The sequence below is a fragment of the Pelophylax lessonae genome (assembly GCF_965119305.1).
Source record: "Pelophylax lessonae genome assembly, chromosome: 4".
Taxonomy (NCBI): Eukaryota; Metazoa; Chordata; class Amphibia; order Anura; family Ranidae; genus Pelophylax; species Pelophylax lessonae.
Genome location: NC_138771.1, coordinates 613,273,496 through 614,308,495, shown reverse-complemented (window position 1 = coordinate 614,308,495; position 1,035,000 = coordinate 613,273,496). Strand labels below are relative to the sequence as shown.

The following is a 1,035,000-nucleotide window of genomic DNA, read 5'->3' as shown; positions in this document are numbered from 1 at the left end:
GCTATCTGCTTCCATAACTTCGGTATTTATTGTCAAAGTAGCGACGTAAATACACGATGGGCGGTCCGGAAGTGAATGGACTCCTTGTGATTCTCTGTCCAGCAGGTAGATCTGTATGAAGTTGTTTTCACATAATAAATGTATTATATTTTATATATTTTCCTTATTTGGATTATGGAGCCCCTTCAACTGATGCTTTATGAATAAAGGATATCAAAGGGATTGTAAATAACAAACATCTCTATACTTACATGCTCTGTGCAATGGAATTGCACTGGAGTGGCCCCAAACCTCCTCTTCTCGTGTCTCCCTCCTCCCTGTCCAGTGCCCCCATGGGAAGCCGCTTCCCATGCTCACTTCCAAGTCCCGCTGCTGCATCCACTGACACAGACAACAGGAGGCGGCCCCACCCCCGCCCCCTCATCACTGGCTTTGATTGACAGCACTGGGAGCCAATGACTTTCGGTGTCCCAGCAAAGCTAGTGAGACACGGAATTGAGGGGAGATAAGAGCTGTAGATGTGCACAGCGCTGGATCGAATGAGAGCTCAAGTAGATATGGAGAGGGGGGCAAAATTTGATGCCTACATTTTTTCTTTCCATCTTAACCGCTTGCTTACCCCCCCCCCCCCCCAGGTCAGTTTTCAGCTTTCAGTGCTCTCACACTTTGAATGACAATTGTGCGGTCATGCGACACTGTACCCATATGACATTTATATACATTTTTTCACACAAATTGAGCTTTTATTTTGGTGATATTTTATTTTTTTAAAATTTTTGCTAAACAAAACAAAAAAGACCAAAAATTTTGAAAAGAAAAGTTTATATTTTGTTATAAAATTTTGCAAACAGGTAATTTTTCTCCTTTACTGATGTGCACTCATAGGCTGCACTGATGGACACTGATGGGCACTGTTGAGAAGGCATTGGTAGGCACTTATCAGGAGGCACTGATGAGGCTGCACTGATGGGTGGCACTGGTAGGCAGCACTGATAAGTGGCACTGATGATGAGGCACTGATTGGCATTGATTGGAAGCACTGATGGGCACTGATAGGTGGCACTAGTGGGCACTGATTAGCAGTACTGATAGGCACTAATAATCAGCACTCGAGGGCACTGATTAGCACTGGTGGGCAGTAAGGGTAGCGATGTCCCTCTAACAGAAACCAGTTAATGGCTTTCTGCTTTTCTTCATGGTAACTGCGTGAGAGGAAGGCCTGCTGTGATTGGCCTTTTACCCTGATCTGTGATCAGCCAAGAATGGGAGGACGCCCATGTATGCCCTCCCGGCATTTTAAGGTTGCGATGTAGCCATCTTTTGGCTATAGCGTGGGCACTAAGTGGTTATTGAAAGGAATGTAAAAAATTGTTTAGGCTTTAGAACCACTTTAAAGCTCAATTTAGGTCTCACTCTTTAATCTCTTCAGATTCCTGTATCCAACATATGATTTTTAACTGCTTTTGGTTTGCAAATGCAGCATCTTTATCTCTCTGTGAAAATGCCACTTCCTCCCCTCACACTGAAGTGCTCTATGTGGCAGAGTACTAGCCACACCCCCAAGCATCCACAAACAGACTTATATTGCAAAGATGGGGAGGGGGCACATTTGACCTGGGCTATCAAAATTCAGAGAGCACTGGGTTTAACTCTGGTATCCTTTGGACTGCACAGTCATACATAGGCAGTTAGGCACCCTGCAAAACTGCTGTAACAAGAAATTTTACATAGGTCTGGGAAAATTAGGAATGTCCTTACATGATCTTTATGAATGTATATCTAGTTCTATTACCTAAAATGTATCTTTAGGAAGACCTGCATTAAGAGAAACTGATGATATTGACCCATCCTTCTGAAAATGTTAACTGCCTGGCTGTGGTACTGGTGCCTGACCTCAAGTAGCTTACAATCTAAGGTTTAAATCCCACATATGCATACTAGGTCAGCTTAGACGGAGCCAATTAACCTGCCAGCATGTCTTTGGAGGATGAACATGCAAACTCTATGCAGATAGTGTGTCCTGGTTGGGATCTGAACTGAGGAACCCAGTGCTGAAAGGTAGGAGTGCTAACCCCTATGCCACTTTACTACCAGAGCATGAGATGGAATAAATTAAAGTAGATGTGTTAAATTTGAAGCTTGGCTATCTTGCAAGATTGGTAGTGGTTTTTCTATAATGGATCTCAGCCACTCAGAGAACACAAAGTGGGTGGGGGATGTCCCACAGAAGTGGGACTCACCCAGCTTGAGGTATTTTGCATGACCAGAAGGGACCAAGCACCCAATGATCAATCCTAAAGTCCATATATCCTTTAGTAAGCTAATGTAGTTAATGTGCGGGGGGCATCAGGTCTGATACTGGTTGTTATAGTTCTATTGTGGACTGCAGTTTACCCTCCTGGACAGAGATCTCAGAAAGGGAAAAATTAGCAGCTGTGTGGAACTCAATGACTGCGTTGCTGATGTCCACTTTTGAATTGATCATTTGGCGCTTGGTTCTCTCAATGTGGGTTCTGCTATAATGATTTACAGAGATTTATACTTATATCTGACCATATGACACCAACAAAAACTCTCCCAAACACAAACTGTGGAGCAAAGAACCCTGTTTATTGTTGTAGTAAATCAGTCTATTTTTACAATGGACATAAAAGAACATTGGTGAAGTGTGGTTTAATTAGGACAGCCTTGAAATTGCAGCTCCTCTGAAAAGTTGGTAAGTTCTTCACACAGTTGTTCATACTCGGCATCTTGACACTGCCTAGCACCTGGCCACATCTCGATCCAAGTATCCTTGGTCACCATGTAGGAGTACCTGGAGGGAGATAATGGAGGTTAAGCTTAATGGAGGTTAAGCTTTAAGTATAGCTAAAAGCAAAACAGTTTTTAATATTTTGTATAGAGTGGAGAGGGATTAGAACACCTTTCAGGTTTTTATTGCTGTCTATGTCAACGTGAATTCACCCCCTCTTTTTGTCCTGCTTACCATTATCATCAAACGCAAAAGACATTCCTAAACTGAGTTGTCACAAGAAAATCTTTCAATGGGGCACTGGTTTCATGACCCTGTTGACAACCAGGAATTCCCTCTCACTTATTGTTTTGGCTATTGGACAGGAAGTGAAGAGAAATCTTTCCAATGGGGAATAGATTGCAAAAAAAAAAAAAAAACCTGACAGGGGTATGTAACCATCCCTTACTATATGCATATAGTAATATAATAATATGATAACAATGACTTTTTGGAACCCCAAAGAAATTCTCAAATTCATTGGTCACCAAACTAGTGGCCCCTTTCTGGTCTTTTTCTGGCTCTTTGGGCACTGTTCATTCCACTGTTACAAGACAGTATTTCTTCCACTGACACCAATGATGGGGAACTATTCCTCTAACTAATACCAATGATGGGACACTATTTCTCCCAAAAATAAAAATGATGGCTCACTATTCCTCTCACCAATACAAATGATGGCTCACTATTCCTCCCACCAATACAAATTATGGCTCACTATTGCTCCAACTAATACCATTTATGTGGTGCTATTCCTTCCACTGGTACCAATGATGGGGTGCTATTTCTTTCACTAATGCCAAGAATGGGGCACTTTTCCTCCCACTAACACCAGTGATGGGGCACTATTCTTCCCAGTAATGCAAATGGTGGGCACTATTCCTCCCACTGATACCAATGATGGGGCACTATTCTTCCCAGTAATGCAAATGATGGGCACTATTCCTCCCACTAATACCAATGATGGGGCACTATTCCTCCCACTAATACCAATGATGGGGCACTATTCTTCCCACTAATACCAATGATGGGGCACTATTCCTCCCACTAGTACCAATGATGGGGCACTAATTCTCCCACTAATACTAATGATACTAATGATGAGGCACTATTCTTCCAACGAATACCAATAATGGGGAACTAGCCTTCCAACTTATACCAGTGATGGAACACTCTTACTAGCCCACCTCTCGACTCATTTACATTTTGAGATCATTCCACATTATTAAGTCCAGCATTTGTTTCTCTCCATCATTCACCAGGGCCTAATAAAGAGGCCCATTAGCCCCCCAAAAAAGGTTGCTGTGAGAATAAATTCTGGACATAATGGGGTTTATTTATAAAACACTATGGACAAATGTCACACACATTTATGCAGGCTGGATGAATGCTCCCTGTTTTTCAGTAATAGATTATTTACTAATTACTATGATCCATCTAATGGCCACAATGTGTGTTCTTTTATGTAATTTTCCTGTTGCACTGAACTGCACCAGGTTAATATTGTTCAGTAGTATGCTTGCATTGGGTGGAGGTTTTACAAATTGTTTGCTATGTGATTTTGTTTTCCTCTCTGTCACCCTCTCCAGTTTGGTGCTAATTAGTTCAGTCCCATCTAGACCTTTCTCAATTCTTCCATGCTCCTTCAGTCAGTGTTAGTTATATGCAGAGGCAAGGTTTAGGAAATCCATCATCTTCTTACTCTTCAAAAGATTCTAAAAACATCCTCTGTACTGCAATTAGCTGAAGTAAAATTATGTTGGATTCAACTTCTGTGTCTTATTGAAGATACGATGGTGCCAGTTCAGTGGGTGACTGCACTGCCAGACAGACTGAGTCTAAGGAGGTATGTCAATGCATAAAGTGGCATTTGAAACAGAACAATGCAGTATAGTTGTTTCTTTAAAAAATATCTCAAGGATAAAATACAGTATGCCATATTTTGGTCACTAGATGGAGCTGACAATCAAAGGACTTAATCTTTTACAGAAAATATGTGGAACATTTGTCCAGCCTGCACAAATGTGTATGGCATTCGTTCAATGAATGTTTTTTTAAATAAGACCCCATTGTGTCTTTCTTTCCTCACAAAAAAAAAAGTTGGCAGGGGTTCTAGTCTGTTAAAAATGAATTTTTAATAACAGGGGTTTTACTCCTTCCAAATCCATCCAATACTATAAAAAGAGGTTTTGGCTTGACATACACTTAAATATACCTTTCCTGTCACTTACCCAGAGCCCAGGTTCCACAGATCTTTGGCAACTCCCCACACCACATAATCTTGGCCAACCACCAGATTTAGAGCTTTGTGGCACTTTGCATGGCTAATAAAATTGCGTTTATCATCTTTCTGAACCACATCCGTTCCTGGTGATCGAAAAATAAATACATATCAAATCCTAGTCCATGTATACAACCATAACTTTTTAAAGTATAAGCAAACCTGGCCACTAAAATCTCATAAAAGCTTAACCATGTTAGTGTCTTTTCAAAAGTATTCTCTACCATTCTGTACTTAAGTTCCTGTGAGCCAGACATTACGGGGCCAGAAAATAATTGATAATCGTCCATGACAGGTGTGAGGGATTAGCTCGGTGGTAGGCGTATGGGTGACCCCTTTGGGGGTGCGTTTTCACAGAGAGATAGCCGATTAGAGGTTGAAAACAAGACTGATTTATTCATGCAATTTACTTTTCACAATTGCAAGCATCAAAACAGCCAAAATAAAATAAAAGACAAAATAAATCCTTGCCTCTGTGGGCGGCTACCTTCTCACGCTGGAACCTACCTAAGAAGTCTTTCCAACCTACTGTTGGGCCGACACTGCTGATCCTACAGCAGACACTCAAATGTCCATTTGTTTGCTTTTCACACAGCACAAACATTGTCCATTGAACATGTCCCTTTGTTTCTTTCACATCAACACATGTTCATTTATAACAGGATCCTTTACTCTTCAGATTCTTCACATTGAACACAGTTCATTTAACAGGTCCCTTTACTCTTCACACTCTTCACATGGAACACTTTGTCTTCTCACCTTTGAGACGTCTTCACTCGTGGTTACCCTCCTTAGCTTCACATCGCTTTAGGGGGTCTTCTCCCATGCTCACCAGCTTGTCGGGAGGCACACATCCGACTGTCCCCCTCTCCCAGCCCACACGGCGACAGGCGGCAGCAGTCCTTCTCCCATGCCCACACGGCGTCGGGAGGTACACGTATGTCTGTCCTCCTCTCCCAGCCTACACGGCGACAGGAGGCAGCACTCAATAGATTTTCTCTGGACAAATTATAGAGGCCTTGATCTCCTCATTCTGAACAGCTGAATGGTTTTCAACTTCCTGCTGGCTCTTTTTGCAGCCAACACCCTATAGTATCAGTGAATTTTTCAAAGCAGGTGGGAATGTATCTCCTTCCTGTGACTACATTCCCAGATTTACCTGACTTCCTGTCACATACCCCCCCCTCTTGTTTCAACCCTAGGGTTGGGACACATATTTCCAGGCACGCATGTGTCAGGCACTGCTGACTCACTGATAAGCCTCCTATTATCCTCAAGCTTCCGGATGAAACTGTTTGTCATCTTCACTGACAGATTTCTCATAAATGCCACACAGTTTGTCTCTCATCTCATATACACATTCTTCAACTGCATTTTTGGCATAATTTTGCTCCTTCTCGTTTCTGTCATCTTCATTGACAGCTTTCTCATAAATGTCAGACGGCTTGTCCCTCATAACCGTCTGTCCAATCCACCATGGAGGACCGTGATCCATAGGCAACTCAATTGGGCTAGTCTTAATGTCTTCAACATTCTTAAGACGCCTCTCTCTGCAATCCATAAATGTTTTCCACAAAACTTTGAGAACCTTTGCTTCACTAAGGTTTGTTCCAAGTAGGGACTCTTGACATCCCTCTGTGACTTGAGTTGCCTCTCCATACAGCTGTACACAATCATTGACTTTTTGTTGTAAAAGGGAATGATCTTCCTTCTTGAGCTTTGCTTGCTCTAAGATGCTGTGCAGAGGATTTTCCAATTGAGACAACAGGCTGTCACACATTTCTTCAAAGTGACCCCTGTTCCTTTTCCCAGAGACATCAATATCATTCACCAAACATTTCATATTCATAGGCAGATCTGAAGCATTTGCACTCATCAACTTCTTAAACTTTTCGCCCTCCTGAGCGAGTCGCAGTAAAGGCCTACTATTTGATTTGATATTCAGTTTATATTTCTTGCCAAACTCTTCACAGAAGTAGCCAACCAGAACATCATCAACTTTCCTTCCACCAACATAGGGGTTAAAGGCAACAACACAGTTGAACCCAGCGATCTGGGTGGTATCCATTATAGACCTCCTCTCTGCATCAGTGAAGAAGCATGGAACTGCAACACATTCTTTTACAGGTTTCTTCAATGCACTTTCTGCTGAACTATTTGACCGCTCAAGGTCACCTAGTTCTTTTTCTCTATCTGAATTCCACATGGAATGCATCTCAAGATCACGATCAAACTTCTGCCACCCGTCTTTCACCAGTTCCATTTTGGAAACACTCCCTGAAAGGCACTTATTCATTTGCTTCACGTTTTCACCAACAGCCTTAGTTTTCCCCACTAGGTTTTCAGCCTGAACTGAGAAATCATCACATTTCTTACTCAGCTCCTTTGTTTGCTGAAGTTCTAATGATACATTTTCCAATGCTTGAAGTTTTTGAAGGAACGGTTTATTCCAAAGGGGTGATTCAAGCCACATGTCATCACATTTCTGAGGCTCACTCAGGACAGACCCCAAAACACTGATCCTTTTAAAAACTGCATCAGGCACACTATCCCCTCTTTGGGACAGATCCTCTGTTGCCTGGAATTCCTCTTCCAGTTCCTGCAACGGAATCTTCATCTCTTCTACTTGCTGTTCTAAGACTCGCTTAGACTTTTCTAGCTCCTGAACGCTTTTCACAACATCATCCTTGGAGCGGACCAAATCTTCCATTTCTGTACACAGCTGTTGGTTAACTCTTTCTAGTTCAGCCTTACACTCTAGAGCTTCCTCCAAAGAGCGAGCCAAGAACAGGGCTTTGCTCTCGTTATCACGCACCTCCGTTTCTGCACGTGCGCGTTCTTCTGCATATTTTGCAGACACAGTCTTCTCTTCACCAAGCATCTGATCAAACTTCTTTTTCACATCTTCAACACACTGTAATGAACCAACGCTTTCTTCCATGCGTTTTTTCATATCCGCTATCTGAGCTTGCAATGTTGCGACTTGCTCTGATAGGTTTTTCTTTGCTTCCGCCTCCTCTTTTAATTGTTCCAGGAAGCCATTTTTCTCATCTTCCATTTGTTTGAGCTTTGTGCTAAAACTCAGCCTTTGACACCTCTCTTCCTGTAAGAGTTCCTGCGTGTCTTGCAGCTGCGATTCCAAGATAGAAAAATCTTCCGCAATTTCTCTAGATTTGCTGTCTGCTTGAGAAAGCTGATTTGTGACACTGTCCAACTCAACCTGCAATCGGGTTGCCTTCTCTGACAGCTTAGCACACACTCGGTCACCTTCTGACACCTTGACTTGCGATTCCAGAAGCTGTGCCTCTACTTTTTTTCTCTTGTGTTCAGAATCTCCTTTTCCCTGCATAAGAGCCTTCACCTCATTGGCTAGCATCTGGGAATAAGAATGTAATTCTGCCACACAGGCTTCTTTCTCCTTTAACTGCTGCTGGAAACGTTGGGCTTCACCTTTCCAACTTTCACAGTCTGCACGTAATTCATCTACCACATTGCTCAAAGTGGTGAGCTCATACACAGTACTCAGTAATTTAGCCTCTCTTTCACTTTTCTCGTTGTCGCTGAGAGACAATGTCGTTTTCAGAGCGACATTCTGTTCCTGCGACTCCTGCAGGTCTATTTTTGTAACTTCCAAACACTGAAGACTTTTTTCCAGCTGATTACGCAACTCCAACATTTCACACATACTTTGCTTCTGCAAAGTCTGAATTTCAATTTCCTTTTCCATGAGGATGGTATCTTTCTCCTTTATAGTGTCTTGACATTTTTGCAACTCGACCAAAAGAAGAGCAGTGGATTCTTCCCACTGTAACACATGAGACTTGAGTAGTTCATTCATTTCCTGCAAGTTTCTATGCTCCATTTTAAGCAATTCCAAGGCTTGTTCCTTTTCTTCCATTTTCCGTTGCAAGGCATCCAACTCAGCCCTGCACACATACTCGGTTTCTTCCAAACCGATGGCCTCCATTGGCTGCTGGCGTCTCTGTTTCCAGCCTGCCATGCTCTCTTGATGAGCCTTTTGTAGAGCTGCAAAGCTCCGTTGTTTCAGCATCTCCCCCATTTTGGGTTTACTTTTCATCTGAGCACACTGCGTCTCCATAGCAGTTTCATCAGTGTTGCTAGGGACAACACCCTTCCTCTTTAGTAGACTCTCTTTAGGCATGGATGGGGCTGGTTCAGACGGTAGCATCCCCTCCATCCATAGAATCCGGTCTCTCATTTCATCTATCTTTGCATTCTTCAGGCGTTTTGAACGCCCCATCTTCAATAACTCCACAAACAAATTTTTCACAGTCCAGCAAAAAATTTTCAGACCACTGTCTCTTTAACACATGTAGTTTTTCTCTCTCTTGCAAGATCTCTTTTCCTGCACACACAGTTTGTGCAGTCACTTGCACCAGACACAACAAAGTTCATCAAATAATTTTGAGACCGCTGTCTCTTTAAAACACTTTTTTTTTTTTTCTGTCAGGATCTTCTCTCCTGCACACATAGATTGTGCAATCTCATGCACCAGATAAAGTTCATCAAACATTTGCACTTCCTTGCAGGGATCTCTGCTTATGCCCACTGCATACCTCCACCATATGTGAGGGATTAGCTCGGTGGTAGGCGTATGGGTGACCCCTTTGGGGGTGCGTTTTCACAGAGAGATAGCCGATTAGAGGTTGAAAACAAGACTGATTTATTCATGCAATTTACTTTTCACAATTGCAAGCATCAAAACAGCCAAAATAAAATAAAAGACAAAATAAATCCTTGCCTCTGTGGGCGGCTACCTTCTCACGCTGGAACCTACCTAAGAAGTCTTTCCAACCTACTGTTGGGCCGACACTGCTGATCCTACAGCAGACACTCAAATGTCCATTTGTTTGCTTTTCACACAGCACAAACATTGTCCATTGAACATGTCCCTTTGTTTCTTTCACATCAACACATGTTCATTTATAACAGGATCCTTTACTCTTCAGATTCTTCACATTGAACACAGTTCATTTAACAGGTCCCTTTACTCTTCACACTCTTCACATGGAACACTTTGTCTTCTCACCTTTGAGACGTCTTCACTCGTGGTTACCCTCCTTAGCTTCACATCGCTTTAGGGGGTCTTCTCCCATGCTCACCAGCTTGTCGGGAGGCACACATCCGACTGTCCCCCTCTCCCAGCCCACACGGCGACAGGCGGCAGCAGTCCTTCTCCCATGCCCACACGGCGTCGGGAGGTACACGTATGTCTGTCCTCCTCTCCCAGCCTACACGGCGACAGGAGGCAGCACTCAATAGATTTTCTCTGGACAAATTATAGAGGCCTTGATCTCCTCATTCTGAACAGCTGAATGGTTTTCAACTTCCTGCTGGCTCTTTTTGCAGCCAACACCCTATAGTATCAGTGAATTTTTCAAAGCAGGTGGGAATGTATCTCCTTCCTGTGACTACATTCCCAGATTTACCTGACTTCCTGTCACACAGGTCATTCCTTTATCTCGCCCTCTAATTTAAAGACTCAGTCTTTAGATATGCAATGAAGGGGATCGTCGGTTCAGGAATGGGCAGTTTGCCCAGCAGCTGACTTAGCATGATTAATCCCCCCCCAGAGAGGAGGGCTATGGAGAGGCTGGGTTATGCTCAATATAGGGGCTTAATTATGCTAAGCTAGGCGAGGAGGAAGTTGTCCAATCCTGAACGAGATACGCCCAGAGGGAGGAGAAGAGTAAGATAGCTGAACCAATCAGAATAGCCCTATACAAGTCTATGCAATATGGTTCTATATTAGTGAAGGTGGAAAGAGAGAGATCGCTCTCTTGCAAGCAGACTAGGATGAAGCTACTGGGGATGGTAAATATAGACTATACCTCTCACACTTAGAATGTATACATGCTTTTTCTCTTTAGTGTTTGAATACACACTATAGGCACCATGCCTGAAGTGAAAAGGTAACTTAACTCCATGCGCAATACGTACATGGTATTGTAAATAGGGCTATTGTGGGTAATTTGTAAGTAACATTGAAAGCCAGGGGATCTGTACTAACAATGTGTTGTAAATACTGTTTAGTGTGTAATTTGTATATATATTATGTAACCCTTTCAATAAATGTGTATTGCTGATTGAACTACCTCTTTTGTGTAAAGATCTCTCAGGATCTAGATGTGTATAGGTGCATGCTACTACAATGATTGGGGTGTATGCACATGTACACATAACAAAAGGCAACAGACATGACCTATTTGTTTTGCCTCATTACAATGTCCGGGGGGGGGGGGGGATGGGACTTTCCTGTGCCCATTGCCAGTTGGTGAGAGGAGTTAAAAGCATGCCTCAACCTCCTACTCAACTTAGTGGCTATTGTACTGTTAGGCCTAAGACTACAACTGTTAATTTATGGTCACTATGTACAGAAGTACTTATTTCATTCATTACCTGGTTTAATGACAAGTGTAATGGTCATCACATAGGTAAAGTAATTGCTTTCCTCCTTGATTTCACTGAGTGTTGTCTTGTATACTGGTAACACAAAAACATTAGTAATTTAAAGTATCTTACATCCCCTTTTGATACATTTGACATTTTAAAGGGTAACCAAAGTAATATAACCATCCTTTGTGCCCATTCATTGTAATGGTCATACATGAATTCTCATCTGGCCAGGATTCTGGTATTGCATTTCCTTTTGCTGTAGTTCAGCTCTTTTTACCAATTTATTTAATTTGCCAGGCACTGCTGGAAAATGCTTAGCTACCACTTTTTTTTTAGTACAGTCATCTCTCTAATGTAAGACCATTTAGCCAACAGGTGTTAATGTCCCTTGACTTGGTTGTGCAGTTGGCTCCATGTCGGGCCGATTTATTGACCACTGATAAGTATCTGCTCGATAGGCAGTTGACAACCCCTGTATGATTAACCAGAAGGTGCAAAATGAGTAGACCACCAATTATCATCCCATACTCCTCCTGGTCCAAATTTCCATACCCCACAACCAGATTAAATGACTGTCCCTTTACAAATACCGAATGAAGTGCACCCTGCTTTATGCCACCTTTTGGAGAATTTAGAAAAAAACATGGCTGGCCAACACTAGCTCTGACAAGTGATAATATTCGTCTGATCATGTACAACTGTGCTCTGTGATCAGCTCTAATATGGCTGTTGGCATGTGATCAGTGCAATTCACCCACACTCCTCTGCTTTGCAAACATTCTGAAATTATATCATGCAGCGATTCGTCACAAGACATCTTGAGCATCTAGGGACATTGTTCTTTTAATTAAAATTCCAATTTACTGAAGCATACACTGGTTTATTGGAAACCAAGTAAAGACTCGGTTCAATGGCACACAAAGTCCAGTCTAAGAGATCTATTAAACAAAGTTTATACAGAACTTTCACCAAAGATTTACCAATTAGAAAATTAGGAATTCAGAATACCATTCAATACCCAATCCCTGTCAATTTAGTATCATTAACACTGGCTACCATTAGCAACGGCTTGAGGATCTAAGGAAAAGTATTTATGTTCCTTGACTTGGTTATGCAGTTGGATCCCTGTTGAGCCAATTTATTGACCACTAGCCAATAACTGCTAAGAGGGCAGTTGATAACCCCTGTTGAACCTTTAGGATTGGCCAGAAGGTGCACAATGGGTAGACCTTTTTTTTCACCCCATACTCCTCCTGGTTCAAATTTTCATACCCCACAACCAGATTAAATGACTGTCCCCTTACATATATAGCTAATGAAGTGCTACCTGCTTTATGCCACTTTTTAAAAAAATTAGAAAAAAGCATGGCTGGCCAGCTCTAGCTCAAAATCCAACTGCTGTTTTTCTCCTGATCATGTACAACTGGGCTCTGTGAGATTCCTCACAAGACATCTAAAGCATCTAGGGGCATTGTTCTTTTAGTGAAAATTCCAACAAGTATATTTTTACTGAGGCATACACTGGTTCATTGGAATCCAAGTAGAGACTCAGGGTTAAGTGGTATACAAAGTCCAATTTAAGGGGTCTATTAAACAGTTTTCACCAAGGAATAGCAGAACTATCACGCAAGATTAAATTAGAAAAGTAGTAGTTCAGAATACTCTCTAATGCCTGATCCCTGTCAATGCAGAGTAGTTAACAATGGCTACCATTAGCGAGGGCTTGAAGATCTGGGGAAAGGTATAAAAATTGGTCGCAGGCGTTCAAGCAAACCCTCAACCCTTACTACTACTACTAATCTGATGACTTCTACAAAATGTGCATGCAAATCATGGCCAACCAGGCACAACCTCCCTCATCCATGATATGGAAAGTCATTATGTTCCTGTGACAAAATTACACAAACCGAAACCTGCAGGTCTGTGAAGGTTCTTATATATCCAGGTCATGGTATAATTAGTCACAATCAGTTGGACTTGTTCTATAAATATTCAACATTACAGAACAAGTTAAATTAAATGTAACTATCTAAGACTAAAAGCCAAAACCAGAAGGCACCTCCTTCTCCTCCTCTTAAAGTCTTTAAAGTCCGCTTCTGACTTCTCCAGAATATCCTCTGGGAGTGCACATTGACAGACCACAACCGTTTAGACTCCTAAACTTCATTTCCTGTTCTAGTGACTACTGTGTATACCCCCCAGAGGCACAGAGAAGTACTACAACAGTAGAAATTTACAATTTGTCCACAATGTTGAACTGGCCATACACCAGTAGAATTTAATTTGGAATTTCATACAGAAATTCTGAAAAAACGGTGAGATGGTTATAGTGTCCTGTTGGGTCCCATGTTCTATTCCATAGAAGCCATGGTTTCAATACAATGCATTGTTAATGCCCACATAGCCTGAAACCGTTGTATGCAGTTTATAATAAATGGGTCTGTAATAGGTTAAATTTGAACTGTATACTTTCTGCATACGTTTGAACCGTAGCATTCTGGATGTACATCCAGCTAGAGGGATGCAAAGGAATCCTTTGTATGGTTCTACCCATTGTCCTGAAATGAGGAATAATTCTCTTATTTTTGGTATATGGGATGGAAGGAGACATGCAAATATTTTCTGTTTTAAGAAGGCTTTACTGTCCTATTTAAAAGCCCTTACAATTTCATCCAGACCTGCTTTTTCAATAGAAATCCAGATTTATTAGAAAGGTTTATTTTGTGCCTAAAACATGTGCAATGCAATATGTGTATTTTTTTTCTCAATGAAAATCACATTCTTAAGCCCCGTACACACGCACAGATTGTTGGCCGTAAATTGTCGGCCAACGTCCGATCTGTCGATTGTAGGCTTGTTAGTATGATGCTTCCGACAACCAACTGCGAATTTTGGGCCGAAAAAAATCTGGTGTGCATGCTATAAAATTTTTGTTGGCCAACAAAGAACGGCCGATTGTTCCTCAGTCAGTACAGATTTCGGCAGACAAAAATCAGACGAGCAAGACTGGGCATGCTCAGAGAAGAAAAAACACACGGAAAGTCAACCATCACATGACATCACTTCTGAAGTTGGTTTTTGTTGGCCAACAAAAGTCCAGTGCAAGTCTAGAGCACATTTCAACCAACAAACACTGGACAAAAGACGGCCGGTCGGTTGGCCAACAATCTGTGCGTATGTATGGGGCTTTAGTTAGAATTTTGTTTGTTCAAGAAAAAACTTCTATCCTGATCCTTTGAATTTGCTCATCAGAACATTCAAAAGCGAACGTCAATTTGACACCACTAACCATTAGAAAAATCCAACAACCGTTATCAAAATAAACATTTTTGGGTGAAATTTTGCTGGAGTGTGGCCACCTTTAGTGTTTGCATTCAGTTTTAAGTTGCTAAATTAAATATAATAACAGTGAGTTACCATAATCCACACCGACGTCACACGCTTCTCTAAATCGTACATTTGCGTCCACCTCCTCTAACTGTTGCTGCAGGAAGCAATTTTCTGCAAAATAAAAGGTAAGTGATATTATATTTTGTTAGTATTTATTTTTAAGATATATGTACTGTATGTATAGAACAATGGACACAGTGGGGGGATTTACTAAAACAGGAGCACTCAGAAGCTAATTGGCTACCATGCACAGCTACACCAGATTGTAACATCAACTGGTTCAATTAAGCTTTGCCAATAAAACCTGGAAGCTCATTGGTTTCTATGCAGAGCTGCACCAGATTTTGTACCATGCAGTGTTAGTAAATGAACCCCACTGTTACAGAATTAGTATGGATATGAAGTAGGGAAATACATAGAAAAAAATACAGATATAACATAGATCAAAGCTGAGCTCCCAAAATATTTTTTAACCCCCAAAGTGCATTTAGCAAAATGATGTATTGTTTAAAAAAATCCACACATTGATTTTTTTTTAATACTTTATTTTTCAAGCCTGAGGTGCAGTGCGGTGCACAAATACTAATTAAAAAGTAAGGAAAGGGATGGTCAGCACTCAGGATGACATCCAAAAAAGTATTCCTTTATTGAAAAGACATGTATAATGCTGTAAAAACAGCCTACGTGTTTCAGACGTTAGTCCTTAGTCATTACAAAAAGTGAACAAAAAAAGTGCATGTTGTGAACAAACACAAAAAATTTCACTTGGAGTGTCCCCTCATGAAGAGAAAGGACCCTTCCCTGACCCCACCAATTCCTGATGGGGGGGTAAGGCAGATTTAGGAAATAATTATTAGAGAGAGCACTAGATCTCCTTTTCCTCCTTTTTTTTATATGGCGCTGACTGAGTACATGGAATAGGAAGCCAGCATATTGATTAACCCTTGCAGTGCCCTAAGAGTATCTCAAGACTTGGTGGAGTGAGCCTGCCTTTTTCCTTAACCTCCCTGGTGGTATTCCCGAGTGTGGCTTGGGGTGAAATTTCAGTGCCATTAGCGGTAACCCCGAGCCACACTCGGGGTATGGCCAGGGAGCATCGCTGGATCCTGAAAGAGAGGGTACTCACCTTGTCCCTGGGATCCAGCGATGTATCCCGGCAGTGTGCAGCGGCCGGATCTTCCGCCTGATTCTCTGTGCCCCGGGTTCCGTCTCCTGCGACGTGACGCTCGCAGGGGGGTGGAACCGGCAGCAAATTCAAAAAGTTATAAACACAAACACACTGATATATTGTAATCCTATTGGATTACATTACTAAAATAAAATAAGTTGACCTTAGCTTGCCCCCCAGTGCTTTCTCCATTGCCCTTCCTGCATTTTTCCTGTACTTTGTGTCTGTAAATTGCAGAGCGACCATGGCATCAAAAAAGCGCGCCGCCACCTCAAAAGCGGTATATGACCTGCTGGAAAACAGCGACAGTGATACAGAATCGCTTGCAGAATGGAGTGACAGCGAATCGTGGGGAAGTTCGTCATCGGACGCAGAAATCTATTTTAGCGATGATCCTGCGACTGTCCCCAGTGATGTGCGGATTTGGTGCTCGATTGACTGCGGTACGGAGCACGTAGCGCCCCCAAGGTTCCTGTTTACTGGAGCACCTGGTATCAAAGCGGATGTTGAGGATGACAACCCCTTGGCATACCTCCAACTCTTTTTGACCGATGAGGTTATTAAAAAGAATAATTCTTCTGCAGGGTGGGAAAACCCGTGCAGAAGTGGTATTGGACCACCAACAAATTACTGGCCACTCCTTTTTTTGGCACGGTCATGTAGGAATACAAATTTTCGCTCATTATGAAATATTTGCACATTGAAAATAATGATGAATTTGACGAGACTTCTCATCCAGCTCCAAAACTCAAAAAGATTTGGGACATTTATCTAATTATTCTAAAAAAATTTCAGCAGTCCAATGTACCAGATAGAGACATTTGTATCGATGAAAGTCTAATGCCCTACAAAGGAAAACTCAGCTGGATACAGTATATAGCGTCAAAGAGAGCACAATTTGGAATAAAGTCATTCATGCTATGTGAATCCAGCACTGGTTACATATGGAATTCGGTCCTTTATACTGGGAAAGGAACCAAATTCAATGAAAGGTTCAGCAGTTATGGAATGGCAACCGCTCCGGTTCTTACGTTGATTGAGCCATTGCTGAATCAAGGGGTACTGTGTAACCACAGTCAAATTTTACACATCTCCAGAACTCTATGAATTCCTTCTTCAAAACAAGACGGATGCGTATGGGACCGTTAGAGCTGACCGGCATGACATGCCGCCAACCTTTGCCAAAAAAAAGCTCAAGGCAGGAGAAATAGTTGCCTGGCAGAAAGGAAAAATGATGGCACTGAGATGGCGAGACAAAAAAGATGTGTGCCTGATGAGTACCATTCACAACACCTCTACTCTCATGGTACACACAAAAGGTGGAAAAGATGTAATGAAACCACAACTGGTGATGGATTACAACAAATCATGGGAGGTGTGGACAGAGCTGACCAGGCCATGACTTTTTATCCGGCAATGCGGAAACAACAAAAAAAAATTACAAAAAAATCTTCAGGCATCTTCTTGAACAATGTTTGTGGAACGCATTTATTCTACTAAAAAACAAGAGTGACAGGCCTGTGGTTCATGCAGATTTTGTTTGGAAAATTGCCAAACTGTTATTTCTCAGGCACCAAACACCAACGGCTGTAAGTAGATCCGGACGCCGTGCTGCTGGTGTTGTGAACCCCGAATGCCTGACCGGTCGTCACTTTATGGACCACATTCCACCAACGGAAAAGAAGTCCTCACCCACAAGGATTTGTGTGGTTTGCTGTTCCAAACATGATGACACTGGAAGGAAAATCCATAAAGAAACGTGGTACCACTGCCCTGATTATGACGTTGGACTTTGTGCTGTACCCTGTTTTAAAATTTTCCATACCCGGGACGTTTACTGAAGCAATATGACTACTAATATTGCATCCTTGTTTGGCCCAAAAAAATTTCAGTGTTTTTGATTATGTTATTTACTATAATTTATTGAATAAAAAGTGTTATTATTATATTATTATTTGTTATTATTTATAGTTATTTATTATATTATAATTTATGATTTTGTGTTTCAAACTTTATCATAACCGGGATGTTATAAAGAAGAATGCACAGTAAAAAAAAATCATATGTAAATAGTTGGTTTGGGCTGCTCATCTTTAAGAATTACATGCAAAATAATGGTACAGCTTTCAGCACCTAAAATCTGAAATAATCATACCACCAGGGAGGTTAAAGAGGAAGTAAACTCAACATTTTTTTTCTTTCCCCCCCCCCCCCCCCCTGCAAAGTAAATGCGTAATGTGCTAGTATGCAACTTTAAAATTTAAAAAAAAAACCTGTAAACACTATTGGCTGTAATGCCATTGCACATATTACCTGAATATATTACTAACATTAAATATTAGGGAAAAAAATTGGAAAAGCCTTTTTCTTAATATTTTTTTTTCTTTCAGCAGCTTAGTAGATGCCCCTTTTCTTATTTGGTAGCGCACAGTTATTTTTGACATTGAATTTCAATTTTGTTTTAGTCATAGTCTTTTGACTATTTTATTCATCTGAATTGTTTTAGTTTTAGTCGTATTTTAGTCAACTAAAATAGTGTTAACCACTTAAGCCCCGGAAGATTTTACCCCCTTCCTGACCAGGGTTTTTTTTGTGATTTTTTTTTTTACTGCGTGATTTTAACGGACAATTGCGCGGTCGTGCGACGCTGTACCTAAACGAATTTCACTTCCTTTTTTTCCCACAAACAGAGCTTTCTTTTGGTGGTATTTGATCACCTGTGCAATTTTTTGATCATGCGCTATAAACAAAAAAAGAGCGTAAATTTTGCAAAAATAACAATATTTTTCACTTTTTTTTATATGAAATTCCCCCCCAAAAAAATGTAAAAATCTAAATTTTTTAACATTTTCGGCCAATTTGTTTTATGCTACATATGTTTGGTAAAAACATTTGCAAAAAGCGTATTTTGATTGGTTTGCGCAAAAGTTATCGTGTTTACTAACAAAGGGAAAGATTTTTGTCATTTTTGGTGTTTTTTTTTTTTTAACGAGTAATGGCGGCGATCTGCGATTTTTTTTTGCGGTAATGGACATTGTGGCAGACAGATCGGACCCTTGACTGACATTTTTGACACTTTTGGGGGTACCAGTGACATTACTGCAGTAATCAGTGCTATACATATGCACTGTTACTGTAAAAATGACACTGGCAGGGAAGGGGTTAACTGTATTGGACAGGGAGGGGTTAAGTGTGTCCTAGGGGCGTGTTTCTAACTGTAGTGGGACAGGTCTCCTATTGTAAAAACAGAGACCAACGGTTCTACATAGTAGAACCGTCTGAGCTCCATTTTTACACAGGGGAGAATGACAGGCGGCTTTGTTTACATAAGCCGCCCACCTTTCTCCCGCTCTACCGATGATCGTAGTGTGACACTCCTCTGTGAACGAGCCGAGGCGGTATTGGCTCAAAACCCGGTGACAGGCTAGCGACGTAGATCTACGTCACTCTGCCTGGCAGGGGCTGACTGCCGCAGTAAATATACTGTGCGCAGTCGGCAACCGGTTAATTTAGAAAAAAAAAAAAAAAAGTTTTGTCAACAAAATTAACCTTAACCATAAAGTGAGCTGTTTACACAACTTTACTATATGTGATAGTCCCACCAATACTCTAAGCCAGACTTTCTCAGCCTCTGAACCCAAGAGGAACCCTTAATATAGTTTTCAGGTCTCAGAGAACCCCTTAAAAAATTCAGTTTGTTGGAGTCATTGGGAAATGCCCCCTACATTGATGAACAGTGATAAAAATTCCCCCCTTACATTGGAGGTCAGGATGTCACTGCTACAGACAGTTAAAAAAATTATTGGCATCATGTCCCTGGCTCTACCAACTGCAATACTATGCATCTATCATATGAGAGGTCAGTAAGCCATAGCTCAGATAACCTCTAGCAACTTTTGAAAGAACCTAAGGTTCTGATTAATCTGGGTTTAGAATGGCTGCTCTATTCTTATAAACCCAGGAATTATTTTTCAGCAGGAACAAGGGGGAATGCAGTTCTGATATCTCCAGCGCTGAACTCATGTAATGGCAAGGGTATGCTGGGGGTCTGTGTGCTGGGGTGTGCTGGAGGGTCTAGTAGTGATGGAGGGGATCTGTTTCCACGTGGGGAATCTATTGTTAATGTGGGGGTTTATGTTGCTGGGGGGGGATTGTTGCTGGGAGGAATCTACTGTTAAGGGAGAGGTCTATTAATGCTGGCTGCTGAGAGATCTGTTTTTGCTGCTGGGGGACTATTGTTGCTGAGGTAGATCTATTGATCTACTGATCCACTTAGCACCACAAAGTGATACTTGCCAATTTATTCTCTAAAAGAGGTGGTAATGAGAGGTGCTTAGAGGGTGGATCCAGGGGCCATTGCTTGGAGGTGAGTAGCAGGTGGAGACAAGGGGTGACTTAGATGGGGGGAGTTCCTGCACCTATTCTCTGAGAAAAAAATGCCCCGAATAAACCCTATTATGATTTGCACTACTTGTGCCTAGAAATAGGTTGACCATACACGCCTGGATATTGGCAAGCAATTTAGCATAACTTCTGGTAGTTTTCCTCTGCAACTCAACTCAGCTCAATTATCTATTTCTGCTTTCCCTCTAAAAACAACATTGCTTTTCCTGTACATCTGCCATATCTGTAAAATATCTAATAGAAGCATAGATGATGCAGTGGAGAGGAACCAGCCCATGATGTTTTTGCAAGAAAAGCATTGAGCATTTTTAATAGAAAATTAATCCTTTAGTACGGCTAGAAATTGTTTTTCCTTATCTTTATCTTAACACAGGATTCGGTACCTCAACTAACGTCGGTACCCAAAAACACATGACTGACCAGTAATCATCATCCTACAATCTTTACCTTCAGCACAGCGGCACACCTCTCCTTGACAGATCCTGCCCAGAAGTTTACTGTTCTCGTCCACATGGTAGAATTTGGTACAACGGTTTTCTATTGGAAAATAGGTAAAAAAAATATTAGTAGTATATTGTACATCCAGTTGGAAGCCAGGCTGGTCTCATTAAGAATCATGCCAAATGGAAGTCAGTTACAACTCCACAAATACTGATTTGTTCCATATTGGTGGTCTAGAAAGTATTGTAATTTGAGAATCAAAAGGGCAACCAATGGCATTTTTGTAAGGTTATCACCAGTGGCAGTTAATGTATTTTTTCATTCCTTTTTCAGAAGGTAGCACACACCTTAGAGATTGCTAACCCTTTTGGTGCTCAGAGGTTAAACCAAGTCTTTTCTCAATGTCCTCAATCTGCACATATAAGTTTAAAAAAGCTCTTTTATTAAGAGCAGCTTAGAAGCTGACAGCAAAGATAAATGAAAGCTCCTTCAATCCATGAGCAACGTTACAAACCAAAATCAGGTCCAAGCTTGGAGCAGAAAATGTTGACTTACCATAAAATCCTTTTCTCTGAAGTTCATTAACAGACACAGCTCCATATTCTTCTTGACCATTGGGTTATGCTGCCCCCTACAGGAGTAGGACCCTAGGCAGGAAAAACCTTTACCATGCCTATGGGGCAGTCCCTGCAGGCATACACCCACTCACTCCGCTATAGGATTCAGTTTTGTTGCAAGCAGTGTTTAGAAGAAAAAACCCATCCCACTCAGAAATAGAGGGGTGGGTGCTGTGTCTGTCAATGAACTTCAGAGAAAAGGATTATACGGTAAGTCAAAAATCCAGTTTTCTCTATCGATCATTGATAGACGCAGCTCCATATTCTTCTTGACCATTGGGACGTCCCAAAGCAGTATTTGCATGAGGGGTGGGAAAACAACGCAGAAAAGAACGTAATTCCCCAAAGGCTAAAATTAGCCAACCAGTGAACATGGAGCTCAACCAGAAACAACTGGAGCTCACCTAGAAAACATGCACCCTCAAAGAGAATATTTTCTCTTTTTAAATAGCAGCCTGCAAAACCTTGAGGCTAAAAGAAGCATCCAAGGATGCCAACACATTTACTTTGTAGAATTTTGTGAACAGACAACCAAGTTGCTGCCTTGCAAACTTGCATTACTGATGCCTGATGGCCCAAGAGGTACTCGGCGCCCTAGTAGAATGCGCCTCCACAGGGAAAGGTGGAACCTAACCCTTCAGTGAATAAGCCTGTACCACTGTCTGCCTGATCCATCTGGATATGGTCGCAGCCAATCCCTTTTGAGGTCCTTCTGTGAGAACAAAAAGTCTGATTTCCTGAAAGATTCAGTAGCCGCCAGGTAAACCCTAATTGCCCGAACCACATCCAAAGAATGCAAGGCAATTTCCTTGGGATGCATGGGCTTAGGACAGAGTGAAGGCAGCACAATGTCTTCATTCAAATGGAAATCAGAAACCACCTTAGGAAGAAAATGACTGATTAGGTCAAAGTACCACCTTATCTCTGTGGACCAACAGATAAGGTGAACAGCAGGATAGAGCCGCCAATTCAGATACTCTGCGAGCAGAGGTAATAGCCACCAAAATGGCTAGCTTCTGTGACAGTGTAAGCCGAGGAATCCCCCTAATGTTTCCAAAGGGAGGTTTTTGAAGGACAGACAGTACCAGCTTAAGATCCCACGGAGGAAACGGGGGATCGTATCGGAGGAGCCATATGGCGAACCCCTTGAATAAAAGTGCAAATCAAAGAATGCGTAGCTAAAGGGCGTTGGAAAAATACAGCCAAAGCCGACACTTGGCCTTTAATAGTACCCAAGGCCAACCGCTGTTCTTTGGAGAAAGGTCAAAATCCTAGCCACCGAAAAAAGGAGAGGATGCATCTTCAGCGATTTGCACCATGAGATGTATGATTTCGGGGTACGATGATAGATCTTCCTGGGGGTAGATTTTCTAGCGGTCAACAGCGTATGAATCACTGAGTCAGAAAGACACCTGTCCTTCAATACCTGTCTTTCAACAGCCACACTGTTAAAGCCAGTGACTATAAAGCAGCGTGTAAGATTGTCCCTTGGGACAGCAGATCTTCCCTGAGAGGAAGTCTCCAAGGAGCATCCGTGACCAACCTTACCAGATCTGCGTACCAAGACCGGTGGGGCCAGTATGGGGCCACCAGAATGACCGGAATCCCTTCCACCTCAATTCTGCGCAGAAGCCTTGGCAGAAGTTTCAATGTAGGGAACATATAGATCAGCCGATACTGACCCCAAGGAGCCACCAGTGCATCTGTGGCGTCGGCCAGAGGATCCGGAGACCTGGCCACAAACCTCTGTTCCCTCTTGTTGAGTCGAGAGGCTAACAGGTCGACTTTGGGTGTCCCCCACCAGACACAGCAGGTGAAATGCCTCTGGGTGCAGGGTCCATTCCCCCTGATCCAACACCTGATGACTCAGATAATCCGCCTGCCAGTTCTCCACTCCTGGGATATGCACGGCGGAAAGGGCTGGAACAAAATGTTCTGCCCATTTCAGGATCTTAGCCACCTCCCGGCCCCCAAGATACTCTTGGTGCCCCCTTGATGATTGATGTAAGCCACGGCCGTGGCATTGTCCAACTGAATCTGAACTGGACAACCCTGCAAACAATTTGTCCAGGGACTCAGGCAAAGCTTTATCGCTCCAGAATATTGATCGGTGGTCCAGGACCCCTGGACACGCAGCTTCCCAAGCACTCCTCCCCAGCCGGATAGGCTGGCATCTGTGGTTACCATGGTCCAATACAATAGGAGGACCAACAAGCAAAGTCACCACAGAAGAACACTCCGAATTATAGTGTCCAAGGATTCTGGATCATTGTTCCACTTGACAAGAATTTCCCTTTGTAAGGGTCTCATGTGAAACTGAGCAAACGAAACCGCCTCGAAAGTTGACACTATCAGACCTAAGGCACGGATGGATGCAAGTCCGCAGAGAGGACAGGTTTCTGGATTAAAACAAATAGCCCTCTGCAACTTTTGAAGCTTTTCCGGGTGAAGAAAGACCCAGATAATCCAGTTTTGAAGATGGTACCAGAGCAGATTTTTTTAAATTGATAATGTGAAAAAAATTCCGCGCAAAGTGGATAAATTAATTAAAAAACTAGTTGGCTGCGGCCTACCCCAAAATATAGTGTAAAACTATATCTAAGTATTGGAAAGTGGTAGGGTATGTTGGCGCTGCCAGTAAGGATGAGTATTTGGGAGAGACAATGATCCTTATAGACACCAAGCAAATATAGTATTACACCACACTTAAGCCACAAATAATACTTTGTAAGTGCTTAACAGTTATAGATAGTTTATGCTGTACCAATAAATAAATTAAAAATGCGTACATAAATTGGTGTAGACTACTGATAGAAAGTTAAATGTAAAACTTAATGTGACTAAAAGCAATATCTTAAAATCAGTAGATAAGGTGCAAATATTTTCCTGTGATCAAACGTGATGTATCTTGAGGTATAAAAATTAAAAGTGACTGGTGTAATAAATATTTCAAACACTAGGTGGCAGTGATAGTGTTATATAAATATAGGTATCCAGGTGAAAATTATAGTAATATATATAAATAGTGGATTGTGCCAAGTGAACAGATATCTTTAAATCACTGATAGGAGTATCTCAAAAAGTTCCCAGTGTTGATATAAATAAGTGATATCTAATAAATAAATAAAAAAATGGAAAATGAACACAAACTAGTCCGTAATAAATGCTTGGTGGAAAAAAGTCCAAAAATGTAATATATGTAATAAATATCAAAAAGTGCAGCAATGGTGCAAAGCAAAGTGCCAAAAAGTCTTTTAGAGGAGAGGGGTAAGTCCCAGTGATGGATTCAAGTTGTGGGTTCTGGGTGAGGAAATTCCGTGCTCCCCTCTCAATACAGCCCGCACTCACCAGAGAGCGGCACCCCTACAGGGGTAACCAGCATTGGATTTTTAGGGGTAACCCCTCGGTAGACCTCGGTGGGGCTCTCCAGTCCTCCTGGGGTTAATCTTACTTCCTCCCTCCAGTAATTAGGTAAACAAGCGGTAAACAGTAAGGGGTGTCAGGGGCAGCTCTCCAAATGTTGAAAACGGTATCCGATGGTATATGGATAAAAGACACTAATATAGTGATGTACCGTTTAACCACCTCAATACTGGGCACTTAAACCCCCTTCCTTCCCAGACCAATTTTCAGCTTTTAGCGCTGTTGCATTTTGAATGACAATTGCGCGGTCATGCAACACTGTACCTAAACAAAATTTATGTAATTTTTTCCCCACAAATAGAGCTTTCTTTTGGTGGTATTTGATCACAGCCAGGTTTTTTCTTTTTTGGTGCACAAATAAAAAAAGACCGAAAAGTTTGAAAAAAAAAAAAGTTTTTTTGTTTAGGTTATAAAATTTTGTAAATAGATAAGTTTTTTTCCTGCACTGATGACGCCGCACTGATGAGGAGACACTGATGGGGTGGCACTGATGGGGTGGCACTGATATGCAGCACTGATGGGCACTGATAGGTAGCACTGATATGCAGCACTGATGGGCACTGATATGTGGCACTGATAGATAGCACTGATATGCAGCATTGGTGGGCACTGATAGGCAGCGCTGATGGGCACTGATAGGCAGCACTGATGGGCACTGATAGGCAGCACTGATGGGCACTGATCGGCAGCACTGATGGGCACTGATGGACACTGATAGGCGGCACTGATGGGCACTGATGGGTGGCACTGATGGGCGGCACTGATCGGCACTGATGGGGGGCACTGATGGGCACTGATAGGCAGCACTGGTGGGCAATAATGGGCACTGGTGGGCAGCACTGATAGATGGCATTGGTGGGCAGCACTGATAGGGGGGCACCACTGGCAGGCTCTCTGAGCCCTGTTTGCCATCCCTGGTGGTCATGGGTGGGCATCCCTGGTGGTCATGGGGGGGCATCCCTGGTGGCTCTAGTGGCATCCCCTCCCCCCAGGGCTGCACTGGTAATCAATCATCTGATTACCAGCACAGACCCCCCTGTGATCAGTGAGTAATTAGAAATACTCACTGATCACCCCGGCTGCAGAATCGATCCTCTGCTCTTCTCCTCACTGACAGGATCTGTCAGAAGGAGAAGAGATCGAAGCCGTTACAACGGCTGTATTGACATTACATGACGGCTGTGATTGGTCACAGCCGTCATGTGATCAGGAGGGCCAATCACAGGGCCCTCCTGCCGAGTCTTGTTGCTCTGTGTCCTAGGGACACAGGCACATCGAGATCGCGCCGCTGCGCGTGCCCGCGGCGGCGCAATCTCTCTCCTTCTGAAGGACGTTCCGGAACGTCCATTCAGAAGGACGAGACTCCCACCCGGCCGTATATGTACTATGGCCCGGGTGGGAGGTGGTTAAATTAATACAGTTTATTGACAAGTATTAAAACGTACTCACATTTAAAAGCATATAATAGGATCCGTAAGGTGAGTAGGGACCGCAAATCCCTCGCTTAGCGGTCCTTCCGGGACGCCGTGCGCCTCACCAGCCGGATGTGCGTTTCACAGGGCGGAACTGATGTGCCTACGCTCTACACGTTTCCTCATCTAGCTGACGTCATCAGGAGCAGCGCTGCTATTATATGATTTTAAATGTGAGTACATTTTAATACTTGTCAATAAACTGTATTCATTTAAACGGTACATCACTATACTAGTGTCTTTTATCCATATACCATCGGATACCGTTTTCAACATTTGGAGAGCTGCCCCTGACACCCCTTACTGTTTACCGCTTGTTTACCTAATTACTGGAGGAAGTAAGACTAACCCCAGGAGGACTGGAGAGCCCCACTGAGGTCTACCGAGGGGTTACCCCTAAAAATCCAATCCCTGTAGGGGTGCCGGTCTCTGGTGAGTGCGGGCTGTATTGAGAGGGGAGCACGGAATTTCCTCACCGAGCACCCACAATTTGAATCCATCACTGGGACTTACCCCTCTCCTCTAAAAGACTTTTTGGCACTTTGCATTGCACTATTGCTGCACTTTTTGATATTTATTACATATATTACATTTTTGGACTTTTTTCCACCAAGCATTTATTACAGACTATTTTGTGTTCATTTTCCATTTTTTAATTTGTTTATTAGATATCACTTATTCATATCAACACTGGGAACTTTTTGAGATACTCCTATCAGTGATTTAAAGATATCTGTTCACTTGGCACAATCCACTATTTATATATATATTACTATAATTTTCACCTGGATACCTATATTTATATAACACTATCACTGCCACCTAGTGTTTGAAATATTTATTACACCAGTCACTTTTAATTTTTATACCTCAAGATACATCACGTTTGATCACAGGAAAATATTTGCACCTTATCTACTGATTTTAAGATATTGCTTTTAGTCACATTAAGTTTTACATTTCACTTTCTATCAGTAGTCTACACCAATTTATGTATGCATTTTTAATTTATTTATTGGTACAGCATGAACTATCTATAACTGTTAAGCACTTACAAAGTATTATTTGTGGCTTAAAGCGGTTGTAAACTCAATAAAAAAAAAAATAAAAAAAAAAAACCTGCAAGACAAAGGCATAATGAGCAGCAGCTTTAGAAATACATGGGTATGCTCCCCCAAATTTTTGCCTGTTTATTATGTATTCGGTCTGACCAGACTATCGAGGTTGAGCAACCCTCCCCACCCCCCCACACACACCTGTACTCAATCAGTGTCCACCATCAAGTGGATATAGGAGGAGTCCCCTGTAGTGCATTTGCACATCCTTCCCAGCAAGGAGTATTATCTCCAAGGGTTAGAAAGGCTGGATTCATCTCTTTTTCATGGATAGTGTAGGACCCACTGATAATGGGGTACTTTGATGCAGTAGTGGCCTTGAGCACGATATGGCCATATGGTGGGACCAAACCCCCATTTTTATTTATGGATTGTCTTCAGATTTGGTAGTTATTTCTTTTGCATTTGCGCGCTATTCTTTTTTAATATACATGTCTTTTGGTTCATAGCTGCAGCAGCTTTAGAAATACATGGGTATGCTCCCCCAAATTTTTGCCTGTTTATTATGTATTCGGTCTGACCAGACTATCGAGGTTGAGCAACCCTCCCCACCCCCCCACACACACCTGTACTCAATCAGTGTCCACCATCAAGTGGATATAGGAGGAGTCCCCTGTAGTGCATTTGCACATCCTTCTCAGCAAGGAGTATTATCTCCAAGGGTTAGAAAGGCTGAATTCATCTCTTTTTCATGGATAGTGTAGGACCCACTGATAATGGGGTACTTTGACGCAGTAGTGGGCTTGAGCACGATATGGCCATATGGTGGGACCAAACCCCCATTTTTATTTATGGATTGTCTTCAGATTTGGTAGTTATTTCTTTTGCATTTGCGCGCTATTCTTTTTTAATATACATGTCTTTTGGTTCATAGCTGCAGCAGCTTTAGAAATACATGGGTATGCTCCCCCAAATTTTTGCCTGTTTATAATGAGCTAGTATGCATCGCATACTAGCTCATTATGTGTAACTTACCTTAGAACGAAGCCCCGACACGGACCCCCGGACATCGCTGCGGGCGCTGCCATGGTCCCTCGTCGTCTCTTCCGGGTTCGGCGGCTCCGGCGCGCTGATTGGCCGGAAGAGACGGCTCCGGCGCGATGATTGGCCGGAGCCGCGATGACGTCACTCCCGCGCATGCGCGCGGGAGTGATTTTTCCGGCAAGCTCCCGGCAACTTAATTGAAGGTCCCCCCGACCTTCAGAGCGCATGCGCCGCTCGCGCGAGCGGCTGCATGCACTGTAAATATCTCCTAAACCGTGCCGGTTTAGGAGATATTATTTGTACCTACAGGTAAGCCTTATTATAGGCTTACCTGTAGGTAAAAGTGTCAAAAAGCGGGATACTACCGCTTTAAGTGTGGTGTAATACTATATTTGCTTGGTGTCTATAAGGATCATTGTCTCTCCCATATACTCATCCTTACTGGCAGCGCCAACATACCCTACCACTTTCCAATTATTTAAATTGATGTTCCAACCAAACTCTTGCAGAGCCCATACAGTAATTGCCAAGTCACCCAACAAGACTGAATGGGAGTCTGCTCTTAAGAGGAGAGCGTCCAGGTACCCCAGTACCGCTATCCCCCGTTGTCGTAGTAATGCCAATACCGGAGCCAACGCTTTGGTGAAGACCCTGGGAGTGGAAGCGAGACCAAAGGTATCGCCACAAATTGATCATGTTCCTCTCCTACAGTGAAGCAAAGAAAACACTGGTGTCCAGTGTAATTAGGGATGTGTAGATATGCATCCTTGATATCAATGGAGGCGAAAATCTCCTTGGTGTAGGGACACCACTACTGCGTGCGAATGGACTCCAATCGAGACCTTCTGTACCCGCACAAGGCGGTTCAGAGCCTTGAGGCCCAGGATTGGATGCACTTTGCCTTCTTTCCTGGGAACAGTGAACAGGTTTAAATAGAAACCCTGAAAGTGTTCCCGAGAGGGAACCAGCACAATCACCCCTTGCGACAGCAGATCTTGCACCGCCTCTCGTAGATCCCTTACCTGATCTAGAAATAGGCGTAGATTGTACGGGAAGAATCTGTCCGACGGTTGAGACCTGAATTCGATCTTGTAACCCGATCTGATCAGTTCATGGACCCATTTGTCGTGAATCAAGGAGGTCCATGGTTCCGGAAAGAAGCAAAGACATCCCCCCCACCCCAGTTACGGGTGAGGGGCCGGGCGTCCTTTCATGCAGACAGAGATTTGTCTGTAGATCTGGATTGGCCTGCTTTCGGCTTACCCGACCATGTCTTCTTGGAACCTCAAGAAGATCTAAATGGCTTAAATCCTGCCGGAGGCACGAAAGGGCCTCCTGTGGGCTGTAAAATAAGGCCCCCATCTATTACGTAGTGACTTGCCCTTGGAAGATTGAGGAAGAAGAGTACTCTTCCCACCTGTAAGACCCTTGATCAGTTCATCCAATGAGGATCCAAACAAGCGGTCCCCTATAAAGGGGAGCTCTGATAGAGCCTTTTTTGAAGCCTGATCCACAGACCAGCTTTCTAGCCACACCATGCATCTAATAGCTACACCCACCGCGGATACCCTGGCTACAAGAGGGGCCACATCTAGCGATGCATCACATATAAATAGAGGGAGGAATCCTGGAGGAAGCAGTTCTGTTTCTAAGTCACTTTTTAGTAACTTTGCCCACTCCGTTATGGTATGGGACACCAGAGTGATCACGAAGATCGGTTTAAGTATTAAGCCCGCTATCACATGTACAGTAAGTGGTGGGACAGAGACTCAATCCTTCTATCCACAGGGTCTGTAAAGACCGGGGACTCCTCCACCGGGACCACGGTAGATTATGTTCAGCCTTCGGTGGAACTGTTTATTTTGCAGATACCGCGTCCACAAAAGGATAGCGCCTCTTAAAATGCTTTGGTACCACTGACATCTGTTTGAGGCACCCCCATTGGTTAGAGATCATTTTGTCAAAAAGTTCCCTAACAAGGGAAAACCTTGACCGACTTCTGGGATTTGGGAGTGCCAAATGACACCTGCATCCCTGACCCTGCAGAATCATCCGCCATTTTTGTAAATTTCCCACACTGACACTATAAGTGCCTCCACCAGCGTGCTTTTCCACGTGGCTGCAGATGAGGATATGTCATCCTCGCCATTAGGGTTGAGCGGACACCTAGATGTCCGTGTTCGACGGGTTCGGCCGAACTTTAAAAAAAAGTCCGGGTCCGTGTCCCGGACTTTTACCGAACTTTTCCCGGACACCGAACCCCATTGAAGTCAATGGGGACCCGAACTTTAAGGCACTAAAATGGCTCTAAAACACCAAAGGAAAGGGCTAGAGTGCTGCAAATGGCAGCAAAACGTAATTAAGAGCATGGCAAGTGCTCTGCAAACAAATGTGGATAGGGAAATAACTTAAAACAACAAAAAAAAACAGAAAAATAAAACAATGTTCTTCTTCATCTCTGAAGGACGAGGCCCATATGGAGTAGGAGGGAGGTTGAGGTGGTGGTGGATGTGGCGGTGACATAGGCGTGCGCACAGGGTGTGCTGGGTGTGCCTGGGCACACCCTAATCACCTAGGGCACATAGCATTGCCAGTGAGGAGATGGGAAAGATCTCCCTGGGACCTGCTCTGCTCTATTTCTCCTTGCCTACAGGTACATGGCCCCGATACATTACTCTCCCTGCTGGCAAACACATGCATGTGTATTTCAACTTTGGGGTGCACACCTTAATGCAATAGGCTGCGCACACCTATGGGCGGTGTAGGTGGAAGCGGCGGTGGAGGAGGACCAGGGCCGGATTAACAGCATCATGGGCTTGGTGCTGAGGATTTTGAAGGGCCTTAAGGGCCGTGCCTTGCCATGCACCCAGAGGAGGAAGGGTGCAGCCATGCATGCCTAATTCAACATGGGATGCTGTCTCTGAAGCCCATAAACACATCCATGCATCGCCAACTGTCCCTCCTTGTCCGGCCTTCACGCTGTGTGGGGAGGTTCTGAGGGTGCTGCCTGGGGAAGCGAGCATAGAAGCCAGACTTCTGTGTTTACAAGTGACAGAAGAGCGGTAACAGTGAATATGGCCAAATCGGGGCCTATATAAAAAGGTAGGGGCCTGGAGCTGCAGCTCCAATAGCCCCTACATTAATCTGGCCCTGAGGAGGAGGACGAGGTAGCCAACACTGCTTCTTTTCAAAAATTTTAAATGAGGGTACACCCCAAAAGAGTGAGAAAGAGCAAAAATGGAACAATGGGTGGGTAAGGTCGGTATCCATTGCTATTCTGCATAAGGTACGGAAAAGTCCCGTGGGATCCATGCCTGGTTCATTTTAATGAACGTGAGCTTGTCCACATTGTCTCTGGACAGGCGGCTGCGCTTGTCTGTTATAACGCCCCCAGCCGTGCTAAATACCCGTTCAGATAATACACTGGCTGCAGGGCACGCCAGCACCTCCAAGGCGTAAAGGGCAAGCTCAGGCCATGTGCCCAATTTGGAGACCCAGAAGTTGAAGGGGGCAGACCCGTCATTCACTACATGTAGGCGTGTGCACACATACTGCTCCACCATGTTGGTAAAATGCTGCCTCCTGCTAAGACGTTCCATCTGAGCTGCTGGTGCTGCTGTTTGTTGTGGCGTGCTGACAAAGCTTTTCCACATTTCGGCCATGCTAACCCTGCCTTCTGAGGTGCTGGCGGTGCCCTGGTTGCGTTGGCGACCTCCTCCTCCTCCTCCTCTGCCTTGTGCTTCCACTGTGGCCCCGCTGTCAGATGGGAATGCCAGCAGCATGGCGTCTACCAGCGTGCGCTTGTACTCGCGCATCTTGCGATCGCGCTCCAGTGAGTGAATTAAGGACGGTACGTTGTCCTTGTAACGGGGATCCAGCAGCGTGGCCACCCAGTAATCAGCACAAGTTAGAATGTGGGCAACTCGGCGGTCGTTGTGGAGACACTGCAGCATGTAATCGCTCATGTGTGCCAGGCTGCCCAGAGGCAACGAAAGGCTGTCCTCTGTGGGAGGTGTATCGTCCGTGTCCTCTGTATCCCCCCAGCCACGCACCAGTGATGGCCATGAGCTGGCCTGGGTGCCACCCTGCTGTGAACATGGTTCCATCTCCTCCTCCAGCTCCTCCTCCTCCTCATCCTCCTCATCCTCCAGAACTGTGCCCCTGCTGGACAATTGCGTCCCTGGCGTTTGCGTGTGCAGGAACCCACCCTCGGAGCCCCTTGCGAATGACTGCCCTGAAAGCCTTGGAAATGTTACCTCTTCATCCTCCTCCTCCTCCTCATCCTGTGCCACATCCTCTTCCATCATCGCCCGAATTGTTTTTTCAAGGAGGCATAGAAGTGGGATAGTTAAGCTGAGAACGGCGTCATTGCCACTGGCCATGTTGGTGGAGTACTCAAAACAGCGCAACAAGGCACACAGGTCTCGCATGGAGGCCCAGTTATTGGTGGTGAAGTGGTGCTGTTCCGCAGAGCGACTCACGCGTGCGTGCTGCAGCTGAAACTCCACTATGGCCTGCTGCTGCTCGCACAGTCTTTCCAGCATGTGCAAGGTGGAGTTCCACCTTGTGGGCACGTCACATATGAGGCGGTGAGCGGGAAGGCCGAAGTTACGCTGCAGCGCTGCCAGGCGAGCAGCAGCAGGGTGAGAACGCCGAAAGTGCGCACAAACGGCCCGCACTTTCTGCAGCAGCTCTGACATATCGGGGTAGTTTTTAAGGAACCTCTGCACCACCAAATTCAGCACATGCGCCAGGCAAGGGATGTGCGTCAAACCGGCTAGGCCCAGAGCTGCTATGAGATTTCGCCCGTTATCGCACACCACCAGGCCGGGCTTGAGGCTCGCTGGCAGCAACCACTCATTTGTCTGCTGTTCCATGCTCCTCCACAACTCCTGCGCGGTGTGTGGTTTGTCCCCCAAACAGGCAAGTTGTAAAACTGCCTGCTGTCGTTTACCCCTGGCCGTGCTGAAGTTGGTGGTGAAGGTGTTACGCTGTCCGGATGAGGAGGCGGTAGAGGATGAGGAAGCGGAGTAGGAGGAGTTAGGAACAGGAGGCAAACTGAAGCGCCCTGCAATCCTCGGTGGTGGAAGGACATGCGCCAAATTGCTATCCGCCTCAGGCCCATCCGCCACTGCATTTACCCAGTGTGCCGTTAGGGAGATATAACGCCCCTGACCGTGCTTACTGGTCCACGTATCCGTAGTTAGGTGGACCTTGGCACAGATGGCGTTGCGCAGTGCACACCTGATATTTTCCCCCACTTGGTTGTACAGGGAAGGGATGGCTTGCCTGGAAAAGTAGTGGCGGCTGGGCACGACGTACTGTGGGACAGCCACCGACATAAGGTTTTTAAAACTGTGCGTCTCCACCAGACGGAATGACAGCATTTCAAAGGCCAATAATTTTGAAATGCTGGCATTCAGGGCCAGGGATCGCGGGTGGGTAGGGGGGTACTTCCTCTTCCTCTCAAGTGTTTGGGAGATGGAAAGCTGAACGCTTCCACGGGACATTGTGGAGATGGTTGTTGGTGACCCAGGTGGTGGTGTTGCTGACAGATCGTCTGTTTGCGGGGTGGCAGGTGCCGGTATCACTACAGATGTGGCTGGAGCGGCCGAGACTGCAGCAGAAGAGGAAGCAGGATGAGCCAGAGACGTTTCTTGGTTTTGAAGGTGTGTACTCCACTGCAGCTCGTGCTTTGCACTTAGATGCCTGATCATGCAGGTTGTGCTCAGGTTGAGAAGGTTTATGCCTCGCTTCAAGCTCTGATTGCACAGGGTGCAAACCACTCGTGTCCTGTCATCAGCACATTTTCTAAAGAACTTCCACGCTAGAGAACTCCTTTGAGCTGACTTTGGTGCGCTCGTTCCCTTGCTGCGTTGGGCAGTAGCGGGCGTAGTGTCTAGGGCACGGCCGCTCCGCTTCTGCACCCTGCTCCCTCTTCTGCTGTGCTGGTGGCTCTGTGCGACCACCGCCTCTTCCTCCAAACTACTCAGGTCACCTGCATGACGTTCATTCCATGTGGGGTCGAGGACCTCATCGTCCTCCACATCATCTTCCACCCAGTCTTCACCCCTGCCCTCCTTGTCGGTCTCCACAATGCTGAACGCCGCAGCAGTTGGCACCTGCGTTTCGTCATCATTGGAGACGTGCTGCAATGATCCTTGCATGTACTCATCTTGAGAAATAAGTGGTTGGGCATCGCTGCACTCAATCTCTTCCACTTCTGGGGCAGGGCTAGGTGGATGGCCCTGGGAAACCCTGCTGACAGAGTCCTCAAAAAGAATAAGAGACTGCTGTATGGCTTGGGGCTCAGACTGCTGGCCTGATTTGCAAGGGGGTGAGGTGAAAGACGGTTGGACATTGGCTGCAGGTGCCAACTCTGACCTTTCTGCAGTAGACTGGGTGGGAGACAATGTGAAGGAACTGGAGGCACTGTCAGCAGCAAACCAATCTACTATCGCCTCAACTTGTTCTGGCCTCATCACTTCTAGGGGCGTTTGATGCCCTACCAAATACTGATGCAGGTTCTGTCGCCTACTCACACTTGAGGAAGGTGTTTCACTTGTGCGTGTAGCTGGCACAGATCGACCACGTCCTCTCCTTGCAACAGGAGCTCTACCAGCAGCACCACGACCCAGGCCACGGCCCTTATTTGACGGTCTCCTCATATTTCTGTAATTTAAGATCTTGCCCTAGAAAGGTTTTTATTGAATAGCGGAATAGGAAATATGATCCAAAAAAGTGTATGTATCTCGCACGTACAAAACCACACTAGGCCCCAATTACTATTGTTTCTACCCCTAAAAGGATGGATGAGGAGTAGGAGGAGTATGGAACAGACAGCACCCTCAAATCTTCAGAAGTATGAGATGAACCCCAAAAACTTGGAAAGGTGGATCTCACACGTACCGACACAGACTATCCCGCAATTCAATTGATCCTCAAAGGTTTTTATTGAATAGCGGAATAGGAAATATGATCAAAAAAAGTGTATGTATCTCGCACGTACACAACCACACTAGGCCCCAATTACTATTGTTTGTACCCCTAAAAGGATGGATGAGGAGTAGGAGGAGGAGTATGGAACAGGCAGCACCCTCAAATCTTCAGAAGTATGAGATGAACCCCAAAAACTTGGAAAGGTGGATCTCACACGTACCGACACAGACTATCCCGCAATTCAATTGATCCTCAAAGGTTTTTATTGAATAGCGGAATAGGAAATATGATCAAAAAAAGTGTATGTATCTCGCACGTACACAACCACACTAGGCCCCAATTACTATTGTTTGTACCCCTAAAAGGATGGTTGAGCAGTAGGAGCAGGAGTATGGAACAGGCAGCACCCTCAAATCTTCAGAAGTATGAGATGAACCCCAACAACTTGGAAAGGTGGATCTCACACGTACCGACACAGACTATCTCGCAATTGAATTGATCCCCAAAGGTTTTAATTGAATAGCGTAATAGAAAATATGATCAAAAAGAAAGTGTATGTATCTCGCACGTACACCACCACACTAGGCCCCAACTACTATTGTTTGTACCCCTAAAAGGATGGTTGAGCAGTAGGAGGAGGAGTATGGAACAGGCAGCACCCTCAAATCTTCAGAAGTATGAGATGAACCCCAAAAACTTGGAAAGGTGGATCTCTCTCACACGTACCAACACAGACTATCCCCCAATTTAACTGATCCCCAAAGGTTTTTGATTAAATAGCGGAATAGAAAATATGATCCAAAAAAAGTGTATGTATATCACACGTACACAACCACACTAGGCCCCAATTACTATTGTTTGTACCCCTAAAAGGCTAGATGAGGAGTAGGGGGGGTATGGAACAGGCAGCACCCTCAAACCTTCAGAAGTATGAGATGAACCCCAACAACTTGGAAAGGTGGATCTCTCTCACACGTACCAACACAGACTATCCCCCAATTTAACTGATCCCCAAAGGTTTTTGATTAAATAGCGGAATAGAAAATATGATCCAAAAAAAGTGTATGTATATCACACGTACACAACCACACTAGGCCCCAATTACTATTGTTTGTACCCCTAAAAGGCTAGGAGTAGGGGGAGTATGGAACAGGCAGCACCCTCAAACCTTCAGAAGTATGAGATGAACCCCAACAACTTGGAAAGGTGGATCTCTCTCACACGTACCAACACAGACTATCCCCCAATTTAACTGATCCCCAAAGGTTTTTGATTAAATAGCGGAATAGAAAATATGATCCAAAAAAAGTGTATGTATATCACACGTACACAACCACACTAGGCCCCAATTACTATTGTTTGTACCCCTAAAAGGCTAGATGAGGAGTAGGGGGGGTATGGAACAGGCAGCACCCTCAAACCTTCAGAAGTATGAGATGAACCCCAACAACTTGGAAAGGTGGATCTCTCTCACACGTACCAACACAGACTATCCCCCAATTTAACTGATCCCCAAAGGTTTTTGATTAAATAGCGGAATAGAAAATATGATCCAAAAAAAGTGTATGTATATCACACGTACACAACCACACTGGGCCCCAATTACTATTGTTTGTACCCCTAAAAGGCTAGATGAGGAGTAGGGGGAGTATGGAACAGGCAGCACCCTCAAACCTTCAGAAGTATGAGATGAACCCCAACAACTTGGAAAGGTGGATCTCTCTCACACGTACCAACACAGACTATCCCCCAATTTAACTGATCCCCAAAGGTTTTTGATTAAATAGCGGAATAGAAAATATGATCCAAAAAAAGTGTATGTATATCACACGTACACAACCACACTAGGCCCCAATTACTATTGTTTGTACCCCTAAAAGGCTAGATGAGGAGTAGGGGGGGTATGGAACAGGCAGCACCCTCAAATCTTCAGAAGTATGAGATGAACCCCAAAAACTTGGAAAGGTGGATCTCTCTCACACGTACCAACACAGACTATCCCCCAATTTAACTGATCCCCAAAGGTTTTTGATTAAATAGCGGAATAGAAAATATGATCCAAAAAAAGTGTATGTATATCACACGTACACAACCACACTAGGCCCCAATTACTATTGTTTGTACCCCTAAAAGGCTAGATGAGGAGTAGGGGGGGTATGGAACAGGCAGCACCCTCAAACCTTCAGAAGTATGAGATGAACCCCAACAACTTGGAAAGGTGGATCTCTCTCACACGTACCAACACAGACTATCCCCCAATTTAACTGATCCCCAAAGGTTTTTGATTAAATAGCGGAATAGAAAATATGATCCAAAAAAAGTGTATGTATATCACACGTACACAACCACACTGGGCCCCAATTACTATTGTTTGTACCCCTAAAAGGCTAGATGAGGAGTAGGGGGAGTATGGAACAGGCAGCACCCTCAAACCTTCAGAAGTATGAGATGAACCCCAACAACTTGGAAAGGTGGATCTCTCTCACACGTACCAACACAGACTATCCCCCAATTTAACTGATCCCCAAAGGTTTTTGATTAAATAGCGGAATAGAAAATATGATCCAAAAAAAGTGTATGTATATCACACGTACACAACCACACTAGGCCCCAATTACTATTGTTTGTACCCCTAAAAGGCTAGATGAGGAGTAGGGGGGGTATGGAACAGGCAGCACCCTCAAATCTTCAGAAGTATGAGATGAACCCCAAAAACTTGGAAAGGTGGATCTCTCTCACACGTACCAACACAGACTATCCCCCAATTTAACTGATCCCCAAAGGTTTTTGATTAAATAGCGGAATAGAAAATATGATCCAAAAAAAGTGTATGTATATCACACGTACACAACCACACTAGGCCCCAATTACTATTGTTTGTACCCCTAAAAGGCTAGATGAGGAGTAGGGGGGATATGGAACAGGCAGCACCCTCAAACCTTCAGAAGTATGAGATGAACCCCAAAAACTTGGAAAGGTGGATCTCTCTCACACGTACCAACACAGACTATCCCCCAATTTAACTGATCCCCAAAGGTTTTTGATTAAATAGCGGAATAGAAAATATGATCCAAAAAAAGTGTATGTATATCACACGTACACAACCACACTAGGCCCCAATTACTATTGTTTGTACCCCTAAAAGGCTAGATGAGGAGTAGGGGGGGTATGGAACAGGCAGCACCCTCAAACCTTCAGAAGTATGAGATGAACCCCAACAACTTGGAAAGGTGGATCTCTCTCACACGTACCAACACAGACTATCCCCCAATTTAACTGATCCCCAAAGGTTTTTGATTAAATAGCGGAATAGAAAATATGATCCAAAAAAAGTGTATGTATATCACACGTACACAACCACACTAGGCCCCAATTACTATTGTTTGTACCCCTAAAAGGCTAGGAGTAGGGGGAGTATGGAACAGGCAGCACCCTCAAACCTTCAGAAGTATGAGATGAACCCCAACAACTTGGAAAGGTGGATCTCTCTCACACGTACCAACACAGACTATCCCCCAATTTAACTGATCCCCAAAGGTTTTTGATTAAATAGCGGAATAGAAAATATGATCCAAAAAAAGTGTATGTATATCACACGTACACAACCACACTAGGCCCCAATTACTATTGTTTGTACCCCTAAAAGGCTAGATGAGGAGTAGGGGGGGTATGGAACAGGCAGCACCCTCAAACCTTCAGAAGTATGAGATGAACCCCAACAACTTGGAAAGGTGGATCTCTCTCACACGTACCAGCACAGACTATCCCCCAATTTAACTGATCCCCAAAGGTTTTTGATTAAATAGCGGAATAGAAAATATGATCCAAAAAAAGTGTATGTATATCACACGTACACAACCACACTAGGCCCCAATTACTATTGTTTGTACCCCTAAAAGGCTAGATGAGGAGTAGGGGGGGTATGGAACAGGCAGCACCCTCAAACCTTCAGAAGTATGAGATGAACCCCAACAACTTGGAAAGGTGGATCTCTCTCACACGTACCAACACAGACTATCCCCCAATTTAACTGATCCCCAAAGGTTTTTGATTAAATAGCGGAATAGAAAATATGATCCAAAAAAAGTGTATGTATATCACACGTACACAACCACACTAGGCCCCAATTACTATTGTTTGTACCCCTAAAAGGCTAGGAGTAGGGGGAGTATGGAACAGGCAGCACCCTCAAACCTTCAGAAGTATGAGATGAACCCCAACAACTTGGAAAGGTGGATCTCTCTCACACGTACCAACACAGACTATCCCCCAATTTAACTGATCCCCAAAGGTTTTTGATTAAATAGCGGAATAGAAAATATGATCCAAAAAAAGTGTATGTATATCACACGTACACAACCACACTAGGCCCCAATTACTATTGTTTGTACCCCTAAAAGGCTAGATGAGGAGTAGGGGGAGTATGGAACAGGCAGCACCCTCAAATCTTCAGAAGTATGAGATTGTGTTCACTGTACCCCACAAAGATTGAGTTCACTGCACCCCACAATGATTGTGTTCACTGCACCCCACAAAGATTGTGTTCACTGCACCTCACAAAGATTGTGTTCACTGTACCCCCCAAAGATTGTGTTCACTGCACCCCACAAAGATTCTGTTCACTGTACCCCACAAAGATTGTGTTCACTGCACCCTAAAAGGATGTTGTTCACTGCACCCCACAAAGATTGTGTTCACTGCACCCTAAAAGGATGTTGTTCACTGCACCCCAAAAAGATTGTGTTCACTGTACCCCCCCAAAGATTGTGTTCACTGCACCCCACAAAGATTGTGTTCACTGCACCCCAAAAAGATTGTGTTCACTGTACCCCCCAAAGATTGTGTTCACTGCACCCCAAAAAGATTGTGTTCACTGTACCCCCCAAAGATTGTGTTCACTGCACCCCACAAAGATTCTGTTCACTGTACCCCACAAAGATTGTGTTCACTGCACCCCAAAAAGATTGTGTTCACTGTACCCCCCCAAAGATTGTGTTCACTGCACCCCACAAAGATTCTGTTCACTGCACCCCACAAAGGATTTTGTTCACTGCACCCCAAAAAGATTGTGTTCACTGCACCCCAAAAAGGATTTTGATCACCGCACCCCAAAAAGGATGTTGTTCACTGCACCCCAAAAATGATTTTGTTCACTCCACCCCAAAAAGATTGTGTTCACTGCACCCCACAAAGATTGTGTTCACTGCACCCCAAAAAGATTGTGTTCACTGTACCCCCCAAAGATTGTGTTCACTGCACCCCACAAAGATTCTGTTCACTGTACCCCACAAAGATTGTGTTCACTGCACCCCAAAAAGATTGTGTTCACTGCACCCCAAAAAGGATGTTGTTCACTGCACCCCAAAAAGGATGTTGTTCACTCCACCCCAAAAAGATTGTGTTCACTGCACCCCACAAAGATTGTGTTCACTGCACCCCAAAAAGATTGTGTTCACTGCACCCCAAAAATGATTTTGTTCACTGCACCCCAAAAAGGATTTTGTTCACTGCACCCCAAAAAGGATGTTGTTCACTCCACCCCAAAAAGATTGTGTTCACTGCACCCCAAAAAGATTGTGTTCACTGCACCCCACAAAGGATTTTGTTCACTGCACCCCAAAAAGATTGTGTTCACTGCACCCCAAAAAGGATGTTGTTCACTGCACCCCAAAAAGGATTTTGTTCACTGCACCCCAAAAAGATTGTGTTCACTGCACCCCACAAAGGATTTTGTTCACTGCACCCCACAAAGATTGTGTTCACTGCACACCAAAAAGGATTGTGTTCACTGCACCCCAAAAAGATTTTGTTCACTGCACCCCAAAAAGATTGTGTTCACTGCAGCCCAAAAAGATTGTGTTCACTGCAGCCCAAAAAGATTGTGTTCACTGCAGCCCAAAAAGATTGTGTTCACTGCAGCCCAAAAAGATTGTGTTCACTGCAGCTCACACACAGAAAAATGGATGTGGATCACTGACACCTGCCTATCTCCAATCCCACACCACACAGCAATATCGATTGTAGTTTGTAGAACACAGTTTCCCTAAAATTCAGCAGACTCTGTCCCTAACAGGATTGAGAAGAGATCGTAGATCAGGATTGAGTGCAGATTCACCCCACCCCCCACACAGCAATATCGATTGTAGTTTGTAGAAGACACTGACCCTATAATTCAGCAGACTCTATCCCTAAAATGCCTACAACTCGCCCTGCCTAAACACTCCGACCTGATTCTGTTCACTGCACCCCACAAAGGATTTTGTTCACTGCACCCCAAAAAGATTGTGTTCACTGCACCCCAAAAAGGATTTTGATCACCGCACCCCAAAAAGGATGTTGTTCACTGCACCCCAAAAATGATTTTGTTCACGCCACCCCAAAAAGATTGTGTTCACTGCACCCCACAAAGATTGTGTTCACTGCACCCCAAAAAGATTGTGTTCACTGTACCCCCCAAAGATTGTGTTCACTGCACCCCACAAAGATTCTGTTCACTGTACCCCACAAAGATTGTGTTCACTGCACCCCAAAAAGATTGTGTTCACTGCACCCCAAAAAGGATGTTGTTCACTGCACCCCAAAAAGGATGTTGTTCACTCCACCCCAAAAAGATTGTGTTCACTGCACCCCACAAAGATTGTGTTCACTGCACCCCAAAAAGATTGTGTTCACTGCACCCCAAAAATGATTTTGTTCACTGCACCCCAAAAAGGATTTTGTTCACTGCACCCCAAAAAGGATGTTGTTCACTCCACCCCAAAAAGATTGTGTTCACTGCACCCCAAAAAGATTGTGTTCACTGCACCCCACAAAGGATTTTGTTCACTGCACCCCAAAAAGATTGTGTTCACTGCACCCCAAAAAGGATGTTGTTCACTGCACCCCAAAAAGGATTTTGTTCACTGCACCCCAAAAAGATTGTGTTCACTGCACCCCACAAAGGATTTTGTTCACTGCACCCCACAAAGATTGTGTTCACTGCACACCAAAAAGGATTGTGTTCACTGCACCCCAAAAAGATTTTGTTCACTGCACCCCAAAAAGATTGTGTTCACTGCAGCCCAAAAAGATTGTGTTCACTGCAGCCCAAAAAGATTGTGTTCACTGCAGCCCAAAAAGATTGTGTTCACTGCAGCCCAAAAAGATTGTGTTCACTGCAGCTCACACACAGAAAAATGGATGTGGATCACTGACACCTGCCTATCTCCAATCCCACACCACACAGCAATATCGATTGTAGTTTGTAGAACACAGTTTCCCTAAAATTCAGCAGACTCTGTCCCTAACAGGATTGAGAAGAGATCGTAGATCAGGATTGAGTGCAGATTCACCCCACCCCCCACACAGCAATATCGATTGTAGTTTGTAGAAGACACTGACCCTATAATTCAGCAGACTCTATCCCTAAAATGCCTACAACTCGCCCTGCCTAAACACTCCGACCTGTCCCTCAATTCTATCCGGACACAAATGGTTTTTTCCTGCCTATCTTTCCCTAATCAGCAGCCAGCACATTGATGTGTGCTCTGTCCCTTAGCTAAGCAGCAGAATGACGCTGCTGCGGCGGCTGCCTCGAACTTATAAAGACTTGGTCACATGCTTCAGACGGCCAATCACAGCTACTAAGACATTTGCAGGCATGGCTGGGATGGCTTAAGGCACACCAGTTAAACGATTGTTGATTGGCTGTTGAAAGCCCGCCATGAAAAGAGCGCCAAAGCATGCAAAACCCGGAAATAAAACGACCGAACACGGATTTTTACCCGAACATACAGTAAAGTGTCCGTGTCCGTGTTCGGGTAAAAAAAATCCAATTATTCGGTACGAACACGAATAATACAGTCCGTGTTCGCTCAACACTACTCGCCATTCAAGTGCGATGACGTAGAATCCTCAGGTTGACATGCATCCGTGGTGGTCTATATCTACCTCAGAATCTGAGGAAACAGGAGAGGCAGGGGAGGGCATAGGGCACTTTTTACTAGTGGTATTTTTTAAATCGAATCCACTTGACACCAGGTTTTCCAAAACCGCCATTAAGGCAGACAGGGGTTGCGACCTGGAGGTCCCCACAACCGCAAGGAGGGGATCTGTAGGTGAAATTTGTTTCTGGGACTCCATTTGAACCCTGGAATAGTGCAGTGTCACTTTAAGAGAACTGCAAAAAACAGACCCACACCACTGCACCAGCGGTACTACAAGTCCCAGCCACCAGCACTGCAGATAGCAGGGTGAGAGAGAGAGACAGATCTACAGGGACCCCAATAGACATACCATCATTTGAATTGGAGGAGAACAGGATCGGTCTGCTGTGCAGAGAAAACGATCTTCACAGGAAGAGGAAGTACCTGGGTCATCACTATTGTAAAGGCCTAGCTGCTCCCTTCTGTCCAGCGTTCACGGACGCCGAGAAAATGGCCGCCCAATGCATTCCTATGCGGAAACCACAAAAACATGGCCACCTGTGCATTTCAATGGGAACTTCTGCAAAATGAGGCTGAACGATTCTACAGTAAAATGGCGTCCCCCTCGGTGCGCTATATGGTCTCCAGGACCCCCTAAGAGGTCCAAATGATTAGTGGCATTGGGGGGCCCCCAGCAAGAACCCCCACCAGGATTAACCCCCCCCCCCAGCGGATCTGCTATAGCGGCATCAGCACGTCCATCCCCGAGGACCCCGTCACTGACTGAGGTAGGGACCTCTATGATGGTGGGGAGGGAGGCCTTGGGGGAATGGGCACATACCAAGATGCGAAGGGGAATGAGGGCTACCCGACAGTCCGACCTTCCCAGGGAGGGGCCCACGTTCGCCTTGAGACCACCAGAGCTATGGGGGGACACTACTCACCATACCAACGATATCGGGTGGGCGCCACTCTGGACAGACTACCTGTCCACTCAGGGTGGGGGTGCTGACGGCCAAGGAGTACTCTGCAATTCAGGCCGAACCAGGTCGTGTGCATCCCGGCAATGTGTTTCACTCGCGGGCCAGCCCCCCTCCATTGGGGCTCTGTCGTGGTGAGACCTAGCATTGGGCTATAACCTGCACATGCTTGCTGGCCAGGCTGGGAGACCTTAAGGATCTAGGATATCCAGTCCCAAACCCAGTCCGGCTGTTGATTGTAGTTCTCTCAGGAACATAACTAGCTAAAGAATTACATTTTTAACAAAGGTTCCCTTTAAAATAAAAAAGACAAGCTAAGACCGAAGTCCCAGCCAGGAACTAGGTCCTACTCCTAAACTAGGCAGAAACAAACTGGATACTATAGCAGAGTGAGTGGGTGTATCCCTGCAGGGACTGCCCCATAGGCGTGGTAAAGATTTTGCTTGCCTAGTGTCCTACTCTTGTAGGGGGCAGCATAACCCAATTGTCAAGAAGAATATGGAGCTGCGTCTGTCAATGAACTATAGAGAAATGTACGCTATTTTATACTTTTCTACTTATAAGAAACATAGAAGAGTCACAGCAGAAAAAAGACCAAGTGGTCCATCCAGTCTTCCCCAATTGCTTTTACATTAAAGTATAGTTAAAGACAAACCTTTTTTATTTGTGAAGAAGGATTCAAATGTCTGTCAGGTTTTTATTGCTGTCTTTGCCCCTGGTAGGGAGATTTCCCCTTCGTATTTGTCCTCTTTACCATTATCATTGAAAGTGAAAGTAACCCCCCCAAAAGTAATAGAAGGGAGATTTTCCAAAACTAGTTCTGGTGAACTGGGGGTCCCTAAGAAATTACCTTAATTTGTAGAGATGTTCTTACTTCCTGTTTTGGTTATAGAACAGGAAATGAAGGTAAATCTCCCCAATGGGACACAGATGTCAGAAAATAAACTGATAGGGGTTATAACCCTTCCTAACTCTATTCAACATGAAAAAAATAAGTTCTACCTATAGTTTCACTTTTAATATGTATATATTTTTTTAACTTTTCTGTCGGAATTTATATCTATGTTTACCATAAACATGTACAGTATTATGTTTGTAGGTATGCAGATAAAAATATATACAGTACTTGAAAAATAAAATGATATATTTATGTTTATAATTATATTTAAAAAAATGTAAATATATATATATATATATATACACATACATACATACATACATACACACACACAGTATCTCACAAAACAAAAGTGAGAACAACTCACATTTTTGTAAATATTTTATTATATCTTCATGTGACAACACTGAAGAAATTACACTTTGCTACAATGTAAAATAGTGAGTGTACAGCTTGTAGAATGTATAAATTTGCTGTCCCCTCAAAATAATTCAACACACAACCATTAATGTCTAAACGGCCCCCTAAGTGAAAATGTCCAAATTGAGCCCAAACTGTCAATATTGTGTGTGTCCAGTGTCCACCATTTTTTTCCAGCACTGCCTTAACCATCTTGGGCATGGAGTTATCCAGAGTTTCACAGGTTGCCACTGGAGTCCTCTTCCATTCCTCCATGACGACATCACAGAGCTGGTGGATGTTAGACACCTTGCACTCCTCCACCTTCCATTTGAAGATGCCCCACAGATGCTCAATAGGGTTTAGGTCTGGAGACATGTTTGGCCAGTCCATCACCTTTACCCTCAGCTTAGTTAGCAAGGCGGTGGTCATCACCATATTGGAATACTACCCTATGGCCCAGTCTCTGAAGGTAGAAGATCATGCTCTGCTTTAGTATGTCACACTACATGTTGGCATTCATGGTTCCCTCAATGAACTGTAGCTCCCCAGTGCCGGCAGCACGCATCTCTCTCTCTCTCTCTCTCTCATATATATAGATATATATGTGTGTGTGTGTGTGTGTACACCTCACATTTTTGTAAATATTTTATTATATCTTTTCATGTGACAACACGGAAGATATGACACTTTGCTACAATGTAAAGTAGTGAGTGTACAGCTTGTATAACAGTGTACATTTGCTATCCCCTCAATATAACTCAACACAGCTATTAATGTCTAAACCGCTGGCAACAAAAAAGTGAGTATACCCCTAAGTGCAAATGTCCAAATTGGGCCCAACTAGCCATTTTCCCTCCCCTTTCCTAGGCTATAACAAGATTGCCAAGACCCAGAAATTGAGCTGCAGCACGGTGACCAAGACCATACAGTGGTTTTACAGGACAAGTTCCACTCAGAACAGGCCTCCCCATAGTCAACCAAAGAAGTTGAGTGCACATGCTCAGCGTCATTTCAAGAGGTTGTTTTTGGGAAGTAGACGTATGAGTGCTGCCAGCATTGCTGCAGAGGTTGAAGGGATGGGGGGTCAGCCTGTCAGTGCTCAGACCATGCATCAAATTGGTCTGCATGACTCGTCACAGAAACAAGCCTCTTCTAAAAATGATGCACAAGAAAGCCCGCAAACAGTTTGCTGAAGACAAGCAGACTGAGGACATGGATTACTGCAACCACCTCCTGTGGTCTGATGAGACCAAATTAAACCTATTTGGATAAGATGGTGTCAAGTGTGTGTGGCGGTAACCAGGTGAGGAGTACAAAGACAAGAGTGTCTTGCCTACAGTCAAGCATGGTGGTGGGAGTGTCATGGTCTGGGGCTGTATGAATGCTGCCGGCACTGGGGAGCTACAGTTCATTGAGGGAACCATGAATGCCAAAATGTCCTGTGACATACTGAGGCAGAGCATGATCCCCTCTCTTTGTATACTGGGCTGCAGGGCAGTATTCCAACATAACGACCACAAAAACACCTCCATGATGACCGATGCCTTGCTAAAGAAGCTGAGGGTAAAGGTGATGGACTGGCCAAGCATGTCTCCAGACCTAAACCATATTGAGCATCTGTGGGGTATCCTTAAATGGAAGGTGGAGGAGTGCAAGGTCTCTAACATCCACCAGCCCTGTGATGTCATCATGGAGGAGTGGAAGAGGACTCCAGTGGCAACATGTGAAGCTCACACAGTTTTATTTATTTAGTTTATTTTTTTCCACAAAAAACAAAAGCAAGGTACAGCAGTAGTGAGATTTAGTAAAGCTCTTACCTGGTGAGTAATAGTCATAGACAGTGACAGATGCAGGTTGGATGAGACCTACTTTAAAGTACTGGTGAAGATTAAACTTCAGACACTCGTCCTCAGTGTGAGATATCTGTGTACAATGAAAGAAAAAGTTCAACGTTAAAGTGTATCTCAAACAAATTATTATTATTATTATTTTTTTTTAATAGAACAGGGAATTCCAATTCAAGATCAGCTCAAATAAAATATATATTCTGCTAGCAATAAAAGGATAAACTTCCCTCTCACTTCAAAATAATAATCAAATTGCAGCGCTAATAAAATAAAATTAAATTAGCCAGATAATAAAATATGGCATCAATCCAAAAGTCCAGCAGAGCTACTTAGTCTTAAGAATGAAAGAAAAATTTGTGAAAATAACACAAAAGTAGCCAGGATTCAATGAAAGTACCTGTATACCTTTCCTGATAAGTGGGAGGGGGGAAGGCAAAGTTCATAGGTGTTTCTTCCAAAAACCGTTACATGAAAATAAGCATGAAAAAAATGGAATAAGAGTATTCTGGTGTGGTATGTCATTAATCCATTGCATTGTGCGAGGTGCACCCGTGATGGTTAACACAAACTTGTAGTGCTCTACTCCTTCAGCCCACATACAATGCAAACTCACCAGATATTTCTTTGTTAAACTCCTATTATCCACACACTGGATATCCTCCAATGGTGTCTCCACCCCAGGGTTCCCAGTCTTAGTATGGTGGAAGGACAGATTAACACATTCTCTGTATCACATCCACATAGATTGGGCAAAGTAACCAGCCTCGTTCAAGTAGAAGGGATTATTCCCCACTCTTTCATCTGCGATTTCTGAATGGCCCAGTATTCTGGCCAACTCGCCAAAATCTCCAACCACGTCACTTCCGGTGACTGTCCAGCAGCAATAATTGGAGATTTTGAAGAGTTGCTGTTTTCACAGAACACCGTCAGCCTATACACTCTGGTACACGACATGTATACTTTTTTGACAGAACGCCGGGTAAGTAGAAAAAAAGTTGTCGCTGCCTTTGAGGCGGCCATGTTTTTGGTTAATAATGCTGCTGTACAGTCACCCGAAGGGACTGTCAAGGTCTCACCTTGCCTTCCTGTCGGCAGCCATCTTGGACATGTGCAGACTGCTGTCTCTTATAAACTCCGTTTGCATCATCACTTGTCTGCTGCCTGGGCGTCGCTCAGTGATGATGCTGCACACCTGACTATATATATCACCTGATGGCTTTCAGACCTTGTCCTTGCGTTTGTGCTCCAAGGTGCATCACTGCTAACAGTCCTCTGGTCTCTGTGGTTTCTCCGTGCATGACTTGGCTTGGCTGACGACCTTCCTGGCTCTTGATTCTGCATCGGCAGGCAACCCCGCATCGGTTGATGACCCGGCTTCGGCAGACTTCACACTCCTGGACTCGATCTCGGCTTGGATGACTACCCGTTCCTGGACTCTATCCCGGCTTGGATGGCTACCTACTTCTGAACTTGACCCCGGCTGTTCTTGATTTTGCTTCTCTCTCTTGCTGTTCGATTATTATTGTTGCAATATTAAACTGCTTTATTTTTACTTGCATCTTCCTGTGGTCTGGTTTCCTGACACCCTGACAGTACGCAAGCGCCATTAATTCTGACTATGCAGGTTCTCCTTTGCTTCCCATGCTGGTTTCCAGGCTTTATCAACAAGATCACTTTAGGGTCAGTTCGCTCAGGCGTTTCAGACATTGCTTGCACACAGAGCACACCTTGCTCCTGGTGCTGCTGGTGGTTCCTCCTGTTGTTGCACCCGCTGCTGCTCCTGTTGCTGCTTCTGCAGCTGAAGTCACTGTTACCAGAGGGGTGACTGGTTCAGCCCCCCTCCCACAGTGCTATGGGGGTGAACCGAGTCAGTGTCGTGGCTTCCTATACCAAGTAGGCATTTATTTTGAGATGGTTCCTCAGGTTTTTCCCTCTGACAGGTCCAAGGTGGGCTTCCTAATCTCGTTGCTCTCAGACAAGGCCTTGGCCTGGGCGAATCCCTTATGGGAGAATGATAATTCTGTGATTCTTGATTACCCAAGTTTTGTTGCCTCCTTTCGTAGGGTATTCAATGTGCCTGCTCGCTCTGCTTCTGCTGCTAAGCTGCTCCTGTCCATTCAACAGGGTATTTGAACCGTTGCTGAGTATCCCATCGAATTTCGTACCCTGGCAGCAGAGGTGGGCTGGAATAATGAGGCTCTGGTGGCGGTCTTCTCTCATGGTCTCCCTGATGCATTAAAGGATGAGATTGCGGCCAAGGATCTCCCTGAAGAGTTCAAGGCTCTCATTTACTTCAGGCTTTATTGATCAGGCTCCCTGAGCCTGATCAATATCAGGCTCAGGGAGAGACCATCGTTTAAGGAGCGCTTGCAAAGGCCTCCTACCAGATTGGCTCCTACGTTTTCTTTCCCACCGATTCCTCCCTCACCTCCCACGCCTTCTGGGGATGGTGCGTCTGGCTGTGAACCTATGCAGCTAGAGTTCACTTGCCTTTCTGAGGCTGAGCGGGCCTTTAGGAGGAGGGAGGGTCGGTGTCTGTATTGCGGCCTTGGTGGACATTTCCTGAAATTTTGTCCTACCCGTCCAGGAAACGCTTGCACCTGAGATCTTGTCAGTGGCAGATCTTAGGTGGAATTTCCTTGTCCCTGGTTTCCCATGAGGATAAACCGCTAACCACAGTTGTCATCTCCTCGGCAGCAGGCTCGGTGGTTACCCAGTCATTGGTAGACTCTGGTGCTGGCGGTTACTTTATTGACAGTACGTTTGCTGCTGCGAATTCCATACCCTTGCAGTCCCGTGTTTCTCCACTGGTCATCGAGGTGATTAATAGCAGACCCCTGTAACCAGCACTGGTTACCCACAAGACTGTTCCAGTTGACATGGCGATAGGGTCTGTTCGCAGGGAGTCAGCCTGTTTCCAGGTTATATCGTCCCCACACTACTCTGTTGTTTTAGGGAACCCTTGGCTTCAGAAACATAATCCGACCTTTGATTGGCAGTCAGTTGAGATACTCTCTTGGTTTCCACAGTGTGGCGCTGTTTGAATCTATGGGCCTGTTCAGGTACTTTGTACCTCCTCGGATTCAGTATTGCCTACTGAATATCATAAGTCTCAAGATGTATTTGACAAGGTGGGCGCTGATACTTTTCCTCTCCTCATCGTCCGTACGATTGTGCCATAGACTTGCAACCTAGTGCCGTTACCCCTCGTGGCAGGGTTTATCCTGTCTCGGTTGCGTAAAATAAGGCCATGGAGGAGTTCGTGGTGGATGCCCTTGCCCAAGGGCACGTTCACAAGTCCACTTTTCCAGTGGGTGCTGGATTTTTCTTCTTAAAGAAGAAGGGGGGTGAGTTGAGATCTTGCATTGATTTTAGGGGTCTCAATCGCATCACGATCAAGAATGCATACCCCATACCGTTGATTACTGAATTGTTCGACCGTCTTTACCAAGCTTGACCTAGGGGCCGCGTTAAACCTCCTAAGGATCAAGGAGGGCGATGAGTGGAAAACTGTGTTGCAACAGTTACGCGAGAATGGGCTTTTCTTTAAGCTAGAGAAATGTGAATTCTACCTGTCTCAGGTTGCCTTCTTGGGCTACATCATTTCTGCTGAGGGGTTCTCTATGGACCCTCAGAAGGTTTCGGCTGTTCTACAGTGGCCTCTCCCTAGTGGTCTCCGTTCCATTCAGCGTTTCCTTGGTTTTGCCAACTACTATCGGAAATAGATCAGGAACTTTTCCTCTGTGGCCAAACCTATCTCAGATCTGACCAAGAGGGGCAGCAATCCCCAAAATTGGACGCCTGCTGCTATCCAAGCTTTTGAGACCCTCAAGTCTGCTTTCACTTTGGTTCCCATTCTGTCTCATGCCAATCCTAGTTTGCCCATTGTCCTAGAGGTGGATGAGTCTGAGACGGGAGTAGGCGCCTTCCTGTTTCAGCGTGGGACACCTGATGGACCCTTACTTCCTTGTGGGTTCTACTCTGGGAAGCTGACTCCAGCTGAATGCAACTACAAGATTGGAGACAGAGAGCTCTTGGCCATTATCCTGGCTCTCAAAGAGTGCAGACACTTGCTCGAAGGTTCTGTGGTTCCAGTTCTCATTCTCACCGATCATAATAATCTGACCTATCTCTCTGAGGCCAAGAGGCTCACACCCCGTCAGGCCAGATGGGCCTCATCCTTGTCTCATTTTAATTATGTGGTCTCCTATTTGCCCGGCTCCAAGAATGTTAAAGCTGATGCATTGTCTCGCCAGTATTCCAAGTTGTCCAGGGAGGACTCCGTGCCGACACCAGCCATACCTTCAGATCATATCCTGGCTGCCATCCGCACCAACTTAACCTCTCCTCTTGGGGAAACGATCTTGGCTGCCCAACCTGTTGCTCCCACTGAGAGACCTGCTGGCAAATGTTTTGCACCTGAGGGGTTGCGCACGTACCACAATTCCAAGACTGCCGGTCATCCTGGTAAGAACCAGATGTCCTGGGCTATTTCCTGTCAATTCTGGTGGCCATCTCTCCCCACTGATGTTGCTGCGTATGTGGCTTCTTGTTCAGTCTGTGCCCAGAACAAATCTCCACGGCACCTTCCCTTGGGCCTACTGCATCCCATTCCCAATGTGGAGCATCCCTGTTCTCACCTGGCCATGGATTTTATTGTGGAACTTCCTTCGTCTCGAGGTTACACGGTTATCCTCATGGTTGTCCACCGGTTTTCCAAAATGTGCCACTGTGTTCCTTTTAAGCGTCTGTCTACCACTCAGGAGCTTGCCTTAGTGTTTGCCAGAGAGGTTTCCGCTTACACGGGTTGCCTAAGGAGATTGTCTTGGACCGTGGGAGTCAGTTTGTCTCTAGGTTCTGGCATGCCTTTTGCTCCCAGTTGGGTATTCGACTCCACTGCTATATCTCTGACCAGGACAATTGGGTTGATCTGCTACCCTGGGCAGAGTTTATCAGGAACTCTGCCGTCAACTCATCCTCCAGAATGTCTCCATTCATGGCCAATTATGAGTTCCAACCGGCTGTATTGCCCGAGTCATTCTCGATACAGGACATTCCGGCTGTGGAGGATCACCTTCGTGCCCTCCGTTCCTCTTGGGTGCAGATATAAGGGTCTTTACGGGTGTCTGCACAGCACAGCATCAGAAGCTCCAGGCAGACTGGAGACGTTTATGTGCTCATTCGTACCAGGTCAGGGAGAGGGTGTGGTGGTCGGCCTGTAATCTTAACCTCAAGGTACCCACTTCTCCTTCGTAAGGTAAACCCGATGACCTATGCCCTTGATCTTCCTCCTGGCATGCATATCTCCAATGTCTTTCATGTTTCACTTTTGAAGCCACTGGTTTTAAATCGCTATACTTCTTCACTTTCTTGCCCTCGTCCCATTCCTGTGGGCAATCATGAGGAGTTAGCAACATCTTGGATTCTCGTCTGTTCCGAGGTCAGGTTCAATACCTGATTCACTGGAAGAGTTATGGTCCTGAGGAGCGCTCCTGGGTTCCCTCCACTGATGTTCATGCTCCTGCCCTTCTCCGTGCTTTCCATGCTCACTTTCCTCAGAAACCGTTTTTTAATCCGTGGAGGAGGGGCCTTTGAGGGGAGGGTACTGTCAAGGTCCTGTCAAGGTCTTTTGGTACCTTTGATAACGTCTTCTTGGACGAAACGCCGTCAGGTCGCGGCGTGCTGACGTCATCCCGGAAGTTATCCTAGGAACGGATGTGCTTTGCCGTCCGGCCGGCGGCCTTCCATCCCACACGATTTTATCGACTTTGTTTGTAAGTGTATTTCCTTTATCCAATAAATTTGTCCAGACTTTATTACACTATTGGGGCTTTTTTCTCTTTTACTCCGGCTGGTGCTAATACTCTGGCACTGAGTTACAGTGATTATTATTGATGCCGTTGGTCATGAAGTTACACCTGTGAAGGGAATGCGATAAAGGGATCATACTGCACAGATTATTTTTCTTCTGGTAAGAGGCTTGCAGTGCCACCTGAGTGATTCTTTTGGCTCATTGGTTCTCTTGGATTCACCTTGTTTGCATTTTATTTTTTAACTTCGGTAAGAGGCTTTGCAATTGGTGGAGGTTCCTTCCTCTATTTCTCACTCCCTGTTACTTGGTTTCACTGATCACTATTTTTTCCATTTGGTGAGCTGCTGCACAATTGTTAAGGGATTTCCCTTGGTGGTGGAACTTATGATTTGATCATTACTTGTACGGTATCACACTATGCAAGTTTTTCTTCTTTTTTATGTACAACACTAACACCATTCGTTGAGGACTCTGATCACTCCAATCTTCCAGATCTGTGACTGCACCTTGGCTCATGAATCTTGCTGATTTTTAATGGCTATTTGGTAAGCGCATTTCCTAAAGAGACTGTGGAGTTACTCTTTGTTTCCAACGTCGTTCAACTTGATATTTGGGACATTCATTTGTTTGGACATTTATTTGTTTTACCCACATCACGCAGCGCGACTTATTTTTCTATATGTTATTTAGGGTGTGGTCGCACTTGAAGTCGCTGCTTTTCTGATTTTTTGTTCACCTTAGCGCAGTTATTTTCCTTTATAATTACTGTCAAGGTCTTACCTTACCTTCCTGTCAGCAGCCATCTTGGACATGTGCAGACTGCTGTCTGTTATAAACTCTGTTTGCATCATCACTTGTCTGCTGCCAGGGCGTCGCTCAGTGATTATGTTGCACACCTGACTATATATATATATATATATATATATATATATATATATATATAATCACCTGATGGCTGGCCAAACTTCCGAGTGCTGTGGCGTGATCTCCAGGAAGTGGGGACAGGTACCTGTCAAAAACAGGTACCCGCTCCGCCCCGAAAGGGCACCTTAGGGGGGAGGAGTCAGATAAGCGGAGCTCCCACTTTTGGGTGGAACTCCCCTTTAAGAACTAGTTTAAGATCACACGCATATGTAAAAATATAAAGCATGTATTTTATTATATTATAATCTTTTATTTATTATATATATGCCGATACAAAAACAAACATATATACATTAACCAGTTCTGGACTGCCCTTGCAAATATACTGCAGGCAGAAAGGCCCTCCTGCGCAAAATGACATACAGGTATGTCATTTCGTGCACTGGGTCTAGGACCAGGTTGTTTGAGAGAGAGGCAGAACAGCGGTCTGCCTATGTAAAGAAGGCAGACTGCCGTTCTGTGAGGGGAAGATGAGATCCTGCTTTTCAGGAACACAGATCTCTGTCTTCCCCAGTCAAAGCACCTCCCCCACACAGTAAGTACTCCCGGGAACACATTTAACCCTTTGAACGCCTCTGATGTTAACCCCTTCCCTGCCAGTGTCATTAGTACAGTGAAAGTGCAAATCAATATCTGGGAAATACAGTCAATGATGAAAGTTCATGCACTGTGCCCGTGTGACTTCTAAAGATAGCAGTCCAAATAGGTCAGAATCCTTAAGCGATCACCACACAGGACCCTTCACCTCACCACAGTGCTCACCCCTAAGGTAATAGACTCACCAGATGAAAGGTCAATACAAGCCCAAATACCATGCCGCTCGCCAGCTGATAATGGACCATCCGACCTCCACTAAACCCTGAAAGGGGAACCGGCCTCCACCAGAATAGATCCTGATTAGTCTCGGACAACCTGACGACCGTTATGTGGGGTGATCTCATATGGGGCCAATCGATAAAAGGCAGTGCATGTAAACATAATAAGGTCTCATAGTGCAGTATTGTTAAATGAAACCTCTTTATTTCCCAAATAAAACATACCCCTGTAGCAATTGCACTTACAAAGACAAATTAAAAAGCAAGCATTATAAGCATGTAGAGGGTCAACCTGCGTGTTGCAGCCGGTCCCCATGCTGTCTGTTCGCCGCTTGGTACCTTAGCTAAAACGAACATCCGGGTCCGGCGTCTGGCGTAGGCGTACCTCGCGACCATGCTCTGACGCGTTTCGTCAGCAAGTGACTTCAACAGAGGGCGTGGCCACGCGGGGACGGTCACTGCTATTTAGCTATTCAGGAATGGGCGGTGCCGCTGATTGGCCGGATGACGCGGATGTCCCGCTACCATCCATACTTCCGCCCAAACCACGTATGCCTTCATTTGTGAATGACTTCCGCCCTTACTTGGCCTCACCGCCATCTCCAGTCTTATCCAATTGCCTCCTCCGGCATCACACCAGACAGAGATACGGGGCAATCGAACCTTCGGATCATAGGCGGATCATGCAGCCAGTACATATAGTACATGTACGACCTCACACATGCGACATTACCTTAGTGATATGCTAAAACCAATAAAATGGCAGCACAAAAACATACAAAAACTCTGCATATATAAAACTTACTAATACATTAATATATATAATGGAACACGGGTTACATTAAAAGCCCGAGATATAGAGCAATATATTAATCATTATCAATAAATCAAAACCTGCAATAACAATAAAAATATTAATAGTTACTAATAAAACAATTAATGTCGAGATCAACATTTAACCCCTTAGGACATAGAGAATTGGTCAGAAAAATCCAATGTGTTTCTCGCTTGGACAGTTCTCTTACCCTGTTTGATCCCCTCCAAACCGGGTCTACATGTTCAATGCCCCAAAATTTAAGATTGGAGGGGTCCTGATTGTGGTATTTTTTCAAGTGCAAAGAGACATTATGATCCTTGAATCCCTTTCTAATGTTAGCGATGTGTTCAGATATTCTGATCGCAATCGTTCTTTTTGTTCTGCCAATATAGATGAGCCCACATGGGCATTCCATGCCATATACAACATGGGTGGTGTGGCATGTAATTAAATCTTTGATCTCAAAAGATTCACCGTTAGCAGAAGAACAAAAAGACGAAAACCCTTGCAGATGGGTCCGCACCTGTCTACACGACTTACACCGACGACAGGCGTAAAACCCAGTTCTGTTATCCCAGAACATAGTGGGTTTGGTGGGGGGATCCAGAACTTTACATACCAATTGATCTCCAAAAGTGGGTGCTTTTTTGTATATGAATGTAGGCCTTGATGGAATGCTGTTACCTAGAATTCTGTCAAGACACAGCACACCCCAATGTCTCCTGATGATATCCTCCACCTCTTTATTTTGAGAGTTGTACTGTGTTAGGAAACTCCACTCATGTTTATTATCCATTGGTCGTCTGGATTCAGCCAAACTGTCAGAGAAACCTTCAGCTGCAGACTGGTCATCACATGACAAGCACCACATGACTTCCACATGACTTCCTGGCTGCCTATAAAAGCTGAGCAAGTGCTCAGAGGAATTGCTGGTTTGTCTTTCAGCTTCCTGTACCTGAGTTCCTGTTTCCTGTGTGATCGTTTACCTGCTGTGACCCGGATTGACCCTGACCTGCTCTGCTCTTCTCCTGGACCCGACCTTGGCTTGTTTTACGGACTTTGCTTTTGCTTACCTGTGTTTGACCCTCTGCCTGCGACCCGGATTTACCTTCAGTCTCCTGTGCCTTGACCCTCTGCTTGTGACCAAGTCTTGTCTCCTATCTCCAGTGCCTTGACCCTCAGCCTGTGACCTGGATTGTCTGCTTACCTGTGTTTGACCCTCAGCCTGCTCCGGACTTTTACTGCTGGATCCTGATCAGTCTCTGCTCCAGCTCTACAGGACCTCCACGCAAGCTCTACCCTGCCTGCTGGTAGCTTGTGCCTCTTTGTGCCATCCACCCTCTGTATCACCTCCAGAGGGGCGGAGTGCGCTTAGTCGCAACAGCGAACCGCTCTCGGCATCTCGGCCTCGGTGAGTACCTCTATTCTGATAGTACAAACCAGCCATGTCAGAGGCCGACAGAGCGCGTTCTCCTCTTGAGATCCTGTGCCAGCAGGTCACAACCCTCACTGATGCAGTCCAGAAACTGCAGGAAGGCTATGCCCAGATTGACGGTCGTCTCCAGCAACTTTCAGGGTCATCTGCATCAACAGCCGCAGCCCCTGCGCCCACCAGCGGAGCCTCCTCTTCTCAAGTTGCATCAAGCCCCACAGTGATCATGGCTACCCCTGAGCCCAGGGTTCCCACACCGGAGCGTTTTTCAGGCGATCGCAAAAAGTTCCGGGCCTTCAAAAATGCATGCTCCTTGTACTTAGCCCTTCAGCCCAGGACTTTTTCATCCGAAGTAGTTAAGGTGGGATTTGTCATCTCCCTGTTGACCGAAGAGCCACAGGCCTGGGCCCACAGCCTGATGGAACAGAGGAGCTCTCTTCTGAACTCTTTGGACCTTTTCTTTGAAAGTATGTCTCAACTATATGATGACCCCCAACGCACCGCTACTGCAGAAGCCGTGCTACACTCCCTGTCCCAAGGAAAGAGACCAGTGGAGGACTACACTGCTGAATTTCGAAAATGGTCAGCTGACACAGGGTGGAACGAACCCGCTCTTAAATACCAGTACCGCCAGGGGCTGTCAGAAGCTTTGAAAGACGAGTTGGCCAGGATTGAAACCCCTGCCACTTTGGAGGATTTAATCCAATCCGCTACCAAGCTAGACAGGCGCATGCGCGAGCGGCGCTCTGAGCGCTCTCAGGGTCCCCGACCTAGTTGGATGCTCCCTAAACCTTCTCCCGTTCACCCATCCTTTCCAGTGACTCCTGTCACCTCTGCTCCAGAGGCTGAGCCCATGCAGCTTGGATTGGTCCGTGCTCCTCTTACCCCTGAAGAGAAACAACGACGGCGACAGGCCAATCTCTGTCTGTACTGTGGGGGAACTGGACATTTTCTGCGTACTTGCCCCGTGAGACCCAGTAAGTCACGCTCGCAGTTTTTTATGAACTTTCAGAACCCTGGTTTATCCCAGACTTATGTCACCCTCTCTGTCTCCTTACAGCTAATGGAAAAGGAAGTTCATCTACCAGCAATTATTGATTCCGGAGCCTGTAGTTGTTTTCTAGACACTTCACTGGCCCAAAAACTGCACATTCCCCTGCAAACCAAAGAACAAGGCCTCCAAGTCTACCTGGCTGATGGGTCTCTCCCTCGCTCTGGATTTGTCACACAACAGACAAGGCCCATCCTTGTCACCACGGACTCCGGCCACCAGGAGCTTCTAAGCTTTGACATCATCTTCTCCCCCATGTTCCCCATCATTTTGGGGCTCCCCTGGCTACAGGCACATGAACCTGACATCAATTGGAACAAGAAGAAAGTCTCCTTTTCCTCTCCCTACTGTTCCCAGCATTGCCTTCCTCCAGCTCCAGCCGCCTGTTTAACTGTAGCACCTACACCTGACAATCTCCAGCACGTCCCTCCGGTATATCTTGAATTTAGAGATGTCTTCGATAAACAAAAAGCTGATTGCCTACCACCTCATCGGTCTTACGACTGCCCCATTGATTTGCTACCTGGTTCTGAAATACCCTTTGGCCGTATCTTTCCACTATCGGAGACTGAACTAGCGGCTCTTAAAACGTATATTGATGAGAACTTGGATAAGGGTTTCATTCGTCCATCATCTTCACCGGCCGGAGCCGGCATCTTCTTTGTGGAAAAGAAAGATGGTTCCCTAAGACCATGCATAGACTATAGAGAACTGAACAAAATAACGATAAAAAATCGCTATCCTCTTCCACTTATCCCAGAGTTGTTTCAGCGTTTCCGTTCTGCCCGAATCTTCTCCAAGTTGGATCTGCGAGGTGCCTATAACCTCATCCGAATCAGGCCTGGAGACGAATGGAAGACTGCCTTCAGGTCCAGGTTTGGACATTATGAATATTTGGTAATGCCCTTTGGGTTGTGTAACGCCCCGGCCACATTTCAGCACCTGGTAAACGACATCTTTCGAGAATATCTGGACAATTTCCTAGTTGTTTACCTGGACGACATTCTTATTTTTTCTGCCACCATTGAGCTACACCGGGTTCATGTAAAGACAGTCCTTGCAATTCTCAGGAGACACAAATTGTACCTTAAAGCAGAGAAATGCGAATTCGAAAAATCTGTTGTGCAATTCCTAGGCTTTATCATTTCTACCAACGGGGTCGCAATGGATCCACAGAAGGTCAAGGCAATTCAGGAGTGGCCGGCTCCAGTAGACAAAAAGGGGGTACAGCGGTTTATCGGATTCGCTAATTTTTACCGGAGGTTTATCGTTGGCTTCTCATCCATTGTTGCACCCATCACCCAACTAACCCGCCAACATAGTCGTTTTCAGTGGTCCCAAGAGGCCCAGGAAGCTTTTACCAAGCTCAAAGCCCTGTTCACCTCTGCACCAATCCTACGGCATCCGGATCCAGCCCTGCCATTTGTGTTGGAGGTAGACGCCTCGGAAACCGCCACTGGAGCCATCCTCTCCCAGAGACAGGGCCCCAAGGCTCTCCTCCATCCTGTAGCTTTTGCATCTCGGAAACTAAGTTCCCCGGAAAGGAATTATGATGTGGGAGACCGGGAGCTGTTGGCCATCAAGTTCGCTCTGGAGGAGTGGAGATATCTGTTGGAGGGTGCTTCCCATTCCATCATGATCTTCACCGATCATAAAAACCTAGAATACCTCAGGACAGCCAAACGCTTAAGACCCAGGCAAGCCCGGTGGGCCCTCTTCTTTTCTAGGTTCAACTTTCATATCTCTTATAGACCTGGCCTCAAGAATGGGAAAGCAGACGCACTCTCCCGGATGTTCCCTGAATCTCCCCAGTCAACGGAACCTAGCACCATCTTATCTCCACAAAACTTCCTTCTGCTCACAGACACTGATCTTATGACCACCATCAAGTTGGCATCCAGCCATTGTACTGACCCAGAAATATCCTCCTTGGAGAAACGAGATGACTTGTTCTGGTCCCAAGGAAGAATTTTTGTCCCACCGGAGGCTAGACCCATTACGTTAAAGTTGCTTCACGACCATAAACTGGCTGGTCACTTTGGGACTCAAAAGACTTTGGAATTGGTTGCCCGTTCTTTTTGGTGGCCTGGTTGGAGGCAGGACTGTAAAGAGTATGTCCTCTCTTGTATTTCTTGCCAGCGCAGTAAAGTGGCTAACACCAAATCTTGGGGATTACTTAGACCTTTACCCATTCCAGAACGCCCATGGGCTGAAGTTTCTATGGACTTCATTGTTGATCTTCCTCCCTCGGAAGGTTTCACCTCCATTCTGGTTGTGGTCGACCGCCTTTCCAAAATGGCACACTTCTTGCCCATGGTGGGCACCCCCTCTGCTTTGGAGACAGCTAACATTTTTATCAAAGAAATAATAAGGCTACATGGAGTACCCGACAGTGTTGTTTCTGACAGAGGGGTTCAGTTCACCTCCAAATTTTGGAAAGAACTTTGTAAAGCACTACAAATAAAGGTCTGTCTCTCCTCTGCGTATCATCCTCAAAGCAATGGCCAGACAGAGAGAACGAACCAAACTCTGGAGCAGTATCTCCGCTGTTTCTCTTCTGGCTCTCAGGATGACTGGTCCTCTCTGCTACCCTACGCGGAGTTTGCGTATAATAATTCAGTTCATTCAGCCACCAACCAAACGCCCTTCTGGTCTAACTTTGGGTTTCACCCTTCTTTCCTTCCAAACGCTACCCCTGAATTATCTGTTCCTGCTGTCCAAGATCGCATAGCCTCCATCCAACAGAACTTTCAAAGGATTCAGGAAACCATGCAAAAGGCCCAGGATGACTATAAGAAGTACTACAACAGGGGAAGGAAGGAGAACCCGGTTTTCAAGGTCGGTGAGGAAGTTTGGTTATCTTCAGCTAACCTCAAATTACCTTTTCCCTCACGGAAGTTGGGCCCAAAGTTCATAGGGCCGTTCAAAATCAAGAGGATGGTTAACCCTGTGGCCTTTGAATTGGCCTTACCCAGCTCTTACAGGATTCATTCTGTCTTTCATGCATCCTTACTAAAACCAGTGATTCCTAGCCCCTTCCCGGGAAGAGAGGAGCCGCCTCCTCCACCGGTCCAGGTGGATGGAGAAAATGAATTTGAGGTTGAAGCCATACTGAACTGCAGGAAGAGGGGTAGACTTCTCCAATACCTAATCAAGTGGAAGGGGTACCCACCTGAAAACAACTCTTGGGAACCCTCAAGAAACATACACGCCCCTCGCTTGATCCGAGCTTTTCATGTGAATCACCCGGAGTTGATGTCCAGTTTGGGCGTCCAGAGGCCGCCCCTCGGGGGGGGGCACTGTCAGAGAAACCTTCAGCTGCAGACTGGTCATCACATGACAAGCACCACATGACTTCCACATGACTTCCTGGCTGCCTATAAAAGCTGAGCAAGTGCTCAGAGGAATTGCTGGTTTGTCTTTCAGCTTCCTGTACCTGAGTTCCTGTTTCCTGTGTGATCGTTTACCTGCTGTGACCCGGATTGACCCTGACCTGCTCTGCTCTTCTCCTGGACCCGACCTTGGCTTGTTTTACGGACTTTGCTTTTGCTTACCTGTGTTTGACCCTCTGCCTGCGACCCGGATTTACCTTCAGTCTCCTGTGCCTTGACCCTCTGCTTGTGACCAAGTCTTGTCTCCTATCTCCAGTGCCTTGACCCTCAGCCTGTGACCTGGATTGTCTGCTTACCTGTGTTTGACCCTCAGCCTGCTCCGGACTTTTACTGCTGGATCCTGATCAGTCTCTGCTCCAGCTCTACAGGACCTCCACGCAAGCTCTACCCTGCCTGCTGGTAGCTTGTGCCTCTTTGTGCCATCCACCCTCTGTATCACCTCCAGAGGGGCGGAGTGCGCTTAGTCGCAACAGCGAACCGCTCTCGGCATCTCGGCCTCGGTGAGTACCTCTATTCTGATACAAACACTCCTGCTGAGAATATCCAGAAACCTCTGAGATATTGCTATCCAGTACCTGACCATCATAACCCTTCTCAAGGAAACGTTGACGGAGTACCTGGGATTGGGTCATAAAGTCAGTATCTAAAGTGCAATTTTTCCTGACTCGTAAAAATTGCCCCTTTGGAATGTTTTGTAACCAGCGATGATGGTGACCGCTATGGATGGGGAGGTACCCATTGCGGTCAGTGGGCTTGAAATACACTCTAGTTTCCAAAGCTCCATTTCTCAACATCACCTCCACATCCAAATAGTGGATTGACTCATGACTCCAACTAAACTCCAATTTGATATTATTAATGTTGGAGTTTAGTGAATCAGCAAAATCCCTCAAACTGTTTTAGGAGCCCTCCCATATAAAAAATAGGTCATCTATATACCTTTTGTATAGTTTTAACTCATCCTTACATTGGGCATAGATGAACCGATCCTCCCATTCCCCCATGAATAAATTGGCCAGGCTGGGAGCAAACTTGGCTCCCATAGCCACGCCGCGTTTTTGGCTATAAAAAGTGCCATTAAACCAAAAATAGTTGTGCGCTAAACAAAATTCAAGAGCACACTTAAGAAATCTTTTCTGGGGTTCAGGGAGGTCGGTTCTTCTACAAAAAGCCCAATTAAGGGCTAGGAGGGCATCCTCATGCTGAATCACAGTGTACAACGAGGACACATCAGCAGTTACCAAAAATACCTCCTTATCTGGGGATATCTGGACCTCTTTCAAAGAACACAGAAAGTCCTTCGTATCCTTTAAATAGGACCTTAAACTCACTACGCTGGTCTGCAGAAAGAAGTCCAGGTACTCTCCCAGTCTAGCGGTAACTGAATTTATCCCATTAACTATGGGTCTGGCAGGAGGATTTTGTACATCTTTGTGTATTTTCGGAAGTGTATATATCGTGGGGATCTGATTGTAACTGGGCATAAGGTATCTCTGTTCTTTATCAGAGAGCAACCGTTGATGCATTTTTGTGTCCTTTTGTGTTTCTGTAACCATGTGGCTAATAGAGGATGCCTCTATCCTGGAAGCTAAACCTAATTATATCTTCCATTGTCTCCAGGATAGAGGTCGCAGTGAAAACTAGTTTTAGCTGCAGAGAGAGGGGGGGGATTGTTTCCAGCAGCCCCCTCCTGAGGAATGTCTACTGATTTAAACTGAGTGCTTTTGTCTAGAGTGGGGGATGCTCTGCTTCTGGGAGTCTGTAATGTGATACATGTCTGTTTGTGTTACAGTCTTCCATTTGGTCCCCTAGGGGAGTGTCCACCAGGTGGGAGACCTGCATAAATACAGGGGCAGGTAGCCCTCAATAAATATACCACTGCTTGACCTTCCACACGGAGCTTTGTCTCATTCTTGGGGGAATTCACTGTATGCTGCTGGAGACTGATTGCTAGGAGTGTAAGCTGATGAATGCTTCTCCTGTTCGTCTGCTAGCAGCTATTTGTGAGGTTCCAGGTTGGAGTGCTATTTTGTATCCAGTTCGGGAGTTTGATGTCCTGCAAGTAGCCTAAACAGGTTTTAACCCCTTCTCTGCTGAAACGGTCCATTACATTTGGTGGCAGCGGCGGGATCGTTCCTACGGCCAGAAGGACAGCTACAGGAGACACCATTGCTCTGGATTTTACAATTGAGGGCAACGCATGTCCCAGTACAGCGACCCTGACAGCACCAGCATGGAACCAGCAGTGGAGTTCGATGAGGGTGCCATGGATGACCGAGATGCAGTCCGTAAAGGCATCTGGTACCAGGCACTGGGCATTGTGGAGTACCAGCGGGGTGAGAGACTCCCCAAGGAAGACCAGCGGTTGCAGAAGCGAGTAGCCCTGCGGATGCCCTTCCTGGGGGAGCAGCCCCGGGAGGAATGGGTAAAAGAATTGGAGCTCCGGGTATGGCAGGAGATGTGGCTGGAGGATGCCTACCAGGCGCTGTGGTGGTGTGTTGCACAGTACCTGCCCTGGACAGCCGAGCATGACAAGCCAGAGGGAGAGGAGTTTGATGGTCCTGGCTTGTTATGGGAGTCTTTTTCAGAGCTGGAATTTGGGAGCCCTACACAAGCCCAGTTCAGTGATCTCTTGGAGTGGAGGGAGAGCAGGTATGACTGGGACGACGCTCACGAAATTGAGCAAGACCTGGTTCACCTGGTGACCCGGGAGATGGAGCTAGAACAGGGCTACCAGCAGCTGTTCCAATACTATGAGAAGGCTCAGCAGGAGAGCAGCAGGACAGACCCAGAGCCAGACCCATTCAGAGGGGACGAGATGGTAAAGTTTTACTGGGAAGAACCCCAGGTGGCCGGTAGAGATGGGACCGAGGTCTCTCCACCGGTCCTGCAGGGAATTGGGAGCCCAGTCTCCATTCCCCAGCGGCAGTGTAAAGTGCAGGGAGAGGAGAGCAGCGTCCTCCCTCCCCAGCGGCAGGCTGAGTTACAGGGGGCAGAGGTAGTTGTTCCTGCCCCCCAGCAGCAGAGTGATATGCCAGGAAGGCAGTGTGAAGTGCAGGGAGAGGAGAGCAGTGTCCTCCCTCCCCAGTGGCAGCGTGATTTGTTGGGAATTGGGAGCCCAGTCTCCATCCCACAGCAGCAGAGTGTCCTGCAGGAAACAGAGAGCCTAGTCTCCTTTCCCCAGCAACAGGACACTGTATTGGGAGCAGAGACAGTCGGTCTCCCTCCCCAGGGGCTAGAAGTATATTTGGGAGAGGAGCTTGTTACCCCCTCTCCCCATGGACAGTTTGATTTGTTGGGAATTGGGAGCCCAGTCTCCATCCCACAGCAGCAGCTTAACGTACCAGGGGGAGACAGTAAGCCCCCCAACAGTGCAGATGGGACCGTGGTCTCTGCACTCACAGCACAGGGGGTAGGGACAGTCGGTCCTGACCCCCAGCAACAGGGCTGTTTAGCCAAAGGGAAGACAGTCGGTCTTCCCCCACAGCAGCATGGTGGTATATCTAAAGGGGAGACAGGCGGTCTCCCCCTCCAACAACCCGTCTCCAACCAGGCTACTTCTGTGGTAGCGCTGGCACCAGGGCAGAGTACCGCTGGTCTCTGCCCACTCAGCAACCCACCAAGGCAGTCTGCCAGTCTCCCACACAGCCAAGGTGAGGCACCTGGACATGGACAAATTTCTCTTCTACCCAGGTGTAGTAACCAGTTCTTTTGGGTGGGCTGTTTCTGTTTTGTGGGTGGGCTGCTGGACTAACAAGGGCACTGACCGGCAGAAGGTCAGATACCCTGTTAATCTGTTTGGAAAAGGGGAGAAATGTGACGAGACCAATCTCGCCACTGGGCGTTGGAGAAGCCTGGTTGCTCGCCTCCTGCAATGTGACTATGGACCCTCTCATCAGCCCATGCTAAACGTAAACCCCATGGCGATTGGACTGTGTCTGTGGCATCCGAGCGCTGTTTGGATATGTTGAGCGCTCAGATCCAGGCTATCTGGGGATGGGTTGAATATGGGGTTCTGTTCAGTAGATTGGGAGTTATGCATTTTTGTGTCCTTTTGTGTTTCTGTAACCATGTGGCTAATGGAGGATGCCTCTATCCTGGAAGCTAAACCTAATTATATCTTCCATTGTCTCCAGGATAGAGGTCGCAGTGAAAACTAGTTTTAGCTGCAGAGAGAGGGGGGGGGATTGTTTCCAGCAGCCCCCTCCTGAGGAATGTCTACTGATTTAAACTTAGTGCTTTTGTCTAGAGTGGGGGATGCTCTGCTTCTGGGAGTCTGTAATGTGATACATGTCTGTTTGTGTTACAGTCTTCCATTTGGTCCCCTAGGGGAGTGTCCACCAGGTGGGAGACCTGCATAAATACAGGGGCAGGTAGCCCTCAATAAATATACCACTGCTTGACCTTCCAAACGGAGCTTTGTCTCGTTCTTGGGGGGATTCACTGTATGCTGCTGGAGACTGATTGCTAGGAGTGTAAGCTGACGAATGCTTCTCCTGTTCGTCTGCTAGCAGCTATTCGTGAGGTTCCAGGTTGGAGTGCTATTTTGTATCCAGTTCGGGAGTTTGATGTCCTGCAAGTAGCTGTGCCTGTCTCTCAGAAAGGGGCATATCGCCTAAACGGATTTTAACCCCTTGTCTGCTGAAACGGTCCGTTACACGGTTCATCTATGCCCAATGTAAGGATGAGTTAAAGCTATACAAAAGGTATATAGATGACCTATTTTTTATATGGGAGGGCTCCGAAAACAGTTTGAGGGATTTTGCTGATTCACTGAGACATTGGGGTGTGCTGTGTCTTGACAGAATTCTAGGTAACAGCATTCCATCAAGGCCTACATTCATATACAAAAAAGCACCCACTTTTGGAGATCAATTGGTATGTAAAGTTCTGGATCCCCCCACCAAACCCACTATGTTCTGGGATAACAGAACTGGGTTTTACGCCTGTCGTCGGTGTAAGTCGTGTAGACAGGTGCGGACCCATCTGCAAGGGTTTTCATCTTTTTGTTCTTCTGCTAACGGCGAATCTTTTGAGATCAAAGATTTAATTACATGCCACACCACCCATGTTGTATATGGCATGGAATGCCCATGTGGGCTCATCTATATTGGCAGAACAAAAAGAACGATTGCGATCAGAATATCTGAACACATCGCTAACATTAGAAAGGGATTCAAGGATCATAATGTCTCCTTGCACTTTAAAAAATACCACAATCAGGACCCCTCTAATCTTAAATTTTTGGGCATTGAACATGTAGACCCGGTTTGGAGGGGATCAAACAGGGAACTGTCCAAGCGAGAAACACATTGGATTTTTCTGACCAATTCTCTATGTCCTAAGGGGTTAAATGTTGATCTCGACATTAATTGTTTTATTAGTAACTATTAATATTTTTATCGTTATTGCTGGTTTTGATTTATTGATAATGATTAATATATTGCTCTATATCTCGGGCTTTTAATGTAACCTATGTTCCATTATATATATTAATGTATTAGTAAGTTTTATATATGCAGAGTTTTTGTATGTTTTTGTGCTGCCATTTTATTGGTTTTAGCATATCACTAAGGTAATGTCGCATGTGTAAGGTCGTACATGTACTATATGTACTGGCTGCATGATCCGCCTATGATCCGAAGGTTCGATTGCCCCGTATCTCTGTCTGGTGTGATGCCGGAGGAGGCAATTGGATAAGACTGGAGATGGCGGTGAGGCCAAGTAAGGGCGGAAGTCATTCACACATGAAGGCATACGTGGTTTGGGCGGAAGTATGGATAGTAGCGGGACATCCGCGTCATCCGGCCAATCAGCGGCACTGCCCATTCCTGAATAGCTAAATAGCAGTGACCGTCCCCGCGTGGCCACGCCCTCTGTTGAAGTCACTTGCTGACGAAACGCGTCAGGGCGTGGTCACGCGGTCACGAGGTACGCCTACGCCAGGCGCCGGACCCGGATGTTTTTTTTAGCTAAGGTACCAAGCGGCGAACAGACAGCACGGGGACCGGCTGCAACACGCAGGTTGACCCTCTACATGCTTATAATGCTTGCTTTTTAATTTGTCTTTGTAAGTGCAATTGCTACAGAGGTATGTTTTATTTGGGAAATAAAGAGGTTTCATTTAACAATACTGCACTATGAGACCTTATTATTTTTACATGCACTGCCTTTTATCGATTGGCCCCATATGAGATCACCCCACATAACGGTCGTCAGGTTGTCCGAGACTAATCAGGATCTATTCTGGTGGAGGCCGGTTCCCCTTTCAGGGTTTAGTGGAGGTCGGATGGTCCATTATCAACTGGCGAGCGGCATGGTGTTTGGGCTTGTATTGACCTTTCATCTGTTGAGTCTATTACCTTAGGGGTGAGCACCGTGGTGAGGTGAAGGGTCCTGTGTGGTGATCGCTTAAGGACTCTGACCTATTTGGACTGCTATCTTTAGAAGTCACACGGGCACAGTGCATGAACTTTCATCATTGACTGTATTTCCCAGATATTGATTTGCACTCAAGAATCTAGCGCTGCTTGTGCGTCATTCTTTTTACTGTTTATCATCGCAATTACTGTATGCACCTTTGTTTATGTGGTTTATTGTTATAGCAGCAGCTTGCACTTTAATGTCTTTTATGTGTCATTTTAATGATATTTATTGATTAAGCGCCGGGTGAGCAAGTTTTGTCAGTCCCGTTTTATTCTTGCTCCCTTTTATATAGTACAGTGAAAGTGCCTTTTTTTGTACCACTGATCACTGTATTAGTGTCGCTAGTCCCCAAAAAGTGTCACTTAGTCCTGCTAAAAATCACTGATCACCACCATTACTAGTAAAAAAAAAAAATTCCATAAATCTATCATAGTTTGTAGACGCAATAACTTTTGCGCAAACCAATCAATATACGCTTATTGGGATCTCTTTTATCAAAAACATATAGCAGAATACATATTGGCCAAAACTGATGTAAGAAATTTTAATTTTTACATTTTTTTATTGGATGTGTTTTATAGCAGAAAGTTAAAAAATATTTTTTTTTTTTTTCAAAATTGTCGGCCATTTTTTGTTTACAGCGCAAAAAAATAAAAACAACAGAGGTGATCAAATACAATCAAAAGAAAGCTCTAGTTGTGGGAAAAAAGGACATCAAATTTATTTGGGCATAGGGTTGCACGACCGCGCAATTGTCAGTTAAAGTAACGCAGTGCCGTATGGGAAAAGATGGCCTGGTCATGAAGGGAGGGTAATCCTTCCAGGGCTGAAGTGGTTAAAAGACACTAGCAGTAGCCACAGCACATATACAGAAAAATGTGAAATATAATCTTACACACATCCCTGTTAGGGATGATCAAACTTTTCAAAAGATCGGTTCGACCAGAACATCCGAACTTCCCGAAAGTTCGGCCCGGATTTCAGAACCCCATTGAAATCAATGGGACCCGAACTTCGGTAATCAAAAAACACCATTTTGAAGCCCTAAAACCCAATAAATGCCCCTAAAAAGTGCCTAGGGTTCTGGGTCATGCCCCAGGGACTACCAATCACACAAAAAAAGTTCTTAAAAATTGTCATTTTTGATAAAGAGCCAATTATTGAAAAAATTATTGAAAAAAAAAAAAAAAAAGATTTCTTTGGATTTAGTGTCTGGGGGGGGGGGGGGGTCTAAAAAGTGTACCTGTGAAGTTTCAGCTCTGTAGCATGTCCAGAACCAGAAAAAAAAAGTTAGATTGTATTAGAATTGCAATAGAACAGGATAGTGGCTCCGCTATTTTCACACCTTGCCGGTTTTGTAGCAGGCGTTTTTTTGGGCATTTTTTGGGGGTCTTTGGAGGCAGGCATAACATCAGAACTTCTGTGTAGGGGTATATATACACACACACACATGTATGTATAGATACACATACACATATATAGGTGTGAAAGTAGTAGAAACCTATGCTTGCGCTAATTAAATAATTAACAGGCATATGTCTCCGCTCCTATCACACCTAAATATGTGTATGTGTATAAATACATATAAGTGTGTGTGTATATATATCCTTATACAGAATTTCAGATGTTTTGCCTGCCTCCAAAGACCCCCAAAAAATGCCCAAAAAAAACGCCTGCTGCAAAAACACACCTGGGCGTTTTTGTAGCTGGCGTTTTTTTGGGCATTTTTTGGGCGTCTTTGGAGGCAGGCATAACATCAGAACTTCTGTGTAGGGGTATATATACACACACACATGTATGTATATTCACACATACACATATATAGGGGTGAAAGTAGCAGAAACCTATGCTTGCGCTGTTATGCCTGCCTCAAAAGACCCCCAAAAAATGCCCCAAAAAAAACGCCTGCAACAACACACCTGGGCGTTTGTTTTTTTTGGCGCAGGCTTTTTTTTTGGGCATTTTTGGGGGTCTTTGGAGGCAGGCAAAACATCTGAAATTCTGTATAGGGGTATATATACACACACACTTATATGTATTTAATACACATACACATATATAGGTGTTATAGCAGAGAAGCCATATGGGTGTTAATTATTTCATTAGCGCAAGCATAGGTTTCTGCTACTTTCACACCTATATATGTGTATGTGTATATATACATACATGTGTGTGTGTGTATATATACCCCTACACAGAAGTTCAGATGTCATGCCTGACTCCAAACATGTCCTCAAAAAAGCCCTATAAACGCCTGCAACAAAAAGCCGGGTGACAGGGGCGAAGCCACTATCCGGTTCTATTAGTGTTCTAAGAGAAACAATCTTTTCTCTATAGCGGTCACCCTGACATGGAAGGGTTTTGTCACCCTGCCATAGCAGTCAGAGTCAGTTAACCCTACACTACACTACGGTCCCCTTACACTTAACACTTTCCCTACAGAAACTAGATTATTAAATCTAACTATAGTGGAAAATAGTACCCTAACTACACTAGATATCCCTTTCCTCACACTAATAATTGCTAAATGACACTTTGAAGCAGAAGTAACAGAACTGCTTCCACTCTCTTCCACAGCCCTGTATTAAAATGGTAGAGATTTGGCGGGGCTATCTTATCCACTTCCCGCCCGCCCTATAGGCAATTGACGGCGGGAATGTGGTTGTATTATCCTGACCGGATGTCATATGACGGCGGCAGGATAATACAGCTCTGGGCGCCCCCCGGGGGCGCGCAGAGCGGCGATCGGTGATGCGAGGTGTCAGCCTGACACCCTGCATCTCTGATCTTGGTAAAGAGACTACTGACGTAGGTTTTTACCATGTGATCAGCTGTGTCCAATCACGGCTGGTCACATAGTAAATAGGAAGAGCCGTTGATCGGCTTTCCTTAGTACGTGCCTGACAGGCACGAGTAAAAGAGCGCCGATCATCGGCTCCCCTGACAGGGGGGGGGTCGGCACTGGTAATCAGATCATTGATTAACAGTGCAGACCCTCGGGGGGTGCCACTAGAACCACCAGGGATGCCCACTATGACCCCAGGGATGCCCACTATGACCCCAGGGATGCCCACTATGACCCCAGGGATGCCCACTATGACCCCAGGGATGCCCACTATAGCCACCAGGGATGGCAATCAGGGCTCAGGGAGCCCCCCCATTGCCCTCCCCATCAGTGCTGCCCGCCAGTGCCCTCCCTATCAGTGCTGCCCACAAGTGCCCATCATTGCCATTTTTCAGTGTCGCCCACCAGTGCCCATTATTGCCCACCAGTGCCGCCTATCAGTGCCCATTAGTGCCCATCAGTGCCGCCCATCAGTGTCGATCAGTGCCGCCCATCAGTGCCCATTAGTGCCGCCCATCAGTGCCACCTATCAGTGCCCGTCAGTGCCACATATCAGTGCCCATCAATGCCGCCTATCAGTGCCTAGCAGTGCCGCCTATCAGTGCCTAGCAGTGCTGCCTATCAGTGCCCACCAATGCTGCGTATCTGTGCTACCTATCAGTGCCACGTATCAGTGCCGCCTATCAGTGCCGCCTATCAGTGCCACCCCATCAGTGCCACCCCATCAGTGCCTCCTCATCAGTGCCTGTCAGTGCAGTCTCATCAGTGCTCATCAGTGCAGGAAAAAACATATTTATTTACAAAATTGTATAACAAACAAAAAAACTTTTTTTTTTTTTCAAACTTTTGGGGTTTTTTTTTTTCAAACTTTTGGGGTTTTTTTTATTTGTTTAGCAAAAATGAAAAAATCCAGAGGTGATCAAATACCACCAAAAGAAAGCTCTATTTGTGGGGGTAAAATGACATAAATTTGGTGTAGGTACAGTGTTGCATGACCGCGCAATTGTCATTCAAAATGCAACAGCGCTAAAAGGGGAAAATTGGCCTGGGCAGGAAGGGAGGAAAGTGCCCTGTATTGAAGTGGTTAAATACTGGGGGGCGTTTTCACTTATAATTGGCCTCTGGACCCCCTAGTCACTCCAATCACATTCACTGCCCCCCTCAATTGGCTTTTACTGATGGTTCTGATCCAATCATGGGCTTTTAAAGCCCAGTTCCTGTCCCATTGCATTTTGGTCGGTTCTGGTTGCCGAATTCCAAACTTTTTCAGCAAAGAGTTTGGAATTCGGCCGAACCGATGGTCGACTCGAACCATTCGATCATCCCTAATCCCTGTATGCAGGTGTCCTAAATTTCAGAGGGTTCCCTTGTATTGCATGGTATTCAAACTCTCTCGCCATATTATATTGTGCGACAAAGAAGAATTCCTCAACACATTTTGCACAGATATTGAATTTTTTTTTAGATTCTTATGTCATGGAACAAAATTGTGTTTTGAATGTCAGAGTAGGGATGAAGAACCACTCCCCACAAGTGCAACGATTACAGCATGCAAATAAGGTTTTAGAATTACCAACTTTCCTAAATTGGTGCCAACCATCAGAATGACATCTATAATTGTCACAATGGTGTATTTTAGAGTATGTTCTCATAGACCCTTACCTTGTCAATGTAGAGGACAAGTGTGCTCTGGTCAAAGGCTCCCTTGTTGATCTCAAAGTTCGAGATGTATCTGTCCACTCCTTTTTTAAGCTGTGAGAAATTGGAAGAGTTAAAGTTGATAAATAATAATATTACTATGACAATCAATACGTAGAAATATGTACTCTTAAAGGATTAGTTCACCATTAGAAAAAAATTATAAATGCACATTTTTTTGCAGGTTAAAAAAAAATGGTCATTAATATTTTTTTTTTCTAAGGAGCCTGTAGAGAATTGCAACCATGATCTGCAGATCGTGGGTGTAGTGCCAGGCTCCTGCAGATTCTTAAGATGGTTGTCTGCCCGTGCCTCATACAGGCACTTAGGATACTTTCCATATCCTAAGACAATACAAGCAAGTGGATCCTGAAGAAGTAACTTGAATGTGAAATACATCGATCCACTATCACTTCTGAATAATGTATTTGATATATATATTGACTTGATGACTCCTTAGGATATAGCCTTTTATTTGTCTTGTATTATAATGTACAAATTAGGTTGTATTCTATTTGAATGAATATTCGTTTTGTGGCACATATGAAAAATCCCCAAATTCCGGTCCTCATAAGGGTCGTTTGGAAGCTTTTTCTTATACGTATATATTGTTGTCACTTGGGGGATGATGCCTTGTTTCTGTTTACAGAGGATTTACACTTTCATATTTACAATACATAGGTATAAGGCATCCCTTGGCATAGGATCAAGGGGTGAAGTATAGAGCCTCCCTCACTTTCTTGGCCAATCACTGTTGGGACCACTGTGAGCCCTATTACCGCACCCTTGGATTGTAAAGATCGAGGGCACAAAGGTTCTTCTTATGGATCTGCTCTACTTACTACTTAATTACGGCATAACAGTACACGACTGAAAGACCAAAAGCCTTCAGGGTGGTATTGATATTTGTAAGATTGGCTTTTAGGTCTGAGAGCTTACCTTATTCAGGTCATTCGTATCTGCACCAAAGCCAGTCATCATTGATATTTGCATAATCGACATGCCAGAGTCCTGAGACTTAAGGTATCTGCAAAGAAACAACAATGACTTGAGTGCATTTATTTATGTGCCTTGCCAAATAATGTTGAACAATGAGTAAACTAAAAGAAACCACACATACTGTGCATCAGAGGCGTAACTAGAACCTTCAGGGCCCCGATGCAAGAAACCATTAAGGGCCCCCCCCGGACCCCTGGCTGGGGCCCTTCCCTTCAAGCCTGGGGCTCTTCCCACTGATCCTGGGGCCCTTTACTCTTGTTTTAGGACGCTTTGCACAACTTCCTGCCATCTTGTGGCCTCCCCACGGTAGTGGAATGCCAAAGCCCAGTCGCAACTGTGACCTTTGCGATCCTAGCAGTTCACCCACTGGTGTCAGTAGTTTTTTTTGGCATTTTAATTGTACTATTTTTTATAATTTTATTTTATGTTTTTACAATGTCACTGGCTATGACTCTGTCCATTCAGAAAAAGAAGGAGCTGGTAAATTACATATTTACCGACCCTTTCCTGGTTCTCTAATTGTGACACATCCCCTGCAGCAGCCGACAGGAGAGGGAAGAGGGGGCAGCACAGTAGGGGGGGGGGCAGGGGAGCACACAGGGGCCCAGAAACAGCAGAACACAAGTGAACTGGATAGGAGTAGTGGTAGGGGCAGCATAAAGAGGAACCAATCTCCTTCATTTTCCTCCTACAGCTACAGGAGGAAAAAGGAGGGCAGTGATTTCTCTACATGCTGCCCCTGGCCCCCCTCCTATCCAGGTGTACAGGGGAGCTGCACGGGCCCCCTGGAGCATGGGGCCCGGTTGCAATCGCAACCCCTGCAACCCCTGTAGTTACACCCCTGCTGTGCATCTATATCTATATACAGTACACACACATGCTGTTCTTCTTGCTGGAGAGAAAGCTGTACCCGAGGACCTGCAGTGAAAAGATCTCCCTGCTTGTTTTTTATTTTCTTTGTGGCTATGTGATTCCTACACCTCTTTTCCTGCTTCTTGCATATTCCCCCCACTCCTCAGGGGGCAGCTTTGATAAAGCTAGCATAGGCCTGTCTCTGCCAAGATGATGGTCACCACACAAAAAAACAGTGAAGAACAAGGCATAGCAATTTGGTAATGAGAAAAAACAGCCGCTACAGGAAGACCACAGTAAATAATTAGTTCTTTGCCCTCTGCTTGCCCTTTTTATGGGCTCAGCTTCCACAGTTCGGGTTAATGTTCTTTTTGAAGCCTAACTCATGTCATACATCCCAGAAGTCTTTGTGTTCCCTTTTTTTCATCTGGAGATGGGGAGGAGGGGTTTTCTCAGCAAAGCACACCCTCCTGCATGCATGCCTGATCTAAGGGCAGATGGATTCCAGGAAGTAAATGCTACATGAATCATCTCCTCTTACTTAAGATGGCTGTGACTATAAATGCTAGGTGGTGCTTTTCAAAGTGATTTATCAACAAAATAAAGCATGGAATTATGGATGGATGGAGGAGTTTGCTTTGAATATTGAAAATGAATTAAATCGTGTTTTTAGTTTGTGGTGCTCAGATACAGTTCCACTTTAATTTGTAGTCAACTATGATTCCGTAAAACTGAAAGAACTAAAAGCATATTCCTGTGTCCCAGAACATGGGGTGCAGGTTTATCCTAATACCAATCCAGGGGGTTAGTAAATGGTAAAGAGGAAAGTATTGCAGGTACTCCCGACCAGCCTAGGTGAATAAACGATAAAAAGTGGCCTCACCCTACATATATCCACCAAACCACACACCCTGATGCATTTATTCACCTGAGCTGGTTGTAGCGATCCTTTCCTCTTTACACCCGCCACCCCTCCCAAATCTTATACCCTGCTAATGCAATTGGACCGTGTTCTGCTCAGCGGGGATCGATCCGCAGATGCCCCTTGAGCCGGCGGATGACAGCTCCATCTCCGCTCTGTGTGTGCGGAGAGGGAGGTGTCAGAGCCCCGCTGCTCTCTATGGGGAATCAAATGAGACTGGACCACCTGTCCGCTCTCATCCGATCCCATCCGATCCGATCCCCTGGACGGATGGAAAATAGGGTTTCCATCCGTCCAGATTTCACGGACAGGATCGGATGCGGATGGCAGCGGGTGTCAGCGGACATATCACCGCTGACATCCGCTGCCCCATAGGGATACATGGAGGATCCAATTAGGTCCACCTAAAAAACTGACAGGCGGATCTGATCGGATCCCCCGTGTGAAAGCACCTTTTCTTGATTATTACAAAGCTGGGAATAATCATGTGATTGTAAAGATAGGAGCTTCCTGCTTAGCAATCAGTAATAAGGCACAGCAATTAGAAAGTATGTGCAACCCAAAGAGTGAAAGTGAGTTTAAATACAAATAAGAGTTTGTTGCTGCATGATATTTTGCTACAGCAGTTTATGCAACACTATATTTATTACCTGCCCGCCCCCAGACTGTGATTGGACAGTGAAGGAGAAGAACATTAATGGTCCCTTCTCTCTTTCACTCCTTTTATCAGCATTTTCCCTGAGAACTCATGTGCAGGCACACCATATTGGCTGCTATCGCTGCTGTACAGGAGATGACAAAACCTGAAATTTGTACATTATATCTGCATAGCACTTAAATGTAAGTGAAAAAAAAAGTGTAATATATATATATATATTAAAATAAATGGAGCAATGAGACTAAAGACATCTTGGGGCTGATTTGTTTTTATCCTTGTTTATCTCTTTATTGAGTGACTTACCTGGTGCAAATGGTGAGTGAGACAGTAGAAAGGGTGCCCTCCGGTCCCTTAGCTGTACAGAAAAGATAACAAATAACCCTTTTTTAAAAAAAAATACATGAACTGAGTTAAAGTAAACCTGCAATACCAGGATAACCCGGAGGCTGCTCTTGCTGACTGTTTCTTTTGAAAAATAATAAATGACTGATCCAAGTATACAACGAAGGACTTCTGACTTTTTCCTGTTCCAAGTCAATGTTTCAGAAGCTACAGGTGCCAAAGGATCAGAACAACACACAGGTAACTAGCATTCCGTTCATGGGCTGCCTAAGGGCAGCAGCCCCTCCAGCTTTGGAACCATTCTGGAGAAGAAAGAACCCAGCTTTTCAGTGCTTTAGACTATTTATCACTTTTCCACCCCCCTACTGGATACTTCTCTCCAGAGATTAGCATGATACATATTCAGGCTGGCCATTTGCATCTCTCTCCTTAAGCTCTGGAAGCTTCTCCCGGGGGCAAGAGGAAGCAATCAAACTCTCAGCCTGTGAAACCCTGAACAGATGAGGACAAACAATCACTGCTCCCTTGAATACAGAAAGAGCCAAAAACTAAAATGTGCCTAGCATCCTACACTAGGATGGTGCGGCTACATCCATCCTAATGCTATTCTATGCTATGCAATATGGAATATACCATCCAGTTGTACATTTCTGCAAAGGACTGCAGACTACTAACAATAATAAAGCTGGCCATAGATGGATCGAATCTCAGCCAGTTCAACAGGGACCAGTCAAGATTCGATCAATCTATGGGCAGGATAATTGTACCCAAGTCAATCCTTTGATCGCCACACAAAAGGTATCACCTGATTTTTTTACTTTTGTAGAGTAGAGAAAGGTTTAGAACCCATGTTGGATTACCATTTCTGTCCGCATCCTTCTGGCAAATTTTCTTTCACTTCCTGTCTGTCAGCAGGACAGGAAGTGAGGGTAAATCTCTCTAACATAGTCCTACATAGCAGTAAAACCCAAAATGAGTTCTAATCCTTCCCTACTCTAAAAATAGAGAAGAGATTTCTTGCTTGACATACACTTTATTATGATACAAAATGCAACTACAATGTGACATACAGCAACAAATATTACCAGAGATGTATAGTAACTAAGTAGAACTACTTCACTACTGTACTTAAGTACCGAAAGACGGTATCTGTACTTTCCTAGAGTAGAATTTTTTTCTCCTACTTCCACTTTTACTTCACTACATTTTTTCAATGATTTCAATACTTCTACTCCGATATTTTGTTTTGTGCTGCATAGTTACTCGTTACAATTATAAAAATTACCACTGCCAGAACAGTAGATGGCAGGTTTCATGAAGCTCAAAACATGTGTATTATCAGCGCATCCGAAAATAAAAGCTACCGTATGTATAAATAAAAGCTGCATTTGAAATAATAAAAAACAATATGATGTTCAAACTTTTGACTTCTTTCTTTAATAACTACATAACACAGTACTTGTACTTTTACTTTCAGTACTTGAGTAGCAATTTTTTTTTCAAAACTACTGGTACTTTTACTTTCAGTACTTGAGTAGCAAAGTTTTTTAAAAAAAACACTTGCAATACTTAAGTACAAAAAATGTTTAATACTTTAGTACTTCTACTCAAGTCACTTTTTGATCGAGCACTTCCACTTCTACTCAAGTCACTTTTTGATCGAGCACTTGTACTTTTACTCAAGTATGGGTTTAGAGTACTTTATACAACTCTGAATACTACTAATTAAATTAGAGAATAATAACTGGGTTATTAAAAATATTTTTTATTGCCCATTTAAGAAAAATACATACCTAAAGGTTCATCTTGGACTGTCAAAGACAGATCAAAATTATTACATTGTCTCTCTTTCTCCGTCTCAATAGCATAATACACAGAAAAAACCTGTTCAGAAAAGGGATATAAATAACAATTATCTCATTATGCGCCATCTACCCATGGGGTATCATATATTTTTGTATTTAATATATTTCATTGAAGCTAAACTCCAGGAAATATACTGTATTTTAGGGGATGGCAGCCCACTTTTAATAAATAAAGGCAAAGTTCACATTAGTTGCCCATGCAGGAGTTTCTTTCACACAAAATCCAAACCATGAAAATGCTGGGCCACCTAGCTCGCTTCATGGCAGCACCGCCTCACCTCTTACCAGTCCCTCTGACTTTGTTGTCCAGCACTCCATGATTGCTTTGGCTCTCTTAGCCTTTAGTGGCAGTGTCCTCATGCATGGCCCACTCCTGGACTATGGATTAGGGTTCTCCTGGCATACCAATAGGAGACGACATGATTCCTGGAATGAGACCTCCCATGTCCTGGCTGCTAGCTGGGGCACCTCTGACCCCTCTGTGAGACCCTCTGTCTCTTGGCTTCTGTCTGGGGCCCTCTGACCCCTCAATAAAATACTCTGTCTCCTGGCTGGGGCACCTCTATCCCCTTGATGGGACCCTCTGTCTCTTGACTTCTGGTTGGGGCCCTCTGACCCCTCAATGAGACCCTCTGCCTCTTGACTTCTGGCTGGGGCCCTCTGACCCCTCGATGAGACCCTCTGTCTCTTGGCTTTTTGATAGTGTTTCCACCTCATCCCTTTAAACCAGGACACATATTAATTTCACAGGTTCTGTGGCTGATTAAGGTGGTAATTTAACTCAATTAGTGCCTCATGTGCATTATATTAGCCTCAGAACCTGTGTAATTAATATGTGTCCTGGTTTAACCCTACTTCTGGTTGGGGCACCTCTGACCCCTTGATGAGACCCTCTGTCTTTTGGCTTCTGGCTGGGGGCACCTATATCCCCTGGGTGAGACCCTTTGTCTTGTGGCTTCTGGCTGGGACCTCCTGACCCCTGGGAGAGACCTTCTGTCTCTCACACTGGGATCGGACTGGAAGCTCTGAGCTATCCTCAGACCTGAGTATACAGTCAGGTCCATAAATATTGGGACATCGACACAATTCTAATCTTTTTGGCTCTATACACCACACCACCACAATGGATTTGAAATGAAACAAACAAGATGTACTTTAACTGCAGACTTTCAGCTTTAATTTGAGGGTATTTGATTTGGTCCCTGCTGCAGGCTGAGGTCACTTCCTGTTTTTCTCTCCATGCTGCTTTTCTCTCCATGCTGCTTTTCTCTCCATGCTGCTGGAAGAATCAGGAGGACGGTTTGTCTGAGGTGGTACAGAACTTAGGGTCTCTGCGGGTGGATGGCGGCGCGTGCACAACGCGAGGCCCAGCGTCTCTCCAGTTTTTGCGATTTAGTAGCAATCTCTCAATCAACAGCAAGTTTATTCACGCAGAACAGGCTTGCACACATCTTATAAAGCCGACAAGCATTACTAGATATCGGCAATATTCACAGATACAGACTTTCAATGGACTTTGATCTCCCTCGGGAAATCGCCCGAACACCGCGGACCGCTGATCTAGCTTGGCTGACAGCGCCGGCGGCGAGACCGAAAACAAAGGAGGGGGAAGCGAGGCGGCATCAGGGTTAAGCTAAGGCTAAACCCGCATCAACCATCGATTCCTAGCGTCTTCCTTGCCAATGTACGGTCTCTTGTTAATAAAATGGATGAGTTGCTGCTCCGGATATCATCACACAAACGGATTAAGGACTGTAATGTCATGATTTTTACTGAAACATGGCTCAACAACAACATTCCCAGCAGCGCCATTGAGCTCGGGGGTCGCAGTGTTTATCGGGCGGACAGGATGGCAGAGGACTCTGGTAAGTGCAGAGGTGGAGGTCTGTGCGTTTATATTAACAACTCATGGTGCACGGACTCTACTGTTACTGAGAGTTATTGCTCTGTCCATTTAGAGTATTTGATGATTAAGTGCAGACCCTTTTACTTACCGAGAGAATTCTCAGCCATTGTTGTGACTGCAGTGTACATTCCACCGGATGCTAATGCTAAGCTAGCTATGGAGGAACTGCATGTAGCTATCAGCAAACAGCAGTCTGCACATCCCGAAGGAGCCATCATTGTTGCTGGAGATTTCAACCACTCCAACCTGAAATCTGTTCTACCAAAATTTCACCGCAATGTCTCCTGCTCTACCAGAGGGGACAAAACACTGGACCAGGTTTACACAAACATACCTGGGGCATACACAGCCATTCCCCTCCCCCACTTGGGTCAGTCTGATCATCTCTCTTTGTTCATGCTACCCAAATACACACCATTGATCAAACGTGTGAAACCAGCTCTGCGGACAGTAAAGGTATGGCCAGAGGGGGCCATTTCTTCTCTACAACAACAGTTTCAGGATACTGACTGGAACATGTTTGCCTCACAGGCCACACTGGACTCTTACACAGACATGGACACTTACACATGATCTGTTTTGGACCATATTAACATGTGTATTGACAATGTCACTACCGTCAAACACGTGAAATGGTTTCCCAACCAGAAGCCGTGGATGAACTCTGAAGTCCGTCTCCTGTTGAAAGCAAGAGATGCTGCCTTTAAATCTGGCAGTGCAGAGGACTATAACAGAGCCAGGTCCAACCTGAAAAGGGGCATCAGGAAAGCAAAGCTCACATTCAAACTACACATAGAAGAGCACTTCCACAACTCTGACCCCAGACGCATGTGGAAAGGCATCCAGTCAATCACAGACTACAAACCTACAGCTCAACCAATCAGCAGTGCCTTCCAACCGAACTAACTTAATCATTTTTTTGCTCGTTTTGACCAATGCACAGGACATTTTACACCAACCACGGACTCTGCTACTGTTTACAGCTCACTTTCACTCTCAACAACGGACGTCTATTCAGTGTTTAGCAGAGTGGATGCACGTAAGGCAGCTGGCCCGGATGGCATACCGGGACGTGTTCTCAGAGCATGCGCTGGACAACTGGCACAGGTTTTTACTGACATTTTCAACCTGTCACTGGCCCAAGCCACAGTATCAACATGCCTGAAGACCACTTCTATCATACCAGTGCCCAAGCACTCAGCTGCTGAATTCCTGAATGACTTTCGCCCAGTTGCACTCACCCCCATTGCTATGAAATGCTTTGAGAAGCTGGTCCTGAATCACCTCACTGCGGGTCTACCACCTACACTGGACCCACACCAGTATGCCTATCGTCCGAACAGGTCAACTGAGGATGCAGTTTCTACAGCTCTTCATTCTGCTCTCACCCACCTGGATAAGAGTAACACATACGTCAGAATGCTGTTCATTGACTTTAGCTCTGCATTCAATACAGTCCTCCCCACTGTATTGATCACTAAGCTCAGTGAACTGGGTATCTGCACCCCCATTTGCAGATGGATTCTGGACTTTCTCACCAACAGACCTCAATCTGTTAGGTTGGGAAACCAGGTATCCTCAACCCTCATTCTGAACACTGGCATACCACAGGGCTGTGTTCTGAGCCCACTGCTCTACTCCCTGTTCACCCACGATTGTGCTCCTCTGTATAAATCCAACATCTTTATCAAGTATGCAGATGACACCACCGTGGTCGGCCAGATTGAAAACAATGACGAATCGGCCTACAGGGAAGAGATTCGTAATCTGGCAGTATGGTGTGCCACCAACAACCTGACTCTCAATGCCACAAAGACCAAAGAGCTTATTGTGGACTTCCGGAAATCCAACAGCGGGAGACATCTACCAGTCAACATCAATGGAACCGAGGTAGAGCGAGTCTCCAGCTTTAAGTTCCTGGGAGTTCACATCTCTGAGGATCTGTCCTGGCAGCAGAACACGGCAGCTCTGGTAAAAAAAGCACAACAACGCCTGTACTTCTTGAGATGTCTCAAGAAATCTCATCTGTCCCCGGGGATTTTAACGAGCTTCTATCGCTGCATCATTGAGAGCATCCTTACCTACTCCATCACTGTATGGTACGGAGGCTCCACTGTGTGTGAACGTAAAGCGTTGCAAAGGGTGGTCAAAACCGCTCAACGCATCACTGGCACCCAACTACCTGCCATTGAGCACCTTCACCACAGTAGATGTCTGCGCAGAGCTCACAACATCATCAAGGACCCTTCGCATCCCAGTCATAAACTGTTTAACCTCCTTTCATCACGAAGGAGATACAGAAACTTGCGCACCAGAACCAGCAGGTTAAGGGACAGCTTTTTTCCATCCACTATCATACTACTGAACTCAACACTACACCGTTAATCACTACAAAACAAACACAAACAAAAGACTGTATATAACCTCTGTACTATACGTGTACATACTACATAGTATATCTTTTTTCACTCCTCAGTACATCTGCACTATTTATATTTGTATGTATCTTTATCATTACGGTACATTCTGCCCAACATTTCACACTCATCTGTGTATATAATGTGTGTGTATGTATTTGTATATGTATGTATATACAGTGGGTACGGAAAGTATTCAGACCCCCTTAAATTTTTCACTCTTTGTTATATTGCAGCCATTTGCTAAAATCATTTAAGTTCATTCTTCTTCCTCATGAATGTACACATAGCACCCCATACTGACAGAAAAACACAGAATTGTTGACATTGTTGCAGATTTATTAAAAAAGAAAAACTGAAATATCACATGGTCCTAAGTATTCAGACCCTTTGCTGTGACACTCATATATTTAACTCAGGTGCTTTCCATTTCTTCTGATCATCCTTGAGATGGTTCTACACCTTCATTTGAGTCCAGCTGTGTTTGATTATACTGATTGGACTTGATTAGGAAAGCCACACACCTGTCTATATAAGACCTTCCAGATCACAATGCATGTCAGAGCAAATGAGAATCATGAGGTCAAAGGAACTGCCTGAAGAGCTAAGAGACAGAATTGTGGCAAGGCACAGATCTGGCCAAGGTTACAAAAAGATTTTTGCTGCACTTAAGGTTCCTAAGAGCACAGTGGCCTCCATAATCCTCAAATGGAAGACGTTTGGGACGACCAGAACCCTTCCTAGAGCTGGCCGTCCGGCCAAACTGAGCTATCGAGGGAGAAGAGCCTTGGTGAGAGAGGTAAAGAAGAACCCAAAGATCACTGTGGCTGAGCTCCAGAGATTCAGTCAGGAGATGGGAGAAAGTTGTAGAAAGTCAACCATCACTGCAGCCCTCCACCAGTCAGGGCTTTATGGCAGAGTGGCCCAATGGAAGCCTCTCCTCAGTGTAAGACACATGAAAGCCTGCATGGAGTTTGCTAAAAAACACCTGAAGGACTCCAAGATGGTGAGAAATAAGATTCTCTGGTCTGATGAGACCAAAATAGAACTTTTTGGCCTTAATTCTAAGCGGTATGTGTGGAGAAAACCAGGCACTGCTCATCACCTGTCCAATACAGTCCCAACAGTGAAGCATGGTGGTGGCAGCATCATGCTGTGGGGGTGTTTTTCAGCTGCAGGGACAGGACGACTGGTTGCAATCGAGGGAAAGATGAATGCGGCCAAGTACAGGGATATCCTGGACAAAAACCTTCTCCAGAGTGCTCTGGACCTCAGACTGGGCCGAAGGTTTACCTTCCAACAAGACAATAACCCTAAGCACACAGCTAAAATAACGAAGGAGTGGCTTCACAACAACTCCGTGACTGTTCTTGAATGACCCAGCCAGAGCCCTGACTTAAACCCAATTGAGCATCTCTGGAGAGACCTAAAAATGGCTGTCCACCAACGTTTACCATCCAACCTGACAGAACTGGAGAGGATCTGCAAGGAGGAATGGCAGAGGATCCCCAAATCCAGGTGTGAAAGACTTGTTGCATCTTTCCCAAAAAGACTCCTGGCTGTATTAGATCAAAAGGGGGCTTCTACTAAATACTGAGCAAAGGGTCTGAATACTTAGGACCATGTGATATTTCAGTTTTTCTTTTTTAATAAATCTGCAACAATGTCAACAATTCTGTGTTTTTCTGTCAGTATGGGGTGCTATGTGTACATTCATGAGGAAGAAGAATGAACCTAAATGATTTTAGCAAATGGCTGCAATATAACAAAGAGTGAAAAATTTAAGGGGGTCTGAATACTTTCTGTACCCACTGTATATGTGTATATATATATGTATATATATATATATGTATATATAATGTATATATATTTTTTAATTTGTAAATATGCTAGATGGTTATCTGCACTCTTGCACGACTGCTACATTTGCATTTCTGGTAGATGCTAAATGGCATTTCGTTGCTGTGTACCCGTACTATGCAATGACAATAAAGTTGTATCTATCTATCTATCTATCTATCTATCTATCTATCTATCTATCTATCTATCTATCTATCTATCTATCTATCTATCTATCTATCTATCTATCTATCTATCTATCTATCTATCTATCTATCTATCTATCTATCTATCTATCTATCTATCTATCTATCTATCTATCTATCTATCTATCTATCTATCTATCTATCTATCTATCTACATCCAAATCAGGTGAAGGGTGTAGGAATTACAACAGCTTGTATATGTGCCTCCCACTTTTTAAGGGACCAAAAGTAATGGGACAGATTAACAATCATAAATCAAACGTTCACTTTTTAATACTTGGTTGCAAATCCTTTGCAGTCAATTACAGCCTGAAGTCTGGAACGCATAGACATCACCAGACGCTGGGTTTCATCCCTGGTGATGCTCTGCCAGGCCTCTACTGCAACTGTCTTCAGTTCCTGCTTGTTCTTGGGGCATTTTCCCTTCAGTTTTGTCTTCAGCAAGTGAAATGCATGCTTAATCGGATTCAGGTCAGGTGATTGACTTGGCCATTGCATAACATTCCACTTCTTTCCCTTAAACTCTTTGGTTGCTTTCGCAGTATGCTTTGGGTCATTGTCCATCTGCACTATGAAGTGTCGCCCAATGAGTTCTGAAGCATTTGGCTGAATATGAGCAGATAATATTGCCTGAAACACTTCAGAATTCATCCTGCTGCTTTTGTCAGCAGTCACAGCATCAATAAATAGAAGAGAACCAGCTCCATTGGCAGCCATACATGCCCACGCCATGACACTACCACCACCATGCTTCACTGATGAGGTGGTATGCTTTGGATCATGAGCAGTTCCTTTCCTTCTCCATACTCTTCTTTTCCCATCACTCTGGTACAAGTTGATCTTGGTCTCATCTGTCCATAGGATGTTCCAGAACTGTGAAGGCTTTTTTAGATGTTGTTTGGCAAACTCTAATCTGGCCTTCCTGTTTTTGAGGCTCAGCAATGGTTTACATCTTGTGGTGAACCCTCTGTATTCACTCTGGTGAAGTCTTCTCTTGATTGTTGACTTTGACACACATACACCTACCTCCTGGAGAGTGTTCTTGATCTGGCCAACTGTTGTGAAGGGTGTTTTCTTCACCAGGGAAAGAATTCTTCGGTCATCCACCGCAGTTGTTTTCCGTGGTCTTCCGGGTCTTTTGGTGTCGCTGAGCTCACTAGCTCGGTGCGTTCTTTCTTTTTAAAGATGTTCCAAACAGTTGACTTGGCCACACCTAATGTTTTTGCTCTCTCTCTGATGGGTTTGTTTTGTTTTTTCAGCCTAATGATGGCTTGCTTCACTGATAATGACAGCTCTTTGGATCTCATATTGAGAGTTGACAGCAACAGATTCCAAATGCAAATAGCACACTTGAAATGAACTCTGGACCTTTTATCTGCTCCTTGTAAATGGGATAATGAGGAAATAACACACACCTAGCCATGGAACAGCTGAGCAGCCAATTGTCCCATTATTTTTGGTCCCTTTTTGGTCCCTTAAAAAGTGGGAGGCACATATACAAACTGTTGTAATTCCTACACCTTTCACCTGATTTTGATGTAAATACCCTCAAATTAAATCTGAAAGTCTGCAGTTAAAGCACATCTTGTTTGTTTCATTTCAAATCCACTGTGGTGGTGTATAGAGCCAAAAAGATTAGAATTGTGTCGATGTCCCAATATTTATGGATCTGACTGTATAAACAACCCTGCACACCTGTGTACTCACAGAGATTGCAGGCACCTGGTAAACTCCTGACACAGGATTGAAAATTCCAATCCAGAACTACAGAATCCAGAGAAAGTCATAAAATCAGATTTCTCCAAAAAAAAAAAAACAACTGTAGCGCATTTTGGCCACTAGATAGAGCTGATGATACAGGAGTTAATCTATTCATAAACATACAGTGAAATTTAGTTCAGCTTGCATGAATGTTTCTGAAATTCTGATATGTTTTATAAATGGACCTTTTTCTGTCCTAGGGACATTTGTGTCTTTTGTATCTGTCTGAACTTCAGCTTTAAGAGTCATTATGCTAAAAATATTTCATCGTGTAAATTGAAAACGGCTGTAGTATCTAAGAGTGTTTACAGCATAGGTTTCCATGTAATAAGAGTAAAGTAATTTCTAATTAAAAGCTTTAATAAACCCAAAAACCGAAAATTCTTAAATTGTAGGCTATCAATTATAAGATGTGGTGGATGAAATATTTTTCTCTTTTTAGCCTTTGTTTTCCTTACACCTGGTGATCCAGCCAGTAAGTCTGATATTTTTCAGATTCCTGTGCTGCCCAGCAAAAGTGGTAGTTAGAGGGTTGAGACAAACCATTTAAAATGTCCAGGGGTGCTTACAATGGTCAGCTTTTATTAAATTATATAAAACCTTTAAGGCTATAATCCCATGGTTTATGCAACAGGACATCAGAAATCCCTGACCTATCCTTTGTTAAACTGTTTTCATGGTTATGAGATCTCAAGAGTACGTTCTCTCAATGCCTTTCTTGTCATGTGGAGTTACCATCACTCTCTAAATGTTTCAATACCTTCCAATGTGTAACTCTCTCTTCACATTTTATTAAGCTGTGCATCCTCCTTTTGGAGAAACACTCTTCTTTACTTTTTATGCTTTGTAATGTACTCAATACTTTGTTTAAAAATCACAATACAAATTGATAGAAAGTAAAACCTTTATTACAAAAGAAAAAAAAAACAGTTGGTGTAACTGCTTAGAAATTGTTAGCTGCAGTGCAGCTATAATTTGTTAGTCCATCTAAATCCATCAAAATCTGCTAGTGGATTAAGGACTACCCTATCTCCAGATTGACAATGCTGCTGTCCAAGGGTTTCTCCGTTTCGCCTTCATCCAGAGTGGAGACACCATGAGAAAGGTAAAAATAACCTTAAAAACATATGCAGCATCACATCTAAGAGTTGGAAGCTGCAATATACTAAATTTTTGGTTTCATATGACTTATGACTTTAAAGTGTATGTAAACCCCAAAAGAAAAAAATGTAATATTTTGCAGCTTACCAATTCTTAGATGTGGTGGCTGCATTATTTTCCTTTGTTTAGTTTCTTTCCAGCCAATAACACACCTCCTGTCTAAAGGCCCGTACACACGTAGCGATTGTCGGCCGTAAATATTCGGCCACCGTCCGATCGGCCGATTGTCGGCTTGTTAGTATGATGCTTCCGACAACCGACTGCGACTTTTCGGCCGAACAGAATCTGGTGTGCATGCTTTAAAATTTTTGTTGGCCAACACCAGAACGGCCGTTTGTTCCTCAGTCAGTACAGAATTCGGCCGACAAACAGCAGATGAGCAAGACTGGGCATGCTCAGAGAAGAAAAAACACACGGAAAGTTAACCATCACATGACATCACTTCTGCAGTTGGCTGTTGTTGGCCGACAAAATTCGTGTGCAGTTTTTAGCACTTTTCAACCTACAGGACAGCACCGGACAAAAGACGGCCGATTGTTCGGCCGACAATCGGTACGTGTGTACGGGGCTTAAGGGCGGCTACTCTTATTCCTCCGCTGTGTCTTAATCTTAGGAGGAGCAAAGTATCAAACCTTGGACAGCAGCACTCTCAACCTGTAAAGAAGGTTGTGTTCAATGGACTAATTTAGATTGACTTTACATAAGTGAATAACAAATAAAAGCATGGCACTTACAGCATCAGTTTCTTTTACTAGGAAAAACAGCCTTAAAAAAGAAACTAATGTGGCCACTACATTTAAGGATTGGCAGGCTGTATAAAATGTTTGCTTTTGCAGCTTAAGTTCATTACATGAATTAACTACATACAGGAAAATACTTTTATGATAATGGGCCTTGAATATTACTCAAGTTATTGACCACTTACCGACAAAGACCCTTGCCCTTTTCCTGTTGCAGTGACTACAAAGTCTCCACCCATCTGAGTCTGTAACAAAATAAATTTCCGTCAATTAGAAGAATTCAGAGAAATGTGTCTACAAAGCTTGGTATTTTTAGCCAAAAGTTGTTATATTTGTGCATTCACATTTGTGCATTGCAATAATGGTACATAGAGTCAATATTTTTAGCAGAGACCCTAGAGAAAAAAATGACGGTCACTGCAATTTTTTATGTCACATGGTATTTGAATGGTGGTTTAAACGCTGTTGTGGACACAACCTACGTATCAGTTCGCTTCTGCATGCCGAGACGGGGGCACTTTTTTTTATTTATTTATTTATTTATTTATTTTTTTACACTTTCCCTTAAAAAAAAAAAAAACATTTGATCACTTTTATTCCTATAACAAGGATTGTACACATCCCTTGTGTAGCACCCTCCTAGGTAGGTGCTAGGAAAAGCATATATGTGGCCCTGTCTGCTTATCAGGGGAGCTGGATTCAGTTAGTGAGGCTGTCATGTGTTTCCAGGTGTGGTCTGTTGAGTCTGGGGAGTCTCCCCACTGTGTCCAATGAGGGCTCTTGTTAGACAGTGGAGGAAACCTGGCAAATAGCGCACCAGGGCTTATAGCTGTCTCAGTGGGAAGAGTTTGCCACAATGCACCCTAGGATTAGATATAAGCCTGAGGGGAGCATGTGACAGGGCATCTTTGGCGGGAAGCAGAGTCCCAGGAGGAGGCAATCTGAGTGTTGCTGACCGAATGTTGCTGACCGAGTGGAGCTGCTGGGCAGAAGTTTCCAGGAAAAACAGTGTAGTGAGTACTCAAAACTGCCCAGGGGTCTGCTTAGGAGAGGGGGCCACTCCAGAAGGTCAAAGGGATCCAGGAGCCAGCTAGCCAGTAGAGGCTTAGGAAAAGGGGTGCCAGTGTCTAAGCCCTGAAGATAATTTAGAGAAAAGGGGGCACCGGTGTGGGCCCTGAAGTGTTTAGCAGTGCAGCAGAGTATACATGTAGCTACCTCAGCAAGGAGTGCTTAAGGGAGCTCAAAGAGGACTTCTTTAGTCAGAAAGTAGTCACAACTCAGTTCAGCATTAACAGGAATCCGGCCAGCATTAACCAGCGTCAAGCCAGCGTTGATAGGCATTCAGCCATCGTCAAAAAAAAAAATAGTGTTTTTCATGTGTCCCCACCAAATTTTGCATAGTTCAGTTCAAGGAGTATTCCACTCATCCCTTCTCCTATCCAAGTTACAAAATAAATACATAAACCCAAAGATACTGTACTGGTCATTGCCTCAGTGCTCACACTTGGAGAAACATGCTTAAATGTGCTGTTGTTGCTAGCGGTAACCCAGGGGGACCCAAATCCAGCAAAATGGCTGGGAATTGTGCTACACTTGTAATAGAAATAGGGCATGACAGGTCCTCTTTACAGCAAGTTATAGACTTCAGGACTCTCCTCTAGGCTGACATGTGCAGATCAGAAAAAAAAAAAGATCTTGGCTTCCCAGCCAAAAAAATGGCAGTGTTTACATCTGCCGGGCTGGAAGTGATGTCATTACATCGCACCCAGCCTCTGAAGGTCATAGAGCTGACTGGGGACCATCAGGTCCTTGGTCAGCTCTATGGTAAATTGCTGATTCATTCTACGACACACCAATCACATGGGCAATCCAGTAGAAGCAATGGAGGGCGGCGGGAGGAGGGGGGGGGGGAGTCCCCTCCCGCCATCTATAAAACAATCAAGTGGCTGAACAGCGGCTATGATTGTTTTTACTGTGCAGGAAATCACCAGCAGAAAAAAAAGATATCTGAATGATACCTGCAGCTGCACCCATCATTCAGATAACTCCACTGAAAGCCCAGGACGTCATATGACGGCGTGTGGTATGGAAGTGGTTAATAATAACAAACCAGTACAAATTACATTACAACATACTGTATAATATAAAAATAATTAACAGGGAAGGAGGTCTTTGGCACAAAATCAGTCCTACAATATGCAACAGCTCAAGGACCTCTTACTGAAAATCTCATCAGTCCCATAGCAATATAACCCCAAAGGGACCATGACGACTGCCAACAGTCGACTGCACCTAAGACCTTTTACGGCCCAACTCCCTGGATGACTGGTGTTCTCTGGATCACAAACTAGCTCCAGCTTCAGTATGAATCCCACTTATGTAGAATAAAACAGGCAGTGTTTGCAAAAGCTTTATTGTACTGAACGAAAAGGAATGAATAAGCACACCTGTTAGTGTGTGAAACATGTCTACCTGTACACTGTTGTAACACTTAGGATGTTCGGCTAATAAACCAAATCTGGATGCAGCTTGGAGTGTGGCCAATTCTTTCTTATTATTGTATGCGGAGGCGAGCCGAGAAGGGCACCTGTTAGCATCATTAGGCTTCCTTTTTCTCACCTGGAGCAGCAAGTCTTTCTTTTCTTGGATACTGAACGAAAACAGAAGAAGCCCTTCCTGGGACCCCTTGCTTTGGAGCACTTCACCCAGAACTGGGCATAATCATAGTGCACCCAGAACTGGGCATAATCATAGTGTCTCCATGCCATGAGAAGTGCCCCGTTTTTTAAAATCAACCTGCTGATTTTATGATTGCCAAAGACTCCATACCCATCAGTGAGCCAGACTCCAACCTTGAGTGAGCACTGCCTCATGTTATATGTTACACCCAAAATATGGTAAATAAGGTGGAGTTAGCCTATAGCTACCTCAGGGGCTAGTTTAGTTTTTTAAAGCTCAACTGAACTTTCAGTTTAAATCAGCAAAGCACATTTCGAGTTTATCAAATGTCTTGTGTGGAGGCTCTCTGTGTGTAGGCAGTGTTCTCTCTGCAGAGGTCACACATGTCCCCTGCTACGTCAAAGCTAGAGTCTTTCAACCTGCAGGGAGCACAAGCTTTGCTGATTAAAGAACTAAGGTCCAACTTCTTATCCTACAGCTCAGGTCCTCCTCAATGAACTCCCATGAAGTGATGTCTTATTTTACAAATGTTGGAGCCAGACAAAGACCTTTGTTCCCTGTGTGGGGGCAGTGGTGTCTCTGTGGAGCTCAGACACGCCTCCAATCAACTAGGAGGTCAGACACACCCCCTGCCAATCACCAGGGAGCACAAGCTTTGCTGATTGCAGAGCTACAGGTTTAACTTCCTATCCTACAGATCAGGCTCTCTTTAAAAAAACGTATAAAGTGTTATGTTACAAATGTTGGAGCCAGAGAAAGACCCTTGCTCTCTGTGTGGGTGCAGTGGTCTCTCTGCAGAGCTCAGACACGCCCCCTGCTAAGACTTCTCCAATAAACAGGGAGCACAAGTTTAGTAATTGTAGAATTACAGGTCCAACTTCCTATCCTACAGTTTAGGTCTTCTTGATGAATTCTCTTAAAGTATTAAATCACAAAATGTTGGAGCCAGAGTAAGACCCTTGATCTCAGTGTGAAGGCCGTAGTCTCTATAAGGAGGTCAGACACACCACCTGCTTGACTTAGAACCAGAGCTCACCAATCAGCATGGATCCTACAGTTCAAATCCTCTTCAATGAACTCTTGTAAAGTGATATCTTACATCAAAGATATTGAAACCAGAAAAAGACCCTTACTCTCTGTGTGGAGGCAGTCTCTCTGCAGAGGTTGGACTCACCCCCAACTTAGTCATAGCCAGACATCTTCAATCAGCAGGGAGCACCAGCTTTGCTAATTGCAGAGCTACAGGTCAAACTTGCAATACTATAGTTTAGGTGCTATTTATTGGACTCTCATAAAGTGTTATCTTTTATCACCTACCAATGTAGAAGCCCTTATAATTGTTTTCTTATTACTATATAACTATAGTATTCAGTATATAGTAATTACTATATAACACCATTCCATTGCTGCTCAGCAATCTTAACTTTCAATCTCTTCTATGAATATGAATATTGTCAATATGTAATTCTTAATACCTGCTTGGGCCAGCACTACCATGTATTCAGCCCTCACCTGATCTGAGCGGGCATTCAAAGCATTCAGGTTGTTCAGACGAATTTTTGTGCCTGCTGATCTACCAGGGAGTTTAAAGGAGACATCCATTTCCAGTTGTTTGCGTGTTGGTGCTGGAGCGTCCTGGTAGTGTTGAGCGATGGCCTGGAAAATCATGATTGTACTCTACAATGGAAACATAAAAAGTCATTGCAAAAGCAAATAGCAATTCATGGGTCAATGGGCTGGTGGTATCGGTATATTGTGTTGCCTAAAGTTTTCAAGTTTTCCAGTTTTTCATTAAACAGCAAAAAAAACTCCCCAACAGCCCAATGTTCCTCAAAAGCCTATAATATCTAAGTGTATGTAAACCCTAACAATGAACCTCTCTTATTTGCTCCCTTTTGATCTGTTTGATAAATGAAGAAAACACCTGCTGATCCTGCCAGTAACCCAGTGAGCTGCTAATTTCCTATGCTCTTTACAGTATTACCTCAAACTGTGTCATCAGCCCTGCGCAGTTCATCTCTGTACACTATAGAACACTAACCCCTTGTATTATGAGGATGAGGGAAGGAGGAGATGTTCTGCCATCCTAACACACTTTCTGTCCTAAATTCAGAATTCTGCTCCCTCGTAGATACAGTACAGTGAGCGTTGTCACCCTACAACAGAAGTGTGCTACTGGCAGGATCACTGGGTGAAATGAAGATAAAAAAAAGACAGAAAACGGAAGCTAATGTAGCCATCACATATTATACCTGCAGGTAATTACATTGTTTTGTTCTTGGGATTAGATTCACTTTAAACGTTTGAGACAGCTATTGGTAAAGACCTAAAAAATGGAGTGAAATGGATACCAGAGGTCATGTAAGCCTAGATGCCCTGACACAATTTTGTATTGTCAGCATGCATCAGGCAATCTGACAATGACTCTGTGACCACCAATTAGCCTACTGAACCCATTGTACGTTATTTTTAAAGGAGAAGTTTGGAGTATTTAAAACCACTTGCAGACCTCCGCACGACTATTTACTGCGGCAGTCAGCCCCTTACAGGCAAAGCGACGTAGGACTACGTCGCTAGCCTGTGAGGCTCCAGGGAGCAGGCGCGCGCACGGCCGGAGGCACACTCCCGCTCGGTCACGGACCCCCCCGCGCGTGTGTCCGCCGGGCACTCGCGATCGTCCGTTACAGCGGGAGAAAGGCAGGTGGCTAATGTAAACAAAGCCGCCTGTCATTCTCCCCTGTGTAAGAATGGAGATCATACGGTTCTGCTATGTAGGACCGTTGATCTCTGTTCTTAAACCTCAAGCCACATCCAATCACAGTTAGAAGCACGCCCCTAGGGACACACTTAACCCCTTCCTCTCAAAAAAAAAGTTAACCCCTTCACTGCCAGTGTCATTTTTACAGTAACAGTGCATATGTATAGCACTGATTACTGTAGTAATGTTACTGGTAACCCCAAAAGTGTAAAAATGTCAGTCAAGGGTCCGATCTGTCCGCTGCAATGTCGCAGTCCCGCAAAAAAAAAAAACGCAGATCGCAGCCATTACTCGTTAAAAAAAAAAACAACAAAAATGACAAAAATCTTGATTTGATTGATTTGATTTTTACATTTTTTTTTGGCAATTTCATATAAAAAAATGTGAAAAAATATTGTTATTTTTGCAAAATTGACGCTGTTTTTTTGTTTATAGTGCATGATCAAAAAATCACACAGGTGATCAAATACCACCAAAAGAAAGCTCTGTTTGTGGGAAAAAAATGACGTCAAATTAGTTTAGGTACAGCGTCGCACGACCGTGCAATTGTCTGTTAAAGCCACACAGTGCCGAATCGAAAAATAGGCCCTGGTCAGGAAGGGGGTAAAATCTTCTGGGGCTTAAGTGGTTAAAAAAAATAAAAAAAAATAAAAAAAAAAAAAATATATATATATATATATATATATATATATATATATATATATATATATATAATATACAATATATATACAGTATACACATATGTATCTATACTCATCTCTTTGCTGCAGCACTGGTGTCATGCTGCAGCTGTTCCCATTGGTTCTAAGCCTGAGAACTGAGCACACACATGACCACTCAGTTCTTGGTCTTTTGTCTTGGTGTGGAAAGTTGTGAATGTCAGTCACCTCTTTCCACTCTGCCCCTCCAGCTCACTGGAGCACCGGGCTGGAGAGAGGTCAGGTACACCTGTCTTTGGCTCTCAGCCACGTGCTGCAAGCTGGAGCTAGCTGTCAATCAGGCAGCTGGATGGATCCTGACAATACGATAAAGATTATTCCAGAGCCTGGAACTACTGTGTTATCAGCTGGCAGTGGATTTTAGCCTGCTATAAGCTGACTTATAAGCAAAGGTAAGTGCACTCCTGTGACACAAAAGAGAAGTATGACCAAAAAAACGTTGGCCATACTTCTCTTTAAGGAGAAATAAGGCTTTTTAGGGTACACTATTCTATTAAATACCCTCAGATTTTTCAAAAACGTATATGGCAATAAATGGACAAATATGTGAATAAAAACCATCTTATTGAAACTTTGAGCTTTTTTTTTTTTTAACACTGCACTTGTTTTTGTTAAAAATTGTATTGATTTCTGTTCACATGGCGGGTGCACACATAGGGCTGTCTATTCGCACGGGCACCCCTGGGCAGTGCCCAAGGGCCCCAGGTGCATAGGGGGCCCCTGCAGTTCCCTTCCCCCAGCAGTGGGAATCGCATGTGGATAGAGCAGGTGATCAGTGAAGCAGGTGGTGGAAAAAACTGAAATCAATCTTTTGTGGCTCCCCCTGCATTGACTGTGTTGATGGGGAAATCAAGTGATGCAAAGAAAATTGCATCATCTTAGGCTATATGGGATTACCATTAGCGGCCCATACCTGTGTTGATCCATAAACTTCACCATGGAATCTCTGCTCTATGAGCCATCTCAGTACTGGTGCAGCTTTGTCAAACTCTTTCATACTGACAAGAGCGAGGAGTGCATAGGATGTATCCTCCAGTGATAGGTGGTGGGAGCCAGGTTCCTCCCAGTGATCATTATCTAGAAGAGAGATTTTGTGATAATTAGGCATGAGCAAGAATAAGTTAAAGTGCATCTCCAGAAATAGTGGATTCCTCTTACCTTGACCTCCTGGGCTGTTTTCTGCTCATGGGCTTTCCATTGATTTTTTGGGATTATACATAAGATTCAGTGCTTATTAGCATCTTTTTTGCTTCTTAGGAAGCATTTTTTATAGGATTTGGAAGGCAGTGTTTAAGCTGTGAATTGGATTCTATGCAGTGACATACTATTTGCAAGCTACACATTTTCAAACAGTGGCTGTTATTTAATGGGGCTGCAAATGTGGCTTCTCACCAAAGGAACACTCATAATTTTCATAATATGTAATGTCACTGTCTGCAGAGATACTGTACAGTACTACAGAAGTTGATCAGATATTCTAGAATTGCAACTAGGTGTGGTTGGAGAAAGAAGACATACAGCAGAACAGTTGGGGCCCGGGGACATGTTTCATGAGGCTGTTAGAGATCACCGTCATTACAGCCCATTTAGGAATCAGCCCTTTAAGAATCAATGCTGTTGCACTTTACCTACTCCTACTGCTGACTGCTGGTATGTACAAAGTGCAGCACATGTGGCCCTGAAGTCACAGACTGGGCATCAAGATCTTGAAGAAAATCTTCAGGGCTCATTAATACATGTGGATATCAATGCCGCCTCTCTGAAACCCCACTCAACCACCTGCTTTGACCTCCCGGTCACCCATTTGAATGAGCTCTTATTGAGAGGTTTATGAAGGCTGCCATTGCTGACCACCTTCTGAAAAAAAAAAAAAAAACCTAAAGACTTGAAAAGCTGAAACTGACTCACTATATGCATCAATGTATATCAACGTATATCATCAAAGTGCATCGTATCAATGTATATTATCAAAGTACATCGTATCAATGTATATCATCAAAGTGCATCATTTTTATAAACATTTTAATGAGACCTAATGCAGCCTTTCATTTCATTATAATCCATCACTAATCTCACCAAAAAACTTTTTTTTTTATAGAGCGGAATGTATACTTATTTCCTGATAGTGTCATCAGGACAGGAAGTTAGAGAAAAACTCCAAAAAGGACACAGGGAGTAAATAAAAACCCCTTTTTAGGGGGGAAAGGATCCAACAGCTTAATATTACAGTCCTTGTCTCCTATATTTCCTTCCTTGGAAATGAGAAGAAATCTAACCAATGAGGCCTCAGACAGCAATACAAAACTGACAAGAAGATACTGAAAAGTTTCTACTAGATCTTGAATACTGTACCACTTATCAATATAGGTATTTATTAGTGCCTAGCCTAATCTGTGATCTTATCTTATAATCATGAATACTTTACTTGTAGATGCAGACATGAGTCTATTGATGTTCACCAGCTTTCCAGCTCTGGCCAGGGCATAAGAAGTGATGGCGATCGAATATGGTTTTCTGATATTTGGATACTGTTGCACAATGTAGCTTATAGCTTTGTTGATGCTGTATCATAGGTTCTGCAGAACAAAATAATACAGCATAGATTGATATCAGGCTTATTAGCAAAGTAGTGATTGCCTTTGAAAGTAATAAAGTACTTTCAAAGTACAAATGTTATTATAAGATAGACAGTATGATGATGGGATATATGTAGCACCACCCCCGCAGGAGCTGCTGATTAGATTATTGGGTCTACGTCCTGCCTACCAACCCCTGGAATTGGCTCGAACCCTCCCTAGGCACAACTGACACAAAATGGGACTATAATACCAAATGGCTACAGGAGAACACAATTCAGGATATATCACCCCAATAAGTAATAATAACTTGTTACCTTTCTCCAGCCGCAGTCCCACTGGGTGACACAAAGTGCAACACACAGACTTTTGCTTAACCAAAGTAGCTTTACTGAGAATTAAAGTACAAGTTGACTCCAAAAGACATCACAAGAGTCAACTAAGAAAGATAAAGTTAGTGTCACAATAATAAACAATATGATTAAGATAGCTATATTTGTATACTTATGCAACTAAAAAATAACTCATAAGCTTTCTTTTACCCAATTCAGACTACACTTTACAAGCGTCTAGTCTCTTGTATCAGGTAGGCAAAACCTATTGGAATCCCACACACAGTTCCTTCCTTTTGGTTTGGAATCTTCGCTAGCAATCGTTGGTGCACAAGCTATTTGTAATCCAAAAGTAAGGATAAATAGTCAAAAAGGGTGAGAAAAAAAAGGTTACAATCACCCGCAATGTTACTGCATAATTGGGTATATGAATCTTCTTAGTGGTGCATTTATAGGCCCCTGACACCTTATGTACTTGGGTTTAAATGCTTAGTCTCCTGGAAGGTGCACTAGGCCGCTGAGTGTACTGTGTACTATCTGATGTATAGTTAGCACCGGCTAAAGTTACTTTCTTCCAAGCGAGAATCAGATTTTGGGCATGTGCCCTGCTCACCAAACAGCCTCTTTCTTCAGGAGCACTCCGCCTCCGATTTCTGTCACCAGCCGCGCTCGTGGTTAGATGTGGGCGACACCAGTCTCTGCAGAGCATCGATGGGTTCTCTGGGAAGGCTCCTTTACTGAAGATGAAACGCTTCCACTCAGTCACTTCAGGCCCAGGCTTCAGGCCTAGTCCACAGCATCAGCCCACAGCACTTGCTTCCTTCTAGGTGTTTTGTGAGGAGACAAGAGAGAGAGCCTGGCTCCTCCCTTCCTTTATAAAGCCTCCCCCAGAAGGCTGCACAGTGAGGCAGTGCACTCTGGTATCACAACTGCAGCGTGGATAATGTAGTCTTTAGTCTCCCAGAGATTGCAGAGCCTGCAGTATAACCTCAGCACCACTAGAGGGGGCCGAGTTCCTGAAAATATCCAGCAGCAGTCTTTTACAACTTGTATAAGGGGAAACCTCGCTACACAGAAGTTTTATCCAGAGAGCTGTAATGAAAGTAACCATTTGAAAGAGAAATGTAAATGATTAATGCAATAATTAGGAAGTTTTGAACAAGGAAAAATGTTTTCTAGCAAAAGTTGCCGAGTAACCATCAGTGGAAAATTAAAAAAAAAAAATAAATAAAAGTGTAACAGTTCATGTCATGACAGGAACACATCAGTAAATAAACAGGAGAGTTCCAAAAGGTCATGGTGTCCATGCAAAAGGGCAATGCTTTTTAGTCCTGCATTAAACATGATGTAATTATTCATAGACCCAGATATGACTCCCAGTCTGATGGTTATGACCCAGACAGGGGGGGGGGGAGTCAGGCAGAGAGTCCATATCCTACCCCAGCCATCTTCTAAATATAGGAGGGCAGAAATTGGGCAGCCATGCATAAATAGGTATGAGTCATATCAGGTCACTGCAAAAAGACTAGCACCCCTAAAAAGACACCATACACAGAATATTAAAAGTTTTTAAAAAGAGTACTGTCCAATTTTTGTTAATAAAGGGTCCATAAACATTATTGATCATCTTGAGGCCTATAAAAACAGCCTTCCTGTGTTGTGCCTCAAGGATGTCATTTATAATCCAGCCCATACAAAAAGGTTACCGCTGCTAGAGCTGTTATCTACAATTTAAAATGTACACAGCACCAAAGCCCCATTGAATTTTTGCTGTACTCAAAAGTGCCTAACACCCTTCAATGAAGGAGCCTGAGTACAACCACCTGGAATTTAAATCTCTGTTCTTTGATGCATTGCCCCTGCACATAAGTTTGGCAAAGAAGCAAGATATGCCACCTAGGTCCCAAGGGGAACACCAGATACCTTAAGGAGGACACCGGACATCCCATCATCAAGGGGGGGGCACCCACAAATAAATAGGGATTTGCCCCATCTTAGGGCTCCCCAAAATCCTTGGGAAGTTCGAGTGACATTAAGGCCCAGACCTCACGCCAGAACAGAGTAACTGGTTCTGATAGGGATCTGTCTCATCTGTCTGATCCCGAGAGATATAGGCACCGCAGGAGGCGGAGCCAAAAATCCAATTCTGTAAAGGTTTTCAGCTGAGTAGAAGCCAAATTGATCAGCTGATCACTTGGTTCACTCGGGGCACTGCAGCCCAGAATTAAAACAAGCCCTCTTTAGGAACAAATCCTGTGGCCAGCCAAAGGCCACAAAATCCTTAAATGCCCAAGTGGCAGGAATCAGAGGCATACACTAAATGGAGTCATAGGAAACAAAGGTTCTAACACCATTTTATTCCCAGGTCACAGCATTGAGGATCCTGAAATCCCTGTCAGGGGATCTTGGTTGTTAGATACTAACTACCCTCCTATTTTTCAGTGGTCACTTCATCCCTCTGACTCAAACAGGTCGCTTAAAGCGGACACATTTTGAAAAATTACCAATGACGGTAATAACAAGGAGGATCAAACCCTAATGACGTAATGAAGTCAAGAGGTTAAAGGTTGTATACGGTAACCAAGAAGGAATCCTCAATGTCAGGTAGTTTGTTGCCTGCAATAAATTGCATTGATGCCCCAAAGGGGGAGATATTATATTTTTCCTCCAAAGTAGTAGGTAAATTATAACAAAATATTAGATCATTGTATAATTGTTCAATGCTGGCATCCATGGCGATAAATACATCACCATGTTAATAAGCCCCAGAAGTCAGTCGCCCCTAGGAAAGGTCGCATATATAGTTTCACCTTCCGTGGAGGTCAGATAAATTGACTGATCACACAGTGGATTAAAGGAGAACTCTGAGAAAGCTTAGGGTACTGCGCATTGAAATGTCAATTGATAAGAATGTATATTCATACTGTATGTTTCATCCAATAGGAAGAGATTAACTTTCCATGCCAGGTCGTTGATTGGTACAGACGATGATGTTTGCCAAAAACACAGCGATCGGATGGGTCATCTCTCCTTAAAGCCCAGCTCAGGACGGAACCCCTCATTGAATCTGGTCCTTCTTCAGGAATCAAGCTGCGAGACGCCCCAGATTCTTGTTGATGGAGAGGAAGATTTGTTTCTACAGATCTTTGTGCATTTGATCCGAGGAAATCCATTGAGAGGAATCGCCCTACCTCCTGTTTTCAATTGAAGGAGATGTGAGAATGGTGCATTGCATATGTGAGCAAAACTCAGTCTAGGTGTATGACACTCTAGACCATGCTGAAACCATTCATTATCCAACCAACATCCAAGGTTGAACGTCCAAACAGATTTCTCGGATTCCTGATTGCCAACATTGTTTTAATGCGCTTTGAATGGTAGTTGCCAATGCCATTGCAGCAGTTAATTTCTGTCTCCATCAAGACTTTGCAAACTGGGGATGTAGATTTCAAGGAACATTTGAGTTTCTTTACCAGGAGATCGAGATTCAAAAAGACTAACAAGGAACAGTTTGTGACATAGCTAACACTAGCAAAGTCACTATGAACTGACATTTTGAACTGATGATTTTTTTTCTTTTCTCATTTTTACCGCCTTACTTAAAAGTTATGAACAATTCCCAATATGAACTATTCTTTTATAAAAAAAGAGGACAAGACATTTTATTTTCTTTTGCTACTCCTTCTAAAAGCTTTCTTTCCAGATATGGCTAGGTTGCTCACTTGCCTACTGGGAAGAAAGGGGGGGGGGATATGTCGGGATTATTGGGGGTGATTAATATATTAATAGGAAAAAAATGGATTTAAAAAGCCATGTATATTCCATATTATGCATATAAGATTCTGAATGGTGCAGCGTCCATTTTGTTCCAGGTGAATGAAAGCTCATATATGTTCATTTTCAAAATGTCTCTTACAAGCTTACAAGAGAGAGTAAAATTTCAACAGAGGTCTTTGTATTCCTTTTATCATAAATAAGGTAATACATTGACATCTCATCAGATAAGGGACAATTAGCGAGACGCCATACTAGTCACTGATTTTAGCCAGGCGTTAGTCTGTCTGTATTTAACAATAGTGTATTCATTAAGTTCATTTGAAATATAAATGTTAAAGATACATTCTTATGTGTGAGAAGATATTAGCAATAATTATGTCATTATATTATGTAAGGCATATACATATATATTTAGAAATTGTTTGTCTACCATATGTTGGGTTTATATTTTTGCTAAATAACAAATCTTACTTAGGTAAAAGTAATTCCACTTAAATTACTTCATTTTAAAGCATGTGGTAGGAGTGTTTATATAAGAATTGCTTTGGACTAGGCTAAGTGTTCAAGGTATTGTAAATATTACAGGCCAGACAAAATGTCTGACAACATGTGGCATGGTCAAATAATTAATGGATCTTCACTAGCCAAGAGGTCAAAGATCATCAGATAAGAATATATTCTAATTACTTTAAACACTGAATTTAATAAACGGTACCATACTGCCCCCTTTTCGAGATGCTAATAAATGCAGTCTTGGGCTAATTCAGATATTTCCCATATAGAAATATTATATTGTATTAAAAATAATTATTATTGAAATGGTTTACCAGATCCAATAATTGCCAGAGAATGATGGAGAATAGATGGACATTTATGTATGTACTGGGAGTATGGACAAAGTTTTATGTTGTGCTTTTATAGTTACTCTTAAATATAGAGAAATTATCCTTTAATTTTATTATACAAAGTATTGAATTATCAGGAGAGGTGTGTCTATGACCTCACTAGTTAAGGTATAGAATATCCCAACCAATGGGGATAATGTTTCATCCCTCTGGGTTTAACTTATGGTAATTTTTATAGCCCTTTGCTCATACCATATAAAAAAAGAACCCAAATATGAGATAGGACACATCATCACTACTGACAACACACCTTACACTTACATCACACACACACTACTACATCCATCTATATACTCACCCAGACATACTCCATCTTGCTCCATCATTCATCTGAAACTTGGAGGGAAGCCACCATCTTAAGAAAGGCATCTATCTTAGGACTCTGGTAACGACTATTTGAAGCTAGCAGCCATCTTAAGTGTGGTAAATATAATCTTGCTATGTTATTTGATTTTATTCAATATTGTTTATTTCCTTCCTTATATGATTTATATTGCATATTTAAGGGTAATAAGATTACAATCCCAGCCGTATAAAGCATGGTAGATTTTTCTATAAAAAGCGGATTTTTGTTTTTATACATTTTTATTAATATCAGATTTAGTGCATTATTTGCACTTTTAAGTCTTCCGTTATGCATGGCTTATTCTCGCTCCACCTGCAGTGGAACAACTTTCGGAAATTGTGGTCTGTTTATATAGAAAACTTACTTATGGTTTATGCTATACCTGGAGAAATGGTAATCTTGCTTTCATTTTGCTTTCACTTTGTTTCAGTGTTTCAGTTTCACTTTCATTATTGAGCTAAACATCACATTGCATTGAAGTTAGTATTTTCTGTAGAAGTTATCTTTTTGTGTCATTTCTTGTTTGATCATATATTGTGATTACATGTCTTGTGAAAAAATATTTTATACTAGACATTAAGCCCGTTAAATTAACGGGCGCTAGAACATATGTGGTCAAACATTTGTAAAAACAGAGTTGTTCCAGTTAAGCGAGAGCCTCTGTCAGCTCTGCGTCCCTGTTGCCCTAGCAACGTCGGGGACATGCGCAGAGCTGACTGAGCGGCTCTCGCTTATCTCGTTCTTTTTTTCTAACGCGAGAGCCGCATGACGTAGTCAGCTCTGTGCATAGCGTCCCTGTTGCCCTAGCAACATCGGGGACACGTGCAAAGCTGACCGAGCGGCTCTCGCGTGACATCGCTCGCCCGCCGCCACTTGTAACGGCCGCTGCCGCTTAGCAGTAAGTCCACGCGAGCGCGCACCCGCCGCATGCCCGCGCACACCCGCCGCTTCATCAGTTTCGCCCGGTGTCGTGTCGGATAATGCCTCCCGTCGAAGAATACATCCGATGGACTGACGTCACTCCAGCTGACTGCTCGGTTCAGCTGTGCTGGCAGTGATGACACTGTCATGCACAGTTTGTCAGATGCACTATCCGACGGTAGATAGAGAGCGGAGGGGAGAGAATCTATTGTCAGATTCTGCCTCGCTCTCTGTTCTATCTATGGGGATGGATTGGATTACAGAGTATTCATTCTTATATGAGAAATGGCGGAATATTGTCTGATTAGACAACACAAACACAGCTCTTATCAGGGCACATTAAAGGGGAGGTAGAGGTAGGTGGCAGAGGTAGGTGATGGTAGAGGTAGGTAATGGTAGAGGTAGGTGATAGAGGTAGGTGGCAGAGGTAGGTGATGGTAGAGGTAGGTGGTAGAGGTAGGTGGCAGAGGGAGGTAGGTGATGGTAGAGGTAGGTGGCCTAGATAGGTGATGGTAGATGTAGGTGGCAGAGGGAGGTAGGTGATGGTAGAGGTAGGTGGCCGAGGTAGGTGATTGTAGAGGTAGGTGGCAGAGGGAGGTAGGTGATGGTAGAGGTAGGTGGCCGAGGTAGGTGATGGTAGAGGTAGGTGGCAGAGGTAGGTGATGGTAGAGGCAGGTAGGTGTCAGTGGGGTACGGTGTCCTGAGTAATGATCGCTATGCCGGTGTCCTGTCGGATAATGCCTCCCTGCCTCTTCTCAGTCAGCTGTTCTTCCTGCCGAAAAATGCATCTGACGGACTGCGCACGCGCAATAATGACGTCAACCCCAGCTGAGCGGAGCAGTCAGCTGGAGGTGCGTCATTTACCGCGCATGCGCAGTCCGTCAGATGCATTTTTCCACGGTAGGGGTTATCCCACAGGCCTCTTCCTTCTATACCTTCTTCTCCGCCACTGAGGTGGAGTACTTCTCCTTCCCCAGCTGGATGATAGAGTAGGCGTCAGCCAATCCTGAGGAGGATGCTGAAAGGTGGGCGGGGACCGCTCCTGTACACGCCCACCCAGCGCCGGCCACCCGCCGAAGTCTCTGCATCCCAACGGCTGTCCGTGGGGCACATGCGCAGTAGCGCAATCCCATGGACACAGGGACTGGAGTGGACGCAGAAAAACTTGTATTTTATTAATATAGATTCAGATTGTTCTATGTGTTTGAGCCTCCCATGCAGCTTTCCATACACATATGCTTAGGCTGGTTTCACACTGCTAGGAGTACAGGGGATGGGGATGACATCAGAGGAGGTGGGGGGATACGGATGACATCAGTGGAGGTGGGGGGATAGTGAGGACATCAATGGAGGTGGTGATGGAGGGATAGGGATTACATCAGTGGCAGTGGTGATGGAGGGATAGGGATGAAATCAGAGGAGGTGGGGGGATAGGGATGACATCAGTGGAGGTGGGGGGATAGTGAGGACATCAATGGAGGTAGTGATGGAGGGATAGGAATGACATCAGTGGCAGTAGTGATGGAGGGATAGGAATGACATCAGTGGCAGTGGTGATGGAGGGATAGGGATGACATCAGTGGCAGTGGTGATGGAGGGATAGGGATGACATCAGTGGCAGTGGTGATGAAGGGATAGGGATGACATGAGTGACAGTGGTGATGGTGGCATAGGGATGACATCAGTGGCAGTGGTGATGGTGGCATAGGGATGACATCAGTGGCAGTGGTGATGGTGGCATAGGGATGACATCAGTGGCAGTGGTGATGGAGGGATAGGGATGACATCAGTGGCAGTGGTGATGGTGGGATAGGGATGACATGAATGGCAGTGGTGATTGAGGGATAGGAATGACATCAGTGGCAGTGGTGATGAAGGGATAGGGATGACATCAGTGGCAGTGGTGATGAAGGGATAGGGATGACATCAGTGGCAGTGGTGATGAAGGCATAGGGATGACATCAGTGGCAGTGGTGATGAAGGCATAGGGATGACATCAGTGGCGGTGGTGATGAAGGGATAGGGATGACATGAGTGGCAGTGGTGATGGTGGCATAGGGATGACATGAGTGGCAGTGGTGATGGAGGGATAGGGATGACAATTAGTGGCAGTGGTGATGAAGGGATAGGGATGACATCAGTGGCAGTGGTGATGGAGGGATAGGGATGACATCAGTGGCAGTGGTGATGAAGGGATAGGAATGACATCAGTCCACTGCCACTAATGTAATCCCTATCCCTCCACCACCACCACTGATGATATCCCTATCCCCACCACTACTGTGCCTGATGGGGGGGGGGGGAATCAGTCAGAGGAAGATGTGGTTGGGGGGGTGAGATCAGTGACATAGGAATGGTGGTGGGATTAGTGACAGAGGGATAGTGGTGGGGGGATGGGATCAGTGACATAGGGATGATTTTTATGTACAATTTAGGAGACTCTGGGGAAATATCTGAGGTCACTTTAGATCACAGGGAGTTACCAGTCTCCCTCTCTTCTGCAGAGTGGCTATGTACTGAACACAGATATGCTCCCTACACATAGCACTATGTCCATTTTAGGGAACAGACACAGGAAACAGGTTACTATGCCCTTTACCATGTCTCCTCTCCTGAAATAACACAGTGGCATGTGTGAAGTCTATAGCTGTGTTCGTGCAGGGATAGCTGGACATGAGAAGTTTTCACTACACTCCTCTCTTTCCTGTCAACCAGTTCACTCCTCACTCCTCGCATCAGCTGGAGGAGAAGCTGACAGCCCCCCAAGTGAGGAGAAGGGGGGGGGGGATTTGGAGGACACAGGAACATCATACCCACTGGAGGAGGTGTTAGAATCTTGCACATAACAGCCAGGGAAACATCGTCCAGCTGCTGGGAGGTGAGGATACTTCACTGCTTGTGTCATGCGGTCTCTGCTTCCGGATTTTAGCTGGGGAGTGGGGACATGCTGCCATGGAAAAAGAAGCAGGTGAAGAGCAGCTCGCTAGATAGCAGCTTGGGTGCGCCCCTCTTCACTAAGAAGGGTCACATGTCCAAGAGAGGGAGGGACAGAAAGAGGGGCTGGATTGTGGAGCCGAATCCACCCCTGTAAACTAAACAGAGAGAGAACCGTTAGAAGCTGTTTGACTGTCCAAAACCCTCTACTGTAGAGCTGCACATTTAATGTAACGGCTGTCTGTGGCGCACATGCGCAGTAGCGATATTCCACGGACACAGGGACGGACGCAGGGACACAGGGCTTTTATTAATATAGATATATTCCTTACTGTAGACTGTATTCACTGAGATTGGTATATGCTTTTAAAAAGAAATTAATCAATTAAAAATAATTCACTACATATTGATTTGTGGAAATAGGTGAAGATTCTCCTTTCTCACAGATCTTTGCTTATTGACATAAATAGACACTGTTATATTCAGAGCAGTATAAATATTCTGAGATAATGAAGTACGAGCGCGAGATATTATTATTAAATATTCTTACAACATATACAGTATATATATATATATATATATATATATATATTTTTTTTTTTTTTTTCACGTGAACTTCCTAATGCCTGTCTATTCTGCTTACTATCCTTCCTTTCAAAAGTTTTCTGGGTTATCCAACCACTTGTCTAGTCACCCAACGTTCAATCAATTTTCTGTTATACGTGTCCATCTGGCCATCCACCCACCCATCCAACATCCACCCATCTGTCTCTATATTTTAATCTATCTGCTCTATAGCCATCTAATAGTCCGCCTATCCATCACTCTGTCATCCAATTTTCTTTTACTCTGTCTATGAATCCATCCACAAATCAGTCCTTAGATACATCAATGTATCCTCCTTTTCACCCAGCTATCTGTCTCTATCTATCAGTCCAACTGCCTGTGTATCCATCTATTTGCCCATATGTCTAATAATAAGTCCAACTGCCTTTATATCCATCTATTTGCCCATCCATTCCTCCAACTGCCCATATATACTACCATTTGCTGCCCATCCATCCCACTATTTATACTTCCCAATCCAGACTTTCCTCCAACTGTCCACCTTCCCTTACAGTTTATCTAAAACCAAAATTATTTTATAGTTTTGGATTGAGATGGGAATGGTTCAAACCACTGCAAGGTTTTTTTTGCTGTCTTCGCTGGGGAGATTTGCTCTCTCTTGATTTGTGCTTGTGACTATTGTCACCGGCTCTGAAAGTGAGAGAAAATTACAAAAATCTGTATTCACACCAGAAGAAAGAATAGGGACACTTGTTCCAGTGACGAATGTCTAAGAGAGGATGTCCCCTAACTCCCTGTTGTGTCTCAAGACAAGAAGTAAAGACAATTCTTCCCCAAAAGGGCAAAGACACCAACAAAATGCTAATGAGTTTTGCCCATTCCTTAGGCTATCCAAAACAAAAGTTTAGACACGCTTGTCCACGTGCAATCAGATATTGATCCCTCAGTTCTGCATCAGTGAAATAATTACATAGATGTGGATTTACAGTGGCAATACAAAGTGAATGGGGTAAGGAATGGGACAGTCAAGAGATCATTCAACTACTTACATTAACATATCCAGTACAGGTTTTCTCACTTTCCAGCATAGCAATAAGTACAAATGCGGTGAGAGTAGAGTCTAGTTCAACAGCTCCTGTTGTAATTCCACCCTATACAAAAGAAACACATGAATATTGAAAGTAGAGACTTTGTAGCTATAAGTGCTATCTGTACATACCATTTGCCAGCTTTTTCTGGCAAGTCGGTGGGCAGGCATTGGGATTGACAGTGGATTTACAACAAGAGCCTTTTTTGGGAATTTTTCTTTGTTAAAGGACTTGTCAAACATTGCGGTTACTTTATTTCTAGGATACATATATTTATTTTTTTCGTGAATACGTATGGGTACTTTGTAACCTATACTCATTAACCACTTGCCGACTGCTCACATTGCTGCTACTGCAGTAGAGCGGCTCAGCTGGGTCTGGCGGCGTAGACCTACGTCGCACGCATTCACGGCTCGCAGGGCGCGCTCCCGCGTGCCACCAGATTTTTGGTCTGGATCTGGTGATCGGTTCTGGCCAATGGCATCATGTCCCCAGCCTGTGTAATGTAAACACAGGCAAGGGAAGTGATGTAATTTTCCCTCCTGGAGCCCTTTCGGTTCCAGGAGAAGGAGAGACATCTAAAACGTGAGTTCCATCAACAGCACACTAACACCACCTCACACTTTGACCCCTTGATCACCCCTGATCACCCCCCATACCCCTGACAGTGTACACTATATACAGTGGTATACAGATCTTTTACTGATCACTGTATTTTGTGTCACTTGTGACCCTAAATCGTGTTTGCGCTAGGCCCAAATAGGTTTAGGGCACCCGCCATCTATCCCCTAATAAAGTTTTAACCCCTTGATCACCCCCAGTTAACCCCTTCACTCCCTATCACACTGTGCACTAATATATACAGTATATCAGCTAACTACTGATCACTGTATTAGTGACACTTGTGACCCCAGTTTGCGCTTGCGCTAGGCCCAAATAGGTTTAGGCCACCCGCCATACATCCCCTAAAAAGGTTTAACCCCTTGATCTACCCCAGTTAACCCCTTCACTGCCCTGTCACAGTGTTCACTATAGACAGTGATTACCGATCACTGTATTAGTGTCACGGGTGACGCTAGTTAGTGTCAGGGTCCCGCCACACCACCGTTATTTAGCGTCAGTTAGAGTCAATTACACTAACACACACACACATGCACCTCCATTACTAGTATAGTGTTTGAACAGATCAATATCTGATCTGATCAGAACTATACTAGCGTCTCCATAGTTTAGTGTTCCCAAAACGCGGTGTTTGCACAATCAGCACTGATGTCCTGCCAGCACCTGCGTTTAGCCCCTCCGCCCAGCCCACCCTACCCAGGCAAGTGCAGTAATCAATAGATTACTGTCACTTCCAAAAAACACAAATCACACAAAACTTCTGCGTTAGCAGAGTCAGGCCTGATCTCTGCTAGCACTAGCGTTTTTTTTTGTAGGGACCAAATAGTCCTTGACGACCAAGTGCTTTTTTTACCTGTTAGTCACACTACTGTCCTTTAAATTTAGTTGCTAAAATGTCCAAACGGTGGTACAGTAGTGCAGAGGCCTACAGTATACTGACCATGTCAGATGAGAGCGATGGGGAAGCCTCACTGGCAGAATCAGGGTCAGTATACAAACCTTTAGAGAACAGCAGATTCCTGACAGATAGCTCCGATGATGGATGGGTCTCTGCTAAGGTCAGGTTTACCCGACCTCATTCTGGAGTTGCTGAGATGCAAGAACCGGATGTTTCTCGTATGCAGCAGAGTGCCAGTACTAGTGCCGCTCACACTTTTCGTGATCTGGCAAGCTGGAGCGGCATAGTACACCCTGGACCTAGACATACCAGCACTGCAGTAAGACTTGGTGACATGGCGAGTCCCATAAGTATAGTTGAAGCTGGTGCAGTGGCTAGCACGAGTAGTGGCCCGCAGCCACCACGTATTCGAAGACAGGCCTGTAGAGCCCATAGTGCACTCCCTGAAGCGCTGGCATATCCTTATTGGCAGCCCACAGATTCTACAGCGCCCGTACTTCCCCCATTCACTGCCCAACCCGGAATTCGAGTGGAAACAGCTGGTTTTAATCTCCTTAATTTTTTTGAGTTGTTTTTCACTGAAGATCTTTATAGATCTATTGTGGATCAAAGTAATTTGTATGCTAGCCAATTTATCACCGCCAATCCAAATTCGCCCCTTGCCAGAGAATTTGGCTGGAAACCTATAACGGTTTCCAAATTTAAGATCTTTCTGGGCCTATCCTTCAACATGGGCATTACAAAAAAGAGTGAATTGCGGTTATATTGGTCCACTGACCCAATTCACCAAATGCGCGTGTTCTCTGCTGCTATGTCCAGGGTTCGATACGAACAAATATTTTGGTTCATGCATTTCAACGACAATAAACTCTGTCGTCCTCAGGAAGACCCTGAATATGACCGGCTCCACAAAATTCGGTCCCTCGTAGACCACTTCAATCAGCGGTTTGCAGCCTTGTTTACCCCCGAACAAGATGTCTACGTCGACGAGTCCCTGATTAAGTTTACTGGCCGCCTTGCTATCAAACAGTATCTCCCCAGCATCTCCCCAGCAAGCGTGCCAGATACGGGGTCAAGCTTTATAAGCTGTGTGACAGGGCCACAGGCTATATAGTTAGTTTCCGTGGGAAAAGATAGCACTGTGGAGCCCCTCCCAACTGCCCAGACTACACAGGGAGCAGCGGCAAGAGAGTTTGGGACTTGGTGTCACCCTTATTTGGCAAGGGGTACCACTTGTACGTGGACAATTTTAATTTGAGCGTGCCACTTTTTAGACACCTCTTTCAATTACAAATTGGCGCATGTGGCACCATGCGATCTAATCGCTGGGGCTTCCCCCAGTGGCTAGCAAATGCCCCACTGAGTCCGGAGGAGAGAGCCTGCTTGAGGTGCGATGAATTGCTTGCAGTGAAGTGGAGGGACAAACTGAATATTTTCGTTCTGCCTCCATTCACCCAGACACGGCAGTCGAAATTACTACGGTCACTGGTGGAGTTGTTGAGAAGCCCCTCTGTGTCCACGACTATAACCGTAAAATGGGAGAGGTGGACTTCAACGACCAGATGATGGGACCGTACTTAATTGCCCGTAAGGGCAGACGCTGGTACAAAAAAGTGTCTGTATACTTATTTCAATTGGCTATTTACAACACTTTTGTCTTATACAAAGCGTCTGCCGGAACATTATCCTTCCTACACTACCAAGAAGAGATAATCAGAGCCCTTCTGTTTCCAGCAGGTGCTCCTGCCCAACTTCCCCAACCAGATGCAGTGAGCTGGCTGCATAAGAGGCATTTTCCGGAATTCCTGCCCAGTACCCCTACCCAAAGATACCCCCAAAAAATATGCCGTGCCTGCAGCAAGCCGGATTTAGGCGTGACATCCGTAATTATTGTCCCGACTGTCCTGACCGACCTGGTCTTTGCCACCGTGACTGTTTCCGTCGCTACCACAAACTAGTGGATTATTAGCGTAGGGTACAGCATGGCACAGTTTAGGGCACACTTACACAGGGTCTCAAAAGATGTTCGATAGCTATCATCATTTTGTGAGACCCTAACCTGGAACTTTAACGTGAAGAAAAAAAAAAGTGAAAAAAAATACAAGAAAAACATAAAAAACAAAATAAAAATTACAAAAAAAAACATAAAATAAAAAAGCCAAAATAGTTGTCGTCTGAGTTATTTTTCTGTTCTTACTCTGCTCTTCTACTTATGCTCTTCCTAATTTTATTGTTTTTCATTGGTACTTTTCAGGTACCAATGTAATGTTTTATGTTTACTGATTTTATATATTCTGACACAAACAGCATTTGCGCTCAGGATATATGGATACTTCTGATGGCAGCAGCTATGGTAGGTTGATTTCACCACTGCAGTTAAAATACCTTTAGGTATACGTGGAATTTTGTCATGTATATCCGCCATTAAGAAGTGGATTTGGATGTTTGGGCGTTTAATGGTGCGTATACTACACAATTTTCCTGCGGAGATTTCTGTTCTATTTTTTTCGTTCAGCCCACAGGCTGCATGAAAAAAAAAAACCCTACACTATATGCCAAACAAGGACCAGCAATGTACTGGTACATTGCTGGACTTTGAGTGGTTATACCAGGATGATGCCTGCAGATTTAGGCATCATCTTGGTATCATTTTTTACAGCCAGCGGTCAGCTTACATGTAAAAGCAATCCTAGCGGATAATTGGCCGCTAGACTGCTTTTACAAGCAGTGGGAGGGGACTCCCCCCCCTCCCGCCGCCTTCTGCCACCTTCCGCGGTTTTTCTCAGGCTCTCCTGTCCCACCGGTTAACCCGAGAGTGCAGCCGGTGGTTCAGTTATATAACCATAGAGCTGATTGGAGACGAGAAGGGCTCCAATCATCTCTATCGCCTAAGATACCGGAAGCTACGAGCATTTCATGACTTCTGTTTTGCCAGAAATAAACAGCGCCATTGGGAAATTGGGAAAGCATTTTATCACACCAATTTTGGTGTGGTCAGATGCGTTAAGGTCAGAGTAGAGAACTAGAGTCTAAAAGACCCCAATTTTTTTTTAACAAAGAGTACCTGTCACTACAAATTGCTATCATAGGGGATATTTAAATTCACTGTGATAACAATAAAAAGTATTACAAAAAAAAAAATGAAAGGAAAGGTGTCAAAATAACATAAAAAAGCAAAATAAATAATAAAAAAAAAATTCAAGCCCCCCCCCGTCCCCCTGTGCTTGGGCGCACGCAAGCGTTGGTCTAGTGTCATATGTAAACCGCAATTGCAGCATGCATGTGAGGTATTACCGCGAATGCCAGTTCGAGTGCAGTAATTCTTGCAGTAGACCTCCTCTGTAAGTCCAAAGTGGTAACCTGTAACTTCTTCAGATCCACGCTATAAACGAAGTACGGCAACGGCGCGGACTCTAATTTCCGTCTTTATACAGCCTCCCAGAGACAGGCTCCCCGCACGCTCCCGCGAGCGCGCAGCGGGGAAAATCTGTGTTGGCCGTGTCCCTTGGACACAGCCAATCACAGATCGTGGTAAATGGCAAATCACAGCGGCCATTTACCACGTGATCGGACCATGCAATGAGAGATGATCTCAAATGTAAACATATGAGATCATCTCTCATCGCCAGCGCTCCTTCCTCACACAGAGACTGCAGTGTGAGGAAGGAGCAGAGCCGATCAGCCGTCGGGGACAAAGAAAAATTTAATCAGGGCACTGATCACCAGTGCCCTGATTACACAAGGTACACAAAATACACAAAGTGCCCACCATCAGTGCCCACAGTGCCCGCCATCAGTGCCCCCCATCAGTGCCCACAATCAGTGCCCATAGTTCTGCCAGTCAGTGCCCATCAGTGCCTTCTCATCTAGGCACTGATGAGCACTGACTGGCAGCACTATGGGCACTGAGTGTGGGCACTGATGGTGCTGCCCATCAGTGCTCATCAGTGCTGCCCATCAGTGCTCATCAGTGCCACCCATCAGTGTCCATCAGTGCCATCCGCCAGTGCCCATCAGTGCCACCCATCAGTGCCGCCCGTCAGTGCTGCCTCTCAGTGCCCAGCAGTGCCACCTCTCAGTGCCGAGCAGTGCCACCTATCAGTGCTCATCAGTGCCGCCTATCAGTGCTCATCGGTGCCTCCTATCAGTGCCGTCTATCAGTGCTCATCAGTGCGGCATAGTAGTACCTCCTCATCAGTGCCACCTCATCAGTGCCCATAAGTGCCACCTCATCAGTGCCCATAAGTGCCACCTCATCAGTGCCCATCAGTGCAGCCTATCAGTGCCCATCAGTGCCGCCTCATCAGCGCACATCAGTGAAGGAGAAACATTTATTTTCAAAATTTACTCGCAGAAAATAAGAAAAACTTTTTTTTTTTTCAAAATTTTCTATCTTTTTTTTTTTTTTGTAAAAAATAAAAAACCCAGAGATGATTAAATACCACCAAAAGAAAGCTCTATTTGTGTGAAAAAAATGATAAAAATTTCATATGGGTTCAGTGTAGCATGACCGCGCAATTGTCATTCAAAGTGTGAGAGCGCTGAAAGCTAAAAATTGGTCTGGATGGGAAGGGGGTTTAAGTGCACAGTAGGCAAGTGGTTAAAGGCTTTTAAAAATGTATGTAGTTTGTTGCCGCTGCACGGGCGTGTGCAATTTTTAAAGCATGTCATGTTTGGTGTCTATGTACTCGGCATAAGATCATCTTTTAAATTTTACAAAACAATTCAGAATTATATAGTGTATTTCTGCATTAAATATAAAAAAGTGTTTTTTTTCTGCAAAAATTGAGTTTGGAAAATCTGTGCCCAAATACCGTATGACAAAAAAAAAAATGCAACATCCACCATTTTGTTTTGTATAGCCTCTGCTTTAAAAAAATATATAATGTTTGGGGGTTCAAAGTAATTTTCTAGTAAAAAAAAAATATATTTTTTCATGTAAACAAAAAGTCACAGAAAGGCTTGGTCTTCAAGCGGTTAGAAGAGTGGGTGATGTGTGGCTAAGATTGAGCATAAATTGCCAGGACAGTTCAAACACCCCCCAAATGACCCTTTTTTGGAAATTAGACACCCAAAGCTATTTGCTGAGAGGCATGGTGAGTCCATGGAGTATTTTATATTTTGCCCTAAGTTTCAGGAAAATTACAATTTTTTTTTTTTTCTACACAAAGTTGTCACTAAATATTGCTCACGCATGCCATGGGTAAATGTGAAATGACACCCCAAAATACATTCTGCTGCTTCTCTTGAGTACAAGGATACCACATGTGTGAAACTTTTTGGGAGTCTAGCTGTGTACGGGACCCCGAAAGCTAATCACCACCTTCAGGTTTTCTAATGGCATAAATTGCTTATTTTACTTCCTCACTACCTGTCACAGTTTCAGAGGCCCTGAAATTTAAAGATAGCACAGACCCCCCCCCCCCCCAAATGACTCCATTTTGCAAAGTAGATACTCCAAGCTATTTGCTGAGAGGCATGGCGAGTCCATAGAATATTTTATATTTTGCCACAAGTTTCGGGAAAATTATTATTATTAATATTTTTATTTTTTTTTTTACACAAAGTTGTCAGTAAATTATATATTGCTCACATGTGCCATGGGTACAGTGGTGGTCGAAGTTTGGGCACCCCAGGTAAAAATTTGAATTAATGTGCATAAAGAAGCCAAGGAAAGATGGAAAAATCTACAAAAGGCATCAAATTACAGATTAGACATTCTTATAATATGCCAACAAAAGTTAGATTTTATTTCCATCATTGACACTTTCAAAATTACATAAACAAAAAAAATGGCACCTGCAAAAGTTTGGGCACCCTGCAGAATTTATAGCATGCACTGCCCCCTTTGCGAGGCCTGCCAGTGCCATGGATTGTTCTCAATCATCGTCTGGAAAGAGCAGGTGATATCAATCTCAAAGGTTTTAAATGCCCAGACTCATCTGACCTTGCCCCAACAATCAGCACCATGGGATCTTCTAAGCAGTTGTCTAGAAAACTGAAACTGAAAATAGTTGACGCTCGCAAAGCTGGAGAAGGCTATAAGAAGATAGCAAAGCGTTTTCAGATGTCAATATCCTCTGTTTGGAATGTAATTAAGAAATGGCAGTCATCAGGAACAGTGTAAGTTAAAGCAAGATCTGGAAGACCAAGAAAAATATCAGACAGAACAGCTCGCAGGATTGTGAGAAAAACAATTCAAAACCCACGTTTGACTGCATGATCCCTCCAGAAAGATCTGGCAGACACTAGAGTTGTGGTACACTTTTCCACTATAAAGAGATACTTGTACAAATATGGTCTTCATGGAAGAGTCATTAGAAGAAAACCTCTTCTACGTCCTCACCACAAAAATCAGCGTTTGAACTTTGCAAATGAACATATAGACAAGCCTGATGCATTTTGGAAACGCAAAGTTCTGTGGACCGATGAGGACCGATGAGGTTAAAATTAAAATTTTTGGCCGGAATGAGCAAAGGTACATTTGGAGAAGAAGGGGCACAGAATTTAATGAAAAGAACCTCTGTCCAACTGTTAAGCATGGGGGTGGATCAATCATGCTTTGGGGTTGTATTGTAGCCAGAGGCACAGGAACATCTCACGAGTAGAAGGAAAAATAGATTCAATAAAATTTCAGCAAATTTTGGATGGTAGCTAGATGCCATCTGTGAAAAAGCTGAAGTTAAAGAGAGGATGGCTTCTACAAATGGATAATGATCCTAAACACACCTCGAAATCCACGGGGGATTACATCAAGAGGCGTAAACTGAAGGTTTTGCCATGGCCTTCACAATCTCCTAAAATAATTGATGGTGCGCTATATCAAAAATTATAAAGTGTGTATTCCAATCAATACAAACACAATTCCAAATATAAACAAAATATATATACAGAAATAGTGAAGAAAAGTCCCACGACACGACTGTGTCAATAGTGAGACCACCAACAGTGATAGTGACAAGTGACAGTGTCTGCTGTACAATACAAATCAAAATGTAAATAAACGGTGTATAAGTCCCAACACAATTGTATCAATGGTGAAACCACCAACAATGGTGAGGTGCTGACAGGTGATGGTTAATTCGCTTTGTGAATTGAAGTTCCCTCCACCTGCTGGAAAGCCTCCTTACCGGACGGAATAGGGTAAGTGCTTTTCTCTAGTGAAAATGAACAATCCTGGTGCCCAAACTGAACAAAGTGCTCCCCGCCGTGCATTCACAAGGGCCCGTCAGGCCTCTTACCAGATCAAATGGGTATATCAAGCACTGCACACTGCCCTCAGGTTCAACCGATATTGGTAGCCACAATGGATGTAGAAGTCCTATGTCACTCCACTGTTCACATTCGGGTAGGTTTCTGTGTTCAGATAGTACTCATGGCCACTTGTTATGGGTGATTATGAGGATCATTTCGCTCCAGCATTAACATGTAAAAGAATAACTGGGTGTACCATAATGGCACGAGTCCTTGGAGCGATGACCAATATCTGGAGGTACCAAGATGGCACAGGGTGCCTGGACCATGGACCAATACCTGGGTGTAATGCTGGAGCGAAATGATCCTCATAATCACCCATAACAAGTGGCCATGAGTACTATCTGAACACAGAAACCTACCCGAATGTGAACAGTGGAGTGACATAGGACTTCTACATCCATTGTGGCTACCAATATCGGTTGAACCTGAGGGCAGTGTGCAGTGCTTGATATACCCATTTGATCTGGTAAGAGGCCTGACGGGCCCTTGTGAATGCACGGCGGGGAGCACTTTGTTCAGTTTGGGCACCAGGATTGTTCATTTTCACTAGAGAAAAGCACTTACCCTATTCCGTCCGGTAAGGAGGCTTTCCAGCAGGTGGAGGGAACTTCAATTCACAAAGCGAATTAACCATCACCTGTCAGCACCTCACCATTGTTGGTGGTTTCACCATTGATACAATTGTGTTGGGACTTATACACCATTTATTTACATTTTGATTTGTATTGTACAGCAGACACTGTCACTTGTCACTATCACTGTTGGTGGTCTCACTATTGACACAGTCGTGTCGTGGGACTTTTCTTCACTATTTCTGTATATATATTTTGTTTATATTTGGAATTGTGTTTGTATTGATTGGAATACACACTTTATAATTTTTGATATAGCGCACCATCAATTATTTTATCACATATTTTTTTATCTGGTAGCAGCATATCACAGACCAGCGCACTTTACTTTTTCACTTCACAATCTCCTGACCTCAACATAATTGAAAATCTATGGATAGACCTTAAAAGAGCAGTGTGTGACAGACAGCCCAGAAATCTCAAAGAACTGGAAGACTTTGTAAGGAAGAATGGGCAAAGATACCTCAAATAAGAATTGAAAGGCTCTTGGCTGGCTACAAATAGCGTTTACAAGCTGTGATACTTGCCAAAGGGGGCAGTACAAGATATTAACTCTGCAGGGTGCCCAAACTTTTGCAGACGCCATTTTCTTGTTTTCTGTTATTTTGAAAGTGTAAATGATGGAAATAAAATCTAACTTTTGTTGACATATTATAAGAATGTCTAATCTGTAATTTGATGCCTTTTGGAGATTTTTCCATCTTTCCTTGGCTTCTTTATGCACATTAATACAAATTTTTACCTGGGGTGCCCAACTTTTCGATCCCCACTGTATATGTGAAATGACACCCCAAAATACTATTTTCCAAAAAGTGGTAATTGGGGGGGGGGGGATTTTTACTGCCCTGCCATTTTAGTACTTCAACTACTGAGATAGGCAGTCAGAAATTAAAGCTGCGTAAATTCCAGTATTTACCCCATAGTTTGTAGACGCCAAAACTTTCACGCAAACCAATAAAAATATGCTCATTGAGAATGTTTTGTCAAAGACATGTAGCTAAATACATTTTGGTCTAATTATATGACAAAAATTGAATATATTGGATATTTTTTAACTGTCAAAGTAGAAAATGTAAATTTTTTGCAAATTTTTTTCTTTTTTTATTAATATTGCAAAAAATAAAAAGCACAGAGGTGATCGAATACCGCCAAAAGAAAGCTCTGTTTTTGGGACGCAAATTTCGTTTGGGTACAGCATTGCATGACCGGGCAATTGTCAGTTAAAGTCAAGCAGTGCCAAGTTGAAAAAAGTGGCCTGGACGTTAAGCAGGAAAATCCTCTGGTCTTAAAGTGGTTAACATAGGAGGGCTGGTATCTAGGTGCCCCCTTATTGTTTTAGGAGGCTTTCAGATTCCAATAAGACCCTCACAAACACAGGGCCAGGGTTGTGGGAAATAGGCCCTTGTCATCAACGTGCAGAGTAGATGCTTTGCCTGGGGGCTCCCCTTGGTAAGGCATTCCCATATTGAGGGAGCATGCTTGTTCCCCCCCTCCCCCCTTCCTGACCAGCCAAGCTGTGTGCTCGGAATAAGGATATGGATTTTTAGGAATTTTAAAATCGGTATTAGACCCAAAAAATATGCTATGGATTTCCTGGGGGACCTTTTGCATTTTTTTCTCTAAGAATTGTAGATTCGAAGAAATACAAATACAGTGGCTAAAAAGTCTGTATTTTTCATGCAACAAAGATTTAGACTAGCATGCTTTTAAAATGTACAGAAGCTGCCAGCAACTTATTCATTTGTGCAGACACAATTTTAGTAGCAGTTTGGTAAACAGAAGATAAAAGTCATATCTACAGTATCAAGCATTATATCTATTATTTACATACCACCATCCACTGCTGGTATACTGGGTAATTTTCCTCAAACATGCCATCTGGTTTCTGCTTCTCCAATAAAAGCCATTTCACAGAGTCGCATAGTACATGTCTGTCAATGTTGATTAAGTCTTGAGCTAGGGCAAACACTTTCACAACATAGGCAGTGAGCCTGTGGAAGGTAAGTCATAATAAAACTAGTAAGTTAGAGAGTGCCAGAGGATTTATATCATAAAGGATGGAGTCCCATAAAGTAGATGATATAAGCACATGTGGAGTCACATTAGGCAGGGGAGGAGACAGAATAAATTCAAGTGGGATCATATTAAGCAGAGGAGGGAATAAATAAGCACAGATGGAGTCATATTAGGCAGGGAAGGAGAAAAATAAACACAAATGCAGTCATATTAAGCAAGGGAGGAGAAAAATATGATATGTACAATTGGAGTCATTAGGCAAGGAGGGAGCACAAATGGAGCCATATCAAGTAGAGGAGGAGATAAATATGTACAAGTTGAGTTATATTACCCAGGGGAGGAGACTAAAAATAATTTAAAAAAAGCAGGGGAGGAGACAGAATAGGCACAAGTGGAGTCATTAAGCAGGGGAGGAGATACATAAACATGTGGAATCATATTAGGCAAAGGAGGAGGTAAAATAGGCCCAGGATGAAATGAGCAGCATGTGGAAAATTAAGAACCTAATTTGGGTTTTTATTGTTGTTTGAGACCTTTTAGTTCCCAGAACAGGAATTTGACATTTTTTTCCTTCTCTTTGCATAGGCTATCTACAGCCCAGTGATGATATCACAGCTGTAACATACTTTTAAAAGTAATATCTAGGTTTGCAAATGCATTTAATGCACACGCAGTAAATTTATATTCTTTTGGGCTATTGAAGAATATTTTTTACATATTTTTTTTGTGTCAGGAGTCCACCCTAAAAATATATATTCCAAAACATTTTATAAATGTATTAAAGGTGTGTTTATTTTTTATTTTTTAGGAGCTATATCTTCCACTAAGGTATTCTGAGCACGGAAGAGTGTTATATTTTTGCTCAGATTATGTGAAAGATTCTTTATATAATACATTTTAAATCACTCTTAAAACATCCATAAGGATATATATTTTTAGGATTAAATGAATAATAAAATATATACGGTGAGGTGGGATTAGTGTCCTGATGTGAAAGTTAGATTGATACATTGAAAGGGTGGTCACTATAAATGTATTTCATGCACAGGTTTGTGCAGATTTTCTTTTATATTTATGGTAATTGAGTTTTGTTGTTTCATATGCGCATTTTGTGCACTATCAATAGTGAAAATTTATAAAAGGTACAGTAGATCTAAAATATCTGTGTGTGCAAAAGGCCTTTTGAGAATATTCTTATTTCAGGCAATATAAACTTGATAGGTGTTCTAACTCTTTTACCTTTTGTTTCGTATCATGTTTAAAAATAAAAAAAAAGATGGATTTCAAACCTAGAATAAATGTACATAATGCAGAAGCACAGAAAGCTGTTTCTATTACCATGTGCTTGATGGTGTATAACTCCAGATACTGTAGGAAGCATCTGCTTTGCGGTATCTCAACTGATTTGTTAAACCTGTTTTCCAAAATAGAAATTCATAAATGCACTTACGGTATTCAACTAAGCATGATCTCTAGGATATTGCATTTTAAACAAAAAGCAGAAAGATGAGGTCAAGTTTTCAAGCAATGGTAAATGGGAGGATATCTCATGCAAGACCCTGAACATATTACTAATAGTGACAATAAAGTGTGTGCCGTGTCAAAAAAACAACACTGTGTCTGCTGCCCGAAATCCCAAGAAGTGTCGTCAGCTCTGCCTGAGTTCTTCTCTGCTGGATTACAGAACCCCTTTCTGTCTGTCTGCACATGCATACATTGATTTCTTTCACAGCAAAACATTGTTGCTCCCTTAAATCCCATGAGCCTGCTACCACACTATGTGTAGGGAAAAGGTGGTTTGGTGTTAAACTTAGGTAAATAAAGTCCTTTAACCACTTTAAGACCGGAAGGATTTGCCCCCTTAATGACCAGGCCCTACTTTGCGATTCGGCACTGCGTTATTTTAACGGACAATTGTGCGGTTGTGCGATGCTGTACCCAAATATATACCCGTATTTTGATTGGTTTGCGCAAAAGTTATCATGACTACTAACTACGGGAAAGATTTATGTCGTTTTTATTTATTTATTTATTTATTTTTACTAGTAATGGCGGCGATCTGCGATTTTATGCGGGACTGCGACATTGCGGCAGACAGATCGGACCCCTAACTGACATTTTTGACACTTTTGGGGGTACCAGTGACATTACTACAGTAATCAGTGCTAAAAATATGTACTGTTAGTGTAATAATGACAATGGCAGGGAAGGGGTTAACAGTATAGGTAATCAAGGGGTTAAATGTGACCCTAGGGGAGTGATTCTAACTCTGGAGCATGGCTTCTGAGATGACCATAGAGACATGTGGTCCTATATAGAAGGATCTATGTGATCATTTTAGGGAGAAGGACGGTCGGCTGTGTTTACAACAGCTGACTGTCCATCTCCCTCAGCGGGGAGTGATCGCGGGTGTCAGGCGGCAATCGGAGCCGCCTGACACACGCATCAGCTTCCCTGCTGATGATTGGGGGTGGGAGCGTGGCGCCTGGCGGCACGCGCTTGCCCCCTAGCTGCCACCAGGCGACCAACGTACCGATACGTGGTTTGCCTGTAGGAGCCACTCTGCCGCCGTATATATATAGTAAGCGGTCGGCAAGTGGTTAAAGCTGGCTATTGATGAGTAGATGAACAGGTCCTCCATCCACATAAGGATAGCGGAATCCCCCCTGTGCGCCAGACAATGTTTTCTGATAGTAGGACCCAGTAATGCTGAATTACCCAGATCAGCTCTGTGAGTCCATAGGCACACACAGCATGGCTTGCCCCACCCCCTCTACCCCCACACTCACAATGGGTCCTGCTGCTGTCTCTGTGCCTGTGAGAGAGAGCAGCGATGCTCTACACAGGCACAGCGTTGGTTCGAAAGAGGGGGAAGGTAAGTATTTGGTGGAGGGGGGCAAGGCTGGGGGAGCGGATACTGGATTTTTTTACCTTAATGCATAGAATGCTTAAAAGGTAATTAACCTTAAGCTTTTAGAACTACTTTAGGTCTATCATCCAGCCTAGTGAAAGTTAATGGCCAAGATAAAGAAAGTATGTGATTGCTTACTCAGTTTCCCTCCCCTACGATCATAGAAGAAAAAACTGGAAGAAATGTCCCTCTGGAGGGACTCACCTTCTCTATTTCTCCTGTGACCATTGTTACTGGGACAGTGATGGGAAATCCTAAATGTTATACTTTATAGTTTCCAATGGGGACACCTTTTCTTCTTCTTCTTTTGGTTTGTCTAATAAATTTTATTGCTTTTTTTTTTTTTTTTTTTTGGGGGGGGGGGTATATATAAAATGTATTTTATTTAAAAAAAATTAAAAACATGTTAGACTTACCTGCGCTGTGGAATGGTTTTGCACAGAGCAATCCAGATCCTCCTTTTTTCCAGTCCCATGCCTGCGCTCCTGGCCCCTCCCTCCTGCAGAGTGCCCCCACAGCAAGCAGCTTGCTATAGGGTGAGCCAAGCCGAGCCACTGCTCTGTGTGCCTATTCAGATACAGACCCATGGCTCGGTCCCACCTCCTCTCTCCTCATTGGCTCACTGACTTTGAATGACAGAAGTGGGGGGTCAATGACGCCCACTGCTGTGTCTTAGCCAACCAGGAGGGAGAGTCCCGGACAGCTTTTGATGTCATGTATTTAAAGATGGCTGCCACATACCCATTTGACCATGTGGTTGTGGGGGGAAGTGCAACCGTGTGTTGATGACCTCACTCACAGAATGACCTGTGAGTGGTCAAGAGGAATGATTACATCCTGTGGGTGGTCTCTGGTATACAGGACTATAAAAAGAGTCCATAGCATGAGGAATAGTCTGTTTTTGGAGCTGTAGAAAGACCAAGCATGCAGCCAGGAATCCCTATTGTCCTGTTCCTCCAGCTATTCAGTGTAAGCTGTTGACATTCAACTACCAGAGCTAAGTATTATTTGATATTTTGGGATATTGGGAATAGGAGTGTATGTTTAACCACTTGCCTACCGCCCTCCGCCTTTTTACCGCGGCAGGGCGGCTCGGCTGCATCCAGTCACGTAGTACTATGTGACTGGAGTGCATGTGGTTTAGACACAGCGGGAGGTGGGCCGTGGGAGGAGCGGTGGCGATTGCCGCTGCCCTCCCGCGATCATCCGAGAAACTGAAAGAAGACCCGCCTGCTTATGTAAACAAAGCAGGCGGATCTTCGGTCAGACAGGCAGGGAGAAATCAGCAGTTTCAGCTACGCTGAAACTGCGATCTCTCTGTGTCTGTCACAGAACTCCCCCCCCCCACACACACACAAACACACCAACAAACACACACACACACAGTCAGTAAGCATGTTAGGCATACATTTAACCCTTTGATCACCCCCAGTATTAACCCTTTCCCTGCCAGTGTCATTTATACAGTAACAGTGCATATTACTTAGCACTGATTACTGTAGTAATGTCACTGGTCCCAAAAAAAGTGTCAAAAATGTCAGTTAGGGGTCCGATCTGTCCACTGCAATGTCGCAATCCTGCTAAAAATCGCAGATCGCCGCCATTACTAATAAAAAATAAATAAAAAGTCCAAAAATCGATCCCGTAGTTTGTAAACGCTATAACTTTTGCGCTAACCAATTAAAATACGCTTTTTGGGATTTTTTTTACCAAACATTTTTAGCAGAATACAAATTGGCCTAAACTGATAAAAAAAAAAAAAAAAATTACATTTTTTTATTGGGAATGTTTTATAGCAGAAGGTAAAAAATATGGCGTTTTTTTTCAAAATTGACGCTCTTTTTTTGTTTATAGCGCAAAATCTAAAGATTGCACAGGTGATCAAATAGACCAAAAGAAAGCTATATTTGTGGGAAAAAAAGGACATTAATTGTATTTGGGTACAGTGTCACATGTACATTGTATTTGGGTACAGTGTCACAGCACGCAATTTTCCGTTAAATTAATGCAGTGGCGAATCACAAAAAATAGCCTGGTTATTAAGGGGGGTAAAACCTTCCAGGGCTGAAGTGGTTAAGTCATAGTATTTTGTGTAATATTTATGTTAACTTTCATGTGCAAGAAACTTTATGCATTTTGAGGTCCAGTAAATTTTGGTTTTATGCGTTTTATCAAAACTTCTCTTGGTGTGTCCCCTCCATGTACAGCAAGAGCTGCTTCTCCCCTCATAGATCTCCATAGCCACATAGATTCAGTTGCTGTCCAGGATGCCTTCATTATAAATTTTGTTGTTCCCACCTTTGATGTACTGTCTGTGACAGTTTAAGGCAAATTACTCCCTAAAGGAATCATTCTCAACTTGGGTTCCTCCAGAAGTCGCTAAGGGTTCCTTTGATAAAGCTGTGGCCTTGTCCTTTTCCAACTTAGTTGGCTTTAGTGGCAGCTTTGAGGCATGGCTACTTGGTTATGGGGTGCTGTATGCTTCTCAGGAATTAAAGTCGCACTTAGATCAAAGGGCGTGTACATGTGCATGTGGACATATAATGATGCATTTTATGGGGGGTCCACTGTTGACTGTGTCCACTATAGCCTATATATATATAAAAAATAGTACAGGCATTTATTTCTTACCATTACGGATGTGCTCAATGGCCTCTGCTCTGCGATGTATGCCTATGTATTCCCACTGTTTGGTAGAATCCAGATAATGAGCAGCAATTACAGTGGGAGTCATCCTCGCCATGTTTTGTTCTCCACAACCCCCGGGAGCTGAGATCAAGTGATTCAGATTGTCTCCATCAATGGCTCTCTCCACCAGCTGACTAACTGGTGTCCCTGGGAAATGCAAAGAGTTGAGTTAAAACTGATCTCCGGGCATGTGCCTGTGCCCCTCAAATGAATGCTAGATTTAAAAAAAGCTACCTGGGGAAAGAAAGAGTTAGATTTACCTCTTGTGCACCACTGTCAGCGCTGAATTAGAATTGTAACAAGTTCCAGCACTCCTGTGAACCATGAGAGCACAAAAACTATAGGACCCACTGCCATCCTCATCTGACCCTCACAGTTCTCTGGGAGCTATCAGCCCCCAACCAGCCAATTATTCCAATGGCCAATAAATAAATTACTGCTTCCTCCAAGCTCTTCATCAACATGTACCAAAGCACAGAATGTGAGTCTCCCTTGAACTAAAGAGCTGAGCAGTGTATGTACACTAAGGGACCAATTTATAACAGAGAGTGAATACTGCTGCCCACTCTCTATTCAACTTTACAGTATTACTCAACACTTTGGCTGCAATTTACAGCCTATTCATAAAATACAGGGTCAGTTATGTTAAGCCTATGGTTCTTCATGGAGGTCTTAACACTGCAGAGAGAACTCTGTCATTGGAGGAGAGATGGCCATGTGACTGGCAGGTCATGTGATGAGGCTCTCCCTTTGTCCCTTAGATCCCTAAGGGCATAACGCCAAGCAACCACAATTTAGGCAGTGTGTCCTCAGGCAGTCCAAAGCATAAAAACAGAAGCACACTGACACAGGGCTACTGAACATCATGGCAGTGTTAGCTGGCCCAATAGAGCATGCAATAACCCCCCTATAAATGTCCAGAGAACAGGCCATGTAATATAATCAATGGCTACTAATGTATTCATCATGCTTAACTCAGTATTATGAAACACTATTATTCAAAAAAGTGACATTTGGTGGGTTATTGGGTTACAAAATCTAGTAATAACAGTGTTAAGTAAGCAAACAGCTACTACCTATAAGCTATCATTTGTAAAGAGGAAAATACATTTTCTAAATTTTTAAAGAGGATTCCTTCAATAGTGTTTTATTTAGAGCGACTTTGACAAGGGTCACATTGTATTGGTTAGATGACTGGGTAATAGTTACTCCAAAACTGCAGTGGGAACTTGTGGGATGTTCCCAGGCTGCAGTGGTCAAAAATTATATAAGGAAGGAAAACCAGCGAACTGGCATAGAGTCTTAGACAACCAAGGCTCATTGATGCACATGGGGAGCAAAGGCTGGCCCGTTTATTTTGATCCAATCAAAGAGCAACTGTAGCTCAAATGACTGAAAAACATAATGTTGGTTAAGATAAATATGTTTTAGATTACACAGTGCATCACACTATGTTCGCATGGGTCTGCGTAGGTGCCCATGCTGACCTGTGTCCACCCAAAAGTGCCTACAATGGGCATGTGAGCATCACAACTAGACCACTTTGAAAGCACAAAGGTGGCCTGGTCTAATGAATTGTGTTTTCTTTTATATCATGTGGATTGCCAGGTGTGTGTGCAAGGTCTACCTGGGGAAGAGATGGCACCAGGGTGTAGTATGGGAAAAACACAAGCCAGTGGGGGCTACACGAATCTCCTACTGATGACTTGCCTTCAGATGTTCAGTGGAGTCCATGCCTCGACAGGTTGGGGCTGTTTAGGTGGCACAAGGAGGACCTATTCAAAATTAGGTGGGGGATTATAGAAATATGGCTGATTGGTGTATATTATTACACAGCCTGCCCACACTCTGTGAGAAAGGAGTTCTGGGGGCATGTCCTCATCACCGATATACTTGCAACATATTTGTACCAGTCTATAGAGATGTCGTGAACATAAAATTTTATGTTCGCAAACAGCGAACGCGAACTTCCGCAAATGTTCGCGAACCGGGCGAACTGCCATAGACTTCAATAGGCAGGCGAATTTTAAAACCCACAGGGACTCTTTCTGGCCACAATAGTGATGGAAAAGTTGTTTCAAGGGGACTAACACCTGGACTGTGGCATGCCGGAGGGGGATCCATGGCAAAACTCCCATGGAAAATTACGTAGTTGACGCAGAGTCGGGTTTTAATCCATAAAGGGCATAAATCACCTAACATTCCTAAATTGTTTGGAATACCGTGCTTTAAAACATCCAGTGTGTGAATACGATCAGGTATGATGTTGTGTTGATCAGGTAGTGTAAGGGTTACGCCCGCTTCACAGTGACAGACCAAACTCTGACAGACCAAACTCCCCGTTTAACGCACCGCAAACAACCGCAAACAGTCAATTTGCAGTGGGCACAGTACAGTCTGTGGGCATGACACTCACTGGCAGGCAACTGCAATTATATTACAGAGGAAAAATTAAATTACTTTTTTATCTGCAAGGTGCTGTGCCACCCTATATGAGTGGTGGGCAGTGGGCACAGTGCAGTCTGTGGGCCTGACACTCACTGGCAGGCAACTGCAATTATATTACAGAGGAAAAATGAAATTACTTTTTTATCTGCAAGGTGCCGTGCCACCCTATATGAGTGGTGGGCAGTGGGCACAGTACGGTCTGTGGACCTGACACTCACTGGCAGGCAACTGCAATTATATTACAGAGGTAAAATGAAATTATTTTTTTATCTGCAAGGTGCCGTGCCACCCTATATGAGTGGTGGGCAGTGGGCACAGTACAGTCTGTGGACCTGACACTCATTGGCAGGCAACTGCAATTATATTACAGAGGAAAAATTACATGAATTTTTTATCTGCAAGGTTCTGTGCCACCCTATATGAGTGGTGGGCAGTGGGCAGTGGGCATAGTACAGTCTGTGGACCTGACACTCACTGGCAGGCAACTGCAATTATATTACAGAGGAAAAATTACATTAATTTTTTATCTGCAAGGTGCTGTGCCACCCTATATGAGTGGCGGGCAGTGGGCACAGTAAGGTCTGTGGGCCTGACACTCACTGACAGGCAACTGCAATTATATTACAGAGAAAAAATGAAGTTACTTTTTTATCTGCAAGGTGCTGTGCCACCCTAAATGAGTGGTGGGCAGTGGGCACAGTACAGTCTGTGGACCTGACACTCATTGGCAGGCAACTGCAATTATATTACAGGAGGAAAAATTAAACACATTTTTTATCTGCAAGGTGCTGTACCACCCTATATGAGTGGTGGGCATTGGCAGTGGGCACAGTTCAGTCAGTGGGCCTGACACACACTGGCAGGCAACTGCAATTATATTAAAGGGTAAAAATTAAATTACTTTTTAATCTGCATGGTACTGTGCCACCTGATACGAGTGGTGTGCACACAGTACAGTCTGTATATATATATATATATATATATATATATAGAAAAAATAAATAAAAGCAGACTGATATACCAGCCCTAAAAAGGGCTTTTTGGGGTGCTGTCAGGATGCTGTCCTTACAGCAGGAGTGGACACAGAAAACTGGCCTAGCTAATGATTTCCCTATTAATTCAGCAGCAGCAGCACTCTCCCTGCTCTAACTCTGCAGCTTCAGAATGAATCTAAGATGGATGCTGTTCTTGCTTTTTTATAGGATGTGGGAGGGTCTGGGAGGGAGGGTATGCTGATTGGCTGGAATGTGCCTGCTGACTGTGAGGTACAGGGTCAAAGTTTGCTCAATGATGATGTATAGGGGGCGGACCGAACATCGCATATGTTCGCCCGCCGAGGCAAACGCGAACAAGCGATGTTCGCCGGGAACTGTTCGCCGGCGAATAGTTCAGGACATCTCTACCAGTCTATGGAACAGTGTCCATACCGCCCACACTTAGGACTACCACCTTCTAGGCAGGCCCACCCAGATCACATCTCATTTCTGGAGTGCCTTTCTAGGTGCCATGCCCCTAATTTTAGGGTGCTTGTCTGCTTGAACCATGATCATTTCCTCATTTAATACACTTCTATGAGTTGATACACATGCTTAGAAACTCAAATAATGGTGATGCTTTGATTTTGGGATGTAGACCAGGACACAGCATCATCAGGACAAAGCAACTTTAAAAAAGAGAATGGAAGCGCCCTCTAATACATTTCACCCCCTTATGGGCTTAGTCATAGAAGAGTCTCGTCAGGACCAGGGCTTTTACACCTTCCAAACTGCATCAACTAGTGGGTGTGGTCAAATTTTAATAACAATGGAAGGGTCTTAAAGTGGCAATAAATACCAGGAGTGCTTTATGTACAGAGTTTATGTGCAGAGTTTGTTCAGGGGTGCTCCATGTGCAGAGTTCAGGGGTGCGCTACATACTAAAGCCCCGTACACACGATAAGAAATTCAGAAGGGAAAATTTGTCCGACAACCGATCTGCCGATTTTCGGATTGTTAGTATGGTGCTTTCGACAGCCGACTCTGACTTTTCGGCTGACAAAATCCTGATGTGCAGGCTATAAAATTTTTGTCCTCCGTCAACACAAGTCCTATTTCCATCTCATTAGTACAGATTTCGACAGGGAAAAATCTTATGAGCAAGACTAGGCATGCTCAGAGAGAAAGAACACATACAAAGCAATCCAACACATGACATCATGAAGTAGAATTCTGTCGTACGGGAAAATTCGTGTGCAGTTTAGAGCACATTCCAACCAACAGACACGCACTCTGGACAAAAGACCGACGACCGGTCAGCGGAAATTCGTTGCGTGTTTACGAGGCTTTAGTGCAGAGCTCAGCCTTCTTCCACAGCTGCTTACCTCTGCATCCACATCTCACTTTCACCCCTCTTCTTCTTCTCTAATACCTCTCCACACACTGTGGGTGGCTCTGCCACTCACACTCAGGGAGATCATCCAGTAGTCCGCATCCATATCCCCACTGCACCCTGGGCACCTGCATCTCCCTTGTCCCCATCCTGCAATCAGTGGGAGCCACTCAGGAGATCAGATCTATGGAAGTCATTGGGTGACAAGCTGTCACTTGTTAATAGAGAAGCCAGACTTCTGTGTTTACAAGTGATATTCATGAGCAGGGAGCCAAGGACCTGAATCAAAGGTGGTGGAACTGAGTTCCACCAAGTTCGAGCTGAAAAAAAGCCCTGATCAGGACAAAGCACTTAGATGCCCCAGCAAATCTGGTGGGGCAGTTGAAATCTATGCAATAAGAACTGAGCTACTAGTCGCTGTCTCTGCAAAATCAAAATATTGCTCCAACAGAACTTACCTTGGACTGTTACGATAGTTTCAATTTGTGTATTAGGAACAACATTTTTGATATCCGCTGTTTTGATCAGCTGCTCCTGTACTCCAGCTGCAGAATGAAATATTAATGGACCAACATTAACCAATAAATCTTTTCACAACATTTTCTAAATAGAGAGACCCTGAAGACTAAAATGGTGACCACAATTTGTTTATCTAACATAATATTTGTGCTACTGTTTATCAAATCTATATTTTTCAAAAAACATGCTCAAATTCATTTTACCACACACAAACACGATATAGTACCCATTTTAGAAAAAAAAAAAAATGATATATATAAAAAAAGATGAGGTTTCATCTAGTAAATAGACACTAAATATGTCAAGCCTCAAAACTGCATGCTCTTGTGAAACGGCAAAAACAATGGTATCCAAAACTGTACACAAGGGACAGTAGATGGCACTTGTCCACAGTGGCATTGTAGTTGGAGAGAATGCAAAGAGGAACATGGTTCCACTATGGTTTCCTGGGTCACTGAGGAAGCTATCTGATTGGATGCTGCCACCTCATGTGATTCTAGCAGCCATCTTGGGTCAGGTCGAGCCTATATAAGGCCCTGGCTCCCAGACTTAGCACACATTTGCAAGTAGGGACAGGTACCCTGTCTGTTATGAACAGAACTAGCGGCAGCGAAAGGTTCTTGACGTGGAGGGAAAGTGTAGAGTTTGCAACTTCTCTGAACATCTTCCTGCTTGAGCACAAGACCACCAGGCAGCATTCTGCCCCTCCTAACAGGTGCTGTCCGTTCAGCTGAAACTTGTTCTCTATATGCTGTTGGGACCTGTGAATGTTCTCTGTTGGACTGTCTTCCCCCAGGGTTTTTGGTTGAACTGTCTTTGCAATACTTTAATACAAGCTCTTTACATCACACTTGGACTGTGTGTGTTATTGCCACCACACCACGCCCTACTTACAACCCTAGATTTAAGGGGCCGTATACACACTACTGTGTTTTGGTAACATGTGTGTTACTGCAATGCATGTTACATGCATTATTGCATTGTGTTGCAATTCATTTTGAATGTCACTCCAACGTAGGGCAATGTGCTACTGTTTTAGCTCATTGCAACACACTGTAATATGTTGCAATACAAAAAACAGGCCTTTTACAATTGTTATCACGTTAGGGTGCATTGGAAGCACATTTTGAATAAGCTGCCCAATACAATGTGCTGTAATATACCGCAAAAACAAAACTTCAGCCATGCTTTTTATGTCTGTTTCCCCATGGAGAAACGTTATTTCCCTTCTTTTCACTGAAATGCAAAGGATGCAGTATCTCTCTCTCTCTAGGGCTCCATTCAAACCTGGACATTCTTGGATTGCAGGCAGAATCACCTGATTCTGCCTGCAATTCCAGAATTGTGTAAAATACGGGACGCGTTTGCAATGCTATTATTCCTAATAATACCTCAAATTGCGATGGTTGTCACTTGATAAATCGTGCTGCAGTTGTGGCAAACCACATCACGGAAGCTTGTTGCCCAAAATGTTGCAGGAGCTTGTTTTGGACAACAAGCTTCCCCTCATGCAGTTTGCCGTGATTGCAGCACAATCTATCGTGCAAAAACCTCTGCAAAATCGCACCTCAATTGGGGTGCCGTTGCTATGCAAATGCATCCCGCGTTTTGCTGAGATTCTGAAATTGAGGGCAAATTTTGCCTGATTTTGCCCACAATTCCAGAATTCCCAGGTGTCAATAGAGCCTAAAAAGCAAACATGACAGAACAATGGCCGATTTAATTCCAATGGTATCCAGTTTTTGGTAGACGTCCTGTACTATAAATGGCAATAAACATAGAAGTAACATATTGTATCCAAAGAGTGGACATTTACAGACCTCTTCCTCTTCCCTCGGGATCTAAAACAACATTTGTTAAGGTCTGCACAACCCGTTTACCTTCCGGCTGAAAAAAAAAAAACACATGAAAAGCATGATTTCTTATCTTTCAAAAGTTAAAGTGTATGTAAACCCTAATAATTAACTTCTCCTATTTGTTCCCTTTTGGTCTGCTAAGGGACTGCCAGATATTCACTGTTCGGGTCCCCCTGAATTACCAGCACACAGTCATGACAGACAAAGTTCTTAATTTTCCTCTTCAGCTTGCTCCAATAATCAGTCCAGGGGAATTGGGTTGTTTTTGTATTTTATTGTAAAATGGGGATAAGAGAAGGAAATAGTGGGATACTCTGTTTAACTATGCACAATGTTGAGGACTCCTATCTTTTGAAACAGCCAGGCTGTTGATTCACCCTGCCACTATATTATATATTAAATAATAAAATTATATTATTGATTAGATTATAATTCATGCGTTTGTGTTTCAAATTTATCACATCTGGGATGTCTACTAGACTCTTGTTTTGGTCAGGTTTAAGTCAGTAATTACTAAGAATTGTAGGCCTATAATACATAACGGCAAATTTCCATGAAAAGAATTGTACCGCTTTTGGTATGTAATTCCTGACAGAATCATACCGCGAGGGAGGTTAAGAGTTCCCTTAACTGGAACTAAGGGGACAAGCCCAACCCCTCAAAAACAACCCCACATCATAATCCCCCTCCAAGTGATTTGGACCAGTGCACAAAGCAAGGTCCATAAAGACATGGATGAGCGAGTTTGGAGTGGAGGAACTTGAATGGCCTGCACAGAGTCCTGACCCCAACCTGATAGAACATCTTTGAGATTAATTAGAGCGTAGACTGCGAGCCAGGCCTTATCCAATATCAGTGCCTGACCTCACAAATGCACTTCTGGAAGAATGGTCAAAGATTCCCATAGACACACTCCTAAACCTTGTGGACAGCCTTCCCAGAAGAGTTGAAGCTGCTATAGCTGCAAAGGGTGGGCCAACTCAATATTGAACCCTACGGACTAAGAATTGGGATGCCATTAAATGCATGTAAAGGCAGGCGTCCCAATACTTTTGTCAATATAATGTATATCTGTGTCCCTGTAGAAGAAATGTCCCATCACTTCATGTTTTTCTCCTCAACAGAGACCCAGAAGGCAGCATAAACCTGACAGATGCTCTAACAATCTTTTTGTACTCACCACAACCTTCAGCTTCTTTCTCACACCATCTGAGACAGCCTGTCCAGCTGCTTTCACTTCAATGTCGTGATAGCCCAAAGTCAGAGGAACAATGATAAAAGGTATGGCCAGAGACGAGGCAGCCTTTACAGTCACAAATTGGCGATATTTACTCTTGGCAGTAGAGAGACTGCAGAAATGTTCATTGTAAGTCCACTCCACACGTACCTAAACCAGACAAAAAATATATACAAATACAAAAATTACATGAGTTTAAAGCTGAAGTAGAATCTGCTTAAGGTTTATCCTTTCCAACCACCTTATCAACATGCTAATGACATTATTAAAAAAAAAAAAAAAAAAAAACTTGCTGTTTTCATTAATAAATATGTAAACCCAAAATTTTATATTCCTGCTATGTGCCTGATGTACCATGTACTTGCGTGACACTAAGCATGATGGCACAGCCTGGTGCTCTAGCTGTGCTGAGAACTCAGCCTTGTCCTGACATGCCCCACCCCCCGCCCCTGCACATCATTTACTGGGAAGACCAGGGTGCTGTTGTTCACCCCCAGCTCTCTGAATCACTTATGCAGCTGAGAACAGAGGGTATATGATCACTTAAAAAAAAAAAAAAAAAGGGGGAAAAAGGATATTTATAATTTATTTTATATCTATACAAAGATGTTTTGCCTTTCATTTCTATTTTAATCTGCATGGGTTGTTTTACAAGTAGAGGGTTTACATAGACTTTAAATACCTTGTTTTCCACCCAGTGATGTAATTACTGTGTCTCTGAGCTTCTCTATAAAATGCAGAGAGATTATGGCTAGTGGGAAGGTCTGTACTGTATATATAGCTTCTTGAATACAGAAGACCTCCCTAGGTAATGCCCACTTGTGATGCCGAGTCTCTATGATTGACAAAACTGAAATCCAATGAATGAAAGTGGCAAGTCAGAAACAGACTGGTGAAGAGGGGCTAGATGATGAAACTGAAGAACTGTGTGAAGGCGCCTGGTATGTAATAAATATGATCAGTTGCCTGCTGCCCCTTTAAGTGTGCAATATACACAAATGTGACAAACTTAAATAGAGAAAGGATGGCGCAACTCCTAAATAACCAATATGGAATCAATAATGAATATATCAGAACAGATACAGATTTTTTTTAAACGGATATCTTACATGGTATCAAAAAAATTAATTTTTATATCTAATAGAAGAAAATAGTACATATATGAATAGTGAATGCTAGCAAAATCACGTGATAGTGAATAGTGAATCAAATAATTCAAAAATAGTGAATCAATATTAAATATTATGCTTCCTTCTAATGCACAGTGTAATAAGCTCACAGTGTACAGTGAAAAAAGAGTAAGTCATTTCAGTACAGAAGAGGAACCTTTGAAAACGTCTTCTAGGACGAAACGTCGTTAGGTCACGGCGTGCTGACGTCATCACTGGAAGCGTTCCAAGCGAGCGGATGTGCCTTGCCATCCGGCCGGCGGCTTTTCATGCTCTTTTGCTTTTAACAGAATGTAAGTGTGTTTCCTTTATTTAATAAACCAATGGTTACGATTTTACACTATTGGCGTTTTTCTTTATATTTGGGATTGGTTTGTCCATCTACTGAGATTATTGGCTCATCCTTTGGGATCATCCTCAACCCTGACCCTGCTGTGTGAGTTATCTATCGGTGGTGAATGTCGGTGGATTGGATCTGTTTGATACCATACATTGCGCAATTACTATCTGAGTCCAGTAAGGGGCCCATATTGTCAGTGTTGGTGGTCCTGGTACATTTGGGATTTTTCTCTATCTCCCTATATCCATCCTCAATCTGGTAAAGCGGCTTTCATATTGGTGGTGGTCTTCTTCCATTTTCAATATCATCTGTCTTTGTGATCACTCATTTGGGGAGTGTTATATGCCTGCACAATATTTTCTTTTGGTAAGCAGCCCCACATCTGGTGACGGATTATACACCTCCTGCATGGTGTAATTTAGGGTGTTTAAGGAATAATTATCGTTATGGTATTATGCTATGGCGTTTTCTTTTTTTCCATGATTTTATGACCTTATTCTTGGGAGTTCATCATATGTGTCTTCTACAATCAAGTTCACTCCTTCATGATTTATCGCTGCAATCATTTATTGTTTGTCTGGTAACCACATCACCTAAAAGTTTTCGGATCCTTAAGTGTGGATTTTATTAGTCACATCAATTTGAAGATTATCTGTTTTTCACTAGGACTTTTTTGCACTGGGACTTGATTCATTTATTTATTTTTTGTTTTGGTTTTGGACATTGATTTGTTCACTTTCATTCAGCGCGACTTATTTTATATATAGTACAGAAGAGGAGCCTTTACAAGCTGGGCTGGCGATCAGCTTTAATATGAACTTTGAGAACAACTGTGCACATTTTCTTAAAATTTTGTACGTTTATAAAAGTATAGGGATCTACATATAAGGAAAACTTGCTGTGCAAGTGTCTAAAACACTCGGATAGCCTTCTCAACCCCCATAATCTGCCTGATACTTGTATTTCCATGATTATCTGTTCCATCTAGTGGCCACCATGCAGAAAAATACAGCATTACGGCCCCTGGATGGAGCTGAAGACCATAGAAAATAAATGTGTTCGGCATATTATGGGGGTTATTTGTGGTGGCTGTGCAAATGCAAGAGACATCCACACAGTATTTTTTTTAATAGACCCCTATATGTTTATAAATTTACAAACGTAGTTTGTCGGAACCAATTTAAAGTGACACTAATCTCTGGTTTATATATTATTTGTTAGAGATCACAGCTGGCCATACTATATACTAGCCCAGGAGTCTTCAAACTATGGCCCTCTAGTTGTTCAGGAACTACAATTCCCATCATGCCTAGTCATGTCTCTGAATGTCAGAGTTTTACAATGTCTCATGGGATGTGTAGTTCTGCAACAGCTGCAGGGCCATAGTTTGAGGATCCCTGTACTAGCCTTTCCCAACCTTTTAACCCCAGAGGAACCCCTAAAGCAAATTTCATGAATCAAGTAACCCTTACTAAAGCCAATTCATTGAGAGTCCATGGGAAAAATGTCTGTTATATTGGTGGTTAGTAGGAAGAATGCAACCCTTATGGCCCGTACACACTTGACGAAAATCGAGCGAAATATCCTCCGATTTTTCTCTCTCTTGCTCAGCGGTCATAACCGTTTTTAGTTGACAGTGCATAAATGTTCACGAAATTTCTCGTCCGATTTTTTTTTTTTGGAACATTTGTTCCTAGACTTCCGGGTTGCCAGCAACTTCAGATCATGCGCAGTCTTTCGTATCCGATTTTTCGCGGATGTGCTGCATACACATTAAACGAAAATTGGTCGTCTGTGGACGGACTTTTTAAAATGTTGGTGTTTGTCCCTCCGTTTTTTTTTTTGTTGAAAATGTCGGCATCGGCTGCTGAAAGTTGTGTAGACACTAGCCGAAAATCGTACGATTTTACTTCGGATGGGAATTTTTGGCAGATTTTCTACTAGTGTGTACCCCACTTTAACCACTTCAGCCCTGGAAGATTTTACTCCCTTTCTGACCAGGCCCTATTTTGCGATTTCTTCACTGCGTTATTTTAACGGACAATTGTGCGGTCGTGCGACGCTGTACCCAAACAAAATTTACGTCCTTTTTTCCCCACAAATAGAGCTTTCTTTTGGCGGTATTTGATCACCTGTGCGATATTTATTTTTTGGGCTATAAACAAAAAAAGAGCGACAATTTTGAAAACAAAAAATATTTTTCACATTCTTTTATATGACATTCTCAAAAAAAAAAAAAAAATTAAAAATTGACATTTTTTAACATTTTAGGCCAATTTGTTTTCTGCTACAAATTTTTGGTAAAAAAAATAAATTAAAAAAATCGCATTTGATTGTGTATTTTGATTGGTTTGAGCAAACGTTATTGTGTCTACTAACTACGGGAAAGATTTATGTAATTTTTATTGTTTTTATATTTTAATTTTACTAGTAATGGCGGTGATCTGTGATTTTTTGCAGAACTGCGGCATTGAGGCGGACAGATCGGACCCCTGACTGACATTTTTGCCACTTTTGGGGGGACCAGTGACATTACTACAGTAATCAGTGCTAAAAATATGCTCTGTTACTGTAATAATGACACTGGCAGGGAAGGGGTTAATATTGTTGGTGATCAAGGGGTTAAATGTAAGCCTAGGGGAGTAATTCTAACTGTGGGGGGGGGGGGCTTGTGAGATGATCACAGAGACATGCGATCCTCTATAGCAGGATCACATGGTCTCTGATCATCTGAGGGAGAAGGACAGACAGCTGTGTTTACATCAACCGTCTGTCCTTCTCTGTCAGCGGGGAGAGATTGAGGGTGTCAGGCGGCAATCGGAGCCACCTGACACACGCACTGGCTTCCCAGCTGACGAGCGGGGGCGAGAATGTGCTGGCGGTGGCGCGCGCTCGCCCCCTAGACTCCCCAAAGCGAGCGCCATACATGTACGGCGATTTGCCTGTAGGAGCCAGCCTGCCGCAGTACATCTGGGGCGGCTGGTCGGAAAGCGGTTAAAGTGGCGGTCAGAATTCCACCATTACGGACAGCCAAAAAGATACATTGGTGTCATGCTGTTGGCTTTGTCAAGTGGTATTGGCCCAGGAACTATGCAGACACCAACAGATGGGAGGTCTATCATCTACAGCTCAAGGAATCTCTAGCAACCTTTAGAGGAACCCCGATTGAAAATAGTTGCTGTATACAATCTGATTGTACAATCTTTTTTACCCACTTCAGCCCCGGAAGGTTTTGCCTGCCTTACTTTAACAGGCAATTGCACAGACGTGCGACGCTGTACCCAAATCAAATTGATGTCTTTTTTTTCCCACAAATAAAGCTTTCTTTTGGTGAAATTTGATCACCTCTGCGATTTTTATTTTTTGCGCTATAAACATAAAAAGAGCGACAATTCTGAAAAAAAAATAGATTTTTCACTTTCTGCTATATAAAACATCCCCCCCCCCCCCCCAAAAAAAAAAGAAGTAAAATTCTAATTTTTTCATCATTTTAAGCCAATTTGTATTCTGCTACATATTTTTGGTTAAAAAAAAAAAAAATCCCAATAAGCGTATTTTGATTGGTTTGCGCAAATGTTATTGCGTTTACAAACTAGGGGAAAGATTTATGCCATTTTTGTTTAATTATTTATTGTTTTACTAGTAATGGCGGCGATCTGTGATTTTTAGTGGGACTGCGACTTTGCGGCGGTCAGATCGGACCCCTAACTGACAATTTTGGGGGGACCAGTGACATTACTACAGTAATTAGTGCTAAAAAAAAAAAAAAAACACTGTTACTGTAATAGAGACAATGGCAGGGAAGGGGTTAACCCAGGGGTGATCAAAGGGTTAAGTGTGCTCTTAGGGGGTGTTTTCTAACTGTGAGGGGGGTGGGCTTGTGGAATCAACACAGAGACCTGTGTTCCTAAATAGAAGGATCACAGGCGCTCTGTGTTGATTCCAGAGAGAACAAAGATCTGCTGTGTTTACAACAGCACAAGTACGGCGATGTGCGCAGCCGAGCAAGCCTGCCGCAATTTATATATATATATATATATATATATATATATATATATATATATGCACGGCGGGCTGTCAGCAAGTAGTTAAAGTAATCAAAGCCATCAATAAAACCTAAATACCTAATTCAGTTAGTATTAAATCAGACAGACCCTTGCACTATATACTACTTAGTTCAAGGTGGATATAATATGGCACAATAAGATTGTATAGTGTATGGTCAACCATCTTTAAAATTGTATTAGTAAAATCATACAAATACTAATATGTTCAAGTTATTCATTATTTCATGTTATCACTTGGGCTTAGCTTGCAAGAAATGTGTACTAGTAAACTGATTCACTTACTTTGAGATCACTGTTGCCATAGTTGTAGAGAATAGCTCTTATCTCAACTTGTTCATTCCTTATCACAGCATATGGAAGTCGGAGGTCAATGAAGAAGGTTAGCTGGACCTGGATATCATGTGGCTTAGATATACAGATTCCTGCCAATGAAAATGCAGAAAAGCAAAACATAAATAATCATCATTCTAAATAAAAAAACCTCCTACATGAGAAAAAAAAAACATCTCCATAGTAAATCGCACCCATTCTACATGTAAAAACACCATCCCATCCTAAATCACACTGATTTTACATAAGCAAACACCATCCCTATCCATAAGAACACCCGTCCTACATGAGGAAGCACCATCCTCACCCCAAATTAAACCTATTCCACATGAAAAAACACCATCTTATCCTAAATCACACCACCTCACCCTAAATCACACCATCTCATCCTAAATCACACCATCTCATCTTAAATCCCACCATCCAATCCTAAATCCCACCATCTCATCCTAAATCCCACCATCTCATCCTAAATCCCACCATCCCATCCTAAATCCCTCCATTCCATCCTAAATCACACCATCTCATCCTAAATCCCACCATCTCATCCTAAGTCCCACCATCTCATCCTAAATCCCACCATTCCATCCTAAATCCCACCATCTCATCCTAAATCCCACCATCTCATCCTAAATCCCACCATCCCATCCTAAATCCCACCATCCCATCCTAAATCCCACCATCTCACCCTTAATCACACCATCTCATCCTAAATCCCACCATCCCATCCTAAATCCCACCATCTCATCCTAAATCCCACCATCTCATCCTAAATCACACCATCTCACATGTAAAAACACCATCTCATCTAATTCATCTAATTCACACCATGCTACACAAGGAAACCTCATCCCATCCTAAATCACACCTATTCTACATTAGTAGACACCATCATTTTTTTATTTATAGAGAGGTTATTAGTTTTCCAATAAACAAAATACAAACATTTACTTCCATAAATCCTCCCCCATTTCCCCTGTCCCACTTGCGTCTTAATCTCTTGCAAGTTCCTTCTTCCTCTATTCCTTCCCTCTGTTTTGTTTCAAATTTCCCTTGATTCAAAAATTTTAATTGTACTTAAATTCTATCTAACCAGATGTTTATAAATTTTCCTATTTACTTTTTTCCCATAGTAATACAGTTCTTCCATATTATAAATAATAAATAAATAATAATTATAATAATAAATAATATTTTTAACCCAATCTCCCAACGTTGGACTCTCTGGTACTTGCCAGAATTTTGGAATTAGAGATTTTGCTGCATTTATTAGATGTGATGTCACCTTTTTATATTGCTTAATTGTCAGTTTAGTATTATGGAATAGATAGGTTTCAGGATTTTTTGTCATCTCTACTCCTCTTATTCCCTGGATTCTTGTATCTTTGAGAATTCTCACCATATTTGTGCCATTGTTCAAATTACCCAACATCCTCTCCAACAAAATGATTTTTCTGATATGTGCTTTAGCAGGTGTTATATACCATCTTGATAGACATTTATAGTTCATTTCTCTCGTATTTACATCTATTGTTGTCCCGTCTTCTAATTTCAATATTTTCTCTTTTTCTTGTTTGCTCAAGTCTGCATCAAGCTCTGCCTCCCATTTACCCAGATAGGTTTCAGGTTCCGCGATCCTGGTAAGAGTCGTATATACCTGGAAAATGCAGTGCCTTGGCGCAGACGGTGAGCTGAGCATTTTTTCAAATGGTAATACATTTTCGCCTGATTTTATTGGGTGAGGTAGTTTCTTTATAAAGTGCTCTATTTGGTGATTCCTTATTTCATTAATCAGCAATAATTCTCTTTTTTGTCTTAATTCCTGTAGTGTACATATCTCTCTTTTTTCATAATATCTTTTTATTGTGCGTTCTTATCCTTTATCCAACTCCCAAACAGTGTTTTATTCCCTGGTAAAAAATAAATAAAAAATCTGTCCCTATATCTATACTGTTTCTAATAGTTGCAAGTAGAAGTTCCAGCAATAGTGCAAAAAATAAGGGAGAGAAGGGGCACCCCTGTCTAGTTTCATTATTCAATTCGAAGGACTGAGATAGAATTCCATTTATCTTAATTGCTGCTGTTGGGTACTTCTAGAATGTTTTAATCCACTGGATCATTCTTGGGCCCATCCCTTTTACCTCCAGTGTCGCTAACATGAAACCTCAGTCCACCCTGCCATATACTTTTTCAGCATCTACTGACAGAAGCAGGGCTGGGGGCCCCTCTTTAAGTACTTTTTTGTAAGAGTAACAATGTTCTCAGTTCATTGTCTCTCCCTTCTCTCCCAGGGATGAATTCAACTTGATCTTTATGAATCCATTCCAGCAATAATGCTTTCAGTCTGATAGCTAGTATTTTGGCATATAATTTTTGTATCAACATTTAACAGTGATATAGGTCTGTAGCTAGAGCATTACGTTATGTCCTTCTCTTCTTTTTGTATTACTGTAATATAGGCCAACAATGATTCCTTTCTCATTTTACTTCCTTACCCCATAGAGTTCCAATATGAACATAGCTTTGGTACCAATAGTGGTTTAAATTTTTTTTATAATAGATAGCAGAGAAACCATCTGGTCCTGGGCTTTTCCTCATAGCTGTATCTCTTAGTTAGTTAAAAATGTCTTCCTGCATTACGGGACTTTCTAGTTCTAACACTTTTTCCTTTCTTACTTTAGGCAGTTTGTCTTCTTTTAAGCAAGTTAGTATTCTTTTCTTCCTTTCTAGTTCTTTTATTGGTTCATCCAATGGTCCTACTGTAGATGATGTTTTATAGAACATTTGAAATACTTCTTCTTTTTTGTGTTGTTGAATATACTAATTCCCCTGAGCGGTTTTCCATTTTTTCTATGAAGCCTATTGACTTCTTCTTTAGTACGTTTGCTAGATATTTTCCCGGTTTGGTGATATCTTTCTTTACTTACTTTATTAAAGATTCGGCTTGTTTCCTGTTTTCTTAACATATTTAACTAATCTCTTTTTAATACTAACAGATGTTGTATATCTTTTTCCTTTCCTTTTTTATGTCTTTGTTCCAATTCATATAATTCCTTTAATATTTGGTTTATCCTATTCAGTCTTTTGTTTTTCTGAGTCCCTATTGATATCAGAATACCCCTGATGTAGGCTTTATGAGCTTCCCATACCGTGGCTTTTGTTACTTCTTGTGTCTTATTTATCAGGAACTAATGTTCTATTTCTTTCTTTATTTTCCCTTCCGACTCCTGATCTTGTATTAGTATCTCATGTATTCTCCAATTATTTGTCTTATTCTGTTCCTCTGTCATCCTAATTTCTGTTATTACTGGTGCATGGTCAGACATTGTTATTACTTCAATAGATGTTTTACCTACAATGTCTAGTAATCTATGTTCTACCAATATATAATCTAGTCTTGAATATATCCCATGTACAAAGGAGAAAAATGTATAATCCCTTACATTTGGGTGTTGGATTCTCCAAACATCTATTAATTGATATTGGTATAATGTTTTTTTCAGTAACTTGAGTTGATACACTTCTCTCCTCCGGGCACGCCTCGATACATCAAGCCGTGGATCCATTGAGAAATTGAAATCTCCTGCCACTATCTCTTTACCTACTTTAATTTCCATAAGTTCTCTCAAAATCTGCTTTAAGTAATATAGTGGGTTCTTATTGGGGCAGTATATATTTGCCAACATATACTCTTCACCACATAATTCTCTCTTCAAAAACATGTATCTACCCTCTGGACTTGTCCTCCTCTCCCTTTCTTGAAACCTTATGTCTTTTGCAAATCCTATTGCCACTCCCTTTGTTCTTTTTGTTGTTGAATCTCCATAGTACCATATTGGATATTTTTTTGAGTAGAATTTAACCCTTGAGTCATGTGATATATGTCTTTCTTGTAAAAAAAACAAACTATGCTAGCGGAGTAATGCTGGATTTCTTTAAGGATTTTATGTCTTTTTACCGGAGCATTTAAATCATTCACATTATACGTTAAAAGTTTAATCTTGTTCATATTGAATATCTATTCCCTTTTATCTCCTCTTCTCCCCTCCTCCCCTTACGCGGAGGCCTCACAGGAATACTGAAAGGTATGTCTAAGTTATAGGTCGCGGGGGGGGGGGGGGATGTAGACAGATCAGCAAGAGACAACAAATCGACAGATAAAAAAGAAAATACATGCATTGAGATCCATATTGGGAAAATTACCCTCCCTCCCTCCCCCTCCCCTTCTCTCCCTCTCCCCTCCCCTTCCTATTTTCCTTTCTCTTATCACCTAGAGGTTTGTGGCTATATTCTGGCCTTGGAATCTATGGGAGTCAGAGACTTCCTTCCTCTCCCATTGGTTCCTTTCCCCTGGGGTAAGGCTCTGATCACATACACCAGCTTCTTCCTTATTATAGGAATTTTGGCCCAGTAGCATATCAGGGTACCGAGTGTCCTGTCAATTTTCTTTCTCTATTGCTTCATTTCTTCCCCTCTTCTCTGCCTACTTTATCTACATTTATCTATGCCTGATCTCACCTCCACACCATTCTATTCAAAATAAAACCATGCCAAATGAGGAAACACTAGGGATGGACAAATGGTTCGACCCGAACATGGCTGTTCACCTATTCGACGAACACTCAAAATCAGGGTGTTCGACTGTTTGTTCAGCCTGCAGAATGACCACAATGCACTGTGCCGCCGCACAGTGCATTGGAAGCCCTCATTGGCTGAAGCAATGAAAGCTTTGCCCAATCAGGGCCCAGAGCACTGTCAGAGCCATGATTGGAGAAAATAATGACGACTCTATTCAATCATGGCTCATTGTTTTTTAGTTCTGCCCCACGCGATAAAAGTATTCTTTCAATAGCGGCCATTTGTAGCGCGATATCGGCGTGGAGAGAGATAGAACAGGGCTCTGTTCAGTGCTAATAGAGAGTTAGTGTGCTATAGTGTACTATTCTGATTATATTGTCAGTGTAGAATATCAGTTTAGAGTGATAGTTAAGTCAGTGTGAGTGTAGTGACCATTCATTTTTACTTTAGTGTCATTTTAGTGTGAATCTAGTGATAGTTCAGTTAGTGTGAGTGTAGTGAATAGCTAAATCTGTCTTCTTGTCCACATCTATCCCTGTTATAGCCTCAGCATCAGGCATGGAGTAGTCAGCTGGGTTATTTGAACACAGCTTCAGCCACTTTCTCCTTGAATATGCACAGCCATTACTTTATTCAGATGTTGGTTGGGGAAGGTAGGAACATAAGCCTACAGAGAGGGGAGAATACTGGTACACAAATTGGCAGTCATGTTCCTCCAGGCACAGCGCACTGCCAAGTTGTCTCCAGTGGTAATGAGGATGGAGGAGATGATGATGATGAGGTCATTGACGCGATTTGGGTGTTGGATAGAGCAGAGGAGGTAAGTGAGGATGAGGCACAACCCCAACGAGGCAGTCATCATGGAAGATTAGAGAGCAGCCACCCTTTTCTATCACATTGTGGATCTGTTATCTCCCGGCCCACTTCCAACAGATCAGCGCTCTGGGCCTTTTTGAGCACATGTGCAGCCGATGACACTGTTGCAATTTGCAAACTTTGTCTCACACACATCAAACGTGACAAAAACACCAGCCATTTGTGTAACACATGCATGACTAGGCATTTAACCTCTCACCACTCAGTTCATTGGCAAAAGCACCTGAAAGCTACACAAAACAAACAATTCTGTTCCTCCTCCTTCACCTCAGTCTGCCCCCGCTATACCTCATGACCTCCTAGCAGCCTCCACTGGCAGGGATGATGGCATAGCGCAGGGTATGCAAGATGCTTGCAGCACATCTGCCAGTAGCAAACCACCAGCTGTAGACTATAGCCAGCACATTTCTCTGCCCCATCTGCTGCAGCAAGAAAAAAAAATACAGTTACTGACACCCACATGCCCAGCGTCTAAATGCAAGCTTGTCAAAGCTGCTGGCTTTACAACTTCTGCCTTTCCGTCTGGTGGATTCTGCCCCCTTCTCACAATGGCAGGTTCCTAGTAGTGATGAGCAAAACACTCCCCGGTTTGGTTCACACCAGAACACCGCAAACAGAGGAAAAGTTTGTTCGAACAAATGAACCTGATCGAAGTCAATTGGACTCGAACCTCGAAAATCAAAAGGCCTAATTTGGAAGGCTTAAATGCAAGTTATTGCCCCAAAATAGCGTATGGGGGTCTGGGTGCTGCCCTGGGAAACATGTAGCAATGAAAAAAAAAGTTTTTAAAAACTATTGTTTTTAAAGGAGCAGTGATTTACTGATTTTAATGAGGCTTAAAGTGAAACTATAAAAATGAAAAATTCCTTCAAATATCGTACCTGGGGGGGGTCCCTTGAATGTGCCTGTAAAGTAGTGTATCTCTATGATGTATGTAGCCTGCTGCAGCAATACTGACATTTCTAAAGCAAAAAATGTGATCTACAAATATGCATACAAATTTCAAATCAAATGTACTTGTCATACAGGTGCAGAAAAATTGGGCCTTGGTTGTTGGTGGTGCCTGAACACCGCAACCCCTCGCAGTTACTTTTGCTGGGCAAAGGAATGGGACCTGCTGGTAAGAATTCCATACAAATTTGAAATTGCATGTACTATACAGGTGCCAGAAATTGGGCCTTTGCTGTTGGTGGTGCCTGAACATCGTAACCAAGCCCTCGCAGTTACTCTTGCTGGGTGCAGGAATGGGACCTTCTGGTAAGAATATCATATAAATTTGAAATTGCATGTACTATACAGGTGCCAAAAATTGGGCCTTTGCTGTTGGTGGTGCCTGAACACTGTAACCAAACCCTTACAGTTAACTCTTGCTGGGTGCAGGAACGGGACCCGTTGGTAAGAATTCCCTACAAATTTGAAATTGCATGTACTTGTCATACAGGTGAAAAAATATTGGGCCTTTGGTGTTGGTGGTGCCTGAACACCGTAACCCCTCACAGTTAGCAGGGCATAGGGACAGGGCCTGCTGTTGAAAATTACATACGACATTTAAATTGCATGCACCTGTCATGCAAGTGCAGAAAAATTAGGCCTTGGGGGTTGGTAGTGACCTAAACCAAAAACATTGTTGGAAGCTAGCAGAATTTAGGTAGAGGAATAGGATAGGCAGCATATGCAGTCTTCAAGGGATGGCAGACCCCTAGCAAATTTAATTTGTTACATCAGCATCAGGGGCTTAATAGCTCTTGTTGATTCAGGACTGGTTAATTTTGATAAAAGTCAGCTGGTCAACAGAGTCTGTGGACAGACGCACTCTTTTGTCCGTCACAGAACCTCCAGCATCACTGAACGTCCGTTCGGAAAGCATGCTGGAAGCCGGACAGGCCAGTAGCTCCATTGCATATTGAGCAAGTTCTGGCCAGTGGTCCATTCTCAAGACCCAGTAACCCAGTGGATGCTCAGCTGGAAAGGTCTCCAAGTCTGGCGCCTAGATAATCATGCACCATATGATGGAGACGCTGCTGATGGCTGCTTGAACCTAACAGCCCTGAGCGCTGCTGAGGACTAAAGAACTGTTTTAAGGTATCGGTCAGCCGGCTGCCTTGTCCACCGCTCCTCCTTTGGCTGAACAATGCCTCAGAAACACGTCTAGAGAATGTTAACCTCTTAGTGTCTGGAAAGGTGGTACACAAATTTTTTTCAAGGCCTCTTTAAGATGTTTCATCCTCTGCTCCCTCTGCAAAGGCAGGATAAGCTCTGCAACTTTACCCTTGTAACGTGGATCAAGAAGGCTTACCAACCAGTAATTATCCCTCTCCTTGATAGCATGAATCCTCGGGTCCTTTTGCAGGCTTTGGAGAATCAGGGAACCCATGCAAAGGAAGTTGGAGGAGGCATGAGTTTCTGAGTCCTCTGGGTCAGTAAGGATGACATTGTAAGCAGGAGAAACCTCTCCCCAACCACGTACAACTCCTGGGGTTTCTGGGGAATCAAAACCATCCCTTGAAGACGGCTGTATGCTATCCTATACATCCATGCTGCCGAAATCCTCCTCCTCCTCTTTCTCCTGTGTGTTTTGCAGCCCTGCAGGAATGATATCTGCATAACGGGGGCCTTGTGAGGAAAGGAAGTCCTCCTCTTCCTCCCGCTGTTCTGCCTCAAGTGCCCTGTCCATGATTCTACGCAGCGTGTGCTCCAGCAGGTAGACTAGAGGGATAGTGTCACTGATGCATGCATCGTCCCGGCTCACCATGCTTGTGGCCTCCTCAAATGGTGACAGAACGATGCATGCATCCTTTATCAAAAGCCACTAGCGTGGCAAAAAAAAGCCAAGCTCCCTTGAGCCTGTCCTTGTGCCATACTCACACAGGTACTCATTGATGGCCCTCTGCTGCGTGTTCAGCTGCTGCAGCATTGCCAACGTTGAGTTCCACCTGGTGGGCATGTCACAAATGAGGCGGTTAGTGGGCAGGTTAATGTCCCGTTGAATGTCAGATAAGCGAGCACTGGCATTGTACGTATGGCGGAAATGGCCACAGACTTTTCTGGCCTGCCTCGGGAGTTCTTGGAAGCCCAGGCATCTGCTCAATAAACGCTGCAACACCAGATTCAGAACATGTGCCAAGTATTGAACATGTGTCAAGTGTCCCTGTTGGAGGGCGGAGAGAAGGATGGTGCCATTGTCGCATACAACTATTCCTGGCTTAAGCTGCCATGGCGTCAACCATCTCTGAGCCTGCCCCTGCAGAGCTGACAGAATCTCTGCACCGGTGTGACTCCTATCCCCTAGACAGACCAACTGAAGCACGGCATGGCATCTTTTAGCCTGACTGCCTGCATAGCCCTTGAACGCTTAGGGAGCACTGCTGCTTCATAGGAAAATTGAGCAGAAGAGGACATGGAGGAGGTGGTGGAGTATCCAGATGTGGCAGAACCAGCACCAGGTTTTTGGAGGCGTGGTGGCAAAACGAGCTGCAACATTGAACCTTGTCCTGCATCCTTCCCTGCTGCCAGCAGAGTTACCCAGTGCGCCGTGAAAAAAATGTAACATCCCTGTCCATACCTGCTGGACCAAGAGTCAGCAGTAATGTGCGCCTTCCTGCTGACCTCTCTGTCCAAGGAGGCCAAAACACTACCTTCCGCATGATGGTAGAGAGCCGAAATGCCTTTTTGGGACCTGCCACTGTGGGGCAGCACATTCCACAAATTCGCGAAAGGGGGCAAAGTCTACCAGATGAAAAGGCAGCAATTATAATGCTAGCAATTTGGCCAAGCTAGCATTAAGACGCTAAGCATGTGGATGGCTGGGACAGTGTTTCTTTCTACGGTTCAGCAACTGGGGTAGTGAAATTTGCCTGCTGCTCAAATCAAGCGGTGGTGTACTGCGAGCAGATTGGGTGCAAATCTCTGTGGCACTCATTGCTATACCATCATCCCTTTCAATGCTGGTATTTGAGAAGGTATGAGGTATAGTAGGGTTAGAGATCACAGATGAGGAGCAAGTGATGTATGCTTGTTTTGATCTGGTGCCTCTTTCAGGTACTGTTGCCAACGGACTGCATGGCAGGTCATCATATGTCTTGTCAAGCATGTGGTGCCCAAGTGGCTGGTTCTGGCCACACTTGATCTGCTTCAGACAGATGTTGCAAACAGCAATGCTGCAATCTACTGCACAGGTGCTGAAAAAAGCCCACACTAATGAACTTTTGGGAGTCCAGGGGGAGTTTGCAGCACCCTGCACCTGTGGAGCTCTGTGCTGTGATGCATTAGGTTGGCTACTACTATGGCGACCCCTGGAGCACATCCTGCCTCGTTGGAGTTGTTCCCCCCCTCCTCCATCCTGTCAGGCAACCAAGTACAGTCAGTGACCTCATCATCCCCTTTCTCCTCATCGTTGGAGAAAACTAGGCAATATGCATCAGCTGTGGCAACATGACTGCTGGTTTCTTGTCACCCCCTCTCACTAGGCTTACGTTATTTCCTTCATCAACCTGGGAACCAACATCACAGCTTTCAAATTGCTGCGCATCCTCCAGCAGCATGTCACTGACACTATGATCGAATAGTTCAGGTGACTCCTCAGTGAATGATGGTGGGGCGACAGAAGGAGTAGCTGTGGAGAAGGATCCTGTGAAATGGGCCGCTTTGGCAGCTTCGGTGGAAGGTAAACTACCTTGAGCGTGGGTGTCAGAGGACAAGGAGGATGAGGATGGCTTATTGATCCACTCCACCAACTCTTCCACATGTTGTGGCGGAATAACACAGGCAGCACCTGAAATAAAGGACGGGCGTGCCCCTCCTGCAGAGGATGCACTATGTCGACTGTGACCACCACTTTTCACAATGGACACAGAGGCTGCTTGCCCTCTTTCCATGGCCTGTGAGCGTCTGCCTCTCCTTGTTTGTTTGTTTCAGAAATGACATGATGTTGATCTCTATCAACATGTCTGCCTCTCCTTGTCGGCCTTTCAGACATGATGTTGATAGAGATCAATATAGGGTATATCAACTGACCGATAGATACTCAATGACCTGATATGATGTATTCAATAGCCCTATATATAGAGATGTGATGGGAATAGGGTATACGCAAGTGACCGATTAAAATACTCTATCACCTAATATGATGTAATCAATAGCCCTATATATAGGTAAAGATGTGGTGGGTATAGGGTGTATGCAAGTGACCGATTAAAATACTGTAACTATCACCTGATATGATGTAATCATGTAATCATGAATGTAATCATTTGATTGGCCAAAGCATGAGGTCAGGGTGCATGCTTTGGCCAATCACATAACGTGCTGCACGTGCCGCGTGCGCGCAGTGCATTATGGGATCTTTGAATTTCCCATGAAGAAGCACATTTGTTCGTCATTCGACGAACGATCAATGTTTGAGTCTAACTTAGCTTCGACTCGAACTCAAAGCTCATCCCTAGTTCCTAGTCTCTATTCTCAAGTAATGCCATTCCAGCTCTGTAGCAGCACATGGAAGGCAATGTTGTGGCATTGTTGGGTAAGGCAGTTAGCCGCAAAGTCCACATTACTGCTAACACGTGGTCCAGCAAGATTCATCAGCTCTTCCCCCTCCTTCTCCATGCCCTCCTCAGCTGAATTGTCCTACGAACCACAAGTACCCCCAAGCGTTCAAGGGGCTTTTCAATGAATCAGGCTAAAAGGTGCCATGAAGTGTCTCAGTTGGTGTGTCTAGGGGACAGGAAACACACCTGAGCAGAAATTCTTGCAGCTCTGTAGGGGCAGGCCCAGAGGTGGTTCATGCTATGCCAGCTGGCACCAGGAATGGTGGTGTGCAATAATGGTACAAACCTCCTGTCCCCCCTTAGACAGGGTAAGTTGACACATGTGCCATGCCTGGCACATATCCCCAGTTTGGTGGTGCCATATTTCTTAAGTAGGTACCCAGGGTTGGAAGATCTGCTAAAGCAGGCCAGAAGAGTCTTAACCACTTCAGGTGATCATACACAGACAGTGCTCGGTTGGCTGAAATTTAGAGGGAATTCCACCTCCCCGTAAACTGTCTGATTTGTGACATGCCCACCAGGTGGAACTCCAGTTTGCCAATGTTTCAGTGGCTGCACATGCAGCAGAGGGCCGTCAATGAGTACCTGCGTGAGTATGGCACAACAACAGGCTCAGGCTGGCTCTGCTTTTTTTCCCCACGTTAATGGCTGCTGATGAAGGATGCATGCACTGTAATGTCACCATCTGAAGGGGGCCACAAGGATGGTTAACCATGACAATACATGCATCAGTGACACAATCCCTGTTGTGTTTCTGCTTGAGAAAACTCTGAGTGGTATTATGGACAGGGCACTAAAAGCAGAGCAGCGGGAGGAGGAGAAGAACCTCCTTTCCTCTCAAGGACCTCTTTATTCGGTCCTTGAGAGGAGGACCTCCTTTTCTCTCAAGGACCGCTTTATGCAGACACGCCACAGAAAACACAAGAGGAGAGGGAGGAAGAGGAGGATTATGGCAGTTTTTGAGGCATTAATGCAGGGGAAGACATATGTCAAACCCTAAGAGATGGTTTTCTCTCCCCAGAAACCTTGGGAGTAGTGCGTGGCTGGGAGGAGGCAGTTTCAAATACTGTAATCCTCAGTGACCACGAGGAGTCTGCTTCTTATGCCTCTGCAAACTTGCAGTGCATGGGCTCCCTCATGGTTCAAAGCCTGCAAAAGCACCCAAGAATATGTGGCATCAAGGAGAAGGATCACTATTGGTTGGTAACTCTCCTTGTCCACCTTTGGGAAGTCTCAGAACTCATCCCATCCCCCACAGAGGAAGCAGAAGATTAAATCTCTGGAGGACACCTTCAAGAGGAGATTATCTAATGCTTTTCCCGACTCTGGAAGGTTACAATGTCATGGAAAACTTAGTTTTGAGGCTTTTGTTGATCAAGAGAGGAGCGGTGGAGAAGGGGGCTGTCTAAGTGATGCATTGCACAATTTTTTTAGTCCTCACCGCCCAGGGCTCTCAGCTTTCTCATCCCATTGGCAGCGTCTGCATCATATGGTGGACGATTATCTAGGGGTGAAAACAGAGATGGAGAGCTTTCTAGTTGACGATCCACTGGGTTACTGGGTCATGAGAATAGCCCATTGACCAAAACTTGCCCAGTATGCAATTGAGCTGCTGGGCTGCCCTGCATCCAGCATGCTTTCTGAATGAGCATGCAGTGATGCTGGAGGTTTTGCTACTGATAATAGAAAGCATCTGTCCACAGACTCCCTGGACCATCTGACATTTATAAAAATGAATCAGTCCTGGATTACCAGCAGCTATGAAGCCCCTGATTCTGAAGATTATGTGTTTTTAGGATGTGGAGTCTCTGCAAGAATTTTAGGCTGCCTAGCATCGTGGGTGTTGATTTTGTCTGAAATATTTTTTGGATGTAAGTTTCATGGGCACAATTAACATCCGGTGCATATCATTTCAGTTTTTGACAGCAAGGCAATTCTTGCTTTCATCAAGAGTACCTCTATAGGGGTATGGTGTGAACGCATCTCCAACACCCAAAGACCAATTTTTCTGCACATGTTACTTCATCTGAAGTCTGCCGAAGAGACACCAGAATTTATCCAAAAAATCGTTCCCAGTGCACTACATTGTGGCCTCATCATACAGACCTGCTTCGCAAGCCATTGCTTACAAAATAAAGAAAACTTGCAGGGACAATGTCATTATTTTGGCTTTATAAATGCAATTATTGCTGCAGCAGCTTCTATACACAGTACAAATATGCCACTTTACAGGTAGACTAAGGGGACCCCACAGGCACTATATTGAAAGGCAATTTTAATTTGGATTATTATTTCTCATTTTTAGAACACACAAAAAAATCCTAGAGCTGTAAACTGGATAATCAGAAAACCCAAACACCTGTGGTGTCAAGCTGAATGGGATAGACGACCATATATAAAGGTGCCAGTTAGTCCATGTCAGGGGTGCAGCTGTCCCATGCTCCGATCCAGCTGAGAAAAGTACAAAAACACAACAAATGGATGGGAATGCAAGAGCTCCCCACAACAAGTGCAAGTTGGCACAAAAGTCACAAATAAAATGCCTCAATAATAAAAAGTGTCATTTAATGTATGCCAAGTTTTACATTAAATTAGACTTTTTATCATTGAGGCATTTTATTTGTGAGTTTTGTGCCAACTTACACTTGTTGTGGGGAGCGCTTGCATTCCCATCCATTTGTTGTATTTCTAATTTTTATGCTTTCATGCATTTTTATGCTTTTATGCATCAGTAAATCACTGCTCATTAAAAAATGACGTTTTGTACAAACTGTTTTTCATTGATACATGTCCCCAGGGCAGTACCCGGACCCCCATAACAAATGCATGCCAAATTACTTGCATATAAGCCTTCAAAATGAGCACTTGATTTTTACAGTTCGTGCCCCATAGACTTTAACGGGATTCATTATTCGGTTCTGAATTTTTGCGATGTTCAAAAGTTCTGGTTCCCAATCCTAGGAAACGCCATCTTAATCCTAAATCACACCCATCCTACATGAGGAAACACCATCTCAATCCTAAATCACACCTATCTTGCGTAGGAAAACACCATCCCATCCTAAATCACACCTATCCTACATATGGAAACACCATTTCGTATCCGAAATACATGAGGAAATGCCATCCAAATCCTAAATCACACCTATCCTACATGAGAAATCACTAAATGATTCTAAATTAAACCCATACAACATGAGAATACACCATATCAACCCAAAATCACATCCATCCTTTATGAGGTAACACCAACCTATTCTAAATCACACAATTTTACATAAGGAAACACTATCTCATCCTAAATCACACCACCCTCAATGGGGGAACAACATCTCCATGCTAAATCTCATCCATCTTACATTAAAAAAAAACCATCCCATTCTAAATCTCACCCTCCTACATGTTAAAACACCATCCATCCTAAATCACACCTACTTTACATGAGGAAACACCATCCTTCCTAAATCACACCCATCCTACACGAGAAAACATAATTTCCATCCTAGATCACATGCATCTTAAATGAAGAAAAACAATCCCATCCTAAATCATACCCATCCTACATGAGAAAAAACTATCACCATTCTAAATCACATCCATCTTACGTGAAGAAAAACAATTCCCATGTAAAAACACCATTCCCATCCAAAAATTACACCCATTCCAAAAAAAAAAAAAACACTATCCACCCTAAATCACACCTGTTCTACATAAGAAAACACCATCCCATGCTAAATTAGGCCTATTCTACATAGGGAAACATCATCTCCATCCTAAATCACAAGCATCTTGTAGAAGAAACACCATTTCATCCTTAATCACACCCTCCTACATAAGGAAACACCATCTCATCCTAAATCACACCCAACCAACATGAGGAAACACCATTATATTCTAAATTACACCCATCCTATATGAGGAAACACCTTACCGTCCTAAATCTCACTATCCTCCATAAAGATATTCCATTCCCATTCTACATCACACCCATCCTTGATGAGGAAACATCTTCTTCATCCTAAATCATACCCATCCTACATGAGGAAACACCATGCTTAAAAGTAGTGGGTTGATATATGGGTTGTTTTGGCCCCCTTATCCATTTATTATTCCTCCTCCTCTAGAAATGTGTTATTGTCTGCATACACTGTGACAACTGTTATTAGAAGCCAGGTGCCAGGGATTATGTAACTTCTGTGTACACGTGTAGGAATTACATCATCAGTGGCCACCCAATGGATGAATGGGACAATGACAGACCCGGAAGAAGCAGAGGAAAATATGGTGGCTGCCATAGGCAGACTTAGAGTAGGGCACATGTATAAGGGAAATGTGCCATATTGTGCAAGTTAGATATGTGCACAACCGAAAAATGGGTTTCGTTTCATTTTGGATTTGTCCATTAAGTTAATAATTTTGTTTTATCATATTCGTTAGAATGATTCGTTTTCAGAACAATTTAATATATTTGGATATATTTCATATATTTGCTTTTTCCAAATTAATTCAAATTCATCAAATTCTAATTTATTTGAAATTCAAATTTGGGAAGATGGCTATATTTGTTCTCTTTTATTCAATTTGATTCTATTCTATTTTTTCTATTCTTTTATTTTCCATTCTATTTTACGCTATTCTGTTCTATTCTTTCATTTTCTATTCTATGATATTCTATTTTTTTCTATTCTATTACTTTTATTTATTTTTTATTCTATTCTATGTCATTCTAGTTGTTTGTACTCTATTCTTTTATTTTCATTTTATTTTTCAAATATTTTATTGTGATTTTAACATACTTTTATTTTATATTTTATTTTATTCTATTCTATTCTTTTCTATTCTATTTGTATTTTCTATTCTTTTCTTTTCTATTTAAATTCTTGAAATCCTGCAAGCTGCCTAATTCCCTGTTCAGCTGCTGGCAATGGCCACAATCCCAAATCTGTGCTAGAGTTATTCACTTTATAATAAATTGCCGCGCTATTAGTGCCCAACCAAACATATTTCAAACATATAAACCACAAGTGTATACTATATTGAGTTGAGAATGATCATATCCAAAAATAAATCAAACTCATAGACCTAAAATATTGTGCAAAATTAAAATAGTGAATCAAACATAGACGTCCTAATTAATTAAATACAAAAATTGTCAATTGACAATGACAAAAATATAATGGCATATAGATCTATAGTTTGTGTGATATTTATAGCTAGTGCAATCACTACACACACACACATAAATCAAAAATAGTCCATGCTTGTGAATTAATCTATCAAGAGAACTTCATGTGATGATTAAAAAAAACATATTTAAGGGCACCAGGAATCAGCCTGGAGCTGAGGAATAGAGAGTGTCTGAAGGCTGTTTGCTTAGACAGAAGGAATAATCCCAGGAACGGAATATACTGCTTTGCTTATATTAGCTTGGTGCACTGGAAGCACCATTAAGAGTGAGTACCCTGAGCTTGGCTTTGTTAACAAATTAAAAGGGAATAAGCACCATTGGCCTCTTTTTATATTTTGTACACATGTTATCTGGACTGTCATAACCCCTATTGGATGTAGCCATAAAAAGCAATTTTTGATCCTACTTAATTGAGGTGGTTGCACCACCTCAAGTGAGATTATTTCTGATGGGGGGGCACCTTGAGGAGACGCACTGGTTTCATGCACGGAAAAGAAGCTGCACTTAAATATGTTTTTTGAATCATCATGTGGAGTTCTCTCAATAGTTTAATTCACAAGCATGGACTATTTTTGATTATGTATGTGTGGTGATTGCACTAGCTATAAATATCGCACAAACTATATATATATATATATATATATATATATATATGTCATTATATTTTTGTCATTGTGCACAATTTTTGTATTTAATTAATTAAAAAAGAATAGCGCAACCAGGCAAAAGAAATGACTATCAAATATGGAGACAATCCATAAATAAAAATGGGGATTTAGTCCCACCATATGGCCATATCGTGCTCAAGCCCACCACTGCGTCAAAGTACCCCATTATCAGCATCCCACCCCCCACACACACCTGTACTCTATCAGAGTCCACCATCAAGTAGATATAGGAGGAGTCCTTTGTAGTGCATTAGCACATCTATCCCTGCTGTCTCCAAGGGTTAGAGAGGCTGGATTCACCCCTTTTTTATGGATAGTGTAGGACCCACTGATAATGGGGTACTTTGACGCAGTGGTGGGCTTGAGCACGATATGGCCATATGGTGGGACTAAATCCCCATTTTTATTTATGGATTGTCTCCATATTTGATAGTCATTTCTTTTTCATGGTTGCGCTATTCTTTTTTAATATACATGTTGCTTGGTCCATAGCTGCACCGGCTTTAGATATACATGTTCAGGGTTTGCTCCCCCAATTTTTTGCTTGTTTATTTAATTAATTGGCTTTTCTTTTCTATTCTTCTGTAGCCCTACTCCCATGGGAGTGGCTGAATGTGGGTAGCCCAGGGTTACCGCTAGCAACAACAGTACCTTCAGACATGTTTTCAAGTGTGAGCACCTCAGACAAGAACCAGTCCAGTTTCTTTGGTTTTTAGGGTTTATTTGATAACTTGGATGGGAGAAGTGGGACACTCCAACAACTGAACTATGCACAATTAGGCAGGGACACTGAAAGATACTGCTTGGCGCTATTTATCGCTTCTCTGACGCTGGTTAACACTTCACTGATACTGGTTAACGCTGACTGATACTGGCCTTAAGCAAGGCCAGTTACTGGAACTTCACCTCTGACTGTAGAAAAAGTCCCTTTAAGCTCCCCAAGATACTCCTTCCTGAGGTAGCTGATTTTAAAGCAAACTGTAATGCTGAACACTTCAGGGCCCTTCCTAGTGCCCACTTTTACTCCCCAAGCTTCAGGATTTAACTACTTGGCACACCCTTTACTGTGCACTCCTGGTTAGCTGGCTCCTGAATCCCCTTTGACCTCTCTGGAGTGGTCCCCTTTCCTAGGCAGACCCCTGGGCAGATCTCGAGTACTTACAACACTGTTTTTCCTGAAGATCTCTGCCCAGCAGCTGCACTCGGTCAGCAACTCTGGATCCCTTTGCAGCCCAGCTCAACCTCCGGTCCCTAGGCCGACTGCCTGGACCACCTTCACACTTTACAGGAAGGAGATACAGCTGTCACCTCCTCCTGGGACTGATGCTCCCGCCATAAGACACTCTGTCACATGCTCTCTACAGATTTATTTCAAATCCCAGGGTGCACTGCGGCAAACCCTGCCCACTGGCACAGTCATAAACCCTGGTGTGCTATTGGCTAGGTTTCCTCCACTTCATGATCCCTCGTTGGATACAGTGGGGAGACTCCCCAGACTCAACAGGCCACACCTGGAGGCATGTGACAGATTAGCTAACAGATCAGGCCCCCCTGATAAGCAGACAGGGCCACATATATGCTTTGTCCTAGCACCTTCCTAGGAGGGTGCTACACTTAGCTTTTCTATTCATTTCTTTTTTTATTCTATTCTATAAAGCAGCCTTAGTAGGAATCATCATCTTATTTCACTCTTTATACCTCATTCGTTATACCTTACTGTATTTATTGCAATATGTTTGCATTTTGAATTTAAATACATTTTCAAATTCATATTCAAACTCATTTTCAAATTTGGACAATTTGTTTCATTATAATTTGTTTTGAACTAATGGAAATACATTACTATTGTGATTTAGAAATGTGGATACATCCATGGTTCTGAATAATGGAAATTTTTTCTGAATTTTGATTTGTAAAGAAACAAATTGCGCATGTCTAGTGCAAGTATATCCTACAGGGATTTGCATATTATTATTTGCATATTATGACTAGGGATGATCGAACTTTTGAAAAGTTCGACCAGAACACCCGAACTTCCCAAAAGTTCGGCCCGGATTTCAGAACCCCATTGAAATCAATGGGACCCGAACAAAACACAATTTTGAAGCCCTACAACCCAATAAATGCCCCTAAAAAGTGCCTAGGGTTCTGGGTCATGCCCCAGGGACTATTAATCACACAAAAAAAAAAATTGACATTTTTGATAGAGAGCCAATTATTGAAAAAAAAAAAAAAAAGAGAGATTTTTTTGATTTTGATTTAGGGTCTGGGGGGTCTAAAAAGTGTACCTGTGAAGTTTCAGCTCTGTAGCATGTCCAGAACCATAAAAAAAAAAAAAAAATTGTTTGTATTATGTCACTTATAGAACAGGGATATGGCTTCGCTATTTTCACACCTTGCCGGTTTTGTAGCAAGCGTTTTTTTGGGCATTTTTTGGGGGTTATTGGAGGCAGGTATAACATTAGAACTTCTGTGTAGGGGTATATATACACACACACTTATATGCATATATACCCATACACATATATATAGATGTGAAAGTAGCAGAACACTATACTTGCGCTAATGAAATAATTAACACCAATATGGTTACGCTCCTATCACACCTATATATGTGTATGTGTAAAATACATATAAGTGTGTGTGTATATATATACCCCTATACAGAAGTTCAGATGTTTTACCTGCCTCCAAAGAACCCAAAAAAATGCCCAAAAAAACGCCAGCGCCAAAAAAAAACCACCCAGGTGTGTTTTTGCAGCAGGCGTTTTTTTGGGGTCTTTGGAGGCAGGCAAAACATCTGAACTTCTGTATAGGGGTATATATACACACACAGTTATATGTGTTTTACACATACACATATATAGGTGTGATAGGAGCGTAACCATATTGGTGTTAATTATTTCATTAGCGCAAGTATAGTGTTCTGCTACTTTCACACCTATATATGTGTATGTGTATATATACCCTTATACAGAAGTTCAGATGTTTTGCCTGCCTCCAAAAAAATGCCCAAAAAAACGCCTGCGCCAGAAAAAAAAAAACGCCCAGGTGTGTTATTGCAGGGTTTTTTTTGGGCATTTTTTGGGGTTCTTTGGAGGCAGGCATGATATCTGAACTTCTGTATAAGGGTATATATACACACACACTTATATGTATATATACCCATACACATATATAGGTGTGAAAGTAACAGAACACTATACTTGCGCTAATGAAATAATTAACACCAATATGGTTACGCTCCTATCACACCTATATATGTGTATGTGTAAAATACATATAAGTGTGTGTGTATATATACCCCTATACAGAAGTTCAGATGTTTTGCCTGCCTCCAAAGACCCCAAAAAAATGCCCAAAAAACGCCTGCTGCAAAAACACACCTGGGCGTTTTTTTTTGGCGCTGGCGTTTTTTTGGGCATTTTTTTGGGTTCTTTGGAGGCAGGCAAAACATCTGAACTTCTGTATAGGGGTATATATATACACACACACACTTATATGTATTTTACACATACACATATATAGGTGTGATAGGAGCGTAACCATATTGATGTTAATTATTTAATTAGCGCAAGTATAGTTTTCTGCTCCTTTCACACCTATATATGTGCAGGTGTATATATACAGACATGTGTGTGTATATATACCCCAATACACAAGTTTAGATGTCGTGCCTGACTCCAAACTTGTCCTCAAAAAATCCCTATAAACGCCTGCAGCCAAAAAGCAGGCTGACTGGCGAGAAGCCATATTAGTGCTCTGAAAGTGACCTAGGAGAAACAATGTTTTCTCTATAGCGGTCACCCTGATATGGAAGCGTTTGGTCACCATGCCATAGCAGTCAGTGTCAGTTCACCTTACACTACATTACGGTCACCCTGGTACTTAACACTTTCCCTACAGAAACTAAATTTTTGCATCTAACTAAAGTGGAAAATAGCACCCTAACTACACTAGATATCCCTTTCCTCACACTAATAAATTCTAAATGACACTTTTAAAGTAAAATGAACAGAACTGCTTCCACTCTCTTCCATGTCCCTGTATTACAATGCTAGGAATTTGGCGGGGGCTATCTTATATACTGGGGGGCGTATTCACTAATGATTGGCCTAGGGAACCCTAGTCACTCCAATCACATTCCTAGCATTCTCCTGCCCCCTCAATTGGCTTTTACTAATGGTTCTGGTCCAATCACAGGCTTTTAAAGCCCAGTTCCTGTCCCATTGCATTTTGGTCGGTTCTGGTTGCCGAATTCCGAACTTTTTCAGCAAAAAGTTCTAAATTCGGCCGAACCTCGAACAGTCAATGTTCGGGTCGAACCGATGGTCGACCCAAACCGTTCGATCATCCCTAATTATGACAACCCCCAGTACACAGGGGAGGAAATAAGGTTGGATATTTAACTTCTAAGTATGAATAATTAGTCGACAAACTCATGTTGGATCCAGAGTCTAGGTCACAGTTCCGTTCTTCTCAATAATAAGGAAATGGACAGTATATAATATTGAAATGTGTCCCACAAAGTTTACATTTTAGGATTTATTTTAAGTGTTTTCTAAATGAATTTATTTTTTTTTTTATTCAACATTTTTCTTTTTGTTTGGTTGTGCCCTTCAGCATCAGGCATTAGAAGTTATTTCTTTCTTTTGAAAATCCAACTTGATGCTGAAGGCATACAGCTGGAGTCACCATTGGTACTAGCTAGACAGTTTTAGATGTAAGGGTGATAGCTTTTGAGCATGGAAGCAATTTCTTGTTTTACATCTTCAACATTATTTTAAAAAGTGTACATGGGAAAGGTGTGGTAATGCTAATACAGCTTCTATCTGGGATATAAAGGCTTACCTTTGTTTTCAGACAAACTCACAGCCAAAACCTCCCATGTAGTAATTGAATCTTTTAAGAAAAGGCTGAGACTCTTAGTTGAAATCCTGTTTTAGAAGAAACATTTGTTTAGAAAAGAACACAGCTTAACAAGTGGAGAAACCCAACAATAATATCAATGAACTTTTGATATTTGGATATTTGATCCATTAAATAAACAATTCATTTTTTTTTTATCTCAAGCAATGTTATCAGCCCTGCCAAGTTCACCTCTGAACTGCAGAACCCTCTCTTCCCCATCTTTTTTTTTTTTTTTTGCCTTTTTTTCTTTGTTTTTGTGATCCTGGAACTAATAATCATCCTGTCCTATGGTGACAGCTCTCACTCACCCTCCTATATTTATGGGGGAGTAGAGTTGTCGCCGTAAAGGGAAAACGTGTTAAGACTTCATTACACCTTTCTCTCCTCTTTTCTTCATAGCAAGTGGTCCTGTAGTGCAAAATGAGACTTGGGCAGCACTTGTAACACTGATAGCTGATAACAGTGAGCACAAGCAGGGCTGGAAAGGCACATGACAGGGTGGGCTGGGAGGTAGGAAAGGGGTTAGGATGAAATGTGTGGGGAATAATTAAAGGATATGACTTAAGGAGCAGTGAGGAGGTGGTCATAACTTAGGCAGACTTTGAGGAGGAACAAACAGCAAGGCAAGCAATCTGACCCACCTGCCCACCTTCTTGCTAACAGTGTGGATATGATTTGAAGTGCATTTGTTTGAGGAATTGAGGTATAGGAAGAGATTGGCAGGCTTGTGGTGCATGTTGTAATTTTGTCACAGCATTGTTGGGCCCCTGATATTGCTGGTTGTGAATGGCTGGTAGCTGATACAGGCTTACAATGGAACATATAGAATACCCACTGCGACCTTAAAGAGCTTGAGACCATCAGCCAAGCACATTGGTAAAATCAAACAGCTTTTTTTTTTCCAAAAACAGCTGAAAAGAAAAAATAGCTTACTGTAACTTCAGCAAACAAAATAGCATATTCTTTGTTGGTACTACAAAATGAAGATATGGCTTATCGCCACATAAACCTTGTCCCATGCAGGGTTAAAGTCCCCAAATGCTATAAGGGTCCCAAAGGCCAAGTCACCAGCAGCTTAGCTGTCTTAGTTACAAGCAATCCACCGCTCTTGCTCCTAAGTGTGGACAGCTTCACACTCCCTCACAAACAGGTGCCAGCTGTTTCCGGTTTCTTTTCTGGACTCAAATGCAGATGGGATAACCTATCTTTGGAGATTCGTTCCTACCCCAAAGGTCTCTCCAAACCTTCAAATTCCAGGTTTATAATGAGGACTTACCAACCCATAGAGTACTGAAAAACAGTTGTCTCCATCCAGACTATCCTGGAACTTCTCATCATGCATGGATGAGAACCCTTGAGTCATGACCTGGATCACCTGCTGGTGGCACTGTGGTACTCCGGGAGGAGAGTTTTAATTCCAGTGTCTCCCAGCAGCTATCAGACCCCAGTAATCAGTTTCCACATGATGCTGGCTTCTGGGAAGGTATTAAGGTACTCCCTTTTAAGTGCCTTTTGTCCACCCACTGATGGACACTGGAATTTCAACACCCTGAGTGCTCAACAAGGTCTTCAAGAGGGGCATGGCTTCTGCATGGCGGCAAGCAGAGAAAGCTTAGAAAGGGCTCCGGTGGCTTCTCGGCAATCTAACCTCTGGCGAAGCCTTTAAAGATCCTTAACCCACGCCCCTTGTCGGGCAAACGCTCTGGGACCAGCTCCGCTTCTAAAAAGGCTGCTTCCAGCTCCATCAAGCGGTTCCTTTTGGGGGGTAGTACGGGCTCCCATGCACGCGGCAGCAGGGCCGAAACCTCGGAGTCGGGTAGAGCATCCCCCACACACACTGCCTCACCGCGGGAGTGCTCCCCTTCATCATCCTATTTCTCCGACCATATGGATGACCCACCTTCACCCACGACATCTGACATGTCCTCTTTGCTGCATAGACTGAAGCAAGAGATTGGGGGCTTGTTCCTCAATTTGGAGCGCTCCCTGAAGAAGGAGATAACAGCGGTCCTCTCCGATATGACCCACTTGCTGAGCAGGGTGGAGGACACAGAGCAGCGACAGGACTCACAGGAAGGTGCCATTAAAGAGCTGCAAGAGAAGGTGACGCAGTTGGCTGTGGCACACCGCATGGCCCTGTACAAGCTTGAAGATCTCGAAAACCACAATCGGCGGAACAACCTACGCATACGGGGGCTCCCTGAGGCAACTAGGGATGACGATCTTGAAGCTACAGTGAGAGGTATCTTTAATTCTGTACTGGGGAGGCAACCCACAGATCCCCTGTGTTTTGATCGCACACACCGTGCCCTTCGGTCCCGCAATCTTTCTACGGAGTTACTGTGGGATGTTATTTGTAGACTGCATTATTTTGAAGAAAAGAATGCCATCATGATTAAGCTCCGTGGCACTCAAGTGATCGACTTTGACGGGAACTCTCTCAGCATATTCCCAGGTCTCTCCAAGGAGACCTTGGAACGCCGTCGGGCATTGAAATCTCTCCTGGAACAACTGAGAGCAGACAGCTCTACTTACAGGTTGGGCTTCCCGTCATGTCTCAGCCACTAAGAATGGGCATTCTGCTACCCTTAGTTTCACTGAGGATCTCCCCTCCTTTTTGCAAGAAATGGGGCTTCCACCTCTAGATTTTCCGGGCTGGCATGATTGCATCCCCACCTTTTCTTTTGTCCCAGAATCATCTTGGCGCAAAACGCCCTCCAAGAAGAGGCGCATATCTGCACCTTTCTCTTCTCATAAGTCCGGGGCTACTCCTTCGTGACTGACAATTTCCTGATTCAGAGCGCGGTCCTTTTATGCTCCCTGGTATAGTGTTTATCTAATTCTTTGGGGGTCTTATGTTGGAAAGACCAAAAGGGCCTTTTCCTGTCGCATTCAGGACCACCTTTATTACCTCAACATTGGCCTCGTATACACCCTCATCTGTAAACATGTGGGCTTCAACCAAGGCTTTGACCCCTATACCATCCAATTTTCAGTCTTGGAAACTATCAAACAAAACCCTAGGGGCAGGAATTTTGATAATTATATATTAAAAAATGAAACCAAATGGATTTATCAATTGAAAGCTACACAACCTCCTGGCTTGAACACAGCTCTATCTTTCAAGCCATTTTTGGAACAGGCCGGTCTTTATTTAATTTATCTTGTGACATCCCCCCCTTTGTCCCTCCCTTTTTTCTCCCCCCATTTTCTAATTTATTTAATATATTTTTTTTACCCCCCCCCCCCCCAGGCACTTATCGCATATTTTTGAATATGCGGCTGTTTTTGTTGTTTTTTTACACAAAAATACATATGTTACTTATCTGTCATCTTTTTGTATATTATCATTTTAAATGATAAATTGACTTGTTCTATTAATGTATAAGATCTTATCATGTAAGTTGAAATTATGCTATACTGTAAGGCATCATGCTGATTAAGTTGCCTTTTCTCTTTGGCGAACCTGGGGTGCGGGCAGTGCTACATACCCCGTCATGGTGCGCACTCGGGCGCCAAGCTGGGGTAGGGAGGGTCTATTCCATCTTACTCTCCTTGTTCCCCTGTGTCTGCCTGCTTTTGGGGCGGACTACTTTGCGGGTTCGTTCCAGCGTGTGGCCGCTTTGTTTGCGGTCCACGCTGGTTACGATCCGCAAGATGGCGTCCGCACCGGAAGTGACATTTGGAGGCCGGCTTTTGGCCGCGTCACTTCCGGTGGGACCGGCCTACATATAGGTCTGCGGTGGAGCAGGAAGCCGGACATGGCTCCCTCTGCACGCCAGACCACGGGATAGGAATCTTCACATTTTAATCCGGGGAATGCTCTTCTTATCATCGATGGGTAGATTATTTGACATTGTGTTTGCAACTTAAATATACACTATTTCCTACTCCCACCTTGTCTGTCTTTAATATACCTGGCACTCTCAAGTAAGCATTCACATTCGGGCACCTGTTGCATGCCTTTTTATCTTTGGATTTTTATATTTTATGTTTCATCTGTCTTTCAGCTGTGATCATTATGCTGGGGGGATGATCTACTGCCCCCTTGCATTCCTTCCACAGTAGATCTCTTTTGGGAATTATCCATCTCTTCCTCTCTATATAACAAAAAGTGCAGCGCTGCAAATATGGATTATGAAGATGATATCGAGGAGAGCAGTCCACAGGTGCAAATTATGATGAAGCATGCACAAGATATAAACATTCAGTGCTCTTCAATGTGCTGATAATCCTCCACCAAGTCTCATTAGCCTCTCACCTCACACTTAGCCCCTTTGTTTTCCTATGGACCTGTGACCCGCTTTATGGACCTGTAATCTGTTACCTGTGAGCCTTATTTTCTGATGAAGAGGAATACTGATCTGATCTATATTGGTGATATCCTTGGAGAAAGTTTATGTCTGGTGACACAGGGGCTAAGTGTGAGGTGAGAGGCTAATGAGACTGGGTGGAGGATTACCAGCACATTGAAGAGCACTGAATGTTTATATCTTGTGCATGCTTCACCATAATTTGCACCTGTGGACTGCTTTCCTCGATATCATCTTCATAATCCATATTTGACAGCGCTGCACTTTTTGTTATATATTTGTTATTGGGACTTTTGGTTTATTGATCCTTTAGTGCATAGCAGCTTTCTATTATTATTTTATACAGTTGCGCTGAATTTATTATTATTATTTATCTCTTCCTCTCTACCTTTTGTTGGGGCTAGCATGTTACATGGATTTTCTCTTTGGTGATGGCTTACACTATCTTCGAGTGCCCAGAGTATTAACAACAACATTAATTGGTTGGAGCACAATTGTTTTCCCCTATTCCCCTTATTTTGTACCTTATATGCAAGTATATTTGCCATAATCTTCCTATCTCTTGGACTTGGATACTCCACCCACTGACTATAGTCCCGGTCCAGTGCCCACCGAATATTTGAGTATCCCGGTTTCTGCCGGACTGGCTAGTCTGGTTTTCACCGGGCCAGCTCCTAGGCTGTGCCCCTACACCATGGGATGTAATCTCTTTCAGCAGGTGTCATAACATTTATGATATGGTAAGCATTGCATGTTGGTTTGTTTGCAGGAACACTGGATGTATATATGGGGGTTGGTTTTGTTGTACTTAGCAGTTTCTGTATGTACATATGACTCTCCCATGTTCCTTGTGTTTCTGTAATTATTTATATTTTACCATCTAGAAGCAGTAACATGATAACAAGCATCTGGTTCCTGAAGAAGCCACTTTATGAGGATTTATGCCTCAGTGAAACAAGTAGGCCCCCTGCAATTCACACTGCTGTTTATTTGTCTAAGACTATATGACATGTGGTTCTTTGTTAACTAAATTTTTTTAACATGTATGTTTATGTACTCTAAATAAAGCTTTTCTAATTTTTTATTTATGTCGTTTTCTATTTTTCTATACCTCTACAGACCATATCACAGCCCTTGAAAATCCCAAACACTTAGCAGGGGGTAAGTCTGGTATCCCTCCGGTCCCTGGATTGGGTTATCACCAAGACTACCCCTGACTGATTTTATTTATATTTAAAGTCCCCTAATGGTTCTGTTGTCCACTCCTCCCCTTTGATTTCCTACGCATTTTGTAAATTTTACAACAAGTTATATCATGTAGAAGGGGACCTCTGTCACCTTTCCCCCTGTGAGAAACGCAAACGCAATTGGGCCTATCTCACGCAAGCTAAACTTCCTAAACTTTCCAAGCGCTCTTTAAGAAAATTGGAGGAAGATTTCTTGATAGAAGTGTTCCAACAGGCCTTGAAAACTACGCCTGTAAGCAAGGTTCCGGGCCCCAACCGGTATACGGTAGCTTATTACAAGACGTTTGGTGATGTTTTCCTACCCCATTTAACCTCCTATGCAAACTCCATCTCTAAGTTAACGAGCTTCTGCCCTGAGTCCCTTTCCACTCATATAGCCGTGCTACCCAAACCGGGCAAGAACCCTACTGATTGTGGCAGTTACCGCCCCATATTCCTCTTGAGCGTAGACCTTAAATTATATTCCAAAATCTTGGCTAATAGACTTCTACCCCTCATTCCTACTTGGATCTCCACAGACCAGACGGGCTTTATTCCAGGGAGAGAGGCATGGGACAACTCCCTTCACTCCTTCTCCCTGATCCACTTCGTCCACACACACTCCCAGCCCACCCTGTTTTTGTCAACTGATGCTGAGAAAGTGTTTGACAGGGTGGACTGGGACTACCTGCTGACCACCTTGCGGTTGTTTGGCCTTGGCCCGAAGGCCCTGCAACGCATTGAGTCTTTATATTCTCACCCTTCTGCGCAGGTACGCATTAACGGCATATTGAGTACTCCCTTTACGCTACACAATGGCACGCGGCAGGGGTGCCCTTTGTCCCCCCTGCTGTTTGCCATCTCCCTTGAACCATTTCTAGCCAAAATTAGATGGGCTCGTGATATCCATGGTATTACAGTGGGTATTCTGCCTACGCGGATGACATTGTTTTTTATTCAGCAACCCCGCATTTCCCTTCCTAACCTCATGAAGGCCTTTGATGACTTTCGCCAGCTCTCGAATTTTAAAAGTCCGAGATATTAAATATCCATCTTCCCCACTCACTGGTTGATTCCCTTTCTCCACACTTCCCTTTCCACTGGTGTTCTGACAAATTAAAATACCTGGGCATTTATCTTACTCCCCATTTGTGTTCCCTCTTTTACCATAATTATCTTCCTCTGTTGAACATGGTCAAATCCGACCTCTGTAAATGGTCCTGGTTAGGCAGGATCAACATTGTAAAGATTAATATTTTGCCCTGTATCCTTTTCGTTTTCCAAATGTTGCCACTGGGTGTTCCTATAGGTCTCTTTTTTTTGTTGCAAACCTTAATATCTGCTTATGTATGGCAGGGTAGGCAGCCCAGAATTGCTAGAGTGACGCTTTATCACTCAAAGCGTTCTGGGGGGCTTGCAGTCCCTAATGTTAAGGATTACTTCCTTGCGATTCTGCTGACTCGAGTAGCCGATTGCAAGTACTCTATTGACTCCAAATTGTGGGTGTAGCTTGAAGGAGATCTCTGTAGAGCTGACCTCACTGTGGTCCCCTGGATCCCTCGCTCCGCTAGACCTCTTTCTTTTTTTGCTTCCCCTTTGACGACTTCCACTTTAGCGGTATGGGACAAGCTTCACAAAAAGTTTTCCTGGGACTTTAATTCTCCCCTCATGCCCCTATTACAACATAACTATTTTGTTCCTGGATCAATGGATGCTGGTTTTAGGCTCTGGTCCCCCAAGGGCCCCCTTCTATTGCACCATGTTGAACACTTCAATGCTCCAAAACCTTTGCAACTCATACTTGGGTCGAAACCTGTTACTACTATGGACCGCTGGAGATACAGACAGCTGCTTACATTTCTCCGCTCTTTGCTACACCCTCTGCGGGACCTCATGGCACTAACTCTAATCAAAGCTATGTTTCATCCCCGGAATCCTCCTCTTCATCCTACATCACAGTTCTATAAAGCACTCATTTCACTACAAGGACAACCTCATCCGGACTTTCTATGGAAATGGGAGTCGGATCTCGGCTCCCAGATTTCAGATGCCCAAAAGGACAAAGTTCTTGCCTTAGCCAACATTTAGTCTATTTCCACTAAAGTGGCTGAATCCAATTACAAACTGCTGTCTCCATGGTACAACACTCCACTGAAATTGCACAAAATGTCTCCCTCCAGCTCCCGTTGTGTTGGAGGAGTTGTGGACACCGCATCTCATGCGCACATTTGGTGGAAATGCCCCTTGATATGGCCATTTTGGTTGGAAGTTCTAAGCATCATAAAAGATATCACAGGAGAGGCCCTCCCTCTGGACCCCTGGACTGTCTTGTTACACTGCACTGCTCAACCACTGTCTCGTTACAAACGCTCACTCATGCCTCACCTGCTAAACACGGCTAAGGCCCTCATACCTGCCTTCTGGGGCAAACCTACCGTTCCTACAATTAAACAGTGGCTACAGAAGGTGGAAAATACTTGTCAATTGGAAGGACTCTCTTTCATATCCCATGACCAATTGGACCGCTTCCTCACTATTTGGTACCCCTGGACTATATTCAAAACTACCCCTGTGTATATTACCGCTCTTGTTGCGGATCCTACTGGGTCCTCACCTCATTACACTGTCTAAGTTCTCCGTGTTTGATGCATGTTATATTGACCTGCTTGTCATATTTTATTGGTGCCCCCCTCCTTCCTTCTTTTTGCATTTTGTTTGTCATCTTGTCACCCGTGGCCTACAAACTCTCCCCCTCCCTTTATTCCTTGTCCTCTCCCTCTTTCTCCCCTATCCCCTTCTTCTCTCTTGACTATGTCTCTTACTTCTTGTTTTTCCTTTCCTTGGTCTATTGTCCTCTCTTTGTCTCCCCGTACTTTTCATGAGGAATACTGTTTCGGATTGTAACCTTGCCTCTCATGCTGACCATGGTTTCCAGTTTGATTCTTACTCTTCAGTACGTTACACTGTTTGATATGGGGCCATCCCCCTCTATGACATTGTTCCTTTTGTTATTTTGTGTTTCGTTTCACTGTACGCATTTTGTCTTGTTATTTTTGTTTCAATAAACATATATTAAACAAAAAACAAAAAAAAAAAGTATTCAAAAAATCCCCCTTATAGTGACCACACCCCAATAGTGGGGAAATATACCTGCCATCCAGAGACCCATTCCTGGCATCCAAAACAACAAATTGGGTGGCGTTTTCAAGGATCTCTTCTCAAAGAGATACTGTCCAAGAAAAGGCTTTAATGCAAATAAGAAAAGTTCTTTGTTAGGCTTTACTTTAACCTTTTTTCTTGCTAACATGTTAAATGCAAGTATAAGTCAATGCTTTACTAAGTACTTACAACCATTCGATATACCAGCCTTATAAATATATACCAAGGACCTTCACTCACCCTTTAGCATCTGGTGCTTCATTCATTGTCTCTACCTTCCAGAAAAAGCTTTCTACAAATTCTGTCCTGGAGATTATGTCAGCATCATCAATGTAATCAAGGTCTGCATCACCTAAAAAAATAAAAAAGATTTTACAACTATTTTTATCAGTTACTTATTATAGGGATGGATAACCCTACTATCTGGTGCAAGCTTTACAAATATCTAAAGGTGAAACAAGACATTACTATCACTTTAATAAGCAGATGGTGCTGCCAATCTGGTCTGGGGGTCGCTGTCCCACATCTTCTGGCATTGATGTTTATGACCTTGCTGGTTTACCAGATTGCATCTCTCCTTTGTGACCGTATATATCTGAATCTTTTAATGTTACCATGTTTGTCTGTTCAGGCACCCTGTGTTCATGTCTTTTTATCTGTGTCTTTATGCCTGTAGACATTTTTTTTTATTACATGGCCCCCCTGCTTTGTGCACAGTGACATAATTTGTAATAGTATTTTTGAATATGCCCTTGTAATCTCTGTACCACCTGCTATATTTACTGCTTGCTTTGATGTACGTGAAATGTTCTATATATGGAAATGACCTGTTTGACTTAAAGTGTCACTAAACCCACATCATAAAAAAAAAAAAAAACTATCAATAAATGGTGTAATAAAAAAAATATCTAAGGTGAGTCCACTAGGAACTGCATCACCAACATACTGGTGTCACTACTCTTTTTCTTTAGTGAAAGCTGTATGACCGTATAAGTAAAAAGCCTAAAATAAATTAAAGGTAACCAGCGCATATAGTGATTGGCAAGCCAGAATATATTAATTGTTTGGTTTTGGGTTTAATACTACCTTTGGGAGGGGGAGGGGGTGGTATTAACCTCCCTGGCGGTATGATTCTTTCCGATTTTAGGTGCTGAAAGCTGTACCATTATTTTGCATGTAATTCTTAAGAACGAGCAGCCCAAACCAACTATTTACATATGATTTTGTTTTTTTTTTTTACTGTGCGTTCTTCTTTATAACATCTCGGGTATAATAAAGTTTGAAACACTAAAATATAAATTATAATATAATAAGTAACTATAAATAAGTTAAAGTATGTATGTGTATATATATATATATATATATATATATATATATCTATAAACACATACACACACACACACACATATATATATATATATATATATATATATATATATATATATATATATATATATATATATATATATATATATATATGTACAGTAAAACTGCAGGAAAGGGCACTGGGGGGCAAACTAAAGTGAATTTATTTTATTTTGTAATGTATCAGTGTGTTTGGTGTGTTTTACTGTTTGAATTTGCCGCCGGTTCCACCCCCCTGCGAGCGTCGGGGCACAGAGCATCAGGAGGAAGATCCGGCTGCGGCACACTGCCGGGATACATCGCTGGATCCCGGGGACAAGGTGAGTACCCTCACTTACAGGATCCAGCGATCTTCCTAGCGGTACCCCGAGTGTGGCTCGGGGGTTACTGCTTTTGGCACTGAAATTTAACCCCGAGCCACACTCGGGAATACCGCTAGGGAGGTTAATGTGGCTCAACCGCACGTTTTTACTACCCCAACTGCATGTCTAAACGGCCCTTACTCATCTGAGAGGCAGATCTTGCACATTGCTCAAGGAATCACTAGCAAACTTTGAAAGAACCCTAGAGTTTAACAAAACCCTGGTAGAGAAAGGCTGACAGTTAATATCAACTGAATGTATTTTCAGCAGTGCTGATATCATGTGTACCCAGAGAAGCTGCCTCTTCCTCTGTCAGCTGTAGGCCTATAGTGCCTAATGGTAAATCCAGCTTTCAAGAAAAATAAGCCAGAAGGTTTAGTTCAGGTTTTGGCTGTTACAATCAGGACCAGAGATATCATTTTCTTGAGGTTACAGACAGCGTTTAGACATAGTGAAAGATTAAATACTGCCTAACTTCATCCAAAATAGAGAAAAATATATATTTTGGGTTCCACTTCCTCATTTCATAGTATAATTTCTACACTTTAAATAATTGTAGCACTACTCCCTTGGGAACTGCTGATTACAGGTTCCCCTGAGTTACCATTAGCAACAGCATGACAGTTTGACATTTTCCCAAATGTTTTAGCTCAGTCAGGAAACAGTCCAGTAGCTTTGATTTTTGTGTTTTTATTTGGAACTTGGATATGAGAAGGGAATGAGTGGGATACTCCAAAACGCTGAATAACGCTAGTCTCAGCTAGGCCGCTGCTTCACTTTGCCCTTAGCTGTGAATTATAAGCGAATGAGCTTTCTGAGGTAATCTGTACTGTACTGCTAAACAACTTCAGGGTCCTTCCTGGCACCCCCTTTGTTCCTATTCTTTAGGGTCAACTACACAGCACCCCCTTTCCTGTTACACTCCCTGTGATCTGGCTCCTTGATCCTCTGACTTCTCTGGAGTGGTCCCCTCTCTTAGGCAGACCTTTAGGCAAAACTCCTGGTACTCATCATACTTTTCCCAAAAGTCTCTTCCAGCAGCTCCACTTGTCAGCGCTCTGGATCCTCTGCAGCTCAGCTCCACACACTTGGTTGACAAGGCTGACCGCCTGAACCCCCTTCCTCACACCTGCAGGAGGAGAGACAGCCGTCCACCTCCTCCTGGGACTTTGCTCCCGCCAAAAGACACCCTGCCTCATGCGCTCCCCGCTTTTATCACCAATCCCATGATGCACCTCTCCAGGTGCTAACCCATTGGGACAGTTACAAAAGCTTGTGTATCATTTGTCAGGTTTCCTCCACTGTCCAACAGGCCTCCCTATTGGACAGAGTGGGGACACTCCCTCAGACCAGATGAATACACACTGAGCACAGAGAGCAGGCCTAACTAAAGATCAGGTTCCCCTGATAAGCAGCAGGAGCATTAGATGCCTTTGCCTGACACCTATGTAGGAGGGTGCTACATAATTAAAACTCAATTGGCGCCACATTAAAAACCAGTAAATCAGAGAGATGTACTGATAGCTTATTTTTATAGATTCACCTTTGCTTTTCTGTTGCACAATGTGTCTAAATATGACTGTGTAATTCAAGAGGGAGCAGAGAGTGGACATGTTGTCCACTGCACTTTAACTGACTAAGTCAGACACGCCCCCCTAAAAAAGACTATTATGAGGGGTGTGGCCATTACTCAGTTATGCCAGCAGAAAGCAACAGAGTAAGAAAGCAGAAAGCAGCCATTCTTAACCAAGGTTCTGTGGAACCCTAGGGTTCCTCCTAAGGTTACTAGGGGTTCTTTTGCTGTTGCTGATTGCCCTTCCATCTGATGAGGCCTGCATATTTTCAGGGCCAATGCTACTTGGAAAAACCAACAGCATGACCCAATTATCTTTTTAGCTGAAATTAAGGGTGGCGTTTTGACCACCACTGTAAAATCTGCATTCTTCCTGACTCCCAATGTAAGGGGCATTTTCCCCACTGACTCCAGATAAATTGGTTTATAAGCAGGAGATCACCAAGACCTGAAAATTATTTCAAGGGTCCCCCTGGAGTGTAAAGGTTGAGAGAGGCTGATTTATACTAACAAAATAAAAAATCAGTTAAAAGTGATACCATGCAGTGATACAGAAAACATTTTTTTTATAAATGAGTCTTCTAGGACTTAGGGCTTTGATGAGAGATAAGAAAACACTACAGGTATATGTGCCCAAGTAAAATTTCATGAATCAGGTTTACATCCACTTTAACCCATGAAAATGAGAAAACCTTGAGGTGACAAGGAGATACTGCGGGGGACAGCTCCAGATTGAAGATAGTGTTTTTTTAAATGTTTTATTTGAGGAAAATGGAAAAAAGGTTTATCTCACTGGTATTGATGTATTGATGTTGATGTAAAGTTTCAGGCAGCTTCTATACTCCAGGAGATCACAACAGTTTCCTCAGCTTGTAGTGTAATCTAACAAAAATTGAAAGTGAAGCACCACACCACTGCTCAGAGGTCCAGATATAAAAAAAAAACTTTATACCGTAAATAGTCAGGGGGACAATCCAAAAAAGGTAGCCAAAGCTTTTGGGGGTCCAAGATTGCCCCTTTTATTGAGGCTTGATTGACAACACACAAGCTGCTGAAAGCCTATGCTTATAATTCACTAGAAAAAAATGCCATTGTAGGTTCAATTCCCTTCTAGTGTGTTTGCACTGTTAGCAATCAAGCTCTGAAGAAAAGGCATTCTTGGACCCCCCATTGACTACCTTTCTTGGATTGTACCTCTTACTTTTATCAGAATGAATTTGTATGTGGCCCCCTTAACATAGGTATGGCACTTTCATTTAAATTGTTTTTTTTTTTTTTACAACTGTTAAGGAAGCATTTTATTGGAAAAACAAAAAAATCCCCAGAATTTGGGTTTACATTTAGCTCCAATTTTTTGGCATTTTTTAGATAATTTCTGAGAAAAAAAAAAAAACACACCTGAAATATATACGTGTAACTCCGCTCAGCTAGTTTTTTGCAGCAGGTACTCCTGCGAAAAACAATAGCTAGGAATCTAATCTCCAGGCTATGACCAGCCCCCAGCCTGCCAATTTTACAATAAAGAAGCAGAAAAACACTAATGAGATTGTTAATGTAATTTTCTGTTTTGTAAGCATGTTCACCCTTAGACTGTATGTGTACAAAAAAAAAATAATAATAAGATTGGGGTGCTACAAGGGGAGGGCAAAAACAAAGTTGACCATCCTGATCCTGTGCCAATAGGCTTTAGAACTGCTTTTCTTCCCATACAAGTCAGTGTGAATGCAAAAACAGGTCTAAGTAGCTTGATGCCTGGAAGGAGGTAACTGAAAGTGCACATGCCGGTCGAATTGGAGCTGAAAGCACATGAAAGGTACCTGCATTTCCCTGTCAACACAAGTCCTAATACAGAACTGAAAGGGTCACCTCAAAAGCCACACATCCCTTATTGGAGGGCCCAATCTGAAGATTCAATCAGACAAAGGTAGCTGTAAAGCACAGAGCCTCTGCTGTGCCATTTAGCTAACTCCTAGTGCTTTGGTAATACTTTGCCATGTTTTTTTTTTTTTCCCAAACTAATTTTATAGAAGCAAATAAGATTTAACAACAAATGTAGATAATACATTGTACAGAGCATTAAAACAGGTAAGAAAGGCACATGCGTGGTGGCTCCCTGAATGGCGGCTTAGTCAGGGAGCTCCGTCCCGCTCCAACGCATTAGACAGCCCACTGCGCTCACCAGCACTTCACCACCTCCCCCGGATACCGATCAACACCTGGTCACCTGGTGCTCTCCACGGGACCCCCAATGCTCGGCTCTCAGGTCTGTAGGGACCTCTCACGGCAATTGAATTCTGTGGCCTCTAACCCTTGCAGCCCTAAGATGGCGGCCGCATCTCCTCACAGCACCCGATGAAGGGGAGGATATTGCTGACGCTCCAACACACATTCCGCAACAAAGGTCAGTCTCCCACAGCCCAGCTACTCCCCTGGAACTGCCACAAATCCTGTCTTCAGCCTCCACAGTCTCTCTCCTGGAGAGAACGATTGATGAATTAACACAGTCCCTGGCTGCGGCCTACCCGGACCTCCCGAGCCGGTCACAGGGCTCCCTGTCCTTCCCTAATCCTAACCAGCAGGATTTTTCTTATCTCATGGCTACTTTTTCTCAGATGCTATTTAAGGGCCTGGCACAGACTGCTTCTCAGATCACTTCTGCCATTCACAATGATCTCCAGAACCTGGGTTCCAGACTTGAAGCTATTGAACTTAAAACAGACCAAACTGTTCTTAAGGTTAACCAAAACTCTGCCAGAATGCAAGATTTACATGACCAACTTGACACTGCTCTGTCTAAAATCGATGAGCTTGAGAATAGATCCAGAAGATATAATTTTAGAATCAGAGGATTGCTTGAAAGTATTAAAGACATTGACGAGGTTGTTACCACATTCATCCAGGACTTGATTCCTGACATACCACCTCACTGCCTTGAACTAGATAGAGCTCATAGGGCCCTCAGAGCCCTCCTTCCTGATGGTTCTCCAAGGGACATTATTGTGAAACCGCACTTCTACAAAGTCAGGAAGTTCTCTAGACACTCCGAGCAACTATCTATCCAAGGCCACCCAATTCAAATCTTCACAGATCTATCGCCCACTACTATTCAGAAACGGCGGGCTCTTAAGCCCTACAACAAAAAGCGATTAAGTATTGGTGGTCCTTTCCTTTTCGCCTCACCTTTCTTCATCAGCACAAAACCTGTAGCTTCTCGGCTCTCCCAGACGGGGAACAGCTCCTCTTGAAACTTGGACTCATCTCCCAAGAATCTACCTCCTCCGCTCTGAACAGACGCTCTGGATCCTCCAAACGCCCCTCTCCTCAGAGCCCCCTAGTTCCAGCTTGGCAGAAGCAACACTTCAAATGGGCCAAAGACGCAAGACCACCCTAAGAAACTTCACGACCTGGCTGGTGTTCCACTATTTTCAGCAGGACTCACTCCTGTTTGATGGCCTGTGAGGGTCCGACCCCACTGTTGCAAAACTACATCGTTCCCCTTTGAGGTATTTTTAGTTCACGTGTGTTGGACATTACCTTTTAAATTTTTCTCCAGTTTGAAGCCTTTTGATACTTCTTTGCGGGTTATACACCCTTTTCCTTTTTTTGCAGCTTTTTGGTGGCACCTTTCACTTTTTCTTTGCTGGGGTGTCTAGTCAAAGCGGGATCTCTGCTGCACCTCGCTACCTCTCTGCATGGGAATTTTTCCCACACGTGGACTGGGGCTGATGCCTTTGCTCCTCGCAGGCATCTCTGGGTTTCAGGATTAGTTAGGGTCTGGCCTACCTTACCTGTATTGGGTTGGGATTTCTTGGTACAGTTATTATTTGCATGTACTCATGTATATGTGGCTCTCCTTTCTTGTCCTTTTTCTTTTTCTTGTTTCTCCCCCTTCTGCTTCCCCCCCCCCCCTCTGGTCACCAGCGGGTCCCCTTATCTCTTCACGACAGGATTTACACCTTTTAGGGCCTGCTCCCAGTTTAAGCTTTGTCTCCTACCTTGAGCTGCACAGGACTCATCAATATGCTCCACCTCCAGCACTCCACGTTCTGCTGACTCGATGAACCCCCGGATACCTCTTCCTGTTCTTGGAAGATTTCTTCTCACAATGTCCAAGGGATTAATTCCCCGACTAAGAGACGTAAGCTTTTCAATTCATATAACTCTCACCACATTGATATTGCATTCACAAAAGAGACTCATTTCCTGGCTTCTTATAGACCTTTGGTGTTTGTCCACCCCAAATACCCACAATTTTATTTGGCGAATGCCACTGATAAAACCAAGGGTGTTGCAATTTTTTTCGCACGCCATGTCCAATTCAATCTCAAATGGAAGTTAGAGGATCAGGAGGGTAGGTTTTTACTTCTGATAGGCTCCATGGGAGGGACCACATACTCCCTCCTCTCCTATTATGCCCCAAATAAACGCCAGGATCTTTTTTTCCACCATCGAGCCACACGTCATTACCCAGGCTGAAGGTATATTAATAATGGGGGGGGATTCTAATATAGCCCTAGATCAAGGTCTGGAAAAATTGCGTCTGGATAACCCTTCTTTGTGCCGCCCTCCCAAGCAGAGCACCCAGATTGCCAAGTTGCTCTTCTCGGCAGGGCTAGTAGATATGTGGAGGGAACTTAACCCCAGTGCCAAAGACTATACACACTTCTCGGCCCCACATAATATCTTATCGAGGATAGATCACATCTTTGTTTATACTAAGACCATCCCTCACACGGTAAAGTCTTTTATCAGGGACTCCCCTATTTCTGACCATGCCATGGTTATCCTATTACTAAATTGCACCCAAGCTCATGACGGCACATTCCGGTGGCGTCATAATGAAGCTCTTTTGAGCGATCCAGTATAATGCAATATCTTGTCCAAAGAACTTGAGGAATACTTCTCTTCCAATGTTACTCCAGAGGTCTCCCCTGAAACCATTTGGGCAGCACACAAGGCGGTGATCAGGGGGAAGATAATTCAAACCACCTCCAATCTTAAATGCCGGGCTGATCTCCTCAAATTGAAATCAGACTTTCTTGCGCTTAGTAAAGCCCACAAACAGGACCCTACCCCGACGCAGGGAACACTATCCCAAAATCCACAACAGGCATTGCAGTCATTTCATTCCTTTTATTCAAAATTGTATGATTTTCAGTCTCCCTCCCCCTCCCGGGAAGCACAGTCCTTTCTGGATGACTTACCACTTCCACGCCTTAGTCGAGAACATAGGGAAATACTAGAGGACCCCCATCTCAGAATTAGAAATCTTGAATGTGATCAAGGCTTTAAAGACAGGGTCTGTTCCCGGACCAGATGGGTTCTCCTCAATCTATTACAAAACTTTCGGGCCTACTTTAGCTCCCCATCTGAGTAAGTTTTATAATGCTCTGCAAAAAGGAGAGTCTGTTGACAGGACTTTGAACTTGGCATACATTTCGGTCATCCCTAAACCGGTAAAAGACCACAGCGATATTTGCAATTATAGACCCATATCTCACAATAACGTAGACTTAAAAATATTGTCCTCTCCAACAGAATCTCCCCCTTCATTAGTGCTTATGTTCATAAAGATCAAATCGAGATTCATCCCAGGGAGGCAGGGCTCCGACCAAATTAGGAGAGCTATGGATCTAATTTCTCTGACCAACTCCAGGTGGGATGGCAGCTCTCCCCAAGAGACTTTACTTCTTTCCCTCGATTTACATAAAGCATTTGACTCAATCTCATAGCCTTACCTTTTCGAGACCATCCAGAGGTGGGGTTTTGGCACTAAATTCCTCAACATTTTAAAAGCCCTCTATTCATCACCATCAGCCCACATCCGCATTTTAGGTCACTACTCCGACTCTATTCCTATTAAGAGGGGCACCAGACAAGGTTGCCCCCTCTCTCCTCTTATATTTGCAATCGCCATTGAATCCTTAGCGATAGCGATTTGCCACCACCCAGACATCCGCGGTGTTCATTGTGGTCCAATGGAACACAAATGTGCACTCTTCGTGGACGGTGTATTGCTTTTCTCAACTTCCCTGATCATTTTGATCCCTAACGTTATGCACATACAACATACTTTGCAAATTTTCTCTTGCCTCTGGCCATCACGGTGAATTTATCCAAATCCATGGCACTTAACATATCCGTCCCAACGCCCTCCCTCGAGGCCTTGAAACCCTCTTTCCCATTTGTGAGGTGTAAGTCCTCGATCCCTTATTTAGGAGTACATCTTACCCCATCAATCGACACCCTATACCAGGCCAATTATTCTCCCTTAAATAAAAAATTGAAAGCCGATCTGTCCAGCTGGGATCATCACAATCTCTCCTGGCTGGGTAGAATAAACTCCATCAAAATAACTCTCCTTTCTGAGGATTTTATATTTTTTTCGATCACTACCCATCCCCCTCAATAAAAGCCATATAACTTTACAATCCAGTATAGTAAAATTTGTTTGGGGAAAAAAGGGTTACCTTTGCTCGTGGTCAGTCTTATTTAGACAGAATGCAGGGCGGATTGGCCTTACCCAATTTTTGGAAATATTACCAGGCAGCTCAACTGGCCCAGTTTTCTATGATTTACACTCGCGGTCCTAAATCTGACTGGATTAAAATTTAGAGGCAGGCGATCCCCCACTATACACTGGATTATGTCGCCTGGTGCCCACCTAAGCTTCAACCAGCGATCTTAGCACCCACCCTTTCGCACTCAATCAAATTATGTAGACAGCTCTATCAACTCCCCACACTGGTCTCGACTATGAAGCCGTTAAATCACCTGTTTCATCACCCCCTATTCTTACCCGGGCATGACATAAAGGCATTTCAATGGTGGACGAACAAAGGTCTATATCTCATAGGGCACTTCCTGTCACCCTCCGGCCCCCTCTCTCTCTCCCATTGCATTAACAAACTTAGATACCGGCTTTGAAAAAATTCTGGTTCATTCAAATTTCCCACTTCCTGCATACAATGTGGTCAGACAACCGTGTACCTTCGACTTTGACACCATACGAAAGGTGGTGTTCTGAGTCCGCAGAACTAAGGGGGGCATATCAAATATTTATAATGCTCTAATGGAACCCTCAGATATAACTCCTTATGCTCTCAAATGGGAGCATGATTTACAGTCGGATTACTCATCGGACGTTTGGCATCGCATTTTCCACAGATCATTCAAGGGCATAATAAACACATTTCAATCATTGAAATGAACCTTAAAATTCTGACCCAATGGTATTTAGTACCAGCCCATCTGGCGCTCATGTTCCCTAACACCTCCCCATTGTGTTTCAGGGGGTGTGAACACCAGGGCTCTTTCCTTCATACCTGGTGGTCATGCCCCAAAATCCAATCATTTTGGAAGAAATTTTTCCACTTGCTTCGGCTGGTTACGAGCCTCCAGATTCCTCAGACGCCTCAAATGGTCTTCCTGCATGATTTTTCCACACAAATATTCCAAATACCTGTCAGCGCTAGTGTTCTTTATGCTCCTGGGAGCGAAGCTCACTCTGGCCAAAGCTTGGAAACAGCCTTCAGTCTCTCTGAATTCTGCCAAATGGAAGATTTCTTGGATAATGACTCAGGAAAAGATAGTAGCTGTCTTACAGGACTGGGTGGCAAAGTTTGAAGCTATTTGGGACCCCTGGGTGCAATATCTACACGTTCCACTGTGATCCTCCATAGAACGCTACTCCTGAATCTCCCCCGGTGACTTTCCCCTTCTTCCTTTCCCCCTTTACCCTACCTTCTTTCTCTCCTTTTCTCTATGGTTTCCTCTTCCCCATTATCTGTTCCCTTCTTTTATCTTGGCCACCTTTTGCAGGTTGGGGCATCCCCTACTCCTTCATGTGGAGCCTACTTCCCACTCGCATATTTTCTTATATGCACAGGGCCTTCTTTCCTGATGGAGCTCTGTCACTGTTTGGTGAGCAGCCAGGTCCCCAAATGTGTTGCAACCCTCATGGGTGCTTGGGGCCAGGGTTCCACTCGCCAGCCTAACTTTTTTACTTCCACCTCCTGAAATTGGTTTTCTCGGCTCCTGGGAGGACCTGGAGATGTTTCATCTTTACAAATGACCTCTTTGTAATTTGAAAAATTATTGAGCCACATGTTTAGCTAGTGCTTTTCAATGGCAAGTGCATTTTCTTCTTTGTTCCTCAAAGTTGTTTCGCATTGCTTATGTTCAAATAATGCTCTATTACCATATTTTTTGTTGTCAGTAATGACTGTTTGTAATTCCTTTATCTTCTTCAATAAAATATTTGAAAGTTAAAACACGTAAGACATGAGGAGTAAATGCTCCTTTGGCAAAAAGCCTTAGTGGATGATTGAGCGCTCTCTCAGTGGAAGTCCGTAATGATGAAACGCATCAGTGGGTGAGTGCGCGGACGCCATAGTTACATCAGATGGCACGCCAAGCCGTGCCACAAGCTCCGGACGCTACGGTACCTAGCCTCATGGGCAGCGGCGGTGGATGTACAGCATGTCCCATGCGTTTGCTGTGCCTCCATTACATGCACTTTTGTAAGTAGGGTTTTGATGGGAACGGGGCACATTTGTTTTATCTATGTGATATCCAATAAATTGTACGGTATGTGTCCCCGCTCTATTCTTATGTGTTCCATGACACGGCACTTGTGAGTGGAATGTAGATGGAGGTTGGATTAAGATTGGAACCACAGTGCAACTGACTTGATGCCCATGGAAAGAGGATCTTTCTAAGAGTTACATGCGTGCATTTTACAACAGTCTGGTGAGTGCCCAATTTGATGGGGAGCACTTCTTGGTGGTGGTGATTTAAGAAGAGGTTTCTGGGAATCCTTCACACCCTCCCTCCTGTTGGTTGTGCATCCAGACTGGACTGTGTACTTTCTATATTTTTGGGACTTTCATATCTTGCAAGCGGTCCTTTTACATTGGTCCATTATAAGCAGTTTTATTTGATGTGCTTAATATAGCGCTGCTAGTGTTATAGATTTATTCAATCTTAAGAGTGACTCTAATGCACCTTTTGGTATATATGATTTGATTAATAGCAGCAGCTGTCACCTGTTAAGAGGCAGTTTTAACACAATTTAATATTACTATCATTTAGCGCTGGGCGAGTAAGATTTGTGGTCCTTTGTGCTGAGTGTTTTCTTGCTCCATTTGCATTATTTTGTCTATATGTTGAAACCAGTCTGATATGGATGGAATTTTGGGGGTGCCCCATAGTTTAGGTATGCAGAGTTTAGCTGCGTTGATTAGCATCATTGCTAAGGACTTGAAGTATGATGTAGTGGAGGAGTCGTGGTGGTGGAGTTGGAGCTGTACAGGTGTGAAGGCCAATGAGAGGGCAGTTATTTTCTGGGTGAGTTTGTAAACTGTGTTCCATAAGGGTAGAATAGATGGGAATTACCCCCATATGTGCAGGAGGTTGGCTTTACTGTGTTGGCATCTCCAGCATGTGCAAGATATGGAGGCGTTCTACTTGTGTAGAATGGCAGGGGTGCGGTACCATCGAGAAAGTAATTTATAATTATTCTCTTGTACAGAGACATTAATTGAGTCTTTGTGCATGTGGCGAAATATATGTTCCCAGTTTTTGTGAGAAAGATCCTCGTGAAGGTCTCGGGCCCAAGCCTTGCATATCTTCCCGTCGCCCGCTTGAGTGTTATTCCAAAGCATGTGATATATAGTCGAGATAATGTGTCTTTGGGGAGATTGGGACGTACAAACTTTCTCAAATGTGTGAGGGCTTTGGATAGGTCAATTGCGCGTTGGATCTTATTAATGTAGTGTTTGATTTGCAGGTAGTCTAAAAATGTTAGGCGGGGGTTGGCCCCTAATGCGTTCAAACTTTCAAATGGTTTAAGTTTACCTCTGAGGAGGAGGTGGTGTAGTCATATACCAGTAGCGGGTTGTTTAGATGAGAGTGGATGGGGTGGGAGTCCTGGAGGGAAATCTGGATTCATAGCTAGTGGAGTCATTAAGCTCGGGGTAGAAGAGATGGTGAGCTTACGACAAGTTTCGAAGAAGCAGGAAAGGGAGGCTCCTATTAGGGGTTGCTCCGTTAAGTCTTTAGGGAGAAGGTTTAGTTGAATCCATGGTGTACAGCATAGTGGGTGTTTGGAAAATAAATTCTCTAGGCTTACCCAGTCCTTTGTGGATAGTGGATATTCCAATCCACAATACATTGCAAGTGACAGGCCCAGTAATAGTAGAGTATATCGGGCAGGCCAATCCCTCCCAAACTTTTGGGTTTTATGAGTTGGGCATGGCTCAGTCTGGGGCGCTTATGGTTCCACAGGAAGGAACAAGTTCTTCTCAAAGAGTGGAAAAAGGCCTTTGGTAATTGAATGGGTAGTGTCTGGAGGAGGTAGAGTATGCGAGGTAAGATGTTCATTTTAATAATTGCCGCCCTGTTGAACCATGAGAATTGTGATTTGTTCCATTTGTTAAGGTCTTCCGTAATGTTTTTAAGAAGAGGCTGGTATTTGATGGAGTCTTTGTCATGTTTTTAATGGTTTATTTGCAAGACAAAAAATTTATACATAGAGTAAAAGAAAAAAAATACAGAACATCAGTTTAAAAATATACAAAGCAATTAAAGCAGTGTATACCCCGCTTTGCTATTTTTACCTACAGGTAATCCTATATTAAGGCCTACCTGTAGGTAAAATGAATACCTCCTAATGGTGCACCATTTTGGAGAAAATCACCCTGCATTCAGCGGCATCAGCGGCGTTTGCGCTCTAAAGGTCCGGCATACAATGCCGGACATTCAGAGCTTCTTGCCGTAACCACTGGCTTCTGCGCACGTATGCACGTCATTGCGGCTCCGGCAACTTACAGCGCCAGAGCCTGTGATCCCGGAAGAAAAGATGGGTAAAGATGTCATCCCCCTCAGTAGTGAGTGGGCACTGCTGAAAGGGCTTTGTTCTAAGGTGAGTATTTCCTAATGTGCAAGTATGTGATGTATACTAGCACATTATGCCATTGTCTTACAGGTTTTTTTTTCCAGCGGTTTGCTACTGCTTTAAAATAAACCTGACAAAAAAACAAGTTTTACCTTTAGAGTTCTTTGTTTGAATTAATAATGCTGTGTCACGTCGTCTACGCTTTAATCTTCCTTGGCACAAAGGTTCTGTTAGGGAAAAGAAAATTAGGTAAAAATGTTAACAAAACGACACAGGTTTCACTTCCTCTGACTGATTCTTTATCATATATTGTATCACTTTGCAAATCCCCTTATTGCCGGTATCCCTGCTAGCTGTAACTCTCAGATACAGTGGCTGTATAAATGATGGTTAGGGGGACCCCTACCTGTCTCCACCCATTTAAATCCATGCGGGTAGCTTGCATCTCAAAAAATGCACTAATATTAATTTAGAAAACACATATTCTAAACAGGCACAACCCCAGTCATATAGAGGTCATAGATTTACTCTTGTAATCATCCGTTGGGGGTTTGGAAATGTCCATACCAATACAAAGTATTTTGCTGCACACCAGTTTGTACTTTGGTGGCACTGTAGAAAATTTTAGAAAGCACCACGCGAGCTGTATTCGTACTAAAAATTTGTTTCTGGCAAATTTTACAATAATAACTAAAAATGTGTATTTACTGGTACATAGTTACATATAGTTACATAGTTAGTCTGGTTGAAAAAATACACAAGTCCATCTAGTTTAACCAATAAAAGGGGGATCAGACCATCCCATATACACAATCCTATACCCACAGTTGATCCAAAGGAAGGCAAAGCATGAACCAATTTGATCCAGCAGGTGAAAAAATTCCTTTCTGATCCCCGAGAGGCATTCAGATATTCCCTGGTTCAACTTTACCTATAAATGTTAGTATCCAGTAAAATTATGTACATTTAGGAAAGAATCGAGGCCTTCTTTAGAGCCATATACTGAGCTGGACAGAACCAACTCTTCTACTTTTGCACAGCTCTTACTGTGAAGAAGCCTTTCTGTATTTGAAGATTAAATCTCTTTTCCTTCATACATAAAGAGTGCCCCCTTGTCCTCTGTGATGACCTTAAAGTGAATAACTCAACACCAAGTTCACTATATGGACCCCTTATGTATTTATACATGTTTATCATATCCCCTCTTAATCTCCTAAACCCAAGAGAGAATAAATTCAGTTCCTCTTATCTTTCCTCATAGCTGAGCTCCTCCATGCCTCTTATCAGTTTGGTTACTCTTCTCTGCACTTTCACCAGTTCCCCAATATCATTTTTGAGGACTGCTGCCCAAAACTGTACTGCATATTCCAGACGAGGTCTTACTAATGATTTGTACACGGGCAAAATTATCTCTCTCTCTCTCTCTCTCTCTGGAGTCCATACCTCTTTTAATAAGAAAGGATTTAGCTTGCTCGAAAACCGCAGCTTGGCATTGCATGCTATTATTAAGATTACCAAAACACCCAGATCCTTTTCCACCATTAATTCTCCCTGTCGTTCTCCCCCTAGTTTGTTTGATGCATGCATATACTTACCCCCAAGTGCATAACTTTACATTTATAATTAAACCTCATCTGCCACATACAAAAGTTGCCCAATTGAACAGTGCATTGAGGTTGGCTAGTAAGTTGGAGACATCCCGTAAGGACGTTATTGCATAGCTTGGTTTCATCTGCAAAGACTGAAATGGTACCTTTAATCCCAGACCCTATCATTTATAAATATAAGAAAAAGTAAAAGGTACCAACATTGAACCTTGGGGTACACCGCTTAAAAACTTAGACCAATGGGAGTAAGAATCATCACCAGTGGCAGCCGGTGCGTTGGGCGTGCAGGGGCGCCGCCCCTCCATCCATGCATCTGGCCCCCTAATCTGCACGGACTCATGGAGCTCAATGTTTTTTTTGTTTCTGAGTCACCTGATTAGAGCCAGAGGCTCTAATAGGCTTCAGAAAAGGGAGGACCCGGGGCCCACCCATTGTGTGAAAATAGCGAATGAAAATTCGCTATTGTCACTCGGATCCTCCTCCTGGCCAATCAGGAAGTGGGTCCGATACCCGCTTCCTGATTGGCCGAAAGGCAAAAAACCATGCCATTGGCCGAGGAGGAGGCGGGAGGACTCAAGGAGATGCCGGGGGACTGAGGAGAAGCCGCCGCTGCATCAGGTAAGTGCACTGGGGGGGCGGGCACACTACGCTACACTGGTCACTCTGCATTGAAAAGGGGCACGGTGATCTCTCTACATTGAATGGGGGCACACAGATCTCTCTGCATTGAAGCTGGCACGCTGATCTCTCTGCATTAAAAGGGGGCACGCTGATCTCTCTGTATTGAAAGGGGGCACGCTGATCTCTCTGTATTGAAAGGGGGCTCGCTGATCTCTCTGTATTGAAAGGGGGCACGCTGATCTCTCTGCATTGAAAGGGGGCACACTGATCTCTCTGCATTGAAAGGGGGCACGCTGATCTCTCTGCATTGAAAGGTGGCACACTGATCTCTCTGCATTGAAAGGGGGCACACTGGTCTCTCTGCATTAAAAGGGGGTACACTGATCTCTCTGCATTGAAAGGGGACACACTGATCTCTCTGCATTGAAAGGGGGCACACTGATCTCTCTGCATTTAAAGGGGGCACGCTGGTCACTCTGCATTGAAAGGGGGCTCACTATACCTTGATTACTGAAGGCCCCTTTCACACTTTTGTGACCTCAAAGTCACGCAATTTTTTACAGCGTTTTTTGCCACAAAGCAATGCCTATTAAATTTTTCTGTTTGCGCCCCCCAAAAAATGTTGAGCACCAGCCGCCGCTAATCATCACCCACTACTCTCTGAATTCAGTCTTTTAGGAAGTTTTGTATTCATTTACAAACTGATCTTTCCAGGCCTGTAGACTTTATATTACACATTAGTGGTGTGTGCGGAACTGTTTAAAATGCTTTTGCAAAATCCAAGTATACCACATCCACAGCCACCCCGCTGTCCAAGGTTTTACTTACCTCCTCATTAAAAGAAATCAGATTTGTCTGACAGCTTCTGTCTTTCATGAATCCATGCTGTCTGTTGCCTAAGATATTTTTTCCAGCAAGAACTCATCTATAGTATGTGGTCTTCTATTAAACTCTCCAGTATCTTCCCAACTATAGAAGTTTAACTAACTGGTCTAGTTACTTGGTAAATAATTTTATCCCTTTTAAATATAGACACCACATTGACCTTACGCCAATCCAGTGGTTCTATTCCAGTCATTAAAGAGTCCCTAAAATTTAGAAACAATGGCTTTGAAATGACAGAGCTCAATTCTTTTAGGATCTGTGGGTGTATGCCATCTGGTCAAGGTGCTTTATCCACCTTCATTCTGTCTAAATATTTCTGGATCATATCAATTTTGAGCCATTGTGGATCATTTGGGGCTGTGTCAATATCATCCTCATTATGGACATGGGCTTTCCCATACTCCTTTGTATACACAGAGCTAAAAAAAAGATTTCATACATTTGCCTTCTCTTTGTCACCAGTCACCCAATCTAGATTATTTTGTGAAGGGCCTACATGCTCAGACCTGATCTTTTTACTATTAATATATTTGAAGACTTTTTTAGGGTTTGTCCTACTATCTTTTGCAATCTGTCATTTGTTTTCACTTTTTGCGGCCTTGCTTTTTACATTCTGCTATATTCTTTGTAACATTTAAACAATGATAGTGTTTCTTCATTTTCATACTTTTTTAAAAGCTCTTTTCTTAATATTTATAGCTTTTTTTAACTTTGTTCATAAGCCACATAGGTTTTAGAACCTTTTAAACATTTTGCCCATGGGAATATACTTTGCAGTGAGTTCCCATACAGTTTTTTTTTTTTTTAAGAATTGCCATTTCTGTTCTGTCTTCATCAATGGCATCATTCTCTCCAAGTCTAAGTCTTAGGGAGCAGCCCTCATCCTTGGAAATGTTGCCCTCCTAAAGTTAAGTGGTTTTGTATTTCCCATATATGCTTGTTGCTTACAGCTAACATTAAATGAAATCATGTTATGGCCACTGCTACCCAGATCTTCTGTTATATGAAAATTAGTAATAAGCTCTGCATAGTTTGAAATTGAGATTACCAGATCCAGCAGAGCATCATTCCTAGTTTGGACCTCTATGAACTGTACCCTAAAATGGTAATCGTTATTGTAATAGGTAATAATCTTGTAATAGGTTTATAAATGTTTGCCCTTTAACTGTTACAGTGCCATTACTCTAGTCAATTTCCGGGTAGTTAAAAATCCCCTTTATTTTCACTGTCCATGCCCTTGCAGCCCTCTCTATCTGTGAAAAGAGTCTCCGCCTCCTAATTAACTCTGGGCAGTCTATAACAAACTCCAATGATAACCTATGCACACCCATGTGCAATTCCACCTATAATGCTTCAGCCTCATCACACTCTCCATCAAGTAGGTCCTCTTTCACTCTTGCTTTGAGATCACTTCTCACAGAGACAGACACCATCACCTTTCCACTTTACCCTGTCTTCCCGAAAAAAAGCATATCAAGGATTATTAATAGCCCATTAATGTAAAGAATGAAGCCAAGATTAAGCAATACCAAATAAATCATAGTTCCCCCCCCTGCAACAGAGCTTCTAACCCACCTATTTTTCTTGGCAGACTTCTGGCATTGGTGAAAAAACACTTGAATTCATTACCACTGTCACATTGTTATTGGTACAGATAGCAGAAGAAAGAATTTGAATGCATTTTTAGTTGCTTTGGAGCCTTAAAGCAGAACTTGAACTATTCCAAGTATGGCATTTTTTACATTGGTCCAGCTTGGACCAATGTAAGTATACATTTACCATACCTGTGAGATCTCTCCAGAAGCTGAAATCACTGTAGTAGACACCACTATTCCAGTGATTCCCCACTAGCATCTTTGGGTCCCTGCTACATTGTGATGTCACTGACCTCTAAAGCATTCTCTAAATGGTGCCGTCCCAAGCGGCTGACCTTTTAAACTTTTTTTTTTTTACATTTTATCAGTTCTTCCTGCTTTCCATGCATAGGTAATTGATGTAATTCATCCTATGAGTCTTCAGGAGAGGGACAGGAGCTTACTCAGCTAAGCACACCCTCCCACCTGCATGCCTGTGCTAAGGGCAGATAGATTCCAGTAAGTAAATGCTACATGAATCATCTGCCCTTATTCAAGAGAGCCACATCCAAAAATGCTAGGGGGGGGGGGGTTCACTGATTTCTTAGCAAAATAAAGCATGGAGACATGGATGAATGGCGGAGATTGCTCTGAATAGTAAAAATGAATTGAAAAGCATTTTTGGTTTAGAGCTCAGATGCAGTGAAGTTCCACTTTAGGTTAGCTATTAGCTTGTATCAGAGCAAGGGTATGTTGTAGTTTGAAAATAATCAAATAATGCATTAGCGTCACCTGATCTTTTAGTTGTGGAACCATGGAAACTGTTGCTTAATGCCAATCCAGCATCATAAAACACTCCTGCAGCATCAGCACCACCTCCTGCAGTGCAGCCAGTGTCATATTTCTCCACTGAATCCCATACCTAAAACTGAAGAGACAAAATTAGTTTTCATTAACATTTGGATGAGCATTATCAAAATCGAAATCAATATCAACAAGTCTGTCACTATTGCTCCGATCATTTAATCATCAGTATGGTTTCTTTCATCAATATCATCAATAGTTTACTCATTCTCAAAGACATTGTTTTTGCCTTAATTATCACAACTTTTCTTCATCACCGTTGACATCCTCTTTAACCATCTTCATTATCAAAAGCATTAACATCCACATGCTTATAATCATACTCTCCTAACCACCCTTGGCAGGCATGAGCCTTTTGTAACTTTTTATATGGATCGTATTGCATTGTAAACCTTGCTTGCCATCATTATGACCTTTATCATCATCATTTCATTACACCCATCGTTATCTAATTCTCCATCATAAATAGGGATGATCGAACTTTTCAAAAGTTCGGTTCGACCAGAACACCAGAACTTTCAGAAAGTTCGGCCCGGATTTCAGAACCCCATTGAAATCAATGGGACCCGAACTTCAGTAATCAAAAAAACTTGACTTTGGATTTAGTGTCTGGGGGGTCTAACAAGTGTACCTGTGAAGTTTCAGCTCTGTAGCATGTCCAGAACCAGAAAAAAAAAAGATTGTTTGTATTAGGTCACTTATAGAACAGGGATATGGCTCCTCTATTTTCACACCTTGCCGGTTTTGTAGCAAGCGTTTTTTTGGGCATTTTTTGGGGGTTATTGGAGGCAGGCATAACATCAGAACTTCTGTGTAGGGGTATATATACTCACACGTATATGTATATATACACCTACACATATATAGGTGTGAAAATAGCATAACACTATGCTTGCGCTAATGAAATAATTAACAGGCATATGGCTCCGCTCCTTTCACACCTATATGTGTGTATGTGTATAAATACATATAAGTGTGTGTGTATATATACCCCTATACAGAAGTTCAGATGTTTTGCCTGACTCCAAAGACCCACAAAAAATGCCAAAAAAATGCCTGCGCCAAAAAAAAAAACACCCAGGTGTGTTATTGCAGTCTTTTTTTTGGGGGCATTTTTTTGGGGTCTTTGGAGTCAGGCAAAACATCTGAACTTGTGTATAGGGGTATATATACCCATACACATATATAGGTGTGAAAGTAGCAGAGCCATATGCCTGTCAATTATTTCATTAGCGCAAGCATAGTGTTTTGCTATTTTCGTTCTGCTATTTTCACACCTATATATGTGTATATAGACATACATGTGTGTGTATATATACCCCTATACACAAGTTCAGATGTCATGCCTGACTCCAAAGACCACAAAAAAATGCCCAAAAAAAAGCCTGCAGTAACACACCTGGGCGTTTTTTTGGCGCAGGCGTTTTTTTTGGGCATTTTTTGTGGTCTTTGGAGTCAGGCATGACATCTGAACTTGTGTATAGGGGTATATATACACACACATGTATGTCTATATACACATACACATATATAGGTGTGAAAATAGCAGAACACTATGCTTGTACTAATGAAATAATTAACAGGCATATGGCTCCTCTACTTTCACACCTATATATGTGTATACATACATGTGTGTGTATATATACCCTGTGAGGGGACTAGCTCGGTGGTGAGTGTGGATGACCCCTTGGGGGGGTTAGTTACACAGGGAGATAGCCGAGAAGTGGTTGCAAACAACAGTTTGGTTTATTCATGCAATTTTCTTCACCAGACTGAAAGCGTCAAAAACGTCCAAAATAAAATAAAACACAAAATAAATCCTTGCCACTGTGGGCGGCTACCTTCTCACATACAGGAACCTACCTACGGAGTCTGTCTCCAACCTACTGTTGGGCAAACTTTGCTGATCCTACAGCAGACACTCAATAGTCCATGTTTTTTCTTCACACAACAAATGTCCATTGATCATGTCCCTTTTGCTCTTCACATTGAACATGTCCCTTTGCTTGTCTCTTCACATAGCAAACAGTTCATTTATTTCTTCCACATAGAAATAGTTCATTTTCTCACCTTGAGAAGTCTTCACACTTTTTTACCCTCCTCAGCGCACATCGCTCCAGGAGGTCTTCTCCCATGCTCACACAGCGTCAGGAGGCACACCTCTGACTGTCCTCCTCTCCCCAGCTTCACACAGCATCGGGAGGCAGCAATTCTTCTCCCATGCTTCACACAGCATTGGGAGGCACACATCTGACTTTCCTCCTCTCCTCAGCTTCACACAGCGTCAGGAGGCAGCAATTCTTCTCCCATGCTTCACACAGCATCGGGAGGCACACATCTGACTGTCCTCCTCTCCCCAGCTTCACACAGCGTCAGGAGGCAGCAATCCATAGACTTCCTTTGGACAAATTATAGAGGCCTTAACTTCCTCATTCTGAACAGCTGAATGGTTTTCAACTTCTTTACACCTTCCTGCTGCCTTTGCAGCCGACACCCTATAGTAATTGGTGAATTTTCTAAACCAGGTGTAAATGTATCTCTTGTCTGTGACTACATCCACAGATTTACCTGACTTCCTGTCACATACCCCCCCCCTCTTGTTTCAACCCTAGGGTTGGGACACAGTTTTCCAGGCACGCACGTGTCAGGCACTTCTCTTGACTCTCACTGATAAGCCTCCTAGTATCTTCCCAAATAATGTTCAGTCCATTCGACTCTCTGTCTGCTTCAGCTGCCAGAGATACATCCTTCTGAGCAATCTGCTTTGCTTTTTCATTCAGCCACTGTCTTTCATGCTGATATGAATTTATTTCCCTCCCCGGTTCATTAACAACTGCTAACCTTTGTTGAAATGCTTGTAGGGGTGGCTCTTTCTTTAAGTCTGTTAGCTTGTCTATATACACTTGTTTTGGCTGATCCTCTCCATCTTCATATAGCCAATTCTCTGTATCTTCAAGCTTCAGGATGAAACTGTTTCTGTCATCTTCATTGACAGATTTCTCCTAAATGCCACACAGTTTGTCTCTTATCTCATATACACATTCTTCAACTGCATTTTTGGCATCATTTCGCTCCTTCTCAAGTTTGTCCTGCATAACCGTCTGTCCTATCCACCATGGAGGACCGTGATCCATAGGCAACTCAATTGTGCTAGTCTTAATGTCTTCAACATTCTTGAGCTTAGCTTGCTCTCTGCAATCAATAAATGATTTCCACAAAAACTTGAGAACCTCTGCTTCACTTGGCTTTGTTCCAAGAAATGTCTGTACTTTATCAACTTTCCTTCCACCATCATATGGGTCAAAGGCAGTAGCTTCATTAATTAGCCGTAGACAGTTGAACCCAGCGATCTGGGTGGTATCCATTACAGACCTCCTCTCTGCATCAGTGAAGAAGCATGGAACTGCAACACAGTCTATTACAGGTTTCTTCAATGCACTGCATTACTTTTCCCTTGTAGCTCCTCTTCTTTATCTGAACTCCACATGGAATGTATCCCAAGATCACGATCAAACTTCTGCCACCTGTCTTTCACCAGTTCCATCTTGGAAACACTCCCTGAAAGGCACTTATTCATTTGCTTCACGTTTTCACCAACAGCCTTAGTTTTCTCCACTAGGTGGTGTTTGCTTTTTTCTCCAAGCTTTATAACACTTGCTTTAGTTTTCTCCACTAGGTTTTCAGCCTGAACTGAGAAATCATCACATTTCTTACACAACTCCTTTGTTTGCTAAAGTTCTAATGATACATTTTCCAGTGCTTGAAGTTTTTGAAGGAACGGTTTATTCCAAAGGGGTGATTCAAGCAACATGTCATCAAATTTCTGATGCTCACTCAGGACAGACCCCAAAACACTGATCCTTTTATAAACTGCATCAGGCACACTATCCCTTCTTTGGGACAGATCCTCTGTTGCCTATAATTCCTCTTCAAGTTCCTGCAACGGAATCTTCATCTCTTCTACTTGCTGTTCTAAGGCTCGCTTAGACTCTTCTAGCTCCTGAACGCTTTTCCCAACATCATCCTTGGAGCTGACCAAATCTTCCATTTCTGTACACAGCTGTTTGTTAACTCTTTCTAGTTCAACCTTACACTCTAGAGCTTCCTCCAAGGAGCGAGCCAAGAACAGGGCTTTGCTCTCTTTATCACGCACCTCCGCTTCTGCACGGTCGTGTTCTTCTGCATATTTTGCAGACACAGTCTTCTCCTCACCAAGCATCTGATCCAACTTCTTTTTCACATTTTCAACATTCTCTAATGAACCAACGCTTTCTTCCATGCATTTTTTTATATCCAGGATTTGAGCTTGCAGTGTTACGACTTGCTCTGATAGATTTTTCTTGGCTTCCTCCTCCTCTTTTAATTGTTCCAGGAAGCCATTTTTCTCATCTTCCATTTGTTTGAGCTTTGTGATAAAACTCAGCCTTTGACACCTCTCTTCCTGTAAGAGTTCCTGAGTGTCTTGCAGCTGCGATTCCACGATAGAGAAATCTTTGGCAATTTCTCTAGATTTGCTGTCTGCTTGAGAAAGCTGATTTGTAACATTGTCCAACTCAACCTGCAGTCGGTTTACCTTCTCTGACAGCTTAGCACACAATTGGTCACCTTCTGACACTTTGACTTGTGATTCCTGCAGCTGTGCCTCTACTTTTTTTCTCTTGTGTTCAGAATCTCCTTTTCCCTGCATAAGAGCCCTCACCTCATTGGCTAGTTTCTGGGAATGAGACTGTAATTCTGCCACACAGGCTTCTTTCTCCTTTAACTGCTGCTGGACACGTTGGGCTTCATCTTTCCAACTTTCACTGTCCGTACGCAATTCATCTACCACATTGCTCAAAGTGGTGAGCTCATACACAGTACTCAGTAATTTAGCCTCTCTCGCATTTTTCTCCTTGTCGCTGAGAGACAATGTCGTTTTCAGAGCGACATTCTGTTCCTGCGCCTCCTGCAGGTCTATTTTTGTAGCTTCCAAAGACTGAAGACTTTTTCCCAGCTGATTACGCAACTCCAACATTTCACCCATACTTTGCTTCTGCAAAGTCTGAATTTCAATTTCCTTTTCCATGAGGATGGCATCTTTCTCCATTATAGTCTCTCTACGTTTGTGCAACTCGGAAAAAAGAAGAGCAGTGGATTCTTCCCACTGTAACACCTGAGCCTGCATGTTTCTATGCTCTATCCTAAGCAACTCCAGGGCGTGTTCCTTTTCTTCCATTTTCCATTGCAAGGCATCCAGCTCAGCCCTGCACACATACTCAGTTTCCTCCAAACCGATTGCCTCCGTTTGCTGCTGGCGTCTCTGTTTCCAGCCTGCCATGCTCTCTTGGTGAGCCTGTTATTGAGCTGAAAAGCTCAGCTGAAAATCCGCATTTGCCTCAGTGTTGCTAGGGACAACAACCTTTCTCTTTAGCAGATTCTGTTCAGGCATGGATGGGGCTCGTTCAGGCGGTAACATCCCCTCCATCCATAGAATCCGGTCTCTCATTTCAGCTATCTTTGCATCTTTCAGGCGTTTTGACCGCCCCATCTTCAATTACTCCACAATACATTTTTCACAGTCCAGCAAAAAACTTTGAGACCACTGTCTCTTTAAAGACAGTAGCTTTTCTCTCTCTTGCAGGATCTCCTTTCCTGCAGACACAGTTTGTGCAGTCTCATGCACCAGACACAACAAAGTCCATCAAAAATTTTGAGACCACTGTCTCTTTAAAACAAGTATTTTTTTTTTCTTTCAGGATCTCCTCTCCTGCACACACAGATTGTGCAATCTCATGCACCAGACAAAGTTCATAGAACATATGCACTTCTTTGCAGGGATCTCTGCTTCTGCCCACTGCATACCTCCACCATATGTGAGATTGATTAGCTCGGTGGTGAGTGTGAATGACCCCTTGGGGGGGTTAGTTACACAGGGAGATAGCCGAGAAGTGGTTGCAAACAACAGTTTGGTTTATTCATGCAATTTTCTTCACCAGACCGCAAGCGTCAAAAACATCCAAAATAAAATAAAGACAAAATAAATCCTTGCCACTGTGGGCGGCCACCTTCTCACATACAGGAACCTACCTACGGAGTCTGTCTCCAACCTACTGTTGGGCAAACTTTGCTGATCCTACAGCAGACACTCAATAGTCCATGTTTTTTCTTCACACAACAAATGTCCATTGATCATGTCCCTTTTCCTCTTCACATTGAAAATGTCCTTTTGCTTGTCTCTTCACATAGCAAACAGTTCATTTATTTCTTCCACATAGAAATAGTTCATTTTCTCACCTTGAGAAGTCTTCACACTTTTTTACCCTCCTCAGCGCACATCGCTCCAGGAGGTCTTCTCCCATGCTCACACAGTGTCAGGAGGCACACATCTGACTGTCCTCCTCTCCCCAGCTTCACACAGCGTCAGGAGGCAGCAATTCTTCTCCCATGCTTCACACAGCATCGGGAGGCACACATCTGACTGTCCTCCTCTCCCCAGCTTCACACAGCGTCAGGAGGCAGCAATCCATAGACTTCCTTTGGACGAATTATAGAGGCCTTAACTTCCTCATTCCGAACAGCTGAATGGTTTTCAACTTCTTTACACCTTCCTGCTGCCTTTGCAGCCGACACCCTATAGTAATTGGTGAATTTTCTAAACCAGGTGGAAATGTATCTCCTGTCTGTGACTACATCCACAGATTTACCTGACTTCCTGTCACAACCCCTATACACAAGTTCAGATGTTTTGCCTGACTCCAAAGACCTCAAAAAAATGCCCCCAAAAAAAGCCTGCAATAACACACCTGGGCGTTTTTTTTTTTTTTTTGGCGCAGGCGTTTTTTTGGGCATTTTTTGTGGGTCTTTGGAGTCAGGCAAAACATCTGAACTTGTGTATAGGCCGCAGTGTTAATTTTGGCAGCAAATTTCAACTTAGTTTTAGTCTTAGTCTTAGGACTAAAATGGCATTTTAGTTTTAGTCCCATTTTAGTCTTCTGCAAGTGTTTTAGTTTTAGTCGTATTTAGTCGACTAAAACGTCCTACATTTTAGTCGACTAAAACGTCCTACATTTTAGTCGACTAAAAAGTCCTACATTTTAGTCGACTAAAACGTCCTACATTTTAGTCGACTAAAACGTCCTACATTTTAGTCGACTAAAACGTCCTACATTTTAGTCGACTAAAACTCATTTTAGTCATCTATAATCGAATGGGTGTAGTTCAGTTGTAATTTGTAATGCATTTCTCTACAATTTCCAAACTCATTATATACTACTGCTGGTCCTGGAGTGAAAAATCTAATATGTTATTTTTAATGGTATTAAGCTTTGAGCATGTACCTGTGTTAATTTTGGCAGCAAATTTCGATTTAGTTTTAGTTATAGTCTTTTGACTAAAATGCCATTTTAGTTTTAGTCGTATTTTAGTCTTAAGACTAAAATTCCATTTTAGTTTTAGTCGTATTTTAGTCTCCTGAATTGTTTTAGTTTTAGTCGTATTTTAGTCGATTAAAATTGTGTTAATTTAGTCGACGAAAACGTTTTAGTCGTTTTTAGTCGACTAAATTAACACTGGTATAGGGGTATATATATACACACACACTTATATGTATTATACACATACACACATATAGGTGTGAAAGGAGCGGAGCCATATGCCTGTTAATTATTTCATTAGCGCAAACATAGTGTTCTGCTATTTTCACACCTATATATGTGTAGGTGTATATATACATACATGTGTGTGTATATATACCCCTATACACAAGTTCAGATGTCATGCCTGACTCCAAACTTGTCCTCAAAAAAGCCCTATAAATGCCTGCAGCAAAAAGCAGGCTGACAGGGGAGAAGCCATATCACTGCTCTGAAAGTCACATAAGAGAAAACGATCTTTTCTCTATAGCGGTCACCCTGAAATGGAAGGGTTTTGTCACCCTGCCATAGCAGTCAGAGTCAGTTAACCCTACACTACACTACGGTCCCCTTACACTTAACACTTTCCCTACAGAAACTTGATTTTTGAAGCTAACTAAAGTGGAAAATAGCACCCTAACTACACTAGATATCCCTTTCCTCACACTAATAATTGCTAAATGACACTTTGAAGCAGAAGTAACAGAACTGCTTCCACTCTCTTCCATGTCCCTGTATTAAAATGGTAGAAATTTGGCGGGGGCTATTTTATATACTGGGGGGCGTATTCACTAATGATTGGCCTCTGGACCCCCTAGTCACTCCAATCACATTCCTAGCATTCTCCTGCCCCCTCAATTGGCTTTTACTGATGGTTCTGGTCCAATCACGGGCTTTTGAAGCCCATTTCCTGGCCCATTGTATTTTGGTCGGTTCTGGTTGCCGAATTCCGAACTTTTTCAGCAAAAAGTTCTAAATTCGGCCGAACCTCGAACAGTCAATGTTCGATCATCCCTAATCATAAACATCACTTTCATCATCACCCTCTTCATCACCACCAGCATTACACCATTTTGTAGCTTCAACTATTATCCTCATACTCTTCCTCATCAGCAGTATCACCAACAGTTGCCTCTCCATTATCATCACCTTCATCACAACCCTCTTCCCTATCACTAACACCAGGGCTTTTTTTCTCAGACAATAGGTGCAGGAACTCCCCTTTCCGAGTCACCCCTTGTCTCTGCCCCCTTCCCACCTCCTGCACCATTCCTTGGTTCCACCCCCTACCCACCTCCCAAGTACTGCTCCTTTTAGAGAATACAGAACCATATAACAATTGTGGTACTACATAATTTGTATGGAATTTGTTATTAATAAGAAGAAAAACAACACATACAGCCAGCAACAATAGCCCCCCCCAGCAACAATGAACCACCTGGAATGAAATACCCCCTTCCCCAGCAACAAAAGATCCCCAGCAGCAACAATGTATCACTGGCAACAAAATACCCCCTCCCCTAGCAACAATAGACCCCCAGCAGCAACAACAGATTTTCCTGCAGCTAGCATCACTAGATCCCTTCCAGCAACAACTGACCCCCAGCAACATAGGACCCCCCAGCAACAGTAGATCCAACAACAACAATAGACCTCCTAAGCAACACTACACACCCCTCCCCACCACACAAAAGTAGATCCCCTCCAGCAGCAATAGATCCCCCCAGAAGATAGCATCAATAGACCTTGAACCCCTTACCATTACATACAGTCAGTGCTGGAGGTGCCGGAACTGCGTTCCCCCCGCGTTCCCGCTGAAAAAAAGCCCTGACTAACACCATTATCATCAAACACTCATCATCCTCATCACCTTCATAATCACTTGGTCTTTATCACTACCCCTGCCACCATCATAAAACTGTTCATCAGTATCAACACTATTACCTTCATCACCTTCACCATTAAAATATAATAGTTTTGAGAGAGTAGAGAGGGATTAGAAAACCTGTCTGTGCCCCCATTAGGGAGATTTACCCTCTATATTTACTGTTATTATTAAAAGTGAAAGTAAAAGAAAATCCCAAGTTTTAGGTTGGCTTAGAACACTTAAAGAGGGGAAATCTTCCAATGGGACACCAAATTTCCCCAATCATCCTTACCAGCAGCATCACTGTCTTTATTATCACAATTGCCCCTATCAAACTTCTCATCATCCCTACCATCATCATCACCCTCATCCTCCTCACTGCTAGGGATGATCGAACGGTTCGGGTCCACCATCGGTTCGGCCCGAACATTGGGTGTTCGAAGTTCGGCCGAATTTAGAACTTTTTGCCCAAAAAGTTCGGAATTCGGCAACCAGAACCGCCCAAAATGCAATGCTTCAGGAAATGGGCTTTAAAAGCCCGTGATTGGACCAGAACCATTAGCAAAAGCCAATTGAGGGGGCAGGAGAATGCTAGGAATGTGATTGGAGTGACTAGGGGGTCCCTAGAAATCATTAGTGAATACGCCCCCCAGTATATAAGATCGCCCCCGCCATATTCCCAGCATTGTTATACTGGACATGGAAGAGAGTGGAAGCAGTTCTGTTAATTTTACTTTAAAAGTGTCATTTAGCTATTTTTAGTGTGAGGAAAGGGATATCTAGTGTAGTTAGAGTGCTCCTTTACACTTAAGTCAGCTTCAAAAATTTAGTTTCTGTAGGGAAAGTGTTAAGTGTCAGGGGACCGTAGTGTAGTGTAGGGTTAACTGGCAGTGACTGCTATGGCAGGGTGACAAAACCCCTCCATAGCAGAGTGACCGCTATAGAGAAATGATCATTTCTCTGAATAGCTTCGGGACACCATTATGGCTTCTCACCAGCCTAGCATTTTTTATGCTGCAGGGGCTGCCACTGCCAGTGCTTTTTTGAGGACATGTTTGATGTCAGACATGACATCTGAACATGTGTATAGGGGGTATATATAGACATATATAGGTGTGATAGTAGCAGAAATAAATGCTTGCGCTAATGAAATCATTTACAGTAATATATTTCTGCTACTATCACACCTATATATGTCTAGGGGTATATATTCAGACATATATGCCTATATATACCCCCTATACACATGTTCAGATGTTTTGCCTGCCTCAAAAGAACCCCAAAAAATGCCAAAAAAACGCTAGCGTCAAAAAAAAAAATGCCCAGGTGTGTTTTTGCTGGCATTTTTTGGGGGGTTTTGGAGGCAGGCAAAACATCTGAACTTGTGCACAGTGCCACTATACACAAGTTCAGATGTTTTTTCTGACTGCAAAGAACCCAAAAAAATGCCTGCTTTGAAACCGGCAAGGTGTTACAGCAGCGAAGCCATATTCCTGTGCTCAAAGTTTTCTAATACAAACAATCCTTTTTTTTTCTGGTTCTGGACATGCTACAGAGCTGAAACTTCACAGGTACACCTTTTAGACCCCCCAGACACAAAATCACACAAAAAAAGTTCTTAAGAATTGTCATTTTTGATAAAAAAGCCAATTATTGAAAAATTAAAAAAAATAAAATAAAAAAAAAAAAGAGATTTTTTGATTTTTACTTTGGATTTAGTATCTGGGGGGTCTAAAAAGTGTACATGTGAAGTTTCAGCTCTGTAGCATGTCCAGAACCCCCCAAAAATTAGCATTTTCTTATAATTTTTATTAGAACAGGAATACGGCTTCTCTACGGCGGCGCTTTTTCTTGTATTTATCGGGCATTTTTGGAGGCAGGCATGACTTTTTTTGGATTTAGTGTCTGGGGGGTCTAAAAAGTGTACCTGTGAAGTTTCAGCTCTGTAGCATGTCCAGAACCAGAAAAAAGATCATTTTTCAGTAGAGCAGGGATGGTGGGACCCCTCTTTTACACTTATATGATCTTTTTTGGGGGTTCTGGACATGCTACAGAGCTGAAACTTCACAGGTACACCTTTTAGACCCCCCAGACACAAAATCACACAAAAAAAGTTCTTAAAAATTGTCATTTTTGATAAAAAAGCCAATTATTGAAAAAAAAATAAAATAAAAAAAAAAGAGATTTTTTGATTTTTAGGTTTGATTTTTGGATTTCAGATCTGGGGGGTCTAAAAAGTGTACATGTGAAGTTTCAGCTCTGTAGCATGTCCAGAACCATATGTCCAGAACCATAAAAAAAAAGATCGTTTGTATTAGAAAACTTTAAGCACAGGAATATGGCTTCTCTGCTGTAACACCTTGCCGGTTTAATAGAAGGCATTTTTTTGGGTTCTTTGCAGTCAGGAAAAACATCTGAACTTGTGTATAGTGGTACTGTGCACAAGTTCTGATGTTGTGCCTGCCTCCAAAACCCCCCAAAAAATGCCAGCAAAAACACACCTGGGCATTTTTTTTTTTTTGACGCTAGCGTTTTTTTTGGCATTTTTTGGGGTTCTTTTGAGGCAGGCAAAACATCTGAACATGTGTATAGTGGTGTATATACACACATACATATATTTATATACACACCTAGACATATATAGGTGTGATAGTAGCAGAAATATATTAGTGTTAATTATTTCATTAGCGCAAGCATATATTTCTGCTACTATCACACCTATATATGTCTAGGTGTGTATATAAATATATGTATGTGTGTATATATACCACTATACCCAAGTTCAGATGTTTTGCCTGCCTCAAAAGAACCCCAAAAAATGCCAAAAAAACGCTAGCGTCAAAAAAAAAATGCCCAGGTGTGTTTTTGCTGGCATTTTTTGGGGGGTTTTGGAGGCAGGCAAAACATCAGAACTTGTGTATAGTGGTATATATACACACATACATATATTTATATACACACCTAGACATATATAGGTGTGATAGTAGCAGAAATATATTACTGTAAATGATTTCATTAGCGCAAGCATATATTTCTGCTACTATCACACCTATATATGTCTAGGTGTGTATATAAATATATGTATGTGTGTATATATACCACTATACACAAGTTCAGATGTTTTGCCTGCCTCAAAAGAACCCCAAAAAATGCCAAAAAAAACGCTAGCGTCAAAAAAAAAATGCCCAGGTGTGTTTTTGCTGGCTTTTTTTGGGGGGTTTTGGAGGCAGGCAAAACATCAGAACTTGTGCACAGTACCACTATACACAAGTTCAGATGATTTTCCTGACTGCAAAGAACCCAAAAAAATGCCTTCTATTAAACCGGCAAGGTGTTACAGCAGAGAAGCCATATTCCTGTGCTTAAAGTTTTCTAATACAAACAATCTTTTTTTTTATGGTTCTGGACATGCTACAGAGCTGAAACTTCACATGTACACCTTTTAGACCCCCCAGATACTAAATCCAAAAATCAAAAAATCTCTTTTTTTTTTTTTATTTTATTTTTTTTTTTAATATTTCAATAATTGGCTTTTTTATCAAAAATGACAATTTTTAAGAACTTTTTTTGTGTGATTTTGTGTCTGGGGGGGTCTAAAAGGTGTACCTGTGAAGTTTCAGCTCTGTAGCATGTCCAGAACCCCAAACAAAAGATCATATAAGTGTAAAAGAGGGGTCCCACCATCCCTGCTCTACTGAAAAATTATCTTTTTTCTGGTTCTGGACATGCTACAGAGCTGAAACTTCACAGGTACACTTTTTAGACCCCCCCAGACACTAAATCCAAAAAAAGTCATGCCTGCCTCCAAAAATGCCCGATAAATGCAAGAAAAAACGCCGTAGAGAAGCCGTATTCCTGTTCTAATAAAAATTATAATAAAATGCTAATTTTTGGGGGGTTCTGGACATACTACAGAGCTGAAACTTCACATGTACACTTGTTAGACCCCCCAGATACTAAATCCAAAGTAAAAATCAAAAAATCTCTTTTTTTTTATTTTATTTTTTTTTTTAATTTTTCAATAATTGGCTTTTTTTTTATCAAAAATGACAATTTTTAAGAACTTTTTTTGTGTGATTTTGTGTCTGGGGGGTCTAAAAGGTGTACCTGTGAAGTTTCAGCTCTGTAGCATGTCCAGAACCAGAAAAAAAGATCATATAGGTGTTAAAGTTAAAGGAGGCTCCCGAACCACATCCCTGTTCTACTGAAAATGTATCTTTTTTTTTTCATGGTTCTGGACATGCTACAGAGCTGAAACTTCACATGCACACATTTTAGACCCCCCAGATACTAAATCCAAAGTAAAAATCAAAAAATCTCTTTTTTTTTTAATTTTTCAATAATTGGCTTTTTTTATCAAAAATGACAATTTTTAAGAACTTTTTTTTGTGTGATTAATAGTTAATGGGGCATGACCCAGAACCCTAGGCACTTTTTAGGGGCATTTATTGGGTTTTGGGGCTTCAAAATGGTGTTTTTTGATTACCGAAGTTCGGGTCCCATTGATTTCAATGGGGTTCTGAAATCCGGGCCGAACTTTCGGGAAGTTCGGATGTTCTGGCCGAACCGAACTTTTCAAAAGTTCGATCACACTTAATCACTGCCCCATCAAACTCTTCATCAGAACCATCAGTCGGTGAGCCATGACTTTTGGCTGCCTTTCCCCAGAAAATACACTATCCCAAAAGTCTTTATTGCCCCAATCACCAGTTTTAAAATGAACCATAATTAGTCTTCAACAAGTTTCTCTTCCTTATCATCATCATCACCTTTTTCTTGTCTTCATTTGTTAATTGTTATCAGCGTCATTACATCTACCACCACAAGGTCCTCATCATCATCACAAGTATAAGCACTTTGATTCATTATCCCCATCATAACCACCATTTTAGTTGGATAAAGATCTCAGATCTTAATTATATTCTTCACAATCTCTAATTTATATTTTGATTATCATAACAAATACAATTGCCTATTAACATCAGCTTACCTTGGTCTGGGATATCTTATATTTGCTATTTAACACGTAAACTCCTTTATCCACAGCTACCAGTCCCACACTGGCCTTGTGGTCAGCTTTCAGTCTAAGTTTCATAGCAGCTCCAGGTTGTTGAACCGCATTGTCCCGATCTTTTTCACCTGACACTGTCAGCTGTGAGACATAAGCCACGTTTTATTCGTATTGCAAAACATTTAACAAAAGTGCCCTGTTATCACACAATCATCAATATGGTAAAGTAGATATAAGACATAATCATATGACATTTAGTTTGCTAAAGCACTGTGTATCATTAGGAAATGGTATAATAAAACAAACCTTAGTGCTGGGCTAAATAATATTATAAAACAATCAAAAATTAATAAACAACAGCTGCCAAAACCTCAATTGTGACAAGTGTGTGCTATATTATAGATAACATGTAAATTATTAATGCTTGTGATATAATCAGATGCTTCTTTAAAAACATAAAGTCCACAACTATGCAAATTTTATGTACATATATTGTGAGGATCATCACAATTTATTTACATAAAATTTGCAAAGTTGTGGACTTTATGTATTTAACCTCCCTGGCGGTATCCCCGAGCGTGACTCGGGGTGGATTTTTTAGACTAGGATCGGTATCCCCAAGTCACGCTCGGGGTAGATGTGCAGAGCGCACAGCGGTGTCTCTTACCTTCTCCTGGCAATCCAGCGATGATCTCTCATTGCTGTGACTGCCAGCCGAGAGTCCCGCTGCTCGTCCGTCGGTGTGATGACTTCCTAGTTCCGTTCCCTGCAGCAGCAATGCTGCATGGGAGCGGAACTGTGAGGGAAATTCAAACGTTGCACAAAACACAAACACATAACACATTTATATATATATATATATATATATATATATATATATATATATATATATATATATATACACACACATATATATATATAATATATAAATCATGAATTATAATCTAATCAATAATATAATTTTATTATATATATTATATAATAAAATTATATTATTGATTAGATTATAATTCATGCGTTTGTGTTTCAAATTTATCACATCTGGGATTTCTACTAGACTCTTGTTTTGGTCAGGTTTAAGTCAGTAATTACTAAGAATTGTAGGCCTATAATACATAACGCCAAATTTCCATGAAAAAAATTGTACCGCTTTTGGTACATAATTCCTGACATAATCATACTGCCAGGGAGGTTAAAGAAGCATCTGATTATATCACAAGTATTAAGAATTCACATGTAATCTATAGTATAGCACACACTTGTCACAACTGAGGTTTTAGCAGTTGTTGTTTAATAATTTTTGATTGTTTATTTGATATTATTTAGCGCAGCACTAAGGTCGTTTTTTATGGCACTATACACTTTAGTATGAGATGGTGATCAGTGCTTGCAGCTGGCTTGATTGAATTAGTATTGGTCATAGTAGCTCCCAGGATCCTTTGATATTTGCATTAGGAAATGTTATGTTTTCTTAAATTAAAATACTATTTGCACTATTTAAACACAATTTTTTTGACACGGCTATTTGCTTCTCAGTGCTGCTGATCTCCACCAGCCTCTTCCAGACACATTGGGGATGATTTACTAAAGACAAAGCTGCTACAGAGCTTAGTAAATGGAGTAAAGCTTCACTTTGAAAAGAATACCCATTTTTGCTTGCACATGATTGGATAATAGAAGTCAGCAGAGCATCTGCTAATTTACTAAGCTGTGGAGTAACTGCTCTTGCGGAATGCAACTGCTCTTTGCAAAGTGCACAGTCTATTCGTCTTTAGCAAATCAACCCCATTCTGTCTACATGCCTTTGCTCTGGACCAGCTTCCTGATAGTGGCAAAAGTGGACCAACTGTATAATGTGTGATAACATGGCTGTCTATAGTCTCCACAGGTGCTGCATATGATGGAAGAGTGTAACAAAAGGAAATTGCACATATGAATATTCAACAAATATTTCTGGACTGAAATGAGTTAAAAAAGATAAAGCTGATAGGAAAACATTGGGACCTTCAGTGCTAATGCTTTCATTAATCTCTTCAAATCAGGTTATACATTTTTTATAGATCATATAAATCTTTTTGTTAGTATCTTAAAATAAAACTCAAGAATATTTTGTCAGATTGTAACATTTTGGTGGATTTTGCCAACCAGCCTCTGTGTGCTCTAAATTTGGCTTAGTCCCCTACTGGCACAGTAGAGTTTGCAAGAGGTAGGATTTTATGAAAATATTCCTCCAATACAACCTTCAAGTGGTTGCAAACCTGTAAACCATAAAATATGATGGAAGCATATTTATAGTGTGTACTTGTCTCAATCAAGAACATTAAGAGTCACTTCTGTCTGCTGCCTCGTTCTTCTTCTATAAACATGAGTCACTGATGAGCTTTCCTGACAAGAGAAAAATGGTGACAGATGAGGGCACAGCCTGTGATTGACAGCCTTAGCTCTGTATCTGTGTGCTGTATGGGGGGATCCCTTCCCTCCAATCAGCTCTCAGAGCTCTTATCACTCATGTAACTTCAGCTCCCTGCCCCTGCCCCTGCCTTTCAGAGCTGAGAGATCCTGTGTAACTTTGCACTTTGAATGGATGCTGAAGATAAACAGGTACACCTTATGTAAGATGAGTTGTTTCATCTCTGTGTAGCACCCTCCAAGCTGGGTGCTAGGTAAATTATAGTGGGGCCTTGGCTGCTTATCAGCAGGGCCATATTATTCAGCTAGGCTGACATGTGCTCTCAGGTGTGCTTGTTGTGTTGGGGAGTCTTCTCACTGTATCTCAATGGGGCTCTCATTGGGCAGTGTAGGAAACCTGACCAATAGCACACCAGGGCTTGTATCTATCCCAGAAGGGCAGATTTTGCCACACAGCATTCTAGGAGAGGGTACAAGTCTGTGAGGGGCACATGCCAGATTGTCTTTGGCGGGAAGCAGAGTCCTAGGAGGGAGGTGACAGTTGCCTCTCCTCCTGTCTAGAGGAATCAGGTATCCCAGGCGGCTTGCCTGAGGGGATACAGGGCTGAGGTGAGCTGCAGAGAGGGATCCAATACGCTGAGGACCAGTGGAGCTGAGGGGGACGAGTTTCAGTAAAGCATTCTGAGTCGTACTGCAAACTGCCCCTGGGGTCTGCCTAGGAGAGGGGACCACTCTGGAGAAGCTCAGAGGGATCCAGGAGCTAGCTAGCCAGGCAGCGGTGACAGTAAAGGGGGTGCCAGAGTTAACCCTGAAGAGTAAAGGGGGAGCCAGTGTTGTAGCAGTATTTGCAGTAGAATAAATGTGCCAAAAAACAGTGCTTGCAGTGGTATAAATAACAAGAATTATGTAGGTATGAATGACATAAGTTCATATAAAATAGTAACCATAAGGTACAATAGTGCTGAATACAAACTGGATCATAAAATGTGGGTGCATAAAGTGCAATAGTGCTTGATCCAAAATTAATTTAGGAATAAATCTAATAATAATATACAGTAAAAGCAAAGTGCTCAATATATGTACTAAAGTGCAAAACGTGACAATGATAAATGTCCACAATATGACAATTCAAATTATAAAAAAGTCCCATGCCAAGTGCAGCCATGCTCAATAAAGTGCTGATGCCAAAAAAAGTGCTATCAGAGCCAAAGGGTTAATGAGCCTTAGAAATGAATGGACCAATAAATCTCCAACACAATAAATCCCTCTCCAGAGTCACCCAAGGGATCAATGGGTCAAAAGAGCCTCAGGGATGAATGGACCAATAGATCTCCAACACTGTAAATCCCCCTCCGGTGTCACTCAATGGAAGGAATAAGCTGACATAGTGAAACCCGTAAAATAGCTTTATTTAATATAGGGTTAAATAGGAGATAAAAGGCATATAAAAGACAAAGAATCCACATCAAAGGCGATCACAGCTTCTTCAAGGAATGCAGCCGGCATGCGTTCAACGGAGTACAGGAGGTGATGTCGTGTGATTTGCCGTTTGCCGGAAGTGCGTGGACACGTTTCGCCCGCCTACAAGGGGGCGTTTTCAAAGACATCACTTCCGCTCATGGCCATGTAATTTATACCGCTCCCAGGGATACCATGGTTACTGGAGCGCCAATAGAATTGTAAATCTGATTAAGAGTTACATCACTTCCTGTTTGCAATAACATGCGTGTACCCAAAGGTAAAAACAGGAAGCACAAGACATATATATATATATATATATATATATATATATATATATATATATATATATGGGACCAATTACATAGAATATCTATGATTATATTGCACAAATGAATTAATTTCAAAAAGCCTCATGACATATATGATATGCATGATAATTAAAATGACATCATATTATCTAATAACATGAATAAAATGTGAAAAAAGAGGAAATTGGGAAAAACAAAACAAACAAAAAAGGGAAGGAAATAAATAAAATGAAGTGGAAAGAAGGAAATAAAAAATGAAAAAATAACATTGAAAAAAATTAAAATAAATGAAAAATGAAAAATAAAATAAAAAAATACAATTAAAAATAAAAATGAAAATAAATATATAAATAAAAAATGTAAAAAACATACATAAAAAAAATGTTAAATTATATATAGATACGTGAAAAAAGTAAGAAACAAAAGATGTGCTCCCGTGTAATAAAATTACCAGTTGGAGAGAAAACAGTTCAAATTCAAATCGATGTTGAGACCCAGAGGGTGGAGAGTCCCCAAACGATGTATCCACTGGGTCTCATTTTGTGAAATAGATTTTTTCAGATTCCCTCTCCTCCAATGAGCCTCCACTCTGTCAATGCCACAGAATGTCAAACCACTAGGATCACAATCATGTGCCAATCTAAAATGATTTGACAAACTGATAGCGGAACCCTTTTTTTATGTTGGTCACATGTTCTCTCAGTCTTATTCTTAGTTCTCTGGTGGTCCTACCTACATATTGGAGTCCACATAGACATAAAAGTAGTTATGTGATATGTGTCGACCCACATGTGATAAACGTATTAATGGTATATTTCCTACCATAAGCATGTGAACTAAAATCTGTTATTTTTCTTTTGCAATGTTTGGATGTTCTACATATCATGCACTTGCCACAACTGAAAAAACCAACCTGATCTAAAAATGTACATGTCTTAAAGGGAGGATTGATGACATTATATGCCAACTTCATTCTTAATGTTTTTTGTTTGGTATAAATAAACTTTGGTTTAACTGGTAAAATAGTGTTTAAAACTTCATCTTTTAAAAGCAATGACCAATGTTTTCTTATTATTTGCTCCAACTGTTTGTACTGCCGTGTAAAACGTGTCATAAAAGCTAGGCCGTAATCACTCACATTGGTATATTTATCTTTGAACAAACTCCTTTCTCTCAGTTTTGCCTATGACTTCCTTGGTATTCAACAACTCTTTAGATTTAAAGGCCTTTTTCTTTAAACCTCTCAATTAGCATGTTGGCTTGTTGATTGTAGTCATTATCCAGATTGCAATTCCTCCTCACTCTTAACATTTGACTTTTTGGGACAGAACTCAACCACTTGGGGTGGTAGCAACTTCCCATCAGAAGGTATCCATTTCTGTCTACATCCTTAAAATGAGTGCGGGTAAATAACTTTCCGTCATGTTTAAATATTGTCAAATCAAGAAAGTTGATGGATGTAGATTCTATCATTTCTGAAAAAGAGATACCATATTGGTTTTCACTAATATAGGTCAAGAATCTGGCAAGGGAGTCTTGTGAGCCCCTCCATACGATGATAATGTCATCTATATACCTACGGTATATTCTGAGTTGGGCGGGTCTATTGGCAAAAATGGCTTCATCCTCCCATTTGTTCATCAAAATATTGGCTATGGACGGAGCATATTTAGCCCCCATGGCCACTCCCATTTTCTGCCTATAAAACTTCTTCTCATGCCAGAAAAAGTTATGGCTCATGGCGAGGTCTAATGCCTGTAAAAGGAATTCTGTTTTCTTTTTATCTCAGTGGTGTCCAGAGCCCATTTTGCTGCTTCTAGAGCATGGTGTTGCTGAATATTTGTATAGAGTGAATTCACATCTATGCTCACCAATACGTCATCATCTCTCACATCCACGTCACTTAGCATTGCCATAAGATGCTTACTATCTTCCAAATAGGAATGCCCCTGTTGTGCTAAAGGCTGAAAGAAGCAGTCTAAATATTCACCTAACCTGGAAAACAAAGAATCCACCCCACTTATTATAGGTCTCCCAGGGGGGTTGTTTTTATGCTTATGGATTTTAGGCAATTGATAAATAACCGAGAACCTAGGCGCATCCGGTAGTAAGTATGTGCTTTCCTTCTTATTTAATATTTCAACTTTAGTTGCTCTCTTTACCAATTTAGGGAGTTTGGCCTTGTATTTGTTGATAGGATTCCCCTTTAGTTCTTCATATGTATTTCTATCGTTAACCAGTCTGTCAAGCTCTTCTAAATAATCTTTTTTGTTTAAAACAACAAGTCCTCCCCTCCCCTTATCAGCAGATCTGATAACAATATTTCTCTTTTTTTCAAGCTGTTTCAGACCCCTATCTATATCTTCTTTCTTCCGGGATGGTTGAACCTTCATCTTTTCTAAGTCAATTTTCCACTAGTGTTTTGAAAACTTCCACAAACTGATTGTTAGTTGGCTTCGGATTAAATATCGAATGGTTGCGTAATTGTGTATGTGCATATCCCTCCAATTCTGGCTGTTTATTCTTCTGATTTTTTGCAAAATGTTAATCATTAATTTTTCTTATAAATCTCTGTAAGTCGATAAACGTGTGAAATTTGTTTAGGTTTTTATGTGGTGCAAACTTCAAACCCAATGCCAATGCTCTAAGCTCATCTTCAGAAAAAGTGGTATTGCTTAAATTAAAAATTCCTTCAGTTAAGTCTCTCTTTTTCTTTTTTCCTCTTCCCTCCTCTGCATTCCCATAGGGACCATGGTGAATGGGTGTGTGGGATATGGGGGTGCTGGGGAACGGATGCTCCCTTTCTATAGAGGAGGGATGGAAATTCCTTCTTGTGTTCTTAGGTCCTCTTGCCACTTGTATACTCTATTAGTTTTGTAATCATTAGAGTCCCTCAAATATTTCTTCATTTTTTTCTTCTGTGTTTCTTTGTCCACTTTGTCTGTAAACTCTTGAAGTTGTTTTATTTTATCTTTAAATTCAGTATTGTCATCTAAATTAACAAATTTGGCTTTAATGGCATTGATGTTGGCCTCCAATATTTTAATTTTATTTTCTAGATTTAAGTAATTCCAGTCACTTTTTCTCCATGTGTTTAAAGAATAAAAACCAATCTTCTTCAAATGCCTTATCAACAAGGCCCTTATTAGGGGCTACGTCCCATCTAAGCCGTCTGGGGGTCATTCCATCCTTAACATATTTGTTCAGGGTGAAAATATCCCACCAGGCCCTAATTTGTTTGTCTAAAAGACCCCTGAGCTGTTTGAAATCTTGATTTAAACTGAATCCTACATTAGTTTGTGAAAATAAATCATCTGCATTTAAATTTCTATTACTCAAAGTTGAAAATGTCCATAGTTGCTGGGTGCGGTTCCCAAGGGAACAAAAATAAATTACAAAAATTATAACCCGCGCTCGGAACTATAAAATCAAATGTGATAATATATGTGTTTGCAGCTGCTGCTCACTAAGTAAAAACTTAGAAAAACCATGGGGGTATCACAGTGGAGGTTTCAGAAGAGGTAGAGGACATTATCAGGGCCTCTATTACAGCAACAATTATTATAGGGAGGATTTTCAGAGGAAAAGATCTGGCAGACCCCCGTGGAGGGGACGAGGGGGACCCAATTTCAGAGGGAGAGGAGCCAACTATTACCAACAGGACAGGAGTGAAGATTGGAGACCATGGTACTCCATGGGACCACCTTAAATACAACAGGGGGAAGTAGAAATAGAAAGACAAGAGCATGCAGAGGAGGGAAGAGGAAAAAGGAAAAGAGAGACTTAACTAAAGTAATTTTTAATTTAAGTGATACCACTTTTTCTGAAGATGAGCTTAGAGTATTGGCATTGGGTTTGAAGTTTGCACCAGATAAAAACCTAAACAAATTTGACAAGTTTATTGACTTACATAAATTTATAAGAAAAATTAATATTAAGAAACATTTTGCAAAAATTTAGAAGAATAAACAGCCAGAATTGGAGGGATATGCACATACACAATTACGCAACCATTCGATATTTAATCCGAAGCCAACAATCAGTTTGTGGAAGTTTTCAAAACACTAGTGGAAAATGACTTAGAAAAGATGAAGGTTCAACCATCCCAGAAGAAAGAAGATATAGATAGGGGTCTGAAACAGCTTGAAAAAAAGAAAAATATTGTTATCAGATCTGCTGATAAGGGGGGGGACTTGTTGTTTTAAACAAAAAAGATTATTTAGAAGAGCTTGACAGACTGATTAATGATAGAAATACCTATGAAGAACTAAAGGGGAATCCTACCAACAAATACAAGGCCAAACTCACTAAATTGGTAAAGAGAGCAACAAAAGATGAAATATTAAATAAGAAGGAAAGCACATACTTACTACTGGATGTGCCTAGGGTCCCGGTTATTTATCAATTGCCTAAAATCCATATGGATAAAAACAAACCCCCTGGGAGACCTATAATAAGTGGGGTGGATTCTTTCTTTTCCAGGTTAGGTGAATATTTAGACTGCTTCTTTCAGCCTTTAGCATAACAGGGACATTCCTATTTGAAAGATAGTAAGCATCTTAAGGCAATGCTAAGTGAAGTGGATGTGAGAGATGATGACATATTGGTGAGCATAGATGTGAATTCACTCTATACAAATATTCAGCAACACCATGCTCTAGAAGCAGCAAAATTGGCTCTGGACACCACTGAGATAAAAAGAAAACAGAATTCCTTTTACAGGCATTAGACCTCGCAATGAGCCATAACTTTTTTTGGCATGAGAAGAAGTTTTATAGGCGGAAAAAGAAAGTGGCCATGGGGGCTAAATATGCTCCGTCAATAGCCAATATTTTGATGAACAAATGGGAGGATGAAGCCATTTTTGCCAATAGACCCGCCCAACTCAGAATATACCGTAGGTATATAGATGACATTATCATCGTATGGAGGGACTTACAAGACTCCCTTGCCAGATTATTGACCTATATTAGTGAAAACCAATATGGTATCTCTTTTTCAGAAACGATAGAATCTACATCCATCAACTTTCTTGATTTGACGATATTTAAACATGATGAAAAGTTATTTACCCGCGCTCATTTTAAGGATGTAGACAGAAATGGATACATTCTGATGGGAAGTTGCCACCACCCCAAGTGGTTGAGTTCTGTCCCAAAAAGTCAAATGTTAAGAGTGAGGAGGAATTGCAATCTGGATAATGACTACAATCAACAAGCCAACATACTAATCAAGAGGTTTAAAGAAAAGGACTTTAAATCTAAAGAGTTATTGAATACCAAGGAAGTCATAGGCAAAACTGAGAGAAAGAGTTTGTTCAAAGAAAACAATACCAATGTGAGTGATTACGGCCTAGCTTTTATGACAGGTTTTACACAGCAGTACAAACAGTTGGAGCCAATAATAAGAAAACATTGGTCATTGCTTTTAAAAGATGAAGTTTTAAACACTATTTTACCAGTTAAACCAAAGTTTATTTATACCAAACCGAAAACATTAAGAATGAAGTTGGCACATAATGTCATCAATCCTCCCTTTAAGACATGTACATTTTTAGATTAGGTTGGTTTTTTCAGTTGTGGCAAGTGCATGATATGTAGAACATCCAAACATTGCAAAAGAAAAATAGCAAATTTTAGTTCACATGCTTATGGTAGGAAATATACCATTAATAAGTTTACCACATGTGGGTCGACACATATCACATAACTACTTTTATGTCTATGTGGACTCCAATATGTAGGTAGGACCACCAGAGAACTAAGAATAAGACTGAGAGAACATGTGACCAACATAAAAAAAAGGGTTCCGCTATCAGTTTGTCAAATCATTTTAGATTGGCACATGATTGTGATCCTAGTGGTTTGACATTCTGTGGCATTGACAGAGTGGAGGCTCATTGGAGGAGAGGGAATCTGAAAAAATCTATTTCACAAAATGAGACCCAGTGGATACATCGTTTGGGGACTCTCCACCCTCTGGGTCTCAACATCAATTTGGATTTGAACTGTTTTCTCTCCAACTGGTAATTTTTTCTCCCGTATCTATATATCATTTATCATATTTTTTAATATATTTTTTTATATTTTATATTCATTTTTTATTTATATATTTTTCTTTTTCCATTTCTTTATTTATTTATTTTTATTTTATTTTTAATTTCATTTTTATTTTCATTTTATTTTTTTCATTTTTTTCATTGTTATTTTTTTCATTTTTTATTTCCTTCTTTCCCCTTCATTTATTTACTTCTTTCCTTCCCTTTTTTGTCTATTTTGTTTTTCCCCATTTCCTCTTTTTTCACATTTTATTCATGTTATTAGATAATATTATGTCATTTTAATTATCATGCATATCATATATGTCATGGGGCTTTATGAAATTAATTTGTTTGAACAATATAATCATAGATATGTCATGTTGATTTTAAGTTGTCCCCTTAATATAAATATAGTCTTGCACTTCCCGTATTTTACAAATATATATAAATATAATGTATAAATATAGTCTTGCGTTTCCCGTATTTATTGTAAACAGGAAGTGAGGTAATCAATAATATGCAAAATTATCCAGCCCCCTTAAGTTAATATTTTGTAGTGCCACCTTTTGCTTGCGATTACAGCTGTAAGTCGCTTGGGGTATGTCTCTATCAGTTTTCAGTTCTTTCCAATGGTCCATTCATTTCTAAGGCTCATTAACCCATTGGTTCTGGTGAGTGGATTCCCTTAAGGGATTTTAGGCACCTTCCACTGTGTGGAGCACCATAGCACTTTTTTGGCATCAGCACTTTATTGAGCATGGCTGCACTTGGCATCGGACTATTTATATAATTTGAATTGTCATATTGTGGACATTTATCATTGTCAGGTTTTGCACTTTAGTACATATATTGAGCACTTTGCTTTTACTGTATATTATTATTAGATTTATTCCTAAATTAATTTTGTATCAAGCACTATTGCACTTTATGCACCCATATTTTATGATCCAGTTTGTATTCAGCACTATTGCACCTTATGGTTAATATTTTATATGAATTTATGTCATTCATATCTACACAATTCTTGTTATTTATACCATTGCAAGCACTGTTTTTTGGCACATTTATTTTTCTAAGTTTTTACTTAGTGAGCAGCAGCTGCAAACACATATTATCACATTTGATTTTATAGTTCCGAGCGTGGGTTATAATTTTTGTAATTCATTATTTGCAGTTGGCTACCTCAGTCAGGGAGGACTGAAGGGAGCAGCAAAGAAGGACTTTGAGCTAGCCGGAGTGTCAGAAGTCAGTTTCAGTTCAGTGACAGCAAGTCAGTGTTATCAAGCGCCAGTAAGTGTTGGTCGGCATTCAGCCACTGTCAAGTCAGCGCTAGAAGGCATTTTTCTCAAGTGTCCCATTCTTGTAACTAGTTGAGCCAGAGGAGTATCCCACTCATTCCCTTCTCCCATCCAAGTTCCTAAAATAAAACTAAAAACCAAAGATGCCGGACTGGTCATTGTCTCAGTATTCATACTTGGGCAACACGCTTAAATGTGCTGTTGGTGTTAACGGTAACCATGGCAGACCCACTACAGGCTCAATGCCTGGAAAACATGCTATATCTGTGTATCACCCGAGGCCATTCACTTCACTGGGTATATGTAAGGGTTTACAACCACTTTAAGTTTTTTATGTTCCAAAAAGTTAAATTGTAAAAACAAAGTAAAAATAAATAAATAAAATGTAAAAAATAAAAAAATAGCATCAAATAATTAAAAAAAAATGTAAAAAAGTATATATAAGTGGGCTCATTCACACAGGTATCTTGCGCATACAGTGTGAATGAGCGGTTTGTTTAAAATACTTATTTGTTTTAATATAAAAATTGTTTGTTTTGAATTTTATTTATTAACCATAAAAAACAACCCTCCAAAATTCTCAGAACCAGGCCCATGATACTCCTAATCCGCCCCTGGGGTGAACTTTATAATGAGCAGCTCATGTATAGTCTAAAATGGCAGCTGCATATGACTAAACCTGCCCTATGTGACCACAAAGGCTGTAATTAATCACTTGCCGACCGGTCACGTTGACTCTACTACAAAGTGGCTCGATATTGTCCAGCGACGTAGGTCTACGTCGCTGGACTCCTCCACTTGTGGGCGGCACTTGCCTAAAATCCATATGGATAAAAACAAACCCCCTGGGAGACCTATAATAAGTGGGGTGGATTCTTTGTTTTCCAGGTTAGGTGAATATTTAGACTGCTTCTTTCAGCCTTTAGCATAACAGGGACATTCCTATTTGAAAGATAGTAAGCATCTTATGGCAATGCTAAGTGAAGTGGATGTGAGAGATGATGACATCCGATCTGTCCGCCGCAATGTTGCAGTCCCGCAAAAAAAAAACGCAGATCGCCACCATTACTAGTTAAAAAAAATAAACAATAAAAATTACATAAATTTCCCGTAGTTAGTAGCTGCGATAACTTATTGCGATTTTTTTTACCAAAAATATGTAGCAGAAAAAAAATTGGCCTAAAATGTTAAAACATTTTGATTTTTACATTTTTTTTGGGGGGGGGGGGGGAATTTCATATAAAAAAAATGTGAAAAATATTGTTATTTTTTCAAAATTGTCGCTCTTTTTTTGTTTATAGCGCAAAAAGTAAAAAACCGCACAGGGGATCAAATACCACCAAAAGAAAGCTCTATTTGTGGGAGAAAAAAAGGATATAAATTTAATTTGGGTATAGCATCGCACAACCGCGCAATTGTCCGTTAAAGTAACGCAGTGCCGAATCGCAAAATATGGCCTGGTCAGGAATGGGGTAAAATCTTCCGGTCTTAAAGCGGTTAAAAATACTCTCATTGAGAATTTTTTCGTCAAAGACATGTAGCTAAATACATTTTGGCCTAAATATATGACAAAATTTTAATATATTGGATGTTTTTTAACTGTCAAAGTAGAAAAATATTGTTATTTTTTCAAAATTGTCGAATTTTTTTATTAATATCGCAAAAAATGAAAATCGCACAGGTGATCAAATACCACCAAAAGAAAGCTCTGTTTGTGGGAAAAAAAGGACGTAAATTTCGTTTTGGTACGATATTGCATGACCGGGCAATTGTCAGTTAAATTTGCACAGTGCCGAATCGCAAAAAGTGGCCTGGACGTAGGACAGCAAAATCCTCCGGTGGTAAAGTGGTTAATGATTTGATCACCTAGAATTCTAGATTAGTGTACCTTGCTCTATATATGCCGCTATTTTATAAGTCCCCAAAATTGCATATAGTGATGTATTTTAATAACTGCTAGTTATGATATACACCGATCAGTCATAACAGTACAATCAATGACAGTTAAAAGTCAATAACATTGATTATCTTGTCACAATGGCAACAACGCCTGTGACAAATTCTGGTTGTTCTTACTTCTGCCACTTTAAGAATCTGTTGCTATGGCTGTAACAGATTTACAGTTTGCAGATTAAAAAAAACGGCGTTTATTTAGACCAACCCTGAGCTGACGTACAAAGAAACACCAGTGCTCAGAGTAGGGCAAGTCTGTGCTGGGCAGTTATCATAATTGTTACAGTTTCTCACATAAGGTTCTGTTCTTGGCCCCTCTTAGTTGTCCATCGGGAAATTCTCCAGTCAAAAGCTGATTGTAAACAAAAAGGGTCAGGGATACTGGCTAACGTTATTACCCAAGTATGTCAATGCCCATATTTGGCCAAAGACAAGTCACAGGGGAGCTGGACCTGAAAGGGAGCTAGTCTCAGAGTTCCCCATCAAGCTCCAAGCACCCAACCCCACAGATCCAGAACCGCACCTGCTGTGCACAGTGGCTGGGGAGGGATCTCAAAAATGCTGAGCTGCATAAGGATGGAGTGTCTGGTATGACACTTCAGTCTCAGCACCACCACCACTGAACACAGATTCCTGTGCCTGTTCTCAACTGGTACAGGATTCTGTGACAAAACCAATATTTTGGTGTGGAGGTTCAAAACAATTCCAAAGTGTGTCTAGGAATTCCCCCAATGTCTTTATAGAGCTGGCTTTGTGCACGGAAAGGACTTCCCCTAAACTGTCCCCACAACTTTACAATGGTCTAAAATGATCTTGTATGCTGTAAAGTTAACACTAGGAACACTTCAACCTGGAAATTTTAATGGGTTTCCTCATACTTTTGGCCATATAGGACAAGATTAGGGGTTGGACTGACATTTGGAGTTGGGGTTAGCATTGGGTTTAGGGCTAAACTTGGGTTTAGATAGACAAATATATATTGGCAACAAAATGTGCAAATTGTTAATGCTTAAAAATGTGCGTTTTGGGACCCTGGTGAAAAGCAACACACCAAATTTTCAAAGCAGGAGAATTATTTTTTTAATAAGTTCCAAGTTGCTGGAATGATTTGATGATCTGCTGATATCACAAATGGTGGTGCCAAATCAATATGATCTCTAATTGCTTCCTAGGACATTCTTACCGTTCCCATGCAGGTATCTGCTACATCTATCCAGACAGAGTCAGCCACGACCTCACGGCCTGCTCCAGTAGAGACCACATAATAGGCCAATATGCGGAAGGATGGGATGAACTCTGGTGTTATTGGCAGCAGCAGAGACACAATGGTTTGGCCTTGTAACCTCTGTTGTCTTCCAGTTCTCATTATTCTACCTTTGTTTAGTATCTGCAGGATGAAAAAAAAAAATACATAAGTATGTTTTTATTCGAATTCAAAATAACAATTTGGAAACCAAATTCAAGATCACAAATTAGTATGCTTAGAACCAATATTTTTGTAGGCTAGCACTACATAAGATGAGGAAAAAGAGCTTTTGGAAGAATTCCAGCTTGGACAGCCCTGATCCTTTGACAATCAATTCATAAGTTGAAGAAACGTTTCTTTAAGGAGAGGCAGCAACCTTGCCACTGTCTAGTTTGCCTTTAAGAAAATTCAAGACACTTTCTGTGGCACTTTTGCCAAAGACAAGCTGGTCAGAGGTGGAGAGGTTAACCAACGGTATTACTGAAATACTTCTAATTGTGTGTTGGATTTGTCAGCACTAAAACTGATATTCAGTTATGGACATTGGTAGACTGGATCAGTGAAATGCCAAATGTACAATGTCACCTCCAAAATGTTAACATCTATTCCCCTCCTCCTTCAACAAAATTGTCTTACGCGTACACAAAAGTGACTTTCACTTCCCTTATTACTTTCTGTGCAATATAAAATATCTGTTAAAATAAATCAGAAGCAACAAGAGGGGAACCTGGGGATACAAACAACCACCAATAACCTCCAAAAACTGAACTAGTCATTACCAACCATCCAACCCTCTTGTTGCACAAAAATCAATGCAGCAACATGTAACCCTGTATTTTCAAAATCGATACAGGAATCTAAAAGAAGACCTTTGTGCAGATAAAAGATGATAAGCAACTAGCAAAACTGAAAAGCTGTTACCTAAAGATGTCTGTACATACAGTAAACGTGTAGAGCACCTTAGGATCTCTTAAACCTAGGGCACCCACTATTCCAATAGCGACGTCAGCTACTAAAGCACACTTAGGCTCTCTCCTCTAACAGTTGGACTTCACTGTTGGTCGTGAGACTTAAAGTTTTAGATTCTGAACAGTATTGAGGTGAAGGCTGTAGGTGCCTAACCCTTCCTCACTCTACTAAACTTTTTTTTTTTTTGTCTCATCCTGTATCCCATTGGTGAAATTTCCCCTTACTTCCTGTTCTTTCTGACACCCATCAACTACACAGAAAGTGAAAGAGTGCAGGCAACAAATAAACTTGACTGAGGGTCTACTGCTGTCACAATGTACAGCAAAGTTATACATTTATAAAGAGCTCCATCCTTTATCATTAAAAGTCAGTCCTTAAGGTCCAGTGCATTGACTTTGCCTAGGATGATGTCATCATTCTGCTGCAGGGAGGCGGAAGCATTTCCTCAGTCATGCCTCAGAGATCAGACTGTATTTTGTACCAAGTTGTAAGGTGGAAGTGTGCAGCAGGGGCTGATCTGTGTGATCTCTGAGCTAGTGTCTCAGTCCAGAAAGTAGATGTTGACATCCATACCTAGTTTATACTTGCATTGAAAAAGAATGGTTGAGGAGCATTTTCAAAGCTCACCTACCACCCATTTCTGCAACTGTCACAGAGTGACCTGACAGCCCTGTACACACAGGGGCAGTTTGCCATTTTTTATTGTTGCACAGTGGCAAAAATGTTACTCCCTGTCACGTTTGGGGGGGGGGGGGCATTAAAGCCACCAAATGTGACCCATTCAAGTGAATAGAGCTGCTCTGCAACTGCATGCTAAACAATAGGCGTGTGGTTGAGGCCCTCTGCACCCATTCAAATACTCAATTTGGCTGTCAAAAAAACACAGGCATTACAGAGGCAGCAGTATTGCCTTCTAAATGCCTGCTATCCCTACTGTACAGGCCTCTGAAAAGTGATCACCATCTTTTCAGAGACTGAGGCAAGCGTAAACAAACCCCTGATGATGCCTGAGCTAAGATGGCTCTGTCCTTCTGTAGAGAGGAAGCAAATACTTGGAAGAGTTACAGTTACAGATAATTAACATGCATGTCCATCACATGAAACATGACTCTTTGGGAGTAGGGTTTGTCTACATGTGCTTTAAGAAGGCACATCTGTACCTTTCATAGCAGTTTAAATATTATACATGACACAGATGATATTAAAAGGATCCTTACTATGTAATTAAATTGGGATATCTGGTTCTGAACTCCTGGGTCATTGTTCCGTATAATGAAGTTGATAGCAGCATTTTCACCAATTTTCAGTTCTCCGCTGCCAACACTGAGATGCAGAAAATTACCACCACGTGGTCGGTATGCAGTGGCAATCATGGAAGAACTTGCTTGTAGGGTAGGCAGTAGTTCTGGATTATCTGTTCTTACCTTACAATTGAAAAAAAAAAAACAATCAAGACACAACTATAAAGAACAGACAAGGATTCCAAACAACATAAAAAGTCACAGATTAAAGAGGAAGTAAACCCTCCTCAGGAAGTTGTACCTATAGGTAAGCCTATGATAAGGCTTACCTATAGGTACTGTAAATATCTCCTAAACATGTTCGGTTTAGGAGATATTTACCTTTAATGCAGCCAGTGACGTCACTGGCGCATGCGCTCTGAAGGAACGGCTGATCGTGCCGTTCCTTCAGAGCCCCGTGCCGTGACCGTCGGCTCCTGCGCGCGTGCGCAGGAGTGACGTCACCGCGGCTCCGGCCAATCCGATGGCTGGATGCCGCGATCCCGGAAGACGGGCGACTGAACATGTCGCTCGTCATACAGGTAAGAGAGCGGCACGGCGGGGGCTCGTTCTAAGGTAAGTATTTCATAATGAGCTAGTATGCGATGCATACTAGCTCATTATGTCTTTCTCTTGCAGGTTGTAAAAGAAAAAAAAAAAATTTTAACGAGTTTACAACCTCTTTAAGGCTCCATGTACACGGGACGTTGTTAAAAGTCCCTTTGAATGCTGGAATTTTTAGGACGTTTGAAACGTCCATTCGGTCGCGTTTGTAGCCGCGTTTAGCGAGCGTTTGCGGGCGTTTGCGGGCGTTTGCGTTTAGAACCGTTCCTAGAGGTCAAAAAAATGATTCCCCTTTAAAATGGAAAACCGCGAATGCCAAACGCGGGTCATCGCGTTCGGTCGCGTTCGGTCGCGTTCGGACGCGTTCGGTTGCGTTCTAAAAACAGTCCCTGAACGCAACTGCCCGCAAACGACCGCAAACGACCTGGTGTACATGGACAGATAAGATAAAATGTAGGTGGGTTCAGGGGCTTCTAAAAAAAACGCCCAACTGCTCCTAAACGGCCATTTCCAGCTTCCCGTGTACATGGAGCCTAACAGGAAAAACCAATATGGCCAAATCGTTTTTTTTTTTTTCTTTGCTTTCTATGGGGGTCAACTCACTAAGAGTTAAATAATGGCAAATAAAATGTAGTAGAATACCCAATGTAGTAAATCAGTTGTGAAAGTTCAATTCACTAAGAATTTACTGTTAAATACCGAATGCGGCATTTGTTTGATTTAGCGGTAATTACTGCATTATCTAATGCAGGAATTTACGGCATTGAGCTGGTTGCTATGAAACGGACGGGATTTGTCAAAAAACAGCCTGGGGGTCAGTGATAATATTTTGAATGTTCGCTTCACCATATGAAATTGTTTTCACTGCAATGTTATTTGCATGGCCACGTATTATATCACATACGTCACGGTTGTAACAAATGTTATCGAAGTGCAATATTTGCATGTAGTTTGAGTGGTCAGTTATGTGTGTTTGCACCTAATATTATCACTTTGGTTTTTGTGATTTTTATCGCAAAAAATGTATTTTCCTGTCTGTCTCCATGGCAGCCTACGTGTGGGTTAACCCCGCCTCCACTCCAAGGGTATAGGACCCCCCTCCCATAAATTTCAGCTCTCAGGTACAGCAGGTGTTCATTTTTTGTCCTCCTCCAAGGACCTACACTTCTGATGTCTTACTACGTCCAGCTTACCTTAGGATACTTTGGATGGTGTCTGCATGTCCAGAGCCCAGCCACGGGCGGGTGAGTGACATTTAAAATCCCCTGCTCTCTGCGGTTGACTGAAGCTTGATTGGCATTCTCTGACATGGGTCTGAAGATTCGCATTGCTTCCCTTCATGGCAGCGGTATTTGTTATTTATGTACACTTTGTTTGTCTCTTTTTCTATCACTGTACAATTTGTTTGTTTGGCCCAATGGCGCTGGAACGCTTCCTGCGTTCCAGCAAACCCTTCCTGCGTTCCAACAAACCCTTCCTCTTCCTCCTCTGCTTCTAGCGTCCAATCGGTAGACGCTTCGTGGTCCCGCGCATGCGCAGTGCGCCGCGAGCGAAGTCGAGGCTTGGTTCGCACATGCGCATTAGCGATCGCGGCCGCATCACCGCTGACGTCATTCCGGCGGGAGATTTAAACAGCTGACGATTCCCCTGTACTTTGGGAATGTACTGTGGGCGTTGCGGCAGCTTCCCAGTGTCTCTGGATTCCTTGCTACAGGTATGTGCAATGGAGACTTGACTGCAGAGGGGGGGGGGGCGGAGGGTTGTCACCTCACAATGTATCACTGACATGGTGTCTGATATGTATTACCTTTCTTTATCAGTCTGGTTGTTTGGCCTGAAGTATGGATCCTGCGTCACCGCCCTCCTGTGGCCAGCCCTCTCACAACAGGTGGGTGCTGGCATTTTTCAGAGGGGGGGGCGGGGAGGGCTTGCTGGTCCCTAGGTCATGGCTAAATCCAGTGTCTCCCCGATTTTCTCTTTTTTCCATCAGCTCTCCCAGGCCTGATTTACCACAAGAAAGAGACCCTGTCAGACCTCGTGGGAGTTCATCCTCCAGATCTAAACGCCGTGAATCTCCATCAGGGAGTAGGCAACAAGGGAGACGCTCCAATTCCTCCCCCAGACACCATACACGATACCAGAGTCACCGCACACACCAGAGAGCCTGTTGGGGTTGTGGGGCGCATGTCCCGGAGGACAAGTCCCTATGTGAGCCATGTTTTGCTCATGCAGCCGGTGAGAGGGGGCAAAAGGATCAAAGATTGGAATCTCTAGTGAAGAGAATAGTACAACAGTCCCTGAAAGAATGGGGTACAGTCCCACCACTTGGTCCCACCACATCCAGTTCTCCAGGGGAAGTGCAGGAAGATCAAGGCCCCTCTCAACCGAGTATTACTTCTGCAAAGTCATCTGACAGTGATTCGGAAGAAGAAGGGGCTGTAGGCGGCTTTGAGTTCGCCCTAGTTTCACCCCTGATCAGAGCCATTAAAGAAGCTCTCAGATGGGAGGATCCTGTGTCTCCTCAAAAAAAAGCAGCGGAAGTTCTTCAAGCACCTTGGTAAGGAGCGTATCAACTTCCCTTCCCTCTCTGAATTACAAGAGGTGATTACTGAAGAATGGAGTAAAGGGGATAGTAAGTCTTCCTTATCCTCCAAACTTGGGAAATTATATCCCTTTAAACCTGAAGATGTCGCCCGTCTGGAATCTGCTCCTCTTGTGGATGCGGCAGTTACAAGATTAGCAAAGCATGTCACTTTGCCACTAGATGACGCGGTCTCTTTCAAAGACCCTTTGGATAGGAAGATAGATCTGGACCTAAAGAGGATCTTTGTGACGGCCGGCGCGGCCTGCAAACCTGTGATGGCATTAGCAACAATGTCTAAAGCCATGGAAGTCTGGGTTTCCGATATAGAATCCAAACTTGGAAGTCTCTCGGAAGAAGCCGTAGAAAGTTCCCCTATTCACGAACTCAAGCTGGCTTCAGTGTTTTTAGGAGAAGCATCTATTGATGTTCTGCGTCTTCTGTCCAGATCGATGCTATCCTCAGTAACAGCAAAGAGGGCCTTGTGGCTTCGCCCGTGGATTGCAGATCCAGCTTCTAAACAGGCATGGTGTAAGATCCCTTTTGAGGGTACTTCCCTTTTTGGAAACAAACTAGACAGCGCCATTGCCAAGGCTACTGGCGGAAAGTCAGGTTTCCTCCCGCAAGACAGACGACTATTTGGTCAGAAGAAGCCTCAACCTAGGAGGCAATACACGGAGAGATCAAGAGATGCACGCTCTTACAAGCCTAATAGAGATTTCCGAAGAAACTGGAGAGGTGGTCAATCCTCTACTCGGAGGTCATCAAAAAATCCAGCGCCTGCTGGACAAGATTCCACTAAATCTTTTTGAGATTGGGCCCGTCCAGGCATGTCAGGTGGGGGCACGTCTTCTCCATTTTCAGCATGTCTGGGCGGCCTCAATCACGGACTTTTGGACCGTCAGGACGGTCTCTACAGGCCACAGATGGTCATTTCTGGCAGATCCAGTTCCAAGATTCATCTCAACTCATTTACCCTGTCTAGAAGAGAGAAGAGAAGTCTTGCTCGCCTATGTAGACGCTTTGGTGGCTCAAGGAGCGGTAGCTCCGGTTCCGGAACAAGAAAAATTTCAAGGGGTTTACTCACCCCTCTTCTTAGTCCAGAAGAAGAACGGGGCCTGGAGACCTGTTATAGATCTCACATACCTGAACAAGTTCATAAAGAACGAAAAATTCAAGATGGAAACACTCTCAACTATTCAAAGGGCAGTACTGCCGGGAGATTGGCTCGCCTCAATAGATTTAAAGGATGCGTATTTTCATGTACCTGTGGCAACCGACTTCCACAAATATCTTCGCTTCTGTGTTCGGAATCAGCATCTGCAATTCATTTGCCTACCCTTCGGCCTGTCTACCTCACCCAGAGTATTCACCAAAGTTCTTCTAGCAGTGGTAGCCTTCATAAGATTGAAAGGTATACGTCTACATCATTACTTAGACGATCTTCTGCTTCTGTCTCAAGAAAAGGATCAGTTATTGGCACACAGAGATCAGGTCATATCGACCCTCAAAGAGTTTGGCTGGCTGCTAAACCTACAAAAGAGTCAGCTGGAGCCTACTCAGCGCCTAGTCTATCTTGGGGCGCAATTCGACACCGTCGAGAATTCAATCTCTCTCCCATTAGAGAAGATACCGGTAGTGAGGGAGAGAATCCTTCCGGCTCTTTCCTCTCCTCGGCTGAAAGCCTCTCAGTGCCTCAAAATCATTGGCACCATGGTGTCCACGGCTCCAATGGTCAAATGGGCTCTCTGGCATATGAGGCCCTTCCAAAAAGGGTTCCTACAACAATGGAACACAGAAGAGAAAGATCAGTACATTCATATCTCCTCCAGCATGAGATACAGTCTTCTTTGGTGGCTGCAACGCAGGAATCTGCTCAACTGTCATTCTCTGGTTCCAGTCTCATGGACTATAATCACAACAGACGCCAGCAACTCAGGTTGGGGGGCTCATTGTCTGACAGAGATGACACAGGGGAGATGGTCTTTTCAGAGACACACTCCAGTCTCCAATATACTGGAACTCCGAGCAGCCTACCAGGGTCTTCGATCTTTCCAACACCTGCTAGAGGGGAAATCTGTAATGATTCGGATGGACAACACCACGGCAGTGTCTTATGTGAAGAGACAAGGTGGGACACGGAGTCTCTCTCTGCTACGAGAATTAGACCCGATCATGTCCTGGGCCCAGACTCACCTAGTAAACATCTCGGCAGTTTACATCCCAGGTTCACAGAATGTTCAAGCGGATTTTCTGTCCAGGGTCCAGTTGAACCACAACGAATGGTCGCTCCATGTGGAGTCGTTCAAATGGATTCTGTCGTTGGGAGTATCTCCCGAAGTCGATCTGTTCGCCTCCCCTTGCAACCACAAGTTGGGGAAGTATGTCACGAGGGGCAAGTGTCCTCAAGCTTACGGGACAGATGCACTAACCGACAGGTGGGAGTTCAGCAGGGCTTATGCCTTTCCTCCAGTACCCATCATTCTCAAATTCCTGCAAAGACTTCAAGCGGAAGATGTGGAGATAGTGATGGTGGCGCCTTTCTGGCCGAACAGGCCATGGTTTCCGCTACTCCTACAACTGAGTTACCGGGACCCGGTCCCTCTTCCCCTCAGACCAGACTTGCTTCTTCAGGGAACATCAGTGCACCCCTGTCCTGCAATTCTCCGGTTGACGGTCTGGTTCTTGAGAGGGAAAGGTTGGAATCGCTCGGCTGCCCATCTACAGCCATTTCCACCTTGATGAATGCTAGACGACCAAGTACTAATAAAGTATACTGTAGAATCTGGGCAAGATTCATGGAGTCTGCATATCCTGAAGGTATGTCTTCCTCAGTCCCTGGGATTCAAGAAATACTAAGTTTTCTTCAGGCTGGTCTGGATATGCCCCTTTCAGTGGCAACTCTTAGAGTTCAAGTTTCGGCCTTATCGGCCTTCTCCGGGGTCATGTGGGCCCAACACCCACTAATCCAACAATTTTTCAAAGGAGCAATCAGGCTCAATCCTCAGAGAAGACCTAGGTTCCCGAAATGGGATCTACCTCTTGTCCTAAATGCCCTCTCCAAATCGGGCATAGATTCCTCTTCTTCTATCAAGGACCTGACCATCCGAACTGTCTTCCTGGTAGCCATTACCTCGGCTAAAAGGGTCTCTGAATTAAGTTCTCTCGGATGTAAAGAACCATTCTTGACTTTTTTTCCGGATCGGGTAGTACTGATACCCAGGCTGAATTCAAATCCGAAAGTCACCTCAGTGTTTCACCAGAATCAGGAGATTGTCCTGCCTACTTTCCGTTCATCTAATGAGTCCAATCCTCATCCGTTGGATGTAGGAGAATCCTTAAAAGCCTATCTTCAAGCAACTGCACCATTCAGGCAGTCTGACAACCTCTTTGTCCTGTTCTGGGGAAAGAACAGAGGTAAACCTGCTTCATCTAGGACTATCGCTTCATGGATAGTGGCAGCTATCCAACAGGCCTATAGAGCTGAGGGGCTGGCTCCTCCGGAGGCGGTGACGGCGCACTCTACAAGGAGTATCTCTACTTCCTGGGCGGCTTCGCGGCACGTGGCTCCAGATGTGATTTGCAGAGCGGCTTCGTGGTCATCAGTCAATACTTTTATGACCCACTATTGTGTAGAGCCTGCTTCTCTGTCCTCAGTTAATTTTGGTTTGACTGTTTTGTCTGCAAATAGCATGAATTAAAATTTTCTTTGCTAAAGCATTCCCACCCGTGTGGAGTGAGCTAGTTATTTCCCACACGTAGGCTGCCATGGAGACAGACAGGAAAACGGAAAATTCCTATCATACTTACCGTAATTTTCCTTTCCTGATAGTCTCCATGGCAGCCGGAGTACCCACCCTCTCGTCTTGGATTCGGCTAAGATATGGAACACCTGCTGTACCTGAGAGCTGAAATTTATGGGAGGGGGGTCCTATACCCTTGGAGTGGAGGCGGGGTTAACCCACACGTAGGCTGCCATGGAGACTATCAGGAAAGGAAAATTACGGTAAGTATGATAGGAATTTTCCGTTTTTTTTTATTTGTTCTTTTTAAGATAGCGCCCCAGTTCTTTTCACTTCCCTCAATTCTATCTCCCGATATTCAGGGAGTTCATGGTGCAGCAATCTTTAAGATTGGCTAGTGCATCCTTAATTTTTTCTTTTTTGTACTTTGACAAATAGGACTTAATTTACCACATGCGATAATTTATGAAAATTAGGAACATGGTACCTTTATCGCATGTGGTAAACGTTAGTGAATCGACCCCTATGTCTCATTGGAATGATTTTTTTTTCCAATAGGAAGGATTTTTCTCCTGTTCTAAAGACACAACCGGAAGTAAAATGAAACCTCCAAAAAGAGAAATCTCCTATCAATTTACAATTTACATTAGAACAGGTATCCCTATTGGAAGATTTCCCTTAACCTAATTTTCCAAGCAGGGCCATCTGATTCCTCCTGTATTGATTGGTATTGTAACATTTCAGCGATACACACATCTGCTGTATTTAGCGACAACTTTGGGTCACATAGCAGTGTGCGTCTTGCAGGTGATTTTCACATCGCACAGTTGATAAAGCCTCAGTGACAACTATACATAAATTAAAATTCATCACAAAAAAAACAGATTATTTTTCTTAGAATTTCAGTAGCGCAGGGATGGTTTTACCCTCCTTTTATAAAGTGCAAATAAATAAAGTGCATGAATTGCATAAATAACCCAAAAACATCCAACTAAGCAAGAACAGAGTCCTTCAAAAGTCTTTGCTTATGTAGTTCCAGAGCTGGTGGTAGTGACATTGTACGGTTCCTATAACTGACACCAATGACCCTGCATTAAAAGCACTGTGTATTGCTCTGGCACTACATAAACAAAGATGTTTGAAGGACTCTGTTCTTGCTTAGTTGGATGTTTTGGATTATTTATGCATTTTATGCACTTTATTTATTTGCACTTTATGAAAGGAGGGTAACACCATCCATGCGCTACTGAAATTCTAAGAAAAATAATCCGTTTTTTTTTGTGATGAATTTTAATTTATGTATAATTGTCACCAGTGTTGGTAGTAACTGCGTTTAAGTAAACGGCGTTACTTAACGCAGTTACTTTTCAGGGTAACGAGTAACCTATCAGATTACTCATCCTCTCCCTGTAACGCCGTTGTCGCTACTTTCGGCTGCGTTACTGCAATCACATCTACTGCCACTAGATGGAAGTAGATGTAATTGTATTCCCCCTCTCCTCTATGACCGCTGTCCGCGGTACTGGAGAGAGAAGAGGAGGAGACTGTCGAGTGAGTCACACTCACGATCGTCTCGGACAGCACAGCGCGCCATAGAGCACAGGGCAGGGCATAGAGTCCGGCGGGCGGCGGATCGGCGACCCGACCCAGCCAAGCAAGCATTGCCAATTAATAACTTTTGCCAGCCTGGGCTGTATTATATTTATAAAACAAGATAAACAACATAGTCCAGGACCAGGACTCCACCCACCCACAGGGCAGCAAGAAGTCCACCACCACGACTCCACCAATGCACACAGCCCAGAAGAGGAGAGGAGAGAGGCACAGACAGGCAGGCCTGAGGCCTGGAGGAGGACGGAGCCAGAGGCACCCGGACAACAATGTGCCAGTGCCTGCCAGGCCACACCACCACCAGCAAGCACAGCAGGTACCAAAAAAAAAAAAAAAACTCACAGACTCAGTCAGTCACAGACAGTCAGGACCCCCACCAGCCACCACCCACCACCAGTGTGCCACAGACACCACCACCAGCAGCCAGCCAGTCCAGAGACAGCAGCAGCCAGCAGGTACCAAAAAAAAAAAAGTTACTTAAGTCAGGTCAGGAGGACTCAGACCCCCACCACCAGTGTGCCACGTCACCACCAGTGTGCCACGTCACCACCATTGTGCCATACCACCACCAGTGTGCCACGTCACCACCAGTGTGCCACGCCACCACCATTGTGCCACGCCACCACCAGTGTGCCACGCCACCACCATTGTGCCAAGCCACCACCAGTGTGCCATGCCACCACCAGTGTGCCACGCCACCACCATTGTACCATTACTTTGCTGAGTAACTAATTACTTTTTAAATGTGGTAACTGAGTCAGTAACTCAATTACTTTTTGGGAGAAGTAATTTGTAACTGTAACTAATTACTTTTTTAAACTAAGATGAGCAACACTGGTTGTCACTGAGGCTTTATCAACTATGCAATGTGAAAATCAGCTGCAAAACGCACACTGCTATGCTACCCAAAGTTGTCGCTAAATAAAGCAGATGTGTGTGACGCAGAGTAGCAAAGCCTTTTGCCGTGCACTTAAAGCCTCAGTGACAAGTTAACGCCTGTTCTTGTTGTAAGCATTAAGTCCACTGCAAAAAGCGTCACACACATCTGCTTTATTAGGAGCAAAAGAAATGCGCGGTTAAGCAAAAAAGTCATTTGTGAAGGTTTGGCATGCTATAATTCTGGTTCTGGACATGCTACAGAGCTGAAACTTCATAGGTACACTTGTTATACCCCCCATACACTAAATCCAAAGAAATCTATTTTTTTTTTCAATAATTTTTTCAATAATTGGCTCTCTATCAAAAATGACAATTTTTAAGAACTTTTTTTTTGCCTGATTCATAGTCCCTGGGGCATGACCCAGAACCCTAGGCACTTTTTAGGGGCATTTATTAGGTTTTAGGGCTTCACAATTGTGTTTTTTGATTCCCGAAGTTCGGGTCCCATTGATTTCAATGGGGTTCGGGAATCCGAACCGAACTTTCGGGAAATTCAGGTGTTCTGGTCGAATCGAACTTTTCAAAAGTTCGATTATCCCTACTTGTCAGCCCCCATGTTGTAAAACGCTGCGCAACCTGTTGGCACTATATAAATCCTGTATAATATTAACAATTTTCTGATGACAAAATGCTGGATATTCCTGGTGCCCTGATTCTGTCCTGGTGATAGTTCTTAGAAGTACAAATTGAGTGATTCTCTCTGACAGCAATAAACTTATGAAAGAGGTTTCATTCTTTCTTTCTCCACTCTATCCAAGACTTACAAATGTTTTTGGTTAGAGTTCTACTTTTAAATATTGCTTAGAGAATCTTTGTTTTAAGTAATAAGAAATATTATATTCATTTTATTATTAGTATTATAAATATTATATTCATTTTATATTGGTTCTGTAAAAAATATTCCCAGCAATCGTGTAGCTTTTCCATCAACAGGTTTTTAGTTTCTTGGGCAGAGTGCCCAAGAACAATGGCTCATCCTCTTACAGTTGCAGAATCCTCAAGCTTACTATCACTTTATCACTTCAGGTCTATGAAATTTAAAGCCCATAGATGTGATATGACAATCACCCAATTTGGCCATTTTTGGCTGGATCAGATGTCTACAAAACAAGTACATAACCAGTGCATGATTATACTGGGGAGAAAACCTGATCCAGTATATTGTTTGCCAAGCAATGTGGTCAGCATCTGGGGGCACAACTTTGCTTCTTCTGTCTTATATCTTCATAGCAACAAACATGACACTCGGGAGGCCAAATGTTGACTTAGAGTGTCTGTCTACCCAAAATTGACAATGGACACCTCTACTAAGCAGGATTATTGTACAATGATGTCTAAATTCTAAGCTAGTGCTCAATGTAATTATAAGCTAGTGCTTACAATGTTTCTTGATCTGCTAGTACGTTAGAGATATACTGGAGGTACAGTGAGGGAAAAAACTATTTGATCTCATGCTGATTTTGTATGTTTGCCCACTGACAAAAAAATGATCAGTCTATAATTTTAATGGTAGGCTTATTTTAACAGTGAGAAACAGAATAACAACAAAAATATCCAAAAGAATTACATTAAGGTGCTGGAGTGATCTAGACCTTAATCCCATAGAAAATATGTGGAGGGAGTTGAAGGTTTGAGTTACCGTCAGCCTCAAAACCCTAATGACTTGGAGAGGATCTGCAAAGAGGAGTGGGACAAAATCCCTCCCGAGATGTGGCCAACAACCAGAAACATCTGACCTCTGTGCAAAAAAGGGGTTTTGCCACCAACTACTAAGTCATTTTTTGCAAAGGTGTTGAATACTTATTTCACTCATTAGCAGGCAGATCAATTGAGAACTTTTTTTGAAATGCGTTTTTCTGCATATTTTTGTTGTTATTCTGTCTCTCATTGTTAGAATAAACCTACCCTTAAAATGATAGACTAACCTTTTCTTTGTCAGTGGTCAAACGTACAAAATCAGCAGGGGAATTGAAATATTTTTTTCCCTCACTGTAAACTCTTAAACTCAGATAAAAGCAAATTAAACTGTGTTGGACTCATAAATGGGATCTTAGGATACACCAGTTAGCCCAGCCTCAAAGTGTACATATTATTTTAGTTTATATGGTCTACACTTTTACTTTTCTCATGAGTTGGTAGTCCCAGAACACCAGCCTTGCAGTAACAACATGATTTAAGAAATAGGATGGTTGTGCGCTCTTTGAATAAGGCTGAAACATTTCTGGATAGATGGTTTGGGTCTACTGTGTGCAATCTGAAGTGTAACCATTGTTAATCCTGATAGTATAAGCACTCCAGTAAGCAAGTTAATGGTTTTCCTAAAGGATGGTAATTGAAAAACAGATCCCAGTGGGTGTTAATCTAAGCATTTTATATATTTTTTAATTCCATAATTCCATACTTGTCTACATTATTGTGTTCTGAAACTACTAAAAAAGATCCACACAATTGTATAAAAAATATAATTGTTACCGTTATTCTAAATGATCCTATATCTGGACGGGTATTGATGGTCAGCCGGACAGTTCCATCACTCAGTGTAACCCCTCTCACTGACCCTGGGTCTGCCACCACAGGGACAAGGTGTGCTGGAGTGCCATCTGGATTGGTGACAAACACCTAGAAAAGATGACAGATATACTGAAACCCAACAGTCTTATTACAGATCTTTCTACACAAACAATCTCTAATATTTACCCAGCCATGAGCAAGTACACCATGCCATCACCTTTTGGTAGCTATAAATATTCTTTAGTTCACAAATGCCAGAGCACTGAGGTTTAACTAAAGAAACAGTACAGCAGAGTAACTTGCTTTGCTATAATGGTTTGAGATCAATTTAGTTTTAGTTGTTTTTTCTATAGAGCAGGGGTGTCAAACTCAATTTCATCACGGGCCGCATCAGCATTATGGTTGCCCTCAAAGGACTGGTTATATCTGTAAGATTAGATGTCCAGAGCACGCCACGCCCTCTTACACCCTTACATGAGATGTCAAAAGCCCCTCCCCCCACCATCAGAACTTAAGATTCATCAACTCTTCCTTACATCACAATTCACCCCCCTACCTTGTGCTACTGCCAGGAAGAAGAAGAAGGTGGATCTGGGAAGAAAAAAATGCAGGGTCTGGGGGAGGACCAGAGGAGGGCTGGAGTCAGCTTACAGAGTCTGCTGAATGCTGAGACCAGGGGAGGCAGAGACAAGGTGGTTTTGCGGCTGCACAGAGAGGTGCAGGATCTGTAGGAAGAGTTCTGCCCTCCTCTCTGCTGCAGACTGCTGAGAAAAAGGGGGGGCAAAGACAAGCCTTTCTGCAGGAGCACAGAGAAGCGCAGGATTTGGCAAAGGAGTTCTGTCCTCTGCTGCCGGCTACTGAGACAAAGTGGAGGCAGATACAAGGGGGTACTGCAGCTGCGGGAGAGGTGCGAGGGCCACATGAAATGGCCCGGAGGCCCGCATTCGGCCCGCAGGCCTTGTGTTTGACATCTGTGCTTTAGAGAGTTTATACATTTTCAAATGTTGGTTTCTATTTTTTGGTAGCTACTGTATATACAATCTTTAACAAATAAACTGTAATACAGGACAAAGGCTTGCCAGAGCACTATGATTTAGCTAAAGAGACAATTCAGCAGAGTAGCTTGCTTTTCAGCTCCCCTTATATGAATGAAACATACATTAATTTTCAATATACAATAAACTTCCACTATATTGTCTTACCATTAGATCCATAGGCATTCCAGGTTTGAAAAATTTGGAAGTTTTGGTGAAGAGAACTTTGTACGGGGAGTTCACCATATAGATATCATTAAGTTCACTTTCTACCATATCACTGCCTGCAAATAAAAACACACAATTGATGCTAAAATAAATTAGCTACATTGGAAATTAGGCAAAATTAATATAAGCAAATAGCTTCTTCAAAAGTAAAAAGGGGATTTCTAGGTACATTACAGACTTTGAAGTAAATGCCCAATCCACTCTCTTTGTAATAGATCACATGGCCTTTAACAAACCAGAATACCTACCAATGGGCAGTAACATTGTGCCATTTACCCAGAAAGTATAAACTGTAAAAATTGTGGTTGATGATACAAAATCTGTCAAACACACACCCAGTGCTGGTGGTCACTGTAAAGTAATAAGTACCCTCTTCAGATACTTATGTGCAACACAATAAAGGTGCAACATTAAATCTATAAATATATGAAAAACAATGAATAAATATATATCTCTGATCAGCAGCAGCTGTATATAAACAATAGTTATAGGTAAGGTGCAGTTAGTACTGTGTCAATACACAAGACGAATCACACTCAGCAGCGCTATACCCAAAGCAATCCACTCTGAGTATCTAAAAAATGTTAAAAGTATTAAAATTAAACAGCCATCATATGAATGCAAGCGTCCAAGTGATATACACAAAACAGTCTCTATTGATCCCCAGTGCAGTCTTAACTAGCAGAGTAACATGGAGTCCATGATCACAGATCGAATGTATTGTGGTACTTTAATCAAATTGGAAAAGGATGGATCCACCACCACACCTCCAGTGCTCCCCTCCAGATTTAACACTCACCAGATCAACAAAGATCAAAAGCCTCTATATCACTGCCTCTCGGTTGTCTCTCCAAACCTCTGGTTTATAAGATAACGATCACTGCACGCTGTAGCTTCCTGTTTCCTTTGCTCAGACTCTCCAATAGCATGTGATCCAATTGACAGCTCAGCACCCGAAAGCTCCGCAGTTCGCTGAAGATGAACCCGCTCGGCCGCCGTAACCCGGAAGTCAGCCTCTCTCCGTCACATGACGCCAGCGGAACAGGAGGACGTTTGCGGTGACGTAGTATGTGTCAGCTGTCAGTGGTGGGGGAGAGCCCTATGAAGGGAGACGTGGGGGGGAGGTCACAGTTACTGCTATGCTGAAGAGGGAAGGACCTCCCCCCCACATCTCCCTTCATAGGGCTCTCCCCCACCACTGACAGCTGACACATACTACGTCACCGCAAACGTCTTCCTATTCCGCTGGCATCATGTGACGGAGAGAGGCTGACTTCTGGGTTACGGCGACCGAGTGGGTTCATCTTCAGCGAACTGTGGAGCTTTCAGGTGCTGAGCTGTCAATTGGATCACATTTTATTGGAGAGTCTGAGCAAAGGAAACAGGAAGCTACAGCGTGCAGTGATCGTTATCTTATAAACCAGAGGTTTGGAGAGACAACCGAGAGGCAGTGATATAGAGGCTTTTGATCTTTGTTGATCTGGTGAGTGTTAAATCTGGAGGGGAGCACTGGAGGTGTGGTGGTGGATCCATCCTTTTCCAATTTGATTGAAGTACCACAATACATTCGATCTGTGATCATGGACTCCATGTTACTCTGCTAGTTAAGACTGCACTGGGGATCAATAGAGACTGTTTTGTGTATATCACTTGGACGCTTGCATTCATATGATGGCTGTTTAATTTTAATACTTTTAACATTTTTTAGATACTCAGAGTGGACTGCTTTGGGTATAGCACTGCTGAGTGTGATTCGTCTTGTGTATTGACACAGTACTAACTGCACCTTACTTATTTACCCAGAAAGCCTTTGTTTTTGTAGAGGTTTATACACATACTCCAGGAGGAATTGCCTTACGCCTCTTTTTATATGTCAGTGATGTCACTTTACTTGCCAACTACAGTATACAGTATTAGTGATGTCGCGAACCTAAAATTCGCGGTTCGCGAACGGCGAACGCGAACATCGGCAAATGTTCGCGAACCGGCGAACCGGGCGAACCGCCATAGACTTCAATAGGCAGGCGAATTTTAAAACACACAGGGACTCTTTCTGGCCACAATAGTGATGGAAAAGTTGTTTCAAGGGGACTAACACCTGGACTGTGGCATGCCGGAGAGGGATCACGCAAAAAAAAGTTCTTAAAAATTATAATTTTTTGATAGAGAGCCAATTATTGGAAAAATTAAAAAAAAATAAAAATAAAAAATTTCTTTGGATTTAGCATCTGGGGGGTCTAAAAAGTGTACCTGTGAAGTTTCAGCTCTGTAGCATGTCCAGAACCCCTAAAAAACAGCATTTTTCTTATATTTTCAGGAATATGGCTTCTCTGCGGCTGGCTTTTTCTCTTGCAGGCATTTAGCGGGCATTTTTTTAGGCAGGCATGTCATTTTTTGTATTTAGTGTCTGGGGGGGTCTAAAAAGTGTACCTGTCAAGTTTCAGCTCTGTAGCATGTCCAGAACCCCTAAAAAACAGCATTTTTCTTATATTTTCAGGAATACGGCTTCTCTGCGGCTGGCTTTTTCTCTTGCAGGCATTTATCGGGCATTTTTTTAGGCAGGCATGTCATTTTTTGTATTTAGTGTCTGGGGGGTCTAAAAAGTGTACCTGTCAAGTTTCAGCTCTGTAGCATGTCCAGAACCCCTAAAAAACAGCATTTTTCTTATATTTTCAGGAATACGGCTTCTCTGCGGCTGTCTTTTTCTCTTGCAGGCATTTATCTGGCATTTTTTTAGGCAGGCATGTCATTTTTTGTATTTAGTGTCTGGGGGGTCACAAAAGTGTACCTGTCAAGTTTCAGCTCTGTAGCATGTCCAGAACCCCTAAAAAACAGCATTTTCTTATATTTTCAGGAATACGGCTTCTCTGCGGCTGTCTTTTTCTCTTGCAGGCATTTATCGGGCATTTTTTTAGGCAGGCATGTCATTTTTTGTATTTAGTGTCTGGGGGGTCACAAAAGTGTACCTGTCAAGTTTCAGCTCTGTAGCATGTCCAGAACCCCTAAAAAACAGCATTTTTCTTATATTTTCAGGAATACGGCTTCTCTGCGGCTGTCTTTTTCTCTTGCAGGCATTTATCGGGCATTTTTTTAGGCAGGCATGTCATTTTTTGTATTTAGTGTCTGGGGGGTCACAAAAGTGTACCTGTCAAGTTTCAGATCTGTAGCATGTCCAGAACCCCTAAAAAACAGCATTTTTCTTATATTTTCAGGAATACGGCTTCTCTGCGGCTGTCTTTTTCTCTTGCAGGCATTTATCGGGCATTTTTTTAGGCAGGCATGTCATTTTTTGTATTTAGTGTCTGGGGGGTCACAAAAGTGTACCTGTCAAGTTTCAGCTCTGTAGCATGTCCAGAACCCCTAAAAAACAGCATTTTTCTTATATTTTCAGGAATACGGCTTCTCTGCGGCTGTCTTTTTCTCTTGCAGGCATTTATCGGGCATTTTTTTAGGCAGGCATGTCATTTTTTGTATTTAGTGTCTGGGGGGTCACAAAAGTGTACCTGTCAAGTTTCAGATCTGTAGCATGTCCAGAACCCCTAAAAAACAGCATTTTTCTTATATTTTCAGGAATACGGCTTCTCTGCGGCTGTCTTTTTCTCTTGCAGGCATTTATCGGGCATTTTTTTAGGCAGGCATGTCATTTTTTGTATTTAGTGTCTGGGGGGTCTAAAAAGTGTACCTGTCAAGTTTCAGCTCTGTAGTATGTCCACAACCCAAAAAAAACAGCATTTTTCTTATGATTTTTAGTAGAAAACTAATGCAGTGTCTTTCCAGCTGTCTTTTTTTCTTTCTGGCAAGCTGAAATATGATATGCCAAGGCAAACATGCCTATCAGTTGAGCTATGACACAGACAACACTGCACACATGGGGAAATATGTAAAACAAAAAACAGGAAAAGGAAATTAGGTGACGGTAACAAAACATGATATTGTGATTGGCCAAATAAAAAGTCACCTCGCGATGAGGTCGCGCCAAAGTCGCGCTAAGTCGCGCCAAAGTCGCACTGGAAGCGACGCTACTTTAGTGGTAGCGGCAGTGTAAACCAGCACTAAAACATCCAGTGTGTGAATACGATCAGGTATGATGTTTTATCGGTCAAGTAGTGTAAGGGTTACGCCCGTTGCCCGCTTCACAGTGACAGACCAAACTCTGACAGACCAAACTCCCCGTTTAACAGTCAGTCAGTCCATTTGCACAACCGCAAACTCCCAATTTGCACAAGGTTGGATACCAAGCTAGCCATGTCCCGTTCCTTGTCCTCACTGACATCATTGAAGGTCTCTTCCTCCACCCAGCCACATACAACACCAAGGGTCCCCGAAAGGTGAGAACAAGCCCCCTGGGACGCCTGCTGTGGCTGGTATTCCACCTCCTCAAAGCCACCTTCCTCCTCTGACTTCTCTTCTTCAGACTCCTCTCTCTGCGTTGCCACAGGTCCAGCAATTGACAACGACAAGGCTGCTTCTGGTGGTGATGAGGACCACAACTCTTCCTCTTCATGCTCATCTACAGCCTGATCCAGTACTCTTCGCAGGGCACGCTCCAGAAAAAATGCATATGGGATGAGGTCGATGATGTTGCCTTGGGTTCGACTGACCACCAGGGTTGTCATCTCCGCAAAAGGACGCATGAGCCTACAGCCATTGTTCATGAGCATTCAGTAACGCGGCCAAAAAATACCCAGCTCCGCAGAAAGAATGAAAGAAAATGAATGTTTTTTTTTATGAAAAATTATCCTGCGGATCGCTTTTGGTCTGTACACAATGAAGCAACGACCTTATCATCTGGGGTGTGCCAACACAATCCTAGAGGTGATCGCTTCATTGTGATACGCAAGCCCCTTCACCACGACAAGGTAACGATCACGAAGGGGAATTGACACATGTATGTGCCTTTTTTTTTGTTTTTTGTTTTTTTGCAGCCACAGTGTAGCACCAGAGGCCAGAAAAATTAGGCATGTACACATGCATGAAAAAGTAGGTATTGTTGCAGCCGCTGCTGTAGCAGCGGCCTGAAAAATTGAGGTTTTAAGGCAGAAAGTGCACTAAAACATTGCTGCTTGAACCGTAGTTGGTGGCGGAGACGTCACGTAAGTCATCCGGCATGCAGAGAATGATTATATACAGCAGCGTGTGGACCATTTTTAGGCCAAGGCATCTCAGTCATCACCAGGCCTTTTTTAGTCAAATGCATCCCCCACTGTCAGTCCCTTCGGGATCCATGCCTCATTCATCTTAATAAACGTGAGGTAATCAAGACTTTTTTGACCTAGGCGACTTCTCTTCTCAGTGACAATACCTCCTGCTGCGCTGAAGGTCCTTTCTGACAGCACACTTGAAGCGGGGCAGGCCAGAAGTTCAATGGCAAACTGGGATAGCTCAGGCCACAGGTCAAGCCTGCACACCCAGTAGTCAAGGGGTTCATCGCTCCTCAGAGTGTCGATATCTGCAGTTAAGGCAAGGTAGTCTGCTACCTGTCGGTCGAGTCGTTCTCTGAGGGTGGACCCCGAAGGGCTGTGGCGATGCATAGGACTAAAAAAGCTCCGCATGTCCTCCATCAACAAGACGTCTGTAAAGCGTCCTGTCCTTGCCGGCGTGGTTGTGGTGGTAGGAGGAGGATTACTTTCACCTCTTCCCCTGTTGGATTCCCGTTGTGCTGTGACATCACCCTTATACGCTGTGTAGAGCATAGTTTTTAACTTATTTTGTAGCTGCTGCATCCTTTGCGACTGCCGGTAATTGGGTAACATGTCACAGACTTTCTGCTTATACCGGGGGTCTAGTAGCGTGGCCACCCAGTACAGGTCGTTCTCCTTCAGCCTTTTTATACGAGGGTCTCTCAACAGGCATGACAGCATGAAAGACCCCATTTGCACAAGGTTGGATGCCGAGCTACTCATGTCCAATTCCTCGTCCTCACTGATGTCATTGAAGGTGTGTTCTTCCCCCCAGCCACGTACAACACCACGGGTACCAGATAGGTGACAACGAGCACCCTGGGATGCCTGCTGTGGTTGGTGTTCCTCCTCCTCAAAGCCACATTCCTCCTCTGACTCCTCTTCCTCACACTCCTCTTCCAGTGTTGCCGCAGGTCCAGCAATCGATGGTAAGGCTGTTTCTGGTGGTGGTGATGGTGACCACAACTCTTCCTCTTCCTCTTCACGCTCATCTACGGCCTGATCCAGCACTCTTCGCAGGGCACGCTCCAGGAAAAAAACATATGGGATGATGTCGCTGATGGTGCCTTCAGTGCGACTCACTAGGTTTGTCACCTCCTCAAAAGGACGCATGAGCCTACAGGCATTGCGCATGAGCGTCCAGTAGCGTGGCAAAAAAATACCCAGCTCCGCAGAGGCTGTCCTAGCACCCCGGTCATACAAATACTCGTTGACCGCTTTTTCTTGTTGGAGCAGGCGGTCGAACATTAGCAGTGTTGAATTCCAACGTGTCGGGCTGTCGCAAATCAAGCGCCTCACTGGCATGTTGTTTCGCCGCTGAATATCTGCAAAGTGCGCCATGGCCGTGTAGGAACGCCTGAAATGGCCACACACCTTCCTGGCCTGCTTGAGGACGTCCTGTAAGCCTGGGTACTTCTGCACAAAACGTTGCACAATCAGATTCAACACATGTGCCATGCACGGCACATGTGTCAACTTGCCCAAATTCAATGCCGCCAACAAATTGCTCCCGTTGTCACACACCACTTTGCCGATCTCCAGTTGGTGCGGGGTCAGCCACTGATCCACCTGTGCATTCAGGGCGGACAGTAGTGCTGGTCCGGTGTGACTCTCTGCTTTCAGGCAAGTCAACCCCAAGACAGCGTGACACTGTCGTATCCGGCATGTGGAATAGCCCCTGGGGAGCTGGGGGGGTGCAGTTGGTGTGGAGCAAGACGCAACAGCAGAAGAGGACTCAGCCGAGGAGGTTAGCAAAGAGGATGGAGTAGGAGGAGTAGAGGAGGTGGCAGCAGGCCTGCCTGCAAGTCGTGGCGGTGTCACCAACTCCTCTGCAGCAGAGCCACGCATTCCATGCTTGGCAGCCGCCAGCAGGTTTACCCAATGCGCAGTGTACGTTATATACCTGCCCTGACCGTGCTTTGCAGACCAGCTATCAGTGGTCAGATGGACCCTTGCCCCAACACTGTGTGCCAGACGTGACATGATTTCTTTTTCCACAATAGAGTACAGGTTGGGGATTGCCTTTTGTGAAAAATCATTTCGGCCGGGTACCTTCCACTGCGGTGTCCCAATAGCGACAAATTTTTTGAAGGCCTCAGACTCCACCAGCTTGTATGGTAAAAGCTGGCGGGCTAAGAGTTCCGACAAGCCAGCTGTCAGACGCCGGGCAAGGGGGTGACTCTGCGAGATTGGCTTTTTGCACTCAAACATTTCCTTCACAGACACCTGACTGTGGGCAGGTGACGAGCAGGAACTGCTGAAGGTGAGAGGCGGAGGGGCGGGTTGTTGATAGGGGGCATGGAGGACAGCAGTGGTTGACGTGGCTGAAGATGCTGGACCAGGAGGAGGATGGTGGCTTTCAGTTTGTGTGCTGCTTTTACTCATGTGTTGATCCCATAGGCGTTTGTGATGTGAGATCATGTGCCTTCGCAAAGCAGTTGTACCTAGGTGGGTGTTGGACTTCCCACGACTCAGTTTCTTTTGGCACAGGTTACAAATGGCATCGCTGATATCAGAGGCAGACACACAAAAAAAATGCCACACTGCTGAGCTTTGCAAGGACGGCATTCTGGTGGTGGCAACAGCTTGCGTTGATTGGCGTGCTGTCTGGCTGACCCCGGGTGCCGAATCTACATGCTGTCTGACTGCGCCACTAGCTCCTTGCAATGACCTCCTCCCCCTGCTTCCAACTCGTCTCCTCCTCCTCTCTGTCTCCCCATCTGAACTTTCCCCCTCTTCTTCTGCTCTTCGAGCAGGCACCCAGGTGACATCCACAGACACATCGTCATCATCAGCCGCTTCACTTGACAACTCAGCAAAGGCAGCAGCAGCAGGTACAACATCATCATCATCACAATGTACGTCCATGTGTATAATGCTGCCTGACTGAGACATATCCCCGTTATCTACATCCTCTGGCACTAATAGTTGCGCATCACTTATTTCTTCAAACTGATGTGAAAATAACTCCTCTGACGGATCAAGTGAAGCGGCTGTGGTGCTAGTGTTGGTGGTGGTGCCGGCGGGCTGGCGAGTGGTAAATTGAGAGGTGCCCGAAGCTGAGCTGGAGGAGGATGGTGCATTAGGGTTCCGAGCGGAAGCTGTAGACGATTGGGTGTCCTGTGTAAGCCAGTCAACTATGGCCTCAGAATTTTTTGAGTTCAGGGTCTGTGGTGGCCTCTGAACACTGGGCATTATTCTAGGGCCTAAGGAAATCACAGCACCACGACCACGACGGCCCTTGCGGGGTGGCCTGCCTCTGCCTGTCATTTTTTTTTTAATGTGTTGTTACTGTTGTACTATGAGTGCAAGCTGCTGTGCCACCTTATATATCAGTGGTGGGTGGGCAGTGGCACAGTACACTCTCTGTGGACCTGACAGCAGTCACTGGCACCCAGGCAACTGCAATTTAAAAAAAATATATATTTTTTTTTACTTTGCAAGCTGCTGTGCCACCTTATATATCAGTGGTGGGTGGGCAGTGGCACAGTACACTCTCTGTGGACCTGACAGCAGTCACTGGCACCCAGACAACTGCAATTTAAAAAATATATATATATTTTTTTACTTTGCAAGCTGCTGTGCCACCTTATATATCAGTGGTGGGTGGGCAGTGGCACAGTACACTCTCTGTGGACCTGACAGCAGTCACTGGCACCCAGGCAACTGCAATTTAAAAAAATATATATATATTTTTTACTTTGCAAGCTGCTGTGCCGCCTTATATATCAGTGGTGGGTGGGTGGGCAGTGGCACAGTACACTCTCTGTGGACCTGACAGCAGTCACTGGCACCCAGGCAACTGCAATTTAAAAAAATATATATATATTTTTTACTTTGCAAGCTGCTGTGCCACCTTATATATCAGTGGTGGGTGGGCAGTGGCACAGTACACTCTCTGTGGACCTGACAGCAGTCACTGGCACCCAGGCAACTGCAATTTAAAAAAATATATATTTTTTTTTTACTTTGCAAGCTGCTGTGCCACCTTATATATCAGTGGTGGGTGGGCACACAGTGGCACTGCAGTGGGCACAGTACACTCTGTGGACCTGACAGTCACTGGCAGCCCAGGCAACTGCAATAATAAAAAATATATTTTTTTTCAATTTATTGCAACAAGATGCTGTGCCAACGTATATATATCAGTGGTGGGCAGTGCACTGCAGTGGGTACAGTGCACTCTGTGGACCTGACACAGCACTCACTGCAATTATGACAGAGAAAAAAAAAATATTTTTTAAAATGCCAGGTACTGTGCCTGTGCCACCCGAAATGAGTGTGGTGTGCACACAGTACAGTCTGTGGTAGGTCTGTGGCCTCTCACACACAGCGGGCAGGCAACTGCAGTGTACAATAGATATATATATATATATATATATATATATAAAGAAAAAAATCTATTACCTTACCAGCCCTTGAAAGGGCTTTTGGGGACACTATATATATATATATATATATGTATATATATATAAATAAAAAAATCCTCAATTACCAGCCCTTAAAAGGGCTTTTGGGGACACTAGATAGATATAGATATATATATATATGAAGAAACAACTCAATTACCAGCCCTTAAAAGGGCTTTTGGGGACGCTAGGTATATATATATATATATATATTAAAAAAAAAAAAAAAACACAAATACCAGCCCTTAGAAGGGCTTTTTGGGGTGCTGATATTACAGCAGTAGTGGACCAAGAACACTGCAAGACCAGGAACACTGACTAACTGTCCCTAGCTTAACAGCAGCAGCAGCAGCAGCAGCTCTCTCCCTATTCTCACTACACACACTGCTTCAGAATGATCTAAGATGGATGCTGCCCTTGCTTATTTATAGGAGGTGGGAGGGTGTGGGAGGGAGGTACGCTGATTGGCTGGAAATGTGTCTGCTGACTGTAAAGTTCAGGGTCAAAGTTTGCCTCAATGATGTCTTATGGGGGGCGGACCGAACATCGCATATGTTCGCCGGCAGCGGCGAACGCGAACATGCTAAGTTCGCCGGGAACTGTTCGCCGGCGAACAGTTCTATACATCTCTATACAGTATATCTGCCTGCTTTACTAATGAGATTCAGAAAGCAGAAACAGTAATGTACATGGGTTTGCATGCTAGTCTTAAAGAAACTTTGTCATCAACGTAAAAAAAAAAATGCAGATAATAGCATAAAATATCACATGTTTTAAATTCCTAATTGCAGTATTTTTTCTTTCCAGAATTTTTATTAATTTGTTTAGTTCTGTAGCACAGCCACGGTTCCTTCTCTGTCCTGCCTCGTTATTGCCCTCTTTCCTTCTGGGAGTGCCTAATTACCGTCTGTGCTGGCCCAGCTCCTTTCCCCCCTCTCCTCACCTCCCTACATAACCTTTTATGTAGCTGCTAGATGAGTGAATGGGAATACCATAGCATGTACCTTAAATAACAGCTCTGAGTTTGCTGGGGCTGCTGACATCACATCCAAGATAGAGGCACACAGCAGTAGTCCCAGGCCTTTTGGGTGTTTACACAAGAGAGACTTTTACAGGTAAATAACATGCATAAAATATGTTAAATTCACATATGAGAAAACGGTTGCTGAAATGAATGGTGTGGCAAAAGGGTCCCTTTAAAAATAAATTACTTTTAAATAATTAATAGATGAGGAAATTTGCCTACAGCCAACCGTGTAAAAAATGGCAATTCCCCTTTTGTTTATGTACTTAATGTTTCCCTAGTGGTAAAAATGTTTACGCGGCTGGGTTGCAGGCGGAGGATCCAATCTTCCTCATTTCTCAGCATGGGCTTGGGACCAGCAATGGCAGAGCAATGGTTATACCCACTGCCCTATACAAAAACTTGGAAGATCACAAGGAAAATTTCCCAAAAACTGAATTCACTTCACCCGAGATGACAAGATGACATCACAGAGACTGAATCTCAATGTCATATGCAGAAGCTAGAAGAAATTGTCACCAATCAGAGTCTACGGCTGGCCCGACATATTCTGCACCTACCCAACCACCACATATCCAAAATCCTAATGTGCTTGATGTCACCACCTAGAAGAAGGAAGAAACAAGGAAGGCAACCTACAAGCTGTTGGCCCACCTATAAAACAGACCTGAAAGCCATCAAGGTGCCATGGGACAAGGCTGAATTGGCCACCACTGACAGAATCGATGGAAAGCACTCACTGCCCAATGTGCCAAATTGCATACATCTACGAAGTACTTCACTAAGTCTTCTCGTTTCAGAGAAGCAGAGCCTTCACCATCCTGTATCTGAAATTAGACCACCCCAAGTAAATTTGTGTTCAGGCAATTGTAACAAATATAATTTACCAATTTATCTGAAAATAAGCAATTCATGAACAAGATAAGGCACACTTGAGATGTGAAAAGGATTTCTCCTGTCTTAATTCTATTAACCTACCCATTCAGGACAAACTTACAGTCTTTCTAAAGATACTCACCTCTCCAGTCCTCCCCCGACGCTCGTTCCTCTGTCATAATAGGTACTAAAATCCTCAGTGGTGTCAGCTAGTGTTGGATGTTAAGGGTAGTGGCGTCATGTCATCTCTTCCCCCTTCCCCCGTTCATATGAAAGTGCCCAGAGCTTAGAGATTAGAGATTGGCTGCTAGACCTGAGCACTATCCCATTGGAGGAGACACATGTTCCCCCATACATAAGAGCACCAGGTATTATGTCCAGCTGCACAGGAGTGTCGGGAAAGCTCTGGCAAGGGGAGTATCAGTGGTTTAGGTCCCTACAAGACACAGCAGAGCTTATTACTGGTGGGGGGTTTTGCAGGGGAAGAGGCAATTTTTGCTAGCGGTGGAAGATTTTAACTGGTAGGTGGTTTTGCTGGAGGTCAAAATAAAGGCAGGGATTTTTTCCTGGGTGGAGGGGGGAGGAGTTATTCCATATATTGTTACATTTGACTGTTTGTTGTCTGCATATTGTCATGATTACCCATTTATTGCCTGCCTATTTTCGCAATTGTTTGTATATTGTCAAAATTGCCAGTTTGTTGCCCTCTATAGTAGTTATGATTGCCTGTTGGTTTACTCATATAGTCACAGTTGCCCATTAGTTGCCTACATATTGTCATGCTTGGGCATTTTTTCCTTTTTGCCTGAGTATTGTAATAAATGCCTATTTGCTGTGAATGTTGTAAAAGTTGATTAATCATTGCCTTTGTATTGCATAATCTTGCCCATTTGGGAACCATATATTGTCAGCATTGCAATTTCTTGCCTAAGTATTGTGAAGACACTGCTGTTTAGGGGGTCATATTACTTTAAATGTAGTCCCCTCTAGGCCTGCCATAATTGAAGCACGCCACTATTATATATATTTTTAGGGATGAACTTTCAGTTTAGTCTGATCACAGTTTCAGGATGAGCTTTGCTTGTTCAGGCTTTCTTCCAAATGCCAAATATTTTGCTCATTTGGCGGGAGCCGAATATCATATAAAATGGCCCCTTTTCTTTTGCTACTATATATGACAGCTTCCTGTCAATGGTTGTTAAGGGAGCAGTGGGTGCTGGCACCCACCACATCCTTAGCAACTGATGATGTCCCCTGGCCCCAGTGATTTGCTGGCTGTGAATTCTTTCTAAAGCAGCCTGAGTAGAAATGCCTGTCCCCTGCCAGCAGCTGCAGAGTGGGGCTCTTGCTCTCTGTAGAGAAGCTGTGATCTTTAGCAAAGGTTCTACATGCCCCCGCAGAGACTAGAGCCAGAGCTCTAAATTCAGCAGGAATATATATGTATATATATATATATATATATATATATATGTATTTTTTTTTTCCATGGAATTTATTTAGCTCATTGCGCTAAGCATTACCTTAGATGTTATCAGAGCTATTTGCATAACTCAGTAAAGGCAGTGTTGGATCTCTGCATTGAGACCACTGCTTCTGATAGAGAGCAAAACTCCCACACTTCAATTGCTGGTGGGAAACAGGCTTTTCAACGTAGGCTGTGGCTGCTTTAAAAGAATAATTAACTCTAAAGGTAAGATTTGATAGGCATTTTATATGCATATTTTTGGGACACTCTATGTGGCCATAATCTTATAAATGAAGGAAGTGTTGCATTGAGAAAATACATCAGATGTGAATGTGTGAGTAAACGCTGATACAAAATACCATCACCGTTTATAAGATTATGTCTGCATAAAGCCATTTACCTGTAAGGCAGGCTGTTTGTAGCCCCCACTGCTTTGCAGGTGTGGGAAAGCCCCAGAAAATTACTCTAGGCATAAGAATTCTTTATTTTGATGTATGTGGAATATATATATATATATATATATATATATATATATATATATATATATATACATATACATATACATACACATACACACACACATACACATACATACAGTATATTTATTTATTTATTACGTGGAATTTGTTTAGCTGATTGAGATTGAAGATTCAATTGGGCTTTAACAGAATGAGAATCAATACCTCAATCCTTCTTAGGGTATTTGATAGGCTTTTCTTTTCACCCTCTCTCGACACCGAGAACAGTACATAGGCCATACCATACAAAGGCTTCCCATAGAGATAACTAATAAAAGAAAGAAAAATAATTATATATTTGGGAATAGAAAGTTACTGTATAGATATCACAGATCACTAGAACATACAGACATAATACATAGCCTGCATTTATACTCACTTTGCTTGGATCTCAATTCTGAACTCTCGATCCTTGATGTAGTAAAATTTTTGCTCTGCAATTATTTTCACCTCAAAACTGGGTAGAACTGCAATAACAAATAAAGAATATCTCATATTGACCCCCTGTGCATTTATTCCATTTATAGAGATGGCCCAAGAAAGTAAGTGAGGGTAAGAGCCGGTTCACACTGCCGCGACCATAAGTTGCCCCATGTCGGAGCGACTTTTTACCGCGATTTTATCGCGACTTTACCACGACGTTACCGCGACTTCAGCGCAATTTGTGAATTATTCTGCGCGACTTATATGACAGACAACTTTGTATTTGGCCAATCAGAATATGATGTGTTGTGACCTAATTCCCCTTTTCTGTTTTTTTTTACTCTTTTCCTCATTGCCCACCAGTGCCACGTATGTGTCCACCAGTGCCACTGCCCACCAGTGCCACGTATCAGTGTCCACCAGTGCCACTGCCCACCAGTGTCACGTATGTGTCTACCAGTGCCACTGCCCACCAGTGCCACGTATCAGTGTCCACCAGTGCCACTGCCCACCAGTGCCACGTATGTGTCCACCAGTGCCACTGCCCACCAGTGCCACGAATCAGTGTCCACCAGTGCCACATATCAGTGCCACAAATCAGTGTCCACCAGTGCCACGTATCAGTGCCACGAATCAGTGTCCACCAGTGCCACTTATCAGTGCCACGAATCAGTGTCCACCAGTGCCACATATCAGTGCCACGTATCAGTGTCCACCAGTGCCACGTATCAGTGCCACGAATCAGTGTCCACCAGTGCCACTCACACAGACCAAGCAGAGATAATGGAATATATATACCATTACATATATATATATATATATATATATATATATATATATATATATATATATATATATATATATATATATATATATATATATATATATATATATATATATATATATATATATACCATATAGGCATGGCTGCAATGTGGGGAATGCCTGGCTAATCTCTTTCTTCTTCCTGGAAAGTCTGATAACAAGTCACTTCAATTAAGATAAGGAGGCGACTCCCATTGAAATATATGGGACAAGTCGGATCACAAGTCGCCTCAAAGTAGTACAGGACCCTTTTCTGAAGTCGGAGAGACTTCAGTAGTGCCAATTAAGACGGCTCTCATTGATTAACATTGCTTTTGTTATGTCAAGCGACTTGGGGCGACTTGAGGGCACACAAGTCGCCTCACAAGTCGCGCTAGTGTGAAAGGGGGTCTAAACCTCCCCAACAGGGGTCCTATGCAACATTATACCTAAACACACTTTATCATTTTTCCCTAACTTTAGCAATTAGGAAAAAATGAAAGCAAAAAAAAAAAAAAAAGTATCTCCTGAAACTAAAACTTAGGGAGGCTTCATAATTCCCGAGCTGCTCTTTGGCCACATGATGGGTGCAGTGCACCCAAGGTTTTGGTGCGGGTTAGCTGTGCTTTGCCATAGACTTCTATTATATGCGGCAGTTTTAGTGCTGCCTGTCCTGCATGCAGGGCACAGCGGGGCAGTGTGAGGTTGCCCTTATAAACATAAAATAACGTTTATTTTCTTTATATTGCCACCATTATAGAAAGACATGCTAAAAACTTACAGATATACAAAGAATATATTTTCATATTCTAAATTACGTTTTTCCTGAAAGTAATTTTCACATTATTGCTGGGAAATATCATTGAGGATCAGAATGAAGACCACATTGGAAATAATCTAATCTAAAGGGTACCTTTTTAGAAACCATACACACACACATACACTGTATTACCAAAAGTATTGGGACGTCTGCCTTTACACACACATACATTTTAATGGCATCCCAGTCTTAAGCCTCGTACACACTCACCGATTGTTGACCGTGGATTTTCGGCCAACGTCCGATCGGCCCATTGTCGGCTTGTTAGTATGATGATTCCGACAACCAACTGCGACTTTTCGGCCGAACAAAATCTGGTGTGCATGCTATAAAATTTTTGTTGGCCGTCACCACAACGGCCGATTTTCCGTCAGTCAGTACAGATTTCGGCAGACAAACATCAGATGAGCAAGACTGGGCATGCTCAGAGAAGAAAAAAACACACAGAAAGTAAACCAGCACATAACATCACTTCTGAAGTTGGTTGTTGTTGGCCGAGAAAATTTGTGTGCACTCTAGAGCACATTTTAACCAACACAACAACACTGGACAAAAGTCGGAAGATCGGTCGGCCAACAATCGGTGCGTGTGTACGAGGCTTTAGTCCGTAGGGTTCAATATATTGCTGGCCCATCCTTTGCAGCTATAACAGCTTTAACTCTTCTGGGAAGGCTGTCCACAAGGTTTAGGAGTGTGTCTATGGGAATGTTTGACCATTCTTCCAGAAGCGCATTTGTGAAGTCAGGCACTGATGTTGGACAAGAAGGCTTGGCTTGCAGTCTCCGCATTAATTCATCCCAAAGGTGTTCTATCAGATTGAGGTCAGGACTCTGTGCAGGCCAGTCAATTTCCTTCACTTCAAACTCACTCATCCATGTCTTTATGGACCTTACTTTGTACACTGGTGCGCAGTCATGTTGGAACAGGAAGAAACCATCCCCAAACTGTTCCCACAAAGTTAGGAGCATGAAATTGTCCAAAATGTCTTGGTATGCTGACATCTTAAGAGTTCCCTTCACTGGGAGTAAGGGGTCAAGCCCAACCCCTGAAAAACAACCCCACACCCTAATTCCCACCCCCCCCCAAATGATTTGGACCAGTGCACAAAGGTCCATAAAGACATAGATGAGTGAGTTTCGGGTGGAGGATCTTGATTGGCCTGCTCAGAGTCCTGACCTCAACCCGATAGAACAAGTTTGGGATGAATTAGAGCAGAGACTGCATGTCAGGCCTTCTCGTCCATATCAGTGCCTGACCTCACGAATGCACTTCTGGATGAATGGTCAAACATTCCCATAGACACACTCCTAAACCTTGTGGACAGCCTTCCCAAAAGAGTTAAAGCTGTTATAGCTGCAAAGGGTGGGCCAACTCAATATTGAACCCTATGGACTAAGACTGGGATGCCATTAAAGTTTGTGTGTGTAAAGGCAGGTATACCAATTTTCTGGGTAATATAGTGTATATTGTATATCCAAAAGTGCTGCACCTCTTCAATGCTTAGTAGCAGTGTATTTATTTCAATAATATCCATCCCCGTGGTATTTTTATTTTCTTTGTAATTTTTTTTTGTGAATGAGTGACAGTGGTCACCAAGATAAATAAAGATGGTAAATGTACTGTAGCACCACCCCCGCAGGAGCTGCTGATTATATTATTGGGTCTACACCCTGCCTAACAACCCAATCAAATTGGCTCGATCCCTCCTCAGGCACAACTGACCCAGAATAGGACTGGACTATCAAATGGATACACAGATTGGAATACAATACTTCACTATGCAACAATACCTTGTTACCTTCTTGAATGGTAGTCCTTCTGGGTGACACAATGGAACAACGCACAGGATTGTAATTAACCAAACTTAGTTTACTATATATCAAATTGAATAGGGGAGATACAATACAAGTCCATAAAAGGTTATTTAAAACAGCTTTAAAAAGGTAAAAGAATACCCCCACACTCCTCCTGCATTAAGGCTAGACACAGTACCAGGTAGGTGGGCCTATCTGAGTCCCTCCCCCAGAGTTCTCTTCTTTCTTGTTGATCTTCGCTAGCAAGGTTATTGAATAGAGCTCATTTGTAATCCAGATTAGGAATAAAGATCAAGAGAGAGAAAACAAGGAGCTGTTAGTTGTCACCGCAGGGTGTCTGCGTAACTGAGCAATAACTTCTGCGAGAGAGATAAGCCTCTGGCGACTCCTTTACAGACCTTATTGTTTGTCTATGAGTCTCCTGAGAGAGTATGGTGATAAACCCCGGGGTTTTATCACCTCCTGCTGCGCTACCGCTATCTGTAGATAAAACTGTCTCTTCAGCAGATAAAGTCAGTTATTGGGCATGTGCCCTCTCACCAACAGAAGTTTCTCCTTCGCGCGCTTCCACTGCGGTCTCAGTCCTTTGGCTATATGCCAGCCGCGCGGGGTCCTTCTGGCGGATGACTTCCGGTCTCGGCAAACAGCAGTATGACCTCCAGGAATGTGCCTCGTGCTTGAGATGGGACGGTTCCACGTCGTCCCTCCAGGCTAAAAGGCTCTGGCCCAATATCCAGTGTCAGTCCTTCACTCTCGCTCGCTGGTTCCTCAGAGTCCAGCGCAGAAAGGCCCCCCTTCGCGCGCTTCTCTCTCCTTTAAATAACCTCCCCCATAGTGCCGTGCGGTGCAGCCGTGCACCCTGGATCTTGCAAAGCAGCCTGGGAGATGTAGTTTCTTCATCTTGTGAAAAGGAAGTCACAGCCCGAGAAATTCCATGCAGCTACCACTAGAGGGAGCCTAGTTCCTTCCCACATATCAAACAGTGTCTTTAGGCATGTTTAACCCCGCTACACACTCCCCCCACTTGAGAAACTTTGGTCCCCAAAGAGGTCAACAGTATGTACCCTAGTGCATAGGTTGGCATTATACAACAAAAACATTAACATTTTGCTGAAATAAGTCAATCTGAATACATCCAATTTTGTATTCTAATAGCAGTGCAACAGTAAAACGATAAAGTGCAATTAATAAGCAAATAAGTGATTTCTACAGTGTTAATATAGTGCTGATTTCTAGTGCTTTTATATAGTGCTCCTTTAAAAAGCACATGTGCCTTTGCAATTTCTTAAACACTTACATCTTAAAGTTTGTGTTGAAAAAAAACATCAAAAGGTGAGAAAGAGAAAAAAACATATAGTGAGGTCAGAGCAACAAAATGTGCGCAAACATTAACTCACAAAGTAAACCAAATTGTGAACATCAAAAACTGTGCTTATTATAATGGCCAAACCCAATATCCTTATGTACAAACTTAAATGCAAACGTTTTCTACTTCAATACTTTGTTCTCATGATCTCTCACAGACCCCCCAAAACTTGGGTGGCTTGTACAGTTGTGCCTGGGGGTGAGCTAGGGTTGTCCCCCACCAAATCTACAGTGGAGGAACTAGGCTGGTCAGGAGACCTTTTGGAGATAAAAACAGCTTCTTCCGAACATTCACCCAATTGATCATAGGTCAGTCTCTTAGGTGGGTGAATGACTCTCCTTTCCCTCTGTTCCCGTGGAGGCATGCTCTCAGAGGTACTAGGATCAGGCACTTCTGAGGATTCTTCCATGTCCCCCTCCTCATGTTCCAACACAGAGGCACCTGATGGTTCAAGAGAGGTCAGTTCTTCTTCAGAGAAGGGTGCAACCTCCTCCTCAGGATCTTCATCCTCAGCTGCTTCTTCTGGAAGCATATGAAAGGGTATGAATTCAGGGGCTTCTGCCCGAAGGGCTCCTCTATCAGCCAAGTCAGACGAAGACAGGGAGGCAGGTGTGGGTTCTGGCAACTGAGATGACCACAACCAGTCGGGTACCTCCTCTTCATCTTCCAAATCTTCAGATGGAGAACTTCCCTCTCCCTCATCTGGGAGCATCATCTGAGATCTGGTAACTGGTCTGGACCGGCGAGAAGTCGAAGGGGCCGCTGACAAGTCTTCCACAGGGGGCATACGAACCGCTTCAGAGAGAGGCAGCAAATGGTTCCGATGCCAAGCCTTCAATGGACCCACACTTCCCTCAGGCCGAATTTGGTACACAGGAAGGTTTGGCAGTTGCTTACAGATAACATAAGGTTGGGACTTCCAGCGGTCTGCCAACTTGTGTTTTCCCGGGACACCCAAGTTTCTCAACAAAACCCTGTCCCCTGGTTGCAGGTCATGGATCCGAACTTTTAGGTCGAAATTTTTTTTATTCCGCAGTCCACGTTGATCAGATGTGGCCTGAGCCTTGTCATAGGCCGCTTTCAGACTCTTCCGCAGTCGGTCCACATATCCTCTATGCGATGCTGAAGAGGTATGATCAGGCGAAATGCCAAAGGCCAAATCCACTGGCAACCGAGCCTCCCTTCCAAACATCAGCCGATAAGGGGAATATCCAGTAGCATCACTGACAGTGCTGTTGTAGGCATGCACAATGGCAGCTACGTGCCTGCCCCAATGCTGTTTCTTCTCTGAGCTCAAAGTCCCCAACATATCCAAAAGAGTCCTGTTAAATCGTTCAGGCTGGGCATCCCCCTGTGGATGGTAGGGAGTGGTTCTAGTCTTTTGAATGCCTAACATATCTAACAGTCTCTTGATCAGTCTGCTTTCAAAGTCCCTTCCCTGATCAGAATGGAGGCGCTGTGGTAACCCATAATGTACAAAGAACTTCTCTACAAGAACTTTGGCTACCGTTGAGGCCTTCTGATCCCTTGTTGGGAATGCTTGAGCATATCTGGTAAAATGGTCTGTTACCACAAGGACATTCCCCTGGCCACTCAGATCAGGCTCTAAGCAAAGGAAATCAATGCACACCAGCTCCATGGGTCCCTGACTTTGTAGATGGCCCATTGGGGCTGCTTGACGTGGCAGAGTCTTCCTCTGTATACACCGGACACAAGAATGACAGTATCCTTCAACTTCGGCCCTCATACAAGGCCAGTAGAACCTGTCCCTGACAAGCTGAAAGGTTCTTTCGGGCCCCAGATGGCCATGATTATCATGAAGAGCGGCCAGAACTCCCTCTCTGTATTTAGCTGGTAAGAACAGTTGCCACTTCTCCTCTAGATCTTCAGATGGACCTCTCCGGTAGGCCACTCCTTCTCTGATCTGTAACCGGGTCCACTCTCTATGCAACAGACGGGCCCCCTGAGGGGAGTCAGTTAGAAGCAACTCAGGGCTCTGGATCTCCAGGGCTTCCAAGAGAAGTTTTCCCAAAGGGTCTTCCAACTGCTCCTTCCGCAAGTCCCTTTTGGACAGCCGGGGCAAACCCTCCCCTTCAACTTGGGTCACCTGGCAGTAGCATTTGGGTACTCCGATAGCCGAAACCCCAATCTCTTCTGCTCTTGACCCTCCTCGGGATCGAAATTCAGTTCCCTGATATAGGGCACGCACCCCTTCTGGAGCCAAATGAGTCCATTCTTCCGCAGGTTCCTGTGGAACATGCAACCTTCTGGATAGGGCATCTGCATCCCTATTTCCGATTCCTGGCCGATACTTCAGGCTAAAATTGAAGCTAGAGAGGGCAGCCAACCATCGATGTCCTGTTGCATCCAGCTTGGCCGTAGTCAACAGATAGGTGAGGGGATTATTATCTGTCTTGACAATGAATTCAGCTCCGTACAGGTAGTCTTTCAATTTGTCAACCACTGCCCACTTCAAGGCCAAGAATTCAAGTTTGTGAGTAGGATAATTCCTTTCAGCAGGCAGTAGGCTTCTGCTCACATAGGCAACAGGTCGCAGATGACCCTCATGCTCCTGATAAAGTACCCCCCCCAGCCCATCTCGGCTGGCATCAACATGCAGTTCATATGGTTTTGTGGGGTCTGCATAGGCCAACACAGGGGCAGTGGTTAGGGTTTCCTTCAGCTGGACAAAGGCCCCTTCGCATTCCGGGGTCCACTGATCCTGGATGGATTCCTTAGCCTTCCGGGGGCCTATGGTGGACTTCGCCGGCTTTACCAACTCAGGGACATCATCTTCTTCATTCTTCAGGAGCTCATTTAGGGGTCGGGCAATCTGGGCGAACCCCTCCACAAACCTCCTGTAATAGGAGCAAAAGCCCAAGAATGACCGGAGTTCGGTCACATTTGTGGGTCTCGGCCAGGAAGCAACAGCATCCAGCTTGTCCGGGTCAGTGGCCACCCCTTCTTCAGACACGATATGGCCCAGGTAATGGACCGAGGACTGATAGAATTGGCACTTCTCAGGAGAAAGTTTCAGACCTTCTTCATGTAGCCTCTTCAAGACCTTTTCCAACCTCTCCTCATGTTCTTCTAAAGTTCTGCCAAACACGATAACATCATCCAAGTATACCAGTACCTCTATCAAATTCATATCTCCAACGGTCCTCTCCATCAGCCTTTGGAAGGTAGCAGGGGCCCCGGACAACCCCTGAGGCATGCGATTGAACTCAAAGAACCCCACAGGGGTGATGAAGGCTGTTTTCTCCCGATCTTCAGGGTGCATGGGGATCTGATAATACCCACTCTTTAAGTCCATCACACTGAACCACTTCGCCCCTGACAGACTCTGTAGGGCATCTTCGATTCGAGGAGTGGTATACTGGTCTGGGATGGTTCTTCTGTTCAGCGTTCGGTAGTCGATACAAAGCCTCAAAGATCCATTTTTCTTCCGGACTACCACTATCGGGGAAGCATACGGGCTCCTGGATTCTCGGATAATCCCGATCTTTTTGAGCTCTGCCAGCTGTTGACGTAGATCTTCTAAGTCACCTAAGGGGACTCGCCGGACTCTCTCCCTGAAAGGCTTGTCCTCACTCAGGCGGATCTTATGAGTGGCGCTCCTGGCACATCCCACGTCAAACTCGTCCTTAGAGAATATTTCCCTCCATCGAGCAAGTTGTGCCTTGGCCCTCTTCACCCATTCCGGCGGGAGGGCAGCGTTTCCAGAGCAAAGCTCCTCTATAACCGCTTCACCCTGTTCCTTTTCTTTGAAATCAATGGGGGCAACTGGGGTAGCCGGGTTGACTTGGCCCAGGAGCACTCTGGCCGGTACCTTCACTGGTGTAATAGAGGTGTTTCTGACACTCACTAAAACCCTTCCACGGTTTTCCTGTAACACCTTCAAAGGGATCACCTCAGGGATCACTTCTATCCCTCTCTGTCTCTCCTTTTGACCTGATTCAAAGATAATGAAGGGACCCGGCTGTTGCCATGTGAGTTTAACAGAAGCCTTAAAACAGGCCACCTCTCCTGGCTGTAAGACCTTTTCTGCTCTATCCAGCTTCCAGAGTCGTCCAACTCCTTCTGCGGGGGTCTCTTGCTCCAACACTAATCGTTGGTAGGCCTGCCGTAGCATGGGATGGATCCTTGGCGCCTGAGCATCTTGTCCCTGGACCAGTTGTATCAGAAGGCGCCTTACCAGGTCAGTGTTTGTTCCTACGATGAGAGAGCTTTTGTTGGCCCCTGGTGGACGAGGACAGACCACCGCTAAGGTGTCGAAGGTTTCCGCTTCACCAGCCACTGATGGATCAAAGGTCAACTTGATTGGCAGATACCCGTCATAGGGAAAACTTTGGGTCCCAATACCCCATATCTCCAGATCTTCCAACTTCTGCAAAGGTAGATGGGTAAGATATTTATCATAGAAGTCTCTATACAAAAGAGTCACCTGGGCCCCTGTGTCAAGGAGGGCTCTTGTGTAAATTCCTTCCACCTGAACCGAGACCACTGGGGAGGGCCCGACCAAGTTAGTTGGGAATTCTCTTGATGTAGCCTTGTTATCTGATTCAGTTCTCTGTACCCTGGCCCTCTTCTCCTTTTTCTTCCTTGATCTAGGCCCCCGCCGAATCCGGTGTGCATTGACTTTCCTTCCCTCAGTAACCCGGAGTCTAGAACTGGGGGTGTTATATTTGGGTCTGACCCCCTGACTCAGTTTACCTGATCCTGCACCACTTCTGGAGTCCCTTAAGACTGGCGGACACCCGGTTGACTCCTTCACCGGTGTCCTCTGAAGTTTCCCGCTGGCTCGCGAGGTTTCGCGGCAGCATTTCCTGAGCTGGGACATACCCTTCTAACATGCCCAACTCCCCCGCAGTTGAAACAAGTTAACAATCTTGCAGGCCGTGGCTCTGGATCTGTGCTGAGACTAACAGGTTCATCTGGCCTCTCCGATATACTCCCCTTGGGTAGAGTGGATACCTGACCAGTCAGGATGGACACCATTTCTATCAACTGAGACACTTGGGTCTTTAGGAGTTCAACTTGAGAGTCACCCTCTTCCACACTTATCACTCCAACCCGGGCAGTTGAGTCAAACTGCCGACTTTTCTTCTTGTTGTCCAACATGACCTCTTCCTCTCTGACCATTCGAATCAGATCGGGGTATTCTAGAATGCCGCCATCTCGACGAGTTCGTAACAGTATGGCAATGGGATCTAAAGGTTGAGCCCCTTTCAGAACCTGTCGTGCACGAGTCTCATCTATTTTCCGGGGGTCTATTCCTTTCTTTAACAGAATCTGGTGGATAATCCTATCCAGACGTTTAATGAATTCGGACAACTTCTCCCCCTCTTCTTGATAACAGTGGTCCAACTGGTAGAGAAGTTCAGCCGCGTTCTCCGTCCGACCAAACACATCTTGCAGAATGTCCAAATAATCCTGTGCAGTGCAGTTCTTCTTGCTAAGCTTTAGATTACGTACAGCCTCTAATGCAGGTCCCCTTAAACTCTCTGTGATCCTCTGCTTCTTGTGCTGTTCTGGTACCTCCCATTCCTCCAAAGCCTGAGTGGCGGTATCTAGCCACTCTTCGAACCCATCTTCTGCTGAAGGCACAGGCTGTTTCCCAGAGAATGTCCGGAGCTTCCTATATCCAGTCATCAGATAGCTCGAGGAGTCCCTGCTACATTTTGCCACAATCTCCCCAAGAACAGCACACAGTTCTGAGCTAAAAGTCGACAAAGGTGATGACTCAGGATGCCCTTCTTGGACACCTTTTTCTTGGCTGGATACCCCAGGGGTGGTGGATGAGGGACCCGCAGTAGGAACTCCTGGATGTATCAGGAAAAGTTCTGTTTGGTCAATAGTTTTTACACTGTTTCCATTGAAATAATCAGGGACCCCTTTCCTCCACTCACACAGTGCATACGTGTGTGGGGCAGTGGTGTCAGTTTTTATGTCAATCACCCAGAATTTCCTGTCTGTGGATAGTGCCCTTAAAACAGGGAGGAGCTTTTCTTCAGTCCAGGCTTCTCCCTTGATTTCAACCACCAGGCCATTTTCCACTATGACATTCTCTTCCTTGCACCACTCAGCAGCAGCGACAGGATCCATTTCTGCGTGGGAGGGGATTCTGGGGCTGAGAGGGTTGTGTTGCAGGACTGTAGAAATCCCGGACGAGCCCCCACGTGTAGCACCACCCCCGCAGGAGCTGCTGATTATATTATTGGGTCTACACCCTGCCTAACAACCCAATCAAATTGGCTCGATCCCTCCTCAGGCACAACTGACCCAGAATAGGACTGGACTATCAAATGGATACACAGATTGGAATACAATACTTCACTATGCAACAATACCTTGTTACCTTCTTGAATGGTAGTCCTTCTGGGTGACACAATGGAACAACGCACAGGATTGTAATTAACCAAACTTAGTTTACTATATATCAAATTGAATAGGGGAGATACAATACAAGTCCATAAAAGGTTATTTAAAACAGCTTTAAAAAGGTAAAAGAATACCCCCACACTCCTCCTGCATTAAGGCTAGACACAGTACCAGGTAGGTGGGCCTATCTGAGTCCCTCCCCCAGAGTTCTCTTCTTTCTTGTTGATCTTCGCTAGCAAGGTTATTGAATAGAGCTCATTTGTAATCCAGATTAGGAATAAAGATCAAGAGAGAGAAAACAAGGAGCTGTTAGTTGTCACCGCAGGGTGTCTGCGTAACTGAGCAATAACTTCTGCGAGAGAGATAAGCCTCTGGCGACTCCTTTACAGACCTTATTGTTTGTCTATGAGTCTCCTGAGAGAGTATGGTGATAAACCCCGGGGTTTTATCACCTCCTGCTGCGCTACCGCTATCTGTAGATAAAACTGTCTCTTCAGCAGATAAAGTCAGTTATTGGGCATGTGCCCTCTCACCAACAGAAGTTTCTCCTTCGCGCGCTTCCACTGCGGTCTCAGTCCTTTGGCTATATGCCAGCCGCGCGGGGTCCTTCTGGCGGATGACTTCCGGTCTCGGCAAACAGCAGTATGACCTCCAGGAATGTGCCTCGTGCTTGAGATGGGACGGTTCCACGTCGTCCCTCCAGGCTAAAAGGCTCTGGCCCAATATCCAGTGTCAGTCCTTCACTCTCGCTCGCTGGTTCCTCAGAGTCCAGCGCAGAAAGGCCCCCCTTCGCGCGCTTCTCTCTCCTTTAAATAACCTCCCCCATAGTGCCGTGCGGTGCAGCCGTGCACCCTGGATCTTGCAAAGCAGCCTGGGAGATGTAGTTTCTTCATCTTGTGAAAAGGAAGTCACAGCCCGGGAAATTCCATGCAGCTACCACTAGAGGGAGCATAGTTCCTTCCCACATATCAAACAGTGTCTTTAGGCATGTTTAACCCCGCTACAGTACCTACTGAAAACACAAGAGTGCAATAAAAAAAACCCAACAGTTGTTCAGATCCTTCCCTATTCTATCCAAAATAAAAGACAAAAAGATGAACTCTACATACACTTTACTCCCTAAATCTCAATTGAAACATTAACTCCCCCTGCCAATGCTGGAGAGATCAAAACATTATGATGCAATCTGGAATGTTGCTGATTTGCCACTCTGACTGACAAGCTATGCTACTAACCTCTAAAAAAATGTTTTGTTTCTCATTTTATTTTTATCCTGATCAATAAAAATGAAGATAATTAATAAAATGTATAAAATATATGATCTTACCATATTCTTTCACTTCAAAATTTGTACTGAAGTTATGTATAAGGGTGTCTTCAAACTTTGCAGCCACGGTCCAAACTCCGAAACTGAAAAGCATAAGGGAAATGACTGAGGGGTTGATCTACTAAAACTGGAGAGTGCAAAATCTGGTGCAGCTCTGCATAGAAACCAATCAGCTTCCAGGTTTTTTTTTTTTTGCCAAAGTTTAAGTGTCGGTTCACACTGGAGCGACACGACTTCGGGCGACTAAAGCCCCGTACACACGCACAGATTGTTGGCCGTAAATTGTTGGCCAACGTCCGATCTGCCGATTGTAGGCTTGTTAGTATGATGCTTCTGACAACCAACTGCGAATTTCCGGCCGAAAAAAAATCTGGTGTGCATGCTATAAAACTTTTGTTGGCCAACAAAAAACAGCCGATTGTTCCTCAGTCAGTACAGATTTTGGCAGACAAAAATCAGATGAGCAAGACTGGGCATGCTCAGAGAAGAAAAAACACACGGAAAGTCAACCAGCACATGACATCACTTCTGAAGTTGGTTTTTGTTGGCCAACAAAAGTCCAGTGCAAGTCTAGAGCACATTTGAACCAACAAACAAACACTGGACAAAAGTTGGCCGATCAGTTGGCCAACAATCTGTGCGTGTGTACGGGGCTTTATGCCGTCGCCCGTGCACCGCAACTTCGGCGCGGCTTGCAACGACTTCACATAATGGAAGTCAATGCAAGTCCCTCCGACTTTGCAAAAAAAAAGGTGCAGGAACCTTTTTCTAAGTCGGAGCTACTTGAGTCGCTCCTATTAGAACGGTTCCAATTGCACAGCACGGTCTGCTACTTGTCAGTAGGGATGATCGAACGGTTCGGGTCGACCATCGGTTCGACCCGAACATTGGATGTTCGATATTCGGCCGAATACCGAACTTTTTACGGCAAAAGTTCGGTATTCGGCCACCAGAACCGCCCAAAATGCACTGGGACAGGAACTGGGCTTTAAAAGCCCGTGATTGGCCCAGAAACGTCTGCAAAAGCCAATGAGGGGGCAGGAGTCTCCTAGGAACGTGATTGGAGTGACTACGGGGACCAGAGGCCAATCAGGAGTGAATACGCCCCACACTATATAAGATGGCCCCGCCTAACCCCTAGCACAGTTATCCAGAGCCTGTTGAAGAGAGTTGAAGCAGTTCTGTCTGACTCCTGCTTGCTACACTACATTTCCTATATATCGAGTGGTTCTAAAGCTCCATATAGCAGAATTGTATTTAGCTTACAGCCAGTGTAGTTAGATACAGCGATTGTGCTGGTTCTTAGAGTTAAAAAAAAAAAAAAAAAAAAACTTAAGGGACAGTGTCAGTCTTCTGCTGTATGGAGCTTTCTATTTAGTGGAAAGGGATATCTAGTGTAGTTAGGGAACTTTGTACTACATTAGTTAGATTTGAAAATTTAGTTTCTGTAGGGAAAGTGTGAGGGTTCTGTTTAGTGAGCACGTGGCACAGTGCTGCTCTATCACAGCAGGTATACGTGCTTGCTAGGCAGCAAAATACAGTGACAACTTAACGCCTGTTGTTCAAAGCGTTAGGTGCACTGTACAAAAGCCTTTGCAACTGTGCGTGACACGCAACTGCTGTGCTGTGTCCAGCGACAACTGTGGGTCGCATAGCAGTGTGCGTTTTTCACCGCACACAGTTGCCAACGCATCAGTGACAACCTAACGCCTGTTGTTCAAAGCGTTAGGTCCACTGTGCAAAAGGCTTTGCTACTGTGCGTGACACATCTGCTGTGCTGTATCCAGCGACAACTGTGGGTCGCATAGCAGTGTGCGTTTTTCACCGCACACAGTTGCCAACGCATCAGTGACAACTTAACGCCGGGAGAGCAGACGGCCCGCTCCATCTAAGGCCGCACCTGTTGTCTCCCAGGCCAGGCCTGATGCTCAGTCTTTGATAGAATCAGATGTTGGGTCTGAGGTTGAGGAGGAGGCAGAGCAAACAAGAGGGGAGAGCAGACGGCCCGCTCCATCTAAGGCCGCACCTGTTGTCTCCCAGGCCAGGCCTGATGCTCAGTCTTTGATGGAGTCAGATGTTGGGTCTGAGGTTGAGGAGGAGGCAGAGCAAGCAAGAGGGGAGAGCAGACGGCCTACTCCATCTAAGGCCGCACCTGTTGTCTCCCGGGCCACTATACACACCTCATCTTGCTGGGCCTTTTTTGAGACATCCCATGCAGATAAAACAGTTGCGATCTGCAAGATTTGTAAGAAGGGTATAAAACGTGGCAAAAATGTCAACCACCTGGGTACAAGCTGCCTAAACAGGCATTTGACAACCCACCACTCGGCCCGTTGGCAGGAGCATTTAAAGAACCCACAAAAGGGCCAAAGATTGGTCAGTCGGCCTCCTAGTTCTCCTCGCGCTCTTCCTCATGCTCCATCTGCTCCACCTGCTCCACCTGCACATCAGTCTGTTCCTGGCCCTGCTATAGTCACTCGTCACCTGTTGGCAGCCTCCACTGGCAGGGATGATGATATAGCAGGCAGTGTCGCATCTACCTCCAGCACACCACCAGCTGTATCATCTAGACGCCAAATTTCGATTCCACACATGCTGGAACGAAAAAAAATGTATACTCCCCGCCACCCACATGCCCAGCGTCTAAACAGTAGTTTGGCTAAACTACTGGCTCTGCAACTATTACCATTTAACCTGGTAGAGTCTGCTCCCTTCCGTGACTTCGCAAAATGTGCAGTTCCACAGTGGCAGGTGCCAAGTCGGCATTACTTTTCCCGTAAGGCCCTGCCATCCCTATACCAACATGTGGAAGGCAATGTAGTGTCGTCCCTGGCCAAGTCAGTCAGCCGTAAGATACACTTGACGGCTGACACTTGGTCAAGCAAACATGGGCAGGGACGGTACATTTCTGTCACTGCTCACTGGGTGACACTGCTTGCCAGTGGAAGGGATTGTAGCCAGGGCTCGGTGCTGCAGCCAGTGTTGCCCCCACGTCTGCAAACAGCTGGTGGTGTCGCTGATCCGGGTAGATCGATCACTTCTACCCCCTCCTGCTCCTCCTCCTCTACCTCCTCCATGCCCTCCTCTGCAGAATGGTCCTTTGAATATGATGAGGTACCACGTAAACGTTCAAAGGGCTATTCTATGTCTCAGGCCAAAAGGTGTCACGCAGTGCTGCAGCTTGTGTGTCTAGGGGACAGGCAGCACACTGCCCCTCAGATTCTTGGGGCTCTGCAGGCACAGGCCCAGAGGTGGTTGACACCACGCCAGCTGCAGCCAGGGATGGTGGTTACTGATAATGGGTCAAACCTCCTGGCCGCCCTTCGTCAGGGAAAGTTAACCCATGTGCCATGCCTGGCGCATGTCCTGAATCTCGTGGTACAGCGGTTTTTGAACTCGTACCCGGGAATGCAGGATGTGCTAAGGATGGCAAGAAGGGTGTGCAGTCACTTCAGGCGGTCGTACAGTGCCACTGCACGTTTGGCCGAAGTGCAGCGCGAGTTTCACCTGCCGGTACACCGCCTCATCTGTGACATGCCCACCCGCTGGAACTCCACCTTGGCTATGCTGCAGCGCCTGTACACGCAGCAGAGGGCCCTCAATGAATACCTATGCGAGTACGGCACCAGCACTGGCTCTGCGCGCCTGGGCTTCTTTTCACCACGGCAGTGGCTTTTGATTAAGGATGCATGCGCTCACCATCAGTGACACCCTACCGGTACTGTTTTTGTTGGAGCACACTCTGCGTGGCATTATGGACAGGGCACTGGAGGCAGAGCAGCAGGAGGAAGAGGAGGACTTCCTTGCCTCTCAAGGCCCCCTTTATCCTGAGAATCCTGACCCCATTATGCCTAGCTCCCAGAGGCCCGAGCAGGATCCAGGGGTGGAAGAGGAGGAGGAGGACGATTCTGCGGGAACTTTTGCAGGGTTTGAGGAGGAGGAGGAGGAAGACATGCGGCAATCTGCAAGGCCTAGTTTGACTCCCTCGGGACACTTTGGAGTAGTACGTGGCTGGGAGGAGGAGGAGCCCGTTGAAGATAATGTCGTTATGAGTGACCCCGAGGAGTCAGCTTCTCAGGCCTTCGCTAATTTGCGACGCATGGGAAACATCATGCTCCAGAGCCTGCGAAAGGACCCCAGAATCAAGGCCATTAAAGAGACTAACCACTATTGGTTGGCCACCCTACTTGACCCCCGGTACAAGTGTAAAGTCTCGGAGCTTTTCCCATCCACCCATAGAGTCCACAGGATCAAATCCCTTGAGGACAGTCTCAAGAGGAATCTGGTGAACATGTTCCCCGACTCCCGTAGGGTGCAGGGGCGGGGACAACCTACCATGGATTCTACTGGTGGTCACGAGAGGAGCGTTGGAGAAGGCGTGCGGTTGACGGATGCCTTTCGGTCTTTTTTTAGTCCTCACCGCCCAGGCCTCTCAGCTGCCACATCGCATCGACACCGTCTGCATCACATGGTGGACGATTACGTGAGGGCACAAAGTGACACAGAGGGCTTTTCATGTGACGAATCCGATCCACTGGCATACTGGGTCTTAAGATTAGACCACTGGCCAGAACTGGCCCAGTATGCCATGGAGTTGTTGGCCTGCCCTGCTTCCAGTGTCCTATCGGAACGGGCATTCAGCGCAGCAGGAGGATTTGTCACAGACCATCGAACTAGACTCTCCACCGACTCAGTCGACCGTTTGACATTCATTAAGATGAATCAGTCGTGGATATCAAGCTTTGATGCACCTGATGCAGACCTTGTAGACTAGGCTATCGTTGTGATGTGGCAGTTGAGCCTCAGTTTAAGCCTGGACCATGGTGCCACCCTCAAACCCTCCTCTCATTCTCTTTACGTTCACAGAACCTCATTTTGGTTATGACAAAAACGACAATGTTTGCGCACCTGTTCCACAGGTGCACACCTTTACAATTTTTGGGCCTCCTTCAACACCAGCTCTTTGGGGTTAAGGTGGGGAGGCTATGCTAAAACAAAAACGACAATGTTTGAACACCTGTTCCACAGGTGCACACCTTTACAATTTTTGGGCCTCCTTCAACACCAGCTCTTTGGGGTTAAGGTGGGGAGGCTATGCTAAAACAAAAACGACAATGTTTGCGCACCTGTTCCACAGGTGCACACCTTTACAATTTTTGGGCCTCCTTCAACACCAGCTCTTTGGGGTTAAGGTGGGGAGGCTATGCTAAAACAAAAACGACAATGTTTGCGCACCTGTTCCACAGGTGCACACCTTTACAATTTTTGGGCCTCCTTCAACACCAGCTCTTTGGGGTTAAGGTGGGGAGGCTATGCTAAAACAAAAACGACAATGTTTGCGCACCTGTTCCACAGGTGCACACCTTTACAATTTTTGGGCCTCCTTCAACACCAGCTCTTTGGGGTTAAGGTGGGGAGGCTATGCTAAAACAAAAACGACAATGTTTGCGCACCTGTTCCACAGGTGCACACCTTTACAATTTTTGGGCCTCCTTCAACACCAGCTCTTTGGGGTTAAGGTGGGGAGGCTATGCTAAAACAAAAACTACAATGTTTGCGCACCTGTTCCACAGGTGCACACCTTTACAATTTTTGGGCCTCCTTCAACGCCAGCTCTTTGGGGTTAAGGTGGGGAGGCTATGCTAAAACAAAAACTACAATGTTTGCGCACCTGTTCCACAGGTGCACACCTTTACAATTTTTGGGCCTCCTTCAACACCAGCTCTTTGGGGTTAAGGTGGGGAGGCTATGCTAAACAAAAACTACCATGTTTGCGAACCTGTTCCACAGGTGCACACCTTTACAATTTTTGGGCCTCCTTCAAAGCCAGCTCTTTGGGGTTATGGTGGGGAGGCTCCGCCAACACCAAAACTACCATGTTTGCGCACCTGTTCCACAGGTGCACACCTTCATAATTTTTACGCCTTCTTCAACACCAGCTCTTTGGGCTTACAGTGGTATGGCTCCGCCAACACCCAAACAACAATTTTTGCGCACCTGTCACACAGATGCATATCATTGTAATTTTTTTCCTTACAAAGGCAATTATTGCTTTCATTACCAGCACTTTCATAGGGATATAGTGTCAAGGCATCGTCCGCACCACCAAATGCCCAATTTTTAAGCATCCTTTACTTCTATTCAAAGTCACGAGACAACAGTATTCATCCAAAACATCTCTAATCTTGTTCACTCTGCACTACATTGTGGCCCCTACCCCTAACCCTCAATGTATCCGTGCATATATGTCTGTTTCTTGTGAGATTTCAAGTTAAAGTGCACCAAACACCATTTTACATGAAATAAAGTGCAATTACATACATCTTTGGACTTCTTGAAACATTTGGTAATAAAAGCCCCATTGTGGAAATACACCCGTTAATTATATGCACATTTAAAGAGACAGCACCTTTTTCCAAAAAAACCTCTAATCTTGTTCCCAGTGCACTGCATTATGTCCCCATCATACACATTGGCTGAGCCGTTGATTAGGAGCAAAAGAAAGGTGCGGTTAAGCAAAAAAGTCATTTTTGAAGGTTTGGTATGCTGTAATTCTGGTTCTGGACATGCTACAGAGCTGAAACTTCACAGGTACACCTTTTAGAACCCCCAGACACTAAATCCAAAGAAATCTCTTTTTTTTTTTTTTTTTTTTTTTTAATTTTTTCAATAATTGGCTATCTATCAAAAACGACAATTTTTAAGAACTTTTTTTTGTGTGATTAATAGTCCCTGGGGCATGACCCAGAACCCTAGGCACTTTTTAGGGGCATTTATTGGGTTTTAGGGCTTAAAAATGGTGTTTTTTGATTACAGAAGTTCGGTCCCATTGATTTCAATGGGGTTCTGAAATCCGAACCAAACTTTCGTAGAGTTCGGGTGTTCTGGTCGAACCGAACTTTTCAAAAGTTCGATCATCCCTACTTGTCAGGCGACCAAGTCGCCTGACAAGTCGGAACAGTGTGAACCGGCTCTAACTGAACAAGCTGAAGTTAGAAACTGATTGTCTACAATGCACAGCTATTCCAGATTTTGCACGCTCCAGTTTTCGTAATTAAACCCCAGTATGTCAAGTTATCGGTGACTTACACATTACTACCTGATTAACTTTTCCAGGAAGACAGAATATGAGGGGCATTGATATATAAATGTTCACAATGTTTAGGATTCCATATTTATATTTATATTACTTAGGCCCCATTGACACTAAGGCCCCTTTCACACAGGGAGTCAGTTCAGATCCGCCAGTCAGTTTTTTTTGGCGGATCTGAACGGTGACCCCATGCATCTCTATGGGGCATCAGATGTCAGTGGAGACATGTCCACTGACATCTGATCCGTCAAAACAGGACGGATGGAAACCCTATTTTCCATCCATCTGGCAGATCAGATCAGATGTGAATGGACAGATGGTCCGTTCCCATCCGATTCCCCTAACAAAATGCAAGTGCAAATACATTGACAAAATTTCTTAAAGCCACAAAAAATACGTAAATATTTTTTAAATAAAAATTATATATATATATACACACATACTTAAAAAATCCCAATTTATATAAAATTCATGTAGAAAAAAAATGTTGAAAGAAATTAAAAAGCAGTCAGTGATATAAAGTCCCAAAATCAATATGTGATTCACTCGATGCTCTATTCACTGTGTTCACTCGTGAGAAAGACACCCGATTATTCTTCCCAAATTAAATCACCAGATATGGAGCTGGTAGAGTTATGAACCAGCAATCTCGCTTTAACTAGTATATATATTTCCCAGCAGCTTGGTACAAAATTCACCAATGGATTTCCCCACTTTTATCCATAGATATATTATCTCAGAGCCGGTGTATAAGGTAGGATTCATGAGAAAAAATAAGAAGGGAACCCATAGCGTAATTCTGTAAAAAAATGGTTTATTAAAACATAATGAAGTACACTCATATTCCTGTGTGTCTGCCCGACACTGGGATGGCTTGCGTGTCTATCTCTCCCTCCGGCTCCAGCTGCGAGTCCGGAATGTAGGCAAAACTATGTTGCGGTGTCTGTCCGCGCCCTGGCCCCACCCTACTAGTTCTTTTTTCTCATGAATCCTACCTTATAAACCTCTGAGATATAATATCTATGGATAAAAGTGGCAAAATCCATTTGAATTTTATACAAATTGAATTTTTTTAAGCATAATATATATATATATATATATCTCTTTTTTTTTTTAAAGAAATATTTACGTATTTTTTGTGGCTTTAGGAAATGTTATCAATGTATTTGCACTTGCACTTTTTTATACAGTCTATATTACACCTAAGTTTTTTTATCTATCATGATGTTTATGTATATATGAATTGCGATTAAATATTAGTAGAGTTTTTTTTATATATTCACATTTATTTATCCACACTGTTTAGTCAAACTTGAGAGGGATATAAACGTGCGCTGATTATTTACGATTTTTTTCAAATTTTCGCATGTGCATGAAACACACAAAAACAGTTTGCTGTACTTATGATGCAATTTGTTGTTAGTGGAGCTCCAGAGGAACCAAGCAAGAAGTGTGATCTCGTGTGTGCGTTTACTGCTTATACCCAGAAGGGCCACTGGAAAGATCTCAGGTCTTCCTTACCTATTCAGAGGCAGCCAGCTTTCAGGGTTCTAGGAAACCAGACCACATGAAAATGCAAGTAAAATAAAGCAATTTATTAATGTAACAATAATAATTGCCCAGCAAGAGAGGATCGAAATCAAGAACAGCCGGAGCAAGTTCGGAAGCGGGTAGTCATCCAAGGTGGGATCGAGTCCAGGAAAGGGTAATCATCCAAGCCGAGATCGAGTCCAGAAGCTGGTAGTCTGCTGAAGCCAGGTCATCAACCGATGCGAGGTTGTCTGCCGATGCAGATTCAAGAGCCAGGAAGGTCGTCAGCCAAGTCATGCACAGAGAAAGCGCAGCAACCAGAGGAATGCTAGCAGTGATGCACCTTGGAACACAAATGCAAGGGCAAGGTCTGAAAGCCATCAGGTGATATATATATAGTCAGGTGTGCAACATCATCACTGAGTGACGCCCAGGCAGCAGACAAGTGATGATGCAAACAGAGTTTATAAGAGACAGCAGTCTGCACATGTCCAAGATGGCTGCCAACAAGAAGGCAAGGTAAGACCTTGACACCAGCCCAGGTACCAACTCCAGAACACGCCAACAAAGCTCAAGCTCTGTCTTTGGGTGTATTTTTGAAGATTTCTTGCAGTACTTGAACACAGGCAGGTAGAGGGATGGGGGCGCAAGATACTCCAAAGTGCATGCAGACATTAGAAGACAGATTCTTAAGCAAAGTCCTTCAGCAGAGGCCTTAAGTAATGTTGGAGGTGGGGGAGCCACCTTTGGGGTCTAAACCTCAAAGCACAGGCACACCTGAAGCTCTAGGCAAACGGTCCTACTCACAATGTCCAGAGACAACTCTCCAACCAAATTCTGTGCAACACTCTTCAGTGAAAGGGGTTCTTCTTCAGGTATCTTTCAGTCCAGGTTCCTCCACGTCCTCAGCCAAGCACAAGCTGGGGCCTGATAACAACAGCCCTTCAATAACTCAGGCTGTCTACCAAGGGCAGAAGCCCCAGGAAAAAGAGGAAGCTCTGAGCAGACCCTCAATACCATTTTTTTCTCCCCAGCCGCTATTCTGGGCCAGCCTCTTAGGCATTGTCTGAGGTCCGATAAATATTCATTACCCCAGTGGCTGATCCTCCTACTCTTTTTCTGCAAAATTCTTCCAGAGGCAGGCAGGAGCAATCAGCCACCAGGATAAGGGATACCTGACTAGATCTAGAAATGAAATTGCTGCTCAGCTGAGTACAGCAGAGCAAACAACAAAATGTATCCAGCCTTAGGCAGGGCGCTACAATAAAAAATGTGCAAGGGCATGTGGAACTAAAAGTGCAAAAGGTAAACTCAAAAAGGTACCTGAGCTTCTTTACCACATAAGTAGCACTCAGGGCACTCTGTTCAAATGAGTGGGCTGTTCTACTTGGGCATATGTGTAACACCTGATGTCACATTAAAAGCTGACCTACAGCCTTTCCTTCAGCCTTGCACCATTGTACACGTTTGTCTACTGTACTAAAATAGCTTATTCTGACTTCATTGCACACTGTGAGCTTCTCACAATGTGCTTTAGAAGTCAGAAAGAGCCGCCTCATTTTCTGGCTGAGAACATCCCTTTCCTCTCCATCCTGATTGCCCTGGTCCACATGAAGTCTCAGCATCGTATGTGGGTGTGTCCTAGGGAGCTGATATGCTTTTTCAGGAAGTTATGTACAGCTCCTAAAGAGACTTAGGGATGACATCACCGGAGTCATGATTCAGCTTTTAAATGAATGAAACGCATTGAGAGATTGCTTGCATATTGGAGGGATTTACGTTTGTGCCAAATGACTTAATAAACTATCTTGAGGGTTCTATGTGGAGAGAGGTTCCTGTTTCTCTATGGGGTGTTTGTTTAAACTTTTATAGTTGCCTAATGGGGAGGACATGGATGAGGGAGCTACTTTGAACAAGCGGGGGAACGGATAAAAGTGGATTGGGGCTGCTTAGATCCATCCGTATTTGGACTGCAGATTAGAAAAATAAGGTCTACTGCCCTTCTAGACAGCTGTGTATATCCCAGGACTGGATGGACAGAAATACAGATCCTTTGGCAGGTAAAAAAGTTCATTTATATCTGTGTATTTATCGGTTCGTGAGGAGTTCAGCTTTAACTTAGCACATTTAAGGTGGCCCATTTATTTGTAAATGTAGTTGCCCATGTGTAATATTAAACTGTATATTTTATTCACCATTGCTTTCAGGACACTTTGTTGGTAAACATCTAAAATTCTCACCTTGCAAGTTCAGTTAGTTTGTAACTGGTGGAGATGATTCCGTTTGTGGTAGTTTGCCGCAGGGTATCTCTTTTTACAACCACGTTATCTGGAGTCTGCGAAGGGAGAAGAACATCAATATTAAACAGAGAAATCCAAAAAGACTGTATAAATGTATATGGTTCTCATCATCAAACATGTCAAAAGTAGGGATGAGCTTCTAGTTCGAGTTGAAGCTAAGTTCGACTTGAACATCGGTCGTTCGATCATTCATCGAATGACAAACAAATGTGCTTCTTCGTGGGGAATTTGAGATTCCTATAATGCACTGTACATGCGCCGCATGTGCAGCACATTATGTGATTGGCCAAAGCATGCACCCTGACCTCATGCTTTGGCCAATCAAATGATCCCTTCCATGATTGGACTAAAGGCAGGCTGCCTTTAGCCAATCATGGCTCAGGGGCCAAGTACACACCCCACACTACATAAAGGCTGCCCGCGCAGCTGCAGCGTGTAGTGTGATTGTGTGGGTGAGGAGACAGGGAGAGGGACACGTGTGAGGCAGGGCAAGAGTAGCTTTTTTTGGAGTTTGTCAGACAGTGCAGAAAGAAATTCCTAGCATTGTAAGGATGGCCAGGAACGTGGACAGGGACATTACACTGGGTAATTCTGCTGGCAGCTGGGAAGGATGCAGGACAGGGTTCGGTGTTGCAGCTTGTTTTGCCACCATGCCTCCAAAAAGCTGGTGCTGGTTCTGCCACATCTGGCTACTCCACCACCTCCTCCTCCTCCACCTCCATTTCCTCTTCTGCTCAATTGTCCTCTGAAGCGGCAGTGCTCCCTAAGCGTTCAAGCGGCTATTCAAGCAGTCAGGCTAAAAGATGCCATGCTGTGCTTCAGTTGGTCTGTCTAGGGGATAGAAGTCACAACGATGCAGAGATTCCATGAGCTCTGCAGGGGCAGGCTCAGAGATGGTTGACGCCACGACAGCTTGAGCCAGGAATGGCTGTATGCGACAATGGCACCAACCTTCTACGACAGGGACACTTGACACATGTTCCATGCTTGGCACATGTTCTGAATCAGGTGGTGCAGCATTTCTTGAGCAGATACCCGGGCTTCCAAGATCTCCTGAGTCAGGCCAGAAAAGTCTGTGGCCATTTCCGATGTTCATTCAATGCCAGTGCTCGCTTATCTGACATTCAAGGGGATTTCAACCTGCCCACCAACCGCCTCATTTGTGACATGCCCACCAGGTGGAACTCATCGTTGGCAATGTTGCAGCGGCTGCACATGCAGCAGAGGGCCATCAATGAATACCTGTGCGAGTATGGCACAAGGAGAAGGTCAGCTTTTTTTCCCCACGCCAGTGGATTTTGATTAAGGATGCATGCATCGTCCTGTCACCATTTGAGGAGGCCACAAGGATGATGAGCCGGGACGATGCATGCATCAGTGACACTATCCCACTAGTCTACCTGCTGGAGCACACGCTGCGTGGAATCATGGAAAGGGGACTTGAGGCAGAAAAGCATCAGGGAGAGGAGAACTTCCTTTCCTCACAAGGCCCCCTTTATACAGATATCATTCCTGCAGGGCCACAAAACACACAGTAGGAAAAGGAGGAGGAGGAGGAGGATTACGGCAGCATGGATGTAGAGGATAGCATTCATAAAGCAGTCTTCAAGGGATGGTTTTGATTCCCTCGAAACCCCAGGAGTTGTACGTGGTTGGGTAGAGGTTGCTCCTGCTGACAATGTCATCCTTAGTGACCCAGAGGACTCAGAAACTCATGCCTCCTCCAACTTACAGTATCTCACAAAAGTGAGTACACCCCTCACATTTTTGTAAATATTTTATTATCTCTTCATGTGACAACACTGAAGAAATTACACTTTGCTACAATGTAAAGTAGTGAGTGTACAGCTTATATAACAGTGTAAATTTACTTGCTGTTCCCTCAAAATAACTCAACACACAGCCATTAATGTCTAAACCGCTGGCAACAAAAGTGAGAACACCCCTAAGTAAAAAAGTCCAAATTGGAGCCAATTAGACATTTTCCTCCCCGGTGTCATGTGACTTGTTAGTGTTAAAAGGTTTCAGGTGTGAATGGGGAGCAGGTGTGTTAAATTTGGTGTTATCGCTCTCACTCTCTCTCATGCTGGTCACTGGAAGTTCAACATGGCACCACATGGCAAAGAACTCTCTGGGGATCTGAAAAAAAATAATTGTTGCTCTACATAAAGATGGCCTAGGCTATAAGAAGATTGTCAAGACCCTGAAACTTAGCTGCAGAGTGGTAGCCAAGACCATACAGAGGTTTAGCAGGACTGGTTCCACTCAGAACAGGCATCGCCATGGTTGACCAAAGAAGTTGAGTGCACATGCTCAGCGTCATATCCAGAGGTTGTCTTTGGGAAATAGACGTATGAGTGCTGCCAGCATTGCTGCAGAGGTTGAAGGGGTGGGGGTCAGCCTGTCAGTGCTCAGACCATACGCTGCACACTGCATCAAATTGGTCTGCATGACTGTCATCCCAGAAGGAAGCCTCTTCTAAAAATGATGCACAGGAAAGCCTGCAAACAGTTTGCTGAACACAAGCAGACTAAGGACATGGATTACTGGAACCATGTCCTGTGGTCTGATGAGACCAAGATAAACTTGTTTGGTTCAGATGGTGTCAAGCTCGTGTGGCGGCAAACAGGTGAGGAGTGCAAAGACAAGTGTGTCTCTCCTACAGTCATGCATGGTGGTGGGAGTGTCATGGTCCAGGACTGCATGAGTGCTGCTGGCACTGGGGAGCTACAGTTCATTGAGGGAACCATGACTGCCAACATGTACAGTGACATACTAAAGCAGAACATGATCCCCTCTCTTCAGAGACTGGGACACAGGGCAGTTTTCCAACATGATAACGACTCCAAACACACCTCCAAGACGACCACTGCCTTGCTAAAGAAGCTGAGGGTAAAGGTGATGGACTGGCGAAGCAGGTCTCCAGACCTAAACCCTATTGAGCATCTGTGGGGCATCCTCAAACGAAAGGGGGAAGAGCGCAAGATCTCTAACATCCACCAGCACTGTGATGTCATCATGGAGGAGAAGAAGAAGACTCCAGTGGCAACCTGTGAAGCTCTGGTGAACTCTATGCCCAAGAGATTTAAGTCAGTGCTGGAAAATAATGGTGGAAACACAAAATATTAACACTTTGGGCCCAGTTTGGACATTTTAACTTAGGGGTGTACTCACTTTTTTGCCAGCGGTTTAGACATTAATGGCTGTGTGTTGAGTTATTTTGAGGGGACAGCAAATATACACTGTTATACAAGCTGTACACTCACTACTTGTAGCAAAGTGTAATTTGTTCAGTGTTGTCACATGAAAAGGTATAATAAAATATTTACAAAAATATCAGGGGTGTACTCACTTTTGTGAGATACTGTACGTTGCATGGGCTCCCTGATTCTGCAAAGCCTGCAAAAGGACCAGAGGATTTGTACTATCAAGGAGAGGGATAATTACTGGTTGGCAACCCTTCTTGATTCACTTTACTAGGGTAAAGTTGCAGAGCTCATCCTGCCTTGGCAGAGGGAGCAGGGGATGAAACATCTTGAGGAGGCTTTAAAAAAAAATGTGTGTACCACCTTTCCAGACACATTGTTTCTGAGGCATCGTTCAGCCAAAGGAGGAGCGGTGGAGAAGGCGGCTGGCTGACTGATGCCTTTAAAACAGTTCTTTTGTCCTCAGCAGCACCCAGGGCTGTTAGGTTTAAGCAACCATCACCACGGTCTCCATCATATGGTGCATAATTATCTATGTTCAAGAGCAGACTTGGAGACCTTTCCAGCTGAGCATCCACTGGGTTAAAGGGGCTTGAGGATGGACCACTGGCCAGAACTTGCTCAATATGCAATAGAGCTACTGGCCTGTCCTGCTTCCAGCGTGCTTTCCAAATGGACGTTCAGTGCTGCTGGAGGTTTTGTGATGGACAAAAGAGTGCGTCTGTCCACAGACTCTGTTGACCAGATGACTTTTATCAAAATGAACAAGTCCTGGATCAATAAGAGCTATCAATCCCCTGATGCTGATGTAACTGATTAAATTTGCTAGGGGTCTGCCCTCCCTTGAAGACTGCATATGCTGCCTATCCTATTCCTCTACCTTGATTCTGCTAGCTTCCAACAATGTTTTTAGTTTAGGTCACTACCATCCCCCAAGGCCCAGTTTTTCTGCACTTGTATGACAGGTGCATACAATTTAAATGTTGTATGTCATTTTTAACAGCAGGACCTGTCCCTGTGCCCTGCTAACTGTGAGGGATTACGGTGTTCAGGCACCAGCAACACCAAAGGCCCAGTTTTGGCACCTGTATAGCACATGTAATTTCACATTTGTATGGAATTCTTACCAGCAAGTCCCGTTCCTGCACCCAGCAAGAGTAACTGCGAGGGCTTGGTTACGGTGTTCAGGCACCACCAGCAGCAAAGGCCCAATTTGTGGCACCTGTATAGCACATGCAATTTCAAATTTGTATGGAATTCTTACCAGCAGGTCCCATTCCCATGCCCAGCAAGAGTAACTGCGAGGCGTTGCGGTGTTCAGGCACCACCAACAACCAAGGCCCAATTTCAGTTTCAGTTCCTGCCGATACTAACCTTCCAGGTCCCAATCACTCCAGCCAGTTTACATAGCCACCACCCAACCTTGGCCAGGTCAGATGACAGCACATCTGTTCACTGATAAGAACACATACAACACTTGATCTTTGCCAATTTCAAATTTGTATGGAATTTTTACCAGCAGGGCCCGTTCCTGCACCCAACAAGTGTAACTGCGAGGAGTTGCGGTGTTCAGGCTCCACCAACATCCAAGGCACAATTTTTCTGCACCTCTATGACAAGTGACAAGTACGTGTGATTTCAAATTTGTATGGAATTCTTACCAGCAGGTCCCATTCCTGCGCCCAGCAAGAGTAACTGTGCAAGGGGTTACGGTGTTAAGGAACCAACAACAACCAAGGCCAAATTTTTCTGCACCTGTATGACAAGTACATGCGATTTGAAATCTGTATGTATATTTGTATATGACATTTTTTTGCTTTAGAAATGCCATTGTAGTCAATGGAGAACATTCAGAACAAGGTCATGTTACCAGTGGGGTACCTCAGGGATCTGTACTGGGACCAATTTTGTTTAATATCTTCATAAGTGATATTGCAAAAGGCCTCGATGGTAAGCTTTGTCTTTTTGCTGATGACACAAAGATATGTAACAGGGTTGATGTTCCTGGAGGGAAATGCCTAATGGAAAAGGATTTATGAAAACTAGAAGAATGGTCAGAACTCTGGCAACTGAAATTTAATGTGGATAAGTGCAAGATAATGCACCTGGGGCGTAAAAACCCAAGGGCAGAATATAGAATATTTGACACAGTCCTGACCTCAGTATCTGAGGAAAGGGATTTAGGAGTAATTATTTCAGAAGACTTAAAGGTGGGAGGACAATGTAATAGAGCAGCACGAAATGCCAGCAGAATGCTTGGATGTATAGGGAGAGGTATAAGCAGTAGAAAGAGAGAAGTGCTTATGCCGCTGTACAGAACACTGGTGAGACCTCACTTGGAGTATTGTGCGCAGTACTGGAGGCCATATCTCCAGAAGGATATAGATACTCTAGAGAGAGTTCAGAGAAGAGCTACTAAACTAGTACATGGATTGCAGGAAAAAACTTACCAGGAAAGGTTAAAGGACCTTAACATGTATAGCTTGGAAGAAAGAAGAGACAGAGGGGATATGATAGAAACTTTTAAATACATAAAGGGAATCAACTCGGTAAAGGAGGAGAGCATATTTAAAAGAAGAAAAACTACCACAAGAGGACACCGTTTTAAACTAGAGGGGCAAAGGTTTAAAAGTAATATGAGGAAGTATTACTTTACTGAGAGAGTAGTGGATGCATGGAATAACCTTCCTGCAGAAGTGGTAGCTGCAAATACAGTGAAGGAGTTTAAGCATGCATGGGATAGGCATAAGGCTATCCTTCATTTAAGATAGGGCCAGGGACTATTCATAGGATTCAGATATATTGGGCAGACTAGATGGGCCAAATGGTTCTTATCTGCCGACACATTCTATGTTTCTATGTTTAAAGTCAGGACTATGTGCAGGCCAGTCAAGTTCCTCCACCCCAAACTCGCTCATCCATGTCTTTATGGACCTTGCTTTGTGCACTGCTCCAAATCTGGTAGAGGGGGGGATTATGGGGTGGGGTTGTTTTTCAGGGGTTGGATTTGGCCCCTTATTTCCAGTGAAGGGAACTCTTAAGGCATCAGCATACCAAGACATTTTGGACAATTTCTTGCTTCCAACTTTGTGGGAACAGTTTGGGAATTGCCCCTTCCTATTCCAACATGAATGTGCACAAAGCAAGCTCCATTAAGACATGGATGAGTGAGTTTGGGGTGGAGGAACTTGGCTGGCCTGCAAAGAGCCCTGACCTCAACTCGATGGAACACCTTTGGGATGAATTAGAGCGGAGACTGTGAGCTAGGCCTCCTTGTCCAACATCAGTGCCTGACCTCACAAATGCGCTTCTGGAAGAAAGGTCAAATATTCCCATAGGCACTTTCCTAAACCTTGTGGACAGCCTTCCCAGAAGGGTTGAAGCTGTTATAGCTGCTAAGGGTGGGCCAACTCAATATTGAACCCTAAAGACTACGACTGAAATGCTATTAAGGTTCATGTGCGTGTAAAGGTAGGCGTCCCAATACTTCTGACAATATAGTTTATAAGACGGTAGCAAAGAGGGTACGCTTTAACGCCAACACACTGCACATATGTATCAATGGGCGGCAGAGCTTTCTGTGCTGAGAACACACTCACCGAATGTTCCCAGCACAGAGATTGAGCTGTCAAACACAGCTCTCAATGCCTACTAAAGATTGGGAGCCAGCAGGACCGCCTCCCAATCATGTGGCCATTGTGTCAATAGCAATGGTCTCATGATTGGCTGATCCTTTCTGCCTCCCTGGTGTACAGACCCTAATAAAGGGAAGTCAGGGCTGGGTGGGAAAGGGTTAAAAAGGCCCATTAGTACTGCATGTGAACAAATCTTCCTTTCGGCCTTCCTCTTTTTTTTATTGAAATCATTTTTTGTACTTTTTTTAAATGCATTTATTTATTGACTTTTGTTAAAAAAAAAAAAAAAAAGTGTAAAATCCCACATTACATAGTTGGTAAGGCTGAATAAACACATACAGTCAGGTCCATAAATATTGGGACATTGACACAATTCTAATCTTTTTGGCTCTATACACCACCACAATGGATTTGAAATGAAACAAACAAGATGTACTTTAACTGCAGATTTCAGCTTTAATTTGAGGGTATTTACATCCAAATCAGGTGAAAGGTGTAGGAATTACAACAGTTTGTATATGTGCCTCCCACTTATTAAGGGACCAAAAGAAACGGGACAGATTAACAATCATAAATCAAACTTTCACTTTTTCATACTTGGTTGCAAATCCTTTGCAGTCAATTACAGCCTGAAATCTGGAACGCATAGACATCACCAGACGCTGGGTTTCATCCCTGGTGATGCTCTGCCAGGCCTCTACTGCAACTGTCTTCAGTTCCTGCTTGTTCTTGGGGCATTTTCCCTTCAGTTTTGTCTTCAGCAAGTGAAATGCATGCTCAATCTGATTCAGGTCAGGTGATTGACTTGGCCATTGCATAACATTCCACTTCTTTCCCTTTAAAAAGTCTTTGGTTGCTTTCGCAGTATGCTTCGGGTCATTGTCCATCTGCACTGTGAAGCGCCGTCCAATGAGTTCTGAAGCATTTGGCTGAATATGAGCAGATAATATTGCCCGAAACACTTCAGAATTCGTCCTGCTGCTTTTGTCAGCAGTCGCATCATCAATAAATACAAGAGAACCAGTTCCATTGGCAGCCATTCATGCCCACGCCATGACACTACCACCACCATGCTTCACTGATGAGGTGGTATGCTTTGGATCATGAGTAGATAGAAGTTAGACAACCGCACTCCAACTTGAAAGTAAAGATGAATAAAATGTCCCCTGTCTCTGATTTTTGTTATTATGGATTTTTGGAATCTTCAATAAACAGATTTAATTCATTTTTACTTTCAAGTCGGAGTGCGGTTGTCTAACTTCTATCTACACAGCTGCCGGGATTGCGGATCTAACTAGCACCCTACTTAAATGTTTGGACATTCACACACCAGAGCGGTTTTCTCCTTTTGTGCATCTCATTTGGATCATGAGCAGTTCCTTTCCTTCTCCATACTCTTCTCTTCCCATCACTCTGGTATAAGTTGATCTTGGTCTCATCTGTCCATAGGATATTGTTCCAGAACTGTGAAGGCTTTTTTAGATGTTGTTTGGCAAACTCTAATTTGGCCTTCCTGTTTTTGAGGCTCACACACATACACCTACCTCCTGGAGAATGTTCTTGATCTGGCCAACTGTTGTGAAGGGTGTTTTCTTCACCAGGGAAAGAATTATTCGGTCATCCACCACAGTTGTTTTCCGTGGTCTTCCGGGTCTTTTGGTGTTGCTGAGCTCACCGGTGCGTTCTTTCTTTTTAAGGATGTTCCAAACAATTGATTTGGCCACACCTAATGTCTTTGCTATCTCTCTGATGGGTTTGTTTTGTTTTTTCAGCCTAATGATGGCTTGCTTCACTGATAGTGACAGCTCTTTGGATCTCATATTGAGAGTTTACAGCAACAGATTCCAAATGCAAATAGCACACTTGAAATTAACTCTGGACCTTTTATCTGCTCCTTGTGAATGGGATCATGAGGGAATAACACACACCTGGCCATGGAAAAGCTGAGCAGCCAATTGTCCCATTACTTTTGGTCCCTTAAAAAGTGGGAGGCACATATACAAACTGTTGTAACTTCTACACCTTTCACCTGATTTGGATGTAAATACCCTCAAATTAAAGCTGAAAGTCTGCAGTTAAAGCACATCTTGTTTGTTTCATTTCAAATCCATTGTGGTGGTGTATAGAGCCAAAAAGATTAGAATTGTGTTGATGTCCCAATATTTATGGACCTGACTGTAGGTCCATCCAGTTCCATCTATATTTGTATGTGTGTACACACACATGCCACTATGGATTCTCATATACCTGTATATTTTGGTCACAGAAAAACTCATGTAAGATCCGAGGTCTAATAGACCCCAGATTTCCCCATGTAGAGTACTTGTCCTGCCTAATTCTATCACAAGGGATGAACAACATCCCTTTTGATAGCAATAAGCACAAAAACAAAAAAAAAAAAAAAAAAATTAAATAGATGGTGTAAAAAAAAAATAATAAAAAAGATAAAATAATAAAAAAAAATTAAAGCGCCGCATTTTTCAATGTTCACGTGCAAATGCAAATGCGTACATCAGTCCCACACGTATATGTGAGCAGCGATCACATCACCCATGTGAGGTATCCCTGCAAATTTCAGAATGAGAGTAATAATTCTAGCAATAGATCCCCTGTGTAATAGTATAATGGTAACCTGCAAAGACTTTTAAAGCATTGCCTATGGAGATTTTTAAGTATGTGGCCATAAACAAGAGGGTATTATAATGTGCTTGTGTGCACAAAAATTCATTAAAGCGTATTTCTTCCAAAAAATGTTGAAAAAAAACACTGCGCAAATATCAAGTGACATAAAAAATAAGGTGTATTTCATTTTATGTTTAAGTGGCTACCTAGCTCCAGGTACCTTGTACAAAATAAAGAAATAATAAAATATAACTTAACCACTTCAGCTCTGGAAGATTCTACCCTCTTCATGACCAGGCCATTTTTTGCTATTCAGCACTGCACTCATTTAACTGCCGATTGCGTGGTCATGCAATGCTGTACACAAATTAAATTTATATATATATATATTTTTTTTTATATACAAATAGAGTTTTCATTTGGTGGTATTTGATCACCACTGGGTTTTATATATTTTGCAAAATAAAAGCGAAAATTTTGAAAAAAAATAAAAAAACAATATTTTTTACTTTCTGCTATGAAGCATATCCAATATTTTTTTTTTTTTTTTAAATCTAATTTCTTCATACATTTTTGTCAAAATTTATTCTGCTTCATGTTTTTATTAAAAAAGTGTATATTGATTGTTTGCGTAAAAGTCATAGAATCTATAAACTGGTGTATAAATTGGAATTTAAATTTTTTAATTTTTGAATTCTAATAATGGCAGTGATCAAGGGCTTATAAGGGGACTGCGATACTGCGGCGGACAATCTGATACTAACTGCCACTGAAATCACAGGTGTCATTATTACAGTGATCAGTGCTAAAAATATGCACTGTCACTGTATTAATGACACTGACTGGGAAGGGGTTCAAATCTAGGGAGGTCTAGGGGTTAAATATGTGCCTAACAATTGGTAATGCGGGGAAAGTGTGCTGCTTTTTACTAATGATCTCTCAGTTTCCCATCCCTTTGCAGGGACGAGAAACTGACAGATTGCTCCCTGTGTACAGAGACCTGTGTTGAATTTCAACTATGAACTCTCAGCTGTGAATGTACCGGAGAAGCCTCTGGTCACTTTTAGAGGTGTTCCTCCGGCTAGGCTGCAGATAGCCCCAAATATTGTTAATGACCTGGAAAAAATCTCCTTCTTTGCCCAACTAAAAGGTTTCTACCCATGTAGAAGAGGTGCTGTATGCTCTGTTAACGTCCTTAGAAACAGGAAATACACTACTTTCCAATCAAATATTACCTCAAAAGTTTATGAAATTGACGAGCTTTTGACATGTACCACCAAGAACGTGGTTTATGTCATCACGTGCCCTTGCGGCCTACATTACATTGGTCGCACTGTGCGTGCTTTTCATGTACGTATGAAAGAGCACATTGCAAACATTAGGAAGGGCTTTCCGAAGCACAATCTCTCAAAACACTACGATCAGTGCCATGGGAGGGACCCGGCTGGAACCTCTTCCATGGCCATTGAGCAGTATTGTCCGCATTGGAGGGGAGATAATATTAGGAGAAGTATTTCCCGCTTGGAAACTAAATGGATATATCAGTTTAAATCATATCGGCCCTTTGGCCTAAATGTTGATTGGGATGTTAATTCCTTTATTAATAATAGCTGATTTGCCTATATGTGAAGTTCTGTGGTGGTGTGGTTTTTGTTTTCCTGGCAAAAAATTTTTTATTTAATATTATATTTCATATGTGTGGCAAATTTATAATTTGTCATCATCACTTTTTAGTATCTTTTTAATATTCTTCTTTTGTAATATTCTCATTATTATGTACGCTTGGGCTTACATTAACCAGGAAGGGGTTAACACATGTCATTATATGATGTGCCCTTCATTGCAAACATCTGTAATATGGTATTTTTTTAGTTATGGTATTGATTGATGACCTTTAATATTTAAGGGGCTGCATATAATGTCCGTTTCACTGTTGGAGGGACTGGAACGCACCCTAGGTTCCTTTGATTCCATTCGTGGAACGCAGTGTTGCTGCTTCCGGGTCCGCTGTTTACAGTCAGTGGAATGCATATGGTGTCCTTTTGGAACGCAGTGACGTGGCTTCCGGTTTGCCGCTCGGAAAGTGACGACTTCCGGTCCCAAACCGTGAACAGAGTGGGTGTTTTTAACAGGGCTCCCAACCCAGTGCCACCTCATTTTTTAATTTAAACACTTGGGACTGTTTTATACTGTTTTATAGATGCCCTGATATATCTTATTTGAAGTTTTTTGTAAAAAGTTTCCTGACCTATGACCTCCACCCATTTCCGGCCCTAGCCTTTATATACATTGGGCCTGCGTCGTGTGGCCACACCCCTGATGATGTCAGTTATGACGAAATGCATCGGGAGGAGCTGAGCCACACAACACTGGTGCTGAGTGCCACAGGAGGTCGGCCATTTTCCTGGTTGGAAACATATCCACATCACATCCCATGTTTTTATGCTCTGTTTATTCTGAGAAAATGTGAGTACCTTGTGTGCAGCTTTTTGGTGTTTCAATAAATGGTTTAAAGAATGTCTGCGCAATGATAGTTTTTTTATTTTCTCCTGGAACATACCTTGAGGTTTGGGCTGATGTGATTGATATCAGTGAGATCCACCGATTGAACGTCTGGCTTATGCTAATTTGAAGGCTTTGTTACCCACATAAATCTGGTAAGAGGCTGTCCATGTGACTTCTCTTGGTGGTGGACCTATTGGAACTTTCTCACAGTGTCTAATTATCTCGCGGGAGGAATACTTCTGCAGCACTGTTTCTTTGAGCGCTGCTTTTCATGTGAACATTGACTGGGACTTGCTGACAGCCTATCGCTGTGTACAATCACAGAGGGAGCTGGCCGAAGCGCTTGTGTGCCCGCCCTGAACCCGGAGGTAGGCAGCAACGTACCAGTATATCGCTTTGCCTGTAGCAGCCGCCCCTCCGCAGTACGATATGAAGTGGTTAAAGAAATGTATATATTAATAAACGAATGACATGCTAGGGGATACATTTTTATAAGATAACAAATGCAGGATTCAGTATGGACAAAGGGGAAGGGACCTACCAGGACTTCTATGACTATCGGCTTGTTTATAGGCTTCAGGTCTGGGGTCATGCTGTAGATTCGGTAGAGAACTGAATACAAAGAGAAAAGTACATGTTATAAAGTGGGTACCACATTTGGATACTATATGGTGTAATTTAGGGACACCCCCCCCCCCATGGTACAATAATAGTCGTTACTAATAATAATAGTTATAGCTAAGTAGCTTAAAGTGTATCTAAAGAACAAAAATATAATATATCACAACTCATCAGTCCTTAGATGTGGTGGCTGCATTATTTTCTTTTTTTTTTTAATGTGGTAATCCTGCCAGTGACATGCTTCTTGCCCTAGGGCAGTGATGGCAAACCTTGGTAACCCAGATGTTTTGGAACTACATTTCCCATGATGCTCAAACTACACTGCAGAGTGCACAAGCATCATGGAAAATGTAGTTCCACAACATCTGGGGTGCCAAAGTTCACCATCACTGCCCAAGGGTGACAATACTCACTCACTGTAATCTATTAAATGTCCCCAGGACAAAAAGTGTGTGAAGACTACAGGATTCCTCCCCGTCCCCTCATCTTCTTAACATGTTTAGTAATTTAGTGCAACATTGTCAACACAGTACAGGAAGTTACAAGCTCACTGGATTTCTGGCAGAATCAACTGATATTTTTTGCACTTATCAAAAAGAAAGCCTCCCTTCATTTACGAACCTTTGGAACAAATTCCCTTGCAAAGTGCACAGTCTATTTGCCTTTAGTAAATTAACCCCATTGCGTTTACTGACTGAATATTTTTTAAACTTTTTAACTTACATTAGCACACTAGCATACATACTGTAGATTAGGGATGATCGAACGGTTCGGGTCGACCATCGGTTTGGCCCGAACATTGGGTGTTCGAGGTTCTGCCGAATTTAGAACTTTTTGCCCAAAAAGTTCGGAATTCGGCAACCAGAACCGACCAAAATGCAATGGTTCAGGAAATGGGCTTTAAAAGCCTGTGATTGGACCAGAACCATTAGCAAAAGCCAATTGAGGGGGCAGGAGAATGCTAGGAATGTGATTGGAGTGACTAGGGGGTCCCTAGACCAATCATTAGTGAATACACCCCCTAGTATATAAGATAGCCCCCGCCAAATTCCTAGCATTGTTATACTGGGACATGGAAGAGAATGGAAGCAGTTATGTTAAATTTACTTTAAAAGTGTCATTTAGCATTTATTAGTGTGAGGAAAGGGATATCTAGTGTAGTTAGAGTGCTCCTTTACACTTTAGTTAGCTTCAAAAATTTAGTTTCTGTAGGGAAAGTGTGAAGTGTCAGGGTGACCGTAATGTAGTGTAGGGTGAACTGACAGTGACTGCTATGGCAGGGTGACCAAACCCTTCCATATCAGGGTGACCGCTATAGAGAAAAGCTAGTTTCTCTCAAGTCACTTTTGCTGCAGTAATATGGCTTCGCCACCGCCAGCATTCTTTTTGGCTGCAGGCGTTGCTAGTGATTTTTTGAGCACATGTTTGGAGTCAGACATGACATCTGAACATGTGTATAGGGGGTATATATACACATCCATGTCTGTATATATACACCTAGACATATATAGGTGTGAAAGGAGCAGAAAAAACTACTTGCACTAATGAAATAATTAACACCGATATAGTTACGTTCCTATCACACCTATATATGTCTAGGTGTGTATATACATATAAGTATGTGTGTATATACACCACTATACACAAGTTCAGATGTTTTGCCTGCCTCCAAAGAACCCAAAAAAATGCCCAAAAAAACGCTAGTGTAAAAAAAAAAAAAAACGCCCATGTGTGTTGTTGCAGGCATTTTTTGGGGGTTTTTGGAGGCAGGCAAAACATCTGAACTTGTGTATACGGGTATATATACCACTATACACAAGTTCAGATGTTTTGCCTGCCTCTAAAGAACCCAAACAAATGCCCAAAAAACCGCCTGCTACTAAACTGGCAAGGTGTGAAAAGAGCGAAGCCATATTACAGATCTATAATTGCACTAATACAAATTATCTTTTTTTTTATGGTTCTGAACATGCTACAGAGCTGAAACTTCACAGGTACACCTTTTAGACCACCCAGACACAAAATCACACAAAAAAAGTTCTTAAGAATTGTCATTTTTGATAGAGAGCCAATTATTGAAAAAATTAAAAAAAAAATTTGGATTTGGATTTAGTATCGGGGGGGGGGGGGGGTGGGTCTAAAAGCTGTACCTGTGAAGTTTCAGCTCTGTAGCATGTCCAGAACCAGGAAAAAAATATATTTTTTCCGTAGAGCAGGGATGGTGGGACCCTCCTTTTACACCTATATGATCTTTTTTTGGGGTTCTGGACATGCTACAGAGCTGAAACTTCACAGGTACACTTTTTAGACCCCCCAGACACAAAATCAAAAAAAAAAGTGTGCCAATTATTGAAAATAAAAATGATAAAAAAAAATTTCTTTGGATTTAGTGTCTGGGGGGTCTAAAAGGTGTACATTTGAAGTTTCAGCTCTGTAGCATATCCAGAACCATAAAAAAAGATTGTTTGTATTAGTGCAATTATAGATCTGTAATATGGCTTCGCTCTTTTCACACCTTGTTGGTTTAGTAGCAAGCGTTTTTTGGGGCATTTTTTGGGTTCTTTGGAGTCAGGAAAAACATCTGAACTTGTGAATAGTGGTATATATACCACTATACACAAGTTCAGATGTTTTGCCTGCCTCCAAAGAACCCAAAAAAATGCCCAAAAAAATGCCAGCGTCAAAAAAAAAAAAAAAAAACGCCCAGGTGTGTTGTTGCAGGCATTTTTTTGGGGTTTTTGGAGGCAGGCAAAACATCTGAACTTGTGTATACGGGTATATATACACACATACTTATATGTATATACACACCTAGACATATGTAGGTGTGATAGTAGCAGAAATATATGCTTGCGCTAATGAAATCATTTACACTAATATAGTTACGCTCCTATAACACCTATATATGTCTAAGTGTAAAATACATATAAGTATGTGTGTCTACACAAGTTCAGATGTTTTGCCTGCCTCCAAAACCCCCCCAAAAATGCCTGCAACACCACACCTGGGTGTTTTTTTGGGCATTTTTTTGGGTTCTTTGGAGGCAGGCAAAACATCTGAACTTGTGAATAGTGGTATATATACCACTATTCACAAGTTCAGATGTTTTTCCTGACTCCAAAGAACCTAAAAAATGCCCAAAAAAACGCTTGCTACTAAACCGGCAATGTGTGAAAAGCGAGAAGCCAACAACCTGTGTTCTAAGTGACAAAATACAAACAATCTTTTTTTTTTTTTCTGGTTCTGGACATGCTACAGAGCTGAAACTTCACAGGTACACTTTTTAGACCCCCCAGATACTAAATCCAAAGATTTTTTTTTTTTTTTTTAAATAATTGTCTCTCTATCAAAAATGACAATTTTTAAGAACTTTATTTTGTGTGATTTTGTGTTTGGGGGGTCTAAAAGGTGTACCTGTGAAGTTTCAGCTCTGTAGCTGTTTTTTTTTTATTTTTTTTATTTATTTTTTTGATTTTTTTCAATAATTGTCTCTCTATCAAAAATCTATCAAAAATGACAATTTTTTGGGGAATTTTTTTGGGTTCTTTAGAGGCAGGCAAAACATCTGAACTTGTGTATAGTGGTATATATACCCGTATACACAAGTTCAGATGTTTTTCCTGCCTCAAAAGAACCCAAAAAATGCCCAAAAAAACGCCTGCTATTAAACCGGCAAGGTGTGAAAAGCGAGAAGCCACTATCCTGTGCTGTAAGTGTTCAAATACAAACAATCTTTTTTTTTTATGGTTCTGGACATGCTACAGAGCTGAAACTTCACGGGTACACTTTTTAGACCCCCCAGATACTAAAATCTTTTTTCTTTTTTTTTTTTTTTTTCTATAATTGTCTCTCTATCAAAAATTACAATTTTTAAGAACTTTTTTTTTTGTGATTAATAGTCCCTGGGGCATGACCCAGAACCCTAGGCACTTTTTAGGGGCATTTATTTGGTTTTGGGGCTTCAAAATTGTGTTTTTTGATTACCGAAGTTCGGGTCCCATTGATTTCAATGGGGTTCTGAAATCCGGGCCGAACTTTCGGGAAGTTCGGATGTTCTGGCCGAACTGAACTTTTGAAAAGTTTGATCATCCCTACTGTAGATAATAGTTTTAGATTGCATTTGAGTTACACATTACTTGTTGTTGTTTTAAAACTCAAATTTCTAGGCTTTAGACACTTGCCTAATAATGTGTTTTTTGGAAAAATTATCTATAAGGATTGAGAATCAACAAATAAAACATTTAATTTTTTAACAGCTCAGATGACTTGGCAAATGATTATTTAAAGGTCAAGACTGCTCTTTGCACTGCATTAGAGGTGTCAAGAGCTACCATGGTCCCCAAGACAGATGTCCTTTCTGGGTCCCAATAACTCCTCTGCACAGTGGTGTAACTAGAACCTTTGGGGCCTTGGTGCAAGAAACCATGAAGGGCTCCCCGGCCCTTCCCTTCAAGGCTGGGGCTCTTCCCACTGATCCCGGGGCCCTTTACTTTCATTGCGGGACCCTTTCACAAGTTCTGCAGTGGGCTTCCTTCCTGCCATCTTGGGGCCTCCCCGCTGTGGTGAATGCCAGGGCTCGGTCGCAAGTGTGACCTTTGTGATCCTGGAAGTTCACCCACTGGTGTCAGTAGTTTTTATTTTTTGGTATTTTAATCATATTATTTTTTTATCATTTTATTTTATTGTTTTACATTGTCACTGACTATGACTCTGTCCATTCAGAAAAGGAAGGAGCTGGTAAATTACTTATTTACCGACCCCTTCCTGGTTCTCTATTGTGACACATCCCCTTCAGCAGCCCGCAGGAGAGGGAAGGGAGCAGGGAGGGAAGGGAGCGGGGGGGGGGGGGAGCAGCACAGTGGGGGGGGCAGGGGAGAACACAGGGGCCCAGAGACAGCAGAACACAAGTGAACTGGATAGGAGGAGTGGCAGGGGCAGCATACAGAAAAAACAATCTCCTCCATTTCCCTCCAGCTACAGGAGGAAAAAGGAGGACAGTGATTTCTCTACATGCTGCCCCCACCCCCCCTCCTATCCAGGTGAACAGGGGAGCCACACAGGCCCCCGGGAGCATGGGGCCCGGTTGCAATTGCAACCCCTGCAACCCCTGTAGTTACGCCCCTGTGTCTGCATTCTTTTAGAACTAAATTTGGATCTTAAGCCAACACCTTTTAAGTTTGGAAAGAGTATGGAAGAATTACAGTATATTGCTGTCTATGTTCCTGTTGGGTTTATTTTTCCCATACTTTCTGTGTGGTAGCCAGGGCAGTAAGTCAGGAACAATCTCATCATTGAGAACACAAAGATTCTTACCCATGGCAACTGTTTAAAAAAGTAAATTATAAAACAAAAAAAATCCCTTTAATCTTTACACTAATACCCCATAACAGTAAACCTCGCTGTAACCCCAACTTCCAAACTAACTCTCCCTGTAATTAGAGCCCTAGGCCTTTCTGTAACCCCCACCCTAACCATTTCTATACCCAGCCTCTCTCAACCTTTTTAATATGGAAAAACCCCTGAAGTAACTTTCTGATCTTAGGGATCTTAGAACTTTCTAGTCTAGAGCTCATGGCACAATAGTGCAAAGGTCACTGGAAAGGATGCGCCTCACCATCATATTTGGTTGTTGGGAAGATAGTTAAAAAAATCAATGCTGCCAGTGGTTACTTATCTAGGAGGCAGAAATCGCTCATTGCTCAAGAAATCTGTGCAAACTCTGGAAAAACCCTTGTTAAAAAATGACGCTTTAACCCCAGTAATAATCTTCCCTGTAACCCTTAAACCTCTGTATGAACTTTCCTGCTGTCTGAGGCTTCATTAGGGAGAGTTCCCCCATCTTTGTTGTCACCTGTATCGGAATAGAGGTGAAATCTCAGGGACACAGACATCAATAAGAACATTTAAAAAAAAAAAAAAAAACACTTATGCCCCCCCTCCAAACCATTGGGCATCCCCTTTAGGAATACCACTATAATTTCTTTCTCTTGCTTTTGTCATACTTTGTGATCCTGGGGTGTAGATAGGTTTGTCGGTCTGTATGAAGATATATCCACTTTGATAGGACACCAGAACAATTTTTTCCAAGTTGCAGGGGCCAGAACGCACAATGACAAAGACAAACTGCTTCTTTTCTAGGTCTTTTTCCAGGTTAGTTGATGGAACCTAGGGAGAATTTAAACACAGCTGCATGAGGTCAAGAAACAGAACAATAAAACTTGATAACACAGATAAGTCTTTGCAAGATATCTCACATCGCAGCCGTTGTTTAATCACTGATATTTTTATAGTTTCAAAACAAACTATCTCCATCCCTTAATTTTGTGGAATTCAAATCAATACTTCAGGGCACATTTGTAAATGAAAAATTATTTGCGATCCTAGAGGACAACCATGAAACATTTCTCTTGATATGGCAGCCCTGGCTCGAATATCTACCTCCCTTGTGGTACACCTCTTGGTTCAGGAACTCAGGGGAGCCCTCTACCTTGCTACCCTTTCTTTGGGGACACCTTTGAGTGACTTATGTGGTTCCTTCTCCCCTCTTCTCTACCTTTTCCTTTTTCTCCCTTTTTCTTTCTTCTTTTTCACTTCCCTCCCCTCACCCTTCTTTACAGTTTCTTTGAATATTTTCTCTTCTCTTAGCACCTAGCTGCGACCTCTCCTATCCATTGGCTTTATCTTTAAGCCATTGGCTTTAGGTACAGGAGGTCCAATGTGTTATCCATGAGGGCATACAGGATGACATTATGTGATTACCTTCTTTTTGTATTATTTTGTTCCTTCACATGGATGTTCCTCCAATGGGTCTTTTCCATGACATTTGGGTGTTCATTCTGTGCATGTATTTATTTTGCTATACCTTGATGTATTTCGTAATGCCCCTGCCTGGGCTTGTCACTTTTGATTTTTTTGTAATTGCTCAGTTACTCTGCCACTATTTTTATGCACTTGTTATGTATGAATGTGATTTTCTGTGACAATAATGCTTTTGGTACTAGAAATAGGACAATGATAAGATCATTCACTCCAAACTGTGTATACTGTGTATACAGTATATCAGTATAACCCTGGACAACTGCTTGAAAGCAATTCCTTATCTGCCCGTTACTAAAGTAAACCTTGTTGTTCACATGCAGGACAAAGCAACAAGTTCCTTTTATTGGTTGTCTCACTAGCTGCTTATTCTCAATTTTCCTTCACTCTCGTGAAGCTCCATTCAGCCACCAGTAGAAAAGTATACACTTCTAGGTACTTCTAGGTATGGGAGAGCATGTGACTTAAGCTGGAAACACACTATACAACTTTTGTGGTCAGATTTCCTTCAGATTTACCTTCAACTATGTAGTGCAAGGGCCTGCCAGATTGCATATAAATTAAAAGTGTTTAGATTTGACCTCATATTATATGGTTTTGGTAAATCTAAAGGAAAAAAATCTAAAGACAATTGTATAGTGTGTATGGCCCATTACTCTACTAAAGGGCCATACACACTATAAGATTTTCTGAAGACTTTTTCCTTCACATTTACCTTATTTATGTAGTTCAAGGGCCTGCCAGATTGCATACAAATTGAAAGTGTTTAGGTTTGACCTCATATTATATGGTTTTGGTAAATCTAAAGGAAAAAGTCTTCAGAAAATCTTATAGTGTGTATGGCCCATTACTCTCACATGACAGCACTGGTGCTTTGAGATTGGCTATTCGGACATTTAGAACTATTACATGAAGCTGGCAAGAGAGTCCGTGAAAGCTTTAAGTAGTGCTTCCTCTCTTTACTCCAGGCATTCAAACAGAAAAGCAGGGGGAGTGGAAGGAAGGTCGGTATATCTTTCTGGTTGGGCAAAGCAATGTATTCATTAAATTGCCCCTGCTGCTTACATTTGCCTTTAATTCACTCTTTGCCTACCCTTTCCCCTGCCAGAGCAGAGCCCTGTGTAATCTTAAAGCCAGTCCAATCAGTGTTAACAGCTGGCTAAGCCACTCTCCAACCCGCCCACAATATACAGTGCTGGTAATTGGCTTATGCATTCTCCTCACCTTGGGAGGAAGGGATGCGAACCCCCCCCCCATAAACAGTTTAGAACCCCTGTCAGGTTTTATTGCTGCCTGTGCACCCATTTGGGAGATTCGCCCCCTCTATTTGTCCTGTTTAATCCGCAAATTTTGGGTTGACTTCTGAGCAGTAATAGAGGGGACACTAGTTTTAGTGACCCCCGGGGCAACCAGGGATTTCTCCTGACTTCCTGTTTTGGCTATGAGATAGGAAGTGAAGGAAAATCTCTCCAGTGAGACACATATGGCAAAAAAAAAAAAAAAAAACTGACAGGGTTATAACCCTCCCTTTATCTACCAAAATGAAAAAGTTATGCCTTAAGATCTGCTATAATACGAAATTGATAATGTGTGTGAACAAGCATTATACAGTTAATGGCACTGGACCAGAAATAAGAGAAGCTCTAATGGTTTAGTTCAATTTAGCTTGTTGGGTTTCTACATTTTTTAACTGATTTTATAGGTCTTCACATGGCACTTGTGTTAGAGAGCACTATGGGCTTTCTAAAAAGATAGCACAACAGAAGCTGTTTGTTTGCAGTATCTCTATCTGATTGAATCTCCTTATGGCTGTTTGTGAACTGGCAGGAAGGGGAAGGTAAGGACTGATTTGACTCAAGTGTGTGTTTGTGTGTGTCTGTGTGTGTTTTTGTGTTTTAGGCCCCTTTCACACATGCGGACCGTTCAGATCCGCCTGTTAGTTTTTCAGGCGGATCTGAACGGATGCCCCATGCATCCCTATGGGGCAGCGGATGTCAGCGGAGACATCTCCGCTGACACCCTCTGTCATCCGATCCGATCCTGTCCGTCAAATCCAGATGGATGGAAACCCTGTTTTCCATCCGTCTGGCGGATCGGATGAAAACGGACAGGCGGCCCGTTCTCATCCGATTCCCCCATAGAGGACAGAGGAGACCTGACAGCTCTGTCTCCACACACAGAGCGGAGATGGAGCTGCCATCTGCCTGCTCAGTGGGGGATCGGCGGATCGGTCCCCGTTGAGAAAAACAGAGTCCACCGATGGAGCAGACAGTGTGAAAGGGGCCTTAGTGTCAGGGTTGCCAACCATCAGTAAATTTACAGGCAGTTTGGAAAAATCAGTGATTTCTACAACTATCAGTACATATCAGGGGCTTATAATTTGTCATGCTGAGTTGACTTTGTTTTAGTTTAAAGCCCCTTTCACACAGGCGGTGCGCCCGACGGACTCCGTTTTTCTCAGCGGGGATCGATCCGCTTCTGTCTCTGTTTACTTTGCAGAGACAAAGCTGTCAGATCCACGCTCTCCTCTATGGGAGATCAGTTTTCATCTGATCGGATCCTCCAGACGGATGGAAAATAGGATTTCCATCCGTCCAGATTTCATGTACAGGATCGGATCGGATAGCAGCGGGTGTCAGCAGAGATGTCCCTCCGCTGACATCTGGCGCTCCATAGGGCTGCATGGAGCATCCGATCAGGTCCGCCTGAAAAACCGACAGGTGGACCAGATCGGAAAGCCCGTGTGAAAGGGGCCTTAATCAGGCAAATTACTTGTTATGGGTATTGTTAATGTTTCCATATTGTGTTTATACTGTTTAAATATTGATTGTCCTAATTTTCAATAGGAGTTCTGTTGTTTTTCAGGTTGGCAGTAAAAAATGTGCTCTGTTTGTAAATTTCCCATCTTTTGTCAGTAAAAAAAGGTTGCATTTTAGCCTGAACTACTGAGCTTTGTAAAAGCCAGGCTAATTTTCAACAAAGAAAAAAAAATTAAAAAGAAGTCTGGTGCTTCACCTGCTGGCAGAAAATGCTAAATATATTAACTGACTTAAAGGCTAAGTTCAATTTTTTGTAAAAAAAAATAAATAAAAATAATTGTAATAAATGCACATCTTTTTGCAGGTAAAACAAAATGCATTTATAATTTTTCATTGCATCCTGTAAGCATTGCACCCACAATCAACAGAAATGAGACAGCGGGTGCAGGGAGAGGATCCCCCAAACACTGTCACAGAGCGGAGAGCTCTGGTAGCGGAAAGTGGGTGGCTAGGAACGTGTAACATGTTACACCCTAAATATGGGTGTAACATGCTTCTAAAGTGGACTTTAAAACATTGCCAGATTTCTGCCATTGTCCGTTTTCACTGAAATATGCACACCATCACTTCATTTAGTGCATTTGGATACAGCATATGTTATTTACTATATAATCAAAGTATGTGCACACCTCAGCATCACACCTGTATGTGTGTGTTGGAAAACCCATTCCAAAACCATGAGTATTAATATGGAGTTGGCAACTTTTTGTGGATGTAACAGCCTCCACTCTTCTGGGAAGTATCTACACAAGAGTTTAGAAGGACCGTGTGGGAATTTGTGTCCAATTGGTTTTCTATCATTCTAAGCTGTCACTGAAATATGCCAACCATCACTTTATTTAGTGCATCTGGATACTATATAACCAAAGTATGTGCACACCTCAACATCCCATCTGTATAAGTGTGTTTGGAAAACCCATTCCAAAACAATGGGCATTGTTATGGGGTTGGCACACTTTTGTGGATGTAACAGCCTTCACACTTCTGGGAAGGATTTACTCAAGAGTAGGATTGAGTGAACCCGAACTGTAAAGTTCGGGTTCGTACCGGACTTTAGGGTTTTTGGTACCCGGACCCGAACCCGAACATCTTACTGTATGTTCGTTAATGAGTTTGGTGTTCGGCAATTTAATGGCATGTTAAAAAAAGATGCAGGGCAGCCAATCCACAAGCGTTTAACTGGTATGACCTTAGAAGCCATCACAACCATGCCTACTAATGGCATGGCTGTGATTGGCAAGTGCAGCATGTGACCCAGCCTCTATATAAGCTGGAGTCACATAGTGCCGCACATCACTCTCCTCTATCTAGTGTAGGGCAAGGCTGCGGCTGCTGCTTTTGAGGGAGAGAATAGGAGGAGGACAGAATCTTTATTCTTTAATCAGAACTTCAACTCAGTGATAGACATCGATTTTGTTGTGTACTAGGGAAAGGCTGTGGCTGCTGCTTTGAGGGAGAGAATAGGAGGAGGACTGAATCTTTATTCTTTAATCAGAACTCACAGCGATCTACATAGATTTTGTTGTGTGGGTGCAGTGCTATAATTTTCTAGGTTTTTTAAAAAAACACCCTTTTTGGGCTAAAATAAATCCACAATTTTATAGCCCTTGCTTGCTGCATCTGTACGTGTAGAATTCAAGCTGCTGTCATATTGTGTTAGTAAAAAAACACCCTTTTTGGGCAAAATACACAACATACTGTTGTTCAATTCTGCTATTCAAAAAACACACATTTAAGGCAAAAAAAAAAAAAAAGTTGCAGCGTTTTGTGGCCTAGTCTGTATCTGTACGTGTGAGATACACCCATTTAGGGCAAGATCCTAAATTTGAGAAATATGAGGAGTACGTCAAATAAGGGCCGTGGCCCCGGTCGTGGTGCTGCTGGTGGAGCTCCTGTTGCAAGGAGAGGACATGGTCGATCTGTGCCAGCTACACGCACAAGTGAAACACCTTCCTCAGGTGCGAGTAGGCGACATAACCTGTAGCAGTATTTGGTCGGGCCTAATGCGGCTCTACGAATGTTGAGGCCAGAACAATTACAGGCGATAGTAGATTGGGTTGCTGACAGTGCCTCCAGTGCCATCACATTGTCTCCCACCCAGTCTCCTGCTGAAAGATCAGAGTTGGCACCTGCAGCCGATGTCCATCAGTCTTTCACCTCACCCCCTTGCAAATCAGCCAAGCAGTCTGAGCCCCAAGTCATGCAGCAGTCTCTGCTTCTTTTTGATGACTCTGCTAGCATGGTTTCCCAGGGCCATCCACCAAGCCCTGCCCCAGAAGTGGAAGAGATTGAGTGCACCGATGCCCAACCACTTATGTTTGAAGATGAGTACATGGGAGGACCATCGCAGCACAACTCGGATGATGACGAAACACAGGGGCCAACTGCTGCGGCTTTCGGAAGTGTGCAGACCGACAAGGAGGGCAGGAGTGAAGATTGGGTGGAAGATGATGTGGAGGACGATGAGGTCCTCGACCCCACATGGAAACAACGTCAAGCAGTGACCTGTGTGGTTCGGAGGAAGAGGCGGTGGTCGAACAGATCCAAAAGCACAGCAGAAAAGGGAGCAGGGTGCAAAAGTGGAGCGGCTGACCCCTAGACAGTACACCTGCTACTGCCCAACCCAGCAAGGGACCGAGCACACCAAAGCCATGCTCCAAGGAGTTCCCCAGCGTGGCGTTCTTCAGACAATGTGCTGATGACAAGACAAGAGTGGTTTGCACGCTGTGAAATCAGAGCCTGAAGCGAGGCATAAACGTTCTCAACCTGAGCACAACCTGCATGACCAGACATCTAAGTGCAAAGCACAAGCTTCAGTGGAGTAGACACCTCAAAAACCAAGAAAGGTCTCTGGCTCCTCCTGCTCCCTCTTCTGCTGCAGTCTCGGCCTCTTTATCCACCTCTGTAGTGACAGTGGCACCTGCCACCCCGCAAACAGAGGGTCAGCCAGTAACACCACCACCTGGGTCACCAACCATTTCCACAATGTACCATGGAAGCGTTCAGCTCTCTATCTCCCAAACACTGGAGCGGAAGAGGAAGTACCCCCCTACCCACCCGTGATCCCTGGCCCTGAATGCCAGCATTTCAAAATTCCTAGCCTTTCAAATGCTGTCATTCCATCTGGTGGAGACCCAGAGTTTTAAAAGCCTTATGGCGATGGCTGTCCCACAGTACGTCGTGCCCAGCTGCCACTACTTTTCCAGGCGAGCCATCCCTTCCCTGCACAACCAAGTGGGGTGTGCACTGCGCAATGCCATCTGTGGCAAGGTCTACCTAACTACGGATACGTGGACCAGTAAGCACGGTCAGGGATGTCATATCTCCCTAACAGCACACTGGGTAAATGCAGTGGCGGTTGGGCCTGAGGCGGATAGCAGTTTCACGCATGTCCTTCCACCACAGAGGATCGCAGGGCACTTCAGTTTTCCTCCTGTTGCTAACTCCTCCTACTCCGCTTCCTCATCCTCTACCACCTCCTCATCCAGTCAGCATAACACCTTCACCACCAACTTCAGCACAGCCAGGGGTAAACGACAGCAGGCAGTTTTAAAACTTGCCTGTTTGGGGGAAAAACCCCACACCACGCAGGCGTTGTGAAGGGGCATTGAACAACAGACCGATGAGTGGTTGGTGCCAGTGAGCCTCAAGACCGGCCTGCTGGTGTGCGATAATGGGTGAAATCTCGTAGCAGCTCTGGGCATAGCCGGTTTGACGCACATCCCTTGCCTGGCGCATGTGCTGAATGTGGTGGTGCAGAGGTTCCTTAAAAATTACCCCGATATGTCAGAGCTGCTGCAGAAAGTGCGGGCCATCTGTGCGCACTTTCGGCGTTCTCACCCTGCTGCTGCTCGCCTGTCAGCGCTGCAGCATAACTTCGGCCTTACCGTTCACCGCCTCATATGTGATGTGCCCACAAGGTTGATCTCCTCCTTGCACATGCTGGCCAGACTGTGCGAGCAGCAGCAGGCGATAGTGGAGTTTCAGCTGCAGCACGCACGCGTGAGTCACTCTGCGGAACAGCACCACTTCACCACAAATAACTGGGCCTCAATGCGAGACCTGTGTGCCTTGTTGTGCTGTTTCAAGTACTCCACCAACATGGTCAGTGCCGATGATGCCGTTCTCAGCGTTACTATCCCACTTCTATGCCTCCTTAAAGAAACGATTCGGGAGATGATGGAAGAGGATGTGGACCAGGAGGAGGAGGAAGAGGGGTAATTTCCAAGGCTTTCAGTGCAGTCATTCACAAGTGGCTCCGAGGGTGGGTTCCTGCACCCACAAACGCCAGGTACACAATTGTCCAGCAAGGGCATAGTTCTGGAGGATGCCGAGGTGGAGGATGAGAAGGAGGAGATGGAGGAGGAGATGGAACCATGTTCACAGCAGGGTGGCACCCAGGCCAGCTCATGGCCATCACTGGTGCGTGGCTGGGGGGATACAGAGGACACAGACAATACACCTCCCACAGAGGACAGCTTTAGTTGCCTCTGGGCAGCCTGGCACACATGAGCGATTACATGCTGCAGTGTCTCCGTAACGACTGCCGAGTTTCCCACATTATAACTTGTGATGATTACTGGGTGGCCACGCTGCTAGATCTACGTCACAAGGACAACGTACCATCCTTAATTCCCTCACTGGAGCGTGATCGTAAGATGCGTGAGTACAAGCGCACGCTGGTAGATGCACTGCTGGTGGCATTCCCACCTGACAGTGGGAGCACAGTGGAAGCACAAGGCGAAGGCAGAGGAGGAGGAAGAGGTAGTTAATGCAGCCGGGGCACCGCCAGCACCTCAGAAGGCAGGGTTAGCATGGCCGAAATGTGGAAAAGCTTTGTCAACACGCCGCAACAACCAGCACCACCAGCTGATTGTCACGGAACCATGAACCAGACGTACAACAACAGATAAGTGAAAAAGAAGGCTTTATTGAAAATCAAGCTGTAAAGCAAAAGTCCAAACGGAAGGTGAAACCGAAGCAGAGTCCTTGCGAAGCCAGAGGACAGGAACCAGGAGGGTGGTCAGACGAAGCCGGGATCAGGAACCAGCAGGGTAGTCAGACGAAGCCAGGATCAGGAACCAGCAGGGTAGTCAGACGAAGCCAGGATCAGGAACCAGCAGGGTAGTCAGACGAAGCCAGGATCAGGAACCAGCAGGGTAGTCAGACGAAGCCAGGATCAGGAACCAGAAGCAGCAGCAGTCTTAGAAGCATGTGAACACAGGAGGACCAAGCAAGGAACTGAAGCCACAGACCTCCTATATATATGAGCTAGGCATCCAGCTCCTCCCAGTGGGAAGGAGGAGCCGCAGGGTGGGAGGCTACAAGAAACCCAGAAACCAAGATGGCCGCCAGCACATGTCAAACGAAGGAGAACAGCAAGAAGGTAGGACCATGACACTGATATGGAACGTCTTAGCAGAAGGCAGCATTTCACCAACATGGTGGAGCAGTATGTGTGCACACGCCTAGACGTACTGAATGACGGGTCTGCCCCCTTCAACTTCTGGGTCTCCAAATAGGGCATATGGCCTGAGCTTGCCCTTTACGCCTTGGAGGTGCTGGCCTGCCCTGCAGCCAGTGTATTAGCTGAACGTGTATTTAGCACGGCAGGGGGCTTTATCACAGACAAGCGCAGCCGCCTGTACAGAGCCAATGTAGACAAGCTCACGTTCATTAAAATGAACCAGGATGCATCCCACAGGACTTGTCTGTACCTTGTGCAGAATAGACATGTATACCGGCCTTACCCAGCTATTGTTGTATTTTTAAACTTTCTCACTCTTTTGGGGTGTACCCTAATTTAAAAAAAAATAAAATGAAAAACAAAAACCAGTGTTGGCTACCTCGTCCTCCTCCACCGCCGCCGCTTTCACCTACTCTGCCACATCCACCGCCACGTCAACCTCCTACTCCATATGGACCTACATCAAGATTATTATTTTTTATTTTTAAGAATTTTATGTTATTTTAAGTTATTTCCCTATCCAAATTTGTGTGCAGAACACTTACCATACTCTTAACAACAATTTGCAGCCCTCTAGCCCTTTCCATTACTTTTTTAGAGCCATTTTTGTGCTCAAAAGTTAGGGTCCCCATTTTCAATATGGTTTAGGTTCGGGGTCAAGTTTGGGTTAAGTTCGGGTGCCGAACTCAAACTTTTTTACAAAGTTCGGCCGAACCCGAAGATCCAGGTGTTCGCTCAACTCTACTCAAGAGTTTATAAGGGCCGTGTGGGAATGTGTGTCCATTTATCAAAAAAAAAAAAAAAAGAAAAACATTTGTGAGGTCAGGTACTGATGATGGACAAGAATACCTGGCTCCTAACTGGCAACTCAATTCATTCCCACAGGTGTTCAGTAGGGTTGAGATCAGGACACTGTGTAAACCACTCAAGTTCCTTCACACCAATCTGTTTTTTTATGGAGCTGGCTTTGTACACATGGGTACAATAATACTGGAACAATTGAAGACCTTCACCAAACTGTTTCACACAGGGTTGAAAGTGTACAACTGTCTAAAATGTCTTTGAATGCTGTAGTATGAACAGTACCCATCATTGGAAACACCTGAAGTCAGCCATTTGGAGGGGTGTCTGTTTAGTATAGTATCATACATCATATAACTAAGAAAGCACTCACCAAGAATTTGGATGTTCCAAGAAAGCCATTGCTACTGTTGACAGAGATGCTGCCCTGAGCAATAATGAATTTCTTCATGGGAAAATCCTGGACTAGAATATTGCCATCCAATGCAGTGCCATGTCCATCTACTAAGAACGTCTCCTCGCTGTCCGCCCGCAATACATTGGAGGTAATCAGGGTACACCTGGCAGAGTAAACAAAAAAAAATGCATGATGTAAATCAGCGAGCTTGTTATCTGTACTTAACCTCTTCGTATCCAGGCCAATTCTGGCACTTAGGGGACACTTATTTACTAAAGCTGGAGAGTGCAAAATTAGTCACAATTCTGCATAGAAAGAAGCAATCAGCTTCCAGGTTGTATTGCCAAAGCTTAATTGAAGAAGCTGAGATTAGAAGCTGATTGGTATCTATGCATAAATGTGACTAATTTTGCCCTCTCTAGCTTTAGTATAAAAAAAAAAAAAAAAAACCCTAGCTCCTACATGTAAAAATATATATATATTTTTTTTTGCTAGAAATTTACTTAGAACCACCAAACATATATATATATATATATATATATATATATATATATATATATATATATATATATATATATATTCTTTTTTTTTTTTTTTTAGAAACCCTATAGAATAAAATGGTGGGTGTTTCAATTTTTTTTGTAACATGGTATTTGCACAGAGGTTTTTCAAATGCAATTTTTGGGGAAAAAATACACATTGATGAATTAAAAAAAAAAAACAGTAAAGTTAGCACAATTTATTGTATAATCTGGAAGATAATAGAAAAGTGGTTGCCAAACCTAGGCCAAGCAAACACTCGTCCAGCGCTCAAATTTTGGTCGATAAGACCAGTAAAATGGTTTTACAATGTTGTGAATAATAATGATAATAAGAACAGAATAAATAATAAATAAAATGGATTACAATGAATTGAATTATAGCAGCCGCTGTGAACTGCAAATACTAAAACAAAGTGTGACAGTCTTAGCATATAAATATGTATATAAACTCAGTCCAACTCAGCAGCGCTAAAACACTATTCAGTGCATTTTAAAACAATATTCACCCACAATATTCATATGCAGGATGATATACACAAGGCAATCACCTAATATGTACACACATGCTAGAATCGCATAGTACACTGTACACTCAATAGAGTCTCTAACAAAGTGCAAGTGTCCTTATTAGTACAGGTGATAGATATTATTCCACGGTATTCCAATACGTATACCGCTCCCCACGGCTGTAGACTGTGAGATCCGGATCAGGAGGCTGAGCGTCTAGGTCGCCATGGAGACCGCATGCTCACACCCTGACGTACGTTTCGTCTACTCGGACTTCTACGGAGGGCGCGGGCACACGTGTTGGATCATTACAATCCCGGTCCGCCCCTTAGCCCTCCCATTTCCAAGAAACAGGTGGTATGTTTTATATTGCTAAAAAGCCGATATGTAAGGCATCAATACACCCAGATACATTATCCTTGGGGCTTCCCAGAGAGATTTATACATTTTATTCCAATGTGCTATATATACACACGTTATGCTAATCCCCTAAAACAAGGGATTCGGAATTGTTCAATTAGCTCACGGGTGACATCTACAGGCCAAACCAAAAATATCTGATCAGTGAGACACAAAATAAATTACATTATAAATATTCCTAACAACAGTTAGTAGTACAACATGACCATTACATGCAATTAAACTCTTATTAAAATAATCCCTTACATTTAAAAGAATGCACATTAATGTGCCAATCTAAACATATTCACTGCAATGACAGTCCTGAAGGTAATTTTTTTTTATGCATGTACAAATCAGTGCTTGAGTCATATCCGTACATGTCAACACAAGCATCTATGACAATGTTATAAATAATGTTAACATGCAGAGATGCACCTATATGGACATAAAAAAACAAACATAAATATATCTAAAATGTCACTATTACAGGGCCACTATCAAAATACTGCTCCAATGTCAGAGATCCCATACTCAAAATAGATTAAATCTAATAATTACTTAGAAAACAATTATGGTCCAAATCCATCTTGAGTCCATTAGGCGTGAGTGCATTAGTCATATAAATCCACTGTGTCGCTTTTTTCGATAGGTCCCTAACCCTATTGGATCCTCTCCAGGAAGAAGGCATTTTCTCAATGCCCCAAAATTTCAACCCAGAAGGATCCCTCCAATGTTTTTCCCTGAAATGTAGGGGCACACTATGCTCTTTGAAACCATTCTTGATCTTGTAAATGTGTTCTGATTTAAGTTTACCCAGAGTTCTTTTGGTATGGCCTATATAAATTAAGCCGCATGGGCATTCCAGTCCATAAACGACATGTGTGGATGCACACGATATAAATTGTTTGATCTCAAAAACCTTCCCATTGGCATTTGACATAAATGCTGTTAATCCTCTAAAATGGGTATTCACCTGACGGCAGGCTTTGCATCTCTTACAGGAGAAAAAACCTGTTCTGTTCCAAAACAATTTTGGTATTTTCGTGGGTCCAAAACTTTTCTAACTATTTGGTCCCCAATGGTGGGAGCCTTTCTGTATATGTAGACAGGGCTCTCAGGTAAAGCATCAACCAGAACTGTCCATCTTTAAAACATTCCAATATTTTGAAATCAGGTCTTCAATTTGTTTATATATATCTATATATATATATATATATATATATATATATATATATATATATATATATATATATATATATATACTGTATATAAAAATATGTATATATATACGTCACTTTGGCCAGGAGGGGCTGACCGCCGCTGTAAATAGTCGTGCGGCGGTCGGCAAGGGGTTAACAGAGCTATTTGTGTCTGGCAATCTGTCCCTGATGCGCACAGCCAACCTTTCCCTATGCTGACAAAAAGCAGAATGTAAAATAGCTGCCTGCTCTGGTCTATTTATAAGGTAGGGGGCATGTCCATGTGCTGAAATGTTTCAATTGGCTGTCCCGTTCCACCTGACGGCTGTGTCATGGGTCAAAGTTCTCCCCAATGTAAACTAATATGGCTGACGTGAACAACGCCATGTTTTTGCAAAATTGGCAGGTAGCGAACAAGCAAAATTTGCTGCGAAGCGACCGCCGGGCGAACCGCAAGGCCATCTCGAGTTCCGACACTCCCTGTCCACTAACCGTTAAGGACAGGGCGCCAGATCAAGCCCTCAACACCTTCAACCTCTTCTTTTGGGAAAGAGATGGGTGGGTAGTGAGAACAGGCAGGGGAAACGCTCAGCACCGCCAATTATTGCTTGTTGCAGCCTCGGCCACCACAAGAGGGGGCCAGTTCCCCCGATCTAAACGTCTCGATTCAGCAGGCCACAAAGCGGCGGCCTCAATTCCCGGCCAGCGCGGGGGGCCACATAGGGACAAGACACCTGCCCCAGTGTAGCCCAGGCACCAGGCCACTAATTCTGGTCGCCAATGCGACCTGGCACCAAGCTCTGCCCTAGGTGATAGCATAGAACAGGCAATAGGCCTTCTTCAAGGAAAAATCAGAAGTCTATTATTACAAAAAAGCTGAAAAACCACCTATGTGAAAGCATAGTGCAGGCAACAGGTCCTCTTCAAGGAGACATCAGGGGTCTATTAATACAAAGTGGCTGACAGCCCCCTAGGTGATAGCACAATACAGGCAACGAGTACTCATAAAGGAGACATAAGGGGTCTATTAATTCAAAGAGGCTGAAAGCCCCCTAGGTGATAGCACAATGCAGGCAACAGGTACTCTTCAAGGAGGCATCAGGGGTCTATTAATACATAGAGGCTGACAGCTCCCTAGGTGATAGCATAATACAGGCAACAGGTACTCATAAAGGAGACATCAGGGATCTATTAATACAAAGAGGCTGATAGATCCCTAGGTGATAGCATAGCACAAGCAGCAGGTAGTCCTCAACGAGACATCAGAGGTCTATTAGACCCCCTAATGTCACCCCTGCACCCTGCTGAAGTTGCGCAAGCTGCTTCCATATGAAGATTCACCAAGGTTCGACAGCTCTGAACCCAGAGTGCTGAACACTTCCAAGTTCATAGTACTCAGCAAAGATTGCAAATTGAAATCCATTATTCTCCCTAAGCTGTCCAATCTGGCACCCACCACAGAGATACTGGGTGCACAGGAGGGACAGGTAGGCCTCCTATGGTGGGGGGAACAATACAGGTAACACATTTCAACAGACAAAGAAGTGATTGGGTGACGTTACAGAAAGTGGTAAGCTTAGTATAAAGATGTAAACAAACTCTTGGCAGCTATGGCGGCTGTGAGTTTGTTTACATGTCGATGCTGCCACAAAATTGTTGCAATGGTGGCAGCGAATGGAGTGAAAAGAAATAGCTTCTATGAGATCGGCATGGAGTTTGCATAGCCTTTTTTGGCAGGTAAAACAGCCTGTGTATGTACAGTACTAAGCTGTTAGGACTTCAGATTGAAATGTGGATATAAATGAGCTAAAAAAAAGCAAGCTTTGGCTTTAATCCTTCCAGATGCTGATGTTGATGGTAAAAAAAAAAATAAAATAATAATCCTATACAAGCAGAAAATCTTGGCAAATCATTTATTTATTTAGAAAAAGTTTCCCTACTCCCGTTACATAACCGCCATGTGAAAATTTTCGCCATGTGATCTTGCACAGGGTCTATCGATCACTTTACACGCAGTTTGTTTCAATTATACAGTACATGTTTGGGAGTACTGTCCAAATCTAGGCCAAATTCAAGCTTTTTGCAACAGCTTTCGACATGCTTGGCAGACATTTTTTGCGCAAAAGTTATAGCATCTACAAACTATGGTATATATATTGGAATTGTTATTTATTTATTTTTTACTAGTAATGGTTACGATCAGTGACTTAGTCCCCGTTCACACTGGGGCGATCTGTGAGGCGACCTGGTCGCCTCACAGGTCGCCTTCCATAGAGAAGCTGCGGACCCGTTCTAATAGGAGCGACACAAGTCGCTCTGACTTAGAAAAAGGGTCCGGAGCTTCTATGGGGCGACCCGGAGCGACCGTCATAGACTTCAATGTTATGAAGTCCGTGCCGGCCGCTCCGAGGTCGCGGCGCGCTGCTCGCACCATGACCTCGGAGGTCGCCCCGGGAAGTCGGATCGCCCCAGTGTGAACGGGGCCTTATAGCTCAACTGTGATATTTCAGCAGACTGTCGGACACTAACTGAAACATTTGACAATTGCAGGAAACAGTGACACTAATAAAGAGATCAGTGCTAAAAATATGCACTGCCACTGTAATAATGACGATGGCTGGGAAGGGGTTAACATCAGGGGTGATTAAAGGTTAAATGTGTGCTTATCCAGTGTTTTGGTGTACTGTGTTAGGTGCTTTCACTAAAGGGCCATACACACTATAAGATTTTCTGAAGACTTTTTCCTTCAGATTTACCTTTTCTATGTAGTACAAGGGCCTGCCAGATTGCATACAAATTGAAAGTGTTTAGGTTTGACCTTATATTATATGGTTTTGGTAAGTCTAAAGGAAAAAGTCTTCAGAAAATCTTATAGTGTGTATGGCCCATTAGGCAATGCATTACTTCCCCACTGACAGGACAGGGCTCTGCCTTGTTTACATAGGCAGGGCTCTGTTCTGTGTAAATTCAAGAGGATCAGTGGGGGCCGGCGGTAATTAATTGGCCGACATTCAGTAATTGACATCTGCTGTGCTTAATCACAGCACGGCAAGGCAGCAGCAGGCGTGTGTGCGCGCCCCCTACCCGGACGTGTCAGATTACATAACTAGAATGTAATCTGGCGCAGCCGAGCCACCTTGTCGCTGTATATCAGTATACTTGGGAAATGCCAGTTTCTATTTATTTCCTGTGACTGTCAGCTCCATCTAGTTGCCAAAGTGGGGTATTTTACTGTAATTTTGAAATCCAGGAATATACGGCATTATGGCCACTAGATGGAGCTGATGAGCACAGGAAATAAATAGAAAATGAACCACTAAGCCTATTTCTGACACATGATGTTTACAAGTAGAGTTGGGCGGACACCTGGATGTCCGTGTTCGGCGGGTTCGGCCGAACTTTAGAAAAAAGTCCGGGTCCGTGTCCCGGACTTTTGCCGAACTTTTCCCAGACACCGAACCCCATTGAAGTCAATGGGGACCCGAACTTTCAGGCACTAAAATGGCTCTAAAACACCAATGGAAAGGGCTAGACTGCTGCAAATGGCAGCAAAACGTAGTTAAGAGCATGGCAAGTGCTCTGCAAACAAATGTGGATAGGGAAATAACTTAAAACAACAAAAAAAACCAGAAAAATAAAACAATGTTCTTCATCTCTGAAGGACTAGGCCCATATGGAGTAGGAGGGAGGTTGAGGTGGTGGTAGATGTGGCGGTCTCATAGGCGTGCGCACAGGGTGTGCCGGGTGTACCTGGGCACACCCTAATCACCTAGGGCACATAGCATTATCGCTCTGTTTGCCAGTGAGGAGATGGGAAAGATCTCCCTCGGACCTGCTCTGCTCTATTTCACTTTGCCAGCAGGGAGAGTAATGCATCGGGGCCATGTACATGTAGGCAAACACATGCATGTGTATTCAAACTTTGGGGTGCACACCCTAATGCAATAGGCTGCGCACACCTATGGGCGGTGTAGGTGGAAGCGGCGGTGGAGGAGGACCAGGGCCGGATTAAGAGCATCATGGGCTTGGTGCTGAGGATTTTGAAGGGCCTTAAGGGCCGTGCCTTGGCATGCACCCAGAGGAGGAAGGGTGCAGCCATGCATACCTAATTCAACATGGGATGCTGTCTCTGAAGCCCATAAACACATCCATGCATCGGCAACTGTCCCTCCTTGTCCAGCCTTCGTGCTGTGTGGGGAGGTTCTGAGGGAGCTGCCTGGGGAAGCGAGCATAGAAGCCAGACTTCTGTGTTTACAAGTGAGAGAAGAGCAGTAACAGTGAATATGGCCAACCCGGGGCCTATATAAAGGTAGGGGCCTGGAGCTGCAGCTCCAATAACCCCTACGTTAATCTGGCCCTGAGGAGGATGAGGTAGCCAACACTGCTTCTTTTCACAAATTTTAAATGAGGGTACACCCCAAAAGAGTGAGAAAGAGCAAAAATGGAACAATGGCTGGGTAAGGTCGGTATCCATCGCTATTCTGCACAAGGTACGGAAAAGTCCCGTGGGATCCATGCCTGGTTCATTTTAATGAACGTGAGCTTGTCCACATTGTCTCTGGACAGGCGGCTGCGCTTGTCTGTGATAACGCCCCCAGCCGTGCTAAATACCAGTTCAGATAATACACTGGCTGCAGGGCACGCCAGCAACTCCAAGGCGTAAAGGGCAAGCTCAGGCCATGTGCCCAACTTGGAGACCCAAAAGTTGAAGGGGGCAGACCCCTCATTCAGTACGTCTAGGCGTGTGCACACATACTGCTCCACCATGTTGGTGAAATGCTGCCTCCTGCTAAGACGTTCCATATGAGCTGCTGGTGCTGCTGTTTGTTGTGGCGTGCTGACAAAGCTTTTCCACATTTCGGCCACGCTAACCCTGCCTTCTGAGGTGCTGGTGGTGCCCTGGTTGCGTTGGCGACCTCTTCCTCCTCCTCCTCCTCTCCTCCTCTGCCTTGTGCTTCCACTGTGGCCCCGCTGTCAGGTGGGAATGCCAGCAGCATCGCGTCTACCAGCGTGCGCTTGTACTCGCGCATCTTGCGATCGCGCTCCAGTGAGTGAATTAAGGACGGTACCTTGTCCTTGTAACGGGGATCCAGCAGCGTGGCCACCCAGTAATCAGCACAAGTTAGAATGTGGGAAACTCGGCGGTCGTTGTGGAGACACTGCAGCATGTAATCGCTCATGTGTGCCAGGCTGCCCAGAGGCAACGAAAGGCTGTCCTCTGTGGGAGGTGTATCGTCCGTGTCCTCTGTATCCCCCCAGCCACGCACCAGTGATGGCCATGAGCTGGCCTGGGTGCCACCCTGCTGTGAACATGGTTCCATCTCCTCCTCCAGCTCCTCCTCCTCCTCATCCTCCAGAACTGTGCCCCTGCTGGACAATTGTGTCCCTGGCGTTTGTGTGTGCAGGAACCCACCCTCGGAGCCCCTTGCGAATGACTGCCCTGAAAGCCTTGGAAATGTTACCTCTTCATCCTCCTCCTCCTCCTCCTCCTCCTCCTTTGCCACATCCTCTTCCATCATCGCCCGAATTGTTTTTTCAAGGAGGCATAGAAAGGGGATAGTTAAGCTGAGAACGGCGTCATCGGCACTGGCCATGTTGGTGGAGTACTCAAAACAGCGCAACAAGGCACACAGGTCTCGCATGGAGGCCCAGTTATTGGTGGTGAAGTGGTGCTGTTCCGCAGAGCGACTCACGCGTGCGTGCTGCAGCTGAAACTCCACTATGGCCTGCTGCTGCTCGCACAGTCTTTCCAGCATGTGCAAGGTGGAGTTCCACCTTGTGGGCACGTCACATATGAGGCGGTGAGCGGGAAGGCCGAAGTTACGCTGCAGCGCTGACAGGCGAGCAGCAGCAGGGTGAGAACGCCGAAAGTGCGCACAGACGGTCCGCACTTTCTGCAGCAGCTCTGACATATCGGGGTAGTTTTTAAGGAACCTCTGCACCACCAAATTCAGCACATGCGCCAGGCAAGGGATGTGCATCAAACCGGCTAGGCCCAGAGCTGCTATGAGATTTCGCCCGTTAACGCACACCACCAGGCCGGGCTTGAGGCTCGCTGGTAGCAACCACTCATTTGTCTGCTGTTCCATGCTCCTCCACAACTCCTGCGCGGTGTGTGGTTTTTCCCCCAAACAGGCAAGTTTTAAAACTGCCTGCTGTCGTTTACCCCTGGCCGTGCTGAAGTTGGTGGTAAAGGTGTTACGCTGTCCGGATGAGGAGGCGGTAGAGGATGAGGAAGCGGAGTAGGAGGAGTTAGGAACAGGAGGCAAACTGAAGCGCCCTGCAATTCTCGGTGGTGGAAGGACATGCGCCAAATTGCTATCCGCCTCAGGCCCATCCGCCACTGCATTTACCCAGTGTGCCGTTAGGGAGATATAACGCCCCTGACTGTGCTTACTGGTCCACGTATCGGTAGTTAGGTGGACCTAGCCACAGATGGCGTTGCGCAGTGCACACCTGATTTTTTCCCCCACTTGGTTGTGCAGGGAAGGGATGGCTTGCCTGGAAAAGTAGTGGCGGCTGGGCACGACGTACTGTGGGACAGCCACCGACATAAGGTTTTTAAAACTGTGCGTCTCCACCAGACGGAATGACAGCATTTCAAACGCCAAGAATTTTGAAATGCTGGCATTCAGGGCCAGGGATCGCGGGTGGGTAGGGGGGTACTTCCTTTTCCTCTCAAGTGTTTGGAAGATGGAAAGCTGAACGCTTCCACGGGACATTGTGGAGATGGTTGGTGACCCAGGTGGTGGTGTTGCTGACAGATCGTCTGTTTGCAGGGTGGCAGGTGCCGGTATTACTACAGATGTGGCTGGAGCGGCCGAGACTGCAGCAGAAGAGGAAGCAGGATGAGCCAGAGACGTTTCTTGGTTTTGATGGTGTTTATTCCACTGCAGCTCGTGCTTTGCACTTAGATGCCTGATCATGCAGGTTGTGCTCAGGTTGAGAAGGTTTATGCCTTGTTTCAGGCTCTGATTGCACAGGGTGCAAACCACTCGTGTCCTGTGATCAGCACATTTTCTAAAGAACTTCCACGCTAGAGAACTCCTTTAAGCTGGCTTTGCTGCGCTCGTTCCCTTGCTGCGTTGGGCAGTAGCGGGCGTAGTGTCTAGGGCACGGCCGCTCCGCTTCTGCACCCTGCTCCCTCTTCTGCTGTGCTGGTGGCTCTGTGCGACCACCGCCTCTTCCTCCAAACTACTCAGGTCACCTGCATGATGTTCATTCCATGTGGGGTCGAGGACCTCATCGTCCTCCACATCATCTTCCACCCAGTCTTCACCCCTGCCCTCCTTGTCGGTCTCCACAATTCTGAACGCCGCAGCATTTGGCACCTGCGTTTTGTCATCATCGGAGACGTGCTGCGATGGTCCTTGCATGTACTCATCTTGAGAAATAAGTGGTTGGGCATCGCTGCACTCAATCTCTTCCACTTCTGGGGCAGGGCTAGGTGGATGGCCCTGGGAAACCCTGCTGACAGAGTCCTCAAAAAGAAGAAGAGACTGCTGTATGGATTGGGGCTCAGACTGCTTGCCTGATTTGCAAGGGGGTGAGGTGAAAGACGGTTGGACATTGGCTGCAGGTGCCAACTCAGACCTTTCTGCAGTAGACTGGGTGGGAGACAATGTGAAGGAACTGGAGGCACTGTCAGCAACCCAATCTACTATTGCCTGTACTTCTTCAGGCCTCATCACGTCTAGAGGCACATTATGCCCTACCAAATACTGCTGCAGGTTCTGTCGCCTACTCACACTTGTGGAAGGTGTTTCACTTGTGCGTGTAGCTGGCACAGATCGACCACGTCCTCTCCTTGCAACAGGAGCTCTACCAGCAGCACCCCGACCCAGGCCACGGCCCCTATTTGACGGTCTCCTCATATTTCTGTAATTTATGATCTTGCCCTAGAAAGGTGTTTATTGAATAGCGGAACAAAACAACAACAGTATCGCACGGGTGTATCTGACAGTCAAATATGCAAACTATGCCGCAATTTAATGTTTTTTACCCCAAAAGGGTGTATATTGAATAGCGGAATAGGAAAAATGTTATAATACGGTGTATCTCACGCGTACAAACACAGACTAGGCCCCGATTACAATTTTTTGTACCCTAAAGGCAGGATGAGGAAGAGGAGTAGGAGGAGTTGGGAACAGGAGGCAACCTGAAGCGCCCTGCAATCCTCGGCGGTAGAAGGAGATGCGCCAAACAAATTTAAAAGGTGTATCTCACATGTACCGATACAGACTATCCAGCAATTTAATTTTTTACACTCAAACAGGGTGTATATTGCATAGCGGAATAGGACAAATTTTACAAAACGGTGTATCTCACACGTACAAACACAAACTAGGCCCCGATTACAATTTTTTGTACCCTAAAGGCAGGATGAGGAAGAGGAGTAGGAGGAGTTGGGAACAGGAGCCAAACTGAAGCGCTCTGCAATCCTCGGCGGTAGAAGGAGATGCGCCAAACAAATTTAAAAAGGTGTATCTCACATGTACCGGTACAGACTATCCCGCAATTTAATTTTTTGCACTCAAACAGGGTGTATATTGAATAGCGGAATAGGACAAATTTTACAAATCGGTGTATCTCACATGTACAAACACAATCTAGGCCCCGATTACAATTTTTTGTACCCTAAAGGCAGGATGAGGAGTAGGAGGAGTTCGAGGTAGGCAGGCAGGAGGCAGACTGAAGCACCCTCAAATCCTCGGCAGTATGAGATGCGCCCCAAAAATTGGAAAGGTGTATCTCACGCGTACCGACACAGACTATCCCGCAATTTAATTGTTTATACCCAAAGGTTTTTATTGAATAGCGGAATAGGAAATATGATCAAAAAAAGTGTATGTATCTCACACGTACAGAAGCACACTAGGCCCCAATTACTATTGTTTGTACCCCTAAAGGCAGGATGAGGAGTAGGAGGAGTTTGGAACAGGCAGCACCCTCAAATCTTCAGAAGTATGAGATGAACCCCAAATACTTGGAAAAGTGGATCTCACACGTACCAACACAGACTATCCCGCAATTTAATTGATCCCCAAAGGTTTTAATTGAATAGCGGAATAGGAAATATGATCAAAAAAAGTGTATGTATCTCACACGTACAGAAGCACACTAGGCCCCAATTACTATTGTTTGTACCCCTAAAGGCAGGATGAGGAGTAGGAGGAGTTTGGAACAGGCAGCACCCTCAAATCTTCAGAAGTATGAGATGAACCCCAAAAACTTGGAAGGGTGGATCTCACACGTACCAACACAGACTATCCCGCAATTTAATTGATCCCCAAAGGTTTTTATTGAATAGCGGAATAGGAAATATGATCAAAAAAAGTGTATGTATCTCACACGTACAGAAGCACACTAGGCCCCAATTACTATTGTTTGTACCCCTAAAGGCAGGATGAGGAGTAGGAGGAGTTTGGAACAGGCAGCACCCTCAAATCTTCAGAAGTATGAGATGAACCCCAAAAACTTGGAAAGGTGGATCTCACACGTACCAACACAGACTATCCCGCAATTTAATTGATCCCCAAAGGTTTTTATTGAATAGCGGAATAGGAAATATGATCAAAAAAAGTGTATGTATCTCACACGTACAGAAGCACACTAGGCCCCAATTACTATTGTTTGTACCCCTAAAGGCAGGATGAGGAGTAGGAGGAGTTTGGAACAGGCAGCACCCTCAAATCTTCAGAAGTATGAGATGAACCCCAAAAACTTGGAAGGGTGGATCTCACACGTACCAACACAGACTATCCCGCAATTTAATTGATCCCCAAAGGTTTTTATTGAATAGTGGAATAGGAAATATGATCAAAAAAAGTGTATGTATCTCACACGTAGAAAACCACACTAGGCCCCAATTACTATTGTTTGTACCCCTAAAAGGCTGGATGAGGAGTAGGAGGAGTATGGAACAGGCAGCACCCTCAAATCTTCAGAAGTATGAGATGAACCCCAAAAACTTGAAAGGTGGATCTCACACGTACCAACACAGACTATCCCGCAATTTAATTGATCCCCAAAGGTTTTTATTAAATAGCGGAATAGGAAATATGATCAAAAAAAGTGGATGTATCTCACACGTACAAAACCACACTAGGCCCCAATTACTATTGTTTGTACCCCTAAAAGGCTGGATGAGGAGTAGGAGGAGTTTGGAACAGGCAGCACCCTCAAATCTTCAGAAGTATGAGATGAACCCCAAAAACCCCAAATATCATTCAGCTCTGCTGCAGGCCACAATTTAATTTTTTTTAACCCAAGGCTGTATATTGAATAGTGGAATAGAAAAAAAGTGTATGATTTTTGAAACCACTCAATAATAGCACATGTGAACTGAACACAGCAGTGTATGATCAGTCAGCACAGCACAGCTGAAGGAAAAATGCTGCACACAGTGACTGATAGAAAAATACTTTTCTCCCTCCTCCTCAGTGGGCAAAAAAGATTGTGTTCACTGCACCCCAAAAAGATTGTGTTCACTGCACCCCAAAAAGATTGTGTTCACTGCACCCCACACACAGCAAAATGGATGTGGACCACTGACACCTGCCTATCTCATATCCCACCCCACACAGCAATATCGATTGTAGTTTGTAGAACACACTGTCTGACCCTAAAAATCAGCAGACTCTCTCCCTAAAAGGATTGATAAGATGATGATCGTAGATCGGGTGACTGCAAACCCCACCCCACACAGCAATATCGATTGTAGTTTGTAGAACACACTGACCCTAAAAATCAGCAGACCTTCTCCCTAAAAGGATTGATAAGATGATGATCGTAGATCGGGTGACTGCAAACCCCACCCCACACAGCAATATCGATTGTAGTTTTTAGAACACACTGACCCTAAAAATCAGCAGACTCTCTCCCTAAAAGGATTGATAAGATGATGATCGTAGATCGGGTGACTGCAAACCCCACCCCACACAGCAATATTGATTGTAGTTTGTAGAACACACTGACCCTAAAAATCAGCAGCAGCCTCGCCCTAAAATGCCTACAACTCGCCCTGCCTAACACACTCCGACCTGTCCCTCAATTCTATCCGGACACACACCGACCCTAAAAATCAGCAGCAGCCTCGCCCTAAAATGCCTACAACTCGCCCTGCCTAAACACACTCCGACCTGTCCCTCAATTCTATCCGGACACACACTGACCCTAAAAATCAGCAGCAGCCTCGCCCTAAAATGCCTACAACTCGCCCTGCCTAACACACTCCGACCTGTCCCTCAATTCTATGCGGACACAAATGAGTTTTGCCTGCCTGTCTGTCCCTAATCAGCAGCCAGCACGTATGTGTGCTCTGTCCCTGAACTAGTACACAGCAGAATGACACCGCAGCGGCGCTGCCTCGAACTTATAAAGACTTGGTCACATGCTTCAGACGGCCAATCACAGCTACTAATACATTTGTAGGCATGGCTGGGATGGCTTAGGCACACCAGTTAAACGCTTGTTGATTGGCTGTTGAAAGCCCGCCATGAAAAGCGCACCAATGCATGCAAAACCCGGAAATAAAATGACCGAACACGGATTTTTACCCGAACATACAGTAAAGTTTTCGGGTCCGTGTTCGGGTAACAAAAATCCAATTATTCGGTACGAACACGAATAATACAGTCCGTGTTCGCTCAACCCTATTTACAAGTTAAAATCAGTATTTTTTTACTAGAAAATTACTTACAACCCCCAAACATTATATATATATATATTTTTTAGCAAAGACTCTGGAGAAAAAAAATGGCGGTCATTGCACAATATTTTGTCACGTGGTATTTGTGCAGCGGTCTTTCAAACTCAATTTTTTGGGAAAAAATACACTTGACTGAATCTGATAAAAAAACTAAACAGTAAAGTTAGCCCAATTTTTATGTATATTGTGAAAGATGATGTGGCGCGACTTATGTATGCATTTTCTTTGGTGCGCGAGCTCACAGGGACGGTGGCGCTTTACTTTTTTTTTTCCTATTTATTTTATTTTTATTTATTTTTTTATCACTTTTCCTTTTTTTTTTTTTTAAATCTGATAACTTTTATTGCTGTCACAAACATTGTAAACTTGTGACAGTAATGGAGGGATCTGAGGTCTAAAAGACCCCAAATCTCTGCATTTAAAAATATTCAAAACTTTGAAATCGGCATTTTGAATCCTGTCACTTTTTTTAAAATTGGCGCCGTTGGCATTTGAGTAAACCGAAAGTTACTTCATGACGACGCTTCCGGGTTACTTAATTGGAGACCCAATCAAAGCTGAATCCAGCTTAGTTCAGGACTCAACAGTCGGTCTGGTTGCTTGGGTCTCCCGGTGGGACAGGGGACCCGGGCAGAGCGGCAGAAGGCGGCAGGAGATGTCCCTTCCTGCTACCTGTGATAACGGCCAAGCGACTGCAGTTGTTATTAGTGATCGTCCGATATTGTTTTCTCATTGCCGATATCAATATTTTGGTCATTGCGTATCGGTATCGGCCGATATGGGCCGATATTTTCGTACATTTTTTTTTTACTTCACAGGTACTCTTGTGGAGGGATCTGGGGGGCTAAAAGACCCCAAATCCCTCCTGTGTACTTAACTACTTCCGGCCCGCGCTATAGCCGAAAGACGGCTACAGCGTAGGCTCTAATTTCCGGGAGGCCGTCTTTAAACGGCCTCCCAGTGACAGGCTTCTGTGTCGGCCGTGTCCCTTGGACACAGCCAATCACAGATCGTGGTGAATGGCCAATCACAGTGGCCATTCACCTCGTGATCGGACCGTGCAATGAGAGATGATCTCATATGTAAACATATGAGATCATCTCTCATCGCCAGCTCTCCTTCCTCACACAGAGACTGCAGTGTGAGAAAGAGGAGAGCCGAAGGGGACACAGAGGAATGTAATCAGGGCACCGATCACCTCCTATCAGTGCTCATCAATGCCGCCTATCAGTGCCACCTATCAGTGCTCATCAGTGCGGCATATTAATACCTCCTCATCAGTGCCACCTCATCAGTGCCCATAAGTGCCACCTCATCAGTGCCCATCAGTGCCGCCTCATCAGCGCACATCAGTGAAGGAGAAAAATGTATTTATTTTCTAAATTTACTTACAGAAAATAAGAAAAACTTTTTTTTTCAGAATTTTCTGTCTTTTTTCTTTTTTTTTTGTAAGAAATAAAAAACCCAGAGGTTATTAAATACCACCAAAAGAAAGCTCTATTTGTGTGAAAAAAATGATACAAATTTCATATGGGTACAGTGTAGCATGACCGCGCAATTGTCATTCAAAGCGTGAGAGCGCTGAAAGCTGAAAATTGGCCTGGGCAGGAAGGGGGTAAAAGTGCCCGGTAGGCAAGTGGTTAAAATAATTCAAAACACCAAGTTTGGCTGTTTTAAATGCTGTAATTTCTTTGAATCTGGTGCCAGTACCCAGAAGTGATATCATGACATAATTTCCGTGTTTTGCATGGGTCTTCGCGGCAGTGCAGGCTGGTTGTCTGGGTTCTCTCGGTGGGGCGAGCCGCGGAAGGCTGCGGGAGGGGGGACGTCCCCTCCCGCTCCTTGTAATGACAGCCGAGCTGCTTCTCAGCCACATCGGTTGTTATTACAAGACAGCCGACTGTCGGCTATGGACGCTGGTACCGGGGTGATACCTCTAGCCTCAGGCATCACTCCGGTACAAGCACTTTCCCGAAATATCGGCAATATCCGTAACCTCAGGGGCCGATTCCGATGTATCGGGGAAAGTGCATATCGGCCCTCGATATATATCGGCTTTGCCAATAATCGGTCGATCTTTAGTTGATATCATTAGAAAGCCGATTGACGACTTTAAAAAAATGGTACCGGGTTTGATGCCTGCAGCTGCATATCGCCCCGGTACAACCACTTCTTCAAGCCTATGTACAGGTACGTCGGTTTGCCGGAAGTGGTATTTCACGCATATTAGATACATTAAGGGCATTATTCGCAATGTCTGTTCTAAATCTAAGACATTTGCACATTTGTATGTTACTGTACAGTAAACACAGTCATTTTGCCATATATTATATCTACATATGAATGCTACTGTGACAGGAAGTCAGGTAAATCTGTGAGTGTTGTCACAGATCGGAGATACAATTCACCAATTACTATAGGGTGTCGGCTGCAGAAGCCATAAGAAATATCTAAAGACGCTGAACAGACTTCAGCTGTTCAGAATGAGGGAGTTAAGGCTTCTATAATTGTCCAAAGGAAGTCTGAGGATTGCTGCCTCTGGAAGCTGTCTCCTGAAGCCATGTGGGCTGGGAGAAGGAGGACAGTCAGACGTGTGCCTCCCGACAGGCTGTGTGGGCCTGGGAGAAGACCCCCCGGAGTGATGTGTGCCAGGGAGGGTAACCAAGTGTGAAGACGTCTCAAAGGTGAGAAGACGAACTGTTTCTGTGTGAAAGAAATAAAGGACTGTTTTGCCCTGTGCAGAGATTATAAATGGACTATTGAGTGTCCGCTGTAGGACAAGAAAGTCTGCCCAACAGTAGGTTGGAGACAGACTCTTAGGCAGGTTCCAGAGTGAGAAGGTAGCCGCCCACAGAGGCAAGGATTTATTTTCTGTTTTATTTTATTTTGAATGTTTTTGCTGCATACAGTCTGGTGACGAAAACACCATTAATAAACCAAACTGTTGTTTGCAAGCACTTTTGGGCTATCTCTCTGGGAAAACGCACCCCCCAAGGGGTCATCTACGCCTACCACCGAGCTAATCCCTTACACTACCTATTCAATTTGTGTCTTTTATTCATTATGTCTCAGTAAGTCTAAATTACTTGGTGATTAGAGACGAGCTCAGAGTTCACTCCGAATAGAAGTTCCGACCAACCTTTAGCTGTTGGGCTTTTAACAATGCAACCAAAACCATTACAGTGCAATGCACCCAAAATGTGCAATAAAAGAACTATGGAAAAAAACTTTTTTATTTTTCATTGTGGACAGAGTAAGCGAGGGTTATATCCCCCGTCAGATTTTTTGTTTTTTTTGCCATCTGTGTTCCATTGTGGAGATTTCCCTTCAGTTTCTTTCCCATAGTCAAACAGGAAGTGAGAGGTGATCCCTGCAAATTGAGGGAATTTCTTGGGGACCCCCAGATTACCAGAACTAGTGTCCCCATTGGAAGATTTCCCCTCAATTACTTTTTTTGGGGACAACCCAAAGTTTGGATTTTTCTTTTAATTTCACTTTCTATGATAATGGTAAACAGGACAAATAGAGAGGATGAAACTCCTTAACCGCTTAAGGACCGTCCACTACAGTTTTACTGCGGCAGGCAGCCCTCCTGCGTTAACCGACGTAGTACTACACACCTGGTGCTAGGGGGCGAGCGCCGCCGGCCACCCGCAATCGCTCCCCACTGAGAGAGAACGACAGGCAGCTGTTGTAAACACAGCAGACCGTTCTCTCTGGAATGATCACAGAGCGCCTGTGTTCCTTCTATATAGGATCACAGGTCTGTATGATCATTTCAAAAGCCCCTCCCTCACAGTTAGAAACACTCCCCTAGACTTACATTTAACCCCTTGATCACCCACTAGGTTAACCCCTTTCCTGCCAATGTCATTATTACAGTAACAGTGCCTATTTTTAGCACTGATTACTGTAGTAATGTTACGGGTTCCCCCCAAAAGTGTCAAAAATGTCAGTTAGGGGTCCGAACTGTCTGCCGCAATGTCGCAGTCGTGATAAAAATCGCAGATCGCCGCCATTTCTAGTAAAAAAAAAAAAAATAATAAAAATGGCATAAATCTTTCCCCTAGCTTGTAGACGCAATAACTTTTGCGCAAACCAATCAAAATACGCTTATTGCTAATTTTTTTACCAAAAATATGTAGCAGAATACAAATTGGCCTAAAATAATGAAAAAATTTGATTTTTAATTATTATTTTTTTGGGGAATGTTATATAGGAGAAAGAGAAAAATATTGTTTTTTTTTTTTTTTTTTCAGAATTGTCGCTCTTTTTGTTTATAGCACAAAAAAAAAAATTGCACAGATGATCAAATACCTCCAAAAGAAATCTCTATTTTTGATAAAAAAGGACATCAATTTTATTTGGGTACATTGTCGCACGACCGCGAAATTGTCCGTTAACCACTTGCCGACCGCCGCAAGTAGATTTACTGCGGCGGTCAGCCCCTGCCAGGCAGAGTGACGTTAATTAACGTCACTAGCCTGGGAGGGTCTGGGGAGCGAGCGCGCACCCGCGGAGGCGCGCTCCCGCGCGGTCACTGACCCCCCCGCACGAGTGACCAGCGGACCCGATGTCCGCCGGTCACTCGGCGATCGTCGGGCGAGAGGGAGAATGTCAGGCAGCTTGTGTAAACAAGCCACCTGTCATTCTCCTCGGTGTAAAGACACTGATCACACGGATCTACTATGTAGATCCGTTGATCAGTGTCCTTACAGCTCAAGCCACAGCCAATCACAGTAGAAAGCACGCCCCTAGGGACACACACAGCCCCTCCCTCCCAAATAAAGTTAACCCCTTCACTACCAGTGTATTTTTACAGTAACAGTGCATATGTATAGCACTGATTACTGTAGAAATGTCACTGGTAACCCCAAAAGTGTCAAAAATGTCAGTCAAGGGTCCGATCTGTCCACCGCAATGTCGCAGTACCGCAAAAAAAATTGCAGATCGCCGCCATTACGCGTTAAAAAAAAAAACAACAAAAATGACAAAAATCTTTACCTTTGTTAGTTAACGCGATAACTTTTGCGCAAACCAATAAAAATACGCTTTTTGCGATTTTTTTTTACCAAACATAGGTAGGATAAAACAAATTGGCCGAAAATGTTAAAAAATTTTGATTTTTACATTTTTTTTGGGGGGAATTTCATATAAACAAATGTGAAAAATATTGCTATTTTTGCAAAATTGTCGCTCTTTTTTTGTTTATAGCGCGTGATCAAAAAATCGCACAGGTGATCAAATACCACCAAAAGAAAGCTCTGTTTGTGGGAAAAAAAGGACGTCAAATTAGTTTAGGTACAGCGTTGCACGACCGCGCAATTGTCCGTTAAAGTCACGCAGTGCCGAATCGCAAAATACCCCCTGGTCTTTTAGCAGGAAAATCCTCCGGGGCTTAAGTGGTTAAAATAACGCAGTGCTGAATCGCAAAAAATGGCCTGGTCATTAAGGGGGCAAATCCTTCCAGTCCAGAAGTGGTTAACGGGGGGCACAAAAAAAAACAAAAACTGACAGATGTTCTTTTACCTCTCTACTCAATCCAAAACTAAAAAAAAGTTCTGCCTTTAGTTATACTATAGGTTGATATGCTATTAATACATGCTATAGGTGTGTTAAAGGCTGCTTTAAAATTCAATGCCTGGGTGAAAGAACCCTTAGAGTAGATTTTTCTTTTTTTTTTTATCTGTCTCTGAGAGAAGAGCCTTGTTTAGAGACTTGTAAGGGACTTGTAAGAGACTTGTGCACTACTTTGAAGAGACTTAAGTGATAGGTAACTTTGTCTGTGGGGAATGCCTGGCTAATCTTTTTCTTCTTCCTGGAAAGTCTGATAACAAGTCCCTTGAAATAAGATAAGGATCCAACTTAGAGGCAACTCCCATTGAAGATGTGCACAAGTCGGATAGAGGTTGCCTTAAAGTAGTACAGGAACCTTTTCTAAAGTCGGAGTGACTTCAGTAGTGCATATTAAGACGGCTCTTATTCATTTACATTGAATTTGTGATGACAAGAGACTTGGGGCGACTTGAGGGCACACAAGTCATGTCCCAAGTTGGAGTAGTGTGAACTGGCTCTCAAAGTCACGCTAAAGTCGCTCCTTCATGGGGCAACTTTCTGGTCATGGTAGTGTGAACCGGTGTTCCGTGAGAATTACCTACCCGTGAGAAAAACCTACCCCTCGTCACTTCCGGTTCACGGCACTGTATGTAATGCAGCGGTTACATTAAAACAACTGTGCTGCAATACGAGTCATCTGCGCTCCTGTCCCTGTCACTTCCCTGCTCTCGGCTAGTAAATATAAAAGCGGCGGCGGGTGTATGAAAACATAAATCATGGAGCCGAGAGCCGCTTTTATATTTACTAGCCAAGATCAGGGAAGTGACAGGGACAGGAGCGGAGATGACTCATGCTGCAGCACAGCTGTTTTATGTAACCGCCGCGTGGGTAGCTTTTGTTCACGGTACACCGTGATATTTTCATACTAGTGCGCATGCGCACTAGTCAGCTCCTAAGTTGTTCCATTAGGTATCCGGGGCTGTGAGCATGCGCACTGCTGCGCTGCTCAGCTGTTCCTGGCCGGAAGTGACGAGGGTAGGTTTTTCTCACGGGGTAGGTAATTCTCACGTTAAACCGGCTCTAATAACTGCCTGTGAAGTCCTAACCGTATCTGATCAAAAGTAGCAATACAAAACCATAATAATAATACAAAACCAAAATAAGATTAAAAAAAAAAATCACAGACATCGCAACAATGAATCAATTTTCTTCTATTGATATGGACAAAGTAGCTGCTGAGTTGTGTGTTATAGTCATCATCACATTATATAACTTGATCCATTCAGGATAACAGCTGAATGCATGCAGGTTTATCAGACAAGCAGGCATCTCTCCAACAATGAACTCAACATAAACAATTACCATTATACAGTCATGTTATACAAAGTGGAGAGACAAATAATGTCTGTGTCCACAGAAAATGATTATGTTAGTAATTTACACCTGTAGTCTTTTTTTTATTTTTTTTTATAATCCATTAAATCTACTAGTTCTTATAGAAAACCAGTGCATCAGGGGACAGTGGGAAGAACGCCCCTTACATTGGTGGTCAGTGGTAAGAATGCTCCTTACATTGGAGGTCAGTGGAAAGAATGTCCCTTTCATTGGTGGTCAGTGGAAAAAATGTCCCTTACATTGGTGGTCAGTGGGAAGAATGTCCCTACATTGGTGGTGAGTGAGAAGAATGCCCCTAATATTGGTGATCAGTGGGAAGAATACCCCTTACATTAATGGTCAGTGGGAAGAATGCCCCTTACATTGGTGGTCAGTGGGAAGAAAGTCCCTTACATTAATGGTTGGTCAGTGTGAAGAACACCCCTTACATTAGTGATCAGTGGGAAGAATGTCCCTTACATTGATGGTCAGTGGAAAGAATGCCCCCTTACATTGGTAAGGAGGATAGCACTCCACTGCCTTTTGATTCAGGTATTCAAGCAGGTTAGAATATCTCCCTATGCAAAAACTATCTCAGTCAACCACCACAAAGCTGGTTATTTAGCCTTCTAGCCTCAGAAGTTTACCAATAACCACAAGCTATTTCCAAAATCAAATCAATCCATCAAAGGCCATCTTACAGATACATTAATTATCTGCTAAGATTTTAGGTTACTACTATGGCTAAGCCTATCCACAACTTTCATCTACCATTCAGGAGGTCATACTTACGATTGTGCATAGGTGGACCCGGCCAGGAGACTCAGCAGTAGGAGACACAAAGCTCTGAACCCCATGATGCCACCAGGGGTATGAGAAGCCTCTGAGAGGAGGGTTTTTAAAGGGACACTGGAGGAGGGCTTGAGCCCTGTCCAAATAATTCCCTTTAATTAGTAACTGAAGCTGCTGGGGAGCACTTGCCAGCAGGTGGTGCTGTGGAGCAGAGCGCGGGATCAGAGGCTGTCAGGGCGTGCAGGAGAGAGGAGTGTGTGTGGAGTGTGTGCGTGACCGACCGCGTGTGAGTAACCCCCCCCCAGGAGAGCAGCGGCGGGGAGCGGCGCTCGAACCCCGACACCCCCCCCCCAGAAGCGAGCGGCGAGCTGGTCGGTAACCCCCCCCCTCTTGTTGCGGGTGGCGAGCGGAACAGTAAACCCCCCCCCTTTTTGCGGCGGGCGGCGAGTGGTGCAGACCCCCCCCCCCAGACAGAGAGGGAGCAGAGGAGACTAGCGAGCAAAAGCTGACCGGAAAGTGACAGAGGGAGGCGGGTGCAGAGCGGAGACTGACCGTCTGAGGGGAAAAAAAAAAAAAAACAGCCAGGAACTGCTAGAGTCAGACTTAAAGGGACATACACTAGGTAAGTAAGAAAGTAAGACTGGTGACTGAGATTGTACACTGACTGAGGGTGTAGTGTAGTACCTGAGTATCTGGGAGTACCTGAGTATCTGGGAGTACCTGAGTACCTGTGAGTATCTGTGAGTACCTGTGAGTATCTGTGAGTACCTGTGAGTACCTGTGAGTATCTGTGAGTACCTGAGTATCTGTGAGTATCTGTGAGTATCTGTGAGTACCTGTGAGTATCTGTGAGTACCTGTGAGTATCTGTGAGTATCTGTGAGTACCTGTGAGTATCTGTGAGTACCTGTGAGTATCTGTGAGTACCTGAGTATCTGTGAGTATCTGTGAGTACCTGAGTACCTGTGAGTACCTGAGTATCTGTGAGTACCTGAGTATCTGTGAGTACCTGTTGCTACCTGAGTGTCTGGGAGTACCTATCACTACCTGAGTGTTTTGCGTCTGACCGGGCTGTGCGACTGAGCGTTGTGCGTCTGACCGGGCGGTGCGACTGAGCGTTGTGCATCTGACCGGGCGGTGCGACTGAGCGTTGTGCATCTGACCGGGCGGTGCGACTCAGTGTTGTGCGTCTGACCGGGCTGTGCGACTCAGTGTTTTGCGTCTGACCGGGCTGTGCGACTGAGCGTTGTGCGTCTGACCGGGCTGTGCGACTGAGCGTTGTGCGTCTGACCGGGCTGTGCGACTGAGCGTTGTGCGTCTGACCGGGCTGTGCGACTGAGCGTTGTGCGTCTGACCGGGCTGTGCGACTGAGCGTTGTGCGTCTGACCGGGCTGTGCGACTGAGCGTTGTGCGTCTGACCGGGCTGTGCGACTGAGCGTTGTGCGTCTGACCGGGCTGTGCGACTGAGCGTTGTGCATCTGACCGGGCGGTGCGACTGAGCGTTGTGCATCTGACCGGGCGGTGCGACTCAGTGTTGTGCGTCTGACCGGGCTGTGCGACTCAGTGTTTTGCGTCTGACCGGGCTGTGCGACTGAGCGTTGTGCGTCTGACCGGGCGGTGCGACTGAATGTTTTGCGTCTGACCGGGCTGTGCGACTGAGCGTTGTGCGTCTGACCGGGCTGTGCGACTGAGCGTTGTGCGTCTGACCGGGCTGTGCGACTGAGCGTTGTGCGTCTGACCGGGCTGTGCGACTGAGCGTTGTGCGTCTGACCGGGCTGTGCGACTGAGCGTTGTGCGTCTGACCGGGCTGTGCGACTGAGCGTTGTGCGTCTGACCGGGCTGTGCGACTGAGCGTTGTGCGTCTGACCGGGCTGTGCGACTGAGCGTTGTGCGTCTGACCGGGCTGTGCGACTGAGCGTTGTGCGTCTGACCGGGCTGTGCGACTGAGTGTTGTGCGTCTGACCGGGCTGTGCGACTGAGTGTTGTGCGTCTGACCGGGCGGTGCGACTGAGTGTTGTGCGTCTGACCGGGCTGTGCGACTCAGTGTTGTGCGTCTGACCGGGCTGTGCGACTCAGTGTTGTGCGTCTGACCGGGCTGTGCGACTCAGTGTTGTGCGTCTGACCGGGCTGTGCGACTCAGTGTTGTGCGTCTGACCGGGCTGTGCGACTCAGTGTTGTGCATCTGACCGGGCTGTGCGACTTGGTGTTGTGCGTGAGGGTGAGAAGGTAGCGTTAGGAAGCCAGGAAATAGCCACATAGGATAGTCTTAAATCGCTGAATCCCCATTAGATTAGATTAGTAGGTACAATGCCCGGCGGGTGTGGAGATGCGACTCGGTGTACATCTTGTGATATGTATGGGTTCCTCGGTCATGCGATCGAGGGCGAATACAAATGCGCAAAATGTGAGCACGTTGCTTCCCTGGAAGCTCAGGTCCTGAATCTAGGGAAGCAGCTGGCAACACTGAGACGAATGTCCATACCGGAGGAGAGCCAGGATTGTACCAATCAGGTGCAGACAGGGGCCTGCACAGAGGTGGGCGGAGTATCGGAGGTGCAGGCATCAGAGCAGAGTAGAGGGGTGACAGTTAGGAGGGGTAGAAGGGGACAAGTCAAGGAGGCTGATCCTGGGCTGGAGCACCCCAATAGATACGCCCCGTTGTGTGATGTTGGGGAAACCAGTCAGGGACCAGCATTGCTGGAGCAGAGCGACGCCCCTAGCTGCCAGGGGACGAACTCCTCCAGTGAGGCCGGGAGAAAGGGAAAGGAAAGACAGGTGCTGGTGGTAGGGGACTCAATTATTAGAAGGAAAGATAGTGTAATCTGTGACAAAGACCGTGTGCGCCGAACAGTCTGTTGTTTGCCGGGCGCTCGGGTTCGGCACATTGCGGATCGGATGGACAGATTATTGGGTGGGGCTGGGGAAGACCCAGCTGTCATGGTACATGTGGGTACCAATGACATAGGCAGAGGAAGATGGAGAGTCCTAAACGATTTCAGGGACTTAGGCGCTAAGTTGAGGACTAGGACCTCCAAGGTAGTATTTTCCGAAATACTACCTGTACCTCGAGCCACACCAGAGAGGCAGCGGGAGATTAGGGAAGTTAACGAGTGGCTGAGGAGCTGGTGTAGTAAGGAGGGTTTCGGGTTCCTGGAGAACTGGGCCGACTTCTCAGTCGGTCACCGGCTCTTTGGTAGGGACGGATTGCACCTAAATGGGGTGGGTGCAGCCGTACTGGGTGAGAGGATGGCCAAAAAGTTAGAGGGGCTTTTAAACTAGGGAATGGGGGGGAGGGTACAGATGTAGAATTAGCCAGTGGAAAGCAAGTTTCAGAGGGCAGAAATGGGGGCATTAGCGGTAGGGTGTTCGGAGCCCCTATACCCAGGGTGGGTACGGGGAAAAATCAAGAGAGCAGCCTAAAAACATCAAAATTACGAGGCTTATATACCAATGCCAGAAGCCTGGCCAACAAGATGGGAGAGCTGGAGCTGCTGATGTTTGAGGAGGACTTAGATTTTGTGGGGATAACTGAGACTTGGTTTGACAGCTCTCATGACTGGATGGCGACCATTCAGGGGTATTCCCTTTATCGCAGAGATAGAGAGGGTAAAAAAGGGGGAGGGGTATGTTTGTATATTAAGAACAGTATACAGGTAAATATGAGGGATGATATTAATAATGGAGCTATGGACGAGGCAGAATCCCTATGGGTAGAGCTTCAAAGGAAAGGCACGGTGGGGAAGGTAATATTGGGCGTATGCTATAGGCCCCCAAACCAGAGGGAGGAGGGTGAGGTGGACCTCATGTTACAGATAGGATTGGCAGCAAGGATGGGAAATGTCATTATAATGGGGGACTTTAATTATCCTGATATAGACTGGGCAGAAGGAACCGCGCATTCAGCCAAGGCTCGGCAGTTCCTAAATGTTTTGCAGGACAATTTCATGGGTCAGATGGTGAATGCACCGACAAGAAACAATGCGGTACTTGACCTACTGATTACCAACAATACAGACCTGCTCACGGATATAGAAATACGGGACAACTTAGGGAACAGTGACCATAGGTCAATTGGTTTAAGTATTAATTACAGTAATAGGAAACACAAGGGTAATATAAGGACACTGAATTTCAAAAGAGCCAATTTCCCTAAACTGCGCTCGCTGCTAGAAAATATCAAATGGGATAGAACCCTGGGAACAAAGAACACGGAGGAAAAATGGGAGTGCTTCAAGAGCATACTTAACAAGGGGGTGGGCCAGTGCATTCCACAGGGAAATAAATTTAAAAGATCAAAACTAAACCCTGGGTGGCTAAACTCCAACATAAAAATGTATATTAGAGCTAAAGAAAAGGCCTTCAAAAAATACAAGACTGAGGGGTCATTGGCAGCATTTAAGCACTACAAAGAGTGTAATAAGAAATGTAAAGATGAAATCAGGGTGGCTAAAATAGAACACGAGAGACATATAGCGGAGGAGAGTAAAAAGAACCCCAAGAAATTCTTTAAGTATATAAACAGTAAGAAAGCGAGGCCAGAACACATTGGCCCCATAAAAGATGATAAAGGAAAAATGGCCACAGAGGACAGAGAAAAGGCGGAAGTGTTAAATAATTTCTTTTCTTCAGTCTTCACAAAGGAATCGGGGGGCTACACGAACCCCGCTTGTAAGGGCGAACTAAATAATACACCTCAGGAAGTGCCGCCATGGCTAACAGAGGATAGACTTAGAGCTAAACTAGAGAAACTTAACATAAATAAATCCCCAGGACCGGATGGCTTGCACCCAAGGGTTCTAAATGAGCTCAGTCAGGTGATTGCCAGACCATTATTCTTGATCTTTAAGGATAGTTTACAGACAGGTATGGTGCCAGCTGATTGGAAAAAAGCCAACGTGGTACCAATATTTAAAAAGGGGCCGAGATATATCCCGGGTAACTATAGGCCGGTCAGCCTAACATCAGTAGTCTGCAAAATTTTGGAGGGGATGATAAGGGACCACATACAAGACTTTAGTAATGAAAACGGTATTATAAGTAGTAATCAGCATGGATTCATGAAAAATCGTTCATGCCAAACCAATCTATTAACCTTCTACGATGAAGTGAGCTGCCACTTAGATAAAGGAAAGCCTGTGGATGTGGTGTATCTGGACTTTGCAAAGGCCTTTGACACCGTTCCCCACAAACGCTTACTGTACAAACTAAGGAAGGTAGGTATGGACCATAAGGTGAGTACCTGGATAGAGAACTGGCTCCAGGGGAGAGTACAGAGGGTGGTGATTAATGGGGAGTACTCGGATTGGGCGGGTGTGGAAAGTGGGGTCCCCCAGGGTTCTGTCCTGGGACCAATCCTGTTTAATTTATTCATAAATGATCTAGAGGAGGGGATATCTAGTACAATCTCAGTATTTGCAGATGATACTAAATTAGGCATGCCAATATCTTCTATGCAGGATGTGGAAATCTTGCAAGCAGACCTGAACAAAATAACGGGGTGGGCAACTACATGGCAGATGAGATTTAATGTAGAAAAATGTAAAGTAATGCACTTGGGGGCCAGAAACCAGAAAGCAAGCTACTCACTAGGGGGGGAACCTCTGGGTGAGTCTAGGATGGAAAGGGACCTGGGGGTACTGGTAGACAACAGGCTTGGAAGTGGCATGCAATGCCAAGCCGCTGCAAGCAAAGCCAACAGAATACTGGGTTGTATAAAAAAGGGGATTCACTCCAGAAATAAAGAGATTATTCTTCCACTCTACAAGACTCTGGTCCGGCCACATCTGGAGTATGCTGTCCAGTTCTGGGCACCGGTCCTCAGGAAGGATGTGCTGGAACTGGAGAAAGTCCAGAGAAGGGCAACAAAAATAATTAGGGGAATGGAGGACATCGGCTATGAGGAAAGACTACAAGCACTGAACCTATTCTCTCTGGAGAAGAGACGCTTCAGGGGGGATATGATATCAATGTACAAATACTGTACTGGCGACCCTAGCATAAGGAACAAACTATTTAGAGTAAGGGAATACAATAAGACACGCGGCCACTCACTAAAACTAGAGGAAAGGCGGTTTAACCTTAAAGTGCGTAAGGGGTTCTTCACTGTAAGAGCGGTAAGGATGTGGAATTCTCTTCCGCAAGCAGTCGTATCAGCGGGGAGCATTGATAGTTTCAAAAAACTATTAGATGGGCACCTTAAAGACCACAACATACAGGGGTATACAATGTACGGTTAAAAGCAAACACACACACATAGGTTGAACTGGATGGACTTGTGTCTTTTTTCAGCCTCACTAACTATGTAACTATGTAACTATGAAGAGACATCCGTGAGGTTTGGTGACATATAGGCAAACAAAGCCAGCTTTCACATGAAAGAGTGTTGCACAACACTAGAACAGCAGGGGTCCTGAACCCAAAGTATTCTCCGCTCTGTATTGAGAGCTCATTCACATTATTAACATAATTTATAAAGCAGTGAAACTGACATTCACTAACCATTCACTGCAGCTAATCTTCCTGTTGCATGTATTTTAAATAACAATGATCGATTCACCACCAGTAAATGTTTAGTAAAAGTTACATTCACTGCTTTATAAATAAACCACCTATGAGTAATTAAAAAAAAAAAAAAAACATAAGTACACAAATAGTGCCAACAATTTATGTAACACTTTAAATACATTACATTCACATCAGTCCCTGTCCTTAGCCATTTGCTGCCCATGCCAATTCTGACATTTCTCTCATACATATGTAGCAGATTTTCAGGCATTGTGCTAGATGTGGGTCTGCCAAGGGAACCGCTAGTAACTAGGGTTGAGCGAACCCGGACTGTATTGTTCCGGATCGTACCGGACTTTTGGGTGTTCGGTACCCGGACCCAAACATTTTACTGTATATTCGGGATACAGTCCGTTGTTTGGGATTTTTATTTCATGTTTTGGCGCAGTTTTAATGTTTTGGTGTGGTTTTAATGGCGCGGCTTCAACAGCTGCAGGGCAGCCAATCAACAAGCGTTTAACTAGTGTGCCCTTAGAAGCCATCACAGACATGCCTACTAATGGCATGGCTGTGATTGGCCAGTGCAGCATGTGACCCAGCCTCTATATAAGCTGGAGTCACATAGCACCGCACGTCACTCTTCTCTACTGTAACTACTGTAGGGAGAGGTTCCTGATGCTGCTGAGGGAGAGATAGGAGATTATTGTAGGGGCAGACTGGAGATTGCTTTCAGGGAAACAATAGGAAGAATCTTCTTTAATCAGACAGCAATCTACATCGATCTTATTGTGTGGGGGTTCAGTGCACAATCTTTTTGCCCTGACCTGAGCCCAGTGAGGAGGAGGGAGAAAAAAAAACTTTTATTAGTCTGTTAGGTGGCCGGCGTGCGGCATGTAGCAGCCATGTAATGCATATGTGTCTGCTTAATATGGATTTAACAAAAAAAAAAATTTTTCCTTCATATTTTACAGTGACATACAGTGTTTAGACACTGCTGTTCTAATCTGCTATTCAAAAATCAACAATTTAAGGGAAAAATAAACATTTTTCATTCATATGTTACTGTGGAATACACCCTTTGGATACTGTTGTTCTATTCCGCTATTCAATAAACACTCATTTAGGAAAAAAAAAAAAATTGCGGCCTAGTCTGCATATTTTACTGTGAGATACACCCGTTGCATACTGTTCTATTCCACTTTTCAATAAAAACCCATTTAGGGAAAAAAAAATTGCGGCCTAGTCTGCATATTTTACTGTGAGATACACCCGTTGGATACTAGTGTTCTATTCCGCTTTTCAATAAAAACCCATTTAGGGAAAAAAAAAATTGCGGCCTAGTCTGCATATTTTACTGTGAGATACACCCGTTGGATACTGTTTTTCTATTCTGCTATTCAATAAACACCCATTTAGGGGAAAAATATTAAATTGCGGCCTAGTCAGTGTCTGTACGTGTGAGATACACCCTTTGGATACCGTTGTTCTATTCTGCTATTCAATAAACACCCATTTAGGGGAAAGAAAGATATTAAATTGTGGCCAAGTCTCTATCTGTACGTGTGAGATACACCATTTGGATACTGTTGTTCTATTCTGCTATTCAATAAACACCCATTTAGGGGAAAATGAATAATTTTGCAGCGTTTGCTGACTATGTTACTGTGAGATACACCCTTTAAATTTGTTTGGCGCATCTCCTTCCCCCACCGAGGATTGCAGGACGCTTCAGTTTGACTCCTGTTGCTAACTCCTCCTACTCCACTTCCTCATCCTCATCCACTACCGGCTCCGCATCCGGAGCAGTGATCATTTCCAAGGCTTTCAGGGCAGTCATTCACAAGTGGCTCCAAGGGTGGGTTCCTGCACCCACAAACGCCGGGTACAAAATTGTACAGCAAGGGCACAATTCTGGAGGATGACGAGGTGGAGGATGAGGAGGAGGAACCATGTTCACAGCAGGGTGGCACCCAGATAACTGATAACAACAGATACTACACTTGATCTTTGCCAAAAGGTCGAGAAGAGATGCTGGTGGCATTCCCACTTGACAGCAGGGACACAGTGGAAGCACAAGGCGAAGGCAGAGGAGGAGGAGGTCGCCAACGCAGCCATGGCACCGCCAGCACCTCAGAAGGCAGGATTAGCATAAATGAAATGTGGAAAAGCTTTGTTGGCATGCCACAACAACCAGGACCACCAGCTGTTTTTTTTTTTTTAGCCCGTGGTGTGTGAACAAACTCAGACTATCACCCGGTGGGTGCATTAAAAAGTGCACACCAAAAAAGTGAAACCCAAAAAGTGCACAGGGTGTACACATGGTAACTGACCCTGATCCCCCAGGGTGCAAGGCTCCTGACAGGGACTGGGGTACTTACACTGGCTAACCTGGCCAAAACCAGGCAGCCCCGTTCTTTATGAGGTCTGCTGAAACAGACCATCCCAAGTACTAGGTGGGGCTCTCCTGAAGAGAGACCCCATGAAAGAGGGCGAACGAAGCCAGAAGGCCATCTCCACCCCCTCCCGAGACTTTCAGGGACAGGCCCAAGGATCTATATCCTACTAATCATGCTGTGCAAAATAAAGTGTACCGCCACAATAAAAAACACAAAACATGAGACACACAACACATAAAAGTGGGGAAAGGGATAGTGAAGAAGAAGTGCAAGGTTAGTGCCACATTGCAATACTATGGCAGGCCCTTCGGCCAGGAATAAAAAATTCCTTTGGTCCTGACTCCTGACCAAAAGTCCCGGCCCTAGAGGCAGGTGTGAAAAACGTGTGTAGGAAATGCAGTGTCCTTTGTACCATACTCATAGTATTGCCATCCACCGTGAATTATGGCACCCCTGGACTGCCACTCCAGGGGCACATTCACCACAGGCTTTTCAGAATCCCGGTCCCTGGCAAGACCAGTGCAGCCCCGTCCCTAGCAGAAAGCCTCAGAACTTAGACAGCTTTGGGAGAGCCCGGTCCACAACCAGGGACACATACCTTTTCCAAGGCCAGACTCAACCCAGAAGGGGGAAAAAAGCCCCCCCGCCGCCATCACCGTTCCTTACCATATACCATATACAGTTCCTTACCGTTCCTTACGTACTATACACGTACTGAATGACGGGTCTGCCCCCTTCAACTTCTGGGTCTCCAAATTGGGCACATGGCCTGAGCTTGCCCTTTACGCCTTGGAGGTGCCAGCCTGCCCTGCAGCCAGTGTATTACCTGAACGTGTATTTAGCACGGCTGGTGGCGTCATCACAGACAAGCGCAGCCGCCTGTCCAGAGCCAATGTGGACAAGCTCACGTTCATTAAAATGAACCAGGCATGGATCCCACAGGACTTAAACCGTACCTTGTGCAGAATAGACATGTATACCGGCCTTACCCAGCCATTGTTGTATTTTTGATCTTTCTCACTCTTTTGGGGTGTACCCTAATTTAAAAAGAAATCTAAAATTAAAAACAAAAACCAGTGTTGGCTACCTCGTCTTCCTCCACCGCCGCTTCCACCTACACCGCCATATCCACTGCCACCTCAACCTCCTACTCCATATGGGCCTCGTCCTCCTAGATCAAGATGATTCATTTTTATTTTACAGTTTTTTATGTTATTTTAAGTTATTTCCCTATCCACATTTGTTTGCAGAGCACTTGCCGTGCTCTTAAGAAGATTTTGCTGCCATTTGCAGCCCTCTAGCCCTTTCCATGTTTTTTTTAGAACCATTTTAGTGCTCAAAAGTTTGGGTCACCATTGACTTAAATGGGGTTCAAGATCGGGGTAAAGTTCGGGTCACGAACCCGGACTTTTTTTTTCAAGTTCGGCTGAACCCGCCGAACCCAGGTGTTCGCTCAACTCAACTACTAGTAACAACAGCACATTTAAGCATGTTCTCCAAGTGTGAGCACTGAGACAAGAAACAGTCCAGCATCTTTGGGTTTTGTATTTATTTAGGAACTTGGATGGGAGAAGGGAATGAGTGGGATACTCCTCTGGCTCGACTATACACTGTAGTGGGACAACTGAGAAAAATGCGTCTTGATGCTGACTTGACGCCGACTTAATGCCAATCAACGCCAGTTGGCGCTTATTAGTGCTGACTTGCTGTCCTCTTAACTCTGTACTGACTTTGACACTTCCCCAGTCCTTGCTGGCTAAGGGAGCTACTTGAATTACTGCTGCAGCTCTTAACACTTCAGGGCCCGCACACACTGGCACCTTCTTTACTCCTATACTTCTCTTCAGGGCTTAGACACTGGCACCCCCTTTTTAAGTTTCCTCCTGGTTAGCTGGCTCCTGGATCCCTCTGACCTTCCTGGTAGAGATGAACGAACATCGGCCGGGGCGGTTCGCTAACGTCAGCCGCAAATTTTCTCAAAAGTCCGCGAACCTCAAGTTCGCGGCGGGCCCCATTGACTTTAATGGGAGGCGAACTTTAAAAACCTTTAGGTCATATTTGCAGCCACAAAATACTTTAATAGCTGTGCACAAATAGTCCCAGCACATGGACAATGTCATAACAGAAGTATTGCAATTGTAAACGTTGGCCTAATTTATTTATTTTTTTTACAGCAAAAAATATATATATTTTTTTCCATAAATCAGCCAGAACTGACAGCAGCCGGTAAAAACATGTCAAATACATACAGTGCATTACGAAAGTATTCGGCCCCCTTGAACTTTTCGACCTTTTGCCACATTTCAGGCTTCAAACAAAGATATAAAACTGTAATTTTTTTTTTGAAGAATCAACAACAAGTGGGACACAATCATCAAGTGGAACACAATTTATTGGATGTTTCAAACTTTTTTAACAAATAAAAAACTGAAAAATTGGGCGTGCAAAATTATTCAGCCCCCTTACTTTCAGTGCAGCAAACTCTCTCCAGAAGTTCAGTGAGGATCTCTGAATGATTCAATGTTGACCTAAATGACTAATGATGATAAATAGAATCCACCAGTGTGTAATCAAGTCTCCGTATGAATGCACCTGCACTGTGATAGTCTCAGAGGTCTGTTTAAAGCGCTGAGAGCATCATGAAGAACAAGGAACACACCAGGCAGGTCCGAGATACTGTTGTGGAGAAGTTTAAAGCTGGATTTGGATACAAAAAGATTTCCCAAGCTTTAAACATCCCAAGGAGCACTGTGCAAGTGATAATATTGATATGGAAGGAGTATCAGACCACTGCAAATCTACGAAGACCTGGCCGTCCCTCTAAACTTTCAGCTCATACAAGGAGAAGACTGATCAGAGATGCAGCCAAGAGGCCCATGAACACTCTGGATGAACTGCAGATATCTACAGCTGAGGTGGGAGACTCTGTCCATAGGACAACAATCAGTCGTATACTGCACAAATCTGGCCTTTATGGAAGAGTGGCAAGAAGAAAGCCATTTCTTAAAGATATCCATAAAATGTGTAGTTTAAAGTTTGCCACAAGCCACTTGGGAGACACACCAAATATGTGGAAGAAGTTGCTCTGGTCAGATGAAACCAAAATCAAACTTTTTGGCAATAATGCAAAACGTTATGTTTGGCGTAAAAGCAACACAGCTCATCACCCTGAACACACCATCCCCACTGTCAAACATGGTGGTGGCAGCATCATGGTTTGGGCCTGCTTTTCTTCAGCAGGGACAGGGAAGATGGTTAAAATTGATGGGAAGATGGATGGAGCCAAATACAGGACCATTCTGAAAGAAAACCTAATGGAGTCTGCAAAAGACCTGAGACTGGGACGAAGATTTGTCTTCCAACAAGACAATGATCCAAAACATAATGCAAAATCTACAATGGAATGGTTCACAAATAAACATATCCAGGTGTTAGAATAGCCAAGTCAAAGTCCAGACCTGAAGCCAATCGAGAATCTGTGGAAAGAACTGAAAACTGCTGTTCACAAACGCTCTCCATCGAACCTTACTGAGCTCGAGCTGTTTTGCAAGGAGGAATGGGCAAAAATTTCAGTCTCTCGATGTGCAAAACTGATAGAGACATACCCTAAGCGACTTACAGCTTTAATCGCAGCAAAATGTGGCGCTACAAAGTATTAACTTAAGGGGGCTGAATAATTTTGCACGCCCAATTTTTTGTTTTTTATTTGTTAAAGTTTGAAATATCCAATAAATTTCGTTCCACTTCATGATTGTGTCCCACTTGCTGTTGATTCTTCAAAAAAAAATTACAGTTTTATATCTTTGTTTGAAGCCTGAAATGTGGCAAAAGGTCGAAAAGTTCAAGGGGGCCGAATACTTTCGCAATGCACTGTATAAGGTCAATTCACACATCTGTAAAATCGGTCCACATCCATTCCACAATTTGGTGGAACCTTTGCAGACCCATTGATTTTCAATTCCAGTCTGAAAAATTAGGCATTCACAGGATACAGAAGTAAGTGTCGGCCAGTATTGGCCCCAGAAATTAGCCCACATGGGTTTACCTAACAGCTAAGAACATAGTATTCTGTGGCTGGAGGTACATTAGGCATTCACAGTATACAGAAGTAAGTGTCGACCTGTATAGGCCCCAAAAATTAGCCCACATGGGTTTACCTGACAGGTAAGAACGTAGTCTTTGGTGGCTGGAGGTACATTAGGCATTCACAGAAAAAATAATTGTCGGCCCTGAAAGGCCCCAAAAATTTGTAATTCAATGGACATGAAATGCCTTTTATGCCTGTAGCAGAGTAGCAGTATGATCCACAATATCTCCACTGGTAGTCAGGCACAGCATACAATAATCCTGGTAGCGTATAATATTCCCAATAGTGTTGAGCGAACACGGACTGTATTATTCGTGTTCGTACCGAATAATTGGATTTTTTTTACCCGAACACGGACACGGACACTTTACTGTATGTTCGGGTAAAAATCCGTGTTCGGTCGTTTTATTTCCGGGTTTTGCATGCTTTGGCGCTCTTTTCATGGCGGGCTTTCAACAGCCAATCAACAATCGTTTAACTGGTGTGCCTTAAGCCATCCCAGCCATGCCTGCAAATGTCTTAGTAGCTGTGATTGGCCGTCTGAAGCATGTGACCAAGTCTTTATAAGTTCGAGGCAGCCGCCGCAGCAGCGTCATTCTGCTGCTTAGCTAAGGGACAGAGCACACATCAATGTGCTGGCTGCTGATTAGGGAAAGATAGGCAGGAAAAAACCATTTGTGTCCGGATAGAATTGAGGGACAGGTCGGAGTGTTTAGGCAGGGCGAGTTGTAGGCATTTTAGGGATAGAGTCTGCTGAATTATAGGGTCAGTGTCTTCTACAAACTACAATCGATATTGCTGTGTGGGGGGTGGGGTGAATCTGCACTCAATCCTGATCTACGATCTCTTCTCAATCCTGTTAGGGACAGAGTCTGCTGAATTTTAGGGAAACTGTGTTCTACAAACTACAATCGATATTGCTGTGTGGTGTGGGATTGGAGATAGGCAGGTGTCAGTGATCCACATCCATTTTTCTGTGTGTGAGCTGCAGTGAACACAATCTTTTTGGGCTGCAGTGAACACAATCTTTTTGGGCTGCAGTGAACACAATCTTTTTGGGGTGCAGTGAACAAAATCTTTTTGGGGTGCAGTGAACACAATCCTTTTTGGTGTGCAGTGAACACAATCTTTGTGGGGTGCAGTGAACAAAATCCTTTGTGGGGTGCAGTGAACACAATCTTTTTGGGGTGCAGTGAACAAAATCCTTTTTGGGGTGCAGTGAACAACATCCTTTTTGGGGTGCAGTGAACACAATCTTTTTGGGGTGCAGTGAACAAAATCCTTTGTGGGGTGCAGTGAACACAATCTTTTTGGGGTGCAGTGAACACAATCTTTTTGGGGTGGAGTGAACAACATCCTTTTTGGGGTGCAGTGAACAAAATCCTTTTTGGGGTGCAGTGAACAAAATCATTTTTGGGGTGCAGTGAACACAATCTTTTTGGGGTGCAGTGAACACAATCTTTGTGGGGTGCAGTGAACACAATCTTTTTGGGGTGGAGTGAACAACATCCTTTTTGGGGTGCAGTGAACAACATCCTTTTTGGGGTGCAGTGAACACAATCTTTTTGGGGTGCAGTGAACACAATCTTTGTGGGGTACAGTGAACAGAATCTTTGTGGGGTGCAGTGAACACAATCTTTGGGGGGTACAGTGAACACAATCTTTTTGGGGTGCAGTGAACACAATCTTTGTGGGGTGCAGTGAACACAATCTTTTTGGGGTGGAGTGAACAAAATCATTTTTGGGGTGCAGTGAACAACATCCTTTTTGGGGTGCAGTGATCAAAATCCTTTTTGGGGTGCAGTGAACACAATCTTTTTGGGGTGCAGTGAACAAAATCCTTTGTGGGGTGCAGTGAACAGAATCTTTGTGGGGTGCAGTGAACACAATCTTTGGGGGGGTACAGTGAACACAATCTTTTTGGGGTGCAGTGAACACAATCTTTGTGGGGTACAGTGAACAGAATCTTTGTGGGGTGCAGTGAACACAATCTTTGGGGGGTACAGTGAACACAATCTTTTTGGGGTGCAGTGAACACAATCTTTGGGGGGTACAGTGAACACAATCTTTTTGGGGTGCAGTGAACACAATCTTTGTGGGGTGCAGTGAACACAATCTTTGGGGGGGTACAGTGAACACAATCTTTTTGGGGTGCAGTGAACAACATCCTTTTAGGGTGCAGTGAACACAATCTTTGTGGGGTGCAGTGAACAACATCCTTTTAGGGTGCAGTGAACACAATCTTTGTGGGGTACAGTGAACAGAATCTTTGTGGGGTGCAGTGAACACAATCTTTGGGGGGTACAGTGAACACAATCTTTGTGAGGTGCAGTGAACACAATCTTTGTGGGGTGCAGTGAACACAATCATTGTGGGGTGCAGTGAACTCAATCTTTGTGGGGTACAGTGAACACAATCTCATACTTCTGAAGATTTGAGGGTGCTGCCTGTTCCATACTCCCCCTACTCCTCATCTAGCCTTTTAGGGGTACAAACAATAGTAATTGGGGCCTAGTGTGGTTGTGTACGTGTGATATACATACACTTTTTTTGGATCATATTTTCTATTCCGCTATTTAATCAAAAACCTTTGGGGATCAGTTAAATTGGGGGATAGTCTGTGTTGGTACGTGTGAGAGAGATCCACCTTTCCAAGTTGTTGGGGTTCATCTCATACTTCTGAAGGTTTGAGGGTGCTGCCTGTTCCATACTCCCCCTACTCCTAGCCTTTTAGGGGTACAAACAATAGTAATTGGGGCCTAGTGTGGTTGTGTACGTGTGATATACATACACTTTTTTTGGATCATATTTTCTATTCCGCTATTTAATCAAAAACCTTTGGGGATCAGTTAAATTGGGGGATAGTCTGTGTTGGTACGTGTGAGAGAGATCCACCTTTCCAAGTTGTTGGGGTTCATCTCATACTTCTGAAGGTTTGAGGGTGCTGCCTGTTCCATACCCCCCCTACTCCTCATCTAGCCTTTTAGGGGTACAAACAATAGTAATTGGGGCCTAGTGTGGTTGTGTACGTGTGATATACATACACTTTTTTTGGATCATATTTTCTATTCCGCTATTTAATCAAAAACCTTTGGGGATCAGTTAAATTGGGGGATAGTCTGTGTTGGTACGTGTGAGAGAGATCCACCTTTCCAAGTTGTTGGGGTTCATCTCATACTTCTGAAGGTTTGAGGGTGCTGCCTGTTCCATACCCCCCCTACTCCTCATCTAGCCTTTTAGGGGTACAAACAATAGTAATTGGGGCCTAGTGTGGTTGTGTACGTGTGATATACATACACTTTTTTTGGATCATATTTTCTATTCCGCTATTTAATCAAAAACCTTTGGGGATCAGTTAAATTGGGGGATAGTCTGTGTTGGTACGTGTGAGAGAGATCCACCTTTCCAAGTTGTTGGGGTTCATCTCATACTTCTGAAGGTTTGAGGGTGCTGCCTGTTCCATACCCCCCCTACTCCTCATCTAGCCTTTTAGGGGTACAAACAATAGTAATTGGGGCCTAGTGTGGTTGTGTACGTGTGATATACATACACTTTTTTTGGATCATATTTTCTATTCCGCTATTTAATCAAAAACCTTTGGGGATCAGTTAAATTGGGGGATAGTCTGTGTTGGTACGTGTGAGAGAGATCCACCTTTCCAAGTTGTTGGGGTTCATCTCATACTTCTGAAGGTTTGAGGGTGCTGCCTGTTCCATACTCCCCCTACTCCTAGCCTTTTAGGGGTACAAACAATAGTAATTGGGGCCTAGTGTGGTTGTGTACGTGTGATATACATACACTTTTTTTGGATCATATTTTCTATTCCGCTATTTAATCAAAAACCTTTGGGGATCAGTTAAATTGGGGGATAGTCTGTGTTGGTACGTGTGAGAGAGATCCACCTTTCCAAGTTGTTGGGGTTCATCTCATACTTCTGAAGGTTTGAGGGTGCTGCCTGTTCCATACCCCCCCTACTCCTCATCTAGCCTTTTAGGGGTACAAACAATAGTAATTGGGGCCTAGTGTGGTTGTGTACGTGTGATATACATACACTTTTTTTGGATCATATTTTCTATTCCGCTATTTAATCAAAAACCTTTGGGGATCAGTTAAATTGGGGGATAGTCTGTGTTGGTACGTGTGAGAGAGATCCACCTTTCCAAGTTGTTGGGGTTCATCTCATACTTCTGAAGGTTTGAGGGTGCTGCCTGTTCCATACTCCCCCTACTCCTCATCTAGCCTTTTAGGGGTACAAACAATAGTAATTGGGGCCCAGTGTGGTTGTGTACGTGTGATATACATACACTTTTTTTGGATCATATTTTCTATTCCGCTATTTAATCAAAAACCTTTGGGGATCAGTTAAATTGGGGGATAGTCTGTGTTGGTACGTGTGAGAGAGATCCACCTTTCCAAGTTGTTGGGGTTCATCTCATACTTCTGAAGGTTTGAGGGTGCTGCCTGTTCCATACTCCCCCTACTCCTCATCTAGCCTTTTAGGGGTACAAACAATAGTAATTGGGGCCTAGTGTGGTTGTGTACGTGTGATATACATACACTTTTTTTGGATCATATTTTCTATTCCGCTATTTAATCAAAAACCTTTGGGGATCAGTTAAATTGGGGGATAGTCTGTGTTGGTACGTGTGAGAGAGATCCACCTTTCCAAGTTGTTGGGGTTCATCTCATACTTCTGAAGGTTTGAGGGTGCTGCCTGTTCCATACTCCCCCTACTCCTCATCTAGCCTTTTAGGGGTACAAACAATAGTAATTGGGGCCCAGTGTGGTTGTGTACGTGTGATATACATACACTTTTTTTGGATCATATTTTCTATTCCGCTATTTAATCAAAAACCTTTGGGGATCAGTTAAATTGGGGGATAGTCTGTGTTGGTACGTGTGAGAGAGATCCACCTTTCCAAGTTGTTGGGGTTCATCTCATACTTCTGAAGGTTTGAGGGTGCTGCCTGTTCCATACTCCCCCTACTCCTCATCTAGCCTTTTAGGGGTACAAACAATAGTAATTGGGGCCCAGTGTGGTTGTGTACGTGTGATATACATACACTTTTTTTGGATCATATTTTCTATTCCGCTATTTAATCAAAAACCTTTGGGGATCAGTTAAATTGGGGGATAGTCTGTGTTGGTACGTGTGAGAGAGATCCACCTTTCCAAGTTGTTGGGGTTCATCTCATACTTCTGAAGGTTTGAGGGTGCTGCCTGTTCCATACTCCCCCTACTCCTAGCCTTTTAGGGGTACAAACAATAGTAATTGGGGCCTAGTGTGGTTGTGTACGTGTGATATACATACACTTTTTTTGGATCATATTTTCTATTCCGCTATTTAATCAAAAACCTTTGGGGATCAGTTAAATTGGGGGATAGTCTGTGTTGGTACGTGTGAGAGAGATCCACCTTTCCAAGTTGTTGGGGTTCATCTCATACTTCTGAAGGTTTGAGGGTGCTGCCTGTTCCATACTCCCCCTACTCCTCATCTAGCCTTTTAGGGGTACAAACAATAGTAATTGGGGCCTAGTGTGGTTGTGTACGTGTGATATACATACACTTTTTTTGGATCATATTTTCTATTCCGCTATTTAATCAAAAACCTTTGGGGATCAGTTAAATTGGGGGATAGTCTGTGTTGGTACGTGTGAGAGAGATCCACCTTTCCAAGTTGTTGGGGTTCATCTCATACTTCTGAAGGTTTGAGGGTGCTGCCTGTTCCATACTCCCCCTACTCCTCATCTAGCCTTTTAGGGGTACAAACAATAGTAATTGGGGCCCAGTGTGGTTGTGTACGTGTGATATACATACACTTTTTTTGGATCATATTTTCTATTCCGCTATTTAATCAAAAACCTTTGGGGATCAGTTAAATTGGGGGATAGTCTGTGTTGGTACGTGTGAGAGAGATCCACCTTTCCAAGTTGTTGGGGTTCATCTCATACTTCTGAAGGTTTGAGGGTGCTGCCTGTTCCATACTCCCCCTACTCCTCATCTAGCCTTTTAGGGGTACAAACAATAGTAATTGGGGCCCAGTGTGGTTGTGTACGTGTGATATACATACACTTTTTTTGGATCATATTTTCTATTCCGCTATTTAATCAAAAACCTTTGGGGATCAGTTAAATTGGGGGATAGTCTGTGTTGGTACGTGTGAGAGAGATCCACCTTTCCAAGTTGTTGGGGTTCATCTCATACTTCTGAAGGTTTGAGGGTGCTGCCTGTTCCATACTCCCCCTACTCCTAGCCTTTTAGGGGTACAAACAATAGTAATTGGGGCCTAGTGTGGTTGTGTACGTGTGATATACATACACTTTTTTTGGATCATATTTTCTATTCCGCTATTTAATCAAAAACCTTTGGGGATCAGTTAAATTGGGGGATAGTCTGTGTTGGTACGTGTGAGAGAGATCCACCTTTCCAAGTTGTTGGGGTTCATCTCATACTTCTGAAGGTTTGAGGGTGCTGCCTGTTCCATACTCCCCCTACTCCTCATCTAGCCTTTTAGGGGTACAAACAATAGTAATTGGGGCCCAGTGTGGTTGTGTACGTGTGATATACATACACTTTTTTTGGATCATATTTTCTATTCCGCTATTTAATCAAAAACCTTTGGGGATCAGTTAAATTGGGGGATAGTCTGTGTTGGTACGTGTGAGAGAGATCCACCTTTCCAAGTTGTTGGGGTTCATCTCATACTTCTGAAGGTTTGAGGGTGCTGCCTGTTCCATACTCCCCCTACTCCTCATCTAGCCTTTTAGGGGTACAAACAATAGTAATTGGGGCCCAGTGTGGTTGTGTACGTGTGATATACATACACTTTTTTTGGATCATATTTTCTATTCCGCTATTTAATCAAAAACCTTTGGGGATCAGTTAAATTGGGGGATAGTCTGTGTTGGTACGTGTGAGAGAGATCCACCTTTCCAAGTTGTTGGGGTTCATCTCATACTTCTGAAGGTTTGAGGGTGCTGCCTGTTCCATACTCCCCCTACTCCTAGCCTATTAGGGGTACAAACAATAGTAATTGGGGCCTAGTGTGGTTGTGTACGTGTGATATACATACACTTTTTTTGGATCATATTTTCTATTCCGCTATTTAATCAAAAACCTTTGGGGATCAGTTAAATTGGGGGATAGTCTGTGTTGGTACGTGTGAGAGAGATCCACCTTTCCAAGTTGTTGGGGTTCATCTCATACTTCTGAAGGTTTGAGGGTGCTGCCTGTTCCATACTCCCCCTACTCCTCATCTAGCCTTTTAGGGGTACAAACAATAGTAATTGGGGCCCAGTGTGGTTGTGTACGTGTGATATACATACACTTTTTTTGGATCATATTTTCTATTCCGCTATTTAATCAAAAACCTTTGGGGATCAGTTAAATTGGGGGATAGTCTGTGTTGGTACGTGTGAGAGAGATCCACCTTTCCAAGTTGTTGGGGTTCATCTCATACTTCTGAAGGTTTGAGGGTGCTGCCTGTTCCATACTCCCCCTACTCCTAGCCTTTTAGGGGTACAAACAATAGTAATTGGGGCCTAGTGTGGTTGTGTACGTGTGATATACATACACTTTTTTTGGATCATATTTTCTATTCCGCTATTTAATCAAAAACCTTTGGGGATCAGTTAAATTGGGGGATAGTCTGTGTTGGTACGTGTGAGAGAGATCCACCTTTCCAAGTTGTTGGGGTTCATCTCATACTTCTGAAGGTTTGAGGGTGCTGCCTGTTCCATACTCCCCCTACTCCTCATCTAGCCTTTTAGGGGTACAAACAATAGTAATTGGGGCCCAGTGTGGTTGTGTACGTGTGATATACATACACTTTTTTTGGATCATATTTTCTATTCCGCTATTTAATCAAAAACCTTTGGGGATCAGTTAAATTGGGGGATAGTCTGTGTTGGTACGTGTGAGAGAGATCCACCTTTCCAAGTTTTTGGGGTTCATCTCATACTTCTGAAGATTTGAGGGTGCTGCCTGTTCCATACTCCTCCTCCTACTGCTCAACCATCCTTTTAGGGGTACAAACAATAGTAGTTGGGGCCTAGTGTGGTGGTGTACGTGCGAGATACATACACTTTCTTTTTGATCATATTTTCTATTCCGCTATTCAATTAAAACCTTTGGGGATCAATTCAATTGCGAGATAGTCTGTGTCGGTACGTGTGAGATCCACCTTTCCAAGTTGTTGGGGTTCATCTCATACTTCTGAAGATTTGAGGGTGCTGCCTGTTCCATACTCCTGCTCCTACTGCTCAACCATCCTTTTAGGGGTACAAACAATAGTAATTGGGGCCTAGTGTGGTTGTGTACGTGCGAGATACATACACTTTTTTTGATCATATTTCCTATTCCGCTATTCAATAAAAACCTTTGAGGATCAATTGAATTGCGGGATAGTCTGTGTCGGTACGTGTGAGATCCACCTTTCCAAGTTTTTGGGGTTCATCTCATACTTCTGAAGATTTGAGGGTGCTGCCTGTTCCATACTCCTCCTCCTACTCCTCATCCATCCTTTTAGGGGTACAAACAATAGTAATTGGGGCCTAGTGTGGTTGTGTACGTGCGAGATACATACACTTTTTTTGATCATATTTCCTATTCCGCTATTCAATAAAAACCTTTGAGGATCAATTGAATTGCGGGATAGTCTGTGTCGGTACGTGTGAGATCCACCTTTCCAAGTTTTTGGGGTTCATCTCATACTTCTGAAGATTTGAGGGTGCTGTCTGTTCCATACTCCTCCTACTCCTCATCCATCCTTTTAGGGGTAGAAACAATAGTAATTGGGGCCTAGTGTGGTTTTGTACGTGCGAGATACATACACTTTTTTGGATCATATTTCCTATTCCACTATTCAATAAAAACCTTTCTAGGGCAAGATCTTAAATTACAGAAATATGAGGAGACCGTCAAATAAGGGCCGTGGCCTGGGTCGTGGTGCTGCTGGTAGAGCTCCTGTTGCAAGGAGAGGACGTGGTCGATCTGTGCCAGCTACACGCACAAGTGAAACACCTTCCTCAAGTGTGAGTAGGCGACAGAACCTGCATCAGTATTTGGTAGGGCATCAAACGCCCCTAGAAGTGATGAGGCCAGAACAAGTTGAGGCGATAGTAGATTGGTTTGCTGCTGACAGTGCCTCCAGTTCCTTCACATTGTCTCCCACCCAGTCTACTGCAGAAAGGTCAGAGTTGGCACCTGCAGCCAATGTCCAACCGTCTTTCACCTCACCCCCTTGCAAATCAGGCCAGCAGTCTGAGCCCCAAGCCATACAGCAGTCTCTTATTCTTTTTGAGGACTCTGTCAGCAGGGTTTCCCAGGGCCATCCACCTAGCCCTGCCCCAGAAGTGGAAGAGATTGAGTGCAGCGATGCCCAACCACTTATTTCTCAAGATGAGTACATGCAAGGATCATCGCAGCACGTCTCCGATGATGACGAAACGCAGGTGCCAACTGCTGCGGCGTTCAGCATTGTGGAGACCGACAAGGAGGGCAGGGGTGAAGACTGGGTGGAAGATGATGTGGAGGACGATGAGGTCCTCGACCCCACATGGAATGAACGTCATGCAGGTGACCTGAGTAGTTTGGAGGAAGAGGCGGTGGTCGCACAGAGCCACCAGCACAGCAGAAGAGGGAGCAGGGTGCAGAAGCGGAGCGGCCGTGCCCTAGACACTACGCCCGCTACTGCCCAACGCAGCAAGGGAACGAGCGCACCAAAGTCAGCTCAAAGGAGTTCTCTAGCGTGGAAGTTCTTTAGAAAATGTGCTGATGACAGGACACGAGTGGTTTGCACCCTGTGCAATCAGAGCTTGAAGCGAGGCATAAACCTTCTCAACCTGAGCACAACCTGCATGATCAGGCATCTAAGTGCAAAGCACGAGCTGCAGTGGAGTACACACCTTCAAAACCAAGAAACGTCTCTGGCTCATCCTGCTTCCTCTTCTGCTGCAGTCTCGGCCGCTCCAGCCACATCTGTAGTGATACCGGCACCTGCCACCCCGCAAACAGACGATCTGTCAGCAACACCACCACCTGGGTCACCAACAACCATCTCCACAATGTCCCGTGGAAGCGTTCAGCTTTCCATCTCCCAAACACTTGAGAGGAAGAGGAAGTACCCCCCTACCCACCCGCGATCCCTGGCCCTGAATGCCAGCATTTCAAAATTATTGGCCTTTGAAATGCTGTCATTCCGTCTGGTGGAGACGCACAGTTTTAAAAACCTTATGTCGGTGGCTGTCCCACAGTACGTCGTGCCCAGCCGCCACTACTTTTCCAGGCAAGCCATCCCTTCCCTGCACAACCAAGTGGGGGAAAATATCAGGTGTGCACTGCGCAACGCCATCTGTGCCAAGGTCCACCTAACTACGGATACGTGGACCAGTAAGCACGGTCAGGGGCGTTATATCTCCCTAACGGCACACTGGGTAAATGCAGTGGCGGATGGGCCTGAGGCGGATAGCAATTTGGCGCATGTCCTTCCACCACCGAGGATTGCAGGGCGCTTCAGTTTGCCTCCTGTTCCTAACTCCTCCTACTCCGCTTCCTCATCCTCTACCGCCTCCTCATCCGGACAGCGTAACACCTTCACCACCAACTTCAGCACGGCCAGGGGTAAACGACAGCAGGCAGTTTTACAACTTGCCTGTTTGGGGGACAAACCACACACCGCGCAGGAGTTGTGGAGGAGCATGGAACAGCAGACAAATGAGTGGTTGCTGCCAGCGAGCCTCAAGCCCGGCCTGGTGGTGTGCGATAACGGGCGAAATCTCATAGCAGCTCTGGGCCTAGCCGGTTTGACGCACATCCCTTGCCTGGCGCATGTGCTGAATTTGGTGGTGCAGAGGTTCCTTAAAAACTACCCCGATATGTCAGAGCTGCTGCAGAAAGTGCGGGCCGTTTGTGCGCACTTTCGGCGTTCTCATCCTGCTGCTGCTCGCCTGGCAGCGCTGCAGCGTAACTTCGGCCTTCCCGCTCACCGCCTCATATGTGACGTGCCCACAAGGTGGAACTCCACCTTGCACATGCTGGAAAGACTGTGCGAGCAGCAGCAGGCCATAGTGGAGTTTCAGCTGCAGCACGCACGCGTGAGTCGCTCTGCGGAACAGCACCACTTCACCACCAATAACTGGGCCTCCATGCGAGACCTGTGTGCCTTGTTGCGCTGTTTTGAGTACTCCACCAACATGGCCAGTGGCAATGACGCCGTTCTCAGCTTAACTATCCCACTTCTATGCCTCCTTGAAAAAACAATTCGGGCGATGATGGAAGAGGATGTGGCACAGGATGAGGAGGAGGAGGAGGATGAAGAGGTAACATTTCCAAGGCTTTCAGGGCAGTCATTCGCAAGGGGCTCCGAGGGTGGGTTCCTGCACACGCAAACGCCAGGGACGCAATTGTCCAGCAGGGGCACAGTTCTGGAGGATGAGGAGGATGAGGAGGAGGAGGAGCTGGAGGAGGAGATGGAACCATGTTCACAGCAGGGTGGCACCCAGGCCAGCTCATGGCCATCACTGGTGCGTGGCTGGGGGGATACAGAGGACACGGACGATACACCTCCCACAGAGGACAGCCTTTCGTTGCCTCTGGGCAGCCTGGCACACATGAGCGATTACATGCTGCAGTGTCTCCACAACGACCGCCGAGTTGCCCACATTCTAACTTGTGCTGATTACTGGGTGGCCACGCTGCTGGATCCCCGTTACAAGGACAACGTACCGTCCTTAATTCACTCACTGGAGCGCGATCGCAAGATGCGCGAGTACAAGCGCACGCTGGTAGACGCCATGCTGCTGGCATTCCCATCTGACAGCGGGGCCACAGTGGAAGCACAAGGCAGAGGAGGAGGAGGAGGAGGTCGCCAACGCAACCAGGGCACCGCCAGCACCTCAGAAGGCAGGGTTAGCATGGCCGAAATGTGGAAAAGCTTTGTCAGCACGCCACAACAAACAGCAGCACCAGCAGCTCAGATGGAACGTCTTAGCAGGAGGCAGCATTTTACCAACATGGTGGAGCAGTATGTGTGCACACGCCTACATGTAGTGAATGACGGGTCTGCCCCCTTCAACTTCTGGGTCTCCAAATTGGGCACATGGCCTGAGCTTGCCCTTTACGCCTTGGAGGTGCTGGCGTGCCCTGCAGCCAGTGTATTATCTGAACGGGTATTTAGCACGGCTGGGGGCGTTATAACAGACAAGCGCAGCCGCCTGTCCAGAGACAATGTGGACAAGCTCACGTTCATTAAAATGAACCAGGCATGGATCCCACGGGACTTTTCCGTACCTTATGCAGAATAGCAATGGATACCGACCTTACCCACCCATTGTTCCATTTTTGCTCTTTCTCACTCTTTTGGGGTGTACCCTCATTTAAAATTTTTGAAAAGAAGCAGTGTTGGCTACCTCGTCCTCCTCCTCAGGGCCAGATTAATGTAGGGGCTATTGGAGCTGCAGCTCCAGGCCCCTACCTTTTATATAGGCCCCGGGTTGGCCATATTCACTGTTACCGCTCTTCTGTCACTTGTAAACACAGAAGTCTGGCTTCTATGCTCGCTTCCCCAGGCAGCACCCTCAGAACCTCCCCACACAGCGTGAAGGCCGGACAAGGAGGGACAGTTGGCGATGCATGGATGTGTTTATGGGCTTCAGAGACAGCATCCCATGTTGAATTAGGCATGCATGGCTGCACCCTTCCTCCTCTGGGTGCATGGCAAGGCACGGCCCTTAAGGCCCTTCAAAATCCTCAGCACCAAGCCCATGATGCTGTTAATCCGGCCCTGGTCCTCCTCCACCGCCGCTTCCACCTACACCGCCCATAGGTGTGCGCAGCCTATTGCATTAAGGTGTGCACCCCAAAGTTGAAATACACATGCATGTGTTTGCCAGCAGGGAGAGTAATGTATCGGGGCCATGTACCTGTAGGCAAGGAGAAATAGAGCAGAGCAGGTCCCAGGGAGATCTTTCCCATCTCCTCACTGGCAATGCTATGTGCCCTAGGTGATTAGGGTGTGCCCAGGCACACCCAGCACACCCTGTGCGCACGCCTATGTCACCGCCACATCCACCACCACCTCAACCTCCCTCCTACTCCATATGGGCCTCGTCCTTCAGAGATGAAGAAGAACATTGTTTTATTTTTCAGTTTTTTTTTGTTGTTTTAAGTTATTTCCCTATCCACATTTGTTTGCAGAGCACTTGCCATGCTCTTAATTACGTTTTGCTGCCATTTGCAGCACTCTAGCCCTTTCCTTTGGTGTTTTAGAGCCATTTTAGTGCCTTAAAGTTCGGGTCCCCATTGACTTCAATGGGGTTCGGTGTCCGGGAAAAGTTCGGTAAAAGTCCGGGACACGGACCCGGACTTTTTTTTAAAGTTCGGCCGAACCCGTCGAACACGGACATCTAGGTGTCCGCTCAACCCTAATTCCCAACCCTCCAATAACCAGACGACACATGGCTTGGAGGTCAAAACTAGAATGCCTTGTTTATTGAAAAACACAGGGATCTACACTCTGCCACAACCCCTCCCTCTTCGAGACATTCCACACACAAAGCTGAACATCCCATAATAACCTTACTCTGCCAGACAGAAACAATAGGACAATAGAAGGCAGGTATTTAACAATAACAAACCCCCACCCATCTCCTGAGGGACACTGCTCAGGCATATGATAGTCCCAAGTGAAAGAGTTCTCACTCTCTCCACACAAACCACACTACAAACACTTGGTTCTTAAAGGTATACACATGCAATAAACATAATGCATACATGAAGGACAATATACAGTGGCTGTGTTTGCCACAATGCTCCCCCAGAACCAAGCCGGCATACACAGTCTGATCCATAACGGATCGGCTTGGGGATGTCCGGGGAGTACTCACAGATCATTTTTCCAGTACAGTTTGTCGCGATAACCCGTCAGCATGGCCATTCTGTTTTCCGGGGTGGTAGTGAATAGTGAAGTCATAAGGTTGTAACGCCAAACTCCAGTGCAACAACCGGGCATTGTTCCCTGCCACACGGTTTAGTCATACCGACGGGTTGTGATCCGTGAACTGTTGTCCATACAAGTAGGGCTGAAGCTTCATTCCCTGGGGAGGAGCTCTCTGCTCAAGTAGGTTACGGGTTGTTCTCTGCCATCTTCTCCAACCGGGCTCAATACTGTTCTTAAGCCAAACATTGAAGCGTCTGGACCTCAGAAGGCCATTAGGTCTCCGGGATATTGGCCTGGGATCTGGACTGGCAGGATTGCTGAGGGCAACCGACCTAGATCGTTCCCTAGTAAGATGTCGGTGGTGAGCTCCCGTATCAACCCCACATCAATCAGACCTGACCCGGCACCCCAATTCAAGTGGACCCTCGCAGTGGGTAGTCGGTGTACTGCTCCCCATGCCATCCGTACCACTGCTGAGCTTCCGGTTCGGCGGCATCTGGAACCAGGTGTCGCTTGACCAAGGTGAAAGTGGCTCCCGTGTCTCGGAGACCTTGAGCGGGCATTCCATTTAACTGGACCGATTGTAGATGATGCTGTTGGTTCTCCGTAGCGGCTTTCACCGGGTTAGCTTCATGAAGGGTACCCCATTGCTCCTCGGTGTGTTTGAACCTGGGTACGACTGGGGAAACCTCTGTGGGATAGTAGGGGACCATAGTCCGTGCTGAAGGGGGTGACCCTGGTCGGATCCATGCAGCTTGGTTCCTGCTCTGGGTACAGTCTCGTCGATAGTGCCCAAACTGCTTGCACCTGTGGCATTGTACCCCACTGCGGCACGGGTATCTGGGTGTCTGGTGTTTGGAGGAGTTTCGCCCCATTTGTGGTAGTAGTGGTCCTGTGGTGCGAGCCTGCTGCCGGGTAACAACCGAATAAGCTTTGTGGATGGTAGATTGGGGAACAAAAGCTGAAGTCAGCTCCCCCAGGTCGTTGCCCAAAATAACGTCTGCGGGTAAATCCTGCATCATGCCCACCTCCACATTCCCTGACCCAGCTCCCCAATTCAGGTTTACTTTCGCAGTGGGAACTTTGAAAATGGCTCCCCCCGCTACTCGCACAGCTACAGAATCCCCAGTGAGTTGTCTGAATGCAATAAGGTGATTCCGGACCAACGTGATGGTAGCCCCAGAGTCACGTAACCCTTCTAGTTGTCTCCCCTCCAGGTGAACAGCTTGTCGGTGGTTTTGTCGATTGTCTGATGCCGCTTGGATGGGGTTAACCTCGTGTAGGGTGCCCAGGGGTTCCTCCATTTGTATTGGTGTGGAGGGTTGTAATGCAGGGGCTGCTTGGTAACAGTGTACAGAGGCTCGAGGTGCTGGTGTGTAGCCCTGATTCGGCCAGGGCTGACGAGGCCGATTCCGGGGACAGTCTTTCTGTATGTGCCCCATTTGGTTGCAGAGATGGCACCGAGTATGGGCTCGTGGTTGGTACCTGGGGTACTGACTGTTACCTCCTCCTAAACGTGGGTGTGCTGGTTCGGTGACTGCTGGTCGGTGATAGGGTTGCTGGGCAACTACCCTAGGTGGTGGTCGTTGTTCCCATCTAGTGTCTTGGTGCTCATCTGCTAATTTAGCAGCCTCTGGAAGGGTGCAAGGTTTACGGTCCCTTACCCAGAGCTGCATTTCTTGAGGTAGTCTCCGGAAAAACTGCTCCAACAATAATAATTGCAAAACATCCTCTCGTGAAGTGGCTTGTGCTGCATCTAACCATCCGGTGGCCACCCTGTGCAAACGATGGGCAAACTCAGTGTGGGAATCTTGGGCCCACTTTTTAAGATCCCGGAATTGGAGTCGGTATGCCTCGGAGGTGATGGCATACCTGGTCAAAATCGCCTGCTTAACTTTCTGGTAGTCCCGGATGTTGGCATTAGGGACTGCCCGATACGCATCGGCCGCCCGGCCAGACAATTTCCCAGCCAATATCTGTACCTGATCCTCTGGGTCAATGTTATGTAACTGGCACAGCCTCTCGAAGTCTTGCAAATACCCATCTATTTCTCCCTCCGTGTCCGTGAAGTTTTTAAATGCCTGGTACGGTATTTTGGGTTTACCTTGCGGCATGCTGAGTGGAGTTGGGTGTACTTGGAGAGGTTGTGGCTGGGGCCCCCTTATGGCCATGATGTATTCATGTACGTCCGCTGCGACCCGTTCATGGGTTTCCAATGATGGGGTACTTGGATACAACGCTATCCTGCTGCGAAATTCCAGTTCAAATTCTCGGTCTGTTTCTGGCCTTGCATCCATGGCTGCTCTGTCTTCTTCCATGAGTTCTTCGATCAGTGTTGCCTTGGTTTTGTTGATGGCTATCTTGCCTCTTGCCTCCAGCAATGCTTTCAATGTCTGCCGCTTTAGCCGTGTATAATCTGTTCCCATTCACCAGCCTTTCGTGTAGTTTTACGTACTGCCGAACTCCGGTTTCATCTGAATGGTTTCTTTTTCTCTTTGTTTGCATGAATACTGCTGAACGCTGCTTTGCTGTGTGGATAAAGATCCCGTCGCTTGCTACCAATTGTATCGGAGTAGCAGTATGATCCACGATATCTCCACTGGTAGTCAGGCATAGCATACAATAATCCTGGTAGCGTATAATATTAATTACAGAGTGCGCTAAAAAATTATGGAACACAAATATTCACAAAAATGGTGATTGCTGATATTCAGCTAAACACAAAGTCTATATTCTAAATGATGAGACTGTGCAAAAGTCTTGAAAATCCAAAGAATATAGTGAGGTTGGGGAGTGATGAAGGATAAGGGTAACCTCTTCCCAAACGGTGATCCAGACAGTGCTCAAATGTACACGTGATGCACCCGGTGTTAAGAAGGGACTCTTACCAGATGATGGAGAGATGCAAACATATAGTGTATAACCCTGGAGTCCGTTAGGTCAGCTTGTAGGAGAGAATTCACAATAGGAATAAAGCGACCATCTGCTTCCAAAGTGTAGGGATCTAGAGGCTTCCACTCAAGGGGATATCGCCACCAAGAACATACCCAAGGAAGAGAAGGGGACTATAGTGCATTACCTCACTTTATTGAACCAATAAGAAAGAGTAACACTTACATTGTCAGGAGAAAAAACAGCATATGTAAAATTTTGGATCGAGGACCTCTGCAGTAGTCCGGGATCATAGGCAACACGGCTAGCTCCCCCCGACGCGTTTCCACTAACAAGTCGGCTTCTGGGACTGGAGCTGTAGCCGTGCTGCTCGCATCTCTCATGTAAATAGTGTGGCTGATGGACACTTCCGGTGCGGCCGTGGCGAGGACCCGGAAGTGTTGTGACGCACTTCCGGTTCAAATGTTAGCCAATCACGGTATGTTAAGATGAAGACCCGGAAGTTCTAAAAAGCGCTTCCGGAGGCTTCTGCGGCCAATCACGTCGGATGTCAACAAAACTCATCATCCATAACACCGAAGTATAAATAACATAACTGTTCTTATCGGTGCCAAGAATATTGGAATTGTATATGAAGGCAAGCAATTCCATCTGTCTATATAATTATCAAAAAGGAATCTATTATAAATAAAAGGCAGACAGAATTCTCTTATTAGAAGTATATGACAGATGAGTTATATTAAAAAGGGTTTAAAATTAACACATAAATTCCCTAAATTACCACAAATTTGGTCTAAGGACCCGGAAGTGGTTTTAATAATTGTGGCTAATACGTGGACCATTTCCTCCAACCTCTGGTACAACAAACCCCTGCGTACTTGAAAGATACGTCCCAATGCATCCAGGAACTTACAAACCTGGACGTAGAAGGTGAGGTATTGATGGTTACAGCGGATGTTTCATCCCTGTATACCATCATACCTCACCAGATGGGATATGAGGCAGTCAGCACTTTTTTGGAAAGCAATTACGACCTCCCACTCAAACAAAAAATATTCATTCTTGAGTTATTACAATTCGGAATGGAGCATAATTATTTTTTCTACGGTGGGAATTTTTACTTACAACAGACTGGCGTGGCAATGGGAGCCAAATTTGCTCCCAGCCTTGCCAATCTGTTTATGGCACTCTGGGAGGACCGCAATATTTATGCCGCTAGAGAACCCAACATCTTTCTATGGAGAAGATACATAGATGATGTTTTATTGCTGTGGAAAGGTGACATCTCTTCTCTTCAATTATTTATGGATAGACTGAACTGCAATGATTGGGGCATTCGCCTCACTTACCAGTTCAGTGAAACATCCATAAATTTCCTAGATCTGGTTATATACAGGATGGGAAGTAAATTTGGCACGAGAACCTTCTTTAAACCCACGGACAAGAATGGGTTCATCTCCCTAGATAGCTGCCATCACCCTAACTGGCTAACCTCGGTCCCCATCAGCCAATTTAGGAGGATACGTCGTAATTGCACTGACTCACAAGATTTTGAGGTGCAAAGTAAAATATTGAAGGATAGATTTGTGGAAAAGGGGTTTAAAGAGGAAATTCTGGAACAAAACATCCTTCAAGTTAAAAATGTACCTCAAAAAGAGTTAGTGGTGCCCAAACCCAAACCAGAAAGTGCCTTTTCTAAGTTTGAATATGCCTTTATCACTTCATTTTCAACTGGCTATAGGTGGGTCAATCACACCTTCAGGAAGTATTGGCATATACTAAAAGGAGACAAAATACTAGGACCAACACTTCCTGAGAGACCCCCTATTATTTTTAGGAGGACTAAGAATTTGAAGGACATTATTGCCCCTACTCCAGTAGAGAAACCCACCATCCCGAAAATGTTTTCTAATATGAAAGGTTTCTTTCCCTGTAAGAAATGTCGGGTTTGCAAAGAGTTGAATACACAGAGAACTCAGTCCTTCAACTCTACTGTTACCAAGAAAAAATATGACATCCAAAACTTTACCACTTGCCATCACAAAGGGGCGGTATATCTCCTAACGTGCGGATGTGGATTACAATATGTTGGGAGAACGATCAGGACCCCCAGTATCAGAATAGGTGAACATCTCACCAATATACAAATAGGTTTCCCTGGTCATAGTCTCTCTTCCCATCATGATAAGTGTCACAATAGAAGCTACTCAAATTTGAAAGCTGTTGTGATTGAGTGCTATTCCCCACATTGGAGGGGGAGTGACATGAAGAGATCTATTTCCAGGAGAGAGACGTTTTGGATTCATGAACTAAAATGCTATCAGCCATGGGGTATGAATGTGGAATGGGACATTAATGCCCACATCAATAATGAATAACCACACACCCACATAGGATAATAACATTCTAAGTTTCTTCTGGTCTACCTTTCCCTTCCCGCCCTGCTTTATTACCTTCCTTTATTTTCTCTTATATGTTTGAAATAAGAGTTTACATTAAGTTTTTTAATGTCATGTTTTTATTAGCATTTAGGCCATATACGTTTATATAAATGTGAAATTGGCGGATGGAGACTTTTGGTGCCACACACCCCAAAAAAAAAATTACACAACGTTTGATGACCCTAGATGTTTTTTAAAAATAAATTTTAAAAATAAATTTTTTAAAAAATTATATTATATATTTTTTATATATTTTTCACATATTTTTATATAGTAAATGTTTTAGCCACAATTATTAAAACCACTTCCGGGTCCTTAGACCAAATTTGTGGTAATTTAGGGAATTTATGTGTTAATTTTAAACCCTTTTTAATATAACTCATCTGTCATATACTTCTAATAAGAGAATTCTGTCTGCCTTTTATTTATAATAGATTCCTTTTTGATAATTATATAGACAGATGGAATTGCTTGCCTTCATATACAATTCCAATATTCTTGGCACCGATAAGAACAGTTATGTTATTTATACTTCGGTGTTATGGATGATGAGTTTTGTTGACATCCGACGTGATTGGCCGCAGAAGCCTCCGGAAGCGCTTTTTAGAACTTCCGGGTCTTCATCTTAACATACCGTGATTGGCTAACATTTGAACCGGAAGTGCTACACGGCTACAGCTCCAGTCCCAGAAGCCGACTTGTTAGTGGAAACGCGTCGGGGGGAGCTAGCCGTGTTGCCTATGATCCCGGACTACTGCAGAGGTCCTCGATCCAAAATTTTACATATGCTGTTTTTTCTCCTGACAATGTAAGTGTTACTCTTTCTTATTGGTTCAATAAAGTGAGGTAATGCACTATAGTCCCCTTCTCTTCCTTGGGTATGTTCTTGGTGGCGATATCCCCTTGAGTGGAAGCCTCTAGATCCCTACACTTTGGAAGCAGATGGTCGCTTTATTCCTATTGTGAATTCTCTCCTACAAGCTGACCTAACGGACTCCAGGGTTATACACTATATGTTTGCATCTCTCCATCATCTGGTAAGAGTCCCTTCTTAACACCGGGTGCATCACGTGTACATTTGAGCACTGTCTGGATCACCGTTTGGGAAGAGGTTACCCTTATCCTTCATCACTCCCCAACCTCACTATATTCTTTGGATTTTCAAGACTTTTGCACAGTCTCATCATTTAGAATATAGACTTTGTGTTTAGCTGAATATCAGCAATCACCATTTTTGTGAATATTTGTGTTCCATAATTTTTTAGCGCACTCTGTAATTGATGTTTTTCATTTGTTACAACCCCTCACATATTTATAATTTTTCAGTGCTGCTTTTTTTCACTCCTTTTTCTCATTAAAGGTTCGCGCACCTATTTCTCTTTTCACCATTGATTATACACCTTCACAGGTTAGCTGCGTCCTTTTGGAAATGGATATTTTTGAATATCACAGTTCCCGTAAACTAGCAGTGGATGATGTATTCATTAGGAATAAAACTGAATCCACTGATCTCAGAGGAATATTCATGCGACTAAAAAATGTAATGGTGGCAGAATTACATGCCGCATGGGATATAGTCTTCCTAGAGAAATATATAGATGAAAAAATGGTTCCCCGTAGCCTCAGGTGGAACATTACTCCCGATCAAGGGGACACAGAGCTTCTTGAGTGGAGTCAGTTCTTCAATGGAGCAGGCATTAGCCTACTAAGTTTCCTTGTTGATAGAAAAAGGAGGAAAACCATTAGACTCAACAAGGAGATTTTAGAAATTAAGGAGAAGCTGACACCATTCAAAGAAGAAGAGGCCTACAAAATTTACACTAAAGAACTTAGAGAGATCCTCACCATGGAGGAGGAGGAACAAAAAATAAAGAAAAGAAAAAAGTACTTTCGGGATGTGGAAGATTACAACTCCACCCGTGTGTTCAAATGGCAATTGAACACTGGGGAGAAATTTGGCTCCACCTCTGGCGGTTCAGCTAATCCCGAGGTTACTGGTACCAATTCCAAAGAGACACAGGAAATTATGAGTTCCAATAACCAAAAACTCCCTTCTATGGGAGACGCGGTACCCTCCACGTCTGGAGCCCATTACTCCAAATTCAAACCTCTAAAAGAGTCTGCTCCCTCAAAAGGGAAGGGAAACAGTGTCAAAGGGTCCAAACACCCTCAAGTAAAAAACTTAAGGTGGGAAGAGGAAGGTCATAAACCCATTAGACATCATGCCTCACCCTCTCTTAAATCACCCAGGAGATCCTCCCTGGACTATGAAGGAAACTATCCTGGACCTTCATATCAAGATCCAAGACAGCTAGTGTCTCATAACAGATATGAATCTTTGCAAGATGACACTGAAGAGAGTGAAGACGATGAGTATGAACCTCCAAATAATTACCAAAAAAATACCCCCATTAGCCAGAAACCGAGGGGTTTTTTAGGGAAGGGCCACAACAAAGGCAAAAGAAAAAAACGAGGGGGTGCAGAGGAGGTGACTCCCGGAAAAAGAAAAAGATGAAAGGGCAGGGCATCTTTAATTTAAGTGGAATCACGCTAACAGACTCTGAACAACGTACCCTCGATAAAGGCCTAAAATATGCACCAAAGAAAGGTATCAACAAATTTGACACATTTATTGATGTGCACAAATTTGTCAGAAAACTCAATGTGAAGAGACATTTTCTATCAAATGCTAGGGAAAGGAATTATACCAGCTATCAAGTCTCTCCATACACCCATACCAAACTTAAAAATGCCTCACTTTTCAACCCTTCAGGTGTAAAAAGTAGCAACATCACGGTATTTAAAGACCTTGTTCTGAAAGACCTAGATGAAGCCAAATTTCACCATCACCGTCAGAAGGATTTAATGACAGGAGTTAAGTCACTGTGTGAACGGAAAGACTTAATTATCCGCCCTGCTGACAAAGGAGGCGGAGTTGTACTGCTTAAGAAAGAGGATTATATAGAAGAAATGGATCGCTTGCTGTCTGACAGCGACACATATCGGATCCTTCCCAATGATCCAACCTATTCATACAAGAGACAACTAGAGCGGTTGATATTGAGGGGTCACCAAGAGGGCATTCTCAATGACAAAGAGAAAGAACATCTTGTTCCTTTAGCCCCGAGAATCCCACTTATTTATTATTTACCTAAGGTCCACAAAAGTTTAATCAAACCTCCGGGCCGTCCAATAATAAGCGGGATAGATTCGGTGACCTCCCGAATAGGAAAATACGTGGACCATTTCCTCCAACCTCTGGTACAACAAACCCCTGCGTACTTGAAAGATACGTCCCAATGCATCCAGGAACTTACAAACCTGGACGTAGAAGGTGAGGTATTGATGGTTACAGCGGATGTTTCATCCCTGTATACCATCATACCTCACCAGATGGGATATGAGGCAGTCAGCACTTTTTTGGAAAGCAATTACGACCTCCCACTCAAACAAAAAATATTCATTCTTGAGTTATTACAATTCGGAATGGAGCATAATTATTTTTTCTACGGTGGGAATTTTTACTTACAACAGACTGGCGTGGCAATGGGAGCCAAATTTGCTCCCAGCCTTGCCAATCTGTTTATGGCACTCTGGGAGGACCGCAATATTTATGCCGCTAGAGAACCCAACATCTTTCTATGGAGAAGATACATAGATGATGTTTTATTGCTGTGGAAAGGTGACATCTCTTCTCTTCAATTATTTATGGATAGACTGAACTGCAATGATTGGGGCATTCGCCTCACTTACCAGTTCAGTGAAACATCCATAAATTTCCTAGATCTGGTTATATACAGGATGGGAAGTAAATTTGGCACGAGAACCTTCTTTAAACCCACGGACAAGAATGGGTTCATCTCCCTAGATAGCTGCCATCACCCTAACTGGCTAACCTCGGTCCCCATCAGCCAATTTAGGAGGATACGTCGTAATTGCACTGACTCACAAGATTTTGAGGTGCAAAGTAAAATATTGAAGGATAGATTTGTGGAAAAGGGGTTTAAAGAGGAAATTCTGGAACAAAACATCCTTCAAGTTAAAAATGTACCTCAAAAAGAGTTAGTGGTGCCCAAACCCAAACCAGAAAGTGCCTTTTCTAAGTTTGAATATGCCTTTATCACTTCATTTTCAACTGGCTATAGGTGGGTCAATCACACCTTCAGGAAGTATTGGCATATACTAAAAGGAGACAAAATACTAGGACCAACACTTCCTGAGAGACCCCCTATTATTTTTAGGAGGACTAAGAATTTGAAGGACATTATTGCCCCTACTCCAGTAGAGAAACCCACCATCCCGAAAATGTTTTCTAATATGAAAGGTTTCTTTCCCTGTAAGAAATGTCGGGTTTGCAAAGAGTTGAATACACAGAGAACTCAGTCCTTCAACTCTACTGTTACCAAGAAAAAATATGACATCCAAAACTTTACCACTTGCCATCACAAAGGGGCGGTATATCTCCTAACGTGCGGATGTGGATTACAATATGTTGGGAGAACGATCAGGACCCCCAGTATCAGAATAGGTGAACATCTCACCAATATACAAATAGGTTTCCCTGGTCATAGTCTCTCTTCCCATCATGATAAGTGTCACAATAGAAGCTACTCAAATTTGAAAGCTGTTGTGATTGAGTGCTATTCCCCACATTGGAGGGGGAGTGACATGAAGAGATCTATTTCCAGGAGAGAGACGTTTTGGATTCATGAACTAAAATGCTATCAGCCATGGGGTATGAATGTGGAATGGGACATTAATGCCCACATCAATAATGAATAACCACACACCCACATAGGATAATAACATTCTAAGTTTCTTCTGGTCTACCTTTCCCTTCCCGCCCTGCTTTATTACCTTCCTTTATTTTCTCTTATATGTTTGAAATAAGAGTTTACATTAAGTTTTTTAATGTCATGTTTTTATTAGCATTTAGGCCATATACGTTTATATAAATGTGAAATTGGCGGATGGAGACTTTTGGTGCCACACACCCCAAAAAAAAAATTACACAACGTTTGATGACCCTAGATGTTTTTTAAAAATAAATTTTAAAAATAAATTTTTTAAAAAATTATATTATATATTTTTTATATATTTTTCACATATTTTTATATAGTAAATGTTTTAGCCACAATTATTAAAACCACTTCCGGGTCCTTAGACCAAATTTGTGGTAATTTAGGGAATTTATGTGTTAATTTTAAACCCTTTTTAATATAACTCATCTGTCATATACTTCTAATAAGAGAATTCTGTCTGCCTTTTATTTATAATAGATTCCTTTTTGATAATTATATAGACAGATGGAATTGCTTGCCTTCATATACAATTCCAATATTCTTGGCACCGATAAGAACAGTTATGTTATTTATACTTCGGTGTTATGGATGATGAGTTTTGTTGACATCCGACGTGATTGGCCGCAGAAGCCTCCGGAAGCGCTTTTTAGAACTTCCGGGTCTTCATCTTAACATACCGTGATTGGCTAACATTTGAACCGGAAGTGCGTCACAACACTTCCGGGTCCTCGCCACGGCCGCACCGGAAGTGTCCATCAGCCACACTATTTACATGAGAGATGCGAGCAGCACGGCTACAGCTCCAGTCCCAGAAGCCGACTTGTTAGTGGAAACGCGTCGGGGGGAGCTAGCCGTGTTGCCTATGATCCCGGACTACTGCAGAGGTCCTCGATCCAAAATTTTACATATGCTGTTTTTTCTCCTGACAATGTAAGTGTTACTCTTTCTTATTGGTTCAATAAAGTGAGGTAATGCACTATAGTCCCCTTCTCTTCCTTGGGTATGTTCTTGGTGGCGATATCCCCTTGAGTGGAAGCCTCTAGATCCCTACACTTTGGAAGCAGATGGTCGCTTTATTCCTATTGTGAATTCTCTCCTACAAGCTGACCTAACGGACTCCAGGGTTATACACTATATGTTTGCATCTCTCCATCATCTGGTAAGAGTCCCTTCTTAACACCGGGTGCATCACGTGTACATTTGAGCACTGTCTGGATCACCGTTTGGGAAGAGGTTACCCTTATCCTTCATCACTCCCCAACCTCACTATATTCTTTGGATTTTCAAGACTTTTGCACAGTCTCATCATTTAGAATATAGACTTTGTGTTTAGCTGAATATCAGCAATCACCATTTTTGTGAATATTTGTGTTCCATAATTTTTTAGCGCACTCTGTAATTGATGTTTTTCATTTGTTACAACCCCTCACATATTTATAATTTTTCAGTGCTGCTTTTTTTCACTCCTTTTTCTCATTAAAGGTTCGCGCACCTATTTCTCTTTTCACCATAGCGTATAATATTCCCAACCCTCCAATTACCAGACGACACATGGCTTGGAGGTCAAAACTAGAATGCCTTGTTTATTGAAAAACACAGGGATCTACACTCTGCCACAACCCCTCCCTCTTCAAGACATTCCACACACAAAGCTGAACATCCCATAATAACCTTACTCTGCCAGACAGAAACAATAGGACAATAGAAGGCAGGTATTTAACAATAACAAACCCCCACCCATCTCCTGAGGGACACTGCTCAGACATATGATAGTCCCAAGTGAAAGAGTTCTCACTCTCTCCACACAAACCACACTACAAACACTTGGTTCTTAAAGGTATACACATGCAATAAACATAATGAATACACAAAGGACAATATACAGTGGCTGTGTTTGCGAAGCCAAGGACCAGGAATTGCTGTGGGTGGATGCCGGTCTGGCGGATATTTGTGGCCTGGCATGAGGAATTTCAATGAAACATGGTCTACTGGTCACATGTGTTGAATTTCTCAGAGATCCATGCCTCATTCATTTTTATAAATGTGAGATAGTCTACATTGTCATGAGCTAGGCGAGTGCGCTTATCGGTCACGATCCCCCCTGCTGCGCTGAACGTCCTTTCAGACAGGACACTGGACGGGGGGCAAGCCAACATTTCCATTGCAAATTGTGCAAGCTCTGGCCAGAGGTCAAGCCTGCCCACCAAGTAGTCCAGGGGTTCATCACTCCTCAGAGCATCCACATCGGCCATTAACCCGGTGTAGTCGGACACCTGTTGGTCTAGGAGTTCCTTGTTGCTGGATCCGAAGTACAGCTGTCGATAGTTCGGCTGAAAGAAGGACCTCATATCTGAAGTGACCTCTGTGATTGTGGCAACATTTCCACCATTTTATGTTTGTACCGGGGGTCTAAGTATGTTGCCACCCAGTACTGGTCCTTGGCCTTTATGCATTTTATACGGGGGTCCCCTGGCGGTTTAGTGGCCTGGTTCCAGCTCATCATCCAGGATAATGTCATCCTCGTTCTCCTTCCCCCACCTACGGATAACACCAGGGATCCCAGAAAGGTTTAAAGCATGCTCTTCTTGCTCCTCCTCATTCCCCCCTGTAGGCGCTGCACTATTTTTATTTGTAAATTAAGCAGGGCAATAACTTCTACACAGGATGTGGAAACCTTACAAGAAGACCTAAACAAAATATTGGGGTGGGCATCTACATGGCAATTGAGGTTTGGCAAGTTACTCACTAGGGGGAGAGCCTTTGGGGGGAATCTAATATGGAAAAGGACCTGGGGGTCCTAATGGATGACAAGCTCAGCAATGGCATGCAATGCCAAGTTGCTGCAAGTAAAGCCAACAGAATACTGGCATGTATAAAATAGGGGATTTACTCCACAGATAAAACAATATTTCTCCCAACCCTAAAACATATTTTGTGGGAGTGCCCTCCCATTCTTGCTTTATGGGAGTGTAGCACTATTTAGATCACTCTTGGCGGCTACTGGGGTATGATGACGCCACCTGTGTAGTATTTAGGAGCAGAGTATATAATCTGTGTGATCAGGACAGGATTTATAGTAAGCGCCAGTGCCTCCACTCAATCAGGGCTTGTGATTAGCAAGTGAAATCCCAATTGAGAAAACAAATCCATATAGACAGTAATCCACACAGCAGAGTGTTTAAATGTCCATGTATTGAAGAAATAACATTCAGTAAGCCATACAACATAAGATATTTTCCTCAGGAACATGAAATCATCAGCTGTGTCTCTGTGTGTCTCAGTGAGGGGATGTTACAGCACTTACAGTCTCTGTTCTCCAGCAAGAAAATGTCTGTGTCTCCTCATGTCTCTCTTTTCTCCAGTCTTACCCAGCAATCCTTGCTCTGCCCTTTTTGATGACCTCATCCTTCTTGCAAAGAGAGAAAGATAGCCAGCAGCCATATTGAAAAAGGGCAAAAACAAACACTGCATAACAGGAATACACAATTGAAAGATGGGCAAAGAAATTATCACATCACTACATTAGGAAGTGTTTGCGCTGATATCCAAACTTATTCAGACACCGATACCGCCATCCCCTGCCCTAGCTTTGCTACACTTGTCTATTGATCGAATCCCTCTAGCACTGCGGAAACTAGTAATTAACATACTATTAGCCACCAAAATTAATATCACTAGACGTTGGAAAGATATCCACCCGCCTTCCCTAGTTGAGGTGATACATACCACACAACTGCATAAAACGTTTGAACTCCTAATGGCCCCTTCCCATGAACGGTACCAAAAAGAGCTAACGTGGTGGAGTCCGTGGACACAATGGTACTCTATAGCTCCAGCCCCATGATTGTATAATCTGTAGATGATACTAAGATGTGTTACTAGAGGGCACCAGAGTTACATATATCATGATTGTAGATTTCATTCCTGCTGATGCTGTTAAAGGGAATGTCTCTTCCTTGTTTCATCCTTGTTTTTGAATGCATAGTTATGTATCATGCCTACATGCTTGCCTTATTTCCCCTTCCTGTTACCCTGTTTGTTTGACAAAATGCAATAAAAACCATTTGAAAGAAAACAATATTTCTCCCACTCTACAAGACTCTGGTCTGGCCGCATCTCCAGTATGCCACCCAGTTCTTGGCACCAAGAAGGATGTGCTGGAACTGGAGAGAGTCCAGAGAAAGGCAACAAAGCAAATAAAGGGATTGGAGGATCTAAGCTATGAGGAAAGACAACAAGCATTGAACTTATTCACTCTGGAGAAGAGACGCTTGAGAGGGGATATGATATCAATGTAGAAATGTACTGGCGACCCTAGCATTGGGAACAAACTATTCAGGAAAAGGGAAGATAAAAGGTCTCACGGCCATTCACTAAAATTAGAAGAAAAGTGGTTTAACCTTAAATTGCGTAAAGGGTTCTATACTGTCAGCGGTAAGGATGTGGAATTCTCTTCCACAAACAGTGGTGTCAGCGGAAAGCATCGATAGTTTAAAAAACCATTGGATGGGCACCTTAATGACCACAACATACAGGGGTATACAATGTACTATTGACATAAACACTTATACACACACTCATCATAGGTTGAACATACACACATATATAAATGCACATATGCACACACATATAAACACACACATACATGCACACACATATAAACACACACATACATGCACACATACATGCACACACATATATAAATGCACATACAAACAGAAAGCCTTTTAAAAAATATCACATTAGTGTACCTTAACTTTCTGCTGGGTATTGCACTGTAGGGGGAGGCAGAGAGCACAGCATACATGCATGTGCTTTCTCTTTCTTAGGTGTGACCAGCTCCCACAGTGCTGATTTACAGTTCGGCTGAGGATCGGGGAGCTTGGTCTCAGCCACCCTTGCCACTCCTCCTATCTATGCATACAGGGCGCCCGCACAGGCCTGTGTTTTGATTTATCTGGATCGGATGAGTGACTCAGGAAGGCTGGTATGACTCAAGGGCAGCATCTCTAAGACCTTTCCCCTACTTCTAGAAACTTTCTAGAAAAATTCTAGAAGAATGAGAGTAAAGGTGAGGTGAGTAAAGATGAAGACGGAGTGTTAGGCTGTGGATGGCCCAGGAGTAGTGCCCCCTAGTCTGGAGTCTGGGGGGGGGGTGACCCTGGGCCTGAGCTTGGTTGTGGAAGGACCCCATCTTTATGGTGCATAAAGGTGTCCTGTCTAAAGGCACGGAAGCAAATGGAAGACAGCAGGAGAACACTGCCAGGCAAATCTCCAGGAAAGAAGACAGCCAAAGGGGCTGATGAGTGTTGTAATCAAGAGGACTTAGAGGCATGCCTGAGGGGACTGGGTGAGAGTCTAGGATTGATGTAGAGTAAGTCTGGAAGGACTGTGGAGTTTTAGCCAGGAGGGTTAGTGAAAGGGGCAGCTGCAGCAAGGTGGGTTGACAGTGCCTGAAGAGATGGTACTGGGATCAGTAGCCACAGTATCTGCCCGTAAATGCCGGTTGCTACAGATCTAACCAAGCTTTTGTTAGATCATCGAACAGTGCTGGTTAGTCCTGGGAGTTGTAGTTCTACAAGCAAGATTGTGCTGGAGGTAGGAGAAGAGTATATACAGGCTGTATATAGTTGTGTCCCTGAAGAGTTTGCCATTACCTTGATCAAGTGGGCATCCCATAATTCCATCAACCCTCTCCAAGTTCAATACCCCTGAAAAAAATACAGAAACAAAGCTGCAAGGACTGATTATTGTCTCCAGCATGTGTGGAAGACCGCGCAGGGTGCGAGATACCCTTATTCACCAATGGCTTCTTGGGGGGGGGGGGGTAGCACTACATCAATTTTTACAAAGGGGGAATTACCATCACTTTAGGGGCCCATTCACATGGGGGACATACATGTGTGTCCTGTGAAAGACCGGCAATTACCACCACAGGGATGCACAGGTGTTGTGCCATCTCAGTGCCGACATCCTATTGATTTCTATTGGAACATGTGCCTGTACAGGCACAGCCGCTGTGTCCTAATATGACATGCGGGTCCCCAAATGCACCCTGTATGCATTCAGGGACCAGCATCCGTATGTCATATCAGGACACAGTGCCCGTGCAGCCGCATGTCCCATATAATTAAATGGGGATGCACACAACACCTGTGCATTCCCATGACAGATGGTCTTGCATGGGATACGCATGTCTGCTCTCCGTGTAAATGGACCCTAATGCTGTGTTTCATTTTGCAATGAAATGCTTATCTTTGCCAGTACTCAATACACCGTCCTCCCCCCTCTATTCTGCAGATGGCAGGACCTACCAAGCATTGGGTTCACGGCCCTGGAAACTCATAAATGAGCACTCTGTCTTGTCCCCTACCCACAGCTCAGCATACTCTCATGATTTTCCAGAGCCCAGCATCCAACGTTGGGTTTGGCCTGCAATCTGCAGGCTGGAAAGTGGAGGACAATGTAATGAGCATCTGAAAAAGTAAGCATTTATTTACAAAACACAGAATGTTAATGTTTTGAGGGGCATACAGAGGTTTTCTGGCAAAATAAAAAAGGTGATCTAAACCCTTTAAAAAAAAAAGACAAGACTATGAATTGGGACACATGATAAGGGCCAGAAAGCTGAGACCAATTCATTTCCAGCGAGGTCAGACTAACAAGGTCGATCAACAAAAGATCTCATATCTTTGTTCACCTAAACTTACAACAAACAACATTCTTTGTAATGAGTAACAAGAGTTTGGTAATGTATACAATCTGATTTCACTGGAAAAGAGCACCATGGCACAATAGTAAAGCTGGCCATAGGTGGATGGAATTTCAACTAAAATCTTAAACGAAAAGTTTAGTCAAATAAATGAGAAAATTCTCAGAACATTCAAATGTCAGTGAAAGGTTTTGTTTAAAGTGTATGTGTGCTAGTGCGCTCAAAAATATTTAGGATGAAAAGGACATATAATTATATACAATCTTGAATGAAAAAAGTTTGATTGTAAAAGATCTGTGTAACCATATGCAATTAACAAAAGAAAAAGAAAAAATGCATAGTGCTAAAGTGCATAACAGTGGTAGCTCAGTGACAACAGTGATGACAGTTGTATGAAAATGCATGTATCAAAAACACAATAGGATTCATTCCGCCTACCATGTACCTACCGTGCGTGATGCTTAAAGGTGCACTCAAAACGAAAGTCTCTGAGTCCTTAATATATTGAATTATATAACAACACGGATATATAGATGTTGAATGGATTGACACCGCATGTGGTATTCAGTACTGCATGCAAACCCCAGGTGTCCACACACACAAGTCAGACGGCAGCTTACCAGAAAGAGGCGTTGAAATTAGCATATTTATCAAAAGCCCTTTAGGATAAATTGGCCCCAAAGTATGGGAAGTAGTGATGGACGAACATCGGCCAGGGCGGTTCGCGATCGTTAGCCGCAAACTTTCTCAAATGTCTGCGAACTGCAAGTTTGCGGCGGGCCCCATTGACTTTAATGGGAGGTGAACTTTAAAAACCTTTAGGTCATATTTGCAGCCACAAAAGACTTACTAGCTGTGCACAAATAGTCCCACCACATGGACAATGTCATAACAGAAGTATTGCAATTGGAAAAGTTGCCGTAAAAAGTATTATTTTTTTTTTTTTTTACAGCCAAAAATGTTTTTTTTTCCAAAACCAGAACTGACAGCAGCCGGTAAATACATGTCAAATACATATAGGGTCCATTCACACATCTGTAAAATGGGTCCACGTCCATTCCACAATTTGGCGGAACGTTTACAGACCCATTGATTTTCAATTCCAGTCTGAAAAATTAGGCATGCACAGGATAAAGAAGTAAGTGTCGTCCGTGAAAAGCCCCAACAATTAGCCCACATGGGTTTACTTGACAGCTAAGAACGTTGTATTATGTGGCTGAAGGTAAATTAGGCATTCACAGGATACATAAGTAAGTGTCGGCCAGTATAGGCCCCAAAAATTAGCTCACATGGGTTTACCTGACAGCTAGGAACATTGTATTCTGTGGCTGAAGGTACATTAGGCATTCACAGGATAAATAAGTAAGTGTCGGCCATGAAAGGTCCCAAAAATTAGTCCACATGGGTTTACCTGAAAGCTAAGAACATTGTATTCTGTGGCTGAAGGTACATTAGGCATTCACAGGATAAATAAGTAAGTGTCGGCCATGAAAAACCCCAAAAATTAGCCCACATGGGTTTAACTGAAAGCTAAGAAAGCTGTATTCTGTGGCTGAAGGTACATTAGGCATTCACAGGATACAGAAGTAAGTGTCGGCCATAAAAGGCCCCAAAAATTAGCCCACATGGGTTTACCTGACAGCTAAGAATGCTGTATTCTGTGGCTGAAGGTACATTAGGCATTCACAGGATACAGAAGTAAGTGTCGGCCATAAAAGGCCCCAAAAATTAGCCCACATGGGTTTACCTGACAGCTAAGAAAGCTGTATTCTGTATCTGAAGGTACATTAGGCATTCACAGGATACAGAAGTAAGTGTTGGCCAGTATTGGCTCCAATAATTAGCCCACATGGGTTTACCTGACAGCTAAGAACATAGTATTCTGTGGCTGGAGGTACATTAGGCATTCACAGTATACAGAAGTAAGTGTCGGCCTGTATAGGCCCCAAAAATTAGCCCACATGGGTTTACCTGACAGGTAAGAGCGTAGTATTTGGTGGCTGGAGGTACATTAGGCATTCACAGAAAAAATAATTGTCGACCCTGAAAGGCCCCAAAAATTGCCATTCAATGGACATGAAATGCCTTTTATGCCGCTGTATGTAGCGAAGCCAAGGACCAGGAATTGCTGTGGGTGGATGGCGGTCTGGCGGATATTTGTGGCCTGGCATGAGGAATTTCAATGAAACATGGTCTACTGGTCACATGTGTTGAATTCCTCAGAGATCCATGCCTCATTCCTTTTTATAAATGTGAGGTAGTCTACGCTGTCATGAGCTAGGCGAGTGTGCTTATCGGTCACGATCCCCCCTGCTGCGCTGAACGTCCTTTCGGACAGGACACTGGACGGGGGCAAGCCAACATTTCCATTGCAAATTGTGCAAGCTCTGGCCAGAGGTCAAGCCTGCCCACCATGTATTCCAGGGGTTCATCACTCCTCAGAGCGTCCACATCGGCCGTTAACACGATGTAGTCGGACACCTGTCAGTCTAGGCGTTCCTTGTTGCTGGATCCGGAGTACAGCTGTCGATGGTTTGGCTGAAAGAAGGATCTCATATCTGAAGTGACCAAGACTAGGGATGATCGAACAGTTCGGGTCGACCATCGGTTCGACCCGAACATTGGGTGTTCAAGGTTCGGCCGAATTTAGAACTTTTTGCTGAAAAAGTTCGGAATTCGGCAACCAGAACCGACCAAAATGCAATGGTTCAGGAAATGGGCTTTAAATGATGATTGGACCAGAACCATTAGCAAAAGCCAATTGAGGGGGCAGGAGAATGCTAGGAATGTCATTGGAGTGACTAGGGGGTCCATAGTCCAATCATTAGTGAATACGCCCCCCAGTACATAAGATAGCCCCCGCCAAATTCCTAGCATTGTTATACAGGGATATGGAAGAGAGTGGAAGCAGTTCTGTTAATTTTACTTTAAAAGTGTCATTTAGCATTTATTAGTGTGAGGAAAGGGATATCTAGTGTAGTTAGAGTGCTCTTTTACACTTTAGTTAGCTTCAAAAATGTAGTTTCTGTAGGGAAAGTGTGAAGTGTCAGGGTGACCGTAATGTAGTGTAGGGTTAACTGACTGCTATGGCAGGGTGACCAAACCCTTCCATATCAGGGTGACCGTAATGTAGTGTAGGGTAAACTGACAGTGACTGCTATGGCAGGGTGACCGCTATAGAGAAAAGCTAGTTTCTCTCAAGTCACTTTCGCTGCAGTAATATGGCTTCGCCCCTGTCAGCTTGCTTTTTGGCTGCAGGCGTCTCTAGTGATTTTTTGAGCACATGTTTGGAGTCAGGCATGATATCTGAACATGTGTATAGGGGGTATATATACACACCCATGTATGTATATATACACCTGCACATATATAGGTGTGAAAGAAGCAGAAAACACTACTTGCGCTAATGAAATAATTAACACCAATATAGTTACGCTCCTATCACACCTATATATGTCTAGGTGTATATATACATATAAGTATGTTTGTATATATACCACTATACACAAGTTCAGATGTTTTGCCTGCCTCCAAAGAACCCAAAAAAATGCCCAAAAAAATGCTAGCGTCATAAAAAAAAGCCCAGGTGTGTTGTTGCAGGCATTTTTTGGGGGTTTTGGAGGCGGGCAAAACATCTGAACTTGTGTATAGTGGTATATATACACACATACTTATATGTATTTTACACTTAGACATATATAGGTGTTATAGGAGCAGGGCCATATTAGTGTTAATTATTTCATTAGCGCAAGCATATATTTCTGCTACTATCACACCTATATATGTCTAGGTGTATATATACATATAAGTATGTGTGTATATATACCCGTATACACAAGTTAAGATGTTTTGCCTGCCTCCAAAGAACCAAAAAAAATGCCCAAAAAAACACTAGCGTCAAAAAAAAAAACGCCCAGGTGTGTTGTTGCAGGCATTTTTTGGAGGCAGGCAAAACATCTGAACTTGTGTATACGGGTATATATACACACATACTTATATGTATATATACACCAATTTTTAAGAACTTTTTTTGTGTGATTAATAGTCCCTGGGGTATGACCCAGAACCCTAGGCACTTTTTAGGGGCATTTATTGGGTTTTAGGGCTTCAAAATGGTGTTTTTTGATTACCGAATTTCGGGTCCCATTGATTTCAATGGGGTTCTGAAATCCAGGCCGAACTTTCGGGAAGTTTGGATGTTCTGGCCGAACCGAACTTTTGAAAAGTTCGATCATCCCTAACATCTTCAAACCGCCCTCTTCTTGCAGGCGCTGTTGGATTGCTACCTGCAACTGTCTCTCTGTGACTGGAAATTCCTCTGCCAGCGCACGCAAAAGCAGAATGCAGCATTTCCCGCAGCAAGGCCTGCAAGCGCTGCATTCTGACCGCCCTCTGTGATTGTGGTAACATTTCCGCCATTTTATGTTTGTATCAGAGGTCTAAGTATGTTACCACCCAGTACTGGTCCTGGGCCTTTATGCATTTTATACGGGGGTCCTCCTTAAAACACTGGAGCATGAAGGCCCCCATTCGCACTAAACTGGAAGCGGTGTAGTGGCCTGCTTCCAGCTCATCATCCAGGATAATGTCGTCCTCGTTCTCTTCCCCCCATCCACGGATAACACCAGGGATCTCAGAAAGGTTTAAAGCATGCTCTTCTTGCTCCTCCTCATCCCCCCAGCACCATCCTCCTCTGACTCCTCTTCAGACTCCTGCTGTTGATTTGTCTCAGATGGAGTAGCACCCACTGAGAATTCATCCAACATTACGACTTCCTCATCTACCTGCTCCTGCTCCTCGACGGCTTGATCAATGACACAGCGCAATGCACGCTCCAGAAATAAGGCGTAAGGTATGATGTCACTTATGGCACCCTGGCCGTGACTGACTAGTTTGGTGATCTCATCGAATGGCCGCAGAAGTCTGCATGCATCCCGCATGAGCAGCCACTGGCGAGGTGAAAAAAACCCAAGCTCCCTAGAACCTGTCCTGCCGCAGAGTTCGTACAGCTAGTCGTTAACTGCACGTTTCTGCTGGAGCAGCCTATCAAGCATATGCAATGTTGAGTTCCATCGCGTCGGGCAGTCACAAATAAGACACCTGACGGGCAGGTTGTGTCGCCGCTGAATGTCAGCAAGGCGAGCCATGGCTGTGTAAGATCTTCTGAAATGGCCCAAGATTTTCCTGGCCTGCCGAAAGACGTCATGGACCCCAGGGTATTCGGCAACGAATCACTGCACCACCAAATTCAGGACGTGTGCCATGCATGGCACGTGTGTTATTTTGCCCTGTTTCAGCGCGCTCAGCAGATTGGCACCGTTGTCGCACACCACTTTACCAACTGTCAAATTCAGCGGTGTCAGCCACTGATCTGCCTGTGAATGCAAAGCTGAAAGGAGTGCAGGACCAGTGTGGCTCTTGGCTTCCAGGCACAATAGAAGCAGCACAGCATGGCAACGTCTCACCTGGCATGTGGAATAGGTTCTGGGGATCTTGGGCGGCGCAGCGGAAGAGACGGTAGCAGCGGAAAAGGAGGAGTCAGCCGAGGAGGAGAGGGAGGATGCAGGAAGAGGAGGAGGAGGAGGAGAAGAAGAGGCAGGCCTGCATGCAATCCATGGCGGTACAACCAAATCTACACGGGTGCTACGGGTTACATGCTTGACGGCCATCAGAAGGTTCACCCAGTGGGCAGCAAAAGTGATATACCTTCCCTGCCCATGTTTGCTAGACCATGTGTCTGTAGTCAGATGTATCTTGGCACCAATACTGTGTGCCAGAGATATATTCACTTGCCGCTGAACATGGCCATACAGCTCTGGAATGCCCTTCTGCAAGAAATATTTCCTGCCTGGGATCTTCCATTGTGGTGTTCCAATGGCTACAAATTTATGAAAGGCCTCTGAGTCCACCAGTTTATATGGCAGTAGTTCAAACAAGCCAGCAGTCAAACGTTGGGCAAGAGGGTTATCGGGCGTCATCATTTTTTTCCGCTCCAACATTTGGGCCACAGAAGCCTGCCTTTTTCCAGAACAATGTGACGATGGCATCATGGAAGGTGGAGTGGAGGACAAATCTGAGGACAGAGGAGAAGGAGAAGAGGCTGGACGGTGAGAGCCTGGAGTGTGGCTTTGTGGGTTCTGATGGTGTTGCTCCCACTGAGCTCGGTGATGGGAGTTCAGGTGCCTTCTTAAGGCGGTTGTCCCGAGGTGAGTGTTGGGCTTACCGCAACTTATGCGTTGACTGCAAAGGCTGCAGATGGCAACACTGTTGTCAGCAACGGACACATTAAAAAAAGCCCACACTGCGGAGCCATGTGCCGACGTCCTGGGAGCGCCAAATGTGACTTACATGGTTGATGGCTCGCTCCTGATACATTTGCAGTCTGCTTTGTACCTCTTGTGCAATGCAAGTTCTGCCTGCCTCTCCTCCCTATCTGCCGGTCCATCTCTCCCTCTGAACTCCCCTCCTCTTCCTCTCTTGTGGACACCCACGTGACATCCATAGACACGTCATCATCCATGTCACCTTCCCCACCACTAACAATCGAGATCTCGGAGTAGGCAGCAACAGCGGGGACCAACCTCCTTGGGCTGATCTGGGTACTGTCGTCAGACTGCTGAGTGGCGGCTGTTGCTACCTCCTCTTCCTGATCTGATGCCAACAATGGCTGCGCATCGCAAATGTCTTGTGATTGATCGGAAAATAATTCCAGAGACTCAAGCGGAGGGTATGTGGTGGTGGTGGTGGTGTTTGCTGTGGTGTCTTTGGGGCTGCACACAGCAGAGAGTGAAGAGGGTGCAGATAGAGAATATGAGGAGGGTGCAGAATAGGAAGGCAGAGTGAGCCACTAAACCAAGTCTGGTGCATCCTTTGACGTAATCGAACTTCACACTTTGGCTCCGGCCTACTGCTCCTGCCCTACCCCTACCACCCCTGAGTAAGTGTCTGCCTCTTCCTCTGCCTGTCATGTTTTTAAATTACCCTGTGACAAAAGTCTCTAGAGAATCGCAGTATATCTGGAAAAAGGTATATAACACCCCGCTTTAATCTGTGGTATTGGGGGGCCATTTGTTTATCACACCAGTTCTACAAATAATTGGCCAATAACTGTTGTCACTGTGTGTAACACAGTTAACACAGCAAAAGAGGCCAAATTTTTGCAGGACTAAAATACACTCTTAGAAAAGTACAATGTTAAATGACACCCCACTTCAATATGTGGTATTGGGGGGGCACTGGTTTATCACACCAGTTGTTCAAAGAATTGGCCAGTGAGTTTGGCACTGTGTGTATCAGAATTAACACAGCAAAAGAGGCAATATTGTTGCAGGACACAAATACACTTATGAAAGTATACTCAGATAACACCCCACTTCAATCTGTGGTATTGGGGGGATACAGGTTTATTACACCAGTTATACAAATAATTGGCCAGTAACTGTTGTCACTGTGTGTAGCAGAGTTAACACAGCAACAGAGGCCAAATGTTTGCAGGACTAAAATACACTCTTAGAAAAGTATAATGTTAAATGACACCCCACTTTAATATGTGGTATTGGGGGGGCCACTGGTTTATCACACCAGTTGTTCAAAAAATTGGCCAGTGAGTTTGGCACTGAGTGTATCAGACTGAACGCAGCAAAAGAGGCAATATTGTTGCAGGACACAAATACACTTGTAAAAGTATACTCAGATAACACCCCACTTCAATATGTGGTATTGGGGGGCCACTGGTCTATCACACCAGTTGTTCAAAAAATTGGCCAGGGAGTTTGGCACTGTGTGTATCAGACTGAACGCAGCAAAAGAGGCAATATTGTTGCAGGACACAAATACACTTGTAAAAGTATACTCAGATAACACCCCACTTCAATATGTGGTATTGGGGGACCACTGGTCTATCACACCAGTTGTTCAAAAAATTGGCCAGGGAGTTTGGCACTGTGTGTATCAGACTGAATGCAGCAAAAGAGGCAATATTGTTGCAGGACACAAATACACTTGTAAAAGTATACTCAAATAACACCCCACTTCAATATGTGGTATTGGGGGGCCACTGGTCTATCACACCAGTTATAATACATTAAAAGTGCTTTTGTCACTGTTTGTAGTATTGCTGCAGCAACGCTCAGTCACCACACCTGTCACAATGCTGCACAGTGCATAATAATACTACTAATCCACTATAATATGCTTTCTACAAAGTATATTATGCCGTGGATTACCCCCCCCCATATAGTGCACTGCACAGCAATACCAATAAAATTGCAGCCCTTTAAATGACTTTTGTGGATATTAACAGAGCGATTTGTGTCACTGCTGCCAATCTCTAACTGCCCCTAAAGCACGGACTGGATACCTGTCCCTAACCTGAAAAGAGACTGGACCTATACCGAAATACCAGCCCTGAAATGGACTTTTGTGGACATTAACATAGTGATTTGTGTGACTGCTGCCAATCTCTAACTGCCCCTAAAGCACCGAATGGATACCTGCCCCTAACCTGAAAAGATACTGTAGTAGACCTATACCAAAATGCCAGCCCTGAAAAGGACTTTTGTGGATCTTAACAGAGCTATTTGTGCCTGGCAATCTCTCCCTGATGCATACAACAGACCTCTCCCTACGCTGACAAAAAGCAGAATGTGAAATGGCCGCCGGCTCTGGTCTATTTATAGGGTAGGGGGCATGTCCATGTGCTGAAATGTTTCAATTGGCTGTCCCGTTCCACCTGACGGCTGTGTCATTGGTCAAAGTTCACCCCAATGTAAACTAATATGGCCGCCACAAACAACGCCATGTGTTCGCAAATTTGGCGGGTAGCGAACATGCAAAATTTGCCGCGAACCGACCCGGGCGAACCGCAAGGCCATCTCTACTTCCTGGAGTGGTATCCTATCCTAGGCAGACCCCGGGGCAGTTTACAGTACTGAAGACTCTTTCCTGAAAATTCCGGCCCCCAACAGCCCCGCACGGTCCTCAGCACACTGGATCCCTCTCTGCAGCTCAGCTCAACCTTCTGTCCTCTAGGCCGACCGCCTGTGACACCTTCCCTCACACAGCCATCATCCCCCTTCTGGGACTCTGCTTCCCACCAAAGACGCCCTGTCATGTGCTCCCCTCAGACTTAAATCCCATCCCAGGATGCATTGCCGCATATTCTGCCCTCTCTGGGATAGATACAAGCCCTGGTGTGCTATTGGTCAGGTTTCCTCCACTGCCCAATGAGAACCCTCATTGGATACAGTGGGGAGACTCCCCAACTCAACAGTCACACCTGAGAGCACATGACAGCCTGATTAAATAATTGGACCCTGCTGACAAGCAGACAAGGTCTCCTCCTGGTAGAAAATTACTTAGAACCCCCAATTAGTATATAATATTTACTGGAAGCAGAGGCCCTGGAAAAAAAAGGCGAAAAAAAAAATGGCGGTTGCTGCAATTTTTTATTGCTGCAAGATATTTTAAGCAAATTTTAGTACAATATAAAACCCATTTTTTTTTGGTAAAATATAAAAAATGAGCCAAATAAATAGATACCAAACATGCCGCGATTTACAATTTTCGCACACCTGTGAAATGGAGACAATCTATCATGCCTAAAAAACTCCATAGGTCACGGTTTAAAAGCCTTTAAAGTTTAGAGTTACATGTGAGCTCTGGCCCTAGAATTATTGCTCTCACTCTGATGTTCATTACCTCACTTGTGTGGTGCAAACATTGTTTACATATGCATGCGGACCTACGTGTGTGTTCGCATTTGCGTGTGAGCATCGAGGGATGGGGGTGCTTTAAAATATATATTTTTTATTATTTATTTAATTTTTCTTTCACCATTTGTCTTTATTTTATTTTTTTTTATATATAATTTGACTCTATTGTATTACAGGAGATGAACAAGACCCCTTTGTGATAGCTGTGGCAGTGACAGGTACTCTTTATTGAGAGATCTGGGATCTGTTAGATCCCGATCCATCCTCTGCCCTCCAAAGCATCTGATCAAACTGAAATTGGTTTAATCAGATGCTTGCCTGGCCTATTCTGGTCGGTAAAAAAGAACCAAAACCAGAGGTGAAGAAGTATTTGCAGACTTGTATAAAGTACTCGAAATTTCTACTTGAGTAAAAGTACAAGTGCTCGATCAAAAAATTACTTGAGTAGAAGTGGAAGTGCTCGCAGAAAAAGTTACTTAAGTAGAAGTACTAAAGTATTCAACATTTTTTTTACTTAAGTATTGCAAGTAGTTTTTTCAAAAAATTTGCTACTTAAGTACTAAAAGTAAAAAGTACCAGTAGTTTTGAAAAAAAATTTCTACTCAAGTACTGAAAGTAGAAGTACAAGTACTGTGTTATGTAGTTATTAAAGAAATAAGTCAAAAGTTTGAACATCATATTGTTTTTATTATTTCAAATGATTTATTCAAATGATTAACCTGTGTTTGTTAGTAGTTTCTTGATGCACTTTAAGCGCTGTAGCACCATTTATTTGTTTGTTTCATATTTTCTTTTTATTGGAAAGATTTGGTATAGCAGCTTTTATTATACACAGCCTTTATTTTCGTATGCGCTGATTTACAAATGACATTATACACATTTTTTTGAGCTTTATGCAACCTGCCATCTACTGTTCTGGCAGTGGTAATTTTTTCAAAAGTAACGAGTAACTATGCAGCACAAAAAAAAAATACTTGAGTAGAAGTATCGAAATCATCGAAAAAATGTAGTGAAGTAAAAGTAGAAGTAGGAGAAAAAAATTCTACTCTAGGAAAGTACAGATACCACATTTCGGTACTTAAGTACAGTACTTAAAGCGGAGTTCCAGCCATTTACTCACCTGTCCAACGGTCCAGCGATGCGGCCGCCGGAAGCCTCGATCCTCTCCCTCGGCGCCGGCATCACTGCTGTGGGCACCCGGCTGTTACAGTTTGCGGCTTCACAGCCGGGTACCCACTGCGCATGCGCGAGTCGCGCTGCGCGCCGTGATTGGCCGGCAATCTTCTGGGACCTCTGACGTGTCCCAGAAGATTGCAGGGAGGGAGGGGGAGAGGAGAACTTCCGCTCAGGGCGCCGCGGCGCTCCGAGCAGAAGTGGGAGCGGGTACCTGTAAAAACTAGGTACCCGCTCCCCCCCCCAAAAAATGACATGCCAAATGTGGCATGTCGGGGGGTCAGGACTCCCTAAAGCGGAAGTTCCACTTTTGGGTGGAACTCCGCTTTAAGTAGTTCTACTTCGTTACTATACATCTCTGAGTATTTGTCGCTTCTGGCTTCATTCATGGCAGAGGAAGGGAGGGAATCTTGCAGCGGTCCTGTGGTCCCCAATGGCACAGGAGAGCATGGCAATGGCGGCAGGAGGCAGCCGCCCCTGTAAAAGTTATTGGATAGCTGTAGAGCTGCTCAGATCACTTTTACATGAAAAAACATTGCTGGCTCTAAAAAATGACACCAGGATCATGGCTGAAGCTGCAGCTTGGCATAAACAATTCCATCCCAGGCCATATATACTGTATATCTGAAAAGTCTAGAAGCAAGATTACAATCAAAGGGTTCTCGGTTTGAATCCCAACCAGGACACTACCTACATGGAGTCTGCATATTCTCCTTGTGCTTGGAGGGGTTTCTATGCTCTATTTACCTCTTATTCAGTATCTGAGGGCCCCAATAATTTTTAAAGGGGGCTTCCAGATTCTGAAAAGCCCCCCCACAAACCTGCAAAACCACCAGGTCAAGGTTAGAGGGAGAACGCCCCTTGTGAGGGCATGTGGTTTGGTTTGGTTCAGAACCAGACCCCTATCTTAACATGCAGACTCGCAGGCCAGTAAAGGGGAGGGCAACAAGCGTGCACCCTTCCTTTTCTGGCCTGACAGGCTACATGCTTGGATAAGGGTCTTGCATGGATTTTGAGGGGTGGGAACTGGCACTTTTTTGAGTGAGCGTTTCCCCTAAAAATCCTTACTGGACCTGGAGGGTATTCTGTGTAATTTGAGGGAACCCACAGAATTTGTTTTTTATTTTTAGTAGAGGTAACAGTTGACATACATATCAGACCTTCATCAAGAATAAGGATCTGGTATGTGTTTTTAGGGGGAACCTCCTTTTTTTTTTTGTTATGTGGGGGAATTTTATTTGAACCAGATGGCTTTTTCAGGGCTGGTTTACAGCATAAAAGGTACGGTAGAGTTTAGTAGCATTTGCAAGATATGTGGGGGGCCATTAGGAATGAATGGCACCCTTTGCATCTATAGGAGGCAGTGCTTTCCCATGTAGTGTGGCTGCACCTCAAATTATGTGAACCAGCCCTCATCCTCACTAAATATGTAACTATACCAGACTCTCATTTGGAATAAGCCCCCGTTCACACTAAGGCGACCTGTGAGGCGACCTGGTCACCTCACAGGTCGCCACAGGTCGCCTTCCATAGGGAAGCTGCGGACCCGTTCTAATAGGAGCGACACAAGTCGCTCCGACTTAGAAAAAGGGTCCGGAGCTTCTTTGGGGCGACCAGGAGGCGACCGCCATAGACTTCAATGTTATGAAGTCCGTGGCGGCCGCTCCGAGGTCGCGGTGCGAAGTAGCGTCGCCCCTATGTGAACGGGGCCTTAGGGTCTGGTATAGATGACGGTACTCCCTGGCTGTTTTTTTACAAACAGAAGGAAGCAGCTGGGAGCTGTCAGTTATCAACAATTTACTGCTGGCAGGCAGCAGGTGCAGGCACCACGACGTACTCGTGGACATGTAGGCATGAATGGCTTACATTTATGACAGTTTTGCTTACTATTGTGATGCTGTGATTGACCCACAGCTATCCCATGGTACCTGGGCCAATCACAGCACACTGTAACATGTAAATAGCTGTAGCCAATCACAGATCACAATAGTAGTCAAGCTGAAGCTAAAGCTATTGTTGATGGAGACCAGGGCCTCTTTCCAACAACAGTGGGCTGTGGTTGTGGGGGTCTGCAGGTGGGGGGGATCTGGGGGCTCCCTTGTTAGGTCTGGAAGGGGGCCTCCATATTCAGATTCCCCCTATGTGAATGAGTTTGGGGTACATAGTAAACCTACCCATTCACCAAAAATTTTTTAAAAGTGAATAAAAACACAACACGAGTTTTTGACAAGTCCTTTATTAAAAAAATAAAAATAAAAAACAATGTCCCTCAGTGTAGATCCATCGTCAACCACAATGGCTGCAGCACTGCTCGACCCGAATAAAAAAATATAAGAAAACCTCCAGTCTCGCCGAATGCTCCCTACCGACTGCCTGCTCCTCCGTCTGACATTTCTTATATAGGTGGGGATCCTGATAAGCCCCCTGCCCGCAGACCCCCACAACTACAGCCTAGGGTTGTGGGGAAGAGGCCCATGTCCCCATCAAAATAGGGACAAGGTGATTTGGGGTGGGGGAGAACCCCCCCTGCCTCAAAGCCCCACCCCATGTTGAGGGCAGGTGGCCTGTTATGGTTCAGGAGGGGGCATTCACTCAATGCATCCCTTTTCTGGCCGGCCGGGCTGCTTGCTTGGACAAGAGTCTAGTATGAGTTTTGGGGGGACCCCACACTGTTTTTTTTTAATTTTGGTGTTGCATTCTCTTTAAAATCCATATCAGACCCAAAGGGCCTGGTATGGATTTGGGGGGGGGGGGGGGAACCCACACTGTTTTTTTTTTTCCGGAATTTTCTATTGCTGGCATTCTTTTGTTTACATTTCAGCTTTCAGCATTGAAGCCCTCTGATAGCTGATGAGTCATCGGTTGTTAAGGAGGCGGCAGCTGTATTCCTGGCCCACTGCTTAACAACCAGCTATTCTTCACACAGAATTCGAATCAGTCATTCATTTTTCAACCGATCTGAATTTGAATCATTCAGAAAATTTGTAATTCGTTAGAAAACGAATAAAGGAAACAAAATGAAATGAATTCTGAAACAAATCAACAAAACGAAATCAGTGACATAACAACTAAAACTAAATTAAAAAATGTTTCCGTTCTGCAAATGTCTAATTGGAACTATGTATGGGCAGGCTGAATGTACCCAAGTTGATCGATCAATCAATTTTACATTTGATTATAGCTAGTGGCTGGTATAAGCCGGTAGCAGTAGTCATTGTAATTTCCAGGCAAAGAAGGCTTTCCCTGCCCCCTCGTTGGGAGAATAAAATAGTGGGAGAATACAATGGATTCTCCTGTCAACACTGTCAGCCTATGGTTGCAGGAAAGAAATTTGGTATGTCTATAGTCAGCTTTATTCTCAACCTGGATTCCTTGGAACCTTAGGATTCCTCCACAGGTTGTTAGGGGTTCCTTGAATAGTAGCTATCCACACCCTGTTTCTTCTTTGTTCCCTCAGTTAGTGTTAGTACTTTGCATAGCAACAGCTTAGGAAAGTCATTGTTTTCTTGCGCTTCAAATGACTGGAAAAACATCCTTTGTACTGCAATTAGCTGCAGTGAAATTGCATTGGATTCAACTTCTGTGTCTTACGCCTGGTACACACTATTATATTTGTTTCCCTTCAACCCATCAACCCAGCACGCTGAACGTAAAAAATTGGAGAAGCTCGGGAGGGGCCAGTGTACTAACTATGCAATGTTAGTACAGCGATTTCCCTGCTGATCTATTGTGTTCTGACAGGGGGGCTGCCAAATCTGATGGGATGCAGGACTCTCCCTCCCGATTGGCTGAGACACACAGGAAGCTCTATTGACTCCCACTGCGGTAAATCAAAGTCAGTGAGCCAATGACACAGGAGAGGGGTGGGGCCGAGCCACGGCTTTGTGTCTAAATAGACCCACAAAGCAGTGGCTTGGCTTGGGTGCCCCCATAGCAAGCTGCTTGCTGTAGGGGGACTCGGTAGGAAAGAGGGTACAGGAGTGCCGGCGGAGGACCTGAGAAGAGGAGGATCTGGGCTGTTCTGTGCAAAACCATTTCACAGAGCAGCTAAGTATAACATGTTTGTTATGTTTATCTCAAACAAGTCAGCAGGTGACCATCCTGTCCAGATAGAATGGGTCTAAGGAGGTATATCAATGCACAAAGCAGCATTTAAAACAGAGCAACATGCAGTATCCGACATTTAAGGAACTGAAGGCCTGGTGAAGTTAAATTAATTTACCAATTAATTACTAATTGTATCAGTGCTCCATCCAAAAGGGAAAGCTCTGCTTGTTTGCCTCCTCCACCCCTCATTTGGCACCTTTCGGGGGGAGGAAGGAGCAGGTACCTGGTTTTTAAAGGTACCCACTCCCACTTCCTGGTGACTTTGCCATGGTGAAGTCACCCCAAAGTTTGGCCCCCCTCCTACTTCCCTTGCCACCGGGCCACATCATGTCAGTTACAAAAAACATTCCCGCTGTGAAGAACACAAAGGCATCACACATTGGATTTGAAAAGTATAAAAAGAAAAGAACTTCAGTTTACATGTATACTACTGCATATCTGGCTTACAACATTTATCTGGGACCCATTGAGGGTGGCCATAGTAGATCCTGGTTTCTAGAATCTCATGTTGAGTGCATCACAGGGACCTCCACATGGGTCTTGGAGTGCAGGAGGTAGCCAAATTGAGGCATTGGAATGTGCTACTTCCTTAAAAGGGGCAGACCACCATTGTGGCTGGATATATGGGGCCTTGTTTTGATTCTAGGTTGCTCAACTGATGAAGAAGCCAATCATTTGTCCTTTAGCAAAGTGACATGGAGTGGGTGGGTGAAGAATTACTGTATGTAGACTGCCCATACACACGATCACAGTCACTCTTTGCCAAGATAAACCAGTCTATGGGTGTTCTTTTTGTTGATTCTATTTCTGGAGTAACTGGGATAGGGTTGAGGGAATTGAGTGGGATACTCCAAAAACGAGAACTATGTACAGGTTGAGGACAGTAAACGCCTTTTTGAAAAGCTAAACAGAAGTCCTTGCAATAGCAAACTGTGGACTTGATTTTGTAGTAGAAGCAGTTAAAAGCAGGTTTTTTTTCTTTAGAGCAACTAAAGTCCCTTCACAAAGAACTAGATAGACTAAGCTCTTCAGGGTAACAGCCAATGTTCCCTTTGGTCAAACACACAGCTGACTTTCTCAAATGAGAGGGATGACACCAACCCAAAAGTCTCTAAGATCTCTTACAGTAGTCTGTACAAATGTCTAGGGAAAGTTGATTGCCTCCTTCCAACATCCATGCAGCATCTTTCTCCTGTAACACCAGACTAGATCTTCATATGACAGTCCTTCAATAAACTCACTGTAGCTTCAGCATCCAGGCCCTAGGTCTTCCACCTGAGGTCTCACGAACAGCAAGCCCATGTCAGTGCTGCCCATGAGGGCAGCAAGCCCTTCAGGCTGGACTTTCCCTCTGCAGGCAAAGACCCAGCAGCTCTGTGTCTCAGAGTATTTATACAGACTCCCAGCAGCCTTCAGGGCCATCCTCCTTGGAATTGGCCCAGACTGTATAAATAGTCATGCTGCTAATTGCATTGCTTCACATCCATGTTCAAGAGAGTTTTCCAGGTCCCTGGAAAGCACAGGAAACAGTTAAAACAGCAGCTAAAATACAGAGCAGACCTAACTATTCACATGCAGCTGGACTGATTATAGTGTACACAACTTTACCCAACACAACAATTATAGCCAGAATGGTTACAGTGAGACAAGCTAAATGTACATAGCAAACAAAAATACAGCTTTACTGAACACAGTGAGCCAGCATTAAATCTAACTAATCCTTTCTGATAGGGTGCTACATCCCCCCTCCCCCCCCTGCCAAAACAGACCATGTCCTCCTCATCGGCCTGAGCTTAAGGCTCCTAACATAAAAACTGCTTACAAAAAGCTAAGTGGAGTATCCTACAAAGTTGGAGGGGGAAAGGAAGGTTAACGATTAACAAATGCCATGTTCCATTCCACATATATTGGCAATAAAGAGTTTATCTACAATAAAAATTGGCAGTAGAAAAATATTTTTTAGCACAAAATATATACACATTATATACAGCCTATCTGGTAGCGCCCTACCAACACACGTGATACTAGCAAATCAGTTTAAGCCTACGAATTACTTACAAATGCATCCCCCGCTAAAAATAGATGGGGGAAGGGGTGACCTAACAAATAAATATATATATATATATATATATATATATATATATATATATATATATATATATATATATATATATATATATATATATATATATATATTTCATATATATATATATATATATATATATATATATATATATATATATATATATTTCTTATCCATTCTTATCCTAATTGCTATCCAATCACACACAAGTATTAACAGTTATAGGTTAGTACAGCTGCCAAAGTTCATCAGATTTCACCTGAGGGGTAACCCTCCAAAAGCTCACAATATTAAACATAACATTCCCAACCATAGATGTTTTATCTAAGCGTATTACTAATGCAGGTGTGCTGTGCACAATCAACTTCTACTTCGATGGCAAACAGAGAGGAGAGAATGCCAGGATTTGTAATGGTTTTGAGCCAATTTTTCATAAAGCATTCAGGCTCCCTGCTTTCTGACCCCTCAGGAAAGCCAATAAAACATAAATTATTCAGACAGAGGTCACTCAATTTGGAGGTGTGATCCGCTAAATGTTGTTGAGCAGTGCAGACCTCAGCATGTAAAGGGTTAAGTGCGTCTTCCACATAAATAATGCACTGCGCATTGTGGACATTCTAGTGCAGATTTTTTGTATATCATGGCTTAGGATGGAGAGATCCACCTTCACAGTCTAGCTGTGCAGTTAAGGCAGCTTGGGAAGTTTAAATAGCTTCTATAATGTACTTTAGGCCCCTTTCACACTTGTGCGACCTAAAAGTTGTGCGACTCTTGAAGCAATGCCTGTGTAATCTTGAGGTATATGGATAGAGTTGAGCGAACACCTGGATGTCTGGGTTCGGCGGATTTGACCGAATTTGAAAAAAAAGTCCGGGTTCGTGAACCGGACTTAACCCGAACTTTAAACCCGATCCCGAACCCCATTGAAGTCAATGGAGACCCAAACTTTTGAGCACTAAAATGCCTCTAAAACAAACATGGAAAGGGCTAGAGGGCTGCAAATGGCAGCAAACTCATCTTAAGAGCATGGCAAGTGCTCTGCAAACAAATGTGGATAGGGAAATAACTTAAAATAACATAAAAAACTGAAAAATAAAAAATAATCATCTTGAATGATGTAGGAGGAGGACGAGGCCCATATGGAGTAGGAGGTTGAGGTGGCGGAGGATATGGCGGTGTAGGTGGAAGCGGCTGTGGAGGAGGAAGAGGTAGCCAACACTGGTTTTTGTTTTTAATTTTATTTCTTTTTAAATTAGGGTACACCCCAAAAAGAGTGAGAAAGATCAAAAATACAACAATGGCTGGGTAAGGCCGGTATACATGTCTATTCTGCACAAGGTACGGACAAGTCCTGTGGGATCCATGCCTGGTTCATTTTAATGAACGTGAGCTTGTGCACATTGGCCCTGGACAGGCGGCTGCGCTTGTCTGTGATAAAGCCCCCTGCTGTGCTAAATACACGTTCAGATAATACACTGGCTGCAGGGCAGGCTGGCACCTCCAAGGCGTAAAGGGCAAGCTCAGGCCATCTGCCCAATTTGGAGAGCCAGAAGTTGAAGGGGGCAGACCCGTCATTCAGTACGTCTAGGCGTGTGCACACATACTGCTCCACCATGTTAGTGCTGGGTCGTGGTGCTGCTGGTGGAGCTCCTGTTGCAAGGAAAGGACGTGGTCGATCTGTGCCAGCTACACACACAAGTGAAACACCTTTCTCAGCTGCGAGTAGGCGACAGAACCTTACAACAGTATTTGGCAGGGCCTAATGCGCCTCTACAAATGTTGAGGCCAGAACAAGTACAGGCGATAGTAGATTGGGTTGCTGACAGTGCCTCTAGTTCCTTCACATTGTCTCCCACCCAGTATTCTGCTGAAAGGTCAGAGTTGGCACCTGCAGCCGATGGCCATCAATCTTTCACATCACCCTCTTGCAAATCAGCCAAGCAGTCTGGGCCCCAAGTCATGCAGCAGTCTCTTCTTCTTTTTGATGACTCTGTTAGCATGGTTTCCCAGGGCCATCCACCTAGCCCTGCCCCACAAGTGGAAGAGATTGAGTGCACCGATGCCCAACCACTTATGTCTCAAGATGAGTACATGGGAGGACCATCGCAGCACGTCTCGGATGATGACGAAACACAGGTGCCAACTGCTGCAGAATTCTGAATTGTGGAGACAGACAAGGGTTGCAGGGGTGAAGACTGCATGGAAGATGATGTGGAGGATGATGAGGTCCTCGACCCCACATGGAATGAACGTCATGCAGGTGACCTGAGTGGTTTGGAGGAAGAGGCGGTGGTCGCACAGAGCCACCAGCACAGCAGTAAAGGGAGCAGGGTGCAAAAGCGGAGCAGCCGTGCCCTAGACACTATGCCTGCTACTGCCCAATGCAGCAAGGGACCGAGCACACCAAAGCCAGCTCAAAGGAGTTCCCTAGCATGGCAGTTCTTCCAACAATGTGCTGATGACAGGACACAAGTGGTTTGCACGCTGTGCAATCAGAGCCTGAAGCGAGGCATAAACCTTCTCAACCTGAGCACAACCTGCAAGACCAGGCATCTAAGTGCAAAGCACGAGCTGCAGTGGAGTAGACACCTCAAAAACCAAGAAAGGTCTCTGGCTCCTCCTGCTTCCTCTTCTGCTGCAGTCTCGGCCTCTTCATCCACCTCTGTAGTGAGACCGGCACCTGCCACCCCGCAAACAGAGGATCTGCCAGCAACACCACTACCTGGGTCACCAACAACCATCTCCACAATGTCCCATGGAAGCGTTCAGCCTTCTTTCTCCCAAACACTGGAGCGGAAGAGGAAGTACCCCCCTACACACCCGCGATCCCTGGCCCTGAATGCCAGCATTTCAAAATTCCTGGCCTTTGAAATGCTGTCATTCCGTCTGGTGAAGACGCAGAGTTTTAAAAGCCTTATAGCGGTGGCTGTCCCATAGTACGTCGTGCCCAGCCGCCACTACTTTTCCAGGCAAGCCATCCCTTCCCTGCATAACCAAGTGGGTGACAAAATCAGGTGTGCGCTGCGCAACGCCATCTGTGGCAAGGTCCACCTAACTACGGATACGTGGACCAGTAAGCATGGTCAGGGATGTTATATCTCCCTAACAGCACACTGGGTAAATGCAGTGGCGGCTGGGCCAGAGGCGGATAGCAGTTTGGTGCATGTCCTTCCACCACCGAGGATTGCAGTGCGCTTCAGTTTGCCTCCTGTTCCTAACTCCTCCTACTCCGCTTCCTCATCCTCTACTACCTCCTCATCCAGTCAGCGTAACACCTTCACCACCAACTTCAGCACAGCCAGGGGTAAACGACAGCAGGCAGTTTTAAAACTTGCCTGTTTGGGGGAAAAACCCCACACCGCGCAGGAGTTGTGGAGGGGCATTCAACAGCAGACCGATGAGTGGTTGGTGCCAGTGAGCCTCAAGCCCGGCCTAGTTGTGTGTGATAATGGGCGAAATCTCGTAGCAGCTCTGGACCTAGCCGGTTTTACATACATCCCTTGCCTGGCGTATGTGCTGAATTTGGTGGTGCAGAGGTTCCTTAGAAATTACCCCGATATGTCAGAGCTGCTGCAGAAAGTGTGGGCCGTCTGTGCGCACTTTCGGCGTTCTCACCCTGCTGCTGCTCGCCTGTCAGCGCTGCAGTGTAACTTTGGCCTTCCCACTCACCGCCTCATATGTGACGTGCCCACAAGGTGGAACTCCACCTTGCACATGCTGGCCAGACTGTACGAGCAGCAGCAGGCCATAGTGGAGTTTCAGCTGCAGCACGCACACGTGAGTCGCTCTGCGGAACAGCACCACTTCCCCACTAGTAACTGGGCATCCATGCGAGACCTGTGTGCCTTGTTGTGCTGTAACATATGCAGACTAGGCCGCAATGTAATATTTTTTCCCTAAATGGGTGTCTATTGAATAGCGGAATAGAACAACAGTATCCAAAGGGTGTATCTCACACGTACAGATACAGACTAGGCCGCAATTTAATATTTTTTCCCTAAATGGGTGTTTACTGAATAGCGTAATAGAACAACAGTATAGAAAGGGTGTATCTCACAGTAAAATATGCAGACTAGGCCGCAATTTATTTTTTTCCCCTCTAAATGGGTTTGTACTGCAAAGCGGAATACAACAGTATGCAATGGATGTATCTCACTGTAACATATGCAGACAGGGCCGCAATTAACTTTTTATCCCCTAAATGGGTTTTTATTGCAACGCGCAACACAACAGTATGCAATGGGTGTATCTCATTGTAACATATGCAGACAGGGCCGCAATTAACTTTTTTCCCCTAAATGGGTTTTTATTGCAATGCGCAACACAACATTATGCAATGGGTGTATCTCACTGTAACATATGCAGCCTAGGCTGCAATTAACTTTTTTTCCCCCTAAATGGGTTTTTATTGCAAAGCGGAATACAACAAGAGTATGCAATGGGTGTATCGCACTGTAACATATGAAAGAAAATCTGAAAAATAATTGTCCCCTTAATTGGTGCTTGTTGAATAGCAGATTTGAAATGCAGTGTCTAAACGCTGTAAGTCACAGTAAAATATGAAGGAAATTTTTTTTTTCTTTTTTAAATGCAGATTAAGCAGACACATATGCACTGAGCTTGCAGGAAATGGCACACCGCACGCCTAACAGGTTGGATACTGTTGGTATTCTATTCCGCTATTGAATAAAAAAAAAAAACCTATTTGAATGAAAAGCGGAAAATATTTTTTTTCCCTAAATACTGAAAAATAATTATTTTCCCCTTACATTGGTGCTTTTTGAAGAGCAGGTTAGAAAAGCAGTGTCTGTCTAAAGACTGTATGTCAAAGTTTTTTTTTTTTTAAACATTTTATTGAAAATTTTTATAGGCATACAGGTAAGGTCACATTGAATGCGCAAATTTAGAGAAAACCAAAATGCAGTTTAACCACTTGCCTACAGTGCACTTTCACCCCCTTCCTGCCCAGACCGATTTTCAGCTTTCAGCGCTCTCACACTTTGACTGAGAATTACTCAGTCATGCAACACTGTACCCATACAAAAATTGTGTCTTTTTTTCACACAAATAGAGCTTTCTTTTGATGGTATTTGATCAATACTGGGTTTTTTATTTTTTGTGCTATAAATAAAAAAAGACTGAAAATATCGCGAAAAAACACATTTTTCTTTGTTTCTGTCATAAAATTTTGCAAATTCGTAATTTTTCTTCACAAATTTTGGCCAAAATTTATACTGCTACTTATCTTTGGTAAAAAAAACCCAAGTAAGTGTATATTATTTGGTCTTTGTGAAAGTTATAGAGTCCACAAGCTATGGTGCGAATCATTGAAAATTGATCACACTTGATCACACCTGATGTACTGAAGGCCTATCTCATTTCTTGAGACACTAAAAAGTCAGGAAAGTACAAACACCCCCCAAATGACCCCTTTTTGGAAAGTAGACATTCCAAGGTATTTAATAAGGGGCATGGTGAGTTTTTTGAAGTTGTAATTTTTTCCCACAATGCTTTGCAAAATGAAGATTTTTTATTTTTTATTTTATTTTTTTTACAAATTGCCATATTAACAGGTTATTTCTCCCACAGAGCACATGTATACTTGCAACTACACCCCAAAACACATTCTACTACTCCTCCTGAGTATGGCGATACCACATGTGTGAGACTTTTTCACAGCCTGGCCACATACAGAGGCCTAACATCCAAGTAGCAGCGTCCGGCATTCTAGGAGCACAAATTACACATATAATTTCCTGACAACCTATCGCACTTTTGAAGGCCCTGGAGCACCAGGACAATGGAAACCCCCATAAAATGACCCCATTTTGGAAAGCCAACAGCCCAACGTATAATTTTTGAGGCATAATGAGTCTTTTGAATATGTCATTTTTTTCAACAAGTTTTTGGAAAATGTGGAAAGAAAATGAAAACACATTTTTTTTACACAAAGCTGTCCATTTATGCAATATTTCTAACACATAGCATGTACATAGCAAAAATTGCACCCCAAAATACATTCTGCTATTCCTCCTGAATATGGCGATACCACATGTGTAACACTTTTTCACAGCCTGGCCACATACATAGGCCTAACATCCAAGTAGCGCTTAACACAAAGTTGTCCATTTATCCACTTTAAGACTGGGCCTATTTTTGACACTTGGTGTTTACAAGCTAAAATCATTTTTTTTGCTAGAAAACTACTTGGAACCCCCAAAAATTATATATATTTTTTTAGCAGAGACCCTAGAGAATAAAATGGAGATCATTGCAATATTTTTTATCACACCATATTTGCGCAGCAGTCTTCCAAATGCGATTTTTTTGAAAAAAATTCACTTTTTTGAACTAAAAAATAAGAAAACAGTAAATTTAGCCCATTTTTTTTCCATAATGTGAAAGATAATGTTACGCCGAGTAATTAGATACCCAACATGTCAGGCTTCAAAATTGTGCATGCTCACAGAATGGCGCCAAACATTGGTACTTAAAAATCCCCATAGGCAACATTTTAAAAATTTCTGCAGGTTACTAGCTTAGAGTTACAGAGGAGGTCTAGCGCTCAAATTATTGCTCTCGCTCTAACGATCGCGGCGATACCTCACATGTATGGTTTGAACACCGTTTACATATGTGGGCGGGACTTGCGTATGTGTTTGCTTCTGCGCGCGAGCTAACGGGGACAGGGCGCTTTAATTTTTTTTTCCTATTTATTTTATTTATTATTTTTTTATTTTTACACAGTTTAAAAAAAAAAAAATGTTTTGATCATTTTTATTCCTATTACAAGGAATGTAAACATCCCTTGTAATAGAAATAGGCATGACAGGTCCTCTTTATTGTGAGATCTGGGGTCAAAAAGACCTCACACCTCACAACTACACTAAAAAAAAAAAAAAAAAAATTGTTGAAAGAGGAAAAAAAAAAAAGAAAAAAAAAAAGCGGCTCTTTAAACCGGTTGCTAGGCAACGTCTTTTGACGTAGCTCTGGTCCTCCAAGACCATAGAGTCGAGTGAGGGCCATCTTGCCCTCACTCGACTTCCTGTCTCTGAGGATCCGGGACCGGATAGTTTTCCCCGCTGCCGGCGGGTCTGGTAAGCTGGGAAAACGTCTGGGACGCGGCAGGAGGGGGGGGGCACCTCTTCCCCTGCACCGTAAGGGTAATTCCGCGGCAAATCTGCCACTGGAACCACCCTTATCTGAAAGCCAACCGCCCGCCGTTTCAAAAAATACTGGGGTTATGGGGGCTATCTGCTGCCATAACTCCAGTATTTAGCTTTTAATGGCCGACGCATATAGTCGTTAGGCAGTCAGTAAGTGATTGCATGTATATGGCAAACAGGTGACGATGACTGATGGGGTGACAGGTGATGATGACTGATGAGGTGACAGGTGATGATTGATGAGGTGACAGGTGACGATGATTGATGAGGTGACACGTGACGATGATTGATGGGGTGACAGATGACAATCACTGACGGGGTGACATGTGACGATGATTGATGGGGTGACAAGTGACGATCACTGATGGGGTGTCAAGTGACGATGATTGATGGGGTGACAAGTGACGATCACTGATGGGGTGACAAGTGACGATGATTGATAGGGTGACAGATGACGATGACTGATGGGGTGACAGGTGAAGGTGACTGATGGGGTGACAGGTGACGGTGATTGATGGGGTGACAAGTGACGGGCGATGGTCACTGATGGGTGACAGGTGACAGGTGATGGTGCACAGCGGTACTGATGGCAGTCTCTGGTGACCGGTGAACTTTACGCTACGTTCACATGTGAGCGTAGCGATCCAGAAATCATTGCAAATCGCGGGGCGCCTGTGCGTTGCCCGTGATTTGCAATAGCACCCCAAACGCTGTGCGATGTTGCTGCGATTTCCTCCTGCCGAATCGAGGTAACATCACGCAAACAATGCATGACGCCCCAAAGAGGCTCTTGTACCTTTTTTGGGTGTCATGCGATGTTTGCGCGATGTTACCGCGATTCAGCAGGCGGAAATGGCGGCAACATCGCACAGCGTTTGGGGTGCTATTGCAAAAAACGGGCAACGCACAAGCGTCCCGCAATTTGCAACGATTTCCGGATCGTGGGCAGAATCGCGGTGATTCTGCCCGCGATCGTTACGCTCACATGTGAATGTTATGGGTGTCAATTTCTGGGCACTGATGAGATGACTGTTGGGTGACAGGTGACATGGGGGGGGGGGGGGGGCTGAGGACTGTGTGGGGACATTTATTTCTGTGATTTTACTGTGATTTTACTTTTGCAGGTGTACAGAGCAGTAACTCACTATTTCTAGCTCTTCTCTCCTCATACTGGAAACTGTATGAGGGAAGAAGAGCTAGTAACAGTGAGTTACTGCTCTTTGTTTACATTTTGTGATCGGCTGTGAATGGATTCACAGCCGATCACGTAGTAAACAGTCACTGTCAGTGACTGTTTACTACTGCCGGTGACAGCTGTGTTCCTACGGAACACAGTGCCACCGACATGACCGCGCTGCGTGCTCCCGATCGCGCATGCGCGGTCATCTCCCGGGCGCCTCCATTGTGATCGGCTGTGTCATTGGAACACAGCCGATCACGTGGGAAACAGCCACGCCCATTGGCTGTTTCCCCCCTGCCGGTGACGGGGGGTGTCCCGGGGACACCCCGACACCGGCAGTGCAGGGCGGCGCGCACGCGATTGCGCGCCTGCCCTGTTTCCTGGGATCACGTCATATGACGTCTTCCCAGGATAATGGTCACACCGCTCCGCCGTCAATTGACGGCGGGCGGGCGGCAAGTAGTTAAACAAACCTCAGTAGTTGTAGCAATAACACGTGACAAGCGGGACATAGTCAACAACAAAGAACATATTGAAACGTATAAAAGAGAAGAGGCACATGAGCTAGTCCAGAAAGTCAAGGCAATATGAGCAATAGGGAAAGCGTTTGAGTAACAAGAAGGGTTCGGACTGATAGGGAATGCACGCCCTGAAGGCGAAAGGCACTGTGGGATCCCTTGGCTGTATGAGAGAGAAATGTGGTCCATGCGATGGAAACTTAGGAGGCCCCTGGGTACACGAACGGGGGGGGCAGACACCCCCAAGGGGAACACACTGTGTCCGCATTCCCCGAACGTGCGCCTGAGGGGGGCTGTGAGAGGACCATGCTTGGAGATAGAGGGAACATGGGGATCAAGCAGAAGGGAATGTTGGAGAGGGCGGATAATTGGTAGGTGCATGTGGACTATTAGGTCGTCCACAATATTTTAGTGGATGGGGGGAGAGATAAGAGGGTAGAACAAAAGGGGTGGGAGTTTGGCAACGAGACAGGAACAGGAGGGGTGATCAAGGAGGAGAGAAGAAAGCCGGGTGAAGGAGAAAAGAAAGAGGGGGAGAAAAAAAAAGGGGGGGGAGGCATAAAAATGGAAGAACCCGTCGCATCTACGACTGAAAGAGGGAGAAAGCTACCAGTTAGCCTGCCGCGCCTAGTAGTTTACTATATTCGGAGGAGAAGGAGAAGTGTAGCCAAGTGACCCAGGTGGTGTAAAATTTGTCAGGGGAGTCGTGGGCTTGATGGGTCAGGTCTTCCATCTCCGCTATCCTACCCACTCTGCGGAGCCAGTCCGCTACAGTGGGAGGATGGGGCGACAACCAGCGACATGTAACGCACATTCTCGCTGCGTTGATGAGATGGAGAGTCAATGGTTTCTTGTATGCTTTTTGTGGGGTGGGTGTATGGTGGAGGAGGTACTGAGCCGGGGAAAAGGCTGGGGAGTAGGTGGTGATGTGTTTAATAAGAGAGTGGACCTCCTGCCAGAAGAGTTTTATAAGAGGGCAGTCACACCAGATGTGAAGCAGAGTACCGGTCTTAGTGTTGCACCTCCAGCACATAGGAGACGTGTCCGACGAAAATTTGTGCAAAATATCAGGGGTCCTGTACCATTTAGAGAAAATTTTAAAACCACTTTCTTGCACATACTAATTCCTGGAGCCATTGTGCATGTGGGTGAAGATGTATGTCAAAGTTAAATATGAAGGAAATTTTTTTTTTCTTTTTTAAATGAAGGTCAAGCAGACACATATGCACTGAGCTTGCATTAAATGTGCAGCACAGCACGCCTAACAGACTGATAAAAAAAAATGTAAAATGTTCGGGTTTGGGTCCGGGTACCGAATACCCAAAAGTCCGGTACGAACCCAAACAATACAGTCCGGGTTCGCTCAACCCTATCTATGGACCTCAAGTCGCATCAAAGTCATACCAAAGTAGTGCAGCGACTACTTTGAAGTCACTGCAATTTGAAGTCACACAGATATAATAGGATACAAATTGTAATGCGAGTTTGCAGTCCCAAGTCGCAGGACAAGTTGCACAATGGTGAAGAGGCCATGAATTTAACTCAGCTTCTTCATGCAAAGCAGCAGAGGCAGGGACATTGCAGCCTGAGAATCAGTGAGAGAGCATGCAGCAGCATGGTCACCCTCCTCATTTGCCCACTCCCCCCTCTCGCTGGCAGGGCCTGGGAAATCAGCAACCTCCTGTTCCATGAGTTAGATGCATAGTTGGAGAGAGGGGGCCAAGAAAATGTCTAATGGTAGTGCTAGGAGAAATGCCTTTGGGAGCAAAGCTGGCTCTGGAGGACTGTTTAGAAGCAGTAGGGAGAGACACACTCATTACTGCCTTCTTCTCTCTCTGTGGCAGGGCATTAGGAGCATCTTTAGAGCTGTTTGGGTGCATGGTGCCCGATTTTGACCATCACTCTGGGAACAGGAGGGTTACAGGGAGCTGTAGGTGGTGAAAGCACCAATCTGGAGCCTGCTGTGCCATCAGGATCAAAGTAAAGAGCAGCAGCGCTGTTGAATTTCAGAAAGGAAGCTACGCACATGCCATGCCCCACCCGATCAGCATTAAGCTGAGCTTTCAGGGGCACTCTCCAAGGTACATTTAGGGCTTTGGTCTTCAGGGATAGGATAACTGTATCACATTGTTCAGGGTTAAAGAGGTTTTAAAGGCTTAATTTTTTTCCCCTAAATTAATAAACATGTTATACTTACCTGCTCTGTTTAGTGGTATTGCACAGAGGGGCCTTGATCTCCGTCATCTGGGGTTACCTGCCAGTGCTTTCAGCTCCTTATTCTCCCCATAGCAAGCTGTGTGCTTCAGGGGCACAAATGCGGGCGTGCTCCCAAGACCTGCTGCGTGCATCCATAGACACACAGCGCTGCTCGGCCCCGCCCTCCTGCTCCCTGCTCACATTATTTAATTGACAGCAACAGGAGCCAACGCTGTCCCTGTGTCCTGTGAGAAGAGGAACAGCATTGCTGTAGATGGGCAAAGCGCTGGATTGATTTAAGACTCGGGGAAGGTATGAGGAGGTGAGGGGGCAATACTTTTACCGAGACATTTTTTACCTTAATGCAGGGAATGCATTAAGGTAAAAATGTCTTGCCTTTAGAACAACTTTAAGGTGAGGTAATTGTACTTTTGTTGGGAGCCATCTGGAGGGTCCGTAGAGGGGCACTGGCTCAGTAATCCAAAGATATACAAACTATTCTGGGTCAGTCGATCTTAAAGCATATATTTAACCATTTCATAATGTAGATGTGGGCATAATGTGGATGGTAGGTCATATTGGTGTACAATGAAAACCTGTGGCTTTGTGTAACTATAAGGCCCATTTCACACAGGGAGTCCATCAGGCGGACTCCGTTTTTCTCAGCGTGGGATCGATCCGCCGATCCCCTGCTGAGCAGATGGATGGCAGCTGTGTCTCTGCGCTGTGTGCGGAGACACAGCTGTCAGGTCCCGCTGTTCTCTATGGGGGAAATGGATGGAAAAGGACCATCTGTCCATTCTCATCCGATCTCATCCGATCCGCCAGATTTGACGGATCGGATCGGATGTCAGCGAACATTTCTCTGCTGACATCCGATGCACATAGAGATGCATGGGGTGTCGATTCAGATCCGCCAAAAAAAAACTGACAGGCGGATCTGAACAGTCCACCTGTGTGAAAGGGGCCTAAGGATATCATGAACAATGTAAGCTGCCTGTAGAGTCTAGTAAAAAACCTGCTCCAAAGAAACAGCTAGAAAGCCATTACTTATGATGATGGACATTGAGGAACACAGAGGGACACACTCATATCATCCACATTATGCCCACCCTCCATTTGTTTCCCGATGGGCCCTTCAGCTCCCGGGCCAGATGTGCTTCGTCTCCATATTACATGTCAGCTTTTGGTGCTTTGGCTTAGCCGATTTGCAAATTGTATACGCATCCACTCCTGCAGAAGTGAGCAGTAGCTCACAAAACGCATTGAGCTTTAAAGATGCCTGTGTATTATGCTGTATCCAACTGTGCTTGATGCATCAATGTTTCCATGTATTTATCAAATCGGTTTCACATTTATATCAATTCATTTTCTGTATAATGATTTTTATTTACTTTATTAATAATTTACTAAATTTAGAAACCATGTTTACTTCATATACATTTATTGCTCTTATGTGTTCTGCTCATTTAATATCCCAGGGCAAAATCTTGCTTTGTTGTATGTATCTATGAGGATGGAGGTGTATCACTGGTCGCACCAGAGCACTTTTTGTAAATTAGTACCTTGCTGCTTGGCTGTTGGCTGTCTGACTGTTGCTGACCTTGGCCTGTATCCAAAAGCTGTCCCTGTAGATGTCAGATGGCAGTTGTTCAGTCATTAACAATTATCAGAAAGATTGTTCTACAAAACTGTGCATTTGTTTTGGATGCATTTTCAAGCAATGATGGAGGGGGGAGCTCTTGAGCACAGGCTTATCTTAGTAGAGATCAATACTCATTAGTTGGGAAGTATATTTGCCTAAGAAAGAGAGTGTCATGGAAAAATGGGACAGAGGTCAAGATTTTTGGGAACCTGATTGTAGTGCACAAATCAGATATTGGAATTTTTATCTTCCAGCAATTGAAGGACTTTCAAAGGTTAAGCCTACTTAAGTGTTTAATGGAGGTCAGGAACATCATTTTGAAACCTTTCTTTGCATTATATTGTCAATAAGCTGTGTTGGGTATTTAAGATTTTAGAAGCAAGAGCAAAGAGTATCAAATGTTTCACAGCATGCTGCTTGTTAATTATCTGTCCCAAAAAAGGTTCCAGTCCTAATCCCCTATCTAGCTGGCACAATTGAGTTTTTTTCCAGAATTGTGGAGACCTGCATGACACATACTGCACTTTGGGATATCTTGGAAATTGTGAGATACTGCAAACCAGTTAGGCTAGGTTCACATCTGTGTATTTTTTTTTGTGAATTTTCTGAAATGTAGAAATGCAGGGCAAATCTATTTAACACTTCAAAATTGTTAATCCTCTAAGGCGATTGTATAGGCAATCCTAAAACTAAGAGAAACTATAATGATTTAAAATATAATACATTTTATTTATACAAAAAACATAAAAGGAGACTGCAAAAGTCTAAGATAATTGGACGTAGACTATAGAAAGCCATATAGGACATTGTACAACAATTACATCAAGCTAAAAACATAGACCTAAAACTTGAAATGTGGTGATTCCAGTTATTAATTGTTGCCATCCATGTCGTATGATTGTCGTTGATGCTGAAGTAACACTGGAATTCCAATACGTTTAAACAAATGAATTAATGTTTTTTTCAAGAAATAATTCACCACTCTGCAAGTACAACAGTCATAGTAAAGTAGTTAAGTTTCTTTGTCATTTGTATTGTGACATCCTATTCACACATAAGAAACACATTTGTAACTTCCAAAGAGATTGATAAAATATTATGCAGTGTTATCCCATAACCACCAGGGTGCATCACATCCCTCTCCTCATCAGTTTGTACAAGGACTTTGGAAAATGATTTGTAAAATACTTTTTTTTTTCCAGTGAAGTACCACTGTAAAGAATTACCAAATAATAAATTGAAACTTGCTGGCTCCCGTCTGGTGGTTGTCCAACATATTATTCCCTTTATACATGACGGGACAAAGCACTTTACTGTGAGGTTTGTTGCCCAAAGATACGGAGCCGGTTCATGCTTGGTAAGGGGGGGTCCCTATGATAAGTCCCTGTTCAAGAAGAGGGGGAAGTGAAGACATACGTCTGCTGGGTTGATGCTCATTTCTAATATCTGTGGATGCAGAGAGGAATGGTGTCTCCCATGGCCCCCAGTGTCTTCTTGTAGGCCTTGCGCATGTGCGGGTTCATGCCGCGCGATCGCCTCACTCGTCACGATCGAAAGGCCCACCCTGATGCAAGTGCGCACGCGCTGACGTGGTCGATTGCACGCGCACACCTCCGGACGCCTTTGCCTGGCAGATGAAGAGCGTTAACAACACAACCGCCGCTGACACAGGAAGTGATGGCCAAGTATCCAGAGCGTTGTCTGGGACTCTACTGGGCCACTTGGTGTTAGATGGGCCTCCGAGTGGCCTGATTGCGCCAATATGTTGGGCTTTCCTGTGCCGGGTACACCACTGAAATAAAAGGAAGGGAATAGCAAATGCACTCCCACGTTTTCGAATCACCACAGCATTTACAAGTAGTGATGGACGACCATGGGCCGGGGCGGTTCACGAACGTCAGCCGCAAATTTTCTCAAAAGTCTGCGAACCGCGAGTTTGCGGCGGGTCCCATTGACTTTAATGGAAGGCGAACTTTAAAAACCTTTAGGTCATGTCTGCAGCCACAAAAGACTTACTAGCTGTGCACAAATAGTCCCAGCACATGTACAATATCATAACAGAAGTATTGCAATTGGAAAAGTTGCCCTAAATTTATTTATTTTTTTTAACAGCAAATTTTTTTTTTTTCATAAATCAGCCAGGACTGACAGCAGCCAGTAAATACATGTCAAATACATATAGGGTCCATTCACACATCTGTAAAATGGGTCCGCATCCATTCCACAATTTGGCCGAATGTTTACAGACCCATTGATTTTCAATTCCAGTCTGAAAAATTAGGCATTCACAGGATAAAGAAGTAAGTGTCGGCCATGAAAGGCCCCAAAATTTAGCCCACATGCGTTTACCTGACAGCTAAGAAAGTAGTATTTGATGGCTGGAGGTACATTAGGCATTCACAGGATACAGAAGTAAGTGTCGGCCAGTATAGGCCCCAAAAATTAGACCACATGGGTTTACCTGACAGCTAAGAACATTGTATTCTGTGGCTGAAGGTACATTAGGCATTCACAGGATAAATAAGTAAGTGTCAGCCATGAAAGGCCCCAAAAATTAGCCCACATGGGTTTACCTGACAGCTAAGAATGTTGTATTCTGTGGCTGGAGGTACATTAGGCATTCTCAAGATACAGAAGTAAGTGTCGCCCATTCCAGGCCCCAACAATTGGACCACATGGGTTTACCTGAGAGCAAAGAACGTAGTATTTGGTGGCTGAAGGTACATTAGGCATTCACAGGATAAAGAAGTAAGTGTCGGCCAGTATAGGCCCCAAAAATTAGCCCACATGGGTTTACCTGACAGTTAAGAACGTAGTATTTGGTGGCTGGAGGTACATTAGGCATTCACAGGATAAAGAAGTAAGTGTCGGCCAGTATAGGCCCCAAAAATTAGCCCACATGGGTTTACCTGACAGCCGAGAACGTAGTATTTGGTGGCTGGAGGGAGGTTCATTAGGCATTCACAGGATACAGAAATAAGTGTCGGCCTGTATAGGCCCCAAAAATTAGCCCACAGGGGTTTACCTGACAGCAAAGAACGTAGTATTTGATGGCTGGAGGTACAATAGGCATTCACAGGTGACAGAAGTACTGTAAGTGTCGGCCAGTATTGGCCCTAAAAATTAGCCCACATGGGTTTACCTGACAGCTAAGAATGTAGTATTTGGTGGCTGGAGGTACATTAGGCATTCACAGGATACAGAAGTAAGTGTCGGCCAGTATAGACCCCAAAAATTAGCCCACATGGGTTTACCTGACAGCCGAGAACGTAGTATTTGGTGGCTGGAGGGAGGTTCATTAGGCATTCACAGGATACAGAAATAAGTGTCGGCCTGTATAGGCCCCAAAAATTAGCCCACAGGGGTTTACCTGACAGCAAAGAACGTAGTATTTGATGGCTGGAGGTACAATAGGCATTAACAGGTGACAGAAGTACTGTAAGTGTCGGCCAGTATTGGCCCTAAAAATTAGCCCACATGGGTTTACCTGACAGCTAAGAATGTAGTATTTGGTGGCTGGAGGTACATTAGGCATTCACAGGATACAGAAGTAAGTGTCGGCCAGTATAGACCCCAAAAATTAGACCACATTGGTTTACCTGACAGCTAAGAACATAGTATTTGGTGGCTGGAGGTACATTAGGCATTCACAGGATAAAGAAGTAAGTGTCGGCCAGTATAGGCCCCAATAATTAGCCCACATGGGTTTACCTGAAAGCTATGAACGTAGTATTTGGTGGCTGAAGGGAGGTACATTAGGCATTCACAGGATACAGAAGTAAGTGTCAGCCTGTATAGGCCCCAAAAATTAGCCCAGATGGGTTTACCTGACAGCTAAGAACGTAGTATTCTGTGGCTGGAGGTTCATTAGGCATTCACAGGATAAAGAAGTAAGTGTCGGCCAGTATAGGCCCCAAAAATTAGACCACATGGGTTTACCTGACAGCTAAGAACGTAGTATTTGGTGGCTGAAGGTACATTAGGCATTCACAGGTAACAGAAGTAAGTGTCGGCCAGTATAGGCCCCAAAAATTAGCCCACAGAAAAAATAATTGTCGGCCCTAAAAGGCCGCAAAAATCGGGCTTTCAGTAGACATGAAATGCCTTTTATGCCACTGTATTTAGCGAAGACAAGGACCAAGAATTGTTGTGGGTGGATGGCGGTCTGACGGATATTTGTCTCCTGGCATGAGGAATTTCAATGAAACATGGTCTACTGGTCACATGTGTTGAATTCCTCAAAGATCCATGCCTCATTAATTTTTATAAATGTGAGGTAGTGTTGAGCGAACACGGACTGTATTATTCGTGTTCGTACCGAATAATTGGATTTTTTGTACCCGAACACGGACACGGACACTTTACTGTATGTTCGGGTAAAAATCCGTGTTCGGTCGTTTTATTTCCGGGTTTTGCATGCTTTGGCGCTCTTTTCATGGCGGGCTTTCAACAGCCAATCAACAATCGTTTAACTGGTGTGCCTTAAGCCATCCCAGCCATGCCTGCAAATGTCTCAGTAGCTGTGATTGGCCGTCTGAAGCATGTGACCAAGTCTTTATAAGTTCGAGGCAGCCGCAGCGGCGTCATTATGCTGCTTAGATTCAGGGACAGAGCACACATCAACGTGCTGGCTGCTGATTAGGGAAAGATAGGCAGGAAAAAACCATTTGTGTCCGGATAGAATTGAGGGACAGGTCGGAGTGTTTAGGCAGGGCGAGTTGTAGGCATTTTAGGGATAGAGTCTGCTGAATTATATAGGGTCAGTGTCTTCTACAAACTACAATCGATATTGCTGTGTGGGGGGTGGGGTCTGCACTCAATCCTGATCTACGATCTCTTCTCAATCCTGTTAGGGACAGAGTCTGCTGAATTTTAGGGAAACTGTGTTCTACAAACTACAATCGATATTGCTGTGTGGTGTGGGATTGGAGATAGGCAGGTGTCAGTGATCCACATCCATTTTTCTGTGTGTGAGCTGCAGTGAACACAATCTTTTTGGGCTGCAGTGAACACAATCTTTTTGGGCTGCAGTGAACACAATCTTTTTGGGCTGCAGTGAACACAATCTTTTTGGGCTGCAGTGAACACAATCTTTTTGGGGTGCAGTGAACAAAATCTTTTTGGGGTGCAGTGAACACAATCCTTTTTGGTGTGCAGTGAACACAATCTTTGTGGGGTGCAGTGAACAAAATCCTTTGTGGGGTGCAGTGAACACAATCTTTTTGGGGTGCAGTGAACAAAATCCTTTTTGGGGTGCAGTGAACAACATCCTTTTTGGGGTGCAGTGAACACAATCTTTTTGGGGTGCAGTGAACAAAATCCTTTGTGGGGTGCAGTGAACACAATCTTTTTGGGGTGCAGTGAACACAATCTTTTTGGGGTGGAGTGAACAACATCCTTTTTGGGGTGCAGTGAACAAAATCCTTTTTGGGGTGCAGTGAACAAAATCATTTTTGGGGTGCAGTGAACACAATCTTTTTGGGGTGCAGTGAACACAATCTTTGTGGGGTGCAGTGAACACAATCTTTGGGGGGTACAGTGAACACAATCTTTGTGAGGTGCAGTGAACACAATCTTTGTGGGGTGCAGTGAACACAATCATTGTGGGGTGCAGTGAACTCAATCTTTGTGGGGTACAGTGAACACAATCTCATACTGAAGGTTTGAGGGTGCTGCCTGTTCCATACTCCCCCTACTCCTCATCTAGCCTTTTAGGGGTACAAACAATAGTAATTGGGGCCTAGTGTGGTTGTGTACGTGTGATATACATACACTTTTTTGGGATCATATTTTCTATTCCGCTATTTAATCAAAAACCTTTGGGGATCAGTTAAATTGGGGGATAGTCTGTGTTGGTACGTGTGAGAGAGATCCACCTTTCCAAGTTGTTGGGGTTCATCTCATACTTCTGAAGGTTTGAGGGTGCTGCCTGTTCCATACTCCCCCTACTCCTAGCCTTTTAGGGGTACAAACAATAGTAATTGGGGCCTAGTGTGGTTGTGTACGTGTGATATACATACACTTTTTTGGGATCATATTTTCTATTCCGCTATTTAATCAAAAACCTTTGGGGATCAGTTAAATTGGGGGATAGTCTGTGTTGGTACGTGTGAGAGAGATCCACCTTTCCAAGTTGTTGGGGTTCATCTCATACTTCTGAAGGTTTGAGGGTGCTGCCTGTTCCATACTCCCCCTACTCCTAGCCTTTTAGGGGTACAAACAATAGTAATTGGGGCCTAGTGTGGTTGTGTACGTGTGATATACATACACTTTTTTGGGATCATATTTTCTATTCCGCTATTTAATCAAAAACCTCTGGGGATCAGTTAAATTGGGGGATAGTCTGTGTTGGTACGTGTGAGAGAGATCCACCTTTCCAAGTTGTTGGGGTTCATCTCATACTTCTGAAGGTTTGAGGGTGCTGCCTGTTCCATACTCCCCCTACTCCTAGCCTTTTAGGGGTACAAACAATAGTAATTGGGGCCTAGTGTGGTTGTGTACGTGTGATATACATACACTTTTTTGGGATCATATTTTCTATTCCGCTATTTAATCAAAAACCTCTGGGGATCAGTTAAATTGGGGGATAGTCTGTGTTGGTACGTGTGAGAGAGATCCACCTTTCCAAGTTGTTGGGGTTCATCTCATACTTCTGAAGGTTTGAGGGTGCTGCCTGTTCCATACTCCCCCTACTCCTAGCCTTTTAGGGGTACAAACAATAGTAATTGGGGCCTAGTGTGGTTGTGTACGTGTGATATACATACACTTTTTTGGGATCATATTTTCTATTCCGCTATTTAATCAAAAACCTTTGGGGATCAGTTAAATTGGGGGATAGTCTGTGTTGGTACGTGTGAGAGAGATCCACCTTTCCAAGATGTTGGGGTTCATCTCATACTTCTGAAGGTTTGAGGGTGCTGCCTGTTCCATACTCCCCCTACTCCTAGCCTTTTAGGGGTACAAACAATAGTAATTGGGGCTTAGTGTGGTTGTGTACGTGCGAGATACATACACTTTTTTTGATCATATTTCCTATTCCGCTATTCAATAAAAACCTTTGAGGATCAATTGAATTGCGGGATAGTCTGTGTCGGTACGTGTGAGAGAGATCCACCTTTCCAAGTTGTTGGGGTTCATCTCATACTTCTGAAGGTTTGAGGGTGCTGCCTGTTCCATACTCCCCCTACTCCTAGCATTTAGGGGTACAAACAATAGTAATTGGGGCCTAGTGTGGTTGTGTACGTGTGATATACATACACTTTTTTGGGATCATATTTTCTATTCCGCTATTTAATCAAAAACCTCTGGGGATCAGTTAAATTGGGGGATAGTCTGTGTTGGTACGTGTGAGAGAGATCCACCTTTCCAAGTTGTTGGGGTTCATCTCATACTTCTGAAGGTTTGAGGGTGCTGCCTGTTCCATACTCCCCCTACTCCTAGCCTTTTAGGGGTACAAACAATAGTAATTGGGGCCTAGTGTGGTTGTGTACGTGTGATATACATACACTTTTTTGGGATCATATTTTCTATTCCGCTATTTAATCAAAAACCTTTGGGGATCAGTTAAATTGGGGGATAGTCTGTGTTGGTACGTGTGAGAGAGATCCACCTTTCCAAGTTGTTGGGGTTCATCTCATACTTCTGAAGGTTTGAGGGTGCTGCCTGTTCCATACTCCCCCTACTCCTAGCCTTTTAGGGGTACAAACAATAGTAATTGGGGCCTAGTGTGGTTGTGTACGTGTGATATACATACACTTTTTTGGGATCATATTTTCTATTCCGCTATTTAATCAAAAACCTCTGGGGATCAGTTAAATTGGGGGATAGTCTGTGTTGGTACGTGTGAGAGAGATCCACCTTTCCAAGTTGTTGGGGTTCATCTCATACTTCTGAAGGTTTGAGGGTGCTGCCTGTTCCATACTCCCCCTACTCCTAGCCTTTTAGGGGTACAAACAATAGTAATTGGGGCCTAGTGTGGTTGTGTACGTGTGATATACATACACTTTTTTGGGATCATATTTTCTATTCCGCTATTTAATCAAAAACCTTTGGGGATCAGTTAAATTGGGGGATAGTCTGTGTTGGTACGTGTGAGAGAGATCCACCTTTCCAAGTTGTTGGGGTTCATCTCATACTTCTGAAGGTTTGAGGGTGCTGCCTGTTCCATACTCCCCCTACTCCTAGCCTTTTAGGGGTACAAACAATAGTAATTGGGGCCTAGTGTGGTTGTGTACGTGTGATATACATACACTTTTTTGGGATCATATTTTCTATTCCGCTATTTAATCAAAAACCTTTGGGGATCAGTTAAATTGGGGGATAGTCTGTGTTGGTACGTGTGAGAGAGATCCACCTTTCCAAGTTGTTGGGGTTCATCTCATACTTCTGAAGGTTTGAGGGTGCTGCCTGTTCCATACTCCCCCTACTCCTAGCCTTTTAGGGGTACAAACAATAGTAATTGGGGCCTAGTGTGGTTGTGTACGTGTGATATACATACACTTTTTTGGGATCATATTTTCTATTCCGCTATTTAATCAAAAACCTTTGGGGATCAGTTAAATTGGGGGATAGTCTGTGTTGGTACGTGTGAGAGAGATCCACCTTTCCAAGTTGTTGGGGTTCATCTCATACTTCTGAAGGTTTGAGGGTGCTGCCTGTTCCATACTCCCCCTACTCCTAGCCTTTTAGGGGTACAAACAATAGTAATTGGGGCCTAGTGTGGTTGTGTACGTGTGATATACATACACTTTTTTGGGATCATATTTTTTATTCCGCTATTTAATCAAAAACCTCTGGGGATCAGTTAAATTGGGGGATAGTCTGTGTTGGTACGTGTGAGAGAGATCCACCTTTCCAAGTTGTTGGGGTTCATCTCATACTTCTGAAGGTTTGAGGGTGCTGCCTGTTCCATACTCCCCCTACTCCTAGCCTTTTAGGGGTACAAACAATAGTAATTGGGGCCTAGTGTGGTTGTGTACGTGTGATATACATACACTTTTTTGGGATCATATTTTCTATTCCGCTATTTAATCAAAAACCTCTGGGGATCAGTTAAATTGGGGGATAGTCTGTGTTGGTACGTGTGAGAGAGATCCACCTTTCCAAGTTGTTGGGGTTCATCTCATACTTCTGAAGGTTTGAGGGTGCTGCCTGTTCCATACTCCCCCTACTCCTAGCCTTTTAGGGGTACAAACAATAGTAATTGGGGCCTAGTGTGGTTGTGTACGTGTGATATACATACACTTTTTTGGGATCATATTTTCTATTCCGCTATTTAATCAAAAACCTTTGGGGATCAGTTAAATTGGGGGATAGTCTGTGTTGGTACGTGTGAGAGAGATCCACCTTTCCAAGTTGTTGGGGTTCATCTCATACTTCTGAAGGTTTGAGGGTGCTGCCTGTTCCATACTCCCCCTACTCCTAGCCTTTTAGGGGTACAAACAATAGTAATTGGGGCCTAGTGTGGTTGTGTACGTGCGAGATACATACACTTTTTTTGATCATATTTCCTATTCCGCTATTCAATAAAAACCTTTGAGGATCAATTGAATTGCGGGATAGTCTGTGTCGGTACGTGTGAGAGAAATCCACCTTTCCAAGTTGTTGGGGTTCATCTCATACTTCTGAAGGTTTGAGGGTGCTGCCTGTTCCATACCCCCCCTACTCCTCATCTAGCCTTTTAGGGGTACAAACAATAGTAATTGGGGCCTAGTGTGGTTGTGTACGTGCGAGATACATACACTTTTTTTGATCATATTTCCTATTCCGCTATTCAATAAAAACCTTTGAGGATCAATTGAATTGCGGGATAGTCTGTGTCGGTACGTGTGAGAGAGATCCACCTTTCCAAGTTGTTGGGGTTCATCTCATACTTCTGAAGGTTTGAGGGTGCTGCCTGTTCCATACCCCCCCTACTCCTCATCTAGCCTTTTAGGGGTACAAACAATAGTAATTGGGGCCTAGTGTGGTTGTGTACGTGCGAGATACATACACTTTTTTTGATCATATTTCCTATTCCGCTATTCAATAAAAACCTTTGAGGATCAATTGAATTGCGGGATAGTCTGTGTCGGTACGTGTGAGAGAGATCCACCTTTCCAAGTTGTTGGGGTTCATCTCATACTTCTGAAGGTTTGAGGGTGCTGCCTGTTCCATACCCCCCCTACTCCTCATCTAGCCTTTTAGGGGTACAAACAATAGTAATTGGGGCCTAGTGTGGTTGTGTACGTGCGAGATACATACACTTTTTTTGATCATATTTCCTATTCCGCTATTCAATAAAAACCTTTGAGGATCAATTGAATTGCGGGATAGTCTGTGTCGGTACGTGTGAGAGAGATCCACCTTTCCAAGTTGTTGGGGTTCATCTCATACTTCTGAAGGTTTGAGGGTGCTGCCTGTTCCATACTCCCCCTACTCCTCATCTAGCCTTTTAGGGGTACAAACAATAGTAATTGGGGCCTAGTGTGGTTGTGTACGTGTGATATACATACACTTTTTTTGGATCATATTTTCTATTCCGCTATTCAATAAAAACCTTTCTAGGGCAAGATCTTAAATTACAGAAATATGAGGAGACCGTCAAATAAGGGCCGTGGCCTGGGTCGTGGTGCTGCTGGTAGAGCTCCTGTTGCAAGGAGAGGACATGGTCGATCTGTGCCAGCTACACGCACAAGTGAAACACCTTCCTCAAGTGTGAGTAGGCGACAGAACCTGCATCAGTATTTGGTAGGGCATCAAACGCCCCTAGAAGTGATGAGGCCAGAACAAGTTGAGGCGATAGTAGATTGGTTTGCTGCTGACAGTGCCTCCAGTTCCTTCACATTGTCTCCCACCCAGTCTACTGCAGAAAGGTCAGAGTTGGCACCTGCAGCCAATGTCCAACCGTCTTTCACCTCACCCCCTTGCAAATCAGGCCAGCAGTCTGAGCCCCAAGCCATACAGCAGTCTCTTATTCTTTTTGAGGACTCTGTCAGCAGGGTTTCCCAGGGCCATCCACCTAGCCCTGCCCCAGAAGTGGAAGAGATTGAGTGCAGCGATGCCCAACCACTTATTTCTCAAGATGAGTACATGCAAGGATCATCGCAGCACGTCTCCGATGATGACGAAACGCAGGTGCCAACTGCTGCGGCGTTCAGCATTGTGGAGACCGACAAGGAGGGCAGGGGTGAAGACTGGGTGGAAGATGATGTGGAGGACGATGAGGTCCTCGACCCCACATGGAATGAACGTCATGCAGGTGAACTGAGTAGTTTGGAGGAAGAGGCGGTGGTCGCACAGAGCCACCAGCACAGCAGAAGAGGGAGCAGGGTGCAGAAGCGGAGCGGCCGTGCCCTAGACACTACGCCCGCTACTGCCCAACGCAGCAAGGGAACGAGCGCACCAAAGTCAGCTCAAAGGAGTTCTCTAGCGTGGAAGTTCTTTAGAAAATGTGCTGATGACAGGACACGAGTGGTTTGCACCCTGTGCAATCAGAGCTTGAAGCGAGGCATGAACCTTCTCAACCTGAGCACAACCTGCATGATCAGGCATCTAAGTGCAAAGCACGAGCTGCAGTGGAGTACACACCTTCAAAACCAAGAAACGTCTCTGGCTCATCCTGCTTCCTCTTCTGCTGCAGTCTCGGCCGCTCCAGCCACATCTGTAGTGATACCGGCACCTGCCACCCCGCAAACAGACGATCTGTCAGCAACACCACCACCTGGGTCACCAACAACCATCTCCACAATGTCCCGTGGAAGCGTTCAGCTTTCCATCTCCCAAACACTTGAGAGGAAGAGGAAGTACCCCCCTACCCACCCGCGATCCCTGGCCCTGAATGCCAGCATTTCAAAATTATTGGCCTTTGAAATGCTGTCATTCCGTCTGGTGGAGACGCACAGTTTTAAAAACCTTATGTCGGTGGCTGTCCCACAGTACGTCGTGCCCAGCCGCCACTACTTTTCCAGGCAAGCCATCCCTTCCCTGCACAACCAAGTGGGGGAAAAAATCAGGTGTGCACTGCGCAACGCCATCTGTGCCAAGGTCCACCTAACTACGGATACGTGGACCAGTAAGCACGGTCAGGGGCGTTATATCTCCCTAACGGCACACTGGGTAAATGCAGTGGCGGATGGGCCTGAGGCGGATAGCAATTTGGCGCATGTCCTTCCACCACCGAGGATTGCAGGGCGCTTCAGTTTGCCTCCTGTTCCTAACTCCTCCTACTCCGCTTCCTCATCCTCTACCGCCTCCTCATCCGGACAGCGTAACACCTTCACCACCAACTTCAGCACGGCCAGGGGTAAACGACAGCAGGCAGTTTTACAACTTGCCTGTTTGGGGGACAAACCACACACCGCGCAGGAGTTGTGGAGGAGCATGGAACAGCAGACAAATGAGTGGTTGCTGCCAGCGAGCCTCAAGCCCGGCCTGGTGGTGTGCGATAACGGGCGAAATCTCATAGCAGCTCTGGGCCTAGCCGGTTTGACGCACATCCCTTGCCTGGCGCATGTGCTGAATTTGGTGGTGCAGAGGTTCCTTAAAAACTACCCCGATATGTCAGAGCTGCTGCAGAAAGTGCGGGCCGTTTGTGCGCACTTTCGGCGTTCTCACCCTGCTGCTGCTCGCCTGGCAGCGCTGCAGCGTAACTTCGGCCTTCCCGCTCACCGCCTCATATGTGACGTGCCCACAAGGTGGAACTCCACCTTGCACATGCTGGAAAGACTGTGCAAGCAGCAGCAGGCCATAGTGGAGTTTCAGCTGCAGCACGCACGCGTGAGTCGCTCTGCGGAACAGCACCACTTCACCACCAATAACTGGGCCTCCATGCGAGACCTGTGTGCCTTGTTGCGCTGTTTTGAGTACTCCACCAACATGGCCAGTGGCAATGACGCCGTTCTCAGCTTAACTATCCCACTTCTATGCCTCCTTGAAAAAACAATTCGGGCGATGATGGAAGAGGATGTGGCACAGGATGAGGAGGAGGAGGAGGATGAAGAGGTAACATTTCCAAGGCTTTCAGGGCAGTCATTCGCAAGGGGCTCCGAGGGTGGGTTCCTGCACACGCAAACGCCAGGGACGCAATTGTCCAGCAGGGGCACAGTTCTGGAGGATGAGGAGGAGGAGGAGCTGGAGGAGGAGATGGAACCATGTTCACAGCAGGGTGGCACCCAGGCCAGCTCATGGCCATCACTGGTGCGTGGCTGGGGGGATACAGAGGACACGGACCATACACCTCCCACAGAGGACAGCCTTTCGTTGCCTCTGGGCAGCCTGGCACACATGAGCGATTACATGCTGCAGTGTCTCCACAACGACCGCCGAGTTGCCCACATTCTAACTTGTGCTGATTACTGGGTGGCCACGCTGCTGGATCCCCGTTACAAGGACAACGTACCGTCCTTAATTCACTCACTGGAGCGCGATCGCAAGATGCGCGAGTACAAGCGCACGCTGGTAGACGCCATGCTGCTGGCATTCCCATCTGACAGCGGGGCCACAGTGGAAGCACAAGGCAGAGGAGGAGGAGGAGGAGGTCGCCAACGCAACCAGGGCACCGCCAGCACCTCAGAAGGCAGGGTTAGCATGGCCGAAATGTGGAAAAGCTTTGTCAGCACGCCACAACAAACAGCAGCACCAGCAGCTCAGATGGAACGTCTTAGCAGGAGGCAGCATTTTACCAACATGGTGGAGCAGTATGTGTGCACACGCCTACATGTAGTGAATGACGGGTCTGCCCCCTTCAACTTCTGGGTCTCCAAATTGGGCACATGGCCTGAGCTTGCCCTTTACGCCTTGGAGGTGCTGGCGTGCCCTGCAGCCAGTGTATTATCTGAACGGGTATTTAGCACGGCTGGGGGCGTTATAACAGACAAGCGCAGCCGCCTGTCCAGAGACAATGTGGACAAGCTCACGTTCATTAAAATGAACCAGGCATGGATCCCACGGGACTTTTCCGTACCTTATGCAGAATAGCAATGGATACCGACCTTACCCACCCATTGTTCCATTTTTGCTCTTTCTCACTCTTTTGGGGTGTACCCTCATTTAAAATTTGTGAAAAGAAGCAGTGTTGGCTACCTCGTCCTCCTCCTCAGGGCCAGATTAATGTAGGGGCTATTGGAGCTGCAGCTCCAGGCCCCTACCTTTTATATAGGCCCCGGGTTGGCCATATTCACTGTTACCGCTCTTCTGTCACTTGTAAACACAGAAGTCTGGCTTCTATGCTCGCTTCCCCAGGCAGCACCCTCAGAACCTCCCCACACAGCGTGAAGGCCGGACAAGGAGGGACAGTTGGCGATGCATGGATGTGTTTATGGGCTTCAGAGACAGCATCCCATGTTGAATTAGGCATGCATGGCTGCACCCTTCCTCCTCTGGGTGCATGGCAAGGCACGGCCCTAAGGCCCTTCAAAATCCTCAGCACCAAGCCCATGATGCTGTTAATCCGGCCCTGGTCCTCCTCCACCGCCGCTTCCACCTACACCGCCCATAGGTGTGCGCAGCCTATTGCATTAAGGTGTGCACCCCAAAGTTGAAATACACATGCATGTGTTTGCCAGCAGGGAGAGTAATGTATCGGGGCCATGTACCTGTAGGCAAGGAGAAATAGAGCAGAGCAGGTCCCAGGGAGATCTTTCCCATCTCCTCACTGGCAATGCTATGTGCCCTAGGTGATTAGGGTGTGCCCAGGCACACCCAGCACACCCTGTGCGCACGCCTATGTCACCGCCACATCCACCACCACCTCAACCTCCCTCCTACTCCATATGGGCCTCGTCCTTCAGAGATGAAGAAGAACATTGTTTTATTTTTCTGTTTTTTTTTGTTGTTTTAAGTTATTTCCCTATCCACATTTGTTTGCAGAGCACTTGCCATGCTCTTAATTACGTTTTGCTGCCATTTGCAGCACTCTAGCCCTTTCCTTTGGTGTTTTAGAGCCATTTTAGTGCCTTAAAGTTCGGGTCCCCATTGACTTCAATGGGGTTCGGTGTCCGGGAAAAGTTCGGTAAAAGTCCGGGACACGGACCCGGACTTTTTTTTAAAGTTCGGCCGAACCCGTCGAACACGGACATCTAGGTGTCCGCTCAACCCTAGTCCAGAGGTAAATTACCCCGTGGGTGAAAAGGAACTGCTCGCTATAAAATTGGCTCTGGAGAATTGGCGACATCTACTCGAAGGCACCCGATTACCAATACTTATATACACGGACAATAAAAATGTTCAATATCTTCAGACTAACAAAACTCTCTCTCACCGACAGGTACGATGGTCACTATTCTTTCTAAGGTTTAACTTCCTAGTGACCTACACACCTGCAGATAAGAACAAAAAGGCGGATGCACTATCACGACTAACTGAAGAAAACTACTTCGAAATCCCTTCCGTTCCTATAATACCTCACAAGCGTATTATTGGAGTTGTCCGTTCTTTGAAGGAAGAGGTTTTGCATGGTATAAGTTTGGATTCACCCCCACCACAACTAAATACTGATGCAGAAGGCTTCCTCTACTACAACGACAAACTTTACATACCACCTACCATGCGCACCAAGATCTTGGAATTATCGCATGATGTGCCTATGGCAGGACATATGGGTATGACAAAGACTCTTAATCTGATTACCAGGCAATTCTGGTGGCCTGACATGAAAACATCTATAGAAAAATTCGTCTCTTCATGCAATGTCTGTGCCAGGTCCAAAATTGACACTACGAGACCATCCGGTCTACTATGCAGTCTACCAATACCCCAAACTCCATGGGAAGTTGTGTCCTTGGACTTTATAGTAGAACTACCCCCTTCCAAAGGATTTAATACCATCTTGGTGTCAATGGACCATCTGACAAAAATGGCACATTTCATTGCTATTCGCAGACTACCTTCGTCCAAACAAACGGCAGAACTCCTGATGAAACATGTCTTTAAGTTACATGGTATCCCAAAAACTCTTCTGTCTGACCGTGGATCACAATTTATTTCCAAGTTCTGGCAAGAACTATGTCACATACTACGAATTGAGCGGAAGCTCACTTCTCCTTACCATCCGCAGACCAACGGACAGACTGAAAGAGTCAACCAATGCATCGAGCAATATTTACGTTGTTACACTTCTTACCAACAGGATGATTGGGTGGATCTTCTCCCTCTGGCAGAATTTGCCTACAACAACGCAACCCACAGTACGACCAAGCAGAGTACGTTCTACTTGAACTATGGGTTTCATCCCTCTATTCTTCCACCACGCATCCTTCCTTCAAATAACCCAGTAGCCTCAGACTATCTTACCCAAATAAAGGACTCTCTGGGTTTGCTTAATACTACCATTGCACACGCTCATAGTCAACAAAAGAAGTACTATGATCTTCGCAGAAGACCTTCTCCTCAGTATGCTATCGGGGACCTCGTTTGGCTCTCAAAAAAAAATGTAAGACTGAAAATCCCTAGCAAAAAGCTTGGACCTCTGTTCTTGGGACCTTTCCCAATCAAGAAACTTATTGGAAAAGCTGCAGTACAGCTTACATTGCCAATAGAACTCAAAATACATCCCATTTTCCATGTGTCGCTACTGAAGCCCCATGTTCCTGACCAAGGAATAAGGCCTACTATCCCACTTCCTCCTCCTGTACAAGTTGAAGGTGGAGAAGAATATGAGATAAAAGAGATTCTGGATTCTCGTATCCACAGAAGAAGACTTCAATACTTAGTTCGATGAAAGAACTATGGGCCCCAAGACGACACCTGGCTAAACACCTCTGACATACATGCCCCTAGATTAATCCGCAATTTTCATGCGAAGTACCCAGACAAACCAGCTCCAGAGGCCTTCAGGAGCCGGCCTTAAGGGGGGGGGGTACTGTAATGTTCTGGTACCTTTGGTTACCCTAATTCCTCTTTTCCTAAGTGTATGCGCCCCACCATTCTCTTTTGGTAAGGTGCGCATACACCTTTAAGACTGATGCTGTCATCACTGAGCGCCGCTGGTGCGGCTCTTTCAACCTCCGGCGGTCTCACTCACATGTTCGTTCAACGCCGCATAATCTGCCTTGAAGCTCTCATGCTTGCAAGCATACCTCGCTGTCGGAACCACGCTGCTGATCCCTGTATCCCGCTACCGGATCATCCGCTCTTGCCGAACCTCTCCTCTGCTACATTGCTACTAGTGATAAGTACCCCACAGGGGAAACCTCTATAGCCTTCATACTAAAGCTTACACTATCTAGCTCTGCATACTAAGGACTATTACTACATCTGCATTATCTAAGATTGCTAGCTCTTGAGCCTACTACCATCTGCTCTTGCACTGGGTTGGTCTCTCCTGTATGTTCACCTGCTACTCTATCATCTGCTACCATACATGATTGCTAACCTATCTGCATCCCATCTGCTACTATCTTACTTTCAAGAACATTCCTCTCAAGTGTCTGTCATCTACCATCTCTACCCAACCTGTCTCTTCAGCCTATCATCACTATATTACTATATACATAAGTCACTCTAGGAACATCTTATTGAGTGTGTGTATTTACTTGCTGAATTGAGATCATCCACACATGATGAGTCTTGGGAGTTGGGATTGGTGTCTCAGCGTTTCTCTACATGACTACTGAAGTGGAATATTTCTGCAGCTGTAAATCCACATTATACATAAAACACAGGAGCGTTACACTCTCCCGGTCTCTCCGTTCTGCTTACAGCGACGTGGGTAAGCTACACCAGTCCACATACCACCCTACTCACCTCTGCACACCTCCTTCTAGCCATGGGGAAGCGGAAAAACCACGGGGGGCACCGCAAATTGACAGACTTTTTTACATCCACGAGCACACGTTGCTCACAAGATGGCGCTGAAACCTGTACACAGCGGGACGGCGCCCGAGAGACAGGCACACGTCAGAAGTCAGCGGGCTCTGCCTCTTCTAGCTGCAGCAGTAGATCATCTCTCAGTGTCTCATCATCTCACAGCCCGAGCAAAACGGCTCCTAAACGCTCCACTGAACATCAGTGTGTGAGTGACCAACAGATAGGAGACAGCTCTCACAATAGTACACTGGACTTCTGCGAACACATTAGAGACTTTCCCTCTAGTGATGGACAAACATCGGCCGGGGCGGTTCGCGAACGCCAGCCGCAAATTTTCTCAAAAGTCCGCGAACCGCGAGTTCGCGGCGGGCCCCCTTTACTTTAATGGGAGGCGAACTTTAAAAACCTTTAGGTCATATTTGCAGCCACAAAAGACGTACTAGCTGTGCACAAATAGTCCCAGCACATGGACAATGTCATAACAGAAACATTGCAATTGAAAAGCCCTAAATGTTTTTTTTTGTTTTTTTGTTTTTTTACAGCAAAAAATATATATTTTTTTTTCATAAATCAGCCAGAACTAACAGCAGCCGGTAAATACATTGTCTAATACATATAGGGTCCATTCACACATCTGTAAAATGGGTCCGCATCCATTCCACAATTTGGCGGAACCTTTACAGACCCATTGTTTTTCATTTCCAGTCTGAAAAATGAGGCATTCACAGGATAAAGAAGTAAGTGTCGGCCATTCCAGGCCCCAAAAATTAACCCACATGCGTTTATCTGACAGCTAAGAACGTAGTATTCTGTGGCTGAAGGTACATTAGGCATTCACAGGTAAAAGAAGTAAGTGTCCGCCATAAAAGGCACCAAAAAATAGCCCACATGGGTTTACCTGACAGCTAAGAATGTAGTATTCTGTGGCTGAAGGTACATTAGGCATTCATAGGATACATAAGTAAGTAACGCCGATTCCAGGGACCAAACATTAGCCCACATGGGTTTAACTGACAGCTAAGTACGTAGTATTCTGTGGCTAAAGGTACATTAGGCATTCACACAGTATACAGAAGTAAGTGTCGGCCTGTATAGGCTGCAAAAATTAGCTCACATGGTTTGAACTGACAGCAAAAAACGTGGTTTTTGATGGCTAGAGGTATGGTAGGTGTTCACAGTACACAAAACCGTAAGTGTCGGCCTGTATAGGCTCCAAAAATTATCTCACATGGTTTGAACTGACAGCAAAAAACTTAGTTTTTGATGGCTAGAGGTCTGGTAGGCATTCACAGTACACAGACCCGTAAGTGTCGGCCTGTATAGGATCCAAAAATTAGCTCACATGGTTTGAACTGACAGCAAAGAACTTGTTATTTGGTGGCTGGAGGTACATTAGGCATTCACGGAAAAAATAATTGTCGGCCCTGAAAGGCCCCAAAAATGTGTCATTCAATGGACATGAAATGCCTTTTATGCCGCTGTATTTAGCGAAGCCAAGGACCATGAATTGTTGTGGGTGGAGGAATTTCGATGAAACCTGGTCTACTGGTCACATGTGTTGAATTCCTCAGAGATCCATGCCTCATTCATTTTTATAAATGTGAGGTTGTCTACACTGTCATGAGATAGGCGAGTGCGCTTATCGGCCACGATCCACCCTGCTGCGTTGAACGTCCTTTCGGACAGGACACTGGATGGGGGCAAGCCAACATTTCCATTGCAAATTGTGCAAGCTCTGGCCAGAGGTCAAGCCTGCCCACCCCGTAGTCCAGGGGTTCATCACTCCTCAGAGCATCCACTTCGGCCGTTAACCTGATGTAGTCGGACACCTGTTGGTCTAGGCATTCCCTCGTGCTGGATCCGGAGTACAGCTGTCGATGGTTCGACTGAAAGAAGGATCTCATATCTGAAGTGACCAAGACATCTTCCAACCGCCCTCTTCTTGCAGGCGCTGTTGGATTGATACCCGCAGCTGTCTCTCTGTGACTGGAAATTCCTCTGCCAGCGCACGGAAAAGCAGAATGCAGCATTTCCCGCAGCAAGGCCTGGAAGTTATGCATTCTCACCCCCCTGTGATTGTGGTAACATTTCCGCCATTTTGTGTTTGTACCGGGGTCTAACTACGTTGCCACCCGGTACATGGTCCTTGGCCTTTATGCATTTTATACGGGGGTCCCCCTTAAAACACTGCAGCATGTAGGCCCCCATTCCCACTAAACTGGAAGCGGTATAGTGGCCTGCTACCAGCTCATCATCCAGGATAATGTCGTCCTCTTTCTCCTCCCCCCATCCACGGATAACACCAGGGATCCCAGAAAGGTGTAAAGCATGCTCTTCTTGCTCCTCCTCATCCCCCCAGCACCATCCTCCTCCTCTGACTCCTCTTCAGACTCCTGTTGTTGATTTGTCTCAGATGGAGTAGCACCCACTGGGAATTCATTCAACATTGCGACTTCCTGATCTTCCTGCTCCTGCTCCTCGACAGCTTGATCAATGACACGACGCAATGCACCCTCCAGAAAGAAGGCGTAAGGTATGATGTCACTTATGGCGCCCTGGCCGTGACTGACCAGTTTGGTGATCTCATCGAATGGCCGCAGAACTCTGCATGCGTCCCGCATGAGCAGCCGCTGGCGAGGTGAAAAAAACCCAAGCTCCCCAGAACCTGTCCTCCCGCCGAGTTCGAACAGGTAGTCGTTAACTGCACGTTTCTGCTGGAGCAGCCTATCGAGCATATGCAACGTTCCATTGCGTCGGGCAGTCACAAATAAGACGCCTGAGGGGCAGGTTGTGTCGCCACTGAATCTCAGCAAGGCGGGCCATGGTTGTGTAAGACCTTTGTAAATGGCCTGAGATTTTCCTGGCCTGCCGCAAGACGTCCTGGACCCCAGGGTATTTGCCAACGAATCGCTGCACCACCAAGTTCAGGACGTGTGCCATTCATGTCGTGTGTTATTTTGCCCTGTTTCAGCGCGCTCAGCAGATTGGCACCGTTGTCGCACACGACTTTACCAACTGACAAATTAAGCGGTGTCAGTCACTGATCTGCCTGTGAACGCAAAGCTGAAAGGAGTGTAGGACCAGTGTGGCTCTTGGCTTCCAGGCACAACAGACACAGCACCGCATGGCAACGTCTCACTTGGCATATGGAATAGGTTCTGGGGATCTTGGGCGGCGCAGGAGAAGAGACGGTAGCAGCGGAAGAGGAGGAGTCAGCCAAGGAGGAGAGGGAGGATGGAGGAGGAGGAGAAGAAGAGGCAGGCCTGCTTGCAATCCGTGGCGGTGCAACTAAATCGACACGGGTGCCACGGATTGCATGCTTAACGGCCGTCAGAAGGTTCACCCAGTGGGCAGTAAAAGTGATATACCTTCCCTGCCCATGTTTGCTAGACCATGTGTCTGTGTAGATAATACCCTGTTTCAATCTGTGGTATTGGGGGGCCACAGGTTTATCACACCAGTTCTACAAATAATTGGCCACTATCTGTTGTCAATGTGTGTAACACAGTTAACACAGCAAAATAGGCCAAATTTTTGCAGGACTAAAATACAATCTTAGAAAAGTATACTGTTAAATAACACTCCTCTTCAATATGTGCTATTGGGGGGCCACTGGTCTATCACACCAGTTGTTCAAAAAATTGGCCAGTGAGTTTGGCACTGTTTGTATCAGACTTCACTCAGCAAAAGAGGCAATATTGTTGCAGGACACAAATACACTTGTAAAAGTATACTCAGATAACACCCCACTTCAATATGTGGTATTGGGGGGGGCCACTGGTTTATCACACCAGTTGTACAAAAAATTGGCCAGTGAGTTTGGCATTGGCACTGTGTCTATCAGACTTCACTCAGCAAAAGAGGCAATATTGTTGCAGGACACAAATACACTTATGAAAGTATACTCAGATAACACCCCACTTCAATATGTGGCATTGGGGGGCCACTGGTTTATCACACCAGTTGTTCAAAAAATTGGCCAGTGAGTTTGGCACTGTTTGTATCAGACTTCACTCAGCAAAAGAGGCAATATTGTTGCAGGACACAAATACCTTGTAAAAGTATACTCAGATAACACCCCACTTCAATATGTGGTATTGGGGGCCACTGGTTTATCACACCAGTTGTTCAAAAAATTGCCCAGTGAATTTGGCACTTTGTGTATCAGACTTCACTCAGCAAAAGTGGCAATATTGTTGCAGGACACAAATTGACTTGTAAAAGTATAGGCTCCAAAAATTATCTCACATGGTGAGTATATGATGGCTAGAGGTACAGTAGGTGTTCACAGTATACACAAGTTGGTGGCGGGCTGCATAGGCCGCAAAAATGAGCTCACATAGGTTGAACTGACAGTACAGAACATAGTATATGATGGCTAGAGGTACAGTAGGCGATCACAGTATACACAAGTAGGTGGTGGGCTGTTTAGGCCACAAAAATGAGCTCACATGGGTTGAACTGACAGCAAAGAACGTAGTATACAATGGCTAGAGGTACAGTAGGCGTTCACAGTACACAGAACAGTAAGTGTCGGCCTGTATATGTCGCTGTATTTAGCGAAGCCAAGGTCCAGGAATTGTTGTGGGTGGATGGTGGTCTGGCGGATATCTGTGACCTGGCATGAGGAATTTCGATGAAACCTGGTCTATTGGTCACGTGTTGAATTCCTCAGAGATCCATGCCTCATTCATTTTTATAAATGTGATGTAGTACTAGTCTACACTGTCATGAGCTAGGCGAGTGCGCTTATTGGTCACGATTCCCCCTGCTGCGCCGAACGTCCTTTCAGACCGGACACAGGACGGGGGGCAAGCCAACAGTTCCATTGCAAATTGTTCAAGCTCTGGCCAGAGGTCAAGCCTGCCCACCCAGTAGTCCAGGGGTTCATCGCTCCTCAGAGCGTCCACATCGGCCATTAACCTGATGTAGTCGGACACCTGACGGAGACCTTTTTTTACGCTCCAACATTTCAGCCACAGAAGCCTGCCTTTTTCCAGAAAAACGTGACGACGGCTTCATGGAAGGTGGAGTGTTGGACAACTGTGAGGAGACAGGAGAAGGAGAAGGGCGAGGAGAAGAAGAGGCTGGACGGTGAGAGCATGGATTGTGGCTTTGGGGGTTCTGACAGTTTTGCTCCCACTGGGCTTGGTGATGGGATTTCAGGTGCCTTCTTAAGGCGGTTGTCCCTAGGTGAGTGTTGGGCTTACCGCGACTTATGCGTTGACTGCAAAGGCTGCAGATGGCAACACTGGTGTCAGCAACGGACACATTAATAAAAGCCCACACTGCGGAGCCATGTGCCGGCGTCCTGGCAGCGCTAGACGTGACTGTACATGGTTGATGGCTCGCTCCTGATGCATTTGCAGTCTGCTTTGTACCTCTTGTGCAATGCGAGTTCTGCCTGCCTCTCCTCCCTCTTTGGCGGTCCGTCAGTCCGCCAGTTCTACAAATAATTGGCCAGTAACTGTTGTCACTGTGTGTAGCAGAGTTAACACAGCAAAAGAGGCCAAATGTTTGCAGGACTAAATTACAATCTTAGAAAAGTATACTGTTAAATAACACCTCGATTCAATATGTGGCATTGGGGGGGGGGGGCACAGGTTTATTACCCCAGTTCTACAAATAATTGGCCAGTAACTGTGTGTAGCACTGTTAACACAGTGAGAGGCCACATTTTTGCAGGACTAAAATACACTCTTAGAAAATTATACTGTTAAATAACACCCCACGTCAATATGTGGCATTGGGGGGGGGGGGGGGGAGCATTGGTGTAGCACACCAGTTCAAAAAAATTGGCCAGTGAGTTTGGCGCTGTGTGTACCAGACTTCACTCAGCAAACTAGGCAATATTGTTGCATGACACAAATACACTTGAAAAAGTTTACTCAGATAACACCCCACTTTAATATGTGGTATTGGGGGGGGGAGCATTGGTGTAGCACACCAGTTCAAAAAATTGGCCAGTGAGTTAGGCGCTGTGTGTACCAGACTTCACTCAGCAAACTAGGCAATATTGTTGCATGACACAAATACACTTGAAAAAGCTTACTTAGAGAACACCCCACTTCAATATGTGGCATTGGAGGGGAACATTGGTGTAGCACACCAGTTCAAAAAATTGGCCAGTGAGTTTGGCGCTGTGTGTACTAGACTTCAATCAGCAAACTAGGCAATATTGTTGCATGACACAAATACACTTGAAAAAAGTTTACTCAGATAACACCCCACTTCAATATGTGGCATGGGGGTGGGGGGGCAATTGGTCTATCACACCAGTTATAATACATTATAAGTGCTAGTGTCACTGTGTGTAGTGTTGCTGCAGAAACGCTCAGTCTCACCACCACACCTGTCACAATGCTGCACAGTGCACAATAATAGTACAAATCCACTATAATATGCTTTCTACAAAGTATATTATACTGTGGATTACCCCCCTCCCCCCCCCCCTTTTTAGTGCACTGCACAGCAATACCAAAAAATTTGCAGCCCTTTACATGACTTTTGTGGACATTAACAGAGCGATTTCTGTGTGACTGCAGCCGATATCTAACTTCCCCTAAAGCAACCACAGGATACCTCTCCCTATAGTAAAGAGACTGTAATAGACCCTAAAATGACATTGGAGCATTTTAAATGACTTTGGTGGACATTGACAGAGCGATTTGTGTGTGGCTGCAGCCGATCTCTAACTGCCCCTAAAGCAACCAGGATACCTCTCCCTAAGCTCAAAAGATACTAGTAGACCTATACTGAAAAATACCAGCCCTGAAAAGGACTTTTGTGGATCTTCACAACGCTATAGGTGTCTAGCAAACTCTCCCTGACGAGCACAGCAGACCTCTCCCTACACTGGCAGAAAGCGGAATGTGAAATGGCCGCCAGATCGGGTCTATTTATAGGGTAGGGGGATTGTCCATGTGCTGGAATGTTTCAATTGGCTGTCCCGTTCCACCTGACGGCTGTGTCACGGGTCAAAGTTCTCCCCAATGTAAACAAATTTGGCCACCGCAAACGACACCATGTGTTCGCAAATTTGGCGGGTAGCGAACAAGCAAAATTTGCCCCGATCCGACCGCCGGGCGAACTGCAAGGCCATCTCTATTTCCCACTTCTGCACAACCCCTTAATGATATAACCATGAAGGAGATGTTACTTTCTCTTAACGGCTCGCTTCATAGGGATCTTATGGAATGTGTTAGTAGCATCAAATCAGATATCAACCATTTAGGAGATCGGGTTGATCAAAATGAAACAAAAATGGCAGACTTTGCTATGGCGCACAATGAGCTGGCTGAAGCGCACAATAGTAAGGATGATGATATTGAGGCCCTCAAAGGCAAGATTGTGGATCTGGAGGACAGGGCCCGAAGAAATAATGTTAAGTTGCGTGGGGTGCCAGGAGCGTTCTCCCCTTCAGAACTGTGTGCCTATATCCAAACCCTCATACTGGCTTTACTGCCTGCGCCGGTAACAGAAGTGACTGTCGATAGGGCCCATCGTCTACCAAAGCCGCAACATCTCCCTGAAAAAGTGCCGCGAGACGTCATCGCTCATATTCACTTTTTCCACGTGAAAGATGACCTTATGCGCTTTGCAAGAAAACACTCTCTACTGCCAGAACCATATAATGGAATCTCTATTTATGCTGACCTGTCTCAGTACACTATGAATGCCCGCAAGAAGCTGGTGTCTCTGATTAACTGCTTAGGAACAACCAGATGGCCTACTCCTGGGGATACCCTACTAAACTGCTCATCTCGTGGGATGGTCGCACACATGTGATCCGCACAGTTGAGGATGGATTTCATCTCGCTCAACAATGGGGTATGCTCCCTGAATCAGCCGCATCTCCGCAATAATCTAGTTCACCTGCTCGCCTAGACCTGGAATGGAGACAAGTTAAAAACAAATGATTTTGTTCAATCGTGCCCGTATAGTTTTTGTGGTGCCTTACAGCTATGTGCTCCCATGACTCCGAACATTGCTGGTGAAAGGGAGACGACTGGGAAGCTGGCGCTGTTACCCCCTTATCCACTCCCTGCGCACTAAGTCGCATGATGGGGTCTTCCCCATGCCTCTTTCTATCTGTTATGTGTTTTTTCTATGCTTTTTGTTTTATTTCTTATTGTTTTAGCCTCCTTGCTTGCAACTACTTCTCTGGATACTGTGTGGATCTGGCTTACTGAAATCTCACTCGAAAGGGAAGACTGAATTTGGGTAACCCGTGGAGGAAAATGCTGTTTTATCCTGGAGCAGGTACTATTTGCACCTTCACCTATGCTTCCCATTATTCATATCTACTGTATGGCCTGACTTTAACCCTTAAGAATGACGATTAAATTTGTCACCATAAATGCCCACGGATTAAACAGTCCATTTAAAAGAAGGACTCTTTGGAGAGAGGCTCGCTCCCTTAAAGAGGAGGTCATCTGTGTGCAAGAGACTCACTTTGCGAACTCTAAACAGCCCAAATGCTCTGACACTCTCTACCCATATGTGTATTTCTCTTCTGGTCCGACCAAGACCAGGGTGTACTAACTGCTATTAAGAACTCAGTAGCCTTTAAACTCCATGAATGTATATCAGATGAGGCAGGCCGCTATCTAATATTGGTCTGCAAAATCAACAATGTCACATATACTATTGTGAACCTGTGTGCACCGAATAGAGGTCAGATTAAGTTTTTGTGTTCTTTGAAAAAGAAGGTAGATAGGGTAAAGAAAGGTCTTACTCTTTATTGTGGAGACTTTAACTGTACTGTTGACACTACGCTTGATTGTTCACCACCCCAGAAGCATGCACGAGCCTCGTTACAGAGGTTCTTGCATTTCCCTGATTTATATGATCTGTGGCATTGTATCAACTCTACGGAAAGGGATTTCACATACTTCTCAGCCCCTCACCATTCATACTCCAGGATAGACCTTTTTGTTTCTGACCTGACTCTTTTACGCACAGTTGAATCTGTAAAAATCCACTCCATCTCCTGGTCTGACCATGCCCCGGTCTCTGTGGTGATCTCTGAGCCAATTATGACCACTCCTACTCACTTATGGCGCAATAATATGTCTTTGCTTCGGGATCAATACCACGGAGAGCAGTTGCGTGGTCAGCTTGTAGAATTTTTCCACACTAATGATAGCCCAGAAACAGATGTCTTTACTATATGGTGCGTCCATAAAGCATATTCTAGGGGCCTTCTCTTACAGCTGGCTTACAGGGTTCAAAAAGAGAAGCCCTCAGCATTGACAGCTCTGATGGTGAATAGAGTTGAGCGGACACCTGGATGTCCGTGTTCGGTGGGTTTGGCCGAACTTTAAAAAAAAGTCCGGGTCCGTGTCCCGGACTTTTGCCGAACTTTTCCCGGACACCGAACCCCATTGAAGTCAATGGGGACCCGAACTTTAAGGCACTAAAATGGCTCTAAAACACCAATGGAAAGGGCTAGAGTGCTGCAAATGGCAGCAAAACGTAGTTAAGAGCATGGCAAGTGCTCTGCAAACAAATGTGGATAGGGAAATAACTTAAAACAACAAAAAAAAAACCAGAAAAATAAAACAATGTTCTTCATCTCTGAAGGACGAGGCCCATATGGAGTAGGAGGGAGGTTGAGGTGGTGGTGGATGTGGCGGTGTCATAGGCATGCGCACAGGGTGTGCCGGGTGTACCTGGGCACACCCTAATCACCTAGGGCACATAGCATTATCGCTCTGTTTGCCAGTGAGGAGATGGGAAAGATCTCCCTCGGACCTGCTCTGCTCTATTTCACTTTGCCAGCAGGGAGAGTAATGTATCGGGGTCATGTACATGTAGGCAAACACATGCATGTGTATTTAAACTTTGGGGTGCACACCCTAATGCAATAGGCTGCGCACACCTATGGGCGGTGTAGGTGGAAGCGGCGGTGGAGGAGGACCAGGGCCGGATTAAGAGCATCATGGGCTTGGTATGCACCCAGAGGAGGAAGGGTGCAGCCATGCATGCCTAATTCCACATGGGATGCTGTCTCTGAAGCCCATAAACACATCCATGCATCGGCAACTGTCCTTCTTTGTCCGGCCTTCATGCTGTGTGGGGAGGTTCTGAGGGAGCTGCCTGGTGAAGCGAGCATAGAAGCCAGACTTCTGTGTTTACAAGTGACAGAAGAGCGGTAACAGTGAATATGGCCAACCTGGGGCCTATATAAAGGTAGGGGCCTGGAGCTGCAGCTCCAATAGCCCCTACGTTAATCTGACCCTGAGGAGGACGAGGTAGCCAACACTGCTTCTTTTCACAAATTTTAAATGAGGGTACACCCCAAAAGAGTGAGAAAGAGCAAAAATGGAACAATGGCTGGGTAAGGTCGGTATCCATCGCTATTCTGCACAAGGTATGGAAAAGTCCCGTGGGATCCATGCCTGGTTCATTTTAATGAACGTGAGCTTGTCCACATTGTCTCTGGACAGGCGGCTGCGCTTGTCTGTGATAACGGCCCCAGCTGTGCTAAATACCCGTTCAGATAATACACTGGCTGCAGGGCACGCCAGCACCTCCAAGGCGTAAAGGGCAAGCTCAGGCCATGTGCCCAACTTGGGACCCAGAAGTTGAAGGGGGCAGACCCCTGATTCAGTACGTCTAGGCGCGTGCACACATACTGCTCTACCATGTTGGTGAAATGCTGCCTCCTGCTAAGACTTTCCATATGAGCTGCTGGTGCTGCTGTTTGTTGTGGCGTGCTGACAAAGCTTTTCCACATTTCGGCCATGCTAACCCTGCCTTCTGAGGTGCTGGCGGTGCCCTGGTTGCGTTGGCGACCTCTTCCTCCTCCTCCTCCTCTGCCTTGTGCTTCCACTGTGGCCACGCTGTCAGGTGGGAATGCCAGCAGCATGGCGTCTACCAGCGTGCGCTTGTACTCGCGCATCTTGCGATCGCGCTCCAGTGAGTGAATTAAGGACGGTACGTTGTCCTTGTAACGGGGATCCAGCAGCGTGGCCACCCAGTAATCAGCACAAGTTAGAATGTGGGCAACTCGGCGGTCGTTGTGGAGACACTGCAGCATGTAATCGCTCATGTGTGCCAGGCTGCCCAGAGGCAACGAAAGGCTGTCCTCTGTGGGAGGTGTATCGTCCGTGTCCTCTGTATCCCCCCAGCCACGCACCAGTGATGGCCATGAGCTGGCCTGGGTGCCACCCTGCTGTGAACATGCTTCCATCTCCTCCTCCAGCTCCTCCTCCTCATCCTCCAGAACTGTGCCCCTGCTGGACAATTGTGTCCCTGGCGTTTGTGTGTGCAGGAACCCACCCTCGGAGCCCCTTGCGAATGACTGCCCTGAAAGCCTTGGAAATGTTACCTCTTCATCCTCCTCCTCCTCCTCCTCATCCTGTGCCACATCCTCTTCCATCATCACTCAAATTGTTTTTTCAAGGAGGCATAGAAGTGGGATAGTTAAGCTGAGAACGGCGTCATCGGCACTGGCCATGTTGGTGGAGTACTCAAAACAGCGCAACAAGGCACACAGGTCTCGCATGGAGGCCCAGTTATTGGTGGTGAAGTGGTGCTGTTCCGCAGAGCGACTCATACGTGCGTGCTGCAGCTGAAACTCCACTATGGCCTGCTGCTGCTCGCACAGTCTTTGCAGCATGTGCAAGGTGGAGTTCCACCTTGTGGGCACGTCACATATGAGGCGGTGAGCGGGAAGGCCGAAGTTACGCTGCAGCGCTGACAGGTGAGCAGCAGCAGGGTAAGAACGCCGAAAGTGCGCACAGACGGCCCGCACTTTCTGCAGCAGCTCTGAGATATCGGGGTAGTTTTTAAGGAACCTCTGCACCACCAAATTCAGCACATGTGCCAGGCAAGGGATGTGCATCAAACCGGCTAGGCCCAGAGCTGCTATGAGATTTCGCCCGTTATCGCACACCACCAGGCCGGGCTTGAGGCTCGCTGGCAGCAACCACTCATTTGTCTGCTGTTCCATGCTCCTCCACAACTCCTGCATGGTGTGGGGTTTGTCCCCCAAACAGGCAAGTTTTAAAACTGCCTGCTGTCGTTTACCCCTGGCCGTGCTGAAGTTGGTGATGAAGGTGTTACGCTGTCCGGATGAGGAGGCGGTAGAGGATGAGGAAGCGGAGTAGGAGGAGTTAGGAACTGGAGGCAAACTGAAGCGCCCTGCAATCCTCGGTGGTGGAAGGACATGCGCCAAATTGCTATCCGCCTCAGGCCCATCCGCCACTGCATTTACCCAGTGAGCGTTTAGGGAGATATAACGCCCCTGACCGTGCTTACTGGTCCACGTATCGGTAGTTAGGTGGTCCTTGCCAGAGATGGCGTTGCGCAGTGCTGTAATGTTCTGGTACCTTTGGTTACCCTAATTCCTCTTTTCCTAAGTGTATGCGCCCCACCATTCTCTTTTGGTAAGGTACGCATACACCTTTAAGACTGACGCTGTCATCACTGAGCGCCGCTGGAGCGGCTATTTCAACCTCCGGCGGTCTCACTCACATGTTCGTTCAACGCCGCATAATCTGCCTTAAGGCTCTCATGCTTGCAAGCATACCTCGCTGTCGGAACCACGCTGCTGATCCCTGTATCCCGCTACCGGATCATCCGCTCTTGCCGAACCTCTCCTCTGCTACATTGCTACTAGTGATAAGTACCCCACAGGGGAAACCTCTATAGTCTTCATACTAAAGCTTACACTATCTAGCTCTGCATACTAAGGACTATTACTACATCTGCATTATCTAAGATTGCTAGCTCTTGAGCCTACTACCATCTGCTCTTGCACTGGGTTGGTCTCTCCTGTATGTTCACCTGCTACTCTATCATCTGCTACCATACATGATTGCTAACCTATCTGCATCCCATCTGCTACTATCTTACTTTCAAGAACATTCCTTTCAAGTGTCTGTCATCTACCATCTCTACCCAACCTGTCTCTTCAGCCTATCACCACTATATTACTATATACATAAGTCACTCTAGGAACATCTTATTGAGTGTGTATATCTACTTGCTGAATTGATCTTATCCACACATGATGAGTCTTGGGAGTTGGGATTGGTGTCTCAGCGTTTCTCTACATGACTACTGAAGTGGAATATTTCTGCAGCTGTAAATCCACATTATACATAAAACGCAGGAGCGTTACAGATTGAACGAACCTCAAATGGATTCAGCAGAAATAACCACTCAGGTGACACAATTAAAACAGCAAGTAACTGGGTTAATACACGCACTTGCTGAATTAAGAGAAGAAAATCAGGCTCTGACGCAGCAGGTAATTAGACTGACACAACTTACCACTGCTCAGTCCCCTGAACCCAAAATAAATCCTCCTTTGGTATTTACAGGCGATCGCAAAAAATTTAGCGAATTTAAAAACGCATGTGAGTTACTTTTCTTGCTAAAACCCCGTACCTACCTTACTGATCACATTAAGGTTTGTACTATTATTTCTTACCTAACAGGCGATCCTCGGGCCTGGGCAGACTCTCTTTTTGAGAAAAGCGATCAGCTTCTCAACTCCTATGCCTTGTTTCTAGCAGAACTTACTAGCCTATATGATGATCCCAATAGGCAGAGTACTGCCGATCTTCAATTAAGGTCCTTGAAACAAGGTAGGAGACCTGTGGAAGACTTTGTCGCAGAATTCAAGAGATGGACCCTTGATTCAGAATGGAATGATGCATCTCTGAAAACCCAATTTAGGCTTGGCCTATCAGAGGCCGTTAAAGACGAGCTCGCCCGAGCGGATCTTTTAAAAACCCTGGATGCATTGATACAACTCAGTATCACCATAGATAGAAGACTACGAGAAAGAAAGGCTGAAAAAATGGGAATGCCATTATCCAGTTCTTCTCGGATTTCGGCCGTTGACCCCACTCCTATGGAGGTAGGAACCATACGCCCACCTCTATCAACTATGGAAAAAGCCAGAAGACGATCTGGTAATCTCTGCTTGTACTGTGCATCCCCGGATCACAAGATAAACGTCTGTCCCCTAGTCTACAAAAAGAAGGGTGAGTGTTCACATGTCCTCCTAGGGGGATTGACAACTTCAATTACTAACCCTTACCTTTTTGTTTGCTTAACATTACAGTGGGACCAGAACAGGATTACTACTAAGGCCATGATTGACACAGGATCTTGTGGAAATTATATTGACATACGTTTTGCTGCTTTAAATAAAGTCCCTATTATTTCTAAACCTAAACCTGTCTCAGTGAGTTTTATTAACGGTGTTCCTTTATCCTCTGGTCCGATCACTGATCAGACACAGGCACTCCTAGTCACTACTAACGGGTCTCATATGGAGACCACTACCTTCGATCTAATACCTTCACCCCACTTTACCATTGTTTTGGGATTTCCCTGGTTACACACACATCAACCAACCATAGATTGGAAGGAACGGACCCTGGCCTTCCTCTCTTGCTATTGCGAGGGTACGTGTAACCTCCCTTCTTTCGGGAAGATCCTGTCTGTGGTGACAGATGAGATTGCACCTCTATGTTATCAGGATCTCTCTGAGGTTTTTCTTGAGAAAAATGCTCAAGCACTACCTCCCCATCGAGACTATGATTGTAGTATTGATCTACTCCCAAATAGCAAATTGCCGTTCGGTCATGTTTATCCTCTTTCGCAGGATGAACTTTCCCATCTCAAAGACTATTTGGATGAGAATTTGAAAAAAGGTTTTATTAGACCTTCCACTTCTTCCACAGCAGCAGGACTCTTTTTTGTCCGCAATAAGGACTCAAGTCTCAGGCCTATCATCGACTATAGGCAATTGAATGCTATTACAATAAAAGATCGCTATCCTCTACCGCTTATCCCTGAGCTCATTGAGCAGGTGCGTGGAGCTACCTATTTTTCAAAATTGGACCTGAAAGGAGCACACAATCTCATTCGAATCCGTGATGGACACGAGTGGAAGACTGCATTCAGAACCAGATACGGATTGTTCGAATATCTTGTAATGCCATTCGGGCTATGCAACGCCCCTGCAGCCTTTCAACGATTTATAAACGATATTTTCAGAGACTTACTAGATGTCTGTGTTGTGGTATATCTGGACGATATACTTATATATTCACTATCCTTGTCTGAACACATAAGACATGTAAGACTAGTATTATCGAGATTGCTTGCACACAACCTATACGTGAAACTGAAAAAATGCTTGTTTCATAAAGCAGAAGTACTGTTTCTAGGCTACATCATATCCAAATCAGGAATCAAGATGGACATGAGTAAGATATCCTGCATTCAGGATTGGCCTACACCAACCACACGCAAGGCGCTACAGCGATTCCTTGGATTTTCAAATTTCTACAGGAAGTTCATCAGAAACTTCTCTGCCATTGTGAGACCCCTCACACAGCTCACTAGCATTAAAAGACCATTCAAATGGTCAGATGAAGCAAATAAAGCTTTTCACCTGTTAAAGACAAGGTTTACTTCTGCTCCCATACTACGCCAGACCCATCCCTCCAATACATTCTGGAAGTAGATGCGTCAAACATGGCAGTAGGAGCAATACTCTCCCAACGACCAACTCACACTTCACCACTTCATCCAGTCGCCTTCTTTTCTAAATCCTTAAGCAGTCCAGAGGTAAATTACCCCGTGGGTGAAAAGGAACTGCTTGCTATAAAATTGGCTCTGGAGAATTAGCGACATCTACTCGAAGGCACCCGATTACCAATACTTATATACACGGACCATAAAAATCTTCAATATCTTCAGACTAACAAAACTCTCTCTCACCGACAGATACGATGGTCACTATTCTTTCTTTTTTTTTTTTTTTTTGTCTAAAAACGTTTATTGAAAATGTTTCGGTACAAAACATACAATGCATAATACAACATCGATACATCATATATATATATAGTTTTGTAGTATACATATAAAAATATAAATCCAAAATAATAAAAAAATAAATGTTCTCTTCTTCTTTTAAGAAATACCAACTGTAATATCCTCATTAATAGCAAGATATTTAACCATATCAATAACAATAGGATTCAGTAATGTACAAATGGTTTATTGAGGTAAAGGTTAATGCAGACATATATTATTAGGGATTGACTGGAGGTACATCGATTTGTGAGGCTTTGTACGTGAGCCAAGGGTTCCATTTTAGGTCATATATGTGTTTGGTGTTAGTAATGGAGTGTTGTAAATACTCCATATGTCTTATTTCCTCAATTCTACTAAGAACCTGTGGTAAGGGGACAAAATCTTTTTTCCATTGTAGAGCGATTGTCCAGTGAGTAGCTACACAGATCGTGTGGACCAGTTTTTGGAATTGGGGGGATGTATCGTGTATGCTCTGGAACAATATGCAGTGGAAGTGTGTCAGTTCAAGACTCTTACCGGCCATCTTGTCAACAATCTTGAACAGTTCAGACCATATTTGTTTGACCCTGTCACACTCCCAGAATATATGTAAGAGTGTTCCAAGGTTTGAACAACCACGAAAACATAGAGGGGAGGTGTCTGTAAAGAATAAATTTAATTGGACTGGCGTGTAGTACCACCTGGTGAATATCTTAACTGCTGTCTCTCTGATAGAAAGGGATCTGGTGCATTTGCGCAAGTTTGACCACATTTGATTCCATTCACCTACCGAGTACACCGTATCAAGGTCCGTCTCCCACTTCATCATATATGATAATTTAACATCTAAGCGTTGAGAGTTAAGATCACTGTATATGATAGAGATTAGACCTCTGCCCCCAGTTGTCGTAGAGCAGATATGTTCGAAGAGTGTTACCTGAGAGCCGGAGGGTTTAGGTAGAAATGATTCAAAGAATTGTCTAATTCGTAGATAGTTTGATTTCTCAGAGTCTGGCATGTTATATGAGTTAGAAAAATGGGTAAAAGGAAGAAATACTCCTCCATGATAGAAATCTGAAAGTTTAATCAGACTTCTATCTATCCATTGTGAAAAATCCGAAGGGGAGACAAAAGCTTCCACAAATCTGGAGTCTCCTAGGAATGAGGCTCCCGGGGGAGGGTTGGAGATCAGAGATCCCTCCTTTTTAAACTTATTCCAAAGTTTTAAGGAGTCTGAAACTATAGTATTTCGCGGAGCAATCCGACTCACCCAATTACCCGTGGACCACAGTATACTCGGGAGATGAAAGGGGGCTACTGACTGCTCCTCAAATCTAATCCAAGGGGCAGTAGGAGAATGGATATTCCATTGGGTTAACTGGGATAATCTGCATGAGACATAATAGTTAGGGATGATCGAACTTTTGAAAAGTTCGGTTCGACCAGAACACCCGAACTTCACGAAAGTTCGGTTCGGATTTCAGAACCCCATTGAAATCAATGGGACCCGAACTTCTGTAATCAAAAAACACCATTTTTAAGCCCTAAAACCCAATAAATGCCCCTAAAAAGTGCCTAGGGTTCTGGGTCATGCCCCAGGGACTATTAATCACACAAAAAAAAGTTCTTAAAAATTGTCGTTTTTGATAGATAGCCAATTATTGAAAAAATTAAAAAAAAAAAAAAAAAAGAGATTTCTTTGGATTTAGTGTCTGGGGGGTCTAAAAGGTGTACCTGTGAAGTTTCAGCTCTGTAGCATGTCCAGAACCAGAATTACAGCATACCAAACCTTCAAAAATGACTTTTTTGCTTAACCGCACCTTTCTTTTGCTCCTAATCAACGGCTCAGCCAATGTGTATGATGGGGACATAATGCAGTGCACTGGGAACAAGATTAGAGGTTTTTTTGGAAAAAGGTGCTGTCTCTTTAAATGTGCATATAATTAACGGGTGTATTTCCACAATGGGGCTTTTATTACCAAATGTTTCAAGAAGTCCAAAGATGTATGTAATTGCACTTTATTTCATGTAAAATGGTGTTTGGTGCACTTTAACTTGAAATCTCACAAGAAACAGACATATATGCACGGATACATTGAGGGTTAGGGGTAGGGGCCACAATGTAGTGCAGAGTGAACAAGATTAGAGATGTTTTGGATGAATACTGTTGTCTCTTGACTTTGAATAGAAGTAAAGGATGCTTAAAAATTGGGCATTTGGTGGTGCGGACGATGCCTTGACACCATATCCCTATGAAAGTGCTGGTAATGAAAGCAATAATTGCCTTTGTAAGGAAAAAAATTACAATGATATGCATCTGTGTGACAGGTGCGCAAAAATTGTTGTTTGGGTGTTGGCGGAGCCATACCACTGTAAGCCCAAAGAGCTGGTGTTGAAGAAGGCGTAAAAATTATGAAGGTGTGCACCTGTGGAACAGGTGCGCAAACATGGTAGTTTTGGTGTTGGCGGAGCCTCCCCACCATAACCCCAAAGAGCTGGCTTTGAAGGAGGCCCAAAAATTGTAAAGGTGTGCACCTGTGGAACAGGTTCGCAAACATGGTAGTTTTTGTTTAGCATAGCCTCCCCACCTTAACCCCAAAGAGCTGGTGTTGAAGGAGGCCCAAAAATTGTAAAGGTGTGCACCTGTGGAACAGGTGCGCAAACATTGTAGTTTTTGTTTTAGCATAGCCTCCCCACCTTAACCCCAAAGAGCTGGTGTTGAAGGAGGCCCAAAAATTGTAAAGGTGTGCACCTGTGGAACAGGTGCGCAAACATTGTCGTTTTTGTTTTAGCATAGCCTCCCCACCTTAACCCCAAAGAGCTGGTGTTGAAGGAGGCCCAAAAATTGTAAAGGTGTGCACCTGTGGAACAGGTTCGCAAACATGGTAGTTTTTGTTTAGCATAGCCTCCCCACCTTAACCCCAAAGAGCTGGTGTTGAAGGAGGCCCAAAAATTGTAAAGGTGTGCACCTGTGGAACAGGTTCGCAAACATTGTAGTTTTTGTTTTAGCATAGCCTCCCCACCTTAACCCCAAAGAGCTGGCGTTGAAGGAGGCCCAAAAATTGTAAAGGTGTGCACCTGTGGAACAGGTGCGCAAACATTGTAGTTTTTGTTTTAGCATAGCCTCCCCACCTTAACCCCAAAGAGCTGGTGTTGAAGGAGGCCCAAAAATTGTAAAGGTGTGCACCTGTGGAACAGGTTCGCAAACATGGTAGTTTTTGTTTAGCATAGCCTCCCCACCTTAACCCCAAAGAGCTGGTGTTGAAGGAGGCCCAAAAATTGTAAAGGTGTGCACCTGTGGAACAGGTTCGCAAACATTGTAGTTTTTGTTTTAGCATAGCCTCCCCACCTTAACCCCAAAGAGCTGGCGTTGAAGGAGGCCCAAAAATTGTAAAGGTGTGCACCTGTGGAACAGGTGCGCAAACATTGTAGTTTTTGTTTTAGCATAGCCTCCCCACCTTAACCCCAAAGAGCTGGTGTTGAAGGAGGCCCAAAAATTGTAAAGGTGTGCACCTGTGGAACAGGTTCGCAAACATGGTAGTTTTTGTTTAGCATAGCCTCCCCACCTTAACCCCAAAGAGCTGGTGTTGAAGGAGGCCCAAAAATTGTAAAGGTGTGCACCTGTGGAACAGGTGCGCAAACATTGTCGTTTTTGTTTTAGCATAGCCTCCCCACCTTAACCCCAAAGAGCTGGCGTTGAAGGAGGCCCAAAAATTGTAAAGGTGTGCACCTGTGGAACAGGTGCGCAAACATTGTAGTTTTTGTTTTAGCATAGCCTCCCCACCTTAACCCCAAAGAGCTGGTGTTGAAGGAGGCCCAAAAATTGTAAAGGTGTGCACCTGTGGAACAGGTGCGCAAACATTGTCGTTTTTGTTTTAGCATAGCCTCCCCACCTTAACCCCAAAGAGCTGGTGTTGAAGGAGGCCTAAAAATTGTAAAGGTGTGCACCTGTGGAACAGGTGCGCAAACATTGTCGTTTTTGTCATAACCAAAATGAGGTTCTGTGAACGTAAAGAGAATGAGAGGAGGGTTTGAGGGTGGCACCATGGTCCAGGCTTAAACTGAGGCTCAACTGCCACATCACAACGATAGCCTAGTCTACAAGGTCTGCATCAGGTGCATCAAAGCTTGATATCCACGACTGATTCATCTTAATGAATGTCAAACGGTCGACTGAGTCGGTGGAGAGTCTAGTTCGATGGTCTGTGACGAATCCTCCTGCTGCGCTGAATGCCCGTTCCGATAGGACACTGGAAGCAGGGCAGGCCAACAACTCCATGGCATACTGGGCCAGTTCTGGCCAGTGGTCTAATCTTAAGACCCAGTATGCCAGTGGATCGGATTCGTCACATGAAAAGCCCTCTGTGTCACTTTGTGCCCTCACGTAATCGTCCACCATGTGATGCAGACGGTGTCGATGCGATGTGGCAGCTGAGAGGCCTGGGCGGTGAGGACTAAAAAAAGACCGAAAGGCATCCGTCAACCGCACGCCTTCTCCAACGCTCCTCTCGTGACCACCAGTAGAATCCATGGTAGGTTGTCCCCGCCCCTGCACCCTACGGGAGTCGGGGAACATGTTCACCAGATTCCTCTTGAGACTGTCCTCAAGGGATTTGATCCTGTGGACTCTATGGGTGGATGGGAAAAGCTCCGAGACTTTACACTTGTACCGGGGGTCAAGTAGGGTGGCCAACCAATAGTGGTTAGTCTCTTTAATGGCCTTGATTCTGGGGTCCTTTCGCAGGCTCTGGAGCATGATGTTTCCCATGCGTCGCAAATTAGCGAAGGCCTGAGAAGCTGACTCCTCGGGGTCACTCATAACGACATTATCTTCAACGGGCTCCTCCTCCTCCCAGCCACGTACTACTCCAAAGTGTCCCGAGGGAGTCAAACTAGGCCTTGCAGATTGCCGCATGTCTTCCTCCTCCTCCTCCTCAAACCCTGCAAAAGTTCCCGCAGAATCGTCCTCCTCCTCCTCTTCCACCCCTGGATCCTGCTCGGGCCTCTGAGAGCTAGGCATAATGGGGTCAGGATTCTCAGGATAAAGGGGGCCTTGAGAGGCAAGGAAGTCCTCCTCTTCCTCCTGCTGCTCTGCCTCCAGTGCCCTGTCCATAATGCCACGCAGAGTGTGCTCCAACAAAAACAGTACCGGTAGGGTGTCACTGATGCATGCGCTGTCCCGGCTGACCATCCTTGTGGCCTCCTCAAATGGCGAGAGGACAGCGCATGCATCCTTAATCAAAAGCCACTGCCGTGGTGAAAAGAAGCCCAGGCGCGCAGAGCCAGTGCTGGTGCCGTACTCTCATAGGTATTCATTGAGGGCCCTCTGCTGCGTGTACAGGCGCTGCAGCATAGCCAAGGTGGAGTTCCAGCGGGTGGGCATGTCACAGATGAGGCGGTGTACCGGCAGGTGAAACTCGCGCTGCACTTCGGCCAAACGTGCAGTGGCACTGTACGACCGCCTGAAGTGACTGCACACCCTTCTTGCCATCCTTAGCACATCCTGCATTCCCGGGTACGAGTTCAAAAACCGCTGTACCACGAGATTCAGGACATGCGCCAGGCATGGCACATGGGTTAACTTTCCCTGACGAAGGGCGGCCAGGAGGTTTGACCCATTATCAGTAACCACCATCCCTGGCTGCAGCTGGCGTGGTGTCAACCACCTCTGGGCCTGTGCCTGCAGAGCCCCAAGAATCTGAGGGGCAGTGTGCTGCCTGTCCCCTAGACACACAAGCTGCAGCACTGCGTGACACCTTTTGGCCTGAGACATAGAATAGCCCTTTGAACGTTTACGTGGTATCTCATCATATTCAAAGGACCATTCTGCAGAGGAGGGCATGGAGGAGGTAGAGGAGGAGGAGCAGGAGGGGGTAGAAGTGATCGATCTACCCGGATCAGCGACACCACCAGCTGTTTGCAGACGTGGGGGCAACACTGGCTGCAGCACCGAGCCCTGGCTACAATCCCTTCCACTGGCAAGCAGTGTCACCCAGTGAGCAGTGACAGAAATGTACCGTCCCTGCCCATGTTTGCTTGACCAAGTGTCAGCCGTCAAGTGTATCTTACGGCTGACTGACTTGGCCAGGGATGACACTACATTGCCTTCCACATGTTGGTATAGGGATGGCAGGGCCTTACGGGAAAAGTAATGCCGACTTGGCACCTGCCACTGTGGAACTGCACATTTTGCGAAGTCACGGAAGGGAGCAGACTCTACCAGGTTAAATGGTAATAGTTGCAGAGCCAGTAGTTTAGCCAAACTACTGTTTAGACGCTGGGCATGTGGGTGGCGGGGAGTATACATTTTTTTTCGTTCCAGCATGTGTGGAATCGAAATTTGGCGTCTAGATGATACAGCTGGTGGTGTGCTGGAGGTAGATGCGACACTGCCTGCTATATCATCATCCCTGCCAGTGGAGGCTGCCAACAGGTGACGAGTGACTATAGCAGGGCCAGGAACAGACTGATGTGCAGGTGGAGCAGGTGGAGCAGATGGAGCATGAGGAGGAGCGCGAGGAGAACTAGGAGGCCGACCGACCAATCTTTGGCCCTTTTGTGGGTTCTTTAAATGCTCCTGCCAACGGGCCGAGTGGTGGGTTGTCAAATGCCTGTTTAGGCAGCTTGTACCCAGGTGGTTGACATTTTTGCCACGTTTTATACCCTTCTTACAAATCTTGCAGATCGCAACTGTTTTATCTGCATGGGATGTCTCAAAAAAGGCCCAGCAAGATGAGGTGTGTATAGTGGCCCGGGAGACAACAGGTGCGGCCTTAGATGGAGTAGGCCATCTGCTCTCCCCTCTTGCTTGCTCTGCCTCCTCCTCAACCTCAGACCCAACATCTGACTCCATCAAAGACTGAGCATCAGGCCTGGCCTGGGAGACAACAGGTGCGGCCTTAGATGGAGCGGGCCGTCTGCTCTCCCCTCTTGTTTGCTCTGCCTCCTCCTCAACCTCAGACCCAACATCTGATTCTATCAAAGACTGAGCATCAGGCCTGGCCTGGGAGACAACAGGTGCGGCCTTAGATGGAGCGGGCCGTCTGCTCTCCCCTCTTGTTTGCTCTGCCTCCTCCTCAACCTCAGACCCAACATCTGATTCTATCAAAGACTGAGCATCAGGCCTGGCCTGGGAGACAACAGGTGCGGCCTTAGATGGAGCGGGCCGTCTGCTCTCCCCTCTTGTTTGCTCTGCCTCCTCCTCAACCTCAGACCCAACATCTGACTCCATCAAAGACTGAGCATCAGGCCTGGCCTGGGAGACAACAGGTGCGGCCTTAGATGGAGCGGGCCGTCTGCTCTCCCCTCTTGTTTGCTCTGCCTCCTCCTCAACCTCAGACCCAACATCTGATTCTATCAAAGACTGAGCATCAGGCCTGGCCTGGGAGACAACAGGTGCGGCCTTAGATGGAGCGGGCCGTCTGCTCTCCCCTCTTGTTTGCTCTGCCTCCTCCTCAAACTCAGACCCAACATCAGACTCCATAAAGGACTGAGCATCAGGCTGGAGTAGATGGCCGACACTGTGGTCAAACAGCTCAGCTGACTCCTCTGCCATGTCTGAAATTGGGTCTAAGGGAGGACATGAGGTGGACATGGACTCATCTGTATTTGTTCTGACAACTGCAGAAGACTGACCACTTTTCTCTGCCTGGGTCACTGTAGTTGCAGATGATGCCGATGATGAGGGTTTGTTCATATAGTCCACCTCCTCCTGTACATACTGTGGACGTATAGCTTGGCCACTGCCGGAAAACAATCCAAATGGTGGCCTGGCTGAGGACTGACCACCACGTCCACCCCTGCCTCTAGACACCCTAGAAGCTGTGCCCCTTTCCGCAGCAGGGCCACGTATGCCTTTTCTTGGTCTACCAGGCATATTTCTCAATGATGCGTTGGCAACTGTGTGCGGTGAAAAACGCACACTGCTATGCGACCCACAGTTGTCGCTGGATACAGCACAGCAGTTGCGGTTCACGCACAGTAGCAAAGCCTTTTGCACAGTGGACCTAACGCTTTGAACAACAGGCGTTAGGTTGTCACTGATGCGTTGGCAACTGTGTGCGGTGAAAAACGCACACTGCTATGCGACCCACAGTTGTCGCTGGATACAGCACAGCAGTTGCGTGTCACGCACAGTTGCAAAGGCTTTTGTACAGTGCACCTAACGCTTTGAACAACAGGCGTTAAGTTGTCACTGATGCGTTGGCAACTGTGTGCGGTGAAAAACGCACACTGCTATGCGACCCACAGTTGTCGCTGGATACAGCACAGCAGTTGCGGTTCACACACAGTAGCAAAGCCTTTTGCACAGTGGACCTAACGCTTTGAACAACAGGCGTTAGGTTGTCACTGATGCGTTGGCAACTGTGTGCGGTGAAAAACGCACACTGCTATGCGACCCACAGTTGTCGCTGGATACAGCACAGCAGTTGCGTGTCACGCACAGTTGCAAAGGCTTTTGTACAGTGCACCTAACGCTTTGAACAACAGGCGTTAAGTTGTCACTGTATTTTGCTGCCTAGCAAGCACGTATACCTGCTGTGATACAGCAGCACTGTGCCACGTGCTCACTAAACAGAACCCTCACACTTTCCCTACAGAAACGAAATTTTCAAATCTAACTAATGTAGTACAAAGTTCCCTAACTACACTAGATATCCCTTTCCACTAAATAGAAAGCTCCATACAGCAGAAGACTGACACTGTCCCTTAAGTTTTTTTTTTTTTTTTTTTAACTCTAAGAACCAGCACAATCGCTGTATCTAACTACACTGGCTGTAGGCTAAATACAATTCTGCTATATGGAGCTTTAGAACCACTCGATATGTAGGAAATGTAGTGTAGCAAGCAGGAGTCAGACAGAACTGCTTCAACTCTCTTCAACAGGCTCTGGATAACTGTGCTAGGGGTTAGGCGGGGCCATCTTATATAGTGTGGGGCGTATTCACTCCTGATTGGCCTCTGGTCCCCGTAGTCACTCCAATCACGTTCCTAGGAGACTCCTGCCCCCTCATTGGCTTTTGCAGACGTTTCTGGGCCAATCACGGGCTTTTAAAGCCCAGTTCCTGTCCCAGTGCATTTTGGGCGGTTCTGGTGGCCGAATACCGAACTTTTGCCGCAAAAAGTTCGGTATTCGGCCGAATATCGAACATCCAATGTTCGGGTCGAACCGATGGTCGACCCGAACCGTTCGATCATCCCTAATAATAGTACCACAGCTGCGGGAGGCCCAGGCCTCCCAACCTGTGAGATCGATAGAGTATGGCTTTATTATATCTAGGCCTCCTGTTGTTCCAGACAAACTTATTTATGATTGATTGGATCTTAGAGACGTAACCCTTCGAAAGGGCAATTGGAAGAGATCTAAACAGGTAAAGGATTTTAGGGAGTATGGTCATTTTAATGGCGGTAATTTTTCCAAGGAAGGAAAGGGAGTATGAGGACCACATTTGTAAGGTGCTTCGGATTTTGTTTATTAATGGGGGAAAGTTGCGTTGAAAAAGAGAATCGTAAGTTCTAGTTAGTTGAATTCCTAGGTAAAGAATTGAGTCAGAGGGCCACGTAAATGGGAACTGATTTCTCAGAGATTCCACCTCCAACTGTGTAAAGTTGATCGGGAGGGCCGTTGATTTAGATATGTTAATGTGAAGACCTGAGAGGGCGTCAAATGAGTTAAGTAATTGTAGCAAGTTCGGGATCGATGTGCAGGGGTTTGAAAGAAATAGAAGGGTGTCATCTGTATATAGGTTAAGTTTGAATGTTTCATTTCCTTTGTCGTATCCCATAATGTTTGGGTTTTGTAAAATAGCGATCGAGAGGGGTTCTAATGCTAGGGCAAATAAAAGGGGGGAGAGGGGGCAACCCTGTCTGGTTCCCCTGCCCAGTGGGAAGAAGTCAGAGTTACAACCAGGGATTCTAACTCTAGTCTTGGGGTTGTGATACAGTGCCGAGAATCCATTAACAAACTCACCGTCAAAACCAAATTTGGACAATACCAATTGCAAAAATTGCCATGAGACACTATCAAATGCCTTGTGAATATCCAAGCCCAAAAGAAGTAGTTTTTTGTTGAATAATTTTGCGTCCTGGATAATGTTACATGCTAACCTTATGTTATCAGTGATCTGTCTATCTGGTATAAAGCCTGTTTGATAGGGTGAGATTAGGGTGGTGATGATGGGTGATAGTCTATTAGACAATATTTTGCTGAATAATTTGAGGTCATTATTTATGACTGATATTGGTCTGTAATTTTGTGGGTTGGAGAGATCTTTGTTGGGTTTTGGTATTAATGACACATTGGCTAGAAGCATTTCATCAGGGAATTTGCCTCCTTGTAATACAAAATTAAATAAACTAGTGAGTTTAGGGGCAAGAATTGTGGCAAATTTTTTATAGTATATGGCGGTATAACCATCTGGGCCTGGAGCTGAGGAGTTTTTAAGACTTTTAATGACCTGTAATATTTCTTCAGTCGTAATGGGAGTGTTTAATTTAGTAATCTGTGCAGGAGTTAATTGTGGTATTGGCAAGGAGTCCAACCAGTTTTGAGTAATGTGTGATGAAGCTTCTGTAGGAGGGAAGAGTAGGTTTGAGTAAAAATCCTCAAATATCTTCACCATTTCCCTAGGATGTGTTGTAGTTCGACCAGAGGGGGTGTTTAGTTTGTATATATGGGGAGGTTTGATTGCCTGATTCAGCTTCCTGGCAAACATGGTGGAGGCTGTGTTACCGTGGAGGAGAAATCTGGCTCTGGAATATCTCAATGATTTTTCAGCGTTATAGGATAGTATATTGTTAAGTTCTTTCCGTTTCTCATCAATTTTTAATCTGATTTCGTTATCGAGAAGGGTATTTGGGTTCTTATGTAGTTTATCGAGTTCTATATAGAGAGCATGAATAGTTTGGGTGCGAATTTTGTTTTGGGCAACTGCTTTAGTGATCAGATTGCCTCGCATATAGGCTTTGTGTGTGATCCATGTGTTAGCAATAGAGGTGTCCTGATCTTGATTAAGGAGAAAGAATTCGCTCAGTGCTGCCATTAAGTCCTGTTCCACCACCACATCTGAAATCAGAGATTCGTTTAATCTCCACGAATATGGAGTTAGAGATAGGCCTATGAATTTTGTTACGAAGGAGACAATGTGGTGGTCTGACCATACACAATGACATATTTCAGCAGAGAGCGAATTCGCTAAGATAATCGGCGAGCAAAAAATATAATCAATTCTGGCTGATGTGTTGTGAGGGTTAGAAAAGAATGTGAATTCCTTAGCTCCTACGTTAAGCGCGCGCCAGGTATCTATCAATTGGAGCTCCTGAATTTTCCTAGTAATTGATTTCGGGAAAGTTTTGGCTGAGGAAGTTGGATTACTTCTGTCCATAGCAGGGTGTGCCACCATGTTGAAATCTCCACCCAAAATTGTGTGTGAGGAGTGATATTTCTCTAGTGTTGTAAAAAATTCGTGGAAAAATTGTGTGGAAGAACCGTTTGGTGCATACACATTTGCAATTGTTAGTTCTTTCCCCACGATTCTTCCTTTCAGAATAATATACCTACTATCTGGATCCTTATATAAATCCTGTACTTCAAAGGGGAATGATTTGTGAATAAAGATAGCTACTCCCCTGCTTTTGGAGGAATATAATGTGTAATAGGCTTGATTGTAGGCCTTGTGAAAGTACTTGGGGTGACTAGACTCTGCAAAGTGAGTCTCTTGGACCAATATAATTTTAGCGCCCAACCTTTTATAGTTGTGAAAGGCTTTACTTCTCTTAATGGGTGTGTTAAATCCCTGCACATTATGGGAAATACATTTAATGTTCATTTTGTACTACAAGAACAGTTAGTCTGAAACGGATTGTCAGGGATTAAAATTAGATCGCTCTTGGTGAACCGTGAGGGGTCAGGAGGACTATGCATTAACCGGGAGTAATGTATGTAATAGAGTTCTGAAATAGGTACAAAAAGGAGAATAAAATATTGTTGGTAAAGTAGAGAATTTTGCCGTACGGATGACGGCTGTGAAGCAAAAACGAAGAAAAAACTTGTCAATTTCAAAAAAATGTTATAACATAAATATTTGAACATTCTTTTAACCTTGGATCAGATTACCTATAGGTAACTGAAGATAAAGAAAAAATAACCGGAGAGGGGTCCTCTCCTAAAACAGCTCCCGTGAAGCCACCAGCCAAATATTAGCCAGCTGACCCCACGTGAGCTGAGTGGGGGGAACATGACCGTAAATTTGTTTTAACTCTGAAACTTTGTAATACGCACAATGAAAACATTGCATTAACAACCTCACAAATGCAACTTCAAAATACATAAAGTTTTGTGATTATGAATGTAGTCTCTCACAAAATCCACACACAAAGAGGCGAGAGAAGAAAAAAAAAAAAAAAAATTGGCAAGGGGAAGATTACCACAGTTCCAACTTCAGACATAAGATGTCAGTGTAGTAGCACTGTCATGGTTTCCCTTACCACCCGCGCCCAACATCAACGTCCAACATAGGCAATCTTGGTAGGGATCCATGTGCTTATTCCCGGATGGACAGTCACATCTTGTTTCTTGATATCTGTATGGGAAGACAAACAAAAAAAAAAAAAAATTATACTAAGGGAGGTCGTATTAAAAGTGCATCTGGGAGAGAAAAATCAAAAAAAAAAAAAGAATTTTTAAGGCCTCGGCTTGTGAAGAGAGTAAGCGTTAATATATTTTGAGATGCTCAACCAATTTCGTTCCTGAATCTGCGACGACCTCTTCTGGAAGCTGGAGTTTGCCACAAGGGAGAGAGCCTCGGTGAGGCGGGAGGCTGTGGGATCGTAGAGGGGTCCAACAAACCCAACTTGACTAAAATTTCTTGGCCTTCTGGTACGTTTGTGGCGATGTACGTGGAGCCGTTATGAGGGATGATGAGTTTAAAGGGGAACCCCCAGCGGTATCTCAGGTGTGTGGATTGCAGGACAGATGTGATGTCCTTCATTTCACGTCTTCTCTCCAGGGTGGCCTGTGATATATCCGGATAAATCTGGAGACGATGCCCGTCGATCATAATATTCTGCGAATTCCTGGCAGCTCTCAAGATTTCTTCTTTAACCAGAAAATCTTTCATGCAGAGAACTATGTCTCTGGGTGGTTTGTCTGCAGGAGGTTTAGGGCGAAGAGCACGATGAATGCGGTCGCAGATGAAGTGTTTATCGTCGTGTTCGGGTAGCAAAGACTTGAAAAGTCTGTTGACTGTAGGGATCAGCTCTGTATAGGACTCAGGGATACCTCTTAACCTCAAGTTATTTCTTCTATTTCTGTTATCGAGGTCTTCAACCTGGGACTGGAGATGAGTAAAAGCGGAGTTTAATGCTTCATGATCCCTACTGAGCTCTTTGTACGCGAGACACAGTTCATCATGTTTCGTTTCTAGCCTGTCGGTTCTGCCACCTAAGGCTGCTATCTCCTGAGAAAGTGTCGTGGCGGTTTTATCCAGTTCTGTTTTGAACTTAGAGGCCAGTTTATTGTACATAGCTTCTAAACTGATGTCCAAGTCCATTTTAGTGAGAGATACATTTTGATTATTGGAAGATACATTTTGTTGCGAGGGATTTTGCTGTGAAGACATGACGGTATTGTCCTTCATTATGGAGGGACTGTCAGAAATGACCTGGGGCCTACCGCAGCTCTCCCTTGTTCTCAGCAGATAATGTGTTAGGGATGTCTTGGGTGATTTGCGATTTTTTTTACGATTGGAAGACATGCAAGATGTCTGCGATTTGCAGGGGGTTATAGATATGAGTGTCAAAAAGTATACTTATGGCCCCTGAGGTTGATGGTTACAATTCACCACATAGAATTGTGCGTTTACGTGAACATATTTTTCCCCGCCACTCCTGCGCCCTTTAAGTTAGTGTCACATATCAGCTGGATCCAGTTGTTTTGTTGGTGTATAGGAGAGTTATCTGATGCTGTATTGTATAAAGTATACAGAGCCACTAGACTTTAGAACACAAACTGGTGCACCAAGTCTGAATAGGGAGAAATCTATGGTGCAATACTCTGCAGGTGGTTAGAGCCAAATAAGTCCGGATATACGACTGTCTCTAGAATATTCCCAACTTCCGTATGACTAAAAACTTGTGATAGTGGATTCTAGTGCCTGTGGGGCAAAAATATGACCATAGAGTTTGGTGGGAACTGTATGTGAGATATAGCACTATGGGGCTATGATGATAGGGAGGCAGCAGATGATCTCTCCCTATTATTCTCCTCTCCTCTCACATCCACCACCCTTCGGCCAGAGAGGAAGGAAACCGCAGGCTCAAGTTGCAAGGCACCTCAGGTAGGGAGTAGGTGCCCCAACAATGCAGCTGGGCGATGTGCCCTGATGCGTCCGCGATCGTGCGGCACCGGTGGGCGGGAGGGATTCCAAATTTAGGCCGCGGCTTCGGCCTGTAAAGGGCCTCGAGTAGGCCGCACTTCCCCGGGGTGCCCAGGCCCACTGCACAGTCCCAGGAAACCCGTCTGGATCAGGCCCGGTGGAGGGATTGGCGTTCGTTATGCCCCAGATTGTTATAATTTACAGGTGGGTGAACCGGCGTGAGCAAGATGGCGGGCGGTCACGGGTGGAGGGAGAAGCGCTGGCCGCCCGCTGACACCTGAGTGATCCGCTTTATGTTGCAGTATGTGGGGAGGGTATGGAGGGCGTACCGGTGAGGGATTCACCACGCCTACTTGGCTCCCGATGCTTGAAGCAGCCCGCAGGAAAGTCCGGTGGTTGTGGAGGCCTGGTGTGGCCTGTGTAGGCCGCGTCCGGAGTTTCCCTCAGATGGCCAAACTACAGCCCTGCAGGGTATCAGCGGGTATTCCTCCTGTCCCCTGAAGTGTTTTTCGGGGTTGGATGTTCCACAATCCAGCGGAGCGCGATGGATTTAAAAGGCTTGTCTTGGAGCTCCGGAATTTTGCGTCCTGCTCGGTTAACGATCGGCCACGCCCCAACTATTCTTTCTAAGGTTTAACTTCCTAGTGACCTACACACCTGCAGATAAGAACAAAAAGGCGGATGCACTATCACGACTAACTGAAGAAAACTACTTCGAAATCCCTTCCGTTCCTATAATACCTCACAAACGTATTATTGGAGTTGTCCGTTCTTTGAAGGAAGAGGTTTTTCATGGTATAAGTTTGGATTCACCCCCACCACAACTAAATACTGATGCAGAAGGCTTCCTCTACTACAACGACAAACTTTACATACCACCTACCATGCGCACCAAGATCTTGGAATTATCGCATGATGTGCCTATGGCAGGACATATGGGTATGACAAAGACTCTTAATCTGATTACCAGGCAATTCTGGTGGCCTGACATGAAACATCTATACAAAAATTCGTCTCTTCATGCAATGTCTGTGCCAGGTCCAAAATTGACACTACGAGACCATCCGGTCTACTATGCAGTCTACCAATACCCCAAACTCCATGTTGTGTCCTTGGACTTTATAGTAGAACTACCCCCTTCCAAAGGATTTAATACCATCTTGGTGTCAGTGGACCATCTGACAAAAATGGCACATTTCATTGCTATTCGCAGACTACCTTCGTCCAAACAAACGGCAGAACTCCTGATGAAACATGTCTTTAAGTTACATGGTATCCCAAAAACTCTTCTGTCTGACCGTGGATCACAATTTATTTCCAAGTTCTGGCAAGAACTATGTCACATACTACGAATTGAGCGGAAGCTCACTTCTCCTTACCATCCGCAGACCAACGGACAGACTGAAAGAGTCAACCAATGCATCGAGCAATATTTACGTTGTTACACTTCTTACCAACAGGATGATTGGGTGGATCTTCTCCCTCTGGCAGAATTTGCCTACAACAACGCAACCCACAGTACGACCAAGCAGAGTCCGTTCTACTTGAACTATGGGTTTCATCCCTCTATTCTTCCACCATGCATCCTTCCTTCAAATAACCCAGTAGCCTCAGACTATCTTACCCAAATAAAGGACTCTCTGGGTTTGCTTAATACTACCATTGCACATGCTCATAGTCAACAAAAGAAGTACTATGATCTTCGCAGAAGACCTTCTCCTCAGTATGCTATTGGGGACCTCGTTTGGCTCTCAACAAAAAATTTAAGACTGAAAATCCCTAGCAAAAAGCTTGGACCTCTGTTCTTGGGACCTTTCCCAATCAAGAAACTTATTGGAAAAGCTGCAGTACAGCTTACATTGCCAATAGACCTCAAAATACATCCCATTTTCCATGTGTCGCTACTGAAACCCCATCTTCCTGACCAAGGAATAAGGCCTACTATCCCACTTCCTCCTCCTGTACAAGTTGAAGGTGGAGAAGAATATGAGATAAAAGAGATTCTGGATTCTCGTATCCACAGAAGAAGACTTCAATACTTAGTTCGATGGAAGAACTATGGGCCCCAAGACGACACCTGGCTAAACACCTCTGACATACATGCCCCTAGATTAATCCGCAATTTTCATGCGAAGTACCCAGACAAACCAGCTCCAGAGGCCTTCAGGAGCCGGCCTTAAGGGGGGGGGGTACTGTAATGTTCTGGTACCTTTGGTTACCCTAATTCCTCTTTTCCTAAGTGTATTCGCCCCACCATTCTCTTTTGGTAAGGTGTGCATACACCTTTAAGACTGATGCTGTCATCACTGAGCACCGCTGGAGCGGCTATTTCAACCTCCGGCGGTCTCACTCACATGTTCGTTCAACGCCGCATAATCTGCCTTGAAGCTCTCATGCTTGCAAGCATACCTCGCTGTCGGAACCACGCTGCTGATCCCTGTATCCCGATACCGGATCATCCGCTCTTGCCGAACCTCTCCTCTGCTACATTGCTACTAGTGATAAGTACCCCACAGGGGAAACCTCTATAGTCTTCATACTAAAGCTTACACTATCTAGCTCTGCATACTAAGGACTATTACTACATCTGCATTATCTAAGATTGCTAGCTCTTGAGCCTACTACCATCTGCTCTTGCACTGGGTTGGTCTCTCCTGTATGTTCACCTGCTACTCTATCATCTGCTACCATACATGATTGCTAACCTATCTGCATCCCATCTGCTACTATCTTACTTTCAAGAACATTCCTTTCAAGTGTCTGTCATCTACCATCTCTACCCAACCTGTCTCTTCAGCCTATCACCACTATATTACTATATACATAAGTCACTCTAGGAACATCTTATTGAGTGTGTGTATCTACTTGCTGAATTGAGATTATCCACACATGATGAGTCTTGGGAGTTGGGATTGGTGTCTCAGCGTTTCTCTACATGACTACTGAAGTGGAATATTTCTGCAGCTGTAAATCCACATTATACATAAAACGCAGGAGCGTTACAAGTGCACACCTGATTTTTTCCCCCACTTGGTTGTGCAGGGAAGGGATGGCTTGCCTGGAAATGTAGTGGCGGCTGGGCACGACGTACTGTGGGACAGCCACCGACATAAGGTTTTTAAAACTGTGCGTCTCCACCAGACGGAATGACAGCATTTAATAGGCCAAGAATTTTGAAATGCTGGCATTCAGGGCCAGGGATCGCGGGTGGGAAGGGGGGTACTTCCTCTTCCTCTCAAGTGTTTGGGAGATGGAAAGCTGAACACTTCCATGGGACATTGTGGAGATGGTTGGTGACCCAGGTGGTGGTGTTGCTGACAGATCCTCTGTTTGCGGGGTGGCAGGTGCCGGTATCACTACAGATGTGGCTGGAGCGGCCGAGACTGCAGCAGAAGAGGAAGCAGGATGAGTCAGAGACGTTTCTTGGTTTTGAAGGTGTCTACTCCACTGCAACTCGTGCTTTGCACTTAGATGCCTGATCATGCAGGTTGTGCTCAGGTTGAGAAGGTTTACGCCTCGCTTCAGGCTCTGATTGCACAGGGTGCAAACCACTCGTGTCCTGTCATCAGCACATTTTCTGAAGAACTTCCACGCTAGAGAACTCCTTTGAGCTGACTTTGGTGCGCTCGTTCCCTTGCTGCGTTGGGCAGTAGCGGGCGTAGTGTCTAGAGCATGGCCGCTCCGCTTCTGCACCCTGCTCCCTCTTCTGCTGTGCTGGTGGCTCTGTGCGACCACCGCCTCTTCCTCCAAACTACTCAGGTCACCTGCATGACGTTCATTCCATGTGGGGTCGAGGACCTCATCGTCCTCCACATCATCTTCCACCCAGTCTTCACCCCTGCCCTCCTCGTCGGTCTCCACAATTCTGAACGCCACAGCAGTTGGCACCTGCGTTTCGTCATCATCGGAGACATGCTGCGATGGTCCTTGCATGTACTCATCTTGAGAAATAAGTGGTTGGGCGTCGCTGCACTCAATCTCTTCAACTTCTGGGGCAGAGCTAGGTGGATGGCCCTGGGAAACCCTGCTGACAGAGTCCTCAAAAAGAAGAAGAGACTGCTGTATGGATTGGGGCTCAGACTGCTTGCCTGATTTCCAAGGGGGTGAGGTGAAAGACGGTTGGACATTGGCTGCAGGTGCCAACTCTGACCTTTCTGCAGTAGACTGGGTGGGAGACAATGTGAAGGAACTGGAGGCACTGTCAGCAACCCAATCTACTATCGCCTGTACTTCTTCAGGCCTCATCACGTCTAGAGGCGCATTATGCCCTACCAAATACTGCTTCAGGTTCTGTCGCCTACTCACACTTGTGGAAGGTGTTTCACTTGTGCGTGTAGCTGGCACAGATCGACCACGTCCTCTCCTTGCAACAGGAGCTCTACCAGCAGCACCACGACCCAGGCCACGGCCCCTATTTGGCGGTCTCCTCATATTTCTGTAATTTATGATCTTGCCCTAGAAAGGTGTTTATTGAATAGCGGAACAAAACAACAACAATATCGCACGGGTGTATCTGACAGTGAAATATGCAAACTATGCCGCAATTTAATGTTTTTTACCCCAAAAGGGTGTATATTGAATAGCGGAATAGGAAAAGGATAAAAAAACGGTGTATCTCACACGTACAAACACAGACTAGGCCCCGATTAAAATTTTTTGTACCCTAAAGGGAGGATGAGGAAGAGGAGTAGGAGGAGTTGGGAACAGGAGGCAAACTGAAGCGCCCTGCAATCCTTGGCGGTGGAAGGAGATGCGCCAAACAAATTTTAAAGGTGTATCTCACATGTACCGATACAGACTATGCCATAATTTAATTTTCTTACACTCCAAAAGGGTGTATATTGAATAGCGGAATAGGAAAAATGTTATAATACGGTGTATCTCACACGTACAAACACCAACTAGACCCCGATTACAATTTTTTGTACCCTAAAGGCAGGATGAGGAAGAGGAGTAGGAGGAGTTGGGAACAGGAGGCAAACTGAAGCACCCTGCAATCCTCGGCGGTAGAAGGAGATGCGCCAAACAAATTTAAAAAGGTGTATCTCACATGTACCGATACAGACTATCCCACAATTTAATTTTTTACACTCAAACAGGGTGTATATTGAATAGCGGAATAGGACAAATTTTACAAAACGGTGTATCTCACACGTACAAACACAACCTAGGCCCGATTACAATTTTTTGTACCCTAAAGGCAGGATGAGGAGTAGGAGGAGTTCGGAACAGGCAGGAGGTAGACTGAAGCACCCTCAAATCCTCGGCAGTATGAAATGCGCCCCAAAAATTGGAAAGGTGTATCTCACACGTACTGACATAGACTATCCCGCAATTTAATTGTTTATACCCAAAGGTTTTTATTAAATAGCGGAACAGGAAATATGATCAAAAAAAGTGTATGTATCTCACACGTACAGAAGCACACTAGGCCCCAATTACTATTGTTTGTACCCCTAAAAGGCTGAATGAGGAGTAGGAGGAGTATGGAAAAGGCAGCACCCTCAAATCTTCAGAAGTATGAGATGAACCCCAAAAACTTGGAAAGGTGGATCTCACACCTACCAACACAGACTATCCCGCAATTTAATTGATCCCCAAAGGTTTTTATTGAATAGCGGAATAGGAAATATGATCAAAAAAGTGTATGTATCTCACACGTACAAAACCACACTAGGCCCCAATTACTATTGTTTGTACCCCTAAAAGGCTGAATGAGGAGTAGGAGTATGGAACAGGCAGCACCCTCAAATCTTCAGAAGTATGAGATGAACTCCAAAAACTTGGAAAGGTGGATCTCACACGTACCAACACAAACTATCCCGCAATTTAATTGATCCCCAAAGGTTTTTATTGAATAGCGGAATAGGAAATATGATCAAAAAAAGTGTATGTATCTCACACGTACAGAAGCACACTAGGCCCCAATTACTATTGTTTGTACCCCTAAAAGGCTGAATGAAGAGTAGGAGGAGTATGGAACAGGCAGCACCCTCAAATCTTCAGAAGTATGAGATGAACCCCAAAAACTTGGAAAGGTGGATCTCACACATACCAACACAAACTATCCCGCAATTTAATTGATCCCCAAAGGTTTTTATTGAATAGCAGAATAGGAAATATGATCAAAAAAAGTGTATGTATCTCACACGTACAGAAGCACACTAGGTCCCAATTACTATTGTTTGTACCCCTAAAAAGCTGAATGAGGAGTAGGAGGAGTATGGAACAGGCAGCACCCTCAAATCTTCAGAAGTATGAGATGAACCCCAAAAACCCCAAATATCATTCAGCTCTGCTGCAGGCCACAATTAATTTTTTTTTTAACCTAAGGCTGTATATTGAATAGTGGAATAGAAAAAAAGTGTATGATTTCTGAAACCACTCAATATTAGCACATGTGAACTGAACACAGCAGTGTATCATCAGTCACTCAGCACAGCACAGCTGAAGGAAAAATGCTGCACACAGTGCCTGATAGAAAAATACTTTTCTCCCTCCTCCTCAGTGGGCAAAAAAGATTGTGTTCACTGCACCCCAAAAAGATTGTGTTCACTGTACCCCAAAAAGATTGTGTTCACTGCACCCCAAAAAGATTGTGTTTACTGCAGCCCAAAAAGATTGTGTTCACTGCTGCCCACACACTGCAAAATGGATGTGGACCACTGACACCTGCCTATCTCCTATCCCACACCACACAGCAATATCAATTGTAGTTTGTAGAACACACTGACCCTAAAAATCAGCAGACTCTCTCCCTAAAAGGATTGCTAAGATCATAGATCGGTCACTGCAAACCCACCCCACACAGCAATATTGATTGTAGTTTGTAGAACACACTGACCCTAAAAATCAGCAGACTCTCTCCCTAAAAGGATTGATGAGATCGTAGATCGGTCACTGCAAACCCCACCCCACACAGCAATATCGATTGTAGTTTGCAGAACACACTGACCCTAAAAATCAGCAGACTCTCTCCCTAAAAGGATTGCTAAGATCGTAGATCGGTCACTGCAAACCCCACCCCACACAACAATAGCGATTGTAGTTTGTAGAACACACTGAACACACTTACCAGTCTGGTAAGCTTACTACGGGTATATTGAGAGTGGCACAGAAAGCCCTCATGTTGTCTGGAGACCGGAGGAGTGCAGTGGTTGAGAGGTGGCTGAGAGGCAGAAGGGACATTTCCACCGGTAGGTGATGCCTTTTGTACGTAGGAGCTCCAGTAGTGGTCGCACATCTCACCATTTTTGGAGAGTTATGGGTGAAAGGTCTTGAAGTTGTTTTAAGTCAGATCCTTGAAAGAGCAGCTCCCTGCTGTCTCTCATATTTCTCAAAATGTCCTCATTGATTTTATAATTGGTGAGACAGCATACCACATCTCTCGGCAGATCCATGTCCCTGCCTTTAGGCCTGAGGGCTCTATGAAGCCTTTCAAATTCTATAGCAGTGTCTGGTGGTCTGCCCAATAAGTCATTAAATACATCAATGGTGGTTTGTGGAAGCTGATTTCCGTCAATGGATTTGGGGTGCCCCTAACCCGGAGGTTGTGTCTGCGTCCCCGGTTGTCAAGATCCTCCAGATGTCTCTGCATATCCCTGAGTTGGGATGAGTGAGTCTCTGTGGTTCTCTGTGTAATATGCAGCTCTGCCTCATGGCATGCTGATGCCCTTTTCTAAGTCTTCCATGCGCACCGCCATTATATGTATGTCCTGCCGCAGATCTTCTATGGCGGCTGCTAGGGTGTCTTTGATATCCCATGTGACTGAGCGGAGTACCCCCAGTGTCAGTGGTTGGTCGTTCGGCTGGTCAGGGAGCTCCTGTGAGTTGCCGGAGGTAGAAGGGCTGCGGCTGGAGGGTCTGGTGATGGGAGGCAAGGCCAGAACAGAGGTCCGGCGTCTCCAAAGATTGTGCCCTGAATAGATCCGGGATGCAGTGGCTAGTTTGGGATCCATGTTCCCTGGGCGATCGGGAGCTGGATTGAGCGGGGTTCCCAGATGATTTCCCCATGTTTGCGCAGGTTTTGAGCTCCTATCGACAGTTAGCTGGACAGAAGCGGGAGAGAGCAGAGAGTTCAGGCGGCCATCACCAGCACACTGCAAGCCACGCCCATCTGCAAATTTTTAGCGTACGCAGCTCACTAAAAGTCAAGTAGATAATGCCAGGGATTTTAACCCATGTTTGACAGTGCTAATAGTTAGAAGTGCTAACCACTAAACCATTGAGCTGAGCACAATTATGCTTAGAATATTAGGTAGCCCCATGCTTGATTAATTGACATAAATCTCAGAAATATATATTATGCTAACATGCATGATCAGTGTAAAAGTGCACTCACTGCTAGTTAGCAGCACTTAGGTCAGAAGTTCAAATCCCAACCATGCTACCAGTCACCTAAATGTAGTTCTGGCAAATCTGTAATCGTAGGAACGATTGCACAGATGCAAAAAAAAAAAAACACACTGCAACATGTTCAATACTGTCTGAACAAATTTTTTTAAGTTGAGCATATACTTCACTTTCAAATTTAAGCCTAATGGAGATGATGCCATGTTTGGGATTTGAACCCATGATGAGAGTACTTATAGGTAGGAGTGCTAACCATTAAGCTATTGGGATCAGCACACTTACATTTAGAATATGCAGTAGTCCTATGAGTCACGAATGAGCACAGCTCAAGAGATTTTATATTCTCCTCAAATACAAAATCATTGCTCAATTAACAAACCTAATGGGATGTGACTTTTCTTGCAGATAATTATATTCTTAGCATTTGATGTTCGAGTTATATCCCTATTATATATATGTCCAAAGTTTGGAATGTCTCGTTCATATTTGAGGAGAATGTTGAGTTAGATTTATATAGGTTCATTTTGGCATTGTGGTACTACTTTATATTCCACAGATTACTGTACTCAGCATAGCAGCTTACTAGTTTGCAACTTACCCAGCAACACCCAGGTCTTGGGTTCAAATCACAATCATGACATTACATGAATGAAATTTCAATAAAACACTTTTTTAGGGAAGCGAAAACTAGTCAGCTATGCATTTCACAAATAGCACAATTTGAGTTTCTAGTTTATGGAAGAGGGAATACTTATTTGGAGCTGCATTAGTTAAGATCTTACAATGGATAAAGAAGTTTCTTCACACAAATCAAATATGGTCTGGTATTTAAACGGGAAATTTCCTTATCCAAAAATCTCAATTATGTTGTCTAAGGACGTGTCTCTTGAGAATTGAAATGGAATTAAAGTATTGTTTAGCCATGTTCTCCTCTTACAGTGTTTGCCTACATGTAAAGTTAAAGGCACTGGCATTGGCAGCTTATGTCTGTGAAGTAGAATAAAGAGATGACATACTTAGTCAGTTGCAAACACTCGTCTTTATTTTGGAGGTTTTGAGGGAGGCAGCAAGGTCACGTTTACAGTGTCAAGTCCCTGCTCTTCACAAGCCATTGATAAACATGTGGGACTCTGAGATCTGGTGCAGGTTCTTTCCCAAACGACAAGCAATTCTTCACCTCTACCAGCAGCATACAGGAAAGGCATGGCCAGGTTGCTGTTCAGCTTCCAAGCTGTCCCTGATTACGGATGAGCTTCGAGTTCGAGTTGAGGCTAAGTTTGACTCGAACATCGCTAATTATATAGTTCGTCGAATGACGAACAAATGTGCTTCTTCGCGGGCAATTCGAGTTTCCCATAATGCACTGCATGCTGCGCGTTATGTGATAGGCCAAAGCAAGCACCCTGACCTCATGCTTTGGCCAATCAAATGAATTCTGCCATGATTGGACTAAAGGAAGGCTGCCTTTAGCCAATCATGGCTGAAGGGCCAAGTACACGCCCCACACTACATAAAGGCTGCTTGCGCAGTCGCAGCGTGTAGTGTGATTGTGCGGGCGAGGAAAAAGGGAGAGGAACACATTTGGGACAGGAAGAGAGTACCTTTTTTCTAAGCTTATCAGACAGTGGAGAGAGACATTCCTAGCAGTGTAGGGAGGACCACGTACGTGTTTCAGGCAGGGAGAGAATCATTTATTTACAGTTTGTCAGACAGTGCAGTGACAGTGATTCATTCCTAGCAGTGTAGGGAGGACCAGGTACGTGTTTCAGGCAGGGAGAGAATCAATTATTTGCAGTTTGTCAGACAGTGCAGTGACAGTGATTCATACCTAGCAGGGAGGGAGAGAGATTTCTGATCTATAGGGCTATCGATTACATCACATCAGTGAGAGTATTGGTAGTAATCGCTCACTTGCGTACATCTATAAGCAACACAGCTCACCTATAGGGCTATCGATTACATCACATCAGTGAGAGTATTGGTAATTAGTGATGAGCCGAACACCCCCCGGTTGAGTTCGCACCAGAACACAGCGAACAGAGGAAAAGTTTGTTCGAACAAATGAACCCCATTGAAGTCTATGGGACTCTAACCTCGAAAATCAAACGGCCTCGTTGTGAAGGCTTAAATGCAAATTATTGTTCCAAAAAAGTGTATGGGGGTCCGGGTCCTAGCAATGAAAAATAAGTTTTTAAAAACAATGGTTTTTAAAGGAGCACTGATTTACTGATTTTAATGAGGCTTAAAGTGAAACTATAAAAATGAAAAATTCCTTTAAATATCGTGCCTGGGGGGTCCCCTGAATGTGCCTATAAAGTAATGCATCTCTACGATGTATGTAGCCTGCTGCAGCAATACTGACATTTCTAAAGCAAAAAAATGTCATATACAAATATACATACAAATTTCAAATTGCATGTACTTGTCATACAGGTGCCAAAAATTGGGCCTTTGCTGTTGGTGGTGCCTGAACACCGTAACCAAGCCCTCGCAGTTACTCTTGCTGGGTCCAGGAACGGGACCTGCTGGTAAGAATTCCATACAAATTTGAAATTGCATGTGCTATACAAGTGCCAAAAATTGGGCCTTTGCCATATGTGGTGCCTGAACACCGTAGCCAATGCCTCGCAGTTACTCTGGCTGGGTGCAGGAACGGGACCTGCTGGTAAGAATTCCATACAAATTTGAAATTGCATGTGCTATACAAGTGCCAAAAATTGGGCCTTTGCCATATGTGGTGCCTGAACACTGTAGCCAATGCCTCACAGTTACTCTTGCTGGGTGCAGGAACGGGACCTGCTGGTAAGAATTGCATACAAATTTGAAATTGCATGTGCTATACAAGTGCCAAAAATTGGTCCTTTGCCATAGATGGTGTCTGAACACTGTAACCAAAGCCTTGCAGTTACTCTTGCTGGGTGCAGGAACGGGACCTGCTGGTAAGAATTTCATGCAAATTTGAAATTGCATGTACTACACAGGTGCCAAAAATTGGGCATTTGCTGTTGGTGGTGCCTCAACACCATAACCCCTTACAGTTAGCAGAGCACAGGGGCAGGGCCTGCTGTTAAAAAGGACATACAACATTTCAATTGTATGCACCTGTCATACGAGTGCAGAAAAATTAGGCCTTGGGGGTTGGTAGTAACCTAAACCAAAAACATTGTTGGAAGCAAGCAGAAAAAAGGTAGAGGAATAGGATAGGCAGCATATGCAGTCTTCAAGGGGTGGCAGACCCCTAGCAAATTTAATCAGTTACATCAGCATCAGGGGCCTGATAGCTCTTGTTGATTCAGGACTGGATCATTTTGATAAAAGTCAGCTAGTCAACAGAGTCTGTAGACAGACGCACTCTTCTGTCCGTCACAAAACCTCCAGCAGCACTGAACGTCCATTCAGAAAGCACGCTGCAGGACAGGCCAGTAGCTCCATTGCATATTTAGCAAGTTCTGGCCAGTGGTCCATCCTTAAGACCCAGTAAGCCAGTGGATGCTCAACTGGAAAGGTCTCCAAGTCTGCTCTTGCGCCTAGATAATCATACACCATATGATGGAGACTCTGGCGATGATTGCTAGCCCTGGGTGCCTCTGAGGACAAAATAACTGTTTAAAGGCATCGGTCAGCCGGCCGCCTTCTCCACCACTCCTCCTTTGGCAGAACGATGCCTCAGAAACCACGTCCAGAGAATGTTGACCTCCCAGTGTCTGGAAAGGCGGTACCCCAATTTTTTTTCAAGGCCTCCTCAAGATGTTTCATCTTCTGCTCCCTCTTCGAAGGCAGGATGAACTCTACAACTTTACCCTTGTAACGTTGATCAAGAAGGGTTGCCAACCAGTAGTTATCCCTCTCCTTGATAGCACAAATCCTTGTGTCCTTCCGCAGGCTTTGGAGAATCAGGGAGCCCATGCAATCCAAGTTTGAGGAGGCATGAGGTTCTGAGTCCTCTGGGTCACTAAGGATGACATTGTCAGCAGGAGCAACCTCTCCCCAACCACGTATAGCTCCTGTGGATTCTGGGGAATCAAAACCATCCCTTGAAGACTGCTGTATGCTATCCTCTTCCTCTACATACATGCTGCCAAAATCCTCTTCCTTCTCCTCTTCCTCCTGTGTGTTTTGTAGCCCTGCAGGAATGATATCTGCATAAAGGGGACCTTGTGAGGAAAGGAAGTCCTCCTCTTCCACCCGCTGCTCTGCCTCAAGTGCCCTGTCCAGGTGTGTGCTCCAGCAGGTAGACTAGTGGGATAGTGTCACTGATGCATGCATCGTCCCGGCTCACCATCCTTGTGGCCTCCTCAAATGGTGACAGGATGATGCATGCATCCTTAATCATAAGCCACTGGCATGGCAAAAAAAAGCCAAGCTCCCCTAACCCTGTCCTTGTGCCATACTCACACAGCTACTCATTGATGGCCCTCTGCTGCATGTGCAGCCACTGCAGCATTGCCAACGTTGAGTTCCACCTGGTGGGCATGTCACAAATGAGGTGGTTGGTGGGCAGGTTGAATTCCCGTTGAATTTCAGATAAGCGAGCACTGGCTTTGAATGAACAGTGGAATCGGCCACAGAATTTCCTGGCCTGCCTCAGGAGATCTTGGAAGCCCGGGTATCTGCTCAAGTAACGCTGCATCACCAGATTCAGAACATGTGCCAAGCATGGAACATGTGTCAAGTGTCCCTGTTGGAGGGCGGAGGTTGGTGCCATTGTCGCATACAACCATTCCTGGCTCAAGCTGTCCTGGCTTCAACCATCTCTGAGCCTGCCCCTGCAGAGCTGACAGAATCTCTACACCGGTGTGACTCCTATCCCCTAGACAGACCAACTGAAGCACAGCACGGCATCTTTTAGCCTGACTGCTTGTGTAGCCCCTTGAATGCTTAGGGAGCACTGCTTCTGCAGAGGAGAATTGAGAAGAAGAGGACATGGAGTAGGAGAAGGGGGAGGAGGAGGAGGTGGTGGAGTAGCCAGATGTGGCAGAACCAGCCCCAGCTTTTTGGAGGCGTGGTGGCAAAACAAGCTGCAACACTGAACCATGTCCTGCATCCTTCCCAGCTGCCAGCAGAGTTTCCCATGGTGCCGTGAAAGAAATGTAACATCCCTGTCCATGCCTGCTGGACCAAGAGTCAGCAGTAATGTGCACCTTCCTGCTGACCGCTTTGTCCAATGAGGCCAAAACACTACCTTCCACATGAAGGTAGAGAGCCGGAATGGCCTTACTTGAAAAGAAATGCCTTTTTGGGACCTGCCACTGCGGTGCAGCACATTCCACAAATTCACAAAAGGGAGCTGATTCTACCAGATGAAAAGGCAGCAACGGTAATGCTAGCAATTTGGCCAAGCTAGCATTAAGACGCTGAGCATGTGGATGGCTGGGACAGTATTTCTTTCTACGGTTCAAATACTGGGGTCATGAAATTCACCTGCTGCTCACATCAAGCGGTGGTGTACTGCTAGCAGATTGGGTGCAAGTCTCTGTGCCACTCATTGCTATACCATCATCCCTCTCAATGCTGGTATTTGAGAAGGCATGAGGTATAGTAGGGTTAGAGATCGCAGATGAGGAGCAAAGTGATGTATGATGTATGCTTGTTTTGATCTGCTGCCTCTTTAAGGTGCTGTTGCCAACGGACTGCATGGCAGGTCATCATATGCCTTGTCAAGCATGTGGTGCCCAAGCGGCTGGTTTTCTGGCCACGCTTGATCCACTTTAGACAGATGTTGCAAACAGCAATGCTGCGGTCTACTGCACAGATGCTGAAAAAAGCCCACACTAATGAACTTTTTGGAGTCTACGGGGATTTTGCAGCACCCTGCACCTGTGGAGCTCTGTGCTGTGATGCATATGGCTGCTATGGCGGCCCCTGGAGCACATCCTGCCTCGTTGGAGTTGTGCGTCCTCCTCATCCTCCCCCTTCTCCTCCTCCTCCACTAGCCTATCAGGCACCCAAGTACAGTCAGTGACCTCATCATCCCCTCCCTCCTCGTCACTGAAGCAAATTTGGCAATATGCTTCAGCTGTGGCAACATGACTGCTGGAACCAACATCACAGCTTTCAAATTGGTGTGCATCCTCCAGGAGCATGTCACTGACACTATGATCGAACAGTTCAGGTGACTCCTCCGTGCATGATGGTGGGGCGACTGCAGGAGTAGCTGTGTAGAAAGAGCCTGTGGAATGGGCAGCTTTGGCAGCTGCGGTGGAAGGAAAACTACTGGGGGCGTGGGTGTCAGAGAAAGAGGAGGATGAGGATGGCTTATTGATCCACTCCATCAACTCTTCCACATGATGTGGCTGAATAGCACAGGCAGCACCAAAAATAAAGGACAGGCGTGCCTCGCTTGCAGAGGATGCACTATGTCGACTGTGACCACCACTTTTCACAATGGACACAGAGGCTGCTTGCCCTTTTTTGTGGCCTGTGACCATCGGCCTCTCCTTGTCAGCCTTTCAGACATGATGTTGATACAGATCGTATACAGATCGTATACGCAACTGACCAATAAATACTCAATGACCTATAATCAAAGATATCTCACCCTACCTGACACACGTTCCTGGCCCTCAAAACACTGCTAGCAATGAATCACTCACTGGCGCTGCACTGTCAGATATGATGTAATCAAAGATATCTCACCCTGCCTGACACACGTTCCCGGCCCTCAAAACACTGCTAGCAATGAATCACTTACTGGCACTGCACTGTCTGATATGATGTAATTGAAGATATCTCACCCTGCCCTGCCTGACACATGTTCTGGCCCTCAAAACACTGCTAGCAATGGATCACTCACTGCAGGGGTGGCCCAAGAAATTGTGCTGCCAAAAAAATAAAATTATAAATCTTGCCCACTAAAATGCCCCCATATCCATTATGTTATGTCATAATATTTAAAACTAAAATTACACTTTTTAGGAAATCAGATTTACATGCAACAGCACCTTGTCTATATGCAACATTATATGGCCTACCATTATGTTAAATTCCAAATCACGAACTCCCTATCACAGACCCCTCTCCATCACAGAACCCCAAATCACAGACCATTCCATCACATCCCCTGTGGATTCCCACTCCAGGAGTCCCAGGGTCTCTCAGCCTCCCATGTCACTCACTGCTGCCAGCCCTGGTACCTGGACATATGACAGGACAGAGCGGTCCCCTGCACTTGTTCTGGGCAGCCTGGGCCAATTCTCTCCCCTGTCCTTCCCACTGTAGATGGAGCTGTCAGCGGCGTTTCCCGGCTCCCCACACCCTGCAGGGCTCCTCCAGCTTCTCCCCCTTTACTGTACCGGGTCTGAATGCAGGTTAAAAAATAACTGGGCAGACCCGGCAGAGAGGCTGTGTGAGCAGTCTGCTGTGCGCTGCAGTAAGTGTTTCACTGTCCCAACCCAAGCTAACTAGAGAAGTCAGTGGGACCCCTTGCCCTTGAAGCCGTGTGCACCGCACACACGAGTTATATGCTACTTCTTCTTGGGCGTCAATTTGCCACCCCTCTTAAAGTGCCGCCTGGGTCCAATGGACCCAGTGGGACCCATGGTAGGGCCGGCCCTGACTCATTGGTGCTGCACTGTCTGATATGATGTAATCAAAGATATCTCGCTCTGCCTGACACACGTTTTGGCCCTCAAAACACTGCTAGTAATGAATCACTCACTGGGGCTGCACTGTCTGATATGATGTAATCAAAGATATCTCACCCTGCCTGACATACGTTCTGGCCCTCAAAACACTGCTAGCAATAAATCACTCACTGGCGCTGCACTGTCTGTTATGATGTAATCAAAGATATCTCAGCCTGCCTGACACACATTCTGGGCCTCAAAACACTGCTAGCAATCAATCACTCACTGACGCTGCACTGTCTGATATGATGTGTAGCAATATTTCCAGGCATTATGCCTGATATGGGTCTGCCACAGTTACCGGTAATACTTCCAACACATTTAAGTTGAAAACCCAAGTGTGAGAGTTGAGACAATGACCATTCCGGCATCTTTGGTTTGTTTTATTTATTTTATAAAGGAGATAGGAGAAGGGAATGAGTGGGATACTCCTCTGGCTCAACTAGGTTCAATTGGAACACTTTGCAGAAAAATGCCTATTAGCACTGTCTTGACGCCAGTTGAATGCTGATGCTGACCAATGCTTTCTGGCGCTCAAAGATACTGTTTTGCTGAACTGTGCTATAACTTCAACTTTAACACTCTGGTTAACTCAGAAGACCCAGGACTGTAGTACATTTGACTCCTGATACTATGTTTAGCTCAAAAGTCCAGTGAACAGCTCCCTCCAGCCCTCCACTGGCAGAGGTAGCTCCTTGTAACTCTTTGTGCTGCTGCAACTCTTAACACTGTACACTGCACACTGTATACACTAACTCTTCAGGGCCCAACTGCTGGCACCCCCTTTACACTTCAGGGTCCTCTGAGTAGGCACCCCCTCTAACACTAGCTGGCTCCTGGATCCCTGGGACCTTCACTGGAGTGGTCCCCTCTACGCTAGGCAGACCCCCAGGGGCAGTTCACAGTACTCACAAACTTGGAATGCTTTCCTGGAACTGAACCCCTCTTTTTCCACTGGTCCTTGGCACACCAGATCCTCTCTGCAGCTCAGCTCAGCTCAGCTCTCTCTGTACTCTCAGGCAGCCACCCGAGACACCCGATCCTTCTGACAGGAGGACAGACATCAGTACTCTCCCTCCTGGGACTCTGCTTCCCACCAAAGATGCTGCGTCATGTGTTCCCCTCAAACTTATACCCACTCCCAGAATCCTCTGCGTCAGAATCTGCCTACTGGGGTAGATACAGACCTGAATGTGTCTCTGATTGGGTTTCTTCCACTGCCCAATGATAATCCTCTCATGGAGCCAGTGGGGAGACTCCCCTCTCAGCAGACAGCTCACATGACAGCCTAGCTGAAAATCATGGCCTTGCTGTTAGGCAGCCAAGGCCCACTATACTTTTACCTAGCACCTAGCTTGTAGGGTGCTACATTCACCCCACACCAAACTGAGTCAGGTCCCTCTGACTCTGAGGCAGCCGCCTCCTGTCAAAAACACTGGCCAAAAACTCTGGAGTATCCCACAAACCTGGAAAGGGGGAGAAGGGAAAAACGAATGTACAAATAAATTACGGTGGAAAAATATAGCTTTACATACTATGCTGTACAAATATACAAACATTTTAAGGTGCATGAGAACTGATGCACCCCCCCACCAAACAAACTCACTTGGTGGAGATTTCACAGCAAAACACAATGTACATTTCCTGACTGACTGTCTCTAAGATGATCCCACCTGTAGAGAAAAATGGAAGCAAAAGTTAGTCAACTGCATACACGTAGGAAAATACAAGACTAACTACCTTGACAGTTGAGTGGAAAGACCCTCCTTTTAACTCTAAGGGTGACCTTTCCACTCCCTTTCCACTCCCTTTCCTGACTAACTCTGCTGTCCAGTGTCTTGACTCGCCGGGTCCACTCCTTAGCAGGTAGAAGTCAGCACCCTATCACTGGCTAACTATGAGTCCTTTGATGAAGTGAAACACAGTGCCCTCATGCTGTCTTTCAAAGTACTTCTTGAAGGAAACAGGCAAGTCACAGTGCTTTATGACCTGCAGTCCTGCTGAGTCAGGGAAGTAACACAGGGGTCCTTTTAGGGCACCCCCCACCAGAGTTCCTGGATACGCTTGAATCTGCAACAAACAATATCTTCACCTTGTCAGAACTGTGGAAGATTTCCCACACAGTTATTTGTAATCTACAGAGACCCTGGCCCGATGGCCCAAGGGATCTAACATAGTAACATTCCTTCCAAGACCCTGGTCTGATGGCCCAATTGTTCTTTATTGAATTTGAACACTTTCAACAAACATGTAAATTCAGCATTATATTTTCAAAGTTCCTTGGTCAGTTGTGATGGCCAGCCGGGACAACACAGTTTTTTTTTCTTTTGAAATCTTTAGATGAATCACTTGCTTCCCTTAGACATAATAATCAGGGTGAGGGACCCGGACATAAGTACCTTGCTCGTTCTTGACTCTGATCGACCAGGCCTGACCTGATCCATCCAGGCGACGGACCTCCACTCTGTCTATGTAATGGAGCGCCCAAAGTTCGACTGAGCTTTCACACTGTTCAATTTCTCTTCTGGTGAGTCCCTGTATGGCTTGGGGACAAACAGGTAATCCAAGATCATTTCATCTCACCAAAAATCTCTGAACTTTTCTACGAGCAACATCACCTCTCTGGGTGCATACGGGTAATCATATCCATATTCGAGTGCCACCTTTTTCTGTAGCCACCTTTGCATTCTGGACAGCCGGGGGAGAGTCCTCCTGTTACCCCTCCCCTGTCGAGAAAATGGAGTGGACACCTGCTGTATCATACTCTTATAGGCCGCGTTCTGGTCTCTTGCTCGGGCAATGTTTCCTGGAGGGGTGAGGTCTGGGATCCTTTCAACATAAGCGTCACAGAACCCCAGTTTCTGAGCTAAGTCCCCTCTCTCCATGGCTTCTTTGGTCTCTTTGTCAACAGTCACTGCCACATCAGGACCTGGGGAGCTGCTCCCAGCTTCTGACCCCCAGTAACACTCTGTTTCATCTGTGGATACCCAATCATCGATCCCCTCTTCTATTGATCTGTATTTGTACTGAAAATATGGGGACCCGATGGGTACAGGGCATGCTTCTTCCTCCCCACTAGTGCTGGTGGGTGAGGCTTGAGTAATTGCAGGCTTTTCAGGCTGCCGAATGCTAATAGGGGCGGATCCTGCCATTGCTGCTGAGGTAGATACATCCTCCGGCCACCCTCCGGTCACCGGTGCTGGCATGAATCCCTTCCCAAGGGAGCTCTGCGACCGAGTCCCCCTTTCACATATTGAAGGCCCACTGACTGCTGGCAAGGCCTCTAACTGCATCATTAGATGCAACATGCCCCTCCCACCTCTGCGGAGGAACTTGGATTCAGTCCCAGTCACCTCCGGAGTAAGGCCTGATTCCCATGCAACTTATAGCTTTTTGAGTTGGCCCTCGCTCTTTTCTGCCCGGAGCAGCAGATAACCACACTGCCCACACTGGACCCATGCTTGCACTCTTAACGTGACAGTGGCACTCTGAGGACATACCTCTCCTAGTAACTGGCCGCCTCCCATGTACAGCGCAAGTCCGCCGTCCTGCTCCATCCGGATACCGGTGTCCCAGACTAGGGACGGATCGGGCTGGTGGATCTGCTCCCGGTTTTGCCTGGCAGAGTCTTCACCCATGGTGGCAGTGATAGCGGGTAAACTCTTTGGCTCTCTTACGAACGCCATGCTCCTCTCTCCTACATGTGTCTCCCGCACAGCCATACCCAAAGGAGGGGATATTAATAGGGTCCCCTTGGTCACTCCTGATTGGATGGATGTTCCTGCTGTCTCCACCCATTCACCATATTGGGCGATGACTCCTCCTGCTAGGCAGGTCTGCATGTGGCGCGCTTTCCCGCGCAGTGCTGTAACTCTTCCCCTGCCATGCTCTTCTACTTTAGCCCACAGGGAAGTGGCTGCTAAGTGGATCATGTCACTTGCCAGACATTCATCCACTCTTCTCAATTGCATTAGGGCCACAACTGCACTTTCCTTCACTGAAGCCAGCTGTCCCTCCTTGCTTGGCAAGAGTAGTATTCTACTGTCGGTTGCACGGTCGATAGTCCTTTTTCTAGCCATACATGTGCAATTCTGATCTTCCATACTGTTTCTGAGGCTAACCCCACTACCCCTCTTGGCATGGCCAACTACGATCCTCACAGTATCGGTGCAATTACTATACAGAATAAATGTCCTGCTGTCAAATGCACGGTCAACATCAGTCCACATAGCATGCACATACACCCGGCCCCTGGCACCTCTCTTCCCGTGCCCCTGGCCTCCATCTTCACCGTCTCCACTGGGACCACCGGCGTCCTCTTCCCTGCCCCCACTGGGACCCCTGATGCCATCTTCACCATCCCCACGGGACCTCTTCCTGTTAAGCAGTTGCAGCATTCATGCACTTTCACACTTTTTCCCCCTGCTCTCCATGTTCTGAGTACATTTCATAGTCCATATCAAAGGTTCTCATCAGGTGGCAGGCTTTCCTTGAGCATTTGGGTTGCCACAAGCAACCATCCATATGTACTTCTAGCTTCATCCCACTCTCCCTGCCTCCTGCAGATCCGGTCTCACACTTGGCTTGATACCTGAATAACAGTTCTGGGCACAAAAATTTACTTTTCCCGACTTTTTCTTCTGCCGTTGCAAGGGGCAACCGGCCCAGTAAACAATGGCAAAATCCTGAACGAGCCCCCAAATGTAGCAATATTTCCAGGCATTGTGCCTGATGTGGGTCTGCCATGGTTACCGGTAACACTTCCAACACATTTAAGTTGAAAACCCAAGTGTGAGAGTTGAGGCAATGACCATTCCGGCATCTTTGGTTTGTTTTGTTTATTTTATAAAGGGGATGGGAGAAGGTAATGAGTGGGATACTCCTCTGGCTCAACTAAGTTCAAATGGGACACTTTGCAGAAAAATGCCTATTATGTATTGACGCCAGCTGAATGCCGACCAACGCTTCCTGTCGCTCAAAGATACTGTTTTGCTGAACTGTGCTAGAACTTCGACTTTAACACTCTGGTTAACTCAGAAGATCCAGGACTGTATTACATTTAACTCCTGATACTATGTTTAGCTCAAACGTCCAGTGAACAGCTCCCTCCAGCCCTCCACTGGCTGAGGTAGCTCCTTGTAACTGCTTGTACTGCTGCAACTCTTAACACTGTACACTGAACACTGTACACATTAACTCTTCAGGGCCCTAAAGGCAGCCTGCCTTTAATCCAATCATGGCAGAGATCATTTGATTGGCCAAAGCATGAGGTCATGGGGTGCATGCTTTGGCCAATCACATAACGTGCTGCACGCGTGCAGTGCATTATAGGAAACTTGAATTCCCCGCAAAGAAGCACATTTGTTCATCATACGACGAAGGATCGAAAGAGCGATGTTCAAGTGCAACTTACCTTCAACTCAAACTCGAAGCTCATCCCTAATGTCCACCTAGTAGTTTAAGGTGTTCCTGCCCACCTTTGTGTGTTCCAGCTACTCCTGTTATATTCTTCATAATATAAAACACATGTCAAAAAATCCAGCAGGGATGGGGGGAACCCATCATAATGGGCACAGCAAGTGTGCAGATACTCCCTGGACATTTAACTATCTGCAATCTACCAGAAAGTAAGGTATCATTTTGGGAGGGCTGGTAATCCTTTAAAAAACAATTTGAATGAAAGTTGAATTTTTAGGTTGGGCAATTTTGATATAGTTACATTGGTTCAGCTTGGACCAATATAAATTAGTATGTGCCATACCTGTAGAATCCCAGTGGAAGATGGAAATTACTGTAGTAGGCACACTGCTACTATAGTGTTCTCCGCTAGCTTTGGAGTCCCGTGAGAACGGCTTCTTTGCTGCATTGTAAACATAGGGGGTCATTCACTTGGCATGGGCACAATTTAGGGCTGGTTCATATCTGATGAAGTCCAGGGCATTTTTAATTTGCATGAAAAATGCATGCATAGTATTTTCCATGTATTCCAATGGCCCTAGTCCATGTCAGTGCAGTGCGTTTCAATGCAGTCAACAAAAGTAGAACATGCTGCATTTTTTCTGTATGCAACACATCTGGAACATGGCAAAACACATAAAAATGCAATGCGTATGTGCTAAACTAAGAGGATGAAAAAAGGGGCAAAAACGCACCAGAGCGCATCAAAAAAGCATCGGAAGACATAAAAATGCATCAAAAACTCCTGCAGAAATGCATCTGGAGCGCAGAAATTGTGGTGTAAACTGGCCCTCAAGGGACACTTTGTAGTTTCTCAATGAATGCAAAGCATTCTCTGATTAGACGAGGTGGAAAGTTGAGGCGGTGATGTCATTAGCTCCTCCTCGTCCAATCAGAAAACACTTTGCATCCACTGAGAAAACACAAAGCGTTCTGTTAATGGGGCCCATGCCTAGTGGGTGACCTCCTGTGTTCAGTAAGCAGCAGGGCAGCCGCTTGGCACTGGACCCGGAAGCTAGTGCCAATCACCTTAGTAGCAGTGCCTACTACAGTAACTTCCAGTGTTCACAGAGATCCCACAGGTATGGCAAATGCATTCTTCTATTGTTCCAAGCTCAATCAATGTAGAAATTGTAAATATTGGTATGTTTGCAACCTCGACAAAAGGACAATGGTAACCTTTACCACTTTAGGGTTCTTGAGAAGCTTGCTGTGTGTTTCTGTAAAGGTTCAGGACAAAGGTGGGATCATAAATGTGTGCATGCCTTTCAGTTAGTAATAAAGGACACACAATCCCTGTGTACCTATTGTATAATGGGTGCAGCATTCACTGGAAATTATAGTTTGGAAATACCTAGGACTCCTCCTGCTGTCTTGAGTCTTTGCCTTGGGCTCTGTCCACCCCTCAGCCAGTATAAAACCAGCTGTCCAGCAGGCAGTCCACAGCTTGTGATGATGGGGTGCAGAGCTTTGTGCCTCCTCCTGCTGGCCTTTCTGGCTGGAACCTACGCACAACCGTAAGTAGACAAAAAGAGGATTAAAACAGCTTAAATATTTGAACTTATTAGTGACCTTATTAACTAATACAATTGAGATGCAAATATTCTCTGTAGCTCTAAGAGATTATTTTAATCCAAAATAGAATATTTTAAATTCTGGTATTTCAGCCTGAATACTTACTTCAATTTATGTGGAATTTTTTTTTCTTTTGTGAAGCATGTTAAATACGGCTGGCAAGATTGTAATAATGCTGCTACGTCTGCTGTGATAGTATAAATAACATTTGTAGTTAAACTGTATATATAGTCAAGATTTTATTTTTAAGGGTCAAGAAGACCCTTGTTAGACATTTTGATGATCTGTGTCCCATTTGGAGAAATTTGCCTTTACTTCCTGACTTGAAGATACACAAAAACGAAGAAAAATCCCTTCAAAGTGAAGGAAAATCGCCTCTAAAGCTCATCACACACAATTCCAATCTGCTTTAGATCTACCAACAACTACATAGTGCAAGGGCCTGCCTGATTGCACATATTATTTTTAAATAAATGAGGTAGGTCTTCACATTGTCTAGTTTCAGTATATCTAAAGTTGATTGCACAAGTGTTGTATGGACAGATTGTAGGGTGTTAGATGACCCTTAGATAATTATTCCACCAAACAGGTGTACCATAGTGATGTTGCAAACCTAAATTTCGCCGTTCGCGAACGGTGAACGCGAACATCGGCAAATGTTCGCGAACCGGCGAACCGCCATAGACTTCAATAGGCAGGCGAATTTTAAAACACACAGGGACTCTTTCTGGCCACAATAGTGATGGAAAAGTTGTTTCAAGGGGACTAACACCTGGACTGTGGCATGCCGGAGGGGGATCCATGGCAAAACTCCCATGGAAAATTACGTAGTTGACGCAGAGTCGGGTTTTGATCCATAAAGGGCATAAATCACCTAACATTCCTAAATTGTTTGGAATAACGTGCTTTAAAACATGTGTGTGTGTGAATACGATCAGGTATGATGTTTTATCGGTCAAGTAGTGTAAGGGTTACGCCCGCTTCACAGTGACAGACCAAACTCTGACAGACCAAACTCCCCGTTTAACAGTCAGTCAGTCAGTCCATTTGCACAACCGCAAGCTCCCCATTTGCACAAGGTTGGATACTAGTGTTGAGCGAACACGGACTGTATTATTCGTGTTCGTACCGAATAATTGGATTTTTTGTACCCGAACACGGACACGGACACTTTACTGTATGTTCGGGTAAAAATCCGTGTTCGGTCGTTTTATTTCCGGGTTTTGCATGCTTTGGCGCTCTTTTCATGGCGGGCTTTCAACAGCCAATCAACAATCGTTTAACTGGTGTGCCTTAAGCCATCCCAGCCATGCCTGCAAATGTCTCAGTAGCTGTGATTGGCCGTCTGAAGCATGTGACCAAGTCTTTATAAGTTCGAGGCAGCCGCAGCGGCGTCATTATGCTGCTTAGATTCAGGGACAGAGCACACATCAACGTGCTGGCTGCTGATTAGGGAAAGATAGGCAGGAAAAAACCATTTGTGTCCGGATAGAATTGAGGGACAGGTCGGAGTGTTTAGGCAGGGCGAGTTGTAGGCATTTTAGGGATAGAGTCTGCTGAATTATATAGGGTCAGTGTCTTCTACAAACTACAATCGATATTGCTGTGTGGGGGGTGGGGTGAATCTGCACTCAATCCTGATCTACGATCTCTTCTCAATCCTGTTAGGGACAGAGTCTGCTGAATTTTAGGGAAACTGTGTTCTACAAACTACAATCGATATTGCTGTGTGGGGGGTGGGGTGAATCTGCACTCAATCCTGATCTACGATCTCTTCTCAATCCTGTTAGGGACAGAGTCTGCTGAATTTTAGGGAAACTGTGTTCTACAAACTACAATCGATATTGCTGTGTGGGGGGTGGGGTGAATCTGCACTCAATCCTGATCTACGATCTCTTCTCAATCCTGTTAGGGACAGAGTCTGCTGAATTTTAGGGAAACTGTGTTCTACAAACTACAATCGATATTGCTGTGTGGTGTGGGATTGGAGATAGGCAGGTGTCAGTGATCCACATCCATTTTTCTGTGTGTGAGCTGCAGTGAACACAATCTTTTTGGGCTGCAGTGAACACAATCTTTTTGGGCTGCAGTGAACACAATCTTTTTGGGCTGCAGTGAACACAATCTTTTTGGGCTGCAGTGAACACAATCTTTTTGGGCTGCAGTGAACACAATCTTTTTGGGGTGCAGTGAACAAAATCTTTTTGGGGTGCAGTGAACACAATCCTTTTTGGTGTGCAGTGAACACAATCTTTGTGGGGTGCAGTGAACAAAATCCTTTGTGGGGTGCAGTGAACACAATCTTTTTGGGGTGCAGTGAACAAAATCCTTTTTGGGGTGCAGTGAACAACATCCTTTTTGGGGTGCAGTGAACACAATCTTTTTGGGGTGCAGTGAACAAAATCCTTTGTGGGGTGCAGTGAACACAATCTTTTTGGGGTGCAGTGAACACAATCTTTTTGGGGTGGAGTGAACAACATCCTTTTTGGGGTGCAGTGAACAAAATCCTTTTTGGGGTGCAGTGAACAAAATCCTTTTTGGGGTGCAGTGAACACAATCTTTTTGGGGTGCAGTGAACACAATCTTTGTGGGGTGCAGTGAACACAATCTTTTTGGGGTGGAGTGAACAACATCCTTTTTGGGGTGCAGTGAACAACATCCTTTTTGGGGTGCAGTGAACACAATCTTTTTGGGGTGCAGTGAACACAATCTTTGTGGGGTACAGTGAACAGAATCTTTGTGGGGTGCAGTGAACACAATCTTTGGGGGGTACAGTGAACACAATCTTTGTGAGGTGCAGTGAACACAATCTTTGTGGGGTGCAGTGAACACAATCATTGTGGGGTGCAGTGAACTCAATCTTTGTGGGGTACAGTGAACACAATCTCATACTGAAGGTTTGAGGGTGCTGCCTGTTCCATACTCCCCCTACTCCTCATCTAGCCTTTTAGGGGTACAAACAATAGTAATTGGGGCCTAGTGTGGTTGTGTACGTGTGATATACATACACTTTTTTGGGATCATATTTTCTATTCCGCTATTTAATCAAAAACCTTTGGGGATCAGTTAAATTGGGGGATAGTCTGTGTTGGTACGTGTGAGAGAGATCCACCTTTCCAAGTTGTTGGGGTTCATCTCATACTTCTGAAGGTTTGAGGGTGCTGCCTGTTCCATACTCCCCCTACTCCTAGCCTTTTAGGGGTACAAACAATAGTAATTGGGGCCTAGTGTGGTTGTGTACGTGTGATATACATACACTTTTTTGGGATCATATTTTCTATTCCGCTATTTAATCAAAAACCTCTGGGGATCAGTTAAATTGGGGGATAGTCTGTGTTGGTACGTGTGAGAGAGATCCACCTTTCCAAGTTGTTGGGGTTCATCTCATACTTCTGAAGGTTTGAGGGTGCTGCCTGTTCCATACTCCCCCTACTCCTAGCCTTTTAGGGGTACAAACAATAGTAATTGGGGCCTAGTGTGGTTGTGTACGTGTGATATACATACACTTTTTTGGGATCATATTTTCTATTCCGCTATTTAATCAAAAACCTCTGGGGATCAGTTAAATTGGGGGATAGTCTGTGTTGGTACGTGTGAGAGAGATCCACCTTTCCAAGTTGTTGGGGTTCATCTCATACTTCTGAAGGTTTGAGGGTGCTGCCTGTTCCATACTCCCCCTACTCCTAGCCTTTTAGGGGTACAAACAATAGTAATTGGGGCCTAGTGTGGTTGTGTACGTGTGATATACATACACTTTTTTGGGATCATATTTTCTATTCCGCTATTTAATCAAAAACCTCTGGGGATCAGTTAAATTGGGGGATAGTCTGTGTTGGTACGTGTGAGAGAGATCCACCTTTCCAAGTTGTTGGGGTTCATCTCATACTTCTGAAGGTTTGAGGGTGCTGCCTGTTCCATACTCCCCCTACTCCTAGCCTTTTAGGGGTACAAACAATAGTAATTGGGGCCTAGTGTGGTTGTGTACGTGTGATATACATACACTTTTTTGGGATCATATTTTCTATTCCGCTATTTAATCAAAAACCTCTGGGGATCAGTTAAATTGGGGGATAGTCTGTGTTGGTACGTGTGAGAGAGATCCACCTTTCCAAGTTGTTGGGGTTCATCTCATACTTCTGAAGGTTTGAGGGTGCTGCCTGTTCCATACTCCCCCTACTCCTAGCCTTTTAGGGGTACAAACAATAGTAATTGGGGCCTAGTGTGGTTGTGTACGTGTGATATACATACACTTTTTTGGGATCATATTTTCTATTCCGCTATTTAATCAAAAACCTTTGGGGATCAGTTAAATTGGGGGATAGTCTGTGTTGGTACGTGTGAGAGAGATCCACCTTTCCAAGTTGTTGGGGTTCATCTCATACTTCTGAAGGTTTGAGGGTGCTGCCTGTTCCATACTCCCCCTACTCCTAGCCTTTTAGGGGTACAAACAATAGTAATTGGGGCCTAGTGTGGTTGTGTACGTGTGATATACATACACTTTTTTGGGATCATATTTTCTATTCCGCTATTTAATCAAAAACCTCTGGGGATCAGTTAAATTGGGGGATAGTCTGTGTTGGTACGTGTGAGAGAGATCCACCTTTCCAAGTTGTTGGGGTTCATCTCATACTTCTGAAGGTTTGAGGGTGCTGCCTGTTCCATACTCCCCCCTACTCCTAGCCTTTTAGGGGTACAAACAATAGTAATTGGGGCCTAGTGTGGTTGTGTACGTGTGATATACATACACTTTTTTGGGATCATATTTTCTATTCCGCTATTTAATCAAAAACCTTTGGGGATCAGTTAAATTGGGGGATAGTCTGTGTTGGTACGTGTGAGAGAGATCCACCTTTCCAAGTTGTTGGGGTTCATCTCATACTTCTGAAGGTTTGAGGGTGCTGCCTGTTCCATACTCCCCCTACTCCTAGCCTTTTAGGGGTACAAACAATAGTAATTGGGGCCTAGTGTGGTTGTGTACGTGTGATATACATACACTTTTTTGGGATCATATTTTCTATTCCGCTATTTAATCAAAAACCTCTGGGGATCAGTTAAATTGGGGGATAGTCTGTGTTGGTACGTGTGAGAGAGATCCACCTTTCCAAGTTGTTGGGGTTCATCTCATACTTCTGAAGGTTTGAGGGTGCTGCCTGTTCCATACTCCCCCTACTCCTAGCCTTTTAGGGGTACAAACAATAGTAATTGGGGCCTAGTGTGGTTGTGTACGTGTGATATACATACACTTTTTTGGGATCATATTTTCTATTCCGCTATTTAATCAAAAACCTCTGGGGATCAGTTAAATTGGGGGATAGTCTGTGTTGGTACGTGTGAGAGAGATCCACCTTTCCAAGTTGTTGGGGTTCATCTCATACTTCTGAAGGTTTGAGGGTGCTGCCTGTTCCATACTCCCCCTACTCCTAGCCTTTTAGGGGTACAAACAATAGTAATTGGGGCCTAGTGTGGTTGTGTACGTGTGATATACATACACTTTTTTGGGATCATATTTTCTATTCCGCTATTTAATCAAAAACCTCTGGGGATCAGTTAAATTGGGGGATAGTCTGTGTTGGTACGTGTGAGAGAGATCCACCTTTCCAAGTTGTTGGGGTTCATCTCATACTTCTGAAGGTTTGAGGGTGCTGCCTGTTCCATACTCCCCCTACTCCTAGCCTTTTAGGGGTACAAACAATAGTAATTGGGGCCTAGTGTGGTTGTGTACGTGTGATATACATACACTTTTTTGGGATCATATTTTCTATTCCGCTATTTAATCAAAAACCTCTGGGGATCAGTTAAATTGGGGGATAGTCTGTGTTGGTACGTGTGAGAGAGATCCACCTTTCCAAGTTGTTGGGGTTCATCTCATACTTCTGAAGGTTTGAGGGTGCTGCCTGTTCCATACTCCCCCTACTCCTAGCCTTTTAGGGGTACAAACAATAGTAATTGGGGCCTAGTGTGGTTGTGTACGTGTGATATACATACACTTTTTTGGGATCATATTTTCTATTCCGCTATTTAATCAAAAACCTCTGGGGATCAGTTAAATTGGGGGATAGTCTGTGTTGGTACGTGTGAGAGAGATCCACCTTTCCAAGTTGTTGGGGTTCATCTCATACTTCTGAAGGTTTGAGGGTGCTGCCTGTTCCATACTCCCCCTACTCCTAGCCTTTTAGGGGTACAAACAATAGTAATTGGGGCCTAGTGTGGTTGTGTACGTGTGATATACATACACTTTTTTGGGATCATATTTTCTATTCCGCTATTTAATCAAAAACCTCTGGGGATCAGTTAAATTGGGGGATAGTCTGTGTTGGTACGTGTGAGAGAGATCCACCTTTCCAAGTTGTTGGGGTTCATCTCATACTTCTGAAGGTTTGAGGGTGCTGCCTGTTCCATACTCCCCCTACTCCTAGCCTTTTAGGGGTACAAACAATAGTAATTGGGGCCTAGTGTGGTTGTGTACGTGTGATATACATACACTTTTTTGGGATCATATTTTCTATTCCGCTATTTAATCAAAAACCTCTGGGGATCAGTTAAATTGGGGGATAGTCTGTGTTGGTACGTGTGAGAGAGATCCACCTTTCCAAGTTGTTGGGGTTCATCTCATACTTCTGAAGGTTTGAGGGTGCTACCTGTTCCATACTCCCCCTACTCCTAGCCTTTTAGGGGTACAAACAATAGTAATTGGGGCCTAGTGTGGTTGTGTACGTGTGATATACATACACTTTTTTGGGATCATATTTTCTATTCCGCTATTTAATCAAAAACCTCTGGGGATCAGTTAAATTGGGGGATAGTCTGTGTTGGTACGTGTGAGAGAGATCCACCTTTCCAAGTTGTTGGGGTTCATCTCATACTTCTGAAGGTTTGAGGGTGCTGCCTGTTCCATACTCCCCCCTACTCCTAGCCTTTTAGGGGTACAAACAATAGTAATTGGGGCCTAGTGTGGTTGTGTACGTGTGATATACATACACTTTTTTGGGATCATATTTTCTATTCCGCTATTTAATCAAAAACCTTTGGGGATCAGTTAAATTGGGGGATAGTCTGTGTTGGTACGTGTGAGAGAGATCCACCTTTCCAAGTTGTTGGGGTTCATCTCATACTTCTGAAGGTTTGAGGGTGCTGCCTGTTCCATACTCCCCCTACTCCTCATCTAGCCTTTTAGGGGTACAAACAATAGTAATTGGGGCCTAGTGTGGTTGTGTACGTGCGAGATACATACACTTTTTTTGATCATATTTCCTATTCCGCTATTCAATAAAAACCTTTGAGGATCAATTGAATTGCGGGATAGTCTGTGTCGGTACGTGTGAGAGAGATCCACCTTTCCAAGTTGTTGGGGTTCATCTCATACTTCTGAAGGTTTGAGGGTGCTGCCTGTTCCATACCCCCCCTACTCCTCATCTAGCCTTTTAGGGGTACAAACAATAGTAATTGGGGCCTAGTGTGGTTGTGTACGTGCGAGATACATACACTTTTTTTGATCATATTTCCTATTCCGCTATTCAATAAAAACCTTTGAGGATCAATTGAATTGCGGGATAGTCTGTGTCGGTACGTGTGAGAGAGATCCACCTTTCCAAGTTGTTGGGGTTCATCTCATACTTCTGAAGGTTTGAGGGTGCTGCCTGTTCCATACCCCCCCTACTCCTCATCTAGCCTTTTAGGGGTACAAACAATAGTAATTGGGGCCTAGTGTGGTTGTGTACGTGCGAGATACATACACTTTTTTTGATCATATTTCCTATTCCGCTATTCAATAAAAACCTTTGAGGATCAATTGAATTGCGGGATAGTCTGTGTCGGTACGTGTGAGAGAGATCCACCTTTCCAAGTTGTTGGGGTTCATCTCATACTTCTGAAGGTTTGAGGGTGCTGCCTGTTCCATACCCCCCCTACTCCTCATCTAGCCTTTTAGGGGTACAAACAATAGTAATTGGGGCCTAGTGTGGTTGTGTACGTGCGAGATACATACACTTTTTTTGATCATATTTCCTATTCCGCTATTCAATAAAAACCTTTGAGGATCAATTGAATTGCGGGATAGTCTGTGTCGGTACGTGTGAGAGAGATCCACCTTTCCAAGTTGTTGGGGTTCATCTCATACTTCTGAAGGTTTGAGGGTGCTGCCTGTTCCATACTCCCCCTACTCCTCATCTAGCCTTTTAGGGGTACAAACAATAGTAATTGGGGCCTAGTGTGGTTGTGTACGTGCGAGATACATACACTTTTTTTGATCATATTTCCTATTCCGCTATTCAATAAAAACCTTTGAGGATCAATTGAATTGCGGGATAGTCTGTGTCGGTACGTGTGAGAGAGATCCACCTTTCCAAGTTGTTGGGGTTCATCTCATACTTCTGAAGGTTTGAGGGTGCTGCCTGTTCCATACCCCCCCTACTCCTCATCTAGCCTTTTAGGGGTACAAACAATAGTAATTGGGGCCTAGTGTGGTTGTGTACGTGCGAGATACATACACTTTTTTTGATCATATTTCCTATTCCGCTATTCAATAAAAACCTTTGAGGATCAATTGAATTGCGGGATAGTCTGTGTCGGTACGTGTGAGAGAGATCCACCTTTCCAAGTTGTTGGGGTTCATCTCATACTTCTGAAGGTTTGAGGGTGCTGCCTGTTCCATACCCCCCCTACTCCTCATCTAGCCTTTTAGGGGTACAAACAATAGTAATTGGGGCCTAGTGTGGTTGTGTACGTGCGAGATACATACACTTTTTTTGATCATATTTCCTATTCCGCTATTCAATAAAAACCTTTGAGGATCAATTGAATTGCGGGATAGTCTGTGTCGGTACGTGTGAGAGAGATCCACCTTTCCAAGTTGTTGGGGTTCATCTCATACTTCTGAAGGTTTGAGGGTGCTGCCTGTTCCATACTCCCCCTACTCCTCATCTAGCCTTTTAGGGGTACAAACAATAGTAATTGGGGCCTAGTGTGGTTGTGTACGTGCGAGATACATACACTTTTTTTGATCATATTTCCTATTCCGCTATTCAATAAAAACCTTTGAGGATCAATTGAATTGCGGGATAGTCTGTGTCGGTACGTGTGAGAGAGATCCACCTTTCCAAGTTGTTGGGGTTCATCTCATACTTCTGAAGGTTTGAGGGTGCTGCCTGTTCCATACCCCCCCTACTCCTCATCTAGCCTTTTAGGGGTACAAACAATAGTAATTGGGGCCTAGTGTGGTTGTGTACGTGCGAGATACATACACTTTTTTTGATCATATTTCCTATTCCGCTATTCAATAAAAACCTTTGAGGATCAATTGAATTGCGGGATAGTCTGTGTCGGTACGTGTGAGAGAGATCCACCTTTCCAAGTTGTTGGGGTTCATCTCATACTTCTAAAGGTTTGAGGGTGCTGCCTGTTCCATACTCCCCCTACTCCTCATCTAGCCTTTTAGGGGTACAAACAATAGTAATTGGGGCCTAGTGTGGTTGTGTACGTGTGATATACATACACTTTTTTTGGATCATATTTTCTATTCCGCTATTCAATAAAAACCTTTCTAGGGCAAGATCTTAAATTACAGAAATATGAGGAGACCGTCAAATAAGGGCCGTGGCCTGGGTCGTGGTGCTGCTGGTAGAGCTCCTGTTGCAAGGAGAGGACATGGTCGATCTGTGCCAGCTACACGCACAAGTGAAACACCTTCCTCAAGTGTGAGTAGGCGACAGAACCTGCATCAGTATTTGGTAGGGCATCAAACGCCCCTAGAAGTGATGAGGCCAGAACAAGTTGAGGCGATAGTAGATTGGTTTGCTGCTGACAGTGCCTCCAGTTCCTTCACATTGTCTCCCACCCAGTCTACTGCAGAAAGGTCAGAGTTGGCACCTGCAGCCAATGTCCAACCGTCTTTCACCTCACCCCCTTGCAAATCAGGCCAGCAGTCTGAGCCCCAAGCCATACAGCAGTCTCTTATTCTTTTTGAGGACTCTGTCAGCAGGGTTTCCCAGGGCCATCCACCTAGCCCTGCCCCAGAAGTGGAAGAGATTGAGTGCAGCGATGCCCAACCACTTATTCCTCAAGATGAGTACATGCAAGGATCATCGCAGCACGTCTCCGATGATGACGAAACGCAGGTGCCAACTGCTGCGGCGTTCAGCATTGTGGAGACCGACAAGGAGGGCAGGGGTGAAGACTGGGTGGAAGATGATGTGGAGGACGATGAGGTCCTCGACCCCACATGGAATGAACGTCATGCAGGTGAACTGAGTAGTTTGGAGGAAGAGGCGGTGGTCGCACAGAGCCACCAGCACAGCAGAAGAGGGAGCAGGGTGCAGAAGCGGAGCGGCCGTGCCCTAGACACTACGCCCGCTACTGCCCAACGCAGCAAGGGAACGAGCGCACCAAAGTCAGCTCAAAGGAGTTCTCTAGCGTGGAAGTTCTTTAGAAAATGTGCTGATGACAGGACACGAGTGGTTTGCACCCTGTGCAATCAGAGCTTGAAGCGAGGCATGAACCTTCTCAACCTGAGCACAACCTGCATGATCAGGCATCTAAGTGCAAAGCACGAGCTGCAGTGGAGTACACACCTTCAAAACCAAGAAACGTCTCTGGCTCATCCTGCTTCCTCTTCTGCTGCAGTCTCGGCCGCTCCAGCCACATCTGTAGTGATACCGGCACCTGCCACCCCGCAAACAGACGATCTGTCAGCAACACCACCACCTGGGTCACCAACAACCATCTCCACAATGTCCCGTGGAAGCGTTCAGCTTTCCATCTCCCAAACACTTGAGAGGAAGAGGAAGTACCCCCCTACCCACCCGCGATCCCTGGCCCTGAATGCCAGCATTTCAAAATTATTGGCCTTTGAAATGCTGTCATTCCGTCTGGTGGAGACGCACAGTTTTAAAAACCTTATGTCGGTGGCTGTCCCACAGTACGTCGTGCCCAGCCGCCACTACTTTTCCAGGCAAGCCATCCCTTCCCTGCACAACCAAGTGGGGGAAAAAATCAGGTGTGCACTGCGCAACGCCATCTGTGCCAAGGTCCACCTAACTACGGATACGTGGACCAGTAAGCACGGTCAGGGGCGTTATATCTCCCTAACGGCACACTGGGTAAATGCAGTGGCGGATGGGCCTGAGGCGGATAGCAATTTGGCGCATGTCCTTCCACCACCGAGGATTGCAGGGCGCTTCAGTTTGCCTCCTGTTCCTAACTCCTCCTACTCCGCTTCCTCATCCTCTACCGCCTCCTCATCCGGACAGCGTAACACCTTCACCACCAACTTCAGCACGGCCAGGGGTAAACGACAGCAGGCAGTTTTACAACTTGCCTGTTTGGGGGACAAACCACACACCGCGCAGGAGTTGTGGAGGAGCATGGAACAGCAGACAAATGAGTGGTTGCTGCCAGCGAGCCTCAAGCCCGGCCTGGTGGTGTGCGATAACGGGCGAAATCTCATAGCAGCTCTGGGCCTAGCCGGTTTGACGCACATCCCTTGCCTGGCGCATGTGCTGAATTTGGTGGTGCAGAGGTTCCTTAAAAACTACCCCGATATGTCAGAGCTGCTGCAGAAAGTGCGGGCCGTTTGTGCGCACTTTCGGCGTTCTCACCCTGCTGCTGCTCGCCTGGCAGCGCTGCAGCGTAACTTCGGCCTTCCCGCTCACCGCCTCATATGTGACGTGCCCACAAGGTGGAACTCCACCTTGCACATGCTGGAAAGACTGTGCGAGCAGCAGCAGGCCATAGTGGAGTTTCAGCTGCAGCACGCACGCGTGAGTCGCTCTGCGGAACAGCACCACTTCACCACCAATAACTGGGCCTCCATGCGAGACCTGTGTGCCTTGTTGCGCTGTTTTGAGTACTCCACCAACATGGCCAGTGGCAATGACGCCGTTCTCAGCTTAACTATCCCACTTCTATGCCTCCTTGAAAAAACAATTCGGGCGATGATGGAAGAGGATGTGGCACAGGATGAGGAGGAGGAGGAGGATGAAGAGGTAACATTTCCAAGGCTTTCAGGGCAGTCATTCGCAAGGGGCTCCGAGGGTGGGTTCCTGCACACGCAAACGCCAGGGACGCAATTGTCCAGCAGGGGCACAGTTCTGGAGGATGAGGAGGATGAGGAGGAGGAGGAGCTGGAGGAGGAGATGGAACCATGTTCACAGCAGGGTGGCACCCAGGCCAGCTCATGGCCATCACTGGTGCGTGGCTGGGGGGATACAGAGGACACGGACCATACACCTCCCACAGAGGACAGCCTTTCGTTGCCTCTGGGCAGCCTGGCACACATGAGCGATTACATGCTGCAGTGTCTCCACAACGACCGCCGAGTTGCCCACATTCTAACTTGTGCTGATTACTGGGTGGCCACGCTGCTGGATCCCCGTTACAAGGACAACGTACCGTCCTTAATTCACTCACTGGAGCGCGATCGCAAGATGCGCGAGTACAAGCGCACGCTGGTAGACGCCATGCTGCTGGCATTCCCATCTGACAGCGGGGCCACAGTGGAAGCACAAGGCAGAGGAGGAGGAGGAGGAGGTCGCCAACGCAACCAGGGCACCGCCAGCACCTCAGAAGGCAGGGTTAGCATGGCCGAAATGTGGAAAAGCTTTGTCAGCACGCCACAACAAACAGCAGCACCAGCAGCTCAGATGGAACGTCTTAGCAGGAGGCAGCATTTTACCAACATGGTGGAGCAGTATGTGTGCACACGCCTACATGTAGTGAATGACGGGTCTGCCCCCTTCAACTTCTGGGTCTCCAAATTGGGCACATGGCCTGAGCTTGCCCTTTACGCCTTGGAGGTGCTGGCGTGCCCTGCAGCCAGTGTATTATCTGAACGGGTATTTAGCACGGCTGGGGGCGTTATAACAGACAAGCGCAGCCGCCTGTCCAGAGACAATGTGGACAAGCTCACGTTCATTAAAATGAACCAGGCATGGATCCCACGGGACTTTTCCGTACCTTATGCAGAATAGCAATGGATACCGACCTTACCCACCCATTGTTCCATTTTTGCTCTTTCTCACTCTTTTGGGGTGTACCCTCATTTAAAATTTGTGAAAAGAAGCAGTGTTGGCTACCTCGTCCTCCTCCTCAGGGCCAGATTAATGTAGGGTCTATTGGAGCTGCAGCTCCAGGCCCCTACCTTTTATATAGGCCCCGGGTTGGCCATATTCACTGTTACCGCTCTTCTGTCACTTGTAAACACAGAAGTCTGGCTTCTATGCTCGCTTCCCCAGGCAGCACCCTCAGAACCTCCCCACACAGCGTGAAGGCCGGACAAGGAGGGACAGTTGGCGATGCATGGATGTGTTTATGGGCTTCAGAGACAGCATCCCATGTTGAATTAGGCATGCATGGCTGCACCCTTCCTCCTCTGGGTGCATGGCAAGGCACGGCCCTAAGGCCCTTCAAAATCCTCAGCACCAAGCCCATGATGCTGTTAATCCGGCCCTGGTCCTCCTCCACCGCCGCTTCCACCTACACCGCCCATAGGTGTGCGCAGCCTATTGCATTAAGGTGTGCACCCCAAAGTTGAAATACACATGCATGTGTTTGCCAGCAGGGAGAGTAATGTATCGGGGCCATGTACCTGTAGGCAAGGAGAAATAGAGCAGAGCAGGTCCCAGGGAGATCTTTCCCATCTCCTCACTGGCAATGCTATGTGCCCTAGGTGATTAGGGTGTGCCCAGGCACACCCAGCACACCCTGTGCGCACGCCTATGTCACCGCCACATCCACCACCACCTCAACCTCCCTCCTACTCCATATGGGCCTCGTCCTTCAGAGATGAAGAAGAACATTGTTTTATTTTTCTGTTTTTTTTTGTTGTTTTAAGTTATTTCCCTATCCACATTTGTTTGCAGAGCACTTGCCATGCTCTTAATTACGTTTTGCTGCCATTTGCAGCACTCTAGCCCTTTCCTTTGGTGTTTTAGAGCCATTTTAGTGCCTTAAAGTTCGGGTCCCCATTGACTTCAATGGGGTTCGGTGTCCGGGAAAAGTTCGGTAAAAGTCCGGGACACGGACCCGGACTTTTTTTTAAAGTTCGGCCGAACCCGTCGAACACGGACATCTAGGTGTCCGCTCAACCCTATTGGATACCAAGCTAGCCATGTCCCGTTCCTTGTCCTCACTGACATCATTGAAGGTCTCTTCCTCCACCCAGCCACGTACAACACCAAGGGTCCCCGAAAGGTGACAACAAGCCCCTGGGACGCCTGCTGTGGCTGGTATTCCACCTCCTCAAAGCCACCTTCCTCCTCTGACTTCTCTTCTTCAGACTCCTCTCTCAGCGTTGCCACAGGTCCAGCAATTGACAACGACAAGGCTGCTTCTGGTGGTGATGGGGACCACAACTCTCCCTCTTCATGCTCATCTACAGCCTGATCCAGTACTCTTCGCAGGGCACGCTCCAGAAAAAACGCATATGGGATGAGGTCGATGATGTTGCCTTGGGTTCGACTGACCACCAGGTTTGTCACCTCCGCAAAAGGACGCATGAGCCTACAGCCATTGTTCATGAGCATTCAGTAACGTGGCCAAAAAATACCCAGCTCCGCAGAAAGAATGAAAGAAAATGAATGTTTTTTTCTATGAAAAATTATCCCGCGGATCGCTTTTGGTCTGTTCACAATGAAGCAATGACCTTATCATCTGGGGTGTGCCAACACACTCCTAGAGGTGATCGCTTCATTGTGATACGCAAGCCCCTTCACCACGACAAGGTAACGATCACAAAGGGGAATTGACACATGTATGTGCCTTTTTTTTTGTTTTTTGTTTTTTTGCAGCCACAGTGTAGCACCAGAGGCCAGAAAAATTAGGCATGTACACATGCATGAAAAAGCAGGTATTGCTGCAGCCGCTGCTTTAGAAAAATTGAGGTTTTCAAGGCAGAAAGTGCACTAAAACATTGCGGCTTGAACCGTAGTTGGTGGCGGAGACGTCACGTAAGTCATCCGGCATGCAGAGAATGATTACATACAGCAGCGTGTGGACCATTTTTAGCCCAAGGCATCTCAGTCATCACCAGGCCTTTTTTAGTTAAATGCATCCCCCACTGTCAGTCCCTTTGGGATCCATGCCTCATTCATCTTAATAAATGTGAGGTAATCAAGACTTTTTTGACCTAGGCGACTTCTCTTCTCAGTGACAATACCTCCTGCTGCGCTGAAGGTCCTTTCTGACAGCACACTTGAAGCGGGGCAGGCCAGAAGTTCAATGGCAAATTGGGATAGCTCAGGCCACAGGTCAAGCCTGCACACCCAGTAGTCAAGGGGTTCATCGCTCCTCAGAGTGTCGATATCTGCAGTTAAGGCAAGGTAGTCTGCTACCTGTCGGTCGAGTCGTTCTCTGAGGGTGGACCCCGAAGGGCTGTGGCGATGCGTAGGACTAAAAAAGCTCCGCATGTCCTCATCAACAAGACGTCTGTAAAGCGTCCTGTCCTTGTCGGCGTGGTTGTGGTAGGAGGAGGATTACTTTCACCTCTTCCCCTGTTGGATTCCCATTGTGCTGTGACTGTGACATCACCCTTATATGCTGTGTAAAGCATACTTTTCAACTTATTTTGTAGCTGCTGCATCCTTTGCGACTGCCGGTAATTGGGTAACATATCAGAGACTTTCTGCTTATACCGGGGGTCTAGTAGCGTGGCCACCCAGTACAGGTCATTCTCCTTCAGCCTTTTTATACGAGGGTCCCTCAACAGGCATGACAGCATGAAAGACCCCATTTGCACAAGGTTGGATGCCGAGCTACTCATGTCCAATTCCTCGTCCTCACTGATGTCATTGAAGGTGTGTTCTTCCCCCCAGCCACGTACAACACCACGGGTACCAGATAGGTGACAACGAGCACCCTGGGATGCCTGCTGTGGTTGGTGTTCCTCCTTCTCAAAGCCACATTCCTCCTCCTCTTCCTCTTCCTCTTCACGCTCATCTACGGCCTGATCCAGCACTCTTCGCAGGGCACGCTCCAGGAAGAAAACATATGGGATGATGTCGCTGATGGTGCCTTCGGTGCGACTGACTAGGTTTGTCACCTCCTCAAAAGGACGCATGAGCCTACAGGCATTGCGCATGAGCGTCCATTAACGTGGCAAAAAAATACCCAGCTCTGCAGAGGCTGTCCTAGCACCCCGGTCATACAAATACTCATTGACCGCTTTTTCTTGTTGGAGCAGGTGGTCGAACATTAGCAGTGTTGAATTCCAACGTGTCGGGCTGTCGCAAATCAAGCGCCTCACTGGCATGTTGTTTCGCCGCTGAATATCTGCAAAGTGCGCCATGGCCGTGTAGGAACGCCTGAAATGGCCACACACCTTCCTGGCCTGCTTGAGGACGTCCTGTAAGCCTGGGTACTTCTGCACAAAGCGTTGTACAATCAGATTCAACACATGTGCCATGCACGGCACATGTGTCAACTTGCCCAAATTCAATGCCGCCAACAAATTGCTTCCGTTGTCACACACCACTTTGACGATCTCCAGTTGGTGCGGGGTCAGCCACTGATCCACCTGTGCGTTCAGGGCGGACAGTAGTGCTGGTCCGGTGTGACTCTCTGCTTTCAGGCAAGTCAACCCCAAGACAGCGTGACACTGTCGTATCCGGCATGTGGAATAGCCCCTGGGGAGCTGGGGGGGGTGCAGTTGGTGTGGAGCAAGATGCAATAGCAGAAGAGGACTCAGCCGAGGAGGTTAGCAAAGAGGATGGAGTAGGAGGAGTAGAGGAGGTGGCAGCAGGCCTGCCTGCAAGTCGTGGCGGTGTCACCAACTCCTCTGCAGCAGAGCCACGCATTCCATGCTTGGCAGCCGCCAGCAGGTTTACCCAATACGCAGTGTAAGTGATATACCTGCCCTGACCATGCTTTGCAGACCAGCTATCAGTGGTCAGATGGACCCTTGCCCCAACACTGTGTGCCAGACGTGACATGATTTCCTTTTCCACAATAGAGTACAGGTTGGGGATTGCCTTTTGTGAAAAATAATTTCGGCCGGGTACCTTCCACTGCGGTGTCCCAATAGCGACAAATTTTTTGAAGGCCTCAGACTCCACCAGCTTGTATGGTAAAAGCTGGCGGGCTAAGAGTTCCGACAAGCCAGCTGTCAGACGCCGGGCAAGGGGGTGACTCTGTGAGATTGGCTTCTTACGCTCAAACATTTCCTTGACAGACACCTGACTGTGGGCAGATGAGCAGGAACTGCTGAAGGTGAGAGGCGGAGGGGTGGGTTGTTGATAGGGGGCAAGGAGGACAGCAGTGGTTGACGTGGCTGAAGATGCTGGACCAGGAGGAGGATGGTGGCTTTCAGTTTGTGTGCTGTTTTTACTCATGTGTTGATCCCATAGGTGTTTGTGATGTGAGATCATGTGCCTTCGCAAAGCAGTTGTACCTAGGTGGGTGTTGGACTTCCCACGACTCAGTTTCTTTTGGCACAGGTTACAAATGGCATCGCTGATATCAGAGGCAGACGCACAAAAAAAATGCCACACTGCTGAGCTTTGCAAGGACGGCATTCTGGTGGTGGCAACAGCTTGCGTTGATTGGCGTGCTGTCTGGCTGACCCCGGGTGCCGAATCTACATGCTGTCTGACTGCGCCACTAGCTCCTTGCGATGACCTCCTCCCCCTGCTTCCAACTCGTCTCCTCCTCCTCTCTGTCTCCCCATCTGAACTTTCCCCCTCTTCTTCTGCTCTTCGAGCAGGCACCCAGGTGACATCCACAGACACATAGTCATCATCAGCCGCTTCACTTGACAACTCAGCAAAGGCAGCAGCAGCAGGTACAACATCATCATCATCATCACAATGTACATCCATGTGTATAATGCTGCCTGACTGAGACATATCCCCGTTATCTACATCCTCTGGCACTAATAGTTGCGCATCACTTATTTCTTCCAACTGATGTGAGAATAACTCCTCTGATGGATCAAGTGAAGCGGCTGTGGTGCTAGTGTTGGTGGTGGTGCCGGCGGGCTGGCGAGTGGTAAATTGAGAGGTGCCCGAAGCTGAGCTGGAGGAGGATGGTGCATTAAGGTTCCGAGCGGAAGCTGTAGACGATTGGGTGTCCTGTGTAAGCCAGTCAACTATGTCCTCAGAATTTTTTGAGTTCAGGGTCTGTGGTGGCCTCTGAACACTGGGCATTATTCTAGGGCCTAAGGAAATCACAGCACCACGACCACGACGGCCCTTGCGGGGTGGCCTGCCTCTGCCTGTCATTTTTTTTTTAATGTGTTGTACTATGAGTGCAAGGTGCTGTGCCACCCTATAGGAGTGTTGGGCAGTGGGTACAGTACACTCTGTGGACCTGACAGTCACTGGCAGCCCAGGCAACTGCAATTATAAAAAAAATATATATTTTTAATTTGCAAGCTGCTGTGCCACCGTATATATCAGTGGTGGGTGGGCAGTGGCACAGTACACTCTCTGTGGACCTGACAGTCACTGGCAGCCCAGGCAACTGCAATTATAAAAAAATATATATATTTTTAATTTGCAAGCTGCTGTGCCACCGTATATATCAGTGGTGGGTGGGCACGCAGTGGCACTGCAGTGGGCACAGTACACTCTGTGGACCTGACAGTCACTGGCACCCAGGCAACTGCAATTATAAAAAAAAAATATATATATTTAATTTGCAAGCTGCTGTGCCACCGTATATATCAGTGGTGGGTGGGCACGCAGTGGCACTGCAGTGGGCACAGTACACTCTGTGGACCTGACAGTCACTGGCACCCAGGCAACTGCAATTATAAAAAAAATATATTTATATTTAATTTGCAAGCTGCTGTGCCACCGTATATATCAGTGGTGGGTGGGCACGCAGTGGCACTGCAGTGGGCACAGTACACTCTGTGGACCTGACAGTCACTGGCACCCAGGCAACTGCAATTATAAAAAAAATATATATTTTTTTACTTTGCAAGCTGCTGTGCCACCGTATATATATCAGTGGTGGGTGGGCATGCAGTGGCACTACAGTGGGCACAGTACACTCTGTGGACCTGACAGTCACTGGCAGCCCAGGCAACTGCAATAATAAAAAATATATATATTTTTTCAATTTGCAACAAGATGCTGTTCCACCGTATATATATATCAGTGGTGGGCAGTGCACTGCAGTGGGTACAGTGCATTCTGTGGACCTGACACAGCACTCACTGCAATTATGACAGAGGAAAAAAAATATATTTTTTAAAATGCAAGGTACTGTGCCTGTGCTACCCAAAATGAGTGTGGTGTGCACACAGTACAGTCTGTGGTGGGTCTGTGGCCTCTCACACACAGCGGGCAGGCAACTGCAGTGTACAATAGATATATATATATATATATATATATATATATATATATATATATATATATATATATATATATAAAAAAATACTCAACTACCAGCCCTTAAAAGGGCTTTTGGGGACACTATATATATATATATATATATATATATATATATATATATATATATATATATATATATATATATATATATATAAAAAAATACTCAATTACCAGCCCTTAAAAGGGCTTTTGGGGACACTATATATATATATATATATATATATATATATATATAAATAAATTACACAAATACCAGCCCTTAGAAGGGCTTTTTGGGGTGCTGTCAGGATGCTGTCCTTACAGCAGTAGTGGACCAAGAACACTGACTAGCAAGACCAGGAACACTGACTAACAACTGTCCCTAGCTATTAACAGCAGCAGCAGCTCTCCCTGCTCTCACTAACACACTGCTTCAGAATGATCTAAGATGGATGCTGCCCTTGCTTATTTATAGGAGGTGGGAGGGTGTGGGAGGGAGGTATGCTGATTGGCTGGAAATGTGCCTGCTGACTGTGAAGTTCAGGGTCAAAGTTTGCCTCAATGATGTATTATAGGGGGCGGACCGAACATCGCATATGTTCGCCCGCAGCGGCGAACGCGAACATGCTAAGTTCGCCGGGAACTGTCCGCCGGCGAACAGTTCGGTACACCTCTAGTGTACCATTGGAACATTTCCCCTGACTTCCACTTCTGGTGACAACTGTAACACTGGATTTCACTTGACTTTATTTGCCAATGACCTTGGTCACCAGGAGACCCCAGAGGGGGGAAGCAGACAACATCTTGCGCCAGACAAAATATATAAACCACAATGAATAAATATAAATGTGATGTAAGTGAAAGTATAATAAACTTTCAAAAATATTAACTGTGCAAAGCATAAATAGCGCAAAAATAGTGACTAAAAAATGTCCATCAAAGGAATTCCATACTCCAGATAAGGTGACACCTCAGTGAATGTGATGCGATTTCCTTCACCATATAAAGTGGCCTCTCACCTTGTTTCTAGACCCAGAATTCATGGGTCAATAACAGCTTTTACCCTCAATGGGGAAGATGTTAGTCCGCAAACAGGGGGGCTGATCCAGGGTTCCACCTCCAGTCACAGATGGCATATATAAGGAGTAAAGGGAAAAGATCTAGTGCTCTATGCTTAGTTAAATAAGGTAGTTTATTCAATACACAGTTGCACTTACATAAAAGGCACTCGGCAGTGCATGCTTGTAGAGCTGTTTGTAACAATTCAAGGAGAGATGTGACGTCGGGTATGCAGGCTCCGCCCCTATACATGTTACGTCAATGCTATCTCAGCTGTGACTTCCTCGGTAGGGGTGGAGTCTGCATACAATGCCTCGCATTAAAAAGGCCAGACGGCCCCAAATGCTTGCTATTGATTGGACATTGAAGCCGCCGCCCGCCCGACATTGCAGCCTGAGCGCTGGACACCGGAACTAAGATACATTAACACATCCAAAGGTGACACAGAGATAGTGATCATATAATTACAAGATGAATAAGTATATTGTTCCCCCGCAAGTTATATATATATCTCTCGGAGACTGCATACCGGACATCACATCTTAACAGTTCGTCATAGCATATGTTGGTGCATAAATAATATAAAATTTAAAAACAACATATATATATATATTGAAAAACTGAAAATTTGCCTTGTGCTTATGGTAAGGGGTAATGTGAAATAAATAAATACCAATGTGTAATGTGCTATAGCTGCTGCTGAAAGATAAAGTTCAAGTGCCTTTAAAGTGATCAATAAACAAAGTAAATCAGCGCTGCTATCTGTGTAATAATATGAATGCTCCCTTGTGCACAGAGATGAATGTGCAAATAGCAAAACTATACTAGTGCAAAATTAAACAAAAAATGTGCAAAATAGCAAAGTAGCAATCTTAATTCCAATATATCATAACAATACATAAACCAATAAAGTCCTTTGTGCTGGAGTGAATAAATTATTCAATAAACAAATATAGAGTCTTTCAGTGCAAATAAATCAGAAAGTGCTGCTGTGTTCTTCTTGCTTGATTGCAATATTGCTACTCCCCCTTTGGCTCCCTACTTACCACAAGGAGATGAATGTCAAGAGGTATGACATTCATTCATACTCCTCTTCTCCCCACATTCTTAAATATTCTAGCTTTCTCGTTTTTTCTACGCATAATAGCCACTCTTTTAGTGATGGGGGTTCTATTTTTTTCCAATTTAAGGGGATTAAACTTTTTGCTGAATTTAACAGATGGGGAATCAATGTTTTTTTATATTGTTTTATCGACATTTTTGTCCCGTGGAATAAACCTATCCATGGGTCTTGGTGGATATCTGTGTTGGTAATTTTTTTTAATCAAGTATAGTACTTCCTTCCAGTATTTATTTTTTTTTTTCTTTTTCAAATATTGAATTTTTATTGAGAATTTATCCAATTATACATAACATTTCTGATATCTTAAACAATTCTATCTGAACACATGTTATATTGTCTCCACTTTTCCTCTTGCTATTTTTTTAAATTCCCCTTTTTTTTTCCCCTCCCCTTCCCCTCCCTTCCTACCCTCCCACTTCCCCACAAAAAAAAAAAACAAGGAATATATCCTCCCTCCTCCCCCTTCCTCTCCAGCTCTCATCCCATATCCTTTGTGATCATAAGAGGTGGTAAATGCTTCTCCTCCACCATTTTCCTTTCCTCTTTTTTTATTTCATCTTTCCATATATTGTCTCCCTTCTTCGGAATTTATGAATTGGTTCCACAATTCCTAGGTTTTCCTATGTCTATCTTGCCTATTCTGTGCAACTAATTCTTCCAGCCTCCTGTTGTCCTCTACCCTATGTATCCAGTCGGAGACCGAGGGTGGTTGTGCTTTTTTCCAGAATCCTGGGATGCATGTTTTGGCCACATTTACCAAGAAAGGAATTATCGATCTCGCATATTTATTTACTGGTATATCAGATAAGTTTAACAGGAAAAGGCCTGGGTTCTCCTCTATTTCATATTCCGTAAACTTCTGGACTATATATCTCACTCCTGTCCAGTATGTTTTTATCTTAGGGCAGCTCCAGAAAATATGGTATAGTGTACCTACTTCTCTTCCGCACCTCCAACATAAATTAGTTTAATTTGGAAACCAATTATGAAGCTTCCTGGGCGTGACGTACCACCTCGTTATAAGCTTATAATTCATCTCTTGTATTCTGGTGCATCTAACTGGCCCAAAAGCAAACCTCAGTATCGTCTGGATCTGGTCATTTGACAGTTCACAGTTCAAGTCTGTCTCCCACTTTCTTACCCACGGTAATTCTGGCTGTTTTTCTGGGTTTATCAGTAGACCATAAGTGATTGACAGGGTTCGTTGTAAATTTCCTGGTTTTACACACGCTTGTTCAAACTTTGTTAATGCTCTATCAAAATCATTTGGGTTTGGTATTGTTGCTAAAAAGTGATGCAGTTGAATTGCTTGCCAAAATGGCATATTAAATGGTCCCTGTCAATCAATCCGGCCACCGAAGGCCACTTTTTATTTATTAAAAAAGATGAGGCCTGTTCCTGTCCTTTTTCCCTTAATACTGTGAACTGTCTGTTGTCCATTCCCGGTAGGAATCGAGGGTTACCTAATATTGGGAAAAAGGGAGATCTGTCCGTTGTCAATTTAGAGTATATATTTGGTCTTGTACAGATACGTAATGTGTTTCCGATTATTAGATGGTGTTTCAATTTCTTAGGTATGTCTTGATAGCACCACATAGCTCTCTTCAAATTTACCTCTGTTTGGGCCTGTTCCAGTTCTACCCACAATTTAGAGTCAGAGTGATGCCACCAATCCAGGACTCTACTTACATGGGTAGCCTGGTAATATGCTTTCATATCTCTGGGATAGCTAAGCCTCCTTTTTTTTTAGATAGAGTCAGCGTTTTCCTGGCTATACGCGTTTTTTTGTTGGACCATATATATTTTATGAATAGCGAGTGTATTACCTTAAAAAATCTGCTAGGTATCCTCACCGGTAATGCCCGAAGTAAATATATGAATTTTGGTAGTACAATCATTTTCAACAAGTTGCATTTACCAAACCATGACTGCATTCCTCCATGCCATTGTTCTAGGAGTCTTTTAGTTGTTACTATCAAGGGCGCGAAGTTACCTGTGCTAGTTTCGCCGGGATGGATGTTCCCAGGTATCTCACTGCCGTTTCATTCCATTTAAGATTAAAGCTGTTTTTCAAAGTTTGTATTTGGGTTGGGGAGATCCCCACTCCCATTGCCTCTGATTTCCCAAGGTTAATTTTTAAATTTGACACTGCCCCATATCTTTTAAACTCTTGTATAAGATTCGGCAGTGAGATACCTGGGTTGGTTAGGGAAAACAACATATCGTCCGCATAAGCGGCTATCTTGTATTGCTTCCCTTTTATTCTTACTCCTTCTATATCTGGGTTTCGCCGGACTGTACAGAGGAACGGTTCCAGTGTCAATGCAAAAAGGAGGGGTGATAGCCGGCAGCCCTGCCGTGTGCCATTTTTTATCGGGAATGCCTCTGATAGTATCCCATTAGCTTTCACCCGTGCCGTTGGGTTTGCATAGACTCTGGTTATCTTATCTACCATCGATGTTCCCAATCCTATATATTTGAGCACAGCAAACAGAAAAGGCCACCCGACCCGGTCAAACGCCTTCTCTGCATCTGCGCTCAGCACTACACATGGCGTCTTTTCCTCATTTACTACTTGTATCAAATTAAGTATCCTTGTGGTGTTATCTTTTGCCTCTCTTGATGACATAAAACCCACCTGGTCTAAGTGTACCAATTTTGGTAATACTTTTGCCAGCCTATCTGCCAAGACTTTGGTGAATATCTTTAAATCTACATTTAGTAGAGATATTGTTCTGTAGCTGCCACAGGCAGCTGGGTCTTTGCCTTCCTTTAAGATTAATGAGATGTGTGCCGCTAAAGTGTCTCTATTTAGCTCCCCATCTAGCTCTGTTGCATTATACAATTTTACCAGGTATGGGCCCAGGGTTGGAAACAGTAGGTGGTAATATTGCATTGTTAGGCCATCTGGTCCCGGAGCCTTCCCTGGTTTCATTGCCTTTATTGCCTGTTGTACCTCCTCTATAGTTATTCCTGCTTCTAGAAACTCCCGGTCTTCCTCTGCTAATTTGGGTAGTTGTGACTAGTGTTGAGCGAACACGGACTGTATTATTTGTGTTCGTACCGAATTATTGGATTTTTTGTACCCGAACACGGACACGGACACTTTACTGTATATTCGGGTAAAAATCCATGTTCGGTCGTTTTATTTCCGGGTTTTGCATGCTTTGGCGCCCTTTTTTCATGGTGGGCTTTCAACAGCCAATCAACAATCGTTTAACTGGTGTGCCTTAAGCCATCCCAGCCATGCCTGCAAATGTCTCAGTAGCTGTGATTGGCCGTCTGAAGCATGTGACCAAGTCTTTATAAGTTCGAGGCAGCCGCAGCGGCGTCATTATGCTGCTTAGATCAGGGACAGAGCACACATCAACGTGCTGGCTGCTGATTAGGGAAAGACAGGCAGGAAAAAACCATTTGTGTCCGGATAGAATTGAGGGACAGGTCGGAGTGTTTAGGCAGGGCGAGTTGTAGGCATTTTAGGGATAGAGTCTGCTGAATTATAGGGTCAGTGTCTTCTACAAAGTACAATTGATATTGCTGTGTGGGGGGTGGGGTGACTCTGCACTCAATCCTGATCTACGATCTCTTCTCAATCCTGTTAGTGAGATGCTGCTGCTGAATTTTAGGGAAACTGTGTTCTACAAACTACAATCGATATTGCTGTGTGGTGTGGGATAGGAGATAGGCAGGTGTCAGTGATCCACATCCATTTTTCTGTGTGTGAGCTGCAGTGAACACAATCTTTTTGGGCTGCAGTAAACACAATCTTTTTGGGGTGCAGTGAACACAATCTTTTTGGGGTGCAGTGAACAACATCCTTTTTGGGGTGCAGTGAACAACATCCTTTTTGGGATGCAGTGAACACAATCTTTTTGGGGTGCAGTGAACAAAATCCTTTGTGGGGTGCAGTGAACACAATCTTTTTGGGCTGCAGTGAACACAATCTTTTTGGGGTGCAGTGAACAACATCCTTTTTGGGGTGCAGTGAACAAAATCCTTTTTGGGGTGCAGTGAACACAATCTTTTTGGGGTGCAGTGAACAAAATCCTTTGTGGGGTGCAGTGAACACAATCTTTGTGGGGTGCAGTGAACAAAATCATTTTTGGGGTGCAGTGAACAACATCCTTTTTGGGGTGCAGTGAACAAAATCCTTTTTGGGGTGCAGTGAACAAAATCCTTTGTGGGGTGCAGTGAACACAATCTTTGTAGGGTGCAGTGAACACAATCTTTTTGGGGTGCAGTGAACAAAATCCTTTTTGGGGTGCAGTGAACAACATCCTTTTTGGGGTGCAGTGAACAAAATCCTTTTTGGGGTGCAGTGAACAAAATCCTTTTAGGGTGCAGTGAACACAATCTTTGTGGGGTACAGTGAACAGAATCTTTGTGGGGTGCAGTGAACACAATATTTGGGGGGTACAGTGAACACAATCTTTTTGGGGTGCAGTGAACAAAATCCTTTGTGGGGTGCAGTGAACACAATCTTTGTGGGGTGCAGTGAACAAAATCCTTTTTGGGGTGCAGTGAACAACATCCTTTTTGGGGTGCAGTGAACACAATCTTTTTGGGGTGCAGTGAACAAAATCCTTTGTGGGGTGCAGTGAACACAATCTTTGTGGGGTACAGTGAACAGAATCTTTGTGGGGTGCAGTGAACACAATCTTTGGGGGGTACAGTTAACACAATCTTTTTGGGGTGCAGTGAACAAAATCCTTTTAGGGTGCAGTGAACACAATCTTTGTGGGGTGCAGTGAACAAAATCCTTTTTGAGGTGCAGTTAACACAATCTTTGTGGGGTGCAGTGAACACAATCTTTGTGGGGTACAGTGAACACAATCTCATACTTCTGAAGATTTGAGGGTGCTGCCTGTTCTATACTCCTCCTCCTACTGCTCAACCATCCTTTTAGGGGTACAAACAATAGTGATTGGGGCCTAGTGTGGTGGTGTACGTGTGAGATACATACACTTTCTTTTTGATCATATTTTCTATTCCGCTATTCAATTAAATCCTTTGGGGATCAATTAAATTGCGTGATAGTCTGTGTCGGTACGTGTGAGATCCACCTTTCCAAGTTTTTGGGGTTCATCTCATACTTCTGAAGATTTGAGGGTGCTGCCTGTTCCATACTCCTTCTCCTACTGCTCAACCATCCTTTTAGGGGTACAAACAATAGTAATTGGGGCCTAGTGTGGTGGTGTACGTGTGAGATACATACACTTTCTTTTTGATCATATTTTCTATTCCGCTATTCAATTAAATCCTTTGGGGATCAATTAAATTGCGTGATAGTCTGTGTCGGTACGTGTGAGATCCACCTTTCCAAGTTTTTGGGGTTCATCTCATACTTCTGAAGATTTGAGGGTGCTGCCTGTTCCATACTCCTCCTCCTACTGCTCAACCATCCTTTTAGGGGTACAAACAATAGTAATTGGGGCCTAGTGTGGTGGTGTACGTGTGAGATACATACACTTTCTTTTTGATCATATTTTCTATTCCGCTATTCAATTAAAACCTTTGGGGATCAATTAAATTGCGTGATAGTCTGTGTCGGTACGTGTGAGATACACCTTTCCAAGTTTTTGGGGTTCATCTCATACTTCTGAAGATTTGAGGGTGCTGCCTGTTCCATACTCCTCCTCCTACTCCTCAACCATCCTTTTAGGGGTACAAACAATAGTAATTGGGGCCTAGTGTGGTGGTGTACGTGTGAGATACATACACTTTCTTTTTGATCATATTTTCTATTCCGCTATTCAATTAAAACCTTTGGGGATCAATTAAATTGCGTGATAGTCTGTGTCGGTACGTGTGAGATCCACCTTTCCAAGTTTTTGGGGTTCATCTCATACTTCTGAAGATTTGAGGGTGCTGCCTGTTCCATACTCCTCCTCCTACTCCTCAACCATCCTTTTAGGGGTACAAACAATAGTAATTGGGGCTTAGTGTGGTGGTGTACGTGTGAGATACATACACTTTCTTTTTGATCATATTTTCTATTCCGCTATTCAATTAAAACCTTTGGGGATCAATTAAATTGCGTGATAGTCTGTGTCGGTACGTGTGAGATCCACCTTTCCAAGTTTTTGGGGTTCATCTCATACTTCTGAAGATTTGAGGGTGCTGCCTGTTCCATACTCCTCCTCCTACTCCTCAACCATCCTTTTAGGGGTACAAACAATAGTAATTGGGGCCTAGTGTGGTGGTGTACGTGTGAGATACATACACTTTCTTTTTGATCATATTTTCTGTTCCGCTATTCAATTAAATCCTTTGGGGATCAATTAAATTGCGTGATAGTCTGTGTCGGTACGTGTGAGATCCACCTTTCCAAGTTTTTGGGGTTCATCTCATACTTCTGAAGATTTGAGGGTGCTGCCTGTTCCATACTCCTCCTCCTACTCCTCAACCATCCTTTTAGGGGTACAAACAATAGTAATTGGGGCCTAGTGTGGTGGTGTACGTGTGAGATACATACACTTTCTTTTTGATCATATTTTCTATTCCGCTATTCAATTAAAACCTTTGGGGATCAATTAAATTGCGTGATAGTCTGTGTCGGTACGTGTGAGATCCACCTTTCCAAGTTTTTGGGGTTCATCTCATACTTCTGAAGATTTGAGGGTGCTGCCTTTTCCATACTCCTCCTCCTACTCCTCAACCATCCTTTTAGGGGTACAAACAATAGTGATTGGGGCCTAGTGTGGTGGTGTACGTGTGAGATACATACACTTTCTTTTTGATCATATTTTCTATTCCGCTATTCAATTAAAACCTTTGGGGATCAATTAAATTGCGTGATAGTCTGTGTCGGTACATGTGAGATCCACCTTTCCAAGTTTTTGGGGTTCATCTCATACTTCTAAAGATTTGAGGGTGCTGCCTGTTCCATACTCTTCCTCCTACTCCTCAACCATCCTTTTAGGGGTACAAACAATAGTGATTGGGGCCTAGTGTGGTGGTGTACGTGTGAGATACATACACTTTCTTTTTGATCATATTTTCTATTCCGCTATTCAATTAAAACCTTTGGGGATCAATTAAATTGCGTGATAGTCTGTGTCGGTACGTGTGAGATCCACCTTTCCAAGTTTTTGGGGTTCATCTCATACTTCTGAAGATTTGAGGGTGCTGCCTGTTCCATACTCCTCCTCCTACTCCTCAACCATCCTTTTAGGGGTACAATCAATAGTAATTGGGGCCTAGTGTGGTGGTGTACGTGTGAGATACATACACTTTCTTTTTGATCATATTTTCTATTCCGCTATTCAATTAAAACCTTTGGGGATCAATTAAATTGCGTGATAGTCTGTTTCGGTACGTGTGAGATCCACCTTTCCAAGTTTTTGGGGTTCATCTCATACTTCTGAAGATTTGAGGGTGCTTCCTGTTCCATACTCCTCCTCCTACTCCTCAACCATCCTTTTAGGGGTACAAACAATAGTGATTGGGGCCTAGTGTGGTGGTGTACGTGTGAGATACATACACTTTCTTTTTGATCATATTTTCTATTCCGCTATTCAATTAAAACCTTTGGGGATCAATTAAATTGCGTGATAGTCTGTGTCGGTACGTGTGAGATCCACCTTTCCAAGTTTTTGGGGTTCATCTCATACTTCTGAAGATTTGAGGGTGCTGCCTGTTCCATACTCCTCCTCCTACTGCTCAACCATCCTTTTAGGGGTACAAACAATAGTAATTGGGGCCTAGTGTGGTGGTGTACGTGTGAGATACATACACTTTCTTTTTGATCATATTTTCTATTCCGCTATTCAATTAAATCCTTTGGGGATCAATTAAATTGCGTGATAGTCTGTGTCGGTATGTGTGAGATCCACCTTTCCAAGTTTTTGGGGTTCATATCATACTTCTGAAGATTTGAGGGTGCTGCCTGTTCTATATTTCTCCTACTCCTCATCCATCCTTTTAGGGGTACAAACAATAGTAATTGGGGCCTAGTGTGGTTGTGTACGTGCGAGATACATACAGTTTTTTTGATCATATTTCCTATTCCGCTATTCAATAAAAACCTTTGAGGATCAATTGAATTGCGGGATAGTCTGTGTCGGTACGTGTGAGATCCACCTTTCCAAGTTTTTGAGGTTCATCTCATACTTCTGAAGATTTGAGGGTGCTGTCTAGTGTGGTTTTGTACGTGCGAGATACATACACTTTTTTGGATCATATTTCCTATTCCGCTATTCAATAAAAACCTTTCTAGGGCAAGATCTTAAATTACAGAAATATGAGGAGACCGTCAAATAAGGGCCGTGGCCTGGGTCGTGGTGCTGCTGGTAGAGCTCCTGTTGCAAGGAGAGGACGTGGTCGATCTGTGCCAGCTACACGCACAAGTGAAACACCTTCCTCAAGTGTGAGTAGGCGACAGAACCTGCATCAGTATTTGGTAGGGCATCATACGCCCCTAGAAGTGATGAGGCCAGAACAAGTGGAGGCGATAGTAGATTGGTTTGCTGCTGACAGTGCCTCCAGTTCCTTCACATTGTCTCCCACCCAGTCTACTGCAGAAAGGTCACAGTTGGCACCTGCAGCCGATGTCCAACCGTCTTTCACCTCACCCCCTTGCAAATCAGGCAAGCAGTCTGAGCCCCAAGCCATACAGCAGTCTCTTCTTCTTTTTGATGACTCTGTCAGCAGGGTTTCCCAGGGCCATCCACCTAGCCCTGCCCCAGAAGTGGAAGAGATTGAGTGCAGCGATGCCCAACCACTTATTTCTCAAGATGAGTACATGCAAGGACCATCGCAGCACGTCTCCGATGATGACGAAACGCAGGTGCCAACTGCTGCGGCGTTCAGCATTGTGGAGACCGACAAGGAGGGCAGGGGTGAAGACTGGGTGGAAGATGATGTGGAGGACGATGAGGTCCTCGACCCCACATGGAATGAAGGTCATGCAGGTGACCTGAGTAGTTTGGAGGAAGAGGCGGTGGTCGCACAGAGCCACCAGCACAGCAGAAGAGGGAGCAGGGTGCAGAAGTGGAGCGGCCGTGCCCTAGACACTACGCCCGCTACTGCCCAACGCAGCAAGGGAACGAGCGCACCAAAGTCAGCTCAAAGGAGTTCTCTAGCGTGGAAGTTCTTTAGAAAATGTGCTGATGACAGGACACGAGTGGTTTGCACCCTGTGCAATCAGAGCTTGAAGCGAGGCATAAACCTTCTCAACCTGAGCACAACCTGCATGATCAGGCATCTAAGTGCAAAGCACGAGCTGCAGTGGAGTACACACCTTCAAAACCAAGAAACGTCTCTGGCTCATCCTGCTTCCTCTTCTGCTGCAGTCTCGGCCGCTCCAGCCACATCTGTAGTGATACCGACACCTGCCATCCCGCAAACAGACGATCTGTCAGCAAAACCACCACCTGGGTCACCAACAACCATCTCCACAATGTCCCGTGGAAGCGTTCAGCTTTCCATCTCCCAAACACTTGAGAGGAAGAGGAAGTACCCCCCTACCCACCCGCGATCCCTGGCCCTGAATGCCAGCATTTCAAAATTATTGGCCTTTGAAATGCTGTCATTCCGTCTGGTGGAGACGCACAGTTTTAAAAACCTTATGTCGGTGGCTGTCCCACAGTACGTCGTGCCCAGCCGCCACTACTTTTCCAGGCAAGCCATCCCTTCCCTGCACAACCAAGTGGGGGAAAAAATCAGGTGTGCACTGCGCAACGCCATCTGTGCCAAGGTCCACCTAACTACCGATACGTGGACCAGTAAGCACGGTCAAGGGCATTATATCTCCCTAACGGCACACTGGGTAAATGCAGTGGCGGATGGGCCTGAGGCGGATAGCAATTTGGCGCATGTCCTTCCACCACCGAGGATTGCAGGGCGCTTCAGTTTGCCTCCTGTTCCTAACTCCTCCTACTCTGCTTCCTCATCCTCTACCGCCTCCTCATCCGGACAGCGTAACACCTTCACCACCAACTTCAGCACGGCCAGGGGTAAACGACAGCAGGCAGTTTTACAACTTGCCTGTTTGGGGGACAAACCACACACCGCGCAGGAGTTGTGGAGGAGCATGGAACAGCAGACAAATGAGTGGTTGCTGCCAGCGAGCCTCAAGCCCGGCCTGGTGGTGTGCGATAACGGGCGAAATCTCATAGCAGCTCTGGGCCTAGCCGGTTTGACGCACATCCCTTGGCTGGCGCATGTGCTGAATTTGGTGGTGCAGAGGTTCCTTAAAAACTACCCCGATATGTCAGAGCTGCTGCAGAAAGTGCGGGCCGTTTGTGCGCACTTTCGGCGTTCTCACCCTGCTGCTGCTCGCCTGGCAGCGCTGCAGCGTAACTTCGGCCTTCCCGCTCACCGCCTCATATGTGACGTGCCCACAAGGTGGAACTCCACCTTGCACATGCTGGAAAGACTGTGCGAGCAGCAGCAGGCCATAGTGGAGTTTCAGCTGCAGCACGCACGCGTGAGTCGCTCTGCGGAACAGCACCACTTCACCACCAATAACTGGGCCTCCATGCGAGACCTGTGTGCCTTGTTGCGCTGTTTTGAATACTCCACCAACATGGCCAGTGGCCGTTCTCAGCTTAACTATCCCACTTCTATGCCTCCTTGAAAAAACAATTTGGGCGATGATGGAAGAGGATGTGGCACAAGATGAGGAGGAGGAGGAGGATGAAGAGGTAACATTTCCAAGGCTTTCAGGGCAGTCATTCGCAAGGGGCTCCGAGGGTGGGTTCCTGCACACACAAACGCCAGGGACACAATTGTCCAGCAGGGACACAGTTCTGGAGGATGAGGAGGAGGAGGAGCTGGAGGAGGAGATGGAACCATGTTCACAGCAGGGTGGCACCCAGGCCAGCTCATGGCCATCACTGGTGCGTGGCTGGGGGGATACAGAGGACACGGACGATACACCTCCCACAGAGGACAGCCTTTCATTGCCTCTGGGCAGCCTGGCACACATGAGCGATTACATGCTGCAGTGTCTCCACAACGACCGCCGAGTTGCCCACATTCTAACTTGTGCTGATTACTGGGTGGCCACCCTGCTGGATCCCCGTTACAAGGACAACGTACCGTCCTTAATTCACTCACTGGAGCGCGATCGCAAGATGCGCGAGTACAAGCGCACGCTGGTAGACGCCATGCTGCTGGCATTCCCATCTGACAGCGGGGCCGCAGTGGAAGCACAAGGCAGAGGAGGAGGAGGAGGAGGAGGAGGTCGCCAACGCAACCAGGGCACCGCCAGCACCTCAGAAGGCAGGGTTAGCATGGCCGAAATGTGGAAAAGCTTTGTCAGCACGCCACAACAAACAGCAGCACCAGCAGTTCAGATGGAACGTCTTAGCAGGAGGCAGCGTTTTACCAACATGGTGGAGCAGTATGTGTGCACACGCCTACATGTAGTGAATGAGGGGTCTGCCCCCTTCAACTTCTGGGTCTCCAAATTGGGCACATGGCCTGAGCTTGCCCTTTACGCCTTGGAGGTGCTGGCGTGCCCTGCAGCCAGTGTATTATCTGAACGGGTATTTAGCACGGCTGGGGGCGTTATAACAGACAAGCGCAGCCGCCTGTCCAGAGACAAGCTCACGTTCATTAAAATGAACCAGGCATGGATCCCACGGGACTTTTCCGTACCTTATGCAGAATAGCAATGGATACCGACCTTACCCACCCATTGTTCCATTTTTGCTCCTTCTCACTCTTTTGGGGTGTACCCTCATTTAAAATTTGTGAAAAGAAGCAGTGTTGGCTACCTCGTCCTCCTCCTCAGGGCCAGATTAACGTAGGGGCTATTGGAGCTGCAGCTCCAGGCCCCTACCTTTTATATAGGCCCCGGGTTGGCCATATTCACTGTTACCGCTCTTCTGTCACTTGTAAACACAGAAGTCTGGCTTCTATGCTCGCTTCCCTAGGCAGCACCCTCAGAACCTCCCCACACAGCGCGAAGGCTGGACAAGGAGGGACAGTTGCCGATGCATGGATGTGTTTATGGGCTTCAGAGACAGCATCCCATGTTGAATTAGGCATGCATGGCTGCACCCTTCCTCCTCTGGGTGCATGCCAAGGCACGGCCCTTAAGGCCCTTCAAAATCCTCAGCACCAAGCCCATGATGCTCTTAATCCGGCCCTGGTCCTCCTCCACCGCCGCTTCCACCTACACCGCCCATAGGTGTGCGCAGCCTATTGCATTAAGGTGTGCACCCCAAAGTTGAAATACACATGCATGTGTTTGCCTACAGGTACATGGCCCCGATACATTACTCTCCCTGCTGGCAAAGAGAAATAGAGCAGAGCAGGTCCGAGGGAGATCTTTCCCATCTCCTCACTGGCAATGCTATGTGCCCTAGGTGATTAGGGTGTGCCCAGGCACACCCGGCACACCCTGTGCGCATGCCTATGTCACCGCCACATCCACCACCACCTCAACCTCCCTCCTACTCCATATGGGCCTCGTCCTTCAGAGATGAAGAAGAACATTGTTTTATTTTTCTGTTTTTTTTTTGTTGTTTTAAGTTATTTCCCTATCCACATTTGTTTGCAGAGCACTTGCCATGCTCTTAATTACGTTTTGCTGCCATTTGCAGCACTCTAGCCCTTTCCTTTGGTGTTTTAGAGCCATTTTAGTGCCTTAAAGTTCGGGTCCCCATTGACTTCAACGGGGTTCGGTGTCCGGGAAAAGTTCGGTAAAAGTCCGGGACACGGACCCGGACTTTTTTTTAAAGTTCGGCTGATCCCGTCGAACACGGACATCTAGGTGTCCGCTCAACCCTAGTTGTGACTGGTCTAGGTATTTTCCGATCTCCCTGTGCGTAGGTGGGTCTCTTTTTAAATCATATAAGGTGGCGTAGTATTCCTTAAATACCTCCATTATTTGACTTGGTAAGGTTTTCTTAATCCCTCCTGCTGTTACAATATGAGGTATATATGATCTCAACTTCTGTTCCCGAACCGTCCTGGCCAGCGCTTTTCCGCATTTGTTTGCTGCCTCAAAATTCAGCCTACGACACCTTTGTATATCTGCCTTAGCTTTGTATTGTCTGCTTTCTTATAGTCATTAACTCCACCAGTGTATTATTTGTTAGGGAATATTTATGTTTTGTTTCTAGTACTCTGAGTCTCTCCAGTAGCTGTGTCATTTGTTCATTTCTCTCCCTTTTAATACGGGCACCGTGCTTAATGAGGATCCCTCTCATCACCGTCTTGTGAGCCTCCCAGAGGATTCCAGTTCGAAACTCAGCTTGATCATTAGTCTCAAAGTAAGCTTTCAGCTCTTGAGTTACTTCCCTTAGAATATCCTCTCTTTGTAACAAACTCTCATTCAATCTCCAGCACTGCCTTTTCTGTGGGGCATTCGTTGTCAGGCTATATGTTATTGTAATAGGTGCATGATCTGACCAAGTGATGCTGTTAATGTCTGAATTTTTAACTGCCTGTAGCTGGGCATGAGGTATCATAAAGTAATCTATTCTGGAGTAGTTCTTATGTGGAATTGAATAAAAACGTGTATTCCTTTTCGGCGGGATGTTGTAACCGCCAGACATCGATCAGCTGTGCTTTGTAGAGTACCTTTAATATTCGTCTACTTGTTCTAATCGATAGTGCTGGGGACCCCGAAGAGGTATCTACTGCTGGAATCAATGGGGCGTTAAAGTCTCCTCCCAAAATCAGCTGACCCTCTGAGAAGCTCACAAGACTGGTCAATGTTTTCCATAAGAATACATCCTGTTTATTGTTAGGGGCATAGAGTGTCGCTACTTTCACCTGTATTTCGCCTATTAGTCCTTTCAGGAATAAAAATCTTCCCTCTGGATCTTGTCTGCTATCCTGTAGAGTCCAAGGGACATCTTTTGCTATCAGGATCGAAACCCCTCTTGATTTTGCGTGTATATTTGTAGAGTGATATGTATATGGGTATAGCCTGTTTTTGAGATAAGGTATTTTATCTGTCCTAAAGTGCGTCTCTTGTAGTAATGCTATGCTAACATTATGCTGCTTTAACTCACTCATTAGTATCCGTCTTTTTTCTGGGACATTTAGTCCTTTGACATTATAAGAAGTAATTTTTAGGTCCTCCATCTCCAAATATTCTTATACCGATAGAGAATGAGAGCTAAGAGAGGAGATAGAAGAAGAAGGAAGAGAAAAAAAAAAAAAAACAACCCCCTTCCCACTAATCGGCAGGAGGAGAGATTCGGATCCGTAGGGGTCCGAATCTGTCCCTCGTCGATTCGGATAGCAGTCCTATCCTTTTCTCACACCGCACTACTAAGTGCGCCTTGTGTGATTTTCTTAAAAAATAAGGGGCTTACCCCGGCGTGACTCCCCGCCACTTTCCAACACCTCCTTCCCTTTCTTCTTCATAAAAAATAAAAAAAAACGTCCGGAGAGAAGAGAGAGAAAAGACAATTCGATGCTTCATTGGCGGGTTCGTTCCCCCCTCCACCTCTCGAAGTGGACTGAGTCCATGGAAAAGTGAAAGACAAGGGAGAGGGGGGAAGGAAGAAAACAAAAAGAGCGGTAGAATTATCATTGTCCCACCTCCCCCTCCCTACTTCCATATCCCAGTATGTCCCTTTATCAAATAGATATTCCCCTCCTAGCTCTTTCTTTTTTGTATAATTCTTATCTTAATACAGATTTTATATGATCACAATCTTCCCCAAAAAAAAGAAAAAGAAATTCCCCCCAGTGTTTTAGTTAAAGTGATTGTCCAATGATAGACTTGACATGTGACATAGTTAGATAGTGTCACTCAACCGCAAAAAAGAGAAAGAAAAAAAAAAGAAAAAAAAAAAATCCTAGTGGTTTCCTTAAAGTGATTATCCATTAATAAATCCTAACATGTGACATAATGCCTATATAAAAGAAAAAAAAAATAGTAAGAAAAAGAAAAATCCTAGTGGTTTCCTTAAGTGATTATCCATTAATAAGTCCTAACATGTGACATAGTGTCTATCAAAAAAAAGAAAAAGGGAGATATACCGAAGTTATATCTCATGTGTTTATCTTGTAAGGGGTGTTGATTCCAACTACAGAACCCGCACCTTTGTTTCTTGTGTCAAAAAAAATTAAAAATAAAAAGTGATTATCCGTTAATAGGTCCTTACATGTGACATAGTGCCAATCAAAAAAAAAAAAAAAAAAAAGGGGAAAGAATAAAGGGAGTAGGGAAAAAGTCCCATCCCTCACTAAACTCTACATGGAACATACTATAAATTACAAGAGTCCCAGTCCTGTTATAATTCTTCGGAGACTACTCATCTTCGGCTTAGATCTTCTCCTCCTCTCGCAATTATCCCTTTCTCTTGCTGTTGGGGGTACTGATACAATCCCTCTCTAGGTAAGGAACTCAGCCAGTTACTAATCTGTATGGGTTCTGTCTCTATGAACCGAAAAAATGCCATTCGGTCTTGATACGTCCTCAGTTTGAAATGCCTGTCGTTTCTACGGAATGTTATGGAAAAGGGGAAACCCCATTTATATGTGCACCCTGCATTCTTGGCTAATTCCAGTAGTGGTCTTAGTAGCGCTTAGTAGCGAGCATTCTCCTCAATGTTCCTCTAGAGAGATCTGCATATATTTTTACTGGTTCTCCTTCCACTGCTATGTCCTGAGCTTCCCATGCCGATTTCAGGATCATTTCTTTATGCGTAAAATTATGTATTTTGCAGATCACATCTCTAGGTCTCCTTTCCTCCTTTCTTCTAGGGCCAAGAGTTCTATGAATCCTCTCTATTTCCAAATTTTCTGGATATCTGTCCTTCAAGACCTGTTTAAAGATCTCCTTTGCTGCCTCCGCTAGATTTTCATTACTGATGGTTTCCGAAAGGCCTCGCAGTCGGAGGTTGCTACGTCTACTCCTGTTCTCCATATCCTCCAGCTGTAGTTGCATTGCGTCCTCTGTTTCCCTCTGTATTTCACATTTTAGTTCTAAAGCTGACAGTCTCTCCTTTATTGAATTAATTGAGGCCTCTTCATTTTCTAAGCGGGTTGTGATACCCTGTATATCTTTTTTTACTTCCTGAATCTCTTGCTGATGCTTCTCCTCTATTCTATTGATCATTAATTCTATGTCCGCCTTAGTCGGTAATGCTTGTAATAAGCTTATCAGATCCGAGTTTTGTGTAGCGGTCTGTGTAAGCATGCAGGGTGTTGGGGTCTCCCTATGGCTACTCATTGAGCTATTGGGCTCCCCTGTAACCGAAAGGGAGGTCTCTAGAGAGTTTGGTATATCACTAGCCTCTGGGCTTGGGGGTGCCATTTTTTTACCTTTTGGAGGCTTTCTGATTGTTAGAGAAAAAACGTTCAATTTCTCCCTCCGTTTTACTTGTTTGCGTCTTTCCTGTACTCTTTCTTCCTCTGCGCCTTTTGGTAAGTGTCATCCTTCTCTTTTATCTCCTCAATGATCAGGCTCCTTATTTTAAGGGTATATTTTAGCAAGTTAGGCTCCCTTACCCTTGAACACTTATATAGTTTGAATGTATTGAGGATAAGGTTCTGCACCTCTGACCTCCCCTTTTTTTTATTTTTTTTATGAGATCCCCTCTCCTCTTCCTGACTGATTTCAACAGTCTATTACCTCCTCCTCTACTGGTGTATTCAGCACAGCAAATAGGATATCTTTACTTCATGCTTAACATCACTCCATATACATCATAGTGCTCACGTTTCCTGATGTAGTTGCCACCTTCCTCCGACCCTCTTCTTCCTTTTATGTAGAGCCCAATGCTTTCAGCAATCTCTGAAGAGAGCGGGGGGCGGGAATATCCCTTTAGGGGGGAGAGGAGGTAAGGGAGCAAGCCTTCCAAGTTCCGCCCGTCAGGATAAAATGGGGGCTATAGACTCCTTTTCGGGTCGTAGCCCTCTCCCCTCAGTCGGTCTGAGGTTGTTCGGTATATATCCTCTCAGGGTCCTTATCAGTGGGGGCAGGGGTGCAAGGTCCTTATCGGCGGGGACGGAGATGTAGGATCCTTATTGGTGGGAGTAAAGGTGTAGGCACTTTATTGGTAGTGGCGGTGATGTAAAATCCCTATCGGGGGAGGCAAGGGTGCAGAATCCCTACTTGATGGAAGCGGGGGGTGCAAAAGTCCCTGTCTAAGGCGCCAGAGTCTTTATAGTTGACCGCAAGTATGTAAGGTCTATGGGGGTGAAAATACGGAGACCTTATAAGTGTGCAGGAGTGGGGGCCCAATGGGGCTGTATAAATAAAGTATTTGAGCAGTGGCGCCCGGGATCAGGACAGTGGGTTGGGTCCGTACTGATATTCCCAACGTAGAGTGGCCCCAAAGAAAGTCTCACCTCTCCCTGCTCGCTGCGGCTCCTGTGCAGGATGTATGCCGGGCTCAGGCTCGCTGTAGTGTAGACGAATAGCTGAGCCGGTCCCCAGTACAGCGCTGTGTTTCCTGCATCAAGTGTGTGCCGGACAGGGCTTGGTCTTAATGGCTGGTTAGCTGCGCTCAGTGCTGTGCTCTCTCTCTGGGACCGGCCGATGCCGGTATCTAGCAACAGGATCCCGGCCGCCTCCGCTCCTCCGGTCCGGCTTACCGGCACGAAAGTCTACACCGCTCGTATCAGCTTCGGCCTCGGCTTCGGCGGCTATGATGTCCGGGTCTCCTATCTCTCTCCTCAATCTCCGGGGTTCGCTTGTGGAGGTGTGGGCTCGTGGCGGCGTTCGTCACCCAGCGTTACTCACATGACCGCTTCCGGTGCACGCCCCCCTCCCTTCCAGTATTTTTTGATTTTAGGGCAGTCCCACCAGATATGTGCTACTGTGCCCGTTTCCTGACACCCCCTCCAACAGTCATTTGAACTTCCCAGAAGGTATCTCCCCACTTTATCTGGAGTATTGTACCATCTGGAGATGAGTTTATAGTTCATTTCTGCCGTGCTCATATCTATCGCGGAGTTATGCACTAATTTTATACTTTTTTTCACATTGGAATCCCTCAGTACGGGCATCCAATTCATTTTTCTAAGAGTGGGGGGACTGTCAGCTTCTCCCCTACATTTAATATTTTGTAGATGCTTGAAATATTATTTTCTCAGACATACACATCTGCTCATATGGAGATAAATCCACCTCTCTTATTGGCTGGGTAACGAAGCAACGAAATGTCTCAGCTGACAGTACCTCCACTCAGATAGGTTCCAATTTACCTTCTTTTTTTTTTAGATCTAGTAACTTTATAATTTTTCCCTCGTCCATTATATCCTTTAATCTTACATCATCCTCTCCCATCCATTTACCATATTCCCTCCCCTCTCCTGGTGCAAAAAATCTTGTATCTTGTAGTGGTATAAGGGGTGAATTGTATTCCCATTTTTCTCTGTTATATAACATATCCCAAATTTGTAATGCTTGTGTGATTATATGTGTATTATTATTCAACTTTCTATATTTTGGTGGGGTCCAAATAATTTTGCATAAATATGTGTCGCTCATTGCATTTTCTATTTTAACCCAATTTTTTTCACTCTCTTTTTTCCCCCATTCCATCACCCGTGTGAGCATTGATGCTTGATAGTATTTCCTAAAATCCGGTAGTGCTAATCCCCCATCATTTTTACTTTAGTGTTGTGTATTTTATCTGTGGTTTTTTATTTTTCCATACAAACTTAGTTACCAGTGTTCTCAATGTCTTAAAGAAGGCCTGTGGGATCTGTATTGGGACCATTTTGGAATTTATACAATATCTTTGGAAGAATTGCCATCTTTATGATATTAATTCTTCCCATCCATGATACAGCTCTTGATATTAATCTATTAATCTCCATTTTTATTTCATTCAATAGTGGGAGGAAGTTAGCTTTATATAGTTTTCCTGGGGTTGATGTTAGTTTAATTCCTAAATATTTTAACTCGTCTCTCCTCCAAACGAAAGGGAATTCACTTTTTAGTCTGTTTCTCTCTTGTTTACTCATTTTAATGCTTAGTATCTCAGATTTTGTTTGATGAATTTTTAGGTTTGAGAGTTCTCCATATTGCTTTAGAACTTTAATTATGTTGGGTAGGGAAATCCTTGGGTTGGAGACATAGAGCAACATGTCGTCGGCAAATGCAGCGACTTTATGCTCTACCTCCCCAACTTCCACTCCCTTGATATCTGGACATCCTCTAATTGTAGCCAGCAAGGGTTCCAAAGAGATGACAAACAGCATTGGGGACAGGGGACATCCCTGTCTTGTTCCATTGAACATTTCAAATGGTTCAGACATTGTCCCATTAATTTTTATTCTTGCTGATGGTCGACTATACAATGTGTTGATCCATGCCATCATTCTGGGTCCTATACCTAGTTCCTCTAAAGTTCTTATCATAAACTCCCAGTTGACTCAGCATCGATTGACAGTATCACACTTGGTGTCTTGTTTTTAAGCATTTGTTTCATCAGGAGTATCGTTCTAATCCCATTGTCCCTCCCTTGCCTACAAGATATGAACCCTACTTGATCGTTATGGATCCACTCCCTCATCAGCCCTTTCATTCTTGTTGCCAACATTTTAGTAAACAGCTTAGTATCTGCGTTTAAGAGAGAAATAGGTCTATAGCTGGAACACAGCGTTTGGGTCCTTCTCTTCCTTTAAGATGACTGTAATCAAGGCTAAGAGGGCTTCTTTACTCATGTTGAACTGGGTGCCTAAGCCATTCATGTACCCTTTCAGCCTCGAGACAAGTAAACCCTTGTATTGTTTATAATAACTAATAGTAAACCCGTCCGGGCCTGGGCGTTTTCCTACTGTGGTTTCCTTTATAGCTCTTATTATCTCCTGTTCTGTGATTGGCACCTCCAGAACTGTTAATTTTTCCTTTTTTATTTTTTTCATTTTTGCCTCTTCCAAATATTTTTTAATCCTCTCACCTCTATCAGCGGGCCCCCTTTCAATGCAGAATGACCAGCGTGCCCCCTTTCAATGCAGATAGACCAGCTTGCCTACTTTCAATGCAGAATGACCAGTGTTCCCCCTTTCAATGCAGAATGACCATCGTGCCCCCATTCAATGCAGAGAGATCAGTGTGCCCCCATTCAATGCAGAGAGATCAGTGTGCCCCCATTCAATGCAGAGAGACCAGTGTGCCCCTTTCAATGCAGAGAGATCAGTGTGCCCCCTTTCAATGCAGAGAGATCAGTGTGCCCCCTTTCAATGCAGAGAGATCAGTGTGCCCCCATTCAATGCAGAGAGATCAGTGTGCCCCCATTCAATGCAGAGAAATCAGTGTGCCCCCATTCAATGCAGAGAGATCAGTGTGCCCTTTTCAATGCAGAGAGATCAGTGTGCCCCCATCAATGCAGAGAGATCATCGTGCCCCCATTCAATGCAGAGTGACCAGCGTAGCGTGCCGTGCCCCCCCTCCCCCGAGACCAGTGCACTTACCTGCAACGGCGGCTTCTCCTCAGTCCCCCGGCGTCTCCTCGAGTCCTCCCGCCTCGTCCTCAGCCAATGGCATGGTTTTGCCTTTCGGCCAATCAGGAAGCGGGTCTTGGACCCGCTTCCTGATTGGCCAGGAGGAGGATCCATGTAACAATAGCGAATTTTCATTCGTTATTGTCACACAATGGGTGGACCCAGGGCGCACTGCTCTGCGCCCCGGGTCCACCCTTTTCTGAACCCTTTTAGAGCCTCTGGCTCTAATCAGGTGACTCAGAAAAAAAAAAACTCCATGCGTCCGGTGCCCTGCATGTAGATTAGGGGGCCGGACGCATGGATAGGGGGCGCGGCGCCACTGCCTGTAGGTAAAAATCACAAAGCCGCTTTAATCACTACCGCTTTAATCGTCCTGTCAGTAGTGTAATATGGTTTATGGTTGAGGTTCAAAGGTTATATTGAGATTAGGACATAGGAGTTAGGCTTAGAGGTTTTATGGGAATAAATACTTCAAGCTCAAGCATTTTTTTTTTTTAGAGATGCTTCGTGTTTGGGTCGAGTGTGCGTCAAGCTAATACACAATTTCACTTCCAGAGCAACCAACTATGAATATGTAGCACTGCCCCCTTGAGGACTGCTAGCTAATACACTCTTGGGTCCCCCTGGGTTACCGTTAGCAACACTGGCATTCACAGATTTACATTTTACTTCTTGGCTTAGTTGTTTTTGGCATTTTATTTTAAATAGGGATGGGAGAAGGGAAGAGTGGGATACTCCATATCAAACTATTCACAATAGATGAGGACTCTAAAGTTGCAGCCCGGCTGCAAATTCCCCCTGCCACTAGATGAATTTAGATTAAGTCTCTCTACAGACGACTTAGTTGAGTAGATTATCTTCAGGATGCCCGCCTAGTATCCCCTTTCACTCGTCACACTGACACCTGTCCTCTGACTATCCTACACTGGGGTGGCCCCCCTCAGGTCAGGCCCCTAGACACGATCCCCTGTACCCAGGATACTGTTGTTCGAGGGTCTGCAGTGTCTCTACCCCACCAGTCAGTTCTCCTGGACCTCTGGGTTCAGTTCCTTTCCTCTGGTCCCCAGGCCGACTGCCTGTGACCACGTGCTACTGCTACAGAGGAGGAGGCAGCCACCACCCTCCCTCCGGGACTCTGCTCTCAAGCCAAAGACCCTGAAGCACATATGCTCCTGACTTTTATACAGTATCCCACAATGCACCGAGACAGCCAGTCTCTGTCAATCACTGGGACTGTATCAAAGCCTTGTGCATCCATTGGTCAGGTTTCCTCCTACTGTCCAACATGCCTCCCTATTGGACCGGTGTGAAACACTCCCTAGACCCAATTAATCACACACTGAGCAGACCTAACTCACATATCCTGCTCTCTGGTAGGCAGAAAGCAATATAGATTTCCCTGCTGCTCCTCTGATAGGTAGACAGAGCCAAAACTATACTCGCTCACTAGCACTAGGAGGGTGCTACAAATAATTGCACATCATGGCTTTTGAAATTTGGTTAGATGTTGGCTTAAAATGGCTTAATTATATGCCAGTCCCTCACTATAAAAGCAGAGTTTCGGGAAGCCAGTTTGATATTGTGGTTAGCTGTGATGAGGGATGAACTAATGGTTCGATTTGAACCTAGGCTCAGACAAATATTTGCCTATTTGTCCCCTGAATGCTCCTATACATGACAGCTTCCTAATGTTCATGATTACTAAGGAACTGCAGGTTCAACTTCTGACACCCAAGGTACCCCTATGAATGGTCGACATCACCGGTATCATTGACCTACAAGGCCATGAATCCCAGGCCCAGTAAGCAAAGAGGCGGGAAGAGCGGTGACATCTGTCCAAAAATGGCCACTGGTCCTGGCCATTTATTCTTTTGAGTAAGTAGGGGTGCCAGTATCTGGTAACTTCAGATTCTAATAAGCCCTCCACCCACAAACCCCCACAATTAATAGTCCAGGGTTGTGGGGAAGAGGCTCTTTTCCTCACCAACATGGGAACACCATAAGACAAACAAATAAAAAAGCAGAGCTTACAGTAGGGGAAGCTCCTTATCAATCTGGAATGGAGTCTTTCACTGGGTGCTCTGGCTTAAATGGCCTCCATCCATCATAGTAAGTGCCCCAAAAGAAAAGTAGCTGACAACTCCAGGATCCGTGTACAAAGTCTTTATTGCAACATATAGGTCAGTATTAAAAACAGCTTGCATGTTTCAGCATACAGTATAGCCTTGGTCATAGCAAATCACCCCCCCATGTTGCATGTGACCTCCTATGGTTTAGAGAGAGGGAACCACATGGTTATTCCCCCCCCCCTTTCCTAACCAGCCAGGCTGCATTAAGCTCTTGGTATGGATTTTAACCACTTCAGCCCCAGAAGAATTTACCTCCTTAATGACAGGCCATTTTGATACAACACTGCACATTGTAGGGTCGTACAAGCAGGGCCGGTGCTAGACTATTTTACGCCCTAGGCAAGACCAGCTACTTGCGCCCCCCCAAAAAAAAAAAGGGGAAGGGGTTAAAAACTCCACTATGTCATACCCAGTGACCCTGATCCGATGGTTCCTCCATGTTATGCTTTCATACCCAGTGACCCCCCCATATTCCTCCATGTCACACTCGGGGACACCAATGTCCCTCCGTGTCACACCCAGGGACATTGATGTTTTTCCATGTAACACCCTTGGACCCCAATATTCCTCCATGTCATGATGTCATACCCACTGACCCTGATGTTCCTCCATGTCACACCCAGGGACCCCCGTGTTCCTCCATGTCATGCTGTCATACTCAGTGACCCCAATGTCACAGTTGGGGACCCTGATGTTTTTCCATGTCACACCTGGGGGACCCTGATGTTCCTCCGTGTCACACTTGGGGACCCCAATCCCCCATAGCACACCCAGGGACCCCAATTCCTCATGGCACACCTGGTGACTCCGAACTCCTGTTACACCCGGTGACCCCTATCCTCCATGTCACACCTGGTGACTCTGATTCCCCATGGCACACCTGATGACCCTGATTCCCTTTCATACCAGGGATGCACCATGTAACACCCAGGGACCCCGATCCCCTGTTCTGGGGACACTAACTGGGCGGTATGAAGAGAGTGGCCCCCACTCTGCCCTCCTTCACAGTGATCCTGCTGATTCCTTCTTCCAGGACGCTCCTCTCCTGGACCACAGTGCTCACCACAGCTCCAACCGGCTCCTGGTGGAGGGAAAAGCAGCAGTCAGAGAGCTCCACATGTCCTTCATCACCAATTTCTTCAGACTATGCCGGTGCCTCGTCGCTTCTGCCCCAGTAAAGGTTCCGCCCTCCAGTGCCGAGCTCCGGCTCAGGTTCAGCTCTCCTCCGCTCCCTTCTTAATACCATCCCAGGGAAATGAACGGCTGCCTACCAGCTCAGTGCAGAGAGTCACTTCCTGCCTGGGGTTAAGACCGTTCAGCTCCAGCTGAAGAGGATCATAATGCAGGCAGCACTCTGGTGGGCTCCATTCCTGCCTCTTGGGGCCCCTCCAACAGTGGTGGAAAGCCAGGGCCTGATAGTTCCACCACTGCCCAAGACACCTGGCATCTTTCTCTGTCCGTTCTTTCTCCCCTACCGCCACCTCTCCCCTCAGCTCACAATAATCATTCATGATGGAGAGAGAGTGCCGACTCCTGGCTGCACCCCTAGGTGGCAATGCGCCCTAGGCGGCTGCCTAGTTTGCCTAGTGGAAGCACCGGCCCTGCATACAAGGTTGTACCCAAATAAAATTGATTTTATTCCCCAAAAATAGAGATTTCTTTTGATGGTATTTGATCACCTCTGCAGTTTTTATTTTTTTTGTGCTATAAACCAACAAACACCGACAATTTAAAAAAAACACATTTTTTTTTTCCTTCCTGCTATAAAATGTATACAATACAAAAATGTAAAAAAATCTAATTTCTTCATCAGTTTAGGCAAATTTGTATTCTGCTACATATTTTGGTAAGACAAAATCCCCAAAAGTGTGTGTGTGTGGGGGGGGGGGGGCATGACGACCGTGACCGAGGATGGCTGCGTTTTAGAGAGCTCCGCCAGGCCCCTAGTGCATCCGCCGTGATCCGACCTAACAAACACCCCATCCAACCACCAAACCTCACCATGCACCACCGAGATCATCCGGGAGATGCCCAGGCCCAAATCGGGGCAGCCAGCGCCAGGAAACTTTAAAGATTATTTTAAGCCTGCAGGCCGCGATCCCATCCAAGATGGCGGCGGCCGTGAGCCGCGGCCTTTGAACCAGCCGCTGCATCCCTGGGCCTCATCTACTCCACTAGCCCTCCCTCAATGCCCCAGATCATGCCAAGGCAGCACAGACTCCTCAGGCTCTGAATCTCCATCTACCAGAATCCCCGCCAAGTCCAAGCCGTGCATCTCATCTCCGGAGCGGCCATCCCCTGCTACCATCATGGAGGTGAGTGATGTGGGGGGCACACAGGCCGCTGCCACACAGATCCAGCAGGATCCTTTCCTATCATTCGCCACACAGGGGCAACCGGTGTCGGACACCACTTTAAAGGAGATGCTGCTCTCCTTAAAAACCTCCCTGCAGAGTGACATTTTTGCATGTGTGAATCAATGTAAGGGGACATTCAGCAAATAGGGGGCAGAGTGAACACCATAGAACACCAATTAGACACTCAACCCTCCTCCATTAAGGCATTTTCAGGCACACAAGCGACTCATGATGATGAAATAGCCTGGCTGTGGGACAAGGTGGCAAATTTAGAAGACAGGTCAAGAAGAAACAACATCAAAATCAGTTGCACCATCCCAACTCTTACAGTACACGCAGGAATTGTTATCTTCTATCATACCTGATCTGTCCCCTCTTGAACTGTCCATCGACAGCATACACAGGCTCCCAAAACCTGCCTTCATTGCATCTGACACCCCTAGGGATGTGTTGCTAAGAATGCACTTTTTTCAAGCAAAAGACAGGCTCATGATAGCCTTCCGGCAGGCCACGAACATCCTTGTGCACTACACCGCTCTCCAACTGTTGCCAGACCTATCCCAACACACCCTTCAGAGAAGAAGGAACCTGGCGACTATCACCAAAGCCCTGCCAAACCATAACGTACCCCATAAATGGAGACACCCTGCTACCCTGACTATTACACACAATGGCGTGTCACACAACATCACGAGCTGGAGGAATGTCTTCCACTCCTGTATCAGTGGGGCATTATCCCCGATTCCCCGCCTCCTCCCTCGGCCTCCCAGCCACCTGCTCCCCTGAACCAGGAATGGAACTTGGTATCCAGGAAGAGGTCCTCCAAAAAATCCTCTCATCCCCCCCGGAATGTTGGTTCAGAAACATTTACAACAGCACTGAGCTCGGGGCCAGGGCTTGATCTCTACACTGTGGTCCCCCTAGAGAATGACTTTGCAGCGCAGCTGTGTTTGTCTCAGCAACGAGACTCTCTTTTTACTTCCTTTTGTTGCCCTTTCATCTCTTTTTTTGACTGCTGTTTTTTCTTCGGATATTCCACGTTTCTGGTGCAGGAGCAAACAGTACAAGTTGTCTACCTCGGACGGTCGAGCGATATGCATGCCTCCATACCACACAGAGACTGGAAGGCACTCCCACCCACTGACCATTACCTGGACCATGGAAAAATGTATGACTTATACACCCTCTACCGAACTCACTTACCCTTGCTAAGATGCAGATTAAATGCATATCCCTTAACGTAAAAGGGCTCAATCACCCAGCCAAACGCTTCTCCCTTTGGAGAGAAGCGCATACTGATAATACTGATATCGTCTGTGCCCAAGAGACACACTTTCAGAGATCCGCTACCCCGCTATGCACACACAGACTACCCCCATATATTTTTTGCCAGCGCTAATGTGAAGAAGAGGGGAGTACTGATAGCCATCAAGAACTCTATCCACTTTGTGCTTAAGGATTCCCACTTGGACGATGACGACAGTTACGATATTGTGACCAGAGACCTCAACAACTCACCATACACCCTGGTCATGTTGTATGCTCTGAACTCTCACCAGATCCCGTTACTGAAAGACTTCTCAAAATTGTCCACCAGGTTAAGTATGGGCAAGTATTGTTATGCGGGGACTTTAACCACATAGCCACTGCCCGCTGCAGTTTCACTACGGCAGGCAGCCGCTCCTGGGCAAAGTGACGTAGTACTACGTCGCTCGCTCAGGAGACTCTAGGGGGCTGGAGAGCCAGCACGTGTGACCGGCGGATCCGATGGCCACCGGCCACTTGCGTTCTCCCGCAGCTGAGAGAGAAGGACAGACGGCTGATGTAAACACAGCCTTCTGTCATTCTTCCTTAGATTATCACAGAGGCTATGTGATCCTGCTATATAGGATGGCATGTCTCTGTGATGATCTCACAAGCCACGCCCCCTGACAGTTAGAATCACGCCCCTAGAGTCACACTTAACCCCTTCATCACCAGTTATGTTAACCCCTTCCCTGCCAGTGTAATTTTTACAGTAACAGACAGTGCATATTTATAGCATTGATTACTGTAGTAATGTAACTGGTACTCCCAAAAGTGTCAAAAATGTCAGTTATGGGACCGATCTGTCTGCCGCAATGTCGCAGTCCCGCAAAAAAAAAATCGCAGATCTCCACCATTACTAGTTTAAAAAAAAAATAATAAAAATGACATACAGTAAATCTTTCCCGTAGTTAGTAAACGCAATAACTTTTGCGCAAACCAATCAAAATACGCTTATTGCGATTTTTTTTTACCAAAAATATGTAGCAGAAAACAAATTGGCCTAAAACGTTAAAAAAAATTTGATTTTTACTTTTTTTTTGAGAATTTCATATAAAAGAATGTGAAAAATATTTATTTTTTCAAAATTGTCGCTCTTTTTATGTTTATAGTGCAAAATATAAAAATTGCACAGGTGATCAAATACCACCAAAAGAAAGCTCTGTTTGTGGGAAAAAAGGGACATCAATTTTGTTTTGGTACAGTGTTGCACGACCACGCAATTGTCCGTTAAAGTCATGCAGTGCCGAATCGCAAAATAGGGCCTGGTCATTGAGCAGCCAAATCCTCCGGGGCTAAAGTGGTTAATTTGACCGTGGATCCCACCATGGACATAAAGTCTACAGCCCGCAGGAATCATCGGTCTTTGCGGGCCCTGTTTCACGCTGAGGATCTGTACGATGTCTGGAGGTGTCACCATGCCACGGAAAGAGATTACACCTTCTTCTCCTCCAGACATCGTACGTACTCCCAGATCGACTTATTCCTGGTGGATAGGTGGTTACTGCAGCGGTCCTCCTCTATCCAAGACAAAGGATCCTCAGGGGTTATCCGCCAACACCTCACTGAATTCTTCACCATCAACCAAGGCTCTGTGCGGGATGCCTCTACGTTCTGTAAAGCCCATAAGGCATTCATAAGAGGTATATGCATTCAGCAGACAGCTCAACAAATGCTATAACTACAAGCTCACCTCCCTCCTTTCTGAAATTCATAATTTAGAAATCCATAACAAGACCGACCCTTCCACCTCGTGCTCCCACTCCCTCTCCAAACTAAGGGTAGAATTGAGAACCCTACTGATAGTTAAATACTACCAGCATGTAAAACGGCTTAAGGTCACCCATTACTCAGGAGCCAACAGGACAGGAAAATACCTAGCGTCTAAATTAAAAACGGTCCAAGCCAAATCTAGGATTTCCCATCTCATTCGCCCCCATGATGGCTCCCGGATTACTAACCCCAAAGAGATTGCGGATGAATTCGCTAAGTATTACGAATCCCTTTACAACCTAAAGGACGACACCTCGACACCACAACCTTCTCACTCACACATACAGAACGTATTAGACTCCTTACGTCTCCCCTCTCTGTCCTAGACCCAGCTGATGGTTCTAAACGCCCCGATAACTGTCGCAGAAATTAGCAGGACGATTAGATCCCTCCCGGACAATAAATCCCCTGGCCCTGGCGGCCTACTGAACGAATATTACAAACTCTACGACCCGCTCTTGATCACGTCTTTAAATGCAGTATACACACAAGCTATTAACGACAACACTTTCCCTCCTGAAATGCTCTCGGCTTTGGTAGTTACCCTCCCCAAACCAGGCAAAGACCCTAACACACAGACTAACTTCCCTCCCATATCGTTGCTTAATTCCGATATTAAAATATATGCCAAGCTACTAGCCGCTCGCCTGGCTACAGTCCTCCCTTCTCTCATTAACAAGGACCAGACCAGGTTCGTACCAGGACACCAGACATCTGACGCAACCAGGAGAGCAATTGACCTGATACATTATGCAAGGCACACTCGGACGCCTTCTCTGCTGTTGGCCATCGATGCAGAGAAGGCGTTCGACCGGGTGAACTAGCTCTATATGAAATTGGCTCTTCAGAAGTTTGGTCTCCAAGGTACCATACTTAAAGCAATTTTGGCCCTCTACACGCATCCTACAGCCACAGTCAACTCCTCAGGCATTCCCTCCCGACCCTTCACAATATCCAACGGCACAAGCCAGGGTTGCCCTTTATCCCCAACCATTTTTAACCTGTCAATAGAACCCCTGGCGGAGGCAGTGCGAATGAACCTGGATATATCTGTAATCACCCTAAGGCGCACCTAACACAAGATTAATTTATTCACCGATGATATCATTTTATTCCTCGCCAAACCAGACTTATCCCTCCCTGAGGCCTACCATACTCTGAAACACTTTGGGACCATATCCTACTATAAAATAAATGCCGCCAAACCCCTGATCCTAAACTTGGGTACGGACAGACTAACCAGATGCTCCCTCCAAAAACGTTTCCCGTTCTCCTGGCAGGATGAGGGAATCCCTTACCTAGGGATCAAGCTCATTTCCTCAATAGCTTCCATGATCCATACCAACTACAAATCCCTCCAAGATAAGCTATGAACAGAATTGGCACAACTGGCAAGACACTAAATCCCGTCGCATCCTATCACAGCATAGCTCTGTTGGAGGAGCTGGCCTGCCTGACCTCTTCAACTACTACTGGGCAGCTATGATGGAACAAACCAGACATTGGTTTTCCATAAGCGATCCACCTGGCTGGGTTAATTTGAAAACCTCTTTGACACCTGGAGAAAACCTCCCCACACTCCTGCTGGCAGACGTTTGGAAACTTTTATCCCTCAAAAATATGCCCCCCACAATACAAACTTCACTTCTGGCCCGGCGAGGCTTCTCCTCCTTGCAGGCTCCTTGTAATACCCCTCTACTACCCTCGGTACCGTTGGACATTTTCTGCCATCTTATCCCTAACCTACATACAGACGTGCTGCGGGCTTCGGGAATGACTAATTTAGACGACTTCCGAGATAGGGAACGCATGTACTCACTTGCAGAACTGACGAACAGATACAACCTCTCACTCATGGCCAGATTTACCTTCATGAGTATATTACGTTTCCTAAAATCCGGTAATGTATCGCATTTTCAAATACACCCTACCTTGAAAGACATTCTGAATCCCACTACCCCTCTAAGGAAGGGACATATCTCACGCCTCTATTACCTCCTACAGCCCACAGATAAATCTGCTAAATCAGCCAACATGATTAAGTGGGAAAAAGACCTGGGCCAAGTGTTTACACACCTTGATTGGCGTATAGCGCTGCATACCATTACCAAGAGCTCCAGATGTTTGGGTCATAGGGAAATCACAATAAATATTTTAAATCGTTGGTATTATACCCCATATAGGCGCACCAAAATATCACCTGACTGCTCCCCCCTGTGCTGGAGGGGCTGTGAACGGGTGGGAACCTTATATCACTTACTTTGATCCTGCCCCAACCTGACTAATCTATGTGTAGCAAGGTTTCCAGGCCTATGGCCTGATGTGGGCCTGCCATTAGTACCGGAATCCTCTCCAGCCCATGTGAGCTGAGTCCCCAGGTGTGACAATTGAGTCAGTGACAACTCCGGCATCTTTGTTTGTAGTTTTATTGAAGTAAAGGGGATGGGAGAAGGGAAATAGTGGGATACTCCTTGAGGCTTTAACTAATTACAATTTGGGACTTTTCCCCGTAAATACCCCCACTTCGTTGACTCCAGCCGGCACCAGCCAACGCTCACTGACACTGAGAACACTCTGTATAACAGAAGAAGTGTTGAATCCCCAACTTATAGTCCTGTAGATCCAAGACTGAGAACTGTAGAACTCCTGACACTGCTGTGCTGTGTAAGTCACCAAATACTTTCCCTCGCTTGGTGCAGCTTGAGGTAGTATGTTGTAGAACTCTGTGTAACTGTCACTGTACTGATACACTCTGCACAATTCAGGGCCCAAACTGCAGGTGCCCCCTTTGACCTTGAACTCTTCAGGGTCCACTGACTATGTACCCCCTTTGCAACTTTAGGGTCCTCAACTTAAGTACCACCTTTACCGCTAGCTGACACTGGATCCCAAAACCTCTCCCGGAGTGGTCCCCTCTGACTCTAGGCAGACCCCCAGGGGCAATCCGCAGTACTCACGACCTGTGTAGGCTTTCCTGGGACTGGACCCCTCTCTCTCTCCGCAGGTTCTCAGCACCCCGGATCCCCTCAGCTCAACTCCCCACCTTCTGGATTCTCAGGCGACACCCTGAGACATCCACCTTCCTCAGACAGGAGGAGAGACAGCCGCACTCTCCTTCCTGGGACTCTGCTCCCGCCAAAGACAACCTGTCACGCACTTCCCCCAAACCTATACCCACTCCCAGAATCCTATGAAGCTTAATCTGCCTTCTAGGGTAGTTACAAGCTGGGACGTGTCCCGTGATTGGGCTTCCCACACTGCCCTTTGAGAAGCCTCTAACAGGAGGCAGTGGGGATACTTTTCCCTTCAGCAGGCACATCTAGAAGCCCTGACACCCTACCTAACAAATCACAGCCCTGCTGTTAGGCAGACAAGGCCCACTATATATTTACCTAGCACCTACCTGTAGGGTGCTACATATGGAATCAGGTATTTAATCTAATTTCATTGTGTACAGGCATCATATCCCACCCCGACCCAGCCCTGGCCATCCTGAATGTGGGTATAGACAAATTCCCCACAAACTATCGAACAGTGGTGTCGCACATACTTCTTGCTACCCGACTCCTTATCCTGAGAAGGTGGAAATCCCCCCTAACCCTGAACATCTCTGAAGTGGTCCAGACTGTTGACGCAAATTACTCCTTTGAGCACATGCTAGCATCGGCTACATTGTCTGTCGCTAGGTGTGCCCAGGAATGGTCTATTTGGCTAGCTGTCAGAAACGTTAATACCTGAAACCTGTCCTCCTCCACAAGGGAAGGGTAGTAGAGGGAGGAGGGGTGGCACAGGGGATGCTGGGGGGGGTCTTTTTGGGCCTCTGGACACAGTTTGATCCCGATAGGGGTGTCCGGAGATGACCCACCTCTATCATGTAGAATAATGCACCACTGCCCACCTAACCCCCTCTTCACTCCACTCCACCATATACCTAACCCCAGGTTACTTTTACTGACTGCAATATACTGTCGCTGTTACTCCTCTCCATCTATGTCACTCATCATATATACTTACCTTTACACTGCTCTACTGCATTTGTTCCCTATGTTTATTGTTCATCAGATATGTACATTGTACTGTCTATGACTGTTCTGTATTTTTGAAAACTTAATAAAAATCATTTAAAAAAAAAAAAAATCCCAAAAAGCGTATTTTGATTGGTTTGCACAAAACGTATCGTGTCTACAAACTATGGGATACATTTATAGCCTTTTAAAATGTTTTATTGTTTTTACTAGTCATCAATTTTTAGTAGGACTGAGACATTGCGGCGGACAAATGTGACACTAAGTGACATTTTTTTGGGACTAGTGATACCAATACAGTGTTCAGTGCTAAAAAAAATGCACTGTCACTGTACTAATGACACTAGCAAGGAAGGGGTTAACATCAGGGGCAATCAAATGATCAACTGTGTTCTCTGGGTGTGCTTTCTTACTATTTTGGTGATGGACTAACTGGAGGAAGATAGAGATCCATGTTCCTTAGTAGCAGGAACACAAGATTTCTGTCTCCCTCAGTGACAGAACAGCGGCCTGCCTTGTTTACATAGGCAGACCACTGTTCTGTCTGTCCTATGAAGGGTCGGCAGGTCCCGGCAACCCACTGCAGGAGCGCTTCTGGCAGTGCCCGCCCCAGAGCCGGTGACCAGAATCATGTACAGGTATGTGATTTTGAGCTTAAGAGGTTAAGGGGAATACCCTCATGTTTTTTTGTGGTTTTTTTTTTTTGCCTGAGGCACCCCCTTAAAATCCATACCAGACTCAAAGGATCTGGTATGTATTTAAGGAGGGACTTTGCGCATTTTTGTTTATTATTCTTGCTGTAGGATGTGCTACAGAAAAAGTGACATTTACAGAGATATAGTTTAAAATTGCCTGCAAATAACATTTTATTGCCTGCTTCTGTAAAATAAAAAAAATAAATAAAAAAAGCACACATACCCCTCCATCCCGTCTGTTATGTATTTTGGGGGTCCTTTGAGGGGGTCTGTGTGTCATTATAAATTAGAAAAAAAGCCAGCAGGGAAATTTCATTTTAAAACTTTTTTTTCCTTTGTGAATGTCAGTGCTGCTGCAGCACTTTTTGTGCGTCGCAGAGATGCCCCCTTCAAGGACGGTCATATTATTTAAAGGAATCGGGAATTTTTATTGTTTTACTTTAGGCATTTAAAAAATCATTGCTCCTGGCCGTAAGGAAGAGCTAATCATTATAAAGTATATAGGGGCATATTAGTGAAGGGTTTGTTGTAGCCACTTGTCTCCCTAATTAGATGTAAACCCTAAGCCCCCTTTTACACTTGCGGACTGTTCAGGTCTGCCTGTCAGTTTTTCAGGCAGATCTGAAGGCATGCCCCATGTATCTCTATGGGGCATCAGATGTTAGCGGAGACATGTCCGCTGCCATCCCAATCCGATCCTGTCCGTCAAATCCGGACGGAAGGAAACCCCTATTTTCCATCCGTCTGATCGAATGTGATCGGATGAGAACTGACAGGCGGTCCGTTCTCATCTGATTCCCCCACAGAGAAGAGCGGGGACCTGACAGCTCTGTTTCTGTACACAGTGGGGAGACAGTTGCCATCCACCTGCTCAGCTGTAGACAGCTGATCACGTGATGTAAACAGAAGCCGGTCATCTGCTTTTTTTTCCCTTACGCTGACAGCATTGGGAGAAAGAAATAAAGCTGATCACTGGCTTCTGTAAGAGGGACATCTGTCCCACACTACCCCCACCAATGCTGTTAACGAGAGCTCACCAGTGCCACCTACCAGTGCTCACCAGTGCCACCTACCAGTGCATAGGGATGGCCTTGTGGTTCACGGCAAATTTTGCTTGTTCGCTACCCGCCAATTTTGCGAACACATGGCGTTGTTCGCGGCGCCCATATTAGTTTACATTGGGGAGAACTTTGACCCATGACACAGTCGTCAGGTGGACAGCCAATTGAAACATTTCAGCACATGGACATGCCCCCTACCTTATAAATAGACCAGAGCTGGTGGCCATCTCACATTCTGCTTTTTGTCAGCGTAGGGAAAGGTTGGCTGTATGCATCAGGGACAGATTGTCAGTGACACAAATAGCTCTGTTAAGATCCACAAAAGTCCTTTTCAGGGCTGGTATTTGGTATAGGTGTTCAGTCTTTTGTCAGTGTAGTGACAGGTATGCAGTGAGCACCAGGGACAGATCGGCAGTGACACAAATCACTCTGTTAAAGTCCACAAAAGTCATTTTAAGGGCTGCTATTTGGTATAGGTGTGCAGTGCACTATATAGGGGTGTAATCCACGTATAATATACTTTGTAATATAGAAAGCATATTATAGTGGATTTGTATTGTGCACTGTGCAGCATTGTGACTGGTGTGGTGACTGAGCATTGCTGCAGCAATACTACAAACAGTGACAAAGGCACTTTTAATGTATTATAACTGGTGTGATAGACCAGTGGCCCCCCAATACCACATATTGAAGTGGGGTGTTATTTAACCACTTAAGCCCCGGAGGATTTGGCTGCTAAAGGACCAGGGGTTTTTTTGCGCTTTTTTACTGCGTGACTTTAACGGACAATTGCGCGGTCGTGCGACGCTGTACCTAAACGAATTTGACGCCCTTTTTTTCCCACAAACAGAGCTTTCTTTTGGTGGTATTTGATCACCTGTGCGATTTTTTGATCACGCGCTATAAACAAAAAAAGAGCGTAAATTTTGCAAAAATAACAATATTTTTCACATTTTTTTATATGAAATTCCCCAAAAAAAAAAGTAAAAATCAAAATTTTTTAACATTTTTCGGCCAATTTGTTTTATGCTACCTATGTTTGGTAAAAAAAATCGCAAAAAGCGTATTTTGATTGGTTTGCGCAAAAGTTATCGCTTTTACTAACAAAGGGAAAGATTTTTGTCATTTTTTTTTTTTTTTTTTTAACGCGTAATGGCGGCAATCTGCGATTTTTTTTTCGGTACTGCGACATTGCGGCGGACAGATCGGACCCTTGACTGACATTTTTGACACTTTTGGGGTTACCAGTGACATTACTGCAGTAATCAGTGCTATACATATGCACTGTTACTGCAAAAATGACACTGGCAGGGAAGGGGTTAACTTTATTGGACAGGGAGGGGTTAAGTGTGTCCTAGGGGCGTGATTCTAACTGTGTAGGGACATTCCTATTGGTGTAAAAGCAAAGATCAACCGTTCTACATAGTAGAACGGTCAGATCTCCACTTTTACACAGGGAGAACTGACAGGCAGCTTGTTTACACAAGCTGCTCTGTCTTTCTCCCTTCACAGGAGCGATCGCAGTGTGACTGGCGGACATCGAGTCCGCCGGTCACACGCACTGACTTGCCTGTGAACGAGCCGCGGTGGGCGCGCGCCTCGGCGGGCGCGCGCCCGCCCGCGATAGGCTCGGAAGTCAGTGACAGGCGAGTGACGTACCGATACGTCACTCTGCCTGGCCGGGGCTGACCGCCGCAGTATATAGTCGTGCGGCGTTCGGCAACCGGTTAACAGTATACTTTTCTAAGAGTGTATTTTAGTCCTGCAAACATTTGGCCTCTTTTGCTGTGTTAACTGTACTACACACAGTGACAATGGTTACTGGCCAATTATTTGTAGAACTGGTGTGATAAACCTGTGGCCCCCCAATACCAAAGATTGAAGCGGGGTGTTATCTGAGTATACTTTTATAAGTGTATTTGTGTCCTGCAACAATATTGCCTCTTTTGCTGCGTTTACTCTGCTACACACAGTGCCAAACTCACAGGGCAATTTTTTGTACAACTTGTGTGATAGATCAGTGGCCCCCCAATACCACATATTGAAGTGGGGTGTTATCTGAGTATACTTTCAGAAGTGTATTTGTGTCCTGCAACAATATTGCCTCTTTTAATGCATTAACTCTGATACACACAGTGCCAAACTCCCTGGCCAATTTTTTGAACAACTGGTGTGATAAACCAGTGGCCCCCAATACCACATATTGAAGTGGGGTGTTATTTAATAGTATACTTTTCTAAGAGTGTATTTTAGACCTGCAAAAATTTGGCCACTTTTGCTGTGTTAACTGTGCTACACACAGTGACAACAGTTACTGGCCAATTATTTGTAGAACTGGTGTGATAAACCTGTGGCCCCCCAATACCACATATTGAAGTGGGGAGTTATCTGAGTATACTTTCATAAGTGTATTTGTGTCCTGCAACAATATTGCCTCTTTTGCTGCGTTAACTCTGATACATGCAGTGCCAAACTACCTGGCCAATTTTTTGAACAACGGGTGTGATAAACCAGTGGCTAGTGATGGACGAACATCGGCCGGGGCGGTTCGCAAACGTCAGCCGCAAATTTTCTCAAAAGTCTGCGAACCGCCGGGCCCCATTGACTTTAATGGGAGGCGAACTTTAAAAACCTTTAGGTCCTATTTGCAGCCACAAAACACTTACTAGCTGTGCACAAATAGTTCCAGCACACGGACAATGTCATAACAAAAGTATTGCAATTGGAAAAGTTGCCCTAAATGTATTTATTTTTTTTCATAAATCAGCCAGAACTAACAGCAGCCAGTAAATACATGTCAAATACATATATGGTCCATTCACACATCTGTAAAATGGGTCCGCATCCAATCCACAATTTGCGGAACCTTTACAGACCCATTGATTTTCAATTCCAGTCTGAAAAATTAGGCATTCACAGGATAAAGAAGTAAGTGTCAGCCATTTCAGGCCCCAAAAATTAGCCCACAGGCGTTTACCTGACAGCTAAGAACGTTGTATTCTGTGGCTGAAGGTATATTAGGCATTCACAGGATACAGAAGTAAGTGTCGGCCACTATAGGCCCCAAAAATTAGCCCACATGCGTTTACCTGACAGCTAAGAACGTAGTATTCTGTGGCTGAAGGTTAATTAGGCATTCACAGGATACAGAAGTGTCAGCCACTATAGGCCCCAAAAATTAGCCCACATGTGTTTACCTAACAGCTAAGAATGTTGTATTCAGTGGCTGAAGGTTCATAAGGCATTCAGAGGATACAGAAGTAAGTGTCGGCCACTATAGGCCCAAAAATTAGCTCACATGCATTTACCTGATAGCTAAGAACGTAGTCTTCTGTGGCTGAAGGTTCATTAGGCATTCACAGGATACAGAAGTAAGTGTTGGCCACTATAGGCCCCAAAAATTAGCCCACATGCGTTTACCTGATAGCTAAGAACGTAGTATTCTGTGGCTGAAGGTTCATTAGGCATTCAGAGGATACAGAAGTGTTGGCCACTATAGGCCCCAAAAATTAGCCCACATGCATTTACCTGACAGCTAAGAACATAGTATTCTGTGGCTGAAGGTTCATTAGGCATTCACAGAAAAAATAATTGTCGGCCATTAAAGGCCCCCAAAATTTGGCATTCCGTGGACATGAAATGCCTTTTATGCAGCTGTAATTAGCGAAGACAAGGACCAGGAATTGTTGTGGGTGGATGGTGGTCTGGCGGATATTTGTGGCCTGTCATGGGGAATTTCAATGAAACATGGTCTACTGGTCACATGTAGTGTTGAGCGAACACGGACTGTATTATTCGTGTTCGTACCGAATAATTGGATTTTTTGTACCCGAACACGGACACGGACACTTTACTGTATGTTCGGGTAAAAATCCGTGTTCGGTCGTTTTATTTCCGGGTTTTGCATGCTTTGGCGCTCTTTTCATGGCGGGCTTTCAACAGCCAATCAACAATCGTTTAACTGGTGTGCCTTAAGCCATCCCAGCCATGCCTGCAAATGTCTCAGTAGCTGTGATTGGCCGTCTGAAGCATGTGACCAAGTCTTTATAAGTTCGAGGCAGCCGCAGCGGCGTCATTATGCTGCTTAGATTCAGGGACAGAGCACACATCAACGTGCTGGCTGCTGATTAGGGAAAGATAGGCAGGAAAAAACCATTTGTGTCCGGATAGAATTGAGGGACAGGTCGGAGTGTTTAGGCAGGGCGAGTTGTAGGCATTTTAGGGATAGAGTCTGCTGAATTATATAGGGTCAGTGTCTTCTACAAACTACAATCGATATTGCTGTGTGGCGGGTGGGGTCTGCACTCAATCCTGATCTACGATCTCTTCTCAATCCTGTTAGGGACAGAGTCTGCTGAATTTTAGGGAAACTGTGTTCTACAAACTACAATCGATATTGCTGTGTGGTGTGGGATTGGAGATAGGCAGGTGTCAGTGATCCACATCCATTTTTCTGTGTGTGAGCTGCAGTGAACACAATCTTTTTGGGCTGCAGTGAACACAATCTTTTTGGGCTGCAGTGAACACAATCTTTTTGGGCTGCAGTGAACACAATCTTTTTGGGCTGCAGTGAACACAATCTTTTTGGGCTGCAGTGAACACAATCTTTTTGGGGTGCAGTGAACAAAATCTTTTTGGGGTGCAGTGAACACAATCCTTTTTGGTGTGCAGTGAACACAATCTTTGTGGGGTGCAGTGAACAAAATCCTTTGTGGGGTGCAGTGAACACAATCTTTTTGGGGTGCAGTGAACAAAATCCTTTTTGGGGTGCAGTGAACAACATCCTTTTTGGGGTGCAGTGAACACAATCTTTTTGGGGTGCAGTGAACAAAATCCTTTGTGGGGTGCAGTGAACACAATCTTTTTGGGGTGCAGTGAACACAATCTTTTTGGGGTGGAGTGAACAACATCCTTTTTGGGGTGCAGTGAACAAAATCCTTTTTGGGGTGCAGTGAACAAAATCATTTTTGGGGTGCAGTGAACACAATCTTTTTGGGGTGCAGTGAACACAATCTTTGTGGGGTGCAGTGAACACAATCTTTTTGGGGTGGAGTGAACAACATCCTTTTTGGGGTGCAGTGAACAACATCCTTTTTGGGGTGCAGTGAACACAATCTTTTTGGGGTGCAGTGAACACAATCTTTGTGGGGTACAGTGAACAGAATCTTTGTGGGGTGCAGTGAACACAATCTTTGGGGGGTACAGTGAACACAATCTTTGTGAGGTGCAGTGAACACAATCTTTGTGGGGTGCAGTGAACACAATCATTGTGGGGTGCAGTGAACTCAATCTTTGTGGGGTACAGTGAACACAATCTCATACTGAAGGTTTGAGGGTGCTGCCTGTTCCATACTCCCCCTACTCCTCATCTAGCCTTTTAGGGGTACAAACAATAGTAATTGGGGCCTAGTGTGGTTGTGTACGTGTGATATACATACACTTTTTTGGGATCATATTTTCTATTCCGCTATTTAATCAAAAACCTTTGGGGATCAGTTAAATTGGGGGATAGTCTGTGTTGGTACGTGTGAGAGAGATCCACCTTTCCAAGTTGTTGGGGTTCATCTCATACTTCTGAAGGTTTGAGGGTGCTGCCTGTTCCATACTCCCCCTACTCCTAGCCTTTTAGGGGTACAAACAATAGTAATTGGGGCCTAGTGTGGTTGTGTACGTGTGATATACATACACTTTTTTGGGATCATATTTTCTATTCCGCTATTTAATCAAAAACCTTTGGGGATCAGTTAAATTGGGGGATAGTCTGTGTTGGTACGTGTGAGAGAGATCCACCTTTCCAAGTTGTTGGGGTTCATCTCATACTTCTGAAGGTTTGAGGGTGCTGCCTGTTCCATACTCCCCCTACTCCTAGCCTTTTAGGGGTACAAACAATAGTAATTGGGGCCTAGTGTGGTTGTGTACGTGTGATATACATACACTTTTTTGGGATCATATTTTCTATTCCGCTATTTAATCAAAAACCTCTGGGGATCAGTTAAATTGGGGGATAGTCTGTGTTGGTACGTGTGAGAGAGATCCACCTTTCCAAGTTGTTGGGGTTCATCTCATACTTCTGAAGGTTTGAGGGTGCTGCCTGTTCCATACTCCCCCTACTCCTAGCCTTTTAGGGGTACAAACAATAGTAATTGGGGCCTAGTGTGGTTGTGTACGTGTGATATACATACACTTTTTTGGGATCATATTTTCTATTCCGCTATTTAATCAAAAACCTTTGGGGATCAGTTAAATTGGGGGATAGTCTGTGTTGGTACGTGTGAGAGAGATCCACCTTTCCAAGTTGTTGGGGTTCATCTCATACTTCTGAAGGTTTGAGGGTGCTGCCTGTTCCATACTCCCCCTACTCCTAGCCTTTTAGGGGTACAAACAATAGTAATTGGGGCCTAGTGTGGTTGTGTACGTGTGATATACATACACTTTTTTGGGATCATATTTTCTATTCCGCTATTTAATCAAAAACCTCTGGGGATCAGTTAAATTGGGGGATAGTCTGTGTTGGTACGTGTGAGAGAGATCCACCTTTCCAAGTTGTTGGGGTTCATCTCATACTTCTGAAGGTTTGAGGGTGCTGCCTGTTCCATACTCCCCCTACTCCTAGCCTTTTAGGGGTACAAACAATAGTAATTGGGGCCTAGTGTGGTTGTGTACGTGTGATATACATACACTTTTTTGGGATCATATTTTCTATTCCGCTATTTAATCAAAAACCTTTGGGGATCAGTTAAATTGGGGGATAGTCTGTGTTGGTACGTGTGAGAGAGATCCACCTTTCCAAGTTGTTGGGGTTCATCTCATACTTCTGAAGGTTTGAGGGTGCTGCCTGTTCCATACTCCCCCTACTCCTAGCCTTTTAGGGGTACAAACAATAGTAATTGGGGCCTAGTGTGGTTGTGTACGTGTGATATACATACACTTTTTTGGGATCATATTTTCTATTCCGCTATTTAATCAAAAACCTTTGGGGATCAGTTAAATTGGGGGATAGTCTGTGTTGGTACGTGTGAGAGAGATCCACCTTTCCAAGTTGTTGGGGTTCATCTCATACTTCTGAAGGTTTGAGGGTGCTGCCTGTTCCATACTCCCCCTACTCCTAGCCTTTTAGGGGTACAAACAATAGTAATTGGGGCCTAGTGTGGTTGTGTACGTGTGATATACATACACTTTTTTGGGATCATATTTTCTATTCCGCTATTTAATCAAAAACCTCTGGGGATCAGTTAAATTGGGGGATAGTCTGTGTTGGTACGTGTGAGAGAGATCCACCTTTCCAAGTTGTTGGGGTTCATCTCATACTTCTGAAGGTTTGAGGGTGCTGCCTGTTCCATACTCCCCCTACTCCTAGCCTTTTAGGGGTACAAACAATAGTAATTGGGGCCTAGTGTGGTTGTGTACGTGTGATATACATACACTTTTTTGGGATCATATTTTCTATTCCGCTATTTAATCAAAAACCTTTGGGGATCAGTTAAATTGGGGGATAGTCTGTGTTGGTACGTGTGAGAGAGATCCACCTTTCCAAGTTGTTGGGGTTCATCTCATACTTCTGAAGGTTTGAGGGTGCTGCCTGTTCCATACCCCCCCTACTCCTCATCTAGCCTTTTAGGGGTACAAACAATAGTAATTGGGGCCTAGTGTGGTTGTGTACGTGCGAGATACATACACTTTTTTTGATCATATTTCCTATTCCGCTATTCAATAAAAACCTTTGAGGATCAATTGAATTGCGGGATAGTCTGTGTCGGTACGTGTGAGAGAGATCCACCTTTCCAAGTTGTTGGGGTTCATCTCATACTTCTGAAGGTTTGAGGGTGCTGCCTGTTCCATACCCCCCCTACTCCTCATCTAGCCTTTTAGGGGTACAAACAATAGTAATTGGGGCCTAGTGTGGTTGTGTACGTGCGAGATACATACACTTTTTTTGATCATATTTCCTATTCCGCTATTCAATAAAAACCTTTGAGGATCAATTGAATTGCGGGATAGTCTGTGTCGGTACGTGTGAGAGAGATCCACCTTTCCAAGTTGTTGGGGTTCATCTCATACTTCTGAAGGTTTGAGGGTGCTGCCTGTTCCATACCCCCCCTACTCCTCATCTAGCCTTTTAGGGGTACAAACAATAGTAATTGGGGCCTAGTGTGGTTGTGTACGTGCGAGATACATACACTTTTTTTGATCATATTTCCTATTCCGCTATTCAATAAAAACCTTTGAGGATCAATTGAATTGCGGGATAGTCTGTGTCGGTACGTGTGAGAGAGATCCACCTTTCCAAGTTGTTGGGGTTCATCTCATACTTCTGAAGGTTTGAGGGTGCTGCCTGTTCCATACTCCCCCTACTCCTCATCTAGCCTTTTAGGGGTACAAACAATAGTAATTGGGGCCTAGTGTGGTTGTGTACGTGTGATATACATACACTTTTTTTGGATCATATTTTCTATTCCGCTATTTAATTTAACTGGGCCTCCATGCGAGACCTGTGTGCCTTGTTGCGCTGTTTTGAGTACTCCACCAACATGGCCAGTGGCAATGACGCCGTTCTCAGCTTAACTATCCCACTTCTATGCCTCCTTGAAAAAACAATTCGGGCGATGATGGAAGAGGATGTGGCACAGGATGAGGAGGAGGAGGAGGATGAAGAGGTAACATTTCCAAGGCTTTCAGGGCAGTCATTCGCAAGGGGCTCCGAGGGTGGGTTCCTGCACACGCAAACGCCAGGGACGCAATTGTCCAGCAGGGGCACAGTTCTGGAGGATGAGGAGGAGGAGGAGCTGGAGGAGGAGATGGAACCATGTTCACAGCAGGGTGGCACCCAGGCCAGCTCATGGCCATCACTGGTGCGTGGCTGGGGGGATACAGAGGACACGGACCATACACCTCCCACAGAGGACAGCCTTTCGTTGCCTCTGGGCAGCCTGGCACACATGAGCGATTACATGCTGCAGTGTCTCCACAACGACCGCCGAGTTGCCCACATTCTAACTTGTGCTGATTACTGGGTGGCCACGCTGCTGGATCCCCGTTACAAGGACAACGTACCGTCCTTAATTCACTCACTGGAGCGCGATCGCAAGATGCGCGAGTACAAGCGCACGCTGGTAGACGCCATGCTGCTGGCATTCCCATCTGACAGCGGGGCCACAGTGGAAGCACAAGGCAGAGGAGGAGGAGGAGGAGGTCGCCAACGCAACCAGGGCACCGCCAGCACCTCAGAAGGCAGGGTTAGCATGGCCGAAATGTGGAAAAGCTTTGTCAGCACGCCACAACAAACAGCAGCACCAGCAGCTCAGATGGAACGTCTTAGCAGGAGGCAGCATTTTACCAACATGGTGGAGCAGTATGTGTGCACACGCCTACATGTAGTGAATGACGGGTCTGCCCCCTTCAACTTCTGGGTCTCCAAATTGGGCACATGGCCTGAGCTTGCCCTTTACGCCTTGGAGGTGCTGGCGTGCCCTGCAGCCAGTGTATTATCTGAACGGGTATTTAGCACGGCTGGGGGCGTTATAACAGACAAGCGCAGCCGCCTGTCCAGAGACAATGTGGACAAGCTCACGTTCATTAAAATGAACCAGGCATGGATCCCACGGGACTTTTCCGTACCTTATGCAGAATAGCAATGGATACCGACCTTACCCACCCATTGTTCCATTTTTGCTCTTTCTCACTCTTTTGGGGTGTACCCTCATTTAAAATTTTTGAAAAGAAGCAGTGTTGGCTACCTCGTCCTCCTCCTCAGGGCCAGATTAATGTAGGGGCTATTGGAGCTGCAGCTCCAGGCCCCTACCTTTTATATAGGCCCCGGGTTGGCCATATTCACTGTTACCGCTCTTCTGTCACTTGTAAACACAGAAGTCTGGCTTCTATGCTCGCTTCCCCAGGCAGCACCCTCAGAACCTCCCCACACAGCGTGAAGGCCGGACAAGGAGGGACAGTTGGCGATGCATGGATGTGTTTATGGGCTTCAGAGACAGCATCCCATGTTGAATTAGGCATGCATGGCTGCACCCTTCCTCCTCTGGGTGCATGGCAAGGCACGGCCCTAAGGCCCTTCAAAATCCTCAGCACCAAGCCCATGATGCTGTTAATCCGGCCCTGGTCCTCCTCCACCGCCGCTTCCACCTACACCGCCCATAGGTGTGCGCAGCCTATTGCATTAAGGTGTGCACCCCAAAGTTGAAATACACATGCATGTGTTTGCCAGCAGGGAGAGTAATGTATCGGGGCCATGTACCTGTAGGCAAGGAGAAATAGAGCAGAGCAGGTCCCAGGGAGATCTTTCCCATCTCCTCACTGGCAATGCTATGTGCCCTAGGTGATTAGGGTGTGCCCAGGCACACCCAGCACACCCTGTGCGCACGCCTATGTCACCGCCACATCCACCACCACCTTAACCTCCCTCCTACTCCATATGGGCCTCGTCCTTCAGAGATGAAGAAGAACATTGTTTTATTTTTCTGTTTTTTTTTGTTGTTTTAAGTTATTTCCCTATCCACATTTGTTTGCAGAGCACTTGCCATGCTCTTAATTACGTTTTGCTGCCATTTGCAGCACTCTAGCCCTTTCCTTTGGTGTTTTAGAGCCATTTTAGTGCCTTAAAGTTCGGGTCCCCATTGACTTCAATGGGGTTCGGTGTCCGGGAAAAGTTCGGTAAAAGTCCGGGACACGGACCCGGACTTTTTTTTAAAGTTCGGCCGAACCCGTCGAACACGGACATCTAGGTGTTCGCTCAACCCTAGTCACATGTGTTGAATTCCTCAGAGATCCATGCCTCATTCATTTTTATAAATGTGAGGTAGTCTACACTGTCATGAGCTAGGCGAGTGCGCTTATCGGTCACGATCCCCCCCTGCTGCGCTGAACGTCCTTTCGAACAGGACACTGGATGGGGGGCAAGCCAATAGTTCCATTGCAAATTGTGCAAGCTCTGGCCAGAGGTCAAGCCTGCCCACCGAGTAGTCTAGGGGTTCATCACTCTTCAGAGCGTCCACATCGGCCGTTAACCCGATGTAGTCGGACACCTGTCGGTCTAGGTGTTCCCTGATGCTGGATCCAGAGTACAGCTGTCGATAGTTTGGCTGAAAGAAGGATCTCATATCTGAAGTGACCAAGACATCTTCAAACCTCCCTCTTCTTGCAGGCGCTGTTGGATTGCTAACTGCAGCTGTCTCTCTTTGACTGTAAATTCCTCTGCCAGTGCACACAAAGGCAGAATGCAGCATTTCCCGCAGCAAGGCCTGGAAGTGCTGCATTCTGACTGCCTCTGTGATTGTGGTTTCTGCCATTTTTTGTTTGTACCGGGGGTCTAAGTGTGTTGCCACCCATTACTGGTCCTTGGCCTCTATGCTTTTTATATGGGGGTCCCCCTTAAAACACTGGCGCATGAAGGCCCCCATTCACACTAAACTGGAAGCGGTGTAATGGCCTGCTTCAGCTCATCATCCAGGATAATGTCATCCTCATTCTCCTCCCCCCATCCACGGATAACACCTGGGATCCCAGAAAGGTTTAAAGCATGCTCTTCTTGCTCCTCCTCATCCCCCCCGACACCATCCTCCTCTTCAGACTCCTGTTGTTGACTTGTCTCAGATAGAGTAGCACCCACTGGGAATTCATCCAACATTGCGACTTCCTCATCTTCCTGCTCCTGCTCCTCGACGGCTTGATCAATGACATGACGCAGTGCACACTCCAGAAAGAAGGCGTAAGGTATGATGTCACTGATGGCACCCTGGCCGTGACTGACCAGTTTGGTGATCTCATCGAATGGCTGCAGAAGTCTGCATGCATCCCGCATGAGCAGCCACTGACGAGGTGAATAAAACCCAAGCTCCCCAGAACTTGTCCTGCCGCAGAGTTCGTACAGGTAGTCGTTAACTGCACGTTTCTGTTGGAGCAGTCTATCAAGCATATGCAACGTTGAGTTCCATTGCGTCGGGCAGTCACAAATAAGACGCCTGACGGGCAGGTTGTGTCGCCGCTGAATGTCAGCAAGGTGAGCCATGGCAGTGTAAGATCTTCTGAAATGGCCTGAGATTTTCCTGGCCTGCCGCAAGACGTCCTGGACCCCCAGGGTATTTGGAAACATATCACTGCACGACCAAGTTCAGGAAGTGTACCATGCATGGCACGTGTGTTATTTTGCTCTGTTTCAGCACGCTTAGCAGATTGGCACCGTTGTCGCACACCACTTTACCAACTGAGCGGTGTCAGCCACTGATCTGCCTGTGAACGCAAAGCTGAATGGAGTGCAGGACCAGTGTGGCTCTCGGCTTCCAGGTACAACAGACGCAGCACAGCATGGCAATGTCTCACCTGGCATGTGGAATAGGTTCTGGGGACCTTGGGCGGCGCAGCGGAGGAGACAAGAGCAGCGGAGTCAGCCAAGAAAGATAGGGAGGATGGAGGAGGAGAAGAAGAGGCAGGCCTGCATACAATCCGTGGCGGTTCAACCAAATCAACATGGGTGCCATGCTTGACGGCTGTCAGAAGGTTCACCCAGTGGGCTGTAAAAGTGATATACCTTCCCTTCCCGTGTTTGCTAGACCATGTGTCTGTGGTCAGATGTATCTTGGCACCAACACTGTGTGCCAGAGATATATTCACTTGCCGTTGAACATGGCCATACAGCTCTGGAATGCCTTTCTTCGTGAAATATTTCCTACCTGGGACCTTCCATTGTGGTGTTCCAATGGCCACAAATTTATGAAAGGCCTCCGAGTCCACCAGTTGATATGGCAGTAGTTTGCGGGTTATCAGTTCCGACAAGCCAGCAGTCAAACGGTGGGCAAGAGGGTTATCCAGCGACATAATTTTTTTCCGCTCCAACATTTGGGACACAGAAGCCTGCCTTTTTCCAGAACAACCTGACAACGGCATCATGGAAGGTGGAGTGGAGGACAATTGGGAGGAGAGAGAAGGAGAAGAGGCTGGACAGTGAGAGCCTGGAGTGTGGCTTTGTGGGTTCTGACGGTGTTGCTCCCACTGGGCTCGGTGATGGGAGTTCAGATGCCTTCTTAAGGAGGTCTTCCTAGGTGAGTGTTGGGCTTACTGCGACTTATGCGTTGACTGCAAAGGCTGCAGATGACAACAATGTTGTCAGCAACGGACACATTGAAAAAAGCCCACACTGCGGAGCCATGTGCTGGCGTCCTGGGAGCACCAGATGTGACTGTACATGGTTGGTGGCTCGCTCTTGATACATTTGCAGTCTGCTTTGTACCTCTTGTGCAATGCAATTTCTGCCTGCCTCTCCTTCCTATTTGCTGGTCCATCTCTCCCTCTGAACTCCCCTCCTCTTCCTCTCTTGTGGGCACCCACGTGACGTCCATAGACATTTCATAATACACATCACCTTCCCCACCACTAACATTCAAGATCTCAGAGTACACAGCAACAGCAGGGACCAACCTCCTTGGGCTGATCTGGGCACTGTCGTCAGACTGCTGAGTTGCGGCTGTTGCTACCTCCTCTTCCTGATCCGATGCCAAGAATGGCTGCGCATCGTAAATGTCTTGTGATGGATCGGAAAATAATTCCAGTGACTCAAGCGGAGGGTATGTGGTGGTGTTTGTGGTGGTGTCTTTGGGGGTGCACACAGCAGAGAGTGAAGAGGGTGCAGATAGAGAGGATGAGGAGGGTGCTAAAGAGGAAGGCTGAGTGAGCCACTCAACCAAGTCTGGTGCGTCCTTTGACGCAATGGAACGCACCTTCTGAAACTTCACACTTTGGCTCCGCCCTAATGCTCCTGCCCTACCCCTACCACCCCTGAGTAAGTGTGTGCCTCTTCCTCTGCCTGTAATGTTTTAAATTACCCTGTGACAAAAGTCTCCAGAGAATCGCAGTATATCAGGAAAAAGGTATATAACACATCCCACATAATCTGTGGTATTGGGGGGCCACAGGTTTATTACACCAGTTCTACAAATAATTGGCCAGTAACTGTTGTCACTGTGTGTAGCACAGTTAACACAGCAAAATAGGCAAAAATTTTGCAGGACTAAAATACAATCTTATAAAAATGTACTGTTAAATAACACCCCATTTTAATATGTGGTATTGGGGGGCCACTGGTCACACCAGTTGTTCAAAATATTGGCCAGTGAGTTTGGCACTGTGTGTATCAGACTTAACGCAGCAAAAATACTTACAAATTAATGGGAGAAATTTGAATGACTAACAATGAAAAAGAGAGGGGAAACCTGAAATGATAAATGGTAACATTAGAGGAGAAGTATACAAGGGATAAATAAAGCTGTTATATAATGGTATTGACGTCTAATTCTTCATTCAACCCATTAGGGCTAAGGGAATCTAAAGTGTAAATCCAAAATGTTTCCCGTTCACAAAGCAATGTGAAACGTTCAGCTGCAGATAGGTTATTGGGTATAGATTCTAACACCCAGACCCGTAGGCCCGAGGTGGAACATTGATGAAATTCTAAAAAATGGCGGGGCACACTATGCTTATCGCTTCCTGTCTCTATAAAACGTCTAGGTCGACATAAGCGTTGTCTCAAGGGGCAAATGGTTCGCCCTACATACAAAAGATGGCAGGGGCAGGTGAGACAGTAAATGACGTGGTCGGTGGAGCAGTTGTGGAAATTGTCGAACTGGTAAGTTTTCCCTTTATGTGTTAAGGACTTTTTGCCATGCTGGACAAATTTGCACGTTTTACAGCGAGGTTTTTTACACTGAAACATGCCTATGAGGGGTATGAGGCAGAGAGGGTTGGACTTGGGGGTTTGAGTTGACTAGGAGCGATTTTGTTTTTTAGGGGTGGAGCTCGGCGTTATGTGATGCAAGGGTTTTCGTGGATACTAGAGGAGAGGAGGGGGTCTTGTTTCAAAATATTCCAATGTCTGGAAAAAATCTTTTCCATGCTTTTGTATTGGCCATGGAACCGGGTAATGAAGCGGATGGTGGTGTTGGTGGGATCCTGTTCCTTTTTGGGAGGTTTACCAGGTAGGTAGGTGTTATACGCCTGTTCAATAAGTGATTTGGGATAGCCTTTTTCTATGAATTTGGTTGTGAGGTGGTTACTTTGGGAGATGTAGTCTGAGTCTCTCGTGCAAGTTTGTCTGAGGCGACAGAACTGGCCTTTGGGTATGTTGTTAACCCATCGGGGATGATGACAGCTTTTAAAGTGTAAATATGAGTTCCCTGCTGTGGGTTTACTGTAGTTCTGGGAAAAGATGGTGGGACCGTCATGGCCTAGTTCAAGGTCTAGGAAGGCCAGATGTTCGTGGTGCCAGACATGGGTGAAAGATAGGCCAAGAGAGTTGTTGTTACAGTGTGAAACAAAATCGTTAATGGTGGAGGATGGGCCGTCCCAAATGATGATTATGTCATCTATGTAGCGACCATAAAAGATGAGATGTTTTGTGTAGGGGTTGTTATGCCAGATATGTAAGGTTTCCCAGAAACCCATAGTCAAATTAGCGTATGAAGGTGCAAAATTAGCTCCCATAGCAGTACCATTAATTTGGAGAAAAAAGTCATTTTGGAACACAAAGTAATTATGGGTTAAGCAGAAGGAGGTGGCGTGTAGGATGAAGGTGGCTTGGTCAATATCGATAAAGTTGTCAAGGGATAAAAAGTGTTGTAGGGCTCTTAGACCAACTGGGTGTGGTATGGATGTGTACAGAGAATTGACGTCCAAAGAGAGCCAAAGGTAATTCTTGTCCCAGGAATATGGGGATAATAATTCCAAAAGGTGGGTGGAGTCTCGTATATATGAAGGAAGGGATTGTGCTAGAGGCTGTAAGAAGACATCAACATATTGGGAGAAGCCACTTGTGATGCTGTCCATAGATGCCACTATGGGCCTACCAGGAGGATGCTGGAGGTTTTTGTGGACTTTTGGTAGATGGTAGAAGTAAGGGGTTTTGTAATAGTCTTTTTTCAGGAAGGAGACTTCTTTCAATTCAATGACTTGCAGTTGATGGGCTGTGGCAATGAGCTGTTCAGCCTCTATTTGGAATTGTGATAGTGGGTCTTTTGTTAATTTTTGATATGTGTTGGTGTCAGAAAGAAGTCTGTAGGCTTCAGCCACATAATCGGCTTTGTTCTGAATTACAATGCCTTTATTTGTAGAACTGGTGTAATAAACCTGTGGCCCCCCAATACCACAGATTGAAGCGGGGTGTTATATACCCTTTTCCAGATATACTGCGATTCTCTAGAGACTTTTGTCACAGGGTAATTAAAAAAATGACAGGCAGAGAAAGAGGCAGGTCCTTACGCAGGGGTGGTAGGGGTAGGGCAGGAGCAGTAGGCTGGAGCCAAAGTGTGAAGTTTCAGAAGGTGCGTTCGATTACGTCAAAGGACGCACCAGACTTGGTTGAGTGGCTCACTCAGCCTTCCTCTTCTGCACCCTCCTCAACCTCTCTATCTGCGCCCTCTTCACTCTCTGCTGTGTGCACCCCCAAAGACACCACCACCAACACCACCACATACCCTCCGCTTGAGTCACTGGAATTATTTTCCAATCCATCACAAGACATTTGCGATGTGAAGCCATTGTTGGCATCGGATCAGGAAGAAGAGGTAGCAACAGCCGCCACTCAGCAGTCTGACGACAGTACCCAGATCAGCCCAAGGAGGTTGGTCCCCATTGTTGCTTCCTACTGCGAGATCTCGAATGATAGTGGTGGGGAAGGTGACATGGATGATGACGTGTCTATGGATGACACGTGGGTGGCCACAAGAGAGGGAGAGGAGGGGATTTCAGATGGAGAGATGGACCAGCAGATAGGGAGGAGAGGCAGGCGGAACTTGCATTGCACAAGAGGTACAAAGCAGACTGCAAATGTATCAGGAGCGAGCCATCAGTTATGTAGTCACATCTGGCGCTCCCAGGATGCCGGAACATGGCTCCGCAGTGTGGGCTTTTTTGAATGTGTCCGTTGCTGACAACATTGTTGCCATCTGCAGCCTTTGCAGTCAAGTCGCAGTAAGCCCAACAATCACTGAGGGACGACCGCCCTGAACTCCCATCACCGAGCCCAGTGGAAGCAACATCATCAGAACCCACAAAGCCACACTCCAGGCTCTCACCGTCCTGCCTCTTCTCCTTATCCTCTCTCCTCCCAATTGTCCTCCACTCCACCTTCCATGATGCCATCGTCACTTTGTTCTGGAAAAAGGCAGGCTTCTGTTGCCCAAATGTTGGAGCGTAAAAAAAAAATGATGATGCTGGATAACCCTCTTGCCCAAAGTTTGACTGCTGGCTTGTCGGAACTGATAGCCCACCAACTACTGCCAAAGCAACTGGTGGACTCGGAGGCCTTTCGTAAATTTGTGGCCATTGGAACAGCACAATGGAAGGTCCCAGGCAGGAAATATTTCTCGCAGAAGGGCATTCCAGAGCTGTATGGCCATGTTCAGCTACAAGTGAATATATCTCTTGCACACAGTGTTGGTGCCAAGATACATCTGACCACAGACACATTGTCTAGCAAACACGGGCAGAGAAGGTATATCACTTTTACTGCCCACATGGTGAACCATCTGATGGCTGTCAAGCATGTAACCCGTGGCACTCGTGTAGATTTGGTTGTACCGCCACGGATTGCATGCAGGCCTGCCTCTTCTTCTCCTCCTCCTCCTCCATCCTCCCTCTCCTCCTCAGCCGACTCCTCCTTTTCCGCTGCTACCGTCTCTTCCGCTGCGCCACCCAAGATCCCCAGAACCTATTCCACATGCCAGGTGAGACGTTGCCATGCTGTGCTGCGTTTGTTGTGCCTGGAAGCCAAGAGCCACACTGGTCCTGCACTCTTTTCAGCTTTGCTTTGAGACAAGTCAACAGCAGGAGTCTGAAGAGGAGTCAGAGGAGGATGGTGCCAGGGAGGATGAGGAGGAGCAAGAGGAGCATGCTTTAAACCTTTCTGGGATCCCTGGTGTTTTCCGTGGATGGGGGACGACATTATCCTGGATGATGAGCTGGAGGCAGGCCACTACACCGCTTCCAGTTTAGTGTGAATGGGGGCCTTCATGCTTTAGTGTTTTAAGGGGGACACCCGTATAAAAAGCATAAAGGGCAAGGACCAGTACTGGGTGGTTAGACCCCCGGTACAAACAAAAAATGGCGGAAATGTTACCAGCATCACAGAGGGCGGTCAGAATGCAGCACTTCCAGGCCTTGCTGCGAGAAATGCTGCATTCGGCTTTTGCGTGCGCTAGCAGAGGAATTTGCAGTCACAGAGAGACAGTTGCGGGTAGCAATCCAACAGCGCCTGCAAGAAGAGGGCAGTTTGAAGGTGTCTTGGTCACTTCAGATATGAAATCCTTCTTTCTGCCGAACCACCGACAGCTGTACTCCGGATCCAACATCAGGGAATGCCTAGACCGACAGGTGTTAACATCAGGTTAACGGCCGATGTGGACGCTCTGAGGAGTGATGCACCCCTGGACTTCTGGGTGGGCAGACTTGACCTCTGGCCAGAGCTTGCTCAATTTGCAATGGAACTGTTGGCTTTCCTCCCGTCCAGTGTCCTGTCCGAAAGGACGTTCAGCGCAGCAGGGGGGATCGTGACCGATAAGCACACTCGCCTAGCTCATGACAGTGTAGACTACCTCACATTTATAAAAATAAATGACGCATGGATCTCTGAGGAATTCAACACATGTGACCAGTAGACCAGGTTTCATTGAAATTCCCCATGACAGGTCACAAATATCCGCCAGACCGCCATCCACCCACAACAATTCCTGTTCCTTGTCTTCGCTAAATACAGCGGCATAAAAGGCATTTTTCATGTCCATTGAACGCCTAATTTTTGGGGCCTTTCATGGCCGACAATTATGTTTTTTGTCAATGCCTTATGAACCTTCTGCCACAGAATACAATATTCTTTGCTGTCAGGTAAACCAATGTGGGCTAATTTTTGGGACCTAAATGCCTAATGTACCTCCAGCCATCAAAATACTACGTACATCAAATACATCAAATACTATGTTCTTAGCTGTCAGGTAAACCCATGTGGGCTAATTTTTGGGGCCTATAGTGGCCGACACTTACTTCTGTATCCTGTGAATGCCTAATGTACCTCCAACCATCAAATACTACATTCTTAGCTGTCAGGTAACCCATATGGGCTAATTTTTGGGCCTTATATGGCCGACACTTACTTCTGTATCCAGTGAATGCCTAATGTACCTCCAGCCATCAAATACTATGTTCTTAGTTGTCAGGTAAACCCATGTGGGCAAATTTTTGGGGCCTATACTGGCCGATACTTACTTCTGTATCCAGTGAATGCCTAATGTACCTCTAGCCATCAAATACTACACTCTTAGCTGTCAGGTAAACCCATGTGGGCTAATTTTTGGGGCCTATAGTGGCTGACACTTACTTCTGTATCCTGTGAATGCCTAATGTACCTCCAGCCATCAAATACTACGTTCTTAGCTGTCAGATAAGCCCATGTGGGCTAATTTTTGGGGCCTTTTATGGCCGACACTTACTTCTGTATCCTGTGAATGCCTAATGTACCTCCAGCCATCAAATACTACATTCTTAGATGTCAGGTAAACCCATGTGGGCTAATTTTTGGGGCCTATACTGGCCGACACTTACTTCTGTATCCTGTGAATGCCTAATGTACATGCACCCATCAAATACTACGTTCTTAGCTGTCAGGTAAACCCATGTGGGCTAATTTTTTGGGCCTATAGAGGCCGACACTTACTTCTGTATCCTCTGAATGCCTAATGTACCTCCAGCCATCAAATACTACGTTCTTAGCTGTCAGGTAAACCCATGTGGGCTAATTGTTGGGGCCTATAGTGGCATACACTTACTTCTGTATCCTGTGAATGTCTAATGTACCTCCCGCCGTCAAATACTACATTCTTAGCTGTCAGGTAAACCCATGTGGGCTAAATTTTGGGGCCTACACATACTTCTGTATCCAGTGAATGCCTAAGGTACCTCCAGCCATCAAATAATACGCTCTTAGCTGTCAGGTAAACCCATGTGGGCTAATTTTTGGGGCCTACATTGGCCCACACTTACTTCTGTATCCATTGAATGCCTAATGTACCTTCCAGACACTTCTGTATCCTGTGAATGCCTAATGTACCTCCAGCCATCAAATACTACGATCCTAACTGTCAGGTAAACCCATGTGAACTCATTTTTGGGGCCTATATTGGCCGACACTTACTTCTGTATTCTGTGAATGCCTAATGTACCTCCAGCCATCAAATACTATGTTTTTAGCTGTCAGGTAAACCCATGTGGGCTAATTTTGGGGACTATACTGGCCGACACTTACTTCTGTATCCTGTGAATGCCTCATGTACCTCCAGCCATCAAATACTACATTCTTAGCTGTCAGGTAAACCCATGTGGGCTAATTTTTGGGGCCTTTCATGGCCAACACTTACTTATTTATCCTGTGAATGACTAATGTACCTTCAGCCACAGAATACAACCTTCTTAGCTGTCAGGTAATCGCATGTGGGCTAATTTTTGGGGCCTGTACTGCCCAACACTTCTTTGTCCTGTGAATGCCTTATTTTTCAGACTGGAATTGAAAATCAATGGGGAGTGGATACGGACCCATTTTACAGATGTGTGAATGGACCCTATATGTATTTGACATGTATTTACCGGCTGCTGTCAGTTCTGGCTGATTTATGAAAAAAAAAAAATCTGCTGTAAAAAAAAAAAAAAAAATCAGGGCAACTTTTCCAATTGCAATACTTCTGTTTAGGGTTGAGCAAACACGGACTGTATTATTCGTGTTCGTACCGAATAATTGGATTTTTGTTACCCGAACATGGACCCGAAAACTTTACTGTATATTCGGGTAAAAATCCGTGTTCGGTCGTTTTATTTCCGGGTTTTGCATGCTTTGGCGCGCTTTTCATGGCGGGCTTTCAACAGCCAATCAACAAGCATTTAACTGGTGTGCCTAAGCCATCCCAGCCATGCCTACAAATGTATCAGTAGCTGTGATTGGCCGTCTGAAGCATGTGACCAAGTCTTTATAAGTTCGAGGCAGCGCCGCTGCGGCGTCATTCTGCTGTTTAGTTCAGGGAGAGAGCACACATCAACGTGCTGGCTGCTGATTAGGGACAGACAGGAAAAAAAAACATTGGTGTCCGGATAGAATTGAGGGACAGGTCGGAGTGTGTTAGGCAGGGCGAGTTGTAGGCATTTTAGGGAGAGAGTCTGCTGATTTTTAGGGTCAGTGTGTTCTACAATTACAATCAATATTGCTGTGTGGGGTGGGGTTTGCAGTGACCGATCTACGATCTTAGCAATCCTTTTAGGGACAGAGTCTGCTGATTTTTAGGGTCAGACAGTGCGTTCTACAAACTACAATCAATATTGCTGTGTGGGGTGGGGTTTGCAGTGACCGATCTACGATCTTAGCAATCCTTTTAGGGACAGAGTCTGCTGATTTTTAGGGTCAGACAGTGCGTTCTACAAACTACAATCGATATTGCTGTGTGGGGGGGGGGTTTGCAGTCACCCGATCTATGATCTTATCAATCCTTTTAGGGACAGAGTCTGCTGATTTTTAGGGTCAGACAGTGTGTTCTACAAACTACAATCGATATTGCTGTGTGGGGTGGGATAGGAGATAGGCAGGTGTCAGTGGTCCACATCCATTTTGCTGTGTGTGGGCTGCAGTGAACACAATCTTTTTGGGGTGCAGTGAACACAATCTTTTTGGGGTGCAGTGAACACAATCTTTTTTGCCCACTGAGGAGGAGGGAGAAAAGTATTTTTCTAACAGGCACTGTGTGCAGCATTTTCCTTCAGCTGTGCTGTGCTGAGTGACTGATCATACACTGCTGTGTTCAGTTCACATGTGCTAATATTGAGTGGTTTCAGAAATCATACATTTTTTTTCTATTCCACTATTCAATATACAGCCTTGGGTTAAAAAAAATTAAATTGTGGCCTGCAGCAGAGCTGAATGATATTTGGGGTTTTTGGGGTTCATCTCATACTTCTGAAGATTTGAGGGTGCTGCCTGTTCCATACTCCTCCTACTCCTCATTCAGCCTTTTAGGGGTACAAACAATAGTAATTGGGGCCTAGTGTGGTTTTGAACGTGTGAGATACATACACTTTTTTTGATCATATTTCCTATTCCACTATTCAGTAAAAACCTTTGGGGATCAATTAAATTGCGGGATAGTTTGTGTTGGTACGTGTGAGTTCCACCTTTCCAAGTTTTTGGGGTTCATCTCATACTTCTAAAGGTTTGAGGGTGCTGCCTGTTCCATACTCCTCCTACTCCTCATTCAGCCTTTTAGGGGTACAAACAATAGTAATTGGGGCCTAGTGTGGTTTTGTACGTGTGAGATACATACACTTTTTTTGATCATATTTCCTATTCCGCTATTCAATAAAAACCTTTGGGGATCAATTAAATTGCGGGATAGTCTGTGTTGGTACGTGTGAGATCCACCTTTCCAAGTTTTTGGGGTTCATCTCATACTTCTGAAGATTTGAGGGTGCTGCCTGTTCCATACTCCTCCTACTCCTCATTCAGCCTTTTAGGGGTACAAACAATAGTAATTGGGGCCTAGTGTGGTTTTGTACGTGTGAGATACATACACTTTTATTGATCATATTTCCTATTCCGCTATTCAATAAAAACCTTTGGGGATCAATTAAATTGCGGGATATAAAAGAAAGATGCGGGGAGAGTGTCCGTAAGAGCGGTGAAGACAGATTGCTTCAAGGGCCGCTTCACGGACCACACACCCCCACAAAAAGAAAGATCAAATATAGGCTCCAACAAATGCACTGTGTAGGCTGAGTTGTGATGAAAAATGAACAGACTTTTATTGAAGCACTTATGCCTGGTGGACGAACAGGAACATGCATGAACACATTACACTTAAAATATATATAAAAACATGTACAGACAGTGGACACTATCACTGATTAGACCTAACCAATAAATCGTGAATAGGAAATGCAAATTCTAATGAATAAACCAAAGGCTACCTCTGATAAACAGATTTATAGATTTCCTATCGTGTTCCTAAATAGGAACTCCATGAGGGTAACCTGGAAGAATGATGTGTAGTAAACCAGGTGTATAGTCACCGATGGGTCAATCCATGGCAAGGCATCTTCAAACAATACTGGTCCAAACAATGAGGATGCAGATGATTGGCCGATTATTATTGTATGGTAAAAAAATATATATACTGGCTAAAAGGTGTGGACTTCAGTAGATGGTTTTGTCCATTCAAAACAAAGCCGATGCAGTGGCAACAGATGCAGGGTTCCTCTATGTAGGTGGAGCAGTGCCTGTAGGTCGATTGCTGATCGGTCAGGTGATTGTAATGTGAGTATATCCCAAAGGTGATGGGGAATTGGGCAAAAGCGTCTTAATGTATCACCAGGCCAAAGAATGTAGATGCTAAAAGAGAATGAGACAAATCCATACCTCCGTGTGTAAAGTTGCGGTGACCCAGCTGCTTGTAAAGGCTTCCAGCAGCGTGGTCCGGTTTAGAGCTTGCTCGAGCCAAGGCTGCAGGTGGTGACAAACAAGTCCGTGGCGAGCGGTCTTGCGTCACATCCGGTGTCGGCGAGCAGCGTACCCAAGGATCCGTAGCCAAGCCGGAGCTCAGGGGGTCACGTACACACAGGATGGAGGTGCTAGGTCATGGTGGTAGGTCCAACTGTATAAGCTGACGCGTTTCACCGAGTCAAGTCGGTTTCATCGGAGCTAATTTGGAGGGAGTATTGGAGTCCTTTTTATAGTGGTTAATCATTGAAAGATGTGATTCAGGTGGAAGTAATCAACCGGAAAACAGCAGAATGTAGTGTCCATTTGTAACCACAAGATGTCAGTATACAATTTAAGCAATAAAAAGGAAAGCAAAATAACTCCCAACATCATACCTCTGTACAATAAACACATACATGACGACTGCCTATGTATTATACTAGCTAAATAAATTGCTCAAGAGAATACATTAATATAAGAAAAGAGCTATATAACAATGCAGTCGTAACATGTTGGTGGAAAATATAATAAAAGATGATAAAAAATAGAGGTCTCTTAAAGCTATATTTCATCATATTGGTAAAAAGTTTATACCGTAAGAGAAAAAGGATAAATGTAAAGAGGAGTGCATTACAAACCAAAATTAAGGAATAAGGGAATTAACTTAATATAAATGACGGGGGCTATGACATAATCCTTTTATATGGAAAAAAATACAATTGGTGAAGCTATAACAATATTGTATATATTTTTTCCCCTGATTCCGCATGGTACGGTGAGAATAACAATGTATTATCACCTGAGATGCAGTAATATCAGGCCCTTTGTTCACCACGTTGATTATAATCTGGTGACATAAAGGGCTTAAAAGGATAGCAGCCCAGAAGCTCAAAAACACAAACACCAATTAAATAAAGGTAAATTATCCTGTAACGCAATAATATGTGTAAAAAAGGCAGAAAGGATAAAAATGACGAGAATTAGATCTAAGGGGTCAGAAATGGCCTCAGGCTAAACTCGACATTTAGCCCCATAGGGGCCAAAGAACCCATTTTAAATATCCAAAGTTTTTCTTTCTGGAGCAGCACAGTGTCGAAGTCACCACGTCTGGCTGGAAGTTTTAACGCGTAAATCCCCCGGAACAAAAGTCCATCAGGGTTCGCACTGTGGTGCTCCAGAAAGTGCAGAGGTATCGTCTTTTTATCGACCTTATTCCTAATGTCTGACATATGTTCCAGGATCCTGGTCCTAAGCTGTCGTTTCGTCTTCCCTATGTAGGACTTATTACAGGGACATATGATCTGATAAATCACCCTTTCCGTTTGGCAGTTAATAAAACTGTTAATTGTAAATTCCTGGCTCATGTCGCAGCTAAAGAATGTTTTTGAGTTTATTGCTTGTTTGCAAATAGAACATTTTCCGCATGAAAACATCCCCTTAATAGGGGGTAAAGAAGTCAACCAGGTTCGTGGGGTTTTAGTACGCACAAACTCTGAGTGCACTAAAGTGTCTTTAAGGTTTTTGGCACGTTTCGCAGTAATCAGAGGACGGGGGCCAACCACTTTTTCAATAAGAGGTGATACAGTTAAAACCTGCCAGTGTTTGGTAATCACATCACGAACCTGGTTCCATTGAGAACCATATCGGGTGATGATCCTGGGATGGATTTGTTCGGATGGACCTGGGGGAGCCGAAGAGTCATCCCTCTTTATGAGTAACTCTGACCTCTTCCTAGGTCCCACTTTTTTACGCGCCCGTTTAAGTATATTGTGGGAATAGCCACGTTCATTGAACCGTCGGTGGAGATCCCTAGCTTCGATTTGATAATCCGATTCCTCCGTACAGTTCCGCTTAAGGCGGAGGAACTGGCCCACCGGTATACCATTGATTAGGGAGCGTGGATGGTGACTTTGCGCCAGGAGTAGCGTGTTGGCCGAAGTGGCCTTACGAAAAGTGGTCGTTTTTAACGTAGGGCCCATACGAGAAATCAAAAGATCTAAAAAAGGTAAGTGGTTGGTCGTCGCTGTATAGGTCAATTTGATGTTCCTATTGTTGCAGTTCAAAGCTTCAACAAAAGTCTCCAGCTCCCTCATGGTCCCTCCCCAGAGGAGCAGTACATCGTCGATGTACCTCAGCCATAAAAGAGAATGGCTGAGGTACATCGGGGATGGATATACTTCCTGCTCCTCCCAGAGGCCCAAATGGAGACAGGCGTAGGCCGGAGCCCACGGTGCTCCCATGGAGGTGCCCCTGGTCTGTTGGAAGAATGAAGAGAGGAACTGAAAACAGTTGTTTTCAAGCATGAACTGCAACAATTCAATGACAAACTCATTATGAGCTCCCAGATTAGGAAATTTGTTTTGCAAGAAATGATGTACTGCCTGTAGACCACACTGATGGGGTATTGAGGTATAGAGGTATTAGAATTTGCATTTCCTATTCACGATTTATTGGTTAGGTCTAATCAGTGATAGTGTCCACTGTCTGTACATGTTTTTATATATATTTTAAGTGTAATGTGTTCATGCATGTTCCTGTTCGTCCACCAGGCATAAGTGCTTCAATAAAAGTCTGTTCATTTTTCATCACAACTCAGCCTACACAGTGCATTTGTTGGAGCCTATATTTGATCTTTCTTTTTGTGGGGGTGTGTGGTCCGTGAAGCGGCCCTTGAAGCAATCTGTCTTCACCGCTCTTACGGACACTCTCCCCGCATCTTTCTTTTATATGCTATTATTTTTGATCAATAGGTATTCCTCCAGTCACGTTCTAGCTGAGCGACCACTGATTCACCACGCTACATGATACCCGTATAGAGGCCTCTATAGGAAGCAACCCAATCCCCCTTTTTTTCTTAAATTGCGGGATAGTCTGTGTTGGTATGTGTGAGATCCACCTTTCCAAGTTTTTGGGGTTCATCTCATACTTCTGAAGATTTGAGGGTGCTGCCTGTTCCAAACTCCTCCTACTCCTCATTCAGCCTTTTAGGGGTACAAACAATAGTAATTGGGGCCTAGTGTGGTTTTGTACGTGTGAGATACATACACTTTTTTTGATCATATTTCCTATTCCGCTATTTAATCAATACCTTTGGCTATAAACAATTAAATTGCGGGATAGTCTGTGCCGGTACGTGTGAGACACACCTTTCCAATTTTTGGGGCGCATCTCATACTGCCGAGGATTTGAGGGTGCTTCAGTCTGCCTCCTTCCTGTTCCGAACTCCTCCTACTCCTCATCCTGCCTTTAGGGTACAAAAAATTGTAATCGGGGCCTAGATTGTGTTTGTACGTGTGAGATACACCGTTTTGTAAAATTTGTCCTATTCCGCTATTCAATATACACCCTGTTTGAGTGTAAAAAATTAAATTGCGGGATAGTCTGTACCGGTACATGTGAGATACACCTTTTTAAATTTGTTTGGCGCATCTCCTTCTACCGCCGAGGATTGCAGGGCGCTTCAGTTTGGCTCCTGTTCCCAACTCCTCCTACTCCTCTTCCTCATCCTGCCTTTAGGGTACAAAAAATTGTAATCGGGGCCTAGTTGGTGTTTGTACGTGTGAGATACACCGTTTTGTAAAATTTGTCCTATTCCGCTATTCAATATACACCCTGTTTGAGTGTAAAAAATTAAATTGTGGGATAGTCTGTACCAGTACATGTGAGATACACCTTTTTAAATTTGTTTGGCGCATCTCCTTCTACCGCCGAGGATTGCAGGGCACTTCAGTTTGGCTCCTGTTCCCAACTCCTCCTACTCCTCTTCCTCATCCTGCCTTTAGGGTACAAAAAATTGTAATCGGGGCCTAGTTGGTGTTTGTACGTGTGAGATACACTGTTTTGTAAAATTTGTACTATTCCGCTATTCAATATACACCCTTTTGGAGTGTAAGAAAATTAAATTACGGCATAGTCTGTATCGGTACGTGTGAGATACACCTTTTAAATTTGTTTGGCGCATCTCCTTCCACCGCCAAGGATTGCAGGGCGCTTCAGTTTGCCTCCTGTTCCCAACTCCTCTTCCTCATCCTCCCTTTAGGGTACAAAAAATTTTAATCGGGGCCTAGTCTGTGTTTGTACGTGTGAGATACACCGTTTTTTTATCCTTTTTCCTATTCCGCTATTCAATATACACCCTTTTGGGGTAAAAAACATTAAATTGCGGCATAGTTTGCATATTTGACTGTCAGATACACCCGTGCGATACTGTTGTTGTTTTGTTCCGCTATTCAATAAACACCTTTCTAGGGCAAGATCATAAATTACAGAAATATGAGGAGACCGTCAAATAGGGGCCGTGGTGCTGCTGGTAGAGCTCCTGTTGCAAGGAGAGGACGTGGTCGATCTGTGCCAGCTACACGCACAAGTGAAACACCTTCCACAAGTGTGAGTAGGCGACAGAACCTGCATCAGTATTTGGTAGGGCATAATGCGCCTGTAGACGTGATGAGGCCTGAAGAAGTACAGGCGATAGTAGATTGGGTTGCTGACAGTGCCTCCAGTTCCTTCACATTGTCTCCCACCCAGTCTACTGCAGAAAGGTCAGAGTTGGCACCTGCAGCCAATGTCCAACCGTCTTTCACCTCACCCCCTTAAAAATCAGGCAAGCAGTCTGAGCCCCAATCCATACAGCAGTCTCTTCTTCTTTTTGAGGACTCTGTCAGCAGGGTTTCCCAGGGCCATCCACCTAGCCCTGCCCCAGAAGTTGAAGAGATTGATTGCAGCGATGCCCAACCACTTATTTCTCAAGATGAGTACATGCAAGGACCATCGCAGCACGTCTTCGATGATGACGAAACGCAGGTGCCAACTGCTGTGGCGTTCAGCATTGTGGAGACCGACAAGGAGGGCAGGGGTGAAGACTGGGTGGAAGATGATGTGGAGGACGATGAGGTCCTCGACCGCACATGGAATGAATGTCATGCAGGTGACCTGAGTAGTTTGGAGGAAGAGGCTGTGGTCGCACAGAGCCACCAGCACAGCAGAAGAGGGAGCAGGGTGCAGAAGCGGAGCGGCCGTGCCCTAGACACTACGCCCGCTACTGCCCAACGCAGCAAGGGAACGAGCGCACCAATGTCGGCTCAAAGGAGTTCTCTAGCGTGGAAGTTCTTTAGAAAATGTGCTGATGACAGGACAAGAGTGGTTTGCACCCTGTGCAATCAGAGCCTGCAGCGAGGCATAAACCTTCTCAACCTGAGCACAACCTGCATGATCAGGCATCTAAGTGCAAAGCACGAGCTGCAGTGGAGTAGACACCTTCAAAACCAAGAAACGTCTCTGGCTCATCCTGCTTCCTCTTCTGCTGCAGTCTCGGCCGCTCCAGCCACATCTGTAGTGATACCGGCACCTGCCACCCCGCAATCAGAGGATCTGTCAGCAACACCACCACCTGGGTCACCAACCATCTCCACAATGTCCCGTGGAAGCGTTCAGCTTTCCATCTCCCAAACACTTGAGAGGAAGAGGAAGTACCCCCCTACCCACCCGCGATCCCTGGTCCTGAATGCCAGCATTTCAAAATTCTTGGCCTTTGAAATGCTGTCATTCCGTCTGGTGGAGACGCACAGTTTTAAAAACCTTATGTCGGTGGCTGTCCCACAGTACGTCGTGCCCAGCCGCCACTACTTTTCCAGGCAAGCCATCCCTTCCCTGCACAACCAAGTGGGGGAAAAAATCAGGTGTGCACTGCGCAACGCCATCTCTGGCAAGGTCCACCTAACTACCGATACGTGGACCAGTAAGCACGGTCAGGGGCGTTATATCTCCCTAACGGCACACTGGGTAAATGCAGTGGCGGATGGGCCTGAGGCGGATAGCAATTTGGCGGCATGTCCTTCCACCACCGAGGATTGCAGGGCGCTTCAGTTTGCCTCCTGTTCCTAACTCCTCCTACTCCGCTTCCTCATCCTCTACCGCCTCTTCATCTGGACAGCGTAACACCTTCACCACCAACTTCAGCACGGCCAGGGGTAAACGACAGCAGGCAGTTTTAAAACTTGCCTGTTTGGGGGACAAACCATACACCGCGCAGGAGTTGTGGAGGAGCATGGAACAGCAGACAAATGAGTGGTTGCTGCCAGCGAACCTCAAGCCCGGCCTGGTGGTGTGCGATAACGGGCGAAATCTCATAGCAGCTCTGGGCCTAGCCGGTTTGACGCACATCCCTTGCCTGGCGCATGTGCTGAATTTGGTGGTGCAGAGGTTCCTTAAAAACTACCCCGATATGTCAGAGCTGCTGCAGAAAGTGCGGGCCGTCTGTGCGCACTTTCGGCGTTCTCACCCTGCTGCTGCTCGCCTGTCAGCGCTGCAGCGTAACTTCGGCCTTCCCGCTCACCGCCTCATATGTGACGTGCCCACAAGGTGGAACTCCACCTTGCACATGCTGCAAAGACTGTGCGAGCAGCAGCAGGCCATAGTGAAGTTTCAGCTGCAGCACGCACGCTTTAGTCGCTCTGCGGAACAGCACTGCTTCACCACCAATAACTGGGCCTCTATGCGAGACCTGTGTGCCTTGTTGCGCTGTTTTGAGTACTCCACCAACATGGCCAGTGCCGATGACGCCGTTCTCAGCTTAACTATCCCACTTCTATGCCTCCTTGAAAAAACAATTCGGGAGATGATGGAAGAGGATGTGGCACAGGATGAGGAGGAGGAGGAAGAGGAGGATGAAGAGGAAACATTTCCAAGGCTTTCAGGGCAGTCATTCGCAAGGGGCTCCGAGGGTGGGTTCCTGCACACACAAACGCCAGGGACATAATTGTCCAGCAGGGGCACAGTTCTGGAGGATGAGGAGGATGAGGAGGAGGAGCTGGAGGAGGAGATGGAAGCATGTTCACAGCAGGGTGGCACCCAGGCCAGCTCATGTTCATCACTGGTGCGTGGCTGGGGGGATACAGAGGACACGGACGATACACCTCCCACAGATGACAGCCTTTCGTTGCCTCTGGGCAGCCTGGCACACATGAGCGATTACATGCTGCAGAGTCTCCACAACGACCGCCGAGTTGCCCACATTCTAACTTGTGCTCATTACTGGGTGACCACGCTGCTGGATCCCCGTAACAAGGACAACGTACCGTCCTTAATTCACTCACTGGAGCGCGATCGCAAGATGCGCGAGTACAAGCGCACGCTGGTAGACGCCATGCTGCTGGCTTTCCCACCTGACAGCGGGGCCACAGTGGAAGCACAAGGCAGAGGAGGAGGAGGAGGAGGAGGAAGAGGTCGCCAACGCAACCAGGGCACCGCCAGCACCTCAGAAGGCAGGGTTAGCATGGCCGAAATGTGGAAAAGCTTTGTCAGCACGCCACAACAAACAGCAGCACCAGCAGCTCATATGGAACGTCTTAGCAGGAGGCAGCATTTCACCAACATGGTGGAGCAGTATGTGTGCACATGCCTAGACGTACTGAATGAGGGGTCTGCCCCCTTCAACTTCTGGGTCTCCAAGTTAGGCACATGGCCTGAGCTTGCCCTTTACGCCTTGGAGGTGCTGGCGTGCCCTGCAGCCAGTGTATTATCTGAACGGGTATTTAGCACGGCTGGGGGCATTATCACAGACAAGCGCAGCCGCCTGTCCAGAGACAATGTGGACAAGCTCACGTTCATTAAAATGAACCAGGCATGGATCCCACAGGACTTTTCCGTACCTTGTGCAGAATAGAGATGGATACCGACCTTACCCAGCCATTGTTCCATTTTTGCTCTTTCTCACTCTTTTGGGGTGTACCCTCATTTAAAATTTGTGAAAAAAAGCAGTGTTGGCTACCTCGTCCTCCTCAGGGCCAGATTAACGTAGGGGCTATTGGAGCTGCAGCTTCAGGCCCCTACCTTTATATAGGCCCCAGGTTGGCCATATTCACTGTTACTGCTCTTCTGTCACTTGTAAACACAGAAGTCTGGCTTCTATGCTCGCTTCCCCAGGCAGCTCCCTCAGAACCTCCCCACACAGCACGAAGGCCGGACAAGGAGGGACAGTTGCCGATGCATGGATGTGTTTATGGGCTTCAGAGACAGCATCCCATGTGGAATTAGGCATGCATGGCTGCACCCTTCCTCCTCTGGGTGCATGCCAAGGCACTGCCCTTAAGGCCCTTCAAAATCCTCAGCACCAAGCACATGATCCTCTTAATCCGGCCCTGGTCCTTCTCCACCGCCGCTTCCACCTACACCGCCCATAGGTGTGCGCAGCCTATTGCATTAGGGTGTGCACCCCAAAGTTTAAATACACATGCATGTGTTTGCCTACATGTACATGGCCCCGATACATTACTCTCCCTGCTGGCAAAGTGAAATAGAGCAGAGCAGGTCCGAGGGAGATCTTTCCCATCTCCTCACTGGCAAACAGAGCGATAATGCTATGTGCCCTAGGTGTTTAGGGTGTGCCCAGGTACACCCAGCACACCCTGTGCGCACGCCTATGACACCGCCACATCCACCACCACCTCAACCTCCCTCCTACTCCATATGGGCCTCGTCCTTCAGAGATGAAGAACATTGTTTAATTTTTCTGGGGGTTTTTTTGTTGTTTTAAGTTATTTCCCTATCCAAATTTGTTTGCAGAGCACTTGCCATGCTCTTAACTACGTTTTGCTGCCATTTGCAGCACTCTAGCCCTTTCCATTGGTGTTTTAGAGCCATTTTAGTGCCTTAAAGTTCGGGTCCCCATTGACTTCAATGGGGTTCGGTGTCCGGGAAAAGTTCGGCAAAAGTCCGGGACACGGACCCGGACTTTTTTTTATAGTTTGGCCGAACCCGCCGAACACGGACATCCAGGTGTCCGCTCATCTCTACTTCTGTTATGACATTGTCCATGTGGTGGGACTATTTGTGCACAGCTAGTAAGTCTTTTGTGGCTGCAAATATGACCTAAAGGTTTTTAAAGTTCGCCTCCCATTAAAGTAAAAGGGGCCCGCTGCAAACTTGTGGTTCACAGACATTTGAGAAAATTTGTGGCTGACGTTCGAAGGAGATATTAGTCATTAGTTTTATATTAAAAAAGAATAGCGCAACCATGCAAAAGAAATGACTATTAAATATGGAGACAATCCATAAATAAAAATGGGGGTTTAGTCCCACCATATGACCATATCATGCTCAAGCCCACCACTGCGTCAAAGTACCCCATTATCAGTGGGTCCTACACTATCCATAAAAAAGGGGTGAATCCAGCCTCTCTTACCCTTGGAGACAACACTCCTTGCTGGGAAGGTGTGCTAATGCACTGCAGGGGACTCCTCCTATATCTACTTGATAGAGGACACCAATAGAGTACAGGTGTGTGTGGGGGATGGGATGCTCAACCACATAAGTCTGGTCAGACCGAATACATAATAAACAAGCAAAAAATTGGGGGAGCAAACCCTGCACATGTATATCTAAAGCCGGTGCAGCTATGGACCAAGCAACATGTATATTAAAAAAGAATAGCGCAACCATGCAAAAGAAATGACTATTAAATATGGAGACAATCCATAAATAAAAATGGGGGTTTAGTCCCACCATATGGCCATATCGTGCTCAAGCCCACCACTGCGTCAAAGTACCCCATTATCAGTGGGTCCTACACTATCCATAAAAAAGGGGTGAATCCAGCCTCTCTTACCCTTGGAGACAACACTCCTTGCTGGGAAGGTGTGCTAATGCACTGCAGGGGACTCCTCCTATATCTACTTGATAGAGGACACCAATAGAGTACAGGTGTGTGTGGGGGATGGGATGCTCAACCACGTAAGTCTGGTCAGACCGAATACATAATAAACAAGCAAAAAATTGGGGGAGCAAACCCTGCACATGTATATCTAAAGCCGGTGCAGCTATGGACCAAGCAACATGTATATTAAAAAAGAATAGCGTAACCATGCAAAAGAAATGACTATTAAATATGGAGACAATCCATAAATAAAAATGGGGGTTTAGTCCCACCATATGGCCATATCGTGCTCAAGCCCACCACTGCGTCAAAGTACCCCATTATCAGTGGGTCCTACACTATCCATAAAAAAGGGGTGAATCCAGCCTCTCTTACCCTTGGAGACAACACTCCTTGCTGGGAAGGTGTGCTAATGCACCGCAGGGGACTCCTCCTATATCTACTTGATAGAGGACACCAATAGAGTACAGGTGTGTGTGTGGGGGATGGGATGCTCAACTTCATAAGTCTGGTCAGACCGAATACATAATAAACAAGCAAAAAATTGGGGGAGCAAACCCTGAACATGTATATCTAAAGCCGGTGCAGCTATGGACCAAGCAACATGTATATTAAAAAAGAATAACGCAACCATGCAAAAGAAATGACTATTAAATATGGAGACAATCCATAAATAAAAATGGGGGTTTAGTCCCACCATATGGCCATATTGTGCTCAAGCCCACCACTGCGTCAAAGTACCCCATTATCAGTGGGTCCTACACTATCCATAAAAAAGGGGTGAATCCAGCCTCTCTTGGTTGCGCTATTCCCCCCCCCCCCCCAAAAAAAAAATCAAAATGTTTTAACATTTTGGTCAATTTGTTTTCTGCTACATATTTTTGATTAAAAAAATGCAATAAGCGTTTTTTAATTGGTTTGCACAAAAGTTATCACGTCTACTATCTACGGGAAAGATTTATGTAATTTTTATTGTTTTCTTTTTTTTACTAGTAATGGCGGCGATCTGCGATTGTTACTGTAATAATGACACTGGCAGGGAAGGGGTTAACACTGTTGGTGATCAATGGGTTAAATGTGAGCCTAGGGGAGTGATTCTAACTGTATGTGGGAGGGGCTTGTGAAATTATCATAGAGATCTGTGATCCTATATAGAAGGATCAAAGGCGCTCTGATCATTCTCTCAGCGGGGAGCGATCACGGGTGTCAGGCGGCAATCAGAGCTACCTGCCACGTGCATTGGAGTCCCCGCTGCCGAGTGGGGGCAGGAGTGCGCCGGTGGCGGCGCATGCTCGCCCCCTAGCTGCAGGCATGCGACCGGCGTACAGTTACGTTGGTTCGCGCAGGAGGGGCTGCCTGCCGCAGTATATATGAGGTGGGCGGTCCGAAACTGGTTAATGTAAACAAAAAAAAAAGACCTATACTCACAAACAAACCAGTCATAAAAGCATTTTAAAGTCCATGATGGACTCAAAGGAAAACAGGTCAATGGGACTGTGTCCAGCACGCCGGGGGATCCCCTTTTCTTCAGAGCTCTACAGTGGGACACCTGTACCAATGTGCTACAAGCTTAACCACTTGCTCACTGGGCACTTATACCCCCTTCCTTACCAGGTCAATTTTCAGCTTTCAGTGCTGTCACATTTTGTGTGATAATTGCACGGTCATGCAACACTGTACAAATCTGAAATTCTTATGATTTTTATTTCACACAAATAGAGCTTTCTTTTGCTGGTATTTAATCGCCACTGGGTTTTTTATTTTTTGCTAAACAAACAAAAAAAGACAGAATATTTTGAAAAAAAAACAAACAAAACATTTTTCATATTTTAAAAAAGTGTATGTGATCCCTGCTCTATCTGGGGTGGCAAGAGAATCCCTGCTGCAGCGCCACTGGGACTGATACTAAAACAGTAAACGATATAATTATAGGGGTAGTGGTGCGCTTCAGGGGTTAAACTCTTGTAAATCTCGATTTAGGGTTGGTGGGTGTGATGTGTCCAAATCTTAGTTTAAGAATGCTTCGTGTGATGAATATGTGTATGCGTCTATTTTCCGGGAAATAAATAGTAAAAGTGCAAATGCGTAGTGTCAATCAAACCAGTGTGTATGTCAATCACTAAATAAATAAATAAGTAAGTAAATATCAAGGTTCTTCTTCTTTGCCAATAAACATCAATAAATATAATATATAATTACAATGTTGATCTTCAATGTGTGTATCAAGTGTGTATTTTTCTATTTATTGATACACACATTGAAGATCAACATTGTAATTATATATTATATTTATTGATGTTTATTGGCAAAGAAGAAGAACCTTGATATTTACTTACTTATTTATTTATTTAGTGATTGACATACACACTGGTTTGATTGACACTACGCATTTGCACTTTTACTATTTATTTCCCGGAAAATAGACGCATACACATATTCATCACACGAAGCATTCTTAAACTAAGATTTGCACACATCACACCCACCAACCCTAAATCGAGATTTACAAGAGTTTAACCCCTGAAGCGCACCACTACCCCTATAATTATATTTTTCATATTTTGTTATAAAATTTGCAAACAGGTCATTTTTCTCCTTCACTGATGTGCACTGATGAAGCTGCACTGATGGGCACTGATGAGGTTACACTGATGGGCAATGGCAGTTGACACTGATGGGCACTGATAGGTGGCACTGATAGGCACTAATGGGTGGCACGGAGAGGTGCACTGATAGACGGCACTGAGGAGCATTGATAGGTGACGCTGATGGGCACTGATAGGTGGCACTGATATGCACTAGTAGGCAGCACTGCTAAGTGACACTGATGATTAGGCACCAAATGGACACTAATTGGCAGCACTGAAGGGCACTGATAGGTGGCACTGATGGGCACTGATTAGCAGCATTTGTGGGCACTGATTAGCAGCATTTGTGGGCACTAAGGGTACCGATGTCCCTGTAACAGAAGCCAGTTAACAGCTTTCTTCTTTTCATCATGCTGACAGTGTGAGGAGAAAAAAAGCCGGTAACCAGCTTCTGTTTACTTCCGTGATCAGCTGTCATTGGCTGACAGCTGATCACATGGTAAAGGGCCGCTGTGATTGGCCCTTTACCCCTAACTGTGATCAGCCGAGTCCCAAGGACTCGGTGATCACAGAGCATGCCACCCGTGTGCCTTAGGGGGTGCGCAGGCAGCAGGAGAACGGGAGGTCGTTCATGGACATCCTACCAGCATCTTAGGCCCGCACTGTAGCCATCTTTTGTCTATAGAGCGGGCGCCAAGTGGTTAAACCCACTTTCCTAGGTTTTTGTGCCCAAAGATAGTTTATGGGTCAGTATAAAACTTTTTTAATAATCTGAGAGAGAAACAGTTGACTGAAGTTCCTTCTCCCAGGTACACATGTACGATGGAAGGTCTGGATAAGCAGCGGCCAAGATAATAGAGTATAACTGGGAGACTATGTGTGTCAGAGGATCTGTCTGCATAGCTAGATATTCAAAAGCGTAGCACATATACAGTATATGGTAGTGAGGGAATAGAATTGATGTAAGATAAGGCCTGTTGCCTCTAAGCCACTGCATAGGGGTATGAAGGGGAACAGTAGACAAGGTAACGGTAGTCAATGATGGGTCCCACTGTAGAACTCGGAGGAGCCGTCTGTGATCCTACTTGTGATCCTGGTACTAGAAAATTTAGATACACTAACAAATTGAAACTTCTGTTGAAAAACATCAGATTTACTGGCCAGATCACTAGATGAAAATAATAGGAAAGAAAGCCTAAAAAAAGAAAACTGATTTAATCAGCACATATAAGAGCTGGTAAGCTGCAGTAAAATAAATGTTTGCTTTTGAGTTTAATGTTTTATCTAATGACTGTTCCAATGGTGCAGTAATTGATAGTGCATGTTAATATCTATGAGCCTCGGCTCACACTAGATGCAGTGCGAATTCACAGCGAATTTGTTGCGAATTCCGCACCGCATTAAGATCGCAACCCATTCATGCGAACCGATTGCAGAGTGTATGATAAGTTAACGACACTCTGGAATCATTTTGCAAATCACAGTGCGATTTGCAGAATCGGATCACATGGGTGTAAACACCCATGCGATCCGATTCTGGTGTGGACAAAAAAGGGTCCTGTATGAGTTTGGTGCGAATGCGGTGCGATTTGAGCCATACAAATCCATGGCTGAAATCGCACCCCAGAGACGCCGCATGTATTTCACTCAGGAATGTGCTGCGATTCCTATGTGAATTACATGCAGTGTCCCGCACCGCATTAGTGTAAACCTGGGCTGAAGGAAGGAGGAGATCAAATGGGCAAAAATCCCCAGTGCTTGATAATAAATGATTAAAAAAAGAAAACTAAAATGTAATCCACGATTAGCTAGGTTTACCCTCTCTATTTGCCCCCCGGGGGTCTTTGATAGCAGGTATGAAAATTATGTTTTCTCCAGGACAGGAATAGAGGGGAAATCTTCCAATGAGAACACCAGTTCCCGAGACAGCTATTTTAGAGGCGATATCCTTTACTTTGGAGAATAACAACAACAAAAAAAGACAGGGGTTTTGACCATTCCATCCCCTTCTTCTTTTGAATATACATATGTATCTACAGGCAAAACTTTTTTTTTTTTTTTTAATTTAGGGGTTAGATCCCCTTACATTTTTTTTACTGCAGTCCGCTGGTGAAAACATTCACCTTCTCTGTTTGTTATCAACCATTGTCACCAAGACAGAAAGTGCTTGAGAACCAAATCTTAAAGTTGACATCAGAACAAGTGGTAGGGAATCCTCCAGCTGGAAAATGTTTTCTGGTGATAATTGTTTTAGATGGGAATTTCCATCACTTTGTCCTAATGGGACACAAACAGAAAAAAATTGATGCCGGCGTAGGGGTTTCATCTGTGCTTACCCAAAACTAATAAAAAATGTATTAACACGTACACTTTAAAGGGGACCTCGCAGTCTGCTAAAATTGCCTGTGCTCCTTCCTCATTTTACAAATCATCTATTGTAAGTTGGTATAAAATGTGCCTATAAAAAAGTTAGATTTATACCTACCTTACCCATTTCTTCTGCATTCCTGGGCATGACTTCACCCTTCTTTCAAGAAAATTCCTTGATAATGCAGAGCTGATAAAGTCTCACAAGAAGATACTCCAGTCCATTGCAAGAGCATCTTCCCATGAGACCTGGCTGGTCTGTATTTTCTAGGATCTGGCAGGTAGGAGTGTGATGTCATCCTCACCGCCTTGGCACCATGAACAGAAGACAGGGGAGGTAAGTATAAACCTGAATTTTTTTACACCTTCTAATAGTAGGTAATTGGGGAATTGAGATAAAGCCCAGACAGTGTAATTGGACCATGCATTTTACAACAAGTTATTCCATAATTAACATTTTGATGTTATACCTTTTATCTATGTCCTTTGACAGATGTATGCTCATTACTCCCAATGTTCTGCACTTGGAGAGTGAGGAGACCATAGTGGTGGATGGGCAGAGCCGGGCATTTGAGGCTGATGTGGAAATTCAGGACTTCCCACAGAGAAAGTTAAGTTTGGCCAAGCAAAAAGTCTCCCTTACCAGCGCCAACAAATATCTTGGCTCGGCAGTAGTGAAGGTAAATATTTAGTACCAATCCAGAAGAGGCATCATCTAACCAAACTTTGAGTTTGCATTATATTACTTTCTAACATTTTTTTTTTTGTGTGATCTTCACAGATTCCCTCTAAGGACCTACTGAAGGACCGCAGTGTAAAACAATTTGTGTACGTTACAGTAAGGTCTCAATTATGTAATCTAGAGAAGATCGTCCTGCTTGGACATCAGAGCGGATATGTTTTTATACAGACAGACAAGACCATCTATACTCCAGGATCTACAGGTAATCCATAGACAGACAGACCTTTGAACTCTATGCAACTGTAATTTTTATTGTCTATACAGTGGGTACGGAAAGTATTCAGACCCCCTTAAACTGTTCACTCTTTGTTATATTGCAGCCATTTGCTAAAATCATTTAAGTTCATTCTTCTTCCTCATGAATGTACACATAGCACCCCATACTGACAGAAAAACACAGAATTGTTGACATTGATGCAGATTTATTAAAAAAGAAAAACTGAAATATCACATGGTCCTAAGTATTCAGACCCTTTGCTCAGTATTTAGTAGAAGCCCCCTTTTGATCTAATACAGCCAGGAGTCTTTTTGGGAAAGATGCAACAAGTCTTTCACACCTGGATTTGGGGATCCTCTGCCATTCCTCCTTGCAGATCCTCTCCAGTTCTGTCAGGTTGGATGGTAAACGTTGGTGGACAGCCATTTTTAGGTCTCTCCAGAGATGCTCAATTGGGTTTAAGTCAGGGCTCTGGCTGGGCCATTCAAGAACAGTCACGGAGTTGTTGTAAAGCCACTCCTTCGTTATTTTAGCTGTGTGCTTAGGGTCATTGTCTTGTTGGAAGGTAAACCTTCGGCCCAGTCTGAGGTCCAGAGCACTCTGGATAAGGTTTTTGTCCAGGATATCCCTGTACTTGGCCGCATTCATCTTTCCCTCGATTGCAACCAGTCGTCCTGTCCCTGCAGCTGAAAAACACCCCCACAGCATGATGCTGCCACCACCATGCTTCACTGTTGGGACTGTATTGGACAGGTGATGAGCAGTGCCTGGTTTTCTCCACACATACCGCTTAGAATTAAGGCCAAAAAGTTCGATTTTGGTCTCATCAGACCAGAGAATCTTATTTCTCACCATCTTGGAGTCCTTCAGGTGTTTTTTAGCAAACTCCATGCGGGCTTTCATGTGTCTTACACTGAGGAGAGGCTTCCGTCGGGCCACTCTGCCATAAAGCCCCGACTGGTGGAGGGCTGCAGTGATGGTTGACTTTCTACAACTTTCTCCCATCTCCTGACTGCATCTCTGGAGCTCAGCCACAGTGATCTTTGGGTTCTTCTTTACCTCTCTCACCAAGGCTCTTCTCCCCCGATAGCTCAGTTTGGCCAGACGGCCAGCTCTAGGAAGGGTTCTGGTCATCCCAAACGTCTTCCATTTGAGGATTATGGAGGCCACTGTGCTCTTAGGAACCTTAAGTGCAGCAGAAATCTTTTTGTAACCTTGGCCAGATTTGTGCCTTGCCACAATTCTGTCTCTGAGCTCTTCAGGCAGTTCCTTTGACCTCATGATTCTCATTTGCTCTGACATGCATTGTGATCTGGAAGGTCTTATATAGACAGGTGTGTGGCTTTCCTAATCAAGTCCAATCAGTATAATCAAACACAGCTGGACTCAAATGAAGGTGTAGAACCATCTCAAGGATGATCAGAAGAAATGGAAAGCACCTGAGTTAAATATATGAGTGCGGGCTGTGCGACTCAGTGTTGTGCGTCTGACCGGGCTGTGCGACTCGGTGTTGTGCGTCTGACCGGGCTGTGCGACTTAGTGTTGTGCGTCTGACCGGGCTGTGCGACTCAGCATTGTGCGTCTGACCGGGCTGTGCGACTCAGCGTGGTGCGTCTGACCGGGCTGTGCGACTCAGTGTTGTGCGTCTGACCGGGCTGTGCGACTTGGTGTTGTGCGTCTGACCAGGCTGTGCGACTCAGCGTTGTGCGTCTGACCGGGCTGTGCGACTCAGCGTTGTGCATCTGACTGGGCTGTGCGACTCGGTGTTGTGCGTCTGACCGGGCTGTGCGACTTAGTGTTGTGCGTCTGACCGGGCTGTGCGACTTAGTGTTGTGCGTCTGACCGGGCTGTGCGACTTAGTGTTGTGCGTCTGACTGGGCTGTGCGACTTAGTGTTGTGCGTCTGACCGGGCTGTGCGACTTAGTGTTGTGCGTCTGACCGGGCTGTGCGACTTAGTGTTGTGCGTCTGACTGGGCTGTGCGACTTAGTGTTGTGCGTCTGACCGGGCTGTGCGACTGAGGGTTGTGCGTCTGACCGGGCGGTGCGACTCAGTGTTGTGCGTCTGACCTGGCTGTGAGATTGTGAGTGTTGTGCAACTGAGTGTCAAGTGAGTGGAGCGGAATACCAGAGGGTGAGAAGGTAGCGTTAGGAAGCCAGGAAATAGCCACATAGGATAGGCTTAAATTACTGAATCCCCATTAGATTAGATAGTAGGTACAATGCCCGGCGGGTGTGGAGATGCGACTCGGTGTACATCTTGTGATATGTATGCGTTCCTCGGTCATGTGATCGAAGGCGAATACAAATGTGCAAAATGTGAGCACGTTGCTTCCCTGGAAGCTCAGGTCCTGAATCTAGGGAAGCAGCTGGCAACACTGAGACGAATGTCCATGCCGGAGGAGAGCCAGGATTGTACCAATCAGGTGCAGGCAGGGGTCTGCACAGAGGTGGGCGGAGTATCGGAGGTGCAGGCATCAGAGCAGAGTAGAGGGGTGACAGTTAGGAGGGGTAGAAGGGAACAAGGCAAGGAGGCTGATCCTGGGCTGGAGCACCCCAATAGATACTCCCCGTTGTGTGATGTTGGGGAAACCAGTCAGGGACCAGCATTGCTGGAGCAGAGCGACGCCCCTAGCTGCCAGGGGAAGAACTCCTCCAGTGAGGCTGGGAGAAAGGGAAAGGAAAGACAGGTGCTGGTGGTAGGGGACTCAATTATTAGAAGGGCAGACAGTGTAATCTGTGACCAAGACCGTGTGCGCCGAACAGTCTGTTGTTTGCCGGGCGCTCGGGTTCGGCACATAGCGGATCGGGTGGACAGATTATTGGGTGGGGCTGGGGAAGACCCAGCTGTCATGGTACACGTGGGTACCAATGACATAGGCAGAGGAAGACGGAGAGTCCTAAACGATTTCAGGGACTTAGGCGCTAAGTTGAGGACTAGGACCTCCAAGGTAATATTTTCCGAAATACTACCTGTACCTCGAGCCACACCAGAGAGGCAGCGGGAGATTAGGGAAGTTAACGAGTGGCTGAGGAGCTGGTGTAGTAAGGAGGGTTTCGGGTTCCTGGAGAACTGGGCCGACTTCTCAGTCGGTCACCGGCTCTTTGGTAGGGACGGATTGCACCTAAATGGGGTGGGTGCAGCCGTACTGGGTGCGAGGATGGCCGAAAAGTTAGAGGGGCTTTTAAACTAGGGAATGGGGGGGAGGGTACAGATGTAGAATTACCCAGTGGAAAGCAAGTTTCAGAGGGCAGAAATGGGGGCATTAGCGATAGGGTGTGCGGAGCTCCTATACCCAGGGTGGGTACGGGGAAAAATCAAGAGAGCAGCCTAAAAACATCAAAAGAGGATAAATATAACCGATCAAAATTACGAGGTTTGTATACCAATGCCAGAAGCCTGGCCAACAAGATGGGAGAGCTGGAGCTGCTGATATTTGAGGAGGACTTAGATTTTGTGGGGATAACTGAGACTTGGTTTGACAGCTCTCATGACTGGATGGCGTCCATTCAGGGGTATTCCCTTTATCGCAGAGATAGAGAAAGTAAAAAAGGGGGAGGGGTATGTTTGTATATTAAGAACAGTATACAGGTAAATATGAGGGATGATATTAATAATGGAGCTATGGACGAGGCAGAATCCCTATGGGTAGAGCTTCAAAGGGAAGGCACGGCGGGGAAGGTAATATTGGGCGTATGCTATAGGCCCCCCAACCAGAGGGAGGAGGGTGAGGCGGACCTCATGTTACAGATAGGATTGGCAGCAAGGATGGGAAATGTCATTATAATGGGGGACTTTAATTATCCAGATATAGACTGGGCAGAAGGAACCGCACACTCAGCCAAGGCTCGGCAGTTCCTAAATGTTTTGCAGGACAATTTCATGGGTCAGATGGTGAATGCACCGACAAGAAGCAATGCGGTACTTGACCTACTGATTACCAACAATACAGACCTGATCACGGATATAGAAATACGGGACAACTTAGGGAACAGTGACCATAGGTCAATTGGTTTCAGTATTAATTACAGTAATAGGAAACACAAGGGTAATATAAGGACGCTGAATTTCACAAGAGCCAATTTCCCTAAACTGCGCTCGCTGCTAGAAAATATCAAATGGGATAGAACCCTGGGAACAAAGAACACGGAGGAAAAATGGGAGTGCTTCAAGAGCATACTTAACAAGGGAGTGGGCCAGTGCATTCCACAGGGAAATAAATTTAAAAGAGCAAAACTAAACCCTGGGTGGCTAAACTCCAACATTAAAATGTATATTAGAGCTAAAGAAAAGGCCTTCAAAAAATACAAGACTGAGGGGTCATTGGCAGCATTTAAGCACTACAAAGAGTGTAATAAGAAATGTAAAGATGAAATCAGGGCGGCTAAAATAGAACACGAGAGACATATAGCGGAGGAGAGCAAAAAGAACCCCAAGAAGTTCTTTAAGTATATAAACAGTAAGAAAGCCAGGCCAGAGCACATTGGCCCCATAAAAGATGATAAAGGAAAAATGGCCACTGAGGACAGAGAAAAGGCGGAAGTGTTAAATAATTTCTTTTCTTCAGTCTTCACAAAGGAATCGGGGGGCTACACGAAACCCGCTTGTAAGGCCGAACTAAATAATACACCTCAGGAAGTGCCGCCATGGCTAACAGAGGATAGACTTAGAGCTAAACTAGAGAAACTTAACATAAATAAATCCCCGGGACCGGATGGCTTGCACCCGAGGGTTCTTAATGAGCTCAGCCAGGTGATTGCCAGACCATTATTCTTGATCTTTAAGGATAGTTTACAGACGGGTATGGTGCCAGCTGATTGGAAAAAAGCCAACGTGGTACCAATATTTAAAAAGGGGCCGAGATATATCCCGGGTAACTATAGGCCGGTCAGCCTAACATCAGTAGTCTGCAAAATTTTGGAGGGGATGATAAGGGACCACATACAAGACTTTAGTAATGAAAATGGTATTATAAGTAGAAATCAGCATGGATTCATGAAAAATCGTTCGTGCCAAACCAATCTGTTAACCTTCTACGATGAAGTGAGCTGCCACCTAGATAAAGGTAAGCCTGTGGATGTGGTGTATCTGGACTTCGCAAAGGCCTTTGACACCGTTCCTCACAAACGCTTACTGTACAAACTAAGGAAGGTAGGTATGGATCATAAGGTGAGTACCTGGATAGAGACCTGGCTCCAGGGGAGAGTCCAGAGGGTGGTGATTAATGGGGAGTACTCGGATTGGGCGGGTGTGGAAAGTGGGGTCCCCCAGGGTTCTGTCCTGGGACCAATCCTGTTTAATTTATTCATAAATGATCTAGAGGAGGGGATATCTAGTACAATCTCAGTATTTGCAGATGATACTAAATTAGGCATGCCAATATCTTCTATGCAGGATGTGGAAATCTTGCAAGCAGACCTGAACTAAATAACGGGGTGGGCAACCACATGGCAGATGAGGTTTAATGTAGAAAAATGTAAAGTAATGCACTTGGGTGCCAGAAACCAGAAAGCAAGCTATTCACTAGGGGGTGAACCTCTGGGTGAGTCTAGGATGGAAAAGGACTTGGGGGTACTGGTAGACAACAGGCTTGGCAGTGGCATGCAATGCCAAGCCGCCGCAAGCAAAGCCAACAGAATACTGGGATGTATAAAAAGGGGGATTCACTCCAGAAATAAAGAGATTATTCTCCCGCTCTACAAGACTCTGGTCCGGCCACATCTGGAGTATGCTGTCCAGTTCTGGGCACCGGTCCGCAGGAAGGATGTGCTGGAACTGGAGAAAGTCCAGAGGAGGGCAACAAAAATAATTAGGGGAATGGAGGACATCGGCTATGAGGAAAGACTACAAGCACTGAACCTATTCTCTCTGGAGAAGAGACGATTGAGGGGGGATATGATATCAATGTACAAATACTGTACTGGCGACCCTAGCATAAGGAACAAACTATTCAGAGAAAGGGAATACAATAAGACACGTGGCCACTCACTAAAACTTGAGGAAAGGCGGTTTAACCTTAAAGTGCGTAAGGGGTTCTTCACTGTAAGAGCGGTAAGGATGTGGAATTCTCTTCCACAAGCAGTCGTATCAGCGGGGAGCATAGATAGTTTCAAAAAACTATTAGATGTACACCTTAAAGACCACAACATACAGGGGTACACAATGTACGGTTAAAAGCAAACACACACGCATCATGGGTTGAACTGGATGGACTTGTGTCTTTTTTCAACCTCACTAACTATGAGTGTCACAGCAAAGGGTCTGAATACTTAGGACCATGTGATATTTCAGTTTTTCTTTTTTAATAAATCTGCAACAATGTCAACAATTCTGTGTTTTTCTGTCAGTATGGGGTGCTATGTGTACATTCATGAGGAAGAAGAATGAACTTAAATGATTTTAGCAAATGGCTGCAATATAACAAAGAGTGAAAAATTTAAGGGGGTCTGAATACTTTCCGTACCCACTGTATATACAGTATAATATAGATGTAGCACCCTCCTAGACAGGTGCTAGGTAAAGCATTTGTTTTGCTCCATCTGCTTATCAGGGGAGCCTGATCTTTTAGTTAGGCCTGCTCTCTGTGCTCAGTGTGTATTCATTTGGTCTGAGGGAGTGTCCCTACTGCATCCAATAGGGAGGCCTGTTGGACAGGGTAGGAAACCTGGCCAATGATGCACAGGCTTTTGTGGGAGTCCCAGTGAGAGGGCACCACTGCAGTGCATCCTGAGATTGACCTTAAAAGCCGAGAGCACATGAGGCAGGGTGTCTTTGGTGGGAAGCAGAGTCCCAGGAGGAGGGTGACGGCTGTCTCTCCTTCTGTATGCTGAGGAAAGTGGTCACAGGCAGTCGGCCTGGTGAGCCAGGTGTGGAGCTTAGGCATAAAGGTCTGGGAGAAACTGACAGTGGAGCTGAAGGCAGAGCTACCTGGGAAAACAGTGTCTGTGAGTACCAGGGGGCTTGCCAAGGGGTCTGCCCAGGAAGGGGACCACTCTATGAGGTAAGTGGACTGAAGGTCAGCACACACAGTCAGTGAGAAAAGGGGGTGCCAAGTAGAACCCCGAAGAGTAATCTACCAAGTAGTTTGCCTTTCAAATACTTCACTTCAGTGGCAGGGTGAAGCAGTGGCCTTGCTGCATTCAACATAGAAAGAAGTCCTCAAGATTGTGCATATTTGCTTAGTTGGAATATCCCACTCATCCCTTCTCCTATACCATCATAAAATAAAAACAACAAAAAACAAATCCCCTGGACTGTTTACTGACTGAGCTGAGAATCTAAAGTACTAAGAATTTACAAGTCGTTGCTATGGGTAACCCAGGGGAATCCGCTTTAAGCAGCTCCCATGGGAGTATATATACACATATATGGTTGTTTAGGTATTTTCGAGTCATCCAAAAGTGTAATGAAGTCAGTGTTAGAGAACCACTCCTCCAAAAACTAATATTTAAGTTCTGAGAAAGCAATGGATCATCCCTCAGATTACGTAAAGATATGAGACAGTTGGACTTGCATATGCAAACAGGCCATGTTGTTGGTAGGCCAAAACCAAGCTCAGCTCTTTACAAATGGGAACAGCAATGAAAATCTGAGGTCTTAAGCCTTCCCTGCTCAATCAAAAACTATAAAAAAAAGTGCCACTTTACATGACATTGTAAAGCCCAGTAGCCTGCCATCAGTGACATGGGGAAAATAACTCCAAATGCTCTCAAGATCTATGTTTTTGTTCCCCTCTTTTCACTATAATGTTGTGGCAAAGCAAGGGATGTTCTGATTAATACTTGGAATAGTAAGCGCCCGGTGTTCAAAAGAATATAAGTTCGATGGTAGATTGAGGCGTTTATTGAGAGTACAAGAGAAGATTGACAGCACTCCGAATAAAAGGCAATTAGCATATTTATTGAGCAAAAGTATCCAAAATGACAAACATCATGGACCTTGGTTATGACTAAGCAAATCTTTTAGTGAAATGTGTTAACCATCTTGCTGCCTGTATGTCCATGATGTTTGTCATTTTGGATACTTTTGCCCAATAAATATCCTAATTGCCTTTTATTCAGAGTGCTGTCAATCTTCTCTTGTGCTCATTGCTGTTTGGATTACAGACGTAGACGAGCACTCGGCTTCCAGGCTTTTACTACACACACCTGAGCGGCTTTTTGCCCACCATTGTTCAGTGATTATTGAGAGTAGCAACAAGTACATCAAGCCAAGGAGGGTGTCTCTCCCTTCTTCAGGGCTATTGCTGCACACTATTAAAATGGGAATGATTCCCACACTGGTTATATATTCATCAGCTAAGGTCAGTCAATGTTTTTACTGAAAAGTAGGTCCATTAAAGTGGAACTGTATGCACCCACAAACCAGCCGGTCTATATAAACGCTCTCTTACCACTCATCTCCTAAATGCAGCAAAGTCCATTATATCAACATTGCGGGGCCAACCATTGATTCCCTCATTGAAACAATGGCTATGTAAGGTTGACGACATTTGCCTCTTACAAGAACTCACCTATATTTCTAAAGGCAATACTAGTAGCTATACCAAAATATGGGCCCGCTGGTTCGAATTTAAATCATCCTCTTGCTATAAGGAAATTGTACTAGACCCTACTGACCAATAAATTTATATCGGTTTCTCTCTGTATATTTTCTTCAACTTTTTATTCCTTCTTGTGGAGGTTTACAAACATGGAATAATTCATTGGTCCTCAACTTCTTCTTTTCCATTTACCCTTCTCTTTCTCATTTCTCTCCTATAGTGTTGAGTGAAAATGGACTGTATTATTCGTGTTCGTACCGAATAATTGGATTTTTGTTACCCGAACACAGACCCGAAAACTTTACTGTATGTTCGGGTTTAAAATCCGTGTTCGGTCATTTTATTTCCTGTTTTGTATGTAATGGCGCGCTTTTAATGGCGGGCTTTCAACAGCCAATCAACAAGCGTTTAACTGGTGTGCCTTAAGCCATCCCAGCCATGCCTACTAATGTATTAGTAGCTGTGATTGGCCATCTAATGCATGTGACCATGTTTTTATAAGTTCGAGAGCCCCAGCGCGCTGCGTCATTCTGCTGTAGTTTAGGGACAGAGCACACATCATACGTGCTGGCTGCTGATTAGGGAAAGAAAGTGATTCTGTGAAAAATTTTGTCCGAAAAGAATGCAGGGTCAGGTCGGAGTGCAGGCAGGGAGAGTTATTAGAGCATTTTAGGGCAAGGCTGGAGAATAGGCAGGGTCAATGTTCTACATCAATTTTGCTGTGTGGGGGGTTGTGCAGTGCCAGTGAACGATCTTATCGATCATATTAGGGACAGGCTGGAGAATAGGCAGGGTCAGTGTTCTACATCGATTTTGCTGTGTGGGGGGTGGTGCAGTGAACACAATCTTTTTGCCCTCAGTTAAGCCCGCTGAGGAGGGAGAAAAAAATTTATTTTTATCAGTCAGTTGTGTGCAGCGTTTTTGCTTCAGTGCTGACTGTGATAAGACACTGCTGTGTTCACATGTGCTATTGAGTGATTTTCAATTTTATACACTTTTTTCTATTCCACTATTCAATATACACCCTTTTGGGTTAAAAAAAATTAAATTGTGGCATAGTCTGTACTAATCTATTTAAAAATTACAATACTTAAAGGGGAATTTTATTTTTTTTCCCTTCATAGCCTGCAGCAGAGCTGACTGACATAAGACACTGCTGTGTTCACATGTGCTATTGAAAAATCACCAATTTTATATCATATTTTCTATTCCGCTATTCAATCTACACCCTTGGGGTAAAAAGAATTAAATTGCGGGATAGTCTGTATCGGTACGTGTGAGATACACCTTTCCAATATTTGGGGCGCATCTTACACCGCCGAGGATTGCAGGGTGTTTCAGTTTGCCCTTCCTGTTCCGAACTCCTCCTACTCCTCATCCTGCCTTTAGGGTACAAAAAATAGTAATCAGGGCCTAGTCTGGGTCTGTACGTGTGAGATAGATACACCTTTTGAGATCATATTTTCTATTCCGCTATTCAATCTACACCCTTTGGGGTAAAATGAATTAAATTGCGGCATAGTCTGTATCGGTACGTGTGAGATACACCTTTCAATCTTTTGGGGTGCATCTTCCACCGCCGAGGATTGCAGGGTGCTTCAGTTTGCCTCATGTTCCGAACTCCTCCTACTCCTCATCCTCATCCTGCCTTTAGGGTACAAAAAATTGTAATCGGGGGCCTAGTCTGTGTTTGTACGTGTGAGATACACTGTTTTATAAATTTTTTTCTATTCCGCTATTCAATCTACACCCTTTGGGGTAAAAAGAATTAAATTGCGGCATAGTCTGTATCGGTACGTGTGAGATACACCTCCCAATATTTTGGGGCGCATCTTCCACCACCGAGGATTGCAGGGTGCTTCAGTTTGCCTCCTGTTCCGAACTCCTCCTACTCCTCATCCTCATCCTGCCTTTAGGGTACAAAAAATTGTAATCGGGGCCTAGTCTGTGTTTGTACGTGTGAGATACACCGTTTTATAAAAAATTTTCTATTCCGCTATTCAATCGACACCCTTTGGGGTAAAAAGAATTAAATTGCAGCATAGTCTGTATCGGTACGTGTGAGATACACCTTCCAATCTTTTGGGGTGCATCTTCCACCGCCGAGGATTGCAGGGTGCTTCAGTGTGCCTCCTGTTCCGAACTCCTCCTACTCATCATCCTCATCCTGCCTTTAGGGTACAAAAAATTGTAATCGGGGCCTAGTCTATGTTTGTACGTGTGAGATACACCGTTTTATAAAATTTTTTCTATTCCGCTATTCAATATGCACCCTTTTGGAGTGTAAGAAAATTAAATTACGGCATAGTCTGTATCGGTACATGTGAGATACACCTTTTTAAATTTGTTTGGCGCATCTCCTTCCACCGCCGAGGATTGCAGGGCGCTTCAGTTTGCCTCCTGTTCCCAACTCCTCCTACTCCTCTTCCTCATCCTCATCCTGCCTTTAGGGTACAAAAAATTTTAATCGGGGCCTAGTCTGTGTTTGTACGTGTGAGATACACCGTTTTATAAAATTTTTCCTATTCTGCTATTCAATATACACCCTTTTGGAGTGTAAAAAATTAAATTACGGCATAGTCTGTATCGGCACATGTGAGATACACCTTTTTAAATTTGTTTGGCGCATCTCTTTCCACCGCCAAGGATTGCAGGGCGCTTCAGTTTGCCTCCTGTTCCGAACTCCTCCTACTCCTCTTCCTCATCCTCCCTTTAGGGTACAAAAAATTGTAATCGGGGCCTAGTCTGTGTTTGTACGTGTGAGATACACCGTTTTATATCCTTTTTTCTATTCCGCTATTCAATATACACCCTTTTGGGGTGAAAAAAATTAAATTTGCGTCATACTTTGCATATATGACTGTGAGATACACCCGTTGTATTTGTATACTGTTTTTCTATTCCGCTATTTAATAAACACCCTTTTGGGGTAAAAAAAAATTAAATTGCGGCATAGTTTGCATATTTGACTGTGAGATACACCCGTGCGATACTGTTGTTGTTTTGTTCCGCTATTCAATAAACACCTTTCTAGGGCAAGATCATAAGTTACAGATATATGAGGAGACCGTCAAATAGGGGCCGTGGCCTGGGTTGTGGTGCTTCTGGTAGAGCTCCTGTTGCAAGGAGAGGAAGTGGTCGATCTGTGCCAGCTACACGCACAAGTAAAACACCTTCCTCAAGTGTGAGTAGGCGATAGAACCTGCAGCAGTATTTGGTAGGGCATCATGCGCCTCTAGAAGTGATGAGGCCAGAAGAAGTACAGGCGATAGTAGATTGGGTTGCTGACAGTGCCTCCAGTTCCTTCACATTGTCTCCCACCTAGTCTACTGCAGAAAGGTCAGAGTTGGCACCTGCAGCCAATGTCCAACCGTCTTTCACCTCACCCCCTTGCAAATCAGGCAAGCAGTCTCTTCTTCTTTTTGATGACTCTGTCAGCAGGGTTTCCCAGGGCCATCCACCTAGCCCTGCCCCAGAAGTGGAAGAGGTTGAGTGCAGCGATGCCCAACCACTTATTTCTCAAGATGAGTACATGGAAGGACCATCACAGCACGTCTCCGATGATGACGAAATGCAGGTGCCAACTGCTGCGGAGACCGACAAGAAGGGCAGGGGTGAAGACTGGGTGGAAGATGATGTGGAGGACGATGAGGTCCTCGACCCCACATGGAATGAAGGTCATGCTGGTGACCTGAGTAGTTTGGAGGAAGAGGCTGTGGTCGCACAGAGCCACCAGCACAGCAGAAGAGGGAGCAGGGTGCAGAAGCGGAGCGGCCGTGCCCTAGACACTACGCATGCTACTGCCCAACGCAGCAAGGGACCGAGCGCACCAAAGCCAGCTCAAAGGAGTTCTCTAGCGGGGAAGTTCTTCAGAAAATGTGCTGATGACAGGACACGAGTGGTTTGCACCCTGTGCAATCAGAGCCTGAAGCGAGGCATAAACCTTCTCAACCTGAGCACAACCTGCATGATCAGGCATCTAAGTGCAAAGCACGAGCTGCAGTGGAGTAGACACCTTCAAAACCAAGAAAGGTCTCTGGCTCCTCCTGCTTCCTCTTCTGCTGCAGTCTCGGCCTCTTCATCCACCTCTGTAGTGATACCGGCACCTGCTACCCCACAAACAGACGATCTGTCAGCAACACCACCACCTGGGTCACCAACCATCTCCACAATGTCCCGTGGAAGCGTTCAGCTTTCCATCTCCCAAACACTTGAGAGGAAGAGGAAGTACCCCCCTACCCAGCCGCGAACCCTGGCCCTGAATGCCAGCATTTCAAAATTCTTGGCCTTTGAAATGCTGTCATTCCGTCTGGTGGAGACGCACAGTTTTAAAATCCTTATGTCGGTGGCTGTCCCACAGTACGTCGTGCCCAGCCGCCACTACTTTTCTAGGCAAGCCATCCCTTCCTTGCACAACCAAGTGGGGTGAAAAAATCAGGTGTGCACTGCGCAACGCCATCTGTGCCAAGGTCCACCTAACTACCGATACGTGGACCAGTAAGCACGGTCAGGGGCGTTATATCTCCCTAACGGCACACTGGGTAAATGCAGTGGCGGATGGGCCTGAGGCGGATAGCAATTTGGCGCATGTCCTTCCACCACCGAGGTATGCAGGGCGCTTCAGTTTGCCTCCTGTTCCTAACTCCTCCTACTCCGCTTCCTCATCCTCTACCGCCTCCTCATCCGGTCAGCGTAACACCTTCACCACCAACTTCAGCATAGCCAGGGGTAAACGACAGCAGGCAGTTTTAAAACTTGCCTGTTTGGGGGACAAACCACACACCGCGCAGGAGTTGTGGACGAGCATGGAACAGCAGACAAATGAGTGGTTGCTGCCAGCGAGCCTCAAGCCCGGCCTGGTGGTGTGCGATAACGGGCGAAATCTCATAGCAGCTCTGGGCCTAGTCGGTTTGACGCACATCCCTTGCCTGGCGCATGTGCTGAATTTGGTGGTGCAGAGGTTCCTTAAAAATTACCCCGATATGTCAAAGCTGCTGCAGAAAGTGCGGGCCGTCTGTGCGCACTTTTGGCGTTCTCACCCTGCTGTTGCTATCCTGTCAGCGCTGCAGCGTAACTTCGGCCTTCCCACTCACCGCCTCATATGTGACGTGCCCACAAGGTGGAACTCCACCTTGCACATGCTGCAAAGACTGTGCGAGCAGCAGCAGGCCATAGTGGAGTTTCAGCTGCAGCACGCACGCGTGAGTCGCTCTGCGGAACAGCACCACTTCACCACCAATAACTGGGCCTCCATGCGAGACCTGTGTGCCTTGTTGCGCTGTTTTGAGTACTCCACCAACATGGCCAGTGCCGATGACGCCGTTCTCAGCTTAACTATCCCACTTCTATGCCTCCTTCAAAAAACAATTTGGGCAATGATGGAAGAGGATGTGGCACAGGATGAGGAGGAGGAGGAGGATGAAGAGGTAACATTTCCAAGGCTTTCAGGGCAGTCATTCGCAAGTGGCTCCGAGGGTGGGTTCCTGCACCCACAAACGCCAGGGACGCAATTGTCCATCAGGGGCACAGTTCTGGAGGATGAGGAGGATGAGGAGGAGGAGATGGAGGAGGAGATGGAACCATGTTCACAGCAGGGTGGCACCCAGGCCAGCTCATGGCCATCACTGGTGCGTGGCTGGGGGGATACAGAGGACACAGACGATACACCACCCACAGAGGACAGCCTTTCGTTGCCTCTGGGCAGCCTGGCACACATGAGCGATTACATGCTGGAGTGCCTCCACAACGACCGCCGAGTTGCCCATATTCTAACTTGTGCTGATTACTGGGTGGCCACGCTGCTGGATCCCCGTTACAAGGACAACGTACCATCCTCAATTCACTCACTGGAGCGCGATCGCAAGATGCGCGAGTACAAGCGCACGCTGGTAGACGCGATGCTGCTGGCATTCCCACCTGACAGCGGGGCCACAGTGGAAGCACAAGGCCAAGGCAGAGGAGGAGGAGGAAGAGGTCGCCAATGCAACCAGGGCACCGCCAGCACCTCAGAAGGCAGGGTTAGCATGGCCGAAATGTGGAAAAGCTTTATCAGCACGCCCCAACAAACAGCAGCACCAGCAGCTCATATAGAACGTCTTAGCAGGAGGCAGCATTTCACCAACATGGTGGAGCAGTATGTGTGCACACGCCTACATGTAGTGAATGACGGGTCTGCCCCCTTCAACTTCTGGGTTTCCAAATTGGGCACATGGCCTGAGCTTGCCCTTTACGCCTTGGAGGTGCTGGCGTGCCCTGCAGCCAGTGTATTATCTGAACGTGTATTTAGCACGGCTGGGGGCGTTATCACAGACAAGCGCAGCCGCCTGTCCAGAGACAATGTGGACAAGCTCACCTTCATTAAAATGAACCAGGCATGGATCCCACAGGACTTTTCCGTACCTTGTGCAGAATAGAGATGGATACCGACCTTACCCAGCCATTGTTATATTTTTGATCTTTCTCACTCTTTTGGGGTGTACTCTCATTTAAAATGACTGAAAAAAAGCAGTGTTGGCTACCTCGTCCTCCTCCACCGCCACTTCCACCTACCCCGTCACATCCACCACCACCTCAACCTCCCTCCTACTCCATATGGGCCTCGTCCTTCACAGATGAAGACATTTTTTTTATTTTTCTGTTTTTTTTTGTTGTTTTAAGTTATTTCCCTATCCACATTTGTTTGCAGAGCACTTGCCATGCTCTTAACTACGTTTTGCTGCCATTTGCAGCACTCTATCCCTTTCCATTGGTGTTTTAGAGCCATTTTAGTGCCTGAAAGTTCGGGTCCCCATTGACTTCAATGGGGTTCGGTGTCCGGGTAAAGTTCGGGAAAAAGTCCGGGACACGGACCCGGACTTTTTTTTCAAGTTCGGCCGAACCCGCCGAACACGGATATCCAGGTGTCCGCTCAACTCTACTCTCCTACTCTCAATTCTATTTACCCCCTCTTTCTCCCCCCCTTGCCCCCTACCCCCTGTTTACTCTTTTCTATCCCCCCTTCCCCCTCTACAGTATATTTCCCTTATTACATTACTTTCCATAAAACCTTTTTCCCTTTTTATTTTGATGTTATATGTTTTATGTCTATTACACACAGTTGACCCAAACCCAGGTAGTTTTTGCTGTTGTTCTCCTGAAACTTTGACACTCCTGACCCTGTTGGTTTTCGGGCATATTGTATGGTTGCTAGAAATGTATACACAATTTTTTGTAAACCGCTTATTTGTTTTTTTTATGTTTCTCTTCTAAATAAACAGATATTAAATGTAAAAAAAAAAGTGTAACTGTAGTCCTACCTCTCTTGCCATGATGAACTTGCCCTTTATGGCAGATTCCCTGGCTGTTTGCACTCCTTCAGCCTAGACAGATCACAGTTCTCCCATACTGTCCCTCATTGCTTGGTTTGCCCCCCGTCTTCTCCTGGTCTTTTTGCAGGTTCCAATTTGATCACTTTGGCCATTGAGTGGTTTACAGATGCCAAGAATATACATTGCTCTGTGCCTGTCCATATTAAAGGTTTTCCTATATTGAGATGAATTATGTGGCCTTTTTACATACCCTTTAGGCTTAGTACAAAGTTTCTTACTAATCATTTTCGTGTCCTTCTTTCCATAGTTCTTTACCGCATCTTTTCAATGAATTATAAAATGTCCCCGATAAACAAAGCTGTCATTGTGGAATTTTTGGTAAGTGTTAACTTTCCTTTTCAATTAAAAGTCCAGGACAGGGTAAAAAAAATCAAACAAAAAACACCATGGCTGTAACACAGGAGAAAGGGTGGGTAGTCATGTATTCTCTATACCACAAAGTATGCGGCATTTCTCTTCCCCAAAGTGGCGGAAAGGAGTGGAAGAGGTAGCGAGGGAAAATATACTGTATGTGCAGCTGCAGTGGGGGAAAACAAGTGACCTTCAATGAAATACAAAGCCTGCCATCACCTGCTTCCTTCTAAAAAGGATCAGCATGGAGGCTTGGAAGGTTGGAGTGGTCAACCTCAATTTTTACAGGAAAAGTAAAATTTGTAGGAAACTTGGTAGGTAGGTAAAGGTAGGTAAAGATGATTGTATCTTCTAATCATTATGAAACACATTTTCCTGGCAGTCTCCATGGCAGCCTACGTGTGGCAGCCTACGTGTGGGTTAACCCCGCCTCCTCTCCAATGGTATAGGACCCCCCTCTATAAATTTCAGCTTGCAGGCACAGCCAGTGTTCCTTTTTTGTCCTCCTCCAAGAACCAACTATTTGGATTATTTCCTGTTGGAATTTGGTCGGCTTACCTCAGAATGAAAAGTCGGTGTCTATGTCCAGGGCCCAGCCACGGGCGGGTGAGTGACATTTCAAAATCCCCTTTGGCTGATAACTGTGCGGTGCTTCGGATGGCCGACGGATATCCTGACAGGGTCTGAAGATTTGTCTCCTCCATGGCAGTGTTTTTGTTATGTTTGTTTGTCTCCAAACTATCTCTCTTTGCTATCCCTGGTGGCCCAATGGCGGCTGGAACGCTCCATGCGTTCCAGCCATCTCCTTCCTGCTTCCCCTCCGCTCAGTCCGGCGGACGCATGCGCTGTATGGTAATGGAGCTCCGCTCGCTGCCTGCACATGCGCACTTCGCCGAGATCGGAAGCGAGGCCTGGTTCGCGCACGCGCACTTGCGATCACGGCCGGCCATCGCTGACGTCATCCTGGCGCGAAAATTTAAACGCCTGTCAGCTCCAGAGCATTTGGGAATGCACTGTGGGCATAGCGACGTCTTCCCGGTACCTTGTCCGTTTGTTTACCAGGTATGTGGGGACCGGATGCTGCATACCTTTTTGTGGTATGCAGGGGGGGGGGGAGAGCGGTTGGATGCATATTAGGACAACACCTGAATGTTCCTTATTGCTTTGTAGTGATCCTTGTATGCTCTACTTCCTAGTGAATTTGTGGTTTTGCCTGAAACATGGATCCTGCTTCACCGCCCTCTTGTGGCCAGCCCTCTCACAACAGGTGAGTGCTGGTACATTTAGAGGGATATGAAGGGAGGGATACTGGCTCATGATTCATGGCTAAATCCTGTGTCTCCCTGGATTTCTCTTTCTCCCAGTTCCTCCAGGTCTGGTCAAGAAAGAGACCCTGTCCGGCCCACGAAGAGAATCATCTTCAAGGTCAAGACGCCGTGAGTCTCCATCAGGGAGCAGACATGAGAGGAGACGCTCACATTCCTCCTCCAGACACCGCACACACCGCCACAGTAGCCATACGGCCCCAGAGAGCCTGTTGGGGTTGTGGGGCGCATGTCCCGGAGGACAAGTCCCTTTGCAAGCCCTGTTTCGCTCGTGCAGCTGGTGAAAGAGAGTCTGAAGATCAGAGATTGGAATCCCTGGTGAAACGGATTGTCCAACAATCCATGAAGGAGTGGAATGCTAGTCCCACACCTGGATCTGCTACTCCCAGCTCTCCTGCTGATGCTCCTGAAGAGCAAGGTCCCTCTCAGCCAAGCTTCACTTCCGGGAAATCCTCAGAGAGCGATTCGGAAGAAGAGGAAGGTGCAGTTGGGGGTTTTGATTTTGCCCTTGTTGCACCTCTCATAAGAGCAGTCAAAGAGGCTCTGAAATGGGAAGATCCCAGTACCCCACAAGTAAAACAGAGAAGGTTTTTCAAACATTTGGGGAAAGAGCGGCTAAACTTTCCGCTCCTGTCAGAATTGAAGGATGTCATCCTAGAAGAGTGGAGTAAAGGGGACAGCAAGACCTCCTTATCCTCCAAACTGTCCAAGTTGTATCCTTTTAAATCGGAAGAAGTCAATCACCTGGAATCAGCTCCTCTGGTTGATGCTGCAGTTTCCAGACTGGCTAAACACGTTACACTCCCGCTGGATAATGCGGTGTCCTTTAAAGACCCTCTGGATAGGAAGATGGACTTTAAAAAGAATTTATGTCACAGCCGGTGCGGCTTGTAAACCTGTGCTAGCACTAGCAGCCATGTCTAAGGCCATGGAAACCTGGGTTTCTGATGTTGAACTAAAACTAAGAAGTGTGTCTGAAGATGCAGTAGATAACTCTCCTGTTCAGGAACTGAAGTTAGCTTCTGTGTTTCTTGGAGAAGCATCCATTGATGTGTTACGTCTCTTATCCAGATCCATGTTGGCTTCTGTCACAGCCAAACGGGCCCTGTGGTTGCGTCCCTGGCTGGCAGACCCAGCCTCTAAACAGGCTTGGTGCAAAATCCCTTTTGAAGGTTCCTCTTTATTTGGAAACAAATTGGATAATGCAATTACTAAAGTGACGGGTGGAAAGTCAGGTCTCCTTCCCCAAGATAGGCGCCTCTTTGGCCCTAAGAAGCAGCAACCAAGAAAGCAGTTTGCAGAGCGATCAAAGGATGCCCGCTCATATAGGCCTGGGCGAGATTACAGGAGAAATTGAAAGCGCAGCCAAGCATCCTCTCGTAAGCCGGTCAGAGGCTCAGCACCTTCCGGTCAAGAAACCTCAAAGTCCTTTTGAGATTGGGCCCGTTCAGACATGCCAGGTGGGGGCACGCCTGCTCCGCTTTCAGCGTGTCTGGGCGGCCTCAATCTCAGACTTCTGGACCATCAGGACAGTGTCCACAGGACACACATGGACTTTCTCAACAGATCCCGTGTCCAGATTTATTCCCACTCGCTTGCCTTCTCAGGACGAGAAAAGAAATGTTTTGCTCGACTATGTAAGCACTTTGGTAGCTCAGGGCGCAATAATTCCGGTGCCCGTGCAGGGAAGATTCCAAGGCGTATATTCGCCCCTCTTTCTAGTACAGAAGAAGAATGGATCCTGGCGCCCTGTGATAGATCTCACCTATCTCAACAGGTTCATCAAGAACGAAAAGTTCAAAATGGAAACCTTATCTACTATCCAGAAAGCAGTACTTCCAGGAGACTGGCTAGTGTCAATAGATCTCAAAGACGCATATTTCCATGTGCCTATAGCAGTAAACTTCCACAAGTACCTTCGTTTCGCGGTAGAACATCAACACTTCCAGTTCATCTGCCTTCCTTTTGGCCTGTCCACATCCCCAAGGGTGTTTTCCAAGGTCCTTCTAGCTGTGGTGGCTCTAATCAGAACAAAGGGTGTACGTCTACATCACTACTTGGACGATCTTCTACTGTTGTCACAAGACCGGGATCAACTTTTGTTCCACAGGGACCTGGTCACTACAACTCTCATGGAGTTCGGGTGGTTGTTGAATCTTCAAAAAAGTTATCTGGAGCCCTCTCAACATCTGGTCTATCTGGGGGCTCAATTCAACACCGTTCAGAATACACTTTCTCTGCCTCTAGAGAAAATCCCGGTGGTTCGGGAGAGGATCCTTCCAGCCCTCATACAACAATTCTTCAAAGGTGCGGTCAGACTCAGACCTCAGAGGAAGCCAAGGTTCCCAAAATGGGACCTTCCCCTTGTCCTTAACGTCCTTTCAAGATCTAGTTTGTCGGACTCCATTAAAGATCTTACCATTAAAACAGCCTTTTAAGTAGCAATCACTTCAGCTAAAAGAGTTTCTGAGATCAGTTCTCTTGGTCATAAAGAACCTTTTCTCACGTTCTTCCCGGACCGAGTAGTCCTAATTCCGATGCTCAATTCCAATCCGAAGGTATCATCGGTTTTTCATGAGAACCAGGAGATTGTACTTCCTACCTTTCGTTCTTCAGAGGATAATGAACCTCATCCCTTGGATGTAGGGAAAACTCTTATGGAATATCTCCAGTCAACGTCTTCTTTCAGACAATCGGATAATCTCTTCGTCCTTTTCTCAGGCAAGAATAGAGGGAAACGGGCCTCGTCAAGGTCCATTGCGGCCTGGATTGTGTCTGCCATTCAGCGAGCTTACTGTGTAGAGGGTTTGGCTCCTCCGGAGGCGGTGACAGCCCACTCGACGAGAAGCATCTCAACGTCCTGGGCGGCTTCACATCATGTTGCACCAGAAGTAGTCTGCAGAGCAGCTTCCTGGTCTTCTGTAAATACGTTTATGACACATTATTGTGTGGAGCCAGCCTCCTTATCTTCAGTTAATTTTGGCTTGACTGTTTTGTCTGCTAATAATTTGAAGTAAAATTTGATTTGAAACATTCCCACCCGTGTGGTTTGGGCTAGTTATTTCCCACACGTAGGCTGCCATGGAGACTGCCAGGAAAACGGAAAATTCCTATCATACTTACCGTAATTTTCCTTTCCTGGTGGTCTCCATGGCAGCCGGAGTTCCCACCCTCTGGTCTTGGATTCGGCTAAGATATGGAACACTGGCTGTGCCTGCAAGCTGAAATTTATAGAGGGGGGTCCTATACCATTGGAGAGGAGGCGGGGTTAACCCACACGTAGGCTGCCACACGTAGGCTGCCATGGAGACCACCAGGAAAGGAAAATTACGGTAAGTATGATAGGAATTTTCCGTTTTTTAACTGAAGGTATTCTTTGATTAAGCATTTGTTGAAGCATACCTCCCAACTTTTTGAGATGGGAACGAGGGACACCTATTAGCAAAACTATGTATGCATTGGACACACCGCCTGCTACGCCCACTTAACCACTTGCCGACCGCCGCACGACTATTTACTGCGGCGGTCAGCCCCTCACAGGCAGAGCGATGTAGTAGCCTGTGAGGGTCTAGGGAGCGAGCGCGCGCCCCCGCGCGTGTGACCGGCGGACCCAATGTCCGCTGGTCACTCGGTGATCATCGGTGCAGAGGGAGAAAATCAAGCCGCCTGTCATTCTCCCCTGTGTATGAATGGTGATCATTAGGGATGATCGAACGGTTCGGGTCCACCATCGGTTCGGCCCGAACATTGGGTGTTCGAGGTTCGGCCGAATTTATAACTTTATGCCCAAAAAGTTCGGAATTCGGCAACCAGAACCGCCCAAAATGCAATGCTTCAGGAAATGCGCTTTAAAAGCCCATGATTGGACCAGAACCATTAGCAAAAGCCAATTGAGGGGGCAGGAGAATGCTAGGAATGTGATTGGAGTGACTAGGGGGTCCCTAGACCAATCATTAGTGAATACGCCCCCCAGTATATAAGATCACCCCCGCCATATTCCTAGCATTGTTATACTGGACATGGAAGAGAGTGGAAGCAGTTCTGTGAATTTTACTTTAAAAGTGTCATTTAGCATTTATCAGTGTGAGGAAAGGGATATCTAGTGTAGTTAGAGTGCTCCTTTACACTTTAGTTTGCTTCAAAAATTTAGTTTCGGTAGGGAAAGTTTTAAGTGTCAGGGGACCATAGTGTAGTGTAGGGTTAACTGGCAGTGACTGCTATGGCAGGGTGACAAAACCCTTCCATAGCAGGGTGACCGCTATAGAGAAATAATCTTTTCTCTGAATAGCTTCATCACACCCATATGGCTTCTCACTAGCCAAGTATTTTTTTATGCTGCAGGGGCTGCCACTGCCAGTGCTTTTTTGAGGACATGTTTGATGTCAGACATGACATCTGAACATGTGTATAGGGGGTATATATACACATATATGTCTGTATATATACCCCTAGACATATATATGTGTGATAGTAGCAGAAATAAATGCTTGCGCTAATGAAATCATTTACAGTAATATATTTCTGCTACTATCACACCTATATATGTCTAGGGGTATATATTCAGACATATATGTCTATATATACCCCCCATACACATGTTCAGATGTTTTGCCTGCCTCAAAAGAACCCCAAAAAAATCCAAAAAAACGCTAGCGTCAAAAAAAAAAAAATGCCCAGGTGTGTTTTTGCTGGCATTTTTTGGGGGGTTTTGGAAGCAGGCAAAACATCTGAACTTGTGCACAGTACCACTATACACAAGTTCAGATGTTTTTCCTGACTGCAAAGAACTCAAAAAAATGCCTGCTATTAAACCGGCAAGGTGTTACAGCAGCGAAGCTAACCCCCTGTCAGAAAGTTTTCTAATACAAACAATCCTTTTTTTTTCTGGTTCTGGACATGCTACAGAGCTGAAACTTCACAGGTACACCTTTTAGACCCCCCAGACACAAAATCACACAAAAAAAAGTTCTTAAAAATTGATAAAAAAAAGCCAATTATTGAAAAATTAAAAAAAAAAAAAAAAAGAGATTTTTTGATTTTTACTTTGGATTTAGTATCTGGGGGGGGGGGGGTCTAAAAAGTGTACATGTGAAGTTTCAGCTCTGTAGCATGTCCAGAACCATAAAAAAAAGATAATTTTTCAGTAGAACAGGGATGTGGGTCGGGACCCTCCTTTAACTTTAACACCTATATGATCTTTTTTTCTGGTTCTGGACATGCTACAGAGCTGAAACTTCACATGTACACCTTTTAGACCCCCCAGACACAAAATCACACAAAAAAAGTTCTTAAAAATTGTCATTTTTGATTAAAAAAAGCCAATTATTGAAAAAATAAAAAAATAAAAAAAAAGAGATTTTTTGATTTTTGCTTGTGTATAGTGGTACTGTGCACAAGTTCTGATGTTTTTCCTGCCTCCAAAACCCCCCAAAAAATGCCAGCAAAAACACACCTGGGCATTTTTTTTTGTTTGACGCTAGCGTTTTTTTTTTGGCATTTTTTGGGGTTCTTTTGAGGCAGGCAAAACATCTGTACTTGTGTATAGTGGTGTAAAAACACACATCCATATATTTATATACACACCTAGACATATATAGGTGTGATAGTAGCAGAAATATATGCTTGCGCTAATGAAATCATTTACAGTAATATATTTCTGCCACTGTCTCACCTATATATGTCTAGGTGTGTATATAAATATATGGATGTGTGTTTTTACTCCACTATACACAAGTTCAGATGTTTTGCCTGCCTCAAAAGAACCCCAAAAAATGCCAAAAAAAACGCTAGCGTAAAAAAAAAAAAAATGCCCAGGTGTGTTTTTGCTGGCATTTTTTGGGGGTTTTGGAGGCAGGCAAAACATCAGAACTTGTGCACAGTACCACTATACACAAGTTCAGATGTTTTTCCTGACTGCAAAGAACTCAAAAAAATGCCTGCTATTAAACCGGCAAGGTGTTACAGCAGCGAAGCTAACCCCCTGTCAGAAAGTTTTCTAATACAAACAATCCTTTTTTTTTCTGGTTCTGGACATGCTACAGAGCTGAAACTTCACTGGTACACCTTTTAGACCCCCCAGACACAAAATCACACAAAAAAAAGTTCTTAAAAATTGTCATTTTTGATAAAAAAAAGCCAATTATTGAAAAATTAAAAAAAAAAAAAAAAGAGATTTTTTGATTTTTACTTTGGATTTAGTATCTGGGGGGGGGGGGGGGGGTCTAAAAAGTGTACATGTGAAGTTTCAGCTCTGTAGCATGTCCAGAACCATAAAAAAAAGATAATTTTTCAGTAGAACAGGGATGTGGGTCGGGACCCTCCTTTAACTTTAACACCTATATGATCTTTTTTTCTGGTTCTGGACATGCTACAGAGCTGAAACTTCACATGTACACCTTTTAGACCCCCCAGACACAAAATCACACAAAAAAAGTTCTTAAAAATTGTAATTTTTGATTAAAAAAAGCCAATTATTGAAAAAAATAAAAAAAAAAGAGATTTTTTGATTTTTGCTTGTGTATAGTGGTACTGTGCACAAGTTCTGATGTTTTGCCTGCCTCCAAAACCCCCCAAAAAATGCCAGCAAAAACACACCTGGGCATTTTTTTTTTTTGACGCTAGCGGGTTTTTTTTGGCATTTTTTGGGGTTCTTTTGAGGCAGGCAAAACATCTGAACTTGTGTATAGTGGTGTAAAAACACACATCCATATATTTATATACACACCTAGACATATATAGGTGTGATAGTAGCAGAAATATATGCTTGCGCTAATGAAATCATTTACAGTAATATATTTCTGCCACTGTCTCACCTATATATGTCTAGGTGTGTATATAAATATATGGATGTGTGTTTTTACTCCACTATACACAAGTTCAGATGTTTTGCCTGCCTCAAAAGAACCCCAAAAAATGCCAAAAAAAACGCTAGCGTAAAAAAAAAAAATGCCCAGGTGTGTTTTTGCTGGCATTTTTTGGGGGTTTTGGAGGCAGGCAAAACATCAGAACTTGTGCACAGTACCACTATACACAAGTTCAGATGTTTTTCCTGACTGCAAAGAACTCAAAAAAAATGCCTGCTATTAAACCGGCAAAGTGTTACAGGAGCGGAGCCAACCTCCTGTCAGAAAGTTTTCTAATACAAACAATCTTTTTTTTTTTCTGGTTCTGGACAAGCTACAGAGCTGAAACTTCACATGTACACCTTTTAGACCCCCCAGATCTGAAATCCAAAGTAAAAATCAAAAAATCTCTTTTTTTTTTTCAATAATTGGCTTTTGTATCAAAAATGACAATTTTTAAGAACTTTTTTTGCGTGATTTTGTGTCTGGGGGGTCTAAAAGGTGTACCTGTGAAGTTTCAGCTCTGTAGCATGTCCAGAACCAGAAAAAAAGATCATATCGGTGTTAAAGTTAAAAGAGGGTCCCAACCCACATCCCTGTTCTACTGAAAAATTATCTTTTTTTTTTATGGTTCTGGACATGCTACAGAGCTGAAACTTCACATGCACACATTTAAGACCCCCCCCCCCCCAGATACTAAATCCAAAGTAAAAATCAAAAAATCTGTTTTTTTTTTTAATTTTTCAATAATTGGCTTTTGTATCAAAAATGACAATTTTTAAGAACTTTTTTTGCGTGATTTTGTGTCTGGGGGGTCTAAAAGGTGTACCTGTGAAGTTTCAGCTCTGTAGCATGTCCAGAACCAGAAAAAAAGACCATATAGGTGTTAAAGTTAAAGGAGGGTCCCGACCCACATCCCTGTTCTACTGAAAAAATTGGATTTTTGTAAGATCTTACCGTAAAATCCTTTTCTCTTAGCTCATTGACAGACGTAGTCCTCTTTGATTCTCATCAATAGGGTTATGCTGCCTCCGCAGGAGTAGGACTAGGCAGAAAGAAAAACGTTCTGGCTCCACCCTAGGGGCAGTCCCAGAGGGTATATCCTCTCTCTCTCTGCTACAGGATGTCAGTTATGTAACAAAGCAGTGTCAGAGAATTTAACCCAACCCAACTCAATGATAGAGGGGCGGGTACTACGTCTGTCAATGAGCTAAGAGAAAAGGATTTTACGGTAAGATCTTACAAAAATCCAATTTTCTCTGTCGCTCATTGACAGACGTAGTCCTCTTTGATTCTCATCAATAGGGACGTCCCAAAGCAGTGCCACAAATGAGGGGTGGGATTGACAGAAATCAAAATCCAATCTAGAAGGCCCAACCGGAGCCAACCAGAAGTATCAAAGGACTCATCGAGCAAACAGATGAGACCTACCCAACAAACCCTCGAGGTAGACCAACAGTCTCCTCAAACAGCGGCCTGCAGGAACCCTGCGGCCAGAAGAGGCATCTGACGATGCCCTCACATAAACCTTATACAATCTTGTAAAGGTATGAACCGACGACTAAGTAGTCGCCTTGAAAACCTGAACCACTGACGCCTGATGGCGGAAGGTCCAGGAAACACTAAGCGCCCGAGTAGAATGCGCCTTAACAGGGAACGGGGGATCCCGACCCTTAGATAGAATAAGCCTATACCACCGTCTGTCTGATCCATCTAAAGATGGTCGCGGCAGAAACAGGCAACCCCTTCTTAGGGCCATCCGTGATCACAAACAGTGAATCCGTCTTACAAAATGAATCCGTAGTATTCAAATATACCCTGATCGCCCGAACTACATCCAAGGAATGCAATGCGAATTCTCGAGGATGACTGGGCTTAGGACATGGGGAAGACAATTCAATGTCCTCACTCAAAATGAAACTTTGAAACCACCTTAGGAAGAAAGGATGGATTCGGATGAAGAACAACCTTATCCCTATGAACCACCAGATATGGGGAACAACAGGATAATGCAACCAGTTCTGACACCCTGCGTGCAGAAGTGATAGCCACCAAGAAGGCCACCTTCTGGGATAAAATAAGCAAGGGATCTCCCTGATATTTTAAAAAGGAGGTGTCTGAAGAACCGACAGCACCAAATTAAGATCCCAGGGTGGTAAAGGCGCGCGCACTGGCGGAGCCAGGTGTCGCACCCCCTGGATGAAATTCCGCACCAAGGAATGAGTAGCTAAAGGCTTCTGAAAGAAGATAGCTAATGCTGAAACCTGACCCTTGATAACACTCAAGGCTAGCTTCTTCTCAACTCCCTGTTGCAGAAAAGCCAATATTCGGGCCACCGAATAAGAACGTGGAGGGAACCCAAGGGATTCACACCACGCAATATAAGATTTGCATGTGCGATGATAAATCTTTCTGGAAGTCGCTTTCCTTGCTTTAACTAGAGTAGGAATAACTGAAGCTGACAATCCCTTGTCCTTCAGCACCTGGGTCTCAATAGCCAGGCCGTTAAAGCCAGCGATCGTAAAGCAGGATGGAAGATCGGTCCCTGCGACAGTAGATCCTCCCTAAGAGGAAGCCGCCAAGGAACGTCTGCGACCAGCCTGACCAGGTCGGCGTACCAGGCCCGACTAGGCCAGTCCTGATCTACCAGGATAACTGGGATTCCCTCCACCTCTATCCTGCGAAGAAGCTTCGGCAGTAACTTGAGAGGAGGGAAGTAACTGATACTGCCCCACGGGGCGATCAGCATGTCTGCGGTGTCTGCTAGAGGATCGTGGGAGCGAGCCACAAACCTCCGCACTTTCCTGTTGAGCTGAGATGCCAACAGCTCCCATTCGGGGTGCCCCAACGGAGACACAGTTGGTGGAATACCCCTGGATGAAGAGATCATTCCCCTTGATCCAGAATCTGACGGCTGAGATAATCTGCCTGCCAATTCACCCCCGGAATGAATACCGCAGAGAGAGCTGGAACAATCGTTCCGCCCAACGAAGAATGCTGGCCACTTCTATGGCCGCCAGGACACTCCTGGTGCCCCTTAGATGATTGACATGAGCCACTGCTGTGGCATTGTCCGACTGGATCCGAACCGGGCTGCCCTGGAGCTGCTCGGTCCAGTGAATCAGACAAGTCTGATCGCTCTCAGTTTCAATACATTTATCGGTAACCTGGACTCTTCCAGGGACCAAAGCCCCTGATCCGAGAATTTCTCCTCACCCGGATAGACTGGCATCCGTGGTGATAAGCATCCAAATATTGGTAGGAATGACTTCCCCTGGCTGAGCATCGGAGACCGAAGCCACCAGACCAGGGACTCCCTGGTCCGCTCGCTCAGCCGGATCCGATTGTCCAGGGAATCTGGATTTCGGTTACACTTGAGAAGAATCTCTCCTTGAAGGATTCGGGTATGGGACTGGGCAAATGGTACTGCTTCAAAGGAAGCCACCATCAAACCCAGGACCCTCATGCAAGCCTGGATGTGTCTAAAATTAGACCCAAATATTCCAGCCTTCTGGTGGAAACCAAAGATGACTTCTGCAGGTTCACCAGCCACCCGAACTCTTGCAAAGAGGTCATGGTGATCTCTAAGTTTAGTAACTTAGAGATCACCAAGTTACGGAGCAGAAGATCGTCTAGGTGACCTAGAATCTATATGTCTCGTTGTCGTAACAACGCCAAGACTGGGGCCAACACCTTTGTGAAGACCCGGAGAGTCGAGGCGAGACCAAAGAGTAACGCCACAAACTGATAATGGTACTCTTTCTACTGAAAAACGCAGGAAACGCTGATGTCCTGCATAAATAAGAAAGTGAAGATAGGCATCCTAGATGTCTATGGATGCCAGAAAATCCCCCTGATGCAGGGAGGCCGCTACTGTGCGAATGGACTCCATCTTGAATTTTTGTACCCTGACAAAAAAGATTAAGTGCTCTTAAGTCCAGAATTGGACGCACTTTGCCCTCTTTTCTGGGTATTGTGAAAAGGTTTGAATAGAACCCTTGAAATGCTCTGTCCAAGGAACGTGGACCACCACTCCTTGTTGCATTAAATCCGTGATTGCTCCCCGTAAGCTCTTAAGCGATCCGGGGATAGTCGAATATTGCGGAAACCGGCGAAGACGTCCCCCTGCCCCAGCTATGGGCGGGGGCGCACCTTCAGGCTTTAGTAGTCTTATCTTCAGGTCTGGAAGAGCCGGGCTTTTGCTTGCCCGACCAGCGCCCCTTAAAAAAACCTCCTGAAGGAGTTTTGGAGGACTTTGCTTTTTTCGCCCGTGGGCTGAAAAAAACTTTTTATGAGCGGAAAAAGAAGGCCCCCGTCTCTGACGGGATCTTTTACCCTTAGTACTTTGTGGCAAGAAAGTGCTCTTTCCTCTAGTGAGATCCTTAATAATCTCATCTAAATTGGCCCCAAGATAGGCGCACACCCTGAAAAGGGAGATTTAACCAAAGCTTCCTTGAGCCTTGGTCTGCCGACCAATATTTTAGTCACAGTGTATGCCTGAGGACCACTGCTGAAAACTGATGCTCGCCCCAATAGTGGAGTGGCGTCTAGTGCAATGTCGCAGACAAACTGTAACTCTTGTATCATCTGTTCCACCAGATCTGATACCGCCTGGGGGATATCTCTCCCCTCTAAGCCACTTGGTCCATTCTAGACCAATAGCAATTACTGGTCTGAAAGCTGACCCAATTAGGGAAAAGATGGTGTGAGACACAGCTTCCACTTTACGATCATCTTTAAAGGACGGAGCATCCTCCAATAGGATAACCGTAGCTTTGTTCAATCTGGAGATTGGAAAATCCACCACAGATGGTACTATCCATCTCTTGAGGAGTGATTCCTCGAATGGATAACGCCTATTAATGCGTTTAGGAAATAGTAGGGGCTCGTCCTGGATGACCCCATTCCTCCTTAGTTACATTACCGAAACACTTGGGTAAGGGAAATACTTTCGCCATTTTGGTGCGTTTATTAGTACCAAATGGGATCTCAGTATCAGCTACTTCTGATGGTGTAACCTCCGAACAGATACAATTAGTGAGTTTACTAACGCTTCCTCTCGGGCTATGGTAGATGCCGAAACATCTTCCTCACTGTCTGAAGAGACAGCACCCGAGTCACAAACCCCAGATGAGGTACCTGCAACTGCAGGAATAGGCTCAGACTCTGAATCTGAAGTTTCAGATGAAATGGGGGTAGGCGGGGGTCGCTTCCTTGCGCCCTGTCCCTGACAAGCCAATTCCACCCGGGATAGACAAAAAATTTCCAAAACTGCTGACAATGACTCACTATTAAGTGGGGAACTGGAGGGTCCTGCAGCCACTTCGAGGGGATCAGGTGGAGATACATGTGTGGCAGGGTCCATGTTAATCCAGGACACTTTGCCAGTAAAAAAGAAAAAACATTTTTTTTTTTTTTTAAATAAAAAAATACCTCTTTTTTTTTTTTTTTTAAATAAAAAAATACCTCTTTTAATTCACCAGCGCAATAGCGCCCCTAAGCGTACCTGCTTAGGACCCCCAGAGAGAGAGAGAGACCCCAAGGGCTCACCACCAGATGCAAAGAAGTTTCTTATTAAAACTGCTGTCAGCGTTGTCTTGTGCAGACTGGAAGTCTTGCACTAGGTTTCCCGGGTGAAAGGAAGTGGCTCCGCCCCCTGTGTATGCCTTCCGGCGTTCCCAGCTGCTCCTCGAGGTTTGCTGGGCACATCAAACATGGCCGCCCCCATGCAGGAGACAATAGGCTATGAAAAAATGGCGGCCTGCGTGACCTGCGGGCGGCTTGTGTAGACAATGCAGACATGCGGTCTACAACAAAATGGAGGCGGACTGCCGATCTAGCGTGGCTCCTCCAGTACAGCGGCCTGCATGCTTTGAAAACAGCTGATGGCGGCCTGTCGGCCTGCGGGAGTATGGCGATCTAAGGTAGGCTATACCTCCTATGTGTTTACTATAGCAAATCGAACTCGGCTTCCTTGTTAGAGAACCCAAGACTTGCTGAAGTATCAGATCCCAAACCAAGCCTGCTGGAGTGTCAGCTCCTAAACCAAGGTTGCTAGAGTGTCAGCTCCCAATGTTTAAAGTGATAGCTCCCAAACCAAGCCTGCTGGAGTGTCAGCTCCCAAACCAGATCACACTATCACAGGGGATATGTGAACATGTCATAGGCTACAAGGGGGAACTTTAATGTCAGAAAGGATCTGACCATACACAGAGGGGCCCGTATCCCAAAGACCCCACAGGGGGGAAGGGGGAACATTTACTCACCATACCGGCTGACGGCACCCTCTCTTCACAGTACCCTCTCCACCGAAGTGGGGGGCTGTCGACCAATACGGACGCCTTGACTCTCTGGTTCCTGGCGTCCAAGCGAGACGTTTAACTTGCAGGGTCAGTCCCCGTCCAATAGGACTATGTCGCGGCCGACCCAGCGCGGAGCTATGGTCTGCACGCGCTCGTAGGCTGAACCGGGGTGACCACTGGATCTCAACATCCAGCCCGTCGCCCGGTCCCGCATACTTACTTGAATGTGTCGCGGCCGACCAAGCGTGGTGCTATGGTCTGCGCGCGCTCGTAGGCCGGCTGGGGTGACCACTGGATCTCAACATCCAGCCCGTCGCCAAGATCCGGCGTAATTGCTTGAAGATCTCACAGGAAAAAAACTGGAGAAACTACCTAAAAAAATATTTTTTTTTTTTTCTAAGAAAATCTTGCTAGGACCAAAAGATCCCAGCAAGGAACTTAGGTCCTTACTCCTGACTAGACAGAAAAAAACTGACATCCTGTAGCAGAGAGAGGGAGGATATACCCTCTGGGACTGCCCCTAGGGTGGAGCCAGAACTTTTTTTTTTCTGCCTAGTCCTACTCCTGCGGAGGCAGCATAACCCTATTGATGAGAATCAAAGAGGACTACGTCTGTCAATGAGCGACAGAGAAATTATCTTTTTTTATGGTTCTGGACATGCTACAGAGCTGAAACTTCACATGCACACCTTTTAGACCCCCCAGATACTAAATCCAAAGTAAAAATCAAAAAATCTCTCTCTTTTTTTTTTAAATCTTTTCAATAATTGGCTTTTTTTTATCAAAAATGACAATTTTTAAGAACTTTTTTGTGTGTGATTAATAGTTAATGGGGCATGACCCAGAACCCTAGGCACTTTTTAGGGGCATTTATTGGGTTTTAGGGCTTCAAAATGGTGTTTTTTGATTACCGAAGTTCGGGTCCCATTGATTTCAATGGGGTTCTGAAATCCGGGCCGAACTTTTGGAAAATTCGGGTGTTCTGGTCGAACCAAACTTTTCAAAAGTTCGATCATCCTTAGTGAAAGCAAAAGAGTTTTGGCCCACGGGACTTTAAATGAGGTATGTGCTAGTGGCTGGAGATCAATAAAATATACAATTGGGTAAATGAAGTAACATTAATTCTTTATTGTATTGTGTAAACATAATATAACAAATGTCATGTGTGCGGTATCACATGACGTAGCTCAATAGCTAAAATGTAATTAGTAAACAGTATACAACGTAGAAAGTGGTACATCACATATTGGCATACATCTTGGTGTTACAGCTTGGTTACAAAGGTGGCCTTATCATATTGGGGTTCCATAATGGTAGAATATACTGTATCATGAACTGACGCGTTTCGAGAGCTAAACTCCCTTGTTCAGAGATCATTGTATTCAAAATGTATCTACAAAGAAACAATATGTTGGAATAAGTAATAAAAGGTAAGAGGATTGAAGAGATTGAATGAAATATGGACTCAAAAGAGTACCAAATAATCACGGGTCAATAAGAGTCAATGGAAAATTTTGGACCTCCATGTGGTGGCGGTGAACCGTATTTGACCCAGGAGCTGAAGGGTCTCGGTGGAATGCAAACCAGAGAAGGGGTCCATGGTAGGTGGATAGTGAGTATAAAATGGAGAAAGATACCTTCCAAACCTGTCATGTGTATATGAAAAATGAGGTAATGAGGGTGTAGCATCTGCTATCAAAGGTTGTGCAAACAGCCAAGATAGGTGGTGGGTAGGAAGGGCTGGTGTCATGTGATGAAAGTGGAGGAAATCCCAATGGAGTGGAAGAGTGAGGAAGACTGAAGAGGGAACCCCAGAATAGATTGAATCACCAAGTGATTGAGTGATAAGAAAAAGATGGCAGTGCACCGTAACCAGAAACTAAGAGAATGAGAATTAGAAAAGAGTGAAATCGTGAGAGAGTGAAGAGCTAGTCGGGAGAAAAGGGGTGCTCAGGGTGGGTGAAGCCATAAGAAGAAAAGCAAGAAAATATCCCAGTGAACAACCTACCATGTTTGTCCGAAGATGGCAGCAGACCTGGAACCCTAACGTCATGTCTTGCGGGTGTGCACGGATCAAGCAGAGCCCGAGTGTCCGCGATCTCGTGGAGGAGAGGAACGCTGGAGGCAAACCTTCCCGCCCCGCAGATGTAATAGCACGTACCAACGCGGCGACGTCAGTGATGACACTGGCGCACAGCGTGGGGGATGTGCGGCATGACGCCGATGTAAAGGTGGACCCGCTCATCCCAATGAGGGGATGGGCGGGGACAGCAAGGGAGAAGAAACCTCCCTCTTCATACATCGCAGCTCCTGGGGCTAGAACAACCACCACTCAGTCACATAGGAGCCCAATAGACCATTGGATGATACAGCACCTAATGTGAAAAAATAATTATTTCCACATAGGAAGGACTCAATGGGTGTTGTTAAATGGATGTAAAAAATATTGTATAAAGAAAATGAGAAAGAAAGGGGGAGAAAGGGGGGAACACCAAGATTGAAATACCAGCCAGGAAGAAAACCAGATCACTGAAGGGGCACAATGGGTGTCTTCCACCCTAATGTCAAAGACAAATAAAGAAAAATGGTCTGGTTACCACCAAAGCACAACTCCATCCCAATATTCAAATGAAAGCAAAAGAGTTTTGGCCCACGGGACTTTAAATGAGGTATGTGCTAGTGGCTGGAGATCATCACATGACACCAGCCCTTCCTACCCACCACCTATCTTGGCTGTTTGCACAACCTTTGATAGCAGATGCTACACCCTCATTACCTCATTTTTCATATACACATGACAGGTTTGGAAGGTCCCTTTCTCCATTTTATACTCACTATCCACCTACCATGGACCCCTTCTCTGGTTTGCATTCCACCGAGACCCTTCAGCTCCTGGGTCAGATACGGTTCACCGCCACCACATGGAGGTCCAAAATTTTCCATTGAGTCTTATTGACCCGTGAGTATTTGGTACTCTTTTGAGTCCATATTTCATTCAATCTCTTCAATCCTCTTACCTTTTATTACTTATTCCAACATATTGTTTCTTTGTAGATACATTTTGAATACAATGATCTCTGAACAAGGGAGTTTAGCTCTCGAAACGCGTCAGTTCATGATACAGTGTATTCTACCATTATGGAACCCCAATATGATAAGGCCAACTTTGTAACCAAGCTGTAACACCAAGATGTATGCCAATATGTGATGTACCACTTTCTACGTTGTATACTGTTTACTAATTACATTTTAGCTATTGAGCTACGTCATGTGATACCGCACACATGACATTTGTTATATTATGTTTACACAATACAATAAAGAATTAATGTTACTTCATTTGTCCAATTGTATATTTTATTGATCTCCAGCCACTAGCACATACCTCATTTAAAGTCCCGTGGGCCAAAACTCTTTTGCTTTCATTTGAATATTGGGATGGAGTTGTGCTTTAGTGGTAACCAGACCATTTTTCTTTATTTGTCTTTGATCATCCTTAGTGATCATACGGTTCTACTATGTAGGACCGTTGATCACTGTTAATACACCTCAAGTCACAGCCAATCACAGTTAGAATCACGCCCCTAGGGACACACATAACCCCTCCCTCTAAAAAAAAGTTAACCCCTTCACTGCCAGTGTAATTTTACAGTAACAGTGCATATGTATACAACTGATTACTGTAGAAATGTCACTGGTAACCCAAAAAGTGTCAAAAATATCAGTCAAGGATCCAATCTGTCCGCCGCAATGTCACAGTACTGCAAAAAAAATCGCAGATCGCCGCCGTTACGCGTTAAAAAAAAAAACAACAAAAATGACAAAAATCTTTCCCTTTGTTAGTAAACGCGATAACTTTTGCGCAAACCAATCAAAATACGCTTTTTGCTATTTTTTTTTACCAAACATATGTAGCAGAAAACAAATTGGCCGAAAATTAAAAAATTTTGATTTTTACATTTTTTTTTTTGGGGGGGGGGGGAATTTCATATAAAAAATGTGAAAAATATTGTTATTTTTGCAAAATTGATGCTCTTTTTTGGTTTATAGCGCATGATCAAAAAATCGCACAGGTGATCAAATACCACCAAAAGAAAGCTGTTTGTGGGGAAAAAAAAGGTCAAATTCGTTTGGGTACAGCGTCGCACGACCGCGCAATTGTCCGTTAAAGTCACGCAGTGCCGAATCGCAAAATAGGCCCTGGTCAGGAAGGGGGCAAAATCTTCCGGGGCTTACGTGGTTAAAGGAGAATTATACGGGAAATTTACAAATGCAACTTAGAAAATGGATGAAAGGTTTAGAACTGGAAAACAATGTTTGAAAGATAAAAAGTGCATTTTATATACAACTATATAAATCAGACCAAAATGAGGGACAAATGAGGAAGAAAGAGGGACTTTGTTCCAAAATTTGTCCCTCGATATCTGGAACAGTTGGGAAGTACTGTATGGTTAAAGCAATATTAAACCAAAAAGCAAATATTTATTACATTGCAGCTTACCAATTCTTAGATCTGATGGCTGCATTCGTTTCCAATTTTTAGGATTTCTTTCTTTTATTTTCACCTGGTGATCCTGCTAGTAAGTCTGTTCTTTTTCAACAGAACAAGCTCCCCTGCAGACATAGCATTTAGAGGGTTGGGAGGAACCATTTAACGCTGACAAGGGTGCCTACAATGATCAGCTTTTATTTATTTACTTACCTTTATCCCAAAAGGAACAAAACTGTTACTGCAACTGCTGAAAAAGTTTGAGTTGGAGTTTAATTCCTTAGTGTATCTACATCTGCTAGTCCATCTAATGCACCCCCTCCCCCCAGACTGACAATGATGTTGTTCAAAGATGCCCCTCTGTGCTCCTTCATCCAGAGTGGAGGCACTCTAATACAGGAGGTGTGTTACTGGCCAGATCACCAGATAAAAACAGAGGGAAAAAAAAGCCTAAAAAAGAAAACAAATGCAGCCAAAACATTGAATGATTGGTAAGCTGCAATATATTATATTTTTGGTTTTGGGCTTAATTCCACTTTTAATTCCGCTTTGTATGCTCAGTTAAAATTGCCAAGATTTGTAACAGGCTTTTTTAATCTGCCACCAGCTGTCCTCTTCAGATGTGCTTCATTTCATTGTATACTGATCACTAATTTTTCTCCTCTTTTTCCAGACTCCTGAAAACATTATTGTTAAGAGGGATATTGTCAAACAGAAGTCATCCTCGGGCATCCTCTCCCTGTCTTATAAACTGCCTGAACTTGTAAGGTGAGGATATATCTTTCTTTTTTTTTTTTTTTACATTTAATCAGAGCCAACTAGATTTATAGATGTGAATGAAATGGGTAAAAGATGGCTTTAGCTCCTATTCTCCAATTGTAGAGAACTCCATCGCATTTCACCCTTTTCGGGGCCTTTATGAAGTTTTTGTAAAGCTGAAAGTTTTTTACCTTCATGCATTCTATGTATGAAAGTAAAAAACATTAATTAATGCATCTTCCCCCACAGCCCCCCCCCCCCATACTTACCTGATCCCGATCCAGGGATTTGCACGAGAGCAGCTGCTGTCCCAGCTCTCTGCCTCCTCATTGGCTGAGAGACAGCAGGGGGAGCCATTTTAGAGAAGAGAAAGATCAGGGCTGCTCTGTGCAAAACTATTACACAGAGCAGGTAAGTATAACATATTTGTTATTTAAAAGAAAAATGTACAGTAACTCTTTGGTGTCACTTTAAGCCCTGAAAGGGGGGCAAAATGCAACTGAGGAGTTCTCTACAGGTGGAGAACAGAAGCTGAAACCATCTTTTACCCATTTTATTCACATTTATTCAACAGGAAGTTGGTGACTGTGTGCAGACAACCACCATTTTGTTGAAGTCTACTGGAGTCTTACAATCTGATCCTGTCTGCCTTGCACCAGTCTATCCACATGCTTATCTGAATGATACAGGTTCAGGGGGCATTTGAGTGGTACCATTTTCATTGTTTTGGGCCACAATTCGATTTATACAGTAGATAATACACATGTGTGGATACTCATTCAAAGAGACAGACTCTTCTTGTATAAAATGGTGCAACCAAAATGTTGTTTTTAAGGAGACATAAACACAAGAATATAGATTCAGAAGAACAAAAAGAAACGAGTAAGAAAAATAACATTACTATCATAAAAAGGGTCTGGCATTTAGTCAACATTTATGGAAACACTCAACTCTTCAACTCTAAGACCACATTGTTACACAGTAGCCACACCGATCACCCATAACATTCTGACCACTGACAGGTAAAGTGAATAATATTGTTACAATGGCACCTGAAGGTTGGTGGAATATATTAGACGGCAACACATTTTCCCTGAAATTGATGTTTTGAAAGCAGAAAAAATAGGCAAGTGTAAGAATTTAAGCAACATTGACAAGGGCTAAATTGTAATGGCTAGATGACTGGGTCACTGCAGCTATTGAGGGATGTTCTAGGTCTGCAGTGGTCAGACTGACCAAAAGTGGTCCAATGAAGGAAAAATGTCAAACCAACAACAGGGTCATGGCTGGCCAGGGGTCTTTGATGTACATGGGAAATGAAGGCTGACCCATGTAGGCCATTCCAATAGAAGGGCTACTGTAGCTCAAAATGCTGAAAAAGTTCATGCTGATTCTGATAGAAAGATGTCAGAACACACAGTGTGTCGCAGTTTGTTGTGTATGTGGCTGGGTGCCCATGCTGACCTGTGTCTACAGCCAAAATTGCCTACAATGGGCACATGAGCATCTAAACTGGATCACAGAGCAATGGAAGAAGGTGGTCTGATGAATTCATGATGGTTTTAGGAACACAACAATGAGTTTGAGGTGTTGATTTGGCCTCCAAATTCTCCAGATCTCAATCCAATCAAGTATCTGTGGGATATGCTGGAAAAAACAAGTCTGATCCATGGAAGTCCCATCTCACAACTTCTAAAACTTAAAGGATCTGCTGCTGATGGCTCAGTGCCAGATACCACAGCGTACCTTCAGAGGTCTAGTGGAGGCAATACCTTGATGGGGTATGGTGGAAAGTCATAATGTTATGACTGATCGGTGTATATCATTTACTGTAAATGAATGAGCTGTTCAGTATGCATGGGGATGGAACTTATGCACAGTTTTCTTATGCAGTGTGGGGACTTGGACCATAGCAGCAAAATTCGAAAACTCTCCTCTTCAGAACTATACTGCAAATTTCGAAGTGAGGGAATACGGTAAGAGGTTTTTACCATTAAAAAAAAATGTAGGGTCACCAATAAGAGACTGTTCAAAGAAGAATACAGCAATCCATGCTGAGCAAACCCTCCCAAAGTAAATCTGATATGTTGTAGGTTGTTACATTTAAATTATAGATGCTTTTACTGTGCACTACTTTATTAAAAAATAATAATAATAATAATATTAATAATTGTAGCACCCTCCTAGATAGGTGCTAGGTAGGTAAAGCATGGTTGCTCTTTCTGCTTATCAGGGGAGCCTGATCAGTAGTTAGGCCTGCTCATTGTGCTCAATGGGCGATTCATGTGGGCTGAGGGAGTGTCCCCACTGTATCAAATGAGGAGGTTTGTTGGACAGTGGAGGAAACCTGGCAAAGGACACACAGGCTTTTGTACCTGTCCCAGTGGGTTTGCACAGTGAGAGGTGCATCATGGGATAGGGCATAAAAGCAAAGAGCACATGAGGCAGGGGGTCTTTGGGCGGGAAGCCAGGTCCCAGAATGAGGGTGACAGTTGTCTCTCCTTCTGCTGCTGTGGATGGTGGTCACAGGTGGTCGACCTTGTGGGGCTGAATCCGGAGTTCTAAGAAAGCTGACTAGAGGAGTTGGATGCAGTGTCCGTGAGTACCGGGAAGCTTGCCGGGGGTCTGCCCAGGAAGGGGACCACTCCAGTGGAGAGTCAGTGGACGGGTGTCAGCACACACAGTAAGAGAGTAAGTGGTCCCAAGTTAGAACCCTGAAGAGAAATGCAAGCAGGAACACTTAATCTATCTTCACTTCAGTGGCAGGGTGAAGCAGCAGCCTTGCCGCATTCAAAAGTACGTTGTCCTTACTATCGTGAATAGTTGTCAGTTGGAGTATCCCACTCATCCCTCCTCCTATCCAAGTTCTACAATAAGCTACAAAACAAAATCCCCTGATCTGTACATTGTCTGAGCCAAGTATTTAAAGTGATACGTTTTCATAGACTGTTGCTACAGGTAACCCAGGGGAATCCAGAAGATACTATATCCAGCAGCCCTCTAGGGGGCAGTGCTACATAATAATGAGAAGTTATTAACAAATGTTTTCACACAATATTCACACAACTTTCACCCAGGAGTCATATTTTTTCCAGTTGAATGAAAGTAGAAAAATGGGTGAATCTTGGGTTGAAAGTTGTGTGTATCTTCTTAAAAAAATCTATAAATAAAATAGACCTCAAAGCATCCAAAATGATGATTATTATTATATATATTTGTTTTAAAGCCCAAATAAACTTCCGGTAGTTAACATCATCTAAATAAATTATTATTATTATTATTATTATTATTATTATTATTATACAGCATTTATATAGTGTCAAAAGTTTGCTCAGCGCTTTACAACATGAGAGCAGACAGTACAGTTACAATACAATTCCATACAGGAGGAATCAGAGGGACCTGCTCATTAGAGTTTACAATCTAAGAGGGGGAGCCAAGTGAAACAAAAGATAACTGTGGGGGTGAACTTGTTAGCAGGGTAGGCCTCTCTGAAGAGAAGTGTTTTCAAGGATTGTCTAATAATGGACAGGGTAGGAGACAGACAGATTGGGGTAGTGAGTTCCAGAGTATTCCAGGTAAATCAAAACAAAAGGATGTGCAAAGTCTTTCTTTTAAAATGTAAATAAGTGAACTTCTGCGCTACTCAGAGTATGATTAATAATGTGAATATATAAAAAAATGTGAAAAATATGCTCCCACAAGCTGCACAAAAACACTTTAAAGGAATAAGTGTTCAAATAAATATGTGCCAAAAATACAATATTCCAACAAATAATCATAAAAAATAAACACATATAAAGTGTAATTGTGCACAAAATAAATCACATAAAATCTATTAATCAAATGTGCTAAAATAGAGCCAGGTGTGAATAAAAGAGCTCTGTGCTGAATGTTGAACACCACTTAGATCCACCACCTGCGTGATCCCTCTCCCTGATCAGCTGGTAACTCACCCCAACAAGATGCCCCCCATTTGCATGGTCAGGGCTACAAGCGCAATGTCAAAACACATTAAGTGTAGGGGTCCTCCTTAAATAATTTCTCCTCTCGCATGTACATATAGGGAAAAACAAAGTGGAATCCACTAGTGTAATACAGTTTAAAACTCCAAATTTAATTGTTAAAACATAGTAGTTGCACTCACATAAACCAAAATCAACAGCGCATGTAAAATATGGGGTTTGGGGTGTTCCCCACGTCCTCACCAAATGCACGCTAGTGTGCCTGACAAGCAGGAACCACTGCCGCTCACCCTCTCACTTCTCCGGTCTGCCGTGTAGCCAGACCCTAACGTTTCATCATTCCGACTTTGTCAAAGGGGGGTGGCTACACAGCAGAGCCAGCCAGCTTTTCTTATCATCTCCACCTAGATGATAACTTCTGGTCTCGGCCATGACTGGAAGTGACATCCCCCGGCTCCTCCCAACGCGTTGCATCACTGACACACAACTTTCTCAAGGGTTGACAAAAGTCACGTGTCAGTGACGCAACACATAGGGAGGAGCCGGGTGACATCACTTCCAGTTACAGATGAAGCCGGAAGTTCGGATTCTACAGCCTTCTACCTGTGTGTGACCCCACTGTCCCAGCTCCTATACACATAGCAGTTATTTTAACTGTGAGTCTACCTTTGATTTTTAATAATAATACTACACCATGAGGATTCTTATTCTTATTACATGTGTGAGCCAATTACTTTCTTTTGAAAGCATCCACATCCTGAGTAGAAAAGCTGGATGAAGTGCCAACAGGATGCAGAGAACGATCTTTGTTGTCTGTGTGGAAGCAGTGGTCTCTCTCTACAGAGGTCCAACACAGCCCCTCCCGAGTCAGACCTATGGATTAGAAAAGATCATACTTACTGCTAAATGCAAAGCCATAGGCCTGGGCCTGACACAGCAGAGAGCGTGTATTCCTCTGATGAGAGGCCACTGCTTCCACAAAGAGAGCAAGAGCCCCACTATGCAACATGCTGCCTGAGGATGGGCTTTTCTTCTCAGGATGTGACTACTTTCTGAGGAAAATAAAATGTAAGATTTTAACCACTTCTGGACCGGAAGATTTTCCCCCTTAATGATCAGGCCATTTTTTGTGATTCGTCACTGCGTTACTTTAACGGACAATTGCGCAGTCATGCAACGCTGTACCAAAATAACATTAATGTTCTTTTTTCCCCAGAAATAGAGCTTTCTTCTGGTGGTATTTGATCACCTCTGCAATTTACATTTTTTGTGCTCTAAACAAAAAAAGAGCAACAATTCTGAAAAAATGAAAACAATATCTTTCTGCTATATAATATCCCCCCCCCCCCCAAAAAAAAAAATAAAAAATCTAAATTTTTTCATCATTTTAGACCAATTTGTATTCTTCTACATATTTTTGGTAAAAAAAAAACAATAAGCGTATTTTGATTGGTTTGCAGAAAAATTATTGCATCTACAAACTAAGGGAAAGATTTATGTCATTTTTATTTTATATTTTTTTTTTTTTACTAGTAATGGCGGTGATCAGAGATTTTTAATGGGACAGATCGGACCCCTAACTGACATTTTTGACACTTTTGGGGGGACCAGTGACATTATTACAGTAATCAGTACTAAAAATATGCACTGTTACTGTTTTAATCACACTGGCAGGGAAGGGGTTAACACCAGGGGTGATCAAAGGGTTAAGTGTGAGCCTAGGGGGTGTTTTCGAACTGTGGGGGGGGGGGGGGGTGGGCTTATGTTCATTCCAGAGACAACAATGGTCTGCTGTGTTTACAACAGCAGACTGCTGTTCTCTCTTGACGGGGAGCGATCGCGGGTGTCCGGCGGTAATCAGCCCTGTGGATCGTCTTCCCCGCTGGTGAACGCCCCCAGGATCGCTCCCACGGACCACTTTACAGGTACGGTGATTCGTGAGAACCTGCCGACCTGCCGCTGTATAACTGCGGCAGCTGGTCGGCAAGTGGTCAAACACCTTTGTTTTGATGCAACTGGAAGGTAAGTGGTTTAAAGTGAAAGTTCAGTTGGGCTGTAAGTATTTTGTCCTGTACTGTCAAGGTAAAAATAAATGTGTAACTTCCTAATACCGTCTTTCTCTGTCTTTAGCATTGCCAACATTTGAAATCCAACTGATCCCAGACCAAAAATTCTTTTACATTGATGATCAAAATTTTGTCGTAGATTTAAGAGTAAGGTGAGTACAGCGTAAATATGTGATGGAAAAAACTATATAAATCTATCTATCTATCTATCTATCTATCTATCTATCTATCTATCTATCTATCTATCTATCTATCTATCTATCTATCTATCTATCTATCTATCTATCTATCTATCTATCTATCTATCTATCTATCTATCTATCTATCTATCTATCTATCTATCTATCTATCTATCTATCTATCTATCTATCTATCTATCTATCATACAAATATTCAGATTTCTCAGTGAACGGTGATATCTATTCTAGTGATCCGTAATATCTGTTCAGGAAGTGTGCGTTGCTCATTAACAAATGTTTCATTGGTTGGTTTGTTTACTGCGTTCTTCTATTTCTTTTCCCAGGTACCTCTATGGGAAAGATGTGGAAGGGTCAGCATTTGTATTGTTTGGAGTAGCAAAGGATGGGGTAAAGACAAGCTTTCCGAATACCCTTAGGAGGATTGAGGTTAGAAGATTATAGTTCAGTTCAACTTTTGCTAACCAATGTTTTCATAACTCTCAAAACTTTTGAAAATTAGGCCAATTCCGCCACTCCACTCCTACATGTAAAAAACATAATTTTTTTTCTAGAAAATTTCTCAGAACCCCCAAACATTATATATGTTTTTTAGCAGAGACCCTAGGGAATAAAATGGCGGTCGCTGCAACTTTTTATATCACACGGTATGTGTGCAGCAATTTTTCAATGAATTAAAAAAAACACTAAAGTTAGCCCAATTTATTTGTATAATGTGAAAGATGATGTTATGCTGAGTAAATAGATACCTAACATGTCAGGCTTAAAACACTTGTGGAATAGGGATGATTGAACTTTTCAAAAGTTCAGTTCGGCCAGAACACCCAAACTACCCGAAAGTTCGGCCGGATTTCAGAACCCCATTGAAATCAATGGGACCCGAACTTCGGTAATCAAAAAACACCATTTTGAAGCCCTAAAACCCAATAAATGCCCCTAAGAAGTGCCTAGGGTTCTGGGTCATGCCCCAGGGACTATTAATCACACAAAAAAAGTTCTTAAAAATTGTCATTTTTGATAGAGAGCCAATTATTGAAAAAATTATTGAAAAAAAAAAAAGAGATTTCTTTGGATTTAGTGTCTGGGGGGGTCTAAAAAGTGTACCTCTGAAGTTTCAGCTCTGTAGCATGTCCAGAACCAGAAAAGTTTGTTTGTATTAGAATTAATATAGAACAGGATAGTGGCTCCGCTATTTTTACACCTTCCCGGTTTAGTAGCAGGCGTTTTTTTGGGCATTTTTGGGGGTCTTTGGAGGCAGGCATAACATCAGAACTTCTGTGTAGGGGTATATATATATGTATGTATATATACACATCAGTGTTAATTTTGTCGACTAAAACCGACTAAAACGTTTTCGTCGACTAAATTAACACAATTTTAGTCGACTAAAATATGACTAAAACTAAAACAATTCAGATGACTAAAATACAACTAAAACTAAAATGGCATTTTAGTCAAAATACTATAACTAAAACTAAATCGAAGTTTGCTGCCAAAATTAACACTGGTGCATGCTGAAAGCTTAATACCACCATAAATAATAACAAATTTGATTTTTCACTCCAGGACCAGCAGTAGTATATAATGAGTTTGGAAATTGTAGAGCAATGCTTAAATAATGCATTACAAATTACAATTGAACTACACCCATTCGATTATAGATGACTAAAATTAGTTTTAGTCGACCAAAATGTAGGACGTTTTAGTCGACTAAAATGTACTGGAGTTTTAGTCAACTAAATATGACTAAAACTAAAACACTTGCAGAAGACTAAAATGGGACTAAAACTAAAATGCCATTTTAGTCCTAAGACTAAGACTAAAACTAAATTGAAATTTGCTGCCAAAATTAACACTGATACACATACACATATATTGGTGTGAAAGTAGCAGAACACTATGCTTGCGCTAATGAAATAATTAACACCCATATTGCTTCTCTGCTATAACACCTATATATGTGTATGCGTATAAATACATATAAGTGTGTGTGTGTTTATATACCCCTATTCAGAATTTCAGATGTTTTGCCTGCCTCCAAAGACCCCCAAAAAATGCCCAAAAAAAACGCCTGCTGCAAAAACACACCAGGGCGCTTTTGTAGCTGGCGTTTGTTTGGGCATTTTTTGGGCGTCTTTGGAGGCAGGTATAACATCGGTACTTCTGTGTAGGGGTATATATACACACACACATGTATGTATATATACACATACACACATATAGGTGTGAAAGTAGCAGAACCCTATGCTTGCGCTAATGAAATAATTAACACCCATATGGCTTCTCTGCTATAACACCTATATATGTGTATGTGCATAAATACATATAAGTGTGTGTGTATATATACCCCTATACAGAAGTTCAGATGTTATGCCTGCCTCCAAAGACCCCCAAAAAATTCCCCCAAAAAAACGCCTGAAACAACACACCAGGGCGTTTTTTTTTGGCGCAGGTGTTTTTTTGGGCATTTTTTGGGGCTCTTTGGAGGCAGGCATAACATCTGTACTTCTGTGTAGGGGTATATATACACACACATGTATGTATATATACATATACATATATATAGGTGTTATAGCAGAGAAGCCATATGGGTGTTAATTATTTCATTAGCACAAGCATAGTGTTCTGCTACTTTCACACCTATATATGTGTATGTGTATATATAAATACATGTGTGTGTATATATATGTGTGTTTTTGCAGCAGGCATTTTTTTTGGGCATTTTTTTGGGGTCTTTGGAGGCAGGCAAAACATCTGAAATTCTGTATAGGGGTATATATACACACACACTTATATGTATTTATACACATACACATATATAGGTGTTATAGCAGAGAAGCCATATGGGTGTTAATTATTTCATTAGCGCAAGCATAGTGTTCTGCTACTTTCACACCTATATATGCGTATGTGTATATATACATACATACATGTGTGTGTATATATATACCCCTACACAGAAGTTCAGATGTCATGCCTGACTCCAAACATGTCCTCAAAAAAGCCCTATAAACGCCTGCAACAAAAAGCAGGGTGACAGGGGCGAAGCCACTATCCGGTTCTATAAGTGTTCTAAGAGAAACAATCTTTTCCCTATAGCGGTCACCCTGAAATGGAAGGGCGTTGTCACCCTGCCATAGCAGTCAGAGTCAGTTAACCCTACACTACACTATGGTCCCCTTACACTTAACACTTTCCCTACAGAAACTAGATTATTAAATCTAACTATAGTGGAAAATAGTACCCTAACTACACTAGATATCCCTTTCCTCACACTAATAATTGCTAAATGACACTTTGAGAGCCAAAGTAACAGAACTGCTTCCACTCTCTTCCACAGCCCTGTATTAAAATGGTAGAGATTTGGCGGGGCTATCTTATATACTGGGGGGTTTATTCACTAATGATTGGCCTCTGGACCCCCTAGTCACTCCAATCACATTCCTAGCATTCTCCTGCCCCCTCAATTGACTTTTACTGATAGTTCTGGTCCAATCACAGCTTTTAAAGCCCAGTTCCTGTCCCATTGCATTTTGGTCAGTTCTGGTTGCCGAATTCCGAACTTTTTCAGCAAAAAGTTCGGAATTCAGCCGAATTTCGAACAGTCAATGTTCGGGTCGAACCGATGGTCGACCCGAACCGTTCGATCATCCCTATTGTGGAATAGCGCCAAACTTTGTTACTTAAAAATCTTCATAAGCAATGTTTTAACATTTTTTTACAGGTTACCAGTTTAGAGTTACAGAGGAGGTCTTGGGCTAGAATTGTTGCTGTAATACCTCACATGTGTGGATTGAATGCCATTTACATATGTGGGCGTGACATACGTATGTGTTCGCTTCTGCATGTAATCATGCGAGAAACGGAGGCACTTTCAATTTTTTTTTGTTTATTTTATTTTTATTTTTTTATTTTTACACTTTCCCTTTAAATCTCTCCTCCAGGCTGGAAAGCCTGGGATTAAAAGAAAAAAAAAATGATCTCGGCTTTCCAGCTGAGAACACGGCAGTATTTACAACTGCTAGGCCAGACGTGAAGTCATAACGTCATGCCTGGGTCTCTGAGAGTCAAAGAGACTGCCAGGGAACATCTGGTCCTTGGTGTTCTCTAGGGTGAACTTTCCCCGCCGGCGGGGGAAGTGGTTAAAGTGGAAGTAAACCTTATATTGTTTTCAGCCAAGGAAGCTGCAATCTTGGCCTTTGTTTAATCTACAACTGCCATGGAGTTGCACATATGATCAGTTATGACACCAGCAATTGGATGGTTTAACAGTTTGGTTGAATGCACAACCAATGTGACAGTTCACAGTACGTGCCAGTAATGTCATTTTTTTTTATTATATGAATTTTATTTGTTTTTCCATTTTACAAATTATCACACAAATTATCACACACATTATTACATCATTATCAAATGACATTTATAACCATTATATCCCCCCCCCCCACACACACACGCACACACCCTCTCCCACCCACCTCCCCAGTCCTCCCTAATCCTTCTCCTCTCTGTATCCCTCCTGCTTCCTTATTAGATTTATTCTCTCACTAATTCCACAAACTTCTTTGTACCTTTAAAAACCTTCCAGTCTTTCCAGATTATTTAAAACTTTCCTATTTTATTTTCTCCCAAATAATATAATTCCTCTAAGATAAATATATTATCAACCTTTCTGATCCAGTTCCCTACTTTTGGGCTTTCTGGCACTTGCCACCCTTTCGGAATTAAATATTTTGCAGCATTTATCAAGTGGGGCATAATTTTCATTTTATATTGCTTTATTGAGAATTTATTATTATGAAATAGACACATATCTGGAGACTTCTGCATTTTAGTTCCCGTTTTTTCCTTAGTAAGATTCACTATTTCCCCCCAAAACCTCTGTATAATTGGACACTCCCACCAAATATGTGACATAGTCCCCCTTAACCCACACCCTCTCCAACATAATGGTGATTTTTCAGGTTGGTATTTATGTGCCTGACTCAGCGTTATATACCACCTTGAGATACATTTATAGTTAATTTCCCACATTTTTATATCTTTTGTAGTTCCTTATAATAATAATACTTAACATGTTTTTAGCGACTGTGGTGTTGAAATATGACCGGACGAAGGATTTTGAGCTGTTTGGGCATTCAAAGTGTTTCTTTAATATGGCAAGAAAAAAGCACTAAGCAGTTTTGTTAATGTTGAAAATAAAACAAAACCTTTCCTGACCAATGACTTTTAACTGATTTAAAGGTGAAGATTGGGGTAGATCAGTATTTTGACTTGATTTGTGACTTGACCAAAATAAATGACTTGACTTTATTTGCTTCACTTCTAGCAGGGACTCGACTTGACTTGCTTGCTTTTCGCCACAGTAACTTGGGACTTGCTTGAGACTTGAAGGTTAAGACTTGAGACTTGCTTGTGACTTGCACATGTGTGACTTACTCCCATGTCTGGTGGAATCCATCAAGCTTGTTAAAATATGTATTTGAGATGTTCCTTGTTTCAATGCTGGTTTTATACTTAAAATTTGTTCAAAAGGCAATAGATTTTTTCCCGTTCTCACTGGTTGGGGCAAGGTTTTAATCAAATGTTTTAGTTGATAGTATCTCTATTCATTTATCATCAGAATATCCTTTTGATGTTTCATTTCTTCCATTGTGCAAATCTCTCCATCCTTAATACTATCTTTTAATTGTGAATTTTTGTCTTTAATCCAACCCCCGCCCATTATTTTATTCCCTGGTGCAAAGTAGTCTGTTCCAACTAATGGAATCAGTGGTGAATTATATTCCCATTTCCTCTGTTTATAAATCAAATCCCATTTCCAAAATACTACTTTAGTGAGTGTGCTCATGTTTTTTGAAAAATACAGATGTTTTCGTGGAATCCATATCATCTTCTTTAAAAGTGTTCCGCTTAAAAAAAATTATATTTCAACCCATCCCTTCCCATGTGCATTATGTCTCCAATCTAAAATTCTAGTTAATAAAACAGCTTTGTAATATCATTTAAAATCTGGAGCCGCTAAGCCTGATTTCATTTTATCATTACTAAGTTATCACATCATACTTGATTCTCGGTTTTTTATGTTGCTAAATAAATCCACTAATTTTTTTTTAAGTGTATTAAAATAAACCTGTGGTGTATATATATATATATATATCGGGAGCATATGAAATTGATACAGAGCTTTTGGTAAAATAACCATTTTAATTATATTCAAGTTTTTCCTAAGCTCTTCTTTAATTTCGTTAAGTAATGGGATATAGTTTATTTAATATGTCTTTCAGATTTGATGTTAGTTTTTACACCCAGATATCTCATTTTTTCCTGCCATTTAATTCTTCCTGTAACTTTTTCCTTTCGGCCTTATCTAATTTTACATTTAAAATTTCTGATTTTTGAGGATTTATTTTAAAATTTGACAGTTCTCCATACTGTTTCAGGATCTTACTTATATTTGGCAAAGTTGTTCTAGGGCTAGTAACCTAGAACAATAAGTCGTCCACGTAAGCGGCCACTTTATGTTCTTCTCCTCCTACATTTACTCCCTTTATATCTATACTATTCCTAATCTTTGCCAACAAGGGTTCAAGGGTCAGAATAAATAAAAGGGGTGATAAAGGACATCCTTGTCTTGTGCCATTCTTCAGCTCAAACTCTTGTGACCATTTACCCTAACCGCTGCTCCTGGTTCTTTATATAACATTGTGATCCAATGAATCATTCTTGGTCCTATCCCCATCTCTTTCAGTGTTGTTATCATAAAACCCCAATCTACTCTATCAAACGCTTTCTCTGTGTCTACTGACAAAAACAGAAAAAGGTCCCTTCTTTTTTCACTTTTTGTTGAAGAAGTAATGTTCTTACCCCATTTTCCTTACCTTCCCTTCCTGGGACGAACCCGACTTGATCTATATGTATCCACTCTGCCATTACTTCTTTAACCACTTCTGAAGATTGCATTACTTTAACGGACAATTGCGCGATCGTGCGATGCTGTATCCAAACAAAATTTAGAGCTTTCTTTTGGTGGTATTTGATCACCTGTGGGATTTTTAATTTTTGCGCTATAAACAAAAAAAAAAATGACAATTTAAAAAAAAAAATATATATATATATATATATATATATTTTTCATTCTGCTATATAACATTCCCCAAAAAAAAAATTAAAAATCTAACTGACATTTTTGACACTTTTGGGGGTACCAGTGACAATACTACAGTAATCAGTGCTATAAATATGCACTGTTACTGTAATAATGACACTGGCAGGAAAGGGGTTAACCCCATGAGTGATCAAAGGGTTAAATGTATACCTCATGCTTACTGACGTGTGGGGGGGGGGGGGGGTTCTGTGACGCAGACAGAGATCGCAGGTTCACCTATAAACCTGAGTAAAAGCCTACCTTTACTCAAACTTTAATGGCATCCCAGTCTTAGTCCCTAGGGTTCAATATTGAGTTGCAGCTATAACCGCTTCAACTCTTCTGAGAAGGCTGTCCACAAGGTTTAGGAGTGTGTCTCTGGGAATGTTTGACACAAAGCAAGGTCCATAAAGACATGGATGAGCGAGTTTGGGGTGGAGAAGCTTGACTCGTCTGCAGAGTCCTGACCTCAACCCAACAGAACACCTTTGGGATGAATTAGAGCGGAGACTGCGGGCCAGGCCTTCTCATCCAACATCAGTGCCAGACCTCACAAATGTGCTTCTGGAAGAATGGTCAAACATTCCATAGACACACTTCTATACCTTGTTGACAGCCTTCCACGTGTTGAAGCTGGTATAGCTGCAAAGGGTGGGCCAACTCAATATTGAACCCTATGGACTAGGACTGGGATGCCATTAACCTCCCTAGCGGTATTTTCGAGTGTGGCTCGGGGTGGAATTTCAGTGCCATTAGCGGTAACCCCTCAGGGTACCGCCAGGGAGAAGTCGCTGGATCCTGGAAGAGGTTACTTACCTTGTCCCCGGGATCCCGCAATGTATTCCGGCAGTGTACGGCGGCCGGATCTTCCGTCTGATGCTGTGTGCCCGGCTTCTGTTCCCTGCGAGCGTCGCATCGCAGGGGGGTGGAACCGGCGGCAAATTCAAAAACTAAAACACACTGATATATTATAATTAGAGTTGAGCGAACACCTGGATGTCCGTGTTCGGCGGGCTCTAAAACACCAATGGAAAGGGCTAGAGTGCTGCAAATGGCAGCAAAACATTGTTAAGAGCATGGCAAGTGCTCTGCAAACAAATGTGGATAGGGAAATAACTTAAAACAACAAAAAAAAAAAAAAAACAGAAAAATAAAACAATGTTCTTCATCTCTGAAGGACGAGGCCCATATGGAGTAGGAGGGAGGTTGAGGTGGTGGTGGATGTGGCGGTCTCATAGGCGTGCGCACAGGGTGTGCCGGATGTGCCTGGGCACACCCTAATCACCTAGGGCACATAGCATTATCGCTCTGTTTGCCAGTGAGGAGATGGGAAAGATCTCCCTCGGACCTGCTCTGCTCTATTTCTCTTTGCCAGCAGGGAGAGTAATGTATCGAGGCCATGTACATGTAGGCAAACACGTGTATGTGTATTTAAACTTTGGGGTGCACACCCTAATGCAATAGACTGCGCACACCTATGGGCGGTGTAGGTGGAAGCGGCGGTGGAGGAGGACCAGGGCCGGATTAAGAGCATCATGGGCTTGGTGCTGAGGATTTTGAAGGGCCTTAAGGGCCGTGCCTTGGCATGCACCCAGAGGAGGAAGGGTGCAGCCATGCATGCCTAATTCAACATGGGATGCTGTCTCTGAAGCCCATAAACACATCCATGCATCGGCAACTGTCCCTCCTTGTCCAGCCTTCGTGCTGTGTGGGGAGGTTCTGAGGGAGCTGCCTGGGGAAGAGAGCATAGAAGCCAGACTTCTGTGTTTACAAGTGACAGAAGAGCGGTAACAGTGAATATGGCCAACCCAGGCCCTATATAAAGGTAGGGGCCTGGAGCTGCAGCTCCAATAGCCCCTACGTTAATCTGGCCCTGAGGAGGACGAGGTAGCCAACACTGCTTCTTTTCACAAATTTTAAATGAGGGTACACCCCAAAAGAGTGAGAAAGAGCAAAAATAGAACAATGGCTGGGTAAGGTCGGTATCCATCGCTATTCTGCACAATGTACGGAAAAGTCCCGTGGGATCCATGCCTGGTTCATTTTAATGAACGTGAGCTTGTCCACATTGTCTCTGGACAGGCAGCTGCGCTTGTCTGTGATAACGCCCCCAGCCGTGCTAAATACCTGTTCAGATAATACACTGGCTGCAAGGCACGCCAGCACCTCCAAGGCGTAAAGGGCAAGCTCAGGCCATGTGCCCAACTTGGAGACCCAGAAGTTGAAGGGGGCAGACCCCTCATTCAGTACGTCTAGGCGTGTGCACACATACTGCTCCACCATGTTCTTGAAATGCTGCCTCCTGCTAAGACGTTCCATATGAGCTGCTGGTGCTGCTGTTTGTTGTGGCGTGCTGACAAAGCTTTTCCACATTTCGGCCATGCTAACCCTGCCTTCTGAGGTGCTGGCGGTGCCCTGGTTGCGTTGGTGACCTCTTCCTCCTCCTCCTCCTCCTCCTCTGCCTTGTGCTTCCACTGTGGCCCCGCTGTCAGGTGGGAATGCCAGCAGCATCGCGTCTACCAGCGTGCGCTTATACTCGCGCATCTTGCGATTGCACTCCAGTGAGTGAATTAAGGATGGTACGTTGTCCTTGTAACAGGGATCCAGCAGCGTGGCCACCCAGTAATCAGCACAAGTTAGAATGTGGGCAACTCGGCGGTCATTGTGGAGACACTGCAGCATGTTATCGCTCATGTGTGCCAGGCTGCCCAGAGGCAACGAAAGGCTGTGTCCTCTGTATCCCCCCAGCCACGCACCAGTGATGGCCATGAGCTGGCCTGGGTGCCACCCTGCTGTGAACATGGTTCCATCTCCTCCTCCGTCTCCTCCTCCTCATCCTCCTCATCCTCCAGAACTGTGCCCCTGCTGGACAATTGTGTCCCTGGCATTTGTGTGTGCAGGAACCCACCCTCGGAGCCCCTTGTGAATGACTGCCCTGAAAGCCTTAGAAATGTTACCTCTTCATCCTCCTCCTCCTCCTCCTCCTCATCCTGTGCCACATCCTCTTCCATCATTGCCCGAATTGTTTTTTTAAGGAGGCATAGAAGTGGGATAGTTAAGCTGACAACGGCGTCATCGGCACTGGCCATGTTGGTGGAGTACTCAAAACAGCGCAACAAGGCACACAGGTCTCGCATGGAGGCCCAGTTATTGGTGGTGAAGTGGTGCTGTTCTGCAGAGCGACTCACGCGTGCGTGCTGCAGCTGAGACTCCACTATGGCCTGCTGCTGCTCGCACAGTCTTACCAGCATGTGCAAGGTGGAGTTCCACCTTGTGGGCACATCACATATGAGGCGGTGAGCGGGAAGGCCGAAGTTACGCTGCAGCGCTGACAGGCGAGCAGCAGCAGGGTGAGAACGCCGAATGTGCGCACAGACGGCCCACACTTTCTGCAGCAGCTCTGACATATCGGGGTAGTTTTTAAGGAACCTCTGCACCACCAAATTCAGCACATGCGCCAGGCAAGGGATGTGCGTAAAACCGGCTAGGCCCAGAGCTGCTATGAGATTTTGCCCGTTATCGCACACCACCAGGCCGGGCTTGAGGCTCGCTGGCAGCAACCACTCATTTGTCTGCTGTTCCATGCTCCTCCACAACTCCTGCGCGGTGTGTGGTTTTTCCCCAAAACAGGCAAGTTTTAAAACTGCCTGCTGTCATTTACCCCTGGCCGTGCTGAAGTTGGTGGTGAAGGTTTTACGCTGTCCGGATGAGGAGGCGGTAGAGGATGAGGAAGCGGAGTAGGAGGAGTTAGGAACAGGAGGCAAACTGAAGCGCCCTGCAATCCTCGGTGGAGGAAGGACATGCGCCAAATTGCTATCCGCCTCAGGCCCATCCGCCACTGCATTTACCCAGTGTGCCGTTAGGGAGATATAACGCCCCTGACCGTACTTACTGGTCCACGTATCGGTAGTTAGGTGGACCTTGCCACAGATGGCGTTGCACAGTGCACACCTGATTTTTTTCCCCCACTTGGTTGTGCAGGGAAGGGATGGCTTGCCTGGAAAAGTAGTGGCGGCTGGGCACGACGTACTGTGGGACAGCCACCGACATAAGGTTTTTAAAACTGTGCGTCTCCACCAGACGGAATGACAGCATTTTAAAGTCCAAGAATTTTAAAATGCTGGCATTCAGGGCCAGGGATCGCGGGTGGGTAGGGGGGTACTTCCTCTTCCTCTCAAGTGTTTGGGAGATGGAAAGCTGAACGCTTCCACGGGACATTGATGGTAGAGATGGTTGGTGACCCAGGTGGTGGTGTTGCTGACAGATCCTCTGTTTGCGGGGTGGCAGGTGCCGGTATCACTACAGATGTGGCTGGAGCGGCCGAGACTGCAGCAGAAGAGGAAGCAGGATGAGCCAGAGACGTTTCTTGGTTTTGAAGGTGTCTACTCCACTGCAGCTCGTGCTTTGCACTTAGATGCCTGATCATGCAGGTTGTGCTCAGGTTTAGAAGCTTTATGCCTCGCTTCAGGCTCTGATTGCCCAGGGTGCAAACCACTCGTGTCCTGTCATCAGTACATTTTCTAAAGAACTTCCACGCTAGAGAACTCCTTGAGCTGACTTTGGTGCGCTCGTTCCCTTGCTGCGTTGGGCAGTAGCAGGCGTATTGTCTAGGGCACGGCCGCTCCGCTTCTGCACCCTGCTCCCTCTTCTGCTGTGCTGGTGGCTCTGTGCGACCACCGCCTCTTCCTCCAAACTACTCAAGTCACCTGCATGACGTTCATTCCATGTGGGGTCGAGGACCTCATCGTCATCCACATCATCTTCCACCCAGTCTTCACCCCTGCCCTCCTTGTCTGTCTCCAGAATTCTAAACGCCGCAGCAGTTGGCACCTGCGTTTCGTCATCATCGGAGACGTGCTGTGAGGGTCCTTGCATGTACTCATCTTGAGAAATAAGTGGTTGGGCATCGCTGCACTCAATCTCTTCCACTTCTGGGGCAGGGCTAGGTGGATGGCCCTGGGAAACCCTGCTGACAGAGTCCTCAAAAAGAAGAAGAGACTGCTGTATGGCTTGGGGCTCAGACTGCTTGCCTGATTTGCAAGGGTAAGGTGAAAGACGGTTGGACATCAGCTGCAGGTGCCAACTCTGACCTTTCTGCAGTAGACTGGGTGGGAGACAATGTGAAGGAACTGGAGGCACTGTCAGCAGCAAACCAATCTACTATCGCCTCTCTGTGTTCTGGCCTCATCACTTCTAGAGGCGTATGATGCCCTACCAAATACTGATGCAGGTTCTGTCGCCTACTAACACTTGAGGAAGGTGTTTCACTTGTGCGTGTAGCTGGCACAGATCGACCACGTCCTCTCCTTGCAACAGGAGCTCTACCAGCAGCACCACGACCCAGGCCACGGCCCCTATTTGACGGTCTCCTCATATTTCTGTAATTTAAGATCTTGCCCTAGAAAGGTGTTTATTGAATAGCGGAACAAAACAACAACAGTATCGCACGGGTGTATCTCACAGTCAAATATGCAAACTATGCCGCAATTTAATTTTTTTTACCCCAAAAGGGTGTATATTGAATAGCGGAATAGGATAAAAAACGGAGTATCTCACACTTACAAACACAGACTAGGCCCCGATTAAAATTTTTTGTACCCTAAAGGGAGGATGAGGAAGAGGAGTAGGAGGAGTTGGGAACAGGAGGCAAACTGAAGCGCCCTGCAATCCTCGGCGGTAGAAGGAGATGCGCCAAACAAATTTAAAAAGGTGTATCTCACATGTACCGATACAGACTATCCCACAATTTAATTTTTTACACTCAAACAGGGTGTATATTGAATAGCGGAATAGGACAAATATTACAAAACGGTGTATCTCACACGTACAAACACAAACTAGACCCCGATTACAATTTTTTGTACCCTAAAGGCAGGATGAGGAAGAGGAGTAGGAGGAGTTGGGAACAGGAGCCAAACTGAAGCGCCCTGCAATCCTTGGCGGGGGAAGGAGATGCGCCAAACAAATTTAAAAGGTGTATCTCACACGTACTGATACAGACTATGCCGTAATTTAATTTTTTTACACTCCAAAAGGGTGTATATTGAATAGCGGAATAGGAAAAATTTTATAATACGGTGTATCTCACACGTACAAACACAGACTAGGCCCCGATTACAATTTTTGGTACACTAAAGGCAGGATGAGGAAGAGGAGTAGCAGGAGTTGGGAACAGGAGGCAAACTGAAGCGCCCTGCAATCCTCAGCGGTAGAAAGAGAGAAGGAGATGTGCCAAACAAATTTAAAAAGGTGTATCTCACATGTACCAATACAGACTATCCCGCAATTTAATTTTTTACACTCAAACAGGGTGTATATTGAATAGCGGAATAGGACAAATTTTACAAAACGGTGTATCTCACATGTACAAACACAATCTAGGCCCTGATTACAATTTTTTGTACCCTTAAGGCAGGATGAGGAGTAGGAGGAGTTCGGAAAAGGCAGGAGGCAGACTGAAGCACCCTCAAATCCTCGGCAGTATGAGATGCGCTCCAAAAATTGGAAAGGTGTATCTCACGTACCCACACAGACTATCCCGCAATTTAATTGTTTATACCCAAAGGTTTTGATTAAATAGCGGAATAGAAAATATGATCAAAAAAAGTGTATGTATCTCACACGTACAGAACCACACTAGGCCCCAATTACTATTGTTTGTACCCCTAAAGGCAGGATGAGGAGTAGGAGGAGTTTGGAACAGGCAGCACCCTCAAATCTTCAGAAGTATGAGATGAACCCCAAAAACTTGGAAAGGTGGATTTCACACGTACCAACACAGACTATCCCGCAATTTAACTGTTCCCCAAAGGTTTTTATTGAATAGCGGAATAGAAAATATGATCAAAAAAAGTGTATGTATCTCACATGTACAAAACCACACTAGGCCCCAATTACTATTGTTTGTACCCCTAAAAGGCTGGATGAGGAGTAGGAGGAGTTTGGAACAGGCAGCACCCTCAAATCTTCAGAAGTATGAGATGAACCCCAAAAACTTGGAAAGGTGGATCTCACACCTACCAACACAAACTATCCCGCAATTTAAATGTTCCCCAAAGGTTTTTATTGAATAGCGGAATAGAAAATATGATCAAAAAAAGTGTATGTATCTCACACGTACAAAACCACACTAGGCCCCAATTACTATTGTTTTTACCCCTAAAAGGCTGGATGAGGAGTAGGAGGAGTTTGGAACAGGCAGCAACCTCAAATCTTCAGAAGTATGAGATGAACCCCAAAAACTTGGAAAGGTGGATCTCACACCTACCAACACAGACTGTCCCGCAATTTAACTGTTCCCCAAAGGTTTTTATTGAATAGCGGAATAGAAAATATGATCAAAAAAAGTGTATGTATCTCACACGTACAAAACCACACTAGGCCCCAATTACTATTGTTTGTACCCCTAAAAGGCTGGATGAGGAGTAGGAGGAGTTTGGAACAGGCAGCACCCTCAAATCTTCAGAAGTATGAGATGAACCCCAAAAACTTGGAAAGGTGGATCTCACACCTACCAACACAAACTATCCCGCAATTTAAATGTTCCCCAAAGGTTTTTATTGAATAGCGGAATAGAAAATATGATCAAAAAAAGTGTATGTATCTCACACGTACAAAACCACACTAGGCCCCAATTACTATTGTTTGTACCCCTAAAAGGCTGGATGAGAAGTAGGAGGAGTTTGGAACAGGCAGCAACCTCAAATCTTCAGAAGTATGAGATGAACCCCAAAAACTTGGAAAGGTGGATCTCACACCTACCAACACAGACTATCCCGCAATTTAACTGTTCCCCAAAGGTTTTTATTGAATAGCGGAATAGAAAATATGATAAAAAAAATGTATGTATCTCACACGTACAAAACCACACTAGGCCCCAATTACTATTGTTTGTACCCCTAAAAGGCTGGATGAGGAGTAGGAGGAGTTTGGAACAGGCAGCACCCTCAAATCTTCAGAAGTATGAGATGAACCCCAAAAACTTGGAAAGGTGGATCTCACACGAACCAACACAGACTATCCCGCAATTTAACTGTTCCCCAAAGGTTTTTATTGAATAGCGGAATAGAAAATATGATCAAAAAAAGTGTATGTATCTCACACGTACAAAACCACACTAGGCCCCAATTACTATTGTTTGTACCCCTAAAAGGCTGGATGAGGAGTAGGAGGAGTTTGGAACAGGCAGTACCCTCAAATCTTCAGAAGTATGAGATGAACCCCAAAAACTTTGAAAGGTGGATCTCACACGTACCAACACAGACTATCCCGCAATTTAACTGTTCCCCAAAGGTTTTTATTGAATAGCAGAATAGAAAATATGATCAAAAAAAGTGTATGTATCTCACACGTACAAAACCACACTAGGCCCCAATTACTATTGTTTGTACCCCTAATAGGCTGGATGAGGAGTAGGAGGAGTTTGGAACAGGCAGCACCCTCAAATCTTCAGAAGTATGAGATGAACCCCAAAAACTTGGAAAGGTGGATCTCACACGTACCAACACAGACTATCCCACAATTTAACTGTTCCCCAAAGGTTTTTATTGAATAGCGGAATAGAAAATATGATCAAAAAAAGTGTATGTATCTCACGTACAAAATCACACTAGGCCCCAATTACTATTGTTTGTACCCCTAAAAGGCTGGATGAGGAGTAGGAGGAGTTTGGAACAGGCAGCACCCTCAAATCTTCAGAAGTATGAGATGAACCCCAAAAACTTGGAAAGGTGGATCTCACACCTACCAACACAGACTATCCCGCAATTTAACTGTTCCCCAAAGGTTTTTATTAATTAGCGGAATAGAAAATATGATCAAAAAAAGTGTATGTATCTCACACGTACAAAACCACACTAGGCCCCAATTACTATTGTTTGTACCCCTAAAGGCAGGATGAGGAGTAGGAGGAGTTTGGAACAGGCAGCACCCTCAAAACTTCAGAAGTATGAGATGAACCCAAAAAACTTGGAAAGGTGGATTTCACACGTACCAACACAGACTATCCCGCAATTTAACTGTTCCCCAAAGGTTTTTATTGAATAGTGGAATAGAAAATATGATCAAAAAAAGTGTATGTATCTCACACGTACAAAACCACACTAGGCCCCAATTACTATTGTTTGTACCCCTAAAGGCAGGATGAGGAGTAGGAGGAGTTTGGAACAGGCAGCACCCTCAAATCTTCAGAAGTATGAGATGAACCCCAAAAACTTGGAAAGGTGGATCTCACACCTACCAACACAGACTATCCCGCAAATTAAATGTTCCCCAAAGGTTTTTATTGAATAGCGGAATAGAAAATATGATCAAAAAAAGTGTATGTATCTCACACGTACAAAACCACACTAGGCCCCAATTACTATTGTTTGTACCCCTAAAAGGCTGGATGAGGAGTAGGAGGAGTTTGGAACAGGCAGCACCCTCAAATCTTCAGAAGTATGAGATGAACCCCAAAAACTTGGAAAGGTGGATCTCACACGTACCAACACAGACTATCCCGCAATTTAACTGTTCCCCAAAGGTTTTTATTGAATAGCGGAATAGAAAATATGATCAAAAAAAGTGTATGTATCTCACACGTACAAAACCACACTAGGCCCCAATTACTATTGTTTGTACCCCTAAAAGGCTGGATGAGGAGTAGGAGGAGTTTGGAACAGGCAGTACCCTCAAATCTTCAGAAGTATGAGATGAACCCCAAAAACTTGGAAAGGTGGATCTCACACCTACCAACACAGACTATCCCGCAATTTAACTGTTCCCCAAAGGTTTTTATTGAATAGCGGAATAGAAAATATGATCAAAAAAAGTGTATGTATCTCACACGTACAAAACCACACTAGGCCCCAATTACTATTGTTTGTACCCCTAAAAGGCTGGATGAGGAGTAGGAGGAGTTTGGAACAGGCAGCAACCTCAAATCTTCAGAAGTATGAGATGAACCCCAAAAACTTGGAAAGGTGGATCTCACACGTACCAACACAGACTATCCCGCAATTTAACTGTTTCCCAAAGGTTTTTATTGAATAGCGGAATAGAAAATATGATCAAAAAAAGTGTATGTATCTCACACGTACAAAACCACACTAGGCCCCAATTACTATTGTTTGTACCCCTAAAAGGCTGGATGAGGAGTAGGAAGAGTTTGGAACAGGCAGCAACCTCAAATCTTCAGAAGTATGAGATGAACCCCAAAAACTTGGAAAGGTGGATCTCACACCTACCAACACAGACTATCCCGCAATTTAACTGTTTCCCAAAGGTTTTTATTGAATAGCGGAATAGAAAATATGATCAAAAAAGTGTATGTATCTCACACGTACAAAACCACACTAGGCCCCAATTACTATTGTTTGTACCCCTAAAAGGCTGGATGAGGAGTAGGAGGAGTTTGTAACAGGCAGTACCCTCAAATCTTCAGAAGTATGAGATGAACCCCAAAAACTTGGAAAGGTGGATCTCACACGTACCAACACAGACTATCCCGCAATTTAACTGTTCCCCAAAGGTTTTTATTGAATAGCGGAATAGAAAATATGATCAAAAAAAGTGTATGTATCTCACACGTACAAAACCACACTAGGCCCCAATTACTATTGTTTGTACCCCTAAAAGGCTGGATGAGGAGTAGGAGGAGTTTGGAACAGGCAGCACCCTCAAATCTTCAGAAGTATGAGATGAACCCCAAAAACTTGGAAAGGTGGATCTTACACGTACCAACACAGACTATCCCGCAATTTAACTGTTCCCCAAAGGTTTTTACTGAATAGCCGAATAGAAAATATGATCAAAAAAAGTGTATGTATCTCACACGTACAAAACCACACTAGGCCCCAATTACTATTGTTTGTACCCCTAAAAGGCTGGATGAGGAGTAGTAGGAGTTTGGAACAGGCAGTACCCTCAAATCTTCAGAAGTATGAGATGAACCCCAAAAACTTTGAAAGGTGGATCTCACACGTACCAACACAGACTATCCCACAATTTAACTGTTCCCCCAAGGTTTTTATTGAATAGCAGAATAGAAAATATGATCAAAAAAAGTGTATGTATCTCACACGTACAAAACCACACTAGGCCCCAATTACTATTGTTTGTACCCCTAAAAGGCTGGATGAGGAGTAGGAGGAGTTTGGAACAGGCAGCACCCTCAAATCTTCAGAAGTATGAGATGAACCCCAAAAACTTGGAAAGGTGGATCTCACACCTACCAACACAGACTATCCCGCAATTTAACTGTTCCCCAAAGGTTTTTATTGAATAGCGGAATAGAAAATATGATCAAAAAAAGTGTATGTATCTCACACGTACAAAACCACACTAGGCCCCAATTACTATTGTTTGTACCCCTAAAAGGCTGGATGAGGAGTAGGAGGAGTTTGGAACAGGCAGCAACCTCAAATCTTCAGAAGTATGAGATGAACCCCAAAAACTTGGAAAGGTGGATCTCACACCTACCAACACAGACTATCCCGCAATTTAACTGTTTCCCAAAGGTTTTTATTGAATAGCGGAATAGAAAATATGATCAAAAAAAGTGTATGTATCTCACACGTACACAACCACACTAGGCCCCAATTACTATTGTTTGTACCCCTAAAAGGCTGGATGAGGAGTAGGAGGAGTTTGGAACAGGCAGCACCCTCAAATCTTCAGAAGTATGAGTTGAACCCCAAAAACTTGGAAAGGTGGATCTCACACGTACCAACACAGACTATCCCGCAATTTAACTGTTCCCCAAAGGTTTTTATTGAATAGCGGAATAGAAAATATGATCAAAAAAAGTGTATGTATCTCACACGTACAAAACCACACTAGGCCCCAATTACTATTGTTTGTACCCCTAAAAGGCTGGATGAGGAGTAGGAGGAGTTTGGAACAGGCAGCACCCTCAAATCTTCAGAAGTATGAGATGAACCCCAAAAACTTGGAAAGGTGGATCTCACACGTACCAACACAGACTATGCCGCAATTTAATTGTTTATACCCAAAGGTTTTTATTGAATAGCGGAATAGAAAATATGATCAAAAAAAGTGTATGTATCTCACACGTACAGAACCACACAAGGCCCCAATTACTATTGTTTGTACCCCTAAAGGCAGGATGAGGAGTAGGAGGAGTTTGGAACAGGCAGCACCCTCAAATCTTCAGAAGTATGAGATGAACCCCAAAAACTTGGAAAGGTGGATTTCACACGTACCAACACAGACTATCCCGCAATTTAACTGTTCCCCAAAGATTTTTATTGAATAGCAGAATAGAAAATATGATCAAAAAAAGTGTATGTATCTCACATGTACAAAACCACACTAAGCCCCAATTACTATTGTTTGTACCCCTAAAAGGTTGGAAGAGGAGTAGGAGGAGTTTGGAACAGGCAGCACCCTCAAATCTTCAGAAGTATTAGATGAACCCCAAAAACTTGGAAAGGTGGATTTCACACGTACCAACACAGACTATCACGCAATTTAACTGTTCCCCAAAGGTTTTTATTGAATAGCGGAATAGAAAATATGATCAAAAAAAGTGTATGTATCTCACATGTACAAAACCACACTAGGCCCCAATTACTATTGTTTGTACCCCTAAAAGGCTGGAAGAGGAGTAGGAGGAGTTTGGAACAGGCAGCACCCTCAAATCTTCAGAAGTATGAGTTGAACCCCAAAAACTTGGAAAGGTGGATCTCACACGTACCAACACAGACTATCCCGCAATTTAACTGTTCCCCAAAGGTTTTTATTGAATAGCGGAATAGAAAATATGATCAAAAAAAGTGTATGTATCTCACACGTACACAACCACACTAGGCCCCAATTACTATTGTTTGTACCCCTAAAAGGCTGGATGAGGAGTAGGAGGAGTTTGGAACAGGCAGCACCCTCAAATCTTCAGAAGTATGAGTTGAACCCCAAAAACTTGGAAAGGTGGATCTCACACGTACCAACACAGACTATCCCGCAATTTAACTGTTCCCCAAAGGTTTTTATTGAATAGCGGAATAGAAAATATGATCAAAAAAAGTGTATGTATCTCACACGTACAAAACCACACTAGGCCCCAATTACTATTGTTTGTACCCCTAAAAGGCTGGATGAGGAGTAGGAGGAGTTTGGAACAGGCAGCACCCTCAAATCTTCAGAAGTATGAGATGAACCCCAAAAACTTGGAAAGGTGGATCTCACACGTACCAACACAGACTATGCCGCAATTTAATTGTTTATACCCAAAGGTTTTTATTGAATAGCGGAATAGAAAATATGATCAAAAAAAGTGTATGTATCTCACACGTACAGAACCACACAAGGCCCCAATTACTATTGTTTGTACCCCTAAAGGCAGGATGAGGAGTAGGAGGAGTTTGGAACAGGCAGCACCCTCAAATCTTCAGAAGTATGAGATGAACCCCAAAAACTTGGAAAGGTGGATTTCACACGTACCAACACAGACTATCCCGCAATTTAACTGTTCCCCAAAGATTTTTATTGAATAGCAGAATAGAAAATATGATCAAAAAAAGTGTATGTATCTCACATGTACAAAACCACACTAAGCCCCAATTACTATTGTTTGTACCCCTAAAAGGTTGGAAGAGGAGTAGGAGGAGTTTGGAACAGGCAGCACCCTCAAATCTTCAGAAGTATTAGATGAACCCCAAAAACTTGGAAAGGTGGATTTCACACGTACCAACACAGACTATCACGCAATTTAACTGTTCCCCAAAGGTTTTTATTGAATAGCGGAATAGAAAATATGATCAAAAAAAGTGTATGTATCTCACATGTACAAAACCACACTAGGCCCCAATTACTATTGTTTGTACCCCTAAAAGGCTGGAAGAGGAGTAGGAGGAGTTTGCAACAGGCAGCACCCTCAAATCTTCAGAAGTATGAGATGAACCCCAAAAACTTGGAAAGGTGGATCTCACACGTACCAACACAGACTATCCCGCAATTTAACTGTTCCCCAAAGGTTTTTATTGAATAGCGGAATAGAAAATATGATCAAAAAAAGTGTATGTATCTCACACGTACAAAACCACACTAGGCCCCAATTACTATTGTTTGTACCCCTAAAAGGCTGGATGAGGAGTAGGAGGAGTTTGGAACAGGCAGCACCCTCAAATCTTCAGAAGTATGAGATGAACCCCAAAAACTTGGAAAGGTGGATCTCACACTTTACCAACACAGACTATCCCGCATTTTTACTGTTCCCCCAAAGGTTTTTATTGAATAGCGGAATAGAAAATATGATCAAAAAAAGTGTATGTATCTCACACGTACAAAACCACACTAGGCCCCAATTACAATTGTTTGTACCCCTAAAAGGCTGGATGAAGAGTAGGAGGAGTTTGGAACAGGCAGTACCCTTAAATCTTCAGAAGTATGAGATGAACCCCAAAAACTTGGAAAGGTGGATCTCACACGTACCAACACAGACTATCCCGCAATTTAACTGTTCCCCAAAGGTTTTTATTGAATAGCGAAATAGAAAATATGATCAAAAAAAGTGTTTGTATTTCACACGTACAAAACCACACTAGGCCCCAATTACTATTGTTTGTACCCCTAAAAGGCTGGATGAGGAGTAGGAGGAATTTGGAACAGGCAGCACCCTCAAATCTTCAGAAGTTTGAGATGAACCCCAAAAACTTGGAAAGGTGGATCTCACACGTACCAACACAGACTATCCCGCAATTTAACTGTTCCTTTAAGGTTTTTATTGAATAGCGGAATAGAAAATATGATCAAAAAAAGTGTATGTATCTCACACATACAAAACCACACTAGGCCCCAATTACTATTGTTTGTACCCCTAAAAGGCTGGATGAGGAGTAGGAGGAGTTTGGAACAGGCAGCACCCTCAAATCTTCAGAAGTATGAGATGAACCCCAAAAACTTGGAAAGGTGGATCTCACACGTACCAACACAGACTATCCCGCAATTTAACTGTTCCCCAAAGGTTTTTATTGAATAGCGGAATAGAAAATATGATCAAAAAAAGTGTATGTATCTCACACGTACAAAACCACACTAGGCCCCAATTACTATTGTTTGTACCCCTAAAAGGCTGGATGAGGAGTAGGAGGAGTTTGGAACAGGCAGCACCCTCAAATCTTCAGAAGTATGAGATGAACCCCAAAAACCCCAAATATCATTCAGCTCTGCTACAGGCCACAATTTAATTTCTTTTAACCCAAGGCTGTATATTGAATAGTGGAATAGAAAAAAGTATATGATTTTTGAAACCACTCAATAATAGCACATGTGAACTGAACACAGCAGTGTATGATCAGTCAGCACAGCACAGCTGAAGGAAAAATGCTGCACACAGTGACTGATAGAAAAATACTTTTCTCCCTCCTCCTCAGTGGGCAAAAAAAATTGTGTTCACTGCACCCCACACACAGCAAAATCGATGTGGACCACTGACACCTGCCTATCTCCAGCCTCTCCCTAAATGGATTGATAAGATCGTAGATCGGTCACTGAAAACCCCTCCCACACAGCAAAATCGATCGTAGAAAACTGACCCTAAAAATCAGCAGCAGCCTCTCCCTAAAAGGATTGATAAGATCGTAGATCTGTCACTGAAAACCCCTCCCACACTGCAAAATCGATCATAGAGAACTGACCCTAAAATTTAGCAGCAGCCTCTCCCTAAAAGGATTGATAAGATCATAGATCAGTCACTGAAAACCCCTCCCACGCAGCAAAATCTATCATAGAAAACTGACCCTAAAAATCAGCAGCCTCGCCCTAAAATGCCTACAACTCGCCCTGCCTAACACACTCCGACCTGTCCCTCAATTCTATCCGGACACAAATGTTTTTTTTTGCCTGTCTGTCCCTAATCAGCAGCCATCACGTATGATGTGTGCTCTGTCCCTGAACTAACACAGCAGAATGTCGCAGCGGCGCTGCCTCGGACTCATAAAGACTTGGTCACATGCTTCAGATGGCCAATCATAGCTACTAATACATTTGTAGGCAGAGCTGGGATGGCTTAAGGCACACCAGTTAAATGCTTGTTGATTGGCTGTTGAAAGCCTGCCATGAAAAGCGCGCCAATGCATGCAAAACCCGGAAATAAAACGACCGAACACGGATTTTTACCCGAACATACAGTAAAGTTTTCGGGTCCGTGTTCGGGTAACAAAAATCCAATTATTCGGTACAAACACGAATAATACAGTCCGTGTTCGCTCAACCCTAATTATAATCCTATTGGATTACATTACTAAATAAAATCAATTGACCTTACATATATAAGGTGGGGCCCATGTATATGTTTATATATGCACAGCATCTACAGAATATGCTCATTACCTCTTTTATTCCAATTTGGTCTTTAGATATGAGTTTGATGTTTTGATATATTTTTTCACAAATTTTGGCTCATTATCACTTTTATGCCTTTTTAATTATAAATAGTGTTGAGCGAACACAGACTGTATTATTTCGGTCCGCACCGGATAATTGGATTTTTGTTACCCGGACCCGAAAACTTTACTGTATGTTCGGGTTTAAAATCCGTGTTCGGTTATTTTATTTCCTGTTTTGTATGTAATGGCACGCTTTTAATGGCGGGCTTTCAACAGCCAATCAACAAGCGTTTAACTGGTGTGCCAAAGAAGCCATCACAACCATGCCTACTAATGGCATGGCTGTGATTGGCCAGCTGAAACATGTGACCCAGTTCTTTATAAGCTCAAGACACAGTGCGCATTGCGTCAGTCTGCTGTAGTGTAGGGAGAGAGCACACATAACGGTGCTGGCTGCTGCTGATTAGGGACAGACAGGGAAAAACAACATTGTGCCCGAAAAGAATGCAGGGACAGGTCGGAGTGTAGGCAGAGAAAGATATTTGAGCATTTTAGGGACAGGCTGGAGAGATTAGGCAGGGAGAGATTAGAAGACACAGGACAGAACAATCGTTTGTTAGCGATCTACATCGATTTTGCTGTGTGGGGGGTGGTGCAGTGAACAATCTTTTTGCCCTCACTTGAGCCCACTGAGAAGGAGGAGGAGGGAGAAAAAAATATATTTTTATCAGTCTGTTGTGTGCAGCGTTCAGCTATATTTTACTACAGAGTGCTGTTCTAATCTGCTATTTAAAAATTACAAAGTTAAAGGGGAATTTTTTTTTTCCCTTCATAGCCTGCTGCTGACCGTGACATAAAACATAAGACACTTCTGTGTTCACATGTGCTATTGAAAAATCGCCAATGTTATATACTTTTTTCTATTCCACTATTCAATATACACCCTTTTGGGGTAAAAAAAAATTAAATTGCGGCATAGTCTGTACTAATCTGCTATTTAAAAATTACAAATTTAAAGGGGAATTTTTTTTTTCCCTTCATAGCCTGCTGCTGACCGTGACATAAAACATAAGACACTGCTGTGTTCACATGTGCTATTAAAAAATCAACAATTTTATATACTTTTTTCTATTCCGCTATTCAATATACACCCTTTTGGGGTAAAAAAAATTAAATTGTGGCATAGTCTGTCTTTGTACGTCTGAGATACACCTTTTTATATACTTTTTTCTATTCCGCTATTCAATATACACCCTTTTGGGGTAAAAAAAATTAAATTGCTGCATAGTCTGTATAGTTACGTGTGAGATACACGTTTCAAAGTTTTTTGGGCGCATCTTCCACCGCCGAGGATTGCAGGGCGCTTCAGTTTGCCTCCTGTTCTGAACTCCTCCTACTCCTCTTCCTCATCCTCATCCTGCCTTTAGGGTACAAAATATTGTAATCGGGGCCTAGTCTGTGTTTGTACGTGTGAGATCCACCGTTTTATTAACATTTTTTCTATTCCGCTATTCAATATATACCCTTTTGGGGTAAAAAAATTAAATTGCGGCATAGTCTGTATCGGTACGTGTGAGATACACCTTTTTATAAACTTTTTTCTATTCGGCTATTCAATATACACCCTTTTGGGGTGAAAAAAATTAAATTGCGGCATAGTCTGTATTGGTACGTGGGAGATACACCTTTTAAATTGAGTTTGCCTCCTGTTCCGAACTCCTCCTACTCCTCTTCCTCATCCTCCCTTTAGGGTACAAAAAATTGTAATCGGGGCCTAGTCTGTGTTTGTACGTGTGAGATACACCGTTTTATACAATTTTTTTCTATTCCGCTATTCAATATACACCCTTTTGGGGTGAAAAAAATTAAATTGAAGCATACTTTGCATATTTGACTGTGAGATACACCCGTTGTATTTGTATACTGTTTTTCTATTCCGATATTTAATAAACACCCTTTTGGGGTAAAAAAAATTAAATTGCGGCATAGTTTGCATATTTGACTGTGAGATACACCCGTGCGATACTGTTGTTGTTTTGTTCCGCTATTCAATAAACACCTTTCTAGGGAAAGATCATAAATTACAGAAATATGAGGAGAACGTCAAATAGGGGCCGTGGCCTGGGTCGTGGTGCTGCTGGTAGAGCTCCTGTTGCAAGGAGAGGACGTGGTCGATCTGTGCCAGCTACACGCACAAGTGAAACACCTTCCTCAAGTGTGAGTAGGTGACAGAACCTGCAGCAGTATTTGGTAGGGCATCATGCGCCTCTACAAGTGTTGATGCAAGAACAAGTACAGGCGATTGTAGATTGGGTTGCTGACAGTGCCTCCAGTTCCTTCACATTGTCTCCCACCCAGTCTACTGCAGAAAGGTCAGAGTTGGCACCTGCAGCCGATGTCCAACCGTCTTTCACCTCACCCCCTTGCAAATCAGGCAAGCAGTCTGAGCCCCAAGTCATGCAGCAGTCTCTTCTTCTTTTTGATGACTCTGTCAGCAGGGTTTCCCAGGGCCATCCACCTAGCCCTGCCCCAGAAGTGGAAGAGATTGAGTGCAGCGATGCCCAACCACTTATTTCTCAAGATGAGTACATGGAAGGACCATTGCAGCACGTCTCCAATGATGACGAAACGCAGGTGCCAACTGCTGCGGCACTCAGAATTGTGGAGACCGACAAGGAGGGCAGGGGTGAAGACTGGGTGGAAGATGATGTGGAGGACGATGAGGTCCTCGACCCCACATGGAATGAAGGTCATGCAGGTGACCTGAGTAGTTTGGAGGAAGAGGCGGTGGTCGCACAGAGCCACCAGCACAGAAGAAGAGGGAGCAGGGTGCAGAAGCGGAGCGGCCGTGCCCTAGACACTACACCTGCTACTGCCCAATGCAGCAAGGGACCGAGCGCACCAAAGCCAGCTCAAAGGAGTTCTCTAGCGTGGAAGTTCTTCAGACAATGTGCTGAGGACAGGACACGGGTGGTTTGCACGCTGTTCAATCAGAGCCTGAAGCGAGGCATAAACCTTCTCAACCTGAGCACAACCTGCATGATCAGGCATCTAAGTGCAAAGCACGAGATGCAATGGAGTAGACACCTTCAAAACCAAGAAAGGTCTCTGGCTCCTCCTGCTTCCTCTTCTGCTGCAGTCTCAGCCTCTTCATCCACCTCTGTAGTGATACCGGCACCTGCCACCCCGCAAACAGAGGATCTGTCAGCAACACCACCACCTGGGTCACCAACCATCTCCACAATATCCTGTGGAAGCGTTCAGCTTTCCATCTCCCAAACACTTCAGAGGAAGAGGAAGTACCCCCTACCCACCCACGATCCCTGGCCCTGAATGCCAGCATTTCAAAATTCTTGGCCTTTGAAATGCTGTCATTCCATCTGGTGGAGACACATAGTTTTATAAGCCATATGTCGGTGGCTGTCCCAAAGTACGTCGTGCCCAGCCGCCACTACTTTTCCAGGCAAGCCATTCCTTCCCTGCACAACCAAGTGGCAAGGTCCACCAACTAACGATACGTGGACCAGTAATGCAGTGGCGGCTGGGCCTGAGGCGGATAGCAATTTGGCGCATGTCCTTCCACCACCGAGGATTGCAGGGCGCTTCAGTTTGCCTCCTGTTCCTAACTCCTCCTACTCCGCTTCCTCATCCTCTACCGCCTCCTCATCCGGTCAGCGTAACACCTTCACCACCAACTTCAGCACAGCCAGGGGTAAACGACAGCAGGCTGTTTTAAAACTTGCCTGTTTTGGGGAAAAACCACACACCACGCAGGAGTTGTGGAGGAGCATGGAACAGCAGACAAATGAGTGGTTGCTGCCAGCGAGCCTCAAGCCCGGCCTGGTGGTGTGCGATAACGGGCGAAATCTTCTCATAGCAGCTCTGGGCCTAGCCGGTTTGACGCACATCCCTTGCCTGGTGCATGTGCTGAATTTGGTGGTGCAGAGGTTCCTTAAAAATGACCCCGATATGTCAGAGCTGCTGCAGAAAGTGTGGGCCGTCTGTGCGCACTTTCGGCGTTCTCACCCTGCTGCTGCTCGCCTCTCAGCGCTGCAGCGTAACTTCGGCCTTCCCGCTCACCGCCTCATATGTGACGTACCCACAAGGTGGAACTCCACCTTGCACATGCTGGAAAGACTGTGCGAGCAGCAGCAGGCCATAGTGGAGTCTCAGCTGCAGCACGCACGCGTGAGTCGCTCTGCGGAACAGCACCACTTCACCACCAATAACTGGGCCTCCATGCGAGACCTGCCTTGTTGCGCTGTTTTGAGTACTCCACCAACATGGCCAGTGCCGATGACGCCATTGTCAGCTTAACTATCCCACTTCTATGCCTCCTACAAAAAACGATTCGGGCGATGATGGAAGAGGATGTGGCACAGGAGGCGGAGGAGGAGGAAGAGGGATCATTTCCAAGGCTTTCAGGACAGTCATTCACAAGTGGCTCCGAGAGTGGGTTCCTGCACCCACAAACACCAGGTACACAATTGTCCAGCAGGGGCACAGTTCTGGAGGATGAGGAGGATGAGGAGGAGGAGATGGAGGAGGAGATGGAACCATGTTCACAGCAGGGTGGCACCCAGGCCAGCTCATGGCCATCACTGGTGCGTGGCTGGGGGTATACAGAGGACACAGACGATACACCTCCCACAGAGGACAGCCTTTCGTTGCCTCTGGGCAGCCTGGCACACATGAGCGATTACATGCTGCAGTGTCTCCACAACGACCGCCAAGTTGCCCACATTCTAACTTGTGCTGATTACTAGGTGGCCACGCTGCTGGATCCCCATTACAAGGACAACGTACTGTCCTTAATTCACTCACTGGAGCGTGATCGCAAGATGCGCGAGTACAAGCGCACGCTGGTAGACGCGATGCTGCTGGCATTCCCACCTGACAGCGGGGCCACAGTGGAAGCACAAGGCCAAGGCAGAGGAGGAGGAGGAGGAAGAGGTCGCCAACGCAACCAGGGCACCGCCAGCACCTCAGAAGGCAGGGTTAGCATGGCCGAAATGTGAAAAAGCTTTGTCAGCACGCCACAACAAACAGCAGCACCAGCAGCTCATATGGAATGTCTTAGCAGGAGGCAGCATTTCACCAACATGGTGGAGCACTATGTGTGCACACAGTGAATGATGGGTCTGCCCCCTTCAACTTCTGGGTCTCCAAATTGGGCACATGGCCTGAGCTTGCCCTTTACGCCTTGGAGGTCCTGGCGTGCCCTGCAGCCAGTGTTTTATCTGAACGTGTATTTAGCACGGCTGGGGGCGTTATCACAGACAAGCGCAGCCGCCTGTCCAGAGACAATGTGGACAAGCTCACATTCATTAAAATGAAGCAGGCATGGATCCCACAGGACTTTTCCGTACCGGTATTGTGCAGAATAGAGATGGATACCGACCTTACCCAGCCATTGTTATATTTTTCATCTTTCTCACTCTTTTGGGGTGTACCCTAATTTAAAATGACTAAAAAAAAGCAGTGTTGGCTACCTCGTCCCCCTCCACCGCCACTTCCACCTACACCACCACATCCACCGCCACCTCAACCTCCCTCCTACTCCATATGGGCCTTGTCCTTCACAGATGAAGAAAATTGTTTTATTTTTCAGTTTTTTTTTGTTGTTTGTTTTTTTCCCTATCCACATTTGTTTGCAGAGCACTTGCCATGCTCTTAATTACATTTTGCTGCCATTTGCAGCACTCTAGCCCTTTCCATTGGTTTTTTAGAGCCATTTTAGTGCCTGAAAGTTCGGGTCCTCATTGACTTTAATGGGGTTCGGTGTCCGGGTATACGGACCCGGACTTTTTTTTCAAGTTCGGCCGAACCCGCCGAACACGGACATCCAGGTGTCTGCTCAACTCTAATTATAAATGCTTAAGTGAGCCTTGTTTCCATGCCCTATGCATGAAAAAGTAGGAATTGGGGTGCAGAAAAATAGCAGCAGGTGCTCTGGACTGATGAGTCAAAATGTTTGGTTGTAGCAGGAAACCATGCATATGGTGAATGCAGACGAAACGTGTATCCCGATCCATTGGGGTACGACCCACACCCCCTCCTTGTTAGAATGGTTTACACGCCTCCCTAAAATTGCCGAAATGGAAGAACTCATTGACCTAACAAAAGATTCCCTCTACAAATTCACATCCTCCTTGGCCTCTAGGTTTCACCTTCAAACCAATGATTAAAAAAAAGGAATCACAGGTAATACCGTTTGAATCTTACTTAGGCCAGTGGCCTTTACGCCTGAAACAAGGGGGCTTCTTACCAAAATTTTTGTATGACTAAGCCTCACCCCTCTAGTAGATGACAGGGGATGTGGGTGGATTTTTGCTGGAGTGAGCTCGCGATGGCCCCCCCCCTTTTTTTTTCTTTTTTACTTATCCTTCTCTTTCTTGACTTCCCCATCTCCTTTTTCTCTCCCCCAAACCCCAACCCCCCCTTTTGTTCTCTTCTTTTTGACTGGTTCAGTACAGCCTCTGACCCAGCCTTTGTCGGGAGCAGTGTTTCTCAACCTTTTTTCATTTGAGTAACCTTTTAAAACTATTCACAGTCTCCAGGCACCCCATTCTAAAATGTAAAAAACTATTCTGATAACTTTAAATAATGCAGCAACATCCACATATAGGACACCCAACATTAAAGATGATTTTTTCTTCCAAAGCAAATACACTTTTGCACACTGGTACTGACCAGTACTCCAATGTTTCTCTTCTCCCTCAATTTCTCTCCATCAGTCAAGTAATGTCACACCAGTGCTGAGGGACAGGGGCAGAAGAGGATCAAACAAGGATGCTGTGGAGGCAACAGATATTCTGTTTATCAACAGATGTCTAGAAAGTCGTAATGGTGCATAATGAAAATCTGTGGCTTTGTGTAACTGAAAGGCAGGCTTGATCCACCTGCTGGCTTGTATACAATTTTTGAATAATTTTTAGGCATTGTGCCAAGGCATCTCTGAGTAAACCTCAAGGCACGCTTGATTGACATGCCTGATTGAAAAAGGCCGGTCTGGAGGGTCTCATTGACCATAGTTTCCAATCTTTTTTTTTTTTAATTTATATCTTTATTGGTGATTTTTTATATATACATACATTTCAAACAAACATTGTCATGATCTGACCAAACCCCACCCCCTTACCTCCCCCTCCCTCCTCCCCCCAATTAAACCAAAAACAAAAAAACAAAAAACAAAAAAAAAGAAAGTTTTTATACTTTTATGCACTCATTCCCAACATTTCTTCGTATGAAGATGTATTCCATACTATATTACCGTACGCCAGAAGGGGTATGGGGACCGTCCCACTGCAGCCTGGACCAGGCTCCGCCCAGGGTGACCCTCTCTTAAACTCCCTTTAAGAAGAACCGGCTTCCAAGTATTGCACCCAGGGTCTCCATCTCAACTTAACTTGATCCTCTGAATTTCCCAATATGGCTGACAGTTCTTCCATCTTAAAAATCTCGTTGACCTTCCCACACCACAACTCGTAAGTTGGGATCACTGTCTGTTTCCAGAAAATAGGTATGCATGCCCTTGCTGCATTCAACAGACGCAGAGTCAGGGACCTTCTGTAGCTCCGCACTGAGCTTCCTGTCAAATGCAGCAAGCACAACGCGGGGTCCTCTAGTATATCCACGTTGGCTATATGTTTTATAGCCACTGCTATCTTATTCCAAAATGGCCGCACTCTTTTACATCCCCAAAAAATATGTACCATATTTCCATCCTCCAATCCACACCGCCAGCATTTTCCTGAGACCGCCTCTTTTATTCTGTGTAATAGTGATGGGACTCTATACCATCTGGTTAGAATTTTATACCCTGTCTCTTGGATCTTACAATCTAGTGACGATTGGTGAACTAATCTCAGGATCTTATTTATCTGCTCTTTTGACCACACGGTGTTTAACTCCTGCTCCCACTTTTGGATAAACGGCAATTGTTGGTCTCCCTCATCTTCTGACAATTGTGTATAGAACCTTGAAACCAAATGGCCCGTCGCGTTACCTGTTCTACACATATTTTCCAGATCCGTTAGCTCTCGTGGTGCATACCCTTTCTGCCGAACTGATCTAATATAATTATACAACTGATAAAGGCTGAAATAATCTAGCGATTCTCCTGCACCTGTCCTAAGTTCTTCTAGGGAGGGCATAGGCCCATTTTGCCATATATCACCTAGGCGCCTTTTACCATTCTGAGCCCACCTAGGGAGTCTGGCATTTATACACACCGGGGGAAAATCCGGGTTCCCCAAGATCGGTGTCATCGGAGATATACCCGGGGCTACCCTCCAATGCGACTGAATTCTCTTAGTTTCTTTTATAGTCGCTCCCACTGTAGGATGTTTGAGAATAGCGTTTTTTGATTCGAACACCGACCATGGGGCTGGGGGGGTTAGCTGACCTGTTTCCTCATTCTCTAAATCCACCCATCGTTTGGTAAGTTTATTGCAGTGCCAGTCTACCACCCTTGTTATATGGACCGCCCTGTAATATCTCAGGATATCTGGTAATCCCATCCCACCTCTCACTTTGGGTAAGGCCAACGTCTGCATCTTAATTCTCGGGGATTTGTTTGCCCAAATATAGGCGCGGAGTATGCCCTTGATTGATTGAAAGAATTCTTTTGGAACTGCTATTGGAATTGTCTGCATTAAATACAAAATACTGGGTAACACATTCATTTTAATAATGCTTTAATCTTTCCTACAAGCGGTAGGTAATTCTTTCTATAGAGATCCGCGGGATCTGCCGTTAACTGTATCCCTAAGTATTTCAGCGTATCTGAGGCCCATTGAAACGGGAACGCTGTTCGAAGTGCTCTCTCTTCTTGGTCAGATTACGATATGTTGAGTGCCGCTGATTTAGTTACATTAATTTTATAATTAGAGAACCCACTGTATGTTTTCAGGGCATCTAGAATATTTGGTAATGAAAGAGAAGGGTTAGTAGCAAAAAACTGCAGGTCATCCGCAAACGCGGCCACCTTGTGTTGTTCCCCCCCCCGCTTTGGACTCCCGCTATATCCAGAGAACTCCGAATTCTGCACAATAGGGGTTCCAGACACAACACGAATATAAGCGGGGATAGAGGGCACCCCTGCCATGTGCCATTAGAGATAGGAAAGTAACTCGACCTTTATTCATTTACCCTAACCGCAGCCGTAGGGACCGTATAAAGTGCCAGTATAAATTGCAGCATTTGTGGTCCCAGGCCTATGTATGACAGGGTGGCCCGGATAAAATCCCACGCCACCCTGTCAAAGGCCTTTTCCGCATCTGCTGCGAAGAGAACCATCTTCTTCCGTGATGTACGTGCCCGATGTATTAAATCTATGGCTCGGATTGTATTGTCCAGGGCCTCCCGGGTAGGAATAAAGCCCACTTGGTCGAAATGGACCAAGTCTGCCATATATGGTAAGAGCCGATTTGCTAATATTCTTGCGTATAGTTTCGTGTCTACATTTATCAAAGATATCGGGCGATAGCTGTCACAACACAGGGGGTCCTTCTCCTCTTTAAGTATTAGAGTAATATGCGCCCGTAAATAATCCAACGGGAACGCCGCTCTTCTTCCCACTTCATTGAAATGTGATAGTAGGGGGTTATTTAAACGCTCCCCAAATTTCTTGTAATAACTTAAAGTAAAGCCATCTGGGCCAGGTGCCTTATGTGCCCTGGTCTGTGAAATCGCAGCGGCCAGCTCTTCTCCCGATATCTCGCCTTCCAAAGTCAGTACTTGGTCTTCTGAAAGTGTACGCATGCCCGAGTCTCGTAAATACTCCTCTATCTGCTTCCCCTTTTCTGAACTTTTCTTGCTCCCTATTTCCGGTAGGTTATATAGTGACCGATAGAAAGAGCAGAACTCTTCTGCTATGTCAGCTGAAGTGTGAACCTCCCCACCTTTTGTATTTCTAAGACGTAAAATTTGAGTTTGTCTTTTTGGGCCCCTCAGTGCTCATGCCAGCATCGCCCCTGGTTTTTTTGCGTATTCATACAGGTGTCTTTTCAACCATAACATATTTCGTACTGTCTTTTGGAAAAGTATCTGATTCAATTCCTCTCTTACCCGCATGAGAGGATCAAATGAGCTTCCGCAAGCATTCTCTTATGCTGTCTACTCAGATGTTCAATTTTAGTTAGATATTCTTTAATTTTCGCCTCTCGCTCTCTTTTGCGCTGTGCACCCAACTGTATCAGAACCCCTCTTATCACGCACTTGTGCGCTTCCCGGATCGTGGAAGGTGAGAGCGACTCCGATGTATTTTCCAAAAAGTAGTTATGTAACGCCTCATCTATCTTCCCCTCCGTTTCCGAGGATTGTAATAAGGCCTCATTTATGCGCCATGATCTTGGACTACAGTTTTTTGATTCCCACTCTATACTCACATACACCGGAAAATGGTCAGAGATTGAAAAATCTCCGATATCTGAGTCTGTCACTAACGGCAGGTCTGCCTGGGTAACCAGGATTCTGTCTATCCTACTATATGCCTTGTGGATTGGAGAATAGAAAGTGTAATTTCTCTCCCCTGGGTGCATCAACCTCCATGGGTCGATGAGGCCCAGGAGGGAGATCTCTTTTTGTAGCCTTCGTAATTTAGCAAATGACATATATGAACTTCTTTTGGAGGTATCCAACAGAGGTTCTGGGGCATAATTAAAGTCACCTCCCATCACTAAGTGCCCTTCCCGGAATTCCAAGACAACCGGAATCATTTTCTGTAAAAACATTACATGCTCATAGTTGGGAAAATAGACATTTACGAGGGTTACCTCGACCCGTCCTATCCACCCCTTCACCAACACGAACCTACCCATTGGGTCAGCCAATTCTTCTTTCAGGGTCCAATTCATAGCACTTGATATTAAAATGCTCACACCCTTTGATTTAGCAATAGGGGATGTAGCATGGTAAACCCATGGAAAGTCTTTATTGTACAATTTTGGTACTGCATCTTTGCGGAAGTAGGTCTCCTGAATGAAAGCTATTTGTGTAGCATCTCGTTTTAGATCTCCCATAAGTCTCCTACGCTTCTGTGGGGTTGATAGTCCCCTCACATTATAGGTCGTAATCTTACAACCTGCTGTCCCCCCTGGGTCGCCCCACCTCCAGCCACCATTGTGGAACGGTCCCCTGCCCCCTATGGCCACACAACCTATGCGAGAAAAAAAAAAATTAAAAAAATATTTAAAAAAAATAATAAAAAAAAAAAAAAAAAATTTGACAAGAAAAGAAACCCCCCTTCACCCACACAAGTATGTATATACTGTTTAATACCCACTACCCCTACCCCCCTCTAATGGTTATCTAAACCAGCGCAACCAGGCGCTATCTACTGAGGGGGCCGTGGTTCCCAAAACCCCGCGAGCAAGCCACTGTACCTGGACACTTTCCTTCAAGAACACAAGAGGGAAGAAAAAAGAAGAAAAGGCTGGGCTCCAAAAATTGGAGCTAAGAAAATGGGCTCTACTCCCTCTCACCCCTACCGTGGTGGTAAGGATGTAGTCCCTATCTTATCCCTGGCAGACAGTAAAACTATAAATTTAAAGTGTCCAGCTAGAGGAGCTCTAACTCGACGGACGATCGCCTCCCTTCACATAATGTCAATGTCCTACTCCCCCCCCCCGCCCCAGAGACCCCCTCTTACGCCTCCCGATCTAGTCAAACTACCCCGAGCCAGGTCGCAGATAAAGGGGACTTAATTGCTACATGGTCAGATCCCTTGCTTGTGCCTTCTACTCCTATCACTCTATGGATTCCCCTCCCCCTCCCCCATCTCCCTTCCTGAGGGCCCCGGGGCCCCCTCACCCCCCCCCCCCTTCTGCAAAACATCTACCCTCCCCTCAACTCCATCTTAACCTTTCAGACTTGCGCTAGGTCCTGGGAGGATCTCTCTTACTCACTTCTAGTTGCTATTAACCATAACTATTTCCTGAGTCACTCTATCCTCTGTATACACCCTAATAGTGATTTAAATTCAGTATTATTAGGTCTCACATATCTTCTTTTTTATGTCTTAAGCGTGTCCCGCACAAAGCGAGGGAACACTCTCAAATTACCTCTACCTCAGTGCCCCCTTCCCTCTTAACCCTTAAGATCGTGCTCCGGCCCTCAATGGCTGGCGGGGGCACGAATAAAAAAAAATAAAATAAAAACACCTTGTGAAGTTATTGTTGATTTCTACAGATACAAATATATAATATCCAACTTTCCTGTGAAAAAAAAAAAAAAAAATCCAAAAACGCACACCACAAATCTCCCATAAGAAAAACATGAAAAGCATGGAAAAATAACACAAATCACACTAAAAGTAACCCCCCCCCCCTTCCCCTTCGAGGGTGACTCAGATAGTAAGAACATATAAAAAGTAAAACAGAAAAAATGCAGAAAAAACGCCCATAACTTGACAAAGCAAATGTTCGAGGCGGGTGTGGGGATACCAGGGACCTCCACACATCTTAACTTTCCCCCCTCCCAGAAAGAGAGGGAGAAGAGGAGATAGGGAGAACCCCAGAAACAAACAAAAGGAAAAAAAAAAGCATGGGGAAAACCAGAAAAATAAATATAAAAAAAAAACAAAAACACGGAATAGGCCAGGAACCTGTGTGCAGCACTTTTAGGTTCATTATATTATTGTCTCCTTGTCCTGAGCATCTGTTTTGCTCCCACACCTATCTGCTCCAAATTTCACCCATGTTGTATGACTTAATTCATGTAATAGTTCACGGAGTTTCCTAGGACATCTATCCAGTCACTCACATGGACCGGGGCGCACCCCAAAAATGTAAAGAGCCCGGGGAGCTGGTCTGGCCATTTCAATAAGAACGTTTCTCTGTCTTTCACCACTTTCAAATGGAAGGGGTGTCCCCAAAAATAGGTTGCTCCCACTTTTCTTATGACCTCTAGGAGGGGTTTAATTGCGGCTCTCATCTTTAGGGTCCCCCGTGAAAGATCTGGCAACAGTTTCAGCTGAGAACCTTCATACTCAATCTGCCCTTTTGCCCATGCTTGTCTCATTATGTCTTCTTTAAGTGAAAACAGGTGAATCCTAATCAAGACATCTGGGATTAGATCTGTTCCCGTCCTTCGGGACGCTTTAACCCTGTGCACTCTGTCAATTTCCATTTTTTCCATTTGGGGTCTCTCCAACACACCATTCAAAATACCCACTACTGTGGTTCTGAGCTCTGGGCCCTTTACGGATTCAGGCAAGCCCCGCAGTCGAATATTATTCCTCCGGCTGCGGTTCTCGGCATCATCCTGCTGCAGCTGCAACCAGGTGACTTGTTTTTGCAACTGCACTCGTGAACTTTCTAATTCAGAGATTCTGACTTCAAAATCACATTGTACTGACTCTGTATTCACCAATCTGCCTTCAATTTGGTCAACTTTTTGTTTTAAACCACATATTTCCATTTTAATGTCACTCACGATTGCTGCAGCCATGTCTTGGATATCCTGTTTCGTCGGGATCAGCTTTACAAACTCACTCCACTCCGCTGTTGATGGTATTTGGGGCTGTTGCGGCATAATCAGGGATTCTTTGGGCTCTTCGTTCCTTTGTTCATGCGATATATCCATTACTAAAGGCTTCTTCCCACCAGAAGAGACCCCAGTAGATTGAGTGTTTGTAGTTTTGGGCCCTTTCTGCTGAACTGCCATTCCTGAGTTTGTTTGGCGTTTCTGTGATGCCTTGGTCCCAACAGTGCTTCGTGATGCCACTGTGTGTCTCAGAAAATATGAGGTAATGTCTGTCCTTTTCTCTAGGGCTTGCTTCTGCTCCGGGCTGGCTGCTTGAGTCATATATACAGGGGAGACCAGCGACCTCCGCATCTACTGTCCCAGCTGGCACTCGACCCCGGCTCTCCTCCTCCACAGCCCCTCAGCCCCGCGCCGACCCGCACGGTCTTTCACCCTATGCTGTACCTCTCTCACTCTGAGGCAGGGTCCCGCACATTCAGCGTATGACCGCCTGCTTCCTTGCCACCACCGCTGCTTTATGGCTCCCCGAGCCTGGATTTCCCCATTACCGTCCTCCGTGAGCCTCGGGCCCCGCTCTGCACCTAGCGGGGGGGGGGGGGAGAGCCGACTCACTCACTGCACGGCTCTCTCTTCCACCAAGCAGAGCTCCTCACTGCTTGGCCTCTCACGGAGCCATTGACGAACCACGCCCTCAATCAGCTAGTCACATCTGTCCATAGTTTCCAATCTTATCCTTTCCACCAACTGTTCATCCACAACACACCCCTCCCTCTGACATATGTGCCTCCCCACCCCCTTTTATTTACTTTTTTTGCGGATCCTTCAACTACCTTCCCGATTGACATGCTGGGACTTCCCCAGATGTCAGATGTTAACAAGTAGCTGATCAATCATTACTGTTTTCATTAATAATTTCTCTGCATTAGCAGTTCTTCGCTCCGTATTCTGTTTTACGTGCATTGGTTCTCATGCTGATCCTTGTATAACATCAATCATACGACTGAGATGTTTTTGCACTGTATGTAAAACAAACATTTTTTCTTGTTAAGCTCTGGATAAAAAAATTAATAAATGAATAACACTTCTATTTCTGAAAGTTTTCTTTTATGTTGCAGCATTTTTTTCATGCCTGCCTAAAACTTTTGCACAGTACTGTGTATACATACACACACATGCACCATAGTTCTTGTTTTCTCTTTTTAACAATACATTCTTTTTTTCTCATATTTTATCTCCTAGATCAAAAATGGAGAAGGCACGGTTACCTTAGAGAGAAAAGATTTTGTGCAGAACTTTAAGAATGTTGATGACATGCTCCAGTTCACCCTTTATATGTCTGTCACAGTGGTTGACTCAGGTGAGTAAAGGGACCTTCACAGAGAATCCATTACATGTAACAATGATATTTTAGTGCTATGTAGACACAGATACACTGAATGACCTTCTAGCTTTTTATATATTTGAGACTTCTGGTGGCTCTGTCTTTGTAAATCACTTTGCCTCTCACCACTGAGCCCATTGCAAGAATATTTCACCCTTGATGGTAAATTCTACAGTTGAAAATTAACTTTCCACTAGAAAAGCCAGTGGCGACAGCGTGACTCATTTTGCTATACACAGTCCTTGATTGGAAACGGAGGCGAATGGCATTTGATAGTTGGGGTTCCTTGAATAATCATCAACATTAGTTCTTTGAACGACATTTAGAAAGAGATCTTCTAAACAAATGTAACAGTAAATGGACCAACAATGCAATTGCGCTCCAACAATGGCCCATCTGGAAAGTGGGAGTGGGCATATGAAATATGTACCTATTGTCTAAATTACAGCAACATGTTAGGTACTGAAAGACTGCTGCTTTTCCCTAATTCCTGCAGGGAGAAATGTATTTTCTAATCAGCCAACGGAATATACTTACAGTATACTTTTTTAGGTTCATTCGACCATGCAACCACTAAAGCTGAACTTACACCTGTAGAATTTCATTAGAAAATTGTCAGTTTCAGGACATTCATTCAATAATCTAAAAGTTAAAGCGGGCGCTTAGATAATCATTTTGACCAGAGTGAGTAAAAAAAAAAAAAAAAAAATCGAAGAACAAGGATGGAAAATTGTGGTTGAATCTAATGGGAACTAATACATTTCTAATTATTGAATTTGCTCCTGGACCAGAAAACAGTGACTAGTCTTATGCCCATGCACTTGCCAAGGTCCAGAAGTAGAAAATTAATTCTATGAAAATCAATGCACTCAATGGTAGAAAACCACATTTGAAATTAGTTATATATTTATATTTCTTGTCTGAGCATTGGAAGGAAATTCTACATCTATAAGGTGAATATTAGATTAGTGTTTATAGTAGACAAAATAATAGTGTTATCAGTGCCCCTAATTTCATTCTGGGATAATTTCACGTCTGTGGTCTCCTCTATCTGCAACTCTCATATTGTAAACCCTCAAGTTCTGTAAAACAGATCTGTAGGCAACAAAACACACCAACTGACCTGTAAACTCTTTTACAGGCAGTCCAGAGTCTCCAGTACCATCAAACTACACAAAAAATCTCTCTTCAAAACCATTATGCGACCCAACAGGCCAAATGCACTTATAACATTATAGAAGGACCTAAAATAGATCCAAGTCAGCCCATTCCCCAAATCAAACAAGATATTATAGACCTGTAAACATTCATAAGAACAATTAACACAACAGGAACCTATGTATATTGAAGACCTCCAAAATATTAAGCAGTACCTATTGTATATGTATGAATTTAGCACCTTAAATTAATGATCAGTGTAAGTATGGATGTTGTTATTTAGGGCAACTATAGTTGATTAAAATATGCTGTTGGATGTGTGTTTGGTAGGGTTGAGCGAACCCGGACTGTATTGTTCGGTATCGTACCGGACTTTTGGGTATTCAGTACCCGGACATGGACCCGAACATTTCACTGTATGTTCGGGTACTGTCCGTTGTTCAGTAATGTTATTTGATGTTTTGGCGCGATTTTAATGGCGCAGTTTAAACAGGTGCAGGGCAGCCAATCAGCAAGCGTTAAACTAGTGTGCCCTTAGAAGCCATCACAGCCATTCCTACTAATGGCATGGCTGTGATTGGCTAGTGCAGCATGTGACCCAGAGTCTATATAAGCTGGAGTCACATAGTGCCGCGCGTCACTCTGCTCAAACTATACTAGGGAGAGGTTCCTGCTGCTGCTGCTGCTGAGGGAGAGATAGGGAGATTATTGTAGGGTCAGGCTGGAGATTGCGTTCAGGGAAAGAATAGGAAGAATCTTCTTTAATCAGACAGCGATCTATATTGATTGTATTGTGTGGGGGTGCAGTGCACGATCTTTATGCCCTGACCTGAGCCCAGTGAGGAGGAGAAAGGAGAAAAAAAAACCTTTTATCAGTCTGTTAGGTGGGCGGCATGCGGTGCTGCACATTTAATGCAAGCTCAGTGCATATGTGTCTGCTTAATCTGCATTTAAAAAAGAAAAAAACTTTTTTCCTTCATATTTTACTTTGACATACAGTGTTTAGACAGACACTGCTTTTCTAAACTGCTCTTCAAAAAGCACCAATGTAAGGGGAAAATTATTATTTTTCAGTATTTAGAGAAGAAAAAATATTTTTCAGTTTTTCATTCAAATGTTTTTTTTTTTTTATTCAATAGCGGAATAGAAAAACAACAGTATCCAACCTGTTAGGCGTGAGGTGTGTAGCGACCATTTCATGCAAGCTCAGTGCATATGTGTCTGCTTAATCTGCATTTAAAAAAGAAAAAAACTTTTTTCCTTCATATTTTACTGTGACTTATAGCGTTTAGACACTGCATTTCAAATCTGCTTTTCAACAAGCACCAATTAAGGGGACAATTATTTTTCAGATTTTCATTCATACGTTACAGTGCGATACACCCATTGCATACTGTTGTATTCTGCTTTGCAATAGAAACCCATTTAGGGGAAGAAAAAAAAATTGCAGCCTAGTCTGCATATGGTACAGTGAGATACACCCATTGCATACTGTTGTATTCCGCTTATCAATAAAAACCCATTTAGGGGAAAAAAATAATTTGCGGCCTAGTCTGCATATGGAACAGACAAGGAGTCACTGCTCAAGGTGGTGTAATTGCCTGATGACTCACACAGGTGCATGCCCCGGCTTGCCTCCGTAAAAACTTGATAAAAGAAAAGGAATTGGCAGCACTCCAGGTTGAGTCAAAATCCAGATTTATTGACTGGACATCCAAATATGACAATCGTGACAAGGTAGACGTGTTTCACACACTGACTGTGTGCTTAATCATTACTCCTAATGATTAAGCACACAGTCAGTGTGTGAAACGCGTCTACCTTATCACGATTGTCATATTTGGATGTCCAGTCAATAAATCTGGATTTTGACTCAACCTGGAGTGCTGCCAATTCCTTTTCTTTTATCTAGTCTGCATATGGTACAGTGAGATACACCCTTTGCATACTGTTGTTGTATTCCGCTTTGCAATAAAAACCCATTTAGGGGAAAAAAAGCTAATTGCGGCCTAGTCTGCATATGTTACAGTGAGATACACCCATTGCATACTGTTGTATTCTGCTTTGCAATAAAAACCCATTTAGGGGAAAAAAGCGAATTGCGGCCTAGTCTGCATATGTTACAGTGAGATACATCCATTGCATACTGTTGTATTCCGCTTTGCAATAAAAACCCATTTAGGGGATAAAAAGCTAATCGCGGCCCAGTCTGCATATGTTACAGTGAGATACACCCATTGCATACTGTTGTATTCCGCTTTGCAATAAAAACCCATTTAGGGGGAAAAAAAGCTAATTGCGGCCTAGTCTGCATATGTTACAGTGAGATACACCCATTGCATACTGTTGTATTCCGCTTTGCAATAAAAAGCCATTTAGGGGGAAAAAAATAAATTGCGGCCTAGTCTGCATATTTTACTGTGAGATACACCCTTTGTATACTGTTGTTCTATTCCGCTATTCAATAAACACCCATTTAGGGAAAAAATATTAAATTGCGGCTTAATCTGTATCTGTACGTGTGAGATACACCCTTTAGATACTGTTGTTCTAGTCTGCTATTCAATAAACACCCATTTAGGGAAAAAATATTAAATTGCGGCCTAGTCTGCATATGTTACAGTGAGATACATCCATTGGATACTGTTGTTCTATTCCGCTATTCAATAAACACCCATTTAAGGAAAAAATATTCAATTGCGGTCTAGTCTGCATATGTTACAGCACAACAAGGCACACAGGTCTCGCATGGAGGCCCAGTTATTGGTGGCGAAGTGGTGCTGTTCCGCAGAGCGACTCATGCGTGCGTGCTGCAGCTGAAACTCCACTATGGCCTGCTGCTGATCGCACAGTCTGGCCAGCATGTGCAAGGTGGAGTTCCACCTTGTGGGCATGTCACATATGAGGCGGTGAGCTGGAAGGTCAAAGTTACGCTGCAGCGCTGACGGGCGAGCAGCAGCAGGGTGAGAACGCCGAAAGTGCGCACAGACGGCCCACACTTTCTGCAGCAGCTCTGACATATCGGGGTAATTTCTAGGGAACCTCTGCACCACCAAATTCAGCACATGCGCCAGGCAAGGGATGTGTGTCAAACCGGCTAGGCCCAGAGCTGCTACAAGATTTCACCCATTATCGCACACCACCAGGCCGGGCTTGAGGCTCACTGGCACCAACCACTCATCAGTCTGCTGTTCAATGCCCCTCCACAACTCCTGCGTGGTGTGTGGTTTTTCCCCCAAACAGGCAAGTTTTAAAACTGCCCGCTGTCGTTTACCCCTGGCTGTGCTGAAGTTGGTGGTGAAGGTATTACGCTGACTGGATGAGGAGGTGGTAGAGGATGAGGAAGCGGAGTAGGAGGAGTTTGGAACAGGAGGCAAACTGAAGCGCACTGCAATCCTCGGTGGTGGAAGGGCATGCGCCAAACTGCTATCAGCCTCAGGCCCAGCCGCACTGCATTTACCCAGTGTGCTGTTAGGGAGATATAACGTCCCTGACTGTGCTTACTGGTCCACGTATTCGTAGTTAGGTGGGCCTTGCCACAGATGGCGTTGCGCAGTGGACACCTGATTTTGTCACCCACTTGGTTGTCCAGGGAAGGGATGGCTTGCCTGTAAAAGTAGTGGCGGCTGGGCACGACGTACTGTGGGACAGCCACCGCCATAAGGCTTTTAAAGCTCTGCTTCTCCACCAGCCGGAATGACAGCATTTCAAAGGCCAGAAATTCGCGGGTGGGTACTTCCTCTTCTGCTCCAGTGTTTGGGAGATAGAAAGCTGAATGCTTCCACGGGACATTGTGGAGATGGTTGTTGGTGACCCAGGTGGTGGTGTTGCTGGCAGATCCTCTGTTTGGGGTGTGGCAGGTGCCGGTCTCACTACAGATGTGGATGAAGAGGCAGAGACTGCAACAGTAGAGGAAGCAGGAGGAGCCAGAGACCTTTCTTGGTTTTTGAGGTGTCTACTCCACTGCAGCTCATGCTTTGCACTTAGATGCCTGGTCTTGCAGGTTGTGCTCAGGTTTAGAAGGTTTATGCCTCGCTTCAGGCTCTGATTGCACAGCGTGCAAACCACTCGTGTCCTGTCATCAGCACATTGTCTGAAGAACTGCCACACTAGGGAACTCCTTTGGTGTGCTCGGTCCCTTGCTGCGTTGGGCAGTAGCAGGCGTAGTGTCTAGGGCACGGCCGCTCCGCTTTTGCACCCTGCTCCCTCTTCTGGTTTGCTGATGGCTCTTTGCTACCACCGCCTCTTCCTCCAAACTACTCAGGTCACCAGCATGACGTTCATTCCATGAATCATCTTCCACGCAGTCTTCACCCCTGCAACCCTTGTCGGTCTCCACAATCGGAATTCCGCAGCAGTTGGCACCTGTATTTCGTCATCATCCGAGACATGCTGTGATGGTCCTCCCATGTACTCATCTTGAGACATAAGTGGTTGGGCATCGGTGCACTCAATCTCTTCCACTTCTGGGGCAGGGCTAGGTGGATGGCCCTGGGAAACCATGCTAACAGAGTCATCAAAAAGAAGAAGAGACTGCTGCATGAGTTGGGGCTCAGACTGCTTGGCTGATTTGCAAGGGGGTGAGGTGAAAGATTGATGGACATCGGCTGCAGATGCCAACTCTGACCTTTCAGCAGAAGACTGGGTGGGAGACAATGTGAAGGAACTGGAGGCACTGTCAGCAACCCAATTTACTATCGCCTGTACTTGTTCTGGCCTCAATATTTGTAGAGGCGCATTAGGCCCTGCCAAATACTGCTGTAAGGTTTTGTCGCCTACTCGCAGCTGAGAAAGGTGTTTCACTTGTGTGTGTAGCTGGCACAGATCAACCACATCCTCTCCTTGCAACAGGAGCTCCACCAGCATCACCACAACCCAGCACTAACATGGTGGGGCAGTATGTGTGCACACGCCCAGACTTACTGAATGACGGGTCTGCCCCCTTCAACTTCTGGGTCTCCAAACTTGGCACATGGCCCGAGCTTGCCCTTTACGCCTTGGAGGTGCTGGCCTGCCCTGCAGCCAGTGTATTATCTGAACATGTATTTAGCACGGCTTGGGCCGTTTTCCCAGACAAGCGCAGCCGCCTGTCCAGAGCCAATGTGGATAAGCTCACATTTATTAAAATGAACCAGGCATGGATCCCACAGGACTTGTCCGTAACTTATGCAGAATAGACATGTCATTGTTGTATTTGATCTTTCTAACTCTTTTGGGGCGTACCCTAATTTAAAAAGAAATACAATTAAAAACAAAAACCAGTGTTACCTCGTCCTCCTCCACTGCCGCTTCCACCTACACCGCCACATCCACCGCCACCTCAACCTCCTACTCCATATGGGCCTTGTCCTCCTCCTCCACCACCACCGCCACTTCCACCTACACCACCATATCCACTGCCACCTCAACCTCCTACTCCATATAGGCCTCTTCCTCCTCCTACATCATTCAAGATTATTATTTTTTATTTTTCTGTTTTTTTATGTTATTCTAAGTTATTTCCCTATCCACGTTTGTTTGCAGAGCACTTGCCATGCTCTTAAGATGATTTTGCTGCCATTTGTAGCCCTCTATCCCTTTCCATGTTTGTTTTAGAGCCATTTTAGCGCTCAAATGTTCGGGTCACCATTACCTTCAATGGGGTTCGGGGTCGGGGTAAAGTTCGGGTTAAGTCCGGGTGAGCATAATAGTAATAAACCAAGTTAGATACAATCGGTGTCATGTCAGTTTGGACTAGTGTCAATGGGTGGGTTGTGGAACAAGGGAGGAGGGCCTCTCCCATCCATAGATATGGAGTGGTTTGTATCAGGGCTGCGAGGAAGGTGGGTGATGTTGAATTTGACCATGTAGGCTGACCATCTAATCCAGAATCGGCGGGGATCAGCCTTGGAGAGTATCATATCTAAATGTTCTTTTCCAAGTAAGGTATTGAGGTGGGCTTTAACTTCTTGTGCAGTCGGAGAGGTGGAAGATATCCAGTTTCGGAGAATGACTCTTCTAGCCACCATGAAGCATTTGGTAATCCATGGTTTGTGGGTTCTAATGATAGAAAGTCTATATTTGTCTTGAGTCCCAGATGTATGCATTGGAAGTCCATCCATGTATCCAAAAAGTAGAGGAAATTGATTTTTTGTAGGTTGCAGACCTGTGACTTTGAGTGATAAGAGTTCTACTTGGTCCCAAAAGGAGGAAATGAAAGGAGAAGACCATAGTCTATGCAGCAAGGTAGGGCAGTGTGTCAAGCACTAAGGGCATCCTTGAAAAGGGAGATGGGATGGCGAAGATGAGAAGGGGGCATAGGCGTGATGAAGTATTTTGAATTGCTGCTCCCTCCAGAAGGCATTGCACGTGAACGAACGTGTGGTGTTGAATCCTGCTAGGATGTATGGTTTAGAGTCTGGATGGGACAAGGCCTTATCCCAAGATGAATGAAGGTGCTCTTTTGATTGAGATAGCAAGAGAGCCTGGATAGGACGGTATATATGAGAGAGTTTTAGGGGGGTCTTCAGAGGTAATGCATCCAGCGGGTTAGGGGTAAAACTTTTATGTTTTGCAGAGCATAAAGAGGTTGCATATGCCTGAAGTTGGTGGACATAGAGATAGTGCGACACTGGGATCTTGTAAGTTGACTGGAAGGTCCTGAATGGGACAGGAGATCCAGAGGTAGGATCATACAGCTGGGCCAAATATTGCAGTCCATGGGAGGCCCAGGAGGCATTGATAGATTCCATGTGTAAAGACTTAAGGGCAGGGTTTCCTTGAATGGGGAGGTGTTTGGATATCAGTTGCGGGAGTCCAAATTTTTTCCTCAGTTCCTTCCAGGCAACACGGGTGTCTCTGAGAAGGACATTTTGTCGTAAGGGTATCAGCAGTTCACACAGTTTACAATGTAATATGGCTGCTAGATTGTACGGTCTCTCCATTTGTGATCCAGTCCATACCCACTCTCGCCATACTGCAGAGATTATACAGTCTTATATCTGGGAGATTCAGACCACCACTGAGTCTGGGAGGGTACAGTTCAAGGAGGGCAATGTGGGGTTTTTTGGTAGACCATAGAAAGGTGGTAAGAGATTTGTGGAAGCAGGTAAGGTCTGCGTGTTTAACAAGAAGGGGCAGGGTCTGAAGTAAATATAACAATTTGGGGAAGGTGACCATTTTGTATAAATCACAGCTGCCAATGAGAGACAGGGGAAGCTTGGCCCAACTGTCTAGTTCTTTGGACAATTTAGATAGCAGTGGAGTATAATTGAGATGATATAGGGAAGACGGGGATTTGCCAATCAATATACCCAAGTATTTGATGTGGGATTTGGCTATGGGGAAGGGGGAGAATGCCAACCTTTGAGGAGCATGTGAGTCACCTTGGGGAAGTATCTCGCTTTTGGAGTCATTTATGCGCAGGCCTGAACACACTCTGAATCTATCAAAAATATCTGACAGGTTTTATTTGTTTACTAGCTTCAAAAGAATCCCCAAAAGAATTCCCCTTAAGGGGAAAATAACACCACAAATCTTGGGTCCTCACTTCAACGCAAAACTATAATAATTGGTGGCGGTTCCCCATCCAGGGAGGAGGTATGTGGATGTGAACAGGATCTCAACGTGGGCATGTACTTTACTGGGTCCTATTGGCTGTGACCTGAAACACAGCAGGTACTCAGTCTCACGGCTATTGATACTGATTAGAATCAAATTACCCCTATCGCTTTGTAAACGACTACCCATTATCATATGAGTCTCCTGTAAACCCACAACAATCCTCCTCGTTATGTATCAAGGATGTTGAGACTTGTGTCTCACCATACAATATACAGAAAAATCAAGTAATAGCTCCAGACAAAGCTTTCTGAAGCAAAGCGAAACATGTTGAGCAAAATACTAAACACATTATGGTGAATGTTTGAATACGACATCAGTTGACCCGGTTGGCCGGCACCTTGTGTCTTTGGGTATCCGTCAGCAGGAATCTCCTAATGTGAAGTATTTCTTTGATTGTTCAAAACTGTCAAGATATTCTATATATTACTTTGTATGAAAACTGTGATCTCATCTACTGTGAACCGTATATACATTACCCTATGGACCTTTTATAGGTTCTTTGTCTTACCAACACATGTTTGTATGTATGATTTTTTGATTTTATCTGAGTCTTAAATAAAAATAGATTTTATAGATATAGTGTGCCTGAAATCCTTGTTTTCCCAATCCTTCCATTTTGAATGATCAATTAAGGATAAGGGCACCATCTAAAATATAGTTCATGTGCCCAGATTGCTGCTGTCTGAAGGCATAATTTTTCAATAAAACTATAATAATGGATACAACAATGTAAAGAGAGCGTTTAAAAAAAAAAAATGATCATGCGCCTTGGCACTATAAAAACATACACAAAAAAAGATAGAGAAAAAACATATTTTTATTTATCTGTATTCCCAGAGCTTCATCCCAAAACTATAACTATATACAAATGTGTAAAAGGTGCGCTGATGAATGAATAAAATAAGCTGCAACCAAAGATCCAAATATGCTGGAATAAATAAGTAGTGAAAAAAGTCTGGTGCGCTAAATTCTAAAGTGTCACTCTCAAGTGAAAACAACTTTGTGACAAATAAAATACAAATGATGGCAATGTACTTAATTATCTATCAAAACTATTCACCAATGTGAAAAAGTGAAAATACATATAAATAACATAAGTGTTCCAAACAATAAAAATGTGCAAATTCCCCTAATGGGGGTGCGCCAAAATATCCAAATGTTTTTCCAATTCAAAGTCCAAAGCCTTGAATCCAAAATTATACGTGAAGAATCCTGATGCTGGGTGAAATTGGAAATAAAGCAGTTCTCCCCTATTAATGTGACAATCCTGTGTCCCACCACCTTACAAGTTTGCTTCTTACCAGCAGATGTATATTAATAGGGCGAAAATGCAGCCACCTCCAGAGAATAGACTCCTTGTGGTAAGAGAAATGTGTACTATCTTCCCATACCTCCCAAGGGGGTGAATGGGCCTCTTAATCAAAATCTTGAGCATATGATAATTCTCTTATAGGGATTTCTTCCTCCCGTCACTCTGGGTCACCTCTGAGGTTAATATGCTGAGAATCTCCTGTGTTCTCACACTCCTTCTGGTCCCAAAAATGCTCTTGCTGTAGGGGCACTCTGCAGGCAGGAGGAGCCAGAAGCGTTGGGGGGGGGGGCTGCTCTGCTTCGTTTTTCAGACACTTAGCTTCACCACTGACACCCAGGCAGAAGTGCGCTCCAGTGCCCCTAAAGCAAGAGCATTTTTGGGACCAGAATGAGAATTATCATATGCTCAAGATTTTTCAGCATACAGTAAGAGGCCCATTCACCCCCTTGGGAGGTATGGGAAGATAATACACATTTCTCTTATTACGAGGGGTCTATTCTGGAGGTGGCTGCCTTTTTGCCCTATTAATATACATCTGCTGGTAAGAAGCAAAATTGTAAGGTGGTGGGACACAGGATTGCCACGTTAATACGGGAGCACCGCTTTATTTCCAATTTCACCCTGCATCAGGATTCTTCACGTATAATTTTGGATTCAAGGCTTTGGACTTCGAATTGGAAAAACATTTGGATATTTTGCAGCACCCCCATTAGGGGAATTTGTAAATTTTTATCGTTTGGAACACTTATGTTATTTATATGTATTTTCACTTTTTCCCATTGGTGAATAGATTGATAGATAATTAAGTACATTGTCATCATTTGTATTTCATTTGTCACAAAGTTGTTTTCACTTGAGAGTGACACTTTAGAATTTAGCGCACCAGACTTTTTTCACTTTAACTATATATTCTTATAAATAAATAAAAATTGCTTTATTTGTTGTCTGCAACCCAACTGAAGAGACTTCCTTAGTTTCCTGTTTGGGCACAATAGCACAAAAAGAAGGCAAAACCTTTCCCCGTTACACCCAAAAAAAATAATGTTATAGTTGGAAATATTGACTGCATGAAAGGATTATTTCCTAAGTAAGAAAAAGTATTGTAGCTGTTTGAAATATTTTAGTAACGTGACTTTAAACACCTGTTCCTTCTCTTTTCCAGGCAGTGAAATGGTGGAAGCCGAGTTAGAAAATATTCATATTGTGAAATCTCCCTATAAAATCCTCTTCACTAAAACGTCCAAGTATTTCAAGCCTGGAATGCCCTTTGACCTTACTGTAAGGATGGCATGCAGATTATCTAAAATATGTTGATAACATGTAGAAAATGAAATGTCTGGAATTTAACCTCACATCTTGAAGGCATAAATAGCTTCTTCAGTTGGCCTGACCCAAACACAGCTTTACAGCAGGAGGAATTATGGATTAGTTTTATGATTCAAACAGATCACCAAACATTAAGTAATGCTGTACACCTACCTGATATGACTAAAAATTTGGGAATCACATAGTGCTCATTACATTTTTGAGGGATAAAAGTACAACATATGTCAAATTTAATTCACTGATTCTATTAGAGAAATGAGCTTTCAATTAGTACATTAGCTAATATTTCCCTTTTCCCTTTCCATTCTTTTCCCTTTCCTTTTCTTTATTTTGCTATTCCCTTTTCCTTTCCCTTTGCTATCCTATGTTTTCACTTTTTCCTTTCTTTTCCCTTTCCCTTTACTTTTCCTTTACCTTTTCCTTTCCCTTCCTCTCTTCTTTTCCTTTCCTTTCTTTTCCGTTTCCCTTTATTTTTCCTTTTCTTTTTTTTTTCCTTTTAATTTTCTTTAGTTTCCCTTTACTTTCTTTTTCTTTCCCTTTCTCTTTTCCATTTCCCTTTTTTTTTCCTTTTCCTTTCTTTCTTTTCCCTTGTAGTGGAAGTCTCTCTGAAAAGTTAATAAAAGGAAAACATGCCAATTTTGTAAGATTTTGAGAAACTTAGTAGAAAATATTTTTTCTTTCACTGGGAAGGGGTGCCTTTCGAAAAATGTTGCACCATAGAATCTAAGGCTTGCTCTGCGTTCTTTCCTATTCCTCAGGTGTTTGTCACAAACCCCGATGGCTCTCCAACTAACCGGATCAGGGTGGTGGCACAACCAGGAAACGTTGTAGGTTTGACTGGATCTGAGGGAACATCTCGACTAACCTTGAACACCGCTGCTAATATCAACCGCCTGCCAATAACTGTAAGTGACCCTCTGTACCTTTCTGCTCTGAAAGGATCTCCTATTGTCTGCTGCAATCTCTGGTCATCTCTACTTTATGTGATTGTTATCCCCATCTGTTATATTTGAAGGTAGCTGATAACATTCATCTAGTGGACATGACTACTACCATAATGTTTTATGGAACATCTACCTTTTTCTGTGTTGTTCATTCTATTTTTTTTTTTTTATTTTAATTTTTTTCTCTGATCTTTTATCGTTGATCTTTCTGAAAGAAATGTCATATGTGATGACAGTCATTTTAAGGGGGCTGTACATTAGAGATCGATCGATTATCGGCAACACCGATATATTGGGGGCCGATATGCATTTTCCTCGATATATCGGAATTGGCCTTTTGATTTGCCGATATTGCCGATATTTTCGTGACGTCAATACGTATGTTGCGTGCACACGTTATGCCTTCTAACACCGCCTCCCACTGCGTGGCCCCTACGTGACACCATTTCACCGTGTGTGCTGCACTTAAGACTGCCTCCCACGCCTCAAACAGCCTCGTGTTACAGCAAGCTGCAGTCCGGTCCAGTCACGCTGCCAGCCATCCATCCACCCACAGGCCCTGGCCTCAGCCACCCACCACAACAGGCTGCCACCCTAGCGATCAAGCAACCAGCCACCCAGACGACACCAAGCCAGCCACCCGCCACCATGACCAGTGTTCCAGCAAGCCAGCTACCCGCCACAACAGGCCAGGGTGAGTGAGTGACACCAAGCCAGCCACCCACACAACAGGATGACCCCAAGCCAGCCCCCCCACCACAGTGTTCCAGCAAGCCAGCCACCCACCACAATGTTCCTGCAAGCCAGGCACCCACCACAGTGTTTCTGCAAGCCAGCCAGCCACCACAGTGTTCCAGCAAGCCAGCCACCCATAACAGGGTGACACCAATCCAGCCACCCACCACAGTTTTCCTGCAAGCCAGCTACCCATAACAGGGTGACACCAAGCAAGCCAACCAGGCACCACAGACAGTTCCTGAAAGCCAGCCACCCATAACAGGGTGAAACCAAGCCAGCAAGCCACCACAGTGTCCCTGCGAACCAACCACCCATAATAGGGTGACACCAAGCAAGCCAACCAGGCACCACAGACTGTTCCTGAAAGCCAGCCACCCATAACAGGGTGACACCAAGCAAGCCAACCAGGCACCACAGACTGTTCCTGCAAGCCAGCCACCCATAACAGGGTGAAACCAAGCAAGCCAGCCACCACAGTGTTCCTGCAAGCCAGCCACCCATAACAGGGTGACACCATGCCAGCCAACCCGTTGCCACCACAGTGTTCCTGCAAGCCAGCCACCCAGAACAGGGTGGCGCCAGCCAGCCACCACAGTGTTCTGGCAAGCAAGCCACCCACAACAGGGTGACACCAAGCCAGCCACACTGCCAGGTGTCAGCCATCAACCCACAACAGGGTGCCAATGCCAGCATCAGCAGCAACAGAAGCTTCCGAAGACGTCACATACTGATGACGAAACACGTCAAGCTGAGACACACGGTAGCCTCACTTTCAATGGTACTTGGAACGCAAGCCGGACCAAAGCCAGGAAGTTCCGCGCAGCAGCGAGTGGGCTGTTGGTGTCTTAGCCAGCTTCCTTGGCAGTGCTGTGAGCAATTCCCATTTTGTATTTGCTGTACCACCAACATATATTATTTTTTTTTAAACATTTTTTAATAAACTTAATTTTTATTCATACTACACCATGAGGAGTGCGATTTTTCTGCCCCATTACACCCAGTGCTAGGAGACATCCAGGACCACCCGGTTGCAGACGGATGGGATCCCTGCTGGATACCTACCTTTTAAGCCTTATTGACCCACTTACCGCATGGTATTGGGGGTCAACATCTTCTGGTGAGTTTGAATTTTTTTACACCATATTTCACAAGCATGGAGGGTGACACCACCATTGCACACAATTGAGGATCTTCTTCTAACAATTTTTTTATCGGACAGAATAACAGCATTTCTTGTTTGGACTCTTTGGACACACACCACCTTTTTTCCTCACAATTTTTTCTTCAAATTTTTTACAAAAAGTTTTTTATGCCTCACACATGTCCATTTTTTACAGACTTTTATCTCTATATAATTTTTTGGTATAAAATATTGTTGTAAGAATTTACAAGTATCACATGTAAACTTTGGTATGTATTGCACAGAAATGCACTAATTGAATGCACCATTTAAATGTAAATGCACTTTATATGTATGGTATTTGAGGTTGCAAGACTAGATGCACTTTATGTAACAGAGATGGGCAACTGATAGGTTATTGAGCATTATCCATATGAGCAGTAAAATTTTATTAATGCAATAACCATATATATCCCAGTATTGATTTGGTCAAACAGACCTATCACCACAGACATTATATAATTTCTTTGGGACATGCGCTGTTGGTAATATTCAAATTACATTTATCTCCATTTTATACCACTGTGGGTTGTCTACAGCAGCAGTCCTTTTTATATATATACTTAATTTTTTATATATACAAATTTATACCCCTTTTGGCGCGAGTGTTTTTTATACATAGTGGAGCAAACATGCCTAAAGAAATGAGGCTTGCTGATACGTCAGACCTCTGTGTCATCATGGCACACAACACCCTCCAACTTTCAAATTATGGTCTGTCAAGCCAAAGAGCTTTGATTGATATATGTTTTGAGAAGCACGAAGAGATTAAAAATGTTGTGCTTGCATGTCTTTTGAATCCTCAATGCAAGAACCATGCTTTCTCTTCTGATGATGTATTGGCTAAGGCGAAACAATGGCTGACAGAAGATATGGAGGTGCAGGAGGTTCCTGCCGAAAAGACAAGTCCAGAACACTACTTTTATGAAGAGCAGCATGCTGAAAAAAAACAGACAAATGTCCAAAAATACGTCAACGAACAGAAGAGAATCTGCTTCATCGTCGTCGAATTGATCAGGACATTTTCAGTGTTTTATTGGGGCCTCATGCGGAGGATTCAATTTCTTCTGAATCTGCAACGATGAGCCTTGATGATGAACTTCATCTCTAATTGAAAGAAGCCGTAATTGACAGAAGAAGTCATCCTCTTCAGTGGTGGAGAGAAAATGAGGCACGCTACAAAAGACTTGCTTTCCATACTAGAAGATACCTCTCTCTCTCTGCTCCTCTGTCCTCCACTCCTCCTGAGCATTTTTACGAAGTTGCAGCATTGTTTGAACAAAACAGAAGACCTTTAACAGGTAACCATGGACATGCTGAAATGTTCTGCTTTCTGCATTATAATATTGTTCTACTTAACTGGGAGTATTTAAAAGAGTAGTGTTCACTCTACTCCACTCCAATCCAATGTATAGCTGTTGCTTAGCTTTTTTCTAGCAGTTTTGTACTGACTGCTGTAGTTGCAGTGAGTGCCCTACTGCAGAGGTAGTCCACTGACTCCAATCCAATCCACTGTCTAGCTGTTGTCTAGCTTTTTTCTAGCAGTTTTGCACTGACTGCTGTAGTTGCAGTGAGTGCCCTACTGTAGAGGTAGTCCACTGACTCCAATCCACTGTCTAGCTGTTGCCTAGCTTTTTTCTAGCAGTTTTGCACTGACTGCTGTAGTTGCAGTGAGTGTCCTACTGCAGAGATAGCCCACTGACTCCAATCCCATCCACTGTCTAGCTGTTGCCTAGCTTTTTTCTAGCAGTTTTGCACTGACTGCTGTAGTTGCAGTGAGTGTCCTATTGCAGAGGTAGTCCGCTGAGTGACTCCAACCCACTGTCTAGCTGCTGCCTAGCTTTTTTTCTAGCAGTTTTGCACTGACTGCTGTAGTTGCAGTGAGTGCCCTACTGCAGAGGTAGTCCGCTGAGTGACTCCAATCCAAGCCTCTGTCTAGCTGTTGCCTAGCTTTTTTCTAGCAGTTTTGCACTGACTGCTGTAGTTGCAGTGAGTGCCCTACTGCTAAGAGTCCAAATCCAATGTCTAGCTGTTGCCTAGCTTTTTTTCTAGCAGTTTTACACTGACTGCTCTCGTTTCAGTAAGTGCCCTACTGCAGAGGTAGTCCACTGACTCCAATCCAGTCTGTCTAGCTGTTGGCTTGATTGTTTTTCTAGCAGTATTGCACTGACTGCAGTAGTTGCAGTGAGTGCCATACTGCAGACAGAGGTAGTCCTTCACTGACTCCAGTCCAATCCACTGTGACATGTGTAGCTGTTGCAAAAGTAGGATATACTAGTGGTATATCCCCCGCGCCAGTGGATCACCCTATAGGCTAGAAAAATGGGAAACTAAAACTCAACACAAACTCAAGAAAAAGACAGTGCTAAAGGGGTGGGAAGCAGCTGCTATAGTAAAGTGCTAGTGAATGGGTAGGGAGTAACCTTGAAAAGGATTACCTATAGCGCTTGCTCAATATAAAGTGCAATTTTTGGTACAAAGTATAAATTATAGACAGTCCTATAATCCTCCAGAAAAAAACGTAGTAATGGTGCATATATTAAAGTGCATAGATCAGTGCAAAAACTAGTGAACAAATTAATGTGATATACAGAAATGCTCGTTCAATAAATTACACACTGTAAATAAATGTAAAATTGTATAAAAAAATTGTATATAAAAATCAAAAAATATATTAAAAAAAAATTCCAGTTCATATGCAGTGCATGAGATATGTGAATAATCTCATAAATGTTCCACACAGTTCATATGCAAATGTGACTTCTTGTGACAAAAGTTCAAACATATTAGATAACTCTGTGCAGTGCAAAGGTGCAGGTGCTCAGTGCCAGGCTCTCCAACCAGATACCGGTGTCACTTTTGATTTCCACCGTGGTTAATAATAAAATTGCTCACTCACCTGACCAAGTGAGTCTTATATGCCTTATGGCATTAAGACCACATAAGCTTAGATGACCCCCAGGGTCGGGATGGTTTCCCTCCGGGTGGGTGCTTGCTCTTTATTCCAGTGCTGTCACTCCTCCGCTGCCCTCCTTCGGCCGGATATGTTGTAAAAAAGGGAAGCTCCAAATAGTGCAGTAACGTTAAAAGTATATCTATTGCACACAAAGTCAGTTCACACGATCCAATCACAGGAAAAACGACAAGTAAAAAGTATAAAACGCCATCACATACAGAGCTGTGGAGTGGAGAGCGGTACTACTGGTTTGCATTTCACCCAGCTCATGTGACGTCACGACGTGTGTTCCACCTAACGCTTTTCGTCATTGGCTGACATCTTCAGAGGTATGTGTAGCTGTTGCCTTGCTAATTTTCTAGCAGTTTTTAACTGACTGCAATGCATTAGTTGCAGTCAGTGCAGAGGTAGTCCTCCACTGACTCCAGTCCAGTCCAATCCACTGTGACATGTGTAGCTGTTGCATTAGTTGCAGTCAGTGCCTTACTGCAGAGGTAGTCCTCCTTCACTGACTCCAGTCCATCCAATCCACTGAGTATGTGGTGTTTATTTTGTAGCTGTTGTTGTTGCCTAGCTTTTTTTCTAGCAGTTTTGCACTGACTGCACTGCACTGCATTAGTTGCAGTCAGTGCCTTACTGCAGAGGTAGTCATCTTCCACTTACTCCAGTCCATCCAATCCACTGTGTATGTGTATTTTGTGTAGCTGTTGCTGTTGCCTAGCTTTTTTTCTAGCTGTTTTGCACTGACTGCACTGCAGTAACATATTGCAGTGTGTGAGTCCACTACTGCAGCACTTCAGTAACATATTGCAGTGTGTGAGTCCACTACTGAGTCCATTAATGCACAATCAGATGATGTGAAATGCAAAGCAAATGTCCCTGAAATTGAAGTTTTCATATCAGTTTTTATGCAGTTAAGGTGTGAATAATGAGCACTTAATGTTAAAAATGTTAATAAATAAAGATTAACATGTTTATTAAGAAATTTTCTGTCTAATGGAGCTGATCCCGACGGCCTGCTGAGTCTCTGAGCCACCGCCCAGAGAGATGTGAGGGAATGCTCTCTCACCTAGCCTCGATGCCTGCCTAGCTGGATTCCGCTGCCCCCCCCACCCCGCTACCCGGAGGCCCCGACCCAGTCCTGATTGCCGACCCCCCCTGAGGCTTGGAGGAGGGAGAACGAGCACCCTGGGTCCCTCCGGGAGACTGGAATCGGCTGTGTATTGGAGAGGTGGCCGCCGAGTGCAGGAGCTGCTGAGAAGCTGGGAGAGCCGGCGTCCAGGATCAGGAGAGAAGGTCTGATTGGAGTGAACACCGTCGAGGGGCCAGTGCTGGAGGGATCCAGTCTGGAGAGACCCAGCAACATTGGATATCGTAATCATCCCCACAATACCACTCTACAAGGAACGCCACAGATTAGTCGAAGGGGACTGGTGAGAGGGGAAACCCCCCAGAATTTTCATATGAACGATATCAAAACAGTCTTTCTTAAAAATACTATCATCATTTTGGAGTGTATAAATTAAGAGCTAATGTGACTGTGATGGAAAAATGGTGTGGGACCCTGCTTGCTTGAGTGCGAGGGAAACCCCCAGAGAGGTTGTACGTTTATTTCTCAACATCAGCTCTTCTCAAAAAGCACTGTCTTATTATCATCTATGAGTATGCAGCTTAATAGAACAGAGGGACTAATCTGAAAAAAGTGCGGGACTATGCTTACTTAAGCGAGAGGGGAAATCCCCTAGAACCCCCCTGCGTGGGATCATAAAATAAACCTTCCTTGAAGCACTGTTAAATTATCACCCAGGAGTATATAGCTTAAAGAGTCAATGAGACTGTTGAGAAAAAATGTGCGGGACTCTGTTTACCAAAGTATGAGGGGAAACCCCTATAGAATTGCACTACATTTGATCTCATTCCTAGTCCTTCGTGAAAGTATCAGTATATTTTCATCTATGAGTTTATAGTTTAATGAGTCAGAGGGATGGTTCTGAAAATTGTGCGGGACGCTGCTTACTTATGGTAGAGGGGAAACCCCCCAGGAGTCTATTTCACATGATCTCAATATCAGCCCTCCTTGAAAGTACTGCTGGATTATCTTTCATGAGTGTATAGCTTAAGAATTGTCGGGACTGTTTGGAAAAAATGTGTGGGACTCTGCTTACTTATATAACTTAAGAGCTAATGTGACTGTGATGGAAAAGTGGTGTGGGACCCTGCTTGCTTGAGTGCGAGGGAAACCCCCCAGAGAGGTTGTACGTTTATTTCTCAACATCAGCTCTTCTTAAAAAGCACTGTCTTATTATCATCTATGAGTATGCAGTTTAATAGAACAGAGGGACTAATCTGAAAAAAGTGCGGGACTATGCTTACTTAAGCGAGAGGGGAAATCCCCTAGAACTTCCCTGCGTTGGATCCTAAAATCAGCCTTCCTTGAAGCACTGTTAAATTATCACCCAGGAGTATATAGCTTAAGAGTCAACGAGACTGTTGAGAAAAAATGTGCGGGAATCTGTTTACCAAAGTATGAGGGGAAACCCCTATAGAATTGCACTACACCTGATCTCATTCCCAACCCTTTGTGAAAGCATCTGTATATTTTCATCTATGAGTTTACAGTTTAATGATTCAGAGGGATGGTTCTGAAAATTGTGCGGGACACTGCTTACTTATGGTAGAGGGGAAACCCCCCAGGACTTATTGCACAGGATTTCAATATCAGCCCTCCTTGGAAGTACTGCTAGATTATCTTTCATGAGTATATAGCTTAAGAATTGTCGGGACTGTTTGGAAAAAATGTGTGGGACTCTGCTTACTTAGGGAGGGGGGAAACCCCCTAGAATCCTCCTTCATTGGATATAATATACCGGCCCTCTCTGAAAGCAAAGACATATTGTCATCTATGAGTATAAGGCTTAAGAGAAGGCGGGTTTGTGTTGAAAAGGTTCGGGACTCTGCCTGTTTGAATGAGAGGGGAAACCCCCCAGAATTCCTATATGACCAATCTCAAATACCAGCTTTCTTAGAAAGCACTGCTACAGTATTTATTTACCAGTGTATGCTTAAGAGCCAGTTGAACGGCCCTGGAAAAAGTGCGAGACTCTACTCACTTAGGTGAGTGCAGAAACCCCTCAGATCTTACTTACGCGCATTGAGAAATGTGCGGGAATCTGAGTACTTAAGTAAGAGGGGAAACCACCAAAATTTTCATACGTTTGATTTCAACAACAGCTTCCCCTGGTAGCACAGCTATATTATCATGCGTGAGTCTATAGCTTAAGAACTAGTGAGACTGTCGTGCAAAAAGTGTGGGACCTCTCTTACCTGAATCACTGAATGATATATATGATATTTAGTTCATACTGAGACATAAGAGAAAGCTATACTGAGGGCTTATTCCCCAGAGCCGAATCCACAATGAGAGGTAAACCGGCAAAAGAAGTAGCAGGGAAACCTCCAAAAACTACAGTAAGCCCAGGAACAATTAAAAAATACATGACACCTGAGGGAAAAGGTCAAAACACACAGCCAGAGGATCAACTGGTTGTTAGACCCAAACAAAATATAGAGGGAACCAAGAAAATTAAGAATCAAAAGCATATAGGAGTAAGTGGAGAAGAAAGCCTACAAGTGTCAAGAGAAAGCAGTATAACAATAGAGGATGGAGACATGAATAGAGAAGATGAATTCAATGAAAAAGATTATCCACCATCAAAATCAGAAATGCGGGAAATGTTTGCCAGCCTTGAAAGATCCATCAAAGCCGAGATGGCTACCTTACACGTCGACTTTGGGCATATTCTGGGCAGAGTAGAAGAAACAGAAGAGAAGGTGGAGTCCCAAGGAAAAGAACTAAAAAATCTAAAAGAACAAATGAGAAAAATGAAAATGGAGCAGAGAAATATGTTATACAAAATCGAAGATCAGGAGAATAGAAATCGAAGAAAAAATCTGAGAATAAGAGGATTACCAGAGAAAGGGCCAACAGAAAAATTAGAAGAAACCCTGGAGAAGTTATTTAACCCTCTGCTGGGAAAGGCGACCACAGATAAAATTGAGTTTGAGAGAATTCATAGGTTGCGTAAACCAACCAATCTACCAAAAGAGAAAACAAGAGATGTGATTGCAAGATTCCATAAATACGAGACAAGGGCCCAGATCTGGGAGAAAATGAGAAGTAGACCGGAATTAAAATATGACGGGGAGGACATTCAGATTTTCCCAGACCTGGCAAAAGAGACAATTAACAGAAAACGCATTCTTAGACCAATGGTAGAAATATTAAAGAAAAAAGATATACAATACTTTTGGAACTTCCCTGCAGGCCTAGGAGTGAGAAGAGATGGGAGGACAGTACTCCTTAGATACCCAGAGGAAACTAAAGACTTTTGTGAAGCAGTAAAAATCCCACTCATAGATATTCCAGGCTGAACAGACCAGGAGTGCCCAGAGGAAGAAGTTGATGGAGGAGATTTGAATTAGTGGAAACAGAAGAAAAAGATGAAAACAAAAGGATGAAAAAGGACTGGGGGGACCGGGGGGATTGGGGGAGGGGGGGGGAGGGCTGGCGGGAGAAGGGGAGGAGGGGAGGAGGAGCAAGTAAGAATAAAAAACGGATGGCCCTATGGAGATCAGCGGGCCGTCACCATTAGTCCCTACGGTAGGGAAGATGGGAGGGAACGGTGACCACTAGCAGAGCTCGACCTCGGCCACAAGTCGATTGGAAAGGGAGGAAGGAGAATCGACAACCCTGATGGAGGGACCGGGAATAGTTGGGGGAGGGGAGGGTAGGGGAGGGAAGAGGAAAGGGGAAGAAAGAGGGAAAAAGAAGTCAATAGATCAAAACGTCTCCTATAAGAAAATACAAGAATTAAGAGAACTCATAAGACAAGAAAAATCAGAGGGATTAATGCCATCTCTTAGGGATCCCTGGTGTTGGTTGAACAGTTTTTATGGCCACCTTAGAGTTGAAGAGATGATAGAGAAAGACAGTAATGAAGATTAAGAAACAATGGTTATAGTTAACATATTATCTTACAATGTCCGAGGTTTAAACTCTCCAGAAAAAAGGAAAAAAAATTTAAAAGAAATTAGTTATTTGAAAGCAGATCTGACATTCTTACAGGAGACTCATTTATCTCATGCATCTAATATTAGATTATATTCTAAGAGCCATCCTACCTGGTATTACGCGGACTCACCCGGGAGGAAGTCCAAGGGAGTAGCCATTGGCATCTCTAGGGGCCTTGGATTTACTCTCGAGTCGAGAATGGTAGACCCAGAGGGAAGATACCTCTTTCTAAGAGGAAAAATAGGAGATGAAGATTTGACCCTAGTAAATATATATAGCCCTAATGAGAGACAAGTAGACTTCCTAGGTAAAGTACTGGGAAAATTAATGGAGTTTAAAAAAGGAGGAGTCATACTGGCAGGGGACCTCAATCTCTGCCTCGACCCTAAAGTAGATACCACATCAAAAACCCTACGGATAAATAAAGTACAGGCAAAGAAAATAAAGGAAAAATTATTTACAAATCAACTGGCAGATATTTGGAGAATTCTCCATCCGAAAGATAGAGATTATACATGTTACTCAAGTGTACATGGAACATACTCAAGATTGGATTATATACCAATCGAACATAGGTGGATCGAAAGGGTAAGCGAGGCAGAGATTGGGGTCAAGACTTGGGCGGACCATACCCCCATTATGGTAAAAATAAAAATGGCGAAAGAGCGGCCTAGGATGGATGCTTGGAAAATAAATGAGGAGATTTTTGGAGATAAAAAGTGGGAAAAAGAAATAGTGAAAGAGTTGGAATTCTATTTTCAAATAAACGATACAAAAGATGCACCAAAAGACATAGTATGGGAAGCTCATAAGGCTTATATGAGGGGCATATTTATCTCAAAGGGGACCCAAAGGAAAAAAGAAAGAATAAAAGATAAGATTAGGCTAATGACAGAAGTACATCAATTAGAGCAAAAACATAAAAATACACAAGATATATTAATAAATAATTTACTTGAGGTGAAGAGAGAAGAATTGAAAGATCTACTAGAACAGGAAATAAAGCAGGAAATGAAAAGATGCATAAAAGAAAAATACATTGAAAGTAATAAGGTTGGGAAAAACCTAGCAAAAATCCTGAAAAAGAAGAAAGGAAAAAATTTTGTAGATAAAATTAAAAATAAAAATGGGGAAATAATTCAAACAACGACAGGAATAGCCAAAGAATTCCAAAACTACTACGCAAATCTTTATGCAGTAAAGAAAGGTGAGATACAGGGGAATGAAACAGAAAGGAGGGAGAAAATCAAAAAATACCTTGTAGACGCAGGAATGACAAAGATAGATGAGGAAAAGTTAACATTCTTAGAAAGACCAATCTCAGAACAAGAAATAGAGAGAGCCATTAAAGAAACGAGTCTAGGTAAAAGCCCAGGACCGGATGGGTTTACCATAGGTTATTATAAAAAATTTAAGGACATTTTGATCCCAAGATTTAAAGAATATATAAACGGAATAGTGACTCAGTACGAGATGAGTAGAGAGGCCCTGTCAGCATCAATCACAGTTATACGGAAAGAGGGAAAAGACCCGTTATTATGTTCTAGTTTTAGACCCATCTCCCTACTTAATGTTGATACTAAATTATTCACAAAAATGTTGGCCACTAGAATGAAGAACCTAATGGGGGAGTGGATACACAATGATCAAGTAGGATTCATCCCGGGGAGACAGGGACGGGACAATGGGATAAAAACTATACTGTTGATAGACCATATGGTAAAAAGCGGAGCTCCCAGTCTACTCCTGTCAATAGATGCGGAAAAAGCATTTGACAGGGTAGACTGGGAGTTCATGATAAACACCCTAGTGGAGTTGGGAATAAAACCTAGAATGTTAGCCTGGATCAAAACTTTGTATAATCAACCAACTGCAAAGGTAAAGGTCAATGGAACTTTGTCAGACTCGTTTAAAATGCTCAATGGAACAAGACAAGGATGTCCCTTGTCTCCGATGTTATTTGTCTTATCTTTGGAATCACTACTGGCAACTATTAGAAATAGTGTGGACATCGGGGGCATAAAGGTGGGACAAGTGGAGCATAAGGTATCTGCCTTTGCAGATGATATCCTGCTTTACATAAGTAATCCGAGGATCACTTTGCCCAACATAATTAAAATAATGAAACAATATGGAGAACTATCCAATTTAAAAATTAATCAAAAAAAATCAGAAATATTAAATATGAATATCCCTAAACAAGAAGAGGAGATGTTAAAAAAAGAATTTCAGTTCAACTGGAGAAAAGATGAGATTAAATACTTAGGGATAAAATTAACCCCAACTCCAGAAAAACTCTACAAAACAAATTTTCTAGAACTTCTGAATGAAGTAAGATCAGAATTAAATAGATTATCTCCGAGAATCTTTTCCTGGATAGGGAGAATAAATACGATAAAAATGATAATCCTGCCTAAAATTATATATAAATTCCAGATGATTCCGATTTCATTACCTCAAGTATTTTTTAAAACACTTAAAAGATTAATATCCCGCTTTATTTGGAAATACAAAAAGCCAAGGGTAAAGTACACTACACTATGTAAAGGTAAGGGACAAGGGGGACTGGCCCTACCCGACTTTGAAAGTTATTATTTTGCAGCAATACTCACAAGGGTGATAGAATGGACAAAAAAAAATAATGATAGAAATTGGGTGGTAATAGAAAGCACGATGAGTGGTACACACCTAGCAAAAGTTATATGGATACCTGAGAGGTTTAGAAATCTGGACACTAACATGCATATAATCACAGGACACGCTACTAAGGTTTGGGATAATATACATAAAAAAGAAAATTGGAAACACAATTCACCACTGATCCCGTTACAGGGCACAAAATTTTTTGCACCAGGGGAAGAGAAGGAATTAGGTAAATGGATAGAAGGAGAAGCACAATTAGGGGATATAGTAGAGAAGGGGAAAATTATAACCTTGGCGGAGCTGAAACAAAGGAAAGAAAACTGGAAGATAAATGAGTGGAGGTATATCCAACTAAAGCACTTCACATTGTCACTACCGCAGCCATTGAGAGATATAAACGACCTCCGCCCTCTTGAGCAATTATGTCTTAAAGATAAGATAATAAACAATATTTCGAATGTGTATAAAATACTATTAACAATAACAAAAGAGAGAGGAATAACATTAAAAGAAAAATGGGAAAGAGACCTCGGCCCGTGTAGTAACAACAAACAGTGGGATAAGAGCCTTCAATTAGTACATAAATCCGCGATAGACACCAACACGGAGGAGATGAACTATAAATTGATCACAAGGTGGTACAACACTCCTGATAAGATGGGAAGAATTCAGGTAGAGAGTTCAAGACTTTGCTGGAGGGGATGTCAGATGGTAGGGACTATAGCCCATATATGGTGGGAGTGCCCAAAAATTAAAGTATTCTGGAGCGAAGTTATAGAATTGATAAGTAAAATTACTAAAATAGATATTCCCTTGGATCCTTGGAAATGCATGTTTCATGGAACCCATATGTCAGTGAAACAATATAAAAAAACATTACTCCCTCACTTATTAAACTCAGCTAAGAGCTTGATTCCCTTTAATTGGCAAAAAGAAGAGGCCCCCTCCAGGAAAGATTGGCTGTTAAAAGTAGAGAAAATAAGAAAGTTGGAGCAGCTGAGGACCTGGGAGGAGGAGGAACAGGGGAATGAAGAGGAGATTTGGGATGAGTGGCAAGAGTTTAAGGACACAAGGGAATACAGAGAAATAATAGGAGTCGAATGATAAGAAGAGACGGGGGGGGGGAGGGATAAGGAAGGGAGGGGGGAAAAAAAGGGATAAAAGGTAATATGCGTAAAATGTATATGAAAAAATTCTCCAGCGATTGGAGTGTTGTAAATAATTATTTACCTGGAAAATTTAATAGAAAAAAAAAAATAAAATAAAATAAAAAAAAAAAAAAAAAGAGATTTTCTGTCGAATTTTGTGTTTTTTGGGTAATTTTTACATGTGTGAAAATATCGGGCAATATCGCCGATACCGATATGCGATCGGCAAAATATCAGTATCGGCAACAAAAAAATGATATTGGTCGATCACTACTGTACATAAGGTGCACAATTGTTGGAACATTCATTTGTAAGGAGATTATAAAAGCATCTCTAGTGGTCTTTTGTGAAATGCCAACAGTCTGTAATAATTCCTTGCAGCAAGTCCCCAGTATTTAACCATGTTTATAGCATGTCTGCAGTTTGACTGTGTCTTCAAGCATGTACAGTCTCTGACCATTTCCTGTAGTGCTTGCAGTGTCTGACCATCTCACATAGCATGTCTACAGTCTTTGCTGACCATCTTCTGAAACATGTCTGCAGCCTCTGACCATCTCTTGTAGCCAGGAGTCTGCAATCTCTCTCCTTTATTAATGATCCTTGTGAGCTGAGGGGAGGGGCGGAAGTGGGGGAGGAAGAAGGGACAGAGGAAGAAGCCAGGTGTCTGGGGCAGTGGTGGAACTACCAAGCCTTGGCTTTGGGGGGGCCCCAGAAGGCAGGAAGGGAGCCCACCAGAGTGCTGCCTGCATGATGATCCTCTTCGGCTGGAGCTGAGTGGCCTAAACCCCGGGCAGGAAGTGATTCTCTGCACTGAGCTGGTGGGCAGCCGTCATTTCCCTGGGTCGGTACTAAGCAGGGAGCGGAGAGCTAAACCTGAGCCGGAGCTCGGCACTGGAGGGCGACACCTTTACTGGAGCAGAATCGATGGCTGACGAGGCACCGGAATGGTCTGAGGAGGTTGGTGATGAAGGATGTGCGGAGCTCTCTGACTGCTGCTTCTTCCTCCACCAGGAGCCTGTTGGAGCTGTGGTGAGCACTGTGGTCCAGAAGAGGAGTGTCCTGGGAAAAGGAATCACAGTGAAGAAGGGGAGAGTGCAGGCCACTCTCTTCATTCTGCCCAGTGAGTGTCCCCAGAACAGGGGATCCGTGTCCCTGGGTGTGACATGGAGGATCCCTGGTGTGAAAGGGAATTGGGGTCACCAGGTGTGCCATGGGGAATCAGAGTCCCCAGGTGTGACATGGGGGATAGGGTTTACCGGGTGTAACAGGGGTTCGGGGTCACCAGGTGTGCCATGAGGAATTGGGGTCCCTGGGTGTGCCATGGGGGATTGAGGTCCCCAGGTGTGACATGGAGGAACATCAGGGTCCCCAGGCGTGACATGGAAAAACATCAGGGTCTCTCCGGGTATGACATGAAGGAACATCAGGGGCCCCTGGGGTGACATATAGGAACATTGGGGTCACTGGGTATGACAGCATGACATGGAGGAACACGGGGGTCCCTGGGTGCCACATGGAGGAACATCGGGGTCAGTTGGTATGACAGCAAGACATGGAGGAATATTGGGATCCCAGAATGTGACATGGAAAAACATCAGGGTCCCTGGGTGTGACATAGAGGAGTTTTTAACCCCTTCCCTTCCCTTTTTATTTTTTTTTTGGGGGGCGCAAGTAGCTGGTCTTGCCTAGGGCGTAAAATAGTCTAGCACGGCCCTGCATGTCTGCAGTCTCTGACAACTCCTTATAGCATTACATACACTGAATACTTTGTGACCCTTTGGTGATGTCAGGGGCCACACCTGAGGCCTTCAATGTCTGGTGAGTCTACCACAACTGCCTTAATATATCTGGAAATGGAGGCTGGTTCAGTGCGGGAGGGATAAATTCTGCATTTTTTTATCAATTTCGAAATTAAACTTTATATTATATCCCCTTCTCCTCTATAGGTGACAACGTCTCAGGGTTTGCAAGCGGACAGAGAAGCCTCTGCAACAATGACAGCGGTTGCCTACAACTCAAATGGCAATTACCTATATATTGGTATCAGCACTTCCGAGGTCAAAGCTGGAGATTACCTTAATGTGCTCTTCAACATCCGCAACACCAATGCTGAAGTTCAAAACCAAATCAATCACTTCACCTACATGGTAATTTTATTTATTCTCCATGGGATGTTAGTCTCTAGAATACGATAAAATGCCACCCCACCAATTTGTTAAGGCAAAGCAATTTATACTAAGATTGTTGAATCCTTTCTTGGTTCATTTGGGAGGCCCCCACCCAAGGACAAACCTTCCATCTATGTGTGATGAAGACCCAGTTGGCATCCCACCTCAATTAATTAACATATATTGGATGACACAATACATTATGGAAGCCCCTTTAATTATAATGTCATTGCCTCACTGTCGTAGTAAAGTGTTTCCTTATTAGAACCATGATTTTTACTACTACTGTAGGTCCCAGGCAGATGGCCTGTGTATCCATGCTGCTGTTAAGTGCTGCTTTTACCATTCATGGTGCTTTAGGTGATAAGCTGTCACTGAGATAAAGCACCCTATACAGGCACAATTGGAAGAGATATTAAGCCATTGAGTTGTGTCTGCATTTACGTAACTCTCTGCAACTTGCTGTACTTATTGCAATTGACTGCCCCTGGCCCACCCTAGGTTTTAAATATGTTATCATTAGAAATTACAAAGACAGTTTTTTTTTTTAGACTGAGGTATTTGGCTGGGTATTGGGATTGAGATATTCATTTTGATTTTTTGTTTTGCTAACCCAACTTCAGAGACAAAGATATTGTTAGGTTAACATATTCCAGCTCTGTCATTAGAAACCACATTATAAAAACAGTTTTGTTTATACAGGAGTGTTTTACAGCAGCCAAAGTGACCCTGTGTTCAGTGGAGAGAAAAAAATGGAAGCTTAATGTGTAGGACAGTGCTAACACAAATATTACCAGCGATGCAATGTAATTGTTTTTTCTTTTCTGTTTTTCTTTTCCATCGGTGTTAAGGAGGGCACTTTTTACGTCATTTTTATTATGTCTCTTACCTCTAAACAGATCATGAACAAGGGCAGGGTGTTGAAAGTAGACAGACAACAACGGCTGGCTGGCCAGACCCTAGTGAGAATGAACCTTCCGATCACAGTGGATTTCATACCATCGTTCCGCCTGATAGCATATTATATTGTAGGAAACGACATTGTATCTGACTCCATTTGGGTGGACGTGGAAGATACCTGTATGGGAACGGTGAGCACCATCACTTTCCTTAAACTTAATTACTCTGCTCTTTTCCAACTCAGTTTATATGAATGCTGTATATGTAATACTAATACGATTACTGTATATGTAATAATATATTCATCCTGTAAACAGGTGCTTACTAAGGGGTTGTTATGCCTTGTGTGTTTTTGTTTTTTTTAGTTATTCTTTGTTTGTACTAAAAATTGTGTTTATTTATGTTGCTTTGCTGAGTTGGTGCCTCTGGGAATTCCAACTATGCTGGTCAGGTTTTCCGGTGCTTTTTGGGTGGTACCACCCTCTGCTGGGGTCAACAGTTAATAAGCTGTGCTAAGTATGTGATTGCTACCTTACTTATTTCTACCCCCTTGGCAGGAACCCAGCAGGGGTTCCAGGACATGAACTAAGAGACTTGAATAAAAACTTTAAAGACTTCCAATTCTCCAAAAGGTATGAACGCACTTGTATTAGGAAAGGATATTTGTAAAGAAGTTATCTGTATCATTCTGTTGTATTTGAATTCGTTTTAGGAAAAATAACTTTGTTCTTACAAGACACTACAAAGAGAAGATGCAGTGCAAAGGTCTAATGTACAGGCAACCTAACCAGAGAAGGCTATATTGCAGTTGCTAAGCAGAGATGGACGAACATCGGCCGGGGCGGTTCGCGAACGTCAGCCGCAAATTTTCTCAAAAGTCCGCGAACCATGAGTTTGCGGTAGGCCCCATTGACTTTAATAGGAGGCGAACTTTAAAAACCTTTAGGTCATATTTGCAGCCACAAAAGACGTACTAGCTGTGCACAAATAGTCCCAGCACATGGACAATGTCATAACAGAAGTATTGCAATTGAAAAAGTTGCCCTAAATGTTTTTTTTTTTTTACAGCAAAAAATAAATATATTTTTTTCATAAATCAGCCAGAACTGACAGCAGCCGGTAAATACATGTCTAATACATATAGGGTCCATTCACACATCTGTAAAATGGGTCTGCATCCATTCCACAATTTGGCAGAACCTTTAGAGACCCATTGTTTTTTATTTCCAGTCTGAAAAATTAGGCATTCACAGGATAAAGAAGTAAGTGTCGGCCATTCCAGGCCCCAAAAATTAGCCCACATGCGTTTACCTGACAGCTAAGAATGTAGTATTCTGTGGCTGAAGGAACATTAGGCATTCACAGGATACAGAAGTAAGTGTCGACCAGTATAGGCCCCAAAAATTAGCTCACATGGGTTTAACTGACAGCTAAAAACGTAGTGTATTTGATGGCTAGAGGTACATTAGGCACTTACACAGGATACAGAAGTAAGTGTCGGCCTGTATAGGCCCCAAAAATTAGCTCACATGGGTTTAACTGACAGCAAAGAACGTAGTGTATTTGATGGCTAGAGGTACATTAGGCATTCACAGTATACAGAAGTAAGTGTCGGCCTGTATAGGCCCCAAAAATTAGCCCACATTGGTTTAACTGACAGCAAAGAACGTAGTGTATTTGATGGCTGGAGGTACATTAGGCATTTACAGAAAAAATAATTGTCGGCCCTGAAAGGCCCCAAAAATTTGCCATTCAATGGACATGAAATGCCTTTTATGCCGCTGTATGTAGCGAAGCCAAGGACCAGGAATTGTTGTGGGTGGATGGCGGTCTGGTGGCCTGGCATGAGGAATTTCAATGAAACATGGTCTACTGGTCACATGTGTTGAATTCCTCAAAGATCCATGCCTCATTAATTTTTATAAATGTGAGGTAGTCTACACTGTCATGAGCTAGGTGAGTGTGCTTATCAGTCACGATCCCCCCTGCTGCGCTGAATGTCCTTTCGGACCGGACACTGGACAGGGGGCAAGCCAACATTTCCATTGCAAATTGTGCAAGCTCTGGCCAGAGGTCAAGCCTGCCCACCCAGTAGTCCAGGGGTTCATCACTCCTCAGAGCATCCACACCGCCCGTTAACCCGATGTAGTCGAAAAATTGTCGGTCAAGGCGTTCCCTCATGCTGGATCCGGAGTACAGCTGTCGATGGGTCAGCTAAAAGAAGGATCTCATATCTGAAGTAATCAAGACATCTTCAAACCACCCTCTTCTTGCAGGCGCTGTTGGATTGCTACCCGCAACTGTCTCTGTGTGAGTGGAAATTCCTCTGCCAGAGCACGCAAAAGCAGAATGCAGCATTTCACACAGCAAGGCCTGGAAGCGCTGCATTCTGACCGCCCTCTGTGATTGTGGTAACATTTCCACCATTTTATGTTTGTACCGGGGGTCTAAGTATGTTGCCACCAGGGGCAGACTGACAAGTCATGGGGCCCCCGGGCAATAGGAGATCATGGGGCCCCCCAGGTTTAAAGATGGCCACCACTCTGCAGCCATCTTAACGACGCATTATTAATGTGACAGGGCCATGTGGAGGGGCACCAAGCTCCATGACATACAGAGTGGCAGGAGACTTAAAGCTGGCGACCCAATAAAGGGACCAGGAGCCTCTTACAGGAAGTGCCACCTTAACAGCATCATGAGGAGATGGCGACCTGTGGTGTGCATAGTGTGCTGCTGCACACAGTGACTGTGACTAAATTATGCTGCATATTGGATGTGTTTTTTTTAATCCAATTAGAAATTTTAGTTGATTTTTTACAAACTTAGTTTTTTTTTTTTTTTTAATGTTTAATTCATTTAAAAATAATATATATTTATTTTACATTCTTTTCAGAATTCTGTTGAGGGGGGGCACTTTGATGAAGTATCAGGGGTCTACATAGACCCCTAAAGTTTAATTTTTGAGACAGAGAAAGGGACTAATGACACATCCCCAGTCCCTTTCTCTGTAGCCTTAGCTGCACTGCAGATGAATAAACAGGAGACAGAGGCTCCTGCCCATTCATGAAATGAAGCATAGGAAACACAAATATCTGCAGCTGCTGGTGATGGGAGAGGAAGAAAGGGGCACTCTGGAAGTTATAACCTACAGAATCATCCTTACATCCTCCAAAGTTTCCCCTTACATCCTCCAAATTTTCCCCTTAGTAATACTGTACTAAGGGGGTACTCTGGAGGAAATAAGGGGGCACTCTAGAAGCACTAAAGGAAACTCTGGAGGAGTTAGTACCTTCAGTGCGCCCCCTTACATCCTCCTGTAGAGTGCCCCTTATGTTCTGCTCCTCCAGGGTGCCCCTATTTAACCACTTGCCTACTGTGCACTTGATGAGCCCAATTTTCAGCTTTCAGCGCTGTTGCACTTGGAATGACAATTGCCCAGTCATGCAACACTGTAACCAAACATAATTTTTATCCTTTTTTGCACACAAGTAGAGCTTTATTTTGGTGGTATTTAATCACCGCTGGGGTTTTAATTTCTTGCTAAATAAACAAAAAAAAAGACAGAAAACTAAAAGAAAAAAACGTTTTCATAGTTTGTTATAAAATTTAGCAAAGGGGTCATTTTTCTCCTTCACTTATGTGCGCTGATGGGGCTACAGTGATAGGCTGCACTAATAGGCACTGAAGAGGCTGCACTGATGCACTGGTGGCACTGATTGCAAGCACTGGTGGGCACTGTTAGGGCTTCACTGATGATTAACGCTCTGATTATCAGTGTAGATGTCCCTTTTACAGAAGCCTGTTATCAGTTCTCTTCTCCCTTCTCTTACTCTGTCAGCATGAGGAAAGAAAAGCTGATAACTGGCTTCTGCTTACATCGTGATCATCCGCGATTGGACATGAGGTAAAAGCCACTGATTGGCTCTTTTACTCAATCTGTGATCAGCAGTATCCGGAGAACACTGCGGTCACAGAGTGTGGTGGGTGCGATCATGGTAGGACATCAGATGACGGCCTCCCAGAACTGGCCATTCATGCTGTAGTCGTCATTTGGCTATAGTGCAGCTGACTAGTGGCTTAGTACCTCCTGGCCTGGTCACAACTCATGAGCGTCTGCTGATAAAATACTTTAGAAAAACAGATCCTTGTCTGTGATTCTGAACAATACATGTGCAGTCTGGAGCCAGCCGATTCATGAACTGCCGAGCTTGGTCTCTACTTGTGTGGTGGGAATGTGTGTGTGAGTATAACCGCTTGCCAACCAGCCACCATAGTTATATTGAGGCAGGTTGGCTCTGTTATGTGAAACGACATACCTGTACATTGTTTTGTGTAGCAATTAGTGGAGGCATGCGCACACACCGATTGGCTAGAGAGGGAGCCACTCAAAGGGTCAGTCGAACATAATGGCGTCTTCCTAAGTAAACATGACACATCGCTGTTCTGTCAGTGATGAACACAGGGATCCTCCTATTTAGGATCACAGGTCTCTTTGTTCATCCAGCAAGTCCATCCCCTTCAGTTAGAAAGCACCCCCTAGGGACACATTTAACCCTTTGACAGCCCCTGGTGTTAACCCTTTCCCTGCCAGTGTCATTAGTACAGTGACAGTGCATATTTTCAGCACTGATTACTGTAGTAATGTCACTGGTCCCCCCAAAAGTGTAAAAAATGTCAGTTAGGGGTCCGATCTGTCCGCTGCAGTCCCACTAAAAATCACAGATTGCCGCCATTACTAGTAAAATTAATAAAAATGACATAAATCTATCCCCTAGTTTGTAAACATGATAACTTTTGCGCAAACCAATCAAAATACACATATTTTTATTTTTTTTTACCAAACATATGTTGCAGAATACAAAATGGCCTAAAATGATGAAAAAATAGTTTTTTAATTTTTTTTTATTGGGAATGTTTTATAGCAGAAAGTCAGTTTTTTTTTTTTTTTTTTATAGTACAAAAAAATTAAAACCACACTGGTGATCAAAATACTAACAAAAGAAAGCTCTATTTGTGGGGGAAAAAAGGGACATTAATTTTATTTGGGTACAGCGTCGCACGACCACACAATTGTCAGTTAAAGTAATGCAGTGCCGAATCTCAAAAATTGGCCTGGTCATTAAGGGGGCAAAACCTTTCTGGTCTTTGAGTGGTTAAGCCATATCCCACATATCAAATCAGCTGGCTCCAGACTGCGCATGCACAGTTCAGAGTAACCGAGAAGGATTTTTCTTTAGAAAAATGTTTTAGTTTAGTTCACTGTCTGGAGGATTGGATCAGATGAGAACGGACAAGCGGTCTGTTCTCATCCGATCTCCCCATAGAGGAGAGCAGGGATCTGACAGCTCCGTCTCTGCATACAGAGCGAAGACGGACCTGTCATCTGCCTGCTCAGTGGGGGATCAGTGGATCGATCCCCCGCTGAGTAGAACGGACTCCGTTGGGCGGAGCGCCCGTGTGAAAGGGGCATTTCAATGTCAGCCACTTGTGAGTTGTGGGCGCTGGGTGACCATGCCAGCAAGGGAGCCAGATGTATTTGTGCTTGCTTCCCTTTTGTTTTGCCTGCAGAAATCTCAGGTGCAGCAGAGTGCAGATAGCAGGGCCAGTATTTGTAATGACAGGCTAGGCTACTGCTGAGCAAGACAGGTACTCTTATTGAACCCCATCTCCTATTGTGGTGTTTGAGGGAGCTCATGGAGATTCACAAAACAAGGCTAGCAGAGAATGCAGGGACAGGAGGTGTGCTGGCTGGAATGCTGAGAAAGAACCAGTGTAGTAACTTCTGTTATCAAACCTGAGGGGGAGGGGGGGGGGAGTACTGGAAGTATCTGAGAGGCATCGTGCAGGGAGGTCTGGAGAACAGAAGAGACAATAGCTGGCTGGACCTGACTTTACATCCATTATCAGCCACAGGGAGAGGAGGAGGGAGTGCATGGGAAGGTTCAGAGGCATATCTGTGCTGCGGCTAGAAGAGACAGTGACAGGCTGAATCAGTGTGAGAGCTGTGTGTGTACTCACGGCTCTTCTAGTAATGCTGGAGGGAGAGAGAAGAGTCCGCAACGTGCAGCCCGGGAAACCTGCAGATCGGGCGGTATATGCTGACAGGAAGCAGAGCTCTCTTACCATGTGTCTGCTCTGGATGTTTAGCAACAGTCAGGGGCGGGCCCCCTAGTGGCCACGGGCCCTCGGGCAGCGCCCGAAATGCCTGAATTGTCAGTCTGCCCCTGGTTGCCACCCAGTACTGGTCCTTGGCCTTTATGCTTTTTATACGGGGGTCCCTCTTAAAACCCTGGAGCATGAAGGCCCCCATTCACACTAAACTGGAAGCGGTGTAGTGGCCTGCTTCCAGCTCATCATCCAGGATAATGTCGTCCTCGTTCTCCTCCCCCCATCCACAGATAACACCAGGGATCCCAGAAAGGTTTAAAGCATGCTCTTCTTGCTCCTCCTCATCCCCCCCCCCCCCAGCACCATCCTCCTCTGACTCCTCTTCAGACTCCTGCTGTTGACTTGTCTCAGATGGAGTAGCACCCACTGGGAATTCATCCAACATTGCAACTTCCTCATCCTCCTGCTCCTGCTCCTCGATGGCTTGATCAATGACACAAAGCAATGCATGCTCCAGAAAGAAGGCGTAAGGTATGATGTCACTTATCACCATTTGGTTCGAAGGTTGCAGCTATTCACACTACTGATCCTGCGCACTTATTTAATTTTATACACATGATGTCACTTATGGTGCCCTGGCTGTGACTGACCAGTTTGGTGATCTCATCGAATGGCTGCAGGAGTCTGCATGCATCCCACATGAGCAGCCACTGGCGAGGTGAAAAAAAACCAAGCTCCCCAGAACCTGTCCTGCCGCAGAGTTCGTACAGGTAGTCGTTAACTGCACATTTCTGCTGGAGCAGCTTATCAAGCATATGCAACGCTGAGTTCCATCGCGTCGGGCAGTCACAAATAAGACGCCTGACAGGCAGGTTGTGTCGCCGCTGAATGTCAGCAAGGCGAGCCATGGCTGTGTAAAATCTTCGGAAATGGCCTGAGATTTTCCTGGCCTGCCGCAAGACGTCCTGGACCCCAGGGTATTTGCCAACGTATCACTGCACCACCAAGTTCAGGACATGTGCCATGCATGGCACGTGTGTTATTTTGCCCTGTTTCAGCGCGCTCAGCAGATTGGCACCGTTGTCGCACACCACATTACCAACTGTCAAATTCAGTGGTGTCAGCCACTGATCTGTCTTGGAACGCAAAGCTGAAAGGAGTGAAGGACCAGTGTGGCTCTTGGCTTCCAGGCACAACAGACGCAGCACAACATGGCAACGTCTCACCTGGCATGTGGAATAGGTTCTGGGGATCTTGGGCGGCGCAGTGGAAGAGACGGTAGCAGCGGAAGAGGAGGAGTCAGCCAAGGAGGAGAGGGAGGATGGAGGAGGAGGAGGAGAAGAAGAGGCAGGCCTGCTTGCAATCCATGGCGGTACAACTAAATCTACATGGGTGCCACGGGTTACATGCTTGACGGCCGTCAGAAGGTTTACCCAGTGGGCAGTAAAAGTGATATACCTTCCCTGCCCTTGTTTGCTAGACCATGTGTCTGTGGTCAGATGTATCTTGGCACCAACACTATGTGCCAGAGATATATTCACTTGCCGTTGAACATGACCATACAGCTCTGGAATGCCCTTCTGCGAGAAATATTTCCTGCCTGGGACCTTCCATTGTGGTGTTCCAATGGCCACAAATTTACAAAAAGCCTCCGAGTCCACCAGTTGATATGGCAGTAGTTAGCGGGCTATCAGTTCAGACAAGCCAGCAGTCAAATGTTGGGCAAGAGGGTTATCCGGCGTCCTCTATTTTTTCCGCTCCAACATTTGGACCACAGAAGCCTGCTTTTTTCCAGAACTACGTGACGACGGCATCATGGCAGGTGGAGTGGAGGACAAATGTGAGGAGAGAGGAGAAGGAGAATGGGCCATCCTTTTTCAAACTTTATAGACGCATCAGCACTGCCTTTCTGTGGCAAGACAAGCAACCACGCATTTCATACGACCTCCTCACAATGCCAAAACACAAAGGGGGGAATTGGACTCCCAGACCTGGGAAACTATTATGCAGCTTGCCACCTCTCCAGAATAGTGGACTGGAACGTGCACACGCTCCACAAAGACTGGGTTTCCATCGAAGGGGGCTTCACCTCCTTGAATCTCAAATCGTTGCCTTGGCTTAGGGACATGCATGTCCCTACCACAATTCAGCTTCATCCCCTTATTGGCCCCTCTCTTAGAGTCTTCCGGTCGATGTGTGTGAAACTGAATATTTCCGCGATTCCAGGTCCGATGACCCCTATTCACCTGAACCCCCGACTTCCCACCTGGTATGCATTGTAAATACCTGGCCGCGAATTTGTCTCTTGATCAACTGAGGGCCCATCACTTGTGGGGGGACAGAGCGCCCCTCTCTGCCTCCTCTATATCCGAAACGTCGGGTAAATCCCCCATACCTCAATGGCCATACTTACTACTTGAACAATATCTCAAATCTGTTGCCCGCACATGTCCCTCTATGTCATCCACAACGCCGTTTGACTGTCTCTGCCAACATGATGGTCCAATCCGCTAGCTTATATCCACTATTCACTCCCTCTTGTTGGATAACCCTGACCAGCAGAAGCTTAAACGCTGTGAAATGTGGGAAATGGAGCTCGCAGTTTCATTTTCCCCAGAGGAATGGGAAACTATTTTCACCAATAACCACAAATGTTCCCTCAACATCACTACGCAAGAAAGCGGGTACAAACTTGTGTCCCGTTGGTATTGCACTCCTACACTGTTGCACAAACTTTTCCCCTCTACCTCGTCGACTTGCTGGCGATGCTTGGCTGAACTTGGCTTGGCTGAACCTGGCACACTTTTGGTCCTGCCCTCGCCTTTCTTCCTTTTGGCAGGACGTTCACCGGATTATCACGTCCACATCTGATCTAGCCTTCACGCCTGCCCAATATCTCCTGCATCACTCCCCTACTTCCAGCAGAACTTACTCAAAGTCCCTCCTGATACTTATGGTAAATGTTGCTAGGCAATGTATCCCCAAGCTTTGGAAATCTATACGAACCCCTTCCGTCAAACAATGGCTCCAACGCCTTAAAAAAGGTGGCGGAGATGGAAGAACTTATTTACATTGCAAGAGACGCTCCTTCTAAATACCACAAAAAATGGGCCTGTTGGATTCACTACACCTCCACACCTGAATATACCCGCCTCTGCCAGTAAGGACCTTTTGGTCTTGGGCCCTGTCGCCCTACGAATACAATGCTCATTTTGGACTTCACTCCCCCCCTTTTTTTTTCTTCTCCTTCTTCCTCTCTCCCCCCCCCTCCCCTCGCCTGTCCTTATTCCCCCTTCCTCGCTTTTTCTCATTTCGCGCTGGGCGCATAGTTGTTACCAGGCGGGCCCGGGCGACTGGCACCTCTCCTGTCCTCTACACATTAGTAACTTGACTGTTATTCTATTTTACGGACGACTCCCCTCTTCCCCGTCCCTGGGCGCTGTTTGCCCAGGGTATGGGCCTTACTGAGGACCTACCTGACTCAAGTAGCTGTGCTCTTTTTGAGGTTTCCTACCTCCTCTGAGCTTTTCTTTATCTCTTCTCAACTTGGTGGACTGCTGGAGATTGACTCCGCCTTTGTACTGTGGACCCCAATCTTCATTATAAAGCCTGATGGTTGCTACATTGCTTCCTTTCCTGCCTTAATGTCCTTTATACTGCTTCCTTTTACGCACTTCAGGTCCCCACCAGACTCCACGTATTACGCATTGGATAGTTGTCCTGTGTTATCTTTGTTTTCAATGCCGTTCTTTGTACACAAATGTGTTAAATTGTGCCTGTTTTCTATTGATGTTTTTATGCACTTTTATACTTCAATAAAAATATATATAAAAAAAAAAGGGGCTGGACGGTGAGAGCCTGGAGTGTGGCTTTGTGGGTTCTGACGGTGTTGCTCCCACTGGGCTCGGTGATGGGAGTTCAGGTGCTTTCTTAAGGCGGTTGTCCCTAGGTGAGTGTTGGGCTTACTGCGACTTATGCATTGACTGCAAAGGCTGCAGATGGCAACACTGTTGTCAGCAACGGACACATTAAAAAAAGCCCACACTGCTGAGCCATGTGCCGGCGTCCTGGGAGCGCCAGATGTGACTGTACATGGTTGATGACTCGCTCCTGATACATTTGCAGTCTGCTTTGTACCTCTTGTGCAATGCAAATTCTGCCTGCCTCTCCTTCCTATCTGCTGGTCCGTTGTTCCGTGAAAAATCCATACCCGTGAGAAAACCATACCCTCGTCACTTCCGGTTCATCTACGGAGGGTATGGATTTCTCACGGTAGTTACACTTGCGGCGCTTACATTAAAACAGCTCATCTGAAACGTAAATCATCTCCGCTCTTCGCCCTGTCACTGCCCTCATCTCCGGTAATAAATATAAAAGCGGATCACGGAGCCACGATCGCCGTCACATTTACATCTCATACACCCGCCGCCGCTTTTATATTTATTACCGGAGATGAGGGCAGTGACAGGGCGAAGAGCGGAGATGATTTACGTTTCAGATGAGCTGTTTTAATGTAAGCGCCGCAAGTTTTACATTAGACACAGTGCCGTGAGAATTTCATGCCCACCGAGCATGCGCACTTGTCTAATTCTTTAATGTTCAATCACGTATCCGGGGCTCTGAGCATGCGCACTGCTGCGCTGCTCAGCTGTTTCAGCCCGGAAGTGACGAGGGTATGGTTTCTCCACGGGGTATGGTTTTTTAACGTTACACCGTCTCTCCCTCTGAACTCCTTTCCTCTTCCTCTCTTGTGGCCACCCACGTGACGTCCATAGACTCGTCATCATCCATGTCACCTTCCCCACCACTAACATTCGAGATCTCGGAGTAGGCAGCAACAGCGGGGACCAACCTCCTTGGGCTGATCTGGGTACTGTCGTCAGACTGCTGAGTGGCTGCTGTTGTTACCTCCTCTTCCTGATCCGATTCCAACAATTGCTGCGCATTGAAAACGTCTTGTGATGGATTGGAAAATAATTCCAGTGACTCAAGCGGAGGGTATGTGGTGGTGGTGTCTTTGGGGGTGCACACAGCAGAGAGTGAAGGGGGCGCAGATAGAGAGGATGAGGAGGGTGCAGAAGAGGAAGGCTGAGTGAGCCACTCAACCAAATCTTGTGCGTCCTTTGACGTAATTGCACGCAGCTTTTGAAACTTCACAGTTTGGCTCTGGCCTACTGCTCCTGCCCTACCCCTACCATCCCTGCGTACGTGTCTGCCTCTTCCTCTACCTGTCATGTTTTTTAATTACCCTGTGACAAAAGTCTCTAGAGAATCGCAGTATATCTAGATAACACCCCGCTTCAGTCTGTGGTATTTGGGGGCCACAGGTTTATCACACCAGTTCTACAAATAATAGGCCAGTAACTGTTGTGACTGTGTCTAGCACAGTTAACACAGCAAAAGAGGCCACATTTTTGCAGGGCTAAAATACACTCTTAGAAAAGTATACTGTTAAATAACACCCCACTTCAATATGTGGTATTGGGGGAGCCACTGGTTTATCACACCAGTTGTTCAAAAAAATGGCCAGGGAGTTTGGCACTGTGTGTACCAGACTTAACTCAGCAAAAGAGGCAATATTGTTGCAGGAGACAAATACACTTGTAAAAGTGTACTCAGATAACACCCTGCTTCAATCTGTGGTATTTGGGGGCCACAGGTTTATTACAACAGTTCTACAAATAATTGGCCAGTAACTGTTGTCACTGTGTGTAGCACAGTCAACACAGCAAGAGAGGCCAAATTTTTGCAGGACTAAAATACACTCTTAGAAAAGTATACTGTTAAATAACACTCCACTTCAATATGTGGTATTGGGGGACGACTGGTCTATCACACCAGTTGTTGAAAAAATTGGCCAGTGAGTTTGGCACTGTTTGTAGTATTGCTGCAGCAACACTCAGTTACCACACCTGTCACAATGCTGCACAGTGCACAATAAAACTACTAATCCACTATAATATGCTTTCTACAAAGTATATTATACTGTGGATTACCCCCCTCCCCCCCTTTTTAGTGCACTGCACAACAGCAATACCAAAAAATGTGCAGCCCTTTAAATGACTTTTGTGGACATTAACAGAGTGATTTGTGTGACTGCAGCCGATCTCTCTAACTGCCCCTAAAGCACAGACTGGATACCTGCCCCTAACCTGAAAAGAGACTGGACCTATACCGAAATACCAGCCCTGAAAAGGACTTTTGTGGATATTAACAGAGCGATTTGTGTCACTGCAGATGCCGATTTCTAACTGCCCCTAATGCACAGACTGGATACCTGTCCCCTATACTGAAGAGACTGTAATAGACCTATACCTAAACTGCAGCCCTTTAAATGACTTTTGTGGACAATAACAGAGCTATTTGTGTCACTGCAGATGCCGATTTCTAACTGTCCCTAAAGCACAGACTGGATACCTGTCCCTATACTGAAAAGAGACTGGACCTATACCGAAATACCAGCCCTGAAAATGACTTTTGTGGATCTTCACAGATCTATTTTTGTCTGGCAATCTCTCCCTCATGAGCACAGGCAACCTCTCCCTACGCTGGCAAAAAGCAGAATGTGAAATGGCCGACAGCTCAGGTCTATTTATAGGGTAGGTGCATGTCCATGTGCTGAAATGTTTTAATTGGCTGTCCCGTTCCACCTGACGGCTGTGTCATGGGTCAAAGTTCTCCCCCATGTAAACTAATATGGCCGCCGCGAACAACCCCATGTGTTCGCAAATTTGGTGGGTAGCGAACAAGCAAAATTTGCCGCGAACCGACCGCCGGGCGAACCGCAAGGCCATCTCTATTGGGAGGACTCTGGTTTATCACACCAGTTGTTCAAAAAATTGGCCAGGGAGTTTGGCACTGTGTGTATCAGAGTTAACACAGCAAAAGAGGCAATATTGTTGCAGGACACAAATACACTTGTAAAAGTATACTCAGATAACACCCCACTTCAATATGTGGTATTGGGGGGCCACTGGTTTATCATACCAGTTGTTCAAAAAATTGGCCAGGGAGTTTGGCACTGTGTGTGTCAGAGTTAACACAGCAAAAAAGGCAATATTGTTGCAGGACACAGCAAAAGAGGCAATATTGTTGCAGGACACAAATACACCTGTATCCCTGAAGAAGTCACGTGAGCGATCGTGACGTAACGCGTAGGGCATAGCACCGGAAGTGATGTTACGGAACACAGAAGTAAGTCCCGTAGCCGCAAATTGATTGCAAACCGCTAAGAATGGCATTTTTAAATGTGAGTTGTTATTATTTTACTTTACTGAATACATTTTGGATATAAAATACTACACTATATTGGCCCCTTATTTTGAGATCCGAGGCACCACCGGAGGGCCCTCAAACCTGATCCAGATAAGGAGGAGTATACCATCATCCCCTGTACCCCATCATATACACCTAAAGAAGGAGAGGAGGAGAGAGCAGATCTTTTATAGATCTAAAGGCGCAGTACCTGAAAGTTTGAGGTGATAATTCTTCCACCTTTCCACCATGTGATTATAAAAAGGTGCTCTTTGGTGCACTTCACCTATGGGTGTGCTACATGCTCACCTCAAACTTTCAGGTACTGCGCCTTTAGATCTATGCATGTAGCACACCCATAGGTGAAGTGCACCAAAGAGCACCTTTTTATAATCACATGGTGGAAAGGTGGAAGAATTATCATTGTGACACCTGGAAAAGGAAGATCAGCGTTCTTTGTTTCTTCTGATGTTTTGGGAGCACTTTATAATATAAATTGGCACCTTATTTTTTTGTGATATACACAGAAAAAAAAAATTCTGTGTTTACATCTGCACTGAATACTTTATTGGCACATTTATATATATTTTTTTGAACACAACATCACCATAAGCACCTTAATTTATATTTTGAAGATCAGTTTATTTATATAATTTTATATATATTTATATATTTAATCTTATTGAGTATATTGTACACCATTATATGTATCTATTTGAGCACTTTAATATTTATTGTTATATGGAATTAACTTTTTATATCTTATTGAAGAGGACACATACAGTATTATATCACACATCAATAATTCTTTTATTCAGTTTACACTTTGATACAACACATTCAATATTTATCGCACAATCTAACTTTATTAATTATTCATTGCACAATTTTTTATCAACATAATTTCCATTAATATTTATTAGATCTATCACTATTGAGTTTATTGTACATTACATAGACATCCCTTGAAGCGCGGGACTCCCCCCCCCCCCCCCCCCATTTCCTGTCTTTTTAACTGTGTGGTTAACAGTAATAAGTACAAGCAGCATTAAGGGTATTCAAACCTACAGTATATCTCTTAGGACAGCGCGAGATTCACACCCATATTTTTAAAAGGCCATCTCTATTGCTAAGGGCTACAGTGTCTGTGTGAATATAGCAGCCAGCCAGTCAGGAAGTGGAAGTGACCTGGCATAGTTGACGGAGGGCCCCAGTAGTGGAAGAGCTTGTGTGCCTAGGCTCTTTCCCTGGCGAACGGTACCACAAGCCCAGGTCCGACTTGTGGTATGGGGCCATCCTGTCTGTAACAGAAGATGGAGAGAGACCTCAAGGGAACAAGGTCAAGCTTCCTGGGATTCAAGTTTGATTACAAGCAGGGTCGAGTGTCAATGGGATGAGGTGACAGGTAATTGGGCTGATGGAGTCTGGTGCAAGTCAAGCGACACTGGCTCAGAAATGACGCTCAGCAATTTTTAAGGTTATAGGTAGAGTTGAGCGGACACCTGGATGTCCGTGTTCAGCGGGTTCGGCCGAACTTTAAAAAAAAGTCCGGGTCCGTGTCCCGGACTTTTGCCGAACTTTTCCCGGACACCGAACCCCATTGAAGTCAATGGGGACCCGAACTTTCAGGCACTAAAATGGCTCTAAAACACCAATGGAAAGGGCTAGAGTGCTGCAAATGGCAGCAAAACGTAGTTAAGACCATGGCGAGTGCTCTGCAAACAAATGTGGATAGGGAAATAACTTAAAACAACAAAAAAAACCAAAGAAAAATAAAACAATGTTCTTCATCTCTGAAGGACGAGGCCCATATAGAGTAAGAGGGAGGTTGAGGTGGTGGTGGATGTGGCGGTGTCATAGGCGTGCGCACAGGGTGTGCCGGGTGTACCTGGGCACACCCTAATCACCTAGGGCACATAGCATTATCGCTCCGTTTGCCAGTGAGGAGATGGGAAAGATCTCCCTCGGACCTGCTCTGCTCTATTTCTCTTTGCCAGCAGGGAGAGTAATGTATCGGGGCCATGTACATGTAGGCAAATACATGCATGTGTATTTAAACTTTGGGGTGCACACCCTAATGCAATAGGCTGCGCACACCTATGGGCGGTGTAGGTGGAAGCAGCGGTGGAGGAGGACCAGGGCAGGATTAAGAGCATCATGGGCTTGGTGCTGAGGATTTTGAAGGGCCTTATGGGCCGTGCCTTGGCATGCACCCAGAGGAGGAAGGGTGCAGCCATGTATGCCTAATTCAACATGGGATGCTGTCTCTGAAGCCCATGAACACATCCATGCATCGGCAACTGTCCCTCCTTGTCTGGCCTTCGTGCTGTGTGGGGAGGTTCTGAGGGAGCTGCCTGGGGAAGCGAGCATAGAAGCCAGACTTCTGTGTTTACAAGTGACAGAAGTGCGGTAACAGTGAATATGGCCAACCCGGGGCCTATATAAAGGTAGGGGCCTGGAGCTGCAGCTCCAATAGCCCCTACGTTAATCTGGCCCTGAGGAGGACGAGGTTGCCAAGACTGCTTCTTTTCACAAATTTTAAATGAGGGTACACCCCAAAAGAGTGAGAAAGAGCAAAAATAGAACAATGGCTGGGTAAGGTCGGTATCCTTCGCTATTCTGCACAAGGTACGGAAAAGTCCCGTGGGATCCATGCCTGGTTCATTTTAATGAACGTGAGCTTGTCCACATTGTCTCTGGACAGGCGGCTGCGCTTGTCTGTGATAACGCCCCCAGCCGTGCTAAATACCCGTTCAGATAATACACTGGCTGCAGGGCACGCCAGCACCTCCAAGGCGTAAAAGGCAAGCTCAGGCCATGTGCCCAACTTGGAGACCTAGAAGTTGAAGGGGGCAGACCCGTCATTCAGTACGTCTAGGCGTGTGCACACATACTGCTCCACCATGTTGGTGAAATGCTGACTCCTGCTAAGACGTTCCATCTGAGATGCTGGTGCTGCTGTTTGTTGTGGCGTGCTGACAAAGCTTTTCCACATTTCGGCCATGCTAACCCTGCCTTCTGAGGTGCTGGCGGTGCCCTGGTTGCGTTGGCGACCTCTTCCTCTTCCTCCTCCTCTGCCTTGTGCTTCCACTGTGGCCCCGCTGTCAGGTGGGAATGCCAGCAGCATCGCGTCTACCAGCGTGCGCTTGTACTCGAGCATCTTGCGATCGCGCTCCAGCAAGTGAATTAAGGACGGTACGTTGTCCTTGTAACGGGGATCCAGCAGCGTGGCCACCCAGTAATCAGCACAAGTTAGAACGTGGGCAACTTGGCGGTCGTTGTGGAGACACTGCAGCATGCAATCGCTCATGTGTGCCAGGCTGCCCAGTGGCAACGAAAGGCTGTCCTCTGTGGGAGGTGTATCGTCTGTGTCCTCTGTATCCCCCCAGCCATGCACCAGTGATGGCCATGAGCTGGCCAAGGTGCCACCCTGCTGTGAACATGGTTCCATCTCCTCCTCCATCTCCTCCTCCATCTCCTCCTCCTCATCCTCCAGAACTGTGCCCCTGCTGGACAATTGTGTCCCTGGCATTTGTGTGTGCAGGAACCCACCCTCGGAGCCCCTTGTGAATGACTGCCCTGAAAGCCTTGGAAATGTTACCTCTTCATCCTCCTCCTCCTCCTCATCCTGTGCCACATCCTCTTCCATCATCGCCCGAATTGTTTTTTCAAGGAGGCATAGAAGTGGTATAGTTAAGCTGACAACGGCGTCATCGGCACTGGCCATGTTGGTGGAGTACTCAAAACAGCGCAACAAGGCACACAGGTCTCGCATGGAGGCCCAGTTATTGGTGGTGAAGTGGTGCTGTTCCGCAGAGCGACTCACGCGTGCGTGCTGCAGCTGAAACTCCACTATGGTCTGCTGCTGCTCGCACAGTCTTTCCAGCATGTGCAAGGTGGAGTTCCACCTTGTGGGCACGTCACATATGAGGCGGTGAGCGGGAAGGCCGAAGTTACGCTCAAGCGCTGACAGGCGAGCAGCAGCAGGGCGAGAACGCCGAAAGTGCGCACAGACGGCCCGCACTTTCTGCAGCAGCTCTGACATACAGGGGTAGTTTTTAAGGAACCTCTGCACCACCAAATTCAGCACATGCGCCAGGCAAGGGATGTGCGTCAAACTGGCTAGGCCCAGAGCTGCTATGAGATTTCGCCCGTTATCGAACACCACCAGGCCGGGCTTGAGGCTCGCTGGCAGCAACCACTCATTTGTCTGCTGTTCCATGCTCCTCCACAACTCCTGCGCGGTGTGTGGTTTTTCCCCCAAACAGGCAGGTTTTAAAACTGCCTGCTGTCGTTTACCCCTGGCCGTGCTGAAGTTGGTGGTGAAGGTGTTACGCTGTCTGGATGAGGAGGCGGTAGAGGATGAGGAAGCGGAGTAGGAGGAGTTAGGAACAGGAGGCAAACTGAAGCGCCCTGCAATCCTCGGTGGTGGAAGGACATGCGCCAAATTGCTATCCGTCTCAGGCCCATCCGCCACTGCATTTACCCAGTGTGCCGTTAGGGAGATATAACGCCCCTGACCATGCTTACTGGTCCACGTATTGGTAGTTAAGTGGACCTTGCCACAGATGGCGTTGCACAGTGCACACCTGATTTTTTCTCCCACTTGGTTGTGCAGGGAAGGGACGGCTTGCCTGGAAAAGTAGTGGCGGCTGGGCACGACATACTGTGGGACAGCCACCGACATAAGGTTTTTAAAACTGTGCGTCTCCACCAGACGGAATGACAGCATTTCAAAGGCCAAGAATTTTGAAATGCTGGCATTCAGGGCCAGGGATCGCGGGTGGGTAGGGGGTACTTCCTCTTCCTCTGAAGTGTTTGGGAGATGGAAAGCTGAACGCTTCCATGGGACATTGTGGAGATGGTTGGTGACCCAGGTGGTGGTGTTGCTGACAGATTGTCTGTTTGCGGGGTGGCAGGTGCTGGTATCACTACAGATGTGGCTGGAGCGACCGAGACTGCAGCAGAAGAGGAAGCAGGATGAGCCAGAGACGTTTCTTGGTTTTGAAGGTGTCTACTTCACTGCAGCTCGTGCTTTGCACTTAGATGCCTGATCATGCAGGTTGTGCTCAGGTTGAGAAGGTTTATGCCTCGCTTCAGGCTCTGATTGCACAGGGTGCAAACCACTCGTGTCCTGTCATCAGCACATTTTCTAAAGAACTTCCACGCTAGAGAACTCCTTTGAGCTGGCTTTGGTGCGCTCGTTCCCTTGATGCGTTGGGCAGTAGCAGGCTTAGTGTCTAGGGCACGGCCCCTCCGCTTCTGCACCCTGCTCCCTCTTCTGCTGTGCTGGTGGCTCTGTGCGACCACCGCCTCTTCCTCCAAACTACTCAGGTCACCTGCATGACCTTCATTCCATGTGGAGTCGAGGACCTCATCGTCCTCCACATCATCTTCCACCCAGTCTTCACCCCTGCCCTCCTTGTCGGTCTCCACAATTCTGAACGCCGCAGCAGTTGGCACCTGCGTTTCGTCATCATCGGAGACGTGCTGCGATGGTCCTTGCATGTACTCATCTTGAGAAATAAGTGGTTGGGCATCGCTGCACTCAATATCTTCCACTTCTGGGGCAGGGCTAGGTGGATGGCCCTGGGAAACCCTGCTGACAGAGTCCTCAAAAAGAAGAAGAGACTGCTGTATGGCTTGGGGCTCAGACTGCTTGCTTGATTTCCAAGGGGGTGAGGTGAAAGACGGTTGGACATCGGCTGCAGGTGCCAACTCTGACCTTTCTGCAGTAGACTGGGTGGGAGACAATGTGAAGGAACTGGAGGCACTGTCAGCAACCCAATCTACTATCGCCTGTACTTCTTCAGGCCTCATCACGTCTAGAGGCGCATTATGCCCTACCAAATCTGCTGCAGGTTCTGTTGCCTACTCACACTTGAGGAAGGTGTTTCACTTGTGTGTGTAGCTGGCACAGATCGACCACGTCCTCTCCTTGCAACAGGAGCTCTACCAGCAGCACCACGACCCAGGCCACGGCCCCTATTTGACGGTCTCCTCATATTTCTGTAATTTATGATCTTGCCCTAGAAAGGTGTTTATTGAATAGCGGAACAAAACAACAACATTATCGCACGGGTGTATCTGACAGTCACATATGCAAACTATGCCGCAATTTAATGTTTTTTACCCTAAAAGGGTGTATATTGAATAGCGGAATAGGAAAAAGGATAAGAAAACGGTGTATCTCACACGTACAAACACAGACTAGTCCCCGATTAAAATTTTTTGTACCCTAAGGGGAGGATGAGGAAGAGGAGTAGGAGGAGTTGGGAACAGAAGGCAAACTGAAGCGCCCTGCAATCCTTGGTGGTGGAAGGAGATGCGCCAATCAAATTTAAAAAGGTGTATCTCACACGTACCGATACAGACTATGCCGTAATTTAATTTTCTTACACTCCAAAAGGGTGTATATTGAATAGCGGAATAGGAAAAATTTTATAATACGGTGTATCTCACACGTACAAACACAGACTAGGCCCCGATTACAATTTTTTGTACCCTAAAGGCAGGATGAGGAAGAGGAGTAGGAGGAGTTGGGAACAGGAGGAAAACTGAAGCGCCCTGCAATCCTCCGCGGTAGAAGGAGATTCGCCAAACAAATTTAAAAAGGTGTATCTCACATGTACCAATACAGACTATCCCGCAATTTATTTTTTTACACTCAAACAGGGTGTATATTGAATAGCGGAATAGGACAAATTTTACAAAACGGTGTATCTCACACGTACAAACACAAACTAGGCCCCGATTACAATTTTTTGTACCCTAAAGGCAGGATGAGGAAGAGGAGTAGGAGGAGTTGGGAACAGGAGGCAAACTGAAGCGCCCTGCAATCCTCGGCGGTAGAAGGAGATGCGCCAAACTAATTTAAAAAGGTGTATCTCACATGTACCGATACAGACTATCCCGCAATTTAATTTTTTACACTCAAACAGGGTGTATATTGAATAGCGCAATATGACAAATTTTACAAAACGGTGTATCTCACACGTACAAACACAAATTAGGCCCCGATTACAATTTTTTGTACCCTAAGGGTAGGATGAGGAGTAGGAGTTGGGAACAGGAGGCAGACTGAAGCGCCCTCAGGCAGGATGAGGAGTAGAAGGAGTTCGGCAGACTGAAGCACCCTCAAATCCTCGGCAGTATGAGATGCGCCCCAAAAATTGAAAGGTGTATCTCACACGTACCGACACAGACTACTATCCCGCAATTTAATTGTTTATACCCAAAGGTTTTTATTAAATAGCGGAATAGAAAATATGATCAAAAAAAGTGTATGTATCTCACACGTACACAACCACACTAGGCCCCAATTACTATTGTTTGTACCCCTAAAGGCAGGATGAGGAGTAGGAGGAGTACAGAACAGGCAGCACCCTCAAATCTTCAAAAGTATGAGATGAACCCCAAAAACTTGGAAAGGTGTATCTCCCACCTAATAACACAGACTATCCCGCAATTTAATTGATACCCAAAGGTTTTTATCGAATAGCGGAATAGAAAATACGATCAAAAAAAGTGTATGTATCTCACACGTACAGAACCACACTAGGCCCCAATTACTATTGTTTGTACCCCTAAAGGCAGGATGAGGAGTAGGAGGAGTTTGGAACAGGCAGCACCCTCAAATCTTCAGAAGTATGAGATGAACCCCAAAAACTTGGAAAGGTGTATCTCACACATACCAACACAGACTATCCCACAATTTAATTGATACTCAAAGGTTTTTATTGAATAGCGGAATAGAAAATATGATCAAAAAAAGTGTATGTATCTCACACGTACACAACCAGACAAGCCCCAATTACTATTGTTTGTACCCCTAAAGGCAGGATGAGGAGCAGGAGGAGTTTGGAACAGGCAGCACCCTCAAATCTTCAGAAGTATGACATGAACCCCAAAAACTTGGAAAGGTGTATCTCACACCTACCAACACAGACTATCCCGCAATTTACCGTAATTGATACCCAAAGGTTTTAATTGAATAGCGGAATAGAAAATATGATCAAAAAAAGTGTATGTATCTCACACGTACACAACCAGACTAGGCCCCAATTACTATTGTTTGTACTTCTAAAGGCAGGATGAGGAGTAGGAGGAGTACGGAACAGGCAGCACCCTCAAATCTTCAGAAGTATGAGATGAACCCCAAAAACTTAGAAAGGTGTATCTCACACCTACCAACACAGACTATCCCGCAATTTAATTGATACCCAAAGGTTTTTATTGAATAGCGGAATAGAAAATATGATCAAAAAAAGTGTATGTATCTCACACGTACACAACCACACTAGGCCCCAATTACTATTGTTTGTACCCCTAAAGGCAGGATGAGGAGTAGGAGGAGTTTGGAACAGGCAGCACCCTCAAATCTTCAGAAGTATGAGATGAACCCCAAAAACTTGGAAAGGTGTATCTCACACCTACCAACACAGACTATCCCGCAATTTAATTGATACCCAAAGGTTTTTTATTGAATAGCGGAATAGAAAATATGATCAAAAAAAGTGTATGTATCACACACGTACACAACCACACTAGGCCCCAATTACTATTGTTTGTACCCCTAAAAGGCAGGATGAGGAGTAGGAGGAGTTTGGAACAGGCAGCACCCTCAAATCTTCAGAAGTATGAGATGAACCCCAAAAACTTGGAAAGGTGTATCTAACACCTACCAACACAGACTATCCCGCAATTTAATTGATACTCAAAGGTTTTTATTGAATAGCGGAATAGAAAATATGATATAAGATTGGTGTGATTTATCAATAGCACATGATGTGAACAGCAGTGTCTTATATCATTCAGCTCTGCTGCAGGCCACAATTTAATTTTTTTAACCCAAGGCTGTATATTGAATAGTGGAATAGAAAAAAGTGTATGATTTTTGAAACCACTCAATAATAGCACATGTGAACTGAACACTGAACACAGCAGTGTATGATCAGAGTCAGCACAGCACAGCTGAAGGACAAACGCTGCACACAGTGACTGATAGAAAAAGACTTTTCTCCCTCCTCCTCAGTGGGGAAAAAGATTGTGTTCACTGTACCCCACACACAGCAAAATCGATGTGGACCACTGACACCTGCCTATCTCCAGCCTCTCCCTAAAAGGATTGATAAGATCGGTCACTGCAAACCCCCCCACACAGCAATATCGATTGTAGAACACACTGTCTGACTGTAAAAATCAGCAGCCTCTCTCCCTAAAAGGATTGATAAGATCGGTCACTGCAAACCCCACCCACCAATATCGATTGTAGAACACACTGTCTGACCCTAAAAATCAGCAACCTCGCCCTAAAAGGATTGATAAGATCGGTCACTGCAAAATCGATTGTAGAAAACTGACCCTAAAAATCAGCAGCCTCTCCCTAAAATGTCCTACAACTTGCCCTGCCTAACGCACTCCGACCTGTCCCTCAATTCTATCTGGACACAAATGTTTTTTTTTGCCTGTCTGTCCCTAATCAGCAGCCAGCACGTATGATGTGTGCTCTGTCCCTGAACTAACACAGCAGAATGACGCAGCGGCGCTGCCTCGGACTTATAAAGACTTGGTCACATGCTTCAGATGGCCAATCACAGCTACTAATACATTTGTAGGCATGGCTGGGATGGCTTAAGGCACACCAGTTAAACGCTTGTTGATTGGCTGTTGAAAGCCCGCCATGAAAAGCGCGCCAATGCATACAAAACCCGGAAATAAAATGACCGAACACGGATTTTTACCCGAACATACAGTAAAGTTTTCGGGTCCGTGTTCGGGTAACAAAAATCCAATTATTCGGTACGAACACGAATAATACAGTCCGTGTTCGCTCAACCCTAGTTGTAGGTAAAGTTTTCGCCTAGAATACCCAAATTTATCAAAGTGAAATGTCCATAACAAAATTAAAATAAAATGAAAAGAAAAAGAAAACAAGTCCACCATATAGTGCCAAAATGGTGTTCAAATATTCTACCATTGAAGATAATATCAAACACACACTGCCTCACGTGGCCTGGTGATCCTTCTCCTCAGCAGATAACACTCTCACCAAAATTCAATGCCTCCCACTCTCATGGTTGGCACAAAACACTTGTGTAAAATATCCCGCTGTAAAGATCAAAAGTTGTATCTCCGTAGTTATCGTTAATGGCCATTAACATGTGAAAGGAAGCAAAGATATCCTCCAATAGTACAGCATTTTTAATACATTTCACTGTACTATTGGAGGATATCTTTGCTACACATGTTAATGGCCATTAATAATTCCTACGGAAATACATGGTGACAACTTTTGATCTTTACAGAGGGATATTTCACACAACTGTTTTGTGCCTACCATGAGAGTGGGAGGCATTGAATTCTGGTGAGTGTTTTATCTGCTGGGGAGATGGATCATCAGTGCATGTGAGGCGGTGTGTGTTTGATATTGTTATCAACGGGAGACGATTTGAACACCATTTTGGTACGATTTGGTACTAATCAAAATTCAGATGAAATTTGCATGGTTTGGAGATTCGGATTTATCTGAATCTCTGAATCACAATAGTAATGAATTTCAACTAATAAGAAATAAATTATAATGAAAGCAACAAATTTATTCATATTCATTTGTTTCCTTTAGATGACATGATGTGATAATTTGGGCCTTTTGTTAATGTTTGACGCATCTGAAATAATGTAACAGGATAACGATTGATCCAAATTAATTTTAGTGAGTGTAGCGTGAATATTCTAATAGGATTCTTTTTGTATTGGTGTTGAACTTGAGAGACCATTCATTTCATTTGTATGTGCGCGGCCCAACAAACAAAGTCAGTTGGGAAGAAGGAAATTAATTAAATACCATAACAAATTAATACGTATTAATTTGGATGAATTTGTTTTATTCAAATGAGAGCGGCGCAGTAATCTTTGATTCTGGGATAATCAGCTGATTCTTTTTGCATTAACATTTTTCCTTATCTTAAAAAAAGCACTACATATTAAATGGATACATACGGCAAACAATTTAGTAAGATATAAATGTGAAATAAGATAAGGATTTCTACTGTCCCTACGTTCACACCTATGTACTTTTTTTGTGCGCTTTCTGTTTTTCGGTAACGCTCCACAGTCCATTTAACATGGTTTTCTATGGTACACATTCACATCTATGCGTTTTTCAGCCGGTGCACTTTTAGAAAGGATCGGGGACTTTTTCCCCGCAGCAGATTGGGTTTTGCGTGTAATAGACTTCAATGTATTCCCACCAGAAACGTAAGTGTTGTGTTCTTGATGCGTTTTTTTAATTCATCCCCCACATGCCCTCAATATAAGGGGGTTCTTTGGGGTAGGGGGGGCTATTTGGTTGTGGGGAGCTTATCAGAATCTGGAACCCCCCTTTAACAAATCCCAGCCCCCCCTATGTGAATGAGTATGGGGTGAAAAAAAAAAGCTCAGCTCGCCACGAATGCTCCCGCAGTCTGCCTGCCCCACTATGTGACATTTCTTAAATAGCTATGGGACAGGGTCATCCTGCGATGCCACCTGGTGGCACCGCCCCCCGTGACATCGGTGGCCCAGCACGCACTGGTTGATGACATCACAGGGGGGTAAGATAAGCCTCCCACCGGCAGACCCCCACAACCACAGCCCAGGTTTGTGGGGAAGAGGCTCTTGTCCCAACATGTCATTGGCATGCGGACAAGGTGCTTTGGGGTGGGGGGGGCACTCGCTCATCAGAAGGTTGGGGGGGAAGCTCGCTCATCCCCTACCATTCCTGACCTGCCGGGCTGTATGCTCGGATAAGGGTCTGGTAGTGATTTTGGGGGGAACACATGCCATTTCTTTAAATATTTTGGTGTGGGGTTCCCCTTAAAATCCATACTAGATTCGAAGGTCCTGGTATGAATTTGGGGGGGTGACCCCACGCTGTTTCATTCCCATTTTTCTTTTTGCCGGCAAATCTTATTTTTACACTCAGCTGTCAGTAAGGAACCCTGCTCACAGTTGATGACTCATCGGTTGTTACTGATGTGGCGGCCGGCTTCCTGGCTGCTCCTTAGCAACCAGCTATATGCAGTTTTATAAAGGGAACAAAAAAAATAAACGCAAAATGCATGAAAAATGCATGCAAAACACATAAAAAATGCAGGTTTAAAAACGCACCACAGAACGTGTCTGAAAAATGCATCAACCACAACCGCATAGATCTGAACCTACACTTATTTTGTTTGCATTGGATGTAGGTGGATCCATCAGAATCTCCAAATCATAACATAACATAATCATAACAAATAAATCCAACAATAATTTTGTTCCATTTGTAACTTTCGGATCCATGTGACTTCAGTTGATATCATCCAATCAGCTCATTCCATTACTCTTTGTGGGTTGGACTAGCAGGGATGACTCAGAGAGCATAATTAATTTTACAAAAATAACAAATTAACACGTTAACAAATACAGCCAATCTTCCAAAATAATTAAATAATCACAGGACTTCCAAAAATACAAATAGTTTCGGAACCACAAATATTTACTCTCCAAAAATTAAAAAATTGTTCTGAAAACGAATTATTCTAAGATAACGATTATGACGAAATACAGTGATTTATATAATGAATGAAATCAAAATAAAATAAAACAAATTTTTCTATTGTGCACATCTCTAATGGACTTCTTTCTTTTGGCAAAATGTTCTGACTCTTTTCTCTCTCAACTGGGACTTTTGGAGATTTGAAACTAAAGCAAAAATGTGTTTTACCTATTAAGGTCAAAGTAACAGGTCCCATCCCATTAGAGGCATATATCTCATATCCAACCCCTGGCCCAGTACCTCTTGGTAATGTTTGTTGCAGTACCTACAGACAATGTCCCTTGAACCCAGGAAAACCTGCAAAGCCATGTTATAGACTTTACTGATATTGTGTAAATTCATGTAGTTCTGCAAAAATGTATAGTTTTTGGTTTTTCTAACTGACATATTTATGCTATTTTTCAGCTGGAGTTGACGGGTAACACAGAACGAGACAACAAAGTTCAAAGTCCCGGTGCTTCCATGAAGTTAAAGCTGAAAGCAGATCACAAGGCCAATGTGGGGTTGGTGGCTGTAGACAAAGGTGTCTACAAACTTAACAGCAAGCACAAGATATCCCAGAGCAAGGTGAGTATAACCACTCAATACCAAAAAGAGTTTAGATAAATTCTACTTCATGATTAAACATCTTATTCTTATTTTACTCTCCTCTGACTGTCTCAAGCCGTCATTTACCATTGCAAACTTACCTCCTTGGAATGTTTATTCCTCTCAGGGATTAAATGATCTGGTTTGATGAGCCAAAATTCACTATATGTCTGAAAGTATTGGGACGCCTGCCTTTTACACGCACATGAACTTTATTGACATCCCTGTCTTAGTCCGTAGGGTTCATTTTTGAGTTGGCCCACCCTTTGCAGCTATAACAGCTTCAACTCTTCTGGGAAGGTTGTTCACAAGGTTTAGAAGTGTGTCTATGGGAATGTTTGACCATTCTTCCAGTAGCGCATTTGTAAGGTCAGGCGCCGGTGTGGACGAGAAGGTCTGGTTTGCAGTCTCCGCTGTAACTCATCCCAAAGGTGTTCTATCGGGTTGAGGCCAGACAAGTTCCTCCACCCCAAACTTGCTCATCCATGTCTTTATGGACCTTGCTTTGTGCACTGGTCTAATCACTTGGTGGAGGGGGATTATGGTGTGGGATTGTTTTTCAGGGGTTGGGCTTGGCCCCCCTAGTTCCAGTGAAGGGAACTCTTAAGGCGTCAGCATACCAAGACATTTTGGGCAATTTAATTCTCCAAACTTTGTGGGAACAGTTTGGTAATGGCCGCTTCCTGTTCCAACATCACTGTGCACCAGTGCACAAAGCAATGTACTGACCTCAACCCCATATAACACATTTGGGATGAATTAGAGCAGAGACTATGAGCCAGGCCTTCTTGTCCAACATCAGTGCCTGACTTCACAAATGCACGTCTGGAAGAATGGTCAAACATTCCCATAGACACGCTCCTAAACCTTGTGGACAGCCTTGCTAGAAGGGTTGAAGCTGTTATAGCTGCAAAGGGTGGGCCAATTTAATATTGAACCCTACGGACTAAGACTGGGATGCCATTAATGTTCATATGCATGTAAAGGCAGGTGTCCCAATACTCTTGGTAATATAGTGTATGTTAAACTACATACAGTAATATGTTCAGTAATGTTAGGCTGGAATTGAATATATTTCTATCCCGCTTGCTGTATGCTGTTTCTTCTTGGAATGAATGATTTGTATATACTCTCGAACGTGTCCTTTTTTCTACCTGTATTGCCTATAAAAAAATTCAATACAAATGTTATTGTGAAATAATATTTACAAAATAAAGTAAAAGTGCTTAAAGTGGTTGTGAAGCCTCAAGGTTATTCCTGGTATCCTGACTTATTCTTACAGAATGCGCAGTAAGTGTACATTGCATTGCTCAAACATCGTAAGCAGTGTGCCCTAATAAAAAATAAAAAAACAAAATTGTTTATTGGCAAAAGAGATTTATAAAGTCTCTCGTAATCTTCTACAAAAAAAATGTACTTGCAAATATTTTTCCTTTTAACCTCTGCTTTAAATTTAAATATAAAATAATGTGTCCCCGCTAAATGTATAAATATAAATAAATATGAACTAGATTTAAAAAGAAAAGTAATATTGTGGCTTGAAGCACTGCCCTATCTCTTTCTTTATCCTATTTAGGTGTGGAGCTCAGTGGAGAAGGCAGATCTTGGATGTACCCCTGGAAGTGGTGCTGACAGCATGGGGGTGTTTTATGATGCTGGTTTGGCTTTTCAATCCAGTACAAAGTTGACCACTGCGCATAGATCAGGTTGGCACCCTTTTATTTTCCTTGTATTTTTATAGTATAACAAAAAAAACATTTCTCTTACGTCCTCCGACAGTCGCCGCCACCTCTAAGTCATCACTGTTGGGTATTGACTTCCGCTCCGCAGGAGTAGCTAGGCATAAAGACTTAGTCAAAAGAACAAAGGCATTTGCATATACACACCCACGGGGGCTGTCCCATCTGGTCAATACCCCCCCTGCATGATCACTCCCAACTCAGTTTTAATCTGCCTAGCGTCAGGAGTAGTAGGCTTCCCTGTGCTGGGGCTACAGTCTCAGCCTTTCTAATTTTTTTTATTTGATTTTCTTTTGAAAATGTCAGTTTTCTCTTACTTTACTAGCTGTTTATTTTGTCAGCTTTAGTTTTAGTCGTTTCTTCGGATGAAGATGGATCATGCGGTGCTGGGATTCGGACTGACCGCCCTGGTTCCCCAGGGCAGAAGGGTCAGGTGGACCCCCAGCCCGCCATCGAGCGTTCGGCTATGGTTCGCCCTGGCATTATGACCGACCCATCCCTGCTCGCCGCAGGGATGCAGCCGTGAGGTGGCTACCTCACAGGACACATCTGCAATGCTGCAGTGTCATGTCCCTGGCAAACGGCACTCCCTGTCAGATGAGGACAGCGGTTTTCCGTTCATAGAGGCATCCCATGCCATCTGGTACAGGTAAGTACTTCTGTGTGGGGCCTCTGTCTGAGGTGGCAGTCTGTGTTACTGTGTGTTCCCCATGTCTGTGCCTGTGTGACTCCCTGTTGCGGTCCCTGCGGGGATCGCTTGTGCAGTTCCTGTATGTTTTCTGGGGGTCTCCTTCCCTGTGTCACTTTTGTGCATTGTTGGGGGTGCAGACGTTTTGTGTGGCGGCCGCAGCGGCATGTATGCGCTGAGTCCGCCATCTTTAAATTGGGCAGGCATGTTCAGCTTCTCTGTGGGCAATACTGTTTTGGCGCCATCCGCCGCCATTTTGTGGGAGGTGGACGATCGGTCCGACCGCATGTTCGGCGGCCATTTTGGCATAGCCTCCAATGCAATCCTATGGGGCAGCCATTTTCCCTAAGTCTGGCAGTCCATAGTTCAGCCTACTTCAGCAGCACTTCCTTTTCCTCTGCAGAAGGACAGTGGTGGCAACACTCTGCGGGCTCTGCAGGTTATTGCTCTCAATATTCCTCTGTATTATCGCTTCTGCCTCAGTTTTTCTCTTCTTCTTTTGGGGGTCTTTGTCACTGTAGCTACAGCGGTGGGCTGCGCATTCCGCAGCGATCTTAAAGGGGCAGTACACATTATATTGCAGTGTTTTGTTTCTGTGACCTGGAGCAATGGATTCTCAGGATAGCAAACTCCCCCCAGCTCTGGTGGGGGCTCCCAGTTCTCCTGTGGCCCCGCTGAGACCTGATTTGGCCGCTGTGGTGGCGACTTTAGTGTCTAATATGGAAATGCTGATGGCTGAACGTGCTGCAAAAAAGAGGGCCAGATTGTCTCTCTCCTCTGATTCAGATGGTGATATGGCTGCTGCTGCTGTGGGCGTGCCCTTTTCATGGTCCCGCTCATCCTTGGACCCCCTGGGGTCTGAGGGGGAGGCAGAGGGGGTTGATACCTCCTCCCCGGGGTCGCCCGAAGAGCGGGCGACCATGGATGAATTAATTGTTTCTGTTAAGGAAACTTTGCATTTAGAGGATGAGCCCAGTCCTCCGGGCGTTGTGTCCTCATTTGGGACGCACAGGACCCGCAAGTCGGCACAGGTTTTTCCCTGCCCAGCTGAATTTCATTACACTGTTAATGAAATGTGGTGCACGTTAAAACGTCCATTCCTGGTACCTAGTCGGTTCAAATTGCTTTATCCTTTTGCGCTGGCTACGGAATCACGATGGTGTGTGCCTCCACAAGTGGATCACACTGTGGCCGTGTTAATCAAGGCTACCTTGGTTCCTTCTGAGGATACTCCGGTGTTCCGGGACCCTACGGACCGGCGGTTGGAGTCTCTAGCCCGCCATTCCTACACGGTGGCGGGTTCATTGCTCAAACCCGTTTTCGCGTCCGTTTTGGTGGCTGATTGGACTAAGATTCTTAGGAGCAACCTTGTGTCTGATGGTGTTCCGCCTGCCCGGCTGGCAATGGTGGATCAGATCTACCAAGGAGTCATGTATTTGTGTGATGCGGCCTTGAATGAGGCCCCATTAGTGGCTCACCTCTCTAGCATCGCGGTGCTTAACCGGCGACTGATATGGCTGAAGAGCTGGTCGGCTGACCAGTCCTCACGGAAAACGGTTGCTGATTTTCCCTATGCTGGCTCTCGCCTTTTTGGCGAGGCGTTGGATACCCTGGTGAAAGGCGTCACGGGGGGCAAGAGCACTATGCTGCCCCAGAACCCGAAAGAACAAGTCCTTTCGGGGCAAGCGGGGTTCGGCATCACGATCCAGTCAGGGGTCTTTTCGTGCCTTTCGGGAACCAATCCAAGGGCAAGCCCTTTAAGGTCCAGGGCAGCCAGAAGAAGCCCTGGGCGGGTAAGCAGAAGTCGGGCAATGCCGGCTCAGCCGGTCAGTCCGCCTCTGCCTGAAGGGGCGCCCTCACCCATTTCATGGGTGGGGGGACATTTGCGCGGTTTCCTCCAACCTTGGCTGCTCCGGATATCGGACAGATGGGTGTAGGAAATCATTCGATCGGGGTACAAGATCAAATTCCTTTCCAGGCCGGCGGACAGATTTTTTCCCTCAAATCTTCACTTGCCTCCGGGGCGTCTGCAGGACCTGCACCAAGCGGTGCAGGACCTTCTTGCGCAGGGGGTGATTGTCCCGGCGCCTCATCGGGACAGGTTTTAGGGGTTTTATTCAAATCTGTTCACTGTGCCCAGAAAGGAGGGCAAAGTGCGTCCTATTCTGGACCTGAAAGCACTGAACCACTTTGTGCGTGTTCGGAAGTTCCGTATGGAGTCTCTCTGTTCGGTGGTGGCCTCCCTGAGCCCAGGAGAATTCCTGGCCTCGATAGATCTGAAGGATGCGTACCTGCACATCCCCATTTTCGAGGGTCATCAGCGGTACCTTCGGTTTGTTATCGCAGAGGACCACTACCAGTTTGTGGCGTTACCTTTTGGTCTCGCTTCGGCACCCAGGGTTTTTACCAAAGTGCTGGCACCGGTTCTGGGCCTGCTGAGGTCGCAGGGCATTGCAGTCTTGGGTTACCTGGACGATCTGCTTCTGAGAGCACGTGCCAGCCAGGACCTAGTGCGCGATCTGTCCATCACAGTACAGACGCTCCAGGAGTTCAGGTGGACCATCAACGTTCAAAAATCGGCGTTGTCTCCATCGGATCGTCTTCCCTATCTGGGAATGATTCTGGATTCTGCTCAGGCAAAGGTGTTCCTGCCGGAGGACAAGCTCCGGACCTTGCAGGACGAGATCAGGTCCCTCAGGGACAACCCGTCCTCGTCACTCAGGGCCTGCATGAGGTCTCTGGGGTTGATGGTGTCAGCCTTCGAGGAGATACCTTTTGCTCAGTTTCACACGCGGGCTCTCCAGACTGAGATCCTGGCCAGGTGGGACAGACTGCCTCAGTCCCTGGATCTGAGTGTCTCCTTGAGTCGTCAGACCAGATTGGCTCTTCTGTGGTGGCTCCGGTCCCCGTCGGTGGTGGAAGGCAAGTCCTTCCGTCCGTTGGTGTGGACGGTGATTACCACGGATGCCAGCCTGTCGGGCTGGGGTGGAGTCCTGGGCAACCTGTCTGCCCAGGGCACTTGGTCGGAGGAGGAATCCTCTCTCCCGATAAATGTGCTGGAATTGCGGGCGATCAAACTCTGTCTCTTCCAGTGGTCGGACCGACTTCGGGACCGTCCTGTCTGGGTACAGACGGACAATGCTACCGCGGTGGCTTACATCAACCACCAAGGGGGCACCAGGAGGGCTCGGGCGGCCCGGGAGGTGACCGACATTCTGTCTTGGGCCGAGACTCATGTCCCGGCGATTTCAGCAGTTCACATTCCGGGTGTGGAGAATTGGCAGGCCGACTATCTGAGCCGCCAGACCCTGGACCAAGGGGAATGGTCCCTGCACCCGGAGGTCTTCCAGATGCTGTGTGTGAAGTGGGGATCCCCGGAAGTGGATCTGTTCGCATCTCGGCTAAACCAAAATGTGGAAAGGTTCGTGGCAAGAACGCGTGATCCTCTGGCGGACGCCTCGGATGCGTTGGTGGCCCCTTGGCATCAGTATCCGATTCAGTTGCTATCCAGGTTCCTCCGCAGGCTGGCCTCAGAACCGCACCTGGTGATTCTAGTGGCGCTGGACTGGCCACGCCGGTCCTGGTACGCCGACGTTGTTCATCTGGCAGAGGCGCCTCCGTGGAGGCTGCCCAGGCGGGAAGATCTCCTGTCTCAGGGTCCGATCTTCCATCCTGCTTTACAGTCGCTGGCTTTAACGGCCTGGCTGTTGAGACCCAGGTCCTGAGGGACAGGGGTCTCTCCCCTGAGGTCATCCCTACCCTTGTTAAGGCTAGGAAGACCTCCTCTGGAAAGATCTATTACCGTACCTGGAAGGCTTACTTCGCCTGGTGCGAGTCCAAGGGGTTCTCCCCTCGCTCGTACTCGGTGTCGAGAGTGTTGGCTTTTCTCCAGGCGGGAGTGGACCAGCGCCTGGTGCTGGCCACGATAAAGGGCCAGATGTCTGCACTGGCTATTCTTTTCCAACGCCCTGTGGCATCTCATTCTCTGGTTCGCATCTTCATTCAAGGTGTGCGTCACTTGGCTCCTCCCAGGAAGGAGCCCTTCGTGTGACTTGAACTTGGTTCTGTCCGTGTTACAATGTGCTCCCTTTGAAAACATTCGGGATATATCGTTGCCTCTGCTGTCTAAGAAGGTTGCCTTTTTTGGTGGCGATCACTTCGGCTCGCAGAGTGTCAGAACTGGCAGCGTTGTCTTGCCGTTCTCCGTACTTGGTGGTTCACCGGGATAAGGTGGTTTTGCGTCCGCATTCCTCTTTTCTTCCTAAGGTGGTCTCTGAATTCCACCTTAATGAGGACATTGTCCTGCCTTCGCTTTGTACGAAGCCTAAGCATCCTAAGGAGGTTGCTCTGCATTCCTTGGATGTTGTCAGGGCGATCAGGGTTTACCTGTCGTCTACGGAATCCTTTCGGAAGACGGATTCCCTCTTTGTCCTTCCTGAGGGACCTCGGAAGGGCATGGCTGCGTCTGCAGCAACCATTGCCAAATGGATGAGACAGACCATTGAACAGGCTTATGCCTTGAAGGAACGGGTTCCACCCTTTCCTGTTAAGGCGCACTCTACCAGATCTGTGAGTGCGTCCTGGGCCTATTGGCATCAGGCCTCGGTGGCCCAGGTGTGCAAGGCTGCGACTTGGTTGTCGGTGCACACTTTTTCTACAAAGTAGATGTTCTGGCATCAGCTGATGCCTCCTTTGGCCGCAAGGTTCTCAGTGCGGCAGTGCCATGAAGGACCCTTGTTTTTTTCTGGGTCCCCGGCTGTTGGTATTTGCTTTCCTGGGCTGTTGCTCCTGTTGAGCATTGTTTTTTCTGTTGCCCAGCAGGATCTCTTTCTGTGCATGTAAGATTCCTTTCTCTGATGTGGGTACTGCGTTGCCTTTTCTGCGGTTGCGTCTCCCACCCCTCATGTCTATACTGCTTTGGGACATCCCAACAGTGATGACTTAGAGGCGGCGGCGACTGTCGGAGGACGTAAGAGAAAGCGGAATTTTTGTAAAATATTACCTGTAAAATTCCTTTCTCTGAGTCCTCCGACAGTCGCCGCTCCCACCCCTCTTTTGGGGTTCTTATTACCTACTGCTATGCTACCAAACTGAGTTGGAAGTGATCATGCAGGGGGGTATTGACCAGATGGGACAGCCCCCGTGGGTGTGTATATGCAAATGCCTTTGTTCTTTTGACTAAGTCTTTATGCCTAGCTACTCCTGCGGAGTGGAAGTCAATACCCAACAGTGATGACTTAGAGGCGGCGGCGACTGTCGGAGGACTCAGAGAAAGGAATTTTACAGGTAAGATTTTACAAAAATTCAGTTTTTTCATTTTTTATTTTTGGATAGAGTGGAGAGGAATTAGAAAGCCTATTGAGTTGGTATTGCTGTCTGTGCCCCCGTGAAGTGGGGTTTACACTATAAGAAAATCTGGCCAACCATCGTCCGATTTTCTTTGTTGTTTCACAGCAAATCGGAACCGATGAACGAAAATTCGTACGAAAATTCTCATACGACAAAGGCTTTTTTTTTTTGTTGCTTATGTTTCTGATCATGCGGTCTTTCTTTTCTGATTTTTTTTGTACAAAAATCGCACGAAAGCGGTACACATTACACAAAACATTTTGAAGTTTGTCCCTTCGAGAATTTTCGTAAGAAAATTCAGAATCGGCTGTCGAAAGTTGTGTACACACTATAAGAAAATCGTATGAAAATTCTGCAACGAAAATGTTCGCCCAATTTTCCCTGTAGTGTTTACAAGCCTTTAGGGAGATTCCCCCTCTCTATTTGTTCTGTTTACCATTATCATTAAAAATAAAAAAATTAAAAAATCCCCAGAAAAGTAATAGAGGGTAACATTAGTTCTGGTGACAACCAGGAATTCCCTCACTTTTTCTTTTGGCTATGGGACAGGACATGAAGGTAAATCTCCCCCATAGATGGTGGGAAAAAAAATCTGAAACCTTACCTTACGCTATGCAAAATAAAAAAAAAAAAAAAAAAAACCTTTTGCTAATAGTTCTACTTTAGGATGGATGCACAAGGGAAGGTCTCTCAATGGGAATGGTGGACAGTGGCACATCTGCCTTTCCATGCTGCTTAAAATTAAACAATGTTATGTTTAATATTCTATTTTCTTGTAATTTAGAACCTGTGTGTGAGGCTCCTGTGGCACGGAAACGACGCTCCACAGCCCAGCTAATCGAACTGCAGAACACATATGGTGAGAAAATGATTCAGTAATATCTGTACAGGTCCAGTAATCTCATTAAAATTTAAATGTCACCTTTAAATAAAAACTCCAGGCAAAAATCTAAATTTCGGTATCTCAGCGATATCCCCTATATTTAACAGATGTCCTACCTTTCATATAGCTGCAACCATCTTCTTCACAATGCAACAGTTTCTACCTAATATCACAGGAATGGAAAGTTCCCATCTAATGGATAACTGGAGTTCTGCTTCCTTAGTAACATGTCTTTCCCCAGCCTGTGATTGGATAGTGAAGGAGCAGTAATATAAGCTAAAGCTCCACTTCCCAAGTCAAATGTCCACCTCCACCATCTGGTTGGGTAGAGAAGGAGCAGCAGCAAAGGCTGAAGTTTTGCATCCTTAGTCACATCTCTTCCCCCAGCCTCTGATTGGATAGTGAAGGAGAAGTAATATAGGCTAAAGCTTCACTTTGCAAGTCAAATGTCCATCTCCACCATCTGATTGGATAGAGAAGGAGCAGCAGCAGCAAAGGCTGAAGTTCTGCATCCTTAGTCACATGTCTTCCCCCAGCCTATGAATGGATAATTAAGGAGCAGTAATATAGGCTAAAGCTCCACTTCCCAAGTCAAATGTCCACCTCCACCCTCTGATTAGATAGATGAGCTAAAGCTCCACTTTCCAAGTTAAAATTCCACCTCCAGCCTCTGATTGGATAGAGAAGAAGCAGCAGAAAAGGCTGAAGTTCTGCATTCTTAGTCACGTCTCTTCCCCCAGCCTGTGATTGGATAGTGAAGGAGCAGTAATATAGGCTAAAGCGCCACTTCCCAAGTCAAATGTCCACCTCCACCCTCTGATTGGATAGAGAAGGTGCAGAAGCAAAGGCTGAAGTTCAGCATCCTTAGTCACATCTCTCCCCCCAGCCTGTGATTGGATAATGAAGGAGCAGTAATATAAGCTAAAGCTCCACCAGTTAAATTTCCACCTCCAGCCACTGATTGGATAGAGAAGAAGTAGCGGCAAAGGCTGAAGTTCTGCATCCTTCTGCATTTATTCCTCCAGACAGTGATTTGAGAGTGAAGGAACAGCAGCACAGATTAAAGTTTCACTTCCTTAGTCATATCTCTTCCTTCAGCCTTTGATTGGATAGTGAATGAGTAGTTTTACAGGCCAAAGTTCCTGTCTATCAATGTCTTTCTAAGTCAACGTCTTTCCTAAGTCACATTTCCTCCCCCAGCCTCTGACTAGATATGGAGGGAGCAACAGCACAGGTAGATGTTTGGCTTTCTTAGCCACATCCCTTCTTCACAGTGAATTAACAGAGAAGGAGCAGTAGAACAGGCTAGTTTTCTTATTTTTTTCGTTCAACCGAGCAGGCTGAACAAAAAAACTGAAGAGCTCGAGAGGAGAGCCTGTACTAACAATCTGATGTTGAAACAGCAATCTTCCCGCTAAGCTTTATGTTCTGCCAGAACACACTGGTGGCTGAGAATGCTGATCGGATGCCAAACGGCAGACCTTTTTCGGTCACGTCCCTTCGCCAGGAGCCAGACGTTCCGCTGACTTCTATCGACTGGCTGCCGTACACACGGGCCAAATGTTGGCCGGTTTCTATTAAACTGGCCAATACCGCCCAAAATGCGGCCCATGTGTACTAGCCTTTAGTCACATTGTTTCCCCAAGCCTGTGATTGGATAGTGAAGGAGCAGCAGCACACTGATGAAGCAATTCCTGTTGTCTGGCTTCCTACAACCATGTTAATTTTTTCAAGACAAAGCCTGCTTTGCTTAAGGAAGCTTTAATTTACAATGCTCAACCTGATGGCGCATGCGCGGCTTCTGACGATGGCGGACGTGTAGTGAGAGAGCTCCGGTCCCCGCTGGCTCTTCGCTGCCCATACTCAGCAATTATCAGCCATGAAACCTACAGGGGTAAGCTGCATTACACCCTGAGACCCTCCCGGTCCCCATGGGAAAAATAGGACAGCAGAAACAGGGTTATACGGCACCATTAGAGCCGCGTACACAGGCTGCCATGGAGAGGTTTCTCACTAGGCCACAATCCCTGGCCTCAATTTCACAGCCAGATCCGTTTGCCGCGCTGGACCCTTCGTTCGGTCTGGATCCTCCTGCTGATCCCCCCCATTCCCTCACAGCTTCGGGGGGGGGGCTTCATCCTCAACACCCACTGTCTCTACATTAACCCCGGCCATCCTGGATGAAAAACTGCAGGTGTTTTTACAGCAGATGACCAGGACCATGGCTGCGGAGGTGGGCAAACTCTCCTTGGAACTTAGGGGGGAGATAGCACACATTGGGGAATGTACGGACACCCTAGAAAACAAGTTTGACGAGCTGGTGCAGTAGGTAAAAGTTTTGGAGGATGAAAATTTTACTTTGAAACACTCAATTTCTCAACTCCAACTACAGCAGGAAGACTTGGAAAATCGTGAAAGGCGCCAAAATCTATGTTTCAGGGGATCCCTGAGACTGTGGGGGATAACGATCTGCGCTCCTTTTTATTGGGACTATTCAATACCCTAGCCCCCAAGTTGACATAGTTGACATAGATTGGTGCCTGGACCGTGCTCACAGATCACTGGGCCCAAAACCCCCTGCTGGCGCCAGACCTCGTGATGTTATAGTCCGCTTTCATTACTATGACAGTAAGGAGGCCCTAACATTGGCTACCCGCAACAAGTCACAGGTGGATTATAAGGGGGCCAAGATCCAAATATTCAACGACCTCTCTCAAACCACCCTGAACAAATGAAGGAACCTGCGACCAGTGACCACCTTCCTGCAGAAGCATTGTGTCCCCTATTACTGGGGCTTCCCTTTCCATCTGGTGGTCACCAAGGATGGCACCCAACACCAAATGCGTGATCTGCATGAAGCAGAGGCCTTTGTCTGCAATTTGGGCCTTCCACCTATGCCTGAAGAGGATCTTGTGCCGCAGCCCGGTTCGACTCGTCCTATTCCATCCACCCCTGGACGCTTGTGGACCCCTGCCAAGACCCCACAGAGAAGGACCCCCCTCTGTCCTCGTCACCTCAAGCCTCCGACTTGAACAGCGCCTATTGGTCCTGATGTGGCACTTACCTAGGCCTGTGGCCTCTGCGGCTACTTTGTGGCCCTTTTTTCCACCCTGATGGGGTGGTTACCCTTTCCCCGCCCATGGGGTTATAGGTTAGCTGTGTTTTATGGCTATTCATATTTTTTTTTTTTCCAATAGCTGTGTCTTTGTCATTAAGTTCATTGTTTCTTTTTTGTTCCGCTGAAGAGCAGGCGTGACTCACATCTCCCATCCTTGTATGAGTTTGTGGAGGCTCCCGTTTTGCCCCACAAGTACCAGGACTTTGGTTCTGGTTTCCTGAGATTTTGTGATCTCTCAGGTTTGGTACAGAAGTTTTTTTTTTTACTGTTTTCTGGACTTGTTTAGTCCTGTTACTACTTTTCCTTTTTTTTTTTTTTTTTTTTCTTTTTTTCTTTATTTCTTTTGTTTTTTTGCAAGACCTTTTTTGGGTTGGGTCTTGCCCTGCCATCATTCCATTGTGGATCGGTGCCTCTGTGCCGCGTCTGCAGCCGAGACACAGATTGCATCGGAAACTGTATGCTTATTGTATGTTTTGAGTGAGCAAGCTGCACTTATTGTATTGTTTAACGCTTCTGTCCGCTGTTTAGATACCCTCTCCCCATGGCTCTGAGAATTCTCTCGTATAATGTCAAGAGTCTAAACTCTGTACAGAAATGCTGGTTGGCACTAAAGGAGTTTCGCACTTCTGGTACAGATGTAATTTTGATTCAAGAGACTCATTTTCGTTCAGATGGTTCATTTAACCTCCCTGGCGGTATGATTCTTTTGGATTTTAGGTGCTGAAAGCGGTACCATTATTTTGCATGTAATTCTTGTGAATGAGCAGTCCAAACCAACTGTATACATTTATTATATATATATATATATATATATATATATATATATATGTATGTATACATATATTATGTATATATATATATATATATATATATATATATATATAATGTATACAGTTGGTTTGGGCTGCTCATTCACAAGAATTACGTGTATATATATATATATATATATATATATATATATATATATATATATATATATATATACATATATACGTATATATGTATATATATATATATATATATATATATATATTATATATGTATATATATGTATATGTGTATATATATATACATGTATATATATATATATATATATATACTGTATATATATATATACATATGTTTACATAAAAAGTACAGTAAAACTGCAGGAAAGGGCACTGGGGGGCAATGTAATGTGATTTTGTTTTATTTTGAACGGTATCAGTGTGTTTGGTGTGTTTTACATTTGAATTTGCCGCCGGTTCCACCCCCCGGCGGACGTCACGTCGCCGGAGACGGAAGCCGGGGCTCGCAGACGATCGGGAGAGAGCTCCGCCGCCGCACACCGCTCGCAGTCTTCGCTGGATCCCGGAGAAAAGGTAAGTAAAACCTCCTCCAGCATCCAGCGATCTTCTTAGCGCTACCCCGAGTGTGACTCGGGGTTACCGCTTTTGGCACTAAAATCTTACCCCGAGTCACACTCGGGAATACCGCTAGGAAGGTTAAATTTGCCTCTAGGTATTTTCCCACTGCTTTCATGTCTTCAGACCCGTCTGGCAGGGGGGGGGGGGGGGGTTGGCAGTCCTGATTAAAAAAACATGCTCTATTCAGGTTAGAGATTCCATGCTAGATCCTCGGGGGAGATTTGTGGCATTGGTCTGTGATTATCTGTCCACCTCTTTTACGATATTCAACATTTATGCCCCTAATTCGGGTCAATTGGGGTTCCTTGATGACATTTTTCAATCCACTTCCCACCTGTGGCAACCGTTCACGGTGGTTGGTGGTGATTTTAATCTCATAATGTCACCACATAGAGACCGCCAGTCATTGCACAGCGACACGCCTTCCCAACGGCTTCAGTCCCAGGCTAAGGCATTCTGCAAGTGTGTACGCTCACACAGGCTGTTTGATTCTTGGTGTATCAAGCATCCTACTCACAAGCAGTTTTCTTTCTATTCGGCAGCCCACAAAATACTCTCTAGGTCAGATAATTTTTTCATCTCCGCTCCCCTTATACTCTGTGTAGTTACCTCTGAAATTCTTCCCATTACCTGGTCGGACCACGCCCCAATCACGATGGAGGTTTCCTTGACCTCCTCGCCTCCTAAAGCCTGTCATTGGAGTTTGAATGAACGCCTTCTCCAATCTCAGGAGATCCAGGACAGACTGACCTGAAATCTGCAGGAATTTTTTGATCCAAATGAGGGTTCTGTAGATGAGGTGTCCACATTGTGGGAGTCTCACAAAGCTTTTTTCCGAGGTTTATGTATAGCGGAAGGCTTCCGTCTGAAGAAACAGATGGAGGGCCTGTGATCCTCTCTCCTGGCCGACCTTCGGGCGGTGGAATCCCGGCTTGTGCGCTCCTCCTCTGTGTCCAACCTGCGCAGGGTAGTGGGTCTCCGGGATAGACTTAAGTCCCTAGAGCTGTCCAAAATGGCTAAGTCCTTGTCCTGGTCCCGCCAGCGTTTTTATGAATATTCTAACAAACCTCATAGGATGCTGGTCAACCAGCTCTGTCCCCGGCCCTTTCACTCGATCCCGGATCTCTTGACTCGATCTGACGGTACCCCCACTCACTGTCCTTATACCATGGCTGAGGAGTTTGGTAGTTTTTATAGCAAATTGTATAATTGCCTCTCCCCCGGGCCCCGAGCATCGTTTAAATTTTACCCAAGATAATTTCAAAGCTTTTTTCCGGGATTTGTCCCTCCCCAAGCTTTCAACTGCCGATCTCCTGAAACTGAACGCGAACATTTCCTTTGACGAACTTGCCGCTACGGTAAAGAATTTGCCTTCACATAAGGCTCCGGGCCTGGATGGTTTGCCTTATCTCTATTATAAATCCTTTTTTGCCCACCATTGCTCTGCATCTCCTTGAGCTTTACGCCTCTTTGTTGGAAGGCAAGATCCCCCACCCCCACTTTACTCACTCCTATATCTCAGTCATCCCCAAACCGGGGAAGGGTGCTTCCCTCCCTGATAATTACAGACCAATAGCACTGTTAAACTCTGATTATAAAATTTTCACTAAAATCCTGGCTAATAGATTGGCTAATATTATCCCTAAACTGGTAGATAGGGATCAGGTGGGTTTTGTACAATCTCGTCACGCAGGTGACAATGCTAGGCGCACGGTGGACTTGATCAACCTTCTTGATCAATTCCCCCGTCCGGCGGTGGTTCTCAGCTTGGAAGCCCAAAAGGCCTTTGACCGTCTCAGCTGGCCCTACCTTTTTTCCACTCTACAAAGGTATGGTCTGAAGGGCCCGTTCTACAGAGCCATTGAGGCGCTTTATGCTCCGGTCACGGCGCAAGTCCGTCTGTCCTCTGCCTTTGTGTCGCCTCGGTTTTCCATGTCCAACGGCACTCGCCAGGGGTGTCCTCTCTCCCCTTTACTCTTTATTTTGTGTCTGGAACCCTTGGCTGAGGCTATACGCTCCCACCCGGATATCACTGGGGTCCTGATGCGACACAGAGAATATAAGCTTTCCTTGTTTGCAGACGACATTCTATTGACCCTGACCAATCCTCTGGTATCCCTGCCCTCGTTGCATTCAGTGTTGTCGTCCTTTAGTGCTATCTCGGGCTATAAGATTAATGCCTCTAAAACTGAAGCCATGCCTCTACATATCCTCACGGATCTGCTGTCCCAGCTTCAGGGTTCGTACCCCTATAGATGGTGCCCTACAGCCCTTAAGTATTTAGGAGACCACATAACCCCTTCCCATTCTATGCTGTATAATGCTAACTATGTTCCCTTGTTTGGTGACATTTCTAAGTCTCTCCGACAGTGGCTGGTATTCTCATTGTCCCTCTTGGGACGCATAAATGTTTTAAAAATGTCCATCTTGCCTAAATTGCTTTATTTGTTTGACACCCTCCCGGTAGCGATCCCCCTGACCCAACTTAAAACTTTGCAGAGGTATTTTCTCAGTTTTATTTGTAAAGACGGAACTCACAGATTAGCTGCCAAGGTAGTGTTTTTTCTCAGAGGAGGAGGGGGGTCTTGGAGCTCCAGACGTTATTAAGTACTATTATGCCTCTAACCTCCGTGTGGCGGCTTCCTGGTCATCCTTGGTGGCTCCCAACCGGTGGTCTGAGATAGAACGGGGTGCGATCTTCCCGGTCCATCCCTGCTCCCTCCTCTGGCCGCCCATTTTACACACGGACAGAGTGTTGAGGGAGATTTGTCTGGCTCCCATGAGTCACCATGGAGGTCTGGCGCAGGTGTCTCTGCAGGTTTTTTCTCTCTTCGCCATGTCCTCCCCTAACCAGTGTCCTGTTTAACCCCTTGCTGCCGAATGGTCTCCAGATTGGTAGAGTATGGTCTTGGACCCATGCCCCTCTCTTCCAGCTCCGCAACCTAGTCCATCCGGTATCTCGCACCCTCTTCTCTTTTGAGACGCCGCAAACTAAATTTGCACTCCCCAAACAAGCCTTTTATTTCTATCTTCAGGTACGCAACTTTTTTAGATCCCTGGTGCCCCCTCTGTCTTTGGAGCGGCCGTCCACATTTGAATATTTGTGTGCCCATGGTCCTCACAAGGGACATTTAGTGTCCTCCATATATAACATTCTACATGATGCTATCCCCCTGACCGAAGACTATCATCCATATATGCAAAAATGGTCCAAGATTTTGCAACGTCCTATATCTCTCCCTCTTTGGAGTTAGATTTGAACTTTTGCCTTTAAGGCATCTAGATGCATGGTGCAGAGAGACTACCTTAAAAATCATTCTTTTTTGGTATCGAACCCCAGCTCGCCTTCACAAAATTTACCCTGCCAGCTCTGCTTTGTGCAGGCGATGTGGGGTCGAGGTTGGCACTTTGTTTCACATTTTTTGGCAATGTACTGACATTCAACCCTTCTGGAACATGGTCATGTCACTACTCTCCAGTGTTACTAGTTTGCATTTGCCACTGGATCCGTTGCACTACCTATTGGGCCTTCCATTCCCCGGTATTCCCAAATTGACAAATAAACTGGCTTCCTTTATACTACTAGCTGCCAGGCAGGCTATTCTGCTCCATTGGCTCCAAAGAAGCCCTCCGGACAAAACCCTTCTACTGCGATTGGTATCGGAGGTCCGGGGGATGGAACACCTTACTGCAATGGTCCATGATGAAGTGACTAAATTGAATGCAGGTTTGGGCTGATTGGGATCTCTATCACTCAGGTTTGAACTGAATCCTGGTGCTCTCCCCTTGGATACTGGTTATTGTATTCCTTATACTCCCCACGTTTCCATGTGATCTCGAATGCTTTGTATTACCCTTTTTATCAACGCTGACAATGTATTGTTTTCCACACGGGGGCACCGTCCCTCGCTTTGCAATGTTGGTTCTCTTATTTCTATCTGTTTCTATTCATTGTAACCTTCTTTTCTAAATAAAAATTATAATTTCAAACAATGCTCAACCTGATATTTACACACTCAGGTGCATGAGCAGTGACTGCTCCCCTTCTGCTGTTCAGAAATTTCTCATTGCTCAAGGAATCCCCAGCAATCTCTGGAGGAATCCTGGTTGAAAAAGCCTGCTCTACCCATTATCTGCTCTAGCTAAAACTATATAAAAGGTTTTGGATTGGGTTAAAGCATTAAAGATGTAAAAAACAAAAATTTATATTATATGATAGTAAATATAAAAGATAAATCAATTAATAAATGAATACTCTAATAGAAGAAAAAAGTGAAACAAAATTGATCATAAGGGCTGGTTCACACCAGATGCAGTCCAGTGTGTTTTTTTCTGCATCAAAAATTTATGAAAAGTAGATTATACAGTATGGGTTCCAATGCAGTTAGTTCAAGAGAAGAAAATAAAGTACTGTAAATGCAGAAAAATGCACCAGAGCGCATTTACATGCATCAAAAACACATTACAGCAAAAAAAGACCCCCCAGTAAACTTTCGGGGGGAAAAAGAGGGAAAAAACGCATTGAAGATGCATCAAAAACACACATGCAAAATGCATCTGGAACGCATCCAGACTGCATTTCTGTGGGGTGAACAGGACAGTAACCATTATAGTTTCATATTAAAACCAATTACTGGGTGAATTAGTACCCACCTCCAATATCTCCCACCATCCCTTCCCCTACCAATCTCAATGTTTAAAAAACTCTCCAACTAGCTTTTGTACTTGTTTAAAGAGGTTGTAAACTCGTTTGAGTTTTTTTTTTTTTTTTTACACCCTGCAAAAGAAAGACATAATGAGCTAGTATGCATCGCATATTAGCTCATTATGCAATACTTACCTCAGAACGAGCCCCCGCCGTGCCGCTCACTCACCTCTATGACGGGCGACATGTCTAGTCGCCCGTCTTCCGGGATCGCGGCATCCGGCCATCTGATTGGCCGTAGCCGCGGTGACGTCACTCCCGCGCACGCGCGCGGGAGCCGACAGTCACGGCACGGGGCTCTGAAGGAACGGCACGATCTGCCGTTCCTTCAGAGCGCATGCGCCAGTGACGTCACTGGCGACATGTAAGGTAAATATCTCCTAAACGGTGCATGTTTAGGAGATATTTACAGTACCTATAGGTAAGCCTTATCATAGGCTTGCCTATAGGTACAAGTTGTAGAGGAGGGTTTACTTCCTCTTTAAGTCTGATGTTGTGGTAAAGGCCACAGCACCTCTTCCAGAAGTACACACTGGTAATTCACCACTGCAATCAGGACCATCCAACCTTGTTTCCTCCCATCATATTGACGTCATCATGCTGCCACTGGGGTCCTCAGGATTTGTGTGCACCCCACCAATGGACAGCGATGTGGGAATATAAAGAAAATAGAAGACTCGGGACCCAATAAATTACATGACCTACGATGTATAATTGGGCCATTAAGGTTCTTTTTCAAAGTGAGGGGGGATTAACTAGAAGGTGGTGAGAGGGTAATGTTTGGGGCTGGAGACAGTTTTAAAAAGGGTTCTCACCATACACTTGTTATCTTTTTTAGCCGCCAAGTATGAAGAGCCAGTAAGACAATGCTGCAAAGATGGCATGAGGGAGAACCCCATGGGTCACAGCTGTGAGATCAGAGCCACCCATATTATAGATATGAAGAAACAAGCAGAGCACCTCTAAGTGCAGTATTGGTTTATTGCAGGGAAGCACACAATAATATAAAAACTCACATGGGGTAAAAGATCATAGGCTCAGTATAAGTCTGGTGGTCCCCGGGGATGACTGTGGGATCCAGCGTCTGGAGATGTGATGGTGGTTGTAGCCAAGTAGATGAAGCCGGGAGAAGGAGAGGCCGGTGTTCCGTGAAAAAACCATACCCGTGAGAAAACCATACCCTCGTCACTTCCGGTTCAGCTACGGAGGGTATGGATTTCTCACGGTAGTTAAACTTGCGGCGGGTACATTAAAACACTTGGGGTGCAACATAAATCATGTCCTCTCCTATCGCTGTAACATCCCTCATCTCCGGTAATAAATATAAAAGCGCATCACGGAGCCGCGATCGCCGTCACATTTACGTCTCATACACCCGCCGCCGCTTTTATATTTATTACCGGAGATGAGGGATGTTACAGCGATAGGAAAGGACATGATTTATGTTGCACCCCAAGTGTTTTAATGTACCCGCCGCAAGTATAACATTAGAAACAGTGCCGTGATATTTTCATGTCCACCGAGCATGCGCACTTGTCAAATTCTTTCTCCTTCAATTACGTATCCGGGGCTCTGAGCATGCGCACTACTGCGCTGCTCTGCTGTTTCAGACCGGAAGTGACGAGGGGTATGGTTTCTTCACGGGGTATGGTTTTTTAACGTTACACCGGTGTTCCGTGAAAATTACCTACCCATGAGAAAAACCTACCCTCGTCACTTCCGGTTCACGGCAGTCTGTGTAACGCGAGCAGTTACATCAAAACAGCTGTGCTGCACTATGAGTCATCTCCGCTCCTGTCCCGGTCACTTCCCTGCTCTCGGCTAGTAAATATAAAAGCGGCGGCGGCTGTATGAAAAGATAAATCACGGAGCCGCCAGCCGCTTTTATATTTACTAGCCAAGATCAGGCAAGTGACCGGGACAGGAGCGGAGATGACTCATAGTGCAGCACAGCTGTTTTATGTCACCGCCGCGTCGGTAGGTTTTTTTAACGGACACCGAGATCGTTTCAGACTAGTGCGCATGTGCACTAGTCTGATCCTCAGCTCTTCCATTAGGTATCCGGGGCTGTGAGCATGCGCACTGCTGCGCTGCTCAGCTGTTCCTGGCCGGAAGTGACGAGGGGTAGGTTTTTCTCACGGGGTAGGTAATTCTCACGTTACACCGGCTTTGCATCTTCCGGGTTCGGCTAGTTTCTGGGAACCAAGCTGGAACGCAGCGTGCGCCGCGTGACGTCACCTGGTTCGGGAAAATTACACAATAAGTTTTAGAACATGCGCCAAGCTCACAGCGGGCATGTGCGCTCTTTTCTCAAGTGTAGGTACAGGTTAAACAAAGAAAGAGCCTAATTTATACAAACTGGGATAAAACAAGGGGCATGTCCAATCAACATTCCAGCAAATTAAAGAAACAATGGGAGTGCTAAAGGCAAATAATAATGGGCTGTGGATTAGATAATACCATATATTCTGAAAAAAGGAAATTTGTGCATCTAGAGTTATAATTATATAATAGAGAAACTAACAATCAGTTAAAATATAGTATAACCGGATAGAACAAGGTAAAGAGAAAGAAAAATATGAGGGAAATCATCAAAAATAAATAGAAAATAAAAGATAAAAAATTCAAAATAAAAAATTAGTAATAAAAAGAAAAAAAATGATTAAAAAAATGTATATTAAAAAATAACAATAATAAAAATAAAAAATAAAAATAAGACAAAAGAAAATAAAAATTATTTTGAAAAATAAATATGAAAGATAATTAAATTCATTAAATTAAACGATAGCAAAAACTCAAGTAATAAAAAATATATTATACATATTGTGAAATAGAGTAATACGGAGGAGATATGATGGGGATGAAATGCCTATAAAATGGTACTGATCTCTAACTCCTCATTAAGGCCAAGTGAGTTTTTATATTGTGTGCTTCCCTGGAATAAACCAATACTGCACTTAGAGGCGCTCTGCTTGTTTCTTCGTATGCTTTCTCCCACAGAGCTGACTTCCCTGTGCTGTGGAGCTAGCCCTTACTGCAGTCTTACATCCTATTCCTATTGGCACACTGTCTCTTCCATGGGACTTTTTATTTATTACCATGGACTTGAATATCTTCCATTGTTCTCCATGTATATTATTGTAGAGTTGAGCGGACACCTGGATGTCCGTGTTCGGCGGGTTCGGCCGAACTTGAAAAAAAAGTCTGGGTCCGTGTCCCGGACTTTTTCCGAACTTTACCCGGACACCCAACCCCATTGAAGCCAATGGGGACCCAAACTTTCAGGCACTAAAATGGCTCTAAAACACCAATGGAAAAGGCTAGAGTGCTGCAAGTGGCAGCAAAACGTAGTTAAGAGCATGGCAAGTGCTCTGCAAAAAAATGTGGATAGGGAAATAACTTAAAACAACAAAAAAAAAAACAGAAAAATAAAACAATGTTCTTCATCTGTGAAGGACGAGGCCCATATAGAGTAGGAGGGAGGTTGAGGTGGTGGTGGATGTGTCGGTGTCATAGGCGTGCGCACAGGGTGTGCTGGGTGTGCCTGGGCACACCCTAATCACCTAGGGCACATTAGCATTATCGCTCTGTTTGCCAGTGAGGAGATGGGAAAGATCTCCCTCGGAACTGCTCTGCCATAAGAGAAGTGCCACACACTTCTATTTCACTTTGCCAGCAGGGAGAGTAATGTACCGGGGCCATATACATGTAGGCAAACACATGCATGTGTATTTAAACTTTGGGGTGCACACCCTAATGCAATAGGCTGCGCACACCTATGGGCGGTGTAGGTGGAAGCGGCGGTGGAGGAGGACGAGGTAGCCAACACTGCTTTTTTTCAGTCATTTTAAATGAGGGTACACCCCAAAAGAGTGAGAAAGATCAAAAATAGAACAATGGCTGGGTAAGGTCGGTATCCATCTCTATTCTGCACAAGGTACGGAAAAGTCCTGTGGGATCCATGCCTGGTTCATTTTAATGAACGTGAGCTTGTCCACATTGTCTCTGGACAGGCGGCTGCGCTTGTCTGTGATAACGCCCCCAGCCGTGCTAAATACACGTTCAGATAATACACTGGCTGCAGGGCACGCCAGCACCTCCAAGGCATAAAGGGCAATCTCAGGCCATGTGCCCAATTTGGAGACCCAGAAGTTGAAGGGGGCAGACCCGTCATTCACTACATGTAGGCGTGTGCACACATACTGCTCCACCATGTTGGTGAAATGCTGCCTCCTGCTAAGACGTTCCATATGAGCTGCTGGTGCTGCTGTTTGTTGTGGCGTGCTGACAAAGCTTTTCCACATTTCGGCCATGCTAACCCTGCCTTCTGAGGTGCTGTCGGTGCCCTGGTTGCGTTGGCGACCTCTTCCTCCTCCTCCTCTGCCTTGGCCTTGTGCTTCCACTGTGGCCCCGCTGTCAGGTGGGAATGCCAGCAGCATCGCGCCTACCAGCGTGTGCTTGTACTCGCGCATCTTGCGATCGCGCTCCAGTGAGTGAATTAAGGACGGTACGTTGTCCTTGTAACGGGGATCCAGCAGTGTGGCCACCCAGTAATCAGCACAAGTTAGAATGTGGGCAACTCGGCGGTCGTTGTGGAGACACTGCAGCATGTAATCGCTCATGTGTGCCAGGCTGCCCAGAGGCAACGAAAGGCTGTCCTCTGTGGGAGGTGTATCGTCTGTGTCCTCTGTATCCCCCCAGTGTAACGCTCCGGCGTTTGTTTAGTGAACTGGATTTGCAGCTGCAGAATTTCCACTCAGTAGTCGTGTAGAGATGTGTTGAATCACCATATCCAACTCTCCAGACTCATCATTGTGGCCCAGCCTGCTTCAGCATGCAAATATACAGACACTCAATAAGATGTTCCTGGAGTGATAGGTTGTATACGATAGTATAGAGGTGATGTGCTGAAAGGACAGGCGTGAGTAGTGATAGCAATGATAAGCACTCAATAGTAATGTTCAGGAGTGTAGCAGATGGTGATAGATAGTATGCAGATAGGTTAGCAATCATGTACAAGTAACAGGTGGTAGGGGACAGCAGATGGAGTGTACAGGAGATACTAACTTAGTGCAAGGATATAGATGGTAGTAGACTCAAGAGCTAGCAATCTATGTAACAGTGCAGATGATAGAAATAGTAATGCATAGATAGCAACAGTCTTTAGTATGCAAGAGTAGATAGTGTAAGTTGATAGGAAGGAATCCCCTGTGGGGTACTTATCACTAGTTGGTTAGAAAGATGAAGGGTCCGGTAATGAAATAATGATCAGGTAGCGAGATACAGGATCAATAGCGAGGTACAGGATCAAGTAGTGAGACTCCGGTCTATCCAGATATTGGGGAAATAGCTGGAGGCTTCGGCAGCATCAGACAAGGCTGTATAACATGCGGTTTGAACGAACACCTTGTGAGTGAAAGCCGGCGATTGAAATAGCCGCTCAGAGCGGCGCCTAGTGATGACGTCATGCGGCTTAAAGGTATATGCGTTCCACCTAGCTGAAAAGGTGGGACGCAATTGTAGAAGAAATGGGCTATAAGGGTAGCGAAGGTACCAGAATCTTACAGTACCCCCCCCCTTAAGGCCGGCTCCGGAAGGCCTATAGCACTGGTCTCTCCGGGTATTTGGAGTGGAGCCTTCGTATAAGCCTGGGAGCGTGAACGTCAGAAGTATCCAACCAGGTGTCGTCTTGGGGTCCATAGTTTTTCCATCTTATGAGATATTGGAGTTTTCCTCTGTGGATACGAGAATCCAAAATCTCCCTAATCTCAAATTCCTCTCCGCCTTCAACTTGTACTGGAGGTGGAGGCGAGATGGTAGGTCTTATTCCTTGGTTGGGAACATGTGGTTTCAGTAACGACACGTGAAAGATGGGGTGTATTCTAAGATCTGCCGGTAAAGTGAGTTGAACTGCAGCTCTCCCAATGAGCTTTTTAATTGGGAAAGGTCCCAAAAACAAAGGTCCAAGCTTTTTACTGGGGATCTTTAACCTCAAGTTTTTCGTAGATAGCCAAACGAGATCCCCAATAGCATATTGAGGAGAAGGTCTTCTACGAAGGTCGTAGTACCTTTTTTGTTGGCTATGAGCATGTGAGATGGTGGTGTTAAGTAAACCCAGAGAGTCTTTTATTTGGGTAAGATAGTCAGAGGCTACTGGGTTACTTGATGGTAGGATGCGTGGTGGAAGAAGTGTGGGATGAAACCCATAGTTTAGGTAGAACGGACTTTGCTTAGTAGTACTGTGGGTTGCATTGTTATAAGCAAATTCTGCCAGAGGGAGGAGGTCCACCCAATCATCCTGTAGGTATGAGGTGTAGCAACGCAAATATTGTTCAATGCACTGGTTGACTCTTTCAGTTTGTCCATTAGTCTGAGGGTGGTAGGGAGAAGTAAGTTTTCGCTCAATACGTAGTATATGACATAGAGCTTGCCAAAACTTGGAGATGAACTGTGAACCTCGGTCAGATAAAAGAGTCTTTGGAATTCCATGTAGCTTGAACACATGTTTCACTAGTAATTCCGCTGTTTGCTTAGATGAAGGTAGTCTGCGAATAGAAATGAAATGTGCCATCTTTGTCAGATGGTCCACTGACACTAGAATGGTAGTGAATCCTTTGGAAGGTGGTAATTCTACTATAAAGTCTAAGGACACAACTTCCCATGGAACTTTGGGTATTGGTAGACTGCAAAGTAGACCAGATGGTTTTGTAGTGTCAATTTTGGACCTTGCACAGATGTCACATGAGGAAACAAATTTTTGTACAGACGTCTTCATATCAGGCCACCAAAACTGCCTGGTGAGCAAATTAAATGTCTTAGTCATACCCATATGTCCTGCCATAGGTACATCATGTGATAATTCCAAGATCTTGGTACGCATACCAGGAGGTATGTAGAGTTTGTTGTTAAAGTAGAGGAAGCCTTCTGCATCAGCACTTAGTTGTGGTGGTGGTGAATCCAGTCCTATATAGTGATGTCGCGAACATAAAATTTAATGTTCGCGAACGGCGAACGCGAACATCGGCAAATGTTCGCGAACCGGCGAACATTGCGAACCGCCATAGACTTCAATAGGCAGGCGAATTTTAAAACCCACAGGGACTCTTTCTGGCCACAATAGTGATGGAAAAGTTGTTTTAAGGGGACTAACACCTGGACTGTGGCATGCCGGAGGGGAATACATGGCAAAACTCCCATGGAAAATTACGTAGTTGACGCAGAGTCGGGTTTTAATCCATAAAGGGCATAAATCATCTAACATTCCTAAATTGTTTGGAATAACGTGCTTTATAACATCCAGTGTGTGTATACAATCAGGTATGATGTTGTATCGATCAGGTAGTGTAAGGGTTACGCCCTCTTCACAGTGACAGACCAAACTCCCCGTTTAACGCACCGCAAACATCCGCAAACAGACCACAACCGACAAAAAATGGGACAGGAACTGGGCTTTAAGGGTTAGGCTTAGGGTTAGGGTTAGGTTTAGTGTTAGGGGATAGGGTTAGGGTTATGGTGAGATACTTAGGGTTAGAGTTAGTAACCCTAACCCTCTAACCCTAAGCACTAAAAATAACCCTAACCCTAGCCCTAACCCTAACCCTAGCCCTAACCCTAATTCTAATTTTTTTTTCTGGTTCTGGACATGCTACAGAGCTGAAACTTCACAGGTACACTTTTTAGACCCCCCAGACACCAAATCACACAAAAAAAAGTTCTTAAAAATTGTCATTTTTGATAGAGAGCCAATTATTGGAAAAATTAAAAAAAAAATAATACAAAAAAAAAAAAGATTTCTTTGGATTTAGTGTCGGGGGGGGGGGTCTAAAAAGTGTACCTGTGAAGTTTCAGCACTGTAGCATGCCCAGAACCAGAAAAAAATTACAAATTAGGGTTAGGGCTAGGGTTAGGGCTAGGGTTAGGGCTAGGGTTAGGGGGTTAAGTTTAAGGTTAGAGGGTTAGGGTTAGGATTAGGGTTAGGGCTAGGTTTAGGGTTAGGGTAATTTTTATGGCTAGGCTTAGAGGGTTAGGGTTAAGGTTAGAGGGTTAGGGTTATGGTTAGAGGGTTAGGGTTAGGTTTAGTGTTAGGGGATAGGGTTAGGGTTACAGTGAGATACTTAGGGTTAGAGTTAGTAACCCTACCCCTACCCCTCTAACCCTAACCCTCTAACCCTAAGCACTAAAAATAACCCTAACCTTAGCCCTGACCCTAACCCTAGCCCTAACCCTAACCCTAGCCCTAACCCTAATTCTAATTTTTTTTTTCTAGTTCTGGACATGCTACAAAGCTGAAACTTCTCAGGGACACTTTTTAGACCCCCCCAGACAATAAATCCAAAGACTTTTTTTTTTTTTTTTTTTTTAATTCTTCCAATAATTGGCTCTCTATCAAAAATGACAATTTTTAAGAACTTTTTTTGTGTGTGATTTAGTGTTTGGGGGGTCTAAAAAGTGTACCTGTGAAGTTTCAGCTCTGTAGCATGTCCAGAACCAGAAAAAAGATCATTTTTCAGTAGAGCAGGGATGGTGGGAACCCTCCTTTTACACCTATATGATCTTTTTTTTCTGGTTCTGGACATGCTACAGAGCTGAAACTTCACAGGTACACTTTTTAGACCCCCCAGACAATAAATCCAAAGATTTTTTTTTTAATTTTTTTTTTTTTATTTTTCCAATAATTGGCTCTCTATCAAAAATGACAATTTTTAAGAACTTCTTTTGTGTGATTTAGTGTCTGGGGGGGTCTAAAAAGTGTACCCGTGAAGTTTCAGCTCTGTAGCATGTCCAGAACCAGAAAAAAAGATCATTTTTCAGTAGAGCAGGGATGGTGGGAACCCTCCTTTTACACCTATATAATCTTTTTTTTTCTGGTTCTGGGCATGCTACAGAGCTGAAACTTCACAGGTACACTTTTTAGACCCCCCCGGCACTAATCCCAAAAAAGTCATGCCTGCCTCCAAAAATGCCTGATAAATATATAGAAAAAAAATACTCAAATACCAGCCCTAAAAAGGGCTTTTGGGGACAATAGATATATATATATATATATATATATATATATATATATATATATATATATATATATATATATATATATATATATATAAAAATTACACAAATACCAGCCCTAAAAAGGGCTTTTTGGGGACAATATATATATATATATATATATATATATATATATATATATATCCAAAAAAAAAAACCTCAAATACTAGCCCTAAGAAGGGCTTTTTGGGGTGCTGTCCTTACAGCAGGAGTGTACCAAGAACACTGACTAACAAGACTGGGAACACTGACTAACAACTGTCCCTAGCTATTAACAGCAGCAGCAGCACTTTCCCTGCTCTCACTAACACACTGCTTCAGAATGATCTAAGATGGATGCTGCCCTTGCTTATTTATAGGAGGTGGGAGGGTGTGGGAGGGAGGTATGCTGATTGGCCTGGAATGTGTCTGCTGACTATGAGGTTCAGGGTCAAAGTTTGCCTCAATGATGATGTATAGGAGGCGGACCGAACATCGCATATGTTCGCCCACCGAGGCGAACGCGAACATGCAAAGTTCGCCGGGAACTGTTCGCCGGCGAACAGTTCGGGACATCTCTAGTCCTATACTGTGCAGAATCTCTTCCTTCAAGGAACGAACAACACCAATAATACGATCATGAGGTATTATAGGAAGTGAAGGGATTTCGGCGCAGTTATCTTCGGTTAATCGTGATAGCGCATCCGCTTTTTTGTTTTTGTCTGCAGGCGTGTAGGTCACTAGGAAGTTGAATCTTAGAAAGGAATAATGACCAACGTACCTGTCGGTGGGAAAGAGTCTTGTTAGTCTGAAGGTATTGGAGATTCTTATGATCTGTATATATGAGTATTGGCAATCGAGTACCTTCAAGTAAATGTCGCCAATTTTCTAGTGCCAGTTTTATGGCAAGCAACTCTTTTTCACCCACTGGGTAATTCACCTCTGGGCTGCTTAGTGATTTAGAGAAGAAAGCAACTGGGTGGAGTGGTGAAGTATTTGTTGGTCGTTGGGAAAGAACTGCTCCTACTGCCATATTTGACGCATCTACCTCCAGGATGTATTGGAGGGATGGGTCTGGATGGCGTAGTATGGGAGCAGAAGTGAAGCTTGATTTTAACAAGCGGAAAGCTCCATTTGCTTCTTCAGACCATTTGAATGGTTTCTTTACACTTGTAAGTTGTGTGAGAGGTCTCACAATAGAAGAGAAGTTCTTGATGAACTTCCTATAGAAGTTTGAGAATCCGAGGAATCGTTGTAATGCTTTACGAGTTGTTGGTACAGGCCAATCCAGAATACACGATATCTTGCTCATATCCATCTTGATACCGTTCTTAGATATGATGTATCCTAGGAATAGTACTTCTTCCTTATGAAATAGGCATTTTTTCAATTTTACGTATGAATTGTGTGCGAGTAATCTGGACAGCCCAAGTCTTACATGTCTTACATGTTCAGACAAAGATTGAGAATAAATGAGTATATCATCCAGATATACCACAACACAAACATCAAGTAAGTCTCTGAAGATGTCATTTATGAATCGCTGAAATGCTGCGGGAGCATTACACAACCCGAAAGGCATCACAAGATATTCGAATAGTCCGTATCTGGTTCTGAATGCTGTCTTCCACTCATCCCCGTTACGGATTCGGTTCAGGTTGTATGCCCCTTTTAGGTCCAATTTTGAAAAGTAGGTAGCTCCACGCACTTGTTCAATGAGTTCGGGAATGAGAGGTAAAGGATAGCGATCCTTTATCGTAATGGTATTCAATTGCCTATAGTCAATAATAGGCCTGAGACTTGAATCCTTATTGCGGACAAAGAAAAGTCCTGCAGCTGTGGAAGAAGTAGAGGGTCTAATAAACCCTTTCGCTAAATTCTCATCCAAGTATTCCTTGAGATGAGAAAGTTCATCCTGAGAAAGAGGATAAACATGACCGAAAGGTAGTTTGCTATTAGGGAGTAGATCAATAGAACAATCATAGTCCCTATGGGGAGGCAATACTTGAGCATTTTTCTCAAGGAAGACTTCTGATAGATCCTGGTAGCATGGTGGTGGTGTAATTTCATCTGACACCATGGACAGGATCTTTTTATATGATTGGAGGTTACACGTGGTCTCGCAATAGTGAGAGGGGAAGGTTAGAGTCCGTGTTTTCCAATCAATGGTTGGTTGATGTATGTATAACCAGGGAAGTCCCAAAATAATGGGAAAATGTGGTGAAGGTAATACATCAAAAGTGGTGGTCTCAGCATGAGACTCGTTAGCAGTACCAAGGAGTGCTTGTGTCTGATTGGTGATTGGACCAGAAGATAACGGAATACCGTTAATAAAACTAACAGAGACAGGTTTAGATTTTGAATAGGTATTTTATTTAAGGCAACAAAACTAGTGTCGATGTAGTTCCCACAAGATCCTGTGTCGATCATAGCCTAGGTGGTGATCCTAATTTGGTCCCACTGTAAGGTCAAATGAATAAAAAGATAGGGATTAGAAAAAGAAGTCGTTAATCCCCCTAGCAAGACATGTGAACACTCACCCTCTTTTTTGCGGACAAGGGGACAGACGCTTATCAAATGATCCGGGGAGGCGCAGTACATGCAGAGATTTTCAGATCTTCTCCTGGCTCGTTCAGTAGACGATAAAGGTGGGCGTATGGTTCCTACCTCCATAGGAGTAGGGTCAACGGGCGAAACCCGAGAAGGATTGGATAATGGTATTCCCATTTTCTCAGCCTTTCTTTCTCGCAGTCGCCTATCAATATTGATGCTGAGTTGTATTAAGGCATCCAAAGTGCCAGGTAAATCCGCTCGGGCGAGCTTGTCTTTAACGGCTTCTGATAACCCGAGTCTGAACTGGGTTCGCAGAGATGCATCATTCCACCCTGAATCAAGGGTCCATCTTTTGAACTCTGCTACGAAGTCTTCAACAGGTCTCCTTCCTTGTTTTAAAGCCCTCAATTGGCTGTCAGCAGTACTCTGCCTATTTGGGTCTTCATATAAGCTAGCGAGTTCTGCTAGGAATAAAGGATAGGAGTTGAGAAGAGGGTCATTTTTCTCAAAGAGAGAGTCTGCCCAAGCCCGTGGATCACCCGACAAATATGAGATAGTGGTACAGACTTTAATTTGGTCTGTAGTGTAAGTACAAGGTTTTAAATTAAAAAGCAAATGACATGCGTTTTTAAATTCACTAATTTTTTTTCGATCACCTGTAAACACTAAAGGAGGGTTTATTTTAGGCTCACGAGGTTGAGCAGCAGTGAGCTGTGAAACACGGGCTATCTGCTGTCTCGAAGTCTGATTTTCATTTTTTACTTAAGTAAGAGCAAGGATTAATGCATCTACCTTTTGTGTTAATTGTATCACTTGAGTGGCTAATTCTGCTGAATCCATTTTTTGGGTTCGTTCAATCTGTAACGCTCCGGCGTTTGTTTAGTGAACTGGATTTGCAGCTGCAGAATTTCCACTCAGTAGTCGTGTAGAGATGTGTTGAATCACCATATCCAACTCTCCAGACTCATCATTGTGGCCCAGCCTGCTTCAGCATGCAAATATACAGACACTCAATAAGATGTTCCTGGAGTGATAGGTTGTATACGATAGTATAGAGGTGATGTGCTGAAAGGACAGGCGTGAGTAGTGATAGCAATGATAAGCACTCAATAGTAATGTTCAGGAGTGTAGCAGATGGTGATAGATAGTATGCAGATAGGTTAGCAATCATGTACAAGTAACAGGTGGTAGGGGACAGCAGATGGAGTGTACAGGAGATACTAACTTAGTGCAAGGATATAGATGGTAGTAGACTCAAGAGCTAGCAATCTATGTAACAGTGCAGATGATAGAAATAGTAATGCATAGATAGCAACAGTCTTTAGTATGCAAGAGTAGATAGTGTAAGTTGATAGGAAGGAATCCCCTGTGGGGTACTTATCACTAGTTGGTTAGAAAGATGAAGGGTCCGGTAATGAAATAATGATCAGGTAGCGAGATACAGGATCGATAGCGAGGTACAGGATCAAGTAGTGAGACTCCGGTCTATCCAGATATTGGGGAAATAGCTGGAGGCTTCGGCAGCGTCAGACAAGGCTGTATAACATGCGGTTTGAACGAACACCTTGTGAGTGAAAGCCGGCGATTGAAATAGCCTCTCAGAGCGGCGCCTAGTGATGACGTCATGCGGCTTAAAGGTATATGCGTTCCACCTAGCTGAAAAGGTGGGACGCAATTGTAGAAGAAATGGGCTATAAGGGTACCGAAGGTACCAGAATCTTACACCCAGCCACGCACCAGTGATGGCCATGAGCTGGCCTGGGTGCCACCCTGCTGTGAACATGGTTCCATCTCCTCCTCCATCTCCTCCTCCATCTCCTCCTCCTCATCCTCCAGAACTGTGCCCCTGCTGGACAATTGTGTCCCTGGCGTTTCTGTGTGCAGGAACCCACCCTCGGAGCCACTTGCGAATGACTGCCCTGAAAGCCTTGAAAATGTTACCTCTTCATCCTCCTCCTCCTCCTCATCCTGTGCCACATCCTCTTCCATCATCTCCCGAATCGTTTTTTGAAGGAGGCATAGAAGTGGGATAGTTAAGCTGACAACGGCGTCATCGGCACTGGCCATGTTGGTGGAGTACTCAAAACAGTGCAACAAGGCACACAGGTCTCGCATGGAGGCCCAGTTATTGGTGGTGAAGTGGTGCTATGCCGCAGAGCGACTCACGCGTGCGTGCTGCAGCTGAAACTCCACTTTGGCCTGCTGCTGCTCTCACAGTCTTTCCAGCATGTGCAAGGTGGAGTTCCACCTTGTGGGCACGTCACATATGAGGCGGTGAGCGGGAAGGCCGAAGTTACGCTGCAGCGCTGACAGGCGAGCAGCAGCAGGGTGAGAACGCCGAAAGTGCGCACAGACAGCTCTGACATATCGGGGTAATTTTTAAGGAACCTCTGCACCACCAAATTCAGCACATGCGCCAGGCAAGGGATGTGCGTCAAACCGGCTAGGCCCAGAGCTGCTATGAGATTTCGCCCGTTATCGCACACCACCAGGCCGGGCTTGAGGCTCGCTGGCAGCAACCACTCATTTGTCTGCTGTTCTATGCTCCTCCACAACTCCTGCGCGGTGTGTGGTTTTTCCCCCAAACAGGCAAGTTTTAAAACTGCCTGCTGTCATTTACCCCTGGCTGTGCTGAAGTTGGTGGTAAAGTGTTACGCTGACTGGATGAGGAGGCGGTAGAGGATGAGGAAGCGGAGTAGGAGGAGTTAGGAACAGGAGGCAAACTGAAGCGCCCTGCAATCCTCAGTGGTGGAAGGACATGCGCCAAATTGCTATCCGCCTCAGGCCCATCCGCCACTGCATTTACCCAGTGTGCCATTAGGGAGATATAACGCCCCTGACCATGCTTACTGGTCCACGTATCAGTAGTTAGGTGGACCTTGGCACAGATGGCGTTGCGCAGTGCACACCTGATTTTTTCCCCCACTTGGTTGTGCAGGGAAGGGATGGCTTGCCTGGAAAAGTAGTGGTGGCTTGGCATGACGTACTGTGGGACAGCCACCGACATAAGGCTTTTAAAACTGTGCGTCTCCACCAGACGGAATGACAGCATTTCAAAGGCCAAGAATTTTGAAATGCTGGCATTCAGGGCCAGGGATCGCGGGTGGGTAGGGGGGTACTTCCTCTTCCTCTGAAGTGTTTGGGAGATGGAAAGCTGAACACTTCCACAGGACATTGTGGAGATGGTTGGTGACCCAGGTGGTGGTGTTGCTGACAGATCGTCTGTTTGCGGGGTGGCAGGTGCCGGTATCACTACAGAGGTGGATGGAGAGGCTGAGACTGCAGCAGAAGAGGAAGCAGGAGGAGCCAGAGACCTTTCTTGGTTTTGAAGGTGTCTACTCCACTGCAGTTCGTGCTTTGCACTTAGATGCCTGATCATGCAGGTTGTGCTCAGGTTGAGAAGGTTGAGAAGGTTTATGCCTCGCTTCAGGCTCTGATTGCACAGGGTGCAAACCACTCGTGTCCTGTCATCAGCACATTTTCTGAAGAACTTCCACGCTAGAGAACTCCTTTGAGCTGGCTTTGGTGCGCTCGGTCCCTTGCTGCGTTGGGCAGTAGCAGGCGTAGTGTCTAGGGCATGGCCGCTCCGCTTCTGCACCCTGCTCCCTCTTCTGCTGTGCTGGTGGCTCTGTGCGACCACAGCCTCTTCCTCCAAACTGCTCAGGTCACCTGCATGACCTTCATTCCATGTGGGGTCGAGGACCTCATCGTCCTCCACATCATCTTCCACCCAGTCTTCACCCCTGCCCTCCTTGTCGGTCTCCACAATTCTGAGTGCCGCAGCAGTTGGCACCTGCGTTTCGTCATCATCGGAGACGTGCTGCGATGGTCCTTCCATGTACTCATCTTGAGAAATAAGTGGTTGGGCATCGCTGCACTCAATCTCTTCCACTTCTGGGGCAGGGCTAGGTGGATGGCCCTGGGAAACCCTGCTGACAGAGTCATCAAAAAGAAGAAGAGACTGCTGCATGACTTGGGGCTCAGACTGCTTGCCTGATTTGCAAGGGGGTGAGGTGAAAGACGTTTGGACATTGGCTGTAGGTGCCAACTCTGACCTTTCTGCAGTAGACTGGGTGGGAGACAATGTGAAGGAACTGGAGGCACTGTCAGCAACCCAATCTATTATCGCCTGTACATCTTCTGGCCTCATCACTTCTAGAGGCGCATGATGCCCTACCAAATACTGCTGAAGGTTCTGTCGCCTACTCACACTTGAGGAAGGTGTTTCACTTGTGCGTGTAGCTGGCACAGATCGACCACGTCCTCTCCTTGCAACAGGAGCTCTACCAGCAGCACCACGACCCAGGCCACGGCCCCTATTTGACGGTCTCCTCTTATTTCTGTAATTTATGATCTTGCCCTAGAAAGGTGTTTATTGAATAGCGGAACAAAACAACAACAGTATTGCACGGGTGTATCTCACAGTCAAATAAGCAAACTATGCTGCAATTTAATTTTTTTTACCCCAAAAGGGTGTTTATTAAATAGCAGAATAGAAAAACAGTATACAAATACAACGGGTCTATCTCACAGTCAAGTATGCAAAGTATGACACAAATTTCATTTTTTTCACCCTAAATGGGTGTATATTGAATAGCAGAATAGAAAAAAGGAAATAAAACGGTGTATCTCACACAAATACAGACTAGGCCCCGATTACAATTTTTTGTACCCTAAAGGGAGGATGAGGAAGAGGAATAGGAGGAGTTTGGAACAGGAGGCAAACTGAAGCGCCCTGCAATCCTTGGCGGTGGAAGGAGATGCGCCAATCAAATTTAAAAGGTGTATCTCACACGTACCGATACAGACTATGCCGTAATTTAATTTTTTACACTCCAAAAGGGTGTATATTGAATAGCGGAATAGAAAAAAATTTATAACATGGTGTATCTCACACGTACAAACACAGACTAGGCCCCGATTACATTTTTTGTACTCTAAAGGCAGAATGAGGATGAGGAGTAGGAGGAGTTCGGAACAGGAGGCAAACTGAAGCACCCTGCAATCCTCGGCGGTGGAAGATGCACCCCGAAAGATTGGAAGGTGAATCTCACACGTACCGATACAGACTATGCCACAATGTAATTCTTTTTACCCCAAAGGGTGTAGATTGAATAGCGGAATAGAAAACAATTTATAAAATGGTGTATCTCACACGTACAAACACAGATTAGGCCCCGATTACAGTTTTTTGTACCTTAAAGGCAGGATGAGGAGTAGGAGGAGTTCGGAACAGGAGGCAAACTGAAGCACCCTGCAATCCTCGGCTGTGGAAGATGCGCCCCAAAAGATTGGAAGGTGTATCTCACACGTACCGATACAGACAATGCCGCAATTTAATTATTTTTACCCCAAAGGGTGTAGATTGAATAGCGGAATAGAAAGATTTTTATAAAACGGTGTATCTCACACGTACAAACACAGACTAGACCCCGATTACAATTTTTTGTACCCTAAAGGCAGGATGAGGATGAGGAGTAGGAGGATTTTGGAACAAGAGGCAAACTGAAGCACCCTGCAATCCTCGGCGGTGGAAGATGCGCCCCAAAAGATTGGAAGGTGTATCTCACACGTACCGATACAGACTATGCCGCAATTTAATTATTTTTACCCCAAAGGGTATAGATTGAATAGCGGAATAGAAAAAAATTTATAAAAAGGTGTATCTCACACGTACAAACACAGACTAGGCCCTGATTACTATTTTTTGTACCCTAAAGGCAGGATGAGGAGTAGGAGGAGTTCGGAACAGGCAGGAGGCAAACTAAAGCACCCTGCAATCCTCGGTGGTATAAGATGCGCCCCAAAAATTGGAAAGGTGTATCTCACACGTACCGATACAGACTATCCCGCAATTTAATTGTTTTACCCCAAGGGTGTAGATTGAATAGCGGAATAGAAAATATGATATCAAAAGGTGTATGTATCTCACACGTACAGACCCATACTAGGCCCCGATTACTATTTGTTGTACCCCCAAAGGCCGGATGAGGAGTAGGAGGAGTTCGGAACAGGCAGGAGGCACACTGAAGCACCCTGCAATCCTCGGCGGTATGAGATGCTCCCCAAAAATTGGAAAGGTGTATCTCACACGTACCGATACAGACTATCCCGCAATTTAATGCTTTTTACCCCAAGGGTGTAGATTGAATAGCGGAATAGAAAATATGATATCAAAAGGTGTATGTATCTCACACGTACAGACCCAGACTAGGCCCTGATTACTATTTTTTGTTCCCCAAAGGCTGGATGAGGAGTAGGAGGAGTTCAGAACAGGCAGGAGGCAAACTAAAGCACCCTGCAATCCTCGGTGGTATAAGATGCGCCCCAAAAATTGGAAAGGTGTATCTCACACGTACCGATACAGACTATCCCGCAATTTAATTCTTTTTACCCCAAGGGTGTAGATTGAATAGCGGAATAGAAAATATGATATCAAAAGGTGTATCTATCTCACACGTACAGACCCAGACTAGGCCCTGATTACTATTTTTTGTACCCCAAAGGCAGGATGAGGAGTAGGAGGAGTTCGGAACAGGCAGGAGGCAAACTGAAGCACCCTGCCATCCTCGGCGGTGTAAGATGAGCCCCAAAAATTGGAAAGGTGTATCTCACACGTACCGATACAGACTATGCCGCAATTTAATTGTTTTTACCCCAAGGGTGTAGATTGAATAGCGGAATAGAAAATATGATATCAAAAGGTGTATCTATCTCACACGTACAGACCCAGACTAGGCCCTGATTACTATTTTATGTACCCCAAAGGCAGGATGAGGAGTAGGAGGAGTTCGGAACAGGCAGTAGGCAAACTGAAGCACCCTGCAATCCTCGGCGGTATAAGATGCGCCCCAAAAATTGGAAAGGTGTATCTCACACGTACCGATACAGACTATGCCGCAATTTAATTATTTTTACCCCAAGGGTGTAGATTGAATAGCGGAATAGAAAATATGATATCAAAAGGTGTATCTATCTCACACGTACAGATCAGACTAGGCCCTGATTACTATTTTTTGGACCCCAAAGGCAGGATGAGGAGTAGGAGGAGTTCGGAACAGGCAGGAGGCAAACTGAAGCACCCTGCAATCCTCGGCGGTGTAAGATGAGCCCCAAAAATTGGAAAGGTGTATCTTACACGTACCGATACAGACTATGCCGCAATTTAATTCTTTTTACCCCAAGGGTGTAGATTGAATAGCGGAATAGAAAATATGATATCAAAAGGTGTATCTATCTCACACGTACAGACCCAGACTAGGCCCTGATTACTATTTTATGTATCCCAAAGGCAGGATGAGGAGTAGGAGGAGTTCGGAACAGGCAGGAGGCAAACTGAAGCACCCTGCAATCCTCGGCGGTATAAGATGCGCCCCAAAAATTGGAAAGGTGTATCTCACACGTACCGATACAGACTATGCCGCAATTTAATTCTTTTTACCCCAAGGGTGTAGATTGAATAGCGGAATAGAAAATATGATATCAAAAGGTGTATCTATCTCAGATGTACAGACCCAGACCAGGCCCTGATTACTATTTTTTGTACCCCAAAGGCTGGATGAGGAGTAGGAGGAGTTCGGAACAGGCAAGAGGCAAACTGAAGCACCCTGCAATCCTCGGCGGTGTAAGATGAGCCCCAAAAATTGGAAAGGTGTATCTCACACGTACCGATACAGACTATGCCGCAATTTAATTCTTTTTACCCCAAGGGTGTAGATTGAATAGCGGAATAGAAAATATGATATCAAAAGGTGTATCTATCTCACACGTACAGACCCAGACTAGGCCCCGATTACTATTTTTTGTACCCCCAAAGGCAGGATGAGGAGTAGGAGGAGTTTGAAACAGGCAGGAGGCAAACTGAAGCACCCTGCAATCCTCGGCGGTATAAGATGTGCCCCAAAAATTGGAAAGGTGAATCTCACACATACCGATAAAGACTATCCCGCAATTTAATTGTTTTTACCCCAAGGGTGTAGATTGAATAGTGGAATAGAAAATATGATATCAAAAGGTGTATGTATCTCACACGTACAGACCCAGACTAGGCCCTGATTACTATTTTTTGTACCCCAAAGGCAAGATGAGGAGTAGGAGGAGTTCGGAACAGGCAGGATACAAACTGAAGCACCCTGCAATCCTCAGCAGTATGAGATGCGCCCCAAAAATTGGAAAGGTGTATCCCACACGTACCGATACAGACTATCTCTCAATTTAATTGTTTTTACCCCAAGGGTGTAGATTGAATAGCGGAATAGAAAATATGATATCAAAAGGTGTATGTATCTCACACGTACAGACCAAGACTAGGCCCCGATTACTATTTTTTGTACCCCAAAGGCAGGATGAGGAGTAGGTGGAGTTCGGAACAGGCAGGAGGCAAACTGAAGCACCCTGCAATCCTCGGCGGTATGAGATGCGCCCCAAAAATTGGAAAGGTGTATCTCACACGTACCGATACAGACTATCCTGCAATTTAATTCTTTTTACCCCAAGGGTGTAGATTGAATAGTGGAATAGAAAATATGATATCAAAAGGTGTATCTATCTCACACGTACAGACCCAGACTAGGCCCCGATTGCTATTTGTTGTACCCCCAAAGGCAGGATGAGGAGTAGGAGGAGTTCGGAACAGGCAGGAGGCACACTGAAGCACCCTGCAATCCTCGGCGGTATGAGATGCGCACCAAAAATTGGAAAGGTGTATCTCACACGTACCGATACAGACTATCCCGCAATTTAATGCTTTTTACCCCAAGGGTGTAGATTGAATAGCGGAATAGAAAATATGATATCAAAAGGTGTATCTATCTCACACGTACAGACCCAGACTAGGCCCTGATTACTATTTTTTGTACCCCAAAGGCTGGATGAGGAGTAGGAGGGGTTCGGAACAGGCAGGAGGCAAACTGAAGCACCCTGCAATCCTCGGCGGTGTAAGATGAGCCCCAAAAATTGGAAAGGTGTATCTCACACGTACCGATACAGACTATCCCGCAATTTAATGCTTTTTACCCCAAGGGTGTAGATTGAATAGCGGAATAGAAAATATAATATCAAAAGGTGTATCTATCTCACACATACAGACCAAGACAAGGCCCCGATTACTATTTTTTGTACCCCCAAAGGCAGGATGAGGAGTAGGAGGAGTTCGGAACAGGCAGGAGGCAAACTGAAGCACCCTGCAATCCTCGGCGGTGTAAGATGCGCCCCAAAAATTGGAAAGGTGTATCTCACACATACAGATACAGACTATCCCGCAATTTAATTGTTTTTACCCCAAGGGTTTAGATTGAATAGCGGAATAGAAAATATGATATCAAAAGATGTATGTATGTATCTCACACGTACAGACCCAGACTAGGCCCTGATTACTATTTTTTGTACCCCAAAGACAGGATGAGGAGTAGGAGGAGTTCGGAACAGGCAGGAGGCAAACTGAAGCACCCTGCAATCCTCGGCGGTATGAGATGCGCCCCAAAAATTGGAAAGGTGTATCTCACACATACCGATACAGACTATCTTGCAATTTAATTGTTTTTACCCCAAGGGTGTAGATTGAATAGCGGAATAGAAAATATGATATCAAAAGGTGTATCTATCTCACACGTACAGACCCAGACTAGGCCCTAATTACTATTTTATGTACCCCAAAGGCAGGATGAGGAGTAGGAGGAGTTCGGAAAAGGCAGGAGGCAAACTGAAGCACCCTGCAATCCTCGGCGGTATAAGATGTGCCCCAAAAATTGGAAAGGTGTATCTCACACGTACCGATACAGACTATCCCGCAATTTAATATTTTTTACCCCAAGGGTGTAGATTGAATAGCGGAATAGAAAATATGATATCAAAAGGTGTATCTATCTCACATGTACAGACCCAGACCAGGCCCTGATTACTATTTTTTGTACCCCAAAGGCTGGATGAGGAGTAGGAGGAGTTCGGAACAGGCAAAAGGCAAACTGAAGCACCCTGCAATCCTCGGCGGTGTAAGATGAGCCCCAAAAATTGGAAAGGTGTATCTCACACGTACCGATACAGACTATGCCGCAATTTAATTCTTTTTACCCCAAGGGTGTAGATTGAATAGCGGAATAGAAAATATGATATCAAAAGGTGTATCTATCTCACACGTACAGACCCAGACTAGGCCCCGATTACTATTTTTTGTACCCCCAAAGGCAGGATGAGGAGTAGGAGGAGTTCGAAACAGGCAGGAGGCAAACTGAAGCACCCTGCAATCCTCGGCGGTATAAGATGCGCCCCAAAAATTGGAAAGGTGAATCTCACACATACCGATACAGACTATCCCGCAATTTAATTGTTTTTACCCCAAGGGTGTAGATTGAATAGTGGAATAGAAAATATGATATCAAAAGGTGTATGTATCTCACACGTACAGACCCAGACTAGGCACTGATTACTATTTTTTGTACCCCAAAGGCAAGATGAGGAGTAGGAGGAGTTTGGAACAGGCAGGAGGCAAACTGAAGCACCCTGCCATCCTCAGCAGTATGAGATGCGCCCCAAAAATTGGAAAGGTGTATCTCACACGTACCGATACAGACTATCTCGCAATTTAATTGTTTTTACCCCAAGGGTGTAGATTGAATAGCGGAATAGAAAATATGATATCAAAAGGTGTATGTATCTCACACGTACAGACCAAGACTAGGCCCCGATTACTATTTTTTGTACCCCAAAGGCAGGATGAGGAGTAGGAGGAGTTCTGAACAGGCAGGAGGCAAACTGAAGCACCCTGCAATCCTCGGCGGTATGAGATGCGCACCAAAAATTGGAAAGGTGTATCTCACACTTACCGATACAGACTATCCCGCAATTTAATGCTTTTTACCCCAAGGGTGTAGATTGAATAGCGGAATAGAAAATATGATATCAAAAGGTGTATCTATCTCACACGTACAGACCCAGACTAGGCCCTGATTACTATTTTTTGTACCCCAAAGGCTGGATGAGGAGTAGGAGGGGTTCGGAACAGGCAGGAGGCAAACTGAAGCACCCTGCAATCCTCGGCGGTGTAAGATGAGCCCCAAAAATTGGAAAGGTGTATCTCACACGTACCGATACAGACTATCCCGCAATTTAATGCTTTTTACCCCAAGGGTGTAGATTGAATAGCGGAATAGAAAATATAATATCAAAAGGTGTATCTATCTCACACATACAGACCAAGACTAGGCCCCAATTACTATTTTTTGTACCCCCAAAGGCAGGATGAGGAGTAGGAGGAGTTCGGAACAGGCAGGAGGCAAACTGAAGCACCCTGCAATCCTCGGCGGTGTAAGATGCGCCCCAAAAATTGGAAAGGTGTATCTCACACATACAGATACAGACTATCCCGCAATTTAATTGTTTTTACCCCAAGGGTGTAGATTGAATAGCGGAATAGAAAATATGATATCAAAAGGTGTATGTATCTCACACGTACAGACCCAGACTAGGCCCTGATTACTATGTTTTGTACCCCAAAGGCAGGATGAGGAGTAGGAGGAGTTCGGCACAGGCAGGAGGCACACTGAAGCACCCTGCAATCCTCGGCGGTATGAGATGCGCCCCAAAAATTGGAAAGGTGCATCTCACACGTACCGATACAGACTATCCCGCAATTTAATTGTTTTTACCCCAAGGGTGTAGATTGAATAGTGGAATAGAAAATATGATATCAAAAAGGGTATCTATCTCACACGTACAGACCCAGACTAGGCCCTGATTACTATTTTTTGTACCCCAAAGGCAGGATGAGGAGTAGGAGGAGTTCGGCACAGGCAGGAGGCAAACTGAAGCACCCTGCAATCCTCGGCGGTATGAGATGCGCACCAAAAATTGGAAAGGTGTATCTCACACTTACCGATACAGACTATCCCGCAATTTAATGCTTTTTACCCCAAGGGTGTAGATTGAATAGCGGAATAGAAAATATGATATCAAAAGGTGTATCTATCTCACACGTACAGACCCAGACTAGGCCCTGATTACTATTTTTTGTACCCCAAAGGCTGGATGAGGAGTAGGAGGAGTTCGGAACAGGCAGGAGGCAAACTGAAGCACCCTGCAATCCTCGGCGGTGTAAGATGAGCCCCAAAAATTGGAAAGGTGTATCTCACACGTACCGATACAGACTATCCCGCAATTTAATGCTTTTTACCCCAAGGGTGTAGATTGAATAGCGGAATAGAAAATATAATATCAAAAGGTGTATCTATCTCACACATACAGACCAAGACTAGGCCCCAATTACTATTTTTTGTACCCCCAAAGGCAGGATGAGGAGTAGGAGGAGTTCGGCACAGGCAGGAGGCACACTGAAGCACCCTGCAATCCTCGGCGGTATGAGATGCGCCCCAAAAATTGGAAAGGTGCATCTCACACGTACCGATACAGACTATCCCGCAATTTAATTGTTTTTACCCCAAGGGTGTAGATTGAATAGCGGAATAGAAAATATGATATCAAAAAGGGTATCTATCTCACACGTACAGACCCAGACTAGGCCCTGATTACTATTTTTTGTACCCCAAAGGCAGGATGAGGAGTAGGAGGAGTTCGGCACAGGCAGGAGGCACACTGATGCACCCTGCAATCCTCGGCGGTATGAGATGCGCCCCAAAAATTGGAAAGGTGTATCTCACACATACCGATACAGACTATCCCCCAATTTAATTGTTTTTACCCCAAGGGTGTAGATTGAATAGCGGAATAGAAAATATGATATAAAATTGGTGATTTTTCAATAGCACATTTGAACATAGCAGTGTCTTATATCAGTCAGCTCTGCTGCAGGCTATGAAGGGAAAAAAAATGAAAATTTCCCTTTTAAGTTTGTAATTTTTAAATAGATTAGTACAGACTATGCCACAATTTAATTTTTTTTAACCCAAAAGGATGTATATTGAATAGTGGAATAGAAAAAAGTGTATAAATTTTAAAATCACTCAATAATAGCACATGTGAACACAGCATTGTATTATCACAGTCAGCAGCACTGAAGGAAAAACGCTGCACACAACCGACTGATAAAAATATTTTTTTCTCCCTCCTCCTCAGCGGGCAAAAAGATTGTGTTCACACCACCGCACACACAGCAAAATCGATGTAGAACACTGACCCTGCCTATTCTCCAGCCTGTCCCTAATATGATCGATAAGATCGTTTACTGGCACAACCCCCCACACAGCAAAATCGATGTAAAACACTGACCCTGCCTATTCTCCAGCCTCGCCCTAAAATGCCCTAATAACTCACCCTGCCTGCAGCACTCCGACCTGTCCCTGAATTATTTTCGGACACAATATAATTTTTGACTGTCTGTCCCCAATCAGCAGCCAGCACGTATGATGTGTGCTCTGACCCTATACTACAGCAGAATGACGCAGCTGCGCTCGGTCTCGAACTTATAAAGACATGGTCACATGCTTCAGATGGCCAATCACAGCTACTAATACATTAGTAGGCATGGCTGAGATGGCTTAAGGCACACCAGTTAAACGCTTGTTGATTGGCTGTTGAAAGCCCGCCATTAAAAGTGCGCCATTACATACAAACCCGGAAATAAAATGACCGAACACGGATTTTAAACCCGAACATACAGTAAAGTTTTCGGGTCCGTGTTAAGGTAACAAAAATCCAATTATTCGGTACGAACACGAATAATACAGTCCGTGTTCGCTCAACACTATACAGTATTGTTGTTCTGTTATATGATTTATATCATACCATCCTTTTAAATTCTTGAGCCACTTTATTGTCTGACCATTGGTTGTATATTGGTTACATCCGACCCCCCTACAGTGGCCCAGAGCTCTCGCTTTTTTTCCACTATACAGTGATACCTCGGTTCACGAACTTAACTCGTGAACTGACTCTGGTCGCGAACCAAATTGGTAGTGAACCGAGGCACATTTTCCCATAGGGTTCAATGTAAATCTGGTTAATCCGTTCTGACCTTTGTTTTTTGGTTTTTGAAGCACAAAAATATGAAACAAATTACAATACACATTAGTACAGTATAGTAATTAGTGTTGAGCGAACACGGACTGTATTATTCGGGTTCGTACCGAAAAATTGGATTTTTGTTACCCGAACGCGGACATGGACACTTTACTGTATGTTCGGGTAAAAAATCCGTGTTCGGTCGTTTTATTTCCGGATTTTGCATGTTTTGGCGCTCTTTTCATGGCGGGCTTTCAACAGCCAATCAACAATCGTTTAACTGGTGTGCCTTAAGCCATCCCAGCCATGCCTGCAAATGTATCAGTAGCTGTGATTGGCCGTCTGAATGTGACCAAGTCTTTATAAGTTCGAGGCAGCCGCAGCGGCGTCATTCTGCTGCTTAGATCAGGGACAGAGCACACATACGTGCTGGCTGCTGATTAGGGAAAGACAGGCAGGGAAAACGAATTGGTGTCCGGATAGAATTGAGGGACAGGTCGGAGTGTTTAGGCAGGGCGAGTTGTAGGCATTTTAGGGATAGAGTCTGCTGAATTATAGGGTCAGTGTGTTCTACAAACTACAATCGATATTGCTGTGTGGGGTGGGGTCTGTACTTAATCCTGATCTACGATCTCTTCTCAATCCTGTTAGGGAGAGGCTGCAGCTGAATTTTAGGGAAACTGTGTTCTACAAACTACAATCGATATTGCTGTGTGGGGTCTGCACTTATTCCCGATCTACGATCTCTTCTCAATCCTGTTAGGGAGAGGCTGCTGCTGAATTTTAGGGAAACTGTGTTCTACAAACTACAATCGATATTGCTGTGTGGTGTGGGATAGGAGATAGGCAGGTGTCAGTGATCCACATCCATTTTTCTGTGTGTGGGCTGCAGTGAACACAATCTTTTTGGGGTGCAGTGAACAAAATCCTTTTAGGGTGCAGTGATCACAATCTTTTTGGGGTGCAGTGAACAAAATCATTTTTGGGGTGCAGTGAACAACATCCTTTTTGGGGTGCAGTGAACACAATCTTTTTGGGGTGCAGTGAACAAAATCATTTGTGGGGTGCAGTGAACACAATCTTTGTGGGGTGCAGTGAACACAATCTTTTTGGGGTGCAGTGAACAAAATCCTTTTTAGGGTGCAGTGAACAACATCCTTTTTGGGGTGCAGTGAACACAATCTTTTTGGGGTGCAGTGAACAAAATCTTTTGTGGGGTGCAGTGAACACAATCTTTGTGGGGTGCAGTGAACAAAATCCTTTTTGTGGTGCAATGAACAACATCCTTTTTGGGGTGCAGTGAACAACATCCTTTTAGGGTGCAGTGAACACAATCTTTGTGGGGTGCAGTGAACAACATCCTTTTAGGGTGCAGTGAACACAATCTTTGTGGGGTGCAGTGAACAACATCCTTTTAGGGTGCAGTGAACACAATCTTTGTGGGGTACAGTGAACAGAATCTTTGTGGGGTGCAGTGAACACAATCTTTGGGGGGTACAGTAAACACAATCTTTTTGGGGTGCAGTGAACAAAATCCTTTTAGGGTGCAGTGAACACAATCTTTGTGGGGTGCAGTGAACAAAATCCTTTTTGGTGTGCAGTGAACACAATCTTTTTGGGGTGCAGTGAAAAAAATCCTTTGTGGGGTGCAGTGAACACAATCTTTGTGGGGTGCAGTGAACACAATCTTTTTGGGGTGCAGTGAACATCATCCTTTTTGGGGTGCAGTGAACAACATCCTTTTAGGGCGCAGTGAACACAATCTTTGTGGGGTGCAGTGAACAACATCCTTTTAGGGTGCAGTGAACACAATCTTTGTGGGGTACAGTGAACAGAATCTTTGTGGGGTGCAGTGAACACAATCTTTGGGGGGGTACAGTGAACACAATCTTTTTTGGGTGCAGTGAACAAAATCCTTTTAGGGTGCAGTGAACACAATCTTTGTGGGGTGCAGTGAACAAAATCATTTTTGGGGTGCAGTGAACACAATCTTTGTGGGGTGCAGTGAACACAATCTTTTTGGGGTTGCAGTGAACAACATCCTTTTTGGGGTGCAGTGAACAACATCCTTTTAGGGTGCAGTGAACACAATCTTTGTGGGGTACAGTGAACAACATCCTTTTAGGGTGCAGTGAACACAATCTTTGGGGGGTACAGTGAACACAATCTTTTTTGGGTGCAGTGAACAAAATCCTTTTAGGGTGCAGTGAACACAATCTTTGTGGGGTGCAGTGAACAAAATCCTTTTTGGGGTGCAGTGAACACAATCTTTTTGGGGTGCAGTGAACAAAATCATTTGTGGGGTGCAGTGAACACAATCTTTGTGGGGTGCAGTGAACACAATCTTTTTGGGGTTGCAGTGAACAACATCCTTTTTGGGATGCAGTGAACAACATCCTTTTAGGGTGCAGTGAACACAATCTTTGTGGGGTGCAGTGAACAACATCCTTTTAGGGTGCAGTGAACACAATCTTTGTGGGGTACAGTGAACAGAATCTTTGTGGGGTGCAGTGAAAACAATCTTTGGGGGGTACAGTGAACACAATCTTTTTGGGGTGCAGTGAACAAAATCATTTTAGGGTGCAGTGAACACAATCTTTGTGGGGTGCAGTGAACAAAATCCTTTTTGGGGTGCAGTGAACACAATCTTTTTGGGGTGCAGTGAACAAAATCCTTTGTGGGGTGCAGTGAACACAATCTTTTTGGGGTGCAGTGAACACAATCTTTGTGGGGTACAGTGAACAGAATCTTTGTGGGGTGCAGTGAACACAATCTTTGGGGGGTACAGTGAACACAATCTTTTTGGGGTGCAGTGAACAAAATCCTTTTAGGGTGCAGTGAACACAATCTTTGTGGGGTGCAGTGAACAAAATCCTTTTTGGTGTGCAGTGAACACAATCTTTTTGGGGTGCAGTGAACAAAATCCTTTGTGGGGTGCAGTGAACACAATCTTTGTGGGGTGCAGTGAACATCATCCTTTTTGGGGTGCAGTGAACAACATCCTTTTAGGGTGCAGTGAACACAATCTTTGTGGGTGCAGTGAACAACATCCTTTTAGGGTGCAGTGAACACAATCTTTGTGGGGTACAGTGAACAGAATCTTTGTGGGGTGCAGTGAACACAATCTTTGGGGAGTACAGTGAACACAATCTTTTTGGGGTGCAGTGAACAAAATCCTTTTAGGGTGCAGTGAACACAATCTTTGTGGGGTGCAGTGAACAAAATCCTTTTTGGGGTGCAGTGAACACAATCTGTTTGGGGTGCAGTGAACAAAATCCTTTGTGGGGTGCAGTGAACACAATCTTTGTGGGGTGCAGTGAACACAATCTTTTTGGGGTGCAGTGAACAACATCCTTTTAGGGTGCAGTGAACACAATCTTTGTGGGGTGCAGTGAACAACATCCTTTTAGGGTGCAGTGAACACAATCTTTGTGGGGTACAGTGAACAGAATCTTTGTGGGGTGCAGTGAACACAATATTTGGGGGGTACAGTGAACACAATCTTTTTGGGGTGCAGTGAACAAAATCCTTTTAGGGTGCAGTGAACACAATCTTTGTGGGGTGCAGTGAACAAAAAACTTTTTGGGGTGCAGTGAACACAATCATTTTGGGGTGCAGTGAACAAAATCCTTTGTGGGGTGCAGTGAACACAATCTTTGTGGGGTGCAGTGAACACAATCTTTTTGGGGTGCAGTGAACAAAATCCTTTTTGGGGTGCAATGAACAACATCCTTTTTGGGGTGCAGTGAACAAAATCCTTTTAGGGTGCAGTGAACACAATCTTTGTGGGGTACACTGAACACAATCTTTGTGGGGTGCAGTGAACACAATCTTTGTGGGGTACAGTGAACACAATCTTTGTGGGGTGCAGTGAACACAATCTTTGTGGGGTACAGTGAACACAATCTCATACTTCTGAAGATTTGAGGGTGCTGCCTGTTCCATACTCCTCCTACTCCTCATCCATCCTTTTAGGGGTACAAACAATAGTAATTGGGGCCTAGTGTGGTTGTGTACGTTTGAGATACATACACTTTTTTTTTTGATCATATTTTCTATTCCGCTATTTGATTAAAACCTTTGGGTATAAACAATTAAATTGCGTGATAGTCTGTGTCGGTACGTGTGAGATCCACCTTTCCAAGTTTTTGAGGTTCATCTCATACTTCTGAAGATTTGAGGGTGCTGCCTGTTCCATACTCCTCCTACTCCTCATCCATCCTTTTAGGGGTACAAACAATAGTAATTGGGGCCTAGTGTGGTGGTGTACGTGTGAGATACATACACTTTTTTTTGATCATATTTTCTATTCCGCTATTCAATTAAAACCTTTGGGGATCAATTACAATGCGTGATAGTCTGTGTCGGTACGTGTGAGATCCACCTTTCCAAGTTTTTGGGGTTCATCTCATACTTCTGAAGATTTGAGGGTGCTGCCTGTTCCATACTCCTCCTCCTACTCCTCATCCATCCTTTTAGGGGTACAAACAATAGTAATTGGGGCCTAGTGTGGTGGTGTACGTATGAGATACATACACTTTTTTTTTGATCATATTTTCTATTCCGCTATTCAATTAAAACCTTTGGGGATCAATTAAATTGCGTGATAGTCTGTGTCGGTACGTGTGAGATCCACCTTTCCAAGTTTTAAGGGGTTCATCTCATACTTCTGAAGATTTGAGGGTGCTGCCTGTTCCATACTCCTCCTCCTACTCCTCATCCATCCTTTTAGGGGTACAAACAATAGTAATTGGGGCCTAGTGTGGTGGTGTACGTGTGAGATACATACACTTTTTTTTGATCATATTTTCTATTCCGCTATTTAATTTAAACCTTTGGGTATAAACAATTAAATTGCGTGATAGTCTGTGTCGGTACGTGTGAGATCCACCTTTCCAAGTTTTTGGGGTTCATCTCATACTTCTGCAGATTTGAGGGTGCTGCCTGTTCTATACTCCTCCTCCTACTCCTCATCCATCCTTTTAGGGGTACAAACAATAGTAATTGGGGCCTAGTGTGGTGGTGTACGTGTGAGATACATACACTTTTTTTTTATCATATTTTCTATTCCGCTATTCAATTAAAACCTTTGGGGATCAATAAAATTGCGTGATAGTCTGTGTCGGTACGTGTGAGATCCACCTTTCCAAGTTTTTGGGGTTCATCTCATACTTCTGAAGATTTGAGGGTGCTGCCTGTTCCATACTCCTCCTCCTACTCCTCATCCATCCTTTTAGGGGTACAAACAATAGTAATTGGGGCCTAGTGTGGTGGTGTACGTGTGAGATACATACACTTTTTTTATCATATTTTCTATTCCGCTATTCAATTAAAACCTTTGGGGATCAATTAAATTGCGTGATAGTCTGTGTCGGTACGTGTGAGATCCACCTTTCCAAGTTTTTGGGGTTCATCTCATACTTCTGAAGATTTGAGGGTGCTGCCTGTTCCATACTCCTCCTCCTACTCCTCATCCATCCTTTTAGGGGTACAAACAATAGTAATTGGGGCCTAGTGTGGTTGTGTACGTGCGAGATACATACACTTTTTTGGATCATATTTCCTATTCCGCTATTCAATAAAAACCTTTCTAGGGCAAGATCTTAAATTACAGAAATATGAGGAGATCGTCAAATAAGGGCCGTGGCCTGGGTCGTGGTGCTGCTGGTAGAGCTCCTGTTGCAAGGAGAGGACGTGGTCGATCTGTGCCAGCTACACACACAAGTGAAACACCTTCCTCAAGTGTGAGTAGGCGACAGAACCTGCAGCAGTATTTGGTAGGGCATCATACGCCTCTAGACGTGATGAGGCCTGAAGAAGTACAGGCGATAGTAGATTGGGTTGCTGACAGTGCCTCCAGTTCCTTCACATTGTCTCCCACCCAGTCTACTGCAGAAAGGTCACAGTTGGCACCTGCAGCCGATGTCCAACCGTCTTTCACCTCACCCCTTTGCAAATCAGGCAAGCAGTCTGAGCCCCAAGCCATACAGCAGTCTCTTCTTCTTTTGAGGACTCTGTCAGCAGGGTTTCCCAGGGCCATCCACCTAGCCCTGCCCCAGAAATGGAAGAGATTGAGTGCAGCGATGCCCAACCACTTATTTCTCAAGATGAGTACATGCAAGGACCATCGCAGCACGTCTCCGATGATGACGAAACGCAGGTGCCAACTGCTGCGGCGTTCAGCATTGTGGAGACCGACAAGGAGGGCAGGGGTGAAGACTGGGTGGAAGATGATGTGGAGGACGATGAGGTCCTCGACCCCACATGGAATGAAGGTCATGCAGGTGACCTGAGTAGTTTGGAGGAAGAGGCGGTGGTCGCACAGAGCCACCAGCACAGCAGAAGAGGGAGCAGGGTGCAGAAGCGGAGCAGCCGTGCCCTAGACACTACGCCCGCTACTGCCCAACGCAGCAAGGGAACGAGCGCAACTAAGTCAGCTCAAAGGAGTTCTCTAGCGTGGAAGTTCTTTAGAAAATGTGCTGATGACAGGACACAAGTGGTTTGCACCCTGTGCAATCAGAGCTTGAAGCGAGGCATAAACCTTCTCAACCTGAGCACAACCTGCATGATCAGGCATCTAAGTGCAAAGCACGAGCTGCAGTGGAGTAGACACCTTCAAAACCAAGAAACGTCTCTGGCTCATCCTGCTTCCTCTTCTGCTGCAGTCTCGGCCGCTCCAGCCACATCTGTAGTCATACCTGCACCTGCCACCCCGCAAACAGACGATCTGTCAGCAACACCACCACCTGGGTCACCAACAACCATCTCCACAATGTCCCGTGGAAGCGTTCAGCTTTCCATCTCCCAAACACTTGAGAGGAAGAGGAAGTACCCCCCTACCCACCCGCGATCCCTGGCCCTGAATGCCAGCATTTCACAATTATTGGCCTCTGAAATGCTGTCATTCCGTCTGGTGGAGACGCACAGTTTTAAAAAGCTTATGTCGGTGGCTGTCCCACAGTACGTTGTGCCCAGCCGCCACTACTTTTCCAGGCAAGCCATCCCTTCCCTGCACAACCAAGTGGGGGAAAAAATCAGGTGTGCACTGCGCAACGCCATCTGTGCCAAGGTCCACCTAACTACCGATACGTGGACCAGTAAGCACGGTCAGGGGCGTTATATCTCCCTAACGGCACACTGGGTAAATGCAGTGGCGGATGGGCCTGAGGCGGATAGCAATTTGGCGCATGTCCTTCCACCACCGAGGATTGCAGGGCGCTTCAGTTTGCCTCCTGTTCCTAACTCCTCCTACTCCGCTTCCTCATCCTCTACCGCCTCCTCATCCGGACAGCGTAACACCTTCACCACCAACTTCAGCACGGCCAGGGGTAAACGACAGCAGGCAGTTTTACAACTTGCCTGTTTGGGGGACAAACCACACACCGCGCAGGAGTTGTGGAGGAGCATGGAACAGCAGACAAATGAGTAGTTGCTGCCAGCGAGCCTCAAGCCCGGCCTGGTGGTGTGCGATAACGGGCGAAATCTCATAGCAGCTCTGGGCCTAGCCGCTTTGACGCACATCCCTTGCCTGGCGCATGTGCTGAATTTGGTGGTGCAGAGGTTCCTTAAAAACTACCCCGATATGTCAGAGCTGCTGCAGAAAGTGCGGGCCGTCTGTGCGCACTTTCGGAGTTCTCACCCTGCTGCTGCTCGCCTGTCAGCGCTGCAGCGTAACTTCGGCCTTCCCGCTCACCGCCTCATATGTGACGTGCCCACAAGGTGGAACTCCACCTTGCACATGCTGCAAAGACTGTGCGAGCAGCAGCAGGCCATAGTGGAGTTTCAGCTGCAGCACGCACGCGTGAGTCGCTCTGCGGAACAGCACCACTTCACCACCAATAACTGGGCCTCCATGCGAGACCTGTGTGCCTTGTTGCGCTGTTTTGAGTACTCCACCAACATGGCCAGTGGCGATGACGCCGTTCTCAGCTTAACTATCCCACTTCTATGCCTCTTTGAAAAAACAATTCGGGCGATGATGGAAGAGGATGTGGCACAGGATGAGGAGGAGGAGGAGGAGGAGGATGAAGAGGTAACATTTCCAAGGCTTTCAGGGCAGTCATTCGCAAGGGGCGCCGAGGGTGGGTTCCTGCACACACAAACGCCAGGGACACAATTGTCCAGCAGGGGCACAGTTCTGGAGGATGAGGAGGATGAGGAGGAGGAGGAGCTGGAGGAGGAGATGGAACCATGTTCACAGCAGGGTGGCACCCAGGCCAGCTCATGGCCATCACTGGTGCGTGGCTGGGGGGATACAGAGGACACGGACGATACACCTCCCACAGAGGACAGCCTTTCGTTGCCTCTGGGCAGCCTGGCACACATGAGCGATTACATGCTGCAGTGTCTCCACAACGACCGCCGAGTTGCCCACATTCTAACTTGTGCTGATTACTGGGTGGCCACGCTGCTGGATCCCCGTTACAAGGACAACGTACTGTCCTTAATTCACTCACTGGAGCGCGATCGCAAGATGCGCGAGTACAAGCGCACGCTGGTAGACGCGATGCTGCTGGCATTCCCATCTGACAGCGGGGCCACAGTGGAAGCACAAGGCAGAGGAGGAGGAGTAGGAGGAGGAGGAGGTCGCCAACGCAACCAGGGCACCGCCAGCACCTCAGAAGGCAGGGTTAGCATGGCCGAAATGTGGAAAAGCTTTGTCAGCACGCCACAACAAACAGCAGCACCAGCAGCTCAGATGGAACGTCTTAGCAGGAGGCAGCATGATGGAGCAGTATGTGTGCACACGCCTAGATGTACTGAATGAGGGGTCTGCCCCCTTCAACTTATGGGTCTCCAAGTTGGGCACATGGCCTGAGCTTGCCCTTTACGCCTTGGAGGTGCTGGCGTGCCCTGCAGCCAGTGTATTATCTGAACGGGTATTTAGCACGGCTGGGGGCGTTATCACAGACAAGTGCAGCCGCCTGTCCAGAGACAATGTGGTTAAGCTCACGTTCATTAAAATGAACCAGGCATGGATCCCACGGGACTTTTCCGTACCTTGTGCAGAATAGCAAAGGATACCGACCTTACCCAGCCATTGTTCCATTTTTGCTCTTTCTCACTCTTTTGGGGTGTACCCTCATTTAAAATTTGTGAAAAGAAGCAGTGTTGGCTACCTCGTCCTCCTCCTCAGGGCCAGATTAACGTAGGAGCTATTGGAGCTGCAGATAGAGGCCCCTACCTTTATATAGGCCCCGGGTTGGCCATATTCACTGTTACCGCTCTTCTGTCACTTGTAAACACAGAAGTCTGGCTTCTATGCTCGCTTCCCCAGGCAGCACCCTCAGAACCTCCCCACACAGCGCGAAGGCCGGACAAGGAGGGACAGTTGCTGATGCATGGATGTGTTTATGGGCTTCAGAGACAGCATCCCATGTTGAATTAGGCATGCATGGCTGCACCCTTCCTCCTCTGGGTGCATGCCAAGGCACGGCCCTTAAGGCCCTTCAAAATCCTCAGCACCAAGACCATGATCCTCTTAATCCGGCCCTGGTCCTCCTCCACCGCCGCTTCCACCTACACCGCCCATAGGTGTGCGCAGCCTATTGCATTAGGGTGTGCACCCCAAAGTTGAAATACACATGCATGTGTTTGCCTACATGTACATGGCCCCGATACATTACTCTCCCTGCTGGCAAAGAGAAATAGAGCAGAGCATGTCCGAGGTAGATCTTTCCCATCTCCTCACTGGCAAACAGAGCGATAATGCTATGTGTCCTAGGTGATTAGGGTGTGCCCAGGCACACCCGGCACACCCTGTGCGCACGCCTATGACACCGCCACATCCACCACCACCTCAACCTCCCTCCTACTCCATATGGGCCTCGTCCTTCAGAGATGAAGAACATTGTTTTATTTTTCTGTTTTTTTTTTGTTGTTTTAAGTTATTTCCCTATCCACATTTGTTTGCAGAGCACTTGCCATGCTCTTAACTACGTTTTGCTGCCATTTGCAGCACTCTAGCCCTTTCCATTGGTGTTTTAGAGCCATTTTAGTGCCTTAAAGTTCGGGTCCCCATTGACTTCAATGGGGTTCGGTGTCCGGGAAAAGTTCGGCAAAAGTCCGGGACACGGACCCAGACTTTTTTTTAAAGTTCGGCCGAACCCGTCGAACACGGACATCTAGGTGTCCGCTCAACCCTAATAGTAATGTATAAAGAGAGAACACTAACCTTGCTTGAGATGACTTCTGGCATGGAGGAAGGCAGGTGAGAAATACAATACAGTAAGTACAGTATTGTACAGTAATGTATGTGCTAAAAAGCACACCAAAAAGCAAAAAAGTGTCTTCACAGTACTCACAGTACTTCTTTCTGTGTCTCTTCTTCTCTCCACGATCTTCCTACAGGAAGTCACGACCATGTGACAGCCTGGAAATAGCATTAAAATGCTGCGGCTCCTGTTCATGAACCGAAGCGGAGTTCATGAACCGGAGCATATTTTTATGAACTTTTCTGTTCGTGAGCCGAGTTGTTTGGGAATAGAAGCATTCGTGAACAAGAGGTATCACTGCACTGCATCTTTGAAGTTGTATTAGCTGTGCAGCACTGGGATCCTCTTATAGTAGCGGCCGGATTATTGACCTCTTATATATATTTTTATTATAGATTTCTCATCATGCTTTATGCCCACTATTAAAATCGAATTGTTTTTAATAGTATAACTTTTAACCTTCTTTTCATCTTCCTTTCTCCTTTTTTTTTATATGGATTTTATTCATGAAATAGAATTTTATAAATATGATACGCTTGATAAACTATACAGAGTCTTGCCCTCTGACATTTTTAGCCCTAATCCCTCAGTTTCTAGGTCAAATAGGTATGTATTATGTGGTAAATTTAAAAAGTTAGAAAGACTGCTTCATGACACCAACACCCAATGGTGGGATGAGTTTTTTTCTATCCAAATATCTCACAGACAAAATATCCCCTCGGGGATTAAGAATTTTGAAAACCTGCTCCTTTTTGGATCCTGCCCACTCCAAAGAGTGGGTGGGTATCGCAGAATTTTGCACTTCTAAATGAATGAGTGTACTTATAGATCAACGCAAGGCCAGATACACAGAACTTGTACATAAAGTCCAAATTCTATCCCAAGACATTATATCGCATAACTGTCTTCTTCCTATTACCTGGATGGACACACTCAAAAGAAATACTAGAAATAAAGAAGATATACTCATTAAGAATAAACTTGGTAAATATAGACGTGACATTGAGGATTACCAACATAGTATGTTTTTTTCCTGGAAAGGTACAAAACATATTCAGCCGCTTATGTCATTGCAGTCCCTGGGGCCTCAGCCTCATTGTAAAGGTCCAAATCCGATTCATTCTCACCTCCCTAGTCCCCACCATCACCATTTCAGATCGCATAATAACAAGCCACCACCTTCCATCCATCAAAAACCATTTTCCTCTTCCAACATTAACAAATCTTCCACCAGTCATTCACGTCCCCCCAGGAAGAGACCAGTTAAAGAAGCTCCTCATGTTTCTCCCTCCCTTAATTCTCCCACTCATACTTTGACTTCACCATCTCAGGTGGTTATTTCCACCAAGATTGTCACCTTTCAAAATGTATCCCATCTCACCCCATTGAATAATTCTACTCTTGATCCATCCACTCCTGGATCCCTTGAGGGACCACCCATTGCCGTAGATTCTTCCATCATAATAGATGACTTCAATCAAGGGGATATTCCATCACATTCCTCTTCACTGTCTTTTTTGGTAATAGGCCCCCATCCCAAGCAGAGATGAAAAAGAAAGTTCACAGACGAGGATGCAGAGGAGGAAAAAAGAGAGCCGAGAAATCTAATCAAATTCCGTAATCTATAAAGATTTTTAATCTATCCTCCCATACACTTACCACTGAAGATACAGCCCTACTCAGCAGAGGCCTATACTTTTCTTCTACCAATTTACCCAACTCTTTTCTATTATTCAAAGATTTGAATAAGTTTATACGTAACCTCACACTCAAGAGGTATTATCAGATCTATTCCAATAAAAATGTAGATCCTCCTCCACCCGCCAATGATTTCCCACAACCAGTCTGACTATCACTTGCAGCCATCCCACATAGACCATCATGCTCCTTCATTATCAGATAGTTTTTTTTAGTGTATGAAGATTCTCTTACCATCTCAGATTTGGACTCTGACATGGATCTTTTACTACTCACCCAACATTTGCCTACTTCCCCATCCATACAACACACTTCTTTCCAGCCTTTATCTGTTTTTTTACCCTTCCCACTCCAAAGGACCAATCTTAGAAGCCTTTTATCATGTAGTTTTTTTCAGAATTAAAAAAATTATGCCTATCGTCCACTCAATCCCAACAACACATACACCACAATCTTAAGGCCCGTACACACGTACCAATCGTCGTCATACAAACGTCGGCGGATGAAAGATCTGCCGATTGTACGCGTGTTAGTATGGTGCCTCCAACAGCTGTCTGCGCACAATCCGCGGACAAGAGTCTTTCTTGCAAACATGAAAATTTTTGTCTGCGGACACCAGAAAGGACGATTGTTCGCCTGTCAGTACAGAATTCTGCCGACACACAACTACAAATCCCAACACGCATGATCAAACCAAATGAGTTCCCGGAAGAATTTTCTCTAGTAAACTCATCATTTTATTCAGAAAGAACTTTCGGCTCGCGGCAGTCCAAGAAATAGGTGAAATGCGGAGCACATGCTCATCTTGATAAATGTGAGAAGAAGGAAGATGCTGCTCATAATGCCATACTTTTCTAATAAAAAGGCATGTGTTCTGTTATGATGAAGATAATGTTTGTCTATTCTATCTGTTCTATCAAATTTTATAATTAAATAATTTGAACTCTTCACCATTATTATTTTGTAAACAGCAAAGATCTAACTATTGATATGACCCTTTATTCTTGTATGAATTAATGTCTAAAACATATTTTTCAGGTTATGCACAATATTAAACATGTTAACAAATTCAGATAGGCCATTTTTTAATTTCATTTTCTTTATTTTTTGTATCTCAGCAAAAAAAAACAAAGAAAACATCAATACTTTCCGTATAATAAACTAAACATAAAAAAGGTCCATTTGGACAAAATTAAAATAGAAACTGGCAAACAGGGGTAAAATAAATAATAGGGGGTTACACAAATTAAAGTTGGTGATAGCTATAATCAGGCTGCCATGAGGGCAGGTTTGGATCCTGCTGGCCATATTGCCACTGGCCATGTGGCATTAGGCGAGGTGGTGGGTGTTGTGGAGGTGGAGGTGGAGGGCACGGGTGCTCCTGGCATGCATGGCTGTGCTCAGTAAGGACGCCGTTTTCTGCGTTTTGCAGCACATCCAGAATAATTTTTCTGGCATACTGACACTGCCTGAGGTCCACCTTATCCAAAATTTTGGCCGTCATGTTGCCGAAGGACTCATTGGCCTCCGGTTTCCGACGTAGGGCTATGGTGGCCTCCTGGATAAATTCGTCTGTGATATCATCCACGTGCTTCCTCTTTTGCCTCCGTTTGGCAGGAGGAGGTGGTGGTGGAAATAGTTCCACAGGCTCCTCAGGCTCCCCAGGCTCCTGGCTGCAACCTGGCTCCTCCTCAGTGACACTTCCCTGTTGATGAAATGAACAATTGATTAGAATGTTATAGTGTATATAAAAATGCATGTTTGTTATATTATTGTGAACAAATAGCAGACTTTACATACAGTGGCGTATCTAGGGTCTCCAGTGCCCTTGTTGAGGAGCTGTATTTGGCAACAACCCCCCCCCCCAAGATCAATGTAAAAATGTAACCCACCCCCCAAAAAAAAATTAAAGGGCATTAAAAGTTTCTCATTTGCCCCTTGTTTGCCCAGTGTAGAGCTCTCTAGTGGGCAATCATTGTCTCAGGTGTGAAAAAGAAAGAGAGGGTTGAGAGCTAGAGAGAGGGAGAGAAAGAGGGGGTGTGAGAGAGAGAGGAGGGGGGTTGCAGAGAGAGAGAGGGGCCTGAACTTGCAGAGTGCTTGATGTAGGGCATTGAGGGTGAAGCAGTGCAGGGAAACAGGAATAAGGGAGCCACCTGCCTTGCTGACCCGGAGTGAGAGACCAGAGACATGGAAGCAAGGATGGATGGATCATTTGCAGGAGCTGTTAGTTTTGTATTAAAAAAGGTTGAGCCAGAGGAATGCTGAGGCTCCAGCAGTGTTTGTTAGGACCGGAGGTGTGCTGGGGATGCAGCACTGTTTGTAAGACTGGAGGTGTGCTGGGGATGCAGTGAGAGGCAGTCTTAGTCTCCTGGTCTGTTGGCTCAGCTGCTCTCAATGTTTTACACCTGCATGAAGCAGCTCTCAATGTTTTACACCTGCATGAATCCGCCTGCAAACTGGGAGTTCTGGGGTGTGCAGGCTGAGTGGATTGTTCAAAAAAACAATAAACCAATGCCAATGTTTTTGTGACCCACCCCCCTTGGCCTGCGCCCCTGGCGGTTGCCTGTCATGCCAACCCCTTGCTATGCCCGTTTACATAAAGGGTCAATTATGGTTTAGCTTATAATTTTGTTACATGATTAAATTTTAGCAGACAATATATTGTGAAATGCTATACCTGAGTAAAACTCTCCTCCAGGAAATCCTCATCCTGGCTTGGATCAACCGACACTGAGCCCTCTGCCGAAGTAGAAGGCAGTGTTGATATGGATGGCCTGGATTCCAAGGTGTCTGCCAGGAATCGCAAGTTATCATAGTACCACAGCCGTGGTACATGTACATTCTGTGCACCTGCTCCAGACTGGGTGGAATCTTCTATTTTTTTTACCTCCCGCCTGTAGGCAGTGCGAATGCTGTTGATTTTTTGCCTTACATACTCCAAATTTGCCCCAGGACAGACGGGCTTGTAGAAGGCCACCAAATGTTCCATGGCCTGTTTTTTTAGTTTTTTATTTTTATAATCCGCCGACTTCACTTGCCACAAACACGGCAGTTGCCTGTACTCGTCAATAAAACTTATTAGAAAGTTGTGGCTGGTGTAATTGTCCACCATATTGCAGGACAGTATATGCCTGCAAGACACAACACAACACAAAACATATTAAAATAGCATGTATTTTGGCACATAATAAAGATATTCCTAATAAAAGCTGTATAGGGCCCAAAACACACACTTTCTATTAAAATAGTCGTACCTTTTTTTGTGGGGAAAAGTCGTGATTCGCCGCTCGATCGTGCTCCAACCCTCGATATGTCCGCTAGCGAATCGTCGGCCGAACGATCTGGCGTCCTTTAAATACAGCGCAGGCGTCAACTCCTCCTCCAGTGGCGGGCTTGTGCAGGGGTGTGTACGTGCCGAAGATCAGGCCTACATGCGGCACTCACACCTGAGGCAGTGGAATAATCATTGTTTAATTACGAACCATGTCTCAACAATCTGGGAGCTCAATTAGTGTGGGCCGAAGTGATTGGGCCACCAGAAAATCAAGGGCTACACCCATGACAAAGCCAGAAATGGTGGAGATGGTCTCCATTTTAGAAAAAATGGACTATGATGGAAAGTTGGCAAATTACGATCGGCCCAATGCCAGGAAAGATAGCATCATGGATAAGGTGGTGGCCTGTTTGGTAAAAAAATTCGGTGTGGACCGATCGAAAGATCAGATTCGTAAATGGTGGTCTGACCTGAAACACCGTGAGCAGGATCAGCTTTCCCAAATCCATCGGATTTTGAAAAAAAGTAAGTTTTATTTATTATTTTTTTTTTTTAATCATGCAATATGTTTTTTATAATTTGGTGTATGTTGTATTAACATGTCTAGATTATAATGTCTATGTAAAAAGTTAGATTACTCATTTTAGTTGTCATGTCGTGATTAGATCGATCTATTGTTGATGTTTTAGTATATGACATTAAAAGTCAGGAAGCCATAGTTAAAAATATATGTATTGTGTTGCAACGAACGTTCTTTCCTGCACGAATCTTCTCAGCAAACATTCCTATTAATCACAGATTATTATTCAAACCTTTAAATAGGAGAAAAACGTAAACTCCGTGCCAAACAATGGGAAAGGAGGAGGAGAGGTTTGGCAGCTCCATCTGCAGTTGCGGAAGAAGAGGAGGACATGGGCCCAGATGGTGGCACAGATTCGACTAAAGGTAATTGGTTCCTATGCACTGTCAAACATTAATGTACCATATTTTTCGTAGATAACCATGTACATGTCTTCATATTTGTTACTAAAAGAGCTATCAAGCAGGGCACCATGTCCTAACAAATGTACCTCTTGTGACTTTTATGATATGGCCAATGTTTTGTATTATGTAGATGAAGACATTATGCCTGAGGTGATTCTGGTGGAGACAACAAGTGACCAGACACCAGAGCAACAAGAAGGTTGGTAGGCACAGATTTTTGTGTAGTGGGATCATAGAAATATGTGTATTTGCAATGATTGTTTAACCTTATATTCTTGTATTCCCTTACAAATTTACATTGCAGATGTTGCATCATGCCAGGATGTGGCATCCCCAGCCAGCTCAGAACCCAGATCTCCTGGCAACTTGCCAAGCAGCGTGGAAGCCACTTCCCAAAATCTTGAGGATCCCGGACCAAGTGTCCAAGAGCCAATTGTGTGCCCACGTAGGTTTTTTCAGAATGATTTTTATCAGTGTTATTTTTAGCCTCCAATTTACAACACTAGTTCCCTATGGGAGCCTCTTTATTTGAATGGAAGTCGAACCGTAAGTCGGATCAGGATGCTCTGACTTGCGGGGCCACTTGCGTTGTGAAGATTTTTGAGGGGGAACTACACCAAAAAATTGAATAACCCACCGTGGGTGTCCCCCCCCAAGTTCACAACCCGGCCTTTTGTGTGTGGTATTGAGTTTGAGGGTATGCCCACAACAAAAAAACAGCGTGGGTTACCCCCAAAACCCCTACCAGACCCTTATACAAGCATGCAGCTTGTCAGGCCAGGAAAGAGAACGAGCAAGCGGAACAAACACCCCCTGGACCACAGCAGGACACATGCCCTCAACATGGGGGGGTTTTGTTGCTTTGGGCCAGGGGGCCTCTGCACCGCACACCCAAAAGCACCTTACTCCCATGTAGAGGAGGACAAGGGCCTCATCCCCACAACCCTGTCTGGTGGTTTTGGGGGGTCATGCGGCCAGGGGGTTCCTAGGACTTTGGAAGCAACCTTCAACAAAGGGTGGCCCCCAGATCCCAGACACCAATCACTGTGTGAATGGGTATGGGGTACATAGTACCCCTACACATTAACCACATAAATGGAAGTGTATGTGAATAACGACAGGAGACGTTTATGAAATGTTCTTAAATATCTTCATCCGGTCTTCTCCACTCTGCTCTTTGGATCTTCTCCTCTCTACTCTTCTGCTGTCCAATCTTCTGCTCTTATGTTGTCTGCTCTTTTGCCCTAGGCTCTTCTTCTTCCTCCTGTCCTCCTCCAATGCTGTTGCCGTGCATTTTGGCCGTCTCTGTTCTCTGTAGCTTAATATATATACATTACGACCATGCCCTCACAATGACGTCATCATGCGTTCACACCCCTAATGAATATATAGTAAGCTCAGGAGACCGGCAGAATCATCAGCAACAGGATCAGAGGAGGACAGGAGGAAGAAGAAGAGCCTAGGGCAAAAGAGCATAAGAACAGGGTAGGTATTAACTCGAGAGTAATTAAAAATAACCTGGACACCAAATGTTTCTCTATTATGACCTCATGTAGGTGATTCACATTGACTCAGTTGTATATTTTTTTACAGATCATGATTTACCTACTTGCACTTTAGCAAAATTAACACGTGAGGCACTCCAATGTTGCTCAGACCTCGAGCAAATCAAGGAAACAGCAACGGCATTGCAATCAAAAATGCGAGAAATTTCTCGACATGATTGCCAAATTTTAAAAAGTTTTTAATACATTTTTTATGTTTTTATTGGTTCCTTTTCTTACAAATGTTTTGTAATCTTTTATGATATCTTGATGGCACTCAGTTGTTAAGAGTGTACCCATGTTTGGGAAAAAAACTTGAAAACACCCTAACCCTAACCCTAACCCTAACCCTAACCCTAACCCTGTGAATGTTTTGAAAAAAAATTTTGTACATTCAACAATGTGTGTTCCATTCTTTATTTGACTTTCGTTGGGGGGTCGAGATCTAAAGCTGTGTAAAGAAGCATTACATGTATGATGGCTGTCCTATTCCCATATTTACATGTTAATGACAGCATTTTGGACACTGCCATATGCGAGTTGCTGGAGGTGTCAATGAAATGTTAAAGATCCCAACCGTTTATACGCATATCACAGTGCGATCTGACATTTCATACAGGATTGAATCATACAAGTGTGAACGACTGTGCAATCCTATCCTGATGCAGCTGAATAAATGCATCATGTGCGACTTTTGTGCGAGTGCAGTGCGAATTGAGACATACACTTTGTATGGCTACATTCACACTGAACACGCACACAAGTCGCACATGACCCTTTATTTCTGATGTATCGGGATTGGATGGCACAGTTCTTCAGACTTGTGTAATACAATCCTGTGGAAAAAGTAAGTGGCGGGTCACCCTTATGCGATGCAGGAAGGATGCAAAGTCGCAGACTTCCCGCATTGCATAAGTGTGACTCAACACTCAAGGTACTAGCAGTCCTAGGATTCAATATGGCATTGATATTGGCAGTAGAAATCAGTGTAGGGAGATCAGTGTAATCTATAGTGTATTGCTTGTTCGTTGCTCTAGTTCACTTTCCATTACTTATATATATATAACACTTTGAGATGAACAATGATCAAGTTTCACATAACACTGACATATCCTAACATTGGTGGGCAGTGAGAAGGATGTCATAAATGAACACAACATAACAGGTGTAGGTACGTTGTTAATACCCTAATGTATTATATTAAATATATAGTATGGGCAACTTCTGGACAAGAACCACCAATGTAAGGTGACATTAGATGAACCTTGGGTGTGACCTAGTTCTCAATGTGACAGGGTTTGTGTAAATTTTGTGGGGTGCAGAAGGCCCTTGTATTTACACCACTGGCTCAAAAATAACACATGGCCATCATCACTTTGGATCAGCTGGTGAGAGACTACAGTCAAGAAACACACTGATGAATGTATTAACCCTTCCAAAGTCACACATATATAACACATGATTAACCCAAATAATTGTGTTTGGCATATGTGCCCAAATGATTAGAATCCACAATACAGAATCATTGCAATTTTTTTTTAATGTGTTGAAAAATAAGATATCTCTGACATTTATCTTGTGTGTCCAATCTTTAACAAGATTAATGGGTGTGTGACAGTGATTGCTGCCAGGACACAGCTCCTCTCCCCACTAAATAGTCCAGATATTCCTGGCGGATCTGACGGGCCCTGTGTGATGCCAATGCTGACCGTCCAACTTCCATTGACGTCATGGACTCCACTTGGTTAGAAGGTTGGGCCTCTCCACTTGTACCTGGCATAGCAGGGTCAGTATCCAGTTGCTGCAATACATAATTTTGTGCATTCCTGCGTAGGAAGTTGTGCAAAATGCAGCAACACAAGACCACATTATCAACTTTGTACAGTGCCAGGTTTATGGACGTCAGGAATATCCGGAACCGGTTGGCCATTATCCCGAAGGCATTCTCCACAACTCTGCGAGCTCTGGACAACTGGTAGTTGTAAATCCTTTGGTCTGGGGTGAGGTTCCTCTGAGGGTAGGGCTTCATGAGATTCTCCCCAAGCGCAAAAGCCTCATCTGCGATAAACACAAAGCTCATACCCTCAACAGTTTGCTCCCTGGATGGCAGGTTCAGAGTGCCGTTCTTTAGACGACGAGCGAACTCCGTCTGATCAATAACTCCCCCATCCGAATTGCGGCCATTTTTGCCAATATCCAAAAAAATAAACTCATAGTTTGCATTAACTATGGCTAGCATGACTATACTAAAAAAACCTTTATAATTATAAAAAAATGTGCCGGAATTCGGAGGGGGGACAATGCGGACGTGCTTCCCATCAATAGCACCCCCACAATTGGGAAAATTCCACTTCTCCAGAAATTGATCAGAAATCTCCAGCCATTGCTCTGCGTTTAAAGGAAACTGTGGGGAAAAAAAAAAAAAAAAAAAAAAAAAAAAAATTAGTGCTTGAGCACATCACATTATTAATTACACACACAGTTGTCTGTTAAATGCTTATGCAACTTGTTAAAAAAATAAACAACAGGAAGGCAAAGGTTTGGATATGGGGATGTAACATCTACATACATTTATTTTCAACCTCCTATTGTTCTTATATTGTAAAGGGCCATACACACTAGAAGATTCTCTGAAGACTTTTTCGTGCAGATTTACCTTTTCTATGTAGTGCAAGGGCCTACCAGATTGCATAGGATTTGAAAGTGTTTGTTGGACCTCATATTATTTGGTTTTGGTAAATCGGAAGGATAAATTGTTCTGACAATCTTCTAGTGTGTATGGCCCATTATACTCACCAGCTAGAGCTGAGATTTACAAACTACGGCCCTCCAGCTGTTGCAGAACTACACATCCCATGAGGCCTTGTAATTCTCTGACATTCACAGACATGACTAGGCATGATGGAAATTGAAGTTCGTGAACAACTGGAGGGCCATAGTTTGAAGACCTCTGAACTCGAGCTTTGGTATATGCTGACTTTGAGATTTAGCATGTGGGTGGGGGATGGGTAAGTAAAACTGGGCATTTATACATCAATAAGGGCCTGTGGTCAGTGAAGGTTTTAACATCATTACATAAACATACAGAATCATAGGTGGGAATGGATGGACTGATGTATTTTAGATAAATCATTAACTAGGTACTAAAAAATTGGCCAAGGAATAATTGTTTGAGGGAAAGCAATAAAATTAGAAAAATTCGACATACTGTTAACAGGCAATGCGTTTAGGGACACATAGGAGAGAATGGTGGGGTGGTTAGTGGGTAATTTTACAAATGGTTAAAGATAATCTACATCTTTACTACTATGTGCATGCGGACAGAGGGTAGTTTACAAATAATGGCCTGTGTCAATTGGTGTACATCCAAAAACATCATAATTCGGGTGAAACTAGTAATACATGTAATGTAATGTAAAAAATCAAACATACCTTGATATAGTCCTTCTGCAAGACCTTGATGATGGCAGAGCAGGTCTCAGGGATGATGACTCCAAGTGCTTGGGGGGAGATGCCTGTGGTGAACTTCAGATCCTGCAGGCTTCTCCCTGTTGCAAGATACCTCAACGTCGCAATTAACCTTTGCTCAGGAGTAATTGCAAGCCGCATACAAGTATCCTGCTTCAGAATATAGGGGGACACCAGGGCAAGAAGACGGTGAAAGATGGGATCCGTCATCCTCAAATAATTCCTGAAGTCATCAGGATTATTTTCCTGGAGCTCCCTCAGCAAGGACATATGAGAAAATTGATCACGGTTAAGCAACCAATTTTTCGTCCAGGAGGTCCGCTTCTTCTTCCTATTGCTCGTACGTCGTCTCAGAGCCAAAACTCCAACACTAATGACAGCAACGGACGAATTCACGGTCGCCATAATAAATTCTCGAACGATGTCTCGGAAAATAGCGAAATGTCGTCAACCAAACAAATGCTACCGAAATCAGCGCGAGATGCCCAGAAGGGTCACGGCCAAACACTCACTTCCTCTTTTGTAGCGGCGAACGTGCGTGGAACGTAGTGACGTCATTTTCTGTCGGCAGACAAATGTCCTGGGCAAGTTTTGAGCACTTTTCAACAGACAAACAACAAACACACCAGCCGCGAACATTTGTAGGACATTCTGTCGGCCGACGATCGGTACGTGTGTACGGGGCTTTAGTCAAGGAGAAAGGTCCGCCCTATTAAATTTCACCAATAACCTGTCTCTGGTAATCAAACCAGCTGACAAATGTGGAAGTATCATTATATATATATATATATATATATATATAATATAATATATATAGTATTTATATAGCGCTGACAGTTTACACAGCACTTTACAACTTGAGGGTAGACAGTACAAATACAATACACTTTATATAATACAGTAGGAATCAGAGGGCCCTGCTCATTAGAGCTTACAATCTAAGAGGGAAGGTCAAGAGATACAAGAGGTAATAACTGTGGGGGAATGGGCTGATGGAGAAAATAAAAGTAAAGTTGTTAGGTGGTTGCCAGATAGGTTTCTCTGAAGAGTTGCGTTTTAAGGGATCGTTTGAAAGTAGACAAAGTAGGAGATAGTCGGACAGATGGAGGTAGAGCATTCCAGAGGATGGGAGAAGCTCGAGAGAAGTCTTGGAGGCGAGCATGGGAAGTGGTTACAAGGGAGTTAGAGAGCAGGAGGTCCTGGGAGGAATGAAGAGAATTAGTTATTTGGTATTTTGAGACCAGATTAGTGATGTAGCTGGGCACCAAGTTATGGATGGCTTTGTAAGTTATGGTTAGTAACTTGAATTTAATTTGTTGGTTGAGTGGCAGTCAATGGAGGGATTGGCAAAGAGGGGTAGCAGACACAGAGCGGTTTGCAAGGTGGATGAGCCTGGCAGCAGCGTTCATGGTGGACTGAAGGGGGGGATAGTCTTTTTAAAGGTAAGCCAATGAGAATGGAGTTGCAGTAATTGAGACGAGAGATGACCAGGGAGTGGATTAGAAGCTTTGTGGCATCATTGGTTAGGAATGGACGTATCTTGGAGATTTTGCGGAGGTAGAGGCGGCAAGCTTTGGACAGTGACTGGATGTGTGGCTGAAAGGATAGTTCAGAGTCCAGGATTATACCTTGACATGGGTGGACGGGTTGATAGTTGTGCCGTTGATGTTGACAGAGAAATCAGGGGAAGAGGACCGTGGGGGAAGAAATATCATGAGCTCGGTTTTGGATAGGTTGAGTTTGAGGAAGTGATGTGACATCCAGGCTGATATGTCTGTTAGTAAGCTGGTTATGCGTGAGGAGACTGAAGGAGTGAGCTGAGGGGTGGAGAGATAGATTTGGGTGTTATCAGCGTAGAGATGATATTGAAAGCCATGGGAGGCAATCAGCTGACCCAGGGAGGAGGTGTAGATTGAGAAAAGGAGTGGTCCAAGGACAAAACCTTGGGGGACCCCGACATGGAGAAAGGAAGAGGAGAGGAGGTAGTAGAGTTGTAAGTAGCACTGAAGGTGCGTTGGGATAGGTAGGATGAGAACCAGTGAAGAGTACGGTCACGGAGGCCAAAGGAGTGGAGTTTTTTGAGGAGGAGGGGGTGGTCTACTGTGTCAAAGGCAGCAGAGAGGTCCAGGAAGAGTAGTACAGAATAGTGTCCATAGTTATCCAGGACCGATGTGACTATCTTCTTGAAGCCAATAGACTTTATCAGACACCACTACATATCAAAAACTCACCAAAGATCCACTCCCTATGTTCAAATTAGAAGCCGAGATTCTCATTCATTCGGCTATCACCAATAACATCATTAACAAAGAAGCAGCCGTCCTTTTTAAAAAAATACTTTAATACTCCATATTTCTATCACTCAACAAGTTCACAAAACCTTCCATAACCCTCTTGGCCGACCCATCATTGCATCCATGGATAGTATTACTAGTAGTTTCTCCCAATACATTGATTCTTTTCTACAACCACTTGCCCAAGGTCTTCACTCATACATCAGGGATGCCATACACCTCCTGGAACTTCTTGAGCCATACCCATGGGAAGAAAATTACATCTGGCTATCACAAGATGTGAAATAATTATACACGTCAATACCCCATAATGTAGGCATGGCCGCCATTCATCATTTTCTTTTACAGGATTCCCTACTTCATCCCCTACAAGCTTCCTTTATTTTGGATTCCACCTTATTTTGTCTAACCCATAATTATTTTCAGTTTGATGGAGATTTTTACCTCCAGACTAATGGTATGGGGATGGGCGCTAACTTTGCCCCATCATACGCCAACCTCACTATGGGGTATTGGGAAGACTTATTTATTTGGAACAACAATGCATTCGCCAAACATCTGATATTTTTTGGAAGATGCATAGATGATATTCTGATCATCTGGGATGGCCAGGCCACCAAAATAGAAGCATTCGTTACATGCTGCAACAACAATCAGTTAGGCCTCTCCTTTACCTTTGAGTTCAACTTAGATACTCTTCCCTTCTTACACCTTGAATTAGGTCATGACAATAAACAGATATTTGCCTGAAACTACACCAAGCCTACGGCTGGGAACTCTTGCCTTCATTACAAGAGTTGCCACCACCCCGTATCGGTCAACAATATACCCAAGGGGCAATTTTGCTGCCTTAGACAAAATTGCACCAGAGATCAGGACTACATCACTCAGAGCTCACATCTTAAGCAAATGTTTCTTGATAAAGGTTACCCCCTGTCAGAATATTTATACTGCTCTGATATAACAGTGTCTCCATTAGGGATGATCGAACGGTTCGGGTCCACCATCGGTTCGACCCGAACATTGGGTGTTCGAGGTTCGGCCGAATTTAGAACTTTTTGCCCCAAAAGTTTGGAATTCGGCAACCAGAACGGCCCAAAATGTAATGCTTCAGGAAATGGGCTTTAAAAGCCCGTGATTGGACCAGAACCATTAGCAAAAGCCAATTGAGGGGGCAGGAGAATGCTAGGAATGTGATTGGAGTGACTAGGGGGTCCCTAGACCAATCATTAGTGAATACGCCCCCCAGTATATAAGATCGCCCCCGCCATATTCCTAGCATTGTTATACTGGACATGGAAGAGAATGGAAGCAGTTCTGTTAATTTTACTTTAAAAGTGTCATTTAGCTATTTTTAGTGTGAGGAAAGGGATATCTAGTGTAGTTAGAGTGCTCCTTTACACTTAAGTTAGCTTCAAAAATTGAGTTTCTGTAGGGAAAGTGTTAAGTGCAAGGGGACCGTAGTGTAGTGTAGAATTAACTGGCAGGGACTGCTATGGCAGGGTGAAAAAACCCTTCCATAGCAGGGTGACCGCTATAGAGAAATGATCATTTCTCTGAATAGCTTCGTAACTGGAATATGGCTTCTCACCAGCCAAGCATTTTTTATGCTGCAGGGGCTGCCACTGCCAGTGCTTTTTTGAGGACATGTTTGATGCCAGACATGACATCTGAACATGTGTATAGGGGGTATATATAGACATATATGTCTGAATATATACCCCTAGACATATATAGGTGTGATAGTAGCAGAAATAAATGCTTGCGCTAATGAAATCATTTACAGGAATATATTTCTGCTACTATCACACCTATATATGTCTAGGGGTATATATTCAGACATATATGTCTATATATACCCCCTATACACATGTTCAGATGTTTTGCCTGCCTCAAAAGAAGGCAAAAAAAATGCCAAAAAAACGCTAGCGTCAAAAAAAAATGCCCAGGTGTGTTTTTGCTGGCATTTTTTGGGGGGTTTTGGAGGCAGGCAAAACATCTGAACTTGTGCACAGTACCACTATACACATGTTCAGATGTTTTTCCTGACTGCAAAGAACCCCAAAAAATGCCTGCTATTAAACCGGGAGAGAAGCTAACTACCTGTGTTTAAAGTGTTCTAATACAAACAATCCTTTTTTTTTTTTCTGGTTCTGGACATGCTACAGAGCTGAAACTTCACAGGTACACCTTTTAGACCCCCCCCCAGACACAAAATCACACAAAAAAATTTTTTCTTAAAAATTGACATTTTTGATAAAAAAGCCAATTATTGAAAAAAAAAAGAGATTTTTTTGATTTTTACTTTGGATTTTGGGGGGTCTAAAAGGTGTACATGTGAAGTTTCAGCTCTGTAGCATGTCCAGAACCAGAAAAAAAAAGATTGTTTGTATTAGAACACTTTCTTTCAGGACAGGTAGTTAGCTTCTCTCCCGGTTTAATAGCAGGCATTTTTTGGGGTTCTTTGCAGTCACGAAAAACATCTGAACTTGTGTATAGTGGTACTGTGCACAAGTTCAGATGTTTTGCCTGCCTCAAAAACCCCCAAAAAATGGTAGCAAAAACACACCTGGGCATTTTTTTTTTGGACGCTAGCGTTTTTTTGGCATTTTTTGGGGTTCTTTGCAGTCAGGAAAAACATCTGAACTTGTGTATAGTGGTACTGTGCACAAGTTCAGATGTTTTGCCTGCCTCCAAAAACCCCCAAAAAATGGCAGCAAAAACACACCTGGGAATTTTTTTTTTTGACGCTAGCGTTTTTTTGGGCATTTTTTGGGTTCTTTTGAGGCAGGCAAAACATCTGAACTTCTCTATAGTGGTGTATATACACACATACATATATTTATATACACACCTAGACATATATAGGTGTGATAGTAGCAGAAATATATGCTTGCGCTAATGAAATCATTTACACTAATATATTTCTGCTACTATCACACCTATATATGTCTAGGTGTGTATAAACATATAAGTATGTGTGTATATATACCACTATAGACAAGTTCAGATGTTTTGCCTGCCTCAAAAGAACCCAAAAAAATGCCAAAAAAAACGCTAGCGTCCAAAAAAAAATGCCCAGGTGTGTTTTTGCTGCCATTTTTTGGGGGTTTTTGGGGACAGGCAAAACATCTGAAATTGTGCACAGTACCACTATACACAAGTTCAGATGTTTTTCCTGACTGCAAAGAACCCAAAAAAAATGCCAAAAAAAACGCTAGCGTCCAAAAAAAAATGCCCAGGTGTGTTTTTGCTGCCATTTTTTGGGGGTTTTTGGAGGCAGGCAAAACATCAGAACTTGTGCACAGTACCACTATACACAAGTTCAGATGTTTTTCCTGACTGCAAAGAACCCCAAAAAATGCCTGCTATTAAACCGGGAGAAAAGCTAACTACCTGTCCTGAAAGAAAGTGTTCTAATACAAACAATCTTTTTTTTTTCTGGTTCTGGACATGCTACAGAGCTGAAACTTCACACGTACACCTTTTAGACCCACCAGATCTGAAATCCAAAGTAAAAATCAAAAAATCTCTTTTTTTTCTTTTTTTTTTCAATAATTGGCTTTTTTTATCAAAAATGACAATTTTTAAGAACTTTTTTTTGTGTGATTAATAGTTAATGGGGCATGACCCAGAACCCTGGGCACTTTTTAGGGGCGTTTATTGGGTTTTAGGGCTTAAAAATTGTGTTTTTTGATTACCGAAGTTCGGGTCCCATTGATTTCAATGGGGTTCTGAAATCCGGGCCGAACTTTCGGGAAGTTCGGATGTTCTGGCCGAACCAAACTTTTCAAAAGTTCGATCATCCTTAGTCTCCATTTATCTAAACAAGCAAAGGTCTGTAAGGTAGGAGAATCTCAACTTATTGCCACAAATCAATATGTAACAAATTATTTTTAATCAATTCATTTCTTTTTAAAAGCATATACCAATCTTAGTGAGTACAGTCTACAGTAGGGGATATATAAGTATATTAATTCACAAGACATGTATTCACAATAAATGGTTAGACTTGAGGTAACACAAACAGATAACTTTACATAAAATACAAACTTAAAACGATAAATGCAATGTGATATGTAGCTCAATGATGAAATTAAAAAGAAAGCAAGATTACATTTTCCCCAGGTATAGTAGAAACCATAGATAAGTGTTCTATATAATCAGACCACAATTGTCTGCGAATTGCGCAGTCAACAGTCACTCCGCTGCAGTTGGAGTGAGAATAGTCTATGCAAAACAGGAAACTAATATGCTAATATTGCGCTAACTCTGATATTAATAAAAATGTATAAAAACAAAAATCAGTTTTTAGAGAAAAATCTAATATGGTTCATACGGCTGGGATTGTAATCTCATTACCCTTAAATATGAATTATAAAACATATAAGGAAGGAAATAAACAATAGTAAATAATAATCAAATAAATAGCAAGGTATATTTACCACATTTAAAATGGCTGCTAGTTTAAAATGTCCGTTACCAGAGTCCTTAAGATGGCTGCCTTCCCAAAATGGTGGCCAGTTAGGGAGGAGTATCATTTGGCGTCCTTCAAAGTTTCAGATACAGGATGGCACAAGATGGAGTATGTATAGATGAGTATATGTATGGATGTAAGTAGCGTGTGTGTTGGAAGTGTAATGAGTGTTGTCGTAATGTGTGTGTGTCCTATTACATCTGGGTTTCCCTTTTTATATTGTATTGAACAAAAGGACAGTAAAATTACCATAAGCCGAAACCACAAGGAGGAACTTTATCCCCATTGGTTGTCCATTAACTGGTGAGGTCATTGGGCAACACCTCTACTAGTCATCCAGTATATTGGATATTAAAATGATATGATAAGTTCTTCATTTAAGAATAATCATATAAACAACAATATGAAAATCTATCCATACTCTCATGTTACATATGTCCATCTAATATTTCCATCCTATCTAGGTAAGGATTGAACCTGGTAACGCCATTTAATAAGGATATATTATTAATACAATATATATTGTGAGGGATTAGCTCGGTAGCGGGTGTGGATGACCCCTTGGGGGGGTTTGTTACACAGGGAGATAGCCGAGGAGTGGTTGAAAACAACAGTCTATGGTTTTTTCTTCCAATTTTCTTCAAACAAGTGCACGCATCAAAAACAGCATTAAATCAAAAATAAACAAATTAAATCCTGACCGCTGTGGGCGTCTACCTTCACACACACAGGAACCTATCTATGAAGTCTGTCCCAACCTACTGCTGGGCAGACACTGCTGATCCTACAGCAGACAATCAATAGTCCATTTATTTTCTCTTCACACAGAAAATTTCCATTTGTTTTTCTTCACACAGAAAAAGTCCATCACCTCACCTTTAGAAGTCTTTCAGCTGACTGCTCTCCTCAACTCACACAGCTTCAGGAGGCAGCAATCAGTAGTCATCCACTGGATAACTTATAGAGGCCTTAATTGCCTCATTCTGAATAGCTGAAGCTTTTTCAACGTCCTTACACCTTCCTGGCTACCTCTGCAGCCGACACCCTATAGTAATTGATGAATTGTCTAAACAAAGCAGAAATATATCTCCCGTCTGTGACAACATCCACAGATTTACCGGACTTCCTGTCACATACCCCCCCCCCCTCTTGTTTCAACCCTAGGGTTGGGACACAGGTCGCCAGGCACACATGTGCTCTGGACAAACCATCTGCATTCCCCATTTGAACACCGGGGCCATGCGTTACCACAAAAGTAAATTCCTGAAGGGCCAGGAACCACCTATTTATTCTCCTATTGGTCTCCTTGTTCTGTGCCATCCACTTCAATGGGGCATGATCCATCACCAGTTCAAACTGTCTACCCAGGAGGTAGTACCAGAGAGAATCCAAAGCCCATTTCACCGCCAAACACTCTTTCTCAATGGTGGCATAATTCTCCTCATGGGCCTTCAACTTTCGGCTGAGGTACATAACAGGGTGTTCTTCCCCATTGATAATCTGGGACAGTACAGCTCCTAAACCCACATTTGATGCATCTGTCTGGACCACAAAGTCCCGTGAAAAATCAGGCAAATTTAAAACTGGCTGACTACATAAGGCCCTTTTTTAAAGCCCGAAAAGCTGTTTCTGCCTCAGGAGTCCATTTGATCATGACAGACTCCTTCCATTTGGTCAAATTAGTCAGGGAGGCAGCCTGTGAGGCAAAATGGGGAATAAAACAGCGATAATACCCTGCAATCCCCAAAAATGCACAAACCTGTTTCTTGTTGGTGGGACGTGGCCAATCCTTAATAGCCTCAATTTTGTTTATTTGGGGCTTGATTATACCTCTCCCAATGGTATACCCCAGATACTTCGCCTCTTCTAGCCCAATGGTACATTTTTTTGGATTGTCTGTAAACCCAGCTTTCCAGATGGAATCCAACACAGCCTGGACTTTTGGAAAGTGTGAGTCCCAATCCTCACTGTGAATGACCACATCATCGAGGTATGCAGCAGCATAGGCTCGATGAGGCCGAAGGGTCTTATCCATGGTGCATTGGAATGTGGCAGGAGCATTCTGTAACCCAAAAGGCATCCTCCGATTTTGGAAAGATCCGTCTGGAGTTACAAATGCTGTTTTTTCCCTGGCCGACCGCGAGAGAGGAATTTGCCAATAACCCTTGGTAAGGTCTAACGTTGTCATGTACCGGGCAGTGCCTAGGCGATCAATTAGTTCATCTATTCGGGGCATAGGAAAGTTGCCAAACTTAGTGATTTTATTCAGGCGGCGAAAATCATTACAAAACCGCCAACTTCCATCTGGTTTGGGTACTAAGACAATAGGACTGGACCAATCACTATTTGACTCTTCTATTACCCCCAACTCAAGCATTTTTTTTACTTCCAGGCGAATGTCCTCTGGAATGTCCTTCTGGAATTCTATAAGGCTTTTACTTGACCTTATCCCCTGGTGTGGTGATAATGTCATGTCTAACTCCAGAGACCCAACCTGGCAGGTCTGAAAACTTCTCCCTATTACAGAGCATAAATTCTTTAACCTCCTGTTTCTGAATTTTGGACAGAGTCTCTGCTATCCCAACTTCAGGGACAGCCAGGTTAAATGGAGCAGAAAATTGGGTAGTCTCAGCGACCAAGGACTCTCTATCCTTCCATGGTGATGGTGATCACGTGATAGAGCTGCTAAGGTTTTCGTCTTCCCGGTTGGCTAATTTTATAATCCACCACCCCTATTCTCTCCAACACTTCATAGCGACACTGCCATTTGGCTAGGAATTTACTTTCAACCGTGGGGACCAGCACCAACACCCTATCACCCGGTGCAAAGGAACGGACCTGGGCCCCACGATTGTAAATCCTTTGTTGAGCCAACTGGGCTTGGGCTAAATGTATCTTCACAATCGGCATCACTTGGGCAATTCTATCTTGCATCTGTGCCACATGCTCAATCACACTTCGATGAGGGGAACTCTCACTCTCCCATGTTTCCCTGGCAATGTCCAGTAGGCCCCGGGGGTGCCTCCCATACAGCAGCTCAAACGGAGAGAACCCTGTGGATGATTGGGGAACCTCTCTTATGGCAAACATCAGATACGGGAGCAGATAATCCCAATTCTTTCCGTCTTTATCCACCACCTTCCCACCACCTTCCTCAACATTTGTTTTAAAGTTTTATTAAACCTCTCCACTAACCCGTCTGTTTGAGGGTGATATACCAATGTACGTAATTGGGTCACTTTTAGGAGTTTACAAAGTTCTCTGGTCACCCTAGACATAAACGGGGTGCTCTGGTCAGTTAGGACTTCCTTAGGAAGACCCACACGGCTGAAAACTTGAAATAACTCCTTGGCTATGGTTTTAGCAGAGGTATTTCGGAGAGGAATCGCTTCTGGGTAACGGGTGGCATAGTCCATTATTACCAAGATGTGCTGGTGCCCTCTAGTGGACTTCAGTAAGGGCCCAACCAACTCCATGGCGATCCTCTCAAAAGGGACCTCGATAATGGGCAGGGGTACCAACGGACTGCGGAAATGTGGCGTGGGTGCATTAATCTGAAACACTGGACAGGAAGAGCAGTACAATTCCACTTCCTTAGTGATCCCAGGCCAATAAAACCTCTGGGTGATTCTCTCCTGGGTTTTTTCTGATCCCAAATGTCCCCCAAGAATGTGCCCATGGGCCAGTTCCAAAACCATCTTGCGGTACGGTTTAGGCACTACCAGTTGCTTAAGGTTGTCCTCTATCCTCTGTGACACTCGATATAAGAGGTCCCTTTCAATAATGAAGTAAGGGAGGGCAATCCTCTCATCAGGGTTAACTAACTCCCCATCTATCTTCACTACATTCTCCCGGGCTCTTAGCAATGTGGGGTCCCTCAATTGCTTAGTGATTAAATTTTCTCGGTGCACCTCAAGGTCATCCAACCCTAACGGCCGCTGTTTCTCTTCTGAGGTAGCAGGCTCCTCCCTAGGGACTGGTGTTTCCCCGGCTAAGACTGAGCATGGAAATTCAGGAGAATCCTCACAGTTAGAGGATTCTGGAGTAGATGTTTCAGGCTCAGAAGAACCACCTACTGGGGAATCTGGGTAATCCCAGAGTTCCCAGAACTTTGGGAAATCCCTTCCCACAATGGTGTCATGTGGCAGTTTGGGAGCTAAACCCACTTGGTGACACACGATACCGAGGGAGGTTTCAAAAGCCGGTCACCGGATATTATCGAGTGTCCCCATGCACACAAACTACAGCCATTTTCCTAGGATGTAAGTTTTTTTTTCACCACTAGATCACTTCTCACTAAGGTGACCAAGCTACCTGAATCCAACAATACCACAACATCTTTACCATCTAAACACATTCTATATAAAGGTCTCTCTGTCAAAAAGTCACAATACATGGGTTCATCATCCGCTGGGCAAACCGCTGCTACATGTCCCTCTTCCCGGCAACGGTGACAAATCAACCTTCTGATCCTCTCCTGTGGGATGGGTCTTCCAGGCCGCTCTCACCAAACATTAGTAGTAGTCCCGATAATACCTCTAGTTGCTCTTTGGTTCCTCTCTCCACCCCCATCCCCTGACGCAGTCTTACTTATAGGTGGGGAGGGTCTGGTCTTGGGGTGAAAAGTCTGTGCATCTCTGGGAAAGAGGTCAAATTCTCTGTCGTTAGGTACCTTTTGACCTGGTCTACTAGTTTGTCTGCGGTTTCTGGTCCACCATGGCTCACCCATTTCTGCAGGGTGTTAGGAAGAGACCTAAGAAATTTGTCCATGACTACTCGCTCCAAAATTTTTGGTCCAGACAGAATTTCTGGCTGCAGCCATTTCTTAGCCAAATGGATGAGGTCATACATCTGCGACCGGGGTGGCTTCCTCAGCTGATAACTCCAATTGTGGACCCGCTGAGCACGGACATCCAAGGTTACCCCAAAACATGCCAATATTTCCTCTTTTAATCGATCATAGTTTTTTGCATCTGCAAGCTCCAAATCAATATATGCCTTTTGGGCTTCTCCAGATAATAGGGGGGCCACTAGTCCAGCCCACTGTTCTTTAGGCCAACTCTTTCTCCGCTGTTCTTTCAAACGTGGTCAGAAACATCTCAGGGTCCTCATCTGCAGTCATCTTTGGCAATAAGCAGCTTACCCGAAAAGTCGGTATGTTACTGGCCTGACTCCCAGCCTCAGTCTGCTGTCTCTGAAGCTGTTTCACCATGGCCTCCATTTGCTGCTGGTGTCTCTGTTCCAAGCCTACCATGTCCTCTCGGTAAGCTGCCATGCTCTCTTGGTGAGCCTGTTGTTGAGCTGCAATGCTCTCTTGGTGAGCCTGTTGTTGAGCTGCAAAGCTCCGCTGAAAATCCGCATTTGCCTGCTGTTGAGCTGCATTTGCCTGCTGTTGAGCTGCATTCGATATAATCAGTTGTTTCAGTATCTCCTCCATTTTGGGTTTACTTTAACTGCCCGCGGCACTCCACCATATGTGAGGGATTAGCTCGGTAGCGGGTGTGGATGACCCCTTGGGGGGGTTCGATACACAGGGAGATAGCCGAGGAGTGGTTGAAAACAACAGTCTATGGTTTATTCTTCCAATTTTCTTCAAACAAGTGCTCACATCAAAAACAGCATTAAATCAAAAATAAACAAATTAAATCCTGGCCGCTGTGGGCGTCTACCTTCACACACACAGGAACCTATCTATGGAGTCTGTCCCAACCTACTGCTGGGCAGACACTCCTGATCCTACAGCAGACAATCAATAGTCCATTTATTTTCTCTTCACACAGAAAATGTCCATTTGTTTTTCTTCACACAGAAAAAGTCCATCACCTCACCTTTAGAAGTCTTTCAGCTGACTGCTCTCCTCAACTCACACAGCTTCAGGAGGCAGCAATCAGTAGTCATCCCCTGGATAACTTATAGAGGCCTTAATTGCCTTATTCTGAATAGCTGAAGCTTTTTCAACGTCCATACACCTTCCTGGCTACCTCTGCAGCCGACACCCTATAGTAATTAGTGAATTGTCTAAACAAAGCAGAAATGTATCTCCCGTCTGTGACAACATCCACAGATTTACCTGACTTCCTGTCACAATATATTAATTGGAAATTACTAATTTTACCCAGAGACTACATTTAGTAGCAGTCACCAAAGGGGGCAGTATTGTATTACTTATTAGATTCAGTATATAGCATACAATAGCACCACTATTATACTGATAACCTTATGACCTGGCTGGGCAAAAGTAATTAAATCACTTGAATTCTGTCATATGCTGTCAGACTTTGCGTCTGGCTTGTAGGATCTATAGTGGCCATAAAAACTTAAACACAAACATTTCTAAAAGGAAGTAATTAGCTTCAAGGCACATAAGTCCTTACACTCAAAAGAAATATTCTAGTATATATATATATATATATATATATATATATATATATATATATATATATATATCCAACATTATATAAATTCCATGTTGACTTTTCAAGACTCTCTGTAAAGGCATCTTGCAAAAGAACATGAACTTTTAATCACCCCTATACAAGATGGTTGCTGTACTGTTCAGAATCTCTATATAGAACTGAATATACATGGCTTTTAAATATAATTTAATTTTTCTTTTATTTAATCTCCCCAATAATCCTGACATATCCCCCCCCCCCCCTTCTTCCCAGTATTCAGGTGAACAACCTTAGACAGATCTGGGAATAAAGTAAGAAGAAAAAGAAAAGAACATGTATTTTCCTCTTTTTATAAGAGAATAGTTCATATTGGGAATTGTTCATAACTTTTAAGTAAGGCGGAGCAATGAAAAATCAGTTTCAAATGTAAGTTTGTAGCGACTTTGCTAGTGTTAGCTATGTCACAAACTGTTCCTTATTAGTCTTTTGATTTTTCGATCTCTTGATAAAGAAACTCAAATTTTCCTTGAAATCTCCTACTTCAGCTTGTAAAGTCTTGATGGAGACAGAAATTAACTGCTGCAATGGTATTAGCATTCAAAGCACAGTAAAACAATGTTGGCAATCAGGAATCCGAGAAACGTTGGTTGAATAATGAATGGTTTCAGCATGGTCTAGAGTGTCATACACCTAGATTGAGTTTTGCTTACATATGCAATGTACCATTCTCACATCTCCTTCAACTGAAGACAGGAGGTAGTGCGATTCCTCTCAATGGATATCCTTGGATCAAATTCAAAAAGATCTTTTGAAACAAAATCTTCCTTTCCGTCAACAAGAATCCAGGGCATCTCGCAACATGATACCTGAAGAAGGACCCGATGCAATGAGGGGTTCCGTCCTGAGCTGAATTCCAAGGAGTAATGCCCCATACACACGTGCAGATTATCTGCAGACTTTTGTCTGCAGACTTACCAAAATCATATAATATGAGGTCAAACCTAAACACTTTCAATTTGTATGCAATCCGGCAGGCCCTTGCACTACATAGAAAAGGTAAGTCTGCAGACAAAAGTCTGCAGATAATCTGCACGTGTGTACGGGGCATTAGATGACCCATCCGACCGCTGCGTTTTTGGTAAACATAATCGTCTGTACCAATCAACGACCTGGCATGGAAGGTTAATCTCCTCCTATTAGATGAAACATACAGTATGAATATATATTCTTATCAATTGACATTTCAATCTGAGGTTAAATAAAGGGTAGAATCTATGCGCTACCAAACGAGAAAACAAGTGTCGGAGATAAAAAGATAGACAGATGGAGCACCAGAGGTCCTGCAGCTAGTTCTATAGTGTCACCACATACGATCAGATAAAAGTGTAAATGAATAACCAGCGCTAAAACCTCTTTAAAACGGTGAACCATACGTTACTGAATACAGTAAAGAAATAAAATAGGAAAAAAATGTCTTAAAAGTACAATAAAGCAATAAATACGTCAATCAAAATTGATGAGAAGTATAAAGTGTCCAGTGCAAGAATATAGTTGAAGTGCCAAGGTGCTAAATAGGTGAAGGCAATATACAGTAGATTAGGTAAAGAAATCAGGTGCGCTGCCCTAGTGCATATGTGCAATATACAAAATAATGCAAACAAATAAACCAAAAATGCAATAATAATGCAAAAAAATGAAAACGTATGCAATTCATGTAAAACAAAAAATGTCCAGAAGGTGACTAGTGATACACCAATGTGCAATAAACGTCCATGTTATAAGTCCATAAATAAAGTGCAAAAAATGGTGACATAAACTTCCAGCTTGGGGAAAGGTGAACTGTGATTGGAAGTTGCAAAGTCCCACCACCAGCTTGGCCTCTTACCAGAAGTTAAACGTTAAGGGCATATATGAATATGACCGCTCCAAAGGTCATGCTACCTCCTATCTAAGTGGATGCCCTATCGGGAGAAACACGTCAGAGAGGAGGCGCCGCGTCATCACATCTAGACCAGGCAGCGGTCCGCACTGCAGGCGGACCCCGCCATACAGCTCCTCCGTGAGGGAACTCGGTATTATTGTCTTCACAACTGTAAGTGCAACCATTTGTTTTAATAAAAATCTACTGTTGGTAATGCACTATTGCGGTCCCCTCTGTTGTGTCCCCTATTATTGAGGTCAACCAGACTAAGGAGTTACAGCAGCCAATCAGAGTCTAGCCACCTTTGGCAGGATCTTCTTTCGTCAGGCTTTCTGACTGGGTCTGTTCCTCTTGGACACAAGCAACTACATCAGCCATCCTAGAGTCCAGTAACCCCCGGCAGGACCACTCATCACCATAGAACCAGGCTTCTTGTTTGGCTTTTGTCCGGTAAGAGTCTAGGGAGCACGAGTGTGTCAGAGTGCCTTCTGTATTTCTGGGAACTTTTCTACCTGGCTGCATGACCTTTGGAGCGGTCATATTCATATATGCCCTTAACGTTTAACTTCTGGTAAGAGGCCAAGCTGGTGGTGGGACTTTGCACCTTCCAATCACAGTTCACCTTTCCCCAAGCTGGAAGTTTATGTCACCATTTTTTGCACTTTATTTATGGACTTATAACATGGACGTTTATTGCACATTGGTGTATCACTAGTCACCTTCTGGACATTTTTTGTTTTACATGAATTGCATACGTTTTCATTTTTTTGCATTATTATTGCATTTTTGGTTTATTTGTTTGCATTATTTTGTATATTGCACATATGCACTAGGGCAGCGCACCTGATTTCTTTACCTATTCTACAACATACACTCTATGGTAGCAGCACACCCTATATTGAATCAGCGCACTTTCCTACCCACCACAATATACAGTAGATTAAAATTCCAAAATCATCTGTGCTATGAAAAGAATAATGGAGAAATGTAAAATAAATTATGTGCAGATAATGAGCGATTGCACAGGTTCTATAGACCCAGAACTGGTCAAAAGCTCGGACTGAAGCAATTGATATGAAAAAACAGTAGTTAAATTAACCGGTTGCCGACCGCCACACGACTATATACTGCGGCGGTCAGCCCCGGCCAGGCAGAGTGACGTAGCGGTACGTCACTAGCCTTCGCCTCTCTGGTGTGCGCGCGCGCGCACCCGCGGTCCCGCCGATGACTCGATTGGGGTCAGAACCGATCAGTCATCAGGTCCAGGACAATCATTTTTGGTCTGGACCTGTTGATCGGTCCTGCCCAATCAGATCACCCTCTAAGCCTGTGAAATGTAAACACAGGCTTAGAGGAGATGTGCCCTCCCCTCACAACGGTCTTTTTGGATCCAGCGTGAGAGGAGAGCACATCTAATTGTAAGTACTGCACAAAGCACACACTTCTACACTTAGATAGGCACATTTACCCCCCGATCGCCCCCCCCCCCCCCCCGATTAACCCCTACAGTCCCTGACACAACACACACTATATACAGCATATAGCATTTACCTATATACCTGTATAAGTGTGATTTGTGGTCAGGTGTAGCGCTTGCGACCCCCCCTTTTCCACTCAAATTACCCCCCACCCCCCCTAATAAAGATTTAGCCCACTGATCCCTCCTGAACCCCCCCTGATCACCACCGTTAACCCCTACACCCTCTGTCACATCAGCACTAATACAAACGTAATATACGGTATTTTTGTATTTTTGTATTAGTGTCATTGTGATCAGAATTAGCGCAGGCGACTAAGTTTCTGTCCCAAGAAGGTTTAGGGTCCCCGCCATCCGCCCAATAAAGATTTAACCCCCTGACCCCCCCCCCTGATCACCCCTACAGCCCCTGCCATAACACACACCGTATACAGTATATAGCATTTTGCTATATACCCGTATAAGTGTGATTTGTGGTCAGGTCTAGCGCTTGCGGCCCCCCCCTTTTCCACTTAAATTACCCGCCACCCCCCCCAAATAAAGATTTAAACCCCTGATCCCCCCTGACCCCCACCTGATCACCGCCGTTAAACCCTACACCCTCTGTCACATCAGCACTAATACAAACGTAATATACAGTGTTTTTGTATTTTTGTATTAGTGTGATTGTGATCAGAATTAGCGCAGGCGACTAAGTTTCTGTCCCAAGGAGGTTTAGGGTCCCCGCCACCCCCCCAATAAAGATTTAACCCCCTGATCCCCCCCTGATCACCCCTACACCCCCTGCCACAACACACTGTATACAGTATATAGCATTTTCTATATACCCGTATAAGTGTGACTTGTGACCAGGTTTAGCGCTTGCCACCGTTCCTTTTATCCTTAGGATACCCGCCAGCCCCTTCCATTAAAGATTTAAACCCCTGATCCCCCCCTGATCACATCCAGTCAACCCCTTCCCCCTGTCACATAGCACACTAATACACACATAATATAGTGTTTTTACTGTATTTTGTATTAGTGTCATTGTGACTTGAAGTTGCGCTAGCGAGTTAGCTTCTATCCCAAAGGAGGTTTAGGGTCCCTGCCACCCCCCCCCCAGATCCCCCGCGCATAGTTAGAAGTAATCCCTTGATTGCCACACACACACGCACGCACGCACGCACGCACGTACGCACATACACTTCCATTTCTAGTATAGTGTTTGAACAGATCAATATCTGATCTGATCAGAACTATACTAGTGCCCCCATAGTTTAGGGTTCCCAAAACGCGGTGTTTGCACGGTCAGCACTGATTCCTGCCAGCACCTGCGTTTAACCCTTTCACCCAGGTAAGTGTAGTAATCAACAGATTACTGTCACTTACAAAAAAACACAAAACACAAAACCGCTGTGTTAACAGAGTCAGGCCTGATCCCTGCTAGCATTAGCAGTTTTTTTGGTAGCGCTTGAAATAGTCCTTGACAACCAGGTGCTTTTATTACCTGTGAGTCACACCACTGTACCGGTAAATTTAGTTGCCAAAATGTCTAAACGTTTGTACAGTGGTGAAGAGGCTTATAGTTATATGCTGGCCGTGTCATCTGATAGCGATGGGGAAGCTACAATGACCGAATTAATCTCAGTATATGAACCTGATGACAGCAGCGGCTCCCTGACAGATAGCTCCGACGACAGATGGGTCCCTGTTAGACCCAGGCGTACCCGACACCATTCTGGTGTTGTTGAGATGCAGGAATCGCAGGGTGCTCGTATGGAGCAGAGTGTGGGTACTAGTGCCGCTCATTTTTCTGGCGACCTGGCAAGCGCCAGCGGCCTAGTACACCCTGGACCTAGTACAACCAGCACTGCAGTAACACCTGGTGACGTGGCGAGTCCCCTAAGTGCAGTTGAAGCTGGTGCGGTGGCTAGCACAAGTAGTGGCCCGCAGCCACCGCGTATTCGTAGACAGGCCCGTGGAGCCCATAGTGCCCTCCCTGATGCGCTGGCATATCCCAATTGGCAACCCACTGATTCTACAGCGCCAGTACTTCCCCCATTCACTGCCCAACCTGGAATCCACGTGGAGACAGCTGGTTTTACGCCCCTGAACTTTTTTGAGCTGTTCTTCATGGAAGATCTTTACAGATCTATTGTGGATCAATCAAATTTATATGCACAACAATTTATCGCCGCCAACCCAAATTCGCCCCTTGCCAGACCATTCGGCTGGAATCCTATAACGGTTTCCGAATTTAAAATCTTTCTGGGCCTTTCCCTCCACATGGGCATAACTAAACAGAGTGAATTGCGGCTATATTGGTCCACTAGCCCAGTTCACCATATGCGCATGTACTCTGGCTCCATGTCCAGGGGGAGATACGAGCAAATTCTGCGATTTATGCATTTCAGTGACAATGAACTCTGTCGTCCTCGGGGAGACCCTGCATATGATCGGCTCCACAAAATTCGGCCCCTCATAGACCACTTCAATCAGCGGTTTGCAGCCTTGTTTACTCCCAAACAAGTTGTCTGCGTTGACGAGTCCCTGATTAAATTTACTGGCCGTCTTGCTATCAAACAGTACCTCCCCAGCAAGCGTGCCAGATACGGGGTCAAACTGTATAAATTGTGTGACAGGGCCACAGGCTATACAGTTAGTTTCCGGGTCTATGAGGGAAAAGATAGCACTGTGGAGCCCCCGAACTGCCCAGACTACATAGGGAGCAGCGGCAAGATTGTTTGGGACTTGGTGTCACCCTTATCCGGATAGGGGTACCATTTGTACATGGACAATTTTTACACAAGCGTGCCACTATTTAGTCACCTGCTTGATTTACAAATTGGCGCATGTGGCACCGTGCGACCTAATCGCCGGGGCTTCCCCCAACGGCTTGTAAATTCCCGTCTTAGTCGGGGGGCGAGAGCCTGCTTGAAAACGGACAAATTGCTTGCGGTGAAGTGGAAGGATACACGGGATGTTTATGTTCTGTCCTCCCTTCACGCAGACACGACGATCCAAATCCCTACGGCAACTGGCGTTATGGAGAAACCCCTCTGTGTCCACGAATATAACCTTAACATGGGAGGGGTGGACCTTAACGACCAGCTTTTGGCGCCGTATTTAGTTGCCCGTAAAGCCAGATGCTGGTACAAAAAAGCGTCTGTTTACCTTTTCCAATTGGCTATGCTGAACGCCTTTGTCCTATACAGGGCGTCAGGACGAACTGGACCCTTCCGGGAATTCCAGGAAGCGGTCATCCTTGCCTACCTGTACCCAGGAGGCATGCCTGCCCAACTTCCCCTTCCAGATGCAGTGAGCCGGCTGCATGAGAGACATTTTCCTTATGTCCTCCCGCGTACCCCTACCCAAATACGACCCCAAAGACGATGTCGTGTCTGTAGCAGGCGCGGATTTAGGCGTGACACCCATTATTATTGTCCCAAATGTCCTGACCAACCTGGTCTCTGCATCGGGGAATGTTTTGAGCGCTACCATACACTAGTGGAGTATTAGTGTAGGGTACAGCACGACACAGTGTAGGGCACACAAACACAGGGTCTCGAAGGATGTTGGATGTCCATCGACATTTTGAGAGACCCAAGCTGGAAGATCGCAGTCCCAAATCAAGACATGAAGAAACAGTTAGAAAGAAAAATAAAAGGATCCAAAAACTGTTGTTGTGTCAGTAATTTTATATGTCCTTCTACTCTTCTTACTGTACTTTTAAATGTCCTTTGTTTGTTTTTTCATTCTTTTGTGACCTGTTTCTCTTGCAGGTACTCGTCGGCTACCACGCATTGATTTTATATATTCTGACACAAACAGTGTTTGCGCTCAGCATATATGGATACCTTTGCTGATAGCAGCTGTGGTGATTTTCTGATTTCAGCACTGCAGTTAAAATCCTATTTTGGTATACGTGGATAGTGCCGTGTATACCCATCATTAAATTCAGTGGGTGGTTGTTTGGGCGGTTAATGATGAGAATCCAAAAACTTTTGTTGTGTCAGTCATTTTATATGTCCTACTCTTCCTAATGTACTTTTTTTAATGTACTTTGTTTGTTTTTTCATTCTTTTGTGACCTGTTTCTCTTGCAGGTACTCGTCGGCTACCACGCATTGATTTTATATATTCTGACACAAACAGTGTTTGCGCTCAGCATATATGGATACCTTTGCTGATAGCAGCTGTGGTGATTTTCTGATTTCAGCACTGCAGTTAAAATCCTATTTTGGTATACGTGGATAGTGCCGTGTATACCCATCATTAAATTCAGTGGGTGGTTGTTATGGCGGTTAATGATGAGTAATACTACGCATTATTCCTGTGCTGATTTCTGATAGGTTCTCTTTTTTTCCGTTCAGCCCACAGGCTGCATGAAAAAAAAAAAAACCTATATGCCAAACAAGGACCAGCAATGTACTGGTACGTTGCTGGACTTTGAGTGGTTGTACCAGGATGATGCCTGCAGATTTAGGCATCATCTTGGTATCGTTTTTTACAGCCAGCGGTCGGCTTACATGTAAAAGCAATCCTAGCAGGTAATTGGCCGCTAAACTGCTTTTACATGCAGTGGGAGGGGCCTTCCCCCCCCCCACCGCCGCCTTCCGCAGCCTTCCGTGGTTTTTCTCGGGCTCTCCTGTCCCACCGGTTAACCCGAGAGTGCAGCCGGTGGTTCAGTTATCTAACCATAGAGCTAATTGAAGATTAGAATGGCTCCAATCATCTCTATAGCCTAAGATGCCGGAGGCTACGAGCATTTCATGACTTCTTTTTCGCCAGAAATAAACAGGGCCATTGGGAAATTGGGAAAGTATTTTATCACACCAATTTTGGCGTGGTCAGATGCGTTAAGGTCAGAGGAGAGATCTAGAGTATAAAAGACCCCAATTTTTTTAAAAAAGAGTACCTGTCACTACAGATTGCTATCATAGGGGATATCTAAATTCACTGTGATAACAATAAAAATGATGTAAAAAAAAAAAAAATTAAAGGAAAGGTGTCAAAATAACATAAAAAAGCAAAAAAAAAAAAAAATCGAGCCCCCCCCTTCTCCCCGTGCTTGCGCGCAATGGCACACGCAAGCGTTGGTCTAGTGTCATATGTAAACCGCAATTTCAGCATGCATGTGAGGTATCACCGCGATCGCCAGATCGAGTGCAGTAATTCTTGCAGTAGACCTCCTCTGTAAGTCTAAAGTGGTAACCTGTAGAGACTTTTAAATGTTTTTAAAAACGTACGTACGTTGTTGCCGCTGCGCAGGCGTGCGCAATTTTTAAAGCATGTCATGTCAGGTGTCTATGAACTCGGCATAAGATCATCTTTTAAATTTTACCAAAAAAATTGGAATTATATAGTGTATTTGTGCAATAAATTAAAAAAAATGTATTTTTTTCGCAAAAATAACGTTTGGAAAATCTGTGTGCAAATACCGTGTGACAAAAAAATTTGCAACATCCACCATTTTATTCTATAGGGCCTCTGCTTTAAATAAATATATAATGTTTGGGGGTTCAAAGTAATTTTCTAGTAAAAAAAAAAATATTTTTTCATGTAAACAAAAAGGCACAGAAAAGGCTTGGTTTTCAAGTGGTTAGAAGAGTGGGTGATGTGTGGATAAGATTGAGCATAAAATGCCAGGACGGTTCAAACACCCCCCAAATGACCCCTTTTTGAAAAGTAGACACCCAAAGCTATTTTCTGAGAGGCATGGTGAGTCCATGGAATATTTTATATTTTGCTACAAGTGTCGGGAAAATTATTATTTCTTTTTTTTTTGTTGTTTTTTTTACAGAAAGTTGTCACTAAATGATATATTGCTCACACATGCCATGTGTATATGTGAAATGACACCCCAAAATACATTCTGCTGCTTCTCCTGAGTACAGGGATACCCCATGTGTGAGACTTTTTGGCAGCCTAGCTGTGTACGTGCCCCCGAAAACCAATCCACATCTTCAGGTTTTCTAATGGCGTAAATTGCTGATTTTACCCCTGACTACCCGTCACAGTTTCAGAGGCCCTGAAACTTCAAGATAGCACAAAACCCCCCCAAATGACCCCATTTTGCAAAGTAGACACTCCAAGCTATTGGCTGAGAAGCATGGTGAGTCCATGGAATAGTTTATATTTTGCCACAAGTTTCGGGGAAATAATTTTTTTAAATTTTTTTTAATTTTTTTTACACAAAGTTGTCAGTAAATGATATAATGCTCACACATGCCATGGGTATATGTGAAATGACACCCCAAAATACATTCTGCTGCTTCTCCTGAGTACAGGGATACCCCATGTGTGAGACTTTTTGCCAGTCTAGCCGCGTACAGGACCCGGAAAACCAATCTGCACCTTCTGGCTTTCTAAGGGCGTAAATTGTTGATCTCACTCCTTACTACCTATCACACTTTTGAAGTCCATAAAAGGCCAAGATGGCACAAACCCCCCCCCCCCCAAATGACCTCATTTTGCAAAGTAGACACTCCAATCTATTTGCTGAGAGGCATGGTGAGTATTTTGCAGCTCTCATTTTTTTTGGAAAATGAAGAAAAAACAGGAAAATGCATTTTTTTTCCTCTTTTTTCAATTTCCAAAACTTTGTGACAAAAAGTGAGATCTGCAAAACACTCAACATGCCTCTCTGCAAATAGCTCAGGGTGTCTACTTTCCAAAATGGGGTCATTTGGGGGGGTTTTGTGCTATCTTGGAATTTTAGGGCCTCCAAAACTGTGATAGGTAGTCAGGAGTGAAATCAACAATTTACGCCCTTGGAAAGCCTGAAAGTGGAGGTTGGATTTCGGGGTCCTGTACTCGGCTAGACTGCAAAAAAGTCTCACACATGGGGTATCCCTGTACTCAGGAGAAGCAGCAGAATGTATTTTGGGGTGTCATTTCACATATACCCATGGCATGTGTGAGCAATATATCATTTACTGACAACTTTGTGTAAAAAATATATATATATATATATATATATATATATTTCCCGGAACTTGTGGCAAAATATAAAATATTCCATGGACTCACCATGCCTCTCAGCAAATAGCTTGGGGTGTCTACTTTTCAAAATGGGGTCATTTGGGGGGGGGGGGGTTGTGCTATCTTGGAATTTTAGGGCCTCCGAAACTGTGACAGGTAGTGCAGAGGTGACATGAACAATTTACGCCATTAGAAAACCTGAGAGTGTTGATTGGTTTTCGCGGTCCTGTACACAGCTAGGCTCCCAAAAAGTCTCACACATGGGGCATCCCCATACTCAGGAGAAGCGACAGAATGTTTTTTGGGGTGTCATTCCACATATACCCATGTCATGTGTGAGAAATTTATCTTTTAGTGACAATGTTGTGTAAAAAAAAAAAAAATTAAAAAAAAATATATTTTCCCGAAACTTCTGGCAAAATATAAAATATTCCATGGACTCACCATGCCTCTCAGCAAACAGCTTGGGGTGTCTACTTTCCAAAATGGGGTCATTTGGGGGGGGGGTTTGTGGTATCTTGACATTTCAGGGCCTCCTAAACCGTTATAGGTAGTGAGAAAATGCAATGAAAAATGTACGCCCTTTGAAATTCTGATGGTGGTGATTTGTTTTCGGGCTCCTGTACACAGCTACGCTCCCAAAAAGTCTCACATATGTGGTATCCCTGTACTCAGGAGAAGCAGCAGAATATATTTTGGGGTGTAATTACACATATACCCATGGCATGTGTGAGCAATATATCATTTCAATGACAACTTTGTGTAAAAAAAAAAAAAAAAATTACACCTATTTTGAGGATACTTTGCTCACTCACTCTGGCACTGGGATCACTTATTATCGTTGGCTGTAGTTACACTTATTATGAACTTTTATTTATAATATTTGGAGAATTATTAGACTTTTCCCACTTATTAACATGGACCACGTTCTTTGAATTTTACCTGTTTCACCTTCTTATCACGTGTTGATATACTGTGATTTTTTATACATATATTTTTTTATATTGTCTTTTCACAGGGGTTCACTTATCATAGGGCATTGTGCACCCTTATATTTCAGTTTCCATCGACTGATTTCACTTATTGATTTGTATCACGGTTATTGTTAATTTACACCACTATTTTCACTGTACTTCTTTAGTTCGCCCTTCACAGGGCATATTTCTTTATTGTCTTTATATATTTTTTCGGAGCCTGTGAACAGTTCCTCTACTCATAGAAGCTGTGCAACTTGCTCCTTTGTATGTTCACAAGGCGATTTCTGACCTTCTGCACATTTTTCACAGCTACTAGCAGCCCATGTCTCTTATGGCACTTTAATTTAACTACTGTTTTTTCATATCAATTGCTTCAGTCCGAGCTTTTGACCAGTTCTGGGTCTATAGAACCTGTACAATCGCTCATTATCTGCACATAATTTATTTTACATTTCTCCATTATTCTTTTCATAGCACGGATGATTTTGGAATTTTAATCTACTGTATATTGCCTTCACCTATTTAGCACCTTGGCACTTCAACTATATTCTTGCACTGGACACTTTATACTTCTCATCAATTTTGATTGACGTATTTATTGCTTTATTGTACTTTTAAGACATTTTTTTCCTATTTTATTTCTTTACTGTATTCAGTAACGTATGGTTCACTGTTTTAAAGAGGTTTTAGCGCTGGTTATTCTTTTACACTTCAATCTGAGGTTGCTATTCTAAGCTTTCTCAGAGTCCTCCTTTAGTCCACCGTGTGATCAGTCTTTTATCTGACCACCATGAAAGTTGAGACTATATATATGACCTTTCCTAGGGGAGACTGACTTCTGGGGCTCATTTACATGGGGACGTATTCATCGCCATGGATACTACGCATTGAACAATTGAACAGTAATACAATATTTTGTTAGAATTTACCTTCTACTTGGGAGGAAAAATATAATATCTCCCCTTTTGGGGCATCAATGTAATTTATTGTAGGTAACAAAACTACCTGACATTGAGGATTCCTTCTTGGTTACCGTAATACAACCTTTAACCTCTTGACTTCATTACGTCAGTAGAGTTTGATCCTCCTTGGTATCACCGTCATTGTCGATTTTTCGAAATGTGTCCACTTTGAGCGACCTCTTTGAGTCAGAGGGATGCAGTGACCACTGAAAAATAGGAGGATAGTTAGAATCTAACGACCAAGATCCCCTGGCAGGGATTTCAGGATCCTCAATACTGTGATCTGGGGATAAATTGGTGTTAGAACCTCTGTCTCCTATGCCTCCATTCAGTGTATCCCTCTGATTTCTGACCTCTTGGCCATTTAAGGATTTTGTGGCCTTAGGCTGGCCACAGGATTTGTTCCTAAAGAGGGATTATTTTGGTTCTGGGCTGCAGCGCTCTGAGTGAACCAAGTGATCATCTCATCCAACTTGGCATCTACTCAGCTGAAAACCTCTTCAGAATTGGATTGTTGGCTCCACCTCCTGCGCTGCCTATGTCTCTCAGGTTCAGACAGATTGGACAGATCCCAATCAGAACCACTTGCTGGGTTCTGGCGTGGGGGTCTGGGCTTTAATGGCTCTCGATCTTCCCAAGGATTTTGGGGAGCCCTAAGATGGGGTAAATCCCTATTTATTTGTGGGTGTCCCCCTTGTTGAGGATCTTGGGCATAACGAGGGTTTCCATCCTCAATGGTAAATTGGGCTCTTTGGAGATGCTCCCTATAGATTCACTTAAACATTGGGCCCTGTCCCCTTGGAAGGAAATCCTGAAATGGCCTCTGTTCCCCCCTCCTGATTGGTGGGATGTCCGGTGTCTCCCTTGGGGTACTCGGTGTAAATCTTGCTCCTTTTCTATGTGAGGGTTGAGGAGAAAGGTGTGTTTCAGCCACAATTTTTGTGACAGGCTCACACCTTTCATTGTATTCACTGGTCTGTTGGATGGAGTACAAATTGTCACTCTCTTTCATCAACCATTCCAGTGAACACCCCAACTGGTAGTCCCTTGCCAAACCTATTTTTATGTATGTAGGCAATGCTTCAAATAACAGGGATTTAAATTCCGGTTGGTTGTACTCAGGCTCCTTCATTGTTAAGTGGTAGGCACTTTTGGAGTACAGCCAAAAATTTAGTGAGGCTTTGGTGCTGTGTACATTTTAGGTTGTAGATAGAAGCTCTAGCAGCGGTGAGGTTTTTTTTTTTTTTTTAGTATGGGCTGAATTCTAAATGACCTCCTACAGGCCCAACACAGAAAGGGTGTTTTCATAGGCCTCAAGGTGATCAGTAATGTCTAAGGACCCTTTCTTAACAAAATTGGGACAGTACTCTTTTTAAAAACTTTATTCGCGAGGCGTCCGGTATCTTTTTAGGGGTGCTCGTCTTTTTGCGGTAACCTTGATATGACTCATACCTATTTATGCATGGCTGCCTAATTTCTGCCCTCCTATGTTTGGAAGATGGCGGGGTAGGACGTGGACTCTCTGCCTGACTCCTCTCTGCTGTCTGGGTCATAACCATCAGACTGGGAGTCATATCTGGGTCTATGCTTAATTACTTCATTTTTTTATGCAGGACTGATAAGCATTACCATTTTGCATGGACACCATGGTCTTTTGTAACTCTCCTATTTGTTTACTGATGAGTTCCTGTCCTGACTTGAGCTGTTACACTTTTTTTTTTTTTTTTAATTTTCCACTGCTGGTTACTCGGCAACTTTCGCTAGGGGGTATTTTTCCTTGCTCAAAACTTCCTAATTCTTGCATTCATCTTTTACATTGCTCTTTCAAATGGTTGCTTTCATTACGGCTTTCTTGATAGGACTTCTGCCACAGTTCTACTTCATTCTGCAGTTTCACGCTACATTCTCTTAACTGATGTGTGCCACTAGAGGTCTCCTTCACCTGCTCAAGGAGGTTCCTTATCTCACTTTCTTTTATTTGGAGTTGAGATTGGAACTTTACTAAATTCCTCCTCTGCTGAGCATTCTGGTGCTAAAGTTCCCCAGAAATACAGTAAGAAATACAGTAAGTTTGGCCATGATTCTAAAAGTATGTGATCATGCTTCCTAACGTCTTTGGTGTTAGAGAAGCTATTGGTGAGTTCATACATTGGGTTTTCCTCTACCCATATGTCAGGTGCCCAGTAACTGGCCTGACTTTTGAGGATTTTAATATATGACTCTAACCAGCTTTTACATATTCCACCATTTCAGACTCAGAGGCATTTCCACATATCTTTGATCTGTGCCGAATCTACTGGGGCTGTGGGATTACCACCAGGGACTGACACCTTGCCAGAGTTGGCAGCGTGAACCTTACCTTCTGTAGACATTTTTAGGGTGTTTCTATCAAAATTCACAATTAATACAAAAAAAAATAATTTTTTTTTTTTTTTTTGCAAAGTTATTAATTATGTCACCACAATCAAAATTATGATTGCCATATGTAAGAAATTAATGATATCTCGGTGGGACCTCCATTTATCCTGACACCCCCAAATATAGTGGATCAGGCTTGTAATATGTACCTTACAGGTAAACCAATACCATCTGAGCAATCCAGCGATAACCCGCCTGCTAGATTCATCACTAGATTCCATAATAAATACAAAAAGATGGAAGGTATTCTTAACAGACATTGGAACATTCTCCTACAAGATCCTCCCCTCAAGAACATCCTGGACCCAAGACCCAAAGTTACTTATCAAAGAGCCCCCACACTCAAAAACAAAATTGCCCCCAGCAAATTGCCCAAGCAAAAGACTTTCCATCCTTTGAGCCTTATTCCCCTCAAGGGAATGTACCCATGCCGAAAAAAAACTCTGCAAGACTTGTGACTTTATCAATTATCGTCAAAAATCTATTTCCCACAATGGTAAAATGTACCCATTGGACAATTTTTATAATTGTTCAACTGACCACGTGGTGTATTGTCTCACCTGCCCCTGCAAATTATTATATGTGGGTCGCACTATCTGTCCCCCCAGGCAATGCTTTGGCAAACATCACCGTTTCATAGAGGAGGGCTCAGACAAACATACACTTTTAAGAAGCCCACAACAGATCCACTGAGGGTCTGCGCTCATAGAGGCTATATCCAGTCATTTTTCAGAAGCCCAACACTTCTCCAAATTATGCCAGCGCGAGACTTTCTGTATTTACACCCTTAATACGCTTAAGCCATATGGCCTTAATGAGCAGTTAGAGATCAGCACCATTCTATAGTCATTTCCCTAACATCCCCATCATATCTCCTCCGTATTACTCTATTTCACAATATGTATAATATATTTTTTATTACTTGATTTTTTGCTATTGTTTAATTTAATTAATTAAATTATCTTTCATATTTATTTTTCAAAATAATTTTTATTTTCTTTTGTCTTATTTTTATTATTATTTTTATTATTATTATTTTTTAATATATATTTTTTTTAATCCTTTTTTTTTTCTTTCTTATTATTACTAATTTTTTATTTTTCATTTTGAGTTTATTTTTTTATTTTCTATTTATTTATTTAAAATTTTCCGTTCGCGAACTGCGAACGCGAACTTCTGCAAATGTTTGCAAACGGGCGAACCGCCATAGACTTCAATAGGCAGGCGAATTTTAAAACCCACAGAGACTCTTTCTGGCCACAATAGTGATGGGAAAATTATTTCAAGGGGACTAACACCTGGACTGTGGCATGCCGGAGGGGGATCCATGGCAAAACTCCCATGGAAAATTACGTAGTTGACGCAGAGTCGGGTTTTAATCCATAAAGGGCATAAATCACCTAACATTCCTAAATTGTTTGGAATAACGTGCTTTAAAACATCCAGTGTCTGTATACGATCAGGTATGATGTTGTATCGATCAGGTAGTGTAAGGGTTACGCCCGCTTCACAGTGACAGACCAAACTCTGACACACCAAACTGCCCGTGCACCGCAAACAACCGCAAACAGTCAGTCCATTTGCACAACCGCAACAAGCCCCCTGGGACACCTGCTGTGGTTGGTCTTCCACCTCCTCAAAGCAACCTTCCTCCTCTGACTTCTCTTCTTCAGACTCCTCTCTCTGCGTTGCTGCAGGTCCAGCAATCGACAACGACAAAGCTGCTTCTGGTGGTGATGGTGACCACAACTCTTCCTCTTCATGCTCCTCTATGGCCTGATCCAGCACTCTCCAGAAAAAATGCATATGGGATGAGATTGGGTTTGACTGACCAGGTTTGTCACCTCCGCAAAAGGACGCATGAGCCTACAGCCATTGTGCATGAGCATTCAGTAACGCGGCCAAAAAATACCCAGCTCCGCAGAGGCTGTCCCCTTTTTTTTAAATTAAAAAAATCTGTTTTTACCAGTTTAATCTCTGTTTTGTCCCCTCTCAGGGGCCGGTGTATGGAATAGATTTTAGGAACCAGGAGATGGAAAAAGATGGTTGGTCGGTCCTCTTACTTCCAATTTGGGGCACTAGGCGTGCACCGTGCAATGTACTGTGCCATCCTATATGAGTGGTGTGTAAGTAGTACTATTCTTATCAGTTTAATCACTGTTACGTCCCCTATCAAGGGCCGGTGTATGGAATAGATTTTAGGAACTGGGAGATGGAAAAAGATGGTTGGTCGGTCCTCTTACTTCCAATTTGGGGCACTGCGCGTGTGCCATGCAATGTACTGTGCCATCCTATATGAGTGGTGTGTTAAGTAGTACTATTCTTATCAGTTTAATCCCTGTTACGTCCCCTATCAGGGGCCGGTGTATGGAATAGATTTTAGGAACCGGGAGATGGAAAAAGATGGTTGGTCGGTCCTCTTACTTCCAATTTGGGGCACTGTGCGTGCGCCGTGCAATGTACTGTGCCATCCTATGTGAGTGGTGTGTTAACCACTTAAGCCCCGGAAGATTTTACCCCCTTCCTGACCAGGGGGTATTTTGCGATTCGGCACTGCGTGACTTTAACGGACAATTGCGCGGTCGTGCGACGCTGTACCTAAACAAATTTGGCGTCCTTTTTTCCCACAAACAGAGCTTTCTTTTGGTGGTATTTGATCACCTGTGCGATTTTTTGATCACGCGCTATAAACAAAAAAAGAGCGTCAATTTTGCAAAAATAGCAATATTTTTCAAATTTTTTTATATGAAATTCCCCCCCAAAAAATGTAAAAATCTAAATTTTTTAACATTTTCGGCCAATTTGTTTTATGCTACCTATGTTTGGTAAAAAAAATTGCAAAAAGCGTATTTTGATTGGTTTGCGCAAAAGTTATCGCGTTTACTAACAAAGGGAAAGATTTTTGTCATTTTTGTTGTTTTTTTTTTAACGCGTAATGGCGGCGATCTGCAATTTTGTTTGCGGTACTGCGACATTGGGGCGGACAGATCGGACCCTTGACTGACATTTGTGACACTTTTGGGGGTCCCAGTGACATTTCTACAGTAATCAGTGCTATACATATGCACTGTTACTGTAAAAATACACTGGTAGTGAAGGGGTTAACTTTATTTGGGAGGGAGGGGCTGTGTGTGTCCCTAGGGGCGTGCTTTCTACTGTGATTGGCTGTGGCTTCAGCTGTAAGGACACTGATCAACGGATCTACATACTAGATCCGTGTGATCAGTGTCTTTACAGCGAGGAGAATGACAGGTGGCTTGTTTACACAAGCTGCCTGACATTCTCCCTCTCCCCCGCCGATCGCCGAGTGACCAGCGGACATCGGGTCCGCTGGTAACACGCGCGGGGGGGTCCGTGACCACGCGGGAGCGGGAGCGCGCCTCCGGCGGCACGCGCTCGCTCCCTAGACCCTCACAGGCAAGCGACGTAGACCTACGTTAGTTTGCCTGTGAGGGGCTGACCGCCGACGTAGATAGTCGTGCAGCGGTCGGCAAGTGGTTAAGTAGTACTATTCTTATCAGTTTAATCCCTGTTACGTCCCCTATCAGGGGACGTGTATCGAATAGATTTTGGGAACCGGGAGATGGAAAAAGATGGTTGGTCGGTCCTCTTACTTCCAATTTGGGGCACTGCGCGTGCGCCGTGCAATGTACTGTGCCATCCTATATGAGTGGTGTGTTAAGTAGTACTATTCTTATCAGTTTAATCCCTGTTACGTCCCCTATCAGGGGACGTGTATCGAATAGATTTTAGACAACCGCAAAGAGTTGTCAATTGTTGACACACTCATGACATAAATTTTATTCCTCTATGCGTCAATCTCGTAGTGATGACTGATTGCAGGCGATGGCGGTTTTTCAAAGCCTATGGTCATGCTGAGGTAGTTCAGTGACAGTTAAGTGACCCAGAAAACAATGATTCTGCAGTGTGGGCCCATTGTTGGCCTAGTAGGCTTTAATGATCACCTTTGATGATCACAAAGAAAATTTATGTTTTTTCTATGAAAAATTATCCAGCCGATTGCTTTTGGTCTGTTCACAATGAAGCAACGACCTTATCATCTGGGGTGTACCAACATTGCCAACACACTCATAGAGGTGATCGCTTCATTGTGATACGCAAGCCCCTTCACCACAACAAGGTAACGATCACGAAGGGGAATTGACACATGTATGTGCCTTTTTTTTTCGTTTTGTTTTTGCAGCCACAGTGTAGCACCAGAGGCCAGAAAAACTAGGTATTGTTGCAGCCGCTGCTGTAGCAGCGGCCGGAAAAATCAATGTTTTCCAGGCAGAAAGTGCACTAAAACATTGCGGCTTGAACCCTAGTTGGTGGCGGAGAAGTCACGCAAGTCATCCGGCATGCAGAGATTAAATACAGCAGCGTGTGGACCATTTTTAGCCCAAGGCATCTCATCAGGCCTTTTTTAGTCAAATGCATCCCCCACTGTCAGTCCCTTAGGGATCCATGCCTCATTCATCTTAATAAAGGTGAGGTAATCTAGACTTTTTTGACCTAGGCGACTTCTCTTCTCAGTGACAATACCTCCTGCTGCGCTGAAGGTCCTTTCTGACAGGACACTTGAAGCGGGGCAGGCCAGAAGTTCTATCACAAATTGGGATAGCTCGGGCCACAGGTCAAGCCTGCACACCCAGTAGTCAAGGGGTTCATCGCTCCTCAGAGTGTCGATATCTGCAGTTAAGGCGAGGTAGTCTGCTACCTGTCGGTCGAGTCGTTCTCTGAGGGTGGACCCCGAAGGGCTGTGGCGATGCGTAGGACTTAAAAAGCTCTGCATGTCCTCCATCAACAACACGTCTGTAAAGCGTCCTGTCCTTGCCGGTGTGGTCGTGTTAGGAGGAGGATTACTTTCACCTCTTCCCATGTTAGATTCCCGTTGTGCAGTGACATCACCCTTATCCTTTCCGACTGCAGGTAATTCGGTAACATTTCAGACACTTTCTGCTTATACCGGGGGTCTAGTAGCGTGGCCACACAGTACAGGTCGTTCTCCTTCAGTCTTTTTATTCGAGGGTCCCTCAACAGGCATGACAGCATGAAAGACCCCATTTTCACAAGGTTGGATGCCGAGCTACTCATGTCCAATTCCTCGTCCTCACTGATCTCATTGAAGGTCTGTTCTTCCCCCCAGCCACATACAACACCACGGGTACCAGATAGGTGACAACGAGCACCCTGGGATGCCTGCTGTAGTTGGTGTTCCTCCTCCTCAAAGCCACATTCCTCCTCTGACTCCTCTTCCTCAGACTCCTCTTCCAGCGTTGCTGCAGGTCCAGCAAGTGATGATAAGGCTGTTTCTGGTGGTGATGGTGACCACAACTCTTCCTCTTCCTCTCCACGCTCATCTACGGCCTGATCCAGCACTCTTCGCAGGGCACGCTCCAGGAAGAAAACAAATGGGAGGATGTCGCTGATGGGGCCTTCAGTGCAACTGACTAGATTTGTCACCTCCTCAAAAGGACGCATGAGCCTACAGTAATGTGGAAAAAAAATACCCAGCTCAGCAGAGGCTGTCCTAGCACCCCGGTCATACAAATACTCGTTGACGGCTTTTTCTTATTGGAGAAGGCGGTCGAACATTAGGAGTGTTGAATTCCAACGTGTCGGGCTGTCGCAAATCAAGCGCCTCACTGGCATGTTGTTTCGCTGCTGAATATGGGAAAAGTGCGCCATGGCCGTGTAGGAATTCCTGAAATGGCCACACACCTTCCTGGCCTGCTTGAGGACGTCCTGTAAGCCTGGGTACTTATGCACAAAGCATTGTACAATCAGATTCAACACATGTGCCATGCACGGCACATGTGTCAACTTGCCCAAATTCAATGCCGCTAACAAATTGCTTCAATTGTCACACACCACTTTGCCGATCTCCAGTTGGTGCGGGGTCAGCCACCGATCCACCTGTGCGTTCAGGGCGGACAGGAGTGCTGGTCCGGTGTGACTCTCTGCTTTCAGGCAAGTCAAGCCCAAGACGGCGTGACACTGTCGTATCCGGGATTTGGAATAGCCCCTGGGGAGCTGGGGGGGGGTTCAGTTGGTGTAGAGCAAGATGCAGCAGCAGAAGAAGACTCAGCCGAGGAGGTTAGCGAAGAGGATGGAGTAGGAGGAGTAGAGGAGGTGGCAGCAGGCCTGCCTGCAAGTCGTGGCGGTGTCACCAAGTCCCCTGCAGAGCCACGCATTCTATGCTTGGCAGCCATCAGCAGGTTTACCCAAATGTGCAGTGTAAGTGATATACCTGCCCTGACCGTGCTTTGCAGACCAGGTATCAGTGGTCAGATGGACCCTTGCCCCAACACTGTGTGCCAGACATGCCATGACTTCCTTTTCCACAAGAGTACTGGTTGGGGATTGCCTTTTGTGAAAAAAAATTTTGGCTGGGTATCTTCCACTGCGGTGTCCCAATAGCTACAAATTTTTTGAAGGCCTCAGACTCCACCAGCTTGTATGGTAAAAGCTGGCGGGCTAAGAGTTCTGAAAAGCCAGCTGTCAGACGCCGGGCAAGGGGGTGACTCTGTGACATTGGCTTCTTACGCTCAAACATTTCCTTGACAGACACCTGACTGTGGGCAGATGAGCAGGAACTGCTGAAGGTGAGAGGCGGAGTGTCCGGTGGTTGATAGGGGGCTAGGAGGACAGCAGTGGTTGACATGGCTGAAGATACTGGACCAGGAGGAGGATGGTGGCTTTGAGTTTGTGTGCTGCTTGTACTCATCATGTGTTGATCCCATAGGCGTTTGTGATGTGAGATCATGTGCCTTCGCAAAGCAGTTGTACCTAGGTGAGTGTTGGACTTCCCGCGACTCAGTTTCTTTTGGCACAGGTTGCAAATGGCATCACTGTTATCAGAGGCAGACACACAAAAAAATGCCACACTGCTGAGCTTTGCAATGACGGCATTCTGGCGGTGGCAACATCATGCGTTGATTGGCGTGATGTCTTGCTGACCCCGGGTGCCAATACATGCTGTCTGACTGTGCCACTAGCTCCTTGCAATGACCTCCGCCTGCTTCCAACTCGTCTCCTCCTCCTCTCTGTCTCCCCATCTGAACTTTCCCCCTGTTCTTCTTCTCTTCGAATAGGCACCCACGTGACATCCACGGACACATCGTCATCATCAACCGCTTCACTTGTATTTGACAACTCAGCAAAGGCAGCAGCAGCTGGTACAACATCATCATCATCACACCGTACGTCCATGTGTGTAATGCTGCCTGACTGAGACATATCCCTGTTATCTACATCCTCTGGCACTAATGGTTGCGCATCACTTATTTCTTCCAACTGATGTGTAAATAACTCCTCTGACAGATCAGGCTGTGGTACTAGTGTTGGTGGTGGCGGCGGGCGGGCGAGTGTTAACTTGAGAGGTGCCTGAACCTGAGCTGGAGGAGGATGGTGCATCAAGGTTCCGAGCAGAAGCTGTAGAAGATTGGGTGTCCTGTGTAAGCCAGTTAACTACGTCCTCAGAATTTTTCGAGTTCAGGGTACGTGGCCTCTGAACACTGGGCACTATTCTAGGGCCAAAGGAAATCACAGCACCATGACCCCGATGGCCCCTGCAGGGTGGCCTGCCTCTGCCTGTCATTTTTTTTAGATTAGTGGTACTATGCGTGCAAGGTGCTGTGCCACCCTATATGAGTGTTGGGCAGTGGGCATAGTACAGTCTGTGGACCTGACACTCACTGGCAGGCAACTGCAATTTTATTACAGAGGAAAAAATAAATTATTTTTTCTTATCTGCACGGTGCTGTGCCACCCTATATGAGTGTTGGGCAGTGGGCACAGTACAGTCTGTGGACCTGACACTCACTGGCAGGCAACTGCAATTTTATTACAGAGGAAAAAATAAATTATTTTTTTATCTGCAAGGTGCTGTGCCACCCTATTTGAGTGTTGGGTAGTGGGCACAGTACAGTCTGTGGACCTGACACTCACTGGCAGGCAACTGCAATTTTATTACAGAGAAAAAAAAAATATTTTTTTATTTGCAAGGTGCTGTGCCATGCTATGAGTGTTGGGCAGTGGGCACAGTACATTCTGTGGACCTGACACTCACTGGCAGGCAACTGCAATTTTATTACAGAGAAAAAAAAATATTTTTTTATCTGCAAGGTGCTGTGCCACCCTATATGAGTGTTGGGCAGTGGGCACAGTACAGTCTGTGGATATGACACTCACTGGCAGGCAACTGCAATTATATTACAGAGAAAAAAATAAATAACCTTTTTATCTGCAAGGTACTGTGCCACCCGATATGAGTGGTGTGCACACAGTACAGTCTGTGAACACTCTCCCTGCTCTTCCTAACACTGCAGCTTCAGAATGAATCTAAGATGGATGCTGTCCTTGCTTTTTTATAGGAGGTGGGAGGGTCTGGGAGAGAGGGTATGCTGATTGGCTGGAATGTGTCTGCTGACTGTGAGGTACAGGGTCAAAGTTTGCTCAATGATGATGTATAGGGGGCGGACCGAACATCGCATATGTTCGCCCGCGCGGCGAAACGCGAACAAGCGATGTTCACGGGGAACTGTTCGCCGGCAAATCGTTTGGGACATCTCTAGTTATATATACTATGTATTTTAACTGATTGTTAGTTTCTCTTCTATATAATTAAAACTCTAGATGCACACATTTCCTTTTTTCAGAATATATGGTATTGTCTAATCCACAGCCCATTATTATTTGCCTTTAGCACTCCCATTGTTTCTTTAATTGGCTGGAATGTTGATTGGACATGCCCCTTGTTTTAGCCCAGTTTGTATAAATTAGGCTCTTTCCTTGTTTCACCCTTACCTACACTTGAGAAAAGAGCGCGCATGCCCGCTGTGAGCTTGGCGCATGCTCTGAAACGCGTCGTGTCATTTTCCCGGCCCCGGTGACGTCACGCGGCGCACATTGCGTTTCAGCTTGGTTCCCGGAAACTAGCCGAATCCAGAAGATGCAAAGCCGGCCTCTCCATCTCCCGGCTTCATCTACTTGGCTACAACCACCATCACATCTCCGGATGCTGGATCCCACAGCCATCCCCGCGGACCAACAAACTTATACTGAGCCTATGATCTTTTACCCCATGTGAGTTTTATATTATTGTGTGCTTCCCTGGAATAAACCAATACTGCACTTAGAGGCACTCTGCTTGTTTTTTCATGTGCTTTCTCCCACAGAGCTGACTTCCCTGTGCTGTGGAGCTAGCCTTTACTGCAGTCTTACATCCTATTCCTATTTGCACACTGTCTCTTCCCTGGGACTTTTTATTTATTACTATGGACTTGAATATCTTCCATTGTTCTCCATGTATATGATTGTTCTGTTATATGATTTATATCATACCATCCTTTTAAATTCATGAGCCATTTTATTGTCTGACCATTGGTTGTATATTGGTTACATCCGACCCCCCTACAGTGGCCCAGAGTGCTTGCTTTTTTTCCACTATACCCATATTATAGAGGACAAGGTGTGCATGGATGCCTTCCAGGATTGCTGCACCTACATTGAGAAGAAGAAGTTTCAGAAAGATGTGGATGTTTTTTGGAAGAAGTAAGAAGTAATGTCACACTGTGGCAATGTGAATTTTATATAAGAACATGGGAGATGATTGTCAATGAGGGTCTGGCCTAATTCTTGTGCAGTCTGTGTTAATTAGGACCCCAAAATAGTAAGGGAACCTAATTAGAGTTGCAGGGGAAGGCAAATTGGATCGCAGAATAAAGATGGTACCCCCATACACAGAAATGTTTCAGCCCCATTCCACCCATACCATTGGATCCACTGGTTACAGTTCTCAGTGACCTCAATGCAGTGCAGACCTTCTAAAGACCACGGCTAGTTGAAGCTGCAGGTTTACACCAAAAAAGTCCAAAATTGTGTTTACAGGGGCATGAACACGTGGAGGCCACTATGAATTTAAAAACATGTCCACATTATTGGTATCATTTATCGGCAAGTTGAAAGGAAACCTTTAATCACTTCCTTCTGAAAATCAACTGCAGTCCATAGAAACACATGCCTGAAAGTAATAGAGCAGTTGATTTTAAAGAGTTAAATATTCACATATATCTGTACAGAAAGTCCTCCAGTCAATAAAAAATCTGTTGTGCTTCACACAACTTAAATTTGCTCTCATGTAAAATCTTGCTGCCAGTGAATCAATCCATCTCCACCATGAAACCACCTCTGTTCCCCTTTTGCATGGGAGCTCAACTCCTTTGGAGGACCCCCCTTTTTTTAAGCAAGCTCAATCACTGCTCTGTCTGTTTACCTCTCATGGAGATTCTATGTAATCAGGCACTCTCCTGCTCCTCTGTTGCTCTTACCATCCAGTTTAATTAACTAGTGCTGTCAGAACTCCCAAGGAAAAAAAAAACACACAGCTGGTATGATGCTATAATACAGTTCCCATCTCTCTTCTTCCCAAGACCAGACTCCCTTTCTCTTGTGCCCTTTGGAATGCCCGCTCTGTCTGTAATAAACTCACCTCTACATGACCTTTTTATCGCTAACTCATATAATCTACTTGCCATCACCTAAACCTGGCTTCATGAATCTGACACTACGTCTCCTGCTGCCCTATCCCAAGGTGGTCTTCTATGGACTCACTCCCCCAGACCCAATGGACGCAAGGGAGGGGGTGTTGGGATCCTTCTAGCCCCACATAGCACCTTTCAAGTACTTCACCAACCTCCCTCTCTGTCACTCTCCTCATTTCAGGTACACTGCATTCGTCTTTTCTCCCCTGTTTCTCTAAGGATAGCTGTGATCTACCGCCCACCTGGACCAGTATCGACCTTTCTTGATGACTTCTCTGCCTGGCTACCCTACTTTCTCTCTTCCGAAATCCCCACAATCATTCTTGGTGACTTAAACATCCCGATTAATACTAACACTTCTGCCACTTCCAAACTTCTCAGTCTAACCTCCTCCTTTGACCTGAAGCAATGGATACATGCTTCTACTCACTCTGAAGGCAATATCCTTGACCTTGTTTTCTCCCACCTATGCACTCCGCACAACCTTTCAAACAATCCTTTCCCTCTCTCTGATCACTACCTTATTAGTTTCACTCTCTCCCTCTCCTCCACCTCCTCTCCCACAAGCTACCTTACAGTTACCCGCAGAAACCTACTCCATCTCAACCCTTCTCTTCTCTACTAGGGATGATCGAACGGTTTGGGTCGACCATCGGTTCGACCCGAACATTGACTGTTCGAAATTCGGCCGAATTCCGAACTTTTTGCGGAAAAAGTTCGGAATTCGGCAACCAGAACCGACCAAAATGCAATGGGACAGGAACTGGGCTTTAAAAGCCCGTGATTGGACCTGAACCATCAGTAAAAGCCAATTGAGGGGGCAGGAGGATGCTAGGAATGTGATTGGAGTGACTAGGGGGTCCAGAGTCCAATCAGTAGTGAATACGCCCCCCAGTATATAAGACAGCCCCGCCAAATCTCCAGCACTGTAATACAGGGATGTGTAAGAGAGTGGAAGCAGTTCTGTTACTCCTGCTTCAAAGTGTCATTTAGCAATTATTAGTGTGAGGAAAGGGATATCTGGTGTAGTTAGGGTACTATTTTCCACTATAGTTAGATTAAAAAAATATAGTTTCTGTAGGGAAAGTGTTAAGTGTCAGGGTGACTGTAGTGTAGTGTAGGGTTAACTGACTTTGACTGCTATGGCAGGGTGATCAAACCCTTCCATTTCAGGGTGACCGCCATAGAAAAAAGATTGTTTCTATTAGAATTGCAATAGAACAGGATAGTGGCTTCACTCCTTTCACACCTAGCTGTTTTGTTGCAGGCGTTTTTTGGGCATTTTTTGGGCGTCTTTGGAGGCAGGCATAACATCTGAACTTCTGTGTAGGGGTATACATACACACACACATGTATGTATATATACACATACACATATATAGGTGTGAAAGTAGCAGAACCCTCTGCCTGCGCTAATGAAATAATTAGCAGGCATAGGGCTACGCTCCTATCACACCTATATGTGTGTATGTGTATAAATACATATAAGTGTGTGTGTATATATACCCCTATACAGAAGTTCAGATGTTATTCCTGCCTCCAAAGACGCCCAAAAAATGCCCAAAAAAAACGCCTGCAACAAAAACGCCCAGATGTGTTGTTGCAGGTGTTTTTTTGGGCATTTTTTGTGCGTCTTTGGAGGCAGGCATAACATCTGAACTTCTGTATAGGGGTATATATACACACACACTTATATGTATTTATACACATATAGGTGTGATAGGAGCGTAGCCCTATGCCTGCTAATTATTTCATTAGCGCAGGCAGAGGGTTCTGCCACTTTCACACCTATATATGTGTATGTGTATAAATACATACATTTGTGTGTGTATATATACCCCTACACAGAAGTTCAGAGGTCATGCCTGCCTCCAAACACGTCCACAAAAAAGCCCTATAAATGCCTGCAACAAAAAGTCGGGTGTGAAAATAGCGAAGCCATATGCTTGTTCTACTGCAATTCTAATACAAACAATCTTTTTTTTTCTGGTTCTGGACATGTTACAGAGCTGAAACTTCACAGGTACACCTTTTAGACCCCCCAGACACTAAATCAAAAGAAATCTCTTTTTTTTTTTCAATAATTTTTTCAATAATTGGCTCTCTATCAAAAATGACAATTTTTAAGAACTTTTTTTGTGTGATTAATAGTCCCTGGGGAATGACCCAGAACCCTAGGCACTTTTTAGGGGCATTTATTGGGTTTTAGGGCTTCAAAATGGTGTTTTTTGATTACAGAAGTTCGGGTCCCATTGATTTCAATGGGGTTCTGAAATCCGGGCCGAACTTTCGGGAAGTTCGGGTGTTCTGGTCGAACCAAACTTTTCAAAAGTTCGATCATCACTATTCTCTACTCTTGCTACCGACCACCTCTATGACAAACTCGCACCCCTGTCCTGCACCAACCTAGCCACTTCTGTCTACAATGCTTCACTCTTAGCCTCCCTGGGCACACTGGCCCCCCTCACTACACACCGAATCAGGCCCCGTCCCCCTCATCCTTGGCAAACAGAAAACATTAGAAGTCTGAAAAAGCATAGCCGTGCTCTTGAGCACCTATGGCATAAGACTAAGTCTCAGAAAGATTTCAACCAATATAAATCTGCCTTTCAAAAATACAATTCCAGTCTCCACACTGCCAAGCAGACCTATTTTATCACTCTCATTAACAGCTTGTCATCTCGCCCCCACCAACACTTCGCTACCTTTAATTCTCTACTCTGTCCTCCACTGCCTCCACCCACTGATTCACTCACTGACCAGGAGATTACCAACCACTTCAAACAAAAGATTATGATACAATCCGTAAGGAGATCATTGCTGTTCAGATACCTTCCATGCTTTACGCTTCATGCCCACAGGTGCGATCACTACTTCCCTCATTCAACCCCACCACTATAGACGAGGTTGCTAAACTACTTGCTAATGTCCACTTGCCCTCTGGATCCTGTTCCCTCGCAAATGCTATGTTCACCCTCTGGCCCTATTCTACACTCTCTAACCCACATCTTCAACCTCTCCCTCTCTTTGGGGCATCTTCCCCAACTCTCTAAAACATGCACTAGTCAGCCTTATACTTAAAAAGCCCTCAGTGGACCCAACCGATCTTAACAACCTACGCTCTATTTCCTTGCTCCCCTTTTTATCCAAACTCCTTGAACGTCTGGTCTACAACCAACTGTGCGACCACCTTGCCGAGAATAGCCTCCTTGATCCCCTTCAGTCTGGATTTCGGCCTCAACACTCCACTGAAACTGCTCTCCTAAAACTGACAAATGATATACTAACGGCCAAAACCAATGGACACTATTCTGTACTCCTCCTCCTGGACCTTTCTGCTACCTTTGATACGGTTGATCCTCCCCTCCTCCTCAAAAAACTCCATGCCTTTGGTCTCCGCGACTGTACTCTTCACTGGTTATCTTCCTAATTATCCAACCGCACCTTTATCGTTACTCCCAATTCTACTTCCTCCTCTCCTCTTCCCTTCTCTGTTGGGGTCCCCAAAGGCTCTGTTCTTGGACCTCTCCTATTTTCAATCTTCACCTTCTCTCTGGGTCAGCTGATGGCCTCCCACGGCATCCAATACCATCTCTACACTGATGATACACAAATCTATTTATCCACAACTCAGCTCTCTCCCTCGTATCACTAATTTACTATCTGATATATCGGTCTGGATGTCACACCACTTCCTCAAACTCAATCCATCCAAAACTGAGCTAATAATTTTTCCTCCACCACATGCCCCTTCCCCTGATCTCACTGTCAATTTTGATGGCATTACTATCAGCCCATCCCCGCATGCCAAGGTCCTAGGCGTTATCCTGGACTCTGAACTCTCCTTCAAGCCCCACATCCAATAGCTATCCAAATCTTGCCACCTTAACCTCCACAACATCTCCAAAATACGCCCCTTTCTAACCAAAGACACAACAAAGCTCCTAGTTCACTCCCTGGTCATCTTGCACCTCGACTACTGCAATTCCCTGCTAATTGGCTTACCTCTACACAGGCTATCCCCACTTCAATCCATCATGAATGCTGCCGCCAGACTCATTCACCTTACCAATCGCTCAGTGTCTGCCACCCCTTTCTGTCAAGCACCTCCACTGGCTTCCGCTCACCCAACGAATTAAATTCAAAATACTAACATCTTACAAAGCCATCCACAGCTTAGCCCCCAACTACATCACTAGCCTAATCTCAAAATACCAACCTAATCGCTCTCTTCGTTCCTCTCAAAATCTCCTGCTCTCTAGCTCCCTTGTCACCTCCTCCCATGCTCGCCTCCAGGACTTTACCAGAGCCTCTCCAATCCTGTGGAATTCCTTACCCTTATCTGTTCGATTATCTCCAACTCTATTAGCTTTTAGGCGATCTCTGAAAACCCTCCTTTTCAGAGAAGCCTATCCTACCCACACCTAACAACTCTACCTCCATTTTCTCCATCTGCCCATCCCCCTCGGTTACTGCCTTTGGTTTCACTTGACCCTCCCTTCTAGACTGTAAGCTCTAACGAGCAGGGCCCTCTGATTCCTCCTGTATTGAATTGTACTGTAACTGTATTGTCTTCTCCCACATTGTAAAGCGCTGCGCAAACTGTTGGTGCTATATAAATCCTGTATAATAATAATACAGCCCTGTCTTCCTAATGCATAGCAAGGTACCTTTAAGAAAGTCCATGGAACCACTACTGCCATAAGCTCTCACAGTTCACACAAAACAATCACACCAGTTCTTCCTCTTGTAGAATCTAATGTCCCTACAACAGACATATAGAAATACAAAAAACGTTCAGGGTCCAATTTAAGTAGAAGCCAGAGAACCAAGGAGAATGTTGTTAAAAGAACCTAGCATTCTAAATGGAAAACTCATGGAAATTGGAAACAAGAAAACAAGACATTCTACAATATGCACCAATGGGCGGCACAGTGGTGTAGCTGTTAGCACATTCACCTAGCATCAAGAGGGTCGCTGGTTTGAATCCCAACCACGACACTACCTGCCTGGAGTTTGCATGTTCTCCCTGTGCCTGTGCCTCCGGGCACTCTGGTTTCCTCCCACACTCCAAAGACATGCTGGTAGGTTAATTGGATCATGTAGAAAAAATTGGCCCTACTGTGTATGTATGTGAGTTAGGGACCTTAGATTGTAAGCTCCTCAAGGACAGGGATTGATGTGAATGTGCAATGTATATGTAAAGCGCTGAGAAAATTGTGACAGCGCTATATAAGTACCTGAAATAAATAAAATAAAATAAATAAATAGAGATCTAGAGATCAGAAAAGGAAGATGATCTAATCATATAAAAAGCAAGTGGATGGGTTAACCCCTAGAACTGTTGCATGTTCATCCTGAACTTTTATATTCTCTTCTGCAGGTAATGATGATGATTATGACTACATCCTAGGCAGTGACATTAGGTCCAGAAGTGAGTTTCCTGAATCCTGGTTTTGGAAGATAGAGGCAATGAATGAAAGACCGGATAAGGATGGGTAATGCCTAGACTTTCTTCTTTCTTATCTAAATAGATCTGCTAAACATTATCAGGGACAAAGAATTGGCAGAGTGATATGAATTAAGTTCAATCACTTTTTTTTTTCATTTTGGATAGGTAGGGACCTCATTTCTTACTTTTTCACCAGGTTAGAAAGCGAGGGCAAATCTACTCAGTGGGTAAAATCCTGCTTGTTGTGTTGTTTGTGGTGGAACTACGTCAAGATTATTTGTAGTTTTTCCAGATTTTGTAGTGAATTGGTGCGCTCATTTAGGTTTTTGTTTCAATTTGCTCTTAAAGAAGGATAATATGAACTTGGTTTGGTGCAATTGGCATGCTTCTCTAAAACCTGCTAATCCTACTCCACTAGGCAATCTCTATGAAAATATAGCTTTTGTTTATCCTCTTTAAAATTTGTAATGGGAGAGGAGACCTTTGTTTGTAACTTTATGTGTAATCTGATTCTTTTTTTATCTTAATCACCTAAACTACCAACAGTTGGTAAATCATTATCTCTCTCCGCCTATATTTTGAGGTCTAGGAAGCCAAAACAAAATAAAGCAGTTCAAATGAATTAAATATTATGAAACTGGGTTCAAATATTATTATTATTACTGTCATTATAGCACCTTTCCTTTGTCAGAAATTCATAATGCAGATGTGAGAGTGCAGAAATTAACTTGTTTTTTCCTTGAATTTCCTCCTTCAGAATTTCAACCAAGGTGTTCAATGTGTTCTTGAACGATTCAATCACCACCTGGGAGGTCCTTGCTGTTAGTCTTTCCGAAAATAAAGGTAATATAACCAGCCAAATGTTTAAATGTAATCCTGTAAATACAATCCTATGGCATTAAGTGCTTAAAATCCAAAACTTGTGTTTATTTATATTTCTGCATACAGCAAATTTAAACCCCAAATGGCTTTTTAGGTGTTCCACTGCATATGGGTTCTGTAAAATGTAAATTTCAGCTGTAAATCTTTGGACTACCCTCTCCATCCTCCCATGTTTCACTATTGGTCAGTGATGCACCAGTCACAATTAGCGACCAGTTGTGAGAAACAGGAGTCCTTCACAGTATTTGCATAACTGAGCACTATAGGCTTCAGATGTTCTAGAAGACACCTGAAAACACTTTTTCTTAGTTTTGGAGGGTAGGGTTCCAATAAATCTGGAACTGTAAAAGAGATTTACTCTCACCTCCCATTCTGCTGACCTTTTCAAAAACAGGAAATTAGAGTAAATCCACAAGAGCTACATAGACAGATTTACAAAAGTAGAGTAGAGTAGGGGATGGATAAAATCATTCTGAGATTTATATTTATATCTGTGTCCCTGTTGCAGATTTTTCCTTTTCTATCTGGTTATACCATTATCAGCAGGGCATAAAGCATACCTTCCAACTTTTTAAAAAGGGAACAAGGTACACCTATTAGCAAAAGTATGTAGGCATAGGACACACCCCTTGCCACACCCCCCTTAATGGAGAATTATAGAAAACAAATGAGTTAAGCCTACATTTTTATATTGTTGATATTTGCCTGCTGTACCATGTATTTGTTTCAACAAGTATCCTGTTCTCTTTGTATTGCCTCCTTTGTGTGAAATACCTGGTTTTCCTGCCAGTTCCTCTGCTTTCCTATTAAAAACTGACCACTATATGCATGAGAGCACATCGTGGTCAGTTTTTTTAGCTATGCTGAGAACTGAGCCTGTTCTCCTCCAATGATCAAACTTGGCCTGACAAGCCCTCCCTGCATGGCCATTTACTGGGAACACCAGTATGATGCTGTTTCTCCTCCCCGACCTCTTTGAACTCCCTTTGCAGCTGAGAACAGAGGTCTTGTGATCACTTATTAAAAAGGGGAAAAGGGTATTTATATATTTTTTTATATATGCAGAAATGTTTGGCCTTTCATTTCTATTTGAGGCTGAATGGGTTGTTTTAGAAAGCGAGGGTTCATATATACTTTAGCAAGCAGTAAACTAGCTTTATAAAATCCCCCACTCACCTCTCCAGCTGCTTGTACTGTGAAGTAATTCATTCTCAAAGATCACAACAAAGACTCTGAAGGGAGGCTTCAGTCCGTTTCTAACAGCTTACAGCAATTGCTGTGTGTTATTTTACAGGGCTGGCAGGATGTCAAGTTTCTGCTGCAATAGAACATAGGGGGAGAGTAGCTGGGAATGTGGTGCTTCTGCTGTGGCATTTAAAAGACATTTTTTTCATAACGGCTATAGCTACAGAGTTTAGGGACGGCTTTTTTTTAAAAACTCTTTGACTGCTTGTACAGAATACAATATTGGAAACTGTAATGTGAACTGAGAAAATATGGGAAAGCCATAGCTTTTCAATGTTCTAGTTGTTTGTATCTAATGCTGACTCTTTGGCTTTAGTACTTTGAGGTTATGATCTGAACAAAGATCTGATGTCACTGACTTTCTCATCTGCATGCTTGTTCCAGGTCAGTGACTCAAAAAGTACAATGGGGTCCTCCATATTTTTCTTTACATATTCCCTTAAACAAAGTAATCATTCATATAAAATATCTTGATTCAATTATCTAAATAACACAAATGATAATACAGAACTTTGTAGGTGCCAGTTCTGCAGGTGGAATATTTATTGTTTATGTTTAAAGGAGCACTGAAAGTAACTGTTTTACACTAATGATATGTGGTTAAAGTATATGTAACCCCAAGAACAAAAATGTAATATATTGCAGGTAATGGCTAAGATTTACTTAAGGCAAATAAAGAATTTGCAAGTGCATTTGCTCCAGAACTTAGTAAATGAGATGAAGCTTCACTTTGCAAAAAATACCCAATCACATGCAAGGAAAAAAATAATTTTCTTGCACATGATTGGATGATGGAAGTCAGTAGAACTTCCCTTATTTACTAAGTTCTGGGGCAACTGCACTTGCAAAGTGCACAGTCTATTATTTACCTTTAGTAAATCAACCCTTATAAGTCCTTAGGTGTGGTGGCTACATTCGTTTTCTTTTTTCATGCTAAGAACATTTTATGCAAGTACAGAGAAGTATTTGTGTGGTTAGTTCAATATATTGCATTTGGGTCATATTCCCTAAGAATTTTTATATAGTTTACCAATATCCTAAATAATATTTGTATACAGTCATATTATGGAACTAGAAACATTTAATTTACATTTTTCAGTCAGAAATCAAATAAATACTTTATATGTTTTTTTTTTTTATATTTTTTTTTACAAACCAAAAAGAAAATAAAAAAAAAAATATTCTTTTTCAATCTTTAGTTACATTACTTCATAATATTTCATTTCCCAATTGTTCTTTATTTTGTCTGGTACTCAAAATAAATACGGAAATCAATGTTTCTAATATGGAACTAGAAACATTTAATTTACATTTTTCAGTCAGAAATCAAGTAAATACATTATATGGTTTTTTTTAAATATTTTATTACAAGCTTTTTTCAATCTTTAGATACATTACTTCATAATTTTTTCCCCAATTGTTCTTTATTTTGTTTCATTTATTTTTGTTTAAGTTGACAAAATAACCCTTTGGTAGTACAAAATTGATACATCTTACGTATGTCATAACAACATTAGCAAATAAAAAAGCATACCATGAGTGTTCAATTGTTACTAACCTCTAGTTATCTACCCCCCCCTTGTATAGGCAGGGCACGCCAACAGGTACAAATTTGGTTGTACATCTCTTTAAAAATAAAGACAGGGTGTGTAATATCCAAAGCAATGTCACATGACATGATGCACTGTGGACTTATCTCTTATCTCCACCCCCAACCTGGTTTATGGTGGGGGGGTGAGAACTGGGATCATGTGACCTAGTAAATAAGTAATGTATAGTGATATGGGGAGCATGTGCACTGTGGTGCCTATGGTCTGCAGGTTCAATGAGTGCTTCGGTGCTTTCACCACCTTAAATATATACAGGTGCATCTCATAAAATTGAGAATATCATCAAAAAGTTAATTATTTCAGTAATTCTGTTCAAAAAGGGAAACCTATATTTTAAATAGATGAGTTACACACAGAGTGATATATTTCAAGCATTTCTTTCTTTTAATTTTGATGATTATGGCTTAAAGCTAGTGAAAACCCAAAATTCAGTATCACAGAAAATCAGAATATTACATAAGACCAAAAAAAAAAAAGGATTTTAAATATAGAAATGTTGGCTTACTGAAAAGTATGTCCAAGTACAGTTTAGTATGCACTAAATACTTGGTCAGGGTTCTTTTTGCATGAATTACTGCATCAATGTGGTGTGGCATGGAAGCGATCAGCCTGTGGCACTGCTGAGGTGTTATGGAAGCCCAGGTTGCTTTGATAGAAGCTTTCAGCTCATCTGCATTTCTGGGTCTGGTGTCTCATCTTCCTCTTGACAATACCCCACACATTCTCTATAGGGTTTAGGTCAGGTGAGTTTGCTGGCCAATCAAGCACAGTGATATCATGATCATGTAACCAGGTATTGGTACTTTTGGCAGTGTGGAGAGGTGCCAAGTCCTGCTTAAAAATGAAATCAGCATCTCCATAAAGCTGGTCAGCAAAGGGAAGCATGAAGTGCTCTAGAATTTCCTGGTAGAGGGCCACGCTGACTTTGGACTTGATAAAACACAGTAGACCAACTCCAAAAGATGAGAGACACCAGACCCAACAATGCAGATGAGCTGAAAGCCGCTATCAAAGACACATGGACTTCCATAACACCTCAGCAGTGCCACAGGCTGATCGGCTCCATGCAGTAATTCATGCAAAAGAAGCCCCGACCAAGTATTGAGTGCATAATATACTGTGCATGGACATACTTTTCAGTAAGCACACATTTCTATATTAAAAAAAAAAAAAAACTTTTTTTTATTGGTCCTATGTAATTGAATTTTCTGAGATACTGAATTTTGGGTTTTCACTAGTTGTAAGCCATAATAATGGCTAGTGTAATGCATCTACAATATATAAAATATGAGCTTTACTTTTTGAATTGAATTACTAAAATAAATAAATAAATTACCTTTTTAATGATATTCTAATTTCATGAGCTGCATCTGTGTGTGTGTATATATATATATATATATATATATATATATATATATTGCCTATCAGAAGGAAAGATCTCAAAGTGATGAAGGTCAACTAGCGCTCTTATCGCCACATAACATAGTGTAGGCAATTCCATTCTCCACCTTCAGCTCAGGAACTCAATTACATGAACCTGATTAGGCAGGAATAATAGAAATAAAAGCTCCTTATTGTAATATTTTAAAACACAATTTATTAATTGCAAGGAAGGGTGCTCACAAACAATGTTACAACAAACAAGCATGCAATAGCCGTGCTAACCTGACAAGCCAGCAGGCATCATGATGTCACTTCTAAGCTCCACCCTATGTTTTTTGTCACCACCCCCACTCCTATTGCAACTTGATTACGTCCATGGCGATGAAATGCGCAGGGAGCAGTTTTTATTGTTTTGGCAAAAATGTTTCGAAATATTCGATTCAGGTACCTCCTTTGGGACTTCCAAAGCCAAAATATGTGGATTAAGGAGCCAATGGAGCCAACCAGTTTAAGGATAAGTTCACCTTTGGGAACATGTTACATGTTCCACTCGATTTTAAGGTGGAACATGTAACATGTTCACAGTGCTGCAGCTGCCGCCCGCTGCCTCCCCTCCCTGTGGCAACAGTACAGGGAGAAGTTCCCTCTACTAGCTGTCACTGTTTGAAAATAGCACGGCGGTCCGGGGCTCTGTGTTGTGGTAGTTCATTGAGTCTTCCTATCAGAGAGTATTGGCTTACCCAGCTGGTCCAGGGGGTGCAGTTTATCTGTGATACCTCTTTGGATGCGGCTCCTCTGATGGCTCGCCTCTCCGTTTCAGCGGCAGTCCTTTGGCGTGTCTTTTGGCTCAAATGCTGGTCTGCGGACCAGACTTCTAAAAAGGCCTTGACTGATCTGCCCACTTTTAAGGAGATCACCTGCTTGGAGCTACCCTGGATGACATCATTAAAGGCCGCACAGGGGGGAAGAGTACATTTCTTAAGCAGGCTACTAAGGGCAAAGAACCTCATCGTAGACGTGGACCTTCCTTCTTGGCTCATAAGAAGTTTTTAAAACAGGTTGCAGGAGACCTACATGGCATCAGTGATCTGCTGATCACTGGTACAGTGCTTTACAGGCTCCTACTATAAACAATAATAACATGAACATTTTTTTTACATGGAAAAAAATTTGCATTTATTATTTTTTGTTAAAAAGTGAACTTATCCTTTAACCACTTAAGCCCCGGAAGATTTTACCCCCTTCCTGACCAGGGGGTATTTTGCGATTCGGCACTGCGTGAATTTAACGGACAATTGCGCGGTCGTGCGACGCTGTACCTAAACGAATTTGGCGTCCTTTTTTTCCCACAAACAGAGCTTTCTTTTGGTGGTATTTGATCACCTGTGCGATTTTTTGATCACGCGCTATAAACAAAAAAAGAGCGTCAATTTTGCAAAAATAGCAATATTTTTCACATTTTTTTATATGAAATTCCCCCCCAAAAAAATGTAAAAATCAAAATTTTTTAACATTTTCGGCCAATTTGTTTTATGCTACCTATGTTTGGTAAAAAAAATCGCAAAAAGCGTATTTTGATTGGTTTGCGCAAAAGTTATCGCGTTTACTAACAAAGGGAAAGATTTTTGTCATTTTTTTTTTTAACGCGTAATGGCGGCGATCTGCGATTTTTTTTGCGGTACTGCGACATTGGGGCGGACAGATTGGACTCTTGACTGACATTTGTGACACTTTTGGGGGTCCCAGTGACATTTCTACAGTAATCAGTGCTATACATATGCACTGTTACTGTAAAAATACACTGGTAGTGAAGGGGTTAACTTTATTTGGGAGGGAGGGGCTGTGTGTGTCCCTAGGGGTGTGCTTTCTACTGTGATTGGCTGTGGCTTCAGCTGTAAGGACACTGATCAACGGATCTACATACTAGATCCATGTGATCAGTGTTTTTACAGCAAGGAGAATGACAGGTGGCTTGTTTACACAAGCTGCCTGACATTCTCCCTCTCCCCCGCCGATCGCCGAGTGACTGGCGGACATCGGGTCCGCTGGTCACACGCGCGGGGGGGTCCGTGACCACGCGGGAGCGGGAGTGCGCCTCCGGCGGCGCGCGCTCGCTCCCTAGACCCTCACAGGCAAGCGACGTAGACCTACGTTAGTTTGCCTGTGAGGGGCTGACCGCCGACGTAGATAGTCGTGCGGCGGTCGGCAAGTGGTTAAAATATCAAGGCCTTTACTCAAACATGAATCTTTTCAATATATTTTTTACTGCATCTTATTCAGCAAAGTATCATTCCAATTTCTAATTGATCCATAATTAAATTTAACTTATATTACTTTTGTGTTGTGTTACAGTATTGTTTTTTTTTTTTAATTCAGGTCTTTGTGTTGCTAAACCATATGAGATCCGGGTATTGAAAGAATTCTTCATTGACCTGAAGCTGCCTTATTCTGTGGTGAGGAATGAACAGGTGGAGATCCGTGCCATTCTCTTCAATTATGGAAATTACGGAATCAAAGTAAGCTCCTTTCACATTTTTCATCATCTATATTCCATTTACATCAATACATAAGAACGGTTGGGCATCCATCCAGTTCAAACTCTCATAAACAGGGATGTGTGAATTAATTTTGGTAAAGCTGATTTCACCAAATAAAATAATGGAATACTGGAAAACGTGTTTATTATGCTGCATAGGATTTTTTTTTCCTTTATTCAGAGGGTGTTTTATGTGGGCGTATGTAGGAAACTTTAGTTTATTTCATTAAATGTTTTTTTCTTTTTTGTGAATTTGATAATTTTTCTTTTTTTTTTAAACGGTTTTTATTGAAGGCTAAAGAAACATGGTACAGCAACATGCAGTGAAAATATTAGGTACATGCCGTGATAAAACAAGGCACTTTGAAATACAAAACTGCAGCATATAACATTCAAATAACATGTAACAATGCGATACGTATATGGGATCGACCCGGTGTGCCCTCTGAGATGCAATGAGGGTACGCTCAAACTGTAGGTGAGGCCGAGGCCACACTGCGTAGATGGACCCCCAAACAGAAGGGGTCTCAACCAAAACCAAGGTATAGCACTTAATTGGGTACGCCGGGGGGCCGGTTGGGGGGGGGCTGGGTTGGCAGGGTTGGAAAGAAAGCTGGGTAAGTAGGAGAGGGTAGTGGGGGGGAGGTAACAGCAGGTGCCCGGAGGGAGCCTCAAACCCCCCTAGGGGCCCAGGTGGGAAAAGAGAGCCGGTAATGAGGACGCCCAATCAGGTGAGTACAAGGCTGTCGTCAAGGCCTGGTGGTAGGCAATGGTCAATGCAGGGCCTCCATAGCCGTTCATAGGGGGTCAGTTTGTCCAACAAAATTTCTTCCGTTTTAGCATGTAGCATGGCTTGGGTAACCCTGTGTAGCATAGCCAGATGACAGAGCGTGGGGGTTTTCCATGCTTTCGCGATGGTTTGCTTTGCAGCAGTCGTGACATATAGGTAAAGTTTGAATTGACGGTGGGTAAGGTTAGGTGGCTTGCGATTCAGGAGAGCAGATGCCGGGTCGGGGGCAAGAGAGGTGCCAAACATGGTAGACAGAGTATCGTGTACTTTGGACCAGAAGGCTCGCACCACAGGGCATTCCCACCAGATATGTGCGTGGGTACCTGGGGATTCGCATCCCCGGAAGCAACAGGGGGAGTACTGAGGTACATATTTAGAGATCCTAGCGGGAACCAAATACCATCTGGTAAGGACCTTGTAATTGGTTTTGAGTGCAACAATATTTGGGGATGCCGATTTGGTAGGTGTGCAGGTCACGTTCCCACTTGGCTGTGTATGTGGGCGGGGTGGTCTCCTGAGCAGACAGGAGGTGGGCATAGATGTCAGAGAGGAGCCCTCATTTGTGAGGGTCAGTTTTGCATGCGCGTTCAAAGGTTGAGAAGGTGGCAGTGTCCTCCCTAACCGGAGTAGCTTGTATAAAGAAATGTTTGAGTTGTAGGTAGCGGAATATTTCCCCAGATAGGAGATTGTGAGTTTCCTGCAGGGTAGGGAATGGGCAGAAGGTGCGCGAAGTGAAGTATTGATGGGCCCGTATCAGACCGGCACTAGTCCAGGCGGAGAAGGAGGTCCGAGAGGACCAGGCCGGGTAGAAGGATGGATTGCGGAGAAAAGAGAGTAGGGGGTTATGAGGAGATTGCAGGCGGAAGCGTCGGCTAAGTCTATCCCAGATGGTCAAGCTATGCTTCGTGATTGGGTTAGTAATACTCCGCCGCTGCGAGGGTGGTAGCCAGAGCAGGTTGGCCACAGATAGTGGATCATTTTCCACTGCTTCTAAGGACACCCACATCGGAATTTGCTTAGTGGCATGGTATTTAGGGAGCTGAGCTACATTTAAAAAAAACTATGTGGCAAATGAGGTTTAATGTTGATAAATGTAAAGGTATGCACTTGGGGGCTAAGAATATGCATGCATCATACATACTAGGGGGGAAGGATTTGGGGGAATCCATAGCAGAGAAGGCTACTGTATTTGCACTGAATTGGAAATTATGATATTTTTTGAAAAATACAATGAATTACAAGGCTGTAGAGAACAGTGCGCCATTGCAAACTTATATTCTGAGGTTTTAATTACATTATTTTAATATAGTCAGTCGTGAACTAAAGTGGGCCGGTTTAAGGCATGAAACTCCAGGGCTGAAAATGAGTCCCACTCCGGCCCTGCCCCCCCCCCCCCCCAGCTCAATTCCCTTAATATTGGGATCAGCGCGTATAAGAATAGCAAGGGGTTCAATAGCTAGGGCAAATAGAAGGGGGGAGAGGGGGCAGCCTTGTCGTGTGCCTCTTTCTATGGGGAAGGAGTCCGACCGGAAGCCGGAATAGTAAACATATGCTCTAGGGTTCCGATAAAGGGCATTCACCCATTGCATTAAATGCGAGCCGAATCCCCCATCGACCAAGGACAGAGGTGAGGTAAGGCCAGGATAAGGAGTCAAAGGCTTTGCAAATGTCGAGGGAGAGGAAGCAGGAGGGAATGCGGCCTTGTCTAGCGATGTGGGCCAGTAGGGTCACCAGCTTGGTGAGACGGAATGAAGCCCGTTTGGTCTGCGTGAACTAAAGTTCTGATGGCGGTATTGAGACGGGTAGAAAGAACTTTGGCTAGTAGTTTAATGTCTATATTCAGTATGGAGATGGGTCTAAAGTTAGACCAAGAAGTGTGGTCGGAGTTGGGTTTAGGAATCATAGATATCGCAGCCGTATGCGACTCCTCTCGGAAGGGGTGCCCGTCTAGCAAGGAATTGAGCGCCCCTACCAGAGGGGGGATCAGAATGGGTGCAAAACATTTATAATAAGTAGCGGAGAAGCCGTCTGGGCCTGGGCGCTTACGTGGTTTCAAAGACTTTATAGCCTGTTGCAGTTCTTCAGCTGTGAGGCGCTGTTCCAGCATTTCCCTGTGGGTGGATGATAGTGAAGGGAGTTGGACGGAAGACAGGAGGATGTTGAGAGTTTGTCATGAAATTTGCGGAGGATTTTAAGGGGATTGCTGGAGTAGGTGTCCTTGGATAGTTTAAGACGTATGGGTTTCGGGGTGTAGTCAGCTTTACGCAGTGTCAGAGCTAGAAACGTATCAGGTTTATTCGCTTTCATATAGAGAGTGTGTTTAGATTTTCGGAGCGTTTGTTCCGCCGATTCTGACAGGAGGAGGTCTAATTCCAGATGTGCCTTGTCAAGAGCCTGTTTCGTGGAAGGCACGGGGGTCGCCTGAAAGTCTGCTGAGGCCTTATAAAAGGCTGCTTCTAGCTTGTGGAGCAGGAGATGCTTTTCTTTGCGTATGTAGGAGGCTCTGCTAATGCAAACCCTTGTTTGTGGGCTTCACACAAAGTCAAGGGGGACGTGTCTGGTTGAGAGTTAGTAGTCAGGTAGTCGGTGATGGCTCGCTCTATTTCTAGTCGGTGAGTAGGGTTAGCCAACATTCTGTCATTGATTTGCCAAGAGCGAAGGTTAGGTTTAGGCACCATGGAGGAGAAGGAGGTGATCACTGCATCGTGGTCAGACCATGAGCACGGTATAATGGTAGAAGTGGAGATAAGTGGGGACGTGCCCACGTGGGTGAGTATGTGGTCAATCCGGGAAAATACTTCATGTGAATGAGAGTAGTGGGTGTATTGCCGCCGCGTGGGGTTGTGCTCGCGCCACGTGTCCAAGAGAGAGTGTTGGTTCAGGAGCTGTTGAAAAGAGAGTCATTGTGGAGTCGTTGGGGCAGGGGATTTGTCGAGCAGGGGATAGAGAGTTTGGTTTAAGTCGCCGCAAAGCAAAAGTGTGCCACTCTTGTGCGTGTTAGAGACGGACAAGAGGTGGGAAAGGAAAGCCTGGGGATTTTTGTTAGGGGCATAGTAGGACACGATTGTGACCTCATAGTCCAGAAGTTGACCAACCACGAGGAGGTATCGACCTTCTGGGTCTTTAATCTCTTTCTGAAGCGTAAATTGAGTAGTTCTATGAAACGCAATCAGTACCCCGCGTTGCTTTGTGGGAGCAGAGGTTGTATAGACCTGTGGATACTGGTGACCGAAGTGTTTGGGAGTCGATTGCGATGAGAAGTGCATCTCCTGAAGGCAAGCCACATGAATGGATAGTGAAGAAAACGAGCGGAAAGCTTTCACTCGTTTAGTTAGTTGAAGCCTTGTACATTTAAGGTAAGCACATTTAAGGTGGACATGTTGAAGATTGTAAGTCATGAGAGGGAGGAAGGAGTCGGGCACCAGGGGCTGGAGGCTCTCCCCGGGAGGGGGGGGGGGGGGAGGGAGGACGGAATGGGAAGGTAGGCCGGAAGGAGAGGGGGGATAGGGAAGCTGGGAAAGGGAAGCTTAGGGAATGTTTAAAGGTTGATAAAACCTAAAGTTGTCCTCCGGAAGGAACTGTGGATCCCGCCAGAAGGAATCGAAGGGTCCAATAGGTGCCATTCCAAGCAGGTCTGGCTCTAGTGGACAAAAAATGGGGTGCAGTGAGCAGTCCCGGGTCTAGGGCAGCCTAAGAAAAGTATAATGTAATGATGTAAGTAATTTGAGTCAGTCATACAGTAAACTCTGAAAAGTAAAACCTATTAGGGTGGACAGATATACCCAACTATATGAACATAAGTAGGCAACCAGGGTATCAAGCCCCGAGTTCCTACTGCATACCAATGCACTCAGAACAGGCAGAGATGGTGTTGGGAGAAGAAAAAGCGGCAAGGCAGACTGTCAGTAAGCTTGCTTGGAAGCATAGTGAGAACTACTACAACCCATCTGTGGGTAGTGTGCGATCAGCATAGGGGGGGTCAATGTGGAGACAATTAAACAACCATAAGTGCCTGGTAAGAGTGCATTGAGCAGCATAAATGGCTGCTAGCATGAGGGGAAGAGAAGAAAAAAAAAAGGTCATAGTTACTGTTTCAAGGGGACACCAGTGCCGTGGTACCCAAAGGGGTCGGCAGGGCTGCAAAGCGCTTGCCGAGGCATTGGAAAGCTGGTGTGCGGCATAGTGTCCCATCAGTCCATGGAGTCTTCTGGAGCTTGAACAGGACGTGGAGTTGGTGAAGAGTAGCGGCCTCTCTTGTGGATTCCTGGCTGGGCAACTTGGCCAGCATGGGCTTGCGTTTTCTGTGGTGAGGAGGATGCAGCTCGATGTCTAGAGCCTTCTGTCGATTGTCCTGGGGGTGTCAAGTGAAGTTCCCGGAAAACGTGTTGCAGGTCTTCGTATGCTTTACATTGGTAGGAGGTACCTTTGTAAGAAAAACGAACCGCGAAGGGAAATATCCAGCGATAGATGATCTTATGGTTTTGCAGGGTGAGCAAGTGAGGTTTCATAGCTTTGCGCTTAGCAAGGGTGGCTTGTGATAAGTCTTGCAATAACTGGTAGCGATGACCCTGAAAGTTTAAGGCCTCCCGATTGCGGGCTGCTGCCATGAGTTGCTCTTTGGAGCGGAAATAATGAAGGTTCACTATTATGTCTCTTGGGGGTCCATCGTCAGAGCGAGGGGCTAGGGATCTATGAATCCTGTCCATTTCCAATCGCTCAATTGGTATATTGGCTAGCTCCTGAAAAAGTGCTGTTATGGTGGATTGAAGGTCCTCTACCGATTCTGGGATACCCCTGATCCGGATATTGGATCTCCTGGACCTGTTCTCGAAGTCCTCCAAGCGGGATTGTAGGGTCAGGTTCTCCTCTCTGAGAGTCTCAAGCTCCTCAGCATGGTTGCCTGTCGCTACCTCTAGCTCTTCAGTACGCTGTTCCAGTACAGTAGTGCGGTGGCCCACTTCCCTGATTTCATGTGTGAGCCTGTCCGTTATGGCATCTGAGGTTGTTTTCAGGGCCCGGATGAGCATCCGCTCAAATTGCTGGAGGAGGTCAGTTTGTGAAGTGTCGCCCAGGAGTATAAGTGGGGCAGTCCAAAGTCAGGGTCAAATTCCCCCTCCTGTGGATGGGCCGAGGAATGTGCACGAGAGGGAGTGTGAGGTGATCTGGAAGATGGTGGGCCCGCCATCTTGGAAGATGACTTGATTAGCACGTCCCGGATGGATTTAGTCTTTATTTTTGACTTGGTGCCTCCGTATACCATCTCAGGTCGGATGGGCAGTTGGGTCTGTTAGAGGTAAAGTAGGTGTCGGTGACTCGATGCGGCTAGGCTGTCCTATCCCCAGAGATGTGGAGCTCTAGGCTGTCATGTCTTGCCTAGAAGACACCGCACTCGCGCCATAGGAAAGGTTGAGCTGGTAGCTGAGGAGGATATGGTTCATTGAGTTTGGAAACAGCTGTGTAGGACTTGTAAGTAAATGTCCAGAATCAGATAGTTAGTGCAGGGATGAAGGACTGTTGTTATGACTCCTTGTGCAGCCAAGATGGGGGATGGCTCCTTAATATAAACTGTAGGGAGTTATAAGTCCTTGCGTGGGGTGTGCAGCTGGGTGTTATGGCAGAGGAGCGGAGGATGGGATCATAGGGCTCCTGCAGGGGGATCACTGCCGCTTACCGGAACTCGGATGCCAGGTCTCGCTGCCGATGTGGAAAGGCCGCGGCTGTGGCTGCTGAGTAGGCCCCGAATCCGGTACTGGGGCACCCGAGCGTCTGCCGCCACCAGAGAGGTATGTGCCCAATGGAGGTGGTCCAGGTGGGTCTCTGGGGGTGTGTCGATGGCTGTGGAGGGCTGGGGGTTCGGTGTGGACACTCTGGGCCCCCCTGCCGCTATCGCGGCGATTTTAGGCAAGGCCGCGGCTTGTAATGGTGAGTAGGCCCAAGGGGTACTTCAGGGAGGAATTTCCCAGTGCTCACTCAGGTGGATGGCTATCAGTTCGGGCCAGCTAATCCCCGCTCCAGGGGGTGCCTGTAGTGTTCCGGATGGCTGGTCGCGGCCGCGGGCTGCTCAGGCGAGGCCGCCGCTTCCGACCACTACTAGGCCGCACCGTCCCCGGAAGGTAATCGGGCCTCTGTTTCCGCACAAAAAGCCACCAAGAGTGGAAGGGGCACCAGAGAGAGTCTGATAGGATCGTTTTGAGCAGTCATCCAGTGCTCAAAACCGTCGGATGGCTGTAGATTAAAAATCCCGGCTCGGAGCTCTCTCTCTGGCATCATCCTCGGACGGCTTCCGGTCACGCCCCCCTCGAATTTGATAATTTTTCAAATCATTTTCTATTTCACTTTTATTTTCTCTATTTATATTAAAGTGTCTAATGTGGTGTCATTTTGTGTCACATGCATATATTTATATAGTGGGCTACACAGGTGGATGAGATCAGCTGTGGCCAGCAAGCCCATACAAATCGATCACAAGCTGGTAGGTGGCCGTGACTGTTTGCATGTAATTGATGTAATTGATGCAAACAGTTTGCATTTTGGGCCTCTCGGCTTTCCCTAACTGCATGTAACTGTCTGACATTGATTTGAACAGACCTGCGGGCCGCGGTTGATCACATCTACCTTTGCTAGTGATGGACGAACATCGGTCGGGGCGGTTCGCGAACGTCAGCCGCATGTTTTTTCAAATGTCTGCGAACCACAGTTCACGGTGGGCCCCATTGACTTTAATGGGATGCAAACTTTAAAAACCTTTAGGTCATATTTGCAGCCACAAAATACTTACTAGCTGTGCACAAATAGTCCCACCACATGGACAATGTCATTTTACAGCAAAAAAATTAGTTTTTTTCATCAATCAGCCAGAACTGACAGCAGCCGGTAAATACATGTCAAATACATATAGGGTCCATTCACACATCTGTAAAATGGGTCCGCATCCATTCCACAATTTGGCGGAACTTTTACAGACCCATTGATTTTCAATTCCAGTTTGAAAAATTAGGCATTCACAGGATAAAGGAGTAAGTGTCGGCCAGTACAGGCCCCAAAAATTAGCCCACATGGGTTTACCTGACAGCTAAGAACGTTGTATTCTGTGGCTGGAGGTACATTAAGCATTCACAGGATACAGAAGTGAGTGTCGGCCACTATAGGCCCAAAAAATTAGCCCACATGGGTTTACCTGACAGCAAAGAATGTTGTATTCTGTGGCTGAAGGTTCATTAGGCATTCACAGGATACAGAAGTAAGTGTCGGCCACTATATGCCCCAAAAATTAGCCCACATGGGTTTACCTGACAGCAAAGAACATAGTATTCTGTGGCTGGAGTTATATAAGGCATTGACAGAAAAAATTATTGTCGGCCATGAAAGGTCTTTTATGCCTTTTATGCCGCTGTATTTAGTGAAGACAAGGACCAGGAATTGTTGTGGGTGGATGGCGGTCTGGCGGATATTTGTGGCCTGTCATGAGGAATTTCAATGAAACATGGTCTACTGCGAGATCCATGCCTTATTCATTTTTATAAGTTTGAGGTAGTCTACACTGTACCTTTCGGACAGGACACTGGACAGCGGGCAAGCCAACAGTTCCATTGCAAATTGTGCAAGCTCTGGCCAGAGGTCAAGCCTGCCCACCCAGTAATCCAGGGGTTCATCACTCCTCAGAGCGTCTCCATCGGCCATTAACCCGATGTAGTCCGGCACCTGCCGGTCTAGGCGTTCCCTGATGCTGGATCCGGAGTACAGCTGTCGATGGTTCGGCTGAAAGAAGGATCTCATATCTGAAGTGACAAAGACATCTTCAAAACGCCCTCTTCTTGCAGGCGCTGTTGGATTGCTACCCGCAACTGTCTCTCTGTGAGTGGAAATTCCTCTGGCAGCGCACGCAAAAGCAGAATGCAGCATTTCACACAGCATGGCTTGGAAGTGCTGCATTCGGACCACCCTCTGTGATTGTGGTAACATTTCCGCCATTTTTTGTTTGTACCGGGGGTCTAAGTACGTTGCCACCCAGTACTGGTCCTTGGCTTTTATGCTTTTTATACAGGGATCCCCCTTAAAACACTGGAGCATGAAGTCCCCCATTCGCACTAAACTGGAAGCGGTGTAGTGGCCTTCTTCCAGCTCATCATCCAGGATAATGTCGTCCTCGTTCTCCTCCCCCCAACCACGGATAACACCAGGAATCCCAGAAAGGTTTAAAGCATGCTCTTCTTGCCCCTTCTCATCCCCACCAGCACCATCCTCCTCTGACTCCTCTTCAGACTCTTGCTGTTGACTTGTCTCAGATGGAGTAGCACCCACTGGGAATTTATCCAACATTGCGACTTCCTCATCTTCCTGCTCCTCGACGTCTTTATCAATGACACGCGCAATGCACGCTCCAGAAAGAAGACGTAAGGTACGATGTCACTGATGGCGCCCTGGCCGTGACTGACCAGTTTGGTGATCTCATCGAATGGCCGCAGAAGTCTGCATGTGTCCCGCATGAGCAGCCACTGGCAAGGTGAAAAAAACTCAAGCTCCCCAGAACCTGTCCTGCCGCAGAGTTCTTACAGGTAGTCGTTAACTGCACGTTTCTGCTGGAGCAGGCTATCAAGCATATGCAACGTTGAGTTCCATCGCTTCGGGCAGTCACAAATAAGACGCCTGATGGGCAAGTTGTGTCACCGCTGAATGTCAGCATGGCTGTGTAAGATCTTCTGAAATGGCCCAAGAGTTTCCTGGCCTGCCGCAAGACGTCCTGGACCCCATGGAATTTGGCAACTTATCGCTGCACCACCAAGTTCAGGACGTGTGCTATGCATGGCACGTGTGTTATTTTTCCCTGTTTCAGCGCACTCAGCAGATTGGCACCGTTGTCGCACACCACTTTACCAACTGTCAAATTCAGCAGTGTCAGCCACTGATCTGCCTGTGAATGCAAAGCTGAATGGAATGCAGGACCAGTGTGGCTCTTGGCTTCCAGGCACAACAGATGCAGCACAGCATGGCAACGTCTCACCTGGAATGTGCAATAGGCCTGGGGATCTTGGGCGGCGCAGCAGAAGAGATGGAAGCAGTAGAAAAGGAGGAGTCGGCCGAGGAGGAGAGGGAGGATGGAGGAGGAGGGGAGAAGAAGAGGCAGGCCTGCATGCAATCCGTGGCGGTACAACTAAATCGACACGCGTGCCACGGGTTACATGCTTGACGGCCGTCAGAAGGTTCACCCAGTGGGCAGTAAAAGTGATATACCTCCCCTGCCCGTGTTTTCTAGACCATGTGTCTGTGGTCAGATGTATCTTGGCACCAACACTGTGTGCCAGAGATATATTCACTTGCAACTGAACATGTCCATACAGCTCTGGAATGCCCTTCTGCGAGAAATATTTCCTGCCTGGGACCTTCAATTGTGGTGTTCCAATGGCCACAAATTTATGAAAGGCCTTCGAGTCCACCAGTTGATATGACAATAGTTGGCAGGCTATCAGCAGTCAAACGTTGGGCAAGAGGGTTATCCGGCGCCATCATTTTTTTACGCTCCAACATTTGGGCCACAGAAGCCTGCATGTTTCCAGAACAACGTGACGATGGCATCACGGAAGGTGGAGTGGAGGACAAATGAGAGGAGAAGGAGAAGATGCTGGACAGTGAGAGCCTGGAGAGTGGCTTTGTGGGTTCTGATGGTGTTGCTCCCACTGGGCTCGGTGATGGGAGTTCAGGTGCCTTCTTAAGGTGGTTGTCCTTAGGTGAGTGTTGGGCTTACCGCGATTTAGGCGTTGACTGCAAAGGCTGCAGATGTCAACACTGTTGTCAGCAATGAACACAATAAAAAAAACACACACTGCAGAGCCATGTGCTGGCATCCTGGGAGCGCCAGATGTGACTGTACATGGTTGATGGTTCGCTCCTGATACATTTGCAGTCTGATTTGTACCTCTTGTGCAATGCAAGTTCTGTCTGCCTCTCCTCCCTATCTGCCGGTCCGTCTCTACCTCTGAACTCACCTCCTCTTCCTCTCTTGTGGCCACCCATGTGACGTCCATAGATACGTCATCATCCACGTCACCTTCCCCATCACTAACATTCGAGATCTCAGAGTAGGCAGCAACAGTGGGGACCAACATCCTTGGGCTGATCTGGGTACTGTCGTCAGACTGCTGAATGGCGGCTGTTGCTACCTCCTCTTCCTGATCCGATGCCAACAATGGCTGCACATCGCAAATGTCTTGTGATGGATCTGAAAATAATTCCAGTGACTCAAGTGGAGTGTATGTGGTGGTGGTGGTGTTTGTGGTGGTGTCTTTGGGGTGCACACAGCAGAGAGTGAAGAAGGTGCAAATAGAGAGGATGAGGAGGGTGCAGAAGAGGAAGGCTGAGTGAGCCACTCCACCAAGTCTGGAGCATCCTTTGACGTAATTGCACGCAGCTTTTGATACTTCACACTTTGGCTCCGGCCTACTGCTCCTGCCCTACCCCTTCTTCCTCTGCCTGTCATGTTTTTTAATTACCCTGTGACAAAAGTCTCTAGAGAATCACAGTATATCTGGAAAAAGGTATATAACACCCCGCTTCAATCTGTGGTATTGGGGGGGGGCACAGGTTTATCACACCAGTTCTACAAATAATTGGCCACTAACTGTTGTCACTGTGTGTAGCACAGTTAACACAGGAAAAGAGGCCAAATTTTTGCAGGACTAAAATACAATCTTAGAAAAGTATACTGTTAAATAACACCTCACTTCAATCTGTGGTATTGGGGGCCACAGGTTTATTACACCAGTTCTACAAATAATTGACCAGTAACTGTTGTCACTGTGTGCAGCACAGTTAACACAGCAAAAGAGGCAATATTGTTGCAGGACACAAATACACTTATGAAAATATACTCAGATAACACCCCACTTCAATATGTGGTATTGGGGGCCACTGGTCTATCACACCAGTTGTTCAAAAAATTGGCCAGTGAGTTTGGCATTGTGTGTATCAGAGTTAACACAGCAAAAGCGGCAATACTGTTGCAGGACACAGATACACTTGTAAAAGTATACTCAGATAACACCCACTTCAATATGTGGTATTGGGGACCACTGGTTTATCACACCAGTTGTTCAAAAAGTTGGCCAGTGAGTTTGGCACTGTGTGTATAAGACTTAACACAGCAAAAGAGGCAATATTGTTGCAGGACACAAAATACACTTGTAAAAGTATAATCAGATAACACCCCACTTCAACATGTGGTATTGGGGGGGCCACTGGTCTATCACACCAGTTGTTCAAAAAATTGGCAAGGGAGTTTGGCACTGTGTTTATCAGAGTTAACACAGCAAAAGAGGCAATATTGTTGCAGGACACAAATACACTTATGAAAGTATACTCAGATAACACCCCGCTTCAATCTGTGGTATTGGGGGGCCACAGGTTTATCACACCAGTTCTACAAATAATTGGCCAGTAACAGTTGTCACTGTGTGTAGTAGAGTTACCACAGCAAAAGGCCACATTTTTGCAGGACTAAAATACACTCTTAGAAAAGTATACTGTTAAATAACACCCCACTTCAATATGTGGTATTGGGGGGGGGGGGGCACTGGTCTATCACACTAGTTATAATACATTAAAAGTGCTTTTGTCACTGTGTGTAGTATTGCTGCAGCCACGCTCAGTCACCACACCTGTCACAATGCTGCACAGTGCACAATGCTAATCCACTATAATATGCCTTCTACAAAGTATATTATACTGTGGATTACCCCCCTCCCCCCCCCCCGATATAGTGCACTGCACAGCAATACCAAAAAAATTGCAGCCCTTTAAATTACTTTTGTGGACATTAACAGAGTGATTTGTGTCACTGCTGCTGATCTCTAACTGCCCCTAAAGCACAGACTGGATACCTGTCCCTAAACTCAAAAGAGACGGTAGTAGACCTATACCGAAATACCAGCCCTGAAAAGGAATTTTGTGGATCTTAACAGAGTTATTTGTGTCTGGAAATTTCTCCCTCATGAACACAGCAGACCTCTCCCTACGCTGACAAAAAGCAGAATGTGAAATGGCCGACAGCTCAGGTCTATTTATAGGGTAGGGGGCATGTCCATGTGCTGAAATGTTTTAATTGGCTGTCCCGTTCCACCTGACGGCTATGTCATGGGTCGAAGTTCTCCCCAATGTAAACTAATATGGTCGCCGCAAACAACGCCATGTGTTCGAAAAATTGGAGGGTAGTGAACAAGCAAAATTCGCTGCGAACCGACCGCTGGGCGAGCTGCAAGGCCATCTCTAGTAGCAGAGTAAACGCAGCAAAAGAGGCAATATTGCTGCAGGACACAAATACACTTATAAAAGTATACTCAGATAAAACCCCACTTTAATATGTGGTATTGGGGGGGGGCACTGGTTTATCACACCGGTTGTACAAAAAATTGGCCAGTGAGTTTGGCACTGTGTGTAGCAGAGTTAATGCAGCAAAAGAGGCAATATTGTTGCAGGACACAAATACACTTATAAAAGTATACTCAGATAACTCCCCACTTCAATATGTGTCATTGGGGGACCACTGGTTTATAACACCAGTTGTACAAAAAATTGGCCAGCGAGTTTGGCACTGTGTGTAGCAGAGTTAATGCAGCAACAGAGGCAATATTGTTGCAGGACACAAATACACTTATAAAAGTATACTCATATAACAACCCACTTCAATATGTGGTATTGGGGGGCCACTGGTTTATAACACCAGTTGTACAAAAAATTGGCCAGTGAGTTTTTTTTTTTTTTTTTTTAAATTATTTTTATTGGTTTTGAAAACAGAACAACATTTAAAACAGAGCCTCTGGGCATACCCTGGCTCGACAACAACAAAACAGAAAAAATAAATAAATAAAACAAAAGAAATAAAAAATTAAAAACACACAGCAACAAAAAAATAGAAAAAACAACCCCAGACAGGGCTGCACCCAGCTGCTACTACATGAAGGAAGTGCACAAATCACAAGGATCCCGAGGGCAGGAACAAGCCATCCACTGCGGTGAAGTCCAGGAACCTATAAGGATGACGAGAGTCCACAGTCTACTGCACATGGGGGAAGCAATGGGCCATCTCAATCAGGGTCCCTGGGCGGGCCCAGCGGAGCCCTTCGCATCATTAGTAGTTTCACTAGAGTCCACCCAGATGTCCCATACCTTTGAGAATTTTTGCGGGCAGCCCCTGTTAGCATAGGTCGCTTTGTAGAGCGGTAGATCTGAATTAACTAGGGACTTCCATAAGGAGAGGGTGGGTGCTACAGGCTTCCGCCAGTGGAGAATCACCTATTTCCTAGCATAGAACAACAAAAGACCTAAAAGAGTGCGGGTCGCCACTGAGTGGGCCAGATCATTAACAAGTCCCAGGATGCAACATTCCAGCTTTAGGGGTACACGGATGGTGGTCACTCGAGCAATGAAGTCCAGGATTCGAGTCCAATACGCCACCAAGGGCAAACAATGCCAAAGCATGTGCGTATAGGTGGGATCCTGTGCACCGCAGCGCCAGCAGGTCGCAGGTGTGTCAGGAAAGGCCCTATGCAGCCTGGTCGGGGTCAGATGAAACCTATGGAGGATTTTAAACTGCACAAGGCGGTCCCTGGTGGCCACCAAGTGACGGAACGGGTAGTCCCAGACATCCTCCCAATCCTCCGCATCCAGGCCCGGAGCCTCAGCCACCCAAAAGGACTGCAGAGCCTCCAGTCCAGAATGTACACTAGGGAGTAGGGTGCTATATATGGTGGAGAGGGGCTTCTTCAAAGTGTCATTCCGAAGGATGGCTTCCAAATCGGCCAGCGTAAAGTCACAGGGAGAGTCACCAAACTGTTTACGGAAAGCATGGCGAAGCTGTAGGTACCTAAGAAAGTGGGAATTGGGCAAGGAAAAGTCAGCTTTAGGTTGGTCAAATGTCGCAAGCGTTTCCCCTCTACAAATATGGGATAGATACAATATGCCCCTGGAGGCCCACACAGAGGGATCCGGAATGGAGAAAAACTCCGGCAGCTCCGGATTCATCCACAGTGGGGAATTCGGGGAGCGGCGTCCAGGTCCCGTCCGGACATAGGGAGACTGCAGCTTCCAAGCTCTGATCACCGTCACCATCGAGACAGTGAGAGGGTACGGAGCAGCAAGTTGCGCAAGGCCTCATAGGAGCCCAACAGGGCCGCCTCCAGGGCCACCGCAGCATTGGAGGTATCCGAGATCAGCCAGTTGTGTGCATGTGTCAAAAGTCCCGCCACGAAGTACCGGAAAAAGTCAGGGCACGCCAATCCCCCCCGAGTCCAGGGTCGCTGCAATACCGTAAGGCGAAGTCTAGGAGGGCGAGAACCCCAGAGAAAAGAAAGGATGCGAGAATGTAGCCGTCGAAAAACGGCCTTCGGTGTCCAGACTGGAGAATGGCGAAGCACGTATAGGAGAGGGGGCAACAACTTAACCTTGACCAGGTTGATACGGCCAATCAGGGTCAGGGGGAGAACAGCCGCCGCCAGGGGCTCAACAGCCAACAGCCAAGGAAAACAATGCAGGCGAGAGCGGGCACCCCTGACGAGTGCCCCGCGCGATAGAAAAGGGACACGACAGCCTCCCCCCTTAATTTGAGCACAGGGGTGGGCGTATAGCATGGCAACCCATTTACGGAAGACGGGACCGAAGCCAAACGTCTCCAGCACCATCATCATATAGGACCAGTCCACTGAGTCAAACGCTTTTTCTAGATCAAGCGCCACCATCACTCGTGTACCCTGAGCCTCCACCGGGACCTGTAGATGTGTATACACTCTACGTATGTTGATATCAGTGGATTTGCCTGGCATAAAACCAGTCAGATCTAAATTGATCAAGTAGGGAAGGACCTTCATCAACCTGGTAGCTAGTAGCTTTGTAAGTATTTTTAGGTCATAATTCAGAAGGGAGATGGGCCTGTAGGCTGAGCACTGGGCGGGGTCCTTCCCGGGTTTGAGGATCAAGACTATGTGTGCAAGGGACATAGACTCCGGGAGAGCCCCCGCCTCTAGGCAGGAAGCGTAGGTCTTCAGAAGCCTAGGCGCCAGTTCAGAAATGTACATTCTATACCAATCCCCCGGCAGGCCGTCAGGACCAGGGGTCTTCCCGGGGTGGAGGGAGCGAATAGCCTGCTCAACCTCCTCCAGTGTGAACTCTGCCTCCAGGAGAGCGGCGTCCTCTGGAGCCAGAGTAGGCAGGGCCAATTCCCCAAGAGACCCCAAGTCCCTGCCCCCCGGCGGGGGAGGGTCCGCCCCATATACACGTTCATAGAAATTGCGGAATTCCAAGAGAATATCGGCAGGATCCCGAAGGACACTGCCATCAGTAGATTGTATAACCGGGACCACCGTTTGGAATCTAGAGTCCGCAGACAGATTGGCCAAAAGTCTGCCATTTTTGTCCCCGGACTCAAATATTCTGGCCCGTAGCGAACTCACCTCAGCAGCCGATGATACATGCAAGTGTAGGGCTCTCTGATCCTGCGCCATGGAGGAGTACGCCTCAGAGGAGGGATCTGATGCAAACTCAGCCTCGAACTCCGTCACCGCCGCCTCCAATTCCGTCCTCACCGAGGCGCACTCCACCCGCGCAGACTTAATAGCAGAAATATAGTCGCCACGGATTGTGGCCTTGAATGCATCCCAACACACCAAGGCGGAGGCAGTGAGGTCGTTGACCTCCCAGTATTGGGCAATTTTACCAGACATCCCCTCCATCACCCGTTGGTTCTGAAGCCACCCACAGCCCAACCTCCAGCCACCCCGCTCCCCCGGGTCCCCCAACCGCAATTGAATCTCAAGCGGCGAGTGATCCGAGAGACCGGAGGGCAGGTAGCCAGCCGAGTGCACAAACGGCAGGACCGAGGGGGAGCAGAACGCTAAATCAATACGGGAGCCAGAGCGATGCGACGAGGACACGTGGGAATAGAACCGGTCCTGCGGGTGTTTCCACCTCCACAGTTCCGTGAGCTGTAAAGTCGAGGCCCAAGTGTGCAGCTCAGAGCAAGATTGACGGTTCAGATTCGAGGTGTCCAAGTCACTATCCAGGATGTTGTTAAAATCCCCAGCCACAAAGATGCGCTGGGTCGAGAATTCGGTCAAACGCTCATAGATGTGGTATAACACAGCACTAGAAAAAGGCGGGGGTACATACACATTGACAAATACAAACAATTTACCCGCAATATCAAGAGCCAGAATAACATATTGACCCTTGGGGTCCGTGATGGCCCTCTCAACACGACAGGGCAAGGCCCTATGCACCAAAATCGAGACCCCCCTGGCATAATTGGAGTAGGTGGCGTGGAAGGCCTGACACACCCAGCGCCTGCGGAGGGCCAGTATAGCACTCCCCGTCAGATGGGTCTCCTGGAGGAAGACCACCTGCGGCTTAGATGGCTGGAGATATTTAAATAAAAGAGCACGTTTAAATTTACTATTGAGGCCACGCACATTCCAAGACAGTACTTTAATGCGGTCAGCCATGGCACAAAGAGGGGCAATCAGGCAGGGGGAATAGGCTCATCAGGAGGGGAGCCAGGGGCCAGGTGAGAAACCAACCACGCCACCCCTCAGTATCAGGAGTAGGGAAGCAGACAGCCCGGACTGCGACCCACAGTGAAACAGCATCACACAGTGAATTAGCACATTGCATAAAAGATGTCAGAACATAGCACAGGTAGGCAGCCAAAAACAAAAAAATAGATAAAAACGAAAAAAAACAAGAACACACATAAACCCCTGTCGACCAGAAAGCAACCGTGCAGCAGGCCGACTTCATCCCAAAAACAAGAAAAAACAGCACACTATTGACTAGGAAAAAAGCCTAGACAACAGTCATCCGGCACTAGGCCAGGAAAAAAAAAAGTGTGTCCGGGGGGCTAACCAGAGGCAAGGTCAGCCGACGGCCCCAGCAGTCCCGAGAACCAGTTACAGCAGTCCTGTGGCAAAAAGCAAAAAGGGGCTATCGCCAGCCCCAGCTCCAGGGACACATGGACATGAAGGAAAAACAGCAAAATAAGGAAAAAGAAAAAATAAAACAACCCAGGAGTACAGGAGTGGAGGAGAGTCAGAAACCATCCGGAAACGGGGGGTCTCCTCTGTTCACAGTCCAACAGAACAACTCAAAGGGGGGACAAATTGAAGAACAGGGAGTCTAGCAAGCACGAGGCCAACAGTGCCAAGGTGGAAGGCCTCATCGCAGGCTGAGCAACCAAGTATCCGCATCGTCAGGGGAATCAATGGTCAGTGAGTTTGGCACTGTGTGTAGCAGAGTTAATGCAGCAAAAGAGCCAATATTGTTGCAGAACACAAATACACTTATAAAAGTATACTCAGATAACTCCCCACTTCAATATGTGGTATTGGGGGGCCACTGGTTTATCACACCAGTTGTACAAAAAAATTGGCCAGAGAGTTTGGCACTCTGTGCAGCAGCGTTAATGCAGCAAAAGAGGCAATATTGTTGCAGGACACAAATACACTTATAAAAGTATACTCAGATAACAACCCACTTCAATATGTGGTTTGGGGGGCCACTGGTTTATCACACCAGTTGTACAAAAAATTGGCCAGTAAATTTGGCAATGTGTGTAGCAGAGTTAATGCAGCAAAAGAGGCAATATTGTTGCAGGACACCAATACACTTATAAAAGTTTACTCAGATAACATCCCACTTCAATATGTGGTATTGGAGGGCCACTGGTTTATCATACCAGTTGTACAAAAAATTGGCCAGTGAGTTTGGCACTGTGTGTAGCAGAGTTAATGCAGCAAAAGAGGCAATATTGTTGCAGGACACAAATACACTTATAAAAGTATACTCAGATAACACCCTACTTCAATATGTGGTATCGGGGGGCCACTGGTCTATCACACTAATTGTACAAAAAATTGGCCAGTGAGTTTGGCACTGTGTGTAGCAGAGTTAATGCAGCAACAGAGGTAATATTGTTGCAAGACACAAATACACTTATAAAAGTATGCTCAGATAACACCCTGATTCAATCTGTGGTATTGGGGGGGGGGGGGCACAGGTTTATCACACCAGTTCTACAAATAATTGGCCAGTAACTGTTGTCGCTGTGTGTAGCACAGTTAACGCAGCAAAAGAGGCCAAATGTTTGCAGGACTAAAATACACTCTTAGAAAAGTATACTAATAAATAACACCCCACTTCAATATTTGGTATTGGGGGGCCACTGGTCTATCACACAAGTTGTACAAAAAAATTGCCAGTGAGTTTGGCACTGTGTGTAGCAGAGTTATTGCAGCAAAAGAGGCAATATTGTTGCAGGACACAAATACACTTATAAAAGTATACTCAGATAACACCCTACTTCAATATGTGGTATTGGGGGGCCACTGGTCTATCACACTAATTGTACAAAAAATTGGCCAGTGAGTTTGGCACTGTGTGTAGCAGAGTTAATGCAGCAACAGAGGTAATATTGTTGCAAGACACAAATACACTTATAAAAGTATACTCGGATAACTCCCCACTTCAATATGTGGGATTGGGGAGCCACTGATTTATCACACCAGTTGTAAAAAAAAATGGCCAGTGAGTTTGGCACTGTGTGTAGCAGAGTTATTGCAGCAAAGGAGGCAATATTGTTGCAGAACACAAATACACTTTTAAAAGTATACTCAGATAACTCCCCACTTCAATATGTGGTATTGGGGGGCCACTGGTTTATCCCACCAGTTGTACAAAAAATTGGCCAGTGAGTTTGGCACTGTGTGTAGCAGAGTTAATGCAGCAAAAGAGGCAATATTGTGTCAGGACACAAATACACTTATAAAAATATACTCAGATGACTCCCTACTTCAATATGTGGTATTGGGGGCAACTGGTTTATCACACCAGTTGTACAAAAAATTGGCCAGTGAGTTTGGCACTGTGTGTTGCAGAGTTAATGCAGCAGAAGGGGCAATATTGTTGCAGGACACAAATACATTTATAAAGGTATACTCAAATAACACCCCACTTCAAAATGTGGTATTGGGGGGTCACTGGTTTATCACACCAGTTGTACAAAAAAATTGGCCAGAGAGTTTAGCACTCTGTGCAGCAGAGTTAATGCAGCAAAAGAGGCAATATTGTTGCATGACACAAATACACTTATAAATGTATACTCAGATATCACCCCATTTCAATATGTGGTATTGGGGGGTCCACTGGTTTATCACACCAGTTGTACAAAAAATTGGCCAGTGAGTTTGGCACTGTGGGTAGCAGAGTTAATGCAGCAAAAGAGGCAATATTGTGTCAGGACACAAATACACTTTAAAAATATACTCAGATAACTCCCTACTTCAATATGTGGTATTGGGGGCAACTGGTTTATCACACCAGTTGTACAAAAAATTGGCCAGTGAGTTTGGCACTGTGTGTAGCAGAGTAAATGCAGCAAAAGAGGCAATATTGTTGCAGGACACAAATACACTTATAAAGTATACTCAGATAACAACCCACTTCAATATGTGGTTTTGGGGGGCCACTGGTTTATCACACCAGTTGTACAAAAAAATTGGCCAGAGAGTTTGGCACTCCGTGCAGCAGAGTTAATGCAGCAAAAGAGGCAATATTGTTGCAGGACACAAATACACTTATAAAAGTATACTCAGATAACTCCCCACTTCAATATGTGTTATTGGGGGGCCACTTGTCTATCACACCAGTTATAATACATTAAATATGCTATTGTCACTGTTTGTAGTATTGCTCCAGAAACGCTCAATACACCAGTCACAATGCTGCACAGTGCACAATACAAATCCATTATAATATGCTTTCTTTTTTTATTTAACAAGAAATACTTTATTGAACATTCACATAAAAAATATAACAGTAACAGAGTCCAAGACCGGTTCACCCCCTCATTGCTTACAAATAATACAGATGTCAATTTCTTCCAACACCCAATCAGCAATTATACATAATACCAATAATTAGTACCTCTCCCTTTTTTTCCTATATTTTTTTTGCCGCATCAAATAACAACCTGCAGTGTCGAGACCCACCAGTCATCATCCACCATACTGGTTATCATCATCCTCTTTCACTTTGGTTTTCTCCTACATTTGCCCACCACCCACCAGCAGCCTATCTAATACCAAGTCCATCTGTGCCAACCCCGGCACAGCAAGCCAAGGGGCCCACAGCTTGTCAAATTTGCCCAGATTTCCCCTATGTTGATGAATGCACTTCTCCAACCTTATCATTTCCCCCACTTGAGTAATCCATTCCTTGACCGTCGGTGGGTTTTAGAGATCCAGTGTCTCAAGATCAACTTCCAGGCTTCAAACAGTGCCCGCAGAATGGCCTGTTTAGTGATCTCAGGAACCTGTACCTTCCTCAAAATACCCAACAAACAAAGTTTAGGGTCCTGTTGCAATGTAATTCCAAACACCCTCGACAATGTACAAAGCACCTCCCTCCAATATATTTGAAGCTTCGGGCACCTCCACAATAGATGTATCAGATCCCCATGGTCCCTCAGACATCTAGTGCACAGGGCATTGTCACGTCTACCCATTCTATGCAATCGTGCAGGAGTATAGTGAGCCCTGTGGAGTATATACAACTGAGACAGACTTTGTGCCACATTCAAAGAACTTACCTGTACCACCTGCAAAGCTTCCCCCCACTGCTCTTCCTCAAAAGATCCAACATCCCGCTCCCAAGCGGCAATCATTCGTAAAGGGTGTTGATCTAGAAGGGAATCCAGTAACAATGAGTAGCAGTGTGATATAAACCCTTTAAGAGAGTCCACTTCTGGCATAAAGTGAAAGCAGGGGGACTGCACCCATATATCCAACCCTCCCTGGGCTCTAACTTTGTGCCTAAGCTGAAAATAGTAAAACTTCATGTATATTGGTAGGTGATATGATTCCCTCAGGTCATCAAAGGACCTGAGGGTGCCATTGCAAATGATTTGTTTCAGGAGGTTAACACCATGCGACTGCCACCTAGCCCCGTGGGGCACCTTGGCCAATTCAGAATACCTAGAATTGTTCCAAATTGGGCTGAAACTAGTAAACCCTTCCACCTGTTGAAGCTGCCGGGCTTTGTTCCATATTTTCTGGATAAGAGCATACGTGGGAAAGAGTTTATTAGATTTGCTGTAGATTTGGGATTCTTAAAGAGCAGCCAACCCACCAGGGCCCACTGTATGGGTCATATCTAGGGCAGTGGACTCCCCCCCTCCCGCATCCCATGGACTTGGCTATATGCTGCAACTGAGATGCCAAATAATAAAGCCATGGATTTGGGAGTTCCAGCCCCCCAAAATCTTTTGGTCGCTGGAGATACTCCAGCTTGATCCTAGGGTTCTTAGACAGCCATAGAAGGGACCTAAAAATAGAATTAATAATACAAAATATTCTCAGAGGTATAACCACCGGGGAATTATGAAGAACATATAACAGCTGTGGCATAAGGATCATTTTGATTAGGTTGGCCCGGCCTGCTAATGACATGCAAAGCCGGGACCAAACCCTAACTTTTTCTCGAAATTTAACCAACAAGGGGGTACCATTAAGGCCTACAAAATCTAGCAATTTAGGAGTAATCTGTATACCCAAATATTGGAACTCCTCTGACACGGGAATATCCGTATTGGATAAGGAGCTGCCAACAGGTGACTCATCAATAAACATCAATGAGGACTTCGTCCAATTAATCAAGAGGCCAGAGTAAGAGCCAAAGTCCGTAATAACGGACATCGCCTCCACCAAGGACTGGGATGTGTCTCCTAATAACAGCATGGTGTCATCTGCATAAAGCAGGATCTTTTCCTCCACTATACCATATCTAAAACCCACTATCTTCTTATTGTTTCTAATAAGGGCGGCAAGAGGCTCTATAGCCACCGCAAATAATAGCGGGGATAGAGGGCATCCCTGCCTAGTGCCCCTATGTAATGAGAATGGGGAGGACAAGCGCTCATTTTTCCTAATATCTGCCTCCGGTAAATAATATAAAAGTTGAACCCAGGAGATATATTCTTCCCCAAACCCAAATCTACGCATGACAACCCACAGGTAGTCCCACTCCACACTGTCAAATGCTTTTTGGGTATCCAAAGACAGTAATGCACGATCGCCGCCATTGTCCACCGGAGATTGCAGGTTCAAATAAAGTCTGCGAATATTAATCGAGGTAGACTTTTGTGGCATAAACCCAGCCTGATCTGAGTGGACAATGGAGGCAATCACCTTATTCAAACATAGCGCCAACACTTTCGCTAATATTTTAATGTAACTTTGTAACAGTTATATAGGTCTATATGAGCCTGGGTCCAGCTTGTCCTTACCTGGTTTTAAAAGGAGGTTAATATTAGCTTTACGCATTGAGGGAGGCAGTCGCATGGTCTGTTTCGCCTCCTGAAAAACCTCCAGGAGATGTGGTAACGTCTCCTCTGAATATATCTTATAAACTTCGATCGGGATTCCATCCTCACCCGGGGCCTTAGTGTTAGGAAATAAAGAGGTGGCATGTTGCAACTCCTCTAGAGTCAAGGGGGCATCTAAAAGTTCCCTCTCCAACTCAGAGAGGGACACCAATGGAATAGTCTCCATCTCCATACTGGTTATCATCAGCAGGTCCATCTCCAAGTGGGCCTGTCTTGACTGATACAATGTAGAATAGTATGATACTAGAACTTCCATAACGGCATCCGGGGTGCTGACCACCCTCCCCCGCTCCCCTTTAGAGCACCTATAGGGGGAGAGGACTGATTAGCATGGGCAATTTTAGCTAAAAGGCGGCCTGTACACTCTCCTAACTCGTAAAACACCTGTCGATTAAAAAATCGCTTCCTTTCAGCCCCAGCAGTGTTAATACGCAGGAGATCCTCCAGCGCCGCTACCCAGCTATCACGATTGATCTCAGAGGGGTCAGCAATAAACCGAGCCTCCAGGCGACAAACTAATTGCTCGGCCTGAACCCCCTGTGCAGCTGTATTTCCTTTAATGGACTGACCCTCAGTTATAAATAGGCCCCTCATATACGCCTTAAAGGCCTCCCACCTAATACCCAAATCACCCTCTCCTATATTCACTTGCCAGTACTGCTGAAGCTTAGTTCTCACTTTATCATGGGACGGGAACAGATTTAGCCAAAGAGCATTCAGTTTCCATGGTGCCCTCCGCAAAGTGGCACTAGGTCGCACCTCTAAGTACAAGATGAGTGGGGAGTGATCTGACACACTCCTCAGTCCATATCTGATATTGTAGACATATCTGAGCGCATCCGTGGAGCAAAGGCACAGGTCAATACGGTAAAGTGACATATGAGTTTTGGAAAAGTATGAAAACGCCTTTTCGGTCGGATACCGAAGTTGCTATGGATCTACCCATCCCATTTCCTCAGCAATTTTAGCCAGGATCGTACGGTCCGTGCCCCCGCCCCCCGCCGCAATAGAGTGTCTATCTAAATTGTTGTCACATACACAGTTAAAGTCCCCAATTATATACAACGGGACTTCAGGATGTTTCATCAAATATGCCACCAGTTTACAAAGGATTCCACTATGGAAAGGTGGTGGCTGTAACGCTCCTGCGTTTTATGTATAATGTGGATTTACAGCTGCAGAAATATTCCACTTCAGTAGTCATGTAGAGAAACGCTGAGACACCAATCCCAACTCCCAAGACTCATCATGTGTGGACAGTCTCAATTCAGCAAGTAGATACACACACTCAATAAGATGTTCCTAGAGTGACTTATGTATATAGTAATATAGTGATGATAGGCTGAAGAGACAGGTTGGGTAGAGATGGTAGATGACAGACACTTGAAAGGAATGTTCTTGAAAGTAAGATAGTAGCAGATGGGATGCAGATAGGTTAGCAATCATGTATGGTAGCAGATGATAGAGTAGCAGGTGAACATACAGGAGAGACCAACCCAGTGCAAGAGCAGATGGTAGTAGGCTCAAGAGCTAGCAATCTTAGTTAATGCAGATGTAGTAATAGTCCTTAGTATGCAGAGCTAGATAGTGTAAGCTTTAGTATGAAGGTTATAGAGGTTTCCCCTGTGGGGTACTTATCACTAGTAGCAATGTAGCAGAGGAGAGGTTCGGCAAGAGCGGATGATCCGGTAGCGGGATACGGGGATCAGCAGCGTGGTTCTGATAGCGAGGTATGCTTGCAAGCATGAGAGCTTCAAGGCAGATTATGCGGCGTTGAACGAACATGTGAGTGAGACCACCGGAGGTTGAAATAGCCGCTCCAGCGGCGCTCAGTGATGACAGCATCGGTCTTAAAGGTGTATGCGCACCTTACCAAAAGAGAATGGTGGGGCGCATACACTTAGGAAAAGTGGAATTAGGGTAACCAAAGGTACCAGAACATTACAGTGGCACATAGATGAAAGCCAATATGCAATGCACAGTGTATAGTTTACAATATAAAAAAACATATCTCCCTTCCTCATCCACCTCAGAGTGGTGTTCCTGATAATGCAGGGATCTGTGGATCAACACACTGACCCCCCTAGAATAGGAGGTATGTGTAGAGTGATATTCCCACCCTACCCATGCAAAGTGTAAGCAAGACTGAGAGTCCACAGTTAGATGAGTCACTTGTAGTGAACAAATGGCCGGTAGATGCCTCCGGAGCACAGAGGAAACCATTGTGCGTTTAAGCGGGTCATTCAAACCTCTTACATTCCATGATACCACTGGTAATGATGTCATGGTGGCCGAAATGCAAGCATTGCAATGAAGCAATGGGGCCTGAAATACAGGTCCCATCCTGTCATCATCAAATTGCAAGGTATATAATAAAAGGGAGTATATCCATCTATGCATGGAAAATATCCGAGGTGGGCCTCGGTCGGACTCACAACTGTAATGGCCATCAGAACCAATAAACACAACATAAAACTAATATCTTCAAAGGTGCTAGGGGGAATGTGCCCCAGGCTGCAAAGCAAGCCCTTGATCACAGGGCCCAATCCACCCAGCACCAAAGCAATCAAGACTGGAGAATTCTCCAGCACAAGCTGCACCTCATTTTTTCTAACTACCAAACCCAGCAGTTGCATATCAAAGACAAAATGTTAAATAATAGTCTATATGAAAAAATGAAAATAATTAATTGAACCAAAGGTCCACGGAATGGTCACATCCCCTGAGCTCATAAAATAGAAAACATAAGTTAAAATTCCCATCATGGTTCCACAGCAGTACATGTAAAAAAAAAAAAATAAGAATTCACCACTTCAGCCTGCCTTTTAGTCCACAGTTGTAGATATGCCTACTTCAACCATCACCCTCAGGTGGAGGTGGACGAGGGCGCAGGAGATGGTCATTATGGTCAATCCAGGTGGAGGCCTCTGTATGGTTTTCAAAAAAGTGACTCTGGCCCCCTGCAGTAGTCCTCAGTTTAGCTGGATATAGCATGGCATATACCACCTGCATTTGCCTCAAGCGTTGTTTAACTGCAGAGAACTTCGCTCTACTCCTTTGGACCTCCGCTGAGAAGTCTGGATAAAATAAAATTCTTACTCCATTATATTGCACATCATGGCGTTCTCTTGCGAGACGCAATACAGTCTCTTTATCATTGTAGTTAAGGAGACGTGCAAGCATAGTACACGGGGGGCGGCCCGGTTGCAGGGGGTGAGAGGGGAACCCTGTGAGCCCTCTCAACTGCATATAGAGGGGAAAAAACATTTTTACCAAAGATGTCAGTGAACCAAAGTTCAATGAACCCTGTAGGGTCCCTACCCTCCACCTTTTCCGGGAGACCCACAATCCTGACATTATTTTGCCAAAGGCGATTCTCTATGTCTTCAGCCCTTGCTTCCAGAGCCCTAGTCAACCGAGCAGCGTCCTGAAAATCATTGGTTAAAGGATGTAGCTGATCTTCCAAATCACTTATCCTGCTTTCAGCCGCAGTTGCGTGTTTGCTGACCTTCTGCAGATCCTGACGGATCAAGAAGACTGCTTCAGTCAAGTTACCAAATTGGGCCTGTATATGATCCACAGAAGGATTGAACTTTTGGATTGCCTGAAATATATCAGTTAGGGTGGGCTGCTCAATGTCCCTGGGGTCCCCATCCTGCACCCCCACTGCTGTAGTATCAGTAGTGGTGTCCATGGGCTCGCTCCCTCCCTGTACTGAGGGCTCCACTAGGCCCAATTCATGCACCGCCCCCGCACTCACCTAGTTCCCCACTGGAATGGGGGATTTCTGTGTAAAAAAATGCATGTCACGTTGCACTTCCTTGGAGGGGGATTTAGGCAGCCTACTGACTTTGCTGGAACTCGCAGGCTTGTCTCCTTTGATGGACTTCTGTGATAGACTCAGCATGGTGGCTTCTTGGATTCCTGGCATTGCGGCTTCCTCCCGCTGTTTGCGGCGCCGCATCACCCGGTAAACAGACAGATAAAGACTGCCGGACGTCCGCGAGGCTATCGGGTATCGGTGGCTGCAGGATAACCCGGCTGTGGGACCGGGAGTAGGATCAATTTGAATGGATGCCAGCGGGAGCTCTGTGAGACACGTCTGCTCACATGCCGCTCTTGGCTACGCCCCATAATATGCTTTCTATATCAGAAAGTATATCGTACGTGGATTACACCCCTATATAGTGCACTGCACAACTATACCAAATACCAGTCCTTAAAATGACTTTTGTGGACCTTAACAGAGCGATTTGTGTCACTGATGATCTGTCCCTGGTGCACACAGCAAACCTCTCCCTACACTAACAAGAGACTGTAGACCTATACCAAATACCAGCCCTTGAAAGGACTTTTGTGGATCTTAACAGAGCTATTTGTGTCACTGGCAATCTTTCCCTGGTGCACTCAGCAAACCTGTAAGAATATTTAATAATAAATATCTTGCGCTCGTACTTCAGTATGTCAGAATATTTATACTGCTCTGAATATAGCAGTGTATTTATTTATGGTTAATAAGCAAAGATCTGTGAAAAAGGAGAGTCTTCACCTATTGCCATAAATCAATGTCGTGAATTCTTTTTAATTGATTAATTTCTTTTTAAAAGCATATACCAATCTTAGTGAGTACAGTCTACAGTGTGGAATATATATAAAAATATTTATTCGCCAGACATGCAAACACGATATATGATCAAACAAGAAGTGACACAAAACGATAACTCTGCATAAAAATACTAACTTCAAATAATCAATGCAATGTGATGTTTAGCTCAATAATGAAAGTGAAACTAAAACAAAGTGAAATAAAACAAAGTGAAAGTAAAACTAAAGCAAGATTACCATTTCTTCCCAGGTATAGTATAAGCCATAAATTAATGTTCTATATAAACAGACTACAATGGTCTGCGAATCACACGGCCCAAAGTCATTCCACTGCAGAAGGAATGAGAATAAGCCATGCAAAACGGAAGACTTAAAATTGCAAATAATGCACTGAATCTGATATTAATAAAAATGTATAAAAACAAAAATCAGCTTTTTAGAGAAAAATCTACCATGGTTTATACGGCTGGCATTGTAATCTCATTACCCTTAAATATGCAATATAAAACATATAAGGAAGGAATAAACAATTGTTGAATAAAATCAAATAACATAGCAAGGCATAATTACCACACTTAAGATAGCCGCTAGCTTCAAATCGTTACCAGAGTCCTAAGATGGACGCCTTTCTTAAGATGGTGGCTTCCCTTCAAGTTTCAGATGAATGATGTGGATCAGGGAGTATGTCTGCATGAGTCTATTGAAAAATGTAATAGCGTGTGTGGTGTAAGTGTGAGGTGTGTTGTCAGTAGTGTAAAGTGTGTCGTCCCTCATCTGGGTTGGTCTTTTATATGGTAAGAACAAAGAACTATAAAAATTACCATAAGTAAAACCCAGAGGGATGAAACATTATCCCAATTGGTCGGGATATTCTATACCTAAACTGGTGAGATCATAGACACACCCCTTTTGATAATTAACCCCATACTGGATAATAAAGTTAAATGATTTCTCTATATGTGAGATTAATCATATAACACAACATAAAACTTTGTCTAGACTCCCAGTACATACATAAATGTCCACCTGTATCTCCATAATTCACCTGGGCAAGTAATGCCATTTCAATAATTATATTATTTAACACAATATAATATTTTTATATTGGAATATCTCAAATTATCTCAAGACTGCACCTGGTATTTCGTCTCCAGAGGGCAGTATTGTACCGTTCATTAGATTTTGTATTTAATATAATTAAAACAATTTGTTATCTGATGACCTATTGACCTGTCGGCTAGTGAAAAGCAATTACTTATTTGACCATGCCAAAGGGCTGTCAGATATAGTCTAGGTTTGGGAATATTTACGACACCTTGAGCACTAAACCAGTCCAAAGCAATCCTTATATAAACACTCCTACCACATGCCTTGAAATGAAGTAATACGTTTTTAAGACGCACAAGTCCTTACACATCATAGAAAAGTATACTTATGTATATATATATATATATATATATTATATATCTAATATTATATAAGTATCAAGTTCACACTTCTATATTAATAAGAATACAATGTACTATCGTTAATATACATCTTACATATGATGATGTTTTCTATAAAAACTTATATGGTTCATCTTTAAATGTCTGCTAGAATATACTGGGGTATTGTCCATTGTTATATACTTATAGACAGACTGAGATATCCCCCTTAACATAGCGTCAGACTGACTAAGTTTTATCTGATCGAGATGTCAAAAGGGATCTTATTTACGATTACATAGAAATACAAAGATCTCTGTTGAAACCATAGACCCTTTGTAAGCCTGTGAGAGACATTTTGTTTAACAAGTATATATGAACTTTGTTTCACCTTAAAAACAAGATGGATCCTGTCCTGTTCAGAACCTTTTATGCATAATATGAATATACATGGCTTTTAAATCATTTTTCTTTTTTTTTCTATTATTATTTTAATCAACCCCCAATAACCCCGACATATCCCCCCCCTTTCTTCCAGGTAGACAAGTGAGCAACTTAGGCCTATCTGGAAAGAAAGCTTTTTAAGGAGTAGTAAAAGGGAAAAAAAATGTCTTGTTCTCTTTTTTTTTAAGAGAATAGTTCATATTGGGAATTGTTCATAACTTTTAAGTAAAGCGGTAAAAAATAAATGAGAAAAAAAATCAGTTCAAAATGTCAGTTCGTAGCGACTTTGCTTAGCGTTAGCTATGTCACAAACTGTTCCTTGTTAGTCTCTTTGAATTCTGATCTCCTAGTAAAGAAACTCAAATGTTCCTTGAAATCTGCAACATCAGCTTGTAAAGTCTTGATGTAGACAGAAATTAACTGCTGCAATGGCATTGGCAATTACCATTCAAAGCGCAGTAAAACAATGTTTGCAATCAGGAATCAGAGAAATCGGTTTGGACGTTCAACCTTGGATGTTGGTTGGATAATGAATGGTTTCAGCATGGCCTAGAGTGTCATACACCTCGACTGAGGTTTTCTCACATGTGCAATGCACCATTCTCACATCTCCTTCAACTGAAAACAGGAGGTAGTGCGATTCCTCTCAATGGATTTCCTTGGATCAAATGCACAAAGATCTGTTGAAACAAATCTTCCTCTCCGTCAACAAGAATCTGGGGCGTCTCGCAGCTTGATTCCTGAAGAGGGACCCAATTCAATGAGGTGTTCCATCCAGAGCTGGGCTTTAAGGAGAGATGACCCATCCGATCGCTGTGTCTTTGGCAAACATCATCGTCTGTACCAATCAACGACCTGGCATGGAATGTTAATCTCTTCCTATTGGATGAAACATACAGTATGAATATACATTCTTATCAATTGACATTTCAATGCGATGTTGGTACCCTAAGCTTTCTCAGAGTTCTCCTTTAGTCCACCGTGTGATCAGTCCTTTATATGAGCACCACGGAAGGTGAGACTATATATGCGACCTTTCCTAGGGCGACTGACTTCTGGGGCTTATTAACATGGTGATGTATTTATCGCCATGGATACTACACATTGGACAATTATACAATAATACAATATTTTGTTTAAAGTTTACCTACTACTTAGGGAAAAAATATAATATCTCCCCCTTTGGGGCATCAGTGCAATTTATTGTAGGCAATAAACTACCTGGCATTGAGGATTCCTTCTTGGTTACCGTATACAACCTTTAACCTCCTGACTGCATTACGTCATTAGGGTTTGATCCTCCTTGATATCACCGTCATTGGCGATTTTTTGAAATGTGTCCGCTTTGAGCGACCTGTTTGAGTCAGAGGGATGAAGTGACCACTGAAAAATAGGAGGGTAGTTAGTATCTAACAACCAAGATCCCCCCCTGACAGGGATTTCAGGATCCTCAATGCCGTGACCTGGGGATAAAATGGTGTTAGAACCTCTGTTTCCTATGCCTTTATTCAGTGTATCCTCTGATTCCTTACCACTTGGGCATTTAAGGATTTTATGGCCTTTGGCTGGCCATAGGATTTGTTCCTAAAGAGGAATTATTAAAATTCTGGGCTGCAGTGCCCAAAGTGAATCAAGTGATCAGCTGATCAATTTGGCACCTACTCAGCTGAAAACTTTTACAGAGTTAAATTATTGGCTCCGCCTCCTGCGGTGCCTATGTCTCTCGGGTTCAGACAGATGGGACAGATCCCCATCAGAACCAGTTACTTGGTTCTGGCGTGAGGTCTGGGCCTAAATGGCTCTTGATCTTCCCGAGGATTTTGGGAAACCCTAGGATGGGGCAAATCCCTATTTAATTGTGGGTGTCCCCCCCCCCCCTTGTTATGGGATGTCCGGTGTCCTCCTTAAGGTATCCGGTGTTCCCCTTGGGGCCTAGGTGGCATATCTTGCTCCTTTGCCAAACTTATTATTATGTGTATGGGCAATGCCTCAAAGCACAGGGATTTAAATTGCAGATGGTTGTACTCAGGCTCTTTCATTAAAGGGTGTTAGGCACTTTTGAGTACAGCAAAAATTACAATGGGGCTTTGGTGCTGTGTACATTTTAAATAGTAGATAACAGCTCTAGCAGCAGTGAGGTTTTTGTGTGGGCCGACTTTTAAATTACATCCTGCAGGCACAACACAGACAGTTGTTTTCATAGGCCTCAAGATGATCAATAATATTTAAGGACCCTTTATAAAAAAAAAATCAGGACAGTACTCTTTTTAAAACTTTTTAAAAAAAAACTGGAGGTGTATGGTGTCTTTTTAGGGGTGCTAGTCTTTTTGCAGTGACCTGATATGACTCCTACCTATTTATGCATGGCTGCCCAATTTCTTCCCTCCTATATTTTAGAAGATGGCTGGGGTAGGATATGGACTCTTTGCCTGACTATCCCCCCTTGTCTGGGTCATAACCAACAGACTGGGAATCATATCTGGGTCTGTGAATAATTACATCATATTTTTATGCAAGACTAATTAAGCATTACCCTTATTGCATGGACACCATGACACTTATGGAACTCTGCTATGTATTTACTGATGAGTTCCTGTCATGACATGAACTGTTACATTTTTATTTTATTTATTTATTTTTTTAATTTTCCACTGCTGATTACTCGGCAACTTTTGCTAGAAAACATTTTTCCTTGCTCAAAACTTCCTTAATTATTGCATTAATCATTTACATTTCACTTTCAATGGTTACTTTCATTACAGCTTACTTTATAAGACTTCTGCCACAATTCTACTCTATTTTGCAGTTTCACGCTACATTCTCTTAACTTATGTGTCCCAATAGAGGTTACTTTCACCTGCTCAAGGAGGTTCCTAATCTCATTCTCTCATTTATTTGGAGTTGAGATTGAAACTTTACTAAACTCCTTTTTGCTGAGCCTTCTGGTGCAGTTCCTCATAAAGATACAGTAAGATTGGCCATGACCAAAAAGTATGTGATCACACTTCCCGATGTCTTTTGGTGTTAGATAAGCTTATTGGTGAGTTCATACATACAGGTTGTCCTCTACCCATGTCAGATGCCCTTTATTGGCCTGACGTCTGAGGATTTTGATATATGACTCTAACCAGCATTTACATATTCCACCATTTCAGACTCAGAGAGGTGTTTCCACACATTTATGATCTGTGCCAAATCTACTGGAGTTGTGGCATTACCACTAGGGATTCACACCTTGCCAGAGTTGGCAGCATGAACATTACCTGCTGTAGACATTTTTAAGGCATTTCTATCAACATTCACAATTAATAAAAAAAAATTTCCCAAAAATTTTTTTTTTTTTTTTTTTTTTTTGTTATTGATTATGTCACCTGATCAATATTTATGATTGGCATATGTAAGAAATCAATAATTATCTCACTAGGGCCTCCATTATATGTAAGAATATTTAATAATAAATATCTTGCGCTCGTACTTCAGTATGTCAGAATATTTATACTGCTCTGAATATAGCAGTGTATTTATTTATGGTTAATAAGCAAAGATCTGTGAAAAAGGAGAGTCTTCACCTATTGCCATAAATCAATGTCGTGAATTCTTTTTAATTGATTAATTTATTTTTAAAAGCATATACCAATCTTAGTGAGTACAGTCTACAGTGTGGAATATATATAAAAATATTTATTCGCCAGACATGCAAACACGATATATGATCAAACAAGAAGTGACACAAAACGATAACTCTGCATAAAAATACTAACTTCAAATAATCAATGCAATGTGATGTTTAGCTCAATAATGAAAGTGAAACTAAAACAAAGTGAAATAAAACAAAGTGAAAGTAAAACTAAAGCAAGATTACCATTTCTTCCCAGGTATAGTATAAGCCATAAATTAATGTTCTATATAAACAGACTACAATGGTCTGCGAATCACACGGCCCAAAGTCATTCCACTGCAGAAGGAATGAGAATAAGCCATGCAAAACGGAAGACTTAAAATTGCAAATAATGCACTGAATCTGATATTAATACAAATGTATAAAAACAAAAATCAGCTTTTTAGAGAAAAATCTACCATGGTTTATACGGCTGGGATTGTAATCTCATTACCCTTAAATATGCAATATAAAACATATAAGGAAGGAATAAACAATTGTTGAATAAAATCAAATAACATAGCAAGGCATAATTACCACACTTAAGATAGCCGCTAGCTTCAAATCGTTACCAGAGTCCTAAGATGGACGCCTTTCTTAAGATGGTGGCTTCCCTTCAAGTTTCAGATGAATGATGTGGATCAGGGAGTATGTCTGCATGAGTCTATTGAAAAATGTAATAGCGTGTGTGGTGTAAGTGTGAGGTGTGTTGTCAGTAGTGTAAAGTGTGTCGTCCCTCATCTGGGTTGGTCTTTTATATGGTAAGAACAAAGAACTATAAAAATTACCATAAGTAAAACCCAGAGGGATGAAACATTATCCCAATTGGTCGGGATATTCTATACCTAAACTGGTGAGATCATAGACACACCCCTTTTGATAATTAACCCCATACTGGATAATAAAGTTAAATGATTTCTCTATATGTGAGATTAATCATATAACACAACATAAAACTTTGTCTAGACTCCCAGTACATACATAAATGTCCACCTGTATCTCCATAATTCACCTGGGCAAGTAATGCCATTTCAATAATTATATTATTTAACACAATATAATATTTTTATATTGGAATATCTCAAATTATCTCAAGACTGCACCTGGTATTTCGTCTCCAGAGGGCAGTATTGTACCGTTCATTAGATTTTGTATTTAATATAATTAAAACAATTTGTTATCTGATGACCTATTGACCTGTCGGCTAGTGAAAAGCAATTACTTATTTGACCATGCCAAAGGGCTGTCAGATATAGTCTAGGTTTGGGAATATTTACGACACCTTGAGCACTAAACCAGTCCAAAGCAATCCTTATATAAACACTCCTACCACATGCCTTGAAATGAAGTAATACGTTTTTAAGACGCACAAGTCCTTACACATCATAGAAAAGTATACTTATGTATATATATATATATATATATATTATATATCTAATATTATATAAGTATCAAGTTCACACTTCTATATTAATAAGAATACAATGTACTATCGTTAATATACATCTTACATATGATGATGTTTTCTATAAAAACTTATATGGTTCATCTTTAAATGTCTGCTAGAATATACTGGGGTATTGTCCATTGTTATATACTTATAGACAGACTGAGATATCCCCCTTAACATAGCGTCAGACTGACTAAGTTTTATCTGATCGAGATGTCAAAAGGGATCTTATTTACGATTACATAGAAATACAAAGATCTCTGTTGAAACCATAGACCCTTTGTAAGCCTGTGAGAGACATTTTGTTTAACAAGTATATATGAACTTTGTTTCACCTTAAAAACAAGATGGATCCTGTCCTGTTCAGAACCTTTTATGCATAATATGAATATACATGGCTTTTAAATCATTTTTCTTTTTTTTTCTATTATTATTTTAATCAACCCCCAATAACCCCGACAAACCTCTCCCTACAGTGACAAAAAACAGAATGTGAAATGGCCGCCAGCTCACGTCTATTTATGAGGTAGGGGGCATGTCCATGTGCTGAAATGTTTCATTTGGCTGTCTGGTTCCAACGGACGACTGAGTCATGGGTCAACGTTCTCCCCAATGTAAACTAATATGGCCGCCGCGAACAACGCCATGTGTTCGCAAAATCGGCGGGCTGCGAACGAGCGAAGTTCGCAGCGAAGCGACCACCGGGAGAACCGCAAGGCCATCCCTAACCTTTGCTTCCCACCATACAAATACGCTCATTCTTGGCAGTATATGACTCTACACAGCCATGTGAGTTGAACCTCACAGGACACATTGGGAAGTGTTTTGAGGGTAGCACTTACCCGCTGAGGGGCTGCTAGAAACAAGCCAGGTCTCCCTTATCCAGAGGCTGTCTACGCAGGTACCAGCTCCACAGCATGCTGACAAAGTTCAGGCTTCATCTTGAGGTGTCTTGTTGAAGATTTATTACAGTACTTGAACACAGGTGGGTGGAGGGATGAGGGTGCAGGATACTTCAAAACACAAGCAGGTACAGAGGGACAGATTCTCAAGTAAAGTCCTTCAATAGCAGCCTTAAGTATTCCTGATGGTAGGGGGACAGCCATCTAATCTGAGACTCTGTAAGAGCAGTCAAAATCCTTTGCAACCTCTGGTGTCTAACCTTCAAAGCACAGGCACACGTGGAGCTCAAGGCAAGGTCCTATTCACGATGATCAGAGGCAGCTCCCAATCAGCTTTCCTGTGACACTGTTCAGTGAAAGGCATCCTTCTTTCAGATGAGCTTTCACGGGATGTGCTTGCAGTAAGTTTCTTTAAGTCCAAGTTCCTCCCCAGCCAAACACATGCTGAGGCCTAATCTCTTCAGCAACACAGGCTGCCTCCCAGGGCCAGAGGCCCCAGAAGAGAGATACTCTGATTAGACCCTCCCAAACATTTATCTTCTCCCCAGTTACACTTTTTAGCCCCCCCCCCCCAGGGATTGACTGATGTTGAATAAATATTTATAACCCAGTGGCTAATCCATCCAGCTTTTTCATCCACCAGGCTTAGGCATAGACCACCAGGCTTAGGCATAGACCTGGCCAGATATGAACAATAAATTGCTGCTAAGTACAGCAGAGGTAAAAATTAAAATTAGCCAGCCTAAAGGCCCATACATAACAAAATCATACGTAAAATTTAGTTTGCAAACTAACTGACGATTTTAGGATCGTTAGTTTGGTGCTTTCCACAGTTGATTACCATTTTTTGTATGACAAAAACTGGATGTGAAGGCTGTAAAAATTTTTATTGTACGTAAACACAACATCCAATTTTCATTTAGTTAGTACAGTTTTCATCTGAAAAAAAATCATTAGAGAAAGACTACGCATGCTCGGAAATGAAAGAACACATACAAAACAATTCAACAATTTACATCACTTCTGACGTTGAATTCTGTTGTACGAGAATTTTCGTATGAAAGTAACATCTTCACTTTCGATACGAGACTGGCATGCAACAAAAAACGGATGAAAATTTGTCCGATAATCTGATCGTGCGTACGAGGCTTAAGGCAGGAGAGCTACATCAACTTTTTCCAAACATCTTACCGAAAACTGGTAGGGAAGGGTGTACTGAGCTTAACGGTTTGTATCAGACATTTTTCCTGTGCATTTGTCTGTGCCAATCTAAACCTTCCATGTAGGATTTGGTCAGGGCATGACAGCAGCATGGACAAAAAAACATTTTATGTTTAACATACATGGGAACCCAACTAGGACTATGTATACCATTTTATGTGAGCAATAAGCATTCAATGCATTTCTGCTTGCTTGTTAGTAAGGCTTTTGACAACTAAACTACACTTAACATAAAGGATACATTTTCCACCAGTTAGAACATGTACCAGGGGTACATCTGCCAGGGAAAATGAATTTAGTAGAGCAGTTTAGCCTTTATCAAATACAAAATATTGGAATACTAAACTGCAGGCAAACAGCCAAATATGTGGACTGATTGGAAGTTGTACAACTTGGCACAGTTCTCAGTGATGCCTCCTGAACACAGCCTGCCAGTTGGATGACGAAGCCAACTGTCTCCTCCTGTCAGAACATATGCATAAAGTAGGGCCGAATAGTCTATACCTATAACAATGAAAGTGGTGTCATCATCTGGCAGTGCTGTGAGACAGAGTTGTGAATTGGATGGACAGAAATAAAAAACAACATTGTGTATAAAGTATGTATTTCATTGAGGTATTAAGGTGATCAGCTGGAGTTTAGCTTTAACATCCTGATTGCAATGTTGATTTGTTTCAGGTGAAAGTGGAGTTCACTCACAACCCAGAATTCTGCAGTCTGTCTACATCCAAAGCGAAATACCGCAGAGACGTTGTCATTCAACCCCATTCATCCTTTGCTGTTCCTTTTATCATTGTACCACTCTCTCTGGGTCTGCATGACATAGAAGTAAAAGCTGCAGTCTTTCAAACTTTTTTGTCTGATGGTGTCAAGAAAAAGCTAAAGGTTGTGGTAAGTATGGGTTTAGATGATTTAAGTGCCTTCAAAATTCAGGAGCGGAATTAGTAGTTCCATTTGCCCATAGATTAATTCTGGCCATCTATAGGAACATTCTGGCCAATATACAGTAGGAACATTAACTATACTATCTTGAACAGGTATGAGCAGAGTGATTCAGCCAAAAATAGCTTTTCCTCCAAAATTATGAATTTTACTTTCACTGCAAGACAAAGATTGACCTCTACCCATGCCACATCCCAAAACGTATAATATACACAATAGAATGCAGAAACTAGTCCTGCAAATGATGGACTTGACTTGGCAGCAACATAAGACCGAATCAATTAAAATTAATAAATGTGTTATTTATATACATCTTTAAAAAAGGATGCTTGAAAAACATCCAAACACAAATTAAAAACACTTTAAAATAATACATGTGACAAATGAATGTACAATGTGGCCCTTTTACAGCACCTCCCCGACTTGATACAGCATAGGTTACAATACCCCAAGATATATTGGTTCGCCTCCGATGGTCAACGCATTTTGCTTTGGTGTGCAGCTTCCTTAAGACCACATTTTGAGCTTGAGAGGTCCTGCAAAGAAAAGTGGGAGAAACCACTCAAAAATAGGTGTGCAAAGCTTGTAGCATCAGAGTCAAAAATACTTGAGGCTGTAATTGGTGCCAAAGGTGCTTCAACAAAGTATTGAGCAAAGGCTGTGAATGCTTCTGTACATATGATTTTTTTGTTTTTTATTTTTAATAGGTTTGTAAAGATTTCAAATAAACTTCTTTCATGTTGTAATGAATCCATTTTGAAATAAGACTGTAACATAACAAAATGTAGAAAAAGTAAAGTGCTGTGAATACTTTCCCGATGCACTGTAGGCAAGGCAAAACACCAATTTTGCACATACTGATTTTCGCATGCATGCGCAGACAAAACAGAGGTCTTTGTCCTCCCTAACTGCACCATCCTATTACATATGTAAAGGGAAAATACATGTGTAAAGGTCCGGAAGACTGGCCAGAGACTTTCTGCACATCTGCGCATGTGTGCACAATGTCATTCTCACCTAGACAAGAAAGGAGGAAGAACAACAAAATAAGAATGCAGTTGCAAAAATATATATTCAATGGTGGGATGGTGGAAGAGGGTGAGGCTGGAGCCACATGCACAGACATTGGTTTTGGAGTGAAGGTCTGCTTTACCATAAAAAAATGCAACCTAATAGAAAACCCATCCATTGAATCCAAAACTCCACATTCACATTGCCAAGGGTGGCAAATTGTCATGTTTGGTGCTTTCATGTTGTGATTTGACCTTGGCAATAAGGAACTCAACTAATTAATTGCTGCTCAATGTCTTTTAGCCAGAAGGAGTTCGTATTACAAAAAATGTCAAGACAGTGACTCTGGAACCACAAGTGAAAGGACAAGGTAAGTCCTTTCTGAGGTCACAGATTGTCTTTGTTTTAGTGCTAGAGACCTTATCATTAAAGGAAGTCTGAAAACGAGATAAACTTTTTAAACAATGGTATATGTTCAATTATGTTAAAAAAATGGAAAATGTGCAGAGAATATTCTATGAAAATATAACAGCTAAACTCCAGGCACAAAAAGAAATAATTTAAATAAACTCCTGAGTAGACACAAATAGTATAGTTCACTATGTGTGCACCAAATGCCCTAGTAAACCCATATATTACCTTGGTAAAGTAATGGTGACTCACTGAGCTGAACATAGCCTGTACAGAGAGCAGGGCTGTGGAAGGGACCCAGCAGATACTTCGGCTACAGGGTGCCTGTAGAAATTACAGTGGGGAGAATACAAGGCCAGTCACCCTGCACAAGAAAAGACAAAAGCACTGACCGGTTTGTATGACAGGAAACTTCAATGGCAAAGTTCAGGAGATGTTCCACGACATTGTTGTAAATTTTTATCTAGTGGATTGTTCTGGAATTTTTTATCAATATTTACTGTACTCAATTTTCTTTTTGAATGTTTGATACTAAAAAAATAATTGCTAGCCATACTGCAGATGTCACATTAAATGACATCTGTGTGTGTGACCACCCTATGGGTTAAAGTAGTTTAAGGTGGAGCTGTATTTTGGTTATGGCGTCAACATCCTAATAGATGAGTTATGACTTAGATGGGGTACTGACAAAATTCATTTATAGTAGTGATCAACCGATATTGGTTTTTCGTTGCCGATACCGATATTTTGACCAATGCATATTGGTATCGGCCAATATTGGCCAATATTTTTGTACATTTAAAAAAAATATATATATATATATTTTTTTTTTGACAGGTACTTTTGTGGAGGGATCTGGGGGTCTAAAAGACCCCAAACCCCTCTTCTGCACTTAAAAGCATTCAAAACACCAAGTTTGGCTATTTTGAATGCTGTCATTGTTTTGAATCTGGTGCCAGACAGTACCAGGAAGTGATGTCACTCATGACATCACTTCTGGGTTTTTGCATGGAGACTCGACAAGAGCCAAATGCGGCTTTGATCAGGTCTTCAGCGTTTGTGCAGGTTGGTTGCCTGGGTCTCCCAGTGAGCCGTAGAAAGCGGCTGGAGGGGAGGGGGCGTCCGCTCCTGCTTCTTGTTATGACAGCCGAGTGACATCTCAGCCGCATCGGTTGTCGTTACAAGACAGCCGACCATCGGCTATGGATGCTGGTACTTGGGTGATGCCTCTAGCTGCAGACATCACTCTGGTACATGCACTTTCCCAAAATATCGGCAATATCGGTAACCTCCAGGGCCAATTTTGATATATCGGGAAAAGTGCATATCAGCCCTCGATATTATGCCAATCCCTAATTTATTGTTAGTTTTTGTTTTCGTAGGAGTGGTTTCATGCTGGATTACTGCACACATCTGGAAGAAATACACAAAGATTGTTGTGTAGTGGGGAAGCATGCCCACTCTTTAATCCGTTTCTACCTGAGCCAACGGGACACGTAACAGAGGACCTAACCTACTCTCTCTCACATGGGATATCTGCAGGGTGACCCATCCTGGCTTAGCCAGTACCTGCGGACAGTTCTCTGTATACCTGTTTCAGGCCTTAGAACAACAGACTTCACTTTGGTTCTTGGCCCTTTTGACACAAATTTTCTTTCTTTCTATGTCACGTTATAGGGATTTGGAAAAGGTGTATTTCATTCCAAGAATGCCTTTTAACAGTTTACCAAATCAATAGAAAGCAAAGATATTTACATAGAAAAAATGTGGCTGATGATGCAAGACCTCTCAAACACATGCCCAGCGCTAGTGGTCACTGTGAAATATTCTGTAAAACAATTTATGTAAACTACATAATAAAATAACTAATAGCAGCTACTGTAAAGAAAATTGGTAATATGAAAAAATGCAACAGATACTGTATTCTTCTATACAGTATGAATCGCACTCAGCAGCGCTGTATACGCTCAAACGTATCTTATAATAATAATAAAATGTCCATAATTAATGGTAAAACATAAGCAGTCCCTCTGATCACCAGTGAGTCTATTTTAATTGAGTGGCATGGAGTCCGTGTCTATGGGTTCAGCAAACGGTGGTACTCTAATTTTAGATGAAATGAATGTGTCCTTCCCCACACCTCCAGTGCACCCCTCAAAATGGACACTCACCAGATATAAGATGAATCAGAAGCCCTTAAAACATTTGCTTAATAGCAAGCTCCTCTTGATTCCTCTGGCTCTGTTGCTACAATCACTAGAGCCTGTGACTTATTGTTTCTACTCAAGCCTCCCAGTTGCATGTGATCCAAATAGCCAATAGGAAAGAAGCAAAAGTAGGGCACGGATAGTGTGATATCATTTTAAAATGTATTAACATATAAACCCCCCGTTTCCAATCTGCTTACATTTGGCATAAAATAATAAGCGTATAAGTGTTGCAGATACTCTGCATGACGCTACCTCTCTGCTCGCTTTCGGTGTCTGCACAGCCTACAGCGTGGAGCCACGGATCAGCGGTGATGGTGTCTGGCGTATCCTTGGTATCACTCTCCTGCCGTCCAATTTATGTGCCCAGAAGAACCACCTCCTTGACACTGTTATCTATTCAATCGCCTGGCGGCACCTCGCGGTAATCGCCATAATGTACAATGCCACACCAATCTACCGGTTTGCAATCTCTCACAACACCCATATCGGCGTGCATTGATTATCGGCCCATCATAAACTTTTTTCGAAAGTTTGTTATTTAATCATGTACTGATGCCATTATACACAGTACCACTCGTGTGTGGGCGCTACCTACAGGCCAGTCTATTCATTGTCACTTATACACCCAATACAATATATATAGTATATTCAGAAATTCACAAACATTATTAACTGAGATTCATATAAAATTGATTAAATGAATGTATAGATTATATCACAATAATAGCAGATACATTAAAATCACATATAATTACATACTATAAATAATCATGCATAATCATAAAATACTCATATATATAATATAATAATCCCTTAAAAATTTTGCAGGCTTAAATATCATAAAAGTTATTAAGTAAATGAGTTGGATACTTAAATATAAAGTGGATAAATGTGTTAAAAGTTATTTAAAATATTTTCAGGAAGTAAGGTGGGACCAGTTCTCCTTTAGATCAGACTTATTAATAGTTGCTTAAAAAACAGTTAAGGTCCAAGTCTATATTTAAACTATTAGGTGCAAGTGTGTTAGTCAAATAGATCCATTGAGTTTCTTTTTTGGATAGTTCTCTTACTCTATTTCGTTTATGATGGGCCAATAATCAATGTACGCCGATATGGGTGTTGTGAGAGATCGCAAACCGGTAGATTGGTGTCTACTTTTGATTCTTTCCTATTGGCTATTTGGATCACATGCAACTGGGAGGCTTGAGTGGAAACAGGAAGTCACAGGCTGTAGTGATCGTAGCAACAGAGCCAGAGGAATCAGGAGGAGCTTGCTATTAAGCAAATGTTTTAAGGGCTTCTGATTCATCTTATATCTGGTCAGTATCCATTTTGAGAGGTGCACTGGAGGTGTGGTGATGGACACATTAATTTCATCTAAAATTAGGAGTACCACAGTTTGCTGAACCCATAGACACGGACTCCATGCCACTCAATTAAAATAGACTCACTCTCACTGGTGATCAGAGGGACTGCTTATGTTTTACCATTAATTTTGGACATTTTATTATTATTATAAGATATGTGTGAGCGTATTAAGTGCTGCTGAATGCAATTCATCCTGTATAGAAGAATAAAGATATTTACATACTTCAGCCACCCATTGAAGGTGGTGACACTTAGCTTAAGTTACAAACAGTCCAGCATAGTTCAGAGATATGAGAGAAGAGATGAGAGGCCCCTTATTTAAAGAAGGGTGTCCTGGAGTCCAGCAGTCCTTCCACCATTTCAGGCTTCCCCCTAAGGGGAAGTTAAATGAAAAAAAGCCCAACTACCTTCATGTTGACCTAGTCCAGTCCACCTGCAGAGACAACCAGTAAACACTCTCCTCATGGCAACCAACTTCCCTGCCAGCTCTTCACTTTTACTAATAAAAACTTTCCCAGGGTGCCCCTCTCCTAGCAGGGGCAAGGCTGGAACCTAACCCAAGCATCTTCCAAGCAGAATCTAACTCTAAAGTTTTGGGGGCATCTAGTACCCAACCAAGGGAAATACAACAGACCAAATCCATGCCCTACCCTACACTTTACCAAGACAATGCTTGTTTACTTCTGCTTTAAGGAACAAAATTGTGTTTTAAAAGTTTTAATTTTGGGATTATATATATATATATATATATATATATACACACACATACTGTATTATTCAACTTTTTAATATATATTTATATATATATATATATATATATTTTTTTTTTTTTTTTTTCGTTATTTAGTTATTTTAGTGAAGTTTGTTGAGTGTTGGGTTCTTCACTATCCTTTCCCATCTTTTTTCATCTCTTTGTGGTTGTTGTTCACAGGTGGGGTCCAGAAGGAGGTGATTGATCCATTAATGGAGAAAGATATTGTCCCTCATACAGAAGTTGAAACCATTGTAACAGTACAAGGTAAAAATAAATAAATAAATAATAATAATACAATTGAAAGAAAAAAATGCAAAGATAATATCAAGTGCCTCAGGTTCCTTGTTTGGTTGTTTAACCACTTAAATACTGAAACTTTCACCCCCTTCCTGCCCAGGCCAATTTTCAGATTTCAGCGCTGTTCCAGTTTGAATGACAATTGCTCGATCATGCAACACAGTACCCAAATGCATTTTTATCATTTTTTTTTTAGACAGATAGAGATTTCTTTTGATGGTATTTAATCACCACTGTTTTTTTTTTTTTTTTGCTAAACAACAAAAAAAGACCAACAATTAAAAAAAAAAAAAAAAGTTTTTCTTAGTTTCTGTTATAAAATTTAGCAGATAAGTAATTTTTTTTTTTTTTCACTGATGTGCGCTGATGAGGCTGCACTAATGTACACTGATGGGGCTGCACTGATGGGAATGCCAATAACAGGCAAGTTTGTTTACATATGATCAGCTGTGATTGGACACAGCTGATCACATGGTAAACGGCTGCTGTATTGAAACCCTTTACTTTGTTCTGTGATCAGCTGTGCTATCACAGACAGTGCCTGATAGGGATGGCCTTGTGGTTCGCCCGGCGGTAGGTTTGCAGCAAAGTTCGCTACCCACCAATTTTGCGAACACATGGCGTTGTTTGCGGCGGCCATATTCCTTTACATTGGGGAGAACTTTGACCCATGACACAGCCATCAGGTGGAACGGGGCAGCCAATTGAAACATTTCAGCACATGGACATGCCCCCTACCTTATAAATAGACCAGAGCTGGCAGCCATTTCACATTCTGCTTTTTGTCAGCGTAGGGAGAGGTTGGCTGTGCGCATCAGGGACAGATTGCCAGACACAAATAGCTCTGTTAAGATCCACAAAAGTCCTTTTCAGGGCTGGTATTTGGTATAGGTCTACTACACTTTCTTTTCAGTTTAGGGACAGGTATCCAGTGTGCTCTAGGGACAGAGATCAGCAGTGACAAGAATCGCTCTGTTAATGTCCACAAAAGTCATGTTAAGGGCTGCTATATATTTGGAATAGGTGTGCAGTTTTTCAGTATAGGGACAGGTATCCAGTGTGCTCCAAGAAAGAGATCAGCAGTGACACAAATTGCTCTGTTAATGTCCACAAAAGTAATTTCAAGGGCTGCTATTTATTTTGTATAGGTGTGCAGTGCACTATATAGGGGTGTAATCCACGGTATAATATACTTTGTAATATAGAAAGCATATTATATTTGTATTGTGCACTGTGCAGCATTGTGACTGGTGTGGTGACTGAGCGTTGCTTAAGCAATACTATAAACAGTGACAAAAGCACTTTTAATGTATTATAACTGGTGTGATAGACCAGTGGCCCCCCAATACCACATATTGAAGTGGGGTGTTATCTGAGTATACTTTTACAAGTGTATTTGTGTACTGCAACAATATTGCCTCTTTTGCTGTGTTAACTCTGCTACACACAGTGCCAAACTCACTGGCCAATTTTTTGAACAACTGGTATGATAGACCAGTGGCCCCCCAATACCACACGTTGAAGTGGGGTGTTATTTAACAGTATACTTTTCTAAGAGTGTATTTTAGTCCTGCCAAAATGTGGCCTCTTTTGTTGTGTTAACTGTGCTACACACAGTGACAACAGTTACTGGCCAATTATTTGTAGAACTGGTGTAGAAAACCTGTGGCCCCCCAATACCACAGATTGAAGCGGGGTGTTATCTGAGTATACTTTCCTAAGTGTATTTGTGTCCTGCAACAATATTGCCTCTTTTTCTGCATTAACTCTGATACACACAATGCCAAACTCCCTGGCCAATTTTTTGAACAACTGGTGTGATAGACCAGTGGCCCCCCAATACAACATATTGAAGTGGGGTGTTATCTGAGTATACTTTTATAACTGTATTTGTGTCCTGCAACAATATTGCCTCTTTTGCTGTGTTAAAGAGGTTGTAAACCCATTTATTTTGTATTTATTTTTTAAACCTGAAAGAGAAACACATAATGAGCTAGTATGCATCGCATACTAGCTCATTATGAAATACTTACCTTAGAACGAGCCCCTGCCGTGCCGCCCGCTTACCTGTATGACGGGCGACATGTTCAGTCGACCGTCTTCCAGGATCGCAGCATCCGGTCATCTGATTGGCCGGAGCCACGGTGACGTCACTCCCGCGCACGCGTGCGGGAGCCGATGGTCACGGCACGGGGCTCTGAAGGAACGGCACCAGCGGCTGTTCCTTCAGAGCGCATGCGCCAGTGATGTCACTGGCTGCATGACAGGTAAGTATCTCCTAAACGGTACATGTTTAGGAGATATTTACTGTACCTATAGGTAAGCCTTATCATAGGCTTACCTATAGGTAAAAGTTGCAGAGGAGGGTTTACTTCCACTTTAACTCTGCTACACACAGTGCCAAACTCACTGGCCAATTTTTTTGAACAACTGGTGCGATAGACCAGTGGCCCCCTATACCACATATTGAAGTGGGGTGTTATTTAACAGTATACTTCTCTAAGAGTGTATTTTAGTCCTGCAAAAATGCGGCCTCTTTTGCTGTGTTAACTGTGCTACACACGGTGACAACAGTTACTGGCCAATTATTTGTAGAACTGGTGTAATAAACCTGTGGCCCCCCCAATACCACATATTGAAGTTACCTGAGTATACTTTTACAAGTGTATTTGTGTCCTGCAAAAATATTGCCTCTTTTGCTGAGTTAACTCTGAAACACACAGTGCCAAACTCCCTGGCCAATTTTTTGAACAACTGGTGTGATAGACCAGTGGCCACCCAATACCACATATTGAAGTGGGGTGTTATCTGAGTATACTTTTACAAGTGTATTTGTGTCCTGCAACAATATTGCCTCGTTTGCTACGTTAAGTCTGATACACACAGTGCCAAACTCACTGCCCAATTTTTTGAACAACTGGTGTGATAAACCAGTGGCCACCCAATACCACATATTGAAGTGGGGTGTTATCTGAGTATGCTTTTACAAGTGTATTTGTGTCCTGCAACAATATTGCCTCGTTTGCTACGTTAAGTCTGATACACACAGTGCCAAACTCACTGCCCAATTTTTTGAACAACTGGTGTGATAAACCAGTGGCCCCCCAATACTACATAGTGAAGTGGGGTGTTATTTAACATTATACTTTTCTAAAAGTGTATTTTAGTCCTGCAAAAATTTGGCCTCTTTTGCTGTGTTAACTTTGCTACACAGAGTAACAACAGTTACTGGCCAATTATTTGTAGAACTGGTGTAGAAAACCTGTGGCCCCCCAATACCACAGTATGAAGCGGGGTGTTATATACCCTTTACCAGATACACTGCGATTCTCTAGAGACTTTTGTCACAGGGTAATTTAAAAACATGACAGGCAGAGGAAGAGGCAGACACTTACGCAGGGGTGGTAGGGGTAGGGCAGTAGCACTAGGCTGGAGCCAAAGTGTGAAGTTTCAGAAGGTGCGTTCTATTACGTCAAGCGACGCACCAGACTTGGTTGAGTGGCTCACTCAGCCTTCCTCTTCTGCACCCTCCTCATCCTCTCTATCTGCTATCTGGGTGTGTGCACCCCCAAAAACACCACCACAAACACCACCACCACTACCTCCTCATACCCTCCGCTTGAGTCACTGGAATTATTTTCCGATCCATCACAAGACATTTGCGATGCACAGCCATTGTTGGCCTTGGATCAGGAAGAGGAGGAAGCAACAGCCGCCACTCAGCATTCTGACGACAGTACCCAGATCAGCCCAAGGAAGTTGGTCCCCGCTGTTTCTGCCTACTCCGAGATCTCGAATGTTAGTGGTGGGGAAGGTGACGTGGATGATGACGTGTCTATGAACATCACGTGGGTGGCCACAAGAGAGGAAGAGGAGGGGTGTTTAAAGGGAGAGACGGATCGGCAGATAGGGAGGAGAGGCAGGCAGAACTTGCATTGCACAAGAGGTACAAAGCAGACTGCAAATGTATCAAGAGCGAGCCATACACCATGTACAGTCACATCTGGCGCTCCCAGGATGCCAGAACATGGCTCCGCAGTGTGGGCTTTTATCAATGTGTCAATTGCTGACAACAGTGTTGCCATCTGCAGCCTTTGCAGTCAACGCATACGTTGCGGTAAGCCCAACACTCACCTAGGGACGACCGCCTTAAGAAGGGATCTGAACTCCCATCACCGAGCCCAGTGGGAGCAACACCGTCAGAACCCAGAAAGCCACACTCCAGGCTCTCACCGTTCAGCCTCTTCTCCTTCTCCTTCTCTCTCCTCACATTTGTCCTCCACTCCACCTTCCATGACACCGTCATCATGTTGTTCTGGAAAAAGGCAGGCTTCTGTGGCCCAAATGTTGGAGCGGAAAAAAATGATGACGCCGGATAACCCTCTTGCCCAAAGTTTGACTGCTGGCTTGTCGGAACTGATAGCCCGCCAACTACTGCCATATAAACTGATAGACTCGGAGGCCTTTTGTAAATTTGTGGCCATTGGGACACCACAATGGAAGATCCCAGGCAGGAAATATTTCTTGCAGAAGGGCATTCAAGAGCTGTATGGCCATGTTCAGCGGCAAGTGAATATATCTCTGGCACACAGTGTTGGTGCCAAGATACATCTGACCACAGACACATGGTCTAGCAAACACGGGCAGGGAAGGTACTGTATATCACTTTTACTGCCCTCTGGATGAACCTTCTGACCCGTGGCACCCATGTAGATTTGGTTGTACCGCTATGGATTGCATGCAGGCCTGCTCCTCCATCCTCCCTCTCCTCCTCTGCTGACTCCTCCTTATCCACTGCTACCGTCTCTTCCGCTGCTACCGCCCAAGATCCCCAGAACCTATTCCACATGCCAGGTGAGACGTTGCCATGCTGTGCTGTGTCTGTTGCGCCTTGAATTCAAGAGCCACACTGGTCCTGCACTCCTTTCAGCTTTGCGTTCACAGGCAGATCATTGGCTAACACCGCTCAATTTGACAGTTGGTAAAGTGGTGTGCGACAACGGTGCCAATCTGCTGAGCGCGCTGAAACAGGGCAAAATAACACACGTGCCATGCATTGCACACATCCTGAACTTGGTTGTGCAGCGATTCGTTGCCAAATACCCTGGGGTCCAGGATGTTTTGCAGCAGGCCAGGAAAATCTTGGCCCATTTCAGAAGATCTTCCACAGCCATGGCTCGCCTTGTTGACATTCAGCGGCGACACAACCTGCCTGTCAGGCATCTTATTTGTGACTGCCCGACGCGATGGAACTCAACGTTGCATATGCTTGATAGGCTGCTCCAGCAGAAACATGCAGTTAATGACTACCTGTACAAACTCTGCGGCAGGACAGGTTCTGGGGAGCTTGGGTTTTTTTCACCTCGCCAGTGGCTGCTCATGCGGGACGCATGCAGACTTCTGCAGCCATTCGATGAGATCACCAAACTGGTCAGTCACGGCCAGGGTGCCATCAATGACATCGTACCTTGCGCCTTCTTTCTGGAGCATGCATTGCATCATGTCATTGATCAAGCCGTCGAGGAGCAGGAAGATGAGGAAGTCGCAATGTTGGATGAATTCCCAATGGGTGCTACTCCATCTGCGACAAGTCAACAACAGGAGTCTGAAGAGGAGTCAGAGGAGGATGGTGCCAGGATGAGGAGGAGAAAGAAGAGCATCCTTTAAACCTTTCTGGGATCCCTGGTGTTATCCGAGGATGGGGGAAGGAGAACGAGGACAACATTATCCTGGATGATGAGCTGGAAGCAGGCCACTACACCACTTCCAGTTTAGTGTGAATGGGGGCCTTCATGCTCCAGTGTTTTAAGGGGGACCCCCGTATAAAAAGCGTAAAGGGCAAGGACCAGTACTGGCTGGCAATGTACTTAGACCCCAGGTACAAACAAAAAATGGTGGAAATGTTACCACCATTACAGAGGGTGGTCAGAAAGCAGCACTTCCAGGCCTTGCTTTGAGAAATGCTGCATTCTGCTTTTGCGTGCGCTAGCAGAGGGCGTGCGCTAGCAGAGGAATTTCCAGTCACAGAGAGACAGCTGTGGGTAGCAATCCAACAGCGCCTGCAAGAAGAGGGCGGTTTGAAGATGTCTTGGTCAATTCAGATATGAGATCCTTCTTTCAGCCGACCCATCGACAGCTGTATTCCGGATCCATCATCAGGGAACGCTTAGACCAACAGGTGTCCGACTACATTGGGTTAACGGCCGATGTGGATGCTCTGAGGAGTGATGAACCCCTGGACTACTGGGTGAGCAGGCTTGACCTCTGGCCAGAGTTTGCACAATTTGCAATGGAACTGTTGGCTTGCCCCCCCATCCAGTGTCCTGTCCGAAAGGATGTTTAGCGCAGCAGGGGGGATCGTGACCAATAAGCGCATTTATAAAATGAATGAGGCATGGATCTCTGAGGAATTCAACACATGGGACCAGTAGACCATGTTTCAGAAATTCCTCATGACGGGCTACAAATATCTGCCAGACCGCCATCCACCCACAACAATTCCTGGTCCTTGTCTTTGCTAAATACAGTGGAATAAAAGGCATTTCATGTCCATTTTTGGGGGCCTTTCATGGCCGACAATTATTTTTTCTGTGAATGCCTAATGTACCTCCAGCCACCAAATACTACATTCTTAGCTGTCAGGTAAACCCATGTGGTCTAATTTTTGGGGCCTATACTGGCCGACGCTTACTTTTTTATCCTGCGAATGCCTAATGTACTTCCAGCCACCAAATATTACGTTCTTAGCTGTCAGGTAAACCCATGTGAGCTAATTTTTGGGGCCTATACTGGCCGATACCTACTTCTTTATCCTGTGAATGCCTTATGTACCTCCAGCCACCAAATACTACATTCTTAGCTGTCAGGTAAACCCACGTGGTCTCATTTTTGGGGCCTATACAGGCCGACACTTACTTCTTTATCCTGTGAATTCCTAATGTACCTCCAGCCACCAAATACGACATTCTTAGCTGTCAGGTAAACCCATGTGGTCTAATTATTGGGGCCTATACTGGCCGACACTTACTTTTTTATCCTGTGAATGCCGAATGTACCTCCAGCCACCAAATACTACGTTCTTTGCTGTTAGGTAAACCCATGTTGTCTAATTTTTGGGGCCTATACTGGCTGACACTTACTTCTGTATCCTGTAAATGCCTTATGTACCTCCCTCCAGTCACCAAATACTACGTTCTTAGCTGTCAGATAAACCCATGTGGTCTAATTTTTGGGGCCAATACTGGCCGACACTTACTTCTGTATCCTGTGAATGCCTAATGTAACTCCAGCCACCAAATACTATGTTCTTAGCTGTCAGGTAAACCCATTTGGGCTACTTTTTGGGGCCTTTCATGGCCGACACTTACTTCTGTATCCTGTGAATGCCTAATGTAACTCCAGCCACCAAATACTACGTTCTTAGCTGTCAGGTAAACCCATGTGGGCTAATTTTTGGGGCCTTTCATGGCCGACACTTACTTCTTTATCCTGTGAATGCCTAATTTTTCAGACTGGAATTGAAAATCAATGGGTCTGTAAAGGTTCTGCCAAATTGTGGAATGGATGCGGATCCATTTTACAGATGTGTGAATGGACCCTATATGTATTTGACATGTATTTACCGGCTGCTATCAGTTCTGGCTGATTTATGAAAAAAAATAAAAAAATTTAGGGCAACATTTCCAATTGCAATACTTCTGTTATGACATTGTGCTGGGACTATCTGTGCACAGCTAGTAAGTCTTTTGTGGCTGCATATATGACCTAAAGGTTTTTAATGTTCGTCTCCCATTAAAGTCAATGGGGCCCGCCGCGAACTTTCGGTTCGCTGACTTTTGAGAAAATTTGCAGCTGACGTTCACGAACCGCCCCAGCCGATGTTTGTCCATCACTAGTGCCTGATGCACGCCCCAGGGGAGGCATGGAAGGCACACTTTGGGAGGACATCCACGGATACCCTCGCAGAACAAGAGAGTCACGCTGTAGCTGTCTTTTGGCTATGGACCTGTAATAAATTGGTTAGGAGAATCATTATGCAATCCATCTAAATAGTTATCTTAAATTAATATAAATGGTATTTACTTGTAAATTTGCCCAAATATTTAGCATTATTTACCTATCAAGTGTCTTATCCTTCAACTTGAGAGTCAGTTATTGGAGGACACTTAGAGTCTGACAGTTGCTTCCCCAACAACTGCCTGACCTTGCCCACGTACTTCCAACTGTGCAGCATGTGTAATTTCAGGCAGGTATTGGGGCAGCATCTGTAAGGCTTCCGGTGACTTCAGAGTTCCCAAACCGAAGAGTCAGACACTAGCCAAGTAAGAAAAACGAAACATTAGTTTAGTAAACATTGATCTTTTGCCAGCAAAATTGACAGGTATTATTTTATGGAAGAATTTCATGCAAATTGTAAATAAATACTCTAGCCACTCACAGCATGCTTAGAGAGAGAATATTCAGTTTTTATGTGATTATGGTAGTCATTGGCCAACAATACACTTCATGCCAACATCCCTCTACTTCCTTTGATTGGAAGAAATTGTACTTTGTGGGGAAGGATAGCTGAGGGCAACATCTAACTGAAGGAAATAGCAGTAGAAATGTTAATTGATGGGAAGGGATATCACATATCAACCAGAATACACAACTTGATATCATGTTCCTTTACTGGTGTTTTTGTATTTTAGCTGGAGTCCTTCACTAAGCTGAAAACTAGAATAGGTTCTCATTTTCTGCTCACTTCAAGGGCAACTCCAACTGCAACTTTTTCTTGTCTGGGATAAAGTGGGAAAGGATTAAAATCTCTGTTGGTTTTTACTGTAGTCCAAATGCCTGCTGAGAAGATCCCCCCCCCCCCCTCACTTCCTGTCACAGTCATAGATGGTCACTGTATGAGGAAGTAAAGGAAAGCAAACAGTAACAACATTCTTGCTAGAAAAATAAATGTTTTGGCTGATGTTCCACTTTAATATATAAATGAGTCATGAATTGTTGGGTTGTTGTGTTGCTACACAGCAGAATCAGACAAATATCTCAAATCTCAAGCCACTGGATCTCATGTCACTTTTTAGAAATTAAAGATTAAAATAATAATAATAGAATTAATTTTTCACTTTTATTTGTCTTCTTTATTTTCAAATCTCTCACACACATACTATGATTCAGGACTAGTCAGACAGTGGGACAACTGCCAAATAGCTTTACAATTTCAAAAACATTTGCATGTATAGTGTTGAATATTTTTAAGTAACTCTGTCATATAGATTGTGCTATATGTTACTTGTCTTGCCATTAAAACTTTTCGTGAAACATTTTGCAATTTTATCTAAAAAAAATGTGTATGCAGCATAGTTTTTCATCTTCTTTGAAATGGCTTGACCATCTAAGCTTGCCTTGCATGGTACATTGTTCTCCAGTCGAGTTGAGTGAACACCTGGATGTCCGAGTTTGGCGGGTTCGACCAAGCTTGAAAAAAAAAGTCCGGGTTCATGAACCGGACTTAACCCGAACTTTGTCCCGATCCCGAACCCCATTGAAGTCAACGGAGACCCGAAATTTTGAGCACTAAAATGCCTCTAAAACAAATATGGAAAGAGCTAGAGGGCTGCAAATGGCAGCAACATCATTTTAAGAGTAGGGATGATCGAACTTTTGAAAAGTTCAGTTCGACTAGAACACCCGAATTTCCCAAAAGTTTGGTTCGGATTCCAGAACTCCATTGAAATCAACGGGACCCAAACTTCGGGAATCAAAAACACCATTTTGAAGCCCTAAAACCTAATAAATGCCCCTAAAAAGTGCCTAGGGTTCTGGGTCATGCCCCATGGACTATGAATCAGGCAAAAAAAAGTTCTTACAAATTGTCATTTTTGATAGAGAGCCAATTATTGAAAACATTTTTGGAAAAAAAATGAGATTTCTTTGGATTTAGTGTCTGGGGGGTCTAAAAAGTGTACCTGTTAAGTTTCAGCTCTGTAGCGTGTCCAGAACCAGAATTATAGCATGCCAAACCTTCAAAAATGACTTTTTGCTTAACCCCGCCTTTCTTTTGCTCCTAATCAACTGCACAGCCAATGTGTATGATGGGGACATAATGCAGTGCACTGAAAACAAGATTAGATTTTTTTTTGGAAAAAGGTGCTGTCTCTTTAAATGTGGATATAATTAATGGGTGTATTTTCACAATGGGGCTATTATTACCAAATATTTTCAAGAAGTCAAGATGTATATAGATGCACTTTATTTCATGTAAAATGGTGTTTGGTGCACTTTAACTTGAATTCTCACAAGAAACTGACATATATGCACGTTGAGGGTTAGGGTTAGGGGTAGGGGCCACAATGTAGTGCACAGTGAACAAGATTAGAGATGTTTTGGATGAATGCTGTTGTCTCTTGACTTTGAATAGAAGTAAAGGATGCTTAACCACTTTACGACCAGCGACGTAGACCTACGTCAGCTGGATTTGCGGGGTTGTACCGGGGTGATGCCTCTAGCCAGAGACATCACCCCGGTACCGATGTTTACAGCCTTCGGTCGGCTTTCCGGCGGTAATGACCGATGCGGCTCGGGAGCTGCTCGATCGTTACCCCGGCGAGCGGGAGGGGACGTCCCCCCTCCCGCCGCCTTCCTTGGCTTTGCCCGGGTCTCCCGTCCCACCGGGAGACCCAAGCATCCAGCCGGCACGTCCGCCGGCTGGATGGAGTCCCGATCAAAGCCAGAAGCAGCTTCGATCGGGTCTCCAATGACGTAACCCGGAGGCGGCGTCCATGACGTCACGTCCGGGTTACTCTGCTGCTAAAGGCGGCAGATTAAAAAAACGAGTGTATTCAAAAATGCAGTTTGCGGCGTTTTGAATACATGGAAGTGTAGTGGAGGGGTCTAGGGTCTTTTAGACCCTTGATCCCTCCACAAAGAGTACCTGTCACTGCACATTGCTGTCACAAGGGATGTTTACATTGCTTGTGACAGCAATAAAAGTGATCAGATTTTTTTTTTTTTAAACCTGTTAAAGTAAAAAAAAAAAAAAATAGGAAAAAAAAAATGTAACCACCCCCGTCGCCGTTAGCTCGCGCACGAAAGAAAACGTATATGGAAGTCGCGCTGCAAATGAAATCGCTGTTCAAACCACACATGTGAGGTATCGCCGCGATCGCCAGAGTGTGAGCAATAATTAAAAAAAAAAGAGCTACACTCTAACTCTAAACTGGTAACCTTTAAAAAAATATAAGCGTCGCCTATGGAGAGTTTTATTGACCGTAGTTTGTCGCCATTCCGCGGGTGTGCGCAATTTTAAACCACAACATTTTGGGTATCTATTTACTCGGCGTGACATCATCTTTCACAATATACAAAAAAAAATGGGCTAACTTTACTGTTTAGTTTTTTTAAATGCAGTGAAATGGGATTTTTCATAATTTTTCCAAACAAATGGCGTTTGAAATACCGTGTGACAAAAAATATTGCAATGACTGCCATTGTATTCTACTGAGTCTTTGCTAAAAAAAAAATATATATATATATATATATATATATATATATATATATATATAATGTTTGGGGGTTTTAAGTAGTTTTCTAGCAAAAAATACTGATTTAAACTTGTAAACAAAAAGTGTCAAAAATAGGCTTGGGGGTAAAGTGGTTAAAAATTGGGCCTTTGGTGGTGCCGACGATGCCTTGACACCATAACCCTTATGAAAGTGCTGGTCATGAAGGCAATAATTGCCTTTGTAAGGAAAAAAATTGCAATGATATGCATCTGTGAAACAGGTGCGCAAAAATTGTTGTTTCTGTGTTGGTGGAGCCATACCACTGTAAGCCCAAAGAGCTGGTGTTGAAGTAGGCATAAAAATTAAGAAGATATGTACCTGTGGATCAGGTGTGCAAACATGGTATTTTTGGTGTTGGCGGAGCCTCCCCACCGTAAGCCCAAAGAGCTGGTGTTGAAGAAGGCGTAAAAATTATGAAGGTGTGCACCTGTGGAACAGGTGTGCAAACATGGTATTTTTTGTTTGGCGGAGCCTCCCCACCGTAAGCCCAAAGAGCTGGTGTTGCAGAAGGCCACAAAACTATGAAGGTGTGCACCTGTGGAACAGGTGCGCAAACATGATATTTTTGGTATAACTAAAATGAGGTTCTGTGAACCTAAACAGAACGAGAGGAGGGTTGGAGGTTGGCACCCTGGTCCAGGCTTAAACTGAGGCTCAGCAGCCACATCGCAATGATAGACTAGTCTACAAGGTCTGCATCAGGTGCATCAAAGCTTGATATCCACAACTGATTCATTTTAATGAATGTCAAACGGTCTACTGAGTCGGTGGAGAGTCTCGTTTGATGGTGTGTGACGAATCCTCCTGCTGCGCTGAATGCCCGTTCCGATAGGACACTGGAAGCAGGGCAGGCCAACAACTCCATGGCATATTGGGCCAGTTCTGGCCAGTGGTCTAATCTTAAAACCCAGTATGCCAGTGGATTGGATTCATCACATGAAAAGCCCTCTGTGTCACTTTGTGCCCTGACGTAATCGTCCACCATGTGATGCAGACGCTGTCAATGCAATGTGGCAGCTGAGAGGCCTGGGCAGTGAGGTCTAAAAAAAGACCGAAAGGCATCCGTCAACCGTACGCCTTTTCCAACGCTCCTCTCGTGACCCGCAGTAGAGTCCATGGTAGGTTGTCCCCGCCCCTGCACCCTACGGGAGTCGGGGAACGTGTTCACCAGAATCCTCTTGAGACTGTCCTCAAGGTATTTGATCCTGTGGACTCTCTGGGTGGATGGGAAAAGCTCAGAGACTTTTGACTTGTACCGGTGGTCACGTAGGGTGGCCAACCAATAGTGGTCAGTCTCTTTAATGGCCTTGATTCTGGGGTCCTTTCGCAGGCTCTGAAGCATGATGTTTGCCATGCGTCGCAAATTTGCAAAGGCCTGAGAAGCTGACTCCTCCGGGTCACTCAAAACGACATGATCTTTTATGTGCTCCTCCTCCTCCCAGCCATGTACTACTCCAAAGTGTCCAGAGGGAGTCAAACTAGGCCTTGCAAATTGCCGCATGTCTTCCTCCTCCTCCTCCTCAAAAACTGCAAAAGTTCCAGAAGAATCATCCTCCTCCTCTTCCACCCCTGGATCCTGCTCGGGCCTCTGGGAGCTAGGCATAATGGGGTCAGGATTCTCAGGATAAAGAGGGCCTTGAGAGGCAAGGAAGTCCTCCTCTTCCTCCTGCTGCTCTGCCTCCAGTGCCCTGTCCATAATGCCACGCAGAGTGTGCTCCAACAAAAACAGTACCAGTAGGGTGTCACTGATGCATGCGCTGTCCCGGCTGACCATCCTTGTGGCCTCCTCAAATGGTGAGAGGACAGCACATGCATCCTTAATCAAAAGCCACTGGCGAAAAAAAGCCCAGACATGCTGAGCCAGTGCTAGTGCCGTACTCGCAGAGATATTCATTGAGGGCCCTCTGCTGCGTGTACAGGCGCTGCAGCATAGCCAAGGTGGAGTTCCAGCGGGTGGGCATGTCACAGACGAGGTGGTGTATCGGCAGGTGAAACTGGCGTTGCACTTCGGCCAAATGTGCAGTGGCACTGTACGACCGCCTGAAGTGACTGCACACCCTTCTTGCCATCCTTAGCACATCCTGCATTCCGGGGTACAAGTTCAAAAACTGCTGTACCACAAGATTCAGGACATGCGCCCGGCATGGCACATGGGTCAACTTTCCCTGCCGAAGGGCGGCCAGCAGGTTTGACCCATTATCGGTAACAACCATTCCTGGCTACAGCTTGCGTGGTGTCAACCACCTCTGGGCCTGTGCCTGCAGAGCCCCAAGAATATCAGGGGCAGTGTGCTGTCTGTCCCCTAGACACACAAGCTGCAGCACTGCGTGATACCTTTTGGCCTGAGACATAGAATAGTCCTTTGAACGCTTACGTGGTACCTCATCATATTCAAAGGACCATGCTGCAGAGGAGGGCATGGAGGAGGATGAGGATGAGGAGCAGGAGGGGGTAGAAGTGATCAATCTACCAGGATCAGCGACACCCCCAGCTGTTTGCAGACGTGGGGGCAATACTGGCTGCAGCACCGCGTTCTGGCTACAATCCCTTCAGCTGGCAAGCATTGTCACCCAATGAGCAGTGACAGAAATGTACCGTCCCTGCCCATGTTTGCTTGACCAAGTGTCAGCCGTCAGGTGTATCTTACGGCTGAATGACTTGGCCAGGGACGACACTACATTGCCTTCCACATGTTGGTATAGGGATGGCAGGGCCTTACAGGCAAAGTAATGCCGACTTGGCACCTGCCACTGTGGAACTGCACATTTTGCAAAGTCGCGGAAGGGAGCAGACTCTACCAGGTTAAATGGTAAGAGTTGCAGAGCCAGTAGTTTTGCCAAACTACTGTTTAGACGCTGGGCATGTGGGTGGAGGGGAGTATACTTTTTTTTTCGTTCCAGCATGTGTGGAATCAAAATTTGCCATCTAGATGTTACAGCTGGTGGTGTGCTGGAGGTAGATGCGACACTGCGTGCTATATCATCATCCCTGTCAGTGGAGGCTGCCAACAGGTGACGAGTGACTATAGCAGGGACAGACTGATGTGCAGATGGAGCAAGAGGAGGAGCGTGAGGAGGACTAGGAGGCCGACTGACCGATCTTTGGCCCTTTTGCGGGTTCTTCAAATGCTCCTGCCAAAGGGCCAAGTGGTTGGTTGTCAAATGCCTGGTTAGGCAGCTTGTACCCAAGTGGTTGACATTTTTGCCACGTTTTATTCCCTTATGACAAATCTTGTAGATCGCAACTGTTCGATCTGCATGAGATGTCTCAAAAAAAGGCCCAGCAAGAAGAGGTTTATATAGTGACCCAGGAAACAACAGGTGCGGCCTTAGATGGAGTGGGCCGTCTGCTGTCCCCTCTTGCTTGCTCTGCCTCCTCCTCAACCTCAGACCCAACATCAGACTCCATAAAGGACTGAGCATCAGGCGTATCCCGGGAGACAACAGGTGCGGCCTTAGATGGAGTGGGCCGTCTGCTCTCCCCTCTTTCTTGCTCTGCCTCCTCCTCAACCTCAGACCCAACATCAGACTACATAAAGGACTGAGCATGAGGCGTGGCCCGGGAGACAACAGATGCAGCCTTAGATGGAGTGGGCCGTCTGCTCTCCCCTCTTTCTTGCTCTTCCTCCTCCTCAACCTCAGACCCAACATCAGACTCCATTAAGGACTGAGCATCAGGTGGAGTAGATGACCGACACTGTAGTCAAACAGCTCAGCTGACTCCTCTGCCATGTCTGAAGTTGGGTCTAAGGGAGGACTTGAGGTGGACATGGACTCATCTTTATTTGCTCTGCCAACTGCAGAAGACTGACCACTTTTCTCTGCCTGGGTCACTGTAGTTGCAGATGATGACAATGATGAGGGTTTGGTAATATAGTCCACCACCTCCTGTACGTACTGTGGACGTATAGCTTTGCCACTGCGGGAGAACAATCGCAATGGTGGCCTGGCTGAGGACTGACCACCACGTCCACCCTTGCCTCTAGACACCCTAGAAGCTGTGCCCCTTTCCGCAGCAGGGCCACGTATGCCTTTCCTTGGTCTACCTGACATAGTTGTCACTGAGGCTTTGGAAACTCTGCGCAGTTAAATTCACCTGCAAAACGCACACTGCTATGCGACCCAAAGTTGTCGCTAAATACAGCAGATGTGTGTGACGCAGAGTAGCAAAGCCTTTTGCACAGTGGACTTAACGCTTACAAGAACAGGCGTTAAGTTGTCACTGAGGCTTTGGCAAGTCTGCGCGGTGAATTTCACCTGCAAAACGCACACTGCTATGCGACCCAAAGTTGTCGCTAAATACAGCAGATGTGTGTGATGCAGAGTAGCAAAGCCTTTTGCACAGTGGACTTAACGCTTACAAGAACAGGCGTTAAGTTGTCACTGAGGCTTTGGCAAGTCTGCGCGGTGAATTTCACCTGCAAAACGCACACTGCTATGCGACCCAAAGTTGTCGCTAAATACAGCAGATGTGTGTATCGCTGCAATGTATTTTGCTGACTAGCAAGCACGTATACCTGCTGTAGATATATCAGCAGTGCAACGTGCTCACTAGACGGAACCCTGACACTTTTAACTATCCCTACAAAAACTAGATTGTTTAATCTAACTATAGTGGTATATAGTACCCTAACTACACTGCATATCCCTTTCCCCACACTAAAAGAACAGCCCCTTACAGCAGAAGACAATTTCTAACTGACGCTGCCCCTTTAATTTTTATTTTTTTTTCTAACTCAAACAAACAGCACAATCGCTGAATTTCTAACTACACTGACTGTCTGTAAGCTGAATGCTCTTCTGCTGATATGGAGCTTTACAAGCACTCGGCTATGCAGCAAACGTTGTGTAACAAAGCAGGAGTAACACAAATGCTTCCACTCTCTTCCACAGCCTCTGTATTACAGTGCTAGAGGTTAGGTGGGGCTATGATATATACTGGGGGGGAGTATTCACTCCTGATTGGCCTCTGGTCCCCGTAGTCACTCCAATCACGTTCCTAGCAGACTCCTGCCCCCTCATTGGCTTTTGCTGACGTTTCTGGGCCAATCATGGGCTTTCAAAGCCCACTTCCTGTCCCTTTTCATCGTGGACGGTTCTGGTGACCGAATCCCAAACTTTTACCGTAAAAAGTTCGGAATTCGGCCGCATTTCGAACACCCAATGTTCGGGTCGAAACCGATGGTCGACCCGAACCGTTCTCTCATCCCTACTTAAGAGCATGGCAAGTGCTCTGCAAACAAATGTGGATAGGGAAATAACTTAAAATAACATAAAAAACAGAAAAATAAAAAATAATCATCTTGAATGATGTAGGAGGAGGACGAGGCCCATATGGAGTAGGAGGTTGAGGTGGCGGAGGATATGGCGGTGTAGGTGGAAGTGGCGGTGGCGGTGGAGGAGGAGGAGGACGAGGTCCATATGGAGTAGGAGGTTGAGGTGGCGGTGGATGTGGCGGTGTAGGTAGAAGCAGCGGTGGAGGAGGATGAGGTAGCCAACACTGGTTTTTGTTTTTCATTTTATTTCTTTTTAAATTAGGGTACACCCCAAAAGAGTTAGAAAGATCAAATACAACAATGGCTGGGTAAGGCCGGTATACATGTCTATTCTGCAAAAGGTACGGACAAGTCTTGTGGGATCCATGCCTGGTTCATTTTAATGACCGTGAGCTTGTCCACATTGGCTCTGGACAGGCAGCTGCACTTGTCTGTGATAACGCCCCCAGCCGTGCCAAATACACGTTCAGATAATACACTGGCTGCAGGGCAGGCCAGCACCTCCAAGGCGTAAAGGGCAAGCTCAGGCCATGTGCCCAATTTAGAGACCCAGAAGTTGAAGGGGGCAGATCCGTCATTCAGTACGTGTATAGTACGTAAGGAACGGTAAGGAACTGTATATGGTATATGATAAGGAACGGTGATGGCGGGGGGGGGGGGTCTTTTTTCTCCCTTCTGGGTTGAGTCTGGCCTTGGAAAAGGTATGTGTCCCTGGTTGTGGGTCGGGCTCTCCCAAAGCTGTCTAAGTTCTGAGGCCTTCTGGTAGGGACGGGCTGCACTGGTCTTGCCAGGTACCGGGATTCTGAAAAGCCTGTGGAGTATGTGCCCCTGGAGTAGCAGTCCAGGGGTGCCATAATTCACGGTGGATGGCAACACTATGAGTATGGCACCAAGGACACTGCACTTCCTGCACACATTTTTCACACCTGCCTCTTGGGCCGGGCGTTTTGGTCAGGAGTCAGGACCAGAGGATTTTTTTATTCCTGGCTGAAGGGCCTGCCATAGTATTGCAACGTGGCACTAACCTTGCATTTCTCCACTATCCCTTTCCCCACTTTTATGTGTTGTGTGTCTCACGTTTTGTGTTTTTTATTGTGGCGGTACACTTTATTTTTCACAGTGTGATTAGTAGGGTGTAGGTCCTTGGGCCTGTCCCCGAAAGTCTTGGGAGGGGGTGGATATGGCCTTCTGGCTTGGTTCGCACTCTCTCATGGGGGTCTCTCTTCGGGAGAGCCCCACCTAGTACTTGGGTGGTCTGTTTCAGCAGACCTCCTAAAGAACTGGGTTACCTGGTTTCGGCCAGGTTAGCCAGTGTAAGTACCCCAGTCCCTGTCAAGGACCATGTGTACCCCCTGTGCACTTTTTGTGTGTTCACTTTTTTGGTGTGCACTTTTTTATGCACCCACCGGGTGATAGTCTGAGTGTGTTCACACACCAGGGGCTTAAAAAAAAAGAAAACAGATGGCGGTCCTGGTTGTTGTGGCGTGCCAACAAATCTTTTCCACATTTCATACATGCTAACCCTGCCTTCTGAGGTGCTGGTGGTGCCCTGGCTGTGTTGGCGACCTCCTCCTCCTCCTCCACCTCTGCCTTCACCTTGTGCTTCCACTGCGCCCCCGCTGTCAGGTGGGAATGCCACCAGCATCGCTTCTCGAGTCTCGACCTTTTGGCTAAGATCAAGTGTAGTATCTGTTGTTATCAGTTATCTGGGTGCCACCCTGCTGTGAACATGGTTCCTCCTCCTCCATCTCCTCCTCCCCCTCATCCTCTACCTCGTCCTCCTCCAGAACTGTGCCCTTGCTGGACAATTGTGTACCTGGCGTTTGTGGGGGCAGGAACCCACCCTCGGAGATCAAGTGTAGTATCTGTTGTTATCAATTATCTGGGTTCCACCCTGCTGTGAATATGGTTCCTCCTCCTCCATCTCCACCTCGATATCCTCCAGAACTGTGCCCTTGCTTGACAATTGTGTACCTGGCGTTTGTGGGTGCAGGAACCCACCCTCGGAGCCACTTGTTAATGACTGCCCTGAAGACGTCTAGCCAATGATGAAATGCGTTAGGTAGAATGCACGTCATGACGTCACTTGAGCTCGGTGGAACGCAAACTGGAAGTATTGCTTTTCACACAGCAGCTCATACCAGTGACGGCGTTTATTCAATTTTATCCCCATTTCTCTTGCTTTTTACTGCTTTTATTGCCTTTATTTATATTTGGATCCTGTAATGGCTCATCTGGATACTGTGCAATAAATTTACTTGTTTGAAAAAAAAACGGTACTGCACTATCTAGACCTTCCTTTTTTTACATACATCCCTGATTGGAGGTTGATGACAGGAGGAGCGTTGCTGTAGGAGAAGGTGTCTACCTGGAGAGAACGCATCCCGGCCCCGGGGGTCACAAAGCTCTAATGGTCCTAGTGTCGTAAGGCACACAGGGCCCACGCGATCTGGCGAGTGTGAAATCTTTCTATCTTGTCAAAGTGGAGCACAAGGAGTGACACCAGGGATAGAGTGGAAAACCTATCACAGCAGCACCTAGCACTATTCACTGTGCACTTTATTTATTTATCTACTTTGAGCTTTCACTATCAAGAAGTCACGTTATTTTAAACATTAACTTTTTTTGCATATGAACTTCTGCACATTTTTATGAGAGTATTTTACACCTCCTGCACTATATATATTAATTGCAAAATTAAAAAAATATATATATATTTATTTATTATTGTATTCATTTATTTTTATATGTATATGTGAAGTATACCTATTTATTTCACTACTTCTAGCAGATCACGGGGTTATATATGTACTTTAATAAGTTTGAATCTAACAGTGTTAGAATTATTTATTTTATTAATATTTATTTAAGCAAGCGCTATAGGTAATCATATATAAATTGATTACTTCACAATTTTACTGCCCTGAAAGCCCTGGAAATGATCACTGCTCCGGATGCGGAGGCGGTAGAGGATGAGGAAGCGGAGTAGGAGGAGTTAGCAACAGGAGGCAAACTGAAGCGCCCTGCAATCCTCGGTGGTGGAAGGAGATACGCCAAACAAATTTAAAGGGTGTATCTCACAGTAACATAATCAGCAAACGCTGCAAAATTATTAATGTTCCCATAAATGGGTGTTTATTGAATAGCAGAATAGAACAACAGTATCCAAAGGGTGTATCTCACACATACAGATACAGACTAGGCTGCAATTTATTATCTTTGTGTCCCCTAAATGAGTGTTTATTGAATAGCAGAATACAACAACAGTATCCAAAGGGTGTATCTCACGCGTACAGATAAAGACTAGGCCACAATTTAATATCTTTCTGAATGGGTGTTTATTGAATGGGTGTTTATTGTTTATTGAATAGCAGAATAGAACAACAGTATCCAAAGGGTGTATCTCACACATACATATACAGACTCGTCCGCAATTTAATATCTTTCTGTCCCCTACATGGGTGTTTATTGAATAGCAGAATACAACAACAGTATCCAAAGGGTGTATTTCACACGTACAGATACAGAATAAGCCGCAATTTAATATCTTTCTGTCCCCTACATGGGTGTTTATTGAATAGCAGAATAGAACAACAGTATCCAAAGGGTGTATCTCACACGTACAGATACAGACTAGGCCGCAATTTAATATCTTTCTGTCCCTAAATGGGTGTTTATTGAATAGCGGAATAGAACAACAGTATACAACGGGTGTATCTCACACCTACAGATACAGAATAGGCTGCAATGTCATTTTTTTCCCTAAATGGGTGTTTATTGAATAGCGGAATAGAACAACAGTATACAACGGGTGTATCTCACACGTACAGATACAGACAAGGCCGCAATTTAATATTTTTTCTCTAAATGGGTGTTTATTAAATAGCGGAATAGAACAACAGTATACAACGGGTGTATCTCACAGTAAAATATGCAGACTAGCCAGCAATTTTTTTTCCTCTAAATGTTTTTTTTTATTGCAATGCGCAGTACAACAGTATGCAATGGGTGTATCTCACTGTAACATATGCGGACGGGGCCGCAATCAACATTTTTTGCCCCTAAATGTGTTTTTATTGCAAAGTGGAATACAACAGTATGCAATGGGTGTATCGCACTGTAACGTATGAATGAAAATCTGTCCCCTTAAACTGTCCCCTTAATTGGTGCTTGTTGAATAGCAGATTTGAAATGCAGTGTCTGTCTAAATGCTGTAAGTCGCAGTAAAATATGAAGGAAAAAAGTTTTTTCTTTGTTAAATGCAGATTAAGCAGACACATATGCACTCAGCTTGCACTAAATGCCCGCTACACACCGCACGCCTAACAGGTTGGATACTGTTGTTGTTCTATTCCGCTGTTGAATAAAAAAAAAACCCCTTTGAATGAAAAACTGAAAAATAATATTTTTTCCCTAAATACTGAAAAATAATTATTTTCCCCTTACATTGGTGCTTTTTGAAGAGCAGGTTAGAAAAGCAGTGTCTGTCTAAAGACTGTATGTCAAAGTTAAATATGAAGGAAAATGTTCTTTTTCTTTTTTAAATGCTGATTAAGCAGACACATATGCACTGAGCTTGCATTAAATGTGCAGCACCACACGCCAACCACCTAACAGACTGATAAAAGTTTTTTTTTCTCCTTTCTCCTCCTCACCGGGCTCAGGTCAGGGCATAAAGATTGTGCACTGCACCTCCACACAATACAATCAATGTCGATCGCTGTCTGATTAGAGAAGATTGTCCCTATCTATGCCTTCTCTCAAAACAATCTCCAGCCTGACCCTACAGTAATCTCCTATCTCTCCCTCCACACTTGCGACCGGGCCCTGGCACCACTGTGGGGAGGGCCCAAGATTGCAGGAAGGGGGCCCACTGCAGAACTTGTGAATGGATCCTGCTGTGGGACCATAATAAAAGGCCATGCAACCAGAGTAAAGGGCCCCAGGATTAGTGGGAAGAGCCCCGGGCTTGAAGGGAAGGGCCCCGGCCAGGGGTCTGGGGGGCCCTTCATGGTTTCTTGCATCGGGCCCTGAAGGTTCTAGTTACGCCTCTGCCTCAAAGCAATCTCCAGCCTGACCCTACAGTAATCTCCTATCTCTCCCTCCGGGCAAAAAGTTTGTGCACTGCACCCCCACACAATCAAATCAATGTAGATCGCTGTATGATTATTGAAGATTGTTCCTATGCTTTCCCTCAAAGCAATCTCCAGCCTGACCCTACAGTAATCTCCTATCTCTCCCTCAGCAGAAATATCAGGAACCTCTCCCAAGTATAGTTATAGCAGAGTGACGCGCGGCGCTATGTGACTCCAGCTTATATAGACTCTGGGTCACATGCTGCACTGACCAATCACAGCCATGCCATTAGTAGGCATGGCTGTGATGGCTTCTAGGGCACACTAGTTAAACGCTTGCTGATTGGCTGCCTTGCACCTGTTGAAACCGCGCCATTAAAACCGCGCCAAAACATCAAATAACGTTACCGAACAACGGACAATACCCGAACATACAGTGAAATGTTCTGGTTCGGGTCCGGGTACCGATTACCCAAAAGTCCGGTATGAACCCGAACAATACAGACCGGGTTCGCTCAACCCCATTCTCCAGCCATGCATCACTGTTGGTAATATAACTTAGCATTGTGTAAGACCCTGGGCAAAAGAAGGGTCAAAGTAATTTTCTACAGTAGATATTTGAGTTATTTCAGTAAGGTCATTTAAAAAAAAACACCTTCTACAGTCTTGAAGGGACAAATTACCCCATCTATTGAGGAGGTTAAATGCAAATTCTGTCTAGGACAGTGTTGAGTAAACAAACACTTGTAGGATGGCTGCACAAACTTTTTAACATCTCTCAGAAAGTCAGGGAGTAAGATTTCTCTACAGAAATGAATGTCTTTAACTCTTCATTACCATATAGGGGAAGCTAATAGGGAGTGGGACACCTTTATTTGGGTCCAGAATGGCTGCAACAGTGTGTAGCACTGTTTTTTTTAACCACTTAAGCCCCGGAAGGTTTTACCCCCTTCCTGACCAGGGGGTATTTCGCGATTCGGCACTGCGTGACTTTAACGGACAATTGCGTGGTCGTGCGACGCTGTACCTAAACAAATTTGACGTCCTTTTTTTCCCATAAACAGAGCTTTCTTTTGGTGGTATTTGATCACTTGTGCGATTTTTTGATCACACGCTATAAACAAAAAAAGAGCGTCAATTTTGCAAAAATAACAATATTTTTCAAATTTTTTTATATGAAATTCCCCCCCCCCCCCCCCAAAAAAAAAAGTGAAAATCAAATTTTTTTAACATTTTCGCCCAATTTGTTTTATGCTACCTATGTTTGGTAAAAAAAAAATCGCAAAAAGCGTATTTTGATTGGTTTGCGCAAAAGTTATTGCGTTTACTAACAAAGGGAAAGATTTTTGTAATTTTTGTTGTTTTTTTTTTAACGCGTAATGGCGGCGATCTGCGATTTTTTTTTGCGGTACTGCGACATTGCGGCGGACAGATCGGACCCTTGACTGACATTTTTGACACTTTTGGGGTTACCGGTGACATTTCTACAGTAATCAGTGCTATATGTATGCACTGTTACTGTAAAAATACACTGGCAGTGAAGGGGTTAACTTTATTTGAGAGGGAGGGGCTGTGTGTGTCCCTAGGGGCGTGACTCTAACTGTGATTGGCTGTCTGTTGAGCTGTAGTTACACTGATCAACGGTTCTACATAGTAGAACCGTATGATCGGTGTTTCTACACAGGGGAGAATGACAGGCAGCTTGTTTACACAAGCTGCCTGCCTTTCTCCCTCTCCCCCGACGATCGCAGAGTGAGCGGCGGACATCGGGTCCGCCGGTCACACGCGCGGGGGGGGTCCGTGACCGCGCGGGAGCGCGCTCGCTCCCCAGAGCCTCACAGGCTAGTGAGGTATATTTATGTCACTTTGCCTGTGGGGGGCTGACCGCCGCAGTAAATCTACTTGCGGCGGTCGGCAAGTGGTTAAACATTTTTGGTACTATTATACTGAAAGCAGACTGAAAAACAAATCAATTGTCATATTTTCAGCTTTTAGAATGATGCAATTATGTATGAATTGTAAACAAAATGTACTAATTTCAAGACCTTTGTCATTTTACCTTAGGGACTCCAATCACTCAAATGGTGGAAGATGCCATAAACGGTTCCAAACTTAATCCATTAATTGTTGTGCCACGTGGTAGTGGAGAGACAAACATGATTACCATGACACCCAGTGTGATTGCCACGATCTACCTGGATGCTACTAGCCAGTGGGAGCGAATCGGTGTTAATCGAAGAGAGGAAGCCATCCAGAACATCAGAACGGGTAAGTGACAAATGTGTGCAGTTTGTGAACTTGATCTTTAGGCAGATAGAGTAGGTCTATGTGAAGCTAATGCCATCCCAAGGGGACTTTTTTGAAGATATTATTTTATCATTGACTGATAAATATAGAATTTTTAGTTAACAATAATAACTGTTCTTTGCACAAATACAAGACATTCTTTCCAAAACAGCTACATTAGTGAAACCACTTGATCAATGTCTCCACAAGGATCTCACTGGGGACTGCTGTTATACTATATTAGAGATGGCCTTGCGGTTCGCCCGGCGGTCGGTTCGCGGCAAACTTTGATTGTTTGCGGTTCGCCGAACTTGCGAACATATGGCGTGGTTCGCAGCGGCCATATTAGTTTACATTGTGGAGAACTTTGACCCATGACTAGGGTTGAGCGGACACCTAGATGTCCGTGTTCGACGGGTTCGGCCGAACTTTAAAAAAAAGTCCAGATCCGTGTCCCGGACTTTTACCGAACTTTTCCCGGACACCGAACCCCATTGAAGTCAATGGGGACCCGAACTTTAAGGCACTAAAATGGCTCTAAAACACCAAAGGAAAGGGCTAGAGTGCTGCAAATGGCAGCAAAACGTAATTAAGAGCATGGCAAGTGCTCTGCAAACAAATGTGGATAGGGAAATAACTTAAAACAACAAAAAAAAACAGAAAAATAAAACAATGTTCTTCTTCATCTCTGAAGGACGAGGCCCATATGGAGTAGGAGGGAGGTTGAGGTGGTGGTGGATGTGGCGGTGACATAGGCGTGCGCACAGGGTGTGCTGGGTGTGCCTGGGCACACCCTAATCACCTAGGGCACATAGCATTGCCAGTGAGGAGATGGGAAAGATCTCCCTGGGACCTGCTCTGCTCTATTTCTCCTTGCCTACAGGTACATGGCCCCGATACATTACTCTCCCTGCTGGCAAACACATGCATGTGTATTTCAACTTTGGGGTGCACACCTTAATGCAATAGGCTGCGCACACCTATGGGCGGTGTAGGTGGAAGCGGCGGTGGAGGAGGACCAGGGCCGGATTAACAGCATCATGGGCTTGGTGCTGAGGATTTTGAAGGGCCTTAAGGGCCGTGCCTTGCCATGCACCCAGAGGAGGAAGGGTGCAGCCATGCATGCCTAATTCAACATGGGATGCTGTCTCTGAAGCCCATAAACACATCCATGCATCGCCAACTGTCCCTCCTTGTCCGGCCTTCACGCTGTGTGGGGAGGTTCTGAGGGTGCTGCCTGGGGAAGCGAACATAGAAGCCAGACTTCTGTGTTTACAAGTGACAGAAGAGCGGTAACAGTGAATATGGCCAACCCGGGGCCTATATAAAAGGTAGGGGCCTGGAGCTGCAGCTCCAATAGCCCCTACATTAATCTGGCCCTGAGGAGGAGGACGAGGTAGCCAACACTGCTTCTTTTCAAAAATTTTAAATGAGGGTACACCCCAAAAGAGTGAGAAAGAGCAAAAATGGAACAATGGGTGGGTAAGGTCGGTATCCATTGCTATTCTGCATAAGGTACGGAAAAGTCCCGTGGGATCCATGCCTGGTTCATTTTAATGAACGTGAGCTTGTCCACATTGTCTCTGGACAGGCGGCTGCGCTTGTCTGTTATAACGCCCCCAGCCGTGCTAAATACCCGTTCAGATAATACACTGGCTGCAGGGCATGCCAGCACCTCCAAGGCGTAAAGGGCAAGCTCAGGCCATGTGCCCAATTTGGAGACCCAGAAGTTGAAGGGGGCAGACCCGTCATTCACTACATGTAGGCGTGTGCACACATACTGCTCCACCATGTTGGTAAAATGCTGCCTCCTGCTAAGACGTTCCATCTGAGCTGCTGGTGCTGCTGTTTGTTGTGGCGTGCTGACAAAGCTTTTCCACATTTCGGCCATGCTAACCCTGCCTTCTGAGGTGCTGGCGGTGCCCTGGTTGCGTTGGCGACCTCCTCCTCCTCCTCCTCTGCCTTGTGCTTCCACTGTGGCCCCGCTGTCAGATGGGAATGCCAGCAGCATGGCGTCTACCAGCGTGCGCTTGTACTCGCGCATCTTGCGATCGCGCTCCAGTGAGTGAATTAAGGACGGTACGTTGTCCTTGTAACGGGGATCCAGCAGCGTGGCCACCCAGTAATCAGCACAAGTTAGAATGTGGGCAACTCGGCGGTCGTTGTGGAGACACTGCAGCATGTAATCGCTCATGTGTGCCAGGCTGCCCAGAGGCAACGAAAGGCTGTCCTCTGTGGGAGGTGTATCGTCCGTGTCCTCTGTATCCCCCCAGCCACGCACCAGTGATGGCCATGAGCTGGCCTGGGTGCCACCCTGCTGTGAACATGGTTCCATCTCCTCCTCCAGCTCCTCCTCCTCCTCATCCTCCTCATCCTCCAGAACTGTGCCCCTGCTGGACAATTGCGTCCCTGGCGTTTGCGTGTGCAGGAACCCACCCTCGGAGCCCCTTGCGAATGACTGCCCTGAAAGCCTTGGAAATGTTACCTCTTCATCCTCCTCCTCCTCCTCATCCTGTGCCACATCCTCTTCCATCATCGCCCGAATTGTTTTTTCAAGGAGGCATAGAAGTGGGATAGTTAAGCTGAGAACGGCGTCATTGCCACTGGCCATGTTGGTGGAGTACTCAAAACAGCGCAACAAGGCACACAGGTCTCGCATGGAGGCCCAGTTATTGGTGGTGAAGTGGTGCTGTTCCGCAGAGCGACTCACGCGTGCGTGCTGCAGCTGAAACTCCACTATGGCCTGCTGCTGCTCGCACAGTCTTTCCAGCATGTGCAAGGTGGAGTTCCACCTTGTGGGCACGTCACATATGAGGCGGTGAGCGGGAAGGCCAGCAACTTGGAAAGGTGGATCTCTCTCACACGTACCAACACAGACTATCCCCCAATTTAACTGATCCCCAAAGGTTTTTGATTAAATAGCGGAATAGAAAATATGATCCAAAAAAAGTGTATGTATATCACACGTACACAACCACACTAGGCCCCAATTACTATTGTTTGTACCCCTAAAAGGCTAGATGAGGAGTAGGGGGGGTATGGAACAGGCAGCACCCTCAAACCTTCAGAAGTATGAGATGAACCCCAACAACTTGGAAAGGTGGATCTCTCTCACACGTACCAACACAGACTATCCCCCAATTTAACTGATCCCCAAAGGTTTTTGATTAAATAGCGGAATAGAAAATATGATCCAAAAAAAGTGTATGTATATCACACGTACACAACCACACTAGGCCCCAATTACTATTGTTTGTACCCCTAAAAGGCTAGATGAGGAGTAGGGGGGGTATGGAACAGGCAGCACCCTCAAATCTTCAGAAGTATGAGATGAACCCCAAAAACTTGGAAAGGTGGATCTCTCTCACACGTACCAACACAGACTATCCCCCAATTTAACTGATCCCCAAAGGTTTTTGATTAAATAGCGGAATAGAAAATATGATCCAAAAAAAGTGTATGTATATCACACGTACACAACCACACTAGGCCCCAATTACTATTGTTTGTACCCCTAAAAGGCTAGATGAGGAGTAGGGGGGGTATGGAACAGGCAGCACCCTCAAACCTTCAGAAGTATGAGATGAACCCCAACGACTTGGAAAGGTGGATCTCTCTCACACGTACCAACACAGACTATCCCCCAATTTAACTGATCCCCAAAGGTTTTTGATTAAATAGCGGAATAGAAAATATGATCCAAAAAAAGTGTATGCATATCACACGTACACAACCACACTGGGCCCCAATTACTATTGTTTGTACCCCTAAAAGGCTAGATGAGGAGTAGGGGGAGTATGGAACAGGCAGCACCCTCAAACCTTCAGAAGTATGAGATGAACCCCAACAACTTGGAAAGGTGGATCTCTCTCACACGTACCAACACAGACTATCCCCCAATTTAACTGATCCCCAAAGGTTTTTGATTAAATAGCGGAATAGAAAATATGATCCAAAAAAAGTGTATGTATATCACACGTACACAACCACACTAGGCCCCAATTACTATTGTTTGTACCCCTAAAAGGCTAGATGAGGAGTAGGGGGGGTATGGAACAGGCAGCACCCTCAAACCTTCAGAAGTATGAGATGAACCCCAACAACTTGGAAAGGTGGATCTCTCTCACACGTACCAACACAGACTATCCCCCAATTTAACTGATCCCCAAAGGTTTTTGATTAAATAGCGGAATAGAAAATATGATCCAAAAAAAGTGTATGTATATCACACGTACACAACCACACTAGGCCCCAATTACTATTGTTTGTACCCCTAAAAGGCTAGGAGTAGGGGGAGTATGGAACAGGCAGCACCCTCAAACCTTCAGAAGTATGAGATGAACCCCAACAACTTGGAAAGGTGGATCTCTCTCACACGTACCAACACAGACTATCCCCCAATTTAACTGATCCCCAAAGGTTTTTGATTAAATAGCGGAATAGAAAATATGATCCAAAAAAAGTGTATGTATATCACACGTACACAACCACACTAGGCCCCAATTACTATTGTTTGTACCCCTAAAAGGCTAGATGAGGAGTAGGGGGGGTATGGAACAGGCAGCACCCTCAAATCTTCAGAAGTATGAGATGAACCCCAAAAACTTGGAAAGGTGGATCTCTCTCACACGTACCAACACAGACTATCCCCCAATTTAACTGATCCCCAAAGGTTTTTGATTAAATAGCGGAATAGAAAATATGATCCAAAAAAAGTGTATGTATATCACACGTACACAACCACACTAGGCCCCAATTACTATTGTTTGTACCCCTAAAAGGCTAGATGAGGAGTAGGGGGGGTATGGAACAGGCAGCACCCTCAAACCTTCAGAAGTATGAGATGAACCCCAACAACTTGGAAAGGTGGATCTCTCTCACACGTACCAACACAGACTATCCCCCAATTTAACTGATCCCCAAAGGTTTTTGATTAAATAGCGGAATAGAAAATATGATCCAAAAAAAGTGTATGTATATCACACGTACACAACCACACTAGGCCCCAATTACTATTGTTTGTACCCCTAAAAGGCTAGATGAGGAGTAGGGGGGGTATGGAACAGGCAGCACCCTCAAACCTTCAGAAGTATGAGATGAACCCCAACAACTTGGAAAGGTGGATCTCTCTCACACGTACCAACACAGACTATCCCCCAATTTAACTGATCCCCAAAGGTTTTTGATTAAATAGCGGAATAGAAAATATGATCCAAAAAAAGTGTATGTATATCACACGTACACAACCACACTAGGCCCCAATTACTATTGTTTGTACCCCTAAAAGGCTAGATGAGGAGTAGGGGGGGTATGGAACAGGCAGCACCCTCAAACCTTCAGAAGTATGAGATGAACCCCAACAACTTGGAAAGGTGGATCTCTCTCACACGTACCAACACAGACTATCCCCCAATTTAACTGATCCCCAAAGGTTTTTGATTAAATAGCGGAATAGAAAATATGATCCAAAAAAAGTGTATGTATATCACACGTACACAACCACACTAGGCCCCAATTACTATTGTTTGTACCCCTAAAAGGCTAGATGAGGAGTAGGGGGGGTATGGAACAGGCAGCACCCTCAAATCTTCAGAAGTATGAGATGAACCCCAAAAACTTGGAAAGGTGGATCTCTCTCACACGTACCAACACAGACTATCCCCCAATTTAACTGATCCCCAAAGGTTTTTGATTAAATAGCGGAATAGAAAATATGATCCAAAAAAAGTGTATGTATATCACACGTACACAACCACACTAGGCCCCAATTACTATTGTTTGTACCCCTAAAAGGCTAGATGAGGAGTAGGGGGGGTATGGAACAGGCAGCACCCTCAAACCTTCAGAAGTATGAGATGAACCCCAACAACTTGGAAAGGTGGATCTCTCTCACACGTACCAACACAGACTATCCCCCAATTTAACTGATCCCCAAAGGTTTTTGATTAAATAGCGGAATAGAAAATATGATCCAAAAAAAGTGTATGTATATCACACGTACACAACCACACTAGGCCCCAATTACTATTGTTTGTACCCCTAAAAGGCTAGATGAGGAGTAGGGGGGGTATGGAACAGGCAGCACCCTCAAACCTTCAGAAGTATGAGATGAACCCCAACAACTTGGAAAGGTGGATCTCTCTCACACGTACCAACACAGACTATCCCCCAATTTAACTGATCCCCAAAGGTTTTTGATTAAATAGCGGAATAGAAAATATGATCCAAAAAAAGTGTATGTATATCACACGTACACAACCACACTGGGCCCCAATTACTATTGTTTGTACCCCTAAAAGGCTAGATGAGGAGTAGGGGGAGTATGGAACAGGCAGCACCCTCAAACCTTCAGAAGTATGAGATGAACCCCAACAACTTGGAAAGGTGGATCTCTCTCACACGTACCAACACAGACTATCCCCCAATTTAACTGATCCCCAAAGGTTTTTGATTAAATAGCGGAATAGAAAATATGATCCAAAAAAAGTGTATGTATATCACACGTACACAACCACACTGGGCCCCAATTACTATTGTTTGTACCCCTAAAAGGCTAGATGAGGAGTAGGGGGAGTATGGAACAGGCAGCACCCTCAAACCTTCAGAAGTATGAGATGTACCCCAACAACTTGGAAAGGTGGATCTCTCTCACACGTACCAACACAGACTATCCCCCAATTTAACTGATCCCCAAAGGTTTTTGATTAAATAGCGGAATAGAAAATATGATCCAAAAAAAGTGTATGTATATCACACGTACACAACCACACTAGGCCCCAATTACTATTGTTTGTACCCCTAAAAGGCTAGGAGTAGGGGGAGTATGGAACAGGCAGCACCCTCAAACCTTCAGAAGTATGAGATGAACCCCAACAACTTGGAAAGGTGGATCTCTCTCACACGTACCAACACAGACTATCCCCCAATTTAACTGATCCCCAAAGGTTTTTGATTAAATAGCGGAATAGAAAATATGATCCAAAAAAAGTGTATGTATATCACACGTACACAACCACACTAGGCCCCAATTACTATTGTTTGTACCCCTAAAAGGCTAGATGAGGAGTAGGGGGAGTATGGAACAGGCAGCACCCTCAAATCTTCAGAAGTATGAGATGAACCCCAACAACTTGGAAAGGTGGATCTCTCTCACACGTACCAACACAGACTATCCCCCAATTTAACTGATCCCCAAAGGTTTTTGATTAAATAGCGGAATAGAAAATATGATCCAAAAAAAGTGTATGTATATCACACGTACACAACCACACTAGGCCCCAATTACTATTGTTTGTACCCCTAAAAGGCTAGATGAGGAGTAGGGGGAGTATGGAACAGGCAGCACCCTCAAATCTTCAGAAGTATGAGATTGTGTTCACTGTACCCCACAAAGATTGAGTTCACTGCACCCCACAATGATTGTGTTCACTGCACCCCACAAAGATTGTGTTCACTGCACCTCACAAAGATTGTGTTCACTGTACCCCCCAAAGATTGTGTTCACTGCACCCCACAAAGATTCTGTTCACTGTACCCCACAAAGATTGTGTTCACTGCACCCTAAAAGGATGTTGTTCACTGCACCCCACAAAGATTGTGTTCACTGCACCCTAAAAGGATGTTGTTCACTGCACCCCAAAAAGATTGTGTTCACTGTACCCCCCCAAAGATTGTGTTCACTGCACCCCACAAAGATTGTGTTCACTGCACCCCAAAAAGATTGTGTTCACTGTACCCCCCAAAGATTGTGTTCACTGCACCCCAAAAAGATTGTGTTCACTGTACCCCCCAAAGATTGTGTTCACTGCACCCCACAAAGATTCTGTTCACTGTACCCCACAAAGATTGTGTTCACTGCACCCCAAAAAGATTGTGTTCACTGTACCCCCCCAAAGATTGTGTTCACTGCACCCCACAAAGATTCTGTTCACTGCACCCCACAAAGGATTTTGTTCACTGCACCCCAAAAAGATTGTGTTCACTGCACCCCAAAAAGGATTTTGATCACTGCACCCCAAAAAGGATGTTGTTCACTGCACCCCAAAAATGATTTTGTTCACTCCACCCCAAAAAGATTGTGTTCACTGCACCCCACAAAGATTGTGTTCACTGCACCCCAAAAAGATTGTGTTCACTGTACCCCCCAAAGATTGTGTTCACTGCACCCCACAAAGATTCTGTTCACTGTACCCCACAAAGATTGTGTTCACTGCACCCCAAAAAGATTGTGTTCACTGCACCCCAAAAAGGATGTTGTTCACTGCACCCCAAAAAGGATGTTGTTCACTCCACCCCAAAAAGATTGTGTTCACTGCACCCCACAAAGATTGTGTTCACTGCACCCCAAAAAGATTGTGTTCACTGCACCCCAAAAATGATTTTGTTCACTGCACCCCAAAAAGGATTTTGTTCACTGCACCCCAAAAAGGATGTTGTTCACTCCACCCCAAAAAGATTGTGTTCACTGCACCCCAAAAAGATTGTGTTCACTGCACCCCACAAAGGATTTTGTTCACTGCACCCCAAAAAGATTGTGTTCACTGCACCCCAAAAAGGATGTTGTTCACTGCACCCCAAAAAGGATTTTGTTCACTGCACCCCAAAAAGATTGTGTTCACTGCACCCCACAAAGGATTTTGTTCACTGCACCCCACAAAGATTGTGTTCACTGCACACCAAAAAGGATTGTGTTCACTGCAGCCCAAAAAGATTGTGTTCACTGCAGCCCAAAAAGATTGTGTTCACTGCAGCTCACACACAGAAAAATGGATGTGGATCACTGACACCTGCCTATCTCCAATCCCACACCACACAGCAATATCGATTGTAGTTTGTAGAACACAGTTTCCCTAAAATTCAGCAGACTCTGTCCCTAACAGGATTGAGAAGAGATCGTAGATCAGGATTGAGTGCAGATTCACCCCACCCCCCACACAGCAATATCGATTGTAGTTTGTAGAAGACACTGACCCTATAATTCAGCAGACTCTATCCCTAAAATGCCTACAACTCGCCCTGCCTAAACACTCCGACCTGTCCCTCAATTCTATCCGGACACAAATGGTTTTTTCCTGCCTATCTTTCCCTAATCAGCAGCCAGCACATTGATGTGTGCTCTGTCCCTTAGCTAAGCAGCAGAATGACGCTGCTGCGGCGGCTGCCTCGAACTTATAAAGACTTGGTCACATGCTTCAGACGGCCAATCACAGCTACTAAGACATTTGCAGGCATGGCTGGGATGGCTTAAGGCACACCAGTTAAACGATTGTTGATTGGCTGTTGAAAGCCCGCCATGAAAAGAGCGCCAAAGCATGCAAAACCCGGAAATAAAACGACCGAACACGGATTTTTACCCGAACATACAGTAAAGTGTCCGTGTCCGTGTTCGGGTAAAAAAAAATCCAATTATTCGGTACGAACACGAATAATACAGTCCGTGTTCGCTCAACACTACCCATGACACATCCATCAGGTGGAACAGGACAGCCAATTGAGACATTATAGCACATGGACAGACCCCTACCTTATAAATAGACCTTAGCTGGCTGCCATTTTACACTCTGTATTTTGTCAGTGTAGGGAGAGGTTGCTGAGAGGAGCAGGGACAGACTTTTAGTGACACAAATTGCTAGGTAATAGGTCCACAAAAGTCCTTTTAAGTACTATTCTTTGGTGTGCACTGTATAGGGGTGTAATACACTTATAATATACTTTCTAATATAGAAAACATATTATAGTGGATTTGTATTGTGCAGCATTGTGACTGGTGAGCGGTTCCGCAGCGATCCTACAACTACAAAGGGTGACAAACTCAATTTTAAAAGATTATTCTAACTGGTGTAATATACCAGTCGCCCCCCAAAAATGACTGAAGTGGGGTGTTCTATATACTTTCACAATAGTGTATTTGGGTACTTCAGCATTCTTTTTTTTTTCTGTTTTGCTGCATTCCCTCTGCTACACACAGTGTGATAGACCAGTGCCCCCCCCCCCCAAAACCACAGATTGAAGCAGGGTGTTATATAACAATATACTTTCATAGGAGTGTATTTGGGTACAGCAGAAATTGTGCCTCTTTTGCTACGTTAACTCTGCTACACACAGTGACAGAAGTTACTGGCCAATTTTTGTTTTAGCACTGGTGTGATAAACCAGTGGTCCCCCAAAACCACAGATTGAAGCGGGGTGTTATATAACAATATACTTTCATAATAGTGTATTTGGGTACTGCAGAAATTTTACCTCTTTCGCTGCATTAACCTTGCTACACACAGAGACAATAGTTAGTGTCCAATTTTTTTTATCACTGGTGTGATAGACCAGTGGCCCCCCAAAACCACAGACTGAAGCAGGGTGTTATATAACAATATACTTTCATAATAGTGTATTTGTGTACTGCAGAAATTTTGCCTCTTTTGCTACGTTAACTCTGCTACACACAGTGACACAAGTTACTGGCCAATTTTTGTTTTATCGCTGATGTGATAGACCAGTAGCCCCCCAAAACCACAGATTGAAGTGGCTTGTTATATACCTTCTTCCAAATATACTGCGCTTTTCTAGAGACATTTGTCACAGGGTAATTTAAAAAATGACAGGCGGAGGAAGAGGCAGGCCGTTCTGCAGGGGAGGTAGGGGAGGAGCACTAGGCCGGGCCAAAGTGGAAAGGTGCGTTCGATTACGTCAAAGGACGCACCAGACTTGGTTGAGTGGCTCACTTAGCCTTCTTCTTCTGCACCCTCCTCATCCTCTTTATCTTCACCCTCTTCACTCTCTGCTGTGTGCATCCCCAAAGACACCACCACCAAAACCACCACCACCATATACCCTCCTCTTGAGTCACTGGAATTATTTTCCGATCCATCACAAGACATTTGCAATGTGCAGCCATTCTTGGCATCCGATCAGGAAGAGGAGGTAGCAACAGCTTCCACTCAGCAGTCTGACGACAGTACCCAGATCAGCCCAAGGAAGTTGGTCCCCGCTGTTGCTGCCTACTCCGAGATCTCTAATGTTAGTGGTGGGGAAGGTGACGTCGATGATGACGTGTCTATGGACATCACGTGGGTGCCCACAATAGAGGAAGAGGAGGGGAGTTCAGAGGGAGAGATGGACAGATAGAGAGGAGAAGCAGGCGGAACTTACATTGCACAGGAGGGACAAAGCAGACTGCTAATGTATCAGGAGCGAGCCATCAACCATGTACGATCACATCTGGTGTTCCCAGGATTCCGGCACATGGCTCTGCAGTGTGGGCTTTTTTTAACGTGTCCGCTTCTGACAATAATGTTGCCATCTGCAGCCTTTGCAGTCAGCGCATAAGTCGCGGTAAGCCCAACACTCACCTAGGGACGACCGCCTTAAGAAGGCACCTGGACTCCCATCACCGAGCCCAGTGGGAGCAATGCCATCAGAACCCACAAAGCCACACTCCAGGCTCTCACCGTCCAGCCTCTTCTCCTTCTCCTCTCTCCTCCCAATTGTCCTCCACTCCAACTCCCATCAAGCCGTCTTCATGTATTTCTGGAAAGAGGCAGGCTTCCGTGTCCAGAATGTTGGAGCGTAGAAAAATAATGATGCCGTATAACCCTCTTGCCCAAGGGTTGACCGCTGGCTTGTCGGAACTGATAGCCCACCAACTACTGCCATATCAACCGGTGGATTCAGAGGCCTTTCGGAAATTTGTGGCCATTGGAACACCACAATGGAAGGTCCCAGGAAGGAAATATTTCTTGCAGAAGGGCATTCCAGAGCTACTGTATATGGCCATGTTCAGCGGCAAGTGAATGTATCTCTGGCACACAGTGTTTGTGCCCAGATACATCTGATCGCAGACAGCTGGTCTAGCAAACACGGGCAGGGAAGTTATATAACTTTTACTGCCCACTGGGTGAACCTTCTGATGGCCGTCAAGCATGTAACCTGTGGCACCCGTGTAGATTTGGTTGTAGCGCCACGGATTGCATGCAGGCCTGCCTCTTCTCCTCCTCCTACTCCATCCTCCCTCTCCTCCTCGGCTGATTCCTCCTTTTCTGCTATCGTCTCTTCCGCTGTGCCACCCAAGATGCCCAGAACCTATTCCACATGCCAGGTGAGACGTTGCCATGCTGTGCTGCATCTATTGTGCCTGGAAGCCAAGAGCCACACTGGTCCTGCACTCCTTTCAGCTTTGCGTTCACAGGCTGATTAGTGGCTAACACCGCTCAATTTGACAGTTGGTTAAGTGGTGTGCGACAATGGTGCCAATCTGCTGAGCACGCTGAAACAGGGCAAAATTACACACGTGCCATGAATTGCACACGTCCTGAACTTGGTCATGCAGCGATTAGTTGTCAAATACCCTGGGGTCCAGGACGTCTTGCGGCAGGCCAGGAAAATCTCGGCCCATTTCAGAAGATCTTACACAGCCATGGCTCGCCTTGCTGATATTCAGCGGCGACACAACCTGCCCGTCAAGCTTCTTATTTGTGATTGCCTGACACGATGGAACTCAAACATGTATATGCTTGATAGGCTGCTCCAGCAGAAACGTGCAGTTAAAGATTACCTGTATAAACTCTGCACCAGGACAGGTTCTGCGAAGCTTGGTTTTTTCACAGCACCAGTGGATGCTCATGCGCGATGCATGCAGACTTCTGCGGCCATTTGATGAGATCACCAAACTGATCAGTCGCGGCCAGGGCGCCATCAGTGACATCGAACCTTACGCCTTCTTTCTGGAGTGTGCATTGCTCAAGATGTCGAGGAGCAGGAGCAGGAGCAGGAAGATGAGGAAGTCGCTATGCTGGATGAATTCCCAGGGGGGGCTACTCCATCTGAGACAAGTCAACAACAGGAGTCTGAAGAGGAGTCAGAGGAGGATGGTGCCGGGGCGGATTAGGAGGAGCAAGAAGAGCATGTTTTAAACCTTTCTGGGATCTCTGGTGTTTTCTGTGGATGGGGGGAGGAGAACGAGGACAACATTATCCTGGATGATGAGCAGGAGCAAGGCCACTACACCGCTTCCAGTTTAGTGCAAATGGGGGCCTTTATGCTCCAGTGTTTTAAGAGGGACCTCTGTATAAAAAGCATAAAGGGCAAGGACCAGTACTTGGTGGCAACGTACTTAGACCCCCGGTACAAACAAAAAAATGGCAGAAATGTTACCACCATCACAGAGGGCAGAGGTCAGAATGCAGCACTTCCAGGCCTTGCTTTGGGAAATGCTGCATTCTGCTTTTGCGTGCTCTGGCAAAGGAATTTCCACTCACAGAGAAACAGTTGCGGGTACCAATCCAACAGCGCCTGCAAGGAGAGGGTGTTTTGAAGATGTGTTGGTCACTTCTGATATGAGATTATTCTTTCAGCCGACCCATCGACAGCTGTACTCCAGATCCAGCATCAGGGAATGCCTAGACTGACAGGTGTCCGACTACATTGGGTTAATGGCCGATGTGGACGCTCTGAGAAGTGATGAACCCCTGGACTACTGGGTGGGCAGGCTTGACCTATGGCCAGAGCTTGCAAAATTTGCAATGGAACTGTTGGCTTGTCCTTCATTCAGTGTCCTGTCCAATAGGATGTTCAGCACAGTAGGGGGGATCGTGACCGATAAGCGCACTCATCTAGCTCATGACAGTGTAGACTACCTCACATTTCTAAAAATGAATGAGGCATGGATCTCTGGGGAATTCAACACATGTGACCAGTAGACCATGTTTGATTCAAATATCCGTTGAATGCCTAATTATTGGGGCCTTTAATGGCCGACACTTATTTATCCTGTGAATGCCTAATGTACCTCCAGCCACAGAATACAATTATCTTTGCTGTCAGGTGGACGCATGTGGGCTAATTTTTGGGGCCTGTAATGGGCGACACTTACTTCTGTATCTTTTGAATGCCTAATGTACCTCCAGCCACAGAAAACAACATTCTTTGCTGTCAGGTGGACGCATGCGGGCTAAATTTTGGGGCCTGTAATGGGCGACACTTACTTCTGTATCCTGTGAATGCCTAATGTACCTCCAGCCACAGAATACAACATTCTTTGCTGTCAGGTGGACACATGTGGGCTAATTTTTGGGGCCTGTAATGGGTGACACTTACTTCTGTATCCTGTGAATGCCTAATGTACCTCCAGCCACAGAATACAACGTTCTTTGCTGTCAGGTGGATGTATGTGGGCTAATTTTTGGGGCCTGTAATGGGCGGCACTTACTTCTGTATCCTGTGAATGCCTAATGTATCTCCAGCCACAGAATACAACGTTCTTTACTGTCAGGTGGACGCATGTGGGCTAATTTTTGGGGCCTTTAATGGGCGACACTTACTTCTGTATCCTATGAATGCCTAATGTACCTCCAGCCACAGAATACAACGTTCTTTGCTGTCAGGTGGACGCATATGGGCTAATTTTTGGGGCCTGTAATGGGCAACACTTACTTCTGTATCCTGTGAATGCCTAATGTACCTCCAGCCACAGAATACAACGTTCTTTGCAGTCAGGTGGACACATATGGGCTAATTTTTGGGGCCTGTAATGGGCAACACTTACTTCTGTATCCTGTGAATGCCTAATGCACCTCCAGCCACAGAATACAACGTTCTTTGCAGTCAGGTGGACACATGTGGGCTAATTTTTGGGGCCTGTATTTGGCAACACTTACTTCTGTTTCCTGTTAATGACTAATGTACCTCCAGCCACAGAATACAATGTTCTTTGCAGTAAGGTGGACGCATGTGGGCAAATTTTTGTGGCCCTTAATGGCCGGGCGACACTTACTTCTGTTTCCTGTCAATGCCTAATGTACCTCCAGTCACAGAACACAACGTTCTTTGCTGTCAGGTAAACGCATGTGGGCTAATTTTTGGGGCCTGTGAATGCCTAATTTTTTCATACTGGAATTGAAAATCAATGGGTCTGTAAATGTTCCGCTAAATTGTGGAACAGATGCGGACCCATTTTACAGACGTGTGAATGGACCCTATATGTATTTGACATGTATTTTCCAGCTGCTGTCAGTTCAGGCTTATTTAGGCAGAGCTATTACATTATTAGTCGGTCGCAGACTCGCTTAATACTTATGTTAAAATGGTGTCCATGTTGTCTGACTATTTGTGCACAGCTAGTAAGTATTTTGTGGCTTCAAATATGACCTGAAGGTTTCGTCCATCACTACACTATGTAATTAAAAGTGTGTAGACATCCCTCCATGTGCTGCCAAACAACAGTTTGGGGAAGGCCCTTTTCTGTTTCAGCATTACTGTGTCCCTGTGCTCAAAACTAACTCCATAAATAGATGGTTTGACCAGTTTGATGTGGAGAAACTCAGCTGTCATCCACACAAAACCCTGATCTCAACCCTGCTGAACCCCACTGGGATGAATTAAAATGCAACTGGCTTCTCGTACAACAGCAATACCTGACCATACAACTGTATTTTTGGATGAATGGGCACAAATTCCCACAAACACATTGCAAAATTTTGTGGAAGACGAAAATAGTGTAGGCTGTTATAGCTGCATTGGATTAGAGGGAATAATAATGCAAAAAAAAAAAAAAAAAAAAGGTTAACTAACACCGTACACCCTCCCCCTCCCCAGTCCCCAGTCACCACTATACTGGTCCAGAGGTTTGATATCCCCCCTCTTCTCTTGGCAGCACTTCCAGGCGCTGGTCAATCATAATCGCTCTGGTTCATCCTGGAAGCATTACACAGAGGAGGAATAAGAGTGTGGATTTCAAATCCATCAACTGCTGGCCTGGCTGTGTGAGCACTGAACCTGAGATAGGTACAGCAGGGACCGAGTGGTGGGGGGGTTGTTCAGGGATAATAAGTTATTTTACCCTCTCTAACACTTTAAGTAGACAGTTATGCCACTGGGGCAAATATTAGCAATAAGGAGGTTTTTTGACCTTCCTGATTTTGTTCCTTGGGAATGTTCATTCAGGGCTGTTGTGTGCTGCCTCATAGACATTTGTTTGTCACCTAATCAAACAAAAAAAGTAATCTAATGGCTATATGCACCTCAAAAGATAATTTCACCTTTAGTGAAGGTCTGCTTTAAAGTTAGAAAATTTGATCTGGGAGATATATTATCTCCCATTCTAACATCTTGTTTATTTCAGGTTATGCGCAGCAACTTGTTTACCGCAAAGCAGACAATTCCTATGCCACTTTCACGCACAGACCAGCCAGCACATGGTAAATTAAATATATACTAAGATACAATACCGATGTATCAAAACTTAATTTTATTTCCCCTCGCTGGGTGCTGTGTTACAATATCTCTTCAGATTTTTTTCTCTTCTTATTTAATATATGTTTTACAGTTCTACCTCTCCTTGGCACATGATTACTTGTCCTACCTCTGCTTGTATTATTATCACTTGTACTGTTTCTAAATGGTTCTTGATGATTTTTCCTGCTTCTGTTTGGTTCGCAAATCTTGTCTCTCCTTGGTTTAAGATGCCCTGCCTGATTAGTTTTCTTATCTCCTTGGTTAATGATGATCTGTCTTGTTTTTGCTTGGTTCGTGCTGTTTTATTCCTGCCTCCACTAGGTTTATTTAATGGCTTGTCCTCCTTCTTTTTCTTCTTCTTCTTGTTTTGTTATTTGCTGTATTATTTCCTTGGATAATGATGACTTGTCTTTTTCTTTGCTTGGTTCATGATGTTTTGTCCGGCCTCTGCTGGGTTCTTACTTATTTGCTCTGCCTTTTCTTGGCTCTTGATGACTTGTCCTGCTTCTGCTTAGCTTCTGATAATTGCTATGCCTCTGCTTAGTTTATGTTCACTTGCCCTATCTCCGATGACTTTTTTGGTCTCTTCTTTGCTCAGGATGATTGCTTTGGCTCTGCTTGGTTTGTGATCACTCGTCATGCCTCTACTTCATGCATGATTACTTGTCCTTTCATCTTCTTGGTTCATGATGACTTTTTCTACACAGGCTGACAGCATATGTGGCCAAAGTTTTTGCCATGGCCCATCCCTTGGTGGACATAGAAGTTAATGTCCTGTGCGGTGCAATCAAGTGGCTAATCCTAGAGAAACAAAAATCAGATGGATTGTTCAAAGAAGATAGTCCAGTAATTTATCAGATGATGACAGTAAGTATCTATTAAAATTGGCACTACCTACTTGCAGATGCAGAGTAGACTGAAAAAGAAAGCTTTCAAAACAAGAATGGAAAACATAAATGTCCCAAAAGCTGAAATTTCTCTCTGTTTATTAAGCCAAGCTATGGTATCATTTTATTCCCCAACCTTTATTAATTTTGTTAGTGATAAGGTCATTTTTAGAATTAAAGATGATTGGATTAGAACATTTTACTATCAATAATTTAACTATTTCCTGTCAAGCTAGAAAAATGGATAATTCTTTCCTATATCTAATTAGTGAAGCTTAGTGACCTTCAGGATGCATTTACACCTTCGAATGTACCCTGCCTGCAATTAGATTCAAAAACCTTAGAGAGGGTTCCAGTGGTTAGCGGCAAGAAGAAGCCCCATTGACAGCAATGGGAGACTACCGGCTCTTGCAGCTAATCATGGCCACTCATGTTTAATCTCTTATGCAGAGATAACGTGGCAGGCAGTCTGCGCCTAGGGCCGATCACTCGCATGCGATTGCTACATAAGCGATTACATGTGAGTAGCTGTGATTAAATGTGAAAGTCGGCAGTCTCCCATTGCTTTTAATGGGGTTTTTCATGGGAACCCTCTCATTCCTGAACCTATTCTCTGAGAAAAGAAAACCCTGCCCACCTTGCAAATTAATGGCATATTAGGCAACTAGAACAGAATAAACTATCCCAGATTTCGGGACACCATGGGGATTGGATTATGTGTAAAGAATAGGTTGGATTCACAATTTTATCTGCTTTTTGCACATTCTTTGGTGATTGGATTAAGGTGGTTGGGTTACCAGTTTGGCTAAAAATAGCGGGGTATGTATCTGACACTCTAAACTGAAGAAGCACATTGGATGAGTAATGAAATGACTTCATCAATTAAAGAACCAGTCCAGTTAAATTTTACTTTTATTTTGGCTTGACATACACTTCAATGCTAAAGTCCACCCTAGTCCTGGCCTAATTATGGAAAAGTGATGTTCTTCTTTATTAATTGCTCTGATTAGAAGTATCATGAACTGTTATCAATTATTTTACCCAATCCAATATTCAAAACTATATATTGGAGAAGATTCTAGACTGAGATCTGTGTTCCTCTTTACCTACCAGTGAAAAATGTAAGGCTCCAACATTGCTTTTCATATATTCTTCTTCTCTTTCCTCTCATAGGGTGGATTTCAAGGATCCAAAGAACCAGATGTTGTTCTCACAGCCTTTGTCCTGATTGCAATGTTGGAGAGTGAGGAGGCCTGCAATGCACATGTAAATGTAAGTAAACTAGCCATACAACTGACACTGTTCCGCTTGCAATGAGCATCCAGCACCTGTAAAGGATATTACACTTTAGAGGACATAGCTAGTATCCATTTATCTATACAGAGTTTTCAATTGGAACAATAGGTGTAAAAACTAATGCTCCTTTTAAACCCTTTATCAAATGATATTGCAAATTTCTAAAGGTTCCTGTTTTGTCTGCCCTTCTCCTTTACTGAACTTTATCAGAACGAGGGCCACCCGCAAAAATTTGTTGATTTAGGCTTCCAACTAACCCTGGATGTAGACAGTGTGTGCCCAGGGTCGCGTTTCTGTGTAGTTCTGGCCGCACACCAACTGGTTGCAGCTGATCACTGAGTTTGCATTGGGTAATGGCACTGAAAGTTGCTGCCTCCAGAAGCGGCAATTAGCCACCCTTGAAAGCAGCAAACTATCTGCAGATAAGCATCTGTGTAAATGTAGCCTTTGATGGAGACACAGTTTTGTAGCAAAGGGCACCTAAAGGGAATCTATGACAATGCCAATAAGAAAGTTGCCAATGCTGATTTATGTATTTAAAGGTTCAAGCTCTGGGGATGTCATTCTAATTCTGGCTCAACTACCTAATGAGTCAGTAGACTGGAATGGGTTGGTTTCAGTGTATGGAAAGGGTTATGAGATTATAGTGATTGCTACTGGTCAGTTGTACTCTAGGTATTAGAGACAGGATCAATTGACATCTGTATCTTTAAAGAAAACCTGTGAGGTCAAAAACACAGAGGTCTGCTACTGCTGACCTGTTTTTAAAGGTACATGGTTTCCAGCTTTAATCGTTATAGTTGTCTTATTACCTAGGCACAGTCTGCCCATGCATCCATTGCGGAGGCGCTTGGCAGGTGACTTATTCACATGTGCTTGTAAATGTCGGCTTGAGCTATTAAGCTCATTAAACTACAGATTTTTCAGCAAAGCAGATAAGGATGGACAGCAAAACCTGTGACCCTAATGGTCCACCTGCTGGCCAAAAATGAAAATGCAAAATCCCCATTTTAAATTTAGCTAAAAAAAAATATATATTTTAAACATTTTTTTTTTTATTCTAACCATAACAAATAAAGTATTGGGCTTAAAATGTTCTATAAGGTGCTTTCCTAAAATCCATACAACATAACAATACACCTGCTTCTTTATTTAGTATGGAATGGAATGTGAACACACAGTGGAAATTAAGGGAGGAAAAACAAGTATGAGAGGCAAGGAATCTCATGGGCCTCAGTAACCATTGCACCCTATTGATTTCCTGAAACTATACCCTAACATCTTGAGGTCAACTTCATTAACCCTTTACTTTTTCTTTCTTTTTGTTGATAGAACCTAAAGCTTAGTATTGACAAGGCAGCCAGCTTCCTGCTGGGCCAGTATCCAAGTCTGGAAAAACCATACTCTGTTGCAATTGCCTCATACGCCCTTGCAAAGGCTGGATCCATCGATAATTCAGCAAAATTGATGTCTGTGTCAAAAGGTACAGAGACCTATAGCATGTGACATAATCTTGTATATACATTTTGAAACTTTTTATCTACACAAAATCATTTAAACTGCAAGTCATCTGTGATTAAGCAATAGATATGCATAAGTGCATGTAAACCCTTACATTTACCCACTAAAGTAACTAGATGCAGATGATAGATGCAAATTCTCCAGCCTAAGTTGTACCTGTTTATCTGCAGCCCCTCTATGGCCTTCTAAAGCACACATTTTACATAGCATTTCTGAGCTCCAAATGGCAGGGTGTGGGAATCTGATGTTATCTGATGTTACACACTCCACGGTATAGAGTGGAGAGCTGTGTCTAATCTGAGACCTGAGTGGAGAGTACATGGAACCATGCAGAGCTGAGTCAGTAAAATGCACTCTGTGTGCTGGGGGGGGGGGGGGGTGGGTGGGATACCTTACAAAGGGGTCCTGCATCACTTTGAAACATTGCATTATGCTTTCTGTGATGGGATCGTTCTTCAGTAAAGATTTTGGATGCTATTTGACAATCCATGGTTCAATAAAGATTTGACGGTGTGCTGGTGAATATATGTATATGATCTGTGATGTCTCTGGTTGCAGCTGGTTGTTGCTTCAGCACCTGCTACTCCTAAGCCTTAATCAGGAAATTGTACATTGGGAATATTGACACTAGTCTAAGTAAGGTTCCTTTTAAGGCCTCATGCACACTATGCTCTTCTGTTAAATGTGCCTAAAACCAAGTTTTTCAAATACATTTAGACACGTTATGGTGTGTCAAATGTTTAGGCTTTTTTTTATTATTATTATTTCATTGGCCAGAATAGTAATTTCTGGCCATTGAGATGAATGAACGCTCAAGAGTGAAACATGACTAGCATTTTGACATGTTTAGAAGCCTTTTCATGCATTTAGACACGTCCGGTGTTTTTTCTGCCAAAAAGCTCCTCTCCTGAACATGACTTTGGTGTGATCAGATTTCTGGCAATAAATACCTCTAAATGTCTGTAGCACTGCCCCCTAGAGGACTGCTGTGAATTGCACTTTCTGGATTCCCCTGGGTTCACCTTAGCAACTGATAGCATTAAAGTCCTTGGATCAGTCCATAAATAATCCAGGGGATGTTGGTTTTTGTGTTTTTATTTGGAACTGGGATAGGAGAAGGGATGAGTGGGATACTCCAACTATAAACTATGCACAATTGTGAGGACAACTAGCTGTAGTGTGCGGCAAGGCTGCTACTTCACCTTGACACAGAAGTGAAGATAGGTAATGTGATCCTGTTTGAGTTATTCTTCAGGGTTCTAACTTGGCACCCCCTTTCTCACTTGCTGTGTGCACTGACACCTGTCCGCTGACTCTCCACTGGAGCAGTCCCCTTTCCTGGGCAGACCCCTGGCAAGCTTCCCGGCACTCACAGACACTGTTTTTCCCAAGGTTGCTCTGCCTCCAACTCCACTTGTCAGCTTCCTGGACCTCCTGGCTCAGCACCACACTCTTGGCTCACTAGGCCGACTGCCTGCGACCACCAACAGACAGGGGGAAAGACAGCCGTCACCCTCCTCCTGGGACCTGGCTTCCCGCCCAAAGACACTCTGTCACATGTGTCCTTGGCTTTTATAACATATCCCAGGATGCACCACTGTTTGTGCCAACCCACTGGGATAGTTACAAAGCCTGTGTGTCACTGACTGGGTTTCCCCCACTGTCCAACAGGCTCCCCTATTGGATACAGTGGAGACACTCCCTCAGACCAAATGAATCACATATGGACACATGCAACAGGCAGAACTACTGATCAGGTTCTCCTGATAAGCAGATGGAGCAGACTATGATTTACCTGCTGCTCCCCTGTTAAGAAGGCAGAGCAAACGACTCTCCTTCCTAACACCTATCTAGGAGGGTGCTACATGTCTGTAAATGCCTACTGTATGTGTGAATGGACACCTAGGCTAACATACAGGGGCAATTAGGGGCAGAAAAAAAAGTCAAATGCCTGTAAAACAGGCTTTCTATAGCTGCAGTGTGCATGAGGCCTTAGGTGTGAAATGTTATAATTTTTTTTTAAACATGTGACTGTGTAGCACCTGTGCTAAATGGCTGCTATTGTTCTGTCCTAACCATTTACTCTGTTGTGTGTTTTCCCCGAAAGACAAGAGCCATTGGGATGAACCAGGAGCTCGATTTATTTCTTTGGAGGGCACATCTTACGCTCTGCTCGCTCTACTGCAAATGAAAGAATATGAAGGCACAGGAGATATTGTACGCTGGTTGACTGAACAAAGATACTTTGGAGAGGGGTACGGATCTACACAAGTAAGCAGCATGAATGGGTCTTATGCTCTTACAAAATATTTAGAGCCCAACTCATCTTTCAGGTAAAATCAAATAAATTCATTCCAGGTGCATCAAACAAAAAAAAAAAAAAAAAGGTGCAAATTATTACAGTTAATTTTCTTTAGAAAGCAGCCACAGGCTGTTTAGTTCCCTTTCCCCTGCCAGCAATATGTAGAGGAGGACACTTTTCAGAGGTCCAACATTCACTCTGCTGAGGCAAAACTAGAGCACTGCAATCAACAAAACCCATGCTCCCTGCTGATTGGATATCTTTAGCTCATAAGTGTCAGACCTCTGCAGAGGGACCACTGCTTCCACACAGAGAATAAGGGTCCTCCTGTATAGAGAACGTTGGCCTCTTTCTTTTTACTGTTTGTGTCCTAGAAAGGGAAACAAAATAAATGAGGCTTTAACCATTCCCTACTCAATAAAAAGAGATGCACTTTATTTTACAGAAATTGGGGCTCCTGGCTCAATCATCCCAAATGCTTACCTCTCGCCTGAACTGTCACTCCTCTAATGCATTCCAACTATCACCTATCATCTAAAAACCCAACAAGACCACCTTTCTTTAACTTCTATCTAGACTACAGTGTCATATGATATAGACCAGTGTTTCTCAAGATTTTTTTCAGTCAAGGCACCCTTTAAAATTATGGACAGTCTTGAGGCACCCCATTATAAAATGTAAAAACTATTCTAATAGTTTTGTGTAATGCAGCAACATCTATACACATGGGACACACAACATTAGAGGTGATTTATTCTTCCAAAGCAAATACAATTCTGAAAACTGATACTGACTAGTATTCCAGTGTTAATGAGGACCCAAAGCTGATGGAGAGAGGCAAGGGAAGGGAGAAGAAGGATGATATGCAGGCAACTGACATCCTCCTTATCAAATGATGATGTCATTGGTCATTAGGAGGTTAGCAGCTAGAAGGTTGTAATGGTGCACAATGAAACTAAAAAGGCAGGTTTCATGCACCCACCAGCTTGTATGACATTTTGAGGCAATTTTTAGACATTTATCCAAGGCACCCCTGAAGAAACCTCACGGCACCCCAGGATGCCTGGACACCCTGGTTGAAAAGGCTGAAATAGACAATACCAACTCACATTACTTTATTTATACCTTCCATTGTTAGCAAAATGTTTACTATACTCGCTAAGTTTGAAACAGTATGGGGACCAAAAAAATAAAGCATCTATCAATTAAAAAGTGCAGCTACCTGATGGTGCATGCATATAGCCCAGAAACTTTCATTACCCCTTCTACATCTGGTTCCCAGGCCTTTTTCCCCAACAAAACTCTTACACTTTCTGGTGGCAACAGTTCCTGTGTGTCAAACACTGTGAATCAAGCATATTTTGATTGCAATTGCTGTTTTCTAAACTTTATTTGTCTTCATTGTCTTATAGGCCACCATCGTTATGTTCCAAGCTTTGGCTCAGTACCAGATAGATGTGCCAAATACCGTCATTTTAGATATGGATGTGTCTATTCATCTTCCTGAAAGACAAAGCCCCTTGAACTACCACATTAATATTGAAAACGCATTGCTTGCACGCTCTGCTGAGGTAAGAGTTACAGTGTTCAGAACACTAGTCTTGAATAGACCAGAACTTCCCACTTAAAGGATAAGGCAATAATGTTAGGAACATCCTTACTGTTTCAGTCAGGTGTCTTCCAATTGTCCATAAGCTGTTGTCCATCAGGCAGTTGGCAATAGCTCACTTGTTTGTCTAGCAATCCCTGGTAGCATCTCTATATGCTAGGTTGCCTAAGTCTAACACTGGCCATGCACTGGTAGATTTTCAAATGAACGTTTGTACAAACATTTGTACGAAAATTAGTACGAAAATTCTCAGTACGTTTGAGGAATTGTCATGTTTGCTTGTAATATTCGATTTTGGAATGAATGGACTTTACCAAAGAAAAACCAAAAACATATTTGAGAAAAAAATGTAAATTCCACTGCTTCAGATTTTCTTATCACTGTGGTCAACTTGATCCCAATAACGATTAAAAGAAAAGTCGAAAAAACATTCATGAAAAGAAGAATTTTGAACTATATTCTACTAGTGTATGGCCAGCTTAAAGAGGGGTTTCAGTATCCCCCACAATAAAAACAAATGTCAGAAGCTACAAATAATGAAGCTGCTGACTTTTATTATAACAAGACTTACCTGTCCTCACCCAGGCCGATTCTTTAATCAGCTTTAATCAGCTTTGGGTCCAGGCACCAATATCTTAACTAAATGAAACCAGCAGTAAGCCGGTTCCCCACTGTGAATGCGCGAACCACGCTTTGTGAATGGTCCCGCAGTCTTCTGGGACCTGTGATGTGTTTAAGAAAGCTGTGGGTGAAGGAGAGGGGGAAGCAAACTTGCGCTCAGATCAAAACCAGGTCAGTCAAAACTAGATGCCCCCCCTATCTCAGAAGTGCCAATTGATAAAGATGAGAACAGGAGGATGCAAACATGTGGAACTTCTCCTTTTGGGTGAAGTTCTGCTCTAACTCTGCTCTCTATGGCTTCCCTGCTGGTTCTGGAGCCTCCCCTTGTTCCTCTGATCACCTGCTATTACTTGCCTGTCTGTAAATTATTTATACCCTAAGGCAGCCCATACATTATACATTTTCTTCAACTGTTCAACTGGTGAGTTTAACCAATCACTCCCGCTGTGCTATTGTTCTATTGTGTTCTGACGGCCGTCTCTGCCATCAGAACACAATGACCAGTTTTACTAGTTATAACCAACCTCACTGATCATTCAGAAAAACCCAACAGAGTGGTCATACAGAAGTCGATCAATAGACCGACTTCTATACAACCAGGGTGCCCATACAAAAACCAAAATTTGGCAGGTCCCTACTTAAACGGCCGAATTTCAAACCATGTATGGCCAGCATAAGGCGTTACATGCTCACATTTTGATTGGCTACAACTCCATTAAAGTGTATCAGAACTGGAGCCCAATGGTTCATTTTATTGTTTACTAGCTTGTGTTTTCAACTTTCTTCCTAAACCATCTCAGATTGACTTTGCTCTTGACCCTGCTCGTACCATTGTGCTTGAGCCCCACTTTTGCCTCGACCTCATTGAGATCATTGACTCTTCTGTTTAATATCCACAGTAGGGTATTGATGTTAATGTTCAAATCTATGATAATAACAATTAGCAAGCAGAAAATACTCTCTATGTTTGTAAAGTGATCAATAGGAACTTTTGAAAATGAATATGTGATAGTTGGGACTATAGAAAAGAGGAGGCTATTGTGATTAATATGTGGATTTCAGAAAATTTACTTCTTACTTCCTGACTATATGGGGCTTACAGCGTACCTATAGTGCAAACTTTTTTTAGTTTTAGATAGTTTTGTTATTAAATAGACACATATAGGGGAGAATTTTATCAAAACTGAAGCAGCTGTATTGGCAACCTTTTGGCTTCTAGCTTTCAACTTCAAAGCTTAACTGAAGAAGCTGAAGATACAAGCTGATTGGTTGCTATTAGGGCCGGCCCTACCATGGGTCCCGCTTGGTCCATTGGACCCAGGCAAAACATGGAGAGGGGCAGAAATTTGACTCCCAAAATGTTTTTTTCCAGCAGTTTTGTGTGTCATCAGTTTGCGGTGTGTTACGAGTGGCATTTCCCCATCTCATACTGCTGCCCGTAGTGCAAACTGATGAGTATGAGGAGTTGGAGCGTCTCCTCTGGGGAACGTCCCTCACGTGATTGTGGTATATGCAATGACATCAGACATCAGTGCACTCCATCTCACGCAGGGCAGGCTGGATCATCTAGATGGTGGGCCCGCAAGACACAGGAGTGACAGGAGGACTGAGGACAGACAGAGGGTATTTGGTCGACCGGTCCGGTGGTGAATTATGGAAGATAATATATATCATATTTTCTAACTGTTATATTAATATAAAATAATAGATGTGGGGGCCTTTTGGTGTGTGTGATATTTTTTGGGGGGGCAGCATTTTATTCTTGGACCCAGGCAGCACAATAACTTGGTCAGTCCTGGTTGCCATGTACAGCTGCCCCAGATTCTATCTGCTCCAGTTTTGATAAATTCCCCCCATAGTGTCATTAACTGATTTTCAGCAAAAACAATCTCAACAAAAGTATTCTGATCGGCCTGGATGGAAAATCCAATCTTGAGAAAGTAGATAAGTCAATACAGTCGTTAAGTGTGTGTGATACATTGAACAATGTTTTTGACAGTAAATCAGCAAAACCATCATATACAAAATGATTCCATTCATGGCCACTATAAGGCCCCAGGGCCGCTGATAGGGGGGACCACCAGCCCTCTTGTAGGGGGCCTGAGCACACAGGGGGGCCCACACAGAGAGGGGGATTAGTGATGGACAACAATTACAGAAATCTTCCTCCAGCACCTGAATCTGATCTCTGTCCCTCTCCCTGCTATCAGCTTTTATCTGTTGAGAAAGAGACAGTCGTCCCTCACTAATCCCCCTCCCTTGTGTGGGCCCCCCTCCCAGCACCTATGCTCAGGAGTTTATTTGTAAATTGTAACTTTGTTTCTCTCTCTCTGTCTCTCTGATCACTGAGCTCCAACTGCCCAGCCTGTATATTTTTCCGATCTCATCTTCTTTTTTAGATTTAGCAGGAATTATGCGAGTTATGTTATATTTGTGTCTGATAACAGTGATTTTGTTGTAATTTTAGCTAAATATATCTGTAATATTTTCTTGGGGGGGGCCTGCCAGGTAGTCTGTACAGGGCCCCGCAATTTCTAACAGCAGCCCTGTAAGGCCCGGTTCACATTAAGTGATTCCATATCACAGCAAAATATTTGAGGTGCTTTTGAATGCCATTATTCCTATTGGCACCTCAAATGCGGTTAGATTCGACTGTAATTGTCGCTCAATGGAATTGCACAGCAAAAAAAGGAGCAGGAGCTTCTTTTGTGCAACAAATGTGCATAGAGCAGTCCTTTGAAGTGAATAGCTACATTCATTCTCTATGGTCCCACTGTATGTTAGGAACATAGCCAACCTCTCTTACTCACTCCCAAGATGGGCTATGAACTATGGGATGTGTAGTGTGCATAAAGCAGTGCTCATGACTACAACTAAAGCATATTACTCTTTCCAAACAAAAGCAAGAGAAGGTGAGAAGGAGAGGTTTGGGCATTCAGGAGGATGGTACAGAAAAAAACACTGTAAGAAACAATTTAATTAAAATATAGATTACGAGTAATGATAGATGAACATCTGATAGGACGGTTCGTGAACGTGATCACGCAAACTTTCGCTCAAATCATCGCGAACCACAGGTTCGCGGCGGGTCCCATTCATTTTAATGGCAGAAGAACATTAAAAACCTCCAGGTCATATTTGCAGCCACAAAATACTTACTAGCTGTGCACACATTGTCCCACAACATGGACACTGACATATCAGAAGTATTAAGCGAAAAATTAGCCAACTAGCGTTCACCTGACAGCAAAGAACTTTGTATTCTGTGGCTGGAGGTACATTAGGCATTCACAGGATACAGAAGTAAGTGTCGACCATTACAGGCCCCAAAAATTAGCCCACATGTGTCCCCCTGACAGCAAAGAATGTTCTATTCTGTGGCTGGAGGTACATTTGGCATTCACAGGATACAGAAGTAAGTGTCGGCCATTACAGGCCCAAAAAATTAGGCATTCAACGGACATAAAAGGCCTTTTATTCCACTGTATTTACCTAAGACAGGGACCATGAATTGTTATGGGTGGTGGCGGATATTTGTGGCCTGTCATGAGGAATTTGAATCAAACATTGTCTACTGGTCACATGTGAGGTAGTCAACACTGTCATGAGCTAGGCGAGTGTGCTTATCGGTCACGATCCCCCCTGTTGCTCTGAATGTCCTTTCGGACAGGACACTGGATGAGGGGCAAGCCAACAGTTCCATTGCAAATTTTGCAAGCTCTGGCCAGAGGTCAAGCTTGCCCACCCAGTAGTCCAGGGGTTCATCACTTCTCAGAGTGTCCACATCGGGCGTTAACCCGTTGTAGTTGGACACCTGTCAGTCTAGTCGTTCCCTGATGCTCAATCCAGAGTACAGCTGTCGATGGGTCGGCTGAAAGAATGATCTCATATCAGAAGTGACCAACACATCTTCAAAATGCCCTCTTCGTGCAGGCGCTGTTGGATTGGTACCCGCAACTGTTTCTCTGTGAGTGGAAATTCCTCTGCCAGCGCACGCAAAATGAAGCATTTCTCGAAGCGCTGCATTCTGACAGCCTTCTGTCAATGGTAACATTTCCACCATTTTTTGTTTGTACCGGGGGTCTAAGTACGTTGCCACCCAGTACTGGTCCTTGCCCTTTATGCTTTTTATATGGGGGTCCCTCTTAAAACACTGGAGCATGAAGGCCCCCATTTGCACTAATCTGTAAGCGGTGTCGTGGCCTGGCTCCTGCTCATCATCCAGGATGTCGTCCTCATTCTCCTCCCCCCATCCACGGACAACACCAGGGATCCCAGAAAGGTTTAAAGCATGCTATTCTTGCTCCTCCTCATCCACCCTGGCACCATCCTCCTCTCACTCCTCTTCAGACTCCTGTTGTTAACTTGTCTCAGATGGAGTAGCCCCCCCTGGGAATTCATTCAGCATTGCGACTTCCTCATCTTCCTGCTCCTTGACGGCTTGATCAATGACATGACGCAATGCACGCTTCAGAAAGAAGGCATAAGGTACAATGTCACTGATGGCGCCCTGGCTGCGACTGAGCAGTTTGGTGATCTCATCAAATGGCCACAGAAGTCTGCATGCATCGCGCATAAGCAGCCACTGGTGCGGTGTAAAAAAAACAAGCTCCACAGAACCTGTCCTACCGCAGAGTTCGTACAGGTAGTTGTTAACTGCACGTTTCTGCTGGAGCAGCCTATCAAGCATATACAAGGTTGAGTTCCATCACGCTGGGCAGTCACAAATAAGACATCTGACGGGCAGGTTGTGTCACCGCTGAATGTCAGCAAGGCGAGCCATGGCTGTGTTAGATCTTCTGAAATGGGCCGAGATTTTTCTGGCCTGCCGCAAGACGTCCTGGACCCCAGGGTATTTGACAACGAATCACTGTACGACCAAGTTCAGGATGTGTGCCATGCATGGCACGTGTGTAATTTTGCCCTGTTTCAGCGCGCACAGCAGATTGACACCGTTGTTGACACCACTTTATCAACTGTCAAATTGAGCGGTGTTAGCCACTGATCTGGTGTGAATGAAGTAATCAGTGGATAGGTGATTACCTATAGCGCTTGCTTCAAATTAATAAAGCATCTAATAAATTACATATAAAATTTCATGAAATATATCACTTAAGTGAAACTGGAAAGTAAAAGTAATAAATATATATGTTGTGACAGTAAAAAATATATATAAATCAAATTCCGTGATAAATAGGACATACAAAATATATAGAAAATGTATAAAATTGTATATAAATCACTCTCAGAAAAAAATCCTTAAAGTTCATGTGCACAAAAAATTGTAGACAAACAATCCATTAAATAAAGGTGCAAAAAACACAGTAGTGACTTCTTGATGAAAATGTCCAAAAAAATAAAGTGATCAGTGCTGGTGCTTTTACTCTTGCCCTGGTATCCCTTCTAGTGTTTCACCGTGAAAGGTAGATAAATTTCACACTCACCAGAACTCGTGGGTCCTATATGCCTTAAGACACTAGGACCAATCGTGCTTAAATGACCCTCTCCAGGTCGGGGTGCGTTCCCTCCAGGCAAAACTATTCCTCTGCAGTACCACTCCTACTGCTGATAGCCTCCAAACGGGTGCGTTCCCTCTAAGCAGACCTGTTCCTCTTTAGTGACAATCCTCCTGCTGATCCCCTCCAAACAGAGGGGACGTAAAGAAGAAAAAAACCAGATAGTGCAGTAACGTTTTAAGTGGTTTTTTATTTCACACAACCCTGGTCAATCCAAAAAATACAATCCCAATGAAGTGATAAAACAGGTGAAAACAGGGAAAATCCAATAAAATCCAATAAAAATCCAATAAAAACGGTGAAAAGTCAGTGAGAAACAATGTAAAACAGAGAGAACGCAGTCACACATGTGAGCTGCGAGTGGAGAGCGGTAATTCCGGCTTGCGTTCCACTAAGCTCGTGTGACGTCACGATGTGCGTTTTAACTAACGCGTTTTGTCATTGGCTAGACGTCTTCAGAGCCACTGATCTGCCTGTGAACACAAAGCTTAAAGGAGTGCAGGACCAGTGTGGCTCTTGGCTTCCAGGCACAACAGACGCAATACAGCATGGCAATGTCTCACCTGGCATGTCGAATAGGTTCTGGGGATCTTGGGTGGTGCAACGGAAGAGACAGTAGCAGCGGAAAAGGAGGAGTCAGCCAAGGAGGAGAGGGAGGATGGAGTAGGAGGAGGAGAAGAAGAGGCAGGCCTGCATGCAATCCGTGGTGGTAAAACCAAATCTACACGGGTGCCATGGGTTACATGGTTGATGGCTGTCAGGAGGTTCACCCAGTGGGCAGTAAAAGTTATATACCTTCCCTGCCCCTGTTTGCTAGACCAGGTGTCTGTGGTCAGATGTATCTTGGCACCGATACATTCACTTGCCGTTGAACATGGCCTTATAGCTCTGGGTTGCCCTTCTGCAAGAAATATTTCCTTCCTGGGACCTTTCATTGTGGTGTTCCAATGGCCACAAATTTTCAAAAAGCCTCCGAGTGAATCAGTTTAAATGCCAGTAGTTGGTGGGCTATCAGTTCCGACAAGCCAGCGGTCAACCGTTGGGCAAGAGGGTTATCGGGCGTCATCATTTTTTTACGCTCCAACATTTTGGCCATGGAAGCCTGCATTTTTCCAGAAAAACGTGAGGATGGAATAATGGATGGTGGAGTGAAGGACAATTGTGAGGAGAGAGGAGAAGGAGAAGAAACTGGACGGTGAGAGCCTGAAGTGTGGCTTTGTGGGTTCTGATGGTGTTTCTCACACTGGGCTCGGTAATGGGAGTCCAGGTGCCTTCTTAAGGCAGTCGTCCCTAGGTCGAGTGTTGGGCTTACCGGGACTTATGCATTGACTGCAAAGGCTGCAGATGGCAACCCTATTGTCAGCAGCGGACACGTTAAAAAAATCCCACAATGTGGAGCCATGTGTCGGCGTCCAAGGAGAGCTGTGACCGTACATGGTTGATGGCTCGCTCCTGATACATTAGCATTCTGCTTTGTCCCTCCTGTGCAATGTAAGTTCTGCCTGCTTCTCCTCCCTATCTGCTGGTCCATTTCTCCCTCTGAACTCCCCTCCTCTTCCTCTCTTGTTGGCACCCAAGTGACATCCATAGACACGTGATCATCGACGTCACCTTCCCCACCACTAGCATTTGAGATCTAGGAGTAGGCAGCAACAGCGGGGACCAACCTCCTTGGGCTGATCTGGGTACTGTCGTCAGACTGCTGAGTGGGGGCTGTTGCTACCTCCTCTTCCTGATCCGATGCCAAGAATGGCTGCCCATCGGAAATGTCTTGTGATGGATTGGATAATAATTCCAGTGACTTAAGCGGAGGGTATATGGTGGTGGTGTTGGTGGTGGTGTCTTTGCAGGTGCACACAGCAGAGAGTGAAGAGGGTGCAGATTGAGTGGATGAGGAGGGTGCAGAAGAGGAAGGCTGAGTGAGCCACTCAACCAAGTCTGCTGAGTCCTTTGACGTAATCAAACGCACCTTCTGCAACTTTCCACTTTGGCTCCAGCCTGTAGCTCCTGCCCTACCCCTACCACCCCTGTGGAAGGACCTGCCTCTTCCTCTGCCAGTCAATTGCTAAATGACCCTGTGACAAAAGTCTCTAGAGAAGCGCAGTATATGTGGAAGAAGGTATAACACCCCGCTTTAATCTGGGGGGCCACTGGTCTATCACACCAGTTAAAAGTTTTTCCAGTAACTTTTGTCACTGTGTGTAGCAGAGTTAACGCAGCGAAAGAGGCAACATTTCTGCAGTACCCAAATACACTATTATGAAAGTATATTGTTATATAACACCCCACTTCAATCTGTCATTTTTAGGGGGCAACTGGTATATCATACCAGTTATAATACTTTTTTCTAATTGTGTTTGTCACTCTTTGTAGTTGTAGTATCGCTGCAGAACTGCTCACCACACCAGTCACAATGTTGCACAATACAAATCCACTATAATATGCTTTCTATATTAGAAAGTATATTATAAGTGTATTACACCCCTATATACTGCACACCAAACAATAGTACACCTATACCAGTCTTTAAAAGGACTTTTGTGGACCTATTAGTTAGCGATTTTGTCACTAAAGTCTGTCCCTGCTCCACACAGCAACTTCTCCCTACACTGAAAAAAGACAAAATGTAAAATGGCAGCCAGCTCATGTCTATTTATAAGGTAGGGGATATGTCCATGTGCTGAAATGTCTCAGTTGGCTGTCCTGTACCACCTGATGGATGTGTCATGGGTCAAAGTTCTTCACAATTTAAAAGAATATGGCAGTCGCCAATATCGCCATATGTTTGCATGTTCGCATGTTCGGCGAACAGCGAACAAGCAAAGTTCGCTGCAAACCGACCGCTGGGCAAACCACAAGGTCATCTCTAATTACGAGGCCAATAAAGTAGAACCATAGGCAAAACTTTTTTTTATTTTGGTTAGAGCAAGGAGTAACTCCTGTCATTTTTTTTTTTTTCGCCATCTGTGTCCCATTGCGGAGATTTCCCTTCACTTCCTTTCCCATAGCCAAACAGGAAGTGAGTGGAAATCCCTGCAAATTAAGGGAATTCCGTGGGGAAACCCAGGTCATTAGAGCTAATTTCCCCATTGGAAGATTTCCCTTCTATTACTTTTCTGGGGACAACCTAAAATTTTGGGATTTTCTTTTACTTTCACTTTGAATGATAATAGTAAACAGGACAAATAGAGAGGGTGAATCTCCTTAACGGGGGCACAGCCAGCAAGAAAAACTGACAAGCATTCTAATACTTATCCTCTCTATCCAAAACTAAATAAACGGTTTGCCTTTAGTTATACTTTAAATAGGGGATGTGTATGGATTATCTTTGCAGAATAAGAATGCTGTTAAGTGTCACTTTTACTAAGGTGTATTTGACACTATTATGCACTTTCTGGAGCTGGGAGACAGTGTCTAGGGTCAGGCAGTAGATTACTGACAATGGCAACATGAATTTAAGTTAAGTTGAAGGTACAATAATCTTTTTTTCAAGTATTTCAAAGAAGAAATACTTCCCATTTGACTGATTCTGTTTAATTTTCACACAAAGTAAATTTGATTGCAGACCCGACTGAACAAAAAGTTTGAAGTGACCGCAAAAGGCAAAGGACAAGGAACACTGACGGTAAGGGTCATACCACTTTCATTTTCCAGTACTGAAATCTAAATTATGAAGAGGCCATGCATATGGAGATATTGTTATTATCACTTTTAAGCATCATCATTTTGTAAATGCATTATTAAAGCAGTACTCCTTCCCAAAAACTTCTATTTTTTTAGATACAAAGATAGAGATGAAGATATCTCCATCAGATCTCTTCTGAACTTTATAGCCATAATGCACTTTCCATAATTCCTGTCCTGATGTGATAAGTAAGGATTGGCAGTAGGCTAAATTCATGATTCCCCTTTCTAGCCGCTTCCCAACTGCTGTCAGTATATTAACTTCGGCAGTCAGCCCCTCACAGGCAAAGCAACGTAGGGGTACGTCGCTAGCCTGTGAGGCTCTAGGGGGCGAGCGTGCGCCGCCGGAGGCACGCTCCCGCCCCCACTCGTTCACGGACTCCCCCGCGCGTGTGACCGGCGAACCCAATGTCCGCCGGCCACTCGCGATCGTCCGCTGCAGAGGGAGAAAGGCAGGCGGCTAATGTAAACAAAGCCGCCTGTCATTCTCCCCTGTGTAACTGCAGAGATCATACGGTCCTGCTATGTAGGATCGTATATCTTTGTAGTTACACAAACAGCCACATCCCTGTACAGTTAAAAGCACTCCCCTAGGGACACACTTAACCTCCCTGGCGGTATGATTATGTCAGGAATTATGTACCAAAAGCGGTACAATTTTTTGCATGGAAATTTGGCGTTATGTATTGTAGGCCTACAATTCTTAGTAAATATCTACTTAAACCTGACCAAAACAAGACTCTAGTAGACATCCCAGATGTGATAAATTTGAAACACAAACACATAAATTATAATCTAATCAATAATATAATTTTTTTCAATAATGCAATGAAAAATAATGAAATTTGTCAAACAAAGAATTTCAATACACATCCTGAGTGTGAAACAGTTTGAAGCATGGAACTAGACAAAGTCCGACGTTGCAATCAGGACAATAGTACCTTGTTTCCTTTCGGACTTTTTTTTCCATTGCCATCCTTCTTGGAACAGCAAACGACGCACATCCTGGTAGGCGCTAACTTTCTTGCGGTTGGCAGTACAAAGTCTACAAAATGATGGCTTGTCAGGCGTTCTGGATTGCCAACGTCAACAGCGCGTTGTCTGGTTCTGTTAGCAGATACTGATGGCGTCGGGTGGTTGACAAAAATCTGCTCAGCCACCTTCCAGATAAAGTCAGAATGAACAAGAGGTATGTCAGTGTTTGCTTTATAAAGGATATAGGCGTTCCAAAAGGAGATGCCTGAAAAACTTTTTGTAATACTTTTTCTGTTGCTTCCGCATCGCCGGGTAAAATATCATTGCCTGATCGGCTCGGTCGACACCTCCCATTGTGTGATTATAGTAGATCATGACTTGCGGCTTCAGCACATCTGTTACGTGTTTTGTACGGACCATGGCAGTGGAGGTGCTGTGCACGGTGCTCATGAGACACACGTCCTTTTTGTCTCGCCATTGCATTGCCATCATTTTACCCTTTTGAAAGGCAACCATCTCTCCTTTTTTTAGTTTTTTCCTGCTAAACATTGATGGCATGTCCCGCCGGTTTGGCCTAACAGTACCATACCCATCAGTTTTGTTTAGGAGCAAAACCTCATAAAGTTCCAGAGAGGTGTAAAAATTGTCCGTTGTCACGCAATATCCCTGGTTCAGCAATGGGTCCAGCAGTGAAAGGACAGAGGATGTGGCCATCCCATAGCCGCTGTACCTGGGATTAAACTTGGTACCTTTCCCAGTGTAAATGATAGCATTCCAGATATATCCGGTGGATGATTCACAGAGCATATAAAATTTGATGCCAAACCGCGCTCTTTTGGATGCAATAAATTGTATCCAGCTCAGGCGTCCCTTGTAGGCCATCAGACTTTCGTCCACACTGACATCCCTTTCTGGCACATAGGTCCGCTGGAAATTGGTGACAATCATTTGGCACACCTCCCAGATTTTTTTGAGTTTGGGCGCAGGATGCGTGGCCTCATCAAACTCTTAGTTAAGAGTGTAAATTCTTCATGATCAGTGAAAAACGATATTCGGACATCACTGTGCCAAAAAATGGAGTGGCCAGCATCTTACTGGTGGTCCAATACCATTTCTAGAGCGGTTTCCCCACCACCCCCTGAAGGATGATGAGTCCCAGAAACTGCCAGATGTCCTCTTTACTGACCGGTTCCCATTTTCTGGATCTGGAAAATCTGGCACGCAGCGTAGCGGATTGCTGCTCATGGTAGCGGTTGGTTTCTGTGACGATTTTTAGAATTACCTCCTCAGTTAGAAATAATTTCAGGTGCGCCAGAGGGTTGTCACTCTCCACATCAACCTTCATCCCAGGAGATCCAGTGAATCGGAATCTCGGGGGCGATGCCTGGTCCGCATCGCTGTTTAGAGGGCAACAAGTGCGCACATCGCTTAGGTCAGGTGCGGGATCATCGGTGTTGTCACTTTCTGGATCAGTGTCGGTGTCAGATGACAAATCTCCCCACGACTCAATGTCGCTCTGTTCTGCGAGCAGCTCCGTGTCGCTGCCGCTGTGGCTGTCGCAGTCGCTCAGCTGATCCAAAAGCGCATTTGTCGGACAGCGCTTTTTTGATGCCATTTTCAAAGGGTTTTATTTGTCCCAAATGACAATGGCAAGGGGCAGTTAAAGGGCACTGTGTCTGATACTAAGGTGATACAGTTTAATCCTCTCAGATTACACTGTATCACCTCCTTTTTATGTGTTTGAGTTGGTGCAACTTTTGAATTTCCCTCCCAGTTCCGCTCCCATGCAGCATTGCTGCTGCAGGGAACGGAACCAGGAAGTCATCAGACCGACGGACGAGTGGCGGGGATCTCAGCGGTGATCACAGCAATGGGAGATCTTTGCTGGATCGCCAGGAGAAGGTAAGGAACCCCGCTGCAGGCTCTGCACATCTACCCCGAGCGTGACTCGGGGATACCGATAGTAGCATGAAAAATCCACCCCGAGTCACACTCAGGGATACCGCTAAGGGGGTTAACCCCTCCTTCTCCAATAAAGTTAACCCCTTCCCTGCCAGTGTCATTTTTACAGTAACAGTGCATATGTATAGCACTGATTACTGTAGTAATGTCACTGGTAACCCCAAAATCAAAAATGTCAGTCAAGGGTCCGATCTGTCCGCCGCAATGTCGCAGTCCCGCAAAAAAAAAAAAAAAAAAAAATTGCAGATTGCTGCCATTACATGTTAAAAAAAAAAAAAATGACAAAAATTTTTCCCATAGTTAGTAAATGCAATAACTTTTGCGCAAGCCAATCAAAATACGCTTTTGGCAATTTTTTTTTTACCAAACATATGTAGCAGAAAACAAATTGGCCTAATATGTTAAAAAAAATTGTGATGTTTACTTGTTTTTTTGGTGGGGAATTTCATATAAAAAAATGTGAAAAATATTGTTATTTTTTGCAAAATTTATGCTCTTTTTTTGTTTATAGCGCATTATCAAAAAATCGCACAGGTGATCAAATACCACCAAAAGAAATCTCGAAGTAAAACAGAGTACGGTGTTCAATGGACTGAAAAGACAGCCACGGAACCACCAAGGTAGTGGGACTTTAAAGGTGGATGGTTGTGGCACAGACAGAACAACAAGAGATTGAGTTTAAAAATACATTTTATTAGTTTCCATAATACATTAAAAAGATACGAGAGACGTATCCAGTAAATAGTCAACAAGAATTAATCCATGAGGAGAAAAATACAGTTGATACAGATACTGTGTGGTTGTGAACCGAGGAGATGTAGTGGGTCACCGGGGTCCTACATGTTTCGCCATTTCAATGGCTTCGTCAGGGACCAAGTGGCTTGTGACCTCTCACAATAGTTCAACACATAATTATCAAAGGCAACACAACTGTGAACTGCATTATTGGTCATGCGTGCAAGGCGGTACCGGAACCTCCCCTCACGACTACCTGACGCTGCAGTGCGCGGGACGCTTGTGAATCTGGTCCGGCTTCTTGAGGCTGGGACTTTCCACCACTCTTTGCTGTACCTGACATAATAGCCGACTGTTCTGTCCTGGCCCGGTCCAGCATTAGCCTGGCCTAGTAAGGCACTCATTACCCTGCGTCCACCCAGGACCTGGGGAGGTTCCGGTACCGCCTTGCACGCACGACCAATAATGCAGTTCACAGTTGTGTTGCCTTTGATAATTATGTGTTGAACTATTGTGAGAGGTCACAAGCCACTTGGTCCCTGACGAAGCCATTGAAATGGCGAAACATGTAGGACCCCGGTGACCCCCTACATCTCCTCGGTTCACAACCACACAGTATCTGTATCAACTGTATTTTTCTCCTCATGGATTAATTCTTGTTTACGATTTACTGGATACGTCTCTCGTATCTTTTTAATGTATTATGGAAACTAATAAAATATATTTTTAAACTCAATCTCTTGTTGTTCTGTCTGTGCCACAACCATCCACCTTTAAAGTCCCTCTACCTTGGTGGTTCCGTGGCTGTCTTTTCAGTCCATTGAACACCGTACTCTGTTTTACTTCAATATTGGGGATGTGGTGGTATCGGTTGGCAATAGGTGCACTTTTGTCAGTCACCCAATCTCATTTTTTCCAAAAGAAATCTCTGTTTGTGGGAAAAAAAGGACGTCAATTTTGTTTAGGTATAGCGTCGCACGACCGCGCAATTGTCCGCTAAAGTCATGCCGTGCCGAATCGCAAAATAGGGCCTGGTCAGGAAGGGGGTAAAATCTTCTGGGGCTTAAGTGGCTAGAATGCACTCTGCATATATTCCTATGAAAAATCCACTAAGAGGCTGGTGACAACACAATACTTATCTTTAGATCATTAGAGAAGATAGCACTACAGGCTTTATTGCAGATACAATTTCTTAGTCACAGAGGGCCGGATTTAAAGAAACTGCAGCTTCAAACATCTATGACGTGTTTCAGTTTCGCCGCTTTCAAATCAATTAACTGGCACTGCGGCGAATTGGCTAGTGAAACAGCAATAATGAATTCCGCCGTCAGCGGTATTCACTTACGATCGCGGCTTTGCAAATTCGCAAACTTATGTCTTCGTGCTTATAGCAGTTTTCACATAGCGATGTGGGCTAGTGGATTAGTGCACACATCACGTCTGTAATTCATCTCCCTCTGCTGTAGGTTTGAGGCTTACCATCGCCACCTAACTTTTTTATTTTCTTTTTTTGTTTATATTTCTAAAATGTAACGGATTACATCATATATATTGCTAAATAATGTTACACTGAGAAGCGCTTGCAAACCTACTGTATTTTAAGTGGTTTTATGATCTTGTCTGTGTGTCGAATCGATCTTATGATTGGAAGTACCAAAGGCAAGTGACCAAACCCCTACACTACTTCAGGGCAAGATGAAACCTCACAATTTTACCATGGTCTTCTTCCCAGATTCCATACAATGTTTAGTACTTTAGCTATATGTGCTTTTTAGCCTTAACACACTCCTTTTTTTCCACCATACAGCTTTATTCTGCACAATAGCTAAGTGCTTTGCAACTTCACTGCAGTTAACAACGTCATGGGTTCAAATCCCAACAATCACTACACTTGGGATCTCTTTTCACTCTCATTTTTTTAACAGTTTTTTTAAACTATCTTGAATTTGGGGGGGGGGGGGGGGGTGTCCTACCCAAATTTCAAGCACATTAATGGAAACAACACAATTTTGATTTTATGAGTGTGGTCCTAGTTTTCTCGAGATGCAATTCTTTACATATTTACCATGGTTCTTACAATTTCTTGACCAATAAACATAGGTGTCTGATATTGGACTCTCTCCATATTTCAACAACACAGACCCTCATAGTCCAACACTACATTTGCCTCACACCTCAACACAACACTGTCACATCCCTACTCTACATTACAACCCCTCACATCACCAGTACAAGCAGCATGCAAAGTGCAAAGCTCCGGCCTTGGCAGCTTAATGGGCCATACACTAAGAATTTTTCAAGACTTTTTCCTGTAGACTTAACCAAACCATATAATATAAGGTCAAACCTCAACACTTTCAATTTGGATGCAATCAGGCAGGCCCTTGCACTACATAGAAAATGTCAATCTGAAGGATAAAGTCTTCTCTAAATCTTACAGTGTGTATGGCCCTTTTGTCTTTAGGCACCCACACAAAACAAAAAACACATGTTCAATTCTAAAGTCTTTATTTATTCTAGAATGACAGCATAAGGAGGGATGCAGCAAGATAATATTGTCACTCTCCAGTCCGTGTGCCTTTACAGCGCCAGCCCACGATCTTTGCTCCATGGCTACGGGATTCTGATGTCTTCCACAACTTCATGCAGAGTTCAGAATCCATTCTGCACCTCTACCAGCTCATAGGGGACAGGCATGGCAAGGTTGCTGGTCAGCTTCCAAGCCACTTTGGAAGTTCCAGGGTGTTCATGTTGGTCATCAATGCTGCTTTTGGCCATGTGCCTTACCAAATATCCACTGACCACAAAAGAAGATGAGTGGAGTCCATCAAGGTGGGTTTCTACCACCTACAACCGCAAGCAGTACCACTCCTGGAAAAATAAAACAAAGGATAAGACATTTCATTATGAAAATCACATCTTAATGCCTGTTTGCTTCATTCTGAACTTCATTTAATTTCGACATCACGAGTGAAATAACACATTTTCTGCCAACTTACACAAACCAGAAATCATTAATGTAAACATTTGAATACACACCTGTGACGCCAGACAGCCCATCACCACAGGCTTCTCATGGTACATGCCATGATTCCAAGATGTTCACGTTCTGGAAAATTACAACACCATAAGATACCAAGCAGCTGTTCATACACAGGTGGCATAGACACAAATAAACACCTGCCAGCTCTTCTCAGCCCTTTCCACTATTCACAATACCAACATGTTTATGGTTAGAGGTGCATGTTTTTGCTCAAGTAACAAAATTTTACCAATGTTGACTACACTTTATCTACAATGGCAAGTGTCATTGGCAGATGATAATGACCCTCTGTCTCCCTGTGAGTGGCACCTCTGCTAACTAGCAAATTAATACACATGCCCTATCTTGACCGGTTACAGTACTTACATGTAAAGTGGCTAGCAACCAGGGTATTCCGGGTGGCAAAACCTGCAGCGGTGCTCCGCCGCCTGGGGGCCGCCGGCTGACGGACCTCTGGCTCCCTCTCCTCCGTCAGCTCCCAAGATTCATCCCGGGCAACGCACATGTTGTGCAACACGCAGCACGCCAGGATGATCTTGGAAGCCTTTGTAGGAGAGTACAGGAGTTCACCCCCAGGCCGGGCCAAGCAGAGAAACCGGGATTTGAGAAGACCTATGGTCAACTCGATGATACTCCGGCTTCTCCGCAAGGCCCTGTTGTAATTCATTTCTGCTCGGCCCTGGGGGTACCTGATTGGAGCCATCAGCCACGTCAGCTGCGGGTAACCAGCATCCCCTGAAAAATAAGAAAAATATACATTAGTTCTTCATATCATGTGACTTTAGATGACTCCTCAAAATGGGAGACAATTAGGCATTTTACTAAACAACCTGCTCGTCTGTTTGCAAAAACTCATATGAAACATCTCAACTCTGTCTAACTGCCTAAATCACTAATACAAATGGGAAAAAGGACACACAAAGTGGTGTGTTTCTCTTGCAAGTTCCAACTTGGCCCCTATTTTGTTCCTATTACATTAGCCTAGGTATTACTTCTGGAATATATCTGCAACTAGAGTGAGGAAACCAATATTGATTCACTTATGCAAAGTACTTTGGGGATATGGCAATACCATTGGAATCATTTGTAGGTTTTGTTTGGGTGGCTAGAGGACACCATTTACACATTGGTTAACCACCTTCATTGGACTCAAAGACAACTTTGGAAATCTTTCTTTTGTGAGCTGCTAAGCTGCTGATCTGGTTGTGTGTGAACAGCCTGCCAACTCCTAACACATCCATTTTAGGTAGGCTTTGCTTAAATCAGGGTGTACACCGATGTAGCTTATTCCTATGTCTATGTAATCTTACAGTTTATGTTGTTAAGACAAAATACTTTACCAATAAGCCACCCTTGGGGCATTTGGCCACTTTCAAACGCCTCGTACAGAGTACTGGTTCTTAACATACTGGAATCATGGCACGACCCTGGGTGACCAGTGTTGACACTCATGATGCGCTGTTTGGCGTCACAAACTAACTGGACGTTCACGGAGTGGTACTGCTTGCGGTTGCGGTACTCCACTTCGTGGCTCCTTGGTGGCCTAATGGCTATGTGGGTGCCATCGATTGCCCCTAGTATTTGCGGCATGTGTGCCCGCAGGTAGAAACCCAACTTGACTTCATTCCACTCATTTTCATTCTGTGGCCAGTGGATAAAATTGGGCACTATATTGACTAGGGCATTAATGACCAACATGAACACCCTTGAAACTGTGGGCTGGCTAATGCCCATGATACTTCCCGAAGTGGCTTGGAAGCTGCCATGCCCTAAAATATACAAAGTGGCCAGCAATCTGGCCATGCCGGGCACCGCATGGCCGCGCTGTGTGTCCGGGTCAATTTTGTCTGCTATGAGCTGGTAGAGGTGGAGAATAGTTCCTCGCTCGAGCCGGAATTTCCTCCTGACATCAGAATCCCGCAGCTTGTCCAAATAGATCCTTGGAGCAAAAATGCGTGGCTGGCGAGGTAAGGGCACACGGACTGGAGGTGCTGCTGGAGGTGGTGCTGCTGGAGGTGCTGCTGCTGCTGTTGCTGCTTCCCCACCTTCTGCTGCCTCCTGTGCTAGGGCCTCCTCAAACAAGGCACCGATGAATGCCAACATTGCACCATCTAATGCGTCTGGGATATCGTCCTCCATTTTGAACGCGCAAATTCGCGAATGCGCAGATATATATAGAAACGGCCGCTAATTATCACACCTGTGAGCCAGCTATAAAAGGAGCACATGGCCAATATGGCTGCTGGATGTTATAGATCGATGTTTCTTATGTGCTAGCAAGACCCTGTGACCCACAACCTACATTATCTGGAAGTAAGACAATTGTATCTCTCTCTCCCAAAAAAAAAAAAAAAAAACAATTCTCTCTCTCTCTCTCTCTCTCTCTTTCTATATATATATATATATATATATATATATATATATATATATATATATATATATATATATATCTATCTAGATCTGTCTGTTTGTGTGTTCTTGCTCACCGTTATTGTTTACTGAAGGAGAGAATTTGTACTTATCTTGGGTGTGCTTAAGTTGTCTATGGTGAATCCCCTCCAACCCACAATAGCTTGGGAACCCCTCAAGTGTCTTTTAATCATTGGCAGTTGGCCCCATGTGCATGTGTTTTTGACATGTGTTTTCTCATGTTTGTTAAAGGTGTGCAGTCTAGATTTGGCATCTAAACCTGCCCCCTTACCTTCCCAGCTTCCAAAGACACCATTTTTGCTTTCCTGATAACTGTCATTTATTATGTGCACGTATGTACCGGTAGGTCATGCGATTTCTCATGTATGTTTAATGTTTGCAGCCTCCTTTTGCCTATAAAGGATTACACCCCCCCCCCCCCCCACCAAGTGTGTTTGTGCCATTAGGTAAGTGTTTCGAGGGCCTCGTGTGATGTTTGACCATATGCGTTTTCTTATGTGTTTTTTTCCATTTCTTTGCAGCCTCTTCTGCTCTTTGCCCACTACCACCACCACCACCAGCACCAGCACCAGCCGTGTTTGTGCCATTAGGTAAGTGTTTCGAGGGCCTCGTGTGATGTTTGACCATATGCGTTTTCTTATGTGTTTTTTTCCATTTCTTTGCAGCCTCTTCTGCTCTTTGCCCACTACCACCACCACCACCAGCACCAGCCGTGTTTGTGCCATTAGGTAAGTGTTTCGAGGGCCTCGTGTGATGTTTGACCATATGCGTTTTCTTATGTGTTTTTTTCCATTTCTTTGCAGCCTCTTCTGCTCTTTGCCCACTACCACCACGACCACCAGCACCAGCCGTGTTTGTGCCATTAGGTAAGTGTTTCGAGGGCCTCGTGTGATGTTTGACCATATGCGTTTTCTTATGTGTTTTTTTCCATTTCTTTGCAGCCTCTTCTGCTCTTTGCCCACTACCACCACCACCACCACCACCAAGTCTGTTTGTGCCATTAGGTAAGTGTGTTCTGTAACTGTTCACTAATTATACTGTATATGAAGAGCAATCTGCAAATCATGTTTTTTTCTGTTTTATCTTTTGTCATTTCAGATTTAGGAGTTTGGGGCTCTTTGCTGCTGCTGGACAGCCAGATTCTCTGCCCACCTCGTGCTCCCATGGCCCCACCCACTGGAAGGCTGAGGAGAAGGGGCAGGGTGGCCAGGGGGGGCAGGGTGGCCATGGTGGCCAGGGGGGGCAGGGTGGCCAGGGGGGGCAGGGTGGGAAGATCGTCTGGCTCTGGTGTGAGGGAGGCTCCAGCTGTATCCATGAGGGAGTCCACCATCCCCATCCCGGAGGAGGAAGCCGGGGAGGTGGTAACACACCAAGTGGACAAGCTGGCTCTTCTGACAGTAGTCCTGGAGAGGGTCCGTCCACCAGAGTCAGCTTGTCCACATTATCCCGGCTTCCCCGTTTCACCCACAATCAGTGCTGTGCCCTGGTCCACGCCTATATGGCCAGATATCAGGCGATACATGGGACCAGGGCCGCGGCTCACTCAGTAACAGAGAAGAACAGATTGTGGGATGAAATCCGGGATGCTGTAAATGCACTGGGTGAAACACCTCGCCACCGTGACAGTGTGCGGAAGAAGGTCACCGTCATCTGTGCGTCCGTTCGGAAGAAGCTAATTGCATGGGCTGCGGAGGGTCTTTATGACCGACAAGGTTGGCTGGATGAACGTGCACAAAGTTCTCTCTGGGATTATCAATTACCTTTCTTGCAGATCATAGGACCCGATACCATCTTTCCCAGAGAGGACTTAGATTCGGATGCTTTGCACCGAGGTAGGATATTATCTTGGATGTCAATTGTGTGAGTTGTTTTGAAAAGATTAACTACTATCCTATGTGTGACATGAATAGAATTTGATACTTGCCCTTCCAATTGTCCTTTTTTTGTTTTCCCCAACCTGCAATTTGTTCATCTGTAGCACGGATCTCAGCCCCTCCACAGCCCATGCAGCTTGGCGACCCAGACGGACTCACAGGTGTTGACATCAGTGCTGACCCTCCTCCTGGTAGGTCCCATATCATACTGTGCCAAACAATGTAGATGTATTTTTTTTTTTCCAAGATAGCTCATATTGCTATGTCCTTTACAGAAGATCCGCAGCAGGGAACACACCCAGTGCAGCAAGGCCTGGAGGAAGGTGTTGGTATGTCTAGCCAAATAATGTTTGTTGGAATCTTATTAACCCCATTAACACACATGTTTTTTCTTATGAAAGAGTGTTGCCTTTTAGATGTTTACCCTGCAAAACACAGTTGACAGCATTAATGGGTGCCGTCATTAGTAGGCAGACCAAGCTTTCTTAACCTTTGGGAGGGTTTAGCAAGTGTCCTATGAGCCCAGGAAAGCACTTTTGAATGTTTGGCCTCAATGCTTCATTCCTGAAGCTAGGAGGGCAATCTGGCCATAATCATTACTGCCTAAGGTTATGTACTAAACATGTATTTTTTTTTTTTTTCAAAGAACATCAGGCCCCTCTTGACGTAGCAGTTGGAGTTGGATCAGGAGCTGGCGACGAATCTGCATCCAGTGCTGTGGTATGTGATATAAGGGAACAAGGTGCACATGTAACATTTCAATGGTAGTAATGATTTTGGGCTAGATGTGGCTTACATTGTGTGTGTTAAATTAGTGCTATGACATTCTGACGATGCACCAGCACAACAAGAGTTCTATCTTGAACATCAGGGAATTATGTTATAATTTGGTGTGCCACTAATGTTCCAAAAACATCCAGGACCTTTAAAGTCCGGCCAGTCTTTGATTTTCCAGGTCCAAATTCATGTGTATCGTTTGGTTGGGTTGTCCTGTAGCCGATTAATGGCAAGATTTTAGACAACATACGTAGATGTAGAAACTCATTGGTGTAGTAACAGATTTACCAAAAGCATAAACAACCTACCACACCAGGGTTAATTGGGAACACCTTCATGTCGAAACTTTTTTGCCTTTGTCATATTAGTCCTACCAATATAATATGTACCCATTATCAGAAGTGTTGCTAGCTTGGATAATATTTCAATGAACAAGTACTTATTAGAAGCACATCAAACTTTTCAACGTTCTGCTTGGGGTGTTAAGTTGTCAAACTAATCTGAAATATTTAGTCATGATGTTTGATAATGATTTGGTCTATTTCTTCTGCTTTCAGGTAGCCTTAGATGCAGAGGGATTGTCACCTACCCAACCTCGTCCATCTATGCTGGATGTAGCCGAAAGGCTGCTTGATGAGTATCGGATCCAAAATGAGTTAAGGAGGCGTACTCAGCAATCTACTGAGGTAGTACGTCTGCTCGGGCTCATACAGGAATCTGTAGCAACAATGGTACAGGTTCAACAGGATATGCGTAACAGCTTGGTAAGTTTAGCAGACCAGCATCAACGGGATCGGCAAAGTGTTGACACTCAGGTGCTGGCCACACGCCAATGCCTGTTTGGATCTGAAGATGCCCCATTGGCAGAGCCCTCCCAAACATCTCACTCACCTGCCACTGCAGGTTGTGGTAGTGGGAGGGTAATGCCAGTGTTGGCCACTTGTCAGGCAGCTGGGGATGGGACAATTCCTCCTGTAGCCACTCCTAGCACTTCACTCTCCGTTCGGACTCCCACACCCCTCAATGAGCAATCCTCCTGCACAACCTTAATGCGCACTGGTTCCACAATACCCCTTCCACCTGACTACATTCACTCCACACCTTTATCACTTCACTCCTCCCCAGGCCATCCTTCTTTTTTGTCACCAATGCGACATGTCGTTTCCCCCCGCACCGTGGACCACAACAACCAATCAACCACCACTCCCCACACATCTTCACAACCCTTACACCACCAGCAGCATCAAATAGCCTCGGGGCAGCAACTATCACATTTCATGGTAATGGCACACGTTTCCCAAATTCTTAGGCTGAGCACAGAGCAGATGGGACTATTGGCATCTTCAGTCTGGGACATTTCCAGGGTTCAACACCCTGCATCAGCAGCAGCCTCATACACAAGATCTGATCCTAATGGGCCACTTTACCAGAACTCTAAGGCTAACCCCAGAGCAGATGGGACTATTGGCCCACCATTTGATGGCAGGAACCTTTCCAGTGTTCACCACACTGATTCAGTCACCACCACCACCACCAACTTAATTTGATATTTTTTTATTAATTTGTGTTAGTTTTGTTAATGATTGTTACATTAGCCAATTTGTGGGGCCATTTTTTTGTTTAATTTGAGGGTGGCACAATATGATTTATTATAGCGTTTTTTTTGGTGATGAAATTAAATTTTATGCAGAATGCTTAGTTTGTGTTTGATCTTTGTTTTTTTAGGAGTGTTGGTGGCCAAGTAATGGCCCTGGTTAATGTAGGCATTTATACACACGTGCTTCTCTATCTCCAAACATATGATTTCATGTACATTTGCAAAACTCAATGTTCACATAATGACCCAAGAAAAGGTCTCCCTTCAAATGTAGCTTCAAAACAAGTCTCAAGGCTAACATAAACCAAAGCCAACATACTAACAATTACAGACGACACCACTCGACTAAACAAATACAACACAAAAGACATTCGATGTGTACACAAAAAAGAAAACTTTGGTAATAAAAGAAACTCTTTTTAATAACACATGTAGGTGTCTACCAACTGTAGCGTCCAAAAAATATATTAAAATATATAATAGAATGAACTAAATTTCCAATGTAACATTTGTGTTGCAACGAGCAACATACTTTTTTTTTATTTTATTTTTATTATAATTTTTTTTGGTTTTACAATTTTTTTTTAGTTTTTCACAAAAAAAAGTGTTTTTTGTAAACATTTTTTGTTTTTTTTTGTTCCCAAAAAAAGTGTTTTTTGTAAACATTTTTTGTGGTTTTTTTGTTCCCAAAAAAAGGGTTTTTTGTAAACATTTTTTGTGGTTTTTTTGTTCCCAAAAAAAGGGTTTTTTGTAAAAATTTTTTGTTTTTTTTGTTCCCAAAAAAAGGGTTTTTTGTAAACATTTTTTGTTTTTTTTGTTCCCAAAAAAAGGGTTTTTTGTAAACATTTTTTTGTTTTTTTTGTTCCCAAAAAAAAAGGGTTTTTTTGTACAACATTTTTTTTTTTGTTCCCAAAAAAAAGGGTTTTTTTTAAAACATTTTTTTTTGTTTCCAAAAAAAAGGGTTTTTTTTAAAACTTTTTTTTTTGTTCCCAAAAAAAAGGGTTTTTTTAAAACTTTTTTTGTTTTTTTTGTTCCCAAAAAAAAAAGGTTTTTTTGTACAACATTTTTTTTTTGTTCCCAAAAAAAAGGTTTTTTTTTAAAAACTTTTTTTTTTTTGTTTCCAAAAAAAAGGGTTTTTTTTAAAACTTTTTTTTTTGTTCCCAAAAAAAAGGGTTTTTTTAAAACTTTTTTTTGTTTTTTTTGTTCCCAAAAAAAAGGGTTTTTTTTTAAAACATTTTTTTTTTGTTCCCAAAAAAAAGGTTTTTTTTTTAAACATTTTTTTTTTTTTTTTGTTAGATTTTTGTTTATAATGGGCAACAATTACAAATGTGACATTTCTTTGTGTTGCAACGTGCAACATAAGTAAACAAACAATTAAAAAAAAAAATACAATCTTTTTAAAGGTGTCACATTCCTAACGAATGGCTCCTTAGGGTCTGGATCCACGCCACAAAGGTGTTCCAAATATAGAATTCGGTCTATGCACCACGTCACATAATCCATGAGGACCTCGTAGGTGAGGTGGGTGTGCCCTGGGTAGAAATAGACATGACAATTAGTTTTATGCAAAATGATCCAAACAAGGATTGTAATTAATGTGCCTCAACAAATATGCTTAGGAGTCTATTGGTTGGCTTTTATCAACACTCTGAAGCAAATATGCTAAATTGCTGGTGTAAACCTTAAACTCAAACTTTCACAGCAAATTGTTCAAAAGGTTACATAAGATGGCTTGGAATGTTAGTAGCAGTTCCACCAAAGCTAAGTAAAAGGCTTTTCTTCATGTCAACACAAGCAATCATTTAGAAGAATGTAAGGTGTTTTGGGTTCAATTGGTCAACACGATACATGTGCACACATTTATCTCTATCACCATTGGAGTTTGTGTAGCGTTCTCTCTCCCTCTTACTGTCTATAGATTGAACCTGACACATAGTAGAGACTCACCCTTTGGAATTCGGAGGGCCAGTTCTGGCCGGAGTAGATGTGTCTGCTCCCCTGATCTCCTTTCCGCCATCCCAGCTGTGTTAAGAGAGAAGAAAAAGTTTCTCAACAAATCGACTCACGCTAACTGTAGGTTACGCAGTCATGAAAACGCTCTAACACCCACTCATTACCCCTCCACATTTCCCTGAAAGTTTTATTTAGACATTAATATGGTGGTGATGCAGATTTGTACAGTGCAAGCGTCATTCTTCTGGGTGAAGCTTGTAGCGTTAAGGATACGTACTCCCTGCTTTTGTGCTGATTGTGTTTTTCTGATGTTTTTGGTGCCTCAGCCCTGCCTGTTCTAAGTGTTGGAAACATATCATTTTTGGAGGGCTGCGGAAAACTAATCAGGTTAGACTTACACTCTCTAGGTTTTTGGGGACGAGAGAAATAACAATCCTCCTTTTTACATGGCCCCTGTACACACCTCTAGGCACCTCCCTCCTGTTGGTTGACCCCACAGCAGGCAGCTTGCTATGGAGGCACATGAGATGAAGCCAAGCACCCTGTGCCTGTTCAGGCACTAGGCTGTGAGCCAGCCTTGCCCCCCTCCCTTCCGATGATCTCAATGATTAGGAGTGACAGCATCAGGAGGCAATATTGGCATGCTGTAACCTCAGTTAAGGAGGAGGGGGAGTCTGTTCCAGACAAGTATTTGTGCAGAATTTTAGACAGTAAGAAAATTGTCCCAGTAAGTCTTAGGGGGAATATGCACACCTATCACTTGGAATACTAATGCATAGAATGCATTCACATAAAGAACCTGCTGCCTTTAGAACAACTTGAAGCCTGATCGGGGACATACACAGTTAGCATTTCTTCACTTACTAAGTAGACACATTACTGCAAAAGCACACAACTTACCATCATCACGGTTTTTTTTGCCCCCCGAACAGGATGGGCTTGCTGGCTCAGGAGAAACTGCACAAAAAGAACACAAATTGTGAACTGGAATGTGGTACATTACCGAGGAAGAGTATTTATGAAAGATTGATAAACACACATTTTCAGTGTTGACTAAATCAGGACATGATTAAATTACAATGTCCCCAAAAAATTTACAAGTACAAAGCACACCATTTCCAATGTAGAGAAACTAACACCAATTTAGAATAGGGTGGCTTGAGAAAACTTACAAAATATAACATGTCCTGTAATGCTCCCCAAAACCACCTTTCAAACATGAAGGTTAAGCAAGAGTGTTTCATGACCAACCTTCCTGTCACATATAGCAAAACTACACTTGCTTTGACTCCAACTTAGATTATCCTAGATACACATCATCCTAGCACACACAATTCATGTGAGAATCTAATTTTAGGTACTTACAGACTAGTTCAGGGGAGCCTGGAGTGGGGGAGGATGGGGGAGACCCTTCATGGGGGGATGGTGTCCCTACATGGGGGGATGGTGTCGTATCTCCTAGAAACACAAAGACACGGATACAATCCTTGAACAAAAGCTATTTGATAAAGGCACACAGAAAGTAGTCTGGAAACATTGAAGGTAGTAGTTACAGTGGACTGGGTAAGCAGTGGCCCCTCTTCCACAGTCCTCCACAACAAACATCCTCAATGTCAGGTGCTACAAAACCCCAATGTCAAAATAAATATATTACAGCCCTTATATTTCCCACGACACATTGAACACACAAACACATGTAGAATACTTACTTCCCATTTGAGGAGAGTCCAGGTCCTCCTCATTGCTGAAAAAAGTGGCCTCTTCTTGGGCACCTTCGTGCTCCTGCCCCGGATCCAGGCGACTTGGCCCTGCCTGAGGCTCCTCTCTTGCTGAAGTTCAGAACATAGAAGTGCACTTACACCAATGAGATGCATTGAGCATGTTTTAAAACAGGAGGGCACCATGCAAATTAAACGGTCGCCTAAGGGCTCGCACCTACAGGGGCCTTGCAGCCAGTGGCGGAGCACCAACATTTCGAAGGGCACAGTCAGGGAAATCGCCCAAGTCAAAGATTGCTTTCAATCCTCGGATCTAAAAGTTGCAGCAGTGTGCTGCAGTCCCTTCACTGCGTCTGCCAGGTGTCTGTTGTCCACTGACACTTACTCCTCCTTCTCTGACTGGGGATTGGCAGTCTGATCATGTTATCCTAAGATGTTGAGGAATCGGTAGGTGTGTACCTGCACCAGTAGGAAGTTACTGCCTGGTCAACTCACTCTGCTATCATCGGTTGTTGCTCTGGGAGGAGAGTTCCACCCTGGACCCGTAACATACAGGTAACCAGGCCCAGACTTGATATTTTGCAGGCTGCTCATAGATTTGTGGTGTCTACTATGCAAAGGGGTGAGTAGCCCCAGGGAATTTGAAAGAGTCCGAAAATGGTTGGTGGAGGAGGAGGAGAAGAAGGCCCTGGGTGGCTGGGGGACAAGGAGAGGGCCCCTGGGTGTTTTCTAGAGGAGGAAAGACCCCCAATGACGCCAGAGTCAGTTGCCAGGGAAGAGTGTGGAGCTGAGCAAGTCCTGCATATCTGACATGAAAGCCAAACATGGTGGAGATGGAGCACTCTGCCCTACACAATGACAGCACCCGAGGTGGAAGGTGAGGGGTAGTGGGTCTTTGACATTATAGAGCATATAGACTCTGTCTATTATTGTTAGTTTGGTTTGGAGTTGTCCTTTAGATGTTTAACTCTGTTGTTTTTGCCCTGAGCTGTGAGGGACTGAGGTATGACAGCCCACTATGCTGGGACTTATAGTGCCCTAGAATGTGGAGGACTGAGGAATCCTTAGTCCCTAACAGAGGGCACTACAAGTCTTAGCATAGCAGGCAGTAGTTCCTTAGTCCCCTACAGAGAGCAGTACAAGTTCAAGCAGGTAGTCTTCTGCGTTGGGACTTGTTGTGCCCTTGACTGTGGTGGACTGAGGAAGGGAAGTGTAAGGGGGTCTGTGTAAGCTCAGATGTATGGGGGAGCTTTGGTGACCACAGAGTTCCCTTTTACACCAGAGTCCCCAGCTTTCCCACTCAAATAATGGTTCCCTGAACTCTCCTTACATCAGAGACTTCACACTTCCCTCTTACAGTGTAGTAAGTCTGGAGATGTAAAGGGGGCTCTGTGAAATGTGATTAGAGATTAGACATTTCTAAAATGTACATTTTTCTACTTACGATCCACAATTTGTAGCAGCTCAAATGGCTCGCTGCCTCTGAAGGCATAGTTCAATGTGGCAGTCCTCCTCCTCCCCTTCTTCACCAAAAGTACAAAAGGGTGTCGCCCGTTCGCTTTTGCTAGAAGCAGAAGAGAAAAAATAAACATTAAAAAAAAATCATGTACATAGTAGTATTAAAGGTTGTGAAGAGACACTTGATGGAGGTAGGAAAGGTAGGAGCGAGAGGGAGGGGAGGGGGGGGGGGGGGTTGTTGGTATTTGTGTTGTTGCATACCTAAACACATGTCCACCTACCCACAAAATTATAACCTATCTGGTCACATGTCATGTATATTTTTACTTACCGGAGATTTGCTCCACAGCCTTTTTCAGGAGCCTGGGTGAGCGCCTTTTGGCATCACTCCAGGCCCGCTGAAGATCCACCACTAGAGGCAGGAAGTTAAATCTCCGCAGCAGCCTCATCCGGAGACGACACATCATTTTGTACTTTTGGTGAAGATGCACGTTCACCTGATCATACCCCCAGAGGAGGAGGAGCTGTGGAAAGAGCAATGTATGTTTGAGTCCAAGTATGTCCAAAAAAGTACAGTCTTACAAAAACATGCTAGGTCGTCTTTGAGATTTTGTAGAACAAAGAATACCATTTCTGGTGATACATAGACATCGATGTCCAAATCTACCTCCATGACATAGGTTGCCCCAACTGGTGATTTCCTCTACATGATCTAGACATTTTGACAATTGTCCTTTCATTACACACCCAGGGCCGCCATCAGGGGGGGGACAGCCAATACACATGTAGGGGGCCAGAGTGCCTGTAGGGGCCCCTGACCCACCATCCATGAAGTGTGCAGGAGACAGTAGCCAGTTGACACATAAGGCAGGAGAAGCGCCGAAGGATAAATGCATAGTAAGCACACTAAACTAGCTGGAAGGCCTGGGACTCAGGAGATGTTAGGAGGAAGGGACTTAAGAGCCTTTCAGCTACTCATTGGCTGAGGAGGTAACAGGAGGCAGGCTGATCCACTTCCTGCTGCCTCCTTAGCCAATGGGTACACAGGGTGCACTGTCCATCACTGCACAGCCTTGTGCTTCCTCTGCTGATGGGATAGAATTCCTCTGCCAAAATAACATGCAGCAGAGATGGAGATAAGAGAGATGTAAATTAAATATTTCCTAATGAAGCTGCTATATTTAGCTAGAATACATGTACAATTCATAGCCCTTGGCATGTTAATTACAGTCACTGTATTTACAACCTTATTGCTGTCCATTTAGCAGGGTGCAAGTAACTTTACACACATGTAGCATAAGTATCAACTTTTGTCACCATGTTAAAAGGACAGCAGTATGGGTAGCATTACAGTGACTGTTATTAGTCCAGGCTCACTAAACTAGCCAATGCTTGGAAAAGCAAGCCATGCAGATTGCTTTTCAGGTCCCTTTTAACATGAGCTGTCTGATTGGGTGTGTCTGTTCATTATGCTGTGCTGAATTACCCTGGATTCGCTATTCCTGCAAGAGGAGCACATGGTATGTGGGAGATGTGAATTTAATGTGTCAGAATTATCCACACAATCACACATAATCCTTTTTAAAGTTCCCCAGCAGAATTTGATGGCATAGTGGTGGACAGCAGTTCCATCAGATTCCAGTTATATCTGTAAATTAACAAAGCAATGGGATCTGGGGGCGTATTTAACTTGCAATGGACACCCCCATTGAAACACATATGGCAGTGTGAGATGCGTGTGCTGGGAATGTGATCCATTAAGACAAGTGATTATACACTCATGTGTTTCGTTTAGAGGTGATTTGTCCAATGCAATCCTTTGAAGACATGACCAGTCCATATTTTTGTGAGCACTGATTCCATCTCAGGTGAACAAATTAGCTGCTGTGTGCAGATCCAGCTTATGATGGCGAGTCTCCGACAAGACAAACGGTGCAGAGCTTGCAGTGTGTATGGATGTATGTAAGGCAATAATTTTTGGCATTATGTATTTAGGGAATATAATGTTTCTAATCTTGCATATATGAAAAGGGTCAATACATTTGTCTTTATCTAGACAGATTCCAAAGCGTTAGAGCAATCTGTCACAGATAATTGTGTTTCATTTTGTGTAAAAGTAGAAACTAATCAAATCTATCTATATACAGGCATACCCCACTTTAAGTACACAATGGGACCAGGGCATGTATGTAAACCGAAAATGTACTTAAAGTGAAGCAATCCCTTTTTTCTTTTCTCAATGCATGAAAATACACCAGATCCATTGTAAATTTTGGCCACATTGACATGGCCTTGCTCCCAAACCATGTGGGAGCATGTTAAGGGGATCCAGGACTATGACATGATAGATTACCTAGGCAAGCTGGCCAGCCACAAAATGGATATGGTGTAGTCCTGGGTACCTGGGTACCCTCTCGTTGCTCCCTAAGTTTGTTATCCCTGTCACTTATGGTTTGTGAGCAGTGTCATGGTAAGCTGAACAAGCTGTGTCCTTACTCACGATTGTATATAAAGTGAGTCTACTTAAAGCAGGGTATGCCTATCTATATCTATATAGAAAATTCAGAGATGTGAACCTGTTCCCTATTATATACACTAATATGGTATATAACATATTCTATAATGTATATATATTGTATATAATGTATATATATTGTTTATAATATATACATAGTATATATATTGTCTCTAATATATATATATTATATATATTTTCTATAATATATATTGTGTGTGTGTGTGTGTATATATATACACATATATATATACCAAATATATATATATATATATATATATATATATATATATATATATATATATATATATATATATGTGTGTAGGGAACAGGTTCACATCTAGGAAGTTTCTATAACAGGAAGCTTCTAGATCACGTCTAATAGGCAGAAAGTGCATGCGCAGATCAGCAGACCAAAAGTTAATTGCACACCCGCTAGATAAGCGACCCACCCAGCCCCCCAGCCACCATCCCCCATCCTTACCTTACACAGAAATGCCACTATTTCGGCAGTAAAGAGTGCAGGAGCCATGATGCACACACTTGCGAGAGGGCCTGGACAATTTCCGGAAACGTGTGCACGCACCAAAAGTTTCGTTTCCGGTTGCATGTATAAATGTGAGAACGCGGTTTTGTATATTAGCGAATTCGCGAACAATAGTCACCTTACACAACCATTAAGCATATTTAACTTACAAAAAGAAATACAAATACATACATTTGTGGACACCAGAAAACTTTTTTTAGACACATGAAGACATTTGAAAAAAAGATTGGAAACATGCTGTTTATTACACAAATACACAGCTCAAACATTTCACATGACATATTTTTGGCACAGTCTCCACAGTATCCCATTGAAGCCACACATTTGTATTTTTCAAACAAAAAAAACCTTTGTACAACATTTAGACCATATACATCGACAAAGAGCCCATAATCAACAGATGCATGTGCAGATTGACAGAACAATACACAATTATGTTAACAGCAATAAATACTTACAGAGAGTCAACACACAACACAGCCAAATCGCACCTCCATAAATAACAAAGGCCCCCAAATGTTAACCATAAAGCACGTGACACACAATATATTGGACCTCTTGGTAGGTCAAATCTTTCCTGATGTCTGAGTGAGCTATATATAATCAAAGCAAACACACACCCATAATGTTAACTCCCAGTCAAAATTTTAACTGTGTGTGTCCTGTGTGTTTTGGAGCATGCTCAGTTGCCAAAAAAAGGAAAATAGAAATGAGGAGGAGGAGAGAGACCTAAACAGCCCAAATCCATGTATGTATGTATGTAGGTGTGTATATATGTGAATTGATAAAATTCTCTCTTCAAGTTTGCTAGTCATTATTTAGAATGTTTAGATACAGGAATACATACAATTACATGAGAGAGCGAGAGAGAGAGAAATATATATTTAGGGAAACAATTGAAACACACCTTTTGGGATTTGGGAAGTGAGATTGTGACGATTGAACAGATATGTAAGCCAAGAATCTGACTCATCACTCATGAACATCCCTAATTTTGGCATGGCAATTATATCAGGCGTTCTTATGGGCATTTTTGCTGGCGTTTTCACAGGCGTTTTGACATGCATTTTTTGGGCAGGCATTGTTCTATGAAATCACCTAAAAAAGCCCCAAAAACAGACCACAAACACCTACATGTGAACGTAGCCCGTTTGGGGGCGTTTGAGAGGGATTTGTACAGCTCAAGGATCAACTCCCAAAACAGGCAAAAAATCCAATCCTATTCAGTTCAATGGCCCCTGTTCCCATGTGAGCATTTTGACGGCATGAGGAAAACACCCAATGCTCACTGAGAAATAGCACAATGATTAGGGAGTCTGCCTTCCTGCTGTAGGTTTGTAAGTTCGAATCCGGAAGGAGCCCTCTGTATGGGCAACACTTGGATATCTCCAATCCTCCAAATGTTGACATCATTAATTTTGTTCATGTTTGAAAAAGGCATGTGTATCAGCAAACTTTTAATCTAAAGACATGAACAAAATACAAAAGTTGCCAGTCAATATGTAGCAATATTGTGAGCTAAAGCTATATTTGTTTGTTGGGCATACTTTGCTAATTAGCCAAGTATAAGGGATATAAATGGATTTTTGTAAGATCTTACCGTAAAATCCTTTTCTCTTAAGCTCATTGACAGACGTAGTCTTCTTGATTCTCAAGAGCTGGGTTATGTTGTCTCCGCAGGAGTAGGACTAGGCAGAAAGACAAAACGTTCTGGCTCCACCTTAGGGGCAGTCCCTGAGGGTATATCCTCCCTCTCTCTGCTACAGGGAATCAGTTCTGTTCTAAAGCAGTAACAGAGAATTTAACCCAACCCAACTCAATGATAGAGGGGCGGGTACTACGTCTGTCAATGAGCTTAAGAGAAAAGGATTTTACGGTAAGATCTTACAAAAATCCATTTTTCTCTATCGCTCATTGACAGACGTAGTCTTCTTGATTCTCAAGAGCTGGGACATCCAGAAGCAGTGCCACAAATGAGGGGTGGGATTGACAAAATCAAATCCAATCTAGAAGGCCCAACCGGTGCCAAACTAGAAGTTTTAAAGGCTCATTATAAACAAAGAATGAGACTCAAAAGAAAAATTTCCAACGGAAAAAACCCTCGAGGTAGACCACTGGTCTCCTCAAATGGCGGCCTGCAAAACCTTGCGGCCAAACGAGGCATCACACGATGCCATTACATCAACTTTATAATGTCTTGTAAAGGTATGCACCGACGACCAGGTAGCCGCCTTGCACACCTGGACCACTGACGCCTGATGGCGAAAGGCCCATGACGCACTAAGTGCCCGAGTGGAGCCTTAACAGGGAACGGGGGCTCCCGACCCTTAATAGAATAAGCCTGTACTACCGTCTGTTTGATCCATCTGGAAATGGTCGTGGCAGATGCAGGCAACCCCTTTTTGGGTCCATCTGGGATCACAAAAAGTGAATCCGTCTTGCGAAACGAGTCTGTCGTTTTCAAGTATACCCTGATCGCCCGGACCACATCCAAGGAGTGTAAAGCAAACTCCCGAGGATGACTGGGCTTAGGACACAGGGAAGGTAACACAATTTCTTCATTCAGATGAAATTCTGAAACCACTTTTGGTAGGAGGGATGGATTCGGACGAAGAACCACCTTATCTCTATGAACCACCATATATGGTGAACGACAAGATAATGCGGCCAGTTCTGACACCCTGCGTGCAGAAGTAATAGCCACCAAGAAGGCCACCTTCTGGGACAACGTAGGTAGAGGAATCTCCCTAATATCTTCAAAGGGAGGTTTCTGAAGAACCGACAACACTAAATTAAGATCCCAGGGGGGTAACGGCGCGTGCACTGGCGGGGCCAGATGTCGCACCCCCTGGATGAAATTCCGCACCAAGGAATGAGTAGCCAAAGGCTTCTGAAAGAAGATAGCTAATGCTGAGACCTGACCCTTGATAGTACTCAAGGCCAGTTTCTGCTCAACCCCTTGTTGCAGAAAAGCTAATATTCGACTAATCGAATAAGACCGAGGACGGAACCCCAAAGGTTCACACCATGCAATGTAGGACTTCCATGTGCGATGATAAATCTTTCTGGAAGTCGCTTTCCTCGCTTCAACTAGAGTAGGAATAACTGAAGCTGACAATCCCTTGTCCTTCAGCACCTGGGTCTCAATAGCCAGGCCGTTAAAGCCAGCGATCGTAAAGCAGGATGGAAGATCGGTCCCTGAGACAGTAGGTCCTCCCTGAGAGGAAGTCTCCACGGGATGTCCGCCACCGGTCTGACCACGTCGGCGTACCAAGCTCGACGAGGCCAGTCCGGAGCTACCAGAATTACTGGAATTCCTTCCTCCTCTATCCTGCGAAGAAGTCTTATCAGTAACGCGAGAGGAGGGAAGGCATACATTTTTTTTTTTTTGTGTGTCTCCCCCTAGCGCAATAGCGCCCCTCAGAGTACCTGCTTCTCGATCCCACAGAGAGAGAGAGAGGGACCCCCAAGGCTCACCAACCGATGCAGAGAAGTTTCCAACCAACTGCAGTCAGCGTCTGTTTTACACAGACTGGAAGGAGCTGTTGCTTTTCCCCGGGTAGAAGGACGTGGCTCCGCCCCCTGTGTACGCCTTCCGGCGTTCCCAGCTCTCCACGAGGTAGCTGGGCTCACGAAACATGGCCGCCCCCATAGAAGAGACATAAGACTCCAAAAACATGGCGGCCGACGTGACCTGAGGACATACATGCACTTGGTCTACGGCAAAATGGCGGCGGACCGCCAAAATCGTTTTCCCAGCACATCCACCTGCATCTCTGCTAAAAGGCGATATATGGATCTACAGGAGATACACTACAAAATAAGGTAGGATTATACCTCCTATGTCTGCTGTAATGTTACAGTCTGCTGGGTAGAGTGTTAGCTCTCAAACCAAGTCCACTTCCCACAAACACATGCTGTATTACAAGGGGGACTTATAAGTATCAGATATATACTGACCATATATGGAGGGGCCCATAATTCATACTGCCTCATAACGAGGAAAGAAAAAAAGGGAACGTTTACTCACCATACCGAACCGACAGGCACCCTCTCTTCACAATACCCTCTCCACCGGGGTGGGGGGTTGTGGACCACTCCGGACGCCTTGACTCTCTGGTTCCTGGCGTCCAAGCGAGACTTTTAACTCGCAAGGTCAGTCCCTCCACTGGGACTCCGTCGCGGCCGACCCAGCGCGGAGCTCTGGTCTGCACGCGCTCGTAGGCAGAAACCGGGGTGACCACTGGATCTCAACATCCAGCCCGTCGCCCGGCCCCGCATACTTACTTGAATGTGTCGCGGCCGACCAAGCGCAATGCCATGGTCTGCGCGCGCTCGTAGGCCGGCTGGGGTGACCACAAGTGTCGCCCAGTCCGGCATCTTGCTTGAAGATCTCACAGGAAAAACACTGGAGAAAACTACCTAAAAAATGTCTTTTTCTAAAGAAAAAAAGTCTTGCCAGGACCAAAAGATCCCAGCAAGGAACTTAGGTCCTTACTCCTGACTAGACAGAAAAAAACTGATTCCCTGTAGCAGAGAGAGGGAGGATATACCCTCAGGGACTGCCCCTAAGGTGGAGCCAGAACGTTTTGTCTTTCTGCCTAGTCCTACTCCTGCGGAGACAACATAACCCAGCTCTTGAGAATCAAGAAGACTACGTCTGTCAATGAGCGATAGAGAAATATATATATACCTTCAGTTAAATGTGTAGTAAAATGGTAACACTTGGCCATACCCATATGGAAGAAAAGGTAGTATTTGCAATATATTTCGGAAAACATTCTTTTGAAACACATAAAATATTGTCAGAATTGTGACATTTCCTTGATATGTGTGAAATGCTAATAATATTTCTTTGAAATATGTTTTACATCTATTTTTGTTCTATCTGACGACCCATTCCCCAATGTAATATTTTGTGGGTTTTTTCAGATAATGTGGAGGTTCTATATAAACACTGTAGATTTGACTGTTATGATTTCTGAGTTAGCAGGAAAGGTGTATGGAATGTGATGGTGTTTACTAAGGGATCCCTTGTTGGAAGTGTGCATGTTTTTCCAATTCCGCCGGTTTTTGCCATTTTCTATGGGCGAGACAGCGGATTTCCAATCGGTATTCAAAAAAAAATGTGCCCAAAATCACGCTGGCGGAATTTTTTGAGCCTATTTGGCGTTGCGCATGCGCACATTCGCGCGTTCGCAGCTCGGGGATGGAGGAGCTGTTTAACCTTTCTACACTTTCGCAGATATCTCTCTTTCTAAGTCAGTTTTTGACATTTTTTAAAAGCAAGTCATCTCCAAATTGTCTTCCACACCTTCCACAGTGATTTGGGATTTTTGGGGGTACAGGGGGAAATTTGGCAAAACTTTAGTCGAGCTTTTAGCTGGCGTGTTTTTAAGTCGCGCTCTGACCTTATTGCATCTTAATGAATCTCACACTAGGCGCTATTTTCCGCCCGTCGTTCTTTGAATACCAATTTCAGACTTAAAAATTCGCCGGTTCGCAAAATCCCGCCGAAACGCCAATTCGCCGTACTATGAATCAGGCCCTAAATCTCAGAAAATGCCAAAGTGTTTTGGGAGTGCAGATTTATCTTAATAAACTTTTGAGAAGGGAAAGGGAGTGCAGGACTAAAACCTTTAAATTAATTAAGGGTGTGCATAAGGTTAAGGAGGGCAGTATTTTCAATATGAGGATAAGATCCAGAATACAAGGACATGACCTCCAACTAGCAGGATGAAAGTTCAAAACTAATCTTAGAAAGTGTTATTTTGCTGAAAGAGTAGTTGGTGGTTGAAGTAGACTTCCAGCAGATATAGTGGGTCAGTCATACAGTAACTATCAACAGACCTATACTCAGAAACACATTGATAAGATAAAGAAACTATCTGACAATAAGAGGCATATGCTACTTTCTTTCCTAACCACTTCCCGCCCGCGCTATACAGTAGAGGAAAAAAGGCTATAGCCTGGGCTTACTTTGCCAGGAGGGCATCCTTTGGACTCAGCTGATCACAGATTGGGGGAAAGGGCCAATCACAGTAGCTCTTCACTATCTGATCAGCTGTGTCCAATGGCAGCTGATCACGATGTAAACACCAGCTGGTTATCGACACTCCTTTCCTTGCGCTGACAGCATGAGGAGAGGAGAAGAGAGCCGATGACCGGCTTGTGTTAAAGGGATATCTACACTGATTATCAGTGTCCTGATTTTCAGTGCAGTCCCAACAGTGCCCACCAGTGCTGCCTATAAGTGCCCACCAGTTCTGCCAATCAGTGCCCATCAATGCTGCCAATCAGTGCCCATCAGTGCCTCCTCATCAGTGTCACCTATCAGTGCTGCCTATCAGTGCCGCCTACCAGTGCCCATCAGTGCCAGCTATCAGTGCCCATCATTGCCGCCAATCAGTGCAGCTTCATCAGTGCCTCCTCATCAGTGCCCACCACAGCGACCTCATCAGTGCCCATCTTCGCCACCCCATCAGTGTCCCCTCATCAGTGCAGCCTCATCAGCGCACATCAGTGAAGGAGAAAACTTACCTGTTTGCAACATTTAATACCGAACGATGAAAATGTTTTTTTTTTTTTTTTAATTGTCAGTCTTTTTTTGTTTCTTTAGCAAAAAATAAAAAATCCAGTGGTGATTAACCACCTCAATACTGGGCACTTAAACCCCCTTCCTTCCCAGACCAATTTTCATCTTTTAGCGCTGTTGCATTTTGAATGACAATTGCGCGGTCATGCAACACTGTACCTAAACCAAATTTGTGTCATTTTTTCCCCACAAATAGAGCTTTCTTTTGGTGGTATTTGATCACTGCCAGGTTTTTTCTTTTTTGGTGCACAAATAAAAAAAGACCGAAAAGTTTGAAAAAAAAAAAGTTTTTTGTTTAGGTTATAAAATTTTGTGAATAGATACGTTTTTTCCAGCACTGATGAGCACTGATGACGCCGCACTGACATTCACTGATGAGGAGACACTGATTGGGTGGCACTGATGGGGTGGCACTGATGGGGTGGCACTGATATGCAGCACTGATGGGCACTGATAGGTAGCACTGATATGCAGCACTGATGGGCACTGATATGTGGCACTGATAGATAGCACTGATATGTAGCATTGGTGGGCACTGATAGGCAGCGCTGATGGGCACTGATAGGCAGCACTGATGGGCACTGATCGGCGGCACTGATGGGCATGGATGGGCACTGATAGGTGGCACTGATGGGCACTGATGGTGGGGCACTGATGGGGGGCACTGATGGTGGGGCACTGATGGGGGGCACTGATGGGGGGCACTCATGGGGGGCACTGATGGGCACTGATAGGCAGCACTGGTGGGCAATAATGGGCACTGGTGGGCGGCAGTGGTGGATGGCAATAATGGGCACTGGTGGGCAGCACTGATATATGGCATTGTGGGCAGCACTGATAGGAGGGCACCACTGGCAGGCTGTTTGCCATCCCTGGTGGCCATGGTGGGCATCCCTGGTGGTCATGGGTGGGCATCCCTGGTGGCGCTAGTGGCACCCCCCCCCCCCAGGGCTGCACTGGTAATCAATGTTCTGATTACCAGCACAGACCCCTCCCCTGTGATCAGTGAGTACTTAGAAATACTCACTGATCACCCCAGCTCCAGTATCGATCCTCTTCTCTTCTCCTCACTGACAGGATCTGTCAGGAGGAGAAGAGATCGAAGCCGTTACAACGGCTGTATTTACATTGCATGACGGCTGTGATTGGACACAGCCGTCATGTGATCAGGAGGGCCAATCACAGGGCCCTCCTGACGCATCTTGTTGCGCTGTGTCCGAGGGACACAGGCACATCGAGATCGCGCCGCTGCGCGTGCCCGCAGTGGCGCGATCTCGCTCCTTCTGAAGGACGTTCCGGAACGTCCATTCAGAAGGACGAGACTCCCACCCGGCCGTATATGTACAATGGCCGGGTGGGAGGTGGTTAAATACCACCAAAAGAAAGCTCTATTTGTGTAAAAAAAAAAAATCTAAAAGTGTGATAGTGCTGAAAGCTGAAAATTGGCCTGGACAGGAAGGGGGTAAAAGTAAATGTGTTGCGCTAAATCATAAATAAATACATGTGATAATATGGTTCAACAATAAATAAATGTGAAAAAAGTCCATAAAATCCGAATAAGTGATAATAGTGCTAGATAAGCCCCTTAGGGTAAGTATTATAAAGTCCATGTGTAAAAACAAACAATAGTGCTGTGATCAATTCATTCCAAAAGACACCTACGTGATTATAAGGATTCGCCACCAGATATACAGCACAAGCCTCTCACCTCAGTATCTGACCCAGGAGCCACCCAGTGTCAGAAACAGCAGTCCCCTGCAGGGGTGATATAAAGCCAGCAAAACGATATCTCAGGCGAGTCCAGGATCATGAAGCCCATAAATCTATAAAACCGGATGAATATGAGGACAGAAAACAAACACAATCTAGTGCTCTCTGTCTATAAATTAATCAGCAAATGTTTATTTGAAGAATGGGGTACTCACAATACACTCAATGGAGTCAGGCAGGGCAAACAAACAAGTCTCCAAGCGAGAGAGGAAAGGGAGTGATGTCCGCAGCACGGCTCCGCCCCTCTGTATGCGTTATGTCGGCGCTAAGGGCTGTTACTTCTTCAGCAAGGGGTGGAGTCCGGCATATCGTGGCCGAATATATACAGCGTGCATGACCAATCAATTTGCTCAGAATGTAAACTGCCTGCCCCTTCAGCATACTGGGAGAAGTGTTCCCGGAAGGAGTACACATAACCTGCAGACAGTGTAACCTCTCATAAGCCACTTCGGCTAGGGGAACCAAAATACCAGGTATATGGAGCTGGGGACAGGTCTACAGAGCCCGCTGACTGACATCACTTCCTCTCAGTACACATAACCTGCAGACAGTGTAACCTCTCATAAGCCACTTCCGGCTAGGGGAACAAAAATACCAGGTATATGGAGCCGGGGACAGGTCTGCAGGAGAGCACTGATCTTGCAAGATTCGTTTGGCCCCTGGAGTAGTAGATCCTCAAGCACAAAAGAAATCCACTTTATTTAGCTTTTTATCAGGATTTCATGCCTGCGGGAGGTGCAGGGCTTGTCGTCATTTTCCCTTCCACTCCCTCAAATTGTTTCAGAGGCTGCTCCTCTCCTGGTTCCTTTACCCACATATTTTGGTATTGCGATAAAATTTATTTCATCTGGCGCCAATTGGAAATTTTTTCATCAAAAATCACTGATACTTCTCATCACTCCCCACCAAGATAATCAATCTTCCTTTGCAGACTCTAGCAATATTACTTCCATGTATTTCACTCACCAAACTTACCTCGGCAGGCATACGATCGATTGACCAACTAATACATCAGGGCTCCCTGAAAAGTTTTTGTACGTTACAAACTGAATTCAAACTCCCTCAAACCTCTATCTACACGTATAATAGCATAATTCATTTTTTCTCCAAATTCCCGCCCCCTCAAATACGCATTCCCATGTCAGTGTGGAAATTTTTCACTTCACCCCACCCCACCGTCAAAGGTATCTCCCTCTTTTATAACCTTCTTCAACTCAAGCTTGAATTCCAAAAGTCCAAGCATATGTTGGCTTGGGAATCTGAGTTCCAGGAATCCTTCACAGATACCCAATGGCAATCGGCAATTATGAGCACTTACAAATTTTCTAAATGTGTAACACATTGGGAACAATCCCAAAAGATCTTGACGAGATGGTACCTGACACCCTTTCGCCTCTCTAAAATTTACGAACAACATGATCCCTATTGTTGGCGTAGATGCGGCCACTTGGGTACCATCTTTCATGTATTTTGGTCCTGCAGGAGCTTGACAGGCTTTTGGAAAAAAAGTCTTTGAAATCCATTCAACTGTCACGGGTTTACTAATGCCCCCCACCCCGACCTTAGCACTCCTTTCCTTAGGCATTGAAGATATCTCTCCTGACCTGCGGACGGTATACTCCCATACCCTACTGGCAGCTAGAACAGTTATCGCCAGACATTGGAAACAGTCCGATCCCCCGTCACATCTGGAAGTAATTCGTTTGGTCAACTTGAACCTTTCTCACGAAAAAGCATACCACTACTCTATCTCTCAGAGTAAAAGGTTCTTTAATTATTGGAAACCGTGGACCACCAGTAAATACTCTACCTCTCTTTTCTGACAGATTTCTCAACACCTTTATTCAAATGGTTATTATTTTTGTAACTTCTTTGTAACTCATTGGTTCAACTCAGCAAGAGCCCTATGTTTTCACTTTCCCTAACCCACATGTATGTTTATCTTGTACCTTTCTTGGTAACTGTACTCCTATATATTGCCATATGTACTCATATTTATTGGCACCAGCTATTGTTTGTTGTTTATGGTTTATTTGCAAAATCTCAATAAAAATATTGAAATAAAAAAAAATTGCTGATACTAACATCACCCTTACTCCATCTAATTGCTTACTTTTTTCACCAATTATTAGTTTATCCATACCTCACACAAGACTAATTCACACTATCTCAGTTGCTATTCAATGGCTGATTGCCATTCATTGGAAATCAAACTCTTTCCCAGTTTCACAACTTAAAACAAGAATAAATTCAATCTATATTATGGAAAAAAAAATTCATACTATATACAACTCTATGAAATTTCACACTAATAAATGGGACCCATGGATCACACACTCAGATATATTTTTTTCTAACTACTGTACAGGTGACTAACTATTTAAAACCCTTTAATTCGACTCCGGGTATCTGACCTAACGCTTAGTGTTATGAAACTCTCTTTCTAACTATACTGCTATGTACCTATATCCAAGAACTATATTTTTGATATCCTTGTTGTTATTTTGATATCAAACTCCCATATTTAATGGAGACAACTTGAAATTACTTAAGATGGTTATATTTCTATTTACTCTACGTGATACCATTATTTGTCATATTAATGTACCAATTCTCTTTGTACCACCATCTTCTGTTTTCTTTCAATAAAAGTTTGTATACAAAAAAAATACTAAGAAAAGGAAGACCTTCACTGCCAATAGTACAGGGAGGCAATATGCCATAAAAGATTTGATTACCTGTTCCACAACTGGTGTAGTATACATGCTGGAGTGCGGATGTGGGCTCCAGTATGTAGGACGCACATCTAGATGTCTTTATGTGAGGGTGGCTGAGCACATAAAAAACATTAAAAAAGGAGACATTTCACATAATGTTTCCAGGAACTTTAGGGAGTTTCATGACAGACAACCTGCATCTTTAAAATTTTGGGGGATTGAGTTGGTAAATAAGCACTGGAGAGGTGGTAACTTTATCCGTCAATTGAGCAAAAGGGAATCCTTTTGGATCTTTGAGACCAAGGTCCTCGTACCTAGAGGGTTAAACGTAGACTTTGACCTCAACTGCTTTATTAGTGACAGATGATTTTTGATTGGGTTGAGATAACTATGATGTATGTTCACATATATTGAATGGTTTTATTTGCTCTTGTTTATTATGTATTTTAAAAACATTTTTAAAAAAATGTTATACATTTTTTTTAATATATATAATTTTTTTTATATATATATATACAGATACCTTTTTTAATAGAACAAAAAAGCATTTGAGGCTTTATTTAATATGTCTTTATATTTAAATGTTTTTATCTATTTAATTAGGATCAAATTTATAAATTATATCTTGCCCCAATTCGGTTTATTTTTAATGACACTTCTGTTATTGTATTCACATTGTGTGTGAGAGGAAGTGATGTCAGTCAGTGCTCTCCTGTAGACCTGTCCCCAGCTCCATATACCTGGTATTTTTGTTCCCCTAGCCGGAAGTGGCTTATGAGCGGTTACACTGTCTGCAGGTTATGTGTACGGAGAGGAAGTGATGTCAGTCAGCGGGCTCTGTAGACCTGTCCCCAGCTCCATATACCTGATATTTTGGTTCCCCTAGCTGGAAGTGGCTTATGAGAGGTTACATTGTCTGCAGGTTATGTGTACTCCTTCCGGGATCACTTCTCCCAGTATGCTGAAGGGGCAGGCATTTTACATTCTGAGCAAATTGATTGGTCATGCGCGCTGTATATATTCGGCCTCAATATGCCGGTGTTCCGTGAAAAAACCATACCCGTGAGAAAACCATACCCTCGTCACTTCCGGTTCAGCTACGGAGGGTATGGATTTCTCACGGTACTTACGCTTGCCGCCGTTACATTAAAACAGCTCCACTGCAACATAAATCATCTCCGCTCCTTCCACTGTCACTTCCCTCATCTCGCCTAATAAATATAAAAGCGGATCACGGAGCCATTTACATCTCTCATACACCCGCCGCCGCTTTTATATTTATTAGGGGAGATCAGGGAAGTGACAGCGATAGGAGAGCAGATGTTTGAAGTTGCAGCCGAACTGTTTTAATTATACCGCCGCAAGTATGACATTTCACACAGTGCCGTGATTATTTCCTACCCTCTGAGCATGCGCACTTGTGATCTTCTTTGCTGTTCAGTTACCTCTCCGGGGCTCTGAGCATGCGCACTGCTGCGCTGCTCAGCTGTTTCACCCCGGAAGTGACGAGGGTATGGTTTCTTCACGGGGTATGGTTTTTTAACGTTACACCGGACTCCACCCCTTGCTGAAGAAGTCACAGCCCTTAGCGCCGGCATAACCCGTACAGGGGGGCGGAGCCATGCTGCGGACATCACTCCCTTTCCTCTCTCGCTTGGAGACTTGTTTGGTTGCCTTGCCTGACTCCATTGAGTGTATTGTGAGTACCCCATTTTTCAAATAAACGTTTGCTGATTGATTTATAGACAGAGAGCACTAGATTGTGTTTGTTTTCTGTCCTCATATTCATCCGGTTTTATAGATTTATGGGCTTCATGATCCTGGACTCGCCTGAGATATCGTTTTGCTGGCTTTATATCACCCCTGCAGGCGACTGCTGTTTATGACACTGGGTGGCTCCTGGGTCAGATACTGAGGTGAGAGGCTTGTGCTGTATATCTGGTGGCGAATCCTTATAATCACGTAGGTGTCTTTTGGAATGAATTGATCACAGCACTATTGTTTGTTTTTTACACATGGACTTTATAATACTTACCCTAAGGGGCTTATCTATCACTATTATCACTTATTTGGATTTTATGGACTTTTTTCACATTTTTTTATTGTTGAACCATATTATCACATGTATTTTTTTATGATTTAGCGCAACACATTTACCTTGGATTTGTTTGCTTTTTTGTGTAGTGGGATCACAATTTAGTGTTTGCAGCTTTATCACAGATTTATTTTTGATATTGTACATTTATTGCGCTGATAGATCTTTACACTTTTAGGAAGGGGGTAAATGTGCCCAGTAGGGAATGGTCCCTCTAAATGGAAAGATACTTCAGCACAATTTCCACAAACCATTTTTGTAATTTTTTTGGCAAGCCTAGCCAGTGCAAAGGAGTATTGACTCTACGTTTGTTACTATGATGGTATTATAATTCCCCAAAACCATGTAAATTAATTGTGTGTGTTTCTCTCAGGTCATGTCAGTGTATTATGCTATTGTGACAGAGAAAGAACGGCAATGCAAAAACTTTGATTTGACAGTCAAGGTTAAAGAGGAAGAGCATGGTAAGTGTGTTGCTTGGTGACCTTTTACAGTCTTGGTTTTGATATGCTTTCTAAGTGTTATCGTAGATCTGAGCAGAGCTTGGAGTTAGGTCAAGAAAGTATTTTAGAAGGGCTCTAGGTTATTTGTAAAACCCTGTGGAATATCTTGGTCCTCTAAAAATAATTGAATATATTTTTGACATGCTATCTTTCTTTCACCCAAAACAGCCAGCTTTATACTAGTTTTGGCATTAATCAAAGTCTGCATCTACGCCTGGCACTAATATACTGGCTAAGAGATGATGAAGTGAAGTAAAACTCTATGTATGCACAGTAACTTTTGTCCTTGGCCGTATGCACAAGTCACACATATCAGCACCCTTATGTGTTGCTCACCTTGAGACCCAGTGAGTGATCAGCAAGGGGGAGAAGACTGAGAACATGTTTCCTCCTGCCTTTAGCAAACAGATAATATTATTCTCCCAAGATGTTCTTCCCAGCCCTAGGCATAGTCAATTGACTGAAGCTCATTAACATAATGCTTTTTTTTTTAGTATACTTGTTGTTAAATATTATGAACTGTCAGGAAATAACTCATGGGTACTTGTAAGGTGTATGTGTGCAAGAGGCCCCTATACTTGTAAAGTTACTTAAAAAAGCAAAAAACATAGAATTCTTTATTTAACATACGGTAGAGTATTACCTTCTCAAAAAAAAAAAATGTGTTCTTTATTTCCCCAACACAAATCCAAAAAACAACAAATCAATTCCTAATATAAAAAAATTCTGGGTGGAGTCGTTGTACATTAATATATATTTTCTTACAGTTAGGAGACCAGAAGGGGCTTTTTCGACTATTTCACTTGAGATCTGTGCAAGGTATGAATATTTTTATTAGTTGAAATTACCTACAGAAAGTCATCATTTACCCAACAGCTCAGGACTACTGAAGCAAGACGGGGGGATGGGGGAAAGGGGTTTTTAAAATGAAAGTCTGCACTTGCTTGGGAATCTTGGTTTGCATAGACATGGCAAATATGATCTGGTAAGGGAAGGGTAATATTTTTTTTTTTTTTTTCATTTTTTAATTGGTAGCATACTGTGGAGAAAGATACTTATTAGGGCCCACTAATTCTACACAGAGCAGTGCAATCTGGGAAGAACGTGCGCAAAGCTTTTCAATATTTAATGTAAAATAAATTACATAGATAGACTGAAGGGTAATTGTGTTAATATTTGCTTTTGTTTTGCTTTAGCGGCTCAGGGAAACCTTTAAGATCAGCAAGGCCACCAGCCTACTTATGGCTGGAATTGCTTTGGCTCCTTTTTTTAAGCCACTGTTAGAGTTTGCAGAATTGTGACTTTACGAAGTCTATACAATTCTTTTTCTTAGCTTTTCTATTTAATTTCTTTATTTCTTTTTGCTTTCCTATTATTTTCCTTTCCCTCTTTTTCCTATTCTTTTTTTTTTTCCTTTTCTTTCATATTATTCCCTTTCTTCCCTTTTTCTTGCCTCATTCTTTCCTTTCCTCTTCTTTAATTAATCTTTGCTTTACTTTCCATGTGTTTCCTTTCATTTCCCTTTTTCTTTTCTTTCTATTTCTTATTCTTTCTGTTCCTATCTTTTCCATGTGCTTTCCTATCTTATCCTTTCCATTTCTCTTGGTTTTTCCCTTTTTTTTCTTTTGTTATCTTTCTTTTGTCTTTCCCTTCCTTTGCCTTCTCTTTGCTTTCCCCTTTCTCCCCATTCTTTTCATTTTTATTTGCCTTCTCTTTTCCTTCTATTTCCTTTGTTTCCATCGACATTCCTTTCACTTATCTTTCCTTTCACTTCCCCTTGCTTTCTTTTTCCTTTTTCATTACTTCTTTGTCTTTCTTTGCATTCTTTTATTTCCTTTCCCCCTTTCCATTTCTTTACCATTCTTTGTCTTTCCTTGCCTTTTTCTTTTATTTCCTTTCCCTTTCCCATTCCTGTACTTTTCTTTTTCTTTTCATGCCCTTTCTTCTATTTCCTTTCCCTTTCCCATTTCTTTGTGTTTCTTTGTTTTTTTTCTTTCCCTTTTCTTCTCTTTCCCTTTCCTTTGTCACCACTTTCCTTTCACTTTCCTTGCCTTATTCTTCGATTTCCCTTCCCTTTCCCATTCCTTTGCTTTTTTTTTTTTCAATCTTGCCTTTCCCTTTCCTTTGTTGCCTCTTTAATTTTTTTGTTATTTCATTTCCCTTTTTACCTTTCCCTTTACTTCCCTTTCCTTTCCTTTCACTTTCATTTGCCTTTTCTTTCCATTCTCCATCTTTTGTTTCCCTACTTTCCTCTCTCTTCCCTTTCCTTTCCATTCTTCCTTTCCCTTTCTTTTGATTTGTTTTGTTGTCTCTTTCCTTTGTCTTTCTTTTCCTTTCTCTTCCATTTCATTCCATTTCCTTTTGCTTTCATTTTCCTTCTCTTTCTATTCTATTTTCTTTGTTGCCCTCTACATTCCTTTCTCTTCTCTTTCGTTTTAGTTCCCCTTCTTTTCATTTTCCTTTGCTTACCTGTGTTTCCTCTTTTCTTTGTCTTTCCATGCCTTTTTTTTCTATTCCCTTTCCCTTTTCTTCAATTTCCCCTTTGTTTGCCTTTTCTTCCCTTTCCCATTGCTTTCTTTTGTCATCCCTTTACCTTGTCTTTCCTTGTATTTCTCTTCTATTTCCTTCCACTGTCATTTTCCTTCTTTTGTTTCCCTCTCCTTTCCTTTCACTTCCCTTTGCTTTCCTTTCTGATAGTTTTCCTTTTTTTTTTTTTTTTTCCAAAAAGCTTTATTGAACAAAATACACATTAGAAAAGTGTACAACAGTTGGATCATTCCGATCAACATTCTCGGTGTTCCAATAATAACTAAGGTATTAATAAACCGCAAATAAATAACACAAAGAGTTTCTATAAATGAACAGGATCAATCTTGTATCTTGGAAGTAGCTGTATGTGAAGATCTAGTGAAAAAGATATAACAGGGGAGCATGCCAGCATGCTCCCCTGGGTGAGGGGAGGGGGGAAGAATGGGTGGCATATGGGGGAGGGAGAAAAAAGGGGTTGGGGTGTAGAGACAAGCAAGGGTCACACGCTGTTAAGACAAGAGAAGATTTACCCCAAATGGATGTGAGAGGGGATAAGCATCTATCGGAACTGAATAATTTTGTTTCTTAGAATTAGATCATAATCTGAGTGTACGCTACTGTGTTTTTAAATGTTCGCCAAGGCTGCAGATCTTGGCAAATTTGACAGGAGTGTCGTGTGCAATTGCGATAAGTTCTTCCATCTCAGATAATTTTTCAACTTGCGTGAACCATTCTCTGATAGAGGGAGTTGCAGTTGTTCCCCAATGTCTTGGAATACATAATCTCGCAGCATTAATTAGAAATGTTGTCAAGGATTTATATGATGGTGGATTGTATTGATGATGTAAGTGTAGGAGGAGAGTACTCGGTGAGAAATCAACCGGAATGTTGGTTATTTGAATTAAAGCGGAGTTCCAGCCATTTACTCACCTGTCCAACGGTCCAGCGATGCGGCCGCCGGAAGCCTCGATCCTCTCCCTCGGCGCCGGCATCACTGCTGTGGGCACCCGGCTGTTACAGTTTGCGGCTTCACAGCCGGGTACCCACTGCGCATGCGCGAATCGCGCTGCGCGCCGTGATTGGCCGGCAATCTTCTGGGACCTCTGACGTGTCCCAGAAGATTGCAGGGAGGGAGGGGGAGAGGAGAACTTCCGCTCAGGGCGCCGCGGCGCTCCGAGCGGAAGTGGGAGCGGGTACCTGTCAAAACTAGGTACCCGCCCCCCCCCCAAAAAAAATGACATGCCAAATGTGGCATGTCGGGGGGTCAGGACTCCCTAAAGCGGAAGTTCCACTTTTGGGTGGAACTCCGCTTTAATATCTTGTGCATGTTAGACCAGAAATCAGCAATAAGTGGACAGGACCATCATATGTGTAATAGATCCCCTCCAATTATCAACCTCCCCTCCAATTATCAACAGATCAAGTGGGATTTGTTCCTGGAAGAGAAGCCAGGGATAATACCCTTAAAGCGATTAATATCCATCACTATTTAACCAAAAACAAAATACCTGAATTCTTTCTTTCCCTTGATGCTGAAAAGGCCTTTGACAGGTTGGACTGGAATTACCTCAAAATGGTATTGACAGCACTAGGCCTAGGGGACAATATGATTAAATTCATAATGGCTCTTTATCTTAATCCATCAGCTAAAGTGAGAGTTAACGGCCTACTGTCAAAGACCTTCCACATCACGAACGGAACTCGTCAAGGATGTCCATTGTCACCAATCCTTTTTATATTGACTCTGGAGCCCCTTCTCCGGTCTATCCGTTCGGATGCTAATATTCAGGGAATTGAAATTGGTAAATACACTTACAAAATTGCTGCTTTTGCAGATGACGTGCTCTTGTTTCTGAGAAATCCTCACACAACTTTACCACAACTCCTCAAAACACTTAATCTATACAATCAGATCTCAAATCTGAAAATTAACTTTTCTAAATCACAAGCTCTGAACGTCTCTTTGCCCACAAGCCAGATTAATCTATGTAAAGCAAATTTCCCCTTTCAATGGACATCAGACTCTATCGCATACTTAGGTATACAGCTTCCTTCTAAGCTTAAACACATAGTCGATCTAAATTTCACTCCACTCCTTAAAAAAATTGAACAAGACCTGCGTGACTGGCACAAGGCACATTTTTCCTGGTTCGGAAGGACAGCAATATCCTTTTCTAACATTTCTTTTTTTTTCCCTGTTTATTTCCTCTTTTGATTCTTGTTTTCTTTCCTTTCCTTTCATTCCCTTTCCTTCCATGTGTTTTTCTTCATCATTCCTTTTCCCTTTTTCTGTTTCCTTTTCTTACTCTTCTTTCCTTTTTCTTTCTCTTTCCTTTTCATTAATGTATCTTTCTTTTCTTTCCTTTACCTCCCTTCCTTTTCCCCCTATTTAAAAGAAGTACTTCTACCATATGATAATCCGCTACTTTCACATTTTTGTAGGTTTTTGAAAGACCGAGATGCCACCATGTCTATTATTGACATTTCCATGATGACTGGATTTTCTCCAGACATTGACAGCCTAAATAACGTGAGTTTCTTGGAGCAAGAACGAGAAAATGTTAAGCTAATTTATGTATTTTACTAACTATGCACTTTATTCTCAATCACAGCTCACTAAAGGTGTGGACAGGTATATCTCCAAATTTGAGGTTAGCAAAGGAGCAACAGAGAAGGGTGCACTTCTGTTATACCTGGATAAGGTGAGAACATACATTAGTGTATAATTTCTCAATTGTCCATCTGCTTAGCTAGAAGGCAAACTAGTGTAAATTCAGCAACTATGTGATTTTTTTTTTTTTTGTTTCTGTGACATATTTTCATAACTATGTTTCACATGCACCATTTGTATGTACTTTATATAGCCATTAAAATAGTATCAGGTCATGCAGTGAATGTTATTGTTGAACAACTGCTGAGATAAGCGAATTACAAAATAAGCCGTACATTGTGTGTTTTTGAGCCCCGGAAGATTTTACCCCCTTCCTGACCAGGGTTTTTTTTGCGATTTTTTTACTGCGTGACTTTAACAGACAATTGCGCGGTCGTGCGATGCTGTACCTAAACGAATTTCACATCCTTTTTTTCCCACAAACAGAGATTTCTTTTGGTGGTATTTGATCACCTGTGCGATTTTTTGATCATGTGCTATTATAAACAAAAAAAGAGCGTAATTTTTGCAAAAATAACAATATTTTTCACTTTTTTTATATGAAATTCGCCCCCCCTCAAAAAAATTTAAAAATCTAATTTTTTTAACATTTTCGGCCAAATTGTTTTATGCTACATATGTTTGGTAAAAAAAATCGCAAAAAGCGTATTTTGATTGGTTTGTGCAAAAGTTATCGCGTTTACTAACAAAGGGAAAGATTTTTGTCATTTTTGGTGTTTTTTTTTTTTTAACGAGTACTGGCGGCGATCTGCGTTTTTTTTTTTTTTGCGACATTGCGGCGGACAGATCGGACCCTTGACTGACATTTTTGACACTTTTGGGGGTACCAGTGACATTACTGCAGTAATCAGTGCTATATATATATGCACTGTTACTGCAAAAATGACACTGGCAGGGAAGGGGTTAACTGTATTGGACAGGAAGGGGTTAAGTGTGTCCTAGGGGCGTGATTCTAACTGTATTGGGACATGGCTATTGGTGTAAAAACAAAGATCAACGGTCCTACATAGTAGAACCGTCTGATCTTCATTTTTACACAGGGGAGAATGACAGGCGGCTTGTTTACACAAGCCGCTCTGCCTTTCTCCCGCTGTACCGACGATCGGCGAGTGACCGGCGGACATCGGGTCCACCGGTCACACGCCCGCACTCCTCCCTGAACGAGCCTCAGCGGGCACGCGCTCGCCCGCTATTGGCTCCAATCCCAGTGACAGGCGAGTGACGTAGATCTACGTCACTCTGCCTGGCCGGGGCTGACTGCCGCAGTAAATATACTGTGCGCAGTCGGCAACCGGTTAAGACAGAAGTTGAATCCAAAATATTTTACTTCAGCTAAATACAGAGGAGTTTGTTACAGTCTTTTGAAATGTAAGAGGAGAATGACTTTCCTAAGCCCTGTCTCTGCAAATACTAACTCTAATTGAGGGTATATGGAAGAAACATTGAGGGTCTACCTAGGACTGAATCAGCAAGCCCATGCATTCAAAGGAAATCACTATATGGTCATTCACTTTTTTATATTATTGCTTTTTATATGTTTTTTTTTTCTTTTTTCTTTTTTTGTTACAATATTTTTATTGAAGGTTTTTAGAAAGGTAGACATATAAGCAATTCAACATGACTAAGTCCAAGTTCCAATGGTGGTACATTAGATACATAGGGAAATGGCTTAGTACAGCCATTGCAAACAATGTGAAAAACAAAAGAATAACATGACCTGAATATTTATGTTGAATCTGTTTTTATTGGAACAAATATGTGTACAGAGAAAGGAACAAATTGTACATTACACACAATACAACGAATCACACGATAAACCAATACTAGATAGGTATTGAATAGCTATAGGAACAGTAGGCTTAAACGATATAACCAGGATAGTGGCTTAAACAATAAAGTGTAGAGCCTGATTCCAAGTTCTCAGTGTGACCGTGCGGGATGGTATCGGAAGGTTTAAGAAGACCATATACAGAAATATGCAGATGGAGTGTAGGAAGGAAAAACAGAAAGAGATAGAGCAAAGAAAGAAAAAGGAGGAAAAAGAGGGGGGCGGGAGCCTATGGGGGATCGACCGGGGAGACAGAGACAAAAGTATCAAATTCGCTGGAAAAGCGAAAATGGAGCCAAACTGACCACATGATAGTGTGAGACTCTGATTTACATTTCTCCCAAGACATCAGTCTTTCAATATGTTCAATCCTGTCAACTTCACATGCCCATTGAGCCAAAGGGGGCGCCAGTGGTTGACGCCAATTCCTGGCAATCACTGATCGCGCTGCGGTGAGAAAGTGGTGGATAAGGCTTTTTTTAATCTGCTTATAAGATCCTGGCAGCATAGACAAGACTGTTATGGGGACCTCATTGGGGAATCTGTCACCAACCAACTTTTCATAAAGAGCCAGTATTTTGTCCCAAAAGGGTATGATATGGGGACAAGTCCCCCAGATATGCGCCATGTTGCCAGGTGTATGCGAGCATCGCCAACATTCATTCGGTATATTACAGTCTATCTCATGTAAGATTGAGGGGCATCTATACCATCTGGCTGCAATACGGTAATTGCGTTCTTGGGCGTGGGAGGAAACTGACAAGGTAAATGAGAGGTTGTGTGTCTTACTCCAGGTTAGATCTTCAGGAGAGACATTCAATTCTCTCTCCCATTTTGCAATATATGAAGGGGGGTCTGGGTGAGAGGCCTGAAGGAGAATTTGGTACAATAGAGATAGGGGATGATCAGGTCTAGTGTCCTGTGTCAAAAGCAGTTCAAGAGGGGTTTTAGGTCTAGTGAGGTCAGATAGCCTTGGTATCTTATTAAGGAAACAGGAGAGCTGCGTATGTTCCAACCACGCGCCAGTCGGGTTGTGACAATTCGGTAATAGGTGGGGTAATAGTTTTATTTTGCCGTTAGAGATCGAGTGGCTCAATAGGGGGAGTCGGTTTTTTGCCAAACCAGAAATTTCTGACTCGTATGTGTGGGTGGAAAAGAAGGGATCCCGAATAAGGGGGTGAGAGGGCTGATTCTAGAGGAAATAACCTCCTTGGCCAAATATCTGTCCCATATCCGTAGTGTAGTAGCAGTCATAAGAGGCAAGAGATCCGCCGGTGGTCTAAGTTTAGGGTCCGTCCAAAGCAGGGTAGTCAAGTCCGGAGCGACCAAGTCATTCTCCACTATCGTCCACAGCTTGGTCGAACGGCTGTGGTACCAGTCAATGATCCTAAGTAACGAGGCAGCATGGAAATAGAGGGATAGGTTAGGAAGGGCAACCCCCCCCTATTCTTAGGGAGTGTCAATGTAGATAGCTTAATGCGGGGCTTTTTGTGTTGCCAGATATAGGCGCGGATCGCACCCTGGATCGATTGGAAAAAGTCCCTGGGAGGAGGGGCAGGGACGGCCTGAAAGAAGTACAAAAGTTTCGGTAGAATATCCATTTTAATAATGTTCATTCGACCAAACCAGGAAATATTCGGTTTGTCATAAGACTTTAGACAATTGTGTACCATCCGAAGTAGAGGATTATAGTTAGTGTTGGCCAAAGAGGTCAGGTCAGTAGGAATGTGGATACCCAGGTACTTAATGGCCAGAGATTGCCATTTAAATTTAAAGTCAGTTTTTAATCGAGCGATCATGTGGCTAGGAAGGGATATATTAAGGGCCTCCGTTTTGTCATAATTAACCTTGAAATTACTGACTGCCCCAAAGTCCGCAAATGCTTGAATAATGGCAGGGAAGGAAGCTAGGGGGTCTGACACGTATAGGAGAAGATCGTCAGCATAAAGGGATAGCTTAAAGTGATTCTGGCCAATGGATATACCCTGGATGTCCCTATTTTGTCTAATGGCGATGGCCAAATGTTCCATCGTGAGGATATATAGTAGAGGGGAGAGGGGGCAACCTTGACGAGTGCCGTTACGAATAGGAAACGAGCTAGACAAAATACCATTTGATCGGATCTGGGCAATGGGACTGCCATATAAAGCAAGGATCTTGCCTAGTATATTAGGCCCAAGGCCAATTTGCTTAAGCGAGCCTTCCATGAAACGCCAGTGTACCTGGTCGAAAGCTTTTTCAGCATCGACCGAGACCAAACAAGCTGGGATATGGCACTTCTGGGCATGCTCCATAAGGGTAACAGTTTTTAAGATGTTATCCCTAGCCTCCCTCCCAGGGGTAAAGCCCACCTGGTCAAGGTGAACCAGGTTCGGTATAGAAGGCGAGAGACGATTAGCTATCAATTTAGAGTACAAATGGATATCTATATTAGTCAATGAGATTGGACGGTAGCTATTGCAGAGTTTGGGGTCTTTCCCAGGTTTAGGTAAAACCACAATGTGGGCCGCCAGGGATTGGATAGGGAATGGAGTCTCAGGGGAGATAGCATTAAAGGACTTAGTGAGAAGAGGGAGAAGGGATTCTTGGAAAAATTTGTAAAATCGAGCGGTGTACCCGTCGGGGCCCGGACTTTTATTGTTTTTGAGAGAAGCGATAGCGATTACAATTTCCTCCTCTGAAAATGGTTGGTCCAATGCAGTGATAGTCGAGGTAGGAAGAGTAGGAAGGGGCGTGGCCGCAATATAATCATCGATCCTAGTTTGAAAGGCATGGGGTGAAGTACCGTCAGTGTGTCCGGGTAAGTCATACAAGTCAGTATAGAACGATCGAAATGCTTCATTAATTTCTGTAGGATAGTAAGTAAGCCGGTCGTTTTGGCATTTGATCTTATGTATAGATGGAATACTATTCCTAGCATGGATAGCTCTCGCCAGTAGTTTCCCCGGTTTATTGGCTTCAGTGTAAAATAATCTGCGGGTTCCATCAAGGACGGAAGCCCATTTCTGCTCAAATAATTGCAATAGTTCGAGCCTGGTTTTGGAAAGGGCTGTATGAACGGCTGGAGATTGGACGTTCTTGTGAGAGCGCACAAGCTCTGTTATGCGGTGCGTTAGATCACAAATTTTAGCCAATCGGATTTGCTTGAGCCTAGACCCATGCTTAATAAAAATGCCACGTAGAACACATTTTAAGGCTTCCTATTGAGTCGGGGGGGCCGTGGTATCAGATGCGTGATTGGAAATGAAATCATAAATGCCAGTGTGTATATCTAGGGCACAGGCATCATCCTGCATGAGGGATTCATTCAATCTCCATCTCCATTCCCCTCGAGTGGAGTCAGGCAAACAGAGAGATAGGTATATTGGCGCGTGATCCGACCAGAGTATGTTCCCTATTCTACTCCGAGGCCGGTACATTAAGGCAAAGTGACTGATCAGGAACAGGTCGATCCGAGAGTATGAGTTATGGGCCGCAGAGTAAAAAGAATAATCCCTGTCTGAGGGGTGAAGTACACGCCAAACATCAATTAAGTTGTGCTGTGTCAGGAATCTCTTAAGTCTGTTGATTTGAGTGTAAGAAATAGAGCTCCTACCATTAGAGGTGTCTATGGAAGGGTTAGGAACGCTATTAAAATCTCCCGCCAGGATAACCACCCCCTCTGCAAAGTCCATCAATTTGTTTAGATATTGAATAGTGTGGGATATCTGGTCCACATTCGGGATATACATGTTGGCCAAAGTGTATGTCTTACCATTCATAGATATCTTGAGGAATAAAAATCTACCCTCAGGGTCACTACATGAATCTATAAGATCAAATCGCAGCGTTTTGTGGAACGTGATTGCCACTCCGCGGGACTTCGATTGGGAATAATTGCTATGCTACCAGGTGGAGTAATATTTGTTTTTGAGGGTCGGGATGCGGTCCGAACGGAAGTGTGTTTCCTGAAAAAAGATAATGCCAAGTTTAGCTTTGTGAAAGGTATATAAGATTTGAGATCTCTTAGATGGCTCATTCAAGCCACGGGCATTGAATGAACACATGTGGGTGGCACAATCTTCCTGGGGATCCCCCATGGCTACAGGAGACCTGTTGGACAATTCGGGAAAAGAAGGTTAGTAGAGGGCAAAAGGAAAGAAGAGGGAAAAGACCGAGAAGAAGGAAGAAGAGGAAGAGGCAGGGAAGTAGAGGATAAAAGTCCCAGAATAAAGAAGATCCACCCCCCTCCCCGCTCCTATCCCACGGGAGAAGGTGTGAGTAAAGGATCAACACCACTTAGAGAATCTGTAACAAATGGCATCAAATGCCAACAGAATTCTGTCTACTCAAAAGTCAGAACAGACAGAAGTTCCGAAATCTATGTGGGGGGAGAGACAGAAAGAACAGGTGGCCGCCGGAGCGGAGGTCATGCTGCATGAAACATAAAACAACAAAGTAAGAGAACAGTAGAACAGAAAGAAACACCTCTAGGTTGGCATCGGAAAGTCCATCATCCTAACATACAATAGAAATCACGGCTACATATACCTAGGTATAATGTATGGGGGCATGTCAGCCGTACGGGGAACAAACAGGAGGAGAAACATCACTCAATAACTAGTGCAGCGGGTATGATGCACAACGTAAACCAGAACGATAACCAAGCAATACAAGCTAAAACATAATAAGATAATAAGTACAGCGAACACGGTTAAGTTCACTCCTGCCCAGGGAGAGGTCAGGCGGTGCAGAGAAGCCTAAATAAAAAAAAAAAAAGGGGGGGGGGAAGAGTCTAGCACCGTCGGATCTCCGCCCCTGACAGAAAATTCCGCATGGAAATGCGAGTACATTACCACCATCACCAATGCTCAATAAAAGCCTTCACTAAGCACATCCCATGTGGTATCTGAGCAATACAAAAAAAAAAAAAAGTTCTCTTAGCAATCCTCCTTGTCCTTGCATAAAAACAAGGTTGGAACTCTCTTACAGTTCATTGTTCTTGCCCTGGAAAAATAAGAGATGGGGGAAGAGAGATAAACAGGGTGAGGTAGGTATGACATCGTTCAGTTCCGGTGGAAAGTGAAAACGTTCAGCGGGTAGTCAGAGGACAGCAGCATGTCCAGTAGGGAAGTACATAGAAATGCGTGGTTTTGGCAAAGGAACGGCAAAAGAACCGCTCACAATTCTCTGGCCCTGGGGTCATCCCTCTGCCTTCCGGGGCTATTCCTGGAGGACGATCTGCGGCGTCTGCGTTGCGGAAGTGGGGGACCAGTCGGGAGCGGTATGACCTGAACATTTAAACTTTGGTTTTTAGTAACCCTACGACTATATGTTATTTTTTTACATCAACAGTGTCATAGTAGCCTGTTTAGTAATTTTCCATATTTTTCCTCTGACTTTTCAGATTTCCCACAAGCACGAAGAATGTGTGAAATTCTATGCCCATCTGTTCTTTCAAGTGGGTCTTATCCAGCCAGCTTCTGTTACAGTATATGACTATTATACCCCAGGTAAATGACACACACTATAGCTGTTTACTCTAAGTCAGGCATTCTCAACTAGGGTTCTGGGAAATCCTGGGGTTCCTCCAGAGGCTATTAAGGGTTCCTTGAGCTGTAACTGGGTTGAACTGGATGGACTGATGTCTTTTTTTCAGCCTCACAAACTATGTAACTGGTTTACCTTTCATTTGATGGTACCTTCATAGGTCTGGGGCCAGTGCCACTTGGCAGAGCCATCTGTATTACACCAATGATATTTTCTGTCTGTAATGGTGCCATTCTGACCATCACTGTAAGGAGCATTCTTTCACTGGCCACCAATATAAGGGGAGGTTTACCCACTGACTATCAATTAGGGATAGACCGATATGTTTTTTTCAGGGCCGATACCGATACCAATATTTTGGTCACAACGCATCGGTATCGGCCGATATGGGCCGATATTTTGTACATTTAAAGTTTTGAAAAATAATGACAATGTTTGACAAAAATCTGGTACTGAACATGTTAATTATTTTTGTTTAATGCTTAATGACTGACTTGCTGGAACCCTTTGATGGGTGGCTGGCTGGTTGGAACCCTTTGGTGGGTGGGTGGCTGGGTGGCACCCTGTGGTGGGTGGCTGGCTGACACCATGTGGTGGGTGGCTGGCTGTCTGGCACCCTGTTATACCTGAAGGGTTTCACATGTACTGTCACTTTAAGGCTGGCTCCACCCAGGAGTGATGACAAGGGTCAAGGGGCAGAGTGGCCATCTTTAGACACATGTAGAGATGTATTGATATGCAGAGCTGTCCTGTAATGCTGTACAGTGAGTCCTGAATAAACAACCGTTGTTCCAGACCAGAGTCCTGTGTCTCTCACAACACGGAGAATATAACAGTGGCGACGAGGATGGGATTTACAAGGTTACTATCCGTGTGAGAAAGGAAAGGAAGAAAAAAAACTCTGGATTGTCAGGAATACAAACACCCACAGAGCCCAGCAGGAAAATGTCATTGATCGGGACATTAAGTGAATTTGATGGAGAACAGACAACGTGGATTTCCTGGATTGAAAGACTAGAACAATATTTCTGTGCAAATGCCATCCCAGGCGACAGGCAAGTAGCAGTATTTCTGACAGTGGTTGGTGCTAGGACATATGACACTCTTAGGGATCTCCTTTTCCCTGAAAAACCAGCAACTAAGACTTTGGCAGAGCTCCTGACACTGTTAGGGAATCACTTCCAGCCTAAACCACTAGAGATTGCAGAAAGATTCAGGTTTTATCAGCGGCAGCAGCAGTTAGGTGAAGATATTAAGGCTTATGTGCTCGCCCTTCGCAGACTAGCCTCAACCTGTTCTTTTGGGGAGTATTTACCGACTGCACTGAGGGATAAGTTTGTCATGGGACTGAATAGTGAGTCTAGCCAAAAGAGACTGTTAACAGAGAAAGACCTTACCCTTACAAAGGCAATTGAGATAGCTTCAGTGATGGAAATGGCTGTGAAAGATACAGAGGCATTGAACCCCCAGAGTAGAAGGGGAGAGGTTAAAGAGGAAGTTTTCAGAACAGCAGTCAAGCAAACTGCAGCTAACGGTAAATATAGAACCTCACCAACCCGGACGTCAGCTTGCTACCGTTGTGGGAATACAGACCATGATCACAAAGTCTGCCGGTTTAAGGATCAGCTCTGTCATAATTGTGGTAAGGCAGGCCATCTGAAACGAGTTTGCCGTAGTAAGAAGGTGCGAAATAAACAACCTCTGAACACCAGGACAAAGGCATATATGGTGGGAAGATATACATCATCATCTGAATCAGAGGATGAGGAAGTGCTCCACAGATTGGACATACATCATATGCATTCAGCACCCTCAGCAATGACTGTAGAGGTAACCGTGGAAGGAAAGAAACTCAAGATGGATGTAGACACAGGAGCAGCAGTTTCAGTTATCACCCAGAAACAATGGAGAAAACTTCTGATCCGAACAACTGTCCGTCCAACACCAATCAAACTGCAGACATATTCAAAGCAGATACTCCACCCACTGGGGTACGTGAAAGTACAGGTATCCTACAAGGGTCAGACGAAAAGAATGCCATTGTATATCCTAGAACATGGGGGACCCCCTCTTTTTGGGAGAGACTGGATTGCTCACTTTGGCATGCCAGACATCGCCATTAACCCCTGCAACACCGTGACCATCCCATCAGGGGATGAAGAGGGATGGGTGAAGTCCCTGAAACAGTGATTCCCACAAGTCTTTGATAACCATTTGGGAAAAATAAAGCATGACTGTGTGAGACTCAGGCTGAAACCCAATGCCCAGCCTAGGTTCTTCAAAGCTCAGACGGTACCTTTTGCACTCCGAGCAGGTGTGGAAGTTGAACTAAGCCGGCTGGAGGAACAAGGTGTCATCTCAAAGGTAGAGCACAGGGAGTGGGCATCACCAGTTGTACCAGTAAAGAAAGCGAATGGGGACTTACGCATTTGTGGCGATTTCCGCATGGCACTAAATTCTCAACCTTGCAGGAGGTCAAAAGTTCACCAAGCTTGATCTCAGGCAAGCTTATTTACAGTTTGAGGTCCACCCTTCGTCCCGCAAGTTTCTAACAATCAACACTCACAAGGGACTGTATGAATACAATCGGGTGGTGTTTGGGGTAGCCTCCGCCCCAGCCATTTGGCAACGCAAAATGGATGAGATTTTGGCGGACATTCCTTTCACACATTGCCTGTTAGATGACATGCTCATCACGGGCCTGACGGACCAGGAACACAAGCATAACGTGGAGCTTGTGTTGGCGAGACTGCAAGAGCAGGGTCTAAATGTGAACTTGGCGAAATGCCAATTCATGGCATTTTAAATTGGAGTTTTGTGGCCACCTTGTGGATGCAGATGGTATACACACCACGGAAGCCAAAGTTGATGCTTTAGTAAAAGCTCCAGCCCCGACCAACGTCCAGCAGCTGCGATCATACCTGGGCTTGCTGAACTATTACCACAAATTCCTGCCGGATCTAGCACACACTTTGTTTCCATTAAACAAGCTTTTGCAGAAACACTCCAAATGGAACTGGTCGGCTGCATGCCAACGTGCTTTTGAAGTTTCTAAGCGAAAGCTGTTGGCGTCACGCATGCTCGTGCACTATGACCTCCAAAGGCCTCTCACCTTGGCTTGTGATGCCTTACCCTATGGTCTAGGGGCTGTACTATCTCACGTTTTGCCAGATGGGTCAGAGAAACCAGTGGCATTCGCCTCCAGGTCCTTGACAAAAGCAGAAAGCAATTACTCTCACATTGACAAAGAGGCTCTGGCGCTCATATGGGCAATTAAGAAGTTTCATCTTTACCTGTATGGTAGGGAATTCACCATACTGACTGATCATAAACCACTCCTTCAGATCTTTAGCCCTGACAATGGCATCTCCCAGACGACTGCGGCCCGTCTTCAACGCTATGCCCTATTCTTGGGAGCATATAGCTACAAAATCCAGTATTACAGCCATGATGCCAATGCTAATGCAGAAGCCATGTCCCATCTGACAAGGACATTAACAGACTCTTCTCCACCTGTCAAGAGTTGTCGTTACACCAGCCTGTCCTTTCTGTCTTCCGGGGAAGTAGCAGCCCATACAGCCAAGGATACCTTCCTTAAGACAATACTCTCCTGGGTACGGTACGGTTGGCCTGCAACTGTCACACAGGATTATGAACCTTACTTCCGTAGGCGTCTGGAATTAACTGTGTCTGGCAACTGTGTTTTATGGGGAGACCGAGTGATCGTTCCACAGACCCTCCGGAGACACATTCTGGACTTGCTACATACTGGTCATCCTGGAGGCACACGTATGAAACAAAAGGCCCGAGGCTATGTGTGGTGGCCGAACCTCGACTCCGATATCACGACATATGTGAATGCGTGTGCTGAATGTGCACAAACTGCAAGAGACCCTCCTCGAGGGTGCGTCCAGCCCTGGACTTGGCCCACGGTTCCCTGGTTTCGCCTACACTTGGACTTTGCAGGCCCGATCAGAGGACACACCTTTTTGATCATTATTGATGCCCATTCAAAGTGGCCTGAGGTCATTCCTGTTACTCAGCCAACGACTAAGGCGACAATTTCCATACTGTTACATCTCGCTGCTACGTTTGGATACCCCAGAGAGATTGTCACAGACAACTATGCACACTTCACAAGCCAGGAGTTTCAGGGTTTCCTGACTGCCCTCAACATCAAACACAAGTTGACCGCACCTTACCACCCGGCTACAAATGGTCAAGCAGAAAGGTTTGTACAGACCTTCAAACGCTATTTCAAAGCTACTGTGGCTACAAGTAAACAACAGTCCCTGTCACCCCAGCAGCTGGACTCCTTCCTTTCTGCTTACAGAACCACACCACATGCAACCACTGGGAAAACTCCAGCTGAACTTCTTTTGGGTCGGCAGCCATGGACTGTTTTGGATATGCTCCACCCTCAAATGGTCCAGGAACATGTACAGCAGTCCCAAGACAAGAGGGTCGAACACGACGAGATTCCCCAGTTTACAGCCCAGCAAAAGGTATGGGCCCGATCTTATGGCACTTCCAACACTCGTTGGCTTCCTGCTATCGTCGCAGAGACTTTGGGACCCAAAATGTATAGGGTCTGCCTGGAAGATGGTTCCATTTGCAGAAGGCATGCGGACCAATTGCGTCCTCGTTCTCAGCTGCCCGACTCCCTGACATCGGCTGCACCTCCAGTGTCTCAAGGATCTGCTCCTACCGGATCAGGAGGCATTGAGACTGAGGCTTGGGAGTACTCTGAACTTTTGAACTTAGCTCCAACAGAGCCCTCCAGCCCTGGTCCAGAGGTCTGCTCACCCTCTGGGCTAGGGGATCCCCTCTTGGCCCCGCCGGTGTCCATTCCGGCCAGCCCTGCTTCCTCCGGCCCCGAGTCGCTGGGTGCCCGTCCTCAACGACACTGTCGACCTCCTGACCGGTTTCAAATGCAAGACCGGTTACGAGACTTTCGACGGGCCCGCCGAAAGTGATCCGCTGCCATTTTCTTAAATCTCCTGAGTTGGAGGACTGTATTGGACAATTATGAGTTACTGTTTTATGCCTGTTCTTGTTTTGTTGTTTTTTGTTTTTCTTTTAGGTATGGATGGAAGGTGTTATACCTGAAGGGTTTCACATGTACTGTCACTTTAAAGCTGTACAGTGAGTCCTGAATAAACAACCGTTGTTCCAGACCAGAGTCCTGTGTCTCTCACAACACGGAGAATATAACACACCCTGTGGTGGGTGTCTGGCTGGCACCCTGTGGTGGCTGGCTGGCTGGCTGGCTGGCACTCTGTGGTGGATGGCTGGCTGGAAGGCAACCTGTGGTGGGTGGCTGGCTGGCACCCTGTGGTGAGTGGCTGGCTGTCTTGCACCCTGTGGTAGGTGGGTGGCTGGCACAGGGGCTGTCGGTGGCTGGCTGGTACAGGGCATGTGGCTGGCTTATACGGGGCCTTTGGGTGGCTGGCATCCTGTCTGTGGGTGGCTGGCTTCCTGGCACCCTGTGGTGGGTGGGTGGCTGGCTGGCACCCTGTGGTGGGTGGCTGGCTGGCACCCTGTGGTGGGTGGGTGGCTGGCACAGGTGCTGTGGGTGGTTGGCTGGTACAGGGCCTGTGGGAGGCTGGCTGGTACAGTGCCTGTGGCTGGCAGGTACAGGGCCTGTGGGTGGCTGGCTTGCTGGTACAGGGCCTGTGGGTGGCTGGCTGGCTCACTGGTACAGTGCCTGTGGCTGGCTGGCTGGTACAGGGCCTGTGGATGTGGGTGGCTGGCTGGCACCGGGCTGCTGTGGGTGGGTGTATAGCTGTGATACACTCCCGCAAGACTAGTCCCAACTCCAGACGAGGCTGTCCAGGGTGAGGTAGGCGGCCTAAGAAGGCAGAATGACATCACAAAAATATTGGCAATATCGGCCAGTTCAAGGGCAGATACTGATATATCGGGGAAAGTGCATATCGGCCACCGATATATCGGCCTTGCTGATAATCGGTCTATCCCTATTATCAATTAATTGGTGTTATTTGTGGATCACAAGACCTGAAAATTATTTCAAAGGTTGTCCTAACTAATTTGTCCTAACTAACTGCGGGTATTGCAGTTGAGAACAAAACGCGTATGCTTTTTGGACTTGCTGGTCCTAATGCTGCACTTAGTACTGTAGACGCTTGAAATATAAAAATCCAAGAATTTGATAGTGTCTTCATGGACTTGAATGATTTCAAATAACTTTTTGTTTGTGTACCATGTCAGTGCCTTGATTTCATAGATGAAATGAATGAACTTTCTAGTTTTGAATTAACTTTCACAAGTCCATGCACATAGTTATATTTTTTGGCAGCCAGAAGTAAACTTAGAAATGTGTTTGTTCACATAACATTATACAAACATTTTCTATACTAGTCCTTCGAATTTCTTGCTAGTTCTGGTTGAAAACAATTGTCAAATTGTACCCTTTAACTCTTAGACAATCAAACGAATGTTCCTAAAACAGCAATTTTTGTAATTAAATTCTTCAGGTGTAAGACCAGCTTTAGTCTTAGTTTTCAATTTAGAATTAGTGAGATTAACTTGTAATCTCGAAACAGAAGACAGTCATGTCTCTCGTAGGCACGGGTCTCCAACCTTTCCAAACAGTCCAGTTTACTACCCTTCATTCTTTAGGGGGATAGGACTTTGCCCAGGGGGAGTAAAAAATGGCCCAGTGTCAATGGATGTAACCAATGCCCCATCATTGGTATTAGTGGGAGGAACAGTGTCCCATCATTGGTATCAGTGGGAAGACTAATGCCCCATCATTGGTATTAGTGGAAGAAATAGTGCTCCCTCATAGGTATTACTGGGAGGAATAGTGCCCCATCATTGGTATAAGTAGGAGGAATAGTGTCCCATCATTGGTATTAGTGGGTAGAGATGGCCTTGTAGTTCACCCAGCAGTTCAGCGAGCATGCGGACATTTGGCATATTCTTTTACATTGTGAAGAACTTTGACCCATGACACATGCATCAGGTGGAACAGGACAGCCAATTGAGACATTTCAGCACATGGACATACCCTTATACCTACTACCTTATAAATAAACCTGAGCTGGCTGCCATTTTACATTCTGTCTTTTGTCAGTGTAGGGAGAGGTTGCTGTGTGGAGCAGGGACAGACTGTTAGTGACACAAATCGCTAGCTAATAGGTCCACAAAAGTCATTTTAAGGACTGGTATAGGTGTACTATTCTTTGGTGTGCAGTATATAGGGGTGTAATACACTTATAATATACTTTCTAATATAGAAAGCATATTATAGTGGATTTGCATTGTGTGTGCAGCATTGTGACTGGTGTAGTGAGCGGTTCTGCAGTGATACTACAACTACAAAAAGTGACAAACACAATTAGAAAAAAGTATTATAACTGGTGTGATATACCTGTCGCCCCCCCAAAAATTACAGATTGAAGTGGGGTGTTATATATACTTTCATAATAGTGTATTTGGGTACTGCAGAATTTTTTTTTCTGTTTTGCTGCATTCCCTCTGCTACACACAGTGACAAACGTTACAGGAAAAAAAGTATTATAACTGGTGCCCCCCCCCCCCCCAAACGACAGATTGAAGCGGGGTGTTATAAATCAATATACTTTCATAATAGTGTATTTGGGTACTGCAGAAATTTTGCCTCTTTCGCTGCGTTACTGGCCAATTACTGGCCAATTTATTTTATAACTGGTGTGATAGACCAGTGGCCCTCCAAAACAACAGATTGAAGCGGAGTGTTATATATCTTCTTCCACATATACTGCACTTCTCTGGATACTTTTGTCACAGGGTCATTTAAAAAATGACAGGCAGAGGAAGAGGCGGGCCCTTCCTCATGGGTAAACGGGGTAGATCAGGAGCACCAGGCCTGAGCCAAAGTGGAAAGTTGCAAAAGGTGCGTTTGATTATATCAAAGGAGGCAGCAGACTTGGTTGAGTGGCTCACTCAGCCTTCCTCTTCTGCACCCTCCTCATCCTCTCTATCTGCAGCCTCTTCGCTCTCTGCTGTCTGCACCCCCAAAGACACCACCACCATCACCACCATATACCCTCCACTTGAGTCACTGGAATTATTTTCCATCACAAGACATTTCCGATGGGCAGCCATTCTTGGCATCGGATCAGGAAGAGGAGGTAGCAACAGCTGCCACTCAGCAGCCTGACGACAGTACCCAGATCAGCCCAAGGAGGTTGGTCCCTGCTGTTGCTGCCTACTGCGCGATCTCAAATGTTAGTGGTGGGGAAGGTGACGTCGATGATGACGTGTCTATGGACGTCACGTGGGTGCCAACAAGAGAGGAAGAGGAGGGGAGTTCAGAGGGAGAGATGGACCAGCAGAGAGGGAGGAGAAGCAGGCCGAACTTACATTGCACAGGAGGGACAAAGCAGACTGCTAATGTATCAGGAGCGAGCCATCAACCATGTACGGTCACATCTGGCGCTCCCAGGACGCCGGCACATGGCTCCACAGTGTGAGCTTTTTTTAACGTGTCTGCTGCTGACAATAGTGTTGCCATCTGCAGCCTTTGCAGTCAACGTATAAGTCGCGGTAAGCCCAACACTCACCTAGGGACGACCGCCTTAAGAAGGCACCTGGACTCCCATCACAGAGCCCAGTGGGAGCAATGCTGTCAGAACCCACAAAGCCACACTCCAGGCTCTCACCGTCCAGCCTCTTCTCCTTCACCTCTCTCCTCACAATTGTCCTCCACTCCACCCTCCATCATGCCGTACTCCTGTTTTTTTGGAAAAAGGCCCAAATATTGGAGCGTAGAAAAAAGATGATGCTGGATAACCCTTTTGCCCAACGGTTGACCGCTGGCTTGTCAGAACTGATAGCTTGCCACCTACTGCCATATAAACTGGTGGACTCGGAGGCCTTTAAGAAAATTTGTAGCCATTGGAACCCCACAATGGAAGGTCCGAGGAAGGAAATATTTCTCGCAGAAGGGCATCCCAGAGCTATATGGCCATGTTCGGTGGCAAGTGAATGTATCTCTGGCACACAGTGTTGGTGCCAAGATACATCTGACTAGATATGGCCTTGAGGTTCGCTCGGCGGTCGGTTTTCGGCGAATTTTGCTTGTTCGCAAATTCATAAAAAGGCGGACTTTTGCCAATGTTCGCGGCGGCCATTTTAGTTTACATTGGGGAGAACTTTGACCCATGACACAGCCATCAGGTGGAACGGGACAGCCAATTGAAACATTTCAGCACATGGACATGACCCCTACCCTATAAATAGACCTGAGCTGTCGGCCATTTCACATTCTGCTTTTTGTCAGCGTAGGGAGAGGTCTGCTGTGTTCATGAGGGAGAGATTGCCAGACACAAATAGCTCTGTTAAGATCCACAAAAGTTCTTTTCAAGGCTGGTATTTCGGTTTAGGCCCGGTCTCTTTTCAGGTTAGGGACAGGTATCCAGTCTGTGCTTTAGGGGCAGTTAGAGATCGGCAGCAGTGACGCAAATCACTCTGTTAATGTCCACAAAAGTCATTTAAAGGGCTAAAGGGCTGCAATTTTTTTGGTATTGCTGTGCAGTGCACTATATATAGGGGGGGGGGGGGTAATCCACGGTATTATATACTTTGTAGAAAGCATATTATAGTGGATTAGTAGTATTATTGTGCACTGTGCAGCATTGTGACAGGTGTGGTGACTGAGCGTTGCTGCAGCAATACTACAAACAGTGACAAAAGCACTTTTAATTAGTGTTGAGCGAACACGGACTGTATTATTCGGGTCCGTACCAGATAATTGGATTTTTGTTACCCGGACACGGAGCCGAAAACTTTACTGTATGTTCTGGTTTAAAATCCGTGTTTGGTATTTTTATTTCCTGTTTTGTATGTAATGGTGCGCTTTTAATGGCGGGCTTTCAACAGCCAATCAACAAGCGTTTAACTGGTGTGCCATAGAAGCCATCACAGCCATGGCTACTAATGGCATGGCTGTGATTGGCCAGCTGAAGCATGTGACCCAGGTCTTTATAAGCTAGAGACACAGCGCGCTGTGCGTCAGTCTGCTCTAATATAGGGAGAGAGCAAACACAATGGTGCTGGCTGCTGCTGATTAGGGACAGACAGGGAAAAACAACATTGTGCTCGAAAAGAATGCAGGGACAGGTCGGAGTGTAGGCAGGGAAAGATATAAGAGCATTTTAGGGACAGGCTGGAGAGAGTAGGCAGGGAGAGATTAGGAGACACAGGACAGAACAATCGTCCGTTAGCGATCTACATCGATTTTGCTGTGTGGGGGGTGGTGCAGTGAACAATCTTTTTGCCCTCACTTGAGCCCACTGAGGAGGAGGAGGGAGAAAAAAATATATTTTTATCAGTCTGTTGTGTGCAGCGTTCAGCTATATTTTACTACAGAGTGCTGTTCTAATCTGCTATTTAAAAATTTAAAATTTAAAGGGAAATTTCTTTTTTTTCCCTTCATAGCCTGCTGCTGACCGTGACATAAAACATAAGACACTGCTGTGTTCACATGTGCTATTGAAAAATCACCAATTTTATATACATTTTTCTATTCCGCTATTCAATATACACCCTTTTGGGGTGAAAAAAATTAAATTGCGGCATAGTCTCTATCGGTACGTGTGAGATACACCTTTCAAATTTTTTGGGCGCATCTTCCACCGCTGAGGATTGCAGGGCGCTTCAGTTTGCCTCCTTTTCCGAACTCCTCCTACTCCTCTTCCTCATCCTCATCCTGCCTTTAGGGTACAAAAAATTGTAATCGGGGCCTAGTCTGTGTTTGTACGTGTGAGATACACCGTTTTATGTACTTTTTTCTATTCCGCTATTCAATATACACCCTTTTGGGGTAAAAAATAAATAAATTGCGGCATAGTCTGTATCGGTACGTGTGAGATACACCTTAAAAAAATTTTGGGTGCATCTTCCACCGCCGAGGATTGCAGGGCGCTTCAGTTTGCCTCCTGTTCCCAACTCCTCCTACTCCTCTTTCTCATCCTCATCCTGCCTTTAGGGTACAAAAAAATTGTAATCGGGGCCTAGTCTGTGTTTGTACGTGTGAGATACACCGTTTTATATACTTTTTTCTATTCCGCTATTCAATATAGACACTTTTGGGGTAAAAAAATTAAATTGCGGCATAGTCTGTATCGGTGCGTGTGAGATACACCTTTCAAATTTTTTGGGCGCATCTTCCACCGCCGAGGATTGCAGGGTGCTTCAGTTTGCCTCCTGTTCCGAACTCCTACTCCTCTTCCTCATCCTCATCCTCCCTTTAGGGTACAAAAAATTGTAATCGGGGCCTAGTCTGTGTTTGTACGTGTGAGATACACCGTTTTATATACTTTTTTCTATTCCGCTATTCAATATACACCCTTTTGGGGTGAAAAAAATTAAATTGCGGCATAGTTTGCATATTTGACTGTGAGATACACCCGTGCGATACTGTTGTTGTTTTGTTCCGCTATTCAATAAACACCTTTCTAGGGCAAGATCATAAATTACAGAAATTTGAGAACGTCAAATAGGGGCCGTGGCCTGGGTCGTGGTGCTGCTGGTAGAGCTCCTGTTGCAAGGAGAGGACGTGGTCGATCTGTGCCAGCTACACGCACAAGTGAAACACCTTCCTCAAGTGTGAGTAGGCGACAGAACCTGCAGCAGTATTTGGTAGGGCATCATGCGCCTCTACAAGTGTTGAGGCAAGAACAAGTACAGGCGATAGTAGATTGGGTTGCTGACAGTGCCTCCAGTTCCTTCACATTGTTTCCCACCCAGTCTACTGCAGAAAGGTCAGAGTTGGCACCTGCAGCCAATGTCAAACTGTCTTTCACCTCACCCCCTTGCAAATCAGGCAAGCAATCTGAGCCCCAAGTCATGCAGCAGTCTCTTCTTCTTTTTGATGACTCTGTCAGCAGGGTTTCCCAGGGCCATCCACCTAGCCCTGCCCCAGAAGTGGAAGAGATTGAGTTCAGCGATGCCCAACCACTTATTTCTCAAGATGAGTACACGGAAGGACCATCGCAGCACGTCTCCGATGATGACGAAACACAGGTGCCAACTGCTGTGGCATGCAGAATTGTGGAAACCGACAAGGAGGGCAGGGGTGAAGACTGGGTGGAAGATGATGTGGAGGACGATGAGATCCTCGACCCCACATGGAATGAAGGTCATGCAGGTGACCTGAGTAGTTTGGAGGAAGAGGCGGTGGTCGCACAGAGCCACCAGCACAGCAGAAGAGGGAGCAGGGTGCAGAAGCGGAGCAGCCATGCCCTAGACACTACGCCTGCTACTGCCCAACGCAGCAAGGGACCGAGCGCACCAAAGCCAGCTCAAAGGAGTTCTCTAGCATGGAAATTCTTCAGACAATGTGCTGATGACAGGACACGAGTGGTTTGCACGCTGTGCAATCAGAGCCTGAAGCGAGGCATAAACCTTCTCAACCTGAGCACAACCTGCATGATCAGGCATCTAAGTGCAAAGCACGAGCTGCAGTGGAGTAGACACCTTCAAAACCAAGAAAGGTCTCTGGCTCCTCCTGCTTCCTCTTCTGCTGCAGTCTCGCCCTCTTCATCCACCTCTGTAGTGATACCGGCACCTGCCACCCCGCAAACAGACGATCTGTCAGCAACACCACCACCTGGGTCACCAACCATCTCCACAATGTCCTGTGGAAGCGTTCAGCTTTCCATCTCCCAAACACTTCAGAGGAAGAGGAAGTACCCCCCTACCCACCCGCGATCCCTGGCCCTGAGGATGCCAGCATTTCAAAATTCTTCGCCTTTGAAATGCTGTCATTCCGTCTGGTGGAGACGCACAGTTTTAAAAGCCTTATGTCGGTGGCTGTCCCACAGTACGTCGTGCCCAGCCGCCACTACTTTTCCAGGCAAGCCATCCCTTCCCTGCACAACCAAGTGGGGGAAAAAATCAGGTGTGCACTGCGCAACGCCATCTATGGCAAGGTCCACCTAACTACCGATGTGTGGACCAGTAAGCACGGTCAGGGGCGTTATATCTCCCTAACGGCACACTGGGTAAATGCAGTGGCGGATGGGCCCGAAGCGGATAGCAGTTTGGCGCATGTCCTTCCACCACCGAGGATTGCAGGGCGCTTCAGTTTGCCTCCTGTTCCTAACTCCTCCTACTCCGCTTCCTCATCCTCTACCGCCTCCTCATCCGGTCAGCGTAACACCTTCACCCACCACCAACTTCAGCACAGCCAGGGGTAAACGACAGCAGGCAGTTTTAAAACTTGCCTGTTTGGGGGAAAAACCACACACCGCGCAGGAGTTGTGGAGGAGCATGGAACAGCAGACCGATGAGTGGTTGCTGCCAGCGAGCCTGAAGCCCGGCCTGGTGGTGTGCTATAACGGGTGAAATCTCATAGCAGCTCTGGGCCTAGCCGGTTTGACGCACATCCCTTGCCTGGCGCATGTGCTGAATTTGGTGGTGCAGAGGTTCCTTAAAAATTACCCCGCTATGTCAGAGCTGCTGCAGAAAGTGCGGGCCGTCTGTGCGCACTTTCGGCGTTCTCACCCTGCTGCTGCTCGCCTGTCAGCGCTGCAGCGTAACTTCGGCCTTCCCGCTCACCGCCTCATATGTGACGTGCCACAAGGTGGAACTCCACCTTGCACATGCTGGAAAGACCGTGCGAGTATCAGCAGGCCATAGTGGAGTTTCAGCTGCAGCACGCACGCGTGAGTCGCTCTGCGGAACAGCACCACTTCACCACCAATAACTGGGCCTCCATGCAAGACCTATGTGCCTTGTTGCGCTGTTTTGAGTACTCCACCAACATGGCCAGTGCCGATGATGCCGTTGTCAGCTTAACTATCCCACTTCTATGCCTCCTTCAAAAAACGATTCGGGCGATGATGGAAGAGGATGTGGCACAGGAGGAGGAGGAGGAAGAGGGATCATTTCCAAAGCTTTCAGGGCAGTCATTAACAAGTGGCTCAGAGGGTGGGTTCCTGCACCCACAAACGCCAGGTACACAATTGTCCAGCAGGGGCACAGTTTAGGAGGATGAGGAGGATGAGGAAGAGGAGATGGAGGAGGAGATGGAACCATGTTCACAGCAGGGTGGCACCCAGGCCAGCTTATGGCCATCACTGGTGCGTGGCTGGGGGGATACAGAGGACACAGACGATACACCTCCCACAGAGGACAGCCTTTCGTTGCCTCTGGGCAGCCTGGCACACATGAGCGATTACATGCTGCAGTGTCTCCACAACGACCGCCGAGTTGCCCACATTCTAACTTGTGCTGATTACTGGGTGGCCACACTGCTGGATCCCCATTACAATAAGGAAAGGGGGGAAAAGGGGGCGGGACTTTAAATGAGGTTACAAAATATTGTATCTCCATCCCTAATATCAATTGGAACAAAGGGGGATTGTGTGGGACTTTGAATGAGGCGTGTGGTTGAGATGACCATAAAGATTGTATATATAGAAAAATATATGTGCATACATGTCCAAACAAAAAAACATGAAGGGTGCACATGTAATCTGATTTATTTTGCATGCACAGTGGTAACATAATAAATGCAATAATGACATACATTAAATCCCAATAACATAGCATATCACAACCAATTACATAGCATAAAAGTATAAATTGGATTCTAAAACATTCCGTAACAAAGTAGTAGATACTCCATAGTAATTTCATCATGTATGCTCGACGCGTTTCGTGTATTTGTAACACTTCCTCAGGAGCTGGTGCAATGAATTAACTATAAAGGGGAGAAAATGGAAATCACAATGTATCTGGTAGTATGGACACCCAATTAAAAATATGTTGTTTTAAATGGAATTGCTTACAATAGAGTAAAGGCTGTAGCCTCAAGGAATTTGCCATAGAAGGACCTCCATATCGTCTGGCCCGGGAGCTAAGGGAACAGTACCAGGCACGCACGGGGGTGAACATAGAATTTGCAGTAAGAGAATCTGGGTAGTAAGAGGAATAACAAGCATCTCAATAAGTCATCTCGTAAAGTATCAATAATGAAATTAAGTGTATATATTGCACTGAATGTGCATTGCATTACACAAAGTAATAGAGTATTGGAAATGAAGAATATTGAGAAGATGGATAAACTCCTAGAGCCAGAAATTGAAAGCATGGTGAAAAGATAAAAATAGGATACCATGTAGAGGTTGTGAGGATGGTGCAAGTATCAGTAATTATAAGGAACCAGGTGAAAGTGAATAGGTGAAGACCATAGAGTGAGTATAGGGAGAAATCAGAGTGACCCGAATTAAAAGCTGAGCCAAGGTGAATGGGTAGAAAAATAAATAAACCAAAGTGGAGTGGAAATAAGGTAGGGGACCAAATCGTAAAACAAGAGATGAAAAGCGTGAAAAAGTGGAAATGTAAGGGTAGTAGCTGAAATATCCAAGTATATATCCCAGTATCGATAGTGCCTTGTGAATAAAGATCAAGGAGCTAGACCAAGGTAAGTGAGAAATGAAGTAACCAAGTGTAGAATAGAAACAGCATAAGAAACCAAACATAAGGTATAGTTACCAAGTATAAGTTTGGCCAAACCCGCCGAACACGGACATCCAGGTGTCCGCTCAACTCTACTTTTAATATATTATAACTGGTGTGATAGACCAGTGGCCCCCCCAATACCACATATTGAAGTGGGGTGTCATTTAACAGTATACTTTTCTAGGAGTTTATTTTAGTCCTGCAAAAATTTGGCCTCTCTTACTGTGTTAACTGTGCTACACACTGTGACAACAGTTACTGGCCAATTATTTGTAGAACTGGTGTAATAAACCTGTGGCCCCCCAATACCACAGATTGAAGCACGGTGTTATCTGAGTATACTTTCATAAGTGTATTTGTGTCCTGCAACAATATTGTCTCTTTTGCTGGGTTATCTCTGATACACACAGTAAAAAACTCCCTGGCCAATTTTTTGAACAACTGGTGTGATAGACCAGCGACCCCCAATACCACATATTGAAGTGGGGTGTAATCTGAGTATACTTTCATAAGTGTATTTGTGTCCTGCAACAATATTGCCTCTTTTGCTTGGTTAACTCTGTTACACACAGTGCCGAACTCCCTGGCCAATTTTTTGAACAACTGGTGTGATCCACCAGTGGCCCCCCAATACCACATATTGAAGTGGGGTTTTATGGGGTTTTATTTAACAGTATAATTTTCTAAGATTGTATTTTAGTTCTGCAAAAATTTGGCCTCTTTTGCTGTGTTAACTGTGCTACACACAGTGACAACAGTTACTGGCCAATTATTTGTAGAACTGGTGTGATAAACCTGTGGCCCCCCAATACCACAGATTGAAGTGGAATGTTATATACCTTTTTCCAGATATACTGCGATTCTCTAGAGACATTTGTCACAGGGCAATTTAAAAACATGACAGGCAGAGGAAGAGGCAGACACTTACACAGGGGTGGTTGGGGTAGGGCAGGAGCAGTAGGCCGGAGCCAAAGTATGAAGTTTCAGAAGGTGCGTTTGATTACGTCAAAGGACGCACCAGACTTGGTTGAGTGGCTCACTCAGCCTTCCTCTTCTGCACCCTCCTCAACCTCTCTATCTGCACCCTGTTCACTCTCTGCTGTGTGCACCCCCAAAGACACCACCACATACCCTCCGCTTTCGTCACTGGAATTATTTTCTGATCCATCACAAGACATTTGCGATACACAGCCATTGTTGACATTGAATCAGGAAGAGGAGGTAGCAACAGCCGCCACTCAGCAGTCTGACGACAGTACCCAGATCAGCCCAAGGAGGTTGGTCCCGCTGTTGCTACCTACTCAGAGACCTCGAATGTTAGTGGTGGAGAAGGTGACGTGGATGATGACGTGTCTATGGACATCACGTGGGTGCCCACAAGAGAGAAAGAGGAGGGGAGTTCAGAGGGAGAGACGGACCGGCAGATAGGGAGGAGAGGCAGGCAGAACTTGCATTGCACAAGAGGTACAAAGCAGACTGCAAATGTATCAGGAGTGAGCCATCAACCATGTACAGTCACATGTGGCGCTCCCAGGATGCCGACACATGGCTCCGCAGTGTGGGCTTTTATTTAATGTGTCCGTTGCTGACAACAGTGTTGCCATCTGCAGCCTTTGCAGTCAACGCATAAGTCGCGGTAAGCCCAACACTCACCTAGGGATGACCGCCTTAAGAAGGCACCTGAACTCCCATCATCGAGCCCAGTGGGAGCAACACAAAGCCACACTCCAGGCTCTCACCGTCCAGCCTCTTCTACTTCTCCTCTCTCCTCACATTTGTCCTCCACTCCACCTTCCATGATGCCGTTGTCACGTTGTTCTGGAAAAAGGCAGGCTTCTGTGGCCCAAATGTTGGAACGTAAAAAAAATTATGACGCCGGATAACCCTCTTGCCTAACGTTTGACTGCTGGCTTGTCGGAACTGATAGCCTGCCAACTACTGCCATATCAACTGGTGGACTCGGAGGCCTTTCGTAAATTTGTAGCCATTGGAGCACCACAATGGAAGGTCCCAGGCAGGAAATATTTCTCGCAGAAGGGCATTTCAGAGCTGTATGGCCATGTTCAGCGGCAAGTGAATATGTCTCTGGCACACAGTGTTGGTGCCAAGATACATCTGACCACAGACACATGGTCTAGCAAACACAAGCAGGGAAGGTATATCACTTTTACTATTCAAATCTGTAAAGAAAAGCGCACGCAACCTCGGGCAATAACGCTTTAATAAAGGACAATAACACAGTACATTGGAATTGCACTCACACTTTTCCTTTAAGACAATCGCTTTACAGCATTCCAACAGGAGCTACTCGCTCCTCCCGTCCCTCCAGATGGTGACTCTGCGGTCTCCTCATCCGCGGCTGCCACCGCTGTATCCCCGCTCTCCTTCACTTCCTGTGTTGCCTGGTCACCGGATGCCGGTTCTAGTGCGCCTGCACACTATACCAACGTGATCTACGGCGCCTCAGGAGAGCCTCAGCCAAAGCCGGAGCCACAAGTTGTACGGAGCTGCGAGGTGGGGGATTCAAGACACGGGTGCACTGCCTCTGCTGTTACTACGGACAACGCGTTTCGGAGGCTGAGCCTCCTTCCTCAGGTCCCACCTTGCTTCCTGCTATCATCATAACCACCATAAATATGACAAAAAGAGAGATGGTAATCCTAACCATCAAACACAATATGGAGGTACACGTAGGAAAACAAGCTATAGGGAACAGAGTAACTATAACAGTCCCGAAGTTAGGCCACAGAAATACAATAAGAACACACATCCCCATCAGAGGGAAGATGTAGGGAACATGGGGGGACCCCAGAGGGTCAGGACCCCAAGTAGGAAAGATCTTGCCATGGGGAAGCCAAGTGCAGGAGGCCACCAGAGTATCACAGGACCCAGAGATCGGGAGAAGTCAGGAGGGAAGGGAGACAGGCCCCAGCAGGGGCCTAGAGAGGGTCCATACTCTATGGATGGGGGAGCCCAGGGTGGGTCACTTGTACCCTACCAAGGAATCCCACTATCCAATAGGTATGAGGCATTAGAGGAACCCACCACAGGACATAGGGACCTGTCACAGATTGGAGGTACCGCTATAGTAGGAGAAGAACTAGATACCCAGGCAGGACATATGCCCCAGACCAGTGATGAGACTTTTTTAGACCGCCCCCCTCCCGCAGAAAAAAGGAAAATAGGAGATATAGAGGAAGCAGAGGAGGAAAGGGGAAGCGAAATAAAAAGAGGAAAACTACATCACCTATCTCCACAGTAAAAATATTCAATTTGTCAACACATGTACTTGGAGAAGGAGAAATCAGCTTACTACAGAAGGGGCTCAATTTTGCCCCAAGTAGTAATGCTAACCTCTTTGATCTGTTTAAAGATCTGCATAAGTATATGAGGGACCTTACAGTACAGAGATACTTCAGCCTCCAAAATGCAAAGGTCAAAGAGGTGTCCATAGGCCCCTCAGACTCCACAGAGATGGCTGAGGAGGAGGACGGTTTGGAGTTAGGAGAATCAGAATTAGATAGAGAAGTGTTAGACATATTGGAAGAATTATGGCTTGAAGGGGGTATAACACTAGATAATGCTATCTCTAACCCCTATTATAATGAGATAAAGTATAGCCATTTTAGACCCAAGTCCAGTTTCTACCCACATCATGTTAAGAATGAATACACCAAAACGTTCTATGCCATGGTGTATGCGGATTTTAACAAAATCTGTACCCGCCCTAAGGGGAAGCTAAGTACTAATAACTTATCCTCAGAAGAAATAGTGGCACTTAATCGTATGAAAAAGAATAGCGATATCATCATAAGGGTAGCGGACAAAGGAGGAGGGATAGTAGTACAAAATAGGGCGGATTATATTGGGGAAGCGGTAAGACTATTGTCGGACCATAACACCTATGAGGTTCTGAGCCAGGATCCCCTCCCTCAGTATAAGATAGAACTACAGGAGCTTATTAATAAGGCCTTTAACAGTAAAATCATCAATAAATCTGAGAAACTGTTTTTTCTAAATAATTATTTTAAAACCCCGTACTTCTATCATACCCCAAAGATACACAAAAATCCAGTTTGTCCTCCTGGTAGGCCAATTGTAGCAGCCATGGAGAGTATTACCAGCAGACTCTCCCAATATGTGGATCTCCATCTACAGCCGATAGTTATATCACTCCCGGCATACATTAGGGATTCCACACAGGTGCTGGAGATACTACAGAATTATAGGTGGGAACCCAACTATCTGTGGCTATCCCTGGATGTGTGCTCCCTGTATACTTCGATACCCCATGAGGGTGGACTAAAGGCCGTAGAACACTTCCTGTCGGGTGCGGAGTACCTCAATCCGGACCAGTCAGGATTTATCAGTGCTTGCACGCAGTTTGCACTGGAAAGGAATTATTTCGAGTTCCAGGGAAAACACTATAGACAGATTTCAGGCACTGCGATGGGCGCGCATTTTGCACCATGCTACGCAAACTTATTCATGGGGTTTTGGGAAAAATTCCATATCTGGATGCAGAACCCGTTTGCACAGCATTTGGTGTACTATGGGCGTTACATCGATGATGTAATAGTGATATGGGATGGTACAGCTGACAGGGCAGTAGAATTTGTGAACTACTGTAACACCAATCCGTATGGCATTAGGTTTACGCATGTACTAGATGCGAAGTCCCTTGTATTTTTGGATCTAGAATTGACCTGGAATGAAGAAGGGGCTATCACCTCCAAAACGCACTTTAAGGAAACAGCAGGTAACTCTTATTTACATTGGAAGAGCTGCCATTTGCCGAAATGGAAAGAAAACATACCCTACAGTCAATTCTGTAGGCTGCGTAGAAATTGCACAGATACTGAGCAATATCTGTTGCAAGCAAAAATTTTAGAGAAAAAATTTATGGAGAAAGGGTATGCTGTGCAGCACATACAAAAAGCCAGAGATCGCTATATAGAAGGCTGTAGTAGCAAGGCAGCTGTGGAGAACGGTGCTCCCCGAGAGGTTATGTTTATTACAAAATTCAATAACCAACATTGGGCCATTAAGAGAGCTTTGCAGAAACATTGGCCTATTCTGCAGCAGGATGCAGCCTTGGGTAGAGTGCTCCCCAAAAAACCCAAAGTGGTGTTCAGGCGGGCTAGCAATGTAAAGAGTCTGGTTGCTCCAAGCAAAATAAAAAGTATGAAATGCCATAATAAAGCATCCACTATCCCAGTTCTCTTTAATATGGTAGGCTCCTACAAATGCAAGCAGAGCAGATGTAAGGCTTGTGCATTTATGCAACATGGCAAAAGTAGCTTTACATCAGTTGCAGGGCACACCTATAATATCAAACAATTCATTAGCTGTGGTACACAGTTTGTGGTCTATGGCTTGAGGTGCCCATGTGGCTTAATTTATGTTGGCAGGACAGTTAGAGCAATGCGCACCAGGTTTGGCGAACATCGCCGGTTTATTGAGCAGAAAAAAGACAAGCACAGCGTGCCAAGACACTTCTGTAAAGCGCATGGTGGGGATACTGCAGGCCTGGAACTATTTGGGATTGAAGCCATATCTATGACTCTCCCAGAAGGTGAAAGGTTTGCGATCCTGTGCAAGCAAGAAACATTCTGGATCTTTACGCTTGGGTCCATGTCGCCGGGTGGGCTCAATGAGGAGCTGGAAGTCAACACGATCATTTGACATATCAGTACGGGGGTGTGGGCATGGTAGAGTGGGTTCTAGCACATGCACATACACATGGTTACTAGGGGTAGGGAACATAGTCCCTGCCCGGCCATGTGTCTGTGAAGTGTGCACGGAGGCATACGCACATTCGTGTCCATACAACAATATCTGAGCAGCTGGGTATGAGAGTCGGTGTATATGTACAGATATATATTATAATTTTTTTTGGGGATACTCAGGGTGTCACCACCGATGGGTATGTGTAGGTATATGTATTTCTCATGTGTGTGTGTGTATATATATATATGAGAAATATAAACAACTGCCATGTAGTATATTTGGTTGGCCTATATGGAGTAGTATTTTCATATACTAATTGATATTTGTATATGTGCCATATGGAATTGAATCTTATTTTATTGTATTTTAATGAGACTAGTATCCTTTTTTTTTTTTTTTTTTTTTTTTTTTTTTTTATTTATTATGTGTATTATCTTGACTTATGAAATTATTTTGGTAGATGGATGAGAGATAATGTGGAATTAATATGATCTGTCGACTATTGGTATTAGGAAATGCTGATATACTTTTAGGATACGTTTATGTATTTTAAGCAGGAGACAACCATTGCTATGTAGGGAATGTGATATCCAAACATGTATCTATAATAGCTCTGGTTAATATCTGCGCTGGTATTGTACTGTTTTAAATTGTATTTTAAATTGTATCTTAAACTGTATTTTTAATATATGTTTTTTAAAAGTGGATAGCCCCTTGCTTCTCCCGTCCCAGCCAAGGTGGATAAGGATTATCGGTTACTGGCCCCTTTAAGAATACACAACTATATAATTAGGGCCGATGGTATCCCGGGTATATAGGGAAGGGCGTTAGCAGGAAGCAAGGTGGGACCTGAGGAAGGAGGCTCAGCCTCCGAAACGCGTTGTCCGTAGTAACAGCAGAGGCAGTGCACCCGTGTCTTGAATCCCCCACCTCGCAGCTCCGTACAACTTGTGGCTCCGGCTTTGGCTGAGGCTCTCCTGAGGCGCCGTAGATCACGTTGGTATAGTGTGCAGGCGCACTAGAACCGGCATCCGGTGACCAGGCAACACAGGAAGTGAAGGAGAGCGGGGATACAGCAGTGGCAGCCGCGGATGAGGAGACCGCAGAGTCACCATCTGGAGGGACGGGAGGAGCGAGTAGCTCCTGTTGGAATGCTGTAAAGCGATTGTCTTAAAGGAAAAGTGTGAGTGCAATTCCAATGTACTGTGTTATTGTCCTTTATTAAAGCGTTATTGCCCGAGGTTGCGTGCGCTTTTCTTTACAGATTTGAATTGTTTTGATCCGCCCCCCCCCCCCCAGTGGAGTGAGAGAGGAGCAGCAGCAACCAGGACATTTCACCCAAAAAAACATACAAACAAAGGAGGTGAACACATGGACAGCGCCATGGACTGGTGAAGTACTCCTCTTTGTACTTGTTGCATATCAGCATGTGCAGGATCTGTCCTTTTTGATTGATATCACTTTTACTGCCCACTGGGTGAACCTTCTGACGGCCGTCAAGCATGTAACCTGAGGCACCCATGTAGATTTGGTTGTAACGCCACGGATTGCATGCAGGCCTGTCTCTTCTTCTTCTCCTCCTCCTCTATCCTCCCTCTCCTCCTCTGCTGACTCCTCCTTTTCCGCTGCTACCGTCTCTTCTGCTGCGCCGCCCAAGATCCCCAGAACCTATTCCACATGCCAGGTGAGACGTTGCCATGCTGTGCTGCGTCTGTTGTGCCTGGAAGCCAAGAGCCACACTGGTCCTGCACTCATTTCAGCTTTGCGTTCACAGGACGATCAGTGGCTGACATTGCTGAATTTGACAGTTGGTAAAGTGGTGTGGGACAATGGTGCCAATCTGCTAAGCGCGCTGAAACAGGGCAAAATAACACACGTGCCATGCATGGCACACGTCCTAAACTTGGTGGTGCAGCGATTCGTTGCCAAATACTCTGGGGTCTAGGATTTCTTGCGGCAGGCCAGGAAAATCTCGGCCCATTTCAGAAGATCTTACACAGCTATGGCTCGCCTTGCTGACATTCAGCGGCGACACAACCTGCCCGTCAGACATCTTATTTGTGACTGCCCAACGTGATGGAACTCAACCTTGTATATGCTTGAAAGGCTGATCCAGCAGAAACCTGCAATTAACAACTACCTGTACGAACTCTGCGGCAGGACATGTTCTGGGGAGCTTGTTTTTTTTTTCTCCGCGCCAGTGGCTGCTCATGCGCGATGCATACAGATATCTGCAGCCATTTGATGAGATCACCAAACTGGTCAGTCGCAGCCTGGGCGCCATCAGTGACATCGTACCTTACACCTTCTTTCTGAAGCGTGCATTGTGTCGTGTCATTGATCAAACCATCGAGGAGCAGGAAGATGAGGAAGTCGCAATGCTGGATGAATTCCCAGGGGGGGCTACTCCATCTGAGACAAGTAAACAACAGGAGTCTGAAGAGGAGTCAGAGGAGGATGGTGCCAGGGCGGATGAGGAGGAGCAAGAAAAGCATGCTTTAAACTTTTCTGGGATCCCTGGTGTTGTCCGTGGATGGGGGGAGGAGAACGAGGCCGACGTTATCCTGGATGATGAGCTGGAGCCAGGCCACTACACCGCTTCCAGTTTAGTGCAAATGGGGGGCCTTCATGCTCCAGTGTTTTAAGAGGGACCCCGGTATAAAAAGCATAAATGGCAAGAACCAGTACAGGGTGGCAACGTACTTAGACCCCCGGTACAAACAAAAAATGGCTGAAATGTTACCACCATCACAGAGGGCTGTCAGAATGCAGCACTTCCCGACCTTGCATCGAGAAATGCTGCATTCTGCTTTTGCGTGCACTGGCAGAGAAATTTCCACTCACAGAGAAAACGTTGCGGGTACTAATCCACCAGCGCCTGCAAGAAGAGGGCAGTTTAAAGATGTGTTGGTCACTTCTGATATGAGATCATTCTTTCAGCCGACCCATCGACAGCTGTCCTCCGGATCCCGCATCAGGGAATGCCTAGACTGACAGGTGTCCGACTACATCGGGTTAACGGCTGATGTGGAAGCTCTGAGAAGTGATGAACCCCTGGACTACTGGGTGGGCTGGCTTGACCTCTGGCAAGAACTTGCACAATTTGCAATGGAACTGTTGGCTTGCCCCTCGTCCAGTGTCCTTTCGAAAGGACGTTTAGCGCAGCAGGGGGGATCGTGACCGATAAGCGCACTCGCCTAGCTCACTACAGTGTTGACTACTTCACATTTCAAAAAATGAATGATGCATGGATCTCGGAGGAATTCCACACATATGTGACCAGTAGACCATGTTGGATTCAAATTCCTCGTGACAGGCCACAAATATCTGCCACCACCCATGACAATTCATGGTCCCTGTCTTAGGTAAATACAGCGGCATAAAAGCCCTTTTATGTCCTTTGAATGTCTCATTTAAATGTCCCTTAAATGGGCGACATTTATCCTGTGGATGCCTAATGTACCTCCAGCCACAGAATACAAAGTTCTTTGCTGTCAGGTGGACGCATGTGGGCTAATTTTTGGGGCCTGTACTGGCCGACACTTATTTCTTTATCTTGTGAATGCCTAATTTTTCAGACTGGAATTGAAAATCAATGGGTCTGTAAACATTCCGCTAAATTGTGGAATGGATACGGACCCATTTTACAGACGTGTGAATGGACCCTATATGTGTTTGACATGTATTTACCGGCTGCAGTCAGTTCTGGCTGATTTAGCTATTACATTATTAGTCGATCGCAGATTCACTTAATACTTCTGTTATGTCAGTGTCTATATTGTGGGACTATGTGTGCACAGCTAGTAAGTATTTTGTGACTGCAAATATGACCTGGAGGTTTTTCATGTTCGCCTGCCATTAAAATTAATGGGGCTCGCCGCGAACTTGCGGTCCCCGAACATTTGAGCGAGTTTGTGAACTGCCCCGTCCGATGTTCATCCATCACTGTTAGTGGAAAGAATAGTGCCCCATGATTAGTATTAGTGGGAGGAATAGTGCCCCTTCATTGGTATTAGTGTGAGGAATAGTGCCCCATCATTGGTATAAATGGGAGAAATAGTGCTCCATCATAGGTATCAGCGGGAGGAATAGTGCCCCATCATTGGTATTAGTAGTGGGAATAGTGCCCCATCGTTGGTATCAATGGGAGGAATAGGGCCCCATCATTGGTGTTTTTGGGAGGAAGAGTCCAAATCGCTGGTGTCAGTTTCAGGAATAGGGCCTTGTATCAGTGGGAGAAATAGTGACCAATTGTTGGTGTCAGCGGAATAAATAATTCCTACATTGTTGGTGTCAGTGGGAGAAAGAGTGCCCCAAAGCCCAGATAATAGCAAGAAAAGGACCACGTTTGGCCTTTGGGCTGCAGTTTAGAGACCACTGACCTGCAGTATCAGCAGAAACCTTCCAGATGATCACTCTCAAAGGATAGATCAATCACACAAAACCTTATTAATCACTATCCCAGATATAGGTGGATATGAGAAACCTGCAGCACAGCATATTGCCAAAACCAGATAGAAATTCTTGTAACACTCTAAGAAAATTTTGTAGATGGACAAAAGCTGTGTATTCATTTGTATTCACCTTAAATTGAATATCACTTTAGACCATCCTTTCTCAACCAGGGTTCCTCCAAGGAGGGTTCCTCCAATTCTGCCTCTTAGATAAGTAAGCACTGACATCAGTAATACCCTTTTAGCTAGCTGTATAGAGGCGATTCTCCCCAATAACCCTCACAGTAATGTACAGTAATCTGTAGATATAGTCATTATTAGCAAGGCTTCCCTGAGACCATAAAGTTATATCAAGGGTTCTTTAATGTTTAAAAGGTTGAGGAAGGTTGGCCTGGACTTTTCTAAAAAATACATCTGTATTCCTTCACATATACCTTTAAACTAAATTTGGCCACCTTCTAAGCTGCTTCAAGCTGTTTTTGCATATCAATTAGTTTGCATAGGGAAAAAAGCAGTTCTGACATAAATAGCCCATGTTCACGTTACCTTATTGTGTCTGTATGTCTTCTCCTTTCATATGGGGACTATAGCTACCATAACAGGTATTTCCAAAACAATACCAGATACTTAAAGTAGACCTAAAGGCGATTTCATTTTAATTTTGGATAGCAAAGTTTAGGATTAAAACCCATATCAATTGTGCTTGGCCATCTGTGTTCCATTGATGAGATTTTCCTTCAATTCCTGTGCTTTAGAAAGACATAAATTGAGATGAAATCTCTACAAAAAAGGGGAAATCTGCTGTTAGCCAGTTGTCATTGGAACAGCTATTCCCCTCTATTCCTGTTCTGGTGACAACTGAATATTTTAGATTTTTTCATCACTTCCAATCCCCTTAACATTGGCCACCGGAACAAAAAGAGAGGGCAAGCCTTCCTAACAGGGACACAGACAGCATTATAAAACCTGACAACTGGGGCCGACACTTGTCAAAAAATGAAAAATGCATTTCTTCTGTATTTTTTTTCTCACGTTAATTTATTTCTTCTTATAGAAAGTCGTTGCACAAAATTCTACCACGTTGAAGAAGGAAGCAAATTACTGGGAAGGATCTGTCAGGCAGATGTATGTCGTTGTGCTGAAGGTAAGGCACATGAAAAGCAAATCAATTGATCAAATTGGAAGTGCAAGAGCAGCACAAGAATTACCGACCATTAAACTGTTAAAAAATGCACCCAGTAGGAAAACTGTCTCATACAGGCTTGACTACAAAGCTGGTCATTTTAGCACCATAGAACAGCTATGTTATGAACACAGAATGTAAGCCTACAGAATGCTGATTATCAGTGCTGGGGCAAGGCCCCCCAACCGCCCAGGGCAAAGATGGCAAACTGTGCCCCCCCCCCATGTGTGGAGTTCACACCTCAGTCTCAGAGTGGCACCCACTAGCAATGAAGGTGGCTGCTACATATTTCCCTCTCTGGTCATGCAATATGTCACATGACAAGGGAAGACAGGGGGATGGGCAGTCTGCCATAATTTCCCAGCGGCACCCGCTGAGATTGCGACATGTTCTCAGCGGGTGCTCTTTCTCTCCGGTCCATATTTGGCTGCCATTGGAAGGAGGAGAGAGCAAACTCCTACCTCCAGCAGCTTTCAAGGTGCCTGCTCCGTCTGATGGAAGTTACCCTGCAGTCAATTTTCTCAGAAAGGGAGTTGGTAGGTGTGTTGAAGACCTGGGGCACATTGAGTGATATCATCTGGTGTGTGTAGTGTGGTAGGCATGGCCAAATTGCTGTAACAGTGAGAAGGGCTTAAATGTGTATGGTTAAAAAAAACTGCACCTACTCTACTCTAGGCTATGAGTGTATAACACATGGTGCAAGGGTCAGGAGTAATGTAGAGAGTTCAGACTACCACACTAAAAAAAGAATAACTGAATTTTGCTTACAATGCAGGAATCCTTTAAACCGAACTATACTCACCTGCTCTCCAGTGCTGCAATGTCCCGGCGCTTCCAGCCGGCTACTGACATTTTTTGGCTAGTTCTGGCTGATCTTCAAGATGCCCATCCTGAGCATGACATTGCCAAAATGCCTTATTCATACAGGGTGTAAAACAGTATACGCTCATACTAGGGCTTGCTTGCATGGGGATGTACATGTGTTCTGTTTATCCCCATGCAAACAGTCCCATTGATGTCTGCTGGTACACAGTGGCTGCACAGATGCAACCACTGCTCCCAATTAGACAAAGGTGCAAGTGCGCTGCCAAGATGCAGACAGAAGTATGCCTGTATGAAAGAGGCCTAACAGTGATATACATATAAAAATCACTGTGCAATAAAATGAAAAGACTTGCTTGCCCAGCACTAAAGATGATTTGCCTTTTGGATGCAACACCCCTCACTGCAGCTTCCACTAATTCACTAATTGATTTCATTTTATTGCATAGTGATTTTACTGTTTTTACTGTATGTAAAGGACTGTCGTTCCTCTGAAAAGCAATCTGCATTTGGATTGCTTTTCAGAAGTGTTTAAATGGTGGTGAGGAGGACATATATTGCCTCCTCACCAAATGTTTTAAGCCCCCCATACTGAACTACTGAACTGCAACTTTGTGTATTGCACACAGTTGTGGGGAAGATGCAGTGGCATCATTCACTTGAATGGGTTGCATTTAGCAGATGGTGGCAGGGGGTGTAAAATCTAATTATTGTGGCTTTGGCATCTGTACACCCCAGCTGCTGCCTATGCAGCTTAAAAGAGAAGTATGGGTAAAATATATATATATATATATATAAGTAAGTTGCGCTAAATTGTGATGTAGTGACAGAGAATGTAAAAAAACACAATAGTTGATGTTATAACCACAGATGAATGTCCACATAAATTAACCAAGGGTAATGTCCAAATTTCAGACGCAATCCAAATTTCGGAATCCCAAAGTCAAAGGTAGGATAAGTCACCAAATATGTAGTCTCCTTACCAGATAGAGAGAAAGAATTCGCCCAAAAGTCACAGAAGTGTATTTGATCCAACAACCTCAGATCAGCGAACTCATATGGTATCTCAATATTGGGTGGCGATTGCATGTAAAAAGAAATTGAGAGGCTTCCATAGCATAACACTGTTTAACATTGGTACAGATCACCCCAGGAAGTGCAAGCCATCACCAAAGCCAACCAAACACCAGATAGATAAGAGTGAAAAGGCACCGACACCCTTATATCCCAAATGCTTACCAGATGTCAGGTGTATAGGGCAAAAGAAGAAGAATGACAAAAAGAAGCCACCAAGAGTCAAAAAGACCACTCCCGACAACACTGCCTCTTACCAAATGTTGATAAGGTGCGAGCCAAAAATCTCATAGGTGATCTTCAGGATGAGCGGGATGGCTAAACGATTACTCCAAGTCCCAAAACAAGTAGTATGGAAAGACAAAAATTGCTCGATAGTGTAAAACCAAACGATTTTATTCCATAAAGAAAAGAAAGCAACTTACAAACATGAAGGAATCAAAGCATGGATTTAGGTGAGCCGCCGGCCGGTCGGCTCCTCCACCCGTCCTCAACACAAACAGGTGACGTCAGCACGCTGTGACCGACGCATGTTTCGTCAAATATGACGTTCTCAAGGTACCATTTGGGATATAAGGGTGTCGGTGCCTTTTCACTCTTATCTATCTGGTGTTTGGTAGGCTTTGGTGATGGCTTGCACTTCCTGGGGTGATCTGTACCAATGTTAAACAGTATTATGCTATGGAAGCCTCTCAATTTCTTTTTACATGCAATCGCCACCTAACACTGAGATACCATATGAGTTCGCTGATCTGAGGTTGTTGGATCAAATACACTTCTGGGACTTTTGGGCGAATTCTTTCTCTCTATCTGGTAAGGAGACTACATATTTGGTGACTTATCCTACCTTTGACTTTGGGATTCCGGATTTTGGATTGCGTCTGAAATTTGGACATTACCCTTGGTTAATTTATGTGGACATTCATCTGTGGTTATAACATCAACTATTGTGTTTTTTGACATTCTCTGTCACTACATCACAATTTAGCGCAACTTACTTATATATACGTTTTTTGTTGTTTGTCACAATTTAAGTTGCTGCTGGATCCAAGTAGTTAGCGCAGTTATATTCTTCTTTTTACTGGGTAAAATATAATATATATATATATATATATATACTCGCCTAGGTGGATGCAGCATTGGTCCGATGCTGCATCTGTCCCTTGCTGCCATTAAGGCTAAAGCCTCGTACACACGCACCGATTGTTGACCGACCGATCGACCGTCTTTTGTCCTGTGTTGTTGTGTTGGTTGAAATGTGCTCTATACTGCATACGAATTTTGTTGGCCAACAACAACCAACTGCAGAAGTGATGTCATGTTCTGGTCTACTTTTCGTGTGTTTTTTTTTTCTCTGAGCATGCCCAGTCTTGCTCATCTGATTTTTGTCGGCCGACATCTGTACTGACTGACGAACAATCGGCCCTTCTGTTGACCGCTAACAAAAATTTTATAGCATGCACACCAGATTTTGTTTGGCCGAAAAGTCGCAGTCGGTTGTCGGAAGCATCATACTAACAAGCCGACAATCGGCCGATCGGACGTTGGCCGAAAATTTACGGCCAACAATCGGTGCGTGTGTACGGGGGTTTAGCGATCAAAGACTGATGATCACTCAGTTCTCCGCCTTCAGTGAGGAGAAAGCAGTGACAGTCAGTTGTTGGCTCTCTACTCTGCCCCTTCAGTGCTCACTGGAGCGCCGGCCTGTGGTGGGGTGAGAGCAGCTGGCTCAGGCTCTCAGTGACTTTTTTTTATCAAAATCCAATAGGTTACTAAGGTTACCAAAATCCTCATATGCCAGAATACAACTTCAGAGATGATATATTGTATTCTATTGTAATGTAATTTATTCTTTTGTTTCCGAGCATGCGCGGTCACGCAATTTCTTTCGTACAAATACTATACTAATTAAACCAAAATTGTTTGTTCTGTCATCAAACGAGAATTTTTCGTGCTTGTCCCTTTGAATAACTTTGCATGAACTGTCGTGATAAGCTCTCAAAAGCTGTGTACTAATGACCATATTATCGGACAATTGTTCCGAAAGCGGAATTTTTCATCCAATTTTCTGATCATGTGCTAGGCATTAGACATTAGAAGACTAGGTGTCCTGATCCATTCATTTATTACTGAATCTGGGGATGATTTAATGTCTGTAGGTCTCCAGCAGGCATTGCTTCTTAAAACACCCTTACCGGTAAATGGATTTTGTACAGGCATCTAATCCTCTTTATGTGAACAAACTAAATAATGTCGGTGACCCGTTATCCTCAACTTTTTTTTTTGTCTTTCAGCAAACTGTTTCTTGCAGCAGCAACTTGAAGGTCAGCTGGATGCAGAGGAAAGGATGAATAGAGCTTGTGGACAAGGAGTGGACTATGGTGAGAATCAGGTTTAAACCCAATTTATTATTTTTTGTTGTGGATACTGATTTATTAATTACTGATGCTGACATATTTCTTCAACAGTATACAGAGCACGAATGGATGAGGTGCAACCGAATGACAACTATGACAATTATGTAATGACCATAGTCAAAGTCATCAAGCTAGGTATGTAAAGAATACAATATTATACAAACTGATTACTGTGATGATGATCAAAAATAGAGAACAGAATATTTTGTTAAATCCGGCAGATCCCTTGGTACTCATTGTTGCTGTCATTTGCAGCTGTAAACAAAGGGGTCTATTTTTTTAAATATCTTTTTATTTAGAAGATAAACAAGAAAAAACTGAGAAAATGAATAAGTGGGTTACAAATGATCTTTTGTGCATTTTTACTAGAGATCGACTGACTATTGGCAACACTGATATATCGGGGGCGGATATGCACTTTCCCCAATATATCTATATCGGCCTTTGGATTTACCGATATTGCCGATATTTTCGTGACGTCATTCTGTATGTTGTGCGCACACGTTCTGCCTTCTAACACCGCCTCCCACACCTCGCGGCCCATACGTGATGCCATTTCACCGCGTGCTGCACTTAAGACCGCCCCCCACACCTCACACAGCCTCGTGTTACAGCCAGCTGCAGTCTGGTCTGGTCACGCTGCCAGCCATCCATACATCCATCCACCCACAGGCCTGGCCTCAGCCACCCACCACAACAGGGTGCCAGCCCAGCGAGCAAGCAACCAGCCACCCAGATGACACCAAGCCAGCCACCCGTCACTGTGACCAGTGTTCCAGCAAGCCAGCTACCCACCACCACAGGCCAGGGTGAGTGAGTGACACCAAGCCAGCCACCCACCCAACAGGATGACCCCAAGCCAGCCCCCCACCACAGTGTTACAGCAAGCCAGCCAGCCACCACAGTGTTCCTGCAAGCCAGCCACCCACTACAGTGTTCCAGCAAACCAGCCACCCATAGCAGGGTGACACCGAGCAAGCCAATCAAGCACCACAGTGTTCCTGCAAGCCAGCCACCCATAAAAGGGCGACACCAAGCCAGCCAGCCACCACACTGTTCCTGCAAGCCAGCCACCCATAACAGGGTGACACCAAGCAAGCCAACCAGACACCACAGACTGTTCCTGAAAGCCTGCCACCCATAACAGGCTGACACCAAGCTAGCCACCCACCACAGTGTTCCTGCAAAACAGAAACCCATAACAGGGTGACACCAAGCCAGCCACCACAGTGTTCCTGCAAGCCAGCCACCCATAACAGGGTGACACCAATCAAGCCACCTACCACAGTGTTCCGGCAAGTCATCCATCCATAACAGGGTGACACCAAGCTAGTCAACCAGGCACCACAAAGACTGTTCCTGAAAGCCAGCCACCCATAACAGGGTGACACCAATCCAGCCACCCACCACAGTGTTCCTGCAAGCCAGCCACCGATAACAGGGTGACCCCAATCCAGCCACCCACCACAGTGTTCCTGCAAGCCTTCCACCCATAACAGGGTGACATCAAGCAAGCTAACCAGGCACCACAGAGACTGTTCCTGAAAGCCAGCCACCCATAACAGGGTGACACCACGCCAGCCAGCCACCACAATGTTCCTGCAAGCCAGCCACCCATGGCAGGGTGACACCAAGCCATCCAACCAGCCACCAAAGACTGTTCCTGAAAGCCAGCCACCCATAACAGGGTGACACCAAGCCAGCCAGCCACCACAGTGTTCCTGAAAGCCAGCCACCCAAAACAGGGTGACACCTAGCCAGCCAGCCACCACAGTACAGTGTTCCTGCAAGCCAGCCACCCATAACAGGGTGACACCAAGCCAGCCAGTGCCACCAGTGTTCCTGAAAGCCAGCCACCCAGAACAGGGTGACGCCAACCAGCCACCAGTGTTCCTGCAAGCAAGCCACCCACAACAGGGTGACACCAAGCCAGCCACACTGCCAGGCGTCAAGCCACCAACCCACAACAGTGTGCCAGTGCCAGCAGCAGCAGCAACTTCAGATTCAGCAAGCCATTTCTTTAATCTTTTTTTGTGTCTTTCAAGTTGAAATGGAGATGGATGAGGAGAGAAAGAGTAAAAGTGTGGTCGGGGGAATATTTCTCATCTCAACCATCTCCAGGAAAAGCAGCAGTGTGCAACACATGTACAAACAACATAAGCATGGGATCAGTAACTGCAAAAAAACAAAAATATGTCAAATCTTTGGCCCATCTAAGAGTTCATCATATTGAATTGTATCATGCAGCACAGAAAAAACAAAATGAAAATCAATGTGATTTTGATTCAATTTCAATACCTCCTCCACTATCCCAGGCAACAATAACAGATATGTTTGTGAAAAAAAACAGATGTCACTGTCTAGATTCAGATGGAAGATCCCAACTGCTGGACAGAGTAATCACAGAGATGATTGTCCCTGATAACCAGCCATTTACAATGGTGTCTGACTCAGGATTTAAGCGGTTCCTCCAACACAACGGGGAATTGGAGGGAAACATGGAGTGCAATTTTGCCAGAGTGTAATGCAATCTGGTGAGGAGTTTGTAGCTTGTTTCCACCATTTTGGTCAAAATAGAGGATATATGAGAAAGTAATAAAATGTTGTCCTTTTGCTTTTCTGAGAGAGAGGACTGTAAGTCCATTTCCCGTTCAGTAAGGTAGTCTGGGTATGAGGAACCTTGTAAAGAAATGAGAACCTTATAGAACCGTGAAACACAATGTAGTGGGGGATCCTTAGCGTTGAATATAGATTCTTTGGAATTCAAGTCTTGCAGGTCTCATAGTGGACGAGGTAGGGAGTGGAGATGTTGGGTCAATTGAGCGTGCCTCCAGTTGTCCAAGAAAGTAATTGCCGTAGAGCCCAGGATGGACTGAAGAGGTTTAGGTGCATGGTTCTCGATGACATGATGTAAACAAAGGGGTCTATTAACTTGGATTTTGCCTTTCCTGGTTCCTTCTTTTCTCCTAATAACCATGTTAATGACATTTGTAAATAAAACCTTTGCATTTTCATTCAATACCTTATTTAGACCCAGTAATATCATCACTGTGTTTCTGTGTTTTTCTGTTTATTGCTGAAACATTATGTCTGTTAGAAGTCATCAACAGAGTGCTGTATATCGTTTCCTAAAAAAACATTCCTCAAGAGCCCTTAGCCCTGATGCAAGCAAGAGGCTGGCTCTTGGAAGGATTCATGCAAAGTTATACAAATGTATAAATGTCTTGATGGGTGGATCATTCTGGAAGAGCGTACATGCAGACTTCCCTATAATAATGCCCACATATGATGCTGAGCCTCCATGATTGAAAACACTGAAATCCAAAGAATGAAAGGGGTGAGCCAGGGAGGGCTGGGGAGGAAAGAGCTAGATAATACCTCCAGCCAGGAAATGAGTTGAGCTCTATATGACTTGCTGCAGCTTCTTTTTTTTTTTTTTTTTTAATGAAATTTTTTATTGTTTTTCAAAATACACATAACAAGTTCAATAAAATAGGCGTACTTACAGGGAAATCAGAATACACATATGCAGATATCCAAAACCATAAGTAGCACCTGTAAAGCATCCAACAGAACTCAAAGGGGGGGCATCAAGGGGGGGGGGGGAGGGGGTGAGATAGTCTTGCGGGTACGCCGGGCGAACCCTTCGGCAAGATATAAGAGAGAAAAACAGCACCCCTCTCGGTGGTGAGGGGATAGAGGCAAGGGAGGATGCCCCATGGTATAGTAATGTAAGAGTATGGTAGGAATCTCATAAGAGAGCAACCTGGGCAAGTAGAGGGAATGGGGAAGGAGAGGGGGGGGGGATACCGAGTGATCTAGAGCACACAACACTAGTCGTTAGCAAGCGGCATAAAGCTAAGTACAAAATAACTCAGAGATGACAACAGTCATGGTAGGTCCGTGAACAGAGACAGGGTGGATGAGATCCGGGGATGTGAAGAGTGTCCTTGGTTGGAGGGTTGAGGAGTAGAGCTGTTCGGGCTGCGAGGAAGGTGGGTCATGACCTGAGTACCATCATATGCCGACCATTTGTTCCAGAACTTGAGTGGGTCGGTTTTGTGGAGAAGCATGTCCAGGTGTTCCCTGTGGAGTAGAGTATTCAGCTCAACTTTCACTTCCCGTACGGACGGGACGGAGGAGGAGACCCAATGGCGCAGGATGACCCTCCTGGCAATCATATAGCAAGTGGCAATCCAGGGTTTGTACTTCCTAATAATACCTGCCCGATTGGTTGTGCGTGCCCCCGAAATCAAGGAAGATGAGCTGTCCAGATAACCAAATAGCAAGGGTAAGGGATCCATAGTGGGTGGCAGTCCCGTAATTCTGTAGACAAGGCGTTCAACCTGATTCCAGAAATCCGATACACGGGGGCAGTTCCAAAGTCTGTGGACTAATGTGGGGCGGTGGGCCAGGCACCAGGAGCATCCTTGATAAGGAGTATGTTGGGGAGAGGATGAAAATGGAGCATAGGCGTGATGAAGGATTTTGAATTGCTGCTCCCTCCAGAATGCGTTGCAGATAAAGGAACAGGTGGTATTAAAGCCAGCTAACAGGAGAGGCCTCGAGGCTCTTAGAGATAATGCTGCATCCCATGAGGAGTAGTGGCAGTCTTTGGAGTGAGTGTGGAGGTAGAGTTGTAGCGGTTTATATAGTTGCGCCAGCCTCAGTGGGGATTGGTGTGGGAGAGAGTCTAGAGGGCTGGGAGCGAAGCGCGCCTGTGGTCTTGAGCAAAGTCCGTTGGTAAAGGCATGCAATTGATGGATATAAAGAAAATGGGATTTAGGTAGCCCATATTTTGATTCCAGTGCCGTAATAGGGAGAGGTAGACCAGAGGACTGATCATAGATTTGGGAGACTTTGCGAAGACCCAAAGATGACCATTGGGAATAAATCCGCTCCAGTTGCAGATGAGTTCTTGCGGGATGTCCGCTAATGGGGAGGTGGGGGGAAATAAGTTGTGGTAATCCCAGTTTTTTACGTAGTTCCTTCCAAGCCGCCCGTGTGTCTCTCAGCAGAATGTGTTGACGAAGTGTAGATGGCATGTCAGACACGGAGCAGTGCAGGATAGCTGCGAGGTTATAGGGTGAGACTATGTGAGACTCAAGCAAGAAGTTGGAGAAGTTGGAGGAACCTCGATTCCAGTCCAGACCTACTCTGGCTAAGCTACAAAGATTATATAGACGGATATCTGGTAAATTCATGCCACCTCTGAACCTGGGAGGGTAAAGCTTATGGAGAGCAATGCGGGGCCTCTTGGAGGACCACAAGAAGGAGGTTAGGGATTTATGGAATGCGTTGACATCTTTATGTTTAATGAGGAGGGGCAGAGTCTGAAGGACATATAATAGCTTAGGGAATGTGACCATTTTATATAGGTGGCAGCGACCTATAAGGGAGATGGGGAGGTTTGCCCAGCCGGATAATTCCTTGGTAAGTTTGGCGAAGAGAGGGGTGTAGTTCAGTTGATAGAGGGAGGAAGGAGTACGACCTATTAGTATTCCGAGATATTTAATATGGGTTTTGGCTATTGGGAAATTAGAGGAAGATGCCCAGGCAGGGGTTCGTGTGGAGCCCAGTGGGAGTATTTCGCTCTTGGAGTAGTTTATACGTAGTCCCGAGCATAGGCGGAACCTGTCAAAAATGGACTTGACGATTCCAACATCCCGTGCTGGATCTGCAGTGAACAAGAGGATGTCATCTGCGAAGATCACAGAGCGCAGCTCCTCTTGACCAATACGGACACCAGTTAGCGGAGCATGGACTGCGAGGTAACGGCACAGGGGTTCCAGGGCCAAGTTAAACAGGAGGGGGCATCCCTGACGCGTGCCCTTGTGAAGGGGGATATCCTGCGATATACAAGTGGACGTGACAACCCTAGCTGTGGGGGACTTGTACATAGAGGAGATGAGGTGTAGGAACGGGCCTGAGAAACCAAATTTCCGTAAGCTAAGGGATAGCCAATGAAAGCTAACATTATCAAATGCTTTTTCAGCGTCCAACGTGAGTATGGCTACATCAGAAGAGGGCGGAGATTGATGGTGGGAGAGGACTGCCAGGACTTTTCGTATATTGGCGGTGGCTGAGCGCCCCTTGGTGAAACCAGATTGGGAAGGGTGGAGCAGGTCGGGCATGATGAGGGCTAAGCGGTGAGCTACAATTTTAGATAGCAACTTAGCGTCCAAATTAATTAAAGAGATAGGGCGGTATGAGCCCGGTTCGGTAGGGTCTTTGCCCGGTTTCGGGATGAGCTTTATATAAGCCTGGGAGCCTGATGACAAATAGGAACCGCCATCTAAGATGTGCTGAAATAGGGCCAGTAAGGTAGGGGATACACTGTCCATTACTAATTTGAAAAACTCAGAAGAGAATCCGTCAGGACCTGGAGCTTTACCAGGGGATAATGCGGATATGGCATTCTGGAGTTCGACTGGAGTAACCGGGGCATTGAGTTGTGTCAATTGGGCAACTGAAATCCGAGGCAGGGGCACTTCACCTAGGAAAGCCCGGGCCTTCTCCTCATCAATAGGGTCAGGGCCATAAAGGGTAGCGTAGAATTGTTGCATGGTCTGGTTAATGCCCTCCGGGGTGGAATGCAATTTCCCCGAGGGGTCCCTCAAAGACTGTATGGGGGTAGTGGTGAAGGGGCCTTTACAAAGGCGAGCTAACATTTTGCCGGACTTATTGCCAAATTTATGAAACTGAAGGTCTTGGACAGACTTATGGAAGGACTCTTGCGTCATCGCCCACTTATCAAATTCCTGCTTGGCCGTTTTCCATAGGGCAATATTGTGGGGGGAGTACTGCTGCCGGAGTCGGGCGTGCGCAAGCTGGAGCGAAGAGCTAGCTTGGACGAAGCCAGCTGCTGCCCGCTTTTTAAAAGCCGAAGCAAAGGCAATGATACGGCCTCTCAAGACCGCCTTACCCGTCTCCCACAGCAGCACTGGATCGTGTTCGTGTTGGGCGTTGTCCGCTAGGAAGTTACGCCAAGTGTCAGCTAAGATATTCCGTAGCTCTTCGTTGTTAGCCAGGTAGGAAGGGAAGCGCCAGGTTCTGAAATGTGTTTGTTGTGGGGCAAACGTGAGCAGAATCGAGATCGGGGAGTGATCAGAAATTGCCATATCATGTATGTCAGGGGTGTGTAGATCCCGGAGCGCAAGGGAATTACCTAGGAAGTAATCAAGTCTCGAGAAAGAGTCATGTGGGGATGAGTAAAACGTGTACGAATTCTCCACTGGATTGGCCAGCCGCCAAACATCAGTGAGGTGAATGCTATCCACGAAGGTCGGGAGAATAGAGGGAGGCGCCCCAGGGCCCACGGGCAAATTGGGGGATTTGGTCAACTTGTCTGCAAGGGGATCCATAACTGCGTTTAAGTCCCCCCCCAGGAGAAGTGGCAGATGTATGTGAGGGGCGAGAAGACCTGTGAGGCGTTGAAAGAAAGGGTAGAGGAAGGGGTAGGGGCGTAGACATTGGTCAAAATAACGGAGCTAGTCTCGGAGGAGATTTTAACTATTTGGACTCTGCCGTCTGTATCTGCGAGAAGAGGGGATATTTCAAACGTGAGCCTCTTGTGAAAGAGCATGAGGACCCCAGCTTTACCCGTGGAGGGAGCATTGCCTATAACCTGGCCCACCCAGAGTTTTTTCATGCGGTGTATATCTGCCTGGGGGAGGTGGGTTTCCTGAAGGAATGCAATATCCGCTCCTAGGCGGCGAAGATGACAGAGTACAGCCATTCTCTTGTGCAGAGAGCGGAGACCCTTCACATTCCATGAAATGATTTTTAGATCAAGGGGGACGTAGATGGGAGAGTAGTGGCTTGTTAACAATAAAGAACAATCTGAGAAAGGAGGACTTCACTCGGGTACCACAGAACAGGGAAAGGGACCAGGATTCAGGGATGGCAGGAAAGGAGAGTAAAAAGATAAGGAAGATTTCGTGCCGTCTACATTCCAGGGGTCCCAGAATGGAGAGGGGCGAAACCAGGAGTAAGAACAAAAATATATAGAGACATACCGAAACACATGAGGACTTCTCTTTTTTCCGCATGAAATCCTATCTCCGACAGCGTTACCAGTTTTCAGCTGGTTCCACTCGCTGGGTGGGTGAGGACCATGCAGGCGATATCAAACGGACATCGCGTCAGGCTGGATACCCTCAGTATGTCGGGCGAACAGAGTCAGCAACTTTAATAACGCTGTGTGAGGAAACATAACAATCAAGATTCAAGAATCAATACATCAGGCAATGAACATTTAACACCATATGAGTAAACATCTAGGCTCAGGGAAAATTTCTAAGAGATGGTTAGTGGCCGTGATCCGCGGAGAACAGGTAGGAATACAAAACCGTATTCGCCCTTAGGCAAGGACAACGTTGGGAAAAAAAACAATATGCAGCCGCATACTCCAGATGAGAAGGAGATGTCTCAGCGTAGTTTGTCCCTGTACGTATTATTTGCAGAATACCTTCCCCTCTTGGGGGAATCTTTGCGGGGGCTGCGCAGGTCCACATGTGAGGGGGAGGCGGAGGGAGCAGCAGGGGGGTGAGTATCCATGGACAAGTGTAAGTGGGTCTGAATATAGTCCATAGCTTCTTCAGGATGAGTGAAGGCCTTGGATTCTCCAAGTTGATCAGTGAAGCGCAAGGTGGCTGGGTATGCAAGGGTGAATTTTATTCCCTTCTGGAACAGCGCATTGCAAGACGGTTGGAGGGCCTTGCGTCTACACGCAACTTCTTGTGAGTAATCCGCAAAGAGTAGTAATTTGCTCCCATCCAGTGTGACCGATTTGGCATTTTTAAAAGACTTCAGAATGGCTAGCCTGTCTGCGTAATTTAGGTAACGCACTATGACCGGACGGGGGGTCTTGCGGTCATTTGAGGGCGCTCCCAGGCGATGTGCCCTCTCCACGGTGCAAGGAGAGGCAATACCAAGGGCTTGAGGTATGCGGGAAGAGCACACGTCGGGGAGCAGCCCCGCATTAAATGATTCTGGGAGGCCAATAATCCGCAAGTTGTTCCTGCGGGAACGATTTTCCAAATCATCAATCTTGTCCAGTAAATATTGCTGAGTGTGTTGAAACTTGGCCTCATTAGTAAAGGTAGATTGCACTTCATCCTCAAGATCAGAGAGTCTGTGCTCCACTGCAGACAGCCGTTTAGCCTGGTCACCCAGCTCCTTTTGAAGCTGTGAGATGCCGGCAGATACAGCTCTCTCCACCACCTCCGTGATTGTGGGGGAGAAAATGGAGGCCACCGCTTGGGCCATGAGGTGGTACTGGGGGTCCATTGCAGGAGAGGATGTAGGCAGTAATGGTGGCGGGCTCGCGCCGTCCGTGGCGGGAGCGGCGGCCATATTGGCCGTGAGCTGTGAAGAAGCCTGAGGAGAGGTGTCCGGGTGCTGCTGTGGGACACCGCCAGCTCCGTGGACGAGGAATCGGTCCATGTGAGCGGGGATGTGAGCGGTGACTCACCGGCAGTATTAGGAGGCAGATCGGGTGTCAGCGAGCGGGTATGTAGCGGCTTTATAGGCTGTGTGTGGCGGAGCCGCTGCACTTCACTCCCTCTTCATGCGGCGCCGGAACCGGAAGTTGCTGCAGCTTCTAATGCACACTTTGAGAAACCCACAGTGGGCAGTGAAATCAGAGTAAGCAATTTCAGTACAGGAGATGAGCCCATACAATTGTGCAAAATTGAAGGGAAGTGCTGCTTTAAATATATATCTTATGGAAAGGTTGTTCAAATAAATGATATGGGGGCAGGGTCTCCTTAAAAATACACAATGGTTGAAATAGTGAGTACAACTCTTGAGCATATAGCAAACAAGATAGCATGTTTGCTGGGATCAGAGTTCTTGTGTATGTTTGAATTAGAAACTGATGGTAGGCTTGGCTTTGGAGGCTGCAATGTCACTCCTCTTGCCCATTAAGGCACCAAAATATGTATTCTTCTATAATTATATGGTGGACCATTGGCATAGTCAAGTTAGTGTTTTTCCTGATGTAAAACTAAGTAATCACATTTGTCTGTAAACATCTCTAATTTATATGTAGCAAATTACAATGGTCAGAATATATTCTGCTCACATTAGAAAAGAACAAACTTGGTTTTGATTGGTTACAGAAACCAAAAATTAGTACTTAAACTATTCTTGAACAAATGAGGCTGGTAGTTTGAAATGTTACATGCATTTAATAGTTTGTCTAATAGTCACTATTTTAATACATTTTTAACTCTTCATTGTACTCCCCTGTTTATTTTTTTGGCAACAGGTACAGATGAGAACCCTGAGGGCAAACAGCGTGACTTTGTCAGTCATATTAAGTGCCGTAAATCCTTGGATTTGAAGAAAGGACTGGAGTACCTTATTTGGGGAGTCAGGGGGGACCTTTGGGACCAACCAGATGGGTAAGATCCTCCATCCACAAACTCTCATAATAAGCACACTTGTTACAAATAATTCAGTTTTGGCAAGAATCTACCAGTGCAGCTTTGAGAGTGGATTTTCTGAAGCATGAATCATGAAACTTTGATATAGTAGCTCATCAATATACATTCAATGTCCTTGTCGAGATACGTTTTCTGAAATTGGCTAAAATGTGTTTGCTAGTTGGATGTTGGTAATCATTGTTTTTTTGGGCATTTGATGGCTAAGGACTATTGGTCCAAATAGGGTTCCTTTGCAGTGTGGAGGACAAATAATTTTTTTTCTATGTGTTTTAAGATGACCATAAAAATTAGAAAACAGTCAGACAAAACGTCAGACGTCGGCAACATTTGCTAAACAGTACAGTTGATCTGTTCTCTGAGAATTTCCATCAGGGCTGTGGTTAACTGCTCCATGGACATTGCATTGTTGACTGTCTTCTAATGTCTATGGGCACCTTGTGTTATAAAACATTTAATTAATATAACAGCTTTTGAAGTTACAAATGATGATAATATGTGGACTTTCAGGATGTTAAAGTGGAACTAAACTCACAGAAATCCTTCCTCATTCCCACGGTGCCATGGCTAATCCTTCACTGGCTGCTGTCATCTTCTCTCCAGTTACATCAAGGTGACATGTTTTCTGCCTTTTGATTCAAAGAATGACCTCCTCTCATGTAAATGCTTGGAGTATGTAGGCAATGCCCACCGAGCTGCACATGAGCATCTCAGCATGCATTTAATAGAAGTCTGTAAGCAGGTAGGTAAGTGTTTGTTATAACAGAAGAGACATTACCTATCTCTTCTGAAATAAAGAGCCGCCTGCTCAGTCTTTTAGTAGTCAAGTTTAGTTCCACTTTAATGAAAACCTATACTTTTTCTCGCTCTTGTAAGCTTAAAGAGGACCTGTACTGTGGAAATTGTGTCCAAAAAGGTGAGTATTGGGCAAAGGATTGGTCACTAGCAGCGTCTGTAGGTTCATTGCAGCTGATCTTTATTCCATTACCATACCTCCCAACTTTTTTACATGGGAATGAGGGACACCTATTAGCAAAAGTATGTAGGCATAGGACACATCCCCTTCCACACATACACTTAAAGGAGAATTGTTTAAAAAAATTATTAGGTAAACCTCCAAGTGCCTTTTTTTACCACTAATATTCCTTTTTTACTGGCTTTTGAAATTTACAAATGCAGAAATGTATAATTTGGATGAAAGGTTTAGCACTGGGAAAAAAACTTTTTGAAAGATAAACAGTGCATTTTATATACAGGTGCATCTCATAGAATATCATCAAAAAGTTAATTTATTTTAGTAATTCAATTAAAAAAATTAAACCCACATATTTTATATTGATGTGTTACACACAGAGTGATATCTTTCAAGAATTCCTTTATTTTAATTTTAATGATTAAGGCTTACAGCTAGTAAAAACCCAAAATTCAGTATCTCAGAAAATTTGAATATTACATAAGACTAAAAACAAAAGGATTTTTAATACAGAAATGTTGGCTTACTGAAAAGTATGTCCAAGTACAGTATAGTATGCACTCAATACTTGGTAGTGGCTCCTTTTGCAGGAATTACTGCATCAATGTGGTGTGGCATGGAGGTGATCAGCCTGTGGCACTGCTGAGGTGTTATGAAAGCCCAGGTTTCTTTGATAGCGGCTTTCAGCTCATCTGCAGTGTTGGGTCTTGTGTCTCTCATTTTATTCTTGACAATATCCCACAGATTCCCTATAGGGATTAAGTCGGGCGAGTTTGCTGGCCAATCAAGCACAGTGATACCATGATCATTAAATCAGGTATTGTTACTTTTGGCAGTGTGGGCAGGTGTCAAATCCTACTGGAAAATTAAATCAGCATCTCCCTAAAGCTGGTCAGCAGAGGGAAGCATGAAATGCTCTAGAATTTCTGGTAGAGGGCTGCGCTGACTTTTAACTTGATAAACCACGGTGGACCAACACCAGTAGATGACATGGCTCCCAAATCATCACAGATTTTATTCCTTATGTCAGAGCGCTTCCTCTGATGACCGGTGGTGTAATGAAAGCAGCAGGAGAGATAGAGTAACACAGATCCACAGAATCAATAAAGAAGAAGCAAGGAGATCTTGCTCTGCAGGTCCTCAAGTTCAGCTTTCTTTCAAGTGAGGAGAACAATGAGCAGCACTCCAAATCTCCTGACACTAGCAGTCAATGTCAGCAGTTCCTTGGATCTCATGAAGTAAAAATACAGTTAAGAGACTTAGGGCACCACTAGAACGTCCATTGCTAGTTTATCTGAAGGAATTTAGCTACATTTTTATGAATGTTGTTTAGACACAATTAAAGTGGTTGTAAACTCTGTTACACCACTTGTACCTACAGGTAAGCCTAAAATAAGGCTTACCTGTAGGTACTGTGAAAATCTCCTAAACTTGCACAGTTTAGGAGATATTCGGAGTGCATGCAGCCGATGATGTTATCGGCACATGCGCTCTGAAGGTCGGCTTACCGTGCTAGACCTTCAGAGCCTGTGACATAAACAGCAGGTTCCTTGCTGGAGTGACGTTATCCCAGCTCTGGACACGCAGTGTTGGAACCAGTAAACCATGAGGTAGATATCCTTCGTCTCAGCGGTGAGTAGACGCGGGCACCACTGGAAGGGTTTCATTCTAAGCTAAGTATTTCATAATGAGCGAGCATGCGATGCATACTAGCTCATTATGCGTTGTCTTACAGGTTTTTTTTTTTTTTCTTCTGGGGTTTACAATCTCTTTAAATCTGAAGCTTTATCTACTGAAGTATAATCTGCTTTATGCAATACTAGTAGCCTATTGACTAGCTGTACATAGAGAACCCTACCTCTGTACTTATCTCAAAAGCACTCAGTTCTGATCATTGATGGGTGGATGTCAGTTCAGCGGAGTGGACAGTCCTAAGGAGACTGCGCTTGTGTACAGACCACCCTAGGTAATATCATATGATGCTTATCCTCCATTGCTCGCAGAACTAAAATCCATTCAATGAAATTGGCAGAAAGTGATAGTGAGGCTGGGGAGTAAAGGGGTAAATTATGCTGGACATCATCCAGCCAGGAAAGAAGGTGGGCTCGACCTGACTCGCTCCGCTCCACCTTCTAATGCACAATATGAGAAGCTCACATTGTGCAGTGGTATCAGCATAAGCACTATCAGTACAGGAAGAGGAGTCTGTACAGCTGTGCAAGGCTGAGAGCAGGGCTGGAGTACAACGTTTAACATCCCTAGATGCTCACTATACCAATGCAAATTTTTGCATTTTGAGATCATATTAACTTTAAGTCATTTGTGGACTGTATATGTTCTGTATATCCTAATAATTATCATTCATCTATCTGTGGATGTGCTGCTACACTAGTCAATAACTAGAGAAAAGCTGACATAGGTGCTACCATCTTGCCTTTCTCTTGTATCAGCCTGGGAGAAAAACTTGTAAGCTAGCGTGATCTCTAATATGAGATCCCTAACATAAACCCAGTGTGTCTGTAGGTGGGATGCAGCACAATGTGCAGAATAACACACTCAGTCCCAGCGCAATGGAAGAATATTTATTGAAATAATAACAGTTCACAAATAACCAAGTGGGAAGGCAGCCCAACCAGAAACACTCATAGCTCCAACAGCGTGTAGAGAGCGGAATGCAGCCAAACTGTCAGCGTCTGTAGAGAGCGGAAGAATGGCCGTCTTGTGCCCAATCCCTATGCTTTCTCTCCTTGTAAGGAACCTTTCTCTGCTGCTAGCACTGTCCCTACCAGATGGGGTACCTGTCCCTACTCTGCCAAATGCATGTCAAACCTGGGAGTCAAGGCCTTCCCAATATGGCTGCCAGGGTCACATGGGGCATGAACATCCATTGGGATGCTTCTACAGTGACCTAGGAAAACATTGAGGAACTATATTCCTCTTGACTTCCTCCCCAATGCAGTGCTGCTGTGGTGGAGAAAATAGACTGCACATACCTACATGTACACATCAGCATAGGAAGTGGTTGCAGTGAGAGAGGACAGCCAGCAGCAGTGCGTAGGATGGGGTCCTTCTGTAAAATACCTGGTTTGAAGCCTAAGTTTACCTACAAAATACAAAATAGGCACAAGGGACATTACTTACCTACAGTGTGATGTGTCCCTTGTGCATATGTCTTCTAGTTCAGTACATGTATTCTGTCTTCTCTACTACCACCGCAGTAATCTTCAGGTGCAGTAGGGGTTAATAGAACTGAGGAGCTGTCATATGCTCTCATCAAGAGTGCTATGCTCGCCCTTTCTGTACAGCTGGGCCAATGATTTAAATGTCCACCTCCCCATCCCCCCATTCTTATATCCTGTTTTTTTTTTTGGAGGGTTTTTTTTTTTGCATTTAAACCTAGGCTTTAGGTTGAAAGGCTGGCGCAAATTCTAAAAAGTTACAATTATAATAAAATATGTTTATTCCTTGAAATAAGAAATGGAAAGAGATCACGATGGGTGGGCAGTTTTGAAGAGATGGCTTTAGAAGAAATCTATAGCTGTGTACAAGGTATGAAAAACATCAAGGAAAAAAAGTGATTCTAGGTCAAGAGAGAAGGTTCTAGAGATTTGGGTCTTCCCTAGAGAAGTCTTGAAGTTTTGCATGGTGTAGTGTAAAGCCCCGTACACACACGCAGATCGTCGTCATACAAACGTCGACGGACGAAAGATCTGCCGATTGTATGCGTGTTAGTATGGTGCCTCCGACAGATGTCTGCACACAATCCGCGGACAAGAGTCTTTCTTGCAAACATGAAAATTTTTGTCTGCGGACACCAGAACGGACGATTGTTCGCCTGTCAGTACAGAAATCAGCCGACAGACCGCAGATTTGCAAGACTGGGCATGCTCAGAAAATAAAAAACACAGGGAAAGTTAACCATTACATGACATCACTTCTGCAGTCAGCTGAAGTCTGCAGACAAAATTCTTGTGCTGTCCTTGTGCTGTCTTTGCACTTTTCAACAGACACCGACATCCCGGGGAGAAAAGACGAACATTTGTATGACGACGATCTGCGTGTGTGTATGGGGCTTCAGAGTATGAAGGACCTTTGTAGGTCAGTTGAATAGCAGTGACGTCAGTTAACCACTTAAGCCCCGGAAGATTTTACCCCCTTCCTGACCAGGGGGTTTTTTGCAATTTTTTACTGCATGACTTTAACGGACAATTGCGCGGGCGTGCAACGCTGTACCTAAACTAATTTCACGTCATTTTTTCCCACAAACAGAGCTTTCTTTTGGTGGTATTTGATGACCTGTGCGATTTTTTTGATCATGCGCTATAAACAAAAAAATAGCATAAATTTTGAAAAAATAACAATATTTTTCACTTTTTTTTATATGAAATTTCCCCCCCCCCCCAAAAAAAAATGTAAAAATCAAAATTTTTTAACATTTTCTGCCAATTTGTTTTATGCTACATATGTTGGGAAAAGAAAAATTGCAAAAAGCGTATTTTGTTTGGTTTGAGCAAAAGTTATCGCGTTTACTAACAAAGGGAAAGATTTTTGTCATTTTTGGTGTTTTTTTTTTTTAACGAGTAATGGCGGCGATCTGCGATTTTTTTTTTTTGCGGGACTGCGACATTGTGGCAGACAGATCGGACCCTTGACTGACATTTTTGACACTTTTGGGGTTACCAATGACATTACTGCAGTAATCAGTGCTATACATATGCACTGTTACTGTAAAAATGACACTGGCAGTGAAGGGGTTAACTGTATTGGAGAGGGAGGGGTTAAGTGTGTCCTAGGGGCGTGTTTCTAACTGTGATGGGACATGTCTCCTATTGTAAAAACAGAGATCAACTGTTCTACGTGGTAGAACCATCTGATCTCCATTTTTACACAAGGGAGAATGACAGGTGGCTTTTCTCGCCTTTCTCCCGCTCTACCGACGATCGTAGTGTGATCGGCGGACATCGGGTCCGCCGGTCACACGCGCGGACTCCTCCGTGAATGAGCCGGGGCGGGCACGCGCCTCAGCGGGCGCACGCTCGCCCGCTCGCCCGCTATTGGCTCAAAAGCCGGTCACAGGCTAGCGACTTAGATCTACGTCACTCTGCCTGGCCGGGGCTGACTGCCGCAGTAAATATACTGTGCGCAGTCGGCAAGCGGTTAAGGCAATTTTAAAAAGTCTTATACAAACTGAAACTATTTTATTTATCTTTTTGCTTAATACTTGGCTTCCCCAGGCATTGACATTCACATGCTTTAACTTCTTTGTGACCAATGGTCTTGGTGGCTCAGAAGCACAGACCAAGTTTGGCAGCATCAGGAAACTATCACTTTATAACCAAGTTGTCAGTGTGACAGCAGGGTCTCAGAACTAGGAACACGTACAGGTGCACATTCCCAGCTTCTATTGCAATGTTATTTGATGCTCTCATGGCATGGAACATTGTGTGTGAGTACTTAAACAGGTGTATTGGGTTCATTACATGAATGAAGACAGCACTACATACATTTTATTCATAAAAGTAACATATATTTGGTGTGATCTTCTTATGAGTATTAATATTTAAATCCAGTGAGTTGATTTTTTCTTTTTTTTTTTTTTCCAAAATATTTTTATTAAATGAAATTGAAATTGAACAAGTCATACAGCAAGACTGGAAAGGCATTTGGTAAACATAAAGTATTGCATTGAACAAGGAGAATACAATAACCTCATAACCAAGATTGGATAACAAGTTAACCTAAACATATTGTCAAGAGGAAAGGTATTTGACAAGTAACGAAAAGTCAAGTACATCGTGAGAAAGGATTTATCTTAAACATGCCATAATTAGAGAGCCAAATAAAAATCGGTTAATGGATGTAAATTAAAGGTACAGGGGGCATAAAGGGTTGGTATAGATCCAACTTTAAGAGTGAGATCTCCTTGTGGTTTATTCCATAGCTGAGATCTGAGGGGTATGGAGAAGGAGTTGTCTAAGTGATAGATGGGTCAGCTATGTTGATTATGTGTTAATCTAGGGGTAAGTTAATGTATGACTGGGCACATGTGGAGGGTTAAGGTGGTACCCTGATGGGGGCCAAATCAACCCTCTGTTCAAATGTGGTTGGGAGGGAGGTAAGGGAGAGGGTTAGAGGGGGAGTCTGACTCAGTCCCTGTTCCGGGGTCATCCACACTTAGTCTAATGTTAAGGGGGTTGGGTAGAGTGAATACTATAAAGGGAGGTATGGAGGGTCCTCGTCCAATGAGAGAGGAAGAAGGCACGACGAACTCCCACTTTCCACCCTTGTTTAGGGGTGGGAGCATCATATAGTTGAAAAAATAAAATTTGGACGAGTCCTCCACTTTTCAATGTGTATCGGATAAAGAAAGATTAAAGGGTATGTGTCAGAATGATCCAATGTCACACGTCATTATTGGGAGGAGAAACGTTGGTGTTATTATGCGACATAAGTGCGTTATAGGTAGAGGATGATTTAAAAGTGGACCATGTAGCCTAAATGTGTGCGTACTTATCAGTCGAGTCGCGTGCAATTGCTATGAGTTGTTCAAATTTTGCAATTTTATCTATTCTTTGGATCCATTCCTTTATGGAGGGTGGGGATTGAGACTTCCAATGTAAAGGGATGCATGCTTTTGCGGCATTAATCAGAAAAGGTGTTATAGATTTGCAGTAGCGACGTGGAGGGGTTGTGGTGTGTTGTAATAGAAATTGCACCGGTGCGTAGTGTAGTGAGACATTTAGATGTGTCGTTATGATTTCATGGATTTTTGACCAGAAAGGTTGGATTCTGGGACAGGTCCAAAAAAGATGAAAAGCGTTCCTTGATGTTCGTGGCATCTCCTGCAAGTCGGGGGTGAGTCAGGGTAGAATTTGTGTAAGATCGTTGGGGTCCTGTACCACCTGGTCAGGAGTTTGTAGCAAGATTCCTGCATTGAGACGTTGAGGGAACTTTTATGTGTGATAAAGCATATATTTTCCCAGTCGCGTTTAGTGAGTTGAATGTTCAGGTCTGATCCCAGGCATGTATAGTTTTGGCCGTGGTCATCTCCGAGTCTGCGAAGAGCATATTATAAGTTGTGGAAATCATATGTCGTTGGGGGGTGTTGCTCGTACATAGAGTTTCGAATGGAGTTAGAGATCTGGTTAGGTCATTAGAGCGGTTCTGTGAGTTTAGGAAGTGTCGAATTTGGAAATAGATCCATTGGGGTATAGGGGGTGAGTCGGATATAGATGGAAGCTGGGATCTTTCTAGAAGGAGACCGTTTCTATAAAAATGGTATGCTTGAATTGTCGTGTCTCCAGGTATTTGATAGGAAAGATGGAGACATTCCCGGAGGATTTTTTCTATTTCTTATAAAGTGTACTAACAACATTCCCACTACATCGGGTTTCTGTCTCAGCTCTCAAGAACATAATGATGGGCATCAGCCTTTTTCAGCTGAATTACCCAATTATTTATTCTGAATTATGGGGTCTCAGTCAGGGGAACATAACATCATCATTTGTCTTTAAAATAGTGATTGCAGTTGGGTGCAAATGCAAATTGTAGAGGAGATATCACACTATTTCAAAGTCAGCATAGGATTATATTTGGTAGTTTTGGATAAAGTTGACCATTAGCAAAACTTGTTAAAGATGTTTTTATAATTCTCTTTAGATTCTCCTACATCATTGGGAAAGACACTTGGATCGAGTGGTGGCCAAACAACAGAGAATGCCAGGATCCGGAGAATAAGGAGATATGTGATATCTTCTTTTCACTGTCTGACAATCTGGAGCTTATTGGCTGTCAATCTTAAAGTGAACCCGGAAATCCCCTGAACTCCTCTTCTCATTCCTTTTTAAGTGTGTTACTACAATCTTGTCAGGTTTTCTATGTCAATAAAACTTTTTAATGCTAGCTGCTGTGTGTGCTGCAGTGTACACGTAATGTTGACCTGCTCAACCCTTTAGAATGTATACCTATAATTATACATTTTAACTATATTTTTTAAGAGGTATATTTCATTTGCAATAAAACTGTTTTATAATCCAGTGAAACTATTATCGATATGGATTTTAATTAACTAAACTGCATTAACAGGGGCTAAGAATGTTTCAGCTACTCTCAAATTCCCAGATTTCTTTGTTGGATAGAGGACGGGTGAAAGAGCCCTAATGTTGAATAGCATAGGGGCTGGTATTATTAAACTGTAACAACAGGGGGCCGCTAGGCTGGGCCTAAAGTGGTTCTAAATCCTAAACATTGGGAAGCTGCTTCCCCTAGGGGCACTGGGCATAGGGGAGGAGCCAAGAGCGCCGTCTGGGACCCGTGAAGAGGAGGTTTGGGGTTGCTCTGTGCAATTCCATTGCATAGGGCAGGTAAGTATAGACATGTTTGCTATTTTCTTTTTTTTTATTTATTTATTTTACAACCACCCTAAAGTAGACCCTTAAATAACTTTACAAATCTCCACTTCCGGTTCCTGCTCCGTATGGAGAGGGTGTAAGCGCAGCGGCTCCGACAAGCCTCGCTTATAAAATCCGCTCACACCACTCGCCGATAGCTATCAGCACCCCACCTAGTGCCGGTGAGTCTCCCCACACCAACCCGCACTGATGGATCGGTTCTTAGTCCACGGAGCCTCCAGCAATCCGGCCGCGCTGCATCCTGACCCGCCGCTCCAGGCCGCTCCCCAGCCCCCTGGCAATATGGCCACCGCACCTGTAGCAGATGGCACGGATCTGCAGCACTCAGCTCTCCCGCCGCAAGTAGCCACTGACCCCCAATACCAGCTCATGGCACAAGCGGTGGCTGCTATCATCACTCCTACCATCACTGAGGCAGTGGAGTGGGCGGTAACCGCGGGGATCACCCAGCTGAGGAAGGAGCTGGGTGATCAGGCTAAGAGACTTACAGAGGGGGCGTGGTGACCGCCGACGATCATGGCCGCACACTGCTAGAGCTCCGCTCAGGGACATATCCACCGACATCGAGCCTCCTGCACCCGCCTGTCACACTCCACCGGACCGCACCTCTCCTCCTCCTCTCACCGCTGCTCCGGATATGCGGCGCCGCCTAGATCCACCGCCAGTGAAGAAGCTCTCCGCATTCTTTCCCCCCATGCTGCGAGGAAGCAGCCAAAATGGCGCCGGCTCCGGGACCCGTCCTCCGGCACTTCTCCCTCATCCATCCGAGGTGGGATCGGATCGGGAGCAGCAGCAACACATCTTCCAGGCAAGTCCTCCACCTCCCTCCTCCTCCCCTCCCTCGGAGCCCTCATCCCCTGCCTCCAGAAGCCCAGCCAAATCTAGACCCAGGTTTGAGCTCCCTCCACATGAGGCCTATTCATCACCCATGGACACTCATGCGGCCCCCTCTGCAGACCCCTTTCAGGACTTTCCATCCTCGGACCAACCACTCTCTGTGTCCTTAATGAAAGTCATGCTGCGGACACTCCGCACCTCCATCCATATGGATACACAATCATGCCTTAGGGAATGCAAGGCTGATATCGCACATCTTGGCGATAGAGTCAACCAAGTTGAGATTCAGATGAGCGAAGTCACATCCTCATTTAACTCTCTAGTAGACTCACACTCCTCACACCATGAGGTCATCTTCTCTATGCAGGCAAAGATCGCTGATTTGGAGGATAGGTCTCGCAGGAACAACCTGAAGATACGTGGGATCCCTGAACATATCCTGCCACAACAACTCCCTCACTTTGCCAAAGATCTTTTCCTGGCAGTAATCCCGTCCCTCACGAACGCTGATCTCACTATCGACAGGATCCACAGAGTTCCTAAACCCTCCTTCCTTCCTGCAGAAACCCCTAGAGATGTGCTCCTGCGCATTCATTTTTTCCAAGTGAAAGAGAATCTACTTTCAGCCTTTCGCCAACGCAAAGATTTACCCCCCCAGGCTGCCAACCTGCAAGTTCTACCCGACCTTTCCCAATTCACTCTGCAGAGACGCCGTAACCTCTCATCCATTACAAAGGCCTTGCGAAATCACAAGGTAATATATCGCTGGAAGTACCCAGCCAAGCTGGAAATCTCCCACGAGGGCTCCAAACATTATGTCACCACCATGGATGAGGGCTTCCGCCTGCTCCGACTGTGGAATATCCTTCCTGACGAACAGGATGGGCAAGCCATGGCTGCCCCCTCACCCCCGGCTCATCTCCGCCAAGAGTGGCACACGGTCTCCTACCAGAGGTCCACCAAGAAACACAAGGGGGCCAAGGAGGCTCTACTTTCCTCTCAAGCACCTACTGTCCCCTGAGCGTACAGCGGGTACTCGCTGATGTACCCGTTTCCCTCCGCACCTGGCAGTAATCACTGCCCTGGCCTTCCCGAGGCCACTTTTTTAAGCTCTTCGTTTTTTTTGTTTTTGTTCACTTTTTCGCTGCTGACCCTTTTTTTTGTTGGGGTCTCCAGCGCCTTTTTAGTCGAGCATGTCTGTACTCAACAAATCCCCCTTCTCGAGATACTCATTTCTACACTTAAGCTGCAGTTTCTTATCACCTCTACTTCAAGACAACCGTTGTTTGTTCCTGACTCCACCCTCCTCTGCAATTCTTGGACGACCAACACCTTCTCTTCAAAGTGCCTTCATCCGTGCTTCCTGCTACCTACTCCACACCTGCGATCCACGACCAATCTCTACGAAACTCTGATATTTTTTTTCCTCCGATGTCATGGGTATAAAAGTTGTTTCGGTTAACGCCAGGGGTCTCAACCACCCGGCCAAACGGAGATCTCTTGGCAGGAGGCACTCCACCTGAAAGCGGACATTCTTACGGCCCAGGAGACCCACTTTGACATCCAAGCGACCCCGAACTGTTCCCACCCTTCATTCCCTCATGTTTTCCTAGCCTCTGCGAGCGAAAAGAAAAGAGGAGTCCTGATCGCGGTTCGAGATACTGTCACCTTTACCCTTATGGACTCCACGATCGATCCGGACGGTTGGTATATCATCTTGAAATGCATTATTAATAGCTTACCTCTTACCATTGTGTCTGCCTATGCTCCCAATGTGAGACAGAAACGCTTTCTAGTTAAACTGTTGAAAAAAGTGTCTAATCCTAGCTATGGTAATCTCATTGTTTGTGGAGACCTTAATGCACCTGTTAATCCCAGCCTCGATACATCCTCCCCTCGAGGCAGAGGCTCCCCTTCTCTGGCGGGCCTCCTTGAGTCGGAGGATCTTTACGACGCTTGGCGGTGCTTGAATTCTAATGACAGATCTTACACATACTACTCCCCGAGCCACAACTCCTACTCGCGCCTTGATTTTTTCTTGGTTGATAAAATCTTGTTGCAGAGAGTTTCCGAAGCTACAATTCACGACATTGTATGGTCGGATCACGCCCCGATTTCTTTGTTCCTTGAAGATGGAAACTCCTTTGCCACGGCAAGAGTGTGGAGGGGCAACACGTCCCTTTTCAAAGACCCTGCCACTAAACAAACCATTTCCCAACACCTACACCACTTCTTTTCCCTTAATTCCGCCTCTGATACCACTGCCTTTAATAACTGGTGTGCCCACAAGGCCTTTATCAGAGGTATACTCCTTCAACTAAATGCCCGCTCCCGTAAAGCTTTTCGCTCTAAGCTTGACACTCTCCTTGCGGACATCCGCACTCTGGACGGCCAAAATCAAATCTCCCCCACACAAGCCTTAGCGGACAAAATAGCTGCCCTTCGCCAATCCCTCAGGGAACATTTGTCCTCCCAACATGACCATTACATCCGTAAATTAAAGCTAGACTACTACGCTAACAATAATAGAGCTGGTAAGCTTCTGGCTAATCGCCTAAAGTCCAGGCGGTCTAAATCGAAGATCTCTTCCCTCACCCATCCCCACACCCGAACTCCCCTAACAAATCCCCAAGCCATTGCTGACGCATTCTCGGACTACTATGGCTCTCTCTACAATCTTTCCTCCTGTCCCTCTACCCCCAAACCCACTGAGACAAAAATTGCTGATTTCCTCTCTAACCTACACCTCCCCTCCCACTCTCCCTCCCAACTAGATTCCCTAAACCAACCTTTTACTGCGGAGGAAGTCGCTAAAGTGATATGCTCCCTGCCCAATGGTAAGTCCCCGGGCCCAGACGGCCTTCCTTCAGAATACTTTAAAACATATCTCCCCATTCTGGCCCCCCAACTCCTTGCTGTTTTCCAATCCGCGGCTTCCAAGGGTTCCTTTCCAGAGGAGATGCTACTGGCTCATGTGGTGACCATCCCGAAACCGGGGAAACCTCCAGATACCCCCTCAAATTTCCGCCCAATATCCCTTTTAAATGTAGATGTAAAGATTTACGCCAAACTCCTGGCAAATAGACTCCATCATGTCCTCCCCTCCCTCATTGCCCTAGATCAGTCCGGCTTTATGCTAGGACGCCAACCCTCGGATGCCACTCGTCGGATGATCAATCTTATCCATCACGCCAAATCCTGTCGGACGCCTTCTCTCCTTCTCTCTATAGATGCGGAGAAGGTGTTCGACAGGGTTCACTGGGGCTATCTGGAGGCAACCCTTCACAAATTTGGTTTCCAAGGCCTCATCCTATCCTCTATATTAGCGTTGTACTCGTGCCCCTCTGCCAAAGTACTTACTAATGGTATGCTCTCCAAATTGTTCAGGATTACAAACGGTACCCGTCAGGGCTGCCCCCTATCCCCTTCTATATTCAATTTGGCCATAGAACCACTTGCCGAAGCTGTTCGGTCGCATCCACACATCACAGTTTTTAAATTAAACCAACGTTCCCACACCATAAACCTCTTTGCGGATGATATCATCCTCTCCCTCACTCGCCCAACGGTGTCCCTCCCCTTCGCTCATGACCTTCTCCAACAGTTCACTGCTGTGTCCTTTTACAAGGTTAACTTTTCTAAATCGATCATTCTAAATTTGGGTGTCAACCCTCATGCCAAGTCGCACCTCTCATCCTCCCTCCCCTACATTTGGACTGACCACAGCATATCATATTTAGGAATCTCCCTAGCCCCTTCCATCCCCAAAATGTCCTCCTTAAATTTGGATCACCTGCTGCTCCAACTCAACAAGGATCTGGCGGCCCTGGCCAGACATGAACTTTCGTGGGTGGGTAGGGTAGCCACCTTTAAAATGCTCCTATTACCCAAAGTCCTGTACCTGTTCAGGACCCTTCCCATCCCTATTTCCTCTCACCGACTCAACAAATTGGCTGCTTGCATGAAACGCTTCTTGTGGCAGGGTAAAAAGGCCAGATGTGCCCTTAAATATCTCACACTACATAGAAGGGCAGGAGGTCTTGGCCTGCCTGACATTGGGGACTACTACACAGCCTGGATTCTAGCACAACTACCCCACTGGTTTGCGGACCCAGGCCTCTCATGCTGGACTTCCCTAGAAGCGTCCTGTTCCTATACGTCCGACCTCTCCCTGTTGCTCCTAGCAGATGCTTGGAAGCCACTTAACCTCGCTAATCTCTCTCCCCCTACACATGCCTCCATCCTGGCATGGCGCTCCCTGCTCTTCGACTCGACTCCCAATACTAACAGCACCAAAGTTAGGCTCCCTCTACAGACGTTAGAGATCCTCATCCCTCATTTGTCCCTTACCCTCTTTAGGTCAGCAGGCATCTTGTGGATCGACCAGCTCTATGCTGGCAGAGATCTAATACCCTACAAAACCCTCTCCCTGAAACATCACCTTCCAGCTAAGGCCCTCTTCTCCTACACCCAAATCTCGTCCTTCCTGTTCAAACACCCTCCCCCTGACATACAAATAGACTCTCAAGCTTGGAACCACATGACCAACCCAAATTCACGTAACAAAGGCATTACCCTTTTTTACTCTATCCTACACCAAAAAACCCAGTTGTCCAAGACCCCCCTGATGATTGCTTGGGAGTCGGACCTCGCCAGGCAATTTTCTTTACACCAGTGGGCCTGTGCACTAAAGTCGGCATACACCTCATCCCACTGTGTCAACCACTGGGAAACCTACCAGAAACTACTGACCAGATGGTACAGGACCCCCCAATTACTGTCCCGGTTCTATTCGTCTCTATCGCCCTGCTGCTGGAGGGACTGTGGACAACTGGGTTCTATTTTCCACATTTTTTGGACTTGTAAGTCACTCACCAGTTACTGGCACAAAATTTTTTCTATCGTATCACAAATCACGGGCGTTAACACAAACCCAGCCTCTTCTCTTGCCCTGTTGCTCTTGGGGATTGACGCTTTTCCACCAGCACAACGCACATTAGTCTCCCACATTCTACTAGCCTCCACGCTGGCCATTGCTAGACACTGGCGCACTTCCTCACCCCCCAATCCGTCCGAAGTGATCTCACAGGTACAGCTCAACTACCAATACGAAAGGCTCCTGGCTCTGAGAACTCCATCCTACAAAACCTTTGAAGGGAAGTGGGACCCGTGGCGTAGGTGGTGCGAGGGCCGTGACCCTCTTGTTGCCTCCACCGCGGTCCTACCTACTCCATCTCACTCCCTCCCCTCCCTATCCATGCCCTCTTCCCCCTCCCAGAACAGATAATTCCTGTCTTGACTCCTGTTGTTAGTTTGTTCACTCTTCATTACTGTTTGTATGGAAATGTTGCTTAAGTCATAATACACAGTAAAGCTTTATGGATATGCTCTTCTACATGTTACATATCTCCCAACATCGGCTCGGCGGCTGCGCCCGCGAGCGTGTTTTTTGTTTCTTTGTTTTGATGTTTGAAAAACTCAATAAAAATTATTGAAAATAAGAGACTTACAGAGGTGGAATCCAGAGTCTCTGACCTGGAAGAGGAGATCCAATCCTCGTTTGCCATTGAAGCCAAAACGGCACAGACCCAGCAATATCTACTGGAAAAAATTGATGACCTTGAGAACAGGTCTCGTAGGAAAAACTTACGGGTCATCGGCCTGCCGGAATCATTTAATGCGGGTCACCTCCCTGACATTTGCTCCACTCGTATCCCCCAGGCACTTGGTCTTTCTGCCCCATGCACTGTTGAACGAGCTCATCGCTTGGGAGCGCCCTCCAATGACCGCAAGACCCCCCGCCCGGTCATTGTCCGCTATTTAAACTATGCTGACAGACTATCCATACTTCGCTCCTTCAAGAATGCCAAGTCGCTGGTCTTGGATGGCAATAAACTACTACTATTCGCGGACTACTCTCAAGAAGTGGCACGCTGCCGCAAAGCATTCCAGCCAGCTTGCAATGCCTTGTTCCAAAAAGGCCTAAAGTTTACCCTAGCCTATCCAGCCACTCTCCGGTTCACGGACCAGTTTGTCGAATCAAAAGCCTTCTCCCTTCCGGAAGAAGCCACGGAATACATCCAGACCCACCTTCACCTCTCAATGGATACACTACCCCCTGCGGCATCATCTGCTTCGCCATCCCATAGAGACCTTTGCAGTCCCCGCAAAGAGTCCCCTAAGAGGGGTCGCTTCTCTTCCAACTCCTCACACAGGGACAGACGCCGCTGACCTATTTTTCTATTTTCACTGGCTCTGCTACGTTAGCCTGTCTCTGTTTCAGTGAGCTATTGTATCACTTTCACCAAGCCCATTCTACCCTCTTGGATCCACTGTTTGACTAGCTCTCTGCCTTGACTCAAGCCCTATGCTGCGCCTCACTCATGTACCCATTTGAATGCTTCTGCCTATTTGCCATTATTACGGTAATAATGTTTATGCTACTTTGTTTGTTATCCTCCTATCCACAGCCTTACCGGAGTGCTTATGCCTTTTCGTCTCCCCCAGTGGGATGCTATGCCTGGCATATATTCTGCATTCTTCTCTGCAGCACATCTCATCTCATCTTAGAGCGAGTGGACTCAGCCACTACTCGGTAACGCTGTCGGAGGTATGTTTCCATACGGAAAAAAAAGTGAAGTCCGCATTCCCTATGGTACGTTCTATTGTTCTGTTTACTTTTTTGTTTGTCTCGTCCCTTCCCCCACTGGCTTTGCTGGAGTGGGAACGGTACGACACCTCTCCCCTGGTTATCCCCGTTCTTCATGCCCTCCCTGTGCCTCCCTATATTGTCCCTGTATTCCCATTCCGAGTGACCCACACTGCTCATCCTATCTTGCTACCCTCTTTCAAGCTCCTAGTCCTCATGTTACGCCCACCTTGATTTACGCATAATCTCGTGGAATGTGAAAGGCTTACGTTCTCCCCATAAACGCATGGCTGTATTACGTCATTTACGCAGACTAAACACCAACATAGCTCTCCCCCAAGAAGCACACCTGTCCCAGTCTGACATAGATCGCATGAAAAAGTCATGGGTGGGTCGGGTATATGGCTCTCCATCCCCCAAGGGTAAAGCTGGTGTACTGATCCTAGTCCACAAACGGGTCTCTATCGACATATCCAATCTCCACTCAGATGTGGATGGTAGATTACTGATCCTTCAACTGACTCTACACTCTGAATCCGTAATTTTAGCTAATGTCTATGCCCCCACCCCCCCCCCTCCGCATCCTTTTTCCAGCGGTCCACGGGCCTCCTGGCCCCTCATGTTCACTTGCCTCTTCTACTGGGGTGAGACCTAAATGCAGTGATGGATCCCCTCATGGACAGGTCGACTCCCATCCCCAAAACACAACGCACGACGGATGTCTCCCCTTCCCTCCTTGCTAGCTTTGCTGATAGTCTCCAGCTCAAAGACCTCTGGCGACTGGCATACCCCATTGATAGATCCTATTCCTTTTATTCCTCACCACACGACTTTTCTCGCATTGACTACTTCCTTGGCAACCACCGGAGTCTGCGCTTAGCACACTCCCCTGAGTTCCATGATATGCTAATCTCTGATCATTCCCCCCTTTCGATCACCCTCTCGATTTCCACTCCGCAGCCCTCATATAAACCTTGGCGATTCCCCTCGTACTTGGCAAACAATGCTGAACTACGCAGCATACTGGAGGACACGTGGCAGACCTTCCTTTCGGATAATGCCCAACACACTGATGACCCGGTGTTGCTGTGGGAGACGGGCAAGGCTGTACTCAGAGGACGTATCATCGCCTTAGCCTCGGCATATAAAAGGAAAGCGACGGCTGGCTATGTTAAGGCCAGTGTGGCGCTCCAGGCTGCACATGCTCGTCTCCAACAGCAACACACACCCTCACACGTAGCACAGTGGAAGGAAGCTAAACAAGATTTTGATAAATGGGCACTTTCACAGGAATAATTTCATAAGTCAGTACATGACTTACAATTCCATAAATTTGGGAACAAGTGGGGCAAACTCCTGGCGCGTAAACAGACAATATTAAAAGGGTTGGTTCATACACTGGCCTCTATACATATAGAAGAATCTCTGTACATAGTATCTGAGTAGGTACCTATTGATCCCAAAATGCGATATCTGAAAAAATCAGGGGTTGTGAATTGGATGGACCCGAAGAAGTGGATCCTAAACCAGTTCACAAGAAGGGTGATCAAATATAGGTACCCCAGATATACAATGATAATGACAGAGATACAAAAAATTGGTGAAAAAATATAGAATTGTGTTTATTGGGCACTTATGCCTGGTGAAGGAACATATCACATGAGTGAAAACAAGACATAATAAAATCAATTAAAAACACGTGGATAAACATCAACTGAACCGTGAACATATAAGGAATCATGCGGTGCACCACATGAAGCAAACTTATCATGTAGAATGGACGATGGAACAATTCTCAGGTCCTGAGGTGGTCAATGGCACAGCAGATAATTATCCTGTGAGTGAAAGGACATAAGACTGGAATGCAATGGCAGGATCAACAGGCCTGGAAAAAAATGTAAACTCCACTTGGGAAAAATCCGGAATATAAATAAAGAATGTCTGGTTATCCGGTAATAGGCTTGTATGATTGTAACTTGATAAAAGGAAATTTCCAGAAATGATGGTGGAAGTACAATTGATGATGGTGTTACTTGAGGGTGCAACCAGCCCGTGGAAAGTGCACTCCCTTACAGGGAAAACCGCTATTGAGAATGAATGTAATGCAGCCTGTCCGCAGAGTCATTAGATGCCGAGCCACAGAAGTATGCAGGGATGTAATAAGATGTAACAAGATGTACTCATCCGTGCTGGGCAGGAGGGGCGGCGTGCACCGTGGTAAGTGCGGGCTAGGTGAAAACAAAGTGCAAAGGAAGTAGTGGAACCGCACTCAGGTAGATGAAAGCAATGGAAATACTTTTATTCTTCAAATCATAAGTAGACAGACAGTGCAAGGAACAGGTAATCCAAGGTTAACGTGTTTCACGGCACACACGGCCGCTTACTCATAACCTACTCACGGTTATGAGTAAGCGGCCGTGTGTGCCGTGAAATGCGTTAACCTTGGATTACCTGTTCCTTGCACTGTCTGTCTACTTATGATTTGAAGAATAAAAGTATTTCCATTGCTTTCATCTACCTGAGTGCGGTTCCACTACTTCCTTTGCACTTTATCCGGATGACGGGCCTTACCAGCACCAGGTTGGACTGATACACCTGAGCGGCTCTGTTCTCCAATTATCCTAGGTGAAAACAAAGTTCATACCTCGATACTGGATAACATGACCCCGCCGGCTCTTACAATCCTCCGTCGGCACTTTCATTCAATGCGTGTCTCAAGCCTCCTTCAGAGTAGCGACGTGTGGGTCTGTGTACGCCGGCCCCACGTCAAATCCGGTATGGCGAGCAGTATGCAAAGAAAGCCGAGGTTAAGCCGGTATTTGGGGGTCTGGAGTGTACCAGGGAGGTAGGTTCAGTTGAGGAAATCCATCTGACGCTGCCGCTGACTAGTTTCACCGACCTTACATCGGTTTCATCAGAGCTAGTTACTGGGGGGCTGGATGTGCACTTAAGTAATCATCCATTAACGATCAGCCGTGCAGACACAGGTGTCTGCACTCAAGGGGAGATCATTAGGAGAGTACTGAATTGGTTAAGCCACTGATTGTCAGTGTGTCAGCTTACCAATAATGAAGGGAACATCCAGCTCCACCGAGCGTCCATCAATAGATAATACATAGTACACCCCCAAGATAATTGGCAAGTTTTTACTCTATTTGCTAAAAAGAAGAACATATCAATATATGGGCAGAGTCTGCCATTGTGGTGGAGCACAGTTTATCTCAGGGGTGAAACAATTAAAAAGCTAGAGGGTCAACAGTAAGCACACAATGTAGCAGAACAGAGAGTGCTGGAATCTGGCATATACAAGTACTCAGTACAGAGTTACATAAAACAAAATACACAGATATCAAAATATCAACAGTGCTGCATCATAAGCTAATCTGAATTTCACTGGCTTGACTCAAAATATTGGAATAGATGTACAACTTTTACACAAACCAGCTGTGCTGCCGCTTTTTCACTATAGTAAAATGTACTGTCCCATAATGGATGTCAGAGGTAGTTTAAAAATCAGATGCTAAACAGGTATGGCCAGGATGTAAGTCAATTTGACCATCATACATACGGCTATTACTAAAAAACTAGCTGTTATATTGGGCTAAATTGTTTATTAAACTCTATTGACATTACCATCTAAAGGGTAAACTGCATATATATAGTGGGTTGTCCATGAGGACCCGGAGGATGAGCATGATCCCTGATATATAGTGATCTTACATGAGTACTGCCGTAGCCTCATTAATTAACTTAAAGAGATCAGTACATAATGAGTGCAAGTTACTAGATCCTTAGGTAACCAACCCCTCCGGTTTAAAATTCTCTCATCGACGCCCCCTCTGCATTCTGTCAAAACCATCTTCTCATTCCATTTAGACATCCCTAGGGATGGGCTGGTAATTAGGACCACGGGTAACATCACCGATGGCACACATTTCCTGTGTGTACCGTGTTTTCCTTTTGAATACTAATTATATCCCGCCGCAAACTGGGGCATATGGGGGTCGAAAAATCCCCTTGGAGAAATACCATCTATTGACCAGGGTCTACGCTAGACAATTAGATGGCATTTGATCCAGTGGCACTTAGCATGGGTGGTATGAATGGCCTAACATCCCATCGCCTAGTGGGGTGATGCCCGTAGCTGGAATAGGGAAGGGGCCAGAAATTACCCAGAGGGGGACATTATCCCGTTTTATGGTCATGACAGACCGGTACTTTAACTATAGAGCTGGCATAAAGCATACTAGTTAGCAAAAGGGAGGAGCCATACAACTAAATGCGGCATTTGTATAGAACACTACGAAGGACTAAATACTAAAACTGAGGAAAAATTGGCAGTGAATTAGGAAGTCAGAAATGGTTTAAGACTGAACTCGACGTTTAGGCCTACAGGGGCCAAAGAGCCCATCTTGTATATCCATAATTTTTCCTTCTGGAGTAGCACGGTGTCAAAATCTCCACGCCTAGCAGGTAGTTTGAGGGCGTAGATACCCCGGAATAATAATCCATCTGGGTTGGCACCGTGATACTCCTGGAAATGTAAAGGGTCCGTTTTGTTGTCAATTTTGTTACGGATGTCGGCCAGATGTTCCAAAATCCTAGTTTTTAATTGACGCTTGGTTTTCCCAATGTAAGTTTTGTTACATGGGCATATAAGTTGGTAAATAACCCTTTCTGTTAGACAATTTATGAAACTATTTATGGTGAATTCTTGACTCCTATAACAACTGAGAAATGTCTTGGAATTTATTACAAGTTTGCATGCCGAGCATTTGCCGCATGCAAACATCCCTTTTACCGGAGGTAGAGAGGCTAGCCAGCTACGCAGTGTTTTAGTTCTAACAAATTCCGAATGGACCAGACTGTCTTTGAGGTTTCTGGCTCGTTTGGCAGTAATTAGGGGCCTAGGTCCCACAATTTTTTCAATCAGGGGTGACAAAGTAAGAACCTGCCAATGTTTGGCGATCACTGATCTTACTTGGTCCCATTGCGTACCATACTGAGTTATAATCCTAGGATGGACTTGCTGAGTGGGTCCAGAGTGAGATAGGGAACCACTACGTTTAAGGAGTAACTCCGACCTCTGCCTCGACGCTGCTTTTTTGCGCGCCCGACGGATGGTCTTGTGGGAATAGCCATGTTCTCTGAAGCATTTGTGTAGGTCTTTAGCCTCTGTTTGATAGTCAGCGCCGTTTGTGCAGTTCCTCTTGAGACAAAGTATGCTTTATGCCAGCTCTATAGTTAATGTACCGGTCTGTCATGACCATAAAACGGGATAATGTCCCCCTCTGGGTAATTTCTGGCCCCTTCCCTATTCCAGCTAGGGGCATCACCCCACTAGGCGATGGGATGTTAGGCCATTGATACCACCCATGCTAAGTGCCACTGGATCAAATGCCATCTAATTGTCTAGGGTAGACCCTGGTCAATAGATGGTATTTCTCCAAGGGGATTTTTCGACCCCCATATGTCCCAGTTCGCGGCGGGATATAATTAGTATTCAAAAGGAAAACACGGTACACACAGGAAATGTGTGCCATCGGTGATGTTACCCGTGGTCCAAATTACCAGCCCATCCCTAGGGATGTCTAAATGGAATGAGAAGATGGTTTTGACAGAATGCAGAGGGGGCGTCGATGAGAGAATTTTAAACCGGAGGGGTTGGTTACCTAAGGATCTAGTAACTTGCACCCATTATGTACTGATCTCTTTAAGTTAATTAATGAGGCTACGGCAGTAATCATGTAAGATCACTATATATCAGGGATCGTGCTCATCCTCCGGGTCCTCATGGACAACCCACTATATATATGCAGTTTACCCTTTAGATGGTAATGTCAATAGAGTTTAATAAACAATTTAGCCCAATATAACAGCTAGTTTTTTGGTAATAGCCGTATGTATGATAGTCAAATTGACTTACATCCTGGCCATACCTGTTTAGCATCTGATTTTTAAACTACCTCTGACATCCATTATGGGACAGTACATTTTACTATAGTGAAAAAGCGGCAGCACAGCTGGTTTGTGTAAAAGTTGTACATCTATTCTAATATTTTGAGTCAAGCCAGTGAAATTCAGATTAGCTTATGATGCAGCACTGTTGATATTTTGATATCTGTGTATTTTGTTTTATGTAACTCTGTACTGAGTACTTGTATATGCCAGATTCCAGCACTCTCTGTTCTGCTACATTGTGTGCTTATATGTCAAATTCTAGCACTCTCTGTTTTGCTACATTGTGTGCTTACATGCCAAGTTCTAGCACTCTCTGTTTTGCTACATTGTGTGCTTACTGTTGACCCTCTAGCTTTTTAATTGTTTCACCCCTGAGATAAACTGTGCTCCACCATAATGGCAGTCTCTGCCCATATATTGATATGTTCTTTTTTTTAGCAAATAGAGTAAAAACTTGCCAATTATCTTGGGGGTGTACTATGTATTATCTATTGATGGACGCTCGGTGGAGCTGGATGTTCCCTTCATTATTGTTAAGCTGACACACTGACAATCAGTGGCTTAACCAATTCAGTACTCTCCTAATGATCTCCCCTTGAGTGCAGACACCTGTGTCTGCACGGCTGATCGTTAATGGACGATTACTTAAGTGCACATCCAGCCCCCCCAGTAACTAGCTCTGATGAAACCGATGTAAGATCGGTGAAACTAGTCAGCGGCAGCGTCAGATGGATTTCCTCAACTGAACCTACCTCCCTGGTACACTCCAGACCCCCAAATACCGGCTTAAGTTACATAGTACATAGTTACATAGTTACATAGTTAGTGAGGTTGAAAAAAGACATCAGTCCATCCAGTTCAACCTATGATGTGTTTGTGTGTTTGCTTTTAACCGTACATTGTATACCCCTGTATGTTGTGGTCTTTAAGGTGTCCATCTAATAGTTTTTTGAAACTATCAATGCTCCCTGCTGATACGACTGCTTGTGGAAGAGAATTCCACATCCTTACCGCTCTTACAGTGAAGAACCCCTTACGCACTTTAAGGGTAAACCGCCTTTCCTCAAGTTTTAGTGAGTGGCCACGTGTCTTATTGTATCTCCTTTCCCTGAATAGTTTATTTCTTATGCTCGGATCGCCAGTACAGTATTTGTACATTGATATCATATCCCCCCTCAATTGTCTCTTCTCCAGAGAGAATAGGTTCAGTGCTTGTAGTCTTTCCTCATAGCTGATGTCCTCCATTCCCCTAATTATTTTTGTTGCCCTTCTCTGGACTTTCTCCAGTTCCAACACATCCTTTCTGAGGACCGGTGCCCAGAACTGGACAGCATACTCCAGATGTGGCCGGACCAGAGTCTTCTAGAGCGGGAGAATAATCTCTTTATTTCTGGAGTGAATCCCCTTTTTTATACATCCCAGTATTCTGTTGGCTTTACTTGCAGCGGCTTGGCATTGCATGCCACTGCCAAGCCTGTTGTCTGCCAGTACCCCCAAGTCCTTTTCCATCCTAGGCTCACCCAGAGGTTCCCCCCCTAGTGAGTAGCTTGCTTTCTGGTTTCTGGCCCCCAAGTGCATTACTTTACATTTTTCAACATTAAATCTCATCTGCCATGTAGTTGCCCACCCCGTTATTTTGTTCAGGTCCGCTTGCAAGGTTTCCACATCCTGCATAGAAGATATTGGCATGCCTAATTTAGTATCATCTGCAAATACTGAGATTGTACTAGATATCCCCTCCTCCAGATCATTTATGAATAAATTAAACAGGATTGGTCCCAGGACAGAACCCTGGGGGACCCCACTTTCCACACCCGCCCAATCCGAGTACTCCCCATTAATCACCACCCTCTGTACTCTCCCCTGGAGCCAGTTCTCTATCCAGGTACTCACCTTATGGTCCATACCTACCTTCCTTAGTTTGTACAGTAAGCGTTTGTGGGGAACGGTGTCAAAGGCCTTTGCAAAGTACAGATACACCACATCCACAGGCTTTCCTTTATCTAGGTGGCAGCTCATTTAATCGTAGAAGGTTAATAGATTGGTTTGGCACGAACGATTTTTCATGAATCCATGCTGATTACTACTTATAATACCGTTTTCATTACTAAAGTCTTGTATGTGGTCCCTTAACATCCCCTCCAAAATTTTGCAGACTACTGATGTTAGGCTGACCGGCCTATAGTTACCCGGGATATATCTTGGCCCCTTTTTAAATATTGGTACCACGTTGGCTTTTTTCCAATCAGCTGGCACCATACCCGTCTGTAAACTATCCTTAAAGATCAAGAATAATGGTCTGGCAATCACCTGGCTGAGCTCATTAAGAACCCTCGGGTGCAAGCCATCCGGTCCCGGTGATTTATTTATGTTAAGTTTCTCTAGTTTAGCTCTAAGTCTATCCTCTGTTAGCCATGGCGGCACTTCCTGAGGTGTATTATTTAGTTCGGCCTTACAAGCAAGGTTCGTGTAGCCCCCCGATTCCTTTGTGAAGACTGAAGAAAAGAAATTATTTAACACTTCCGCCTTTTCTCTGTCCTCAGTGGCCATTTTTCCTTTATCATCTTTTATGGGGCCAATGTGCTCTGGCCTCGCTTTCCTACTGTTTATATACTTAAAGAACTTCTTGGGGTTCTTTTTACTCTCCTCCGCTATATGTCTCTGTAATGTTCTGGTACCTCTGGTACCCTTGTTTCCATATTTCTCCTTTGCTAATTGCGTCCCATCTTGTTACACAAGAGACGCATATACCTTTAAGACCGGATGACATCATTGCCGAGCGCCGCTATGAGCGGCTATTTCAATCGCCGGCTTTCTCTCACTCATCGCTCGTTCAACCGCCATGGTTGGAGCGTTCCGCTCTCTGAAGTCAGCATGGCAGATCTACACGTTCCTGTATCTCGCTACCTGAACCTGTTTTCAGATCCTGTGTCTCGCCACATGATCACCCCTGGCATGCTGTTTTCACCTGCACCCTTGCAAACCCGCATGTTCACCGCACCTTCTCCTGTGCAGTCGGAGCTGCTGACATTCTCTTGCTGAACTGACGCCGGAACCTCGCTGCTGATCCGTATCTCGCTACGGGATCACCTCTCTCTCTATGGACATTGTTACTACTTAAACCTATCTAAGTGATAAGTACCCCACAGGGGATTCCTTACTAACAAATCTCCTACTGTCATCTACTGCAATTACCTGGACTATCTATCTATCTATTCCATACCATCTGCATAGACTGTTAGCTCTTGGGACTACTTCAACTATCCTTGCACTAGGTTACTCTGTCTAAGTATACTCCATCTGTGTCCTCTTACCATCTGCACTATACTAGACATCAGAACCTATCTGCTTTACCATCACCTGCAACCTTCCTAATACTACTCCTAGTATTCACCATACAAACCTGTCTCTCATCTATACATTCTCATATATACTATCCCTATACTAAACATCTGATTGAGTATATGTATATTGCATAACAGGCTGTACAACGTGATGAAGTCCTGAGAGTTGGATAGATTTATTCAACAGTATCTCTACACGGCTACTGAGTGTGATAATTCTGCAGCTGAAAATCCATCCATTAACAAAAACGCATGAACGTTACAGTCTCTCGTGTTCTATTTTAGCCGCCCTGATTTCGTCTTTACATTTCTTATTACACTCTTTGTAATGCTTAAATGCTGCCAATGACCCCTCAGTCTTGTATTTTTTGAAGGCCTTTTCTTTAGCTCTAATATACATTTTAATGTTGGAGTTTAGCCACCCAGGGTTTAGTTTTGCTCTTTTAAATTTATTTCCCTGTGGAATGCACTGGCCCACCCCCTTGTTAAGTATGCTCTTGAAGCACTCCCATTTTTCCTCCGTGTTCTTTGTTCCCAGGGTTCTATCCCATTTGATATTTTCTAGCAGCGAGCGCAGTTTAGGGAAATTGTCTCTTTTGAAATTCAGTGTCCTTATATTACCCTTGTGTTTACTGTAATTAATACTGAAACCAATTGACCTATGGTCACTGTTCCCTAAGTTTTCCCGTATTTCTATATCCGTGAGCAGGTCTGTATTGTTGGTAATCAGTAGGTCAAGTACTGCATTGTTTCTTGTCGGTGCATTCACCATCTGACCCATGAAATTGTCCTGCAAAACATTTAGGAACTGCCGAGCCTTGGCTGAGTGCGTGGTTCCTTCTGCCCAGTTTATATCCGGATAATTAAAGTCCCCCATTATAATGACATTTCCCATCCTTGCTGCCAATCCTATCTGTAACATGAGGTCCGCCTCACCCTCCTCCCTCTGGTTGGGGGGCCTATAGCATACGCCCAATATTACCTTCCCCACCGTGCCTTCCCTTTGAAGCTCTACCCATAGGGATTCTGCCTCGTCCTTAGCTCCATTATTAATATCATCCCTCATATTTACCTGTATACTGGTCTTAATATACAGACATACCCCTCCCCCTTTTTTACCCTCTCTATCCCTGCGATAAAGGGAATACCCCTGAATGGTCGCCATCCAGTCATGAGAGCTGTCGAACCAAGTCTCTGTTATCCCCACAAAATCCAAGTCCTCCTCAAACATCAGTAGCTCCAGCTCTCCCATCTTGTTGGCCAGGCTTCTGGCATTGGTATACAAACCTCGTAATTTTGATCGGTTATATTTATCCTCATTTGATGTTTTTAGGCTGCTCTCATGATTTTTCCCCGTACCCACCCTGGGTTTAGGAGCTCCGAACACCCTACCGCTAATGCCCCCATTTCTGCCCTCTGACACTTGCTTCCCACTGGCTAATTCTACATCTGTACCCTCCCCCCCATTCCCTAGTTTAAAAGCCCCTCTAACTCTTTGGCCATCCTCGCACCCAGTACGGTTGCACCCACCCCATTTAGGTGCAATCCGTCCCTACCAAAGAGCTGGTGACCGACTGAGAAGTCGGCCCAGTTCTCCAGGAACCCAAAACCCTCCTTACTACACCAGCTCCTCAGCCACTCGTTAACTTCCCTAATCTCCCTGCTGCCTCTCTGGTGTGGCTCGAGGTACAGGTAGTATTTCGGAAAATACTACCTTGGAGGTCCTAGTCCTCAACTTAGCGCCTAAGTCCCTGAAATCGTTTAGGACTCTCCGTCTTCCTCTGCCTATGTCATTGGTACCCACGTGTACCATGACAGCTGGGTCTTCCCCAGCCCCACCCAGTAATCTGTCCACCCGATCCGCGATGTGCCGAACCCGAGCGCCCGGCAAACAACAGACTGTTCGGCACACACAGTCTATGTCACAGATTACACTGTCTGCCCTTCTAATAATTGAGTCCCCTACCACCAGCACCTGTCTTTCCTTTCTCTTTCTCCCGGCCTCACTGGAGGAGTTCTTCCCCTGGCAGCTAGGGGCGTCCCTCTGCTCCAGCAATGCTGGTCCCTGACTGGTTTCCCCAACATCACACAACGGGGCGTATCTATTGGGGTGCTCCAGCCCAGGATCAGCCTCCTTGCCTTGGCTTAAACTCGGCTTTCTTTGCATACTGCTCGCCATACCGGATTTGACGTGGGGCCGGCATACACAGACCCACACGCCGCTACTCTGAAGGAGGCTTGAGACACGCATTGAATGAAAGTGCCGACGGAGGACTGTAAGAGCCGGCGGGGTCATGTTATCCAGTATCGAGGTATGAACTTTGTTTTCACCTAGCCCGCACTTACCACGGTGCACGCCGCCCCTCCTGCCCAGCACGGATGAGTACATCTTGTTACATCTTATTACATCCCTGCATACTTCTGTGGCTCGGCATCTAATGACTCTGTGGACAGGCTGCATTACATTCATTGTCAATAGCGGTTTTCCCTGTAAGGGAGTGCACTTTCCACGGGCCGGTTGCACCCTCAAGTAACACCATCATCAATTGTACTTCCACCATCATTTCTGGAAATTTCCTTTTATCAAGTTACAATCATACAAGCCTATTACCGAATAACCAGACATTCTTTATTTATATTCCAGATTTTTCCCAAGTGGAGTTTACATTACTTTCCAGGCCTGTTGATCCTGCCATTGCATTCCAGTCTTATGTCCTTTCACTCATAGGATAATTATCTGCTGTGCCATTGACCACCTCAGGACCTGAGAATTGTTCCATCGTCCATTCTACATGATAGGTTTGCTTCATGTGGTGCACCGCATGATTCCTTATATGTTCACGGTTCAGTTGATGTTTATCCACTGTTTCATGTGTTTTTAATTGATTTTATTATGTCTTGTTTTCACTCATGTGATATGTTCCTTCACCAGGCATAAGTGCACAATAAACACAATTCTATTTTTTCACCAATTTTTTGTATCTCTGTCATTATCATTGTATATCTGGGGTACCTATATTTGATCACCCTTCTTGTGAACTGGTTTAGGATCCACTTCTTTGGGTCCATCCAATTCACAACCCCTGATTTTTTCAAACTCCTGGCGCGTCTCTGCAAGGGTCCACACACAGTCGCACCGATTAAATCACTGAAAGATCACACGGGTTCCCTAGTTTCGTCCCTCGAAGACATTAATTTGGTCATGGAAAGATTCTATGCCTCACTCTATGGTGAGGACCCCATAGACGAGGCCGAGGCCTCCTCCTTCCTTCGGGAAGTGACTTTGCCCACGATCTCTGACTCCCAACTCTCGCAACTCAATGCCCCCATTGACGTCTCGGAGGTCTTCGAAGCCATCTCTTCCCTGTCCCCTGGTAAGGCCCCCGGTTCTGACGGCTTCTCCTCCGAATTTTTCAAATTAATGTCACAGGCCTTGTCCCCCTCTCTATTGTCCCTTTTTCAATTTATTTTAGATGGTGGTCCCTACATCCCCACAGGGTCCCAAGCTTACATAAAAGTGATCCCTAAACCGGGCAAGGATCCGTCCGAACCTGGGTCATATCGTCCCATTTCTTTGATCAACCTTGATGCCAAACTGCTTTCGAAAATCATAGCCCGCAGACTGGCACACATAATGCCCACGATCCTCCATCCCTCTGAATCAGGCTTTACCAAAGGCCGATCTGCCACAGCCAACATTCGAAAAGTACTAGCCGTCTTATCCCAGCAACAACTTAACCCGCAGTAGGATATTGCCATACTTACACTTGATGCCGAAAAGGCGTTTGACAACGTCAGCTTTCAATGGTTACGCCTAGTCCTCCAAAAATTTGGCTTCGCGGGCCCCTTCCTACACCTCATCACCGCCATGTACAAATCACCCACTGCGAAAGTGGTCACCTCGAATGTCCTGTCTGACAACATCCCCCTCCACAAGGGTACTCGCCAAGGCTGCTCCCTTTCGCCCCTCCTTTTTAACTTAGCCCTAGTACCCCTATCCCGTTACCTCGCAAACAATGCAACTTTATCGGGAGTTCAGGTTGACAATATGGAATTGCACTCGGTACTATTCGCAGACGATATACTACTGTTTTCTTCCAACCCGGCACAGGATGCAGGTAGGGTCAAAATTATTTTTGATAGGTTCAGACTATGCTCTGGACTCCGCATAAACTATGCCAAGAGCGAGATTTTATCCCTG

General features: G+C 44.5%; 2 protein-coding genes and 1 pseudogene across 3 annotated transcripts; 2 read left to right on the top strand and 1 right to left on the bottom strand.

Moving 5' to 3' along the window:
• Positions 1–2,589: 2,589 nt before the first annotated feature.
• LOC309552831 (A.superbus venom factor 1-like) lies at positions 2,590–322,407 on the bottom strand (annotated as a pseudogene). Its single transcript, XR_014226164.1, has 42 exons — positions 322,270–322,407; positions 300,164–300,350; positions 289,890–290,052; positions 283,808–283,878; positions 271,239–271,333; positions 260,376–260,458; positions 247,817–247,904; positions 247,603–247,705; positions 245,319–245,405; positions 233,906–234,061; positions 232,665–232,811; positions 220,692–220,898; positions 218,443–218,646; positions 203,770–203,931; positions 189,450–189,579; positions 184,123–184,197; positions 180,536–180,620; positions 177,069–177,202; positions 170,014–170,125; positions 161,016–161,101; positions 139,264–139,403; positions 133,349–133,555; positions 132,133–132,199; positions 130,252–130,338; positions 124,922–125,125; positions 120,718–120,793; positions 119,195–119,354; positions 107,917–108,018; positions 96,935–97,085; positions 95,423–95,586; positions 92,545–92,709; positions 88,539–88,598; positions 78,252–78,342; positions 76,420–76,471; positions 73,625–73,712; positions 72,650–72,739; positions 47,444–47,549; positions 20,899–20,988; positions 14,907–14,990; positions 11,493–11,576; positions 5,023–5,158; positions 2,590–2,815 (listed from the first exon to the last, which is right to left on the bottom strand). The product of XR_014226164.1 is annotated as an A.superbus venom factor 1-like (transcript).
• A 144,216-nt stretch (positions 322,408–466,623) lies between these two features.
• LOC309554683 (A.superbus venom factor 1-like) lies at positions 466,624–641,613 on the top strand (the record flags this gene model as incomplete). Its single annotated transcript, XM_082256389.1, has 9 exons — positions 466,624–466,757; positions 560,620–560,806; positions 560,908–561,070; positions 577,240–577,310; positions 596,975–597,069; positions 598,954–599,036; positions 603,156–603,243; positions 603,615–603,717; positions 641,488–641,613. The coding sequence occupies exons 1-9, from the start codon at positions 466,693–466,695 to the stop codon at positions 641,611–641,613; spliced, it is 981 nt and encodes a 326-aa protein (XP_082112515.1). The 5' UTR covers positions 466,624–466,692.
• Positions 641,614–652,865: 11,252 nt separating this feature from the next.
• LOC309552830 (A.superbus venom factor 1-like) lies at positions 652,866–1,013,633 on the top strand. The gene is made up of 33 exons (XM_082253740.1): positions 652,866–652,979; positions 653,786–653,932; positions 669,654–669,854; positions 670,775–670,966; positions 697,123–697,284; positions 698,882–699,011; positions 705,866–705,940; positions 716,032–716,149; positions 798,449–798,456; positions 805,716–805,830; positions 806,542–806,627; positions 813,281–813,420; positions 851,033–851,245; positions 852,611–852,677; positions 857,228–857,314; positions 881,317–881,520; positions 897,650–897,725; positions 898,470–898,629; positions 899,823–899,921; positions 901,278–901,428; positions 903,574–903,737; positions 905,181–905,339; positions 915,080–915,139; positions 950,333–950,423; positions 951,230–951,281; positions 955,434–955,521; positions 955,604–955,693; positions 962,877–962,982; positions 989,735–989,824; positions 994,054–994,140; positions 994,228–994,311; positions 1,004,450–1,004,585; positions 1,013,257–1,013,633. Exons 1-33 carry the CDS (start codon positions 652,872–652,874, stop codon positions 1,013,396–1,013,398), a joined length of 3,888 nt encoding a protein of 1,295 aa, XP_082109866.1. The 5' UTR covers positions 652,866–652,871; the 3' UTR covers positions 1,013,399–1,013,633.
• The last annotated feature ends 21,367 nt before the right edge of the window (positions 1,013,634–1,035,000 follow it).

Bases quoted from the DNA above. Each gene is read 5' to 3' on its own strand.
- LOC309552830 (XM_082253740.1), top strand. From the start codon at position 652,872: ATGGTGGAAGCCGAGTTAGAAAATATTCATATTGTGAAATCTCCCTAT. The intron at 669,855-670,774 runs GTAATTTTATTT...ACCTCTAAACAG, and splicing joins TCAATCACTTCACCTACATG to ATCATGAACAAGGGCAGGGT. The intron at 950,424-951,229 runs GTAAGTGTGTTG...ATTTTCTTACAG, and splicing joins GGTTAAAGAGGAAGAGCATG to TTAGGAGACCAGAAGGGGCT.